Raw genomic sequence first — 1153433 nt, 5'->3', positions numbered from 1 at the left:
CACTGCTTTTTTTTTCTCACCAACATGAACATTTCTCTTTTCTCTCTCATCCTTAACATTTTTAAGATGAATCAAATCTTTCTCTTCACTCAAAGAAAATATTTTGATCCCATTTCATGTTGAGTACTGAGTTCAGTTTTGAGCCCCTCACTACAAGAAAAACAATGAAGCTCTGGAGTGTGCCCAAAGAAAGGCAATGAAATTGCTGAAGGTTCTGAAGCACAAGTCTTATGGGGAGCAGCTGAGGAAACTGGAGTTTTTCATTCTGGAGAAGAGGAGGAGGCCCAGGGGAGACCTTACTGCTCTCAACAACTGCCCAAAAGAAGGCTGTAGTGAGGTGGAGGTCATCCTCTTCTCCCAAGTAACTGATAGGATAAGAAGGAATGGCCTCAAGTTGTACACTATATACAAGTACATTATATACAGCCATAGCAGAAAGTATTGAGACCCTGAGACCCTGATGCCTTGAGTTTGCCAGAATCATCAGATACAGGTCCATGCAGAAAAGTGAAACGAACTTTGGTCCCTCCCATTTTCTCAGTGATTTCCAAAGCACAGTAATAGGCTTTCTGTTTTTTTATGAGCTATTTTTGGGCATGATGGTGATGGGTGAGTGGAATCCAGTAGAATTGTTATGATAGAATTGACTCAGTTTTGTGGCTATTTTTCACACTGACTAAACCTGGGATTTTTTTCAATTGTTATTATTATTGATAGAGATATAATTTGTCTGTATTCATCTGTTCTGCTCTGATGTGGTAAACAGTAACAAGTGAGGTGATGTATAGCATCCATCTGTCTTACTAGATGGTCAGAATAACTGAGTTGAGGAGTTAATTAAGCAGAGAATCTACTGCAAACACAGCATCTTCATCCCCGAAGAGATGGAAATGGAAGGAGATAAGGTCTTCTAAATGTTTTGGAGCCATTGAAGATTACTCCAAGATTGAGTGAGTTTTTTTGCCAGGATTTCTCAATCTCAGTTGGATCCTTTGTTATAGAAGACAACCAAAGGACAGATTTTTACTGAATAAATAGCTATTTGAATAAGGAATCAAAGGAAACAGGATTTCTCTTCAGATCACTACTACTCTCTTAATTGATGAGAAACATAATATGTAAAAGACTTTAGGCTTCCAGTGAATAAGGAATTTGCTAAAAGTTTGAAAACCCTTGAATTTATTTAAAATACATATCAATCCATCATATTCTTAATTATCCTACTCTGTGTAATGGTAGATAATCTAAATCAAGTAACAAATTTCCTCTCCAAACTTTTGCACTTGTTTGACCCTTACATTTTGAGATACAAACCAACTCATGACAAAAAAAATATACACAAAAAAATCTGTGTTTTTTGAAGAATTTAATTCCAATTAACTGTGACTGGAATAGGAATTTAGTGAAAATTTGAGGCAAAAAAATGAAATGAAAAGGAAAGCAGGTATTATCAGTGTTTCTTCTCATCGTAACGTTGGCCATTATTTAATCTGCACATATGATGTAATTGATAATTGCATCTTGCATATCCTCAAACTTGAAATTGTTATGAAGATGTTTAGGTCTCATCACACCTTCATTTTCCTTTGTACTATTACAGTGTAATGATGCATATAATACGGTGATGTACAATGTTGATGGATTGGTTTTAAGATGAATGGAGTGGTGTTATGATAACACAGTGTTTCTTCTGCCAAGCAAGGTGTGAAACTATCATGTTAAATTTGATTTATAATTGTTTATTTTTTGAAAGTGCTGCCAGTCAGGTATTGTCTTGTCAAAATAAGCTTGTAAAAGAGAAATAACAACAGAAATTTTGGAAATAAGAATTACCTTAGGAGGCTAAGGGCATTTCATTAACTAAACCAACTAAGTTATCTATATAATATTTGATTACTTATTGTTTCATGCCTTTTCTTTGCTCAGGGGGGATTAAGATAACTGCTCAAAATAAACATCTCTTTTAATCTTTATTTCCATAACTCTTTGAGCTTGATTGATTTATTCCTGTAATAAAAATGGCTGAATCTTCTTTTGTGCTATCTTTTCACAAAATAGTTCGTGAGAAAGTTTATGCTCAAATCTTAACGTATGATGTTTTAAAAACATACAGAAAGAGAAAATGATAAACTATGGTCTGTTGTGTTTCATCATCTCTCTTATTTATATTTCCTGTAGAAACCAGTGATCTGATTTAAGGACAAAACTGTGGAAAACACTGTATGAACACATGACACAAGACAGGCCTTGTCAAGAAAGAGCTTATGATTTAAATAAAAACAGCTATGAAGAAGTGACTTGGATAGCCATAGGCCAAGCACTTTGTTGGTTTCCCTGTCTGTCTTCTGACTCACAACACCCTTCATAGTATGCTTCGCATATCTGCTCTAATTTTATCTGGGGAGTTGGGGAGAGTGTGAAATTGTCTGTACACTGTTAAGTGATTAAACTGTGGTGTACTTGTCTGATTTCCTTCCAAACAATTGCAATGTGATTACTCAACCATGTAAAACAGTGAATAAGTAGGGCATAGAAAATGTAAAGTCGGTAACAAAATGCATTTGTTTCAGTGATTATTAATAAATTTTTGTGTTGAAATGTACTTATTTTGGTTTCTGTTGAGAATGGGATCAAGGTATAACAATTAGCAGCATTACAGAAAATGCAGAATTTTGAACATGTGAAGAATGGGAATTAGTTGTTCACATTTCAGGAGCAATTGCTCCCATGGACTTCATATCTCTTAAATCAGATAGAAGACCATCTGCTCCAAAGGAATTATCAATTACTATATCCCTGTAGAAAATAGCTTCAGGTATTCAGTTATACTTCTCTTTGCCTCCTTTTTACTGAGAAGATTTCTAACGTGTCTATTAATCCATTAAAAACTTTCATAATGAAGCTCCAGCAAAACAGTGTGACTTGCTGCAATAGTCATCATACCCAAATGCAGGTTCTATTCATAGCAGTTTCATAGTCTGTTGTGTCTGAGACATGCAATATATAAAAATAAAAAAGTCCTAATGTGAACTAAAAAAAATAAAAAGGGCCATATTTCTTTTGCTTTTTATCTTCTGCTAGTCAGCAGCACAATGAAAACAGGGCCAGCTCCTTGACTGAGCATCTGGCTTATAATTTTTTAAAATTGGAAATTCTGTATTTCCAAGCATCTGGGGAACTTTTTTTTTTTCCAAAACTACTACAGGACAATTTCATCCCACACATATCATACTCTACGTTCTTAGAAATTTAAGCTGGACTCCTAGCTTTTTGTAAGTATTGAATGTCATAGATCATATAATTAGGTTATAAAGATCTACTTTGTCTCTTGTTTCTGCATGGAAATATTACACCAACACTTCTGCTATGAACATTTGATGTGTGGAATATTTGTACTTGATCACAGTCATTTGCCTGTTTTCCTGTTTTAGCAGAACAGCATGGGTACGTCCAGGCCAGGATCACTGAGGCAGAGCACTGGAGCTCTGGAGTTTACCAGGAAATCCAGAGCCATCTGGGCCTGTCCTTGCAGTTTTATGATTCCAATCCAACCAATGTTACTGGTTGTTTGCTTTCTGCTAAAAAGCATTTCTATTTATTAGGAAATGTGTTAGACAGTTTGACACTAGAATTTGGCACATGTCTTTGGATTAACTTGGCCAAAGTGATTTATAGCTGTTTGATCATGACCAGCATCCATTAGTGGAAAATGCTGTCCAAGTGAAATCTCATGAGAGTTGAACACAATAGGGGATTGTTAGGGGCTATCTGCACAGCCAGTGCCCCAACCATCTCTGAGTGCAGGGACAATTACATAATGGCTTTCCTCTGGCCATGCAACCAAACATTTAGGGACCTTTTAAATCCTGTTCTTATTCATATTTCGCCTTCCTGTACTTTCAGAGATGGATAGAATTCAGTCATCAGCACTGAATAACTGCTCTGCAGAAGAAGTGAACCAAATTACGGACTGCAATCTGATGCTGTTTCAGTGACTAGCACCTGATCCTCACATAGCCCTATTAGAACTTCCTAATGTAGTAAGCATGAGTAAGCATATCATTATCTGATCCTGGCTGAGCTTGAAACCTTCACATCTGATGGCATCTCTCAAATAGTGGAAATGAATTCTTTCTCCTGTACATTAAATATTATATGAGAAAGGGAGGGAAATGAGTGACAAACACCCCTGCCAGTGACCGAAGAAAATAATTGCATCATCCTTTATCCTCATAATGAACTCTGTAGATAATATAAAACTATACTACAGAAATGTGGGAAGCTAAAATTGAAAGTTGACCATCTAAATAGACACACAGTGCAGTAGTACTGACTGCTAAATTTCTAACAAGCTAGGTCATTATAGCCTTTATATTTCCTCTATTTCATTCCTACTGACAATATTTCAGAAATACTGGAATTCATTCAATGTATGATAGTGGGATTATCTCATGAAAATTGTGAAGGCAACAGTACTGATCCCTTGTCTACCCCACTAGGAAAGTACATGATGTGATAGGATGCTTTGTGCCAAGCTTTCTAAGTTTGTTGGGACAGATATCAGGCCTAAGAAATAAAGACAGACACACGTGGTAAACATTAACATCATTGTCATTGGCTCCTTACTGAGTTTTTAGTTGGAAAATATGACTAGTGAGAGGCATCTCTGTCAAATTTGATAACATATGAGAACTGTGAGTTCTGTTTTTATTTATTTTGTTTTAACTTGATTGAGCTTTCCTTAACCAGTACAAAAAAGATCTTTGCCCAAACACCTTTGATCCTTTTCTCTGCTCAACTGCTATGCTAATCAATACCAAGATTGTTTCCAATGTAATTTTTAGAGCTAAGTATTTTGCTACCATGGTAGTTATGGTGTTACCCAAAAGACACTATTTAAGATTAGATTTATTTCCTCCTGTGCTATGAAACCATCTAGCTTTACTTCTATACAGTCAAAAATATCTGTACATAATAAAATTAATACAGAAGCATTTGAAGAAGTAAAATTCTTTCAAATGTAGCAAAAAGAACTACTTACGTATCTATATTTTGATTTTCCTACAGTCCTTTTTATGTTTCAGAAAGTGTACCTATACTTGAAAAAACAACAAAAAAAGAACGTTTATTGTTTATAATCTCAATTCAGGTAAGCAGATGTATGTACATTCTAAATTGTGGATACTTTCCTAAATTATAAGCTGTCTACTGTCTTCTAAAGCAATAATGAAAACATAAGTATATACACTAAAACATTGTGGGTTTTTTTTTTCCTGTTCTGTGGTCGATGAAGTCCTTTGTGTATCACAACCACTATGTCCATTACTTGGTTATGATGGCAGAGAACATGTTTCTCTTTGTGTTTCTCCAGCCCTCCAGTGTGTCTCTCTCTTCTTCTACTCTCTCAAGTATGAAAATAATCATAGACAAAAATTCAGCTTAGTGTTAATCTTAAAAAAGATTAATAGATTCTTCTAGGCATCATAGAGCAGGGTTTAATTAAGAGGAGAAAAGAAAAAAGAAAAAAAAAAACAATTAGGTTTGAATCCACACAGTAAATACTTGGTGCACACAATAAATACATCTTTTCTGTGGAAGATAAAGGGTGAGAAAAATTGTAATGGTTTCAAAAGGCCACCACATGAATAAAGGTGTCATCAAGACACCTTTGAGCAATTCACTTTGAGTACATTTCGGGAATATTTCACCCTTCTCAGAAATACTAAGTGTAGGCCATTTTCAAGAACTTCACCAGAACTTGATCTAAATTATGTAAGTTAGCCCACATGCTATGAAGATGGATTATTTAGAAATGTTTGCAACAGATGGCAATCACAAAACAGGAATACTTTCTGACTTTTGAGCATGATAGGCTATTACACTTTCAGTGGAAGATTAGTCTTTATTTTTTAAATAACCTCAGTAAATCTTCCATTAGGTACTGGCATTTGGTGACCATGCAACATAAAATTGCATGGGAATTTTATGGTATGTTGTGGAAGAAAACAATTTTTAGCACAGTGGATGAACAGTGTGTGTATCCTATTACTTTGGTATGCAATTAATAGAAATCCTTGTGTGGTATGTTTCATTTAGTGAGTTATAATACTTTACAGTAGATAACTAGCTAGAAAAGCTTTCCCCATGAAGTCCTCCTAGGAGTAGTCAAAATGATAAATCCCCCTTTTGTCAGTGAAATCTATTTAGGAAGAAAGATTTATGGTAAACTGATTTGTGTTTACAGCCCTATTCAAGACTATACCCAGGTTTCTCTTGTCACCTACTTTTCACTTTAGAGCAGTTGCTGCCATCATAACCTCCATCCTTACCCCCTTCGCTTCTCTGTCTATTGTCTGTTTTCATGCTACTCCCTGCCTTATAATCACTCACTCACACCCATTTATCACTGGCTTACTCTGTCCTGCCTACACTATCTCCCATTTTTGTCACAGTGCACTGGTACATTACAAATACAATTAAACCTTTTACGATACTGCAGCTTTTGGCTAATGCATCCCAGCTTCAAGGTTGAAAGATTTCTGATATTACCACTGATATCAGTTCTTTCCCATTTATCGGCAGTGTCCGGACTAATGCAGAAGTGTTGCATTAATTAAAGGAAGCATCCAGTAATGCTGCTGTTTTTGCCAGTCTGACACTGAATTGGAGCTTGATGCCTGCTCATGTTTTAAGAGCCATTCATCACACATGTCATCCCAAAGCAGCCAGCTGTCTGAGAAAAGCCTCATTTGCATTTCATCAACTGCACTCCATCTTCTCTCTACCTTTTGTATGAAGCTTTGGGTTTTTTTTTTTTTTTTTTTTTTTTAAAAGAGCGTGGTCTTCAAAAGCAGCTTAACTAAAATTAGTATTCAATTTCAAAAGATGATATCCTTTAGTCCAGAGGTCTTACAATTGATCTGAGTGGAAAAAAGGTGTCATACAAACACAGTCATGCAATCTGTATAAAGAAATTAATGTATTATAGGAAAAGACAAAGATTGTTATGATGGATGAACTACACCTCTATTAGTTCTGTACATTAAGCTGTTAGAATTAATAAAACATTTCATTTATTTTCAAAATTTCTTAAAGGGCATGGGATTTTAAAATCCCAGCAGCTCTGAACAATTCTGCATTATGAGTTTTTATTTCCTTTATTGTTAGGCTGAGATCATTTGTGTCAGTTTACAGTGAAGTCATTTCAGGAGGCTAAGAACATAAATAACCATCCAGTGTGTGGAAACTACATAGGAAAAAAAAAAATGAAACGATAAGCTCACACTTCCATACAGTGACTGACCTGATGAACTAATTTTTGTCTCTACTGCATAGAGCAGAATCTGAAAGAAAGCATATCGACCATACAGCAAAATAACTGAAATGCAAGTCGGCCTGAATAGGTCTTCAACAACAAATAAGTGTTGCACGTGTAGGTATGTGTATGTGGCTATCTGTCTCAGCCTCTGCACAGTCCAGACTGTACAAACACATCAGGACCAGCAAAGCAAAAACGGTCTAAATTGGGCTCCTGAGTCTCTTCATCTAAACAGGAAAAATGCAGAGTGGTTGTAATGTAGCATGATGTAGTTTCCGATTTTAAAATATAGGATATAGTAATTTCTTAATCATATATTAGAAGTTTCTGAATCCTTTATTTTTTAAACTAGCTGTAAAAGTCTGTTCTCCCACACAGTGAATCCTACCTACCCACCATGGTTGAAGCTTTTCTCTGGTACATATGGAGAGACAGAGCCTTATCTATACAACAGGTGTCAAGAGCCAAATCTAATTTAAGGGACTTATGCTCTGGGTTGTGCCGAGACACGAGATATGTATTGCATTTTTGTTGTCCTAAATACAGAGGGGCATCAATATGTGCCTGACCTCATTCTGAGCGCTTCTGGAAGTGGCTGGAGTACGCAACTGGGAAGATCCCATAGTTCTAACATAAATGAGAAAAAACTGGGAATAGGTGCTTAATTAGCAGAGAATTTGAGATGAATTCAGTAACACATGCATATTATAAGCTAAGCTATTTGGCAAAATCCAATTCTTAACAGCGCCTAGACAAATACCAGAGAAAAAAATACCTAAATTTAGACTCATATACTTAAGTCCAGGTTATTTCAACATGGTTTAGGAAATGAAAGTTTTGCTGGATTGGCTGCACAGTCGAAATGTTGAAAAGAAAAATGCATATTTACATTGGTTGTACAAATGCTAATTTCTGTTTATTCTGATTTTTCTTATTCTAGCAGCCACATGGCAAGAGTCAAGGAGGACATGCCTAGCCCCTCTTACACCTCTGGAGTTAGAAGGTCACAATCATAGCTGGTTTCTGCTTTTTTTTGGATCTACATTTATTCTGCATCTGAGAAAACTACTGCAACTGTCACATAGTTTTGCATGTGATGATTTGCTTTTGTGCTTTTGCAGCACAAACACTCTCACATCAGTAGAGTACTGGGCATCATCTCCATCCCAAGCCATAACAGGTTGTTGTGCAATGATGCATATGAAACTTTTACCTATAATTTGAGGTATAATTTCAACTAGTTTTTTTTTTTTTTCAACCAAAGAAATAAGCATATTATTTCTCCATATCTGTGTCTACATCTATGTTTTTGTTTAATTTTCAGACTGTATTTTAGAGTGTCTATGTTTTCTATATTAAGTGTATATTTTATATAGATGTGCAAAAGTGAAACAAGTCTCATATAGAATTATTGTTTATTATTCTTTTAATAATCACTGTTTTATGCTACATAAGGACAGAGCCTTCAAGAGAACATTTTCTATGCTGTATCCAGTCACTGCCACTCTGCCACATTTTTTCTTTTGGTACACACACTGCAGCTGTTGTTTGTGTGACACCATATCTGTTACCACTGTTTCTACCACAGAGCTAGAAAAAAACAGCAGTAGTTGACTTGAATTTGTAGGTTGTCAAAACTGAATACAGTGGTATCTATCACCCTCTAAAGGGCTCCTCCATGGAGTTATTTAATAACACATTTTAGAGCGTGCACGGTAAGACAATTTGAATGTATTTATAATATGTTGTTTTTTACAATTTTTCAAATATCCAGCTTTTAAATAGTATAGAAATATAAATTTATTTTAAAACCTTTATCAGTTTCCTGGATTTATCATATTGTGGACTGTCTCACCAATACATTTTAAAGCACGTGTCCATTGTTATATAACACACACACACACACAAAAAAATCCTCCTAGTTATTTGATATCTGCTGTGAAATTAAAGCTTATAAAGAGCTTTATGATCCCTATTTTTAACCCAGTCATCTCAATGGGCTAATCAATTATCCCCAAATTATAAAACTTCTCCCTTGCCCTGAAAAATACAGCTTTATTCACTTTAGTCTTAATATGTTATTTTCTGTTAACTTGATTAATGCTTTTATATAGGGATTATTACCAGAACCAGACTTGCTTTTAAATTCTTTAAAAGTTGTCATCACTCTTTTGTGTGATTTATCAGATTCACAATTATTAAACCTTTTTCTCAATCTTGGAGCAAAATATATATATGCATAACCTTATCTCTATTTCCAGATGGAAAACAGGAATTATTTGTAAAAGTAATTAGAGAGGATTGATTCCTAATCAAATTAAAAGACTTGGAAGGCATATTCTGTGAACCCAATTGTCATTTAAATAGCTTCGGAACTGGTACCTGAATAGCCTAGCAGTTCTGAAGGCAAAGCAATGGTGTTGGTCCTTTAGAAAGCAATGAAGAACAGAGCAAATATGTGACAACATCATTTTGTATGAAGAGTTCACAGCCTACACTCAGACAAAGCAGATGGGGTCAGACTGTCTCTGAAAGGCAGGGTGGAGACAGCTAGGGAGGCAAGGCAGTAGAGTGGCAACTTAGGGCTCAGTGAGTAGGAGGTTGCTTTACATACAGAAGACAGAGGGAAGACTGAGGGGAAGGGTGCCTCCTAGGCCTGTGTCTGGAGAGATGAGGAAGGCCACTGACACAGGTTTTGGGCTGCTGGGGAAGAGAAACCCAGGAAAATTCTAAAGGAGTAGCATGCATGTGGCAATGCCCACCCTATTACAGCAAGCCCTGGCTCCATCTCTTTTCTTCAATTGCAAAATATTGACTTTGGCCTGCTGTGCCTGTGGGCCACAGTCCTCTGCAGCCAGAGCAAAATAGATTAAAGACAGGCCTTTTTTCACGAGAAAAGTACCCTACCACAGAAAGTGGTACACAGAAAGGGCACCAGAAAGTGCCCTACCACATTATTGCACATTGCAAATTTCAGCATCTGATGACGTTCATCAGGGGTCTGCTCCTGCAGCCTAAGAAGATCACAGTGCCTCAAAATGAACATGATGCAGGGGCAGCAGGTAAAGGTCACAGGTGTTCAGAGTTCCATAAATGATAAAAGCAGAAGAGGAAACCACAGATAGCTGTGGAACTCGCTTAGAAATTCTGTGTGTTTGCAGTCCCTTAGAAATACAAGGTCTTCCAATTTGTAGAAACTCAAAATGTACTTGACCAGTGGTGAGAGGGCAATTTGCCCCTTAAAGAAAACAATAAGAGAGACCTAATAAGTTAGGGTTTGTACACGGTACAAGACAAAGAGTGTCAGAAACTTAGCAAGGAATGTGAGTTGCTGGAGGGGCAGAGGTCCTCTTAGTTCACCACAACAGGCCTTTCTTCCTTCATGCAGAAACCCTCCTCCCCACATCTTACAGGATTGCTTGTCCTTAAGAACAATGAATGAGAGTAACCTGAGCAGCACATAAAGAAAACACAAATAAGAGTTCTGAGCTGAGGTAACATATAATCAATGGATATTAAGATGTTATAATCACAAAAAGAAAAAGAGAGTTAGGCAAAGTAGACTAAGATAACAAGAGAGAATAAATGGAAGGCTTACCTGTATGCTAGGCAAAAAACACCAGAAGAGGGGATCTCCAGACAAGATCCTTCCCCCCCGGTAGCCAGCTCTTAAACAGGTCTAGAAGGGGTGCAGCCTGGCTCCACCCCTTCCGGCAGCACAGCTGAATTGCCTTCACCTGCGCTCCTCTGGCTGACTCATGGCTCGCCTCAGGTGATCAATCAGAGGTTCAGGCCGTGACTCAGCAGTTCTCATACAGGTAAGAAGAGTAAGTGAACTAAGATGAAATAAAGAAATACTGCCACAAGGAAGCCTTAAAAATGGCTACATGCAATGGTTGGTTGTGTGCAGGCCTTGAGGCTCCTACTTGGCAAAAATCAGCAAGTTCTCTCTTTCTGTGCTTACAGACTTTCTCCAGATGGCCATACTCTTCTTCCCTCTTTCTGTCATCTTTTATTCCTTGAATTTCCATTATCATGTTTTTCTGGTTCTCCTTAGCACTTGTTCTTTTTTTGTTCTTCAAGAAGATCTGATGAGACAAAAATATACTTTTACAAATAGATAGAGAAGGCTTGCTGATTTTGGCCGAAGGCACTTGCGCTTCTCTATTGGTTCTTGTAAGCTTTTTCTATAGAGAAATCCTTTTACGTTTCAGTTTCATGATTGTGCAGGGCATAAATGTGAAATAGACTTGAAAAGATGATTGGAAAGAATTATTTTTTTTTGTAAACTGAACATTTGTGAATTAAATCCTCTTAAAAGCTTCTATTTATATTTGCATCTCAGAATAAATTTTGGAAATTAAAACATATTAAACCATTAAGAATTTAACTGAGACTGTGAATGATTGTCATGGAAATTTATTTTCCTTATAATTACATTTGTTTCAGTAAGAGAAACAAAAATAGAAATTGCAAAATCTCATTCAGTTAACAAAACTAGACAGTTTTTGTGACTGTTATAGGACTGCAGTCCAGACCGGGTAAGGCTCTGGAATTGTGAGATAATTTGTGAAACAAAATGCATATGCAAATTAGTTGATCAAATCACTACACTGTTCTCCCCAGTGCTTTAAGTAAAAGAAGGAAAAAGCAAGACAAACAGTAACAAGATATCAGAATATATGTTATTATTGTTAAAGTCATGTAATACCGAGCATGAGGAAAATTGAATTTTCAGCACTTGTGAGGCCATGGACAGCAGTAATTTCAGTGACAATGCAGTATAACTGAGATTGCATCTGATGCACAAGAGAATAGGAATGGCATTTATTCCATCTGACTTGCATTATCTACAGTGTTGTCATCTGGACTTCTCTTATAGGCAACAGAGAGAAAATAGCTCTTACAGGAACAACAATTCAGTTTTCAGGTGGCAGGTTGGATATTACAACACCTAATAGTTTGCAGCAGAACAGTGGTAATTAGACGATTTTCAACAACCTGGCAAATGCTAGGTGTTAATTATTATTTGTTAGACTTTCGCACTTTTGTATGTTATGTCCTAGGGCTTTTAAAGGATTTTTCTATGAGGAAAGCTTTAAACAAGTAGAAGGCCTATGTTAATTGAACATTTCCTGTCTGCACTGAGCAATGTACTGTGGAGATAAAGTCTTATTAGCTGTAACTTTGAAAAAGATGTTCATTTTATGTTAAGACCAGGCATATGTAAATTTCTAAGATTTTCAAGGAGTAACATATTTGCTTGTACGCTAATGAAAAAAAGATCTTGTTTATATCTTTACTAGATCAAGGATATGGCAGGTATTGAAGTAGCTGTGTTTTTACCTCAGACATTTGTTGAGGTACTTTATTATGAAATTTAAACTGGTACTGGAGAGTGATCAATGGAAAACAATGAAAGTGAATGTTATGAGTAATGGACATGTCAAATTTGTCAATTTTTTTTTTTCTTCTGTAGGAGTGGAATATGGTCATGGAATTTCTCTAGTTTTTTTTTTTTTTTTTTTTTTGAGATTTAAAGAGATAGCAGCAAGTGAATTGATAAATAATATTCACACTGTGTTAATGTGAAAATGCGTAAATATCTGGAATTTCACAAATGAAAATGTATCGCTGTTAGTGTAGTTCCTTCTAATGATAGGCCTTCTGCACTGCTCTTTATTAAATATGTAACATCAGGTCTACAGGAAAACCTCTTTGGAGCTGGATTTAAAATCTCTATCAAGCACTGTATTTCTATGGAATCTCATAAACAGGATAAAATAAATTATCGTGCTGTAAACATGCTTTAACAAGTAGCATTACTGAAAAGTAGCATTACAAAAATTCTAACAGTACAGAAGGATAAGGATCAGTTCTCTAGGGAAAATCTCTGCAAAGAAATGACCATCAAACCAAACTTCATCAGAGAATGTCTCTCATTAATTTTCAAAATCTGCTGACTTTTTGGAATGGTTACAGCAAATGATTTATGAAATGAAAAATTCTTTCCCAACCCAGTGAGCTTTTCAATCAGTGTTCTCCACGATGTGCTGTTTGCTAGCTGTCTCAATTCAGCAACCCTAAAAATATTTAGCAATAAAAATGTACATTTTAATAGCTTCCTGTGATCTCTCTTTTGATATCTGGCTTCTGCAATGCCTTCATCCATCCACAATCTCTGGTGCCATCAGTTGAAAAGTCAGTTTTTCTCAAGGGTTCACCTGAAGGCATGTGCAGAACTGAGCTTCCCCCAGCTCCCACTTCTGCTCTGCTTTGCGTCCCCATTGGTCTCACCAAAAAGTTTTCATTTTCTTTTCATCTCTTATGAAAAAAATTAGTAACATTTTATTCACCATGCCCTCAGGAACAGATTAAATTAAATGAAAACTTAAAGAAGATACGCTATTGGCTTAGATTTCTAGTTGAACTGCCCAAGCTACAAATAAGTCTTATACGAGTTTATTGTTCCTAGCAAACACAGTAATGATGCATTTGCTGAACAAACTAATCACCTTTGAAGCAGAGATGACATGTTCATTGACTGTCTGTTATAGCACTTGCTGTCAAATTCCTTCACTGCAAGTCTTCTTTTAGTGGCAGAACCACTGAGGTCTTCTGGGAAGCCAGCAGGTACTGTTCCTCTGGGAAAGAGCTGCTTTTTATACCACATGAGTATTAAGCTTCATTAATCACATACTTTAAACAATTCACAGGAAATCATCAGCAGTAAGTTTCTTATGCATTTCCTGTATGATTTTCCTTACAGTTAATATGGAGAGGTGTTTGGCTCTTGGCCAAATAATACAGATGCCTAGAAATAACCTGGTGTAACACCCAGCATAATCCCCCAGAGAAAATGCCTTGAAAATGCTTTTAATACACATATGCACTGCAAAGCACAAACTCTCTGAACACAGCTAGCTGCTTCAGTATGTGTCTCTCTGCCTTTGAATGACAAAACCGTGCATCCTAGCAGTGCTGCGAAGGGCTCAGAGCTCCGAGTTCCATATAGGCTGAGCTCTATGGTGTTCACCAGTTTTACCATTCTTTTACCTGTAGCTTCACAGTACTTGAAAATCAAGCAAAACCCCACGCTGTGATGGGAAGTGCTACTTACTGTTGGGAGTGATATCACTGACATCTACACAGAAACAAAAAGTCATGTAAAAGATAAAGCAGTGTCTCAAGCTATTGATGGTGAGGAGAAGGGATGTCCGAAGGAATATCCTGGTGCCTGCGGTGTGCACCTCCAGAGAAGGAAGAGAGACTGAAGTAAGGATCCTGCCAGTGTGGACAACTCTGGTGCTGTTTCCTGAGGGCACACCCAAAGCTGGAGCAGGTCTTCAGATACAAATGGCTATTGTTTAGTTACGACTTTCATGTTGTCTGGGATTCTCTATTTCAGTATTCTTTATGTCCAGTTGGAAAAAGATGCTATGGAAATATTTATCTTCAGTATGTAACACAATAGGAACAACAATGGTGTACAGTGTAGAGCAGTTGTGTCTGATCAGCACTTAAACAATGCACACACAGACCTCTGCCAGTCTCCTTGGCTCCAAATGAGTTTTGAAGGCAACAGCTTGAGCCAACAGTCTTTTTCTCACAGACTTCAAAGATGTTCCTGCATAGATACAAAGTGAAAGCACATAGGTCACTGAATTATCCATAGCTTATAAATAATGCAAACATGCAACACTTATGTATGTAATAAGCATTACCGTCCTATATGAGGTAAATAAAATGTCCATGAAATTATTTATTTTTATTTTACAGTAACTTTCATCCTAGGCCACAATAGGATTGCAGCTTTTACCTTTTGTAATAAACTAGGAAACAGTGCAGCAATGGGAGAGATTTCCAGTGAATTTTTCTCAAAGCAAGCCAGAAAAACAGATTTTGAAAACATATCCTACAGTTTTATTTATTTAGGGTAGGAATGATTTTTTTTAACAATAGTTACTTGTCTGTATCTATCCATACGATACATACGAGGAACAGATTAGTGATGTAAAATAAAAATAAAAAATAGTCTGTCTGGAAATAAGACTATAGTATGATCCTTGCTATTAATATAGCATGAATGATGTTCAGCTGTGGAGTAATGGGAAATAAGGAGAAACAGCAGGTTTTCAGAGTTCCTGGCCATTGGTCTATCAATTACTCATCTTGCTGAGACCCCAGGAGATCTGACAATTTCCTGGCTACAACTCCTTTGAGACAGCTTTTCTGTGTCAAAGCTGAGAGGAGTCACTATACTACCTGAGGAAAAGGCTACATGGGAAGTTTTTGTGCAACAAGACAAGCCCAGTCAAAAATTATGTTCAAGGCAGCGTGAGAGACAGTGCAAAATGATCTCAATGAATATGAAGTTTTGCCTTTTTCTTGTCTGCAGTGAATAGAAATATTATCAGCTGATTAAAGACTGGAATCCATTAGACCAAGCTAATATCTGGGTCTAAGCCTCACAGAATATTATGAGATGATTCAATTTCCTCATCTCTTTTTCCTTTGTCTAGGACTTGAGCATACACAGCAGCAAAGTCTAAATCCCCAGACCTCAAACTGCAGGTGTAACCTTGTTGGAAAACATAAAACTTAATCCTATTTGCTTTTCCCTTGTTTCACAGAGATGTTTTCTTAAATAAGATACAACTGTAAAGTAAGAGTAAGGACACCAGGTGTTGTTTGAAATGGCATCTTTGCATTTTAAGAGTATCACATGCCAACAAAAGAGATGTACATCTGGCTGGCTGGCTTTAGATGACAGATTCCTGCCTGAGCAAAATGTCAGAGTCTACGTAGGGATGCACAGCCAGACTTTGGGTGACTTCTACCAAGGATTTATAGGCTTCCCTTTCTTTTAGGCAGAAGTGAATCAAGGCAGCACAGAGGTTAAATAAATCCTTTTTTTTTTTTTTTTTTTTTTTTTTTTTTAATACTGTACAAAGCTAATGTCTCCTTGAAATAATATTTATTTACACTACTACTTGCCAGAAATCCCCACCTGGCATTTTTTTGCTAAGATTTTTTTGTCATTCTGTTCTCCTTCACAATCTCCAAACTCCATTTTCCGCTCCTACCAGTCCTGCATTATGCTCACACATACATTACAATAAACATATGCATTGTTTTATCCAAAGTATTCTAAACTCTTGCAGTCTCAGGAGAGAAACAAGAAGATGGCCTCAGGAAAGAAATCATAAATAGATGCACGCTTTGCACTTGTGACTGTACACTTTAATCTAATTGAGCATTCATGGAAAAAAAAGGTCTATTTATTACATACCATAAATTCAAGATAATTCTATTTAATGTTCCTTTAACTGACAAAAGAAAAGAGATAAACATAGCAGATTATAAACATAACATAAATAAAATGTGGCTTTCCTCCCATTCCCCACCCTCTCTTCCCAGTTGACCATTTTATCACATCACTCAATATAAAATGTAACAGTAGGGTTTATAAATGACCCTTTTTTATTCTTTTGCATAATAATTGGCTGGTTTCCAGTAATAAAGAGTAGTAAAGTCAAAATTTATTCCAACTCATAAACATCTATTTTTATATATACTTCTTTGTTTTTATTGTGGAGAAAACAATACAGAGGCCAACAGAGAACTACACCAGCAGATTGCAATAGTTGTCTGAAAAGATCTAGAACCACTTGAATTCAGTTTGAATTAACTGATTTGGTGCCTTGCTTTTCAGCTCAGGGAAGCAGATGAGCTGCTACAACGGTGACACAAATTGACATTAATAAATTAGTACACTCATGAAAGGAGACTCCCTATTTTAGTGCTAACAGCACACCATTATATGCAACATAATGTAGTTTAAAAGGCACACTGATAAGTGACTGTATTCAAATCTGTTTCTGTGCCCTTTTGTGTTCTTATCTATCCTGGTCCAGCAGACAATCCAGCTTTTCACTAACCTTTGGCACTCCACCATCAGCAATAACCCACGGTCTCCTTTATATCCCCATGGTTTCCATAATGAACATCACCTGTGGTATGCTCCATTTGGAGCTGCAGCATCAGTGAAATGCACCTGCTCTGGTGCTTGCTGGTGGAAAAGGCTCTGTGTCTTAGGGCCTGTGGGAACTTTCCTGCATACCCTAAAGTAATGTCAGAAAAATGGCTTAACACTTATCATTTCCAATTAACAATGCCTTAGCCTCAAATCCTTGTAATTATAATTTACTAAAAAGAAAGTAACCTAACAGGGTGCTGAACTGACATAAAGCGCCTGTTCTGCTTCTGGGAGAGCTATAAGGATGCTTGAGTTTGTGACTGGTTCTTTATTTGAATGAGATAGACTACTGTGGCAGCATCATAGTTTTAAAATCACATCTTTCCTTGAAATGTTAATTTTAAATGTGTTTTTAAATCATAAGCATTTTAAAATTCCTGTTTTTCAATTCAGAGTGTATTTATACTGAAATGGGAGACTTTTTCCCAGTAGGGATGAACATGTACTCATCAATAGATATGAATACGTATATTCATGCATATATAAATAGCTTTGAATTATATAAAATTTCTAAGGGAATAAGTGGGCTTGTAATTGTTTTACAATAATAGCTATAACAGTTAATCACAAGCCACACTTTGAAAGGATGGGTTTTACAGAGCTACAGGCAGAATATCAGAAATAGAAATCCTTACAGAAATGTCATTTCTGTTGTCTGAACATAGTGTTTCTTAGTCTACCTTTTCTTTTTTTTTTTCCTTTTTCAGTGAGCAAGTCTAGTTGAGAAGCATAATATATTTATTTTTTAATGCAAAGGTTAGTTTAGTATCAGCACAGTTATGCTCAATTGTAAACTTGGAGACAGTATCAGAATTTCCAACACAAAGGCACACGCATTCTTTTGAAAACAGAGAAGCCTTGCTGTATAGATGCTAGATTGATGTGTTGAAAGGAATAGAATTCAAGTCAAGAAATGTCCCAGTCTGAAGATGGTGTTTCTTACAGTAAAAATACAAGTAGATTACTGAGGCTGGAGAACAAAAGTCGTCACTCTCACAATAAAATTTATAATAAACTAGATAACGCTATTTCCTTTTTCAGAAGATCACTGAGACAGACAGCAAAGAAATAATGTATTGTGAGCTATCAGATACATTTTCCATATTTTAGCATCTCATTTATGCATGTCAGACATCTGATTTTTTTCTGGACTTTCCCGAAGAAGTGTACATTTCAAAATACTGTTTTTGTAAGAGAAAAACGTTCAATTATGGGATGAATCAACACATAACATAGGCAGAATATTTTGACTCTTGACATTGAATGAGTATTAATATTCCATAAATTCCAACCCTGGTCTATGTATTCTTTATTTTTTGTTGGAGAAAGGGAACAAGACAGTCTGTTACAAGTACTCCATTAACTACTTTCTCCTGATTAAACTTTTCTTTTTCCTTTCCTTCATAGCAATATATGTATATAAAAGAAACAAACATGCCTGCATATACTCTTGTAACAAAATAATCCAAAATCTCTTACTAACTGAAGAAACTTTATACCTTGTAGCTCCAAGTCCTAGACATTACTCAGCTGAGAACATAAACTAGGATTAATATGCCACCCACCTGTGTTGAGGATTAATATGGCAATGGTTTAGCTCCCCCATACTGCCACAAACTAATTCTGCCTAGCAGGAGAACGGACCCTTTTCAGCTAATGTACTCATCAGTAAGCAATTTATTTTGTTTCAGACTTTGCCCCTGTCCTGTGAGTACAAGAGATGGGGCTTCTAATTATTTTACAGATATATTACAAAAAAGACCTTGAATTAGATCACTCTCTTCTCTCATCTTTAAAAATTATCTGGCAGTTTTTGAGCATGTGTTGTAGGGATGTAAAAAACACCTCCCACATAATGTAGCTCTGCTGTATTTCCAGGCCAGCAGCACTGCTATAGTACAGGGAGGAATTCATATACCACATGCATCTCAAAAAAAAAAAATCTAAAACAAGTGGAGGATATGGGTTGTGGAGCAAAGATACTGGCAGAGAAATGTAGAAATGCAGAAACAGAGAAAAGGCACAACTTCAGTCCTACTGATGTGACTTAGCTGACCTGAGCACTTTGTACAAAATAAGTAGAGTGCTTTGGATTTAGCTGGTCACAGTACCAATCAGATTGTGAATAATTGCTCTGACTTAATTGCTAGGATTTTGCTCCTTCTCATTCAAATGAGGTTCTGCAGATATTAGTTAGAGGCAATCACATACGGACAAATACAGGTAGAGAATGTATGACAGGATCAGAGCTGAAGTGAGATTCATAATCTACTGATTTCTGTTGAATTCTCCTTGGTTACAGTTCAAGGTTGCAGATTACAGACTGGCTTCTGGTTCTCGGAAACAGGACTTATTAACTCATGCCTTATAAGTAGTCACCTCAGTTGCAAAATTCTCACTGCATCACAACAGCAGCAGAGTTAGGTGAAGATGTAACACCACAAGGCTTCCTGGGTAAGGAGAAAATGCAGAGATGAGTGAGCGCAGTTTTTTTGGAAAGGGTAGGAGGCAGAGTCATTAAATTGTTCTAGGTGTTTTTTTTTCTCTCACTGGTTAGCAGAACAGACTTTTTTTGATTTCACAAAGATCTGCTTCCTTGGGTTTTAATGATTCATTAGTTGTCTTTTTGTATATATGGGATGAGTTTTCTGGGAGAGTAATAGAAGGAATGGGAAAGTGTTGTATAAGCTGTTAGTGTGCAAAATTTGTGGGGTTCCAGCGTTGTTGTTATTTTAATTATTCAAATAAACAAGAGACATAAATTATCTTGACAGTGCCTGCTGGCCACCTGCTTAGCCAAATGTTGGAGAAAATATGTATGGAGCACAAGGAAGAAATGTAGATGAAAGCAACATTATACTCTTCTATTAAGACTTACCTGCTGTTGATATTCTTTTAATAAAGAGATTTCTTCCAGATCTGTTGAGTAATATTTTGAAATTGTGACAGAACATTTTTGAGTATTCTGAGAGTAATATTTGCCCTATCCAAGGCAGTGGGAAAAGTACTTCTCTTCCTTCACTAACTGTTTTGAGGGAAACAAAGTAAAATTATTCTTAGACATAGTTCAATGAGGCTTCATTTCCGTATTTACTAAGCAAAATAATTTAATTAGTGAAACAAAGCCACTCAGTCAATAAATAAATAAATAAAATAGCAAGAAATACAAGACTAGTAAATATGAGGTTATTACATGTACATTTCTTTTTACCACTTCACCATATATGCTAGCTCAGGGTAATGAGTGACTGTTAAGTCCAGCAAACAACCACCTTCCTTTGAACTCTTCTTTCTGGCTTTTAATCCCAGTGGTATCACTCATGCAGTATGCTTTCACTGACCAGGTAATAAATCCTTTCTGAAAGTACCCCGTCCCACCATCTTATCCTCCGAATGACTCCCTCTCCCAGTTCACTAATCTGCCTGCTGATGCTGGAAAATGAAGGATCTGTGCTCTATGGCTTAAACAATAGTGGCATACAGTAAAACAACAGCATGACCTTCAACCGAAATAGGATTCTATTGAGTGAAATAATGTGACACGTGGTGAAGATTTTTCAGCCAAAGAATTAAAGGGTAAATCTGAAAAAGGGCAAATCCTATAGTTCGTGTATTGAATTTTTTTGTATAATGACTATTTTTGTTTGTCTGTTTTAACAATCCTAGAATGAGAAGGAAAATGAAACCAGTTGGAGTAGAGGAGAGAAGGTTTAAGTGGAAATGCTTTAATGGCTTAAATAAGACACTCATTAAATAAGAAAAAATTCTATTGTTAACTGTAAGCACATATTTATCTAATACAGATATATGGCAGCAAAAATAAGCTGAGGTAGAATAAGCTGCCCCAAAGTAAATAGCTTTTGAATCTTTCTCTTTAAATATTAAATTCCTTCTGGTTCTGTTTGAAATATTTAATGAGAAAGAATGTAGTCTATACCAATTTTATCCCTAGCTGAGCTACACGTTTGCTTACAACCTTACTGTTATCACAAAGTTAATAACCCTGGTGACAAGAGAAAGCAGTTGAGTGTGTGAGACTTTCATTTCAGCTAAATTCAAAACCCCACTAATGACTTTTATCAGCTCTTGTTTTCTCCCTTTTCTTTTGTAGTAATGTGAAATGAGTGCTACCTTTCAGACTACAATAAGCATAACAGGAGATTCAAGAGTATGTAGTGTGCTGCCCAATGTCAGAAGGGGAGATGTTGGAATTAGACTCTTACATTAACTGTAAACATTAAAACCAAAGAAAGGAGGATGAGAACCTGACCTGTTTCTTCTTGAGGGTTTCACCAGGAAAGTATCTTCATGCTGCAGCAGAAAGCAGCAGGTGCTGGACAGAAATGTGAGCAGGAGTTAGGGCTTCTGATTCAAAGTACACTTCAGAGTACACTCTGATCCACAACATATTTGATCAAAATTATTTCATGAAAAACTGTAAGTTAGAAAATAAAAGAGAGACATACAGAGCTGAACTGACCTCCAGTCACCTAGTAAAGTATACAGATCTTGTGTTCAAAAGATTTTCATCTTTAAGCCTGTAAATTTTCTTTCATTTCACAAGGAAAGTGAGATTTGACAATGAAGAAGAATGTAAACTCTTTCATGTATTAAATGGGATTATTTCATATTTCAAAAACAAACAAACAAAAAAACCCCCACAAACAATAACAGCAAAACAACAACCAAGCAACCAACAAAAACAATCCGATGTGATGATTATAGCAGTTATCATTTTCCCAATTAGAGGACAGTTTATTATAAAGCTCAGGTGAATATATTCTTTGTCTCTTTCAGAAACCATCTCAACTAATAGCACATTAAAATTAAAGGTTTTTTTTTCCAGAATAATACAATGATAAATTTGGTAGTTAGGAGCAGACCAAAAGTACCACCAACTTCTTACAAGAGAAAATTAGGAGTTCCTTGGGAAAGAGTTTGAGAAACAGGAAAAGCATCAGGCAGTATTTACCCATTAAATTATCCACATTCTGTAATCTGTCAATACAATCTTTAGATTAGATGATCCAAAAGTTTTAATTGCATCAATATATTTCATTGATATTCATGAACCATTCCTTCATGTACATATCTTATCTCTTCTTTACTGATTTGTAAAATGAGCAGATTGAAAAAATGCTAATGCTATGAGTCCCATCATTTAATTATAGAGTAAGGAGTACTTTGTTTCACTGAGTTCCTTCTCAGTCTTGTTTTACAAATAATGAATGTTTTCTTCTTTACTTACTTTATGTCATTCATGATTTTGTAATCATTGTATATATACGTTATTTTTCTTAGATTAGGTTATGTTGTATTTTACTGTATTATGCACACTGCTTCAATTCTCTCATTTCTGAAATGCAGAATCATAGTTCATTTCCAGAGAAAAAAAGAGCATTATGATCATCCTTTGTTCCTTTCTCTGTATGTTATCTCATACTAAACTGTGAACTTTGAAATGTTACGAACAAGATTGAATATGGCAGTCAGTACATGGGCACAGTATTTGCTGTGAAGTATCCAGTCCATACTAAATTGCAGAGAATGACTTCTCAGACTGCTATCTTCATTCAAATAATAGACCTAGATGGTGGATGGAAGGGATAAGGCAGCAGTGGAGGCAACTACTTCAATTATTTTTTTTTTAACGCTTGATTTGTAAAACTTTGTAATATTATCCTGACAGAAGTTTTCATACTTATCTGTAATGGCTGTGATTATTTTTTACAAGACATGACAATTCACTGGTAGGGAAATACAACAAAAGGACTTACAATTGAATTTTAAAAAGCAAGATTTCAGACCAATTGAACAGAAACATATATTCTGATTTGGGAGTTGAAGAAAATGTGAGATATGTAGGTTCTAACCAAAATACAGATTTCAGTTTTGAAGCAAATTGACTTCTCCAGAATGTCAAATATTCATGCTGAATATGAATGTGTCTTGAAAATATGGAGAATGATTAGAAAGAAGAGTATTAACAAGCTTGTGAAGTCAGTTTTCAGAAGTAACAGAAAAGCAAAATCAAGATTATGCCTCATTCACTCTTCTATGTATTATTAATAAACTAATCTTTAATTACTTGAACGTGTGAAGTTGTAGGAGTGTTTCTTTATTCTGTGTACAGAATTAAGAACATTTCTGTACTCCTTCAGTATTTCATATCATCTTCTTTGGACAATATGAGGTCACAGGCTTTACCTAAATGCAATTTCTTAAAACCCTGCTCCAAAGGCAAGATTATCAATTCCCAGGCTTTTTGTTTGTTTGCTTGTTTGTTGTTTTCTTTTCTCTAATGTTACCATTCTAGTATTTTAGTGCATTAGAGGCATTAATGAATTAGTCTTCCCTGTGTAGTGACTGAGAGAGGCGAGAGCTGGCTCACTAAGATCAAAGTCTGAAGTATACACTCACTTTGAGGTCCAACTTCAGATCTACAGCTCTGAAGAAGTTCAGGTACTAACGACTTTGGTTGTGAAATCAACAGAGACCCACACCATAGGGCTCAGATATGTTTTCAGACAACCACGTTGTTCTCAAGAAGAAAAGTCCAGCTAATCCTGGTTGCCTGCCTGCCTAGTGCACAGAGGGACTAAAAGGCATGCATGATCAAAGCATCCAAATCCTGGACACATCTCAAAATCACCTATTCTCTTTCTGCTTCTTTTGTAGATCCTGTAGCTTTTGCAGAAATGAAGAAAGGTCTTACAGAAATGTTGTCCATGCATTCTCAGAACAAGTGAGATCCTGCAGTCTGAGAGCTTTGCCAGTGCTCTGGAAGGCTCAAATTTCCAGGTATTTTAGTTAGGTGGAATTGCACCTGTATTTGGAAAAGGTTTTCATTTGTGTAAACTGCTGTGGAGTTGTATAAGCAAAGCAAAAGATAATTCCAATACTTCTCCAGATTTCATAAAACTGCTCTTTAAAAATGCACGTGTCACTGTTGTTCAAAGAATGGTCAGCAAATTTTTCAGATATATTAACTTGGCTTCATTATAGAAGTGGCAGAGGTGTTTTCTAAAATAATTCAACTAGAATAACAAAAAAAACCAATTAACTTCATTTAAACTTCACCTAAATTACATGGCCCTGAAATAGATTTTACAATGGAATGTAAAAGAAAGATTTAGTAAGCAGTAGGCAGTAGTAGCACACTTATCAATGACAAATCGTTAGAGTTTCATATGATTATCTCTGATTGTTGAACTCAACTTCCTGTAACAATTAGAAAACCTGTCCTACTGCAGTGCATGATTCAAAACCAAGCTTCAAAATTTTCTGCTCTCTGCAGGCATTAAAATATGCCCTTGCGTTTTCCTGATGTTAACGTAGTAAATTTGTTTGCAGTTATACTTCTCTGAACCATCCAAATTGCAAGTTGTAATTCATAGGCTATTATTACATTATGTGCTGGAAGATTACATAAATACGAGTATATTTTAGGTTTCACATTTCTTTTTAAGCATTTCACCCAAGCTTTCAGAAATTCCTCAGGTCATCACTTGAAAAGCTGTGATGTGTAATAATAATATTCCTTTCTGTGCTAAATTTTTGCTGAGTGTTATGGTAGGAACAGTGATACTTTCAGCAGAGTAATTGTTGATTTATTGGATCCAAGTTTGAACTCCAACTTACTGTAAAACATAAGTGTTTTAATTGATTTTCATAGGGTGATTTAGCCTAAAGCAGTTTTCAGAAATAAACTGAAGAGTCACCTAGCTTTCATAAAGATTAACCATAAACTGACCCTACTCACTTTTATAAAATTGTAAGTGCATCATCAGAAATGAGGCTATGGCATGTGTACTACAGCTGCTGCTCCTGCATAAACACCAGTGCTCAAGTGGAAAATATCTTCCCACTTCTTTTCTGAGAGAAACCTCCTCATTATTGGCTTTCACATAAACTTGGCCACAATAAGTGCAATAAGTGCAAAAACAACACATTATATTTTACACAACTGTAGGGCTGCCTATTTCTCCACCAACACAGAATTCCCCTGGCTCTTCTGCCCACTGTATTGTCCTGCTGCTTTGTTTGCACTATTGTTTTTTCCTGTGGAGTGATACATTGCTGTATCTTCTCTTGCTGCAGCTGAAGTAGAGCCATCCATCATCCCAATCACTGGAACTAAGGACCTTATGGACTGGGAGTAAATTATGTAGCTTTGGGGGTGACAGAAGAAAAGAGCAAGAGGTTTTTTGTTGTTTTTTTTTTCTCCCTCTCTCCCTGAAGCTGCTATTTTACATTAGTGTTTCTTTTTGAATAATATTCCTGCCTTGCCTGGGATTATGATAAGTGCAGTAGAAGTAGTTCCATTATTTCCAGAATGTAAATTTAATCAATACAAATGCAGTTAGTAAATCCATGCTGATTCGACTTGGATCTAAATTTGAGTTTTGTTTGGGGCTTTCCTTTCAACTTTAATGTAATGCAGATACAACTAAAATAAATGTCCAGTAAACCATAAAATAATGCTGTATAGGTGTTGAGTCTAATTTACTGTTACTGGCCAGCTCCTCTTCCTTCTCAGATAAGATTCAAGTGAGGTTCCTGGTTTTAATTTTAATGACTACAAATTACTATAGCCTGAAACTTCACCTTCAAACTAAGTCATATTTTGGCACCTAAAATAAAGTCTTAAATCTAACACATAAACTAAATCAGACTGCAAAATCTCAGCAGTGTATCCATCCAATTAGTATGACTGAAAACAAAGGAGATTAGGCCTAATTTTCACTACTCGTTACTGCTTAATATTTCTTCCTTCTGAAGCCTCAAGATACCTCTGTATCTTTCACTTTTAGTTTCTGGCCACCTGCAGTGGGGTTTGTGAGGGCTAGAAGTAGCCATTTGCCTGATGTTGACCCCAGAAGCCATTATGAGCAAATCAAGTACGTAAGTATAGTCCTGTCTTCTCCCTACACCATCACCTGGTATAAAGGTGTAGGTTGAGGTTAGGGTTTAAATCAACAATAGCAGCTCATGCTGCCTTGCCAGGCAACTCTCTCCCCTCGTCATCATCTCTCTGATTGTAGCCCTGAAAAATATTTCTTACCCTTCAAATGTATTTTTCAATTTATATTAAGATTCATGCTTATGTCAGTTAAGGTGCTTGTAAAGATCTAAGAGATCCAAGAGTGCTGAAATATAATTTGAGTACTAAGATACTAATTTTTACTTTTATCAAGACCACACAAGTCTTGAAATTATGCTTCAGATTTCCTCTTGAGGTTTAACGCATATTTGAAATGACTGAACAAAGGAATAATGAAACAGCAGTTTAATGACAGAAGCACCTTGTTTTTCATAGTCTTGTCATGGAAATCATGTATAAAAATAAATTTGAGCATACTTCGTCATTTTAGTTAGTCAAGCAATCAAGGATACTCACATAATCTCTTTGATAATTAACTGACAAGTTTTAATGGCACCACTGAATCAGAGAAAAATAGAATATCTTTCCTAGTGTTCCAAAGAAAAATGAATATCCTCTGCATTTGGTAAGTTTAGTCTGAGTATGAGTTTCAAAATATGCTCATAGTACTGCTTTTTTAAGGCAGTAAAATTTTAGCTGCCCCTATGGGGAAAGATGACACAAGAAGGTGTCCAGTCATCAGAATCAATTCAAGTTTAGATTCATTAAGCACAAATTTGGCCCCAAATCACTCTCTCTGTCCCTTAAGTTTGTTTTATTTGGGGACTGAAAGATGACAAATGGGGTGCCAGTGTGCTACTTGTCAATCACACCTCCATACCGAAGCTTTGGTATAACATGAAGAGATTTGCTGTGAATCTTGTAACATTCAGTGCTGAGCATTGGTATATTGATCTGAAAATTTGATTTCATTGTCTTAGCTGTTCTCTGGAGGTCTGTAGAGTTTCTTAAATCAACAGCATCACAAAATAAGCAGTAATTTTTGCTTTACAAGAATATAAGTTACATGTACAGCGTAAATGTTTTAAAACTGGCACTAGAGTCTTTAGGTGGATTACTCCCCAGTCACTTGATGCGAACTATTACAGCTTTTTAGAAATTCACCCTGGTTTACACACCATAACGACCTACAATTGCTCTAGCCAAGAAATGGTGTATATAAACACAGAGCCACAGAATAAGACCGTAATACCTGGTATCTCTCTAATGCTCATAGCACTTAGGATTGAGTATTTGCATATTTAATAAAATTAAGTACATCTAATATTGTGATTTTTTTGTTTGTTTGTTTGTTTGGAGTGATTAATGAAAGCTAGTAAATGAGATGAGAGTGTTCTATGTAAGCAGTATGCTAGATGCAGTGTGGTGTCTATTGTCAGAAAGATAACAAGTATATAAAGGATTACAGTGCAAAATGACCAAGAATTTCACACAGTAGTTGTTAATGTGTATTTATGATACATATACATATAGTAAACAAAACTATTATGCCATTTTTTCATTTCTATCAGATGATTTGAATGAAACATACTTAAGCCAAACTAGAAGTATTTAGAACTTGGTTTTGGTAACATGAATTTTCCAGAGAAGGACAACGAAGCTGGTGAGGGGTCTGGAGCGCAGGCCTTATAAGTGGCTGAGGGAGCTGGGATTGTTCAGTCTGAAGAAGAGGAGGCTCAGGGGAGACCTTATTGCTCTCTATAACTACCTGAAGGGAGGTTGTAATGAGTTATGGGTCAGCCTCTTCTCTCATGTAACTAGTGATAGGACTAGAGGGAATGACTTCAAGTTGCACCAGGGAGATTCAGGCTGGATGTTAGGAAATACTACTTCTCCAAAAGTGTGGTCAGGTACTGCAGTGGGCTGCACAGGGAGGTGATGGAGTCACTGACCCCGGAGGTGTTCAAGGAACATTTAGATATAGTGTTAGGGGACATGGTTTAGAGAGACCTGTTGATGATAGGTGGATGGTTGGACTGTATGATCTTTAGTTTTTTTACAACCTTGGTGATTCTATGGTTCTGTGATTCTAATTCACGGCTAAAATTTGCAGACAGAAGTACTGATCAGAAGACTGTTTTACTGCTATGTGGTCTGGATTTGTTTAGTGTAAGCTGCTACAAAACAAAATTTATAGAATTAATTAGATTCACTAATAATCACATTTCTCCTTCACAGAGAAATATTATCTACCTTGTCAAAGGTAGATATTTCAATTTGCCATGTTTCTTGATGTCAGAAATGAAATTTGTTATTTTCCAGAGATTACTGACTCATTATTTCTATTCATTACTTAATAAGGCTGTGAGGTGGTGGTGGTGGGAGATTTATAACAGTGTTTGTCTGAATATTCATTTCTTTGCAGTATCTTGCAAATATACTTTGTACTGAAAATGAAACAATTGCATCAATTTCTGTTCCAGCTCTGATGTTCTTGGACTTATTCTGTTGCTGAGTTGACCTGATATATTCTTAGCTAAGTAAGGCATATTATTAGCAATTCTAATGTGTTTCATTTGAAATGTGCAGAAGGAAAAAGGTTTTAAAATACAAGGAACAGTTAAGTACACATTCCTACAGGATAATCTCTTTCAAAATGGAAGAACATCATCGCTGTCTCTTTATGCTGGAAATCATTTTCTTCCAAAGAACAAAAGGATTGGAAGAAGCAAGAGGCATTTAACTTTACTTACTTGTTTTCACACTGATTTTTAATCATTCTTATCTCAGTGTCCCAATTCTATACTCAGTATTCAATTATTGCTCTTTCTGGACTGGAATTATATTCTTTGCGTTTTGTTCTTTATCGTAAATTGTAGTATGATTATTATTTTACCCTGGAGTCAGGTTATACCGTTAAACAGTATGTTTTCTTTTTCTCTTTCTTTTTCTTTTTCCTTTTCCTTTCTTTCTTTCTTTTTTTTTTTTTTTTTCTGTTTTCTTTTTCATTTTCTTTTTCCATTCATGTATTATCTTTTTATCTTTCTATCTCTATGATTTTAATGTAGTTCTCTCTGGTTGTAGGAAAAGGATTAGAAATCACAAAATTTTATGCTTCCAGCCATACAAATCAAGATTTTCAGTATTTAAATCCAAACCATAATTTTGGTGGCTAAATTTGGGTTCAATCTGTCTTAAAACCTGTTTGATATCTTCCTATGTGATGCTATGAAAATATTAAAATCTTGACAACCCAATTCAAAAAATACCTATGTGATGATTTATACCTATGTGATGTTCTAATGTATATTAGAAACATATAACAAAATTCATAAATATTTCAGTCCCCTTATTGTAGACTGTAGTGATGCTTAATTAAAATAAGGTTTCATAAATGTTTATCTTTGTGGGTTAGGAGAACCCTTTTAAGTGAGCTTCTTGTTTTGTTTTATTTTACATCTGTAAAATAAATAAATAAATAAATAAATAAATAAATAAATAAATAAATAAATGTAAATAAAAATATTTTTTAATAAATAAATATAAATAAATGTAAATAAATGTAAATAAAAATAAAATACTCTAATAAACTTGATGAAGTAGGCTTCTACATTCGTCTATAAGAAGCACAATTATGTGTATCTCATATTCATTAACATGTCCTTTCTTCTAAACATATAAATCCTAACATAGGATGGATATGTGGAATTGCCTATATTTTGCATATTAGGAAATTATTTAAAGGAAAACGTGGCCTTTTCCCTCTGAAGGGAAGCCAGTAGGAAGGGCACATTCTTTGCTTCAATCTCTTCATGCTTTTGTATCCAAAAGCTTACATTTGCCCAAGTCTAGATTTACATCCACATCGTACTAATGCGAGAAAACTGCGAAGAAAAGGCATTTTATTTACACCTTGAAATATTGAAAGGCTCTGCAATGCAACTTTTTCTGTACCATTTAATTCAGCCTGGCAGCAGTAGTGCTTGCTTCCTCCACCTGGAAGGTCTGAGCCATATTATCCTTATTATGACCCCATTATTATGGCGCTGTGATGGTGCTTCTGACAGCATGTGATCACGAGAACAGGACAGGAATGGGAAACATGAGGGACTCTTTGTGTGAATTCTTTTATCTTAATTGAAACTTCTTGCAAGCATTTAGAAAAAAAGAAAATGTTCATTTGCATCTAAAAATAAATTTTTGTGAGGTGAGTCTGCACATCTCCTGGATGAAACCTGGGCCAACACAGTGCCAGCAAAAGGAATGACCTTGTGTATGTATGGAAGAATGAAAAAGACACTTTATGTAATCGAGATTTTAAGCCAAAGTAGGAAAGCATCCTGATAATTTCTGGCTATCAGAAGTGAGGGAGAAGGCTTTCCTTACAAGCCAGTACTTTGGTAAATGAATATGTTGTATATCTGTTGTAGTTAATGCCTGTATGAGGAAAATATAACAGTGGAAATGTTCATGCCTTTTTTTCTCTAAAAACACATAGATAGCTTAGAGTAAGCAAATCTTTCCTTTGTTCTCTGCTGCTTACAGAAACTCCTTCAATACAGCTCTTGATACTTCATAATCTTTAATGTTTCTATCTTCACTTGGCTCCCTTCATGTCTCCTTCACATGGTAAGGTAGGCACTTATCTTCCCATCTTAGATATGGGGAACTGAGCTTATATTTTTATCATGCTTAATTCATAGAGAAAAAAAAGGAACAGCACAGAGGGAAGAATGCCACTTTAGATAATTTAAGGTTAAATACAAACAGAAATAATGAATAGCATGATTCAGGAGACATGTCTTTGCTTAACTTTGTTCAGGACAACCATTCTCAGTACTTACAGCACAATTTCAGTGATACTAAGAGTGAATCTTGCAGGCAGTTATCCTGCTGTGTCAGGTGGTTTCCTCCTTGCCAGCAAGGATCCTCTCTCCTTCAGCCTTCACTTCCTGCCTGGTTATTCATGGTTTTGTAGCACAGATGGCTGGGCAATGCTTGTTTTCTTTCCACAGACAATTTTGACCATCCCAACCGTCTTTCTGTTTTGCCTTTCCAGGGCTGGCTTGAACAGTTTAAATAGGAAACTGTTTTATGAATGTATTGGAATCACATGGAAAAATTCCTGTATTCATATAGTATCTCTGGGACAACTCCAGACATTGTTTCAAGGCAGCTTCATATTAGGAGACAGTTAATGTTTTTGAGCTTTTTTTAATAAGATTTGGCTGTTGGGCATAAAAATAGCAGATCAGAAAACATTCCATCAGCCAGATCACTGCATGCCAGTGTATGAAATTCTTGGCTGGATGGCACCTTTTGTTCCACAGCCTTAGTGAGGTGAACTCCATGGCATGGCCTCCCTAGCCTTCTAATAGCACCATGTGTAATAGCACCAGCTCTCCCCATGTTTGCAGCCCCCCTGTTCCCTGAGCTGGAAAAGCCATCAGTACAAGAACACACTGGCCCTGACTGCTGCTCCAGGGCACAGCTGTGGCTGATCTTAGATCATACTTTTCCAGGTTTAGAAACCCACACCTTGATGTTCTCACAGGGAAAGTTTAAGTATTTATCTTGACTCATGTAGAATTGCATTGGTGTGTTGCACAGTTTATAGCTGGGGTAGAATTGTTTTCTTCAGTGTGACTGGTATGATGCTATGTTTTGGTTCCAGGAGAAAATCAGTGTCGACAACACACCAATGTTTATAGTTGCTGCTAAACACTGTTGTACAGAGCCAAAGCCATTTGCAATGAAAGGCCCAAGGAGCTGGGAGGGAGCAGAATTATGACAGCTGACTTAAACTGGCCAAGGGGATATTCCATACCACATGACATCATGCAGAAGGAGTTTTGAAGGCAGTGGAAGTTCATCTTTTCACCTGCTTGAGGGGCTAGGAGGGCATCGCTTTAGGGGGTGGCAAGCAATTGCTTGTTATATACATTCATATGTAATAATATATATATATGGTCATAATCATTATCCTTTTCATTTTCTCTATCTTAGTAAATAGTTTTATCTCAAAAACAAACAAACAAATAACTAAATAGATAATTTTCTACTCATGTCTGATATGATGTCCAGCACTGCCTGGCTGTTATCACCCCTGCAGTGGCAGATTTGAAGACAGTTCAAGAACCAAGTACTCAGCTGGGAAAGATCAGCACTGATGTGTTTGTGTCAGTGATTGGATATGCACATCCCTTTCTGAGTTTGCTTGCTATTGTTTGTACTTGCCTTGGTGATAACCACATAACTGTCCATTGCTACTCATAAGGTTTCTTTCTTATTTATTAGTCTTTCCCATTCCCACACTTCTACCCTCACTGTTTAGATCCTGCTGTTCATATAGCTTGCTACTATTTTTTATTGAATCTATCTTTCCCAAAGGTCGATTTAATTTTGCCTGAATTTTATGAAACTGTCATGGAAATGTTGAACAAATTTCTGACTAGCATCTCTTGTCTAGACCTTGGCTGAAGCCTCCAGGGCACTGTGGATGACAAATGACAGCTTTTAATATGAACTTTTTTCTAAAAAGGTGTCTAATCCTCCCAAGAAAACCCTTCTGATGAGAATGAATCCAAAATTGTAATTTACTTAAACTGTTTGATCTGGAAGTTTTTCTGTTCTCCATTTCTCTGAGGTGAGGTTTTGCCTCTGTATGTTTATGATTTTTGTTTTTATTTTTTTATTTTTTTGCTCTTCCTTTCTTGTATTTTTTTATAGTAATAGCATTCAAGTTTATGAAGATAACTACCTGGTCAGATGTCTCACAGCTCAGGGGCTGAAGTAAGAGTTTGTATTTTTAGTTACTTAATAGTACTTAATTCTGCAAAGAAGTTTGTGCGGAACAGGAGAATCTTTTAGGTGATTGAGTTTAGACTGCTTAATAATTTCATCAAGAGAATGGACAGGGTGCAACTGATCTCTCACTTTCACTGTTCTGCCTACAATTTTGTACCCAATAAGTTTTTTAAGAAATTCTTTTTGTAAAAGATGAATAGGCTTTTCTGTAACAACTTGTACTGGAACAGGAACGTACATTGGGATGGGTGCTGACCTGCACTGCAGGGCTTGCAAGGTTTCTGGGGTGTCCCTGCTTGTCTTAATTCTGCCTAAGTGCAAGGCAATGGCTGCCCAGGAGATACAGCAAGAGGCTGATCTTCAAATAAGGCAGAGATTGCATGGCATGATGTTGCACAAAAGACACCCAACTGGGAAGAGGTGAGCACTGTGCTGACTTGTACTTTCTGTTGTGGATAATACAGCCCCCCATTACTTGATGCTAGTTAGCACTGCTCATCTCTCTTTGAAAACAACACGAGGAATAACATAGAGCGTTTTTCTAATGCTCCCACCCACTCCATCCCACATATAAAATGTTTCTTTTCAAAAATTCCCCATATTTGTCAGCAAAAAATACTCTACTGTGTCCCTGTGTGTGCACATAGCAGGGACTTGTTGGACGTCAGCTGGTAAAAATCTCTTAAGATTACTTTTCTATTGTGCATCCACAAGACTCTCACAGCTCATATATTTTCCAGTCAGAAATAAATGCACATTAAAAAAAAAAAACAAAAACAACAACAACAACATGCTTGCACTACGAATCTGATGTGTTCAGAATGTGTCAAAACTTCTGCAAGAGCTACACAGGTGACAAAAGCACATGTAGCACGTCAGATACATTCTGGACATAGTGGATTTACTGTGCAAACACAGATTGTCTCCACAGTGCATGCAAAGAATGAATGATCTGTCACAAATGAGTCATAGTCACTACACATGCACTGCAGCGTTGAGATCTGGCTAGCTGTCAACTCCCTCTGAGCTAGTGCTTCTGGGAACCACCAGTCTAAATAGATGGATGGAAAGTGTCACTAGGGAAGCAGAGGCCCAGGGGCTTACTGGAGCCATAGATGGAGCCAACAAATATTCCCAGCTTCCTTAATTCCAGATAAATATTCTGCTGCCATATTATTCTGTTAAGATACTTAATTTTGTGGTCTTTTTTAACCTGTATTCTAAACTATTTTGCTCAAAAGTAAATTAATGAATACTGGGGAAAATGCCACTAAATTTGTCATATGAGAAATCAAGAGTCAGTAGCACTCATGACCCATATGATAGGTAGTGATTAAATGGAACAGAAGCATTCATGAATCATGCTGAACATGAAGAGAAAAATCCTGAAAATCAGGCGTGCTTGTTAAAGGTTTCCCCATGCCTTTTGCCTGTCTTGTTGCCGAAAAAGTTAAAAAGTAATTACCAGAAACTGTTATTTATGATATTTATATTCTGGAATTTTGATACTGCCTACAGCAGACACCTGTAAGAGTTCACCTTGCCAGGTCCTTCTGTATGTCTTGTGTATGTTCAATCACCTTACAGTGATACTATGATGATTCTGCAAGTCTGTATGTCTGTTTGGATATGTGACCTCTGTTGCTTCTTGTTCAGACTCCTGTAACCAAGGGCTACTGATTTGGGTAAAACGATTCCTTTGCACGTTTCATTACTTTCAAACCTATGTTTGGAATTGCTTAGAGATGAAAGCAAAACAGTCTCATCAGGTTAACATATTTTAGTACCAAATTTATTATTGTGTTGAATTTCTTCCTATTTGGAGGTTGTGTAGTGGAAAGAGTGAGCTGTCCAAAGTTTACTAATTCTCCAGAAGGGAGATTGTAAACTCTATGTACCCATGCAAACAAAAGAAATTGTTGTATCAATCTCTGTTTAATTACTTTTGAAACGTGAGTGTTGAGGGGATAAGGCATAGATCAAAATAGGACCCTGCCTGAGAAATGGCCAAACTGTCAGAAGGCAGAATACTGAAAAGGTCATGTGGAAATGGCATAAGACTATATTTCATAAAACTCAGGCATTATATTTCTGGAACCTCATTTGTGTGACAAAAACTGTAACAAGAACACAGGTTGGCACAAAATCAATATACTCAAGCAGGGACTGTAATAAATAATAAAAATGAGGAACAGCACAAATTTTAACCAGTTTTCATTACAAGTTAAGGCCAGACTGATTTCCTATGTGATCTCTTGCAGCTGCATAATTTCCAAAGTAACGTCAGTGAAGATATATTTTTCATTTTGGATGAAAGGTGCTAAGATGAGTATCAAAGAGAAAGAGAGAGATTGAGAGAGGGAGAGGGAAAGAGGGATGTTCACCCTCATTCTTGCTTGAGTGTTACCACCAGAAATGGAGATGTGGAGGACAGGGCAGGAGGCTGACAAGGGCCTACTGTGCTCCATCACAGCCCCATACTCCTCCAGGACCAAGGAGGCTTAGCTGTTTAGATTTTACTCAGTCCCAAGGGGTCTGTTTTACAGAGTGCTGAGCAACTTCTCACCCATGAGCTGCAGTTTTACACATCTCTTTACAGAGGCTAGACAACATTCAGGTGCTGACACATTCATTTTCCAGTCAACCGTACCAGTAATATCAATTAGCAAGGATAATCCTCTTGTGTGAATCTGTCACTGTGCTCTAAAATTTAAGCTGTTCTGCTGCTATGAAATGATAAATCCTTTAGTTCCAATTTTATCAACCTAAATGAACATGTGCTCTGTGGTCTGGCCCAGCCTGTGGTGGTAATCGTTGAGCCAAAATCTCTTTGGGCAAGAAGAGTTACTCTTCTCTCCAAGTCTGCCTCCTTGGGGTATGGGGAAAGCCGGTCTCGTCCTTCTCAGTGCATCTGCATTGAGATTGACAACTTCCTGTGACTTCAGGTTAACCTTGTTATGACAGGACAGCTGCACTTACCACTGTACGTGAGAGCACGTTCTTCCTGAAGTAATAACAGCTCTTGGAATTACAAATTGCAGCCAGTGTTTCATCTCTTATGTTGTTATTTAGCCACAGATTACTCTGACATCGGTTTCTAATGGCACAGACGTGCTTTTTTTCCCCATTTTCTCTTGAATGAAAGGTTAGCAGGCAGGGAACAGTGCTTGCAATATTGCTTCTATTTTGTGGTTTTATATAAGAAAACATGAACCCATATCCACTTTCATGTTACTATTAGGCAAGTGCTTTGTTACTTGAACACATCTTCCAGCATCCCATTAAGAATAATAGTGATCAGATCATATGTCACTGTATATATATTGCCTGGAAAATGTCTTGTCTTTAATCTGAACATTATGTTGAAAGCTTGTTTTTATTTGCAATGTACAACATACTCAACATTTTATTATTTTTTTCCATCACCAGAGGACTCTGTTATATTTTATTATGAAGACAATGTGATAGAAAGACTGATGGTATCCGCGGACAGAGTATTTTTATTACTATTATCAAAATATTTCAGGTAGAGTGCATGTTTAATTAGTTCCTCATTTCTCAAATTCCCCTTTAATATTTTCTTTCCATCACATTACAACACTTGTCAAACAAAATTCACTGATAAATGTTGGCTCTCTGACCGTCAATCAGTTTTTCCAACTATTTGCAAATCACCCTTTTCTCTCTTTACCTTCTGGATAATTCCCCAGGTAAATATACTTTCTGGATAAACATCCCTCTACCTTTTAGATAACAACTGTATGATGTTCATTACCCAGCTTTCCCAAATGTCAGTGTTACAATTTGATGTATTTGTGCATTAATGATAAAATTGGAGCTCTTCAGAACTACGTATTAGACAGAAATAATTTTTTCTGAGTGGATATTTTTAGTGTTTACAAATGCAAAATGTAGCATTATTAAATTTCTTTAGTTGCCCTCTGTGTCTCAGGAATGTGCCAAACCCAGTACAGCTTTTAATTGCTTCATTCTCTACTCAGTAATTTCCCTGCTGTTATTAGCGCGTGCTGCTCAGCAATCACTTGGAGCCAAGATGTTTGTCGGAGATTTCTTTTGTGTAGTGTTTATGTTCTGCCTCTCAGCGCTCTATAACACAGATCTGCACATGAATCTCTGCTCTACACCATAACTAGTTCCAACTGGCACTCGCAAGAACTCAGAGAAAATATATTTCTTCATGAAGCAGGCTTTATAGCTATAACTGGGTGGAAGAAATAATACGGGTTATATTTCTTAGATAGCAATGCAAAAAGAGCTGAAAGGATTTGGAAGATCTGTCAGCACATTGCAGACGTATGATTTTCAGTCTCGTGCAGGAGGAGGAAAGCAAGTAGGGGAATGCCAGCATCAAGCACCTGCAGGCATTAACCTGGGTTGCAGAATCGTCTGTCTTGTGAAGTCTTGTTTGTTCTATAGGTATCTATCTATCTGTCCATCTGTTGATGTAGCTATGTATGTCATGTAGAGAAGCAATCATTTTATCTATGTAAAAAATAGGAGAAAATAAAATCCACCCAAATAAGGGCAAATAATGAATTAGAGTATTTTTATACAATACATCTTGATTTCATCCAATTTCATGCAATGTTTTATTGCAACTATTTGTTGGAAGTTGCAAATCTATACACTCTGCTGAGAGAAAATATAACCATGTAGAAACATAATGACTAAGATGGATTTACAGTTATATCCAAGCTCTAGAAGCACAAGGATTGAACTAAATCAGATTTTATTCCAAAATTCATTGTTGGTATATTGTGACTGGTGATTCCAAAAGGAACTTACTAGGTGACAACTCGCTGTCACTGTTGTGGAGATTATATTGAATTCAGAGCATCACCATTATTATGTTGTGATATAGGAAAGTTTCAGCAAAAGGATCAATAACCAGCTGTGGAAGGGCATCAGCTGAGCAACTACAAAGTAAGTGTCTTGCAAGTTAACAAATTAACTCTGAAGGGAAGAAAGTTTGGTCTCTCTCTTGCCTTGAGATGCAAGTCAAAATATAAATAAGAAGGATCAGGCATTTTGGAGGGATCCCTCAGAAATACGCATTGTAACAGCAATGTCTTCCCTAATTGACTATGCAGCCTGAATCTTTCCTGTTAAGTGCTTGACAAAAGTATTGCCCTCTAGCTCTCCCTACTGGATTACTATTACACTATTTCTGTATTTGATTTGTGCAGTGCCTCTCAGTGTTAAACAACCAATTAAACAAATAATCCAAACATCTCACTACTTTGTATAGATGCATCATACTTTTTGTGTAACTTGGCAGATATGACCGTGGTTTTTTTTTTTCCCTTTATTTTGCTATTTTTTGTTCTTTTGTGATCTATCTATCTATCTATCTATTCAATTTCTCTTGCTGCACTTTGTGAAGAGTCATTCTAGAATGTAAGACTATTTCCCAGGACTGTAATCTCCAAAAGCGCTTTAGTGATTTTTAGGAATTCAAAGTACTTTATCAAATGTAAGCTAACTGCCTGAACCTCAGCAATTTTCAGTAAAACTTACTTTTTTGTCTAAAAAATATTTTAGTGGCTTTTATTTACATGTTGTATTAATCAAATTAATTTTTGAAAGCTAATGAAAAGACGAAGCTAATAAAAATTTCACATTTCTGCAATACCCAGTTGAGATTTCCTACTTCTTTACAAGAGAAAGATCCAGCATGGATATTTTAGGTGAGTTAAAACATGCACAGGTTATATCTGGTCTGTCTTTCCTGGAAAAACTTCTGACATATCAGGACTTAGAGAAGGCAGTATCCGCACTGATTAAAATTTGATTGAAATACTCTTACCCACATTTTGCAATGAGCTGTTTTGTGCAGATGATAAGAAGATGACCTATTTAACTTATGTCAAAGAAAAAGTGTGGGAATACATTAACTCATATGATAAGATTTGATAAGCTAATGATGAGCTCATAATACCAGAAATTTTCATGTTTCTTCTGAGACATGACCTCCTCTGAGAAAGTTAACGAAGAATACTGTCACCACAAACATGTGGTGATTTGCTTTATCAAAAGTAATTTGGGAGAACTTTACTGATTTTCATTAACTGTTGCTTCAGTGTAAGACTCTACATAACAAAAGAAAACAGAGTGTCTTTTACATATGTGTGGTCTATGCTAAATATGAACTGAAGTAATTTTACTGTCATTGTAAAATCCATGTACTGGAATTTGCCCAAGCTAAATGTGATAGAGATATACAGTTACATTTGAAAAAGGACGAAAAATCAGTCTCTATGCTGAGAGCAGGAGGCACTGACTGTCTAAAGTCTTCAAGGGTATAGCAGGCTTGACCTGAGCAGTTTGTCATCAAGAAGCAAAGCAAAATAAGGGATTGAGATAGTGATTAAACATGTGGAGATTAGGAGACCAGTGTTCAGATGTGTTCTTTATTGCCTCTCATCCCCCACCCCACCCCAACCTTTTTTTTTATTAAAGCACACTAGATATTCCCTTGGATGCCTAGCATATTCCCAGGGATGCCTAGCAGATTAATTCCTTAAATTTATATCATCAGGTACCTTAGACTCCAATTCAGTTCTGGCTCCTGGTTTCATTATGCATAAAATAAGGCAGCTGACTCCTGAGCTGTCTTTCACAGCGTATCAGCTAATTCCTTTTGAGAAGAAGACATGATAGAGCTCTGGGAAATGGTCCTAGAACCACCCCTGTACCATATGGATGCAGCTGCAGCAGATTTTACTCCCTCAACTTTTTGCACATCTCCAACGCAATTCCTACAGTCTTTGCATCTTTACCTATGCCTTTGTATCCTTGGGCTGCAACACAAGCATTATGTGGTCTTGAAATCTTAGTATAGAAACAGCAGCAACATAGCCTGTGCTTTGAATTAAAATCTATATGGAATAGTAATGCTATCCAGTGTAGACATGGACCTTTCACCCAAGAGAGAGGTGGCACCATTCTGAGATAGGCATGCATCTGCCTATACCCCTGCAAGTGGAGATCAAAAATATTGCAGTGGGGTGGATGTTTTCAATGGTAGAGGTTTTAACACAGGCAGTGTAAAGTAGAAGCTGAGATTTTAGGTGTGTTGAATTCCAGAAGAGCCAATTTATTTGTGAGCAGAACAAGAACACTTTTAATTTAAGTACCAGAAGATGTATTTCCTGAATGTGGACCTGTACAAATTCCAGCTTTCAGACAAAATTTCCATTAAAATTTTGTCCAATATAGTTAAACATTAACCTCAAAATGTTCTGCAATGACATTACTGAGAAGTACCTGGACCTATAAATCACACTGTACAGAGCCACTTTAAAGCTAAATGTCCATTAATTTTATTCATGTTTTAGTGATGTAGGATATTTATATAAGATAAATCAATGGATTAGATCAAACAAAAGAGATTTTTATTTCAACTAAAAGTTTTTGAGAGGTCTTTGTTAGTAGTAAATAATTACATAAACTCTTTATTTCAGAACTACTTCTTAGCAGCCAGCAATTCAGAAGGGACAACATTTGTAGTGCAGATCAACATGAGTTTGCATAGCCATGCAGGAGCAAGAAGTGGCTAAGGTGATGTGAGCTTCACAAGAAGGAGAACAAGCAGGGTTAAGGGCTGACTTTTACTTCTGTATATGGAAAATATTAGTTTGACTGCATCTGTCCACAGTTTTGATACAATATGAACAAGATACTGGAAAGATAATGGAGACAAAGAGAAAGCATAGAAAAGAAACTTAAGCACTGAGTAAAAAAAAGACATATTTTAGTAGAGACAATTAAATATGACTTGTTTAAGTTGTGGAAAAGCAGGTTGAGAGATCACTTTGATTATATCGATGACCTCTCCCAGCGGAAAAATGTCTAGTTACTAACTGCTTTGCAGTATAATAGAGAAAAAACAGAGCCACTATGTGTGAATTACAGCTGCGTGAATTCACAAGAGAAATAACAGTTCTGATGCAAAGATTATTAACAACGTAATAAACCAGTGGCTTAAGTGATACGTTTTTCCATTTATTGATGTCTTCACATTAGTCCCTAAAAAAGTAACTCCTTAGCACAAAAATATTCACCATTGCAGAGCTCTGCTCTAATATAACTATACTGCTTTTGTCCTATATTTTTATGAATGTATTGAGCAGTATAGAGAGAGATCCAACCCATTAATACAGTCTTATGCTGAAGTTGTATGTTTGAGAGAGAATCCAGCCTGAAGACAGAAGAGATAATCAAATATACAAAAATATCTGTCAAGGTAGGAAACTGAAATTTAAATGTATGTGTGCACTTCTGCTGTTCCAAAATCAAACAGCTGTTCTCAAACTAGTCAAGTCCTAGGATCCAGGAATCATAGAATCATCACAGAACCACAGAATGACCTGGGTTGACAAGGACCTCAAAAATCATTTAGTTTCAACCCCCCTGCTATGGGCATGGTCACCAACCACTAGACTAGGCTTCCGTTCCCTCGTATCAACTGCACTCAGTACTATTGTTTATGTCATTGATAAAGATGTTGAAAAGCACCAGTCCCAAGACTGACCCTTGGAGAACATCATTTGTGACCGTCCTCTACCCAGGCGTAGAACCATTGATCACAGCTCTTTGGTTGTGACCAGTCAACCAGTTCTTAATCCACTGAACAGTCCATCTTTCAAATCCATACCTCTCCAATTTAGAGAGAAGGATATGGTGAGGGACCATGTCAAAGACTTTGCAGAAGTCCAGGTAGATGACATCCATCTCCCCTCCCCTGTCCATCAATGCTGTCACTCCATCAATAGAACCAGGAGGATCTGCTCTGTGATCTTCCCAGGTGAGGCTCACTGGCCTATAGTTCTCTAGGTCCCATTCTTAAAAATTGGAATAATATTTCCCTTTTTTATGTCACCAGAAAATTCCATCTGGTCTCTACTCTTTCTGCATTACTCCTTTCCCACTCCTTTTTCCTTTCCTTAAAAATGCAGTCCCCTCTCACAGCCACAGGGAAGAATGATTTTTATTCTGAAAGAATAAGAGAGAGGAAGAGAAAAAGCAAGCAAGTAGGGCACACAACCTTTGACATTAAGTAGGGGCTACTTAGTTGGTTTTGGGATGGAAAGAAGAGTACTCATTTCACTGCAGAGAAAAAAATATCCTGCCTTTTGCTTGAGACTTTTTTTCTAGTTATGATCATGAGCATCTATATGAATGTGAAAAAAATGAAGCAGTATGTTGAGCTGAAAAGAGCAGAGGTACCCCAACTTTACAGTAACAGCAAGATTCTGCTACAAAATTTATGGCTCATTGACTAGGCACCTTAAACCTATATACATCTCATCTAACAGGGAATTATAGTGTTTAAAAACAAAGCTGTACACCTGCAAGAAATTGATGAATGGAAGGACAGATACACAAAGCATTTTATCAATTGCCTGCCACTTTCAGCATAGCAACCAGTAAAATTTCACCCATTTTGACAACAACAGAATCATTAAAAATATATGCGTCTGGTGGAGAAACTGGGCTAAAGATGGCCTATTAGTGGCATCATATATTAGTATGGGATCTGGTGTGGAAAAAAAAAAAACAACAAACCTGCAGAGAACTGCCTTTTAAGAATATTTACTGGAAATGGAATAAATTTAATGTATATTAAGATATTCTATAAATATTTCTTAAGTGCACTTTACATCACTTATTTAGCATTATTTTTAATAGTATAATGTAAAAGTAAGCATAGTTATGCAGACTTGGTTGAATCAAAATATATTCTGCACACTATTTAACAGCTGGATAATCATCTTGCTGTCAAAAATTGTCATACTTTTATGATCAATATATCCTGCTGTTTGGATTAATCTATTTTATGATTCTGTAATTCTGTGATTCTGTGTATGCATTTCATGTAAAGTCCACTTGCATTATGCTCACACATATTTCATTTAATGCCTATTGGCAGATTTTTGGGTCTTCTTCCACAAGTAAAAGTTGGAAATAAAATAACTTCTGACTTCTGGCTGCTCTTTGATCCATGATCATCTCTTGTGGAGCAGATTTGGACTGAAGTAAATAGAAATAGCTTTTTGTGTGGGCTGAGTCTAAACTCATTTCAGCACATTTGGGTAGTGCTAAACAAGTCAGCCCTCATTTGCTAGATTCTGACTGGAATCAAGAAAAGTGAGACAGTGAAGAGCAAGAATAAAATGTCCCTAAAACACACATAGGAAAAAAATTCTACTCCACACCACGCCCCCTGCCCCAACTTACTGACAGAAGTGATGTTTCAAATGTATTTCATGATATAATTTACTAATACTGATAACTCAAGCAAGTTCAAACAATACTCTTTTCACACCATGGAACAATGATAGTACATATATGTGGAAAAATACGCTGTCAGCCAAGGGCCATGGCAGCTACCATCTCAGATAAAGTTGTTTCACAGAAGGTATGTTTCTAACATGTCAGTACAAGAGAATAAGACTTACTGGATACATTTCTTCAAGCTATGATTTTCTATTTTGCTTGCTTGCTTGCTTGTTTGTTTGTTTGTTTGTTTGTTTTTCTTCTTTTTCCCATTATTTCTTCTCTCCTTTTTAACACTACTTTATTTTACCACGAGTTTTGCAACAGTTCGGTTTGTCTTCAAGTTCTAATGACCAGAATGCCTGTAACAATGATAAAATTTCAGTAATTATTTTAGGGGAAATGTATGGTTTTAAGTCTTGTGTCTGCAAAAAGGAGAATCACAGAAGCACAGAACTGTAGGGTTTGGAAGGGACCTCTAAGGATTATTGAGTAGAATTGTAGGGGTTGGAAGGGGCCTCTAGAGATTATTGAGTCCAACCCCTCTGCTAAAGAAGTTCTCAACAACTTTTTTCTTTTTTCTTTTTCCAAGTATGTACTCTGTCAAAAGGGGAGAAAATATTGTTCTGGGAGAAAAGCAAGGTACCTTTATCCTTTGCATTTTTCCCTCTAACAGTTTAAGGATAAACTGAGGGCAAAAATTACATTCTTATGCTAGTCAACTTCCTGTGTGAGGAGGGAGTGCTGACTTTTATATGAACATTTACTGTTTCATAGTTTTAGAAAAGTCTGACCTGCTGTACACCCGAGGCAAGTAATCAGAACATACTCATGACTTCTTTTGACATTACTGAATTCAGAGAAAGAGTGTGAAAATTTGACTTCATGGGCATGGTGATCCTTCTCAGGTACAAAATTAGGTGTAAGCTGAACGAGGACAATTCATTTTCCTACTCTTTGGAGGGGTCTTCTAAAAAAAGAAGGCTGTGTTCTTAGGTGTCCCTGTGTCTGCTCTCTTGCTGTGTTTTTATTAACATTTGAACCCATGGACCCATTAACTGCGTGAGATGGAAAGACAGAGGTATTCCAGGATAATTTGATTTCTACTAGATTCTTGACAACTGGTGCCTGTTGGCTCAAATTAGTACCTCTAGCTGAGGAACTGCATTGATAACTTGTATGTGACCCTGTAACAATGTGCAGAGTAATAGACTACATTCATCCAATCCATCCTACCAAGGATATAAGGAAAAGCTATGTAGTGATACAGCTATGAAGTAGAGCAAAAATTTTGATGACACACAGTGCATAACCAGGCGAAATCAGTCTTCAACCATTCTGCAGCTGGATGATATTTTTATTCAGATTTATATTCATCATGCATATAGCAATGGATCTGCTAAGGAGATCCAAGGGCTTGGAAGAAAGAAAATCTCCTCATCTGAAGTCCAAAATCTTTGTCCGTTTGTTTCTGGAAAGGCTGTTTGATCATGATCTGGGAGAGACACAAAGATGATCATCCTATTCTTTGTTAAAATGGCAATAATTAAAAATGTTCATGCTAAATTAATTCATATAAGAAGATTTGGAGGGTTTCTTTTTCCATTATAGAGAATGAACAGAGAAACTACTTTTTCATCAAAATTCTCACTGAAACATTGAAACATTTATTCAAACTCTGCAGCTGAATGGTGTGAAACAGACAGATGGCTTTTGACAGAGAACAAAAGTACATATTGAAGCACATAGTTAATAATGTTCTGCTGAGCTGCTGTGTGAGAGAGATGAACAGCATTTTCTCAAGTGCCTAACACTGCTGGCTGTAGATAGATTATAAAGGTTCCTAGGATCTGCAAATAGCAACACAATGGAACATAAAGTCTATACACTTTCCACTGGCAGTAGTTATAATACTTTGTTTCTAGTGGGACTACTTGAAAAACTTTGGGAAATCATGGGTCAACTTTTACTTGGAGATGCAGAGGTGTATGTGGTAAGATTAGGAATCTGAAGGGCACTCTCTGCATCCAAGTATTTGGTAGAGGAAGATGGCACTGTGAGTTAATAACTCCTGTCGGTTTGTGATGAGGATTATTAAAAATGAAGAGAAATGTGGAAAGACTGAGTCAGTTTAAATTGAAGTATTGAGGGGGAAGGAAAATGTGTTTACCACCTGTGGTTCAGGGTAGGGAAGCACACTCAGATATAGCTGCGAACATTAGATTAGCAACTGTAGTGATATCTGGGGAATTTTAATTTGTATAATTTATTCAGTCATTAATAAGGAGGACTAGAATTTTATGTAGAGCTCATTTTTACATCAGTGTATGTCGCAGGAAACTCTGCAAGGAAAATCTTCAGACTGAATTTTATTAACTAAAATGGATAAGGTAAGTGCCATGATTGTTAGGATGGATTTGGGGTACAAGCAAGCACACATGTTTTAATATGTAAATGGCACAATTTAATACAATCAGGAATGCATCAAGTAAAAAAGATTGGCAATGTTTATGAGCAGAGAAATATGAGAAAAGGAAACGATAATCTCCAGTAATATTGGGCACAAAGTAAATCTTGAAATATAAATTATTTAAAGCCATGTGGATGAGTGATAAGTTGTTAATTGCAATTAATTACAGAGCAATTGAAAACTAAAAAAGAGCATTTGAAGAACAAAATAAAAAATGAGTCACCACTGCATGTCCTTGAGAAAGAATTCCGGAGAAAATATCTCTGTGAAGGAGCCATCCCCTATGGGTCAAGGATGAGGTGAGAAAAACAAGCAAAAAGGCTAAGAAAATAGAAAATACAAGATAAATTTAAACTTTTCCTTTCCAAAAACCTAGAATTCTGTTCCCAGTAATCACTTAGCTATGGTACCACTTGTCAATGTCTTCCTTATATATAATCCTATGCAACCAATGCAAACCACCAAACGGAAGGACAGGTTCTTTGAAGTTTAATAACTGAATGCTCATAGAAGAGAACTGTATGGTGTCTATCCAAGTGAGGAGCATCTTTGCATGGAGATGCTAAACTTCTGGAGATGAAAACACCAAAAATATAATTCAAGTGGTAAGGACAGCCTTTTTCCCAAGAATGAGAAAGTAGATGAATTGGTACAATTTCTAATCATTTACAAAATAGGGTAAATTATTGAATAGAAAGTATTTTTTAGAAGAGCACAAACTCTTCCTCCTTTTCTCTAACTGCTGTGGCCGGAGATGTATTGTTCGGGAATAGGAAAATTCTTGAGACTATCTGTGCTCTAAGCTTTGCCAGCTTCTTGAACTGCACCTCACAGTTAATGGAAATGAAGTACTACTACAACAATGTGTTAGAAAGAGTACTCAATAATGTGTTTCAGTGGGTTAACTGAGACCTGCAAGGTTCATTAAAAGCAATAAGCAAGGGAAATGAAAGGGGAACTAAAAAGACTATTACTAAACTAAACAACAATAAACCTACCAGCACCAGCAACAACAAAAAATAACCCAACCAGCCCCCCCCAAAACACCTTTAATTTCATTCATTTACAGAGCAATGAAAACCTTCTGCGTAGTAACGTAAGCCTAATAATCAGTTTATTAAGAATAGTTTTAGAAGCAAAAACCTTTTAGTGAATATAAAGAGATTGTGAAAGGTCTTCACACTGAAAAATGAACAATTGGAAAGGTCAAGAAAGTGATGTTACTAAGTACTATCTGCCTCATTCATTATCAGTAATAAAATACAAAAGCATGTACTGAATTAGATAATTGTGCAAGCATCTTGGCAAAAATATTGCAGTAATGTTCAAATCAAAGCATATCTATTACAGATTTTCTTTTAACCTTTGGAGAGGCATATCTGAAGCCTTGTAAGAGTAGAGTGTGGTGTTCTGTTCTGGCAATAAGCACAATCATGTTCTGTACAAAACTACTAGGAAAAAATAGTATTTTAGGGTGAAATATATAGGAAATAAAGTCAGTGAGTAAAGTCTGCATGATTAAAAGGGAAGAGAGGTGAATGGGATAAAGATCCCATTTGAAAGAGATCAAGCAGTATAGTTCATTACATAGAGTTTTATTCTGATAATTCAGATGTAAGCTGTAGAAGCTTGTTTTGCTTTTTGTAGAAAGCTTTTAAGTTTTAACTTTGCAATAGATCTTTGGCATTGATATATTATCAAGAAATAAGAAAAAAAAAAATAAGCCCTATTCCTTGAATGTGAGTTTTTAAGGTTTTAGCGTCCTGATGTCAAATCAATGCTGTTCTTCAAGCAACCCTTATGGCACCTTTTATCACATTTTTTTGTGTGTTTGTTTATTTTGTTTTATTTTTCATTTACACTTCTGCTTGCGATGTCATTCAGTTTATAACTGCACTGTATCTGATCAGCATGCAGCAACCTGAAACTGTACTCTGGATTCCTCAATCTCATATGCATGTGGATGATAGCACAGCCCTTCCTGAAGCCAGAAATGGACATTGTTTGCCATGACTTCAGCCAGTCTTTAGATAGTCTTTTGGAGGAGAGTAAGGGCAGAGACAGATACTTGTCAGCAGTGCCTAGAGACAGGACAAGATGTAATCTGAACACATTGAAACACAGAAAATACCATTTAAACATATGAAAATACTTTATTATTGCTGATTTCTTTAGCATGTCACCCAGAGTGGTTGTTGAGTATTCACTTTTGGTGACTGGTACTCTGAACTTAAGTGGACACTGCCCTGAGGCATCTTCCAGTACCTTTGAGTCCATGACTTTGTGATTTTGAAATATTGCAGAGATATAGAATGGTTCAATAAAATTCTGTGGTTATTTCTGGGAGGTTCATAATATACTGGAGAAAATGCCTGAAAAAATTCTATGACTTCTTTTCATATAAACTTCATTTTCCATTACTAGTTTTAATTATGAAATTAATTTGTGTAGAAATGAAATAAACTATCTACAATCAAAGTGAGACTCTATGTTTTAACGAGATGGAAAGATGTCTAAGAATTCCTGTGTCTAAAAGTTTCTATGCTGTCACTGCCGTAAACTAAGTTTCTAATTAAACACATGCTCACATACACAATCTTGGGTAGGAATGCTATGCTTGATCAATGACCGTAGGCTACATGGTAGCAAGCACAATTATAGCAAATGGAGTTGGGTGAATGGGTTTACTTTATGACCACAGTATGATTTATTTCATTGGTGGGAAAGGGGGAAAAGAAGATATCAAACTGCTAAAAATACCACCTGGGCAAATTAAAATATGATCTTGAAGGAGATATATTCTCAAGATATCCCATGTGAGTGCAGCAGACCAGAGTTCGGATCATTCTTGCTGAAGCATACTTGACAACTGCGTCTCAGCTAATCTGCACTTAGCTTCTTTTCCACTTATAATTAAGAAGGCTTTTTTTTTATTATTTTTTTTATTTTTAAGCTGACGCCTTAAACAATTACAATAAGTTACTGAATCTGCATGATTACAAAGTGTCAAAATTTGGGCAGCTGTAGGAATCTCTAGAGGCCAAAAAGCATCTAACGTAAACATCTAACTCATAATAAAGAGGCTGAAAAGTGGTGGGAGGCCTAAAAGGAGTCAGTGAAAAAAACAAAATCAACGTAGATAATTCCCCATACAGATAAGAGAAATGTGTGTTTGAACAAACTTTCACAAGCTTTTCGTTTTTTGGTCTCTGATATTCACTACTTATTATGTGACATTTGAGCTTGAGGTGAAAGCGCAGGTGCTGCAAGACCCGCTAGAGTAGCAACATGGTGGTGTCTGCTGATAAATCTGAGACTGGGAAATGAGTGCTACACACTTAGCTCTGACACTTGGAATTTGTCATTGATCCCTTCTGACCAGTTATTTTCATGCCAGTTAAGAGAATAACGTCAACTAGAACTGAGAGAGAGCAATAAGGCAGATTTCAGTAAAACAGTTATGAGTTGTAAACGAAACCTTGCAAATATTAAATGTGCAGCGAGAGAAGAAACATTCCCCATCACCCACAAAAAGCACATATACATATGTACTAATTTTACTCCTGGTTATTAGAAATATTCCTTCATTTTTTTCTTTTATCTTATTTATTGGTGAAAAATGCAGAAACTCAATATAAATCAGGTCTTGACTTTTTCTATAATTGTGCTTTTTAAATAAATAATTAAATTTCTGCCTCTTTAGGAAAAGGTCAGCATGTTGGAGTAACAAATATTCATATGTCTAGGGCATTTGCCCTTATTTGCCATGAATCACTGTTTCATAAGCTTGGAACCTTGGCTAGAATCCATCTAGCCTAAAACACCTTGAAAACCTATGAATTAGCTAAGATCCACTTTTCTAGTTCAGCTTTATTACTTATTAACCTGGATATGGATCTGTTTACTGTGCTGTAATTCAGAAACTAACACTGTTGTTGTTGTCCAGACATATTAAAAGTATGGTGCTACTTCTCCATTACTTAAAGAATTTGTTGCTATGCTGATCACTTGTTTTGTACACAGATTAAGACAGTACACAGGCTGAAGTTACTGAAGAAGCTTTTGGGAGGCTGATGGCTGACTTAATATTCATTTCCACATCAGTGAACTCAAATCAAGGAAATTGTTAGTTGATGCTGGAAGTTTAGACCCAAGTTTACTGGCATAATAAAAGGTACTATGTGAGGAAGCCAACAAAACAACTAGAAGTGACTTATTAGTCACTTATTAGTGACTAATTAGTCATTAAACTTATTAGTGACTTTTTTCTCTTTCTCCATTTTATGCAGTTGTTTCTTGTGATCTAAGTTCATATTAAGGCTTCTAGCTAGATCTGAATTGCAGTGGTGGTGCTTTTTATTCCATTTACTTATTATTTATTTTTATTCTTGCATTTTCACAATTAAAAATCATAATCAGCATCTCTGCTTTTGTCTTGGATTAGATCTGTAAAACTTCTCCAGGCCTCTGGATGTCTGCTTGAGTTGACACCAAGCTGGGAACTGCCTATCTGTGCTGTTATACACATACAACATCAATACACAGTGCGGGCAGTGGGGCAGGAAGTCTGGGACAGTTCTGTGCCTGTGCTCCAGAGCAACCTGCTGTCCCAGACTGAAACTGGGTGACAAAAGCATGATAATGTAGACATGTGTCAGCATGCCCTTGCTTGTCTTAGGTATTCAGACCTGTCACTAACCCTCCCTACTCGTAAAGTTAAGAGTTTACAGTGCCTCCAGCTCAGCTGCATTCTTGACTTCAGAATGTCACTGAGCCTCTTAGCATTCTGTGGACACTTCCAGTGGATAAGCAATTAGAATACACTTCCACTAGTAATGGATTTAATTATTTAGATCTCTCCCTTCTTCTTGGTAGTCTTGCAGACATTTTAAATTCACTTTCATTCGGTCCATACTTTGACCACTGGGCTTTCTGGTACTCCTCACTCTTCGTCCTTCCTTTTGAAACAGTTCCATATGGTGTAGACCAAAGAGGAAGGAGTATAAGCATATTTCCCATCTCTTTTTTTAAGAATATTTGATTAAGAGATCTTGATTATCCTTGAAATGCCAATCAAAGTTTAAGCACTTTAAGTATAGATTGTAGCAGTGAGAGTAATGGAAAGGTTTTTCTTTCCAGGTAAGTACCATGACAGCTAAGCTATATGTTTCTGCCTGCTCACTCTCTCTTTCTGGTCTGCTGAATACTGAATGATAAAATTAAATTTAATATTAAAGTGGAAGAATCACAATAGGAGGGCATGAGAGCATCTGCTCTCACATAAGTCTGTAGAAGGTGATTCAAACCCTCACCTGGAAGGTGAGAGAGGAGGGTTCACAGCCCTTCAGAGAAAGAAATTGAAGCTGAAAGCATTAAACTTGCACCTACGAGGGTTGTTTTAGGCAGGATTTCTTTATTAAATATGACAGTAAAACATAGATCATACAAAGGACTGAATACCACTGGTAATAAAGAACAAAGAAAAGAGTGAGTGTGCCTAGTCATACAAAGACTGTAGGTGCTAGAAATACATTAAGTTACAACTCCAGCACAACTATATGCTATATCTTTTTCTCACTTGCCGTTGATCTTCAGGCCTCATAAAACAGAAGCTTTTTCATAGTAATTTAGCATTTTTTAAATATTCTTCTAGAGAGCTGACAAAATGTGTTGAGACTCCAATAACAGCTAAGTGTGACTGCACAAAACTTGTTCAATGATCATAGTGTTTTACATTAACTGTATTGTAAGCACTACCTAAAATAGTATTGTAAAATAATATTGTTGTATTGAAAAGTGTCTAAAACCAGTTGGTTCAGAAAATGATGCAATAAAATATGCAAGAAGCTGCATAGGAAAAGGTGTAGTCATTTCTTCATTTCTTCTAATTGTAAATAACTTCATTATTTCAATCCAATTTCAATTTCGATTAGCGGCATCTTCTCTATATCTAAGGAGAAAAGTAAAAAGAAGTGCATGAGGTATACTCCATAGCATTTACTATTTTGTATGTTTTTATTACTTCTCCTATAATTTGCCTCTTAATGCTCTCTATGTATCATTTCCTAGAAGGAAAATAGAAATAGACTTTCAACTTAAAGAAGCAAACAAAACAAAATCTTCCTATCGGAAGGCAGCACTCAAAGCACATATAACTGATAACAAGTAAAGAGTTTAAAAAAATAATAATCACACCTCCATTCCTATGACTGTAAGCCTTCAGTCTGCACAAACATCTATATGCTTATAAATATGTATGTACTTTCTGGGTTTTTTGTTTGTTTTTTGTTTTTTGTTAATTTGCTTTCATTTTTGTCTGTTTTGTTTTTCCTTGTTTTTTTTTTTAATCATTTGTTTAATTTTGAACATATCCTGAACTCTTGATAACCTCCATCAAAACTCTTGAGTTTGAATATTGAATACTAAAGTTTGCAAGAACGATTATTTCCTAGTGGAAAAATCTTTCACTACACAATTGAAAAGGGATGCATAGAAAAAAGACTTTTAGCAATGTGTGATTGTTTTTTGGTGCTGTTAATTTAACATTTAGCATACTTTAATACCCAATTTTGTGCTGCTTTCATTTGAAAGTATAGCAGTGCACTGAACTTGATGTCACTAGCCAGTTCCTTCACATTCACGTAGTAAAACACAGTATGGAAGAAATATGGTGACCTCGTGATCGGAATTTCTATTATGCTGCTAGAAAAGAGAGGGAATGGTGGTATCTGCCACATAGCTTATATAAGAAAACGAATACAAAAAAGACAATTGCCTGCTACAGTTTCTGTATTTTCATGTTTGCTTCATAGACCAAGGTGGATTCAGAAATGTATTATATGTAAGTTAATGATCTTTTAAAAATAGTCATAAATGAAAAGTTTTTCTACTATTTGAATGCCACTTCCTTATTTAAAGAAGGCTCCTTTATTTATTTATTTATTTATTTATTTATTTATTTATTTATTTATTTATTTAATTTTTGGCATTGGCATGCTGAAACCTATAGATTTTTACACTCATATTTTCATACAATCTTTTCATTTATATGTTTATATATATATAAGGCTGGAATTTTCATTCTCTCTGTCAACCTGCTTTATTTTCATCAACATTAAAGAAATAATTTCTTAAGACAAAGCCATAATTTTCCATTTTGACTTTTCAAGTATACCTCTGATGGTTACCTTGAAGAAATTGTGTAATCTAGGGTATTTTTCCAAACCTCTGTCTGTTTTTTGGATTATCCATTGTGCTCAAGTAACTAATGTTCTTTAATGACTTCCTGAAATATCTCCAGGGAACTGAAATCGCTTTTTCATGTCTTAGCATTCAAAGTACCACTTCCTTGTCCTATTGCCCTTATTGTGGAACACGGTTTTCACAAAGCTTGTTAAGGCAGCATTGTCTATGATATCAGAAAAGAGAGTGTAAAAACTGACAGAGTTTTGATCTCACTGTACACAGGCATTTGTGCTATCTTGTTGGGAAGTACATTTTTTCAATGTAGCCTTCATCTTAATGGACCCTGATAGATTATGAATGCCTGTCCTCCATTCATTTCTGCATGGATTTTATCCTTTTGTCCTATATGACAACAACAGAAACATTTTACATAGGAAAATAATTGGAAAGCATAAATTTTTAGATTTTAATGCAGAAAGTCCTCTTATCATATGACACAGTAACATCAGGCATAAAGGTATGCGTGTTTCTTCAATCTTATAATGTTAGCAATCCAGTGGTTTTTGTAAAGCACAGTTCTGTCATTTGCCTTGTATGTGAAATAGAACTGAAACCACAAAAAAGGGTGGGAACCAAAATGTTTGAAAATATGGTTTCAGTGTTGAGTAGTCTTGCTAACAGGGCAATTCGCAATTTTGACTTCTGTTCCTAGGTTGCTTATGCAATCCTGAAACGTGTATATGGCAAAGGAGTCATCTAATCATGTAATTGACATCAGACATTCAAAAATGTGAGCAAATGCAAAGGTTATGTTCTGTACTTGACTGCTTTATGAGTTTGTGAGTTTCACTGCAGAACTGGGGTTCCATGGGGTTTCAATGTGTCTTTCCCCATCAGTCTAGTAATTCAGAATTCATTCTGAATACGGGAAATACAGGAAGACAAGTTTTGCTATCATGAAATGTAGGTCTTCTTTACTGAGCCACGTGTACTCTAACACACATTGGAATACCAGACTTGGAAATTTCTGCATCATTACACCACACTTTTTTATGATTGCTTATTGTGTTTCATTTAGATTCATTAATTTCGCACACACTGAAACTATTTCAGAAGAGGTAGTGTCTCACATGCATTCTCCTGAACCAACCTAGGTCAGAAGAGCAGTGATTCTAAAATCTGACTGCCATAATATTTGAGGTAGCCCAACAGCTTCAAGAAGAGGTTCTGTGGCTAGCTGCTGGGAGTATGTGATCTACACTTTTCTGGTTTTGTTGTTGTTGTTGTTTTCTCTTTTGTCTTTGAAACACAAGGTACAAATTCTAGCTTTCAGATAGGCCAAAAATGTAGGCTAAAATACTATGCTTGTAGCAAGACAGGGAAGATATGACATCATCTAATTATACTGCCTCAGCTTGGTTGGTCCAAAGATAAGACCACTTGTTGCTATTGGTGCAGTAAAGGCAACTGTGGTAAAGAATATTGCTCCCAAATAACATGCATGTGGAGTATTTGAGGGGAGTGGTAATATGTGAGGGCCAAGAACATAAGTAAAGATAAATGGTGATTGCTTGGTAACTCATCAACTCTGGCAACCCAAAAGGGAGAGGTGTTGGTTGCAGAAAATCTATAATAAGGTACCTTTTATATGCCCTGGCTGGAGTAAATGTAGTAATAATGCGCTGACAATTTTGTGACTCAGAGTGCCCCAACATTTATAAGGATCTGTGTTATGAGAAGCATAAGCCCAATCCATTTTTTTCAGTACAACTGGAAAACCCTTTTCCAAGTAATCAAATAGCTTGATGGGTAAAACTTAATACAAATTCCCTGGATCGTGAATGAGTGCTCTCCTGTTCTCTCAGTTGGGTAAAATAATGTGGATAACAAAACTAGATTTTTTACAGGGTCTGATCTTGAACATAATGGTTTGTTTTGTTGAATTAGGTCCTACAAGTAATATAGCCAGAGAAATGTATTATTTATGGATTCTGAAAGGCTTTTTCTGATCAGTGCTTAAAATTCGAGTGACAGATCAAGCCAAAGTTTAGAGAGGTACAAGAGACTGCAGTATGTGGAATGCCGTCTGTAAGAACAAGTTTAAGAGGCAGAGTATTGACTGCCACATACTACTAAACAGTTTTTAAGCCAGAGTGCAAGCAATCTAGGCATTTTTTCCCTTAGAAATCAAGTTCCTTTCAGACAAAATATTACTGAGTAGACATTTGAAATTTTCACAATGCTAACTTGGACACTTTGCCTGGGTTTTTGACAATGAAACACTATTTTTGGATTTATTCTTTAGTGAACAGTCATGATCAATATTCCCACTGAATCAAAATATATGAGTCTGTATTTAAAGGAATGTTTTTCTGAATTTTCTGTTGCTTTCTGAGCATCAGGGAAGACAAATTCATGGTTTAAAATTGATTTAACAGAGTAAGGAACAGAATAGGAGATGAATTTGCTACTCCCATTCTTCTTTTGTACCTTCCATAGACATTTTAATAAATATTCCCCATCACTTAAAGATAAATGAAACAACTCAGACATTTTAAAGTAAATAAATGCATATAATAAAGGAATATCCAATTGTCTACGTTAAGAACAAGCAAATGATTCACTGTATTATGCTGTTTTCTTATTTACAGAATGGCTAGCTGATACTGGTACTACAGTAGCTCTTAATCTCCAGAATATATCTTCCAAGATTACGTATAGCCTTTGTCTTAGCTGTAATATTTTAATTCATCACCACATATTTAGCAAACTCCTTCTTTTATCACTTGATGACAGAAGGGATTTTTTCTCTGGCATTTATTGCTTTTTAAACTATATTTCTGGTCATATGCCAGATTTCTCCCAAAATATTGTAAACAAATGTGAGTAATACATATTTGGAAGCATAATGGCTGGATGCTCTAGTTGTGAAGAGATGCTTATCATATTTTCTACCATTATGTGGGGAAACTTTAAAGACTAGCTTTCCTGCTTTATTTTACCACAGTCCTTGAAGGTTTTAAACCAAGTTACTTTGAGACTTTAACACTATTATAGTAACCAGTGTGACATACACATGATGTGAATAAAATGCTCTGTTATATACAGGCATTTTAACACTAAACATTCTAAACACATAAAAATAAAGGTACCTCGAAATAAAATTCTTATCTTCTTCACCTTACTTATCTATTTATTACACATAAATTTACACAATACAGTAAAAAATTCTTGTGTGTATATCATTAAGGAACATAAAAGAAAAGCTTGTTATCCTTTTACATTCTTAAGACTCAGTAATATTCCTATCTGTAAGAATACATACAACATCTATGTGCATATTCACATGTGATTTATGTATACAGATGCATCTCCCTTCTAAATCTGAAAGACTAAAAACATGGGCTGGGAGACCACTATTTGTTATTTATGCTTTCAAAAATATAAGATTTTTTTTAAATGGAAGATCCACATTCTTTCCTTCATGAATGCTGCTTTGTGAGACCATGAAATCAATCCTGTTACCCTTTTGGCTAAATTTGGATTGGAAATGAAAATTTACCTCTTCTGTAATAGCCTTATTCTCTTTCAATCATTATTCCACATTCCCTGGATCGCTTTTTTTAATGGTAGATTAAATGTATTGGTAACAAAGTTTGAAAACATGGTGGCTAAGCAAAACCATCACTCTTTTGCATCACATTCCTTCCATTTTTGCATAATGATATGTTTTATGGTTTACCTTGAAACATATGGATGAATTTCAGGCCTGAAATGAAAGCGCATGCCTGGGAAATAGAAAGGATATTCATTATCAGTAGAAAACAAATCTCCATTTTTATATGAATAACATTCAGTGGCCACCTCCCACTCATTATGTAGGTTTAGCTAACCTCTGATCTTGACATGCTGATGTCAAAGATGATTAATAAAACCAGGGGCTGTCATGGGCTCCTATGTAACCAGTGCAGGAGTCTGGATTTCCCCACTCCTTCCCCAGGGAAGATGAAAGGAATGCCTACTCTTGCCATTGTAGGAACAAATGCTGGTGTAGAATTTCTTTTCATGCGGTTAGTGGCCATGGTACCATGTTTCAAAGGTGATGTGGAAGTGGTTTTCTGGTATACCTATATGCTTTCCAGTCTGATTTTTAAATGATTTCCCTGGAGACCAAATACAGCATAAGAATTCCAAGGAGAGAAATGACCCAATTCAGAGAGTTACCATCAGGGGACATTTCCCAAGTACTTCTTTCATGAGGATGAGAAAGGAAGCAGATGTTTTCCATCAAAAAATAGTGCTGAAGAGCTACAATTATTCCCTCCCTAGCCACAAGCTCTAGGCCATAATCATGTACTCCTTTTCTCTTCCTCCACAGACGTAACAGCACCATGTAATAATTCAAATTCTGTCTTGTTGACACAGCTTGCTTCAGCTGTTCAGATAGCAAGTTGTTTGTTCGCTGCATCTGTGGACACATCAGCACTTTGCAGAGAGTCTAAAAGGAGTTGCTGCTTTCTTGATGGCACTTGCAATTGCTTGCTGTCATCTGATCCTCTTGGAAATCTGTGGCAACATGCTGAAATAGCCATAAGCAGTACATTTCTGTCAGCGTGACACAATTATTTTTTTAGGAAGAATCACAAATTTCCCCTGAGCTATACACTAGAGTAACTCATGTAAAATAAATTCAGGAAGTTGATTTAAAAAACTGCTTGTTTGATTCTTTTGAGTAATCACATCGTTTTGGATGCATAGGACAAAGCTGTTAATCTACCCAACTGAAAATGGTAAGTATTAATACCTCTTCTGCTAGAAGAGTCCTTGTCTGCAGTGTAAGAAAACAAGTCAGGAAAATCCTCACACCACTTTTGTGGGAGATGATTATACTCCTTCTGATGAAAGAATCTTGAAAACCTTGAAGTCAAGTAAGGGGGTCATTTAAAATATGAGGAGTTTGAAATACCCAAAGCAAAGATGAAGAATTCTGCTCATTGAGGCTTATTATTAGACTTAGGTACCAGCCCAGTAAACAAGGAAGGAATATTAGTGAAATATTTAGTGCAAATCTGAACTCCACATCTCTACTGCATGAAAAGATGAAGAAAAAGGATGAGACTAAAGGAAAGAAAAAGGAAATTTTAACATAGGCAGAAGGAAAAAGAGTATGTAGATGGTCCCTGAGGCAATATAGCTGGGGTGAAGAGTGCTATACTGCCAGCTTTCCATGTTAGTTTTAGAGGTCAACTCTAAAAGGTAGGAGTCAGGCATGGAGGACTTTTTCCCTGTCAAGACACTCTGTTAAGAAATCTTAGGAGACAGCCAAGAAAGGTGATTGATGCGCTTTTTTTTTTTTTTTTCCATACTATTTTTATTTTTATAGCGTTATTCCCAAGAAATTTAACTATTTCCTTTGCTAGAAGTTTCTGTTTCTGTTTCTATGTTTCAGTTTTATTCATTTGTGGCAAATCTGCAATGGATGTAATGTGAAGTGATGCTTTGCAGGAATCTCTAGGAAGGGCACTGCTCCTGGAGGAAGTTCTCCCATGCATGTGAAAATGTAGGGACTGATAGGGTCAAATGCCAGGGCTCAGGATAAATTCCCCTCAATCAGGCAGTGCCAAGTACCTTCCTTACAAAGGGTGAAAAGGAGGAGGCAGCCTGTGTGCTGAGTATCCCCAAATTGCTACAGCTGATTACTGCACATTTTCTTCCATGGAAAGGACATGTGAAGTGACAAGCAGGAGTGGAATGTTGCTTCATTATTCTGATATTTCAGTGACAAAAGAACATGAGGCTCTATGAAATAGGAGAGAGCTCAGGATGTGGCTTACAGACCTTTTTCTCTTTCTTCATGGTGCTTCTAGCACATGAACATGCCATTTTGGGGCAAGGTAATTGCCTGTTCAGCAACTGAAAGCAAGGTGGCTTTGTTCTGTGAGTTACAATTCCCTGAAGTACACTGCAGTAGCAAAGCAGTAATTACAATGCAGTGTGCCTTAAAAGAGAACTATTATACTTTTCATGAAGAAAACGATAACTTAGGCACTGCTGTTCATGAGTTAAAGCGAAAGATTTAATACACCACGAGCAATATCATGTATGTTCTATGAATACAAATTTGTGTTAAAGGAGATTTTTTATGTTAAAACTGTGTTTGAAGCACACAGTTTTCAGGCTGCTACCAGACCAGTTTATTTTGTAGAGCTGGCACCAGCCCAATAATCTAAACCACATTTTTAATTAATTAATTAACTGATTGATTTCCGTCTCCAGCAAAGATATTTTCTCACCATAATGGAATGACTTTTGGATGAGGTGGCCAGTATAAATTAAAGCAGAGTCCTTGGCTGAAATGAAGTGCAATGAATGTTCAGAAAAGAATGGTGAAAAAAAAGAAGTGTGAATAAACAGAGGAAGCCAGGCAGCAGATACAAAAGGGTATGGGTTTAATACATTTCTGATGTGCAAAATAGAGTGATTGTGGTTGCAGCATTCTGGAAATTACAGACATGAGCTGACTACCTCATAAATGGGATTAGATCATTACTTGGGGATCATTTATAAACCATACTTCAATTAAATGGTCAAAGAAAGATGAATATATGTTTTAATAAGCAGTTCTTTAATATGGAGTCTGTACATCAATAAGTTGTTTATAATCACTTATCGATAGCAAAAAAAGCATGCTGTAATTATTTATTAACCTCTTGGATACCACTGACAAACTGAGCATTTTTAAATGCTGTATAAAATTGCAGAAGAAAACTGCAAAGAATCAAAGTATGAATTAGGATTTTGACAGAAATCAGGAAAGGAAGGAAGGCAACTTGCACAGCATTTATGCTGTGTTGCATTATAGGTTCTATATACTCTCTTAATAACGTAATTTTCTCATGTCTCCATGGCTTATACTCTGTGACTTTTTCATTAAAAACAGCCAACACAAATGCAATAATCTTTAGCCACATAATACATTATTAGAAGAATCACAAGGAAGAAGGGAAGAGGAGCAAGTTTAATAAATGCTGCAAAGCATACTAGTGCTCCTGAATGTTTGTGTTGGATTTCTTATGATGTACGAGAATCTGACATGTCCTGTGGGGGTTAGCTTACAATTTTTTATGAAAGGTTACGGTCTTCCGGACCTATAGTTTATTTAGTTTTGCACTAGTGATGCAAATATTTATTAAGGACTTGACTCATTACATTTTGTGCAACCCTTGCACTCCAAGCCTGTGTGATTCACAGTGTACTGAAAGTAAAAATAATACCTCTAAATCATACCTGCCTGTGAAGAGAAAATCTGTCAACTCTTTCACTCCCAACTCTTCATCTCGCATCATACAAGAGGGGAAAAAAAAAAAGTGAAAGAAAGCAGGCTGCTACTTGGAATGGATTGAAAATAAAATGAATTCACTTGGAAATGTTCCTTTGTTAGGAAGTGCTTGACTGCGTTGACTAGGCAAATAATGAACTTGAGTCAACATTCTCTTGGTTTTTATTTGGGAAAAAACAAACAAACTATATTTCATCTCAGTTTTCTTGGTTTTTTTTTTTTTTTTTTCCTGATTGTAATTGTTTAATTTGTTTTTTTTTTGGTGTGGGGATGTTTGGTGGGTTTTTTGGAAAAATCTTTCATGCAGACTAGGTATATATATATAAACAATACCAAAAAAAAAAAAAGGTATATAAAATCACTGGTGTGATGCATTCAGATTATATAACTATTTTCGTTATTTCCTATATTCCATTTATATTGGAATTAAGACTTCATTTGGGAGATGTCAGCGACAACAATGTACCTCAGTCAATAGGTTATTTTTGAGACTGACCCACTCACTGCTGGAACAAGGAGTTGTTAGATTCAGTAAAGGGCATGGGTGGCTCAATATTCCATGAAAAATCAGGAGTCACTGAAGCATACAAATGATGTCCATTGATTCTATCAAAATTATGGGATTATTTTTTCCTAAAGACCTTTAAAATAGGTCTTGCTATGCAAAATGAGGCATTCATAGACCATGTATAGACTATATGTGTGTATAGACTTGTATTTAGAGCCCTGCAGAAGTTTACAGTATGACATTTCCTTCAAGAAAACTGGCAGCTATAGAACCATGCCACCTTTTCTTGTTTGTTTTCCTGAATTCTTTGTCTCATATTATTTTTCTGCATGGGGGCATGCTATGCTATCACCACCTCATTTCACATCCCTGTTGTACTCTAGAAATATTTTTTCTTGAGTTTCTCTCTGAATAAAAAGTACGGAGTTCTAGGAGTTCAAGTGGTCTGAAGGTTGTGCCGTGTTAATTAGTTTTGTGCTTCTTAATTCTGTTTTCACATTTGGCCATTGCAGTCATTCTATTCACTTTTGTGGCATTTGATTGCTTTGTTATTAACATTACAAGTCATGGGATCAGATGTTAATGTGTTGAACATATATCTATCAGCACAAGTCTACTATAATGTATATTGATTTGTGTCAGTATTTTTTGTCAAGAATGATTCTTAAATATTTGGGTTAACATGTCTCTTTATGTCTATAAATTAGATAAAGGTATTATTTATATTTTACTGTAGTATCAGTGAGTATATACCTTTACCTTTCTGATAAGAGACATTCACTTACAGGTCGACACATACCTTATTACCTCCAAATAAAAACTGTAAAGCCAGCCTTTCCTGAGTAAGAGGAAATCTATCTTGAAACTTTAATTAAAGAATAATCTATCAATGACAAATTACCAGAGGGTGTATCTGTCACTCACAGCACTGGCATGTAATTTCAAAGAACACAATGGAAATCACAGGAGAATAGCATATCTGAGTATTTGTTTGCACTTAACAGACAATGGGAACATAACTGATATGAAGCAATTTCTAGATGGCTTCTGTATTAAGAGATTCATTTGAAATTTCTTCTCTCCAGAAGGAAAAACAAGCACTAGAGCAAGACTACAGCTATTGCAGTCAGTAGAAATTCTACAGAAACAAATTTTCACCTGACATATATTTCAAACTACTAGCTTTTCTTTTGAATTGTGTTGGGGCTTGGGAAATCTTCACATTGGACGAACTCCTCAGCAGCCTTTTGTTAAACTTCAGGGAGGCAGTTCGTGTAGCCCTGTATCAGCATCTCCTCTAAGAGTGTTTGACAAAGGAGGCACCTGTGAGATATGAGAAGTAAAGGTTTTCTTCTACAGTTCTATGATTCAAACAATTTGATTTGCACATGTGGAAGCTGATTATCTACATATGCATTTTCAAAGTAACGGTTCAGTATTGAGTTCCTATGAATCTGCTATGCATGCTTAAAAATCTTGTGTATTCTATGGGAAGAAACACACTGGCAGGGACTGTACAACTATTTGTTGCTGTGTTTTTCACTTAACTGGTTAGTAAAGGCTCTTAAAAAAAACTATGTAATTACAATTTATCAAATGCCCATAACATTGAGATTTGTTGTCCGTAGGGTATTATAATAAGGCCTGTATCAAGACAGATTTCAAGTGGGTGGTACTAACTAATATGAGAATACAAAGTATTTTCTCTTGCCTGTAAACTGAATGTGAGTGACCATGGCATTAGGTCTTCCTGCTTAAGAAAAAATACTGATACAGCAAAAGTTGTGGTGAGCAATGGTTACCAGTTCTTTACTCCTTCTGCGCAGAGCCCTGTTTTAACTTTATCTCATCCAGAAAAACATCATAAATCTAGTGGAACAAAAATTGCGTAAGAATCATATGGAAATTTCATTTAACCTGAAAGTAACTTGTTTGGAGGACAGAAGCCTATTATTCTGGGCTATATTCAGTTCCATTATCACCTCAAAAAGGAGTGACACACAAGTTTTATAACCCTGTGTATTTTCTGATCATTTTTATTTCATTTTAACATTCTATTGGGTTTGTTGACATCTCTTTTTGATTGCCAGCTACCAGTTTTTCCTCATTTGTGACCCTTGAAACATACACAGTGTTCTATTCTTAAAAGAAATTTCCACTAAAATCTTAGAAATTCATATCTAAAAGTCAGAGCCACAGTTCTAAATTTAGACCCAATCAGTCTACATTTTGTTCAGGAACTACTTTGAAGCCTTAACCCAAATAAATTCTTCTTGTCTCTATCATGTTCTCTGGAATGAATGTGATCATATTGTTTCTCTCCATCCATTAATTATATGATTTTTTTAAAAAAATCAGGGTATTTAAATGAAAGTCTGAGAGATAAGACATCTAGTGAATTTAACTTTCTTAATCAATGGCAGTGTTAATTTACAGGTTGTTGATTAGACTGTTATTGACCAATCAACTATTGGCCTAGATACAAGTTCTGATTGAACAACTTGTCATTGGCTTAGCCACAAGCCTTTGGCAAAATGCAGGACACACCCTTTCTGTTAGTATGTAGTTGAACATCGCGCATATATAAAACCTGTGGAATCAAAAGCAGTAAAACACTTGATATTGGAGAAGTCAGTGATTGTACCCTGACTCCTTCTTACATGTTTTACCATAGATTTTGGCACTCTTCATACTTAAATGAACTACACACATTATGGATTTTTAAAATAAAGGTTACTTCTTCCAGCAGAATAAACATGGAGGTTATTCTGAAAATATAAATCCTTCCAACTTGTATTCCTTTCATATAGGTGGACTGAGTACCCTTCCCAACAGTTTTGAATATCATTTATAATGATATTCAAAATGATGTTCACATGATAATGCATTCAATATAGATGTCATTTAGTATCTTCTAATAAAATACTTCCTGTGTTGCAGACATTTGAGAGGATGCCAATTTTGCTTTCTTACTCTTGCTGGAACTGAAAATTTGATGACTTATTTGCATGGGATGATACTCTTGTCTTGATATTTTCTTCTTCTTCTTCTTCTTCTTCTTTTTAAATAAAATTATTATTGATTTCACTGGTTGGAGAGAAACATATAAAATCTTTCCATTGAGATTCAGTACTCGAAGAAAATAACCAAACCTGAGTAGCTTTCCATAAAATTTTATTCTTCCTGGAAAATCTTTTATTTACTACAAAGTCCACTTAAATTATTAGCTTTTGTGTGACAGCTACTTTTTAATTAATAATATATAAATAATACACCATTTCTGTTACATGTGACGCTATAAAAGGTGTTTGATTATGATTTGGTTTTTTACTTTATTAATTAATTCTCTAGTAAAGAGCTTCCAAATGATGGCATTTTTCCATGGCATGATAAACCTACTTAATAGACCATCATTCTAGCAGGCCATGGCAGCAAGCTTTGCTATGCTCACTGGCTTTCTGCTATTAAGAATTTTAATTTAACTATAAATAATATCGACAACACATATATGGAGAAGAATCAAATTAGAATTCTACATCAAAATAAAAACACCAGAACAATTATGGAATATCATTGAGTATAATCATTAAGCAGGAATTGATCTGAGAAAATTATGGCTCCATGATTAGAAATATCTGAAGTGGATATAATTACATTTATTAAGGACTACAGAAACAGTTCATATGTGAAAATCGAAATGAAACAAGCAGGCATACTAGTGGTGCTCTGGTACATAGAAATTGCACACTATTTTCATTTAATAGCATTCTCATAGTGTATTACTCTTTCCTAATAAAGTGAAGTATGTAAAAATGCTACATATTACTTAGAATCAAAATCAAAGTTGCAAGCTTAAAGTTATCATTGACTTTTTATTCTGTGGCAAACCTCATAAATTCACCTATACATTCAGAAGTATAAACATTTTGTTTATTTAAAATGAAGGAGGTAAGGAGGAAGAAAAAAAGCCAAGGAAGCACTGTGTTCATTCATACTGGGTAGCATATGCTATCCATCATAAACAGCTAATATACAGATGTACATTTTACTCCAGTTAGTTATCTTTATATGTAGAAAGAACTTTGACTGCTGGGATTCTAGACTGAGTAACATTCTATTTGAAACTTCAATTTTTAAATTGGTGGAGGAAGAAGTGATACTATTGGTGTATGTGCAGCAGAAATACACCTTTTACTTAAAAAATAGTTTTTGACACTTCTTTGGCAGCACAGCTGTATTTTCTCTGTGCGTATGAACTGTTTTCTTTCCCTGGGAATTACTTCCAAAGAGAACTGTTTCAAACAAGCTGCAGAAAAACATTAATTCTTGTGTCTGTCTGATTCTTTCAGTTCAGAAACCCCATGTTCTGATAAAGCCAACGCTTTCGTAGTTTCATGTCTGTTCATCTGCACAACCCTTGAGGAACGCTGATCTTGAGAAGAAAAGATCTAATCTATACTCAAACACCCTGTTTCCTTCTGTTTATTTTCTACAAGAACCTGACAGCACAGTACAGAAATACATAGCTGGATTGTTCTGATTGATCTGTGCAAAAGGTTCCATGTTTACTTCCTGGCTCAACTTCTGTGTTGCTCTTCAACACATTTTTATATGTAAGATGGTCTACCACCAACTTCAAGCATTATTGCCTGATTTTAAAACATACTGCAAAACTACTTTTCCCTCTAGTTTCCATGAGGGCTTAGGAAGTTTTAGAAACTCAAACTCTAGATAGCCTAAGATGCACAGATGAAACTAAAAATGCGTGTATATTTTTGGCACAACTGACTTGCCCAAGATTAATGAGGGAGAAGATGTTAGATGTAGTAGACTGACTTAAGAAAGATGTCATAGTCAGAGATCCTATGATCCTGAGATCCTGAGACATCTGTTCATCATTAACCATTGCTTTTCACACATGATATTTTACTTAGACTGAAGCAGGAGGCAAAGAGTAATTTATATCCTGCAGTCAGTAAGAAAAAGTCTGGAAAAATTATAAGTGATCATGAATGGAAGTCTCTAGCAGGTTCAGCCTCGGGGTAAGGTCAGTGAGGAAACAGATTTAAAAGAAAATCACACCCTAGTGATTTTCCTGGTGTACAATAAGGAGTTTCTACCCAAGCTCATCAGATGAGTTAAGGTAATTTTCCACTGAATGTAAGACTGTACATATGAGATTTTGTAATATAAATATTAACCTTGTTTGAGGTTTTATTTGCTGTTGTTTTTTAGGATTGGCTCTGTAGTATTTTCTGAAGAAAAGGTATAGCATTATTTCATTCAGATGAAAGTTGGCATTGTGAAATATTAGATTAATAGCTGTCAAACAGTCAAATATCACAGCAAGAATTTTCCTGAGTACTTCCTGAATTTTGCCAAAGATTAAAATGTCATCACTATTATAGGGACATTGGGAATTTACTGAATTACTCTGTGGATTATGCTTTGAAAATTTTCAACAGCTGAGAATATTGCAAGCATTCGTCTCTTCTATTCAGTATTTCCAGTCTTAAATATTTTGCTTCCTGAACTCAGGAATAATAACACAGGGAAGGCCAGTAGCTTAGAAGAATTCCATTTAGATATTCGATTTTAAGATTTGGCCCTTATTGTATTCATAACTGTGTTTTCCTAGTCTTTAAGAAGCTTTTTAAATCCGTACAGAGTTCAAGAAAGTGCATGATACCACTACATACCTATGTAGGAGGATTAAACAGATTGAATGGCGAAATAAGCTGATGGGATAAAAGAAGATTTTAAATTTATTTATTTATTTAGTAAATTTAAAGTGTTCAACAATTATAGAAAGGTTCAAAAAGAGTGGAGAATGTAGAGAGGTGGAAGGTACAGCTCTAAGAAACGTCAGTGCCAAGTGTAAGCCTCTCCACAAAGCTGTTTCTCTACCTATCTCCTTGCTTCTGTCCACATTTGAACACTTGACACTTACTAGCTGTGCAAACTGGCAGAAGGTATCAGCACTTTATAGAGCTATTTGTTTTTCTTACTTTCCAGACAGGTAATTAATGGCATTAATTGTTTTAGCAAAGCACTGAATAAAGCTTTCAGAATTAATCCCCATAACCATTACAGATAGAAAAGACCCAAATACTCAAGTTATGATCAGTATGTTTATCTTGGTCAATTTGTTCACAGACTTTGTCCTAAATTCATTGACATCTAGGTGGTTGTTTTTTTTAAATTTATACTTGTTGTTATTCATATTCCCCACATGGATAAAACAGTCATTGAAATCAATGAGTCAAGTAATGGCTTTCCTATGTTTACCCTTGGGACACACTAAAAAAGTTCTGCCAAATTCTAGGTTTCTCTCTTTCCCCAGGGAGTAACCATGTATCTGTTTCTCTGTCCAGCCACTTTCATGTGTTTTTAAACTGCACTGAATTCAGTTTCAGTTCTCTTTGTTTTCTTAGTTAGCCTGAAAGTCGGATAAAATCTCACTGAGGCTGTGGATGTACATCAGAAACATAGCAGATGCAGAGAGCTACAAGCAGTCTGAGGACCACTCACAGAATAAGCATAAGAAATGAGATTTTTCTGGATATTGTGCTGATGAAAACCTGTCCCTGGAAACAAAAACAAACAAGCAAACAAACAAAAATTAAATATATAAATATATTTAGCTACTCTGAGGTTTCAGAGATGTTCAAGAAAAGCCACTTTTTTGAATACATTTTTATAAAATGATTTAAGGAAACATGATTATTGTAATTAATGTTGCCTTCTAATAGAAATAAGTGGAAAGACATTAAACACTGATGGGCAGATCATATAAAAAATAACCAAAATATTCTTAATAAATATTTTTTATTTTCATGCCACTGCCCACTTTGATATCAATTTTTTACTCATTAGGAGTCAAAAAGTAGTATAGTTTTTGTCAAAGAAGCCAATAGACTTGATGACAAAAACAACATTAACCAGTCCAGCTCAGGAGTTAACTTCAATAATTTCACTTTCAACACAGGGACTGTTCCTAAATCAGGAATGAGTAATGTAGACTTTTAAAAATAAATGCAGAATTGATAAAAAGGTTGAAAGACGAGTGTAATAGTAATACAGAAGTGAGATCTGCAAACAGGTGTGATGATATAGTATGTAATAGTAATATTATATATAGTAATAAAAATACATATTTTTATGTATATATATATTTAATTTGTAATCATTTTCTTCTAATCTGTATTTAAACTCACTACATGATTTTCATATTTCATATTGTGTCTTCATTCTGCATTTCCACTCCTCAATGTAAAAAAATGTTTTACAAGATTAATTTCCGGTATCAAGATCTTGCAAAACTTGTGGCTTGGGGGCTTGGGCTTTTTTTTTTTTCTTTTTTTTTTTCGGAGAAATATAGGTAGACTATGGTAGTCCATAAGAATCTATTAAAATCCAGCATGGAATCATAGAATCACAGAATATTTAAGTTATAAGGGCCCCTAAAAGACCTTCTAGTCCAACTCCCCTGCAATGAACAAAGATATCTACAGCTAGATCAGGTTGCTCAGACTTCATCCAGGCTGACCTTTCATGTTTCCAGGGATGGACATCCACCATCTCTCTGGGCACCATGTGCCAGTGTCTCACCACTCTTGAGGTAAAAAACTTCTTCCTTATGCCCATTCTAAATAACCCCTCTTTTAGTTTGAAGCTGTTTCCCCTTGTCCTATCACAACAGACCCCAGTAAAGATCTGTACACGTCTTTCTTACAGCCCTATCTTTAGATACTAAAAGGCCGCTGTAAGGTCCCCAGGAGCCTACTCTTCTCCAGGCTGAACAGCCCTGGCTTTCTCAGCCTGCCCTCATCAGAGAAGTGTTCTATCCCTTGGATTATTTTTGTGGCTGTCCTCTGGACACATTCTAATAAGTCCATATCTCAGCTATGCTGAGATATGACTCCACATTTGGATGCAATCTGCCAGATGAGGTCTCACCAGCACGAAGTATAGTGGCAGGATCACCTCCCTTGATCTGCTGAAAACATTTTTTTTAATGCAGCCCAGGATATGGTCAGTTTTGGGCTGGGCTTCAAGTTCATATTGCTGGTTCATGTCCATCCTGCCATCCACCAGTATGCCCAAGTTGTTTTCAGCACGGCGGGTGCTCCATCCTTACATCGTCCATCTTGTATTGCTAGCAGGGGTTGCCATGATCCAGGCACAACACCTTCCACTTGGATGTGTGGAACCTCATGAGGTTTACTTGGGCCCACTGCTCAAGCCTGTTTATGTCTCTCTGTACATCATCCCATCCCTTAGACATGTTAACCACACTACACAGCTTGACATCACCCACAAACATGGTGAGGGTGCACTTGATTCCACTGTTGATGTCAGTGATTAAGATGTTAACATCACTGCTCCCAGTACTGACCTCTGAGGGGCACCAGTTGTCACTGATCTCTATTGGACTTTGAGCCATTGACCACCACTCTCTGGGTATGATCTTATAACCATTAAACCATTGGGTACAATCTTGTAAACTGTTAAACCATTAAGGATCATAACCATATGATCCTTGTCCTTTAAACCATCCACTCATCAAATCCATATCTTTCCATTTTGGAGAGAAGGATGTTATGTGGGACCATGTCAAAGGATAGATGAAATCAGTGGCTGTACCCTGGTCCACTGATGCAGTTACACCATCATAAAAATCCTTAAGACTGTTTAGCTTTAATGTAATTGAGATCATTTAATGTCTCTTTGGGGCAAGATCCTTATTTTTTTCAAAGTCTAATGTAAAAATGTCTATCTTCAGTGACAATTCAGGAATTCAATCGAATTCCATCTAATTTCCTGTATGTTGCTGGAAATGTTTTTTATAATTTTAACTTTAAAACAATCTGACTCCAGCCTCCTCTTTGCCATCTGTGTGGTCCAGGGGGCCAGGGTACACAGTCAGCAAGTAGTTTCTCTCTGTTGCTCCTTCCTCCTTCCTTCCCACTTATCTCTTTTGCTCTGGTATGGGCTCTTCATGACAGCAGAGCCTTTGAGAACAGCCATTTCGTCAGAGTGCACAAACCAGGTTCCTTGTAGATCTGCTTCAACCAGAAGGAAGGTCTCCATCACATCTCTATCCTGGGCTGATTCCAAATGCAACATCAGAATAGAGATGGTCTGAAGTTCAAGAGTTCAACTGGCCTGTGCATGGCAGAGGCATGGACATGGTTGTTCAGCACCAGCTTCTCTGCTCTCTGTGGTGCTATACTTCTTGCTAATGCACACATAGATACACTTGCAAACTAACAAACACTTAGGAATGGCAGTGAGCTGAATGTTTAGTCCAGCATCTGTCAAATGGCTCAAAGTATTATGACCAGTATTATGTGATATCTGTTTGCTGGACTAAATGAGTTCAAAAGTATCAATCTAAGGCCTAGAGAGACAGAAGACACATGACAAAAAGAAGAAAGAAAAGCAAGTGCATTTGACACAGTAATTACCCCTATGATAGCTCTTTCTAGGCAAGGAAAATTGGTGATGACAATGTAGAGAAATTTGCCTCTCTAGCACTGTTTCCTGAATAAAATTTCCCACATCTGTCAATCAGACCATTTTACACTCACACTAAATTAGTACCATTTATTTTAACAATGTCTTTTTCACAGAGCTGAAAGGTGAACTATGTATCAGTTCAACCTTGAGAATATTCTGCTGTGTTTCATGCTCCGATTTCTGTGCAACCTTTATTATTTCTTAACGAATGGTCTTACATTTTGTCAGCTGCATTTTGTCATCATGGTCCTGCTATGGAGGCCAAAGAACTGCTTTTTGTTCTTTCACATTACGTTTACAGGTGAATGGAAATTTCTCTTTGATCATATATTTTTCCCTTTCATTTTACCCTTTGTCTGCTTCATATAGCGTTTATTACACATGGGTATTTTGTTTAACTAAACTAGCAAATGCCTTTTAAAATTACTCTTATGCCTCCTTCCTACACTCTCAGTGAAGTACTTTGAGGCTTGCTGGTGCATGGGATCTGGTCTTACACAGACTGTTAACACTAGAGGTGGTTTCACAAGGAGTCTCCATCAACTTCAAGCTGAGCATTTCAAAGCTAATTTTAAGGCAAATACCTTTCAATGTTACAATAGAAACTGCAAAATGCAGTATGCTAAAGCAGAATACACCAGGAACTGGCCACAGAGACCAGAGATTACATTTAGTACCCATCCATTATGAGGGCTTAAATATTCTCACCGAAACAGAGTAGATTTAGATTTCTTGTTCCAAATAATTATTTTATCCAATAAAAATCATGGTCACTGCTTGAGACAAGAGCTGTATATCGTATTTCATCTCTCAGTTCCTTGACCTCTGTATAAAGACACGTATTCTTTAAGAAGCAATAGGAAGTTATTTAGAAATTTCTTTCAAGAAGCAACATAATGCTCATTTTCTTTTCCTGCCTGCCCCACACAAAGTGTTCTATAATTGACACAAAGCCATGAAAGATTGCAAGGCTCCTGTGTAACAAGTAAGCATCTCTCAGAATTACCTACAGCATACCATGAAGGATACTCTGAAAAGTATGTGGTTTCAGTCTATCCCCAGAGATGGAAACGAACAAAAGTTTATTGTTTCCTCAAGTTCAGAAAGGAACAAAAAAGAAAAAACAAAAAACAAACACCTACAATTAGGATTATCACAAATTAGCAACCTTGGATGTGATTTTACAATATTTGAAGTTTGTTCAGGTCTACTGTAATTTTCTTTGTTACTCACATTTCATGAGGATTCACTGTCAGGTTCGTATCTTTAGCCCATTCAGCTTGCCTCAAGTGTCTGGTGGAAACCATTTGGCTTTTCAGATGCACCGAGAGTTTGAAACTGTGGTGGTGTTACCCACCTACATGTCAGTGAAGGTTAAGAAAGGACATCCATCCATCAAAAGCAGTCAGTAGGATGCTTCAGTTCTCCCTCTGCCCCCCTGAGACAAGAAGTAGCTACCGGAGTTCCCCTGTACCCAGCTCAGCACACAGAGATAGACTCTGGAGACAGGGTATTGCTGGGAATTGCAGACGTCTGCTGGCAAAAGTCATCTCAGCAGAGCAGATGAACAGGGTGAATGAAGCAGGTTACTGTCTCTGTGAGAGGAGGCAAATCACCTTTTACAGCTGTTTGAAAACCTGTAGGCGGCCAAGAGGGTGGCTGTTTGCACTGCCTGAACAGGGAATTGTGTGGGTTTCTGTGAATGCGTGAAGGATGGGGAAGCCTTGTGGGAAGAGGGGCAAGGACGGCACTACCACTGTCAGGAAGAAGGACTTCCCCTCAACCAAATGTAAGATTGATCATTTTGGACTTATACAACAACCTGCTGGTTACTGTATTATTATTGTATTATTGTACTATTATTACTGTATAATCTTCAAATTTGATAATGTGAGACCTCTGTAGAAAATGAAAGAAATAAGTGAGTCCTTGCTAGTGAGCAAGTTGCTTTGGTCAGCTTCTGTGTAGAAGTAAGTTTTCAACATTAGCAGCTGGATACTGCCCATTAGCATGACTTCGTGCAGCTGTGAAATGCTGCCAAAATTTTGTAATGCAATTATGATGTGATGATATTGCATACAATAAACCAGAGCTGCCACTGTAAACTCTCATTTACAACAGTTCTCTTTTTAAAAACTGATGAAGAACATCAGGCAATTCTGTAGTACAAGGTAGATCTGGGAAAGCTTGAAGAGTCCCATGAGAATAAATTAAAAAATTGCTATAGGAGAGCTCTTACCAAGTTACAGGCCTGTTGCATTTCTGTGTCAATGCTTGTTTCTTAGAGAAAAATGCTAAAATGTTATTCTCTCTGCAATTAAATAAACATCAATTCCCAATATTCACAAACCAGATGGCAGAAACTTACTGTAGTGCCTTACTGACTATTCGGAAAAAGATATTTTGCAAAAGTCAAGTGTAAAATCCATCTCTGTGTTCAGAAATATTGTTTGTTGATATAAATAAGACAAAATTTCTATTCATCTATTTCTCTAATTATCTAAGATAAAGCAGAGAGGAAGTCCTATACATGTTGTCTTTTTATACAGTGTCTGGGAGATTGGAGAATGTGTATGTTAACCAATGGGTTAAGAAAGAACTTGTGTGATTTCCAGTAACAATACAGCCAGGATCCCAGAAAGGTTCCTTGAGACTCCTGAACCATCGGAATCACAAAATCTTTACAATACATGTAACTTCAAGATCTCATACAATGACTCATCTATGCAATGCTAACATTTAAACATATGTAGTTATTTCCCACCCACTAGTATGATGATGAAAGCTATATTAATTCTTCTGTTGTAGCTCATTAAGGTTCTACTGTACTTCATGATCATATTATGGAATCTTTGCTCAGGACAGACCCCTGCTGCTGCAAACAAATCTTTATCTGTAGCCAAATAAATGCAGCTTTAAGTCTCTCATTCTTTTCTGACTCTTCCCTTGCAGACTATGGCTCTGTCACCATTCACTTCACTACTAAATGCTGCTTGCGAAGACAGATAAACTAATAAAAAAGATTGATTTTGATACATTCTTTTCAGTCATGTCTAAACATTTCTCTTTTTTGTTATTGTTGGTTTTTTTGCTTCTTTTTCTTTTTTTTTTTTTTAATCCCTACTCTAGCTGCTTGCTAAAGGCTGTTTCATGTAATACTGTGATTTCATCACTCAGCCTGGTGGTATATAGCATTCCTCTTTTATTATATCTTATGCTGTTACTATATACTGAAACCTTTCACTTTTTTTTTTTTTTAAGATCTCCATGTAATAATGTTTGAGCTACCCTCATGTGTTAAGAGATAGAGATGTGAAGAAACAATTTTCTCACACCGAAGCACTGCATCTTTCAACTTACATTTTGCTATTAGCTGATCTTATTGGAATTCTGTTCTCACTAAAGTATGAGCAGGATCACTTCTAGTGATGTTGTTAAGGATTTAAAAATCTTAATTGATCCCATTAAATGTAAGAACAAAATATAGGAACATCCAAAATGGGATAGTAATATAGGAACATCCCACTAAAATGGGATAGTTTATTTGTTTGCTAGGTCCAAGATGTTCCTGGTGCACTTCTGGGTAGTCCTTAGTCCATGTCAAAAAGACATTTAGCTGAAAAGTAAAATTGCTGTCTGTGATGGTTGCTACTGCATTTTGGGATCAAGCATACACAGTTGATCTGATCTTGTGGTTTGCTGCCACCAAAAGATGAAGGTCCCTTTCCATCTCTTCCTTAAGTTTGCAGAGTCCTGCCCAATTTTCTTTTCCACTTATGGACATCTATGTGAGCTACCTTAACTTACTAAGCAACTGGACTAGGATGTGGATAGAGTTCTGATGTGTTACTGAGCTGAACTGGTGCAAGACCGTTAAGCTCTCAAGATGGTAAAAAGAAGAAAAAAAGAACAACCTGGCCAAGAACAGAAACTATTTATTGCAGTTATTTGGCAAAGGACAGGAGAAAATGAAGTCGAACCAAGCTCTTAAATTGGGTCAGGATTTTTCACAAGAATTTGCAAAGAAAAGAAATGCTATTTTTCTCCTCAATCTGTTAAAAAAAAAAAAAAAAAAAAAAAAAAAAAAAAAAAAAAGTTAATTTAAAAAAAAAAAAGAATGGTTAAAAATAGGCTTTAAGTTGGTCTTTAATTCTATGTAAAATCTACTGAAGAACAGATAGATTCTGGCCTGTGAGCAGAACTGAAATGCAGGAAAATGGGAGTATGACAGGGAGTAATATCTATTGTTTCATCACCTTCACGTGGTTATCCTTATTTCTGTATTTGAAGTTCATGACTATATAAATGATTTTAGGCTTATTATTGTGACCACTGTCTTATTTCTACTTTAATTAGCTCTGGTTTGCTTGGTTGCATTTTCACAAAATTTTACTATAATTATTTCTTGCAATCTGGCACCTTCTCAACACCCCAGATGCAGAGTTGCCAGAGACTCAAACTTGACGGAAAATCTGTGAGTTATTTTTGTCTATGGGAGATCCTAAGTTGCCATGGTGATGGTAAGACTCTTGGCCCTCAATATGTTGAAAAAAAAGTCTCAGGAAAATAAGGAAAATGGTACATGTCCAAGGCATTGTCTTGTTTCAACACCTTCCCTTTGAACATAGCAGGAAATACTATGAAAAGTGTTGAATAAAAACCTTTCTTAGCTTCAGTTTTTAAGAATTGCAACAGTAGAGAAAAAATCAAGTGTCCTTTGGATGCTTAGAAACTCGATTTCTCTATCCAAAGCTGATGCAAGTAAATCTCAGGAGAAACAAACTTCAGAATATTTCACTTCAAGCTTCTGGTTTATTTGTATAATCCTCTGAAAGTCTAATGTACAGAAGTTTGATTAGAAGATACAGACATTATTATTTCTTTTTTAGAGTCCTTTCTTTTTTTTTCTTTTCTAAAATTTGATTTGCAAAGGATGTGTCTGGTAATAGAAATTGCCTTTGGATTTATGCTCATGAAAGTAGGAGAGAGGCTATGTTGCATGTACATTGAAATTTCAGCCAAATTTGTAATTGAAAAATTGTAACTGAACATTTAGACATGCCAAAGAATGAATAATATTGAATACAAATCTGGATTTGAACTAATAATCTTTTTTTTAGCATTTATTTATTGGCAACTTTATTTCCCTAATTTTGCTTACTGTGTAGAAGGGCAAATGTAAAATCTGAACAATTGCCTTATAAGAATAAGGAAGCTGACCAAATGACCTGAAAAATTGTGGGGATTTCTGTGATTTTTTTTTCCAATCCGACGTATGACAATGCAAGTATACAGTGGAAGATAGTCTAAAGATATTCAATTTAAAGTTTTGGGGAGGGTATCTATCAGGTACATGTAGGATAAACTATGGAGATCTATTAAATGAGATACAGGGCTGTGTAGGTTTTGAGGACTTGACCATTAAAATCTGTATCAAGACAATATTCCTTATGGCTGCTTTCTGAAGCCTTCACAGGGAGTCAGTTCATAGTTCAACAAGCAGCTCCTCCTTATTCTGAGTCTTTCTAACCACAAATTTGTTCAGTGCCCACCCTTGTGAGAAGGCACAGATCCTTTAGCTCTCTCCCCTAATATATGAGCTCTGATTGACAGAACTGGTAAGGCTGGAAATGGCACGGAAAATTTTTTTTTTTCTTTAGAACAATATATTACTTTTTTCAGATTAATTTGTGTCTAAGAACAACTTCAACACAGAATGTTTGAAAAAAGACATCTAGGTAGTCTGCCTATATTCAGCTGTGGGTAGAATTATTATTTAGGTAAAGAAAACATATCAGTTCCACTACTTATTAATTATATGGGAAGACTTGTACATTTTGCCATGTTTAAAGTTAAACTCAATTTAGATTTTCTCTTGGGCAAAAAGCACAGTAGGTGGGTCAGCTTACAAACACTTCTTTTCAATATGATGATTTGGGGAACATTCTGTACCCCAGAAATCTCTTTCTCCAGATCCATGGACATAATCTACTCTTAAAAATACAGACATTAATCTATCATCTCTTTCACATGCAACTTACTGTTGCTTGCTTATCTAAGCAGACTTCAAATTAGAAAATGCACCAATTTTTCCAATTTCCATGTCACCATTTCTTAAATGTATGTTTAGTACTTGGTGAACTTCCTATCTTCAAATGATTCATAAAATGGTTGAGTATACACCAATGGTTGAGAAACTTTATTTCAGACTGCAAACATAGTGCAATGATTACAAAGGCAAATACAAATAGTTAGTAGAAATCAATAGGCTAAATTCTGTTTTCACATTTAAGTCTCTCAGCTCAGTATACGTCCTTTGAAATCAATATATGTATTCTGTATTTACTTCTTTTTCCATGTCTAGTTTGACGCAAAGATCTTGTCTGGGGATTTCTTAGAGTTTGTTTTATCACTTACCATATATTTAGTATCAGGTATCACTTCATAAACATTCAGAAGAAAAATCAAAATAGGTGCATCAACTCATCCAGATATTTTAAAATGAATCTATCAGCAAGTACTCTACAGTAATAGATTGAATGGGAAACAAACTACATCATTTCAGAAATAATTATATCCCCAACAATTTTTAATACAATTTTTAATACAAAACAGAGCTACAGATAGTATAATATAAGAGAAGAAAGTGAAATGTATGTATTCAACAAAAGAAGTCAGACTTGATAGCTCACCTTTAGAGTAATACATACTAAACTGTATGTGTAAATGTTTCACACAGTACTATTAAAAAAATCAAAAATGGAATTCTAAATCAATATAAATTGTATTTACAAAAGATAAGATTTAAAAGATTAGAAATGCAATTAAATGTTTATAAAATCATGATAAAACCAGAAGAACTGAAAAAGTCTGTTTTAATTGAACATGATGCAGATAAATACTTGGAAGTTAAAATCACATGTCATACTTTCATACTTGAGTAGAAGAGCTCCAAGAGAAGCCTACTTGCTTCAGGAACTTGTTTGAATTACTGATCCTTTGACATGGTACTGGCTGGTTTGGCCTGGTGGGTGTCTTGTTTGGACTAGAAGATATCTTGTTGAGATTGAAGGCTATTGAGTTTGGATTGAAGGGAGTCTCTCTCAGACAGGAGGACTTCTCTCCCTTCCTGCAATACAAACATGACTCCAATTTCAACATGACACCCTAAAGTCCAAACGGAAAATCTTCCAGTCAAAGAGAGATGCCCTGTGATCTGAGAGAGACTCCCTTCAATTCAAACTTGACAGTCTTCAATCTCAACAAGACCTGTCATTCTGAACGAGATACCCACTGTGTTGAACTAGCCTATAAACTGTTGACACCCTCTCAGTTATTACTGGAACAATACTGCATCATTGAATTAGGCAGGATGCCATGAATCTCTGACTTGTCATATTTCAGCAAGGTTTCTGAAAATATCATTGATTTGTTTCCTACTGATTCTTTTCTCAACAGACAGGTGTGTTAATGTCCATTCCAACCCATTGTATGAATCTATAGATTCATAGCAAAGCAAAGCAATGACTTTATAAAACCACATTGGGAAAAAAAAAAAAGATTCTTTTACATTGAAAAACCCTAGCATTATCATGATTTGGAATTGGAATCTGAAGTTAGAGGCTGTGGCTGGCTTCTGTCTATGATCTGCCTTTAGCTATCCTTGTAAAAATCTACTCCAGCTTGTTACACCTTTGGGAAATCACTGCTTACACACAGTCAGTAGTGATTTGTTATGTTTTTTCCTGGCTATATTTTCCCAAAGGATACCATCTGCACTGGCTAGATTCCAGACAGGACTGAGAGTGACATTCCCTGTGGTTTCTATCTAAGATTTTTCAGACCATGCCTAGTCCACCACTGAAAACTGAGTCTGTTGCTTCAGTACTTGCAGTGACATCCTATGAAAGAGTCAGGAAGAATGCAGTAAGAAACTTGCCAAATTCAAATGCAGAGAAGATAAAGTCTAGCAGTGATCTCAGAAGAAATATTCAGGGTAAAGCAGAGGAAGGCAAAGAAATGGCAGCCTTGTGTGGAAGGAACAGTAGTGCTTAAGCTATAATGGGAGAAGAGTGTGGGCCTGTGAGCCTAAGGATGGTGGGAGAAGTCTGAGTGATGATGACAGTGAGACATGGTAAAGGTCTCAGAGAAGTAGTCTAGGACAGGAGGCTACAACATGTGTGTGTAAAGGAAGAACAGGAAAGAAACTGAACGAGGAAACAGAGCTGGAGACTTCATATGACTTACTGAAACAAACTTATTGTGTGACCTCAAGGTTACGTTACTTCCACAGACTGAATCAGTTCCTGCTATTTTAATGAAGTCTAGACTGGACAGAAAAACATAAGTACCAGATCCAATCTTAGCCTCTTTGTTTCTGATCCTGGCACTTTAATCCCATTGGGGTATCTGTCCCATCATTTAGACAATTCTGCCTTTCTTCCTCAGGACCTCCTCTCAGAAGTCAATCTACCTCTTTCCTGGCCTTAAGTGATTCATCCTGCCCAGGAATTTTTTTCATTTTGTCCATAAATCTCCCAGTAGACCTTGTTCCAAGTCAGATGTTTCTTTTGTCTTATAGCCTTTACACTCATTCTGTTTATCTGCTAACTCTGGCACAGGCAATGCTTCAGCATCTGCCTCCCTCAAGACAGCCTTGTATTTAAACCTGTCTGTTTTGCTGTTGATCAAATGAATCAATGGTATACACACAAGCAAAAGAAAAATATCAGAAAGTGAGGACTAGAAAACACTCCTGAATTCTTCTTAAAGGCAACTGAAAGAAAGATAATACTGCTCTTTCAAAGGTGGATGAAGCCACTGTGTTTAGTTAGAAAGTTTTCCAAAGTAGTGTACAATATGCAACTCCTACTGACCGTAAGTTCTGAGTCAATTAGTGTATCCCCTTAGGAAAGACATCCAGGTGCACAAAAATCCCAGTCTGCAACAACAAACTCTTTTACTACTACTATTATTACATGAGAAAAGAGAAAATGTGTAATGAAAGAGGTAAAAATTCTTGATGGGCTATCTCTGCTGATAAAGAAATTAGGGAAGGAATATAAATATCAAGAGAAAAATGTGAATACCTGTGAGTATGACTGTGAGTAAAACCTCTTTTCTGCCAGTAATATTATTCTTTCTTTGCTCTGCTGTGTGAAAATCAGATATGTATTTGGTGTGCATGCTTGAAGACATTTGTAAGACACTCCATATACGAAACAAAGTGCATTCCTACCTTCTGTTGCCAACCTCTCACTGCCTGTATTCTTTGAGAAAATTTTAATAGCAAACTTAGTAAACATTTCTATCAACTACACAGAGATAAATAGAAAATCACTAATAAACTTGCAAAAAATATAGGGATTGATGTCATGGGAAAAAAAAAAGATTACAGGAGATACTTCACTTGGCAAATAAGCAACCCTCAACCCAAATGTTTCATTCTGTGTCACTGAGTACCAGATAACAAACTGAGAAATAAAGAATACAAGTCTGGAGAATGGGGTGGTTTGTCCTGGGTGGCAGTGACTCTGAAAGGAATTTAGGGGTCAGAGTAGATATATGACTCTACAGAATCTTTATGTTGTGCTATGGGAAAAGGGTTAATGCCATCCATAGATATATAAACACAGGAGTAGAGGGAGGTGAGTTTACCTCTTTGTAATTGTTATTTCAATGTTCTATACTGTTCTGGTCTCCATATTTTTAAAGGATGTTGGTGAGACTGCTAAAAAGAGCCATAAAAATGATTTAATGGCTGGAGACTTAATGACTTACAGTGAGAAATTTAAAGCACTCATTTTGTTAAGCTTATAAAAAGAAAGATTGAAAGACGATTTGATAATGGTTTGTAACCACATGCATAAGGAAAACCAGCAGGGAACAAAGGACGCTTTAATCTACTGGGGAAAAAAAAAAAGAAATATAGAAATAATCTATGACTAAAATCTGGACCAAGTAATTAAAAATACGGTGCATATTTTAACATTTTATCTGGAAAAAGTAGAAATTCAATGAAATTAGCAGGAAAGGAGTGGAACATTCGCCTCCTGCTGACTTAAGATCAAGACTGCAGTCACCCTTAGAAGTAGGCTATAATGCAAGAAAATATTTCTAGCATTTTAATTCTTTAATGTAAGGAGAAAAATAAGAAAAAATATATATATTGAGGATTATTCTTGTCTAAAGATGTGAATTCCATCAAATTCTAATATATACATGTATTTTCACAAATCAGCATAGCACGGGCCAGAGATGGCTGCATTACTTGTTTGCTTGACTCAGGATCATGGGTCTCGACTGAGAGAACAAGCAGAGGGTATAATAATAACATTCAAAGCAAATGACTAGAGACACAAACTTAAATCTGCAGGAAAAAGTGGAAAAGGCTGGTGATTTATACTGAGAGGCTGAGAGCTATTAGGCAAAGATGGTGGATATAGGTTGGATATTAGTAAAAGTTTACCATCACATTCATAGTACTTACTAGAAGGCATCGAGCAATTGTTACTTGCTTTCTCAAAATTTATTTTGAAGGAATTTGTCCCCAGGTTACTGTTTCTTTGATATTTAGACCCTATTCAGATTGAACATTCCTTTTTGGATCTTTTGGAATGAAAGAACAAAGAATTAAAATGTTAGGAAAAAAATCTCAACAGAAATCTGCTTAATCTTCAAATATAATTACAGGTGTTTTAGTCTGCATCTGACTTTTCTTTGTCTGTTTACTTCTTTTGATCTTTTCCTTCTTCATTCTCTCCTCCCCTACTTTTAAGAGTATTCCTTTACATCCCATGCAAGAAGGCCAAGCTGGAATCGCTCTCTGACCAGGGTTTGCTCTTTTTACTGCTCCCACCTCTCAGGCTGTCTGTATCCATTGACCACACTTCACCTTACTGTTGAGACAGGAAGAGACTTTGCTCCTCATTATTCTCCTTTAAGAGTGAGCAAATAATTCATAATGAATTGCTGATTTGGTTAATTTCACTCCCTCCTCTCTGTTTGCGAGTTATTTATGACTCTCGTAAATACACTTGCTGAATAATGCCTATTAACAATTCCAGTCTGCATCTCATTTCAGAGCACCTCACTGCAACTCTTCAATATGTGACATTTGATCTGTGTTATAGTTTAAAGTAAACATTTCTGATATACCTTTCCATCAGACAACTAAATTCCAGGGATTCAACATTCTTAACAGCTAGGTATAGTTTATCAAAGAAAAGCAAGACTCCTTCTTTTCTCGCATACACTGTGTGATCTTCAACAGCTATCTTCACCTTTCTCTGACCTAAATGTAAATTAGAGACGGTGTTTTCCTGCTAACCTTTCAAGCCTGTAATTCTGTAATAAAGTAACATCCTACTTATAAACAATATGTTAAAGGAGGATTTTCTTGTCTGAAAAATAACACCAGATCTTTTTTTTTTTTTTTTTTTTTTTTTTTTTTTTGACTATCTGAGTTCCTCCACATTCCTGATTTTTCCTTGCATCTTCAGTCTCTTCCTTATCTGGCACACAACACGATCAAACATTACTGTCTAATTCAGAACCAGAAAGTCATGAACATGTTTGTCAGTCAGTGTGCAGCCCAGCAAGGTAAAGGAACAGTATGGTGGCTTTTTGTCAACAATCAAACTAGGAACGAAGATGGGCTACTGATTCAGCAGCTGTCTGTCCTGAACAAAATCAAATAATGCTGCAAATGAAACTTCAATAGGATGAGCATGAATTGTTATTTCAGATAATCTAAAATAATTTCTTTACATAATGGTACTGAAAGAAGATTCTTGGTGATCATAACAAGGACAAAGGTGAATTGATCCTTAAACAAAATGAAATTCAACTGTTGCCTGACCCTGCGCAGTCACAGGCTGAAAACATTTTATAACATTTGGTCTTGTTTCAAGCCTGTCAATTTTAACAACAGAATTATTTGAATTTTAAGAATCTTTCATATAAGAATCATGATGAAAAGATAGGAAAGCAAGTGAAAGTGGTGATTTTCTTTAAGATGTCTGTCAATACGACTTGAAACACATAGCAGTTAAAAAGCAGGCTTAAAAACTCACAGTAGTAATGTAGGGAGATGGGAGAATACTGCAGGAGCAGATTTACAGCCTGAAAGAGCTGCTTATATACAGGTTTGCAGCAGTGACCATAAGAAATGTGTGACAGGATATTCACCTTTGGAAATGTGATCCATTTTTGGAATTTTAGGGTATACATACATTTCACTCAGATAGATGAGCACACTTTTATGTAAAGTCCGTACATTGGGGTTTTAGGAGTGAACTTCATATCCATGATTTTTGAGCCCGTTCATTGGTAGTGCTCAAGAGACATTATTTTAAAGGCTTCTTTTCTGCAAAGAGATGGATTGATTCTGATGGATATTGGTCAAATGACAATTTGATCTCACATTTCTCATATTTATTAAAGTCAGTGTTTGTATCTTGAGCTACTAGTAAGCTAGCATGACATTTCATTTTTGGAAAATCTGTTAGTTTCTATCGCTCTTTATTATCTTTAGTAATCTAGATAATAACTTCTGCACTGTATTATTACCATATAATAAATTATTAGATCTTTTTCACAAGCTTTTTAGGGTATGTTGTGTATTAATTAATATTTTGGAACATGACAGATATAGCTGAACTCTTCCAGTGAAGAGAAAACCTGCTGAAGGGAACAATCCTTCTAAATGTGCAATTTGTATACACTAGCACAATTTGAACACAATTGGCTCTTAATGTGATCTTAGCCGATAAAATATCATAGAATGCTAGAAATGCTTTCAATTTTCTCCTGAAGGACTTCCTCATTTGTTCCTCCTTCCTCTCTGTTGACTACAGAAGGCAGCATAGACAAACTATCCTATAACTACATCTGAAAGATGCTTTCATTGTCTTTTCTTTTTTCTGAAATCATGGGAAAAATGCAATGAGAATTGTTAAAAACATTACTGTTGTAGGATGAAATACGTGGTATTGTAAAATAAATAAATTAAAGTTTAAGGCGTTTTGGCATAAATGGTATGATAAAATCAAAGCTGATGATAACACTTTTTCCCCTGCGGACTTATTCTTAATAAAATGTTCACATAATGAGTAACAATTCAACAGGTATTGTTGAATTCAACTGATATCTACCATGTGTGTTTAGGATTTATTCACTGTACTACGTCTAGACTTTTACTGAGATCAGAAATATTAATAACCTTGCGGATTTTTTTGTGTTGCTTATTGTTACAGTATATATGTACTTCACAAACCATACTGTAATACTTTTTCACACCTGGAAAAACAGTCAGCATTCAGAGATTAATATTAAAAGTATTTTTTTAATCTTAGAATCCCAGAATTATGCATGGAAGACCTTATGCTTTAGCAGGTTTTTTATAAGACCTTATGCTTTAGCAGGTTTTTTATTATCTACAAAATCAGTTTCATTGTGCACAGATATACTTCAATTATACAAGTACTTACATACCTCTGCTCTGTACCTTTCAGATTTCACTTCACCATGTCTGATTCAGCTCAGTTTAATGTCACCAAGAAATAGTTGTGTTCTTACACTGCTCAGAAAATGAAGTCATATGCAAATAGATGAGAATCAGCTTACAGTGAAATTCTTCAGACAAAATTTATTAGTATCTGGTACATCAATCATTGGCTGTGCATAAAAGATATGTATCAGTCTAATGCTGCATCTTTCATAAAGTATAAAATTTATAGTGCCTATAATATCCTTATGCATAAACTTAAATATGAATTGCCAATGTTTGCAATTATCTAGAAAATGGCCTGCTCTTATAATTATTAAAGCAAATGTATAAACCCTGGATGACAGAAAACACAATTTTACTGCTATTAAAAGACAATTTAATGTATGAAATCACATTAGCATGCTCAAAAGATGGCTTTCAGTCATTCACTTGAATATTTTAAACCTGTTCGAAGTGTCTTCAGGAAGAGTATGGGTGATTTTCAGAGATAAACATTTATAAGTAGATTGCTTGTGCATGGCATGTAAAGCAAGAACATCTACCTGCTGTCCTGAGAAAACACCTACTACAAAAGCTTATTTTAAATACCAAGGATTTAAATTACTTACATTAATCCAGTACATAAATTCTGTTTGAGATTAAAGCCAATTTCAGGACCTCATTTCATAGTACTTGTTGTTTCTCTCCCACTTTTGGTATTAGGGGGCAGGAAAGAGAAAGGTGAAGGTGAGGATGATTCATGGGACCTCTCATGCTCTGTAAGCAATGGGAAAAGACTGAGGTGAGATCAAACCAGTGACTAAGCTGGTACTCCAAATCCCATACTACTGGCAACTTGGAGAAGGGAATGAAAACACACTGTGTAAACACTTGCCTGAAAAAGTCTAGGTTTATATGCCCCAGGTTTCCTCTGTAGATCTGGTCTCCTTTCTACTGCCTTTCCCACAGCAGCAGGTATCTCCTTCAGTCTTTCTCAAGAAATTGAAATTTCTCGAGAAGGAAATTTCTCAAGTTCATATTTAATCCCCTAAGACAAGTTTAGAAAGCTTCCCTAACCTATTCTCTCCTTCCATTTGCCATGCTAAAAATGATTGGTATAGTAGCAAGTTTTCAACTTAGAATCATAGAACGGTTTATATAGGAATAGCCATTAAAGATCCTCAAGCTCCAACACCACTGCTGTGGACAGGGCTGTCACCCACTAGCTCAGGCTGCCTGGCACTCCATCCAACCTGGCCTTGAATATCTCTAGGGATGGAGCATCCACAGCTTCTCTGAGCAGCCTGGTCCAGTGCCTCATCACTCTCTGAGTAAAAAAATTTCTTCCTAACACCTAACCTAAATCTCCCCTCTTTTAGTTTCAAGCCATTTCTCTTTGTCCTATTACTATCAGACTGTTCTAAATGTCATTCCCCCTTTTGCTTATAAGCTTCCTTGAAGTTCTGGAAGACTGCAAAGAGGTATCCCTATTGCCTTCTCTTCTCCAAGCTAAACAAGCCCAGCGCCCCTAGCCTTTCTTCATAGGAGAGGTGCTCCATCCCTCTGATCCTCTGGACCCAATCCAACAGACATCACTGCAAAGCTCATGTCTGCTTTTTCGAGAAGTACTTCCAAGTCCCGAAATAATACCATCAGAAAACTGATTTCCAATTGCATAAACACCATCCTGAATTTTGAGAATTAACTCAAAACAAGAGTCTATATTTTAATTGGAACACTGCTTCTACGGAAGTGTCACATTTTCTTAGTACTAGAGAAAAACTAGAAATCATATTTGTAGGAAGGTATCCAAAAGCTAAGAGTATAAAAACAGAGATATTCTATCATCTTTCTAAAATATTTTATACTCTGTGTATCTTGTGGCTGTATAAATAGTTTGCTTTCATCATTATGGATAATTTAATGTCTGCTACAAATCAAGAGTCAGTCGTGCTGTTGCTGTAGTTCTGACTACCTGATAAATATGAACTCCAGTTTAATTTATGAGAGGACAGATAAGTGCAGGACCTTGATAACATGAATGGCCAAGGTCAGAAGCCATAATAGACTTTTGTATTTAGAGCTTAAATAATAACTCATAATCGGTAGAGATAGAAAAGAAAATGGAGGTCAAATGCTGGTAGAAAAATTGAAGTGGCAAGCGCAGATGTTATTCAAACTGACAAAGTAAATATTGTTTCAGTGAATGTCATATTCTGAATTTTTTTTGTCTCCTATTTGTGATATGCAATAAAACCTTACATGCATGGACTAGAACTGCCTATCTGCTAACAAAAGTGAGAGGAAAATGTGCATATAGGAGTCACACAGAAAGAAATTGGAAAGGAAATGTCATTTGTTTTTATGGACATATGTGTGTACAAATGTTTTGAATGGAAAATAGCACCCAAACTCAGTTTTCATCATTGCATAAACATGGCTGAATTTCAGCTTTCAGTTTCTACTTGAATTATCATCTATGTCTCCACCCATTAAAAAATCAAATTTCCAAATAACTAAAACGAATCTCTGTCTCTCAGTGATAGGGGTTACCACAGTATCATACTCTTTGAGCTTTGATTAATAAGTCTTTAGTTGAAAGAATGTTTTATTAGAAGAGGACTGCAGGGACCAGCTTCCTCTGAAATCTTTTAAAGGTGTACAATGATACAGTCCAGTATATAGCTACATGCATGAAAGAAGAGACACATCCACCAAAGAGAGAGAAGGTGTTCATATTTCCTTCCTCTCTGGAAGAAACTGGAGTTCTGGTCATGAGGGATGTGGAGAAGGCTGAAGTGTTCATTGATTTCTTTGCCTCTGTCTTCTCTAGCAAGAGCTGTAGCCAACACCACCTAAGTTGCTGAAAACAATGGTAAGAACTTGGAGAAGGTAGATCTGCCAGCTGGAAGTGAAGATCAGGTTCAAGACCATCTAAAGAACATAAAGGTGCACAAGTCCATGGGACCTGGTGAGATCCATCCCTGGGTTCTGAGGGAAATGGCTGATGAAGTTGCCAAGCCACTATCCATCATATTAGAAAGGTCATGGCAGTCTGGAGAAGTTTTCACTGATTGAAAAAAAAAGTATGATCCTCATTTTTATGAAGTTAAAAAAATCCAGGGAAATACAGGCCTGGCACAATCATGGAATAGATCCTCCTGAAGGCCATGCTAAGGCACTTTTAAAATAAAGTTGAGGTGATTGAAGGTAACCAAGATGATTTCACCAAGGGCAAGTCATGCCTGACAAACTTAATGACCTTTTATGATGGATTTACAGCATCAGTGAATAAAGAAAAAGTAACTGACATCGTCTACCTGAACTTGTTCAAAGTATATGACACCATCCTGCTGGACATCCTGATCAAAAAAGTTGAGAAAAATGGTTTTGATGGATGGACTACTTGTTGGATAAGGAATTGGCTGAATGGTTTCACTCAGACTTGCAATCAATGGCGCAGTCTCCAAGTTTGCGGATGACACCAAGCTGAGTGGTGCAGTTGATACATTAAAGGGAAGGGATGATACCCAGAGGGACCTGGACAGGCTTGAGAGGTAAACTGATGCCAACCTTCTGATGTTCAACAAGGCTGAGTACAAGGTCCTGCACCCGGGTTGGGGCAATCTCAAACACAGTTTGGACAGAGAATGGCTCCAGAGCAGCCCTCAGAAGAAAGATTTAAGAGTGGTGGTTGATGAAAGATTCAGCATGAACAGATAATGTGCTCCTGCAGCTCAGAAGGCCAACTGTATCCTGGGTTGCATCAAGAGAAGTGTAACCAGCAGGTCGAAGGAGGTGATTCTGCCTCTCTACTCTGCTCTCACGAGACCCTACCTTGAGAATTGTGTTCTTGAGCCCCCAACGCAAAAAGGACATGGAGCTGTTGGAGCAGGTCCAGAGGAGGGCCACGAAGATGAACAGGGGGCTGGAGCACCTGCCCTGTGAGGACAGGCTGAGAGAGCTAAGCCTCTTCAGCCTGCATAAGAAAAGACTCTGAGGAGACCATATAGCAGCCTTCCAGTACTTGAAGGTCACCTACAGGAAAGCTGGGGAAGGACTTTTTATAAGAGCATGTAGTGACAGGATGAGGGGAAATAAACTGGAAGACAGTAGGTTCAGACCAGATATTAGGAAGAAATTCTTTACTGCAAGGTGGTGAGACACTGGAACAGGTTGCCCAGTGAAGTTGTGAATGCCCCCTTCCTGGAAACATTCAAAGTCAGGCTGGATGGGACTTCGAGAAACCTGGTCTAGAGGGACGTGTCCCTTCTTACAGCAGGGGTGTTGGAAATAGATGATCTTAAAGGTCCCTTCCAATCCAAACCATTCTATGATGCTGTTTTTCTACATGAATCAAATAGGGTTTCCTTTTATTTCTTCTTACCTGTGTCTGAATGGTATTCTATAAATTAGCTAGTTTAGCCTCTTAAGAACTAAAATTAATTCATGATTTTTCAAATAGTATTGAAAAAATGCTTATCAAAATATTAGTTTTTCTTGCCACTGTACAAATAACTTCCATTTTTCCCCACTTGAAGTATTTTTAATAAAGAAAATTGTCACATGGCACCTAAACTCGAAGTTGCAGAATATTCTAACATTCAAATAAAGGCAATAAAATTAAGTCCATGGCTTCCCTTAGTTTTGTAAGACTGCACCTGGACAATAGCGTCATGCATCAAGAATGGCAAGGATTGTACGTAAAGAGGGAAAAGCAAACTAGAACAAATATTATTGGCTAGGATATTGGTGATAGGTACTATTATGGTATTTCCAATGGGATTTATGGTAGCTGTCATCCAGATGCTGTACTGAGAGATATTAATGGAAATTATATATCTAGATCTTTCTAAACAGAGGAACTCACAAAACATAACTTTAAGAACAGATTAATTTACAACTTTTAAGCTATCATTTCTTATTGCTGCGCATTTTTTTTTCCTGCTTTTTTGGACAATTATATTAATGCTGTTCCCCCTGAGCTGCGCTTTCTAGTGTACCATTAACCTTTCTACAAATCTGATACCTTGCTCCCTGTTGGAGCAAGAGACTTGTATGTGTCTGTACACACAGACAGACTGTTCCATGACTGTGCTTACAATGGAAATACAGATTAAAATTAAATTTTAGTGAACACATACACTGTATCCAAATGGCAGTCAATAAATCTAATGTTATCATCAAGTACTTAAAATGTATTTATAAATCTTAGGTGTTCAAATTAATTTCAGACTATACTGCACACTCTTATGTCTACCAGTCTCATATGTAATTTCTTTATCTCTTTGCCACTGTGAATGCCAGAAAACAATTCTGAAATACTAATTTTGCATCACAAATCACAATATTTTTTGTAAAAAAGAAGAATGATGACAAAATATAAATTCCAAACTACTTGGAATCTACTTCTTATCATTGATAAATAGTGAAAAATATTATAGCTGGTAACGTACAGCATTGATTTAATGGAATGTTACTTGTACCTATTGTATTCCCCTAAAATAATGCTCCCTCCAAAAGAAAACAAAAACAAACAAGAAAACAAAAACAAACAAAACAACCAAACAAAAACATAGGAAAATCAAGTCCAAGAGCTTTTGAAACTACTGATAAATTTATTTGCTTGGGGTAAAACATTACACGTTTGTAATTCTTTATCTGTTCCTCAGATCTCTTCTATCCTCTGCATGTATGTGCTGTAGCAAACTCCATTTTCTAAGCCTGTTTTTTGATTCCTTGTTTTTCATGACAGTTGTATTTCCTTTCTTTTTTTTTTTTTTTTTTTGGTTCCCTTTTTCTTTTTATCTCTTTTAGTTTTGATAGCAATACAATAAGATGCCATGTTTGTATGAATCAGAGTGTTCCGGTACTATTCTGTTTGCTTACTATCCTATTCTCTTTTAGTGCAGAATTTATCTCTGCAATCAAGTGTTTGGTTTTGCTGAAAGCTGCTGAGGTGAAATAAAGTTATATTATCATTGCTGTCCCAAACAAATACATATTATCTGAATTATAAAATAGCCATCAGATTCTACTGGACTTCCTATTACAAAAAGCTGAAAAAATTTTCCTTGTTCTTATTTCAGGAGAATCTGAAGGAAACAAAGAATTTTATCACTATGAAAGCTATCTAGCTTGAAGCTAGTTCAGCTGTATCTATATAGGCAGCAGGTAGTATTGCATTTACTTTTAAGTAGTAATAAAGTTATAGCCTGCATGACATAAACAAGCAATTTTACCTTCCTTAAGCTTTACTTCATCCCCATGCCTTTTCAAATCCCAACTACGTTGTATAAGACCAATCTCACTAGGTGAGCAGATCCATTAAAATCACTGGGATTTGTGACTCCAAGCAGTCTGGGCAAAAGCACTGCTTTGCCAGGTCAGAATTGATAAGAGAAATCTGTTCAGCAGTTTGTATATTGCTTGCTGAATGAGACTATGATTTAACCCGAAGGTCTCCAGATACTACTGAAGTGAAAAAGGCATGAAGGATGGAAAAACGTCCCAAGGAAGGATATGGTCTGAGGGAACAAACAAAACTTTGTTCTATTCCAAACCTCTTTTCCTCCTTTCCCATTAAAAATTGCTTCTTGATCTCTTATATAAATATGTTCCTTAATTGCGATTAACTCATGTGATACATATATCAAGTTAATCATACCTGCTGGAGGCAAATCCAATAAACCACCTATAGAGATACAAAAACGTTGCAACAAGAATGACTGAAAAATCCACGGTACCAAAAAATTATTTTCAGTTTGAGGTTTCATTTAGATTCTTTGGAAGCTACTCCATCACAGCAAAACTGTCAACATCTGATTATAATCAAAACTTAGATATCTAACTTTAGTTATTCAACAACACAAAAATTATCAGCATGCACATGAGAGATGAATGCTTTACATAAAAATCAGCTGATATTCTTATTGATGACCTAGAGAGTACTGAAAATATTTTTTATAAAACAGCAACAATCAAATGGAAGTCATAGAAGCATAGAATGGCCTGGGTTGAAAAGGACCACAATGATCATGCAGTTTCAACCCCCTGCTATGTGCAGCGTCACCAACCACCAGACCAGGCTGCCCAGAGCCACATCCAGCCCTGCCTTGAATGACTCCAGGGATGGGGCAGCCACAACCTCCTTGGGCAACCTGATCCAATGCATCACCACCCTCTGTGTAGAAAACTTCCTCCTAATATCTAACCTAAACATCCCGTCTCAGTTTGAAACCATTCCCCTTGTCCCATAACTATCCACCCTCGTAAACAGCCATTACCCCTCTTGTTTATATGCTCCCTTCAAGTACTGGAAGGCCACAATGAGATCTCCCTGGAGCCTTCTCTTCTCCAAGCTAAAGAAGCCCAGTTCCCTCAATTTTTCCTCATAGGAGAGTTCTCCAGCTCTCTCATCATCTCTGTGGTCCTTCTCTGGACCTGCTCCAAGAGCTCCACGTTGCTCTTGTACTGGGGGCCGCAGTACTTCAGATGGGGCCTCACAAGAGCCGAGTAGAGGGGGACAATCACCTCCCTCTCCCTGCTGGCCACCCCTTTTTTAATGCAGTCTACAACACAGTTGGCCTTCCAGGCTGCAGGCACACACTGCTGGTTCATGTCCAGTTTCTCATCCACTAGAATCCCCAAGTCCTTCTCTGCAGGGCTGCTCTCCAGGGGCTCTTTCCCCAGTTTGTATAAATATCTGGGAATGCCCTGACATGAATGCAGTACCCTTGACCTTATTTACTATTTGCTTATTTACTAGTTGTGTGGCTTGGCAGTAACAATTGTGAAACAGTTATCTAGAAGAAAGTATCATACATTTTCTTATCTTTAAGTTTGGTAAGAAAACAGAAATGAAGATTGTTCTCTTAAAATTAACATTTAAAGTAACAGGTTGATTGATGTATTGTTAGCCTCTCTTGGAGTGTACTCCAGGGAACCTGTCTCTAACATTGGGTAGTTTCTGAGGCTACAAGCTCTGCAACAAAACCACATACCATAGACAAATCTTCCAATCTACGTTCTATGGTTATGCCTGTTTTCTATCCTTTCATAAGCAATAATGATAAGAATGCAAAGCAAATATAACAATTCCATGGGATGCATCCCTGGCCACTTTTAAAAACTCTATGAAATATCCAATCTTGTCTCGCAAAGTTTTCTGACTTACTGCCATCATTTTCACAAATTTCAACAGATAAATTTATCAGTGCAAATTTTCTCCTTCTGTGGAAAAAATTAATTTAAAAGTCAAGTTAAGTAGCAATGCATTTGAATGTTAGTATGATAAGAAGCGGACATTAATCTAAAAATAAATAAATGAAATCTGAAGCTTCTAAACTGTGGATAGAATTTAATTTCTCCACTTGGATCCAAACTAATTTTACTTCCGAAGAAGCATTCAGGCCATGTAACTAAGACCTTGGAGTTAAAATATGAAATGCGTGCACATGGGATTTAATCTGTGGGTGTCAGTCTGATGAAGATTAAACAAAGCAGTTCACATTGCTTTTAGGAAAGCACTGAATATCATTGGACTGATTTCAGCAACAGCAACAAAGAGAATATTTATGTATGACTGAAATCATTTGAAGATTTACATGAAGAATAAATGGAAGGTGATGAGAATGAAAACACTTTTAAGTGCTCATCTAAGAATATCCATACACATTTAGGTTATGCCTAAATGATATTAAAAAGAATATACTGTAACAGATCCCCTCCTACTCATATTGCATAGCATTATCTGACATTATATATTTCACAGAATACTACTGTAACTTTTCAGCCTCAAGATAGTTACACAGCAACTTCAGATGCATCTTCAAGGATAACAACATATATTCTTACAGTCACATGAGTAGCTGAGTTACATAAAATACAGACCAGAACTTGATATAGATGGGACTAAGTAATTCAATCAGCAATTAAAATAGAAGGAAAGCCATCAGAAATGAGGAAGAGAAACTTTCAAGGACGATAAATAGTAAAATGCACTAATCTGCAAACAATAACATAGATATGTTTGCTTGCCTTATCTAAATTCACAGAGGCAGTCTGAAATACCAGGCTCTCAGTTTTATGCTGATCCTTTTCAGTTGGCATCAGGAAAAAATAAATAAATAAATAAATCAGTAAGTTTGTGTACAACAGCCATTGGATTGCTATCCAGTCAATGTTACTTATTTCCTCCTAGTTTTGAAGTGTTAAATAAAGCTTTCATTTTCCCCAATAAGCACTTCTAGTACACCAATCCTCAAATTTTGCTAAATAAAATGACCCTTAACAAAACCACTTATCCTCTTCTTAATCAGTTGATTTCAACACAGACTTATCGCTTTCCAGAAATCTATTCTGACTGCAACTGAAATGTATAGTTGCTTTGTCTCCCGTACTCAGCAGTGACTGACCAGTTCAGTGTCAGTTCTTTCAGCTCCCCACCCCTCTGCACAAAATTATACCTATAGCTGCCAATTTTCAAGGGATTCAGCCTCAAAACTATGAAAACTTTACTCACGTAAGTAGCCTTTGTTTGCACCATGAAGATAAGACAAGAATACCAGATATCAAGAAGTATGCAGAACAGTGACTGCCTTTAAAAATGTATATGCTGTCAGACTGCACAGGATCTAAGTAATATTTAAAAACTTAAATGCAAGATAAATTTAATAAACTGGAAGAAACTACTCTCAACTGAAATACCAGACAACATAAAAGAAAATTTTCGTAACTAAGAAATGATAAAAAGGTTGGTATTTTGGAAGAAATAAAACTACAGGCTTCCTACTGTTTAAGAACAGAATATGATGATCATGAGCAACAGAAAAAATGCCATTAAAGCTCGATGTAGGAAAAGCTCTTAAGTGTGTATCAATTGAGATAGTATCAGTGGTTAAAATGTCTTCAAATCATCAGTGTCTGAAGAAACTAGGCATACTTAGAAACATCGCCTTGAATTTGAATGCAGAAAGGAAAAGATTTAAATAATCACTTTGCAGGCTAATGATTCCCAGAAAGCTTTTCAGCCTATCCTGTGTGAAAGTGAATGTTAGGGCATAGCTATGGTTCTGGCTGTCAGGGTGTATTCTCATGGAAATTCCGAACTGAATTACTCCTTGAGCACATTTACATGGTAAAAAGCTGGATAAAAATCTCCCAAAGCCAGAGGAAAGCTATACTGCCAAAACTCTTAAGCCCTAAGTGGGTTTCCAAATAAAATTCATTTGCCCTATTGGGTGCTACTTGAATGAGTCAACAATAAGCTAAGGCACTAGTTTAAAAAGGTCTTTTCAATATGGAAAAGTATCTTTCAGTTTCTGAAACAGCAATCGCCTTGAGAATAAACTGAAAGGTGAGACTTCTGAAAGGCTTTGTCAATTTTCAGAGCAGTGCCTTTCATATGTTTAGAGATATGTTCTACTGTTGCTGCATATCAAGTTTGCTGCTTTAGTGTGATTTTCGTCAGTTGCACAAAGTAAAAGAAACATTTCTTTGGACTTCAGACAGCTTTTTAACATTTTCTGCATTGTCACTAACCTTCTAACATACATACCCATTCATGGACCACTTTCATTCTCTTGTTAACCTCATCTCACAGCTTTTCCTTTAGAGGTTTGTGTGTTTGAGTACATGCAAAGTTCATAAAAGTTAAGATTAAAATGAACTTCTTTCAGTAAAAGGCTGTAGTGGTTTTAATTAATTTTCTATAAAATGAGTCTTTAGAGACCCACTATTATTTCATAATAATCTTCTTAATTTATTTGGAAACTTCTCCAGGTACTTTTTGTGTCAGTGGGATAGAAAAGCCATATTTATTCCAAAAATGCTATATCTGGAGTGTATATATTTACTGGTCAACATATTACTGATGATGACTTCAGGAAACCAAAAAAAATCTGCAGCCAAAGAAAGTCTGTACATTCTGGTTGTTTGTGATGAATGTTACAAGACACCGGAGTTGTAAATAGATACCGAGCTAAATTCTTTCTACTCTAACCAGTGTAAAAACAGATGTAAATCTGGAATCTTAAGAAATTTGGCTATTTGAGCTGCCCAAAATATTCCAGAATATGATTTCAGCGTTATGGTATTTAAAGTTTCTCCTAACTTTAACTGCCGTTTTCTGTAAGAATATTTCCTCTTTGAAGAGAGAGCATTTAATTACTTTACAGGAACTACTAGCAGCTAACACTTAATAGGAACAACTCCTTTAGTCCTCTGATGTTCAACCTTAAAGACCACACTGATTATGATTATTGATATCATGATTCTATGATTCTCTAGTTCTTGCAACGTTTCATGTACATTGTGATAACATTTCAGATGTCTTTTGCCAAGTTGCCATTGTGTTGTGTTTTTCCAAATTAGTAAGGTTGCACTAGAGTGGATGTCTTCTGAGAGATACAAGACATGGCAACAGTTAAAAGCTAAATCATTGTTTTAGAAGGAGGTAGAAATGCGGATTTTGACCGATGTTCTGAAAAGTGCTCATAGCTCTAGATTCATATTACATGCAAAGGTCCCTTCGAAATATCATCCTTTTCTAACTAAAATTACTAAAATCTACATTTAAATGCTTATTTCCAAACTTTACTTTCCATGAATAAGAGAACATTTTCTGCTCCATATAAAGTCTTCCCAGCTTAGAAGACCAAGACTTACTGTGTAGATTCAGGAGATGGACTCATTTCTATTAACTCAGTTCTGAAAAAAAATGCATCAGATTTGTGCTGGGGTCACAAACTATGCTGGTAGAGGCTCTGTCTTTTTGATGAGATGACACAGATGCAGGTCCAGAATATTAGTCAACATAAATCTGCTGATACTTTTACAAAATTTTGTTTCAGTTGTAATGGCCTTAAATTCTGTCTAATACTTGTTTTGATTACAACTCTGTTCTTTATAATGTCGTGCTTTTTGTTTACATGCTTTGTTGATATATATTTTCCACTTACAGAACATAAAGTCTGACAAGCAGCAACAAGAATTAACATTACTAAATATATAAAATGATCCGTATCCTTCATTCTTAGCAGCATGAAGTAAATCTGCTACTGCAGATCTAATATCTTCTCTATATTCCTAACAATATTTAAACAAAAAAAGGCATATGCCATGAAAGGAATTTCTCATGCTGATCCTTTCCCAGTCAAACAGAGTGGGTCGATAATAGCACTGAAAACGGAATGAAAATGAGGCTGAGTTTTAAATAGCATAAACGACAGTAGCATATAGAGAAGCTTGTTTTAATCAGACTGCTAGTATTAGACAAATTAAAAATTGGCAGCTAACAGTGTTTTTCTTAGCTTGTGGTATCTGAAGGACATTGATATAAACATCAAACAGAATTCAGGGCGCACATTGTGGAAGTGCCAGTTGAAGCTTTATATGTAAGGTAAAGCTGGGATTAAATCCCTTATCATATAAGAGATACAGCCTCTCTCTCCTACCAAATTTCCACTCATTTTGAAGGAAGAATCAATTTTTGGAGGATTTACAGGTAAATGTGTTCATTAAAACTAGTCTCTAAATGAAGAGTGCCACACGATCTATGGATAAAGCATAGTTCAAACTGTATAGCAAGCTTGTAATGCTTCTGTTACTGTGTTATTCCTAACATTCAGCATTACAGTAGTCTGATAACAAGTACTAAATTTGTCAGAGGACCTATTAAAAACAAAAATAAAATCTCCTATTTTTTTTTCAGAAGGAACTTGAACAAATATGAACTCCCAAAATTCTAGCCTTTTTTCTCTTGCTAAACATATGTCTTTTACCTTCTCTCAGCTTTCTGTAGGTTCCCCTGTGCACAAAGATGAATGAGTATGCATGTGTTCAAATAACATCTTTCCTCTGTCTTTAGTGGCTGTATTGACTTGCTTAGAAGATTTCACCTGAAATAGTTTCATCTCCCTTATCAAAATTAATATTTTTGCAGTCATTCTTAATAGCTGCTAGTTTATCAGTTATCAGAAGATCCCACATTACCTTTGAATCACAAAGGCCATCTCCCAGTGGCCTGAATAAAACAGCAGAAATGAATGTCTCTGTGAAGACTCCTGAAAACAAGCTGAGAGCTTCAATTGTACTACTGACAGTGGAAAATGACAATAATTTTTAAAGATATTTCATAGAATCATTGAAGCATAGAATTGGTTAGATTGGAAAAGATCTTTAAGTTCATCAAGTCCATCACTGGACCATGTTCCTTAGAGGTGCATCACTTGTACCTAAAGGGATGGCAACTCCACCATGTCTCTAGGCAGCCTGTTCTAATGCCTTCTACTCCAAGAAGACACTCTTCCTGTCTTTGCGTACTGTAGAACAATATTAGTTTCCTGAAAACACTGAAAGACTCAGTGTACCCATTAAGATGTCTTGATTCTCCTGGTTCCACATACTTGCAAAGAAATAAGAAATTTTTCCTTGGATAGTAACTGCAGACTGTCTTCCCCTATGTATTTTTGCGGTCGTGATTTGTGTTAATGAGAAACAAATTTGAGTCCTTGAAAATGAAAAAGGTCTCCTTCATCCAAAGAGCTGGTTAGCAAATCCGCCTGAGCTCATCTCATGTAGTCTTCGTCAAAAATATACCAAGTCATAAACTGAAGCTAGTTCCTTCACATTTTATATGTGGTACACACTGTACGTCATTTGAACAGTAAATATAAAGGAATATTTTTACCTTTATTTAGTGCCATCTGGAAAGGGAAGAGTGGGTAAAAAAAATATACTGCAACATCCTTCTAGCAAGGACTGTAAAAAAGATATGGAAAGTTGTTTGTTCTTAAAAGATGAAAGATAATTACTTCTAGATAATTCACTTCTTGAATGCTTCCATAAAATGTACGAGAGACCTCTGGCAGACAGACTGGGAAAACATGACTAAGTGAAAGAGTTTGTGTCTGGAAGTAAATATAAGATTCTGCAGAGATTTGAAGATAAGAAATCCCAACATAGCTGCAGGGACAATTGACCTCTGGAAGCCCAGGAGATGGAGGGCAAATGTGTCACCTGCTGAAGACTGAACTCACTGTAAAGGCTTTTCCTGTTGGCTCTGAGGAGGAATTTCCCTCCACAGGCACAGAGACCTGCAAGGGCAACTGCCATCCAACACCTACATCCAGGAAAATCTGTCAGAGAAACCAATAGTCTGTTTTTTTTTCAAGATACTTATGGGTTTTGTGGCTCTTTTAAGTAGCCACAAGATTTCATTCAGGAGTGGAGAGCAATGTTTTCACATGTGTTTAAATTTATACTCTTTCCATAGGTGCTGATTGTCAGTTGTTCCCCTTTCAGTCAACAAGAGCCACAGGTATTTAGGCAACCCATGAATTTGCAATCTTTTGAAAAGGACATCCAAATCTCTGAGATTATTTCTGTTCTTTACTTTAGGAATTTGTTTTTTGTATATGCTTGTCCCACTGTGCAGTATATAAGTTCTAAAAAGCTAAGAAATCCTTGGACGGAAGGCATAACACAATTGTAAAGAATTATTATCTTTGTTGCCCAAATGTCACATAATCAATGAGAGAAAGAAGTTGTTTCTTAAAGATGAATGCTGATGAAAGAGAACAGCTAAACAACATCCTGTGTGCGTTATAAATATTTTTTAACTTCATGACACAATTATTTTTGAACCTATACTATAAATCCATTTCTTCCCATGCATCTCAGCTTTACAGAAGTGAAGTGAAGAAAAGAGGATTGATTCTCCTTATATTAAAGCATACAATTTTACTTATACTTCAGCACTTGAAAACCATTTAGTGCTAAATTAAAATGAAATTTCCTGAGAAGTTAGAAGCTATGATATCTTTTTTTTTTTTTTTGAGTGATGCTCAAGATGTTAGGCTCAATAAAAAGATAGAGATATTGCTTAGAGAACAGTAAGCTAGAGCAGAAATGTGTGGTTTACTAGCAACTCCATTTAAATTTATCACAGTATCAGTTTTTAAATGTTTACCCTACAGTAAATGTTTGTGGTAAGTTTTTTCTCTTGTATAATTTGGATAGTAACATGCACAAAATTATTTCAAAGTAACCAAATCTGTAATTTGCTTATCTTGTGGTGATTTGTTCAAGTAGTAACACCTGTGATACATTGTATTTTGGAACTAATTTTCTGAAAGTTTGATCAAAAAAACATATGAATCACATTAAACTTAAAATATGCATTTAAATTAAAAACTGACCTTCATTTAGTGTATTTACAATATGAGATCAGTTTCAACACGTTATTAGTGATTGTCTCTTTTAACCTAGATTAAGACAAATATTGGATGAAGTAGTAGTCCTGAGATAAAACACTTTACAACTAGATCATTTCATCTCTAAGGTTTACCTTTTAATTATTATTTTCTATTGGAAACCTTTAGGGCTTCTGCTACCTATGTTGCACTAAGATATTTGTTTTATTACTGAAAAACTTCTGGTAGCCAACAATGCTGGTTAAAAGCAAACAGGACAATAACCTCTACAGATCTTCCAGCTTTCAAAATAATTACTTTATTTTAGAAGAGTCAAATTTATGTTCATGAGCAACTCAATCAATATTTGAAAATTTGCCAGTCTTTTAATATTAGTTTGGCTTAGGGCAAAGCAGACACATCCAAAGTCTGCAGCAGAAAATTATGTGGTGTCCTGTAGTCTCTAATGAATGTGTTTACTACCTTAAGACACGTGATGACCAATTAATATAAGATAAAAATGTCTCATGAGGAAATCCTCTTTATGGTTCTCTACTTACCCATTTGCTGATAGAACATTTTTCTCTGCAACATACAGAGGGTTGAATTCCACTGAAGCTTAGAATACTTTAAAGAATTATTTTGAAACAGCTGAATTATACTGTGGATGATGAGAGTCAAAACATTAGTTCATCAGTATTTCAATGCTAACTGCTATTGCCCAGCACCAGTACCTGCAGGGACAAAACCCAAATTTTGTAAAGCACACACATATGCAAATATATGTACATTCAGGCACATGCACACATATGCAGGACAGAAAACACACGTAGATTCACGTGTACACATACAGATCTGTCAAGAAAAGCAGCTGACCTTCTGAACCTACTGCAAAAGTATCAAGAATAGTATTGCCTATCCTGAAATCACAGAATAGGAAAAACTTGTGCTTCTTTTTGTCCTAAATAATAATAATAATAATAAATAAATAAATATATATATATATATAGGATAAGTTAGACACTCAATATTCCTATTTCTGTGTTATTTCTAATGTTTGCTCCAAGGGATTTTAAGTATACACTAGACTGCACAGCTTTTTCTTTTATATCCTGTGACAAAGACATCCCCCCCCAGAGTTATTTGCTTCTTATTTGTCCATGTTTCCTCTTCCCACTGGAAAACATGCCACGCCTACTGCCCAACACACAGAACAATACATGTGAAGTGATGATGCTATCAGTCCTGATCTTTCCCGGGGTAAAAGCAGAGCATTACAGGGAAGCAGCTCCCAGTTTTGATTCACAGCATCACCTTGATCTCGACTGTCTAAACTTTGAAGAGATGGTAGACAAGATTAAATAGTAGAGAAAATTAATAATATCCCAGTTTAGTTTGAAACTGCAACTGATATTAACTAGACCATCTTAGACAATAACGCTACTAAATCACTAAGGTTCAAATACAGTTGAAACTGTACTTATGAAAAACATTTTTTTTTGTGAAGCCTATGAAACCATGAGGATTAAGTTGAAGTATTCAGTGTGATCAATATCTTGAAATTGCATTAAGGCCTCAGGCAACAGGGGCTCTCATTCCTTCCCATTTCCCATTTTCTGTTTTCTGTTTCTAGGCACCATTACAGGCAATCAGACATGAACAGAAAATGAATTTGCTACAAGCTAGTGGCATTGTAAGTGGCTTTGATATAAGTGGAACAAGGGTCGCTAACTTCTAAGCTCTGGCAGCCTGATAAGAATATTAAATCCACCATTTATCCCCAATGAGTGCTTGATTAGCCATACAGTGCTGTGCTGACAAAGTTCACTAAAAATACATTATGCTAATAATACTTGAGTGCCAGGAACACTGGGAAAGCCCAAGTCTTAACACAAAGAGTGAGTCACTATAGTATTTACCTTGCAGTAACAAAAATTACTTCCTAATCCAGTTTGTAAAGAGACTACAATAAAGAGGTGATTCCTTAAAGCATTTAAGAATTAGAAAAATAAAGATGTTGACACACTGACATGTGGAAAGTAAAAAGACATCTTGTTTTTCAGGACAGACAGCTATATTTAAGCAATGAATGTGTTCACTCCTTCCTGTGTACTTGGACCATTAGTGGGGATTTCCAGTGAAGTCCCACGGCTTTTTGCATGAGCCTCTCATGCACTGTCATAGTTCTACTTCTTGTGTTAACATGGCATTTTCTCTCATCAAAGGGAAAACTTTATAGATGATCTCTTTCCTAGCATAATATACAGGTAGTAAATACCCCAGTAAGAATCCAAACACTTAAAAGTATTGAAGAGAGTTCATTTCTACTTCAGATTTACTCCTTAAATCTCACAGCTTCCTCCAAATGCTTAATGCTCCCACGCTCTTCACAGTTCTCATGTTCTCTATCATGGCTGCTAATGGGCGATTAGGAACCTACCCAACAGGTCTCTGGACTCTATGAAGCAAGACATACTCTGCAGCCAACTGTTTTGTTGCCAGCTTTTGCATAGGTAAATTAATGTACAGTACTTAGGCATGACCCATAGCAAGAACAAGTAATCATTTCACAGACAAACTCAGAGAAAAAGCACAAATAATCTGACCATTAGAACTAGGCAAGAATTTTTTTCACATCTTTTACTAGACAAAGACGCTTTTTAATACAAGCCAAAATTAAATCAAAATTGCCAAATTTTTTAAGGAACCAAGATTACATTTTAAAATATGATGGAATATCTTCTCAAATTTAAAATAAAACTGGATCCTTTATAAATTTTAATGATATCAAAGTATATTTTTAAGAAATTATAAAAGAAAAGGCCAAAAGAGTGAGCTTTTAGACTGTGGAAAAATAAATAAAAAAAATAACATACCTGAAACATATCTTTATTTTAAGTGTTTCATTTAGCATCCAGAAAACAGAAGAATGAAAAATACTTGGCACTCTAGCAGTTGTAAGAAATGTAGGTTCTGACAGTGAGCCAAAAGCTTCAACAACTTAGTTAGCTATTACAAGTCACAAGATTGTTTAAATGCAAGGATACAAAACAGCTAAGTAATCTAATCTACTGTAGTTCTTATGTGTAGTAGTAATGTGAGAAAGTTCCACACAATGGAGAAAAGCAAGCAAACACTATTTGTTTCATGCTAGCATCAATGCCTAAAATAGGTCAGATGACTCATACCATGAAATGCTCATTTTTCTTCAGTGACTACAAGGAAAACAAAGGTGACTAGCGCTGATGTCGCATTCTACTTTATCAGTGCTGACTGGGGCGAGATGAATATCTGCACTTTAATAATGGAGAAACAAATTAAAAGTTTGATGACAAAGGTCTACAACATAGAACTAGAAGCTGGAAAGATCGGCCAAATGAGAGGACACAGCTTTGTTGGTAAACCTTGCATTCAGCATTTCATGTTCTACTCATTTTCATGTGATTACCTTTCTTTTGTTTCAACTTTTCTTCAATTTAACCTTCTCATCTTCTTTTTTATTCTCTTATTTCTTCAAGCCACACAATTTGATAGTTGTTCACAGCATTCTACTTTGTTCTGTCATCTGCTATTTCTCATCAACAAAGAGGACTCTTTAAAAAACATGCAAGGTAGGGTATACGAATTCATCTAAAATGATGAACTGTAGCAATGTCATCAGAAAATGACATTAGATATGGCTCCACAAAAGGACTCGGACTTTAATTGAATACTACCTTCATGACTCTTCATTTTCAATCATTTGGCCCTAGGATTCCTTTTAAAGCATTGTAATGAAATAAAATATTTTCAGAACCCTTAACATCGTTCTTTTGGGCCCTCCTTTCTAAAATTATTGTTATATGCTATAATATAAATTCTCCATTCATCCAGCTTCCTTGTAACTGAGGTAACAACATCTGGTCAATGATTTCACTACTGACATCCTTGCTGACCAGACAATAAGAAACTGAAAAAGTTGATCTGCACATCTAAACAAAAAAGGAGTGTTTTGTGGAACTACTAATAATTTAGCATGTATCTTTCATCATATATACAAACATAGTTATGTTTGTATAAACACTGTGTACATCTCCGCAATTTGATCAACTTTCTGTAGATGTTTGCTATATCTACAAAGTTTCCTTGAATCACATAAAAAATAAAGAACAACAAAAGAAAACAAAACACAGACCTATCTGTACTACTCTTACCTATGAAAAACTGTCTAGTTAGCTACATCTCTGAGGAAAGAGAACAATATCTGTATCACCCCTCTCAATAAAAACAGCTAGAAAAGCACAAGGCAGGTAAACAGAAAACATAATTCTGAAGGAACACATCATACTGTTCTAAAGGAACTGCTGATCACTTTGTCCAATTGTATGGAAATTGGAAATTTAAAGCAAGCTGAAAGTTTTCACCTTATAGTGAATACTGTACTTAACAAGCGGAAAATTATATACTTTCTGTTCCACTCCAACTGTGTGATGATGCATGAAGTACAATGAGCTCCTTTAAAAAAACAAATGAAACCATGTGGTAAATAATCAAGCTGTACTCTTCATTAGCTTTGGCATTTATTCTACTGCTTTGCAAGAAAAAGAAGCCGCATGCAGTTTTAGCATCTTTTCTTTTCGATTGTGCTCTTTTTTTTTTTTTTTTTTTGTCATTTATATTATCTATATTTCTTCTTAACATTTTACTCATTGTTCCTTTTATCGCCCTTCTTGCTTTCTTACACCGTTATTCACCCAAAGCTACTTTCAGGATTAAATGTTCTTTGGTTTATAAAGTTAATAATTCATTACTATAAATGTCAATGTAATCTACCTGATCATAATCAAGTCCATCCTGTTATTAGCCCCTGTCCTGATAATTTCTCAGTTAACTACAGGAATAAAAAAATGGGGCATCATTATTTCTGAGCAACCATGAACTTATTTTTGACTAGAGAAGTTGTCACTTGGATACGTACAGACTACATTTGAACAAAGTAGTTATGATCAGGCAAGTCCTTCCCCTGCTTCAGATTTATCATTAATTTCATTCAGGTAAGTGTGCAGAGATGTCTGGAAAAAACGGGCATGAAGCAAATTACAAACCACTAAAGAATGAAGTTTTATGAAAGCAAACCATTACTCTACATTCAGCTAAACTCTTAAAATTACTTTTTTTTGGTATTAGGGAATTTAGTCATTATTATTGCTTATTTAAAATTTCTCATCTGTCTTCTTCAGAATTCTGTGCTGTACACTCAGAAATAAGAGTGAGCATGTTAGACTCAGAAACAGTAATTACTATCTGTTCATATAAATGTTCTGGCCTGTTTTTTCTCATTACTCAAACTCCATACACAAGACATGTTTAGGAGCATAAATTGTATTCCTACTGCGCTTCTAATTAACACTTCCATTAAGATCCAGGCAGAGAGCATGAAACATACTGAAAGAAACTGCTGTTTACAGAAGCAGTGATAAAATGTATACAAATATGTCCTGTAAAGTGCAATCAAGCCAGCTTGGGTGACATGTGGATGTGTTTCTCTGTGTATGTCTGCACAAACAGATGCAGTATACTCACATGAAAGACTAATTTGTTCATTAACATGAAAAAAAAACCCTAGATGAATAACAGTCCATTAATTTTAATCATTACTTATTGCATATCTTATCACTGCTCAGTTTAATTTCTGAAGGCTATGGTGGATTTTGGTCACACTAAACAATTCAGTGTTTTCTACAGATTTGCACCTTCTGGATTTGATTTACTTGGATTTTTTTTTTTTTTTTTTTTAATTTATATGTTTTCTAGTGGTCTTTACTTAGTTTAGTGAGGGTTTTTTTTTTTTTTTTTTTTTTTCCCCATCTTGAATGGAAGAATGAACTGATTATATAGCTTGCTAAGCGTCACAAACAGTTATGGATTTCTAGCAGAGCTGATTTATACCTTGTAATAAAGCACATTTAATCTTTTGGATTTTGCTTATACTCTACACAAAACTAATGGAGAAAAACTTCCAAAAACCTGTAATGGAATTTACCCCCAAAAATCTCATTGTGAGACTCAAGAAAGGCAATCCATGAGGAAAGAGATTAAACAAATAGTCTTATGACCTAAAGTGCAATACGTTTTGCAGTGCGAGAGTAAGTTTGAAAGCCTAACAACTGTAACTCAGGGCTGGTGATGGGGGATGCTGTCTTTGTTTTTAATTACATTTTATTGAACAACTAAGCGATAAGAATCAAAAGACAAGATTGTCTTGGATCATCAAAGACAGAGGAGTTTGTTTGTTCTGTGAAATCCGGCAAACTAAAAGAGCTTTTCCTGTGTTTACCTGAGTAATTAATGAAAGACCAAATTGCTTTTGAGCCAGCAGGCTGCAGTTAATTGGAGTCCTGTGCATTCAGTGAACTTAGTGATTTGAAGTAAAAAGGTTTTGCAGTGTAGGTGACAATCCTTTTCAGGAAAATATGCCAGCAAAGGCCAAATATTAGAAGACAGCTCCCAGGTGATGTAATTTATGTGGAGGACTCTGGTTTTTTTTTTTTAAGTTTGAAAGAGGGTAAAGTGGTAGGTTTCAAGCAAAATGCTTCAAAATGAAGTAATGACTTTAAAAAGTTGGATTCAGACATTCAGCCCTGCTATTTTTTAACTGCAATGATCTGAGAGAAGTTAGGAAGACTATTCAAAGAAAAATTTTGTTCGCAGCAATAGCAATTTTTTCCTAATTTTGGAAACAATTACCATGTCTATATTTCTACAATACCTTACTGAGGACTAGAGACATGTGATGTTCTTGATCATGTGTAATAGCATCTAATAACCTACTAATATTTGCAAATGTTAGTATAGTATAGTGAATTAACACAATTTGCTTTTAAATGTACTCAAAATGCCCAGAATTGTAAGCATACATTTTGATTATTTTATTTTTCCAAACTTGTCAAAACGCATTCACCAAAAATTCTGTGAAGTTATGTGAGAACAAATTTAAATTAAAAATGAAGAAATGTTCTTCCTCCTTTCCAGAAGAAACAAACTACTCTTTCTTGGATCTAACTATCATGAAAACTAAATGAACTGATCTGTTTTCAAACTCAAATTTGTACACTATAAGAATTTATCATATATTTTGAGTGACCTATAAAACCAAGCTTTTCCTTCTCTCCATTTTTTTTTTCTACCAAGGTTCTGAATAACCTGTGTTCTTTCACTAGAAAACTGGATAGTACATTGTGCCAGGGTAAATGAATTCTCAGACTCTATATCTGCTCTCTAATCTGTGCCAAACATCTTTTATCCAGATTCCTTGAGGCTCATGATGCTGTTGAATGTTGGATATATCCATATATCTTAATAGTTATAAGAAAAAATGTGAAATGGCAAGTTGATTCAATTTCCATGACTATAAATTGACTCATTTTGTTTATATGACATTTTTCTAAAGCAAAAGGAGGTAATACATATTCCTTCTCCTCTGTGTTTGAAATATCATAATTTTGCAATAATTATTTGCAATAATATAGACTGATACAGAATTCTCTTTACAAAGTTAGTAATAGCACTCCCTCCCTGCCTTCTTTCTCTGTTTTCCTTGTCCTTTGCCAGTAAAAATGTGGATGAGGTTTACTGTTATTTCTGCTTATTGTGAAGCATAAAGCATAATGAAGGCAGTATATAAAAAATCATAGACATCACAAAGATAGGGCCAAAATGTTTTTACCTGGAGCCCTACTATTCAAATTTCTGCAATACTGTGTAGGAGGTAGTAAAATATTTTGAAAAAAAAAAAAAAAAATTAGCCTATCTGCTGGGACTGAAGTTGTACAGTATATTAGAAAGTTTCGTTCAACCCCAAATGCTGTGGTGTCTGTAAAGACTACAGTATAGTCTAAGTAACTGTGGGCTAGATTCCCAGAGGCTTCCTTTCTAATTTGATAAACTTTGGACTTCTATTTTTTATTTAATTCAGTACAAGTCCTGCCACACATACTATTTACATAATCGTGAATAATGATAATGAAACCCTGGAAATCCATGACAAAAAGGTAAATCAATTTGTGCAATATCAGCAGAACCTGTCCTTTTCTTCTTTGGAATTTTCTGTCATACTTATTATTAAACTACTGAAATATCATAAAGTTAATGGTCATTTAAGGAGCTTTGTGAGTCATGTAATAAAGCAATAAATATATATTTGTATATTTGTATATGCACATACACATATGTACGTGTTCTCACTATTAATTATTTAAATTGTCAAATTCCATATTTATGTCCTTCACTTACTATAGTTGCTGAATACTATTGTGTGAGGCCAAAAGACTCAAGGTAATGCTGTTTTTTGATGGAAAGAAATTATGTGGTGATGACTGGCATGAAATATTTTGGTAGCAGACACTACAATAAATAAAAATAATCTTAATTTTTCTGATAATAGATGAATATTTTCTTTAGAGAAATGGGAAAATTTCAAGGAAAATATAGTTTCATTGCATAGTCAGTGGCTCATGCACAGGCTTCATAACACCATTTACAAATAATTTAATTTTCTTTCCTTGTTTAATTTTCTTTCCATTATTTATTATGATAATACTGTAAAGTCACTAGTTATTCATTGCACAGTTCTGTAAATTACACTAAATCACTGAAGAAATTGTTAAGAAAACAAAGAAAAAGAAAAGACACAGGCTTCTGGTAATGCTATGTATTTTCCATGGAGCTGAAGAGACATGACTAAAAGCAATAAAATCATTGGGGTACTGAAAAGTGTTCTAAACTGATTTCTTTCCATTGCACTAATTTCAAACTAATTTATGCTTACTTTATTTTTTGGGAACAATGTGTTGGGAAATCACAAGAATTGATATGTATTTAAGTTCTTTCCTAATTTCCCAGTTCAGAAGAGCTATGCACAGTATTAAACAATGCAATTTCTTTATGTATGGACTACTGTAGATATCTGAATATCCACATCAGAAGTCTAACTGTAAGGCCTTAAAGACAGATAAATGTTCTGCACTTATAATCATGTTGATACTCAGATTTATTAGCAATACTATTTCTCTGAGGAGACAGGGATTAATGCCATTGATATGTCACTTCCATAGGACTGTAGCTACATCATTGTTCTTATCATTATAATTGCATTGGTTATGATGTGTACAATGCTATTATTTACAAAGGAGGTTGATAAATATGTTTGCTAAATCAAGGAATCCAGGAAAACCGATACATACACTGTGAATACTGAATGTTTAAGCAGTCTAAAAAGTCAGATTGACTAAATAGTCGAATGTTTTTTGAAAGTAATAATATTCAACACATGCAAAATGAAGAAACCTAATTTAATCGCTTTTTAATATAAAACAAATCTTTTGGTTTTTTAGTCGTGTAGATGTATCATTTTCCAACATAACACGTTTGCAAGATTCATTATGTTTCAGAGTTCGTGCAAGAAAATGCATACACAAAGGAATTTTGTACTTTTCTTGTTCAGAAATGAATATTAAGTATGATGTGTTTGATTCATAGCCATTTATAGATAAGAGACTTAAATTATTTCCTCTTCTGGAATTATGATCTGTGGAATTAGCTGACAAAGTAAATTTTATGGAAAACATACGGAAACAATTTACACTGATTCATTATCAGTGTGTTTTTTCTCTCTTGTTTTGTGTGAAAAACGGTATTTCCCATGCCATGTGTTGAAGAAATCTAGACAGATTTACAGAGAAAAATTCAATGGGAACTCTGTGATTGGTGGGACCAAAATCTTAGTTCTGACATGCTAGAATAATAAAAAAACAGATCAAGTGATTCAGTTGATAACTGAGCTCACAACTACCATCCCAAATGGGGAAGATAGGATTGCTAATGCTTAGCTAATACAGGTTCACAAATTCAAATAAAATGAAACCCACAATAAATTACAAGACCATTCCTTTCCTACAAAATGAAGATGTACTTTAGGGAAAAATATGTGTGCAATTTGGCTGTATCAAAAAGTAGAAGAGGAGAGGAGAGGAGAGAAACAAGTAACATATGGATGATTAATTCCAGGCACACAATCCAGCTAGCAGGCTCATTCTCTTGCATGGCTTGCATAGGCCTGTGTAGATAATTCAGATATCATAATGCCAAGTCACATAATAAATAAAAAAACAATTATACTCATCACCTCATATTTTGGCCAATGTATCATTTGGCTTCATTCCAATTTATGGGATTATTTTCATGGAAAACAAGCCAAAAGTTTAGCAAAGAAAAAAGTGTTCCTAGGAACAAGAGATGTGCAGAGTCACAGATACTTACTAAGCCCTTGAAAGTTATAATGATATAAGAAGTTACACTCAATGTGATTTGAGGACAAAAAATTGTAGATGTTGCCATCTGATTAGCAGTGCAGCACAGAAAGAAGAGTTTCTCTCACATAAACCTACAGATTCCAGCACATAATTTTGTCACATGCCTCCATAACAAGTAAAGAATACTTCACAGATTATGTCTAGAAAAATAAGGGAAATACAGGAAACAGAGCTGTTTATCCCACTGCCTTAAAGTACTGTTAGCATTAACCTTGACCCACAAAGATTTCAATGGAAGACAACTTGTATGCAACCTACTACCTGGTGGAATTTGCAGGCACAAATTAGGCAGGAAGACTCTCTTCCCCAACAAAAATCTCCTTGACAACAGTGTCTGTTGTCAGTCTGGCCTCTTTGAAACCCTGAAGCATCCTCTTAAATTGTATGCCTGCACTCCAGATCACAAATATTTGGAGGGAGAATAAATAGACAATGCAAAAATGACTGCTAGTATACTGATAATACTGTTTTCAGGGTAGGATTCAAGTCTCTGGTCCATCAAAGATATTAAGGATGTTATAGGAAGCACAAATTTTTCAGCAAGAAAGAACACAGAAGTCCTGAATCAGAATATGCTGGAATCAGAATATGCAGAGATCAGCAAACTCCATCAGGTTTGGCAAAAGTGCTCAAGTATCCGCAATATTTTTTTACAGATAAATTCTATAATCGCTCAGCTATCTGATAAAAAGAAAAGGCTATAGTCTCTCCAGATGTGATTTCTGTGGATCTGAAAGTGGTTTGACACAACTTTCTGGATCAACTCCTCAAGTGACCTAGAGAAAGAAATATCTACATTTCCAACTTTTGAGTTAGTAAAGGACCAATACTACACACTTTCTTTTGTATTTGGAAAAGGATGTCGCTATATTCTTGCAATTCCAAAAATCTGCTTCTAAATCTTGTACTCCAAGGTCATATTATTTTTATTTTTGCCAATGTAAATGAGCTTCCTGAAATCCAGTGGAGTGTAAATAAAGAAGCTGCTCCTTCTCAGATGCAAACTCTCCTATCATTTTTTGTTTTTATGACTCTTCATATATAAACTTGCAACAAACCAAATATTTAAATTTGGGAAGGATTTTCTACCATTAACTTCTCTCACATTATAGAAACTGTAAAAAGAATTCAGTGCATTCTAGGAGGTCTGTAAGCAGGAGAAAGCAGCCTGTTGCCTAAAGCTAGGAATCTACTAATTAAAATATGCAATAAAAATGTTAATGGAGAAAATTTAGGGTGGGTGAGGAAAAGAGATTACATAATGCTCTTGGCACCATATTATGTCTCAGTGCTCTCATAGAGGAAAATGATGAGTAGGTAAACAAAAGAGGAAAAAAAAACCCAGATCCTTTGATTATGCACCAAAGAAAGAACTGCTCCAAAGAGCTTCTCTAACCAGCATTAACAGTTCAAGCAGAAACCATTTGGCTCCAAGAACTCTCTGAAAGGTACCAGCTGGGGTAGCTCACAGAAACTACCTCGACAACCTTAAAGCCAACTGAGAAGCTAGGGTATTTAAGACAATTCTTATTTAGTGTGGACATGGCAATATGGTTTTTTTTCTACCTCTTTTTCGTTCTACCACTGCAAAACAGTAATTAAATAGACTATTAGGTTCTGTGTACTATACTGTTTCAGTGCTAATCAGCAAATAGGTAACTCACCTGTGTCGAGTCAGGACTTCGGAATTACGCTCATTTCCCAGTAAAAACAGTGTTTGTAACAACACAGAACTCAGAATTTACAAGGCTCTGTCTTGACTTGTTTTGGCCTAGCTACAACCATACTAAGGCTTGTTTAATTGTAACAGCAATTATCCAAAAACCAGGTGACTACTATCAACTTGGATTTTGCTTAGGAGTAACTGTATTGGCTTATAGCAAGCAGCTGTGGAGCAGAGAATGAGCCATTTATGGCCCTAGGATAAAATGCAGACTAGAAGAGTATGGTCACAGGGTGGTATCTGGAATGTTTCATTTATAGGTACTGGATGATCTGAAAGTCCTCAGGAGTATAAGGAACTTAACAAGGATCTGTTAGTGATCATTAAAGAACTGCGATATTGAGAGTAGGGTAAAGATGGTTTTAAGGCCAGCAAGACCTTAAATTAATATGTAACATAAGTAAATGCACAGTATATTCAGAGGCAATATGGAGATGTGAGCCAATAAAGAAAAAAAACAAAGATATAGAGCATATTATAAAAACACACAAATTTCCTTCAAGGAGACTCAGTCAAAAAGAGGAAGAGGGAACCTTGAACACAGCAGTCCTCCCAAAAGGATTATGATGATTATGACCGGCTGTCATTTTTTCCCCTTCCCAAACCAAAGTTACAAAACTTATGACCCAGAGGTGCAGGATGACAGTAATATCAGAGAAACATGGACATACTATACCATTTGTGTATACTAATCTTAATAGTATATTTGAATCATAAGTGTTAAGATAATTGTAACTGGACTATAAGTTATTCTCTGATTAATTTGTTAAGGGACGTGAGAATAACAATTCCATAAGACATACTTATTCCTCTCGCTTTTGAGCCGAGCGAGTAGGTTGATATAAAAGTAGCTTATTCCATAACTGAGATTAAACAAATTGGTATGTTTTGCATAGTATTCTAGTGTCTTTCCTTGGAGTTTCGAAAAGCTAAGAGGATACACCTCCACCAAATATTTGGGCTGTCCATAGAGAGAAAGCACATTCCAAGTTAGCCAAGAATACTCATGTTTGGAAGTGATGTGATAAAGAAAATGAAAATTGAGGATTGTCTCAGCTTCACAACAGATGTGAAATTGCTATCATTGGCACCTGCAGCTTGACGCATGACACTGGACAAAATACTGCTTAGAACTGCCAGTCACCAGTCCATAAACCTCAACTATATAGTTCAGGACACACACTTCTAGGTGGCATACTAGGACTTTTAGGACAGCTGGTCTCTTTACTCAGGCAAGTGAAAGGTTTTTTTTGTGTTTTTCCCCTAAATTTCTTTTATAACAGCAAAAAGATCGGTGCTTAACACCCAAAAAAAAATGATTGTCATTTTAGTTTTTCAATACCACTGACATTAACAGTATTTATCAAATTGCATACACTTCAAAACACTGTTAATCATGGCAATAGGCTAATTTCTGGCCACAATGACTGACTCACTGACACTGATTTTCAGAAAATTTTCTTGTTTTGTCACCAATATTCTAGTTTTTAAATGCACAATATTTCCTTATGTTCATATCAAATTACTTAGTCCAAGACAATAAATACTATAAATTCAGCTTCAAAAATATTATCTATGTCAGTTAACTCCATGAATAATTATGTATTTATTTAATACCTGGCCAAAGGTGCTTGCTGTATACTGATTTCAGAGGGACTGCCTTCATAAAATGTCTTAATATATCTCTCAATGCTATTACTTACTTTCCACTTACTTTACAATGAATAATTTTGATTGCAATGGTAACGGTACTTTAGCTAATAAGCATAATTAGTAGTATGTGTCTTCTTGCCTGGAATATCTCCAACAACAGATGCACTTAAACTGCATGTAGCAATTCCGTATGGGATCTAGATTTTTCATTTTAATACAGAAAATGAATTGATGTGAAAATTTCATTTTGGTAAGGTATGACAATGCATTATTAGAATAATAAAGAAAGAATGATATGAATCAAACACAGATGCATTGTACCTATGTGAAGATCAATTCTCACAACATCTTTAAAAAACAGATTTTAAAGAAAAATATTCTGAATTCCATATAATGTAAAAAAGCAATGTTTTTTTTTTAGTCACTCAGTTGCATATACGTCTCTTCTGCTAGCAACAACAAAGCAACATGTTATAAAAGTTATGTATGACATTAGGATAAACAATGGTAATATTTTTTTCCTAGATACCAAAATTATTTATGAAATGTCAATAATTATAGCTAAGCTAGCTTAGGAACAGAGAAGTTATCAGAATGATGTAAGTACAGACTGGTGTGAGATACATTAATGCCCACTCACATTGTTATTTATGTAAATCATTATGGTGTGTGAGAGCAGTTTATAAAGTATATTTAAGTCAGTATACAAACTGAGTTTTGGTTTTGATATCTTGGCTTTGTTTTCAGTGGCGATATACAACATTTTTTTTATACACAGCTGGTGTTTTTCAGGCAGTCTTCAAGCAGACATGATTTTCAGCATGATACAGGTATTTCCAAAGTTGAAATACAACCTCAATAGCGTACAGGTTGGGAACAAATCACGTACATCAAGGAGAAGTCTGGAGAATTAGGCTATAAACACCCAGGAAACAATGACAAACATCTAACCCTTAACTGTGTGGCACTACAGCCCAATACAATAATTTACTCTATCAATAAAACTGAATGGAACATCAGCAAAAATGCCTGGAAAAAGGACAAAATTCTCTTCTCAAGAATATCAGTGACAAAGGGAAAGGTTAAGACTGCAATCTTTTCTCTTTGCACTCCGTAGTTTTAAAGAAAACTGAAATTTACACCACTTGGTAGTCAGTGATGTATATAATTAAATAGAAAGGCTTTGGAGGATGTGATTTTGTAGTTACCATAGCAACCAGCACCCACATGGTCCATATTCCCATGCTCTTCTACCATCAAAATAAATAAATACATACATACATACATACCCCTGTCTATAACCCACGTGAAAACAAATAGATTTTTACTGCTTAAACTGCCATTGTTCTTCACAGACAACTACTACTGTGAGGCATCAGGCTGCTGGTATAATCCTATCCTGGAAATATCCCAGCAATTTGTATCCTCCATGACTTGATTTGTGGTACCGTAGTAGAAATTCTGGGCACAGGTGTGTATGGCCATATACAGAAAAATTCTACATGTGACAAGAGGAAAGAGAGACCTTAAATGATTGTTGCATTTTCTATTCAAAGCTGCTTATAATTGGAAAAGTCTTAGCTTTTTTAACCAATCACTCAACTGCTCTCATCCCTTCTCTTTTAGAACAATAAACTTTCATTTATAGTGAGTATAGGCTGAAATGTTTGACCCAGTCTCACCTTATAGTTGTAGACTCAAGTGAAGATAAGCTAAAGCAGAAGTGCTGAATACATTATCACCAAGAGAATTTTCTTGTGTTCATGTTATTAAGAAATTTTCCTCACCTGCATCATGTTGCATATTGAGAAATTTAGAGAAAAGGACAACAGAAGTGTGACTGTGCTTTCGAAGTTATTATCTCTTGTCAGAACCCGTACTACCTCCTGGATATCAGTGAAGTTATTTGCTCTGAGTTTAGAAGGTTTAGAATTTAAAATCCTTGTCATGTGAGTTTCTCTATGGATGTAATACCTTCCAACTGTGAATGCAAAATTTCAGCCCTAAATAAATTACCATTTTACTAAGTTTGTCACCTATTCCCTGAAAAGCCTCACAGGTGTTACCATTATTTTAAATGTAGTCTTTGACTCCCCACATGCCTAATTCTATCATATCCACACTTACAAAGGCAGAATTAACATTGACGTTGATATTAAAAAGGAAGGAAATTGTTCTTGATTTTGTATTGAAATCACTGGTTTTCATTCCAGGCATATTTGAAAGTAATTTCTTAGAACACCTCTGTACGTCTTTATTATTATTATTATTTAAGTAAACATTTAATTGTGTAATATAAGTAATGGAATAATAAAGTGAAACTAATAATGTACAGCACCTATTTATCTCATGATGATTTTAGATCTGCTAATAACTGAATGCACAATACATTCAAATGTAATATATTTATTTATTAACTAAGTATTTTTTACTGGAATGATGTCTTTTCACATTCCTTAACTCTTTTCCCAATGGGATTTCCAATTCTTATTTCTAGACATCTTAATCGTAAATCATATTCATTTCCATTCTGTGATCAGAATGTGAATACCTTTTTCTTCCAGACAGACGTGCAAGAAACAATCTTTTCTTTCTCACTCAGTAAAGCTTCTAATTCTGCTGGTTCATCCCTTTAGAATAACAATAGAAGGAGTCCACTTTTAGAAGCAGGACTTGGGAGAGGCAGTAGGGTGCAAGTTTCTCAGTAAGCCTTCATGTACTTCAAATCTTCACTGTGCCTGCAAGCCCACTTGCAGGAGACAGATGTTCATCTTTCCCCTTTGTTAGCTGCCTTGTCAAAATGCATCACTATTTAGGTATTACCTCTTGGAGTTGTTTACACAATATATTTTGCATTCCACATGTGTTTGAATAGGATTGGAAAGTACATAGCTGCTCTTAATTATTACATTTAATACTCTATGGCAGAGAAAATATTCTACATCTGTTCTGTTCTCACTGCAGGAAACAAGTTTGCAGATCTGCAACGGAGATCATTTGGCTCTCCACAGAATTAATTTGTGCAATGTTTACACCACATTTTTGCATCAGTAGTCAATTTGAGATGGGTTTGCAGTAAGAGATGTGGCAAGACCATCTACATAGGTTGCTCTGAAAGTAATACCTCCTATTTACTTCCATGGAAACTACAACAGCTATAGAGAGCACAATAACACTGTTTGATGGAGCAAATTCTCAGTTACAAAATGCTACTTTTCAACACAGACACCACCATTAGCTGTGCAGTTTCACCAGCAATGAACAAGAGCCTGCATGCTGGTGCTAGTCAAAATCTGCATGGCCATCTGGAACATGACTTGTATTTCATGTTGCTGTCACCACTGCTGAAATACACCATCCAACACTTCACTGTGATTACATTCACTGTCTGGTCTCCAGAAATGTTCAACAAGAGTCAGAGAATGTCAGTGGGTGCCATTTTTTCCACATGGAGGCATTCAGTGACACACCTTTTCTTCATACGCACTCCCACATCAGACTTCATTTTATCAGACTGCCTCTCTGCTGGCATAGAATCATAGAATCATAAAATCACAAGGTCAGAAAGGACCTACAAGATCACCTAGTCGAACCATCCTCCCACTACCACTACTACCACAAGCCACTAAACCATATCTCATAGCTCCTCATCCAGACACCTCTTGAACACTGCCAGGGATGGCGATTACACCACCTCCCTGGGCAGGCCATTCCAGTGTCTTACCACTCTGTGAGAGAAAAAGTTTTTCCTTATGCCATCCATCGCATAGCAACAAAATATAATGGGATACTGGTGGGAAGGTTCAACCTCTATTGCTATACCACCAGCAACCATGGGTTAATATAAAATAGAAGGCACTATTTTCAGAGCAGCCCTTTTAGTTCAACTGTGAAGTAACTTTTTGTCCTTACTCAGGAGTGACCAGCAAGAACAGACAAGTTGTATCATGTATAGGCTCATTAATGAATTTTAGTGAGACTACTAAATATCTTCACATGAATTTGTAAACATCATCAGATACAAAAATCTTATGCCATGAGTAATGTGTGGCATTCCATCCAAAGAGCAAGCAGAGAGGAACAAGAAGTGTATAAACACTTCCAGGCAGGTTGTTGACTACTGATAATGCTAAGCTATTACATTCAGCACTATAGCTGACTCTATTGATCAGCATGACACAAGTTCATAATGCATGCACTGGCATCAGATACCAATTTACTAATCTTGGACCAAAAACTTTACATTCACAAGTTTTATTGCAGTTATAAAGAGGTTTGAAACCTTGAGTCTCACATCAGTGTACATTAATTTGTTCCAGTGTGCCAAATAAAAATGCAAAAATGAACAATTTACAAGGTTAATAAACAAAGATGGATTTTCTGATATAGTCTATTATTTATTTTAAGTAAACAACCTCATATGTTTGACAATATGTTCAGCATTGTGGAAAGAGAGAAGAGCGAGACATACAAATTTCTTCTGATTTACACTGCTAAGACTGAAAGTTGAAGGAAATTAATTTTGCAGAGTTGAAGATGGTTTGCCTTCAGTAGATCAAACCCCACTCTTTCTCTACCTAACACCAAATAAAACTGCAGAAATGAGGCTATTTACTGTATGGAATCATAAAACACTGGCATAATCTATAGGAAGCTGACAAAAGTCAGAGTTTCTGAAGCACATGACACTCCTTGAAATATTATTTTTGTAAGCCTGTGCACTGTCAGACTGTAGTTGAAATAAGAGAGGGGAAGCTGGGAGGGCTGATGTTCACAGACCATCAGTCCAAAGTTATTTAGCACAATTGTTTCTGTAATTGCAACTCACTGGGAATGCTCAGTGTTCAATGGTCCTTGAAAATCAGACTTCCAATTGGCTGATGATGGGTTTTGTTAGATACGCACACTGAGCTATGAAATTCAGCTGCATGTGTCGACTGCAGAATCCTCAACAGTACCACAGGTCTGAGGATGAAGAGAATCTTAATGCAACTTAAGCTATTTTTCTTCATACAAACATCTTGTTTGCTAAACTAATAACACGTACAAGAATCGAAGATGTTGAAAGTAAATACCTGTTTTTAAACAAAGTGAAAAAAGTGAAAAAATTACAGTGGCAATAAGAACTATATTTTCCAAGAGAAGTCATAAGAAACTTAAATTTAGCAATGTTTATGCCATTAGATTTGATAAAATAGGTCTAACTGAAATGCCACAAATGTTACAAAATTCAGTTCATTAAAAAACATTCAATCACTACCCCCCCTCCCCTATTTTTTTAGTAATATATATACAAACAAGCCCTCAAATCTTTATTAAAATAAATAAGATACCTTCAGATCTTTATCAATAAAAGTGTGATAACCTCACAGCTGGGGTAGCAAAGTAACTGTAGAGCATTTTCTCCTACCAGATACATAGATGACAGGAGTACACTCCTGCTACGGAATGAAAGCAGGAAGAGGGAGGCATTGGCAAAGGTGCACGTGCTGTCCAGGATCATAGGTTGTCTCCACACTCAATGAATGGAGAAAGCTCAGCAGAATGACTAAAGTGAAAAGAAGTGGACTGGTGTGAAGTTCTTCTCGCTTCTTCTGTGTCCTGCATTATCTTCTGAAGCCACTCTTGAACATACAATAATGGCAGATTGACAATTAAAAGTGATTTTGCAGAGGTTTCCATTGTGCAACAGTATGAAGAACTGCAGTCAATAACTCTGCTGTCTCAAGATATATTGTGCTGGGTAAAATCAGGTCCCTTGGGGGAACAGAATTCTGTGTTCAAACACTAACTCTTCCTTTATAGATGAGACTGTTCTCTGTTGGTAAAGAAAACTGTGGTCTGTGTGTAGGAGCTATATGAAGGAAGAAGCTGTAAATCTAAGGGAGGGGACTGTGGAGCTTTCTCTTCCTGGCCAGCAGCATGTTAGAGTTGGCCTAAATCTCTGTGGCTTCACAGCCCAAACTACATCTTCTGACCGTTTGACATGATGATAATGCTCTGGACAATCAGCTCTGCAGAATGAGGATGCTAGCTCAGTCTCCTTGTCAACTAAAGTAGCACCAGCTAAACAGAATTACATCTCCAGCCCCATCAGAGGCAGAGCCACCATCTGCAAACATTCTTAGGAGTGAAAGGTGACTCCAAAACCTGCTCAGGTGGGAAAGCAGAGAAACTTGTGAATAAAGGTACCAAACTCTCCAAACAGAAGAGATGCAAATGAGTTGTGAAATATGCTTAGAGTGGATAATGATCCCACAGCCTTAACTCTTTCACATCACAACTACATGTAACAGAGATGCACCCGAGGAACAGACTGATGAAAGTTGTCAGGCTCTCATGCACTCCCTGAACAGCATCTCCTATTGCCACCATGAGGAGATGGGCTATTGTGGCAGATACACTGCTTGTGCAATCCAAGGCATTTGTTCTCTTACATCACCATTTGAATAGTAGTAGAAAGCCATAGTAAACAGACCAGTAAATTAAACACATTACTGACTGGTATGTGAAATTTAACCAAGACAACTTTGCAAAGAAATAAACCATGCAACCATAGCTGCATCTTTCACCATCTCCTACACACTGCCTAGGTAATCTGCATTTTTAAATGAAGCTTCCTCGTGCTCATGCCTGAAAGTGCATACCAAGGGAAACTGAAGCCAGATGGCTAGATGTGAAAATGATTAAAAAATTGCTTTTAAAAAGATAGGCTTCCAATAATTAATAGTCCAGATCTTCATGTGATGTAAATCACTGAAGGGAATTGCACAGTTGTGGGTGCCCAACCCCTACTTTCAAAAACATTTAATGCAGATTTTGTAGATAGCTAATTTTCAGGGGAAAAAAAAAAGAAAAAAAAGAAAAAAAAAGCAAACAACCAACAAATTAATTTGCTGAAAGCCTTTAAAGATACAGTGTATTCTAAAGCACTTTGAAATGTAACTATGTGCTAATTAAAACTTCATACTTTTTAATAATAAAGCAGGGAAGAGTTACAACTTCAGCAGGAATGAGCATGCTGCTAGAGTGTACAGTTGAAGCAGAGTTTTCAAGGCACAAATGGCCATGAGGCAACTCCTATTGAGAACTGGTGATGACAGGTCAGGTCATACGATTCTGCACTCTCTCAGCATTCTAACATAAAGATGTCAAAAAGCTTCTGAAGAAAAAATGACTGTCACTTTGCTGATCAAAGAAAATTTTGCAGTTTAAGTTTCAGCATGATTCTTAGCACTTGTAGAGTGGTTATAAATATTCTTCTTCTTCCCACCTGGTGGACTCTTGTATTACAACATGCACGGCAGTAATGAAGACAGATTAACACTATTTATTTTCTGACGCTGACAAGAGTAGCCTGTCTTTGTTTCTCTATTTTATCACTGAAGTCTTGTTTTTCAGCCTTAAATAGCCCCAAGGCAAAACACCATTATAATTAAGTTAAACAACAACAACAAAAAAAGTTTAAACTTTTCTAAATAAGCAAAATTCAGCAATTTTTACTCAGTACTTACAATCTAGACTTCACTAAATCCTGAGCTAGGAAACAATGGAGGATGAAGGGTTTGTTTATTTATAAAGATTTCTCCTCTTTAGAATTGGTGTTCGGGGATTCGTGTTACTCATACATCAAACACTAGGAAAAAAAACAATAACAAAAAAACAAGAGCAAAGCAACACTGATGAAGCTGGATTGGTAGCGAGATAGTGCAGCATGGAGAGGCTGCCAAATCTGCATCTTTCTAGTTTATTGCAAATGAGGAGAGGAGAGGAGAGGAGAGGAGAGGAGAGGAGAGGAGAGGAGAGGAGAGGAGAGGAGAGGAGAGGAGAGGAGAGGAGAGGAGAGGAGAGGAGAGGAGAGGAGAGGAGAGGAGAGGAGAGGAGAGGAGAAGAGAGGAGAGGAGAGGAGAGGAGAGGAGAGGAGAGGAGAGGAGTCTTTATAGCTTACGTGCAACTTGAGACTTCCTGTCTGTCACTACTGGTACAACTCTTAGTGAAACAAACAAAACACCTCCTAATAAAAATAGTTACACTCTTAAGCATGCATATAATTACAACATCAATTGATTTTCACACATGGAAATAAATGGAAATAAATTTTCTCTGATGCTCATATGTGTGAGACCTGGAGCGTAAGTATGAAATGCTTGGCTTCTATTTTTCCATTATTAAGAATTAATTAAAGCTATCAAGCTCATCTGTTTGACTGAAATCAGCCTTCTTTTCTTGGTTAAGTATAGGCAGTACTTGCAGTAGCAAGCAAAGTCTATTTTTAAAATGCTTATTATTTCAAAGTGTCACTGCCAAGATGATTAGCACCATATCCAAATGAGCTTTTAACTTGCCTCCTTCACTCTGCTGCTGTTCTAACTGCTAAAATCTTGCCAGCAACATCAGCTATAAAAACTGCCTTTTGAAGTCATACCACAACAAAACCTGTTGAAGTCCAAGGAGATTATGTCTACTGTGGTGCTCCTGTCAGCACTGCTACCTCAGAGAAGTCCATCTGATGTGCTCAGCCTGACCTCTGCTTTACCTAGAATGGACCTGTTTAAGACTGCTCCTGTCAGGTGATCCCCACAGGAGTTCTGACACTTCTCCTTCTCCTTCTTCATCCAGCAGTAATGCAGGGAGAAGTGGGTGCTGTGCTCTCAGCCTCCCTCTGTGCATCATGGTGACTACATATATCCTCTCCAACCAAAGCAGCTTCACCATTATCCCTCATCGTTGACTGAAGTGGGGCCATGAGGAAACGTGCTGAGGGGATAAACCTCAACTACAGGGCTCCCCCAGCAGGAAATTGTAAAATCCTTTTATTTCAAATGTGTATTCACTATTAACATCATTTTCTTTTACGAGATCAAGTGTGTTTATTATGTGGAGAGCTGGTAGTGGTGTTTTTAATTAAGATTTTCTAATAACCTCCTTTGTAGCTTTCAGTTTTCAGTATGGTTTATAACCCCAGGAATGTTAATCATTTTAGGTTAAATTTTTCATGCTTGGCTTCTGTCTCAAGTAGAACAGAACACGGATCATCAGCTACACCTCTTCTGCTTCTTATTTTTCTTTTCCAAAATATTCTCTTGCTGGGAGTAAAACAGGCTGGGAGCCAGGCGATCATAAATTGCATTTTCATCATTTCTACTGCGTAATGCTAATAATTCCATGCAATTGTGTCTGTAATCAAGCAAGGTGTTATGCATCTTTTGCATAGAAAGCAGAAAACTGTCAATCCATCAGCTTAATCAGTGAAGCAATGGAGGTTTTCAAAGATATTGCAAGGTCACTGGTGCAAACAAGGTTTAAAACATCATAGGAAATAAATATGATGATGTCCACCATACACAATTCTTCTGCACTGCTTGCTTTTGCAAAAATATTAGGCAAAGGAAGAGAAATGAAAATAGCCTGTAGTCATCATGTATGTACATTCTGATTGCAGAGGATGCCATGCATACCATATAACGCATCAGAGACACTCTTATTTGAACTGGGACTTCTGGACTTTTCCAGCTCTCAAGGATAGCTGGCTCACAGCCTAGAAGCAAGTTTGCCAGATCCACATGGGAGTCTTCTACACATCATATCTAAAGTTTGAAAAGAAATGTTACTGTGGTTACTTAAAAATTTTATAGAATGTCATTTTGATTTCCAATCTATGGAACATTTATCAGTATATGCTAAGCTGGGGTCTTAGTGTCCATACTATTTTTCCTTTTCTTCCTCTTATTTCCCTCTTCTCTCCTCTTTCTTTGTCTCTTTCCTTCCTTCACAACATTAAAATTATGCGTGAAATGCAGATGCAGGATTTCAGAGAAATGCTCATTCCTGTTTCTTCTGCACTCTGTGACTCCTTTGGGAAGAATTCTGTCCTCCAAATGCTCCAGAACTTTGAAGATGATTAGTGGCAGTGTGAGCCAAACACAACAGACACAACTTCAGGGCTAGTTAGCATTGGTAATTCAGGTGTAAGCTCCAGGGAAAACTGTTCACTCTCAGGCAGCAAAGCTGCTTCATTTTTCTTCTATTTACTGCTTTGTCTTCGGCCAAGTGTCAGGAAGGCTTTCTAGCCTACAGTCTTTCAGTGTTAACTAATGCAGTACAACTATCTCACACTTTTTCTCCTTCCCTGTGAGGCTGTTTGGAAATTTAAAGGAATACAAAGCATTCAACAGATGTTGAACACTTCTGTCTTCCTTGGTAAAGCAGCCGAGTATGCTCCTGTGGCCCAGTTCTTCCCTCGGCCACAAGAGTAGCTTCTTTGAAGTTACTTTTAAGTCTTGGAGGCTTTGCCCCTTGTGAAGAAAAACTGCCTTCACCTTTGGCAGTGAATGCAAGATCACACGCTGTTCTGCTTCAGTTACAATACTGAGGTCTAAGGGATAAGGAAGATAACCTAACTCTTAAGTTGTCCTATTCCATGAAGTTAACCTTCACTTTAATCCTTGTACTTTTCATTTATTTTTGTGAGTATGATATCTTGAATGCATCAGGTCACAAGTGTTAGTAGCAGGAAGAGAAGGAGCAAAAACCATTGTTAGACAAGAATGCTACTTATGAGAGTGGGCATCGAAACCTGGAGTTGGATTGTGTCACATTGTGAGTTCAGCAATTCCATTCATGTGTGTGACAAGCCTCGTTGTGAGGAAGCTTTTTACAAGTGATTCATTCTGAGAAAGCTTTTTAAAAGTGACTCATTCTGAGGAAGCTTTGGATACAGTTCCAAAAGCAGAATATAAAACCTGTGAGAATGAAGGAAAGCAAAAAGAGCAGGCACCAAAAGCATGCAGGAAGGCATACAAAAAGCAGCTCTTTGCAAGTTCATTTTTTCATTATGTTTGACATTCTTCAGGAGAGAGAACTGTGCTGCACACTTGTGGCCTCAGGCAGTGGAGCTGGAGGAAGATATTTCAAGAACTGCAGAACACACACACAGCTGTATTACACAGGGTATAAAAAAGGAATTGACAAGATTGTGATGCCAACTTGCGCTGGAGTTACATTGGCTGATGTAGTCTATTTTGAAGTAGAAAATTCTACATAATCCTACCTCTTTTGTCACTTATTTCGACATATGGAAGGTGGCTAAGAGATGTGACAGCTCACATTAGTTAAACTAACAAGAATTAAACGTAATTCTGATAGATTCTCAAAACAAAACAAGCAATACATGAAAACTGTGCATGATTTTTTGAGATGAAAGATATCACCAGTAATAGTCCTAAACAGCTAGAAAAATACATAACCTGATGGAGCCCTATGAGTTCTAACAATCTCTGTGCTTGTCGTTTTTAAGTCAACGATACCATTGCCGTGAAATGAAAACAAAGAGTGTTTTGTGCTCCCTCTGCTGGTTTTGGAGCAGCAGGAGCTTGCAAATACCAAACCCAGAGCCCTGCTGTTCAGTCCAACTCTGTTATAATGAAGCAAAAACAAAAAGCTGTGACTTTCAGTATGCTTTTGCACGTAGCTGTTGTTGTTTAACAACTGAACAATAACAACCACAAAAACTGAAATGAAAAAAGTAGCTCTCATTTTGAAAGTGATAGGAAAGTCATTTATAATGTGTACTCATCTTCATGACATGGAAGACAGTGGCGTTTATCACCATCTGGATGGTACTTGGGGCAAGGCTATGCAACTGAGTGTTTTGCAACAATACAGATGTTGGCATACTCTCTCCAAGTACAAGTGAATTTATGACTATGGTTGCTGGCCTAGAACTTGATGCTATTAAGATCTTCAGTCAGAATTTAAGCAAGTAGCAGATCAGGCCTCAGCTGCACTTATTAGCCCAGATGAATTAAGGATTTAACTTACTCTCACAGAATGTAAATACAAAAGGATTTCAATTTAAACAAACAAACAAAAAAAAAAAAAAAAAAAAAACACCAAAAATCACCTTCTATTTTAAGCATAATTTTGTAATGAAAGATTTGTTCTCACTGAGTTTGTAGGAAAATACAGTGAGTTTCAGGTAGGTGGATACTCTGGTATGCTTTGGTGTAAACAAAGTGGTTACTGTCCTGTGCAGCATCCACGGAAGTTATGTAGAGAGCTGTCTCCTCCTCTGTTAGTGTTAGAGTACATTTCTGTGACCCTAACAGAAGTTATGAAATCTTATTCCTTTACCAACACATGCATAATTCTGCTAATTCTCAGTTTTTGTTTTTTTTTTTTCCTACCATGTCACTACTTCTGTTCTTGAGCTGCATGTATGCAATTCCTTCTTTGCTGGTGACTACTGCAAAGACTGAAGAACTCTCATTTGAGCATAACTGGAAATCAGCATAGCTCCAGAGCAGTTACAAGTTCTCTTAAGACAACTGGAGTGCACTAGCAGGACACCCACGTAAGCAATTGGAGCATTAGGACCATCCCACACTTTGGGCCTTGGCATGCCCTTCATTTAGAAAACTGCTCTCAAAAAGAAATTTTAGAGTAATATCTAAATGACTTCCTTCAGCAAAGAAACTTACATGAGGCGCGCATGAAAAAGATGTGAGAAAATTCTACTGGCTATTTGATTAACCCTCAGGAACAGAACTTGCTAACATAATGAAGCATGACACATCATCTGGAGACTGCATCTATCTTAAGAAGTGTCAAACAGTACAGTCTTCTGAAGCATGAATAGTTTGCATTATGGAAGGAGAAAAAGATTTTAATTTTATTTCAATCTCAGCTACCATCCTACCACCCCTGGGGTAGACAAGCTTCTATGTGCAAGACTGCGTAGTTTAGAAAGTCACATAAATTATTATGCTATGAATAACAGTAAAAGCATCATAAACCAGTCCTTTCTCTGTTATAAATGGTAAATAACTTCCACCCTTTCTCTTTTAAATTCTTTTCTTAAGGACATTTCAAGAAAGAATAATTCTTTATAATAAAATGGAGAATAAATAATATAAAATTGAACTACATAAATTATTCACTTGATTCAATTTTATTAGAGAAATATTCAGGGTACACTTTCCTTGTGATTTCCTTGTGTAAACTAATGGAATCTGTGTGCTTAACTTTTCTGGATAGGTCACAGTGATGATGCTCATTTGTATACTATTTCCCTCAGTGAAAATTACAGGATCTATGAATTGGGCTAATAGCATCTCTAACTTGGAAGGAGAGTCAGATATGGTGGAGTGAGGGTCCGATTTTGAATACAGCCATTTGCCTGATAATCTTTTACATCAGAGACACTACTATGCCTAATTATGAATAGCAGTTTGTTATTGTTGTATGTTACAGAAAAAAAAAACTTCCTAATTTCTGCAGTGACTTTCACATGAAAAGAGCTAGAATAAAAGGGAAGAAACATTAATTCTGATACTAAGATTCAACTCAGCTCCTACCCAGCATAATGAAAGTTCCCTTTCAGGATCCAGCCAGCTCTGGATCCACTCCTCCGTGTCACTGCACACAACAGGACCTGTAACATTTACAACCACTTTTGGACCATGCTCCTTTCCTTCAAATACATTTGAAGCTGGTTTGAAACAATGCTCCTGACTTTCACTTCCTTCTGTGTGAGGTCATACATAAGAATGTTACAGTTCCACACTTGATTTCCTTTCTAGTTTCTTTTAAATTATCAGACATCATTGTTTCTGCTGAAAAAGCCTTTTGGTGTCTTGAATATTCTATATTTGGCCTCAGTACCACCGCTAAACGATTTAATGAACTGTTTTAATGAGAAAAATCCCTACCAAGTAGGCTACTGAGCTGCTAATATCTCATTCCTAGCATTCTCACAGTATTCATCAGGGCCATGTAATGATTGGGAATTAATTATTTCAGAGAGGTGTCTTTTCTGAAATTTTCAAGTGTCCTCATCAAGATTCGAGTGAAGTACTCTCAGATCATTGCCCAAATTTTATCTCCTTAGAAATAAAAATTACACGACCAGAATAATAAGCAAAATAAAAAGAGTATACAAAGCAGGCATCAAGACTCATTTTCTAGTGGAATAATTAGATCAATTTCCTCCTTTTTGTGTCTAATTTACAAGAAGTAGAAAGAAAATACAAAGTAAACATTATCCTGAAATAGTGCAGAAGAATTATGGGGTTAGTGATACCTGATCACAGCGTTCGGTTATTTTCTATGTACTAATTCCTGCTCAGCATGGTCTTACTGAGAGCTGTGAAAGATCAACAGCTGCAAAAACAGACCAATAACTACCCTGAAGTTTCACACCTGCATGTGGAGACTCCTTCATCAACTCCCTGAACTTTGTCCTTTAACTATAAGGCAAAGGGTCTTTTCAAGTACCCTGCTGCTGTTTCCTTGGTAAACAATGGGAACAATTAAAGCTATTACACATCCTCCAGGTGAAAGGATACCAATATGAAGCTGGAAAATATATGACTTATAACTGAACTGGTTAGATTTATAATTCTTCTACCATAGATGATAAAATGTTACCAAATGCAAAAAGTGGTAGTAAATTTTTATTATTGCACAGGAAATGGCTTCAACACTTGGCTATAAATGCTGTTCAAATTGAAATGTTTTTAATAAACAAGTTTCTGACAAGAAATTATGCTATCTTAGTACAGCGTAATGCAAGTTGCGTTGTGTTGCATTTCATTTAGTAAATATAGCTACCTACATATCTGGGAATTAACGTAGCTGAAGAAAAATACAGGAGTTAGTAGAATCACTTTGAAACTGTGGATTCAAACCCAGAAATGAATGAAACAGAAATCTTTGTTCTCAAAGGAGATAAAGGAAAAAAAAAAGGAAAAAAAAGAAATGGCAAAGACCATAAGACCTTATCTCTCTCTACAACTACATGAAGAGAAGTTGTGGTGAAATGGGGGTCAGCCTCTTCTCCCACATAACTAGTGATAGTATTAGAGGGAATGGCCTCAAGTTGTACCAGGAGAGATTCGGGTTAAATGTTAGGAAATAATTCTCTGAGACAGTGCTTAGGGACTGAAATGGCCTGCACAGGGAGATGGTGGAGTCACTGATTCTGGAGGTGTTCAAGGAACATTTTGACATTCTGGTGAGGGGTATAGTTTAGTGAGAAATTTTGGTGATTGGTGGATGGTTGGACTGGATGATCTTGTTGGTTTTTTCCAACCTTGGTGATTTTATGGTTCTGTGAATCTATCATACTGATAAATGGCTAAAAATGAATGCAAAACAAACAAACAAACCCACAGTAAACAAGAATCAATGGTGGCAGCTGTTCAAAGCAGCACAACTCAATCTTTCATTTAGAAATGTCTAATTGTTTGAATGAGTAGTTCTGTGCTGCAGAAATGCCTTTAGGATGTGCTTTACTGACATCATTGTACCACCTGCTTTGGAAGTACTGTACCATAGGCATTTACATAAACTTATGTAAAAGGAAAATGTCAGCTTTCGTCTGATATCTCCATTTTGTCATTAAAAAGATGTGCATGCATAAGCAATGGAAAGTCTTATGGAGGCAAGACGCACGTGCAGAGAAACTGTGCTGCATATTTCACCAAGGCTAGAATCTACCTCTTGATTTTCCCATCCATGCAAAGTGATTATATGGTGAATGTACAGTAGATTTAATGCATATGAAATAAGGTCTATTCATAGGAGTGAGTAAATGGAAGCCCAGGAACACTGTTCCCTGCACTTCAGACTTAAGTCTTTAAATACTTCCTATGAGAATCATTTTTTTTCAAAATGTATTCAGTTATTAATGTGTCTTCCTTTTGAAAATATTTCCTATGTCATGACTGAAGTGATTTATACAATAGACCTTATGTTCTCTCCTTGCTATTATTATGAAGTATATTTTTATGTCACAGAAGTAGTAGTCTGAAAAGGTTTTCATAGAATGGTCAGGCTGAGCAGTTATTATGGACAAGGTACCTGGAGAATAAAACTAACTGCACCCTACAGGTTATAGACTGAAAATTATATATATATATATATTTTAAAGTATTGAAAATTGAAGAGATCAGTTCAGTTGGCTGGTGAAACTTTGCACTGTGGTTAGAAAAAACACATACAATGACCTTGTTCTGCTGCCTAACGAGGAAACTATACTGAATAGTTGTGCTGAATATATTTCTTCTAAACAGGTGATTAGTTAAGTAAATTTGGGGATGTAGATCACTTTGAAATGTGCTTGAGGAAAAAACACCAGATAATACGCTATACTGAAGGCCACGAATGCTGACATATGCCAATGTTCTATTGATGTGAGACTAGTTCTTTCTCTATGGGACATAGTTTGCTTATTTAAAATTTGGTCTTCTTACTCTTTGGTGGTTCTGCACTACCACATATTCAGACCAGTGTTAGTAGAGCACACCCTGTGCTCCTGAGCACAGAAGACAATGGGGAAAGCTGATTCTTCATCAGACCAGCAGGCAGCAAAACTGATAGCTTAGAAAATAGCATTTTAACAGTTTAGAAATTTCAAGACATCCGTTGTGTTATCTCTTTTCTGATTAATTCCAGTGTAAAATGTATTACTGCTGGGATATGACTCTTTATTCAGGGATGCAAGTAGGTAATCCTGTGGAAAAAAAAAGTCTGTTAACTATAAGCACATTAAAAATAAATAACAAATAGACAGGGCTCTAAATACCTTAAATATTTCAAAGAAAAACACTATTAATTCCTTCTGGGGAGAGATAAGCTGCCATACTAAAAGATGGATTCTAAGTTTGATACTGAGAGATCATGGAAACGTATCCTTCCTAGTACTTGGTTACTTAATTTTTGTTTCTTGCTGTTCATTGCAATACATTTACAACAAATCATTTGGACTACATTTGCTCTGAAAAATTAAGCCTCAGTACTGCATTCTAATCTTAAGAATTTATCTTCTTGCTAGATGTTAGAGAGACACAGGAAATAAATACTTGAAGGTAGTCAGAAAACTCGGTGTGCCTGGCTTACCCTACAGATCTAAGGTCTTCTTTATCCTCATACTATAAGCCTGTGAATCCCATGTCCCAAGGTTCTCAAAAATAATGTCCAACATTATTTTCCAACAGTATTTTTCAAATTCAAATGATTACTTCCATGCAGCTAGCAGCTCAGTTTACTGCATTTAAGAAAGCAGCTTTAAGTGACATCATTGTTTAAGGCAAATTGCCTTTCTGAAACTCCAAAGAAGTAATCTTAATCAGAAGGAGGCATACCCATTTTCCTCTCATCCCCAGGAACAACTCCCACTAAAACAGATCAAAGAAAGAATATACTTCCTGGTAGTTCGATTTTTTAACCATCTCAGGTCAAACTCATGAATGCCATTTTAATGGACAAGCACTCAAAAAAAAAAAAAAAAAAAAAAAAAAGTGCATAAAATACATTCTGAGAAACATATACAGTAATGTATGATATGTGTGTTGCTACAGTAGTACAACTATGTTACGCTGAATACAGTATTTTGCCCCTTCCTTCACAGTGCCAAGTGACTAAACTTATAAATCATATAATTACAGAATCGTTTGATTTGGAAGGAACCCTTAAAGGGCATACAGTCCAACTCCTCTGAAATTAACAGCAACACATACAGTTAGATCAGGTTGCTCAGAGCACCTCCAGCCTGACCTTGGATGTCTCCAAGGATGGGACATCCACTACCTCCTGCTCAATCTTTGCCAGTGCTTCACCACCCTTATTGTAAAATATTTCTTCTTTATACCAACCTAAATCTCCACTCTTGTAGTTTGAAACCATTTCCTTTTGTCCTGTGACAAGAGAACCTGCTACACTCTGTCCCCTTCTTTCTTATAGCTCCTCTTTAGATACTGAAAGGCCACTATCATTTCTCCCCAGAGCTTTTTCTTCTCCAAGGCTGAACAGTGTTCAGTGTCGAAAAAAAAATAGAATCACTTCACGTAAGATCTTTGTTTGTAATACTGAAACAACTGGCAATGTATATCCATACTTAAATATATTCTATATACATCCTCTATTTCTTTTTAGAGGCAAAGAAAGACCACTTAGTACTTTAAGTCTGACAGTTATTCTCAGCACCCTACAGTCACTGCCCTTCCTGTACATTTGTTTTGGTGCAGAGCCAGATAAAACATTCAAATTTCTTCCTCCCCCCAACCACCCCAAATACTTCAGTGCTTCTTTCCATTATTATACAAACAAACAAACAAACAAACACACACAACAAAAAACAACCCCCCCAAAAACAAATGAAAAACAACCAAACACCCAACCATTGGATACTGCCTTATCGTTACTATAGGTTCATTGTCCACAGAGGAACTGGAAAGTGTCTGTGAATAAATCAAAATAGAGATTTTTTACCAAGTCATTTAAATGTAAACATTTTTTGTTAAAACTTTATGTTTGACATGCATAACATTTATTTTCTGTAATATCAGCACTTAAAATATTTTATCCCTTCCTTCTGCTACAATGTTTTGAGAAGGGGTAACAAAGCCCAGTATGTTTTAACTTCTGGTTGATTTCCTTTGTGTTTATACCATTTTTCTATTATACCAGAAGAGAAATGATATCCCATCCTACTGATATTTCAGTCCCATAGTTCAACCAATTCAAGTGCAGAGCTCCTATAGCTGAACTGCTTGGGAAAAGTAAACAAAAAACTAAGCAATAACAACAAAAAACAGTATTTCTGAGCTAAAATTTCTCCTCTCCTCTCCTCTCCTCTCCTCTCCTCTCCTCTCCTCTCCTCTCCTCTCCTCTCCTCTCCTCTCCTCTCCTCTCCTCTCCTCTCCTCTCCTTTTTTTCTTTTCTTTTTTCCTTTCATTACAACATAAGCAGAAATTAAGAATGAAGCCTTCCTCACCATTTCCAAGCTTTTTTCTCTAATACTTTCACTGTTCAAGTAACAGGCCTTTTCCTCCAATGATAATATCAACAAATCTCTTGTACAAAATATTTGCTCCATCCCAGGAACAAAGCAGACTTAAGGAGTGCCTTCTGACTGTTTATTTCTTAAACATGATTTGAATTGTCAGACACTGACACCTTCTATATTTACAGACAAATTATGGCAAATGGAGGTGGCATGAAAAACAGGGGTAACTCTTCCACAATACAGACCCAGACACTTTACCCTAGCACAGTCATGGACACTCAGCTCCTTACTTTTATGATTTAGCAGACAAAGCAGTGCTTAGAAGTTGCTGTCTGTGGGCTGAACTGCACAGGGCATCACTGTTCAGCCAAAGAGCAGTACAACCTTCCACCACTACAGGTAGATGTGAAATAGGTTGCCTAATATACCCCTAGCTTTGATGTGTGTTTTAATATGACCCATGCTCTTGAGCAGAGGTTTTTATTAATACAGCTTTGCTTAAAATAAAGTGCAGTTGTGACTTAATTTAAACAGAATAAATGATGCTTAAAATGGATGTCTATGTTTGCGTTTGTCACTAGTAAAAGATATAAGATAAAGTTCATATTTGTGTGAAGTATAATGTATATGGCAAAATATTACTTACATTGATCAAGACCTTTCTTATATTATTCCCAATTCAACATAGCAGTGGGGATTGTATTCATTCAATAAATATTTATACATTAATAGCCAGAATTGTCACGTGATAACTTGAAAGCAAGTGGACAGAAAAAAAAAGATTTCCAGATTCTAGTATCAATAGTAATTCTTCTTGCCCAATCTCACTCCCAATCAGCTACTGGGATGAACTAGTGTGTGTACTTTCAAGTACATAGGTCTCTCCAAAAGTAATACCTCCTATTTATTTCCGTATACAAAGAACCGCAATAACACTATTTGATAGAATACATTCTTAGCTACGAAACTCTACTTTTCAACATAGTTACCACCATTAGCTATGCATTTTCACCAGTGAATTTGGAGAAGCCCTCATACATTGCAGAGTGCAACAGACTTGCTATAACTCAGCAATGTAGGAGCTACTAATTGTCTCCATTTTCCTAATGCAGCCTCATAACAAGGTGGGCTCAGTAAAAGACACTTTGGCAAAACACTTCACTCAGAATATTAAAATGAGCAACTGTTTAGTTTGCTAGTATTCATCAGCTAAATCACATTCATTACTATATCATAAAATATGTCCGTACTACTTTATGCTATTACTGCTGCATTTTCAATACATAGGCTACTTTTGCCCTGTTTTCTTCTCCATGCAATTCAAGAAAGAAACACCTGAATATAAAGACTGAAATTAGAGGGCTGAGCTTTTGTAAGGTATCTCTATAGTAACATCTGTATTGCTTACGCTTGCCTTTATTTTTCACTCCATATGCAGCTGTGAAAGAAGATGCAGACATGATAGAAAAAGAGAATGGATTGCCGTATGTAAACTATTCTTCCCATGTGTGGAAAACTATACAGAAATACTATACAGTTTTTCCTCAGCTATGTATTATATATGCTGTGCATTAAGCTGAAACACAGCCTGTAGTTCCATTTTCTGACTTGAGTTCCCTGTCAGTTTTCTTCTTTGTTATTTTAGGGCCCTTCTAGTAAAGAGGATTTCAGGCTCTTTTGAAGAGACTGAAATGCTTGTGTTGCTTTCATAAACAGAAATACTTCACTTGTTCTTTGAAACTTTTGCATTTCTGTAACATGCTGGACTGTCTTTTACCAATCTATCTCCATATGAAAACATTATTTGGTGATAATGCAAACTTTTCATCTATTTATGTAAAATGTGCAAGTATTTTACTAATGCTTTTTAACCCAGACTCTACATTCTTTGCCCATCATTCTTTGGTTGGTAAGCTTAAAAAAAAAAAAAAAAGAAACTGCTACAGATCTCTTTCCCTGCTGTCATATGTTCCTTTAGATATATTCTGAAGAAATCTTCTTTCTCTGAATTGAAAAATGTCACGGTATGATTTGTACTGTTTAATTTTTCATCTTGTTAATACCAATAGTATAATGTATTTGAACACCACAATATTTTCATAAGATTCATTGGGGGGTCTATCTTTTTTAAGCATAACTCTAATGTTCAGATAATGAAGCGTGGGGGCTGAAATAGATAACCTGCTGACCACCTGAACCCAGAAAGATTAAAATGTATGATTCAAAGCTCTTTGACAGAGGTGCTCTCTGGAAGAAAGATTCCTGTAGTGTCTATCATTAACATCTAGATACTTCACACTGAAAAACTGAGGAAAGTCGAAATCTGATTGCCTCACATTGCCAAAAACACTTGTTTAGACAAAATGGTAGGTACAGGAACAAGAGTTGTTGAGCTACATTTATGCTATCAATTAGGCCATTCTAAGAAATTTCTTCTTTTTTCTTCCTTAAAATCTAAAGTTCCAGGTTCTGAAAAATGAGCAAGTAACTGAAGCAAAATATCTACTTTGGTATTTAAACTAAAGGAGGCATCAATAAATATTGAATAAAGAGAGCAAAAGCAGCGTGTTGATAATAAAACTTTTTCTGACATTTTAGCCCTCAAAATTAACAGCCACAGTAAAGGTATAATGAGTGAATTTGAAAGCATGTAGTAGTAAGATAAACTATAAAACATATACATTAACAAAAACAATTTTTTAACAAATATACTAGTGAAGAAAAAGGGACTGTAGGGAATATTCAAGTTTTCAAGATGCAGTTTTTATGAGAGCTATTAAGTAGCTAGAAAATGTAAAAGATTCAACAACACTCATTTTCATTGGAATTGTCTTTGATAATAGAAGTCATCAAAAATCTTAAATGTGACAATTTTGTGCACATCTTATTACACTGAAAAAACTGTAGTCAATGACTACAGAGGTGATACCTTGACTTTGACTTATTCTAGACTGCTAATAGTTGAAGACTGTCTTGAATCATAGACTGGATACATTCTGAAGATTGTCAAATGAAATCCCCAGTCTGATTTGATGAAAAATCTTGGTTTAGTCAAGTGGCTTATTGACTTCAATGAAGATGAGGCTTCACTGACTTTTCAAAATAAAATATACAGATACTGGAGCTTGAACTATACTAGTATAAAGGATCTATTTAATTATCAAAATTCACTCACATGCTTAAATATTATTCTATTCCAAAGTGGCTATTCTTATTTAAATTAAATACGTTTTGTAGCTCCCTTCATTCTCAAATGAAACTCACATTATGATTGCAAAGTGTAATTTTTTTGGGGCTTACTTCATTGAAGTTATGTCCAGAAGTATTGCACAAACTCTCCACTGAGGATCATTTATTGTACCTGGAAGCCCCAAGGCTTTGATTCTGTATGGAATATGACTGCCAGTCAAAGTCATCTGCTTGTCAAATAAATATGAAGAGGTAAAATCCAAATTTTGTTTGACATCTAGATCACGCTTTGAGGCTACAAATCTAATGGTTTTTGATTACTGAAAAGCACTGTTGTTATCAGAACAGGTGGAATATAACAAATCAAAATTTTCCTAGAACATAGTAGGGGTAAATAGACCTCAGTTACTTTGACATGCTTATAAGAGACAACCATAACTGTTTCAGTCTCAAAAGCTTTTTGGACAAGTATGAAACTTTTGAAAACCCATAAGCATTGTGAAAAATTGTCACTTCTGCACAAGTTTTAGGGAGGCTGTCCTTTTCAGTCCTCAGGTTATTGGGATACATCTTCAGTGGCAGTAAATCTGGATGGGTTGATTTATCTTCCTGTGAAATGCAGTTTTCTCACATACCAAATGATCTTACAAGGTGTGAACTTTTTCTGTTCCCACTCATCAAAACACATACCACAAAACAGATGCATCAAAGATGAATAAAGTTTAAATGCATACTTCAGTTACCAGGTTTCACTTTCAACAGATCTGTATAGGCACTCCAAACAGCATGATGCAGCTGAGCTGGCCAAGTAACAACAACCTGCTATTCTGCTCAAAGGACAGCGAGTATGAAGTAATCAGCTTACCTTACTCTCCTAAATAGTGAAACCATGCAGATTTTTTTACTGGTCAGTCAGAAGGAAAGGATCTCAAAATTTGCTCTATTCATAGCCCTAGGAGTTATTTTCTCCTCTGGTATCACTGCAAAACGGAAGTATCCTGCCTATGCGGTAACATTCACTGCTTCCATGTTCTACACAGAATAGGAACATTATATGTGGATCTTCCAAAGGAAAATGCGCTAAAATGCGGTCTTTCAGCAGGATGGGAAGTAAATGAAAAACAAACAGCACAGAAGTATCCAGCCTAACAGGTTTCCAAGGCAAGATATCGTAAAATCACAGAATGGTTAGGGTTCGAAGGGATCTTCAAAGAAATCCTAGCAGCAGATGAGCTATTGTCCAGTTCCCAAAAATATGAGTTGAAATAAAATCAAAAGCAACACCCAAGTTTAGTACCACCATCTAATATTCTCTTCTCTTCTGCCACGATTGATCTTAAAAGAAGCAAAAGATTTTGATTTACCATAACTAAACTGAGTTTGCATTGTTTGAGTAATTTGTCCTGTTAATCCTCACAACCTCTTAACAGTCCAGAATGATCATTACTGCCAGGTACATTAGTATGTCACTGCTGGAATTAATCCTTTCAGTTGTGAGTCCTCCAGGAATATTAAAAAAATGTTTGCATTGGAAAGATCACGAATTAAAGCACATGCTTTTCACTAATAAATTCACTAGGAATGTCTTTCTTCCTGGCATAATGAGCAGTCATGAGCTTTTATCATTATGAGAATAAAGAGAACTAATTTGACAGTTCTGCTTCCAGTCTCTTTCTCAGTTATTTTTTATTGAAATAACTCATCTGACTTCACTTAGACTGCTCCTGCTTTGTCTGAGGTTTTGAAAATAATCATATAAAAATCCCTTTATTTCAACAATGTCCTCATTTTTCTCGGACATTTTTTGAAATTCTGAGTAAAGTGTAAATGGGACTACCCCTTTTTTAAATGTGCTCCTTTGAACTGAAAACCTGAGCTGTGTGGTGTGCAAACTCCCTTGACAGGTTGATGAGAAAGGGGCACAGCTCAGGTCTGCTATTTGCAGGATATCCTTCTAACTATTTAAAGCCCTTTTATCAGGGCTAAGCAACCCTTTTATCAGTGCTATCTATTCTTCTACAGAAGTCAATGCTTCCCAGAAAGCTCACCTGAGGTGCTGGCTGAGTACAGAAAAGATTAGGTTCTGCCAGCCTCCATAGTTATAAGCCTATATAGTTTCTCTGCTCAATGCTTCCTATGTATGCCACAACACAGAATAGGTACAGCAGCCAATGCTATAACCAGAATATAATCAGACATTTCCAGTGCAAGGACAGAAACAGGAAGCTTTTCAAAATAAGTTTTTGACAGGGCTGCATACAAATCCTTACTAATCAAAGCCATGCTTGATTAATAGGCAGCATATGGTACTATTGATACTACTTAAATCCTAGCACAGCTGGATATTAGTGCCGATGAAGTCAATTTTAACATTAAGTGAAAAGGCTTACCTGTGAAATTTTTATGTGAAAAGCTATGATGAGATACAGAGAGCAGATCCTGTACTCAGGAGAGCACAAGGATGCATCTGCTCCTGGTCCATGGCACAGGGCTCCCAAAGGAGTCTCCCTGTGATCTCCTTATGAAGCTGCCATTGCAATTTTGCTCCACTTTAAAAGATGACATGCATTTTTTCAAGCAAATCTTTAGTCTGCTTTTTCGGATAAAAATATATCAAGAATCTAGGGCAAGCACACAGATTGGATGAAATCAGGAGAAAATCCATAATTTATCTAGCATTCATAATGGCTGCTTACAATTACTGTAAGACTAACATAACTCAAGAACTGTGTTATTTCCATTGCTTTATGAGAAAATTCTCAAACAAAGCAGAGCTGACGAAATTTCTTGTCTACAATCATTTCAGATAAATCAAATAAATTACATGACCAAAAGGTTACACAAATTATTTAAACATCTGAGTGAAATCTTTGGGGACCCATAAACATTTCTCAGTGATGAAACATAACAATAAGAGTTTTCTTTGTGGAGGTTATGCTGAGGTTCCCTTGGATTCTTTATATAAAAAACCATAAAAACTGATTCCTGAGGTTTATATATCAAATGAGGTTCCCCTCACCCCTTACTTGTAGCTAATATTTCACTATAACATCTAATAGCGCTACAGCTATAAACAACACAATACCCTGTTTACAGGGAAATGCTGAATGCTTACAAAGCACTGCAAAAACAGTATCTAGTTATTTTGACCATATGAAAAAAAGAAAAAAAAAAAGGAACAAACAAATGGAATATGAGCTAGATATAATTTCACTGAAGAACTTTCTATTTTTCAGTGTTTGAGTACTGTGCAGCTCAAAAGGATTCCTAAACACTAAAATACAATGAGAAAATCAATAATTGCAAGTTAAGTTGTTGCAGAACACTCAAAATTTTATTACCACTTTAGAGGTTTTCTTCCACACCTCCCATTGCTCTTTGACCATACAGTCAGATAAAACATCTCCAGAGGAACAGATCATTCACGAGCAGCACAGACAGTGGGCAAAACCAAAGATGAGAAAGTAAGTCCAGGGACAGGGGATGCAGCCAGGAGAGCAGGACCTCCTGCCAGAAGGAAGCAATTCAAAGTTTCTCCATCAGTAGGAGTGGCTTAATGTAGTCTCACTCTGTCTTTAATAGTCACAAAGCCCTCCCATAATCCCTGACCGAAGATCCCAAGTGCAGCATGACCTGCCTTTGTAGCTCCAACTTACCTGATAAGGAGAAGCTAACTTCCATCAAGCGTAATGCAACAAATAAATAGATTTGTACATTTCCCTTTCTCCTGGGCTAACTAGTTTAGTGATTTATGGAGTAAAATTAGCAACAATGCACTAAATATCTAAAAAGTGCATTTGTATATATAATACATGTATGTAGAAATGTTAGTGATATACACAAATATTTATCTAAGCAGCATTTTTGGAATAAATAAAATTTAAGTTACAGGCTTCCTTGCAGAAAGTGCATGCCTTCTAAAGTTTTATACAGGATTAGTTGGTTTCCGGTACTTTTGTGGTGTGATGATCTGCAGCCACTATCTAAGGTTCAGAGGTTTTTATTCTATGTCAGAAACTTCGTTAATTTCTCAGGAAAAAAAATCAATCATATTTCAATTTTAAACATTGCAGCATCAATTATTTATAAGAAAAGAGTGTCAAGAATGAGCAGCAACAAAAAAAAAGAGAACATAGGAAGATCTATAGTATTAAAACACTGTTAGACTTTTTCTTGTTTTGGACATAAATTGTTAAGAGAAAATAGTGCAGTGTCATTCTGTCAAAAAATTATATATTTAAACCCACTAAAATTCAAGCCCTAGTAAATGAAACTAATTTTTCTTGTCATCCCTCAGGACCTCAATGTTATTACACAAAGGAAACGGAAGAATAAGACATATTGTTTGTACAACTAATTTTCAATAACTGTTTACGTATTTTATAAAAAGCAGATCACCTAGGGTTGGTTTTTCTCTGGATTTTGTTGCTAAATTTAGTCACTCTAAATATATGTTTCTAATATTCCTGCTTTTAATAGACCTGTAACATTTCTGAGAGAAGTAGAAAAAAAGTCTGAATGTTAGATATTCTCTGCCATTCTGCTGGTTTGTTCTTTGTTTTGTTTTGTTTTTTGCTACTTTCACTGTTGCGCTTACACAAACAAAGGAACAAAAGAATGATTTCATCAAAGTAAACTCTGAATTCTTTCTCTAAAAGAAAACAAAAACAATAAAACTGAAAACTAAGCAGTAGATTTTAAATTGAGAGAAGCTAATTAGCCTTCTGTGGAGGAAGGACAACCTGTTCTCAGAAGGTTAAAATGGAAACTATATTCTTACTAAATCCTTTGGTGTGGAAAATGTAAAAGGAATTTATCAACCTAATGCATACAGTGAAATTGTGTGATCATGACTTTTACAGGATATATTCATAATCATATTAAGACACACACCTTGAATTCTCATTCAAACAAGTAATTTGCTGTGTAGCTAATAATTTATTTGATAGGACATTACACAGAGAAACCATAAGAAAAAAACTTTCTAGTATTTCAAATATGTAGGGCTTTATAGTTCAAATCAAGAAATAAGAATCTGTTGGAATGAGTCTAGCCCTCTGATCATCCTCTGGAGAACCTCTCCCATGAGACAGGGGCTGATAGAGTTGCAATTGTTCAGCATGGATAAGAGAAGGCTCCAAGGTGATCTTTTAGCATCCTGCCAGTACTTTAAAAGGGGCTACAGGAAAGATGGGGAGGGAAATCAACATTTTACATGGGTAGATGATGATAGGACAAGAGGCAGTAGTTTTAAACTAAAGGAGGAAAGATTTAGGCTTGATGTCACTGCGAAGTGCTTTACTGAGAGAATGGTGAGGTGCTGGAACACGATGCCCAGAGAGGCGGTGGATGTCCTGTCCCTGGAGTTGTTTAAGACCAAGTTGGACAGGGCCCTGAGCAATCTGATCTTGTCCTTGACCTAGCCCTTGGCAACATTGCCTGCAGCAGGGGTTTGGACCTTGACAATCCTTGAGGTTCCTTTTACCCCATGCCATTCTATGTTTATGATTCTTTGTCAGGGAGCATAGTGACTGAATCAGGGGTCTTAAACTAAGAAAGGGTAGATGTAAATTAGAGAGTAGGAAGAAATTCTTCATAACGAGGTAGGTGAGGCCCTGGAACAGGTTTCCTAGAGAAATTGTGGATGCCCCATCCCTGAAGTTGTTCAAGGTCAGGTTGAATGGGGCTTTGGATAATTTGGTATAGTGGGAGGTGTCCACCTGCAGTTGGGGGTTTGGATCTGGATGATCTTTCAGGTCCCTTCCAACCCAAATGATATCCCTTTGGCCAGTTTAGGTCAGCTGTCCTGCTTCTGATTCCTCCAAGCTCCATGTTTCCCCTCAGCCCCTCCTTGGCAGTTCAGGATGAGAAGATGAAAAACTGAAATGTCTTTGGTTCAGTACAGCACTTTTTAGTGCATAAAACATTGATACATTAATAATTTTTTTTTCTCCTAAAGCTGAAACATAGCATAGTTCCAGAAACTATGAAGAAGATGAACTCTTTCTAATTGGAACCTGGACACCTTAACAATAGGGTTGGATTTTTAGAACAAACTAAGTTCACTTCCAGTCTTCATAAAGTGATAAGACACTTGTGTTTTCACTGGTTGCAGCTCCACTATTCCATCTGAAGCAAAGCCCTTCAACTTGCCATCTGACTGCTCTAATACTTCATTTAATTCTCATTTTTTGAACAGATAAATTGGAAGCTCTTGGACAAGTTTCACCTGGGAATCAGTAGAAGTTCAGTGAGAGAAGATTTGGTTTCCACCCACACAAAGGCCTTGATTTGAATTGACAAAATTACTCAACAAAAACTCCATCCATTTGTTTATTGTTTTACATCACAGTTATTTGACAGTAAACACAACTACTGAAAATGTAACTGACTTTAATCTAAGTTCATCTATAAAATTCCATACTATTTATCAGATTTGTATGAAGGGTTTAGCTAAAAAGGAATCAGGTCAGACGATTATCTTCCTCTAGTCAGTGAAGATGCAAGATTTCTATATAGATTCAGCTTTTTTCCTTTTTTCTTACTTCGGATGGAGTCACTCAGTTCTTGCCTATACTGCCTTTGGCTTTTCCCATCACTCCTGCTCTTTGGAGACAAATCTGAGATGAGTCGCTCCATGGATATTTGATTAACAAATATGGAAAGTATATTTTTTCCTTTTTATCCTACGGATTACTACAGCTACTGGCAATCTCTGAAAAACTCAGGTACATCTACCAATCGCATGTCCGTAGGGGACAAAATAATTGTCCTTAGTTGTCCTTTCTTCATTAGAAAAGCAGAAAGCGTCAAACTAAACTACTGTAAAATTTTTTACTCAAAAAAGGATTGTTTATTTTTACAGCAAAAGGGTATTTGTGAACACTGGAAATGTGTTGTCAATGGTTTACAGGCTGGTTCGGCCCAGTTCTGTGACTAGCGGGGCGGAGGGATTTCGCAAATCTGTGCCTCTGGAAAACAGAGAACCTCAAAATAATTAAAAACAGAGAAAACGATCTGAGGAGAAACAAACTAATTTACTAAATATGGTATTGGAAATGCAAGATAACACACTATAATACAATATAATTAGAATTGAAGATAATAAATTAAATATAATGATAGAGAGAGTCCAAAAGGTGGATAGGCCTCACCATAACATTGGGACGTGCAGTCGGGTCAAGAAGCAGGGAGGAGAGCCAAAGGAAGAATTGCTGTCAGATGACCTACCGAGCCTTTATATCTGTTCCCCCTGAGCAGAAATGATAACAACACAGCAAACGGTCTTCTGGAGAATGTAGTTCTCTTCTGGGACAGGTACCTGGAACTGGAGCGTTAACACTTCAATTTCCAGTGCATTGCATGATGTTATGATGTGGAATACGAATAACCAGAAATCATAAAACCATGACGTGTACAGTAACATTCAAGAACAAGGAAAGAAATAATACCATGACTTTACTGAACCGGTATCCGCCCCTGTACTCAGCATCAGTGAGGCCTCACCTTGAGTACTGTGTTCAGTTTTGGGCACCTCAGTACAGAAAGGACATTGAGGTGCTGGAGGAGGTCCAAAGAAGGGCAACAAGGCTTGTGAAGGGCTTGAAGAATATGCCCTATGAGGAGAAACTGAAGGAACTGTGGCTGTTTAGTCTGGGAAAGAGGAGGAAAAAGAGATCTTATTGCTCTCTTTCAATATCTGAAAGGTGCTTACAGCGAGAGTGAGGTTTGTCTCTTCTCACTGGTGACAGGTGACAGGACAAGGGGAAAAGGCCTTAAGTTGCTCCGGGGGAGGTTTAGGTTGGATACTGGGGAACACTTCTATACAGAAAGGGTTGTTAAGCACTGGAATAGGCTCCCCAGAGATGTGGTCGAGTCAGCATCCCTGCATGCATTTAAAAACCATTTGGATGTGGTGCTCAGGGACATAAGTTAGCGGAGGGTTGTTAGGGTAGTATGCTTAGGTTGTGATTGGACTCGATGACATTTAAGGTTTTTTCCAACCTGATTGGTTCTATGATTCTTGAAATAATGTTAAAGAGCCAGAATCAGAAAAACCCTGAAGAGCACACTTCTTATAAACATGTGTTCAATGACATATGCATATCTTGCAAGAGTAACAAAGTAGCCTGGAAAAATTAGTTTGGAGACCACCAATACAGTCAAAGACATTTTTTAATAATGCATTTTAAAAATGTTTTCTTCTTGCCATCAAAATGTTTATCATCAATGTTTATCATGTATCTTCTAAGCTAAAAAATTCCTGTTTCTTGAATAGTGCAGTTGAGAAAATGGCTAGATGAAAACCAAATATGCAGCTCCTTTTGAAAAAAAATTGACCCAGCTACAGGATTTCAGCTTCTTCAGTATGATTTTGTTCATTTGCCAGACTTAATACAAGATCCAGCTTGTTGTCTCCAAATGAAACTACAATAGGTCAGTTGCTTAGTATTCAGTAGCTTGGTTTATAACAGAAACTGTTACATTAGTTTGTCAAATAAGGGAAAGTTATAGCACCAGTTGTGCAAGACAAAACTGTTCCTGTGCGTAGTCATCAAGAGGCAATACTGATTTTCCCTTGGAATCAAGAACTCTGCTAGGGCAGCAGAAAACAAAATTGGTTAAAGACACAAAATGTCCTGTGGTTCACTTAGCTCCTTGATGAAACAGATCCCCTGTGGTACATTGAAGTCTGCCTGCACATACACTGTATTTTATTTAACTACTAGCAAATTAATTATCTGCGGGTAAATTTTAGCAGAACAGCAGTTTTGTATTACAGTTCTAGTACATGAACCTTTGTAGGTAGATGGAGTTAGCACCCAACAAAATCAAATAATTGTTTAGGTTGGAAGGGATATCTTCAGATTATCTAATTCAGCCCCCAGCTCAGGTGAGATCAGGTAGACCAAGTTGTCTAGGATTTTTGCTGGGTTTTGAATGTCTCCAAAGATAATGATTCTACAACCTCTCTGGCCAACCAGTTCCTCGTTAATTTATAGACTAGTGACTTTTTTCAAACTGGATTTTTAAAACTGGTCACTTACCTCTGAGCTTGGTCATTCCGACGGCTTTCAAACCACTCAGTATCCACTTATCTAACCCATTCATTGTCATCTTGCAAGACAGTATAAAAAGGCTTACAAAAAACATCTATTAGCTGCTTTTCCTTTATGTACCACTATAATCATCTCATTTTAAAAGGTTATCGTGTAAGCATAATTTTCAATTCATAAATCCAGGTTAAATATTTCTAACCAGATTCTTGTCCTTGCTTGATTGGAGATGCTTTCCAGGAGGATTTTCTTCACTACTTTACCAAATTACTGAGGTGAGACTTGTTCATCCACACAGTCCACCTACCTCTTTGCTTGACTGTCCCTAATTTTCAGGTTGAAATTTTCCTGAACTTCAATATGAGCAGAAGTGCTTTTACAGCATGCATTGAAGAAATTCAGAAACTTCAGTTTAGAAGCCTCCAAGATATCAATTTCCAAATCAGTACCAGGATAAAAAGGCATATGGTCATCCAGTTAATCAGGTAAATTCTCTTGCAGGCTGATATCCCTCCACAGCACCAAAAAGCTCCAGGTGGCTATCTGCAAGCAAGGTCTTATGGTTTTAGTCACCTCTGTGCAAGTATGGGTACAACATAAACATGCTTTGAGAGGGAAACATTTCCTTACAAAAGTGAGACCTGTTTTTTAAGGGTGCCAAAGTAGACAGAATCCTTGCCTAGATGCACTTCTACCAGATGTATTTCCATTTGTTTGTCAGTTTGTTTTCATTTCTGTATCTAAAATAATGTCATGTTAGTGGTACTAGCCATTAAAGGATTATGGTTTTTATTAGTTTGTTGGGCTTGGTCTTTTTAATGTTAGGAAATGCAGAGTATTTTAATGGATAAAACATGAAATAGTTAAGTGCTGATTCTACTAGGATATTATTGGAAGTCTGTGAAGAGAAGGCCAAGCCCAATGCTGTCTCATCCATATAACCTAGTAAATAAGTAGTCACAGAGAAGGATGTAACTCTCTGCCAGAACCACTCTGAAATTTGTCTAGAAAGGAACCTTCATGTTTCCTTCAAGAAAAGTCCTGTACTGAACTCATATCTGTATGGTAGACAAAGAGGGCCCCAGAAAGTAGGAGTGATTCCAGATCTACACTGTTTTCCCATGCACACTTTTGCATCCAAACAAAGGGTTCCTACCAATGCATCAGCAATAATCTCTCTTTACAAAAAGGGTTTCTGTAAGACTGACAGAGCTGTGCATGAGCTTTCTGCTTCCTGAGCATTTGTTACCCGCTCTTTGTGCTCACAAAAGATGCCAGGGGCCTCAGTGCCAGAACAAGCGCCTTGCTTGTTCTTCTGTCACCATGGCTTTGCCTTCGCACTCCTGACTAAGATAGCTGTGCTGGCAGAAACCAGAGTAAACCTTTGCATAGCTCCTGGAAACAAAAGAAACCCACTTAAGGGGAGAGAATACTTGAATAAATCTGTAATATAAAGGACAGGATAACATTCAGATCTCAATTCTTTTTATATGGCTCAGCATCTACATTCTCACTGTTCAGTTTAGGTTCAAAATCCCATACCTCATCATTTTGATCACTGAGTGCCTACTCCCCACTGCTGCGTTTTTTTAAAGGACCATAAAGGAGTTTAAAATTCAGTGGGAGCTGGGCACCTAATTCTCCCATGTTATCTTGATAATCCCAGCACACAAAACAAGATTTCTGTCTGAAAATTATGAAAATAAAATAGATAAGATTCAAGCATAGGAAACCCATCCTATGGAACTGAGAAATTCATGACATAATGTCATAATATCAGATTCTTTTTTGAGATTAGTTACTGAATCACCAAAAACAAGCACATACAGGATAAACGGACTTTACATAACCCAGAATCCATCTGGTCATAAGAGGAGATCATATTAAACAAACAGACAGAAAAAGCTACTTTAAGAAATTTCTCCCCAGACTGAAATACGGGATCATCTTTGGAAAAAAAAAAATAATAATAAAAGAAAAAAACCCCAAAATGTTGCAGATGGCAAGGCTCTGGCTAAATAAAGTCTAGTTATAGCAGAGGAGAAAAGCATATGTTCCAGATACATACTATAAATAGACTAGGTAGTCTTATGGGATGTATCAGCATACAGAAGAGCAGCAATAGAAAAGACCAGAATAAATGCTCAGGGTTGGTTTTGTTTTGTTTTGTTATATTATTCCCATCAATTTCTGTACGTGTCTAGTGGCATTATAGTTTTTTGCTCATCATATGTGTTAAAATCTAGTGTTTGATTCAAAAATAAAGCTAATTTGCATTGGCATAGTGACTTAACTCACTGGTGTATTATTACTGTGTAAGCAGGTGTACCAGCAACTGCAAATAAATGCTTGCTGATGGAATCCCAGCAGGGTTTCTGATGAGTTTTCATTTTGTTGAACCTTACCCAGGAAATTATTGTGTAAAAAGCTTTCCTCTTACTTCTTTGCCTGAAACATTATTTAGTTACACCTGGCCAAATTCATAGCAATTATACTAAGTATTCATAGAGGACATACCAAAAATCCCCCATCAGCCTTTTTAAATCATTGTCTCAAAACCTGCATACAATGAAAAAATGCCCCCACATTAACGTGCACAATGAGAGTTCTGATCCAAATGTTGTTCACTCTATAAACTACATAGAGAAAGATAAAAGCCTCAAGGCTGAATCTGGATGACACATCACAGCAATATTACGAGAGAAAATATTTTACATCATTTAGAGCAAAACTATTTGTTACTATGACAGTATTGGCAACACATTTGATCATGTTATTAGAATTCATTTTCATTTTAATTGTTTGGGATAAGAGCATCTACAACTGTTTGGAGATTTAATGGATTATTCAATTCAGAATATCCCAAAAATGCTGAAATGAGCACTGCATGTCCCACATTCTACAGTCTCGTATAGTCTTATGAAGGAATTATTTAGGTCAGTCTTTCTTACCTACAGTAGAGAGTAGGAGAAAAGTTTTCAGTAAAAAGCTGAGGAATAGCTATTGATGCTTTTATATAGATCCATAAAAGTGACTGCCAGCAGTGCATACAAAATCCACATCTAACACTATGTAATGCTTTACAACTAATCTTCAAACATTGCCAGAATGTCAATTTAAAAGTCAGCAAACAAGATTATAAAAAATGTTCCTTTTTTCTACACCAGCAAGTGGATGTTTGCAACAATGACAACAAAAATTCCTATTGATAACTTAAGTACACTATATAAAAGTTGATCAAGTAACTAAAAACTGCTATAAAAAGTTGTATTACAGGGAACTGGGCCATTATGTACAAAGAATATTGACCTACTTTTAAAAAAAAAAATCACACTCAAAACCACTATATGCTCAGTGCAGTAAGAATTTGTGCTAGCTAAAAACAAGTTTACCTTCCTGCTTAATTTACCAAAGGATATCCTACTGCATGAATTTTACTTACCCCTGTTATGGAATTCACAGGACAGAATTCCTGCAGCAACCAGAAACATTTGACACAGATGTAGTACTTCTCAGCCACCTGGACATCACAGTATGATGCTGCCTCTAGCTAGAAGAGCCAGCACCCTGACATCATTCATAAGGGCACTATTTCAGATTCCTCTCAGTTACAGGCAACAGGTTACACCACAAAGATACATAAAAAAAATCCATCCTCAAACAGTCTCTGCCTCTCAGCTTAGCCTTCAGCATTCACAACTTTCAAAACCACGGAGAGACCTAACAGATTTAATCTTGCCCTATTGTAGAACTGATTTGGAACAACTCCCTTTCTAGGTCAGTGTCAAGAGAACAGATAACAGATACAGATAAATCAGTATATTTCTAGATGTGACTCCCAAATGCTTATCAACTGTGGAAATGTTTCTGCATAATCAAGGCAGGGAGGGTAACACATAGGAGGATAATGAATAAAAAGCAATTGCTTTTCCAAGGTTTGGTTGGTCTGAGGATTTTTTGGCATCATGGTCATAGAATCACAGAATCATAGAATCACAAGGTTGGAAACGACCTACAAGATCATCTAGTCCAACCATCTCCTCATCACCATTGCCACCACCAGCACTAAACCATATCCCACAGCACGTCATCCAGACGCCTCTTGAACACTACCAGGGACGGCAACTCCACCACCTCCCTGGGCAGCCATTCCAGTGCCTGACCACTCTCTAAGAGAAATAGTTCTTCCTTACGTCTAATCTAAACCTCCTCTGATACAACTTGCTGCCATTTCCCCGTGTCCTGCTTGTTGCCTGGGAGAAGAGGCCAAATCCCTCTCCACCACAACCTCCCTTCAGGAAGTTGTAGAGTGCAATGAGGTCTCCCCTGAGCCTCCTCTTCTCCAGACTGAACAATCTGAGTTCCCTCAGCTGCTCCTCATAAGACTTGAGTGTCACCACTCATTTGTGGGATGTTGGAGCAGGTACCCTCAGGTGTTTCAGAAGGGCTTCTTCCTCTCCTGGAAGTCAACGGATAGTAGGCTCTTCTCTGTAAAATGCAGCAACTCTCTGTTGAACTCAGCAATCAGCTAAACATGCTGCCTTCTGAAGGGGTAAGTAGCCCACTTCCCCAGGAAGCATGAGCTCCTGTTGCCTTCTGGCTGCTGGCTTGTCTCTGCAGAAAGTTAGCTCCCCGCTCTGTGCTCCTGCTTGCCTACAAGCAAAACAGTAGCAAGAGCTGCCACCCCTCCTGCAAGCATAATTTCCATGTATTTAAAGAGCTGTGATTCACAGGTCATGAGAACTCCAAATTTAGTGAAGCAAATATTAGAAATATAGGAGTCCTGCCCCTTCTTACCCCTTCAGATCTCAGGAGAAATCTGAACCTGAGCAAGCATAAGCCCACCAACTCACCAGAAGCCAAGTGAAGACTTGGGGAAATGTCCTTTTAGAGGAAAAATATATATTAAAAATCATCTAGAAGAATGAGAAAATTAAAAAAAAATGGTATGCAAATAATATATTTAATATAAGAAGAAACAAGTAACAGTATATTTATCAGGTCACCTGGGAGAAGATTCGATTGTCACATTGACAAAAATGCTTTTCCTTCCTTACCAAGATCTGCATGATAGACTGACTGGCAGAATTGATTCTCTGTATTTCTAATCACACTATACCCAACAAGCATTCCTAACAGTTTCTAATTCTTCATCATGACATCCATCATGTTTACCTGTGAGATGTCTAAATGTATTACATGGCAATATTACATAAAATGCAACATGACAGGAATACTTAGAGTTCTTCAAATCTGCAATTTGGAAAATAACTTGATTTGTGCTAGTCACCCAATATGGGATTAGCATGTTTAAACTTTCTACTGGCATACTTAGAAACTCAACCACACAAAAGTTTAGACATTGCAGGTTGGCTAGTGCTATGTCCCTTGTGGCCCCGAATAGAAAGCCAAACACAAACAAAAATAATCTATACAGGAAGAACAGACATGCTGACAGAGATTGTTCGACACTGGAAAAGCATAGCTGCAACTGCCTACTCTTCATTATAAAGCCTACAGTATATCTAGCATAGCGTTCAAACAAGAAACAAAGAACTACCACAGAGGACTCTTTAGTAGAAGAAATAGATTCTGAAAGTTGTCAATTTAAGTAATTTAACTGTAGCAAAGGAAAAATAAAACAATTCTGTAAAATCTGAGCTTTTCAATTACTGAAAAAAAAAACAGAAAATCGAACCTGGAGAAAAACAGGACAGTATACAATACTAGCAAGAAAGCAGATGAAAGTGTCTGCATTCATAAACTATAGTATACTTTCCTTATCTATATAGCACAGTGTTGATAAAAACTATTAAATCTACCATTCCTGTGCCTGAAGTTCAAGAGGTTTCTGTTACGGTCTCCAGCAGGCAAGATGGCTCGTACTCACAGAAACAAGTAAAGCTCACTGATTCATTGGTACCTACAGTGCTATACAGTGGCTATGTCATGGATCTCACCCACTCAGGGAAGATAGTAGCTACTTAATGGAAGGACAGATGGCCAAAATAGTCCTGCAGGTTATGATCAGGTAGGAGAGTGGGTGACATTGTCTTAGAATTTGCAGGATTTGTAACTCAAAAGATTTTCCAAACTATGTTGAAAATAACCTGGACTGTTCTTGTGCCAGATGAGGGGAAGAAATACAGTTTTCATTTGGATTTAGCAAATGAACTGCATTGATTGTTCATTCTGATAAACTCAATGTGAAAAACACTTTGAACACAAAAAGAAATATCTACAACATAATATTTTCAAATATGTCTGAGAAAGATCTGCAGTACTGCTCACACTCCAAATGCATCCACTTACAGATTATTTAGTAGTGCTGCAGATTAAATGATACAGATATATTCTTTCATAGAATCATAGTACTGTAGAATCACCAAGATTGGAAAAGAACTCCAAGATCATCCACCTACCACCAGTATTTCGCCACTAAACCATGTCCCTTAATACAACATTTAAACGTTTCTTGAATACAGGAAATATTTTTCTGGTTCTCTCTCTAATATCTGCCAGTCATAACTTCCTTTTCTTTTCTTAAACAGCTGTTATTAAAAGACAGATATAACACACATGCTGCTTTAATAGCAATAGCAACTAGGCCATTGATTCCTTCACATCATCACATACACACACACACACACACAAAACAAAAAAATATATATATCATTTTTTGAATTATATCACAATAACATGAGGAAATTCATGCAGGTTGTTGCATTTTTTTTTTTTTAAAGAAGCCAAAATCATTTGCATGAAAGAGGACTTTCTTATTTTTATTTCCACAAATATCAGAAAATCAATCTTCTCACAGTAGGTTCTTAAGAAAACAATCATTAAATAAGAGTAAAGAAATATCCATAGATAAATGATTGGTTAAAAGAAAGGAAAAAGAAGATATTAGTAAATGGTGAATCTTCTTAGCAAAGGAGATGTCCACAGGGATCTGTTCTTTCACTTCATAGTATATTCATAAGAGATGTGGAAAAGGGCATGGCAAATTCTGCTAAGGAAAGCAAATTATTAAGGACAGTGGTAAAGATGATCGCTGAATGAACCATTGTCAAAGGACCTACCAAAAGAAAAAATGGTTAAAGATAATGACAATTGAAAATAAAGATAGATAGATATAGTGTGCTACACAAAAATATAATTCTTGTCTGAAATATAAAATAGTGAATGCAAACATGACCATACCTATTTGGTAATGACATCTTGGAGGAAAGGCAGTTCTAAGCCAAATGCTTGGTTTTGGGTGAAAAAAATAAATAAATAGAAAAAAAAAAAAAAAAAAGAGTTGCACTCTTGCATGAAACTATGAAATACCTAAACTTGAAACTGTGCACATATCTGGTATTCTCCAGCTTGGAAACAGTAGTTTGGATATGCTTCAGGCCTTAATAAAGGACAACACTGATGTTTATGAAAATACTTATACAGGAAGACAGTCAGCTATGATTGCTGAGCTTCAAAATATAAAATTAGATGTGATCAATAAAATCATTAGTGGCATAAGTGGAATGGTGGAAAAGTGATTACCTCTTTCTGTACAAGAACTGGGCAAAAAACACAAAGCAAACCTCCCACTGCTAAGCTGTGGTACTTCTTAAATCAGGATGGCATGAATGCTGAAAATACCTCCTAGGGCTTTAAATTCTTGGAAAAAAAATTAATCACATGAAAAGAAATAATTTCTGGCACAGGAAATCCTTGAGCTACAAACTTTAGGGGTTTGAGAGAACATTTTTTTTTAACGGGATATCATGACTGTACTCTTCAGTGTACATTTACTTTGGGCGGTTGTCACATGCAACCTCACTGAATCTTCAGTGTTATCCAGTATGACTATCTTACTGTTCTTATCCTAAAACTTCCCAGGGCGCATTACAAAAATGAGTCCAGGAAGAGAACCAGGGGTCAAAGAGCCCAAAGGTAGTTTTAAATGAAAATACAGGAATATTTTAGAATACTAAACATATTTTTCATTCTATTGTGTAAGATACTTAATGATATATATTTTATTTGCTCCTTGAATATTTGGCATTCCATGCACTAAGAAGTTGGATCTGCAAGTGAAGATGCTAAAGACAATCTGTTACAGATCACTCAAAAAAATGGAAAGTAAATCTGTGAATAGAGCATTTTTAATGCCAGCACAATCACAGTAGAGTTTAAACACCCTCCTACAGTGTGAAATGGTCATTGCTGCGGAGACCAGGTTCAGGGCAGGTAAGACTGCACTGGGTAAGGGACCTAAAGCAAAAAGGCTGACCAAAAAGTTCTTTTTAGGGCTATCTGAAACCAGCAAAAGCACTGTGCTGGGGGACTGGCAGCAGCTGGCAGCTTGTGGGCAGGCTGCTAAGCCAGCAGGTGCTGGCACTGCCCACTCTTACCTCTGAGCTCGACCTTGACCCTTTTCTGCGAGGCTAAAAGCAGACCTTGGGAGGGCAGAAGCTAGCTTCCACCTGCCTAGTGTGCTAGGTGAGAAAAGGGTGTTACTATTCACAGATAACAGGGAGGGAAGTCAGAGTGTGAGTACACAGCCCACACTGCTGGTTACTGCAGCAGTAGGTGTGGGAGGTGGGTCTTGTGACAGGATATGTCAGTGTTCTTGTCTTTGTTCAGGAGACTGCTCTCCTATTGACAGACCCAGAGACCACAGGTTCAAACATGGTCTCTACCAGAGAGCAGGCTTGCCCAAAGAAGGCTGTGGTGACCCAGATGGAGGGCCTGCCTAGAAATATGGTGGTTCAGGTCTCTGGCTGCAGGGAGTGCCTGAGCCTGCTGCTGCCAGGGGAAGATGGGAAGGACACCACCTGCATGAAGTGCAAGCAGGTGGACGAGCTGCTCAGCCTGGTGGTGGAGCTTAGGGAAGAGGTAGAGAGATTAAGAACCATCAGAGAGTGTGAGAGGGAGACAGATTGGTGGTGTGACCTTCTGTGAGAAAGAAGCAGAGATTGCAACTCCCAAGCTGTAGTGGACCCTCTTCCTTGCCATGGTCAAAGTGAGAGAGCCAGCTTGAGAAGAGGAATGGCAGCAGGTCCCAGCTCAGAGACACACGTGATGCCCATTCTGACCTACCTCAGTTCCCCAGGTGCCTCTGTGTAATAGGTTTGAAGCCCTGAAAATAAAGGGTGAGGTGGCTGAGAATGAGGTAGAAGGACTGCCTCCAAGATTTTCTAAGAAGAGGTGATCAGCTCTGTGCTTGAAGACTGCCTTGTCCAGTAAACAAAGGAGGGTGTATCATGGTTCTATGTTTTTTTTTGTTTTGTTTTGTTTTGTTTTTTGGGTTTCAGTATTCCACATCAAAACATCATGTAGTGTATGGGGCATTAAAGTGTCACTGCCCCAATTCCAGGTACCTATCCCTGTACATTACAGAAGTCATGGGATCTGGCCCTTCTGGGTGTGGGGGGGTGCTCTCTTGCTGCCTTGCAGTGGGTGCTGGAGGGTGCTTTCCTAGCCGTTCCAAGTTTTTCAGGTTTGACTCGGTCCCAGGAACTCTCTCTCTCATCTTGTCTGATTTATTAATCTCAATTTCAATTAAATTGTATATATTGTGTTATCTTGTATTCCGATATTATAGTAAAATAAGTTTTCCTCCATAGATTGCTGCCCCTGCTCTTTTCCTCCCTTCCTTCCTTCCCTGACATATGCTGGGAATACAACACAGTGTAGAAGAAGCAGTCTAGGAAGTTTCTGGAGTGCATGGAGGATAACTTTCTGATGCAGCTGATGAGAGAGCTGACAAGAGGAGCTGCCCCACTTGACTTGCTGTTCGCAAACAGAGAAGGTCTGGTGGGAGATGTGGAGGCTGGGGGCTGTCTTGGACAGAGTGACTACAAAATGGTTGAGTTCTTGATTCTTAGTGGAGCCAGGATGGGGAACAGGAAAACTGTTACCGTGACTTCTGGAGGGCAGACTTTGAATTATTCAGAAGGCTAGTAGGGGAAATCCCCTTTGTGTCAGTCTTAGAGAGTAAAGGGATTGATGACCTGGATGAGGGCATTGAGTGCACCCTCAGTAAGGTTGCAGATGACACCAAGTTGGCTGGAAGTGTTGATCTGCCTGGGGGGTAGCAAGGCCCTGCAGAGGAATCTGGACAGGCTGGATAGCTGGGCTTAAGCCAATGGGATGAGCTTCAATAAGGCCAAATGCCAGGTCCTGCACTTTGGCCGCAACAACACTACAGGCTTGGAGTGGCTAGAAGACTGTGTAGAGGAAATGGACCTGGGGATATTGATTGATGCTCGGCTGAACATGAGCCAGCAGTGTGCCTGGGTGGCCAAGAAGGCCAATGGCATCCTGGCTTGCATCAGAAACAGTGTTGCCAGCAGGAACAGGGAAGTGATTGTCCCCCTGGTGAGGGGGGGTCACTCAGCTCTGGTGAGGCCACATCTCAAGTACTGTGTCCAGTTTTGGGCCCCTCACTGCAAGAAAGACATTGAGGCCCTGGAATGGGTTCAAAGAAGGGCGACAAAGCTGGTGAGGGGTCTGGAGCACAGGGCTTGTGAGGAGTGGCTGAAGGAGCTGGGATTGTTCAGTCTGGAGAAGAGGAGGCTCAGGGGAGATCTTATTGCTCTCTATAACTACCTGAAGGGAGGTTGCAGTGAGCTGGAGGTCAGCTCTTTTCTCATGTACTCATGACTAAAGAGAATGGCTTCAAGCTGCAACAGGGGAGATTTAGGCTGGATGTTAGGAAATACTACTTCTCTGAAAGAGTGGCCAGGCACTGGAATGGGCTGCCCAGGGAGGTGATGGAGTCACCAACTATTGATGTACTCTTGATGATAGGTGGATGGTTAGACTGGATGATCTTGTAGGTCTTTTCCAACCTTGGTGATTCTGTGATTCAAATTACATAGTAGAATGCAGACTGACAGCACACCTTCCCTGCTCACATACACGCACAAACACAAAAGAAGAAACTAAACTTCTTCTTGCTTTTATCCCTTCTCTCAAAAGTCACAAGTAGTCTTTCCCCAAAACTCTTAAGAGGATGATCCTGGAACCTGTTAAAGGTGTTTTGCTAATGAATCATAGTCATAGAATCATAGAATGGACTGGGTTGAAAAGGACCTCAATGATCATCTTAGTTTCAACCTCCCCGTTGTAGGCAGGGTCGCCAACCACTAGACCAGGCTGCCCAGAGCCACATCCTGGCCTTGAATGTTTCCAGGGTTAGGGCATCTCCCTTTCCTCCCCCCCAGAAATAATGAAGGTGTTTTAGGTAAGCTGTTTCAAGACCTTTCAGAGAAACCAAATTTGAACTTTACTTGAAATTTTAGAGTATCCTCATATTCAATATTTGAGAACAAAAAACAAGTAACTCTGGCTTTGTTCCAGATGCTCATACTTTTCATCAAGCACATTCTACAAGTAGCGTTCTGTGAGATCCAAGTAGCGTATCCTATGAGATATAGCCAGAGAAACAAAATCCCAAATGAGCAGCAGTATAAAATAGTTGTTTAAACTATCTAGCTCAGCATGGTCCGTATATATGTGTTGTGTTGTCCATGGTAAGATACTAAAGAAATAATTTTCATCATCATCAGAGTTTTGATTTGTGACAACAAGATCATTTAGCTTTTTTAAGTGAAAAATTACCACTAGCGAAGACTAAAATCCTGCATATTTCACTTATAAATCTTAAAAAACAGAGTAAGAACAGGCACACTGGAAATCTAAGGGTTTGGCTGTAGCATTTTTTCAAAATAGAAAACCCTTGAAGTAGGGGGAAAAAAAAAAAAAAAAAAAAAGAGTGAAACTTCTTACTTTGGCAAACTCCTTCTATAGAATCAAAAGAAGATAAGCCTATAAGGGAGGAAGAAAAATGGAAGAGCAATGTCATAGCAACCAGTTAAGAATATATTCAGCACAGGAAAAAATCTGATAAATCTTTCTCTTTTTTAAGAACCACAGCACATATTGCACAATTCAGATGAGTAAAAAGAAAATTTTAAACAGATAATTCATTAAATCTCACTTCAATAAAAATTATGTTTTATTTGCAGAGCTTTTGATTCATTCAATATACATACATCTTACAGGGCCATGCAAGGAAACAAAAAATAGCCAGTCTGCTATTTTTTTTAAATTACTTGGTCTGCAATTAAGCTCAATGATTTCTGGTGAAATACAAAGAAAAGATTATATTACTTTTAAAAATTAGGAATAGATCATTGTGCACTCAAAATAAGAGTTTTAGAAAACTAAGCTGATCCTACTTTAGTCAGAGAACAAAGAATGTAATCCCAGCTATACATCTTTTTTTTTTATTCAAGCCAGTCCAAGAGGTTACAGAAATATTTGTGGCTTCTGTGCAGTATCTTCAAGTCATGAAACCACTTTTTTTTTTTACTGACATCAGCTATTCATTACTGTGACATTGACAGGTTTAAGATAAAACATAGACACCTATTTTCTTTCTCTTTACTCATAATCTTGATATAAGTAATGATCCATAAGTTTCTAAAAGCTTTAGTTACACATACCGGATGAACTTACACCCAAGAATTCCAGGAAAGGCTCAATAGTAAACCTGTGTGGAAAACATTGTCTCTCATTAATGAAATATCACGGCAAACTGAAAAGAAAGAGGAAGAAAACTTTTAATAAAATATTCCACTTTTTAAAAAAGTAATCCCAAACCCAAAATGTTAAATATGGGCAAAACCTAGTTTTGTAAGAAGTTGTTAAAAATTCTGACACTTTCTCATGCTTTTTGTTGTTGTGGTTGTCGTTGGTTTTGTTTTGCTTTTTATATATGTATATACACACACACACACACACACTTTTTATTTTTCAACACAAGGGAATTGCTTCAGTAATAAATAATTTGCTCTTCTTCAAGTTTTCAGACCCAAACTGCTTTTCTTATAAATTATTTGATCTATGTAGCTGTAAAGTCAAGGAACATGAGCTAAATAAAAAAGGGTGTTTATTCCATAATTAAAATCCCAAATCGTTTTCTGAGAAATTCAAAGTATTTTTGTATAATCAATGGATATTCAGATGTTACAATCACAAAATAAACAAGAGAGTTAGGCAAAACAGATTATGATAACAAGAAAGAATAAATGGAAGGCTTACCCTTATGCTGGGCTCAACCAAAAAACACCAGAAGGAGGAATCTCCAGACAAGATTCTTCCCCTCTGGTAGCCAGCTCTTAAATAGGTCTAGGAGGGGTGGAGCCAGGCTCCATCCCTTCCAGCAGCACAGGTGAATTGCCTTCACCTGTGCTCCTCTGGTTGACTCATGGCTCACCTCAGGTGATCAATCAGAGGTTCAGGCCGTGACTCAGCAGTTCCCATACAATATTTTTTTAATTTCAGATCCTTCAAGGAAAAGCACTATTAAAATTGCAGCTATTACAACTGATGTATTTCTGAATTCTAAATTTTTTACCCTCAGGACTTTCCTCAACAGATGCAAGAAAAGGTAAAAATTTATTCTGATAAAAAGGCTAAGTAGTAAAATTGATCTTACTTGCTTTACAATACCTTAAGTTATTCCAAGTCTAGCTCTCCGCTCCTACCAGGGGAGAGTCAGAGCACCCTCTAACACAAAAGGTTACATCTGCTTTCTTCTTGGTAGGCTTCTGGGAGCACCTTTAGCTTCTGCACCAGTCATGTGGGGTGCATGTTGAGCAGCAGCAATACTCCATGTCATGGGATCCGCCCAAAAATCTGCCTAAATAAAACTCAGAATTCTCTCGTGCTCTCATCATCTTATAGCCTTGCCTTACCAGCACTCTCAACAAAGCAGCCTGGAGCGATCTCTTGCCGCTTGACCACCATCTCCACACAACCATGGCCGACTCCTTATCACTACCCTTAATCTTGTCCTCATGGGGAAAGCTGTGATTTTCAACAAAAAGGAGATTGAACTGGAATTAAAGGAATTTAAGAATAGGCTTCAAGATTGCACAACATCAGAGGTGGTATGGCAGTAGAAGCTGAACTTTCTCACCAGGTCCCATTATATGTTGTTGGCATTTGAGAGATGACAGCAGAGAGGCAGTCTGACAAAATGGCACATGATATGAAAGTGCCTAAGAAGCAAAGGCATGCCACTGAATTTCTTCATGAGGAAAAAATGGCACCCATTGGCATCCATCAGTGCTTGCTGATGTTTCTAGAGACCAACCAGTCTGTGTGATCACAGTGAGGTGGTAGGTATATGAAATATTATTTGAGGAATATGAGAAGAATATATCCTAGACAAACCTCTGTCCACACACATTTCCTCACTTCTTCCACATCCCTGCTCTTGACTGGTCCCAGAAAGTGAACAAGAGTCACTTTTGTAGAAATATTTAAGCTTATAAGCTAATATTTAAGCTTCAGTTTTGAACAGTTGAGCAGCTGATCACACACACACTCAAAAAAAAAAAAAAAAAAAAGAAAGAAAAGTGCCAGCAAAGTACTAGTGGTGGTAGTAGCTGAAACAAGTCCCCTAAAATGGCCAAAAGCAGAACTTTGGCTTTCTCTGTTTCCTGATTTCCACATTCCACAGGTCTGCTCTACCACCTAGCAAGGTACTGGCCCAAAAGCAGGAAAGAGAAAAGGAGAACCTGGGGAAGTCCATAGTGGGCTGTATAGGTACAAGTGCTGTGGGTTTAACAGCCATTTCAAAGGGAAAACAGGTATATAAGAGATGGACCTTAATTTTAACAGAAACACCAGTAACCCTAATCCACAAGCACAGGCAGAGAGTGAGAACAGGCTCCTGCCCTACTATTCATTCCTCATATGGTGCAGACGTAAAGACTCAAAGATATATGGTTCATAATTTAAACTTTCAAATGTCTAAGCCTGTTTCTGGTATTTTACATTTCTGATCAGTGTAGGTCTTACTTGATGTATTCAGCCTTACATTTTACCTACATTCTACATCTACAAAGTAGATAACTTTTAAGTCAAATGCTTGCTCACTAGGTTTCAGTTTTATCATTTGCTCTTTCATGTTTTCTGAGGATTTTGTAAAAACTCTTGATAAAATATTTCTGCTATTTTCCTTTTAATACAATGCCTATTTAATAAAACTACAATCAAGTGTATGTTGAGAGAATATATATCTTCATCTACGTTGCTTCATGTTGTCCTTACCTTTCATGAAGGGTAAAGTAGTATTTTTTTGTTCTCTATGTGAACATTCTTGTTAATAATAGTTTTATGTTGTATTTATGCAAAGTTAGCAAGAGCTGAACACATTACATGTATTAAACACTGAATAAAAAAATGATATTGGGCCAGTTTCAAAATTGCAGAACACTGCTGAAAAGAGAAGGTTTAAAAAGGGCAGAAATATTTTTATGCTTCAATTTTGGTCTAACAGTTGATCACAGAAATGCCAGTAAAGCAGTAGTGATGTTAGCAGCTGAAATAGGCCCCTTAAAATTGCAAAAGGCAGAGCACGTTGTGGGAAAATGTGCAATGTATATTAATAAAACATATGGAGAACCTTAATTCCTACTCTGGAAACTGATGGTAAATTGATCTTTTGTTACAAAATTCCTCAAAACGTATTTTTTTTTTCACATTTCAATAGAGTAATCATTTTCCTTTTCTGCATTTAGCCTTGGGATTACTGTATACAAAACATCAACAGAAATTTGCTATTAGTTCTAGAAACGTCAACATGAATTTCTCTCCCCAATCTTTAAACAGGTTAATGAATGAACCGCCTTTGAACCTACACTGCATCTTCAGTGCACTTATGAATGAGGATGATCCACAAACCAGGAGAACACACTTAACCAACTTCCAAAGGGTCAAATAAAATTCTTTTCCCTAACAAACAAGTGTTCCAACCTGAAGTCATACAAAGTTCAGCTGGCATGAATGCGACCACTTTGAAGTGGTCACTAATGACAAACTGCCTCCAACAGACATTTCCATGACAGCACTGGAACACTTCAGATCTACAGTCTCAGCAATAAATAGGTTAAACACTCATGCATTATCATGGTGAAGATTTCTAGGAGAAATAAATCAGTGACCTGTGACACCATACACTGGCAAAATAATTTTTTTAGCAGAGTATGACTAGCAAAATGACCAATTGCAAATATAAGCAATCAAGGACTAAGTCTCTGTTATTCCCTTCAGTGCAGCTATTTCTAGTTTTGATTTTATGATGTGAGTGTCCACTTACACTTTGAGAACTAATAAAAAAAGATAGTAAAAGGCAGCAGTAGAATGTGTATCATCTATCCCTAATATATTTCAATCTAATTCAGTTAGAACTTGATATTTTTCACTGCGAGCACTGCATCCGATTAATTTCCCTTTCTGCATTCCCTTTAAATAAACATTTTCTTCACATGCATATATTGTTTATCAAAACAATAAATTTACAAGGTTCTACATCTGAGAGAATTAATATTGAAACAAAGCAGACAAAGGAAAAGTCTTAGTATAGGCTTACTGTAAGCATCACTAACTATATAAATGGTATGTAAGAATACGTTATCATTTCAAATGAACAATGAAAACATTGATATTTGAAAAATGATACAATTACTGAGCAACTTGAAAAAACACTCATAAAATGACAAGTGAAAGATTTCTGAAATCTGAACCAACAAGCAGTAAGAGGTGACAACCAAGATATTTGCTCCAAAACCACACTGCTGTTCCGAACCAAGAAAACTAATGTAGACCCAGCCTATTCAGCCTTTTTTGGAAAGATCCCCTACAGAACCGTGTATAACCAAGCATAACAATGTTGATGCACAATAACTGGTTTACTTTATCATGAAGATTTACTGATGAAATACAACAACAACCAGAAAAGTTAGAAATCGTCTTCTTATTTTTTCTTAACATTTCTTTTGCTTAGAGCAGCACTAAAAGTAGAGATCAAGAGAAAAAATACAGTACATTAGCAAGCCATTATTAGCCCATGTGTTGTTAAAAACATGAACAGAGTTACATAACAGAAGGAAATTTTCTTGGAAAAGTCAGTAGGAACAAGAAATGGCTCCAAGGATTACATTAATGAGGACTGATTGCCTACAGTCTGTTGTAGTTCAACAAGGTAGTGGACATAAAAAAAAAACTTAGGAGGTAGCAGAATCAAAACAATGAAAAGGAGGAGGTTGTACACACAATGCATTGTTCATGTCTGAGCTGTTGAGAATCTTGTTCTGGGATCCTATGGGTGCTTAAAATTTCCTTGAATTCAAGGGACAACTGAGTAAATTAAAGTGGGCTGTTAAATATAGAAAAGAACATGTCTGAGTTTGGAAGTTTCTAAACCATAAACTGGGAAAATAGTATGAGGACATATAATTAAAGGAAAATCCTGCAGGCTTTTCTTGTGCTTGCTTCACAACACAGGAAATGCAAACAGGTTAAAGTATGTTGTTCTCAGTAGGTTTCTAATACCTATTTACCATCAGTTGCCCCTGTGCAAAACCTCCACTACTCTGAGAAATCTCAAGTGGTGTTCTGCTTATGGCTCGTGGAACAACAGTGACTTATAAAAGTCAGCTGTAGCCTGTGAAGTAACTGCAGAAACATGAAAAGTATACATATATCTTCCTTCAATTGCAAGTAAGAGGGACAATGAATAAGGTGAAAAATCAGTTCATGTATGAACTATCAAAATTTAGCCAATTTTTGAAATAAGGAAAACCAGTGAGACAGTTCTGTTAAGGATTATGGGTATGGGGGCTGCATAGTTATTTTCTAACTGAGAACGTTAAAAAGCAATTATCTATATCTTGGCTGTGCTAATATAGCACAATGTCTTACATTTTTTTCTTGTTCTACACACATCCACACCTTTGTGATACATTTTAAGAAATGAGACTAAAACATTCTGTTTCATAAAGGATGTAGAAGATGTAGTTCTATATGCATATGGCTTTAAATATTTAGGTGCTTATATTAATACTGTAAAGAAGTCTCATTTAAGAAGCATATTTTGATGCTTTAAAGCAGCAAAGTGGATTGCCCTTTACTTTGTTCTGCTCAGTATCACTGAAATTGAAGTCACTTTGTTAAGTCAAAACAAAGGAATAAAAGCAGCTTGTTTTGTTCAGAGGCTTTTGTTGCATAGGAGCACCTGAGAACTCAAATACTTGAGTAAGAAGACAGAACAATTCGTGCTTCGTTATGTCTCCTTTGTTTTTTCTGACATTCAGTCATACATCCTTAAATCTGCAAACAAAAATAATGTGTATAAGTAAGTCATGGAACTTAAGACATGCAGCTGCCTGTGTCTTTATGTTTTATTTCTGAGTTTTTACATTTTATTATGTTCTATTAACTTTTTGTTTTTAGTGGCACGCTCACACTTCCAAGTGTAGTTTTTCTTGTCTTGTTGTTTCCATCTTATCTGACAGTGTAGTTGAGTCGACATGACAGCCCTTATCAAAATATACAGGTTCACAAAAGAGTTTTGCATGGTCCAAGATTTAAGCTAGTGGGTTTACACAGAAATGTTTTTGAAAATCAATCTATATCTGCAGTCATTTATTTATTTTCCTCCTTGTTAGATGTTGGAAGATTTGCTTCTAATCACCAGAATTACAAGCATGGTATCATCTCTCAAAATGAAAAGTTACAGCCAAGTTCATTACCAATAATTCAGTCCTGTGAGTATCAGAACTGTGTGTTTTATATGAATCAGGTTTTACAATGGAAACTTTCTTAAGATTATTCAGTATTTTGCTATATTTCACAATTAACATTATAAATACTTTTTCTTTCTGGCTTAACATGGAATATATTATTATGGTTATACTTTAAAAACATAATTTTACTTCAAAAGATTTCACTTAGCATCATATATTTACTTTTTTTTATGAACACATAAATACTGTAGAATGAGGCCAGATGAGCCCTGAATACTATAATAAAAATGTACATTCATACAAAACTCTGTACCTGTGGAGCTCCAGGACAAAGGCCTGTTTATGGAGGAAAGCCTTTTTTCTTAGGCTTCATGTCCCATTATTCTTCTATAATTTTTAGATCCTAATTTCTTTCAGTTTTATACAGTAGCTCCACATTAAGGAGTACTTTTCAAAAGCTTTAGAACAATGCAAAAGAGTTTTATTGATTATTACCTCTAAGATCGTTCTACGTAAATTATAGATTTACATGTCCAAGTATGAGAATGCATATGGATAACTTATGTATAAATTGATATTAATTATCTATAGATATAGTATACTTATAAAAATGACTGTATAATGGATTTACAGAGTCTTAAGTATGCGTATGCATGGCTGTATGGATAGATCAATATATTTTATATTTAAGATGAAGAAAGGAATATTTTTGTACAAGTAAAAATCTTGTCTATATTAGAAAATTTGGGAACCTTATGCCATGAATCTGACTTATTTCTCTTTTACATCTTCTCCTGTACCAGATTAACAAGCTAACAGATATTAACAGAATAATAACATAAGAATAAAATGTGTGTGTTTGAACATTAATTTTTTGTTTAGACATGCCGGGAACACCAGACACTGATTTGATTTCCAACGACAAGACAAGCTGACAGCTAAGAACTCATTTATCCTTAACACAAAATATAACATAAATATTCAGCCTTGTTGTTTGAATGTTCTGTCTGGACACACTGTTCACATATGACATCTGACTACATTACATTGAACAAGCTCAGTTGCAACTACCAACAAGCCTTTGTAATTTAAATTCCTCAGTCATTTTTCTCTTTATGTCTTCCTGATTTCATGATGTGCCTTCTTGAACCAAATGCCTTGGGCTACTGCTTTTCTAACAATGCTTGATCTAGAAAAAAGTCTAACCTCGTAGAAGAGGTTAACTTCAGAAAACAGAATCAGAGGGATTCTGCTCTCTTAGGAATTCTACCTTATCCTCCTCATTATCACTACATTGTTTTGGGTTATTTTTCCACATACCTACACAGTCATAGAATGGCTTGGGTTGGAAAAGATCCCAAGGATCATTGAGTTCCAACCCTTCTTCACAGACAGGGCCACCAGCCTCCAGATCTGATAGCTGATCAGGTTTCCTCGAGCTCCATCCAACTTGGTCTTGAACACCTCTGGGGACAGAGCATTCACATCCTCTCTGGGCAGGTTGTTCCAACACCTCACCACTCTGAGTCCATTTTCTGAACTCTACACTATAAAAAATACAAAGGAGAAGGGGAGAGATGAGGAGACTGGAGGGGAGGGGAGGGGAGGGGAGGAGAGGAGAGGAGAGGAGAGGAGAGGAGAGGAGAGGAGAGGAGAGGAGAGGAGAGGAGAGGAGAGGAGAGGAGAGGAGAGGAGAGGAGAGGAGAGGAGAGGAGAGGAGAGGAGAGGAGAGGAGAGGAGAGGAGAGGAGAATTTGTGGACAATTGTTATGATAGAGCATGATCATTTGAATTTAAATTTATTTTTCTTTGTCCAAATTAGCTATGCATTCCCCTTTGAGGCCTTGCACTGTAAGAGGCATGTGCTTCTTAGTTTGCATCTGTGCTGGCCAGGTTTGAATATAATGGAGAAATCTTCATAAAAATGTTCTTAATTCTAAAAAATCATCAATTCCAAATATTGTACACAGCTCTAATCTTAACTGTTTAGGAAGAAGAAGCATTACATTCAGATTTGCCACTCTGAGTTACAATCACACTGAGAGTGACTGTAAAGCTAGTCTGTCTGCAAAAAATAGGGAAGGTGCCTGGAGGAAAAAAATACTCATAACAAGACAGTTCTAAATTCATTCTAGTGATTTATTTTTAGTATATGCTTACCACATATTCATTCAAGCTGCTCATTAAAAAATGCAGGTCCCAGGAGTCCAGGTCTCCATCTGAAATGCCAACAAAGACACCTTCGCATAAATGCCAGGTAGCAAATCAAAAATAAATTATCCAACTAAGTAGTATTTAATGAAGTTTAAATGACAAAACGAAACAAAGTAGTAGTTCAAGAAGGCTACAAAAAAAAAGAAAAAGAAAAAGAAAAAAAAATCAGCCATAACCCCACCTGGGTTTAGTATATTAAAAAAAAACCAAACAGGTAAATAGGGATTCAGCTATGAGTAAGGGAGTGTCAATGAGCTGGAAGACAGAAATTGATTAGGACAGTGAGAAAAATCTCTGCTGTTTGTGAACTAATATGAGGTATCCAGGTAGCAAAATGAGATAATAATATAATGAGAAGGAGATTCTAAGGAAACAGAAATATAACTAAGATTTGGAGGGTTTCATTTTAATTGGTTGAGGTTTTTTGTTTGTGTCTTTGTTTGTTTGTTTGTTTGTTTGTTTGTTTTATGCTGTGATGGTCAGCCTCAGCTATTAAAATCCCTATTGTATCGTTATAGTTTTTGGACAGTACTGCAATGACTGTAGACTCCTGGGAGCTCTGAGTCTCTAAAAGTGAAGGGAAGAAAGGGAGAAACTGTCCGGAAATTATAATCACCAACAAGCATCAGCAATAAAACATTAAATTTAAAATTTAATTTTCAATGAAATGTGAAAGAAAATCCAAAGAAGTTTATTTATAGCACTGATAGCAAAGCTGCACAATACAGTACTCAGAAAATACGCGACTTGTGTATTATGCACAATATGCACTACAAAGAAAAATGTGAAAGTAAAAGAAATAGGGTAACAGATAAAGACTAAGTAATTAACTTTAAGTACAATTATAAACGGCAGATATTTGAGGTCATAACAGTAAACAGATTTATTCACCAAATGTCTACTGAGTCAGCAAGATAAGATTTTATGCTGTTTTTAGAGGAGGTTTTGATAAGTGACAAGGGCAATAAAGAAGAGCTACTTGCAGAAAATAACCTTGAACTCAGTGGTCAAGACTGAATTCAACTGGAACTAAGATTAATAAAATATAGAATACTGTTCTGAAGAGATAGACTTGGAGAAGTACTGAGCTTCATAGATGAAGAAATGTAGAAAGGGCTTGAAATTCCTCTTAGTCAGTCAGTGAAATGAAAGTTGTGAAATTTGTACCTTATAGACAGGATGAACTGTTGTGTCATGACTTGTATATACACAAAAAGGGCCTTTTCCTATTTTCACTGGTGTGAGCAGCCATTCTCTTTGAACACTGAAGATGCAGCTTATATATAAACAGAAGCATAAGACCTCAGTGTTTGCAGAGCTCTCTGTCCCTTTGTGTTCATTCATCTCAGAATAGCAAGATGTGTTTACAGAAAGCCTCAGATTTCTCCAGACTATTAATAGATTATTTAATCTTAATATTTAGAAGCTTGATTTTAGAAGGAATGTAGAAGAGGCAAGGTGATAATCCTTAAAAAACATTCTACATTCACGTTTGTTCAAGATTTTTAGAAAATGGAATTGAGTAGTCAATATTCTTTTCCTCTAATGGTGATAAAATGTTCTTAATAATGAGAAAAGTTATCTTTGAATCAGCTGCCTTGTAAGATTTTTCCTGATTTACTATCATCTTTTTAAGCTAATCCATAGGGCAAAGTTACTAACGTCTTTTTTTTTTTTTTTTTTTTTTTTGATGGTGTTCTCTAGAAACCTATGCATTCATGTGCAGAAAGGCACAAAACGCATTTTATACTTATTTTGAGAATAAATATATAACAGTTTTCAGAATTGATACTGATCTTGTCCCTTTTTTATTTCTTTGCTTTGTTTAGATCTTAGATTAATAACAACGCTAGATGCCTATTTTGACATAAAGAATTATTATTTCATGGAAGTTAGAGCAGATACAGATTCAGAGAGAGACTTGTGGTAAATTGACAGCTTCAGGGGGTGTGGAGAGGAAGGTAAGAATCTTTGAGGAAATGAGGAAAAGACAGATTGAATGGCTGCTGTGCTGCACTCAGAAATAGGTAAACTATATTGGGAACAAGTGAGGAGAGATGAGATGAAAAATCTATGACCTGCAGATTTAATGTAAATTCATCAGAGGAGATTTCAAGGAGGACTTTGATTTCACTTGGCTGTCATAGAAAGGAACTGGTCTGGAAGATGCACAGGCAGCTGTTCCTAGATAATAGCCCACAGATCCTATTGATGGGGATTATTGTCTCCTAGAGCAAAACAGATTTTATCCCTTCATGGTGTGATTTTTTCACAGCTAGAAACGGCCATAATAGTAGCTTTTTCTTCTTCAACTCTACTTGAGAGAGAAGAATAATGCCAGGGAGCTCTCAGCTATATGAAAAGGGGGGGGGAATAAAGGCGTTTTAGCAGGCATGAGTTCACTATTTACCCATGGCTTTTGACATGGGTGGCTGCCTATGTGGAGTGTGACTCCTGGGAAAACCTTGGAACCATTCCTGTTCCTTGCTGAGCACATGGACTATAATAGTCCACATGAGTGAAGGAAAGCCAAGAATTCCTCCCATCTTCCTTCCCCAATGATCTTTTGCACCTTTAAAGACTCTAAACCAAATAGGCCTCTAAAAATAAAGCCAAGAACTTCAAACGAAGCAGTTATCACTGCAGTCACATTCACAGCTTCTGTCTTTGCCCAGTAACAGTTCTTTGGAAAAGAACATTGTGATACTTGCTTGTAAACTGTGCAGTATAAAATTCTCTGCCCTTCCTTGGCAAAAGAAAATGTCAAAATCAGTACTATAAATACTACATCTATCTTTCAAAATGTATAGCTTTTAAGACTATATCACACTTGGTGAAAACAGATCAAGAAAACAGATTGAGACTTTTTAAACCATTGGTTTTATCCTGCCAGCTGCACTTATTCCCACTGTCATTTACTATCAACATTTTAGTGTTCCAAAAAAAATGTGTAAAGACTCAGATATATTCTTGAAAAATAGTATAAGCTGCATGCTAATGAAGCCACTCTTCCTGAGGGTCTGTCTCCTGCTATTTGTCAATAAAGACATTTAAGATTCTATAGCAAATAACGTCTGCTCCTTAGAACATATTGCAAAGCAGCAAGAAGAAATAGAAAGATAACAAGTACCAGGCATTGTTACTTTGCTAAGAGAAACACTACTGACTCCCTCCATCAATCACCAGCTCCCCTCCACACCTCCTGAAAATAGCATCTAATTAATTGTTGTATCATTCAAAAGTTTGCATTCCAGAATGCAGCAATACAAATATTATATAGCGAACAGCTCATAAAAATAGCACAAATTTTTGTGAACTGTAAATAATGAAAGAATCAGATTTGTGCCATCTTTCTTAGTACAGCAATTTTAAGAAGCTGAAGCTGACATCTGACTGACTCCTTAGCAAATATTACCCCTGGCTGCTCTGGCAGATTTTGCCATAATGTCTGAGACTGAAACACTAACTGACTGCTGCCAAGCCAGGACTCAGACTTTGCTCTTATGTTACCTACTTACTGTGTGTTTTATTTTGTTATTTTTTGTTGTCTGTTTTTTTTTTTTTTTAATTTTTTTTTTTGTTGTTTTTAAGAAAAGATTAATTTGCAACAGTATTTACATTTCTGCTTTACAGTATCTTAAAACTTAGTAACAACAACAAAAAAATGCAAATATTCTCTTTCTCGTGATCCAAATAAGATTTATATCTTCCTATCTTTTAGCATTGTTGTTCTTTGCCATAAAAGCCATGAGAAATATGTGAGCCTATGGAGAAAGGAATAGCTAAGAGGATATACCAATAATTTAGTTTTTATCCGAAATATAAATAACAATGTTGTAGCATACGTAGATAAGCACTGCTCCAGTTCCATCAATGGCTTCTGCTGCTATCTATATGGCATGATATTTATCATTCATATAATGACCTTCAACCATTTACTTTGCTACACTACAAAGACTCTTAACAGGATAAGAGCCATGTTTTACAAAATTAGAAAATATTAGTATTCCCATAGAGCAGCATTACATATGCTACAATTTGCCCTCAGGGCAGAGCAGGGGAACATATTTTCTCCCAGGTACACCAACATAGATTTCCTGGTTCTTGAATTATTCATGAGTAATCTGTGGACAAAATATAATTATGAAAATATTGCCTGGAAGTTTATGTTACTACTTGAGATGAGGCAGAATTTCTGATTCAAAACATCTCCAGGATTTTTAAGTATTACAGAGCTGGAAACAGGAAGTATTTGATCCCCTGGTTCAAAACCATATGTGGGCTTAACCAAATATCTTTAAACTCTTCTACAGAGACTTGCTTCTGAACCTTTTCCCCTACCTTTTCAGAGATAGCTGAGTTGCTCAACAAGGCATTTCAGTCGCTTGAGAATATCTCATGACTGAAGGCAGGCATTGGAATCTTTAAGACATACACTCAAACTACTCACATTAGCCACACTGCTGTAAGAAAGAAAAAAACAAAGCCATATTTGCTGGGATTGAGGTGGTGAGATGAGAAATTATCCTCAGAAGGTTATATTGTTTTAACTCAGATTGAAAGAAGAAAAGGCACACCACACCACTCAAAATGTATGAAGAAGTACAGTCTTTGCAGTTACACTAGGCAGGAGAACAGTTATAAGGGCTATTAGCTTCCATATTACAGATCAGCTGAAGAGGTCAGAGACATATTTCAGCCAAGCTCTATATCTCAGTTGGGCAGAAGGAATCATTTTAATCTTCTTTGAGCTATTCACAGAGGTAAATTAAATGATAGAAGCAATCACTCCAGTTTAGGAAGCAGGTCTGCACTTAGTGACTTCTAAGATACTAGTCCCTGGATTTCTTTGAGTGTTGCCAGAAGTAAATCAAAATTAGGTGTATATCAAATGCTAGAGATATCGCCTTGAAAAAGACTAGGGGATCACTGAGGATATTGGACATTTAAGTCAGAAGTAGCAGTAAGGAAGCAGTCTAGTTGCGTAATAATTTGGCTCCGAAATGGGTTCAGAAAGATAAAGAAGATTTAAAGACGTTATTGGCACACCTTACTTTTAACAATAGTGACAAAACACTAATAAAAGCCTTCTGTGTGATTATTCAAATTGAATTTTCATCCTAACATTTTATATTTTTCCTTTTTTCTCTATTTTCTCTTTTTTCTCTAGTTTTTGTTTTAGATTTTTAATAAAAAGTTCAATTTTCAAACTAGAATAAATGGATTCCACACATCCAGATTTTAGGTAAATGTAGATCAGATTATCTCTACAAATTCCACTTTACAGCCCTCTCTAGTAAACATGTCCACAGCTTCATGTGAAGGCAGGTAGGAGGAAGGACTTTAATACAATCTAGCTAACTTCTGTCATTGATTACAGGGAGGAAACCTCTCTGTAATGGCAAGAAAATGCAGAAATCACATTATATTAAAAATAAATGTAGCCTGATGTTCATTTTGAAAGAGATTATTTTTGTCCTCCAGAAATGCAATAATATGAATTCCTGCTTTGGTCAGTCTGGGATAAATAAAAAAGGTGTCTGCATTTTCTCTTGCTTTACACATACCCTTTCTATGATAGAAACATTTATTCAGTTTCACAATAAACATTTTTGTGCTTCTCTGTCCTGTGAGGTCAACCTGGCTTATGAAGATCAAGCTGACTTCCGTCTGCCTTACCTCATCACTAAAATTCTCAGACAGAACAGAAACTCCAAAACTCATCAGAACACTAACACATAGACTGGAGAGAATTGGAGCTGAATACTAATTTTTATACCTTTACTGTATATGCACAAGACAATTGTACTTGAGGTTGAAAGAAGCAACTCATCTTGAAGGATTCCTGTTTATTCACTCTACCCTAAAAGAAGAAAAGTGACAATTCATTCCATCTAATGAAGTGAGAAGGTGAGGGTAGTTTTACTTTGTAAGTGAATTAGTTAATGAGGCAATATCCTCTTGAATCTTTGAGATAAGCTCTAGGTCAAAAGTAGACAAATTAGCATAACATTCATATTAATATATTTCAGAATCAGATACAGAAACAACCTGCTCTCTGAAACCTGCCTAATCACAGACAGCTAATTTTCAAAGGAGTTTTGGCACTCATTATGGTGATGGATGACAGTACTAAAAACATCCACATTTCCTCGAGATCTGCCATGCTCTGTAGGCATTTCTCTTATGTACTCCATGAATTGTACTTCATACTTCTCGTAATTTTTTTCAGATACTCAGAGAAGTGCAGTGAGGTTCCTTGTGAAAAGTATTTTGGCATAATGCAACAGGACATTTGTGCACTCACAACACAGACAATCCAACACATTCCTACTGTCTAGTACCAGGCAGTTGTGCTAGTGCTATTTCAGAGCTATTATCATATCACAATGAGAAATGCATGCAGACATTTGTCTAAACACACTCACACATGCAAAAATAATCTGTACATGATGTGAAGGTTCTTGTTCTTAAGGACTTATTCATCACATGTTTAAAGACATATATACCAAACATTTCCACTTTCATAGCTCTGTAAATGGACTGCAGCCACTGTTAAAATGTACCAACCTGAATGCTACTGTATGCAATGTATTAAATTATCTTTTTTCCATTTAAATGAAATTAAGCTTTGATACCTCAGGAAACAATGATAACTGTGTTAATTTTGCTGATGGGAGATAGTAAAAAGCAAACCAATCTGAGGGAGAAGATGCATGGAAGATTCTATAAAAAGAATAATAATCAGCATCATTTTAAAGAAGAAGGCCTTTACAACCATTTCTTTAAGTTATAATGGATTCAGTGAATGAGACTCATTTAGGTTGCCTGCAGTGGAGTTAATCTGAGCTAGTCAACATAGTAAGCCCAATTCTAGAAAAAAGTTGGCAGTGTGTTGGCTGGGATAGAATTAATTATCTTCATAGGGATTGTATATGTTGTGGTTTGGATTTATGATGAAAATAGTGGCAATAACATACTATTATTTTAGTGCAGAGAAGTTCTTATAGGGAGCCAAGGACTTTCCTGCTTCTTGTAATGCCCTGCCAGCCAGGAGCTGTGAGTGAACAGGGAGATGGAAGGGAACACAGCCAGGACAGATGACCCAGACTGGCCAAATGGATGTCCCATTCCATATGGCATCATGCTCAGCAATAAAAGCTGGGGTAATGGAGGAAGAAGGAAAAGAACATTCAGACTGATGATGTTTGTCCTGCCAAGAAACCATTACACTTGATGAGCCCTGCTTTCCTGGGAGTGGCTGAGCATCTGCCCACTGATGGGAATTAGCAAATGAATACTTTGTCCTGCTTTGCTTGTGCACACAATTTTTGCTTTACTTAATGAACTGCCTTTATCTCATCCTATGACTTCTTGTACTTTTACCTCTAGATTCTGTCCCCCATTTCATGTGAGGAGAATGAATGAGCAGCTGCATGGTGTTGAGCTGCATTCAGGGGTTAATCCACCACAGAAGTACATTCCCTATGAGCTCAAAATTCAGTGTTCCTGGAGAAATTTCATTTTAAAACATAATATTAATCATTGGTGAAAATGTAATGCAGATCTTTGCCCCGTAAGCTTTGGATTTGGATGAGTGCATACTTGTGGCCCTATCCTGACAGTGTTCTGTCAAATTCAGAAGGAGCACACTCAGTTTACACTACTGACAAGGGAAACTGATGTCTTTTGGCATCTTCTGGGTTCAGGCTCCTTTTGATAATAGTTAAGAAAAAAAAAACAACACAAAGGCCTCATGCAGTACAGAATAGCCAAAAGCACATAAGCCTGGAAATAAGAAATGACAGAAGAGTACAGAGCAATAGTAGGGTTGATGGCAAGATTTACAAGCAAGTTACTGGAGCACAAGCTGACAATGGGCTTACTAGCAGTGGAAAATGAGGGCTGAGCCAAGGGAAGGGAGCTTGTCTTATCTGACACAAGAGCCTCACCATGTTCCATGTTGGCTGCCTGGCCTTATACAGTTATGACAGCTGTGAGCCAGGTTACAGCCTTTCATCTTTTATCTCAGGGGCTTCATTCCCACTCTCACTTGTGATAGGAACAAAATCTATAACTCCCTGGGTGCCACAGGGGCCTTGTGTTACCGTAGCATGCATTGGTGCTACCATGACATGCGTGGTCTCTTCCGCCTCACCACTGGGAATGTCTGCATCACACAAATACTGATTTTGCTCATTTTCACAATATTGTTTCTCTTCCGTCACCCAAAGACCTTCTTTCCTGCTACTTATTTTCTGAACATGTTCTAGCTAAGGTCACCATTCTCCCACTATCTGTCTGGAACTGTGTAAAGGCCTACTGTGTCCAGGTCTGGAGCCCCCAATACAAGAAAGACAGAGCTGTTGGAGAGAGTCCAGAGGAGGGCCAAAATATGATCAGAGGGCTGGAGCACCTTCCTTATGAAGACAGGCTGAGGAAGCTGGGCTTGTTCAGCGTGGAGAAGGCTTCAGGGTGACCTCATTGCAGCCTTTCAGTACCTAAAGGGAGCCTACAAACAGGAGGGGAATCAACTCTTTGAAAGGGTAGATAATTGCAGGACAAGGGGAGATGGTTTTAAGTTGAGGGAGGGAAGATTTAGTTGGATTTTAGGTGGAAGCTCTTTACAGAGAGAGTGGTGAGCTGCTGGAACAGGCTGCCCAGAGAGGTTGTGGATACCCCGTCCCTGGAGGTGTTCAAGGTCAGGTTGGATGGGACCCTGGCAGCCTGGTCTAGCATTAAATGTGGAGGTTGGTGGCCCTGCCCATGGGGGGGAGGGGTTGGAGATTCATGATCCTTGAGGTCCGTTCCAACCCGGGCCATTCTGTGATTTTGTGATTCTGTGACAGCATGAAAGATTGAACGAGATAGTCTTAATGCTCCTTTAAGCACTGTTACATGGCTAAAGCCTATGTTCTCCTCAGATAGTAACTTCTCGTCTTTTACAGAGGAACAGATAGGGGCAGGTAGCTTGGAGTTTTCTATCAGTTATCAAGAAAGCTCATAACAAGGGTAATTCTTTACACCCCTGATTCTACCCTATTATACCAAAAGCTGATTTTGTTTTCAAGTACATTCCTACCTTATCCATCATTTATTTACCAGTATTGAAAATGTTGCCTCTTGAGTCTACTGAGATTATGACAGTAGCTTTTAGTTCCTGGAACAATTTAATGCTTTCTACATCATAGATGCTTGTTCTTCAGAGGAGCTTTATATAAAACATCACAAAAGCCTCTCAGTTTTCTGGCATGCATTTTATCACCTTTGTGAGTGTTTAAGACCTATGGAAGGGACTGTGTTTTTATTCTGCCTTTGTGCATCATCTGAAAAAGGAGGTTCTCCTTCAGAAGAAACAATAGAAGACAGCTGCTGTGTGTCCTGAACAGCTATACTCAGCTCCAGACACCAAGCCTGCATTGCAACTATCTCCTGTGAGTGATGGTTACATCAAAAAAAGCAATTGCATGTTGATACTACATCCTTTTTTTCAGTGCTTGGCCTGGGAAACAATATAGATTTAGAAGTGATTATATCCTTTACATATAGCAACTTACCTAATGCACTTGTTTGACTTCCAAAATTTACCAGCAGTCACAGTTGATGATATGGTTGTGTAAGTATTCATATTTTATCTTAAGTGTTAAACTTCAGTTGACAGAAACCATAGAACATCTGGAATAATTCTTTTGTCCCTCACTGTCTTTACAGTATGCTTCATTATATATCTTTAAATATTATAGATTCACAAGCATTATGCAAAGCATTTTGAGGATAATTGGCACAATGGGGGTTCAGTATTTAATGAAAGTAACTCTTGTTTTTAATTATAGCATTTAAGATCATCTTATTGTCAAGTGGAATACAGACTTGCCTTTTGTGATTTGGCATTCATGATTCTACTGGATTTAGAAAACATCACACCACTCTCTCATATTACTATCTAGATCATTTCCCAGACTACCAGTTAACCGGATATGTATTACATACCTTGTGCAGACATGAAAGGATTATCCAAACATCCTAGTGAAAAATACTTTACTGTTTTAACATAGTTCAAATGAATGAGGGCAGAAGTTCAGTTTTATGTATCTTACTCCAAGCTATTTTCCTCTCTTTGCAGTTTCTTCCACTTAAAAAGCTCCATGAAACTAAAATAACCCCAAAGCTAAACTATTTTGAGCAGACACTTTGGCTGCAGATGATTTGCTTTCATGTGTTTTTTTCCCTAATATTTTCAATGATTTCACTTACATGATAGACAATATTTTACAGGTAAAGAATGTAACATTAGACTAGATATTTCCTGCTTCTTGTAAGAGAAATTACCAAACGAAAGAATAAAAATCATTATTAACCAAACATTCCAAATTCTGTTTGCACATAGATATGCACTGCACCTCAACAACAGTAAATTCTACAAAACAGTAATTCTACCCAGACACTTACACATTTCAAGATTGGAAAAAGATGCATAATTGCTGTGTTTAATGTTTGTATTTTTCTGTGTATACGTTAACCATATTTGCAATTTGCAAAGCTATTTGCCTGATGGCATTATTATAAATCTGTGGAACCCATCCTTTGAACAGATGGTGCTATAAAACATGATTGTAGCTGAGAAGCTCTGAAGACAAAGTTTGTGTGTAGGCATACATGCAATGACATCCAGAAGATCACAAATGCTATGTAAAATATATAATCACACCAATTGGGAAGCCCAGTTTGCTAGGGTGGCTGATAGGTGTGTCATTTTCGTAATATCAAGTGTCTCCTTTACAATGTTTATAAAACAATACCCTTTGGGTGCAGGAATAAAGATCTCCACTGGCACCTAAACAGTGTCTTTTTACTGAAAGCTCTGTATTCCCTATGGATGATATGTTTCAGCAAGAAAGAGATAAACAATGTGTCATGTTATTTAGTTTCTCTGCTTTTTCAGAGAATTCTTCCTTTTTTATGGAACAATCTGATATTGGTATGTGAACCTACAAGAGTTTAAACATTTCTGTAGCAGTAGTAATACTTATTTAGTAAGTCTTTAAGGCTATTTTTTTTCATGAAAATATGCAGCAGAAATAAAAAGACAACAGTACATTATTTAATCTGATATATATAGAAAGCTGTCTCCAAATGCTAAAAAATCCTACATGTTGGCATAGCTCAAGGAGAGTAAATTTGCAATGAATGATGATAATTTTAGCTGAAAGAAATTAGTGCCTATTTTGATTAGGAATTAGCCTTCTGTTCAAATTTCAGCAGAGTAATGCATTCAGACCTGGTTAGAATGTCAGCTGGGTTGAAAGGGTGAGAGCAATACTGATGGGCAAAGCAAAAATTAAAAAGTGCAAAGATTAAAGAGCTATTTTACTAGTTCAGTAATGAACTTGCACAGTTCAAACAAAGAAATCATAATCAATGTATTAAACCCAAATGCAAGTTTAGTGTGCTACTCAGCCTGCCTGGGCAGGACATCTACTGCTCAGTTTAAAGGAGTATATAGCTCACCTTATGTCTTTGCACCTAGTGACACACAAATTGCTCTGTTTGGGAGGCGAGTAGAAAGGTTAGAATCATAGGATCATAGAATTGCTCAGGTTGGAAAAGACCATCAAGTCACTCCAAGACCATCAAGTCCAACCTCAACCTAACCATACTACCTGAACTCTAACAACCCTCCACTAAATCATGTCCTGATCACCGCATCCAAACAGTTCTTAAACACATTCAGGGATGGTGACTCAACCACCTCCCTGGGGAGCCTATTCCAGTGCTTAACAACCCTTACTGTAAATAAGGTTTTCCTGATACCCAACCTAATCTTCTCCTGGTGCAACTTGAGGCCATTTGCCCTTGTCTTGTCACCTGTCAGCAGCGAGAAGAGATCAACTCTGCCCTCGCTGCAATCATCTTTCAGGAATCTGAAGAGAGCAATAAGTGTCCCCTCAGCCTCCTCTTCCCCATACTAAACATCACCACTTCATCTTTCTCTGTGCCAACCCAGGATTTTGCACAACCATGTAGTGAGCAGGAAAGCTGAAAGTTGGCTAGGCTTTTCGGGGGTTAGTTTTAGAGCCGATCATTTCTCACATCTAGTTCACCACTGGATCAACACTGCCTTGGTGATCAAATGTTTGGCAAGAGAGAATTTAAATGGAAGAGAAGTGGAATGTAGAGATGAATCAAGAAGACAGATTTCTTAACCCTCCTTTGGACACTCTACAATAGTTATACATTCTTCTTATATATTCAACTCAGATACGAATTATAAAACAGCATACACAAGAATTAAGTCATTAAAATTATTTTAGCACAGCTTTTAAGAATAAAGATATTACAATATTGTTATTAGATCTGTGAAAATACAGTAAATGAGGCAGCTGTTGCAAGCAGAGAAAACGTATTAGCATCATCCAATATAGTCACTTTTATAGATCCATTGATTGTGTGAATAAACAGATATGGAGGGGAAGAAAAAAGTTCTGATGGATTTGTTGGAAAAAGGCATATTTTTCTCTCAGGCAATCTCAGTATAAATAGGTGACTGCACTGAATGAAACTTACTTTATTTTCACAGTAGTTTTAAGTCATAAATTAATTAACATTTTACCTGCACCATTATACTCACTAAAAATACCACTGACCTGTGGTCAGTGAAAATGGCATTAGCTATAATTCTCAAATATGCTGGCATACAACCTCAATGAAAGTAGTGTTTCCAAAATACTTTGAAGCTTTGCAATGCAAATATAATACGAAGGAAACTAACATTATGGGCTTTCAACAGCACCAGCTCCTTCAGTCACTTCATCTCTTTTTCTGCCAAACCAGGATTTTGCACATCTATAGTGAGCAGGAATTGTCATATACCTGAAAATGGGACAGTGACCCACTGTCTGCTTAATTCTTTTAAAACAAGATTGACAGTACATGAAGTATCATTTAAAACACAGGGTACTAATAAAAATTGAATTACCATTTATTTTGTTACTTTCTGAAAAGGAAATAACACTTGAACAAATATGATGTCATCTGTAGCTTTGGCATGTTTTACAGGCAATGTAAGCTTTCCCTTCCCAACACTAATTTGATATTAGACAAAGCACTTTACTAATGACTTTGGACCATAGGGTAAATTCTTACCTAATGAGAATTGCCATTGGTTTTCTGACTTGAAAGACTATGAGAACATACTGCTGCAATTGAGACTGTGATACGCATTTCACAATTACATCCATACTTCCATTTCTTCCTTCACTTTAGCCTTGACCTGAAAAAACATTTCATCTATCATCTTACAGCAATTCATGTTAAACCTCTACAGGCAGTCTTCAGAACTACTGAAACCTTTAGCTACCCTGCTACTCTTCCCAGCCAGGGTGTCAAATGAATTGCAATTCTTAAAATCTAGCTAAGGAAAAACACATTTCCAGAAATAACTGGATAGAAAATCAGCTTTATATATTGAAAAACCTGGCAGAGAGCAAATGAATTCTGAGCAATCACTGTTCAGTGAAGGTAAAAGTCAAAGCACTGACTGTGATAAAGTGGAATCTGGAAGGGTCTGCCATTCAAGTGTGCAAGCACTTTGAGGAGTTAATCTACGAGATAAGCTTAAAAAAATGCCAGCATTTCTGTTGTGCCAGCTGTCAGGGCTCTGACAATTTACCTCAGCACTGAGGCTTCTGAACAAAGGAACTAGGTCATGAAACAGAAAACTTAAGCATATTCCCTATGAAACTTACCTTAAAAGACAAGCGTTCAGGTTACACATTCTAGCACTGAAAAGTCAGAAAATGACAAATGTAGGGCTGTATGCTCAACTTTAATTCTCTTTGTATATGTGCAGTGTTGAACTGCTAATTGTATGTATGGCCTTTACATACAGTTATTTCTGCATTCTTCAGCTGATGGCAGAAAGGAGTGCTGTTACTTATTTTTTAAGCAATTAAAAAATACACAGGGGTTTAAAATATCTCGGTGGATACAGTGCCTGCCTATCAGTGTTTTTAAATTATTAATGATTAACCTGACAATTAAAACTACTTTTAAAAACTGAAATTAGAATTAAAAAAAATATATATATAAGCATACAATCATATTCTTAATTAATTAGACTATTTATGTGCAGGTAAAACCTTTTGTGCCCCGATAATTGTCCTTTTTCATTTCTTCCTCTGCAGAAAGATACCTGGTGTCTACCTTAATGGCCAATTTATTGCTCAATTAATATAAAGTAAATTCAGACTATTGAATGAATTTGGACTTAAGCATTAAGAAGGCTTTAACCTAAATCCAGTGAAAGCAAATCATGAACAGATGTAAAATTAATCTGAGGAGGAGAGGAGCATCTCAATACCCAGAGCACTGAAAAAGCACAAGCAAAACAGAAGCTCAGCTCAGACAAAAGCAGTGGTCTTTTCAGCCAAGTTGTGCACTGTGCTGAGGCAACAAGGAAAGGGCTGTGGGTGCAGTACTTCTCAGGACCACCGTGGCCACAGCAAAGACAGCTTCACCCAAACTCACTCATCCTTCTCACACCAAAAGATCTCCAAATTCAATTAATTGCTCTGGTAACACAATCGTTCCTTTAATATAAGCAAAAGCAGAAATCTTGTTTAATAGGAAGCTCAGGAAGGTGTTTGAAAAAGGAACTGATGTCTTCTCTTCAACTTTAGGAACTGGAAGACATCACCTCCTCTGTATCATCCCCCACAGCTCCACTATGACTCTGTCATCCCCAAGCTCCTTGCCTTAGTCAACTATTTGCTGTTTTTCATTGCCTCAGCTTCCCTGGTTCTGCTCACAGCTCAGCTCTAATAACCCACAAGTGCTCTGATTTTAGTAGTCAGCAGCACTTCTGCATCTCATGTTACTTTTTATTCTCTATATTGTTCTTTCTCAATCTCCTTGTGAATAAGAGAAGGGAAGATGAAACAGCAGAGGAAGGGCCTGCTTGCTTTCTGCAGAACTAAGCAGCCAATACTCTGCTCCTTGTTCACTCTTAGGTGCTGAGAGAAAAAGCCAGAAAAGCCAAGGGCAGCAACCTCCTTTTGTCCTAACATGGAACGCACAACCCGAAGCTGCCTCTTGCTTACCCAGCTACTAATTATTCAGAAGTTAAAATCAGCAATTTCTTATAGCCGAAAGATTTAACAGAGTTCTCCTCCACCCCAGTATGACCCAGTTTCAGTTGCCTTAGGCCAGATCTTCTTCAACATAGAGGTCCTAGTGTAATTGAAGAGCTCGTATCTGAGAGAAGACAAGTATTCAAATGCTGACATCCTCTGCAAGAACAGCTGTGCTCCTTTTTTCCTTCCCTTTTCCTGCTCTAGATGTCTCAAAGGCACTAAAAGAAAGGGTAAAGTCTATATCTCCATTTGATTCCAGAAGTTACAGCAACGTGTTGAACATGTCCTAATTTTTACCCTGCTGCAAAATGCACATACTAAGTAAAACACTTAGTTTTTCAAAGTTGTTTCCTGCTATTGATAAAAATAAAATTATGCCATCATAAATTAAACTTCAGTCTACAATGAACGGAGCATTTCATAAGAAGAGAGAAAAAAAAATTATGAGTCTAACTAGTAGAACTGGATAACAATACAGAAGCTCTTGGAAATACATTCTTCAAGCCATAATTTCTTCAGGTCATGGATTTATGAGTCAAGTCTATTTAGAAACACCAGCAGCTGGAGTGTATGGTCCCATGTACCAGATACAGGGAAATAAGGCAGATTACATCTAATATGTACTTACAAAGCCATTGCTCATAAACTGTTCAGAAAATAAATGTTTCCTAAAGCAATTTTCAGCACACTGAAATATGCTTCCTGACAAACACATCCTTTACAAACTCTTCCAAGTCAGAACTGGTTTTCAGTTTAAAAACAGTAGATAGTGTTTATTAAAGCAGTACAGAAGTGGCATATCTTTCTGCATAAAGCTCTTGCATGGTGAAGATAATTAAAGATGGAAAGTACATTATTTTCTGTTCTTTCTACCATGGCATTTAGAAACAACAATTGTGTCAAGTTGCAAAATGATGATTTTAATTACTCTGCCAGAGTAACATGAGGTTCACATGCAGCAACTGCGTCCTTGATTGGTGGGGGGTACAATGGGGAAAAGTTAGAAACATTTCCCTAGGGCAGTGATCCTTCCTACACCCCGTGTTCATGGTTATTTACTTCACAAATACCCTCACAAACTTATTTTCCCAATCTTCATGATAACAGTTCTTTAAAAGGAAAATCAAGAGATTTTTCCCTGTTATGTAAGCTTTATTATTATACTCCATTTTTAATACTATCGGAGAAGTATGTGCCTTATACATCATCATAATTTACAGCATGCTCTGTAATTTAAGGTTGGTTATGAAGGTAACAAAAGTAGTTCTAAAAGCATGAAAGATTTTTTTTTTCCTACAACATTCACAATATCATTCAAGGCTCATAAAGTCCAGATTTCTCACTACCATTACTATTACAATGAAGTACTTTCAGAAAGCAGAACACTGGAAAGACACTCTGCATTTTTTTTTTTTTAATTATGCCTTTACATCTACCATCACTGAAATAGCATGCCTTAAGGCAAAATGAGGAGAAGCAGCAAACTCTTTCCTGAAAAGTTCACAAAGCAAACATGATCCATATATCTAAGTGTCTGTTCTCCTTGTACCTTCAGGGAGAGGAGAATGTTATTGAAATGATTAAGTTCATTTTACTGTCTAGTGCCTTTGAGTAGTATTGTTAAATTGGAAAAAGAATATCTCTGCACTCTTGGAGCCAGGGTCTCTAATCCAGTGCTAGAGGCACATGGAACCATATCCATATTCTGCAGAATATTAATATATTCAGGTCTGTATTAGACATTTCAAGTTGAAGAGGGCACTTTCACAGTAAAGCAATATCCTAGCTTAAATGGCTTCACTGAAACAGGTTCACCTGTGGTTTCTGAACATTCTTGTTTATTTAACTGTCATAAATACAGAGATCATCTTAATCTCTCTTGTCTTTATTCAGACACCTGTGCTGGTGCATATTTGTAGCAATCTTTCATATCCCTTCATGCAACTTCCAGCTCGTTTTTATTAAAGGTCTTTGGAAAGATTTTCGTCTTACCCACCTTGCTTGCTTCTTCAGAATAATTAATCAACATAATTCCACAGAGATGTACAACCTGGACCCAATAGCTAGTGTCAGTCACTGTTCAAAAAAGAGCCAGTGTGTTGGGTAGCGGGTTGTCACAATTATTCTTTTCATGGCAGCCCTCATTCTTACAGTGATTCAGCAGAACTGCTGAGACATCGATTAGTGTGTGGTTTCTAAAAGCTTTTATAATTTGTATTTAGAGTGCCAGCTTCAACCACAAAGCACAGCAGTCCTATAATCTACAAAATAAAATTTGGGGCTCAGTTTCCATTTACCTAAACTTCTTCAATAATAAAAATGTGTCAGCTGAAGACATCTGTTACAACTCAGTAACATCTAATTTTAATGGCAAATAATAGAGTTCAACTCCATAAGATTAAAGGTTACGGGCTAGGGCTTTTGGCTGGCTTGGCGTCCCTGTTGAAATGTTCTGGAAGCCAATTTAATATAAGCTTCAAAATACAGTAATTTTGTCTTCTCTTAATGCTTTGCTCCATTGCATTGTTGAGCCTATGGCAGCGTCTGTTTGATGGGACTGACAATAATATTATTTCTTTTCACTAAAAATACAGGCTAAATGAGGAGAAATACGGAATTAATTATACGGTGGAAACAAGCTCTGCTGGAGCGAAGGTGGAGTTGCAAAGATCATTGTACTTCAGGCCAGCCCTTCTTGTCCTCCTACATTTAAAATATTGGACTTTGTCAACCCATAGTTTGAAACTCAGATTTTCTCAGACCAAATTCAGTCTTTGAGCAAGCATAAATTATGAAACAATACAGCTATTGTAGTGGAGGCTTTCAGATGCATCACCATTCATAATAATTAAACCTTCTGTGAGTTTTAACCTCTGAATAGAAGTACTGCATTTCTTTTTAGTTCAAAACCCTGCTAGAGGTATTTCTGATTCTTTCAAGTATTATACATATATGAGAAATAATGGGATTAAAAATGGCTGTAAATCATGAATAGAGGAGGGATACTGTCATCTATCCTCTAACAGAGCAACTGATCCAGCAAATTACTGAACAGAACTACTTGCTAGGACACATATGAAAAAAAGTGATGAGTGCCATTCAATAGAGATTCAAATGTTATTGAATAAGTTTCTGTAAAGCCTTAAGAATCTGGGAAGATTGTGCCATCAAACTGTCCCATTTGAAAGTGAGTCACAGAAATATCTTAAGATGGTGTCATGGCTTTATGATTTTTGTTATCAGAATTCCACATCATAACATCATGTAGAGCACTAGGAGTTAAAGAGTCAATGCTCCAGTTCCTTTCAGGGTACCTCGTTCTCAGAAGAGAAGAACTGCATACCCCAGAGGACTTTGCATTTCTGCTTTCTGTTCAGAGGGAAAGATAAAAATGCTTATAAGCCGTGAGACTGCCCTCTCTTTTACTGCTCATCTCAGCAGCGTGTGCTCCCTAGCTGTCTCGCCTTCAGCCTTAGAGTAAGGCCTTTGGTTTTGAACACTTCCATTTATTTGGTTTATTAGTTTCAATCCCAATTAACTTGTATTTCTACTGTTAGAACTAGTAAATTAACTTTCCTCTTTAGACCGCTGCTGCTGTTTTTCTTCCTTATTTCTTTCCCTCTTTGCTCCTCCCCTCCTTTTCTGGGCCGGTGGGTCTGTAGGTCTGCTGTCCCCCTGCCACAGGTACAGACAAATCTCGAGATAACTCTGTGACAGATGGGAAGACAAAAGATCAGCCACCCCACTGGCTGCTGATATTGCAGAGATCTAAATGGACTGAATATTTGTAAGAGAGAAAGGTGTGTGTCAAGTCACAGCTCAGTTTTGCCGCTCTGTGTGCACTGCTTTCCCTCAGGGCATGCACCTGCCCAGCTCGGTAGCTTGCACCCTTTCTGCCTCTGTCCTAGAGACCTGAACACCATATCTCCACATAGCTTGTTGTTAAATCTCAGTAGGTCTGACTTCTGTTTGTTCTCTTAGCCCCACAGGCACTTTCAAGCACTCTATGATTATATTTGGAAGAAAATCTTTTAGATTTTCAGTGGACCACATTTAGGTATGTATCTATGGCCTGGATGGTGAAGACTTTTGCCCTATAACATCTGTGCGAGAACAAGCAAATTTATACTTGTCAAATCTTCTTCTGAGAGTAAATGATTTCATGTCTTATAGGCTGTGAACATTGCTGTCAGTCCCTTGTGTCACTAAACTGGATCCAGCCTGTGTATGCATTCTTCCTGAGGTAGAGCCTCTGGGCTGCACAACTTTACTATAGGAGTTAGACCACAGATCCTTAGTGAATTGCCCGCTCATTGGTAATGCTAGGACAACTGGGAAACTCAGAAAGGTACATGCAATGCTTACAGCATGGATACAGCAGCATTGGAATACTGTGCATCTAGAATATTTGCTTTATTCACCCATAATAGCTGTATTGCTAAAATAGTCTTCAAATGGTTAGCAAGATAAGCATCTGCAGCAGTTGAGGTTTATAGGGCCTGTCCCACAGTCTATTTAAACAAATGTGAAGACCTTGCCATTTTTAAAAGATTTCAGAACAGATTATTATTGCTTATTAAGATTAGGTAAGGGGAGAAGAGTGTACTGGTTACATACCTTTTTAAGTCTAGAAAACAGCTGTTTTGGGAAGTGTGTTGTTTTCCTCATGTTCAGCCTCTCCACAATGTTGTCTGCCTGCAAAGACAAAAGAGGGATCTTATCCTAGAATAAGGGTAGCTTATTTCTCTCCACAGGATATGAATGCACTGCATCAATAGTATCTCACCCCTCTACCCTGAGAAGTGAAGGAAATAGATTTATTTCTCTGTATCCAGTTGCCTAAGTAGGAACAAAGTGCTGGGTTAATAGAAGAATGGGAACTGACTTGTATTTTATCATTTTGATACTTCAAAACAAGCGAAAGAAACAGATCTTAGCAATGGTATTTTACCAGTATATGAAACTTGGAGCTTCTAGAGAGCCTGAATTCACTTAATGTTTGCACACAACAGCTTTTTTCAAATCAGTAAGTCACAAAGATACGATTTCTAAAGACTGTCCATGTGCAGACAGTGCCTAAGGAGTAGAAGAATTATTAAATCTGCCACTTACACAATTTATAAAGATAAAGAGATTGTAGTCCAGGAAGGGGATAGAGGCCTGGAATAAAATCACAGACCATCTCTCCAGCTATCATCAGGCTTTCCTGAGCTATCAGTCACAAGTAGCATTTTAATACACTGTGGTCCTGGTTCCTCACTTTATCACTTCTGGTATAACCATTTGAAGCTCTATAAATCAAGTAAAAACCAGGTGTCAGGTATCTTAATTTTATTTTGGTAGCACTTTATGAACCACTCTATGATATAAAGCTTGGAAGTGAGCAGCCAACTTTTGAGGCACACACAGCCAGCCTGCCCATAGACAGAACTGACTGTGCAACCACAAGAACAAGGGATCTGCATGGCCAGGAGTAAAGGAACAGGAGAACCTATATTTCAGGAGCCCTGTGGGTACAGCTTCAGATTTGCAATTGAGCCAATTGAACGCTCACCTCCTCTTATCCCCACTCTTCCTTGTAACGGCTCTGACATTCAGTTATTCAAATTGTCACCAACCAAGTGGATGAAAAAAAATTATATATCTCTTTTTTTCCCCAAGTATATCTCTCTCTTTTCTTTCTCTTTATGAGCAGTTACTGTTTCCTCACCTCAGTGCCCCACCATGCTCAGAGAAAGAGGGAGAAAAGACAGAGGAGAGCTAGATGGGAAGGAGAGCCCCTTTTTCATAGATGGCAAGAAAGTAATGAAAACATCTCTCCAGACAGTGAAAAATGCACCCACATACTTAGTCGATGACTGAGAATTGTAGATGATGCTTACTTGCTATTCACTCTTCCCCATATGACTAGGGGAAAGGGCTGGCAATGTCTCTCTCCCTAGTCATTAGGTAGAAGGGCTGAAAACAATGTTTACCAAATAGACTACAGTAGCTAATCACCACCCTAGAGTGGGGGAGGTTAAGTGAATATTGAAATCACAGACACAGCTCATTCTTCTGTCCAGGGGTTAAGCATCCACACTCCCTCTTATTTAGGAGCACTACAGGCAACAGCCAAGGCCTTTATGACTGAAGGATTGTTTTTGTTCACTGTGTTTTTTTGAATGAACGGATTAGAGAATTTTTTTGTTTTCATCTTCTCTCAGTGCAGTACCACACACCACTTCGCTCCTCTGCTGTCTTTCAGGAAGCTCTTTGAGTGCTGGACACACCTGCAAAGCTCTTTAGAAACAGAAAATTGGTCATCATCAAGAAAATTTTTCTTCACCTTTCATGACTCTATTTATGATATACTGATTAATCAATCATCAGAAAGATTAAAGGTCATCTTTATAAAATAAATGGCTTATAGCTGCAGCAAATCATCAGTTTGAGATTTATTGGCAAAGGCTGTAAATTGTCAGTCATGTTATTACACAAATAAATCAGATAGATACTGCCAATTGATTAACTGATTCAATTTTTTTTTAGGAACAAATTGTTGCTCCAACCTATTTTTCTCTCTTCTTGGACAAAATGATTGCTTTGTAGCATGAGAGAATGATTGTCTGTGTGTCCAAGGCCACAGTTATTTCTTTAAGTTGATTCACACACATTAATGCTCTTTGAGTGTTGTTCACCACAATTTGCTTTCACATGAACACTACTCATCTGAAAACACTGAATCATACAGTGGTTGTTTTAGATGTTGGAAATAATACTTAAATACATAATCAGCATTATATTTATATATGGCACGATTTTACAATTATTATAGATAGGATTTTTTCAAGTTTCACGGTAAAAACAGTGGACCAAGGCATATTTCCTACAGTGAAAGAGAAACAATTAAGACCAGAGCTGCTGTAACCATGTCAGTGATGTGGGATGAGAAGAGGAAAGGGAATTAATAGGATGTTTCAGTGACAAAAGATAAAGCTGGCAAAAATTAAGGACATTCATTGCTGAGATTACAATGAATTTTCATAGCAAAAATAATTATATGTAGAGGTATATGAAAATAGAAATTAAGAACGATCAAAGTAGTTTTAACTTATTTTCACTGCATTTGCACTACCTGTATGTCTCAAATAAATCTCCCTCAGGTTTTCTACAGCAGCAGACACAGTGGTTGAACTTACACTGTCAATTCAAATTACTCTTCGTTTCATTCCAGTGCCTTGTTTCTGTGACCAGCCTAGCTGCTTGCCTTCAGCATGTCTTCTGGAGAAAAACAGATAGGTTCCTCTCACCAGCTAAAATCCAGGCATGGCTCCATAGTTAGTTCTGCCCTGGCAGTGCTCAGATGGGTGATATAGATGGGTCTGGACCAGGTTTTTCTCCTGTTGTCGAGTCCTGACTTTTGACACTAACAGGTCTTGCATCCTTCATGGCATGCTCAGCTGCAGGCACAAACCTAAGCATCATGTTATCAGAACCCAAATGCAAATGACTGTCATCTCTGGCACTTTACAAAGAAATATCAATTATTAAAATATCTTAACATAGATAAAATATCTCAAGGTCAGTGAATGGTAGGAAGGGTTAGGAGGCACATGTGTCAAACTTGGCCAGGTTGGGAAGGAAGGGGCATTTGTAAGAGCAAGAGCCTTCATGGTCACTTCCAGAAGTGCCAGCTCAGTTTGCTGCAACAGCTCTACAGCATTACAATGCAAAACTGAAAAAAAAAACAAACCATCTCACTAGAAAATATATCATGAAAATTTGTGTGAATACGTGGAAAATATGGAACAGACAAACTGGTGCATTGAGTATGTAATAGGCCAGGGTGGCCTAGAGGTGAGTTACAGTTGCAAAAAGTTGTCTGTTGGAGTTATTTTATGTGACATTCTCTGGGTCTAAACAGATCTCCTTGAAAGTTCTCTAAAGGGTAAACAATCAAAAGAACAAGTCACCTGATGTCAAGTATAAGAAGTTTGGTGCAATAAGAACTGACTAACAGATGAGCAGGTGATGACACCCTTACATTTTCAGCATGCATATCTTGGAGTGAGCGTCAGACCAGATATAGGCTGTTCCATTTGGCTGAACATCTATGCATGAATGATGCTTACAGAAAAGCACTTCTAAAATCTTGGCTTTCTTGATGCAGAACCTCATATAGGTAAGTCCTCTACAGTCTTTCTGGCTGTCTCATTCAGAATACAGCAACGTGTCACTGCTGCATCTACGATCGTGTGTATGATCACACACAGAAACTAGCCTTGCTGAAATGAGAAAGCTGGCTAATTTCTGGTGTTTTCTTACCAGAGACTTTCTTACTCTTAGTTTGCTCATTGTCCAAACAAAGGCTTTGTAGGGGTAGATGACATCTTGCTTCTCCAGCTCTGGAACAATACTGTGAGTGAGGAGACAGTGTCCTGCAAAAGAAGAGAGGAACAACACACATTAAATTATATCTAATCACAGCAACTACTTTGTGACAAGCTAAGTCAAGGATCTGGGCTGGATGAATGAACCAGACTGCTGGTATTGCAGAGTTCCTTAGAACAGAGCAGAGACCCTTATCTGCAATCTGGTGTTGCTAATTCTCTGTCACTGCACAAAATCCTGGAAGTCCAACATCATGTTTAAATCAGTGGCCACAGCTCCGTGAGACCCTGTGACCCTGGGCTCTACCAAAGTATGTAACACATGTTGCATAAGCAATCTCTCACATGCTGACCTATGTTTAGCTAGCCCCTTGAGCAGTGGAAGAGAAAACTCCCTTCAAAACACCTTCCACATGATGTCATATGGTATGGAATATCCCAATGGCCAATTTAAGTCAGCTGTCCTAATCCTGTTCCCTCCCAGCTCCTTGGGCTTTTCACAGCAGACATACTTGGCTCTATACAACATTACTTAGCAGCAACTATAAACATCGGTGAGTTATCAACACTGTTTTTCTCCTAGAGCCAAAACGCAGCATTGCACCAGACACTGAAGAAAGCAATTCCATCCAAACTGAAACTAAGACACGTGGCATGTGCAGGAGGCCTTGTGGTGTTGTGAACAAGTGATTTTGCTGCATTCCTCTGTATTCAGTGACTGTTAGAACACATGTGGTGCCTATTGGGAAGAGAACCTACAGTTTAGTTTCCCTTGAATGAAGTCAAGTTTGCGCACACCAGACTGACTCTTTGAAGTGTACTGACTCCTGGGAAGGGAAGATGATCTGCAATTCACTGTGAAACAGTTCTAGCTCTGCTACAAAGAAAATGGTAACACAGACCCAGACACCTCTGCTAAACACATGTAATGGCTATCAGCACTGTTTATGCTATCATAAAGCGGCAGCACTGGCAATGTGGACAGCAGACCTGATTAGAAAGTCTGATTCATCCCAATCCCTCATTAAAGTCATATCCCTTTGCAGTAGCACAATATCCCTACAGTAGCACAATAGCTCCTAAAATATCCATTTTGCCAATACGAATGCAGCTGAAAAGAAGATATCGTTAGTTCTGCTGCACTTTGGAGTTCCCAGTCTGCTGATACTACAATGGCCCCAGCAAGTATGGGTTGGCAGTCACAAAACAGAAAAGCTCAAGGATAAATGATTCATGGCAAAGACTTAACAGGCACCTGGCAGGTCCTGAAAGAAGGAGCAAAAGGATAACTGAAATGTCATGTTTTCCCTTCTGAGTCTTCACAAAGGACAGTTCAGGCAAACCAGAAATTCTGGTCCAGAAAGCTAAAAGGGCTGTTCAACTCCCACCTCAGAAGGAAGCATACTGGATACTGTGTGTCACGAACAGTAGTTCTGTCTCAGCCATTCACCTTTTAATAAGCATTCTTTAGGGAGGTAAGGTGGGGACTTAGTGCTGATTTTTCTGCAAACACATTAATCAAATGCCAGTTATCAAGACTTACTTATCGTATAACAACTCATGAATTTTACAGTAGCCAGAAATGCTATATACTCATTAACATTTTTAAAAACAAAAAAAGTGATTGGAATATCCAGTAAAGAGAATCCACTGATTTTGTTAGGAGATAATCACACAAAAACTAATGATACACAAGCTAGTCCAGCTACATCCCACCCGTGGGCCTGCATGGTAAATTTGAACTCCATTTTCAGTTGATATAAATGAATTACCTGTAGATTTTCAAAGGGATGTGTAGAGTTGCAGTCAGATATTCAATTCAAAGAGTACGTCTCTTCACTACACTTCATCAAACTTACCAGAGAAAAATGTTGCTCACTCCACAATAAGGTATGGCTTTGTTCATACCATTACCTCTTGGTAGTATGTACGTATATGAACACATATATTTATGGATAAAGTACTGGTAAATTTAATAAAAAATCTCTGACAAACAGCTTGAGAACTCACTAAGAATTGCAGCCCCTTCCATCAAAAACGACTGATGGCACAGTTTCACAAAAAAAGTTTCATAATTTCAAATATCTCACTAGTGTTATGTTTCTACTGCTCTTTTGTTTATGCTTTATCAAAATAAAATATTAAAAGAATAAGTTTTGTTACTTATATAAATTAATTGTATTTTATATTTTATATGCTGCCCAAGACTATTCTTCTTCACTCAAGTCAACCCAGGCAAATCAAAATATTGGACACCCATGGGCTAGTCAATACATACTGGTCTTAAATGACAGATAATGCCTAGTAGTTTATTGTTTAGGTGATTTCTCACATGCATGACTCACATGCGTCTTGTCTGCCACATCTTTACCTGTTGCTTATTGGCGTTATCAACTCAAAAAATGGTTCATAATTTAGAGCTAGGCTTATGTTTTTGTGGAAGACTCCATACTGTAATGGCCTGCAACACCAGACAGGCAGCATATGATTATTGAATTCAATGGAGTAAGGTGAGGCTGATAGTTACCAGCTAAAATCCCAGTCATTCCTATAAGCATGTCCACTTATTTGGGATATTTATTACTGTATCCTCAATACTTTTGAAAGATTACTGAAGTTTTGTGTTTTTACAATGGGCTCAAAAACATAAAAAAAATCTCTATAAATGTTTTAAGTGTTTAGCAAAGCCATGTGAAAAAAAAAAAAATTCTGCAGATTCATTCATTGCTATTCTGAAGTTCCTTGTGGTCACAAAGCTTCATGTAAACTCTTTTCCCAATGTGACAGAATATCCTTTTAATGTCAAAAATCTATATTGTTGTTCTGAACTCTTAGATCAATTTTAATCAAGTTTTAGTTACATCATAATGAAGCCTTTTCTATAGAAATGAGCTGGGGAAAAAAAAAACCAACATCTTTGGAAGTGTAACAAGCAGAATATGTCACAAAGAAAACTACTTTTAAGAAGATCACAGTTACTTCTTCAGATAAATCTATATGATGCTCATCACATATTTTCAAGTAGCACCAAGCAGAGCTGCTGAAATTTGCATTTCAAGTAGCTTTTTTTTTCTCTTCTTTTTCCTGTTTTGCCCTGAGGTCTCAGAATTTTGGTGAGTATATAAAAATGTATTCTTTTCTTTCTCTTTTTGTCCTGCTACTATCTTCTAGGTTGCCACTAAAAAAGTCACATTTGTGTAAGCCAGCTGTAGATGCTCCACTGTCTCTTGATAGTGGCCGAAAATGCTGGGAAAACCTAACTGCTACTAGGCTCCCTTCAGGGTAGCCAAATTTAGAAATATATGTGAAATGACCAGTTTTGCAGAAGCTAAATACTGATACTTAGACTTAATTATCTTATTGTTCTGAGTACTTTAATTATCAGCAGTAAACAAAACCATTACAACCTAGGTTTGTGATATAGCTCAAGCAACTCCAAATCTAGTATACTTATAAATCCTATAGATAGATCTCACCATCTGGTATGTGATGCTATGATTCTATGATTCTATGCGAAGCACATATCAGAACCTACAAATCCAGATGTAATCTTGCACAGTAACGATGCTGTGATCTGATCTTTTCTTTGAGTGAGAGAAATGCATGTTCCAATGCAGTTTGAGAAAAATCAAAAATTAATCAGTTTGAAAATCAAAACTACAGATATAAGACTCGAGTTCATTGAAATAAGTGGACAAACCTCCATTGCTTTCCAAAATAGTAGGATCTGACACATTTCAAAATCAAAATTTGTAGAAAAAAATGAATAGAAATAAATTACAAAAGCTACTCTTCATGTAATTTCAAACCACTGTACAATGACCCCAAATAGTTTTTATTCCTTTGTAAATATATATTTGATTATTTTAAAATAAGCACCAGCACACCTTTACTTTATCCTACTACTAGCCAAATAAGAGTTTGTCAGTTTCAAAAAAACCATTTTTCTTCCTTTTGTACTATGTGTTTTAATAAAGCATTAAGCTATTAAAAAAGAGATAGCCTTCCTTTTGGTAGCATTACCACCACTGAGTTATTATGTAAATCATTGCAATCTGGTTAGATCCTTCCGTCTCTTCTTAACAAAAGAGGTCTGCAAGTGCTAATCAAAATGTTGCAATTTACATATTAATGAAGTTTTCATAATGGCTTTGCTTCATATGCAGTACAAATGGTATGGAGACTTTCTACTCCTTTTTTGAGCAGCAACTACATTTGATTTCCTGAAGAAGCTGAGATGCATTTGAAAACAAACTGTAAGAGCATCACAGTAAATCTCTGTATATATATCAATATAGCTATACATCGCAGAGTGATACACTCCGATGTTTGAAGCTTAAATACAGCATCACTTGTGCATGTGGACTGTCATCATTTACTCACATTCCCTTGAACACATTTGTTGCAATCATTCTGCAAAATGCTAACGGCACATTTTTCTGCTGAGACTGCTAAGCACAAATAAGTAGTTAATCATTTTTTGTTGTTTTAAAGAAAAAAAGAGAAAGATGGAGAAAGAGATAAAGTTTTAAAAATATCACAACCCACTCCAATGAAAAGTTGAAGGATAAATAATTACCATAATAGGATAAATGTCCCTTTAAAAAAGCTGGATGGAAAAGCACATTAAGATTCTATTTTCCATTCCATTTTCTATTTTACTATTATTTTAAATATGGCAACTACCTGTGTGTTCTTAGAAGTTCGAAGTAGATGTTTAGAGCTTTCTGATATGAAGGACCATGATTACATCTATCTGTAAATGAATACAGTGGACTATATTGATTTCTGCTTTCAGCTGAATAGCTAGATTAAACAGTAATATCCCTTAAATTCTTGATTCAAACACAGAAAGTGTTAGGGATTGCAGAGCAATGCATTCTATTCCAAGTGACAAATTTTCATCCTTTTTCAAATTTAATCTCCAACAATTTTTGTCTCGCTTCCAGTAATGGAAACTTATTCATATATTTCCATTTACATTTAAGAATTCATCAGCATTTTTAATTCCTCACTAAAAAATTGTGATTAGTGATCATGTTTGCAAACTGTAGATCATATGGAATTTCTTTAACCATCTTCTTTATTCTCCTTTGAAATGTTTTCAGTATTTATTTAAGTATTATTTTCTTCAGAATTTGACTCTAAATTTGATCATTCAGAAATATTTATTCTTGGTGGTAGAAACTCCTTACATCTCAGCAGTTTTTCAGATTTCTGCTTTAAACAATACCATATGATTTTTTGAACCATAATTTCTACCGGAGACTCACCTTCTGCTTGACTCAGACACCTTGATTCAGAAACCCTTTTTTTGAGTTTTTAAAATGGCTTTTTAAATTGTATTTATATACATATTTTTAAATGATTTTTAAATTTTATTTCAGCGTTCTGTGCTGTGTTGTCTCTGCAGCTCTATCACACATCCTTTTTTGTGCTCTCAGCAATTATGATGTAACTACCTGTGAGCCTAAGACTGAGAAAATGTTACTGGCAATTCAACCAGTACAGATCACTCACTCCATATGGACTGTCTTTCTTTTTCAGGATGAGATGTAGTATTTTCAGGTTCAATTCTAATATTAGATTTCTTCCATGCAAAATGCAAAGTATTTTGATCTTTCTAGTAATTTCTAGTATGTACAGATAACTCTTTTTTAAGACCTGTGAATCTTGATGCATTAAACTTTAAAACATGTTATTCAGGCTAAATACCCCTACCAAAATGAAGATGTATCTACCTTTTAATAAAACAACTTCAATGTAATTGATAGATCTTCAAAGTACTTTATTGTAATTCTCTTGCTTGAGGATGAACTAGTGCTTTATTTGAGAACCCTGGCTCAGGATCTTACAAATAATTTTTATCTAAACTTTCAGGAACAAAAAGATGAGGACTTATACTTTTTTACAGAATCTCACTCTTCCTCTTTATTTACTCAGTCCACTCTAAACAGTTGTCGTTGAGGACCTAGGTGATCAACATTAGCTAGACTCTAATGGAGGATTTGATTGACACGGAACATGTTTTTTTTTTATCATTGAAAAAGAGACCTAATAATGGATTTACCTGAAGTTTCATGACAAATACTTTAAAAGCAGAGAGAGGATGTGTAGGAGTTACAGAATGACACTAAGAAAAGGATAATTTGCACTGAATTTCAGGAAAACACTTGAGAATAAATTGATCCAGCTATACAGAATATTCCCAGAGGAACTGATAAGTGTTTCATTGCTCTGAGTATTTTGAACTATTGCTAAGCAATAAATATATTTTCTATTTATAGTTCAAAAATTTTGAAACTGAAGCAATGCTTATTTGTATTTTTTGTTCTCCTTTTTTTGAAACTGACCAGATCAACAAATTTTACTTATTGAAACAGCCAGTTTTTTACTTCACTTACTGTTAGAATCATATTTGCAATAATAATTAATCCAGAAAGGATACAAATGTTTCAGAATTTAATATAATACTAAGAATTTAATTCTACATTTTAAAAAGTGAGAGACTAATTCCAAAATTTGATTATATCTACAATGACTTCCAGCAAGAACACTGAAGTAGAATCCATTCTCAATTTATGATCAGCTCATTTATCTTCAAATTTGCAGCAAAACTACATTTATCAAACGATAAATGTTCTATTTTAGTGAGGAGAGCGCTCTCTTCTGTAAAATACCAAGTTCTGGTCTTCTAACATAAAGTAAAGGAAACTTATGGCTTTCTTTGCCATTTTGAACTTGAGATACCTAAGTAATTCCCAGAAGATGGAGCATGATTTTTAATACTATTATGTTATTAGAAGATCCACCTCACTTTTTCTTGATGCCTCACATTATTATCTCTTAAGCAATTCCTGGGTACAGCTGAGGAACTAGGTCATTCCAGAGCCAGTACTGATCAGCAGATTGCATGCAGCCAATGGTGCTTTGAGGAATAAGGCATTTTACAAAGAAAATATTCAGCTTATCTTCTTAAAATTGGCCTTCATGACTGGACCCTTCCTTTTCATGTTCAATTTACTTGTACACATGAAAGCACACAGTTATGAGGATGAGAAGGAAGTTGTATATACAGTGGTTTATTTTCATAAAACTTAGTATTTTTTTCCTATCAAATTTCAAATTTGATTTTTCTTTCCAAATGCTGCAAGACAAAGACTTTCACTCTGACTCCATGACAGTGGTGGAAGTATTATTTTCAAAAGTGAAAGACTCAGTTTTGAGGTACAGTAACCTTCAGTAGTAACTTCTTATTCCAGGAGGAATAGCACATATTCCAAATCTCCCCCAAAAAAGGACAAATTCACCTTCTGCTGTGAATGACGGGGAAACATCAAATGCAACAGTGTATAGTTACCTGGACAACAAAACAAAGCAAAACAAAACACAGTGTTTTTCAAAGAATTCTCAGTCAAACATTCCTTAGGAGAGCAAATTCAGAGATCCATATCCATTTTTGTTACTTCTCATCCCAGATCAAACATCCCCACAGACGTCTTTCTACAGATACTAAAGAGGAATTCACAGACAAAATAATTCAAAACCTAGAAAAACTACTTTGCAGATTTTCTATTTTTGTACAGATCTACACTGTATCCTACTTTTCAGAGAACTCCAGCAGAGTTCCTTCTATAACATCAGTTACCTAACAGATTTGATTCGCTTAGAGCAGATTTAGCAAAGAAATGGAAACAGAACAGCAAGGTTTTCAAGCATTTCCTGGGGAAATATATTCTACAGCAGGCATATTCAACCCATGGCCCAGCACAGCTCACACTGCAGCCACCTCTTGCCCTGTGCCATCACAGCGGCAGTTCACACGGCCCTGAGTGTGCACCCATCCCTCAGCAACAACCAAAACACTGGTGAGCTATTAATGCAGCTTCTTCTGAAACCAGGACACGGAGAGGGCACAGTGCAGTGTGAACTCCGCCTCCTTGCACCCACCATACATTCTTAGTCAAAGTGAAACCCTTGTGCATTACACATAGCAGGCACTTATGCCACTTCATGAGTAAAACAGACCATCCCAGCTGAAATTAAGACACAAATTCAAAGCATATCAAGCAATGTTTCATCCAGAAATAAGAGTGGAACTGAATAAAAGTCTGTTGTCTCAACAAAAGAACTTTTTAAACATCACAACTGAATCACACCATTGTAAAAGCTAGCTATGTGGTACCCATGTGGTACTGAAAAACAATCAAAATCATTTGGGTTTATTAGGCAATATATGGAAAGCAATGCAGATACTGTACCCTGATGAAAAAAGCGTATTTTTCTAAAATCAGTTTGCCTCGCCAGATTGTAGTCAGACAAACTGAAAAAATAGTAACATCTATTGAGAGAAATTCGGAGAGTAAAGCTGCTAATTTCAAATGTTAGACTATGGTAATAGATGACAGTACTGACACTACGCTTATAGCTCAACTTGACAATTTCTTAGTGGTATTGATAATGAATACTATGCAACTGAAGAAATGCCTTCTTTGGTGCCATTAAAAGACACACCTAAATCTCTTGATTTGTACGAAGCAGTAGAAATTTAAATGAAAGCAATTTTCTTTAACCTTTGTCAACATATCTGGTATAAATACTAATGGTGCCCTGGTAATGGTTGGTAAAAGAGAGGAACTTATAAAATTAACAGAAGACCATGCAATTTCTGCTGTGAACTCATGTTTGATCAAATATCACTGCACTGTACATCAAGAAAATTTATGAGCAAAAGGCTTAAAAATTGATAATGTTATGCAAATTGTCAACAAAGCTGTGAGTTTCATAACTCCAAGGGATTAAATAATCTCTACATCCAGGAATTCCTAAAAAGTATGGATGCTGATTAGGGGGACTTAATTTACTTTTCTGAAGTAAAGTGGCTAGGTTGGGGTAAAATGCTAAAAACAAATTACAGTTTGCTAAATGAAATTAAGACATTTATGGAATCAAAAAGAAAACTAGTATCAGAACACGCAGATTTAGCATTTTGGTGGATTTGACTTTTCATTTACATGAGTTAAATGTATCTTCAAGGTGAAAATCAATTTATCTTTGCTATGTTTCAAACCATAACTACATTCAAAATGAAACAAATTTTGGCAAGTTCAAGTTATGGCAAATAATTCCATATATTTTGATATATTGGTATTGATATATACTTCTGTGAACAGGAAAAAATACTCAGTCTTGCTTCACATTTTGATAAAGGAATTTGCAAATATTCTCAAGATTTCTGATAAAATATATTTTTTGCATGCTTGCAACTGCATTTTCAGTCAATCTAAATAAATTACATGTGAATTTTCAAATGAAAATGTATAGAGCTGCAATCAGTTATTCAAATCAAAAATTGTGTTATGTCACTTTACCAGACTTTTATTAGATCTGTCTTGCCAGAGAAAAATATCCTTCACTTCACAATCACACCTTATTCGTGCCATCATTTTTTGCAGTATGTACACTTGTGAACAATTGCAAAGGATGAAGCACAGAAATAGTAAAATTTCATCAACAATCTGACAAACACCTTGAGAGCTTACAAAGAATTTCAGTCCCTTCGATCGAACCAGACTGACACATTTCACAGTTTCACAAAAGCAAGGGCAAATATGCCACTAGTTGTATGTTTTTGTTGCTTTTTTATTTAAAAAAAAATATATATATATATATATATATATATATATATATATATATATATATATTAAAAGAACAAGTTTTGTTACGTATATAAATTAACTACATTACATATTCTATGTGCAGCCCAAAACAATTCCTTTCCACTTACTGTGGCCAGGCAAGCCAAAGGCTTGGACACCTGCAGGACATCAGTGTGAAATTACAGGGGAGGAAGGCAATGGGAGAGCAGGTGTTGTAACTGCAGCATGCCTGGTTGAGGCATGGAGGGAACAGTAAAGACTCACTCTGCTCACCTTTATCCAGGAAAGGCTGAAATAATTTAAGCATTCCATGTGCATTAGTATAGCAGAGATTAAAAGCTGTATGGTAAAAAATGGCAAAGGAAAGGAAGGGTACTGTGGGGAACATGGATGTGTAGTGTCTAGAGGAGCCTGGCCAGTGAGAGCAAAAGTCATCATTAGGAGCTAAATAACTTCTCTGAGCTTAGGAATTACAGTATGTTACAACATACACGGTCAGTTCTGTTGAGAGTTACAAGGGCTGATATCTGGACAACCTATGTTGACAAGTTTCCTTGCCTTCCAAACTTTATATCACACAATTTATGTGTGAAAACATCTGATATAAAATCCATCCCAACAAGCATACTGCTTACTTCTTAAGTAGTAAACAAATTATTTCAAACTAGGTGTCACAGCATCAGAATGCATCCTAGATTCCTCTCAATTTTTCCTTGAAATAAGAGACAATGCCACACTTCAATGAAATTAAGCTTGGAGTCCAGCCAAAAGCCTCTTCTGCAATGTAATTTCATTTCCTTTAAGAGAGAGGAGCTTTTAATTGTAACAGTTCAGCTATGGCCAGGGAAATGAGGAAGAAAAGCACTTAGAAGCAAGTGACAGATGTCGTTGTTCTGGAGAGAGTAGGATATTGTAAAGAAATGGGATGAAGAGCAGTTGTAGTCTATTAATATACTTTCCTTGTAAACCAGCTGAAGTTCTTGTAATTTCATATGTTTAAAATTGTCATGTCTAATTTAAGAGCATTCAGGAAATATGAAAAAAATGTCAGTGGAAAGAAAGTATTCCTTGGAATTGATGGTAAGAATTTAACAAAAGACAATTTATCTGAAACTCTGAATGTACAAGTTTGCCTTAGAGCATTTGTCAGTAGCCCAGTTTTAGATGGAAAATACAGTCCTTCGACTTGCCTCTACATTTCAAATATATGAGCAAGAAGAGATGGTTTGTGTCCATATGTCTGGAGACTAGTAACTATCCAAAACAATCATTTTCTCATCTTTTTCTAACACTTACTTTCCAGGTAAAGCTACAAAGTATGTTTCAAGTCACCTCACACCAGCTGTTAACAGAAATTTCTTGCTTTTCCATGGTTTTGTTGCTGGAAACAATTGCCAAGTTGTCCAGACTGTTGAATCACAGGGAAGTTAAGATTTAACCTTGGCAGAAGGCCATGTGATTGACATTTCCATTGCCAGAGTTTGTCCAAGTCATTTCAAGTGCCAACTAGATTTCATTTTGCCTTATCTGCGGGTTATCATTCTTACAAGAATTATCTCATTCTGGCGGGATCTTGATTTAAGGCTTTAAAACTCAGCGAGGCTCAAACTGATTTTGCAAGGTCACAAACACAGCAGGTTTGCTCCACAATACAGAATTAGAAGATTGAATGCCAGCACTTTCAAGGTCCTAGCAACAGTTAAATGTGCTGCACAGTCTTGTTCTCAATTAGGGCAATTTTTAAGACTGTCAGCAGCTCACAATTTTATCTCATGGTTCTCACCTCAATATTTTTCCCAGGTGCACAATCCTGACAAAAATTTGCCTCCTATCCATTTGCAAGCTACCTGGAGAGTGTATGTCTGCTGCTATAATTATTCCAACTGCAGATACGTTTACATTGGAATGCCTACTTGCACTATGCTTGAATATCCATTCTGTAAATTATTATTATTTGAACTAATAGCCAATTGCTTATTAATCAGAAATAATTAATTACTGTTATATATACTGCTGCTTTTTACTCTAAGCCATTTCCCAGGGAAACAAAATAAGCAATGAACTGTTGGTAAAGTAACTGCAGGACATACGTAGTTTTAATGGGTTTGCTATAAGAATGTTGCTAATTAACGTATAGATTTTACCATTATTTAGCCCTTTGGCTAGTTACTTTTTCATTCTCTTTATTGAAAGAGGGTAGCTAGCACTAAATCCTATGTAAATGGTCACCATACATGTGCAAACTGGATCTGAGATGCAGAGGTTCCACTGTGATCAGATTTTACACCAACTGCATACACATGAATGTGATATGGAGTTCTGGAGTGTAGTCCTTCTAGGTTAGTCTGCGTAAGTCAAGTCGTTAGTATAGAGCAATCACATGACTAAGGAGTCTTGGACACATGAAATATTATGAATGGGTTCTGTGTTACACGAGCATCTTCTGTGTTAGAAATCTAAGGCAGAAATCATAGAGCCTTTTAAGTCATAAAGAATTTTTTTTTTTCATTTTAAACTTCCGATGTTAATTTCATTATTAAGTTTTAGTTGGTTGTCCTATCACAACATAGTTCTCTGTATACATGAAGTATGTTATGCGAGGTAATGCCATTTACAGAAAACAAAAAGCAGCCATATCAGACCTCAACTTTTGATGTGGCAGCCCCATGTTTTAAAAATCCTAGTTAAAATATCCTTAGCAGGGCTAACATGTACTGCCATATATCTCCTCCTCTAGATGAGCCACTAAGAAATTGCTTCTTAAAACCAGAAGAAAAGAAATTGTAATCAAGTGTTTTAATGTCATTACAATATCCAGTACCTTGAAAGAACAATGAAAATCTATATAATCAAACTTAGCAAAAAAATGCTCTTTAGCCAAAGGAGCCAATAAGATACATGAAGTTTTATTTTAATAATGACTCTGAAACAGCACAATAATTACTGTTCCTTTGTGTTTGTATCAACACCAGAATGTTACAAATCCTTTCCCATAGAGCTTTGGTCCCAGTCCAGCCATGCACTTAGGCAAATACACAACTCAAGTAAACTACTGAACTCAAAATGCTGTTCATGTTCAGTGACTTTTCTGGGTCAAGAGTTTAAGATACATGGATCTCTTGCTGGAAAACTAGCTTAACTATGTTCAGATATGAGATGCTTTATCTAATGAAAAATTTAAAAAAAAAAAAAAAAGTATGCTTATTTATATTTTTCCTTCTATTTTTCCAGTCTCTTTAATTCAGAGTATTTTCCATTACTTAGAAAATTGCTTCCTCCTGAAAAGTGCCCAACAAACGTGGGCCAACACATGTCAGGGACTTCTGCTGGATCATAAATGTAACTATTCACAATACAGCCACCAAGGGATAGTTCTGTTATTTATTATATTTCATAAAAAATATCTTCTTCCCATCACTTTGAATTATCCTTGCCATCATGCTCTGTATATTCAGAAGAGCATGATTCTCTCTTTGAAAAGATTGCTGAAACCAAATACGGTGAACTAGCTAAATTCTGGCCAGTAGCTTGTACAGCACACAATAACATTTCAATTTCATTTCCCTATGGAGAAGCCTCTATAGCTAGTTTGTCTTTTCCAGTACTGTTACAAGCAGTCAGGAATTCAAGGACTGATCAGCAATAAATCCCCTTTTTTCTGTTTTTTTTTTTCACGTGTCTTCAGTTTCCTACAGCTGCTATTTGTTTGTCAACCATTTCTCCTTACATACACAAACATGGGCTTTAGCCTACTTATGATAGCCTCAGGAACTGAGATAAGGAGGGGATATCAAGGCCATATTCACATTATGAAGTTTCCTGAAGATACAGATGTTGGACAATTTTATGCTAATTAAAAAAAAAAAAAAAAAAAAGTAATTTTGGTGTTATAACTAAATATGTCAGGTGGTATTTTGCCTATGTACTTGAATCATCTTTCTTGATCCATCTTAACCATTAGTACAACAGCTACTGATACAATGGCAAACCATTTCTTAAAATTTGCTTTGTTTACAGATGTATTATCAGTAGTAAACTGCACAAAAAAACTGTGCAGTAGCCAATATTATGTCTTCACAATGTTCTTCAAACATATGGAGGAAGAGGCAGTCAATACTAACAACATCTGAAGATGCTACTAGATGGGTTCAAGCTGTGGATGCTATGCAAATAAAACTAGTTGAATATTTTTTTTCCACATCTCTCAGAGGTATTCTGTACTTGCTTTTTGTTAAGTTCAAAAATCCTTTTTGTTCAATGTGTGCCAGTCAATAATACATAATTAAAACATAACTGCTTAAGGACTTTAACAGCAGACTTGACTGGCAGATTTAACTTGACAGGGTGAGATACAATGTGTAACTGGGTCATGAAGGCTTTGTAAGGTAGCTATTTATAATTATTAAAGGATTTTTTTTTTTTTTTTATCCTCAGTTACCTATATACCATAGAAAGGAAAAATCAATGTGCAAGTAGCTGGAGAAAGCAAAAGCAGTGCTGAGGACATGGATCTGGTAAGGCAGGTGGAGAGATGAGCTCTGTAGGCAAGCTACAGCTCAGGCAGCCTTGGCAGCAAAACCAAGCTCTAATACTAAAGGGTCACTCATGCAAGTGTAACCATGGGCTTAGACATTGCTCTGAATTTAATTACTTCAATATTTTATTTGCATGTTCCTGAAACACATTGCTTCCTCAGTCACAAACCCTAATGCTGCATACCAAAACAATCACAATTTAAGAGAAATGGAATATAGTATCAATTATAATTAATAAAGACTAAAATACTTATAAACATGGTAAACATCTTGTTATCCAGACATGGTAGTGAATTGGCCAGTCTGCTAATAACTGAAACAGTGATCTTGCAATAGTTTTAACTTCAATCCTACCACTACATGGATAATCTCGTCCAAGAAGATTCTATGCTTCTTGAACATTTACATGTTCTCTACTCTGCAACCTTGAGAGAGTGCTGAAAGCAATATGTTCTGGAAACTCAGTAGCATTTTGCTGTTTGATGGACAACCCCACTCTGCCTCAGGCCCACAATAAACCACAACATGCGGCTTTTAGGAAATGTAGTAAGGGGAAGGGCAGACAATAAATGAAGGAGAGAAATGCATCATAAAGCTGATCAGAAGCAAAACTATCTCAACATTTGAATTAGTTTTACTTCTTTTTAAACATCCCTGTTCGGATGGCCACCATTCAGAGTTATGATCCTTCACAAGTAACCTTTTGATTGATATTTTCTATGAATTATTTGAGTAATTTGAAAACTACGGAATCTTTAAGAAGCTACTTGTACCTTTGTTAAAACTGAGTTACCTGCAAGCTGCAGGTTCACTCTCAGAAGTGAAGTATGTCAAAGCCAGAAACAATGTGTCAGCAGTATCTGTTACAAGGAACTGAGCTTTGGCCATGCAGGGCCTAAAGGAGAGGAAACTCATCTCAGCTCTGTCACAGCCAGAAGGGTGGAATGGGCAGTCCTGGTGCATACAACTGGAAGGGGCATCACATGAAATGGTGGGAACAGCTCAGTCTTCAGAGAAAAAGGCTAAGAATATCTTTACCACTTGCTCCAAGATAAGTCCTTCATGAAATGAATCACTGTCAGTGGTGAAAATATTATGCATTACAAAATAAAATGAAATAAATTCTTCCTATACTGAATGCACAATATCACATAATATAAACTGAAAAAAAAAAGCAATTGAATTAAGTGACGCCAGAATCTCATAAATTTATGTTACTTGTCTCTAAAGAAATTAATACCATAGTATGCTCCATGAATGACCCTACACATTTTTGCTAATATTTTTCCATAATTGATGTCACAGACCTATCTTAGACTAATGACATTATGTTTGCAGGTTTCTAGTGCTCTCATCAAGGAGGTTGGAAAATAATTTCCCAAAGACTTCATCTGTTTCTGTCTTCATTTTCATGAACTCACGTCTATGATTTATTTTCATTCCAGTACATAGGTCACACTCAAAGTAGTACCTGCTATTTACTTCCATGGAAGTAAACAGATACAAAGAGCACGACAGAAGTACTTGATAGAGCACATTTTCAGCTACAAAATACTAGTTTGCCACATAATCAGCACTGTGCATTTCCACCAGTGATGAATAAGAATTATGCTGTTATCTTAAAAGTCTGCACCACTGAAGGTGAACCACCACCACTGTCACCACTGCTGAAATGCACCTCCCACTGACTCATTGTGCTCACATCTGCTGTTTGGTCTCTAGAAACATTCAGCAAGCATTGATGAATGTCAGCGGGTGCCATGTTTTTTTCTGCATGGAGGAACTGAATGACATCCTTTTGCTTCACATGCACTTCCATGTCAGACATCATTCTGTCAGACTGCCTCTCTGCAGCCATCTGTCACACAGAAACAAAAATTAAGGGAATATCAGTGGAAAGGTATTACATCTATTGTCACACTACCATCACCCACCTCTGATGTTCTGGACCAACATAAGAAAATAGGACGTATTACATTTTAGGGCAGCCCTCATATTTTCTTTTCTTAGGATGCTAGAAATTTTACATTATAATTTAGTCTATATTGTGTACACCACTGCACTGAAACATTTAAGAATATAAATTTGTTCTCAACTTCAAGGAGATGGGTAGGGGTAGTCTTTTTTAAACCAATACAAACAATTATAATTTTAAGTTGTACAAGTGTTTTGTCAGAAAACTCTTTTCCTTTGGTCTATATGAAAGAGCTTGCAGTAGAAGCATGGTAGGAAAGTTGGAAGCACTGATAGAAGGATAGAAGAAAGTCTGCTTGCAGCCTGGGTGTACAGGTCAGATTGGATTGACAAGACACAATCTGAGTGTCACTAGGTCTTTACTTCCGCAGATTACCCAAAATATTCCAAATATTCCTGGTTCCTAAAAAGACCTTAGCCCTGCTCTAACAAGTTATTCCAATTAGACATACACCTGCACCACTGCACAACTCAATGTGACTGTGAAAGAAGCCTGCCAACGTTGAAAGATTTGTAAAACTGCAGACTTAATTTCTTTCCTGTTCTCTTGCTTTTGTTATTTGTTATCTCCTCTGCCTACACTCAGAATTTGACAGTCCAATAAGAATGGAAAGGGAGAGGCAGGGAACTGTCAGTCGAAGACCCCTTTAATTTCAGCATTGCTGGCAATGTTCTCTGCTCAGCTTAGCACAGTGCTGCCCCTGCTTCCTTGTCCATAAAATGGAGCTATGATTAATACCCTGCATCTGTTACCAGGTATTACAGAACACCGAAAGTGATAAATACAATGTTAAGTGTTGATAATTGGTTTAAATAGGAAATGTAGCCCTTGCTCTGAGCAGCTTGCTGTCTTTCGTCTCTTATTGAAATCTTCTTATTAGACTTTTTTAGTTCACCAATATCCTTCTGATTATATTTTTCATTTACTATAAATACAGTCGTAGAACCCTTTCTTAACTGGAATACCCTTTACAATTTGACATTCAACAATGCTAATTATGTTCCTGGCTTTTTTATGCTTATTTTTAGATATTTCCCAGTCCACCCCTCACTACAGTTTGTGTATATTTTTAAAGACACCTTCTGTTTATAATTATTTTTACATTGCCACTTAAACAAACTTGCATCTGTTGCCTTTTTTTCCCACTAGACAGAACCGGGATGGATATTAATTACATCACCAACTGTTTCCTAAACACTTCCTAGAGTCTCCGTGAGATTCCGTCTACATAGTAATAACCAGTATAATACTAACCAAAATCTGTTAAAACATGTTATTGTGTTTTTCACAAAATCATATTTCCTGCAGTCCAGAATGTTCACTTTCCTTCTGTCAGCCCCAAAGAATATTTTGAACTAATGATATTGTAAGTTTCTAGGTGTTTTCTTGCTTCAGCCTTAATAATCATACTTTGTATATTTTCTAGTACCAAAATAGCCCCTAACCATCTCAATGCTTCAGTAAGCCTATAGAAAAAAGCAATCCTGATATCCTTCTAAAAATGTGTTCCTCCTCTTCATTTTTTTTATTGAGTGGCATCCAAATCAACATCTGAGTAATTAAAACTCTGCCAGGACCAAATATCCTGCCTTGTTAAAGGATTCTCCAGCGCATAAAAACATTTGCTGATTCTGTGATATTTTATTTTAACTACCCTTGAGATGTAAACTCTCTGTAGCATCCTAGAATCAACTTACCATTTTATGACTCTAATTTCTATACAGATTTCTATGTCAGCCATAATATTTCTTTTCACAAATCAACCTTCTGCATGAGAAGTTCTCTTGTTCACTGTTTTAATTTAATTAACTCTTTGGCAGATTCTGTATTCTTCGTATTATCTTTCTTTGAAAAATTCCTAAGAGTAAATTCTTAATAAAAACCTTTGTGTAAATAAAATATAATAAAATATGAACATAGTGTATATGCACAATAAAAAAAAAAAGACAAGATGCATACACAAAGGATGAAAGAATTCAGACAACTACTTCAGAATCTAATTTAGCAGCCATGCAAAATTCTGCCTAACTTAGCTGAGTTACAGGTTTTGTAGTCACAGGCTCATGATTTGCCCTTGCTGTCAGTATAAATGTTGTTGGTAGAAATGGATATCTGTTTACCCTTTCAAGTGGAAAATGGGAGTTGATAGATCAGACAGACAGAGCAAGAGAGATCAGAAAACAAGTTGATTAGATTTTTGATCCCAGAATCACTGAAAAATGAGGGTGCAGCTCTCAGGGTAGTAGCAATGCACCAGTGAAGGAGCTGGTTTAGAGAGAAGGGGCATCAGTGTATAGAAAAATATCCTAGTCACTGAAGTAAGACAGAGGAATCACAGGGAAGCTACGTTGGCAGAAAGGATGAAAAGCCTGCACAAAATCAAGGGTCTCTGTGCAGGATTCAACACAAAATGGGACAAAGAAATTCCAGAGGTTGATAGAAATTGATGGAAATCTGGAATACTGTGATCCCTGAGTATCCATGATTATTCCCTATATTATTATTTTTTTCTTCATCTACCATCAGCAGATAATAGAAAATTGTTTTATATTTCCTTTTATTTTTGCAAATACAATTCTACATATGAATTTCTAAAATCCTTCCAGTTGCATATTCCCCACATGATATTCATTTCAGAAACACAGCAAGGTTCATCTTCCTAATTTCTCCTGCTGAACTAATCAGCCTTCTCATCATCTTCCCTAAGATTTGGCCTGTGTTGAATAATCATTTTCAAATTAGCCTTACGCCTCTTACATAAACAATTATCCAAAAACAAATCAGTTCTCCTATTCCAGCAAAACTTCAATAGTGTCCATCTTTGTGCCATAATCCCCTCCTACTCTTCCTTTTTTTGCATGCATCTCCTCCTGAGTTATCTGAAAATGGCTAAAAAACCTTTAGCCACTTAAGCAGTAAATTTACTGTGCAATTTCTCTAACTAGTGACAGAATCCTGTGAATGTGATAAATATTGAAAGGAAGCATTAGAGTAGTTCCAAACTTCTGATAACTCTCAGATACTTCCCATTCGGATTCGTATGTCCTAAACTGATGGCACCATTTCAGCTTTTAAAGCTTTAAAAATCACATGCTGCAGAGGAAGATAACAGCTTAGAATTATGCTCAGGGAATTTCAGCATTAGGAACCATCTATGATGGTTTAAATTGGAATACAGGAAATCTAGGGACAAATTTAACATTTCAGACCTTAAGGAAACAGATCCTACTCAAATCATGTTCTCCTGAGCCTGGGGTCCAGATACCCAGGGCACAACTGAAATACCTGTATGCCAGACCAGCACCTGTACAAACAGGAGATCTAAGAACAGCTTACTGATTTGAACCTTAATGTTTTTGTAGTGACTCAACAAAACAAGTTTGGTATCTTAACGCTGAACTCAACTCTCAATTCAATGTTCTGAGCTATCTCAAGGCTTGACCAGTCACGCTCTACCACTTCTCCACCACAACACCATCTCAATTCAGTTTTGGTTTTAAAAAACAGAATACTGATAGTAGTTTCTAATATATAAAAAAGACAAAAAAAAAAAAAAAAAAAAAAAAAAGAAGAAAAAGCTGATATAAACATTTTCCATAGAGCTTAGTTTAAATCTTCCAGAGTGGGAAAAAATAAAATCAAATGAAAAAAGAAAAATAGAAGAAGATGAAAGATGAAAGCAGACTGAAATTTGCTTTTAGTCTAACCCAGTTAAATAAATTAGTCTAAACAAAAGTCGTGAGAAATACACTAGGTGATGGAAGAAAGTCGTCATGGCAGCCCTTTCACATCGGCTTTTGTTTACATGATGATCATGGTGGAGATGTGACCATGGAGCTCACTGTATGCTGATGCCCTGTAGAGGATAGTAATTATCCACATTGTGCTTTCACCTCTCTTGGCAAATTGCACATAAGGTAGATAAACACTTGCATCAAAATGCCACTGTTATTGAAACTCTTAGTTTCTTAGCAATATGAATTCAGTATGCACATTGGGGTTAACACATCACTGTGAAAGGGCTTTTTTTCTCAGTTTTTACATTCATTGAAGCAGTAACCTATTCATTTTATACCAATATTCAGATGGTATTACAATTTGGAGAAAATTCATAATAAAGACTTAAGTATAAAATTTGTCTCCTTTAAAAAAACAAATATTTCTTTTAATTTTCTGGAGGCTTTATGAACTTTAATTTAAGCAATCAGCATTTTATCTATTTTCTCCCACGGATTTTTTTTTTTCAAGTAATAAAAGTGAAAAATTGAGAAATTCAGATTAAAAAAAAAAATGGAAAGAAATAAAATGAAAAGTAAAAGAAGAAGAATCACCTCCGATTAAAGACGCATTTGCTTTTTCTAAGTAAGTTCTTTCTTTCTCCCTGGAATATTTAAAACCGAATAAAGCTTTTACCTTGATTTTTTATAACCTTATAGAGAAAAAATCCTCTTTCTAGGCTTTTGACAGGGTCTTTTCTACAAAATATAGACTGGGAAAAGTACTTCACATTTTATGCCCCTCTAATTGTTACAGCTGTATTGTAGCCAAGGATGGACAGTGCACGTCCATCCTTTGATGAAAGGAAGAAAAGAGTGAAAGAGGAACAGTACTATTTGAAATCCTTGTTATTTCAGCAAAGCTTATTTTAGTTAATTCTCAGTTTTCCCAGAACAGGACAACTCAGGCCAAGAGAGTGGCACAGATACAGGAGGTCCCTGCTCATTTTCAGTGCTTTGAGTGATGAGGCTTTGCAAAACTGTTTCTGAGATGATTAATGGCGCATTTGACTCTGGGAGGTAATTACAGGTTTTGACAAGAAGTTTGAGACTTTGGGGATGAAAGTGACTGTGAAGGTTTCACTGAAGAAACCAACCCCTGACAGGCACAACATGCTCATTACAGAAATTCTGAAAAAGCACCGAGATCTGTAAAATAAGCTAGATACAGAAGAACAGGCTTTTATTAACCCCACTGCTGCTGATGGCAGATGCATCCTTTTTGTTGTCTGGGGACTAATATGATTTGTAACCTCGATAACTGTAGTCTTTTTAAAATGCAGAGGTTCGCTTTCTTGTGAACTCCCTCTCATCCTCCTTCCTTCACCCTTTTTCTTCTGAGGGTTAGGTGAGGGGGAGTGAGGGGAGGGAATATCAACTAAATAGTGTCATGGAAAATAAATTATGACTGATCAGAAAGTTCTTCCCATAATGCAACTAGTTCTATTTGCTGTAATCATCTTTATTATTTGGGCTTCAGCAGTGTTAAGCATAAAGAAAATATCAAAGTGGCATATGAATTTCTGAATCTCAGAATACTTATTTTCTGCTAAAGTAGGAGAACTGGAGCAAAGCCTAATTAAAAGGGCTTTCTCCAAGGAAAAGGTCCTTAAAGACAGCAGGACTTCTGGTAGGAGCTCTTAGCGTCAGCAAGTGCTTTAGGTTCTTCAAAGCAGCAGCTTTTGGCAGCATCAATCTATGGTTAAGGCTGACCACAGCATTACTCCAACAGACCGACTAGGCTATTACTACAGACTGTCTGACTTCTCAGTTCTTTGGGTTACAGAGGGGAGAAGCCTGCAACCACACAACAGATTCTGAATATGAATTCTGAATAGAACTTCCCCCAGATGATTTTTTTCAGTGCATAAAAGCATTGAAGTGGAAGCCTGTTCTAGGAACAGGCCGTGAAAAGACATATTGTGAAATTTAACAGCATTCATGATCCATATGCTCCTTTATCCATCTTGCTGCTATCAGGTACAGACCTAGTTTCAACAGCATTTTCTGGCTCCTTTGTACCTTTTTGTCAACATAAAGCATGTGCAAACCTGCTTGGTCTGGCAATTAATTTTTTTAAATGTTTTTTTACTTTTTTGCACTGGCAAAAAGGGAACGCACCCCTTCTTTCTGAGTTGGTTAATAAAATAGGAATATATGGGGCACAAAGGAATCACAAAATTCAGTGTGGAAGAAGAGGCATGGGCCAAATTCTTGAGCTGCCATAATCCAATGGCAATTCAACAGAAAGATAGCAAATTATACTAACAAGGAGTTCATCTCTGAGATTCTGTAATAGCTGTTTTGTCAGAAAATAATATGACATTTTTAGGTTACATTTAACAACCAGCATTCCCAAAAATATATTTTCTCAAACCATTTGATGGAATCTGTGAAAAAGAAGCGCATGCCCAAGATTGCTTTTGTTAGATCATTTGTATTAATTGTGAACACACGCACAAGAGAAGCTTATCAAGAACATCTGGGAACCATCATGTATCACAAGGATAAGCTCTTGACCAGAGAGTCAGCATGGGTCCACTTTACTTCCCCTCAAAGCCCTGTCCTGTGTTTTATAGTAAAAATTAAATCAGAAGTTTGGCCTGGAATTCAGTTTAGAAATAAATCTAACCTGCAAAGTCTAATGAAAACTGTAATAAACAGAACTTAGGTGAGAAGCAGAGCTACTCTCAATGGTGCAATTAGAGTTTTGCCTCTCCTAGTAAAACTGAGTCCTTACTGTTGCTATCCATACACACATGCTCTATCACATGAAAAGAAAAAAACAAATGTAATGTAGATTACTTCACTGTGGTTAGGCACCCAGCAGAAACCAAGATTAAATTAACCAAAATTCAGGTATTTAAAACGTAGAGATTTTTGCTTGAGCTAGCCACCTTAATATTTCATTGCTTTTAGGAAAGGAGGGGGGAAGGGGGAAGCGGAAAGGGATTACTGTCTACAAATGCCTATTTCAATATCTTCCTCCACATTTCAGTTAGGTAAATCCTGTCTTTGGCCTGCTGGTCTTCCATTACAATCAGTAATGATTGTAATGAGAAAAGCAGGCAAGATGATCCAGAGAGCAATCCAGAGCACTTGTGATCCAAATAGTTCTTGTATGATTCCCATCACTCTCTGTACTGATTGAAAAGGGAATCCAAATTGAGAGCAATCACAAAACAAACACTGTGTGACTCGTCCCATGTGCATCACATTGGATCCTCAGTTACCTGCTCAGAATTAGATAGAAGGCATCTGGACCTACAAATTTCAGTTCAACAGAGCTTTGCGGATTATGTGTTCACTCCAGTACTGTCATTTACATTTTAAAATTTTTTTTTTCTTTTGATAGAAATTATGAGAGGAACAAGAATTTTGGAGAAAAATAACATCTAAATTGTTCTGTGTCTCTATCTGTTAATGTCCACTTTTGCATTCTCTCCATTATGAGAGAAACAGATACTAAAAGATCAAGGTCTCAAGGCTGGGCAAGTGAACACCAGCAATGGGCAGATGCTACAGAGCAGAAAAAAATGTATGCAAAACAAGAAGCCTCAATGGTGAGCTTAATTAAAAGCCTGCAAGAAAAAGTGTTTGAAATTTTAGAAGTTATTTCATTCTGCTTCTGCAGCAGCTTTTCACAGTTGACCAATATTTTCACTGAAAGCAACATCAAAGATATATTCATGAAAATTGGCAGAAACTGACCTTTACCTCTTCACATAAAATACTCACATAAGAATTGCTTGTTTTCATACAGTCAAGGCACAGAGTACTTTGGGATTCACTAAGCCAAATGCAGCTAATCAAGGATCAGATAGAAAGCGTCCCTTTTATTTCAGTAGAATTAGAGTATGTAGCTATATTTTCTAATAACTGCTGTTGAGACATAAAATAAAAACTCAAAAAGACATCTGTCAAATAAAATTTTAATAACATATGAATCAGAATAAGTTGTGGCCTATTGTTTGAATATTCCAATGGTAGAAAAGGAGGTTAAATTCAAATAAATTATTCATTGAGAATATTTGCTCATCACTAGTATCTCTCTGTATAATTTAAACAAAGGTGTACCAGAGAATAAAATGAGATTTTTTTTAAGTATTTCCACGAATCTAGATGATGCAATCCACTATTTCATTCTGAAATAATTATTAAACATTTGAAAAAATAATAGCAATGCATAAAGAATATATTCAATTGGCAGATGAAAAATGCATTATTTATTGCTTCAAGTTATTGATGAGCTTTCATACCACCTCGTCATTCTGTTTTGCTCTGTCACTCATGAGCTATAAGATCATCAGTAACTCGTAATAAATAATGTATCCACAGTCAGTCCTTTGGGTAGCGCTCGTTACATGCACATGGGTATGCACTTCTTTTTTCACCAAAAGAAATGGTCAGCACATTAAGCTAAGCACATCTGCAGAGGTTTCAAATGTACAAGCAGAGGACAGGAAGAAAAAAAAAAAAAACAGAAAGTACTACATTTTGGAAGCATATGTATATTTTTCACTGTAAGTATGCATTGCTAGAATGATATGCAAATAAAGGAGGTTATAATGGGATCTATTCAATTCACTCTGTGTGTTAAACCCATCATATATTTTAGTTCCTCCCATATTTACTGTAATTCAGAATGATAATAAAAATCCCTTTTAAAAGATTTAATGTAAGCAAAGGGGACAAAAATTGATACATATTTGTCTGACTATTTAAGTGATGAGCCCTACAAAGTGAATAGTTTTAAGATTATGGAAAATATCTGGAAAAGGTTAAAATGGAAAATAAATTAAACTTCTAAGCTATTCTTAAGAAAATGACAATTGCACACATTATTATACTGAATGGTTGTTATGGATGGATTCTGATACAATAATTTACTATAAGCAAAACTTTTCATCCTATAACACAAATATTTTTGAATATCACACTGAAAGGCAAGTGCAGAATGATCACAGACGAAAATGCCCTGCATCATATTTCAAAGTGATATGCAATACCAGTTATTAAATCTTTCTTCAGCTAGTGAAGTAAGAATTGTTCTGGTTCATGTCAACAGTAAAATAGCATACAAAATGGTTGACATGTTACCTTGAGTAACAGCGTGCATTTTCAAAAAATGCCTGGAAGGAATCCTTTCTACATGTTTTGTCCTTAGGGACACAAATTGCTGGTTCCACAGTCTATATGCTGCTCTGTGCTGGATTATGCATTTTTCTATTTTTCTGTCCACCTTGTTTTATAATTTACTATGCAAGATCTGCTCGGAAAATATCTCAGAAGAAAATATGAGTATATTAGCTTTTTAAATTAGAGAATATGATGAAATGTATAAGCAGAAAGAACATAAACAATAGTTGCATTAAAAAAAAAAAAAGCTAATATGATTTTACAACAATGCAAACCAAATATTTCCATAGGGAGACACAATATTAACTCTATTGTATTAGATCCCAATGACAATTTATGTACAATAATATAGCAATATTTTGAATAGTCCTAATCCTGGATACCCCAGTAAGACAACTTCAAGCTGGAACAGAAAAAAGAAGGATTTATAGGATAAAGCAAGTACTAAAAGGGCTTTCTTTGTTCAGTTCAGAGGAAAAGCTGCTATGCATGTAAGTAGATATGTATAATTTTCAGATGTGCATGTGTGTGCGTTATGGAAGGAGAAGGATAAACATTTGAAAGGAAAGCTATTTACACTAAAAGACAGTGTAGTGTTTGGCACAAGAACAAAGAGAAAGTAAAACACAGCCTTGAATAAGTCTGCACAGAAAGAAATGAGAAGATTTCCAGAGGAATGTAGTTTTGAAGCAAATTTCCAGTAGAAGTCATATGCACAAGGAGCCTAAATGGAAGGGGGTTCAATAAATCTGTGAATGCCATCACATAACACAAGGCAGACTGTGTCTGCCCCTGATGATCCCAAGAGCCCTTCCTATGCTCTCGTGGATTACAATGGGATTTTTTCCAAATAAAGGCTAGTGCACTTACACACACTGTCACAAGGTTTCAGTTCTAAATGAGCGGAGGAAAAAAGATAATTTTTAAAAATGCAAAAATAAAACAAAACCAACAAGCACCCCCCTCCCAAAACCTCCCAACTGCTTTCTGAGTGCCCAGTGCTAAAGCCACATGGCCAATATCTTGTCAAGACACAATGAGCAACGCTGCCATTTTTATTTTTATTCATTTTGCATAGCCCCTTTCTCCACATCGAGGTAAGAAGCTGCTCACCTGGAAGTAACATACACATATTGCTTTTATATATGAAAAGAACCCGAGGTGGCTATAGAAACAACAGTGACACACTGATTAAATTCAATAGGTCCAGTAGCTAAACACATGGAAATAAACAAAAATCTGGCATGCAAGTCCTATGTACTTCCCACTGACTTCAAAGACTTCTGTTAGGAAAAAGTCCAAATTAACTGTGTGTGTGTTATTAAAGTTTTCCATCCTGCAAGACAGAAATATTCGGAGGCCTCAGTGCTGCAATGAGTTCCACAGCAGCGTATGCGTGCAGCCACCCTGACACCAGGCAGAACCTGAGCACGTCAATCCAATGTATGTACCTGAGGTTTGGAGGCTGCACATGCTGAAAATCAGCAACCAAACTGCTATAGCAGAGTGCAGCAAAACAGTCCCCACACATGGGCTTATTTTACACAGTGTGCATGAAGTGACCAATTACAGCAGCAAGACACCGAAGTGCCCAGATATTTTTCCTAAGAATAAAACAAACTACCTCAATCCCCACAGAATTTCATTATTCTCCTTTTTAAATCTGACATCTGCTGTCATATCCCAAAATTCTACACAAGAAAGCAGCAGCCTGGAATTTCTCAAATGCGTAAATTTTTCATATTGTGCCGAGACCGCTACAGCCTTACCCAACCAACTGCATCTATCCGTCATCTGCCAAACAGCACTTGCAATTTGTTTACAGTCAACTGCAAGGAGATATATAAACTTCCCCAGATGAGGAAGATGTTGAATTTACACAGACAAATGACAAACGAGCTCAGAATGAGAATGCGTACAAGAATAGCCCACAGTATGCCATTATATCATGACATAAATATATGACAATTGCTCCAACCAAGGCCCATGGAAAATGCTTCTATGTGCTACTACCTCTAGAGCAATTTCTTTGTGTTATAGTTCTTTTCTTTTTTTTTTTCCCCCCCCTTGGATGAGAGATTCATTCTAACACAATAATGAATAAAAAAGCACCTAGTAGAACGAGCAGATCATGCTGTACTAGATCAGTTGCAGGACAGCAGCCTGACTATTGAAGTTAATGTATCTCATTTCTTGTGGGCCAGCTTCCAGATAGCAGTAATACAGTCCATCAGAAATATACACATACCTATAAAAGCCCCATGGTAATCTGCGAGATAAACTGTAGTCTCACTATCTCATCACATCTAGACTCCAGTCATAATAATCAGAATAACCTACCGCATATTTCTGTAGAGTAATACAAACCAAATTTTTCAGCGTGCATGAACAGCAGCCTTTTATAAAAGGAGCAGACTGTATAATGGTTAGCATGGGATGCAAGCTTCATTCTGTCAACTAACATTTCCAGTTCTTTCAAACCTTGAAAATATGCCCCTGTAGAAAAACATAACAGAAGTTTTCCGGGCACAAGAGAAATCTTCTCTGACCCCTCCAAATCAAACTTACATTGCAGGAAATGTTGTGTAGTTCTTGGATTAATTCTCTGGAAGTAAAGGAGTATCTTCAAAACCAAGGAAAAAGTGGCATTGACTACGGCAACTTCCTCAGTTTCCACAAATTGCTGCTGAAAACAAGAGTGAAAAAATCCTTATTCTATTCTCAGGTGCATATTAGAAACAGTTTTAAAAGGATAGCTTTTCAGTTTTAGAAGGGTAAGCTTCCACAGCCAACAAAATCTCACCCAAACATACTCAATTCAAGAGTTTCCAGAATCATACCTTTTCAGCTTGAAGCCCATCCATGTCATCAACTATTTATATATATGTGTGTGCTGTTTTTCTGAGAAATTGCAATTTGTTGGAGGCAATTGAAAAAGGAATCTAATTTTGGTCAGAACAAAGGTATAATGTAAATTTCTTTGCCAGAGAAAGCTGAAACAAGAGTCATTGCTCAGATCAGGCCACACAATATTGACTGAAATCTAACCAAAGGGTTTTGACAGAATAAGATTTTTCTTTTCAAGATGAATCAAAAACATCACATCAGAAAATGGAGAAGTCAACAAGAAAAATCTCAAAAGCACAAATGGAAAATCTGGAGAAGGAGCACTCTAGATTAGACAATTGAAAGAAATTGTAAACTGTAATCCTAGATTTGATTCTTAAAGTGTTCAGAAAACTGAGACTTTGCCTGTTCTCTTTTTGCAAGGGAGAACTCAACAAGGAAATGCCTACTTCAACAACTTTTTCTAGCTCTAATAAATATAATCCATAGGATGCCAATTTGGTGTAACTGCTTGATTCCAAAAAGTTAATACTTTCTTCTCTGTCAGTAGAAATGTTATTGATTTTTCATGTCTCAAAATTATTTGCTAAAGGTAAAGGAATAATAAACCTGTAATTGTCCCTGAATTTCAGAGAAGATATCTTCCCGTGAGCTGCCCCATGGTCTTCCTACTTTCATACTGCCAAATGTAATCAGAGAAGGTGGCTGGAAAGGAGACACAGCCCATTTGTATTGTGTTTTTAGTGCAGCTATTACAAGGACTAGGACTTCATATTAAGCCCTGGTTCTTACTGCCCATTCAGTAAAGATGTGACCTTAAGTGCTCTGTCCACACATCTCTTAAATACCTCCAGGGATGGTGACTCCATCACTTTCTTGTGCAGGCTATTCCAATATTTAAACACCTGTGCAGGAGTGAGTTCATCATTCCACTTCTTCATATCCTCTCCATGCTCACGTAAGTAGCTCCACAGGGCAGCACGAGACATAAATTTACTGTGGTCCTTTGCTCGAGTACGGGGGCATCCACCTTTGATAGCTGAGACTTTAATCAGTTTGACCAGCTCCTTCAGCAGGTTCTTTTGATTGTCCTGGTCTTCACCACGTGTTTCTGATACTGCCATGGGTTCATCACGATTGATCACTAGGGCCAATTCCTCCCACATTCCATTCTGCTCTTCTCCATTTTATCTAGTCTTTTTGCCATTTGGCAGATGGCTGATTTGGAAGCATGGGATGGTAGTAATCTGTGCTCCAATCTTTGAAGTGCAAAAATCAGTTCAAAAATTGGGGGTCTTCTGCCTAGGTCTTCATATCTACTGGTCGTTTCAAACAGTGAACTGGCGTACCTTTCCAGTGCTGTTCTAGTGAGCTTCTGCCAAATTCAGGTGTACTCGCCGTTCTCTCAGGATCATGGTGCTGGTGTGGATCATTAGAAACAAACCCGGAATCATACAGCATTTCAACTATGGCTGTTTCTCTCAAATATTGGATGCCTTTCTCAACAGTATTCCAGCTTTTCATCCCAGATTTTCATCCCCAGCTCAGTTCTGAAGGGATATCTTTCCTCCACAGCTAATAACATTCATTCCCAAAGGGCGGCGACCCTGTCCAGACATCTACTAATCCCTCTGTCAATAGCTGAGTCTCAGGCAATGTTTCCTAGCTGGCAGGCTTCATTAATATTTAGGGACATGCTACCAGCCCCACTGTCCCACCACCAAAGCAACCAGGTGACAACAGTCTCACCCTAATGTAACATAAACTCCTTTTTTATGCCTTGGATTTCAGTCATTTTCAGGGATCAATGAACAGTGGTAACAGTGATTCCCACCTTATCGCTCTCCTCTCCTTGTGCCTTACATTTCTTGGTTGCCTTTCTCGGTGGTTTTGAGGAGGGCCCCTCACCTGGATCTTCCTCTATTTCCTCCTCAGATCTTTCTGAACTGCACCATCCCTTACACAAATGCTTGCTTAGTTCTTCAGGGTCCCACAGGTGTTCAAGAGTAAAATCCCACGACACCGGGGGTCCCCATGCTTCTAATCTCTGTCCTAAACCTCTCTGTATTCCCTGCCACTCCACATTCTCTGGTTTCGGAGAAAACTTCCTCCACATAATGTAAAATCCTATCACAGAGAATACATGCAGAGAGATTGATAGCACAGTACCTAAGCTGGCACCCTGAACAGGCATAAGTAACTGGGAAGAGCACCTAGAAACCAGTCCAAACATTATATTGTCTGTTAGATAAGCTGGGATGTATAGGAATCAGGCAGATATCTCCATCAGCGATCTTAACTGATTACACATACGTGCAACTCCGAAACAGAATATGAGGAGCTCAAAAAGGAACCAAGGAACATAAGGGTCCTTCGTCCTCTTTATAATGCTTTTAAGATGAAGTAAAAAAACATAGTTGCCCGCATCCTCCACCAATAGTTGTCATAGGGTTATCCTTAGATGGAAGTCCATGACAGTGGGCCACAGGCCACAGGAAGAAGAGAAAAAAGGAAAGGGTATGAACGGTTTGCCACGACCCGGCCAGCCCCAGGCTGCGTGCGCTCTGGGAGAGGGGGAAGGGCAGAGAGCGAGAGCTGGCCAATAGTTTTAACAGAGAGGAAACACAACGGCAACGATCTGAGGAGGAACGGTAACTTACTGAATTTAACCAAATCAAACAAAATGAGAGAGACAAGAGTGTCCAAAATGCGTGTCAAACCACGATAGTGCAAGGGAAAGCACGTGCTTTCTCCACAGCGAGCTGAGACAGCTGAGCCGGGGCCAGAGGAGAGAGGCAGATGCTCCAGGTCCTATCTGGAGCTCCACCCCACTGCCTCTTCCAGCCACGTCCTCCAGGGATGCCACCCCTTCCCCTTCCATCAGGATACTCAAAGAGTCCACAAAAGGCAGTAAACGGAACCAGAACATTAACTCCTTAACTCCCACTGGTCTACATGATGTTCTGATATGGAATGCTGACAACAAAAAGTCACGAAACCACAACAACTGGTCACCAGATGCAAACTGGATTGTACTTCATTCACTAGAACTCTTTGAACCACCCAGTTCTTAGTCCAGAACACTCAACAATTATGTGGAGTAAAATGTGCATTGTTTTCAAATACCGAAATGAATGAGCTAAACATTCAGTGTGCAACAAATTTCTTAGTTTGATACAAAAAGGCTATAAGATAGACAGAAATTGCCTGAAGTTACTCTCATCCAAAAATAAGAATTGCAATCATGGCAAAGAAACTTACGACCTTATGCAATACAGTACATGACACAATTTTCAGCTTCAAGAATCATGTAATTTACATTTATTTTACCCTTGCATAGCCCAGAAGAGCTGTCCTCATTGTCAGGTGTAATCAGAGTAATTTAAGCACCTCATCACTGTGCTAGTTTAGATGCCCAAGAGTATTGCCTCCAGCGCTTCCTCCAGCTGCAGCTCTACAGATCTTCTCCAAATCCTATACTGCATTTGTTATTTGTGTGAAGGTGTCTCAGGTACATAAGGACATCTGTCTAAACGGTCTACACACTCATGTCTAGGTAGCTGGACCTCAACTATTACGTGTTTCTTGTACCATCTTTTATTTTGGGTCAGTTAAGAAGATTATAGTCTGCATTTCTATACTGCCCTGGGACAGGTTCTATAAAAAATCTTAAAAAATAGAAATGTTACTCCATCTTAACAACCCCTCTGTGTAAAAAACAGCATAAAGAGGTCATATAAGAGCTGAAAATTGGGCCAAAGAGAGTATATTTTCCTCTGGATGCACAGTTATAATTGCTATTATGTTTAGGGAATTGGGCTTGATCACTGAATGGAAAACACTTTGCAATTAAGAGGGTTGAAAGCATAACTAGATTTGAATAATTGATGTTAATTTCCATTTGCAGACAAGACTATCACAATGCTGAATCCAAATGCCAGGCACTCTTCTGGTCCATTCCCTCATTTCTTGTTGCTGTAAATTGCAAGGTAATAATAACTGGAGGGCCTTGCACAGAATTGCTACATGGATCACATCCCATTATATTTCTGAAATCAGGAGGAATCCATTCTTGCATCACTCATGCTCATGAAGCAACTCTTTCCCTTATTTGGTTATACAATTAACTTGAATGAAACAGAATATAATGCCCTGAAAACAATACTAAATTAAATGGTAATGCAGTAATCCATCAATTACAACGGAGCAACTAATGGTTTGAAATAGCTTTGTACATGAGTTTCTAGTTGGATTAATAATATAATTAATGTTATGTACTCACCATTAAAGTAGGAAATAAAATATTGTTTTAGTTCATATCTCTTTGTCATTGACAAGGAAGTGCAATGCAACCAAAATGAATATTTATTGTAATGTGGTGCCTAAGTACGTGAGTACTTGTTAAAGAAAACAAAACAAACAAAGAAAAAAGCAACAACAACCAACAAACAATTAAAAAACCACAAGTGCTTAAAAAGGAAAGAAACAACCCACCAGAATTTGCCAAGTATTAAAACACAATTGCTACTGGAATTTCTATAAATATCAGCACTAGTGAGTACATTTTTATTACCTTATTTGCCTTAAATGTGATAACAAACATTCTAGGTTTGCACAATTTAGAAAAGAAGAGGGACATTTGAGTAATACTAAGATTTAGTACCTTTAGTTTTTAGATGGTTCAGTTCTTTTGGAGACACTACCAGAAGGAAAAAAAAAAAAAAGGTAAATGTAAATTATCAGGCCAGATAGAGTAATAAGGTACAGAAAAGAATCTAATTGGAAAAAGGAAAGGAAGCTTGCTCCTCTGCTTTTAGATGTTACACATATGGGTAATCAGTTATGTCAGATTTTCCCACATTCTACAAACATCAAAGTTCAAGAAGTACAGGAACCAGAAGTCACATGCATGTGTGGAACATCGCTTGCACGACACACATGTGAAACACGTGCTACACATTTTCTAGTCTCCTCCACTAGGTCCTGCATGTGAATCAATCTCTTGGCTTACTTAATTGAAAAAAGCTATTTTTCACCACCCTCTAGTGATGAAATGGCCACTAGCTCCATGTTCTAGAGCCATCCATCCCATACTTACTCAGCAAATCCCAGACACTGTGGAATTTCCAACTTTGCTGTGGGAGGGAGCAAGAGGAAGGGCAAGACAGAAGAGGGAGGACAAGCTTCCTCTCCCTCACAGACCCCACTCAGGGACTTGCTCCACTGTGGAAGGGAGGCTCCTTTCCTTCCCCCAGGGCTCTCCTGCGTTGTGCATTGCAGAGCTGCTACCACAGAATCACAGCACTGCCAGACCCTATTCTATGCCCTGCAGGTGACACTGTCCTGATCAAGTGATCTACAGATGGTAGAAATGCTGACATTCAAGAGAAAAGCCATGCTACAGCATGTGATGTGCACAAACACTCTGGTGACTTTGAGGATCTGCAACCCACTGCTTGGCATGCCTTTACTGAAGGTAGCCCAGCAGTTAATGCTATAATGCAACAGCCATCCAAGACTTGCTAATAACAAAAAATACAGTTATAAGGAAGAATCCAAAGCTCTGATTTTGTGCTTCATGTTGAAAAATTACCCAAAAGAAACTGGTTAGCATGTGTTGTGAGCTAAGGACTCAAAAGTTTAAATGAGGTATCCATAAGCAGAGGTAGGAACACACATACAATTTGGTTTTTAGAGTGGATTTGAAACAGATATAAAAAATCTCCATCACACAAAGTGTGGCTCAGAGGCTCCTCAGGAGAAATTACTTGACCCTCCATATTTTTAGACCAATGAACTGGAAAGCAAAGGTAACTGTACCAGCTTCTATCCTCTTCACCTTCCCCTCTCTCTGGTTTTGTCTTGCCCAGCAGCTGAACAGCTACAGTTGCTTCTGAGTTGTGAAAAAGCAAGGAACTGCCCATTCTGCTTCAACTCCTGATGCTTTCCCCTGATTCCAGCAAAACACTCCGTGGGCACAGTATAGTCAGACAGATGGGTGGCAGAGTCCAGGGTCACTCACAGCATAGAAAGCTCTCCTGTATTATTTACAAGAAGTATTAGATAACATTTTGGCCATGGAGACACAAAGAAGCATCCTGAGATCACTAAAGCTGTAAAGAGCATGCAAAGCAGAAGGGTGTATTTTAAAGAGGTTATCAAAGGATCCCATATGTGTATCAAGATGTCCCTAAAAGAAGCAAGAAGAAATATGCTTGCTAACATTAATGGAAACTGCAGAGTAAGTAGAAGGGTATTTGATCTGACTCCTTCTGAAAACTGAAGTACACATGGTTTAGTAATGTTGAAATTTTAACTAGTAATTTGGGGGAATCCATACATTTCATATAAGAAGCATAACCCATTTAGATATGATGACTAATAATCTGAAAAGCTTTAATGTATTCACACATATATATTTTTGTTATTTGTTATTTAGACTGGGATGGCTGGTAAGGAAAATCAGTTTTCTTACTGTATTTCTTCTATGCTTGCAAGGGAAAAGAAAGAAAACAGTACAGAACACGAGAAAACCCAAGAAAGTGAGTTGAGATAAAGGTTAAAATGCAGATATATGGATCAGTTTCCACTGATCTTGTGCATTTTGTGTTTCAAGTTTAAACTCTTCCTTTCAAACCAACAGTGTTTTTAATTGCTTGGTTCTTATGGAAGAACAATAAAAATGCAGAAAGTATAAAAAAGTCAAGCTTTTGTGAGATAGCTTAAATAAGCTAAAGTTAAGAGCATATCTTCTCCAATTAACATTCTATTTTCAAATATTGAAGTACATGTTAATGCATATTTATGGATATGCTTCTATGTCTCCCAGAAAGAAGAAAAATTGCTTGAGAATCTTGGAGGAAGTTTTCTTTGGGGAAAAGAGCACAGGTGGGGAGTAGAGGGGAAAAATACAGCAAGAAGGAAAGAAAAAGGTGTTTTAAAGTCATTTAGGCTTAAGAAGAAGGTTGCTCAGGGATTTTTTTTTACTGCTGTTGTTTGGTAGCTGTCTACAACTAGATGTCTTAACATCTGCAGTGGATTTGAATAATTAAGGGAGTGAATAACTAGCAAGAGAAACTCATTAAATTATGAATGGATATGCCTTAAAGCCCATTAGCAGGAAAATACTGGTTCAAAAAGAAATGTGTGCAGGTGTAAAGCTGTGACCCTCTCAGAAGACGCAGCTTCCCTGCTCTGCTTGGTGTATCTGGAAGGGGGATGAAGCTGCAAACAACCCTACATGATCACCTTTTCCTATAATTTATTGACTGCTGTCACTTCATGTGGCACTGCACAAACACTGCCCCAGGGTGTTTATCCTCTAAATCTGATATAGGTAATAGAAAACAGACAGAAAGTACCAGAGGAGAGTCCAAACCAGATGGAGATAATCCATTTTACATCAGATGTGGATGTGGCTTTCTCTTGGGCTGATTACTCCTCAGTATGAGAATGCTTTGCTCAAGAATTTAATTGAAAAGTTGCCATTGGTTCTACCAAGACAAAAAGCTCCCTTGCAGGAGGTAAACAGTAATTACCAGAGCTATAAATTAAGACTACTTAGAGATGCCCTGTGACTTAAGACAGCGTAGCTGAGGTTCTGGAGGCAGAACAGCCACATCATGCAGTGGTATCCCTGAGGAATTACTACGTTACCAGTGTGGCTGTTCTGCATCTGCAGAACACACAGCATGCCACAGTGACCCGCTGCCTTGTTCAGTCAGCTTTTATATCTGTGCCTTGTCTTACTGCTTACAGCCTTTGTTTTACCCAAGAGGAAAGAAGGAAGCAAACTGATACTAATGCAGTCTTTTATCTACTTCAGCTTTTTAAATTGCAAGATCTTAATGGGTCTGACCATGTTTATAAGTAGCGGGGAAGGATGTCACGATCTGACATGTGCTGAATAAGTCCAGACCATAAATTTTGGCAAACTTGCTGACACATCTTTAAAGCTGTCATAATAAATGCCTCCAGAACAAAGAGACCAGGATCATCAGGTCTCACAGCTGCCTAACACCCTGAAAGTCTTCACCAAAGTTGTTGCAAATGGTTGATGAGTAGAGAGGCTGAAAGGCCCAGCGACTCACACAACGGTGTTTGCCATAAAAGATCCTTGATGTTGATATTCTCCCAGCCCTCATCTCAGGAGAAATGTGCAAAACATTTCCAGACACAAGCAAAAAAAAGTTTGCAAATCTTAAAAATACCCACAATGTCATGGCCCACAGTTACTGGTTTTGAAACTTCCTCAGTCTCACACTCACCTGTGCTCCTATTAATCCCTACATTTTCTGAAGGCTATAAATTATTATTCTGTTTCCCTGCACCTTATTATCTCTTCTCAGCAGTAACATCTCCTCTCAGCAGTGGACCTAATGCTTTTTGTCTCATGGCAAGAGATTCAGCTAATTGAACTCAGCTTGTATTTAGCTTTGAAGTTCGTAATGTCTTTTTCAAATCTGAAAGGTGTGCAAAAACGGTATTTCTTGTGTTTATTGGAAGTTTTAGCAGAAGATATTTCCTCTGTCTAAAAACTTACTGGACAGAGAATTAAGCACTCGAAGAAAACCTAGAAGGAATCTTCTACAAGCATTTTCCATATATACCTTCATGAAAAGCAAAACAAACACTATTTCAAGTGTTTCCACTTATCACTAGGCAAATATTTCCAGTTGCTGAGCTAAGACAGCAATCTAGGCTATATTTAGCACATGAAAGAATCTCAGCATCAATATTGTAAGATATCATTCTGATCAATTCAGCTTTTTTTTTTTCTTTTCCAAATTAAATCTCTTCTGATATATAGCAGTCATTTTTGTTACTTGGGTGCATAGTGCCCCACAGGATTTACATCTAGCCATTATGCACTGAATGGCAATTCACCAAAGCAAAATGTTGTCATTTGCTTCAGTAATCATTTCAAACTGGATTTTTGGAATCCTTGTTCGCATGTAGTCTATTTTGCTCTGTAATTAGTTTCACTGGGATGAATGGGACACTTGAAATCTAATGTATGTCTCTGTGTGGTAAGTATGGTGGAATAGGACCATGACAAGGGATAAAATAAGCATATTCTTTTGTTGCCACTTTTCTCAAGCTTTCTTTTGCTTAAAAGCCTTATATAAAATAGCCGTCAAACAATGAAGATGATGAGAAGACACAAAATGAGGCCGTGAATAACAACATAATTCAGATTAAGAATCCTAACCTAAAATGGCCTTCAGAATTAATAGGCCATTCAAGAAAAAGAATACCCTCAATAAAAAACAGTTTTTGTGGAAAACCCTCTCTTTATGCCATTAATTTAAGCAGTGATTTTAGTCCTGAGCTGCCTGCATTTTTGTGCTCCAGTCCACATACATGCGGAAAGAGAAGCTACTGTGGTACATAATGACATATACAAAATGACTAAGAAATATTGCTGCAGTTACAAGACACCAAACTCAGCTGCTAAAACTGCATGATGCAGTTTGATTAGTTATGTGACATTTTCAAGATTATCATCACATTTGGAAATTACTGATGTATTTATTTTGAAAGTCACTGGTAGCAGCAGTGATCATATGCTATACATGAAGAAAGCAGTCTGAGAGCTGTAAACTGTAGTATTTTTATATTGACCATTTATTGGTCATTTTTTTTTTAATGGTACCATAAAATTTTGGTAGATTAGGTGATTCACACTATTGGAGGGCAGCAAAGAGTCACACTCACTTCCTTGAAAAAAAAATGGTGTTCAGTATTATGAGACTCTCTCAACAGCTCCTCTCAATTATATGGTGATTGTCACTGTCTACTCCTGAAGACTCCTGAAGAATTGTCTACAAAAATATCTTTTCTAATGATTTGTTATGTTTCACTCCCCTAAGTGTCTTACTCTTCATCTTCCTGGAAAACTTTTGAACACCCGAAAGTCTGGACAGCTTCTCTGCTTAACAGGATTTTGTTCAAATTGTACTTATCTTACCTCAGTGGTATTATTCCTGGTAACAACTATGGCTTTCCTGAAGTACCCACATTTCTTTAAAGTCTTCTAGTTAACACAGGCAAGAGAGACTAAATACAAAAACCAATTATTAAAAAAAAAAAAAGAGAGAGAATCCCTCTGTGTAAAGCAAAATGAGATTTCCCTCCATACCATTTTGTACTCTGTTTGAAAGCATATGAATGTATGAATAACTGAAAAGCCACTTAGCAACTGGGAAAAAGAAAAGGAGGATGAGAAACCACACGGAACCTGGGATTTTGTCCAAAGAGGGATTTTGTCTGAAGTCCCAAAATACTGGAAGGCACAGCTTCATAAGGTAGGAATTTGGCCAGGGTGAATCAGCAAGGAATAGGTGATAGGGAATGCTCAGAAAGCAAATGAGTGATTATTCAAAAACGTTGCAAGAAGAGACATCTCAAAAGGAGATCTCTTATGCTGCAGAATGCTGGAGGGCAGAAAAGGTTTTATATGCTGCTACAAATACGATTAGGAAGGCAGTGTCCCACTCTTAGTGAAAAGAAGGAGCTGCATATATTTTTTCAACTGAGCAAGTGAACCCACAGCAGAGTTCTTTCTTGAAGCTCCAAGAAAAGAAACATAAGAAAACAATCAAAAGACTAGGTATCCTCTTTGGCCACTACGAAATCAACGACTGAATCAATCAATATGCAACTTGTTCACAACATATCAATACAAATAACTGAAACCAATTTTTCTCCTGACACTGTGAATGTCAGGAATGTCCAAGCTACTGTAAGGGAAGAGCCCATGCAGAAGACAATGGTTTCTCCCGAAAAGTATAGTTTGGATGACCATACAATGTTGGAGGTTAAGAGGTTTAAAAGGAAATTTGATGTCCACTACAGACTGAAACAAAGCAAAATAAAATTTAAATTAAGAAAAAGAAAGAGAAGGAGAGGGAGAAAGAAGGAGAAGGAGAAGGAGAAGGAGAAGGAGAAGGAGAAGGAGAAGGAGAAGGAGAAGGAGAAGGAGAAGGAGAAGGAGAAGGAGAAGGAGAAGGAGAAAGGGAAAGACTATGAGATTCTATATTCATCTGAAATACACAGAAGATATTTTACAACAAAATCTGAAGTACATAATGAAGCCTTTTTCAACACAAAATTATCAGGTAGTCACTACTATTTTTACTATGCCCATGTCCTAGACTCCTTAGACTGGCTTCCTTTAGATAGTTATAGTGGATATTACTTCAGTTTAACAGTAACTTCTGCTACCCTCTGTCTCTGAAATAGGGGGTATGACTGTGCAATTTTCAGCAAATTACACGTTTCAACATAATCTGCTGAAAATCTAAATAGAAAACAAGGAAAGACTCTAGAGCCAAACCTTTATCCATATTTAGCAGTGCCAGATTACAGTTTGGAACCAGTGAAATATAGGTTACAGACTGATAACATCTGGTTTGACAGAAAACAGAAAGTTTGCATTTATGTGAAAGGTAGGAGGACAACAAAGCAGACACTTCTAAACAAAACCCTTACTGTGATTTGGTGAAGAAGTTTCCACTAATTCCTGAAAGAGATATTAAATAGTTCTAAGGTCACACACAGCAGTGGCAGTGCCAGAGGCCTGCGGATTGCCATTCTCATCCCACAGGCACATGCTGAAAAGGCATCACTTCCTGTAATGGCCGTGGAAGACCACAAATGATGCTCCTGCCATCCTGTCAGACACAACAGGCTGACTGCTCAGCCCCAGGGCTTGGAGAGTCTGAAATAACAGTGCTGCTGAAGTTTATAAAGAAACATGTTTGCAAAGCAACACATGGCACTTTGGAGGTTTCAGGAATATTGTTGATTTATAGGAAGGAGTGAGGCTGTGAAATCTCACCATTCTTTGTGATGTTACTAGTTAACACCATTATGGCTGGCTGCAGTTGGAAGTAGGAAGCAGTATCTTTAGGAAGGCATTGCAGGAGAGCTGAACTGCTGCAGCTGGTGTGCTTTTTGGAGCATTACATTGCACAGCAGCGAGCAGCCAGACTGCATGGCACAGAAACTCTCTGAGCCCCTGATTTGGAGGGACTATTGGCCAGATGTGCCATTAGTGATTGAGAGGCAGCCCGAGAGACAGCTTAGCTCATCAAAAGCATGGTGCTCCCCAGGGTAAAAGCCTGTCCTCTCACAGTTTCTCTTCCCTACAGATCTAGCTGGAATTTTGCTGAGTTTGCCGCCACCCTCCTAAGATATGGGAAGGGTCCAAGGATTCCAAGGATTGACCCCCCTAGCAAGGTAAGGAGCAGGTGCTCCTCCCAGGATCACCAGAAAAATAAGGAAAGTGAGAACAGGCCCCCCACCCCCTTTCAGTAGCAATGAGCTATTAATTTGCCTCAGCCGTGTCTGGTGGAACAACAGCCTGCAATCAATCTCTGCTCAGCATTAACTGCAGCAGCAGAGCGTTTCTGACAGACTAAATGCACACAATGAATGGCAAGGAGAGATAGCAAGTGGTTTTGCTGTGCCATTTTCCCATCTTCCAGTTCTGGAAATTGAGGAAAAATAGAAACAAAGCAACATCCTACCCTAATTTTGGAAAATTATTTCACATTCCTCTGGCAATACAAAATCTGCAAACTACTAATGTTTTTCCCTGACACAGAAGCAATAAATATTAATTGCTAACCACTTACTAGGTATGCTTATCAGCTAAATCATACACATCCTGCAGAGGAATCCTTGCATCTGATATGTGGGAGGCAGACATTGTACCGTAACCGGAGTGAACAGATGTCATTTTGTCATAGCTGCTGACATAATTTTGAAGATAAGAAGATTTGGAGATTTAGTCCATAATGTTTTAAAGCTAAACACATACTGGATTAGAGCTTTACATTTATACATAAGCTAGATATGGCTTTACAACATGGGGTGATATCAAACATATCCCAAAAAGTATTTAGAGAAAAAGAACATGCTATTTTTTTTATTTATTGTAACCATGCTATTAGTGCTATTTCAGTTATTATATTACTATCTTTTATACTATTAGCAAATATTTTCACAGAATGATGTAGCCAGAAAACTTAACACAAAAGTGCTGTTCTGAAAACAACAAAACCAAAAAATAATAAAACTAATGAGGCTTGCTTTCCTTGGATTAAGTTTTATCGACTTCCATGTCTAGGGTGATGTAAACTCCAATGCAAGCTTTCCTTTGTGAGCAGGTCTCCTTAAATGAACATCTCACACTTGGATTCTCTGGTAGTATATGAGCTCATTTTGTAGGATTTGTTTTATTCAAAGATATGACAAGGTTTCTGTTCTATACCCAGCCATGTGTTTTCAAACAGTTCTGTGACAACTATAACTTTCAAAATGTTGTATCTCATTGAGTTTTGACTGGATTATCCAAACAATTCAAAATCTATTTAGTGTAAGTAAAGAGATACTGACTTACTTATACCTGAAGACACAGTAATCACCTAACCCTGTTTGAATAATTACTTTTAGTGGTTTTATATTCATTTAACAAGAGAAGTGCTACTTTTCTACTGAAGATGAAGTACGTTTTTTTTCAGAAGCAACCACATTAATATAAAGTTAACCAGCTTGGTTATGGGTATGGAAAAAGGCTTGAGTTTTGTACATATTCAAATATTTAAAAAATATTCAAATTAAAAAAAAAAAGGAAGTAGTCCACACACTACTCTCTAGTCTACTATGACTAACGTACTGGTGCTCAAACTATCTAGGTCAGTTTAAAAGCTAGATACACTTTGATATCAGTGCAAGCTGAAGCCATATTGTTGACCATAATGCAGTCTGCACACATATCAGTGTATTCCTTTGCAGGTTAAACATATCTCAGAATAAATATACACCATTTAAATAAAAGTGAATAGTCCTGATCTCAGAAAATGAGTCAATTCAGACATAAAACTTTACTTTTACTGTGAAAGAACACTATTCTTCAGTGTCTGGGTCTACAGAAAAGTAAATAAGAAATTGTCATGGTTTTATGATTTTTGGTTATTGATATTCCACATCATAACATCATATAATGCACTAGGAGTTAAAGAGTTAATGCTCCAATTCTGGGTACCTGTCCGGAAGAGAATTAACTAATACCTACACAAATACCTTCTTCTAGACATAAAATCACTATTGAAAAAAGTCCTGCAAACGCTCATCTATCCCTATCACTTTCATTTAAGACTTTCAAATGAAAACCCCAGGCATTCGAGCTGCTAATGGTCTAAGTAATAAAAGGGTTTCATAAAACCTACAGTGAACAGTCTGAGCCCTCTGACTGATTTTCTGCCCCTTGTAAGACACTTTAGTAACTTGTTGATGATCCCTGACTAAATAGCTATTCGCTGCTCATAATTATTTCTGCAGTGAAAGGCTTATCCTTCCTGCTGTTTTGTATATGCACCTAAAGAATTCCATTGCTACTGCTATGGAATTTAGCAGTTAACACACAACTGCTTGTCTCTTGCTCATAAACAAAAAATAGGACAAAGTACCACATTAACAGAGTCAGGCAAAACTGAAATGGCCAGCATTATGTGGGGATAGTAACTAGGAGCACACGAAGAAGCACTTGTACCTTCCACAAACACTGCAGCATATAGAGCACCTGCCTGTCTTTTAAAACAGTAGTGTGTAAAAACTTTCTAAAATGCTGGTTAGAAGTCTAAACTGAGGAAGTAGTAGATTAAGAACAAGAGAGTATACCATCAAATAGTTCTTCATGGGAAGACACCTAATCTTTTCACATAGGAATGTTTTTGCATTTCAAAAGTTAAAGTAGCTGACTGTAAGTTACAATAGGTAAAATGGGAGACTGTTCAATCTCTGTGTTTCTTCCTGATTGACTCATTAGGAGGTATGCAGTTAATCTCTGCAGGTGCATCTAAGACTTCTGATTTTTTTCACATAACATTTAAAATGTTCTGGAATAACCACATGTACTCAAGTAGCACTAAACCTACTCCATGTTAATTTTGATTTGGTGGATTTGTTGATTTAAAGGAATTTGGCACCATATCATATTTTTTGCGATAAAGCTTTTCTATCTGAATGAAATGGTTCCCTTCTCAAATTCATGTAAGAGGACATGTTATTGGATCTCAAAAGAGTAAAAAATTATATGATCATCTATATACAGAAGAAATACATTTGAGGCTGATTTAAAGTCACCTTATATAAAGTCACCTTCAGTAAATTCTGTTTAACTTAAACAACTATCCAAAGCTAGTCCATGAGAAGACGACATCCAACACTTTTCTACGGATGCTCATTGAAACTTCCAAGCTACAGAAATTTCTTTGCCTTTTGTTTTCCTCCTTACTCGCTTTGAATACTTTACTTTTTACTTAAGAATATTCTGGATATGGTCTTATTCCAGGATATAACTTTAACTTCTGAGTTCCCTAAGAAATACCTAAAACTTACTTGTTAGTCTCTTTTGACTTCCTTAGGAAAAACAGCTCTTTTCCCAATTACTGTTGAATATTGAAATATTAAAAATAGACTTTTTTAAGGTTTGAAGGGAATTAGCTCCCTTCCTGGGGGCTCCTCAGAACTAGGCTGAAGAAGACAATACCTGGAAACTAATTTCACATAAAAACTGGTTTCAAATATATTGATGGCACTGGGCTGCATTGTATTTTTCATATCCTATGGAAACCAAGCCAGGCCTGTGAAGTGCAAGGTGAAAGAAGCAGTTATGTTGTCCTTCTGATCTATTAATTCCTACAGGTGACTATCATCTTTCCTGTGTTCAATACACAAGTAAAGCCTGGTGTGCTGAATATTAATTCATATACTAATTTCTATCGATTTCTTGCTATGAAATTTTCAAAAACACATGAATTAGAGACACTTGTAGCTGTCATTTTATAGTCAGTCAGATAAATGGTTACAGACCAAACTACAACACAGTGAAATACTCGTTATTTTAAGAAATATTTGTAAACTAAAGTTATTTGGGTCCTCTGTAGATTTTCTCTAGGACAGAGCAACTGAAAATGGAAATTTGTTATCTTCAAGTTTTATTGATTCTACTTTGGTCAGAAAAATTCTTTCCCGGTCAGAAAAAAAGCAGATAAAGGCCTGAAATACATAGCTCTACTGTTTTGCTTAGGATATGAGAAGTATTCACAAGTATAAAAAGGACTGGTCTTATCTCCAGACCTAATCCAAAACAAAATGTTCATTCTAGGGTTATCACTTCCCCATGTAACAGATCTAGCAGGAGGATCACTGACTTCAGTGGTGTGTGATGACATACTGGGAAGGTATCTAATGTTTGGCCAAAAAGCAGGTTATGATTTATGGTTTTCTGGCCCCTGGATGGCTTCTTCTCTGGGTGTGAGTGCAGTGCCTGCACAGCTGAGAGAATTTCAGTCTCCTTGGAGTGGGACAGCAAGGAGAAGAAAGGAGGAACATCACCTGTAGGGAGCCCACTGTATGACAGAGACTGTGAAATATGCCAGAAGAAGCTGAAAAGTTAACATAAATTATGTTTTTCAATAAATTTAAAGAAAGTCTCTGTCTAATGCTGACCACATTTACAAAGACACAGTGGGCAGGAGACCACTTCTAGCTAACAGATTTTTCAAAGTGAAGATATTCTAGGTTGCCCTTCAGGAAAAAGAAAAAAAAACAAAAAAAAAAAGGTCTGGTTTGACACTCAAACCCACCATTATTTGTAAGTATATTTTCTTTTCTTTCTTTCTTTCTTTCTTTCTTTTTTTTTCCTTTCTTGAGGAATTAAACATTGGCAGACTTACCTTACCTTTGCCTTTTACTTTAAGAGAGCCACTGCAACAGCTGAGCATCTGATCCCAAGTGTCTATCATTACACATTTATTTATTTATTCATTCTACATTGTGGCTCATTCATCTTTTGCTGTTTTCTCTTTCATTAAATAAATATTATGTACAAACATTAGTTCACAACCAAATAAGAACTTTTTCTTTGGAATCATTATTTTCCTCATTGCATGACATCACGCTCAAAATCAAACTCCAGCTCCTTTTCACAGACTAATGTGATGTAAAATTCTATAAATCCATTTGGACACAATCCTCCCTGGCAGAGGAGAAAACAGAGAAAACAGAATACTGTTCTAGCAAACCTCTCACAGAGGAGAAAGAGAACTGAAGAAGGAGACCAACATCAGTGTCAGAACTGATTATACTTTTACACTACCAGAATAACATCATCTAGAATCTAGTTTCAAACATACTGATGGCTCCAACACTGTTTGTATCTTTCTTATCCCATGAACGCTAAACTCTTCCTTTTTATTTATTTATCTACTTTTAACTAGAATTACTAAATGAGTACCCTAACTCAAGACAGAATATGGAAATAAATCTTTATCTGAGAAAATATCGGTGAATTTGAAAAAAATCACAATCTCTTAAGAACCAAGAAGTATGACCAAATGTGTCCAATGTTTCAAAATTCAAATTTTTCCACTGTTCATAAACTATATATATATATGTTATATATATATATATAGTTTTTCATCGTATGTTTCTATAGATGTCTGTATACACATACACAAAATGCACAGGCATGTAATACTCCTACTGCCCAGGAGCAAACTGAATACAGGTGGCCTCATAATAGCAAGCATGAAAATGACAATCATTTTTTTATTGTAGAATAATCTGCACTGTCAGATGTACCACCATCTGTGTTATTCAGTACCACTGCTCACTGCCTGCTGCCACCAGCATAGGCTCATTGTTGGAGAAATTACAAGAGAGATGCTTGGCTTTATGAGAGAGCTTGAAACCGGTCCCAGAGTCGAGCACAACATAAACCCCAAAGCTGGGTTGTATTCAAATGGTGTCCCCTGCTGCTATATAACCATAGGCATATCCAAAGAGGATGGTCTCCACTGTTTCCTTGTCAGAGACCAATGACAAAATATAACTTACAAGGCCAGAAAATGCTTTATATAGCTGTAGAAGAAGAATTAGAGACCCCAGTGACTCAAGCTTACTTAAAACATTTGCTTCTACAGCTGTTATTCCTGTGGTATTACAGAAAAACTGCTAGCACCAAGTCTGTGCATGAATCAAATATGAGACCTACACCAACAATCAAAAAACTGCCAAGCTCCAATTATTAGTGGGGGAATCCTCACAACAGAAAAAAAAAAAATTGTCGCATTTTGGGGACTATGTCTTTTCATTTTCTGTTTCCAAATTGCTTTAAAATCATGTTCTAACAAATGTTCGTCACTGCTAATAACAAAATGAACATTCTCTGTGCAGAATAATAACTATCAGAATGTTAACACTTTCTATCCTATCTTTATTTTCTTCCTATTTTTCCTCACAACTTCACGTTAATGAAAAACACTCTGATTTGACAAATGTGGTAGTTTCATTCCTAGTACACTACTACCTATCTTCACTTTAGGCAGTTCTATTTTGAGAATGAAAAGGTTATAAAAACTAGTAGAAAATTAAAATAGTGAAGGATGTCTCCATAGTTATAATGTTTCAAATAATTAAAAAAGAAAAATAAAACCTAAACAAATGGTTGTCTTTGATAGAATACACATTTTAGTCACAAGTATTTTGTCAGCCTGTGCCTTTTTCTACATATGTATTTCTAATTCAAACTACCATCGACTATATGATAAGTAAAATCTGCCAGATGGACGAAAGATTGGAGGTAATGATTACAGATTAAACACGGACTAGACATGGTCCCCATTGTCCCATTCCATCTATGAAGGGCTTGACAAAATGTAGGAGAGGTTCCTATATAAATACAGCTTCAAATGTGTTAAAAAGGTTTTTTACAGCCATAATATTGTTACATGCCTTTATCAGTCAAATGCAAAAATCTTTAGAGTGGCTTAGCAGTGAGACTGCCTACTAACTATGAGCTCTCTCATACTACTCTCATACTCATACTCTCTTATTCTCATATACAATACTGGATTGTATAGCTCTTGTATTAATTCCAGTTAACACTACTACAGTAGTCTTCACCCTTTTCCTCATATTCTTCATTTGCAACAAACCTTATTTGTTTTCTTATCAGTCAGGTCTGGACCCTTGAACAACCTGAAGTCAAGCAATTGGTATCTATTAGTCATTCACCAGAGTTTTTCTAACGTAATATTTTATATTTTATTGTAATATTAAAATAATGCAAAAATTCAATATCATAAAGCCGTTTAATACACTATTTCTTTGCAATAAAGAACTTATTAGTATTAGTGAAGACTGGTTTGCCTTACTCTGAAGTCATGTCTTTCAAAACTAACTTCTTTTTTTGTTATCTCCTTCAGACCTTACCTCAGGGGAGTACGGTGGTCTGTCCACACAGACATCCATGTTAAGCTCTCTCTTAAAAATGTGCACATTATAACCTTACAGTCATGACAACCATTTCGTGGACTAAGTTGCTTTTCAGAACAAAGAAAATTTTCATTCCTCTGGACTGTTAATATCACCAATTATGCTGATCTCATGCTGATTTATAAGCATTTCTTAGAATTATTAAAAAAATTAGAAATGAAAATCTGAGCATACAATAAATCATGCAGACTATGTCCACAATAACAAAAACAGAATCATCAAAGCAGATCATAACCCTGAAAGAAGGATGAGAAGAGAACATAAATAAGCATAAAAAATTATCCAGTTCTGAAAATGCTTTAAGTAGATATAACATTTATATGATATCACTGAAACATATGTGTGATTGCTTTGTTTTCAGTTTCTTACTTTCCTTTGGTACTAGAAATAATAAAGGAACAGAAAAAAAAAAAAAAGATGAAAAAAAGAAATGAAGAAAGCATAAAGCAGAAAATCAAATTTTTTTTTTTTATTTATTTTTGCAGAAAATTCATCAAATTAAGCCAACTTTAAAGGCTTTGTTAAATTTTCTTGAAAAATAGGATTTTTTGGTTAAAAGACATGGGCTAGCTAAGCGTAGTGATACTAAATATTGAACTTCATTTCTTTTCCTGATATGTTAAAAGGAGACTCTTGGCAATAAAAGCTCTGAAATAGACTTTCTTTATTATATACATTGTTATATTATCACTACTCAATTTTCTCTGTTTAAAAGTGGCTCTTTGTCTATATTCCAATTAGTAGAAAAGCATATGCGTATAATTGCACTTTCACATTCTTAAAAATAAATTCACTTATTGAAACTGAAGTGCTGGTAAATCTGGAGTACATGTAAAATAATTGTAGCTGTATGAAAGGAAAAGAAAATCTAATAAGAACTTTTCAGAGCATGAAAATTAACTACGCTACATTAATTGAAGTTGAATTTCAAACAGAACGTGGACTCTTGCAGAGCTTCAATTGCAAAAAAGGTACATTTAGTGCAGGATAATAACAGTGTTTGTTCTACCACAAACTGAAGGTTTTATTGAACTCAAAAGTCAAGAAACGTCCAGAAAAGCATCACATCACACGTAGTGCCTACTGTGTTCTCTGAACACTGATAGCAGTAACATATTTTGTAACTGTGAGAGCCATTGGAATAACTTCCAAATCAGTTTATTACAGGTTACAAATATGCCCAAGTTTAGAAAACAGAAATACGAACAATAACAACAAAACACTCTACCCAACTAACCTATCCAACATGCTGAGGTTACTTCTACTAGCAGTTACTTTAGAGGACTGGACTGACAGTTCAACTGAGTCCATAATTTTCACAGTTTAATTTTCATGATTTGTCATGCAGCACATCAGGCAAGTCTGTGATTCTGTGAAATGGCCCAAATGACAAATTTGGATTCGTTATGCATGTATCAGTCCTCTGGAATGGTGTCTGAGTGACAAATCTTTCTTTTCATTCAAAGGCAGGAAAATATTCCTGATCTACTGTACAGGGACACAGTTCCAATCTGGAGGTTTACCTTCTTGTCTGTACCGCTTTATTTCTGTTTCTTTACAACTGCACACATACATACCTTACTGTGTCAACACTGCTGATAAAGGAAAGAAAAACATGTAGCTCTTGAGTGAAAAGGCCACCTCAAAATGCTCTTTGGGCTATAATCTCTGCTATTATTAAATCCAGGAGCTGTTAAGCACCCTCATCTCCACTGAAATAACTAGGAAAAAAGGGTGGTTGGCACCTGGCAGGGATGGGATCTAAACGATTTATAAAAGCTCAATAGCTGCTTCCCTCATTCATAATTATTTGTATTGAGTATGATTTTATGTGTAAAAAGGATTTAGTAGGATCATAATAAAGACAAATGGTGGATTATAATGAGGACTGGCAAGAAAAGTAAGGAGGAAGAGTGCAGCATAATGGAAAGGAGTTCTCTCTTCGCAAAAGTGAAATAACAGAATGAGAAGAGCAGAGGAACAAAGCCAGCCTCCTTTCAAAATTTCTTATCACAGGGATTCCTGAAGCCAGTTTAAACATACTAATAGAGCATCCTCCTAACATTTCTCCTAGAAACCCCCAGTGAATATTGGTTATAACAACGTATTGACGACTGAAATGTCAAAAATTTCTGGAGGCTGAATAGATTTCCAGACAGCTACAGCTATTATTTCTTCACTGCTACTCTGCTTAGTTATATGTGTATTTTTGTGTTTCTTCTGGGTTCTTTTCAGTTCAGACACAAAGAAATCTTACCTCAAGTTCGTAAGTGGGACTCAGGGTAATAGCTAAGACCACCAATTTACTCTTTTGACACATATATTTTCTCTAGCCCAGAAGCCAGCAGTACAAAGTGCAGTGCACAGGAGAGTAAGCAGAGGGAGGACAAAAAGTCAGTGAAATAAATAGCTTAGAAACAAGTGCAACCCAAAGGTGAAATGAGTCTGTGGGTAGCTGTTGCTCAATTAATGGAAGAAATAAAGCTAAGATTCCAGTGCCAAGACACCTAGCTGTCATGGTGTCAGAGCTTGGGCATGCTAGTTTTTACCAGGCAGAATGCAAAATGACTTCTTCATTTCTTAACGTGGACAGCTTTTGTAAGCTGTTGCCGGTACAAGGGAAGTCTGTCTCTTTAGGAGATAAACATGTGCTTCTGTGCCCTGAAGACAACATGAGGAGAATTGCTCCCAGGGATATGAGGGAGGTAAAAGGGATGGCAAAATACATCCATCACTCCTCACTTTTGATGTTTCCTAAACTACCTCTGAGCAACAGTTCAGCATCCTCCTTGGCTTATCGAAGACTGCTTCTTTTAGGCTAAAAGCTTGCTAAGAGCCAAACTTACAAAGAGCTGCTGGAAACAATACCTCTGCATTGCTTAATGAATATTAATGAGTCTGACTTTCTATACAATCAAAATTTGCTCCCATATCCTGGCCACAAACCTCTGATTCAGTTTTACCTCATTTCTAATGACAGTTTCTCAGTGCCTGTTTATTCAGTAAATCATTTTCCTCTTTTTTTTTTTTTTTTTTTTTGATGTGTGTGTGTGGACAGGTTAAGTGCCCTCCTGTTCCATTATCAAGCCATAGCGTACCACTGCTCTTCCATAATTAAATATCTGCAAAAGAAACAGGGAAGCATGATGATGGATGTGACAGAGCATGAAGGAGCGACGGAGCGGTGGGCATGTCAGCCAGGAGCCATCACCAGTGGGAGCACACTGGCACGCTTATGCGGGAGAGCCAGGGCCAGGGGAGAGGCAGAAGCACTGCAGTTTGGCAGAAACACAGTCATTATTCAGATGAGATCTCTGCAGCCAAGCAGAGTGCTAGAAACTACATATCTGTGAAATAAGTATATGGTTATGGGTCATTAACTCTACAGTATCTCTGTTCTCCATCTGACGGGGGTGATAACATTTGACTGCAATTTTTAAGAAAGTCTGTGATCAGAGGAAGGTCACATTTCATATTTGCCAGATCTTTCTTTTCTTTGTTTTCCCCACAAAAAAAGTGAAGAATATTCTTGAGCCATTGACAGCTACAGCAGAGCTGCATATTTTTTTTTCATGTACGCTTTTCCAGGGTTAACTTAAGAAAGAAAGGGAAAACAAAGCTGGGTCTCTTTCTGCATGCTATCAGCACATTATTGACCATGTCTAATGTTCGATGTTCTCTGCCAACAAAGCCATTCCCAGAGCTACATCAAATGCTCATGGCTTTTGCTTGACTTAGGAGCTTCTAGAGACAATAATCTTCCGGGGACAAATAGCTTTCTTCACTCCCCACTCCTTCCTCTATTTTTGTTTTCTATGGTATGTCCTAATGTGGTGTAGCCTTGTCCATTTTGATTCCCCTTGTAATTACTACAAACCCAAATGCATACTTTGAAGAATTTATATTTTGATGTTTCACTTGGAGAGAGAGGGAGAGAGTTCTTTTACTGACTGCAGAGCCATGTTTCAGATTTCATGCTGCATCACCCTGAGTTGCTGGGATTTGTACCCTCATAATACTTAGAACTACATTACTTACTGTTACTTTGGATCAAAAAAGCTGGAGCTCTGTGTCTGGGACTTAAAGTACCTATACCATCTTAAAATACCAAATGGACAAATTGTCTTTAGATTTCCCTTTCTACACAATTTTTTACCAAGCTTCTAGTTGGTTTGGGAACTTTTCTGGCTATTTCAAAATTTTGTTTCTCTTTGAAATAAACACTTTCAACTTCCTTATCTTGTCTGTCCCTCTGAGGAAGAAAACATCTTTCAGCTTTAGATGCAGGGTAGTGCTGCTAAGGGACTGCAGTGTGGTAATACCTCCCCAAAGCTCTTTCATCAGCACAGCAATGAAACACAAACCTTTGCATTACCATTAATGTAAAGTAATAATCACTGTGGCCATTTTTAATGTCTCCTACAGCACTGAATTGGAACTTTCCTTGCCACCCATTCCTGTCAATCACTGTGGAAAAGCTTTGCCTGAGAGCAGAACTGATTCTGCTCAGCATGAAAGTTTAACAATTCTGCTAGGAGGCAGTTCATGTTAATATGCTATCAGGAATGACATTAAGACAGTGAAAAGTTTTGACAAACAAGAGTAAATAAATTTATAGCTGTGAGAAAAGTATGCTCATACATATATTTACAGTAACGTGTATCTTAGTGAGTAATGCATGACTTCTAAAAATGCAGGGAAAGGGGATCTGCCTTTAAAGATTCAGCAGCGCATACTGATGCTTTAAAGTAAAAAACCCAAGCTCTTCTGAAAGCTTTGTTTCACAGCTTGCACTCTGTCAGGACCTCATTGGTTCCATAATGTGAAGTTCTCAGTACTAGAGAGGCATGGACCTGTCGGAACACATCCAGAGCAGGGCCACAAAAATGATCCAAGGGATGGAACATCTCTCTTGAAAGGACAGGCTGAGAGAACTGGGGCTGTTCAGCCTGGAGTATAGAGGGCTCTGGGGAGATCTGAGATCTGCCTTTCAGTATCTAAAGGGGGGATGTAAGAGAGAGAAGGGAACAGACTCTTTAGTAGGGTCTGTGGTGACAGGACAGGAGGAAATGGTTTCAAACTAACAGAGAGGAGATTTAGATTGGATATAAGGAAGAAGATTTTTAGAATAAGAGTGGTGAGGCACTGGCATGGGTTTCTCAGAGAGGTGGTGAATGCCACATCCCTGGAGATATCCAAGGTCAGGCTGGATGGGGTTCTGAACAACCTAGTCTAATTGTGGATGCTCCTGTTCATTGCAGGGAATTGGACTAGTTGACATTAATGGGCCCCCAAACAGCTAAATCCAACCTTACAGCTACACCCACAATTCTGATGCTACCATTAAGCAATGGTGTGTGAGCTTTTTTGCATTAATTCTTGCCCTCCCTGCTAAGTTCAAAACAGAAGCCAAGTATCATCTACACAGATAGGCTCAGATTAACAATACTGCAACTTATTACTATTAAAAAAAATGTTAGCTAAAAGCAGTTACATTGTTAATTAAGCAACCATGTTATGAGCTGCAACTACAATCAGTCCTATTCACTGCAAGGCAGTAGGTTGTCGTGAATGGCGCTGATTATCCATGGTTTATAAGACAATTAGATAACACAGTAGTTATATCCATTTTATAACTATTTAACAGAGCAGAAAATGGAATTTTCATTTAAACAAACAAACAAATAAATAATGCCCCTATTTTTTCTGATTTTATGTAGGTAAATGTCAACCAACATTTCCACCAAGAATCTCCAACTGAGTATTACCAGGGATGAATTTGGCTCAAATTCCACAGTCTAAAAGACAACTTCAACTTTGATTTTACTTTCTGTTATCTTTAGTGACTTATTGAGGATACCAAGCCTTTCACAGAACAGCTAGGTACAATCTTGTATTTTAAAACATCCAAATCCATTTCTTCTTTGAAAAGGCTTTATTACTGTCATTAGATTCTATTTTTACTCTGTAAATGTGAATAGGCTATAGAAATCCATCTATGTTACTGCAGGAAAGCCATAATACTAGAAAGTAAAAGCAACTTAATCATTCCTCAAACATTTATTTTAAATGAAATCATTTTGTTTCCTTAATTTCTAAATTTAAACCAAAAAAAAGTACCAAAATGTCAAAATGTAACACTAATCACTGTCACCAGGAATTGCCATGAATCCACAGCAACTCAAGTTCTGCTGAAAGTATGTAGTGGACTTTTTTTGAGACTGCTTTGGTACCTCTGTTAGGCAACTCTGACAAAGCTTGCAGGATAACAGCTCTAATTGTTTAAAATCATTTCAGAGAAGAATATTTTTCCTGAGCTACATGCTAATGCTATTAGCTCCAGTAATCTGTCATACTGAAGCTGTCAGACGTTGTGGCAGCAGACCCTGACACTGACAGAGGCAGACCTGAACAAGACCAACAAATCAAGGATCAAAGAGGGAGAAGCTAAAGGCTTGCTCTACTTGCATAACTTGAGGTGAATATGCAATACATATTTCATCAGGTTTAATCCATCATGATTCTGAGTAAGCTTGGAAGCAAGAGATTACTTGTCAGTTAGTTATATATTTTAACTTGAAAGGATTATTTTAATACTGATATCAATATTACTTGGTTTGGACAGGTTGTAAGTTTGTCCTACTGTGACTGGAATTGGGAATTGCAGAGAATACCTTACACTCCTACTGCCAGCACTGTGACTTGTTTCCATTGAGCAAAAATAATTATAAATCCTCGCTGTAGTCATAATCTGGGGTACTTTTCAGAACTCATGAGGAGAAGAAGACTTCTGCGTGTTACTTGGATTGAGATCTGATCTGTCAGAATTACACCACAGGCCACCCCAGATTTTTCATTAGTTGTTATAAGATATGTACAGCTGGGTTACTGGTGTCCAGCTCTTGAACATGGACATAGTAAGTATCTCAGTAGCAGAGAAAACGCATTCAGTACTGAACACTGGCTGTTGCTGAAAATATCAAGAAAGATTTAGAGTAGACATAAGTACCAGAAATAGCATAGCCAACAGTAGCAGGGAGCTGATCATCCCCTTGTACTCAGCTCTGGTGAGGCTGCACCTCGAGTACTGTGTTCAGTTTCGGGCCCCTCACTACAAGAAAGACATTGAGGCCCTGAAACATGTTCAGAGAAGGGCAACTAAGTTGGTGAGGGATCTGGAACACAAGTCTTATGGGAGCGGCTGAGAGAGCTGGGATTGTTTAGTCTGGAAAAGAGGATGCAGAGGAGTGACCTCATCACTGTCCATGATTCTATTATTATTAATATTAATAGTATTATTAATATTTGTAAGTCAGCTGTTTTATTGCTAGTGCAAATTCCAACTGGAGACTTTATGTCAGTGCGTTTTGTAGAAATGCTCATGATAGGAAACATTAAAAAGTAATAAGTTGTCTGTTAAAATGTTTAGTGAATGACAATAATTTTATAAATAGTACTGATTGTCTCTTTTCTAGAGATTCCACATAACACTGCCAACAAGAATTTAAAAATGTCCATATGCTATTCAAATAAATATATTAACAAATTCTTTGCTTTCCTATTGTCACAGTGTTCAAACTCAGTTTTAAAGTGCTGTGATTGTTTATCGAAGATCTCTGTTTTTTTCTGGGAAATTTGCAAGGAAACAGTTTGTTTCAGACAAAGTATTATTTTTTACATAAAAATAAAGGTCAGCTAACACAGCTAGTTGCAGCAGTAATGAAAATGTGTTCTGCTGAAGAATGAAATAGTTTTTTCCTACTTGGTGTCAAATGCCTCTTTAAATTACCTAAATTAAAACGGTAAGAAAAAACAGCACCCAGTAATCCTTCAGCCGTCAGGTATGATAAGGAATTACTGAGATGTGGATTACAGGATTCAGAGAGGGAAACAGCACCAAGAAGAAAACACTTTAAAAGTCAGGTTTATAATTCCTGTTGGGACTGCTTAAAAATAGCTAGGGCTGAACTGATAAGGATAACACTTTATAGGTTTACAAGTTTTACAAGTACCAGATTTACATGCATTTAAAGGATTTACAGAATTGTAGCCAATGACTTTTGGAACAGAAGGGAGAAATATCATGAATGATTTGGTCACATTCAGTGATGAATAAGGATAAATTTGTGCTTACAATACCATAGTGTTCACGCTGCCCTAGGAGTACTTTGTATTATGCATACCTTGGATGACCTGTTCATGAACTACTCTCACAGAGTTTGATGAGACAGTAAGAATTTGTCCAAATTATTTATGAATGGCATTCAAACTAGAAACATTAGCATCTCATTTTCCAGGTAATAATATAAACACACTATACACATTGAAAAATATTCTAAAAATCACAAAGGACCACGTATTATAGATAAAAACTTATAATTGGCAAGTTCACATGAACTTTTTACAAACCCATACTCAATTTCTAGGAGTAATATTAAACTATATTAAAATTTGAACTGTAGCTATAAAGACTATAAGAGCTTCCTGCCACAGTATTTTTTTAAATATAAAGGCTGCTCCAAAAGTAGTGTCTCCTATTTTATCATGCTGGCCCATGATGCCAGAGGTAGATGCTGAGATTGAACCTTCCTGCCAATATCTCATTACATTTTGTTGTCGTGTGACAGACGGCAGAGCGACAGTGTGACAAAATCTTGTCTGACATTGCAATGCAGATGAAGCAAAGCTCTATCATTGAATTCCTCCACCCAGAAAAAATGGCACCCACTGACATTCATCAATGCTGAACATTTAAGGAGACCAAACAGCGGATGTGAGCACAGTGAGGCAGTAGGTGGTGCATTTCAGCAGTGGTGAGAGTGACATGAAAGACATATTCCAGATGGCCATGTAGATACTGAGTAACACAGCATGCGTGCTCTTGTTCATCACTGGTGAAAATGCATAGCTAATGGTAGTGGCTATATTGACAAATAGTGTTTTGTAGCTGAAAATTTGCACTGTCAAATAGTGTTATTGTACTCTTTCTATCAACTATCTGTTGTAGTTTCCATGGAAATAAATAGGAGGTATTACTTTCAGACAGACCAGTAAGTATCAATCTCCCACAAACTTATTAAAACTGTCTTGAGATTACGGTTCAGTTCAGTTTGAAGTGCAGCTTGAAAGATGGCAATATTGATCTGAGTAGCATTCACATCCTTAGAATTTGGAAGCAAAACAGATCAGGATTTTGAATGAAAACTCTGCTGCAAGGCCTCTAACCAAGATTGAGATTTTCATCATATTTGCATTTATATAAAGCCAGAAGGGTTTGGTTGAAATTGTAGACTTTCCTAAGCCAGCATTTTTAAGCCTCAGTGTCTAAATATATCCACAACTAGACAGAAAAATAGAATCCTTTTTGACATAGTTTTATTCTCTATCAAAACTAAGAATTATAGCTTAAAAAAAAACAAAGAAAGAAAAAAAGTAATGCCAAGAATATTGAAACCTTTCGAGTAAATAATGTTTCAATTTCACTATTTTAGCAAGTAGTGACAGAATTGATAAAAATGAGAAATTCTAAATGATCCATTTCTGCCTTTTCAAAGAGAAAATTGCCTCATAAGCAACACAGATCTGTAAAACTTCAGCTTGTTCTGTTGTCTTTTTTAGAGTAGCAATTCATACTATTCTAATAACTTTAAGTATGATGGCAATATGAATGTCCATCCTCTAAAAATAAACTAAAGGAACTACTTGAGATGCTCAAGGAAAAAGTTGTCTTAGCAGTAACGATAATGCTTGTATCTTAGCACTGTAAACATTTTAAAAATAAAGAGAATAGAGATGTAATCATCTTGTATTCATCTTGTATGATGTAATCATCTTGTACATCATCAATGTATTCATCAGTGCATACACCTAGATCTGAGTTGCTCATCCTGTGTTATTGTTATAAAAGGTGTATGTGAAATGAAAGGTATCTGTTCTCCACACATCTCTATGCCCAGTTCAGAAAAGGCTGTTGCTTAAACACAGCAGCTGGAATGAAAAATTCTTTGAGACAAGTTTGCCTTCTCGTTCACTTTTTCCTTTCTCCTGAAGAACACCATAAGATGTAGCTTTGCAATTTAATTAAAAGTGACTCGTGTTGCTATAAGCTACATACTTGCAAGTACACTATTTATGCCAAGTATGAGCAATCCTAGAGTAATTATGGCTTATGTTTTACAGAGGGCATGTCACTCAGCAGACGAGTTTCATGAAAGGACTGAGAAGAAGAAATGCCAAAAAAAGAAAAGGAAATTATGGGCCAGAGGGTTTAAAGCTCCCAGCTGAATAAAGTGAAACTGGAAAGTCTCTTAATGACAGAAGAGCAGATATGACAATAATGATAATAAGAAAACCTAGAGGTTATAGTTGAAGGCCAGACTGTCAAACTAGGCAATCTGCCCAGGGTGCTGAGAGACAAGACTTGCCAAGAGAAATGCTTGCTCCAGAGATCTGCTCCAAAGCCTTTGGGATGTAATTCCCTTTCAATGATCTAATGTGGATACAAAAGGCAATTTCAGGAGGTGGGTGCAGAGGAATAATGCTTACTGAGAGGGGTGTATTAATAGGGAATGTATCCATAGGAAGACTCTATCATAAAAAACACTACAGCTTTCATTCTCTTGTGTATAACATCCCTGGCAAAAGCCAAGAGATTGTGACTGTCAAGAAAATACAGAAGATATTTAGGTAGTGGATATGAATTTCAAAAACACTTAAAAGCAGACTACACTTATTTTTTGCCTCAGAACTGATATTCAGTATAGAGTGGTTGATTTACCGCTCTATAAACTCCACTGTCATTACAACTGTACTAGCATTTAAGTATTGTGTCACTGTAAAATACTTGAATATCAATAAAAACATTATATACTATTATAAATCTCTTTCCCCTTTCTGTGTAGGAATCATCTATGCAGGCAGCAACATTGTTATAATAAAATATTTGGGGAGGAGGTTATCTTTAATTACATTGAGATGCCAAAAACTGCATAACTATCATGTGAAGAGGCAGCAAATATTTGAGTATAATAAAATGTATTCTAGGCCTAAATCCTAGGCTTCTAAATAATTTAAGCATATTTAATTTAAGCATATTTAAAAATTATTTCATTTTCACAGCAGTATGGATGAAAAAGGTTTGCTCCCAGAAACAGCATCACTTATGTATGCAGTCAGAAAGGTAATAAGAGCAATACATAATGTCCTTTAAAATAAATCAAAGCACTAGACTAACAAAATCACAAGAAGATCTGAGTTGCCTTTATTAAACTAACATTAAACTAACATGTGGGGGAACCTGCTTTTTGCTCCCAGGTTTGTTTTGATGTCTGTAAGACAGAGACCTGCTCATTGTTAATGTGGCATTCGAGAATTATCAGCAGGCTCACCAGAACCCTCCTTGGTGCCTGGAAGTTATCTATGTGCTCACAGGAAAAAGCCAGTTACTGTGCTAGAATCACAGAATCATAAAGATTGGAAAAGACCACTAAGATGGTCTTGCAGCGCTCCGTCACCCTCACTGTAAAGAAGTCCTTGCGCACATTTGTGCAGAACTTCCTATGCTTGCAGTTTCTGGCCGTTTCCCCTTGTCCTGTCTCCACACACTGCTGAAAACAGTCCGGCCTCACCACTCTGCCCCCCACACCTTAGATATTTATAGACCTGGATCAGGTCCCCTCTCAGTCTTCTTTTCATGAGGCTGAACAGACCCAGTTCACTCAGCCTTTCTTCATAAGGGAGATGCTCCAGGCCCTTCACCATCTTCGTGGCCCTCCGCTGGACTCTTTCCAAGAGATCCCTGTCTTTTTTGTACTGGGGAGCCCAGAACTGAACACAGTACTCCAGATGAGGCCTTACTGGTGCAGGGTAGAGGAGGAGGATCACCTCTCTCGACCTGCTGGCCACGCTCTTTTTAATGCATCCCAGGATGCCATTGCCCTCTTGGCCACAAGGGCACACTGCTGGCTCATGGCCAACCTGTCATCCACCAGGACACCCAGGTCCCTCTCTGCAGAGCTCCTTTCCAGCAACTCATTTCCCAGCCTGTACTGGTGCATGCAATTATTCCTCCCTAGATGCAAGACTCCACACTTGCTTTTGTTAAGCCTCATCTGGTTTCTTACTGCCCAGCTCTCCAGCCTGTCCAGGTCTCACTGAATGGCAGCACAGCCTTCAGTTGTGTCAGCCAATCCTCCCAACTTCGTATCATCAGCAAACTTGCTGAGGGTGGCCACTATCCCCTCATCAAGGTCACTGATGAAGATGTTGAACAAAACCGGATCCAGTACTGACCCTTGAGGAACACTGCTGGTTACAGGCCTCCAACCGGACTCTGCACCACCAATGACAACCCTCTGTGCTCTGCCAGTTCTTAACCCACCTCACTGTCCACTCATCTATCCCACATTTCCTCAGCTTTGTTATAAGGACTTCGTGAGAGACAGTAACAAAAGTCTTGCTAAAATCAAAGTAAACTACATCCAATGCTCTCCCCCCCCCCCACCCAGCCAGTGACAACATTGGAGAAGGCTACCAGGCTGGTCAAGTATGACCTCCCCCTGGTGAACCCATGCTGACTACTCCTGATCCTTTGGTTCCATCTGCAAAAAATAAGTGGTTACGAGAATGAAGTTCATTATTTTCCATCCATCCATTTAACCACCTGAATAGTTAAACCAAGTTCACCACTGTAGGTTATCTCAAACTCTGCTTCAATTGCCATTTCTCCAAAACCACTATGAAGACTGTTCACTTTTCCTTTCTTTAGATTGAGATTTGGATGGAAAATCCTGGCTAAGCATCAACCTTAACACTTTGCTCTGAAAGCGATAGATCAAGTACAATCACTACAGCCTGTTTCAGAAGCAGTTTCAGAAATCACTGTCAGTAGAAAAGATGCATCTTGCACTTTCACGAGTTTCCTGATGAGTCCAGCTTCAAAAGGAGTGGGATTTCACTGGAATTTTAGACCAATTTTACTGAGGAATAGAAATTATTTGTCACACATAAAAACAATAAACAGGCTTTTTTCCACAACTATCATACTTCCTCTTAAGAAGTTTCACTATTACATGAATGCAAATCTCTCTTTGACACAGTTCTCCACTTTACATAATATTTCCCTTTCTTTCTACTGGAAATACATTTTATGAATCTTATATTCTTATGAATCTTATACATTTTATATTATCTTAGATTCTCATTTGTTTTGTTTTTACAAGTAACAACTCACTGGAAGCTTTTGAAATTTCCTCAGATCAACAAATTCATTCAGGCATTTTTCTTCCTCACAGTTGTTTTCAGCTTATGAATTTCCAGCATATAATAGGCATTCTTATTAATTCCTAAATGCATGACCTTGCATACTGAACTATTTCAATTTCATTCTATTGCTATTGCTCCAGTTCTCAAGGTGACCCATTCCTTCTGCACACTGATGATTGCTCACAACTTTTGTGATCAGTGCATTTCATTATTTGACTCCTGCCTCTGTGCCAAGGACTCTAATAAAAATATTAAATAAAATTGTTCCAAATTGAATCCTTTGGGGGCTCTACTGATGGTCTCAGAATATCATTAAGCCTTGCACTTTAATACTAATTGTATTTTATTATTTACATTGTAGCAGCAATACTAGACTCAACTACCTTCCACCACTATGCACATATACACACAGTAGAAGATGGCTCTTGTCCAGAGGAGACAACAACTTAAACTAGTAAGATAACTGAGAAAGGTTGGAAGTAGTATTCAAAGCCAATGCCAAACAAAAGCACGTAATTGCCCAAGGAATCCAACACAGATCTGCTGGATGCCAGTATGGTGTTATTATGAAAAAGCAATCTATCTTCTCTAAAGCATTACTCTCTTCATCAAAAGAAACATGGCACTTACAGGTTTCGAAGTCATCATTTCTGAAACAGGTAGGTTATACATTTAAAAGGATAATTTAATATAATATAGTAATGAATCCTGACTATGACATAAAATGATTGACATTATCACACCTAAGGAAGCAGGCCATACCTTTGACATTTATCATCTGACGATGTACTGCACTGCAGGGCATAGATAGGGCAGCCACGCACACTGCTCTGAAACACAGGAACCAAGCTCAGACCATTGAGGTGCAGTAAGAAAGGAGAAACTGATCCCCCAACTTGCCACTCTGACCAGAGAAGTAAACAAGCAGCAAAGACACCTAAAGCTGGGGGTCTGAATAGACATGCTGAGTGAGAGATCGTAGTTAACACTTCATTGTTGAGTTTCGTTGCTGTTGTCACTACATTCTTTGCCTCAAAGTCCTGGGCTCCCAGATGGCTTAACAACACCAACATTGTTTTGTATGCTATTCATCCTGTAATTGAACTCATATTTTTATGTTTCCACCACAGTTCTTTCTCTTGCATTTTGAGAAGCCACAATCCAGCTGATCTTAGGGCTGAAATTATTAAGCATCTGGCAAGGAAATGAATAGTGCTACAGATTATTTCCTGCTAAACCTATTTTAACACCTGAAGAAATATCCGGAGTGTTGGTTTGACATTCCTCAAAAAAATAGGAACGCTGTCACACCAGCATTCTCTGCATCTGTTGAATGAGATTCCTAAATATTTAATAGAAAAATTTTTCAACGTTAGTTTCAGCTTTTTTGGGATTTTTTTTTAAATTCCCATCCTTTTTTTAAACACCATCCTTCTCCAATAGTAAATTGATTTGATGGCAAATAATCATAACCACCAAATAACTTCTAATTGTTAAAGTTTCGCAACCAGCAAGTATTTAAGGAATATATCATTAAGTTTTTCCCTGCAGTTGTCATTTTATACTTTCTTCAAATTAGTGGCAATGTTTGAATTAATTTAAAACTTGATGAATTTATTAAAACATTCAATTTGCTACAAACTTTGTGAATATGCCACTGATAGTAATAAAAGATTCCAAATGTTATCTACAGTAGCATTCTCTGCAGTTTGCTCTGAATGACAAACATGAAGGAACTGAAATCAGTACGTATGTGTTTTCCTGGCATTTGGAATCTGCATTTCCACACTGTGGGCATGATGTCAAAATACAGTGACAGTGTGAATGCTTCCAAGAAAGCAAGCCTACAAGCAGTAAGCAAGGAACCAAAAAAAAAAAGAAAAAAAAAAAAAAGAATAAATTCACTTTTTGTTTTTTTTTATAGATTTATCACACATCAGTGGGCTGGTTAACTAAATAAAAGATCTCCAAAAGCTACTGAGAAGCCATCTTGACTACGATCCTAAAGTAAAACTGACAGAAGTTCTCTACTACTTATGGCTTATACAGAAATGTACTCAGAGTGCTTGACAGACATCAAATTTATCCCACTATATATTAATTCTAATTGACATAGGGATTCAGACTGCTCTGAAGCATACCTGCTACAAAAGTTAAGTGTCTGTAGCACCTTTCTACTGCAGGAAATACAGTTAAGCACAGTTTGTTATTTTCATGAGAAGGTTCTTTCAAAGATGTTATGTTAAAGGTGAAAATTTGACTTGAAACATTCTGCTTTTTATCTTGTTGTTCAGCGTTATCAAACACTTAGTCAAGCAAAAAATGTTGTAGTTGAAATTTCCCATTTACATTTTTTTATGATAGTTACCATGATAGCCAAAAATGGCTGTCTCCATAGAAGTTATCAGTTGCCACTTGTTTCACTAAAGTTTCCATATGCAATACAGTAGGAGCACAGTGCTTACTTGCTCTCAAAGGACCAAAAATTTGGGTTGTTCACCAGGCTGGACACTGATTTCTTTCGTGGTCTGACACTAATATTCTGTAACCTACAACTGTAACCTCCACCTTATATCCAACATGGTGTTACTGCCCTACCTAAAGACACAAGCAGTACAGAGTGTTAGTAGTGTGGGATCTGGACTTCCTGCCTGCCTCTGTAATAACCAACCAAAGCAAGCTTTCAAGGATTAGGTTCCCAAAGAAGATATATTTTTGGTTTGACAGTGATGCATGTGGCTTTAATGGACAAATAAAAATTCTGTCTGAAGAGAATATTTACAAAGTATTCACCATGCGAGACACGGAAGCACTCAGCAAACACAAAGACAGTGCCAACTAGTCAGGCTCCATTTTGTATGCTTTCTCCTTTTCTAGGAAAAATGCAAGTGCAAACAACATCATAATGCACAGAAGGGCAGGAAACAGTAGTCCAATGGGCAAATTAACCTATTTTTTGTAGGTCTTCCTTTAGCTATGGCACACACAGTGCTTGGTGGTTCTGATGAAGTCCTGAAGCATTCAACTTACAGTAGCAGGGATGTAATACTCACTATCCACATCTGTCTCAGATGGATCCTGTGACAGAGATTAGCTCAAGGAACAGACAACAGATGCACCTCTGCAAAGCCATTTGGCACTGGCATTGTTTGCATCTGCCTAAGTAGCTTATTTCCTATATAATCGGACTTACCAGCTTTCATTGTTACATTATCCATACACTACTTTCAGGTACCTGTACTCAAGAAATTGTTAAAGACTTCAGCATTATGATCATTTTTGAATTTTAAAATTGTCTATACCATAAAATGCTGTAACCTTTGTAGTATCTCTCAATGAGGACTATGGAAACAAATGTTTCATTTCAATTTTAATTTGTATTAGAAAGGTGAGTGTTCAGTGAGGTAAAGGCTTGCTGCAGAGTGTGCAGGAGCAAGTTCTGAGCTCCACATTTTCAGACATTCAGTCAGCATGAGAATCTCTGCATTGATCTGTACTCAGTTCAGTAGACCACAATTTCTTTTGCAAACATGTGGTTCAAGAATATAATAAAAACTTTGATTCATCTTTGTGTCAATTAACAGCAGATATAAAATTCTTGGCCATTATTTTTTATGCTCTACAATTACTTTAGAAATACCTTACTAGTTACATTTACTGAAAGAGGTTTATTTCTTACCTTTCTTTGTTTCATTTTTGTCCTTTTATGCATTTAAGTCCATAAGGGCTTCTTTGCTGTTATCCCTTGCTGCTGACTCTGAACCACACCTGTGCTTTAATACTGGTGGGAAGCCACAGAATAAAAGTCAATACTAAACACTTTTATTTTACATTTCCTGATCTTGCTCTTGCTAAAAATATCTCAAGCCAGAAAAAAAACCAATAAACACTTTTTTTTTTTTTTTTTTTTTTTTTAACATCATGGCTTTGATTTTCATGCTCCAAAAAAAAAAAGTCTGAAAAGCAATTGGCTCCACTTTATGCCAGATATAGAGATGAGAAATTAGTAGGTTCCACCCTCATCATCTCATGTGACAAGAATGCTTAATGCCACTGTGAATTAAAACTCCACTTGCCTCCTCCACCAGCTGAAAATGAGCCCATTTGGTGTACATTTAGTGAGGAGAAGAAGAAAACAAACATGAAGCAAGGATTTGACTCTTCTTCCAGTGCTCACTGCACTGTGGTGGCTAGTGCTCACCAGTCTGTAAGGAGGCAATTCCTTCCCAAGTCACTTTGATTAAACAGGAATTTTGCCATTAACTTCATGAGTCTTAGATTACTCAGCTCTTTGAGCCCCTTTTTCTTTACATCCCTTCATTCCCTCCTTTCCAGTCTGCCTTCCTGCTTTAGGGCTTTAATAGAAAACAGGATTCCAGTTTCATCAATTCATTTTCCTTTCTGTGTAGAATGGAGGTTTTTTTTTCCATCCTCACTACTATATAAAGGGATCCTCCTTGGAATTGTGTCTCAAATCTTTGCTTCTGAAATCTATGATTCAGTGGATTAAAAAAGATAGGGAGCTGTATTTTAAGAAACAGTACTAATTTTCAAATCTTCAAACTGTCATACATAATATAATATTGCACTGGATTTTGTGAGGAACATACTTACAGGCAATGGACAAATCATCGTATACAATGAAAATAAATGAAAAAAATCACTAAACTTGGATTTGATTTTCTGAAATTTTCAGTTCATTCAAAAACAAAGATGCTGAAGAACTTCTCCAGCAATGATGACATCCATGCACATGAAGTTTTATTTGTGAACTTCTGACATCTGTGAACACATTCGCCTTTCAGCTGAACGTTTGGAACAGACTCTTAGTTCCTAATCATTAAGCTCAGCAAATACAAAACTGTATACACACACAAGTCTGCATTTTCAGATATCAGAATCTTTATGTGCACACATTAAACGAATTACACTTCTTTTATACATAAGCAATAGGATTTTCATGTGCAAAGAATTTCCATCTCCCTCTAACATAACAAAACAAGGTTTAAAATGTTTTCTCCACATATAAGTAGCTACTTCAATTAAATTGAAAGGTTCACCTAAGCAATATAGCAGTTCTAATTTTTATTACATTGTTCTGTTGCTGACAGTAAGGCAATCTTGTAGTAGCTTGTGAATGCAGATGTTGGAAACGGGATTTCGAGAAAAACATTGCAGGACAGATGTTATTTTGGATGGATCCTACACTTTTGGCAAGGGAGTTCATTTTTTCTTCATTTTCTATTTTTTTCTATTTATTTGTTATGCAGGAAGTTAATCCATGATGGAATAATAATGAAGAAAACGGTACATGCAACATTTTAAGTAAAAATGCCATAAACTAACTAAATTGGTATTTTAATGATTCATTGGTTTTGGATCAAAGGAAGTAAGATGGTGGATAGTTCAAATGTATTTTCAGGAGCTAAAATAAACTATACCATTTAGATTTCATGCTCAGCAATGGCTAACCTACTTCTACAACATTTTTTCCAAATCAGATTCCAATACTGTATGCTTATATTACTATAATATTAAAAAAAGAAAAAAAGAAAAAAAAAGTGTTATTTATGCTTAAAAATAAATAACCTTTGAAAAATAAACTGACGTTTAAAGCTAAAACACATGCAAGGCATTTCCTGCTTTTATTTCTTTATCTTTAGACATCTTTCAGAATATCTTAATGATTATTTTGAATAAAGTCATATTTAATAGTAACTCAGATGGGTTTCAGAGAACACACTGTAAGTGAAATCAAATTTCAACATCCATTATGTCAATTCAGTACACAAATACTAAGGAGTTTTCTATTTGCTCTCTTTAGGTATTAGTTTGGAAACGAAGCATAACCAGCACCTCTAAAAACTACTTGCTTGTGTTGTGTTGGATCACCAATTACTAAATAATGTTTTTAGTAAAGTAGCAAGATGAAGATGACCTAATTTTACTATATCTGAGTGCCAAAGATCAAATCAAGCATATATCAATACTAACAAAAGCTACAGTCCTACGGCCAAGCTGTTGCATATTTCATCACAGTGTTTACTAAAATACCATAATGTACAGAGGATCCAGTATAGGTGACAACTCTGTGACAAATCCATAACACAGTGTCTGTAGATGCTAATCATAACTGAACAAAATCACAAAATAATCCAAATAATTTCTTACGAAACACCGTAAAAACGGATTGCATAAACTCTTACTAAGACAGAAATAATTAGGTAAAGTTTCCCACTTACCATTATTTGAGGTCAGAAACGTAGTTGGTATCTGACTGCATGCGGAGGTGTACAGATTGACAATGGCTGGGGATTTGAGAAGTGGTTTCCAGCATTCCAGCGTTCCAGTAATGGAGTGAGTTGCAGTTGTTTCAGACATACAACACCAGTGTTTCTGGACAGATGCACCTTACCAAGGTATACACTCACACGCTACACAGCTGCCACTAGGCCCCAGTTTTGTGATGCACCACTACACCCTTGGCAGCAGATTAAGCCTTTCTGCCAAGCAGCTGACAAACTCAGGAAACCTGCCTTCCACTTCCCTCACACCCTGCCATGACAACGGCTTGAGCCCAAACCATCAGGCCGTGCCTAGCACCAGGAGAGACAGTCAGCTGCTCATCAAATTGACCTTTCCTGCCTCCTCTGAAGGAAAGGTGTGGGTTAGATGGATACCTCCTGAGGCACAGTCTGGCCTGAAGGATCCTGTCTGGACTGCATTGGTGGCTTAATGTATGGTTCTCTGAACTCAGACATGAGGACTGAAGACACCAAAAAATCGCCACTCTAATCAAAAGAGAAATGCAACACTGTAACTCTTAACTTATGCTACTATCCTAAGACCTGCTTTGAAGCCATAATTAAGCAATAAATTATGTTTATGGCTTATGCCTGATTAAATTGTTAAGGCTCTGGCAATCGTCAGTAGCAAAACACATGGTGCTGTACTACTCTGCAGCATCTCTGGATCTGGCTCCAGACTGTTTTAAGCTCTTGGGAAAGAAGAAATATGGAAGTGAAAATGATGAAGAGCAAAAAGGTTGCATTGAATGAAAAAAAAGGTTTTTTTGTTTTGTGGTCTGTTTTTTTTTTTCTTTTTTTTCATGCAAAGTGCTTTCTTCTTTCCAAATTTTGGTGGAATAATGGTGTACAGAAAGAAAAAGCAACAATGGGGTTATGAAAATGCAAGAGTGGAAAAGGGTACGTTACCTATTTGATCATGACCCACAGCAGGACTCTGAAGGGCACAGAATGGCCACAGCAGGCTGTTAAGAAAACTTGTATTCATGCAGACCTCCAACAAAAACATGACTCATAATATCCCTTCCCTTTACGTTTTTGGATCTTATTTCCTCTGTAACTAATGTATCACGCCCCTGAGGTGAATGCTTTTGTTGGTACAGATTTTCTTCACCAGCTCCCTCTGGAAATTGGCAGGCTAAGGGACATTTTAGTTATCACAGTTCATGAAGCACCAAGAAATCAGATCTTGAAGGTAATCAATTGTAATTATGTGAAATCTTATGCTGCATCCAGCTCTCCTACTCTGCTCATGCTACTGTAACCTGCACAATTTCAGTGGAATATATTCTGATTCACATCATTAGAAAAAAGGTCAGAATTGACCCTAAAATTAAGCATCAGGGAACACAAGAAACTACGCAAGAAAAAGAATGTATTTGAGAACATTTTTAATAAATAATGTGACAAAAATTACTTTTCTGATTATTGGATCCTCAGTATGCAAAATTATGGCTAAAATATGAGGTTTCTTACATGAACGTAATGAAAACATTAATCACATGGATTGTTCCTTTAGTACTGCACATCCTTTCTATGTAACCTTTCTTTAAAAATTAGCTAAATGAAAAATTTCAGTCCTCGGTAAACACCAAAACACTTTTTTTTTTTTCTTTTTCTTTTTTTTTTTTTTTTTTTTCCATTGGGGCTAGTCCTGATAGTTGTCAATAAACAAACACATATTTTTCCATTAGCACCAATGACAGAGAAATTTTATAATTACAAAAAAAGGTCATAAATTCTACAGACAGAGGACATCATTTGGCAAATCCGATGCAACTAATGCCTCTATTCCAGCTTTATTGATAATCCAATGTTGAGAGGCCACAACAAAACTGAGAATTTTCTGTAAGTTCAGGAAAAGTGAGAAGCGTTCTGATTATGGCCCATGTTTAGGTTTGTTACTTTACCATCTGTCATCATTCAAATATTCCCAATACAGACATAAAGCATTAACAAAAAAACAAAAAGTATCCCAAAGAAATGCTTAACATTTTCAATAAGACAAAAAAAAAAGGTTAATAGTTACAATGGTTTACAAACAAAGTTTAGTGATTGTGCTTTTAAAACCAAAAAAAAAAAAAAAAAAGATAAGCAGTGCATTACAAAAAACATAACCGCCAAGATCAAATGAAACTTGTTTAAGTGGCACTTCTTTAAGGTGAATTGACACAAGTAGAGGTCTGAGATTTGGGCCAGTAACAGTTAATGATATTATCCAATCTTTATTAAAAATGTCCATTGCTTTTCTTGCTTACTTTCATTAGCACTATTGAGGCTGAGAATTAGAAAACGTTTCCAATAAACTTGCACATGCCATGATGAACAGCATTCACATTGCCTTACCTCCTGTCCATCCCAAGGGACATTTTTAATAAGAATGTACTTAACGTTGAAAATGGAAAGACAAAGTACCACAGGGGATTTAAAATGAGTACGTATTTACAATAAGAGCCACCTCGTCCTGAATTGCTATCATTTGTATTTGTAAAACTGTATCTGCTGCAGAAAGTTAGCAAGAGACTGTCAAAAAAACAAGATACATAGTCTGTATTGAAATTGCAAGATGCCATTTGACTAACAGCAGACTATAGTAAAACCCTTAGAATAAAAGAATGCCCTCCACAATATTCACTTTGTGGAAGTTTTCAATCAACGCTGTATTACTTGTTAGGCTATCAATTGGCTCGTCGATGTACCAGCAGTGCACTGAGCACTGACTGTCAGGGGAGGAATCTGGGGATCCCAGGCTTCTGCTCAAATCCTGAAGCAGCAGCTGACCTACGTACCATGAAGAGCAGCTTACCTGCCTTCTTGGGCAGCGAAGGTGATGAAACATCCTGGAAAAAGCAAGAGCTGTTCCTAATAATGAGGGTTTACAAAGAAAGAATAAAGTAAAAACTAGCATTCTGATGGCATGAAAAAAAATTAAAAATTGTACACTCTGATTGCACTGAACATTATTTCTGGCGTCAAACATCATCAGACTTGAGGCATCTTAAGTGATTTTTTTTTCTGATTAGATTTCAAAAGCCTGTTACAGTACATGTTGCTGTCTTCAGCTTTCTGTTTCCTGTATGAAAGAAAGAAAAAAAAAAGACATCAATGACTATAAGCTAGATTCTATTATTTAGAGTTTATTTTACATACTTTATAGAGATCTGACTTTAAACAATAATTACTACTTTTAAGTGCGTGTGGCATTATGACTGCATGTTGCACACTCCTTCTTCAGTCAGGATTCAAACTGAATTAATATCATGAAGCAGGAAAAAAAAGGAAGAAAAAGCTCACAGGTCTTCATATTTACTAAAACATAGAAGTAGAAACTTTCGAACACTGTGAAAGGCAATGGCACAGTGTTCATAGATGAATTAATGCCTTTTGAATTTTGACTTTTGAATGAACCTGAATAATGCAAAGTGTACATTCAAATATTTTATTTCTGCAAGTTCTGTTCCATAAGTTTTAGCGTGGAGACAGTTATTCCATGCAACATCTTGCTTTTATGCTCCTGACACATTCTTAAAAATTATTTTCTGGGTTTACACATGCTGTTAATAGACAATAAAGGGACTGATTTTCTGAGGAGAACATTTTGAGTCGAAAAGTTCCTTTTTGGCATCTAAGAACAGAAAATAAACTTGATCTATTTATGGTCAGTAGTACAACTGCAGTTACCTCCATCTCATCTTCTTCTTCTTCTCCTTGTTCATATGCTCCCAGTACTTGCATTTCTGCAACATTTCTTCGGGCTATATTTGCTTGATCTGCCCTCTGTCTCCCTCCTGATCCTCTTGAAGACATAGAGCTGGAGGAGCTGGGATCTCTGGGATTATTTGATGTTGGAAACGTTGGTCTAGAATATGGCAGGATGTCCTCTGAATAATCAAATAGACACATTGTTATGTTTACAACCTCAGAGATATTGTGATCTCAAAATTTTTGCACATGGCTGATTTATTTTACTTTTTATGATCCTCAGTAGGTTTACAGTGATACCTGACAGGAATATGAAATACACTGTTTCCATAATAGCATTATAGAAGCTTTCTTGAGGAAATTTATAATATTCACGTAGTAACGTTCACCACAAAAAAACTAATTCAAGATTAATGTCCACTTCATTTCAATTTATGATCCCTGCAATGCTCTCTAAGAAAATGAAAAAAAAACAACCCTTGCAGTATATTTTCAATATGACTGAGTAGGAGGAAATGACAATACATGCATGCTATTTCACTGGAACGACAAGTTCACTGCATCTCAATATTAGACTCTGCTTTTCCCATGCTGAGTTTGAAACAAAGAGGCATGTTCTTAAGTCTCAGTGTCATTCTGAAAAGCAACATTCTAATAACTTTTACTGATGGTAACCTCTGTAATCACTAACAGTCTGTTACTAACGTGGCCTTTAAACCGATTTACTACCTAGTCATCCCTGATACTGATCTTGCATGCTTTTAGGAAGACAGGACCAGCGCATTTGTATGAACCTGTGTTGAAAGCTTTAGTGAACGCTTGTTCTACTTATCTGTAATCTTACTAACTTCCAGAAAAAGAGATTTGATTGATTAGATCTGATACATGACATTTACTACTTATATGTAATGCATCAATACCCCGGCATTCTTATTTTTTAAAGAGGATAAGGCACGTTCCTCCTTAATTAAAGAAAAATGAGCCAAGCACCAACTTTTTGGTAGAAACATTAGATATTTGACTTGCAGACATACTATCTCACTTCAGCCAGTTCCTCTACAAACTAGAGTAAATTTAGATTAGATACAGCTGGATTCTGATCCTAGACAAGGACACTGATCCTTATGACTTTCAAGGAGTATTTCTTTTTGGGCTTCAATCAGTGTTAGCTTCAAGATAAGATGGATGATATGATGGATGAACAAGGAGTACAAAACAGAAAAGCTATGTTTTTCATAAGCTCTTGGTTGCATTTTACTCTAGTGAGAATCTGCAATATGATCTGTATTACCACTGTGTATTTAGAGGTAAATGCTAGCTAGCAACTCTGTAGATAGAACTTCATTCATGTATGTGTGATAGAGACCTGGAAAGAGTTAGCCTCTTCCCTACAGTCAACAATGCAGTGCTTCATTAAACCCACAGCATGCAAAATAACCTTGAAGAAGATGAGTTTTTGCTGGTGTGCCTTCTCGTTTCGGTGCTTTACTTCCTCGCAGTTTCCCATCACCTTGCTGTTCCTGTGATTCTCTCCGCTCTCCTGAATTTGTCCGCATGTCCGAATGCTGTCTCCCATCCACCCCGTCCCTCCCCTTGTAGCTCACTCCTTTTCTTTCTGCAGATCTGTCTGTCCTCGGTTCTATAGAAGCCAGTTTTGGTAACATGACAGGTCGCACCTCCAGCTGAGATTTGGACTGGGCGGTTGGTGATTTTATAGCGGGAGGTGGCACAGGAGGGGGTGGCAAGTCTACAGAGTTAGAAAAAGAACAATAATTAAAATGACATCACACATTAGTAAAATTAGAAATAATACTTGATGTCTGCTGAAGAAACAGATGCTCTATTTACTTTCAGCTCTCCCTCCGTCCTTCTCTCTTAACCTCAAGAAGTATTACATTACTGTTATAACTGCTGATGGCTGTTTTTCCAAACATCAACCTTTAAAAACGCAAAGACCTTCTCAAATCATCTTATTTTCTTAAAAATAATTACAAAAAAAAATTGTAGTAACTTTAGGCACTTTAATATCAGCATATCTGCTATTATATTTGCTGATATTTAGCATTTTTGCAAAATTCATCCAAGAAACCAACAGCTTTTGCTATACCTCATGGTTTTCAACATATTGAGTGCTAAAACAAGTCAGCTGGGGTAAAGAATGTACAGACACTGCTGATATATGTAGGGATAAACTGCTTTAATTACCGCATTCTTTTTTCAAGATAATGACTTAATTTTAACATGCACATTTCTGACATTTGCATGTCATGAGATATAAATCCCCCCACATTCAATCAAAGAAGTAACAACCTCTCAACAAGATCAGAAAATAAAAAGACACCTACTCTTTCCAGTTTGTCCCTTAAATTAGTACAGCTAAAAGAGTTCTAACATTTTATGTAATTTTAAACAGAATTTATAAGGCACACATTTCAATTTTCTATTAATGTACTAAATCTAGGAAGCACAAACAGTTAATCTGGATATAATAGTGCTCTGTGGCACACAAAGTGTGAAGGAAAGTAAAACAAGGAAGTGACAATATTGAAGTGGTTCAGAACAAAATTGTAGTTTCAAATCACACAGATATAAAACAGGTTGAAAAATATGAGGCGGGTAAGATGTTTCTGAGGCTAATGTTCACAAATGAGATTGCTAAGAAAAATGAACAGCTCTGTTAATTAAAAATTACTACTTCAGCCTTTTCTAACTGTGCATTCATTCTTTCTACTTCCTTAAAAATCTTGGAGCAGCTGCAGTATTTAAACAGCATCTCTATATATACTTACAGCTAATTCACAGTCTATTCAAGAGGGCATCTCAACTGAAAACTAACTAAATTGGACCAAGACTAAATGCAGCAATCATGCATAAGAAAGAGAATTTAACATATATGTATAAACTGGGATACGACAGATGACAGAAATTTTTTTCCAGTGAAACCAAAACACAAATGACTTGGTCTGGCCAAGCTGATAGGTGCAGCAATACAGAATTCAATGCTATATGCAAGTTGACTAGCATTCTCCGTGTTAAACTAGTGATGTTACTTGGAATTGCCTCTGACCTGTTACAAGTAAGAATGGATATTTTATCAACTGTCAGCTAGACTTACTTAGATGATGAGGAAAACAGATGTCATAGAATTATTCCCCTCAGTTTGGATGTAGGTAAATGAGATTCACAATGTCATTCTTGCTGCATGAATTCCACCATCTTGGTAAAATAAAACAAAACCAAACCAACCAAAAAAACAAAAAATCCTCTTTGTGTTTTAGTATTTGACTTGAATAAGGTGTCAAATCCATTTTACAAGAAATAAAGAATTTTCTTTCAATCTGTTTCTATTAGCTATGTACAAGTTGGACAGTAAGCCATATGATATTTGCAAACACTACAGAGTAGTTTATTTATCAAACTCTGTCAGTTTGGCAAACACTAATTTTAAAAAATACTGAAACTAAGCAATGGAATACCCGCACTTACTTTTAAGTATGTGCTTAACACTCACTGTTTGCAGAGGGCTTTTAAGAGAAAACCCAGTCATTTCCAAAACTTGAAAAGCCATAATGTAAATTACCTGGAAGGCTGGATGTATTAAGTGGATCAATCAAAATGATTTTATCTAAGTAGTGTGAACTGTTAGGCTATAAAGCAAGAACCAAGACAGATCTGTGGGCAATGTACTGTACTTCTTCATCTGAAGGAATTATAAATACAAAATAGGCAGGCAACTTCTCATTCATTAACTTCTCAAATATTAACTACAACTGATTTGGGCAAGAAAGCACGGAATCAGTTATGATCCATTCCTTTGTTATCCACAACTTCCTAAATGTTTTTAGCAATAAAACTCCAGATATCACAATAGCACTCAGTCTACATCCACTATGCATTGAAATGCCCTGTGAACTCTAGCCACAGAAGAGCAAACCAAATGAAATTCACTGCGCTGTCTAGCCCTGTACACACTGTGTCGATACCTGCTCCAAAAAATGTTGGTCTCAAGAAGTATGTATCCTGTTGTAAATCAACAACTAGAACTGTGTGGACTCTGTCCAGTATAGGACGTGATACATTCCATGGGAGCCCAGTGCATCAGACCATACCAAGTCCAGGCCAAAGCATATCAAGCACAGTAACTGCTCTCAAACAAAGCTGGGGATGTCATCCTTACCACTTCTGGAGAATATTTTTAGTGATTATAGAACTTGCTTAGGACAAAATAAAACAACGACAATAAAATCTGCCTTAGCTCAAAGAAATACACACTGTTTTCTTCTCTCAGAAAAGCATCCTCCTGGCTACATCTTTTCTCAGAATCCCAGGTGGATAAAAATACCCAAACTACAAATCTCTAAGTCAGAACTGTATACCCCTGGAAGAGCAGAACTTCATGCAACATTTTGTGTCTCACAATCCCCACTGACTGTCTTTATTACTTTCAAAAAAACACTCAATTGCCCTTCTGATAATAAAGGAAGTTTAGAGACTTAATATCGACATTTTCAGTCCCTCTTGGAGCCAGTCTCCAACAGTTTTGGCATGCCAGTGCACTGGCTTAATACCAAAGGCAAGAATCAGCATATTTTGTGTTGCCTATAAAATATTATTTGGAACAAACTACTTTATACAAGAATCTTATCCAGCCACACAGGACAATGAACAAAGAGGTGTTAAGTCTTGACCATAAAAATGAAAGACACGCTAGTATAAAAAAAAAGAAGCTTCACAAAATATCAGTAGCTCGACAGTACAATAACTACAGAAAAGTAATATTCTCTTTTGAGAACATTTTTGCAACCTGCAGGGAAACTATAAAAATCTTCATTATAACAGAGTACTCCTTACTGAGAAGAATCCTGTACAGAGGAAAAAAAAAAAAAAAAAAAAAAAAATCCAAGGTCAACACTATTACACCCCTGTGGTATTTATTTTAACAGCTCAGATCACAGAGAAAATCTAGATTCAATCTGCCTCCTCTAGTACAAACTGGCACACTTCTTACAAGGAAAATGGAAGTTTCCACTGTAAAGAATAAAAAAATAAATCACAGAGCAACGTCAAACCAATATAAAGAATTCAGAAATGTTTGCTAAAGGTCAGAAGTACACACATGCTTCATTCATGCTTCTGTATTATTGTTGTACTGCTTCCCACTTAGCAAAAACAATGGATGCCATTTTAAAGTATGCATAGTCTGCAGGGGAAACCTCCCATATGTGTCATTTGAAAGGTGGATGACTATTTTCAATAAGACTGTAAATGAAAACAGATGCAGAAATCATGGGAGAAGCAGACAGACAGTAGGGAAGAAGAATCTACTAAGCTAGTTTTGAACCGAAGTGGAGAAATCATAAACAAGCAGAAAAAAATAATTGCAAATAGTGTTAAACGAAGAAAGTAGGTCTTATTATACAACTCTTCCTAAAGACCTGTAGATTCCTACAGCCATATCCTGAAGAAAACAGTAGTTATACATTTGATGCAATACTTGATAAGATGGAGCAGATTTTTTCTATTACATATTAATGCAGGCATGCAAAACTCAAGATTTTTCCTGACTTTGTAAGATCATTTCAGATTCTTAGATATGTAGTAACCTCAGCTAATATTATTTATGTATTGAAGTTATTTATGGAAACATGACTCAAAATGTACACAATAACTGGGTGAATAAATAGACGCCCATTATGATGTATACAAGCAGTGGGTTGCTGTTATTTTGATTTTCTTACTTGTATGTATATTTACATACCGTTTTATATTAAACTAGTTTTCACTCCATAAAACCTCCCTCAGCAACAAAATCAACACCAACAAATGTATATTTAGTAAGGACTACAATGAGACCAGATATGTAAAAATTATTATTATTCAATAATAAGCATGTTTTTTACAGGGGTAAGAAATGCACTCCTACTTATTTTTTACCTTGCTGAAATTTTTGCAGGGTAGATTTTTTCACAGGTAGAGGCTATAAACAAGTACAAATGATGTTGGCATGCACAGTGGCTTACATTTCAAAGTGAAAATCCAAGTAAATATGGAGTAAATATGAGGTAAATATTCAGTTGCCTTGTATGAGCTGCCCTAATGTCATGTCATTGACAGCACAGATAAATATCTCAGTTGCAGACCTGAACAGTTGGTTGTGAAAATGTTAATATTTTTTTCCTTTGACACTGAAAGATTTACAAGAGAATCAGGATTTAAAATCTCATGTGAACAGCATCAGTGGTGTCATTTATATTGAAAAACCTACTGAACCTAAGCAATGACAAAGGACTTTTATCCTTTTTTTTTAAATCTACATGCTTACAATTCCAAGGATTGACATTACTGATGAAAGAATTTATCATAATTGAGAAGTGACTTTCATATACAATGTTTTAAAGAAATATTCCTTTAAAATTCGGTTTTCTTAAATCAAATATGTAAGTAGGTCAGACAAGGCTGGTTCTTGTAATGCACCTTTAGTAACTAACTCCAAAAGGCCAGATAAAGAGCAATTAAAAAAAAATAAATCATACATTTTAATCCTTACCAGCTACAGAGCAAAGATTTTTTAGCAAGAAATATGGAGAACATTTTACCACCTGGATGACTGTCAAAGAATAATGCGATTGAGCTAAAATTTCATTCCACATAAAGGAGAAACTGATTTCAACTTATGCTAACAGAGATTACAAAACTGCTATTATCTGTACAGGGTTAGTGGTAGGCCTTGTATGACTACAGTAGTAACAAACACACTTTCAGAAATACCAAACCTTTTTTCCAAATCTTGCTATGCAACGAAAAAATGTATAGAATTTTACATGACATATGTACATCTCTGCTGATAATATTCTTCAAATGTTACTGCAGACACTTTATTTATTTATAAATCCTTTTCATTGACTAACTGCATAAACTCTTTCCAACACAAGTATTTCAACAAACTGCTATGGGATACTAATTCAGGTTCTTTGGGAATAGTAGAAAATTCTTTACTTGTGAAAGCAAATTCAATTTAAAAGGTTGAGAAAATAATGAAGCAATGTGTTTTTCTCTTTTCAATATTTATTGCTGAGGCCAACAATAAATGCTTAGATGAACAATGGCAGTTGTCTTCTACCAGAAACATGCACGCTCACCCACCGAGAAAACAAAGTCTTCATAGTAGGTAATACTTCATACAAAAGATAAGTAACACTGTGGCACCAAGCCAGCAGAAAAGCCTATGCTGATCTGGGAAAGGTCAATTGTGCTCAAATGTTTCACTCATATTTCCGTATCACTTTTTTGCACATAAGAAAAACAATTAGTAGATGTTATTTTACAGCTTATTCTACAGGGACGGTATATTTAATAGCTGTAGCTATTAAAGCGAATAGTTATAACCTTCAGTAAGGTTCCAAGCATGTAAAACACTATGTAAATTGATATAGGTTAAAACAACAACAACAACAAAACCAACAGGAAAACAAAACCAAAGAAAGCTCTTCAACCTTTGAACTGGGTTTTATTATCTATGATTACGCCTGCAGGAATTAAAGCTGTAATTTGCTTTTCTGTATGACCACACAGTATTGCACACCAAACTGGTTAGCAAAAATTCTCTAATTAGAAAATACGCTGAAGTAAGCATGTGCTATGCAACACAAAACAAATATTGATCACAATTGTCAAATCTGTTGCAAAATCTAATCACAATGCTCTATGACTTAACTTTGTATAATTACTTTCTCAAAGACCTGTCATCAAATGCTGGTCCTCCTTTTATTTATTCCCGTATTAGAAGAAAATGGCCAAATAAAACTCCTGTCCACATTTTATTTCTGGTATGTTGTGTTCATAGCAAGGTTTGATGCTCAGCCAATTACTCAGTTAAGAACATTCTTTTCAAGATATTAAAAACTGATAAAATGTACTTAAAAGCTTGCAAAAAATGCCACTGCAGGAGTGTAATAAATGTAACATTTCTGGAACAGTTTTGGGATTTACACCTTGTGCTGTCATTTCACAGAAGCAAACATGCACAAAACCACTGTAATAACCTCTTGAAATCAGATAATATTCCAGCAGCTTAGTCTCACTAACAGAAGGAGCCTGGGCATAAGCCAAGAGGCCCAGGTGCACTGTGTCATGCCAGTATTTAATGCAGTCTAATATCTGATATATGCTAGTGAGAGAAAATACTCAGGATAAAGTACAGATAATAGCACGGACAACCACTCATTGCTAAATTACTTCTGCTCATTGTGCTGGGTGCTTTGTATTAAATTTTGTCGTCAAGTGGCAGGAATCACAGGGAGAAGTGGCTCAAAACTCCCTTCTAGTAACCCTGGATAAGGATCTATAATATTAGGCTTTCATATGATAATGGCAAATGATGCCCCTCTTTGAAAAAATTCAGCCTGATAATGAAAGTCCTAATCAGATTGTTGTTGCTGAGATCCAGGAGGTGGGGAGTGGTGCCTTTCTTTCCCCTCCCCCAGTTAGCAAATCTAGCAAACTTGACAAGATGGGTTAAGTCTTTGAGAATTTATCTAACATGAATTTCCAACAAAGCCCTTGGGTTGTTTTATAAAACTGGAAGGTAGTGGTTTAATAAAAGTTGCACCACCTGAGGCATTTTCATTAAAGGCTCTCTCTAGACAACATCACAATGTTTGCATTATCCTTCTGTGGTCCCAAGGGAATACAAGCACTACCCTTTCAGCAAGAGTTGATATTGTGTGTGAAGGCATGAGAGAAGATGATTAAATTTTGCTCCTACTCATAAAGTAACTGCTTGCAAGAATGCTGTGGTCAGGATTAAGATTCATTGATTTCTGTTATTCACTATTTGAATGGCTAATGTTTTTTTGGTTTGTTTGTTGGTTTTTTTTTTTGTTTTTTTTTTTTAGAAAAAAAAAAAAAAAAACATTCCGGATGCTTTAATATTTAGTCATGGGAATGAAGATTTTAATCCTAACTACACATTACTCTCAATGATTGTACTATTTATGCTATCTGGGCTCCTAAATAATGATGGTAATTAGCCGATTAGGACACTACAGAAAACAGGTGCAAGGCTCTTGAGTGGCAGCATCAATGTACAGGATTAAGGAACTATGACATTTAAAATGATTAATCTGTTCACTGTGTTTAGCAACAGGAAACACAAATCACTGAATTCTGAAACATAATGTTATCTCTGTGGAAAAATTTCACACACACACACACTGAATGCGTAGTTAGAAAGGTTCACTGACGTTTTCACCCGTTTCAGTGGACTCACCATCTGTGTAGACTTCTCTGCGCAGATGTCCTGGCTGGTGTTTTTGCTTTTTGGCAGGTCGGACCTTCTGTATTACAACAGCACTCATGTTGCTGTCAGTAGACACAGGGCTGGTGGGTCTGGGACAATGTGATGCATGAAAATGTCTACGGCCTGAAAATTGTTACAGAACAATAGCTATTATTTTTCTCATCCAAAATATGATGCTTCACACTTCTCTTTTTTCACATAAGAGCTAGCTGCCTATACAGCACTTCAAAAATACTGTCATAATGCTGTTAATACTCTCATTCTTACTGTAAGCAGTTTTAGAGTAAGACATAACTAAAAAGAAACATTTGCTATCCTACTAATAGGCAGGCTGGCTTAGTTCCACACGAATTATCCAACTGGTTTGTAATGGGAGCTCTTGCTCAAGGAGCCTAAGAGCCATACGCAGTCAAGTACAGACAGGCTTCCAGCCCAGCAGGCTTACACCCCAGCAGGCTTACACAGGCAACAGAATGTTTCACTCTTAAAATGGGCTTCACCTCCCCTGGCTTGGGCACAGTGAATTTTCCTTCAAAAGAGCAAGTCTCTAGCAGGACTTAGCTACAGATGGCCCCACCACAGCTTTGTGTGAATTACTAAGAATGCATTGTGGATATATATGACTAGCATTTTATCCTAGCTTATTTTCAGGCAAGAATTGTCACGTATCCAGGATGTGCAGTCAGGTACAGGTAATATCAATACATAAAAGTCACTGTTGCATGAACTTGACTGTTGTAAAATTATTTATATGTAGTAGTAACAAGACGTTAAAAAATCTTTTCTAAATATATAAATTTACACACACACACACGTATATATTTGCATGAATGCATTTCTAGAAAATATATTAAATCCTGGCTCCATGGGTACGAATGGGAGTTTTGCCACCTACTTCAATTGGCCAGGATTTCATCCAGAATTACTAAATTACCTCCCCTCTCACTCCTCATGATGAACAGCTGTGTGGAAATGAAACAAAGGACTGTTAACTCAGAGAGGATATCAGAAATGAGAGAGGAATGCTGCAAATCTATCGTGTCAGTGTGGACACAGTTACGACAGGGTCCTCAATACTCAAGGTTTAGCAATTCAATAGATTGACAAAATATTTAAAGATCTGCTTGAAATTAGCATTTCATACTGCAGTATTCTTATTTCTTAGCTAACTGTGGCAACTTTCATCAGAACTAATCAAGTTGCTGATTACCTACATAAAGCCGGCATTGCCTATAACCAGTATGTTGCAAAGCAACAGCAAAACACTAATCTTTTCACTGATTCAGGAAAAAAAAAATGTTCTTCCCGCATATTCATAATCTATCATCTAAGCTGTAACTAATAACAGCTGTCAAGTTATGAAATCAGCACAAAGCCAGTTCATCTGAATAATACAGCAGTAAGAGTTGAATAGCATTCTCCAAAAGTTAATAATTAAATATGAAATGGGAAACAATTACAAATATTTTCAATTGAAGGGAAAATAAGACTCTGAAGGTTTAGTATTTATATAGACATTTCAATACAGAGACATTAAATCTCTCATGAAGACAGACTGAAAATACTTGGAGCCTTACACTGGGAAAAGGATATAATTTTGTAATTTTTCTTAAATTATCCCTTAGCAAAAACAGTACCTATTAGAAAAGGACTGGAAACTTTTCTAAAAGAGTAACGGCACACTTGGTTATAATGAAGGTGTCATATTTTTGAAACTGTAAATTTTCAGATAATTCAATGCCAGAGGAAGCGTTTGAGTGTAAAATGTGTCAGGGACTTCAGGAATGGTCATCAGAGCAGTGAGCTTGGAGAAAAAAAAGTATTATAATAACAAAAATGTTCATATTTACACATGACACTACCTTTGATTAAGCAGTTTTATGTAAAGAAGTGATTTCTAAACTTTGCTCCACAGCTTTGTAAGTCATGCACAGCTAGGCAAGACTGTGCTAGACTCATTCAGTTCTGGCTGGAAATCCATGAACAGGGCTGAAGTTTGGCAACAACCAACGAGACAAAAAAAACAGGAACTACATAAGTGAAAAAATACAGAGCAGCAATTTATTTGAACAGCTCCAGCAAAAGTCCCATACTGCCTCTTCCACTAGAGAGAATTTCCCCCTCTTTCTCTTCCTGAATTTCCAAATATATGAATAGGAATTTAGTGGGTAAGTGGTTGTGGATAAGTACATGTCATAATGGAGCTTTTTTCCCCCTTCTCTTTTCAAATACAGGACAGACTCACCTCCTGCTGCTTCCTGCATTTGACGTCTGGCTACTTTCAAGCCAGCATATTCTGCAGCTGCTGCAACGGCCTGTGCAAAATCTGCATCAGTAAAAAATGATCCATCTGAAGAGCTAACGCTAGACCGCCCACTTGAGATGTTATCTTCTTCGGAAGCTGAACCCCAGCCATTGATCATGGACCCTGTTACAGAGCTCTCCAAATCACCAACACTTGAGGCAGGTGTCTGCTCAAGGCCACGCAAAAGGAGTCTTCTATTCTGCATCTTAGCAACCTCTATATCCGCCTCATCTTCTTCCTCTTCTGGTGCGTCAGTATCCATGTCAGAGACCAAGGGCCCTGAGATATATCCATAGGTATGTGGTGGAGAGATAGGCCTTGGAGGGGGTGGAGGACTCACAGGCTGACGTCTGCATAAAAATACAAAGGTAAGAAGAACTGAAGTCATATAACATAGCTAGAGGAAAAAGGAGATTAAATTGATCAAAATACGCAGCACTGATTTTAATGGAAGTTAGCCTATGTTGCATAAAACTCCTCATTTCCTAATATCATTCATGTACAGATAGTAGAAGAGGTGTTTATGTGGCTAATTAAAAAAATCATTTGTGAATACTTGAGTGTAAGAGCAAAAGTGTCAGTATATTAAAACTAGAAGCTTGAAACCTCTACCCAAACAGATTGCTCAAAAGACATCATCTTCCCTCCATCCATCTCAGTGATTCAAAAAGATCACAGAATTATAGGGGTTGGAAGGGACCTCCAGAGATCATCAAGTCCAACCCCCTATGGGGTAATAAATGGGGGATAACAAAAGAGATACTGATGTTTCCTTATTTTTCAAATTGGCCTACGTGGTATTATAAATAAAGAATAATCTACTGTAATGCTACATCTTAAGGATACCAAAATTCAGGTAAGTGGTTAATTTATTTTGAGCTCAAGAATCATCAGCAATGATGTCTGAAACTTAAAGAAGTAATGTATTAGATTTAATTATTTTGGCTTTCCGTTTACTTAAAAGTTCTCTCTAAAGTCCCAGGCATTATCACTGTCAACAGGCTTTCTTTGCAGGGCCACAGGCACGATCTTTAATTACCATTTGTCCCAAAGAAAGAAATACTTTCTACGGCAATAGCTGGACTGTTGGTTTTGCTTACCAGGAAATTATACTGCTGTCCATTTTGCAATAATTTCCAGTTATTTTTCCTTTCTTGAAAATTTTCTGTATTATCTCACTGAATGGCTGGTGAACTAAGATCTTTTTTGCAGGTGACTTTTGTTTTTCTTTTAATAAATGAAATACTAACTTTGAAAGGACAATTCAGCAGGGAAAAAAATAATACTTTGCAGCATGAACAAGCTGCAACCTCCCTGGACTGCATTATCTAGACACTACTTTCCATTTTTGGTAACAAGTACTATATGTAATGAAGACAAGTTAGAGATATCTACCAATAACAATTTCATAGAACAAAAAAGAACAGAAGCCATTAGAACATGTGAAGTTCTACTTGCCTTTAACCAGAGGCCTTACTCAATACAGTTTAAATGTCTTAATTTCAAGATCGTGTGACAACTGTCCTCACAAGATATTTTCCAGTCTTTAGTATTACTAGTATTTTAGTATTAGTAATACTAAAGCCTGTTATCCAGGCTTTAGTATTATTAGACAGGCAACTGACCACAAAATATGTTAGCATTTTGGAATACAGTGTGCCTTTCAGCCTTCAAGACTAAGTGAGAGCAGCTGTTCATGGGCATATGGAGTTGCAGTACTTGGTCCACTTTATCTGATGCAGTGGTTCTTACTTTAGTAACGACATTGTCTCTGATCTTAAACACTGACATATTCTGCTATCCCATTAATCTTTTGTTTTTCCTCTACTTGTCCATTCTTCCAAACATAATCGGTAAGCTAAAAATTTATCAAGCTAATCAGACAGAGACATGTCATAGTATACAATCATCACCATCTGGTTTTCACCAGAAATTCAGATAATAATTCAGCAGGACTACAAAGCTAATAAAAAGCATGGAAACCAGTATTTTTGGCATTAATGTTCACTATGAAACTACCACTTAGCAAAAAATATGGAAACAGTGCAGACAGGTAACATTCAGTGCATTTTTTAACTGGAAAGCATTGTCATACCATATTCAAACCAGAAATTTCCTTCCAGAATGAGCTACATCTGCTGAGCGTAACCAACAATTAAACAGCAATGCCATGGGTCATATAAACACCATTAAATAAAAAAGACAGTCACCAAGGACTTGCCAATTAAGTAACGGAATTATATGAATCTTTTTTTTTAAGTGATGCAATGGGTACAGCAAAAAGAAAAGAAACAATGTCTAAAGAAGTAAAGAAGTAAAGTCAAACTTACCCACTAACAGTGGTAAGACTTTCAGAAAAACTAGGCTTAGCCGTTGCAGGAAAGAACAGAATAAAGACATTCTATTTTTTCCATCAATTCAGTAAGTAAATAATAATCCTGAAACACGAAACTCAACTTTTTTCAGTGACTTTGAAGATATTTATAGTGACCTGCCTTGAGTTGTTAAACTGAGAGAACTTTTTGTTTATGTGTGTTTGCATATTATCCTCGAATGCCTACTCCATTCAGTGTATCTTACTTCCCAAAACACATAATATGAGGTCACTTAGTATTTCAATTTTTGTTTTAAGCATCCAATAGTTTAACTTCTAAATATCCTTGCAGACAGAAGTGCTAAAATGAACACTTTTGTGCTCTTACATATTAGAATTGCTCAAAATTATGGGAAAATATTATTAGCAATCCACAAATAAAAAGAGTGGTTATAAAAATTCAGGAAGATGGAGGAAAAAAAAAGATAAACAACACAAGAAGTGTTACCATAACAAACAAAGAAAAGAGATACAAATAGGTAAAGCAGAAATAAGGAATAAAAATAAAAGCAGTTGTTAAAAAAAGAATATTAATAACTACTGCTTACTTAAAAAAGGAAATACAAAAAATTGAACTATCTTTAAAAAAATACATATATCTGTAAAATACATCCATAAATGTCCAGTAAGCTATAGGAATAAAATCAAAAGTTGCAGTCTGCTCACAACAAGCCTGTAGTTTGCTCAAAACAGAAAGTATGACAGTATTATTACAGTTAGGTTGTTATCTTTATGATGATAAACAACATATGCAAACCACTGGAGAAAAGGAATATAATTTTAAATGCAAAATCTGTATCATATTATCAAAAAGCAAGACATGTACGTATTATACATACAAAGCCTCATTCAGAATTCAGTGTTTTATGGAACAAAATCTGAGTATACATGCAAAGTAGTTTGCACTAAAAGCAACTCATAGAAGAAACAAAATTTCCCCATAACAAATATCTATCTTTATTAAAGTTGGTCATTCTTTTAAGTGAGGTAGGAGGAAATGTTAAGAAAATTTTCCAAGCAGTAATTTACTGTATTAGGATTTATGAGAGGAGGAAAATCTATAGGATATATAAATTATATATTTATATATATTCATACATATGGATGACAAGTTAATTGCACAGTTACTGTGAAATAATGCATGCTATTTTATGGTAATAATGCAGTAAATCTATTGGAAACAATGGAACTGTAATTATATGGTAAGCTGTGTTAACGATACCACTTTAATATCCTGATGACTTGAATTTAACTTGTGTCAGCACAGCACATACCATAAAGTGATATACTGCATTTTTTTCCGTGGTATAATAATAAAGCAACTTAATTATGTATTTCTTGGGTTACAAATAGTTCTAGTATTCTGGATCAGAAGTTAGATATTAAGAGATCAAACACCAAGGGAAAAATCTTGGCCTCACTAAATTCAACAGGAATTTTCAGTGGGGCCAAGATAGCTTTTGTCACATCTGCCTCACTGCATTTGCATTGACACACCTCCGTTCAGGTTGGTGTTGTATGTGACTCAGATCCTCCTGACAGTCCTGTAACATGGGCTGGAGTTCTTCCTGGGGAGAAGGGGTGAGAGTGGCAGTTGACTGATGGCTATAGGAGACTGCGGCTGGAGAGGAAGCTGCTCCTCGGACAGGTGGAGTAGGACCTCGCTCATCTTCTTCCTCTTCCTCTAGCTCATCTTGCTGCAGATACATCCTTGCAGGTGGGACTGGACATGGAATTTCTTGGTCATAGCTAAAATTATTTTTTTAAGAAAATAAGGACTTATATTTTTACTGTGTAATTAGCATATTTGATACATGTATAAATAGCTCAGGAAAAAAGAATCCTTATTATATGCGCACTTGATAACAGCTCAGTAAAGATGTACTGACTAGATGTATATGCCACTGTCATTAAGTCTCTTTAAATAGATATTCTACAGCCAGTTGATCAGCAGCATCAGAATGGTACGAAAGAAATCTCTCAACGCCAGCTTGCAGAACAAGTTATTGTACAATTAACTAACAATCAGAAGTAGAAATGAATTATGTGTTCATCTTTCTTACCTTTCATCCACTGAAAGACTGTAATCTTCACTATTGCTATGGGGAGGTGGATGTGCTGGAGGGGGTGGAAGAAGATCTGCCCAGTTCATGCCAGCTTGCTTGGGAGCTTTTGGAGTCCGAGCACCCTTCTTGTGCCCTTGACTCCCTGTGAATAAAAAGTAGTACATATTTTTAATGCTTTTAAATAACTGCTAATCACTGTGCTTTGAAAAATAAAATAAACATAGTCCCATGTTCTCTTTAATTTTCTAGGAATTTCCTGTTGTGATGAGTTGGAATAAACTGGTATTCCTTCTTTTTACACCAGTTTGTTATTGTACATTCTTTGTAGAACTGCTCCATGTTCTTGAGTAGTTGAACTCAACTAGAAAATTTACATAGCATAGAAAAAAACCACATGGAATACAAGAGTAGAATTGTTAATAAATAGTCAAAATGTAATAAAACCATAAAATAATTTTACAAGCAGTGTAATTAAGAATGAGCTTCCCACTTCTATTAATTACATTATAGATTATCATCTAAAACAAATGAGCTGTAGACATATTTTCAAAAGTGCCTTTCTATTATTTAATTGCTGGAACCTAAAATACAATATGATACAGATATGATCTATTAAAGTTCCACTGTTGCATTAAGTCACTGAATATATGTAATTTGTACTTGTCCACTGAAATGTTTTAGGCACAATGAAATTACCAGTTTTAGTCTAAATGGCAGGTGCAGTTGAAAATAATTGCTGGCAGAACTAAAATAACAAAGATCGATGAAGTAGAGCTCACATGTTTTCAGCTACCGTTACTGGGAAATTGGGAAATTATAGCTTATAATAGAACAATGCAGCCTTAAGAATTCCAACAACTCTGAATAAGAACAGTTATTCAGGTGGTCATGAATCTTAACTTTGGACATGGTTATGATCAGAAGGGATTCTACCATTGTTCTTTTGTATACATTTTTTCCTTCTTTGTTGCTGTTACTTCTTTAATTGCATATAAAGTCACCATATTTTTAAATATGTTTTCTTCTTCAACTGCAACATGGTTTTATACCTTCATAGTTAAGCCTAGACACAAGATTACATATGTTGCAGTGAGATTTAAGAAGCTTGTTATTCTCACTTCTGCTACCTCAGTTTTTCTATTCTTATATACAGTAGTTCTGCCTATTGTTGCCCCACACTAGCTGCCAGATATCAGTACATCAGTATATTTTTGCTATGCACAATTATTTTCCTGGTGTATCTTGTATGTCAAGCAAGATCCTTAAGCATCCCAAGGCGACCATCATCTGCATTCTCTTCCCTAAGCACCGTGACATATACTAAGTTCAGCACAATTAATTTATTACTCTGGTCACCTTGCTTCATTCCCGCTGGAGTCTGTGGTATAGGACTATAAATTTTTAGCATTAGAATAACCATAATAGGTGTCAGCATGGAGAATATCACCTTCTCTTTTTTAATATGCATGGGTTCACACACTGAAACGTTTCATTCTGAATTTCAGATCTTAAAGCCATTGAAGAGACTCAGCACCACATTCCTGTGTTACAGACCCAGGTGAAAGGCTGATTCCTACAGGAACACCATGAACAGATGGGAGAACTAGGAGCTATGCTCATCCATCTCACCTCAGCCATTGAGAATTCCACTCACCACAGGCACACCCTCAGTCATAATAGGTTAAGACAAAGCGCAGGGTAGGATTAAGGCAACAAGGTTATCAAAGGAGACAGCAGAATAGAAAGTGAAAAGGAAAACCCTAGCCTTCATTAGCAGAACTCCAAGTCTATGACTGTGATCATAGCTCAGCCTATCATCAGCTCAATAGAGATCAACATAAGGTAAGTACCAGACTTACAGTAAAGCACCAGATCAAGCCTAGGCGTGGTTCTGATTTGCCTTTGAAAATCTCCCACCCCTCTCCTAAATACAGAAGCTGAAACTTAGCAGTTAATGCCAATGCAATAGCAATTAAATATATTCTGTTGCTCCAGAGCACAGTTTCAGTTTCCTGGTCAATGTTCCCTGGTGCAAAAATCTAAGTTTCATTTCAAGATTTCTACAAAGGACTGTTAAGTGTTTTGCATACGAGATGCCTAGGAGAAACAAAATTTGACTTGAATTATTTGCTGTCTACATTTAATTGATGTACAAGAGTATTTTGATATATAGTGACTGAATTGTGTAAAAATAGCTGTACACATAAATGTTCTTTAAAGTTTATGGGATTGGTTAAAAAATCTTTGGGTATCTTGAGACTGTTCTGGGCAGTAAAATTCTCTCAAATGCACAGAGCTCACAGATGGAAAAGGAGTCAGTACAGCATAAGGAAGTCAACAGTTAACACATAAATTAAAATAATTGTCATGACTTTTCTATCTGGAGATCATAGCATTAGCCAGTAGGGTATGAGTATTATGAGATCCAAATCCAACTTGATTTCATAGTTTTGACAGTTTTCAACCATCAACTAATGTACATTTAGATGGCACCAAGCAATCATGGGAATGCAACAAAAATGCAGGCACCTATTGAACCAGTTTTCATGCTGTTTAACATCCCTGTACTACATAATTTTCCTGTGTCTCATCCTTTCTTTAAGTCCAGTAACACGTGCTAACGATGGCTAGAAGGACCAAACACCGCAACATTTGGAAAACATTTTAGATACTCACCAGATGTGCTACTGCCTCTATCTGAGCTGTTGTAAGATCCACCTGTATTCTGGTCGTATGACTGGTTGTATGGAATTGTTGGAGCAATACTGTCATTTACTCGGTAATCTGAAAGTTTAATAGTATAGTTAATGCTACTCTTTAGAAACAAATCATCTTTACAGCACAAAGCAGATTTCCTGAAAATACTGAAAAAAAGAAAACATTGATTTTTTTTTGAAAGGAAAATCATTCTATAATGACAATTTATTTTTAAGTTGTCTCTGTAATTTTAAGGAAAATCATGGGAGTAGCTCTATTGCAAAGATGAAGTAAAATGAAATCCTATGCACAGGATAGTAGCAATGCCTCTGCAATGATATATAGATCTATGTGGGCATTTTGCATATGAATGGATCGTCACCTTGATTGATTTTACATGGTCTCTGCTTAATTTATGCATACAAGGCAGCCAGTGGACTATGGTAGCTACTTTTTGTATTTCAAAGGTGACAAACCCACAGAGGAGTCAGTCCTGTATGACAAGGGCTGAATGGTTTGCTGGAACAACAGTGCAGCTCCACTGAATTTGGTTTACAACAGAGGAGGTCTTCATTCAAGGTCTACTACTCCCTAAGAAGATTTCTGTTTATATTGGCTCATGTAAATCCTAGCAATGCACGGGATCTTTTTTGCCAATGGCCATGACAGTATCCGCATTCTCCATTTCTTGATACATATATGACTTTTAAATTGAGATTTGGCAACCAGATCCCCAAAACTTTTTCAGAAGTAAAATGCTCGTCTGAGAAAACAGTACTTTCATGCCAAAAAGTATTTATAATTTACAGAGAACATAAGGGAGCTGAGTTACTCTTCATACGACAAATAAAACTGCGTCATAAACAGAACCATTGGACATAAAGTAGCAGCGATGAAGTATAGCATTTAACTCATCAAAATGGTTATTTCCCATCACAAAAGCTGTAGGTATAATTGTCAGCAAGATGGTTTTGTCTTAGGAAATGAGAAATCCAAGATCAGAATACTGACTCATAAAATGGCAAAAGAAAATAAAAATAAACAAAACTAAGAATCCAGTCCCCATCTGCTGCAGAAATGTTTGTGATAATGTAAGCATGGGAAAAAGAGCAAAATGATGAATTCCACACCAGAGTGTACTCTGTAATAGTTTCTCAGCCTAGCCGCATTCCACAGACCACGCTGAAGCTCTACATACTGCATATGTTTACACAGAGGATAAACAGTAAATCAACACTCTGAAATATGTATATATGACTGTCAGCAGACAATGCTTTAAGGGGGCCTTCCACACTACAGTATGCTAGAGAATATGCAGCTGTAATATACACAGTTTGAAAGATGCAGTATCTTCCAGGGTATAAAACCAAAACATACTTTAATTCCGAAACAGATATGTAATACACAGTTCATGAAAGAAAACATAATTACAAAAAATAAAAAAATAATTAAAAAAAAAAAAAAATACATCTTTCACCCTCTAGTAAAGAGCCACAAAAATTGAATTTTCTTTTGAAATGTTTACGTCAAGGGAAGGTGTCACATTTTATATCACACTTTGAACTCTATGAGCAGATAAGTCTGGTAGAGGAATCAACATTCCTGTAATGAAGTGCATCTTTTTACTGCATAAGTATCACTATGCGACCACTTGAGTTACAGCAATCCATGCAAGAAGCTCAAAGTTAGAATGAGTCCAGTTCCTAGGGATACTGTTTTGCAAATCAGGTTATTAAAAGAGGTTGCATGGTAGCCCAGAGGGCCAGCAAGAAATCACATACCTATTTCTTCTAACTCCCACATGCCCTCAAGGCCACAAAGGTACATTCTGATGTTTCACGTTAACACTGAAATCAATTTATTTTTAGCTTCTGGATCCACAGACTTCAGTCAGGGTAACAAAGGAATTTAGTTTCCAAAATTGTGTGCAGTAGCTTTGCCTCTGAATATGTGAATGGAAGGCTTGCTAGGAATAAGTCTAAAATGAATTGTATAGCTCCATTTCTGTCCCCAGTGTACAATACAATACAATTTTACAGAGTTTCATATGCAAAATTTCATTCATTTACATGAACATGTAGATTTAATTAGTCTCCATCCACGACTGGGAAGAGTAGGTTGACCTATTTAAAATTTAAGGTAGAGTATAATGTAACTACCATGCATCTGGCTTATGAATAAAATATGTGGCCTCTGCCTTAACCAATCCCTTCACTACTATTAAATTTAAATTAATCTCAAATCCATAGGAAATATATTTTATACAATTTTTTTCTAAAGATACAACTTCTTATTTGTTATAATAAATTCAATATCTGAAGGTTATTGTGGTGCTAATTAACTTTCTGACACTGTTAGCTGACAATTTCTAAACCTAAAGAGAGAGACATCTAAAAGCACCACAGAAGACTGTAACTGCTGAACCTGAAAGCTTTAGACTCCCAGCACCAGAAGGTCAAAACTCCTCTGACGCCTAAAGAGGAGAAACAAGCTAAAAACTCTTCACCTTTGTTTAATTTGTTTTGCTCCATAATGTTGTACTGTATGGGTGCAACCTCTTGCTTTTGCTGAACAGAGGGTTTCCAGTGTTTCTCATTCGTATCCCCGCTGCCATTGTTAACATTATTGCTGATATTTGACTGGATGAGTTGAGTGGTGGCATAAGGAGTGGGCTGCCCAGGTTGGCTGACAAATCTTCCATCCTTTAGATTTGGACTATTGAAGGTTTTCATCTCATTGATTTTGTTGCTTAGGTCCACGTCACCATATACAGTTGACTCAGGCAACATCAGGTTTGTCTGCTTGTTGTCCAGCTGATTGTTGTAATTTGCTATACAATCGGCTAACCACAGAGGAAAGAAAAAAGAAAAGGTCATTCTGTTCGCTTACGCTATACTTTCAATGAAATTCCCTTTAAATTTTTTTCAGTGCAAAACTATACGGTTCATAACCACGAGCTACTGTAATTAACTAAATAATTTATAGAATATAATTTACCTCATAAGTTATTACTTACAGTATTAAGTCTCTTCTGTTTCACTGTAAATTGAGATCTATTGAGTTGTATCTTCTATGACTTACCTTTTTTTTTTCCTTTTTTTTTTTTTTTTCTTTAGCATTGTTTCTTTCTTTTTTTTTTATTTTTATTTTTCTTATGTTGGCCACATTGACAGTATGAGCATCCAATGAATCACTGTGATAATTTTCATTTAAAGGAAAAATCAACCCAAATTTTATAGTGGCAATAACTTTATGAGACAGTAATTTTGCATCAACACAGAATAAACAGAATTTAGACTTTTGCTATCAGTATAAGAAACTGTATACAAAAGATTTTTAAGAAACAGACTAAAAAATGATTTCATGTTAACAGAATTGAAGGGAAACAGTACAATGTTAAAGGTAACTCAGTACCCAGCAGCAAAACTTTATTTTAGCATCATTTCCTTGTACAGTATTGTATGTTGGTTTAGAACAAAAAGACAGGAAAACACTCTGGGTTTTTGCTAATTGCTTTGATTTCTTCAGGGTAATGCCGTAGTGATACCACCGTCCTGGTGTGCTAAATGTAGACTGCATAGATAGCATAAATTCATTCTTCTAATAGTTATTGCATCATTAGATCAGTACTTATCACAATCATATGTTAACCAAATGTGCATTGATGCTGAGGCCACTACTGTGTGAATCAATGTGTCTGCCTTTCCAGCTTCTCTATCTTCTATGACAGTAGTTCAGCAATTTTTTTTTTCCTTTCCTTAACCAGTCTTTTAGAAGAATACTGAATGGAGTAATGCAGTCTGTGGACAGGCATTTAGAAGGTTGAGTGAAAACAGCATTCCATGATCATTAAACAAGAATTATCATTTTCCAGCTGATTAATGCATCAATAATTATGTAACAATCACCAGGAATATACTTTTCATCTTTAAAAATATGTAGCATTTATGTTAAAGTGTTTGAATTGAAACTTTAAGTCCATTACCTGTGAAGGCTGTATTTATTTTACCAGAAAGGTTGCCAAGTAAAAATAAGTACAGAATTCAGGATTTGACTATTGTACTACATTGAAATAACTTCTAAATACAAAGGACATTCAATTTCAAAAATATTCCCTAACACATACATTTTTCTTGAGAAATATTTACTGAAAAGAGGAACAAAATAATATTTGAGGAAGAAAATCAGTGATCCCCATTTACAGTGATTAAGGAACAGTACCAGAACATGCCACATACAATTTATTCATTGCACACTGCATACCCTTCAGCTTGTATTTTTGAAGGTTTTACTGTTTGATTTATTTTCCTTTCTTACGTGAGTTGATATTTATTTATTGTCTCACAATCTTCTCCTTCATGATTCTTTCTTCTTAAATGTCTTCATTTCTGATTTTTCTCTCACCTACTGAGACCACACAAGTCATTTCTCCTTTCCAAGGGCATTATATTATACTGGGCAATTATATATCCAATATATTCCTAATTCCCAATAGTTTATGTGTTGGTATATTATTCCTTGTAGAGTCACTTGTGACATAAATTCTCACCTCCTTCCACTTTCAACTGCATCTGATTTTTGTATAGGGCAATATAATCTATACAATATATGCAGAAGAGACATTTTAATACAAATGTAATAGAATTCCTCATACAAAGTATTTAAACAAAACTGGCCCACCTTTATAACAGAAGATTTATCCTGTTAGACATTTTTGTAGCATTTCCCTTTGGAACAACATGTTCCCATTCTGTTAAGTTAGAAGAATCACTAGGAACTACTTGTCTGACCCCCAAGTTTGCAATCTCTACTTCAGAGGAAGGAAGCACTTTGCAACACAACCAAGCTTAATACTAAAGCTAAATCAAGAGAGTATCTGATGCTATAACCACTGTTACAACAGTCTGCAAGTCTCAGAAATGTCATTCTCTTCCTTTACTGAATTTGTTAAGTTTCAGTTACTCAAATCTGCCATTTGCGTTTGCTACAAGAGATGAACAGAATCAAATAGAACAGAAAAGAATAGTCCAGCTGGAAGGAACTATCAAAAACCATTGAGTCTAACTGCCAAAAGTCAGACTCACAGGGCAAGCCAAAAATTAAAGCATGATATTGAGGGCACTGTCCAAATGCCTCTTGAACACTGACAGGCATAGGGCATCAACCACTTCTCTCAGAAGCCTGTAACAGAGCTTGACTAACTTCATGATACAGAAATGTTCCCTGCTGACCAGCCCAAGCCTACCCTAGTGCAGCTCTGTGCTGTTCCCATCATCAGGAGAAGGGTTCAGCACTGCCCTATGCCTCCTCTCCTCACAGAGCTACAGAGAGCAGTGAGTTCACCTATTGGCCTCTTCTCTAAACTAGACAGCCCAAGGGTCCTCAGCCTCTCCTCACAGGACATGCCTTCAGCCATGTTACTGGTTTTGTTGCCCTTCTCTGGACACTTCAAAGGACCTTAACATCCTTTTTGTATGGTAGAGCCAAGAATTGCACACAGTATTCAAGGTGAAGCCATACCAATGCTAGATGTAGCAAGGAATCTCCTCTTTTGACAAGCTAGCTGTGCTGTGTTTAATACATTCCAAAATGTGGTTTGCCCTTATAGCTGCCAGTGCACACTGCTGGCTCATGTCTCTATCAGAAATCTCTTTACATAGCTATTTGTGGGCATAATATCCTCGGGCAGAAAAAAACACAAATCCCTAATGTTAAAATCTTTCACCTTCTCCTGAAGCACCTGGCACTGGTCACTGTCAGACAGGATACAGCAGGAGATGAATTACCACTATCACATTATGGCTGGTTTCACATTAATTATGCTGGAGGTAAAGCTGTTTTGCACTTATGCAACTTCACTATAGGCAATCATACTTCCTTTCAGAAATTCTAGGAAGTGTTCCTAGCAAAAATTAGCTACAGATGCTGGCAGACTGTAGGCAATACAGAAAAGATACATTTTCATTTCTCACCAGTTACAATGATTGTGTTAAAACAAAAGGATTATCAGGTCTTTGTAAAACAAATTCTATAACAAATAGTACTTCCAGATAATTTTCTCCTTTTGTCTTCCTACTGCACTCACAAAGTTTTCTTTAAGACTACTCCGAATCCTGCCCAAGATCCTGGGATTGAGCTTTTAACGTAAGATTTCACAATTGCTTTCAGATAGTGAAGTTAACTTATTTTTATTCACACATCCTAAATAGAAAACCAACTACCCACTTTTGTACAGAATGGAATTCCAAAGGAGGTTCTTAATGTGCCAAAGAGTGTCTGGCAAGTACTGTAGAGATTTTTCTTTCTTTCTACCCAACATGCCCAAAACTTCTTGAAAATGTCACCGGTACCATTTTGGTATTTGTCCTTCTCCAGCCAAGTAACAAAGATGTACAAAACAAAATGAAGTTGCCTTATGTTTGCCAGATGTGAGAACATACATGTTCAGTGCAACTTTTGGTAACATGGAACACTGCAAAGGTTCCTTCAGTTTTTGACACGACTGGCTGGGGACCGAAGGGAACGGAAAAATCAGGATTCAAAGATGAACAGAAAGCATAATCATGACATAGTGGAATGAAACTACATTAAATGTGAACATATTGGAAATAAAAAAGAAAAGTAAATCTGTTCTCATGTATTTTGTACTTTATGTATTTATGTACTGTGTAAAGAAAGTTCCTTAGCAAGGTAGAAACATATCTAACCTGGTCGACTGTATGTCGTAAGGTTGCCATCACTGTTTCCGTTGCCAGAGGTGCAGCAGTTGATGGAGCAGTCATTGTGATTGTTCCCTGTGTTAGGCCAAGTATCTGCTAGCCAGGGCTGCGTGGCTGGTTCACTGATGTTCAGGAGTCCTGGCCTTTAGAAACAAAGTTTGGTCACTTCAGAAACTAAACAGAGACATTTTCAAGCTGCAATTATATTCTTCACATTAAGTTCGATGCCACATGTTTCATAGAATTACAGAATAGCTTGGGTTGGAAGGGACCTCAAAGATCATTTATTTCCAATTCCCCTGCCATGGGCAGGACTATCCCTCACCAGCTTAGGCTGCCCAGGGCCCCACCCAAACTGGCCATGAACACCTTCCACAGTTTCTCTGGGCAGCCTGTGCCAGCACCTTACCACCTTCTGAGTTTAAGGGCTTAAGAACTGAAAAACACAGCTTGATTCTTTGGTACAGTTGTTTCTAGTTTTTTATATAGTCTCTTATTCTGAAGTGCTGAACTGCACATCTGTGTTTGTGTGCACCCTTTAAATGTCTGTAACACTTTGGGTTTATTGGCTTTTCTTTTTTTTTGGGGGGGGGGAGGTGGTTGGAGGGAAGAACTTCATTTTTCTTGGCATCTTATTATCTCTTAAAGAAAACAAGGGAAGAAAAAGGGGGGATTGGTATTTGAAACAAATAAGTACAGACCTCAAGCATGGAAGTAAGATGGATATGGAGAAATAAGATTCATTTGCAAAAAATTTGCCAGTGAATAGTCACAAACTTTTGGTAATTTATGAAGACAGGTACTAATCACTATCAGATACTACTATTGTTATGGATCATATGGAACTACTGGAAATGTTCTTAAAAAATAAAATGTTAACCTCTGAAATCGCTAGTTGAGAATACAAACTGCATGTGGTTTGTTATGGAGGATATAGTCTGCTAATGCTGCAGGCTTAAATCACAATCTCAGAATGACATTTAAAACATCTATACATCCATATGTGAATATATTTCTTCACAGCATAAGTCACCTGACAATTTAACATGGGAGGTGATGAGGCATGACTTACTGTCAGGCTAATAAACCAGCAAATACACATGCATTAGACAAATATTTTTTGTAAATCTGAAATAAATGTACAACTATGTTGTCCCATGAGCAGCCCAGCCAATTTGAAATAACCTGCCTTTATTTTTTTTTTCCCCCCTAATTCTTACTGAAAATATATCTCAAGGCATTTGAAGACAGAGCCTTCCAGAATGTTCAAGCACTTCCAAGGCTTGTGCATTGGGTTTCTGTATAGAGAGCGATACTTCCTTTGATGCCAAAATTTGCTTTGTATTTAAACAAGTTGTCCTGCAAGAAATGTGTTGTGAGATATATAAGCAGGGGGAAACTCTGCTGCAGCCATTTAGGTGGAACTGCGGACCGAGATGTTTGCATTGCAGCTCCATGGCCTGGTACAAGATAGGAGATCATCTTTTCCAAAAATCTTTAACCTCTGCAGTGAATTACTTGAATCCTTCAAATGCTGGCCTAGTATGTGGTGGGGTGGAACAAGCAAGCAGCTGTGTGGGTGCCTGGATGCTGGCTGGAGTCAATCCACTCTAATTACTATTACTTGAATTCTGTCCGGAAGAGGGATTGCCACAGAAGTGGTTTTTTTTTTCAGCACCATTGAAACATGCATTATTTTGAAATAGCTGAATGTGATATTTTGAATTCTAAATACTGCTTTAACATGCTTGTATAACTGCACTTGGCTAAAAGGCTAAACCTTTCCAAAACATTGTGAATATAATGTAGGGAAGTGAAAGCACTGAATATGAAATTCAGAGTAAAGATTTTCGTACACAAAGATATTTTATATAGCAGAATTGTTTTTTATATTCTACTAAATACTGTACAATGTCACATGCTCTATAAATGCCATATACTTGAATGGACAAAAGAAGCAAAGATGTTAGCACCTTGAACCAATTACAGTGCTAGACTGTGACACTGATCCTTAGAACAAGGACAGTAAAAACCAGTGCTGCTTCTTCAGCAGCTATAAAATGACTGCACACGAAGTAGACACTTCTGGGTTCATTTCTGCCCTCTGCATCTATGCGACTGTGCTTTGTCTACCTCATGCTAAGGGAAGAGCCGAAAGCACAGTGGCACAAAGAGCACAAAAGGCTGTTAACTGTGTATCTTTCTGAACAACCTTGTCAGGGAAAGATGGTCTGTATCTGCTCTCTCTTATTTTCTCACTATCCTGGGGTGAAGGCAGCAGCCCAGTGATTTACAGGTTTGTCCATTCAAACACTGCATGGTAACCGTTCTAGAGGTTTTCCTCCTTGGTTTTATGACTACAGCAACACAGCAGCATGCAGTTCAGGACACAGAGATCCACAGTTGCTCTTAATGTGCCAGATTCAGTAGCAGCAGCAGATTAATATGCATAGCATTCTAGCATACTGGGAATGTTTAATTTTATGCCTAATCTTTACCATTACCAAATTTTTGTATGGTCTTCCAAATTAGGAATAACAAAATACCACTTGTGAAACAGGAATTGATATAAGAATTTATCACCCAGCTGTTCTCCGAGATTTTAATGTTTATTCCAGTGTCATGCCAAATCCTTAACTCAAATGCTTACAAAAGGGTATGCATGGAAAATGCCAGAGGAAAAAAAAAAAGAAAGAAAAAAAAGTGTGCTAATAAAGTGACACTGCTCTGACATGCTTTTTTTTTTTTTTTTTTGCTAAAACTGTTGTTTTATGTCCTGAGGATATCTCCATCACTGTTCTGTCCATTAAAAATCACTGTTTTGTCCATTGCCATTCACTAACTAATAACATAAAGCCAGTAAACATATTTTAGTTAACTCATAAATCTGGAATAGACTTACTTCTCTAAGAAGGAGGCTTTAAATTAAAAACCTACCTGTTTCCCTCTCTTCCAGTGCAGATTTCTTGCAAGTGATGCTTTAACTGTTTTGCATAGACAGCAAGTCACCTAACAAGCAACTTGTGTCTTCAGAAAAATTTTCCAATAAATTTTCTTTTTTCTCTGTTGTGTTTGTGAACCATCTATATTTCTCAACCTTCATAAATGCCTCGACTTAATTACTTCTGCTCCTTCAATCAGCTACCACCATCAGACCTCTATTTTGAAGTTAAAGTGCTCCCTCTGCTGCTCATTTTTTTGAGATGCAGCTTTTACAGGTTAACAAAGCAACTCAGCTAAAAATACCCATGACCCATTCTTTGGAAATCAATCTAGAAACTAAGATCACTTCTTTCTAAGCAGAAAAATACATGGTCCAAACGTATACATTAATATTATACATCAAAATGCATTTTTTCATGTTGCTGTTATGCCACCACTTACAAGGACAACTGTACTCCCAGCATCTTTAAAGGTTGTTGTACACAATTTACAGCATTAAAAACAAAGCACGTAATTACCTGCCTCCACTGCTTACGGCATCTCCTCCTCTCTGATAGGTTACTGTAATATTTAAAGATAAAAAATGAAATAATTTAAAAAGCAGAAAAGATTCCTTAAACAGTAGTATTAAACCTGCTTTTGTTTCATTTCAGCTAAGACAGTAAATGTACAGTGTTTATACATGAATTGAGAATTTCATCCTGAAAGTCACTCCTTCTAATGCAAGTTTATACATAATACTTCTGTTTCTTGATAATTGCTACTCTTAGCTCCATGAAAGTTTCATATTTCAGTTCCATTCAGAAAAACACAAACAAACACACGTATCGCTTAAGAAAGCAGGAAGCCATACATCAGGTCGAACTTATCCTTAACATAGCTCGGCTGACTTCAGAGGAGTTACTCTGTGGAAGAATTTAGGTCATATATTTATTTCATGAATGAGTAAATGTTAAAGCTTTGCTCTACCTTATTCTCTTGGTAAGATAAAAGAGGTAGCATGATTTTATAACATACTTTACTTCCAATGTAAACAATGGCTCGTTACAGCTGAAACTACTACAAAAACACATGGTTTTTCTGAATGCTTCTGCACTTTACTCCTGGAACAAGTTTACTCTAAAAGTCCACAGAAGCTTTGAGTTTTACAACATTTTACAATTGGATTTAATAATGATAGCTTTTTTTTTTTTTTTATCTAAACCTTTACATGTATAAATCTTGTTAAAAAATCACTGGCAGAAAGACTGCTTCCTAAATTAGTAGGAATGGCTTTTTTTACTTCATAAGCATTACACATTAACTAAGTGCATGTGCACACGCTTTTATTTTTTTGGCAAGCACTGCATATCCTTCACAGGAAGCATCATGGTTAAGAAATTATTGTAAGTAATGCACCCAGAAGAATCAGTGCTATACGTTTTGCAGGCTTGCAGTGGACTAGGCAAAGGGTTAAGGAGACTGCCTCCTTGCATATGTTCATGGATTCAACATTTCCCATCTAAGAACGTGTTGAAGAAAAGCAGCCAAATCTGCTCTTTAGAAGAACTCCAAACTGGGAGTCTGCAAGAGAGAGATAAATGCTGGCAGTGATTACAACAACAGGATTAAAATGTAGAACGCTTTCTACAGGTAAATCTTACTGTAGGTAATGCTAAAGAAGAAGGTCTGGTACCATTTAAAGTCAATAGGACGCATGACTAGAATCATGGATTGAAAAGGGATTTTTTTTCCTTTAAATGTTTCCCATAGTTCATGTTTTTCCAATTTCTTTAAAAATTCCAGTGCTATTTATTTTGCAGCTTTGACATATCTTATGAAGCTGAGGTATATTTTCCTTTAATGTTAAGAACCCAGCTGAGAAAATGCATATTAGCTAACCTACCAACCTCTGCAGAATTTCAGTAGCATGCTACAATTGTGACTGCAATAGAAGCTGTTAAGCCAATTAAGTAACAGCAAAATAATAATTTGAATTAGTCTCTACTGTGGATCTCAAAGGACTTCAGAAACGTTAGGGGCCACTCTGACTCATGCTGAACAGTAAGCGAATCCACTGAACATAACAGGATGACTTTTACAACAAGATACTATTCAGTGTGATTAAAAGCATGTGGATAAGAATTTAACCAATTATCGCTAGGTCTATGTCAAGGAATGCAGAGAGACATAAGTTTGCTTCAGCTGCAGTCCAACTTGGAGGATGCAACACAGCTGTTGTCCAGGGGCCAAATCAGTACAGCAATTTTGAGCTAATATTTTGAGATAGATACTTTTGGCTGATTTTACAGAGAAGGAATTAAGTGGCTTTTACCCTCCCCAGATATACACAGGGCTTTTGTGAAAATAAGTGATTTAGAACAAAGGAGAAAGATATGACCTGCCTATTCCCTCAGCTTGTAGCTAAAAGGAATGTACATACAACAGTGGTGGGTAGTGAATGCGATGAAGTGTTTCCACTGCAGAGGAGAACCTGCTGACCTCCCAGACTGTGAGGCTGACTGAAGGTCCCATCTACAGAACAGAAAGGCTCTCCCCCGCTGACTATGGTGGTCTATGGCACAATTTATGTCATGGACATATTTCATACATTTTTAAGCAAAGAGAAAAAGAAGATGATTTTAAACCCACCCCAAATTCAAAATATAACATGTATAACAGGAATACTGCTTTGTAATTTTGTAGCACAAACATGTTTTAAGGCAGCAAGCAAAGAAATTTAACTGATAATTTGCTTTGATTTTCTGTATTTTTTAAAAGAGGCAACTCCTAGGATACTGATTTAATGGAAAGACAACAGGAAACTATTTCAGCAAATATAATCCCATTTTACGAATGTTGTAATCCCTTACAACTCAGCACCTAGGCTCTGCAAAGTCATTTCTCCTCCATCAGAAGTGCCTTTGACATCACTAGATGGAGGAGGCCACACTACTTCATTACAATGCCAAGAAGAGAGAGCTCAGGTTGCACAAACTGACAGAAGCATGCTACAAAATGGTGTGCTTGCATCACATGGTATATGACAAAATGGTACACAAAAATGGAATAAAAGCGTCAGATACAAAGCAAGTATAGACTACTTAGAGAATAACATTATGATACTTGTCATTAATGAAATTATTTTTAAAAACTTCCAAACAGCTGGGCTGGTTATGCCAGAAAAGGAGAAACAGTACCATGAACACATGCTGAGTAACAAAGAAGGGGGGAAAAGTGCAAATATATACCTGTTGGTGTGAAGGTAAAAGACGGGACTGAAAAATCAAAACAAAATACAAACTGGTTATTAAGCTGAAGAAAGAAAAGGAAACATACCACATTAGTATAAATCTAGCAGACAGCTGAACATAAAACAAATGCAAATAACTAACCCAGAAGTTCAGTCACACTGACACAGAAGTAGAACTAAGTTTGTGATTCAAAAGATTGTCTCCACAGGCACCACTGGAAAAAAGTTTGATACTCCACTGTGCTCCTGAAGGGAATGACTGTGGTTTTGCCTCTGACTACCCTTCAGTTTGGTATCTTCAGTTTTTCTGAAGACCCTACTACAAACAAAAACCCGACACTGCTAATCATTTTAGAAAGCAGAATGACAAATTCTTAACAAAGCCTTATCAAGGTCCCATTGAATTTTATCTGCAGCTTACCAAGAGAACCAAGTAAATGCTATTACGCTCAACTAACAGGTACAGTTAGGCATTAAGTAAGAAAATAAACATATAAAGGAAGAAAGACAACTTCTGCTTTACTGTATCAAGAATTGCACCATTTCTTTTTTTAAAAAAAGCCCTAAAACCTACTGCAGCAACTCATTTTTGTTTTCATAGAAGAAATTGCTAAACAGTTATTATCTACCTTAAGGATGTAATACCTTTCAACCTTTCAAGCCATGGCTTTAGGAGGGAAAGGTTAACAATGGAACAATGACACTGCTTGACAATCTTCACTCTCACTGCCACTATAAATCCTCTTTGGATCAATAGGGCCCTTAATCCAAATACAGAGAGATAGCATCTGCTTTTCCTATTAGCACATGCTCCCCCTCCTGTTGACAAGACAGTATAGTTTTTCTACCACTGATGGGTAAAAAAAGGCTAATATTGCCCCTTTTGATCTAATAAAAACAAAGACCAGTGTAAGAGGAATAATAAAATATTCACTAAAAGAAAATTTCAGATGGAATTTGATCAGCAAATCTATCACAGAAAGAAAAGGTTCTAGCTGAGAGAACAATAGCTTACTACAGTTTACGCAATAACTCTGAGGTTGGAGGGATAGACTCCAGAATGCCTTGTTTTTATAATTCAGGAAATGTTCTAGGTTCCCCCTGCTTTTTCCAATCCAATTTATTTCCAAGAGTATGATAGAGTGCAAAAAGAAGAACCTTTAAGCATTATACCTAATCCAGGCTTGATTTATAGTACAGCTCTTTACTGTGAGAGTTCCACTGCATTTTCTTTGAGCTAGGCCTTTTCACACAACTTTAATTTAGCTACATTCAACAATATAGAACTGTCGTAACAAGCTTTCATTAAAACAGAAGGTGCATTTAAAAAACAGTTATTCAAAAGAAATCAAGTGTCTCAAAATTAACTTGCAATCATAAGGGCATGAAAAAAATCTAAAACTACTGACTCACTAACTTGCCTGTAAGCTGAGTAATAAACCTAGATTTGTTTTTAAAGAAATAGAGAACAGAGGAACAGAGGCTCAACTACATGAATTTTTTACAGCAACCACACAAAGGAACAACTTAATTCACAGAGCTTCTAATAATAAACTTGTTTGAGTGTGTAAGAGTTCTAGTACAATATGTGTGTGTGGGAGTTTTAGCAGATGTCAGGCCTGAAGCTAAACATAAAAATAAACAAATAAATGCAAGACTGAAAAAAGTTTGCACTTGAAGTGATGACTTGATGCACTGTAGAGTGGCAAACTACTTTGCAATTTATATTTTCTTGAGGATTTTTTTTTTTCTTGAGGAAGACTTGATAATGGAGATGTATACCCTGTTTTTTTGGCACGTGTTTTTATAAAAATCCACACCAAATTACACAAAAGGTATTTTTTTAGAAAATATTGAACAACACAGCTGTTTCAAGCACTAGAGCAATAGTTGATGCCATTAAAGTGACCGTTTTTTAGGACAAATTGTATGCCTTTTGCTTAATTGTAGGTACTGCTGAAAGCACAGTGATGTTAGTTTGATAGAACTGTAGAAAGGCAGTATGGCAGCATGCTATTAGTAAAACAAAACAGAGCAGGCCAATGCAGCAGAGTATTGAAGTCTGTCTTATCTAAGAAAATCTAGAAGAACAAAATTAAATTTGTCCCTGATCTCTGTGGTCACAACTGCAATAAAACCACTTGGCCTAAAGGCTACCCAAAGCATTGATATTTTAAAAGCATGGAGGGCACCTGAACACTGCACCCTCCCACCCCCCCACAAAAAATGTTTTCAGGTTCCCATTCACTCAGTTGCTAATTTTAACACTGCTTCTTTTTCATAGCAACACACTGCTACTGTTAAATACATTGTGTTATATTTGCCTACCTGTCTCATCCATCATTTATTCAATTTGAAGTGACTAAAAAATGCAGTCACATGACACCCTTCGTCCACTGAGATCTGTGCACCTTTGCAGCCTAGGTCTGTTTTTTGATGGCCAAATACTGAAGCAAAATCTCACTATTCTTTCAAAAGCATTCCATTTTCTAATTAATTCCAGAATTTATCGTTTTCACTCCATAAGTGCCTACAAAGCATTGGTTTGAGATGTAATGAAGTGCATCGTACTAAATTCAGCTTTACCTTCAGGGCTTAATCAAAAGATTATTGTATCAGGAGAGATTTTTTTTTTATTCCAGAAGATCTTTCAGGTAGATATTCTACTTTTGTTTGTCATGGAATATAATGTAAAGCACTGCTTGCCCAACAATCTGACATAAAAGGTACTGGTAACATGAAAACTAAGAGTGCTTTAAAGTTAGTCCCACTGCTATCCTTGTAACTGAATGCAGATGCAAGATTTGATAGCCTCAGAATTCAGTCCCAGACAAGGGTCCCTTGAGAGCATTTATGAAAGAGTCTTGGAAAGCACTGTGTACTGTTGTGCTTTCACAAACAGTCTTTTCACCACATTCCCAGGAATATAAGGAAATTCAAGTACACACACCAGAAGCATCACTGTAATCGACACCACTGTTAGTATTCTTAGCAGTAAGCAAAAGACTGAATAAGAGGGACAATAAGCAACCAACCAATTGCTTTCTTTTCAGATGGTTCAGAAAGTTGGGTAGTAAGGACATACTGGAAGCTCCCAGATGTAAATCCATCTTGTACTTTCCTCATTCATACAACTACCTTTACAAAAAGCTAGTCTAGATATTTTTCTAAATGCTCATACCTTAAAGTCAAGTTAAAGTCAAGCCAACATGTTGCATAAATAATAGTGCTTTCTACATAAGCTACTTATTCAAACTTCCTGAAAACATTGGCCCAATTTGATAAATCCTGCATAAAATCTTAAAAGAGAAAGAGATTGATGATGAATTGCCAGTAAAGAGGCATTCAGCAACTTGGAGATTGAAACATAGTATGGCACCTTTTCTGATACCAGCATAAGTACTAGTGAGTCCATTTCGCTTCTTCCTGTGGCGATACAACCAGATGCTGAAGACCATGAGGATAATCCAACAGGCTGCACCGATTCCAGCAATAAAGGCAGGCTGTTTTACTACGTCAGAGATCTGCTGGGCTAAACTGACTTGATCTTCTGAAGATACAGGATTTCCATGCGAATCTGAAAAAAAGGACATCACAAATCTCTAGTTAATCTGAATGAGCAACTGCAAGAGGCAACATGAAAAGAACTGACAGGACTGTATCCAGTTCTTCAAGGCTATATGCTTAAGATTGCTCATCAAAATCTCTTCTTATAGGTCTGGACAGAAATATCTGTTTTCAATATACAATCCATTCTTCCAACTCCACTGGCTTCTGTTTGTAGTGATTGCTAAAATCAGACCACTGGATTATTGTTTTTTTTTTCACTTTAGCAAACAAAAACAGTCCCAGAAAATTCAAGAGGACAAAAAAAAACATAGAAGAAAGCTCAAGTACAGAACAAGCTTAGTGTGTTCTTAGGGCTCTGAAAATGCAGAAGTCAACTACATATATATACATTCCCATAACAGAAAGTCACAAAACAAAGACAAATTCAAAGAACATTCTCCTGATGTTGATGTTGAGGGATATATTTTAATTTAGCTGTTCCTGACAGATGACTTAAATATCATATTACACAGTCCATGTACTCTTTGCAGGTTCCCACTTTGACTTCAATTAAAAAAGACTGAATATTTAAGAGTTCATAAAGAAGTAAAAATACAAGATAACCAGTTCTGCTCACTTAACACCACTGAAAAAGCTCAAAGATGATTAAAAAGGAGTTCTGAATTGTTAATAATAGTCAAGTAGTCTTATTGTTACTGGACATGCTGCCTTCTTCAAATACTGTTTATCCCTAAAATTCCCAAATTAAAATAATGAATGTGTATTTTTTCCACTTTTTTTTTTCCTCTGTAATGGAAGCACAACCAATGATCAGTCTTTTGTTCTTTTTCTGCATTATACTTTTGCAAGAACCTTCTAGGAACGTTAGTAAAAATATTCAGTCACTGAAAAATGCTAACTGAAATGAAGCAACTCAAAGATAAAATACTGCCTTCCTGATTTCTTAACCACTACAGTGAGTTCTCACTGGAAATTTCATCACTGCACAGGCAAGAATTTGAAACCTTTAGTCAGTCAGAGCGGATATTGCTTTACACATTCCATGTTTAGTCTTTGAAAAAATCATTTTTATTTTTGTGTAAATTCAACAAGGTTTTATTCAACAAGGGTTTTTTTGTTTGTTTGTTTGTTTGTTTTTAAATTATGGATAGTGACATCATATACTAGAATAGAAATTAGTGTTTTTAGGTGAAAGATATTGTTACAAGTAACATTAATAGAATCTACATATGATATGAAGACCTGTTCACTTAAAAACCATCACATTTTCTCTAAGGACTAACAAGTGACTAGATTATATTTCTGTGGCCCATCTTGTATTGTTCCAAAATAAGCCTAAACAAAATAACAATACAAAAGAAACTAACAATATAACTATATAACTAAAAAAGAGCAATATAAAATGGATATGGAATGAAAACAAAACCAAAACCTCCTCTGAAAAAGGATATCTTCATGAATGGGAAATGATTAAATTAATAACAACCCTTTTCCAGTGAAGAATTTCACATTTCATTTTCGGTGATATATCTGTTTGGCCAAGGAATCATCACTGCCTTTGACTGCTACCTTATTGGAAATTTTATTTCATATTTCCAGCCCCTTTATCTTCTGTGATCCGAAGCATACTGGCTAGTCTGGAAGTTTACCAAGCAGACTCATTCTTTTCTTACTAATACACTCTTTGTGTCTGCTGGGTTTATAGATTTCATGCCTATTTGTGCAAGGTTAAGATGGGTTGCATCAGATTTTATGGAGACAGCCAAGCGAAGTTCCACGCAAGTGGCCAGATGGGCTTAAACATATAAAGTATACTGTGACTAATGAATTAAAACTGTCACTCTGTTTCTCATCTTTTGTCTCTTTGCAGCTGAGGCCATATTAAGATATGAAAACTTGCATCACCAGTCTGTTTGCAAAATGAGTGACCCTACTATATCTTTAAAAAGCTACTCCAACTAGTACTTCTTAATGGAATAGAAAAAAATATTTCCAGACAGTTTATGTCCCTGAATACATTTAGAAAATTGATAAATGATAAATTGATAAATTAATAATAAAAAGAGAAAAAACATTAGAGAAATCCTTTAAATATATATATTTAAAACAATAAATCCAGAAAATAATAAAAAACTTAAAAGCTAAATGAAGATGTTTTTAAACATATCAATAGTACAAACATACAGAAATTCAGGAACTTCATACACAAACATTTTGCATTGCTCAGTGAATGCATATCTGAAGATTACAAAATACTGAAGAATCTTTTTGAACACTCATTCTTCTAATTTTTAACTAAGAATCATTCCATGGTATTATTTTACTAGCTATTGCAAGCATAATAACAACATAATAATATATTTGCTGTTAAGAAACAAGGCTTACACTACACAGCATACGTGCAGACTGCAAGTGACTTTACACTGAATTAACTGTTATATACTTACATACATAGTGACAAGAAAAATGAGCATGTGTACATGTATATTCATACACACAACACAGTGGAAAAGAAGAAAGAAGGGCTTTCAAAAGGCCACATTTAATCCATGTACCATGCTTATGATTTAAAAACAGAAATCAAGCTAAATATACAGCAAGGGAAAGAAGACCGAGTGAACTTGCCATTACTAATAATTTCCATATACAGTGTCTTGGAAGCCTTTCTTTGAGAAGGGCAACTTCACTCTTTGCCACAGTCCCATGTGAGATCAATCTGGAAAAAACCTCTCGAATGAAAAAAATACTTTCTCTACATCCTAAGAAATTTCTGGAAGCTTTGACCGATATATAAACAGTTCATAATCAACATTCCTGTTCCTGCTTGCACTCCTCAGGGAAACATGCCAAAATAATAAGCAAACATAAAGATTGTAAGGCAAAGTGCATCTTACTGTCAGAGCAACTGCCACAGCCTATAATGTACTTTAGAAGGCCTCAGAGTTGTTGGAGCAGGCTGATCCCATAACTGCCTGAAACCAGCATATTATCACACTGACTCATCCCCTTTTCTTCTACCTTGAGATAAGAACCTCACAGAGCATGTTGATTTGGCTATTGCTTACAGGCTCTCTGATTCTGACTGTGCCAAAGCTCCAAGTTTCAGACTTCAATGAAAACTCATTACAATTCATGTCACACAGAACTGTGAATTTTAATTCTCTATGTAAAATATTCATGTAAATAATGTAAAAATCAATGTTTAAGTTGTCAAATGCTGAACAGATTACTAATATAGAATTAAGATTGGAATGGTGAAGATTTAAAAAGACAGGAAATTCCAGGTTCACAGGTGTGCAGGTAACTTCAATTCTGCCCTGTATGTGTACAACATATAATATAGTACTTGCCAATATGTCTGTCTCATTTAGTATACAAATGTACAATAGGAAATAGGAAGATATCATTTTTGTGGGCATTGGTAATTTGGGCAACTCAAAACCAGCAAAACACTTGGAATCTGCAACATGATGTCTGATGTTTCCTCAAATACATGTGGTGTGGTACATCATGAAAATTATACAATAAAATACAATCCAGTTAAGAAAATGCTATTTTGTCTCCTCTCTGGTAACACGTATTTCTAAAATTGGAAAAATACCATTTTTGTAAATCAGTCCTACAGCACACAGCTTGTGAGGAGTCAACCAAAAGTTGGTTTGGAAGGACTTGCTCTGTGAGGAAAAAAAATCTCCTCTTACCAAAGGGGATATCAACAAAACCCACCATGCAACTACCATTTCAGAACTACTTGAAGGGCTGACAGAATATTATCTCTAAACAAAACAATTAGAGTAATGATTCAATGAGACTCCCATAGCATGCTGAGATATCCAATAGTTGAATAATGTACTCAATATTTATAAAATTTCCACAGACATCTCAATAAATAATTGCATCACATATATTAATAGGAATTATGCATTTATGAGTCATATTAACTGGTGTGAGGTCTATCAGAACTGGCACCCTGTGCAAAATATGTTGCAGGATATTCCCTTTTTGTGACTTACTTGAAAACTAGCATATGTTATATTACTGAGCTATTAGAGAATCACTGAATCACAGAATGGCTTGGGTTGGAAAGGACCCTGAAGATCATCTAGTTCCACCATGGCAGCATAAGCAAGGTAGTCACTGTCATAGGTGGTATCACATCACTGGACAGATGTAAGGCTAGAGATCAGTTTGATGTGAAAATTCTTATCTTTCTGTGCAGGGCAATTTTGTAATCCATGTGACAATAAAAATATTCTATCAAATTTTTTCAGTACAATTTTTTTTTCTCCACAGAGTAACATGAGGATTCACAGTGAGCTGTGGATATGAAGTACACTTTTTTTTTTCCTTAGTGGCAAAGATCTTTCTTTTTTGTTATGTAAAATACCAATTTTTCAAACAAACAAAAAATGATTTTCCAGGCCCTGAAATAAACAGAAAGCTGTAAAAGGCCACTTAAAAACTCTAAGGAAGATTTAATGGCAACCAAAGAGGGTGTTTTAAGGAGACATGTGATTTTTCAGCTGACTTCATGATTTTAAACATCAGAATATGATAACAAGAGAGTATATTGTTGGCTTGCCTCAGGAGGCACTCGAGTCTCTGGCAGTGCAGCTCAGTGAGCTGCCTCACATCAGTAGAGACGCAGAAAATGGAAGAGCTCTGCGCTTACAATTTGTACCTGTCTTTGTATCAGGTTAAGTGTGTGCACAAGGTCACTTATCACAGCTCAGCTGATGCACGGTATTGTGATTGCACACCTCAGCTCCCAGAGAATCCAATTTCTCTGTTCCTCCCCTCTTGTTCTGGAAGGCGGACTATGGGAGGCGAAGCTTCCTCCTTTCACACACCTGGCTGAAATCTGCCCAGCCATCGCTCACAACAGTCACAAACTGGTGAGCAACCTGCATAGTGCACAGCCTCAAAAATGAGTTTGGTGTGTAAGAGAGTAGGTTACAGTGGGGAAAAAAAGTCTCACATTAAATCTCTTCTTCAGACATTCCAAAGCCAGCCACAATTCAGACTCATGCTTCATAGAATCACAGTATCACAGCATTGCCTGGGTTGAAAAGAACCTCAAAGATCATCTAGTTTCAACCCCCCTGCTGTGTGCAGGGTTGCCAAACACTACACCAGGCTGCCCAGAGCCTCATCCAGCCTGGCCCCGAATGCCTCCAGGGATGAGGCATCCACAACCTCCTTTGTTCCAGTGGGACACCGCTCTCTGAGTGAAAAACTTCCTCCTAATATCTAACCTAAACCTCCCCTGTCATAGTTTAAAACCATTCCTCCTTGTCCTATTACTATCCACCCACATAAACAGTCTTTCCCCATCCTGCTTGTATGTTCCCTTCAAGTACTGAAAGGCCACAATGTGCTTTTCTGCACACTGAACTCATAGTTCCAAAACAAAACAAAAAAAGCTATTATACTAATTCAGATATCAGAAAAGACTTCCTGAATGAATAGTTGGGATTAGTGAAAAATGTAGGAACTTAAAGGCAAACATGCAGTTCTCAGAGCATGTTGGTATAGGGAGTCAGGACTCTTTCAAACCTTCTAAAAGGAGCATCTTTCCTCCCTCTCTCTGGCTTTACTTCCCTCTCACTATAACCATGTAATTTATTGCTGGTGAAAGGTGCCAACTGATGACATCAACAAACTAATTTTCTATCTTCAGAAGAGCTACTAGAAAACTGCAGTGTCTGCTCCACGCCCCTGCTGGGACTGCATCCAACAGCTAAGAATGCAAGTCTTTGCGGGAATTGTAAGAGAACTTGAATTCCCTTTCCACAATGTAGTGTTAAGTAAACTGGAGCCATTCACATGCCTTGAGGATTTTAGCTTGATCTATACCAAATAAAGAATATTCCTCTTAAGTTAAAGTACTAATTTTCAGCAGCTCCTGCAGTTGTCTAAAGGATTGCACAACTGTCTGGGTAATCCTTTGTATTGTTTTCAGTGACATGGATCTCCCGAAGTCTCTTCTTTCCACATCTTTGTCATGAAACTGTAACAATCAAATTATGGCATTTTTCCTACAGAATATGTAGTTTTGGCTATGCCACTTAGAAGCAAGCAATAAAAAATATGAAATCAAATCCCAGCCACTTAGAAATATATGGTTTTTAGCAGACTAAAGGCTTACTTCTGCATTTGAACAGCCTCTGAGAAAGCCTCATGCTTTCTAACATGGTATCAGTAAAGGCCAGCATCAGAAAAGTTGGCAAAAAACCCTGACAGAACATCATTTATTTCTTTTTCCATTTACCAAAACTCTAAAGTGGTTAAGTTACATTATACAGTTCACCTTCATTTAACATTTACTTATCATCAGAGAAGAGGAAAAAAAAAAAAACGTGGCCATAAGGAATTTGGCTTTGAAATTCTAGTCTACCTTTTAATTTACACTCATTAATCTTAGATTTTCTAAATCTAAACTGTACAGAACAAACCTAAATTTGAATGGAAAACTGACTATAGAGAAGCACAATCTAGCAAATAACCATGACTTTTTTTGGACATATTAATGGAAGATTACATAAACCATATGCAATTTTTTCTTAAAATCTCTATTAATCATATGCCTGTGTAAGCCAAACAAATTAAAGATAATAGTTGGAGAAGTATATATAGGTGATAATAATTGGGGAAGTATATATAAGGTTACTCCGAAAGCAATGCCTCCTACTTATTTCCACAGAAACTACAACAACTAAAAGAACACAATAACACTATTTAGTAGATTTTGACTACTAAAATTGTAGCAATTTCTCAGCTACAAAACACTATTTTTTGACACCATTCGCTATACATTTTCACCAGTGATAAAGAAGAGCTTGTGTGCTGCATTCGCAAAAATCTGCACCAGCTGACGTGACCCAATGTCAGCGTCATACTGCTGAAACACACCACACACTGCCTCACTGTGCTCACATTCACTCTTTGCTCTCCAAAAACATTCAGCAAGTGTCTGTGAATGTGCCATTTTTTTCCACATGGAAGGAAGGACTCAGTGACACACCTTTGTCTCATCCAAGCTTTCATGTCAGATGCCATTTTGTCAGAGTGCTCCTCTGCTGCCTTCTGTCACATGGCCACAAAATGTAAAGGAATATTGGTGGGAAGATTTAACCTCTACTGCCATATCACCAACATCCACCTCTGATGTTGTGGGCCAACATCATAAAGCAGGAGGCATTATTTTCAGAGCAGTGCTTGTACATGTAATTTTACAGCAAATATATTGTTATATATTGTTCAGTCCTGTTTTCACACGCAATATTTATGTGGTTTTTAAATAAAAAGTCAAGTAACAGGGAAGGTCTACTAATGATACAAATATAGAAATGAAGTCCAGAACAAAAGATGTAGGTTTTTTTTGTGATTATATATATACTATATGGTGTAATGATAAGGTAGCCTGGTACTACCTTATCAGGTAAGTAAAGCAGCATATGACTATACCTAAAATTACTTTAAATGCTCTTCAGTGATTCAACAGAAAAGAAGCCTTTCTCCCAGGTATACCCAAAAGCAATGTCCTTGATGTGCATTTATGACAGAATGTTTAGATTAGCTTAAGTTAGGAAGTCAAGATAATTGTAAATCACCTGGTACCTTTTATTCCTCTACTGGGGAGCTTCCAGACACAGCTGATATTTATTTTTTCTAATGCTAGCAAGCTCCTGGTTTTTTTTTGCATCAATATTCTGATCAAGACAAATCACCTCTCTGAACTAAAGTGAGCCAACATTTAAGGATTCATACTACTCTACATGTTTTATTACACCATTATTAAGCTTGAAATTTCACTTTGATAAAATCAGCAACCAAGAAACAATACTGAATTTGAAGAATCAAACATTTGCACTGATAAACTCCTATCTTTAGAATGCAGTTTCAAGACAAGTTTAAAACAAGAAATGCCAAACCCTGCCCATGCAGAGATCAGGTAACATTATTTATTTCAATTGAAAGTATTTCTGATGCCATAAAGGACAAAAGCAAACAAACAAAAATAACTGAAACAGACAAGATTACCAGCAGGCTTACCTAACTGGATAAACTGGGGATCACTTTTCACTCCAGGTCCTGCTCCAGTACTTGCTGCCACTTCCACGCTGTATCGAATACCTGGTACTAGGGAAGGGATGACAACAGAAAAGGTGGAACCATCTACTGTCTTGTTTATGTGGTATCGACTTTCATTGCCAAGGCACCAAACCTGCAGGGAAGTAAGTGTATTGTATGTATAAACATTAAAAATTAAACAGTGAAGGATCATTAGAAGGAAGGTTGACACATTTCCTTCTGCTGGGTAAGATTTAGAATCTGTCACTATTTTAAAATCCGTTTCAGTCATGGTTCAGAGTCGTAGAAATTCTGAATACTGGAAAGCTATTTCTTGTTCCAAAGAACAGCTCCAAATACTAATATTACTTGATTGAGTTCATCCCAATTCATTCAATCCATGACAATGCTGCTAATAAAGCTAAAAGCATTAGTAACATGGAACAAGTAAGAGAAACCCCTTAACCAAAAATCATTCACGTAAACAACAAAGTAAGAGCATTCAGATAAATGAGTTTGCAATTCTCTTATTAAGGAATCATTCATCAAGCAAGATTTTATTCACTCAAGTGCTTTTCTTCATGACATCAGAGGAGAACAGATACCATGCTGGAATAAAAAGGTTACCTTTTTAAAGAACATATGGCAGCGAGAGATGAGGATTAATAATATACTATCTTCTATTGAGAGACAATGGGATCATGTCAAATCTCATTTTTTGATCGAAACTAGAACACAAATCTAAAAACTTTTATTTGCCATTTTAGAAATCCATTACTATATTCAGTCATATTAAATGACTGGGAAACTGCAGTATTTGTGTGGCAAATGCTTTTAAGGGAATGGCTGAACGCTCAACTGCTATCAAAAGTAGCATAGCAACTAATTTAGGCCTCCTAAGAAAATGATGATTTCTATTCCTTTTTCACAGCTGTATTGCTCTACACTGAATATTTTTTTTAGTTAAATTTAGTAATTTATTTGTAGAGAAGCAAGCTTTCCTGGGAATGTCAGCATTTCTGAACCTGTGCTGACTGTACACAGGAGAGAAGATCATGCTTTTGACATATGGAGCTTTTAAAAGATTTACTACCCAGATAGTTGTTCTTAATCCCTTGTGCAGTTCTGCTGTTGCGGAGTTTGTCAGGTGAGTGAGCTAGAGTTTCACTTGGAGAACAATTGCTAGGGCACTTTCCATGGAGTCCTTTCTGCCTGGATACTGTAAACTTTCTTTATTTCACCATCAGGACACTCTAAGACCCTTTTTCATTCTCCGGATGCCTAGGTTTGAAAAAAGGCTAGTGGGACACTGTGGGGATCTGAAATGTATTTTAAGCTCCTTTGAAATAGAATCCCAACACGGCGCATACAGAACTGCTTCTGTAAAGCGGGTCAGAGCACAGAAAGAGAACAGAAGAGACTCTTTTTATATTCAGATATCAAATACAGATTATTTCGGTCAGAAGGAGATATAATTATTAATAACATTGTTCTTAAATTCTGAAGGATGGTCTAAGAAAATGCTATGATTTAAATAAGAACTTGATAAAGTGAAGAACACGAGATTGAAGTCTGCATTTTGGCGTGAGTCATTTTCACAGAAATTGCTACAATACTACACTTGTACAACAGTGCATATGTAAATAACAAAAATAATATATGATGTGCTTTCAACTATGCACTACTTACTTGTAAAAGTGTTTTGTTCTTAGGTGCTCAAACAAATGGGGAAATTTGCAAATTGGGAATGGTAAGTTAAACATCAGGTTTCTCAGTACTTGTCAGTACTATAATTGATTATATATCTAAACAGGCAAGTGAAAACTCATTTCCAGAATGTTATGAAGCAGAGGGGAATTCACACTATAACAGACATATCAGTAAAGAAAAAAAGAGTATAAAGAGAATTTCTAACTTCATGCTAGGAATAACCTCTGCTATGGTTTGATTTCTGGCTTTTTCTGTGTGATACTGGCGTTTCTCCAGTTAAGATGGTATCCTTCTTTATACACGTTTCATCTTTTAATTAAGTAAATACACTCTTGCCTTAGACCAAGGTACTTAGAAGACTGAAGAATTCCCCCTCCCCAACACACACACCCATTTTTAGGGGAAAGATGTGAAATAGAAAAATGTCAATTTAAAAAAAAGAACATTTTACAAGATTTCTTTTTTTTTTTGTTAGAAGTTCTTACACATAGATCACTTTTTTCCTCACATTTTTAGAGAAAAATGATAACTACATACAGCTCAAATAACAACTACATATATATATTCATTGTGTCTGTTTTCTGTCCATGGTGAGAAAACACAATGGAAAATAAGGGCATGCAGACAATAAATGTAGGAGAAATGTGCCAGTGTGCCACCTACTGCTACAGAAGCACTAGAAGACAGTTTGCTCTAACACCTGACAGCTTATTAGCTCTGAATACTGGGAAGTAAGTCAGGTATTATACTCACTCACAAATATGAATTTCCTGAATTTTATTGTTTTGTCCTTACAACCTTAGCATTCTTCTGATGCAGTTTCTTTATGGAAATAGTTCCACCCTTCTGGTTCATTAAATAAAATAATTTTGCAAATACTTTTTTTTTTTTTTTCTTTCTTCAAATTACATTATATGTCTGAAACTAAGCCACAGACTTATTTTATTTCTACCAGTTCACCAAGTTCCAAGTTCTGATGTTTTATTGTTCTAAATTTACCATGAAGTGCAGTGATCTCTTCCCTTTTCCATTAATACTAAGGGAAAACAAAATAGCCAAATGAGTTTTTAAGGCAAGGGACACACATACAGTACTACAGTGTACTACATGTACTACAGTGTCTCACCTGAAAAAGGAGCCAAGACAGATAGACGATCCTGCCACTCAGTGGCTATTAAAAGTTTATTTCCAATACACAACTAAATATTTAAAGTGTTTGTAGCTTGCTTAGGAAAACTAAGCTTCAGTTAATTTGTAAAGCAAATTATCTCAAAACAACTTGAACTGGAAATAAATACTGTGTACGTTGCTAAATGAACAACAAGTAAATATTTCATAATGTACTCATAATTTTTGAAAAATTATATAGCTTAATGAGAGCTTTCTTCTGTGAAAAATACAAGAAGATTTCTATACACTTGCTATATTTAGTATTATACAAGAGCATTCTTTACTTGAAAGTTTTCTATTTGACTGCTCAGTTAAAAATAAATTCCTCACATCTTAACACTGTTAGTTATTATCCTTGAGCTTTTCAATTCCTTAGGCCTGTTTATATTTATTATTGCAGTCGATGTCTTTGAGTCACAAAATGGTTCTCTAACAGGTAGGATTCCCTCTCAGCTTGTCTATGCATTTCTCAATTTATAACAAAGGCAGGAAAGTAGTCATTTTAACTATCAGTGCTGAACTTTTGTTTTGATTTATAGAGGTGGCTTTAATTGCTTTCTACGATTTAGACAGAATTACTAAGTACAGAATTTGATTCTTCGAAGAAATCCATGTGCTCTAACTTTGCCCAGTAGATGGAGCCAGGCATCCACAAACAACTCACCCATCGGAACCCAGCCAACACTTTGCCACGGGACATATGAGAGTATTACCTTATATTCTTGAACCATTCCATTCTGGTTATCCTCGGGGGGTGGCTGCCAGGTGACTACAATTGCAGTCCCATTCCCATCATTTTTAGTTACTGAAACACTCTGAGGTGGAGCACTGGGCGCTGTTTGTATGGGGAGAAAGATTGAATGGTTAAGTTTGTCAAATGCAACAGTAAGGGGTTTTAGTTTTCCTTTTAAAGGAAAACTGGTTTCTTTACCACAAAAAATGTATTATTTTACTCCCTAGTTTCTGTTATGTGCAATTCTTGCCCACAGATCACAGATCAGTCTGTATACCTATATTACCTCGTATACAAGGTAAGTGATGTGAACCTACAGGAACTTACAGGCAAGCTTCTAATTTCTGCTGTGCTGTCTCTGTAAGACAGAAAAAGTCAGGCAGGCCACCGGCCTCTCCAAACTCAGATACCAATTACCTGAACAACACAGACTCGAGGACAGAATTCTTGAATGAGTTTCAAAGCATCTCAGCTATGATCAACAGTATTGAAAGATGAAGTCTGTAAATTGACCCTAGCAGAATGTTAAACCTCAGCTGCTCTACTGTGTGAAAAATAGTGAGCAATACAAACCATATTAAAATCAGGACTGAATGTGTTATGCTTAACAGATTTGTATTTTGAATTTTAAATAGTCTTTCTAAAAACAGTATGCTTAGATGATGCTTGGGATGAATGCCATTAAGCACACCTCTTGAACCACCCACAGAAGTAAACAAGAGCTACAGTGTATTTATACCAGGTAGTGAAGAGATAAGGAAAAAGGTATCACATCCCAGCAGAGGCACTGAAATCTCTATTCTGAAGCACCGGCCACATTACAAACTTATTATGCCTGAACTACCAGATGAGCTACAACAAAAGAAACAGCTTTATGAACCTTCTCTTTTTAGCATGCGTTTGAGATGGAAATACATAATTTAGTCCACTATATCTGTTGCCCTCATGCATCTTTTCATTTTGTATTACTGATTGATGCAGATATAAAAGCCTTCTAAGAATGTGGTTTCCATTCCCTCAGCTACAGTGCTTTGATGATTTCTGCGGTGTCTGCTATCTACTCAAGATAGTGATTAGTAAGTGCTTGAATCTGACAGAAGTCACTTGTGACCAGACCATGAACTCAGCAGGGAGGAGTGCACACTGCAGTGAAGATAAAAAGCACATTTCCCATTGTGTGTTGGAGGAGGGTTTTGCACATCCCTCTCTCTCTCTCTGTCTCTCACACATGGTTCTGAATATTTACTTCGATGTCACCAAACAATTCACTTAATGATCAGTCCAACACAGTCTCCTCTGCTGCAGACTGCTGTTCTCAAAAAGCACACACTTCAAACAAAATCAAATAACGAACATATCAGAGAAAAGCAGGCCAGAATACTACTTCAAAAAGGAAAGATGAAGACAGTCTGGCTCCTACTTGCCTTCTTCTAGGGTTTTTGCAAATTTCACTTCACTATCTGCTCCTTGAAACTCATTAAAAAAAGGGCGGGCCTTGATTTCATAGTTTACACCTTTCTTCAGCTCTGGAATGATAACGCTGTTTTTGGTTGGAGTCCTCACTTCAAAAATTAACCATTCTGACTCTCCATAGGATGCTGGTGTTGGCCGGTAAAGGATTTTATATCCTTGAATATACTGGGATTGCTGGTCCACCTGGAAAAACAGCAGAAAGACACCCATTACAACAACGCATTGTTTAATAATGTATTAAACAATTAGGAACTGTGCATGTTGTCTACAACATTTGTCCTTGGTCTATCCATTTATTTTATTCAAAATAAACAATGCTGAACATGATACAGACTCCTTGAATTACAGCAAAGTACAGGCCTGATTCAAAAGAGCGGTAATATTGATGATGGTAGAATGGCACCAGTTTCAGTGGATTTATGGAAGCATTAAAGGGGGATAGCAGAGTTGTATAACCCTCAGTCTGAGAAATGAACCACCTTTACATTCATGGACAGAATGAATGGAGTCAGGGGAACCCAGCATAGACTTTGCCTATGCAAATCTGCTCTGCAGAATGGGGCAGGAAAGAGGACGAGGACAGGGGATCAATGGCTCTGATGAACACAGATCAAGCGCCAAGTGTGCCTGCTCTCCTGAGGTGTGAAGCCTCTCAAAATTCAGGAAATGAGCACTGCTTCCTGCATGCTTCCTTCTGGAGTAAGTGATTTAAAAGGGCAGCCAACAGGCACTATCTGCATTGCTCTGATGAGACTGGAGGTGTTGAAGGGCAGATTTGCCCAAGTGCTTCCTCGGTGTTCACTGACTCAGTAGGAGCCTCCTCTGCTGGAGGAAAGGGGCTGTTTTAAGAGGGCTCTTAAGATGCTTACAAAATCAATATGGTAATAAGGATGAGACTTGGAAAAATAGATCAAATATAGTCTCCACTGATTTAAACTAAGGCCATTTTATACTGCATATATGAAGAAAGAAACCTTCATATAAATTAGGACAGGATTCAATGTGTTTGGCTGTAACCACAGCAAAAAGTTATCTTGCAGAAATTATCTCTTGTGCAGCATTAACAACAAATTCCAATTTCTGATGAATAAGAAATTCCAAATACAACAATAAGAAACCTTTAAAAAGCTGCACCAGATTTTCCCTATTTTCAAAAATCTCACACAGTGATATAATAAAACAATTTGCTTGTTATTTTACTCAAAGAAAAAGAGTTTCATTTTTAATAAGCACATAAAGAATGCATGTGCTAGCTAAAGGTGAAGTAATGCTTACATTTAAAATTGCAGAGAAGCCACAGGCCACCCAAGAAACTAACAAAAAACTGGCTGCCTAGAAAAGGTTGTTCTGTAAGTAAAGGTCAAACAAAATTGTGCTAGGAGCCTCAAGGATATTTTAATGTTATTAGTTAAAAGAGGAAATAGCACAGTGCAGGTGGCCTTACCGCAGGTAAGTGGATGCAACACAGCAGATACTACCTTGTAGTACTGAGGAGCCCTGGTCATAGACCAGGACTCCACTGGGCAAGGGCTCTTCTTCAGAGTCAAAATGTCATTGCTCTAACTCAAAATGTTCTGCTGTGGCATGGCAGAGGCTACATCCTCTGCTCTGACTGCCAATAGACTGACATGTTTAGACGGAAGATCTGAAAAGATTTCAAAGCTCAAACTCATTTGATAAATTCCTGCACTAGTGTAACTTTCTCCCATTTTTCTTCTTCATTCTGCATTCTATTTTAAAACTGGCCTTCTTTTCATTCAATTTTATTTTCTTGTTGGTTGTTACTTTAGATTTCCTATATTGTTCTTTCTCTTCATTTCTACCTTTTGATCACCAAATGTCTCCCATAGAAAGACATTTATAATTTTTCCTTCACTGTGGCTCCAAAGTTTCATGAATATTTTTCATGTATGTTATCCTTTCCCTTGCTTCAGGACTTCTACAATATTGTTTTCTCACTCTCCCATTTCCCTGTTATACTCTTCACACAACCAACTTCCTTTTTCTTCCTGTCAGAACAACACCAATAGAACACCTCTGAATTGTTATTTATGTCTCTTCTACTTGTACTGCATGCATTCATAGCACCGTGGGAAGAATAGTATATTCAGATGAGGCTATTTTGGTTTGGGTGTGTTTCTCAATACATGAACAGGATGGAAGAAACACTTTCAAAGATAACTATGCGGTATTTCCCTCTACTGGTATCTGACAGATAGGGAATTACCCATATTATCTCATTAGGGGACTAAATACACTTTCTATTGAAAGCAGTGCAAAAGCTTCAAATGATTTAACCTAAGAAAGCTTAAGATTGATTCTTTAGTATCCAGGAGGATATATTGGGAACTATCACCATATTATAAGCAATATTCTCCATGGGGACAAGAAATATGATAATGTCACAAAGTTCAATGAAGTATGAAAACAAAGCCCCAGTAGAACTTATTCCAAAAAAAAACATTGCCAGCTTTTTAAAAACTATGCAGCTTCTTGAAGAATGACTTCACAGTGGTCAAACAGCACACTTCAGCAATGCATGTAACTACCTTTATGATGACGATTTATACTTACTGTCCAATGAACTTCAATCGAGGAGGAAGAAAGGATAGTAGGATTGTGCAGATGTAGTACGACATCACCTAGCTCTCTCTGCACCTGCTTGTGATCCACACCTTGACTTGTTGGTGGAACATCTGTAATAATTTAAGATTCAATTCTCACAAACATGTAATTGTTAAAATAAGTATATATAAATACAAATAAATATATCGTAAAACATAGGAAGTTTTCAACAATTAAGTTCATCTTAGGTACTTTCCAGAAACGTATGAAAAATCTACAGAAAGTCTTTTCCTGAGTTAATGGTATCAAATAAATGTACTGCACTTTCTTTGACAAAAATAGGACGAAGAAACAGGACAGAAATGATGGATAAAAAGAAAGAACCACATTCAGGGAGATCTTTGGAAAATGACTACAGCAGTGTCTCTTTATTCTTTCCTGCCAGAAGGAGAAAATTTTCAATTGCCCACTCCACATTCCTACAGAGACTACAAAAACTATATGAAAGGGCTATATTGTGAATGCTTTGCCTTCGGGTAAATTAACTGGCAAACTTACTATTTAATTACAAAAGAAACAAAAACTGTAGAAACTAAAAGCAAGTCACATAGCTAAAGTTTCACTCTGATAGGAGGTGACTTCTGTAAACAGAAGGCAGAGCACAGCTGAGTGTTGTCTTGCTCTACTGACATTTAGTCAGCTAAAAGAATTGGCCATACACATGAAGGGACAATTTCCTCTCAAAATAGGCAGCAGGACAATGGAAACACACTTCTGCATGCAGTGCCTTTGAAAAGAATACTTAGCTGAAATTTAATGACTGTCCTAGACATATATAAAATTTATAGGGCAGTGACTAACAGAGTGTCTCAAATATACATGTACTACAGACAACAGAGGAACACAGTCTCTATACTGATTTCATATGTTTCCCTTTGATCGCTTCATTTTAGAAAATACCATGCTGACCACAGTTAAAATCACAGACTAGGGAATTCAGTGAATTTACTTAGACTGATTTTTCTTTTCCTAATACAATTCCAGATACAGAGTAATGCATTACATAAACTTTACTCTAGCCTACTCTTTCTCTGTCTGATCTCCTCTAGTGATTAGACAAGATTAGAAAACCTTCAAGGATTCTGTTCTCTGAAGACCTTGGTAAATACCTGTCTGCTCATAAGACAGGCAAAGGAGAGACTAAACAGAAACTGTGTATATATCTATTACAACTACTGCAGTAAGTCTTTGCAGGTATCCTAAAAGTTGAGGTTTTTTTAGATGCTGATTTTAAAGGTACTTGTTACAATTAAACGAAAAAGATGAAAAGCATCCTTTCTGCATGGTAGTTACACTCTAAGTTTTCAGTCTTGTCAAAACAATATTAAAAATTTTGTAAGGCTGCATTAAAGAAATATCAGTGTGAGGACAACTTCTCAAAAATACAGTTCCCATTTTGGCATATAAAACTTATGTCACTTTGCAGTCTTGTCACACAGCTGCCTCAAATATCTGCAAAACAATGAGATCTCTCTGAAGTTAATAAAGCAAATTGAGATTACCATGCAATCAGTAAATGACAAAACTAGCCCCTTAGAAAGGAATGCTGGTTGCATGCAAAACAAAACAAAACAAAACAAAGAAACATCATGATATTACTGCTATATCTATTATGTTCTGCCTAACGTTTAACAGAGCATGATTTCTTTAATGCTTTGAAAGCATTAATGATAGAAAATTCTACTTGGAGAGTTGCCTAAATATCAACTTGCTTGGAATGCTACAGAAAAGTCAGTTCAGTAATTAGTGATATTTTCACTACTAGTTATAAAAAGCGAGTCATTAATAATATGACTAAAACTATTAGTAGACTCAGCAATTTGCAATTCTGTGCTACAGAACTATATACATCATCTATTCTATGTTTTCTTGGTTAGTACTTTTTATAGCCCCCCTGAAGATACTGAAAGGCTGTTCTCAGGTCTCTTCGGACCCTTCCTCCAGGCTGAACAGCTCCAGCTCTCTCTGCTTGAAGTTGCACAGAATTATTTCCCGAACACTACCTTAAGTACATTTATTTTCTACACTGAATGTGAATTTATTTAAAATTTTGCATAGATAGATTCAGTCCATAGCTGCACTTCAGCTGTAGCTTCAGTCAGCAGGTGAATTCTTCAGAAGCTACTACCCAGTTCTGTCTTTCACCTGGCTACCTGTAAGCACTGTCTCTCGTCCCTATTGTTTCCAACAGCAGTACTACTGCAATGCTTTCAACATACCGCTGAAAGTTCTTCCTTCCTGGCTCACAATGCCCAGTTCCTTCAAATTTTCAATTTCTTTCTTTCCTAATTCTGCAGAAGCCAAATTAGATCATATACTGTTTCTAAGTTCTAAGCTTCATTTGGTTCACTGGACACAGTAACATTTTCATAGAATTTAAGGATTTGTGTGATAGCTTCAAAAAATCAGAGATCACTTTTGTTGCTAACAAGAGCTATTCTGTAACATGTAACTATCTTTGGATAAGAAATAATATGGCTCCCTTAGTCAGCACAATATGCTGTCCAAGCAGCTTTTAGAGTTTATGTTATAGGGAAACGCAAGTTTAAACAACGTATTTCACTACCTAGCATGTATCACAGTCAGCACAGATAGTCGAAAGCTAGCAAAATGTCTGCATCTAGTATTTCTCAGTCAATTTGTAGCAGTGACTGAGGACACCTAAAATGTTCAATACCAAAAGCTTACCTTGAGTTTTCACTGGATCAGATATTTGGCTTGGGTCACTTAATCCATACGCATTAGCTGCCCTCACAAGGAATAGATAAATTGCACTAGGCTTTAGCCCCTTAACTGCAAAACTCTCTGTTTTCACATTTTCAGCTACAGTTTGCCAGCTGCTACCAGATGCATGACTAAGGATAAAACACACACAACAACAGGTTAGCATGTGCTTCTTTAACAATATATTATATACAAACTTAAGTACAGCAAGATCACAAGAGACACATATACCTGAAGGCCTCAATTATGTAAGAGGTTGGCGTTGCACCTGAATTCAAATTAGGTTGCCATGACAATGTTACTGTATTTCTGCTGACATCTGTAACCTCGGGTTTTGATGGAGCACTAGGAATCAAGTTTGGGTCAGTCGGTCTTGGTGGCTGCACTGGGACTCCAAATTCTAACAAAGGAGAGAGAAATACTGAGCACAGATAGACAGCAAGCAGCTGTAAGCTAAATGCTATTCACATCTGCACTGGCAATTTATGACAGAGTCAGATAATTACTGCATTTCAATTTTTGACTTTCTTTTATGCATTTTCTCCATGCAGAGAACATAATTGATTTACCTTGGACCTCTATGTAAGCACTCCATGTAGCTTCGCCACTTGGGGTTGAAGCAACGCAGGTGTACCGACCAGTGTCACCCAGCTGAGTAGGAAAAGAGAAGAATAAATATTTGAAACAATCAGGCACTCAGTGGGCTAGAAAAGTAATTATACCTCTGTACATTTCTCTATGAATATGAATAAATCTTTTAGTCTGAAGAAAACTTTGAACGACAAGCTTCTTACATTAGAAGGAATAATTTTATGTGCTACAAAATGAAAAGGGGTATGTTTCTGAGTATTCTTTAAAAAAGGGGAAATGTTGCATATCCTTGTTTAACACTGCCCATTCTGAAATCAGCATGCTGAAGGCCAAGTCTTGTAGCACTTATTCCTTACTCTGTAGAGTTCTTAAGAAACAAATTGAAAAGGAACTTAGATGATAAGATTCCCATACAATCTTCTGCCTAAATACTGCTATGGGACTTGTCTGGACCGAAGAACTGTAGAGAATGCTGTTCTTAAAACAGAGCTTAAATGTTTCACAAGGCCTTGTATCTATTGGTTTCTTTGTGTATAAATTTCACTCTAAGGCAGACTCCCGCCCAAAAATATCTTCATATGTTATTCTCATTTAGTTCTGAATGATGCCTTATTTGGCACTTAACTCTGTAGAGAGGACCGTAATTTAGATGGCTTTCAAGAAGACCACTGACTTTGTGAGACTGCTTTCTAAATTTCTAAAATCATCAAATAAAAATACAGAAGCCAAATAAAAGAAACGAGGTGTTATACAACTCCTGTTTATGTGATCAGCAAAATGTACTTTGTATCTTTTTCTACTGGACCTACAGAGCAGCTTCTCAGAGACTGGTGACATGGCAGAGCATTGTCTGTGCACACAGCTACTCCCTTGCAGAAGCTGTGCAATTGAAATAAAAGAGCATTTGCAAGAAATGGTGACAGAATGGGAAGAGATTGCTGTTTTCTTCTCTTAAAGGTGATTTCCACTCTCATTTGAAGAACCCAAGGGACACCAGAAGGGAGATTCAGGGGACCAAACAGGGAAGGGAAAGCAAGGTCTGGACAAGGAGTGATCCTTTTCAGGTACAGTTTTATCTGCTCTTTGACTCAAGTGAAAATACCCATGGCTCTGTGCAGGATCAGCAACAAGGGCAGGTCAGCAACGCCTGCTCTGGCTGCTGCACCAGATGGGTCCATAAGCACTGCACAGTGATGTCACTGTGATGACACATGGGCACCATGGTGACGTTTGAGCCTCTCCCACTGGAACCCTTCAACAGTTCTGTGGGATTTCACTTGCCAGCTGGCAGGGCAAAGAGCAGCTCCCTGCAGAACTGACTGCGAGCACAAACCACAGTCAGACAGAGACAGTAGGCATTGAAAGTGAGCTGTCTGCATTAGGAATTTTTGCAGACAATTCGGATCCAGAGGGTCCAGCTGTGTCCCCAGGCTCTCCTTCTGGTCGTCTGGGTCAGGAAAAAGGAACAGCCTGGGCATCAAAAAATGGATGAAAAGGATGCAATAACTTACCCTCATCAGGAGGAAATCATATATACACCTCATGCTTCTGACGAGGAGAGCACATGCAGAGGCACCATTATCTCCACAGCCTCTACTTTTCCTGAGAAACTCTGGATACTGGTTGAAAGCCACCAATTTAAGAGCATTTGGTGGGGTGAGATCGGAAACTGCATTATAATTGACCAAGAAATGTTTCAGATTGAAGTTTTGGGAAAGAAAGGATCTTTGAGAGTGTTTGGGACAGAAAGCATGAAAAGCTTTATTCGTCAACTTAATATGTATGGATTCACAAAAATGCAGCGTGACTCCAACAGATCTCCATGGCTTCCTGAGTTCCTGGCAGAGGAAGAGGCATTTGTGGCTCAGAGGAAGGTACATCAGTTCCTTCACACGTGAACCAACTCTTATAATATTCTGGTAGAAGAGATGGAGGTTACAATAAAATAAGCCTCAGTAACAGAGGAGATGGGGATGACAGTAAACGTTCTGATGCTAATTTCTTCCTCTGTATCCTTCCGGCTGTTTGCAGGAATTTTAGAGGTAGCATTACTGAGTACTAGAAATGTGGGAAAAATATATTTGGGTTTTATCCAGTGAGTCTGAGCACATGGAACAGAAAGATAAATAAATGAGGGTATGAAGAGTCTGTTACTTCAACATATCTTGCTTTAGTCAGCCTAAGCTGTAAGTTTAAACTTATCGATATTTTAATACTCATGTCTTTATCCATTACAAGTTGAAGTTTCTGTACCTCGCTGTCTTTCAGTCCCAAACTGATCACAGCTCTTTGTATTTTCAGTTACTTTGCTACTACAACGCATTCTTCAGGAAAGATCACCCAGAGCTGCTGCAATTCTGCAAGCGCAAAATTGCCCAAAAGAGAAGAGCTGTGGCTGCCCCCAACTCACAGGAAGAACTGAACAAGGGGCCCCCAAGGAGCAGCCCAGATGTCCAGATCATGGAGGATACGGCTGCTGGGCCAAAGAGCCTACTGACAGCAGGCACACAGACAGTGCCACCCATGGGGCCTCCTCCAGCCAAACAATTGAAGAAAGATCCTACCCAAGCTCAAACAGGCAATGCAGCAACTCCAACAGAGCCTGCTGCTGCACCAGAGAGGGAGAAGTGCCAGCCTCTGGCCCCCTCCCTGCTGCCACCGAGTAGCAGTCCCATCTCAAGTGCCGCTTCAGATCTTCTGGCTTTCAACACTCTGCCCTTCAAGGCACCGACTTTTACACCTCACTCAGTGTGGCAGGCATTTGCCCAGCCTCCACAAGAATCCGAGCTGCTGGACGCTGGGGCTGCCCTGCATTATTTCAGCCAGTGTTTTGCCATGGCCGTGTTGGCAGCAACATCAGCTAACTGTGAGGCCTGGGCAGTCCCACACTGCCCAACATGCACCTGCAGCTCCCATGAAGCAGCCCCGCATTGCCCAACATGCACCTGTGGCTCTGACAGAGCAGATGCAGAAGAGCAGCCAGCACCCTAGCACGGAGCCCACCGCACAGAGCAGGAACAGCAGCACCCATTTATAGGTTTATAACTTCATACATCATAGAGAGATATTTCTGGTAATAGGATGTTAAAATAATAAACCCTTTCTGTTGCTATGTCCTTTTCATTTACTCATTCAGGTGAAATCTCAAATCACACTCATATTTGTCTTCAAAAAGAAATAGAAACAATTGTTCTCTAACATCAAGTTAACAGTTTTCTGTAACAATGAGGCTCTAGACATTTAGCCATAGAGAATAAAAGATTGGATGATGTTTGCATGCCGCATGCACTGAGAATACTCTTCCTAATGATGACTTCTGAGGAAAAGTAGAGATTAATTAAACAGCAGCATTTTAATTATTGAAGACTCAGAAAGAGAATGCCACCTTTGTAGGATGACTGCTCACAAGATACTGCTCTACACTGTCAGGCAACAATAACTCTTGGTTTAATTTCTGGGCTAACATTTACCAAGGGTCTGACAAACCAAGTGCTTTGCAGGGGCCTTCTCTGGAAAATCAGAGAACACTGTTCAGAAGACCTGGAATAATATTTGGCCTTTCTTGTTACAGAAAGGGTATAATGAATATAAATTTGATAATTGTCTTAAAATTTAAAATTTCATGTATTGAACATCCTCAACACTATGCATTATACCAAGAAGGCAGTGCAAGAAACAACTGAAGACAGCATAAGGCAGCATTGCTACAGATTCACTGCTGCTCTGGATCCCTTCATAGAATCATAGAATTGCTCAGATTGGAAAAGACCTTCAAGATCAAGTTTAACCATGACCTAACCATACTACCCTAACTCTAACAATCCCCCTCTAAATCATGTCCCTCAGCACCATACCCAGAAGGTTTTTAAACACATTCAGGGATGGTGACTCAACCACCTCCCCAGGGAGCCTATTCCAGTGCTTAACAACCCTTTATTTTTTGTGATACCCAACCTAAACTTACCCTGGTGCAACTTGAGGTCATTTCCCCTTGTCCTGTCACCTGTCACTAGTCAGAAGAGACCAACCCTGCTCTCAACCACTGTAACTTGTAATTGGTAACAGAACAAGTCTAGCAAACATAATAAATCCATGTATTTGGCCTAATTTTAAGAATTAATACATTTTAAATCACATGGAAGATAACAGTTAGCAGGCAAAAACTTAAAGCATTTTAAAGTATTTTCCATTTCACTAGGCATGACCAGCAATACTGACCAGGAAGATCAGGAACTTGCTAGAATTCCCTACGAAGCCATGTATGTGACAGGCATTAACCATTTTAAGCCAGGGCGGGCTATACTATGTTTATCAAGTAAATATGTTTTGATTGGAAAAGTTATATTGAAAAAACTGTGAACATACTCTGTAAGTACAGTATGCTAAGCAGAGGCTTTCTTTATAAACATTTGAAATAATTAGATCATTTTCATCTGTTGGTGATGAAATCCAAATAATATAAGCATTCATCTTACTGAAATACAAGTTTTACTTCTTCCTTCATGTTTTCAGTAACAAATAATTCCCTTATTACTTAAAAGCATTTTTCCACTTAAAATAATAGGCCCTAGGCTATACAAGCCATGGTGTAAAGCTTAAAGAATGAACCATCTGAAAACATGAAATATCAAATACTTTAATACAATAACTTAATATTTCATTAATTTTAAATGTAGTATTTCCAAAATGAAAAGTAACCTGAAGAGAAAAAACAGATAACAAAACTCTACACAAAAGAGGGTTTACTAGTTCAAGCTACCTTGGCATATCGGATCTGTAATGCTCCTGTCTCCAACTGCTTGATGCGAGAGTCCTGGGTAGAGATCAGGGTCCCATCCTTTTTCCAGAGGATAGTAGGTGTTAAAGTGCCTGTGGCCACACAGTTTAGTACTAAAATACCGTCTACAGCTACAGTCTGATTCACAGGACCCTGTCGAATGACAGGGGGAGGCCGGTCTGCAATCACTGCCAGAAGAAACAACAGGAAATAGATTTCTGCGACTGGAAGCAATTTTCTAATCATCTAAGCAACAGCAGTTGCTTGAGGCTTTGAAACAAACTAAAGATAATTAAACAAGTAATTAAAGTTGGAGGCATGCATTATTCAGGGCATAGTGCATCATAATGATGCACAGCTACAGAATTTATAATGATACACAAGACATTAATTTCAGAAGGGAAAGAAGAATTACATATTACATAGGCATTCTGTAACTGCAGTATCTTTGTAAAGTGATAACAAAATGAGAAAGGATTTCCCAAATTTTTGGAATGCACAGTTTTCACCTTGTTCATTTTTTATTTTTTTATTTTTTTTTTTACCATGCAGCACACCTGTACAACAGAATTCATACTTCCAAGATTCAATGATAGAGATTAAAGAAGTAGGCAGACATGGAACAAACTGGCAAATACCTAGGATTTTTTTTTTCTCAATACTGTGAACCATCAACTTATCTTTGTGCTGTTTCCTAACTGGGAGATGCCTTCCAGTACACTAAACACAAAGCTAACAAAAGTACTACATCAAAACTTTTATGCTAAGAAGTATTTTTCAGTAGTTTCAGATTTCCAGTTCTATTACAACTTCATCTGCAATGCTAGCTCAAAACCATAAGGAGAAACCCACAGTGTGCTTGCAATAGTTTTAGTGCATCTTGCACACAATGGAAATGAAATGGTCTTGATATGTTATTTAATAACTATGCAAAGAAAGGTATCAATAAAGTAATCTCAGTATTCATTGAAACAGGAATGACCTTTTTTTTTTCCCCCCATCATTCAATGGATAATCAAGAAAAGAAGTAAAACCTGTATTATTGAGTGACCCCCTCTTAGCTCTTCAATTCAACATGACAGGGGCTGTTGATTCAAAAGTAGCCTAACTTTAAATGACGTAACTGCCTAGCAGTGTCATTGGGGGTTGGCGTAACTTAAAAGCTAGTTTGGTTGCTGAAATATAAACCTGAAATTCTGAATTTGGGAACATCAGATAGTTCTAGGTTATTTTAATACAGGGTGTTGGCACTGTTTTTTTTTGGCTAAGTTCCAATTCCTGTAATTTCATTTGCATGTTCAAATGACACTTGACATTTTTAATTGCTTAACTTAACTTTTACTTCTTGTCCCAACCTGTTGTAATGCACTGCAAGGCACTGTGAAGCCATTATTGTCTTTCTCATCAGAGTCAGCCAAACTAAGCTCACATAGTTTATATCTAACTTTGACAAGTTTCTAAAAAGCTTTGTAGATTCAAATACTAGGAGGCTGTACATGAAGTCTGCATATAATTTTTCAAATAATTTTCTGAGCAACAGGTTTTTTCTTTGGACTTATGCTTTGGTTTACTATTAATACTATTTAATGCTAAATAAGTAGTTCACAAAGAAGCTAGAAATAATCATCCATGGTAGGATGTTAATACAATGCCAAATGTCAAAAATGTATTAAAAAATGCACACCAGAAATGATATGGATATGTTGCTGTTCATTATTGACCTACACCAATTTCACAGTATCTTTGCCTCTCTTTTCCTACTTCCAGTAGCCACCTTGCTGACTGATCTACGTTCTACAGCTGAATTTAACACTTGCAGTAATGTTCACTGCGGCTTTTTCTTCTTAATTTTTGTTCCAACTCCCCCTATAAAGAAATGCATGATAATACGCATCTGTATGTTGTTCTACTGACCCCAATTCAGACTGAATTTGTTTCCTTACTAGAACAAGGAAAAAAGTGAAATAAATGGAGATACTAAGTGAAGAGACATGGAGTAGTAAGGGCTAAAGAGCTAGGCAACAGAAATCCGAAAATAAGCCAAACATAACTGGGGAAAGATTTAAAAAAAAAAAAAAAAAAAAGGCAAGATAAATTAACTGACAAAAATCCATACTCTGAAATATATTTATTAAATAAAATATGCTGTTACACAACAAAATGGTAAAACACAACATCCAAAATTAATAGATAGAGATACCCCAAACAGGATTTTTAGGCTCAAACAAAAAATGCATGCAATATGTGTTTATGTAAACCAGATACTAAAATAGTGCCACATCCTCTCACTGATATATTTAAATAAAAATAAAAACTTGGAAATGACAAAAAAAAAAAAAAAAAAAAAGGTATCATTACCATCAGTAACTTCCAAGTAGGCTTTTGTTATGATGCTTCCTGCAACGTTTAAAGTCTGGCAGATGTAGTATCCAACATCAGATCTCTGGACATTGGTGATGGTGAGGTCTCCTGTCTGTGACACTGAAAACCGGCTGGATGACTGAGGGGGCTGGTATGAAAAAAGCAGATTCTAGAAGATGTTTAGGAAAAAGAGTTAAAAAGGAAGTGTTAAATAAATTCAAACATCAATAATCTTAAATATACATAAATAATCATATTATACATAAAACATTTTGCTCTTCATATCTTAAGTGTGACTATACACAACAAGAATAGCTTTTATAAGATTTTTTGGTGATAAAATAGATGCACATTTGTATGTCTTTTGGGATTCCTCTAATAATCTCTGTAGTCAGTGCTGGGCTTTACATAAACTTTAATAGGCACTAGCAAAGACTTAGTATGTACAGGTGCCACGATGGTGCAAGCAACTGTGGCAAGCCTAAAAAATTTGCCTCAACTTTTTTTCAACATCTTTTTTAGAGTTTCAACGAGGATATTCCATTTATTGCATTTCAAATGCAAATACTTGTTTACTTATTTGGATTATAGCTTTCAACTTCCAAAGAATGGAACAGTTTGTTTTTTTTTAAAAAAGAGCTGCTGCTTGGGTTTCTGTAATCATAGTGTCTATATTCCATAACAAACCTTGTAATACATAATTTAATCTTAAGCCAGTTTCTAGTTAGATGGATAGTTTTGGTATGAAGAGCATGGTATTTTACCAACAATGGTCTGAAATCAAACTGCAAACAAAACAGTAAGTCTGTTAAATCAAATATTGGTTTAAAATTTATACCTTTGGCTGAACAAGGCTACTTCTCATCTCCCTTGCTTAACTTTATTTTGAATTTCCAAAAATTGTCTGAAAGGATGGTGCACTAAACTTTATTATTAATCTACCTTATTATTAGCAAACCCATCTACTGACCTCCTTATCCATTTCCTCCATTCACTGAAAATGGTCACCACTCAGAGCAGTGAAAATTAAGTAAAAAAAAAATTATGTACTAAACAACTGTTAGCAAAGAAATCTAGGTCATACAAAAATGTAAATTGTACCAGCACACTTATATAATTAGAGATTATCCTCTGAATTTGCTTACTAGCTTTGTACTTACGCATTCAAACAGACACATTCAAAAAAAGAATATTTTGCATCACATTCCTTCTTAAAAAAACAAACAAACAAACTGTGATTCTTTTGCTATACATTACATTTCATTTCATTCAATGGCTTTCAAGATTCTTTACAAAGAAGCCGAAAATCATTTTTCCCTCACATTCAAATAAGGAAGCTGGGAGGAAAAGTGATCTCTTCAGGTGAGACCTGTGAGCCAATGGACTCTGGAAAAACAGATCTCCTTAGTTCCAAGTTGTTGTCCTATTCAGGTAATGATTAAGATAAAGCAAACCATTTATTTACCAGATTGAAATATGTATCTGGCAAACTAATATCTGCACCATAATAAGCCAAATTTTCTGAAAATGTATGTGTATATAGGAGCTAAAGCAAACTTTGGCATTAGTAATCTTTTTGTCTCTTGAAGTTTCTTCCTGGTATGTATTTCTACTTCATGGAACATTTCTACTTGCTTCATGAATTTATTTTTACATTTATGGAGAAAACTGGAGACTAAACAAAACCCAGATATTCTTTATAGAAAAGTTGACATCACAGATCACAGAATCACAGAATCACCCGGGTTGGAAGGGACCCCAAGGATCATGTAGTTCCAACCCCCCTGCCTAGTAGGGCCACCAACATACATATTCAGATGAGGTTGCCCAGGACCCCGTCCAACCTGGCCTTAAACACGTCCAAGGACGGGGCATCCACAACCTCCCTGGGCAGCCCGTTCCAGGGCCTAACCACTCTCCTAGTAAAGAACTTCCCCCTAACATCTAACCTAAATCTTCCCTCCTTCAACTTAAAACCATTTCCCCTAGTCCTGCTGTTGTCAGCCCTTTTGAAGAGTTTACTCCCCTCCTGGGTGTAGGTTCCCTTCAGGTATTGATAGGCTGCAATGAGGTCACCCCGCAGCCTTCTCTTCTCCAGGCTGAACAAGCCCAACTCCCTCAGCCTGTCCTCATAGGGGAGGTGCTCCAGCCCCTTGATCATCTTAGTCGCCCTCCTCTGGACCCTTTCCAAAATCTCTATGTCTTTCTTGTACTGAGGGCTCCACACCTGGACACAGTACTCCAGATGGGGCCTCACAAGAGCCGTGTAGAGAGGGACAATCACCTCCCTGTCCCTGCTGGCCACCCCTCTCCTGATGGAGCCCAGGATCCCATTTGCCTTTCGAGCTGCCAGAGCGCACTGCTGGCTCATATTCAGTCTCTCGTCCATCAGGACCCCCAGGTCCTTCTCTGCCGAGCTGCTCTCAAGGACCACTCCTCCCAGCCTGTACAGGTGCCTGGGGTTCTTCCGGCCCAAATGCAAAACCCTGCACTTTGCCGTGTTGAACCTCATCAGGTTCACCCGAGCCCAGCCCTCCAGCCTGTCGAGGTCCCTCTGAATGGCATCCCTTCCTTCCATCGTATCAACCGCACCACTCAGCTTGGTGTCGTCAGCAAACTTGCTGAGGGTGCACTCAATTCCCTCATCGATGTCATTAATAAAGATGTTAAAGAGCACCGGTCCCAAGACAGACCCTTGGGGGACACCACTTGTTACCGGCCTACACCTGGACATAGAGCCATTGACCACCACCCTCTGTCTGCGGCCTTTCAACCAATTGCTTATCCATCGGGTCGTCCACGTAGCATACACGTGCTTTAGAAGTAGAGAAGAAATATCAAACATCTCCAGGCTCTGGAGCTATTTTCCACAACCTAAATACAAGAATTTAAGCATTTTTTCACTTGCATAATATCCCTTCAAGAAACTGCCAGAAAGAATGAGCAGGAGGTCTGCTTTACCTGACTCCCCTCCCTCCGCCAAAAGATGGCCGGCTGAGGGTTCCCAGTTGCTTCACACTGGAAAGTCACTGTTCTTCCCAATGCAGCTACCTGATCACGAGGCTTTACGACAAACTGTGGAGGCTCTGAAAAAAGAAAACATCATTAAAAAAAAAATAACTACACTACAGTCAGAAGACTGAAGCTAGCTTATGTGAAAGCCATGATTGGACTTCTGACTTTAAATGGTGTGTACTACAGCACTCAAGTGTCTTCAACATGGAGAGACAGGACCAAGACTCATCAACCTTTAACAGTCACAGCTTCATCAGCACTCAGACTGCCTTTGCTGTTTCTGAATTCTGGCTGCACACCATTTGATTATTACTAGTGGCCAGCAGTACAAGAAATTAAGTCCCACAGACTTAGTGAGATAACTCCCACAGCAACAAACACCAATTTGAACAAATCAATTAGAATTTGGTTTCTAAGAGAAGGGAAAGGCCAGAAGTCACATCTGAGAAATATCTGAACAACTGGCTAGCCCACAGCCCACATTTTGTTAAGGGCTGTAATAAACCCTGTTTAGTAATTATGAATTCAGATTTACATGTGCGAAAGTCACTGATTTACGAGAGAAAAAGCCTTTCATTGTTTATGTAAGAGACTTCTGACGCAGTTGGGTCTCAAAATTTTTTCAGCTTTACTCAAAAGCCCTTGAAATACTATTTAACAAATGATAACCATTTTAAAAATCTTCAATTACTGAAGAGGAATGAATTTAAGGCAACAGCAGAACTGCATGTTTTCCTCATTTACATAGGCATGGGCATGTTCAAACAAAATATATATGCAAATGAAGGCAAATTTGAAACATCTGCTCAGCCTAACATTATAAATAGTGCCAGCATTGTTCAAACTGATTTATACAGACTTCAACAACCACTTCATCCAGTAGTAAATAGAATGTCAAAAAATTATGTCAGTCACCTTGAAAAAAATTGGTATAGTTGACAGCATTAGTTACATTGTTGGGTCTAGCACAGGAGAATAAATCCAGCTTTGTTTTAGGCTGTTCACTCTCACTCCTTTAATAATGTGCACTAAATGAAAGTCCGTTTACTTAGTGTCTATTCAGTTCCAATGCCTTCTGATCATCTGTCCAAAACCAATTAATCTCCCTCTCTTGTTTGGGTTGAGAATAATGCAGATGCTTTGAATTTGACTTTAATAACCTGACTGTTTTTATTTTTCCTGTAAGACATCTTTGTATTTAAAAGCTTTTCTTCAGAAGGGGTGCAAATTATGTCTTTTGAAGATGCTCAATGTGTTTAATTAAAATCAAGTAACTGAGACTTCTACTGTTACTGAATTAATTCAGTATTCACTCATAAAATTCTTTCTAAAAAAATTGCTTTCAGTGTTCAAGTGGGCCAATACTTGCAGTTATCTGCTCCTCTTTGCCTGTGTCTCCTCTCTCTACAGAGTTCAACGTAGACTATACTGTTCCTATCACTCTCTTGATTTGAGGGAACTTTTAATGCTTGACATACTTGTATTTACATTTAGATGTAAATGCTGCTCTTCCCAGGTTTATCTTAGATAACAAACTACATCATGTTAAGGTGTAATTGAACTACAACAATTAGCAAACTTCAAAACATTAAGCTCTGAAACATTTAGTCAATGTCTTGGAGGGTGATATAGGAAGATTCTGACATGATAGCATGTTTAATTTAGAATGGAAAGTGAAGCTGTTGGGGGTTTACCAGTGGGTTGTAAGGTGTGATTGAGAAAATGGAGATGAGGGTGAAGCACCGTCATTATGCTGTTGGAATTCTAATAACAAGAATAAATTTAGCATACAGTTAAATAAAGGTTTGTCTGGTTCTGTACTCGTTTGTGACACAATACCACTCAGAACAGAACCAAAAGTTTCTCAGTTATGTGCTAGTGCATATGATTTATCAGGTTGAAGACTGTGCTGAACTTGAGAATAAATACAGTTTATGCACATACAAACAGCTGTCACCACTGGAGAAATAGCTGAAAGCCTGTGATTACAGTACCTGAAGATTATTGTTCAAGGACTACTGAAAACAAACAAACAAAAAAGATGGAAAATGTAGTTTCCCAGGTAACCATGGTAGAATTTATGAAATATAAATTAGTATATGCCTCTATGTATTACTCTAAATATGCATTTCACATGCATATTATTCAAAATATTTATGCATACGATGCATATCTGTAGTCTTCTAAATCTGTTCCTGTTAAAGTAAATAATGGAAATCCTATTCACTTCAGTTTCTGAAGAATTAAGAGAGGGTTAAATGAAACTTTCATAAATTCTCCTCATTGTTTTTCCTGCACTGGAAGCAATTTCAACAGAATTTTTTTTAAAATTCAGTTTGCTTTCACACCTTGGGTCACACAAACAAGTGACTCGTTATGAATGTACTAGAAAAGATGATGAGTTAATAATCCACTTAAGGAAAATATTTCTATCTTTGAGACCTTTCAAATAAAAGTAATTTTCTTTTGTAGAACACAAGTTCAACTAATGCAGGCACTGATGACAGAAGACATTATGACTCGAATCACCATATCACATATAAACAGAAAAGTTAGCAACCCATTACCTTTCTCTTTGTCATTAAGTTACCCATACTTCATGCAGAATTTATTCTGTGCGATGTTTCTTGTCAATAACAAGTAAAAGATGGGAGTTGATTGGTTGAAGGACATGGAAGGGAATGGATGGGAAGGGGAGATGTTCCCGTCACAGTGATACGATGATTAGAAGATGGCCAATAAAATTTCAACTTACCAGACACAACTAAAAACAAAAACAAAACAAAAAGAAAACATGGAATAAATAAAATTGAATAGACATGAAACAAAGCAAAGAGTAAAGCAAAATTTAAAAAAAAAAAAAAAAGAAAAAGACCTTTGGTAAGGACCTTAGAAAGTATGCATATATTCTGTTACATGAAAAATAGGTTAAAAATGCTGAATCACAAATTTTCTATTTTATTTTTAAATAGATCTCTCAATCATACTGAAAGCAGGCTGGAAAGTAAAATAGGCAACATACTAAAATAATGGTCAGACAACTTGGGCTCTTTTCCAGATCCTTCCATTTCTTGTGGGACCATTGAGAAAAACTTCTTTTTAAAATATATTATTATTTCTTTGCATGGTAAAATTAACTTGAAATATCCAGTAAACATCGATTTGCAACATTGCTGAAATGGAACACTGACATTTATACCCCTTTTAAAGCATAGAAACATCTACAAATGCAAAATGCTTTTCTGAGGCTAACAGCTATCACAACTGAAGCTCACTCAAAAATTAACAAGATGCTGAGGCATTTACCCTCCATGCCAATCTTTTCAGTATAAAATTGCTGTACCAAGGTCAAAATGCTCAGTATTAAATTGCAAATGCAAAGTAAACCACAATTGAAATTAATTTATAAATGATTCTTAACCTTTCTTTTCCTACTAAAAATCTCAATTTCATGAAAGTACTCAGAAGTTGAGATCTGTCATGAAGCACTTTATTTCTCAACAGAAATCTTCTAGTGGTAAATTATCTAATAGTAAATGACAAAGATATTGGGAGGCTATTTTCACTTGTAAAAAGAATCCTGGAAGAAGTTCCAACAAGAAATGACTAGTTGAAATAGCAGATTCAAAATAAAAAAATCTAAAAATAATGCATTACTCAAATATACACAGATACTGGCAAAAGAGAATATAAAATTAAATAAGCCTTTCAACACTTGGGTCCCTTTAAGTTGAGAGTAAAACAACAACTGTTCCACTTATATATTGAGTGTATATATACCATCCGCTGATAAAATGTACAGAGGAAACCAATAATATCCATTCTGTCAAAATTCATTAGACATGTAGAATACTGGCTTACAGTTCAAATAAACACAGGACTCCAGGTGTAAGAGAATCAGCTATTACGCTGAAACCTGGATCACGTCAAGAAGCTGCAACCAAAGGTGTAAAATCCTACTCAAATAGAGAATTATTTTTTTCTGTTATTAGTGGCATTTTTTTAGGACACAGTCCCAAACAGAGGAAGTCAAAATGCGCATTTTTCAAAGTTATTATTTCTAATTTAAGGAATCTTGAAGTGTGCTTTAAAAATCTCATTCAACAATTTAAAGGAATCGTAAGCCATCTTAAAGTGTGTGAGTTCAGTATTTCTCCAAGAGAAAATCAGTGTGTATTACTCTGCTCAGACTGTCCTGGCCAATCTACAATTCATATGAGGGGTGACCAAGAAATGATAGACAAGACTTCCCAAAAGCAATATACTTGTCCCCAGGACTGAGCTCCTTGCTTCTTCATCATGTGTATTTATATGGCACAGTAACCACTTTTTAACTGAAAAGCTCTCTACTAAAGCTGCAATTACAGTTTGATGTGCTCTGGAATTAGAAACGTTTCTCCATAAAACACAGCTCATATTCTATATGGACTAGTCTGATAAGAGACATAATGGGATGTAACTCCTGCACAGAGGATTTCACTCTCAATTACCAATTTTCCTGGCAGCAAAGCAAAGCTGCCTGAGCCTTCTTCTGAAAGCTCACATGAAATTTCTCACAGATAGAAATCTCTTTTGGTTGCTCAATTACATTTCTATAAATTAAATTAACTTTTAAGTTCTGAATTTCCACTTTATTTTTTTTACCAGCTGATGTTGCTATTGTATGTCAAAAATAATCTTATTGAGAAAATATCCTTTTTTGCCCACCTGTAAAAACAGGGAATACTGATACATGAAAATAAATCTCTGTAGAAACAGGGCATCACATTGATTGCAAATCTGTGGCCTCTGCAAGGGGTGAACATTCTTAAAAAAATTTACAACAGTTCTGTCAGAGGGAAATGATGTGGTTTAAAAGAACAACAATAACAGAAACAGCTACAACAAAGACTACTTTTTTCATTTGATATATATACATATGTGTGTGTATACATATATATATACACACACACACACTATCGATATCTAAAGTTACTGAAACTGAGTAGTAAGTCATTTTTATTCTGTTATAGCATACTTTATTTGACAACACTTATATTAAAATATTAAGAAAGTTAATTTTCCATGTGTTTAGCATGGCTTTCACAGGACAGTAAGGGGAACAGCTTGCTCGTAAAGTCAGGACAATAGCATGTGAAACCACAAATACCAAAGGAATAATATTATTGCCTTTCAAATAATTTCACTGAAGTTAAGTTTATCAGGAAAGACATGCTTGGTCATTGAATAAAAAAGAAAAGAAAAACAGTTTCCAAACTTGTGACATGATATTCTAATGTCTTTCTCACCAGCAATTCTATCATCCTCACTGGGACTACTGTTCTTTCAGGAATAGGAATTTGTAGTTTTAGGACTCAAACTACAAACAAGTACAGTTAGTGGAGCAAGTATGTATTTGATCAATGAAGTAGTGGAGGATCACTGGATATTTAGGTTAGAAACAATCTCTAGAGGCTTCTGCTCCAAACTTTTGCTCAAGCAGTGCTGGGATGTGGAGTGAGACCAAGTTGCACAGGGCTTGATTTAGTAGAGTCTTGAAAACTTCCATGAATTGAGAATGAATAACTTGTCAGTCAACTTTCTCTATTACCTGACTGTTCACCTAGCAAAGAATTTTCTCCTTATATCAAGCCTGAACCTCCCTGTTTTCATCTTCAACTTTCAACCTGACGCTTGTCCTTGCACCATGCACTGTTGTGAAAAGCCTGGCTCTGTTTCTCTGACATCTCCCTGCAGGTACTGGGGGCTGCTGTTATGTTCTACCTCTCCACTCAACTGAGTACGAACCATTCTCTTAGCCTTTCCGCAGAAGATGTATGCACGTATGAGACCTCAACATAATGTCTTCATCTCCAAACAATACATTTTCTAATTCTTTTTAATTCTTTTCACAAAGGTGAAATCAAATGTTGAAGAAGAATTTCTCTAAAATTCATCAGTTCCTTAGAATTTAGAAGTAAACATTACAGATTTGTCTCCTTTTTTTTTCTTTTTAGTCAATATAGGGCAATCTACAACAATCAAGTAACTCACTCCAAAAGCTGTGATAGGAATTATCTACCTCAAAAAGAGTAAAGTGATAGAAATGTTCATTCATTTATACTAATAAATACTTTTTGAAATTCAGGGATTAAGGTGGTAGATAATTACTGATTAGTGTTTTTTCTGCATATTAAATGCTCATTATGTACTGTTATTACTTATTACTATTTATGAATACCTTCCTAGGTTCTCAGTATCTTGCTATTCAGCTGACATAAGCTTAATACGTTCAATTTAAGCTCAGTCTATTTCCTTTTTGATTATCTGAATTAAAATCTTTATGCATTCAAGAACCACTTTACACCTTTACAGCACGTAGAAGCTAAAAAGATGTAGCAAGACTGTATAATTCTACACCAGAGAAATCAAACAACCACAATCTACAGGTCAATAATTACATGCAATAATCAAGGTAATAGGCAGTCTTTATCCTCTAATTAAATCCTTAAGCATACGATTAATCTAGGAAAATACAGCCACAATATTTGGAATACTTTCAATTAATTTTGTGATAAATTAATCCTAGTTCAAACACAAAATACCAGTGGTAGAATATGCCTGTAGAAACAAACTGGTAGGAGATGGGATGAAGAGCTTGGGTAGCTTGCACTGACAACATGACTGGCCAGGATGAGACTATACATGGTAAAAAGAGAAACCCCAGAGTAAGTAATAGAAATAGAACAGAGATAGATATTAGCTGTATTATTTGTAATGAAACACTGCAGTTTTCCAGAACGGCTGAAACCTTTTTGAACTCTGATGTTTATAATCTCTATATGAAAAGTAATGAAAGTTTGGGTACTGGCATTACATGCAGAGGAAGTGTTTGTATATGCTTTACATACTGATCCGAGTCCTGTTACTCTTAAAAAAAAAAAAATTAAGAAAGTCTGAAGATTTTCTTTTCCAATTCTTTTTCTAATAACAACAAATAGCTAAAAAGCTGCCAACTTTGTCTACTCATGAATATGTTTCACTGTTAAATCTGCTAAACTATGAAACCTTTTACTTTCAAAAAAATGTTACAAATTCTCAGAGAATCAGTATCTGAACAAGGTCCACTGAATGACTTCCCGCTACACATCTAACAGAAATTTACATCAGTGCTTTGCAAAAACTATTATTAAGACAACGTGACATTTCATCTCCTTCCATTCCAGTGATTGTAAGGTTCTTATCAAAGCAATATGAAGAACCCATTATCCTTGATATGCAAGTTTCTTTGCAGTATTACTTCTCACAGAGAAATAAACGAAGCTCAAAATCTCTTCTTCTCAAAAAGATATAAATGTTGTCATTCAGCTGCCTCCTAGCTACAACCTGTGAAAAACATGGGAAAATAATACCAGACACATTACAAAAGAGTTGGAGTGTATCCCTTTCCATCCTCATTAGTCTTTGTATTAACAACTGTCACTTCTTGAAGTCTAGATACATATATAAAATATATTATACATTCACAGATTTTCTGCTAAAATTCACCTTTTTATAAGACCTGAATGGGACAGCCATACTTGCCAGGAATGCGTACAAAGTACATAGCCCCAGGGCATGAAGTGTGATATAGTGCAGTACAGACTTCTGAGGAAAGGTCTAACAGTCTGGCTCCAAGTATGCCACAACCCCATTCGGTTGAAGCAGAATGTTTACAAGTGTATTTTTGATGTTGCAAATTAAAAGTGATGACTAGCAATCCCAAACTCCAGTAATAGAGAGATCATAGTTAATTAAATTTATGATACTAGAAAAATTCTGTTTTGAGTTGCTGCTGATGTCTCAGATAAGTACTTTTTAAGTTTATACAAACAAGTGACTACTGTAACTTCAAATGAGCAAAGAGGAGAAGATAAAAATCTAAAATAACTGGGGAAGAGAAATAGATTATTTTCTGTAACGGTAAGAGAATTAAATTAAAAAATAAGAGTGCTGGTTGAGCATTAGGATAAACACTTATGATAGAAGAATCATTGTAGGAAATCCAGAAACCTATAGTAAAGTTTCAGCTTAGTGCACAGAAAGTTAAAATCTCAGAATCAATTAGCTACTGTGCTACTCAACATATTTCACAACAGGCTTTTTAAAAAAATCATTTCTTTCCTTCTGTTTGCTCGTTTGCAATTGACTCACATTCCCTTGAAGCGGAATAGTGAAGACCTCCTATGTGCTGGGCGTAACCTGGCAGCAGGCCTGACATGGCCATGCCACCCCTTGGGCATTACGGACTGCCTGTTGCACTTCTCTTCACGCTTACCTGCTGCACTCCATGATAGCAGCCATGAGACAGTCAGACACCGAAGCTTGTGCAGCCACACCATCATGCTGCTTACTCTGACCAGGCTAGTAGAACATATTTTCAGACTGAGCAGAGGTCAAGGGCTTACACCTGATGGCTGGGTACCCAGAGAAAAAGTGCAGGGGATTGTGGACTCAGTAGAGCTAACACGTGCTAAGAGAAAGAGGTCTCACGAAGAAAAAGCAAGCACTGTTTCTTTGTTCTATCAGTACAAATACAGCCTTTAAAATTGAATTTGGGCTAAGAGGTGATTTTTTTTTACCTTCCAAATTCGAATTGATTGAACTAGATGGTAAAATCCAGTGCTCTGTCCGTTGTGAAACTATATCACATTAATATTTGCTTCACAGCAAATGTTCCCTAAAAAAACCTTTAAAAAGTCAAGATGAATGAGGTTACACAAGTGAGTGTGTACATGTGCACGTCTGAGAAAAACCCATTGCAAAAATCTGGGCACACAATGTACTTACACAAGATTTTTTGATTTACAACTGATTTTGCTGATGCAAAATCAAAAAGTTCATAATCTCTCTTTCTGCAGGAGTCAATGAAGGTTTCTATGATAAAATCAGAAATGTGGAATGAGATTTTGCAGTGTGGTTTTCAAAGGCAGCACTTCTCTGGTTAATTCATGCAATACTCTCAGTTTATAACATTTATAAACTCTGCAGTCAGCGACTCAAGGTGACAGGAGAGCTCTGAAAGATGGGGAGTAGAATGCAGAGAGAGGGCAAAGATTTAAGTCCTTCCAGAAGTTCCTCTCCTACTCTCTCTTCCCCCTACCTTGTTCTTACTCTTCCTAAAACATCATATAAACTAAACCCAATTTAGTGGGAGCGCTTACGAGAGGCTTAATACCATCCATTTTAAAACTGGAGCAATGCAGTAAACTGTGGAGTCCTGTTACCCAGTTGCTCCCTTTTGAAGAAGAGTTGTCTTCCCCTCTGTTTAAAAAGAACGGAGGTAATTCTAGGCACTGCTGCAATCTAAGTAGTCGTGGCTACAAATATTTATACTAAAGCCTTTTAAAAGAGTGAAAAGAGATAGACACATTTTAAATAAGCTGTGCAGAAGTACAAAAAGAATATGATGGCTGGATACTATTTAAAGAATTCTTAGAAGCTTTCCGTTGCATTTTTTTTTACTTATAATAAAAGATAGTAGAACAGAAAAGGAAATGGAACGTGATTTTTTTCCCCAAGCGGTTTATGACAGCAGTTTTCTTCTTTGAAAAAGGTATTTAATCCATAGCGACCATCTTCTAATAAGTTAAAGCTATCTGCAAGAAATGGCCCAAGTCCTCTGATCAATGGACTCTACGCACACACTAAAAATGGAAGGACAATAAACCTCCACAGTGAAGCAACTTCTGATATCTACAAAATGTTATTTTTTATAGGTGATGCTCAGTAAGGCATGCCAAATGAAATAGATACTTTTTCAAAAGGAATCTGGACTTCTCACATGGGACAACACGCTCTCACATACAGGCAACTCAAGTCTACAAAAGGGATGCTAAAATCCAAACTTACTTTTTTGATGTTTTATGTGCAAGGCATTCAGGATGCGTTAATTTTTAATTAGAGAAAAAATTGCAAGATTTAAGAACTCAATACAGTGGAAACAACCAATAGGTACTAGTAATTTTTACTGTTAGGCATGTTGAAAAGGGAACAAGCTACAGAGAGAATTAAATACAATCTGCAAAAACAAAAATAAAAAAATCCACTGTCTGTTTCTCATACAGTGAATCAATGGTCCACCTCTGCCAAAAGACTGCGATGCTTTCAAAACAACTAGTAGCGTGAAATGAAGTACTGCTGCAGATTTGGTTGTCTAGGGATATTAGCAAATAAGTTCAGAGTTTTATTTTTATTTCAGTTAGTTACACTCTTTGAGGGAAAATGACACAATTTGAGCACCCTATAACTCAAAGGAGAGGTACAGAGAAGTCCATCAACTCTTGTTGATGGAAGACTGGACTGCAGCAGAACTCTTGGCTGACTTTTTCCTCTGTCCTGAGATCCAAGAATCAATGTGCTACCTTAACTGTTTCAAAAGTGAGAGCAGCTGTTTCATTTGAGTAAATGCAAGTCCTATATGCCACTGAAAGATGTAAAAGAAAAGAAAATGCCCCCCAGAGCTGTGTTTAGAGAGCAGTGGGTATTTATGATGAGACAGCAAACAATGCGATGTGCACTCAGACCTTTTTTTTTAATTATTATTTCTCTCACCCTATTCCATAATCAAATGAAAAGAAAAAATCACCCCAAACCATAGGAGTTCATGTGTGGTCACTGGAACAAAAGAAATGCGCGTTTTTCTTCCACTGAGAACATGAGAGTATTTGATGTCTATCAGTTTAAGATGTTTTTTTCTTGCACTGTAAGCTCCTCATACTAAGCCTACCAGGTAACATAGCTTGCACATAAAGGCTGCAAGACACTTTATTACCTATATTTGTTCTTGAGTGTTATTCAGCACCTAACGATGAATTATTTTAGTGTTCAAACAAAACATAATCCATAGACACAAACAGTGCCTCAGACAGCTTAGCATAATAATGTTTGAACACATTGCTGTTACAAGTCAGTATTTTTTGTCAAGAACTAATTCACAGAGATGACAGATTTTAATTATGCACATAATATTACAAAAATAAGGGAGTGCATTATAATCACTGTGTAAGTCCTTACCAAAATTACTTACTGGTTACAAAAAAAGCCAAAGTGTGTTACATTTTTGAAGATGTTTAGTATAATTTAATAAAGCCTAAATTTATTTCAGAATAAGCATTTAGAAGAAGTATTATTTAATGAATAACCAAAGTAAGTTATTATTCCTTGCACTCTACTTAATTTTATACATAAATCCCCAAATCCCTAAGCACAACAACTTGCAGTAAAATACTACTTTGTCTATTGTAATGACAGAATTATTGAAATATTATTTTTACAGTAGCAGTCACAGAATCTACAATAGTGAAGCTTACAAAAACAATTTAGTTTTTCTTAGCCATGGGCTTTAGGAAATTGCAAACACTACAAAAAAGTATTTGCTACTTTTTAATTGAGTTCTGAATTATTTAATTCAAACCTACCTTTTTAAATTCTCTGCAGAGAAAGCTTAAAAGATATAGCAACATAGAATCAGAGAAAGGCTTGTGTTGGAAGGGACCTCAAGGTTGCAGCAGGGTTGCCAGCCACTAGATCAAGCACTAGATCAGGTTGCCCAGGGCCCCGTCCAACCTGGCCTCAAACACCTCCAGGGATGGGGCATCCACAATCTCTCTGGGCAACCTGATCCAGCACCTCATCACTCCCTCAGTAAAAAACTTCCCACTGACATCTAATCCTAAGTCTCTTCTCCATTAGCTTAAAATAATTCCCCCTTGTCCTAGCACTATCTACTAGCCACATAAAAAGTTGATTTCTCTCATGTTTATAATCTCCCTTTAAATACCAAAAGGCCTCAACGAGGTCTCCAAGCAAGCTTCTCTTCTCCAGACTGAACAAACCCAGCTCCTTCTGCCTGTCTTCATATGAGTGGTGTTCCAGCCCTTGGATCATGTTCATGGCACTCCTCTGGACCCTTTCGAAAAGCTCCATATCTTCCCTGTGCTGGGGGCCCAGCCTGGAGGCAGTACTCCAGATGGGGCCTCAATTAAATCCTTTCCACAGGAGAAAGCCTCTAGCTTCAACATATTTCTGCAGTAATGTCCCTCCAAATTATTTGGAATCCTGTTCTACTTGCTGACAAACATCTGTCCCAACTTCTTGTTTCAAAGTACTTAACTGCAGTAATGGTTCTCCAAAGTTGTAAAGCATTACTTCCCTTCCCTGTAAGCAATTGCATTAATTGTTATGGGATGCTATGTAAAAAAAAAACAAAAACAAAAAAACACTAGTTATAAACTAGAAAAACCACAAAAGCAGTTATTTATCAAAATACATCACATGGATTTAAAGCAACAATAAATCCCTCTCTCTCTGTGTTTTTTTTTTTTTTTTTTTTTTTTTAAATTTCACTCAAATATTTACTGGTTCCTTTTCCCTGAGTTCTACAAATGCTTCAGGAATCTCAGTGCTCATCACTTGCATCAGTAGAACAAGAACCTTCAGGGCACTAATCTCTTCTTGAGATAGTTTCCTCGTTTCCCTCTGATTAACTTCTAAGATTTATAATCTCTCACCAGAAATAGATTGCAGTCAGACTCCTCAGATCATTGATAGGAATCTGAAGTACTGTCATAGTTTACAGCAGTAATTAACGGGGAAAAGGCTATCCCTTTAAGCTATACAAATCACAAGAGACGATTCCTCTCATTTATCCTGCCAGAAATTTATTAATTAAGAACTCCTGAACTTCACAAGACAGTCATTATTCTTTCTTTCTCCTTCATGGGGATGTAAGAGCGCATTGCTTAAAACCAAGTTTTTCAGAAAGGAGAAAAAGTGGCATAAAGAGAGATCAAGTAGACAAGTATGATTTTTTAAATCAAATCCAAATCCTTGTTTTAAAATTCAAGTGTTTAAGTCCACCCACGACCCAGTGAAGCCTTCGATGAAGCACATTATAGCCACCATATACCACAACACCATTAAAAAAAAAAAAAAAAAAAAAATCACAAAAATTCAGATTTTTTCTTTGTTACTTTAATGTATGCAACTCAGATGCCTATACACCAATTACATTTGCACCAATTTATAATGTGTACCAGAAGCCTGACACAGTGGAAACATTTATATGGTATCTGACAGATAAAAGAGCAAATCCTATTTCTTTTCATTCTGGGTAGTTTTTTCCTAGCCCTACCCAGAAACCTAATTAAATAGATGTCTCTATATTGTGCCTTGAAGCTACTTTATACAAAGAGGGATGGAAAGTGGAGGAAATTCCAGACCTGATGCATGTGCCATCTTTTCAAATTAAAATTCCCTGTCAGTTGACTAGCCCAACAAAATCACAGCCAGAAGTCATTTATGGAAAGTTCTTGTCACTGTAAGGCAATTTCTGTTGACCTTAACATTAATAACATCATAAGCTGAAATAACTTTGATATCAAAGATCACCACTGCAAAACAAGAATTTGCCAAACTAATTTCCTCAGGAATTCTATCTTCCTGCCAAATTGATAGCATTGAATATGTTCAGTGCCTTTGAACAACATTTACAATTCAGTGTTTGGTTACTGCTCCAGCATTTGGAGATATGTTTTAGTCAGGGCACTACAAACAACTATCACTAGCTCTTTCACATTCAGTGTTTGAGTCAAAGGAGCTAAAAAGAACATAATTTTAAAGATTGCTGTTTACTACCAACCAACTGGTGACCAACGAAGAAACACTAACAAATGAAGACCTCTCCAACTGGCCTATGTAACCTGTTCTTCCTGATGACCAGCAACCATGCTGTCATTGTTACAGTGGTCCCTTGGCCAACAGCATAAGAGGAATTCCACTGGAATCATAATTTCAAGTTGTTTCAGAGAGTAAACTTCATTTCAGCATAAATTACAGGCTTATTAAAATGGATTTTTATTTTTTTTTAAAGCCTAGTTAGGTACTTCAAATAGGAGAAAAGCAAGTGAAAGCAGGAAAAACTATGCAGAACTTTTCATTGCTAGATTAACTTAAAAGCATTTCTATGATTAAATGTGAATTTTGCTTGTTTTTGAAGAAGGCTTATTGCTATTTCCACTAATGGTAAAATGAATTCTTTTTTAGAACAGGCATGTATTCTTGGTAATTTTGTTTATCTTCAGAAAACGGGATTCAGTTAAATTGTATTATCATTTCTACAGTCTTGCTTTAAGGCATAAAACTAAGCAAAACACATAATAGTGATCTCCAAGAAAACATTAAAAGCATCCCGCATGTACATTACATACGTGCACAATAAATATAGCTGATTTTCTTAGTGCTAGAGACTAAAACATTACTCCAGTGGATCCAGAGATACACTTTTGGCCATCATTTCCCTTTGCTGGAGCACATCAGCTACTTATTACAGATCAGTAAAATAAAACGTATTGTACTCCAGGCTACTTCCTGGCAGCTTGTATTGATTTAGGTATTTAATAATTAATCATCTCCTGAACGAAACTCTTCCATGTATTTTCAGCAGTGTCTACGGATGCCTTACATATGCACTACATATTGATACCAAATGAAAACAGTGGACTGCAGCTCTCTAATTTTAAGAGAATATAAACAACACCAGGATTACATTTGCTTAACTATTTAATTTTCCAGGAAGAAAATACAGATAACTTAACAAAGAACTTTTGGAATGGAAAGACTTTTAAGCTGCAACAGTAAAATCCTAAGTGAGGAGTTCAAACTTTGATGTCAACAGTGAAATCTAAACTTGCTTTAGTACTAGTAGTGAAACTGAAAAAAAAAAAAAGATAAAAGATAACAATAAAAATATAGCAGCTGTACCTCACACAGAGAGAGCAAACACTTATAATCCCCCAAATTCAGCAACTTTATGCTTGGAAATACTGATTAAATACTGATTCCAATATCCAGAACCTGTGACGCTGGTGCCACTGGAATGGAAATATTCCTTTGACTTCCTGCATTTCCTACCATTAGCCTCCCAGTATGTACAGTTTAATCATCTCAGCTGATAGTTATTGGTCCACAGATACAGGAAGTTTGTTCCTGGCTTAGATGCTGCAGTGTATACTTGTATGGAGCTGTATGTACCCTATGTACTGTAGGGATGTCCTCCGTACTCCAATGCCAGCTAGATCAAATGGGGTCAGTGATGAACGAAAGGTTCAATTCTGCTACAGCTAACTCTGAAGTACTGCTAGATTCCAGCTAACTCCCTGGTGAGACACCAGGTTCACTATTAATCACCTCTTGTCAACACATCCCTGTCACCTGGGTATCTCAATTAGCCACAGTGTTACAATCTCCACCTCTCAATACCCTAGATAATCCCAGGCTGCAGAATACATACTGTTCAATCAGTATGTGAGGCCTGAGAAATGATGAGCACAGGACCTATCATCTTTTTAGCAGTGCCACTGATCGATCCCAAGGCCTGAGAAGTGTCCTGAAGTGCACAGCTTACAGTACTTTTTGTTTTATGTCATGTTTAGTTCAGGACAGCAGTTTGACTGCATAGACTTTTGTCAGACAGTGACTGCCCCTCTCCTAAAACAGACACGTCTTCTGGGGTTACCACTTACACTTCCTTTCTTTGAAGGGCAATCTGGCATGAAAACATCATCAGCAAACAGACAAACCAACCAACTTTCTTTGTCCTTTGTTGAATTTAAAAAGCATACACAGGTGGCAGATTCAACTTTTGAGGCTGTGATTTGTAACACAGCTCTCTATTTACAAACATGTAGGGAAATACCTCTATTCAGCATAACAGAATTCTGAACTTCTGTATCGTTCCTCAGTCAACAGAACACAAACTAATTACTGAATGTTCATGAGACGGGTCATTTCCATTTCTTAAATCAGCCAATGAGCTATAAGATCAAGGTCATCTTAAGCACTGAAACAAGGGGACCAAATCTACCTCTCTGGATGTAGTATGACCAATTAGCTGACCCTTCAGAAAAAACATGTGGCTTAAACAAGAAAGCAGAGGAGGGAAAGGTGTGATCAGAAAAGAACAAGAAGAACACTGGGAAAGGAGAAGCAAGAGAAAGAGAAGGAAAAACAGGAAAATGATTTTTTTTTTGAATGGAAAATGTATGTTTTACAGAGGAATTTTTTTTGTTTTCTTTCTTCCATAAACTTAGGACTCCTGGACACTCTAATAAATCGATTTTGATCATAATTTACCACCTTAAAAACTAAAAATTGGCCTCACCCATTAAGATTTCTCATATCAATTCATACTATGGACATACTAGTGAAGAAAAATGGATCAGAAAACAATCCATTCACATTGGGAAACCAATTATCTTATGACAATACACTGAGTAAAGCTGTTACTATGCAAATATCTACTGTATAAGTACTTAAAAAAAAAACATAACTCAAGAATCTTGCTTAAGCAAAACTTAGGTTATAAAACCATTCCTCAGAGGTACTGTTTTATTATCAAAATTCAGAAGATCTCATTCTATATTTCTAACAGCTATAAACTTGCCATTTCCTATCTGAGTAGTACCATAGACCCAAATGGAATTAACAGAATGTGTTTGCATATTATTTAAATAGGAATAAGGGGGATTATGGTTACTGATAGCTTATTTCCTGAAAGGTAACCACTCAATCAGTTATAATAGGATTTTTCTTAATGCTAACATTCTAAAAGATTAACATTCGATGTAAGACAATCTTCAGAACAAATGGCCATGTTAAAAATAATTCAGGCTTTTTCTTTTAAATAAACTGCTTACTGCTTACCCATTAATCTTTCATTTTAAAATGCTGAGCATAAGAGCTGATTATTTTGCAAACATAAGGTGTCAGTTTTGATATATCAACATGATGCCTAATGGAAGACAATGTCTCCAAATTCTTGGTTTTATGGGCGCTTCAACCAAAGAATTCCTTTCCTGTGTTTTCCCAACAGCTACAGGTGTTAAGGACACCAAATGTTTCTACTGGAAAAGGAGAGAGGGCTAAGGACAAGACCTTTCCTGCTACAGTAAATGTGTCAAAAGAGAGGCCTGCTACCAAATAAAATACTTTTAAGCCTATGCTTCCCCAAAAACTCTATAATGACTAATTCCCTCTGAACAGAAAAAAGGATAGAAGGACCATCGGCGTGCAGAAAAAAAAAAAAAGCTTCAGTATGACATCATTGCCTGTCTGCTAGCCAGGAAAGGAAGAGAAGGATTATCTGAATGGTGAACATCTGGATTGTGTATATAAAGGCAATGAAGAATTTTTATACATATTAGTTCACTGAGTTCCGCTGAATTTTATCTTACAAAGAAACAGTAGTGCTATGCTATGCTTTTATAATGAAAAAGCAACAGAAATTCCAGTGGTCTGGGTTAATGTATTAAAAGATACACACACACACATTTATCATTCACCACTTCTTTACTACACTTAATTGAAAAAGTTCAGTAGATACCCGAAGCTAAAATTAAAGCAAAAAATAGTTTGGCAAAACTGGTTTTACTCTTTCTGTTAGCATTTCAGGTCCAAAGATAGTAAGTAACATAGTTCTGATCACACTGAAATCCAGAATGTACCCAATCCTTCATCCCAGTAACATGAAGACTGCTTACAAGAAATGCTGCATTTGAAATTCTCCTATTCCTTAAGAGTACAATTTAAACTAAAACTATACTTTTGTAATACATTTTTACAGCACAGCATAGCACATACTGCATAAGTAGCAACTGTGCTTACATGGTTACTTGGGTTGTGCCCAAACACTACTGGTTTGCCTATAGCAAGTCTAAGAAGTTGCCGTATACAAAACCCACTTCTCTTAACTGTAGGTTAGAGCAATACGTAACAAAACATTCTTACCTTGCACTGTTAGAGTTGCCGATGCTTCGGCTTTTCCTACCATATTTTCTGCTACACAAGTATACGAGCCCATGTCTCCTGCTATAACTTTCCGGATTTTCAGGGTATGATCATCACGGATTTCATACCTTTAAATATACATAGTAATATGTAACTAAGGTAAGTGATACAGAATTAAAAACTAACAGAAAACTAAGGCAGAACTCTGTACAATTTCTATAAAGGCTAAGAGCAAGGTGTTCTACCACTACATTTTTTTATTCATCCATTTCCCCTATAAATATTTGTGAATTGTTACGAATCGAGAATGTAAAAATAAACTTTTCAAAGCAAAATGTATCTATAAGTATGCAAACCTGACTATGATTTAATTTCCAACACAGGTCAGTTTCTATGACATCACTAGAATCGGTGTAATACAATTGTAAAGAGCTCTATTGCAGAACGTTGTAAGTATTAGAATTCTTTTAACAGGTAAATTTAATAGTAGTTTTTATTTTCACCATAATTTTTCCATCTGAATTGAAGAATTATTATTTTTTAATATGCTTGAAAACACTGTCCTTGATAAGACAAGAATTACTTAAAATTCGAGATAAATCACAACACATTCAATATTTTTTTTTAAAGAATGATGTGGCCTTTTACCATTTTCTCTTCTTTCGTCACCTTTTCTTCGTCTGTACATAATGCTGTCAATGTGTTTCTCTTCATGAAAAGTAGACATTTCTCTTAAAAATGCAATAGCTTTTATTAAAGCTATAGACTAGATTAACAGGAATCTGAATTTGGATGACAACTAATTCTGCATCTTCTTCAATTCCCACCCACTATCCCCCCAGCAGGTTTTTAAGTGATGTCTGGGAATTTCAAGAAAATAAATAATACATCCCAGAGCTATGTTTCCTTTTAATAAGGTATTTCACTTTTTGGCCTGAATTGCAATAAAGACAGGAAAAAAAAAATTAGACTCTTAATAACAAAACCAGGTATAATCAAGGCAGCTTGGTACATTAACATATTGCATTTCACATCAATTGCAATTCCAATCCTTCTTGTTGTTGTAACCTAATTTATCTGTTATACATTCCCCATCAGTTTTAATAATTACAGAAGACTTATCAGGTGAAGAATTAATATGTTTCAGATATTACTGACTCAACTGAGTTCTTTTTTGTTGTATTTGTGTGCTGTCACAACAGAAGTTTTGGAAGAAGTAGTTGCTAAGTTTTAATATAAATTATAATTTCAGAGCTCCATAGTAATTAGAAATGTCTTATTCTGTCTTAATTCAAGAAAAATTATTGCTAGCTGTCAAACAGCTACATCATGTACAAAACTAATTATCAATAGAAAGATAATTCTATATATTACACACACCTTGCTTTTGGTAATTCCCCATCATCTTTCCTCCATCTTACTGTAGGGACTGGGTCACCTCTTGCCTCACATTTAAACTCAGCGCTGTCATCCACAGTTACAGCCAAATTACTTGGTCTCTTCACAAAAGATGGTCTTTCTAAAAGGGAAAAAAAAAAAAAAAGGATTAGTCCAGCAGTTCTGTGCCTGAACTGTGAAATTGTGATTTTCCCTAAGTTCAATTCATTAGAGCAATGAGAACAGTGGGATGAATCCAATGGAGATTCTACCACTGTTCCTCTGCCACCTAGCCTCAGGATAGGAGCTCAGCCAGCAGACAAGATCTGTAGCCATGTAGACAGCTAGCATTATTCACCTCAGGATCCAAACACAGTCTTCTTTCTTTTATATCATAATGTCAAATGTAACTGAAGGAAAACACAACTTAAACAGCTAATCTGTTTAAGTACAGATCCTTAGAAAGAAATGGACCTGCTCTGAAGTCTCAGACAAATGACTACTCATCTGCTGCACAGCTTCAGACAGAGAGCACAAACTAAGTACTATCTCACTAGATTCCAAGTAATGCCCAGCACAGTATCTCTATGAGGATGCTTGCACATGTCCGCAGCAGCTAGAATTTGGTGCAAGCACTTCCACAGCTAGTTTAGAAAGAGATATTCTTCTTTCATGAACACACATAAAGTAAGCAAAAGCCCATTTTTTCTGTATTATTCTGGTTCTCAAATATTGCTGTTATTCCTGATATAAGCGGTAGGACAAAGGTGACCCCAGTTCTGGATCACTAGAGTCAGATATATATAGATTTTGCAGAGTTTTCTCCCATATCTTAAAACAAAATGAAATTTCAGCACAAACCATGCTGTTGTGGTAACCCTTCTACAAGCTAGAAATTCCAGGCAAGAAATCCATATACTTTTCTACGTACAATAGGATCCAAAGCTTTATGATTCTGTGCTATCCATAGAATTTTACACCGGGGGACAGTGAAGCTTGCACAAGCACAAGAAAGAAAAGCATTTTGACAACTACTGGGACACTCCCGGAATTACTCATCTGGAAAGGCAGTATCAGATGACAACAGGATGTCCATAAGAGAACGAGAGTTGCTTTGCATGTTCTGCTGATTAAGGCAGATGAACTTTTTCATCTATAAAGCGATGAAAACTTTAAGGGAGTTGAGAAGACAGCTACGTGTTTAGACTTGTACAACATACAGCCCACTAAAACTGGAAGAGTATGAAACCATTGGCATAATCAGGAACTGTAAATATTCAAAAAATACACTACATATTTCTAACAAGAGTACAAAAGAACAAGGAAGGGGGAAAGACAGCTTCATATTCTTAGAAAGTGACATTTGTGTTAGGTTTGACTAGTATGATACTTCATGAATATCACTTTGATGATACAGACAAAAACATTAGAAATTCATTATTATAAAGCCTTAATAAATGGTTTAAAAAAGACTGAATTGGAAAAGGCAACACAAAACCCTATAAAAGAACTTCCATTAGTCTGGACGATGTCCAGACCAGCAGGACACCTGTCTCATAGAAAACTTACCTTTGTATTGCTTTATAACGCTAGGCAAACAATATTAAAACAGCAACCTGATGTTCATGATGTCAATTAAAGCCATGTTTCACAATCAGTAAATAAAAATTAAAACAAACAAACAAAAAAACCCTACATTTATAGATATATGTACATGCATCTACTTTTTTATAGGTACAATAAAAATGTAATCTGAATGTACCAGATTAAGCATCATAGTAAGAACACTTAAGGGAAAAATATTTAACTTAATTTTGTAAAATAAAAAGGACTGACCTGGTAAGGATATGATTGCTGAGCAATGGGGGAAAAAAAAAAAAACAACCAGCCAACCAACAAAAAACAACGAACAAATAAGAACAAACAAACAAAAGACTCCCCAAAACAACCTGGAGGTGTGCTGAACTCTGTATTGTTTCCATCTACAACTCTTGAAAATAAAGATTAGATTCTGTGTGCCTGATCAATTTGAATTCTATGTACTTAGGAAATATTTACCTGAAGACAGTTTCCTCCTCTTCAGAGTCCTATCAACCCCAACTCAGGATTGAGATCTCAAGTTGGGATTCAGGACTGCAACATGCAATTTCAGCATATTTTGTATATCTTAGCTCTGCCCTCTGAGAGAGGAATTGATAACAGAGTAATGTATTTGAAGTGAGGAAGCACAGAAGATTTCTACAATTACCCTTGCCTGCATATTAATCTTTATTTTCTTTTAACGCATTGAACGTTCTAAGTTTATTTATTGAGGATTGCACTGAAGAGGTCCAGTTGGAAGGGACTTTCAAAGGCCATTGAGTGCAACTGCCTAATTTCTACAGGACTTCCAGGCTAACCAGAAGTTAATGCACACTAATGAGAGGGTGTTGTGCAAAAGTCTCTTGAACACTGATTGGCATTGGGTATTAACTACCTCTCTAGGACAACTGTTCCAGTGTATAACCACCCTTACATTAAAGAAATGTATCCCAGTGTCCAGTGTGAGCCTACCGTACCCTTCCCTCATGCTCTATGATCGGTTCCCAGGTGCAGAGCCCTGCACCTCCCTCTGTATCCCCATCTTAGGCAGCTGCAAAAAGCAGTAAGATCACCTCAATTTCTTTTTCTCCAGACTGGCCAGTTCAAGTGTTCTCAGCCTCCCCTCATGAACATGCCTTCAGCCCTGCTATCAGCTTGGCTGTCCTCCTGTGGATGCTCTCAAGGACCTTATCATTCTTTTTATATGGTGGAGCCCAGAACTATACACAATATTCAAGGTGAGGCCACATTAATGCTCAACACAACAAGAGAATTGCCTCTTTTTTAACACAACCCAAAAATGTGGTTTGTACTCTGGGCCACCAGGGCACACTGCTAGCTCACGCTGAGCCTGCTGTCACCAGCACCCTCAAATCCCTTTCTGTTGAGCTGCTCTCCATCCATTCATTGCCCAGACTGTGCCTGTGGCAGGCATTACTCTGTCCCAAGTTAAGAATTTCCTTTAAAGAACTTCATGCCATTGTTGATGGCTCCAAATTACTTAAAATCCTTTGCAAGACCTCTCATCCCTCCAGGGAATCAACAGCACCTCCCAGTTTAGAATCATCAGTGAACTTGTAGAGGATGCACTCTGCTTCTGTATGCAGATCATTGATAAAAATGGCGAACAGAATTGAACCCTAGGACACACTGTTCCTTAGTTCACTTCCCTATAGTAGAGTAATAGTCCAAGAGCTTTTGTTTGCTTATTCATAATACTGTCATTCAAGTGGTAAAAGGAATTACAGTGATACTAGTTTGAGTGTCTATCTTTGTCAGACAATTATTTGGTAAATACAAGGAAAGCTTAGCAGGGAACACTTTGAAACTTTCTAATATTACAGTCTCTGGCTTATAATCCTCCCTCTGATCTAAAGCAGACCTAAAAGCAAAATTTCAACTTCCAGATAACGAAAAAACTATAAAGAGAGGACTGATGCTGGAAGATATTAATGTATGAGGTCAGAATGCTTCTCATGCTTTTTGACTCGTATCTAAAGTCTGACTTGATAAGACAGTCAAAGCTTGTCCTGTTTTAAAAGAAATGCTCACTAGATTTTTCAGGATGAATATCAGAAATACATTTGAAGAGAAAACCACATGGAGTAAAATTGAAAGAAAGATCTCTCTGATGAATCCCTCTCATAAGTTTTTAGAAAGTAATATTTTCCAGCATAAATTACATGTAACAGTTCATATAGTGATTCTCTGGTTAGTAGTAGACTGATTCACCAATACTGCTGACTAAGAGCCCAGATTACTCATATAAACACAACTTTCTTTCAATCTTAGATTTTGCTTGGAAGTTTCTAAAGGCTACTTAATGATAAATTTCCTCCCAAGGTGCTTCAAAGGTATATTAAAGGTGTACTAAAAAAAAAAACACAACAACAAAAAACAAAGCAACAAGATGGTGGATCACATGAAGCCTTTAGCTTCTAAAAAGTAATCACACTATCTTGCTGCATATTCCATCTCAACAACTTAAAAATGGCAGATAAGCTCAATTTATTAAGGAAATTACTGCTTCACAAACTCTGAACAAGACTTCAAGTTGTTTGCATCGTATTTCTAAACATTAGTGAAAACAGACGACAGTGTAAGACTGAGAAGATAGACCTTAAACCTGAATAAGAAGTTCTGCAGTCAGCAGGACTGCTACTTTGGACTTTTGTAGGAGCTGATTTTGGACCAGGTTGACAGGGTCCCTTGGGAAGCAGTTTTGAAGGACAAAGCAGTACACAGAGGCCAAACATTCTTGAAGAATGACATCTTGAAGGCACTGGAGCAGTCTATTCTCATATGCTGAAAGAAAAGCTTGTGGGAAAGAAGACCAACCTGTCTGAACAGAGAGTTTCTTTTGGAACTAAAGAAAAATAACGAAATTTATGACCTCTGGAAGAAGAAGCAGGCAATTCAGGAAGACTTCAAAAACGTCATGAGGTTATGCAGGGAAGAAATTAGTAGGCCCAAAACCCAGCTAGAATTAAACTTGTCACTCCAGCAAAAGACAATAAAAATGTTTTTATAATTACATAAATAATAAAAGAGGGACTAAGGAGAATCTCCATCCTTTATTGGATGTGAATGGAAACATACTGACAAGAGATGAGGAAAGGCTGAGATACTAAATGTCTTCTTTGCCTCAGTCTTTATTAGTAAAAGCAGTTTTTTCTCAGGGCATCCAGTCTACTCAGCTGCAATTCAGAGACAGAGATCAGCATGAGACCTTAATAATCTAAGGGGAAATGGTTAGTAACCTATTACATCTACAAATCCACAGGGATGGGATCCATCCAAGGGTACTGAAGGAGTTGGTGGAGGTGCTTGCCAAACCTTTAATACTTTACCGGCCCTCCCATTTTAATTGGGGATGTCCCAGTTGACTAGAGTTGGTGAATGTAATACTATTCTACAAGAAGGGCAGAAAAGTGGATCTGGGGAACTACAGGCCTGTCAGTCTGAGCTTGGTGCCAGGGAAGGTCAGGAAACAGATCATTCTGAGTGCAATCACCTGGCATGTACAGGACAGCGAGCGTGGATTCCTGAAAGACAGGTCCTGACTGACCAGCCCAAACATGTTTTGTTGCAAAATAATCCGCTCAATAGGAAAAGGAAATGCTGTGGACGTAGTTTTGCTCGAGTTAGCAAAGCTAAATCTGATACAGTGTCCCACAGCTTTTGCCTGGAGAAACTGGCTACTTGTGGCTTGGACAGATGCACTGTTTGCTGAGTAAAAGTCTGCCTGGATGGACAGGCCCAAAGGGTTACTGCAATTGGAGTTAAATCCATTTGACAGCCAGTCATAAGTGATGCACCCCAGAGGTCAGTACTGGGGCCATTTTTGTTTATTTACAGCATTGGATATTAGAAGAAAAATATTCTCCAAAAAGATTGTCAGGCACATCCAGGGATGTAGTTGAGTTGTTATCTCTGGAGATGTTCAAGAAATGTTTAGATGTGGTACTAAGGGACACAGTTTAGTGAGGAAATATTGGTTGTAGACGGACAGTTGTACTACATGATCTTGGAGGTCTTTTTGAAACTTGCTGATTCTATGATTCTACGATAAACACTGAAAATTCTTAATTAAAGGCTTCCTAGGAAAAACAAAGTTGGACATTTTCTTACATGTGGATATTTTCATTAACACAGTCTTAAAGAAGAGTTCTTACCTAAAACAGTGAGCTCTGCAACTTCGCTTTCACGTTCTCCAACCATGTTTGTTCCAACACAAACATACTTGCCAGCATCGTTCTTTCTTGTGTATGTGATCATAAGCTTTCCACCTCTGATCTAGGACAAATCAAGGATAATAGAAAATAAGAGGAATGAACAATTTAACAGTATTTATTAACTTGAAAAATACTGAAGTTCAAGGCACATATGGAAGAAAGTAATAAATAAAAGCCAAGGGGAAAACTAAATAAAAGGATCTAACGTGGTCAGTGACAGGAAGAGAGTGTATGTATGTGTACTCTCTATGAGGTATTTTGTTCAAGTTGCCTGCAGCTAGAAATCTATCCTTGAAAATGTGACATCTTGAGCAGTGTTGGTCTCTTATTATCACTGTAAGATGTACACACACAAAGATGACAGTCAGTTATTGAGATAAATGAACATGCACATATAACACAGATAGTATTGCATACAAATTTCATTCTTTTGCCTTTGGCATTCATTGTTTGAGAACATAAAAGATGCATCTTTTGTAACCCACAGTCTTGTAATGCTGTAATTTCAATGGGGATTTCAAGTATGAATAATAACAATAATAAAAAGTAACCTGCAAATGCACATATTTTAAAAACTTGAAACTTTTAGATTGTTAACCTCCTGAAACAATAAGCAAGGGGAGAGCATAACTTATAGCTAATAACCTATCTATATTTATTCTTGTTTTACCTATCCCTAAATCACAGAACACTACTAACTTTCAATTAATATATACAAAGGGTTTTAAAAAACAATTCCAGAACTATTTCCATATCCAGTTAGGAATACCTATATATTCAGATATAAGTGCAGAAATTAAAACATCAATACCGAATGTGCTGGATTTAAGAAAGAAATGTATTTGCACATCACAAGAATTTACTGAACCCACTGATGATTTCAAATCCATACAATTTGGAAGCTGTGATTTTCATACATGTTTTAAAAGCTTAAGTCCGACTGACAATCAGCAGTATTTGTGCTCCTCTGTGAATTTGGCATTTAAGAAAATCCCCTCCAAAGCCTTTACAACTTGACACAACTGTGCATTTTGCACAATTTCAACCACTAACACGAGCTATTCTTCTGAATTTCTTCTAGGAATCACCACAAATCCTCTTCAAAGCACAGATGGAAAAAAAGCTTTAAGGCAGAAACATTTGAACAATTAAAAATTACTGAAAGCTGATTTTCATCCAAGTTATTTGAGATTTACATAAGGATTTAGAGGAAACATTCTCTCATGTCTTGCATAAACCTATGAACATTCTCTTTCTACTCTCATGGTCTTTGAGGCAGATTTTCAAACATATGGCATGCCTACGGAAAGTAACTGTGGTTCCAATATAGAAATTTTTAACGCATTTAGATTTTTGTTTTATTTTTTACCTTTAGGTTTTTTTTTGTTTTTTGTTTTTTTTTTTTTCTCTTTTAAAGCAAAATAGAGGTTAAGAACTTCAGCAATAATGAAGACAACCTATGAATAAAAATATGATAAATTACGCTATAATGATAAAATAATGATAAAATGTATCAGAAGTGCATGTAGAATTACACACATCTATAATTAAGCATTCACAGATGGCTAGAAGAAATTGTACTTCCTCTGCTGGTCCCCTGCCCAGGTTTTCCATTGAGTTCTAACAATTAATTGCCCATCATCCAAGTAAGATTGATCAAGAACTTCTATTTATTAACAAGACATTACAAATTAAATCTGTAGCTATGACAAAATTATGTTCTATATGTGCCATGTTTGCCACTTTTTCTCTCAACAGAAAATCCTACAAATACATACAGATTATGGAACAATAGCTTTATCTAACAAAGTACACAGTGGAATACACGTATGTGCATTTTTGTAGCTATATCATATCTGGTATCAAGAGCAGTAAGCAGACAAATCACAGATGGAGGTAGTATCTGAAATTATAACACATCAGATCTTTGTCTGTGGACACTTCACAGTTAACCATGAATTTTAGTTTGAGCGCTTCGAATCTTCTTTTCATATTTGTGCCCCTGCCTCAGAACACATTAACTGGACTCAAAAGTTATAATGGCTTGAAAAAGTAACAGGCAGTGTAACATTACAGGGAAAATTCCAGAAAAACTTTTATATACCAGCTACAAAGATAAGTCCTTTCTTCCCAGTGAACAAGACATACTAAACAACTTTCTTACTTATTCTCGTAGATGTTGCATACCTTGGGAAAAGAATTGCTTTGCTAACTGCCAAAGCCTTAAGTTCGATTTTGAAAACACAGAAGCAAGTATGATATTTTATTTATACAGAAATGATGTCATGTCACTTTCTGACTTTTAATGTCCCCTCAAGATTTCATACTGTTCTCTGCCTAACAATTTTACTAGGGTCCAGCAAGTAGAGAATATGAAAATAGTACTGAATACTGTTGGGAAAAAAAGATTGCAATCAGCAATTCACAGATGATCTTTGGTTGTATATAATACATATGGAGTTTCATACATGCTAACAGAATATATGATAACACAGTGATTTACAAAGGCTTACTGAAAGTTATTTTCTATGACCTGCCTGCCTGATTATATTTTACTCCCCATGAGTAAAATGTTCATTCAAGCAAGTCTACTTCATGTATTTCTTTAAACAATAATTAGAGATGTTGATACAGAAAACTACAGGCACTCACATAGCTAACTAGGTCCAGAATTGTAAATTATGACCACCCAGCAGCATAAAATCATACAAATAATGAATCAACTTGGTCAGCCAATAAATCAAATCCATAAAAACTTACCCAAGGGTTCTACAACATACCACCAGGTATTCAGAATTTCTGTACAAATATATACTTATCCTACAACCATATTTTATTCACCTATGTTTGTGCGTGTTTGTAAATTTCTGTACATAAAAATCCACACCTGTCTGCATTAAAAAATGTTTCATATATGTGGGTGATACATTTTCTATTCAGAGAAATTTGCTATGCAATATGAGAAAAAAAGAAGACAAGAGAAGTGATTAGCAATATATCCAAATACAATGATGACTAGAATATTTTTAAAATTTTTCTTTTACCTCCTAGTTGCATTCCATTTAATAAATGAAATCTGTCCTGTTCAATAATAATTCTAAAGCAAACCTAGGATACAGAATGAAACACTGACCTCTGTATGTACAATCATGTTTTCTGCATATGTAACAGAATATATATGTATGTATGTATATATGTATATATGCATCACAATAATCACATATTTCAGTCTTCTACAGTAGAACTTAATATCACATTTTATTTAGGATGAAATGTGATGGGAATGAGATATTAGCCTGTTTGATAAGTTCTGTATTTTCAAAAGTGTAACCTCCACTTCTTAATGACAACACAATGATTATGGAACTTGGTGAGTACAAGCAATTGTAAGATTTATGTAAAGATATACAAGTAAAATTGTACAGTTATTTCCTATTTAGGAAACACAGACTTCACACATTTCTGTCCATATGGTCTAGCAATCCCAAACAGATTAGTACACCCACTTTATTACTTATCATTGCATCATAAGCTGTAAGGCATGGAATAGAAGCAATAAACTAGAATTCTGAAGTTTTAAGAGTGGCTGAATAAAAAAGGATAAACGAATATCTGCTTATTTTTTATTTAAAAACATGCATCTTCCTACAAGCCTTATGAATCCCATCTATCCTTCCCTACCTATACAACATGCTTAAGCATCATTGCAAGACACTAGCCATCAAAACATGTTTGGCATAGGTCTCCAGCAATGTTCATTTCAACTTCAAAGTTCAAGCAAGTCTTTCTCACTTCTGGTTCTGTTTTCTTGGACCTTAAAAAGACATGTTGCTTTCTACAGATCAAACACAAAATACCACATGAAAGAAGTTTTTAAAAAACCTTTCATCTGGTCATTCTCCAATAAGTCTGCAATGACAAAATGCAATTCAATTGTTTCCCAACACAACAGTCTTGAAATGATGACAGACTAGAAATTAGAGTTTATAATGAATGAGGCAAAATGCATACAAAGGTAGCTTTCCTTAAGAAGGAGTATTTAAGGCATAAAAATGACAACAGAAAAGCTGCTCCTTCTGGCACATCTGACAATTTGGTTAGAATATATGGAAAGTCAGAATCAGACACAGTTCTGCTCATGAGACATTTCCCTTCTTTTATGATCTTATTACTAATGACTATATCTATAAGAAGACAGAAATCTATGAAGAGTTAAGGCTTATGTGCATCCCGAATTGTTTGGTGACTTCAGAGGAAGCTGAAGGTTGTTTAGCACTTAATATTATCACGAGACACTAAATATCAGAATTACCATAAGTGTTTAATACTTTCCACAAGATAGGTGGAAACAGGCAATATATATATGCAGAATGTCATAAATCAACCTCAGGGAAGAAAAAAAAAAATCTGTATCTCAGCATATAAAATTGTCAGGCATTTAAAAACGTAACAGTCTCCATCTTGCTTTCTACAAACATTTGGCTTTGGTTAACAACAAAGAAAATTCAAAATAGGCCATATTGGCTCACACTAATAAGAACTAATTTCTGAACAGACATCAATGTTTATACAAAAATATTTGAATCACTAAAATACTTTCTTGAAACATTTTCACAGATACAGTGCAAAACATTGATTATGCAATACTTCCATTGTTGTTACAGATCAACATTAAAATCCTCCTACAAGAAATGTTTCATGGCCTGAAATCTTCTCGACTAAGATCTCAAAAAGAAAAAAACAAATCTTTGCATCAGAAGCGGGTTTTCACAATACTATTTACGCAATAGTCAATATACTAGAGTTAATTAATGAACCAATGAGCAACACAACATACAAGCACATCCTATGGCTCACCAGAAAATATATGGAATGAACCATCCTTCCAGAAGTACAGAAAGCTCAGCTGAACCCAAATGTTACTGACACAGATGGGAACAATGTGTTGTACTGACAACTATGATACTTCTGTTGAACTGTGTATTTAGCCTGCTGCATGGATCTCCCCTGGATGCACTGGTGTAGGTAGCTTTCACTGCAAATAGTGACTGAAATCAGAAATAAAACTGAACTTGAACTGATCTCATTGCCTGGTATGTCTACATTTCTTTCCCCTTCAGTCACAAGGATCTGTTACACAGGAATTTTTAAAAGTATTACCACCAATGTGTTGTTTGCACACCTCCAAGGATAAAATCCCAGACTAACTGGGGCCAATTCACCACAGAAGTATTTCAGTTTTTATTATTTTACCTAAGTATTACAAATGTAATATGGGAAAACAGTTTGAACAAACCATACATTTTAAGATCTAGTAACCACAAATAAACAGTATAGCCCAAATCTACAGAGGTATTCAGCAGCCAATTCCCCACTGAGCACGCCTACACTGCAAAAGACAGAGGTACAAAGCCATTCTTTAGGGTTCCATCAAAAAGTTCACAAGAATGAAGGCAAGCGGTGACTTTAGGCCATCACTCCAGACAGCACAAGGACAGTTTACATGACTGGATCCAGTTTCTTATCCTGCTGCAGATTATGTCTCAGCTGTGCAAGACCTAATGGAGAGGATGAGCACCATACCATTTCAGAGGAGCACAGACTGCTGCTAACTTCAAGGGGGTTTAATTTCCTAATGTCATTGCTGGTATTGAGCAGTGTCTTGTTACTTTTCTAGATCTGGGGTTTTGCCAGCAGGACAACAATATTGATTTAAGACAACTCAGTATCATGTGCATTTACTCAATAGGAAACTTCCTACAGTCCTCTCAGAAAAGCAGTTGTGCAGGCTGAGAGTATCCAACAGCAGAATTCTCATTTTCAGTTTCATGGCTGAGATGCATGGCTAGGCAAAACTCCACTGAGAGTCATAATTTGAGGAAAGACACTGCTCAGAGTACAGAACTCTCACTGCAACAGTGTCAAAATAAATGATTTATCAGAGTCCTAATGTAGGGTCTTCTAAAGAGAACTGTCGTGACAGGATTCCAGTTATTAAGAGCTTAGAAGTAGAGGTTCATAAGCTTCCTACAATGAGCTCTCATGAGAAATTGAAAGGCTTTAAAAATGCAAAGTACTAGACTTAAAAGTACAATTCTGGAACAACAAAATGATCACAGTCTGAGGAAAGAGAATAGAACGAAAAAATTATTCCTTTTTTTTTTTTTCTTTTGGAATGGGCCTGTGCAGCAGGTCATTATTTCCAGCCTTGGCTTTAGTGAGCATCTGAGTTACAACAAATTTGGCATAGATTCCCACTTGTCCCAAGGAGGAGGTATGGCCCTCCAAGACTGGTTGCTCACTGCTGGCTCCTGACTGAAGTGGATATAAATTACAGACTGTCACATCCTTCCTGTGACTGTTTCACTTCCTACACTCGATTGAAGGAAGCTTTCTGCTCAGTAGCTTCCCAAGGGAAGAAGGAATTTCTTCCTTTCTTCCAGAGGGAAAAACTGAGCCCTATTTGGTACAGAATACAAACTGAAGACAAAACTCATGAAATAAAAAAGTTATTAATGATAGCACAAAACGAATTGAGTCCTTTCATACATTTTCACAGAACCACAGAATCACCAAGGTTGGAAAAGACCTACAAGATCATCCAGTCCAACCATCCACCAATCATTAATAGTACTCACTAAACCATATCCCTCAACACAACGTCCAAACGCTCCTTGAACACCTGCAGGGTTGGTGACTCCACCACCTCCCTGGGCAGCCCATTCCAGCACCTGTCCAGAGAAGTAGTATTTCCTAACGTCCAGCCTGAACCTCCCCTTGCACAACTTGAAGCCATTCCCTCTAGTCCTATCACCAGTTACACAAGGGGAGAGGCCGACCCCCAGCTCAGTACAACCTCCCTTCAGGAAGTTATAGAGAGCAATGAGGTCTCCCCCGAGCCTCCTCCAGACTGAAGAACAATCCCAGCTCCTTCAGCCGCTCCTCATAAGCCCTGCGCTCCAGATCCCTCACCGTTTGTTGCCCTTCTTTGAATCTGCTCCAGGGCCTTAATGTGTTTCTTGCCCAAAACTGGACACAGTACTCGAGGTGCAGCCTCACCAGTGCTGAGTACAAGGGGACAATTACTTCCCTGTTCCTGCTGGCAACACTGTTTCTGCTGCAAGCCAGGATGCCATGGGCCTTCTTGGCCACCTGGGCTCAATGTTGGCTTGTGTTCAGCCAAGTATCAATCAATACCCCCAGGTCCATTTCCTCTACACAGTCTTCCAGCCACTCTGCCCCAAACCTGTACCATTGCCTGGGGTTGTTGTGGCCAAAGTGCAGGACCTGGCATTTGGTCTTCTTGAACCTCATCCCATTGGCTTCAGCCCAGCTCTCCAGCCTGTCCAGGTCCCTCTGCAAGGTCTCACTACCCCCAGGCAGATCGACACTTCCAGGCAACTTGTTGTCACCTGCAAACTTACTGAGGGTATAGTATCAAATTGATATTTTGACAGTTTTGAGTTTTAAGACAGATTTGACCTCTCATTTAACACTTCTTTTTTTCCAATACTTTGCAATGAATTTTACTTCCACAGGAGTACTGGCACTACAAACACACAAATACTTCATAAAATCTAACCTTCCAAAATAGACAACACTTTGTAATATGAATATTAAAAACCTACCAATTCTCTTACTTTTGACCAAGATGACTTATCATGGCAATTACATCATGCTTCAGAAAAGTTATACTTCTACTCCATTTATTGTTGGCTAAGCCCAAGCACTAACCTTCACAGTAAGACAATGACTAGCATACATAGTTCTGAAGACATTAAACCTCTCACATCATTTCACATCATTTATGAAACACACTTTCAAGGAAAAAAAAAAAAAAGCAACACACACGCTCTGTTGCTCATTTTTTTACAAAGATTTAAAAGTCATACATTAATCTGCCACATTTCACTCTTCGATCAGAGATCACTGCAGTTCTTGTCAGCTGCAGTACATGCAACCCATAAATAATAGTTTTCAATGTATTTTCTGTGGTCTGCACACAAGATTTGTTCTACAGGATCACACTAAAAAGCTGCTGCTACAGGAAACCAAAGCAATTTTGATGGTAACTTTCACTTTTATTGAAGGAACACTGAAAAATTACCAGGCTAGATATTAAAGACTCCTGCTTAGAAGATCCTAAAATCTAAACATACAAGAAGGAAAAAATATGCACAGAGAGATGAATATCCACTCACCCAATTTCCCCAGCCCAAACAGCAGTCTAGTATCGTTATTTTTGTTTTCCCTTCATGCCCAACTTTCAACCCTGTAGATAGACTCAATAGGCAGTGAGTGACCTGTAGATCTCAGGCAGTTCACAAAGTGTTCAGTTCTCTGTTACCTCAACTGAATACAAAGATAAAGTTCGTCTTGAGCAATGGATAGTGAAGCCACTCTATCCACTGTGAAACTACAGACGGTGGGGTTTCTATTACTCTTGCAATTGGCCAAAAATTGGCTGCAATCAAGCAAAATAAAGCATGCAGTGTTCTAAATCTCCATGCGGGATCACTGCTCCGTAGCACTCACACAGCTTCCATCACTATCTCTAAGCTACGCTACCTCCAAATGTCCTCATTTGCAGCCTATTACTAAGTTACCTTTGAGAAATTCAGCACCACCTTCCACAAGACACACTGCCAGGCAGTTTAGCTCTTCTCACTCAGCCCTTAACTATGGAACTGAAACCTGCTCAGTATGTAAACGTTACAGAATGAACAGGCAAGGAATCTGAAGTGTGGAAAACAGGGCTTGCCTATAGTAGCTCTCTCATCTATCCATGGTAAATGGATGCCCAAGACATGGAGGAGGTCCTGTGGCCCTGCTGGAATAATTGCTTTCTCTGCAGCATTCCCTTACTATTCCTCTCTGATGTTAGCATGCAATGAAACTCCTAGCACAAGACTTGGTGTTATTAAGAGTACATAAACAAATCTTGGTATGTTACCGTACCCTACTGTTAGCACCAAGGTAAAACCTTATCAAAACACTGTTAGCAAGACTTATAGTTCACTCTTTTTTTGCTTTAGTGAACAACTTTGTTCTCACACAGATCCACTTATTTTTTTTAGTTTTTGCTTATTTATGTTCAGAAAAAGGAGAGAAATCTTATTTGCATCCTTGGAAATCAATTTTTCTTTTTAAAATGGTTTAGGGTTTTCAAAGTCTACGTAGAAAAAAAATCAGAAATGCAGGAAAAAAAGATCTAAAAACCCCTTAAGCATTTTAAGCATAAAAACAAAATAGTTAAATGAGTTATCAATTCTGCATCATACTTAGCTTTATAATATTTGTATCATAGTTCATATACTTCATACAATTTTTTTCCTAAGACAGTGTTTTTTGAAGAAAGAACACAGCCAAACTCCACTGAAAATAAAGACAGAACTGACACAAAAATGTAGAGCTTTAAAGAAAGTTTGATGTAGACATAAAAAAAAAAGATGGTTCTTATGATTCTATTTCCCTTTCAAAGAGTTGCATTTATTAGTATAAATTTGAGAAAAACGTCATAAAATCTTAACAAAATTTACAATGAAACACTACATGTTTTTCCCAAGCCTGAAGTTTGGCGATGAATGTTTGGTGGAATACATTGTGAATATTTTCACTATATTTCAGAAAAATGTTTAAATAGTCCTTATATTTTGGAATACGAAATACTGAAATTCTGGAAAATATTGTTAAAATTCAGACATTTTTTTCATGACCTATAAGAACTAAGAACTAAAGTCTGCACTACAGATATGAATAATGACAGTTTTAAACATCTTTGCAAAGACCAATGTGATATGTGTGCATTCTACACATAGAAAGTACAAATATAACTGTATTAAGAGTTACCTTTAATAACGTGTTAGAATCATAAAGGTTGGAAAAGACCTTTAAGATCATCCAGTCTAACCATCAACCCATCACCACCATGCCCATTAAAACATGTCCTTCCATGCCTCATCTACAGTTTCTCAAACACCTCCAGGGATGGTGACTCCACAAACTCTCTGAGCAGCCTGTTCCAGTACCTCACTACTCTTTAGGAGAAGAAAAATTTCCAAATATCCATCCTGAAACTCCCCTAGCACAACTTAAGGCCATTCCCTTTCATCCTATCACTATTAGCTGGGTGCAGAGCCAACACCCATCTCACTACCACCTCCTTTCAGTTAGGTGACTGTAGAGAGATAACGCCTCCCCTGAGCCTCCTCTTCTCCAGACTAAATACTGTTCCCTCAGCCACTCCCCATCAGAACCGCATTCCACACTCTTAAGCAGCTTCACTGCTCTTCTTCAGGCACGCTCCAGGATCTCAATGTCTTCCTTGTACTGAGGGGCCTGAAACTGAGCACAGTACTAAAGGTGTAGCCTCGCAAAGGCCAATTATAGGGAGAAAATTCCTTCCCTAGTTCTGCTGCTGATGCTTTTTGCTAGAATGGTTTTAGAATCACTGCTAGCTCAGTTTCAGCTGGTTGTCAATTAAATCAGCCAGGTCTTGGTCTATGCTCATTCTGCTCCACACAGCAAGCTAATCTCATAGCATGATTGCCTGGAAACAGCACAAAGGTGTAGGTTTATGATCCTTATAGTAACTTTTCAACAAATGCTAAGGAGAAGTTCACCCTGAAACTGAGGACTGGGCTTCTGTTGAGACTGACAGATTTGTAAATTAAAGCAGCAACTCTGCCCCTGAGACATATGAGGAGATGAAAATCAAAGCAGGAAAAGGAATTTAATGACATGCACAGTTCCTTGAGGAGTGGAACAGCAAGTGCTTATAAAGCAAGATTTTGGAAGAAAGGATGCATACGGAAGTCCATCAGAAATAAATTTTAGATGCTAAAGTAGTCAGATAAGTGTGTAGATATCAGACTGGTTTGAAGTGTTATTTCCCTAGCTGTGTGATCATGTGGTTAAATAAACAATGACTTTCCTTTTCAGAAAGCTCTTCTGCAGCACTGTCAAACGACTACTCAAAAGCTTCCAAAGTGGCAAACTGTGGTGTCAACCTAACTGTAGATAATGTAGCTGTTACATTCACAATTACAAGTTCCCAGACAAGTTTGAGAGGAAGACAATGACAATTTTAACTGAAAGAAATAAGTGATTTAAGGCTTGCCACCTAACAGATTGTGTTCAGAAATGGCAGAAGAGGATACAGCATTGCCCCATTAAAATCTCAACCTTTTCAAGTGAATGTTTAAAGGATATAAATAACGTTATGCACAGTCTGAACAATGCAGGTACTTGGGCATAGCTAAGGGATGAAGTATACAAAAGCATGATCCAGAAGACTATTCATATTCATTAGCAGAAACAAACTGCATTGGCTTTTTCCACTGAATAAACAAATCACCTTTACCTTATAAAATTTTTCAACATTACCTGCTGCTAATTCTCCAAAGAGAATACTTGGAAGTCATTTTAAACAAAATAGGAAGGAAAATAAAACTGATTTTGGTATCTCTTCATTTATTATTTCATAAATACAAAACTGGTAACCACAACAAGTCAGTCTCGTCAATCTAATGGCATATTTGGTTTATCAGTGGACAGTCCTGACAAAAAAAACCAAAACTGGACTTAATTAGGAATGCACTTATAGGATAAAATATAAGAAAATAATGAATTTTAATATAACGTTGTAAAACCTCCATCAACAGACTTCTCTAATAAAACAGCTCTCCTGGCTAGAGACCAATCATGCAGACAAAAACAATATTTGCAAACATAATTTTCAGGGTTGGTAAATCAAAACCCATTTTAATTATAACAGGCTAATTACCCAAGCTGGTACACTGGTAGGACAGATCCAAATAAACTAAATGTAAGTGTTTTTTTTAACCTGTCAGTAGCTAGACTAATATATTCCATATAGCCAATGCTTGGTGATGTCCTTTGGCCTGCTACCACACACTCTTCTGCCAAATGTGGCTGTTTCGCACTGTAATCAGCAATTCAGGTATGAATCTCCCTATTTTCAAACTTAGAAAGAAGATGCTTATCTTTTCATTTTTGGTTTCCTGTTATAAAGGTCATGTTTTAGTAAGACAGAAAAAAAAAGTGATAAATTTAACATCTATTTTTATACAAAAGTAGGAAAAATTATACTTGATCAAAAATCATCAAAACATTCCTATGAAACAACAGTGAGTCACTGAGGCTTCTATTTAAGTTGTCTGAAGCAGCATAGGTTGAAAAAGGCTCCAAAACGAACAGGTATCTAAAACATCAGAAGCTGTAATGATGTGTTAACCTTGGTGACAGTCAAAACAAAAGGGTCAAAGGTTCAGCTGGCATCCCCAGGGCTGAACCTTCAAGGTGAATTTGAGGCTCATTGACAGGACAGCATAGTAATAATGACACTGAAATGTGAGATATGTATCTGCTACAAAGATGAGAAACTGCCTTCTGTAATGCACTGAAATGTACTTGTGAGTACAAGTGCATTTTCATAAAGCGCGCTAATCACTGCCTTCATGAATAAAAATCTCCCAAGAAACTTTTGAGAATCCAGACTGAAAGGGAAAGTAATTTCAACATCACTTTGATGTTTCAGCATACAACTTGAGTGGTACCCTGCTTCAGCTGGGACAGAGTTGATTTTTCCTTCATAGTGTCCAGTATGATGCTATGTTTTGGCTCTAGGAGAAAAATAAAGTTGATAACACACCGATGTTAAAGTTAGTGCTGAGCAGTGCTATATAAAGCCAAAGACATTTAAGTTTTTCAGCTTCTCATACTGTCCTGCCAGTGAGGGGGCCTGAGGTGGGGTACGAGGCGCTAGGAGGGAACAGAACCAGGACAGTTGACCTGAACTGGCCAAAGGGATATTCCATACCATACAGCATCATGTGAAAAAAACTTGGAAAACTGTGGGGAGTTGGCAGCACTGGCAGCCACTGCTCAGAAATTGGCTGAACATCTGTTGGTGAATGGTGAGCAACTATGCATCACTGTAAATGCACACACACACACACACACACACACACACACACACACTATCATTACTATTATCCTTTTTCCTCTTCCTTTTCTGACTCAGTATTTCTTTTTTTTTTTTTTCCCCCCCCAACCCACAGATTCTTTTTTTTTTTTTTTTGTTTTGTTTTTTTATTTATTTTATTCTGTCCCCATCCCACTGGAAAGCAGGAGGGGTTGAGAGGCAGTAAGCAAAGAGCAGTGTGGTGCTGACCTGCTGCTGGGTTAAACCACAAGTGGTTTATAATTGTTTCCTTTAAAATAAAAGGAAAGATCAAAATATCTGTATATGGGATAGATCCTGCAAGGATCATGCAGATCATGCAGTCGCTATGCACGTACCATAGCCTGAGTATGAGAGTATGAATATTATTCTACTGTTTTGCCTACAAAAAAAAAAAAAAAAAGATTTAGGATGTGTTAATACTTTGCACTTTGGCCAAGTGGCACAACACAACTTTGTGGTTATACCGTCAGGCTGCTTTACATGTATGAATGAATTCAGTTTCACAACTCATGAAATGCTGAACAAGAAGTACTGAATAATTTCACAGCTTGCCCAAAATCTCACAGGAAGATTCCAGCAGCACAGCAATCTGCTCTGCTTAGCTTGCAGTCTTTGTACCTCAAGGCAATCTTTCCCTTACTGTAAAACAATTTTCTCAGTATGAAAATATTCACAATTCTCCTTAAAAAACAATGTAGTAATGAATGTATTGTCTCATGATATAGACAGCTTATCTTTAACTCTATTCAAAATACAGACCTGCCAGAGAGAAACATTCATTCCTTAAATTTGGAATACCTATCACAAACCGTAAAATAGCTTCAATTGGGTACTTGCAGATTCTGAGGTAACAACATCATACTCCTAACAGGTAAACTTTTTCCTTTCGGATTTTGTCAGGTCTTGCTCCAAGAGAAACTTTCAAACTGAACACCAGACTTTAGAGTAGCCATGAGAGCCAAATGACTCTAAATGAATTGGCAGAGCAATATCTGCGGAGTCTGCAGTCAGTGTGATGAGGGAGGGAAGCCCAAGCTATCATGTCATTGTATTTCACTTTGAAAACTTCAGTACTCTGAATGGTATAACCATTTGGAAAATTGACAATAACTAGATTCAATACAGCTAACCACCCGCACCATTTTTTTTAACCATGTTAAAAAAAAAAAATAAATAAAAATCAATCTTCCTGTGCTATTTGCCAAGTAGGTTCCTGTTAGATAGGAGAAAAAATAAAGATCAATTGTATCATTGACCTAAGCGCAGGATGCATAATATTAGCAACAATTTTTCTCTAGCTCTCTCTAGATAAGGAAAGAAAGTCATGGGTTTCTTGTTAGGCTCTGACCTGCACAATATTACACAGGAGTCTGGAATAATACCCTACAAAGTTTATGTTAGTGCAACAGTGTGGGACTATCTGAACTTGGCAGTTAGAAATTGTGAGTATATTATTACCCAGAGAGAGAGAAGTACTCTGTTTGGTTGAGGAAACCCAAGAACTGAAAAATTATTATTTTTGAAGTGCTGAGATTTGGACTATACTTTTAATTTAACCAGAAGCATCACAGGAAATTCAGTAAGGCAAAACTATCCAAACATAGTGAAATGAGAAAAAATGAAGTTGACAGAACTTTCAAAAAGTAGACCAAAAAAAAAAAAAAAAAAAAAAAAATCAAAGCAAACCAAATAAGAAGCTCTAATCACTTACATCTGTTCAAGGCTCCAAAAATGGGCACTATTCTTGTCTACTATTTTTATTCTACATTTTTCTTTTGATTATGAGAACATAATATGTGCAAACTCAGCACATAGGTTGTTGAGGTTTTATTAAACATGCTTTTAGAGTTAGTGTCATTCTTATTTTACAAAACTAATTCTTAAAAAAAGCATGATATACAATAAAGTTTCAGTTAGCAGTTACCCGATATTTAGATTTTAAGTGACAACATGTGGTTGCTGTGGTGTGCAAGCAACTAGGAGTATCAAAAGTGCCAAGAACAATCAAATTTATAAGGTCCACTAGAGACTTACAAGAACAAAAATGTACTTTCCCCCCCTCTAAACCAAGTGGGTTTCAGTGTTTTTTTTTTTTAAACACTGAAAGTGAGGAGTTGGATCGATTCACTTCGCTGAGACAGACTTACCACAAATTACGCATTGAGTTCTGTTGGATACTTGGCTGTTAAAGGTCTTCCACGCTATACAAAAGGTAATAATTCTGTATACAAGTATAAAGTAAATATAAATACAGTAAAAAAATAAAGCAAAAGGCTCAAAGGTCCAGGAATCAGCACGAAAGAACTAGAAACACAGACACTTCCTACTTTTTTTTTTTAAATATTTGATACAAAGAGATGTTCTACCCCATGAACAATGGACTGAACTTTCTTCTGAGTACATTTTGTGACTGTACAGTCTGTGTACAGACTTCCCAGCATGAGATCTAATGTCTGGTGTAACATAGTCAAAGAAGGTTCTAAATGTTTGGTATTTCAAATATTGTTTTGTTTCTCGCTGTTTTTGACATCGTTAGGAATCAGTCCCCGCTACATTTAGCATTTCCACACAGCTGATGAGAAGAGGGGGAGAGAAGAGTCAAATTTCTAAACCCAGTCCTCATCTTTACTGTGCATAATATAATCTCCTTTCCTGACTGCTTAAAGAACCTAACCAAACAAAAATGTTTCTTTTTCATTAAGAGAATAAAATGAATGAAGAAATAATTTCCCTCCCACATCCTTTCTTCATCTCCCTTATCCCATTCCCCACAAGAGAAAAAACAACAAAAACAACAAAAACAACCCACTAGAGTATCAGCCAAACAAAACAAAGGATATACTTTCTCAGCATAAACCACCTTTGCTCTTAACTGCTCAAATCATAAAGTCTTACACGCTCTGGAAAGCTCAAGTAACCTAGTCTAAGATAACAGCCTTTAATTTTTAATTAATTTTTAACTTTTAAAAAAAAAAAAAAAAAAAAAAGAGGAGAAGCTACCCAGACTCCATTTATATCATTCATATTCCAGAAGCTCAAAACTCTCAATAAGCCATTTTACAAGAAAATTCTGATAGTCTAATGTCTAGCACTGTGGAAGGCTCAAAACTCAAATTTCTAACAAATACCATATTTGCTGCCAGCATTTATTTTCTTTTACTATCTAGGTCATCAGTTCATGACTAGTAACAAAAGAAATCTGTGGAGAATTTTGACTCAGTGAGGAGTTTTCTAATTCCTTTAAGTCTACAGAATATTTGCAAGACAACTTTCTTCAGTAGAAATCATTGTAAAATAGAGTAGAGCAAAATACATACTTGTTTCACATTAAATGAGTACTTTTTATTAATGCAGGATGAAACAATAAGGGAAACCATAGTTATGCATGCTTGACATTTTAAGCAGTGAGAATAAAAATAAAACAGTTGATGCAATGTACATTACTGATGCAAAGGAACATTTTTGAAAGTTGTGAAAAAAGCGGAATGCACAGATACCCTTAGCTACAGGGAGAAAAAAATCTGACAGTATAATCAACAATAACATGATTAAAAATGGCAGTAACTTAATGATCAAACTTTTAGCCTAATGCTAAATTATGGTAAGTTTAAATGCCAGTAATTTCAGATCACGTGGACAGAGTTTCCTAAGTCTCATAACCTTGCTCAGCAAATTATACTTTTATAAGGAATGCCTTTGGGATCAGAGGAGGTCAGTTTTGTCCTAAATGCAAATCTCATCTCTATGATACCCAGCACATTCTCAGCCATCCCTCTGTTCCACATATTGTTTCTCCTGCCCTTCCCACTGTTTGCACAGACCAACACTTCCTTTTGGAGATTTCTACTGAACAGAAGCAGCGCTTTGGTTATTCTTTACCAATGCCCACCGAGTGGTTCATTAGCCCTTTCCTCTAGATTCTTCAGTGTAGATTCTTCTAAAACATATTCCAATAAGTGTGAACCAATGCATGGTTTATCATGTCCTACACTTTATTCAGCATCAAAACACTGAAGGCACAGAGTCAGCAATTATTCATTTTAGCCAATAAGAACATATTGTGACATTAAATACGACTCAAAACACTTTAGACTAACTTGCAAACTGTCATTTTCTCATTGTTTTCTTGCAGAAAACACCCTGTGCTAATGGAGAAGGCAGCTCATTCTCCAAAGAAGTATCTGGAGCATTGACTCACAGGAGCTGTAGAGAAGTAAGACAGTGTCCACATGCATGTTTTCAGGCCATTTGCTTTGGCTTGGCATGTGGGGACCTCAAGCCAATGCAAGCTCTTTTGCCCTTATTCTCAGCACAACAGAAGCTGTGTGGCCATATTAGTACAATACCGTGCCTGAGTGATCTAGCCTGTCTCTCAGCAGGGCTTATTAGCTCAGGCTCGGCGCCACATTAACCGCTGCCATATGGCTTCTGGTCAATTCAAAGAGCGAACTGAATGAGCTCACATCTGCCTGACAAAGTCTGCATAGCTGTGCTCTTTAAAATGGCAAACCTGCAAAATGCTGTGAGGACAAAATCTTGTAAAAGGTTGGGATTTTCAATCCATGCTCACTTCCATGCTTGTAGAAATACAAGCTGTCACTATTCCCAGTTGTGATCAGAGTTAGAAACTACTGTGAGTGTGATGGAGGCAAAGAGTTTTCATTTAAAAGGACAGTCCAAAATAAGAGGGGAGTATGATTAGGTATATAATCTAAACTGAAAAGTGTGAAGGAAGATAACAAGGAATACAAAAAAGTTTGTTTTAAAATATTTTACCTTCTTCTTTGTCAGTAAGTTGTTCATTCTTGAGTAGTAGTTAGGCTACTAGGATTAGTGAGATTTTTACAGTCTCACAAGTAGAGATAGGTCATCTGAAGAACAATGTTTTTTTGGACTCAGTTAAAAAGCACACATAAGAACACTCAAAATGATCCAACAAATGCTAGTCATAAATGTACCACTGAAAAGAGTTCAGATATCCCAGTGATAACAACATCATCACCACCACAAAAAAAAAAAAAGTCTTGTGAAATGGGTGTGTAGCAGAAGATTCAAAGGTGAAGAAACCTTGGTCTTCACAATGGTTGTGCAGATTTGGAAACTCCAGAGGTTTAGACACATTGAGGGTGGAAACAAACATGCAGGTAGAATTGAGGAGGAAGGCAAGAAAGTCATCTGGATAAAAATGCACGACAATTGGCATGGTTATGACATCTAGCAAGGTTAGCACAGGAAACAAGGAAGACTATCCAGAAGATATATTTTCAATGATAGTGAGTGTTAAAGACATTGAAGAGTAGAGAGTGTCCAACAAGAGCAACAGGGACTCTGAAACAGGGCTTTAAGCTTGAGCACAGAAAAACAATTGTCGCATTCTGGAAAAATTAAAAGCAAAAAAAAAAAAAAAAAAAAAGCAGGATTTAGAAACATTCTCATCATCCTCTGGGATAGCTATGTGGTTTCAAATTATTTTTCACAATCTTTCGCATTTTTTCCTCTTTGGGCGCCAAGTTAACTCATAGCAGCTCCAATTGTGTTGCCAGAGGAAGCAATATTAATAGCAGAAGAAGTATAAATCATTAATAAAAACAACTCTTGATCCTTGAGGAAGCCACCATTGTAGAGATCAGCAGAAGGAAAAAGATAGGTAGAGCAGAAGCCAACCCTCTTAGGAAGTAAAAACAAGAGACAGAATGAAGAAAAGGTACTGGAAAGAAAGGAAATTGCTGGGAGACAACAAATACATATTGGGAACCCACAAGGGTTAGTAAGAAATAGGAAATTGCTGCCTGCCCTTTAATCTGCCTCCCAAAAGAAAAACAATTAAAATGAAATAAAACACTTAACTGGAGTTAGCTGCTGCTCTCCCTACACACACTGCTTTGTGTGCTGCATGCCCAGGCCATGATCTTTCATGCAGGTCTCCACAGGACAGACTGTGTTAACCTATAAAGTAGGCATTACATCTACAGAAATTTACATTTCTTTGCTACATTTCTAAAATATGTAATTTGGGAGACCAAGATGTTTAAAGACTAGAGATTAAGAAATTAATGAAAAGGAGAGAGGCCAGAAAAAAAGAAATTGAGAAAAAATAAATTAGGATGAACATCTTGAATTAATTAAGAGTGTGGCACAATAACTGTATGATTTGTTTCAGGAATAAAACTTTTTTTAAGCAGTTAAGATTGTTATTCCTGAACAGCGCACAGCAAACTCAATCAGGTTTTGTTTCCTTTTCCTTGATTTATCTCTCCTTTGCAGTTCTTCCCATTACAATTCATCTTTAGAAGCAAAGGCCCCTTTAGATAAATACAGAATTAGTTTTTGCGTTTTCCACTATTCCCTCCAATACTTTCTCTTTTCTTCTTTAAATTACACGTATAGTAATTTCTTCCATTACTTCCTTCTTTTTCTGACTGAGATCATATTGAGATCACCTGTCTTGTTTTAAACTTGTTAAAGCTCAAAGAGGTTGTGAATGGTCTACAGGAAGAAGCATGAATCAAGTCTTCTTGACAATTCATTAACAAAATAAATGGGTCAAATAAATAAACTGTTTTTCTGCAGATAGCAGTTTTGAAGAGGTTTTCCTGTCACAGAAAATGATAATAGGCTTAATTTTTTTTTTTTTTTTTTAATGTTTTGTAGGAAACAATTTCTTGACTTACTTGTTTAAAAATAGCATTTTGCAAGGGAATAAATATCTTGTATTTTTGATGTACTATTTAATGGCCAGGGTAAGAATTCTAGTTACAACATCTAAAATAAGAATGTAAGTCATTCAAAATTGTCACAAGAAAGCCACACACAAAAGGAATGAAAATCTGTATGCATTATTCATCCTATACTTTGATCTTAAAAGCTAGGAATCCTGAACAAGGAAAGATAAATGGCTTCGGAAGGTTTTTCTTTCAAAAATCAAATGAGGATGATTCAGGATAAATGATAGATAAGAGTTAATATGAAAAAAGAGGGAAATTGCAATAAAACTTTGGTTCAGCACTGTGATTGCAAGAGCTTTGCTTTTTGTATTCAATTACAAAGGATTTCTTTTTTAGCTACCAGCCTTCCTTTTCACGTGTAAGTAAAAGATTTTAGCTATTAAAATTTCATTTTCAGTATACATATCTCTTTCCTCCCATCACCCTCCAATACCCTCCAACATGTGAACAACTAAGAAGCCTCCTGAAGCATGGGCTAGTCATGTAGCAAGAAAAGAAGAAGCTGTGAAACTCTGACCTTCAACTCTTGCACAACCATCAACTTGATCTGGAGCTTAAGCAACACATTCTCTCACTGGGAAAGTATTGATAATTATAGGCCTTCTGACTGCATTGTGATTTTTTGAGGTTTAGTTAATTAAGCAGACATTGCTAATAACATATGAGACAAATTGAGACAGAGAACCAAGAAGGCTTCCCTGTCTAGATGAGAGAACCACAACCTCCTCTTTAAATGCTTTATACTCCTTAAAGTCCATAATTATTGCCATGTCTTGCCTGAAGACATGCTCAAAGGCCATGCCATCTTGGTTAGATTACTGATGTCAGCATTTTGTACACAAGCAGTTGCATTCAGATTCATAAAGATAGAACTGCAAGGAAGTTCCTTAAGAGAGGCTCTGAGCAAAGATAGACAGCAGGTAGACAACACTGCACTAATCACAGCACACCAGCAATTTAATTTAACTGCATAGCAAAGGAAGAGTCCCTTTACATTCCAGTGTAGAGCAAGACATTTTGCTTATCTGACATCAAAGTTATTACCTTGATGCAAGCAGTTAGCATTAATCAGACATCAGAATGTGGCTAGACATGTGGGAGAGAAAGGCTAGGTAAATACTACAGCTGGTTGTGAGATGGAGGAAACAGATGGGGAATGAGGTGGTAATTTCATTTTAGTGGTACATGGTAGGAAAGCAGTGAGGACACCATTTGAAAAGTAGTGAAGGGATTTAGGGTACAACAGGAAGGCTGAAAAGGGAATGGAGGCTAACTAGAGGTACTTTACTCAGGCTTACAACTAACCCTTAAATACTGCAATATCTTGAATGCCTAAGTGAGTCCTTACACAGCCACTGATGCTCCTGCCAACTCTATCTAGACAAAACACAGTGGGAAAGACCAAACCCTGTGATTAGAAACGTCAGCAGAAATTAGAAGATTGACTCCACTTCCTCCTCTTTAACCTACAGCAATGTAAATTCATAGCTTTCAGCTCCAAGGTAAGTGCCTGAAACACGTGACTATGAAACTAGGCTGCCATGTAAAGAAGTTGGCTAGACTGCTGGGGTAAGCCTGCTCCTGGCCCTGGCCTTGATCTTTGCTCCAAGGAATTCAATATGAATTTGATCTGTCAAGACAATAATTCCAAGTGCATGAACAACAGTAAGGGTTAGAAACAGGCTGAGGAATTTCCGTAACTCGGTGAGTTCTCTTCTGCATTATTTGTAGTCAAGACCTTACATTTTCTTTCTCCACAGTATCTCAGCTCCCAGTCCTAGTACAGATGAAATATCTTAAAATTGAGAAATCACATCTGATTTTTAAGTTGTTTACAATGAGAACTTAAAGATACTTAATGGACTTTACTGAAGTTTTTTTTTTTTTTTTTTTTTTTTCTCCTATCTGTAGTAGGAGAGATTCTTCATTCCACAATGATCCCATGAGAAAAATTAGTCTGATGAGAACAGAATCTCACTAATTGTGCTCTGGCCTCACAGTAATTGTTTTTCAATTCAACAAATTAAGTTAAAGATAAGCATTTGCTTCACATGCAAGACTGTCATTCCTCCTCCTTTTGCAACGAACATAGAAGCATTAGACATATCAAACATACGCTTTCATAATGCAGTATGAAAGATACACATAGGAAAAATTATGTTTAGCTATGCTGCATTGATAAATCTGCTTATAGATAACATATTCAAGAGCAAAGAGAAACAAATTTTGGATGATGATTCTTCATCAGAATCATCCAGCGGACACGTGTAGAATGAACAACATGTACAGAGTACAACTTGAAGTAAAAAAAGAGCAATACTGGGAGAGCTGTGCTCTAAGATGATGTCTATTTCTACGGTCTAACACAGATAGCTGTGCCCAGACCCATACTTTCATTTCATAATTGTTCCACTCACTACTGCTTACAACTTGAAACACATATAAATTTATTTCTTTTCATAGCACATTTATTTGCCCTACAAATGGACCAAAAATATGCAAAGAGCACTTTGATTTTTATTATCTCACCTACATAAACATATCAATTTCCTTAACCTCACCAGGACAAAATAATATTTTCTTTTTATTGCATTCCAAAGGAAGCTGTGCCTTAACTTGGATCTTATTTAACTGCTATTTATTTAAATCTCTAGCTTCAAGATCTCTGTCAGGAGCCTAGCTACCACCTCTGATTCTCCAGCACCCTTACCATTCAGCCTGTAAAGCCCAGTTCTGCTGATGCAAAGATGAACACTGCCATTTCAGATGAGAATGAAAAGCCTCCCTAAGTTAAAAGAAGGGTTGCTGCATGGCATGGACACATTCTTGAAGAAAGTACAGATACGAATCAGAGAAGAGGTGCCAAACATCACTCACTATACCTAAGAAGTATAATCTTAATGCTTATTTTAAATTCCTTTTCAGACAAAAATGCATTAAAATTAAATGCTTTAAACAGCTCTACACACTTCTTAAAATGACATTGAGTCAAGAATCAACAAACCGTTAAGAATGAAAGCAGCTAGAAATCCTTTCAAAGTGGAGCCACAATAAGCATTTTCATTGACTGTAAGGATGCTGTTATTACATACATATTGAACATCAAAATATACATTTTGACATTTCCTGATCCGGTAATTTCATGGCTTAAAAAAAGAGGAAGGTAGTGCCTGCAAGCTGTATTACCTAAAATTTATTCTTATTGATGTCACTGGGAGCTTTAGCATAAATTTTAATTAATATTGGAGTTAACTTTAAATATATACATTTAAATAATAATAATAATAAAAATAATTTTGCAAAAAAGAAAAACAAGGTTGATCTATCTCATATAAAAAAAGAAGTCTATCCAAAATCCACCAAATTGATTCTTCAATTTTTGTACTGTTTTAATTCTTTATGTTTGTGTTTTTAAACACAAATGGAAATAATTCAAAATGCGGTAAGAGAAATTCAGTAATTCTAAAGCAGTTTTCAAAATTAATACTTCTTGTCCATCTGTCTTTCAGCACATTCTCTATTCCAGGTCCCATTCTCCCCTTGTCTCCCAGACCCTTGCAAGGTAATACAGATGGTCACAGCAAAGCTGTTGAGAGGTACATTTATCCGCTTGGGAAGATCCTGCTGCAGCTGTAAGTCAATGTAAATCTGCATTACAATGTAGCTTCACTCTCTTGCTTGTGAGAAAGCAGGCATGATATTCAAAGTGCTGTTTAAGAAACTGCCAGGCATATAGGACATAAAATAATGCAGTTGAATTAGCTGTTTCAGCATTGTTATTTTACACCTCTGAACACAAACATTCATTTCAGCATGTGAAATGTGTATTTCTACACCTACATCAAAACTCATTCTCATTTGTTTGGTTTTTGGAAGCAGAAACTGGTAACATAACATAACTCCACAAAACATCTTTGTGAATGAATACTAGGTAGGTGACTTATAAAATAATGATAAAACAAAACCAAAGTGAGGGGCTGTATTCCACCATAAGCACACTTTTCATAAATACAGGTGGTGTTGCCAATCAGTGACAGCTGCCTTTGTTCTGGGTATGTCTTTGTTCTGACAGCTGGAAGAAGAGCAGTTTTAATGTGTAACAAAGGGAATGTACTCAATAGGGAACACCTGAAATTCCTTCAAGACAGCAATAGAAAAATGTGACTTAAGAAAGCACTTCCTGAAGAAAAAGCAGCACTGAAATCTTCTCCTTATCACAGATCAATCGACTTGTCACAGTAGGAAGGAAATTTTAAAAGGAAATTGCAAGTTCTTTTTAAGCATGATGGGAGGAATTACATTAATAGCCAGCAATCAGTATAGGTTCTATGGGGCACTTTAAAATTTAAATGTACGCATATGCTTGAGGTTCAAACTGCCCAAGCTTTGTCTTGTTTGCAAAAAGCAAGCAAAGCAACAGGCAATTTAAATTTGCAACAAAGCTAATTTTTTACTTAGGTTGCTGGTGTTTAAGTGTTCTTCCATTAAAAACTTCCCTCATTTGATCATATCTTTGAGGTATATAAATTGTATATGCCTCCAATCTAGCTTTATATACTAATAATCCTTGAAATACCAACAGGATCCTACACGATATGTAAATTCACACAATAGTTTCTTACCATATGGAAAGATGTTTTGGACCACCAAGTTGCCAGCATACAAATGACTTCTGAACTCCACTTTTCCTTATAATTTCTGTGAGCCACTTATGCTCATTAGCTTATTGTTTTTCTTAGCAAAAATTAAGAGTGATAATTTTGTGATTTGAGAAGCTGCTTTTTATATAATCTTGGGTAATTGTACACTATTTAGCAAGCTACAGCTACAAATGAACACAACAATTTCACTGGGACAATAGCTTAATTTGAGAGTACAGGATAAGCCATCATCTCTGTAAAGAAATATCCCAAAAGCTTTCTTATCCTTTCTAATACAGTGTACAGCTCTTTTGCACAGTTTCTTTTCAAAACAATTGCAAAAGAAAATCTCACTTAGCACTTCCTCTTTCCTGCTAAAGAAGGCAGATACAGGTTGCAGAAATTTTAAGTGGATAAAAAAAGAAGAAAATTATAGGACAGAGACAGACATAATGAATTTCATATTCACAAGTGTTTAATTTCTCTAAGGAAGAGATGAACCCAAGTTTCGCATGGTCCTTTTAAACCAACAAATGCATAGTGTACAATAAAGTAGCATGAGAGACTAAAGAATGCATTCAAAGCTGAATGCAAACTAACTTTGCTTTTTAGGCAAGGAAGGACGAAGCCTGGAAAGTATAACATGGCCCACATATCAAGAGACTAATAATTTTAGATTAGCTGATCTTACCCAACAAATTCTTCACACAATGCCCTTCTTATACTTACTGTAATTCTCTCGTCTTTGTCATCTAGAGGAGTCCCATCTTTTTTCCATGATATAGTGGGTTCTGGGTGACCTCTTGGAGGCTGACATTCCATCACAGCAGGTTCACCCACAGCTACCATTACATCTGATGGATTTTGTCGGAAGTCATCCCGTAGAACTGAAAAAAATGAAGAAAATAAATTAAAAAATTACCCAGCAGTACACCAGCTGGACAGCAAAATATTTTGGTTTTGGTTCTTAATGTTCCCTGTTGTCATTTTTATTTATACTAACAAAGAGCTCCAATTCATGAATTTCATCTAGCATCTAAGGATTGTCTCTAGTACTACTGAACTGTAACAGAGAAAACCCACATACAACTGCCTCTGACAGAAAAGGCTGACAGACATAAGATTGACTGCCTGCAGGGAACAGCTGCTTTACTTTCACCTGACAGTTTCTGCCTCATGAGAAAATATGGGACTCCTATCACAGCTGAAGAAGACAAAATGTCTTCTGCTCAGTTAGACAGTTACTCATAGGTTTAGGGAAGAGTGGCCACTGACCATACAAACTCCACCCTAAATTTATGGCTAACTGAACATCGTAGTTACTTTCCAGTTCTTGGGAGATGCTATAAGTGGGCAAACATCAGTGCAGCCTTAGCCAAACTAGTCTTCACAATTTGGCTTCTTTCATTTTGAGAAAACAAAACAATAATTATTTCCTGATACATGGGAGTCATCCTTCAGTCTGATCCAGGACCACATCCTCATTTGGAAGAGCTCAATCTTTTCACAGAGGGAAATATTTTTTTATTTTGGCTTTGTTACTAAAATTTGTTCTTCTCATTTGGCGAAGCCTAGGTAACTCTAGCTCCATACACTCATTTACTATCAATGTTGTCTACATCTGCATTATTATTATTTGTTTTAGGAGAAGAGAAATCATACTGTGTTCATCAGACCATTACATCCAGACCCAGTTTAACAGAATAATGGTCTTCCTAAGCCTTGCCAACTAAGTGACAACTGATTTAATCTAAAAATAAATGACTCAAATTATAACAAATATAACAGTCTAGACCTCTCCACTGCTGTTACTGTTACCATTTGCACTGAACAAAGGACATAGTGAGAAAAAAAAGTACATTACTGCCAAAAAACTCTTAGGATTTTGACAAAGCTATCCATCACTCTTGCTATCCACATCAATTTTGCGTTAACACTAAATAGTGCAGAGAACCTGTAGCAAAGAGTACGTCCCCTGAGCCACTGACCACAGACACGTGGGCATATATTATTAAAGAGTGGCTTGGTTGTTAGTGATGCTTCTATGCTGCTGTTGTGGTTTAACTGAGCAGGTGGCTCAGCACTACAGTCTTTCACCCACTTACTCCCTTCACAGTGAGATGGGAAAGAGAATTAAAAATTAAAAAAAAAAAAAAAGCAGAAATTGGGAGTTGAGATAAAACTAATTATTAAGAGAAAAGGACAAATATAATAGTTATGACTATCAATGTACATGTGTATATATGAGCCAACAGTGTGCTCTTGCGGCTCAAGGAGGGCAACGGTATCCTGGGGTCCATCAAAAGAAGGGTGGCCAGCAGGGACAGGGAGGTGATTGTCCCTCTCTACTCTGCTCTTGTGAGGCCCCATCTGGAATACTGTGTCCAAGTGTGGAGCCCGCAGTACAAAAAAAGACAGGGAGCTGTTGGAGAGGGTCCAGAGGAGAGCCACTAGAATGATCAGGGGACTGGAGCACCTCCCCAATGAAGAGGGAGCCGGGCTTGTTCAGCCTGGAGAAAAGAAGGCTGCAGGGTGACCTCGTTGCAGCCTTTCAATACCTAAAGGGAGCCTACAGAGGGGAGGGGAATTGACTCTTTGAAAGGGTAGATATGTGTAGGACGAGGGGAAATGGTTTCAAGTTGAGGGAGGGGAGATTTAGGTTGGACATCAGGGGGAAATTCTTTACCCAAAGAGTGGTAAGGTACTGGAACAGGCTGCCCAGAAAGGTTGTGGATGCCCCATCCTTGAAGATGTTCAAGGCCAGGTTGGATGGGGCCCTGGGCAGCCTGGTTTAGCATTAAAAGTGGAGGTTGGTGGCACCTGTTGGTGGCCTTGTCATCAAACTGTTTCTCCCTTAAAGGTCTTCAATGCCATTGAGATCCTGTAGACGGGTCCTAAGGGCCAATGGGTCACTTGGAACAAGTTAATCTCACACTTTCTGCAATGCTGCATAATCTAAAATGAAGTTGAGGCACACAAAGGACTTACAGTTCTTTGACTCTGTTTGGGAGATTTTTGGCAAATAATGCTATCAGGAGGACTATTTTAATTGTTTTTTTTTTCCTCAAATATGCCAACCTTATGCTCTCATAACCCATAATTCCATGGCTATAACAACAGATGTATGTGTATAGCTTGATTAATCACAACAAATACATAACAGTTAAGTTCAAGACTGGTAACAGAAATGTAGATGGGAACCAAAAGCAATTAATGCAAAATATTATACCACTGTTCTAGAAACAGGATATGATTTCTGGATGTAAGAACACTTGTGTGCCAAGAAGATTGAAGTATACTGCTGATCCATCATTTGAAGTTACCAATCCTCTTCCATACTGACACACTCAGATTTCAAAGGCTTCAATCTGAAAATTAAACTTTCTTAACATCCTGGAACCAGGAGATACTGATGCCCTTCAAAGGCTAGTCAGGGATAAAATAGTTCCACCACTTTAACAATACGAAGTAATACAGTGGAGTGTTAGGATTTAATGAAGAAACTATGAGAAAATTAGGTTGGAAAGGATCTCCATGCTGTCTGATGAACATGTGATATTGTCTCAAACAGATCTAGTCTAGAAACTTCATTTCAAACAAATATTCAAAACAAACAAAATGAAGCTCTTGTTTGGTTCGCAGAAACATGAGAAAGCATGCTCCACTTAAGAACAGAACATCTCTCCCTACAAAAAGCAAGGAACATGGATATTTTCTTTCTATGGATTAGAAAAACTGATTTTTTTTTTTTTCTTGAAAACAACAACTGATCTTGGAAAAAGGTTACATTTAGATTAAATACATTTTTAGAAAGGGAGTTTTTTTTTTTTCCACATCTCCAAACTAAAAAACATAAAAGAAATTGAAACTGAAATTGCATCAAGTTGCTTAATACCATATATTCAGTTCCCAATAACTAAGCACGGAAGTGCAAGGAAGTTTATTTGCTCCACAACAGTTTTATTCCAATGCAATAAAAGGGTTGGTTTGACCACGGGTAAGAAACTATTCTTGCTGAAGATTGCGACACTCAGATAAAGTTAAGAGAAATATGAAATATAAAACGTATGGACACTTTTTTTTTCCTGTTTGTTTGTTTTAGATGATCAAGTGATCTTAACAAACCAAAGTGCTTTTCAAGTCTGAGAGGACTCAAATCTCAAAGGAAAGCCTATCAGATAGCTCCTCAGATGGCTTTTAGCACCTTTGAAGCAACAAAGAAGTTCAGTACTTGCATAACAAAAGCAAATTACTTCAGTAATTTCTACACTTGTTTTTCTTAGATCAGGTTTTCAACCATAGTACCTCGCCTGTAAAGGAATACCTTTCACAAATTAACAAAGGCATAAAAGAATGCCTTAGGAGAACATCAAAGGTCCAGGCCATATACACATTGAAATATGTATTTTTTTTTCCCACTTAACTATGATTTTCTTTTGGCTCTAACATTACATAAAGAAATGCTAACCAAAAGTAATCTTCTAGAGATTACTTCACAGACAGTTATTTTTGCAGCTGTAAAGTACGCATTTGCTGTTTTTTGTGGTACTTTTTAATTGTGGTTTTTTGTTTTTTTTTTTTTTTTCCCCTCATCTATTTTTTTTTCCCCCCCCTCAGGCCTTGGCAATCTTACACAAGTTATATATTTTCCTCACTTAATGACAAAAAGAAAAAATCATTTTTTCCTCTTCAGAGTCAAGCTCACTGTAAACTGAGAATATATTTCCTTTCAAAGATACACTGGAAGTGTACTTTGTAATTCAGTACAGTATATGCCTTTAGTCACCGAAGGGCCAAATTGCACCACATGCATCTTTTTATGCATGCAGTTGGAATGAAAGCAGATAAAAAGTGAGGTTGTGGTTTTGTTTTTCCAATTTAGTGTAAAATCTTCATATACAAAAATAATGGGTAAGGTTTTCTAACATTTTACTTTTTTTTTTTTTTCCTCCCCTGATATAGCAAACCTTAAGTACTACCATTGTACAGCTAGGACAATGCAATGAGTCTTGCAAAGCTGAATGACTTGGTGATCTTGTCGTGTGAACTCTGAATTTCTGTGCTTGTGCAGAAACACTTTCATGCTCTGCTTGCTGAATTAATCAGGTTGAAGAGAAACTTTTGTAACTTCACATAAAAGTCAACTACTCATACAGCTATTTAAAACCTTGTACTATTCAATCAATAAAGCAATTACACTTTCCCTAGAGAATCCTTCCCAGAGCAGAAAGGAACTAGAAATCACTTGAGGATAGATTTTTATCGACAAGAAACATTAGTAGAGGCATTATTTTTAGTATAAGCCATAAACAGTGCTTTTCAAAATGCAGTACCCAGTATTTTTTTTTCCTAAATTTTTCTTTGGCTCCTATGAAAAAGAGTAGGGAGTCATTACTGGGTGAAACAGTAACTGTATTTCAAGGTTCTACTTTATAGAAACTGTTCAAACGTGTCAGCATTAGGAACAGAAACTATGAAGGGAAGGAAAGAAATGCATATTTTCTATTTATATACAACCACATGTCACTAATACTACTACTCACTCATATCTGTACAACTATTATTGCAAGTTCCAAACCATGCTCCCAGCTGGCCACTGTTTTCCTTCTGCACTTGCTATTTTTTTTCCACACCTTGGCCACCAGGCACCTATGGATATCATGAGAGGAAGTAGTATGTACCAGGGGATTTATCCAAACACCAATGGGATGTTTTCTCCTCTTGTAAAGAACCTCAATAAGAAGCATGCTCATATATCTAGTATATAATCTTGACTTGATCTGCACAAAAAAATAATCCATATGACATGTTTGAAGCTCACTGCTAGGTTGATTATTGTTTTGCATATACACATTGTAAGTATTTAGTGAACACTATTAAATTTTATCATTAAATAACTGTGATCTAGTTTGAAGACAAAGAAAAACATGACAACACACACACACACACAAAAAACGACGAAACAAACCAGACTGTTCTAGTCAGCAAGTGAAAAAAACGCATTTCTAAGCAGTATGCTAATTCCCATCACATACTAGGGACACGTACTCCTTTACAAAGGTATAATTTAAGAACTTCAGATAAGAAAATCTCCTGAAAAATTTTATTATAGGCCTATACTAGTCAGACTGGCTAGACATTTCATACTGGTTGCAGTTCAAAGAAATATATCTAAATATACTTAGCATTCCCAGTCAACCAAATTAATACAGTCATGGTCACCTGGTGAACACAGGAAGAGAGGGAAATGCAGATGTTTGGGGTGCAGTCACATATCAGTTTAAGAAAACCTGAATCCATTCTTATTATTCTACTGTGATCATCCAGATGTGCTTTCTGCTAACTCTCCTGTATTGTCACTGCCAAATAATGCTATCTCACCAGGCTGGTTGTTGGACAAGTGATCAGAGATTAGTAAGCCATTGCATCTCACTGAAAGATTTACCCAAAATGTTACCAACAGTTATCACTCTTTTAGCATGAAAATCATTCACATGTTTCTTTGCATGGCAGACTGTGCCTCAAAAATGGGGAAAAAGAATGTGAAAATGAAATAAGAAATAATCATTCCTTGTATTGCTTCAGAAAATAACCAGACCTCAACTAACTTCAGCATTAGCCTGAACTATACCACCTTTTCCTAAAGAGTGCTGGCACGAAATTTATACTGATGTCAGAATATTATTTTTAATGCATTAATTCCAGTAATAGGAAAGTGTTATGGCACCTCAGTTAAAAAAAATAATATAAACTATACATGTTCAGATTTAAGATCACCGTGTTACCAGAGTATTTTAGACCCTATATAAATTCTATACGAATGTTATCAAGAAAATTTGATCATTTACAAGTTAAAAATATTATTTACTGAAAACCATTATTCAAATCTTTTCCTTTCTGAAGGCATTAAAAGCAGATAGTAATGCATTGATTTTATCTCCCATTGCACAGCCGTTAAAACAAACAGCAGAAACATGTCTATAGTCAGAAATCACTATCATGATTATCTTACAACAACTCACATAATACAGACAATGATTTTATGCAGAAATTGCACATACCACTAAGGTACTGAATGCTTTTAAAGATGTCTATGCTTTTATCAAGACCCTGACAGGTAAGGAATCACTTCCTTTCACAGCCGGACCAGTTCTTTCATCATTTTCTCTTCCCATCTGATTCCTACCTTGAAGCATTTTGACCTCAGCTATTGGATCCTGTTACACCTTTGTCACTTGGACTAAAGAGCCTTCTGAAGGCAAGCAGATAGCAATCAGTTCACTATCTAGATCTCTAATCTTCTTTAAGCCTCCTCTAAACTTCAAAACTACTGAAACACTGCACCTCACAGTTGAACTCTCACACACAGTCATCTCTTCCTATGAGACAGGACTTCCTTGATTTGAGTAGAGAATTCACTTTAAATAGGTTTCCAGGTATAAGAGACTGCTCGTACTAAAAAGACTGATCAGAAGTGATGATCATCACTTCACATTATGACAGTACTGATCCATTTTGAATCTTGAGCCATGCGTCTATGACTGCAATAGTTTTGCAGTAAAGCCAAACCTTCATACAGTGTTGTCATGCTCTGCTTTGAACTCTGTCCTTTAATAAACCTTGCTGAAGCCTGAATTATTATAAGATCAAGTGGTTGGTTTTTTTTTTTTTTTTTTTTTTTTTTTTGCTTAGTACTCAAACGTATTTATATGCATCGGTACTGATAACATTGACCAAAATCTTTCTAATGATAACAGCAACTCTTTGCCCTGAAAACAGAGATATCCAAAAATCACTGTTCCTCCAATACTGAGCCGTTTTAAAATACCTAACAATTTTTTTTTATTATTTTTTTTTATTTTTTTTTTTCCAGCTCCCAGTATGGTGGGAAATACCGCCTTGTACCTATAAGCTATATCATGATGTGCAACCTGAATCTCACAATGAGCGCTACCAATAACTCAAGGTTTTTTGGAAGAAACATGAGAAGAAAACAACAATATAAATTTGAATAAATTAAAATAAATTAATGCATGAATTAAAGACCAAATGATGCATGTAGAATTATTTCCATAATTACTGGAAGAGAGGTTCAAGAAACTCTCATTCCATGCACCCAATATAGTGAAGCAGAATTTCATGCAAAGGCATTTGCTTATTTTTAACTGAACATTTAATCTGGTAAATACTTTACTGAATCCAGTGTCACATTCTGCTGTAAGGGTGATAACAGATTAACAGCATCAGGGATGGGTATTAAGTTCCTGAAAGAACACATTATAAATTATAGAATTTAGAATTAACATTATTAGTACTGCCTGGCTATTGACACCAGTAAAGATCACTGATGGTTGCCACAATCAAGAAACAGATAAAGACTCTTTGAGCACCAATCCAATGCACAACCAGCTGAATTATACACAGGTGTTAGAGCTATGAAATAGCAACAGCCTCCCCAGAGAATTGAAATCTTGATCACACTTTTTAAATGTTAACAAAATGTACTGCTCCAATTACAGTAACCTTTAAGATATTTTAGAATGTATTCTCTCCAAAGAGCAATGCATTTGATTGATAGTTTTTAAACAGAAACACAAAAATGGCATCTTAATACATACTGAAGGTTAATAGCTACTTTCTCCAGAAAAAGTGTCACTCTCCATTATATTCAGCAATACAAGCTAGCTGATGTAACACCTGCATGCTTCTAATCCATTAATGCAGAAAGAACTCATGGAGTGCTTCACCTACTGGATTACATCTTTTAGAAGGTGCTGACGACAAATATAGCAGTGAATCAAGCAATACACTACACTGCATAAGCATTTAAATGTTGAGGTGTTCAATAACAGACATATTGAATGCAGATGGTTCAATATATTGCAATTACTGCCTTTTATTATTTTTTTTATACAGTCTTTTCAACCCATTGGTTGAAAGTTATATATGGTATTTACAAAAATGTATTAAGTAAACCAACACAATTACTGTTATTTTATTTCAGTAGTTGAAGACTTGGACTTAAGTATTGACACTGGGCAAGATAGCTGCCATCCTATACCAGTATCTCAGCATGCGAAGAGGAAAGAGTTAAGTAGATGATGAGTTGGGAATCAATTAAATGGCCAAGTCAGAGAAGTCATATAAACAGTAACTTTAACTCCTGTGAGATGAGTAACTGACAACCTAAGAGAACACACTGCAGCACTGGGAATCCTAATTAAAAACTGAAGTATCTGCAGTGCCTCAGGCATCCCTCAGGTTGATCAAAAATTGAAAATAGATATGGAGAATGGATGTAATTATTAACTTGATTGATTGTATACAAAACGTGATTTGTCTCATTATCTTCCACATATTATGATCTAGAACAAGGCATTTACTATCTTTAATTCAGAATTTACCCCGTGGAAGAACAGATTTATTTGTATAGATTGCTGAGACATTTCCCCTTCACTTCTGCTAAATAATTACAGTTATTTTCTCTTTTCTATTATTATTCTATTGTACTGTATTCTATTGTATTCACTGTAAAGGGTTTTTTGGGGGTGGAGTGGGGGGTGGGGATAGTTTGAAATAATTGAAATAATTTCAATCATATTCATTACAGACAATATTTTTCTAATGACTAACAGAGCAGATTTCCAAACTCATGGATACAAACCAATGGGTTTTAGACACAGTTCACATAAGAATTCTCTCTGGGAGATCACAGATTAGATTTGCCTAGGCAAAGAATGGTTTACATCTCTATATGCAAAGATGTGTGTGTTCCATAAATAAAGCTTTTCTTCTGTTGTTCCAACTCAATGTTCTGATGTCTAGCTTGAATGACCTGTTAGCTGTGCCAGCTTTTCTTTAAAGCATACTATAATGGAAATGAAGAGTCCAGATTAACAGGCTGTACCAAGACCTTGTCTTGGACCTGCAAATTAGAGCGTAGAGAGGTATATACAAGAGGTAACAAGACCAAAAGATGAGGAAAAAAAGCTGAAAAGATCAGAAGTCCAGTGTCTTTCTTAACTAATTATCAAACCTTATTCCAAAAGCAGAATGGTTTTCCATTTTAAGTAAGATGGCATGAATCAACACAACATAGCCAGTATCCTGATGATTTTTTTGTTTTGTTTTGTATGATACCTAGCTGTGGGGTATGGTCAACACACGAAATGGGCAGGACGTCATCCAGAGTGACATAGTCTTGAACAGTGGGCCCAGGTGAACCTCAAGAGGTTCAACAAATCCAAATGCAAGGTCTTGCACCTGGGTTGAGGGAACCCTCACTACCAATACTAGCTGGGGGATGAAAGAATTGAGCACAACCCTGCCAAAAAAAGACCCGTACTCCTGCAGCCCAAAAAGCCAACTGTATCCTGGGCTGCATCAAAAGATGAATGACCAGCAGGTCAATGGAGGTGATCCTGCCCATCTACTCTGCTCTGGTGAGGCTTCACCTGGAGTGCTGCATCCAGATGTGGAGTCCTCAGTACAGGTGAGACACAGACCTGCACTTCCAGAGGAGGGCCACAAAAACGATCCAACAGATGGAACACCTCTTCCATGAGGACAGGCTGAGAGAAGTGAGGCTGTTTGGCCTGGAAAAGAGAAGGCTGCAAAGGGATCTGACAGCAGTCTTTCAGTATCTAAAGGGGAGCTACTGGAAAGAGAGGACAGACTCCTTTAGCAGGGTCTTTGGTGACAGAACAACGTGAGATGGTTTCAAGCTCAAATAGGATAGGTTTAGGTAAGATTTAAGGGAAAAGTCTTATACAGTGAGCGTGGCGAGGCAATGGAGCAGGTTGCTCAGTGATGTGGTTGATGCCCTGGCCTCAAGGTGAGGCTGGATAAGGCCCTGGGCAACTAGCTGTGCATGCCCCTGTTCATTGCAGGGGAGTTGGATTAGATTGCCTACAGAGGTCCCTTTCAACACCAAGAATTCTATGATTCTATCGTTTATGATTCCAGGGAGAAAAATAAAGGAACACAGGTGGCAAGGACAGCAAGGTAGCAAGCAATCAGGCTTCTGTGAAAATCATTTTCAGTGAGAACTTAAAGCTCTGATATATACCACTAGCCAATTGAGCCAGACTAAATTGATTGAAAAGGTGATGCTGCCACAGCTATGCTGGCTTTGGATTTGAAAAACTGTCTCTCTTCCCATGGTTTCTAAGCTGGAAAATTCCTGGCTAGGCAAACACACCGCAGTCAAAGTTCTTTGGAAGGACTCTGTTTTCTGTGAAAAGAATCCTATTACGCTGTTGAAGTGGCTGAAGAAAAAAAAAAAAAAAAAAGAAAAAGAAAAAAAAAAAAAGACATTTTATAACAGAGAAGATACAGTATCTTTAATATATTCAAGCAGCAAAGTTTCCCTTGTTATATGTGGAATATCAATTTCCAGCAGTTAAATCTGAGATGGAATGTGGATTTGTTGGCACAGAACTGCAGCAAAGCTCATCGCTCTAAAAAGTTGCTGCAATGTTACACTGTTAGTATACAACTTCATTCTCTTGAAGGTAACTACTGACCAGAACTCCCATCTTTTCTCACTTGCTTCAACTGCTAGAGAGCAAGATATACCTTATTTATACAGTATGATTATTTATACTCTGTACGTCCAAATGCATGAATGTGTCACTTTTACAGTAATATCATCCCATTTCTTTACTTTCCAGAAGACTTTAATGGACAACAGCAAGAGTAAGAACAGTAAACTTTTACAAAATTACATTTGGGCCAAATATGATATACTTTTCAAATTACTATTCCCTTAATTTTACTGGCTTTAGAAAACATTCCAAGAAAACACCTATGGGAAATATGGCAGACAGCCTTACACAGAAGTCAGAGAGAAATATGGTCTTCATCTAATTCAATTAACTGCCTTGAGTTGGATCCCAATGGTACAGAAAAATGTTTGCTTTCTTTCAGACATATTCTAAGACACAATTCATACTGCTTCCTCAATATAAAGAAGCATGGCTCAATAACATATACTCATGTTTTTTGTTTTTATTGTTCAAAATTTGAAAAATCTCTAGGTACATCTTCATGAATTATACTGACAGGTCTTCATTTAGGCAAAGATCTGAAGGCTTCAAATATTGTAAAACTCTACCTAGAGCTTTATAACAAATACCTCTACAACAGAGAAAAATGGCAATGGACGTTACAAAATTTCCCAAGATGGAACTCTGAACTGCATCTCTTGGAGATTAATACACCACAGCAAAAGACAAGAAAACCATGCAGAAAATCATTTCCGCATTTAGACTCTTATTTTGCCTTCAGTTCCTATGAGATAGTCAAAGGCAACATGCCAGTTGATCAATACGTCAGCATTTAATGCACAATAAATGCTACTGAGCAAAAATCAGATAAACATTGCCTGTTAAGCAAAGTATGCCTTAATGCTGTCAGGAAGGAGTGCATGAAGTTTTGGATCACCCTATGTGGTGAAACAGCAGTCAGAAGTCTGACTTGGACTTAACAAAAGGAAACAGAGGGCAATGCTCAGCATGAACACAAACGCACATAAAGACAACCAGATTTCATTAGTGCAGATTTTAATTTTGATTAAATGCTTCCTTTTATATTGGGTCACATTCATTGTTTTCATCCCTGTGTTTTCATTAATATTTTAACAGACACGGAACATTAAGTTGCGTAACTTCAGTGTTCTAGCTAAAGATAACATCTTTAATAACAGCTACAAAAAGGCAGCTGGCATGCACTGCTACCCAACTGCATAATGCTGTGAGGCACAGTAGGCTGCTGTGGTTATTGTGGCATGCAATACAATGCATCAGTTCTCAATAACATGTAAAAGTAAAGCGCATGATTGTGACATTTGCTTAGTCTGAGTGAAAAATGAACTTACAAATGCATTGAATACAAAACCACTCAGGTGATGGAAATGGCTATGAAACTCAAGAAGAGTCAAGGTGGTGACTGTACTAGGCAGAAACACCATAATTCTACCTTTAAATGATATGAAAAACTGTAATACACAACTGTTCAGAAATGTCTCAGGAAACAGTGGTAAACTATCAGTAATATTTTTCTTTTTTTTCCCTACCAACTACTGACTTTTCATTTGTTGGTTGGTTTGCTTTCCTTGTTCAGACAATTTCTAACTACTAATAACGAAACTTGAGAAAATTCAAAATTCTGGATCAAAATTCAGCTGAGGTACAAATAGCAGAAACCCTTATGTTTGAATTTCTTAGCCATGATGAATCTGAATGATGGACTATGACGATGCACTCTACTAAGACCCATCAACATCAGTAATTCATTTCCCACCAGTCCCAAGCAGCCCATATGGGGTGGTTAATTTCTTAGTGGTGTTATGGTTTACTATGTTTTCATTAAGATAAAGGGATGAAAAGCAAGTGTGATATGGTGTGAGACTGAGATTAGTTTACTAATCTGTGAACTCTCAATATAATTAAATTTTCAAATCATTAGAGTGGACTAGTTCTTTTTTCTATATTTAAGCACAAAAAGTTCTGTGTGCGTACTAAACTTGAAAAACATTATGAGACTCTATGTAATCAATAGATGAGTAAAAATAGAACTCATACATTTTTAAGGACAGTTTTAAGAAGCGAATACTAATAATCTTATAAGAAACAGGATGCTGAACCAGTGAAGCCAAAAAGCTTTCAAGATAAAAAGCTATTGATATCTTCTAGCAATTCACTCAGAAACATCTGAGTTAAGAGGGAAAAACAAAACAAAAAACAACAACACTAAAAACCACTGGTGATGGCAGATGGAACAACAGCAGAAGGTGAACATCAGACTCCAGTGGACGTTAAGCAATAAACCAAAATAGAGTCCACAGTAACCCCCCTTCATATTTCCACATATTAAGTATCAGTTCTCAGGCCAAATATTCCCTCTATAAATAGACTTCTGTTGGATTGTACTACTTGCAATTAGCTGGAGACATAATATAGATGCACCAGACACTAAAAAAAATATTATAATTCATATAATTCATATCCATTATAATAGTCTCAGTCCTTACTCACTCCACTTCTTTCAACCACCACACCATGGCCTTCTTCAACAACATCATGCCCTTTCTCCTGCATGCCCAGTAAACTTCTAGGGGGAGGGGGGAAGAGGAGCTGCATGCCTACCTTCAATATTTACACACTACCTGACCAGTCAGGAGGACAAAAAGGACAAATAAGTTTTACGTTAATATTATAGGTTTTCTTTAATACATGTAATAGATTTCAGCCAAAATAAAAAACTAACAGTCACTTCTCTTGTCAGGAAATAAGAAGATACAAGACATCAAACAAAAGTTTTTAAAGTCACAACAGTCATTTACATATGAGAACGTGCAACAAAATGAAAAATTGTCTTTGCTAAAGAAAATGCTTCCTTGTTGTTTGTGTGCTTGAAAGAAGTTGACTGGCATCTTTCAGTAGCTCACAATCACTGGTGATTACTGAGAACATTTATTGAACTTTCAGGCAGAAGCACTACCATTATTTCTTGTAGAAAATGCTTTTAAACAGGCAGCCCTAATGCCTATACAAACTGTAAAATTTCTTTGTTGTGTTTCTTGTTCTCCTTAGAGCTGTGATATGAGATACATATCTCAGAAATAAAATGTGTACACTGTATTATATGGTATAGAAAATGCTGTACATGCGTAGTACAGCCTAGAAGTTCAAAAATATTTGCATAATTTGAGAATTTCTTGAGAAAAAGGTCTATCTTGTGTTCTTAACAATGTCATAGAAATCATGGTAACTACAAACATGTACAATAAACCGATCTAGTCTAAAAAGGAAATGGTGTCTTCCAAGGGTCAATCTACAGATCGGTGATCTTCAACATCTTTATCAATGACATAGATGGTAGGATCGAGTTTACCCTCAGCAAGATTGCTGATGATGCCAAGCTGAGAAGTGCATTTGACACAATAGAAGGAAGTCATGACATTCAGAGGAACCTGGGCAAACTTGAAAAGAGAGCCTATGAAAATCTAACGTGGTTCAATAAGTCCAAGAGTGATGATCTTCCACTTGGGTCAGAGCATTCCCAGGCATGCATACAAACTGGCAGAATTCACTGAGAGCAACCCTGTAAAGGATCTGAGGAATCCTGGACATGAGCTGAGAGTCCATATTCATGTCCCAGAAGGCCAACAGTAATGTGCGTTGCATCAGAAGGGGCGGCCAGCAGGGAGAGGGAGGTGATTATCCCTCTTTCCTGTGCCTTGAGAGGCTTTATCTGAAGTACTGTGTCTAGGCCTGGGGCCCCCAGCACAAGAAAGATGTGGAGCTATTGCAGAGGGTCTAGAGGAGGGCCGTGAAGGTGATCAGAGGGCTAAAGCATCTCTCCTGTGAAGAAAGACTGAGAAATTTGGGCTTTTTAACCTGGAAAAGGAGAAGACTCCAGGGAGACCTCATTGTGTCCTTCTAGTACTTAAAGGGAGCACGTTGGCAGGAGGGAAACGGACTTTCTGCATAATCTAACAATGAAAGGACAAGGTAGAATTGCTTTAAAATAAAGAGGATATATAGTCAATGAATGTACAGATGTTAAAATTATAAAATACACCAGAGAGTTTGGCTAAGCAGTTATTATACCAAAAGAGAATAGACAGAATGCTTACCCGTATCCTAGGCTCTCTACAAAACTTCAGAATAGAGGATCTCCTGAAGAGATCCTTCCCCACTGCTAGTCAGCTCTTAAATGGGTCAAGGAGAGGTGGAGCCAGGCTCCACCCCTTCCAGCAGCACAGGTGATCAATCAAAGGTTCAGGCCGTGATTCAGCATTTCCCATACAGAGGGAAAATTTAGGTTTCATTTTAGAAAGAAATTCTTAGAGGATGATGAGGCCCTGGCACAGCTGCCCAGAGAAGCTGTGGATGCTCTATCCCTGGAGGTGCTCAGTGCCAGGTTGGATGGGTTTCTGGGCAGCTTGACCTGGAGGATGGCAGCAGGGAGTAGGAAATAAATCTTTGAGGTCCCTTCCAACCCTAGGATGGTATGATTCTATGACTCTATGAGCCCTTGATACTAAGCAAGGAAGGAAAAAGGGGCTTCACTAGTAAACCGCTTACTAGAAGTAAGCAGTGCAATTAACATTTATGATGATTATTGTGTCAAGCTTCCATTCTCAGTATAACTCTGTGAGAACAGTGTCTATGTAGAGTTTATTATTTAAACATGTAAAACTGTGCAACACACAAAACTACCTGATCTTCTCTCAGAGGAACCTTTTATTTAAAGAGTGAAGTGGTAACTTTATATATACTGATCTGAGAAAACACCCAAATAACAAATACCTTACTAAAGTTTTGCAAGGTTCATGGAAACAACCAGGATTTGTATATACATAATTTGGATATAGGCCATTAACAAACTATCCAGAGAGTTAATCAAGAGAGAACACTTACAGCAGAACAAGATTGCTGTTATATAATACACTAGAGCTGTAAACAATGGAAATGAACATTGTTACCAAACAGTATAAATAATTTAAGGCTTCTAGAAGTGAAATCAATCTACATAACATTTGATGCACACAGAACTACCAACTCAGACAATAAAAAAAAGTAAGGGAAAAACATACAGGTAATTAAAATTATACTTTCCAAGACAGAATACACTTAGCTCGGTAGTCCTAGTAGTAAGTAAAGAAATAAATACAAAGGAAATTCTATTATATGCATGTAGATTTCTTTTTTTGTTTCTTTGGTTGGTTGTTTTTTTTTAAGGATTTTTTTTTCCTTCTGGTGTGACTGGAAACACAATCTGCTGGATCCATCAACATCTACCTGATCAACTCCTCAGCTCTTTGAAACTTCAGTGCTATATTGGGAACTATTTTCACAGGGATGGAAACAATCTGATTTGCCAGTATTGGAGATGAGCGTTCTTCGTAAAGCCTCCAGTGCCTGGAAGTCCAAGATGAAGTCTCAATATTGTACTTCAAAGGAAAAATATATTAATGATGTCTTAACCTGTCCTTTGAAACTGAACCTCTATATCCAATTCCATCTAGCAAGGCTAATTGCATAGTATGCAAGAGAATTACTATTATTTCAATATAACCCACCATAGAGAAATGATGAAAGCTCGTACACTGTTGTAACAAGCTTTACATACAGAGCACTACAAACACAGCATCAAAAGTAAGTATCTTGCACTGGTGAAACAGAAGAAGTTCATAAGTTATCTTTGTAACCTTAGTAATTACATTTAAATATCAGCTGCTTTATCCTGAAAAGAAAACCTTGGGATAAATAATAAATAAATAGATTCAAATACGAAAACTGTATGTGATTCCATGGTCATCTGTTACTTTGTTAATATGCATCTTTCATTATCATCACTTACTTGCTATTTATATAAAAATCTCCTTATTCTCCCTATTTTACAATTTCCTGTAATATGTGTCCAAATTGCAAATTGATTAAAGATACAGTAGAAAAAAATATGAAAATACAAGATGATAAGTAAATTTCATTGTAATAAACATACCAATGTTATCTTTTTCTTTAAAGACCTATTTAAGATTGTCTATCTACCCAGAACCCCATGCTACACACTTAAAACTCCTTTACAATTCCTTGCCATGTAATGCGCACTAACTTGATTATTTAACATTAAATATTCACGTCAAGTTAGAAACCCAGGGTTTATGTTTTAAAAGAGTAGTCGTAACAGTTTTGGAAGTGAAGCACTGAAGAACCAGAAAGTGTGTTATTTTGTTAGATTTCTTCACTAGGTTACTTCTGAACAGTAATTTGGATAACTCTTACTATGTTAAACAACTATATTAAAAAAACAAACAAACAAACAACAAAATAACAAAAAAAAAAACAAACAAAAAAAACAACAAAAGATGACTGCTTTGGAAACAACTAGAAGTTTTAAAGCAAAAGCAAGAAAATTCCTGCTCCTCATCAACACAATTCATACTGTTCATCAGTTCTACGGTTTCTGCCAGTGCAAAAGTAAATGATAAATACTAGGACCCAAGTTAGAAAACAGTTAAGCATATCCCCATATTTTCAGAGTTTAACATATGCTTAAAAGTGTTCTGGAATCAGTGTGAGACCTGACAGTTTTCCCCTGAGATGCTGGAAGCCAGGAAAAGGTCTTCAATCTTCCTGAAGCTACAAATAAAGTGTTCAGCTAAAAATCAAACGCTAATACCTTTTACAGAACTAAACACTGCAACTTTTACCGAACTGCACTCACATAGATTTCTTACAAAGGAGTGAACAGGTACAGTTATCTTAGTTACGTACACCAATGTTTTATGTTACTGGTGATTAAACATCATGTAGAATTTTATTCAAAAAGCAACAACTTAACTAAAGTCATAAGGGCTTATACAACACAAAGATCCAGTTCCATGCAACGTATAATGGATTCAAAATAGCTTTGGCCACATGTGGACATTTAAGGATTCTATTTTTTTTTTCTTCTCCTTTTTCCCTTAAGTTTAGTATGAGATGTTTCAAATTGTTAAAATGAACAGCTATGGAAAGTGCAAATAATACTACTTTTAATCAAACACAGAAATAGATTTCGAGCACAACATAACACATTAATAATGTGCTAATTACAATATTGTATTCTCAAAGATAAATATATTAGCAAGCCAGAAGGATCTGGCAGTATTTTATTATACTTTAATAGAAGGAAAACAGGGTTAAACAGATGGCACTCAGGATTTCTCAATGAATTTAGCATCTGTGAGTACACGTTGCATAAATGCCAATTAAAATGTGTCCGAGTAAATTTAAATCCCTTGCTGATAGAATGTAAGTCAATCTAGCTGGCTTAAAATCAAGGTTAAACTTAATCGTCTGCTGAACTCAAAGGAAGTTCCTCTCCAATTGTACAGAAATTCCCACTGAAATAATAAAACAGTGCTCCTATTGATTTGTATTTATTTACATTCACAACTCTCTTCCCAAGTGCTAGGCTGAAGCACAAAGGAAAAAACAACAGTACTAAGTGAATCATTTGGCAAGGCTAAAGTGAAAAACATCCTTCTTTGATTTCTAAAGTTTCTGCAGAAATCTTCTGCAGAACTTTCCTTTTAAGTACTTTCATGAAACAATTACTTCAGAAGTGTCTTCATAATTCTTATTAACCACAAAGGCCACTTCTTACTTTCCTCTACTCTATGATTGAAGAATTACCGGTGTTATGAAATTAGGCCCTCATTTTTCACACAATGCAAAGTGAATAATGAGTATCAAATAATACAGCATGCAGAGAAAAGGTTATACTGAAAACTTAAAGCAATGTTGTTATTTAACCCTGTAGCCATTCTAATTCAATTTGATGCTTAAATATTTTGTAATAACGATGCACAGAGAATAACAGAAACAAAAAAATACCTTTGGTAAAAATGAAACAACCCTACATTAAAACAAAACAAATCAGAAAACATCCAATTGAATTAAAAAAGCTGAAAAAAAGCCTTTGCCATGTATTTCAAGATCTTAAAGGTCCCTTTCAACCCAAACCTTTCTATGACTCTATTGAATAGGTGGACTGTAATTCCTCCTATTTATTATGTTGGTCTATGACACCAGAGGCGGATGCTGGTGGATGGCAGTAGAGGCTGAGCCTTCCCACCATTATTCTGTTACTCTTTTTTTTGCCATTTGCCAGATGACAGCAGAGGGGCAGTCTGACAGAACGTAATCGGATGTGGATGAAGCAAAGATTTGTAACTGAATTCTTTCACGTGGAAAAAAGAAATGCACCTATTGACATTCATCAACGCTTGGTGAACATTTATGGAGACCAGTAAGTAGATGTGAGCACAGTGAGGTGGTAGGTGGTGTGTTTCAGCAGTGGCAACAGTGACAGCGGTCACATCCTCTCACAAAGATTTTTCATCAGAGGTGAAAATGCACTGCTAATGGTGATGACTGTTTTGAAAATTAGTGTTTTGTAGTTGAGAATTTTCTCTGTCAAACAGTGTAATTGTGCTCTTAGTTGTAATTTCCATGGAAATAAATAGAAGACATTACTTTCAGAGCAACCTACATACAATATGAAGTCCTGCAGGTGTGTACCCAAGAAGACTGAGGATCCACTCATGAAAAAACAGTATTTGTGTGATGTGCTGAGCCACCGGTAAAAATCTGGTATTACTGTCTGAACCAAGGCCAACCTACACGAAACAAAACTCAAATCTTTTGCAAAGCTAACCAATTAAGTCTCTTTATGCATAATCTATGTGCAGTCTTTTCCCATACCAATTATTTCATGCTTGCAGCATTGAGTTGAGGAAAAAGCCAATCAGAAGCCATAAAATATACAGCACAACAGCAAATGAAATTAAGTGTCTCAAGTGCAAATAACTACCTAAGAAATGAAATCTGAGCTAGGCATGCATACATACACACTAGCAACAAATTAAATGGTGGTAGTCAAGAAAAAAAAAAACAACAACACAACACTAAATATTATTAAGAGTGCAATGGAAACACTATTGCAACACTCAGGAACTATGAAAGCTTTCCTTGAAGTGGAAAAACACAAGGTTTATCACCATCTTCTACAACAGAAGGAATAATGCAACCCAGCAAGAAACACACATCACTATGTACATTTAGATTACAGAAATCATGCTAGATTTTGAATATTTCAATAATTCAGTAAAATCTGTTTCACAGGCATTGCTGCAAGATTGGATGTGGAAAAAAAATCTCTTACAGAGGGCCAATGCCCTAAGGAATGCACATAGAGAATCTGATTTTTAGACCTATTCATTACCAAATTACTGAACCTCAGGCTGGGGTGTGTCACTGACAATCGAGTCCCTAACATTTTAATAGCAATAGACAATGATACTGAGGAAAGAAAATAAAAGGCCAAAAGTCAGACTATACAACACATGCTTCCTAAATTATGTTACATATTTAGTAATGTCAGCAGAATTTTCAGATACGAATTTAACTAAGTAATGATGGCACACTACTCTCTTCTGCTCAGAGTGACTGCAGTTTGAAAGGTAAAATATCAAACTATTGATGTTCTCAAGTACAAGACTGGCTACATAATGTGCTGGGGAAAAAAAAAAAGTCCAGAGTAAGAAAGTTGTAATTCAAAGTAACATTATCAAGGAACATAAAAAAAAAAGTTCTGAATAAATGTCTGAGAACAGAGAGCATGCAGTGCAGAGGGAAGCTGAGGGATGGAAGGAAAGGTGGGTGGATTAGCTCAGCACCACACAAGCTGAGCAAATGGTAGCATCCACTTCAGGTTGTTTCTATGCTTTAACATTTCGGGAGAATTGGTTTTTAGCTCAAATCATCTGAAAAGAGTGATTCTGTAGAAAAGCAAATTCAGAAAGGATAAAGGGAAGAGTCCCAACTAGTAATATTTGCTTTAGTCCTCTAAAGAAGGTGCCAGGGATGAAAGAAAGGCATATGCGGTATGCTCTTATTTTGTGTTTTTGCCCAGTTATTACTCCTAACAACATCTGTGTGTGACCTCTTCTATTAGCAACCTTTTTCCTAGCCTTGTCAGAGGATTTGGATCCTTGCACTTAGAAGTTCTGCTGAAGCCAGGACAAGCTGCTTTCCACAATCATCTTACGGAGAAGAGCTGGAATGTCACACACATCACAGTGAAAAACAAGATTTTTAAAAAATGATTCACAGTTTTTGATGGTGGGAGCATCTCTAACTTCACAAATAACTGCAACTGATGAGCCAGACATACTTGCCTCAAAGGTGCTGGAAAATGACAGGCAAAGCACTAATAGAATCAGGCCCTTCCAGTATCCTTTCAAGTACTAATCCTCACAGTGACTGTCATGATGCTTGGATTTGATCCTTTACTAGAGGTTGCAATCCTCAAAATAATACGATTCAACAATTGCTGTAATTCTCTGCAGTTACACAAAGAACAAACACTTAAAAGATTCAGTAGAACAGTTTTCATTGTTTTCTAGGGTTAACTGATGCTCTATTCATTCAGAAGAGGTGACCTTCCAATAACCTTGTTTTGTGGCTATGAATGAATGGAAATTTGAGTTTGACCTCACTGTATAACCTCTGTAAAAAGAATTACACTACAGTAACAGTGCATCTTTATGTCAGAATGTCAAATAAATATTTTATTCAATTGCTAACTAGATAATGCATTTTAGAAACAACTTACAACACTGAATCTATTTTTTTAAATATGTCACTAAATGTAGAAAAAAATGGAACTGATTTTTTAATATTTAAGTATATTTGACATATATGAAATACTGGACTTATTTGCCCTAGGGAGAATGAATTTAAAAAGTTTTAGCTTCAATTATGAAGAAGTACCCATGAATAATACATATTTTTCTGATGTCTTCCTATGTACATGAAAACATCAATTTGTACCTAGCCTAAAAGAAAGCTAAATTACAGGTAAACGATCTAATGTGTCCCTTACTACCCTTTGGCAGGCTTAGTCTAATCAGAGTTTTTCCACTAAATTACCCAGATCAACAGAAAACCTGCACAATTATATCTTGCTCTCTAAAACAGCACATGATCTTTGCTCATGTGGCTAATTGCTAGGGTGGAAAATTGCAATGAGGATGACGGTACAGATGTTCTTTTTCAGTTGACCAAACAACATGAAAGAAAACAAAGATTCCTGCTTCTTAGTGATTTCTATTTAAAACACACTGTTTTATACACATCCAGACACACATAAACAAAACATAATGGGAATTTTCAATAGATTTTTCAAACAGAAGATTATATGCTGTTGATGGTACAAAACAAACAAACAAACAAAAAAAAAACAACAAAAAAAAACCTAGGCATTAAGGGAGAGGAAATATTAATAAAGCATCAACGTGTGAAACACAAATTATCAATGTTTGTAAACTGTGAAAATGTACACTATGATATATATTAAGTTAAAAGTGTTGAAGAGGTTTTCAAAGCAGGATGGATATACTATAGAAAACCTTTTATATTTGTATGCAAAGACAAAAGACAAGCGAATTCAGCACTGATGAGATAAAAAAGCTCAGTGTGTAACCATTATTGCTGGAGCACTTTCTGGTCCCCATCAATGGGACCACAAATCTCACTTCGAGGGGTTGAAGGTAGTAATGAGTAATGTCCTATGCATTCACCAAAGAATGTATGAGAGCCATGTCCAAACAAGGGGCATTTCACAAAATCCATTTTTCAAGTCTCACAACCCCATACCCTCCTTCTGCCTTGTTCTGCTCACCCCACTGACCTACACTGTTTGTAAAGTTCTAGGGGCTCTTCTACATTACAAGTTTGCTCAGGAAGGTTTACCAGGCAGTGGGATTTTTCTTATTCTTACAATTGATCATTTAATACTATATCCAAAAAACATTACTGAATATTGTTTGCTGCTAGCTGAGGTTCTTAATATCCAGCTTATTCCCAAAACAATCACTAGGAATTGGCTTACACTGACATATATCAGTACCAGTCATCAATTACAGCGCTGAGTTCACTATAGAATAACCAAGATTGGCCTAACCTAAAGGGAGACACAACAGGAAAAGGAAAGATAGAACCAGAAGAAGGGAATGGAGAGCTTCAAATTTCTTCTCTTTTAAGCTAGAACACCACAGAGTTCCTTTGCATAAGGAAGAAAAATAATTTCTATAAAAATAAGTAAATTAGTACATATTGGAAAAGATGAGCTTGGAACAGAACTTGTGTTGATTTGAAAGAATACACTGAAATGAAAAGTAAACTGCCTTCTGTGATACAGACTTATCCACTGAGAAATAAGTGGGCTGAGGATCTTCCACCAGCATATCCAGGAGCATGAAAAATCTGTGAGTGATCTTCACTGTGTTATGTTTCCTATCTTTCAATCCCTCACCAGGAGTAACAATTGTATTTGGGAAGGACAAAGGTTAGCAGTTATCTGACATGCATAAAGTGTTGCTCTTTTGAAGGGTGCAAAAATCCACATCTGAAGAATAGCTGCATACCACATTCTGGTGAGACGGGCACAGGCCAGAGACAAGTGCTACTCACCTAAGCTGTGCTTAAAACAACATTGCTGTGCTGTCTTCTAGCTTAAAGCAGGCTTTTTTTCCCTAGTTTGAGTTGCTTAAATACAAATAATACATACTCAGTGCAGATATGAAGACCAAGAGGCACTTGTTTCTCACACAAATACTTACATCACAGATCTCTAGGGCTTCATTACATCTCTGGACAGCCTGGTCTAGTGGTTGATGATCCTGCACATAGCAGGGGGGTTGAAAATCACAGAATCACAGAATCACACAGAATCACCTGGGTTGGAAGGGACCCCAAGGATCATGTAGTTCCAACCCTCCTGCCTGGCAGGGCCACCAAACATCCACATTTAGATCAGGTTGCCCAGGACCCCGTCCAACCTGGCCTTAAACATGTCCAAGGACGGGGCATCCACAGCCTCCCTGGGCAGCCCGTTCCAGGGCCTAACCACTCTCCTAGTAAAGAACTTCCCCCTAACATCCAACCTAAATCTTCCCTCCTTAAAATAGATGATCACTGTGGTCCTTTTCAACCCAGGCCATTCTATTCTATGATCTAATCTTATTAGCAAAAAAAAAAAAAAAAAAAAAAAAGAATTATTCAAAGCTACCACAAGACTAAGGACTAGGTATGGTGTAACAGCTTAGATGATGTGTTTGCTTTTCCTCGTTATTGCTAGAGAACAAAATATGCAACTGCTCTGTAATAATATAAGCAGTTATGCATGCATATTACTGTATTATTTCTAGCCATGAAAAGAGATGAACCCATTTAAACTATCAAATTCAAGGATGTGTTTTATTAATCTTCATTTAGAATAGAGGGACTGAAAACATCTGAAATATGCTTAACAAAAAATACATGTTGTAGATGCTAAGAGTAATTTTTTTTTTTTTTTACACTTCTTAGTGCTACCTATCTACCATTTGTTTCCCTTGCAAAGCATAGACTAGTAACTAACTGCAGGCGAGTAGTCGTCTTCTTTTTTTAGTTCGGTTTTTGGGGCAACTACGATGAAAATTTAACATATTTTGGGTGACATTTTTCTCAAAATCAGTCTGTCAAGAATCACTCATACAATGCCGACATTCTCTCATATGCAAAAATGACAATGAGTCAGAAGAGCCATTTCATTTCCGTGCGATGGCCTAACACATGCAGCCTCAGTTGACGACTAAAAAGACTGTCTGCCTGCCATCTTCTACATTTTCAAATATTTGCTCTGAGAGAAGAGAGTGCTTGGACCACTCCAGGTGTACCTACCACCTGCCAATTCCAAAGCTACAATCAAGTTACTGCATCTGTACAGTGCAGTACGGGTGTTGTGGGGATCCCAGTGCAGATCTGCAGTCAGGATAGTCACGTAGCCCCACACCTGAGTTAACAAACCTACATGTCTGAGTACGGATTTGGGAACAAAAGCATGGTGGTAGCCTCTGCAGCATAAACATGCCTGTACTTTCTCCAGTCCAAGCTCCCTGTCTGCAAAAACGCACAACTTACCACACAGCTAAAGGTCATAAAACATCAGAAATATGAAGGCACTATGGAAACCTGAAATAGATGTAAAACATGACCTAAATCTAAACATAGATAAATACTGAGAGGATTTAAATCACTGTGCCCTTCAGAAACTAAAATGGCTTCATGTTAATGAAAAATCTTCCATCCTTTCCAGGCCACAAGAAGTCCATGCAACTTATTTGCATCTTTCTGCACCTTAAGCCGTATTTTTACCAAAAAAACAGACATATTTTCCTCGACCACAGTAGCGATGTATTGATCTGAGATAGTACTAGAAGATGTTGCATAAATGTATAAAGAAATGTTCCAAAGCCTATAAAGCAGTCATTTAAAAAATTTAAATCATACTGAAATTATACAAGTGAAATTTTGTATTGCCTACTTTTAAGATAAAAAGCACTGTAATTATTTATGTGATATAGATCTGATAATTTCCATTCACCTGTTCTAATGGGAACACAAGGTCAATAAAAGATGAAGATTTAAATAGGAAGAACCATAACTTAATCCCATCTTTTCATTTGCTCTCACACCGTCAGTAAATGGTTGTCAGACTTCTGAGGTAAACATACAAGGACTTTACATCACTGATTTTTATTAGATAATGATGCTCTCATCACATCTGATTCTAAGCTACCATTTTATGTATGGTCAAATGAAATTTGCATTCTTTAAAAAGCTCCTTATTGCTCTGTTGATTTCATATGAGCTTTAACTGTTGTTCTATTTTAAAGTTATAAGTAATTATGTTAACTCGAATTCAAGTCAGATAGTTGAAGTTCAGAAGTCATAGGAAGAAAGGAGGATGCAGTTCCATGCATTCATGGAGTTGTACTACATACAAGCATACTCGGATGATGGGGACTCAGGACAAGAGCATGAGAAATTGTCATAGTAATGACTAGTCCCTAAACTTCTTTTCAGGACTGCTCCATCTTGAGCAGTAGTTCCAAATAGCAGGCAATCCAGCGAAAGTCTTAATAACTCCCCAGGTCCAAACAGGAGTTTTTATCCTTCCTACTTCAAAGGAGGCCTTGAGGTCACAACCTATATAATGGAACTAATATATGAACTTTCTCCCAATCATACTCATTTTTTTGGTTTTTTTTTTGTCACTTTTTTATTTTTTTCTCCCCAGTAATTTTAAGACTCAAGCACAGGCTGTGTAATCTAACTGAAAACATTTTTAGCTAACTATCATGACTCCTACAGTTGTGGCTGAAGTTCTTTAAGACTGTTAGAAGCTCACTGATCACAAGACAATGTTGAATGCATTTCTTAAAGAAAAGCAGAAGAGAGTTAACACCAAAGTGATGCCAACCATCAAATGTAAGTCAATAAAGCAAAGTTGAAAGTTTAAATGAAATTTCATTCCTCACTGAAATATGATTTCGTATGAGGGGTTCACTAGCATTAAATATTGAAGCATTACACGAAACTATCTCCAGGAAAAAAAAAAAAAAAAAAAAAAAGACAACTCTTCTCTTCTTTGTTTTCTTCCACATTAGTCAATTATGCTTGTGAAGTGGTTAAGAACAGCTTCCTGAAAGACACTGATAGCTCAAGTACTTTCACACACATAACATGGTTTAGTACATTCATAGGTACAATGAGTGTAGAACATCATCAACAGAGCCTTGAGCTTAAGTTCTTGACTATCACTAAATAGATCATATCTATTCTGAACATTAATTCAATTTATTAGTTCCAGTGTGAAATAAGTAATAAAAGCTCAAGAGTCTAGTCTACATTTAGGTTTGTAGTAGATGGTTACAGTCATGCGATTGGATAACTATCTGAACTAAACATAAACTTACACTTTGATAAAATGAGTAGATATTGTGTCTGTAATAGCAGAATCTCTGTGCAAGAAAAGACAAGGTTATTTATGAAATTGAAATTCACTTCAGTGACACTAAGAAAATAAAAGCATTTATTAATAGTCTCTCTCCTTGTTACACCCAGATAACTGTGTCATCTGGGTGAGGCTAAGGACTTAAGACTATTCCACGTAAACTAATAAACTTCTTTACTCAATCTGAACTAAGTGCTGAAGTTTACTTCCAATGAGTGTTGACTGATCTTGGCAAATAAAGTGAATTAGACCACACAGAGCTGAGCTAGACAAGTCATCACTAGTCAGCGTGTCCTCAGGGGCTAGAACGAATAAAAATTGTTTCTCAGCTTAGTTGTTTTATATCACCACAGACGTTCATGTTGATAGTAACACTATCTTGACATTCTTTCAGAGCTGTTCTTAGCACTGGTCATATCTTGTCTAGTTGAGATTTTTGTTTGAGAATAAAATATTGAGCCATTTTAACAGTTTATTTTATTTTATTTTTATCTACCCAAACACTTACAACACACTCATCACCCTAGTATCTGTAAGCTTGATACTTGAGTGTTGTCACATGAAAGATTAGTATTCAAATCCCCCAGGGCTTGGAATGCTCCACATCAAAGAAAAGATTTCATCTCCAGTTTCCTGTAGCAGTTCTGGGGTGGCAACAGAGTGCATGCATACAGGCACTGGACTGGAAATAAGGAGATCTGGCTGTTTTGACTCAGCATTTTTGATACCCTAAGCAACCTACTCCACCTCCCTGTGCCTCAGTTTCCAAGCAAAGTAAAAACAGTGATCCCTCCTAAAAGCCTTCAAAAGCTATGGCTGGAATGCTTGAATAAAAACTCTATTACTATTCACTATGAAAACTGCACAAGAACTACTGAAAGATTCAGCGTATTACCACATTCCATTTTTTCTGCCAGCAGAAAAGTCATGATGTCACTAAGTCCATCACTCCTAAAATCAACTCAGGGTACATAAGCCTAATGTAACAAGATGATAATCATGATATGTTTGTTGTGTTTCTAAAAGTTGTGCTACTTTTATTTGAGAGCAATAAAAAAAACCTTTTTTCATTTCTCTAGTTTTGTGACTCAGGCAGTAAACAGTACATAATATGTGCTGTGCAATGTTGCTGATATCTTGACCTGATTATGACTGTAAGAAGGCAAAAGCCAATCTTATTGAATATATCATTCATTGAGAATATAACTTGGCTAAATCACTAACTTACTGCTCCCTGGGCTTCTTCTGTTAAGTTATCCCTTGATTCAGAACACAGTCTGACAGCTGAACATACTCAGAGGATGTTCTAGGTGCCTAGCATGCATTCCTCTGTCAGCCATTTGACAAGGCAGGGCCAGCAAGTCTGTGCAGCCAAGGGCAGCCCCATCCCACTGGGACCGTGGGCAGAGGTCCCAAGGCAGCACTAAGGATAGGACCCACTCCCTGGCCCTCCACCGAGGCTCTCTGTTTGACTCCCAACCTGAGCTATGGCCCTGCCCACTGCAGCTCCCATGAGCTGGGCTCCTGCAGTGGCCCACAGGAGGTGCTCAACACTGCTCAGTTCCATTCCTGGGGCAGTGGAATGGGCACTGCCTGGCAAGGCTCTGCCCTCGTGGGCTTCCCACCCCAGGGGGATCTCCTGACTCACACCGCATCACAGAGACATGCTGAGAGCTTGAGAGTAAGGAAGGGTGCTCATAACTGTGTTACCAAAATCTGGAAGATATCTATTCCGCCTTCCCATACAAGTCAATGCAGTGCTGCACTGTAGAAGACCAGTTGTTTAACTAGCCATCATGTGACTTTTTCACGGTGCTTACATTTGCTCCACATTTAAATTGTTTTTGGTAAAAAGTTTTATAGTCACTCCCATAATTTTCTACATAGCTCAGTTGACCTCAAAATAAAGAAGAGACAAGCAGTGTCACAATGTTGAGATAAATCAGGCCCGGTGTACAACATTTTAAGAGTGAGTGCAGAATAAAGACATACAAACTCTTTCAAAACAATAATTCAAATGCTGAGTCTTATTTTTTGTTGAAATTGCACTGTCCAATGATGCTAGTTTCCTAAGACCAAAACAAAACAAAAATCCTCCTCTTTTGGCAATGAGCTACATCATCAGTAGATGACCTGGAACACGACACTGCTCTGCACAGGTAGAGCTAGAGATGGGATCACTGCACGGGAAGTTGGAGGTCCTCAAAAGTTATTTTAGAGACATAAAAATATTTGTTGCATGCTATAATATCAACATTTCTTTAAAATAACAGCGCATCTGCTAAACTGCTTTGTCCAAAGGACACTTAGTGCATTTACTCACTAGAAATTTTCAGCTATGCTGTGTACTAAATTGAATGATCATCCAAAAGCAAACATTACCTGCTCTGATTTTTTTTTTTTTTTTTTTTTTTTTTTGTGAGTACATTGAGATACCCTCAAAGTTCTTTTTAAATGCAGCTGTTGTTAGCTGTGTGTTACCAAGACATCTAGTATCCAAGGCAGGTTGAAAATGAAAATAATTCCATGTTGGTGTAGTGCTGGGGGAGTACATTAGCATGCTCCTTACAAAAAGGCTTCCCTGGACAAAGCAGAAGGGATAGGTGTCTCCTCTATTCAAAATCAACTTGCACACATCTAACCTTTGCTCACTTACTACAAAGCTGTTCAATTGCACGCAAAAAAATGGAGCACAATAAAATCTATGTCATCTATTCACACCACAGGAATCCAGTGTAATTATTCCCACTAGGAGATATGCAGTATTTCCTAATGCAAATACTGGGCTCTCAGAACACCAAAATGAAGGACCTGCACTGCATGCCCCCCACAGGGCAGAAGTACAAGAGGTGCTGCCTTTCATGCTCAGTTTTAGGACAATAATTTCTGATGATTCTGGTATGGATTTAAAAAGGCAAATATCTCTGAGTAAACTCCATGCAGATTCTCTAACATGGACTAAGAATCTGTGCAACAAATTATTGCAAAATACAGATAATTCTGTAAGCAGTGACAGAAATATAACAAAGTGCAATTTTTATTCATTCATGGACATGTCACAACAATATAAATAACTTTCTGTAAGCAGCCAACATTTTAGTGTTGCATTTATTGAACATATTGAAGTCCAAAATATCACTTAACAAATGCCCAATGACAGGCAATAAACACTGGCTTTAAGAGGGTAGACTGATTTGCTAATGGTTTAGTCAATAAAAGGTACAAAATTCAAAAGTGAAGCTTTGTCCTGGAACAAATGAAAGTGTACCACCAAACACTTCATCAAGCCAATGAGAATAGAGTTTTGTTCCTGTTCTCTGCTGATGCTCTACCCTCTGACCTTGCCCACGGTTGCTTGCACAACCTCTACCTGCAATTTTTTTCCAGTATCTTCTGCTGATCTGTAAATGGAGGCAGTCTCCAAGAAGCAACTGTAGGATGGTAACCTGTGGTCCATCAAGGAACTCAGCTGCAGCAAAACTAACAGTCATCTCTCTATGCTACATATCAAAGTACCACACAAATCAAAATATTTATTTCCTATATTTTAAAATAAATGAACAACAAAGGTAAAGGAAAAAGGGTTCTGAAACTACAAATCACCATACAAAAGTCTCTCATATCTGCCCAGAGCTTAAGGATTTCATGTGATGTCCCCTGAAACAGGAACTGAATTTCAAATGGTTTTGATGGAGCCCACACTTAAAACAGGAGTAAACTGATTGTTAGTGAAAGTGAATCAGTGGTGAATAATATATATCTATACATAAATCTTTAACAAAAATACTATCTCTAGAGGTAAGGTAGCTCTGACTTTGTTGGGCATTATGTTCAAAAGTAAGTTTAAGCATAAACTCTAACCCTTACAAATGTAAGACCTTTAGCTTGATATACTGTTATATAAAGGCTGGATAAATGAAATTTTTTAAGCAAATGTGATAGATTCACTAGTTTAACTTCTGTACAGAGACATATACACATCTCTGCCATACACACAGTTCAAAATTGTTACCATGTGCCATGTAAACAATTGCAGATGTTCAGCAACAGAGTTCAAAGAAACTGCATCGCATCTTCCCAAATATTACCAGCCACATATATAGAAACAAAGAAATGTCAAGATATCAAATGAAGTGTTCATTTGCTGATGTTGAGATAAATAAGGGATGCCAGACTGTTCATATTCTCTCTTACCCATTAGCTGAATTATACTCTAATGACAGATGGCAGTTATCTGCAAGTTGTGTTGTGGAGCATTCCAGCTAACCCATAGAATGTTTTGAATTAATATTTCTCCTTAGCTTTCAAAAGACTATTTCTGCATTACAGCACATACGTGAAAACTTCTTCTGATAAACTCTCCATCTGTATTATACTTAATATCAAAAGAAAAACATATCTGTGTTCTGTTGGAGATATATTAATAACTTTAATTGGAAAAAAACCCCATATTTTAGTAATTTGCCTGGTAGAACCAGTGATATCCCAGATAAAAGTACGCCCTAACAGAAAAGAAAACAAAATAAAATACAATAAGGTATTGTCTCTGCCCTAAAAAGTCTGCATTTTTATGTTACTCCTTTAAAGACAAATATATTGCAAATTCTTGTAAGCTAAAAACCATGTACTGTAGCCTATAACTGTATGGTAAGTTTAATTCCTCACGTTGACCACTCACCTGTTCTGTACTTCTGTGCTCATTAATCCATTTTCCCTGAGGTCCATTTCTAACATTCAAGTATTTGACCATCTTCAATCACTTCTTAAAAATAAAAATTAAAAACTCCCCCATCTCCCTTTCTCCAGAAAACAATTTCTTCTTTTCCCCCTATTGTGGAATTGCCATTTACATCTTTATCCCCAAAATACCCCCAAAGACTCTAAATTACACTTCCCTAAGGCACAGGAAAAGCAATATTCAGTCCTGGAACAGTGACAGGTTTAAGGTATAATGTTTCACAGCCCATTAGGGCTGGAAACAGAGGGTTTCTAGCACTTAGTGAGCTACAAATTCCCTTTCCACTGAGACCAGTCTTGGTTCTAGTCTGGGTTACTCTCTCCCTCTGCATGCATTTATATGGATACACCCAGCCCAATACATACCCCTGTACATAGCAAACACAACTTACAAACAGAAAATGTATGGAAAATCTACATGAGACAATATTTAAAGGTTTCTACAATTTATTGCTTATAATGCTCATTTATTTTCTAGTTCCATACAGGTAGACTTGTTGTATAAGGGGAATTCAGTCAAGTAACAAAAGAGATGAGGAATAATATCATTGCAGCTGAGAAATAACGCAAAGGAGTTTTATGAAGCTAGATTGAAAGTTATGTGGTACGTAAAGAATTGACAGTGTTTTGGTATAACGTAAAGGCTTGGTTTATCTCTTCTTTAGGCGAGCTGCAGAAGTTACTTACAGCTTCCACATACATTATCATCATAAGCCCAAAACCTACTACTGTCCCTTCATGCATTGTTTCTCTCTCAAATTAAAAACTTCCTCTCATATAAAATACTGTACAGTTACTACTACAGAAAATCTGCAAGATTTTTTTTAAACAAAAAGTAAATTCACTGTATATAAATTTAATTTTATGAATAGCAAAATTAATGAACCCTGATTTCTTGTAGATTTTCTTCTCATAACAGGTTAATCTAGTACTAAAGAAGGTGGCAACTTAAATTCAAGATTTTTCACAAGTTAGGTCATTTACAACAGCTCTTTTCTCTTGTGTCTCATTATACCTCCTCCAAGGTCTCTTGTTCTCTGGCATTGTTACCTAGCTGCCTATATGACAGGAAATTTTCAGGAAAGAATATCTGAGAAACTGGCCTTCTCTCACCCCACCAGATTTGGCTGAAATCAGCCAGCAAGTTAAAAAAAATATGTAGCTGTGAGAAATGTTCACACGCATGCGGATGCACGTGTGCATGCACACCCAGCACACAAACTGTAATCATATAAACCTCATTTCCTTCGGAAACCAGGCTAAAAATGACATAGCAAGTGCAGATGTGAACACAGTTATGAAAAACAGCTGCATGAGCTTTCCATGAAACAAACAAACATAAGGTCAACATGCATACAGGTTCCTTTTAAAAAGCTGAACTGGCAAGCCTTTAAAATATTTACATAACTATTTTAAATATCCTCTTTCTATGGGGCAGAGGACATACATCTTGACTTCAGTTTATATAAGGTATGTTTCCTATTTTTCTCCATGTCAAATTCTTGCCCACTGAAGTAAATTTAAGCTTTATCTCTGATTCCAGTACAGTCAAGATTTCTTCCTCTGAATATATTGATATAACTTATCTGTGTCTGCTCATACCTCTCCATTCTCTGGCTGTACTTGTGTAAGTTCTACGTACTTCTATCTTCTCCATTTCATATTCATATATGAACATGTCTGGGTAATTCAAACTCTACCACTGATAAAATACATATTATAATCGATGTAACAAGACATTTAGAAAAAAGTATAGCCATAAAACAGTCCTATGCTATATACTTAAGAGATGAGCCCTTCATTGCTTCTGACAAAGTACGCAGCTTTGGTGTCTCTTAGACCAATATGAGACCCGTTCAGCAAATGCTTTGTTACATCAAACTTCAAAAGCCATCTGGAAATGATAATGTGGTATGTGTCCTCCTAGTAACACAAAAACATAGAGCTGTGATGGATCCTGAAGGGCAAAATAATCTAGTCCCATCCTCCTCTCCTCCACTATGCAGAAGACAGTCCAGATGCCACAGAATGCTTACATTTTATACCCTCCATTTCTTCTCTCATCTTCTGCAAAAAGCTTAAGACCACCAAGTGAGGGCCCTCAAGTTAACCCAAAAAAGAATCTATTCCAAATGGATTGACATTTGATATCCATGGCTTGACATTATTTGTCTCCAGGAGCCACAGGAGATTCATTTTCTCCTCAATATTCCTCATAAGGAGCTTCTAATACGGAACTTGCATTGTTTGAATATTTCAGTTAGAGAGCACTAGTTGCTATTTTTATACTGATTCTAGAAGTAAAATAGTTATCTTAACAGCTTCTATGACAAATTCAGTACAATGGTAAGAAATACAGCTATATTTTGAAGTATTCAAACAAGGGCTCAATTATGCAGTGTGCTGACCACACTGTTAGGCATTAAAAAATTAATTAATTAATTAAATAAAATCATGACATAAAAACCCTCAGGAGAACAGCTGGATCTAGGAATGCTAACATTAAAAAAAAGAGAGAAAAGAAAAAAAGAAAAAAAGAAAAAAAAAAAAAGAAAAAAAGAAAAAAAAAGAAAAAAAAAGAAAAAGAAAAAAAAAAAAAAAAAAAAAAAAAAGCAACTGCCTTACTTACAAGCTCTTTTTCCAAACCTAGTTAATCTCCTTTTTGAATGGAACAAGACTTACTTTGCACTTACTCAACTCTGTCAAAGAGATCTAGGCAAAATTTAAAAACACTGAATCATAGAATCATTAAGGTTAGAAAGACCACTAAAACAGTGCAGTCCAACAACCAACCCATTAGCAAAATGCCCGCTAAATCATGTCCTTCAGTGCCACACCTACACATTTCTTGAACACCTCCCAGGATGGTGACTCCACCAACTCCCTAGGCAGCCTATTCCAATAAAGGCACTGGCAGTCATATATCTTCAGATCATGAACTGAAAATAAACAATAACAAAATATACAGTTAAGCAAAACTACCTTAGAATATTACAACAGCTATATGTTCTGAAAAAAAATAGTTTAAAAGTGATACAAAATTGGTGATTACCAGCATAGATGCTATGATCTGGATCAGTAATGCAAACTGAGAATTTTTTTGCTCACTCTTGAAGTTTTGTAGCACTACTTAGCTTCAAAATTAAAATGACCAATGTGTTTTTGCTAGCACAATGCACAATTGGCAGAATGCACAAAATTTATCTTCATTTGAATGAATCAGTAGAATAGTTGTTGAGACGGGTCTCCTAAAACTGAGTGCAAGTGGGTAAGGTCATGCAAGTTTGAATCACCAGTCTCATTCTCATCAGCTTTTCCTGTTGCTGGAAAAGTAGATCTTTCTTAAACGCTGGGGGCACAGTGAAGACTGGAGGCTTATTACAAGTTTGCATAAGGAATGTTTCCTTTAATATGTGATGTTTAAAGCATTTCAGTTGAGAAGACAACCAAAGAAGTTCTTTGCCTAGTAAATAAAATGCCACATCCCAAGTGTGCACTCAATCCTCTGTTTACTTAGGAAGGGAGAGACAGTCAACTGAAGCCAGACAATGGAAATATGAAATGTAAATATGAAAAATAATTCCATCCAGGATGACTCTACTATTTCACCTGTGTTTTCAACAACACTCAGAATATATTTAGTGACATCATCAAATTCACAGTGACAGAAGTAGAGTGTAGTTGAATTCTGAAGTCTTATTTGCTGTCAGTAATTATCTGGTGTATCAGGAATATAATCAGAAACGAGTAATCAAAGAAATAGGCTGATCTCAGAAGTTGTTCTCAGTGTACATACTTAATGATGCTATCAGTGCCCCTTGTTGAAAAAGACCGCTAGTATCCAAACTTGCTTAGTGTTCAGGTTTAGAATTATGTCCTAATTATGTCTTAACATATTCGTTTTTCTTTTCTGGTTTCAATTCAAATTTAGTGTACACACGCCTGTTCTTTTAATTATTTTACTAGGATAAAAATGACATATTTGTGTCTATAATTATCTTAAAATAAGAATACGATTAACAACCTGTAAGCCACTAAACTTATTTATAAGAAAGATATGTTCTTTTACTTTCAAAAATATGCAAATACTATTTGGCAGCATTTGTCAAACCAGAGGTGTTCTGGACTTCAGAATCAATGTGGACTTTTAGTCTGTACTTTTCATCAATCAGACACCAGACAAATATCCGCTGCAATAGACAATCTGGTACACAAGTGAACATAATAAGGAACCCAAAGCTAGATAGAAATGCCAAGAATATCTAGTTAGTTTGGCAGTTGTCTGGCCCTTTGAAAACTTTTGGAAAACTCGCAACAATTTATTCAAAGAAGAGGAAAAAAACTGTCTCCAATTTTTTCTTTTGTTGTTAGTTTCATTATTGCATGTTCATACATATAGAAAGCACTAGGAATTTTCATACTATGCATTTCTCTGCAGCAAAACTGATAGATGAATATTCTTATGCATTAAAATGTTACCTCAGGCCCTCCATTAAATAAGAACTAATGACTGTACTTTTTTCCAGTTTAGAAAAGCAAAAGGAAAATAGAACACAAAATGAAAGAAAAGTTCTGTCTCCTCAATGAATGTTGTTCAACAAATGAATCCTTAAAATAAAGTAAACACAACTGATTTTTATTTTGCATCTGCCTTAGGATCTGGCATATCCTGGATCAGCCTGGATCAGCTTGCCAGTGCTTGGCTGGTTAGTTTACTGGGAAAAAAAAAAAAAAACCTTTCTGGCTTTTGGTAAAATCCTCTTCCCTCCTGGAAGCCTTCCCAATAGTTGTGGCTACTGATCCCTTTTTTCTATAGGGAACTCAGACATCTCTGGGCTAGGCTGCTTTCTGCAGTTCTCTAGATTTCTTTGCTGTGCTTTTTTGGATCAAGTTCCAAAAACAATACACTCGTAAGCATTCTCACAGCTCCCAAACTTCTGCATGCTACTTTGCTTCCTGAGCTGAAGTTGGCACCAGACTCTTGATAGCTCCTTCCCAGGAATGAGTCATTCTGTGGTGCAAGCCTCAGCGCAGCAGCTGCCTTCATCTACCTTTTATTTTAGCTAGCAGTATTCTGCTTAGCATCTTCCATAAGTTCAAGCTTTAAGGCTATTTCTAGAGGTCAGCAGCGGCTTTGCTTCTTGGTGTCAGGAATTCAGGATTCCTCAGACGCCAACTCCTCCTCTCTAACAAAGCTTGAGGGTGGCCAGATTCCATTCACATTTCCAGCAAGTGTTCAAATGTAGATGGCTGCTTACACGGCCTAGGCAATTCCATCAGCTGAGAAGATACTTGCAGCTTGATAAGAAAATATGGCATCAGCCACTTGAAAAATGGGAACTTCCTTCAGATTTCATCTGAAACTTTAATGCAAAATATCACACTACTTCTCTCTTTTTTTAACCAAAGAAGTCAGTGCAGCTAATGAGAACAACAAAATGATCCAATCCTTGTCTCATTCCTGTTCTTCACATCTGCTCAACCGCAATGAAACTCAAGGAAGCTAGGAATTCCTCTATGAAACCTATGCTGCTAATGAGGATACACAGCCTAGAGGAAAAAGAGTATTTAAAAATATGAGGAAAGTAAATTTATTTGCTGTAAAGACAATCTATCAGACTCACCAATCCAGAAGTACTAATATACAATAATTTTGCTTCCTTACAGAAAGACCTCTAAAGAAGAACCAAATTCCTGACACCAGTTCATTCATATCTTTTAGAATATTTATACCATCATTTTTTCTGTGCCATCAAATATGTGGCACTGTGATTTAATTGCAGTAACAAAATCACTGCTGAAGCCCTGAAATAATGTGGAACTTCAGTAGGCTCCTAACTTCATGAATGTAACGAGTTCATTCTTCTTACCTTGGATCACAGGTTCCATTAGAATATCAGTTCAACTTGATATTTTCTGCTTTTAAATACCGAAGACATTAATACCACCAAGAATTTCTGAACAATATTTCCTTACAGCTCCTTATGCAGCTTTGTTCTCCTTTTGTGCATTACCACACAGCAAGTCATATCCTATCAAACCTACTTTTGCGCATTCTTTGCTAAAACGCTGTAAGTATTCTTGAATGAAATGCTTTTTATTAGTCAATCATTTTTGTAACCTCGGACTGTCATATCACAGAAAGATATGAATGAGATTAAAGTGAAATCTAAAATAGGATTCTGGCATTTGAAGGTTATTTGTCATACAGAGATTCATGCCATATCAGCCATTTTATATATGACTACAAGGGAAACATCTGCAAGGTCTAGCAGCTGATAAAGAATAACCTGCCCTGATTAAAAAAAAAGAAAAAAAGAAAAAAAAGAAAAAAAGAAAAAAAGAAAAAAAGAAAAAAAGAAAAAAGAATAAAAGGATGACTATGTTCTATTCAAAGGCTGCAGATAAGACTTAATGAACTGAGTTTTCATAACGGAGGAATGATGGATAATGTAGATCTAATATGTTCCATATACACAAAGCATTAAAAATATGTTAAAAGTGAAGCTTAAGCTGATTTTGTCAGCTATTTGTAGCCCTACCTAAAGTACTGATTTAACATTTTTAAACAACTCTTTTGATATCAGCTTTTCCAGATATATTATTTCCAAATTAGGATCATGTGATTCCCTCCTCTTGTCCCACCCATGGTTTGGCAAACATTACTAAAATAGCATAAAGCATGCAGGCTCAAAAAGAGCCTTGGGTTATTTGCTTTGCTGGCCATTTTCACAGTGAAGAGGTTAAGCCACATAAATTTCAACATTACTCTTGCTGATCAGCTCAGAAGCAAAGCTAGTTGGTGACACAGGAAAGAAGGATGAAAATAGAAGTTAAAGGAAAAAAAAAAACACAAAACTTTGAAATGACGGTAAACAAACTTGACCTTTTCAAGGAGGGTACTCTTTAGCTCAAAGGATCTTAGGCCTACAGAACATTTTATAGAACAGGGACTTTTACAGCAGAACAGCAAAAATGACAATGGAATGAGGAAACCCTATGGCTGCGGGTAGTGTTTCACTTTTAGCTAAGCCTCAAACCAAACTCATTTGTATGTTCATTTATCTCATGTGCAGTCCTGTTTAGAGAAGAGCTAGTTTTGTATCTCTCCTGAAATGAAATGAAATGAAATGAAATGAATCTCAGGGAGAAATAATTTCAACATCAACCTTCTCGGAGCATAGCCCTTCAAAATATTTGTAGCCTTGTCAACAGTTTTCCTTTAAAAATATACTGCTAAATCCAAACTTTAATCTAAAACATTTTATTTGGCTGGGAAGTGCTACTTCTTAACCAAGTGCTAATTGTGCCAATATATTTTTTTTTGTCTCAGTAACTCAGAGTTGTATTCCTGAGACTGTTAAATATGTTACAAGCCTTGTCACTCACAGCAGTGATATCACACCAGTATGTAATGAGACTTTTATTGTATAACAACGATTAGCTGCTAGCCTTCTTTACTGCATATTTGTGAATAAAATGGGATAAACATGTGTTGTACAACTATAATTGGATGAAGTGATCAATATGATTGGCTTCCAGTCATTTGGTTTTCATAGCAACACAAATCAGTATACATTTGCCTAATCACTCAGTAGGTGTTAAATAACAGAATGTGTTGTTTAGGATTGGCATTGAAAAAGCATTAGAACCACTTCAGGTCAGTAACTGCTCCTAGGAATGCCAAAGGTGAAGTATGGTACCAGGATTTCCACATTTTCTTCTTTATTGTTTTGTTTAAAGAAAAATATAAAAAAAAAAATAAATAAAAGACAAAAACTATTCATGCATCTGGTAAAAAATTATTCCGTAAAATGCTTTGGAAAAATAACTTCATTCTGTAACTACTTTCATAATTCAGCTCTTATGTTACCCGTAATGCTCCCAGGTCTGTGTGGGACAAAGGGAAGTTCACATCCAAAAAAGTAATACATATGGTTTTAATTGCTCTTTGCAGGGATGTCAGAGTCCAACGTAAAGAAAAGTTATTCCAAACTCCAGCTTGCAAACCAGTTTTCATGAGAAAATTTCCAATAAAGAAAAACAGCAACAGATGTGGCTGAGGCTATTAGCTTAACGGGGACATTTTTTTCAATCTGTCCACATCCAATCAACTGCCATCTACTTCTTTCTAATCAACACTGTATTCACTCTGAGCAGTCAGAGTGTTTCCCTCACAAAATCTCTTCCGGAAAGAATCAGCTGTACATACAGCAATGCTCAATATTTCCCTTCTTCTCCAGTCTTCTTTTTTTTTTTCCTCCATAATTTATGTCCAAATTTTCCTTTTATCCTTGAATTCACAGATTGACGTAGAACATCACTTTCGAATGAAGCAATGAAATATGGTGTCAAGCTATTACACAGCAATGTAGCTGTCTGTTCTAACACTCACCAAAAACACAGAACTCAACATTGAACTTTAATAATATCTAAAAAATACTTTCCTAGGTCTTCCTTGAGCTTGACTACAGTAACACAGAAAACCTTTTTACACAGAAGTTGTATCTGCTGATAAAGTACAATTTTCCTGCTCTCAGAATACATGCTATCTTATCTTTTAAAAAAATTATGTATTAACTATCCTAGTGTCTCGGCTACCTGTAAATACATTTAATTCTGCAAGAGAATTCTTCTACATGTGGAAAACAGAACTACTGGGGCAAGGTGGAAGGAGAGATCTTTGCACTTTGTTCCAAAATATGCTCTAGCCATAACATGGTATGACGCTGCGTTAGCTATTAAATCTTGACTATCAGTCTCTTTTAAGCAACTTAAAACTTCCATCAAGAAAAAAAAAGAAATCCCAGGAATTTAAGGATAATTCGATCATGCGAAGCTACATGTTGGAGGTCAGTGTGAGGGTTAGCAAAAGAGGTAAGAGGAAACACTGGAAACTTTGAAGAAGAAAGATGATGTAAAAGAAATTGAAGACATCAGCAGAGCAACAAGAAGACAACAAGCAAAATAACATCATACAATGAACAAAATAATATTCTAAGAGTAAGTTAAGAATTCAAGTTGCACACATTGTGAGGTTGCAGACAACCACTAAAAAGCATCATCTTAATGAATTCCCTCCAGAACAAATATTCACGTGTATTTTCAGCAAAAAGATGGACATGATGGTTCAAGTTTGAAGTGTTCTATAAATCTGCATTTATTCATGACTTTTGCTCTCTTGTGACTGCATTTTTGACTGTTACATATTTGGGGCAGAGATTATGCAACTATTATATCTTTTATATCTACTTTTGACATTAAATTTGTTCAACAGTTGTGCTTTCAAAGCAATATTCCATTTACAACAAAGCCATGGAGAAGGGGGGGGAAATGGTTAAATGTTGGACTGAAAAGTCTTCATTGAGGGCAAGAGTAATTTCTGCATTCACTGCATTTTTTATCCCAACACTAACTCACATCAGATTGAGGTGTAAATCAGAGAGGTACTCATGGACAAATAAGTAGCTTGTTACAATTTAGAGTCACAGAATCACAGAATGGCTTGGGTTGGAAGAGACCTCAAAGATCATCTAGTTCTAATCTCCTTGCCGTGGGCATAGTTGGCAGTTCTAGATCAAGCACTAGACCAGGCTGACAGGGCCCCATCCAACCTGGCCTTGAACATGTCCACGGACGGGGCATCAGCAACCTCTCTGGGCAGCCTGTTTCAGCACCTCACCATTTTCTCAGTGAAAAAATTCCCCCTCACACCTTATCTAAATCTCCTCTCCTTTAGTTAAAACTATTCTTCTTGTATTATCGCTGTCAGACTTCTGTAAAAAATAAAATTTGGTATGGTGTCCTGTAGAAACCAATGTATTGAAAGGTAATCTTTTCCACCATGGGTTTTTCAGTTCCCAGGACAGTAAAAAAATGCCTGATTATTGTGCAGTTAGCCAAAAAAGGCTCATATTTCACGGAGCCAGAATCTATTTGTGAAATTTGCTTACTAACTTCCAAAAAATTTATACACTCAAAATAACTTATGTACTGAAGCTACAGATAGGTTGGAAGCTCAGTTTTATTTGTGTCAACTTAATGTAATCAGCGCATTTTGGATTTTGGATAGAAGTGTGTAACTTAGGTAGCTTGCAATTACTGACAGAACATTTCTCTGACAGTTCTCAGTGAACACAATTTACGCTTTCCCAACACATACTGTTGCCATGACATGCCACCATTTAAATCCTTGACTGGGAGAGTGGTTTTAAAAAGAGAATGCAGAATTGCACCAAGTATACCCTTTATCTGAAAAATTCCTCTGCAAGGAAATTTTTTTACTACTTAAAAGAAACAACACAGAACAAAACACACACACACACACAAAAAAACAATCTGAATACTGAACTCAGAGAATATTTTAGCTAAAAAGATAAAAATACAGACTCAAAATGATTTGACAAGTTGTGCAGTCCAGTAAGCAGAATCAACAGAATCAACAAAAGCATTATAGTTAATGGCAGTCTAAGAAGTGATTTTTGTTGTCCTTCTTATCTGAAAGAAGTTTGCATTCTGTTCTCTTAAGTTTTAGTATAAGAAAGAATTTTTTAAAAAGAAATAGTCAAATTTCCCAAGCTTTTCAGACATTTTTCATGTTGACATTTCTAGTTCTTTAATGGCTATTCACAGTCTACTTATGATTTATCTCTAATTCAGTGACTTGTAATTGTGAATCCTGTCTGCCATGAAATCGTCAAAGCCTGCATGTTAATGATTATGTTGACAATTACATATTTCCAATTGTTATGAAAACACAGGTAGAAGTAATCACTTTAATAAGCTTTGGGAAGTGCTAACTCAGTGCCCAACACAGACTCCGTATGCCCAAGATAGACTTCTTTCAAGTCATTCAGGAAACATTCTCGGTAATTTTCATGTACTTTTGAAAGAAAATTCATGGATATAATTTAGAGATACCTATCTTTTTGGATACTGCAGACACATATATCCCCTAAGGAATTAATTTGGCTGGGAGGTTGTAAGTATCAATGGTTTATGGAGTAAAGTACGAGAAGAACAAGGAAAAGAAAAGTGTTGTTTATAAGAATACAGCAGCCATCAAATATTTGTTAATGTACTATAAAAGACTAACAAAATTAATAAAAAATTATATAAACCTTATCGTTCCATTCTTCAGAGAAGCCATACTGCATATGTACTTAATAACAAGGATATAATGGACAGGGATTTTGGTGGCCACAAGTTTAAGAACAGCTCATCCAGAACAGAGAAAAAAAAGCAGCACTGCTTTCATCATGCCCACAGATTGAGGTTGATCTGATCAATGGAATTTGCTTGACGAAAGATACAAATCAAGAACTTCTGCAATGCATCCCTTCTACTAAATCTTGCTTTATGTGCCTCCTTCTTGTTTCTCCCTCCTTCACTCCTTCTGTGCAGCAACATTCGGGTCTCAATTTTCCACTGCTCTAAGATCTCCACTCTACTTAACAGTACCAGAACTTTCAGATTTGAAAACAAAGAAAGCATACGGGCAAGCAGCTCATACTTGTGCTTTATAGCCATCAAAGCCAACAGCATAAAGCTAATTACATAAACATTATGTCGTGCAAGCTGCATTGGTGCACCACAACATCTGAATGGCTGATAAACTAAATATTTACAGTGTTTATCCGTAGGATGTCCTGGAGCAAACAGAGGCAGAAGCCAGAGAAGCCAGTTTGCAAATAAGCTTTGTAGGGTCTGTTTTCAGGGAAGGGAACCACGCTGCTGCCTTCTGTCCATAAAATTTGCTATTGCCTATCAGGGAATACAAGCAAACAAGGAGCCTTGCTCTGATACATACCCACCTACCTGCAAATCTTTATTTTTAAGCAATTACTCAATTATATACTTCACATTTGATCTGAATATGGGCATTTTCTTTAATCAGAAATTAAACTAACAGCTAAAACAAAATAAATAATGTTCTATGGTCCAAAGAAAAGTCTCTGAGTATTACCTGGGTGGAAGGACTACATTACAGAGTAACTAAGTTAAGAATAAAAATATATTCTCCTTTCTTTCTCAAACTCTATTTCTAAACATTTAAAAGTATGCAACATCAGTGAGAACAACCACCGGTGATGCTGCGCCTAAAGTAAACATCTTGCTTCAGCTCTCTGAAACACACTGTTAATAAAAGCCATGAACTGTAGTATATCAATAAAAATAATGTATAATTTTAAAAAATTAAATATTAAAAATAAATAAATAAATGAGTAATAATAAATGAAAAGTGCCTACTTTTCTCATTTTGAGACAGAAAAAAATGACAAATTTCCACTATTACTGCTAAAACATGAAGTTTAAAATGCAGATGCAGCTACTACTGACACTTGGGTTCTGGGATTTAGGCACTACTCATAAGAAAGTTTCAGGACCAGGCCATATGTTGGGAGACTATTTCCAATTTTTGTCTTTCTGCTAAAGTGGAATTATTTTTGTAGCTGTAGTTAATAATGTGGCTTATCCTGTGTTCATTATTTCGCAGTTATTTTATATGCCAGTGACCTGATTTACTTGAGAACTTATTCCAAATAGTAAAGCTTAATTTTGTTCTTGTTTGCTTTACTGAGTCCCATTACGCTGCGAACATTATCTCTAAAGAATTTTTGTTAGGAAAAAGAAAAGTTATTTTACAATATATATATATACATATATTTTGTGGGTTTTCTTGTTAGTTAACACTCTTAGGATCTCATCGTGTATTCTTTTCTTTCCCTAATCTATTTTTTCTATCTATCTGTAAAACTTAATGCCGTACTATTTCTCTCTTTCTCATGTGGCTGTAACAAAATATAATGGAAAATCTTTAATTTTATAGCTTTGTAATTAAGTTAAGTGAAGCTGAATAGAGAACTGCTTGTATAAAACTAAACAGTGGCAAAGGAAGATTTGTAACTAGTATAGTTTCAAAGATTCTACTGAAAAATGCACATATTGTGCATTATAGAATACACTTACAAGGCTAATGTAAATTAGTATTTACAAATTGTTCTGAATCTCTTTCTCCAAGTGCACAATAGTTCATTTGTTAACACTGATATATTTATCTGGCCTTTGTCAGTTGTAGGAAAAAATTATGTCAATTTTCCCTCAGACTGCCTTCCTATTCTGTCACACACATTATTTCATGAAACATGAATCCAAATGTTCTGTTTCTTTTCAATTTCCTTTCACCACAAATTCCAGAGTCCCCCACTCCATGGCTTTTAGTAACAATTCAGCCTTTCTAGTCTAATGGCAAAAACTCAATACTGCTGTCTTTAATCAGCATACTTCAGACTTTAATGTCTTCAATACTGAAGATTCAACCCTTTGTAAGAACTATTTCTCCCCAGGTCATGTTATGCCTATGATTCCACATCAAGTACCTGTTCTCATAAGAAACAGCAAGCCTTGACAAACTGACTGAAAAAATGTAGAACAATTGCACACAGAAGGAAAAAGAAAGGGTATTAAGGAAGAATATTTTTCATAAGCTGAAATAATCAAGTACTTGGACACTTTTAAAAGACTCTGATGATTTTGTACTGGGATATAAGCCATCAGAATTATAGTTAGTGCAAAAGTGAGCCAGACTATTTGGAAAGGGAGAAAAAAGTGATTTAAATACAAATAAATTGCACATCTTTATCTCTTTTCTCTCTAAAGTAAATAACCACTCCTTAGTTGGTTCAGACCACCTATGACGTGTATCAGACTGCCATAGCTGAAGAGATGAAGCTCTGTGGCAGGAAGGTTCAAGTTAATATCACAAAAGTGACACAATCCTGATAGTTTCTATCCTGAAGATCACACAAAGATGGGACAAGCTGTATAATTAAGAAGATACAACTGACTACTGTATTGAGGAGAAAATCATCATTACTAAGTAGACTTTCTTCCTTCACTAGCTGAAGTTTATGAACAGTTTGTCCTGGGGATAACCAGTGCCAACTAAAACCTCAATATGAGAAAATTGTTTACAGATACAGAGGTGAATACCTTTGAAAGAAGAATGGATTATCACCTGATAAAATAAAAGGAAAAAAAATAAATTAATATACTGCAGAAAGGCGCATCCACAGTGCTTGAGTGGCTGGTACGTGGATAGCACATGGCTGATGTGGCAGAAGGAAGGAATGCCATCCAAATGACATGGACAGGATTGAAAAGTGGGCCCACATGAACCAAATAAGTTTCAACAAGGCCAAATGTGGCGCTTGGGTTGGAGCAATCCCAGGTATGGGTACAAAATGGGAGAACTCAGTGAGAGCAGCCCTGCAGAGAAGAACCGGCTGTTCCTAGTGGATGAAAAGGTGGACATATACCAGAAGTGCACTCTTATATCCTGGAAGGCCATCGGTGTACTGGGCTTTGTGAAACGAGGGGTGGCCAGCAGGGTAAGGAAGGGGATTGTCCCTCTCTGCTCTGTCCTCATGAGGCATCATCTGGAGTACTGCATTAGCATGAAATTCTTTCCTCAGAGGGCACTGAGGCACAGGTATAGGCTACCCTGAGAAGCTGTAGATACTCCATCCCTGGGGGTGTTCAAGGCCAGCTTGGATGTGGCCCTGGACAGCCTGAGGTGATAGGTGGCAGCCTTGCCAATGGCAAGGCAACCCTGCCCAGGCCAAGCACTGTGAATTCTGTGTTCATATAAAAGACTAAGGCCATCATTCCTACTGAGATCTTGTTGTGGTTTGAAGATTTAATCACCAGGGAAGATCTGAATAAAGAAAAATATGTGTGGACACTTAAAGCCCACTTGTGTGGACTTCACATATGCATCTACAGAGATCAGCTGCCAGCTGCAGACTCTGTGCAATCAATAATATAAATGTTAGGTTTATTAGATCTGCTTCCTATAGCAAAAAAGGAATATATTATGAAGGAATTTACATTGTCTAGAGGTAGATTATGGTACAAATAGAAAATAGCAAAAGAAATAGAATTCGGGATAACTCAATGTTAAAAATAAACAACAACAACAAAAAACATAGTAAAAAGAAGAAAAAAAAAACAACAGGAATACTGTCTGCTCCACCAGATTGAGTATGTTTTAGGACTCTGTTCCAAAAGAACCAGATGTTTACTTTTAAAATATATACATTAAGCTCAAAATGGGTTACTAAAATGAACAGCAGTTCTAATTCAGAAGTGTTTATTAACATAGAGTTTATGCTGAAAGATATACAGGCATTTAAAAATGTTATGTGTATTTGTTTATGACTGCCTGCATGTAAACTGGTCCCAAGCATTATGCTTTGAGTAATCCCTAAAAGGCAAATTTATCAAAATAAGGACAATTTACAGTAACAGCAGCCACAGAAACAATATGGAAAAAAAAAAAAAAAAAAAAGGTTTACCTAAGCATAAAAGCATAATACAGTTACTTCTTTAAAATTAAGAGTTTAGCTCACACATCCTTTCTTCTTTCACTCCTTTTCAAAAACACATGGAGAAACACAAATTTGCTTCAACACGGTCAATACCAATGGAAGACACAAGCAGATCACATTGGGAAAAAAACGAAAAAACATTTCTCTTCAGCTTTTAAAAGACTTAGTACCTTAGAGAGGCAGTAGTTATCTCTCAGAGGATATGACTCCATATGATTACAAATCACCTAAACTCTATCAGGTTTTATCTAACCAGGTGACTTGGAAATCTGTACAAATCAAAGTGTTCTTTGAAGGGCTACAAGTAAGGAAATGCTAAAAAGTGTTTTTTAAGTTGAGCAGATTAGATAACAGAAGTATTCAGACATGTTCATCCCATCCCAAGGGGAAGTCAAGCAAAAACATAACACAGCTGAAAACATTTTAAGATAACTTGGAGAATTGCATACCACAGATTCCTAACAGGATACACAACTTACACCTCTTAATCATTGGATTAATAGACACAGGATTTTCAGTGGCTGAAATTTCTTTCCAGATGATAGTAATTAGTAGCTTTACCACTGAGTTTTAAAACCATTTGCTCATGCTGCATAACCAAGGCTCCTTTTCACTTGTGGATATTTACTTGCCTGTTTAACAAGTGAATTTTTATATAGTTGCTGTTTTAGAACAGCAGCAATTCACGGTTTCACTTTCTGCTCTGAACCAGCAGTATCAAGATGTCCACCTTACAAGAGAGTTATCGAAACACTGTGTGTTGATTTAATAAGAGAATGGAGGCCCCAAACAAAGACCAAACTATTTCCTGAGTGTTGAACATCACATCAAGACATACTGCCACTGGAAAACACAGCTTTCTTTCTGAAACATTTTCATTCACATTTCTTGGGTTAAAAAAAAGCAACAAAAAACAATGTGAAAACAGATATGTGTATATACTGTCTTGCACTAAAAAGTGCTTCTGCAGTCAGCTCTAAGACAGATTACTCCAATGAGGAAAAGAACTGTGGCAATTAAATTGATATTCTGCAGCCAGATTACTGTCTCAAGATCTGATCTGAAGAGGAGGAAGAAAGAAACTTTTGAAATGCTAACATCATTAACCTTGAAGGTACTAATAGGTACAGAATTTACACAACACTCCGAAAGAAGGCTGTAATGCAACATATCATCATTCTCTGTTTCCTATTAAAAAAGAGCTATTTTGGAAAGACTAAACACCTTCTGTTGGGATGTTCTTCTGTAGTGGAACTTAAATATCCACAGTTTCAGGCAAATCTTAACAGTATGCAATTGAATTCACCTCCAAGTGAACAAAAGGAGGGAAAATACTAGGCCCGGATTGCTACACAGTTCTTTGAGAAAAAGATTTCCAGAACACTGTTACGTGAGCATGTAGGTGGAGATAAGTAAGATTTTCACATTTTAGATCTAAAGGACAGGAAACCCACCATGTATGAACAAGCTGTGATTGTACTGTAGTGATCTTCCCTGTCACGTACTTGATTCAAAGTAACACTGTGGCTAGAAAAATAATTTTGTATGCTTTCAAAGTACAGAACTGAAACACAGATAAGCCAACAAGATCAGACTCACACAAGATATCAACTAATAAGGAAACCAAGGATCAGATGAGCCCTCTAACTCTTTTGCTTTGGGGAACATGAACAAGGAGGTCAGCACTTTGCAAGGAACCATGCCTGGACAGAAATTATGGTGCTATTTTTATTCATTTTGCTGTGAATTGATTCTTTATGCTGTCCTAATCTGGAGCTAAATTAGATACAAAATTGATGACTGCAAAAAAGATCTGTTAAGGACTGAATTAATCACTATATTCGATAGAAGACTTAACAGAGTTCTATGTAGGGGAAAATTCTACTTTTTTTTTTAATTTTCAAATGCCAAAGTGATTAGGATTACAACCACAGTTTTTAATGTACTTGGCTGTGACAAGATTCAGGACAGACTGGTTTATAGGTCTCACTTTGTCTTATCTACTTACCTGGCTTACTGTGCACTGTAATCTCTGTATGACTAGGTGACTTTAAAATGTACAGTATCCAGCCTAGAAGGTATAGACAGAGTATTTAACAATGTAAAAATCTAAAATCTCACTACGCAAAAGCTTAACTGAAATCACAGCAGCTCCCACTATTTGCTTCAGCTAAGAATATGGCCCAAAAATATGTAATCCAAAAAGCAACTAACTTCATCTCAAGTGTGGAAAATCACAAAATCACAGTGGATACACTGACCATTAATTTCTTTCTAGAACATTATTTTTGCCTGCATAAATTCTCATTTTGTTTCCTTGTTTTCATTTATTTTTTGCCAGCAAATAAAAACTTTCTCTCAGTATCTCTCACTAATGTTTCTGGTTCAAGTAATCCGAGAGCCATTTTGTAAAAACTGGTGCATGTCAAAAAGGCTATCTTGTGTGTTTTGACTTGGCTTCAAATGAGTAAGATTATTTTGCAGGAAACAGAGAAAACTGGAACATATTTTCTATTTACACCAATAAAGTCAGCCAGCTGGAATGTATCAGAAAAATTGCTGGGACTGTATTACATTTTCTAGTAACTGCATCACCTGATATAGAAGCAACAGAATTTCTCAATTATAATGGCTTATTTGGAGATTTGTTTCTTTCAGATTGTATGCCCGAAATTTCGACATAAGAAACAGCTTCAATTCTGCTTGATGTTGTATAGCTCAAGATCAAACTCATTCTCTTCTGTGGCTGGGAGTAAAATTGCTCTTAATTTAAAATTATCCCTAATAGGAGCGCGTGCTGGTATACTTGTCAAAATTGCTGTTTACAGCTACAATGGAAATAAGTATTTATTAATAACTGACTCGTATTTACAGATGTAGAGTTTAATTTATGATATGCATTTTCTTTTTAATAGAATTGATTTCCTGAGGAATGAATAAGATTTCCTAAGAAAAAGATAGAATCACTGAGACACAATGTAGTGATTTTCTTGGTCTTTTTAGACATTTGTGAGAGCTCAAGTGTTTGTTTTTACTTTTTCTATCATAATCTCTTATCTACTTAACCTCTAATATAAAAAATAACTCAGGTTACCATAAAATTAACAAAACCACAATTACTCAAGCCTTGAAAACTATAAACTAGTCAAGCATATTCAATTTTCCTAACAATAAACAGCATGTATAAGTATCAATAATGTGTACTATCAGAATTAGCAAACAATCCAAACCAGCAAACAGTTGGATTTCTGTAATGATGTTAGTAGTCTGTCTTGTGTTGATAGTTCAGATTTTTATTTCCGGTGCAATTGTAGAACTTGCTCCAATTAAATACTTACATTGTATGTTTCCTCTTATATGACTTTTTCCCTCACAAAGAATGAGAAGAACTGCTTTAAAGTCCCCAGGAATCTCTTCTTAGTCCACTGCTATTTCCAGCTGTATTGTGGGTTTTCTTCTTGAAGGGGGAGGAAAGGGGTTGAAACCATGATCTAAACATAAAATCTCTTGCAAGTATGCACATGACAGAGACTAGTAGGTATATAAATAAATAAAACAGCTTGGCTACTGCCAGAGTCATCTACTAGGTTAAATAACTGGAAAACAATAAAATATATTTTACACCAATAGACCTCAGATAACACGTTTTTAGATGAAAATATAGCTTATGGTAATAAAAGAATAAAATCAAAAATTGGGAAGATCATAATACAGCACAACTATACCAATTCAGATACTGAGCACCCAGAGGAAAACCCATTGGAACAGGTAGAAGTATAGATGCAGCACAGTGGCATTTGGCCAAGCTGAACTAATTTTGGCACAAAATTGCATGGAGAGACAATGTGGTCACACACAAGTGCAATGAATCCTACAGTACAGTACCACTGAAAGAAGCCATATAAATTTATCTGCTTCTAGCCAGAACACAGCTGTAGTGCTCTTCTAGATTTGGACCAGCATGCCAGATAAGCAATCTTGCATTCAAGTTGAAGCATGGTGAATGGAGAGACAATACAGGAAAAGAAATGGGAATGTGACCCATGAAAGAAAAGCCCATTCCCCTCAGCCTTAGTGAAGGCTTTGACCAACTTTTAAGCCAGTAAAGAGCAATACTGCTCTCACCACACCAAGGAAAATATGCCATGTAGTGATACTTGCAGCTAATTGCCTTAACATCCATTTAAAGTGCAATACTGTGGAAAAGAGGCTTTGTGTTTTTTTTCTTTTTAATGTCAAAATAACAAACATGTTCATACAATGAGAAACATCAATGATATACAAGGGGAGAACTGGCTACACCAATGGCAGAATGCAACCTGCCAGTTTTTGCCCCTAATGATAGATGTAGGCCAATATAAAAAAAAAAAAAAAAAAAAAAAAAGAAAAGATCACTAGCTGAAACAAGCTAAGAAGCAATGTTTAAGGAGCTCAGCTTATTCTGATCAAAGACTAAGAGACATTTGATCATTTACTGTGCAGGCATGGAGAATACGTGAGTTTTAAGAGGAGTAAAACTTAATGGTGAGAGATCAATCAGCTGATTTTGATCAGAATCAAATGATTGAAAGCTGAATTTAGATTAGTTACACCTTGGAGAGAAAAGTGGTTTTGTTTAAGGGAAAATAACCACTTCTTAAGTCTGTTGTAGTCCATCTGGATGACATCACTTCATTTTAGCGTGTCATATGCACTACTCAGCTTGGTGTTGCTGGAAAACTTGTTGAGAGTGCATTCAATCCCACTATCTCTGTTATCAAATAGTACTGACTCCAGTAACAATTCCTAAGGAACACCACTTGTCATTGGTTTCCACCTGGATTTCTTGAGCCATTGACCACAACCCTCTGGCTGTGACCACCCATCCAATCCCTCACCAGCCCAGCAGCCCATCCATCAAATCCATCTCACTCCAATTCAGAGACAAAGATGCTGCAAGGGACAGCGTCAAATGCTTTGAATAAGTCAAGACAGATGATGTCAGTTGCTCTTTCCTTATTCACCAATGCTGTAAGTGTTGTAGAAGGCCACCAAAATTGTCAGGCATGACTTGCACTCAGTGAAGCTGTGCTGGTTGACACTAATAACCTTTGTTTTCTATGTACCTAGGCATAGCTTTCAGAAGGAATCCAAGCTGCACTTGGAGGAATCCTGTTCTGTACTTGATTCCAAGGAAAACCAACTCTCTGTGAAAAAGCCATCATATGAATTTTAATCTGCCTGATTTCAGTTTTCAACTTCTACTATTCTTGTAACATGTCTGGGAGAGAGAAAGCAAGAATAGAAGGTAAACTCACAATTCCTTTACAATTTTACACGTTGATTACAGCCTAATGAAGAATTACTTGTTTAGATACCACATGTGCACTACTTGATCAGAAAAACTTGTGGCTATCACCATGCATCATCAGAGGAGGTGCATATTGTAGGTCTTACGGACATGAAGTGAAGGGGCAAACAGATCATCTTTATTTTTAGTATACGTTATGACACACCTTCTGAGATCACCTTAGCACACTAATCATTTTATAGAGACCTCAGATACAGCTAACGTCTCCACTGTTTTCAGCTGTTCTAAAAAGAAAAAAAAAAGTTTACATTAAGTTGCCAGTCTTAGCATGCAGATAACTGGGTGAAATTTAACAGACGTGACATGCGTGGTCCCAATGAGACTACATGGTTTATTGATCCTATGCAGACTTAAACATTATGAAAGCCAGATCTATTATGAGCACAGCCAGACAGGTCCAAATTATGACGAATTCCCAGTTGAAAACAATTGTGGCTCATGACAATTTGGGGTCGGCGAGTGTGATTAGGGGAAGACAGCAAAGAAATCAATGCAATATGAAATAACTTTCACTTCAAGTCATATAATATGATAAAGTATGCATCTGAGTGGATCATGTAAAATATTGAAAAGTTCTTTATTGCATGTATACTTCCATGAATACATGCAGATGTATGTTCTATTAGGCGGAATGAACAAACCACTGATCGCCCCATGTTTTGTCTAAAGACACTCAACAAAGCAAAAGATCTAAATCACAGACAGAGGAACAGGGAACAAGGGACAGCAAAGGACTTTTTGCATTTTTTCTGAACATACAGCAGTTAAAAAATAAAGCAAAAAGGCAATTTACAGAAATATTTTCCTTGCATCAAATTTGACAACTTTCAGACCACAGGCCACTCTTATCACACTTGTACAGTATCAAGCACAACAATGTCCTGGTCATAATGGAAATCCCTAAGATCTACTGTAATGAGTGTAGTAAGCATTAATGCAGTCTCCTGCTGTTTCCTGTGTTCTAGCTGCTAGGCTGACCTTCTTCTCTTACTGAACATGTCAGCTGGCTCCATTTGCTTCTTGAATTAACTAAAATGGAAATCCTTAGAGATTATGCTACAGCCAGAGTAATGACAATGGAGAAATGAACATTTTGAAATAATGTCTAGGGTTGTAGGTTTTTTTTTTTTTTTTTTTTAATTGAACACAACTCTTATCCTAAGACAATATGAAGCAAAGCTTTTTCTTTAAAAAAGTTTTAACAAAAAATTACTTTAAGAAATGTGAGTTGGGAGACCTGTTTCCCCACCATGCGCTGTCAAGTCACCCTGTCAGAGCAATGCCATTAATGAGATTTTATTATGAGTTTATCTTAATTGAAAGAATGTTCCTCCTTTTCTAAAACAACTGCAATAGACATGAAAAGTCTTGCAATCCTTCATCAAATTTTAAAAAGAAAAATAGAATAGTTTAAAAATCTAATCAATAATCTTAAGATATGTGGTAGGAAGATACTACTTGATAAATATTTGTTAGATACTAAAGTGATTGGTTAGTGAAATTTTGCATGGGCACTGTATCTTGCAATACTCCTGTCATGCTATACATTAAAGCTGTTACATACTGAATCTAATTCTTTCTATTGTACTAAACTATATTTTCCACATTTGTACTGCCTGCTCTTTACCTGAGACTCAGTAGGAAGGTACTGTCACAACAGATTTGCAAGACCATGCAATAGTTCAAGGAAAAATAAGATAAAAGAAATAGCACACATCACAGCTCTTAAGATATGAGGATTTTTTGGATTTGGTGTTTGCTTTTATTTTTAATGAATCTTAGTGTTTAAAACTCTGAAAGTGAGTTTACACTGCATGTTTATAGCATTTCTGGTAAACATATATCTATACTGGAATCTGTATATTTGGATTCTTTTTCATATATCTGAGATGTATGGAGAACATTAGGAAATACTAATTTTGCACCATAAACTATTAACAATTAAAAAAATACAGTTACATATTGTGTTTATTAATGATTTTTTTACATCACCTTCATTAAGTCTGTAGCACATCAAACTTTAAACGCTGCCTAGTTAGGTATCTAAAATGATGAACACTTCTAGTAGGAAGAGTACTTGAATCTGGACAACTAAAACATAAAATTCAATTGTTGAAAGTTGTAATTGGACAAATTCAATCCAGAAAAAAAAAATATAGAGCACTCCACATTCAAGGCATGTGGTAGATTCTCTCTCATTTAAATCTTTTAATCAAGACTGCATGTACTAAAGATATGCTATAGCTGAACCACAAATTGCAGGTTGGATGTCAAAATTACAGACTGAAATTTTAAGGCTTGTGTTATGAAGGAGGTCCATTCCTGGTCTGAAAACCACTACATTTACATTGAGATGAAAGGCACTTCAAAAGTAAGTAGCACATAAATTCATTTCTGTGACTTTTGAAGTTAGTGCATGTTACTGAGGGTCAGCCACACAGGAGGCACTCAAATTGCATTCTCCTTCTCCCAAATGGAGAGGAATTTACCTCTCTCATATGGCAGCACTTTTACAACTGTAGCAATAGAACCCATGCTCTAAAAAATATTCTGCTGCACTAAAAAGAAAAGCAAAAACAGAAAAAACCTCTGCTATTAACAAGATACTTAAAATAACTGAAAGTTAATTAACCAATTTGCCATCATCTCATTCAGATACCATCTCAGTTTACTGTTCTATAGTTCTGCAGAACAGTTTAGAGTAATACTACGACTAAAGTTCAGGGATTTTTATCATTTTTCATACCTATTAGCAGATGCACATTTTCCTTCCTATTCACACAAAGTAGAATTAAACTGGATCTCTAGTAAACGCTTGTAAGACTTCCTGTGGAAAAAACTGGCAAAATTACAATAATTTTGTAAGCACTTTATATGCAGTGCTGGGTGTGTTACACAGGGAACCTGCCACACAACTCAACAGATTCTCAACAAACTGAGGAGAGTTTAAGAAGAGCTATCAAAACACAATGAAATCCAGCGTAACAATTTATTCAGAAGTGTGCTGACATGCTGAATTTTCATTTCAATAAGACACGGACTAAAAACGTCAAGAAAATTGTCTGTGGGTATCAAGGGCAGAAAAGAGGAGGGCCTGTTTGGACTACTCAAGGTTACTGGCATCACTCATAGTGAGAGCTACACTGAGCTTTGAACTTCAAACCGAAGCTTGGAACTTGCAGATGTGATGAAACGCAGGCTGTGGAGCCCAGACCCCCCAGACGTTCCAAGGCCAGCAGCGCACCAGGCTGGGCTGACTCAGCGCTACGTGCGGCGTCAAGAGACAGCCTGAATTCCACGGGGTTACACAGGCCTTTCCTCCTGCTCCAGTCATTAGTGGACCAGCACCCAGCCAACAGCTGCAGGCAGCTCATCCCAATTCAGCTGTCAGGAGGATGTGGGGCCAGGATAAGCAAAACCTGCCTCGCAGGGAAAGCTGGGGTGCTTCAGAGAAGGCCTTGCCCACGTCAACAGAAGCACTCTGGAAACAAACACCTCAGGATAACCTGTTCTCCCAGGCCAACCTCCCACACTGCTTGCTAGTCTCAGCAGCAGTGACAGGTGCTCATCTGTGCGTGAGAGATACTTTACCCAGATGTCTTCCATCCTCCCATACAGTTAATGTTGTTTTCTTGCCACTCCCAGCTCCAGTTTCTTACTGATGTTTACCATATTGACTTTTTGATATACATTCAAGCACACAGAAAGGGAAATTCCCACCTGAATCAAAAACTCAAGGACAGCATATGGCTGAAAGCTGCCTGTGCGTGCATGTCTTCAGCTCAGTCTAAGCCACCATGCATACGCCATTCCCAAAAGCCTGCCACGCTGGGCGTCTCCTCTGAGCAGTGCAACATGTGCTAGCACAGTCCCCAGCAACATCTCCCAGTCCCAACCACCCAACCATGCTGCCAAGCACCTCAGCAAGCAGCCCATCGGCACACAGGCTGGGAACACAGAGCATCCCTCTCTGGCCAACATGGTTACTTTTTGCAGCTCAAAAACGCTTACTTTGGAACATGGCCATTCTCCAAATAGCCTTACATAAAAGCAAGAGTGATATAAACCACAGTAATATATTTAAAATAAAAACAAAAAAAAAAATGGAGTTGGGAAGAAAGGAGTGGAACTATTAAGCAGTGGGAAATTAGCTTGTGGAAAGCTCCTCCAGCGAGGTGATAGGCACATCGGTTTAAGTACTTTCAACATGAGCTTAATTCTCTCCTTCAGGAAGTAAATGTACATCATGATGGTATGCCCTAAGAAGTTTCTCTCTGCTTTGAGCATTTGGGGGGAAAAGTGCTTAATCCTAAACTACTTACCTTCCAGTGCTATGACATTATCACCTCTGATCATTCTTACAGAACCAGCACTATTTCCCTATTCCTACTCAACTTCTAACTAAGATGTCAAAGCAGTAATTTTCATCAACGAATAAAAATGGAAAGCATTTTTAACTGGCAGCATTACTCATTAACTTCAGAGACTCCCTTATCTACCAGTGAATGACCATCCCCGAGCTGTCTAACTGAGCCTGCCTTAGGGAGTTGCTCTGCTATCAGCTGAAGTAGCAGAACTCTTTGAAGTCCCTCTCTTGTAATGTCAAGTTAAAAAGAAAACACTGCCTCCAAGGAATTCTAATTAGAGTATTTCATTTCCAGGAACATAGCTTTATACTGACCCAACAGCTCAAGGTACAAATATTTTTTTCCTGACAAAAAGATAAATTAAGAAAGCAAAATATATTTTGAAATTATGTTTCCCATCTCAGGAGGCTTAAATATGCAAGGGAAAAAATCAAGGTCAGATACCATCTCCAATATAACAAATTAAACTATAATGAGGATTAAAAAACAGGTCATTCATCCGCTTTGCAGTTCTATCTATGTAAACAGGTTACTAAATTGTCTATATGAACAGCTTAATGGGAATGAAAAATAATAACAATCAGTAACAAGAATGTCAACAATTTGGGTTACAGTTTTTGCTGCTGTAGTTAAATAAAAAAACAGCTAAATACGCTGCATGAAGTTTCGTTTCCTCACAAAAGACCACTCTACCCTCAATTTTTATCAAAGTCGGATAATGGAAACGTTTCTTTTGCCAAAATTTATGTAGTTTTATTTGGTAATTTCAAAAAAATTCTAGCATTTTGCATTTCTAAAGAAATCAAAGCAGTCAACAGAAAGTTGATGAGAATGTATGACTGCATGGACAGGTTCTAATAAGCAGAAATAATTTTTTTTTTTGGTGAGATAATATTACACCTGCTTGGAAAATTTTTTCGACAACTTTAAAGTGAGTTGGTGCCAAATGCTTCACAATCGATTTTATAAATATGGTTCAGATATAAAGATTCAATTAAGTCTACAGAACTCCAATCTACATTGTTTATATTACAAGACAGCATTCTCATTTTTCTACGGGGAGCACTTAGTGTTAAATTATAAAGCAATAATTTTTTACATAAAATTCCTACCGGGAAAAGATATAACCTGAGTATTACAGAGGCAATATGTCTAACAGATTAATTATACACACTTAAGAATTCCAAGTTGCCTGTATTTAACCGACTGGGAAATGCACATTCCAATGCATTTTTAATGCTGTATTAATCTTCAGTATTTCAACTTACCAAGACAGACAAATTAAACATTTTGCAAGAGTAGTGATATATCTTAGTTCTGTGCTACAGACATTCCCTGCCATGAAGATTTAAATTTTCATTAGGAATTCAGGTTAAATAGAAAAGACTGATTAAAGATAAAAGATATGTTGCTTTACTATATTTTAAATTCCATTAAAGAAAGAAATAGAAGGCAAAGGAGTGAACTCACTCATCACTTTCTATCTTGTTTAAATGACGCATCCCACTGAGCAACTCCCTGGAAATACTGCCACACTTTCTACAGAGTTTCAGTCTTAGGACTCGCATGAAAGTAGCCTAATAAGAAGTTATGACTGCTTTTCTGCATGTTTAGGAGTACAACCTTGCTCTACTGTTCCACTGTGTAAAATGGGCTTGGATATCAGCAGGGATACTTTCCTAAGAATGTCACATGCAGAAAACGTACAGGATGGCACTACAAACCCTGTATCATACTGCAGGCAACATTACAAGTAGATGATAAAGGAAACAAAGAAGATAATAATAATAAAAAAAAAAGCCTATATTTTTCTGAATGCTTTTTTCAAAGCACTCTTTGAAACTTAACTCTTTGAAAGGGTAGATAACAGCAGGACAAGCAGAAATGGTTTTAAGTTGAGGGAGGGAAGATTTAGGTTGGATGTCAAGGGAAAGTTCTTTACAGAGAGAGTGGTGAGGTGCTGGAACAGGCTGCCCAGAGAGGTTGTGGATGCCCTGTCCCTAGAAGCACTCAAGGCCACGTTGGACGTTTGAAGAAAGACTTTTTTATAAAAACTCCTGAATTCTATTATAAACTATATCTCCTCTGACTTGTGTGCAGAGTATGAAGAGTAAATCTATTGTACTACTAAAATTATATATCATGACATCCTCAGGTGTCCAAATCTTTGCTTTTGATTGGCTCTAATTTAATTCTTCAAGCTTGAACTTTGTCAAGAAGACAAGAGGATGATCCCTTGAGGCTTGTTCTTTCTGGAGGTACAGATTAGAAGAGTGATTAAAAAAATGCTGCCATGTCATGAATTAAGATGTGGTATTCCATAATACAGAAATGACTTCTCTGCTATTAAAATAGCTTTCTTACATTCACTTTGGATGACAAACTGAAAAAAGAAAAAAAAAAAACAAAAACAAACCTCTAAAACATTATTTCATTTTTTAAAAACAAATGAACTACTGATAGAAGTAGTCCCAGCTTCACTGAACTGCATCACAGAAACCCTTGCAGCAATACCAAACCAAACTCAATTTTGCCTGCAATGATAGAAATCTGGAGGCAGATGACTTAATTTTTTAACTCAGTTATTTTAATTTATTCTGGATGAATGTAGAGATATGACAGCAAGTGAACAGATGTCTAATGCTAATTTCAAAGTATTTCACAATACTTAGTAAAATCACTACCAATGAAAGGTTTGACATGTTTTGTGTAGATAAAGATGTAATGCAGCAGGTTGGCAAGGATGAGAATTCCGAAATGTGAAGACTTTCTTCACATTTCTAGTCAGCACCACAGGTGAATAAATCTTTCTGTTTCAGGTTTCAGATATGTGTAATTATAAAGACCCAAAACATCAGTAGTAAGATGCAAAACCACAGACTAAGACAAATATGCCTACGTGAACAATATGGTGAATGGGAGAGTTAAAATTACTTGGAAAAGGTAGCCCTTGATAGAAATAACTTTCTATTTGGATTCTAGGGCTATTGCAACAAGGCCTTTCTGCATTTAAACAATGTGCATTTTCATTGTATATTTTCTTCTGTATTGTAAATATAGGATATCATGGAATTCATGAAAATAACCAAATTAAATATGACATGTGGTATAAAATTAATTCCCTAAGAGAGATAAGAGAAACATAATTTGTCATTGTATCTAAAGCAAAATCCGAAGACACTTAAATAGTAAAGGCAGTAAAAAAAACTGTACGCAAGCCAGAACAGTTCAGTACTGAAGTCTGAAAACATTGCCATTGCTGCAGGGGATATTTCCACCCTAAAGGATGCTGTCTGTAAGAACAAGTTCCTACACAGTTCCTACCTAATATACCTGCAGGACACAATGAGATTTGAAAGATTCAGTGTTATATGAGTGATGCTTTCAAATAGAAGTTGCTGTTTTAGATAAATTTTCTACTGAAACAAGTTTTATGTGAACACTGCCTATCTGCCTCCTTAACTCTCAACCTCTAACAGCTTTGTGTCGTAAAACCACTTTCAACCAATCTAACACCAGGCTGCATACAGTCTTGTACTCCTACAAGCTTTATGAAATGAGCAGCTAGAACCAAAACAGTATAAGTTACTTTTTCCAGCAAGGAAAACACTATCCTTGGAGATATTCAAAGCCAGGCTGGATGTGGATCTGGGTGACCCTGCACGTGGCAGGGAGGAAACTAGATGATCATTACGGTCCTTTTAAACCCAGGCCGTTCTACGATTCTATGATCACAGTTTTTAGGCAGTTATTACCTCAAAAATCAGCATATAAACAGAGCAGACACTAAATTCCCATGGCATACTTGAGCATCACAGACTACATGAGAATTACGCAGTGTGCCTACAGATGCATTAAGAAAGATCAGAGAAACAACCACCAGACACTGTTTTTCCTCTTGACCTCCTGTACATTTGAAGTTTTAACAAAACTTCAGATAACAGAACAGAGTGCTCTGGCAGGCAACCCTTGTGATGTGAAAGCTTTCACGAGGCTTCTCTACAGCTATCATGGAGAGGCAAAAAGCACCACTGGCCTACTTATTTTTCCAGCCCCTTTCTCTCTTGCCATAAGAAGTCCAGGTTCACGTGCAGCGATTGAATCTATTGCAAATGGGAGGTACCATTACATAAATATATTTCTGACATTCTAGAAACATCATCAAACCAATACAGCACTAAGAACATCTTTAGCTTAGCAATTCATTTTGTTTTGTTCATGTGTAGTAAATGATATGGAGTTTCAGTAAGCAACTGAAATGAGAAAAAGATTGGACTGCAAGTAGAATCAGTGTCCCTTTCAATAAAATTATATATATAACAGTCCGTGTCTACCTACCCTAGTTTTCCATTTCTCCTAATTAAAAGCAATAAATCAGGACAGTTTATTGCCATGTTTTGTTCTATTATTCTGAAGAAGGATGTATTGACTTATCAGTTTGACATCTTCAGCATTAATTAACCACTGGCTCTCAAAAGGGCATCTTCTAAAACGTTTAACTTCAGGACTACTCTAATGCCTATTTACAGCAGCCTTTGGAATGAAATCACAATTACATTCACAATGTATAGCAACAGAACTAATAGAGATCATGGAATAGAGATGCTTACATTTTGTCATAAAATCATGGAATCATAGAACCCCTGGAGTTGGAAGTGATCTTTAAAGGTCATCTAGTCCAGCTCCCTTGCAATGAACAGGGACATGCACAGCTGAATCTGGTTGCCCAGGGCCTGATCCAGCCTCACACTGAAAGTCACCAGGGATGGGACAGCCACCATATTAGATAACTTGATCCAGTGCCTCACTACCCTCACTGTAAAGGACTTTTTCCTTATGTCCAACCTAAACCAACTCTCTTTGAGCTTGAAACCATTTCCATTTGCTCTGTCCCTTTCTTTCCTGTAGCTCCGCTTTAGATACTAAGAGGCCGCTATCAGGACTCCCTGGAGCTATATCTTTTCCAGGCTGAACAGCCTCAGCTTTCTCAGCTTGTCCTCACAGGAAAGCTGTTCCATCTCTTCAGTCATTTTCTGTGGCCCTCTTCTGGAAGCGTTCCAACAGGTCTATGTCTCTCCTGTACTGAGGGCTCCAAATCTGGATACAGTACTTCAGGTGAGGCATCACGAGCGCAGAGTAGAAGGGCAGGATCGCCTCCCTCAATCTGCTGGCCACACTTCTTTTGATGCAGCTCAGGATATGGTGAACAAAGCCTGCATGCTGCGCTCATAAAAATCTGTGCAGCAGACTTCAGCCACTGCTAAAATGCACAACCTGCTGCCTCACTGCGCTCACATTCACTGCACTGGTGAGTCTCCATACATGTTCAGCAAGTGTCAATGAATGTCAGTGCTTGACATTATTTCCACATGGAGGAATTCGGTGACACACCTTTGATTCATAAACATTTGCATGTCAGATGTTATTCTCTCAGACTGTGTTGCAATTTGCAACACAGCACCAAAATGTAATTGAATACTGGCAAGAAGGCTAAACCTCTACTGCCATATCAACAACATCCACCCCTGACATTGTGGGCCAACATCATAAAATAGGAAGCATTACTTTTGGAGCAGTCCTAGCTATTTACAATGTGGCTACTAATAATGATTGATGGTAGCATGTTGATATAACATTTAGTCAAACTTTGTAAATATTCTAAAAATGTGTAGAAACTCCACTGTGACAATGACTGACAATCACTAATTACAGAATGGCCTGGGTTGGGTTAGAAAGGACCATAAAGACGATCCAATTCCAACCTCCCTGTCAAGAGCAGGGAAACATGTAACATCAGGTTAAGAGGGGGAAAGCTTTCCTTGAAAAATTTGGTACAGAATATTTGTTAAAAAAAAACAAAACATAAGAAACTTTAAATGTAGGTAGTTTGCAAAACCCTAAAGAAAAATATTTGAGTACAATGGGAAAAAAATGTGAAATAACTAGAGTACTTGAGTATTTATCACTTTAACAAATGTTACTATGGGAGTACAATGAAGTTAGGTATTTCATTGTTTTTATCTTAGTCCTCAGATTAAGAAATGGATTAAGAAATTAGGATGATTCCAAAAAACAAAATGACCTTCACACAAATTCTGATGATATACACACTAACTTCTAATTACTGCTGTAAAGTACAGTTTACCAAGAAATTCACTTGTTTAGGGTTTGTAAAGTGATAAATGAACATGGATAAATGCTTAAAGTTCATTGAGATATACATAGAGAAACACACATATGCAAACAGAAATATGCATCTAAATACACACAAAGAAATTATTTTCATGTAGTTTTGTGATACTATTTAGTAGTAATCATGTAATCAAACATCACAACTGTTTTGCTAAAGAGAATTTGTTTGGTCTTTCTCCCCTCAGTCTTCAAAATAACATGTATTCACCAGAAAAACTAAATATCTACCCATCATGTATTTGGCTCTACAGAAACAACCAGTTTGTAAACATGCTTTTTTTTTTTTTTTTTTTTAATTCACTTGTGACTGGATACAAGACAACAACAATCAAAAAAATCTACTCATCCTCATGAACACAATTATTATCGGAACCAAATGAGAGAGCAAACTGTAGAACTACACAGGGAAATGAAAACTCATGCTTTGAAAAAAAATACCGGATGTGTTTATTTAGCACCTCTGACATCATCTGCTTCTACAGTCAGAGTATCTGCTACAGAATTAGGATGGGGTTTTCAGAAGTACTCAGTGTTGGTCAAATCTGCTGCCACTAAAGTTAATGGGGGCCAGATTCACAGATGGTGTAAATCTGCTTAATTCTATCAAATCCAGCTTTGAGTATTTTATCACTAACTTTACTGAGTACAGATTAGGTCAATGCTGAGTCTTTTGAAAATCCCACTCTTTAATTCTTCTGCACACAGTAAATTTAAACCTCTGTAATTAAAATGGAAGAAAAAAAAAAGTAGAAAATAAAACTGTAGACAAAATGAGGCTACAAGCTCTGGGTAATTCTGTTTTTCCTGTAAATGACAATCCATCTGAGGCCTTTAATCATATCTTCCAAGGACAGATAACTTGTACATATTGTTATTAAAAGCAATCCTGGCTCTCACTCTAAGGGCAGGAGCAATAGTCTTACTAATTCCCAAACAACTACCTACTCGTGAGCTAAATATTCTCAAAACTATTTGATAACATCAGAGGAGGCCAGCAGCATGTACATACTTTTACTGTTTGATTCATCTGAGCCAAATTACGACAGTAATTTTATTCATCTCAAGATGCTATGGTACAACTGAAAGTACTGATTCAGATTTGCTGTCAGTTCTAAGAAGCTGAAAATTTCATTGCAAATATTCATAAAAATACAGAAATGGACTTCTGACACAAAAGCAAGAGGGATCATATCCTTTGCAAAGGTACAAACTTTAAGGGACATAAAATGCATAGTGCATAAGGACAATTGAATATTTTATATGTGTTGCTAATTTTCACCTTATTTAGATGAAATAATGAGTCCAATAGCTTCAGCTTTACCAAAATATTTCCACTGGCCACAGAAAAAAAAAATCAAAGCAAAACATAAAAAAGACAACTGAATTACTGAAAGATCAAAGATAGGTAACATCACCAGAGGTTTCTGGGGGGTAGTTTATCTTTCACACTGTTTGGAATAGTAAATTCTCCAACAAAGTTCCTTCCCTCCTATTTGCAAATCTTAACTCTCTATATAGAAATCATTTGCAGCAGAAGTACCTGACTCAAAAGTAGCCAGGAGGGAAAAAAAGGTGATTGTCCCCTTTCTGCTCTGACCTCCTGAAGCCCCAACTGGAGAACTATCTTCAGGTCTGGGGCTCCCAGCACAGTAAGACTTGCAGTTACAGTAACAGGTCCAAAGGAAGGCCATGAAGATAATCAAGAGGCTGGAGCACCTCTCTTATGAAGAAAGATTGAGGGAGATTGGTTTATTTAGTCTTGAAAAGAGAAGACTCCAGGGAAACCTCACCGCAGACTTCCAGAATTTGAGAACAGCTTACAAACAGGAGGAAGACCAAATTTTTACATGGTGATAGGACAGGGCAGAATGGCTTTAAAATAAAGAGGGGAGATTTAGATTAGATGTTATGAGAAAATTCTTCACTCAGAGGGTGGCGAGACATGGGAACAGGTTGCTCTGAGAAGCTGTGGTGCCCCATTCCTTGGGGGAGTTCAAGGCCAGGTTGGATGAAGCCCTGGGCAGCCTGGGCTGGTGGGGAGCAACCCTGCCCACAGCAGGGACTTAGAACTGGATGATCTTTAAGGTCCATTTTGACTCAAGCCATTCCATGATTCAATGAAATTTGCAGAAAGGCCATGCCTTGCATGATTTCACAGTAAGGAATTTCAAGAAATTCCCAGTGCTGCCTCTTCTGGAAAAACTGTAATATCAAAACTGTAGCCATCATGGGCTAATAAGTTTTCTGAAGTTAGAAGAACATTGTTCCTGTTCTGAACACCCATTTTACATCTCTGTGACATTTTTTCCCATGCCAAATCTCTCCAAAGTGAAAAAATTATGTGTATGTCTGAGATTTCCATGTTATGAAGACAGAGCATGATAGGATAATTGTCTGAATTTTTTATATTCATTTACTTAAATACTGTCAAAAAGTTACTGGCATATCTTGATGTCCCTGGCAGAGAAAAACAAATTACTTATCTGAGGCCACAAACATGAGATAATTTTAATCTCATTACTGCTCGAGACAGGAGCCTGTCTCACAACCTGTTTCACAACTGGGATCAGATATTTAAAAAGACACTGTCCTCCTTATCCCACTGGGATTTTCAGTCACACACCTGAAAGGTGCACACGCATTTTCCAGTTTTATCATAATGACAGTTCAAGTGGTATTTTTTCTACAGTAATCTTCAATTTCAATGCCCTTAACCTCTAACCTCTCCATCTTCGCATCTTCTGCTTGATCAGTATTTCCTTTACTGCATTTTTCCCCAAGAAATGCTAATTCTGTGATAGTTAAATAACATCCCTATAATAGTAACGTTTCAGAAAAAGTTCCAAAGTCACAAAGCAGTTCTACCAAAGCTGAACTGTTGCAATACCTACAGAGAACTCAAAAACTGCTAGGTTGCTGATGGACTGTCACCATCATTTACTATCTACTTCTTTCATTACTAGCTTAGATTCTTTCATTCTTTACTTATCTGCTATTTCATATTATAGACTTGCACTGTGTGTGGTATCATACATGACACACAAGGCTCACAAGTTTCTTCACCTATTTTCCTTCTCTATTTAGCAACTGAAATGACAACAGCAACTATTTACTGCTGTGTTAGAAAGTGATAGAGGGGCATTACATTACACTCCTAAAAGCAAGAGACATCTTTAACACCACAATTCAAAACGTACCATCTAACCTTTCAGGAAGTTGAAACTTCTGGAAGTTATGACACAAAGAAGTCACTCAAAATTACAGCAGGAAGAAGTGTCTGTTTTTCATTTCTGAGTGCATCTTTACTGTTACATAGCTTGCTCTGAAAATAATGCTTTCTATATATTTCCATGGAAACAACAACAGCTACAAAGAGAACAACAGCACTATTTGATAGAAGAAATTCTCAGTTAGAAAACCCTATTTTTCAACACAGTCATCACTATGTGCTATGCATTTCTCTAGTGATGAACAAGAACCAGCATGCTGTACTTGTAAAAATGTGCACCAGCAGTAAGGTGCACAGAGTTAATCCATTGTTTCAGAGCTGCTATGAACACATCACTCCTAGGAAAATGTACACAGTCCTTCCTTAATCAGCCCAATCCGATGGAAGTCAGGAGGCACTAAATCTGAACTATACCATAGTAGGAAAGTCCAGCCAAGACTGGCAATGTGGTCCACAGTCTTCAAACTAGTACAGGGTCTGGTTTTACTGTGTTACGAGAGCAAGGTTGTCTTCTTCTCTGGACTGACTCTGGAAGTTCAAGCGTTCAGCTTCAGCTGATGTAGCAATTATAGCTGGCAGTTAGTCCATCTGGGACTGACCCAGTACAAACTGCAATATTCTACTGTTGTCACCTTTAATTCCAAAGCACTGAAGGTGATATTCAGCTTTGTATATAGACCCCTGCTCACGATCCACAGATCTGTGCAAATGATCTGATTGAGATGCTCTTCATTTCATGCTGTGACAGCTGTTAGAGGCTATCTGGAACATGGCTTGTCTTTCACGTCATTGTTGCCACTGCTGAAACACACCACACGCTTCCTCACTGTGCTCACATCCACTGGTTGGTCTCCGTCAATATTAACTGTTGATGAATGTCAATGGGTACCATTTCTTCTGCATGCAGGAATTCAGTGACTCACCTTTGCTTAATACGTACTTCCATGTCAGATGCCATTTTGTCAGATTGCCTCTCTGCTGCCATCTGTCACATGGCAACAAAACGTAATGGAATATTTGTGGGAAGGTTCAGCCTCTACTGCTACACCACTAACATTCATCTCTGAATTCATGGGCCAATGTCATAAAATAGGAGGCATTACATTCAGAGCAGCCTTTGTAATTCCAGAGATCAATAGCTTCCTTGAAATTGTGCTTTCAGATCTCAGGTAGTGTAGCAGCACATAGCAACAATCACTATTTCATTCTTCTTTTCATTGCAGGGAAACAGGAGGAGGAAGAAATTCAGATGCAAAGGAATCACATCTCCCTCCATAATGCATCCTTTGGTAAACAAATATACATGTTCTACCAAAGTTGCTTACAAAGGGGAAGATATCAGGAGAAGATTGCTGAAGGTTGCTTTCCATAGAAAAAAAGCCAGTTAAATAAACTCCACTGTAGTGTTTTAGAGGGATTTATGTACAAAATTCAGGACAGAAATTAAAAAAAAAGAAAAAAAAATCCCTCTCAGGCGTTAAATCTTTAATCCTTGATTATTTGTCCAGCAAGGTGACAGATGGCAAATCTACTGCTATTATTAAAAACTCTTCCTTTGCATTGGCATCTGTTTTCCCTGGGGTAAGTAGAACTAGGGAGTTTGCCTGCCTAACCAAATCAGCTGAGTCTAGCTATGACTTTCAGTACATTAATTTTGCAAATAAATGTACTACATATCCTCCCACTTTTTCTAACATCAAGTCTGCTACATATTAGGGTGCAACGGTATTCTGTTTCAGCCTTTGCATAAAAGGGAGTCTAAAAGATATTCATTTACACCAATCTACATATTTCTAGTACATGAATTGCTGACATAAATAGGTACCTAATATTACCAGCCTCAGAGAACTGCAATTGTAGTCATGGAAACAAGATCCAAGCATCAATTTGAATTTTGAATTCAAGATGAATGATCATTAAAGGGAGGGTTAGTATTGACAAACTATCATACAGCTGTGTATTCCTACAAGCCAATATAATCCAACATCATACTAGAGTCCTAGATAAAAATGAATCTGCAGGAGTATTTCTATCAATGGGCACTCTGAGTTGGGGGGTGCCAGGACATTCTGAATGCTGGATTAGTGATGAAGTCATTGTTCAACAAATAAAAAATAGTATACTGTGCTCCAGAGAGCTGCGTGTACTAACACTTACTTGTGACAGGTAACAAAAGTTTGATATCTGCCTTAAAAGAAACAAAATTTTATTTCATGCACATTTGCAAAAACATCTAGGGTAACAAAAGTAACTTGCTGACCTTTTCCTCTTAGTAGTCTATTTGTTCTTTAAAACAAACAAACACACAAACTTTTTTAAGCCACATGTAAACTCTGCTGTTGTGCGGGACATGGAACTGCCTTCATTTCTCTTTTTTTTTTTTTTTTTTTTTCAGAAGAAAAACCTGCATACGACCAAGAATGCTAACAGTTAAGGCTCTTATCTTCTCTGAAACTCAATCATGTCACCTCTCTGAAAATGTAGAAGTTGCATTTTTGCTCTAAAAGATTTTTAACCACATTCTAGATTTCCTGGAAATTTAAAACACAATTAGTGGAAATATTTTTCATTGATAAACAGAGAACGTTAGGCTAAAATCATAAAAGATAATATGTTTTCAGACTGATGACGTGCATACATCATCAAATTCCATCCAACAACACTACTACTGTAACCTGCTCTGCAGAAATAAACAGCTGGTATTCACTGTACAAATGCATCTTCCATGCTTTTGAAGATAAAGCTGCTATGAAGTAGCATACCTTCCTGCAGAGAAGTGGGTAGACACATTTTATTTAAGAAGAAGAAATAGGAAGAAAACAGTCTTAGTGCTGTTCACTTTGGTCTTTGACAAAATGAGCAAGATGAACAGTGAGGAAGCTTAAAACGTGAAAAATGTAGCAACCCTGTCTGCTGCACTTTTTGTTTGTTGTTCAGTGTGGATGTGAGCAAACAACAACCATGCAAGAAAGAACAAAAATAAACGTGGTAACAGAAGGAAGCTATCTGTTGTGTACGTCCACTGTTTTCTAACAAGCTCATTGTTTAATTCTGACAACTATTACTTGCATATTCAGATTTTTTAAACTTCTTCATTATGGATAATTTGCTTTTTCCTGCCACCTAGATGATTAAGCTCACTGGTTTACTTAAAATGAGTCTTTTGGCCTTTTGAATATTTAAAAAAACTATTGAACTGTATGACTCAGGCACGTACCATAATTTTTCCAGCAACAAAACAAAAGGTCAAAGGCTGAGCTTAGAATTGACAAGCTAGCTGTGCAGTAAATCAATACCAGCCTTTGTTGACCACAGTGATCGCTTCATAGATAAAGGTCAGATCATTTAGAAGGTTCAAAGAATAGTAATGAAACCTTCTGCTTAAATCCCTCCGTTTTTCTAAAACCCTAAAATAAACTTCTCCTGTATTAGTCCCTCACTGAACAGAAAGAAGAAATGATAAACTGTAAATCATTCAGTTACTAATCATAAATGGGAAAGAGACAGAAATCATAATCCGTAAATTCACTCTAAAAGTTCCCCTGACACCAGAAATTAAGAGGATGATGCCTTTCCCTGCTGGCCTAAGAATGTGATTACTGGTGCTGTGCTAGTACTGTAAAATATCACTTAATTTGGAATTCACCATGAGACTAATTGGGTCAATAACCAGAGAGGGAAAGCAGGCAGTGACAGTCTGTCACTCAGCCATGCTTTTACTATCCCTTTAGAGAAATTGTGCGCATCCAAAAGGAGCTGTCAGAACAGGATACAGTTGCAATTATTCAAGAAGAAGCGAGGATTGGAGCAATAGTAACTGGACATTTACAACAGATCGTTGGACTCTTACCCTGCAAACCCATCTGTATCTTGCTGGTGTTTCCTACAGCAGCGTTTCACTGTTCATCCTGTCAGAAAGGAGTGCTCTGACCCAGGTCAAGCAGCAGGAGGAAAGTTCAGGACTAGGCCAAAAGACTGAATTTATGTTGAAAATAGAAAGGTCTTGATGAATCCAGACTAGTTCTGACACTCCTTTGAAACTCACAAACATGTTCACTGTCCACTACAAATAGAGAGCTTCATGAATTAAGTGTCTGTTTTTGGAAGAGATGCATCTAATCTTAAAATAAGCTGCAGCAAACCATATAATTAGATTAAATTTAACCATAAAACATTTAGTTACCTGAATTTCAGAGTCCTCAATGGTTCTTGGTACAACCTGTAACTGGGGCTCCCAGTGTTTACCTTGTGATTGCATTCAGAAAGGCAGCACCTTGTCTGATTATTGTTATTGACCCATTGAAGTTCTACAGCTTTTCACAATCTTCTGTTCCTGACTTAGCATTTTGATTAGCTAGCAGTCAGCTTCCTGCCCACTGACAGATTCCTACTAGCAAGACTGGAAATCACTTTGTCATTGCTCTGCAGGATAGGGAGAAGCTTTTGCATGTATTTTGTCACACAATCTGAGTTTTAAGATTCTGAAGAAAAAAAAACAAATGCTTTTCTCTTAATTTTGATTAAAGTCAGTAGCAGATATTTGTCCCTTGCTGGAAAGTCCCTGGAATCAGGTAAGAAAATTTTAAAAATCGGAGTTTCACTCAAAGGTTAGAAACATGAAGAAATGAATAACCCATGTATGTGCATGCTCTCAACTCATCCTCAAAATTCCTCCTCCTACTGCACTGCTATTGTTCTATGCCTTTTTGCCCATCCTGCCAACACAATCTGTAAATGATCTGAAGGTTTTTCAGGAATGCTATCTTCTTTCGATAACAAAGTTGCATCTGAAATAAAAGTCAGTGTGTGAATTGATTCAAAGGTCCTACCCTTCCACACAACTATTAATAAGATTAAAACAAGCCTCTTAAACTTAGTCTTTCCAACTACGAGCCTGATGGAAACACTGTTTTTTTTTTTCGGTTTTTTTTTCCATTTAAAAAACAGCAACAGAATTTGTAACTTGAATATAGGATGGGTCTGTCAGCTTAAAACAGAAATCATGCACAGATTACCCTAATATGGAAACATTAATTGAAAAGGGACAGGATTAAAAATGAAAAAGAAAGAAAGAAAGAAAGAAAACCTTCCTGTGGTTTTCCAAAAGCATTCCAATGAGGTTACTTATGTTGCTTTGAAATTGGTTTGAGTTATGGGAAGGCCATAGACTGGGACCGGCAGCTGAGACAGCAACAGAGATGAAAGTTTTTTAGCTTCCAGATTTGAGGGGCAAAACAGCTGCTCCAGCTGTTCCTCTCAGATCTCAATACTTACTACAGTGATCGAGAAAGCAATAATGTTTTGCGTCTCAGTTTGAAGAATACATTAATAAAAACAGTCCCTAAATTAAATAAACAAAATAATAAATCAAAACAGTTAATCAAACTCCAGACTTTTAGCTCTGGAAATTGAAGTAGGCTAATTTTAGCAAAATTGGGTTCTGTTAAATCCTGAATTATTATCTCTGTGTGAAACTGACGTTGCTGTGAGTCAGTACTTATTTTTACTTTTAAACAGACATTTGCTTGTTTTAACCCCACAAATGTAAAGGTTGATTTTAACTGATGTACAATAGAATATATATGAAATAGTTAGAGAAGTTTATTTTAGAAAACACAAATTTAATACCATTAAATATCGATCAGAGCAGGAAAAATGGCAATAATAACCTAAGTAGATAGGACTGCAGATCTTTTAGATCAACATCTCAAGAGCTGCCAAGCCCTCAGCTCCCAAGTGATTGTGTGATGCTGCACTCCCGTCCAGCAGCTTCACAAGAAAGTTGAGGAGGATGGAGAATGTGGAGGATAGGATATGAGGTTGCTCTGAAAATGTCTCCTAGTTACTTCCATGGAAACTACAACAGCTATGAAGGAACAGTGACACTATTTGATAGAAAAAATTCCCAGCTACAAAACAGGTTTTCAACAGTCACGACCATTTTCTTTGCATGACTGCCAGCAGTGAACAAAAGCCGGCATGCTATGCTCATAAAAATCTGCATGATGAACCAGAACATGACTTGTCTTTCACGTCCTTTTTGCTGAAATGCACCACTCACTGCCCCACTGTGCTCATATCCACAGGTTGGTCACCAGAAATGTTCAGCAAGTGTCAATGAATGTCAGCTGGCGCCATTTTTTTCCACATGGAGAAATTCAATGACACACCCGTGCTTCATCTGCACTTCCATGTCAGACGCCATTTGGTCAGACTACCCTTCTGCTGCCATCTGTCACATGGCAACAAAATAGAGTGCTGGTGGGAAGGTTCAACCTCTACTGCCATAACACCAACATTCACCTTTGATGTCATGGGCTAACATCATAAAGTAGGAGGCATTACTTTCAGAGCAGCCCTCATAAAAGCAGATTTTGGAAAAAATAAGCATTATATCCCACACACATAATTTCAATGACATTGGTTATTCAGAACTTATCTACAACTGCAAAACAGAAGCATAGTTGTGGTTGTTATTGTAATTGCATCAACTTAATATGAATTCCTTGTTGGTTAACTGAAGTTATTCAGATTACAGAAAAAGAACAAAATTTTGTAAAGTAAAGGGGAAAGCACCAAACCAGAACATCAAACTCAAATTTCCAGACTGAGTTTTCAAGATGTTTCAGTTTCCAACTGAGAACACAGAACTGTTGAACTTAAAACAATATTGATCACACCAGTTCAAGCAAATTCAAGTTGTCTAAACACGCACACAGCAATTTGAGGAATACTCCTTCTACAGTTTTGCATTCTTGATCAGCAATCAAGAGTTTTTGCTAAGAAACACCTGCTGCAAAACACACCAGTAACTTCTTCAAAAAGCACCTGCAGCCACTGGTATTTTGTAGACAATTTTATGAAGGAAAATGCATTTCAAATCTGGCATTTTATTTTAATTTTTTTTTAATCCTGTTTTAAAGGAGATTGATAATTATTTTGCCTGTGGAATTTTTTTCTGGAAGAAAATGAAAGATGTATCTTCCCAAAATCATAGAAAAACTTGAGGACTGAAATTTAACAGCTGCAGTTGAAAGATGATATAGTAATATTGCATCAGATCCGTTCAGCAGAATAAGAAAACAGCATGAGGGTTAACAAGCTGTTTGAGAATTATTTTTTTTCCTCAATCATCTATAACAGAGCCTCTCTCCATCAGTCATACACTGATACTGCTAAGTATCTTTAAATGCTTATGTATTTTTTGTTTTGTTTTATAAACTCATCCCCGGCTAATAAAAGGATAACATGATAAAAGGAATCTTTCAAGACTCTTTTTTTCCTCTTTTTTTTTTCTTTTTCTTTTTTTTTTCCTTCAATAACTAACTAACTAACTAACTAATAAATGCTCTTCCTCTCCTAGAAGTGAAAAAGCTGAAATAAATAATGACTTGTATCAAACCAGTCACAGTTCTATTAAGTTAGCTAAAACCCACAGGCAGTTTTAAGTCAATATGAATTTAAAGATGTAGTTCAGCGAGCATGAAAACAAACAAACATACATTTAGACAGCCACAAATCCAGTATTACTTACTGATAAACTGTTTTTAAACTGAAATGTAATCAATATTGTTTAATTTCAGAGGGTGAATAGTGGAATTTTGTAGTTCCTTACAGTTAAACCAGTAATCAAATGAGAAGTCCATCTCCACACTAAACCTCATTTAAGATCCATCAGGCAACAGATATGGCAAAAAAGCTACTGTTATTTGACAAAGAACCTTTGAATGTTTAATTACACAGCATACACATGAGTCTTAAGGCATGGTGTGATCGAATTTCCTGAAGAATACTGTCTTCTGAAATGAACCTGCTCAAGGTTTGTTGTTTCTTTCTCCCCAAAGTAGGCTTTCATATATATGCCAAAATAATCTTTTATTTCTTCCTTGTCATTAATTTATGTACTTTTCTTTTTAAATGGTGAAATCTTTGTGTCTATAAAAACCAAAACCAAAACCAAACCAAAACAAAAAAACAAAACAAAAAAAAAAAAAAAACAAAAAAAAAAAACCAAAACAAAACAAAAAAACCAAGGATTTTGTACGTTTTATTGCTGGAGAAAGGAATTTCACAGAGAAGCCAATGATACACAGTTATTCCATTCTTTCAAGTGGCAGGTGCAAATGTTCCAAGCTTTTGTTTCTGCAGTGTGGGAAGTGATTCATTTTTAGGTTGCTGTTTTTAATTAGCCCATATTTAGAGAACAGATTTCAGAAATTTTCAGAGCTTTCAAACAGGTTCCAATTCTAATGTTTAAAGAAGTCAGGAAAAACAAAAGCACAACCTTCCTGAAAAATACAAAGTAAAGATTACATTGTTTAAGGTAGGATTCTGGACCTACTTAAGTCCGGAATTCACTATCATAGGCCCAGAATTCCTTTCTAGCCATTCAAAGCAAGTTTCCCTCTAAACTAGCAACTAGCCCCTGTACTTTGTCACTCTTCTCGCTTCATACTTTAGAAGCTTCCTGTATCAAAATGAGCAGCCCAGCTGAAAATTCATTGAAAAAAAATCTACCAGTAGGCCTGCACAGAAGTGGCTTCATTACAACCAACAGCCAGCGAAGTAGTATCACCATCTGTTTTAAATATAAATAGCAAACAGTACTATCTAATCAGGGATCATAAAGCATTAGTGTTAGCCAGAAGTATAAGAGAACATCCCCGAAGTCAGAGGGCAGCCAGTTCTAGGCAGAGAGAAGGAACTCAGACATGCTGTGGGAGCTGGGGTGAGCTCTGTCAGAGCACAGCTGCCCTGCTGCAGCTCCCCTGCAGTTAGACAGGGCTTCAGAAACAAACAAACAAACAAACAAAATACAAAACAGTAGAGACTCTCAGACAAAGCTCAAAATTACCACAGAGCAGGTCACAGCCAGCAGCTCTTTGGTCCTCCTACTGAAGACTGCTACTCTAGTTTTGTACTTAGTTAAAACTGAATTTTCAGTAGTTTCCACACTTGGTTCTCTTCACTGATATTCCTAGCCAAGCAGATATCCTGTTCCACATCATTATTATGGGGCATAGACAGTCTTGGAAATTGAAGAACAATCAGTTTTCAACCTTAACTATTCTGACACAACAGATAAGGAATAAATATCAAACTTAAGTCTCTTAATTCAGAGGCTGAGAATATTAACATGTAATAAACATCAATAACTACTTCGAACATTTGGTGTTAGAACACTACTCCTTAAATGAAAAGGATGACAATCTGCAGGATCTAAGTCATTATTTTAAAATATACTTATTTCTTTCCTTTTGGTAAAAAAAAAAAAATAAGCAGGATTTCAGTCAAAATGTCAGCATCATCATCAGCTACAACAAAATTTGTGGGCTTTGCTACTTCAAGCTTTGCTACTGTTTTTACGGATTCTTGTGGGCAGTGGTAAAACCAAATAATTCTGCCAATGTCACACTACTGCTGAGTCAAATGCCTGAAAATAAATCCAAGCATTAAGAAAGTCAGGAAATACTATTATATGTGGGGAAATACGACCTCCATTTGACAGTTATTGCAGGCAACTACACCCAAAAATTTGAAACATGGAGAAAAAAGTTATGGACTGGGAGATGGAAGAGGATTAGCAGAGAGAAAATTTCTCTTACTTCCTTGTTTATCAAGAGGCTTTGCCATGGGAAAGCAGTTGAAAGGCCCTTCTCATCTAACCCTCAATGAGAAAAGAGAAATATTGGATAAAACCAAATCTATGAAGTACTGAAAAAGGATCTCATCAGCACTAGATGCCAAACCTATCAACCGGTATCACAACACTGGGCTCTGCCCAAGGTTATGGCCTCCAGATTTTCACATTACAATATTTTGAAGATCTCCTTAAAAAAAAATACAGTTTCTAATTCAGGCAGAACAGACTGTTCTTCAATTAAGTGATCTTGATGTTTCTATTCTAAGAGCAGTCAAAGAAATAACTATATCTGTAATAAACTCAATCTGATTGAAGTTTAATAAAGTAATGGAGAAGCACTTAAAGTTGATTTCAAAGGTGGTAAAGGTATGGATTTTACTGAATTTTTGTTTGTGCTCTTATAAAATCCACTAACAGATTATAAAAGCTAGTGAAAGTGATAAGTTAATTTATCATAGTTGTTTCATTGAAGTATATACACTAAGAGCAGGAAAAAAAAAACTTCATATGAGATACAAGGACAAAAGTAGCATTACGGTATTTATACATTAGAAGGTCTTACCTTTCTTCTTTTTATTAAAAATAAGAAAATAAGCCCCTTAGCAACAGCAACACAAACAAAAACAACAACAAAACTACAAAATCTTACAATCTTGAGATATGCTAATTATGCGGAGTGCCAAATCCATTTCCAGGCCTTAAGTTGAGAAAAGAACACTAGGAACTTCTGGATAGCATGTTTACTACTGAAGTTTGCAAGCCATACAGAATGTAACTAAATTATCAGACACGTAAAAGTTTCACCTCTAAAGAAGTCACATTAGTCACAAGAACTAAATACCCATAATAACCCTACTGGTTAAGAAATGGTGTATGTAACTACTTTTTTCAAGTAGTTCTATACTTAAAATTACAACCATTAACAATCTATTTCAGAACTAACCACTCCATGTAAATACTACAATTAACTCTCAAATGTTATACATATAAAGCCTACTCCTATAGTTCAAAAGGCTTTACTGCAAATCAATAAAGTATTTTAACTTAGGGCAAGAAGCTGACAAATGAAACATGAATTCTGGTAAACAGTGAAATTTCTGAATGTTTTATACCATTCCTTAAGGCCCTTAAGGATTCTGTATAGAGCAGCATCGTGCTTATATTGAAGACGACTGTTTTAGTACATTTTAGGTAATGTCAAAAAGATCACTTACAGAAACACTGCTTTCCACTCAAAATGAATTTGGCTGATTCACTAATTTCAAATTAAATTCAATTCACTAACATTCTGAATGTTCTCGTTACTTTTTAATAGTTCTTTTTTATTATTATTATTATTGTTGTTCTACAAAGAATATTTTTAAATATCATTGAGGCTGTAAGTAATACTGTGGATGCATATTTTTATTAATTTTAGTACATTTACAGACCAACAGTGCACGTTCACAAAATAAATGAGTTCTAGAGAAGAATATGCTGATATGTTATCAAAAAGTCACCAAAAATGAGTTGCATCTCTATGGCTCAGGTCCCTGATTTGACTTCAAACCTAGAAAATATGAATATAGTAAGTCTTAGGTCTCATTCTATTTTTCTTCCTTTCAACAATCTTCTGCCAATGATTGTAGCTATTAAAGATTTGCAATTGAGCACTTTCTGTTCACTCATTCACAACCCACAACTTACCATCATCTACATAAAACACATACTTTCAGTAAAGATAATAAAACTATCATTAATTTCAATCAACAATGAATTTTCATCTCTTAGACCTCCATTTATTTCATAACTTGCCTGCAATTCAAAAGCTTTTATTGATTTCACACATTGTATACATTTTTAGACAATTTTAGATAAATTCAGCAAAGATTTATGCAATTAATACATCCTCTGGTGTAGCTCTTTAATTCCCTATGAAAGAAGCCACAATTTGTATATTAAGGTTGGAAAATGACTTAAACCTCTAAATTAAAAAAAAAGATACTAATGGAATGCTTTCAGGGTTTTTATTATTATTTTTTTTTCTTAAAGGAAGTTAACATAAAAGCTGTCAATTACGTGAAGAGCTTTTTCTTGGTGCTTATTGGTTTTTGTTTTTTTTTTTCTGGTTTTTTTTTTTTTTTTTTTTTTTTAATTTTAAAATATTTAGTAACTCTATCACACAGACATAGCGACCAGGGCTGCTTCAGGCTAAGCATAGGCTTGATGATCAGTGGTTTAACATGGATTGTAATTCATACGATGTTCACTATTCTTTTAGAATTGAACAAGAAAAGTAGTTAAAAAAAAAAAAAAATCAGACATGCATTGATATTTCTTAGCCTGAAAAAACTAGGCACTGATGAGATTATGTGTTACTGCAAGTAACGTTAGCATCTGGTCCACAAGGTAACAAATGCTAACTATTTCCACTTTCATAGGAAATCAACGTACAGCCAGCATGAAAACCAAAGATTACTCCTTAATTATTTGAGGGAAGAATCTTCTTCCCAGATAGTGCTTTCTCATCATCTAGACAGTGTCTAAGTGATAGCCAAGAATACTGGGTTTCATGGAGCCAAGAGTGGCATGACCACACTGCCTTTAAAAAGGCAACCACAGTAATTTATTATGTACAGCAAACACAGACAGCATAGAAGTCCAAATGGTTAATTAAATCACTCAGAAAACAACAGAGATAAAGTGTTATCGACATAAACTTTTGACTTAAACATTTTAGCATGTACATTTTTTACAAGATGACAGTTCAAATCTAATTTCACTACTTCCAAGAACAGAATTACTGCATTTTTATTTTGCTAACAAGTAAAAAGCAGTTTTAGTGAATTGGGAGCAGAAACAAAACTATTTTGCACATGCAGTTTCTTCTAAACTATTCTACACCTCTGCTGAAATTCAGCCCTGTGAAAGACTATGGTGAATACAAGTGAATCATTCCATACTGAAATAACCAAACGCTCAAAAGCAAGAAAACATTACCTGAGTATTTCAGCAAAACAAGTCCAAGAATCATAAGAATTGGAAAAAGCACTAAGATCATTTAGCCCAATCCATACAACTCTATTAAGAAAGATTATAAAACCTTAATTGTTTCTTAGAATTTATTATACTCCTTCCTCAGACTGGTAAAATGCTTCACTTATATGTTCTACAAATATTTGTTCACAAAAATGTACGTAAGGTGTTGAAGGGATTTTTATAACCTAATGACTATTATTGCATAGCATTCAAATTCAAAAATTGTTTAATTTAAAATTACAAACCATTTATAAAAGATAATATAGCAGAAATCACATTCAGAAGACCACCACTGTCTTTATGATACTGTGAACATTTCAAGAGAAAGAAAATCCAGAACAGTGTTCTTTTATATAAGTGATTAATCTGTATTGAGATCGACACAAAGAAGTTTGAGAATATCTTCAATATTTGAGTACTCTCATGTACCAGAATAATAAATTTTAATTTTTCATAATTTACATCATAAATAGATGTCAAGCTCTATGGCTTATTTTTATTGCATGCAGGAGAGAATGTGCTTTTGCTGGTCTCCAAAGAGTGCTAAGTGGAAGGTACGAGGCTTTCGTTAGAGTATCATGTCCACTGTCCGAAAGAACTTGAGCACTGCTCTTCTTTCTAATTAAAATGTAACACTTTATTCTTTGCATGTGTTAATTTTGAAAGGATATGGTTTCTGAAGCACCAAAGAGTACTAGAAAATGTGTTACAGTTCAGAGCAGAAACTGCCAAGATCACCCTATAGTTCATCCCCTCATAGTGAATGTGTTGTCATTCTAACAGCAGCATACAATATTTACTTAAACAACAACAACAAAAAACTCTCGGCAAGTAACACCAAGTGGAGCTTTGCCAAGAACTTTAATAAAGCAAAGGATTCACCCACTGACAGACTATTCTTTCTGTGTTAAAAAGAAGTAACAATCCAAAGAGTGGTCAAAAACCACCCCTTCAGCCAGTGTTCAGTGACAGTCCACTGAAGAACACAGCGCTGTGGACTTAGCCAAGCATTACACATGTTGACAAATTATTGGGCTACATCTTGAATTACTGGTGGTGATTTTCCGTAAAAAGATACTTTATAAAATTATAAGGTTTTACAGTGGTTAAATCATAGTGTAAATATATGAACCTAGGAATACTTCTACATTACTTAGATGTACAGTGGAATTGCTACAGAAAAAAACTGGCCTACAACCATGGGCCTGCATCTTCAGGCAGGCAAAACCTAGAGTCCTCTACAGTCACACATGGGAGCAGGCTATTTATCCCTCTATTAAAAGATTCAGCTCATTTACAGATCAGTGATTCCACAGAAAATATCCTCAAAGGTCAAACTGCGTGTCATTACGGCTGTGCAAAGAAGCTTCAATTCCAACATGATGATTGTCTGAAAGATGACTCCTACGCCCAGGAAGCAGCTAGAAAGGCTGTTGCAATATTTCTATTTTTTGAGATGATGAAAGAGCAGTGAGGGATGATGGAGTGCATGACTTTAATATTCAGACTGTAATTTAGTAGATTTTGCATGAACAAAGCAAATCGGCAACTGCCACATGCATCACTGGTGACTCAGAAAATATTTCAGTGGAAAAGATACACATAGGCCCTTGTTAGCATTTTGGCAACATATCATTGCTGTTTTTCTGCCAGATGTGCAGAAGCTGAACTGGCATAACATCATGCTACACACTGTACATCCTGCACGTATCTTTCAGCTGTGATTGCTCATGTATAACAAATGGCATCTGAGAACCCATAAATATCAGTAAGTAGTTCCAGTCTCCTAATAGCTTGTCTCTTTTTTTAATTTGGCATTTTGTATGAATAACAATTAGGCCATTTCTACTGTTCTGAATAGACAGCACTGGCTTTAGGGAAGGACACACAGACATACACACACACACACAAAGACAGTTCAAAAATAGAAAAGTGTTCAGATTGCTTTAAAAAACAAACACATTAACCAACCAACCAAAAGCCAACTCACACCACCTGAACTGAACATATGCAGAACTTAGATACTTACTTTTGAATAACTTCACATATGTAACTGAGTGCTTGAATGCAATTATGATAAAACTGATGTTTGACTTTTTGACACCACTTCCAGGCAGGAAATATGACCACTTCCACATTCCAGAGGAAAGCCCGGACATAATCTGTGGCAAACATTTCACTACTTTCAATTTCATCCGCACTGCTGTTGAAAGCCCGGCAGTATTCATACAAAAAGTCTAAATGTTCTTCCATCCAGTGCTCAAGCTCACTAAATGTCACAGAATCTTTCCAAACAGAGAAAGCTAAAAGGGTGAAGTTCATTATAGGATTTACAGAACAAAACATTCCTTTCACTCACTGTGTAACTCAGAATATTTATACTAAAAGGAAAACAAAACAAAACACCAAAAACACAAAACACACAAAAACAAATAAACAGTGAAAGAAGTTCAGTCATCTGAGAGCCCTAAAAGCCATTAAATAAAAACTATAAAGCCAGCCTATTAATCCTCCAAAAGGGCTATTACAGAAATAATTTATGCAACCCCCTTGGTTGCTCTGATGTCTTTATCTGTGGAAGTGCAGTGACCCCTAAACTTCTTTGACCTACTAAGTGTTAACAGATCAAACACTCAACAGCTTTTAATATATTTTCCAGATTTAAGAATTCTAATTAAATGCTGACTCAAGTTCTTCAGCAATGAATATTCCATAAAATACAGCCAAATATTCTTAAGGGTCAGAAAGTATCAACTTCCATGTCTTACACAGAATATATTCTCTGCACACAAATATGATAATTCTGCTCCCTGAATTCTTAGCGTTGGGTAGTATCAAGTGATCAGAGAGACTAATATGAGACATAGTAATAAGAATTAAGTAATAAATCTCTATGAATAATATGTAGAAAATTTTAATCTAAAGCATTACATACACACATTCCCTAAGAAATCTTTCTTTATACCTGAAAGGTGTATTTGATGTATTATATTCAGAAGTTTATGTCAACAGGAGGTATGAAGTAAAAATGCTGAACTTCCTTTCACCAAAACTCTGTATGTATATAGTATGTATTTTTATCATACTAGCAAGGAAGTAACTATTCTTAACGTTGCTCCAGATGTAGCACCATTTCACAAAAATAAACACATTTAATTATAAATTGACCTACTCTACTGTATTAAAATGAAAAGAAGATTTGATGGCGCAATCAAATGAAAGCAGAACCGAAAAATAATTTCTGTAAAAAGAGATTATTTTCTTAGGTAGTTATCTCCAGTTATCAAAGCAAAGCTAACCAGATCAGTCTAACCAAGGACAAAAGTCTTTTCAGGTTTTACAAAATACTTATTTGTATTCATATTCAGTTCTGCAGGTTTTCATTATATGATGACTAAGAGTTTATAAGGGATTTATGAGGAAGAATAAGGAAAAGATGAAGACAGAGATTCATTCAAAGCCACTAAAATCTACTCTGGAGAGAAACTGCCATTTACCAGAGTAACCTATTCCAACGATACTTCACTTCTGCTGTCACAGGTGGTGAAATGTTATTTCAAGCTTGTCTCTACCTGGCAGAAAATAAATGTTAATAATGTTTAATGACTCATTTTCCAGTTAATCTACAACTTGAATACAAAAATAGTACACCAAGTAAAATCCTTCCAAACATGCATAGTTAATAAATTCACAGCATTCAAAATAGGGATTGAGTAGGCAAACATGATTTGCAGTTTGTGCCAGTATTTTACCTTCTCATGAACTCAAATTAGATGACTGCTTCATTGGCTTTCAAGCCAAAAATTATTTGCATATTAGTAGTTTACCAGAGGAAAAATAGATTCCACTTTAAAAAGTATAACAACTAAAGAGCAAGTATAAATTTGAACAAAACAATTCTACAATGTCAATAACCCAGTTATCTACAAATAAACCTGTCTAAAAAATACATTACTATTCTCTCATTTTTACTATGGAAAATGTATTCAGTAAAATAACATGCAGAAGGTGATGAGTTTTTAGTCCAAGCAAACTTTAACAATAGAAAAACTTTAAAATAGAAAAATAAGCTTGAACTTCAGGATTTGATTCTCACTTGTTCTGCCTCCCCCAACTGAGAGGATTTTGAAAGCTTCACAGCCTGCCTTTTCGTTAGTGTCTCATCTTGCTGAAATGAAACTAAATGCCCGCAGTTACTCATAATCGGTGTCTAAAAGGAAAACTGTTAGAGAAGAAAGCCTTCAACACATGACTTGCCACTGTATACCCCACACTGAGACTTACTTTGAATACGCTTGCAGGCTCCACTAAGCATCCTTCATCCTAAATGTAGAAATAAGGTTTCCAGAAGAAAAGAAACAGATAGCTGTAACCATATCCTCTCTTTCTGATGTACAGAATAAGCACTGTTTGGAAGCCAGAAGGGGCACTTGAGTTTTGATATTTTCTCTTAAGAGTTCTGAAACCCGGACTCGCAACTATTTTCGAACTAATAAATTGCACCACCTTAGAGGATATTAAAGGATGAAGAGCTTTCTGCTTTCTACGCAGGTAGCATCATCTTTATTTCTATTTCTGCTTCTCTGAAAGGATTAAAAATAGGAAGCACAATTAAGTCCTTCAAGAGCTTCATTTGAACAACAGGAAAATATACTCAACAATTGAACAATGAAACTGCAATATTCATGCTTAGTGTAAGAAAACCAGTAATGTGAAATGGCGCCATTCAAGATGACAGTGATTTCTACAGCTCTCTACCCAATACTTCACATTTTTCCAAATATGCCCAAAATATATTTATATTTTTGTTACTATTTAATTAAAACAGATGTGTTTGATTTTTTCTCAGCTGGACATAGCCAAATGCATAGGAAATTCCATGGCCAAAGGGAAGCATTCATTGAAACTGGCAGGCAGTTAAGTGTGGCCTCTACTTGTGCATTTGAAAGTATCACTCCAGTAAATCCCTAATACAAATAAACATGGGAAATAATTCTGAACAACTCTGAAGAAGGAAAGTTAATTGTTTACTAACACTGCAAATGGAGAGGAAATTTGCTGAAGTAAATTCATCAAACCAAAAAATAAAGCGGTTACTAATTGCAGACACTAATTTTGCTCCCAGAGGGTGCGTGGCTCCTTGGGAGACCTGGATGTAACCCTCCCTGGAGATCACTGTCTTATCAAGCAAGTTCTTAGCTATATACAAAGGAAGAGCAATAAGTTTTGAAATTAGCAACTTGTCAGACACGGCATTATTCTACCTATTATATGTATTGAATCGGTTTTAGATTTACTTTTTGAGTACCTTTCTATGGATAGCCTTCTCTGGAGATATTACAAAGAAAGAGAGAGCACACCAAGGGAGGAAAGATCAAGACAACTTCAGCAAGCCAAGGACAAAGGGAGGGGTGTAAAACAGGATAAAAACTAAAATACTTTTTTTTTTTTGTGAAAACTCCCTCTTGATATACTTAGCAGCAATTACATCTTGGCAATGTTCACATGCAGACTGAAACACGACTGTTTGTTTACAGCAGAAAAATGACATTGTCCAGCTCAAAACTGAGGACTGCTTGTAATGTTATGACTAAAAGGAATTATTTTTAGTTTGGCTTGTTCACAATGGATAGCTGTCAGGAGACTGCACTTACACATCCTCAAATATTTTATTTTAATTCTGAAAAAAATTGTTTGGAATTGAAGAAATGCATTTCTTAAATCCTGCAGATGAAAACTTAGAATAGGATAATAGAGAAATTAAAACATTTGAGGTCTTCTGCTTAACAAGCAGATGCCTTGTAAAGTATTCCAAAGGTGTAAAAGACAGTCTGGTGAGTATTGTCATCATAAGGAAGTGGTCGAATCTATGATCTTTGCTGCCTGATACCAAGCTTCTTATAACATGTTCCAGAAAGAGGTATTACAGAATTCCAGAGTTCAATATTGAAACATTCAGCTTTTCATTCACAGAATCATAGAATGGCCTGGGTTGAAAAGGACCATAATGATCAACTAGTTTCAACCCCCTCAATGTGTGCAGGGTCACTGACCACTAGACCAGGCTAGTCACATCCAGAGTCACATCCAATCTGGCCTTGAATGCCTCCAGGGATATCATATCATAAGAGACATATTAGGGCTCATTTGGTATCCAGATTGTTTTTATGTCACTTTTAAAAGCAAACAAAGCAAAGAATACATATCACTTATACTATCCCTACTACACAAAAAAAACCTTGACTCAGCAACTCAATATCAAGAATGATCCTAAAATAATATGTATTACAAAAAGATTACTGACGCTATGTGAAATAACACCTGTACAAAGGTATAATAAAATGGCATCAGTGGTAACTACATAGCAATCTTATTCCTTTTTTGTCAAATACTCATCATGATGTGGAAATAGCAGTATGTATGCTCATTGCTTATGCACTAACATTAGTTTCTTTCAAGATACTACTGGCACAAATGCTTAACCTTTAGTTAATAAACTTGGATCTTTATCTGTAATATATGCTGTTAATTCAATGATACCAATATTGCATGAACTATGACACTGAAATAAGATAAGAAAGACTGAAGGCAAATATTTACTTGCATTGGCATCCAAACTAAGGTATTTTTAAACAGGCTTCCAGAACAATACAGAAGAAAACTGAAAAACAAGAAAAAAAAAAAAAGAAAAAAAAAAAGGAAGAAAATAAAGTCTGCTACATTACTAAATAAGATTAATCTTCAGTAAACTGATTTTTTTAAAAACTGTATTGAATGAAATTACAAATATCTAGTTTAATAGTTTAGAGACATCTTTCACAAAAAGCCCATACTACGGATATGGACAGCTTCAGTGCTCTCGTACTTATCCCAAATCAGCAGGACACAACATAAAATTATTCTCTATTACATTAATCAGGAATAAAAATCATGTGTGTTTCAGGTTACTTAACAGAGTGTAAAAAAGAGATCCAAGCTATTAGGTGCTCTATCTTCCATATCCCTTTTGTATTTTAAAAAATCATACTAGTCTTTTTTACTGTAAAGCAGACACGAAATGCCTTTATCTGACATTTAGCATAAGTGAAAGTCTTGAAATATGAATCAATACTGTTGAGATTTTCCTCTTCATTCCAATAGATGATGACAAGTCAGACAGAACGCAATTGCACTAAGTCGCACACATGTTGGAACTGCAACCAAGCTCAGTTTTTCTGTACTTCATGACCTGCAGCATTTACATGATATCATCAATTTTATGTTATTATGGTATCATTATCAAAATTCAAAACGTATCACTGAGATTCTTCAGACTTGAATGCTACTCAACCTAAATGGTAGCATGTTGTGGTAAAGCATATATTTTTATAACAAACCTAAGCAGTAAAAACATAGGAAAATCTTGAGGTAACTTATATAAGTGACAGCATCTCATCCAAGAAAGAAATATCTTCTAAATACAAAAGGAACAGCTGAGCCAAATGAAAAGCCAGCAAGGAAGCTTAAGGGGCATAAATTTAGCAGATAAAGAACGTTTATTCTCAGTCTGAAAGTATATGCACAGGTGCATGTGTACACACATACACACATCGAAGATCTTTTCTTTATGATACAACGCTTTACTCTCCTGCTGCAAACAGGGCACCTCGCTAAGAGAGTGACAAGCCATCACATCAACATACAATGTCTCTAGCCACCCAACCAAATATTGCACATGCTCTGAATTGCCAAAAATGGTTTCTGCAAGATGAAAGTGCATCTGAAATTGCTAGTTGAAAATTCTATCTCACGCTCAGTGAGCAGACAAAAATTACTGAACACGTTGGAAAATGAGCACATTCAGCTGTATCTGCCCTGCATTATTTTACATAAATATTGGATTTGGGATTCTGACAGTTCTTATTTGTGCTCTTTGACAAAAATGGTCATTAAGTTAAGGGAAGAGACAGCAAGATGGACAAAAACATACATTTGCTCTTGTAAACCAGAATCCGCTGTATGAGTACAAAGCATTAGCCAGGAAAAACAGGCATCAAATTCTCCTGAGATTATTTCATACAATAGTGTCTTCCAAACTTTAATATCTTGCTAGGCAAATTTTTACAGCAGAGTAATGAGAAACAGGCTATCTACTTGGCCCAAGATGAGTACCAGTCAGGTGTTAAGAGCCCAATGAGCAGAGCTGCAGGCACATAAATATTCATGAATTCAGGAATGCTGATTAGTAGGCAACAGACTTCCAGAAATATGTTTGCCCAACCTAATTATCCCTTTACTTAAATGCGTGCTAAGGCAATTTTGAATTGTCATACATGACAAGCATCAGCGTACAGCAGAAAACTCCTAGGTGTCATTAAATACCCCAACCTTGGACCTTAACACTCATCTTTATTTCTAAAAAACAAATTTAACAAAAACATTCCATCTGCTTGTGACAAAAACAAACAAGAAAAAAACCCTCGTTTGTTACCTGAGCTACAAAATCAAACTGAAGGCTGACATCCAAGTTCTAGGTTCTCAACTTTGCCTACATTAATCAAAGCTTTACAAATCATTTTTTTCCTCAGTGTCTACTCTCCACAGAAATTTGTCTTTGAAATGCTGGGAATAAAAATTTGGTATTAGTTGAGTTTTCTAACTAAAATTCATGTTAGCCTTGCTGGTTCCAGAATGATTACAGAGTTAAAAGGCAACAAAAATGCTGGCAAGTGTGAATCTGAGTGAACAGACCTACTTACAATGGAATTTCTGTGCATCGACTTTCAAAATGCGATTGCACTCTAAGAGACAACTGTGTATCTACATGACAGTAGTCAAAGGAGTATTCATTCCCTAGTTCCAGTTTAAATCAGGGACCAAGCTCAGAAAATATCTGAGAGGTGGAAGAAGAAATACAACAAATAGATCATTAACATGAAAATCTCTGAACACCTTAATTAATATCTCAGCTACTAAGACAAATCTTTGAGTCCTGAGACAATGAAAGGAGCAGTCGTTAGAAATACTCTTATTAGAAAACATGTTTCCAAAATCACTATTTGAACTATTTGTTAACATCAGATTTTGGATAAGCTAGCTCTCACTGGATGCTCACTAAATTCTTTCCTGCAAATTTCACTATTGCTAGTGAGAAAACAGATTAAACGCGAGATTAAAACTAAAGATATTAAGAATAAATTTATGATACTATTAAATTGGAGGAAGACTTCAAAACATGAATAGATCTATTCAATAGATGAATGGTTCCTTATCCACAGAAATGCTGGGTATATTAAAATATACCATGTATATTAAAATGATGAAATTAGTTACTAATAACTTGGAAGATGCAAGTATAACATGTAAATGCAAACTGTATTAAATTGCATAATAAGAAGCACACTACAGAAAAAAGTTTCTTCTATATTTTTAATTACCTTATTGTGCCCATTCTTACTCCTGTTAAGAAAAAAAATAATTATACGCTTCTTACTTTGTAGCAAGTTAAGAATTTTTTTTTTTGTTTTGTACAAAAACAATCTAAGAAGAAGAAGCGTGGACAGCTATTTCTCTGCTTCTTTATATGCTTTCTGTTTTAAAGCCTTCCACCTCCTTTAGGCCAAAAAATTATCTATTTTTATTCCTAACATTTCAGAAAAATAAAGGAAACAAAAAAATATAGAAGGAAGGGAGGAAGAAGCAAACAGCAGCAAAGCAAAAATTCCAGAATCAGCAGTTTTTTTCACCTGGAGGGGAAGGAGAAAGTAAGTTCTGGTTTGCTTTCCCCTTTCTCTTTTTCTTACGAATATTTGGGGAAAGTAACTGTATATGACTATAAATGTTTAATATTTTACATATTAACAATTGGATACCCAGATGCCAAGGTGCATATCCAATTTTGCAGGTGTCTTCAATTGCTGTTATCACTCAGAAGTGTTTCTACCTTCTGCATTTTTTTTTAGCATTTATTTCACTGGCCCTAACAAAGGCCTAGAGAGTTGGGTTTTTTTTTGGTTTTTTTTTTTAATCATTGCATGGGTGATGGCTGGATTGCATGAAGCTTTCTCTCATTTTCTTAATTCTCACAGCATAATCCTCCCAGCAAGGAGCTATTCAGTAAAACATTCTCTCTGTCTTTAAAAAGATACTAGTCAGGAAGTCAGATGTTGCATCAGGCGTCTCCTAAACCAGACCACCCTCCTAGCCACCGCATTAGATACCGTTCCTCTGGAAGTTGCTACTAAAGTACTAAAAGCCAAAGCTGTAAAAAATTGGTTCCAGCACACAGGAATGGAAACATCTGACTTGCTCTTTCTGTAGTACATGGAATCAAGACTTTCCTGTCATCTCATACAAGCCTGTGCTGTGTAGCCAGACAATGTGACTATCTTAAGAATGACCCTTGTGAGCTCTGGGATTATATCAAACTACCAACCAAAAAACATACTCATTTATGTGCACGTTTAAATTTTAATTTATGAATCCAATGGGAAGTATTTTGCAGTTGAACTCTGATTCTGTGGACTAGTTTTGTCTCTTTCCAATAAACTTGCCAAAACCTCCAGTTGCTAGTTACTGTAATCAAAATATAGCACTTCATTTTTTCTGTCCTTAAATCCTTCCACTCACACTGTTTTGTAACACAGTTGATAGCACTGGCTTCAGCTCCAGCTCTTCTTTCTTTGCATGTTCATGACAGAAGCAAAGTCAGCTGCTTTTTTAGCTTGGCTTAAACCTATTACTGTGCTATTTCAAAAGGCATCAACTCTGTGATGATGCTTTATTTCCTTTTTGCTCCTTCATTAATAGTTCAGTTCTCACTGGCTTCATCCATCAGTGATCCTCTCAACTTCCATGTGCTTCTTTCTAGGTTGCTCTCGAGAAATGAGCTCACAAGAGTTTCAGTGCAACATGCCAACCATCCTCAGGCATTTAATACCTGACTAAGATTAACACCTCTTTCATGGCATTTACTAATTCCTAGACATATACTCCACTGTCATTACAGGAAAACAAACAAACAAACAAACAAACAAAAAAAAAAAAGCAAAAATTTGGGAAGTTGCTCTTTTTAAGAAATGTCATTTAAGTCTATTCATTTCTATAAGTGTCCAATAAGATTTGTCTTTTTAGAACTTCATCTCTACAGGTCACATATGTGCTGGTAGCTGTGTGTCAACCAGGCACACTACACAGTCCTAGGAACACCTCAATAAATAACAAAAAACAGAAGTTGTTTCTCTTCAGAAACAAAGAGTCACTACTGACTGCTTTCATACAAGATAGTCTTTAACCTAAACAAAGCATGAGGATATAGGCGAGAGAAACTGAGGCCATCTCAGAGCAGCAAATAAACAAATATCTGTAGGACAAGCCAAAGGAGTTGAATCAGAGATAAGGGAAGAGATTTAATAGCTTAATGTGAACTAAACAATTGGATTTAAAATGTCCAATTACAGTTTGGAAAACATTTACTGGAATTACATATTCAGAATGATAATCGAGGGACAGATATGTGAAGAAAGCTCTCTGCTGAGATGCATCCCCAGCCACTCATCTCTGCTGCTGAGGATTCAATTTTGCCAGATGAACCGTGCAAAGAGTCACAGTCAATAAAACATTCGAGTCAGTGGCACTTCTGAGATGAAATGTTTAAACACACACATGAGGAGAAAACAAGGTTACATTTCTTTTCTGAGAGTTGGACAGTCTCACCATCAAGTGAAGTGATTTATCATTACAAGTTTCAGAGCAGTCAGATAAAGTAACACTTAAACCAAAGCTGTGGCTGAAGTTTTGGAAAGTAGCCCACAGAGCCAAAAAAAGGTTGATGTAGATCAACCTTTCCGAGCAGGCAAGTTGTCCCACTGAAAACTGCTAAACAAAACTTATTTCTGAGGAGGCATATTGCTAAACAAAACATATTTCTGTTTAAACTTGCACTTTTCATTGCAAAAATAAAAAGAAAAAAGAAAAAAAAAGTTGCCATCTCCTTCTAATGACAAGAAAATAATTGCAACAGTATCAGCTTTTAAGATACAAATAGCTGAGTGCAAATGTGGATTTCCCTGCGAACATCCTTCATTTCAGAGAGAACAGGCCACAGGCCAGGAATACTTGCATAAGGAATAAATTTTTACTGCTTTGCTAGCTGGGTACTAGTGAAAGCTTCAGAAGACTAGTTTAAGGCTGACACTCTTTCAGCTAGGAAATGCAACCTTGAAGAAAGCAACCAGCATCCAACTGGTTGCAGACACGTTTCAAAAGACAGAAGATTAAGCAGTGGAACATATGTGTATGTTCACAGGCAAAACCATTAAAACTGCTCTCATGAAAAAAAGACCAAATGACTTGGAGGAGAAGCCTTTTAAACTACGCTATATAAATGGTGATTAAAAACACCCAAACTCCTAGGCAACCACATTAAAGTACATCAGTTACGCTTAATATTCAGAGGTGCTTAAGGATATCTCAAATTTTACTAATACATTACTTCTAAGTTTTCATGTCTACAATATGTATGTTTTGGGCTGTATCCAGTTCAGCAAATCCTCTCCCATCAGAGAGCCTATTTACTATGAACTTAGTTAACCTATTAGATAAGACTCAGGTGCATTTACAATATAGAAGGGCATAACTGCAAAACATCCAAGTTAAATTTAAAGTTTGGAAGAAAGTAATAAAACTATTTTGATTTCTTTCTACAAAAACACAGAAAATTAAAAACCTGGAATGTGCCAGATTGCTCTGCACGTAAGACTGTTCTAGTACAAGTTTCATGAGTGCACAAAGAATTCATCTTGCACTTCATGTGACAGAGGTCACAACTTTCTGACTGAGGCTACCTGGTTAATCAAACAGTTATGCAAAATCCCATTAGGAAGAAACAAAATAAATACATGGTCTCTGAAATACCTTTTTCTTTCTTTCTTTCTTTCTTTCTTTCTTTTTTTAAAGATGGACACCAAAGATAGATTGGGCATATACTGGAGATTAGTACATGAACAGCAGAAACTAACAGTTCAACAGTTATCTGATGAATATATAGAAAATAATCACTAGAAGTGTTTAATTGACAACATGCATAATAAGAATTTGAGAGACTCTCAGTAAAATAAGGCTGGTAAAAACTAAGAAAAACTATGTGGTGCCACAGAAACTGCATTTTTTTTAAATAGTGAAATATCTATATTGTAAAAAATTTGTAAAATGACTTGGGTATTTTGAGTCCTTGATGCAGGCTTCTCCAAAATTTTAAAATATACTATTATGAGACCTATATTACATAAACACATATATCTAAGATGTATTATATATGTGTGTGTATATGTATATAGTCTTTCATGTATACATATATAGTCTTTTATAAATCAATAAAAAGAATTGTCAAAAGAATAAGAAGAAAAAAGAATATCAGGCTTCAGCTCCTAGCAAGAAATTTATAAGAGAACAAAAAAGAGATTTTCAATACAATTTGAATTACAACTTTAAGTACAGATTTCACAGTCAGGGACAGGACAGTCAGTGATATTATCCATTCAAACAAAAGATAAAAGGGAAAAAGTATGTTTGGTACATCACAGCTGTCTTCCATTACCTGCAATTATGCATGTTCAGACCAAGCTGGGAGCAAAATATATACTAGAAATAATAGTTAACCACATGTTATAAGGCAATAGAGTCATACACTTTCCAGTACATGACATTCACTTGAAGTGAAAAACACCAACCATCTCACTATCAGAATACACAGTTTTGTCCTACACTGCAGAAATTTTAATGAAATTCAAGTAAAATTGGGTACATTAAAAAAAAATAAATCAGTTCTTGGAATATGATTCTTGATAAATTCCATTCAAAAATTTATCCTTTTGATCACATACTTCATAACAACAAGTGATTAATATGGGTGTTCTGGATTAAAAAGTCTAGTCCTTAGTTTCAATACCAAGCATATAAACCTTCTAATAAATGTATTGGATCTGTATTAAAAAGTTACATTTTTGTACTCCAACCAAAAAGCCAAATCAAAACCATTTCTGATATTTAAAACCTCTTTTTATAATTTAATCAGGTCTTACTGGCAGAAATTTTCTATTCATTTGTTCTTGTTAAAATACAGTCTTCAATGGAGAGATTCATCTTCCACACCACTGACATTATAGATTTTTTACTTCACAATTTCACTAAGCTAAGATGCTCTTACAGTCTCTTCTTACAACCATTTTTGGTCATTCTCGCCATTCTTGCAGCTCTTCCTAGCATCACTTCCAGTCTCAATTTATGTCTCACGTGAGATAAAAATTGTATGCAGCATTGCAGATGAAATCTTACATACACTTTCAATAACGGCACAAATGCTTCCTTAACAACAGAATCCATAAAACATTTTTAAGCTGGGTCTCACCAGAGATCAATCATCTTCTGAGTTCTTCATATACATTCTCATTGCAGGCACTTTTAACTAGTAAGATAATTGCTTATATTTGTCATTTCTGCTATTCACCTTAACTGCAGGACCTTCTGTTCCTCATTCTAGCACTGGACTACTAGCTTGTACTAACACAGAATTGAAAATTATTTTCTCCTTTTTATTGGGTAAAGTCCTGATAGAAATATTTGTAGATTCATACCATCATATAAGACTGCCAGAAGACTGTAATTTAAAATTAAGAAAAGAAAAATGTCAACTAATGACAGAATGATATTTCTTTCCCTTAAAATATACTATCATTAAAAAGAGGGAGGGACATGTGATCAGGTATTCAGCTGCTAAATGAAAATCAATATACAAATAAATGAATTTCCAAATATTACACAAATGATCTTACACAGCCCCTTTTCATCCCAGTTCCATTTCATGGTCCCACTGTCATATTCACTATTGAAATAAAATCGCAATGGCAAGGATTATGGGGTGCCTGGCCTTTGCAGTGCTGGTTTAATCTCTTTTTCTTAACACCAAAATGCAGCAGTTTTCATCAGACTGCTGATAGGGGAGTAACATATTCAGAGTAGGATGAAGAAAAGCCATCGTGCTGAATAAAAAAGCTTCAAGTCAGCATGTATAGCAGAAAGTTCTCTGTCATTAGGTAACAGAAATGCTGAGGAAAACAATCTTAAACCTCATCACTAAAGCAGGCATCTTGTGTCCTCCCTTTGTAAGGGTGATCCTAGCCAGCAGCTTACAGAGAAACAAATTCATAATAAAGGATCATTACCATAAACCACAGACTAATTTAAAGACAGGCAGGTCCTTTGGGGTTTGCTTCTCTGCCTAGAACATAAAACCTCACATTTTTAATGCTGTCACTGCTGTAGAGCAGAGGAAGATTTGTATGTAACTTCACCTCTTTACAAGATATAATCCCAAGACATGTGGTGCTTCTCATTAAAGTCTGCCCTAATTACTGGTTTCACAAAACTTGCCCTATCCACTTCTTGAATTGCCCCATCTTCTTCTGCTGCAACTCAAATATTTTCGATATCAGACATATCAAAAGTATTACAAAAATTGTGTAAAATAACTATTTCTTCTCACATTTAAAAACAGTTTTATTTTTCCCACCAGAAAAAAAAAGATATATCTGCTATTATTATATGCTTTTAAAACTCTGTTTTTTAACACCACTTCTTTGTAGCTTTCGTAGCTATTGCAGAGGGCTAAAAATATATTTTCTTTCCTGCCACTTAACACAGTACTGAGCAACAGCCAATGTGGTTTCCTTTTAATGTAGATAATTTTTTAATTTAAGCATCTAATTTCACTTTGAAATTTCCACTTTCCCATTAAATCTTTCAGTGCTGGGGGAAAAAGAATGCAGACCTAAGAAAAATCATCCACTCCCCTGCTTGCAAAAACTCTTTAGTCATTAAATTACTTCTAGAACAACTTCATTAAATTATCAAAGTCAATTAAAAAAATCTCCTGTCTCATTTTTGTCAGTTTGAATGTTCTTCTTGCTTTACAGAAGAAAAACTGCCTGATAAAGAGATGTTATTCTTGCATTTTATTTACTTTATTCACCTTTTCAAGAGAACTGTGTTACTGTGTGAATTTCAGAAGGATTTTTTGTTTGTTGTATTATCTCCCTATGGAGAGATCAGATTTTGCTGTCTCTTTTCCTCCAAAAGAGCAATAGATGGGCTAGCTACACTGTTAGATCTTATTTCTGAGTCGTCCATATTCCTTTGTCCATCGACTGAAGCTCTGTCTGCAGTACGATGCTCAGACCAGGCCTTCCTTTTTTTCCCAGGCTGCTACATAAACTTTTCAATACCGCAGGGATCTCTCAACAATTGCTTGAAAAGTTAATCAGTTTCAATGTTCCTTTCACACTTCTATCCAATCCCCATAGTTCCTTCTTGAGATTTAAAATCAGACACCTCAATAGCAGGAGCCTTGCCAACCAGCTTCTGAATCAGCAAAATCTGATCTCTAAACACAGTGATCTTCCTCTTGCCCACTGTGACTAAATCCAAATGAATTAATTCATCTTTGTGTAATGCACCTGGCAAACAAAACAGCTATTTGTCCTTGCAGTGAGTGATTCCATGACTGTGGCATAGTCCCATGATTTTTCTTCTGGAGGAAACTTTGTCATACATGCTGTTCGAAAACACCTGTCTGCCTCCAAAAAGCAAGCTAAGTACAATTCAGTATACAAAGAACTCCTTTTTAAGAAAACAGTTTAGTCCGGAGTATTTTTAGTACTAATATATTGAACAAGAAGAAAATTTGGAAAGGATATTGAGTGGTCGTAAGTGAGATAGTAGTCCTTCATTACCTGTTTGAGTATTAATCAACACTGGCATGCATAGCCATTCAAGAAACAAGGACAACACCTGCAACAGTGGAACCTCCAATGTTGCAGGTCTTTAAAAACAGATCATTTAACAGGACTGATATGAGACTAATTCAAGAGATGTGCTTTACAATTCTTCCTGAACAGCTGTCATTCATATTTCCTGTTGGCACTTTTTCCAGGACAACCCTTCAGCTAGCTGACAAACATGACCCTGATAAGTTCACTCACAACAAACACAGAGCTTTCAAATCCTGCCTGTTCTCATCTGCCTGGCAGACAAGTTAGTTCTGAAGGTAAGTTCTCTGAAATTCTTACAGTACACATCATCTGAGACAGACTATGGTAACATTCAGAGAGCTAGCAAAAACCAGCCATACCCACAGTTACCAAATGAGAATTACAACTTTGTCTACAATACAAAACAGTCACAACAGTCATGTTTTTAATATCCATTCTAAACATGGTGCACATTATCTCTGCTTAAGAAGCACATAAGCCATTTTCTTAAATGTTCTAAAATAATACATGAAATGACAAGTTTTGTATGTTTAACTCAAATACCTTCCTATTAACTTTTCTAGATATGTGAGATGCTAAACATATTGAAGTGAATATAAAAATCTGTAAATAAGCCTCATGTAAGGAGAGAATGGAGTTAATTTATAATTCTCAACGCAAAACATTTCTTAGCTTTTTCCTTCTCCTACTGGAGGGCCAGGAAACTGGAAACAAAACTCAGTATTTTGAACTGTGGAACAGCACACATACCAACACTTGAAATTTGAACTTCAGTTCATGTAGCTGTAATACATATTCTCACAGCATTCCTCCCAAGTCTTTATATTACTTTATATTACATTCAGCATAACATCTAGAATACAAGGATTCACATAATGCTCTCAAATTCTGTTATTATGAGATTCATAACATTTAGTTTTAAGTGTTATCTATTAACTTTTCTTTACCTCTCCTTAATTACTTGGCTTTTTCCTCTCTTTATCTTCCTGTTCTGCACTCTGAATGTACTTGCATGCCTGCTGCCTTTCTCTTAAAGTTCTCATAAGAATCTTTTAGACACTTCAGATAAGTTCAGTAACATTAAAAAAAAAAAAAGAAACAAACAAACAAAAAGTGGTAAACCTGGGTTTTCGTCAAAACACCAGAAGTATTCCTTTTCAGTTATGGAGGGATGGCACATCCACCTTGGACAGTTTAAGGGCTGCAAACTGATTCTAATTGCACCACTGTATATGCCAGACAGAATGTGAAACTGTCACTGTAATCGGCAAGACCAGTATAAGATTTAAATTCAGCAACCCATCCATAGGTTGGATGGAGCCCTGGGTAGCCTGGTCGAATATTAGAGGTTGGTGGCCCTGAATGCGGCAGGGGAGTTGGAGCTTCTTTATCCTTGAGGTCCCTTCCAACCCAAGCCATTCTACGATTCTATGAAGTCTCAACTTTTATGAGGTTTTACTTATGTATTATCTGATGGTTCCATGGTGATGCAAAAGGAAATGCAGGACACTGTCATTGTGAGATATGTTGCCAGTATGCAATTTTTCTCATTAGTGATAGCTACTTAAAAAATAAAAAATAAATAATAAAAAAAAGGGCTTCCAATGTACTAATTTCCAGTGCAAATGCTTTTCAATAATGCATCTCTCTGACACCAACATTACGTAAACACAGTGACTAAAATTGCTTAAATCATTCTGTAGAAAATTAACCTACTGTATATTTTAAATTTGACAATTTGGAATATGTTTGTAAGTGCTTATTACTTAAAAAAGAAATTAAGCATAGCTTCATTATAAAATCCTATTGGATATAGCATTGGAATGAGTGCAATAAAGCAAACTTCACTGAATTTTACTTTTGGGGTCAATGACCAAGATAATGAAAAAAGATTGTTGCCTTGTCGCAAATACCACTGGTGTAGTGCAATGCCTTTACTTATTTATTGCATGCTGTAAAGTGATTTGGTAAGAATTTCATTGTGTACTTAGGTTCAATTTCACATTTGTTTCCACCCAGTGGTCTGGCCCAAATACAAGGTTAAGAAATATGCAAGCAAAACCTAAGTAGCATGTTTGATCTTATAAAAATTCATGAATATTGTTACCACATGCTTTCTTCACACACAAAAAAGAATCTAAATACCATCTGTGCAAGATAGTCTAATTAGAGGATTAGGACCACATAAGTTCTGTTAGCTCACATGTTCAAGTGCCTGCTCCCTTGGCCACTCTCGAAAAGCCGTAAGTGAAGAACAGAAAAAAGGACCCTACTGAAAGCAGCACCCTACTGGATCCGGTGCAGACAAACCTCACAGAGGTTGTCCAACTCTACCCACGGGAGCTTGTGTCTTTTCCTTTTTCTTTCCGTGATGTATAATGCTTGGCCCAGCACAAAGCTTGTGAATAAACTTGGCACTAGATGAATCACATTTTAATATGTTCAAATGATATTCTGCAACAGACCAGTATTTAATGGCTGCAGCACACTGCGGGGACCAATTTTTCAGGATTTGGCACCAACAATAGAAAACCAAATGATAAAAGCACTTAAGTAGTTCTTAAACAAAATAAATGAGGTATAAACATAAGTAAAAGCTGTAGTGAATATATAAAAAGAGTTCAACTACACAAAAATCCCAAGATCCAGTTGGAACCAAATAATTTTAGAAATAGAAGTGATAAATGTACAAAGATACCTTCTATTATAACAGTCACTAACTAACAGGCTTCACCATCAATTTAAAACTGTTTCTGTTTGCAACATCATTTTTCTTAATCGCGGGATAATTAATGAATGCTAGTAACAACACGCAACCAGAACCCGGAAAGGAAAATCAGATCTTTGTATTTTGAACACTAAATCTGACAAATTTCAACAGCTTATTTTATATTAAACAAATTGACAGGAAATTTAAGAGCTAAAACTCACTCAGAAAGAAGTATGCAATACATTTCTTTTTGGCTCACCAAATAGTTACAAACAGATGGGCTTTATTTATCTAACTTACTCAATACATTTTTTCTTTTTCTTTTTTTTTAACCTTTTCTGTAACAGCTGCTGGTAGTTCACTCTCACAAAAAAAATCAAAATGTGATACTGGTCATGAATCACAATTATGCAGCTAGACTGTTTCTTGACTGAATACATGTGTACATTTTATCTATCACAGACTTAAAGACTTGTTTTCTGAAAGCATTTCCCAGTTTGAAGCTAAGCTAGCATCCTTCTGCAAGAGCAGTACATATTTCCAGACTATGGAAATACTAAATATAATGCCTACAGTCATTCCAGTGGTATAGCTAGGACAATGCCATACAAAAAGTCAAAGTAATACAGGAAGGTTTTGCAGGAAAAGTCAGCAGAAAGGGAACTTTCAGCCTCCAGAACCCTGCAGTTACATTCCCAAGACAGGATCATTTGGGTGTTCAGGCAAAGTCCACATACCTTTCAAAAGCACTGTTTAGTAATAAAGATGATCACTGTAGTACTGTAATTAAACTGTAAGAGGAAATGTCTGAAGCCAGTAAACATTGAGTTATTCCATGTGATTACAGCACTGAACATAATTGATTTTCAGTGTTATCCCGTGCTTAGTAGTAGCACTGCAGACTAAAAGCCTGATTATATGGAATAAAATTTCAAAGTGATTTGGTAAGTATAGCTGGCCATCCAGCTATAAAAAGCCATCCCTAAAGATAAGTTATTTTATTACTTAAACCAGATTTAAAGTATCTCTGAAAAATACTAAATACTAAATTTACTAAAATGATCTGCTTTGATTGAAGTTTCAGTAATTCATTAAAATTAAAACTACAACTTTAATCAAGAAAATATTCAGTAACTGGTCAAGCCAGAATGAACAAATTTCTCACACCACAATGATTTTTGGTCTTCCAGCTGAGCTACATAAATATTGAAGAAGACAACAAATACTATGTCTACATTCCACAACGTGAACAGTAGTTGCAGCATGTTTAAAATCATAGCTCTCACTTGTTAAAGACTCACACTCAGTCTCCCAGCCTTTACACTTTAGTGCCTTCTCAAACACTGACTTCTTTAATGAGCTCGCGTTGCCAACAGATGCAGGGATGCTGCTTACTCAGTTTATGAATGGTTGCCAGAAGAGATTTGCTGCTTCAGGCTGAAGCAAATTAATCCCAGTAGAGGCAAGGTTTATTTGCTTCTCCAATAGTTTGAAGGAAATACTGATGGCACAGTTCTGAGCAAAGCTAAGGACAAGTGAGTACCAGAGACAGCCATGGAAAAGCCAGCATTCTGCTGGAATGCTTTTTCAAGTCCACATTACCTATAGGGTATTCACCTCAGAAATTCCACTTACTATTTGCAACACACTGCTATTTGCTCTTTAAATGTTTACACAGAGAAAATTGTCATTAACATCGTATACATACATTTAAAGTCAAGGGCACAAAGCTTGACAGTGAGTGCAATAAAATCTAAAGAAGTGCAAGGTAAATAAGGCTTTTTGTTTTGTTTTGCTTTGTTTTTTTTTCCAAAAATTAGAAAAATAAAAAGATATTTTTGATGACAAAAATCTCTTTCAAGATGACTGCTATCCTTAGAAAATTTCTTTTCTTTTTAATTTTTTATGACCACAAAAAAGAAACCAACAAAGGGAAAGCAACTTTATCTCCATTTTCAGTACCTCACCTAGAAGACGCATCTCATTATCTCACTGTACACTGGTATGGTGAAGCTTTTCTCACTGTTCTGAAAGCCAACTCAATGCTAGAGAGCCAAGGTGGCACCACATTAAAATTTTCCCTGCTTGCCTTGTGAGCCAAAGAACTGCCTAGAATTGGGTACTTGCCATGCTGCTTCCCTCTTGATCATTCCGCTACAGTAATATATATTTTAAAATACCTAGCTTATCCACATCACACAAAAAAATTCTAACAGCTTGAAAAAGTCAAAGAAAATGTTTGGGCTTTTTTTTTTTTTTTTTTTTTTTAATTGGGTTTGCTTTTAAACTTTTTCACAGAAATTATTTTTTTGAGATATCTTTTTAGTTGAGTAGCCCAAGTCAGCAACACTGGAGAGCAATAATAACAACTGACTAGAAACTCTACATGTTTAATAGCAAACAGTAAAAAAGAATGCAACTATAAAGGAATCTCCAGACTGATCTTTTAAACTATAGGTACAGCATCTGAGAAGAGACTGCTTTCCAGAAGCATTATTTTCTACTATGCTGATCAGTAGGAGTATTCAAGTGCTAAATTTAAGCTAAACAACACAGAATAACTTTGGCTGCTTTGGGTGGGGAGTTCCGTATTCAACTGTTCATTTTCTTTATGCATACATGAATCTGTATGCATAACACATGAATCTGTACTACACCCAAGAAACATAGACCCTATGCAAAGTTCATATTTGTACAACATTAAGCACTGCAGCACCAAACTTCCACAGTATCTTCTCTTCCATAAATTTTTCAGCCTTTTTTAGTTTTGGTCCAGCCTCGACTTGAACTTTAGTTTTCCTGTGGACATACAATACATACAAACAAACAAATAAACAAAAAGCAAGAATAACAACAAAACAATTAGAATCACTGAGTAAAAACCTCTGCGGGAAAGCTTACATTTGGGAAGAAATGGAAATCAAAGTTCTGTCTGCAATGCAACTTAAAGGCAAATTTCAATCATCAGTGGTGCGGATAAAAACACAGTAATGTTTACTGGTAAATAAAATGTTATTAGTCACAGCCAGAAGATTTTGGAATACGTATATTTTTCATATAAATATGTATGCATGTGTGTACATATAAAACTTAACTGGCTTTGAAATATCCACTGATTCAAACCAGTAGAAGATTTACAAACCTGTTGAAATTCATTATTTTTAGCTTAACTTTATTTTTAACTTTCTACAGAAAAAATAACCAAGAAATGAGCTGGAAACTAACTGTTTCTCTCCCCTCATTCTGCCAAGCATACTTTTCACTTCTATTTTTACACTCATCTTAACTGAACTTAATTATTACAGTCTCTGCCAATCTAGGTTTCCTGTTTTTTTACAACTTCATATTATTATTACGTTCTCAGAAATATAACATTAACAAAGCTCTCAGGACAGATAAATGAACTATTTGCACTTGGAATAATATGCTAGATTTCATTTTCTCCATAACTGTTGTTTGTTAAGAACCCCACACTCATGACTTTGCCATTATGAGCCTTGGCAGGGTCTAGAGGCATTGCTGAGCGCTGGTACGCAAGCCCTGTAGAAGCAGCAGAAACAGTAAACAAGGCCTGTTTTATTCTGTTACTGACAGATGAATCCCCAGAAGGTACAGACACAAGAAGTTCACTACAGAACGGCAAACACTGGAGTTGAATTATTTACCATGGCCACAGATTTGAATGAAGAACACAGAAGTGTTCTGCACTGCAGACTTCTCTTTCCCCTCTCAAAGGTCAATTTATAAGGGATAGAGTTAGGCTTAATTTATCAAGCATTTACAAGAAATAGTCATAGGAAATTAAATTTATGGCCAACAACAGAAGCGTGGGAGAATTACAGCACATCTCCCCAGTGATCATCTCTAGCAAGTCATCAGCTCTTTAGTATTAATAACGTACCACGTTTCCTTTTAACCAAGTTTTTAAGTACCACATTTAAATTGTCTTTAAAAAAAAAAATTAAAAAAAAGCTATATGTTTACTTCACAAGCTGACAGTTCTACATTGAGGTTCCCGAGGCTTCTGCGTCTTTGGGAAAATGGACCCAGCAGGTCATCTAAGTAATGAACCAGAGCCTGAGGCAACAAGAGTCTGAAAGACTCAAGGATGGTGTAAAGACACTTCAGTTTGACTCCAGGCTGTACACTTCATATGCCTTTTTGAACTCTCTTGAATATTTAAAAAATGCCACATATTATAATTCTCTTTGTTGTTTCGACATCAGCCTCTTCAGCTCATGTCTACCTTTAAATCACTGGAATACAAAAAAACTTCCTTGGAGGACTAGGCTAAAGGTCAACACTGCCTGCACCCCCACTAGTGGTGAGCTGAAGACCCTTATGTTACATCTCTAGCAGAATGACTGCTTTATCAACAGAGAACTCAGCTTCTGGCAGCCAGAAACTGTGGATATGAAAGTATTTGCATCTAGACTCGTGTTTTTAGTAGCCACTGAAAGATCTATCCCTTGCAGTTATTTCCTTTTGGAAATTGTTTGTACCAGTATTGAACCAATGAAGACATTTCATCAGGATAGAAGAAAAAGAACAGGCTGAGATTTTTCAGTTTAGCCGGTAATTTTTGTGAGAGTTTCTCCAGACCAATACATCAATTAAGCAAAATAATACATGATTCTCAGTTTAACACGAGAGATGGAATAGACACAAACATAATTTTCTTATAATTGCCTCAGAAACAATGCAGTTTCTAAAAAATACATTCTAATTATTAAGGATAACTAAAAAGCAGTAAAGGATTTTTACTAGACTGTCACATGCAGGATGTCAAAACACAAGCGCTTAAAAAATGTACTTTCCATGTTCATGCCCTTAAGCCTTTTCCCTCTGATAATAACTACTTAATCTGGTCAACTGAGCAAAGTCTTAATTTCCTAAGCATTTCCAGGAGAAAAATCACCCAAGCTCCTTCTTGAACATAGCTTTTAAAAAGCATTATGACTGTTATTCCAAGGAAAAAGCATTTTCTTGGAAATACTAAAACAATCCTTTCAGGCCTTTGCGACAATCCTTACACTAAGATCACATAATAGAATTTGAAGTTTTATGAGGTTATCAGTACTATTGGGAAGGACAGTTGGAATATGGAGACAAGATAAAGGCTCTTCATCGTATAGAAAAACATCCACAGACAAAATGTAAAACCAAATTAATCAAGCTGAGCAAACAATGAAAGTGGTATAATGCGTCACACAGCAGAATGTTCCCAGCGGCCTTCCAGAAAAGGGAAAGGAATTACACATACATATTTTTTTTCCTAAAAGTTACTGTCCAGTACCTAGAAGTTAAAACTGAATAGCTGACAACTCAGCCCACAGCAGAACTGTTGGAGCTCAATGATCTTTAAGGTTCCTTCCAAACTAAGCCATTCTACAATTCTATTAAAATATGAGTTTTAATTGAAGATGTGCCCTCCAAGTTGTATACAATCGCTGGCATCTCATGCTAGAATACTGTGTACTGGAGAACTAAAGCAACTAGAAATCCTCCATAAAATCCCCCTTAGCTCAACAGCTATTTCTGAATATTAACTATGTCTATTATGTCAGAGCCAGAACCTTTTCTGTTCCCTTCTAGAAAATGATATTTTCTTTTTTTTTTCTTCTTCCTTCCATTAACAATACAACTACTTCTACCATCAGTTTATTCACAACACAGAATAACAGAGGTGCCACACAAACACCCTTAGGGTAGGTATAATTAGTTTTAAATCATCATCATCTAGACAAATTCTGAAGTAAGGTCCTTAAGAAGCAATCGCTAAGCAGAAACAAAGAAACAAAAATCTTTCCAGAGTTTTAACCTTCCTACAATCTTGCCTTTGCCTCTCAGATTTATAGCGGGCAAGAGAAGAAAGATGACAGTTGTCCTCCTGAAGACATGAAGAGCTACTGAAGTGTCTTATCAACATTTTGGGGAAAACCAAGTTCCTGCCACTTCCTCTCTAGTTCCACTCAAGCTGTGGGCACTAGTATTAATTAAAACCAGCCAGCTAGATTTATAGCATGGGCTCTGTTTGTTGTTTTAAATTGTTGAATATCAATTACCTTATTATTTTGTGATTAGCATGAAACATATGCATCTATGTCTTGTGGCTTTTGGCAGTGATTTAAAAAAATTCAGCAACTTTGCATACGGCTGTAAAACAGCATGTTTCCAGGCATTTTTAGCGCTGACTAGAGCCATTCTCAATCTGCTCAGCAGCATGAAGTTAATTAGGATAGGCATGAAGCTTATGGCTGGGTGCAGATATCAGCAGTGGAGCAAAATTACCGTTTATTTATTTATTTTTAGCTTCAGCCAAAAGCCACTGTATCTACATTTGTTGTTGTTTATGAAATGCTTCCATTGTTAACCAACAGCTTAAGCTTTAACTTTGCATCTCATCCAATTTTCTAAATCTTTCAGTGAATACAAATTGATGGACACAGGCAAAGAGATGATTATATTGAGCTCAAGAAGGTAGTATAATATACTAATTCAGAGAAAATCCAGTTTTGGACACAGCCTTGGGATTCCTTTATCAACAGTCCCTTTCTGAGCAGAGTGAAACTATCTATCTTATTGACAGAATGCCAAAACAAGCTTGTGCTGTGATTCATAGACAGCTTACAAGAATATCCACATGAAAGGGAATTTCCCTGAATAATTCGCAAGACTCCAGTATGAGCTCACACAGAAGAAAATAGCAATACATTGGATAAATGGATTTCCTCAAGGCCCTGCCTTCTTTCTTATAGTACCAAAATCACAGCAGAAGTGAAGGTGTATGATAAAGCAGCCAGGAATATCTTTTCTACCAGTATCCCTCGTAATATATGTGTTTCCTTATATGATATCAGGTAAGAGGTTTGGTAGGATGCATTAAACAAAGAAACAAGTAATTTAGGAATAGATAAAATTCAAAAACAATTCTTTATTTTTCAAACTAAGCATGGATTTCCTTGTCTAGGTCACGTTCCACAGATAAAGGATTCTGAGTCACACCAGACCTCTGCCTACTATGCCTCAGAACACATGCGCATATCACTGTTTACATTTAGACAAGTCTACTTTTCAAAGAACTCCCACAAATATTCACTTACAGTGCTTCCATTTTCAACAGGTAACACACCTGCAGTGTGTGAAGTGAGCTCCCTTCAGATGAAGCTAAGACAGAAGGAGAGGACCTAAAATAATTCAAGCCAAGCTGCTGAACTAAAGATAATTTAAAGCAAAAGTAGATGTGACCTTACCACAAACCCTTTCACATTTGATAACTATTCCTGTTCTACTGCAATATTTCGTACTATCAACATAATCAGTTTTTGCAAAGAGTTCTTTGGAATATGTTGGCAGAGTTTAATCAAATGAAGTTGAATCTCATATTCTGTAAAATTTTCAGTCAAGAAATAATAACTAAAGACTTGTAGGAAGATGGAGTAACAGTGGCTCAGCTGACAAAAGGCAGAACAAGGCTACAGATATCCCAAGTCAGTTTCTTCTTTCTCTTCCAAAGTGAAAATAAAGAAATACAATAGTGAATCTGTTTTGAAAACTACTATTGTCTCAAACAAACTTCGGTTTTGGTTCTAAATACTGCTTTAGGAAGTGTCATGAGCTTATCACATTCAAAAAAGACAGTCTCATTAAATGAAATTTTTACTCATTGTCTTCCTCCTCAAAACAGTTTTCTGGAAGAGCATCTACCTTCTCTGTATTGTTAACTTCAAATCATACAGAATGCAAAATATTGAAATTCAGGAGAGCTGAGCTGCAAAACCAACCTTTGAAGACAAAGTCCATTTTGCATATTGTTGCCTCTTGCATCGAAGTGCATTTACAAGTATGAAACAGGACATACAGTTTGAAACTGGATACAAGTTCAGGCAGAGCCATAGGGCATTCAAAACTTCATAATTATTGCATTCCATCATGTCAAATTCACATTAAAATATAATTGGAACATTAACATTTTGATAGATAAATACAAAAGATGAATTTTTATAATGAGCACATCAATCAAACACTGGTAGGTCTAAGCTTTTTTCTTTTCTCTAGCTTGAAAAAGATTCAGACAGTAAATGTATAGCAAACAAAAATGAAAAGAGGAAAGACACACAACCCTGTAAGTATGCAGGTTTCCAAAAGAAAAAAAAATCATCATGAATGGAGCAAATCAACAGTGACAAATGGAAAAAGGCAAAAAGGAATCAGAGTTTAGAGTTACAAACTATTTGAAACTCCCTTTTTTTTTAACATGCACTGTTTGCAACAAAAAGCACTTATCCTGAGACACTGTAGCAAACATATGCAAAGATTTTTTTTTTTATTATTTTAATGTGTATTCAAACAAGTGATCATTGCAGATTTCTGGTTCTGGGGACAAAATGAATTAGAGGGACAGCTGCTGCTTTTTTGTTTGTTTGTTTATAACACACATATATATATCTATACACATTTAAATTAATGCTACAAGAATTTGTAATAACCAAATTTAAAGAGCTAAAGCACATCACTGAAGCAATAAAAACTTTGGGATCTAGTAAAACCTTGGGATCTGGTGAAGATCTTGATGTTGCTGAAAGGGACATTCTCTACAAGTGGCTGTGTCCCCTGCCCTGCTGCCCCCTTTTCGTTCCCAGTACCACATGCAGAGACAGCTGTTCAGGGACACCTGGGACACAGACCCTGTGGTGCTCAGTAAGATCAAGAGGTTTATCAAAGTCAGCGAGAAACATGCTGGGTATCCCCACGTACAGGATTTGCTCCTAATAACCCTTCTACTCATGAGCACATTGCAGAGCAATTCTCAACCATCAGGAACACTCTATCAGCCTCCCCAGAGGGTGCCAGTCCTACAGAGGCAAAGTGTGGCAGGAGGGCACGTGACAGCCAGGGACAGTCTCAAGAGATGCATCCATCTTCAGCGTGGACTGGCCTCCAACAAGTGTAATGTCATTGCCCTGAAATCAGCAGGTGCGAGCGTACGGGGTGACAACTCTGAGGAAGGCAGAGCCCCAGGGAGCAGCAAAATCCTAGTGAAAAAGTGTCACTGGAGCACATTAATTCCAGTCCTTGTTTTTGCCTGTTACCCAGGAAGCGGATGATGCTCACTGAGCACACTAAAAGCACGCACACTTCCCTCTTTGCCTTGGAAAACCACGCTCGCAGTTCTCCACTGATACTCACCCACCCTACTAGAGATTTTCAGGAGATTCTCTGCCAATTGTGGTTTTATACTTTAACCTACAAGGATGTACAAACTTAAAATATTTCTCACTGTCCCTTTGGTTTTACTCCTCTGACATATTTTATGTAGCATTATTATGAGCATAATCATTTTATTTTCATTAAGGAGTTATCATTTTAAAACTAACTGCATATACAGGTATATGTAAAATTGTGTGTGTGTGTATATATATGTATATATATATATATATATATAAAGAGAACTAAAAAACAGGCAATAGAAACCATGGAAAACTTTTTAAATGAGCGACAGTGCTATTCTGTTCTATGCTGGCGTAGCTCCATTAATTGGCTGATTTGTGCAAGATTGGTCAAAATGTTAATTGAGGCCAACGAACCGATGTGCAGTCTGAGGGCAAGGAAAGGCCATATGGGTTGTCACAGAGATTTGTTTTAAATAAGCAGAAGTATGCAAACAACCATGAGTGAGGAAAACTAACCTGTCAAAAAGTGAAACAAGTACTGAATCCACGTAACCCCACTCATAACACAGCCTTCCAAGTCTGAACTGGCAAAAGTCAGAAATCTTTCTCATTTTGTCATCTGCAAACTGAAGCTCATGATCCATTATGACAGAAAAACATACAGAAAGATAGATAGTGAGAAAGACTGAGCCCTTAGATTACAAATCAAATAGAATTGGGGTCCCAATCCCCAAGCAGCCCCATGGCACGCTGTAGCCATATGCCACAGGAATCTCCCCAGCCAGCAGCGAGACCTGTCAAGGCCCTCATCACCCCCAAGGGTGCAGGCTTCATTCTGGCAACCTGAAGTCCTGGCAATCAATTAGCTGAGGGCTGAGCTGAGCTAGCCCAGGAAGGGAATAATTTAAAGCGGTGGGGAAAAGGAGGGGGAAAATACAGGGTGCAGGACAAAGCTATCTCTTGCACTGGCAGAGGTTGTCATGTGCATATGTGCATCAGCAATTGTTCGGTGAGTGAAAAGCCACATTAATCAATGCTCAGGGCTGCTTTAAATACAGAAGTACAGAGCCAGCCATTCAGTGATGATTTATTATGGGGCTCAACATGCATTCGACATGGAACAAGTTGGTGCTTTGGAAGCTGCCACCAACAGACAGAAGACCGGGGATGTGATGGGGGTGCAGGAAGGCACAGCCAAATTTGCTCCATTTAACTGCCACAGAAGGGAAATGCAATGTCGGCAACCACCTCAATAAATATCCACAAAGTGCCCCAAGAGATTCAATGCCTCACTTTGATTAGCAGAATTTTATAATTGCTGAGACTCCACAAAATTAAAGCTTTCACAGCCATGAATGCTCCCATTATACATACATAATGCTCTAAATGCCATTTAGAAGTGCCTGGAACTGAGGTTATAAATTAAGATATCTACACCTCCTTCAGAAGACTATGAAAGATTTCAAGCTGTGTGTCTTTAAACAGAAAAATAAAACTGAGTTTTCCACGTTCCCATAGTTCCAGCATTCTTGAAGCGCCTTTAATTTAATCCAGAGATGGAAGTTGCAAAAGCATCATTCATTTTGAAAGGAGAAGGAATTTTCTGTTTAAAACTTTACCCAAAATTATCTCTGAAATTACATATTCTCTGGTTATATGATTATGTCCTGAGTAAATATGACAATGCAGCATCTCCTGAAGAAGTCCAGGCTACATAAATATTGCTCGAAAGAAAAACAAAAGAAGTCCTCTGACCAAAAATATACACAGAAATCTACATATTTATTTTCCCTCATGAAAATTTCAGCATGAACAACTGCATTTCTATTTGATTACAGGGTAGCTATCAGGCTGACATTTAAATTTTATCTCAGTATGTATAATTTTTGTGGGGAATTTTTTGTGGTTTCTTTTTTTAATTAAAAATACTACTACAGCACTCCTCACATTTAGTTTCACACAAGATACAAATTACCGTAATGTGAACAGAACAAATAGAATTACATGGTAGAACTCTTAACACATACACACTGCAGGAAGAAGAAACAATAAGAAATTGTTTCAGCAAGAAGAAGGAGATCACTGCAACACAAAATACAAAGAGCATGATAATAGCTAGAGGTCACAAGTTTAAAAGTGTACTCAATGAGCTCTGAGAGACAGTACTTTGGAATGGTGTCAAAGTGCCATCTGTGCAATGTATGTAAATGCAAATGTTTTTTGTGATCTGTCCGAAAACCCAAGCTAAATACAACGAGTTTATGAACAACTATTCTTCCCTATTTCTAGGGAATTTAGGACTGTGTTCTACACTCAGGGACTTAAAGTCTTCACAATTTCTTGAATAATCAGCAGCTTTGCTTTTCATGATATAACCTCTTCAATAAACCAGCTTGAAATGCACACACACACACACACACACACACACACACACACACACACACACACACATACACACACTCTCCAGCGCCTTGGTTGGCAGTTGAAAGAACACTGCAAAACCAGATGTAGCATTTAGCTATACAGTATAAAACCCATTAGTAATATACTAAAAGGATTTGCCTCACTGTCTATCGGGTATCCTTAAAATAAAGTTTAATTTAAAAAAAAAAAAAAAACAGACAAATGAAAAGCACTCCACATCCCAAACTCTGCAACAGTTGAGCGAACGTTTTCAGATAAATAGACCTCTCTAACTTCCAAGGTTTGGCCTTTTAAAATTTCTTTTTAAAACTTTCATGAAGTTTTATGCAAGCACTTTATTATATATTCTAAATAAGTACATGATAGAAAATCCAAAAATTTCTAAAGCAACAGCTTTGAACTTGGGACCCTAAACAAAAGCTTCTAATTACACATCCACATCTAGAAATTGCATTTAAAATGAAAAATATTTGATAGAAAGCCCTATTCTTTCTGCTTGTTACTTTTAAGTTGCATTTTTAAAAAACTGCAAGTAAACACTGGTATACATATTAAACAATATACATTTTCTTCTTCATTTCACTGTAAGTCTATGAAGGGAGACTGCTACAGTTACAACATTCATTTGAGCATTAAGTTTCAGCGGAATAGCTGGTTAGTAAAATACTGTACTTCAGCTGACCTGAAAGTTTAAAATTTAAATTTTAAATGTTCCCAAAAGTAGAGAAAAGAGTCAGAATAACAAACTTAAAAGTAATTAAAAGCTTATCACATTCCTTAATATCACCTAAATTAAACAATAGAAACTGAAAAAGAACTCAAAATTTGGCTGTGAATAGTTACATGACACATTTTACATGTAAATCTTAATATATACACATGTGTAAACATATGTTTTTAAATGCCATAACTCACTTGACTAGAAAAGCATAAAAGAAAATATAGCAATTAAAAAATAATAACAAATATGAGTTACACAAATTAGAAAAAATTACGTTCCTGAAGAACAGCTCCTGAAGAAATTTAGGACTTATAGCACTGGAAAAGAACTGCTCTATAAACATTATATCTGCAAATGATGTGGAGTCAAGTAGGATAAAAGCACTGAAGAATAGAAACAGAGACAGGCGTCACATTTGAAGAAATTCAAGAACAAAACATGACACATAGGTGGAATTTATTCTGTATTGTGGAATTCTATTCATTTTTATAATGAAATAAGAAAAATTTAAAGAAAAAAAAAAGCACCAAGCCTGGAAAATGTTCAACATACAAAGAAAAAACTCCCATTAAAATAAAAAAGACTGATGATTCAGGAGTACAGGCTTCAGGAAGCCGTTAATAAAATTATAAAGTACTATACATGAGTATTCTTTAAGTATAATAGCACTTAGTGAGTCCAAAGAAAAACCAACAATAAAATACAGGTAGCATTATTTGGGTCAATTTGTAGTTGGCTCAAATCCTGTAGAGTTATTCACTAAAATATTTATTTAAATATCTATCTAAATACTCTTTTTAATGATGGCAACACAAAGAAAAAGAGAAGAAAAAACAGAGCGAGTATGAAGCCTGTCATATATAAAGTTCACATACTTTGAAATCAACCATAAGGAATTTATTTGTTACTCCAGTAACTACAGTTCAAGAAAAAAAAAAAAAAGAAAGAAAGAAGAAAGGGGGGGGTTTGGGGAAGTGGAAGAGCAAGAATGAGGAGGATTATAAAGAGCCAAGAATCTAATATTCAGTTAGCTATGGAACAATTTACAATCAAGTGTCCTTTTCAAAACCCGATTACAGGATGAAATAGGATGAGAACAACATTTATTAAATCTCTTGTCATACTTAGAATTTCAAGCTGCAGCCATAGGAAATCAAGCTGATTCAATCTGAGTTCTTCACGTAAAAAGGTATTTTTCTCAATTAATTATTCCAATTAATCTACTAGCCTGAATTGGCAGTATAGTTCCCTGCTGAAAACAAAGAATGAGTGGCTCAAGGGCAAAGCTTTGGAAGCACACACTGTTTACTGATTCAACAGTTTAGGAAATAGTATTCACTAGACAATGTTGAAACAGCTACAGATAAACAATGTGTAGCTCCAGAGAGCCATACAGAGGGACAGAGTTTTTCTCATAATTACTTTTTTTTTTTTTTTTGACAGTGATGAATTAATTCTAATAGGCCACAATGTACGTAGGTTGCTCTGAAAGTAACGCCTCCTATTTTATTTCCACGTGAACTACAACAGATACAAAGAACACAATAAAACTTTTATAGAGCAAATTCTCAGCTACAAAGTACTATTTCTCAACATAGTCACCACCATTAGCTATGCATTTTCCTCAGCGAAGAACCTGCATGATATGCTTGTAAAAATCTTCACAGTGCAAGTGACCTACAGTTGCTGTCACCACTAGTAAAATGCATCACCAACTGCCTCACTGTGCTCACATCCACTGGTTGGTCTCTATAAAAATTCAACAAGCATCAGTGAATGCCAATGGGAACAATCTTCTTCCTCATGCAGGAATTCAGTGGCACACCTTTGCTTCATCCACACTTCCGTGTCAGAAGCCATTCTGTCACACTGCCCATCTGCTGCCATCTGTCACACAGCAACAAAACACAATGGGATGTTGGCAGGAAGGTTCAACCTCTACTGCCATACCACCAACATCCACCTCTGACATGGTGAGCCAACATCATAAAATAAAAGGCGTTATTTTTGGAGCACTCCTTGTGAAATGCAACAGGTAAATACTGTGCTCCTATGCCGCATGTTTATCCGCAGAAGTAAATCCTAAACATACAGGCCCACAATTAATTGCAAGGGTCGTACAGTCCCAGGTGATCTTTGCCCTCTGCAGAGTCTATTGAGACAAGCACGGTATAATGGCAGGATTTTGTAATGTAGATGAGGAAGTGGCCTAAATCAAATAAGTCCTGTCACTCAAGCAACAGGATTTCTTTGAAACTGGTACATTTAAGCACTATCGCTGTGACTCCAATTGAGAATGGTAACCCGGGGGTTAAAGGCCCAAGTTCCAAGCTGTATTTCACAGTGATGGAACAATTTTGACTTTGGCATGCACTGCCTCTGAAAAGAACTTTTCTCAATCTGAGAAGTACGATTTATGATCATCATGACTTACATTTCCCCTCAAATAGCTACATGATGTCAGCATGAAAAGGGGAAAAAAAAAAGAGTAGCATTCAAAGTAGAGAGTTCTTTTAAGAAAAAAAACAGTTAAAATATAATTTATCAACTGGTGAGGTGTTTGCCCTGGCTCCTGCTTTTTTCCTCACTGAGAGCTAGATGCATATCAATGTATTAAAGCTATTTGGAAGGTCACAGAACAGTGTGTTACTATTACTCTGAATTACCTTTTATTGAAAAACTGTTTAAATTTTAATACTAAAATCTTGATATACTAAGAAATAAAAAATATTTTCATCCCTGAAGTGTTAGTTGAACAGTTATCTCTCCCAAAAGTGTTTTTCTTGAAATGTGTTCCTGAAATACAAAAAAGCCCACCACCTTTTAGATGTTCTTTCAATGAATTAATAAAAAACACAATCCTGTAAGTGAACATTTTATCTTAATGTTTGAGATAAAGAATGTATCTATTACAAAAGCTATAAAAAAACACACATCGTTATTATTATGTTATAATAATTCCTGAATAAGATTAAGTATGTATTAGAATTTAAACTCCTTTAATTTAACCCTCTCTCTTGATACTATAAATCCCATCCAGTTGCATAGTTATCTGGTTAGCAGATTTGATACCCTTGAGGAATCTTTCAAGATCTGTGAACTACGTAATACTTTCTTACTGTATTATACAAAAGATCTTTTCCCAACCTTATAGATCTCCAAGTCGTTCTTTAAAAACTAACTGTGGACTGACCATACAACTTAGATCATACCCGATGTTTCAAAAGTCTTACAACATATTTTAATTGAAAAGAATTGTTTTAATCACAATACTGTGATAGAATGAAATGAAATGAATGAACATCATTAAGTCATCAAAATTTTATTTAAGCTACAAGTCATACGCAGAATAACTCTGCTGAAGCTAATGTGATCTGAAGAGAATAAATTTACTCAAATAAGAACAAGTACAATTAACCTTTTTTGAACACAAGAAGAAACCTCCATAAAGCATTTAGGTGCTAGCCTTACTCCAAGTACCCAGGTTTTTAAAGGTTATACGCAAGGCCAAGCACTGGAGGGCTCAGCACTGGAGTATGAAAGCAATGACAAACAAAACACTTTTTGTATATACTGTTACTTGAGGTGTGATCTCACATGTATAATGTAAAATTTTCACATTCAGTCATGAAGCTTTTTCGTTTACGCCACAGTGCCTCACACTGAACTGTTTTTAGGTAAACATTTTACATAGAAACAACTTATCTCCCTGTTACAACGGATTCACTTGATGCCTCCCAGCCCTCTCGGTTCAGTTTCAGGTCAGACAGCAGTCACAGAATCCAGAGAGCCAGCAGCACTGCACAGTACTTCCCAAAACAGGCAGCCCTCTTGGCTGCGGCTCTGCAGCTGGGCCACAGCATGTTTAACAATGTTCTTAATTAAAAACTTAAATGATAAGTGTGCCCACTGGTCCACCTGCAATCTTGATAGTTCATTATGAGCCAACAGTGATGATGCTTGATTTACTGACGCTGAGGGCAAAGGGGCACCGGAGGAGTGATGCAGTCAGCAGTCCCCACAGCATCTCACAACCCTGCTGCTGCCCAGGGCTCTCCCACATTCATATGGACCTGCATATGCAACCATTTTCCCAGTGCTCTTTAGCCTTACTCTGAAGTAGAGGGAGTCAAAAAACCACAACCAAATAAAGCTTTAATTCAGATACTGATTTGCCTATTTAGGCTTACAGGCTGGTGCAATTTTGTGAAATAAATACATTTTTGGAAGGGCGGAAATTTTTATCTGTTGGCTTCTTGAATTTGTTGATGTTATGAGTTATATCTAAATAAGACTTGATGAGGCAGCTTAGCAAGCAAAAAGCGAGTGAGGCACTCAAGCAGGCACTCATGAGCTACTTTTTTCACATGCCACAATTGTTCATCACTTGACTTCTAGCACATCTAGTCCCAGTGCATACTTAATGCACAGCCATGGCATTATGACACAGATGGGACAACTAAAGCTACGTCCTTTCCCAATTTTATTTATTTATTTATTTATTGAGTGAGTGAGCGATGAGAGTCTCTTTACCACGCTTAAACTTTAAAGAATAGCAATGTAGTCTCTGAATTTTGGAAGCATTACTTTCACTTAAGTCAGTACCCGTAACACACAAAAGAGTTGCCAGTCACTCTTTATCACTGCAGCTGTCAGTAGGGCACCATCAAGAAAATGCTCACCACAGACACACTCAGTCACAACACAATTCAAACGATTTTAATGATACTGTACTCAAAGGAGTAAGAGTTATAGAGAGACTGCTAACCCTGCCTGTAAATCAAAACTACGATAACATATCTATGTGTAAGAAACACAGAAATTGAGTAATAAAAAATAATCACTAAAAAACACAACAGAAATAGCTACTGGGCAGTCCTCATATCCTGCCAGTGCAAAGAATTCCTGCTTATAAGAAAAGCAGTCAATGCTGAAAGCAAGGAGAGGCCTGTGGGAATTTGCAAAGTATGAGGCTATTATTTCGAGACTCCCATAGACAGAAGTGCAAGCAGAGCTCCAGGAAAAGGTAGAAACCAGAAGACAATGCCAATTTAAGCTTTAACCACAACTCTGAAAGTGCAGTTATGCAGAACTGTAGCTCTTGAAATTGTACCAGAACTACCACATCAGCCTTCATACAACAGTTAAATTAATATTTTATTCCAAGCAAGGTTCTTTTGACATGATAACTTGTTCCCCAACACGCACAAAATGAATTCAGAAATGCATCCTGAAAAAAATCAGTTTGCTGGTCAGTGAATTGACAGCTCCTCCCCTCTTCCTGATTAAGCTTTAGGACAAAAATACTTTTACAAGCACGTATTTCAGTTCAGGACTTCTTTCTTGGTTCTGGTACTACCAACACAAATATGGGGAGCGCAAGGGGGAGCTTTCTTGCAGAAACCGAAATCTGTTCCACATACAATGCCAGACTGAGTTAATAAATCAGTTCAACTTCGTATGTTGACACACTTTAATGGATCTACCACTGACTTGTATATTTTAACACGCGTCAGTAAATACACTGAAACAAGCCAAGCTGACACAGGCAGTTTGAAACCAGTGCAAATACTCAGTTGGGTCACAGAACTCAGTTAAGTCAACTTCAAAACCTACTTTCAAAAGCAAACAAAGTGTGGCAAGTGCATCAGCATGAAGGTGTGACACCCTGTGAGTGCCACAAGAACAATTCTTACAAAATTAATGACACAGGCACTTTTGTTGTTTTTGTTTGTTTACTTAGAGCTTTTCAGATTCATTTAAACAGAAAAATAAAACATAGATGTGCGGAGTTCATCTCTCTAATTTGCTGTTGGAATACTACTAGAATAAATGAGGCCAATGTGTATCAGTTTCAAGTTGAGATGCAATACTTCCTTCAAGTCACTACAGGAATTAAAACCTGTTAAATTGCTTTTACACATCTTTGGCAAAGTATCAGGTTTAAAAAAATAAGAAATACAGCTACAAAAAATGATATTACATGTATGCTCCTGCATCTCCTAAATGCTACTTCAGTATTTTAATAATTTAGGACTTTTACTAATTTTAGTACTTTAGTAATAAATTCTAATTTATTGAATATTTCCATCATTGTTTTTTAGTCTAGAAATACAGGCAATGGTTCTTCTTCTAATCAGTCTGCTTTGTAAAATTTTTGCTTTTTAAAAAAATAAATAAGGTTGAGAGATGCTCCCTGAATTTAAAGATGTGACTTGCAATACTAGCCCAGAACACAATTTTGACTGCCCAACAAGAATTCTTTTCACATAATGACATAACAAATATTCAATGATCAGTTTTCAAATTAGCAAAGTCTTCAAATTATGCAAGTCTATGAGAAGTGATGTATATTTTTAGAATAATGATTATATAAAAAAAAAACCCTCAACCCAGAGTACCCATTGAGTACAATATCCCTGCTAACACAGGTTCCCTACAGTAGGTCATACAGGTAGGTGTCCAGATGAGTTTTGAGTATCTCCAGACAGACTCCACACCCCCACTGTGAAGCCTATTCCAGTGCTCTGTCACCGTTAACATAAATAAGCTCTTTCACATATTTATATAGAAATTCATTACTCCTTTTATATATCCACTTTACTATCTTTATATTTTTCTCTTTCACCAGCAGTAACTTTCATTATTGTTATATAACCAAAATAGAAATTGTTCAACATATTAAAACAATATTTAATATATAGTAATTTCATACCTCTAGCTTCAGCTAGAAAAGAAATCTTGTAATACAATTTTTGAGCAAGACCTCTAGCACTGGAGAAGTTAGAGAGGCCATCTTCTTTGTTGGAGTAAGCAAGGAAATAAGAAGTTCTCTCTTACAAGAGCTCACACTCAGAGGCTCACGATGACATGACAACCAAGAAAAGAGACGGTCACCGCTGTGAGTCATGGAACATTAATCAACCATTTCATTTCCATTAAAGTATATCACTTCAGTGTAAAATTGGCAGTGAACAAACACTCTCGTTAAGGTGGGGATGAACAATCTTCTTACACAGAAATGATTTACATACATAAAATGTTAGACTGACAGACATGAATTGGTTCCTGTCCTCTAAAATGTAGAAGATACATTAGATATCACTTCTTGACACTCTTACCTTTGGTAAATTAGATCCCATCAAGTGTCTACTCTAATAATTCCTATGATAGCCCAATTTTCCCTCGTTTATGGCCATTTTCATGCTAGTTTTCCTTCTGTTAGTATGCCTGCTTTTCCCTTTTCTGTGTCCTAATCCCACCCCCATCCTAATATAGTTTAATAAAATAAAATGAAAAAAGTTGATGGTTATGTCCAAGAGAGAGTACATAGGCCATTTGATTTCTCTATCCACAATTCAAAGTAAAACACACACACACACACACACACAAAAGTTCTAGAATCACCATAGGGTTCAAGAAAAAAAAAAAAAAAAAAAGACTAGTATTCTGAAAAATGTTCAAACCATTAAAAATAATTAGAAATGAAATAACACACCAATAACTGTGCCATGCTGTAACCATTAAATTGTTCTAAATGCAACATTTATTGTCAAGAACTTTTATACTGGAGTTTTTAAAAATGCAGTTAGAATGCACAAACTAGAACAAGAGGTATTTAGAAGCAACTATCTGTGATCAAAAAAGAACTTTAGAGCTGTTTCTAGTCAGTGGCAGTTTTTATACTACTGTCTCCACAAAGGATAAATCCATTTTTTGTTTGAAAAGGTTAGGCAATAAAGGGAGATTTATAAAACCAGTACAAATAATTAGTTTCCTTTTCCTTATCCTCTGTTGGCTTTAGTACACATTGGATAATCTTAAAACATCACCCGGTCCAGAGAAAAAATGTTTTTACTAAGATTTCACATTACTGTTATTCTAAGAGATAATCATAATTACAATTAGCTTTGTGCTGAATCAAAATCGTATTTTAATGGTAGGTATTTTATCATATGTCATCTTACGCAATCCTAGAAATCAAATTAAGGAAAGCTCACTTTTTTTTTTTTTTTTTTTTTTTCAAAACCAGCTCTACTTAACTAATCCATGGGTAACAATCATTACAAATACTCACAAAGCAAAAGATGGAAAGGAGTTTCTAGTTTGCAACACTGGTTTTAAGAACTAATTTGACAGAAAGTAAAGTGAAGGGGCAGCAAGAATAAAATGATAAACAATGCCCTCAATTATCCCTGAATCTGTAGACTTGGTTTTATTACCATTTATTACTGTTTTTTTTTTAGCTTAGTTTCTGATTAATGTATTTTTAACATTAAGACTCTGCTCCACTTAATGTTACGTTGCACAAGTCCTTGACATAATTGAAATAGTAACACTTATGAATCAAGGATTTCAAGATTTTTTGCATTTTAGACAATGTCATAGATATTATCAATAATTATAGCCTATTTTTAATAATATGTCATATTTGCTGATGACCAACAGTGAGTATCTATTGAGTGAACAAAATCATCAAAAATTGTTTTTCAAATAAATATTAAGATTTGAGACAGGATAAGGTCTTATCATCTACTTACCCATAACAGAGGCAGAACAACACCATCAAAGAACAAGATTTCTTTTGCTATGGAACTAAAAATGAAATCTGTCTACATTATAATTATAAAGGAAGGGTTTCTCCAAAAAAAAAAAAAAAAGGGGAGGGAGGGGAGTTCGGTGCTAGTTTTCGTGCTCTAATTTAGCAATTTGAGACTGTTAATTATAACATTTGGATACCTGGCAAATTTCACATACTTAGCTTACTGATTTCAAGGCGACACGAAAGAGCTTCAATACTTTGCAAAATTATTGCCTAAATATTTGGCATTTCTCTGACAACAGCTTGCCAATTAATGCAAATTACTAAAGCACTTAATATATGACTTCAACACCTGGGCACCAGAAATTAGTGAATGTTCACTTATTCATTTCACATAGGCCACTAAGCAATAAATCAGGCCTAATGGCTAGAATTCAACTTCTTACCTAAGATGGACAAATTGAAAAGAACAAAGGAATATTTAAAGGGCTTATAAACAGATGCTTCTTGAAATCTTATTGTTGTTGTTGTCGTCTATTGGAAATAAAGAACATGAAGTTAAAAAGAAAAAGAAAAAAACAGAGAAGATGAAAGATGTAACATTACAGAAAGCCGCAGGAGTTAGAGGGAAAGCGGGCCCTTATTTTTCTTAACTAAGGGAACAGGCAAATGCCCCAAAAATATTTTTACCATATACAAAACCCCAAAAGATCATCAATTATTTATTTAAATGTTATATATTTCCCTGTGGTTCATTTGATCAGAATTTTGCCTGCTACTCCAGAAAGAATAGGTAACATTTGTGAATTTGTGTTTTCAATAACTAGGCTAACATTTTTATCCTGCTATCAAATAGAAACTTAAAAAATAAATATATATGTATATATATGCATGTTTCAGGAAAATTTATTTCACCAAGCACAGGGATGCTCTACTGACAAACTCCAAGCCTGCTCCTCAGTGAGCAAGGGCAGTAATGTACAGACCATATGCTATGAATGCACTGGAAAAATAAGGCCCAGCTCATAAAATACTATTCTATTATATAATGACTGTAGGATATAAGTAAATACAGCTTCTCCACAGGGAAAGTTTGAACTGCCCAATCTAACTTGAACTTATTCAGTCTCAGCCAATAAAAACTTTTTCTTGTTACCTTATCTACTGACATATCAATGAGGAACTTAGGAACACACAGATCTTTTCTATACAACTACAGGTCTGTGGGACCTGGTCTTTTTTCCTACAGGGAAATTTCTTTGTATACTCTGGAATCTTAGAAGGGTGTAGAGCCACAGGGAATAAGAGCTTGAGTCAGTAACATTGCTGTCGTGAGACAACACGTAGTCTGCGTTAGCATGGCTTCTGCTATGATACCATGTCCAATTTTGAGCATCATTCTTCAAGGAAAAAATAAAACATCAGAAAAAATCCACAAGAGAGTAAAATGAATGATCAGAAGGTAGAAATAACCTTACACAGAAGGGACCACAAAGAGGATGGAGATTTCTTACACAAAAGAACAAGAAAGAATGGTCTTTGAATGGATGAAAGGAGTTCTCAAAAAAAAAAAAAAAAAAAAAAAAAAAAAAAGAGATACATGCACTCTCCATCTACACTAAATTCTGGACAAAGAATAAATTCTTGCTGTTTCAGTAATAATGACACAGTCAGGTCAAAGTCACTGAAAACCTTTTCAGTGCTAAAGACTGCAAAGCATTGCTGACTGCCTGGGGAGTTTACAAACTCCTTACTGAAGGTCTCCAAGAAAAGATCAAACATGTTTTAGGTTCATCTATTCAAAGTCAGGTACGCAATACTAACAGCACTGAAGCAGTGAACTAACAATTAATTAGCCAAATTAGGAGAAAATTATTTGTGAACAGTCATGTACAGTTGATATCAGGCTCTGAATCCTTAAAAAGTAGCACAGAAAAATTGTAAAGGAACAACTGTTGACTTGGTCTCAAGCACAAAACCATAAATAATGAAGAACTACTTAAAAAAGTAACCATAACACACTATAATTAACATCCAAGAGGGAAAGTAATGAACTAGAATTGAAAAGGAACAGCAGAAATCACACAAAGGAGAACTTTTAATAAAAGAACATAAGAATAGAATTTAAAAAGAAAATGTGCTCATAGCTAACGTGAAAACTTTAAAGATTATAGAACCACAGAATGCTTTGGGTTGGAAGGGACTTTGAAGACCATCATGCTTCTCTGCCATGGGCAGAGTCATCTTCCACTAGACCAGGTTGCCAAAAGCCCATTCTAACCTAGCCTTGAACACTTTCACAGAGAGAGCATCCATAGCTACTGTGGGCAGCCTGTTCCAGTGCCTCACCATGCTCATAAAGAAGACAGATCTTATTACAGGTTCATTATCTTTTGTTGTTTTTAATGAAATAACTGGGATCACCAACCAAAAAGAAGTCAGACAACAGATTTGCTTATATCTTTTTCCAAATAAGACTTCCTGATGTTTCCTTTTGTTTTTAAACACAGCACATTAGCATTGTGGAGCTGTTTACTGAATCACTGAAGTTGAGATCATGCAAGTCTGCTCACAGCAGGGTCTGTCTGAGTATTAAGCTCAGGTCACCTCTATCTGGCCAAATTTTGAATATTGTTGCTGACAGAAACAACATCTCTGGACAATCTGTTCCACTTTCACAGTAAAAAACAAACAAACAAAAACTGTTACAGTTTTTTTTTTTGTTTTATGTTAAGATGGAATTTAAAAGTGCTTTAATTTGTGCTTATATCTGATTTCTTGTCACTAGGCCTGACTTAAATGCTGGCTCCCTCATCGACATTGCTTCTCAGTTAAGAACCTCCTGAGAATTCTCTCTTCTAGACTAAACAGTCCCAGCAATCAGTCTCTCCTCATACGACAGATGCTCCAGCTCCTTAATCATCTTTGCGGCACTTCCCTGGACTGACTCCAGCACATCCATGTCTCCTTCTTACTGGGAAGCCCAGCACTGGAGCCAGTGCTCCAGATGTGTCTCACCAATGCTGAGCAGAGGGGATGGATCTCCTCCACATTCTGGTGCCAATGCTCTGCCTAATGTGGCACAGAAGGCTGTTGACCATTTCAGCCACAAAGGCCTGCTGATGGCTGACAGTTTATTTTCCCCAGGTCCTTATCTGCAGAGCTGCTTCCCTCCCAGTTGGCCCCCAGCTTATAAGTGGTACATGTGGTTATTCTTTCCAAGGTGAGAGTTTTGCATTTCCCATTGGTCAACTTCATGAGGTTTCTCTTTGCACAGTTCTATTGCCTCAAGTGTGTCATTACCTCAAATATGAGAGGCCAAAACGTGAATTCATTCAAAAGATGAAGTCTAGATACAAGCTTCTATTCACTATCAGAATCTGGTAAAGTGTTTCAAGCACATCTGACATTTATTGATCTTTCTTAAATATTTAATACATGCTAGTTGGACTTCTGGCCTGATCCAGAAGGGCCATTTCCCATTCGGTGAGTTAGCACAAAAGGTGTGGTAAAAGAAAAGGAATGTATGCTTAAAACAAAAGAAATAAAACAAGTTATCTTGACAAGAGCTGTTTTCACATCCCATCCCCTATCATCAACATACACTTAGTAAGGACGGTCCATTTTTATAATTTATATAAAAAAAACATCAATCTCAACAATAAATAATGTTTTGTGAGAGATCATTAAGTAAAAAAGACAACATTATCTCCCTTTTATTCCAATTTCCTTTTTAGCCTACCAGTGAATAGTAGTCTACTCCAGCTAGCATTTGATTCTATTGTGTTTCCTTTCAGTTACACTGCAGTGTGCATTTTGACTACTATACATCTGCAAATCAGCTAGGCTGGCTGTCTTTGCCAATATCAACTGACCAAGAGGCACAGCCCAAAAGCTAATGAGCTGCTAAACATTGCTGCCATTGAACAGAGATGTACTGTGAATTTGCAATTTTGCAAAACATCATGCATATAACTGATGATTCCTGTCAGTAGCTGTAGGTGAGATCATTATTGACTCCAAGTAACAATTAAAATGGAATACATTAAGTAACTCGTTATGGATAGGAGAGGCATAAAGCTTGTCACTGATTCTGGCTTCATTTCCTTGACACAGATACTTCATGAAAGCCTTAATGATTTGCTAGGTATGGTGGGTCCATGCATAAAACTTGTTTGGAATAGTCCATAGTTTGAAATGCAAACCATTCTAGTTTCAACCATGTTCCTTTTTAAATAATAGCAGAATAAACTTTCACTGATTGTTCTTTAAGGGGACACGTATCTGTGGATGGTGATCAACTGAAGATTATGAATTCAAATGAAAATAGCATTGATTTTGCTTGAGAAAAGAAAAGGAGGAGGAGGAGGAGGAGAAGGAACCCCAATTCCTTTAAATTTTGCTATTCACGCTGTTCTGAAAAGTCAAAATATTATTTTCATTCATATAACAAACAAATTATTCCTAAAGCTTGCATGTCACATTACTGAATTAAGTATATTCTTCTGATTATAATCTTTTATACCTCTTGAATCCTGAAGTGCAACAAATTCTATATAATGAAAATAAAGATACACTGATCCAAGGCTGAAGCTTTAGGGAAACCTGACTGTTTAAGGGACACAAAGTCATTAAAACTGGACAAATTTTAAACAGAGGTAGAAAAAGCACCACACTAAGACTACTGAGATTTTGTATTTCTAGTGTCTTATTCCTGACACTACAGCTGATGAGTCTAGAGGCCTTAAAATTCTTTCATTTTTGTTACTATGAACTGTGATTCATTACCTAAATTCCAAGCTTGATTTCCTGCAATTAACAAAGCATAAAGGACTAAATCTATCAACCACTCCTTTTTACTATATTCTCCCTTCTAAGGCAAAATATAGCTTTCAGGAAGCACTGAATATTATTAGCATTCAAGTGCACTGGCTCATGAAATATTGGACTTTGAAATTATATGCAATTTATTCTGGCAGCCTAGACCGAAAATTAGGTGTCTTTAAAATAACTTCTAGAAATATAAGGATAAGAATTTTCATTTGTTGTAGGTGGTTTTATAGGGGAGAAAAGCAAGCAAACAAGCAAAACAAAGAAACCCAAAATAACACATGGACAGAACAGTACACTTTTCATGATTAGGAAATAGTTGCTCAGTGTGAATCTGGTAAAGCAATCTGACAAAGGAAAGGAGGAAAGGAAAAAACAGTTCTCTAAGGACGCAGGTAATTAACAAGCTGAAACCAATTAAAGCAAAGTGAAATCCATTAGATCCGAAGATCCCCAAAATTCTACTCATGCCTCCTGGGATGGCTTGGTACTGCCCAACAAGGCAGGTGCAATCCTGTACAGAACAACCAGAATTAAAAATTTACTTATGCACTATCATACTGAATAAGACACTGTGTAACATAATTTCCAAAAGCTTTAACACAAAATTCAATATGGTGCATGACAGAAGCATACATACAAGCCAAGGTAAAATATTTCTTTGACCTTCAAGTCTATTTAGGTTTCAAGCAATTGGTCACTGGAAAAATAACAAAATTACCAAACAACCCTAATTCATACTCTATTTAATAGAAGAATGCTTTACTTTGAGCATCTTCAAAACTCAGACCTCTTTCAATCCTGATCTAATCAAATCATGCAACTAGAGCACCCTGTTGGCTGATTTGACAGCCTACTAGGTCTTGTCTGTTGCTCTCACTACGACATCAGGTGTGATGGAATAATCTAACTGCTGATTGATTTTATCAATTAACTGAACAAAGCCACAAGTGGAGATGGGTCAATTTGGCTTTTATTTATTAGGGCACAGAAGCTGAATGCTGAACCCCTCAAGAAGAACAGCATCTTTCTCAGCATGCCAAGTATCTGACTCCCAGATAATCTAGAGAATTAGTAAATATTTAAGAGAATATCAACTGTAATACAGTGGCTGTTTCTAATTTCTCCAGGGGGTGGGAGAGCATCAAATTATTGTTCAGAGAGTAAAAGTTGCAGATGCTTAAATATCAGGTAATACAGCAGGAAATACGGTATATTACGAGGATATTTACAAAACAATTTTGTTCCTTTTGTATATGACCTTAAAGATCCTCCTAAACTGAATGAAAAAGGGTTGTTCTCAAACATTTCCTCAGTAAGAAGTTTCATTAGATATTTATCTGCAAATAAATACGAACACATTAATTAACTTACTGAGGTCAGTAAGATAAGCTGCATGCATCTTGCATTACTAGAAACATTAATCATTATGTTTATGGACAGGCAGACTGATACTTCTCCCGTTGGACATCACACGGGAATAGATAAAAGGGCTAACATACACTTTGTATTGTCCTAACAAACAAGATATCAGCTGGTAGGTGAGACCATACAGAAAAGCACCACTGAAGCCCAAGGAAAATACCAGCTGTCTCTGTTCAGAGAAGACAGATTACCACCTGTCCAGTTATCTTCCACACACAATACAAGGCACGTTGGCCATTTTAACAGGGATAACTGTACCCATATGCTGTTTGATTTTGAGCTGCATTCTGCCTACTTGTAAATATTCGTGATGAATCCTTGTAAATTAGCCCAGTAGTAGTGTTTAGCTAGAGGCTAAACTTCATGCTTATTTTATCTCGCTGGAACCTAAATCTACAGTATGTTGTGTTATCACTACTTCAGTACTTTCAGCAAAAAACGGAAAGCAAATACACAAATGCACACACACAAATGCAGGAAAAGCATTTGGTTCTAGGGAAGAATTGTTTAAATCTGTCCAGCAAATGAGCAAATAAGCTTTATGTACTATGAGAAGTCCTGCTTACATTTTAACAATACACCAAATGTTTGGCACTACAAGAAAATAAATACTGCTGAAGCTTTAAAAACAACCAGAAAAAAAATAAAATCCTCTTCTACCTTATTTAGCAAGAAAGACAAGAAAAAAAACCACAACAACACATCTGTCATAGCAAGTTTTCTAACATCAGTGGAACACGCCACTTATAATAGAAATACACGATCCCTGAACACTTTTCCCTGCCCTAAAGGGGCAAGGAACTAGAAATTCAAAACAACTTCCTGTTGGTCAGAATCACAGTGATTTTACAAGTTAACTGAGTATATCTTTGAAATGTGGATCCGAATAACTTGTTTTCTAACACAATCTGAGTTGCATAAATAAGCAAGAGAACCACCTACAGATTGACACACCTTCACTCAGCCCCCAAAGCAGACTTGAACTGAATCCTCCTAGCCTGGAGACTGCAAGGCTTATTAAAACACGGCTCTATTTTTTCCTACCATTCTATGTTGAAAGCAAAAAAAAGCCATTGAAGGGCAAAATGCACTTGAAAACGTCTCATATGGAGTACAGTTGACCAGTGTCTGTCTACCAGATGTTAGTAGTTGAAGAACTGCATCATTTGCAAGGAATAGCAAGGACATCTGAATTAAAGACAGAAAAGCATCTATGAGAAGTCAGATGAAGGATCCCAAATTTTAAATGCTTCTGAGACTTCAGGGACTTGGGGTGCCGTCTAGCCTTTCTCAAACCCTGTAAATCGTTCAGCCCAGCAGCTGTTCAGATGTTTGTTTGAACAAATGGTCTTTAAAAAATGTTGGAATAATTATTTTCCATGAAGCTGTTGCATTATGGTCAGAATTGCTTGTTATTGCAGGGCTCTGAGACAATGCACTGTGGTTTTGAGACAGAATCAAGTATTCACAAATGTTGCTTTCAGTTTTAGAAAACACTGAAGTACCAGAGCCTTGAAGGATTCAGACTGAAAGGAAGGACTGTGAAAGCTCTGCTAACTCATTCATACAACTCATTCCACTAAGCTCAGGTGCGAAATTTGCGATGCCTGAGCAGAAGTCTAACAGTGTGTCTAAGTTCATGCTGCGATGATCACAAATCACAAAAATGCCATCTAGCCTCCTCAGGATTTCAGAATTCTCCATTTTTCAAATAATAAAGTGTCACCACATGTTTGATCATAGATTTCACTTTGTTCTCCTATGCCCTTACTTGATAATAAGCTGCTGAATCGGCACAAGACCAAAATCAAATCTGCAAAAAGATGTTTTTCCAACTGCAACTTCTGAGGGGTTGGAAATTCCCCAACCCAAAACATGTAAGAAAAAAAAAGAAAGCTATCATAAAGTTAAATCAAGGAAATTTGAAATTTTTAAGCAAGCCACAGTAGACCTCAAGATGCAAGAGATACAGAATTTATTGACAATTCACCTTAAAATTATCTAGTAATTTAATTAGCTTCCACTTCATTGAACCTGATAATTTTCATATTTATCTCAGCTGTAGTTAGTTTTTTCTTATTTTGGCATATATAGGAACTGAGATCACTTTTAGTAAAGCTTCCAACACTTTAAAGATACGGTTCTCTTGAATTTTTAAGATAAATACACATCTTTTTTTTTTTTTTTTTTAATATATACAAATTGCAATCCACTTAAAAAATACACTTTCTACGTCTGAACTTCAAGTGCTTTATTCAACCATACTGCATCTTCATGTATAGGAAGGGTTATGTAACTTAATTACCTCCAGTTTCATCTGAGCATATTCAGCCACATATGAAAAGGATCAAATACGTCAGTTCCATAGTTGTTACACAGTAAGTCCAACCAGCAGCTAATTTAGCTTCGCAGTCTCCCATCATATAACTGGACCCAGCCCGACAACTTCAGCTTTGGGGATACACGTATTAAACAAAATATGCTTATACTTCTGTACTGTTGTGTCTCCATTATGAATGTACCAAAAAAAAGTGATTTTTCTACTACTATTTTCTCAAAATTTGGGATTTCAAAAGGGAGTGGCTCGATGAATAAATTGGTATTTAGTTACTATTATTGATAACCAGAAAAACAAACAAACAAAAGCATTCTCTACATACCATTTACAATAATTAAACAGAGGAGGAGACACTGCATAAACTAGTTACAAGATTAATATGAACTGCACATATTTGCCAACTAAAATCGTTAATTTTAGGGGCAATCACAGGCATGCTATCTATCAGAAGAAATAACATATACAGAAGAGCAGTTCAGGCCAAGATTGGCTCTTGATATCTCTCGGAACCACCAACAAGTACTATAATGGTAATTCACAAATTCAGGTGTTCTTAATCTGTTCACATTTAACTGGCTTCATTTATTTGAAAAAAATACATTGTTGATTTTGATGGGCATTTGCAGTAACGAGTTTCATCAACTGTTAGATATTTTTTACAATGTTTCTTATATAATAAAAGATAGCCATAAATGTTTACAGGACATTGCGTTCCCATTTATCAGTATATCTCAGCAAATCTGTGTATAACATCACAGCAAAGTGTTGATATGCTTCTCTGGGAAACAGATTCACTTTTTAGTTTCTAAACTAAACAATTACTTTAATCATTGAAATTAACATTCCCTAGTTCCTTTTAATTAAACCTCCTGCATAAAACTAGAAAAAAAATACTGAAAGTGAATTTTTCTGAGTACAACCTATCCTCTATCTTTGGTTCATATCACATAACTGCTGCACTTCCATGCAACATGTCACCCTTATTCTTATAGTCTGTGCCCCCAGCCACCTGTTTCAGAACTGACACTTAGCTATCAAAGATACAACTCTGTTTCAGCTTCAAAATGTCCTCTTTTCTAATTCCAGATAAGTTGAATTATAGCAGCCCATTTAGTTATAATGCATAAAGCACTTTGCAATCAATAAGGGATTATCCTTAATGGGCAAAAAATACAGATAAACAGGGCATTTTTACAGTGTTTTTTTGTTGTTTTTTATTGTTGCTGCTGTTTTGTTTTTTTTTTTTTTAAAGCAGATTAAGGAATGCTTCAAGCTCTTTTATACATACACATTTATGTTAAGATAAGAAAAAATAAGTTTTGAAGTTACCTATAGTTGTAAGTTTTGTATATAGTAAGAGCCTATTCCCTACAGAAAAGGCTAATAGGCTTTGTTGAAAACTCTGCAGCAGGATTACATTGTACTGAACTGTAAATACAGGACGCAAAAATTCACCGGGTAGCTACTACATTAAAAGCAGACGTTTTCTTAAAATCAGCTGAAATAAACTGTTTTTGTAACATTACTTTTACTCTAAGCACTCTGAAAGAAAGGATCTTCCATGCAGTCAGAATTTTGGTGCTCAAATTTGATCAGGTGTTTGTTTCCAGAGGCTGAGAACAGCTGCTTGATCTACGTGAGAAAGAGGTTCCCACCAGAGGTCAATATTTAGGTTAATGTTATTGAGTAAAAACAACAAGGAATATCAACAGGTGGGATTTTAAAAAAAAATCAGTTGATCTTTGTGCCAAAGTCAAATTGTAAATTACAAAAACCAAGTATTGTATAAGAACACGGAAGTCACAAAATGAAGATAAAATCTTAAAGAATAAGTGGTGATTTTTTCTAACATGCAGTTTTTGCCAAACATGCAGTTACAGACTGGCAGCAGTGCGACCCAGACACACACACTATCCTGCTGAAGAGATGCGACTGCCATCTTCAGCTGCATATTCGTGCTCCTTTACCAAAGACTTTCAGTTCTGTAGAGATCTGTTTAAAAATGTTAGCTTAAACATAGGCCTTTCCTTAACTTAGTTTTGTCAAACTAATTCCATACAGTTTAAATAGCATAGTTTATTTGAGGTCTTCTAGAAACAGATCATCTTTGACAGAACTGGGTTAGACAGCAGCTACACATGCAGTTACACTGCATGTCTGAGTGTGGCTGCAATAACTGTAGGGGAGGACAGAAATGAAACAGCTGGGGCTGAAACCTCTTAACTCGGATTAACTGTAGCCAGAAGAGCGCATCTGACCTAATTTGACAGAAAAACGGTTAGCGTCCTACTCAGCCAACTCCCAACTTCTGAGGGGCCACATGTACAGAGGAAAGGGATGAGGTTATCTCCCAATCCCTACTTTCTGAGCAACGCAGTAAAGAGATCAATCATCTGCCTACAATTAAGTCTAGCGCTTCAGCAGCTGGGACTGGAGAAGTAAATTCCACAGCACAGGAATTTAATTCCTCGTAGATCCAAAATAGCCTGTGCTTGTGACTCTTCTGTGTTTCCAAACATAAATAAGATTTCTAAAGAGTAAGCACCTGAAAAGAAAATCATTTTTTCTGCTGTTTTTCTTTTCTTTATTTTTTTTTTTCTGTATATAATCTCTCAGATTTTCATTATCCATTCTATTACACAACTATAACTGGGATTACTCTATTTTTGTGCTCCTAAAGTGCTGTGATTGAGACATAGCAACCAGGAGGCTAGAATAAGTTTGCTTTACTGATAGGTTTTCTCTGCAGTCTCAACTAAACTCAACCTGGAAGTCTGCTCACTACATCACACAGAACTAACAGATGACAAGCCCCTTCAAACCACATTTAGGGGGGCTACAGGAAAGAAGGGGACAGACTTTTTAGCAGGGTCTGTAGTGATGGAACAAGGGGACCAAGCTCAAAAAGGGTAGATTCAAGTTGGATATAAGAACAAACTCTTTTGCAGTGAGGGTGGTGAGGCACGGCAACAGGTTGCCCAGAGATGTGGTGGATGCTCTATCCCTGGAGAATTTCAAGGCAAGGCTGGATCAAGACCTGAGAAATCAGATTTCACAGAATCACAGAATTGTAGGGGTTGGAAAGGACCTCTAGAGATCATCGAGTCCAACCCCCCTGCCAAAGCAGGTTCCCTACACCAGGTAGCACAGGTAGGCATCCAGGCAGATCTTGAACATCTCCAGAGAAGGAGACTCCACAACCCCCCTGGGCAGCCTGTTCCAGTGCTCCGTCACCCTCACTGTAAAGAAGTTCTTGTGCACATTCATGCAGAACTTCCTATGCTGCAGCTTATGTCGTTTCCCCTTGTCCTGTCTCCACATACCACTGAAAAGAGACTGGCCTCACCACTATGGTCCCCACACCTCAGATGTTTATAGATTTAGTTGTGCATGTCCCTGTTCACTGCAAGGAGTTGGACTAGATCACCTTTAAAGATCCCTTCCAACTCTAAGGATTCTATGATTCTATATTCGGGTTATTCATTTTAGATGAGAAACTCATTAACATCTGTTTTTTTTGTTCTCATTCATGACAATGTCTGCCAGATGTTTTGAGCATAGCTGTAAGCTCTATGCCCTCTGGTCCATTTCCCCTGTGAAACTAGGCAGACATCTGTTGACCTGTCCATGCACCAAATGAGTTAATGGCATAGCACCACAAGATCTGCAACAACAGGAGAATGATTTAATCTGCATCTAAACAGAAAAATCAATCTTTCAATTCAAGCAGAGAACAGAGCTGGAACATGTCACTGACTCAGCACAAACATAGCTTAAGTGTAAGACACCAAATTCTAACACCAGTGGGAAGCCGTGAAAGACGATGTCAAAGTTAACTGCCAAATGGAGACCAGCGCAGAGAGACTCCACTGCTGCCACTAGCTAACCCTGCCTAGGACAGAGCTCGCAACAGAGCTTCAACAGAACAACACACCTGTACAGCCCTCTGTGCCAACTCATCTCTTCCTACCTTCTCTCTATATGCTTACTCTTTGGCCTGATTATAATTGGCCTGATCTTCTGATTCTATGAACAGTGGTTTGGATTCTATAATCAGTATTAAAAAAAGGGCTATGAAAAAGTGTAAGTGCTAGTTTAGGGGGAAAAAAAAAAGCCCAAAAATAAATGCATTAGAAGAAAGCTACCCACAGTCTATTTATTCTCATGAATCTTAACAGTAAGAAGAAAAATAATGAGGCTATGTCAGAAATTGTTATATAAAACAATAAGGAAAATGAAAATAAGCCAACCAAAAATGTTATGACATGGATAAAGCATTTTCTCCATCTAAGTCAGAGTTTTTTTGGAAAACTATACAGGAAATTGATGTCACCATCTTCAATTAAAAAAAAAAAAAAAGCTTTTCATTTAGGTTCCTTTAAGTCCCTTTTTCCTGCTTCCCAGACTAACACAGGGAAGAAAAGCACATTTTTAAGTGGATTGCACCTTCCTCAATTTTGTTTATTTGAAATATTCACTATAAGGCCTTGATTTAGATTGAGTATAAATACTTGTATTTTATAGAAAAGGTAAAATGAACTCACACTGCATTTATTGAAGTTTTGTACTTCTTTTTACATAAATACATTTTGAAAAAATCCACTATCTTTTGAGAGACTACAATTTTTAAAAGATCTATATTAGATAAATATTGACTTTCCTCAGTGCATCCTTTGCATTCCCTTCAAGGTAGGAGAGCACTGCAGTAAGCTGTGCCAACGTATATTAGAGATGCTTTACCTCACCAGCTTTATGACAACCTGAAATCTATTACTTTCTCCTCTAAACTCAGGTATAGTTTGCGTGGCATTGACATTACTTTGAACTCTTTCCTTATGATTAAAAACTTGACAGGCTTCGAGCAGGAGGGGGTTGGAATAGATGTTCTCTGTGGGTCCCCTCCAACCACTTATGATTCTATTTTATAAAAAATCAGTTCGCTGCATTTACATTTTTAAATATTCAAACCAGTAGAAGTATTTCTAGGCTTATTTCCTATTAAAATTTACTAATTCAAGTACTATGCCTACTAAATAAAACTTGCAGCAAGACCTTCATGCACACTAGGTGACAGAATATTCGACAACATTCACAAAGGCAGTAAATGAGCAAGGTCATTTAAAGAGGTTGTAACAAATCATATTCTCCAGCAAGTTCTACAACATCTCCACAAAAGCTTCTGTGAGTCCATTCACTTATTTTAAATATAAAACAAACAAATGTAAAATACCAGTTCCTCATAAAATACAATTTTATTTTATTTAATTTTAAAGAGTCTAATATATTGCTGGTCGTATACAAGAAGTGATACACTCCTGATGATTATCTTAGAAGTATTTTGAAAAGTAGTAATCAGGGAAGACCACTTTCCAATAGAAAAGCTAGTTTTCTCCCTAATAATATCTTACATCTCAAAAATACTGAAAAATGTAGGTCTTTCTGTACTTTTTGTTCTCTTAAAGCTCATCATCACCTAAAATGAATTGGGAAATAAAAAGAGAAATATTACTTTAAAACCTCAACACCACTTTTTATTGATCTTAATTTGAAATTCCAGCTCATCCTCAAAAGCTCTTAACTGAGAATATTCAAGACATTAATGTATACCTCTCCTTTATCCTTCAATTTCAGGAGCCCAATTTTTCTTTTTAGAATAATTTCTCTTACAAGAAATATTGTATTTTTCTTTTTATGATTCTGTCTTTTTATGGTGAGGTAGTAAGAGCACCCAGAGCAACAATTATATTTGACAAACCAAAATGCCTTTTCATTTACCTTTACCTTACAGATTGCAAGCATAAAGATAAGAAGTAGAAAATACGTATTCAAATACATATTTATTTATCCATCTACATAAGAAATCAGAAAGTGGCTTGAAAAAAGTTATCCATGGTAAAACAATGTATGCCTTCATTTTTTACTGACTGCTGTGGTTTTTATTTAACCAGACTTACTGCACTTTTTCAGACAAAGAACAGATTGTTTTGTTTTGTTTTGTTTTTTTGTACAATCCCCCCCATCCAAATATTTCCGAATCAAATTCAATTCCTACTTTAATCACCACTTTGCATTATAGCTTCATAGTTCCTGGAACTACCACTTTTGGTCTATCAGGTAACCTTAAGCAGAGAAAGCACCCCAAAGGCAGATCTTAACTGTATCCCCAACAAGAAGTTCACTGTCTTTTTTGAACCTTGCCAGTTATTAGGGTTTCAACGCAGCTCATAGAAAACTTAATCCACTTGTCTCTGAAAACAAAAATGTTTTCCTGCCTTTCTCAGTTGTTACCAATTTCAGCATAGGAAACTTGGAAAACACAGCAATACATATGAATCACATCAAGACTTAGTGTTCTTTAATTCTGAAATTCCTTGTTCCTACTGAATTTTGAAAACACCAAACCTCAAAATTCATTAAAAATATTTCAAATTTTGCTTGAATCTGCCCTACAAGTATAATTAACCTGCCTCAAACACTTGTAAATAAATGCCTAATTGGCATTTTTTCTTCTATGTACTCCGTAAATCCATGCCTTTGTTGTATAGAACTCCTATACAAAAATATTCCTACATGGTCATAAGGTCTCTTTAGATGAATATTCTAAAGAGACAAGCCTAGAAAAGGTACTCTAGTTCAAGACCACAAAGCTAATTAATGCAAATCTATTATATGGTAAGGTTTTCTGGCCCCTGCACTCTGGCACAATTCTTTTACAAATGTGTTTTTTAAGATCAGACTCAGCCTTGTAGTACCATCTGTTATTAAAAAAAAAGCCTAGCAGTGCATTTCCAATAGGTAAATCTGCCCCTTAATGAAACTGTCTGTCAAAACAACACAAAACAGTTATGATTGGGGCCCACCCACTGCAAACAATAATCCACAGATCTCATAAAATACTACTTCAGAAACTGAAGCTGGAAGAACGTATCTATATCACCAGAAGACTGAACATAAATCAGTTTTGTCCAGAATTATGGCTTCTGTACTTAGTCTTGATTGGAGTTCAGATATGTAAAACAGCAGAATTCCCTGTCACCTTAACATTTTCAGAAACTTACACAGTTAAAAGACAGCTTTTCATACTACATCATCTCCAGAAACTTCCTAGGCATTACACATCATGCAGAACTAAACAAGCTGGCCTCAGCTCCACTGCTGCTTTCGTCAGGACATATACAGACACTGTGACTGGTACATAAATAGCTACAGATATTAAGAAATGTTTCATTCATAGATAGAAAACAGTATTTCCAAAATAAGATGCAAGTCCTGCAAGAGAATAAAAGCCTCAAAGAATTGCCTGTCACAAGATACCAAAAAAAGAGTCACATTGGAAAAAAAAAAAAAAAACACCCTTTTTTAAAAATCTATTTTATCTTCTCTAGAAGAAGAAACTCCTTCTGAGCTCCACCCAATACTCTCACAATTATTGCTAATACGAATCAGAAACTATTGCAGACTCTTTTAGTGGTTAGTAAGTCGTATTTCACTTCACCATTAATCTTTAGAATTGAGCAAAGATGCATTGGAAACAATAATGCTCTACTGGAAATCTTTTACTAGAAGTTATCCTGAAATTATAGTGACTAATATTTTTCTAAACAACAGAGAATGCTTAAAAAGCAGTTGTGTACTTTAGCCATCTTTGTTACCACTGAAGTCACACACTTAAAAAGGTTTAGAAAGAAGGTTAAGGCTGAAGGAATAACTTCAGTGAAGTAATATAGTTACTGTTTCTTCATCACAGAAACAATCATCACCATAAAGCTTACTTTTCCTCACCATGAAGAACAAAATACCCAACAGCATTAACTCTATTTCTAGCCACAAAAAGGGTGAGAGCTTTGAGACAGCATTTTCTAAAGTACTTTTGATAAAATCCTCTTTCAAATAGACCTAAAGAGCATTTCTTTCCTTTAATCAGCTCTTCTACAGCATCTGTCCTTTCCGATTCTTGTTTTAAGTGTCAGCTTCCCAACTGCAACTTGGACTTTCTCAAGAAAGTGAAAACCAAAATTTCACAACCAGTGCATTAAAAAAATACAATTGCAAAGCCACAACTTCTGATAAAAGGTCTTTATTGCATGAATTAATTGAAAATATTGTGTATTTTTAAGGCAGTGTTTTCCACTAAATTAATGTAGCTTTAAACAGATGCTAAAATGTGCCCCAAATTTTTCTGAAAACTAATAAATATATGATATTCATGTGATACACACGTGCGCTTCATTAAACTTTTTTTTTTTTTTTTTTAAACAAAAAACTAATAATCATTCAACTCAGATGAACAGCATAAGAAAATCAGGGTATGTTACCTAATGTGTATTACTTACAAAAAGTTGCATCTATGTGAACACTGCCATCACTTAATGTACCATTCACTGAACTCGTTTCCACTTGCAATTAAACAAGGAGTGCAATGCATTCCAAAGATGGACATACTGCTGAAGTTAAAGAATAAGTTGATCTGGAGAGGAGTTGTGATCATTTATTGCTACTATACATACATATTTCAGATATGCTTTCTACTTATCAACCACAAGAGTCTCCAATACATCTGTAGGGAGAACAAGCAGATAAAAAAAAACCACTGGGCATTAGACACACTAAGCCATATGTCTCAGCAAATCATCTTAACCAAAAGTAATACTCTTCAACAAAAGTAATTTTTATTTCTCCAAATCATTAAAAGAGAATGACAAAATCTCACATGATTAAGGTCAGCAATAAAGAGATCATTACTTTTAATTTATCTTCCTCTAGTCCTATGCACAATATTGCACTGAGCTTACAACCAACACCACATAACAGTGAGAAACAACATATAACAATAAGAAAAATCACGTTTGCTTTCATGAAGGAAGCATTTAATGAATTCCAGAGAGGCCGTCAACACAGTTTATGAAAGTATGTAAATCTTTACAGTTGATAGACTGACAAAATTTGACACAGCTTAGAACCACTGCCAATAGCTTTCTTGGCTTGGTGTGGGTAAGGATCCTGCAGGAAGCCCTGAGAGGAGCTCCCCCAGCAACCCTCCCACACAACCTCAGGAGGCCATGTGAGTTCACTAGCAAAGTCCAGTTAGGACAATCTGAAAACCATCAAAAGCCCAAGCTAAGAATAAAGAAAAAGGATAGTTCATTAAAGACTAAAACTACAGATACAAGACATAAGATCATCAGGCCAGAAGACAGTTATACTTTAAAAGAGACAGAAAACAACACTTAAAAATGGCATGAGATGAGTGAAGGGAGGAAGCATTGGGCTCTGAGGGCCTGCCACCAAATGCAAGAGCTTCTATATGAAACCTGCTAAGCATAACTGTACCATGTAATAAGTTACTTCTGACTGTTTTCTGCTCTTATGGTAGTCTATGAATTTACAAGATGCCATTAGAATTAATTTCAAGCAGAGGAAGTAATTAAGTCTGGTGAATATTTAATGTTTTCAGATGTACATCACATTAAGTTTCTACTTTCCTTTTTAGTTGCGAGAACAAAGGTGCTGCATGGAACCTTGCCCCATCTTTCACATCATCAGCTCACTTCCAATACAACAATATTTCAAGTAAATGCTGGGGGGGGAACTAAAAATGCGTATCTCCTCATTCCATTAAAATATAACCCAAGGAGCCTCAATTTCCTGTGGAATAAAAGTATATTAATAAACTACTACTGTACTGTTTTCTGACAAGTGCTTCTAAAGTTTCAACTGTAGTTCTGCTTTTCCTTCTCTTGGATTCACTGATTTGTGTACTAAATAAAAATAAAATAAAATAAAATAAAATAAAATAAAATAAAATAAAATAAAATAAAATAAAATAAAATAAAATAAAATAAAATTAAAAAGCCACATTTCTTCAAAATATAAATGTTGCTTAGGACATAAAAACAGTCCAAACAGCAAACTATGTATCTACATTCTCCTTCTCTAGCATTCTTTAGTGTGATCTTAACTGGGAAATAAATTATATGAATGAAAAATCAGTGCTGCTTTACATTCACAGAGCTATCTGAAAGCTAATATGAAGCAGAATTAGCAGTATTATATAGGTACAAAACTGCTAGGACTTCCTTCAACATATCAACTGTGGTCACAGTAATAATGAACATATATAGCTTCTGAGAGACAGGCCCTCTAGATTTACTTTCATATAACACCTTCATAGCACAAATAACTTCAATCTTTGATCAAGTTGCCTCTTCACATTTGCCTATGTAAGATGGTCATGGTTGAGTAGAAGACTCATGCACATCAAGCTTTTCAAATTTGGAATTAACAACTTTCACATCAAATTTTCAATGACCTTTGTATGCATGCAGACTAAGTATTCCAGTAACAACTGATGCAGCATTGATGGCTCACCTTTACCTCATATTTTTATTCCTATTTTCCTGTATAACTTGGAAAAATCTTGTTTGACTGTCTGACATGACTCTAGATCCTTTTCAGCATCACTCCACTTTAAAATACAGTCCTGTAATACTAAACTTATGAACATATGCCTTTTGTTTTCAGACATCTGAAGCAACACTTTAATGTAATAAAATATTCCTACCAGGGCATTCAGTTCAAACATGGAAAGTGGGCTTTCTCTTACTGTTATGTTTGAGTTCAGTTTTACCTGCAAGTACCGCAAGTTGTAATGAGTAATTATTGGGTAAATCCATTTTGAGCTTCATACTTGTGCTTCAGCAACTCTCTCTCTATATATATTTACTGTTTTTGTATTTTCTCTGCATGATAAAAAGAAAACGCTCACTGCTTGGCTCTTTCTATAAGCTATAATCAGATAATTCAAAGAAAAGTATATCAGTTTTTCCACCATTAGTTTATACTGCTGTTCTGTGGACAGGCTCTCCACATGTTCCTTTCATTTCTTATAAACACTGGTTTAAATCAAGGGCTTTTTTTTCTTTCTTTTTTTTTTTTTTTTTTTTTTTTTCTTTACCCCATATTTAAAGTCAGGAAGAGATTAAACTTACTTTCTTCTTTCCAGTAACAAAATATTTAAATGATGACAGCATACTGAGAAACTAAACCCAGGGACTGTGGCTGCTAATTACTGCTCCCATTTTCAATCCTCTTAACTTTGAAGCTCTGCATCTATTCCGTAACATACAGCAGAAATATGCATGAGTTGCGATTCTCCCTATAGAAGAAGGGAAAACTAATTTACAGCCCGATGGCTGAATCCAGTCCCACAAGACAATGTACTTGGCTCTCACAGTGCCTGGAGCAAGACTGCTTAAACTCTACAATGCTAAACAATTACTTAGCTCACAGGAAAGAAAGAAAAGGGTGTGCGTCCCACCTTGGCCAGTTCCCTAACCAAAGAGCAGCTAAAGCAAAACCAGGCAGAGCCAAGCTGGAAGCAGGCTGGGTAATTCACAGTCTGCTCCAGCACTAAACCAGAGGAAGGACAGCTTCCTGTTACAGTGACTCTTACAACTATACCAGGCTCCAGATCCAACGTACCTTTTATAATAGCCTTTTAAGAGATAGCATTGCTCAAAATTGCAGATAATTATGGCAGACAAACAGTGAGCCAGTACACCAAAATAGAGCGAAGCCAGCATCATTCCTGTATGGGGCCTACAGTATCTCCTAATGAAGGTCATAATCCCGTAGCAGAGAGCTACACTGGATGTTCCTGGCCTGGGCACAAAGCAACCTAATTCCCATGCACTATGAAGTTATGCACTACTGAAGTTAGAAAAGCAAGCATCTGTGTTATCAGGTTATCTAGTGCACTCTACAGCAGCTACATACAATTCACATCTCCCTTTTACAGCCTTCCCTCTCCGGATAACGGAGGGTTAAAACAATCATCCTGATATATTCATCTGATCCATGAGCAGCTGGGAGGAAAAAAAAAAAAGGGGGATGGCCTATAACCATAAGGGATCAGCAATCTACAGAAATAAACCCATGGAAGGAAAACTGAAAATTACAGGCTACAGAACTAAATTTATACCCCAAGCACCATCCAAATGGGGATAATTGTGGAAAGCTTCAAAAGGACTTTGGAAGTTATTTGCAATTAGTACTAAAAATAGCTATGAAACATCTCAAATAGTCCTAAAAGCCTACTGATGAAGAGTGTTCTTGTGAGCAACAAATATAACAGCAAGTTCCCAGATCTCTCTACAGTTGACAGATGTCTTTGTGACCCTCTGAAACTAATAGCACATTTTCTCCCCCAATCAGATTTCCTGTCTATGGAACAGAAATAGTGAAAACCTCCTTCCTACCCAACTACAAGTTTTAAGAACTTCATTTGAAACAAATAAATGTAAAACAGATAAGCATGGACTTCTCAGGAATCCCTGAAGCAAAGCATATTGATTCTTTTTCTGTATGGGGATATTAATTAAAATTAGATAGACAATTATTTTCCTCACTCTTAGAGAATACTGTAACTCTTTCAGATTAGAAAACAAATAACAATTTTCAGCATTTTAAAAATAAGCAGTTTGCAATGTCTACCCTCCATTTTTTGTTAACATCACAGAATTGGCTCAGCCCATTATTAATGAATAAGGATACACGTTTTCATTTTATTATATTGTATTTTACTTGCAAATTCCACAATGGCAGTTTTGAGTATTTAATTATCTGTTTCATTGATTATTGTTAATATTTTTATACTATATCTTACTTCATTAGGAAACTTTGCAATCATCTGAAGCATCTTGCCAAAAAGCATCATGTATTTATCAAACGATGGTCCTTTCCACTGTATTTCAATTTAAGTTTATTTGAAAAGTGTTAACACTGATAGGTTTTCAAATATATTGAAGGAAAATTGGTTAGTCAAAAGCAAAATAGAAAGAACAGTCTGGAAGATGACGCAGTTTCATCAAGTATCTCAGAAAAGTCACTTTATCAGTGGAGCCTTTCCTGTTTTAAAACTTCATTACAAACTACACCAAAGAACTAATTCCACTAATAAAAAACTGGAGCCAAGCAAATTATCTTGAGATAAAGATGTCTATGAGAGAGGCTCACAAGTATCTGGTGAAAACTTTAAGAGCAGCATGTTATTCAAGGAATCTGCTTAATTACTGCCATCTTATTCCTGTGGCATCTTTAGTCCAAATATTCTACACACAAGTGTGCGGGGGGGAAGAAAAATCACATTTTTACATCAGAGAAGAACTTGCAGGCCTTTTCTATAAACTCTACCTTTACATAAGTGTTAAGTAAGGGTAAGATATTGAGCTGAATACCAGACTTTTAACAGTTGACAATAGAAAGCCCTTCACCAATAGGGATTGAGAAAGAGAAACAACCAATAATGCCTTCATAACTGGAAAGGGGCAGAGAAACCAAAATGGTAACTGAGTATAAAACAGTACATTTGTATATCTCTAAGACTTTATTTTTTAAAGAGCATGGGCATATTAACTGAAATCATTTTACAGTGTTAAGTTGCAGTATCATAAAAGCTCTTCTTGTAGCATTTTTTCACTTTGTTATAAACTTTTAGAATTGAACTGTAATACAAATAGGTAAGATACTAAATATCGGTCAAGACCCATCTAGTGTACGGCTCTTCTCCAATCAATTTTGATAGCACAGAAGCACAAAGACGCTTGGTTTAGAAAGTCCACATGTGTTTAATCTCTGATTAATCAAACAAAAAGTAAGCGCCTCCAGACGTATTTCTTTTAATCACAGGAAAGATATCTTTTCAGTGGCTTTGCTTGCAAGAGCAAGTCAGCAGATGTCTGTCTGGTCTGAAGGGAATTTCTCCTTCTCAGGAGAAAACAGTTTAAATAGAAGAGGAACAGCCATATGCTGACTATGCACTGCTTAACAGATGACGTAAAGAAGCCTCCGCTACCACAGGGAGTAGAACAGGGCAGTTTTCAAATTAAATTTCTTTCAAATTCAAAGCAATCAGCTGAAATCAATTTACACACAGGATCCAAGTCAGACAGTTCTCATCAAAACAGTTTGTAGACACAACAATGAAAATCCATCTCTGTCAGCAGCATGATGTTTAAGAAAGGCTTGACTGTGCTGACAGTAAAAAATTGTCTCTTCACAGTTTTAAATACAGCTGTTATCTTTCTTTTCTGGTGGATGATGATTCAAAATAATATGAAATCTCATCCATATGAAGTATTTGGAAAAAGTTCTATGTTCATGCACTAAAATGTACTGGCATAACACACATTCATCTCCCAGTTTAGCTCAGGAGTAGGTGTTTCAGTACTTCAGAAAAATACGTTTTACAGCATAGGACTGGAAAAAAGGCAATCAAATGACCAATGCAGTACTATTATGAGACAACACTCTGACTTCACACTTTGTCTATACTATCACCTAGGAAATGTATACACTAATAGCAAGAAGAATGATCACCTTTGCTTCATTTAGTTACCTCAGTGTGCCACTGGGAATAAAAAGTTTAGTTTAAAGCAGAAGCTGGAGAAGATACTAGACATCTATTAATTGAAAAGTGCATTTAAAAACTACCTCTCTAATTCATCCTCTATATAATAAGGATGCCTCCCTTAATTAATGCTTCTAATTGCTATTAATAGTCATCCACAACCTTCTAAACAGCAACAGTTAACTATATGGGCTTCCATTCATCTGCACAAAACCACCAAAACTGTAAAGCATTAACCTTATATAAGCACACTACATAACCTCCAGATCTTTAAAAGTTACTTAGATATCCCCAATGTCTTTAAGATAACACACGTACTATTTTTGTTAATTTACAGACTTCTACATAACTTCAGAAAGAAATTCTGAACCATACAAAAGAAGTATGCCAGTTTGGATGCATGTTTAAGTCAAGTCAAGTCAAGCTTTGAGTTGTTTTCTACAGATTTTTGTGTTTTTTAAAAATCTGTACCTCCTTCATTCCTTAAGGCAAAAGTTAATCAGCAAAGTGTGAATATCCAATTCCTCTCCCTGCAAAGCACATCCCTTATTTCATTCTCTCCTGCAACCAGACACCATCTCCAGATCAAATCTTTTGTTTACACATAAAGCACTTCATCCTGTAGAGAGGACTGCAACTTAGATGGCTTTGAGAACACCTCTGATTTTGTGGGACTGCTTCCTAAATTTCTGAAGTATCAAATAGAAACACAGGAACCAAATAAAAGAAACAAGGGGTTGTACATCTCTGTTTTATGTGATCAGCAAAATGTACTTTGTGTCTTTTTCTAGTTAGATCTATGGAGCAGTTTCTAGGAGACTGGTGACATTGCCTGTGCACACAGCTACTCCCTTACAGAAGCTGTGCAATTGAAATAAAAGAGCATTTGCAAGAAATTGTGACAGAATGGGAAGAGATTGCTGTTCTCTTCTCTTAAAGGTGCTGATTTCCACTCCCATCTGGAGAACCTGAGGGACACCAAGAAGCCCAGAAGGGAGAGATTCAGGGGACCAAACAGGGAAGGGAAAGCAAGGTCTGGACAAGGAGTGATCCCCTTCAGGTACAGTTTTATTTGCTCCTTGACTCAAGTGAAAATACCCATGGCTCTGTGCAGGACCAGCAACAAGGGCAGGTCAGCAACGCCTGCTCTGGCTGCTGCACCAGATGGGTCCATAAGCACTGCACAGTGATGTCACTGTGATGACACATGGGCACCATGGTGACGTTTGAGCCTCTCCCACTGGAACCCCTCAACAGTTCTGTGGGATTTCACTGGCAGGGCAAAGGGCAGCTCCCTGCAGAACTGGCTGTGAGCAAAAACCACAGTCAGACAGAGACAGTAGACATTGAAAGGGAACTGTCTGCAGTGGGAACTTCTGGTTCTGATCCAGAGGGTCTGGCTGCATCCCCAGGCCCTCCTTCTGGTCATCCAGATAAGGATAAAGGAACTGTGTGGGGATCAAAAATAGGTGAAAAGGATGCACTAACTCATCCTGATGAGGAGGAAATCAAATGTATAGCTCATGCTTCTTATGAGGAGAGCACATGCAGAGACACTATTATCTCTGATAGCTGAGTCACTTTTCTCATCAATCCTGTGCTATGGAAGAGTTTGTTTTTGTAAAAAAAAAAAAAAGTTGTAGAATAGTATACAAGCAAACTGGGACTCTCCTGGGATCTAATGGTGAAAAGTATTTAAGGTATTATCCAGAGTAAATGGAAAACAAACATCAACAAACATATATGCTACAGCTTGCTGACTATAAAACATGCTGCTTTCGAGGTTAGAGGTAACATACACGTGTACTTATTTTACAAATACTTTTGCAAATACACTACTTATGAGAAACAAATCCATATATCAGTGGAAGATGGAAGTGTTACAATAGAACTTTCCCTAGAATGCTTACCTCAGAAACCACTGACGAGCAAACAAAGCCAACTTCATTTGCACTTGATTTTTCAAAGAATCCTCAAAAACTCGACAGTGGAGAAACAATGATTAAAACAGCCCTGCGGCTACTGTTACCATATTTGATATGGTTAACTTTCTACATAATGCTCACTAACATAAAAGATAGCCATAAAATCCAGAGATATCATTTTCCTCAAAGAGAGATATCTGGATATAAGTATGAAAAGAAAATTTAAATACTGCGACAAACTAGAAAATGTCGATAAATGAATTTAATCTTGATCAGATGGATCCATCCACCAGACAATCTTGACAGATTCAAGCATAAGAAGCAGCTGCAGACACCTTCCCATTTGCTGATGCATAACTTTCCACTTTTTCAAAACCACTTTTGCTTATCTGTGAAAAACGACACTTGTTTCCCAGCTGCTTACATCACAGCCAAAGCCACCTCAAGCACTTACTTTGAGAAACAAGAATAGTTGCATTTTGTGTTCTCACCTGTAAAAGTTGACATTTACAGAGAGAATTACTCAGTTTCATTTTGACAGAAACATGCCCTTTATCAAATTCTTTAGGACCTTTCAGCACTGGAGAAGGTGTCAGTGGTAGGTAGTAATCTGAAACCAGTTAACATTCCTCAAAAACAAAACATGCAGCTAATTTAAGTAAGTCTCCAGAGATCAAAAGGCTGAGTTCAGGAAGTCAAGAACAGGGTGGCAAATGGACTCATAGCAGAGTAAATCTGTAAAGGATGACTACAGGCTGTTATCTGATTATCCCATCATGCTCTCTTTTTGGGCTACCATACTGATACTGCATATTAACATACACAGCTTCAATGTCAGAAATTTTGTAGGAGTAACATTTTGAATTGAGATGAAAACTGTTAACTATCAAAAGAAAAATCCCCAAACTAAATAGAAGTTACATCTCTTGACCTGTAATTCAGCTTCTCGCTGAGTTCCTGTTTACTCAAATTTAGATTCTTTCCACTTAGGAGGAACTTAAAGATCTAAATTACACAGAAAATGTAATTTAATATCAATTTACAAAGCTATTTTTCACATGCTGTTTAACTTAAAATAGCTTTACTAGTCAACAGAGTGTATGATTTTAATTCTTGAAATATCATGTGGCTACCTATTTGGTTAGGGAAAATTATATAAGTTACAGTCCCTGTAATATAATGTAAAACAGCGTAGTCCAGAGGGTTCAAGCACTGGTTGGCTAGATTTACGAAAGAAAGATAGCACTGTATCAGCCAGAGGATCATGTTGGTTTAAAGGCCTCTTTAGAAGTTTGTGGTACAGAGATTGCTTCATGGAAACATCCACAATAAAGCTGGAAAAATGATATAATAATAAACAAGAGCACCAAGCATTATTGAGAGGATATAACAAATCCACAATGCCATGAGTAGATACACATGGTCTTCAAGCATTTTACAGGGGCCACAGGAGGCACAGATTGAATTAAGTAAGCCTTACTCAATTTGCTGATATCATAAATGTTATTTAGGTCCTGTTCAGTATTATTCATTAATGGCTACATTATCAGCAGAAGAAAAAGCTGCAAGCTTTGGATGAAATGACTTGCACACCTCAGTCAGTCACCAATGGAAAAAGTAACAAAAAGGACAAAGCAGATGAAAAACACTCTTCTCTATACCATGATTTACTGGTGTTTTCAGTCTCTCCTCCGTTGCAGCTATCACATCTAAAGCTTTTTGTTTTTGTTGTTGTTGCTGGTTTGTTTTAAAGTTCTTAATATACACATATGCTTAACTAGATAAAAATGTTTTTAATACTTTATACTGTTTGAAATTTTTTGTATGAGTTCCCTCTATATTTCATTCCTTTTACCTACAGAATCTATGCACTATGCACGTACTTACAGAATATCTTCAGCTTGTAACACAGTCCACAGAGAAAATTCATTACTCATCTGAAAGATGAGCATTAGAACTGCTTCTAAAGTAAGCTGAATGAAGAAATAATGGCTATGAAAAATTGCAGTGTTATTCTAAATTCTAAAGTTAAATCCACACATTCACAGAACAGTGAAGGAACATCATCTAATTGAATGTGTTACTCTAAGAGGTGATAGAAGCAAGTGGTGTGCTATAAATTCCCTACCACATTATAAAATGTTAGGTGGTGTGGGCAGGAGTTGCTTTTTCCAGTGACAGCAAGCAGTTACAGCACAAAACTTCTATTTCCTACATTTCACAAAAGCTTTTTGGTTAAACTTCAAGCACCAGAAGTAACTGTACAAGTAATCCAAATGACCTTCTGTACCTTGTAAATGGAAATGCAATTTTCATCTGCAAACATACAGAAATTAAATTATAATCTAAATATTTCAAAACTGCAAATGTATGCATATACGATTACATGCACAGAATTGTAAATGCTGTTATGCTCAAAACCGGTGCCCTCTTAAACCTTCTCCTAACTGTATTTTACATGAAGACCTTGTAAGAAAGACTGTAACTGTAACCATAGTCAGCATTTACAAACTCATCAAGCAACTATGGAACAGTTGGGTTGACATAGGCAATAGTGTATCAGCTAAGTGTATCTCATGAAAGATGAAGAAACAATCACATGCATTTCAAACATTACTTCAAGAGACACCACCAAGAACTTACTGCATGGACAGAACACTTTTTAAAGATTCTACATGCAGTGTTACAAAGTAACAGCATTCAGATAACATCAGAATCACTTAAACATGGACGCCCACTAAAAAAACTACACCTACAAGACACCGAATATTGCATTTGTGAGTAACTGATCAACTGTGTTTAAATAGGTTATACATTTGCCGGATAAACATACTTCCAATTAGCCAACCACCAATTAATTTTATCACTAGAAGTGGTAACAAGGAAACAACATGGTCATAGATCCTAATCATGTACATTTAATGTTCTACATGCAATGCTTGAGATCCTTTTGATACAAGCACTATGAAAGTGCTCTGCAAACGCCAACAAGGATTGGTAAAGGGCTCAAATAGATGCACTTAACAATTATTTACTCTGCCTTCAGTAGGAGCTATGGAAATCCAGCCATTCTGAGAAATCTTTTTTTCTAAAATCAGAAACCAAGACCAGCATCAACTTAACTTGCCCACAGTTGAAGGACAGCTCTGTCCTGCCTCCTAACGTAAGCCATTTAGTCAACAGAGAGGTCAGTATTTTCAAAGAGAGATTCACCCAGTTCAGAGCTGTCTCTTCAACTCAGCACCAGAAGAATTGCCATAGATTACAGAGTAAACTTACAGAAGCGACTGAAGAGAGATAAGTAACTTTTGGATTAGAAGGCTTTCTTTCGTACTTAAATACCTCAAACCGACATTTTTTTTTGACCTACACATAGCCCTCCACAAGGCCTGCTTAAAATCCTTTCATGTACACTTCTCTTCCTCTAAAATGAGGATAGAGTGTACAGGAAGAGATAAGCATTACAAAGGGATATGAACACCACTTGACTGTTCCTTCCTTTGGTCAAATACTTAAAAGAGATAATTTGTAGGCCACTTCTTTTAGAGCAAAAAAGGTTATTTTGTGTTTCTAAATACAGATTTTTTTTTTTCCTAGCACTTAGTTGTAAAGCAACAGTTCCAAATGTACCCTATTAAATGAAATCCAAGCTATCTTACCTCCTAACAAATAATATTTATATATTATATATTTATAGTATGCTTTTCATGCATATTTAGGGAAGAAAAAAACCACATATGTAAGTTGAAACTAATTACACAAAATTCAATAAACATCAAATAACCATAAGTCCAAGGAAGCACAACAGAAATACCAAAATGCATAGTGATGTGGCTATCCATTTTCTTAACTCCATGTTAATAGGCATATAACAAAAAAAAAAAAAAAAAAAAAAAAAAAAAAAACAAAAAAAAAACCTGTACATTTAGTTAAGTCACTGACTCAAAGTTAGACCACATCTACACTATTTTTTTTTTTTTTTTCCAAATCTTCAAATCACATTGCAACAAGGGGCTCTTACTGGAAAGTGAAAGAAAGAGTCGTACTTACTTGCCACCTCCAGCGAAGCATTGTGACTTACAGCTTCCCCAAGGTAATTCCTTGCCACGCAGACATAGACCCCTTCATCTGGCCTACTCTTGCGCCCATGAACTATGCGTAAAAAAAATAAAGATCCGCTGGGCAGCAGCATCCGATGAGAACGAGGATCATCCTTGTCAGTTTCCACTCTTTCTCCACCTTTATACCACTCAATGGTTGGTGTCGGCCTTCCTTCAGCTTTACAGTTTAAAGTTGCTGGTTCTCCCTTTGAAACAATTAAATCAGATGGGTGTTCAACGATGCGAGGTGGGAAATCTTCTTGCCGAAGACGGGAGCCTACAACATAAAAACGTGCAGATATCTTTTTAGATCTTTGCCACGCAGTCACAAGTGTTTTGCCCATATAATCGCGTAACAAATACCTCGTCGTTTAGGATTTAGTAAGAACACCAATTAAGATACTTTTAAAGTAGAAAAAAAGTCCCTTATTTTATTCCAATGTGTGCAAAGTTCTCTTCCTAAATTAATAAACTAGAAATATTTTTTCAAAAGGTGACCTATATTAGGGAACTAAACATGCCATGCTCCTAAATCCTATACGTGAATATATCAATACTGAAATGGATGCAAATTTATACGTATATGCATACGAATACATCTAATTACGACAATTAATTCTACAGATAGTCCAAAGTCATCAGGCTTTCACAAAGATACAATAATTTAAAACACAAAGTTGTGACCAATCTCATTCAACTATCCATAAAGTCTACCCATTCATAGGAGTAAGCCTAATACCTCCAGTCATTCTGGCATTCTGCTTGTACTATCAGTTCTTCTTAGTGACTTCTTAAACAGTACCACAGACATAAAAACACACAGAACATCCAGGTAAATAGTTGTGTCAGGGAAAACTAGAGCTACTTTTTATATTTTACATTTTAACTGTCTGATTACCCATTGTTCAACGTGCAATTCCAAGGAAAAATGGGACACAAGTATTGGGAAAATGAGGTACTCTTCTAGAAAGGCATTCAAACTTGAACAAATTCAGACTGTGAGCTCACAGTAGCACAGAAGTATACGATACCCTGGATAGAAAAATGCTGCACAAGAATATGACAACAAGCTGGCTGTCCAGGAACTCAAAGCTAGGGATAGGCACCTATCTGAACTTTCATAGGTTTAAATTATTGCTTCTATTTCAAATTGGTATTTTGCTCCTTATTTCTCTCTTTGTATATCATTTCACAAGGGTCAAAATTGGTCTCTTAGATCAGTAGTTCCTGATGATTAAAATTATAGATGCCAAAATTCTTCATTAGCATTAATAGCGTATGTTTGAAAAGCTATGAAGAACCAGAAAGAAAGACATAAGAGATCTATTCAGTGCAGGTCAGAAAAACTCAAGCTAGTTCTGAAAGGGGGAAAGACAACGAGAAAATCCCCAAGAGAGTTCTGTTTTCTATATAATACATAGCATAAATATAACATAGTACATAAAATTGTATATACATAGGTTGCTCTGAAAGTAATGCCTCCTATTTATCTCCACTGAAACTACAACACATAGAAAGGGCACAATAACACTAGATAGTAGAGCAAATTCTCAGATACAAAACACTTTTTCAACAGTCACCACCACTAGCTTTGCATTTCCACTAGCAATGAACAAGAGCCTGCGTACTGCATGCATAAAAATCACTAGCAGAGGTGAACCACTGTCACTAACACCACTGTGTGTATGTGTTATATATGTAAAACATAAATGGGAGAATTTGTGAAATATATAACTTTACATGAAACCTTATTTCACATAATTTTGCCACAAGATTAGCAATGCACATTAAATGTTACATTAATACTGGAACCAACCACACCATCCCAAAATCTATGGCTTGACTGCTCTAAAATATGCTTGCGTTCCTCTCTATGCAGCAAAACTTTATTTAGATTATAATTTTACTTCTTAATTATGCACCTCATAAGGAAGGAGGCAGGAAAAAAAAAGGAATAGAAATTCAAAACCAAAATGTAGTAAAATGCTTAAAGATGCTTAAGAATGGTTTCAAAAGCCCAAGTCTGCATATGTGATAGTACATATCTCAGGTCTGTATTTGTACAGATAATCAATCAGCAGACAACACAGTACAAGCCTTCTATTGTTCCTGTCAGCCAGGCCCAGACTGCAAATAAATGACTTACTATTTTCATATATTGTATGCACACTTCCCATGCTAACATTCAAGTCACCAAACACTAACTGAAAGTATTGCACAGAAGGCACGCTTAAAGACTGACCTCTAAACTTGCTTGAAAATTGAGACTTGGGACTCATGAGTGGGAAAGAGTGCTAATACAAGCTGCAGTTCTCAGGAAACTCCAGGATCACTCAGACATTTGTGATATTTCATACCAGATATTATTAGAGAAGTCAAAATAACAGAAATGCTCCTTTTTTATTTACTTTAAATTGTCATTTTAAAGGAACCCTTCTGGAGAAAATTAAAAGAATTGCTTGAAGCAAAAAGGGACAGAAAGTTGTATGAGTAGTTGACTGGCACATAGAGAATGTTAACCACAAATTTAGCGGCAAATGCTACAACCAAGTTATAATCTTTCCACATGTCTATAGATTTTTTTTTTTTTTTTTAATATTTCTTTATTTCCTTTCAGCCTATTTAAGATGTATTTATGCTTTACTGAGAAAAAGCAGCTTCTATTATCAGTCATACAGTGGGCACTAATCCTGTAATTTTCCTGTCAAAAATCCATCCCAAAGGGATATTTAGTTTAAAAAAAGTAATAATCAAAACAGAAGACCTATTACACGCTGAATCTGCCATTATACATGCAACTGCCCTAAAAGATGACAGCACTGTGCCACGGGATCTAACCAACTTGGTCTCTCTGCTTCCTGTCTTATTCAAGTCTTTCACAAAAAGTCCACAGGATGCCACCAACTAAAGTATGTAACACTAATTATTTCATGATGCTACTTAAAAGAACAATTATAAGAAATCATATTTCCAGTTTCTTTGACTGTGCCACAACTATTTTTACAAGAATTCAAACACTGAAATATGTAGGCATGAAGGTTCAAAGAAAGCTAGCATTAGATGAATGCTAAAATTTGTAAAGGCAAGAATTGTGCTTCTCCTTGCCTTAAAACTTACTTGTACAATATAAAAAACACTGAAAAATAGCAGGGAATATGTATTCGAATAAGAAAGCTGCTGACTGGGAGAATAAATGTTCTGGTAGTCTGCTATGAGGGAGGGAAGAAGAAGGCCCCATTCACTTTCCGTTTCACAGCTACAACATTTAATGCCAACTTTAAGAGCATCTGATCTCCATTCCATTCTTCTATTGAAATGCTTTGTATTGCAACATAAAACCGAGTTACAAATTATACTAATGAAATACTAATAAACAAAGCTAGAGCTTTAAAATCAATGTTAGCTAATTCTTGCAAATAACTATGCTTCATAAGGATATGAGTGAACTCGATTTATCAGCACCTCCACTCCGTGTAACATAATTTCTTTCAGAAACTTTTCAGAAATTGATGGTATTTCTGTGGTTTTGTTTATACTGATTATGAAGATGTTCTGCAGGTGCTCTAGTAATCAGAAATCTTTCTCTACTTCTCAGGTTAAATATACCCACAGGCAGCGCATATGTAATTCTTCCATAAATTCTGACATTCGCACTGCCAAACCATAACAGTTAAGAAGTAGAGACTCAAAATGTTTCAAGAGCAAGCTACAAAGCAGTGAGATCCTATGTCTCAGGGGACAAATAACTAAAGAAGAATCAAAGTATTTTTCTTGAAGAGGCTTTTCTACAAAGACATGCAACAAACCTTAGAGACCTTTATCACTCTTTGCAACTACCTGAAAAGAGATTGCAGGAAGGTGGCGGTCAGTCTCAGTTCCCAGGGAATAAGTAATAGGATGAGAAGTAATGACTTGAAATTGCACCAAGAGAAGTTCAGGTAGGATACTAGGAAACATTTCTTCTCAGAAAAAAATAGTGAATCATTGGAACAGGTTGCCCAGAGAAATGTGGAGTAACCATTCCTGGAAGCGTTCAAGAACTGTGTGGATATGGTACTTAGGGACATGGTTTATTGGGTATGATGGTAATGGGCTGGTGGCTGGACTAGATTGTCTTAGTGGTCCCTTCCAACCTTAGTGATTTTATGAAATCTAACCTATTGAGCTTATTTGTTCCCATAGACAGTAGATCAATCTCAAGGAAAGAGAAAGAGGACAAAAAGCCCACTGAGATATTCACTTGCTTTCTCTCTTACTGCCATGACTGAACAACTCCATTTGTCTCTCCTATTTTTAGAATACTTTTACTCTTTATATACCATCCTAATCCCGTCTAAATACGTCTTCCCAAACTTGGCAGCTTGCAATAGTACATTTCAAAAGCAAGTATTCTCAAATTTCCTTTACAGATGTTGCAATCTTCCTCTCATAATCAAAGGCATGGAATAATTAATGAATTGTGCCTATACCTTCAGATTTTACCAAAATATTCAGCTAAGCAAAGAAATTCCACTTTTGAATTCTACCTTGGCATAAAGCAGAAGAGACAAAACTGCACTGAACTGATATTTCTAACACACTCCAATATGAGAATAGAGTTGTATCACTCTGGACTCACAGAGTAGCTCTCTGCACAGTTAGGAAGAGTTTAATTTACAACAGCTGTTGATCTTTAACATGTGGGTACCAAACTTCTGGTTTGGGGAAAAAAATGCAACTTATGCCTCATATCTAAATCCTACTATAACATGGCACAGTCATGGCTCTGCACATTTTCAAAAATGCTTTAAAATGATGCCACCTTTATGAAGAAAAGATTAGAGATTGAGGTGTTACATTGCTACAAATGAGCTAATATTTGTATTCTAAAGAGAAAAATGAATGGCTGGAACGTAACAGCATTGTTGCAACAGTCAATCAATGCCCATCCAGGTCTACAAGTTTATTGCAATGCACTTTAAGGTGTGTTTAATGCTTCCAAATATTGAGCTGGGAACAGATCCAGATCTCTCCAATATCTGAGATACCATAAAAAGTGATAAGCAAGATTCTCAGTTTGGATCAGCAGAAGTTGAAATTTTCCAATTTGTTCCCTTTGAAGAGAAACACCATCTCCTTTTCCTAAGTCGACAATTGAAAACAGAAGAGCAAGAAAAGCAGCAAACACTATCACCCCTGCTATGAAATTACTGTGATGTTCCCCAAAAAGAGAGTTTGCTCCCAGTGCTTTCTTCGTTCTGTTTGTTTGTTCATGCTCTTTTTCCAGCTTACACCACTACACCAAGGAATCCTTTTGTTTTCTGTCCTTTAATTGACATTGGAGACTCTGCTTCTAATAAGATGAAATGCTAAGTAAACCTTCTATCATTATTTCTGTTACTAGGATGTATTTCTAGGTTAAAGAAATAAATAATAAAAAGATGCACTTTAAATACAAAGACTTTCTAAAACTTAAAATAAATTTTGTGGGCAGTGGCTTTTAAACTTACTTTCAGGCACTCACAAAAAATTTTTTCTCTTTGAAAGATAACCTTGAAGTATTTCATGTTGCTAACACACTATGAATTATATATTACATTTCTGTCTTGTCTATGACACTATCAGGAGATGTCAAAAGCCTGTAATTTACTACACTTTTACAGTAGAAAAAAAACCTAGAATAACCGCAAAGAGCCTAGAGTTTGAAGCTATGTGTGCCTCTTTCCCCAGGCAAGAGATTAAGTGGGAGCAATACTAAAAAATGCCTGAGAACCAGACTGATAAAGTGTCTGGCTCCTGTACAGCAACAAGATGCAACATATGCATAGCTCAGGACGTAAAATGTATGCAACACTTTTGTATGTAGCTTGCTCCAAAAGTAATGCCTCCTACTTATTTCCATGGAAACTACAACAGATGCAAAGAGCACAATCACACTATCTGAATAAAATTCTCAGCTACAAAATACTATTTGTCAACATAGCCATCACCTTTAGTTAAGCATTTTTGCCAGCAATGAAGAGCCTACATGGCGCGCTCACACAAATCTACACCAGCAAAGGTGAGCCCGTTTCACAGCTGCTATGCTGTAAACCGTCAAACAACAACAAAATGTAATGGAATATAGGTGGGGAGGTGCAACCTCCACTGCCATATCATCACCATCAGCCTCTGACTTTGCTGGCCAACATAATAAAATATAAGGTATTACTTTCAGAGCAGCAATCAAATTAGTCAACTGCACAGGAGATGGCTGAATTATAAAAGCAATAAGCTAAACAAACATGAGAGAAAAAAAAAGCACAATACTATGTTGTGTCAATTGTTTGTTTCTGCTCTTTATTCTGCAATAACTCTGGACATAAATGTTTAGGTCAAAAGAGACTATAAGCTTTTAGTCAGAAAGTCTTCTGGAACGATGACGGCATCTTAAAGCTAAATATTCTATTTGGTAGGAATGAAACAAATAGTGGCAGATACTGTATTGCACAGATACTAACACCAACTTTGTTATAATCCAGGAAGTTATATTTCCCAAGAAATGCTAAATCAGCCTAGCTCTCATTTTTAAAGAAACTGGAAACAATAACTCTAAGAACTATCCTTTAGTTTCTTAATCCATAACTCTTTAAATTGCTTTTGGAGAAACTATTTTCAAGAGGCATAGCTGTATAGAGAACTTTCATCACACAAACACATGCTACTGGTTTATCCAGCAATTAGCATAAGTAAGTCATTAAGAGGTTATTCATTAATTGTAGCTGAAATAAAAATTTTAAGTAACAACATTTATATTGAGTTGCAATACTGTGAGCCATTTGCATAAAACCTCAGGCAGTAAGCGATGTTCCCAGTGTGTTTAGTTTTATTTCCTTCTCTCAGTTCTGCTGTCCAGAAAGGTATTTATCCCATCTGACTTTTCTGGATACTGGAGTCTGAGATAGCAGTATTTAGAGCACTGACTTATTAAAAAAGCTTCATTTAATGAGAATTACATTATCCCACATCAAACCAGTAACTTGGGAAGATTAATAGAATTACAGGAGTATTTTTATTAATATTGCAAATTAACTGTGACACAGTGAGCAACTACACTGTATTTCACAAACAAATACAAAGCTAATGAAGCTTACTTCATCAGTCACTCTTCCTTTGAAATGGATGCAGTTACAATGGAAGAGATTTCTGGCACTGGGATAATACACAGAAGAAGAGCACAACAGACAGAGATGGATCTGAAGGCAAGTTCATCTTAGGACCTTGGAATGTGAGAGTCTGAAAATGATAAACTGCTGGAGGTGATTCATATTGAACTGCAGGATGAGTAAGTAAAGCAATGAAGTCAGGTAGGTACAGAGGAATGCAAAGAAGACTACGATATTGCTAAAGCAATGACCCTGGAACTGCAGTCAAGAGTATAAAGGATGGCTTGGGAAAAAGATGTGGCAATGAAAGCAGAAGATTATGGAAAGACTGTAGATATCAGGTATACTGAAGTAATTGGAAGTCCACTATGGAATCGGACACTGGCAGCATATTGAAGGAATGGAACTTGATGGTAATTGGATAATCCTGTGGATAACAAAGCTGAGATGCTAGAACCAATCATTGGTGCTACAAAGGAGCTGAGACTTCATGGCAAGGTACAAGACAGCTCAGAGCAAACCTTGCTGCTTTTTTCCCCTCAAAAGGTGAGTTCAAGAGCTCACATCTGCTGGTAGCTTTGGTGACATATCTGACAGGAAGAATCACAGAAAGTGAGAAGATGTGGGGACAAATACTAGCATGAGTCACACAAGAAATGCCATTTCCAGTGCTCTCTTTTCTTTTGAGTAGTTTAGTACCAAAGAAGAGACCATCAGGCTCTCCTGTCCATCTTCAATCCTTGTCTTCGATTATGTTTTATTCCATTCAGTAGAACTATCTCATGGCTTGTGAACCACTGATTTATAATTTTGGAATAGGAGAACAGAATTGGAGAAAAAGACTAAACAAAAGGATAATTCTTAGCTGCAGCGAAGGAACCAAGCAAACTGCTAAGAGTATAAATGCCTTCCAATTATATAGGCAGAAAAGCTTTTGATACAGAACTTAAATTAGACTGAAGAGCCTCTTAGGAAAGTCAGGTGACTTCTGCTGTTCAAAAATAAAAAGGAAGAGAAAATGACAAGAAAAGAAAAAAGCCAGAGGAATAAGGGATCTGCTAGCAATAAGCAATTTTACACTGGAATTAGAAACTGCTGTTCAACCAGAAAGGGAGAATTTTACATGGATGACACTTTTCAGGTTGTTTAAAACAGCTCTTATTTGCATAGAAATATGTATTTGCAACCTGAGAACTAATGGCAGAAAAAATGGCACCAGCTGCAATTTTGGTTCTGAATTCATCAGCTAGGGAAGGCTAAGCGCTATGGCACTTGAGAACTCTAAAACTGAGATGATACAGATTTACAGGCTACTAGCACTGCAAAGTATTATTGAATGGAATTAATTAAAAGAAAGTACCAGAGCTGCTCAGAAAGTAACGCTTCTCATGTTAGTGCATTGGCGCATGACACCAGAGGTGGATGTTGGTGGCACGTCAGTAGAGAATGAACCTTCCCACCAATACTTCATTATATTTTGTTGCTGTGTGACGGATGGAAACAGAGGCGCAGTCTGACAAAGTGGTGTCTGACATGGAGTGCAGCTGAAGCAATCACATCTTTGCATCCCTCAGTGTGGGGAAAAAAAAAAAAACAAAAACAGCACCCATCAATATTCACTGATACTTACTGAAGACCAGATATTCTAGTTTCTGGAGACCAAACAGTGGATGTGAGCACAGTGAGGTGTGGGTGCTGTGTTTCAGCAATGGTGAGAGTGGGTCACCTCAGCTCGTGCATATTTTTACAAGGACAGCACGAAGAATTTTGTTCATCATTCACAAAAATGCACAGCTAATGGTGGGGACTATGTTGAAAACTAGTCGTCTGTGGCTGAGAATTTTCTCTGTCAAATAGTATTATTGTGCTGCTTGTATCTCTTGTCTTTTCCACGAAAATTAATAGGAGGCATTACTTTCAGAGTGATCTATGTACTTCAGAGGGGTTGTCTACACACTATTTTGGACTTGAGGATAAATATTGCCATGTTTAATAATCTTAACTTGTAATTCATTTGCAATCTCAGGCTCAGGGTGAGACTATCTGATCTTAGTGAGCTGCATTCTCTAATGTTTAAGATATGCAGACGAAAGGTATACAGGATTCTTGTTTCCTCAGGACTACATGGAATTCAAAGAAACAGCAAGCTTCAATAAAGCCTTGGATTCTCTCTTCTCAGCTGTATCAGGAAACATGATTCAACTCTGAGACAACAGAAGTGCAGTATTATAACCATCAAGAACAGTCCTAGGCTTATGCTTGTGCTAATCTCATACAATTGACATTAAATTCATTTTAAAAACAAGAATAAATGGCATGGAGAAACATAGGAATTCAAAATACCTCACCAAACTTCTGCTTTTTAAGATATTTACAAATGTGTTCTATCTACAAGGGTGAATGAAATACCAGAACTGCCCTCAGGAATCCAAATGTTAGGTATTTGTAGGAGGGTTATGTCAGCTCAGGAATAAATTCAAAGCTAATACTCTAACTAATTTAGTTAGTTAATGCTAATAATTTAGGGAAGATTAACAACAGAATACAAAGAATCATAATAGAAATGAGGTAACTTAGCTACTTTCTGGTTATTATTTTAATGTGTTAAACATTTAGATTGAAACAAATTTACGTCACTCAATTTAAATCAATCTGACTTGCTGTAAAACAGTAAGTTTGGACAATTTAAAAAAAAAAAAAGGCCAGGCATTTTTTATTATCAGTTGCTACTGCAAGAACACGCTACTGTCATGCTTTAGTTGCATAAGGAAAAACAGAAACTTAAATCCAAATGAAAAGCTACTTAAGTTGTTTAAAATACATAAAATGTGCAGATCAGTTCCAAGGTATTTTATGTTTTCAGAAAATGAATGCTGTACACCAAATCAAACAACCACATATTTAAAACTCTATCCAGATCCACTTTCTATGACTTATTTTATTCAAACATAAAGCTAAGTATTAATCATGAAAGATAGCACGCTCTCAGTGGAAAGCAATAAATTTATTCTCCTGGGAGAAGAAAAAAAATGACCTCCAATCCCACAGGTCTAGAATGAAACATCTGTTGAACTAGTAAGAATACAGAGAACTGCAATGCAGGGCTTGACAATGAAGACTCGGTGACTCAGTGAGAGATTATTCTGTTTGCAGTAATAAATTAGTACTACTACAGTACTTTCAAAAAACACCTGGGGTATATTTTACCTTCCCATATAAATGCAGTTCAGTCACATACTCTACAAAATATATCTCAGACCGTTTGAGAAAGCCACGAGTTACTTGGCATAGCAATCAACAGGACATCGCAGTTCAATGATTTGAAAGTCTCCTACTACTGCTGCCTTCCCTGAAAATGGAGCTCTGTCAAAACAGCAAACATCACTTTCCACTAAAAATAAACTTCCACATTTCAACAGTGTCAAAATCATCTTTTTCAGAGCAACTGTGTAATCTTTTCTCTTCCAACTACAATTTCACATTACTCAAACCAGTTGAATCACTGGCTTTTTAAAGAACTCAGTGGTTTCAAATTTAAATTGAAGAACAATTCTTCCTTTTAGGAGGAAGCTTTTCATTCAGAGGGTAGTGAAGCACTGGAACAGGTTGCCCAAGGAGCTTGTGGATGCCCCATCCCTGGAGGCATTCAAGGCCAGACTGGATGTGGCTCTGGGCAGCCTGGTCTAGTGGTTGGTGGCCCTGCACGTAGCAGGGGGAATGAAACTAGATGATCCTTGAGGCCCTTTTCAACCCAGGCCATTCTATGATTCTATGAACAGTAATCTCTTCTACAATTGTACTGAGTCCTTCACATAAATCAGAACTTCATAATTCTAATATGACATCTTCGTGTAGATGAACTGCATTACATAGAAAACAACATCCCAGGAGTCTCTTAGATATACAGCAGGACAGGAGCAGAAAACTATCACTCAGTGACTTTTTTCTTCTCTGCAGGATGAAGAACTAGTGTTACCATTAACAACTATTTCTATTCCAGAACACAGTCAATGAACATACAGTGAAAAATCATAACTTTTCACCATCATTTTCATCACTCCTACACAGTCCCAACTGGATTTTAGTTCAGGTCACAGTGAAAAATGGCATTACAGATTGCAAACTACCACACTGAAGATTATCATCGAGTGGCCACTGCAAAGTTTCCAAAAACAGGGCCTAAAAAAAAAAAAAGCCTGCATACTTACTCTTACATGATTTCTTTCATAAACTTTCAGTCATCCAACGTTCTCATAGTTTGAGCTTTGAATCATGTTACAGGCAAAATTCTCTGGAAAGACCATAACCCGAAACAGAACTACACAGGAAATTGCCCAGCTCCATATACTCTATCAGTGCATGCTGTCAAATTTCTTCGCTATCCAATATTACAAAGATCCGTACAGATGAAAAATTGGCTCACTGTGAATAACTGCTACGTTAAAGTGATTATGGTAGAAAAATATGGTCTTTTTACATAGCAAAAAATAAAAACAAACAAAAAAAACCAACACAACACATAAACAAGAATCTCAGTGAAATTTCTATGGGATCTTACAGCTAAGTAGTTAAAGCTAATTGTTAGACACTGAAAAGAAGGAAGGCAAAGGCTAACCATGTTACACTAGAAAAGGCACTGTCCCATCCACAGTTTGATCTATGCACAATAAAGCTTCCAGGTGAAGGTAGAGAGAACAGAACAGGAGAACAGAACAAAGAACCTTCATTTTAACTTTACAGCTCTGGGAAGATTGCTGAAAAATCCCTTCAGCTTTCTTAACATAAACACATACCCCTAGATAAGATTCTACCATATATACGCAGATAATAGATAGACAGTGCAAGTAGCAATGCTTCGTGTGCGTTTAGGCCTATCTCAAAAGACAACACAATCTGTGAATGAAGAAAAAACTCAAAGGAAATATTTTCAAAGCACTTACAGTAGACACTAACCAGTTTCAAGTATGAAAATTATATTTAATCTCTCTATATTGAAGTATAACAGGAGTAAAAAAAAAAAAAAAAAAAAAAAAAAAAAAAAAAAAAGAATGTCTAAAAAGTTGTCACCAGTAAAAAGAGATGGTGAAAAGAAACATTAACAGACTATATCTGAAAAATTTGCTGTTCAGAAAAAAATCTGCAGCTAATAGTCTAAGTGTTCAACAGCCTGACAGGTATTTAAACTTCTAAAGCAGAGCTTTTGAGATGTCCAATATGATAGGCAGATTCAAGAAAGATGTTTAAATAGGACCAGTATTCAGTGAGTTATTAACTTCTCCAAAAGAAAAAAAAAAAAAGGACCGAACCACAATTTTAAGCACAACTGTCTGGAGTAATTTATACTTTCAGAAAACAAAATATTTGAAATGGCCTTTTAAAGGATTAGTAACAAATCCCTAGAGGTATGCAGCCCACCTCAGTCAATTTTCAACCTTAAAAGCAAATCCTGACATAACCAGAACATTAATGAAGGCACTCCTTATAGCTTCCATGGTAAGCTTAAATATGAGAAATTTGCAGATAAATAAATAAATGCTGCTGACTGTACCTACTGAAGCTTACAGTGTAATGAAAACAAAAGATTACAGAAGGATGTCTGGCCATGGCTGTTGAGGATGAAATTTGAAGAGTGAAGAACATTTTAACAGAATGAGAAAAAGTTGGTTTTTTTTGTTTCTTTTTTTATCAAAAGCATGTCAGGAGTGCCATTCTATTTGGATATTTTAAATTGTTTTTAAAAGCTAATATAACAACTAGCCTGTGAATTACTATTATTAAGGGTTTGTTTGAAGAGTTTAGAGTGGTGAAGGAGAAACCAATCAATATTTAGACGTCAAAATGGCAAAAGGAATGAAAAGAGTCAAGAGGAAGTCAGGAGTACATAATCATGGGGCTTTGAGTGGAAAGCAAAAGAGATGAATGTAAGAAGCAAATGAGGATAGAGAAAAATTCAAAAGGGTTCAGAAGAGCTGCACAAGAAAGGCACAAGAACCTTGAACATAAAAGATAACAGCAAATGAAAACAATGAGAGAGCAGAATTATATGACTTAAGATGAGAATGCATTATACAACAAAACTACAGACCAGTAAGAAGATGCTCATATGGTATATAAATACAAATTATGAAGAAATGATTAAGGAGAACAACTCTTTGAAAATGAGAAAGAAATTGCTGTTATTACTTCTATCATCAACCAGTATGTGACAGAGGGATTCAAGCAGTAAGGGAAAATAGATTGTCAGGAATTAATAAAATGCAGAAAAGTGTGTGCCAAAAAATGTCATCCGACTTTATCAGTTGATCTATAAAATTCAGATTAGTTCTCTGCACAGTGCTTCTTTTACAACGTAATGATAGGCAAGTAGAAAAAGAACACTATTATACACGCTTGTATACTAAAATTGGGCAGATAAACTCACACAATCCACTGCAACACTAAGGAGTTTTCTTCAGCAAAATAAAGCTATTTTTCATTGTAAGACTGATTGATATTATTAGTTTTCCTTCCAACAAATTAAACTTTTAACAAGTTTAGAATTTTACAAGTATGTAGAACTGCTGAGGAAAAAGCTACTTATATTCCCATAGCATATATTTAATTAGATACAAATATCTCATCTTCTACTACTCAGGACAACTGTAATGCACCTGATCATGCAATGAAGCTGCCAGTTCTCTAAGACTGCATGTTTCTGCCTAATTATTACAAGAAGGGTTTGGAGGTGATAATTAAGCCTAGTACCAGCTCCTTTCTTCCTCGCATGACTACACCATGAGGAATCTGCTCAATCCCTCTAGAGGCAGAAGTAGGCTGGAATCTTTACTGCCAACCCAAAACATTAATAGCCTCTCTAGAAACTGTCGCTTGCATACATCTGTGTTACAGTAAAGGTAAGCTATCAACCACAGCTCAAGAGGTGGATTCACAGAATCACAGAATTGTAGGGGTTGGAAGGCACCTCCAGAGATCATCGAGTCCAACCTCCCTGCCAAAGCAGGTTCCCTACACCAAAGACTGGTTTTGTCCATTTTCATCCTCACAAAGGACTATTTGATGTTTCGGGCAGGCGCTCCCTTCCCCCCTACCCAAACAGGTTTTCAAGGCTATATACATACAAATATTTATATGACATATTTTCTGAACTCTAAAAGGCAACCAGTATATGGACTTCTCAGCTTTATATAAACAGGTATTTGAAACAAACCCCCTGAACCTAAATTAAACCCTCCTGAACAGGCTGAAAGCCTTCAGTGGGACTAATTAGTCAGAACCACTAGGCCTTGAGGCTCACAGCTGCTCACTGGTACCCTGAGCAAAAGCTGAGAATTAAATGCATGGTTAGGGGTTTAAATTCATTAACGGGTATCAGTTGTCCCTTCTCTACAGGGTGAGCACTAATCTCATTCTTTTCATTCTTTAATATACCATTATATGCCTAATTAGCAGGCATTACAGCACATGCATCAGTTTAAAAGACCATTTTATGACAATTAATCTGTCTTTATTTTAAATTAGTACTTTAAATAACAGTAAACTCTCCCTCAGTGTTTTGATTAAAAGCAAAAGCTAAGTAGTGCTAACACCTATTTCAAAAGAATTGTCAGCCTACTGCACTTTACTTTGTTTTACAATTTTTTCTCTTTATGAAAATTTTACTTTTAATTGGTTCTGTAATGTAATTAATTAGTTATAAACTGGTATATCTGCATTAGGAATACCACACTGTAATAGCTACAAGACTTCACAAACAGAAGTAACTAAGAACAGCCAAGTTACATAGGATCAATTCAACACTACTTGAGTCTTCATTAGGACTACAGTAGACAACTAATTTTCAAGGCTGTTAGGAAGAAAACACTAGAGGAAAAATTAGAAAGTCTTTATTTGCACTAACTGCTTATGTACTAACATAGCACACCACCACTGGAAAACACTACTATCAAAAGACCAAACAAATCAAGAACTTTAATATAATGAAAAAGAAATACAGAGTGAAAAATGGTACATAAGATTTAGAAGCTCTAAAGTATTTCACTTATTAAGAATAAAATGGAAAGTGTTTAATGGAGAGCTCAAAGCTATCAACAAAAACTGAATGCCACCCAACCACATAGTTCTTCTCTCAGAGATGTGGTGAGAAAAGATGCTAGCACAGAAGGAGAATGTCAAAACGATTAGGAGACTATTAGAGTTGACTGAGTTTAAATTGGGTAAAAGACAATCTCTAATACTTCCATGTGCAAAAATAAAGACACAGTATTTATGTAGCTTTCTATTTTAATGACAAGCTGGAACGTACCAAATAATATACTATCTAACAGTTACGCTAGATACTTTACAAACACTGCAAAAATATACCATACATTACAGAATTTTTTCTAAAAGTCTCAAAATGCTCCTGATAGTAAAAAAGTAACATTCCCAAAATGTCTTTTCTTAACAATTACTTCCTTCACCATCTAAGCTTTTATAACCACACTGAAAGTGTTCTTTTCTAACAAAATTAAAATAAATGATTTCACAGACCTATACTGAAATCATCCATTCAGAAGTTTAGGCCATGAAAAGTACCAAGTCCAAATGCATTTCAATGGGATCTGAGTGACTAAATCCTTAAAGGTGATTCGACAACTGAAAAACTTAAAATTTTTGAGAAAAAGGCAGAGGGTGCTTGGAGAGTTGTTTTTGTTTGTTTGTTTACTCCAGATCTGTGATTGTAGAACTCTGCTCTTCACTCAGTGTGCTTGCACATCAAATCAAGTGATAAACCATTACTCAGGAAGCATTTGCAACATTCATTCAGATGTCTCTGGCTGAGTCCTGAGAAAGTAGTATAATGCAACTGGAAGCAATAAGAACAAACTATTAAACAGGACTTTTACATAGGAAGCTGTACACTAAATATACTACACTCCTCAACTAGATTCTTTCTTCCAAGAAAAGTCATACAAGTTTGATGAACACAGAACATAATCTCACTCATATCCCCATAAATACAACTATATAGCAAAACCAACTGAAACACTACTTTCAAGTGCAAGAGATACCCAAAACGCATTTCACTGTAATTTAATTATCATTAGTGATTAACTGCAAAAGAAGTAGTCATGTAAACTTGCAGAATCAAGACATAGCAGAGATCATCTCTGACCTTGAAAAAAGTCTTTGGTATACTTCAATAGAAAAATCACCACTTCCCTGTTAATGCTGTCATAAAGCCTAGAATGAATTACTAAAAATCGTTACTTTAATGTTAAAAGCTCTCATGATGACAAGGATGAATTATCAGGGGAAGGGAAGAAAAAAGACAAATAACATTAAAGAGGCCATCTCCACAAAATACTGCTGTGAACACAAGTGCCGAAAGCCTTGCATGCTTATTAGTGCTAATCATTATCGTCTCCTCTCTCCATGCAACGACTTACATGTTCCCCTTCACTAACGCACAATACTCCCACCCCTAGGAAGAATATTTCTGTCCTTTTGAAAACCTATTATTCTACAGTATGCTGGTTCAACTACTGGGGGAAAAAATAGTCTGCAGAGGTAGACAAAAGTGACGTAGTAAATAATGCGCCCAATGCCGTTTAAAAGACAATACATTATTAAGAGACAATAACTGATGTTTCTATGATGGTGAAAATTACCTTAAGAATTATTTCACTAATGTGGATAAATCAGTGGGTAATCTAATTCTCTGGGACAAGAGAACAAGAATTTAGGGACATTTAAATGTCATTGTTAAGAATAACCAGTGCAGGAAATCCAGAAAAAGCCAAACTGTGTCTTTTCTCAGAGATCTCCAAAGAAATTCAGTGGTAACTGTTTTCAAAAATGTACACGATTCATTGCAAAAAACGTTGTGGTTAGATTATACTAATTGAGTAGACCTAAGCACAGTCTAAGTAAATACCTTTTACACTTTAATTTTGTTTCAACATAAAATAGTCTCACAGAATGCGTAAGCAGATGAACTTAGAAATGCCATTATGTTACATGGCCCAATACAATCAAGAACCATTGGATTTAATTTTGCTTAACTTGATAGATTGTTCAGCAATCACTGTTGATCTGAAGACTGAATTTACTATTTTCATCTCATGGGTATTAGCAAATGGCTCAGCAAACTTCAAGCTAAGGCACCACCATGCTTCAGAACATCATATTTACAGAAGTTTATGTTTTAATATAAATGCAGTTGTTCTTCCAAATAATCCCCATTAGCAATGTAACTTGCCTAGAGCATTGCACTGCCTTTGCCAACCCTAAACGGCAAGACTGGACAGCATTAGTTACTGCTGGAACACTGCATATCAGTCTATTTTGGCTTTATTATCCACAAACACCCCTGTATTACTCAATTATAAGCTTTTTTTTTTTTTTAAGAAATATGCATAACGTATATTAAGTAAAATTTGACTCATCCACCTTGCAGAAATATCTCTTAACAGTGTCTCAGAAGACAATTAAATCTGGTTGACACATCACCAGTTAATTTCTAGAAACATTATCTATATACATCAAATAGTTTCAAAAGAAACAAAATAATTTAGGAGAATAATCTGCAAAACAAGCTTCAGATGTTTTATTTCTGTCCAGATGCCCTACAGCTCCTATAATGTGATAAAACATGCCAACATATTATAGTATACTGGAGAATCAACAGAGAAATTTACTGGATGTGTAAAAGGAAGTGTGTTTGTGTGCATTGCAGGGGGAAATAGTGGGAAATTCCAGTATGAATCACCACTGAGGATACACGGGAGAGGAAAAAGAACAAAAAAGGAAGAAAAGAATGCAGAAACAATTCCTCCTATAAAGAATGCTCTCCTATTCAAAACTGAACCAGACATTGAAACAACGGCTGTGGATTCCTTAGACAGATGGTGTCAATAGATCAGTCTATTAGTCAGTTTGACAGCAGAAGTGCAGTAATAGGGTTTGTAAAATGCCACTTAAAAACTCAATATAAACATGAGAAGTACATTAAGAAGTTCATTCAAATCTCTTACACAATACTTTTTTTTTTTTTTAATATCTGGTAAAACTAATTAATCTTAACATCAGAGGTTGCAGCTCATGCTACAGCTTTATGGACTGTAACAGCAAAAAAAAATCCCACATGGGACAGCTGGCCTTAACAGGTGAAAAAATTCATACCTAATGGCTTTCCTATCAAAGACTGTCTGCTTCTTTGTTTCTGCTTTCTTGTACAAACTGGCAACACATAATGCTGTTCTCTCACTCTTACGCCATGTAAGATGAGTCATGATTGATAATGCTCCTTCCTAACTCCAGTGCAAGGTTCTCCATTAATATGATCTAAAATTTTAAATTATCAACTCTTAAGTGTTAACTGTTTTTGTTTTCATTTTCTGAATCCCAAGAATATTTGATGCCAACAGATACAAATGAGGTATTCTTAAAATGAGAACATAAGAACTTTAAAGTCTTTTGTAAATCCTGAAACTAACTTGATCAGTTTCTACTAAGAGGAAGTCTTGCAAAAAAACAAGCAACAACTCAACACAGATTTTATAACTTAAATATCACTGTGGCACAAAACATTTTAATAGGACCGGAAAGTTAAAGGCAGACAGAATCTGATAGAACAGCCAAATACACTACGAATAAAATCAATTTTATATTAAAGTAGAATTATAAATTAGTTATTAAATAGTATGCATTTGGTTAAGTTTATTTCAAAATATATACACACATCTAACGACTACCACACCTCAGTGTTTGTTCACCTTTGAAAATAAGGCTAAGCAGGAAATCCAGTGACAGAGCTCAAAGACTCACTTCTAAATTACAGAAATATATAGAACATGAAGGATGTCAGAATCTATCCAATTATCCTATTTTATTCCTTCAGTAAGAAAGGAGAATAGTTGAATCCTGTCATTTTAAAGTAGATGCTCAACATAGAACAGCCTCACACAAGACGGATTTGTAGTTCTAATAATCCTGACCATTACTCATTTAAAAAGGAATGCATCTGCCAAACAAAGACAAGATTGGTCTTATCACAGGCAATACATTTGCTGTGAAAACTCCTTGGAAAGTGGTCAAGATCTAAGAGTAAAAGAATTGCAATTTAATTACCCACAACAAAGCATTCCACCTGCCCACCACAAAATCTGAGTCATTCTGCTTTAATTATAAAAGATTCTTTGGTTATAACTATGCCTCTACTAATATGGCAAATGCATCTTGAAGAACTTTTTCTGTCTGTCACTGTGAAAGAATCAAAAGCTTTAACGTGTACCTGAAGTCAGACAGTAAGTACAGAAGATGCAGGTGAGTACTCATTACGTTTAGACTAAATAAGTCAGTCAGATTTTGGCCTACCTATAAGGTCTAAGCAGGATCAATACATATACATACTAATGTGTACAAAAATGGAGAACACGTAACGTGAAATTTCAGTGATTCAATTTTTTAAGCTCCAGAAGTCTTCTCCCTCTCCATTTCTATTTGTCATTAGAGAAGAAGAATATTTTTGGTTCTTCCTTGAAGATGGATCCTCAGTTGTAAGCTGCAAACCACTAACACACCATGAGGCTTTTCTAAGATGTTCACAGTTAAATACAACAGAACCAGGATAACATGGACCAACTAACATCTTTACAGTCTTTTACATTAAATTTAATTCAGTAATTATATAGAGAACTATATAAAGGTTTTTTTAGAATTTACATAGTATATTAATCTAAAAAAAGTGGAAATCATTTTTCATACAGATACTTAACACTAGTGTTATAAGCAAATTTGTAGAATAGCACACTGTGCCTTTAAACGTATCTTATAATACTTAATCTCAGACACTTTTTTGAGCCAACTACTTTTTACTTGCAAGATAAAAATGCTTTCCACCATAGCACCGCAATCTGTCAGAGACAAAAATGGAGGGCCCTGACACTGCAGCCCATTTATATTGCCACAGCAATTCTACACCATAACTAGTATATTATGTAAAATTTATATTTGCTCAGAGTTCTAGCCTGTGGACCAGCATTTCCCACACAGGAAGTGAAGTAATAGAGACAGTGTGGCCTTAAGCTCACACAGCAGAATCAAGCAAAGTAGGGAGATATGAGAGTGTAGAGCCAGGGGGAAGAGTGGCATTTTCTACATAAATTGTAGCACTAACATAGTGTCATTTCAACTGGTTTCTCAAACAACAGACGTACTAAGAATCACACAGAAATCCTTAAAAATGAATGGCAGATGCAGTGATTTGCTTGTCATACGTATTTTTTAAACAGCATTCACCACTCTAACGTGTGCGGGGGAAGTATTTTATAAGCAACATTTTCCTGTCTGAAGTTTCCCAGTTGCGCCAGCAACCTGTTTAAATACACACTTGGAAAATACATACTGTTGTTGTTGTTTTAAAAAATTAAAAACTTCCTGATTTTAGTAACGCTCTGGGACACTTCACTTTTTTTCTTTAAGGATGAATATAGTCTCAGAAAACACTCCTTTATTTCTGTAGAGCGCCTAAACTTGTATTTGAAATACAGGAAACAAGCAGTAGTAGAGGACTAAGATCCTAAGATTGTTAAAGGAGGATGAGCATGTTCTAGGAAAAATAGAACATAAAGTCAAAACATGCTACTATTTATGTTATTTATGCAAAGTGAAATTTATTTCCAACTCAATAACCAGGAACCTTGAAGATATGTAAGTTTGATCTGGGGAAAAAAAAAAAAGAAAAAAAACCAAACTGATCCTTTCACCTACTACATCTTTGGAACATGCTACCTGCATGTACTACTCCTGTTTATAATTCAGTAATTTATTTTTTTATTTTTATTTTTTTTTGTACAAAGCAATGCCAAAAAAGTAATACAGGAAATGCTAAATATATGGGTAACTTAAAACTGACAGGGGAACACAGCTGCTAACAACGCTGAAGGTTTGTCCTGTGAGGAGTGGCTGAGGGCACTTGGGCTGCTCAATCAGGAAAAAGAGGTCATGAGGTGACCCCACTGCTCCCTGCAGCTCCCTGAAGAGGGGAGGCAGAGAGATGTGCTGAACTCTGCTCCTGGGAACCAGTGGCAGGATGGGAACAGCACAGAGCTGCACTAAGGAATGGTCAGACTGAGCAATAGGAAGCATCTTCCTTGATGGCCGAATGGTCAAACATTGCGACAGGCTTCATAGAGAGGTGATGGACACTCCATGAGTGCCATTGTTCAACACGCATTTGGACAACACTCTCATTAACGTGCTAAGTTCTGGTTAGCCCTGAGGAGGTCAGGCAATTGGATCTTTGATGGTCCCTTCCAACTGAACTGTTCAATTCTAGATAACCAGACAGCACCTACTGTTTATGTACCTGCCCAAAAATACTATATATATTAAGCTATTTACCATGCAGTTCACTGGAACTGAGAACTATCATCCTAAATATGTCATGTTACCTGGTTACCTCTTACCTGACACTAAGAACAGACCCAAACCATTCCCATATGGATTCTCTGACTTGACTTTTCCTACAAGTATTTAATTATTTTTGCATGATTTTATTTATCAGTATTACTGACATCACTTTGAAGTCTATTCCCCTGACAAATTACTTTCATTTCCTAGAGACCAAGGAAGAGAGAAAGAGCTTATTTTTGGAAACTAATGTAATCTCTCTTTGAAGGTTTACTCCTTAAGACTGTTCAAAGTGAAAAAAAAAAAAAAAAATGAAAAAACGTAACCAAAATAGTTAAGATTTTATCACTGTGGTAAGAATAACTTCATCCAGTGAGAGAAAAAAAGGAGATTACACACAATCTAGAGAATTCTTTTCCTACTGCTCCTAAAATTGAATTCAAAGAAATAATGTACTCTTTTCATGTTGAAAAATACAAGATGTTCTGAACTTCAAAAGCATAGTATTGACTATGTATTAATATATGTAATTGAATATTTTACTTTATTTTAATATTGAATATGTATTAATATAACACATTTCAAGTATGTGTGATACACACAAAATAATAAAGCAGTAGATGAATTAATACATAAAAACCAAGCAAAGACTTGTAATATTGGTAATAATCCAGCCTACTGCAAACCTAGTATCATGATAGCGTGCCTATCAATCACAGGCAAACAAATCCAACTCTTAATCCCAACTACTTGTAATTTGAAATAAATGAATCTTATCAAAGGAAAGGTACTTGCAACATTTTACCAATCCAGTGTAATTACAGTGCTATCTAATACACATCAAACATGGAAAAATAAGCACAGTGAATACTTCCATTATTTCTCAATAATCTGACAGAAGTAAATGGCAGTGGGGATTGCTAATTATTAAGTGAAATAATTACTTATTTCTACCAAGGAGTAAGATTCAAAAACATGCACATACACTCAAAAAACAAATAAATAATAATAATAATAAAAAAAACACAACAAAACAAAAGTAGGGCTTCACCACTAGGGCATACGTAAAGCATTTATCCCTAACATGACTTTTATTCAACTGTAAACTCGTAGTCAAGTTCCAATTCAGAAAAAGTACAATTTACTTCTCATACTTTTCCCTGCTATTTCTGCTCATGTATTTATTTAAGCCTGTATGCCTGTAAGCCAGGTTTATTAATTTCAGGAAGTGAGCTATAGCCATGAAAACTGAGCAACTTTATACGTGATTTGTGTGTGTTAGCACTAGTACACTTTCTGACACTTTTTACCATCAAATTCTGAAAATACTATTTCCGTTAGCTGAATTCAGCCCCAGATACAAATAGATCCCTACTATTGTGACTTAGTCTTTAATGACATAGAAAACAGCTTGGAAGGAAATAGCCTCATCTGACACCTGTCCCAAAAATTGCTTTTGGGCCTTGAGACTGCCAAGTCATTTCACTGGGTAAGAATATTAGCAAAATTACAACATTAACACTGACTATATTTAAACTAACTTCTTAAATAGGAATACCTTTTGATCCCACTTTATCCCTCAGGGCATTACTTCATATTTTTTTAAAAAAGTTAGCTTGGTATGTAACTTAAGAGTAAAATAATAATTTCCTCCACTACAATAAACATAAAGGCATATTTTTGCTTAACAGTTGCCAGGGAACTATGCACGTTCCAAAACATACCAGATATATTATATAATACCTGACCCAAGAAAAAATACATATGTATTTTAGAAACATAACTTGACATGTTCAAAGAAAAGTTAACTCAAGCTGTAATTAAAAGTAAATCCCCATAAGCAGGGCAGGGCAGGACGTCTGGAGAGACTGTTAAAAACATAAGTGAAGCATTAAAAAAAAAACAGAGGAACCAGACAACCAAGTTAAATCACAAAGCTTTCCGTTGTATTCTCCTATACCACTATCAGAGCTAAGGAATTTCAAATCAGGAAGGAAGGAACTGCTGGGCAATTACTGTATACAAGGCTGTTTTCTGAATAATTAGTACATGTTGCTGAGAACCCATAGGTCACTAGCCATCTCCATCACTCTTACAGTCACACCAGGTTAAACAGTGCTTTTCAAGTACTGACCCACAAGCAACTCTTCAACTCTTATCAACATGGAGGACTCGGACCTAGAAAATTACTTTCAAATCAGCAGGCACACAAGGCTTCAGATCACTCACTTCTGCAGCTCTACTGACATGCAAAATTACAGAAAGTTCCCATTCTGTGGATGTACTCCCTAAAAAAAATAAGTTCCTGCACAAGCTGAGGGCCAAAAACGGTAAATGCCTGACTCTGCAACCCATGAGAGCTTAAGGTGCGAAACCATGCTTAGATTACAGTAAACACAAAACCACATGCATCATCAGTTTTCTTGTACATATAAAGCATACCATACGTCTGGTAAAAAGAAACATTGAGGGATCTTTCTTTGCATTTGGCCAAATTTTTTACATTCCCTGAAATGATACACCTGGGAGGTGAAATATCTCATGATTCAGAGATTCTCTGATGAGTCCCAGCTAAAAATGACAGCTAGTCTTCCTCCATCACTTGGTAGGGTCCAGTCTTGAAGAGTCCTTAGGTAATACTGAATTGTTAAAGAAACAAAAAAGGGGAGGGGAGAAAATCTTGTATATTTTTCATCATTTATATGTCTACTGGAAGACTGTGCAGTACATAGTATGCTATATGTTTGGATTTTTTTTTCCTTCTTGTATATTCTAAGTGGTGTGCAGGCTGGTACTAAAAGCATCTGACTCATCTCAGGCTTGTAGATAGCATTACTTGGTAATATTAGATCATGAAACTTTAATGGCTTAATTACTTTGACACAGTTTTTGAAGTCACCACCTTTGTCTCATCTAGCTTCAAAAACAGGGCCAGCACTTTCACTTGACCTGTAAGGCCACTATCTTTCGACCAACTGAAATTTGTAACTCTTGTAAACCCCTGTAACATATACTGGTAACCCAGGGAGCAGTCCGATCAAAGGCCATCTAGGATGAAGTAGTTTTGCATGGATACAACATGCGTCTTCATGCACCTCAAAGATGTAACTACTCCAGGGGGCTGGTGAAGGGGGGAGGAAGGGAGGGAAACAAGGTGTTTAATTCATTTTCACTAGACATACCAAAAGCCCTGGGTCACATTACACCTCTATTCCATAAATGGGACAAATGTTAGCAGTCTCCGTAAAAGGAAACTTCAATCTCCTCAGCCTAGATGCTGCTAATTATGTCAGTCATGCTGGTGGTTTGTGATCTTAACCACCTCAGCTCAACTCAGATCCCACTTCTTGTATTAGTAGAGAGAGGATCTGAAACAAGAAGCACAAGTACTTATTATCCCTCTATTTTCTAAACAGCAACAGTTTACAAACAGTTCACTTCTGAATAAAACTCTACTTGCAGTAAACACAATCAGGATGTAGGAATATTGACTTCTTTGTCAGAAGAGTTGAGAAGAAAACAAATACAAAACATCAGACTGACTTGAACTTTTCTTGCAGGATAAATGTTTGCCTTTGAATTTGCCAGTTGCTCATCTACTTGGGCAGATTCTCAAGTGAAGTAATTAACACTGGTTCACTGACTTCACCAGAAACACACTCATTTACAACAGTTAAAGCTGACCTATATTAAAGCAACATTTCATGCTAAGAAAAAACCTGCCTGAAGAATGTTGCAAACTAACCACAGTGCATTTCTTTGCACACTCGATTATGCTGAATGCCTATCTTTCCTCTTCTCTGAGGGCCTGCATTCCTCTTACACTGTAGCAATAAAAAGGTGACCGATTACACAACCAGAAAGTTTTAACAGCAGATCTAACTGCTCAGCCCCATCCCATTCACAGCTTTAGGATGACTAGACAAAGCATGCGAAAGCCTGAACAATTGCCCTTGGAAATTCTTAAAGGGAGTGGTGGCTGGAACTGCCAGACTTTAGGTTACAGAACTCTGTTTTCAATTGAATTATTCTGGATCTTGCCAGCAGTCCTTCTTTTAACCGTCAGAGGCGTGTTCTGTCTAGAGCTCGTGGTCCCTTCTGACTGGCAATGCACCATAATGAAAGAAGACCCGACGCAAAAAGGGCTGGAGACGAAGCAAAGGGAGAGAAAGAAAAATCATGCAATTCCAAACAGAAAATTCCTAGGATATCTCCACAGTCTTTCATTTATTTTCCTACCATGCATAAATGTAGGCCTCAATACATAATCCAAACCACTAATGAAGGAAAAAAAGAAATATCTCTGGAACCAATGGTTTAATATACTTGGGAGACATACGGAACTACTCAGTAGTGCAAGAAGGATAAGGACATCAGCTCTCTAGCAAAACAGAGCAATACCTAGACCTCAGGGGAAAAGAAGTGCTCTAAAAAAACAAGTCTCTTCCTGAACTGAGGTGAAAATGAACTGTTTATCCGCAGATTTCACGGAACAGGCTCTGGGAAAACTGCAGGAATGTTATTGTAAGAGTCTGACACAAGGGAATCAGTTAGTATCAACAGGTATCCTTAAGCAAGCCTAAATAAAAGCTTGTACTTCCACTGTTCTTACCTTCCCTGTATGTTTTTCCCCATTAGCTGGTTAAATGAGGGTAAAGCGACTGTAAGCAAGATTTTATATCAAGTAAGCGCACTTGCTTTTTTTTTTTTTTTTTTTTTTTTAATTAGCTTAACCTTGTTAAATCAGCTCTTATACTTACTAGGGCATGACATTGTTTACATAAGGCTAAGTGCAAAACCCTGACCTCTGTATTTCCAATTGTGACCTCACAGAATAGAGGCCACTCATCCTACCCTAGTTCTTACAACTTTAATTATGCTCGACAAGGCTGCTGTGCTTTAGAGGTATCATTTACCAAGAACAGAAAGTGTTTATTTTTATTTCCATTAATCACTTCCACTTTGTTTTATTCCATTTATATGCCAAGCCACTTGCAAACAGAACTATTGTCAGAATAGGTCACCTCTTCAGACATAATTGAACAGCTTCTTACACTACTACAGGGTCCTATAAAAATGCACACCATTTTGCTTACATTTGATCTAAATGAAATAGATCAATGAAATACAAAAAAAGCTTCCAAATTGTTTGGCTCTAAGAAAACTTTAATTACAAAGGGGGGGAGGGGGAGCTGACAAGTCCAACCCATCTCATTTTTTCTAACTTCAACACAGTGAATCTGGTCAGTTATCTTATACAGAAAGGTTACAATTTCTTTTAAGAACTTCCATGTCACTCAACGAACACACATTCCCATCCCACATAGCTAATTTCCATATACTTCTGTTTAACAGCGAGTGAAAAAAATGGAGAGAAATTCAAGTTACCAACAGAACTTAAGAACTGTCTAGAATGAAAGCTTAAATACACTAGGGAAGTTTTATTGGGGTTGTAGTTCAATACGTTCCTGGAATTATTTAATGGCATATGAGCAAATCTAAAATATATTCACGTATAAAATTTAAGCTATAATAGATACCACTTACTTTAAAGCCATCATCATTTCACTTCACATTTAGAAGATGAATAGCCTAAATCAAAATTGTGTTAGATTCAGTTTACTTAACGGGACTTTGGAATTGAAATAAGTATGTAGTTTGAACTTTATGGCAAACTGCACAATCTTCACATTTTCTTTCCTGCACCACATCAGCTACGTGCTCACTAGACATAAACGGGTAGAAAACAAGAGTTCTTTGTTTGCGTACATTAACTTAAAGCTGTAAAACGCATTCAGCCAAACTTTCACCTTTAAACCTTAACCTGACTTGTAACAACATTTGTAGCCTCTAAAATTACACTGCATGCACCCAGACGGAGTTAATCACCCTTCACTTTTGATGCGTAGAATAATGATCTACCTCTTAAAATTGAGCCCTTAAAAGCCTGAAGAAAAATATGTACATATCTGTGTCCTAAATCTGCAGTGAAATAACAAAACTCTACCCAGCACTGCCCAGTTGAAAAGGAAAACAAAACAAGACACACAACTTGTAGCTCATGAAAGTTTAAAATAAGTGCATTTAAAGTCTCTGCAGAGATGAAATTCATGCTTCCCAGCACATGCTATTGATCAGACACCTGGTACTTCTAACCAAAACAGACTGGTCACACAGGAATAGTCTGACTTTTTTCTTAAAACTCTTGTAAAAAGAGAAATTAAATAGAGATTTGGAAATAGCGAGTTCTAAAAGCTGATGAGCATGCTTTAATTTTAAATAGCTAGTACCGTTCTTCCTTTAAAGAAGTGATCTGCGCTTAATGTTTCATTTACAATATATTATAGTTCCCTCCAAATTGTATCTGCTAGGAACCAGACTCCGTATTCATTTTCAAACCTAAGCAGACAGCAAAAATATAGAACTACTTCTATTTTGGCTTTTTTGTTTGTTTTTAAATCTGAATCCATACGAAAAGTCTTAAGGTTTATTTATTACTTCTCTCACAATCCTGGCTAAGAGTCAGAGAAAAAGAGCATATTACATAGCACAGTAAAATTCAAAGCTGAATGTTTTGAAAAAGCTGTTAGTCAAGCAAATTAAAACAATTGAAGTAGGTAAAAAAAAAAAAAACACAAAAAAACGTGCTTTTTTTTAGACAGTAAGGGAAGGAATGAGTTTCACAGAATATATACCAACAGCACCAACACTATGGGACACGCAACATAGCCAACCTTGCAGAGACTGATAAAAATGAATACTAAATTGTGGAGTTTGATTATCTTTGAAACTTTCCACAAAGTTTACAAGTGACATGCTTAATCGTTTTGTTTCCCTCCTCTACTACTCTTTTCTATGTAATATCACACAGTCACATGGTGACATACAGCGGAGCTAAAAATCAAAATCAGCAGCCAGAACTCCATTGACTTGAAGGAGCTGAGAATTCATCCAGGTTTTGTTCTTCTTCCTCAAGCCACAAGAGTAATGAGTCGCTGCTTCTTTCATTTCTGCTAATACAAAACAGGGACCTATTGTTATTTTCCCTGTATTACTGTTTTTTGTTGTTGTTTTCAGCAAGGAATCCCTTATTTTAAAACGAGTCTTAACAAGTACATCACAGTCCACACACATAATGTGTTGGGTGGAGTAAGAGCCCTCAGAAACACAGTGCACAGCGCCAGTAATGGACTTGTCGCCAACACCCTGTGATTTCATGACTGCTAAAACAAAAACAAATGCCACGTTCAGCTCATTGCAAACAAAAGGATTCATTAACTGGATGTGGCTTTTTACTTGACTTGCATACAGTGAGTGGGATAAAACTTAGTTTAATGAGACGCAAAGTGATCAGCTGCAACCCTACAGGAATTGTGATGAAATGACCAAATGAAATGACTAACACAGTTTATTTCTAATTAATGCTGGACTGTCCACCATGAATTTTTAGCTACGAGACTGCCGCTTTCCTTTCTGCAATAAGGTAAGAAGCAAATAAGATGTATGTTCTGTAAATTTATGTAAAATAAAATGTAAATTGCTAGCAAAGACAGAAATATCAATCCTAATGATACGATAATCTGAGGGAAGATACTAAACCAATCTCTTTGAAATAAAAATCAAATTTCACTCTTAAAACAAGCATTTCTCTTCTAAATTCATAAGCTATCAATCACAGATGTTCGCAACACCAATGAACATTATAATAAAAAATAAAAATAAAAATCAACAAAAACAGAAGCTGCCTGTGTAAAAAGCATACATCGCTGCTGGTCAGAGCACTAAGGCATCAGGTCAACCTAAACCTGCTGGATTTTCTAGGCTACCTGCACCAGCAATAGCAGGGAAAACAATCCCATCTGATAGAGGGTGGATGAGGTGGGGGATGAGCAGCAGGGAATTAAGCATTCTCATTCCACATTAGGCTAATGGATGCATACAGACAAGAATGGAGCAATTGTCTAGCTTTAAAAATTCTTACTTGCTCACTATCCACTGAGGGAATAAGTGAATCAAAATTTGAAAGACAACCAAGACAGACATCGTGTAAGTGGGGAAAACGGCAATATAAAAAGCCAAGAAATGCTGTCAACAGAGATTTTTTTCAGCAATGCAATTTAGGGAACCTCAACCTCTAGAGTTTAAAGGTAAATTCTATTTTAGTATTTGTAGCCATAAGCCCCAGAGGAATTGCATCTACTTCCAAAAGGGCCTACTTTACTTCCTGTCTACCTCTATGAAACCGTTGAATGCGATCACTTATTTTAAACAGTAGCATCATAGATTATGCCAGTGCTTGTTTTATTGTTCTACAAATATTAATGAACACATGCTTCATCTTACTGGAGGGACTTCTCTGCTCTCTCCAGTAAAAACCTGAAAGTAAACAGAAGTATATTCACATCAGCACTACAAGCTTCCTGCGAAATGACAGCCTTTGAACATTTCAAACAGTATTCCTGATATGATACCAAACTGCATTACCAGTCAGCTCAGTAACTGCCAGAATCATGCTGACGGACTTAAAATAAGTCCTCTGTATGTCTCTATTCTTGTTCCTCTATTTTTCCACTATATTACTCTACCTGCAGGTTTTATATGTTTATATGTATATATATATATAAATATAAAATATATATATGTGTGTGTGTGTGTGTATATATATATATACTATATATATATATACTAATATACTAATATATATATACATATACTAATATATATGTATATATATATATATATAAACAAAGTACTCACCAACAGCAAAATTCAGTCCTGCTCATTCTTTCATATTGGACGACCTCAGTTGCTGCATTCACGTTATTATGGTCACAGAATATTACACAGATCAACTATTCAGAAATTAATTTCTTAGTTTCTAAACTTAATAGTGGCACTTAACAGATTTCTCCTTGTATTGATAAAGAATACTTACCTCCACCTTCTGCATTCAAGAGGTAAATAGTAGCCATGAATCTTTCTTTCTGCTCTGCATCTAGTTTTAAATTATTCCTTTTAATTTTTAAAGGCTGTATAACCTAAGCAATGAATCTCATTAATCATTATTGAATGATTTAACCTAGCCATTCAGCTCCAGGTGCCCTTCAGTGCAAGCAATATGCTAATTCCTTCCAAATTTTAACAGCTTTTGCAGCTGAAGCCATAATTTTCCACATTAACAGAGACAGGATTTCATTCCTTGCACAAGGCCTCCTTGACACTCACTTCCGTGCCAGAGCAATGGCCTGGTAAGATTGCCTTTAGATACACTTCCGTATGCTGTCTCTCATGTTTGGTTGCTGCAATGTAGCCATCCTAAACTCAGTGTTAACTCCTATTTTGGATGACAAAAGGTAAAATAATTTCTTCTTACCATCCTAGCCTAGCTTTTTTTTCCTCCTTGTTCCCCAAACTTATTTTTTTTCATACCTTCTTTTTTATCACCTCCTACTATGCAACACTTTCCTTATGAAGTATTTGCCAACTGCTGCACTTAGGCCACTAGCTGCCTTCCAAGAGAAAATGTTGCACTAAGAGTTGTTTTGTGAGTGGGAGGTGATGGGGAAGACACTCAGAATTCGCAATTCCCATTTCTGAACCTGCCTAGTATGCCAAAGAACTTTTTTATCCAAAAATCTTTGTTCTCTGCAATAAGTACAGGCAACAATCTATTTTGGAATTGGGAGCTTCTATCCTTATTCAGGGTTTACATGTTCAGGCTTATTTGGCCAACAGAAGAATGAAAAGTATTGCTTTTCACCAAAGGTAGTAAAACGTACTACAGAAGTGACAAAACAAGAAAAAGAATATGCAATCACATATGTAATACAATATGTACTTATATTCCTAGAAAACATGCAAAAATACATGCTTATAAAATAATAGATGCTCAAATGCATCTTTGACTGGCTTCTCAATCTACACAGATCCATAAACATACATGCAGATTCAGCTAAGGCATATAGCTTTCTCATTTAATTGGCTCGTAAGGAAACATTCACCATCACTCACTTTCACATGGGCTGAGTATACACAATGATCCATAAACACTCATGGCTGAAAATAAAGTCAAACATTTTACGCAATTTAATTTAAACACTAGAATCAAGAGTTTCAAAAAGGTATTACTGATTTTAAGAGGCTCCAAATTTTGGCTGCAGGTTCCCAACAACTCACAGTGTCGTGGATTACAAGAATCTGAGTTTTAGTGTTTCCTGAAACCCAAGCCCTCTCTAAAGAATGCCCATCTGGTTACTATCAAAAACCCATTTCTTTTCCTCTTAACTTACTTCCTAAAGAAAGGAGAGTTCATACTGTATACATCTCTAGGCCTACATTCTTGGTCATATACTGTAATCTAACTTCTCACCTTAGAAGCTGTTGATGTTTATCATGCTCCTGAAGAAGCAATTTACAAAAAGAGAATCTTCTATATATGAATTTTAAACAGTAAACTGTTTTATATAACTAACCTTCAACATAACAGCAGTTAAGTAATTTTAAGTAATTAGATAGCAGGCAATATAACTAAACCCAGAATGCAAAATCTTGCCTGGAGATATGCAAATTTCAGAATGCACAAAACTGCCAGCCAAGCAAAATTTAATGCAATACTAGTGTGCTCTGTCACGAAATAGTTCAACAATACGGAAGAAATTTAAATTCTGATTATACAGAAGACAGTTAAAAGGAAAGACGACAAAGGACTGCAAAACTGGGTTAATTCAAGAAGTGCATTGACCATACAGTTCTCCCACACTGCTGTTGAGGACGATGTTCAGGTTTCATTGGCTGGAAAGCCACCATTGTATACCCTGCATTCCAAGTCTGAGAAGATGTACTATTTCAGAACTGAGCATATTCAACTATCAAAGATGAAAGCAAAATATTAATTCAAAGAATTAATAAAGAATTAAAAAAAGAATTTAAAAAAAATAAAGAATTAAAAAAAGACATGTTGAGCAAATACTTGCCAACTAAAGACAATTTGAATAATTTTGTGAATCTGACTAGGCATTTCTTCAGAGACTATATATGTCCTTCAGAACTATAGCAGTCCAGAAAACAAACATGTTTTCTGATCAAAAAGTTATTTGTGTCACTTCAATAATGTTACATACATATTTTCATCTAATGAGAGCTTACAATATGTTTAAATACAAACATTCTTTTTATTTTAGTGATTTATCTACATGTAAATAAATATTTAACAAAGTACAGAAAGCCCCGCGCTGCTCTGAAAGTGTAAAGTCTAGCAGCAGAGAACACAAGGTAAACATACACTCCGGAATTTACCTCTACCATCAGTCAAGCTAATCCACAGAGGGACTCTCCCATTATTTACGTATGGAATTCAATTGTTTCTTACGGAATTTTTTTTGAAAGCCAACTGAAAAAAAAAACAAACAACTCCACCAACATAGTTACTATTTTGAGAAGGTATGCATGCTAACACAAGTATTTTATATAGAATGTCAGGATTCCAACTGTGAAGATGAATACTTAAGACATCTTTATTAAAAACTCATGTTTTGATACCCTAGAGTGTATATAAAAAATAAGATCAAAACCAAATGTGCTAAGAATAAGATGGAGAGAAGTGCTATTGCTGTTACAGAAATATATGCACTGAACTTCTATGTCAGAAGGTGAAGCATGTGCCCAAGTTAGATCCTCGAGTTGTAAGCTCTTGCAGCAATCAGTTGACACCATTTCCCTAAAAGCTAGATTACAAAGTACACAAGTTATTGGCAGTTCTTTGATAGCGACAGAAGTAGCAAATATAAATATGTTTGAGAACCATAAAGGCATAAAGACTTCAAGCTGCTTTTTAAATGTATAAAACAACCATATCCTTTCTTTAGATCTATGAGTGCATTCTCTGCTGGCTATGCATAGATTCTCCTCTCAACAAGTTTCTATTTCTCGCCTCAAAAAAAACAATTCTCTTTTCAGGTAAAAAGAAGTGAAAGAAATACTACTCAGCTACCCGTTCAGTTTTCTCACTGAAGACTCCCACAAAGGAAAAATGGCTTTGCTGTTCATGGGACACATAGCACTATTCACACTTCACTTACCCTCTATCCATGATTTTGTCAATGTGCAGGATATTTGTCCTCCTACTTATACCTAAAATGAACTTCAGGTTCATAACTGAGAATAGTTACCTACCTTTTCTTCCAGTTAATTTTATGTTGTTGTTTTTACACCAACTAAAACATTCCTGTCTTGAGAGGCATAACCTCTCATTTCTTAAAAATGTTCTGGAATCAAGTGTTACTATTTATGTGGCTAAATACATGACTTTTCTGATGATTCAAAAAGCATTTTGTCAACTTAGAAAAATACTGCCATCCAGAATTAAATCCAACACATTAATTCAAGAAAGCTTATCATCATTTTCATGGAACAGTAATTTACAGTTCATGACCCAAGTCTTTCAGTATTGTGACAATTAACACGGAAAAAGAAAATAGAATACAACAGCAGAAAAATAGAACCTTGCACATTTGACTGAAAGTCTGTAATTCAGTACTAGGCTCCTAGCCTCTCCTCAGTTCTACCTGTTCTGATTTTCCGTAGTACGGAGTCTCAATTTTGAGATTTTAATGTAGGCTGGCTACCATCAACAGCCCAGCAGATGAAAATAGCTGTTCTCATAAAATATTCTCTTTCTTCACATAATATGCCCTTCTATCCACACCAATTAAACACTGACTTAAGGCTGATGCAATTTTCAGCCAAGAGGCATTCATCTATGCATGGAAGATACCACTACATTCTAATATTAAGATTGCCTACTTTTGTCCTCATACTAAGGGAGGTGTGAAGAACAGCCCAACTGAAGTACCTCTTCACTTTTTTAGATATTGCAACTCACCTGACCTCTTGTTCACGCTTCTAGTCAACAGCAGGAAAACATTCTTATTTCTCTTGTTTACACAATTTATTGTACTCATAATACACCTTAGTCACTACTTAAGCTATTTCACTATTTACTCTACAATTTATGAAGAGGCACTCTGGTGAAAAGTTAAGGAAGGTTATCACCACCCAACGAGGTTATAGAGCTGAATATACAAATAAAATGTGTCAGGACCTCAGCATATAAAATTATTGAGTGCCTTTTATTTTGCTTAGAAAGAGCAAGGTTTTTACTAACTTCCTGACCGCAGAATAACCTCAAAATATTAACAACGATTAACAAAGAAAAGCCACGCTCCTTGTTGTACAAATACTCACACACAAGAGATTCAACACACTGACTAGGATAATCTTCAGTATGAAAGAGAAATACTTCAAAACTGGAGGCATTTAAGGCCAGACTGGATGTGGCTCTGGGCTGCCCGGTCTAGTGGTTGGTGACCTTGCACATAGCAGGGGGGTTGAAACTAGGTGATCTTTGAGGTCCTTTGCAACCCAGGCCATTCATTCTATGTTTCTGTGAAAAAGATTTTGAAATAGCTTCCATGGTCAAAGTTCAGGTGGCCGTTATTCATACAGGACATTTAAAGATGATGGTAATAAATAAGAAATAAATTTTAGAAGCTGCACAAATGATGGGACTTGCTAACTCCAGTATATTTTTTTAATGAGACAAAACCATACTCTAATGAGACATAATATTAGACCTGTTTAGGATTGTGAAACAGAACTCTCAGTTATTTAAGAAAATTAAGAGCCAAACCAGAAGCAGTATTCCTTGAGAGAGAGAGAATAGACTCTTCCCATGTACAGCAGCAGACTTCTTAGTGTTAAGTGACTCAAAAGATCATTTTTAACCTGTACCTCTTATGAAGACTGGTTTTGATCCCCCACAGAACCTCTGCAGCAATCACTTTGAGAGCATTTTACATCAACACATCATTTGGCATGGATACCACACGTCACTATTTGAAATTAAACAGTACTGTTTCCTAGGTGCTGCTAATTTCTGGTAATAAGTGTAACTGTAACTGTCTTTGCAGAAAGAACCTTTAGCCCACAGACTGAATAGCAGCTTCTGAAGTACACCCCATAAGACTTTAATGTTTTCTCATTATTACAGATTGTACATAGCAGTCCTGCAAAGTTTAAAACCCCAAGCTTTACAGCTGATGCCCTCATGCTATGTTAATCTAGGACACTGGTAGAGGACTACGTGGTGCAGAAGCAAGAAAACATCTGGCAACACTGCAGCAAGTAAAAAAGTCAGTTTAGATGTTTTCCTTTTCTAAATAGGTATCCAAATTAATCACTAATTTGAATGAAAAGAGCAACTCTAGTTGAAACATAACAGAAATAATACTGATGCATTTTTTTAAAAAGGGGGAAGTTTTGTTCTCAACATAGCACATCAGTACTGTCACAGATGAGCAGCAATCAGTCAAACACCTGGATAGTTGGAGAAAGTGCCAACACAAGTAAGGAATTAATAACAGTACACGGCTATTTCTTTTACAGTCTGAACTCCTTAAGCATACTGCAAGTTCGGCCAGCTTTTCAAACTGCAAGCAGCTATCCTTCTTAAACATTCTTACAGTAGAACTACTTAAAACAGCACACAGTGCATTAGGAGTAGGTGTAAAAACACAGGTTTCTTTAATGCTTTCAAGGATTACTTGGTTACAGGTCATGCACTTAGACATTCAGAAACCTTTGAATTACTGTGTATTGTATTTTTTAAATTCTTTATTTTTTAAATGAAGGTTACTCTGAAAGTAATGCTTCTCATTTCATGACATTGCCCATGAAGTCAGAGATAGATGTCGGTGCCATATCGTCATAACAATAGAGGTTGAACCTTCCCACAGATATTCCATTACATGTTGTTGCCATGGGACAGATGGCACAGAGGGGCAGTCTGGCAGAACAGGGGCTGACATGGAAGCATGGATGAAGCAAAGATGCGCCACTGAATTCCTCCATGTGGAAGCAGTGACATTCATCAGTGGTTGCTGAATGCTTGGGGAGACCAACCAGTAGATGTGAGCAGCAGCAATAGCAGCAGGTCACCTCCGCTGGCACTATTTTTTATAAACCAATTTTATTACTTCAATTATTATCCATCCAATTACAATTTTCATACAGAGATTATGGCAAAAGTACATAAACTTTTCCCAAGATACTTTAATACCACCACTTCATGAAGGCTACAGATTGCTCTCATTGCAGAAGGGAAACTTCCCTCTTTAAGAACAATCTTAGATGTGCCAGAGAAATTGCTTATCTATTTAATCCAATAGGTAGATCAGCCAACTGGAAAGGACCTCAGGGACACTCCATAGACACTCTTACACTACTAATCACTGGAAGATGACTCTCTCAGAAAGGAATGAGAGACAATTTTGCCCTCCACTGGCTAGAACTATCAATGGAAACCATACCTCAGCTCTGTAAGAGGCCCTATTTCACCCAGTGTAAAATCCCTTTATCAAGTTTACCAATCCTGTTTGAAGTACAGTAATTGGTATGGGATATCGCAGACTGGGAAGGTGGAAAACACATTGAGCAGGTGGGAACCAGCTATGCAGTGAAACGTTATGTAAAAATATAAAAAAAATTCTCTGAAGAGATCAGCTGTGATGTACTTAGCCTTACAAACTGCTAGAGCAGCAAATGTGCATGCGGAATAAAAAGAACTTTGACATTCCCATTCCCAGCAGAAGTGTTCTGCACATCACTCTGCAGATTACTGAAAACTTTTCCCAAACACACCAATCTGATTTATTTTTTTTTCTTCTTTTTTTGGGGAGAGGAAGGAGAGATGAGAATTCAACGGACTGTAAAGGAAAGAAGGAAGAGGGGCAGGAAGGCAGGTAAATACTCAAGAAAACAAGGACACCAGAGAAGTACCACTTAAAGTAATTTTCTTCTCACCTTTATGCAAAGCAGCACTGAAATTACATTGTTAGAATAAGCACCTATATTCCAGTGTTCAAAATGATTCAAAATTTAAATTTATGCAGCATTCATTAACCACAGGCTTAGATGAAAGAAGTTGCTTCACAGAGGCAACATCAGGGTAAGAATTAAGGGTTTTAAATACTAAGTGGTTTACCAATTACTGTTTTAACAAACACTAACCTACTTATCTTTTTGTTATTGTAAAGGTTTCCCTGCTCCCCATCCGCCAGTTATTTCCCACCTCTTAGCAGAACATCCCAACATCCCCTTTAGAGCATGACCACACAACCCCTTCACTCAGATGAGGGGCAAGTGAGGGAAGTGAAAATCTTCAGTGGAAAGGGGAGGAAAGGATCAATCAACCTGCAAGCAGATCAGCTGTCAATGGAACTGAAAGGATATCCATGCAGAAATGGCTATAGGTGACTCCCGTCCTTCCTTCTGCATTAAGGCCATCTGCCCTCAACTTTGTCACGCCTAAGGTTTCTAGCATCCCTATTGTTCCAGGCAAGACCAACTGTTTTGACCACATCATAACTTAGAGAAAGAGAAATCCTTCTGGTGAGGGACTAAGAACAAAGTCCCCTCTGGTGTTCGTCTCTGTCTTTGTTATTGGCTTTACTTACAAGGCTAAATTAAAAAAAAAAAAAAAAAAAAAAAAAAAAAGTGCCCTCCACAAACATTCATGACTTTCCTTTGTTTCTTTGTCCCCAAGAACTCAGCTGGAGTCAACAGTACTAGGGAAAACGTCCTTATCCCAAGGCAAAAAAAAAAACAACAAAAAAACAACAAAAAGCCAGCAGCACCAACACAACAAACACATTCAGCATTTATTTGAAAGACACATAATAAAAAAAAATAAAAATCTCTGAAGAACTGTTGCTTAACTTAGAACCAGGAATATCCCAGTCCAAAAAGGAGTTAGTACACTGTGTCTGGGGCCATGTATGAGGGAGGATTGGTACAGAAGACTTCAAGAGCAAGCTGGGAAAAGGACTGCCCATTCCTGCTGCTTCTTCCTTTAAATAAAGGCAACATAAAATCACAGGATCATAGAATGGCCTGGGTTGAAAAGGACCACAATGATCTTCTAGTTTCAACCCTTGTGCCTTTTTTTTTTTTTTTTTTTTTTTGTGTGTGTGTGTGTGTGTGTGTAGGGTCGCAAACCACAAGAAGAGCAAGCCAAAGCTGGCACAATTGACATAGTTTAGAGTGAACAGGGTTAGAGCTGCTCTCAAAAGACAGAGAAAGGCAAAGTTTTCCATGCTCAAAGCCACAGAGGTAAACCTAATACCTACCAGCAAAAAAGTAATAGTTAAATTTATGATACCATCTAGAAACAGACATAAGTTATTGCATTCAGTGACATAATTAAGACTTAAAGCTTCAGGCAGTGTACTTAAGGCTTTCAAAAACTTCATTCATTCATTTACTGACCAGGTGTCTCACACTACCACAGCTTTAATTACTCAAAAGGGTCCTCAGCGAACTTATAAAAATCAATTAAGGTTAGCTTGGGCACCGACTCGTACGTTAGGCGTAACGCGAGGTTTTGCTGTATTTAGTCATAGCTCACTTCAACACGTGACAAAAGGAGCTGTTGGGAGCGTGGAGGCACACTGCAGACAGATAGGTCTCGTCTCCTAAGAATAACAGGAAGCTTACGCAGAAAGGAAAACAAGAGCCAAGCACCAGATCCCCCCATGACCGCTCCATTCGGATTAAGACACGCGCAAAACCCGGAGCGCTGCACCGAGCGCCTCATCGCGACGCGAAGGGACCCGGACCCGGTCTGAAGTCATTATACACGCTGCTCCATCGCATTCCTCAACACCACAATTTGATAGGGAGCTTAAAGAGAGAATCTGCAGGCGAACGCAATCTGCTATCAACAATACCCTATTAGCACGGCCCTATCTTTAATCTAACAGGCACGATAAGATGCCCCAACACACATAAGCCCCGCTCAAACAGTGACTAATGACCATTAATCCTCTCTATCTCCACAGCCATCTCTCCTTCTCCCATTTATCACGCTGACACTCCACTTTACACACATGGATAAACTTTAACCGAGGAGGGAGGCGAGGCAGACCCCGTCCCAGCGGCGGCCCTTCGCACACGGTAACGGCGGCCGCGGGGCAGGGGCGCGATACCTGCGGCCGCTACCCGCTCCGAGCCTCGGCCGAGCGGGACGAGCGGGAGGAGGGAGCCGCTTCCCGCCGCCCCCACCGTCGGGGCGCGCCCAGCGGCCCTCCCCAGCCCACGCGCCGCGTCCCCACCCCCGGCTCCAGCCGCCCCTGCGCCCCGCCGGCGGAGCCGGGACGGGAAGCGCGGAAAGGTCCGGTGCAGCCCGTTGCCACCCGCCGCAGTCCCGCGCCCTTCGGCTCTCCCGCCGGCGGCGGTTACCTGAGGCGAGGCAGAGTAATCCACAGAGGTAAAAGTGAGCAAACTCCGCGACCATTGTCCTCAGGTGGCGCCTGCAGACAGTCTCATGCCAGAAGAGCCCCCACTTGTAATCCCACAGCGGCTCGACGCGACCGAGGCTCCGTAATCCCGCGGCGCTCGGCACTGTCACACCCGGGTGCTGCGGGAGCACGCCGGCCCCGCTCTGCTCTCTCTCGGCCCGGGCGTTCCTCCGTGACACTTCCCAGGACCATCCACAAAGACGGCAGAACACAAAAGAGCCTGGCTTCTCCGCAGCCGCCGCTCACGAGTTGCTCCTCCGGCCCGAGACTTTGTTCGGTGCCCGGGACGCGCACAACAAAGAGCTCCGGGTGCGACGCGCACGTAGCGGCTCCCGCTGCCCTCCTTCCCGCGAGTCACTGAGCGCGGGGCTGGAGGCGGGCAGAGCGCGGCGGCGGAGCGGCGGCGGCCCCCGCTCCCATCACGGGGGAAGGCGGCGGGGCGGGAGCGTCGGGGGCCGCACTCACGCAGGGGAGCCCCGGCGGCAGCTCCCAGCCCTGCCCAGCATCGCCGCCGCCCCCTGCACGCGGGAACCACACGCACGCCCCTTCCCCAGCGCCGGAGAAGGGCACAAGAGGGGGGCAAGTTAAGAAGGAAGGAAGCGAGAAGGAGCAAAACTTCCCTGGGCGGACGCCCCCACCCACCCTCGGTGCGGCGGCGGCGGGAGGAGGAGGAGCACTGCCCGCCTGCCCCTGAGCAAGCTGCTCAACTTTCTGCTGTCACGCTGAGCCGCCCTGGGCTTCCCCGCCCGGCCCCCGCAGCTCTGCTGCCACCGCGGGACACCGCGAAGGCGCCGCACCTACACGGCTCCGCACCCGGCGCAGCGCACCCGGCAGCCCCCGCCCCGCCCCGCCCCACGCAGCCCGCCCCGCCCCCGCAGAAGGTACGGCGCGGGGCGGTGCCGGCCCGCGGCGGGCGGACGAGGTGCCCCGGGCAGGCGTAAGCTGCTCCAGGCAGCGCCTCGGCGTGGTGTCGGGCTGCCTTGGGGCGGGGGACAGCGGCCTGAGGCGGGTGGGCAGCAGTGTTCGCAGAACAGCTTCCGCTCCAAACTGAAGCAAACGTATAAAACCCTTCAAGCGTCCAGGATCCCAAAGGCTTGAAATAGCCTCGAGTTTGTTGAGGCCTCGTTCGTGATTACTGAAAGCGTGGTTTGCAATTGCTGGGGAATCCTACAGGGTTACACACCCTCATCCCAAGGCAGCGTGGCCCCACGCTACATAATGCCTTTAGGGCCAAGGAGCCCTGCTTTCCCGTCACGGCTTCCCTGATTATTTCCCTTCCCTGTCCCCTGCCATAATTATCAATTGCATTCTCAGGCGGCATAACAAATACAGGTCTATGTAGTCAGATAGAGCGTGGCCTGGTATTCCCAACGGGCAGTGCGGCTGTGGCTTGTCAAATGATCCTTGGCAACAAGGCCTGGCTGTGCCACAGGCATAGGCCAAACATCCGGCATAAGCCTTATCAGATCGCTGTTCTGCAAGTAAGTGCAAGGCCAAGTCCTGCACAGAGGCCTGTGAGCTGCCCTACACCATGATCAGCGTGGTGTAGCCCCTATGGGCTTTATCTGGTGGCACAAGAGTTAGTGGTGGAGCAAGGAGGCTTAACGCCGTAGGTGGAAAGGGTAGGGCTGCTTGGAAGAAAGTCTGCTATCAGACAAGCCCAACATATGGCAGTACCATCGCTTTACAGTAATGCTCCATGTATTTCTAGGATTGATTCATTAAGTTGCAAGGACTGAATGAGATGTAAAAAATAAATTTAATTTCCAAGAAACATGTTGAAGATATTAACCCCATTACAAATGAGTCTTTTCTTGCAGCGAGATAATAAAACTCCAGAGCAAGAACCTTACTGTATTTCCTGTAGTAGGATTCATATGCACCCTGCGTTGTTATCAGCCAAACAGATTCTGACGGTCACAGCCTCCATCAGTCACGTCACACTCATGACAGCATGCCATGAAGTTTGCCCTGTTTTACCTCCCTCACTGTGGCATAGGAGAAAAAGTCCAACAAAAAAGGTTCTTGTGAGTGCACTGAAACTATGTTAGTCTACTTTCCACAGTGAGCACCTCCCCTCTTCAGAGGGATTTCTTCAAGCTGTACCTCACCAACAATATTTCCTTCAGCTCAAACACTGTCATCACACAATCATTCTGTGCCTTATGAATGACAACTTAAATAGTACCTCCAGAATTAAAACATACCGCAAGAACATGGAGTAGGTCCTGGATAATCCCTGAACCCTAATGAAAAGTCTGAGATTTCGATGAATTCGTTTTTGTTTTGTTTTGAGCAAATAAACAGGAGTCACATGCAGGGCTGAGAAGAAGTCTTAGGAGGTCATGTAATTCACCTCCCTGTTCCAAGGCAGGGTCAGATATTTAGACTCTCAACAGCAAAAGTATTTTAACCTCATTTATAAAAAATTCTGATGACTGGGATCTCATATCCTCTTCAAGTCTCTGTTCCAGTTCCTCTATAGACAGAACTGCCTTGGTGCCCAGACTATCTAGTCTCCAGGATGAAAAAAAAGAAAACAAGACCACCACAGATAAAATTCTGAGGGCACTTCTGTTACTCCTTCTGTAGTGATACTACTATCAATGCTTGACAGGCTCACTTTTCTTGTGCTGGATTACATATTTTAATCTATTGCTTCTCTCAAAAAAGGCAAAACTGTGATTCTGCAAGCAGGTCACTCTACAAGGAGTTTACATATTCTGTGAATGTGCATATATTCATATAATTGATGTATACATATATCCATTTACTTGTATACATATATCCATTTACTTGTATCATTTTTAGGTATTTAAATGAAGCTGTAAATACTCCACATAATCTTAAAAAATCATTTAAGTTCATTTATATGATGTATATATGGAATATCAACATAAATGAATCCATTTACTTTATATCTGGTTGTAAGCATATATGCTGTAGAGAAAAGGTAAATAAAGTGTTTACTAATTCTCTACTCAAGATAAATCTATTTCCTTTATACTGGTGAAATAACAAGCATCTAGATCCATGCACTCTTTTTCTCAGGTCATGCAAAAAACAGGCAGGTAATGCTGTACTGAAGTCTTGTATTCTGGACGTTAATTTTCTTTCAGATACAGTGGTATTCTAAATACAGAATCACAGAATCGCAGGGGCTGGAAGGGCCCCTGGAGGTCATTCAGTCCAACCCCCTGCTAAAGCAGGTTCCCTACGGTAGGTTACACAGGAAAGCACATGGGCAGGTTTTGAATATCTCCAAAGAAGACTCCATAATGTCCTCTGGGCAGCCTGATCCAGAGCGCTGTAATCCACAAGAGTGGATTAAAGCTCTGAAGCTTGGCTGGCCTTAGCGCTTGATCATGAGGTGAGAGTAAAAGAAAGCATTTTAAGTGTTTTGTGCCTCAACTGCCCTGTCTTTAACAGAGATGCGAGATAGTTGATATTGCTGTAAGGAAATCTTTATCCTTTGAGACTTGTGAATCCATTGTACATTAGGCACCCAGAGTGAAAGTACACCACAGCTTCCAAAACTTGTTCTGATTCATACTCTCTCAAATACTCCTCAGCATAATGGTTAGCTGTCAGTGTTTTCTTACTTCAGAAAAATTAATGGGAGTGGATATATACTGGTCTAATTATCTTTTTTAATTCTTTTAGATTGTAATAATGTATAACAGCTGCACAGTTCAGTGAATCTCTTCAAATTGTAAGCCTACAAAACTTCATTAGAATATCTTATAAGTAATTGACATCTTTAATTCTGCAGATGTTCTTACAAAACGTGTGCTATTAGAGCATCCCTCTTGTCCTTGATGCTGAGATGTATGTATATACGTATATATCTGTAAAACTACATTCCATATTAGAATTTATCAATGGATAATTTTCATCCCAAAAAGCACAGAGAGAAGTAACACATTTCTTTTGACAAAGTCATGTATTTAAGCGGATTTTAAAAACACAGGTAAATTCTGAGACTTTAGAAAATAAAATGTATGCATTTGATTGTACAATAACACCCATCTACTGCATTCACTGCAGTGGAATATTAGCTCCAATTTCTAGCATTTAACATTTTTATTTAAATTTCTTACAGCACTGAATATATAACAGTTGAAGGACTGGATTTTTACTTTAATATTTATGTTGTTACAAAACCCCATCCATATTTCAAACTTACACAGATACATACGAGGGCTGCTCCAAAAGTAATGCCTCCTACATTATTCTGTTGGCCCACAACGCCAGAGGCAGACGTTGGTGATATGGCAGTAGAGGTTGGGCCTTCCTGACAATATTCCGTTACAGTTTGTTGCCATGTGACAAATGGCAGCAGAGGGGCAGTACGCCTGTGCACAAATTTCCATATTCTGCCTGTGTTTGAGACACTGAGCTCTGACTGGAAAAGCTCTAAGGTTCTCTAGAAATGATAATTGTGATTCAGCAGATGGCACTCTTTCCTCAAAGTGACTGAAATCAGAGCTGCCTCTGACACAAGAGAGAATGTGCTGTTAGAGATTATTTATTCCACATTACTCAGAAGAACTTGAATTTTTGTAACTACTTAAGATCCCAGCTTGCTTTTCTCTAAAGGCATCATACGTACATCTTGTCTTGGTTGTGATATGGGGCCAACTTTACCCTCTCTACAAAAACCTCTTTGAACTTCAAGTGACTCTTACCTTCCTGGTCTTAAAACTACCACATTGCCTTCCAGTTATCTCCATGAGCTAGCTGCCAGGAATACTTCTGTGAGTGCGTGTGTACATTATACAATCACATCTGCACATGTATGCATATATACACACAAAATTTATCATTCTAAGCATTCTGAGGCTGGCAACAAGTATGACATTATTTTATATGGTACAATTAAGCTTTCACAGAGAGCTAGTTCAGATAAGAGTGTGTTGTTAGTTGTCCTTTAGATTATTGTAAAGATGTCTGTACAAATTATTCTATTTTCACAGCAGTTTTTTTTCAAGATTTTAATGGTACCTGGTTCAAGGCTTTGGGTCTGTTTTTGTATGATCAGGCTACAGATTCAGGAATCCCACAAAGGGAGCCAATGCTGTTTTTCCATTTAGCTACAGTAACTCATTTCACTCATAGTAATTCATGTAATTCCACGTGTATTTTCCTTTTTCTCTTCCTTTTTTTTTCCTCTATTTTTTTTTCCCAGTTAATCTCTCAAAAGTCTGCAGTTGTATAATAAACTGGGATTATTAATATGTTTAACAAAAAACGTTGTGACTTCCATCTCAGTCAATTTATATCTCTTTCTTGACCTGAATGGTCACTGTTTAAACATGATATACAAAGAAATAATTTCTTGCATTTGATTGTTAAGGCCTTCAGATGATTTGTCTTTTATTTATATTAATTTGGATATGCAGCTCCTATTTCAGCTCCTATTTCTTTCATGCTGCACTTGATTGCACAATTAGTGAATTCAGACTTCAGACTGAACTACACTGGGTCAATACACCACTTAGAACAGTACTCATGGTTATTACTGAGTTAGGAATACCAGCAATCAGATTTAAGGTTTTATTTGCTATGTTGAATTCATGGGTAGAGACTCTAAATATGCTCAAGCCTCATTATTCTAGGTGTATAAAAACAACATGACAAAAGATCCTTTCTTCAAAGGATTTATAAAGCGTTGTTATCAACATAAAGGAATACAAGAAAAAATCACCATTGGCATAAACATGAAAAATTCCATTGATGTTTATTCTTCAATACTTTTTTATATTAAGGGTGCATGTGGCTTTTTATTTCTGTTAGAAAGGTGCTATAGCACATCCCCAGTGGAAAAAAAAAAATCACTAAAGCTACATTCTTTCTGTTCCTCCAGTAAGAAATGCTAAAGGCATATTTTCTATTCAGCCTACTCAGCACACCAGCCCAAATGTCTTTTAAAATTATTATAATTATAGGAAATAATATGTACAACTTTTCTTCTATGGCTTTGTTTTTGATAATGATAAAATGCTAATCAGCTTAATATGTAATTTATATACAGACAACACAGTGTTTATTTCAAAACCAGTGTTATCTGTGATATTACTGAACAAAGACAGACCTGTCCCTGAAATCTCAGTACTTGGTTTAGAATTTAACGCATGAGCTATTCAGTACTCACTGTCTCCTTGTTTCTGTACAGAATGTAGGAAGAGTCTGAGGGTGTCACCTAGTGGATCATTCAGATTGCCTGTAAGGGAGCTAGCAAGCAGACCCATCCAAATGGCATTGAATGAACTAACAAACTAAAAGATAAATTATTCTTTATTGTTAAATGTACTTAATTACTCTATAAATTGTGAAGGCTTCAACAGAGTGTTATTGTTCTGTAATATTTGCCTTTGGGTTCCTGTTTATGTGACAGAATCTGCTGGCACCAAAAAGGGCAGTAAGGATGGTGCATCCAAAATTCTGAAAATTACCTACATTCCTGGCTCAGAGGAAGGGTTTAATATTACCACACATGACTGTTTTAAATGAGTTGCTCCAAACTTTTGTTTAAGATTACAAATAAGTGGAAGAAATGATATACAGGGCCTGTAGGTTCCTTCAATTATATTTTGAAAGAAGGAACTATTCTATGGTTTTCAACAGGCCATCAAAAAAGTTTTTTTTGCGCGTATTAGTTCAGGATTGCTGTACGCATTTATAATTCAGGAATAGTTAAGGTTAACCTTAGCAATCTGGAGATGAAAAGGATTACATAAACTATCCATCTTATTTCTTTGATTGAATTACTGCACATATTTAAAGCAGACGCCACTTAAAGCTGAATACCTGCAGTGAATTAACTCAGTCAAATGCAAAGCAGATACCCGAGCCAGCTCACACAGTACAATTTTCAATTGCATGTTGAAATTTAAAATAACCAGCATACAATTCATAATTGCATGATGAAAGCCTATCTGATCCCATATATTTAACCTCTTTTAATTAAAAAAAAATGCTTACTATGGTTTTAATATTATGTTCTGCCCCTGAGTGGAGGAAGGGAAAAAGTAAGGACTACAAATGATAGAGACATCCAATATTAATGCCTAGAGCATGTATTTTATTACACCCCCTGAATTTTTTCAGTGTGCCCTGTGTGACTAGAATGGGTAGAGGAAAAACAAGTCTTTGCCCTAAGCTGATGTGCTTATTTGCTGGTGTCAGAACTGCACACTACCCGTCAGTAGGCACAGTACGCTACTGGAAGGAGCAGCAAAAATCTTATGCCAGCAGTATGCTTCGCTTGAAGTGGTAATATGTCTGTTTTAATGAACAAGTGGAAGTGCCATCCTCTACGTGTAAGGGCTTGCCCAATCTTAGCCTTCTCTGCACATTCAGAATACATACAAACAATCATAGGTTTCACATAGGTGAAATATTGAAGATGCAAATACTTCAGCAATCCTTATCCGTATCAAAAGCTCTTAAAAATGTACTTTCAGAGAGCTGTGAAAACATGTATCATTTAGTTTAATTACAAAACCAAGAATGTATAAAGATGTATTAAATGTGTTTAGGTAAAACCAAACTGCATGAAGTAAGCAACACGGGAAAAAAAAAAAAAAAAAAGGTACACAAATTATTTAACCCTCCACCCAGAAAACAGAGAGCTCAGTTCTGTGTAACAGAAACATCTGATTCTGCTAGACCATAAAAGTTTTCTCACCACTAGAAATTCTCCTCCTCTTTGGGATCTGGAGTTACTTTCAGGTTTTTTCTTTCTACTATCCCTCCCCCCCCCCTCCCCCCCAAAATTGTTGGTCTAAGTCTTATTGGACTCTGGTAAGAAAGGCCCATGTCAAATGTATTATAAAGTTCAGCTGAAGACAGTGCTAAAGGATAGAATCTGCAGGGCAAATAAGGTTTGCTGCTGAGGGAGAGGATGCTGTCAGTGAGACTTATATACCCACGAACACAGTAGGCTGTTTTCTTTTAAAAGAGTTCCTTCCAGCTTTGTGCAGGAAACAGCAGTACCAGGCTTCCATATTGCGTGCATCTCCTCACAGAAGGTCAGGCTGCCTTCAGAATTAAAAACAAAAAAAAAACAACCAAAAACTACCTTGAGGAAAGGCCTTGGGCCCCAGCTAAATCAGCTAAATATTTCATTAAAAAGAAAACTGGTCTTGCATGTGTTCTCCTTAAAACCTCCCAAAGGACAAATCTGTCAGGGTATGTCTACATAGTTAGTAGCATCCAATAACACAGCTATTCCTCCCACTCTCTGAGACGGCCTGACACGAGCCAGCTCCAATCCAGAAGCTGAGTAAATATGCTATCATAGTGCCAAGGCTGAGCTAACACAGGTTGTGTCTCAACAGGCCTTATTAACTCAGGCTCATTACTGTAATAACACAGCTACATGGCTGCTGTGCTGCAGCTGGCTCTGTGTGCCTGGCTCTCAGTGTGCAAGGAGCAAGCACTTAAGTATCTGTTCCTGACTGTGTAGACATGCCGTCAGTGTGTTCCTCCTCTTCTTCCCGGAGATTCTGTCATTTAATATAAAGCCAGCAGCTGTTCCTCTCTCTCTCTCTCTCTCTCAAAAACAAACAAAAACAAACAAACAAACAAACAAAAAAAAACAAACCAAAAACCTGTACTGGCATAAAAAAAGGACATTTGAAAATTAGTAAGTTTGTGAAAGATTGTGGAGTGCTGACTGCCTCTTGCAAGTCAGTGCCATTTCTGCTGTGCCATAATGAGAACCTTCCAGAGTAGACAGCATGATGGTATGCGAGGATCACATGTATAAATTCCAGTTTTCTCTCTTCTCACTTCTTCACAGAGAAGATACAAGAGTAAATTACACAGTTACTATTGGTAGAGGAATAAAAATGAAGCCATCTCCTTTTAAAAGAAAAGTTGAAAACTTCCTCTTCTCTTTTATGTAAATGAACAAGTTTTGTAATTCCCAAGTTATTACTGAGTAGACACAATTTATCTGCATTTACCCTCAACTATACTGTTGGGAAAACGTTCTACTTTTAGCTCAAGGGCACCATCAGAGCTGCACGGACTCATAGCTAACCTCAGAGAATACAACAAAAATGGAAAAAAATGCTTTTTAAATCTTAAGACTTCAAGGGGACAGCAACAGAATAGTATTTCAGATAGCAATATCAGACTATAATAAAATATATACTCAAACCAAAGGAAGTCCCAGGTGAAATTCTTACAGACCACAATGGGGGAGAATATTACCAGGGATCTACTCCTTCCACCTACGATCCCTGTAGCAGTATTCCTTAAGTAGGTGAACAAAAGAGCAACAGCAAGGCATTGGTGTTAAAAAGGTTTGCAATACTGAAACATTGCATACTGCCATGAAATGCACTACTGAGGGACCCTTTCTTAGCTATGGGGATGGGAAACTGTTCACATGAGAAGTTTGAGAGGCTATGTTCTCACATACAGTTGGTTCTCTTTACTGATTTTTTTTTTTTTTTTGTAAAATTTAAATTTGCTTCCCAAATTTTAAGAAAGTAGGTTATGTTTATTCTTTGTCAGTTTTTGGTATGCAGTACTGCTTGTATTTGTATTTTGATTTAAAGAAACATACGATGTTTACAAGATTTGAGATCTATGATTACAATGGGAGTATCTTTGCAGTAATTTCATCAACATTATTTTAGGAACCACACATCTTTCAGTAAAATCCTCATCAAAACTCCCATGTACTTTTGTCTGCTCTTTTCTGGATTGTTTCCAAAAAGTAATGCTGTATTGTTTATTGTGAATTACACTGTAATGCCCTCTGCTGGTAGTAAGTTGGTAAAAGTCAACTTTAGATTTCCTTTTTAGGTGATTTAGAGTTCTAAGTCTGGTTTAAAGATGGAAGCTTCAAGCCACCATAAACTTCTACCAGTGCACCGTAAAGGGATTCTATTTAAAAACAACCGTATTGATTTTAAACAAAACCAAACTTTTTACAGTGTTCTCAAGAAGTTTCAAGATTTCTCAAGCGTTTGCTGAAGTCACAAATGCTATGAAAAATTCCAAGGCTAAAGGATGAAACAAGTGAAAGTACCAACAGATGTCCATTTTACTTCAAGAAGTTAATTCTGAGTCAGGAAATCAAGACTACAAAGATTTTAACAGCATAGTCATGTTAGATTTTCAGTGTTTCAAATGGAACTGTAAAGCTCTTGGCCTACATTTTACCCAGACAGTACATGACAGTAACTACAGAATGAAGCCACTGTTAAAGCAATATACACTAGGACTTAAGTGATACTCTTGGTCAATATTTTTAGTAGTTTTTAAGAAAATGGGAATGATCGTTTAGACAGTTAAGTGTACATGTAGTAAAAGATCTGTTAGGAAGTGAACAGAAGGAAATATTGAAGATCAGCCTGAGACTTTTTCTGCCCAGCTTGCTGAAGTCTTAGTGAAAGCTTAGTGAGATACTACCCATTCCCAAGGAGTTAATTAATACTTTTCATGAATAAATATCAAACACACCAATATCTTAAATACCAGAGAATTCATCAAATAACAGTTTTAAAAGTGCCATACCATGTTTCACAGCTGCTTTCTTAGAATTCTTAGAATTGCCATAAACAGGCAAAGTACTGATAAAAAAGTAGGTTTTGGATATTTTTGTTGGTTTTGTCATTCAGTTTTCTCTGAGCACAGGGCAAAATTATAAACATGGCCCAAATTTGACTTCTTGGAAACATAAATGAGAGATTCAAATGTGCTTTGATGGGGGGGGGAAGGGTTCAACTGCTTTCAAAAGAACTCCCCTTGGTATTCTTGAAAATCCCATCCTTAAACCTTTATTAAGAATCCCTTGAAAGAGGTTTTTGCTCAAAGCCATAAATCTTCCCATCAGATATGCAGGGAAAGTCACCAATTAACAAGAGACATGAAGGATTTTCTTGATTACAATATGGACATACATTTCTCTGGAGAGCTGCTTTTGTTCAAAGCCAGCCTATCTTCTCCATGTTTGAGCACAGAGTATTTTTAACAATAAAAAAGAGACTACTTTATTGCAAGAGAAGTATGAATTGAGTTTGAATAATCTAAAATGTTTTCACAAGACAAATTTTGAATCAACACATGATATCGTATTGTTTTGACACATAATTTCAGATGGCTAAAACTTTTGACAAAATGGCATTGGATTCAAATGATAAATGAAAAGTTGAGGTGGTATTAAACATGTGAAGGCCAAACATTAGCATTTTAAACTACTGTGTAGATTTAGGCTAATCCTTAGAGAATTGTATATTTCTGTATCTACTGCACCTTCTGTGTCCTAAGAGCCTGAGGTGACAACCCACTGCCTGAGAGTGGTTCCCATCCTGGAAAAATTAAGGAACATTTCATTTGTATTCGTGGAAAAAAAAAAAAACACAGATAAATAGCTTTTTAGATGTGTTTCTGCCAAACTCTTCACAAGTTTAGGAGAATGTATAAAATAGATCTCTATTTTTAGAATTAGGTACAAGCTTCTTGAGCTGATATTTACAAACATTACTATTATTGTTGTTATTGGTGTTACTATTATTAAAAAAAATCTATTTGTCAATAGGCATATTACCTAACTTACCAATAAAATATTTGATGATTACATGGTACTGAATAATCAAGGGAAGAAGTGAAAGCTTCATTTCTTGATTCCTGTAAAGAATGCTTTTCTGGAAGCCTTAAGCAGAGAAAAGTGTGCATCAGTGAGCCTAACACAGGGGTTAAATTAATGAAATTCGAATGTCTTTCATAAATTTATACTCGTTGATCAAGGGGTCTTTTCTATCTCACATGCTACAGATCATGCAACCGATACTAAATAATATTTTAGCTCGGAGATGAGCATCAGTATTTTAAAGATTTTATATATTTAAACTAATTTAAAACATTTTCTTTGTGACTGCAACTATAACCATGCTACAGCTTGCAAAAGATTATTCTACTGACAAAAATGAACATAGATCCAAAATGTGATAGTCCATACCCACAAAATGGGGAAGAGTTCTTGCTTTCATACCTCTTCCATTTATAGACTTGTGCTCGTGTTCCTAATTACAAGAGTTAAGGGAATTTTCATATCTTTCAGTTGATTATGGGTAAGACTGGAAAACAAACGACTTAATGAAATATGTACCACAGTTGTACTAAATACAACTACACGTTGCTCAGTAAAGCTGCCTGTAAAGTGAAACAAATACACCTCCAGTTTCCATACAATAAGGAATTAAATGTTCTCTAGTATGGAGCACACAGAATAAATCACATAAAGTAAAGGCAAGATACTAACAGCCCAATTTCATGCAGAATTCCAACTCCTGAAAGGTTTGAAGCCTCAGGCACTTCAAATTCACTGTTCTCATTCAGAAAAATGATTTGCAGGCCTAAATGAATATTTTACTATTTTTTTCTTTGAGTCAAATGATCCATCTGTTTACTAAAACAATTCACTGCAAAGCCAAAGGGGTCATTTCAGAGTAAAGCCTCCATCTTAGCAAAGGGTAAACCAAACAGAGTGTCAGGTTGAACTATTTGAAGTAGAAAGTGACATCAGATAATGTTTGATGATGTTCAGATTCTATGATCTCTGTGCTCCAGCACTTTTAAAATGGTAAAAAAAGAATTGTGTTCATGAAGATATAACATTTAAAAAGTTATACATTTCTATTTAATTATCCTAGTTTTATGTTGTCTATTAATGTCGAAAACAAACTCTGTATGTAAAAATGTATACACTGCCCTACTTACTAAACAGCATACTGCTACAGCATCAGACAAAGAAGCTTTTGTCACTAGGCTATGAATTTGTAAGATAAATCAAGGAAATGGGCACTCCAGAGAATGTTTCTTGTCTTCTCCCATTTTAGAATGACAGATTCCTTTCATTTTAAATTATTAATTTGCAAGAAAGTTGGAATGTTTTGATGTGGAGCTCGGTGGAGAGAGGAAAGAGTAAAACCAGGATAGAATATGTTACTATGGAATCAGCACATGGATTAGGAAAATACTTGAAACCAAACTAAACCATATAACCTGAATTTGGCAGTAATTTCAGTGGTGTTACACTTAAAATACTGCTTCTATTCAAATCAAAGAAAACTTCCCATAAAAAGATTATATTTTCAAAAATGAAATATAGTTTTGTACCTATAAAATAGAAGTTGTCATTACAGAGAGGTCATCTCCTCAAGTGCCATCACTGTTCACAAGAATCAGCAGAATGCATATAGAACAAGAGCTGTTTTCAGTGAGATGATTCCCCCTCTCTTTTTCCTTCTCCATGCTCTGGAAACAGACAGGTGGAAATGCTTTACCAAGGAATGTGAAGATAATACTGTCTATGAGTTAAGCAAAAACCCCCACTATTGACAGTATGTGTATGCTCTTCCAGTTTCCAAATTTTTCAGGTGGATAAGAGTGCAGCAGTGTTTACTGATGCAAACAGAGTTTACTGATGTTTTTCCAACATTGTATATTATACAGATCTGTGAAACCCTGGCCTCAAAAGGGAGTCTGTACTGTAAAACCCAGATTTCTTTCCCTTGAACCTAAATATCAGAGATTAAGAATAGTCATAGATCATTTTTTTACTCACATTGCTTTACAAATGTTTAAAAAAACAAAACAAACAAAAACACCAAATCAAGCATTCATAGAACATTTTCTTTCCTGCACTAACGACTTCTTTGTACCTTATCAGAAATACTGTCTCAAAGAAGGCCAGCTGTCCAAGAGTTAGTTCTGTTCCTGTTCCATCTGCAGCCAACTCAGAAAAATAGACAGCTTCAAAGGTTTTTTAATGCATGCATCTTCTACAATTGTCTATTTCTGCCCAATTGCTGTAGAGAGACAGTTGGTTTAGACTTGACCAATTAAATTCTTATACACAAGAAATTTGGCAAGATACATTCAACCTTTATGTGTAATACTAGGTGTCCACTTATGTGGAGGACCTTGTTCTGCTTGGAAAAACTGTTCACATTAAGCCATCTTCAATACCTAACTTTAGATGTGCTTACTACACATCTTTATGTTAGGAGTCTCTGCTGTAGACAAAGTATGTGGAGAAGCAGTGAAACATCTAACTATTAGCCCTGAATCTAAATGGCTTGGCTGAATCATCAATCATCTGACTAAAACATCAAGAAGTTTCTTTGATTATGTTCATGAAATATTCTAAATCAGTTATTTCCATATTAAAAATGTTTTTGTTTTTTTTTTTTAAATGTCTCTAAAGAAAGGATAGACTAACTCCTCTACATTTTCTTGTTGCTCCTTTATATTTCTCCTACTCAGGTTATCCTGTTCAAGAACTATGCAACTGTATTTCCCTGTTGAGCAGTTTTGCAGTACAAGTGGAAATTGTTTGATCCATAATAAAGGACTTCCATTTAGTTTTATATGCACACAGTGTGTGCGCTCGCTTTGTCACCTTTGTCTTTCAGCCATTTTTGTATTTCAGAAAGATCCATAATGAACTCTCTTTTCAGGTAAGATCTTGTCCTCAAATCCATACTAGAGGTCTTAACTCCCTCATAAGTTCCCTTTGAACAAAATGCTCAGACTTGCTTTAAGGTGACTGTCTCCTTGATGTTGAACATCAAAATAGTCTATCAACAAAAAAAATCTTTTCATGTTTTCCTGTGAAGCCGTATCACTTCATGATTTATAGGTATTATATTGTCAATGAACAAAAGTTACATCAAGGTTGCATCAACAGTCTAATAAAGCAAACAGACCACATAGTAATACTATTCATCCTTCCAGTAAAAATTTCCAGGGTAACTTTTTCTTTCCCCAACCTTGGAATGGGTTCATTGTAGGATATTGTTTATCAGGTGCAATGTTTCTTGTGCTCAATTTTGGAATATTTTCCTTTGAAAGTTCTGAAGACAACATAGAAATTTTAGTGAATCTTTGTAAAATATCAATATCAAAGTAAAGCCTTATTTTCTGAACATGGTAAGCATAATACTAAGCATTCAAAGAATAAATCTGATTACTCTCAGTGTAATCTAGAGGAGTTCCCCATATTTTGCCATATATCATACAGTGCTTATAAAGTGTGATAAGAAGGATGATTAATAACAAAAGGTTTCCTCTTGCCTTTCTTTGTTTTCACATCTCTTCTGAAGTTTAACTGCCAACTAATTGTTTAATCCTTACTGCTTGTTTTCAAAGCCATGATACATTCTTCCAAAGTTCTTTAGTTAAATAAATGGATAAAAAAGGAAATGCTGCTTTGAAAGCATATTTGTTGTTGTCTTTCTATTTCTTCTTTTAAATCCATTGCTTTGTATATTTCATTTATAATACTTTTGAGATTGTTAGACAAACAAGCTGAAGGTAAAATACTGGTATTGCATATAATTAATCTCACAAGAAAACAGATGCCATCTTAAAAATGATTTAAAGAGTACAGGTGCCTTATATTAATCAAATTGTCTTTCTGCTTTGAGTATAACTGTCAATTGAGGTGCTTATCTGTTCATGTTCTATTCAGATAAATTACTCCAAATCATGTTTGAAGGCATGGCTAAGTGTTTTGGACTGGTTGTAGATAGTGTTCCTTTTCAAAACTATAATATAATACTCCTACTGCTATAGTGTATCTGGATAACATTCAACTTGATTCACAACCACTGCCACATACTGTACTACAGTAACCAAGTATAGATAAATATTTTTGAGGTGGGTAAGATAATCAAATTGAGACTATTAAAAAAAAAAATAGAAAAGATAGGGTATAGCTTGGCTGTTGTTGCAAGGTGCATCAACTGAGAGGCAGGAGTAGGTGCACAAAGGGAAGCAGAGAACGTGGCCATGAATTTCATATAATTATATTATGCTACCAGAAGGAGACAAGGGGAAACATGAGGGAGAGGAAGTGGAGAAAGTAATACAGAAGACAGATGGATAGTATATATTGAAGGAAATCAGGGAACAGGCCGATACAGAAGCTGAGAAGTGACAGCAATGCTCTAATGAGAAGTTGAATGGATTAGAATAGCTGTGGCAAGTCTCAGTAGCATACAGTCCTGAGAAACTTAATGACATTCGGGAACTTAAACAAGGCCTCTAGTCTGGATGCTGTAGAGGTAAATGAAAATCTTTAGCAATAGCACCATTTGAATTCATATTCCAGTGTCATGACAGTTACTTGCTGCTCATCAAAACACTGCACGGTTGAGAGTAGGACTATGCTATGCATTAAATATCTGAATAGAGAAAAAAAGTCATCCTCTGAGTATATGTGAGTTTCTATCCATTCCTGAAAAATATTCCCTCCTTATTTTCTTTGACAGGAGTCAAAATGTGCATTGCTTGACAGGAACTGGGCCTTCCGAATCATCTCCAGTCATCACTGTCTATATTTTCCTTTTTGCTGCCTATCTTGCAAAATGTGATTTCCCAAACCTGGTGCCAGCCACTACTCTTCTTCAGTCAAATTCTTCCTAGAGACTCACAAATGTCACATCAACCAATCCCAACACCTCATTAGAAAACAGGGGGTGAAACATAGGGAAAAGAAAGCAAACAGAAAAGAAAAATGTAAATAGCATCACTTCTTGGTTACCAGGTGCATTTTATCTTATCTCTCTCTTTCTCTCTGGCTGTAAATTCCTTTGGGGTAAGGGCTGTCTTAACAAGTGCTTTGTAGAGTGCTTTTCATAGCATTATGCATATGTACCATCACAAATATACCACTGAGCTACTTTTCAGCTATTGTATGTTAGTTTATGCAATAATACGCTGGGATTAATGTATGTCACATGAGTTGTGTTTTGCAATTGCAAAACAAAAATCTTTGGATTTCAAGCACTTTTCTAGCACAAAAGCCCAGGAATGAGTGCCTGGACTGACTCCTAGATAGATTAATCAGATTAAAACAGGAGAAGGTGAGTGGATAAAAAGAGTATCTAATTTGTTCACTCTCTTGTTTCTTTACACTGAGATTTGTTGCTCTTTTGTTTGATATCAACATGCTGGTCAGATTACAGGAAACTTGGCAAATGGAACTGTCTTTATACCAAACTGAAACAATTATCTAAAAACTGTTAGAAGTTAGAATTTGCCATAAAATTCCCACATTCTGAGCAATTTCTGAGCAACATTATTCACCTATTAGTAGACACTACACATTCAAAGTATGTGTACTTTTATTTATTTGTTTGTCTTTACTCCTGCATTATCTTTTTACTTAAAGTATGCCAATCTCAGCCAACGTCCAGGTAATTTAATCCCAAATTCATTTTCTGTTGGCCCTTTTCAACTATGCCATTCAAAGATTTTCTTTCTCTTGAAGCAGAGGCATATGTGTGAGCACTTTCAATGCTCTGCCTCTGGCATAAGTTCACATTTTTCCCCTCACCTAACAAGAGATGATAAGTCAGTCATTTTTCTCTCTTCAAGTACACAGATCTTACGTACTTTCTATTCATATTCCAAAATTACAGTGCTAATACTTCTCATTTACATAATGCTTTCTTGCAGTTTCCTGATCTGGTTTTCTAACACTGAGTGAAGAAGGTAGGTTGTATAAATAGAAAGGTTTCTGCAAAGTGGCATAATTCCTTATGTCAGGCAACAAAAAGAAAGGTAGATTCAGGGCTGTGATTAGACCTAAGAGATCAGTTTACCATCTTCAACTTCAATCAAATCTTACAACATTTCTACACATATAAAGTTGAATTGCAATTTGCATACAAGTCTAACAGTCCACTTACAGAACTACAGACTTTATGAATGTTTTATTACTTCAAGTAATTTAAGGTATGCTTATGTTAGGTTTATATGACAACACGTTGTATGGCTTCTATTCCAACAGTGAATTAGAGCAATATTTTACATTTGAATTAACAAGACACCGGAGGCCTGTTCAGCAGCTCTTGGCCTATTTCTTGTGTGTATGCACTGTGATCATCACAGAATTAACAATAGCAAATACCAAGAACAGATCTAAAATCAAAGGACTATTTTTTGTTAGCTAACAAGCAGTGTCAATCTACTACCTAGTAAGAGAAATGGGTTTATAATTGCACAACATCTCTTCGCTTCCGTGTGGAATTGAGTTACACTTGTTATTCGTACAACCTCTTTGTGGCTGGTCTTGGAAAGAAAATATACACTGTTTAATTAGTGCTAGAAAATGTCAATACTCTTTAAAGGAAAGTTGCAAAAAGCAGAAGAGAATTTGGGGCATCTCAATTATGGACATTTTGCTCCCTAAACCTCAGGTTTTATTACATTAGATCTTCTAAAGCTACTTTAGATGAAAAGTGTTACTGTTAAATAGAAAGATAAGTCCTACTACTAAGAAAAATTGTAGGTCAGAAATTATCTATTAGTTAAAGGATCTGCTTTGGCATCAGTTGTAGGCAGCTGAAAGATAGCGCATGGACAACAGAAGATTTACTTTGTTGTAGTGTGGTTGAAGTTGTTTCCTTAAATGCAGCTATAAGGAGGGAGCTGAGATTACATCTTATCTGTTTCAGTGGGGAATACAGCCAATGAGTAAGCTTGGGGTGAAATGGACTCCTCAGACAGGTTTTCTCCAGTTACTGCCATGGGAAGTAAGGATTCACTAGAATGTACATTTTGCTTTACATCCCCACTGCGGAAGGGACAGAGCAAAGGTAACACTTAATGAGGAGCTGTTCCTATGAATATAATTTTCTGCTTCTAACTGGATTTCAGGTCACAAAGTACATGACAAAATAATATACATTTACTACAAGTTGGAACATTGCATCTAACCTGGAAGTCTGAAGGTCTCGTTTTTTAAAACTCACTGTTCACTACTGAAATAAAGACTTTTTTCCCTATAAAATAAAAGAATAATGAGGACATCATGCTGAGGAAATTATGCAAATTAAACACAGTCCATACAAACCAATTAGTCTCAAGATTGGAGGTCACATATTTTCTAACTTAATACCAGTTTAAGCTTTTATTTATGAGCGTATAAATAAATATTCCCTCACCGGAACACGCATATAAGAAGACAGAGTATATACAGAAGAGGACTAAGTTAATAAACAATAGCCCCCTGGGAAACAGCTTATTTATAAATTACAGAATTCCCAATATTATTCTGTAGTCATGCGTTTACATAGGATTTACAGAATAAAAATTTGCAAAGGCCATGGACATAATGGCTGGATGCCTGGGGAGTCTTATAACAGACCCTTTGATTCAGAATCTACTAGAGCAAGCATTCATTTGGTGGTTTTCCTTGTGTCCACAATAACACCACCTGCCTTAAAATGGCTGCTTTGAGTCAGCTCTCCCCCAGAGCAGACAGTCAGCTAGTGCTCTCCAGTGCATTGCACGCTCTTAATAGTAATGTAGTACTTTTTCTTTTTTTTCCCAAATACCACAGCATTTATTCATTTGGGAATCTGTGGCAGGCTGGATCGAGGCCAAGTAGTCTCTCTGCTCTCACTGCTTCTGGCAGGATCACCATCCACAAACCTGCTGCTTGTAGCAGAATTTAGTGGAGGTGAATGATGATTGTACTCATGGCTACATAGGGGATTCTGCAATTCTGCATTTTTTTCCAATTCAAGAGCTGAATAAAAAGGATGTGCCACATCTGAAGTATTTGGTTGCTGAAAAGCACATTCCGTGAATCTGACAATTAAATATATAATATGCTCTATGTGAAATGCTACAAAAAGGAAAATCTAAATATCTCACTCCTTATTTCATTATAACACTTTTTTTCTTTTACCTTTTTTTTTTTCATTTTTCTGAAATGTTTGAATTTTGATAAATCACATTTCAGAGGAAAAACTGTTTTGCTGAAAATTAACTCACATTTCACAGGCTAATTTTCTTTCAAAGGAATTACGCTCAATTTGATTTTGCTTCAGATAGCTCTATTAGAAGAATGTCCCAGAATTTTACTGCACTGATACCCAGATACTTTTTTCTAATTTATAAATTTATTTATAGCCACCTTACAGCTTTTTAGCTTTTGTCAACTTCCTGGTTTGATTTTTTCTTCTCTTTCTTTGATGAATATCTCCTGATGAATACTTTCAGGAGCAAACCTCATACACCTCTGTTTCTGCATTACTGTTTACCAGTTGACATTCTGTGAGTGATGTGTACATTCAGGTGCTTTTCCTTTTGACTTCACAATCATGAATTCTCAATTTGTGGTAGATAATGTAGGTCCCCAGCTTTATGGCCTTGTTCTTTACAGACTGCATTCAATCCCATCTATGTTTAGCTTGCCCTTGTATTCTGTCCTTGTGTTCAATACAGCTTTCCCTGTGTTTATGGTATCTTCAAATTTTACCATATAACTTCTCACGAGGATGGTTAAGAAAACTATTCATCTAGATAAGAGCAAAGAAAAACATTTGAAAGACTCCACCGTGATTTTTCTTCATCTTTTATGTCTCTATTGTTCCCTTGTTATCATCACCCTTTGCATTACTTACTCAATTTACCAGTCTTACACTAGCTTCAGTCTTCTCCAACAGACAATATTTTGCTTACATAGAATAGAAAAAATATTATACGAATATCTGCTTTTCCCTTATCTCAATGAATCAGTTATCAAAGAAAAATATCAGACCTCATTAATTAGCTTCAGAGTCATCAGCTGTTTAAAATCTTATTCCATTTTCCTTTTCCCCTCCCTTTCACAGTCATAAATATGAATTTCATTTTATGCTACTGTAGGCACAGTGTTTTTCAGAGTAAAAATCAATGTGCCTGTCAGCACACAGTCTTTTTCCATCAACCATACTCCAAACATAAACTAAGCAGAACCGCAGTTTCTCTTCAGTTTAGACCTAATGCTACCAGCGCACAGTCATGAAAATGTCTAACAGGTGTGGGTGAAGAGCAGGACATGTTACACCTTGAGTTTTTAACCTGGACCTCCAGATTCTCATTAAACCCTCCTACTCTGTCTTTAGTCTTCTATCATCTCGTTCCTACTTTGTTCTCCACAAAGCCAGCGCTCATTTCTATTGCTCCACCAGCAGTTCTACCATACACCTCTCCTTACAAGTACCACACTCTAAACCTTCTGCATTGCTCTAACCTGCCTCCTCTCTCTATATCCTCAGGTCTGGTGGAGCTCTGCAGTCTGGCTGAGGGGCACACAGTAGAGCAGCTGAGGGAAGCGGGGAGTTTGTGCCTCTCACCTGAACTCAGTGCCTTAACATACTTCTGTGTGGAATGAGCCTCTTCTATTTTCCAGGCATCACTACTAACATCTGTAGAGTCTGGAAAAAATATCTAGTCAGCCTCTTTGGAACAAGCTGAAAATGAAATATTAAGTTCAGCTGAAGTATGTTTCCCAAATTTGGTATTTCCTGAAAGGCTGTTTCTTTCATACCAGTGTCGTCTTTATATCGATAGTCAAAAGCAACATATCAAAAGGAATGGGCCTTAGAATCAGATGAGACATCTACTATTGCTCATCGAAATTCATTAAACATCTTTTTGAAAAATTTCAGCACAAGATAAGCAAATTTCAGAAGCACTGCACACATTTTTTCCCCAATAGTGTCTTCTCATTAGCTGCTAAAAACTCAAGAAATATTCCAAGGCAGCCTGCGTTCTTTGTGATGGTAGTTTCTGTAGCATGGCACCAGAGTTAGAAATCCTGAAAAAGCCCGATCCTTTGGGAAACAAATAATCCATGTTTGCTTTGCCTGTCTGAATTTGTATTCTTGTGAAAGATGAGACTACAGGAAAACTCCAAAGTAACCCCCCTCCCTCCTAAAAAACTGCCACCGGCGTCTGCTGAAGGGCTGATATAAAAGGCCAACCATTTTGTGGGCATCACGTCCTTTAAAAAAGTTCCCACACTCAGATGGCTGTCAATGGTGGTGCCAGTGAACCGTTACGCAAAGTCCCCCAAACACTTTGTAAACTAGAATCCGGGAGGACAATAGTAAAGTTCAGTGCTGGAAAGAGATAGTGTACTGAATGCACAATGCCAAGCTTTGTCTGCTGGGGCTTCTGTTGAGGGAGAAGGCTACTTAATCTCCCCATTTGCCCTGGGGATTCTAACTGTTTTAATGTGTCCTTTTTGAGAGCCTGTGAACTGTAGAATATAGGCTGGTAACAACTTTCTTTAGGACAGCCTCAGCAGAACCAAAAGCTGCCAACACAGAATACCAGCACAGTGGTGCTAATGAGCACAAAGACAACCTTTAACTGTTTTTACAGCTACCACGGCTAGAGTTTCATGTCATTCCTTGGTAAAGGAACTAATTCTTTGGCTTGTTTTATGTGCGCCTAGCTTCTATCACACTGCAGAGGATGGCCTCTTAACCCATTTTTCCCTTTTTTTTCCTTTTTTTGAATACTAATAAAACCTGATGCATCTTTAATGAACTGAGGGGCTTTTGAAGCTTTTTTCTACCTTCTTACTATTACAGAGTAGATACACAGTGCATATGTACTGACCAATAAAAAAAAAAAATTATGATTGATTTATCTGACAGGTAGCAAAAGTATATTTAAATTGTTGACATATTTTGACATTCAGGGATAAACTCCTGAAGTCAATGAAATTCCTGAAGAGACAGTAGAATAAACTGATAGATTTGACTCTACTTTGAGAATATTCTAGTTTCCGTACTTTTAGAATATGCTTTGTTTTATGTAATTTGGGCTTTTGGCAGTTTATTACGTATTGTGACTGAGACTTTTGCATAACTGAGAAATAAAAAATGGCAAAAATGATGCTAAGCATTAAAAGGGATGTGCAACGCAAAGATGTATATCCTAAAACAACAGAAGAATATCAGAGAGATTTTTATAGAAGCAAATGACTTGAGGTAATTAGAAGTTTTATGGATAACACATGAACTCAAGTACTTTCTGTTATCCAACCAAAAATGTTTTATTTCTTAGCTACATACTATGTTACCTACGTAAAGTAAATAATTTTCAGTTAGGTTTTGTGAACTCTTGTCTCTACATCAGTCTGATGACTGCGCATGCCAACACACTTATGGTAGGTGATATGAACATTTGCATTTGACTTTTATCTCTTTCTCTCCAGGTATCTAAATACCATATAAATCCAAATATGCATATATCCAAACTGGTATCTGAATGTTCTTTTGTTTTCTTTATCCCCTTTCACTTTTGTTTTCTTTTCTGCTTCACTCTGTGTATTTGCATTACAATTAAAAAGATGCAGTGCAACTAAGGTTGAAGTATTAATGAGATACTAAGTGCAAAAAACATGTTCAAAAACTACAGTAAGTTATTTTTTGCTGCAGTAGCACAGGACAAATCAGTTGTTCTCTTATGCATGTTATTACTCCATATCAAATAATAGATGAATCAGAAGTAACAGACTCTTGCTTATGCAAGCCCAAAATGCAGTTGCATGTTTTGAAGCACAGTAGTATGCTGTTGTCTCTTTGTGAATGAATGTACTTTATGGTCTCACGAGAAATCACAGATTCATACACTCATATAACTAAATCAAAACCAGACTGATCTGATTGAATCCATGAGAAATACATAAGGTGGTTAATCTGGAAACATTAAGTTAGCTCTGCTTTTAGAACTTCATATGAAAAGCTCTGCTGAGAAGCAAATCTGCTTTAACAGATACTAATGCCTCCTGAAGTTAACCAGCCAGGTGAGAACTCATGCTGCAGTGCTAGCTTTACACTTATATGTCATAAGCCAAATTCATGATCCGTCTTAAAAACTGTTGCTCGCTTTGCACGTGATGCCACAAGATGGTCAATGAAGTCAAATAGCAAAAACTAAGGAGTAAAAAACCTCAACAATAAGCAGCTGCAATGTGTTTCTTCCTAAGATATACTAGAAGCATGGAATACAGATTTAGGTAGTTGGCAGGAGGATAAACTATGCATGGCATTTTATAGACAAGTGCTTTTTACTTGCCAACTTTGCTGAGAATCAGAAGTTCATACAAAAACATTAACTCAATCCTGCTCTTGAAAATTGAATAAACAATTTTGCATGATAATTTCTAGGGAATTAAACCAAAATCTTCAGTGTTACAGGTCAGTATTCAGAGATTTTGAATGTAGTCAGGTGACTGGATTAGATTTTCCCTAGAATTTGTGGCCAAGACATCATTTAAGCCCAAGACAACTGATATCTCATCTGAATTTTTCCCTATGGCATTCTGAACGTGCATCTCTTTTTATGGAATGCTACTGACTGTCAAGGATGAGTCAAATATACCTAAGATAGAAATGCTCTTAACAATGCCAGCATTTAATTAAGCATGGGCTCAAACAAAACAGAACAAAACAAAAAAGAAAAGAAGTAGAAATTTTGAAGAACGGAGTAAGCAGTCAATCTAAACCAGTAAAGTACTAATGTACAATATGAAAAATGTCCTAAAATTTTGCAGGCAAACATATGTTGTTGAAGTGCAAAGTCTGTAAGATGACTCTGCAGAATAGATGGGAAATATTTTTTCTTTAATCCCCATGTGGGATAAAAAGTCCTGAGCAATGGCGAACACGATTGAGTTTGCTCTGAAGTGCTCTTATGGCACCAACTTGCCTTGTTCCTGGAACAAACAAAAACCAAAAGATGTGATAGGTATAGAAGTCATCAAATGGCTTGGCATTTCTAAAGGCAAGTTTACGTCACGTGTAGTTGTATGCCCTGATATAGAGGAACAGAAGTAAATATTTGATGAAAGTGAACATGGCTGGAGCTGGGTCATGCTCACTGGCTGTCAGAACACCCTTTCCTCCCTCTAAGACAAGGCAGATGAGCATAAATCTGAGTTATCCTGGGAGTCCTTTAGGTTGTGCTGGGATACATATATCTTTTGTGCCAAACAGACCATCAGTCATAAAGCTGGTGGTTTGATATGGGACAAAATGATTACACAGAAGAGAGACTGCTTTGGATAGGCAAGGTTAAAGAAAATATCTCTTTTAATAGTTTCAAAAGCAGTATAATTTTTAGTAGTACAATTTCTTACCCAAAAAGAAAAGTTAGTTGGCCACAAGGGATTGGTTTGGATTTTTTATGAATTAAGTAAAAATGTGAAGAATCAGAGAAAGGGAAATTAATTACATGAAAGACACATCCACATTTTCTTCTTTGATGCTGAAGTCAGTTCAGGAAATCTTCAGTGGTTTTGCTGAGTGTGGAGCCAAAGTTTGTGGATCACTGAGGATACCGGGAGTCCCTAGGTCACTATAAATTGTAGATCCCTGCACCAATGCAAATACAGTTCCATTCACACATCTGTGTTTTATTAGGTCAATACTGGTTGCCAAAATAAGTATTATCATTTCCACCAATAAATAAATAATATTCTTAGGACTTGTTTTAAACTTAATTTTATTGACACAGGCAGCCCTGTTTCTACAGAACAAAAAAACCACAAAAGTTAGGCACAATGCTTTTAGGTATAGAACATAAGTTTTTTTGATGGTGTAGTAATACTGTTTCCAGAAACTATCTTTTACAGCTGCACCAGAATCTTACTAATCCATCCTAATAAAAAACAGTCTCATTTGTGAGTAATATGTTGTCTATATGAGGAAATGAATGCACTGTGCATTAGCATGTGAATTAAAAGTATACTTGCTACTCAGCACTAATTCCTTGTATGGATGTGCTGAGATCTAGATTCATCCATCTAATTTTGGGCATATAATTGAAGAATCTAAGTTAGGAGCTTCAGCATCCTACAGTTTTTCCATTGTCAGTGAAAAATCCATTTGAGATATCACTTTTGCTCTAGAAGAGTCTCTCATCAGCTGTCACCTGCATAAGGTAACAAAATTAAACTAAGTTCCTCAAATTAAATACCAAAAATCAGATAAGTTTTATGATGCTGTAAAAGAACAGTGAAGTAGTGATCCAAATGTATGCAAAGATGTATCTTGCATAGATGTTGGCCTGGATCCGTAATTGTTCCCTTTGTCCCCATACTGGCAAAGAACAGGAACTTGGTACTGTCACTGTCATATCAGCTCTCTATATAAAGAAGAGTTCTATCTTTAGGGCCATCAAATCAATACATTTCTTCACAATCTTTACAGTATTCTAATGGAAAAGAAAAAGTATAAATAATGAAAATATCATCCTCAGGCCCTTTCCCTCTCTCACTCGCACTCCAGAGTATATTAGTATGTTCTGTCTCAGCTTTAACATTTCCTGCTACACTCAGAGAAATTTAAACAAAATCACTTTCACAAACATTTAAATGAAAAAGTATGGAGTTTTGTCATTTCCCTTCTGGTGCAGCACTAATTAACAAAGCCTTTTTGTGAAAGCAAAAAGCTTTCCTTTTTTAGAACTGGCACAATCCTCCTTACTGATTCCCAACAGTGGTGGCACAGTCCAGTATTTTTTGAACAATGATGAGAACAGAAATAGATGGAATTCAATAGAAGCATGAATAATGGCAACCAGAAATGGAGTGGTGACATAATCTATCTTCCAAACTGCCTTGAGATACGGACAAGAAAACACTAGATTGTAACTTGTATGTTATGATTGCCTATGATAGGTATCACCAAATAACTTCAAAACAGATTTATCCACTCCGATCAGCCATTTAAATATTTTTAATGAAAGCTGTGCTTACACATATATGCCATATGTCTTCAGCCTCAGCATCCTAATGATTATCAGCTGGGTTGTTTCTCTCATGCTTGAAAGAAGTGGAGATTCTACAGCACTCTGCATGTGTTGGTTTGTGGAAACACTTGGGAAGGTTATGCCAGGTGAAGAACATATAGAACAAACACTTCCACAATGGCAGAGGAGATGTAAGGCTCAGTGAGCATAAAAATGCATGAATATGCAGACAAATGCAGAAAAAGCCTGGATGAGGTGTAAGTCTATTACAGTTTGAAACTGAAAGAGTCATATGAATTCATAATCAACATAATGAGCTCTGTTTCCAGCTGATGCTTCATTATGTTTCCAACACCAAGCTGCAAGGATGTTTTCTCAGTACTATATTAGGGTATCAGAAGGATGAACGCGTTTTTAAAAGTGGCATATTTTTAAAGGTTTTTTTTTTTTTTTTTAATTGAAAACCTTATAATTCATTAACTGTAAGACAATCTATCAGAGTGAAGATGCAAAGCATTCATATACTGATTGAATTTACAGTCCTCGAAGGGATATGGCCCATTACAATTTGCTTATTATTATAGCTTTTGGGGGAACAAGAGATTTAAAGCTGTTAAAGCTGTGCCACGATTTATCACAGCCTTCTGTTTCCATTTGTTTGTGACTTTCTGAAAGAGTCTTTTTTTGGGCTGAGACCTCTATAATTGGTCTCAGCACAATGGAACTCCTCCTTGCTCATCCCTCTTCCCTTCCCATCCCCCTGCCTTCAATCTGTTCAGCATTTTTGTCTTAGTGGTGAGTGGAAAAAATAGCACTTATTAAAGAGTTGTGTTTGTTTTTGTTTTTGTTTTGTTTTTGTTTTTCTTCACCATGATTCAAAAGCTGTCTAAAAAGAAACCAAGAGAATTTTTATTTGGCACAGTGAAAAGCTGCCCAGTTTAAAGGTGCAATGGAAGTGTTGCTTTTCAAGGCTGCTGGCAAAGTGCCCTACGAGGCATTTTAGTTATCTTTGCCACAGGCAGGTAAAATTCTTGCTGCTACTTCCTGTGAGCTGACATAATGCCATACCCACTAGAACACTTCCCCTTGCAATTGCCAAAAAGTAATTACTGAAAGCACACAAAAGCACACAATATACAAGCAGAGTAGAAGGAAAGGTGGTTTGGGGGCTGCTGCATGGTTTGCCAAATCTCTAAGACTTCTCTCTGTGCTTTCAGATAGACCAGTACACGATTCTCATCTCCATTTCATTTACATGCAGAAAGGAGCACTGCAGTTTACCTGTCCTTCTTCATCTCCCTTTCTTCTTCCTGTTGTTTCCTTCTTATCCCTTTGCCCTTCTTCTCTACCTTTTTGTGAGATTGGCTAGTTGGATTTAGTCTTTTTTTTTCCTTTGCAAGCCCAGTCCATTTGGTTTTGTTCTGCTGCTCGTGTCACTTCACTAGAGGTTACACGCTGCTGGTAATAACGCGCCCTCAGAGAACTGTGAGGCTCCATTGTGTTGACAAAAAAGGCAACTGTGAAAGAGAGCTCAAAACCCTGCCAAAATTAAAGCCACATTCCAACCCTGCAGATCTAGTATAGGATTCTGTATCAGAGGTCTGCCTATCAGAAGTCTGTTTCCAGCTCCATCAATAACATTTTTTATGTGTCAGTAAACTTTTCCTAACCTTTGTCTGCAAAAACTGGAAATTATCTGAAATGGAAGAATTACTACATGCAAGTGCATGTTTTAGGACAAGAAGAAAGTACACTTAGTTGGGATCCATAGACATGATTTATTTGACTGTAGTCACTGTAATATTTGATGTACATTGAAACATGCAGATTTGCTCCCATTTTTCCTTCTCTGGAGTTTTCAGTCATCTGGCCAAAGATGGGCACTGTGGCCTCCTTGCACACCATGTTCACATCAGTGGAACTCACTGATTTCACTCACATTGCTCATCAGCTACATGCGATCAAGGGGAGAAATAATCACAAAGAATCAGTACTCTGTCGCTTGCACTTGATTAAATATACTGACACTATCATTAATCAAAGTTGTGTTTAAATTGTATATTCACTGTGAAATATACGATTAATGCTACTGATATCAGAAGAACAACTGTCTGTTACCCTGCAACGACTTTGTCTTCTTTAAAACAAACACTAATTTGCATTTGTAGGTATACATAAGTGACTGAGCAGATGTTTATCTACTGGTTTTATGTATTTATCCATAGTATCCATAATACATATTTGTTTGTCTGTGTATAAGGATACCAAAGGTAATAAATGCCCAAGTAATCTTGTAATTTGCATATGCCAGCAACTACTGGATGCTTTTAGAGCAGCTTGTCATACCACTCACTGCCACTTAAGGGAAGAGTGAGGATGCCGAATGACAGAACTCTGCAGAAGGACCAGGAAGACATTCAGTATTAGATATCTCCTCTTGTCTGAAGACACAAAACATGGGTGTGATGGAAACAGCATATTTGGCATGACATTGATTTATGGGGTGCAATGTATTCCTTCTGCATACCAAACTCCAAGTGCAGGCTGGTGTGGAGATTAGGGGAGGTGAAGCCGTACTTTATCTGTTATCCTCCAGAGAGCCTGTTCAGTCCAAAAAGATGAGGGATAAAGAAGTCTCTGTAAACACCTGTTTCTCTATTTTTTCCTTTTTCATCTGCACTGGAAATAATATAGCCCAATTTCTCTAAAAAAGTAAAAATACAAGCCATAAGGAATGGCTTTAACAAACAATTGCATTCCTAGCTGTTCTCTGATGGGCTTTTGAGTTTCAAGGCTTTGTCATTCTGGTCTCTGTGTACACTGCATACACTGCTTTTCTCTGCAGGAACTGACTGAATTCATCTTGATTACTGAAAACAGATGCTTGTAGCATGTGCTACATGTCTGCGTTGCATGAAAAATTGTGGAGAGAAATGCAAGTTTCATCGCATGTAGACTTACAGGTCTCCACTAGAGGGAGATCGGTAGATAGCAGGAAAATCATTCTGTTGCCAAAAAAAGACGATAGCAGCAAGATCCTACTTTTCCTTAAACAATTGTTTTCAGGTACATTGCTATTTTGACATTAAGTAACTAGAATCCACCTATGCCTGATTATCAAGCTGTTCACAAATATATACAGGAATGTATGGATTTCAGTTATTTCAAAATTGCCTTCTCTGAGATATAACATTTTTAAACTAGAGTTGGTGATCTTACTAGGACTTCTTGTTTAGCTTTTCGTTTTTCACTTTTGGTCTATGCATCTTGCAATTGCAAATTGGACTCTGTGTGGATTTACATGTTTTTCTGATGTCCATACAGGAATACCCTTCACTCCTAAAAGTAGTGGTGCTGGACCTCTCTACGATGACTTAGTTAACCATGTTACCATAATTCTGCATTATCTACACCCAGAAACAGCAAAGCAAAGATGAAATACCAACAGCATAGAGCTTTGATATTGAACCAATCAAGACAAAAGGTGAGAACACATGTATCATGCAAGAGACCTCTATGTAAAGAGACATGTTTATTTTAATCTGAAGAGTTCGTTCAATTCAAGTTGATCCCATGATAACTTGCATGTAGCATAAAAGATTTTCTACCACTGTGAAAGATTTTCTAACACTGGTATTCTGAAAATGCCCTAGATGGGTCATCATATTTACTCAGGGGCAGGTTACAACACACTAATTTCTTTCTGTATCACATATGTTACAAAGATTATTGAAGAACTTTCAAAAATGTTAATTTTCCATAGTCTTTTCCCCATTACTTCTGAATGCTTTAGATAGTAGTCTGATTCTTGCTCAGCTTGCACCCAGAGATTTTTATGATAAAATGTCAGAACTGGAAAAGGAAATAATTATTTCTCAAACATTTTCAGGATGGTCTCTTTGCCCATCAATGGGGAATAATCTATAATGTTCCAAAAATGTAAGAGCTTCTGTGTTATTATCAACATTCTGCATTATTATCTAGTCCTGGATCCAGCCTCTGGGATTGAGAATTAAACAATAACTTTATGTTAAACATGTATTTTTAAACACAGTATTTCCTTTTATTCAGTGCCACAGAAGGAAATGTGGGCAGTTAGTCAAGCTTGGAAGACATAATGCACTATTTTCAAACAATTGCTGCTTCTAAATCTATTCTATAAAGGTATTTCTCCACATGTATTTACATTCCAGTTCAGACTGTTCTGCTGTTTTTCTTCAACTTTTCAACTAGTTAAAGTAACTGTTTTTATATGGTCTTATGCCTCTTTAATCTTTATTTCATCCAACCTTACTTGCTTTGTCAGAATTGAAATGTTTGACATTTTCAAATTTAAATGTCTTAATGTTTATTTGACATGAAATAAGTATATTACAGTACAAATAGAAGTAGTTTAGCCATCTAGCAGTTCCATTACTTGACTTTCTGTAAGGGTTTTGTTCCTCTACTTCTACAAGTGCCAGTAGAGATTATGACTGGAGGGTGCTTTCCTAGTTGTTCCAAGCTTTTCAGGTTTGACTCAGTCTCAGGAACTCTCTCTTTCCTATTTTATTTGATTTATTAGTCTCAATTTCAATTAGATTGTATTATATTGTGTTATCTTGCATTCCAATATCATAATTAGTAAAATAAGTTTTCTTCCATAGATCGTTGCCGCTGTTTTTTTCTTGAGCCCAGCTCCCATCTCCCTATCCCTGTTCCCTTTCGCTTTCCATTCTGTGGGGCCAGTGGTGGGGGAGCAGGAGCCTACTGCCCCCCTGTCACGGGCATCGATTGATCTAGTTAACTCCATGACAATTTCAAACTTGGCAGGCACGCTGCCTCAAAATACCGTCAATCTGGTGATTAATGAATGGCAATTTCTTTCTGCACTGAAATCACTTTGCCCCTCAAAATGCCTTTGGAATTCAGTGGCTGTCCTTTGCTCTCAGAGATACAGGATTCCAACCCACTCCTGCTCCAAGGCAGGTCCTACTCAAGCCTGACCTAGTGTCAAACACTGGTGCTACTAATGACAACTCTTCATAGCAGCTATAAATGTGTGAAAGGCTGTGCATTTTCTTGTATATTCTTCAGAAGAGTATAGCAACTGAGTTAACTAGAGAAAATTCACCATTTTTATTTAAGTACACTACAGTTTTATCACTGGGGCAATTATTTTGGAAGGTAAATGGCTAAAGTTTGGTTAAACAAAGCCATGTGTTATCAAATGAATTCACACTGGTTTACAAATGTGTTTTTCAGATTTGACATCTGTCTTTCCTTGTTTCAGACAGTAACATAATTTGGGTAGCAGTAGATGTTAAGGTATATGCTATTTAGATCTTAGAAAAATGATACTGAAGTGGTATTCTAGATGTCGATTCCTAAAAGTAAAAACTAATTTCTTAATATATCTTATTTAAAAATATGCTTGAAAGATATCTTCCCCTTTCAGTTTCAAATTTTATCAAATCAGAATTAGAAGCTTCTCAGCTTTTTCCTTAAAACTCAGCAATAAAAAGCTTAATTTGAGTTTAAACTAGAAATAATTCTTAAAAATAATTTGTTGTATTAAATAAAATTCCAGTTTCCAGTGTATTTTTATCAAGGTACACAAAACAAGCTTTAAAAAGAATACCAAGAAAGAAGAGAAATTAAACCATTAGTCTATCTAAACGGTGATAGTTTTAGCCTGGGAAAATTAGCATGCATAGGTAGAGTGCAGATTCATTTCTACATTTGTTTAAGTTCACAGGCACTTACATGTACATTCAGATTGATGACTCATCAAGCATTGCCATCCTGCCAAGTACGATGGGAAAGCTGGGATGAAAATAACTGAAGTACAGCTGAAAAAAGGTGTATTTCTTGTACTATGTGGACATAATTGTGCACAGATTTGTTTCTGTGTCCTGGGAACTGCTGTCTTTAGAAGCATGAAATGCACATGTTTTCCACTCAGTTGATTCATGAGCACACTTGTTCATAAATACAGTGTAGTGAAATTGCTGTATAGCCATACAGGCGTCTCATTATTTTGGATTATTATATATGGTTCCATACCATAGCCTACATATTCCAGACTGCACAAAACTTCTGCAGTAGGCAACTGCAAGTTACAGTAAGATAGAGTAAAAAGTTCCAATAACTTACTTTAGGAGGGTAGACAGTTTTTAGCTTACACAGTGCTCATTCACAAATATTTCAGCTGAAGGTGTGCCAACTGAAGAAGATTTATCCTCTTGTCACTGCCTAATGTCTCCCTGCTGGAAGTCAGGTGTCTATACAGGTCCTCTCTGACCTATTTCAGTGAAAACGAATGATGTGAGCTTATGCTTGTACGTTTCCCTCACTGATTGATTTGGGTGAGTCTGCAGGAGCTAGCAGCTTGCTGGAGAGCAAGCCCTCTGTGCCTTCAGCAAGGCAAAATAAGGGAAAGAGAAGGAAAACTGAATGTGCCTCTAGCTCAGTTTGCAGCCTTACTGAATTCAGCTAGATTCAGCTCGGTTCTGGTGTCACCATGAGCTAATTATGAGACTAATGTAAAGGCCAAGGAATATCTAGCTACCTTCAGCTTTATGACTGCATTTTGCAGGGTTATACAAGCCAGATTTAGATTAGCTGTGGCAAAGATAGGTGCACGTGAACCCAGGGGAACATGAGCTCAGAGTCTGTGCAAGTTCACTTCCCAGTGTCTGATTGCTGTGTACATGGGCCAGGGACACCATGTCTGGTCCCAGTCAAGCATTTTGACATAGTTTAGGTCACCTAACATGAGCACGACAGTAACTGGATGCCATTCACTGTTGCCATTCACAATTTATAAACTTTCTCAGAGATCAAGAGCTATTTAGTGAGGATAGTAAAACACTGTGACAAAGTTTCTCTTTGATTTTGTTTTTAATAACTACACTAAACAAACTAAGCTTTCTAGCAGTCTTTCAGTGAGAAATAAAGAACAGCCTGACTCGGACTTTCTTGCAATTTTTCAGTATCTTCTGATACAATCAGCTTTAGGAATCAAATGGTAGGAATCCTTCTATCCTGTAGGCTTGCGTATATAATTCTCATCTACAGAAGATATACCACAAGCAGACTGAATGTCTACAAAAGACTGTTTATCAGGTTTCCCTGATAAATTCTGAAATATGCTTTTGAACTAGAGACATTTTGTCCACCTATATATTAAAACTATGGACACTGATATAAACTATAAATCATTTTGTGGGTGACTAAATATATTGCTTAATACAAAAATATTAAATCAGGCATAGGGGGTGGATTCTGTAGTTTGCACAACGAAGTACAGTTTATAGTGAAGATTGGGACCCTAGGTTCATCAGAATCGAGAGAAAAACTGTTGACTTCAGTAGGCTGAGTACTTAATATTTCTAATTTCCAAGTGAAGGGTTAAAAGATTTATTTTTTTTTAATCTTATTGTACCATGTAAGAACGTAAGAATGTTCACAGATTGGCAAAAAGAAAGATTGAACACTGATGAGTGAAAATCACTATGTATGTAGGAAGCCCTATAATTTTGCCTGCAGAACTTTTGTACACAGTTTGAAATGATAGGCATTACTAGTATGGAATACTGTTTTTGCCACAGAGGTGCTAGACAGGCTGCAATACTGAGAATCTTAAATAGTTTATCCTCTAACAACTTCTGCTTTTATTTATGGCAAAATTAATTCTATGGAGCATTTCTCTTCTTAGCTCTTAGAAATGAAGAGTGATTCTCTTACCAGGTTGTATCATAAAAAGTGATTCAATAATCATAGAATCATAGAATCAATCATAAAATAGGTTGGAAAAGACCTTGAAGATCATCAAGTCCAACCACAACCTAACCATACCACCCTAACTCTAACAACTCAGTTAAATCATGTCCCTGAGCACCACATCCAAATGGTATTTAAACACATCCGGGGATGGTGACTCAACCGCCTCCCTGGGGAGCCTATTCCCAGTGCCTAACAACCTTTTCTGTAAAGTTTTTCCTGATATCCAACCTGAACTTCCCCTGGCGCAACTTAAGGCCATTTCCCCTCATCCTGTCACCAGTGAGAAGAGACCAGCTCCACTCTTACTGTAAGCATCTTTCAGATACTGAAAGAGAGCAATAAGGTCTTCCCTCAGCCTTCTTTTCCCCAGACTGAACAGCTGCAGTTCCTTCAGTCTCTCCTCACAGGGCATATTCTTGAAGACCTTCACAAGCCTTGTTGCCCTTCTTTAGACCTGGTGCAGCACCTCGACGTCCCTTCTGCATTGAGGTGCCCAAAACTGAACACAGTACTCACTGATTTCTGAAATGAAATAGCTGAGACATAGAGGTTGTTTATAATTAAGTTGTTGCCTTTTGATTCTAAACGACGCTCCAGAAATATAAACTATTCTTGTGTTGTTTTTCAAAAAAAATTATCCAATAGACCAATTGACCTAAATATGTACATTTTTTATTTAGTAAAGGTGTGGTCCTGTTTTAATCCCCCTAACTGTAAATAACATCTCAAATGAAACTGTGAAAATTCTAGACCACTAATAATATGATGTGTGTCCCCACAACAAACAACCATAAAAGAACACCTGTATGAATTTTCAGCCACAACACTGAATCATTTGGCAGGAGATCAGATAGAACAGCATTGTTTGGATTGCTATTCATTTATGTGCTGCCAAAATACATTATATTGCTTTTAAAATGTGTCATGCTGATTACCACTTCTAAGGAATACTGCATCTCTACAGATGATGAGCTTCACAGTTCCTGTCAAAAATCAACCCTTGCATTGTTAGTATTATTTCTCATAGGTTCTGAAACACATGAAACTTTAGAAAAACGTGACTAATATTAATTAAGCTACTGTTGAAATGAAATCTAGTGAGCTCAACCGAAACAATGCCAACAATGACAAACAATGGAAGTTTTTGTCATGCCATTTTTGAGTTTTCCAGAAGATCATCAGTCTGTGAGATAGGTGCTTTGTATCAACAGCTAGCTGCATTTTTAGTGCAGTCCAGAAATCTCTTTCCAAATAAGCAAGATCCTTATGAAAATGAATGGACTTGTTTTATTTTGTATGATTGAAGTCGTATGTGGGAATTAGTCTTTCAGTGAACTGAGCCTTCACATTTGTTGAATTTTTGTCAAATTTTCCGACTAGTCAAATTTTCAGAACTTCAGCACAAATCCATTTATGCATTAACTGTGAATGTTCACATACTCATAGCTATACACCGACACAAATTGCAATTGCACTATGCCTATGATTTCTTGGACTTGTTAGGGTGGAATGTGCCCATCATCCTTTCAAACTGCTGGGCATCTGCCTCTTGACTAATGCTAAGAAGCATCAATTGAACAAAATTAAAGTACATAATTTCAGTGCTAATTTGTACATTGTAGCTGTAAGTCAGTTTCATGAGTAGAGTTAAGTGAGTCTTATTATAAAGCAGGTGTAGCTTTCATGGCTAGATTATGTCTTTTGGATTAAACTGAAGTGTATGAAAGTGAACAAATTGCTGTGACATACAGAGTACCAGGAAGGATTTGTGATGAAGTTTAAAAATAGCTGTTACAAAATTTTATAAAGAATTCAGTAATTGAGCTTTTCCATCTAAAAGCACTTTATGCAAATAAGAAAAAATTCTGAAACAATGAGACCCATCTTTTCAAACCAGATCTCCTTTTGTTTACTTCCAGTTAAAAAAAATAGCTTACAAAGATGCATCACTTCCAAGGACCAAAAAAGGCTCTTTCTAAACGCACTTTCTATAGTATGAAACAACACAGAAAAACTGCAGTTCCTCAAGAGCCCAAATTTGTCCAAGATTCTTAGCAAGACTTTTGAAATGTGAAGAGGAAATTATAGACAGTGCTGTGTCATAAACAGTGCCATAAAAAGCTGTCATTTGTGCTTTATGAAATGAACAAAGCTATGATTCTCACCCTACAGAATTTCTAATCTTTGAGACACGTATGAATAGCACTGAGGAAGAGAAAATTAAGATTACAGAGGGAATTACCATATGGTCTCTCTGCATCAATGTATCCAGCTGTCAGAATCACACTGTTGATTGTGAAAATCTGTAATTTTGATATTTTTAATAAGATTGTTTAAAAGGGCCAAAATTCTCATGTTCGCCACACAAAGCTTGTAAAATGAAACAATCTAGCACAGATTGATTAAACTGAAATAATCTCATTTTCTTTTCCTACTAGAATTATGTGGTTCTTGAATTTTAACAGGATCTTCTTGCCATTTCTATAGAATCAAAAAGTTTAAAACATATGCAGAGTCAAAAAAAAAAAAAAAAAAAAAAAAAAAAAACATTAAAAAACACGTACTGGAGAAATTTCTGGAAATATTAACTATGGAAAGATGCATAGTTGTTATAAAATAGAAATGAGGCTATAGTGGGAATTGTGGTTTGTTGTTGTTTGTTTTTGCTGGTTGCTTTTTTTTTCATAAATTGTTCTTTTCTACAAATACTTCATCAATGAGGAATGACCTTTAGTAGGCAGAATTGAACCCCCAGTTGCTTAAAAACAGACAAAAATAAAACAGTGTAAAAAGAAAGCTTTCTCATATGCCTTTTGTCTGCAATCAGCCTTTACACTTCTATTGCAGCTGATGTGTAAGAATCCCTAATCCTGAAGATAAGATGGGAATGAAGAGTAATGATGGATTATATCAGAGAAATATGTTAAAAAAATTCATCCTCAAGTTCTTTTGATTATTTTGATCAGTCTACAGTTCTTCTATATAAAGTCTTAGTTGCTAACAATCACTTTTGCAAGCAGCTTAAATAGCTCTAAATGATTTCTTAAATGATTTCTATTTATGAATTTTCTTGGTCTCAGTTACAGTTCTCAGAGTCATTTTTCATTTAGCATCACTGACTTGCAACAAATCACTGAACTTATATAAAAACACAGGTGGTGAAACATTGTTCTCACTAAAATTAAGGACAGACTTCAGACACTTAGCATATCATTCAAAGTATTTATGTTGGATATACGGACTACTATTAGGCTCTTTTATCTCTCAGGTGTAGTTGTGTGCTTTGTACAAATAAATTTAAGAAAACAATTTTTCATTTGTGTACACAGTTAAACTGCAGACCTAGACTCAATTTGTGTTTGATATTCCAACATAAAAATAAATGAAAACATAAAAGATTATGATTGTAAATTAGCTTCAACACAGTCAAAATTTTGGACTAAAATTTTCATGCTTTCAATAAAAAGTGAAAGATTTCTTTGAGAGACAGATAGTTTCTATCAAAAATAGCTGAAAACACAATCTTGTTGAAAACAATGTTGCAAGAAAAATCCAGCCAGAGTAATAGCATAATCATAGTCATCAAAAATAGGTATGCATAAATGAAAACAGAGCATGTCATTTCAGCAAATTGTTTTGGGGCAAATCCAACAACCGATATTTAACAAATATGTTATGCATTTGCACACATTTAGTGAATGGATTGGAGGATCTTTTTTGTTTTAAACTGTTATAAGCCAAAAAGGTGATAACTGTCACAGTATAGAGGTTCAGAACTAATTTCCCTAAAGCATAGTGTGCATCTAGATGCTTCACAAGAAATGTTAAGTCAGAGGTGGTCCTAAGGATTTTTCTTCTAGAACCTATCCAAAAGTGGATGCAGACACTTCTGCAGTTCTGTTTTGTCCAGCTGTTTTTAAAGAGTTTCAAACTGAGATAAAAGAAAACTCAGAGGAATAGATGAACTCGTGAGATTTCCACTCCTTAGGGCAGAAACCTATTAAGAGCAGTTTATGATATTTCCCAGCTCTCAAAGTCATAATGAAACCTTTGCACTAATTTAACATAATACAAACACCCATGACCAGACACTGCTGGGTTGGCCAATATCAAGTTTGCACTTAAAGACTTTCTTAAAAAATGAAAACTTAGTTTATTTTCCACAAATTTAAGTGTGCACTGATTCTACAAAATATATCATCATAGAAAACCCTTCATGTTTCTTTCCAGAACGCATCTGTTTTTATTAGCTAAATGTTATAGTGGAATTGCGTCAGTTTTCAGGTTTCTTGCATTTAAACCAAATATTTTAGTTCATAAGAATGGGAGCTGCTGTGTGGGATATTTCTGTGGCAGGTGGCAGCCTGCTTTCTTTCAACACACACCACACATGCATTCATTAAAAAAAAAGAGAAAGCACTGAATAAATTCCAATTTGGCATGATTATGTGATGTGTGGCCTTGTGTGCATGGAAACTCTCACCTATTGGCGCTTGTAATTTTAGCATCATGTAATTAAATTGATTTTTTGTCAAGTCAGTTTTAAAGTATGTCTTTGAGGTAAAGGGCCAGTACATTAATCCAATGGTGGTATTTATTATTTAAATACTAATCAAGAGGTCAATTAATGTTTTCATTGCTTTTGTAAATGAGTAATGGAGTACTGCTCAGAGCTCTTGGGAGAGTCTGCAGTTAAATAGAAATCTGATTTCATTCTGTCCTTTCAAATGGTTCTAATTGTATTTATTATGCAGCTCTTACCTTCAAGACATTTGTATTTCATAAGTGGAATGTTTCACTTGAACTCTGATCCATATACCGTTCATCTAAAAGCCTGGGCTTCTCAAATATGCTAGGATTTTAGATCCACTCTTCCAACCTCTATCTATTTTGCATTTGATGAATATACAGATGATTTAATTGGAGGAACAAAAGTCTCTCCATATAAAACTAGGAAGTGTCTATTTGACTTATTATCTACAATATTCAACATAGGAAGAATTGTGTTGCCACGGGATGATTAAACAGTTTGCTTAAATTGATTCATGGATATGGAAAAACATATTTTTATATACACCTTCCTGAGTTTACTAAACACCTGTTTAAGCTCTTTTCTCCTTCATTGCAGATAATGTTATTTAATGCATTTTGTGTTAGAGCCAGATTTGCAGTCTCATTATCTTATGGGAGTCAGGCTTGAACAGCTATTTTGTCACTTAATGAAGCCCCAGGCTGCCATAAATCTATCATGGTATAACACACTTTTTCACATGATTATCCACTGTATTGTAAATTCTTACATTCTGCCAGCCCCAAAGCATGCTGCTACTTCAGCTAGAAGCAGAGATACCACACAGCAGCATAGGAAAGGACTCATTCAAAATCTTCATTTTAGCATAATTTTGCCCACTGCCTCTCTGTCATCTGCTATTTTTCATTCTATTTCCATTGGTCTTGTGTGAAATGGAAAAATCATGTAGGGGAGGGAGACCTATATTTATTGCACACATTTCTACAGAGAATATATTTAAGTGTTTCCTTCTGCTGCTGCACTTGGGAACATGGTTGATCAAATAATTGAAATCTTATTTCATTTCTGGCTTTATTGCAGAGAAAGACATTGGCTAGAACCTCCTATGTTACTCAAATGTATTCTTTAAGTTAGGTCTCTAGTATTACGGGACAAATTGGATGAGTATAGATTTTTACGTCTTTTATCTAAATGAAACCAATAAGTAATTGCAAGCAAATTATGTTTAACTGTAGTATCTTAGTGATTAAGAATAATTTTTAAATGCCACAGGACAAGTTTTAGAAGCCACCACTACCACACCAGTGAATAACACAAAAATAAATACATACCTAAAATGAGAGTTTGAGAAGGATTTTAAGTATTACATATCCTGAGAAATTAAACCTTACCCCAATGGAGAAAAGAATAGGACCCAAGCATAACCACAAATAAAGAAATGGTTAAAACATGAACACCGAAGTACAGGAAACACGGCTAAACTCTGTATTTATACTGAGAGACGACATGAAGAATTTTCTTCATTTACTTTGTGTAAAACAAGATCTTTCTATTTAAGCCAAGTTGCAGACTGCCTGCCTCTTCTTTGACCTGGCTCATCTAGTCCTCATCTCTGATGTATGATGTGAGAAGCCTGGTACTGTAATGCAAATAGGACTACATATGTGGATTACATACGTGCATGTGATACTGGGACTAAAAAGCAAATCCACCACAGAAATCCAGCATTACTGCTACTCAACAAGACAGGTGTCTACACAGGGCAATCAGGTAGGTTGTCTATTGGTAAGTAGAGATACTTATCCACAATTATCCACATGTATTTGAAGAATAGTACTTAATAATAGAATCTTCTGCCTTCATATAAGGGATGCAGCTTCTTCACTACGTAACTGACTTTCTTTTTTTTTGCATCAGAGTTTTATCTGGAACTGAAGCTTTAGTCTAGTCTAGGGTCATGCTGTCAGAGCTTGTTTCCATTATTAGCTTTTGCTCCTTCTCAACTGAAACTTAAAATTTTTCATTACTAATATATTTTTCATAGTTTCTTTGAGTCTCTTATTCAAATCATGTGACTATTTTATAGTCACATTCAAAATCTTTCCTTGAGCCAACTGCAATATGATGCTCTTAAAAGGGCAATTTCTGCTCCAGAGCTCTTACAATTTTGTATTATTCCTAGCAGTTCTATTTCTGACTATGCCGAGTCGTTAGACAAGATGCAATCTGAAGAATGAGATTCAGAATAGGACTACTGCTAATTAGCAGCTGTTAACAACTGAAAAGATGTGTGCGGTACTAATACTTCAAGGCTAACAGAGAGAAGGACTTCCTACATTATGAGAGGTTCTTCACAGGGTTGCTCTGTTTCCCCAAATAAGTCTATTGTTGTTGGCACTCATACTGTAGGGACAAAGATCTTATCGTCAGTGTTCAGGCAGTAAGCCATCCTGACAGATGGTTTCTGTTGTGGGTAGAGCACGTGTGTTGGCTGCAATGCACTGGAGTGATGATGCCCACTTAGGACAAGTGAAGTGTCTACTCACCTTGATTTTCTGCACCTCAATTAATGACTCAGTTCTGAAGCCGATGTATTTTAAAAACCTGTTCATACTAAGGTTTTCACTATTCCTCTCGTAAGGAGGTAATTGTAACGACAATCACATCATCACCTTTTATCCTTCAGCTAGAAGAATCTCATAGAACGAGCCAAAAATTTTTGCTAGGTCTGCCAAGGTTTGTAAATATGTCAACAAGATGAGGAAATTCTACAATAGTCCCTGAGCTAAAACAGCACATGCGTGTACCCTTGAATCTGTAGTGCTCTTAAGTGGGAGCGCCTTCTACATAACTACTGCTGTGCTGCTGTAAAATGGTTTAATTTACTGGAGGTATTTTAGCTAGATGTACTTACTTCCTAGTAAGAAACAGTACTTTACAGAGAGTATTTTTGAAATGACAGCAAATCACCTATATTATTACAAAGTTAGTACCTGATGTTTTGCCTGCTTACCTGCTTTGCAGCATGAATTTCACTAATAGAATGCTTTTGGAAAAAAAAAATATATATTTTTGAGCCCCTAAAATTGACACTGGGAAATGGTATATCTCTTAAAATTATAGCAATTTTAGTTTTCTTTTATATCATTCAGTAATTGTTCAGTGCCATCGGCAGTGAATAATGCATGACTAGCCACAAACATAGCATGAAAACAAATGGTTTCCTAAACTGCTAGATCAATGAAGCCTGGTTTACCAAGGACTGATTTCTTGCATCTTCCCTCAGCACTCACACAATCGCAATTTGTTTTTTTCTGCTCCTGATTTCTACACTGTCCACAGCATAATGCTCTATCATCAGTTCCCAATCCTCACCCATCACAACATACTGCTTCTCTCTCGTGTAATCTGTTTACAGTTTTTCAGATATTGACTGGCTAAGAGTCAGCCCACACCATAGGCAGTTGCAGCTACACTTCTGTTGGTTTGTCAAGCAGTGTAAGCAGAACGAGACCTGCCTTTTAGAGAACAGATAAGATCTTTCTCCTCTCTGTCAAATTAAATTGGCATTCAAATGTCAATAGGAGAGCTACAATCAAAGATAGTTTTTCACTTTCACTAAGAAATGCAAACAAATAAAGACTACTTTTGCACTTCACTATCAAATCTACTTTTGCACTTCACTATCAAATCTACTTTTGCACTTCACTATCAAATATTCATACTATTTTGATGTTTTCCTACCTCTGAAGAAGTGCTACATTCACTTTGTTTTTATTTTCTCTGTTTTTCTATTTAACATATCATGTTAACGTTTTATTGACTCAAAAATGTCTGATTATTATGGTTTATGTTCTCTACAAAAGAACCCTCTGGACCTCTTAACTCACTTTTCAACAGAGATTTACTTGGAAGGGCTGAAATGCACAGAAATGTTAGGGCAGCCTCATGGTTTTCAGGACATCATGCTGCTGAGCATCTATTCTGCTTTTGTTACTTAACTATTCTTTTTAAAAGAAATATTTGTAATTTATTGAAATGTAATGTATATTTCATTTGTATTACACTTACTCTCCAACATGCAGTACTTGCAACAGTCATTTAAAATAGCATTTTCTGTATGACTATAAATCTGAAAGGCTTTTTAAAAAAGGAAATAACTATGATAGAATTAAGTTGTGAAACAACCTTTTTATGAACCCTTGTACTTCAGTCCTGCTGGAGCTCAGCCTTATTTAATTAGAACCCAAGGTACTGCATGCTAGAGACAGAATGAAAAGCTCCTTACTGTATAACTTGCTATACAACCTGATATTGTATAAAATGTATAGCTGTTAGACTACTGAAGTCAGTAAGAACAGAAGATGTTTTCTGATGCTTTCTTCACTTGAGAAACTTATTCTTGGTTTAGTTCAATTCACTCTGATGTATGGTAATAGTTTCATGAAATTTTCTACTCTTTAAGTTCCAAACAAAAGTTATTTGAGAAATTTCATAGATATGTCTTATCACTTGTGCGATGTGATTATCTATGAAAATCATACTTCTAACACAGCCATCTACTGTAACAACTTCAATGCTTAAACAAAATGTAAATCCATCCACTCTGACATATAAAGAAAGAATATTTCTTTCATCATTGATTTCTGTTTATCTTAACAGTTCATCAGTGGAGAAGTATTTATGTAACACAGTCATCTGTGAAATTTAACATGCTTTAATCCACAACTCCGTTTGTTTAATGTTTTGGACCTATAATCATAGAATTGTAGAATGGTTTGAGTTGGAAGAGATGTTAAAGATCATCTAGTTCCAACCTCAATGCTATGAGCAAGGCTGCAACCACAATAATATATACCTATCTTATAATGAGGAGCTTATATGAAAACTAACTACTCTAAACCCCTATTTGGCTTATCAAGAGCTTATTTGTTGAGGAATTTCTATTTTTTCCGTATTTTTATTATTTTTCTTAATAAAAATATTTATTTTAGGAATTACATACTTTATTTAATCTCATGCAAAAATGTTACATTATTTCATATATCAGTTAAGCATTGCTGAACATTTTCTCTCCGCACTTAGAGGGTATAGCTAACTGCTCGCTGAGGAGTAAATGCTCATTGTAAGTGTAAATGCTCACTGTTTGAGTCAAACAACTACTTACTACTTAGCATATTTACACATCTCAGTGGAATTCCCACTGATCTAAATCCAACTGGGCCTATTTCTACTGTTTTCCCTGCAGAATGTATTTGAAGAAGAGGAGTGGACCTTTGTAGAGATCAGATCCACATGCAGATGAATTTCCAGGCATAGCTAAATATAAATCATTACAAAATCTTTGCTTTGAATAATATGAAATTAAGAACTTGAAATCAAAAGCAATACTCCCTGAATTGCTGGCCACTTTGAACAGAACCACATCTTCAGAAAAAAATTGATTTGTAGTTCCATAGGTTAAATTAATCAACATAAATAGGATCATACCATTTAATAATGCACATCCAACATTTTAGTATGGAATAATTCAAGACAGCACTTGGCAAAAATCAACAAGCCTAATCTCACCCATTTTACCAGTGCCAAGGGGTATGGAGAGAAGGGGGAGGGATGGGTCTTTTATGATATTTGGATCATATGTGGACTACCTTTGCCAAATAAAATGCTTCATCTATTGGCATTTCAAACAAATAAAAATTATATCTCAGTATTCAGTGTTCTAGTTTTTCAACTATTTGAAAAATAAAGGAACTCAAGAATGTTCTTGAGAAATCTTTGCGTTCTTATTTTTAAGTCACAGCTAAAAATAAAATCCTGTCAGTTTTCCACTCACTTGAATACAATGAAAATCTCTAGGGGTGTCATTTACAAAAATGAATGATACAGAGCTACCACATGAAATTCAGAATATCTGGATTTTTTTTTTTTTTTGAAAGAGCAATTTGATATATGTCAGGTGTTACAGTAAAATCTTTTCAGTGACTTAAAATTTTCCATCATATCACAGAGAGCCATACAATGGAAAACAAAAAAAGCATTATGTTTGACTTAGTAGGCAAGAGGAATTTCTTTCTATAAATCAGAAACTGACTGAATACAACACATATATGAGATACCTTTGGGAAACATAAAGCTGTGAAATGTAGTTAGAATACAGTGGTATAGCTAATTTCTACTATTTTAGTGGTATATTCCCTGGCTTTCATTAGATGATCATTCTTTAAAGGAAATTTAATTGCTTCAAATCCCTTTTGATTTCTGCCTGTGCATGGAAGGACACATTGATAATAAAAAGAATTTCAGAATCACACAAAGTATGTGCTTACTGCTTGTTCTTGTTTTCTGTGGCCTTTTTTTTTTTTTTTTTTTTTTTTTGGCTTCGCATTTGAACACTGCGTTTAGCTTCTCTGCCTTTTCTTTATTAAGCCACATAGGGATGAATTACATTTAAAGCTGATAAATCTACTGGAGAAATTAGAAACAACACTCAGAAAATCTTTCTCAGATTATGTAGATGCTGAGGGCAGCCTTGGCCTAATATTATTCGCAGTATCAGTTTTTGCTAAAAGATCTTTCTGTGCAAAAGCACTGAAGATCATCTTCAGTGAGTCTATTTTAAAGACCATTTATGTGTTAGGTCTGCTTATGGTCTTACCTATGACAAAGGTAAATGATTTTAAGCCAAAATAATGTGGATTTAGATTAGATATTCAGAAGAAATTCTTCATTTTGAGGCATTGGAATAGGTTGCTCAGGGAAGATGTAAAGAAAATAAAATGGAGGAAATAGCTGAATACCAGATGTGTAATAAAGCCATGAGAATAAGCTTCATTTCCCAAAAGAAGGTAATCTTTTCTTCTTTAAAAAACTATTTAAATGAGGTCTCATTAGCATCAGTGGTTGGTGCTCAAGGTGTGCTAAATTTGCTAACCTTTTGATTAAGTCCCAAGAGCTCTGTGACATAGTTCTTCTGTGCTGACCATCTAAAACATGTTCTGATGCATACTGTTGACAGGATAGTTCCAGAACCAGTATAATTGGTGAGCCTTAAGCTATTTAGAGCTTGAAAATGCAAGAAACCATTAATATGAAAACTCACATGCCTGCAGTCTCCTTCTCAGATGGAACTAATGAAGTTAAACACTCTGAGCCTTCAATATACCTGAAAGGCTGCTTTCTTATGTAACCCTCTTGCAGATTTGCTTATAAAATATTGAAGTTTATCAGTGAAAGAAATTGTAAAGATAAGAATGAAAGCAGAGTTGAGTATTATTAACAGTGATTCAAAGAAAGGGCTTTTTCAAATGTAAATGTTTAATTAACATGGTGGATGGTTGAAGATACTTGCATAATGTTACAAATACTTGGTTTTGGTAGATTTTCCATATTCAGTGTTTTTTGTTTTTCCTGCTAAATAATGAGAAAGTTTGTCTGGGCTTTGTTTCAGGCTGTAGGCACTGAACCTTACAAATCATTCAGGTCAAACTGTTCCTCTTTATCAGTCGAATTCATAGAGCACTGTTTTGTTATTACTGGCCTGTGAGCCCAATAGTAGTGTAGTGAGTAGTGTAGTGAGTAGTGGAAGCTACTGTCTCGGAGTTCTTTCTTCAGCTGAGTCCAGCTACCCCTTCTGCCTTCTACCATTTTGTGTATGTCCTTTTCTTCTCATCTGTACTTGCTACCAACAGAGCTGCTTCTTAATCTGCATTTGATGAGTAAAGCTTAACAAACTGTGGAATAGAATAAAGGGATGAAGGGATGAGGGCCAGTAAGGAGTTTGGAGTAAGGCCAGAAGTAGCACGTGCCATAGGGTCATGGGAGGAGAGGCAGGACGGTAACTGTAGGTGTACCAGCACCACCTCTTTCCTCCTATTCACTTAGATTGGAAAAAAATCATTGAGCCCAGGAGTGTAGTTCTAGGACTTCTCACCCTATAAGTACATATAGTTGAGACCTTTTCTAAGAAAGTAGAGTGGTACAAGTGGTAAAGGGGCACAGGAAAATATGAAAATTGATTGTGTCCTTTTATTCTTCAGGATGATCGTTGAGGAAATGTAGTAACCTAGCCTATTGGCTAAGCAATACTTTAACCAAGAAGTCTGCAGCATTATTTTAAAGGAACACATATCATTTCCTGTAAATCAGAAGGCAGCATACAACGTGTCATGTCATGACTCTTAGTAGCTTAATATCAAACCTCTAATTGGACTTCCATGTGAGTCGAAAAGTACTGGAAACATTTGAATGTTCCAGCACATCTAATTTTTATTCCTAGAGTCTCATTTTCCTTCCAGCCATATGTTGTGGTGTAACCTGTCAGCAGCTCAACACCACAGGGCCATTTGTTCACTCCTTCCCTAAGGTTGAATGGTGGGATGAGGGAGAGAACTGGCAACAAAATAGAAGTCATGGGTTGAGATAATAAATATTTACTAAGAAGAGGAAAAATGGAAACAAAGAATCACTGATAACAATATACATAGCCACAATGCTCTCCCCTTGATGCTCAGTACCAACATTACAGGATGGTCTCAACCCCTACCAACTATCAACCTGCATCCCTCTGAGATGTGCCTCTCCCGTCCACCTGCCCACAGCATTATGGCCTTCCCAGGCCCCTGCCCTGGCCCTGCTAAGGGCCAATAATCTCAATAATCTTTAAAAAAAAAAAAAAAAAAAAAAAAAAAAAAAGGAAAATGCATTTTATAACCTGCAGATGACTTCAGAACTTATACTGTTCTAATTGGATTCAGGTTTTAGTCATTTTTTAAATCTCATAAATAATATTTATGGAAACCGCTGCTTGCTGAAGGAAATGGACTACAGTTGGATGGACATTGGATCCACCTTACTGCCAATAGATGTCTAATGGCTAGAAGGAAATTAATATACGCAATAAAAAACTGTAGTGAATCATAATTTCTCACTATATTCTGTTCAAGCTATGTCTAAAGGGATGTCCAACATTTTCTCATACTATACTTCACTGCAAGCACTATTGTAGGGACTATCACAGAGGCACAGTTCTAGGAAAACTAACTAAGCCATTTCAAAATGCACTACTTTGATACACTTGTCTGCTTAAGTGCATCCATCTTGCTTTGATCAGGCTGCCAAAATAAATGTGTCATGATGCTAACTCTGCAGTCACTTCATCAGTAAGTTCATGGTACCTTTCTTTTTCTTTCTTTTTCTCCTGCTTTCTGTCAAAATTTACTGTTTCCAGTGATGTAAAGAGTGCAAGATTATTCATTTGTTTTTAAGGAAAAATAATTTACATAGAAAATGATGAAGGGCCTCATTAGACATCACAGTACAAGTAAAAAAATCAATGCTATTCTGCTATCTAAATGTTTAAATCTACTGAAAAGCAACCGAGTTTCTCTTGGACAAGAAGGAATACTTTCTTCTAAGAGAAAAAGGCAAGTCTTTTTTTTTTAGCTTTGTAGAAAACCAGAAGCAAGACAGACAATCTTATTTGGTTAAGAATTAGAGAGAAATAATTACAAAAAAAAAAAAAACCAACAAAAAAAACCCAGATATTCAGTGGATTTTGGGTGGGTAAGTTATGAGTGGCTGAGAGGGTCGGTTACTCCATTCCAATCTTAGCTGAACTGCGACCCTTCTCTTCCTGCTGAGTGTTCAAAAATGCATTGTGAAATTAGGAAAAGACGGAGAAAAAAGAAAAAGCTGGAGGCTGCAGCAGCTGGAGTTTATTAGCTTACAAGAACCATCTGATAGGAATAATAAGAAGAGCCTAGGAGCATGCAACTAATCAAGACAAAAAACTAGTGTTGATTCAGAAAAGTTTACTTTATAAGTTCATTGTGTGAAAAACAACAAAGATTAGTGTTCTACCTACAGTTATGCAATGAAGAAGTGAGTTTTAGTAGTAATTTTTCACTACCTTTTAGGAAGAATCAGACAGAAACTCTATAAATAAAATATTGTCTAGTAAATTATAACTTGTACCACAAAAAAGTGTGTCCTTTCTCAGGGTCACTGAAAATCAATACAGTTCTTTATGAAAAGCTCTTTACAATGTTTTAACACCTGTAGGTGATGGTTCAATTTGCTACAGCCTATGGATAAGTGATGTGCAAGAATCGTGTACACACAGAAAGTGCTGAAATAAATGTCTGGAAATACTTCCAGAAAGATCTTCTAAAACTAAATTCTTTGTCTGCTGATTGATGTTGGTTTTTTAATTATTATTTTATTTTTCACTGCTAATGTATGAAACTGAAATTCTGGGACAAAAGTTGCAATTAAAGACGCTGCTAAAAGGGCAAATCAGTTTTGATGGAAAATCCTCCTCATATATTCTTAGGCTTTTAGAATTGCATGTTTTGGGTTCAACACTGTTTCCCACAATATTCCTGTCTCTAAACTGGGATGTTGTGTTCCAGATTTTACAACAACTGTATGGGTAAAACCTTGATGGATCACTGGCTGAGAACATAATGGTTAATGGACTTCAGCTTGTATGAAAGATAGTAACAAGCAAAAGTCTGCCAGGTCCGTCCCAGGACCTGCTTCAGTTCTTTATTGATGACATGGAGAAGGATGGGCATGGTATGTTCATTATGTTTTCAAGTTAAACCAACATAGAGAAACCACTCCATGTGCCTAATGGTAGGGCTACCATCTGCAAAGAGACAGGTTGGCAGAAGGAGCGAGCCAACAAGAACCTTACAAAATTCTGCAAGGACAAATGCAAAGTCTTCCCTTAGTATAGCTGAAAGAACCCTCTGCCTCAGCACAGGCTGGGGAGCAGCTCTGTCAGAAAGACATGGGGATCTGGACCAGTATCAAGACAGCCTGCCCTTACAGCAGACAGCCAGCAACATCATCAGCTGTGGAAATGCAGAGGTGAGAGATCAAGGGAAGGAATTATCTCTCTCTACTCAGCATTCATCTGAAGTACTGTATCCAGTTTTGGGCTCCCCAGTGCAGGAAAGACATTGATAAACAGGGATGTATTCAGTAGTGTCAGCAGGATGATTTGCCCTATGAGGGGTGGCTAAGGGACCAGAACTTGCTCAGCTATGGCGGAAATGTAACAGCTACCTATCTATATGGACAGGAAGATCACTGAAAAGATGGAGAGAGGCTCTTCTTGCTTGTAGTAGGGTGAGAGACAAGAGGCATAAGTTGAAATTAGAGGTTCAGACTGGATATAATGAGAAAAATTTTCCCCATGAGGACTGGCAGGCTGTGGTATGAGATGCCCAAAGAGTCTGTGCAGGCTCCATCATTGAAAGTTTTCAGCACTAACTGGATAAAGCACTGAGCAGGCTGGTCTGACCTCATAGATGACTGTGTCTGAATAGGAGGCTGGACTAGAGACCTGCAACAGTTGCTTCCAACTTGAGTTATACATGGTCCTATATAGCAATTATTAAGAAATTGAGCAATAATGCTTCTCAACGTTTTTCTTTTCCTCTAATACTGAAGGTAGTTCAGCATCATTATAGCCACAACAAACAAATCTAGTTATATCTAGTTATATATATATTACTAGATATAAATCTATGATTAATAACAACATTTGTGTTATCAACTTTCTATTTCTTTAAAAAAAAATTGCCTGGGTAAAACAAAAGACTAACTTGTCTAATACACCCGAATAAGGATGGGGAGCATTCTCTTATTTTTCTCATCTTGTGGTAATGTTGACCTACTGGCAGAAATGAATATTCTGAATATTTTCATAAAGTGCTTTGCATACTCAGTTCACTGAACTGACATCAGTGTCTGAGGGTAATTTCCTCTGTCTTTGCTCTTGCTAGGAGACCCTCAGCAGAAAGCCACTCATCAGTTCCATGGATTCCTGACTGTGACAGTTAGATGAAAAAAAGAAAGTATAATTTGAGGAGAAGGCTTTTTGTTTTAATTTTGCTTGTCTCATGATTAATTAGGAACACACAAACTCAGGATTAAAATGCTTCTCATAGGCAATAAATCTGGCATGCATATCCTATCGTAGCCTATCACAAATTTAAATCTTTGTAAAACGGATATCAAGCTCCTGTTTGGAAACTATTTTAGAATCTACCGATGTAAAAGACTCTATATTTCTATCCCCCATTAAATAAATCCCATTTTATGCCTTCTTTCATCAGTTAAGTAGTAAAGTATGAATATACACTTAGAAGCAGCCACTACATGAGTAATTAACAGTTTGAAGATAGGCTATTTACTAAAAACTGGATTTCTGAACATTGTAAAGTCAACAAGCTTTGTACCTAAAATAATTTTTCCATGCATTGTCTAAGAAAATAAGGTTAGCAACAAACACCAATCCCTAATGAATCCCATTTTCAGTAATGTCTCTGTTAAAATGAGCTTCTGGTCCTTGATAACATTAATAGCCTTTTTCCCTAGTCCAAATTCCTGTTTCTCAGTTATATACTGAGGGCATATACTTCTACTAATGCCATTGTAATAAAAATTCTTTTCACAATGTATAGCTGTCTTTTTGTTTCTTTGCTTTGTTCTTTATTTTAAATTAGTCTGATGGCTACTGAAGAACTGATTGAGAAACAATGGACTTTGCCACTGCTTCCTGTTTTGGTACAACATCAAAGTATAACACAGTAACTGGAAGAGGATATTGTCTATAAACTTTTAATGAAAGCAGGCAGGATTTATGTAAGTGTTATGTTCCAGTATTGCTACTATATGTTTTAACTAATGATTATTGCCTGAACATTGCTATCATTGTGAGGCAATTCTATTGCTTGGTGTTATGCTTACATTTCTATTTTAATACATATTAAAAAACACAACAAAGCACTTCAATATGCATGTCAGAAGAATGCATGAAGAGAAGCACAAAATTGAAAAGACCTTGTTGGTAGTTTAGACTGACACAGTGAACAGAAAGACTGCTGACAGAAGAGAGCAGGGGATTTTATTATTGTTATTATTATTTTTATAATAAGCATAACAACCATCTGTTCCTGGATTTAGAGTGCAGATGTACTGTATGCAGTACCTTTATAAAATCAGTATCATGAGGCTATGTGTTCATTCTCCCAGTGACTCGGGAGCACGCTTCCTCAGTTGGAGTATTAAAAAAGAGGAAGACTATGAAAAATTTCCCAACTGCTAGTTTTGCAAATGTATCCTGAGATGTATAAATCAAGCAGAAGTCTCCTGTGTATTACCTCTAGCAATAAGGATTCTGTAATCGCAGTTAAATAAAAAACATTGTTATTTAGTGTTTTACTCAACTCTTGTCACATATTCATTGGTTCTGCAACGCTATCAAGTAATTGTTGTTACTCTTTGGGCTGTAGGACCTCATGAACTCAGTGCAACTTGAGACATGCCAATAGCATACCTGGAATACTTATACAAAGAATACAAAGATCTTGTTTCTATGCATCATTAACAACCTGCTCCACTTCTGAAATGTTTTTCTGCAGTCTCCCCCTCAATACTTGAACATCCTTCAACCTATTCACCACTTCTTTGAAAACCATTATCAAGACTCAGCTTCTTTTTTTTTGCATTATTTTCCCCAGAACAGTTCCTTCCAAATAATCCTTTAACTAATGATAGTTGCTACTTTATTTGACATTCAATTATGTTGTTTCTTTACAGCATTCTTATTTATTTTCTTGTTATATATATTATATGTTATATATACATATATCTATATATGTTATATATAATATATAATATATAATATCTATATATGTTATATATATGTTATATATATTCTTGTTATATAGTTTTTTTTCCCCTCTCACTGCTTCATTTCAGACCCAAGTTTACTATCTCTACCAATCTTCTAGAAAAGAAATGGTACAAACACATTTCATTTTTAACAGGATAAGTATTACTATAGATTTCCTTTTAAAGATATTTCGCTTTTGCTTCTTAAGATATTCACACAATGGCACCTGTCCTATTTGATGTGGTACAGCTGGCAGTCCACTATGAACAATTCTCCTTATCACAATACAAATTAGTAGTAAACAAGAAAGGTAATGTGAGGAAAAAAAAAAGATAGGATCCCTTCTCATACAAAAGAACTGTGACTCAATGGATTTGTGACTAAAATCAAGGAAAAAAAAAAAAGCCAAAGACTAGCTGTGGGTCACATGTAAGAACCACAAGATTTCTTTGCATATTGGAAGAGACTTTGAGAAAACTGTGAATAAAAAGCTTATTTGGAAAGATTCCTTTAAAAAACCATGCACCTACTTAATGAGGAGTGGTGATCCTTGTCTGCAAATGTTGGACTATATAGTGTTAATTTAACAAGTCATCATTCTGTTCTTTGTAACACAAGCAATACTCTGTGATCTGTTAAATGATCCCCGATATTTATGTCACAGTTGATTTAACAGGAAATATGCTACTTCCTGGAATATAATGCATATGCACACTTCAATAACACAATACAATGCAATCTTGATTTTTTTTGAGATTGCTTTGCAGCCATCGATTATGTGGAAAATTACTGAGGCTCACGCTTAATGCTAACTGCTTTGCACTATTCTGAGGACGAAGAAGGAAGGCCAAAAGCTAACAGTGAAAAGCTACTCTACTGAACAGGTTGGCAAAACACACGGGAACTTTTATGTGGAAATATTAATTAATCTTTTCTTGTAAATCTGCTCCTACAGAAGCATTAATCAAATATTAAACAGAAAAATACTTTCATAGTTTTAGTCAAAACTATTTTATCCAGTCTTTTCATTCCAGTTTTCTCAATCCCTGCTGCAGGACTGTGTCTCTCAAAACTTCCCAGCCACAAGGGAACATCACTCAGCACATCACCTGCTCCTACTGATCAATAACCACAAGATTTTCTCTTGGAAATCCTGATGTTATATGACACTATTCCTTCTATGAACATCTTTCCAAATTTTCCATCTGCTTCCTATACCAAGTTCCTCTGCTATCTTACTTGGATAATTTTCCATGTATCCCCTCTGATATTCAGTAGGAAGTCTCCTACACTTTTTTTTCTTGCTTCCTTTCCTTTTCTGTTTGTCTCTGTATGTACCTAAGGGGTTTTAATGAAAAAAAATAAATAAGAAATGATTGGTAGCTTAGGGATTTCTTTCCACTCTAACAACTGTCCAAACAATAGTCTTAGTCTGTCTGACATCTCTGTGGCCTGAGCTTGACAAAGAACTGAACTATTACTTCCATCCCTCTACCTTCTTTGGTCATTTTTTTTGTCCAGTGCACTCTCCTACCACCTTGCTCTCCTTTCAGAATCTAGGTCCAAACTCATGGAAGTGGTAAGATATATTATCACCATTTTTAGATCTCTAAATCATGCTAATCACCTAAGATTTCCTTACTCTGTGCAGAGAAACAGATATATTTAGAGAACATTTTAGAAAACTACTTAAGGCATCTTCCTTAGGGTAAATTAAACACAACACAGAGTATTTAAATAATATGCTGTCATGTTATTGAATATCACTCCATACTGGGCTGTTGCTTATGCACATAGTTCAAATAGTCATTTAGATTTTTATTATTGCCCATCTTAATACAATTACTTCCCAGTGTGGCCATGACAGAGTGGAATTGGTCTTTTATAAAGATGCCAACAAGGGAATCTTATGGGTCCATTTCTTTAAATGACATATTTATAGTTAAAAGATTTTTGTTTTAAACACTAATTCCTTTGCTGAATCATTCCAGATATGTATAGAAACTCTAATATGATATCCAGGTGATCACACCAGCTTTTAAATGTTTTACATTCTTGGCATTTCTCTTGTATCAAATATGCGATAGAAAACCTTGCAATCTCCTTTTGTCTAAGAGCAGTGCCACAAATATGATTAAAATCTCAGTGAATAAATGGGTGCAGTTATATCTCTTTCTTTCTAGACTTTTTCCATCCTCTAGTTACTTAAATTATAAATGCTTTCTAACAGTGATTATCTTTAATATATATATATGTATAATTGTCTCTGTATTTGAGTCCAGTTGTAATTACTGTGATAATAACAATCTGATAGCATGCAAACGTGCCACAGTGTATACTACATTACTGTACTGACTAGGGGAAAAAAAGTCTAGTGTCAGGTGCTATAACATACTAAAAATTATGAAAATTCAAATACAAACTGATCATTTTTCCATAACAACTGATTTAAATTTTATCCGTAATTTCAGCGTTTATTTGAATGAGCTTGAGCTGGCCACTCCTCTACTCTCCCATAAAGTGATGTATTTCCTATTTGTTTTGTGGTTACTTCTAAAGGCAAGTACGCAGATCCAGAATGGATACATTAGCGCCTTGGAAGGTAGACAAAAAATTTCTCCTGACTTTAACTGGCCTTCAGGAGATCATACTGAAGCACTTTTTAGGAGTTATGGAGATCACTCAAAAACCGTATGAAACAGCTGCATGTGTTCATCCTGAAAAACATATATGGAAAGAAAAATACATAGAAAAAAATACTTTTTAACTCTGGAAGTTCCCACAAGAGCAGATGTTTTAATCATTTGTCTCAATGACTAAAGTTATGGAGAGCTGGAAAGTGGAAGCATCCTATAGATGGCTCTTAACATACCCCTCAAAATTACATTCCTACAGTATGACATGATTCATTAGCTTATGTTTGGTTTGTGCGCATTCAGACAAGACAAATACAGAATTCAAACAAAACTCTTTTTTTTTTTTTTTTTTTTTTTGCTAATAGGTCTAGACATCCTCTAGATGCAAAAGTTACTTAAATGATTTCAGGAAAGGGTCAGGTAGTTTTCAGCACAAATAACTTCTGGAATGTTTTTTCTTTTGGAGAATGAAATTCTATAGGCAAGAGAGAACAAAAAATACATCTATAAAACCCAGGAATTCCATATTACAACATCAGCTAGGCCTGTGAACTAGGAAAAATTTAAGAAAGTAACTTCACCTGTGAGATCATATTACAGCTAATGTTATTTTTATAAATCCTTACTGATTGCTACAGAAACCTGATAGTTTAATTTTAATACATACCCTAGAGCTTTTCTATATGAGCTAAAGCATACACGCATTGTGCAAGTGATTATTATTACATAGAGGAGGAACAATAATTGATGATTAAATCTTTAAACATGAAAAAAAAGTTGGTCTACATTCAGTGTTCATTCAAACAGAGGCACGAAGACTCCAATTAAACAGAGCCATCCTCTAAGCTTTCCTTTTTCTTCAGCTTGTGTTTGCATATAACTTGATCCTGACCTTTGTGTTTTCTTGAAGAACACCTATTAAAACACGGCCTTTGAGTTAACATCCTGAGAGCCTCCAGGGTCTGAGTAGACTGGGGTCTGATTTTTTCAGTCTTCCCCAATGACCCCTGTTGGTCTCTTGGAGACAGGTTCAGCAGTGGCAATACAGAGTCTTAGATGTGGTGCTCATGTCCAAATGGGCATCACCGAAGGCTCATCTGAGAGGGACGCAGCAGAGTCCGCAATCTGCTCAGGCAATCCTCCCACATCCCTATGGTCTGAAGGGAGCTATTGCCTTAAACAGTTTTCGGGGGAACTGAGTGGTACTTGCCTGCTGTCATCCACCTGGCTGTGCTTGCAGGGCTGAGTCCCTTCCCAAGGAAGGAGGGAAGTCTCTACCCCTCCTCAGAAATGATCTGTTGGCATCCCACAGATGTGTACGCATACATGCAGATATGGTACTAAGGAACACAGTTTAGTGGGAATTATGGTGATAGGTTGATAACTGGACTCGTTAACCTTACAGGACCTTTCCAACCTTAATGATTCTATGAATCTATGATGCCTGCTAATAGGGGGCCTGTGGAAGTCCCTCTCCTAGCTCTGTGGGCTGTGGGCCTGAGGCAGCCATCTATGCCCATTTTGCGCAGAGTGTGCTGTGGGGCTGCAGCCATGCCCATGCCAAGGAGGGCCCCCCAGCTAAAACATTAACAATACAGGAAGGGCCACGGTCCCAAAAAAGGCTATTGAAACACAGGACCCAAGGAGTACCATTCTTAGCCCTGCTTTCTGAAGAAAAAAATACTGCAGTACAGCAAAAGAAGATGCATTTTTTGAATTAGATGATCCCAAACATATCAGGGAGGATAGATGTTCCAAACTCAGAGAGAGGAAGTAAAGGAAGTAACTAAGGAAAAAAAGAGAAAAAAAGGAATATTCAAATGGTAGTGAAATTAAGTAATTCACATACACCGCAGTTCCTATGTGTTTCTAAGAAGGCATCAATTTTCTTAACTCAGGATGAATTTGTATTGCTTTGCCTTCTTACCCTTTTATAAAAATGTACTTTAAACTGGATTACAATTATGTGTCAAGGTTTTAAACCACATGCAGGGATGATTGCAGAGAGTAGGTGATGAAAGCTGTAATCATCTAAGTGGTGCATAACAGATCTGAACAACTCTGAATGGATAAGACATTACTCCCTTTTTTATACCTGCTCTTCTCTTTTTATATTCAGTAAGATTGTCTTATTTATGAATATTTGAATACAACACTTTCATTAATCACTTGAATATATACAATGTTGTACAGTGTGAGCAGTTATTGTACTAGTAGCCCACTGATAAAGTATTTACAGAACCCCTTTCAGTTAAATTTTCAACTCACCTTCATGCTTTCCAAAAGTTTCTTCTACTAGAAGACTTAATACTTACCTTCACAATCTAAAACTCATTGAGGTCCAGATCTTGCCACTGCTCTGGAGCAGACATCTTTCAAGAGAGCTACACTCAGTGGTTCTGTAGCTGAGTCCAGACTTAGCAGGCAACACAGCTCCTGGAGCTGGGTGTCACTTCAGGAGTTGCAGAACTGGCCCCCTAAGGGTCCCTGCTGCACCACACAGCATGATGATGCTTATCTGGAGCCTCTTTTATTTGACCTAGAGAGGCTTTTCTCTAGTTCATGCAAAACAGTAGTCTATGACTCTTCTTCAATTGCATCTTAGTTTCATTTGATCTTTTTCTCCCTGCTGCAAAACATTTTAGTTCTGCTCTCAACAGAAATGAAGCGTGATGAGGAAGGGGTCCGAGGAGAGGGAATTAAAAAAACAAAAATCCTTATGGAAAAATCCCTGTGTATGGTCTTTGGAAAAATTGCTCTGAGATGATGTTACCTCATGCACTAATATACACAATTTAAAGGAAAATAATTGGTGTATTGTTTTCATTAGTAGAAATGGATTTTAAACACTTGAATATTTGAAATACACTGTAACACACAATAAAAGACAATCATCTTGGTGAGTTACATAGAATAATTCCCAACAGTACTAACAGCATTGAGCTTCAAGGGTGATGGGGAAAGAAAGCTAGCCAGCAATGATGGTTAAAAAATGTGTACAGGTATTAATGGTAGATGTGGGTGGAAAGTGCCATAAGGAGGCAGTCAGGAGTATTTTGGAAAGATGCACTCTACCTGTGTAGCCCAGCGAATTGTCACCATTATCAGAGGTGGGGAGTGGCGTCCCGCTGTCGTTCCCCCTCTCTAGGTCGTCAGAGTCTGTCGGAAACAACACCAGAGCTGCTGATGGGGTCACAGGAGTAACAGGAGTTGCCATTTTGATCAAAACACGTCCAGACACAATTAAATCCACACATGACAGCAAGAGCCAAAGGGCCAGTGCGTGGCGCACGGTGTCCTCCCAACTGCATGGCAATGCCCGATGGAAGGCAGCCGGCATCGCCCCAAGCCCCCAAATACTGCCCGCTGCCCCTCGCTGCCCTCACAGCTCTCCTGCCCTTCGGCTCCCTCTCTGCAGCCTGTGCCGTGCAGCACCCGGCCCACCAGCCTGTGCAGGCTGCCGTGAGCATATGGGGACGGGGAGGCAGGGGAGCTGAATGCTAGCATTGCTAATTTTCCACCTTATTGTTAATCAAAGCTATTGACTGTGATCACTCGCCATCATCGCTTCATCTCCTGGCAATTACGGACCCAGGGGACTTCACCTCTTTGTAGGGAGGGGCTGCGAGGGGGGGGAATGTGTCTTGGCAAGCAAGTGGGGCTGCCCTGCCTCTTCTGCAAGATGGGGCTGGGCTCCCCTCTCAGAGGGCAATAGTTTAGCAGCAGAGGAAGCAAGATGCGCTTTCTGAGTTGAAAGATGCTCGCAAAGAAACACTCAATTTTCATGTCACATTAAAAAAAAAAAAAAAAAAAAGACAAGAAAGGAAGGCAGCTGGTCAGCTAAACACAGAAATGGACACGTTTTAAGACTCCAAGATAAATTGCTGATCAAAACACCATAAACCACTGTGAAGGTAACCCATAATAATGAAGTAAATAATTCAAAGCAAAAAATAAAATAAGAACCCCAGTGGCTCTGAAAATAAAACAGCATAACCGAAAGAAATTTGTTGTCAGTATCAAAATACCTTTTTACTCTTGTCTGTTAAGGTAAAAATGCAAATTAAACTTTAATTCTTTTCTTTTTTTAATTTCCTTTGTTATCACAATGTTCAAAAGATAATACCTAAAATGAAACATCCATGTTTTGGTTAAAAAGCTGCAAGTAGCAAACCTGTTCCCAAGAATACCAATAACACAATAGACTGCACTTCTTCTTTTCTTGTTGATGGATGTCAGACAATTTATTAATAATTTTAAAGACCCTGAATAGAAAAGATATGTTTTACGTGCGCGCGCACACACACACATTCTGGATTTCCATGATGACTGAAATTAATTGTTCTATTTCAATAAATTGTACATGCTGCTAAAAATCATCTTGGTTTCACACAACTACTAATAGAAAAATGCATGAAATTAAACTACAAAAAACATACGTAGGTTTTTGGTTTGTTTTTTTTTTTTTTTCTGGATGCAAAGTTTTACTACCTCTGTTAATACAATGTTTAAAATGTGATGTTGAACATTCATATTCTACATTTGTGCACAAAAAATCATAAATCCAGACCTTTTCTAAGTAATTCTCAAAGAAAAACAAACAAACAAAAAACTAAAATCCTCAAGACCAACCAGTTAAAGGATTATACACAGCAGGAAGAAAAACAAACAAAACAAACCACAAAACAACACACAACACTAAGATGGCGTTTCATCCTGGCAGATGAAAAAAGTGAAATATGTTCATTTACTGACCCATTCATCTTTGCTGACTCACTAATGGCCAATGTCATGCACGTCTTTAAAGCCTACTCTGGAAATGGATGTTGAGTGAACGGTTCAACATTCTGCTTCTCCAGATTGCTCACTTATTTGCATTCAAGGGTTGACTGGGTCAGAGTTTTAAATTACAGCAGTAAAGAAGAGAAAGATGGGACTTCTTTATTAAAATAAGATGCAGAGCCTGTGCCTACTTTCTTTTGGGAAAATGTTTATAACCAACAACAGAAAGCTCAGACTGAGATTTCAAGCAATGAACCTGTCGATCATCATATTGAAAGATTAATTACATTCTAGGAGATTTAACCATACACTGCTCAAAATGATTAAGAAGAAGGAAGATGTGCAGAAAACTCCTGGCATGTTCTCATGTGAGCTTAAGGTGTGCTGTCATGTGCAAATATGACTGCAAAATGAACTGGTCTTTTTTATCTAAAATACTGCTTAGGACAAAGCATTCTCAATAGAGGGTCGACATCCTCCTGGAAGACATCTCAAAGAGCTGCCACTGCTCACATCCTTTAGCAAGGCCTACATTGCAGGGTTAAACAAGAGCAGTTTTCATTTCAGGAATTCTGCGCATTTGCTCCAGCCAACAGCAGCTCTAAAATGAAGCTCCAACTGTTTGCAGCCATTTGGGCATGAAAATCTTGCCTTCAGTCCCTCCAATGATTAAAATGAGGGGGTTAGTCTGTTTTTAACCCTACTCATATTTACATGATATCTGCTAATGACAATACCTTTATTACATTGCCTATTATATACAGATTTTTCACTCATATCTTCTTTGACAAATTCAACTTTTCAACTTGGTCATAAATACTATATTCATCCAGTGTTAAATTACATGTGAAAACTGCTTTTGCTAAAGACAATCATGGAAGTTGAGTTCTTGCTGTGGGTGAATTCTCCACATTTCACTGAAGAATAGCTCTGAGCTCAATTCCTGCGTTTAGGGATTTAGCCCCTTGCACTGGGCTGAATTTAATTGTAGCCCTATCACAAGATCTAGTTTCACACAATTGACTTAAATGGTACATTTCACCATAAAACTGCTATGAAGGCATTCCACTGAATGTGTGGTGAAGGGCCTGAGAGTTGAGATATGATATATTTCCCTTCACTTGCTGTAGGATCAGTCAATTTTCCATTTGGCTACGCTAAACATAATGAATAATTTCATATCACTACACTAGTTGCCATGCAAAATGAACTAATAATCAAACAAACCAATAAATAGACAGAAGGAAATGAATGTGATAATCTGGAAAATTCAAATGATGAATGAAAAATTTACAGCCTGTTCCAAGTCAAAGAAGGTACTGAACTCAGGGAAATGCCACATTCACTTTACAGCAAGGCTCCCGTTTATTTCAACATAATATAACGGAGTAGGGGCTTCACAGAAATGACAGAAATGTCTGTCAAAACCTCTCCAGTAAAGATCTATGTCTTGGTTGAACTTCAGAGTCTCAAAATAAGAAGGGATTTAAGCCACAGTATCTGATATCTCAGCTTCTCAGAAAATCCTCTTTTCAGCGAAATAAAACTTTAAAAGTTGCTTAAGCAGTAATTGGATGATTCATTAAAAACTAAAATAATGATTAAGTAAAAATCTCAACATTTCATTTAAAATTAACTATTTTTACTTTTAAGTATGTAAAGTTGCAGAAATAGGGTAAAATATTTTTTTTTCGTTTATTTTTTTTGTTACCAAACAAACCAGTTTGTTCCAAAAGGGTGTGCCTTGGAAGAGGACAATGAAATGTGATGCCTTGACTACCAAAGAGAGAAAAAGAAAAAGGACAGCAGTTATTAGTTGCTATGACACTTCTCTTTCACAGCAGCATTTGTGATACACCTCATTAGAGAAGCAAAAGCCCCTCACCATGATGAAAAAAGAGTCTAATTTATTCTTTCCACAGCCATCTCCAGAATCACCATTCATTAAATTAAGGAAGTACCTCATGGTATTAGAAAAAAATCATATATTTTGACTTGACAGGAAAGTGCTCATTTCCCATCAGTGAATGGTCTAGATTTTTAGTGGAAGGATTTCAGGTTCAGTCAGTACAGCCCAACCTCAGATGCCACCTGCAAAGCAGCAAGAGGACTTGGCTTAATCATATAAATTATAAACAAGTCTAGGTTGCCTAGCTGAAATTGGAGAGTGTCAGAATCTGTATCAACGTGTGGAATCTTGTTCACTGAAATTTCCATTTAAAAATCCTTAACTTAATCGATTTTATTGGACTGCAGCAGTAGCCACTAGACACAATTTATGCTTTCATTTACAAGTCTTTAATCTCTGAAATGGTCAGAAAATCCAAATACTAAATACTTGCTTTTCATTGCCTCACCTACTACAACACCTAAAACTAATCATTCATATCTTCTTTCACATCTACTTTAACATGGTTGGTGCAACCCTAGCCTCAAATATTGCTTTAACCACAGCTCGGCTATCTACGTTATGGTCACTACTGATGGCTTTTTCCACCAGTAACAGAAAGTTAAGCTATCAGTTATTGCTCCTTTTGAACCAGTGAGACAAGTCTATATGACAAGACTTATTGAAGATGCATTCTTAAAAGTCCCCAAATGATTCAGTATTGATTCCCTAGCCCATCTTCCCAGACGACACAAAGAATGTTGAAAAGATCTGAGCAGGCACCACTTCTTACTACTGTGGGAATCTCACATATGAAATACTACACTGATCATACTTCATCTGAAATTAAAGCCACCTACTGAGCAACACCTGACTACAAAAACAGCAATTGCTGCTTAATTTTATTAAAAAACTTAGCACTCCATTATTTTTTGCTGTGTTTCTCTAACTTTCACTATTATCACCTTGGGGGTACAAAATTTGGAAGAAATGTCATTAATAGCATTTGCAAATGACCATTAATAAAGGATTAGGGTGAAGCAAATGAATACAAACTACTATCAATATTAGGATTGTGTCCTACAAATTGGATCAATTTCCATTGATTCCCTTCTACTGATCCAGATGAATTCAGAAAGAAGCATCAGGAAAAAAAAAAAAAAAAAAAAGAAAAAAAAAAGCAGCACAGGCCACCACAGATTAAGTTGAGGAAAAAAATTAGCAGCTTGTTTCTTCAGTGTTTTGATTTATTCTGGCTTTCACTGGAATTATATTAGAAATTCCTTATAATATATTTTAAGAGATATTTAATTATATTCTATTACTTGGTTATTTATAATGGTAAAACATTTTATTCTATCAGTAGATAGTTAAGTAATGTAGTGGCTGAGTGAGAACTACTGTTTAGACTAAATAACTACATTTGTAAGAACTAACTTTTGTGAAAGGAAATATAAAATTATGTATTTAGTCAGAAAAAAAAAAAAGTAACCCACAGACAAGCTTTCAAGCATGTAGACTTATTCTTCAGATCTGGATGAAAAGGAAAAACTTCAAGCTATATGAAGAATTGGGAATAATTAGGCCATCCTCATACCATCACAACTACACTACATTAGAAGCCTATTCTGTATATGGCTGATCAATTTGGAAATTATCCTTTCCAATGTTTTGTATTAGCTGGAGGAAAATATGCTATTATTTTTAATAAGACTTAATAGCACAACTTTCTAGAGACACAATCACATTCAGCCAGTGCTCTAATGTCTTTAAAATGGATAACTTTAGGGAATTATGACCATTTTCACAGCTGAGGTTATCCAGAAGTAATTAACAAGTTCTTCATTAAAAGTTTATATTGCTTGGCTACCTCATCTTAACAGTTAAGAAAGGTTTAAGCTAAGAGAAAATGGGAAGAATTTGCTCTCATATAATAGCTTTAATCTGAGGATTTGGCACTAGTATGTTACAAATAAATCCATAAGGATGCTTTTTATTAATAACTTATACTACTATGGTCTAGCAACTTAATATATGTTTCTAAAAATAATTCATAATTTCATACAAGTACAGAAATGTTATTCACTAGGCAGAAGGAACAATTTTCTGATGAGAACAGACATACTTTGTGGTGTAAAAGAACCCTTAGGGTCAGATTCTACAACAAGGAAAGATACAGGTTCTATTTAACAGTTAGAGCACCTTTACTTCAATCATCTTCAAAGAACAATACATGCTACTGAAATTCTGACAGTAACAGAAGCTATTAAACAGCTTGTCTTCCCTTCATTTCCATGCTATGTTCAATAAAAGCCTTTAAATTAGAAAAAAAAATTAAGGGAGTACTTCCAATTATGCAAAAGAATGTAGCCAGCAAGCAATCTCTTTGCATTTATTTACGAGGCCTGCTTTGAAAGTAATGCCTCCTATTTTATTATGTTGGCCCACAACATCAGATGTGGATGTTGGTGGTGTGGCAGTAGAGACTGAACCTTCCTGCCAATTTCCTGTTACATCTTGCTTCTTTATCCAACTAGGACATCCAACTATGAAAATCTGACTGGCAGAAAGATATCAAATCACCAACATCAAAAGAAGTAACCCAAGGTATCGGGCAGCTACTTAAAGATGCAGAACCAGCAGATCATTACATTTACAAAGTCATTAAACACTGTATTTTGCAGTTACAGTACTGTTGCTCCATCAATAGAGGCAATAGATGGCAATAGAGGGGCAGTCTGACAAAATGGCACCTGACATGGCAGTGCAGATGAGGCAAAGATGTTCTGTCATGAGGAGAAATGGTACTCACTGACATTTGAAGCTGAATATTTATGGAGACCAAACAGTGGATGTGAGCACCAATCAGGTGGTGGGTGGTTATTTCAGCAGTGGGGACAGCAAAATTGGATCACCTCTACTGTAGCAGATTTTTATGAGCACAGCAAGCAGGCTCTTGTTCATCACCACCAAAAATGCATAATGGTGGTGACTGTGTTGAAAAACAGTGTTTTGTAGCCAAGAGTTTGCTCTATCAAACAGTGTTATTGTGCTCTTTGTATCTGCTGTAGTTTCCATTTGGCATATCTTCTGTGTAAAGCAAGATCAGTGATTACCATATCCTATAGGGTTATCTGATGATTAAACAAAGGAGATTATGACCCTGTCATAGTTTACAGTTAAAATCCTTGTGGTCTAAGAACAATTTCATTTAGAGTTAGCACAGTACAATGGTGATTTTGAAGTAAACACTGCAAACTAAAAGGCAAATTACAATGCAAACAAATGACACGGAGTGGAAAAGCATATCATGTCAATCAATACAGCTCTATATGTATAAATTTACAGTAAGCTACAAATGTCATCAAATCACTTATACATATGGACACAGAGTAGTAGTAAGTTGAGTGTCCAGAATTCCCTTTTCTATTAATCTTCCATGACAGCAAATTAGCTGGAGATATCAAGTGATTCTCACTTGCAATATAACTTTTTTTCTTAACCCAAAGAATGTTTTCCTTTTTTTCATACTAAATGGAAGTATGTACTTCTGGGAAGGCTTTGTCTTCCATTACTAGATCACAGGGGTTCTCTCTGAAAAGTTCTTCCTAAGAGCTATTGCTTCTGTGCTGCTTAATGAAATATGCCTTTCTACAATGGAAGTTTTTTTAAAGTTCATTCCTTGGAGAGGAGAGTAGCCATACAACAGGTGTCCTTCCTTTCTTTGTTTACCTGAGCTGAACACAGCTAGTAAAAATCGTATCCTTAAGAAAACAAATGACTGAGCATGTAAGCATTTGCCTGGAAAATTTGATATTAGGCTGAAGTCCTTTCTTGTTAAAGCAGCAAAATGCTCCCATTGACTGTATTCAGGGTTCTGTTAGCACAGCTGTGAATACTTCAGGGAAACAGGAGAAAGAGCCACAAATAAAGAATTAGCAATTATTATCTAGGTCATAATGGAACATACACATGTCTCAATCAACTTAAAATTTCTGCATCTAAACCAGGAAAGCTTTGTAGAATGGTAGTATGTTAATGTAACAGTTTAGAGTAGTTTGTTAGCATCTTCCAGCTGGAAATCTCATTTCTCAGGGTGATGAATGTCGGCCTCAAAAGAAAGCACAGGGTCAAAAATTACTCTGAGTTTGTGAACACGAACTCCAGACAAAATAGTACTACAATGAAATGAAGTATCTGACAAGGATATCAATATTTTTTTCTATCTTATTTGGTATTAATTTTGCAGAGCTGAATTCTGACAAGAAATAACTCAACACAGCAAGAGGTACTCAGGCTTACAAGGATCTACAATATTTCTAGATAATGTCAATTTGTAGTGTGTATGTTGAGCATGGGAATGACTAGCTAGGGGCAGTAATTTTGAAATCAAATAAAACCTTCAATATATCCATGGGAACCCCTGAAATAATTAGAACTTTAACTGAAAGCAGAGACCCCAAAGTAGTAAAGAATGAAAGCTGAAAAATGATATGCTTTAAGCTACACAAATATGACAAGAACAATGCCAGAGTAAATAACAAAATCACCTACATCAAAATTGTGATGAATAAGAGTATGAAGATGGCAAAGAGACTAAATCCCACGTCCATGCCTTTCGGATAAACTGCCCAATAAGGCATAACCTTATCAGAAACTTCACTTTGTGTGTTGGTAGAGACAGAACAATATCTAATGAACAAATGGAAGCAAACCATACGTCACCTTTAAAAAGCAAAACCAGTAAACCTGTAGTGCTGGAGATCAGGAAATTAGATTTCTCACAGTAAGGGACTCATTCATCATCACAGCAATGAACTGAAAATGGAACCACAGAGGACAAAGAATATCTTGTGTCTGATTTACTTACAAAGTGTTTCCAGAGTATATCATTGCCAGCCAGGACACAGCTTTAATGTCACCTAACTAAAGTACTACACTGTATAGGAAGTAAGAGTGAAAGCTTGAGGAAAGAAAAAATACTTTAACTAACTACAATTGTTTGTTTGTCCTAACTTCACTACATGTGTTGGTGCAGCTGCTTTGAGCAGGAATTAAAAAATACTTCTGAAGCAATATTATAGGTATCATATGTTTCAAACATGATTGGTTCCATACTCCTGAGGCCCTCGAGCGCCTCTAGCAGAGTTCATCAGCAAATTTTAATATGTCAAACTGCATAAAAGTCAGAAGTAGAAGCTTTATCCTTAAGGGCTAGGGATCCAGCACAGGGGATCCCAGAGGGAGGACAGAGAACTCCAAATGGAGGGATGACATTCTGGCTTCAATGTGAGCACCAAGTGCTCCCATGGGCTCCTGATGAAGGGAAGTAGGCAGAGCCATGAGTTGGTTGCCAGCAGTCCCCTTCAAACTGCTTTATGTCCTGGTGCTCTCAGAGACCCTCTCCACATGTTCATGGGTGAGACCTCAGCATGGGTATCCCAGACTGCAACTCAATGGTTCCTGACCTTGAGTGGTAGTGGGGCTGGCAGACACCAGCCCTTGCTGGATGCCACACATGGGAAGCTGTCTCTCAGACCATAGCAGATGTGTCAACATTCTAATCAAATGCCTCTTGGCAACATTTTTCCTATGTAGCCACTGGGGAAACCTATGATCAGTTTAGGCCTTCAGCTGAAAACATCAGTTCATTGCAATGAACCATTAATATTTACCTTAAAACTAAAGAGATGGAGCACAATACAAATGTACCATAAAACAGAAGGTACCAGAAGATCACGCCACCAATAAACATGGAGCTGTAGAACCAGATCTGTGCACATAACCTATCAGTTACAAACAAATGCCAGCTCACAATTCATTGATACATGATTCCTACTGCTAAATTTAAGGCAACAGGCTTGTTAGTTTGGATCTTCATCACATTACAATATTAAACAACTCAAGTTATGTCCAAGATTATTTTAATTCTACCATAGAATAGACTGAAATGGTCAAAGATTTAAGATACAGACTTTAAATTTATTTCATTGACAGGTATGAAAGATTATGGAAAACATAAATGTAAGAGAACAAAATATACATACTAGAACCTAAAGAAAATCATATCAAGCATATTAAAGGCAATTAATCATTTTTCATTTTCACATTCAGAGGCCAGACTACAGAAAATTCCTAGAGAAAGTTTGTAATTTCAGAAGGTGCTAGATGAGAAAAAAAACAAGACTAACACATTGGATCAAATAACAAATCAAACTGATCTGACATTGAACACTGCTTAGAAAGTAAAATGAGAATGAGTACAATTGTATTATTTTATTACACCAGTTCAAGGTCTCAACTAGAAAAACTTGCCTCAGAAGATAGTGAGGAAATTTAAACTTTGTAAAAAAAAAGAACAAAACAAAACTGATTTTACCACATTATTCATATTACACAAGATTTATAGTTTATCTAACTCTACTGAAATTTGTGCTGTTGTTCCCTGACTGGAGAGTGACCAAGGAGATGTGATATTGTCTTGGAGGCAAAATGCTAGACATACAGAAGCTGCAAGAGTATGTAAGTGCTCAAAGCTGAGTATAACTGAACCATTAAAAAAGTCAGTGAAAGAATTCCCATCCAAGATAATGACCATTTCAGGCACACTTCAGCAGAATCTTCTAAAATAGTGAAGCCTCTTAGAAATTCTTTTCTTAGATACACCAAGAAAGGAAAACAGAAATATTTGTCACTGGAAATAATGTAATTGAAATAAAAATTATCCAAAAAGTATTCCATTCAGGTTTTAGTTTTCTTAGTAACTGTATGGTAAACGGACATTTCACTGTTATTTCATAGTTGTTTCTGAAAACATTTAGTCTTAGATGAGAATGCATTGGTACATAAAACATATGTAATTCATGTTTGGTGATAAAAGGTAAACTGGGTAAAAAAAATTACACTAAAAAAAAGAAGCAAAAACAAAACAAAACAAAAATTCTCGTGAGCAATGACTGAATATTTACTGGCTTTATACTAATTGACACACATGCCTAAGAAGTCTCCCTAGGTCTTGTCCAAGCTCTTCTTATCAGCTTGAAACTTGAACATAATTATGTTTGATGAAACTCAGGCTAAGTGTGTCTCAGGGTCCTGGCCCCCTAGTCACCCAAACTAAAGTCCTAGACAAAACTTTCTCTGATTTCCTCACAGCCTCCAGCCATTGGTACCTTTCTCAAGGAAACCAAAAGGTCAGAGAGAAGATGGTGTGTGGAGCTAGTGTGGGGACCAACTGTAACATTATAAACATAGCTTTGAGAGTGCTTCCATCTTTAATCAAGATTTCGCTTAAGATTATCAGATGAACTTAAAAAAAATCTAGAGAAGGATATGCAAGGGATGCAGACAGTGTGATAACAGAAAGTTCAGATGAAAATAAAATAGTATCAAGCTCTTTGCATCGCAAATCAGATGATCATTCTATATTGATGATTTGAATGACTACTCTGAATACAGATTACCCATTTCACAAATCTGAATGAATGACATAGCTCCATTTCCACAATCTGAACAATTATAAAGATTCTTACAGCCAGAAGAAAAAAAAAAAGGTAATTCAGATGAGGAAAAAAGTTCTGTGAAGATTTTTCGGACAGCAGACTATCAAATAAATTTTGTTGAATTTAATCCGACCACTCATTTATCATATCCAGTGAGTGAGTAAGTTAATGACTATATTGATTCTCTATTGTGTTCATTTTGATATACAGCCGTGCTGAATGTAACCATAAGATATTAATTTCAGAGGAAAATGTTTTGATGATAAATATTCAAATGTGCAGTTAAGAATGATCGTTATACAGTAGATTTCTTGTACTGAAGTTATAGGGCATATCTATTTAATTGCAGAGGGAAATAATGCATAATATGTAACCCGTAAGTAGTGTATTACTAATCATTACAACAGACATCAACAGCATTAGAATCGTAGAATGGTTTAAGTTGGAAGGAGCCCTTTAAGATCATCTAGTTCCAACAGCCAGTTGAAGATCACATTCATGTAAAGTGCTACTTTTACAATAAATTCAGGAGTACTGTGTTGCTTGAAAACCTTTGATTATTCAGAGGCTAATGATGAAATAGGTATCTGAGATCACGGTTACTCCAGCCTACCAGTATCTGAAGATAAGAAGAGGGAAAAGACATGCTATTCCTATGCATACCTGATTTTACAGGCATCTTATGGAGTTCATTATTTTCCACTTTCACTGAATTGTAAAAAGCACAGCACATGACTTACACCCTAATGCCTGTCTGTTTTGAAGAAATGAGAGAAATGGAAATGATCTGTCTTCCAGAGAGGATGCTTCACACTTTGTGCAATTGACTTCAATCTGTCAAGAGAGGCATAATGCAGACTGGAATAACATGCAATTAAAACACAGTACAATGTATCTAATACTACATATCAACACAGTAAGTCTTTTTTTAAAGTCCTGGAAACACCATTATTTTAGTTCTTTCTTAAATTTTATTTCCCTTTCACAATATGTAACAAGTATTCTACCTTCTTTGTTTATTTGGTTTTGGATTTCCAAGTAAGCAGCACACCTGACAATGAACCCTCGATTTCTAGAGCAATTCAAGCAATTATTATTCTATTATTCACACTTAGAAAGTGTGATTTTTGCAAGGATATTTTCAGTCTCTTTTTCACTTATCAACCTCTTCCTACAGAGCAAACTTTTCCTCAATCAAGCCTCAATCCTTCTGGCCTTTTTCACGTTTCACAATAGTTGACGCAAAAAGTAAAATGGAAAGAACATCTTTGTGAAAACTGCATTCACACTGGCTTCCATTAGATGCTGAAAGGTCTCAATAGTAGGAGAAGGTGCAAAGTGATGGGTGAGTGTATCTTATGATTGCTTTAATACCTTTGGAGAAAAGAAAAAGAGAAAGAAGGGGAGAAAAAAAGGGAGCACATTTGGTTTAGTCTGTGGCTCCTTTTAAGGAAATAGTTGATTTCTTTTGTATTTTTATTACTTGAAAAACTGAAAACAGATATCAGAGGAAAACAGAACCAGATCTTCCACTGCAAAGACACTTAGTAAAATCCGTCTGGTTCCCTGTCTAAAGCTGAACCACAGGGAAAACCTGGGCTTGGGACGAGGCCCTGATGATTGCAGCTGGGCTGCGAGCCCTGTGGAGGTCAGGGAGGTGCAGCAGTGCCTCAGGGACAGCTCAGCAGGGCCCCAGAGCTCAGCTCCAGCTGCTGCTGCTGTGAGGGAGGGGATGAAATCATAGCAGGGAGGGGGGAAACCCAGGATGTCTAAAGGGATGGAAACACCACAGCTTTGCTTTCATCCCTCCCGTATTCTCAGAAATCACTCTGGGGAGACGAAAGGCATCACTTGAAAGCCTGATTCTTCTGTCTTTATGCTTTGCAGGCATCCACAGAGAACAGAAATAAAATGATAACGACCAAGTATTTAAAACAGTACAATCTGCTGCCTGAGTCCCAGTGAAGTGAGCACAACCAAAGACACTTTCCTTTAATTTTGTCACCGGTTATCTTAGGCAACAGCATCAAATAATAAGCAGTTACAAGACAGCTCCCCCACCCCTAAAAAAGACGTCTGTGCGGTCAAGAGGACACAGACTTGAAACTTGGGAAACTGTGGAAGTGAAGAGGCACTGCAGCTTCCCCAGCCATGTTTTAGTCATTATTTTCACGACAATGCCAAAGTATTCTTCCAGTGCACAGAGCAGATGATGCTCAATCAATAAGCAACTACAAAATGTTTGATCTCTCTTTATTGTTTATACGTATTCAAAACACTGCTCTAATGATAATTTCATTTCATTAAGTGACCTGGACTTATATCAGTTGAAGTACAAACTTGATCAGGAATTGGAAATCTTCAAAATCAACAAACTTGCAGATGCTGCTACAGTTTCTCCAGAGCCCTGTGAGCTGATCTGGCAATATTATCATCCCTCTTTTAAATTCTGAGATCTGAAACACCACTGTGGTTCAAGTCAGGTTCTCTGAAAAACGCTACTTTCTTCAGCATTCACCACTGAGGCTTCCAGCTCCGTGGTAAAAGCCTTTAAGTCTGTAGCTAGCACAAAATGGAGAAGGGAACACCAGGGATGTTTGAAATCAATGATGATCTCTGTGTTTTGGAGCTATTAGTCTGCTGTCCAATAGCACAAGGTGTACTAGTTTTATAGTTTTATCCAAACTGGCCCAAGAAACCAAGCAAGGAATCTCTTCCCCAAATGGAAACACCTTCTACCTTCATGAACGTCATTAGGCCAATAAATAATTAGTTGATTAATTTACAGAGGAGCATTTTCAATTCCTAGGAAAGAATTACTAAATATGACATTCTTCATTCACTTCCACCGGATGTGCTTAAATAATTCAATGGTTAATCTATAAAATACTGAATAAGACCCATATTTAAAGTCTACTTTTGCAAAATGCATTCAAATGATGTTATATATGACCTAAAAAAAATCTGGATTTATGTATGTACAGCTAATAATAAATTAAATACAAACTTTGACTGTTTTCCTCTGCCTTTCTTCCTCTTGGTCCCTCTCTCAACAAAGCAAAAATGCCAGACCTACTGTCAAGTATGTATCTGTAAGATAATTGATTGCTGAGGCAAATTTTTTATGTGCTGCAGAAAACAAGGCCACGTTGATAATGGTTGATATTAGATAAGGGAATGGTTTATAACTGATTTTTGAAGGGAAGGAAAACAAAAGATACCTTACTCTAGAGAATGTTTTGGCTCTTTGAATTGGGATAGATTACAGAAAAGGAATTCTTTAGGAGAGAGATATTTTGAAAGAAAGTTTGCTCACCTGGAAGCTATCTCAGCTACTAACTTTTGAATTTAAATATCTTAATCTGTTATGTTCTTGCTGAAATAAACAGCTCTTAAATCATAAAATATACATGCCCATATAGGACTGAAATGTCTAATGTATTTGTTATTACTATAAACTACAGTATCAAATATAGTTCTGTAATAATCTCTGAAGACCTCTTAACAAGTTAAGAGGGGCATAAATTTGTCTAAGAAATTCCTTGACTACTTAACCTTCTTAAACACTGCAAGTTTAACAACTGTGTAAGTACAACTCTCGTCATAGTAATCCTGTACTTTGAAGAGAACACTGTATTTGCATTGCAATTACATCTTGAGAAACATCAGCTGCTGCACCTTGTTAAAGAAATACTTTTGTTAAGTCTAATTTCATCTCTGCTCATGACTGTAAGCACTTTGATAAGCGTGTATAAGTATTCAGTGTTTTGTAAAATAGTAGTTTATTGCTCATAACGCAATTTGTGTTTCCGGGGCAATGACAAGGGCTTTCTTCTACATGGGCAAATAGTCATACCAATATATTGCACGTTAAAATCCAAGCCTCTTAAACGATCTTAAATTTCATCTTACAAACTCAACTTACTATAAGATCCCTAAACTACAAAATCTAACTATGTCTACCAGATACAAGCATTACATTTTACGGGATTAGTTTTTAACAGACTAGTTTATTGTAATTCCTATAAACTAGTGTTAAAATTGCTGTTGGTATTTCCATGGTACTACAGAATCTCCCAGAAGCATTCAAACATGACAGTTTGTAATACCACTCAGTGTACTACAAGTGAGAAATACTTTCCTTTTTCCCCTAGTCTCACTAAAAGCAATCCATTTTAAAAATTTAATTAGTAGCTCCTACAACTGTTGGCTCAGGTTCTGCTAATTTGTACTAAGAAATGAAATTCAAACTGAGTTTGTTGTTGTTGCTTTTAATTCTCTTATTACATAGAAACACCTCTCATAACCAAATTTCTGAGATTATGTCTGGTGAAGAAGACACAACCTCTTGCTATTTAATAGTATAAGGAATTAGTGACCTTTAAAATATATTGAAAAGCATAATTGGAAAAAGTAAATGGTGATGTGGTCTAAATATTTGCTTTGTGAAAGCTGGGAAAGAGGCAGTACACCCAGTTTATTCTCAAGAGAAAGAAATTCAGGTTAAAAAAATATTGGCATTTACAACTGCCATACGGAGTTTCCAAGTGTCACTGTATGAAAAAATTATCTCCCATTTTTCCCCAATATAATTATAATATAGTGACCTTTTTTTTTGTTTTTTTTTTTTTTTCCTTTTCTTTGTCTTCTACATCTGGGAGGAAGAGAGCTAAATTATTTTTTAGTTCAGAAGCTGAGGAAAATAATTAGCTTAAGAAAAACTCTAGCTATGATATGAAATGGCTTTTCCAGGCATAAAACTGCACATTATTAAGGTGTTTTGGGACTTTCCACGGCTTAAGGTAAATGCTCTCCCCAGGCGAAGCTGAGGATTCATCCTTTCACATGGTTTGAAGCTCCTGTTTCTAACCTTCATGGTTTGTTAGCCAGGTGACCTTCAACCTTTGATCCTGGAAAGACTATTAGCAGTGACTCCAGGAGATTTGCTTCAATAGCACGGCTGTATGAGAACATTCCCAGATGTATTATAAATGCAACTTATCACATCATTCTACAATTAATCAGTGGGATATCATGATACAGTCAGAATGTGTACATATGTATGCATATATGCATATAATAAAAATTGACATTTTAGTAGAGATAAGCCAAGGTGCATCTATATTATTGCTGCGACCTACTTTTATGCCTGTATTTCCCAATTACTCTGATCCAAAATAAGATTGTATAACCAAGATGTTATAATTGCAATATACTCAAAGAGTATGGCAAAGCAAACAGGATCACAAAAGAGAATGAGTAGAAGAGCTTACCCTTGGGTTGAGCTCACTAGAAGATATCAAAGAGGAGGATCTCCAGAAGAGATCCTTCCCCTCTGGTAGCCAGCTCTTAAATAGGTCCAGGAGGGGTGGAGCCTGGCTCCACCCCTTCCGGCAGCACAGGTGAATTGCCTTCACCTGTGCTCCTCTGGCTGACTCATGGCTCACCTCAGGTGATCAATCAGAGGTTCAGGCCGTGACTCAGCAGTTCCCATACACTCCACCCCTTCACGGCGTGAACCAATGATCAGGTTAACAAAAGGGTAAGCTTTCCCTAATACAGAGATCCGGTATATCGCGACGCTTATACAATTTTATCGCGACGTATGTTGGTACAGTTCAAGACAAGTGATGATTAGTGGATGTCCATACTCTTCTATGGGCCAGTGCTCGATGATGTGCCTGGAGGCATGAGGTCCTGAGGTGCAAGTCCATTCTATGTTTCATCAGTCCCATGCAGACCATCACCGGGTGTTGTACGTGATCTGACAGCAACACTGGAACGCTTGATGGCATTTTGTTCCTTCCGGTGGTCCTGAAGGCTCACAGACTCACGGGGAGTAATACAGATGTTTTACAGGTACCAGGAGGGGAAGGTCTGCTCTCCAGGGCAAGATACAGGCCGTATTTCTGTCTTGGGTCAACACTTCCGCTTGTACTGGGGCACGTCCTGGCCGCCTGTACCACACCTTTTTGCCGGATATCTGCGGCTGCATAACGATATCAGGCACCAAAGGAGGTGTCCTGATCTGCCATAGGGACATGATGGGGGTCCCTTTAGCAATAAAGATCGGAGTGTTGACCATAATATCAGTAGGCCATGTACCTATTACTGGAGGGACTACTGAGCCTCCCACCTCCAATAGTCTCCCCCAAGGTGCAAGTAGGCCACACCACTTGGGTCCTACCTGCACCTTCCAGGGCCATTTTATTTTATGGGTACCTGGCTCTAAGTTTTCAGGGGCAGGGAGCAGAAGATTATTTTCATTACCAATTTGGGGTCTTACCTGATGATCAGTGCCCGTAATTTGGATCCTAAGCGGGGTGGCCCATGTCGTCTGCAACATTCTCAGGGCACTGGGTCTGCCATCTCGAGGTCTTTCATTCAGGTCCCGCAGGGTTTCATACAGTCTTTTTGTCCACCCCTGCAAGGACTGGGAGTCTGTCTTCAGGGCAGCCTTAAGAATACCATTATAACGTTCGATGAGGCCTGCCCCTGTTGGATTATATGGCAGGTGGAATCGCCATTCGATGTTATTTTCTTCTGCCCAGCGCTGTATCGTTGCACCAGTAAAATGAGTCCCTTGGTCGCTCTCGATGACTTGAGGTGTCCCGTAGGCAGACATCAGTTTAGTGAGTGCCTTGATGGTATATGCCTGGTTTGCTTTCGGTACTGGATAGGCCTGCAGTAGCCCACTTGCAGTGTCGACACAGGTCAGGGCATATCTTGCCCCTTCGGAACGAGGAAGGGGCCCGATGTAATCGACCTGCCATCGCTGGAGAGGATTGTGTCCCCTAGCAAGATGGGCTGTTGTTTCGGGCAACGATCTCGGTCTCATCTTGGAGCAAGCGTCGCAATCCTGGCATGCCTGGACGATATCAGATAGTTGTATGGGCAGTCCCCATGCTTTAGCAGCTGCCCACATTGTCTTTTGTCCAGCATGCCGTAGCTTCTGATGTAGCCAGCGGGCGATGTTCTCAGATGGTGAATTCTCAATCCATCGAACTCGGGCCAATGTGTCGGCTTCATCGTTTCCCGGTGACTGTAGGGGCTGATGACCAGAAACATGGTAGACACGTACAGTCCTGTGTTTGACCGTATTCCATATATCTAACCACATGTCTTTGCCCCAGATCGGTCGGGCGTGGATAGTCCATTCCTGGGTGGCCCACTGTGCAATCCAGAGAGTGAGCCCCCGGTACACAGCCCAACTATCTGTGCAGATGTTCAGGATACCATCACCGGGTTCCTTGGTTATAACCATCCACACGGCTCGCAGTTCTGCCCATTGGCTGCTCTGACCATCCCCCTCATCGAACCAGATTGTCTCGGTGGAAGGATGGTATGCTATTGCTCTCCACTTGCTCGGGTTGCCCTTGCTGGACCCATCTGTGTACCAGGCATCTTCAGGGATAGGATATTTTCCCTCGTGAACGGGACTCTTCTCTGGTGGAGCGACCAGTATTTCTTTTGGTGCATCACTGTGATATGTAACTGGGCCTAGGATCTTCTGAAGTTCTTCTTTCAAGGGGGATGAAGACAGACTGCTCCTTTGGCTGAGATAGGCGACCCATCGTGCCACTGTTTGTGCTTGGGCCACCCCTGTCTTAGGAAGGTGGGTCAGATCCTTCACCCACCCCTGAATTGGCAGAGTGGTCTTGACTATAACTGCAGCTGTCTGAGTTATTGGCTCTACTGCCTGTAATGCCGAATAGGCAGCCAATAACTGTTTTTCAATCATACTGTATCTTTCTTCTGCTCCGTGCCAAACCTGAGACCAGAAACCAATGGGGGTCCGAACAGAACTCTGGCGCTGCCACAGGCCCCAACCGAAGCCGTCTTGAGTAACATGAACGTCCAACTCGGCTGGGAGGGTAGGATCGAATATACCCAATGCCTGAGCTTGTTTAACTGCCAGTTTTGCTTGTTGGAAAGCATCCTGTTCGGCTTTCCCCCAGTCCCATAGCTGCCCCTTTTTTGTGAGTCTGTATAATGGCCTTAGCAGCTGCGCTAGGTGAGGTATAAAGGAACGCCAATAACCCAATATACCTAGAAACTCTTGCAGCTGCTTTGATGTTGTAGGGACTGGAAATGCCTGAACCTTATCTATAACAGCACTGGGTAGCACTTTGGTCTTTCCTGACCAAACCACCCCCAGGAATTTTACGGACAGGCCTGGACCTTGCACCTTTCGGGGATTTATAGCCCATCCCCTTTGTTGCAAATAGGCAGTTAATGAATCAGCTGCCTGTCCTACTACCTCCAGTGAGTCGGATGTCAACAGGAGATCATCAATATAATGATATAGGTTAACATCATCAGGTTTTCTCCAGTCAGCCAGGTCACGCGCCACTAGATTATGACAATACGTTGGTGAATGCACGTACCCCTGTGGCAGGACCTGAAAGGTCCACTGCCTGCCTCCCCACGTAAACGCAAACTGATCTTGCGATTCCTCAGCAATTGGGATACTGAAGAATGCATTTGCTAGATCTAGGACACAATGATAGGTTTTTATCTCCCTACTCAATGTGTCCATTAGGGAAGCAATATTGGGTACGGCCGCATGAATAGGCGGCGTGACCTTATTTAATTCTCTGTAATCTACTGTCATCCTCCATGTGCCATCCGACTTTCGCACTGGCCATATGGGGGAGTTATACGGGCTGTGTGCAGGTCTTATAATGCCCACTTTTTCTAATTCCTGCACCGTTCTCGATATTTCATCTTGCCCACCCGGGAGTCTATACTGTCTAACATTAGTAATCCGGCGCGGTTTTGGCAGGCAAACAGGCTCATGTTTCGCATGGCCTCTTAATATTGCCTGCACCGCCCGGATACTGATACATCTTTGTCGAAGTCTGAACTCTCCCACAGTTGTTTGGAGAGCCAGACCCCATAGAATGTCTATGCCCAGGATGTATTCTTGGACTGGGGCAATAGACACCTTGTACTCCCGGGGTGGGAGACGCCCAACCCCCAATTTTAACCATGTTTGGGTGACAGGAATAGTCTGTCCCCCAAAACCACCAATCATCACTCTGTCGCCATGAAATTTTCCTGGATCTCCATAGATAATTGATGTTTCTGCTCCAGTATCCACTAATGCCATAACTCTCTGAATATTTTTTCGGGACCAATAAATTGTTAATTCTACATAGGGCCTCCGGTCCCGTCTGGAGGCCCTACGGGGACTAACACCCCTTGTCAGTGCATGAATTGTGCTAGGGCCAGTTCTTTTGCTTCTGATGGCTCAGGCATTGTGGCCCGAGACACCTGAGGTGGCTTCTTTTTCCTGTTTGGAACAATAAAATCTTCTAGGTTCCATGTTGTTGTTGGAACCCTTTCTATAGCTCTTACCCTGGATTTCTTAGGGTAGCTCTGGAATTTTTGATTGTCCTTTAGTTGTCTCCAGAGCTGGAGAAGGACGTGATTGGGCTGGCGGTCGATCTTAGCAAATTGGACCCCAGCCCGAATTAAATCATTAAACATTTGTTTTCGGGATACCCTTATGGGTCCCGATCGAGGAGCTCGAGTAGCCGGCATTCTGGTTTTATTTACCGGCAGGACCTCTGCTTCCTCCAAAAACCGAATATTGCGCCTAGTCCGCAGGCGTTCTGTTTCTCCCAAATCGGCAACTAACTGGGCAACCTGCTGGACTACGGCTTCTGATGCTACAAGGGGATTTAATATTGAAACTAAGGTACCGTACAGATGGGAGGGAGCTTGTTGTAGAATTAAATCTCTCATCCCTGCTGAAAATTTAACCATATCAGGGCCATCAAATGTATCTTCATAGATGGCCTCTCTTACACCCAGTTCACGGATATAGTTCTGAAGGTCCTCCATGGAGGACCACATACCTGTATGTAACGGTATGTCTGATTTATTTGGCCATACCATACGGCAGGCCGCCATTAACCATTCCAGTATGGAATGGTTTTCATCACGATATTGATTGCCCACGTATAACCTTTGCCTAAGAGCAGGATGGACAGTCATGGTGGCCAACTTAGATATTTCTGGGCCATTCACCACAACACTTTCTGCCCCAGAATCCCACAGTCTCAATAACCAAGCCGGCACACTTTCTCTGGGCTTCTGCCGAAATCGTTGTACTAAGTCCATTAATTCTGTTGCTGTGTATGGCCGAGCTGTCACATGTAAATGAGTGTGGGCAGGGGGCCATTGATCAGGTGGCACCCCTGCCGGTCTGTCCTGTACTTTTTTTGTTTTTTGGGTTATCACAGGACGGACCTCCAATGGATCAGTTTGAATTGGACATTCAAGGTCTGATTTGGATTTCTTGTTGTCCTGATCAACGAAGTCTGTTGATTCAGGAGCTTGGTCATCATTTATTGAAATATTACGAATTTGGCTTACAGGAAGATGTAGAATTGGCTTCTTCCCCGTTAAAACGCCAAGTTCGTGCTCTAACTTTTCAATGCGATCTTTCAAAAGTTGATTTTCGGTTTCTAAAGTATTATTTCTTGAGTCCGCATGATTTAAAGCGGTTAATAGTGGCCATGCCACCATGGAGGCAGCCAATTGTCTTTCTTTGGTGATGAGAATGTCCTTGCCAAGTCCTTGAAAATAGTCTGCCATGCGATATGGGGAGAGATTGCCCATAACACGTAAGGGACCCCATTTTTCAATGATGGCAGCTAACTCGTAATAGGGCGATCCCTCAAACCCTGGGATCTGCCCTGGAATCATTTTCTCTAGGGGAGTATTGTTCTCCCCCTTGACCCATTTATAGAAGTTCCACAGGAAAGACATGTTAATTTTAGTATATTCAGCCTGCCTGGCTCGCCAAATGTATAACCAAGATGTTATAATTGCAATATACTCAAAGAGTATGGCAAAGCAAACAGGATCACAAAAGAGAATGAGTAGAAGAGCTTACCCTTGGGTTGAGCTCACTAGAAGATATCAAAGAGGAGGATCTCCAGAAGAGATCCTTCCCCTCTGGTAGCCAGCTCTTAAATAGGTCCAGGAGGGGTGGAGCCTGGCTCCACCCCTTCCGGCAGCACAGGTGAATTGCCTTCACCTGTGCTCCTCTGGCTGACTCATGGCTCACCTCAGGTGATCAATCAGAGGTTCAGGCCGTGACTCAGCAGTTCCCATACAAAGATTTACACAGCTACTTTGCTTCAAGGAAAATTTTAGTTTTGTGACTGAGGAAAGATCTTTAGACAGTGCAAATGAATGACACAAACTACTACAGAAATCACCCATGTGTTTCAGCAGCTTTTGTCAAACTGAGGCCAAATTCCCTACTCTTCAGACTAAATACTAACATCTCAAAAGCTGGGACAAGATTTCTGTAGCAATTTCCAACACTTCAATACCATGTGTTTAAAGCACGACTGCAGCATCAATAATAAACAGTATCCCAAAACTTGGAGTTGTCTAGAAGAATTGTCACTGAGGAATAATAATAATTCCTCCCTCTCCATCCACTGTAATTTCCACTGGTTATGTTTTTCCCTTCTACTTAAATTTCTCTGAAATGAAATGAAATGAAATGAAATGAAATGAAATGAAAAAAAGTTTCATTTCCAATTGCTCTTCTCTCTAAAATGTTTATTTTTGGGTAAGAGGCAAAAAGGAAGATTTCTATATTGAAAATACCACTAGTTAAGCTCTGCTGTGTTTGATCTGGTTGTAAAATGATGGTGTACCTGCAATAGTAACATATCCAACTGTGATATCTGTAACCAATCCTCAAGTCATTCCTTTTTTCATTTATAATAAAAGTGTATGCCTGAGAGTGGAAGAATTTGGGTTACAATAATAGATGGTCCAAAGGAAATGACAAAATAATGTGTTAATGCAAGTAAGACAAAGTACCATTGTTTTACTGAATTCATGGCATTGAAAATATATACGGTTCATGCACAACACAATATGATTCAGAACAGCTGATATTTCCTTATAAAGTATTAAGAAATTACTTACTTTAGTGACAACTACAATTTAAAATGGCTCCACTGACATAACCGTAACATGAACCAAAAGCCTCATCTTGCCAAGACTTTTGTGCTTTCTATTATGTGCTGTGAGAAGTCCAATTGACCTCATGGCTTATAAGGTTAAGCAGGCAACCATGTCTTCTCTTAACAGTTTAGTTGACTTTAGCTAGACCTGAGGTCTAGCAAACCAAAGAAAGAACTGTCAGGCTTGAAACTGAGCATTTTTGTTCAGAGGGCAATTATCTTGTCTGAAAGGAAGAGAAGGATGGAGAACAAGAGTAGAGTCGGGAGGACACAAGAGGGAAGAAAAAAGTTTTGTTGAGAAATAAGCTGTAGCTGCTGACTCATAGAAACATTTCTCGATGAAGTTTACGAGGATATTCAGCATATGGATTTGGCATGCATGACTGTTGAATAATCATGGATTAAGACCTACAGACACAATTAACATCCCTCCCAAGCTTTTAAATTCTATTGACTATAAAGCCTGAAAGTTTCTCTTTTTACCTTCAATAAAGTTTATGAGTTGCATAATATGCATTCAGAGACTCCAGACAGTTTCTGTGCCTGTTTTAGCTAAATTACATAATCAATCATGAGGAAATAGGAAAAAAAAGCCCACAACATTTTCCAGACTATTTTCATAAATTTAAGTAGTTAAAAAATAAATATTTAGTCTATATAGCACGAGTACTGAGGAAAGATGTAAACCTTAAATAAGAATAAACTCTGCTTTCACTCTTCTGCTCGTCTCACTCCACGATTGATATTTTAAGACAGCAACAGGGGCAAAACCTCTCTCTGAATTTTTTCACTGCTGTTATTAATAGAGTTGCATCATTGACAACAACACAGTTTTAAGCACCAAGATGACGTATGCGCTCCTTTGTACATGCTCTCCATATAGTAGTACAATACAACTCATAAAATGCTTCTAGTTCAGCAAAACATTGAGTACATAGTTAATTTTATCCCTTAAACAGAGGTTAAGCATGCATTTCAGTTAAGCAAGTTTAAGTTATATCCATTTCAATAGGATCGAAGTGGTTATCAGCAGTTATATCTCTTTCATAAAAAGGATAAAAACTGTATGAATGTAAGTTCTACATTTGAGTTTCGTGGCATCTTTTAAGACAGACTTTGAAAGTGGTTTGTGAATGTGTTCATTTGTTTGGTATATTTACTAATAGACTAGTGCTGGGGAGTCCTATAATATTACAGTGCATCTTCCTAACACTTTACAAAAAAAAAAAAAAAAAAAAAAAATTATTATATGTGAGGTCTTTCCTGTACAATGATATGCCTACTTCCATAATTATTTGCTATTCTCTCTTTAGAGAAAAAAATGATATCTTTGAAACCTCCTAATTACAATAACAAGTAAAAAGTCCTTTTCAGTAATAAGAAAGAAAACTGGCACAGAATCATAATAAAGAAAAGCCAGCTGAGAAGCCTGCTACAAAACAATACTATGTATAATTGATGTTTAATTATACAGAATTAACAAATGGCAGCAGCACTGGTTGTATTACTTGACCAGGGCTCTTTGCCAAGTCAACAAGCTGGTTTTAATGTAGGAAGTAACCCATTCAGTTATCTGGCGCCTTTGAGCAAGGCCCTGACTGCTGTGCTCTCCATCTGTGTTGCCAAAAACATTTAGTAGAAGAAAGAAATTTGTCGATTTGCTAAAGCAAGATAAATTTCTGTCATTGATATGGGTGAATGCACCAATAAGATCATGAAAAAGTTTTCTAAACATTTTATTCATCTGGTGCCAAAGATTTAGCAGCACCATGAGAGCTCAAAATACTAATTAGTATGAATTTGCAGAGTTGATATGTTATACAATAGAATATAAAACATGTTTATTTGAATATATTATGTCCACTAACCCCTCCTCTCTCCATACACACACACTTGAAAGTATTTAAAAACATGCTTAAATATTTATGTTCTCTGGAGCCTCGTTACATAATTTTCTCCTATGGTAAGCAATTAATTTGCATCTCAAAATGAACACAACTATGATGATACATACAAGAGTCTCATGGAGAGCATCTGCTCAAGTGCCTTGCTTTCAACTCACCAACACAGCTATGCTGAGTGCTGGCCTCACTGTGAGCTCTTGCTTCCCTGGTGCAGCAGCCAGAGGCCTGGCCTCACACACCTGTGACTAGGTGTTCTGACACAGCAAAGACTGAAAGCAACTGGAAACAGCTTCCTGGATTAAATACAGAAAACCTCTGGGGAAGGAGAAGGCAACAAAAACTCCTGGAGATCCCAAAAGCAAGTGGCAGTCTTTCCTTTGTCTTTCTGAACTTCACATTTATGCATAGGTGTCTTTGAGGGTTGTCACCAGAACTGTGGCTGCCATACTGTCAAATGAATGAGAACGTTCAATGAAAAGCATATTGATACATGCAATATATCATACAGAGTTGTTTGCAGGAAGGCAGCAGGCCTACTGAAAGCCATGAAGAAATAATCTAATCTTGTATTATGACAGAACTGGAAATACAGATGGAAAGGAAACAGATGGGAAAGACACTGTCAACCAAACTTCTCCATAGATTTGCATAATATCGGGTTCACTCTAATAAATGGAGCTGGAGTTGTTAAGATCCTGACTATCTTTCGCTTAGCCCACATCAGAGTTTAGATAAGAGCAAGACAGAGATAGTCTCATCTGAATACCCCGGGAATGGCTCATTCAGCACTGTCTTTCTCATGGAGTCAGTGTCACAGGATTCTGTTGGCAGACAAAGAGAAGCTAAGAGCAGAGACTCATCTTCTGCCTTCTGTGCTTCCCAGGATGACAGGGTGTGCTCAAATGAAGGATGCTGATCTGTGTGGCACAGAATTAGACGAGGGCTGTTCAATTCAGTGCTCATTTTAACCCCCACCTTCACCTGGCAGAGAACAGCAGTTTTCTCATTCCTTTATTGCTATATTTTTTCAATGACATTCAGCATCAAAAAAACTGATTCTGAAATCCACATCATGTTGTATTTGGAAATAGGAAGAAAAATAAAAACGCTCCTCTGTGTATGCCTATATCAGTATGCAACTTTACAAAGTTGAACTATTTCCAGTGCAAACACAAGTAAATCTGTATGTCCCCATATATTCTGTATTTTATAGTCCCAGTAAAACTTGATCAAAATCCACTTATACTTGTTGGTTGTGTGACTTAACCTTTAGGGTAGATTAATTAGATTAACAGACCACATACTGTAGATTCCAGTACTTCCTCAATAGCTATTAAATTACACAGAAGGAATTATGTTTTAGAGCCCTGCTTCCTTAAATCAAATTCCAGCCCTGTCACCTTTCTTTCATTTATCAGACTGCAAAGCTCTTGTTCCTTTTGTAATAAAAACTGAACCTCCTCTACATTCCATCTTTAGTGCTTGAAGTCATTCAAGATTACTGTGCTCAGGATCAGGTAACTACAAAATCTGAGTTAAAACAGAGAGAATACAGTTGCTAATAGGTGTCTTACCTATTGGAATGGAAAGATTTCACATAATTTGTAAAGAGGAAGAGGAGTGTTTTCATTTTTACCACTCCAGCTACAAACTGTTCCCTGTGCAGATCACAGCAGGGGATGCAGAGTGGGTGCCAGAATGGTGCATAGGACCTGGGAGACAGGAATGACAGGGAAGGAGCCAGTTCAGCTTTTGCTATCCTGACCAATAATGCTAACATGCAGAATGCCTTCTGACTAAGGCACTTTGCTGGGCATACAGGGCTCAAGAAATACCTCTGAAGCTTACCCAGCATGTTCACTTTTTCTTTCTCAAAATGTTGTTCAGACCAACAGGGAAGATTTTGTAAACTTGCTCTGTATTCCCAATACACCAGGGAGCCAGAGCATGCCTACTGACATGCGACATAGTATTTCCCATGTGTTAGAGAAACAGTGTACACACAACATCATGCAACTCGAGAGATGAAGATAAGGTTTGGGGCTTACTTTTGCTTTTATCTGCCTACAAATTGTCTTCCCAGGGTATCACAAAAAAGTCACAACTAAGAAACATGGATAAAGATGGCAAGTTTAAAAAAAAAACAGGGGATCTGTGTTCAGATCATTTTTCTGAAAAGGCTGCACAGCTGGAAAGAAAACGATAAGGAAAGCTCTGCCCTCCTCACCTCATAAATGTGACAAGGGGACAGGATGGAATCTTAAACCTGTGACACATGGACGTGGCTACACACATATCATTTACTGCAGACTTGCTGATGTCCGCTTTCCCACTAAAATCCCAGCATGCTAACTGCTGTCAAGATTGCCAGCAGCACACAGGGATGAAAGGCTGGTGACAGTGTCTTTCTTTTACGCTGTTAGGATGTCTGGGCTTGCTCTGAGCTGTGCCACTATCCTGGCACTTAGCATACTGCTCTGCCCAGCCTCAGCCTCTAAAATACTCCATGAACAACATTTGGGATTGTCCTATTAGGCTGCTGGAAAAGCTCATCAGCATTAACACATCACAGTCCGCTCTTTTCTCTGCAACTCATTTCTTGTCCATCACAGTACATATTTCTCTGCTACATAACTAACTTTCTCACTGTCTTTAACAGCTGCTGAGGATCCTTCTCTGCTCTCCATTTTGCTTTTAGAATTTTCTCTCTAACCCCATCCCATCATATCCTCAAGTAGCTAAGGCAGTAGAGGGCTCATAATGACAGGCCAATTAGCTTTGAAGGCAGAAACTTACCCACAACTATACTTCTCCAAAACTACATAATCAAACCCATGTGGCTTAAGTAAATAGCAAAGGAATCTTGGAGAAAAGGCTCAATGGATAAATACAATAGAGTCCTCCACCTTTATTTAGAATGTGCTAAAAGCCATATGTTTATATATGCATTTTAAGACCAAAATATTTTTTTTTTTTAATCCTAGTAGGCAAAGTCTTTAAGCAGCACAAGAGAAGGGAGATGTGGAACAAGAGATGAGGTAACAAAGCGTGACAACCCACATTTGTGATCATGTAGCAGAGCTCAGGAGGTAGTCTAAGGCAATTAGGGGCAGGTGATTCTTGTCAAGAGAGACTTGAATCTTGAGAATGTTGTGTTGGAGAGACTTCAACAGAGCCCAGACAGAAATCCAAAGGTGCTTCAACTACTCAGAACTTCTCCAGAATATAAAATGTGCACCATGTTTAGCATAAATGACAACCTACAAAGATCTCTTACTACAGTCATGCCAGTAGCCAAAGTATTTATATACTGTTATCTTTTTTGCTTTGTATTTTTATATCCTGATGATGCTGACATCTTCCTGCTTTGCACAGCAGGAAGAGCACATACTTTACACTATCTGTACTTTCCATACTAATTTGGTTGCCATTTACTTCTAAGGCTTCTTCCATAGTGAGGAGCTCCTCTGCAGTGACTCACAGCACCTAAACTGGCTGGAAGAGTCAGTCTTCATTCATTATGTACTTGTCAGCAGAAGATAAGCAGCTAAAGTTGCATGTCTAAAATAGGTGACCTGATAGCACAACCATTCATAATGCAGAAGGAGTTCCACCCCTAAACACTAACAGCTCTAAGTAAGAAAATAAGGAAAACGGAGGCTTAGTTTGTTATATGCCACAAGTTAGCAGAGAGGGAAATAGTTATCAAGATTTTCAAGCTCTCTGTTCACTAGGCTTCATTTGCACAGTCGAAGACCTTCCTATGACTACATTTAGAAGTCAAGCAAAAAAATCTTCCACTAAAAAAAATCTTGTCTTAAACAATTAAAAAGTCCCTTTTGTTGAATTCTGAAAAAATAAAATTCTTCAATGCCTTCAGCTTCTCACTTAAGATAAAAATTTACATTCTGAGCTCCATTTTTCCCTCATGATTACCATACTGAATCTAGGTGGGGGGGCAGGAGGGGGAAGCACATGGTGAAAGATACATTCTTTGAACGAAGAAAGGAAAAATTCTTAGTGTCACAGATGGCTGTCAGGATGAAATGAAGCCTGTGTCTGCTGAGGGAATCAGACATTAGTGTGAAATCTGAATAGAAAGGAACATAGCAGAAGGCAACTTTTCAAAAGGAGCATAGCACCAATTGGCATTGTGAGGGTTAATTTACTGCCAGTAACTGCTGGGGTTTTCATTCTCAGTAGACAGACAATAGACAGATCCCAAAAGTACCCGTCATAATCACAGATGCTGGGGATTAATGCTAAAATGAAAGCTTCATGAATATTAAAAAAATCAAAACTGCTAATGATGTAGCAGAGTTTGGAATAACATCCAATCTGAAAATCTAAGAGCGTGCCACACAGACATAGTGAGACACTGTCCTTTTAAAACTGATTAAACCTACTCAATTTGTAACAGAAAGAGGCTTATGCATATTAGGAGCTGAATTGACTGCCAAACTTTACAAATTGCACAGGCTAATTACCATAATTAAGCCTTGGATTGAAGAAGAAAATTCCATTTATCTCAGAATGACTCAGTGGAACTTCAACAAAGAAGGCAAAGTACATCAGATGTTTTGGCCCCTTTTTTTTTTTTTTTTTTTTTTTTTTTTTGCCCCTCAGTGATGTTTCAAAAGCAGTAGTGAAAAAATAACCAGAATGACAACATACACTTGCTTGAAAATCAGAAAAAATATGTAACTTAAGGATCTGATTTTGGGATCTGTAGTAAATACTACTGCACAAAGCTGTGCAGTGAAAAAAGAAATCTTACATTTTTTTCAAACTGAAAGTCTTCACTAGGAGGTTAGCCAAATCCATATGTGTTTTATAACCCAAAGCCAAACGTAATTCCTGTAACTGTGTTTCATCAGTTTCCTGGAGATTACAGTGTTTGATCCACTGGACTCTTCTGCTGCTCCCAGTGCTTGCTGTATGCCCTCTTGCCAATCCAGAGAACTTATCATACAGGATGAGACAGCAGCTACCACATTTGAACATAACATGCCATGACTTTGAGCTGGTTCCAAAGATTTCTCATCTCACTGAGATTTACAGCTTGTCCTTCAGGAATCTTTACTGGGTCCTTTGAATAAAATGGTCCTGAAAACTATATGGGCAGACTTTATTGTAGAATCATAGACTGGTTTGAGTTGGAATGGACCTTTAAGATCACCTAGTTTCAACACCCTGCTATAGGCAGGGACACCTCCCACTAGACCAGGTTGCTCAAAGCCCCTTCCACCTTGGCCTTGAACGCTTCCAGGGTGGGGGCATTCACAGCTTCACTGGACAGCCTGTTCCAGTGTCTCACCACCCTCATAGTAAAGAACTTCTTCCTAGTATCCAGTCTAAATCTACCCTCTTCCAGTTTAAAGTCATTTCCCCTCATCCTGCTGCTACGCACTCTTATAAAATTTCTTTACAGAAAATGAAAAAGTTCAAAACCAAAATCTGTATAAACAGAAAAAACAGAACAAAGCAAATTACTGTGACTTCCATTTCTTTCACTGTAGAATTCAGGCTCTCTGTAGTAGATCAACCATTCTGGGTATGCTGTAAATACTTGTAAAAATCAATGTGAAAAAAAGCATATATAAGAAAAAATAGGCAAAAATATAAAGATCTACACGTTCAAATAAAAAGTTATTCATCATTAATACTGGCAAAACTATGGGGCCACCAGAACAAAACTCTGGAAACAAAAATTAGGAATAATTTTAATGTGCTGATGGCTAGAAGTGAGGTATGTTAAAACAAAAGAAAGAGAAGAATATCCTGATATTTGACTACAAGCACAGCTGCTCATAAGAAATACCCACATTTTTTGTGGAGAACATCTTTATCAAAGATCACTAACATTATAAGAGAACATATCCATACATGAGAGTGTAAGAGAAGAAATCGCCAGTTAATTCCAATCCAGTATTTGCATCCAGCAAGAATGATTCAAATTTTTAATTTGATATTACTCATTTATACAAATGGTATGCATTTGTCTCTATGAAATGCTAATATCATATACTTTCTAAGATGCAAAAAGCAATGTTGCTGTTATTCCTTAAAGAATCTACAGAAAATGTTTTCAAAGATCTGACCAAAATCTTTCATCAATGCATACCATGCCTTTCCCTCTATGACATGACTGATAATTCAACCAACTCCAAAAGAGCTATCAGCTGAAATTTCACTCTATGCAAACTAACCATCCTGGCAGAAAAATAAAATAAAATAAAAGTCTGCATTCTGAATAGTAAGAAGGCATTCACTTAGTATACTCAGAATGAAGCTTATGTTACATTGTGTGGAGGCAAAAGAAAGAAATATGTATTATGGAGACCCTGTAGTCATGACAAATTAATTTATAGGAATGTAATCTGTAAGTGATTATGTGGAAGATATATACATTTGACCAGTTTCATCTGTTATTAATTTTGTGTATGGAAATATATCAGTCTCTTTATATAAACTGGAAACCCATCAGACATAGTAAAGGGAGAAGACAATCCTGGGCTTGTTTTCACTTTTTTTTATGCTTATCATTAAAAAAGGCAAACTCACAAATATATTCAGAAATATAAGGAAAGTTAGATTCATTCTTTCTAGCTTCTTTTATGCATCTTTTCTTTTTGTTAAACTATTCTGCAAACATCTCTAGTCTTCTGCAGCCATTAATAGATGAAACATCAATAGAATAAGCTGCACAATAAACTGTGTTAGTGCAATTGTGTCATACTCTTTGTGTATCAGCTGTTATTACAGACTCCAATTTCCACTTTTTCTTCACAATCTGGCACCCATTGGAAAGCTCTTTGGACAGAAACCACATAGGCAGTATGTGGCAGGCAAACCACTGTAATATCAAAACACTACTATGAAGTGTTCAGGTGTCAGGGCAGTCTTATCCACAGTGGAGTAAAAGGCAAGTGTCATCTAAGGACATCTAATATTTTGTTATTCCTGTGGTAAGACAGTGGCTGACTGAACTCAGGATTGCCATTTAACTCTAGTTCAACACCTTGAGCAAAAAAGCCAGCACTTAGGATGTCCATACTTCATTTGATATGATGTTTGATGGAGTATTTCTTGAGTACTTGGGGCTAGAATAAATTTTATATAGACAACATACAACTCAATGGAACAACCTCTGTGCTTTTGCAGAAAATTTCAACTTTCAATTTAAAAGATCTTTTCATCCATCTTAAAACACTTGTTACTGGATGTTTGCAACATTTCCAGCAAGTATATAAGTATTATAATCAAGATGTTAAGCATAGGACAAGTGTGTTTTTTAGGTACTCATACAATGTAAAATGACCTACTCTTGGTAATCCCTATTATTTTTCTCTCAGATAAGAAAAGGAAAGATGAACTACAAATATTTGAGTTTGATATTTTTTTAATTATTTTTTATTTCTTACTCTGTGTTCTCCTCTCCACAGATGTTCAGTTAATAATTCAACATTAAATACAGACTGTTTGGTTTGGGTTTCTTGTTTAAACAAATTAACAAAACTACTTAAAATTCCTCTATCCCATCTAAAAGTTTGGAGAAGAGGCAGAGGAACAAAAAGCTACAGCCCTATAATTTGTTATCAGCATGAAAGAAATATATTAAGAGTATTCAAAATTTGTATGAGAGCTGTGTATATTAAGACTACAATACTAAAACAGCTTTATCCAATGTTTGTTCTATATATGGCATTACTAGAAAGAAAATAAAGTTACGAGTAAGTGGGGTTTTTTGAAACTACAAAGTCAAAAAATGTGGAATCCTAAATCATTTATGTTCCATCAGCTTAACAAAATATTAAATATATTTAGAAATTGATATATTATCTCCTTGAATACATATTATCTTTTATATGTTTGTTAATTCTAAAATCACTCCATTTTCTTATGTTTTCTTTATATATATTCCCATTTTGTGATAGCAGTGGGCTAAAATCTTCAAGCCTTTCTTTGGATTTAGAAATACAGAAGCTGAAGAACCCATTCCTGACACATGAGATATCTAAAAGAACCTAAAGATGTCTTTGATAAAAATTCCCCTTCTCTAAGAAGAGTGCTGTAATCTTATCAGCTGACGCTGATGAGGCTCTGTAAGTCTTCTGAGAATTAGACTATAGGACTGCATGCTTCGACATTAATCTGTCAACATAGCAGAGTACATACACAGGGATTTTAATATTTTCTTTTATTTTTAAAGTATTTCCAAATAGAGAATAGGATGGAAAAAGTGTAACTGGTTCAGCCAAACCACCTTGATCCTTCAGTCTGAAACTATGTAGACATGGTCTGCAAGATGCCTATAATGACATAGGGAGAAATCTGGGACACACCACTAGGCTGATCGGTATTTTGGAAGATAGTATTTCTTTATAATGAAATATGGACTATAAAGTAAGCAAATGTAATTTACTGTAAATCTTCAAATATGGACAAAATGGTGGCAGGACACAAATTCTCAGAGAATTAAGGAATATACACCTCTCACCTGTAGGTTACTGGTTCAAATTCTGTCAGATGAAGAGTGACAGAAAATCAGTGCAAGCCAGTGACAGTTTTGTGAACTACATGTGGCCAGGTAAGGAATCCAAGAAGAGACATGGTGTAGTATAGTTCCTGATGAGGAACAGCTTGTGGCTGTAGCACAAAAGAGCCAAATACGGAAAACAACCCTTCTCTCTTAAAGGCTCATATTATGAAAGTATGAATTCAGAAGCACACACTAGGCATTATTTGCATAGTAAATTCAAAAGTGGTATTTTTTTTGCCTTTGAATGTCCTTTACACAGGCATATATATACAAAATCAATGTCACCATGCACCATATTCCAGAACTCTACAGGAACTCCTCTGCACAAATCCCTTTCTCTGTCCAAGGAAATACGTCCACGTCACAAAAATATGTGCTTTAATAAATGCTATTCTCCAATTATTATTCTTTTTTTAAAAAAGCAATAAACAACAACAAAAAGACTTCAAAAAACCCTATATTGTTATTAGAAGACAGAATATTGTAATGTCACTTTACCAATATAAGGATGATATTATAAAGGGGATTTTTTTTTATTTGTTTGGTTTTTGCTACGTTATTGCTAGGAATTTTAAATATTTAAAATCTTCAAGAAGCTAAGACTTTTTTTAGGATTATTTAACAAAACTTGAGAAAAGAGTAAGGAAAAAGCACGTAATGCTGGTAGGCTTTCTGAGTTTCTTTTTTAAGAAGAGCTGATAATTACTTGGCAGGAATTTTTCAATTCTGTATTAAAATTTTTCATTCTAAAAGTTTGTTTCCAGTATACTTCAATGAGTGATTACTTACAAGTCATTTTAACTCCCAGGAACCCCAATATGCAACTTTTAGGTGCTAGTGTTGACAGAGCTGCAGGGAAAATGTCCAGGAAACAAATTTGCTGCTGCAGTAAATCACACCACATTCTAAATTTAATTTCCCACATGGGCCAGACTTTTTGAGAAAATAGAAAAGCCAACTCTACCACCTACACTGTAGATAACGTGAAGGATTCTGCTAATACCATCTGGCAGCATAGTTAAAAAATTAAATTATTTAAGTCATCAGAATGTAAATGACATATTTTTGGAACAGATATAAGTACTTCCCAAATTAAATAAAATTAATAAGTTAAAGGATAAAAAACAATCCAGAAAATACAGTGACAATTTATTCATACTGTATGTATTGCTGTCCTTTTCTTATTTTCACTTTCAGCTGTTTTCAGATTTTTGTTTCAGAACCTCAGTCATAGCTAATATAATAACACAGCCTTCCACAAACTTACTTAAGGTAACATTCTGTGTATTTTTAAAAACATCAGGCATCTACCCAGTGAAAACCCTTGGATTTTTACTTGTAGTTATTCAACTTATTTTTAATAGATCTGCTTCTTCTAGCTAAAGTGCCTAGCTATTCAGCAATCTTTATTTTCTTATAGACAAATCTGCAAATAAATCACTGCTTTATTTTTTGGTCAGACACAACCAATTCTGCTGTAGCTGAGCTGTTTTTATTCATAAAACTTTCAGTAAGTTGAGGCTGAGGAGTACTTGCAGTGCATTTAAAGAATGAAAGATACCCTATGTACTCATACCTCCACCCATCCCCCTGATACTATTTTTTTTGTGTGCGTGCAAAAGAGCAAACTAATTTCTAATATTCTCTTAGCAAAACATCTTGTCAAATCACCCCAAACTTTGGACATCTGTATCAACGGAAGCTATCTCTCCAATACTGGACAATAATATTAAACACATGCTTTTACAGCCTACTGGACGACTATGGCAGCTTTTGACAGACAGGACTGGAACTAAACCACCAAATTACAAACCAAGTTAATCTTGGGTGAGTTAGAAGAGATGGAAAGAGTTAAAAAGGATACAAATGTCTGCTTATATGTAAGCAAGTGATAAATCATGTAGCACAATGTTATTTCCTGGCATCTTTTTTATAATGTGGCTTGAGACTGATGAAATACAGGACCAGCCATAGTAAATCTGATAACTGGTTCTATCAAGCCCAGATTTCTGTCCGTGCTGGATGGAAGAAGACCATTTGTAATTCATTTATGGCTGGAATAATGAGTTAGCTTACTTTTTAAGGAGAAAAGAGTAAAACAAGTTATATAGAAACAAGATACACTCCTTGTCAGAGAAACGCACCAAACATTTCAGTAACTTCTGCTAACTCCAACAACTAGAGGAGTCCCAAACAATGCACTTGGAGTGGAAATCACTGCCACATGTTAAATGTATTTAGGATGTGATGCAGAAGGGCAAGATTAGTGCAAAAATTCCAAATATGTTCAGAGAAGGAGATAACCCCTAAAGAATTCCAGCTCCACACAATAAAGGTGAAACTGCTCTGCTCAGGTTTCTCTGGACTGACTGTAGCCACATCTGTGTTGCTATTCCCATCACCAGTTTCACACACAGCTGCACCAAAACCTAAATGAGAGGAGAATCAGAGGACCCATCTGTGTTTAGCATAATATCGCCGCGGGCACTGGAGTGGCAAACATGCAAATGAGCTGATTAATCAGGAGGTAATTATGCTTGGGTTACTCTTTCTGTTACAGGAATGCTTTGATAGCAAGATTAGGTAGTATACACTGGGGCAGTTCATAGGAGAGAATGTTCCAGCATCTTGGGAGACATTTTGAAGTTTTTTACAAGTCCATTTCCTGTAATATTTAAATGAATGTTGCATTTATGAGAATAGATTTGTATGTCATTAACAAAGCAAATCTTGACAGTGAGAAGCAAGTCCATAAAATGTTGATTTCCAAGATAAAATATCTACATGGCACTTTTCAACTGAAGTAATTCAGTTGAATTCAGCACAGAGTAAAACCTATTTACTAATTTCCTTAACTGATTCTTAGATCTTTCCATTTCTTTGGACTGTGCTTCTGCAAAATGGAGCAAGCATCACTAAGCAAGATGGACTGAGCATAATCACCGACTATGCAAAAAGTCCTGGCTTTGAATTCAGGTGGACCCAGGCTATAGGCAAAAAAAATCTATAGTGGAAGAAGTAAATTGTTAACCTGGAGCACAGGGAAAAGGGAACAACAGATTTAGATCTTCAGCTTTGAGAGACTGGTTAACCTAGAGCATGTTCAGTGGTAGTAATCAAGGAAAGCTATCCCACTATGAGAACAGTCTGGATTGCAGGTTTTCTTACATTCTCAGCTCTTGCTGTGTAAGCAGAAGGAATTGCTGGAGTAGGGCACATTCTGCGATGGTACTGAATATAAGTATATTCACCACTGCGTGTTCTTGTATTGCTCTCAGGTGTTCAGAATACAGCTGATATTTTAACATTCACTTCCATATACTGTTTAAGTCCCTGCAACTCACATCCTACATCTGACTTCCACAGGAGGTGACTCCCAGGGTCAGCAGGAACAACACTCGTGCCTGAGCTAATTAATGATAGAAGCACTTCCGTGTTTAGCTGCACTGATAACCATAAATCTCTATGGACTCAAGGCTATGCTATCTCTATCAGTTGGAGTTACTTTACCTGCTGAGAAAATTCAGCACGCTCAAGTGAAAATACCTGTGGCTCTGTGCAAGACCTGCTCTGGCTGCTGCACCAGATGGGCCACAGGCACTGCACAGTGGTGTCACCATGATGACGCTTGGGAACCATGGTGATGTTTGAACCTCTCCCCTTGGAATCCCTCGACAGTTCTGTGGGATTTCATTTGCCAGCTGGCAGGGCAAAGGGCAGCTCCCTGCAGAACTGACTGTGAGCACAAACCACAATCAGACTGAGACCGTAGACACTGAAAGGGAGCTGTCTGCAGTAGGAACTTCTGGTTCTGATCCAGAGGGTCCAGCTCTCCTGATCTTCTGGGTCAGGATAAAGAACGGCCTGGGCATCACAAATGGATGAAAAAGATGCAATAACTTATCCTATCAGGAGGAAATCATATGCATACCTCATGCTTCTTATGAGGAGAGCACATGCAGAGGCACCATTATCTCTGCAGACCTCACTTTTCCTGAGAAACTCTGAGTACTGGTTGAAAGTCATCAATTTAAGAGCATTTGGTGGGGTCAGAAGGAAGCTGCATTGCAATTGACCAAGAAATGTTTCAGATCAAAGTACTGGGACAGAAAGGATGTTTGAGAGTGTTTTGGGACAGAAAGCATGAAAAGTTTTATTTGTCAGCTTAATGTGTACAGATTCACAAAAATGCAGCGTGACTCCAAAAGATCTCCCTCACATGCCGAGTTTCTGGCAGAGGAAGAGGCATTTGTGGCTCACAGGAAGGTACATCAGCTGCTCCAGACACAAACCAACTCTCATAATATTCTGGTGGAAGAGATAGGGAGGATCCAATAAAATAAACCTCAGTAATAGAGGAGATGAGGATGACAGGAAATGTTCTGATCCTAATTTCTTCCTCTGGCTGTTTGCAGGAATTTTAGAGATAGCATTGCTGAGTACTAGAAATGTGGGAAAAATACATTTGGGTTTTATCCACTGAGTCTGAACCCATGGAACAGAAAGATAAATAAATGAGGGTATTATGAATCTATTTATTTCAACACATTTTGCTAAGTCAAAGTTGTGAGTTTAAACTGACCAGTAGACATTTTAATACCCATGCTTGTCTTTAGCAATTAAAGGTTGAAGTTTCTGTATCTTGCTTTCTTTCAAATCACAACTCTTCTCCTTAGTAATTTCAGTTACTTTGCTACTACAACCCATACTTCAAGAAAGATCATCCAGAGCTGCTGGAACTCTGCAAGCACAGACTCAATCAAAAGAGAAGAGCTGTGGCTGCACCCAACCTACAGGAAGAGCTGAACGAGGGGCCTCCAAGGAGCAGCCCAGATGCCCAGCCAATGGAGGGAACAGCTGCTGGGCCAGAGAAGAGACTGCTGAGAGCAGATCCACAAGCAGGCACACAGACAGTGCCATCCATGGGGCCTCCTCCCTAGCATGGCACCCTGGCACAGAACCCACTGCACAGAGCAGGAACAACAGCATCCATAGATTTATAACTTCGTACTTCATAGACAGATATTTCTCAGAAAATAGGATGTCTCCATAATAGACCTTCTCTGTTGCCATGTCCTTTTCATTCATTCAGGTGAAATCTCAGATGACATTTTTATTTGTCTTAAAAATAAGTAGAAACAATGGTTCTCTAACATCAGGTTAACAGTTTTCTGTAACGGTGAAGCTCTGGACACTTAGCCATAGAGAGTAAAAGATTGGATGATGTTTGCATGCCACATGCACTGAGAATGCTCTTCCTAATTATGACTTCTAAGGGAAAGTAGAGATAAAAGCAGCATTTTAGTTACTGAAGACTCAGAAAGAGAATGCCACCTTCATAGGATGACTGCTCACAAGATACTACTCCACACTGTCAGGCAATAATAACACTTGGTTTAATTTCTGGGCTAACATTTAGCGAAGGTCTGAGAAAACAAGTGCCTTGGAGAGGCCTTCAGTGGAAAATCAGAGAAAACTGTTTAGAATACCTGGAAAAATATTTGTTCTTTCTTGTTACAGAAAGGTTAGAATGGATATTAATTTGACAACTGTCATATTTTAAAATCTAATTTCTTTAACATCCTAAATGTTATGCATTGTACCAAGAAGGCAGCGCAAGAAATCATTGAAGACACTGTAATGAAGCACTGCCACAGCCTGACTGCTGCTCTGGTTCCCTTCGTAGAATCATAGAATCACTCAGGTTGGAAAAGACCTTAAAGATCATCAAGTCCAACCATGACCTAACCATACTACCCTAACTGTAACAACTTCCCACTAAATCATGTCCCTGAGCATCACATCTAGATGGTTTCTAAACACTTTCAAGGATGGTGTCTCAACCATCTTCCTGGGAAGCCTATCCCAGTGCTTAACAACCCTGCTTGACGAACCCTGCTTGATGTATTGGATCTTTGCACTCTAAATGAGCTCCCATCTATTCAGAAACTTTTCAGCTGTTTCACCTGGGTGTATAAGCATTAGCTTGTTTCCTATAGCATGCTACATGAACCTTGGAGCTAATATAACACTGAAATCCAGCGTCAAATACAGAGCCTCTTTGTTAGGGAAGAGGCTTTCCCTGCTCACAGCTGCTTTCCGGCACCTTCCTCTCTCTTGAAACAATACTAACATCTGTACTGTACAACGGAAAAAGAAAAGTGACCAACAAAGCTAAAAACATTCCTTAGCCAAAGAAGCACTTGGGACTGTCTATATTGTCAACTCTGACATGCTAATGTCATTGAACAGTTTTACAATTCACTGCAATTCCCTAACAACCCAAACCAAATTGCAAACCAAATAAGTCAGCTGACTTATGTATGTGAAGCAATACTAGACAACTGCTTTAATATTTCTGCTAAGTAGACCTGTTGAGAAACAATAGAGAAACTCAAACCACTGTATTTTGGCATGGTGAAGAACCAACAAACTTGAAGTTGCTGTGTACCATTACTTGGGCTTTTTTCTATTCTTGCACAGTGAGATGGGTTACTGAATAGGCCAGTAATGTCAAGCCTAGACTTTTCTCTTACACAGAGTATCCAAAGTGGATCAAGTGCATCAAACACCCAGTTTTATTTGAAACAAAACCTTCATCTCTTAACTTCTAAATAAAAAAACCCAAAAACTTCATGTATAGAAAAGACAGAAAAGCAGAGTAAAAAATAACTGACGATTCCCTTTACCCTCTTTGTCTTGTATATGTGCCTTAGACCTTTGCTTCATGCACTCTGTGTCTTTTTTAGTAAAGCTATTCTGCCTCACTTGTGGTGATCTCTGGGAGCTTCTGTCTCCACAATTGGCTGTAATTGATTCTTTCTTCTGCTTACCCTTTTCCTGCCACCTACCATTTGTAAAATGTTCTTGTCATTCAAATAATAACACCTTGTGAACAAAAGCAAGTAAGGTTCATTGTTCATCAAGTTCCTGAAACAAGAAATATCATCAGTGAAAACCCTCGCATGATTTGAAATCTCAGCAGAGGTTTCATATCAGGTGTGTTAAAAAATAACCCCAAAAAATAAGATGAACTAAGGAATGAAAGACAGTTAAATTATCATATTAAGTAGTACTCCACAACCATGAATTTTGCCAAAAGTGGATTACAGGTAACACACACTTGTATGTATAATACCAGTAGCACACATTTTGTTTTGCATTATAAAATTTTGATACAGTTTTAGAGAACATAAGAATCCCATTGCATTAATAAATCTAAAAACGAGGTTACCATCCCAGAGCTTTACATAGGCAAAGCCAGGATTTTTGTGGTTTTTTGTTTTTTGGGGTTTTTTTAACTAAGAAAAATCAGTAGGGCATATGCAAAGATTTTACATAACTCATCTGATAAGATTGAGCAATTAATAAGTTCTTACTGTTTCAAAGTAGCAAGTTTGCCAAAAGGATAAAACTCAGCACAGTGAAAAGACATCCTAGAAAATACAAGGCTCGTGGATTATCTTTCTTTTCATGGACCATGTATAAATTATGCTACTTCTAATATGCAAAGCATTAAATGTATCCTTTATTCAGACATAGCTGCAGATTAATTGTGAATCTAGTAATTCATTGCACATTCCTTAGGTTTTCAAATCTCCTTAAAATAATAATGATGTGATTAAAATGACTATGAAATAACATAATTAAACCTTTTAGGTGATCTTTAGAAGCTTCACTAAAGTACTCTGCAGGCACTCAAGGCATGAGTATGTACCTGGAAAGCATACTAAAATGTACTATTTCAATATGGTGTTTTTTTTTCTTTTTAAGAAAACCTCTAAAAAGACCATTTCTGCTATTTTATTTTGATTTCATCATGTATACCTTTCATGAGATATATCTGGAGCAAATAGAAATATAATGCTGACATAAAAACATCAAGTACTCAGCAACGCTTATTAATATGTTCCAACAAGAATACAATTAGAACAAATTTGGGGTATCTTCTTTTCTGAAAACAGTACCATTTGTCATTATTGTTAACCTAAATAAAGAATTGCCAGACTGTAAAGAGTTATTATGAAAATTGTAATGAGCAAACTTCAAGAACAAGTAGATTGCTTAATATTTGCTAATTATTCCAAAATTATGTGGAAATGGAATGAAAGCCTCATCACCATAATGGCCCATGGAAGGCTGCCCTCAAGTGATTTTTTGTAAGCAGCTTCTGATACTATGACCAAAAAGTGCTGTTGATTTGGCTGTGCATTTAACAGACCAGACAGAATGCTCTTTTAGTTTACTCATGACAGAGGCCCCAAAGGAAGATCTGGCATTTGTTCACCTTCTCACACGTATTAGAGTTTAGGTCCTCCCAGTTATATACTGTTTACAATGTGCAAATATGCTAATGGAAAGATGTGAAATGGTCTGTACAATTCTCAGCTTGGGCAGCATCTGACGCTCAGCTGTGCCTTTCATTCAGTCCAGCTGGTGAACTTCAGCAACACAGCATTTATTGTCTAAGCAAACTACATACTGAACATCTAATCTCATACCATCAGTAGTATCAAGGTTTCGTTTCCTCTCTTATGGCTGGATTGTAATAATGAAAAACTGGAAGAAAAATCTTAGACCATCAAGTATGGTCTCTTGATATTATGGGCAACCACATTTTGTAATCCCTTAAGTAAACTGATCAAGCTCTCTCAAATCCGTAATATTTTTATGACCTTCAGAGATGGCGGCAGCAAGCTATATTTATTTTGTTATGCACTGGATGAACACTTCTTAGCTTTTATTACAGCCAGAGACTTATTCTCCCATGCAACAAGCACAATGGATTTTAAGAAAAAATGTATTTTTCCCAGTGTATTAGAGGAGAGCAGTCTTAAAGTTAGCAAAATTGTTCTGTAAGCTGAAAAAGTCTAATATCTCACTATCCTAGAATTTCTTTCAGATTGTAAACACACACCTGAAACACAGAATCATACAAAAATTTGAATTTTATTCTGTGTTAGACAAGTGGGCCATGCCAAGCCAGTTACCACTACAACTAGGAATGGGACCAGTCATCTAAATTTAGCTAAAAGCATTTGTGAAGCTGATAAAGAACATACCATGAGCCACAAATCCAGTTTAATTTCATTTTATCTGATTTTTTTAATCACCCTCGCTGCACCCAGGAAGAAAAAAGATGAACTACACGCATTGCATAACAGCATCAGAAAAAAAGCCTAATGAACTAGTATTGATTACATCTTGATAATCCACCTGTATGTGTGCAGAATTTGAACTTGAATGTGTGTGATGCCCTCTCTCTAGCCAAATCTGTATATACATTTAAAATCTAGAAATTGTAGAAGATATTTCTGATGCAATGCTAAGTAAGAACATTAAAAAAAAAAAAAAAAACAAAAAAAAACTAGAAGTTGTATGTTTTTTTCCATGGACCATGAAGAGCTGAGAATTAATGGCAGTAGCACAAAAGACATTCATTAAATAAAGAATGATGAATAGAACATTTGGTTATATTTTCAGATCACACTTTTGCCTTGTTTAGAAAGCTGTCTTGAGAAAAGCAAGCACTTGCTGTAATAGCAATTGCAGAACAACAGCTTTATTTGTGGTCTCATGAAATATTTCCTATCTTGTTGACACACAAGTGTCTGTGCTTCTTGTTGAAAGGTAAGCTGGAAATCAGGATTTTGGAGCAGAAATTATGCAATAAAACAATAAAAAATATGTTTGTGGCAAGCACATGCTCAGTTTTCAGTATGTAGGATCCACTAAGGCTTTTTTAGCTGTAAGCTAATTACATATATGCAATAGCCTTCTCCAAAAAGACTGACCTGGAAGAACAAAGCAGAACAGCCTCAGCACCTGACTGTGGGGGAAGGGCAGCAGGAGTCTGTCCTGTGCTGGTCTGGCAAGGCCAGCTTCTGAAGAAATATTCATAGAATCAAACTCAGTTTTTTTGGAGAGATCGTGATGCGCTGGAGACAAGAAGACATTTTCCCTAGTGGCTGTTACTGTCAGTCTCTGGACTTGGCAAAACAGTTTAGCAGCAGTAGTTACAGCAAGTATTCTGTTTACCAGTTTTTCATTGTACAACATCTAAAACATTCCTTTACATTTCAGGCATGATGACATCATTCTAATGCAGCAGTGGACATGGTCACTTTGACCTTAGACCCTCGTTTCATCCAAAAGCTACAGCTAGGAGTGTAGAGGAACACACTGAATGACCTCACAGAAATTTCACCTCTGTCACTGCTCCGAAATACTCCAGAAATATTTAATAACTATAATACTAGCCTTATAGTTCTAAAGCCGTGAAAACTTCTGGGGAAAAAAAAAAAAAAAAAAAAAAGACTGAAAACAAGGACAAACAGCCAAATTTGGGGCATTGCTGCTCTTGAAATACCAGCTCCAGCTTTTCTTGAGAAATACAGATATCTCACCCAGAAATCAGGCTGTATTTGTTTTGCAATTTGAGTGAGTCAGCCACATAAATATTTAAGTTTTAATTCAATTGCCTCTCCTGCGGTCGATGAGTCATCATGACTCTGATATCTGAGGAGTCTCGCTAGGGGAGGTCCTGGAAATGTGTTATGGCTCCCAAGTGGGTTCCAGCCGGAAAGTCTGCGAGCTGCATGTTTAAAATGTATAAACTTATTTTCCTTTCATATACTCAAAATATATGTAATGAACTAGAATGCGTTTGCTTCCTGGACAGCAAACAATATTTCAGCCAGAAAAAATGTTTACTTTGTAAATAGTATTTTCTTTTCAGAACACTGTTTTAGCAATAGATTCCATGATGAAAAACAGTTTAGGTCATAAAAGACCTGAAAGAAATAGAATCTGTAACACTTTTCCTTCTCACTAAACTCCTGAAATTGAGCTTACCAGAAGTTACAGTCACTCTAATGTGCTAAAAATACAGTGGACACTTTATACAAATGGAAGATGCAAGACAATTTCAACGCCTTCGGTTAAATAGGGAGTATTATGAATCTTTCTATGCATAAGTAAAATGAATATGAAGCTGCAAAAAGAGACTAATTAAAAACTGAAAAGCTACGTTCCATTGGCGTACACATTACAAATCAAGTGGGGTGGATAGTTATGACTACAGCATAAAAATAATTAATGAGAAGTTGTAGGAGAGGCACTCCCTTTCCTACATGACACTATAATATTCCTGCAACCTTCTTGAGTCATTTTCCCACCAGTTTGCACAAAATGTGCCATGATTTACTGACTTCTGACCATTCTGATTTTGACTCATATGGGATAAATACAGGGCCAGTACCAGAGAAGCAGATGGACACTAAGTTCAGTCCTGTCATGAATTCAGCAAAATTCATCCACAGAGATAGAATTAAGAGACAGCTCCAAGCCAATGACAGTGCAAAAAAAGAAAAATATCTTAACAACCTCTGTGGCCCTGTGAGCCTTGCAGCCCCTCAGAGACTCCTGACCTTGGCTGTGAACCAGTTCAGCTACTTTGCAGATGAAAAGCAAACCCACTGCAGATGTCCCAACACACTAAAATTCCCAGGTCTCCAGCCACAAGTTGGGGAGTCTGTGCACATGTATTCCCCACAGCCAATGTCTGACAACTCCCAGTCCTCAGAAAAAAGGTCTCTGCCCCTCTCATGGGGATGAAGCCTGGATGAGCACAACTTTGTCCACAGCTGCAAGCACGGAAATATTAGGTGTGAGCACAGTATTATTAAATCTTCCCCTCAATAATCGTGTTTTGTTATACCCTCAATCCAAACTTTACACTCGTATATGAAATGCAAGGCTTTGCAAATAAACTACATACTAAAACCCAAAACACAGAAAAAAAACCCTTTTTGTTTCAATTTCACTAGCATTGTGAATCTAGAATGAGTGTTTACTTGAAGTCCCAGGCCTCGATATGTTGGTTGGTAGGTCTTATGGCAGCTTGGATCCACCATTAGATTATGACATCTATTAAAGAAAACACTATTCTCACCCATCAGTGGGACAGGAAAGATAGCAAAGGATAGAAATCCAAAGGAAACTTAATTTTAAAATATGCAAAAAGACTCTTCTAATGTATATAGCAAATTTTGTTCATGCAATCCCTTTTTTTTTTTTTTTTTTTCGTAAAGCCAGCCTGTATTAATGAGGTGGTGGATATAGTGGGAAATGACACACTGCCTACATATGCAATTTCAGAATAAGGGTTCCAGTAAGGAGTCTGAGCATAAAGTTCTCCACATACTTCAGGTTAAACCCATCAGCTCTCTTCTCTAATGGTTGTTATACTGGATTTTTTCTCCCTTTTGCTGTAAGGATATCGATTTTCTGGATGCTACATTATTCTTATAAGACATATTTTTCTTAACCATTGCATCATTGCATCCATCTTCAAAAATCTTTTTTTTTTTTTTTTTCTTTTTTTTTCCCCCCCCAAGACATTGACATGGGGCCACTTTCCTGCTGCTACCTCGAACGTACAGATTTTCAGAAGGGGGAATACGTGCCACGGGTAATTTCATGGACACAGAATGGCAGCATATCACCGACACTTCCAACTTAGCAGAACTTAGCAGTTAACTGTAGGTGCTGTGGGGCTGTTTTTTATCATTGGTGTCAAATTCACAAGAAAATCACCACAGAATGTCTTTAATGTTGGCTATAGATTTCAGTTCTGGAAAGTATCAGAGCGATGCAAGGCAATGGATCCCTTCCCACATACAGGGATTCATCTTCAAAAGATGGAGCTACAATGGATGCGCTTTAGTTCACAAACAGTAAGGCTATCACAGACTTGCACATCACATGAATACTATAAAATTGAGTTTTAAAGAAACTAATCAGTTTACTTTTTTTTCTTTTTTCCCTTTCCTTTCCTTTCCTTTCCTTTTCCTTTTCCTTTTCCTTTTCCTTTTCCTTTTCCTTTTCCTTTTCCTTTTCCTTTTCCTTTTCCTTTTCCTTTTCCTTTTCCTTTCCTTTTCCTTTTCCTTTTCCTTTTCCTTTTCCTTTTCCTTTTCCTTTTCCTTTTCTTTTCTTTTCCTGGTTTATTGTTCAGACCTCAGTAGGGACTTAGGCTACCACAGACTGAAGAAATGAACTGATATCGTATCATCACTCAGGACCTATAAGGACACATCCGCATCCGCTTGTCCTCAGTGTCCATACAAAACAAAACACTCGGCTTCAGATAATTGTGACCTATTCTGTTACTCCCCCTAAATAACTTCTATTCATTAGAAATACAGAGCTACATTATAATCACATATAAATTAGCATTATTCCATTAATAATTGCAGATACTGTCAAATTTACAATACTGAAGTAACTAATTTTGTAAGTAAATATTTATAATAAAATGGCAGCAAAAAGGTATCTGAATGTGACTTACTACCACCCTAGCAAGTGTAGGGATTTTAAATGCAGTAATTTGGCAAGATTTGACATACAGTAGTTGTATTTTCCCAAAGGGAGAGCCAAAATCTGGCCAGATCTGTCTTGGTTTTGTAAGTGTGCCAAATACGACACAGAATAGATGTGATTAATTATCTGAAGAATTATATATACATGTGTTTCCATTAAATAGTCACAGTCTGCCCTATACAAATTATTCCAACAACAGCCATCTCACCGGGCAGTATGAAATGAAGGAACACAGAGAAACATCACAGAGGCAACGAGGTTCTACCAAGTACTAAACATAAAAAATAATAATAATAAAAAATCCTAGCTGGCTTTCACTTCCCTTTACTTCTCTTTCTGGAGAGATTTCTAAATCACTTTCTTGCTCAGATTCTCCCTACTTTATCCATGGCACAAAACTGTACCAAAGCATTTATGATTTACAAAACCAATTCATGCCAATTCATTCACCAGTGGCTATATGAGTTACAAAAAATACATAGCCATTGGTTTGAAAATTAAATAACAAAATTTCAACTTCTGAAACAAATTTTAAATATGTAAGAAGTGAATTAATATTAGCAATGTCAAGTAACAAATGTGCGTTTCAAAAACTTACAAGGAATTCTGCATTTTAATGGGCAGCTTCCTTCGAAGATGCTCATTCTTTTAAAATTTCTTTGCAACTACAGTAACAGAATATATATTTTTAAATTCTTGTTCAAGGGGTATAACAGCTTTCCAAACTGAGCTATAGGCATAATGATCACAGAAAATTAAAATCATTGCAGTTGAAATGAAGCTTAAAGATTATAAGCTAGAAGATACAGCACACACACAAAAATGTACTATGTGTGTTATCGGATGATAATTCTCAATTAAGCTTGAGCAAAGCAGAGTTTCAGACACCTTGCAGGGCAAGCTCCACATTCTTGTGACTACAAAGGAATTCTAGAATTCCTTAGGTACAGTTCTGACTTTTGTGTCTTGGAGACGATAGAAAACAATTGCTTTATGGTTAATCACTGAAGTCTTTAGAAGGCCTTGCTGGAGAAACTGCTACTGCCATCTGTAGTGAAACTGTATAGGCATAACTAAAATGGAGCACAAGATATTATTCCCTTTTAAACTCAGACCTGCTGGAGTAATTCCTGTGAACAGCCACCTGCTCCTATAAGCCATTTGTTCCTTTGTGAAATAGATGTAAGCTCCATCTAAGCTTCTGAATGAGAAATTCATTACACTAGCCAGCTATTCATGCAGTCACCCCATTGTGTTAATTATGTATCTTGCTATATTTCAAAATAATAAGTAGTGGTAGCATGTCATTCAGATGCCATCCCTCCAAACTGATACAATTAAAATACTCAAACTGCAAGGCAGATTGAATGCAAGAGAATGGCATTATAGATTTTTTAAATTTTCCACATTCTTTTGAACTATACATTATCTTAGCTGCCATGACTGTCAGGAATTTTCATACTTCATGCTATTATACCAGTCTGATCAACATCTCCAAAGCCAAAGTTCAACTGTGTAGTTTTTTTCCCCCCAAGGGAATGACATCACTGTACCACTTGGAGACACAACTAGTCGCTTCCATCAGATGTTGTGATGACCCTGTGGATCCAGACTTCAGCTGTTGCCATGCTGAATTGCTATGGCTCCTCTCATAGGGCCACATTTCATGAGGTCATATTCCAAAGCAGATGAGAAAAACAAACTTGAAAGTGTTTTATTGCATATCTCATACAATGAACTGTTTCCTTCTGGATACATAATTGATAAATCAGGTAATTAGAAATTGAAATAAGATGGGATATTCTGACCACATACTACAGACAGCATGTGGTATATATCTACATTATGTTAGGGGAAAGTACAAAGAGTAAACCAGCAGGAAGAGGTGTAGTCTATATCTACAAGGATAATCCTTGTCGCTGTAGAATCCTGCTGGGACTGTGGACCAGAAGTGAAACCCAGTACTTCCTACCAGTCCCAAATGCACCACAGGAGCTGGAAATGTGGCTGGGTCTCAGTGCCAACTATTGGCACTCACTCATGGCACTGCACATGTGCCAAGAACACTTCAACGCCAATATAGGAAGAGAGAGCATGACTTTGTGTCACAAGCCAAATGAAAGTAAAATTCAAAATTGTATGACAGCCAAATCCACTAAAACAGAATCTTAACCATGTCCCAACTATAAATACAAAACTGTTTCCTTCAATTTAGAAGGTCTTGAATATATGAATGTCCGTTTTGTACAGTTTCTAAACACATATAGTCCCCCAATACTCTTCTATTAACACTGTAAACTCGCTTTTTACCCTAGCACTTTGTTCCTAGGAGTTAACCCCAAACAAAAGATAAAGTAGTAGAGGAAATATCTCTTCATGAAGAATACTCAACTATTTTCTGCTCATGTGACATTGCCTTCCAAGGGACAGAACTAAAAAAGATAGAAAGGAGAAAAAAAAAAAAGGTACCTTTTAATCACCAAAACACAGATAGTAAATCAAAGCTATGAATTCAGAAATGCATCTTTGAAAATGTAATTTAATGCAATGGATAGATTTGATGCTAGAAATACATCATGTGCGTTTGATGTCTGTGATGTGAAATATGTGTTTTCAACCCTGCTGACTGTGGCCTTCCTGTCACCTCTTACGGAAAAGAGTAGTTTTAATCTTTTTCAGCTTTTGCTATTTCTATTGTGTGCTCTGAGTAAGGTTACCAAATCACATCCATCAGATAATTTTTAAGAAGTAACAACATCACCATTACTTTTTTATTAAACAGTAGGTAGTACATAATCTTTAGTATTAATTTTTTTAAGATATTGTTCTTTTGTCTGTGCCTAGATTTTATGGTGAATTTACTCTAGACACTAGTTTTAATACTTGAAAATGCAATGGAAGTGAATTAGAAAACCTTCTTTAGATACAAAGGTAAGCCCTTTTGTGAAGATCATGCATTTTTGAGCCTGCTGCCAGGCAACAGCCTTACACCTAACCCAGGGCCATGCCACAAGGAGTTTGGTTCACCTGCACATGTAACAAACACCACACAGTCTCCTGCATAGTGGCACACCAGGGACTGGAAAACATGGGTACAATTGCTCCTACTTTGGGAGTGGCTGGTTGCCAGCACAGCCCTGCCACACTGCTTTCTTTTAGACTCAAGCACCTACAGGTTCCAAGTCTAAAACTGTCTTTCAAAGCCTTCTTCCAGTCAGCATCTTTATTAGTCTAATTCCTTTGTTTTTAGTTTGTTTTGTTTTGTTTTGTTTTTCAAAAACTGAATGAAAGTAAAAAGATTATCAAGTCACCTCTAATTAGCTGCACAAGTAGTTTCTGACACTGCCATATACCATTTTTACATTTAGGATGCCACCTCCGTGAACTCACCCTTCTTACGCATTCACAGTGACTACCACTTCCCTATTTAAGTTGTCAAGCATTCATTCAGGAATACCCACATCACTGTTATGCAACAGTCCCAAAATGATGCCCCACAAAAGGAAGCCTGTAATACTGGTATCCCTCAGTAGCCCTGCTCTGCGGGGGCTTGATGGAAAGCAGGAGGACAGGCAACATGCTTATGCTTTTCCACATCACTTTGATAAAAGCCACAACTTCGGGGAGAGAAGTAAGATACATTAGGTGATTTGGTTAAAATTCAGTAATCACTTCAAGCATCTTTAGTATGAAAAGCAGAGAATGTGCTATATCTTTCCTTCAGTGTATAAATAAGCAGTACCACTCTATTTTTCTCCAGGAAAAAACACATTTCAATACATTTCAACTGAAAAGTTTCTAAGTTATTTTGCTAATAACTGTTTTTTTCATTGAGCACATCTCCACAGCTGAGATAAATAAGGGATAGAATATAGATAGAATCTGCTAGCAGTGAGAAACGCTCTAAGGCCACCTTCTCCTCCCCAGTAACCATGACTGGGGATTAGCATAATGACATCAAGACTAAAAACACAGTTTTTCTGTTTCACCTTGAAAAAGCACTTTGCTTCAAAATCAGATCTTCAAGTGTAAGTATTGACACTTCCTCCTTTTTATCAATAAGGCATGCATGTTTGTCAAATGCCATAGGTAAGAAAACCATTAAAGTACATTAACATAGACACATTTGTTTTCTAGTAAGGATGACTTAAAGTGAACCCCACTTCACCCATTGGCACTTTACTTTTACACACACATCCACCTCTTTCCAAAGTATTTTTCACAGGTTTCTGTGTTGCATTTAGTTTGAGGACAATGGAAGCAAAACATTTTCACTGATCTGTGTAATAATCTCCTTAGAGATTCTCTCTGAAATACATTATCTCAAGAGAAAGCTTGGATTTTGCTTTGTGGTTTTTTTTTTCCTTTCTACCTTGCTTTCTTCTGAGATCACATTAACTGTCACTTATGTACACAATTCTAGTTATATTTTGTTTATGGCTTTTCAGCAGCTCTGTAATCCTAGAGGATGAAAATATTTTCCATTTGCCACAGTGACACGTGCTGTAGACAGAAAATATGGACAGCTGCAGGCTTCCCTAATAATGGTATCAGATAACACAGTGTGCAGGATTTCAGTTTATCATTTTTCCTTAATGGAAAATGCAGATCTTCTGCTTAGACATCTCAAGTGAGAATCTACACAGTCCATGACACTCTGAATCAGAAGCAAGTGCTCCAAAATAAGTAGTATCTACAGTGCCTTGCAGAAGGATTGTCACCAATATTGATTCAGCCTGTTTTAGTCATCTTCTTCTGAAAGAGACTTGCTGGCTTTAAATTAGCCATACGTGCTGTATGCAAGTTCAGTTCTTTGCAAATAAAAACCTCTTCAGAGGAAAAAGCAGTCTGCAGATCAATGAAATGGAGGTGGTGAGTTGCCATTCCCTTACTGGGGAACTTTCAATATATGTCAGTGATATATTAAGTCCATAAAAAATAAAATATCATTATTTAGGGTGTTTACTTTAGCTTGGCTATGAGAGGCATTTGTGACCTTACAGAAGTACTTCACTGGAGGTCATTATTTAGACTAAATTCCAGATACAGAAAACAAAGAGCTCTATTCATAACAACTAAGACAGCGTGGTATTCACAAGAGAAATGAGTAAGAATTTAAAAATATAAACTAAATAAGACTGTGATTCAATAGAGGTCCCAACCCAGGAAAGACCCCTCTAAAACTAACTTTATAAGCACATACTTATTTTCACTCTAAGTAGCGGTGAATTCAATAAAACTTGATATATACTTTAAAATGCTTTCTCGATCTGGAGCCTGGGATTCATCTCTTCCCCTTAAACAAAGATTCCTTGATTACAGATAAGAGAGACTTTTATATGAGAGATTTTTATAGCAAAATAACCCACTACAACATCTTTAACAATCACAACTATTATGAATATCTTCTTCATGGTTTGAACTTAAAATTCTTCCTAGCAAATGGCTAGAAGCGTGCAGGTTAAAAGAATTTGACTTACAAGCAACATGAAGTCATTGAACCAGCATGAAATGAGTGAGTCAAAAGGGGAACTTCTATTCCCATGGCATGCTGCAGAAACACAGCCTGCAATACCTGGAGATGTGGATGAGTAAATCATTTTTTAATCAATCTTTGTATCTTTTAAGCAATCAATCCCACTGAAAATACCAAACACAAAGAATAAGTAATATTGTTGCAATAAAACCATTATTTTATGAAGGATACATCAGTTTTTCCCGAGGAATACATATGCATCACTTTTAACAAAAATATCAGGGGATCTCAGCACTATTCATGTATTTGAAGATACCAACTTATGCCCTCCAAAAAAACAGAGCAAAACAAGAAGGACAGAAACAGCAGAAAAGGAATGGTCTTTTGAATGAATACATGGCTCTTCACAGAAGGTATAAAATGGCATCTCAGTAATGCCAAATCAAAAAAGATTTAGCCTAGCTTCTGATAAGAGTACTTCCCTAAAAATGCATTTTGAAGGGCAACCTTGTTTAATAATAATATTTACTAACTTGAAATTAGGTATGTCAACCAACTTCTTCAGGGAAAGCACACATAGAAATTAATAAAATATATGCTTGAAGTGCAGTATACTAGACTACAAGCAATAAACAATATTACCACATTTACAACAGAGCGCTTATATTACAGTTCCATCTGAATTATCTCAAATCTATGAACTTCTCCAAAACAAACCTTACAGCTCAATTGGACCTGGTCTTTGCACTAATCTACTGACATTGTAGTAGGATCATGCTTAGGCTGCCCATTTCAAGGAAGAACCAAAGCCTACAAGGTGTCAGCTAGTCAACTGTAGACTGTTTTCCATTGCTGGAACATTTTCTGAAGATTCAAGACTTGGAATCAGAAGGAATTTATTTCTGCCTTTCAAAACAGAGAAAAAAAAATCAAACCAATGCTTATTATTATCCCATTCTGTTAGAGATTTATTCAGAAAATGCCATATCCAAAAGGAAAACTGTACTGGAAAATTAGATTCCCATACGTACAGGAACACGGGGAGCTAAAAAGCTTGAAACTCATTCAAAAACAAATTTCACTGCACATCAAAAATGTACAAAGTAATTGAAAAATCTTTAATCCCAGCTTGCAGTTATTTCTCTACCTGTGAAGTATGAACTATTGTAGCAAATGGCACTAATTTTAACCATGAATCATATTTTGCTCTCATGTTCAGGAAGCCACAGAGATTTCATTTTCCTCCTACAACGGTATGTAGTAGTACTGAATATAGATTCAGATTTTCAGATATCACTGTATCTATTATACTTGCTAACAGGATTAGCTAGCATTAGACTGGCATCCACGGGAAGTGTGATACTCGGTTAGACCTGAGGGATTCTCTCAGGAGGCAAAAGGTCTAAGTTGAGGCATGCATGATTTCAAAGCAATTCTTGGTGCAATTAACTGCTTGACCTGCAAGATGAACAAGCATATTATTTAATTAATTGTCCTGCTTTTTTAATCTATGCTGTTCATTTTTCTCGTAAGTGTGTGATAATGCACTGCCACCAGTTTTTATGAAGATGATCAAGGAAATTATACATTAAGTTGCTTGGTGATGAATCAGGACTTTATTTCGTGATGCCCTCAATCTCTTCCATCAGCTCTGCTAATGTGTTATCCATATGAATGTATGCGTATGTGAACTAAAAACTTAATATTGCTGCTCAGATGGAAAAAATAGTTTTCTATTCTTTTTCTTATGGAGGTTCTATATTGTTTTGTCTCCTTAACATCACAGGTAGAAAAAAAAATAAATAAAATAAAGAGTTTTTAAAATTATTTATACACCAAGATATGAAAAACCCATTAATAATGTAGTAAAAATGGTTTCTTTTACTTTTGGATAACATCAGATGTAGTCTGTGATAAAACCTGTGCAAATCTGGCCCGCAAGCTGGAACAAAAATCAATTCTCCTTCTCCCCATATGAATAAATATTGGGATATTTTTTCCATAGATCCATACAGAAGTGTGTAACAGTTCTCTGAACTTGCTATCTGCTTTGAAGTAAAATATGTCTTTTCCAGGTTAGTGGACAGAAGATGCATTTGCATATCTATTCACTTGTACTGTATACACTATACACATGGAAGCACATATGCTGTAATAACTGTAAACAGTAGCTTTTAAAAAATAATGGTCATGGAACAAAAGAAAATCCTATCTTCTCCATGCTCTGATGCATCAAATGCTTAAAGAAAATTATAGTTACTTGTCTGTAACTGTTCCTTCATGCAACGTGTTCACAAGAAGAAGACTTTCATTTTGACAGCCAACCTCTTGTATTTTGTATCAGAGTATTGGTGAATCCTTAGAGGCATTAAGGGAAATCATCCTAAAAATTCGGATGTTTTAATAAGATCTAGGGTCCTTTGCTAATAAGAAGCTAAAGTTTTTAATAAACAAATTGTAATTAGAGGGTCTCTCTGTTAATGTTTTGTCAAAAGTTCTAGGCATCTCTGGATTATATATATGATGCTTATAAAGTTATTGTGAGATTTCACATTATTTTTATGTAGATTTTTTTTTTAATCTGATTCATCCACCTCATTTAACAAAGACCATGGACTCAGAAGTGGCTGTTTTTTTCATCTCCAGCTTTTAATCCTTCTTGGACCATACTGTTGTAATGCTTCTTCAATAAACTGAAAAAATTATTAGTTCATGCCACCTATCTGAAGATCACTATAAGTAAAACATAACTGAAATGGTATTTAAATAATTAGGGAAACTAATGTCTTTACATGACCAAGCTAAGCATACAAAATTTATGGCTGCTTGATGTTCCTATACCTAACTACCCAAAATGGAAAGCATAGACTCCAGCTGCACTTTGAATTAGTCACTTAGAACAAGCTATAGCTTCTTTCTTTTTTTTTTCCTCCTTTTTTTTGTCCCCTAAAATAGCCACACCTTTGCATAACTTGCATTGTACCTGATGAAATAGATTTCTCCCTTTCTTTGCAAAAATGTGTACATTTATAGAACTATATAAGTAACAGAATATTCATATGAAGGATCTAGTAATAATTTCTTCAAACTTTTTTTTGTCTAAATGGTTTCTCCTTGATCAATAATCTTCAGTGTGTTGCAAGTACTCTTGCTTTTAACAACTGATGAAAGTGTAACACATTTTCAGAATGACTTAAGAATTTACTAAGTAATATATTTGAGACTTGGGCAAGTAACATGAATTTAAACAGAAACATAGTAGAAATTGGGCAGGGAATTATAGCTAGAGGGATGAATGGGAGTGTTTTAGCCTTTAGAGATGAAGGAAGGCAGTCTTTGCATCTGTTCTGGTCTCAAAACTATTCTTCCCAACAGCAAGAGATTTGCTATTAAAAGCATTTTACTCTTCTCAATACTTCTCATTTACAGAGTGTTAAAGACTTTCTATGACCTTATCAAGTCTCCACTTGCTCACACTCACCTCTGCTCTGTAAAGTACCAACAAGAGTTCTCTCTTTAATTCCCTAATATAATTAAGTTAAGCTTGAAGCAACTCTTCTGTTCTGTGATTAGCTTGAAGTTTGCAGTTTCTGACCTTGGTGCCTGAGAGCCAAGGAATCCGTACTTTCCAACTGTGTCACCTAGTCTAATAAAGAATGTAAGAATCCCCAGTAAGCTTTATCCCTGGAGCCAAAATTCTCACCCAATTCCAAGTGATTTATAAGTATATGTAATTTTTGAAAGTGGAGCCCTTCATATGCTCTGATGCTTTGAAAGTAATTTAATTATCCAGAAAAACAACCCTTCCGTAGTGAAATTGTCATGGAAACTTGGACACACTGAGACTCAAGAGAACTAGACCAGGAACATGTAAATAATTCAAGGGAAAAACAAAACAAAACAAAACAAAACAAACAAACAAAAAACAAACAAACAAAAAAACAACCAGAAGGTTCCTGTGAAGGTGCCTTTACCATACCGATAGGGCAGATTTGTCTGTAATTGCATTTGAAGGATATAGAAGAAGTGGTATCTCCAACCACAAAGCACCCTCAATTTGCTTGGTAAGTCCAAGTGTTTTCTCATCTCACTTTGATCACATATGCTTGACCACAGGATCTCCTGATGTTGGAGGAGACTAGAAATCATCAGATTGCCACTCCCTTTCCCTTCAGCAAGTAAGTCTGATGGAGCTGAGGCAGCCAGCTGCAAGTCAGAAGAGCAGCCCTCTTCTTCTCTGATCTTTTGTGTCTTGTGGTCACGAATATTCATTAGTAGTGCAGACATAATGACTGTGTAAAGCTCATTCATATCTATCTGTTAAATATTGGAAAGACAGCCCATTGATTTGTACAGTTCACTGATCAGCTCTTCAAGCAGTGCAAAGTCACACAGAGAAGGACAAGTTGGAAATCTGATGAATGAGCCAAACGTTCTGCAAAATTGTAAATGAGAGTATAATAGCATTTCCTAATGCATACCTATCCAAGAAACTTCTCTTCATAGAATGTTCAGAGAATACGGTTGGCTTTCTGGGCTGTAAGGGCAGTCTGCTGATTCATGACCAGCTTCCCATCCACCATTACCCTCAGGTCTCTTTTGGCAGGGCTGCACTCAATCTTTTCATCCCCCAGCTTATATTGGTAGTGGGGGTTGCCTCAATTCAGGTGCAAGACCTTGCATTTGGATTTGTTGAACCTTATGAGGTCCACCTGGGCCCACTGCTCAAGCCTGTTTAGGTCCCTCTGGATGGTATACTGCCTTTCTGTTGTGTCAACTGCACCCCACAGCAAATAAAATACAACCCACATCAGCAAAATTGCTGAGGGCGCACTCAACGCTGCTGTCAATGTCATTGATGAAAATATTAAAAAGCATTGGTTCCAGCACTGATCTCCATCCAGACACTGAGCCATTGACCACTACTCTCTGGTCCACTGTTCAGTCTGCCCATCAAATCCATCTTTCCAATTTGGAGAGAAGGATGTTGTAGGGTACCACGTCAAAGGCCTTACTGAAGTCCAGACAGGCTCTTCCCTTGCCATTGATGCAGTGACACCAGCACAGAAGGCCACTAGGTTGGTCAAGTATGGCTCTTGGGTGAAGCCATGCTGGTTCTCCTGTATCACTTCCCTGCCTTCCATGTGTCTTAGTACAGACCCAGAAGAATCTGCTCCATGATCTTTCCTGGGACAGAGGTGAGACTGACAGGTCAGTAGTTCCTGATCTATCCTTGAAAATTTTTCCCTGTCTTTGGAAATGCTGCTTGCAGGTACAAATGCCAACACCACTGATATTATGTTCACTACTGTGTTTGTCCATTTGTTTCATACATGTCCAAATAAGATCACAAATTACATTTATGATTTGGAAAGTCTATGTGCATTTGAAATATCATACAACTATTCCTATAGTTTTGTTTTGTTTTTTTACTTTCTCTCAGACAGATGACCAGCTGCAAAGTTTTCACCAAGTTTATCACTGTTCCATCCCAACTACATAGAAACATAGGGCAAGAAAGGCCACAGGGAAGGATAGCATGTCTCAAAGCAGAAACTTATTTGTTTCATATAAAAGCCAGAAAATGAAGGGAAATAATTTTCAAATTCATGCTAACTGTCATGCTATATGAGGGCTGCTCTGAAAGTAATGCCTCTTAGCTCATTATGTTAGCTCATGATGTCAAAGGCAGATGCTGGTAGCACGGCAGTAGAGGTTGAATCTTTCTGCCAATTTCTCATTACATTTTGTTGCCGTGGAGAAATGGTAGCAGAGGTGCACTCTGACAGAATAGTATCTGAGATGGCAGTATGGATGATGCAAAATTGTATCACTGAATTCCTTTACACAGAAAAAATTTTCCCCATTGACATTCATTGACACTTGCTGAACATTTCTGGAGACCAACCAGTGGATGTGAGCACAGTGAGGCAGTGGGTGGAGTGTTTCAGCAGTAATGACAGGTAATAGTAGCAGGGGGTCACTTCCACTGGTGCAGATTTTTATGAGTGTGGCATGCAGGCTCTTGTTCATTGCTGAAAAAAATGCATACCTAATGGTGGTGACTGTGTTGAAAAATAGTGGTTTTTAGCTGAGAGTTTTTTTCTGATTTGTACAAATAGCATTACGGTGCTCTTCATATCTGTAGTGGTTTCTATGAAAATAAATTGGAGGCATTACTTTTGGAGTTATTTATGTATATATTGGTATCATTGCATTTTTGTTTCCCTAACCATTAACAGTACACAGGAGGGAGGGGCGAGGATAGAAGGGTGTAGACTCATATTTATAAGTTTTAATACCACAGTTACAGAAGCTACATAATATTTTTCAACCTCCTATTGTTGACAACTAGTAACTAGTAGTTAACTAATAGAAACAATTGTTGACATCCGAATAACAGTTATGTCTATTGTTTCATAATAGCACATTACCAATGTTGATAAATTAAGCTGTTTTGAAAATATTAAAACAAATTTATGAATGCTATCATGTCCTTTTTAATAATGTTAGCTTAGGTTGAACAGTAATACTGAAAAACTGTTTTCATTACATGCAGACCATGAAGGAAGTATGAATACATTTGCCATAGGGACACCCGAATCAGAGGATTATAGCAGAAGACTTTTCTAAGATCAACTAACCTACTGTGTGTTTCCATCACTGAAATGGTCTCCTAGCCATTGTCTGTACTAAAGCAGAATTTATTTGTGAAAAAGCAGGCACCTCATTTCCCAGTGTTCCTTGCAGTAGCTCCTTGCAAACACTAACACTAGGATTTAAAACAAAATGAAATGAAACCCATAGGGATTTCAACTGTAAACAAATAGGTTCATTCAGCTTCACACTTAGTTCGCAGGGGAGAAGATTACTGTAAGAACAACAAGACTAGCAAATAAAAGGGACAAAATGATATCATCAAAAAAAGCTCAGGAGGGAAGAATGAAAAGCCTAGCAGCCTCCATTTGCAGGTTACATTTTCTTGAGAAGCCTCAGCCTACCTGTGTTCTTCAGCAACTCTGCTGCTTCTCTTCAATCATAAACAGATTCAACTAAAAGCTAATCTCACATCCTTCAAAACAAAACAGAAACACAGCATGTCTTTTTTAGCTAGATCAGATCCCTTACTTGGCTGAGGATGCATTTGCATAGTAATAAGCCTAGTACTAAGTAATTGGCAAGAACCAAGTTTGCCAGCCAAAGTGTAGAGAAGAACTCTGCAGTAGTCCATTCTGCCTATGAAACTGCATGCCTACAGAAAGATGCCAAGTACAATTTAGAAAAGGTACAAAGGGACACAGAATTTGTGAATCTGTGTGTAGTTCCCAGGCAGAACAGCTCAATTTTGTCACCTGAATACCTGGGGAGAGAGAAGCTTCTGATGAGAACCAGTAGCATGAACAGAGTGCATTTTAAGTATTAGGAAGTGCAGAAAAAGTCTCTATCCTTGGAGAGGATTAAACCCCAACTGGACATGGCCTGAGTAACCTGCCGTAGCTGACCCTGCTCTGAGCAGGCAGGTGGACCAGGTGAGAGATTTAAAATGGTGTCTGCTGGCTTTCACCAGTCTGTGGCTGTCAAAAATTTCAGGCCACAGAGAGACCTGGAGAAGGAGTATACTGGTAGGATATCTGCATGCCACAGTCACAGCAGTTTGCTTTCTCCTATTACATCTTTTAAAATGCCTTCTGCCTCACATAAGACACACACTTTTGAAGACATTCTCTGCAGTTTATATGCCTTGTTTTCTGGCAGATAAATGTATCACTGTATTTTAAGCGACAACATTTTGTTTTGAACATTTTGTGGTACTGCTCATAGAGAATAAAAAAAGGAAACCTATAGCCTAGCAGTCATCAAACAAACAAAAGAAACATCAATGTACTGTCACGAAGACTTAAAACTTCCTAGCTATATATTCTTCCTCAGAAAGGTGCACTGATTTACTGTTCTCATGAAACTTTTGGTAACTATTCTGATTTCAAAATATGTTATTTTATATTAGATACTTTTACTCACTGTCCTTTGAACTACTTTTTTTTTTTTTTTTTGACCTACAGAGCTATCAGTCACTGTTTAGAATTCCTCAATAAAGCAAATCGACTACCCTGAAAGAAAGTCATCAATCATATTGACTTGTACTAAGAAAGACCAATACCATGTTAATTTGCATGCAAAATTTGGGATTTTGCAAGTGATTTTCTCAAGCAGAATCCCTCCCATGCTTTGCATGTGTTTAATTACCAACTATTCTTACCATGGAAGTAGCTCAGGAAATCACTTAATATTCTCAAAAGATAAGAAAAACAGCAGCTGATGAAGATGTTTTTCTTTTAAAACCTTGGTTGCATCAATTACTAGCTACCACACTCCTCTGAGGTTTTAGTGCAGGGATGCTCAGAGTGACCAACGTGTTCTAACATCCCAGCAGCTGCTGCAGCTCTCAGATGTTGGGCTTCTGGCAAGCTGTGGCCAAACAAGTGCCAGTGTTTAAAATGCAAGCAGTAGTAATAACATACCTAAGAAAGAGTGATACCTTCAAATCCACTTTAAAAACACTCTGCTATTGCTGTATTTCTAAATTCTAGAAATATCTGCTTTAGTGATCACCTAATTCTTTTTCTGGAAGTCTTAGCACAATTCCTTAAGAACAGTATTAAAATTGTAGGCACAGCTGTATCCATTTTAGTCTGACAAGCCTTTGTTCTTAGTTTCAACCCTCTACTTTTTTCACTTTATAACTTGGGGCAATATTCTCATATTGATGAGTTCAACGTTTCTTATGTAACTCACTGTGCAGGAGAAGATAATTATCCCCTGAGTATGGAGGTCTGACACCTTTCTCCCCCCACTCTTTTTTTTTTTTACTTTTTTTTTTTTTTTTAATTAAATGAGTGGGTAGATGAAAGCATGCTTTTTGAATTTTATATTGTATGTAAAATAATCATACTTCTTTCCCATTTGATCTATATAATCTTTATCTAGCATCAGTCACCTAAGCCTAAAAAACAACATGGACAGATCACATGAAAGCATTCTATATGGGCAGATGTGGAGATTAACTACTACGAGAAGGATACATTTTCACTGGCCTTCCAGACAGATCATAATATCTTCTCAGAGAATTTTTTAATCCTGTAAGTAACAGACTGATGACCTAAAACATTCTCAAATTGTAATGTTATGTATGACAGCTACACACACTGGGGGAGTTAAAATCCAAAAGCAAATGAAAATAAGTGGAGATTTTCAGTAGTTTTGACTTTTGTTTGTTTTAAAAGCAGCCTGTCAGCACTTCATGGTCCATTAGAAGAGTCATCTTGTGTTCTCCTTCAAATAGTATTCCTCCTGGGAGACTTTTCTCAAGAATATGAAGGGCCAGATTGTGGGTCACACTCTATCCACTTTGCATGTCTGTGTTGGCATAAAAAGACTACAAAATTCAGAGCGATGGCAGGCAAGACAGCTCAACTGACCTAAAAGGCTACTGAAAGAAGCAGTCCATGATTTGCTGTCTCCCAGTACTGTTACTCCCAGATAGCTGCACCTATCAGGCACTGATTGCAGTATTAACATAACTTAATAGCAAGCTGATGTGGCTCACTAATAAAGCAAAAATCTGCCTTTCTCAGCTTTCTCGCTTTACTACTTCTCTGTGCTGTTTTGGTTTACCAAGAGATCACCTGGGCATAAAGAACAGAGGGAGGGGAGTAATTTGTATTTTCACCTGATTACAAGAGCTGACAACAAGCAAATGGAATATGCTGGTAACAGGAACCTGCATACTGCACAGCTATCAAGACATTACTGGGTGCTGCTGATGCACTGCTGTTCTCTTAAGTTACTTTTTAGTACACTCAGAAGGAAAAAACAAAACAAAACAACAAAAACAACAACAAAAAGGAAAGATAGCATTCAACATTTTGACATAAAGCCTGAAAGCAGATCTTGACACCTAGTGATTGAGGGATGATAGGGCTGCCCCATCTTGCATCCTGCTAGGTCAGCATGTCTGAACTCAAAGGTGTGAGTTCTGCATCCATGCAAAATGAGAGACACGGATTGTATCACTAAAAGATGTGTTCACTAACCAGTACCAGGAGTTGACTGGGGGCAGAAAGAGAAAAATAAAGAATCAGAATTCTCAGTGGTGAAGGAGGAGCGAAGCAGGATAAGTGTTTGGGAAAGTTACAGTAGTCTTTGAAAGACCAAACAGAAATGGTGGCCTTCTTCAAAATCCAATTAGGTAAAAACCTGATTACACTCAGAAAGTGTTAGATTCATGCATCATATTATTACAAATGGAATGAGAGTCTCCTGAGAAATAACTCACTACTTTTTCAAGTAATTTGAACATCTTTCCTCTACAAAGTTGCATGTCTTGTAAAGATTACTGTGGCACTGGCTCTCCTGGGGAGCAGAGTGGGAACAGTTGTATGCACAGATAATATCAAAGTATTGATTTGTAGGTCTAAACAAACCCGCTGTCTGGAAACTGCTTTTGTGCAGCATTCAAACCTCAGCTCTAAAGCAGAAGTGCTGATGGAAGCAGCACCACACATCCCTGGTGGGGCCAGGACAGCAATGCCTGACACTGCACAGGGAACTGTATTCAAGAATGAGCTCAGGTTATATTTAATTTGGTTGGAGTTTTTGTACATGTCTTTTTATCTTTCTTTGTATCGATCTTCTCCCTAATTTCCCTCAAGCAACACAACGTACTGTCTCTACATGATCAAACTAAAACAGATTTTGATGTGAATAAAAATCTGCTGCATCAGTCCTTCTCCCAGCCCATAACATTTGTAAAGGAAAATGCAACAGTTGCACGTCATTACTTCATTACTAACTACTTGTGTCCTACCGAGAGCTCAGATAAACAGAACTTTAATTATAACCCTTTCAAATTACTGCAAATGTGTTTTATCCATATTACTAATTACATAAGATTGACACATTTTCAGCAACGCTGGAGTCTCCTTGAAAATACTGACACCTTCAGTGAAGTACTGGAAATTAAATAAATACAGAGTACTACACAAAGACTTTCTCTGCTGTAACCTGTAAATGTCTGAAATAGACTAAGCAGAAAATTCAGAATAACAGGAACTATTGTTTTCAGAAAGGTAAAAGATGAAAGGCTGACAAGAAAATAGAATAAAGTCCAAAAGATGAAATCACAGAGAAAAAGAATGGAGAAAGGCATCAAAGTTGCTTAAAAATGCACATCACTTCTGAATGACATAGTAAATAAAGTTTAGCACAATATTAAATGCAAACGCTCAGATGTGCATTAAGGGGTAAAAAAGATAAACTGAATGGTAAATACAGTAAGGTACATGGTTAATTATCACGAAATCTCAGCATGGTGAAACTGAATCACAGAAATGAAAATCTGCTCTGAGCCCTAAAAACCTGAGGAGGTAAATATTGATCGGTTTGCAAACATACAGCGAGGTCTTTCTCACTTTTTCGCTGGAAAATATTGACTTGTTTTAAATGTTTCTGTTTTCCTTGACACTGTTCATCTGCTTTCTATCAGATTTTTAGAATGTTTATTTCCAGAATTAGCAAAGTGTATGGCAACCAGGCACATTTTATGACAGACTCAGATCCTTCAGATTAAATAATCATTCATATTATTTATGTTCAAAAAATTAAAATCCTGCAGTAGTCTTTAGGGCAGTAAATGTGAACTCTCAGTGCCTGCAGCTTTACTGCTGCAATTGGGAGTGGAGCAACCCACTTTGCTAGATCAGTCTTGTTCTGACTGCACTGTTTGTTGCTGCCATTATCTGGCATTCAGACTGCTACGGACATTGTGCTATTTCAGATCAACAGCAGAAATTCAGGCATCCCAGAGGAGCCACTCCCATAGCAGGCAGGGGAGCTCAGTCTAAAGGGGGTCAAAAATGCCAGATGCCTGAATAAAGGAGGGAACTTCTACATCTCTTGTATAAAAGAAAAATGCACTCAGTTACTGACTGAAGTTTTTCTTTTTGAGGATAACTCCCTCAAGCTTGCTTTTGCAATAGCAAGAAATTTGAGCCTGATGAAGGGCAGAGTTGGCTACAGTGAAATGGAATCCACATGCTTATACAACATGAAAAGGCAGAATAATAGAAAGAAGTTACTACATGTCATGACTGTAGAGTTTCCAGCCCAACTTCCTTCCATTTTCCTTACTGTCTGTCTCATTCTCATTCACATCACAACTCTAAAAAATAAATAAAACCAGCTGGGCTTCTTTCTGTAGCGTTATATCCAGGAAAGTGTAGCTAAGCCTAGTGTTTGAATTACACAAATTTAGATCAGCTCAGGATGAGGTCCATAAAACTTCAGAAGTAACTCACTAGTATCATAAAAGCTCAAAACCACTGGCCAAGCCAAAAGGTCTAAAAACACTAGGAAGCAGTTGAAGCTGGCAAAATCATAAGCAATTGAAAACAGACCTAGTAACAGAAAGTGTTAAGAAACTTTAGCTATAGCCACTGCTGCCAACTCTAGCTATAAATCTGGCAAGGAGAATGGGAGGGAAACCTTCAGCAGTCTGTTCAGAGCTTTTTAGAATAAGAGCGTGTCTGTTTATATACTTTTGTATAGTGCTAGAAAAATATGGTAGTTAAAATGGAAATACTACACACTGATGTACACTAAAGAAAAGACTAAAAAGTGGTCTCCAATATTTACAGGGAAAAAAAAAAAAACCACCACACAAAAACACAATAACAAAAAGCAACTACGAAATTCACAGAACAGAAGATTTACTTTTAGCTTTTCAGGGTCCTGTAAGGTTTTGTTAAAGTATACAAATTTAAATCAAATTGCACCTCCCAATTAGCTCTGTTGAAAATGCCAGCAGAATGCTCGTCTTACTCTAGAAATACTAGCTGAGTTCTCAATTCATTTCATTTCACTCATCAAAAGCTTTATTCCACAATAGGAAAATAACTTGCAGAGAACCCTATGATGCTTTTTGAGTATCACAGGGTTAAGAGGTTAGTAGATGAGTGAGGTACTTCTTTATTTTTTGGAGGGAGATGGGAGCTAACCATCCTCAAATTTGTTCCAGAATTTCCTTCTTGCCGTCTTAAACACCAAACAAAATAATAACTTGTGTCTTTCAGAGTGTTCTGTATCTGTGTATATATTCACTTATTGCAGAAATGCTATCATTTGCTGCCACCTTGCAGATGAGGAACAAAATTTCTCTCTACTCTGGACTCACAGCAACTTAATAGATAGATAGGATATATTAAAAGAATCTGAGCAAGAGAAGCACAAACACCTTCTCCTCCTCAATTTGTGCTGCTCCTCAAACCCAAGGCATTTCACACCCCAGCCCCGGTCACAATGTTCTTTTCTTGCCCACCCAGCTTAACTGACAGACCTACTACTTGCAAAGTTTCTTGCACACATTCTTAAGAATGCAATATTTCTTGCTCTGAAAACTATGTGAAATACAAAACAGTTGAGCAGCTCTTGCTTATGGAGCCAGGGAAATAAATAAAGCAATGATTCAATGCTTCTTACATTTGTTTGAGTTTCTGTTGGATATATTTCAGTACAACTTCAAGAACGCATTGACCTATAGACAGTAGTTTTGTGTTTGCTCAATGAACATAACCCCCAAAATTCTGTTACAATATGTGTGTTGTTATAGAGGAAACTTTCATTTTGTTTGATTTTGTTTTCTTAAGCACTGACTGGAATACAGAAATTTTAGGAAAATTTGTATCTGAAAAAAAGTTGAAGGTTGGTGACATATCTTACATCTGTTTTACTGGACAATAAAATACCTGGCTTTTACAGGCCTTAATATAAACGAGACATACAACTACTTAGTTTTTAAGAATAAAGAATGTCAATTCAACCACTAAATGAGTCCTTATATAAACTCAACTTTTGCTATAAAAATCTGTGTGAATTGGAAAGGGAAACACAAATTGAGACCCACCAACGCAGATAAAGAAGCAATATTATTTTTATGCTGATATTACATTATTGTTATTATTATGCAAATACTATGCTTATTGTTGCAACAACATTCAAAAGTCACTATTGAACACAACTTTCCATACTTTGTTTCAAAAAGCTCTGATGATGACCTTGTGAAGTCCGGTCTTTGGTAATGAGAAAAGACTGTAAAAGAGCTCGCTCGCTCTCCCTCTCTCCCTCTCTGCCTCTCTCTTTCTCTCTCTCTCTCCTCTCCTCTCTTCTCCCCTCCTCTCCCCTCTCCTCTCCTTCCTTTCTCTTTCCTCTCTCTTTCTCTCTTTTATTTTTTTTTTTTCTGCTAGTGATAAAAATTCAATGGTTGGGGTGAGGTAGGCAATAAGGAAATAGCAGACTGCATTGTTTTCTTCAGTTCTGAGCTTTGAAATCTCTCAAGTCACAAGGCAAGGAAAACCACTGGACCAGCACGTATTTACACCAGATCAAGGTCAGAGTGCTCAGTGTTTTCCAAGACTGAACGGAATTCAGATACTAAATAATGCTCCATTTTCCTTCTTAAATTATAATCTTCAAGGAAGTCCTGAAATCTATAGCCACAATGAGTGGGAGTACACAAGGCAAGGTAATATTCAACAAGAACAAATACCTAATAGCTTGGCCATTTACCTCTTATTAAATTGGCAGTCAATTCTTTTACTACCCAGTGGTGATTTACACAGTTCTTACATAACTATGCTCTGGATTCAAAAACACCCACGCTGGCTCCATTTCATCCTTATTTAGCCCCCATCCAGCTATGCCACAGCCAACACTGATCCAATTCAAGAGTCATCTTGGTCCCTGACAGGCACAAACCGCTTGGCCAAACTCAGCAGGGCAGGCTGGCTCAGAACAGGAGGGAATGAAAGGCAAAAGGCTGGAAGTTATGGTCCTTTCCTGCACCAGAACAGAGCCAGGAAGGCATCCTGCCACAGTGAATACACCTCACACAACGAGGAGTGCTGTGCAGAAGTACTGAAGTGGCTCTGCAAAAAAGCTCACAGCTAGCTAATTAACCTTCGCTGCCAGACCTGAAATCTCTCACTCTTGGGGTGAGTAGGCATCTGCACAGCACTACAGAGCAAATGCCATGGTATTCTGTTTTCCTGAAGGCTGGAATAAACACTTAGATTACCTTAAAGGATGGAATGCTTTCTACCACAGAAATCCTAGGAATATTTTTTAAATTTCAGAAAAACATTGACAGTAATGTGGCTGGCAAACAGAAAGAACTGGTCCGAAAAGTTTACCTATCCTTTTCAGTATTTCTTTTACCAACCAGCTGCTTATTTGTCTCCAGAATGTATTATCAAATGCGCTTTTGACTTAGTCAAATATCCTCCTGCTCTGCTAGGATGATTAATTAGGTTAATGGAATCAAATTATATTTATTATTTACAGAGTACATGTGAACAGCTTAGCAAAAGTTCAGGTTGAACCACACTCAAAAGATGACTTTTATTTTTGGCACTTGCTATGTTTGCAGAAGAAACAATATCTAAGGAAGTGCAGTTAATGAAAGAAGTCTGTTTAATCAGCATTAAAATAAACAGCTAAAAGCGAGCTGCGCAGGGAGAAGCAATAAAAGAACAAGTGACTCGCTATGGCATTGTTTTCTTTTCAAGCTCTGCTCACAACAGCAGCTTTTCAACAACTGTACTTAAATGTCTGAGTTTCAACACTGAATTCTGTAAGGAAAGAAAGAAAAAGCTTTCAATCCTTTGTGCTACAGATGCTCACAAGGCACCCTGGATCTTGTCTAAGCTGCTGACTCAAGTAAAAGGTGAAAGTGCAGAAACAGTAAACAGAAACCAATTTGTACACCAGATTCAAGTAAAAACAGTAATGGGGCATAAAGACCATATTTTAACTTGAAAGCTATGTTCACTAAATGAATAGGCTTATCTTAACAACACATACGTAGACTTACGTGAGACTTACGTAGACATGTTGAACTTGGGAATGCATTGCCCTGCTGGAAATCTGATCAGTCCTTTATACATCAGTGGGACTTATGAAATAAGACCTTGGATTTTCTTCCAATGGTAAACATTTATGATGTTATTTTGATCTTAGGCTGTTAGTAGAGCCAGACACAAATACTGCATATACTCTCTTTGAATGACAAAGAATAAAATAAAACAGGAATTAAAACAAACAAACAAAAAGAAAAGCAAAGTAACAAATAAATAAATCTCTTTTGTTGGCTTTTAATTCTCCAAGAACTTGAAAATCTGAAATTTTACTAATCTCCAAGTGTCAGTTTTGAAAAGAAATGCATTTTGCAAAGTTTTTATGAAGTTGATGCGGCTTGAAAAATAATTCTGCCTAGGAAGTTAGAGGAAGTCATATTTCAATCCAAAAACAAAGAAATGCACACCACTTACAAATCACTTTATTCAGTTGTTGAATTTGTAAGAGTCCAGATAAAGGAGTCCTCGGCTGAATGATAGAATAAGTTGGTCTACCCAACGGAGTTATGCCAGTACAGTATACATGAGTTTGTTCTCTTGGTGCTGTAACTAAATAGCAATCTCTGTTGCATCTGGTTCTGTGCTCTGGAACAACAGTTTAATAATAGAAGGCATACCCTGCTACAGCATATGTTGCTTTTCAACTGTAGTTTCAGCTTATAAGTAAAGTGAAACTGGCTTCACTGGCAAGATGTCAGTTGTGATATGTATAAAGTGCAGGTAGATCCTTTACTTCTAAAACAATCCATGAATTAGAATAAGTAGAGGCAAAGATGAAACAGAACTACAGGGGTTGGAAAGGACTTCTGGAGACCATCTAGCCCAGCCTCCTGCTGAAGCAGATTCCCAGCAGTAGATTGCAAAGGATTGCCTGGGCGTGTTTTGAACAGCTACAAAGAAGGAGACTCCACAACCTCTCTGAGCAGTATATTCCAGTGCTCTGTCACCCACAAAGGAAAGAAGCTCTTCCTAACATTCAGATGGAACTTCCCATGTTCCACGCAAGAAGGGATGAATAAAAGGAGTCATACAACATAATAGTGAAAAACTAAAAAAAAAAAAAAAAACAAAAAACAAAAAACACAAATCAGTAAGCTTTTCAATTAATATACTTCACAATACAGGAACAAAAGAATATTCAGAGTGCATAAAATACAGAAAACTGAGAACACTTGAAAGAAGAAGCTATTTACTATGCAAAGAGACAAAGCAAATCTCTGGCAAAGGACTGCAGTTAGGAGACTCCCCAAAATTTTGTATTTTGTTTCATAGTTAGTGGAGATGATCACATTTATTGCTAATGCGTGATGTTGTGGCTGATTCTTCTCCTAAGGCTCAGCTTGCAACACCTTTTCATTATCCAGGCAAATAATTTCTTGCTGGACATTGCTGCAGAATGAAAGCTTTGCAGGTGTGTATAAAAGAGCATCAACATCATTTTACATCCTGAAATTTGAGATTTCTGGATTCTGTTATCAGTTTCTTTTCTTAAAGCCAAAACAAAAATCTTTTCTCCAAGTAATTCATAGCATTCAAATGAATCACAGATTTCAGAGAGCATTTTATACTCTGAGGAATAACCAGAACAGTATATCAAAGAAATCTTGTGTCAGGTTCATTCTCACAAAAAAAAAACAACAACAAAACCTGTATACTGAATACATCTAGAAACTATTACTCATAATTTTTACTCCATAACTTTTATTTTACAAATAAGAATGAGATTAAGTTCCGTTAAAATCTTCTTTTCATGTGAATAAATATTCTAATTTAGGATTAGTCCAAAGAGTCTGGAAGGCAGAGAAAAGGTAAATGTTCAAACAGCCATGAATACAACAACAACAAAACACAGAAGGCATAAGAAAATCCTGACGTTCTGAGAAGTACTGCTTGAAAATCATGTCCAGTGTTTGTTCAGTGAGTCAGCTAAGGAAGGCAGTGCATAGATTTATTTTTTTTTTTTCCCCCTAAATACAGGAGAAATAAAACTTGTATTTTTTTGAATTTACTGAACAGCCGCAGCACACTGAGAACCCAGGACAATGGCTATGATGTACAGAAAAGCAATAGTCCTAAGAGCCGTTGCTGCGATATGTAACACCTGAGAAGTAGCTTTGAATCCCATGCTGAATCTGAAATATCTGCATAAAATGTGAAAGAACATCATGTCACAGATAAACTAGGATCAACACTCTTCTCTAATCAGAACAGTCATGATATGGTAATGCATAAAGCTGTAACTGTGCTGATGTGGTTCCACCGAGTCCTTTTATTTTCATTAGATCAGTTTCTAATCACTGTCTGGGATCACCGATTTAGAGGTATTTTTATGTGCTGAGCTACTAAGAAGGTTTCCACTTCTCTCAGAGGTGAAGGGAGATAGAGGAGGGAAAGAGGAGGGACAGAATTATTCTGTTTTAAGGAAGACCTGCAGGAAAACACTTCGCCTTTGAAGAAAATTCTCATGGGAAAATGTGCCTCTACTTTAAAATTTTGCTTTAAGAAATTAAGGATTTCACAAATTTGTACTGCATTTTACCTTTTTTTTTTCTTTTACAATGAAAAGTCTGTTGTATTTATTTACTTTTGATCGTGCTGTGTATGTCTGCAGTTGAAATAGATGTATCTACATAAAAGTTCTGTCAAGCTGTTTTTATGAGCAAGAGACATTTTGAAGGGAAAAAATAAAAGATGAGATATTTTACTTTGCAGCAGCTGTCCACAGTGATTTTAAAAATGTACTAAAATAAAAATAGGAGAGAACGTTTTAATACTATCATATCAGAATATCAAAAAAAGTGTACTACCACTACTGCCATGTAATGTTTCACAAAGAAATGAAAAACCCACAAATCTTAAAATAGCATTTCAAAAATCTAACAGATTTTTGCAGTTTCATCTTTTTCATTATGTTAATCTATTTGTGCCATCATACTCTTTCAATGAAAAATATAAGATTTTCTTCTAATTCAAAGAAAAGAAACAAAAAAAAAACACATTCAGAATAGTGACAAACGTAGGTTTCCAACAGCTATAAAGGCATTGAGTGTTGTTAAGTAATTTTTTAATTTATGCATATGAAGCTGTATATTAAGAGGCTTACCAAAATCCTATCTGACTGCACTGCTTTAGGGAAGAAAAAGAAAAAGAAAGAAAAAAAAAAAAAAGAAAAAAAAAAAAAGCATTGACAGCAATACATTTTCAGTTTAGCAATTTATCAGTTAAGATCTCATCAATAACTCAATAAATCATCAGTGTCTCAATAAGAAACTCAGCAGAAATACACGCCAACATAGTAACTCCTCAGAAAAGTTTGTATAAAACATGCCTTTGACTTCTATAATTTATTTATTTTTCACGTGGATTTTACAATAAATAGAATATATCAGAGGAAGGGCCAAATCTACTCTTGCATGTAAATAGAGGCACTGCTCTTAAAATAGGCCCATGGCAGCTTTTGATGAGCGCTATACCCTTGAAAGAGTATTTTGTATCTGCTGCTGCAGCCACACACTGTCAAGTTAGCTGGTGAGCCAGAAAAGGCCTCTGCCACACCAGCACTTTGCATTACAAGCCAAAAGTTCACTGAAAAGCAATTGAGAAGCAGTCTGATCCCAAAGCCAGCTTCAGGCTCACTGTATCACTATACTGGCAACCCTGCCCATGGCAAGGGGGTTGAAACTAAATGATCTCTGAGGTTCTTTTCAATTCAGGCCATTCTACAATTCTATAATCATACCTCAAGATTGCCAGTCAACCCGAAAATCACTTGGACACTCAAGACAATTTACTTATTATAATCAAAAGATCAGGAATTAACAAGTTTGAAGAAAGGCATATGCAAATATTAATTACTCCTTACAGTTATCTCTACCTCAGCTAATTTCCAAGAAGCTTCATTCTCAATTTATCCAGCTAACCAGGTGCCAGGATCAGCAAGCAAATACTAACAGCTGGCATCCAAATTTATTAAGCCAAGCCTTTACATGAAGGACTTCTTCCAGAGGATGATAACTCATTGAGATTGTGTAAATTTATGTTCAAACTCTTACCAGGAAGCTTTTTAGACTCCAATTTTTCATTCATGAGTACTTCACAATTCATAACTTAATCAGGTCAATTTTAACACTTTTTCGACATGACTACTACCTCGTCTTAGCCTAATTTTAGAAATATTGATGCCCACAAGTAATGGCAATTTGAAACCAGTAGATCTATAAAGTGACTAGGCAGAGTTATAAAAATAGTTTGCAAACTGTTGTCAGATAGGGGTAAATTCTTTTTTAATGAGAATCAGTATCTCATACTGACATATGTTAGTATAACATTCGATATAGTTATGAACAAAGATATGTTTAGGCTTCATTTTCATTTATTTTCAAATTTAAAGTAATTAGTCAATTTCAGGTGAATACTCTCACAAACTTACATTTAAAGCACTGACCTAATATACTGAAATGTTTTGTTTTAGAGAGGTAAAATATTTGCTTTCCATAGGAAATGCTCACACCATGATTTCTGCATACTGTTAGCCTACTGCAATTTCAGAGAGTGTCAGGTTTCTCTGCATCAATCTTACTAAGTTTTTCAATTATAAAAGTTGTTAAAGAAAGAATCTGTACAAAGAACCGAGAGGTTAAAAATCTTGGACTGTAATTTACAGTGCAGTAGGCTACCCTGAATACATAAAAAGGGAATCATAACTTCATACCGTTTTGTGGAAAGAAAGCACTTGGGGAATTTACTAGAGATAGAAGAGTATCTTTGCCTTGTAGCTACGCTTAATGAAAGTATTAATTTTTTCTCTTCTGAGGCTGTCAGCTTACCTTGCTGAGGTTCACAAATCTTCCCTTAAGAGACATTTGTATAGCATGAATTTCAGAAAATGAGCCAAAAGATGGATATGAAATGGCTGTCTTATCAGCAGAATATAAGAAGCTGAATAAAAGACTAGATTCAGCTGGTACATCGTTGTTTCCTTGCTTTGCTCTTGCAGAGACTTCAGAGAAAAGACCAAGTGAAAGTTAGGAAAAAGCGTAATATAGAAGATTTGGGACTATAAATGAAGTGAGAAAATAAATAAGATCTAGTGGGTGAAAAAATGGAATATGTATACACGAAAAATAGTCGGACATGGAAAAAAACAGAATATACAGCAAAGAAAAAACTAGGAAAGTACAATTAAGTAAAACAAAAAGGACAAGGCAAAATGTTGAAGATTATAAAAGTAAGTTTGAAACATAAATTCAGTACTTGAAAGTGATTAGCTTAACATTTAGTTCAATGATACTCAAAGAGAACAGACCTCTATGTAATTATCTATCTTCTGAATATGAGACTTGAGCTACTTTGAAAATTCTATTCAAGGACAGAAATTATCTTGAGGAAAGGAAAGAGATTTTGGGAGAATAACAGCTTTAGAAAACACGTGCAACTACAAAAAGGTTAAAATGGAAAAAAGAACTAAAAATAAAAAGGATCAAAGAGAAATTAAGATAAAGTCAGTGAGAATAAGGGACTTTTCAAGCTTTTACCCAAATGCAGAAAGAAAAGAAGCAGGAAATGAATACAAATCAGGGACTTTTTTGACAGAACAAAACTGAGCACTAGAGCCAAATCTGTCATCTCAAACCCATGTGTTTGCACTTAGTTTTGGTACTTCAGTCTTCAGACATGACATTGAAATAGAGAATTCTAAGAGAATTAGGAGAATCACTTAAGTAATCATGTTACAAGGGCAAAATTACATTTCAAATCAACTTAGTACATAAGACAGCACGTAATTACTGGGCTTCAAAATCAGTCCAAAAACAGGAGGGTGGCTTAGTCTCAGAGCCCCTTTCTGCATGGTTCACAGGCCAAGGTACTATGATGGCTATTTAAGAAAAATAATTTATTTCAATGCATTTTGTTTTGTAGGAACACAGAAGTTCAGACAGCCTTAGCTTTCAATTGAGCAGAACAAAGCCATTGCTTATTGGATCCTGTTGTATTCACAAGTTTACTGAGCACTGAGCAGCAAAACTAAGCAAGTGCCAGCCATGGAAAGCCCACTCCATCTGCTATTTTCAAGGGGTGCTAGGGGCCACAAAAGAACAGCTCTGTAGTGTCTGTAATTTTTCTGCTTGCTCAAATGAGACAGCCTGGGCATAAATCAAAAGATGGCAGTGTATATAAATGCAGAATTTGTAACACAACCAGAAAGAGACAAGAGCAACATCCTGGCCACTGGACTTCTGCTGCTGCTGCTCTGGTCCTGGTGGAATAGCACAGAAGGTGAAGAGTAAGAACAATCTCCACTTCAGTGTCCTTTCCTTTGTCCTGCTCTTCCCTAGGCTGGGACTTACCTGTTGTACTTGACCCACAAGAAACTAAAAACTGGACTCAGCATTAACATCATAAATTACTTATAAGTTCTCTATGCTACATGCCCATTCCCTAATACTTCATTTCCTATTCCCATTCCCAACATGAAAATTTCATGATGACTCTGGTCCTCATAATTTACGTGTATCCAGCACCCACTGCCAAGTGATACGTAAGTGTAATTCACTGTCCTTTGAATATTATTTAACTTGGCTCTCAGACCCCAGTCTGAAGCTATGTGTTCTAATAAATATTAAACTGAATATGGACACCATTTTCTTTCATTACTGGGGAGTCTGCAGAAGATGGTTCCATCTTTAAATCTAAGCTCCATCTCTAAATCTAAACTACTAAGACAAAGAAATACAATGGAAACAGACATAGGAAGTCAAAAACATCTCTTCCTTTCCCTGCCTCAACAGTGGAAGTGGGAGACAAATCCTATGTCTTAAGCGCCAGCACATTATTTATTTTTTCTTGAAGCTTAATATCTTCATCAATCTTATAAGTTTATTTTGTCCCAACACAGGTTTAATTGAAAACATCTAAATTACAATCTTGGTCTATGGACCTGCTATACATTTCTGGCTGTCTAGCTCTGTACTTAATAAGGCTGCAGGAGCTGATTTTTAGAAATCAGATGTTAGAATAGTTATTTACTCACACAATTCTGCAAGGAGAAACTAAAGACACTCTTTAGGCTTAAGTGCTAAGTTTAATTTTCATTCAAATCATCATTTAAAGGAGCAGATTTTTGATTAAAAAAATCTATATTATTTTATTTGCTCACAAAATTTAGAAATGAAGGAGAAGCTGTGAGCAAAGGATCACATGAGATAAGTCTTGAAAGCATTTACCAAAGTGCACAACTAATATTTCAAAACATCAAGCCAAACATATCCTAGAGCATATCCCAGTGAAGGTGAAAACAAAGTCTTCCCTGATTCCTGAAGGTGATACAGGATCAATAAGGTCTGTACATAAAAGCAAAGTCTGTACACATATCGTGATTAGATAACCTACCATCAGCACATCTGCCAGCATGTCAGTCAGGTCTAGGAATTCATACTGAACTGTAGACAAACCTTTTATGTAAAGTAAGACTCCAGATCTTTTTTTTTTTTTTTTTTTAAACAAAACAACACAGACAAAAAAACAGCTTGCCTGATTTTGATAATCATTTCCATCCATCTTAAAACTGCCTGGAACATATTGCCACATATCAAAGCACATTTAGAATTAGTTAGAATCCTGCATCTGCAATTGCATTTTCAGCATACCTGAAACCAGAAGCCTAGGATAGAAATCAAAGAGCAAAATCTTAGCTTAGCCTTAGGAAGATAAAAATTCCTCAACTTAATTTTCATTGACCCACCATCTGAGTTTTGATCAATATTCATTTCTAATGCTAATAAATCTTTACAGTATGCCAAGGACAGGGAGGTCAATAATTGCTTCTTATACTGAAAAATAAAACTATGACCTTAACCTATTTATTAATTTAAATTTCACACAAAGCAACTATCAGAGAACACTAAAGTTTATACAAGCATGTCTCAGGATCCACCAGCTAAAAACCACTAAAACTTGCTAGGCAACCATGGTTGATTTGAACACCACAAAAAATTTGAGTTTCTTCCTCAATGAGCTACAACGTACCACCTCATTTAATACATATGTTGCGAAGCGACTGTTCCATAATGGCATATACCAAGCAGTTTCTCATTGAGAAACTATTTTGCAGACTTAGACCTCAAAAGTGAACACCATTCTCAATTTTTTGACCAAACACTTCTTTGAGTTTCATTCCGTTACACTCAAGAATCAAAAGACAATTCCTATCTATATTGAAGTGTCAAAATTTCCATTGATTTCAACCAAGCCAGGGTCTTCCCCTAAGGAAATGAAGATAACTGTCCACAAGCTTGGAATTGCAGACAAAAGCCTATAGTCAATAATTCATAATTGCATTTAAATTCAAAGTATCCTAGTTTTGCTTATTAAAACTGCCTATTCTACCAGTATCAGTTCTGACCAGCACTAGTGGACTGAACATGTGCTTTAGGAGGATGGTGGCTTCATGATAACAGGCCATGCAGATAAGAAGGCAATACATAAAGGTTTGTCATTTTGATGGTTTTGTTTCTCTAATTCCAGTCCTAGAAGGATTTTTCAAGTCTGGACATGGCTGTGCAAAAATCTAATGTACAATTTATTTTAACTGAGAAGTCCAATTTTTAAGTTAGATTCCATACAAATTAGTGACTTTTGGCTTTGATGATTAAGCATTCATACCAAGGGCAGACAATCAATCAGTGCAGTATTCAAACTCCTTCATCAATGACTGCAGCAGTCTTTATCACACCAGTCAGCAGTCTCCTGCTTTTAGCCATCAGCTATAGCTGATTTAACCCAGCACCATTTTTGCCTCTGATCAAAGATTGTGTGCCACTAAAAGACACTTTAAAAAGGCAGTCATACACTACCAAGTCTTCTGATGCATGTCTTTCCGTAGAGCCTTTGTCTTTTCACTAAGAAGTGAAATTCTCATCTGATTTTTCTGAAATCTAATACTTATGTTAATTATGCAGCCAACGAGCCTCAAGGGATTATGTGGGAAGCCAATGGCACGTACTTTATCATCATAAATATTGTATTACTTCAAATACACTTTGGAAATTCCATTCTCAGCATTTCTTTAATGATATTCAGAATTTCAGTACAGAATGGACTCATCATCTTGTATTAGAACAAGTTCTGCTTCTGCATTATTTTTCATTTACTGTATCAATCTTTCCTTATATTTCAACAATCTAGTAAAAGATATTATTTTTACACCGTTAAATTTTCTATTTAAATGCTTTAGATAATAGATAACTGTTGCAAAGCTTTCACCACAAAAAAAGAAAAAAAAGAAAAAAGAAAAAAAAGAAAAAAAAGTAATGTCAGCCTGTAGAAAAACAAACAAAAAGAAAAAAAAATCTTAGAATATCCTGACTTGGACATTCATATCAAAAGGAAATTTCAAACAGAATTTCCATGAAATAATTAATTTTGTCTATTTAAAAGTCTTTCTTTATGGGCCTTTATTAATACCTTCCTGTAGGACCTTGTTTTGTTACTTATCAAGGCTCCTTCCTTTTGAAAGATGTCACTGTGCTTGCTCCTAAAACTGCTGTGCTTCATGAATACTTAAATACTTTAGTGTTAACTGCTGAATACTGACACGAAAAAATGAACCCTGATCCAAACATAGCATTTTCCCTTCTCTTCTGACCCTTAGTTTCTATATGCGCAAACAGAACTTACACAGTTAGCTTTGAAACAAGTGCTCCAAAAAGAAGGAGGTGTGCAAATCATCCAGTCACAAGTAGAATAAAGAACTCCCCTTTTAAATTGTATTTTCATAGTTAAACAGATAATTCTTGGCTACAATGATTCACAATAAAAAATCTGACCTGAAAATGCAATGCTAAAGGCACTACAGGTGTGTTATTTAGATTTCTACCTGCATATGTTGGTTAGTGGACTCAACAGACAACAAAAAGCTGTGTAGTTGAAGGGTCTCACAGAGTGAAGATTACTTTCTAACTTTGGTGTTTGCATATAACTTATCCTACAGTGATCTCACTGCTGGTTTCCTGAACTGAGAACTGTAGCCTCCTTTTCAGTTCCTTGGTTGGTCATGGGTTGCAAGAGGAACACAACTTTGCACAGACATCCTCCCTCCCCCACACGCTCATGGTCCCCTCTCAGGGACTAACTGTACCCTCAAAGCCCTGGGAAACACAGTGCTTAAAGCTTCAAAGCCGTGGAACTTCCCTGTACCATTTCTGAAATCTAAAGGTCCATGTACAGAGAAAATCTTTTTTTAATGAGTTAAAATGGGGTGCCCAGTTCAATGAAGACAGCTTCACTAAGACTCCTGTACTCTGTCTTTTAGTGGGAATTTGTTAATTTCATTTGTTCATCTCAGAAAATCTTAGACTGCTTCATCCAAGGATATCATTCCACTGAAAACTGTCATCTCATATATTAATGACATAGGACAGATTTCTTTCTAGCTTTTTTTACTTAAATTATTATTTATTGTTTGTTATGCATACTTTTCTAAATCAGAACCAGAGGTAGCCTCCACACACCTCTGCTCAGCCTCACCAAACAGTATACAGGCATTTGAATTAGCTAGTGATGTTTCTGCCATCCAGCATGGTCTCATCAGCACATGCGAGTCAACAGCCTTGTGTGTCATCAGACATAACAGACTGTTGTCAGTTTTCCTGAAAGGAAACTCAGTTTACATTCTCTTATATAATAAAGATGAATTTCTGCTGACACATTTGATGTTTTTCTAATATTAGCACTTAGTAATACCATACTACAGTCTTCCAGAGTCATTCACAAACAAATGCCTTTTTAATGTCATCTATGAGTTGTACGACCATACTTATCTGTCAGAGAATTGCTGATGCCACATACTAATACCATCCATAGACTTTCAGCATCTTTTTTTATTTGTGCTGACACTGTACTTTTCATACTACATACCTCTCCCTTTACTATATATTGATTTTTATTCATACTAACTATACAATTGCTTTCACCTTTTTTTTTTTAATTTTCCTTTTTATGGTACATGAAATCACCTGTCATAGCTGGAGGCAGCCTAATACAATAAATTATATGCACCTTCTAATACAGTAAAACATTTGTTTCAAACAGCATCTAAGTTACACAGAACAACAATTTAAGTTTTGAATAGTTTCAAACTGCGTTCTTTCATTACTACTTAATTGTTCTATTCACATACTTTAAAATGTAACAGTGATATTAGCCACATATAAATACCAAATATTTAAAGATAACGCAGCTTGACAGTAACTTGCTCTACAAATGAAGCCAATTTTTTTGACTAAAGGAGTAATTCCTCTCATGGTTTCCCTTGATTACTAGCATTATCATCTGAAAAATGACTCCCTTACTGTCTGGGCAGTCACATTTTGCACAGTATGTACTGTACCAAAATGTGGCTCTTGTCTATCCTAAAAATTGGTGAGCATCAACCCACCCACATACAACCACTGTGAAAGACAACACCTCAGTGTGCAAAGATAAATTTCTATTCACAACTTCTGCCATAAACATCAACTCTGCATTGTGGCGAGTGCAAGATATTACAACATTTTTGAAAAGACATAACTTTTACACTTAAGTCGCATCAAATTATCAGATGCTAAGCTCTTTAACACCTTAACAACATGGGATTGTCTTTATAAGAGAAATACTGAAAGTGATATGGGATGAGAAATTAAAAAGAGCGTATTATTCTGATAATAATTCCAACTTGTGAGCTTTCTCTGAGTACAACAAGGTAAGGATAATGATTTTCAGAGGTTAATTTGCCTATAAGATTCTACACGAGGAGACAGCAATGAGGGGAAGGCATCACTAATGACCAGTTCTCATCCAGTGTGCTCCTCTCCAATGATTCTGAAGAGAATTCTCAACTACTGCATGTGTTCAGAGTTTTCAACTTCTGATCCTCAGCATAAGTAATCTCTGTGTCTTTTAAAAATTGAGCTTGGGAATCAAGTTAAACATTCATAAATGCACAAATAATAACCCAAGCTTAAACAAAATGCATGATTTTGCTGTCTGCTATGTAGTAACTTTCAGAAATGACTAAAAAATTACCTTCAGTGTCTCAAATCTGATCTGATTAAGGATGAACATAGAGTATGATTCTTGAATGTCTTCTCTCTCCTTTTTGAACCCACCTCACACTGAAATCTTGATGGCAGAAGACCTAGCTGAGCAGGTATTTCTGATTCATGCAAGAAACACACAGGTATTGCCCTAAAAAGCCAGGCTTGAGTCACTCTCCTCCATTTTCCAGAAGATGAACCTTGTTTCTGGACAACAGAAGTAAAAGGATTGTGCCTCCATTCAGGCTCACCATAGTCCAGCCTTTCAGCTTCCATCAAAGCTCAACTATTTAAGATGTGACCAATCACTACAATACCTGTGTTCCAGAATGACTATTTATCTAAATTTCATGGCTTGAGATTCCTAACTTTACTCTAAATGAATTGTCCGGTATTTCTAACCTAATAATAATTTCTCATAAGACAGAAAAGCAGACATTTAAAAACTCTGTATTATCTAACAAAGTTTATTTCATCTATTGCTATGCTTAAAGAAATTACAAAATTACCAAACCTAATGTAGTTTAATTAATAACTCTGCAGAAAACTAATCTTAGGCATTTCATGCTCCAGAAGACAATGTTTTGGAATGAAAGCGATATTGTTATTATAAGTCTGCTTTAAATAATAAATTATATGAAGTGATTTGTCCTGTCTTAGAATTGGAAAACAACTATTTTTCAGTTTGTGTGAGTGGAAAAAAAATAAATAAATAAAAATGGAAAGGAAGGAGATATTTTGCAGACCTGTGTTTGTTTTTTCATATTCTTTGTTTTTTCTCCTCATGGTAGAGGCTTATCTCATTCAGAAACCCTACTTACTGTCCATCATAGATGAAAAGAAAAAAAAAAATAAGCAGGGCTAGAGCCTTACTAAAGCACTGATCCCTTACTACATCTCTCTCTCTGTATTGTATCATAGAGTCATAGAATGGCTTGAATTGAAAGAGACCTCAAAAATCATCTAGTTTGAACTCTCCCACAGTGAGCAGCACTGCCAACCATTAAACCAGGCACTAGATCAGGCTCCCAAAGGCCCCATCCAATTTGGCCTTGAACACCTTCATGGATGGGGCATCCACAGCTTCTCTAATGCATCCTGTTTCAGTATTTCACCACCCCTCAGTGAGAAAGTTCCCGCTGACATCTAATCTGAACCTCCCCTCTTTCAGTTTAAAACCATTCCCTCTTGTCCTGTCAGAATCTACCTGTATAAAACATTCATTTCCCTCCTGCAACAAAATTAATATGCACATGTATATACATATACATTTTAATAATTAGAAAACAAAAAGCATGTATTCTGATTTTCTTTCGCAACCCATATTCTTCCATCATCTCTAGTCTTACAAACCTCCATCTGTAAATTTAAAGGTTATCTGCTGGAACTTCATCAGCTTTCTTATTACCTGTGGTCAGGAGTTCAAAACTTACCACTCTGATTTTGCTTGGGAGTTTTAATTGTATCACATCCATAACATGGATTAAATTTGTAGACATGCAGTTTAGCCCCAATTTCATTTACTAATTACATTCCACATGTACATCCCACACAGGTACTTACAACTAATTGAAGATATTTAAAATAATTGCTTTAATGAATGCACTAATAATTCCACTCTATACTGTCTCAAAAAAAAAAAAAAAAAAAAGAAAAAAAAAAAAAGAAAAAAAAAGCCTTAGAAATCTCAGGAGATAAAAATCAATGATTGAATCTACACCAAAAACACTGTTCAGTGTTTGGTGTTTAAAAAGTAACCTAAACCTACTGTAACAAAAAATAAATGAGTTGAATTTTTATCTATACTGCTGTGCTTAATTTTGTCAATATGATATTAACAGGAAATAACTTAGTTCCATGGCTGTTAAGAGCTTGATTGTTAAATTCGAGTGGGAGCTGTTTTTCATTCAGCAGGAGTAAAAGAAAATCAGCAATAAACAGACTTCCAAAATGAATCCAAAATGAATATGTAAGGTTGAGAAGCCTAGTTTACTGTCACTAAATTTTATTCTCCTTTTCATTTTCAGTAATTGCAGTAAAATAGCTGATCTTCAGGGACATATTAGGAGAAGAATAGTAATTAAGTTTAGGAAGGTATAATCTGTATAGAAATGAATTAGAACTGACTCAGTCTAACTTATTATAGATTCAAATGAAAACCTAGCTGTACCCTGCGAACAGCTTATTCAAAAACACTTCCAGATTTCTAGATGTCAGCTCTGTCACTTAGGGCACATTTATTATCCTCCTCAAAATGCGTAACCCTTCAATGTGAAAAATGGCACCATTGAGGAGTCAATGCTTTTGCTTCCCTACAGAGCTATGCCTGGGAATACAAGCAAAAAATCTAAAAATATATAAATAGAAACTCACTCTGTGAAAAAATCTGCACAGATCAACACAATCACTGAAATAATCTTTCTTTTTTAATCAAGCTGTATAGCCACGTTCTCTTTTTTAAACAACTCCCAGCATCCCAGCAGTAAAGAAAACAGCATCTCAAGGTTTATAAAAGCTAGTTTTCCAATAAATACTGTTTAATAATTCCTATAGTTTGTTTCCAGCTAGCAAATAAACAGAGATAGAAGTACAAACAATCCATGAACAACTGGGTTTTAGATGGTGTGCCTGACAAAGGGCAGGACTGAAATCTGTAGTAGGCTGTATTTTATAGGATCACCTCACTCAAGTCCAAACAAATTGGACAAAAAAAAGTTTGTGAAATACTGGAACAAACATTACCCACTAATTTTAAGAAAATACCACAGATGTTAGTGAAAGATAGTGTCAAGTTCACCAGACTTCACGCTCCTGTGAGGTCAAGGCTGGTCTACTTTCAAGTTCGTATAACACTGCTGCTTTCCTCTCTCCCACCATCTCATTTCAGCATTAAGTCTTTCTTTAGTGAAGGGCTTAAAAATACACAGCTTATTCTGTAAGGTCTAAACGCTAGATTTATTGTTAAAATTGTTTTATTCAGTGTTTGTACAGAAAAAAAATAATAGGGCTTTAAATAGCTATCCTAGAATTTTTTACTGTAAGTTATAAAAACAGAAATTAAAGATAAATCAAAATAGAGCATGGCTCTCTCTGTCCACTAAAATAATCTGTTTCAACATGTACCAGTGGATGTATTTTAGAAGGTTCCCAAAACCAAACTGCTGATGTGAATTAGCTTACCATGCTCTATTCTTGACTTAGCCCACTGGGAAATAGACAAAGATCACTAGATAAGAAGATGGAGATACATGCACAGTGTCACTGAGAACTAGGAAATCATGCAGTTTCTTCCCTCTCACTTTGTAAAGCACTGCCCCCGTATAGAAAAAGATGCAGCACATGAGACCTGGAATACTCCAGAATAATCTGCCGTGTGTTAATACTGATGTTTTTTATTTGTAACATATTTTTTAATGATTATCATGTTACCTGCTGTATTTCTGAGCATCATTTAATATTTTCAACTTCTATTTTCCAATTATATCAGAAAATCCTATATGTTTATAAAATGATTAAAAAGTAAGCAAAACAAGTAAGAACAATTTTTTTCTAAAACACAATTTAAAATTTTAAAAAGCCTGATAGTTGTGTATGAAATATATGTAAGCAAAGAGGGTTTGTACAGCTATACTTTCAGACTAGAAATACTGACTTCATTTGGTTTGGAGAATTTGCAAAGGAATTGTATAAAACCAAGTAGATCTGAAATATCACACAGTAACATTCTAGTCTATAGATGTACACTAACACAGGGAACAGCTCCCCATCATGATCTTAATGGTGATAGATAAGATGCTGGCTCAATTCCAACCTGACAAACATGGGTATGCATTACAGCATGTCCTGGAAAATAGGCAGTTAGTTTTGAGTATACCTGGCTAGAGGAAAACCTAAATTCCATAGCATGTCAAATAATAAAAGTAGTTCAAAATCTAATAAACAAGATGTTAGTAAAGTAGTCTTCATTTTATTTATGAAATGCTTGACAGTATATGGCAAATGCTGGAGGATAATCACAAAAAGGATTCAGCTGCATCATTTATTTCATAGAGCAATAGAAAAAGAGAAACACATCCTAGCTCCTTATTGCTTGATAATATTAAATCATTACGCATGGCAGCTGTTTAGTGTTCCGTGTGGTTTTCAGTTTCTTGCTGACAGGTGTCCAAATCACAGAAAATATCCCCATGCATAGTGGCAGCTGGCAACACAGTCATCTCTAAGATACCAGAAGTGGAGGAGAAAAAAAAAAAAAAAAAAAAAAAAGAAAAAGGAAAAAAAAGCTTCCCCCACACTCCAGAAAGAGATAAACTCTTCAGGAAAAGGTGAAGAAGGAAAGCCACAGTTTTCTATGGGTAACAGAGAAGGATTTTGTTTATTGGGATGGTAAACACAATCATGAATCTCTCTCTGTTTTGAAAACCAGGCATAATTTAGAATTCTATTTTGAGGTGTTTCAGTTCAATGATATTTCTAAAATTGTAAGCTAGATGTTTGCATGGAAAAGACTGTTAATTGCTTGAAATATTTGGTTAAAGAGCCACAATAGCAATGGCACAGTTTTCTTTTAGTTTAGTGCGCTTTCCATAATATTGTTAGGCTCACGTCAAGTAATCCTATTGTTGAAATTCAGTGTACTACACAGATATCACATCACCCTAATGGATGTGAATTTGGGCTGTTACATCCTTTTTGAGTCCCACATACACGTTTGTAGTAATAAATGGGAAGAGTCAAAACATGACAGGTTTAATTTACAAGGTAGCATTAGGTCAAACACAAACTGTCAGATTTGCACTTCATTTGTGCTAGGAACATGATCAACAATACTGTTTTCTGCTGCCTGCTGGAGCGACAGTCCACCTCACAGTGCAGTGGCTGCTGACTTGCACCACGAGATTGGAAGCAACTGCAGCTGTAACAGCATATGAGACAGGAGACTGTAGGCTGGTGGGACCCATTACACACTGCTCTCCTTGCAGCCAAATGATCAGAGGCCACGGTGGGACAGATGTGACCAACTTCAGCCAGCTGCATGGAAATACACAGTGTATGGAAGAGCAAATACTGGAATGTTTCATTGCACAGCCTTCCCCAAACACTGAATTCCCTGACACATTGTGATGTCAGAATGGGCTTCATTGCATACTGATACTCCTCAGCTTTCCCTGCTAACTTCCCGGCTTTAAAGGGTTTACTGAACTATTAACCATCTTGGTTGCGCTCTCATTCCCTTAAGAAATTCTAAACCTGATATTGCAGAAAGGCTTGGATATTTCATCCTCACACCTGCCAACCCTGGAGGGGAATATCTTTAAAACAATCTTCTGGGAATGCTTACCAAAAAAAATCCTTAGAGCACATTCCCCAGAAATTTTAGAAATCTTCAAGAAGCACTGCACCTTTGAAAAGGAAGCAAAAAGCCCCAGCAGTAAGCAAACGAAGTTAATTCAAAGCATGTTTTCAAGTATCGGATGTGCTCACTGTAGTAACTTCCACTTCCATCAAATCAACTTGTAGTTGAGCAGTGCCACTACAATGTAATCTATTAAAAAAGTGGAGAAAAAAAAAAAAAAAAAAAAAAGGTGTTTTGTTTTTAATGCTTGAAAGATACACTTATTTTTAAATCAGACCAGATCTTGCTTGACCATTGATACATTCTGATTACCTGTATTACACAGCATATACGATTCCCTTTGTGTTTAAAATAAAAATTTATACAACTATGTTTCACAAGATACTTTTTACCTAACATAATGTTTAGAAATAACATGTATTTATTTTTCTGGGGAGGATTTTAATTAAAGTTACCTGCACATATTATAAGCAGAGAGTTTCTCAATTAATTACTCCAGTAGCCCCAGATCTTTTTTTTTTTTTTTTTTTTTAAAATAATATATATACTGTTTACAGGCAATTTCTACAAAGAGAAGAGAAAAGCAGGTCCTCTATTTTCCCCTCTGTATCTACTGAGGTAGATGGATGATATACAAGGAAATTCTTTGTTGCATTTGCTTGCTCCTTCAAGCCAGCTTTTGCTGCATCATGAGTTGTTCTGCAGTATACTATCAACAACTTAGCAGAGAAACTAACATATCTACGTACAAAAAAACTCTATATCTGGACTGATGAAATCACAATCCCATGGTGTTTTCCATGTCTGTGCCTTATGACAAGATAATTTATCTACCTACATAAAATAGAATGGAACAAGCTCAGATGGGAATTGTTTCAATAGCCTAAGTCATATGCTGATAAGCAATCCAAAACTCTGATTCTGGATCCATATGAAACCAAAGAGAGCAGATGCAGATCCACCAGTCTGGCAATAAATCTCCCTGCCCCCAGCGCTGTGGTTTGCTTTATTGAATCGGCTCCCTCAGAACTTCGCAGCTGCCCCCGGAGCCTGACCTTCAACCTCTCGCCTGACGTGGTGTTGCAAGCAGTACTAACACGATACCTCTTTGTGCATATCAGCAACTACTGTCTTTTATTTTTCATTTTAAATTACTCTTTCAAGCAAGAGCACATCTGTTGAACATACTGGGATGTGAAACTTTAATACCTATTCAACAAATTATCGTTGCACCACTAATGTATATATCACAAAAAGGGGCACTGATGCAAGATGTTTGGTCGTTTTATATCACTGAGCAGACTAAATGTAGGGAGAATGGTCTGCTATGTTATTACAGCCCATTTCCAAGGGTCAGGTGCCATTCAAAATAAAAATAAATCTTTAAAATAGAAACAGATCCTTTTCCTACCTTGAGGTGTAAGTTAATAGATATTTAAAAAATTTAATTAATGATAGGATACCAAGAACAGATGTCTAGATTATTTTTGTTTATATTTCCCCCCTAAAGGATAACAAATGCATAGGAAATGAACGTGTTTTCTATCCTCCGTGAACTAGCTTCACATTTGATGCAGGTACAAAATTTGGAATAGATCAATGAATGCTGCAGTTAGTAGTCCCAAGTAGTGCAGGTAAGATTCAAGATCTACCTGGACAGATGCTATATCCAATCATGTTTCAAATAAGAGGCTTTCCATGGCAGCATAGATTTCTTTTTCCTGACAAAGTGAAGAGGCTCACAGCTCTACCTTTGCTCCCTTTTTGGTTATAATGAAGTCACCATTATTTTCACAAAGCTATCACCACCGAGTACATATCAAGTATAATTAGCAACCATTTAAATATAATAGAGGGGAAGACATGAATAATCTTACTATTCTTGCAAACACTTATGTTTTACTTTCAATTGACTGTTAAGAATCAATTTATGAACTACAAATATTTCCTGCTGTCCTAAGCATGACACTTGTAATTTTGTTTACAAAAATGACCATCGCGCTTCTCTGTATGATTTTAAGCATACTTTTTATACATATAACGATGACTTAAATTTCCACTTTCAGTGAGTAAAGAATTCAAATCTGTTTACCAAGTGTTTTTACACTAATGCTCCATGACTAGGACAGTGGAGAGATCTAAGCAATTGTATAAGGAAATAAATCATTAGACCCAACCTGCCTTTTTAAAATATCCCAATATATCTCTATTAGGCCAAAGTCAAAAGTCAACAGAAGTGCAGTCTGCCTAACCTCCTTATTTCTACATTCATCAATCTCATTCTGTTTCAGTTTGCCTTTGGAAAAGGAAATAAAAAAACCTAGAGATTTAAAGGAAAAAAATAGCAAAAACAAAAAAAAAATAAAAACCAGTAAGGTAATGGTTTCTTTCTGTGAAAGAAAGATCAGTCATATTAATGAAATAGCCAAATGGAACCTTCGAGCTTAATGTAGTAAATCGCCAGTAAATTCCAATTAGTACTGAAGTAAAAAGTCTGGAAATACTTTTTCTCCCTATAAGTAATGCATGTACTTAAAGAAAAAAAAAAAGCTAATAAATTGGATGCCATCAAGAATCAGATCGTTAGATATCTAAATTCATTAGTTTTACGTGCTATGTAATTAATTGACACACAGTTTTCAAGATGCATGTTTTGAGAAAATAAAATATACCTAAACCAGAACCATAAGGTTGCCTCTCACTGGTGTGGTGCCATTTCATGGCTATGAGCTGACCATTCCTTCCACTGACATAGCACCATAAAGCAATCTGTATCAGAGCAGAAATTTCACTATTATAAATGGAAGACTTCAGAGAAAAAAAAAAAAAAAACAAAAAACAGAATCCACAAAAAACCAATATCCACATGGGGCTAATTCTTTATGAAATTTATATGAATAAATCCAAGTGTTCTCAAAGTGATTTTCTGTAAAATATTGAATTTTTCTAAAAATTGTTAATAATGTATATTTTAAAATGCCACAATTACACACAAATCTATACCTACATTACGTAGTAGTTAATTGCTGTAGATTCTTGACCACTGTTATAATGAGCACACTTAAGTACTCACAGATCTAGAACCCGATCCCTGCTGTATTGAAGCGATGGTGCAATGGAAAGACAGTAAAACTTGCTTCTCTCTCTCTCTCTCATCTATTCTATTTTCATATATGTAACACAAAGATAGGGAGCAGCTCTACATTTCCTGACATCACAGACTTCATAACTCCTTCCTAAGAACAGAGACTTCATTCTCAGGTCTGGGCACCAGGTCTTAAATTGAGAGGTACAGCTCAGTACCCAGATGGTACTTCTAAACTTAGTATTTTTCATGATCTTGCACAACGCATCCAAGTGACATACACAGTAAACATTCAACTCAATACCTTAACCAGTAAAATAGGTAATAAAGGCTCCTTCCCTCATCTTTGTTTTCTTCTCACATGCTGGGCACCAACTCTGAGCTGTTGTTGACAAACGGAGCCAAGGAAATTCACCATTCAAAAGGAACAAAGAAGAATCTATAGCTCCTTCCTGAGCTACCTCCATCAAGACATTTTTTTTCTTTTCTTACACTAGAACAGTCCAATCACAGACCAGAGGAATAAAGTAGATGTTATTTACTTTATTTATGGAGTACCTATAAATAAACTAAAAAGCACGTTACATTTGTCTGCTTCTCTATGCATGCTTATGATTCTATAAAATGTGGCTTGGGTTTTGCTACTTAACATCTCGTTTTTATGCCAGTTCATTATTGTATGCCTCCAAAGAACGTGCCACTACCTGACTGCATTTTTGTGCCGCTGTGATTTAGAGAGTGTGAAAGGGAGAAATTACATAACTGTTTACTTAAACTCATACTTTCTCGGAAGCCCTACACAATCCTTTTGTTATCACAATCTCTAGTGGGCATATGTAGTGTGAATATATCATAGCACGAAACTGGATATAGCTGACTCTGCCTGTCTGACTTGGGACTTACTGAGTTCTGTATGTCTGAACTTCTGGGAAACAGCTGCTGGTCCCACACTGGAATTAGAACGTTTGAGCTCTTCTGATTTATGTTAATTCCCATGGGAAAGATGACATGAAAAATGAACACCATTTGTAAATAAAGTACCAATTCTTTCAGCATTTAAAGAAAATAAAACTAGTTCAGAGTACACTGATCTATTTACCACCTTGTTACACTGAAACAGATACAGTGAAAAGGCATTGTAGAAAATGCAGGCTTGAATATTCGGCTATTTAAAGAAAGAAGCTATCCATTCCTATCTTGCTATTATTCAGAGCATTAGTTTGTTACATTTACTGAGATGGGTTTAGTTAAAGAAGAAATACTATTATGCGATAGGGTGTGAGGAAAATGAGTGAAAATGAAGTTACGTAGAGAAAGACAAGGGATAGGAAATACATCCCAATTATATGATTGCCAAAGAGTTCATGTTGCCCAAAATTTAGTAGCCCTTCTGGTTTATCTAGTTTTGATTGTGCAACTTGAAAGGTCAAGTATTTAAAGCCTACCTTTTTAGCGTACTGGGCTCTCATAGGAGAGACAGTCTTCCACTGATGATGACTGGTTTTCACAAGACCAAAGCCAAGAAGGCTGGAAAGGTCTCCTGAAAGTTTTCATAGCTTTTCCTGAAAAAGGAATGAATAATCCTTCCCACTTTTAGTGAAGGACTCTGAGGCTTCTGATGCTGTATCAGGTTGATTGCTTAGCAAAATGACCCATTTTGAAAGAGCATCTCTTCATGACATTCAGTCATTTGTTAGGTTAATTTGAAATTAACTGTAATAGGTGATCAGGAGTGGAAAGAGGCACAGTGAATGTGTTTGCAATTGTGGACAAACAACACCTAAAGATATTTCAGAAGACAGAGCTATTATTCATCATTTCCTTATGAACAAAGACATTATTATTTGTCATTTCCTTATGAACTTCACATGCTAAGCTCAATTTGGGGTTTAGAAAAAACACTACAGAACAAAAGTAAAAAAAAACATCTCCTTCCCAGCAGTTTGCTGTCAAGATTTTATTTACCAGCTCCATGTTTGCATAGGCGTAAGATGAATGGGTAAAACTTGTTTTAATACATTACAGATAACCTACTGAAGGTACTCCACAAAAAATTCTTAGATTTCATCTCTGAAATTCAAAAGTTATGGACAAGAATATTACTACAGAGTGTAAATGCCATATGGAAGTGTCTGCTGAAGCCAAACAAGCAAGCACCAGTAGTATAATCTTCATACACTATGCTGAAAAAGCATAATGCTTTAAAAGTCCCTACAAAGTATATATATATATATATATATATATATATATGTAAGAGTGACTGCACAAATACATCCACATTTTGCTGTTCTTCAGATGAAACCTCATTTCAGACACAAGTAGACCTGAATTTAAATTTTGGTATACTTTAATAGTATAATTTGAAAGCACAGTTGATTAATCTGCAGTAGTATTTGTGCAAATAGCTCTTTAAAGGAAAGAAGGAAGGCGTGCTTTTGCCAAAGAAATAAGAAAAGCTAGTAATATCAAAGGATTGTAGAAAGGGCAGGGGAGCAAAGTACTGTACTTTATACAAAAGTTTCATTAACGATTGCCAACTCAATTGTTTCCCTCCTCAACGTGCTAAATGAGATTAAAGACTTTAGTAAAGCCTTCAGGGTTTTGAGGTAAATTAATATGGAATGTAACTTACAAGGACTAGAGCAAAATATAAAATAAGTAGATGAAAACTGTACTAGCAATAGAAGCAATTAATAAGAACTGAAATTTGGTAGGTTTGTTTTTTTTTTTTAATGGTTGCAGAATGAAAGGGGCAAGTGTGAAGAACATAAAGTACAAATTGAAAAGAAAGCAAAAAAGGATGAAGAGACTATATGTCACTTTGTCCTGGTGTCCTGTTTCTTACCACTCCTACTTGGTTATATTAAGATGTAATGTTTGGGGATTACTATACATAATAGCATTAGTTTGAATTCTGATCGGTGTAGTAATAATTTGTAGTCTTGCTTTCATATCTACATGCTTTCCTTCAGAGTTTCCACAAAAGGAAAGAAGAATTTAAAAAAAAAAAAAAAACAAAAAACAAAAAAACATACAATACAGAAACCTCCTGTTTCACTAGCAAGGTTTTACTTTTTCTCTTCTCTGTCAAATTAGCTTCCAAACTTGTGTGAAAGAGCTTGTGGTGTGCTTTCAACATTCTGCAAACTCTTGAGGAAATATTACTCAAGTAATGAGCATCAGTTGTTCTTTTTTCTGGCTGCATCAATGAAAAATAAAGATGTTGGAAGCAGACCATACCTGCCACAATGCTATTTCCAGGTAGAGAATTCTTCCTGCTATTTGCAGAGAAATTCTCCAGGAGATCCATAAGATAAACCTTCATTTTAAGTTTTTGTGTTGTTTCTCACTAGTTGTGAGGGGATGTACATTGCACTTGATTGTCACATTCTCCCCTGGACAAAGCATTCCAGTCAGTAGAACAGGAAGACAGGCACTATATATTACAAATATATTACCTAATACTAATTTATTAACCACTAAGCTTATACTACTGAAAAAATAGATAATTTTCCCTTCAGCAACTAGTCCAGAAGTATAGAAATTATAGGTTACACTAAAGCTCTGCATTAAGGAATCAGAATTTTGAACAAGTTCATCAATGGTACATTAGCTACAAATCTAAAGAGAAAGGACTATATTTATTTCTGTGTTCCAGTGCTGTTTTCTCTACCCGGACAATGCTCAAAAATTAAGTTTTATGAAAAGTATAACACACCTAATTTACTTCTGTATGACACAAAACCAAAACAATCATAGCAGAATTCTACTGGTTAGTACTTCTGCTGTTCCCAAAATTGATGGATGAGAAAAAGTTATTTTTGAACAGAGGAAAATGAGAGATTAAGCTGTTAAATCCACCATTTGAGGACATTGATGCCAAAGAGATCAGAAACGAGAATATGAAGTTCCACCTCTTTCACGGCAAAGAGATTCATGCCATTACAAGTATATTCATGCAGACAAATCCTATTGCTGGATGCACTAGACCAAAGTCAAGCAGACCATCAGCATGTAGTTTTTCTAGCTTTACTTGAACTAATAGAGACAGAACGAACAGAAGAAGGGATTAGCAAAATGAAAAGAACAAGAAAAAAAACAAGCCTTATGCATAGCAGATAATGGCATTGACGCTCAAAAACTGGTTACAGATTTCTGCATTGTTAAGATCAAATGCTCTGCACGCTGTCTTGCTTTTAAAGTGATTCCTTTTTGCACAGAGGTCCTACATATAAAGATGACGTTCAGGACAAAAAGTAAAAGTCCTTTTTTTCATGCCGCTGAACACCCAGAAATCTGCCCTATCTGTTGAAGCTCTAACAAACTAAATACCTTCTCTACTCTAACTGGCAAAGGCAAAACAAAGTACAGCGGAAGGAAAACAGAATAGCAAATGTTACATCCTGCCAGCTCACATGAAACATTGATAACTCATGTGGAAAAGAAATTAATTTTGAAGTTTATCAGCACTTGACACACGCATTCTCCAAATACTTAAAATTACTGTAGGACCAGACTTCTCCATTAATAAGGTCAGTTTCTTAGCAGGCTAAATGTGCAGACGCATAGTCACAATGTTATTAATTCAAATTTCTTATTGGAGAAAAAAAAAAAAAGTCAAGAAGAAAAACCCGCTCCTCCCACACCTACAAGAAAACACTTAAAAGAAGCTCCATTATTTTTCTCCTGGTGTGCAGTGAGACTTCATTTACAAAGGGTACCAAAAATAACAGAAAGATCTACATGATCAAATGCCTTTACACAAAGATCAAGGCTGCAGAACAAATTAATGAGAATGAATTTTCAGAACACACGCGACTGGCAAAATCGTAAAAGCTTTCCAGCTGAAGAATTAAAGAATATCTTTGTAACTTCTTTTCCAACATTTCTGGTCTTTATAGAAGAGGTTAGGAAACACAAATTCACATCCTAATTCACACCTAGTTAATAATTTAAGAGTATTAATTTCAACATAAAATAAGAATTAGACTGCGTCTTTCTTAATCACAATAAATGCAGAACTTTTTAGTTGCGTACAAAATTTGGAATATTTTGAAAGTTAGAAGAAAAGGAAAGAGCTTTATTTCTCTGATTCTTGAGATTAACGTTGTCTGAAAAAAATGTGTATAAAAATTACAGTGTTCTTCATAATATTAAGTGAAATAAGTAGTTAAGCTGTTTTGCACATTTTTAAGATATTGTTTAAATAGAATACTGAAACACCTGTCTTATTTTTTCAGTAAGTTTTTAAAAGACCCTAAAAGTAGCCCCTATGTAGCATCCTAATTTTTCTTAGATATAAGCATTCTCAAATGCACTTTATTGTTTTCCATCATTAGTATACACTACTGAATTCTTATTATTATCCATTTCCTTCTCCACATACTCGTGAAAAAACCATTAGAACGCTAACATACCAATCACTATACGGTGTAATATTTGTAATTTTGAGACGGAGGCAAGCAAGAATAAATTCTAGTAAACCTGTTATAAGAATAAAATTATTAAACATTATTTGGCAGCAAACGAGAAGTGACATTTCAAGTACACTTACTGACAGTGTATCTTGAGCCATTAGCACAAAGAGGTAATAGCAATATCAGAAATATGGTGTTACAGGGAAGCAAGCTTACAAAGAAACTGTGGGTGCTTCATCCCTGGAGATAGGTGTTCAAGCCCATGCTGGATGGGGATCTGGGCAGCCTAAGCTGGTGCTTGGGAATCCTGCCCACAGCAGGGGTGTGGAAAATGGATGGTCACTTCTGACCCAAGCCATTACACGATTCTGAGATTCCTAATGCTGTGGGCATAGCTCCTGCTTTGAAGGAGATCCATGTAAAGGCATGGGCAGCAGCCCACCAATTGACTCAGTCTTGCTCACATCACTACTGATGGTCTTCCATAGCTGCTTACTGAGCTGAATGATGCTGCTTGCATGGACCAAGCAAGATGTCACGTCAGAGCAAAGGAGGGTTCAATGGCCAAACCCCAGCAGCTGCTGCATCTTACACATTTCCCTCCTCCCATACAGCAGTGGGTAGGGATAGCTGCACTACTGACTGACACACAGACAAACACAGCTAAAACTATAAATATCCACACTCCTATTCCCTGGCCATGCAATCAAGTCTCCTCAGGCATTCAAGATTGTGAAATTCAGACCAAAGCCTCCTGAAAGGCAGTTGTAATCAATGCAATGCTTTTCAGGCAGCTGTGGCTATTGCTAGCTCAGCTCAGGAGCACATCAGCACAATCATTTGCCTCCTCCCAGCTGGGCTAATCCCTTGCAACTAAGGGGAAAGCCTGCTTCTACTGCCCCAGGGAGAGTCTTCTGGCAGCAGATGAAAGCATCAGCCTCTTGGCCTGAAATAAGTAGAAAGCAGAAACAGCCTGAACTTGCATTATAGTAGTGAATTTTTTTTTTTTTTTTTTTTTTTTTGCCACTTGGCTAACCATGCAGCTGATTCTGCTGTTTATTTGAGGCAGGCAGATGTATGGTGTCTGCAAAGAACCTGTAAACCTCTCATTGCCAACCTAAAAAAAGGCTGTCTAGAAATGATTCTGTAATTCAGCTACTAATCAATGAGAAGTTTGTAGGACTGTTTTGGCATTTTGTTGCCTACTCCTAACTTTTTCACTTAGCCAAAGCTTCCCCAGTCCAAACACATAGGTGGATCCAGCAGGCTTCAAGGCCCTGTGCAGGGCAGGGCTGGACCTATCAGTCACCCTGGGGCACTTAGAGAGGGCAGGGCAAACAGTACACAGCAAGGAGGGGCTTGGGCAGCAGTGTCAAAAAGGACAGGGAACAAATAAGCAGCATCAGGTGCTCCATGGTCCCAAAACAGAGATTCACTGAGAGCTGTGGAAAGCCCACACTGGAGCAGGGGCAAAATATAAAAGGGAAAGAGCAGCAGAGAGAAAGGAGAAAGTAGCAAAGATATATTGTTCCAGAATCTCAGGGCGACTCAGGTTGGAAGGGACTTTAAAGACAGTCCATTTCCATTCCCCATGGAATCAAGGAGTGACCATGGTCAGGGCTGCCACCCACCAACTCAGGATGCCCAGAGCCTCATCCAGCCTTGCCTTGAAAATCTTTAAGAATGGAGCATCCACAGCTTCTTGGCAGATTGAGCCATGGCCTCAGCACTTGAGTAAACTTCTTTCTGACACATAACATATAGTTCCTCTCTTATAGTCTACAGCCACTTCCCCTTGTCATTAAGAGATTGTGTAAAAATTTGGTCCCCCTCCTGCTTGCTTGTAAGCTCCTTTTAAGTACTGGAAGACTGCAATGAAGTCTCCACAGAGCCCTTCCCAAGCTAATCAACCTCAGTTCTTTCTGCATTTCATCACAGGAGAGGTGCTCCAGCCTTCTGATCATTTTTGTGACACCCTCCCCCACACTCGCTCCAACAACTCTGAGAAATAGACTGATCATACCTTTCCCATGCCCTACTTTGTTTCTTGGGACCAGAGGTAGATGAACTGGGATTGAAGCTGAGCTTGGGAAGGTGTCTTAGATTTTGTTTTCATTTCTCACCTTTCATATCTATTTCAATTAGCAATAAATTCCCCAAGCCAAGTCTGCAAGTCTGCTTAACTATTAGTCATGGGCAAAACAACCCCCCTGTCCATACCTTGACCCCTAAACTTTCTCATCTCATACTCTCGCTCTGCTCCACTGACAAGGGAACTACTAGCATGTGACTGGGTGAGTATTCAGCTGATTGCCAAGGCTGCCCCCAAGCATTACAGCTTTCTTGCTATGCCAAACAACAGGGCTTCATAGAGATCATGTAGGCTTTTCAAAATGGATTTTAGTTGAGAGAACTCTGCAGAAAAGTTTTTGAAAAACATCTTGAAAAAAAAATCTTGTCACAAAATATTTTGTGACACTTGAATCCCTGCACAATTGGATGCAAGTCAGCAGTTTCACCTCTCTGAGGTGAAACATGCTAAGCAACTCATACTTAAGCTGGAAATCTTCCTTATTCTGGCATGTTTGATACCAGTGCACACTAGATGAAAGCAGAACTCTACACTTCCATGGCAGCAGCTTTCTCTGTATTCAGTGCATGTGAATAATTATCCAAGGTGGAATGAGATGCCCTGCTTTCTAATAAAGCCTTTCATTGCAGACATGGTCTTATAACAATAAAAGAATAAATCTAAGGCATAAATTCCACATGAGGAGAAGAGAAAACTGAAACTGTATATGACATAGTCTGTGGTAAGGTATGATAATTCATGTAAGCTTATGTCAGTCATACAGCAGAAATACTGGGACCGCAGTTTCCAGAATGAAAAAGTCCTTCCCCAGCCCCTTGATTGCTTATTAATGGCAGACTAGAGCTGGAAAATACAGCCTCTAAATTTCAAACATTCTGCAGATTTATGCGTGCACGCATTCCACTTAGAAAAGCCTCCACTATATTTCTGAATCACGATAACAATCTAAGATCCTTTTGCTTTGCTGTATTATCAAGATAAACTGCAAGGAGAAAACCAAACACAATGGCTTATTTCTGCATATATTTAGTAGAACTTCATGAATCAAATCCAGATCCTGAAAAGTCATACAGGTTTTCTTTGAACCCTGTGGAACTGTCACATCCACCTTTTTTTTCCTCCAATGCACAGCTGTCCAATTGAGCATCAACAACCTAATAAAGAATACAGCAGGACTTGAAGTGCAACTTTTCTTTCAGACTCTGAAGTGCACACGTTCTGTATCACTCCCGGCTTTTCAATTAGATCATAATTATAACACGCCTCATTTAGAGCTACAGGAACCCTGACCTTGTCAACAGTGCTGGACCATAACGTGTCCATCTTAATTAGATTTGATTAGTTCTGGGCCCAGACTCCATTGTGAATCTTAGTTCCATTAAAAACTGCTCATCTGTTCGGCAGCTGTGGGTACTGCAGAGCCTTTTCTATCATGCTACATGAGTGTGCATGCTTTCTGACTCTCCTGAAATATTAGGACTCAGTGCAGTATTTTTCACTGGGTCCTCAGAACAAGTCAGATTATGAAAAGCAAAGGTAAGAGGTAAAAGTCTTAATGGCATTACAGACACTTTCACGCTGTATCAGACTGCTCAACTATGGCTTAATAAGACAGTGTAGCAGCAAGTTACACTTCTGGAAAAATTAAGGATTCTAGGAACAACAACAGCCACCACAAAACTCAAAGGTGTGATAAAACAAGACAAAACAATGCAAAATCTTTTTTTTTTTTTTTTTTTTTTTAAATGTACTGCCACTGCTTTTTTGTTCTTCCCACATCAGAAGTAGTAAGTTATTTGCAGAACTATAGTGTGGGTAATTCTCCACAGCAGCACTTTGAGTGTATTTTAATAATTTTATGACACATCAAAACCTTTCACCTATAATTAGCTTGTTGAATCTTGAGGTTTCGTAATGCATAATTGATATTTACTAAGAAATCCATTTTAACACATTTTCCCTCTTCTAATGTATGATAATTGATTTTTCTTCTGTATCACACTTCTGGGGAGTATAAAAGCAGAAAATTTTTTCCTACTTAATGATTATAACAAATATTCCCAAAGAAATATTTAGCATTCCATACTGAAAGCCCTAATTTCATAGTTAATTTTCATAACAGGGAAAAAAGCCTCAAAATTTGCATCTGTATTTAAAAGTTTAGTTTTATGAGGAAAACTGAATAAACAAAGCAAATGCAAAGTTTCTTTAGTAGTTGCTTCAGCAAAGATCCCATTGCTGTAAGTTCATGAAGCCTATTCATTTTGGAGTGTGAAAACCCTAAGGAAGACACAAGGAAGAGGTACACATAACTGCTGCCATAGTTTCTGCCGAGCAAAAAACCATAAATAAAGCAAACTCTAATCTTAATTCAAACCAATTATTGCTTCTTTCTGCTTGACAATTTTTAGTAGATGTTACCTCAAAATCCCATTATTACATGTTGTTTAGGGCTTTCTACATAAAGTTTCATTAAAGGACAGAAAATTAAAAGCAAAATGTTTGCAATAAAAGCAACTAATCTTCAGCAGTTTCCATTGCCCTAGAGGCAGTACAGTGAAGTATGTAAAATTCGTTATTTTTTAAATTTATTATTAGTAATGAGATAACTCATTTATTGCATATTAGTCTTTCAAAATGTCATCAAAACTTCCTTTAGGTAAGCACTCTATTGTCCATTGAAAACAAATTCTCTGAAGTAACTATTTTTTAGCCTGCCTGCAGTACACTTTCAAAGACTGGGTACAACTCTCATTCCATTTTTCTTATAGTCAATATGATTTCATGTTTTGCTGATAACAGAAAACAACTGAAGTGTACACTGGTGCATGAAATACAGGCTGCCTTCATTTTCTCAACTCTGGGCAACTCACAAGCAAACCTGCGAAGAAGTACATAGAGTAGCCTCAAAACTAAATCTCTCTTTGCATTTGAATAGTGCCTTTGCTGACACAGTACCCAAATCCTTTGCAGCAGCATGGACTGACCTTCCAAAAATTCACATGAAATCATGCTCAGTAGCTGTTTTTTTTCTTTCTTGGTTTTTTGTTTTGTTTTGTTTTGTTTTTTGTTTTTTGAAATTAACTAAAATCCTGCTATTAATAAGACACTGCTTGTGTACCGCTTCTGAATAAGATGTTACAACAATTTGGGATCTCATTCCATAAGATGCATTAAGGAGAATCTAGGAGAACAAAAAGCTCCTTCAATTTTAAGGCCATTCTTCCTAGGATATCAGGATCATAAGCAGCATAAAAACCAGCTGCATATGGTTTATATAACAGCATATATTTTTTTCACATACTGAAAGCACAACATGTATAATGCTTGTTCTCTATGCCACAGAGGAGAAACCAACAAATTCTACATTCACATAACTTCTTTAGATTTTAATATTATTTAATTTCTAAAGAGTGTTGTATGATTTTGACATCCACTGTAGATAAAATATTAGAAGATACTACCAACATTTTAGCAGGACAAGGGTAAATGTGACGGCATGCATACTACAATGTACAGTGCATAGAAGCTGTTGCATCAACTAATTTCCAAAGGCTTAAGAATAACTTAAGAATAAGACTGAACTCCAACACCATATGGTTATTTCATCCTTTGGAGAAGAGTTCAGTTGTAAATAAGAAAACTTGCTAACTTTACTGAAGTCTTCACACCTCACAGTTTGCTTATATCGTTTCATTTCCTCTATGAAAATACAAGATTAACCAGAGAAATCAAGACTATCTACTTCAGATTGTTCTTCATATGAGGACTAGCCTTTCCTCAAGTGGTACCATACACAGGATTTCCAAAACCCTCTGTTCACCTCTCTCTAGCTTATCAATGTTAGCTTTTGTACTAGGAACCAAAATAGAATGTAATATCTAGAATACTACAGAATTGAGGCACCACATCTTTTTTCTCTATCATTTCTACTAATTCAACTTATCAGCTGTGCTGCTTGTTAATACAGTTGAGGACACCATTCAATACCTCTACCGCTAGGCTAGGCTGCTGGCTCATGCTGAACTCAGATCTGATTGTTTCCTGCAAAGCTGCTTCCCAGCTCATCCAGCTGTCAGGGTTTGTTGCTTCTTAAATGCAAGACTTTGCATTTGTTCTTGCTGAATTTCTTTATGTCCCTGCTGGCTCATTCCTTCAGCCTAAATTCAGCCAATCAGTATTTTACCTGTGTAGTTACCCATCCACTCATGCTGCACTGGCCTTGTTTGGAAACAGAACATTACGTAGACACTGGGGAAAAGCTTAGCTAAAGCTAAGGTAAACAACGCATACCAGTTCTACCATATTTGTTAATCTGGTTATTGTTTCCATCAGGTAGTCAGGCATGACTTACAGTTTATCCATTCCTAGTCACTGTCTTTTTGTGCCTTAACAATTATGGGAACCAATGCAGTTACTCCCTCAGAGGTTGAATTGAGGTCTCGAATACCCTAAGCTGTCCTTTTGGCCTTTTCTGAAGGAGGGTCAGCATGATATAGTTGTGCTACCTCTCCCCTGCCAGCATTGCTGGTGCTTCCTTGGAAGAATTGCAGATGTAACCATCCAAAGGCTGGTAGAGACTTAACAGCCTTTAGAGCATCAAATCTGTTCCACAGAATAAGCACAGATCAGTGGAGGCAGACAGAGCCACAGCTAGCCCCTAGCCTTCATCACGATGGCAGTCCTTATTTAGATCTCAACGAAACCTCCATCTGCCCCCTTCCTGTACAAAAGCTGTACTGTCACCTTTCCACAGGGTACTTCATAAAGACCCTCTCACACCCTCTGATCCTCACCTGGTACTGTGCAGTCTGTTCAATTTCTCCTGCAGAGATTTAATCTGCTGGGCACCAGCAGCACACACCTCTGGGGGTGAGCAATGATCCTTGCTATCACTCCAGTCCCAGAGAGCCAGGTCAACCATCCCCAGGGATCTGTCAAGCCCAGGCCACAGCCAGGTTGGTGCAGCTGCCTCTGCTGGTTGCCCACTTCAGAAGCAAAAGAAATAGGTTATTACTGTAATGGACTTGAGGCCATCATATCTCACAGTTTTTTTCCTTTTCCTTCTTCATATGCTCTAGCTTAAAAGAGTCTGTCTTAAAAGACTAGTAGACAGCACTCAGATGAAAACCTTAATGAATGAATTATATATAATAACTGAATGGCTTTGGTTACAAGGGACCTTAATGATCACCTATTTCTATCTCCCCTGTCATGGACAGGGCTGCCTAGGGCTTCAGAGCCCCATCCAGCCTGGCCTTGAACAACTCCAGGAATGGGGCATCCACAACTTCTCTGGGAAGTCTGTTCCAGTGCGTCACCACCCTCAAAATAAAGAATTTATTCTTAACATCTAACCTATATCTTTCCTCTTGTAGTTTAAAGCCATTCCCCATTGTTCTATCATTATCAGTGATTAAATCATTTTTGTTTAGAGAACCTGCACTATAAGTAGGGCTTACTGTAACAGGATTCAAAAATCAAAACTTCCTCTTAACTAAGTCAAATTTATCATTCACAAATTACAGTAAGAGCATTTCCATTACCATCAGTGGAACCTGTACAATTATAAGAAAACAGTGTAACAGATGAGATTTACTGGACAGAGAGACTTTTGCAAAGAAAAAAACAGTAGGAACTGTAGGTATATTAAAAAGTAATTATAACTTGGTCACTACCCAAAGTGAGTTATATGTGTTAATTCAGGACAAAACTTAATCTCACATTAAAGTGATCATCATTAAACTCTTCACAAATTATTTTGCAAGCAATTATATGTAGGTCACTCTAAAAGTAATGCCTCCTATTTGTTTCCATGGAAACTACAACTGATACAAAAAGCACAATAACGCTATTTGATAGAGCACATTCTCAGCTACAGAGCACTATTTTTCAACACAGTCACCACTATTAGCCCATTTATGCAGATGAGCTGTTCAAGATGCTCTTCATTTTGTGGTGTAACAGCTATGCATGGCTGTAAGGAACATAGCTTGTCTTTCACACTGCTGTCTCTGCTGCTGAAATGCACCTCACCACCTCATTGTGCTCACGTTCACTGTTTGATCACCAAAAATGTTCAGCAAGCATCAATGCATGTCAATGGACGCAATTTTTTTTCCCCCATAAGGAGGAATTCAGTGACACACTTAGCTGCATCTGCACTCTTATGTCAGACACCGTTTTGCCAGGCTGCCCTTCCACTGCCATCTGTGACACAGCAACAACATGTAATGGAATACTGAGGGGAAGGTACGACCTCTACTACCATACCAACATCTGCCTCTGTTGTTGTTGGCAAGCAGAATAAAATAAGAGGCATTACTTTCAGAGCAGCCCTCATATACCCAAAATACTTACTGGGTATCAAGCACACAGAATGCCCTGGTAATTTTTGCAACTTCACCACAGTGAATAAATACAAATCATTGCACATCTGCACAGATTTTTTTTTGCCTGATTGCTGTTCTTTATTAAACATCATAACATCTGCAGAAACAGAACATTTATAAAAATCCCATGTGTACAACTTGCTATAAATTAACAGCTGTATAGCTTGAGTAATATCATTTTTGCAAAACACTGCTGTTCATATAAAAAGTAACCCACTATTTTAAGATACTGTGACCTCACTGCATGAAGCCTTCTATAGGAGAGATTTTTTCCAAGTCTTCATGCAGCACCATTAATCACTGAAAAAGATTTGCATGAAAAGAATAATGTGCTTTGTATAATAAACACTGTAAATAAAAAATATTAGAAATTACTGGGAATGATTTTATTAAATTTATATCCACTAACAAAGTATAGTACAAGTTTATATTCACATAATAGAAAGCAGAACCCATGCTGTATTTTGCTAGTTGATATATTTACATTCCCTTAAGTCCTGTTGAAATGTCAACGGTGTACTCTGTTAGATTCAACCTAATTTAACTGTATAACTGAGAATGCAATTTTCAAGCATTTTTTGCTCTAACATAAGTTAAAGGATACCTTAACTTTGAGAAGTTAGCATTGGTTTCCCACTAATGTATTCAAAACAACAGAAAAGAATATACAGTCAATATGCAGGAGATGTGTGGATAACTGACATCTGTAGAAATATAACTTATAGGAATCAGCTGCTCATAAGCACACAGAAAACAGATTCTAACTCCTGACAAGTTCCGAAACTTGCCTAGTTTTGAAGTGCTGACATTCTGCATATTACATGCAACTCGTTAGTAAAGCCACTCAGCTACTTCTGTAGATAGAAATTATTAGAGCCTAATAATACATGCTTGGAGAGATAAAGGGGTTTTTGATTTGTTTGTTCACAATTGTGGATTTTTTTTTTTATTTTTTTGTTTGCTTCCATTAAGTGACAGTGAATAAAGATATTATTATTTAATCTCATGCACTAATGTGTTGATTTGCTTTCAAGGAACATTATCCCCTCCTCTTAATGCACACAGGCAGTGTCCTGCAGTCAAGGATCTGTTAAACTGGAAGAACATACCTCCAATAACATTTTGAAACATTGCATTCATTTTCATCTCTCTTTTTTTTTTTTTTGTAGGAGTATTTGTAACTTGCTGAACTTCTTCTACCTCCTCCTGCAATTACTTGCTGGAACAGTTTGTCTCCTTTGCTCTCAACATGTAAAGTCTCAACTAGCACTTCAAACAGGAGCTGCCCCAGTGAGCTGCTCTACAAACCCAATGTATGGGTAGCCAGGACAGCTGCTATTCTCCAGCAGGTGTTTCAAGACCACTGATTATTGGTGGCTGGACAAACTATTTTTTGTTGAAGATGAGCTCTCCTTCATTGCTTTCTTCTTATTTTTCCACTCCTGTGTCTCTCTTTTCTTAAGAAAAAAGAGCTTTTACATCATTAGGGCTTCTGAAAGGAGCCCATAAATCTTCCTTTGATTTCCAAAACCTCTCCACGTGCTGTATCCATCCTACTGGAAGCGTACAAGCTTATTAGGGCAGGAATAGCAACGCAGAAATACCTGTTGTGTTGTACTAGCAGAATTCTACCAAAGTTTCTGCCTTCTTTACCAAGAAAGGTTGGCAATACCTAAAAGATAAAGACCACATCTTCCAGAGCTCTGATTTCACAATGAAAAATTTCTAAGCTATCTTTGAAGCTGGCATCCTGGACCCATATATGCAGCAAAACCAATGCCAAAAAAAAAAAAAAAAAAAAAAAAAAGGAACTTTAGACCATGAATTTCTTGTGGTTAAATGTGCAAGTAAGACTTGCTGAGTATATAATCCATTTACAGTGCCACGTGGAAGTCAATTATGGAATCCAGTAGCTCATCACCTATTCCTAAGGTAACTCTACTGCAGATTTGGCACCAGTGAGGTTCAGAAACTGGGATAGGGGCAAAGGGTAACAGTCCTGTAGACTCTGACATCACTTTTAGTGGTGCAGTTAACACCCTATTTGGATAAAGGCTTCACTTGCTGGAATAAAATATTAATACTAAAAAAGGGAATTTTTCCCCAGCCAACACTGTAAATATTTGGTGTGTTAGCAGGCAAGGATGCGAGGCAGAAAGAAATGCAGGAATTGTTTTTGTTTTTGTTTTTTTTTTTCTTTTGCTCAATTAAAGGCAAGTCAAAACCACCACATTTAAGTCAATAAGCTGTTTAAACTGTCTATGAACTACTGATGCAAGGAAACATCTTGATGGTAAAATAAATTAAAACAAGTTTTATCGATTATTCCCTGCTTCTAGCTTTAAATGTTCCAAGCATAACCAATAGTAAACTCCAAGCCCAAATTACTATTATCATTATCTCTTCCATTTCCCCAGCAGTCTTTATTTTCCACTTTCTTCCTCACTTGCATAAAAATACTAAGTAGAGCTAAAAGCAGCCAGCTCCACCCATACCTTCCAAAAACACATAAATAAATCTAAATATTTTTGTCAATTCCAAAACACCTAGAGTGGCTTTTTGTTCCTTCTGTTTGTTGTTGTTCAGTTGTTTGGGTGTTTTTATTTCTTTTCTTTAAACACAAAGCTAATTGGAAGAAATCTCTTTTAATCCATAGCATGAAATAATTTTAGGCATACTCTTAAATCTTAATCAGTTGCTAGAATTATTTGTTGCCATTCTCAATACCATCCAAAAGAAGTGGTGCCAAGCTTCATCTACATAAATATCTAGCCAATATAAGATGTCCCTAAAATGTAAGGGCTTGAAAACAATGAGGAAGAGAGCGTTTTGGCAGTCAGATAGATAAATAGTGTAACAATAAATTAAACATAAACCACCAATCCCAGCTGCATATGATCTAATGGTCACTCAGGGACACTGCAGAGCTTTAACATCTGGTGCAAAGAGGGCAAAATTACCACTACACTGGCCTTTCACCTTCTAAAGACACTGAGATTGCATATGGCACAGTTGCATGTATACCAGATGCTTAAGATACGCAATAACTCCTTCCTAGTAAACCCAAACAGTTTAAGTGATCATAGTACAAGTTAAGTCAGAATGATTTAAACCCAAAACAAAAGACTTTTTAAATAGAAAATTTCCAGCTTAGAAGATCTACACTTAGGTAAAGGAGATGCTCATTTCATTCATTTTTCCTCCAGGTCAAATTAAGGGGCTAGACATTAAGTCTCAGAGAAAAATCTTTGGAGAGCACTGAATAACAGTTGGGTCTCCAGCACATTTTTCAGTATATCACCTTTCAATGCTTGATATGCGTGAAAGCACAGAGTTGCAATTTAGAAAACTAATGCCAAAGAATACACAAACAGTGACCTCCAAACCAATAAAAATGTAAATACAAATTTAATGGGAGATTAAATAGAAAGGGAAACTAACATTAGAGCAACAATTTTATCTTGCATACAATATCACAATATTATTTGTTCCAATTTTCCACAATATTTACAAAAAGAAATATGTCTAAAAGATTGATTTGCTATATTATATACAACCATGCCTAGCAGTAATACAGTATTTATCCCTTATATAAAGGGATATTTCTATTCAACACCACAAGGCTTCATTTAATACTAATTTATACCAACATTATAATATTAATCAGTGTGCAGGTACTTGTTTCCAGATGAAGGTCAGATTTATTCATGAAAAAGTAGTATGCTGAAGTTTTATCTTTTTGAGTATTCCACTGCTCTTTTTTCTTTTCCTGAAACACTACAGTTTTCTACTTATCTTACTATTCAAGCTGTTGTTGGTTAAATAGTAAACAACTAATTGCATTTCCAACTGTTATTACTAATAGCATCTACTGCTGAGGAAGTAGAAATCAGCAGGACAAAGCAGTAAGTTCTTAATCAAGCCTTCCCGATATAGACAAACAGGTGCCAAGATCCCTGTGTGTCCATCGCTATTCCATTACTTGGCAATACAGCTTTACTTCAAATATGCTTTTGGAGCAGCATGACTTCCTTGAGAAGTTTATGCACTAGTGACTTCATGAAAAAGGTAGTTTAAGGCTATGCAAGTTTTTCCATTAATTGCTCTAAGGCTTAATATTTTCTCTCCTGGTTCTGAATTTTCTTCTCATAATTTACTGAAGTATTTTTTACAGTTCATTAAATAATGAAAATACCCTGTGCCTAGTTAACTATTCATAATGTGAAGTAATACAAAGAGGAAAAAGATTTTCTGCTGTGTGAAAAACAGCAAACAAGCATGGGAAAGTTCTCTTCATGCATCATTCAGGGACTGGCAACAAGCATTAAGATGGGCACTTCCTTAATCAAGTAACACAATCTAATCTCACAAGGTTGTAACATCAGACCTGAACTGACTCCTTAGGAGGAGAGGAGAATATCCACATTTTATATTCCTTCTACTTTCAGGGTGGGCAATAAGGGTGAGAAACAATGTTTCTTCGGAGGAGAAAAAAGAGCCTACAGAAATACATTCATTAGGTTTAGGAGACATTTGTCAAGACAGAATCCTACGCCAGCTCACAAAGACACGTACTCTGAAAAAGAGATATTACTTCAAAACCATCTTTCCTTGAAGGGATTAACAGACTCTAACACAGTACTGTACATGTGACAAGTTAGTTAGTTTGACTCAGTCACTCTGAGATAAAACCAAATTACTTTTTAATACTGATGATAGTTAAACCCTAACACAACATAGGCAATTAAGCATAGTCCAATCCAATACTTGTCTGAATCACCCATGCCAAACCTCCAAATCAACCAATATTAAACCATCATCTGCTTTCAAGAAATCAGAATTTCCCGTTGTTTCAGGATACAGATGATTGTTGATCATACCATAAAAAAGCAGAAACTTTCTAGACTATGTTTGATATTTAATATTTTAAGTATACCCAAAGGACACAATATCATATAACCAGAGGTAAAAATTTTGATAACATTTTCAGCAAAGCAAAAGAGAATTTGAAGCTGTCTTCTAAACTAACCCTCCATTACTCAACATCATTTACTGAAAAGGCCATCATACTAAGTTGGTTTTCTACAACAAGAGCAGATTCTGTTCTGAACTGTAAAAAGAAAAAAAAAAAATGAATCAACAATGGGCGTGAGGAGGAAAGGGCCTATCAACAATTAAAAATAAGTTTTCAGCATCTCTTGATGAACTCAGTTTTGTTTTATGGTTTCTTGTGGCATTGCATTACTAATGGAATGTTCTGCATGACCTAAACTCATGAGACAACATCTGGATGTTGCATTCAATTTAATAGCATTTGCAGAAACACAAGCTATCAGGATGTATCTTCATTTCTCTCACAGAAGGAATGACTCCATTTTATTCTTTGCTTTACTATTGCATTACTGAATGAAAATGCCTGTGTGAATACAATCCACATCAGTTTGAGGATGTGTGAAGAGTTAGCAAGTTTTCTTCTGTGTATTTGTATTATATTACAGAAGACAGCTGTGATCTCCGCTGTCTGGTGATAGGATGTGAGGGAATGGCTTAAAGCTGTATCATGGAAGTTTAAATTGGATATTATGAAAAAAACTTTTCACTGAGCGGGTGGTCAAGCAAAGCAACAAGCTCCCTAGGGAAGTGACCACGGTCCCAAGCTTGTGCATGTTCAGTTAGTGTTTGGACACACTTTTACACGTACAGTTTTAACTCTTAGATTACCCTATGGGGAATCATGAGTTAGACTGAAAGATCCTCATGGGTTCTGCCCAGCTCAGGATATTCTGTGATTATATTTAGTGTACTCTAATGCACTAAAATGAATCTTAATACGGAATCAAGCTCAAGAGAACTGACAAGCAATAGTGAAGTTCTAAGAACAAGCAATTCTGTGTATTCCTTCGACCTGTATTTGTCTCACCAATTCTGCAAAACATCAAGGATGAGTAAGAGCCATCAAAACATCAAGATAGCAAGATAAGAAGATACTGAAACTGTTCAGTCACACACACTACAGACTGCTGAAAACGTAACCAAGAAAATAGCATGTACATCAAGTGGAAAGTTAATTTTGGTACATAAGAAACAGGCCTAACTGCCCACCTGTTACCAAGGTAAGGTACGCACATGCACAGGGAGAGCAAACATTTTCTTATATTTGTTAGAGTAACATCCTACTCTGACAGTAAAAGTTTTTTTTTTTTTCCCCTTTCTTCCTAATTCATAGATGTGAGAGACATCACCAAATGAACAAGCAAAACAAAATGAAAGCCCGACAACCTACTCTGTTATCTTTTGAAGCTTTTTATTAGACAAGTCTTTGTCTTATGCATTACACAAATTTTTTTGAAAAGCCCCAAAGCATTGGACATGGAAGCACTGTCTGTAAGACTGGTCCTAGGAGGCAACGGGCCATCTTTAGGAAGATACATACAGCCCTACGTCCTTAACAGTGTGCTCTGTAAGAGCTAATAGCTTTTACAATAGGTCTCAGGTTTTTATTAGTCTCTCTGTTGCGGATTCCCACCATGGCAGAATATCCCAGGACCCACTGCCAGGAGCTGATGAACTCTAAACGAAGAGTGATCTGCACAGCATGAAGACCACATGCTCAATCCTGCACCATTACCAGTCATGGCCTTTGAGAGCACAAGGACTTGTCCCCGTGTATAGTCAAAAAACATCCCTGCATTCATTTGTAGTCTGTAAAAGCAGTTCTCTTCAATTGGTTATAGTCCTTGTTGTAATGGAAGGATATATTACCAGAATTTTGGCAATGAAAAGAGAAATTGAGTTTTGAACTTTTACAATGTGTGGATATCCTTCCTGAATTCTTGCCTTGGGCAATAAGGAAGAACATTAGGGTAATGAACTAGTAATGAACTAGTCTAGTGGGTGACACTGGAAATCTATCAAAGCTATCATTTTTGTAACTGAACTAGAGAGAGGCTGTATTAACTTAAGTTGTAGCAAAACATTATATACAAATAGTCAGAGAGCACAGGCAAAATGACAAATGTAGGAAAAACAGAAGTAATATATTTTCAGGGTTGTCAGTAGTTTCCTCCTTCACAGACTTCTAAGGCAATTTATTTTGATGCTACTGTTGGAACATAGTTAAGTGACTAACCAGCACTTCTTCATCCATAGTTTCAAGAAAGGATAAAGAAAAACTACAAACTCATAGGGCCTTACAAATTCATTTCATCAGTTATCTGAATAAAAAGGAGTAAAATTAAAATACCGTAGGGGTTTAGGGTACATGATGCGAAGTAGGTCTATATAGAGAGACATACAGATAGTTTTCCAAGTAACCACCTCACCCATTCCTCTTTTTATTATTACTTCTACTGTCACCAGGTATTCAAACCCTTACTACAGTTAAAATGCCATACTTGAACTCAAGACAGCATTTGTCAAAAGCCTAAAAAGATATGCTGGATGATCTGAAATGCATGCAATAACTTGGATGAGAATTTTAGTTACATGCATGTACTTCAGATATAAGCAGGTGATAAGAAAAATGCATATCTCGATGAAATCCTGTTTATTTGTTGAGCAACAGTACCTGAGCATTCCCATGTTCCCAGCTTGTTCCAAGCACAAAGAATGTTATTTCCACCATGAAACATGCACCAACAGGCCTGCACTCAACTTGACACAATTCTCACTCCTGACCTGTCAGATGTCAAAGCTCTGTCATCAACATGTGAGAATCATGTTAGGGCTCGCATATTTACATAGGCAAACATAAATAGCTGAGCTTTATTACACCTCATTATTTCCACAAGAAAAAAGCAAACAAGTCATAATGTTATCCTAACAGTAGATGCCATTTACCACTAGCACAAAGGTTTGCCAAGTAGGTAAATCTGCCTTGAACACTGTGAATAGATAAAAATATTTCCTTCTTGGAACAGGCTGCCCAGAGTGGCAGTGACAGGTCAGGCTGGACAGGCCTCTGATGTAGCTGTAGATGCAGGGAAGTTGGACTGGATGACTTTTAAGGGTCCCTTCCTACTCAAACAATTCTACTGCTCTATGAGTCCACACTAGAAAAAGAAAATAAGTTACCCAGCTACATGAGTATCACTCACAAGGCAAAATAGAACTGTTGAAAAGAAGACTTCTACTGGGTGTCTCTGACTCCTGAATAATTGTAGTGAAGTTAGATATTCAAATCTTACTTTCACAAATTGCTACCCTCATTTTCTAGAATCTCCCAGTGAAGTTCATTTACCTTTCTGTGACTCTTCCATTTGTATATTCCAGAAGAACCCAGCACCATGGAAAATATCCAGTTTAACAGTCTTTTTTTTTTTTTTTAAGAGAAAAAAAATTCATTCAAGAAATTTTACCAAAAGTAACACCACACTACTTTGAAAAGCTAGTTTCTAAAAAACATACATACCTGCTATCATTTCAGTGTATATTTTCTAATCAGTGTATATTTTCGAATCGCAGTAAGAGTAATTACTACTTATTTACGCACTAACAACAACACATGAGCAATTTATTGATATAAGAAATGGGTAAAATGCTTTAAAACAGACTGAAATCATTTATATCAGTATTTGGTAGCACTGGGAATACTTGGACTGAAAACTCTAAATTAAGAACATCACAAATGGGAAAGCTTTTTTAAAAATTTTATTTTACTTACATGTCTTCAAATCAACTATTCAGAGTGTAATTGTAAATACTACATGAAATGGTATCTATGCTACAAGCTTCCAATTATGTCATTTCTTTAAAAAAGGAGCACTGAGAATATGCACTTAAGTATTCCTCTTACATACGATAATGTCATCAACAATCTGTCTCTGGTGACTTTTGAATTTGTCTTTTACACAGTATCAATAACCAGTTCTTGTAAGTTCCTTGTAATCGTATTTTTAAAAGAGGCTTTTCATAGCTTCATTATCAATGACATCAAAGTGACAACCTTTTTTCTCCTCCTCTTCTCTTTGGAGGAAAAATGCTAACACAACACAAGGTAATCATTTCAAAGTGAAAACATGTTAAGCTTAAACATCATTTCTATTCCTTGCCAGATTGGACTAACACCTATCCAGTCTACATGAAGAGCCATGGCCTGAGCCAGTGTATAAGGAGATGGTATAGGAAAGAAAGGAAGAGATTCTTGTGATTTGTGCCTCAGAAAGGCAGCAGAGCCAGCTGCCTGATACCTGGAGAGAAGCACTGAGGGCTCTACACCATTGTAGTAGCAAGCAGCAACTCAGTGGTTCAGTTTGAGACCAAGCACTGAGTCAGATTAAATAAGCTCGGAGAAAGACAAACTGTGCAAAATTCTTTAATTTTGACTTAAAGCACATAGCCTTCTTCACAAGGCTATCACCCTTTTACAAGGGTGGATAAGGATAGGACAAGGGAGAATGGTTTTAAACTAAGACAAGGGAGGCTTGGGTTAGATATTAGGACAAAGCTTTTCCACACAGAGGGCGGCGAAGCACTGGAACAGGTTGCCCAAGGGGGCTGTGGATGCCCCATCCCTGGAGGCATTCAAGGCCAGGCTGGATGTGGCTCTGGGCAGCCTGGTCTAGTGGTTGGCAACCCTGCACGTAGCAGGGGGTTGAAACTACATGATCATTATAATCCTCGTCAACCCAGGCCATTCTATGATTCTGTGAATTCTTTCTAGTCATCCTTAAACATACTTGTCTTCTGCAGGTACCAATTCTTCCCCAGATTAATGCGTTCCCAGGGGAGCTGGCTGTAAATTATAATGGAAACTCTATTTAGACTTTATCCTCTCAAAGAAAAGGTAAATTGTGCTAATAATAACCACTTGGCTTTCTGCAAGTGGAGGCCTGTGCCTTCTAGCTCCACAGCAGGTGTGGGGCAGCAAACATGCTCTGGCCAGTGCACCAGCACAGATGAGTTTCTAGGAGCTTTGCCCAAATGAAACTCATTTGTCTTTTGACACAGAATTGGCCGGCAGACTGTTAATGGCACACAGAGATGGGAAATGCCAGCATATATCAGAAATAAACAGATTTGAGATGCAAATCTATGCACCACTCATGCTACCAGGGATGTACTCTCAACCTTTCTTGGCATTGCCACTTGACAAAAAGTTATACTGGACCCTAGGTTTGGACATGTTGCAAGCCTTGCAACAATCATACTGCTTCAAGTTTCAAGCTTCACGTGACCTGTTTTCAATTAGCGCTAAACTTAATTTATAATGCTTTATTAATAAGCAGCTTTCCTTAAAAGGTGTCTTCAGCAAAGATTTTTTGCTAACAGTACAGGACATTAACTTCCAGCTGACAAATCTTCAAGTGTTAGCTGCTATGTTTTGCATTCTTAAATCTTAGTTACTACAGAGCGATAAGAAGTTTGAAGTACACTGATAATTTGAAAGCTTCAATAGTATGTTTTGTCTGTATATATAAACCTGGAGAAATTACTGCTAAGTTATTGACTCTAATATACTTTTAAAACATCCATAAATAGTGTTTCCAGATCCTTTAGTTAACATTTAGGATTCTTAGTATTACTGGGTTCCTAGTGCAGTCTTCAAATCAGTCTTCTGAAAGAAATACAATTTCTTCCAGACTAGATCATCCTTGCTAGCACTGGGACAAGTATTTGCCCATCCACTTCTAAGAAGTTAAAGACATTGAGTGAATTTCTCTTCAAGGAAATAATCTCCAATCACTAATGAACTTTGAAGGAGGTATATAGCATGCCTATGCTTTAACAAGAAACAGGCATTGGAAGACATCATTTGCTTGTATGCAAGGAATTACTTTCGGATCTAAACTTGTTTTTATTCACAATAGACAAATGAATTCAGGAAAAATCACAGTCAATTCACCATTCCTCTTGTAGTAATGAATTCAAGAGACTCCATCTCTATCTGCTGAAGTATTTACAAAATAAATCAGAAATCTATTTTAACATGCAAAGTCAAAGTCTTCCTTATCCTTATGTCCTGACTCCATACTGAAGCTAATCTAGTGTAAACTCATATTTTAGCTAACAGTAAGCCTTCACCCATTAAATCATAAAAATAATAATACTAATCAGTAATGAGATATTTCTATTGAATACAGTCACAAGCATCTCATACCTATTCCACAGGAAAACCAAATCAGGTTTGCACTATAGGTAGCATTCCCAAAAAATCAGCGATTCTGTAATTTAAGCAGTGCAGTTATTTTGGGCCATCTTCAAACCCCAGAATTATTTTTCCATCTTCCAGATATTTTACTCACACAAGAAAAACATTCTTTAACAGTTGTTTGACATGTGAATTAAACTTACAGGAATTTTGCACAACCTCAAACACACCCCTAATATACATATATTGATTAAAATAACTTCGCCTTATTACAAGCTAGGTCATTAAACCAATAAAGAAGTTCTACATTTGATGGATACATGCAGGAATCAGCTGCTTTGTCCAAAATTAGTATATGCAGCCTAGTTATTAAAAAATATCATTAATGTATTCTTAAGAGTAAGTTCAAATAATCTTAGTTTTAAATTCTACCCTCACTTGTAGTAAGTGTTCATTAACAAAAACTGCAGAGCTCGCTGCTTTTTGCAGTTATTACAGTCCCTTTATCTTACAGAAAGAAGAAAAAAAGCCTCAAGCACTCTGGTAACGGACACAGACAACGTTACCTATAGAGCAGAATTCCAGCTACAAGCACAAGGAATGAAGTTGCAAAGTAAATAACATTTCACTTTGAGACTTATGCTATAGACCTCACAACTGTAAGTGCATAATAAAACCAGATAAGGCAAACAAAATAAACAAACAAAACCATCAATAATTGTTTCACTTATCCTACCTGTTTTGAAATCTAACGACTGCAATTAATTTGAGACTTAAGCAGAAGTTTGTGTTTTGTGCAGATGTTAATACTTGTAAAAGCTTAAGACAGTGTTCTTAGGTTTCCTTCATTTTCAAAAGAAGAGAATCCTAATCGTCTCCCAGAGTGCTTCTCTAACTGCTTTGAGAGAGAAGAATTCTGCCCTTAGTGTCCATTAAGCAGGAGAGCTGACTTCCTCAAGTGGGATGACCTCCTGAACTGCTGAGCAGCTTGATCTCCCACAGTGAGCTGTGGGACTACACCACTGTGGGCCATAAAGAAAATACCAAGTACCTAGTTGTACTATAATCAGAAAACCAAGTCTAGAGTTAGTTATTAAAGCCAAGGGTGATATATGAGGGGAAGTTAGTACACCTTAAGTCTATGTTAGGAATTACCAAGGTTTGCATATAAAATGCAGCAATTAATGCTGCAACAGCCTTTCGCAGCTGAATTCCTTGCATTGGGAGCAAGGAATTCCAGCACATTAACGTATGTTTGTGATACAGTTCTCTCACTTTTACATAATATTTAAACAGAAAAGTTATGTCATTAATGCATAATCACACGTGATATGACTTAACATCCTGAGAGAGGAAAGTCCCCATTGCCAGCTCCACACAAAAGACTACCAGATGCATTGCTCCAAATCATTTTTTCATGTTGTACATCACTAAACCAGTATAGACCATCAAATTCTTTGAGGCAGGTTCCCAAATCCCAGTCCAGCTCACCTTGTTGGAATTATTGCTCAGAGAGATGATGACACTTCACCTTTCATGAAGTGTATAGACTACCTCCATCTGGTATAGAAATTAGTGTATAAACATTATTAACTGTGGTGTGGGAAGGTGACTGAACAAAACTTCAATGGTCTAAGCATCAAAGAGTCTGTCACTACTAAATATGATTTGACACAATGATGAAAAAGGCCTTGCTTTCTTTTGGGATACACTGTTCAGCAGTTTTTCCTGATCATAGTCTCTACTCTCAGAGGGCTGATTTTAAATAAAGGAAACATCACATCCAACATTATGCTTACCATTCTAGTAACATCCCTTTGATACGAGTATCATTACCTTTGGAAAGAATAACATCAAGGAAAGTTCATTGTTGCAAATCCGATAACACTGTTTGACTATAATGCAAAGAGATTTGCCTAGTTTTATCACATGCAAATGTCTAAGCCCAGGTGCCTGGTGACATCTGGATATCTTATGACATTCTTCCTACTCTCCAGCTGGCTATTTCATACACTTTGGAGTATCCCAGACAAGGGCACTACTGACAATCAGGAGAAGTAGAAAAGTAGAATGAGGCAAACTAAAAGTTGAAAAAAAAAAAAAAAAAAGCATATTTAGACAACTTAATTCTGTCTCTTAAAATTGCTAAAGAGCTATTGCTACATATTGGGAAACTACAGAGCAGAAATGCAAAAATATGTATTCGCAGGTTTTTTCCCCAGCACCTTCCAGAGGAAAGAGACACGCCCAAACAAATGACATCTGAATTTACTAAAATACAAGAAAAATAATCAAAACCATAGAATCATCAAGGGTTGGAAAAGGCCTATGAGACCATCCAGTCCAGCCTTCTACCTATCACCAATAGTTCTCACTAAACCACATCCCTCAACACACTGTCTAAATGTTCCTTGAACACTCCAGGGTTGGTGACTCCACCACCTCCCTGGGCAGTCCCTTCCAGCACCTGACAACTCTTTTGGTAAAGTAGTATTTCCTAACATTCAACCTGAATCTCCCTGTTGGAGCTTCAGGCCATTCCCTCTAGTCCTGTCACTAGTTACTTGAGAGAATAGGCCAATCCACAGTTCAGTACAGCTGAGAGCAATAGGGTCATCCCTGAGCCTCCTCTTTTCCAGACTGAAAAATCCCAGCTCCCTCAGCTGCTTCTCTTAAGGACTGTGCTCCAAACCTCTCACCAGCTTTGTTGCCCTTCTCTGGACAAGAATCAAAATAGCCAATTTTAGTTAAGCAAATGTCATAATAGTTTCAGTTACCTAAAAAGAAAAAATAGAATCAAATTACTTAGTCAGATATCTGAGCAAAAGCAAGGAAAACCAAGAGACAGGAAAAAAAAAAAAATAATCACAGTTTTTAATGTACAGATTCTTCCAAACCTCTTCTTTACATCAATTTTTGTACAACAGGAACATTCCTTCAAGTTGTCACCACTGATTTTATGGAGTTAAGGTTATTCTGGCAAAAAGAAGCTTGCATATTCTGATAGCCCGGAATACCCTTAAAATTTATCAGTGATCTGGATGAGGGGAATGAAGTGCATCCTCATTAAGTTTGCACAGGACACCAACTCAGGTGAAAATGTTAATCTGTGCAAGAGTAGGAGAGCTCCGTAGAGAGATCTCAATAGGCTGGATCAGTAGCCTTATGCCCACTGTTTGGGGTTTAACAAGGCTAGAAGCATTGCACTTGGGTCACAACAATCACATGCAATGCAAGCTAGGGGAAAAGCAGCTGAAAAGCTGTGTGACAGAAAAGTACCCAGGGATATTAGTCAACAGTCATGACTAATGCAGTTAACATAAGACAGTAGAGGCAGTAGTGGCCAAGTAGGCTACCAGCATCCTGGCTTGTTTTAGAAAGGGCACAGTCAGCAAGACTAGGAAAGGCATTGTACCTGTGTCTTGGCCCTAGTGAGGCCACACCTTAAGTGTGCCCCTTAGTACAAGATAGACATCACAGTGCTGGTGCACGTCCAAAGAAGGGCAACAAAGCTGGATGAAGGTCTAGAAAAGCCTTACAAGAAGCAGCTAAGGAGCTGCTTCTTGTAACTAAGCAGCCCCAGCTAAGCTGGGGTTACTTAGCCTACAGAAGAGGAGGTTCAGGAGAGACCTTATCACTCTCTGCAACTACCAGAAAGGAGATTATAGCACAGAGGGGATTGGTCTCTTCTCTCAAGCAGAGAGTGATAGGACAAAAGGAAATAGCCTCGAGTTGCAATAGGGTAGGTTCAGGTTGGATATCAGGAAAAACTTCATTGAAAAGGCTTTTAAGTGTTACAATAGGCTGTCCAGGGAAATAGCTAATTCACAATCTTGAAGGTATTTAAAAAAAATAGAAGGCGTATACATGGTGCTTACAGACATGGTTTAATGCTAGGTTAATGGTTGGACCTGATTATCTTATAGAATCATTTAGGTTAGAAAAGACATGTTTATATCAGTGGTCATTCTCATGCTTATAGTATTTGACAGCTCAAAGTAACACGCAAAACACATTTTACAGTTGCAACATCTTGTGCTCTCTTTAAAGCTCCTATTTTTAGGAAAATAGCAAGTCAAAGATGAGAAAAGCAACATCACACTAAGCAACCAAATCAGTTCCTCTACCAACTGCTTTTAAAGAAGGTCACCAAGATCTGCCCCAATCTTATTCTTCTCCTTATTTTGTTGTTGTTTTCTCCTAAAGCTAAAAAGTCTTGAAATACCCTGCAAGTATTTTCTAAGACTTAAGTTCCTTCTCTTGAGTAAGTATCAGGTGCCAGGATATTCTTGTGCCTGCCCTTTCTGGACCCTCCCCTACTGCATCTTGTGAAGCTAGACTTAAGCAAGCACCTAATGTTGATACAAACAGACTGAAGTTAATATATTATTTTTACACAGTAAGACTATTAATTTAATTTTATTTATTTTATCAGTGTCTTCCCCTACACTTTACTGTTCCAACAAAGCCTCCAATGTATAAAATAAAAACAAATTCCAATAGAAACCAATGAGGAGTTAAAAAGTTCCTGGTGTATTGCAAGTAAACTGATTTAGATATTCAAAAATTACATGGCAAAACTCCACAGCCAAAGTTGGTTGTAATTAATCTTATCCAAAACAATTCTGAAGTTAGAACCAAATATACACAAAAAACACCTGTAGGAACCATGCTTACTGCAACAGTAGTCTTTCACATGACACATGCTCATCTACTCTAATGTCAGATATTGGGACAACTGTTTGTTCAGATAAGGATCACCATACAGTTACAGAACAGACTAACATTTAAGTTCTCCACCTCTTCTACCAGGTACTATCCTCAATTTAGAGGAAAAACCACCTCTCCTTACATTGTGCTAGTTCAGTACTAAAACTAGTTGATAATAAGGCAGTAATTTGTTTGCCTGTTCAGCATTTTAAGATAGATTAATATGCTAGTAACATTTAATGGAAATAAAAATCAGAAGCATATTACAGGACAATTGTGAAGCAAAGGAGTTGCTCAACTATATTCACATACATCCTGTTCTTCAAAATTACTGTACCAAAGGCACATTAGACTTGCTTTTAATTCCTTTTTAAGGATAATGTTACAGAACATAGTGCCTAAAAGCAGTAACAGAAAGTGACCAATGACATTGTGTTAATTCATTGACTTTCCAAACTATCAGGGTCACCGAAACAAAGGCGACAAAAAGCAAAACTATAGTTGATGTTTATTTTACCAGTACTTTACATTTTGGACAATAATTACTCGTCATTTCTTAATCGCCTTCCTTTTTTTCAGCAGGAAGTGACCCAGCACCAAGTTGTGCCTTGGAGGAGTCAAAGATAGCACCTCAGGAGCAGCTGAACAGGGCCTAGGAGAAAGTCTAAAGGCAGCAGGAGGCAGCCCAGAATGGAAATCAGTGAATACAGCTCGGAGTCAGTCACACAGAACAACTGAATGACCACTGAGAGAAGCAGGAGGCTGCACATCTAGATTTGCACTGCCCCAGAGCAAGAGTAGAGGCTGGCTTTCTGTAGGCTGGAGCAGAGCAAGGCTGGACCATTGCTGCAAAGACAGAGCAGAAGTACAGAGAGCCACAGTTTAGCCCTTTGTGGCTTTACTCAGGCTTAACCCAAAACTCAAATCTTCCAGGTGTTATAGCAGTTTATCTTCCAATAAAACTTGACCTTTTAGTATTTAAAAGCATTTTGTTCAATCCCAGAGAACCACAGGCTTCCCCTTAGATGTTAACTCTTTCTCTCTTTTAACTCTGTCATTAGACAGAAGAATGCCTTCCCATAGCAAAAATGTATTTAACATACACTACTGCTACTTTTATCTTCTTTGTATCTTCATGTAAGCTGACTCTCCTTATGAAATTTCAGTCAGGAGAGACAAGTAAGACTATATTTAATTACCCACATCCTGATAATTATTTTCAGCCTTCTCAAAACACAGAAACATGATACTGCTTTCTTTGATACCTTTATTAACTGAGAGCAATTTTTTGTCCTGATTAAATAACAGAACAAGACCCCAGTGCAACTCATTCACATGAAAGCCAGAGTGGAACACAAAACACTTTTCAACAGTCAGTTGGCCTTATGCTACATTGTACAGCTTTGTTTTAACACACCATATAAAAGTAACAATATTATAAAAAAAAAAAACTAATTACATCAGTCAAGAGAGAACAGCTGCTAAAGGCAGTCTGAACAAAAGCTGCACACAATCAAGAATTTTGCAAACATTTGATGTATGCCTAATACTTGGAGCAAAGGAAGGAGGTGTGGCAGTAGACATGAGTCCTGTGTTTGTGTGAAGCCTGGCCTAGGGCCAGAAGCAGCTGCTGTTTGGGTACAACCATCTCCTTTGATGGTGGTACCCAAGCAAACTGGACTTGTAGCTCTGAGATAAGACAGATAAACACACAAGTTTGCACAGCCAGGTTAGTCAGGTGGATGCAGTTTCTTGCAAGGTGCATTAGCAGTGCTCTTGCCCCTTAAAGGGCTTGAAGGGATCATTACTTCCACTTGTTATTTTGCTGTAGATAACTTGTCTCTGGAACCTCATCTGCAGGCAAGAACTGACATAGTAACAGAACAAGACAATAACACCACTAACAGTGGGGGGGGGAACAAACAAAGAACAGAAAACCTACTCAAAGTATTTCATTTTAAAACAAATGAAGACTGGAAGTCTTATTCTTTTAATTTTGCCTTTTAGCACCATAATAGCAATTAAAAGTGAGGTTAGCGCAGCGTGACTTGCTTTGCCTTTACTTTAAAGGGAGAAATACAGTTCTGTGTCTTCAGATGGTCATCAGCTTGATCATGTAGAAGGAACAAGGTTCCAGGTCAGGAATGTTGTGCCTCAGCAAAATTGTGTGGGGAAAACACACAGAGCACATGCTGCCAACTACAGTCACTGTCCATGCTCAACTCCTTCAGGAAAACCTGATAAACAAGCTAAAGTTCTTGATCCTGAGATTTATAGTTTGAGTGCTTAGGTTGCCGTGCCTACTTGAAGCAGGCTGCCTCACTTCCATCATCATGGCTCCGTGCAGGTACAGCTGTCCATATGCATATAGTAAACTGCGGGCTTGGAGTTTATGCATACTATTAGATGAAGATTAAAGATAGGAAGAAACAATATGAACAGAATATTGAGTGAATGCAGGACTAAGCAAATGAGTTTTTTTTTGTCAAAAACACTAGTATTGATCCCAGTTGTCTTTCTCCCTGTATAGGTAGATACTTTGCAAACTGTCTCCTTAGAAGAGCTTGGCAAAAGCATCAGCAGACTTCTACTTACAATCTAGGGATGTCAGAACCACCGTGATCTAGAGAACCATGAAGTAGGATTCCTACAACTCACTACTTCTGAATCTATTCTTACTTCTTTCTGCTGATATAGATCCTTAAAGAGAGACAGATATTGTCTGTAATATGCCTTGCTGTCAGGTCCTCAAAGTCTGGCATGTGGAATGTGTAGGAGTGGCGTAAAGTAGACAGCTGCTTCTATAATCTTCACTAACCTCCTGTCTTTAACTGCAAAGTCACATTGCACGGAAAGCACACTGTATTAGCTTTCAAAGTAACTTGGGCCATGCAGTTGTTGTTACAAGGATACTGTAAGGTGGTATATGGGAGAGAAATTAGTTTTTCTATCTGAAGAAGAAAAATAGGTCAGAACCTGTCTTTTAGAAGAGCACAGTGAACAGTGTAAGCAAATAAAATTCATGTTTTCATTACCAGAATTTTTAATTCTGAGGCTGCATGTCACAGACTATAGAAAGTTATCATTTAACATATTTACGCATATGATTCCAGATCATCATATTAACACTGACACAAAAGTCCATTCATGTAAACAGCAAAGACTTGCAAGAAGTATTTGATCAATTTTTGCATTTAATTATTTACACCTTGGTATTGGAGTAGTTTCAGAAGCAACCTTAATGCCACAATAGCAGCCATTTTCAAATCAAGATTATTTCCTCCCCTTCTCATTTTTCAAGACAGTTTAAAAACAAAAGCACAAAGAAAAAAGCAACCTATTCCCAGCTAGTTGCCTGCTAGTGTACCACCTTCGGTGCCAGAATGTGTTAATCATCTTAGTTAACACCTTCCTTCCCTCCAGTGTCCTTGTTTAGGTTTCTGATAGAGGCAGACCTTCAAGATGCTTTTGTCTATTAACATCTACCTTCTTAGATATATAGCAAGACTCTTACATTCATGCACAACAAACTTAAGGAACCACCTAGGCAGGCTCTGACATTTCATCTCCATAACACATACAATATAGCCAGACATTTCTTTTTTGAAGTTGCATACTGGGAAACTCAGTCTTTTCCCACTGCAACACACACAACAAGCTCTAGCAGACTATTCCTATCCCAGTTTCTCTGCACATGAGAAACTCAAAGAGACTGCATATAAATCTCCTGACACTTTACATAGTTAATATACATCATCCAGAAGAATTTGGTTTCACTTCTTAGTTCACTAGACACTTAACAGCCAGAATGACACTCTTCAATTAGCAATTAGGACAGCCTTAGCATTGTAGAGCACAGACCTTCATGGTGCTCAAACCAGCATTCTTTCTCCTTGTCTAAAGGATAATCTGTAATGACAGTATGTTTGATTTCCATAATATAAAACAGTTTGAAAATATACTGAAATATTTTCCAATCAGTTATTTGAAACTGAGGGTTTTCTAGTTTAAAGAAGTCGAAGCATTTCATGAGAGTCTGGTAAGTCCATTGTTTGGGGTCTGCTTTTAAGCCCCTGTTCTCCAATTTCCTGAGTAGTGCCTTTTCTGGCAGGTTTTAATCATTTCCATCCTTTGCAATATTTCAAATACGCCTATTTTAATTGTAGTCATTAAAAAAAATGAAAACACTAAAATGAGTTTGTCTTCCTAGCCACACAGCCATTATGAAAGGTACACCACATACAGGAGCTTTTCTCTTCCAGCTCTTTAAAACAAGTACTTGTATAGCAAGTTAAAAATAATTAAAAGTTGAGTACAGAATTTAGGACTTCTTTATCAGCTATTCACTGAACAAATGTAAGAAAATCTCACAGTACTTTAATATTTCCCCCCTACCCTACCATCAGGTAACTTCTTTTTCCTCTGAATGAAGTGAAAGGCTTGCTTTTTTGGGGGGGTTCTGGAATTACATCATTGCTCATAATAGCTACAGAAGAGTATCATAACATCCATTAAAATCCAGTGCCCAAGAGGAAGAGAACATAAGCTCTACTGCATCTGTTTCTTCTTTCCAAAAGAAAGGCTTTTTAAAGATTTTTGCTTTATATTAAATGATGAAAAACTTTCATTTATTAGCATCTTTCTTGGGAGTAGAGGAACAAGGAAACTCTAGATCTATACAAAACATAAGTAGTATATCAGTAGAAACAAGTGCTATGTTCACAATAAAAGGCTTTGTACGTAGCCTGTGTGTACTACTTTACAAACTCAGCTTGGAAAATTCAGTCTGCATTATCAACATCTTCAGGTAAACCCAACAATACTTGTTTTCAGAACCTTTGGATCTTATTTCCAACTTGATTCTATAGCATAAATCTTGAACACATCCTGAAGCTGAGCAAGAAACTCAAGAGGGCTTTTATTTTTATAGTGACCTATAAAACATCTTTGCCAGTGTAAGTCTTCACTAATAGGATGTGCTAACTTTTTGAAATTCAAAGAAATATGCTTCAAGCACATTTCTCATTTCTTATATTGGCCTGCCACCTGTAGGTCACTGAGAAGATGCTTCATGCTAATTCAGTGCTTCATTCATTACTGTGCATTTTCAACTAGACAATAATTAGAAGTATCACCATCATCTCAAACATCATATGCAGCTGACTTTAAATCAATCCAGATGGGCTTATCACTACATGCTTTGCACTCTCCCTCCCCACCTCATTTTCTCAGGAAACCTCACAATGAACACCACAGAGCTGGGGTGTCATCTTTTGCTCTGAAGGCATCCCAGGATTATCAAGGTGGAGCCACATAAGTGCCTATGGACAGCTGGAGAATGTCACAATGTCAGCTTTATATTTTTATGCCTTTTCTATTATACTGTATTACAATTACAGCTAGTGTGTAAGTTTGTACAAAAAATACACATGTACATACAATTTCTCTGCAGGTTGCTTTCAGGTGTCAAACTGACAGTGGTTTTCGAGGATGAAAACCAACCTGATAACTGTCAGATGTAAAATGTTCTCAGCTTTGGATGTCCTCAGCCAACCTCAGCTGCAGTTATTTGTGAGCAGTCAGCTTCTGCAGCACACAGAAACTGCTGTGTCTGCATGTCATGCTCACAGATGTCACTTTGACTGCTCAGTAGGAACAAGTGTTTCTTTAGAGATTGCTTCCTTCCTATCTATTACGATAGCAGAAGATAAAATAACTCAGGAATAGCTGAGGCAAGGTACAGATAGGAGGCTCAGTGCCAGAATCTCCCAGGTTTGGCAAGCTGTCTGGCACATTCCAGGGTGTAAATTAAGTTAGGGTCCATTGAGATTGTTCTGTATCTCACCAGCACAGACATGCACAAAACTCTCCACTGATCCATGTCTTCTGAACTGTGGTAACAAACCCTCTACTGCAAATAAATTGCTTTGAAACACTTCCTTTTCCTATTTCTGAGTCATTTAATGTTTTCTGGAATTAAAGGCAAAAGAGCCCTTTCATTTACAAGGCAGTGAATAGGTTCATACAATACAGAGTTGTTCAGCAGCAACATTTAGCATCTGTAGTCCCCACAATTCCCACACTAATGTACATATGGATAGAAACTATAGACGGATTGATATCTGCCATCAGTGATTCTTAGGCAGCCTCAGATACTACTGAAGGACAGAGATGCCATTGGTGACAAGGCTTCAGACCACTGAAATTATTTCACACAGCAGTGCCAAGTTCCATACAGCAAGGAATATCTGCACTGCACCATTTCTTATTGATCCGCGTGCAGAAACATCTCCATTAGCTCTGAGCAAATAGCTAGAGATCAAGAAACAGCTACAAGGTCCCTGCTTAGACCAGTTGCAGGGGGACTGCACTGCTTCCAGGGCTTTGGCCACTGTTCCCACAGAAAGCTCCAATGCACAGCAATGACATGTGTGTGCTTGTGTGGAGTGGCTGATGTTTTCAAGATGCAGCTTTTTATTAGACTGTACATGCACATAGAGACAGTAAGTATACCGCTAGTATACTTCCTAGGCACAAGTTTCATCTGGGTGGAAGCCTGAACAATGACAAAGTTCATAATTGTAAAGAAACAAGGAGTGGAGGAAAAATAGACCCAACAAGCCACCCACCACAAATGCCCCAAAGATATTACACCCTCCTTTACCAGACCAAGGTAGATGACATTAGTTGTTCCAGAAGTAATGTTTCTTATTTGTTTCTATGGAAATAACAACAGATACAAAAAAAAACACAGTAACTATTTGGTAGAGCACATTCTCAGCTAGAAAACATAGCATAGTTACCTCCACTAGCTATGCATTTTCACAGTGCTAAACATGAGCCTGCATACTGTGCTCACAAACATCTGCACCAGCAGAGGAAATCCACGGTCACTCACTGTTGCTACTGCTGAAACGCAGTACCTACTGCCTCACTGTGCTCACATCCACTGGCTGGTCTCCAGAAGCATTTAGCAAGGGTCAAAAAACATCAGTGGGTACCGTATTTTTCCATGAGGAACTCAATAACACACCTTTCCTTCATCCATCCTTCCCTGTCAGACTACCCCTCTGCTTCCATCTGTCACACAGCAACAAAGTGTAACAGAATATTGGTGGGAAGATTCAATCTCTACTGCCACATCACCAACATCTGCCTCTGACATTGTGGGCCAACGTAAAACCACTGCAGGCACTACTTTCAGAGCAGCCCTTGTATAAGCACATATCCTTCATTATATAGAAAGGAATAGCGTGGGTTGTTTGTTTTCAAACGTGGTTGTACACTGCTCAGAATATGGACACCCAGCTCAGTTATCCTGAAATTTGTTCTCCAGAATTTAAAGGTGAAATAATTAGTCAAATCACTTACTGCAGTGAATGTCACCTTTTCTTTCTGAATGCTGTATTGAACTCTTCATCCAGAAATGATTCTTAAAAACATGGCTCAGAAAAGCTATGCCATACAACTTATTCCAGAAGTCAAAACAAGAAAACCCTAGTGAAGTTATATCAGTAATATTAAGAGCTCAGTTCAGCCTCAGATGGCAGTAAAACTGGGAGCTTCACCTCATTTTTAAACCAGCACAGCAGAATATACTTCCAAAAAAGCAAAATGAAACTCTCTAAAGGATTATCACAATCATCTGCTGAAGCAAGCACACAGCCTACATCTATCAGGTAAGCATCCTCACCCTTTAAAAAGTCTTGGACTTATTCCTGGTCAAAAATATACCTATAACTCATCAACAGTATGTGAGCATCCCAGCTGTAATACTGAGTTAATCCCAAATTCATAAAAACAAGTGTTTTACACTGACAATTTCAAAAGAAGGGATAAACACCAGGAAGATCAACCAGTAGTGTGTCAATCAGACCAAGTATCCTTTTTCACACAGGTGTCCAGTAGCAGATGCTCAAGAAATTGTTTGCACTTAAACATTGAACTGAATACTTACCTTGAAGTATCAGTATTCCATACACAAGCACTTTTTGCGTATGAGACATCCAGAGACACCCCCCCTCTCCCCACATCTCAATTTTATTTTTACTAAATACTGCCTTTTTCCCCCCTCTCCTCTCTCTTCCATGCAATCTTAAAGATATCTCTACAGTACACTTTGGGCTCCTGCACACTTCCAGTCTCCACACTCATTTTTGTGGCAGAATTCTATAATGCAGCTTTCTCACACTAACAGAAACATCTTCTTATGCATATTTAAAAAAAAAAAAAACCAACAAAAATAAACCACCACCACCAATAAAAATGGAGCAAACCCCTCTCCCTCCCCCAAAAAATACTTGTCACATGATGTCTGCTGAACCTTAATCTGGAGGATTATATCATGCAGGCCTCTGAGTGCTCAGACTGCCACACAGAGTCTTTTAAAGTCATCCTAAATTGCCTAAGGAACAAAGAGTGCTGTACACTGCTCTGTTGCTTCAAAGTACACACAGCTACAGCCAAAATACAAATTTAGCCTTAATGTTGAGAAATGTTAAAATTCAGAGGAGGATTTCCTATTGTGCAGTCTACAGCTGCAGGCTCAAGTGTTCCACCACAAGACTCAGCGTGTGTGCAGTCTACAGCTCCAACACGAACCCGACCCACATCCCAGCCAGGGAAAGAATTCCTAGCGATCCCATAACTACCACATGATTATAACTGTCACAAATACCAAGACTAGCAGGAGAAAATCTGGGACTGGAAACTTGAACCACTGTTCAGAACTTGAGACATGAGGTTTGAATTACTTTACTTTTGGAGCAGACTTTTTTTTTTTTTATGTAGAAGCCTGTCTACGGAAAATAAAGTGGGAACAAAATTCAAGTTATACCATCACACATCTGTGAAGTGAGCAATCCACTTCAAGTCTGTTCTCAGGCTTGAGAACTGAGCACACAAAACTACAGCGACCTCAGGTGAAATGAGGTGATCTTTGATGAAGGACCAATTGGATTATTATTAACAACTCACAGTTAAGATTAGACTTTTCTTGAAACACCACTATAAATATGAATTACTTGGTTCAACTTGAGGATATACCTGGGCAACTACAGCATCCTTCAAATCATATTAAACCAGACCAATTTACCTAATTACTTTGAAATAACCACACTCCTATAATTACTGTGGCACTTAAATACTTTTGTCTATCAGTGCAGGTGTTTTGTGGCCAAAACAGAAAGCACGTCATGATAAGATAAGAGCAATATTAGCTTTGTGAAGAGGACAAACAATTGTTTGAATCCTCATAATTTCTCTGGCCGCAGAAGTGACAGACCCTAACATACTCAGATACTTGACTGCTCCAGCTGAGAAAACAAACTTTTCAAAGTTCCCAACCAGCAGGATTTCACATTTCTGGGAAATGAAACACTACTAGTTGCTTTATTTATGGTATCTTTGCTTTATGACATTTAATGAGCTGTAATTTTATAAAAGAGAGAAAAACAATACTTTGTGCCATCACAAATAGCCATAAGCATTATTTATTGCAGATGTTTTAATCTATTGTGGTAGTAACAAAACATTCGTTGTTTTGCTACCCTGAGCAATCTGTGAGAAATTTGAAATGACAAAAGCTTGCCTTCCCCTTTCCCCCCTGCAGCTTTTGCTCCTTTCCAGAAGGTTCAGCTGTGGAAGGGATAATGACATGTTTTACAGAAAACATAGCTGAGGAAGCAGCAAATGCACAGAAATAGTGCTGCAATGAAGTTTGATCAATGCCTTATGCAGAAAGGAGCTGTAAGGCAAACAATCAGGACGTTATAGACATGATTAAGCATTAAGTCCCTAACTTACTAGTGTGTGTATATATATATCTACACACGAAAAGGTTCCTTAGCATTTACACAGCTTTTTTAGAACTTTTCGTAGTACTTCATGGTGCAGTAAAGATCAGTGCAAGAAATCCAGCCTGTACCTTGATGAGGAACTACTGTTGCTGCTTAATGGCCTTATCAAAGCAAAATCCATAGGCTCATGCATGCAAGAGCACACCTATCAGAGGTAGCCACACATACAAGAAGCAGAATATTCACCAAGCTCCCCCAAACTCAGCCAACAATTCCATATTATCATCTGTTTTGTATCAAAGTTCCTTGTGCTGGAACATGTGAAAAGGCAACTCCTTCCTGCTGATTATTTGGCTTTCCATCTAGTAAGCAGGGACATAGAGAAATTTGGGATTACTTTACCACTTGAGACACATCAGCTTCAACACAAAATAAGTGGCAAACCCAGCCCAACCCCTGAAGGTTCCCATGACCAAGGCTTCAGTTTGTATTTCTGCAAACATTCCATGCTTCTCCTCCTATTTCTCTATCAGCTTAACTATTGACTAATGCAGCCCCATTCAGCTGGCAAAACAAGTAGACAACTTAATTTGTAGCAGGTTTAATATCTTTCAAGCACCAAAACAATCATTCACTGGGCTCTATATCTGAGAGATTAGACAATTACTGAGCTGTCTGAAGACAACAAAAAGCAAAGCTGAAGTATTTGTTGTGTGGTGATCTCATGTACCAGTGGTGGACTTCCTGCAATAACATTAAAGAGCAGAGAGCCCAACTTACACAGTTATCCATTTCTTGCCAGAATTGTAATCTCATTTAAAATCAAGTTTAGTCACAGAGGAAATAGATACTGAACAGCAGAAAACTGGGACATGTTGAGGAGAAAGACTTATAGCTTAGCTGAAGCTGTTTTGTGCTCACCATTATGATCTCATTGCTAGAATCCAGTCATAAAGTAGCAAATAAGTAGTCTTTGTCACAGCTGAAAATTCATTCTCAAAACATTACTGCATGTATTGCTTACCCCAATTTAACTGAAAATAGCTTTTTATAACTGCAGAACACACTGCTCATGCTCACCGGATGCTGTAACTACAGTTCCTTGACCAGGCCAGTCAGTGCTCCCTGCAAGCAGCAGCTCTTCAGCTGTGTGCCTCAGACCTACATCTTGTACATATTAATATTAGCCAGATCAACTGAGAGCACTAAATCAAACAATCACCCATGCCTGTGTTCCTACTAAAACCTCAATTCCACTCTCCTCTGATCAGCCAGACAGCACAAGAGGAGCACAGATTACCAGGGATCTGACCCTTCATCATAGCTCATCAGAAAGCGCCTTTAATCTTTTAAGAATTCACTGACCATTCAGCAAAGTAAGCAAATAAAAACTATGAAGGAACATTGCAGTGATAAATGATCTCATTATCTTAATAAGTGCTGCATATATTATCTTAATTGTTCCAGTATCAAGTAAAGATTTAGCTACGAACCTTGTTCCTAAGTAACAATTAAAACTAGTGTAAACACAGTTGAACTGCACTTCCTTTCTTAAAGTATTTCCAAGAATCTCTAGTACTGCTAGCCATAGCACATAAAGCATCTCATGGCAAACCTGCCTATTCTCCTCTCAGCACATTAAAAGCCATGATCACCTAGAAACTTTCATTGTTGATCTTCCTAATCACACCAAGTCTCAAATCTGCCTTTCAACTCTTCATATCCTTATCTACTTCCACAATAGCTTTATCTTTACAGCTCTCAGTTCTCCCTTTGAATTAACCCAGTGATGCTATCTGCTTCGGAAAGACATGGTTCTTTAGTTTAAGATTCCACAGCGCTAAGAAAAATCTCAGCAACATTCATGTTACAGCAGAGATTTGGGACTTGACATCTGATTTACAGCTTCCTAGAGTTTGTTAGCCAGGGTAAAGAGAGCTGCCTCAGCTTTAAACACATAATATGAATATCAGTTTTTCACAAACTGTTTTAAAATTTAAAATAAGGCAAATGCTAGCAATGCTCATCAATGGAAAATGATTCATATCCCCAAGTGAATCTCCTTGGGCTCTAGGTATCTGAAGGCAAGTAGCATTTGAAAGTGGCCTTAAAATAGCTACAGTGATGGAGTAGAAGAGCATCTTAAACCAAGGAAACTGCATTTTCAGAAGTAAATTAATCCTACAGAGGCGTCCCATTTGTTTATTACTTAAGAGAGAATGTTGAGTACTTGAAGCTGTTGAAGGTATAGAGATGGCCAGGAATACCATGTCCAGGCATCAAAGATATGCCAGAATTAAAGGATACTACAGTCTGTAAGCAAACATGGTTTGTCCTGTAAGTTAACAAGAAACCTTATCAGAACTGATTTTGAATGTCAATGCCCAGACTAAACACACATAGTGCAGAACACATCAGTAAAGTGGAAAAACCTCCACACAGACAAGAAGTAACAGTGCTGCACACATAATAAAAGAGCAGTGATGTTAAGACTAGAGTAAACTCAATATCATCGCAAGCAAAAAGTGTGCTAAGAATTAAGATTGAATCATTGAGCAAGTGCTCCTCAGAGTCATATTTCACAATGTCAGTGATCACTTAGAGAGATGCCAGGATGCTATTGAGCAGCTATCAATGGTTAAGAGAAAAAAAACAAAATGCATTAAATACCAGCAAGTCAACACTAGTTGCTGTTAGTTAAGGCAATGGCAAAGAGATGCTAGTCTTCTTTACACAGAAACTTCATGCGCAAGCTGGTTGCTTGCCAGCATGCCTCTTCCTAGGTGGAAAGCAACAAACTTGAAGAAAGAAGTTTTATGAACTACTGAACTTCTTTTAAAGCTGTTTGCACATGAAGGATATAGCAAGAGTTTCCAGTACAATTAGCTACTCCCATAGCTTCAAAGTATCAGCTATATAATACACTACACGTTGTCATTTAAGACTTTCCAGCATAATTATTGATCTCATACACACAGTAAGTTACAGAAGTCAGGAAAATATTATATTAATCAATTTTTGTGACTGAGTAAAATAACACACCCACCTTACCACTGAAGGCAAGGTACAACAGCTCATTACTTAGCTACACATAGCTTACTCAGGCAACAAGCCCACATTTCAGAAAGTAAAATCCTCAAAATACACTTCAATCTCATGTAATCAAAAGGGTTCCTCTGCTTTTTCCACCAGCCTTACTCCAACAATACCAACAAGGTTCAAACTCTCTTAGAGATCACTTTCCTAAGCTCAGCAGTGAAAGCACAAGGAGAGACAAGTGTACTCACTTCAGTATTCTAGTCTTACTAATGAGAACATTTGCTTCTTAAGACCAGAGCTATAGATATCCATATGTGGTGTTAAACCAGCAGACATCATACCTAGGACCCTACAATCAACACAAGGTTACAACAATGGGGGGGAAAAAAACAAATAAATAAAAAAATAAATGGGGTGTGGATAAACACTGAATAAAGAATAAAAACACCATATGCAAAACATAATAAGAGGCCAAGAGAGAAGCTCCAGTCACACAAACCTGAATGACAACACAGAGAAAACTATTTAAACAGCACAGCAAAGGAAGAAATGTACCAATTCAGTGCCTGTAATGCTAAAACACAAAGCAATAACACAGCAATAATAGCAGGGCAGCAAAGTCTGCAGCTGCAGCAAATGAGGAAAAGCCCAAAGGAAACAGCCATGGATACAGGCACAGGAAGAAAATTTGCTTACCCTCACAAGGCCTCAGATAAACAGAGATCTCCAGCAAAAGACAGTTTTACCTCCATTGCCAACCCTTAAATGAGCTCTGGGAAGGGCTGGCTCCTGGCTCCAGCCCTTCTGGTCATTCAGCTGCATTGCTTGCACCTGAGCTTCCCGTGGATAGACCCTGCCTTCTCACCAGGTGCTCAATCACTGCTTCAGGCTGTGACTTAGCATTTCCACTTCAGGGCCCCAGTAAAATCAGTCCCCCAGGTAAAACTACTGGGATAGCCCAGGTCCTACCTCATTTTTTTTATTCTCCCTGCCTCGGCAAGGGAACTCATAAGAAGGTTTGCTCCTTCTCAGACTATTTCATCAGTTTCCCAGTAAAGCCCAGTAGTAACCTTTCTAAACCGGTCTGCAAGTACTCAACAACTCAATGTCACTACTGAGGCTACAGGACTAACAAAAGGCACTGGAATGGCTGCCCAGGGAGGTGGTGGAGTCACCGTCCCTGGCAGTGTTCAAGACGCGTCTGGATGATGTGCTGCACGATACGGTTTAGTACTAGTGGTGGCAATGGTGACGAGGAGACGGTTGGACTGGATGATCTTATAGGTCGTTTCCAACCTTGTGATTCTTGTGATTCTTGTGAAAAGGCCTACACAAGACTAAACTAAACTCAGGAAAGCTGAGAGAAAAATCCACCAAGCCAAAAAAGCAATACATGAGTACTCCTATAACATAAATAAGACTTCCCCATATTTTAGAAAGCAATTCTATAACACATACCTTCAGCTCCTACTTAATTCTGAAGTCTTGATTCCAGCAAGACTACACCGCTCCTAAGCTCCTGTTTTTGATCTCACTCTTTTCTATCAGCAGGTCCAATCACGTTCGCCATATGCATACAAAGCACATGCTACATGCAGCAGAACTAGCCCAGAAATGGTTAAGCTTCTGACAGACAGCTACCCTCTTTATTTTAAACAGCACCTAATTTTGCACCCTTAGCTGTTGAACTCTTGACAATAAAAACGATTTAAAGATCTGTGACAATATATTAAATAGTTATTGAAATCAGATGCTAGTTTTGAGTACTGCAGTATGGGTTTATTATTTCAGTGTAAGAGCATTCTTCCACAGATCTCTCTCAATAGATGGGCTCAGGGTGTTCACAGTGGTGACTCATAGCACTCAGCCAGTTCAACAGCAGTCTTTCATTCTCCTTCATGAACAGGTGTACACAAAATGTCTACTTGTTTTTTTGGTGCTGCTTGCAGACAGCTGACTGCCCCAAGTTTGAGAATTCCCAAGCCACTCGTTTCCCTAGCACCTCACTCTGGGACTAGATAATCATATGAATCCTGCAGTATAAAACACGGATCTTAAAAATGCAAGTTTAAACAATGCTGTTTTAAGACCAATACCTGCCAACATTTGTTGCACTAAATATAATAGTTGCATTTCCCATGACTGAAGAATTAAGTAAGCTGTTTGCTGTGGCAGGTTTCTGGAAGTCTTTTTGTTTCAAATGTTTAAACTGAACTATCTAAATAAATATCCTGTACAAAATGAGATTTACACTGTAACTTTATACTACGAATGAATAACTACATTAAAAGAATTAATGCATGAATGTATTATTTTGTTCACCCCTCCGAAATTCAAACTCATATCCTCTGCATTCACATCTTGCAAATTAAGCAAAATTTCTTGTTACCTGTGAAGCATGGAAAGTTAATTTCAGCTGACTGGAATAACAATGGCAGGTGACAGTTGTATAAATTGAAAGGCTTAGGTACAGGTCAAAATGCCTTTTCAAATAAAGTTTCAGGATTAAGAACTTTTTAAAAGACTCTTCTATAAGCATTGTACTGTAATGTCACACCTGCAAGGGAAAAAAAAGCAAACTTTCTCACAATAAAGAAAGCATCTTATTGAAATAAATAAATGTGTCCTTCAATTCTACAGTATATTATTCCAAGAATCTTAGAAGTTGTTAACAAACAGCGTTTAAATATGTCTCAATGCTTCTCTCAGTCTCCTTTTTGTGTTTTCTAACTAACTTATTAGTTATCAGAAGTGTACAAGTACTACTGACAAGAACAAATGTGGAATTTTAGAGGCAAAATTGAACAGCAAATTCCTTTTAGTACCTTTGTTTTGCCTTACTAACATATTTTTATAATTCGCACCACTGAGATTCTAGTAGTTTTCCTTACTGCTATCCCACATGAAAGCGATTGTTTTTAATTAAGTAAAAAATGACCCTCTTCATTTTGAGTGAAAGAACTATTTTTCTGCATCAGTAAGCCCACAGGTATGTTTACTTTTAGTAACTGGGGCAAGTGTAATTTGGAATATAAAATCAACAACATAATCCGTATTTCTCAGCAAACAGTTGTGGCCATGTGAATCTGGAAAGTCCCATTTCTCCTACTGAACTTATGCACTAAATGCTCAAGATATGTTTCTTTCCTTGAACTTGGAAATTTTATCCTAAGTATATGCAGTGTGAGTGTGCAGAGATAATTAGACCACACAGTTACACACACAGGTAGATATATGTATTTACACAGGTAGATATACGTATCTACACAGGTTAGATGTTCGTATTTTTTTTAACAGGTAAAAACCACAGACCCGTTGTAGATGCTGGAGCACAAGGTGTGACTGAGAATTAAAAAAAAAGGTTTTAAAATTAGAAAAGTGGTATAAAATGAGCCACACAAAGACTGAGACTGACAAAACAGATTGAGAAAGGAGAACATTTAGTAATCTAATGAAGGTTTATCCTAAAGGACTCCTCCAGCAGCACCTCCTTAGGGTTGCACATGTTCGAACCAGCATGACTTGGCAATAACACAGTGGCAAGCAAAGAGCACGAGCATATCCTTATGAATATGGACAAAGCAGAAAAAGTATTGCATGATCAAAAGCAGTGGTAATGCAAATGCAAACTAAATACTGGACTTCTAGTCCAAATTCTGGCATTTCCTTAGAGTGCATGTTAGTGACTACATTGATAATGTTTTGAGTCTGAGCATGAAATCACAGAAAATGAAGTTGGCAGCTTTGGTGTATTATTTGGTAATTTCTAATTTTATTCCAAATGCTAGCCTTCTGAAATACGTATAACTCAACTTCAAGGCACTGATATTTTATTTGAAATGGCCCAAGAGCTCTACAAATAATCAGCAACATACTATCAGACTGAACACAGTCGGCATTTTTATGTTCCCCATCTGTGGGAGACTTGGACTTTTGCAATCTATTTTAATTCAGCTACAGAAGATGAAAATTCTCAGGTAGTTGCTGCTGACAGTCCAGCTTCGAGAAGACAGTGGAATTTAGTCTCAAATAAGGTGAAACTGAGGTAAGACTGGCAAAACTGGGAAGGTTAAGGACAAGGAGTTTTTGCTAAATAGAACCAATAGTATTGTGCGAAGGCATTAAAGCAACTTTAGAACTTCCCTGCTGAATGAGATACTTCTGTCCTGCCTGCTTTAGCCTTCTACTGAGGCCATCTGTATATCTGAGTGCCACAGAAGAACATGGAATCCAGGCTGCACTGGCAACAGTAACATTGATATTGCTGACTCCTAAGAAAAGAATTTTCTATCACACTGATATAATGGTGAAAATTGAGCTGTTCTGCCTATTTCCTGTTAGTAAAAGTCAATTGATACGACATGAAAGTAGGTTTCTCTCATAGTCAAAAATTTTGAAAAATCAAGTATGCTTTGGATGCTGCTGAGAAAAACACAGACAGTAGCACCAGATAAAGCCACATCTCCAAACCCCATGCAGCTGTACTATGATTATTTTAGGCTAAATCTTGTTAAACTGAAGAAGTTAAATATTTCATGCAGCATATTTTGAAATATCTGTATTCAGGTCCACTGTAATGAACTAGTGAGAATTTTCTTCCTGCTTCCTTTTCTTCCAAAGTCTCATCATATTAGAGGAACCTCCTTCACAGCTCATTACTTCTTTTTTGTAGGTTGCTCCAAAAGTAATGCCTCCTATTTATTTCCATAGAAATTGCAACTGATACAAGGAGCACAATAATACTAGTTGATAGAGAAAATTCTCAGCTACAAAACATTATTTGATAACACAGTTACCATTAGCTATGCATTTTCACCTGCCGTGAACAAGAACCTGCATGCCGCACTCATCAAAATCTGCACCATCAGAGGTGTCTCACAGTTTTACAGCTGATATGATGGCATAATTGCTAGGAAAATGTTGCCTATGGAGTCTCTTTAATCAGCCTGAATAGATGAATATCAGAACACACCAAGCCAGACTGTAGGTCGGGTGCGGTAGGGCAGTCCAGCCAAGACTGGCAATGTGTTCCATGGTCTTCAAACTGGTATGGGGCCTGGCGTTATTCCACAGCAGACACCAGTTTGTCATATTGCACTTCCGCTGCTATCTGTCACACAGCAATAAAATGTAATGGAATTTTGGTGGGAAGGTTCGGCCTCTACTGCCATATCACCAACATCCACCTCTGATGTCATGGGCCAACATAATAACATAGCAGGTATTACTTTTGGAGCAGCCTTCACATCTAGAGAAAATAACAGTTATCTAAGTGACAACTAAACTCTGATATATGTGACAGACACATATGCTTCTTTGCATGCTTCACAGGTTCTGTAAGTCTGCTATCAAGCTCTGTCACAGGAGAATACATACCTCCAGTAATTAGTCAACCACTGAGTGGGTTATACTTGGCAGAGTATTCAGCGTCAGGTTGTACTTTCACTAATATTTCCTTCTCTGTGTAAGTAATGGAGACTGCCATGTGTAATTTCAAGCCTGACTTACTGCTTGGTAACACCTTATTCTCACTTAGCAAGTAATATATCACATAAATGCAAAGCAGAGGGTTTTTAAAAGCACAGAGACTCAGATTTTCTAAGGTGGTCTCAGTACAGTGTTGTGTAATTGAAATCTTCAACTTCACACGTCAATGAGATTGATCTGGTTGTGGGCATTCAGTTCACTGAGAAACATGCTTTATTGAATATTTGTTCCTGAGACTTCTTTTCCTGTCTGCTTTGGAATTTTTCATTCTTGGACATATTCTTGGCTTCTATGACATTTTCTGTTTTATTGAAGACCCTAAGCCCATAGCTGAGACTTGTCCAAAAAATGTTGTTGCATGCTGAGTGCTCCAAAGGCAAACTTCAGCCTAACAAGGTTAATTTCCCCAGGCTCCCCTTACTGGCTCCTTCAAATGAGTCTGTCTCTCTGTTGAGAAGCACTGGGATAGCGAGGTTATGTACAGCTTCCATAGAAATAACCACTCATGTTTAGTTACTATGTTAATTGACTTATACATCTGGTCTCTTGGACAACAAACAAAATGGTAAAACATTTGCCTCTGCTCGAGTCCAGAGAAAACACATTTTCCTTCCCCCGTTTCCGTCATTATGAAAAGCTGCTGTAGATTTTGTTGGGCTGCTTAAGTCCTGAAACTATAACCTCAGTTCTTATTCCCTTGTTTGTCTCACACTGCCAGATAGAGTGGTAATGCTACATGTGTTCATTGGACTCTGCAGAATTTTTACCATAATCTGCCCCAGAACAGTTCTATCAACAGAGAAATGCTTCTATCAATGCAGGCATGCTAATACAGAACTGTATTTGTTTTCTACGTCTGCTGCAAGGACCCCAGAAGTTCACACGTCAGATATTTCTGCATTTGTCCCATTTCACTTGCTGCTCATAACATATGGCAACACAGTCAGCAACTAACACAAAATTTATCTAGAGCCAAAAAAAATGTACAAGAGCACCTACATATAAATTTTGTATTATATACTGTCATACCAATACAGTATTATTTTTAATAACATCATGCTCTAATAAATTTAGAACTACCAGATAAGAATCTGTAAAACTAACGATTTTCTCTATGACTTTTTTAGTTTCTCACACACTTCATCTGTCCTCTTTTGTTTATCACGATCTTATTCATGAGGTGGAGATAGCAAACACTGTACTGATAACACCAAATAGTGATTTAAAGAGAAAAGAACAATTCACCTCTTTAGTTGCTATAGTTGCTACCAGGCTGCTAGATTATATTCCTTTGACTAAGGCTACTTCCAATACAAAATGTTTTTTGTTCAACCCAGAAGGTTGAACCCAGGATGACACAACTCTTAGACTGCATTTTGATGCAGCACTGTTAGGTGACCATTGTAGTAAATTCCTGTGGTAAACGAAGGAGTGACAAGGACTCAGAAAAGGAAAAATGTTTCATTCTGATTGTAAACATTTTCACAAAGCCAAAGGTGCTTCAGATGCAGAAGAATGAATAGTGTTTATTCTTCTCTAGCTGCAGTACAAATCTCCAAAATAGAAGATGTACTATAGAACGAAACATCAACAGTGATGAATAGTACTTATAAATATAAGTTAATAGAAGCAACATATATCGTAAGTCAGAGATAGAACCTTACCAGACTCATAGTTCAAGGTTTTAATATTCAAGATAAAAAATAAGGTGTGAACCCTATAATCTGGGTGGAATAAAATGCCTGTCAGAGGTTTGCTTTGGCACCTGCCTCATCATTTCCATATTTCTCTAACAGTTCACATCAGAAGGGATTCCGAAATACAGCAGACACTCCTGGGAGACAATCTAATATAACAGGCAAAAGTCTGCACCCACCAGCACAATGGCATCATTGCTTCTTAGTCTACAATTTCAACATTATCTGGTAGGTGCTTATGTACACAAACTATCAGATGTCCAATTAAAGCTTAAAGGTGCTGCCTATAAAATTCTAACTTAAATGTTTACAGACAGTAAAAAGAAGACATTAATGTCATAGTGTTATAAGAAACTAAGCAGGCGTTGCTAAAAAAACAAATACTGCAATTCAGGGTCATGTGATTTTTAAATCAAATATTGGATGTAAAACCATTAGTAGCTGACATGTAAAACTATAATATTCCCAGCGGTCTTTAAGGAAAGACAGAAGAACTAAGTCACAGAGACATTGTTTTCAAGGAAACATGCATTTAGATTCTTTCTATGTTTCTGAATACACATACACAAAAGAAAAATGTATCTTTGTTGGTACCTGAACATTAATAAATCACATCAACAGATATTAAAGCAAGCAGAACCTGATTGTGAGAAAAATACTATCTTTCAATATTGTTGTAAAGGGACAAATGGAGTTGGGGAAGAAAGTAAGCATCTGTCAAATGATATTGAAAGCACTAAAAAAAAAAGGGGGGGAAATAAGTTTTTATTAGGTTAGGGTTTTTTTGGTGGTGGTGGTGGTGTTTTTTTTGTTGGTTTTGTTTTTTTTTCTTTAACAACATTTTAAACACCAAGAATAAAATTAACTTCTTGTTACAATGTCTAGTAACCTTCTCTGTTTTTATTCCTAATGTTATAGGTTGGCTTCTCTTTACACAAAACAGTAGTCATTCACCACTAACAATACACAGACCTCATCTGTTTCTCATTAAAACCTTCACTTTTTCTGTAGTGCGTTGTGTTTCTGTCACAGAAATCTCTCTGAGAAAAATGGGTCCCAGAACTGAGGATTTTAGGATAAGTTCCCTAACCCTGATTCAGCACTTTTAATGAGTGACTTCAGTAACTGGGAGACATTTCTCTGCCGACAGTTTCTGTTTAGAGTGCATATCATTATGGTCTAGGAAGAGACACCTAAGGTCACCTCAAAACATGAAGATGCTTTCTCCATGCACTGTGTGACAGCCAAGAATGGTTTTGAGAGAAAGACACCAAAGAGAATTTTCTTTCAACAAAGCCAGTTGAGGAAAAAATGCAAATAAAAACACGAGGAACAAAAGTAAGTCCATTTTCTAGAATGTAAAATCTATGAGAGAACATTCCACAGGCGTAATTTCCCAGCTTGAACACTCAGCACACTGAGGAGGCTGAATCATATAAAAACCTTGATGAAAGGCAGTGTAATTAAGAGTGGGGAACAGACTGATTCTGAACATATGTAAAAGAATAGTAAATAAGTGTTTTTTTTCTGTAGAAGTTATGTCTTTAAGCTCAAGTCATCAGAGGCTGTTTTTTCACATGCACTTACTGCAGTTATAGAAAGGTTTTAGTTTTTGTAGATTTTTTTATGATGACTGCAGTTTTCACGTTTATTACTCAAACTTTTAGCATGTTATGAGTAGTCAGTGCCATACTCCACTACAGTTCATAAATGAAATTTTTTTTTTTTCCTTTTCGTCAAAATTCCTGTTTATCCCTTCAGCATGAAGATTCTCAAAGACTCTCAGACTTCACATGCAGCATGAAAACAGGAACTTCAGTAGAAGAGAGAGACCCTATAAGCACTATTTTTGCAAGAAAATTTGGTGCTAAGGACAGAGCTTTGTGCTAGAGAGAGAGAAAGGGAGAGGAAGAGATTAAAAATATGCACATGCCTCCAAAGATATTGAAAATATCTTCAGTATCTTCATAGGCTTCACTATTTCTGCTTTGTTGATTTCCTAGTTTTTGTTTTGTTGCTGTTTTACATCAGAATTGACCTAGAATAAAATGATACTGATAATCCAAGCACTTTGTAGAGCACAAATCATGATTCATGACAGATTTCCTCAGTCATTTTGTGTCACAGAAAACATTTTCTATAATAGTAAAAACAAAAACCAGTTATGGCAAATAAATTCTTTCATGCATTTTTTCATTTTCTAACAGGTAATCTTGATTTCTACAAATGTATTCCTCATGAGTGTAAGCAATACACTTCTAAACAAAAAAGTCTTCTTCTGTAAATTTAAATATAAATCTCTGACAAATATGTTTGCTGGTATTTGTACAAAGTTTCCTTAGGTAGTATGTGACTAGCCCCTGAACTACCATACTTTTGTTGTCTAATTGGATTGCAAACTTTCAAAGATAATGAGAATAGTTGAAGTACTTGTCATTTATTACTTGCAAGAAAGCAAACACGGGTAATTAAACAAAAAGCAGACATTCTCTAATCGCTTGTGTACAAACCCAGTTTAAATGAGTGTTTGAGAAAAGCAAGTAAAACACATAACAGATGGGACCACCCAAAAAAACAGCCATTTGGAAAGGAAACTCATGTTCACAAGCCCTTTTTGAACATTTTTACCAACTGTTGTCTTTTTATTCTTCTGTAGTTTTGGAATGGAAAAAGAAGCATTTCCAACCACTTTTGGATCTTGAAGAGTTTCCTCTGATTTGGTGTTTTTATAGTCTAATATAAAAATTGTCCAATATATTTCTTCAAGAAAATTGAAGAACGATCATGTACATATTACTCTGGAGGTTCTCTATATAGAGGACATTTCAGGGTTGCTGGTTTTTAAATTTTGTTTCAATGTTTTTACTACTTGCATTCTTATAGAACATAGAAGTACATCCTGGGTGACACAGTGTTCTGTTTCTAAAAGTGCACGTGCATGTCTTGATGTGATCATGGTATTTTCATTCATTAATCCTTCAAAAAGAAATTAGTGTTTCCGTGAGTATTCATTGCCATAAGGAGTTTTTCATCTGTCATAAGTAGATCAGATTTATCCTTAGTACAGTGATGAATCAGTATAAACCAGTAATTTCATTGAAGACCTGAAGTAAAACAGGGATGAATGAGGCAGCCATTCATTTTGAAGAATGTACAAACAGCAAACCAAAAATGGCACATCAGAAAAATGTTTATGACCAACGTTTTAGTAAATAAAAATAAAATGAACTGACAACTAGATTTAAACTTGCTTTCTGGTAAACTAAGTTATGTTGAAAAAGAATCCATAAAGCCTTATTCGCAGGCAAAGGCAAAGGACTTTAACTTACAGAAGTCTTGAAGGTACCAATGGATTCCTGTTTGACTCTCTTTTGAAGCTTTGAGACAAGCATGCATTAGCAGCATCACCTAAATTGTCTATGTAAACAAAATATCTCCCTGTCAAACCACATATATGCAACTTACAATACAGAAATGAGGACATTTGTAAACAAATTATTTTGGCTAAAATATCTCTCAGCCAAGGAGAAATGTTTACAAGGAGCCCTGAAATGCTACGTTCCAACCTGATATCATGCAGTTGATAGCAAGATTTTCGTACTGGTGAAATGCAGAAAGAGCTTCAGAAAACCATATAAAGTCACTGTGCTGATGGAAATACCAGTCTGTTCTTCAATTCTCCTTGTATACAGTAAAATCCTATGAATGACCCAGAGTATCAACCATTGCTGGCTTACCTCCATGGCTGCCCCAGGCTCACTGCCATGAGGGCTGGCAAAGATAACACAGAGCAGTAGAAAAGCTGCAATGGACATGAAGCTGAAGAACACAGCTCACAACTGAGCCACTAGAGAATTATGCAGTACAGAAAAAGGAATAAGAATAAGACAGAAGAGAAATCAAAACATGAGATGAAAAGATAAAGATACTCCCAACTATTTGTCAAAACAGCACAATACAATTATATTCCCAGTTGGCATCCCCTGGAGGGGTGGGAACAAATCGAGAGTCCTTGTCTCCCTTGGTGGATGAGGGAAAGAAAGATTACAGTGGGATTTCTAATTTTCTAGAAGAGGAGAAATATCATCCAAAAGGAAGATTTTCTTAAAGAAAAAAAAAAAATGTCCAGAAGGTATTGTGATTCAGAAATAGTTTATCCCTACCAGGGCAGTAATGCATCTCTGTTTCATGTGGCTTGCCATGTCTTGCAGTTTCATTGGTAGTGGGACACAAGACAGTGTACCAGTTGAAGCTTCAGGCCCTGGAGATAAGTGGTGACATTTTGAATTTTTCTTGTGTTGATAAACAGCATGAAAATGGAGCAACTGAATGCAAGCACAAGGCCGTCAGGTCATGACTGAGAGATTTTTTACTCATCTAACCTTGTGATTTTTTAATCTTGGTGTTAATAATGCTACTCTTGGCAGGAGAGCAGACTAGGAGCACCATAAGCTACATTTCTAGGAAGAAGTGAATGGTTTTCATATTCCCATTGAGTACTCATGCCTAATGTGTCCATGTATCACCAAGAGAAGAGATAGAAGGAGATGAATAATCAGGATGTCTGAATACTGAAGATAATAAATAAAAAGAAGGGAAACCAGTCAGAGGACTTCAGTGGAGTACATGTGCAACAGTGTTATTAATTCTTCAGTTGTTGTCAGATAACAGCTAAAAGAAACAGCGACAAATTAAAAAAAAACAAGAAAAAAAAAACCAAAACCCCACAAATTCTTGTGTTAGGTATTACATCTAATGTTTAAAGATTTGATTACAGTGTGATTAAAAATAAATCATCAACAACTATACTTAGAGGATAATGTACACATCCCTGCCTTAGCAGATGTTACAGGAAGACTGAATGAAAAAGGTCTCTCAATATAACTAAGTTATAAAAAGATTTATTTTTTCTTCTGAAGAATTTAATTAAATGCAAAGTTCCTCAAATTCAAATCAAGTAATTTTATTCAAAAATAGCACAATACTGTGCACAGAAACTGTACTTTTCATATAAGGACTTAAAAACATCTAAGGAAGGGTTCTGTTCAATTGCAGAGAGGGCCTTAAAGAAATGTAATTTCACAGCAGCTTCACTGACTATGCTGAACAGTACCTGTGTGCCAACATTTTGTTTCATTTCATTCACGTTTATTAAAGCTCAAAAGTTCTGGGGCACCGTATGCTCCTAACTATAATTCCTCTGAAATACTTAAATTTGTTGAATCAATGTCAGCTCACTTCAGTTCTACTGCAAAGTCTTACGGTGCAATTTTAAAATGAAACCGTTCAATTTTATCCTCATAAATTGGAGAAATTAAAATTCAAAGTGAAATTGTCAATAGAAGAGGTCACTTCCCAGATCCTACAGACAGCATGGTGAAAGAGGAGAGATAAAGTTAATACCACGATATAAGCAGTTTTGAAGAGAAGTTGCAAATCAGTTAAGTGATAACGGAAGTAGCATGATTTCTGCCCCTCTACATTACTACCTTTTCTTTCCCTTTCCTTCATTCTTCAGCTATTAATTTCTCAAGCTTTTGTTTCTTCTCCCTTTTCTTATGCTCTTATTCCATAATTCTCTGCAATTACTTTTTAGCCATATCTACTCAAGAAGAAAAAGTCACCAGCATTTAAAGGTGATTATATTTTCTTTTCATAGTTCTTTTTGAGAGTTACTTGACTTTAAAGAGTTTGTGATAAAATCCTGGCCTGCAAGACAGTTTTGTGTGAAACATGATTTCTTGTAAGAAATACGTCTACCTGAAAGCAGAAAAAAAGGCATTTTGAATCTGGCCTCAAGGTTAGGAAAGGTTAAATCTTTACTTTCTGATTTTGACACCAAGGTCACTAGACAGTTTGTTATTTGTTTTAAAGCTTTCAATGAAGCAGAAAGTGCAAGATGATAATATTAACAGACAAACTTGCAAATTACAAATATTTGATGCCAGGGTAAATACTATAACAAAAGAAGAATTTTAACATTAAAGACTACTGTGTAAGAGTTTGAGATAAATATTATTTTCTCCTTTCTTTCTTTAATATAAGAAACTTGCTGGTTTCTCTGAAAGAACACTTATTTTTAGTAATCTAAAGCAGGTGTACTCAGTCTACACTTTTTGACACCAAACCAGGAGAGTTCACCCACACAGATCATCTAACCTTCTGCCTGCTCCCAGCAGCTGTTTGCCTGGCAGTGGTCACCCCCACACCCAGAGACACATGTAGGCAGTGTCACCTCTGGGCCGTGGCTCCCCAACATGTGTGGACAACCTGATCCTGCCCAGGCAGCCCAGCTGGCCTAACCCTGATGGCCCACCTGCTCTAAAGAACCTGCTCTTGGAAGAAGTGTGCAGCATATAGCCCCCCTGGATTACACTAACTGGTCTGGCAGAAGCAACCTATTCTTTGTTGTCCTCTGTCCCACTTTCACCTCTAAGCTGTGTGTGAGCTGTGCTGGATGCAGAGGTTTGATGTGTGCAAATAACAGTAAGCCAACGCTTCCAGAAAGAAGGTCAGAAACATGGCTACAAAACTCCCTGCTCCAATACCATTATGTAAGTGAAGAACACAGCTTCTTCCAAGTAGATGTAAGCTCAAGGAAAGCAAACACCTCACAGAAGTAAAAGTTTATTGTGGCCCTTGCTGGACTACTCTGGTCCTGAGAAGCATTGATAGAACTTGTATCATTATGACTTTTCTGGATGACTCGTTCCTCTTAATATATTATGATCTTATGTGGAAAAACTTCATAGAGAATCCTAAGAAGGAATCTAAGAAATAGAAAGTTATTCTATCCTTTAAAAGAGTACTTGAAGAAAAGTGTTTTTAAATCTGTCTATATTGTAAACAGAAGTCTTTCAAAGCATTGTAAAACTGCTACTACTGAATGCTTTCGTGAAAATTCTTGTTGAAGAGCAGAAGAAAACAGCTTTGTCCCCTTTTATTGAGACGTGTTTTTGGCTTGGGCTATGGAATTTAAGCATAACTCAACTAAACAAACTATACTATGCAACACAATTTCAGAGAGCTTTTTATTTTGTTGTTGTTTTATATTTTACTACTATTTTAACCATGATGTGCAAGAATAAACCAGCAAGAGAACACCTTCAATATTTGATCAATTCACAGGCAAACATATAGTATCTACTGACAAAGAAATAAACAGCTATGATTACATTGTATTTTAGTTTTCTCTTTTCTCCAAAAGGAGTTATCTGATTCTCATAGCATGCATCCCTGCAAGACAATTGCATTCTGCAACCAGAGGAATTTTGGCATCACGGATAGCAAAAGCCAAATGGCATACAATCAAAATATGATTCTTTTGAGAGTTCTTTAGCAGAACAGTTCTTCTTAGTTAAAATAGTAATTAATATTATTAGGATTTAATATTACTATTAAAAGGACTATTAGGATCTGATCCAAACATCTCTGAATTGCAAGGAGACTTGATTCAGGTCTGTAACTCTTAACACATTCTACAGTTAAGTGTTGTACTATCAGTAAGATATAAACTAATATAACCAATATAACTAATTTATATCTTTGATTTTCCTCTAAGCCTGCATCAGTGATTTATATATGTGCTAGATAGAGAAGACCTGTTCTTACAGAAGAAAACAAAAATTTGAATCCATAAGGTCTAATTGCTAACTGCTGAAGTCATTAAATGACCTACTATAGGTGCAAAACAAATTCCTAAAGGTGAGGTGCTTTTAACCTCCTGAATTTTTGTGCAGTTTACTTATGATGGCTAAAGGCCATCCCAAAGTGACTACTTTTTGTTCAGTAATGCTTTTGTGAGAGATTAGTACTTACACCTCCATCTATTTCACTTTTTCAGTCTAAGTTGTGAACTTTCATGTGAACATCATGAACTTTCAAACAGCTGAAAAACAATATGTCAAAACTGGAAATACAGTCTGTTTACTCTGAGTGCTGTCTTTTTTTCTAACAGTGATTGAATAGATATGCAGACATATTTTAGATGGCCTTTTCACTAAGAAAATTTCAGTCAACATGTTTCAAGTTGATTTGAGCATTAGTATACACATCCATTAAATTAAAGAGTTCTTTCAGACATAATTACCTATTGTGCTTAACTATTCACAAACTGCAAGATGTTATATGCAGCATTTAATGCACATATCACACATATATTAACATATTAATGCACGTATCAGCAGCTTGCTAGTTTAAACAGTGCATTTTTTGTATGTAAATTACTCATTAATGGATGATTCTGTTCTCTGTTCCACTCTGGCCAGTACGTCTTCCTTTAAGGCTGATGATTTGGGGGCAGATTTACTGTTATGTATGTCCATGTTTTAGGAAACACAAGTGTTAGTCAAGCTGTGGATCAGCTTTCAGATAACAGGACAGTCAAGATGATATGCATCCCAAGGATACCAACAGCACTCCCCGAAGTTATGTTAATATAAAGACTTTCATCACGTACATTTTCCAGTCAGTCACATGACATTCAAGTGAATTAAACTGAAAGCTTTCGTTCCACTTTCAACACTTCTTCCCCTTTTAATAGTCTAGGTACTTTCAAAAAAAGTACTGCAAAAAAAAACCACATGCATAATGGTAACAGTATGTTGCCTATAAAAAGCATGCTTATTTATATAGCTGGACAGGCATAAAGAATAATCTCAGCAAGTATGAGTTGCCTTTAAATGAAAACAATCATCCAGATTCTTCAGTCAAACAGCTGTGTATGCAGCACAAAGTCCTGCAGTCTCACTCCCAAATGTTGCCATGACTCATCTGCTTCCCTTTTCTAATAGTAAAGTTCTTTCTTTCTTCCTTTATAAATGCAACATTGACAAATGTTGCACAAGTGGCAATGCTGTGTTAAATCCCATCTTCTAAATGTGTTGATTTAAGCTGCAGTTATGCTGCTTATACCAATAAATTTACTGAGCATAATCACCGTGGTTACAAGCTTCCTCCACATAATCAGTACACCTTTAAAATTTGCTCCTCTATCAATGCCAACATTTGAAATAACATGTAACATGGTAAGGCTGTAAATAGAAAAGGCACAGCTGATGGTATCCTGGAAGTCCTGCAGCTCCCTGGAAATACAGGAGTTAACCAGCACAGGCTGTTCGGGAAGCTTGCAGGAAACACAGCACTGCAGATGTGTGGAGAGGACAGAAGGTGTGGCCTCAGATTTCTGCATGCATATTTAACTATCAATAATTACACGGCCTTCAGATTATTATTAAAGAACAATCTCCCGGAGAGGAGGACTTACAAGGCTAAATGAGGCCTAACACATTTCTTTGAGTACAGAGCAGAGAAGAAGAGTAGGAAAAGCCCAGGTTACTCACGGTTCTTTTCACCTTTCCACCTTGACCCCGCTCTCATTCTGGGCGAGAAGTCCACAGCAGCAGTGACTCCTACCAGCCACAGCAGCAGCAGCAGTGACAGCACAGCCATGCCAGGTAAAGAAAAATGAATAACCTCTACCTGGCAGTACTGATAAAGATGAATTAGGAGACTTTCCTTAGGAATGAATAATTGGAGCTAAATAGCACTTACTCAGCAGAGGCAGAGGGAAATGTAAAATACCATTTCTATTAGAAATGCTTACTAAAAATTATATTTCCATTGCATCGTTTCTTCCTTTTATCCAGGGCATGTGAAAACAGAACTGTTGCAAAGGCGTTCTCTGAGCAGGTGAATCTGGCACTCAGATGCTGCAGGAGACGTAGGGACAGATCTCTGTGGTCTGACAGGAGCCACTGATTCCTAACCTGCCTCTGCCACCTCTCAGCTCTTCCCAGTGTTTATCAATGCTCCCCACAGCACCGTAACACAAGGCACAGGCAGGCTGAAAGCAGAGGTGGTGGTTTGGCTTTTTTTCTCCTTGACTTGCATACTTCACTGCAGTTTCACTGAGCAGGCGACACAGGGTGTTTAATGTCGAAGCTCAAAATTCATTACATTTGTCAACGGTGCAAAAGGACAGTTTGTGGAGCTGCCTCTCCTACTCACAGCAAAAGGGTGGCAGGGGGAGGGGGTGGGGAGGAAAAGGAGGAGAAAGGCTTAAAAAAAAGAAACATTTTCTTACAGTGTTCAAGTACTCTGCCTTTTATTTAGCGTAAACATCCTCTATTTCGAGGGAAAGCAATACAAATAGTGATAACCAGGTTTTTGCCAGTAGCCCCTGGAGGAATGGAGCAGTTTGCTGACAGAGAAGCATGCAGCAAAGAGCACTGAGAATTGATGCTGTCCTTGCCTGCCTTCGTCTGCTGCCAAACAGAGCTGTACCTTCAGCCCAGCTGTGCCAGCATCCCACTGCCCACTGAGCCAGCTGTGCAGGGCTATCTCAGCACCCAGCTGGGCTGGGCAGTGGAATCACAGACTTCTCCCAGAGACCTAAACATTTTCAGGGCAGAAACATAACAGTAATGATCTGCTGCCCACAGTTACAAAATCATCCCACATGGCCCATGGAGGCCTGGAAAAGCTAGATCCTGTGAGACAAAAATTGTCATTCGTGGAATGCTTTTCACTTGTGGTGACAGAGTAGTTTAGTCTAAATTAAATCTAAATTTACACATAATAAAAGAACTTACAAAATATCCAGCTCCTTAACATCAGAATCATCAGCCTCAGAAATACTTGCAATGGTAAAACTCATTTTCTTAATACAGCAGCAAAGAATTTGTGTTCTACAAGCTGACCGTACGAATCACACGTGGCATGCTAGCTGTCAGGTATATGCTAAGGCTGTAACTGAGCTGTAGAATGAAGGAGGTTTTTGAATAAAGAATACCAGAATAAATTTCTAGATATGATTTCAATTACAGAGAAAGAAGAGAAAAAATAAGCTATTTTAGTCATAATGTCTATCTATTCACATATGGTGTTCATGACTACTGCTCTTTATGAAATTTGAACTCAAAATGATTATTGCTATTGAGATATTTCACAGTGACCAGTTAAAACACAGCCATCTGACGCCATTCATCTCCAGATGCTCTGATGTTAGTGATGATAGCTTTCCAAAAGAGACCAGGTGCAAATTATTCACCTAAAACTAGAAGATAGCTAGTATTGTAAGGTATTATATCAGACTCTCTTCCATTACTATTAAAGAAGCCCTTTAAAAAGGGGGATACAAATGTGGACCAGGGAACTGGAAAGGGAAGGCTCTGTTTCATCAATCTGACTAACTGAAGAAATCAGGAAAGGAGAGATGCTTTCGCTTCAGTGTAGGCTAATTATATTCAGTACAAGAATTGAAGCATTTACAGCACGGGACACAAAGAACAGGCTCTGTCAAACCCCACACATGTTACACATTACAAGTATGTAATGCTAAACATTACAGTTTTTTCCCTGGCCCCAGCAAGCTCCACACAGTTATCCGTCTCCCATGTGCAGATGACCAGAAGGTGGTGGTTTTGGCATATGGAGCCAGCACAGGGTCTGGTCAGTGAGTTACCAAGTCCCAGTACCAGAGGAATTTCCTGATGCAGAAGCTTGATTTTTTTCAGTCATTTCATTCTACAGGAATCACATTTATGGGCTGAAGAACAACAGGGGGTTCAGCCCTTTGCCTGCCATTAGGCCTCTGCCCACAACAAAAATAACTCCCATGGGAACATAGAGTGTTAAAATAAAGTGCTAGGAAATTTCAGATTGCCTTTTGTAGCACATAACTCATGTCAGAGAAGCATGTGAATATTCAGTTTCTGAAGATGACTCATCATTCTGCTGCTTATGTAAGACAGCTGAATGCACCAAATTCCTTATTGCATCAATACACAGAATGGGAAAAAAGTTCATCTAACACAAAGTGGTCCTTCAGAAGTACATCAGCAGTAATATTAAAAGATGCAGTTTACTATGAATGCAGAAAAATTGTCTGTTCGAATGACAGCTGCAGTGTTGAGCATAAAAAGCATAAGGCTGTGATTCTGCAGTTTGCAGTGCACTGCTGGTAGGACAGAAGATAGAGATTTTCAGGCTCCCCCTACCACACACACCCACTTCACCTTCCCATCTCCTCCAGGAAAAAGAAGAAAAGAAAAGACAAAGCATGGAATTCCAGGATGAGCCAGGCAAAAAAAATGCAAGCCAAAATCTAGAGGTGCCTCATAGAAGAAACCCCTGCATTGTACATCCCAGGTCCAGAGCTCATCGAGCCTTGCTCTGAGCAAAAGCCAAATGGTACAGCCAATTGGTGTTTCCACAGATGTCTGCTGAGCCCTCAGACCAAGCACTTGTTTCATCTAGTACATAATCTTTCACAGAGCTACTGGAAAGTTTCAGAACTGTAGGCTAGATGGCTTTTTATCTTACAAGAATAATGGAAAGGTACTTTTCAGGTTACAAAACCTGACATTTTTTGCAGAGGTTGCGCCCATTTTTTCTGTCTGGTTGCCTGCAGAAAATGTCCCCACATCCTGATGGATGGGAAAGGATGCGCAAAGCAGCATCACCTAAGTGACCATTTTTTTCTTCATTCACACAAAAAGTGCAGTAAGAAAGGGAAAATGTATTACCAAAAAGGCTTTTGTATCACCTTCAGAGTAACAGAGTGTCTTATGCACCATCTTTCTGGTTAGCAAAATTTGGTGGGCATTAACTGCCACAGGAGTAATGCCCATCTGCTGCCTTCCTCCCTTGAGTACCAAGTAAAACTGAACTAATTAAGCATTCAGAGGTGTGAAGCCCAATAAAAGGTAGCCTGCTTCTATGTGATTCAGTGTTTTATAGCTCATGTAACTGGTTTCAGTTTCTGAAGTATAATTTCTGCTCATGTGAGCTCCTTAGCAATTTGAAAGCTTATCCAAAAGCAATGTAATTATTTTTGGAATCAGCCATGTCAACATCATTTTTATAGAGGAAGCAGAACACCTGAAGAGGTTACACCAAGATGGGGTACCTTTCTGATATTCATACATTACAGCTTGGTCAGATTAAGGACCAAAATTACGAAATGAATTTACAGTCTGTGTTAGAGTAGCTCTATCTAGCTTTGACATATGTCATTCTCCAAAATCTTCAGACGCTCAATTTCTTTTCTCCTCAGCTTTCATAATGCCCTAGCCTGTCTATTTTTGTTTTACTGTGTGCTAGATAAAAGTCACTATCAATTTACTGCACAGCTCTGTCCTTGGATCAGATATCATCCGTATTCTTTAACCACGAAGAGCAGAACTTTCTCTAAAGCTCTCTCCCTCCATTAGAGGCATCACGTTTATCTTCTAAAGGGTGGCAGAGATCTGTGCAGCACCTTGGCCTAGCCTTCCAGAAGAATTTAAATCAACTTCCCTCTCTTCTGTTTGGGGATACTTCTCTCCTTGAGACATGATGAAAGCTGCAGCCTCTCACTCTGGAAGTCTGTAAGGAGCCAAGTCAGCTCCCATGCACACAGAAGCCCTCCACTCTCCTCACAAAGCCACTTCCTCACACAGGGAGTTCTCTCGTCATCCTCTCCTGAAGACACTGATTGTGCTGGAAATGGATAGTCTGGCTTGTTCCAGAAAGTCACACACTGTATTATTGCTAGAGACAGGGCAGACAAGGAAGAGTCCAGCCTGTACAGCATGGGGTCAAGAGCTGTGTTCTCCTGAAAGCCATGCAGGATGGTGTCAGTAGGTAAGGCTGTGTAATTACTCTCTCCCTCTTGTTGCAGAGAGCAATGAGCTGCCCCCTTCAGGGTCCTTGATTTTAAGGTGTCTATCTGGTTTGCAATAAAAAGCAGGTCCTATTTCTGCAGTGCAAGCAGTACTTAAACTACTGCCACACAGAATTCTTATGTTGCCTTTGATGCACTTCTGAAAGTCTCCCACTTTAAAAGAAACAGAAAACCTGGTGACTATTAGAGAACCTCCGTGAGGCAATTGCAGAGACTTCAGGCACGACAGGACAACAGTTACAGAACTCAGTAAAGCTAAAAGTTACCCAGGTTTTATTTAGCAGCCCCCATGACTCTCTTAACTTTGGGGAGATCAACTCAAGCGGTGTTTGCCTTGAAAACAGCATGATTCTGGAAAGTGAATGGCACACTCACATAACTTGTGAGTGTAGGGGAGTGGGCAGGCCTACACATCATATTACTCTTACAAGCTTGGGAAAATGGAAAAGTTGCCAGATCAGCTCTGTAAGGTTTTTTGCCCGGTTGTGGTGTTTGGCCGTTAAGCACAAAACCCAAACAAAAGACCTTGAGGATGGAGACAGATGCATGAAGACTGCAAAACATACCTTAGATTTTTTTTATTTTTCTTGTCAAATTACCCATTTCTTTAATCTTTTCTTAATGACCAAGGCAAAAAAACAAACAAGCAAAAAATAAAACAAACAAAAAATAAAACAAAACAAAACCTGCCTTAATTTTAGTTAGGCAATCAAGATCCAAATCCATAAAATTTAATAAATACACAAAATTCACCTCCCTACTAACATATCCTTTACGTTTTGTTTTTACTTATTGAACCCCAACAGTGCACTAAGCACTGTATGAACATGATATTTGCTACCTTTTAAGTTATTTTAAGAGGAAAAAGCATTCAGCACATATAAATCTTGAATTGCATATGCATGCATGCATATACATATGCTGCTGCTAATAAATTCACAAGCATCAGCAGAGCAAGAGTAACATTATAAAAAAAGAGTTCTGCAACATATTACTTCATCTTGATTTAAGTACCATATGTATAAATGAATCTTGGTTTAAGTCAACAATTCTTGCATATTCATTTATTTTATAAAATTAATATTTTTTGAGTTCCACTTAATGAAAACTTTGCAGGATATGATTTGGTTTTCAAGGGAATAAAATATAATTTTCTTGTTTATATGCCTTATCAGTTTGCCATCTATCCTCGTGCCCTCAAGGTAGCACAGATTTTTTCCTGAAGTGCATGGGTCTGAGACCATCAAATACAAAAGAGATTTCAAAACACATATAAGGATCAAAGAATAGCACCTGACTTATTTTTCCATCTGACTGTAGAAGAATGGGAATTAGACAATGTCTGGAAGCCTAGGTCAACTACTACTATATATTTTACAAGAAATTCTACATCGTTGGCCTAACTAGTATGAGAAAAGCAAGACAAATGCCTGTATTATTTTCCAATCTCATTATAAATAATTTATTCTTCCTTTGCAACAGACTCTTTAAATCTGTCAGAAATTAAATGAAAGAAAAACAGATTTGTAAACATGTAGCAGATAAGTGGTTTTGTTGTTGTTGCTAAGAATGCAAAACTAGATCCTATGAGCGATATCTAAACTTACATTTAGGGGGAAAAAAAAAAAAGACAACCACAGCAGCCTTCCTAAATAACGTAAGCATCTGAGCCATTGTAACTTTATGAAGTCTGTAGTAGGAAATCTTTCTTAAGGACCGCTATCTATACTGAAAGTGGCTAACTTCGACTTCATGACACAGCATCCTGGACTGCTTGTATACATGTATAGATGTATACATCTACAGACATTGTTAAAAAGTATCAATAACAACAAAAACAAACAAACAAACAAACAAACAAAAAAGCCAACTATCCAAAGTGCCAAGTTGCTAAGGGCCAAAAGAGTGGCGCACACAGGAATATACAATAAAAATAGATTCTTCCTTAGAAGCATAAAGTACCATTACACTCTGAATCCTAAAACACCTTTAGTAAAGAAGGCAAGACTTGCAACAGCACCACATCTCAAAATCTTATTTTAGCTTTGGCACTAAATCATTAGTTCAGAAAACAAAACAAAAAATGAAACAAAACAAAAAAAACACATTTGAGTACATCTCAAGAGCCCTCAGGACCTTGTGTTATGATATTGCACCACAATCTTTCAAAGGCACTTTGCCTCATATTGTTTTGACCCCAAAACAGATGTCATTGCACATCTTCTTATAATGATTATTAATGATACTTATGTGAAACAATACGACTAACAGATCTACACAGTTAGGCATTAATTGATGTTTCAGTATAGCCACCGTTTTATGTTGTCATAAATGAGAAACTGCATGAGACTTATTGAAGCAGGGTTCCTGGTCTGTGTTGATAGTAAAATTTTGTAATATAATGTTTATGCTTTTAACATCAAACTTATGGATTACAAATGTCCTAAACACATTTAATTTATGCAAACAATTTATCATTATCTGTTCTAACAAACTGGTAATCCTTATCCTATTAATTCAGCCAAATGTAGAGATGTTTACTGAGTGGTGAAGAATTCTAAGGATATGTTTAGACAAAGATAAATGCAGCAAGACTAAAACGAATACTGTTTAATGTAAAAATATGCCATCCTACTTGGCTCTCAAAATAAACTGTGCTTGTCCTGTTTATCCAAAAATGATTCTTAGCCTAATCTGCCAGGCCTTATTTGCATTTCTATATTTACTTTTTTCTCACATACTTAAAATATAACGTTAGTGGGTTTCAAGAAAGTATTCACAGAAGATCGGAAGATTTGATGATTTCAAGATGTGAGACAAAGCTTGTCGCTTTTTTCTTGTTATTTATAATTTAAAATTCTTCTTTCCTTTGCTAAGTGCTCTTTACCGAAATCTTACTTTCCTTTCTACCTAGCTCAACTTCCTCACTCTCTGTTGCAGCATCCTCACTCTCTTTTTTTCCACTATGGCCTCCACCCACTATACTATCCTCCTTTTTTAATTCCCAGTTAACCAGTCTCTATTCAGTGCTGAGACCCCATACGAGGAGTAAAGGAAAGGTTTGGCTAAGGACTCTGCCAACATCCGTGAATAACAGATAATGAGAGATCAACCCAGGAGTGGTGCTATTTCAGTAATCTTCTGATTAAATCTCAGGAGATAAAAATAAAAAACACAACATACCTTGTCTGCTGACCTTGCTGTACACTTCAGCTCAAAATGCTAGAAACTGGAGCTAGACTACCAAACATATTAAAAATGTGACTTTTCCCCAAAAGATGAAGATATTCCTCATATTCATTCTGCTTATTTAAGAAAACAAATTGGGGGGTGATAGTAGAACACAAAATCAGATAATTTTTTTCCTCTGTTGAATGGCACCAGAAGCACACGGAATTCTGGCATTTTGGCAGATAGGAAGAGAAGTGGAAATAAGACAAAATGTATAGAACCAGGTACAAAAGCCTGGATGCATTTTTTCTGCATCTGCCAACATTATTCCAACCTAAACTGAGAGCATTACACTATCTTTACTCAAGTGTGTGAGGGCATTTCCTGGGCACTGGTTTCCAACTGATCATAACACGAATAAAAGAGCCTCATAGCCCAGTAAAAAGAAATCCCAGCTGAGAGATGACTTCAGCAGGAAATGGCACTGGTGTGAATGAATGGATTTAAAAAAAATAAAAAAATAAGACATTCTGACATTTTCCATTTTTAGGGAAAACTTAATTATTTCATGCTGAATTTTGTTATTTTGGAGACTAAGTAACTTATAATCATTTTAGTAATGACATGGCTTGTGTCTCAAATGGTATAAATAATTCACTGACCATAGAAGAGCTACGATAAACTGTGAGCATCTGGACTTCTCTGCTTTGATCATCATTTTCAAAGCCTACTTGAGAAAGATGGATGCTCATTCCTATTAAGAGAACAATGGGAACTGGATTGCTATATATCCAGTCAGAAGGCAGTAATATAATTTTCAGCACTCAATGAAAGTTAGTGGTCTGACTTCTTTGAAAATCTCCCCAGTGAGATTCTTTGGGTGAGTTAGAGCTATGGGGTAATCCTGTAAATTGGAACACAATCAATAAGCTAAATGAAAACATTTACCTTAAATTCTAATTCAAGCCCTGAGCTGTTGGACTTAAAAATCCCATATCCCTAATAGCTGTATGGAAATAAAAATGTCTCATCACTAGCCAATATGTCTTGAAGAGCATGGAGCTAAGGCTACCAATGAAAATCTCATATTAACTCTACATTCAAGTGAAATATAAAACAAATATGCTTTTTTTTTCTCTTTTTTTTTTTTTTCTTTTTTTTTCTGTGTGTTGCAATATACAGGTTCTCAGTACACAGGCCACTGTGCCTGGCTTTTATTTATACGTCATACCAAATATCCTTTCTCAGTTCACTCAGGGAAACACGCAGCATTTTGTGTTTCATACAGTATTACTGTATACAGATGTGTTAATGGAAATCAATGATAAACTATCAAAAATTTTAATCTAGATAATCACCAGTATGAGTGTTATGTCATAGAATGATATCATAGTAGCTAACACATAGGATAATTAACATTCCTAAGCATATGAGCAACTTGTAATTAATAACTTCAGTAATAAAATCAATATTAATTGGTAGCTACTTCCAATATAAGCTCTGGTTCAAGTAATGCACAGAGGTTTTTGTCATCCACTTGAAGAAATTTCTTGTATGTCAGCACTAGGCTTCCAGATTTGGGTTCATGTTATCCTTTTTATCTGTCATTATGGCAATAAAAAATGATACATTTAAGTTAGGTGGTTTTAACAAAAACAATATGGATCTAATAATCAAATTCTCCTTCTGAAAGATAAAACATGGAAAAATCACACTATGAAAAGTATGAATCTTTAAGAGACAACGCTCTGTAGTAACACTGCTTATTGGCAGCTTTTTTTTTCTCCTCCCAGATAAGTAAGATACAGTGTGTCTAACAGAAAAATAAAATGGAAAGTCACAGTAATAAGAGAAAATGAGAGAGTGATTTCCATAAGATAAGAAGGATGACTATCATCTTTTGGAGTTATCAGTATGAATCCCTTTAGACGAAAATGAATGTACCCTGAATGCTGTAAAATGGTTTCAGTGTCTGAACACATTGCATCCCATAGAAAACCTGTTTTTCCTCTTATTATTAAGCCTAGTCTAATCTATTTCGGATCATCTGGTTTTCCATGTTAGCTAAGTTAACACATTTGCTTCTCACTTACATATGGTTTTGTTCTCTGCTGCATTTCACAGATTTCTGCTCTGTTGACAGCTAACCTAGGTGCACTCAGAGCTATTTTAAAGATGAAAGCTGTAGCATGTCTTTTTCAATAGGCCAGTAAAGAAAATAGTTTCAAATTTATGAGGCAAGAAAAGAAAATAATTCAAAAACACTCTCCTCTTTGTATTTATGTCAGATATTTAAAACAACAGTCACAGACTCACCAGAATAAATAATAAATTTTTAAGTATTAAAAGTATATTACTAAACTCCAATATAGTTCAGAAGGGAAGGTGTTAGAAAGGAGTAAAAATTATCCTCTAAGCTCACTGGTTCTGCAAACAGTTTATATATATGCAGGACTGAAGAGTTCATAAGGACACTGTTGGCTAAAAATGAAGCCTGTACATGCACACAGTGTGGCAGCCTGCTTCCGCCTTGCAAAAGAAGTACCACGATTTTGTCAAACTGAAGACTTTATGTTAGCTAAAATACAGACTAGTAATGCTATGGAGGAGGTAAGTGCAGAGTATGACTGCCAGCCGTGGGGATTGATGTGTTCCTATGCAGTGGACATCACCTTCCAAGATCTACCATTAGCTCTGCTACGCAGTCAGCTTTTATGAATGAATTCAATTAAAACAAACAAACAAACAAACAAACAAATAAATAAGTCAAGCAACTCTGTAAGAAGTCTACAGAAATCAAAAGAAGCCTTTGGTTCACAACTCTCAGGGCAGATTTTGATCCCACATAAGCCTCTATGACATCTGGAAAAAAGGAAGGAGGGGAGAGCACCCTGCCAAAACTGCACTGAGCTCTTCCCTTTGCTAATCCATGCTTACACTCCCTCCTCTTTTTTCAACTTCTTCCTCATTTTCTCTTCCACCTCTTCATCCCCTTCATAACTTCTGTTGTTCCAACTCAGTTTATTTAAAATTAACTCATTAAACACAATGTTAATCAGGCTAAATATTTACACAATCTTTTCTCAGATTTTGTCATCGATTGAATTAATACATATCTTCCCTTCAATCTAACTTTCTAGAGATTCCTTAACAATTTTCTTTTAATATGATTGGTGCAACACAATTCTCTCTTTGGAGCAGTTCAAGTCTCCTCACACATATATATGTGTGTGCGTAATATTTATTAAAATATATATTTACTATTTGTTTATAGTAAGAGATTAGATGGAGACTAAAATTAAGAGAACACTTCACATCTTGTTTTGTAACATTACAGCCTCTCCTTTAACTAGCTGCTAGACTTCGTAATGTGCATTGTAAGGCCACCTGTGGATCCATTACCATTTATCCATAATTTAAGCTATTAGCCTTAGCACTACATGACATAATTCTTTGCTTACAACACATGTTGGCAGTTTCACTCTGTGAGGTCCATTTTCTGACTCCGAAGTGTTGGCATAAAGCAAAATTGTGCAGTGCATACATAGAAGTCCCTAGAGTAAACTAATATTTGTAACTTGCATTCCTGCTCAGTTTGTTTAGAATTTGATACATTTTGAATTCATGATTCTGAGATGTAACATGGCAACTCTTCATATATTCCTATGCTTACTGTATTTGCTACATAATGCCATGTACATCAGAAATTAGGAACTATAACTTGCCATGTTGTAAGTTAGAAAATGATACTTCACCTGACAAGTGAAGTGAAAAAGAAAGAACACAATTTTCCCTCAAATCTGCAGAAGTTTTAGCCAAAAGACAACCTAGCCAGACGTTAATAGAGTAATGAAGCAGTCTATTAAATTTGCAGCTAAGACTCATTGTATTGGCTTTTTAAAATTAACCCCAAAGAAAGTGGGTAGAGCAATCACTTTTAAAAACTGTTTGTTTTTTTGACACTTTTTAATGTTTAAAGAAATTAAGACTACACGTCACAATATTAACTATTCTTGGAGCAAGTAATACTAATGATTGGCATCCATGTAACCAGACAGATTTTAAACAATTTTAACATGAACAATAAAACTCATTTTCATTGGTATTGAATTTAAATAATCAAATCTGAAACCATTTGGAACCAAATATGTAGCCAGCTGAAACGCAGACTACAACAAGTGACTGTAGATATTATGAAGATCATTATTTGTATTTACAATGAAATATTTTTTCACATCAAAATGTTGAGATGTGAAAGGTTTAGGGTATATTCTCTAAATCCTTTGCAGATTTGCCCAGAGAAGCTGTGGTGCCCCATCCCTGGAGGCACTCAAGGCCAGGTTGGATGGGGCCCTGGGCAGCTAGTGGAGGGCAGCCCTACCCACAGCAGAGGTTGGGGCTGGGTAGGCTGTAAGGTGTCTCTGGATAAAATTTGTTACAGAACAGAAGCATACGTGCTTTTGAATGTGAACTACCATAAGTTCATGAATAATTACTGGGTCTTGAATTAACTTATGAAGTTCTGCAAAAGAATTTTACAACTGCATGCCATATTTCTTTCTTTTTGGCAATCCACATCTCATTTTATTGCAACCATAAAAGTCTAAATTAGCCAAAGATACGATTTCTCAAACAGGAACATATGCACACAGTAATAGTCAAACTTATCCAGTAATTTCAAAAAATATAAAATTTTCACCATTCTTTAAAGGGACAGGTAATGTTTTTTAGATTTTCTAGAGTGCGTATGAATAGCACTGAGTACTTAATCTTTTGTTCCATATTTCTGTCCCAGCAGATACAAAACCACCCTCCCAGTTTTCCCTCTCAAAATAGTTTTCTATGCAAAATTTCTGCTGCTGGCAGCAGAGCAAGATTTTCTTGTGTTCTTCTTGAAGAATTTCTCCAATTCCTCATGAAAACAAATGCACAAGAAAATGCTAGTACTTTGAACACAGAGAAGGGGATGGTAAGGAAGGTAATCATAAGGCAGAATTTTAAAAGTATAATAATAAGAATGATAAATGAAAAATGAAGAATAATTGTAGTGTTAAAACTAAAACCAAAAATCAAAAAGGGAAGGAAAAAAATTAATAAAAAAGTTTGGATTTGGTGGGTTCTATTTTTTTTTTTTTTTTTTTTTTTTTTGTCCAATTCTTGTCAGGCACTGAATTTGCTGGAAGCTGTGAGGCTGTGAAGCTGATAAACTACTCCAAATAATCTCGGGGAAAAAAAAGAAAAAAAAGAAAAAAAAACCAATAAAAAACAATAAAAAAACAGAAACTTGAGGTTTGAGAGCCAAGAAACTTCAAATGTTATGATAGAATCACAATGACTTTCTAGCCAAGTTTCCCACATAAAAAAGTAATCTTCACTCCTGTGAGACCAAAGACCATTTGCATTCTGCTCGCTACTGATGTCAGAAAGCCTCTTTTTAATTTGCAAAAATGTTAAAAAAACATAAAATCTAAAATCACCGGAGAATTTCTTTTCTTTTTAGGAGTGATAAAACTGAAGATTCCTCTGCTCAAGAACTTTGTTATTGAGCATTTCGTTTGCCTGAAATTCATAAAGTAAAATTTACAGTTTAGCACTTCTTTTATAGGAATTCTTTTAAATAAAGTTCTATTAGACGTAGTACATGAAAACATGATTCTGAAATAGTCTGCATGGTATAATTATAATAGTCTATATTTAAAGAATATGAAACTGAAGTATTTTACAATTACACATACAGCTTTACTAAGAAACTTTAAAAAGCAATACTATTTATTCAAAAATATAACAGTGTGTTTGTCACAGACGTAGACAAATAAGCCTGGTTACATACTTGCATATATGTATAGATGTATATATACACGTCACCAGGTAGACAGGAGCAAGACTACATTAAATTTACTAACAACCTTTACAATTTTCAACGTAAGTCTAGTAAAGCTTTTCATTATTAAAACTATGTTCTCATTCTTCATTTTGTTCAGAAAAGCATGTGTATCATATATTTGCTTTGTTCTTTAAAAAATTGAATGTGTAACACTGTGAATTTTTTTATTTCAGCTTTTATTGTCTCAACTTAACTAAGGTAATGATCAGTTAGTGTTTGTAACGTTTGCAAAGTTTTAATATTTATTTTTATTTTTGTTTGTTTAAATCAGTATAAAAATAGTAGGTACTTACGCTCAGTGTATATCAGACAAGGTATGTTATTGTGGCTAACATTAATTCCACTGTATGCCCTGCAATGAATTTCTTCAGCGTTAATTTTATTAGACTATCATATATGCTGAAAAATATTGTTCTCAATTAATTCTATTCAGTTTAGCTCCAGACACACAGGGGAGTTTGGGTCATCCACCTTTTTCCAAAGAATGGGAACAGAGCAACAAGTCTTCAGTTAGCCATGGTGGCTGTCTTAGCCCCATAAACACAAAAACAAAACCAGATGTCAGAGATCTGCACAAGAGATTTGAAGATATCTTATGGCTCTCAGCCACATAATAAAACTCTAATGAAATTTTTAGATGAGACAGTAGGATTTAAATATCAAAAAATACTCACATGCCATATTTTAAGATTTTTCTACCTCGTACCATGTCAAAAACGATTAAACCAGCTAGAAATTGATAATGTTTAAAGGTGTTTTTTTTTTTTTTTTCTCACTCTCTCTCTCAAAATTAAGGAAATTTTATTTATAAACTCATAATAAAACCCAATTTTCAAAATGAATGATGTAAACTAAGATGTGTCACACTTACAATACCATAGAACCAGATTCAAGATATTTTTCTGCTGAATGAAATCTTTTTTGGCTTCAACTCTCCTTCTCATGTTTAAAAAATCATTAGACATGTTTTGATGCAAAGCTGTGAAGAATATCAACTAATAGCATAGCTCACAGACACAAAAATAGCCTTACAGAATACTACACCCTTAGACGTGATCTAGTCATGTGGAGGTTGATGGAAATTTTTCTACTGGTTTACACAAAATTTCGTAAAAATGTCACGACAAAAAGAGGTGTCTGTCTGAAAAAGACGTCATCTGATGACTGGGGAAGGAAGCAAAGAACAGCTCTGCTCTGAAATTTTAAATTCTAGAAAATAAGCATGCAATAAAAATTCCAAGTCCCGCTGAAGTGTTAATATAAAAAGTATATATATATATATATATATATAATTAAAATCCTACAATACAAAATTCCTTCCTTCATGGAAAAAACTTGCCTTCATAAACAATGTGTAAGGGTGAGAATATAATCATTGCCCAGTTTAGAAAATAAAATAAGGAATCCCAAGAACTAAAAAATGGCGTGGTGAAATTTATAATATAATGTTGAACAATTTAGTGGGATTAGATTAATTCATTTTCTTTATTCTTTAATCAGACAGATGCAAGATTACAGAAAAGATTGTAGTTGATTACTGGAAGTAGTTTTCTCTTACTTTAAATCAGATAATCCTAACAAGGTATCTTTCTCACTACTATGAGAAAATCCTAAGTAAAAAATATGGAAATTTTAAAATATTTTTTTAGACTTATTACAGCAGCTCATTCTTTTGAAATTTTCTACACATTTAATCTCTATTTAAAGGTAATTTACAATAAAGCATGTAATGTCTTTAGCTTTCTTTACAAAGAAAGTTTTTCAAGCAGTCTCACTTAAACTTCAATCCGTTTTGCTATTTTTTCTAAACTACTTTTTTTTTCCAGCAGAAACCTCATCCATAGTTCTTATTATTGATACTCAAACTAATTTAATACAGGAGAATGTAGTATAGCGCTCATTGTTCCTAAAGCAAATACTAATTCTAATTTAGTGGCTTTACAGTGAATAATACACTACCAAAACACACATTCCTATTCCTATACCAAACATTGCTTTTGAAGTTTAAGTTCTCTTGCACTAATATTGTATTATAAACAAAATTTAACCCTTGTACATGATGCTATCAAGATGTGAGACCTAAGCAAAAGTTTTTCTCACAGAAAAGCTAGCAGATAAATAAAAATGCCCCTTACCAGCATTTTTCAGTGTATGTTCTAGAGCACGTAATCAAGAATATTTCTCTAAAAACAAAATAGAGAATAAACATAAACATCTGCCTACAGATAGGCCGTGGTGGGCTACAAATAAAAGCCTCAAGTGAATTGCTATAGTTCATTCCGAATAAATCTTAGACCTCATAAAATATCTAATGAAAAACAGACAATGCCCAAAAAAAAAATGAAATAAAAGTCTTGGAAATGTCCTATAGATATAATTGTCTTAAAGAAGAATATGATTTTTTCAATATAACTTACAGAGTACAGAAGATAAAATGGTAAAGAAGACAGTAAAATGATAGAAGCATAGGATAAGGTGATCTCTCTCAAATTATCACATACCATTCAGTCAAGACAAATGAGGTTTTGAATTGATATATCACAGAAGTCGAAGATGTCAAAATTGCTCTTTCTAAGAATTCATTATGAAACATAACTAGTGCTGAAATTAACCTTTGTGCTCTACTGAAATTACATTACAACACATAGCTCAGGGATACAGTGAACTAGATAATATCTCTCCATGGAAAGCAGAGGTGTCTTTTTGGAGTCATTAGTCAGAAATGGACAAGAAAAAGTCCAGGAATTGTATTTATGAGTAAAGATGGGTTACCACAAGGAAGCTTATCAGTTTATTTGCCATGGTCTTCATCCATCTCTTCTGCCTGATGTAGAAGAGGAAAATGAATCAGATCATAGATGTCACAATCTATATAGTAGTGTTTCAATATAAAAGAGTTCTGTGAGCAGTTCAGTAGCTGCTTAACAAGTGTCTTTTTCAGCTTCACAGATGAGAGTAGCAACTACTCTGCCACATGATAGTATGCATTTTGTTTGTAGATCACCTCGGTTAGCTAACTTCAGCCAGCCAACTGCCACTGGCCAAATTCAGCTCTGAATTCAGGTTGTCCCATACTCACACACACTTGGGTCAAGGATCAGGAATCTTTCTTAACACCTTAGAAGGTAGTCTCATTCTTCTGGGCTGAATACCTCAAGCCTGGGAAGGATCAGCACCAGATATCCCACAATTAATCCTTCTTAAGTTGCTGTGTAAATTTTGGGCCAAAGAAAACAACTTGCAGAAGAAAATGAAAGCTTATTGGTTTCTGAGTCTGTAACTAGTCATGCTGCACAAAAAGATCTGGACATTTAACGTAGTTCTGTGTCATGGATGTCCTCCCTCCTTCTTCTGTTCATCCTGACAGGTAGGTAGAAATTCCTGGTACTTAAGAACGCAGGTATCCATCAGTGAGTTAGTCTGTTCCAGCTACATGGCACAGCAAAATATTTTGAAAGGTCCTGATGTGAGCAGGGAAAGAAATTGAAACTGAAAATTCTTCTAATGCCTACATCCACAGCTTGGTAAGTGTGGAACCTGAATATTATATTCACCGAAGGAGAAAAAAAAAGGCAACTTGCAAACAAGCAAAACTATAACAAATGCACTAGAAAGCTACTGCCTGTTAGTATAATCTACTAAGAATACGGTTCCTAAGTGCCATCCTTCTGGGTATGTGGGAAAAAGAAGTCATTACTGCAGTGTGAAGAGACAATATTCTTCTCTAAGGTCAGAGGGGTAACTCGCATCTGCTGCAGAATAGACTCCTTAAAGCATAATGTGATCAAAGGGACAATCCTGAACAAAGCCAAGGCACAAGTATATGGTTTACTAGTGTCACATATGCTGAATTGAATTTGGTATTAAAGGAATACAGTACTTGGAAGTGCAATACCTACAAATTTTTTGTATGTAAAATACCTTGAAATAAATATTAAAATTTTACTGTTCTTACTGCAATTTGCACTACAGAAAGCATAAAGTTTGATTACAGAGGCCCTGCCCAGGCACACAGTCCTGCATATATTTGCACAGCACATTAAAAATGGAATTCTACAGCAGCTGACAGGGCCAGGAAATGAGGAGAGGGAGAGCAAGAGGAACAGGAACAGGGAGAAAAGAGAAAAGAGTCAAGGAAATGTAGACCCCCAGACACACAGCGCCTATTTATTCAATCCTCCTGTTAGCTGTCAGGCTCTTCAGGCTCACTGGAATATATTCCAGTGCTGATAAAAAATGTGTCATGCAGGGGTGGAGGAAAAATAGAAATTTGTGCTGAAATTTGTGGTCAGAATCCATAATCCTATTCAGCAATGCCTAGTGAAAGAAAAAATAGCAAGCAACAGTAAATAATTACTTGACCTCAGTTAGAACTTTTTTATTATTGGCGAGATTGTTTGAAAGATTGGTAGACATGAACTTCCACTTAATATCTCTTACTTCTCTTCTTCTCTGTGTCTGCATATGTGTGCATGTGCATATCAGATTTTGGCTCATGATTTTTCCCATTTCAAGTTCATTTAGTTTTGTGTAAACTGGTAGTCTTGTAAGTTATTTTGAAAATGTTATTTTTTCTTTGCTTTAAGAATTTCACACATGCACATAATTTTTTTTGTTGTTTTGTTTTGTTGTTGTTGTTGTTTGTTTTTTGTAGCTCAATGTCAAGATTCGTATTATATTTTCATATATTTACTATTTTTACTTGGTGTTGATTCTGTACTTTGGATGAATATGTAAATACTGGAAAGAACACTGAAAAAAATTCAGGAGTGCTCAACAAACATTTTTTTGGAAGTACTCTTCAAAGCAACACATGTTTTCACAAGCATACATTACATTTACAGTTTTTGAAACAATCTCTGGGAGGAAAAAAAATCTAGAGGAGCTCTAGAAATATAAGAATTCAGCATTGTGGAAAAAAAAAATGTTATTTATTTGTATCTACATACTTGTAATTTAGAAATAGAATCACAGATTCCTAGAATGGTTTGAATTGAGAGGGACCTTTAACACCATCTAGTTCCAACCGCAGGCACTTAAAAATCTGCAGTGTGTTTTTAAGTAATTTAATTTATTTCTTAGTTCATAAGCAAAATATCTGCCCCCAGCTAGTGTTTCCTATAGGTATTTCCCTGTAATGGAAGCTGTAAACTTTCTGGCATAAGGAGTTTCATGTTTGTCTGTTTGGTTTTTATTTTCTTAATGATATTAATATATTTAAACAGATCTCAGTCATTTCTTCTGGGTGAGCCTGATTGTTATTGGTCTTGCTAGATAATACAGGGAATGTACTGAAGAACCGAGGAATGGAGTAAATGTGTTGAGAATAGTGATACTTTAAGAAAAACAGAAGTGAAGTTTGGGTGTGAACACTGGCGGAGACAAAAGCATTTGCAGCAAATGAAGAAAATAATTGGTAACAGCAACTTTTACAGCCTGCCTTGGCAGTTGCTACTAGAAGATCCCAAATCCTCTGCATGACAACACCAATGGCATCATGTGGGCTGACAAAGTCCATCATGTAACACTGTAATGCTAGTTAGAAAAAACAGACAATGACTAAAGATTTTATATTCCTCCAACAGAAAGCAGGACAATTAGACAGACAAAAATGCAAAGCATCAAACTCATATAACATACAACCATTAAATTATAGCACAATGCATGACAGAGATGCTCTTGAAAATGCCCTTAAGAACACTAAGTGTTAGTGACAGTGAGTTTAAACAGATCTGGTAAACTTTGGCCAGTGTAGCTGAAGCATCTAAAAAGTAGGATTTTTGGAGATACTCAGTGTGAATTTAGCAGATCCTGCCAAAAACAATTGAAGTTTTTGTCGCTGCTTACAGTAGAAAACAGAGTTGCATTCTGGTTTGCTTTTGAACATAGCTCTACTAATCACTGTCTCTGGCTGAAAATGAAAAAATTTTCTGCAATATAAAACATATTACACAGGTATTCACGCGTTTGATACCTAAGTGTACGATTGCTAGAAACCCAATTTTAGACAAAGCGTCATCCTGAAGATTTCTGTAATCAAGGTACATGTGAACCCCTTCAGTGTTCTGGGATTCCATAGGATTACATGCATGGAGTATGCTGTATTAGCGCTCTTGCCAGATCTCTGCAGTACAAAAGGACACACTGGAAGAATTCAGTGTGCTGGTTTTAAATATAAAAGGATCTACATGATATAAGCATATGCTTAACTGACAGATACCTGCAGCTATGTCCTCAGAAACTCAAGGGATCTGTTGATCTTCATTCACTGAGTAGAACTGTACATCACAAACTAAACATGAATGGCACAGTTCCTTGATCATGCCTGTATTGTTAATTCCCAAGGTGAGGAGGCAATAGGCCACTGACGGTCAAAAAGATTAATGCAGAGTTCTTAATAATATTAGTGTAATTATGGGGTTTTTTCTTTTTTTCTTTTTTTTTTTTCCATGTTAATTATTTTATACTTGTGATTTCCAAGTTACAATGGTCCTACAAATATTTGTTATAAACTTTCTCTTTGTTGCCTCTACCACTGCAACACCATATCATATCATATAATCACACAATGGTTCGGATTGGAAGGGACATTTAAGATCACCTAGTTCCAACCCCCTGCTATAGGCAAGGACACCTCCCTCTAGACCAGGTTGCTCAAAGCCCCATGCAGCCTGGCCTTGAGTATTTCCAGGGAGAAAGCATTCACAGCCTTGCTGGACCACCTGTTCCAGTGTCTCACTAACCTCACAGTAAATAATTTGTTCCTGATATCTAGTCTAGATATTATTTTGTGAGGGAGTCACATTCCATAAGTAATTACAGGAGAAATCTCTGACTTGTAATAGATTCTCTGAGGCTGAGGGCACATCACTGAATTGGGTTTAATTTCTCACCTTCTACGTTAGCACATGATCAGAAAAGGCCTTTATTTTAAAGAGGGAAGCATGGTGCCTTACAGAGATGTACCTTTAACAGAAAAAAACATGCCTTGAAGTTCTATTCTTGGGTTTAAAAGTAATTCTGATAAATCAGGTAACACATAACATCATCAATCTTTTTATTCACTGAGGAAATCAGCATAGTTAATTGTAGATTAGATGACCTAGATGCTTTGACTTTGATTAGATGACCTAGATGCTTTGACTGTTCTTTTGTATCCATTATGAGTCTAATTTGTCAAAATAAAATAAAGGTAAAATTTCAAAGCTGAAAAGGAGGGCACACCTGCCAAAGCATCTCACTAATTAGAAATAATTTTAAAAAGAGGTTATTAAATACAATTTGTTCTGTCAATGAAGTAGAATTAAATAGTGTAAGTCCTTTCTCGCGATTTTTTCCCCAGTCACAACTTCCTACATTGTCACAACTTGGGAAAAAAAAAAAAAAAAGAGTATTCAATTTATACTATTATTGCTCTGCTCTATCATTGTTTCACCACTGTCAACATAATGATAAATGGCCTGGAGTCAGAACGGTGTAAATAACATTTCTTCAACTTATTTTCATTTACGTGGTATAACAGAATTTGATTTTTCTTCTCAGGAAGTCTTGGTTTTTCAAAATTATTTTAGAATTTACAGAAGCTCAGTACTTTCTAAATTTCTTGTAGGAAAAAAATATATTAAATGTTTGTCATTAACAAGAAGCACAAATGTCATCACAATTAGTCCATGAAGTATCATACTAAAGAATAATGCCTCCCAAAACCCAAGATTTTAAATTACAGTTCAGATAATATGTTCTGTTTTTTTATTACTGCTTCCCTGGTTATTATTTTAAAATGCATTCTCTTGAAGATTTTAAAATTTTCTCTGTAAAGTTATTCTCTACGAGAGAATTGAAATATCTTTTTTAAATGAAAAAAAAATCTTGAAAATTCTAATGTTAATATGAGCTTGGAGTTGATGAGAATTTCAGGAACAAGAAACGGAAGTGCAAGAGGCTGAAACACTGCAGATCTTTTCTCATCCAGTACAAAGGCGAATGAACATAGTTGAGTTTGCTTGCGACAGCTACTGTTTAAAAAGGTTAAGTAACTTTTCAAAGTCATACAGGGACGGCTTTGCCTTTTGATTTTTGTTCCCCTGCTCCACGGTATCTTCACAATGCTTCGCAATCACAGTAAGACAGCCATGAGCTAGTAATGATTGACAATTTGCTGTATTGTCATCACTGCATTAGAAGCACTCAAAGAACAAAAAGACCATTGACTATAAAACGGGCTGCATAAAATCTTAAAGACGAGTTCTGAACACTTCTCAAGGTTAGTGAAAGGTATTTCTTAGGAAGTATCTTACAGTTACATATCTAACCTTCTATCTTCTGTCCTAGTGGGAACAAGAAATATACAATGGTGTACCTTCAAGGAGAACATAAGATCTCCTTACAAATCTTTATTCATGTGAGAAGATATGGGGTTTTGTTTTTAAACTTTGAGCAATCCTAGTCGATACTACATTTCATGGAATAAAAGGGTATCTAGTAACTTCTCCAAATGAATTCCTAAAGTGACCTACATTAGTCATAGTACTTGCTCTGTTTTGGTTAGTCTGCCCCATATTCAATAGAAAACAATATGGTATATTGCAGGAGAGATATTATCTGTGACATACTACACCATTCTCAGTGCTACTTACCTGAAAAAGAGCCAGGAATTTTAAAAAACAAAACAAAACAAAACAAAAAACTGCAGAAGCTGCCTACCTCTGGGGGAATAGGAAGTCCTTATGATTCGGGTACCTAGCAATAAGGCTGACTTCTTTATAGGCTCCAGTGAAGTGAGGCAGACAGCACAGAGAAGGAAAGAAGTACACATTCTATAGGAACTGAGCAAGACATTCAAGCAAACTAGTTTAGCACCTTGCTAAAGACCCAGCAATGCTGACTTCAGCCTCACTCCAGACTTGTGTCAGAACAACCATCCTAATTGATGAAGTATCCAATAAATGAACAATTCCCAGAGACCAGGAGGGGCTGCAGGATCTCCCCACTAATTTTAAGCCAGCTGATTGAAGGAATTGAGCTCACATGATAGGGCAAAGAGTACTAGGAGAAACTATAACCACATAATGGGACTAAAAGTGGGAACAAAAGATGGGTATTAAATGGATCCTAAAGAAGTAAGTATCAAGCTTCACGTAACCACCCAATTAAACATGCAGACTAAAATAAATAGATGAAAAAAGAATAAAAACCATTTACTGCCGGGATGCATACATCTGGTGGATGAAATCAGTTAAATACATTTCTTGCATTTCTTTTGTATAAGCTACAAGCTAAAAGACATATTTTAACCAAACTTTCCTTCCCTTAAAGGGTAGCTTACACATTCAAGATCTGATATTGCTTATGATCTCTTTTCTAATTTTATGCTTTTCCTGGTTTTGCTAAAATGGTCACTTAAAGAACACTGAAAATCTGTTCAGATAAACGTATAGGAAAAAAAATGGAATTCATTCTTTAATTTCTCTCCCTATATAGGAATAAAAATGAACGCATGTTTAACATTTTCATCTTATGGTTCAATAGCGGAGGCAGAGTTCAGAAAACTACTTATATTGCAGCTTCCTACACAATTTAATTAATGAGAAAAGTAATGCATAATCCAATAGGATTTCATTTGTAATTTATCATCAATTATTGTCCCTCATTGTAGTGTTAAATAATACCAACCTCATTTGATGTGTGAAATGAGTCCCATTGATTCCTTTGTCTTTGTAATTGAAAGGGACAGTCTCATCAGTTTCATTATAGGTTATTTGTCCTCTAACACATCAAAGATTTACAGCTTAAATATTAAAAAATAAATAAATAGAAAAAAAATTCCATTACAAAACACAAATAAACCAAAAGATAAAAATTTATAAGGTCAGTGAAATACTAATATTAGGCCCAGCTACCCAAGCATCTTGGAGACAGCATATTAACAGCTAGTACATGATTTCCCTGTGAAAATTGCAATAAAAGAAATGACCATAACTTAAAATCAATGTTAATGCAAAGAAATGTGACAATACACATTGCAGGAGGGGGTACATTTCTGATAAATGTGCTTTCATAACTGCTGTACAAGTAGCTATGCCAGTCACACTTGTGTCATTCTCTGATTTAGGTCTCAGAGAAAGCTAGGACAGTGTAAATTTCACCATGCAACCGTATTATTTTTGGCTTAGAAAGAAAATGTGCTTTTAAAGCAAGCAATCCAAGCTACAGATAGAAATCAGTCCTCTCTAATAAGTACTGGAATCATCAGAGAAGCTTACAGATATGAAGGAACACATTTACTGGTCAGGGCAGTTAACTCTTTCTATGCTAGAATAGGGACTGTAGTGTGGTATACTACCAGGACTCAGGCAGATGCTCAAGAGCTACAGTACTTTGTAAATATATGAGCAATTTTATTTTATTATAAGAGGAAAGATCCACTATTATCTACTACTTTTTGAATATTTTAGTTGTGTTCTTTAATGATACAGTGTACTACCTTGACAAGGAATCACAGAGCAGAAAAAAAAAGCACTCAGCAATCTCACAGAAACCAACCACCTGAGTATTCATGAAGTTCAATATTATTATTCATGCATGAAAGCACTACTTGTGACAAGTACTTATGGATTAGAATTGATTCTTCACATTAGTCTTTCAGAATGAACCTTTGCCTTTATCGTGTTACGTATTTCCCTGGTGTGAGTCCAATTCCATTATTTCCATGTATGGAGAGAAGCAAGGCAGAACTGTATTTCTAACATCATGCTACCTTGCAAACTGAATCTGTACTGCAGCCCAAACTCCTACATTATGCAGATATATCATCTTCAATTTGAGAAAGTTGAAAAATCAAAGCAAAGAACAATTAAGCAGTTAGTATGCCACAAGCTGAAATTCCACAGATTTATTGCAATGTGCACAAGGTAGTATAGCTCAGTATTTGCTATATGCTTCCCACCTGGAAGCATATTTCAGTTGCTACCCCAAAAAGGGGCACCTTAGCAAGGTATTAGGTAAACTGCAGTTCTTTCCCTTGTGTAGTCAGATCTCTCTGAAAACCCTCTATGCAAAAATCAGTATGTAGTTAACATTTATGTGGCCTAATATTTAGCTTGAAAACTTCATATTTGAATACTATTTCCAACTTGCTCGTGTTTTATTTTCTCCATAAACATGTCAAGCATTTGCCTCTGTAAGTATTGGGCCTCTTTTCCTTAAACATTCTGCCATCTGTAGGATAGAACTTCTTTGAGTTTTTCAAAGTTGGCAATTTTATATTTAAAACACATCTAAGATTGATTTTCTCCCTTATGAAGTAACAATTGAGTTTCAGTCACAGACTGCAGCAGAATTATCAACAGTAGCAAGTGAGCCTTGACCTACAGAAATAACAAATACTTGTATATTTCCACAATTTTCCAAAAATAAAGAAACAAGAGGAGGGAAGCATTGCAAAGCAAAGCTTTTACTAGTCCTTGAATTTTGGAGGAAAAAAAGAGAAGCAGTCTCTTACACATTTACACATGCACAGCTGTATCTTAGGTTTCCCTGCTTTCTGACTACTGAATCAAGAGAATGTGATTTTTAACATTATGGAAAGGTCTTATGCTACATGAGGGAGAATTTCAAATGGAAAAGTTGGTATGAAATCTGAGCAGTCCTGCCATCGCCAGGTTCTGGGTAATCTTCATGGAACACCAGCAGTCACTACAGCTACCTTGAGAGTGGTGAGCAAAGAGGTAGTCTCAGGTAAAGGTCTTCAGGCTGTTACACAAAGCAAGTGTCATAATTTCTACCTCAGAGATGATAATATGTTTAACAGAAAGTTCTCTCCAAGATTCAGAGTGTAATATATGAACCAAGCCACAAACACAACAACAGTGAGAGAGGAAAGATAAAGGCCACAGGAGATGATGATTGAGGTCATTTAAAGAAACAAACTAATAAATAATGGCAAAAAAAAAATGAGATGCTAGGAACAAAAGAGGTGAGGGGTCTCTATGGATGAGATTTACACTACTCTCAATGTAAACACTATTGCTATGTTGATTGGTTTAGAATTGTCTGTATATTCCCTTTATTAATAATATTTTGTTTTCCTGCTCATCTTGCTACTATCAGAAAATACTAGGGCTCTGCAAAAATTGCCTACATATAAAATAAAAACTTGAATTTACATTATACTACATTTTCTCTTACTAATTTCACTTATGAACAAAACATAAAGCTCACTCTGAAATTAATGTATCTTATTTATTTCCCTGGAAACTACAATAGATATAAAGAGCACAGTAACACTGCTTGGATAGAGCAAATTCTCCATTACAAAACAATAGTTTTCAACATAATCACTGCTGTGAACTGTGCTCACATCCACTGGTTGTTCCACGGAAACATTCAGCAACCACTGATGAATGTCAATGGATGCAATGTTTTCCACATGGAGGAATTCAATGACACATCTTTGCTTCTTATGCATTTCCACATCCAATGCCATTGTGCCAGACTGCCCCTCTGCTGCCATCCATCACATGCAACAAAATGTAACAGAATATTGGTGGGAACATTCAGCCTCTACTGCCATACTACCACCATCCACCTTTGTTGTCATGGGACAACATCATAAAATAGGAGGCATTTCTTTTGGAGCAGCCCTTGTAGCTGGCACTTGTCAGTATTAAACAAGGTAAACTACATTGTAGAAAGGTATTCTTCATGCATGTTAGAATTAGACAGCTTGCTACAAATGCATATGTTACATTAATGAATATTATTTTCCATGTGTTCCTTTGGAACCGAAGAATAGAGAGAGTAATGGGTGTGTTGTAATTACAATCTGGAGGACAAATTGTGTTTATGTTTGCTATTGTTCATTTTAATGTCCCAGTATTCATTCTCTGCTCTGTCTGGTTGGGATTCTGAATTTCATTAACTAGACTTGAATACACCATGCAATATAAAGTCATGTAAGAAAAAAAATGCTTAGTTTTGCTCTTTTTTGTCAATTTCTTTCCTTCTGAAAGGACAAAGTAAAATATTGTCACCTCAGTAGTACAATTCTATATAAAGTCTACATTTAGTATGTATTAAATATGCCTAGCTGCATTATGAGGGCAGATTTCAAATCACAAAATGTGATTTCCAAGAATATTTAGCTGTGTCCATCCAGAATTAGCAAGGAAATTGCAGGGTATGGAATTTAAATAATCTCTCCAGCTATAGCGTGATGCTACTTTGCACGTTTCATTCTGAAATCATATGCCATTAGCAATTTTAATCTTTTTTCTTTAGAAGCAGTGAATATTTTATAACTCAATAGGAATACAAAAGTCAGAATCATGATAAACAACCATTCACTCTCTAATCAAATAGTGAATCATAACAATACTACAGTAAATACCAGAAAATTCTTGATATAAATAAATAGAAATTCTGTATTGGCTACAGAATTTAGCCCTTTTGACAGCCCTCTGGAAAGAGTCAACTTTCTGAATGTCTTTAAATTTTTCTCTCTAATTTTATGGTCCTTAGAATAACATCCTTCTAAGTAGAACAGTGCAAACACATTTTTACCTACCCTACTGGTAATGACAAAAGAAAAATAGCAGATGGAATGAACTTATTTCATGTGAGACAATGAAAAAAACAAGTAGATCTTACTTTACAGATTTGAAAATTATTATACGGTTTTAATTAAACAGAATTGAACTGGGAAGTTCTTACAGAAGCAAAAGAAACTAAATTTGGTTTCAAAAATATGAAAACGGTTTGAAATGGTTCTAAATTTCCTTTTAAACAGAATAAGAAACTTTCGCAAAGTTGAATTTTTACCTTATCTCTGTTTTTTTCCCCTTTTATATATGAAGTATGTGCTAGGTCCATTTCTAGAATGCACAAGAGAGAAATGGACAAATTTGAATAGAGTCCAGTGAAGGGCCAAAAAAATGATGACGTGACGGGAGCATTACCCTGAAGTAAGGCAGAGAGATCTAGCACTTGTTCGCTTGGAAAAGAGCAGGTGAAAAGAGGATGAGGCCAGGCTCTTTCAGTGGTGCCCAGTCACAAGACACGAGGCAAATGTCACGAACAGAAACACGGGAGGTTCCACCCAAACATTCAGAAACAAGTTCTTTACTGTGTGAGTGACTGCGCTCTCACAGAGGCTGTTCAGAGAGGTTTTACAGTTTCCCTCCTTAGAGACCATCAGAAACCATCTACAAATGCTGCTGGGCATCTTAGTTTTTTACATAGGTAGAAATGGAATATGTGAAAGTGTTAATGAACTTCAACATTTCTTTGGCATTCAGTGCTTAAGATTACTCTGGCTCTTTAAGCTACTAAGTACTATCTCAATTATAGAGCATATTCCTTATGGTAAATACTTCATACAATCCCAAGGTTTATCTACTTTAAATTAAGCAGGCCCTCAGAAGCTTAACATTTAAACCAGGATTATTTCTCTACCAAACCAACACAGGCTGCACTTGAATATTCTAAAGCAATGCATGACTAACAGGATTTTTCCTGCCAGAGAGTAGCTAAATTCAAACATAATCTTAGCTACTGCTTCATTTCCACTGATTATGGCCAAGTATGCAGCAACCTTTACTGCTCGAGTGAACCCTATCTGATAACTTAATGCAATTTACAGTACACCCTGAGATAATTCTTTGTTCAATATTGCTGAAGTGACTTTTCCACTGACCAGCAGTTTTGAAAAAAGCTCAGAAAATTATCAGTTTGCAATCATTAACTGTTTACTTTGAAATTCATTTTCAACACGTATCCCTGAACAAATGGCTTTAAATCTTTCATATGAATATTGATTACTTACATTTTTAAAAAATATTTCCTTTTAACCAGACTATCAATTTAGTTAAAAACCAATACCCTTTGTGAAAGAAATCTGGTTGAGCATGTTTGCATGTTTATGTATATGCTAGCACTATACTTGGTAATTTCAAAGAAAATACCAATATTTGATAACTCGATATCAACAGAAATATTCTCCAACAGAAATATCCTCCAGTACTGTCACCTGATGAAAAACTTCTTCACAACGTGAATGAGTATGGTAACATAAATGAGCACACTTCACCCTTACAAAACAGCTTTCCCTTCTGATACCTCTTTATTTCTTCTGCCCAGGAAGTGAGGGAAGGCATCTCTCTAAAATGTAGAGGCTGACTTACAATTTTTACAGCAAATAGAATGTCTTTCCTCCATATTGTAGGTTAAGGCCAACACTTTCACTGTGTTTTAGGTTTTACTGATCAACTCTATTAAGAGAATCATGAAGGGAATCTGCTTAACAGTAGTCAAAACTGACCAGTATTTGTTTAACTTATTTTTCAGCTTCTCAGAACAGGCAACGTAGGTAGGTAACAATTCATACTTCTAGTAGATAATACGACTGTTGTGTTTGTTCCCTTTTGGTGTGATACTGATACAGACAAAAAATAAACAGGCCAGCCTAGCTGTGCAATTTTACTGGTGAATCTTCTGTTACTTGAAAAAATGTGGGAGCATAACATACACTATTTGTTTCTCATACTGAGCTGAATTCCTTTGGAAAGCTGAATAATGGTAATTGTCTCATCACCTCTGCACTAGACAGCTGAATTAAATTAATTAAGTAGCCTACACCTTTTTGTTTGGTTTCAGTAATCTGTATTTCTCGATCAAATGAATTTATCTTTTTCATCTTCACATTTTTTTTCACTCAAATATGCAGTGTATTTTGCACATGTGAGTGCAGCTTCTCTCTTTCTGGGAGATAATTTGGATTTATGAGAACTGTAGCAGCCCACTCCATCCTGGACTGTACTGAGTTTGCAAATCTGGTAAACTACGTCTACTGCTACTTTGCAGTGTGGCAGCTCTTTTCTCCTTCATGGGTTCCCTTGCCACAGTATCTAAGCAACATATCACTTTTCCAATGTATTTTGACACATTTGTGGGAAAGAAAGTATTTTTATTCTCCTTGCACTGACTTGAACTTAAGGCTCGGAGAGTCTAAATGGATAAAAACTCACTGCTAACAGAATTACTGAGTCCTCAGCCTATCCTGTAAATGCTGCAGTGTAATAAGAACTCAAAAGGAGATAAAATTATCTGCTGTAATAATTCATTTCCATTTTCAAAAACAAATAACAAGGATACCTGAGAGATAATACCAACCTGATTTTGGTATAAGAATATTAACTGCGATAAAACTGTTAAGCTGCTATTTGCACAGCAGTAAAGGCAACACATAGAAGCTTCAAATAGAAGAGGATTAGTTTCAAAAAATTCAAAGCTGGACAGAAGTTACTGTAATCCAAAATGCTTCTACTGGACAATTCTCTATGCACAGAATTGTTTTTCAAGCAAAAAATAAGAGCAATTTAGTGATGCAAACAAACAATTTGATGACATTTTGCAGCAGAAGCGCTTAAAAGGAAAAATGGTAAAGACGGCGTTTATTGCAATTTATGAAATAACTTTGAACAAAGTCTTATTTTCAACAGGGAGTTGCCTTTCCATTCTCTTATTATGTGACTGAAGGTCACAAGTTCCCAAGTGGCAACTTCCATTCTTGTTCCTCAGAGCTTCATTATATCAGCACATAACAATGTCATACATAATTGCTAAACACATCCAATTTCTTAATCAAAGAGAAGGTCTAAAATAGGTGAAACTAAACCATTAACTGCATATAACTCAGCCTAGGAAATAGTCTAGAAAATATGCTGCAAGATGGAGTGACTTCAGATGTTAGTAGAAAATTCAAGATCATTTCTGCCAAAATATTTAAACTTCTCCAAACCGTGGGAATTGTTTAATTAGTTGTTAAAATTGGTTGTGGAAATGCTTATACACTAACTGTCTATCAGATTAGCCTAACATTATTACCTATCAAATAGCCAAAGTGGGTAGACCCCTTCTTCAGCCTGGAGAAGAGGAAGCTCTGGGGATGTTTTTATCAATGTGTATAAATACCGAAAAGAAGAATGCAGAAGTTGGAGCCATTTTATTTTCAGTGATGTCCAGTGCCAGATCAGAAAGCAGCGGGCACAAACTGGAGCACAAGAGGTTCCAAATAAACATCAGACAGCACTTATTTTCTGTGCAGGGGACAGAGAACTGACACAGGCTGCCCATAGAGTTTTATAGTCTCCTCCTTGGAGATTTTCAAAAGCTAACTGGACATGGGCCTGAGCAGCCTGCTCTGGGTGTTCCTGCTGAGGTGGGTTGGATCAAATGGCCTCCAACCCTGATCTCCTCCAGTTCTTTTCATCCTTTCCATGATTCTCCTCAGCACATTTTACAGTGAGGGAAACAAAGAAACCAAAGCTTCCTTTCTCACTTTAGCTCACACCAAAATGAAGATAGCAGAATGGATTTTATCAGGTAATGATGTAGTCAATCTACAGGTAGAAATAGGTACGGAGAAGTCAGCAGCTGTGATCAGCTGAGTGAACATATCTGCAGTGAAGTCACCTATTTGTAAAAACAGAAGTAATCCACAATCCTTCACTTTAATGAGAGACATCACCCAAGTTGTAAGCTTTGTGTCCTTGTTCTGATATTCAGAACACACTAAGCCAAGCTCACTAATAAAGCTCAATGTAACGTGCAGTAAGGTTTAAGAAGAACTACTGTGCTGTGGATATCCACCCAATCACTTTTACGGAAAATACACTGAAGGTATTACAGCCAAGACTGGTGCCAAGAACTGGTATTTAAACAGCTCAAAAGAAGATTCTTTCTTTTTGAGCCACCAACTTTAAAGATAAGTTAGATAAGTAGAGGAAGAATAGTATCATTTTTCATTTGTGTTTTCCATTTGCTTTTAACAAACATTTTCTGCAAAGTTACACAATCTGTAAGCGCAGGAATTGTGAACTTAAAACTGATTAAGTGCTTTTTACTCTCCACAGAAGTGTAAGCTATTGAAACAGAAGATAGAAAATGACAGACTTCATACTTATGTACTAGCAAACCATAGAAACCATACTGTAATACCTGCTTACATTATTTGTTATCTGCTTGGTAGATTGCTGAAGAAAATATGCTGAGGAGTATCCCATATGTTATATTAAAGACTGATGACATTTCTTCTCCAGGAAGGAGTGATGATAAACACCTGTCAGCAATAAAGAGCAACTAGACTGCCTACTGGCTATCAGAATTTTTTTCAATAATTTATCTTTATATAAAATCAGAGCATGTAAGAAACTGCAGAAGCCAGAAAGGAGAATTACCTTTCTGGCAGAGAAAGTCAAAGTGACAATCCACCCCACTGAAAAACACAGATACAATCATGCACTATTGGGTTTTACTGTATGTTTCAGTTTATTTTAGAGAAATGAAGAAACAAGCTTCCTGGGACAAGAGCCAAAAGAGCTTTCCAGACAAAGCCCTTAGAGCTCTCTACTCTATTCTGAACTAGTATATTAGTATTGCTACCCCAGAACCAATAGCAATGATGGTTTTAGCTTTGCTACATTAGTTGCCTATGAGCTACTGGATGACGTTGTATAAGGTTTTTTGTAACTACAGAAAGAAAATCTAATGAAATACGATCAGTGTATGCAAATGTTCAGCACTCTGATGGAAAACAAACCACTTGTAGAACTTTTTGATGAAATGCAAGGGGTTGTTAGCCATGACATCTGTACAGCTGGGGCCCTGGTTTTCAATGTAGCTGTGTGAATCAAGGATAATCAATTAGGTAGGGAGACAGTATGCCAGCACAGATGTCCTCAGTCAATTGCAGATAATCGAGTTCTTTGAAATTTCCAGAAGAGATTGTATTACTCCTGGGACACCCTTGACCTACCATCAGGAAAGGTTTCCCAGATAAGAAAAATAAAAGGATCATCTCCTTCTCTTGTGCAGCAGTATATATTGCAGGCTATCCATAATCTTCAAAGGGTTAGGGTAATGCACTGAGAGCTGGATGCATACAGCAAGACACAGGAGGAATGACTTCCCTTCTGCTCACAGTATGAAATCAAGAATTTATACCATAATATGGAACACATCCAGGCACTTAATACATGATATTTTCCTGTGAACTACACATTGTGGCTGCCTGTCAATAAAGGGATCAATGGCATCAGTAATTTCAGCAGACATTTTGCCTCGCATACCTTTCCTGGGAATACAAGCAGCTTCAGAGACACAAAACTTTTTAAAGATTAAGGAAAGGGAGAAGGACTTTCATTTCAATGCATGCTTCCTTAATGTGGCAGTTGCAATATATTTTTCAGTATGTGAAAAAAAAGTAAGACTACATTTTTTTTCTTCCAAGGACTACAAGAAACACTTTCTCCAGCAGTGGTTCAAATTTTACTAGTATGGAATTTGGAAATTTCTGAAAAATAAGACAAAGTTAAGACTTTTGGACTTTAATAAGGCTTTTTCATGTTATTCAGCTTCAAATATGTTGTTAGACATTCTATAGAGCTGATAAAGGCTGTTAGTGATAACAGTGTAAACGAAGCTATCTTGATTATCTTAAAAGCACAACACAACTCTTGAAACTAGAAGAACACCTTGGTAAGAAAAACAAATGAATATTGTTTTTACTTAATTTCTCACTTCACAAAGGATAATTATCACAGAAAAAAAAGCATATGACAACAAAGAAAAGGATTTGGGTTCAGAGGACTGTTTAGACTTATGGTCTCCATATTCTGGTTCTTAGCAATATTATTTAGACAAGCTATACATTTCTCATTTTTCTATTCAGGAGATAAGGATAAGCAGTGATAAGCAATGGCATCAAGAACTTGTTGCAGTGGAAAGGATGTGCAGGCAGTGGAATATTTCATTCAGGTGCACGTGGAAGATCTAAGAACAAAAGAATTCCCATTTTTGTTGGAAATACTTTTCTGAGTGGGCTAGCAGATTGCAAAAATAGGAATTAGTTAATTGAAACAACTCCTCATACCACTGATACACACCTCTGAAGGAGAAAGCAAAGGAAAAAATGAAACAAATAGAAGTGAAAAAAAGATTGCATAATGAGACTCTCAGACAACAAAGATATGTACAACATATCAGATATGCTAGAGTTAAATCATGTCTACATTGTACCCAATGCTATGTAGCAGAGAGATAATTCAGCCAATCTTTATCTGGCTTGGGCTTTAGTAGTCAATTAGCTGTAACAGCATAGAGCTCACTATGGAATAATTCATATATGCAACTAACTTCTGTGACTGTAGTTTAAAAATATCCAAGCTTACTTAGATATGCATTGTCTCTTTTATTTCATAAGCGAGAGAATCACTCTCCACATAGATTCAGTTTTTTTATGGCACAGTTAAATAAAGGCAGTGAGCTCACAGCTTGTTGAATAGCAGCATACAGTTTATAATTTTTGTTCCAATGAGCACTGTTTAAAGAAAAACTAAAAAGCAGTATTCTTTGTTTGCTTTTTGGAGTCTTTGCATATGGGGCTTCCATTTTTCCAGCACAGTTATGCCCCTTTCAATGGTATACTGTAAGCAAGAAAGAAGTCAGCTTGAGTGCTCTGTGAGGGAAATGATTGGCTATTATATTATTTATTTATAAATAAAGTACTGATTGAAAGTGTCATGCTTTCTCTATGTTATGGCAAATTATTCATCCTACACATCAGGCTGAAGACACAAATGTGGAAAATGAATTGTATTACATATATTAAATAAATTTCCTAGAGTTTCAGTATCCCCCCATATTAGTGAGTATCCTATGGTATTTAATGACCATACTGCATAGTAATACGGTTCATTTTGATGCTTTAATATTGATGCATGAATTTCTCTAAAATGAAGCTATTTTGAAGTTGGGCTATAAAAAGTTTTTATTGTGTTCTATGTAGCATACACACACACACACAAAAAAAAAAATCGAGAAGTTTACATGTCCTCATTCTTCAGAATGAGAAAAATAAAAATGCTCAACTTCTTGGTTTGAAGGAGGCGAGTCTTTGGAAACTGATGAAATGGTGAGTTGGGGAGTCAATAGCAACAGCATTGATCAGCAGTAAATCTTGCAAGATTGATTCAATTGCTCTGGACCAGGTTGGACCACCCTTATTCTATTAAGATGGTAACTGATTTCAGTGTGATTATTTGCAGAGAGAAGTGCCATCCGGTGTACAGACTCCTGCCCTACCAAGCTACTGCCAGAAGACCATTCAGACAAAAATCACACTTCCTTTATAAGTTTAGTTGCTTTTCTATGTATTCTGCAATGGTTTTACCCTTCTGCTGTGCAACAAAGCATTTTTTAATTGTTTGTTTGTTTGTTTCTTCAGGAAACTTCCTAACAGTGCTGTTAACCTATCTACAACACAAATATTAACATGTATTCTGCCAATGCTTGACCTTCTATGAAGTACTGCAAGTTACTGTTATCCATGATGGCATTTCCAATGAAAGGCTGCTGGTGCTGATACAGTCCAAGTGATAAATGAAATGCCTATTAAGCCTTAATTGTAATTTATTATAAGCACATGTAACAACGCCCATGTTCAGTACCATACAAAACAGGATTGGTTTCTATCAACACCTACCAATGTGCAAAGTTTAGATAGCAGTACAAATTAATACAGAAGAATGCTAAATAGAAAAATCAGTGAACTTCATCCAAGTCTGCTGAACAATGAAAGGATTTTAATAACACTGTTGCAGCTCAATGCCTGGTACATGTTGCCCTCTTGTGGAACCTGGCATAAACTACAGGTTACATTTTATTTATTATGATTTTGCACTGATATTTTAATGTCTGGAATGAAATGATTTACTAAATTCACCAGGTGAACACTTTACCACGAAAAGCACTGCCTATATTTCTGTAATTGTTTAGGTTTGACAAAGAAGTCTATGTAATTAACTCTAATAAATCAGGACTAAATGCTGCAAGTTGTAGGGTTTTCGAATATTAGTCAGTGTTCATATGAGGCGGAAAAAAAAGAGAAAAAAAATAAGTATTATATAAAATTTTAGATCCTTGTCAAAGGTTAAAAAAGATTTTCTAACTGTGCAAAAGGCTTTTGAGTTTTTATCTGTTTATTATTACCAAAGTGTGGTTTATCTCTGATTGATATAACTTGCATCACATATGACACAAAAGGAATCCCTCAATGTCTCGTATTTCACTATAAAATCTTCTTTCAATACACAAGATCTGCTCCAAAAGTAATGCCTTCTGTTTTATGGCAGTAGAGGTTGAACCTTCCCACCAATATTCTGTTACATGCTGTTGCCGTGTGACAGATGGCAGCAGAGGGGCAGTCTGACAGAATGATGCCTGACATGGAAGTGCAGATGAAGCAAAGGTGTGCCACTGAACTCCTCCACGTTGAAAACACTGCACCCATGGTCATTCATCAATGATTGCTGAATGTTTCTGGAGACCAACCAGTGGTTGTGAGCACAGTGAAGGGGCAGGTGGTGTGTTTCAGCAGTGGTGACAGTGACAACAGCTCACCCCCACTGGTGCAGGTTTTTAGGAGCGTGGCTTGATGCCTCTTCTTCATCACTGGTGAAAATGCATAGGTAATGGTGGTGACTGACTGTGTTAAAAAATTGTACTTTGTAGTTGAGAATTTTCTCTTTCAAACAGTGTTATTGTGCTCTTTGTATCTGTTGTAGTTTCCAGGGAAATAAATAGGATGCATTAATTTTGGAGCAATGACTGTATATTTAAGATAAATATTTTCCTTATGAACCATGTTGTGAAGCCTAAATTAAACATTTTGTCACACATTAGAGAGCTAGGAAATAGATTTTAATGAAGCTAGAGGGATGGTTGAAAGGCAACTTTAAGGTTTAACTGTACCTTAATTTTCACAGGAAAAAAGAATCTTCTTATATAAGAATATGAATATTTTTACTCTTTTAGAATTTATTTTAACAGAAGGTATGTTGAACAGATTTACGTGGTACTACATTCAGGGAAACATTAGATACCTCTAAGAAGTGCTGGGTGGTTTTTTTTGTTTTGTTTTGCTTGTTTTTTACCATTTCAGTTTGATTTCAGACATCAGTCAGTTTAGTACAACACTTTTACCCTTGATCAAAGATTTTCACCAGTTGTGGACAAAGGTCAGATGTCCATGTTAATGTTATCAAGGACCTCTGATACTGCTGACATCTATGTGTCACTGATAACTTCGCAGGATCTGATGGATTTGGTGTGACTGCTTTATTCTCCACCCGAGGTTTTATTTAGTTTAGAAAAAGAGGCTGAAGGCAAGTTGTGATTAGCTAACACACTTCAGTTCACCCTGTCCCATGACCCTTTTCCAAGTGGTGGCAAAAGACTAAACATTCTACCTTGACTTGCCTGGATGGAATCAATTTGAGGGGTGGGGGCTTCAATGTTTAACTGGCTGCATTGTCTAAGGAAAAATTGTAAATTTACATGACATTTGAATTCTTTCAAATGAGTTTGTTTATAGGGACTGTGAACAATTTGGGGCCACAATGTCACTGATAAATATTTGGATGAATGTAAGTCCTCAAAGCTTTGTTTTGTTTCTGGAAGCCCCTTGTTTCTCCCATCTGCAGTTTTTGGCCATAGCTTCTGCCTGCACTAAAGAAACAATGATTAATGATCATCCTATAAACCAAAGTTACATTGTCCAATAAGGACCTAAACAACTTAGTATCCTCAGATCAATTTCTTCTAGCAGATTTCTAATATGAGTTCTGTATTTCTTGACCTCGTCTCTACTTTATAATTTTACCTAAAAAATCTAGTTCTGCACTTTTTTAGTATTACATATATGTTTACCTTTGTTCATGTTCATATACACATACATATGTATTCTAACATATGCTCATACACTCTCAGAGGACTTTAATTATTTGAGTTATCCTTCCTTCATAGAAGTGCATTAATGGAAGCAGCATCTGCAATTTTTAAAGTATTGTCATTTTACACCAGTAAATGTGCAACAAAACAATTTAAATTTTACTAAAATAGGAAAAAAAAAAAAAAAAAAGTAAGGCTTATGTCAAGATATGGTTAGTTGGCAAGACCAAAAACTTTTTTTTTTTTTTTAAGTTATTCTGATCAATTCTTACAGGCAACTGACCATGTAGCTTTACAACTATTAGTGCTGGCTCAAGGGAAGTGGAAGTGATGCCTGGCAGAGAGCACCGGGGACAACACAACCATCTCTTTTGTCAAAGGTGTCAATTTACTTTGAATTCACTGAGACGTGAAGCAATGCCACAGTTAGGTGACCTGGATGAGTTGAGGCTTTAGTTGTTTGGGGTCAATAATGCCCAGACTTAAAATCCAAACCCGCCTACATATATCACAAAGCATTTGGCTCACGTGCTCACAAAGAGCAACAGTACTGAAATAGCACCTGCCCTTTTGACTAGCTTCTGTAACTTTATTTATTATGAAGGAGCATCACATAGCAGAGCTGATCTCTACACCAGAAAGGTATGGGTCATGAAACTTTAGGAGCAATTATCGTAACATCTAAACCATGGATAAATGGAAAGGTATATTAAGGTGACTGCTTTTTTATGGCTGCTCAAAAGCAGACATGTATATAGCTCTGGTAACTAGTAATATCCTGGTGGCGATTGCTTTCATTTCAAATGACAAAACATAGTTCTGATTTCTCACTTAGCCACTTACCTCTTTATCTTTTCTACCTGCTAAATGACCTTGCAAATAATCATTTAATATCCAGAAGCATGGAAGAACAGCCAAGCCACTCGGTATTCCTGGTGATTCTAGCAAATTATTCATGCAAAGCAGAAAATCAACAGTGTATCAAAAACGCTTTGTTCATGAAAAAGAGCTAGAGAAACATGAAAAGCTGTGAAAACCAGTCTCCCATACATGGCATGTACACAGATGTCTTGCATTCAGAACAAAAATAAATCTATGGAAAATCTCTGCTGTCATTTAAAATAACTGTGGGCTCTTTGCAAGCCAGATACAGGCGAATCAGAATTAGTTTAGGTGTCCACCAGCCTGACAGTTTGCTCAGTCAAAACTCTTATGACAAGATTGGTATTAGTTTCCCGGAAGGGTAGACCTGTCTGCAGAGGAGAAATAGAAAGTGTTAGATCTGCAGAAAATGAGAGGTGAAGAGGTCTGGTGTGAAATGCTTCAAGAAAAATGTAGGAAGTATTCAACACTGTAGTCTGTGTGGGAAGAGGGTCCTAACCTCAAGCATGCCTGCCAATCTCCTTCACTTCCTCACAGCTTTTGGTGAAAAACGCTAAAAACTACCACCACAGGAGCTTCATAAATTTGTGATAGTTATGCAAGGGAAAATGGATAAATCTTAGGAAATTTGCCTGCAAATGAAAGCAAAAGAAAAGATGAAAGAAGGAATTATAAGTTCATGCTTAGAAAGCAAATGGTTAGGAGGGATGATTAAGCCTGCTTCTACTAGGAATTAAAATAAAAGTCATACTAGATGAGAATTTCATCACTGAAGCTCAGCATAGATGTAAGTAGTGTGGTATATGAAATTGTTCTCTGATTTTCACTGATAACCGAAGCAGTAATCGATTAAGTGAAATGATGATTACATCGGACTTATGAAAACACTTTCTCCTTTGCTCTTATAACAATTCCTTAGCTCCTTATATCTTCAGAAAAACAAGTTTTCAAACATAATATAAAGTGGTTTCTGCTTACTATACATCACTGAATAACACTGTTATACAAGCTGCTACTTGCTAGTCCCTTTAACTGACACAATATGATCAGCCCAAGGACTACTAAGAAAGTCTGCCAAAAGTCCCTTTGAGAACAAATAAAAGCCATTCTCTGTACACAAAGTACTTTCAGCTGGATACAACATTTCATGGGTCATGATCAATGTTTCATATCCTGATGAATTAAGACTAGCAAATGTACTTCCTTACAGAGATGGATGAAAAAGCTCCATGTTCAATAGATCTTCCAGAGGCTGGGTGTCTCAAAAGTCCACTAAAATAGCTTTTTTTCCCCTATGTTTTCTGGTGTGGTTTCTTTTCCTCACAGAAATCAATATGCTTTAAAACATTTTACCTTCAAGATTTACTGTACTTAAAAAACGTATTAAATGAAGGATTGTTCCTCAAAATACTTCCTAATCTATCTTTCCCAAATCCAACTTTTTTGTGTCCAAAGATAAAAGAAAACAACTTTGTGTTGGGTCTCATTAACATTCAAAACATACTGTCTTTTCTCATGGATTTATTTTTATTTTTGGTATCCAGAACTCAAAATATTTTTACTTAACACACTTCATAAATGATGTGAAAGGGCAAGAGACCAATACATAAGCCTTACTGGCATTCTTTGCACTTTCCAGCTAGTAAATGATTTATGTGATACTTCAGTCTTTTGCTGACTTTTCTTCATAGTGAATGCATGTGCATAGCAAGTTCACAACTGAAATTAATGCAGAACTTTCTGTTCTCTTGTTTTGTTTGTTAAACCCTGTAACAAAATGAGATTGCATATCTTTAATCAAAACGTTTAAAACTTCTCGGTCACTTCTGGCTATTGACCAGTTCTACATCTTTTGCTCTTTACTGCTGTCTCACTAACTCTTACATATCCATCAGACATGATGGATGAAAGAAGCCATGATCTTCCCCTAGGGTATCCCCCTCAAGTCCACACTCAGGAGCTTGGGAGGATTCTATATTAAATGCAAAGGGATCCAACCTCATTCAACATTTATTTACACAGGCCTCAGAATGTGAATTCTAAACTAAGAAGATTATTTATACAAAGTATGATATATTTTATTCATTCACATTGAGGAAGCATTGAAAATGATACAGCTTGCCCTGTTCAATGCTCCATCTACCCAGCAAGATCAGACACAGCTTCATTAACTTGTCAGCCTGTGCCACAGTCCTGGAAAATGGGACTGAGTGCAAGTCAAAGGAAGGATTAGGGCTGGTGGTGGCAGCAGGCACTTTTGGCAGGATGCATCCCTCATTTTCACTGTCATCCCCCCGAGAACTTGTTCGGCCTTCAATGCCTTTTGACTGTCTTGTGGCTACAAGCACAGCCAGTCTAATACTAAACATTTCTCCTTGCTTTTCAGCCAGCACTCTGTCAAAGTTCTACTTGACAGAAGCTGGGAGTGTAAAATTTATGTTTGTCTATGTTGTTGAGAAGCACTGAGTCAGCTCTGCTTGAATAATCCCTCATGATGAAAAATTTACACCTCATGCTCTGCTTCCCTCCATTCCTTTTAATGGTCTTCCCTTTTCCCCACAGTGTTCTTCCTAATTGGATTTGGCAAAATCCCCAATTCCTGTTCCACTTTCTCCGTCATCATTTTCAAAGTAAATATCCAGCATCATACTTCTACTTCAAGACCTCTATCTTTTACTTTTAGACTGTTGGCTTTTATATGAGCCAACTCCCTAAGTGGTTTAAATCAATAGTGTTCCTTTAGAGTTGCTTTAATCACTTTCATGAGACACCTATGCAATTTCTAGGAGCAAAGCCACAATTCGTGGAAAGAATGAGTTATACAAAATACAGCCATCAGCTGAGAAGTGCTTTGAGCATCTAAAGATGTTGGAAAGTGCACAATCAGACAAAAACTCAGCAATACAGAGAAATGGACTCTAAAACAAGAAAGGAATCCAAGTCATAGCCCTTTTTATAGCTGCCTACAAATGACCATTATCCTCATTAACTACTGGGATCCAACACATTGTGGCTAATGATAATAAGCAGTGTGGACAAGACATCAGAGCTTAACATGGGAAGAGAGAGGAAGGGAGGGGAAGGGAAGGGAAGGGAAGGGAAGGGAAGGGAAGGGAAGGGAAGGGAAGGGAAGGGAAGGGAAGGGAAGGGAAGGGAAGGGAAGGGAAGGGAAGGGAAGGGAAGGGAAGGGAAGGGAAGGGAAGGGAAGGGAAGGGAAGGGAAGGGAAGGGAAGGGAAGGGAAGGGAAGGGAAGGGAAGGGAAGGGAAGGGAAGGGAAGGGAAGGGAAGGGAAGGGAAGGGAAGGGAAGGGAAGGGAAGGGAAGGGAAGGGACAGACAACCAACTGTCTCTTGGTACACAAAACCAACCCTAAATCAGAAGGGAAAACTACAACTGAATTTACACAGAAATTTTGTGGGCTTAATTTAAAATGATTTTTTCTGTCCCAGGAGAAAGTCTGACCTTAAGGAAAGACATAAAACAAGTTGTTTGTTCCAGCATGATATTTCAGGAAAAACAAAACAAAACAAAAACAAACAAGCAAACAAACAAAACAAAAAACCCTCCATTTAATGTAGGGACTCACATTAGCAGGAGGTTGGACTTGATCTCCAGAGGTCCTTTCCAACCCCTATAATTCAGTGATTCTGTGATTTTCTTCAGTTTCCTGGATATTTTTTTCTGGATTTTATTTTGATCTCCATACAAACTGCTTCCATGAGCTTTACAATTGAATTGTCCATGACTGTGGTGAGTGCTTCTGCCACAGCAGCAAGCAAAAGAGAAGAAAAACTGGCCAATATACATACATATTTCTAAGCATGTTACTTGAATACAAGTGTCACCAAGACCACAGGAGGTAGCTACTAACACCCCCACCTCTCCTGGCCTTTGGAATGGAAGAAATCCACATCTGTGCTCAACTGCTGTCCAACAGCCACTTGGCCTGCAGCCTGTATCCTGCCCTCTGGAGTGGCACAGCAGCTGTAGAGAGTTTGGAAAGTCCTTTACATTTCTGTTTTTCTTCCCAAAATGGAACCTTGGGGCCATACTCTAAGAAAAAGAAATAGTCTGTACACTGTATGTCCATATACATTCTCTGAGACAATGGCAACCTGACCTTCACACACAGTATGTAATGTCCAACAGCAGAGTTAGGGTTGAACATCAAAAATCTCATTTCCGATTACTGATCTATGAAATTCTCATAGGCAGCAGGAGAGTTTCGGAGGAGTAACAGATAGCATCAAAAGAACTATCAGCAAAAATACTAGGATACTTAATGAAGCATATGATATGTCTTTTACCTTTACTGCCAGACTCATGCATCTGCAGAAAACGCTATTAACAATGGGAGAAGACTGTCACTTATATACAAAGAGTAGCACTTTATGTCTTCATGCACTTATTAAAGGAGATGGTATTTATAGGGGTGGAAGTTACAAAATCCTTTTTATTAATGTCCTTCTGGAGGGGACCTTCATTTGAAATATGAAGGTGAAATGATTGAAAGCATTGAAGAAAAAAAAAAGATTTACATTTTGAATTTACAGTCTTCTGCTACTAGCACACTAGGGAGAAACTAAAGCTCTTTAATTACTAGTGACTGGAATAGGACAAGGTAATGATTTCAATTTCTCACCTAACTTCTCTGGTACCCTACCTTTGGCCTTCTTAAAGAGATATTTCTACCCAAGAATAAAAATGTATTTATATCACCTTTATCTTCTTTTCTTCCTTCCTATTTTTCCTTTCCACCATCCCCTTGAGCAGTGTGTATTCCCATTTCTGGGTTGCTCAGAGAAAACTTTCTGCTTATAGTGCTGATCTTCCATCCTGACAGGATTAACGGTTGGACTGGATGATCTTTTAGGTCTTTTCCAACCTTGGTGATTCTAAGATTCTATGATTCTATGATTATCAGAATTTGAGGTGCTAACAGTGAAAAAACAATAGACGTGTATTATTAGAGCCAAAAGTTAACTCCAGTACTTTATAGCAGTAAACAAGTAATTAAGTAATTAATTCCAAGTGAATCAGCTCATACAAGATGATGAGATGGCCATTTTCATACTGTTCTTCAAATGCTCTGTGTAATTGCAGGGGGGGGAAGGGGGGAAGGAGGGAAGGAAGGAAATCAATCTCAATCTCTACATGTTTCTTCAGCTGTAGAAGAAATTGGAAACTGGAAGAAATGTGTTGGGTGAGGAGAGAGAAAGGAACCACGGCCAGACAGCTTTACGTGTTGGCATGTCTGCTGCTCCATAATACATCACTCAGATGTTATGAACAAAGGGCTAAATAACCACTCCCTTCATCTTTTTCTCTCTCAGAGTTACATAGTGTTTGTTTAAAGTGCCCTGCAGAACACACACTGTACGCTTATTTGAACACCCTGAGCATTTTGCTCTAGAGCAGAACACTGAAGAAAGGTCAGAAGTGTGCTCTTATGGATGGGCATTTTGGTCCCTCTCTCAGTGGAAATGCTCCCATTCTCTGGGGAAGAGCACGACACCCTGTTATTGTAGCATTATTAAAATAGATATCAGAGCATCTTCAAACATATTTCAAGCTGTAAATTGAATTCTTTCTTTGCCTTTTTCTTCCTCTCTATTAGTGGCAATTAAACCATCATTTTTTATTTCAATTTTTAAGCATGTGGAGAATTATCCAGATACCTGCTTAAAATTTTGAATCAAAAAGACAAAGCAATTACGTGTGCAAAAAGTAAAGCACAAAGGATTTGAAGTTTCTGGATAGCAAACATAGCAACTCTTCTTTTTGAGATGCAAATTCACACATGAAACAAATTTTTTCTGCAGTCAACTGAAAAAAGAACAGAGCTATTTTGTTCCATTTCAATATACGTCTGAACTTATCTATCCATCAGCTTTTACTACTGCATAAATAATGCATACATGTTTGACAATTCAGTATAAGTATGTTGACTTTGATTTCAAAACAGTTAATCTGTTTATCTGTGTAGAATTTGGATACATCTGGATGTTGAGAAGTTGTTATGAGAAGAATAAAGAGAAAGCCAGATGATGAATGTTGTAAAATGCACCGTAAGAGGTATTTTTGGGTGACTGAACTCTGATCAAATCAACTGAATTTAATGGCTGCAAGAATACATTTGCACAGATATGACTTACTGCACAAGGGCCTTCTGTGCAAGCAGTAGGCAATTTTCTTAGATAGTTTACAAACGCAACAAAAATGAGCACTTGGCCCTTGATGTCTACGTATTACATATTTTTTCTTGGTCATAAGTTGCTTTACACCAGAAAATAAAACATGAAAGAGGTTAAAGATAGAATAGAATTGTTTAAAACATAAATAAAGTTCATGTTTGATAGAGCAAGAAGGAGCAAATATATCCTTCTCCATAAACGAAGTCGCATTCTAAATTTATGAGGACCATGTGACAGAAAACAAAACAGAGTTTTTTTACTTCTTATGTATACAAAATCTACAAATACAAGCAGATAGGACTGTATTTTCCAGAAAGCAGAAAAAAAACCACTGGAAGACTGTGGATTATAGTACAAAGCCGAGCTACCGCAGAGCCAAAAGAATGCTGCAATGCCTTCAGGGCTCTGCTAAAGCAGTTCTTTGAGGATGGGGCATTCCTACACTGGAGGAGAGGAAAGATGAAAACTTGTGTTACATTTGGATAAAATAAGTGTCTGAAATAAGAAATTGCCATTTAACGTACTTCAAATGTTAAAATTAAAAAAAAGAAGCATCAGCAAGCTTGCTGATGATACAAAGCTGGGAGGTTTGGCTGACACACTGGAAGGCTGTGCTGTCATTCAACAAGATCTAGACAGACTGGAGAGCTGGACAGGGAGGAACCTGATGAGGTTTAACAAGAGCAAGTGTAGAGTTCTTGCAACTGGGAGGAATAACCGCATGCATCAGTACAGGTGAGGGGATCACCTGCTGGAAAGGACTTCTGCAGAGAAGGACCCGGGGATCCTGATGAATAACAGGTTGGCCATGAGCAAGCAGTGTGCCTTTGTGCCCAAGACAACCAATGGTATCCTGGGATGCATCAAAAAGAGCGTGGCCAGCAGGTCGAGAAAAATAGTCCTACACCTCTACTCTGCCCTGGTGAGGCCATATTTATAATACTGTGTCCAGTTCTGGGCTCCTCAGTTCAAAAAAGGTAGGATTCTCATAGAAGGAGTCTAGCAGAGGGCCACAAACATGATAAAGAGCCTGGACCCTCTCCCATATGAGGAAAGGCTGAGAGAGGATTTGGTAAATGCTTATAAACATCTAAAGGGAGGTGGAAGGCAAATAGATGAGGCCAGGCTCCTCTTAGTGGTGTAGCAATAGGACGAGGAATAATGCCCTAAAACTTGAACATACAAACTTCTGTACTAACATGTGGAAGAACATCTTTATAGTAAGGGTGATGGTGTACTGGAACAAGTTGCCATAGAGGATGTGGATTCTCCTCCTATGGAGATGTTCAAGACTCATATTCATGCCTACCTGTGCAACCTATTGTAGGATACCTGCTTTAGCAGGGGGTTGGATTCAATGATCTCTTGAGATCCCTACCCAACCTCTGTGATTCTGTGAAATATACACAAACAGGATCTGCTTCCTTCTCTTCAAAATAGGAAAGAACAAACTGATGATTTTATCCACAATTCAAAATATGCTGAGAAATGTTAGGAAAACCTTCACAACCACTCTGACTTTTCAGTGATGTCTTGTCAACTTGCTACTTTTCACAAGTGAAATACAGACATTTCTTTCTTCCAAAATGCCCCTAAATCTTCTAGTTACCAGCAGAAACAAAAATGTATGTTCATATATCCAAGCCCAAAACAAAAGTGAAAGCATAGAATCATTTAGGAGATACCATATACACTTTCCTTCCTTATCCATCTTTCTTCTGGAGATCCATGCTATCCTGCGCTGCTAACATGACAACCTTTTAAAGACATCCTTTCATCTCTTCTTATGAAAAATAGCCAGATAATTTATGGGCTCTGGTGTGAATGGTTTGAAGCCTATGTTATTGGAATAGTTTTAAATATTCTGCAGTGCAGCTTCAAAATAATATTTCAGGACTTTCACATGCATAAAGTGTATGGTTTTATAAAGAAAACAAAAATCTCTGTATGCATTCATGATGGGCAGTTCAGTGAATGTCACAAAAATTGGTAAAAAAAACCAGATTTTATTTTTTAATGCTTATGGATCTGATCCTTATTCAGCATTTCTTATTTAGCATTTCTTTTATTTCTTTCCCCTCGAATTTCTTCCTGTCTTTCTTTTAATTGCCTTTGTTCTCCCAACATTTTCTCTTTCTCCTAGGGTAGCAAGAATAATAGAAATACCTTCACTGCTTCTACTCTTGTATTTAGTTCTACCACCACAGATTTACTAGAAATCTGCAAGTGGTTTCCATCCAGGGCCTAGAATAGCACAGCACAGCCTAGTTTTCCAGATAAAATGCACTGTTGTCTCTAGTATACCCTGTGTTTTTCCTTCAGGTTGCCATGTCCAAATGCATTTTAAACCAATACAAAATACATTAAAAATTGTATTGATATTATTTTTGTTCAGAATTTCTCAGAGGACACAGAAGATTACAATGCATCGTAACTTCTGGTTAAATAACTTTCTGCACCTTAGTGAGACAAGTAAGCTGTCTGTTAAAGAAGACCCAAATTTGTTGGATTTAGACAACCACCATTTATTTTATAATTAGTTTTAAAAGTCCCTATAATCAACTAATTACTCAGAAGTCAAGCATGACACAGACAGAATGTGAAATACTCAAAGTAAACAGTCAGACACAAGTCTGAGACCTAATTAACCAAAGTGCTTGGTGCCTATTTATGACAACAGATATAGCCCAAAGAACATCTGGATTCACTCCTGAATAAACATTTCCTCTTAAGTAAACAAAGAAAAGCGTAAAATCATGGAAATGTAATAAAAATTTTTACAGATCCACAAGTGAATTTACAGTCCACACGAGCAGCTGTATTCAAGAATACAAAAGCCATCACTTGCACTGAGTCTTATGTTACTTCTGTTACAATTATTTCATAGCTTTACATTTTTCAATCCTAAAACTACAGTTTCTTCATCGCTTTGATGAAGTTGAAATTCAATATTTTAAACACTAGATGGCAGGATAAGGCCGGAGTAAAACTGCCAGAAAGACCGCATGCAGATAAATCAGCCTACATGAGCCTTTCAAAGATATCAGAGGAAATATTTTGCCCGGTTGTTTTTTTTTTATTTTTTTATATTTTTTTAATTTTTTTCCCGATGAAAGTTGCCGGTAGTTATATAAACATATATTTTTACTCTGTCAGAACGAAAATTTTGTGCATCAGTGGGGTAGGTTCCTGACCCATTCCTCCCCAGCAATGCCCATGCAGGGATGCAGCAGCACTCGGCATCCGTGGGGACAGCCCCTGAAGGCAAATTAATCGACTGCAAGGGTCTAAGAAGAAAGAGACTAAGAACTGAATGTAGAGGAGGGCTCAGTCTGAAGCATGGCTAAAATATTAAAATATTCCTTGAGCTTGTCAAGGAATCTAATGGTAGGATACACGGAAACAGTACTTGGACACTAAGCACTCGAATACAGAAATGAATAGAGGGGTTAAAAAGACCACTTCTGAAATTTGGAATTGCTTTTGTAATCGATATTAACTGAATTAAGAGACTAGTAGTTAACTTGTCTCACCTGATCAGCTTCATGCATAAGAGAATACAGCTCACAAATGCACCTAAACAAATTAAATAAAAGTTGTATTGCCACTGAAAGCAGTCAAGATACCACTTTGTTCACAGCCAGGCTCACAGACTCCAGTAACTCTCCCTGTCTTTGACAAATCCCACTGCACCACCTCGCAGGAACAGCTCACATTTTGCTTAAGTGTATTAAGATACATTGATTATCTAAAAAGTTGAGCAGTGCAGCAAACATGACAATGGCACTAACAATACTTTGGAGGTCATAGCAAATTTCACTGTGGCTGCACTTCAAATGTGCCTTTAATTATTGTATGTGTGGTAGCCAAATGGTTTGCAGAACTGCAGATCACATCCTTTACAGTCTAGATATGTATCATATAAAAAGCAACATGTAGACACATTTTCTCATTAGGAACCCTCTGAACATACAGTACATTAAAACAAAAGGCAGGTATGTTGTGAACTAAGGCAACAACTGGTCAGTAGAGGGCTACCTAGCTAGGAGAAGGCCAGAAGCAGCTCCAGCTGTCTCACTTCACACAGGGCAGCCATCACGCTCACTCAAATGCCTTACAAAACCAATAGAAATGGGGACCATTTATAATCAGACATGCTATCTTTTGAACTGAACTCATATTACACTATTCCAGGCTTGTTACATAGTATATATAATATTTCAGGTTTCATGCTGATTCACAGGCTGGAGATTGATACTATGGGAGGATGAAATTGTATTATTTTAAGAATCAATATACAAGCATGCAAACTATAGACAATAGACAAGTGGAGCAGAAGGGAAATTGGAAAGGGAAAGGAGGCAAACAAGAAAGGGAAGGGGAGGGAAAAGGTAGAGCAAGGGGGAACACTACTAGTCCATAGAACTACCCCTCACTGTTTGTTTTGTTGCTCCAATCTCTCTTCATTCATGACTTCACCATTTTTCTCATTGTTCAGATGATACACTTAACTACAACGAAACTGTAATTTCAGGCCAGACTGGTGGAAATAGTAAGAATATGTCCGGACTTCCAGCTCCAATTTCTCCTAGGTTGCCAAACTTGACATTCTGCAGCTGAGACATGATTGAAACTGCAAAGGATTTGTTAGCTTTGCAGTTCTTTCAACAATTCCACCTGGGCAGCCTAAACAGAAAGAAGTGGGAAAATGCCCAAAACTTCCAAAGGTGACTGGAAAAGCTGGGGTAAAGTCATAATCACATTACTGTACCCTAAAAGATTCATGACTCCTTTTTTGTTGCTGTTGTTGTTTCTTCATGGATGCTTGCACTCACAGTATGAGGCTAAATTCAGGAGAAGTAAAAAAAGGCATAGTAAGTTGATGCACATTTCCTTCTGTAGTCGTCCATAGCTGAGCTATGTAAACCTTTACTTCTATGTTTTGATATTACTCAAGTGTCTTAGTTTCAATTGGGATGCAATTGTTTTCTTCAGAGTGCCTGGTATGATGTTATGCTTTGGTTCTAGGAGAAACGGTGTTGACAACACACCAGTGTTTATAGCTGCTGCAAACCATTGCTGTACAGAGCCAAGGCCATTCACAGTGAAGGGCCCAAGGAGCTGGGAAGGAACAGAATTAGGACAGCTGACTTCAACTGGCCAAAGGGATATTGCATAACATACGACAACATTCAGAAGGAGTTTTGAAGGGGATGAGAGTTCATCTCTCTCTTGCACTGCTCGAGTGGCTAGCTGTGCATCGGTTGGGGGGTGGTGAGCAATTGCTTGTTATATGCATTCATATATCTATGTACATATATACAGTCATTACTATTTTCCTTTGTCTCCATCTTAGTAAATAGTTTTATCTCAACTCACAAGTTCTACTTGCTGTGTTTTTTTATTCTCTCCCCCATCCCACTGGGAAGGGGGGAATGAGAGAATAACAGTGTGGTGCTCAGCCACCTGCTGGTTGAAATCACTAATAAGGCTAACCATACAGTCCAAGTTGACACTTCACACGCTTCAAAAGTAGAACAAGGGGATATCGGAAACACCAAAATCTCATAATTACAGCTATAATGATAATATCTGCTTGCTTCCTCTGGGATTACTTAGTGGTATGACAAAATAGAAATCAAACTACAACAAAAGTTATATAAGTGTGAAGTGATACTCAAAATCCTCAAAACTGAGTAAGTTATGGACAGTTCAATTATTTTTTTTATCATTCTCTTTTCCTAAGCCTCATCTTATATGCAAAAATATTTATGTGTACACCCAGGAAATAATCTCACTGCTTTTTTTCAGCCCTTGCTTTACTGCACAAACACCATTGTGAAGATAATTTCACAGTTTATCATATTGTTCATAGCTGTTTCAGAAACCTTATGCTCTTTTCAACCTCAGATTCCAGTCTCTTTCAAGCAGATACAGGATGTGTACAATGTTTCTGCACTGTGTAGCACAGAGATGCCGTCAGAAAAGTAATATATACTATAAAGAATAGAAATTAAACACAATGAAGAGATTACTCAGTAATGGAAAAAGCTACTCTCACTCAGCTTTAACACAGAAGCCATAGAGCAGCAAAAGTTGTTGGCAGCAGGTGGCGTATTTATAGATTCTGAAATACAGTCTTTACTCAAAAGCCAGTGAAACCATTGTGCTTATTATCACAACATTGAGAAGAAGATAAAATTTTACATGCTTTTAAAAAACACTTAGACAAACTAATGGATAACTCTCCCCACCCCAAAAGGCTATTAAAGTGAAAATTGCTATTTTGGGTTCTGGAAATCCCTTGTAGAGTCATAGAGGAGTGGACCTTCCTTGTTTTTATATTGTATATCTATTTTCTATTTGCCCTTTTAGATTTGAAGCATCAAACAGGTAGATCATTGATCATGATTTTTCTTTGATGGCCTTGGCTATACTTTTTGTTAAGTTTTAGGGAATTCTGACAACTGACATGTTGACCCAGAACAATATTATCTAGTTAAAAAAACACAGCTTCATTTTTGTTTATTATAAAGAGAAGACTTAATAAGTTCTGAGTACAGTGGCATCTCTAGTTAATTACAAAGTTTAGCAAAATCAGTAGTTTTCCCCAGTTTTCCTGCATTTATTTATTCAGTGATTCAGTTTAGGGCTAGTTCCTCACTGAATAAAATTACTGGTGAACTCAGTTAGTACTCTAACCATGGATAAAAACACGTCATCCTCACTAATAATGAGCATAGACTGAAACCATATTATTTAATTATATTAAACTAAATAATATTTCTTTAGCAGTAAAACATTCTTGTAAATGATCAAGCAAACAAACAAGAATCGGTAAGTATACTAGTTAGTTCAGATTATTTTTCTTTTGCCTTTCTGAACCAAGAAAGAATAACTTCAGCTGTAATTTATGACTGGAAGCTGTCAGCAGTTTCTGTCTTAAAGAAATGACTTTCTAGTTACTTAAAGGAGCTTTTCTGGTTTATTTGAAAACAAACATCTTCTCACTGGTAGTTACAGAAACTGCCTACAGCCACTGGCTTTGTAAAAAATTTCAGGCTCAATTAAACTTCTAGAGCAGTCTCTATAAATAAAAGCAATAAAAATCTAAATCCCCTGGAAAACCCTGTATATTGCTCTCTGACAGGGGAATTCAGACTGTTAGATCCTCCAGCACTGCTGTTGATAAACAACAGCTTAAACTCATGAATGATGCTGGGGCCAGCTTGGCCATGGAGCAGCCAGATACAAAATGTGGCAAAGGCTCTGCAGTCAACATCCTCTGCAGTTTGCTCAAGTGAGCACACGAGCACTGGCAGTTTACACTGACAAGCTAGCCTGACATACCTAGAGTGCAGGATGCGCTCTCTTTTTCCTCCTTACTATGGGGACATGAATTGCAATATTCCAAAGCACACAGTCCAGAATGAAATTGAACAAGGCCAAGTGCAAGGTCTTGTACCTGGGTCAGTGCAATTCCAAGCACAGATAAAGGTTAAGAGGAGAATGGCTTGAGAGCAGCTCTGAGGAGAAGGACTTGGCAATGTCAGTTGATGAAATACTCAACGTGAACCAGCAATGCATGCTTGCAGCCCAGAAGGTCAATCATATTCTGGGTTGCATCAAGAGAAGCGTGACCAGCAGGTTAAGGGAGGTAATTCTGCCCCTTTACTCTGCCCTTGTGAGACCCTACCTGCTGTACTGAGTTCTGGAGCCCTCAAACAAAAATGAAGTGGGATCAGAGGAGGGCCATGAAGGTGATCAGAGGGCTGGAGCACCTCCCCTACAAGGACATGCTGAGAGAATTGGGGCTCTTTAGGTTAGAAAAGAGAAGGCTCTGGGGGGATCTTACAGCAGCCTTCCAGTACATGAAGGGAGCCTACAGGAAAACTGGGGAAGGACTTTTTATAAGGGCATGTAGCAATAGGATGAGGGAAAATGGTTTTAAACTAGAAGAGGATAGATTTAGACTAGATATCAGGAAGAAATTCTTTACTGTGAGGGTGGTGAGACACTGGAACAGGCTGCCCAGTGAGGTTGTGGATGCCCTGTCCTTGGAAGCATTCAAGGCAGCCAGGCTGAATGGGGCTTTGAGCAACCTGTTCTAAGGCAGGGGGTGGTAAGTAGATGATCTTAAAGGATTCTTCCAAACCAAACTATCCTATGATTTTTTAATTTTTTTTTAACCTTAAGTCACATCCTTGCCACTCCAGAAAGGTTTGCCAGTGAGTATCTGCTGAAACCATATGCACATTTGACATTTCTTTTTGTTTGGCATTTGTTTTATGTATTAGGAATTGCTGTGAATGGACTTATCACACAAGTAAATTATACAGAATTATACAAATTCTTATAATTGTAGGTAAGAAGGGCAGGAGTTGCAGCTATTCTGAGGTGCTACCAAGTCTCTTTCTTAACACCTACATTGAGACATTGCGAGGTAGCAAGTAGGTCAGTTTGTAAGTAGTTCATGAGCCTTGAAATACTGAAAGAAAGATATCCGGCCCTGGAAAGCAATTTTAGATAATCTGAAGCAGTTTATAAAATATATCAAAGTGTGGATTCTGCTAAAGCTTCTACTTCCTGCGGTTCTGAGTGGTTCTAAGAGTTTAACAAAATGGAATTGTTTGAATAGAGAAAGACAATATGCATATCACAAGATGATAAGGAAGAATCACTTCTGCTGAAGTCAGAGCTGGGATGCAAGGGCCGGAAATATCATCCAGCAAGCACTGGGATCCCCATCTCCAGACATTCTGCTCTGCAACATTTACTCACCAATACATCATTCAGTAGCATCATATCACTTCAATCACCTCAGTACAATTGTTGTGAATATACAAACATTAGGTGAACTTCAATAATTGTACCAATACCATCCCTAAATGGAAGAAATGAGGAGACAGAAAGCTAATACTGCCATTTTGCAAGCAGAGAACATTTGTAATGAGTAGTACATCGACCAGTTTTTGCAAGAAATCGAGGAAAGAACAAAATGCTATGAGCAGATTGATGGAGTTTCAGTCTAAAACCCTAACTAGTGGTATCACTACCACAGTGAAAGTACTCACGCCTTTGTTCTCCTAGAGAGGTCAGAGCACAGTGTCACTTCTTTCCCAATGAATGCTTCAAAGAGTAATCATCTCTCTCATTTAGAGACATTTCTCTCTACTGAGCTGATGGTAATGGACCTCCACATAGTCTGAGCTACTTACGTTTGCTCTCTCTCTCCCTAGAAAATATCTTCCTTTTACAAGTGCATGCTGCCATCCAACATAGATAAGTTCAAATTGAGGTAAAGGAAAGTAATATTTTGCTTGCCCATCTCCAGGAGAAATTACAGCCGCTAGCCTAGACTAATCATTTTCTTGAATTGTTAACAGCATGCTGTAACCTTGAGAGTCAAGACCCCTAGTAAAACAGCAAGGTATTCTGATTTTTGTTCATATTCTCTTATGCATTCTGGCATCATGTAGTAAAAAATATTAACATAAATCTACACTGCTATAAAGGTATCAGTAAGAAGAGAGAAGAAAAGCTGTAAATACTTTGTTATTGCATCAAATATGAAGAATAATAATCTATGCATGCAGGACCACAAAATTTGAAAAGAAGATAAAACAACTAGATACTCTTTAATCCACCACTAGGATGCAGTATAACCATATTTTAATAGTTTAGAAATAACTATTCAAGACAGAATTCTGGACTATCTAGAGTGAATTCCAAGGGAGGGAAAAAAAGGGGAAAAAAAAGGAAAGGACATTTCTGATTACTGTATAAACTACTTGTGACACTGAATGCCCTTGCAGGAAAGTAAAATTAAAGAGAATTTTGAATTTGAAGAAAAAGCTTCATGTAAGATGCTTTACTCATAATTAAAGCAGATAAACATTGGTATGTTTCCTTGTTCATAATTACCAAGCAAAATAGAAGACAAAAAGCACAGGAAACTTGCCACTTTTCTGTTTTGCACACACAAAGTGTTTAAGTACAGTTTTTGAAACTTTCTAAAGTCTTAAAAGTAAATTGCTTTTACAGATGTATGAGCTGTGTTCATACACTCATAATAAAAAAGAAAGGTAACAATGCAATCCTAAATCACACTGGAAAACATTTTCCAGATTGGATTTTGGGCTTAAAAAAGGTTAGTGCTTAAGACATGAAAATTGATGGTAATTCTTGCAACATATATAATATATTGTGACAGTGAATGTGAATGACTGTGTCTTGAACAAGAAGAGTAGGTAGCAAATATCTTCATCTGCAGAGTCAAAGAATCCATACTCTTTCTGACCCTGAAGCACTAAACTTGTCCTAATTATTTCAGTCATAAAAGTGTAGTATTCTTCACTGAGTTTTCATTAAGAAGAAAAGTCAGAAGGCTTAGGTTCTCTCATAATTCAAATATCACAACAAGATTACTTGTGATATTAACACTTAACATTTACACCCCACATTCATCAATTACTTTTCAAACATCAACCAATAAGGCTGATTGATGCGTGATTCTTTCTCTTTGCCTTCCAGAACAGAAACTCAATCCAGGGAAGTGACAAACACAATCCATATCAAATTTGGAAACACTGCTTTCCATAGTTCTTTCCTTCCACCTGGAACAATTACAACATATATAAATTGCCTTGGGAGATATTTATAGTGAATACAGTAATTTAATTCTTAAGATATTTTTTACTTTCCAAAGTAGTAAATATATCTGTTTTGTATTCCAATCCCTATGAAAAAGGCTTCAAAGTTTTGAATATTATAGAGGTATTTCTAAATGAGATAATTTCTTTGATATGTACTTAATAAATTGCACCATTTGCATTATACATACAGTTATTTCTCTTAAATAAATAGATATGCTTGTTTTCCTTACTTTCCTTCATGGGAACATATTTCAAAAATTTATGTTTTGTAGAATATTGTTCTTCTCAGTCCTGATTTATACTTGTGGTAGATCTGAAGTCCAATTGTTACTATGAATACTTTTGAGCTCCTCTGAATATTTCATTTTTTTTTTTTTCTTTCTTCCACAATACAACATTTATACTTTTTCATCTTAATTTAACTTTTAGTAGTTGTGAAGAACGCTGACTAAGCCTTTGGCAAAACACTTGGCAAGATGTCACTGAAATTCACATATACGTAAAGAACTGGTATATATGTTGCCTAAGAGTGTTTACAGGACCTCCTGGACAGAAGGGTCATCACTAGAGGATAGTTTAGGTTAGGTTGGGTAAACATAGCGATACAGTCATTTCACGTCTGTCTCTACTATTACGATACATACATTGCCAAATAAGTAGCACTTACATAATTTTTAATTATGGAAATTCTAGCTGTAAAATACACATTCCTTTTTAAGCATAAGAATAAACACTGCCAAAGTCAGTGCCTAAGGTTTGTATGTCAAACTATTATCTGAGGATAAAGCTAGAAACAGAGCGATACACCTAACAATGAAGAAGTAGAACGAAGATAATCTGGGAGTGCATGCCAGGCTTTACAACTCTCACCAAATCTTTTGGTAAGCTTACTGTGTTTTCTGAGGAGGCACAGGACAAGAGTCCTTTGCAAATTACTGTATTTCAAAATTTATTTTCTACAGTAATAACAAATACACTGTTTTGAAGCAGCAATACTTTGATTCTCACATTCTCCTCCCTCCCCCCGAGAAGCACTCTTTATATAGGAAATGAATGTACAAGATAGGACCATGTATCATGACAAGCAGTTTAAATGAAACAGGAATAGAATATAGATGGCTGGCAGTATTCCAGTCCTCTTGGCCCCTTCTCAACTCCCAGAAACAATGATATGTTGTATTAAACTTGTCTCGGTATCTTCTACACATAATTCTTATTTAAGTGGAGTCTAAACAATACCCACTGGGTGAGACAGATGATGAATGAAGAAGTTTGTATTTCAAGCTAAATTCCACAATTAAGTATAGTTATCAGCCATATGCTTCCATCCTCTCAATTTTGTGTAAAACTAAGTAAAGTAAAAACTAAGTAAAAACTAAGTAAAAATGTAGGCTTCTGAAATAGTGGAATGTGTCACTGCCTTGCAGCACCTGTACTACTTGAATTCTGAAGTGAGAATATTAACAATGTGATTATTCTAACCATATATGAATTCCAAGATATTTACCACGTATATGTGGAAGAGTTTGGAATGTCCAACTACTTGTGTTTTTTTAATACATTCAGATGCCACTTCAAATCTCATGAAAACTAAAGATCACAAAGGAACTAACAGTGCTCCCTAAAACCAGCATGCTTCTTTCCCACAGCAGAAGAAAGAAAAATCTTTTTTATTTTATATTTTTAAAATTCACAGTTTCCACCTTTTTTTTTTTTCTTTTTTCCCCAAATCTATGACTGCATGTTTATGCAAGTAAGTTTGTTTCTGATGAATGCCTCCTTTAAACTCAGGAGCTCCAGAACTGGCTACAAAGCCATTAGTTTTTCATGTGATACATTTACATACTTTGCATTAAAAATATAGACAAATAGATATATTTTGTTGAAACTCAAAAAAATAACTAACCGATATTTTTGAATTCTTTTTTGTTTTTTGCAAAACTTTTATAACCACAGCCAATCTCTTACCTTATGGGAGTTAGTGCAGCACTTTGGATAGACATACAGTGCTCCTTAGCTATTTTTTCAAGTTCGTTTAACTGCATTACAACATTAGCTGTGGCCTAAATTGATAGTATGTTTTTCCTCACAGAAACAACTGCAGTGATTTTTTCCTGGTACTTTGGACAGCATACTGAGGTCCAGTTTTAAAACAAGCAATATGCATGGAAAGACTGCATCATAATAAATGTAGTTGAAAACTTCAGGACACTCTATGACTACTGGCTTTGCCCAAAATAGTTTTCAACAGAAATGACAACTACATACTAATTGTTCACTGCTGTATACTAGTAACACTTGTAATAATGATATTCCTAGTAATGGAATATAACCGTACAACAAATCAAGAATGCCCTACTTTCTAAAACAGCAATGAAAGAGAGTAGTTTACAAAATATCTACAGAAATAAGAAATGTAGCATTTTAAACATTTGGAAATCCTTCTTCTATACTGGATGTAATTAATGACGCATTGTGTTTATAATAATTAAACTTTCACTCTAGAAAAAAAAAATTCCAGGCAAAAAAAACACAAAAAACCAAAAAAACAACAACAACTCAACCAACTAACAAATGGAACATATTCTATATGATGACCTTGGAATCCTACCACAGTTAAAACTGATATTACAAATCAACACCAGCTGAGTATATACATAGATATATTTAATGAAGACTGCAATGAAATATACCAGAACTATATAATCAAAGTATCTTCCATCCTAACATCCATTGTACCAGCCAGAACTCGCATAAAGTCAGAATAAAAAAAAACCCTTTCTTTCCAAAATCTGAACAACTAATATTCCCGTGTCTACTGAGGTGTACTACTACCTCTTGACGCCCACTAAATATGGACTTCTACTCTAATATCAACTTCAACAGTCTAATTATGAACATTTTATGATGCAGTAAAACAGTTCAAGATTAAAGCACTTAGACCTTATTGAAACACTACACTTTCATTAAGTTAATGTGCTTTGCTGACTTCTCAGTTAACCTAAAAATGTTGCACATATTTTATAAAGATAATGTTTCTTCCACTATTGCAAAAGACATTCCAAAGAGAACCAAAACTTAACAGAGTGGTACTTAACCTCCCAACTGCATTCTAGAGAAGGCTTCATTTCTGATCTTGTACAAGCTGCTGCTTCAAACAAGTAGTTAAGACAGCAGGTGTGTGGACAGAAAAGGGAGAGGGTAAATCTGGTTAAAATGATGATAAAAGATATAGGAAAGCTGCAAGAGCAGTGCATGTGGAATGAGTCAATGCAAATCTGGAGTTCAGTCAGGCATCACTGGATGCCCGCAACATGCATGCAGGTGCATATCTAATACGACAGAAAGATATATAAGCCCTAATGAAATCCGTAAAAAAGCTAATGGAAGTGATTAGCAGACTCCAACAAATCTGTTAACCTTCTCAGTCTTTTCAGACACTGCATGGCCCACACATTCCACATCAGGCTCTAGAGCTCATTTTCTATCTCATTGTCACTCTAACTTTGAGAGTTCACACTACTGTATTCCTGTAAAAGCATATCTTGGTCCTCAGCAGAATATATGAGGATCTTCATGGTTCAGTGTATGCACTCTGTACTAAAGTGCTCACAGTCACCCTTGTTTCTTACCAGGAATTTTAAGCCTCTGTTTCGATACATGAATCTTTAAGTAGTTTACAGAGTAATTCTCTTCATCACTGAAAAGATATTTTGATGTTTTAACCAGAAAAAGATTAACTAGCCATGATCTGTTTAGCTTACAAAAGAGGCAATTAATTGATGATACAGTAAGCATATGATTTCATCGTTACCTGGAGCAGGCTTTTCTCATTACTAGGCACACAGTATCTTTATGCTAGCTTTTATACTACTTTTGTTTTGTTTCATTCACTGGTATCAATAAAGCTTTCTGCTTTATCTTCACTATTTCTACTGAATGAATTTATAGATGTTCTTTAAGTTTTCCTCCAAGCTAAGCCATTCTATGATTCTGTGATAGGGTACTAAGTGGTCAGGGAGGCAAGGGAAAATATGTGATATGGAAATAACAGACGATAGTCTTGGCTAGGCTAAGAGTGAATGTACATGGAATTGTATTGGAATGCAGAATAAGGTATCACATCTTGGATACCATACATAACGAAAGGCAGTACACTGCAGAAATAGAAATTATACAGGAAAGAGCAATAAAATTACCTGTCTCCCACAGGTAGCAAAGTTTACATGAGGAAAAATAAGGTAGCCTAGGACCCTTCAGATGGTTTTGAATCTGGGGCTACATCATTTTATTTGTTACTATCTAAAACTTCTGAAATGGTCTTCCCCATGACATTCTTGATTTTGTATAAAAATTGCATTTATTTCCTAATTATTAACAAAATAAATTCTGTTTCATATGGTTAAATTATGCCCTCATTGCCACCATATCCTGTGAACATCAAAAGCAAGCACTGTGAATTATCTCTGAATATCTACAATAAGAAAAGAAGCTCTGGAGGAGGCATGGCTCATACTCATGAAGGGACTGCTGCTGATGCAAAGAAAGCTGAACTCACTGCAACAAGAGGGGTCAGAGAGTGGCCTTTAGGCTAGACAAATGCCCACCTAATCAGCTGAGTGTATCAATCAGCTCTGTACCTGTTCATCCCAGATTTAATCAAAGGAGTGCAAATATCCTCCTGAGCTAGTTTGACTGGCGAGATACAGGTTAACATGTGGTTCAGTCCAACAAAGAATAGAGAAAAATGAACAAATTACAAGAAGTACTTTGAAGAGAACAGAGGCCTGGAGCTGGCCTGAACCCACGTATTCCCTCCAAGCAGCCAGGGACATTCTGCCATTGTATTGCAACTCAGCTATCCTGACACTGTTTTACTCTGTTAAGTATATTTGTCTTTTGATTTAGATGCTAAATTTTGATTTAGATGCTAAATCAGAATCCCATGTAAAGTCAGATAATGTCAAATAAGAAAATCTGGTGTTAGACATCAAACCTTTCACATGCAGAATATCATAAAGAACCTGGTCAGAGAGAATTGGACTCTTGACTCTAACGCAGTCCGAAGAGGTTATATCAATTAATGGAAGGAAAAAAAAAATCCTTTAAGAACTATTAAACACCATTATCCAGTACAATCTTTCATCTGAAATTGCCTAACCTGCATGTGAGGGAAATACCATTTTATTGCAATTCTTTTTCAAGCCAGTAAAAGACTAGCTGAGCTTTTAGACTGACACAGTCCCATTGTTCTTGCATTGGATAATTTAGTAGGGATAATTCAGAAGCTCTCAGGCAGGCATCACAATCAGATCGTTTTTTGTGTTGTTTTTTTTTTTTTTTTTTTTATCTTTGGGGGTAATAGGTTGTGTTGACATTGAAATCTAGTCACTTGTTCTCAGTTCTTATAACCTATATGTAAGTCCATTTTTTGATACAACACAAATCTTACAGCTTGCTTCCCATGACTATTCAGTATATAGTATTCAGTATATTATATATACATCTAAGTGCTGTAGATCTCAGCAGAGTCTAAATGAAATGTCAGACATGATCTTCTTAATATCCTCACTTATTTACATGTTTGTAACATGTGGAAAGACCAAGAAGGAAGAGTTTTACTTTTTAAAACAGATTTTTCTGCTTAGATTAATCTGGTCACGGTCTCCCAGGCCTTCCCTTTCACTGTTATATTACGTTGAAGTATATGATCTAGAGGTTGGTAGTTCCCCCCCCTCACAGATATCTGTAAAATATGGATGTGATATCTGTCACTCTCCAGTTCCCAGTATAACAGAAACCTGCACATTCTTTACAGCCTCTCATTCGTTTTATATTCCATTTCTCTCAATAGACTTGAATATGTCCCATTTGATTTTTTAGAAGTGTGAGTAGTGTCAGAATCACTCCAAACACAGTCTTTATTGCCAAAAGGAGGAGGTATATTTCTTCCTAACCTTCAGCATCAGAGAGTCATGCATACAGTTCACCTAGATGCTTTTTGCTATCTGAAGCTCCTTATATTTCCTATTTTTATATAACTGACACTTTTTACATATTAAAGAAAGTTTTCATATGATTCTCTATGTATAACAATACCTTTTTAATGCATTGAAATGAATCTCCGTTAAGCCAATATGATAACATTAGGAATCCACACCCTACTCCTTTTTTTTGCAATTATTCAGACTGGTTTCACCAGCTTTTTTTTTTTTTTTTTTTTTTTTTTTTTGCAAAAAGCTCTTTTTACAGCTCTTGTGTCAGAGAATTTTTAATTTTTATACTATAACTGCTGAAGATATATGTAAATGTCAAACACTTTGACATTAGAATAACTATACCTTCGATTAAAAATTGAAATTAAAATGAATAAAAAGTAAAACACTTGAACACTAAACTAAATGTCAGAAAACAGCTGAATTTGTACCCTAGTATATGACAGTTAATTAATCAGCTATAACAATTGTATATGCTCAGAACAATCCTATTTGAAAAATAGTATTTTGAACTCTAGAGATTGGAAAGTTTAGTGAACAAACTTAACTTCTATACTTTCACCCAAAACAAATAAGAAAAAGAAAAGTATGAAACAAAATATTCTGTGCACATTTCTATAGACTAAATCTTCAAGTTAACGCCTGCCATAATCAACAAGCAGAACATTTGACAAATTCTATGCTATTTCTTTTTTTTAATCTGTTGTCACTCTGTAATTTATCATGATAAAAGCTTTGATCCCCTGCGTTGAACAGACATGAATTTCCTAAATGACTAAAACTTATGGGCAAGTGTTCCCTTTTAGAGCTGTATGTAAATGCAATGTTAAATTTTATTTTTGTAATCTCTTTAATCAGAAACAAGGGAATTAGCCAGCTGTTTGAAACTCATGTTAAGATGTAATTAAGCATCTGATTGAATTTCTGTGCATATCAAATAGCAAAGGCTAGTGTTTGCACACAAGACAGATCACTTTCATTAAAATAAATATCTCTTCACCAAATGACAATAGAATGTGTTTACTCCAATGGTTTGTCTCTGAGATATCCCTCCACAAGAAAGCACACATCAGAATGGCAAAAAAATTCGCTTTATGTGTCAGTCATACCAACAGGATTCCTTAATGAGTGACACCTAGCTTCCCTTACATCTGTACTGCATGCTACTGCAATACGCTAAGGAATTGCTTGTCTTGAAGGCTTCACAGAGGAAAAAAAATCCACAAATTATCAATTACTCCACTGTGGAAACAAGCTTTTCTGCCACCTGTGCTTGTTTTGCTTTATTTATTTATTTGTTTGCAAGGGAGTGTTTCTGTTTTTTTTTTTTTTTGTTTTGTTTTTTTGTGTGTGTGTGTTTTTTTAATTGCTAGTGAAAGACATATTAAAAGTATCGCTTCCAAGGTTTATGTGTAAATATACATTTACAGCCAGGAATATTGTTGTCTAGTCAAGCAAAAGACAAATTTTCTCCTTTTCATTGGATTTCAATTAGAGATATTTAGAAAGTTGAAAATGTGTTCTGCTTTTCAATACTACACAATGAGTACAGCAGTGAGTTTTAAGTTTAGGATGAATAAGTTGCTAGAGAAAACCATTTATTCAAATAATTTCAGCTCCAAAGGAGAGCAGTACCTAAACTATTGCAATCAGCTTTGATTTAGGTCAAAACATCTATACTCCCTCTCCGCTACCTAGGAACAACGAGGTAACAAGGAGCCTAATTAAGGTAGGATATTTACAGCATCGAGCTGCAGAGCTGATATGCATAGAATACCACCACTCTTAAGATTCCAAACTGACGTGCCTACAGTCAATGTTTGGCCTTGTTCAAGCCCCACATGTAGATGAGGCTTATGGATTTAACAAATTAATCTGGTTTTCTACAAACCCTTGATGTATAAATAGAATGTGACCCCAAAAGATTCTAACCTGGACAACATAGAGAGGGAGAATAAAGAGCTTCTGAGAAATAAGAATGTGCCAGGTAAAAGTACTGCAGAAGTTCCAGTTTTGAGGAGCTGCATCCCTTCTGGACATAAACACAGTGCACACACCAAATTTTCCAGTTCCTATTTCTTTTTGCATGCTAAGCAGAAGGAGTGCATTGCCTAAGAGTTACCATGCAACACAAAACAAGTCCTGCCATTGTCTGATAACCCAAAGGAAAGAAGCATCACAATGCAAATACAAGTGCAATTTAGGTGTACTATTCTGTTTTCTGAGCAAGGCAGTAAAGGAAAACTCTGTACAAGCACTGACAAAGAACATTTTGTCCACTCCAACATCACTAAGTATTCTACATGATAGAGCACGTGCAGCAAACAGCATTTACTGACAATTAACATGACATGTTAACCTCTGAGGCAAAATATCTGGCTGTATATCTAAGTTCTCTTTATGCCAGCGTTTGACCTAAAGTAGTTTTCCGAAGCCAAAACAAAACAAAGGAACCCTACACCTAAAATTAACCTTACACCATTAACGTTATACCTTTTTTCTAACCAAAATATCAGAGAAATAAATGCTAATAATAATACTATCACAGGAGAGACCATTCTCTAGACAAAGCATGAAAACAATATATACTATAGAAAGAACAGTACTTGTTATCTCTGTATTGAAATCAGATGTTCTGTGATTTCAGTTTAGTGACACCAGAGTTACCTTTAGTAAATAAATATCTTCTCACCCTTTATTAAAGAAAGGTTATTGATTTTACATTATTTACATGACTTATCCTGTACATTCTAAGAAAAGTGAACATTATTTCTTCACAATAGTACTTTCATATTTTTTTAGAGCTGTCAGTATCATCAACTAAATAATTTTCATCATTCAGAATACAATGTCTTTGATGCTATGACACACCATTTAGTAATGAATATGACCAATGGCACAATCCATCCACACTGGTAGATGTAAATACACTTATTTACTCATATATGCGCACACATACAAACATATATATTCAGATGTATATTAAAAAAATCTCAAAATTGGTTAACGAATGCAATCATTAGTAAGTACAGCCAAGTATTAGCTAAGGTTGACCTGAAATCGAATGCTAACTAGCCTAGCTTCTTCTAATATTATTTTATCTGTTACTTGCAAGTCAAGTGCATCTGTCAACTTCACGAGCAGAAACCTTTGCACAGAAATGTTGAGACCATGCATGTGGATGACAATGGCTTATGAGCATGTGCAGCATGCTCCCACCCACCAAAAGTATCAAGAAAGCACAGCCGATCTAACTTCCTGAAAGACTACGTGGTACTTTTTTTTTTTTTAAGAGCAACCACATGATTAGCATCAGACCAAGTTTATGACTTCTAATGAGCACATCCTAAAGATAAAAATATAACACTTACAACTCCTTTTACATTGGAATAGATAACCCTAAAGAACACACTGAGAAGAATGAGCCTTTTTTTTATCAGAGAAGACAACAGTATATTCTAAACATGCATTTGAAGATATTAAAGAAAAATTAGTATTTTAAATATTCTACACAAATTGTGAGGTCTATTTTTGTGCTGGCTGAGGTTATCATCATGTGTAAAATGAAAACATATTAAGCTATGTGGGTACTCTCATTCAGCTTTTCTGTAAGTGAAAATACAATAGTGTTACACTAAAATCTTGTACAATGATGAAGCACATAATGTTACCATTTTCTACATTTCCCAATAGCTTATTACTGCATTCTACATAACCAAGGATTCAAATGAATTCCTCATTTTTTAAAAGACTGCTGAGTATTTTTTTTATTTTTTTTTAAGTCTAGAAAATACAAAAATACTTCACATTGCACAGCTAAGCCTCAGAACTAGGGAAAATACCAGAATTTATAATCTGTCTCTACTTGTATTCAAATACGTTAACTGTTCATAGCCATTAATTACAAGACAAAAAACTATTCATGGAACCTCAAATCAGTTTCTGCAAAGAGTTCATTTTGAAGGTAAATGTGAACCATTATGAAATAAAAGAAACAGTTTTCTACCAGCTATGTTTCCCTTGTTATAGGAATTGGGAAGCATGAATAAGACACTGAGGTAAGAACAGAAAAAGCAGTTCTGTGGTTAAGCCTTTGAAAAGAACTGGCATAGAGCCCTTTCTTGTGTGGTGACAGCTGAGGTATTTGAAGCAATGATCTCATCAGTGACCTCCATCCATCAGTCAGATTTAGTTGTACACACCATTACAAAGTACCTGATTTCCAAAATTGTCAGGTGCTCACAGCTGCAAAGTGAAACATTGAGATCTGTGCTGTGAGACCTTCAAATCCTAAAAAAAAACACACCCAAGGTGTCTTCTGCCAAACACACAAAGCAGCTGCTTCTCCGCATTTCAGATCCTCACTTATAAATTAGGGTATCCTCTTATCTTGCCGCAACGGTGTGAATGTAAGCTCACTAATATTTCTAAATCACTCATGTAGTTTTCAAATGAGCAAATACGAAAAGACCATTAGAAAATTAATAGCTGCTTTCAAAGCTAAGCAGTAAATTTGGCCTACATCCATATAACCAAGAATATTCAAGAAGCACTACTGACTGTTTTAATCAACCTTCAATTTTTCTTGTTCTTACCCACTATAATAGATACTGGTTTCAACTGTGTATTTTAGAAAGAGTACTGATGGCGCGCTTTGGCATACAGATTTTATGAGTGTACATTTGGGATTCTCTCTTACTCATGGGTAACTAAGTCAAAAATGAATTATACAAATGAGTCTGAAGAAATGATATGAAAGTGTTTCTGCTACAGTGTTACGTGTTTTACATATAAAGAGCATAGACTAATACATGTATTTGAGAGGTACCTGAAATTATTTTCCTCATCTTCAATTCTAATTATTAAACTCATCTTCCTATATGCAATATAATTTAGTGCTGCAATATACAGACAATATTTACCTGAGTCTAATTGACTAAGCCTAGGTGGAACAAGAATATTTAAATAACATTGTGCAGCTCTTTTCCTCTATTTAAAATATTAAAGAGATAATGCTATGATCTCATTTTAAGATAAAATTGTGTTCTGCATGCAGCCCTTCCAGGCCCCACCATTTCTCAGCTGAAGCTACAGTGAATGCAGCTGGAAATCAAGATCTACCTCTTTAACTTTTAAAACAGCAACCAATTCACATATTTATTAGAAATTAGAATTAGAACAATAATTCCTTTCCATGCAATAAAACACATTTCCCTGTTACTGTTTCTTTTGTTTTAATAATTCCAAAAGCAACATTAAGTTCAATATAAACTTCACAAAGTGATGGCTGCAGCCATCTGTTTATGCATGTTTCCCAATTGGAAAGCTCCTAACTGAGAAAATTCTGCACAGTTATACCTATTCAAAGAAGTGCACCCAAGCCTAAATTAATATAGTTAATATTGTCTCCTACAAATTAATACAGCAGTAATGATCTTCAACCGAACACTGAATTATATCATTGACATAAAGAAATAGAAACTGACATCAAACTGTGTTTTCACATTTTACTGGGTGAGGTAGCAAACAATAAAAGCTTTCTTCCATCAGCAGATTATATGGCAGTAAACTAGACATAAAGTGTCTTCAGCATTGACTTACAAAGGCTGACAGTTAACATCCTACTGCTCAGTGTTGACCATATACCCTGAAATGCATAAAATGAAAGGAAGACAGAAACTGCAGAACAGCGTCTTCTCCAGAAAGCATCACTCTAAAATATTTGATCTCTGCTATTAAAGGCATGATAAGAATGTCATAAAAAGTTGCTTCTATGTTTAAGCTGTCACTAAATTGATTAATGATTAAGAAGAGGTGAATAGTTCAACAGAGTAAGCCTAATACATACCAAGGCATTAGCATTAGCTGAACAAAAACAATCCTGTTTTTATTAGCTAGGTTCAGATTTGATGGGATGAACCATTCACCCAGACATAGTCATAACTCAAAAGAACTATAAGTAACAAAAATTGCCTCTTCTACTTTGGTATTTTATATACAAGTGAATAAATAATATGGGTCAGATCCTATGCTTTCTATTTAGAATTAAAACACTTTAGAATTGAATACCAACAAAATTATCAAATTAGTATATATAATCTCATTAGATTTGAAGCAGCCTTCTGCCATAATCCTGCAGAGTTTCCCCGTTAATTCATTTTAGGAAAACAAACAATTGAAATAAGGAGCCTTTGTGAAGATTACTACTGAAACAGGGAGTACTTGAAAACTGCACTACCACTCCTTGTTTCATCTCACAGTGCTCTTGGGTATCCTTACTGATGTGCAGTTTCCCTGTTAGCATATTTTTGGGAATGAAGGAATAAAACCTTAAGGAGTGAATGTACCCACCTCTTTCTCTGTCTCTAGCTGAAACATGTGAAACATGCAGGAGCTAATGAACGAATGTTTAAACAGCATTTAAAGGATAATTTAGAACTTTCTAGGAAGATTTCTAAATCACTGTTCATTGTTAATCACAATAATCACTGATCATTGTTAACTACAGTAATTGTAATTGCATTAATCTCTAGCTGTGAACTAGCAGGGATATAGATTGTGGCTAAGTATACTGGTAGAGAAGAAAAAGTACAAATAAATTTAAGAAGGAACCTGTTAGGTATTGAAAAATAAAACCAAATGCTAGTTTTATACTTTTATATTATAAACATCAACAGAAGTAAAATCTAACAATTATATTCCTTCAATACTCTCAGAGTAAATTTTGAAATTTTTCAACACACATTATGAGTTTATGAAAAAGCCTTTCAAGGCATATTATCTCATAACTTCTTTAAAAAATTTCTAAGTTATTATCAGTTCTATGGAAACTATAATTATGTAATAATTGATCACAGAACAAAAGAATGGTTTGGGTTGGAAGAGACCTTTAATATCATCTAGTTCTAAGCCCCTGCTAATAGGCAGGGACACCTCCCTCTAGACCAGACTGCTCAAAGCCCCATCCAGCTTGGCCTTCAGTGCTTCCAGGGAGAGGGCATCCACGACTTTGCTGTGCAACCTGTTCCAATGTCTCATCAGCCTCACAATAAAGAATTTCTTCCTAATATCTAATCTAAATCTACCCCTTTCTAGTTTAAACCCCTCATCCTGTTTAATAATTATTAATCTATGTAGTAATTAATTATCTTAATGGAGAATGATCAAAACTTACTATAATGTATCAGAAATAGCAGAAGTGCTCAGAATGTTCTTGTCTCCTAAGACTAGCAAAATGTATCCATTTCCTGATATGAATATAATTGTTTGTTTAAAGCAGGAGCCATAGGCATTAATTAGAATCATCATGATAGATAGTGTACAAGTATACATAAATCACAGATGATTCATGCCTGAAAGCTTTGACATTCTACCCAATGCTAAACTTTGTGCTTAGAAAAGGGGGATCATACATTCTTTACCCTTAACTATATTTCATTTTCAAATGCAAGCTACCATGTTTTTTACTTTCTACTGGTTTCTCACAAATACCATTGCTGAAATAGATTTTGATGCAAACTAATGTTAACAAGTGAGCAGTCTCTGTCTACTGTTCCTTGGGAAGATTTTAGAAGTAGAGGTTTCAGGAGTCCTGACTTAGGAGGGAAGAATATTATTCATTGTAGGTACAATGTGAAACACTTCACTTTGTCAAGACCCTATTACAGCTAAGCCTTATAAAAATACAAGTATACTTAAGTTTGAGAATGAGATCAGCCTATTACCAAGGACACACACACAGGTAAGTACCCTGTGATATTTAAGGACATCAAATAAATTTAAATAACCAAGTAATAATAATATACAGAAATTATGCATGAATATCTGAAAGTACTTTAAACATGATTAATGAAGCCTGCAATGAAGATAATTACATTAGGAAACCAGTAGCATTAAACAAAGATAATTCTGTGTAAAAGAATAAAATTCATCAAAAACTTTTAACAAATGGATAAAGAATTAAATATAAAAATCTTCCTCAATTACAGAGTCTATGGCCCCAGTCCAGCAACTGACTGAGAGCAGAAGTTCAGTTTTATCAAAGCTAACAGACCTCATCAATCTAAAGATAAGCATCTGCCTAAGGCATTTTCCAGACCGAGTCTATGGATTCTGCACTACTATACTGAAACACATTTAGCTTGCAATAATTACACGTTTAACTAATAATTAAAATATCATCAGACAAAACAAAATGCATTCTACAGAACTCCAGTGAAATGCAAAAGCTTACATTGCTATCAATGTTACATGCAGTAAGATCTCAAAAAATTTACACTAAGCTAATTAGAACTGGTGCTAAACTTTGTGCTTAGAAATGGAGGATTTCCCATTTCCCCTTGTCCTGCAGTTATCTACCCTTTCAAAGAGTTGATTTCCCTCCTGTTCATAGGCTCCCTTTAGTTATTGAAAGCCTGCAATGAGGTCACCCTGCAGCCTTCTTTTCTCCAGCCTGAACAAGCCCAGCTTCCTCAGCCTATCTTCATACCCAGAAAGTAGTAGTCGATAATGTACACTGAAGTTGTTTTGTTTTTTGACAATTGCAATAAAAGCATATAAATGGAGGTTGGAATCACGCAGTGACTTGGCTGTTCTGGATAGACTCAGCATATGAAGACTGTGGTTGTAGAGGTCTTCTCTTTTTATAGCAGTCCAATATCTATTACAGGAAAGCCCCTACAAATTTGGCAGAAAGAGACATGCACTGGACGTGGTCTCAATTCAACTCAATTCAAAACAGTAAGGCTATAGTCTGAAGACTGGAAAGTTGTCCTAAGCACCAGAGTAGAAAAGTATATTTCGTCTTTGCTTTTTTTCCCCCCAAGTTTCTGATTAAGTAATTCAGATAGCAAGAAACTTATGAGATATGAGGACAGCCAAGCAAGAATAAGAACTGAGGAAAATGCAGCCTTTTCTTTAAAACACAAAATTGCCTTCCAAAACATAAGTATTGTAACCTGAACTTCAGTGTAGACATCTTCACTCTGATGCACAGAGGGAGACATCCCAGGATGTCATGAAGATTCTTCTGCTTTATACACAGCCATAATTTAAAATATATTGAAATGTGTTATTCTATCGTGTGTTTCATTTCATTAAAAGTGCTTGAACAAACAAAACTGTTCAGTGAAAATGTACAAAACATTACCAGAAACAATATGCATGAAAGAAAACTGTACATGACTCATATTAATTTATTTTACTTATAAAAATAATTTCTGGGTAGGCTAGGATTAGGCAATGTATTCTTTGTATACACATATGTACTTGCCCTGCAGGAGAGACAGCATGAGAAGTTCAGTTAAGGTATTCATCTCATGTGCAATTAGCATGTCTCTTCATAGAGACCAAGGACAGAGTCCATCCTTCACAGAATCACAGAACGGCCAGGGTTGGAAGGGACCTCAAGGATCATGAATCTCCAACCCCCTGCCACATGCAGGGCCACCAACCTCCACATTTAATACTAGACCAGGCTGCCCATGGCCCTATCCAGTGGCCTTGAACACCTCCAGGGACGGGGCATCCACAACCACTCTGGGCAGCCTGTTCCAGCACCTCACCGCTCTCTCTGTAAAGAAATTCCCCCTGACATCCAACCTAAATCTTCCCTCCCTCAACTTAAAACCATTTCCCCTTGTTCTGCAGTTATCTACCCTTTCAAAGAGTCAATTCACCTCCTGTTTGTAGGCTCCCTTTAGGTACTGAAAGGCTGCAATGAGGTCACCCTGAAGCCTTCTTTTCTCCAGGCTGAACAAGCCCAGCTCCCTCAGCCTGTCTTCATAGCAGAGGTGGTCCAGATAGGACTTTGATGAATTACACTTTCAGAATAAATTTTTGGATGGCTGTCTGTGAAATAAGTTATGTCACTCTCCCTAGTAACACTGTCAGTGAGAACTACTGAAGTTTTAATTTTCTCAGTCACTTAAGTGGTTAGCAAACTGGATGTGGAACTTGGATGCATTTGGTAGCCAAGATAGGAAATGACACAATTCAGTGTAATCGGAAAATGTCAATTCCTGCTTCACAAAAAATACTTCACAGTATGCAATTCTAATTGACATTCACTGCTGTGAATGTACTGTTTGCCTACAGAACCAATGTTTAATTGATTACCTTGGAAAGTGCTTGTGATACAGCATGACTGCTGCTATACTAGTCCTCAGTTAATGCATATTCTGATCTACTGCAAAAATTTCCTATCTACAAAAAGTACGTGGACTCAGCTATGAAATCAAGTAGGTATCTATTATTCTTTGATTTAGTAATTGTAACAAGCTGTTACCTTGTTGTTTCCTTTTCAAGAACAATAAATGCACATACCGTGTTTCAGTGAGTACTTATTCAGCATGAGCAAAGACTGTTCTAACAGTAGCATTTATTGCAACAGTAACAGATGTTTTAAAAATACAGTGAGCATAATTTTCAAATAAAATACACCTTAGTCATTTGGTCTCAGATTCGCCTAATAGGTGCTTAGATTTACTTCTATCTGACTTAGCTGTAGCTGAGGAAAGAAGAAATTATTTCAAATAAACAAATAGAAATCCCAGAAGAAGTGCTTCTTTTCTTCCTGTCGTAACTCAGAAACAGACTGCTAGTTCAGCAGGTGTGAAATTCCAGTTTAAAGACAAGCTTCTCTAATTTCACAGTTGAATCGCAGAATTGCCACAGAGTCCCCATTGAGCAAATTTCATATTTGCATGCATTCAAGGTCATTATTGAAGGTGATCAAAATGAGACTCGACACCTCCATTTATTTGTTGTCAGGGAACGGGTCTGAAATTTGCACTGACTCTAATCATTCTGATTCCACGTGTAAGTCAAGGTTATTGCAGTCTTGTCTTGTCAAAGAAGACTTTCCACTTCTAAAACACTTCCTTTCAGTAATTCCTCTCTTTGATCAGATTTCAAGCTCAATAACTCTGACACTGATACTATACAACCTGCTTGTATGTTGCTTCCTCAATTCATATTATTACTTTTCATCAGATTAAGCCAGCATCTTTCCCTTTCCTTAACCATATTCCTGAGCACAACATTCAATGATGCACTTCAGCAACTTAAATAGCAAATATGTTATAAAATAAACATACCCAAAAGTTTAAAAATATATCTCATTTAAATACTTGTGTTTACATATATGTGCATTGTAGGAGAGATGCTCTGAAAGTAATGCCTTTTTGTAATTCCATTTTGTTACTGTGCAACAAGATGGCAGCAGAGGGACAGTCTGACAGAATGGTGTCTGACATGGAAGTGCATATGAAGCAAATGTGTAACATTGAATTTTTTTCATGTAGGCAAAATGGCCCCCATTGACATTCAAAGCCTGCTGAACATTTATGGAAACCAATCAGTGGATGTGAGCACAATGAGGTGGTGGGCAGTGTGTTTCAGCAGTGCCAACAGCAACATGCAAAAAAAATCATGTTCTAGACAGACGCGTCACACCACAAAATGAAGACCAACTTAATCAGCTCATCCACATAAATCAAATAATGGTGATGATTATATTGAAAAACAGTGTTTTTTAGATGAGAATTTATTCAACCAAGTAGTGTTATTGTGTTCTACGTGTTGCAATTTCCGTTGAAAAAAAATAGGAGGCATTACTTTTGGAGTGATCGACATACATACAGAAAACACATTCATAAAATGAACCAATATATAGATACTGGTATTACAAAGAAGAGTTTTATATCCAGATAGAAAAGAGACTATGAGAACTGACAGAAAATTGAGCAGTGCTTGTAGTAGACACTGTAATAAGAATGAAAGTTACTTGAATATTGAAGTGTACTGAAAATCTTACTGACTCAGTACTTTTAAAGTATACAGCTTTATTTGTTTACTTTGTGTTTTTTTCAGACTTTGATCATGAAGTTAGAACAAGTACCCCCTGTATGTACTATGAAACAACACATTAAGTCAGTTCTGATACCAGACTAATTCATGAAGTCACACTAATTCTTAAAGTCCAAATATATTTTCATGGATTAGGTTCCAGAGGTAGATAATCTCCAAAGAGACTAGAGAGGCTACCACTACCAACTGATTTCCTTCCACTCACTAAAAAGCTTTCTGCTGAGCTGAAAAATAAGCAGCGAATTGATGCTTGTGAAATCAATTTCTTCACACTCTTTGCACACCAAAGATAAATACTTGTAGTAGACTTAGAAATTGCAGTATATGGCTAACAACTTTGATCCCTGTACTCTCTATACAGCATTATATGCCAAAGTTATCAATCAGAATTTGTGTAATTTACAGATCAATTTCTTTTCCCTAAGAAAATTAAGTTTAAATGTCACTATAAAGAAGAGTAAGGATGAATATCAGTAGTCATTTGGTCACTGCATTTATATAAATTGGTTTTACGCTCAGCAATTTGCTGAACTTAATATAGTGTATTATTGTTTTTAAATGTGTCACATTAAGAAATTTTCTTAACATAAATATGTAATAACTATAAAATCTGAATTTTTCAGTAATCTTTATTCTCATATATCACTGTGATGCAGAAAATATTGCTACATAATGTACAGGATAACTGAAAATAGCATAACAATATTAAATGAACTAAGTTAAGCTGCACAAGCAGTTTGCATGAAAATCAAGAAAGAGTACTCATCTCATTACTGAATGCTTTACCCATGATCATTTACTGATACTCCCTCTGGGAGATATTATCTATGCATCAAGGAAGCATTCAGTAATACTTGCCTGTAGTAGTGAAAACTTTTCATTAGTATAGCAGAGTTTTAAAATTTGTTTCTAAATAAGTGTTTTTTGTGGTAGTATGAAACTAATTATTTTCACCCCCTTGCCTTCCTCAGGAAAAAAAGAAAAAAAGGCTTAATGATATTAAAGTTTAGGCACAATTTCTCCATGTCTTCTGGTTCCAGTCAACCGAAAAGTAAAGATTTGACTCCTTAGCCTTATTTTAACTCCTCCAAGGCAATCTATTTCTCCTAACTTCTGGGCGCACAAATGTTTTGCAGAAAGGCACTTCTGGTTACAAAGAGTAGAAGATCCCCCCCAACAATTCTCTGTTCCTTTTCCCTCCCTCCTTCAGCAGTACTGCTTCAACAAAAAATTTCAGAAACCATAAAAAAAAAGTTTTGGCTTACTTTAGGGCTTCAACAAAAAAAAAATTGTCATATGCACTATCATGTGCTAGCACAACATATCACATTGATAACATTTTTAGTAATGTCTTACTCTAATATAAAAGAGATTCAATACAATATGATTTCACATAAAAGTAAACCCACTAGCATTGCTGAAAGTTCAACTTTCAAGAGCTCTACACACTCAAGAATTTACAACAACTTCAGAAAATTTGAGGTTGCAAACCCCACGCAGGTAATTATTAGATTATATTAACATCCGGTAGCATTGCAACTAGTAATTATTTATTAAGATATTTTGGAAGTCTTTTCCTACAATAGAAAGCCTGACAGAAAGTAAAAGAAGGAAAGCAAACACACAAGACGTGCAAACATTAAAATGTCTTTTAAAAGACACATGGTAAAAACCTGTGCTTTGCAAATTCTACTCTCATCCTGCATGACTAGAATGAATACTCGCTATGTGAAAATGGCCCTTATTTTATATCTTTCAGGTGTCAGAAACACTAAATATGGGAATCAGGTATTGTCTTCAAACTGTGTCAAGAGAGGGTCAGATGGGGGAATCGGGAAAAGGTTTTTCACCAGAGGGCAGCAGGCGTGGCCTGGAGCTACCAGAGCTCAGGAAGCATTAGGACACTGCTTTTCCTCAGACACAGGGGGTTCTGAGGGTTTGGCTTGGTGCTATATGCAGCCAGGGGCTGGGAGTCAACGATCCTTATGGGTCTCTTGCAACTTGAAATATTCTGTGTTCTTTGCCCGCAATTCATTTCTGCTTTGATTGATGTCAGAAGTGAAATATCTATTGACTTCAGTTGAATGGAATCAAATGCAAAGAGCGTGTGTTAATATAAATGCAAAAGAGAATTAGTATGGGCATGCAACACGAACACAATTAAAGAACTGAAAGCAATCCATAGAGTGACCCCTGAAAAGATTAAACTTTCATAAGATTGTGAGGAAGACTAAGTATTCTGAACTACTGAGGGAGCCTGTGCTTCTGAAAACTATGGAAATTATTTTAGTGACTTAATTATAAGATATTTTAATTGTAATTTTGCTTTTGTAGACATTCAATTTGATAGAGAAAAAAATTCAGGTAATTATTAGCAAAGGTAGACTTAGCAAGCCTATAGTTTAGAAATTTTACTGTCAAAGCATAGTATCTGACAAATTTTATATATGTTACTTCCTAGCATCTGAAAAACAAAATCATTTAGTAACATTGCTTTTTTTTTTTTTTTAAACAGGTTAAACCCAGATCTTTTCATTTAGCAGAGGAACTGTTAAAAGAAAAAAAGGTGCACTGTAAGTACACAGGAAGGTAGTTTGATATAGGTCTTGCTTAAAATCATGCGTTACAGATAATGGTTCTGCCAAGGTCTGTCTTCTGCCACCAGCAGCAGGCAATGGTCAGTGCCAGTCAGAAAGTGCATTACTGGGATAAGGACATAATGTTGCTTCTGTAGTATGTTTTTCCTGTATCCAGCAATTATGAAGTAATGGACTGTCAGAATTAAAATTACTGTTTGGTATGTAATAGCACTTTTTCTTCCATTAACTTATCCAGTCAGTTACTGAAATGACATTTTATAGCAAAAATTCTCTCTCTCTGTTACATAAAAGAAGAATAAGTTGACTCCCTTATGTTGTTGTGTTGGTTTTTTGTTTTGTTTTGTTTTTTTTTTTTCCAATGCATGCCTGTTTCTTCTTAACAATTACTGGATGCTTCCAGTTCTTGAACCTGAAAAGCTGTTGGACAATAACTCAAAATTCCGTTTCTCCATTACAATCGTGCTGTATAATCTCTGTCCTATCTACCTTCATGCATCTATCTTAAGGGCTGAAGGACTGGTCTTTCATACAAACATACCTACTGCTTTTCTCTGGAATTCTTCCAGTTTCACTACATGCTTTTGAGAGAGGAGTACTAGAATTCAGACAGCATTCAAAATAACATTACATTAGAGATTTTTACATATTTACATGTTAATGTTATTTGCCTTATTGTATATGCCTTTCCTAATCATTCCTAACATTTGATTTGCCTTTTATTTCTGACTGTTATTAAGCAATGAACTGAATTTTTCATAGAACTGTTAATCATAACTCAAAAATCTCATTTATATGTGGTAATAGTCAGCTAGGAATCCATCGTTACATATGTAAAGTTAAAATTTCCCACGTGCTTCAATTCACATTTATCTAAATCATGTTTCATCTGCTATTTTGCTGCAGTCACTTAGTATGGTAATATTTTCCTTGGGTTCATCATAACCAGTCTTTGTTTTTCACTACATTGAAAAACTTTGTGTCATCAGTAAATTATGTCTACTCATACACAGCCTCTTTTACAGTGTTAATGAAAATGTTGAGCAACATAGACATGTATGACTATGCAGTTGATCTCCCTCCTCTCTCAAGAGCTACCATTTATTCTTACCTATTGGTCTTTAACTGATTTGTCTCTGTGTGGAGGTTAAAATTACATCTTCATTTTTCAGCTTTTTCTCTTTCCCTTATTTCATTCTTTTGCAAAAAGTTTCAACATCATCATACAATATTCTATTGCATCTTCCAAATGCCTTCTACAGCTGAAATAGGTAATATCTGAACAGATGAAGGAATGCTGATACTCACACTGGGACATAAAACTAATCTAATATTCAAATAAAAATAAGCTGATTTCATTGTTTTCTCAAAACAAACATGGAAAAGAAAGAGGAAAACAATGTATATTTTATGCCCATCAGTTACAAAAGAAATCTCCATGTCAGAAGAAATTATCCCCAAAACAACCGGCACAAGCTGCAATCCATCATTGTGTTAAAGATTTAGAATGCATATTCTGGAAAGAGCCATGGGTTGTGTCAATTCTGATCATTCATATTTTCCCTCCCTTTATGCCTTGACAATTATTTAAAAAGATTTACGTTCAATGCCAATCACATTTCCGTCTGCATGCCTTTAGAAAGCGACTAATTCCAGCTTCAATGTATGTTTATTAAAATAGTTTTAGATAACCTCACAGCAGAACTGAAATGTATGTAAATACATATAAATAAAAGGATTGATCCTTTCATCATAATGTGTTGGTGGTATTAATGAGCCTTGATATCTATTTGCAGTGAGTGATACAGCAGAAAACGATTTTCCTATTCTGCCTTCTTCCTCAAACAATAGAGTGAAGGTACTTGAGGCTAATGAACCCTCCCAGTGTGGTGAGGGAGAGAATTGGAAGGAAAAAGAAATGTAGAACTTCCAAGTTGAGATATACTTACTAAGAGATACACTGACATAAATTTACTAACACGGTAAAGGAAGAAAGAAATAACAGCAGCGATAGTTATACATACACATATAATGTGTGTATATATATATATACACACACACATACACATGCAAAACAACACAAACAATTTTTCACCACCTGCCAACTAACGTACTCTCAGTCCCCGAGAAGCGACTGCCCTTCCATCCAACCTCCCTCTACTTTATAATTTTTTCACATTGTCATATGGTATGGAATACCCTTTTGGCCTGTCAGCCATACTGTTTCTTTCCTTTCCCAGCTCCTTTTGCCTCCCTAGTCCCCTCAGTGGCAGGACATTATGAGAAGCTGAGAAACTGAAACGTCCTTGGCTCTACACAGCACTGCTCAGCAACAACTAAAACATTGGAGTGGACTATAATACAACTGGAAATCAAATATACAAGCATCTGACAACATGATGGAAAAGCCATGAAATAAATTTCCTTTCCCATTCATAAACACAGCCTGAATCTTGTGAGTGAATGTATTCATTTTTCACTTGAAATCTCACTTTTAGCTTTCTGAAATAAAAGGAAAAAATGAAAGAGCTTACCCCATCCCACCCTATATGTTAGGGTGGCCAAAACAGACAAATTGAAATAGACAGTATTTCTCTCAATTAATTTCACAGCATGAATATAAGAAATAGGATCATGGTACCTAAGTAGTAAATCCACATTCTCCAGATTTATTTTAATGAAAAAATAACATAGATTTAGATAATCCAATATTACACAATATGATCAGCATGCAAACATTATAGATCTTCTTTCAATTAAAATATTATATATATATATATATATATATATATATATATTTTTTTTTTTTTTTAAAGGATTAATCACAGAAGTATCATCTTTCTGATAAATTCCAGTTCCACACTGGAAAGACTGTGCGTGATCAATGATCATATTTCAATAAGCCATGTAAACTGTTTCTATTTAAACGTTAAAAGAATTGTACATTGGAAATGTACTCAGTTGATTTGTTTTACTATTGTAAATGCTGTGAAACATTTTTCTGAAACAACAGATGGACCTACATGCTGGTACAAAAAGTCAAGATCCATTTGTGAGGATTCAAGCCCTTTACTATAGTGCACAGTAACAAAAGGAGAAAATCAGATTGATATAAAATAAGTTCTAACTGGATACAAGGAATGTGCTCCCATGAGGATAGCTGATATTCAAAAAACTTTGCAGAATTGTGCAAACTAAGTCCTTGGAAATCTTCAAGAACTGATATAACCTTGTAGCTGACCCCGCTTTGAGCAGAAGGGACCTCCCAGGGTTGTTCCAATCTGAGCTGCTCTAAAATTCCAGGAAAGTCCATACTAACTACAAACTTCTTGGACAGGCTCTCACCTAGAATGTAATAGGTTCCTTGAAAGAAACAACCCAACCCTGCTCTTGGGTGTCCAGAACTGCTGACACATCTGCACACATACACACATAATACATGATCCAACTAAAATTTCCTCAGAAGTTTTCACTGGTACCACGCTATGATTTACATTGTGCATATTCTCAAGTATGTAAGATTTAACTTGCACAGAAAGACTGCAACATGAATAATGCGTGAACATCTTTTGGATGGAGATCTCCTTTCACACAGCAACTTCACACTGAGTCAATACTTACAAATATGCCCATTTAACCAGAGAAATTAGGTGGATTACTCTATGTACTGCAATCAGTTATCTGACAGAAAAATATGCCAGGACGGTATTAATAGGAATCATAGTGGAATTCATGGATTCATTCTGAATCTTCAGACTGGCAATAAAGCATATTTTTGAAACGACTATATGGATTCTATATCAGTGAACATTTTATAAATAGATATATAAAAGTAATTGATGATACATTCTCACATTTTTACAGGTTTTCATACCAAAGCCTTTCCTGCTTTTAGCTTGAGTAATTACTAGTATTGTTATTACCCAGTATGTTACTGTTACCTTCTGTGAATCAATTTTCCAAATATTTCAACTGTATTCTGCTTCATCCAGTGTTGTGAAGTGTCCAGACAAGAAGACTTGTCTTCTTTCTTTTCTGTCTCTCCTTTATCCCCTGCTGCATTTATAAGGAAGCAAATATAGAGAGTACTTTCTCCACTGATAGTCATTATATCTGGCAGTTCCCCTCTTTGAATCCACCTCATTTCACCACTGTATTCTATAGGCATGAAATTTGCTCATTCCGTAATTTGGCAGATCTAGACGGAATATTTTTCTGAAGTCTTCAAAGTCTATTAGGAAATTTTGATATATGTAATTGTGATTTACATAAAAAGCTAAGAAAAGTTCTCAAATGGTCTTGCAACACTGTTCTGCTGAGGTCATGCTGTGAAAACCTGAGCCATCAGGGAAGTTAGCCTTTATGCAATGACAGAAGTTTGGCCAGTGGAGATGGAATCTCACATTCAATAAGGGTCTTCAGTTTTAACATGGACTTCACGTGCATCTTTCTTGTCTCTGTTCCTTCAGAAATATTCATGAAATTCTTGTAGGTTACAATTATTATTTACCAAAGAGAAAAAGCAGTGCTCTTTTATGAACTTTCTCACCATTGCTGATTTTCAGAAGATTAGCATGGAATTATTTTAATTCCAACATAGTTAATTCTCAAAATATGGAAAATCCTAGAAGGCTACTACTGATTTTGTTCAATATTCTAAAAAATGGGTTTCAAATTAGAATAAATCCCCTAAAACTCAAAATGCCATGGAAAAGGAAACAATCTTTAGCTTGTAGCATTCTACACTGAATGTATCTCAACAGGTAATTATACTGGCAAGGAAGGTAATTACCAGATCATTGCCTATCTTGCTCCAGAATTCATTTGAAGTTGTACTATTAAATCATTATGCTCGATCATTTGAAATATAAATAAATAAATAAATAAAATAAAAAAACAAGTACTGCAAAATATTTGGAATTTCTCTCAATCAATTTCTCTCTCTGTATTAAGTAACTATCCTTTTGTTTGGGGATCAGCTTCTCTATACAAAACTCTGATGTAAAATTCTATAATTCTTCTACAAGACAATCTATAATAATAACCATTCATTGTCTTGCTTCCTCTTGACCTTATCTTACAGTTTTATAATAGTCCTAATCCCTACACTAATTTAAACAGTATATCACTTACTCTGAATTCACTCACTAATATAATTATTTCCTGAGGAATCCATTTAGAAATAGTTTAGATGTGATCATGTAAGTTCTCTGGCATATCTGTCTGAATATACAGTAGTTGGCTGAGTTACTGAAGTATTTTAATGGAGAATTATTAAAAGATACAGTGACTTTAGAGGCTTGTGAGAAAACTTCAGTGGCTGTCTGACATGTCTGAATTGTATTTTCTGAGCAAAAAAAGTCTCCCTTACTGGCATGCTGAAGGTTAATGCATGTCACCAGACGTGTCAGCAGTCAGAGCTGAATCTTTTAGTTAATGTTCTTTTTACCTCATTTTTCTCTTTAAAAGTAAAATATACTATTTCTAGGGCTCCATCTTTTTTTCTCCTTCTCTCTTGCCTTTGGGCTACAGCTCCAATTCTCATACTGGAGCTGATCACCAGCCTTCAAGTTTTCTCTTTGATAGCTAGTGAGCATGTACCAAAAATATTCCTGTAAGGATATAAACTCTAGGACGCCCATCTTTCATTTTCTTCTCTCTTTTGTTGCATTTCTTTAATTAATTTCACAAATGTATTTAGTAAACACTTCTCAGCTATTTATCTAGCAGTTTCTAATTTCCTGTTGCTAGCCATCTCCACAATACTTTAATGTTGAGCTCTCATTATCCCTGCTATCCCTGCTAAGTTCAGAGGAAAGAACTTCACAGTATGAACAATCTGGCATTCCTTTCAGTGGAGGCTACATGCAGTACTTGGACACCACTGTTTTGCAGAACATAACACACAAACAAGCTCTGCTCTTCAAAATTCATAATAAAAAAAATGGACGTTACTTGATGGGCTTTCTGTGGCTTTATGGCTTTCAGTCTTAAGCAGTTCCATTAATAACATGTCAGTAGAAGTAGTGCTCAATACCTCAAAAGAAAAGTGGAAGGAAAAAAAAGTACTATATGGCAAAATAGTGATTGAGAGATGATGAAATTGCCAGATTGTCAGTTCTAAAAGTCATCCATCTCTTTCTTTTCATTATCAGTATATTAACTGGGATCACCACTCCCTTACTGAAATGAGTTTGAAATTTGATGACTATATTCTGCAATATAATTTTCAGAAATCAGTAAATAATACAGCATTTCTTATCCTTAGGTATGGATACGCTATGCTACAGCGATCAACTACACTGAATTACATTCTTAACATGGAGATTATATCAGAACCATATTTGGGCACTGACTCATATGTGTAAATTAAAGGGGCTTTTATTAATAGAGAAATAAAATCATTCATGCAGAAGTCTGTATAATAAACAGTATCAAAGGAAAAGCAATAATGTGTATTCATTATGCTTGCAATGCCAAGTGATAACATTGCCTATAATTCACAAAATATGTAACAATGCAGGAGTAATAAAACACTAACATCAACATCTTGAGTCATTAATCAGAAAATAAGGTGAATTTATGAGCAGCAATTAATCGTCAAGGATTGTAACCTCCACTGGTTCCACAGTAATTCCAAGGATACTTCCCTGTCTATTTTTGTTCTCCAAAAGACACACAATATTTATGAAAACAAGTACAGAAATATTAGATTTCTAAATCCCAATTCACTTTATCAAGCCACTATGTTTCATAAAACATCATAGGCTTTTGATTATCCATATGAGAAAATATGATCAATTGTGAGAAGATTTAAATTTTCTCAATTCTGATTGGGAGTATAGGAGGAAGAGTAAAAAAGCAAGCTATCAAGAAATGAAATAGTGTTGTGAAAGTTTATTACCTGTAACGTAAGATTCTGCAAATGCTATCTATATTTCTCACAAACTAAAGAATTGGGATATGTTTGTAAAGTTGATATAAAGGTTTACTTTGATGCCTTTAAAATGAATAGATCAACATTTTAATTTCAAGCAGCTTGCAAGATGAGAAAGAGTACAGAAGTACCTGAATTTAAATTTAAATTAGTTTAATTAAATAGTTTTAATTTAGTTATGTTGCTTCTAATTATTATTTTAAAAAACATTTTTTCCATAAATTTATTTCTGCTTCTTTTAAAGTCTTTCCCTGGAGCAGGTATAGCCAGGCACATTCATATACGTATGCACCTATATAGGTTTGTTTTAATTTTTAATCATTTTTACAATTATCGGTTGGGTTTTTTTTGTTGTGGTTTTTTTTTTGTTTTTGTTTTACAATAAACAAGCATTTTACAATTAAAAAAAATTTACTCAAAACACCAGTGTCATTTAAAAAAAAATGCAACAGAAAGAGTTTAAAATGACACTTGAACTTGAAAAATTCTGATTACTTTTCTAACTACCTTAAAGAAAAATTTTGCAAATGCATCAAGATTAACAGCAAAGATTGATTCTTATCCCTGCAGTGCTCTATTCCCCTGTTCTCCAACGACTAATCTCTAAAAACCTACCTATCTCACACACACATAGTGTGCGTAATCCCTTACACCAGCATTGCATTTGAGAACGGCTGACACATTCTGTTCTCCAGTCTGTTTTTCTGAATTCTTCAGCCATCACATTATTTAGAAAGATGCCACTGGCTATAGGGCTGCTTTGTAAAATAATCATGTTACTCATCGAGTTTAATCCGTAACACAAGTATTAGTACAAAGTTCATGCAGAAATAAGTAATTGGGTTAAAACATGTTAAAATACGAATGCTACTGAGAGAAGCACATACAGAAACGTATATTTGGAAGAGATACAATGTTGCAGTAGAAGCACTCAAAATATATAAACTTAACCTGCGTAAATTTTTCTCCTTATTTATCATTTTGTTATAGCAGGATTTTATAAAAATGTGCCAAGTGAGTTAAAACAGACAGATTTCTTTAATAAACCTTCACAACTTTCAGACTAAATGGAATACATTAATTGGCTTTACGCAAAACTAGGATATCATATACATTTTTAAAGGAGCAAATTCTAAAACTCAGCACTTGGGTTGCATGAGGGTAGCAGTTTTATGTAAAACCTCAACTTCTTCCCATGCTTTTCCACAAGTAATATAGTAGAGTCTATTCACAAGGGAGAACACCTGTTGCATTTAATAAGCTGAATGTTAATAACAATATCTACCTGCAACATTTCATTTTGTTGTCATCCTTAAAACTGTGAACTAATGTTTTATTATTCACAGCAAGTCTTGGAAATAAATTTGTTCATATGTTGCTCCTTTTAAATGGCATCCTTAAATACTTTTTATTGGTTGTTTTTTCTTGTTTGTTTGTTTTTTTCCCCCACAGAAGGGAAGAAAAAGTAGGCACAAAGAGAAATAGCTTGCAATTTAATCATCTCTCTCTAAGGCTATTCAAAATTATTCTCCAAAACAGACAGCTCAAAAACCTAGAGGATCTGAGGGGTGTAAATAAGAATTATCCATACCTGAGCAAGTAATGTAAAGACTGCTTCATAACTTTGCTGCTACTACTACTTTGTACATGGCATACATGTTTCTGTCTCAACAGAAAATGAGAGAACACAATTATCAGTTTAGAGAGGGAGTCTGGAGTATTTGCCAAGAAAGTTCTTCAGATGGAAAAATCTGTAGATGAGAAAATGAACTTGATAAACTTGATCTAACATCAGACACTCACAAGGTATCATTACTGGTTCCTTCTTTAGTCAAGGCAGAGACATAAGTAATCAAGGAATAATTCAACCCAATTTAACCTTGTCTGCAGAGGGGCCCCACCTCAGATACCTCCATTTAACATGCCAGCTGAAATAAACTCAGACCCTTGTAACTATTCTCTAATTTATTTCCTCATGCTTTACTTGGTTGAGCTTTTATGTTTCCTGAGACTGATTAGCTTTCAGGCACTGCGTCTGGAGTTTAAACTTTAGGCATAACTCTTTTTCCCCTTCTGAGACCAGACACACTCTGGCTCAGCTGCTGACACTTGTGACTCACACTTCAAGATTTGCAGCAGGCTCCCTCCACAGTCCCTTCCAAGATCATGCTGAAGACTTCCCAAAGGGTTTCAAAATTCCTCATTTCTGACAGCACATTGTCCAAACAATGTAATGAAATATATTACATGTTGCCATTGCCTCTCTTACTAATAATTCACAAATACCTCTTCCTATTCTGCACTAGAGCTACAAGCCTTCTACATACTTTAGCCTTGCTGCCACAATAAGCTAGGGAAAATAATTTTCTGTAATATCTCATCATTAAACCCCTCAAACCTGATCAAGACTGCCTTGCTACATCTAAACTGTTGGATCCTGCACTGCTTCCTCAGTTTGATCATTACTTAAGGCAAGCACTGAGAGCCTTTATCCCAGGGCTTTAGTTTTCCTGGAAAGAATACAGGTACACATGGGCTACTATGTAGCCACAGTACTCTTTTTCTTGATCCTTGACTTGGGCAATTGCAAGATGAACACGTGCAAAATAAATAACAGCATATCCATTGTTTAGTCTAGCAGCAGCCCAGTTGACAAGAGATTTAGCAGACACCAAAGATGGGATTTATTCAATCCAAGTTAAATCCAAACTCTTTCTTCAGCAAAGGGAGACAACGGGCAGCTACAAAGGGCAATTCCAGCCAACAGTGCATCTAGGGTGCAGCAACTGTCTCTTCTTATTAAGTATATCATACTCAGAACATAAATCCACTCAAATGCAAGTTTCTAAAACATTAGATAGTTTGATGAAACTAATTTAATGAAGAATACCAAGTGTCAGCACAGCAATGAAAAATGCATAATCAGCATTCCCTGTTTTGAGAAGAAATTAATAAACATTTTTTCTTCTGTTTGCAAATACTTGTGTATTTCTTCAAGTTGTTGTTTTTTGTTTGATTGATTTCATTTTTTTCTTACTAAAACTGTTAAGTTGCCATTTCTGAAGAGTTACATTCTAAGTTTTACATACAGTAGTTCTGAAACTTGTGGGTATACAACTATCAATATTTCCTTCCTAAACTATAAACAAAGAAAATCAGACCTATGAATGAGTCCATATGCTAGACTATAAAACTGTGTAAGTGAAATTTATGCTGTACTATTTTAACATTGTCTTAGCACACTCTGCCCTTTAAGTATGTGAACTTCAAAAGTATTAAGTATAGTTTTTTCCCTGTACAATATTACTTCTACCATTATAATTAATGGAAAGGAATTGAAGCCTATCATCCAAAATACTCAAATTTTCCATGCCTTTCATACAGATAAAATGAGACAATGCAGATATCATTTTAAAATATTTTTTTTTTTTTTTTACATACTAGTAATATTCTGCTGTGATGGGAAAAATTAAGTCTAATTCTAATGGTGAATGTGCAGAGTTGCTAGAAAACAGGGCCCTGAGAGTAAAATTAAACAATTCATGAAATGAGGTGTGGACCTCTAACGAAGCCTCTTTGCGCAACACCACTTCAGAAACCACTGGCAGATGCATGGATGGACTTCAGCTCTCTGTAGGTAGACTGTATATACAACAGACAATATAGCATCAGCATTCCTTAATGCTCATACCCTTCCTGCAGTCTGGAAGCACAGGGCACTCAATATCATATTACAGAAACATGATAGAAAAAGAAATTGTCCCATAACAAGTAAATCTATAAAAAAAAAAAAAAAAAAGATCCTCTATGCTATTATATTCTCCCAACTTGATTCTTCTAGGTATCTGTAAAATCCCCTTTGAAATTCTTTCAGCAATTACTTCCTTTGTCTTCCCCTCCATTTCCTTTATACCCTTCTGCACACATTTTCCTTTCTTCCTCCTCCTCTGTCCTCCCTGCCACCTAGTTAGATCTACCTAAACCAAGTTAAAAAGAACAAAAAAGACAATACGTGCAAAGAAATTTCTAGTATATGTACAGAGTAATATTGTACACATTAGCTTATCTTCAAAAGAAGTTTTGACAGTATGGACAGCATGAAATTATGTCTTTTACTAAACATGGTAATATGACATAAATAGACCTCGAGTGTGAATGTTCTCAGCTGACATAAGATATTCATTCAGTTAAAAAATGGTGATGAACTTTTCACAACCTAATCATTTATAATTGTTGCTCTGATTTTCTTCCACTATATAATCCATTCTCCAGCATTTCCTTGGCCAACTCTCCTACTGTCCTTCATCAGAAGGAACTAGACAGACTCAGAATAGGAGCACTTTCTAACTCTTGGGACTGAGCAGTAAGTCCCAAGAGTCATCTTAATATGAAATTCAGAATAGCAACTCCTTCTCTATACTTTGCCTTGTAGTCTGAGGGAGGCAGAAATACAGATCCCTTCATACTATCTAATCCAGTAAAGCACAAGTAGAACATCATTCTCTGACAGTAGTGAAGGACTTCCCACATTTATTTTCAGCCTCCTGTCATTTCTGCTCCTATGTTAGCAGCCATTCTACATCAATCCCTCTGTTCTCTTCCTCTTTTTCCTGTTCCTGTCCCATGCTATTTTTTCCCTATTCAGAAATGTATTAAAGATTAAAATGGGAAGATGAAGTCTTCATCAAAGCCACTTTACTTTTTAATTTGACACATCAGTTCATGAGCAAGATTTAATGGTGACTACAAGTGCCCTATGGCCCTTGAATGGAATTTGTTAAATTGGATCTACAGTATTAAAATATTGCTTATGCTTTGCTATGTACATGAATTATCATCTATTATAATAAAGATTTCATGCAATCAGACTAGAAATAAACAGTTTTACTCTAGATTTTCCTTCAGTTTCAATAAAAATATTACTGCTGTAGTTATGTACTGTATTGTTGCCTCCACTCTCTTTTGATGAGAGTATGGACTAGTCAATTCTAATGACAAGATTCTGACAGCTCGTCTGAATTAGCAAAACTGACTCTTCTGCAAATGCTGACCAAGGGATTTCCTTTATTTCTTGCAAGATGACTGTAATGTAGATGGATTGGACTTTCTCCAGTAATAGAAAGGCTAAATATTTTGAATGAGAGCTCAAAGTCAGACTTGACAGTGACAGAATACCATCATAAGCTATGACTGACCCTAAGCCATCCTTTTTCTCACTATACTTAATTCCTTTGAAATACTAGATGATTCAGAATTTCCTGATAAAGCATGCACAACTTTCTCTTATAATGTTTCTTAAAAAAAAAAAAAAAACAACAAGAAAAACCACCATCTGTATAGTTTTTCAAAAGCCATAGGAGGAAAAAAAAACCAAAAAGCTGTAATAATGGAATCTTTCTGAAAAATAAAATCACAGAAATTAAATGTCTATTTCAACTGCAAACTATAATTTTTAAAAGTGTCTACAATAGAATAAAACAACATGAAGTCTTGCAAGAAAAGTTGCAGTATGAAATAAAGACAGCAGACAGTGAAAGAACAGCAGATTGCAGTGTGAAGTCGAGTTTCCAAGCTAGCTTTAAATAAGGCAGCTCAGGTCCCATAAGTAATCTAGCCATGAGAGCAGAGAGCTCAATTTGGGTAAGCTGTGTAAATGCTAGAAGGAAATGAACCTGAAGTTAACATATTGAACTCTCTATACAGCAAGCCCTTTCAAGGACAGAAATTTTGAAAGTGACATATTTTAAAGAAATGCAAAATAAACTGGGAAGGAAGATAGACAGTAATCATCAATCCTAGTTTTTCTGCAATCCTAGTTTTAACTTGGAATAGTCCGCATTTTTTTGAAAATTTAGAACAGAGTCCTATAAGATTCAAGTACCAGTTTTGATCTGTGTACTTAAGACATATCAAAACTACCTTGTTAAAGGCAAATGCTAAAACAGTATAAAGACTTTCTCCCCTGCAACAGCTCCAACTTAAAAGTAGAAAGAGAAACCAATACAAATGGGCATGCCACCAAACTGCTGACATTTTAGAACAAATGCTAACTTCTTTGTGCAGTGTTGGTTGAAGCTAACCTGAAGATTACAGAGAAGCCAATCATAAGCATCTGTGATAATAAACAGATAATAGTTTGTAATGTCTAGCAATAAAAGCAAATAATAAAAATCAAAAGAAATGAACAGGAACTAGAAAACTAGGAAAAAAAAAACAACAGGAACTAGAAAATAATGAATCTGTGTACAAGTGTGTTACCAGAGGATAGATGAAAGAAGCAACTGAACACACGCCACTGAAAAATGATTTTTTTTTTTTTTTTTAATCTTATAATTCCAATTCCAAATGTCTCAGTTTCTCAGTAGAAGATACAGTCATGAACATCCACAGGCTTTGGTCTTTCCATTTGGTCCAATTCTGAATTAGCACAGTGCTTAGTCCTGAACTGATAACCAGATGAAATGCAGCTTATCAACTACCAACTATAAGCAAATCTGCACTTAGAGATGTAACAAGAGGAGATCACAGAAACAGCATCATTAGAGCATCACACTTTTCAAAATATGATGTTTGTGTGTTACATGCCAAATTGGCAAAGAAGCTTAAATCTGTAGCAGATTTCAAGAATTAAAATCTACATTTTAACAACAAATATGATTAAAGGAAGGAAGACATGCTTAAACATTGAGTAATTTCAAAACATGCAAGTGATCAGTTTTGTGTTAGTGTGGTGCCATACTTTTAGAGAAGAGTTACTGAATATAATAAAATATTTTTTACTGTACATGACTTGGAGAAGAACTCATTGAGAGCAGCCTTGCAGAGGAGTTGGGAGGCCTGGTGGATGAAAAACTGAACACAAGCCAGCTGTGTGCTCTTGCAGCCCAGAAGTCCAATGGTATCCTGGGCTGCATTAAAAGAGAGGTGGGCAACATGGAGAGGGAGGTGATTGTCCCCCTCTACTCAGCTCTTGTGAAGCCCTATCTGGAGTACTGCATCCAGGCCTGGGGCCCCAGTAAAGATGTGGAGCTAATGGAACAGATCAAGAGGAGGGCAATGAATACAGTCACAGGGCTGGAGCACCTCTCCTATAAAGACAGCTTGACGGAGTTAGGATTGGTTAGCTTGTATAAGAGAAGGCTCTAGGGAGATCTCATTGTGGCCTTGAAGAGACTTAAAGAGAGCTTATAAACAAGAGGGGGACTGACATCTTACGTGGTCTGATAGTGATAGGACAAGGGAGAATGGCTTCAGAGTAAATTAGGGGAAATTAAGGCTACATGTTAGAAGGAATATTTTCACTCAGAGGATGGTGAGGCCCTGGCACAGGCTGCCCAGAGAAGTTCTGGTGCGCCATCCCTGGAGGTACTTAAGGCCAGCTTAGATAGGACCCTGGGCAGTTTGAGCTGAGTGTGGCAGCCGTGCCCATGGCAAGGGACTGGAACTGGGTGATCTTTAAGGTCCCTTCCAGCCCAGCCCATTCTATAATTCTATGAAAATCTTAAATTTTACACCTGGGCATTTAACTCTGAAGATTCAGATGGGCATACAGACAACTGGGAACAGTTTAATCATACTTAATAGGGAGTACAGTAAGTAAAAGAAACCCTGAAGGGTATAACTCCAAATAAAAGAGAGAGAGTGAGGGAAGAAAAAGAAAAAAGACCAGCAGTGCATCCCTTTGTCAGGTACCATTAGTTGCCTAGCTGCCTTTTTATTTTCATGTATTAAAAGTGTGACCTTGGAGGTCACATCAGCTGCATGTCAAAATGATGTAGGCATAAACTTCAGTCATTTATGATCTAATTTATAAAGCAAGTTATAAATAATATCATTAAATTTTATCCATAGGGAAATACTGGGGAGGAAAAAGAAGAAGAAAAAAGACTACAGAAGTGTAATTAAAGAAATATCTAAACATAGAAACTCAACAGTAAATGGCTAACCAGATGTGCTTCGCATCACTGTTAACGGGTCTTTTATCTTCACAGTAGCCTGCAAGAATGCCTTAAGCAAAAATCATTAGTAAGGTTAGGTGTTTTTGTTTTCATTCAACAGAATAAACTTAGTTGATTGATTTGGAAGTAATGTACATACCGTATTTGACATGTTATTTTGACTACCAACATACAATCGTCAATGTAGGAAAAATACTTAAGCTGTATATAATAACAAAAATATAAACTTGAAAAATAATGGAATAAGGAACACACAGCAGCTAGTCATTTACTCACTGCTGTACCGATAACATGATAATGTATACAGTACTTGTTAGTGTCAAACTAACTCAATAGCTAAAGATGAGTAAAAGCTTAAAATGACTTATTTGGTTTCAACAATTCCACTATGATTTAAAATTCAGACTAGACAAGAAGTAGGAATTTTCTGTGAATCTTGTGTAAAATTAAGGTGGCAGTCCCTGAAAAAAGATTTTTTTTTCTTATATACAGATACAGGTTTATATAAACTACTTTTCTCAAGGCAGAAATTGTAGAATACATTTGACAATAATTAAAATACTTAATAAAGCATCCCTAGGCACCATATTACACAGCACTAAAAATAAATTAACAAGTATAGAAACGCCTGCAGAAACCCCTTGAGTAGTCATAAGTGTGAAAACATCCTTGTAAATTCTTACATTCTTCCACTGATATGACTGAAATTAAGTTTTATAATTGATGTTAATGCATTAAGTTGCTTTGAAGGTCTAAGAGATTGATCACCTAAATAAAGATTAGATTCAATAGAGACTATGTCATTTTGCTCTGCACTTTTGTAACTGAAGACTTTTCTCAGGACAATTTATCACTTATTCTTGTTTTAATTTATGTAGAACAATTTCTAATCAAAATTCTATTATCTATAAACACATACATTCTTCATTAACATTCATGAAATTACAGAATTCAAGAGAATTCATTCTTAGATTATGACACACAAACTCCTCTACAGTAGCCTTGCTATGTGCTTTGGAGTGCCACAGAACTATGCAGACTAGAAGATGTTTTTACAGTCAGTTTATAATGACTACGAGGGACTTTCAAGGCCTGACTATGCCAGCCTGATAGTTTTTGTATATCTGTTTCTAAGAAAGGAAAAAAAAAATAAAAAATTAAAAAAAAAAAACCTCCTCTAAATCTGCAAGTAAGACTATTCGTGAAGAATACCAATAAAAGGTTCAGAATCCATACCACATGTTTACAGAGGCTTAAGCTGAGGCCAATGAAATCCATATCAAAAATATTTCCCCTTTTTTTCTTAAGAGTCCAATTGTCACTGCCGACATTTTTTCTTATTTCTTTTTTATCTGCTTCAGTAGACACCCTTTCTTTTTGACATCAGTTCTGGAAAACGTTCCTTTACTGCATTAAAAACAAGTAGACTAACTCTGTGCTTTGAGAATAATTGTAGATAAGGGATTCTAGGGGGAAAAAATAAAAAGAGGAGGAAATGTCTCTGTGATTACATCCTCAAAAAGTAAGAAAGGGAAATAAGTGTCCCCTTATTACATATGCACAGAAACTGCTTATAAAATGGTCTACCTGCAGGCACAATAAGAGCAGCTGTAGCACGTAACCTCTATCAGTCATAATCTAGAACAGTGCCACTTTCTATTAACCAAGCAATAGAGGAACTAAAATTACTTACACTGGTCTATGCAAGTCACTCAGTTTGCTCCAGTGCATTTTGATGGCTTAATTAGGAAGATGGTGCAGCACATGTGCTCTACTAGCCAGGTTCATCACAGAGGTCACATCATCAAGGCAGAATAGTTGCATGATATACAGCTAGATTAAGAATACAGATTTCTTCCTTAAGTGTCTTGCAGCTTACTCTGCCTCTTGGTTTTCCACATAGTCAGACAATTAAATAAAGTATATTACTTTATATATGTCTTTTTAAACGCTACTAAAGGAACCATTAAGTACAGCTGGCAATCTTATTTATTAAGACCTCAGTGTACACAGTGACAATCTCTGAAAGGCAAGGCATGTGCCAGATTTTTTTTTCATGCTTCAACATTTGTCCCCTTTCATGGCATGATGTTTCTACTTGATAAGAATTCCAAACCTTTGTCTACCTTCCCACCTCCCCGGAAAAAAAAATAGGAAAAAACAAACTGACACCATAAAGAATAGGAAATAGTGAAATACTCTGAGAATTCAATTCATGAATGCTGTGATTTAAGAATATTTTTCAAATATTTGCAAAGATGACATATTAACTCGCACTTCAAAGGACAGATGAGACAGGATGTCTTTTCAGTCAGTTATCAACTGATAAATGCATGTTGTCTATATTTACAAATGCTTACACATATGCATAGGAATACACAGTGGTCAGATCAGATGACTTTAGCTGTACTGCTTCCTCTCCACAAAAGGTTACAGTATGGACCTTAACTTCTATGAGGCCTAACCCTTCTGACTACTTTCTCTGAATTCGATCACTGTCTACAAACTTTGAGGCACGCGTAAAAGAAAACAATACATTATCATCCATTGCTATGCATCACTTACAGATTCATCAAAACTTACAGCAAAATAGAATCACAAAGATGTAATTTATAGTCAATACTGTTATACATTAAACCCTGTGAAAATAAAATGAGAGAACATGCACCAAAATAAAGTATTTCTTGCCAGTAGTTTGTCAACAGATCCTTTTGGTGGTAGAAGGTATATGTCAGGAAGTTAAGAACATGACACAAACCTGTGGTTCCAGTGACTAAGGTGAATTTGAGCTGGCAGCATGTCCTTGCCAAGAGGAGGCTACCAACAATCTGGGGGTGCTTCAGTGAGAGCAAAATCAACAGGTCAAGGGGTGATTTATTTCATCCAGCTGTCATTAAAGAGTCTGTATATGGAAAAATGCTTCCATTCTTGAACCATTTGCTCCAAGAGAGAAATAGAAAAATGGGGAAGAATCCCCATTAGTCTCTAAGATGGTCAGAGGCTGAGACATATGGAAAAACAGGGAGAGGTTAAGGGAGTTGGGTTAGTTTAGCATACAGAATTCTAAGACAGGAGAGTAATTGCAGACTTCAACTACCTTACAGAAAGTCTTGTGGAAGTGAGAGCCAGCCAGACTTGCACAGTGGAAGGACAAGAAGCAAAAGTCGCAAACTACAATACTAAAAGCTTCAACTCTCTCTAAGGAGGGAAGAAAAATACACCAAAGTGCCCCAAAGAGTTTATGAAATTTCCATCCTAGAAGACGCTCAGAACTCAGCTAGATGAGACCTTGTGCAAATTGATTCAACTCAGATGATAGCATTGTTCTGAGCAAAAAAATCAGACAAGATGATCTTCAGACATGAGTTGAAACCTCAGTTTTTCTGTAATTGTGCCTACTTACACACTTTCAATCTTATACATATGTCTTTAATCAGAAGTATCTAGAGGTTATCTTCATTTTCTCTTATATTCAACTAAAGAATAAGAGGAATTTAAATGGAAATTGGAGACTGATACACAGAAATCTGATAAATCATGTCCTTCTGACTTTAGAGTTAATGTTCCTCTGGGACTAAAACACCTCTTCCTGAGAAGGCTCAGATTTTACATAAGTTATGAGGTTTTTGGTATCTATCCTTTCCCTTATTTCCCCACTGACCTACAAGCTAGACTTTCCTGTCCAGGTACTCTGAAATGCTTACTAGCCCACCACAAAATAATTATGAGCATCACTGTTTCAAACAGATAGAAAAATAAAATCAAAATAAATGCCATCTTTTTAACTATCAGCTCAGCTGCTACATAATTCACTCAGAATGGGTGAAATCTATTCTTTCCAGATGAAGGAATGCAAATCTATATCCTCTACTTTTTAAAAAGTATCAAGGGAGTACAGGTCACTCTTAATTTCCTTAGTTCAGCGAGTCCTTTACAGTTCCACAAACAGGAGCTTGTACAGAATTTGAATCCTTTTTCCTTTGCCACTGACGCAGTGTCAAAAGAGAGGCAGTAGTTAAATTGTGGATTAAGTGAGGCTGAACATTTCATTTTTTTTTAATATTGCTCTCAGAAAAGCCTGCAAAACCGTAAAACTAGGTATATTCTTCAAGTGAGCAATTCAACACCTTACTCAGATCATTGAGAGATTTATTTTGGATATCTAATCGAAATTTCATTCAGGCACTTTAAAACAATAGGAGAATGAATCTTTATGAAGCAGCAAATGAGGATCTTTTCAGCGTTAGGAGCCATCTTTTCACGATGACTTCACAGGTAGTAGGGAAACCACAATAACATAGAATTTCTTGTTAAAATGTATCAAACACTTATAAAGCCAGAGTACCATAATCAGATAATTCCAGCAGTTTGAAAAGCAGGTAGCAAAGTACACCTGCAAATCTGTAAGCTTTTATTATCTCTCCAGTGCACAGTTTCTGAAGAACTGAAAAGTTAATTTATATTTAAAAACAAAACAAATAATATCCTTGAAGAGGCTGAATTAGATGGCTCCTCATGTTAGCAAGTTATGATGAACTTGATGAAAGCTCACAATTTACTCCGTAGCATGGCTTTAAAGGTAGGCAAAAGATACATACTCTACTTAAACATTAGACTCCATTTATGAAAGCTTAATTATGAATAATAACTGTCTTGTCAAAAGAGACAACCTATGATAGTGCAGATATTTTCTCCAATGTTTTGTTAGTGAGCCAAGAAGTACTAGGGAAAGTGAATTTTGAAATATTCTTCTCTGCTCCACAGGAAGCAAAATCCTGGGCTGGTTCTCTTCAGGATTCCAGCAAGCTCCTATGATTATCAGAGAAGGTTGTAGGATTTTCTGTATCAAACTTACACTGGTGAAACATTGTTCTCAAATGTACATTTTGTTGCATATATTTTACATTATGCTTTGTTATTTAACTCTATCTCCAGAAAAACCTATTTTCTGGAGGAAAAAAATACAGTTAACATTTAAGAATCAATACAGATATCAGAAAACAATCCATTTTACTTAAAAATTAGGGATGATAACATAAGATTAGCATTTACTCAATTAGTGGGAGACAGAATTTGTAGATGATGGAGGTCTGTAATACCTCTATGAAAATCTCAAAAAAACTCAAAATTCAAAAGAAGTTTTCCCTTCATCCTCCACTTTCCGAGATTTCTCTTAGAGCAATTATATTATTAAATCTACCAGGAGCATTAAAAAACTGTTGTTATAAGGTTTTAAAGATTTTCTTTTTCCAGATATCTCTATAAAGCTCAAAGATTGATTAGATCCCACACATGTGGCACCTATTCCACTTCAGATGGAGGATACTTTCACTTACACAGTATTACTGCCTTCTAAAGATCTGATCACAAGCCTAGCCAGGTCCATGAGAAATGCTTGTACTGCTTTTGCTATCAAATCACAACTTTGAAAAGGTTGTGCCCACCTCTATTAATTTAAGCTGGAAAAAAAAAAAAAAACCAACATGTCCAATTTAAATTATTCAAGACTTTTTCTACCTGTAGGATCTGAAGTTCTTTTGTTGCACTTCAGTATTTTTGACAATGTAGTAAATGCAAACTTTAAAACATTTCAATGACATAACTGAAAGCACAGAGAAAAGTGTATGCATCCAAACATAATATAGCATTAGTTAATGCCATGTTTTCTTAGATCAGAGCACTTTAAAATCAACAATCAAGTTATTCAGCTTTTAAATATGCCGAAAAACTGGAAAGAAGAAAAAAAAAAATCACATCCTTCTAGATAATACTCCACTCCCGATTAAATAAAGATGTGCCAAGGCAGAGGTACTTTATGCCTCAGGAGACAACCATAGCGGAACACCGAGTGTATTTTATATGTGAATTAGAGGTAAGATGTAATGACATGAGATGAAAGGCTCAGCCATGATTTTAATAAAGGGGAGAGACAGTACTTCCCTGTGGACCCCATATGCAAAAGAGTGAGACTCAACAAGAATATATGAAAAGATTCAGAAAAAATGGCAGCAAACATTTCAAAGTTGTAAGACCATCATTAAAATTCATCACATTTTACTGAAGTCAAGAATTCTAGTTCTTAGGACAAGTATTAACAAATTTCTAAGAGTTTGTCATCAGTAAGCCAGAACAATTCTTGATGTTAAGAATTTGAGAGCTTGAAACAATAAAATTCCATTCTTAAAGGTTTTTCTAGCAAGGAAAAAATTTATCTAGAAATAATTAATTGAATGATTTTTGGAAGGAATTTTTCTCACCAAAACCAAACAATGCAAAACAAAGCAACAATATACCAATTAACAGTGCTGTGATCTGACATGTTTTAGCACTTACTGCTTTAAGCAATTCTCAGAAAAAGCTGCTGTCTCCTCTTATATTTATGTATCTATCTCTATCTATATGTGTTTAAGAATACAGCAGAATTCCAAAGAAGCATTATTTCTCCCCCACAATTAAGTGAATGAAAGCATTTCAGATTTTGCACAGATCTTTCTGTGCAATTAAAAAAAAAATAGGAATGACAAGCTTTGTAAGAAAAAGCCATGAAAAGAGCAAAAAGTGTTTGGGTTGAACTGCTTCAAGGAAAAACAAAACAAAAAACAAAAAACCTCCATGCTATATTTGATTATTTGTGATATTCACACTCCTGGCACCCTGCCAGCTAGACTGAGCACACCAGTGTCTGGCTAAGCAGGGTAATCTCCTGGTTCAAGCATTGGATCTGTGATGAAAATTACAAAACAGGGACAAAATCAAAATGTCACCTGAGATTTTATTCTGAAACTAATTTGACGGAAGTAATACAATGCCAAGAGCCTTTTTAGTAGTGTCTACAAAACTAGGAGTAAATTGAAACCAATGCGAGTGGTTAGAGGTAGCTATCATGCAAATACATTTGGATCTGCAGGCGTTCCTTTTACAAAGAGTAGTAGATGTCTTTCTGACAGGCAAATTGCTTTGAAATGGTTTTTGAAGTCTGAGGTCAAACTTTTAAAATGATAATTTTAACTTGCATCTTACTTTATTCCAGAGTCTTTCTGCATCTCCTACATAATGCATTTGAATCCAACAAAATTAGATTAAAAAAAAAAAAAAAACAGTATCAACTCACTTCCCTAATTTACATTCTGTGAGCCACTTTTCATTACAGGACAACAAATCTTTGAAGGGAAAATCTTTTTCTCTTTTCACTGAGTATTTGTGTTTGAACTAGTTGCTTTTGTATATATGAAGAACTGTATAGGCAAAAAAAAAAATCTGTATGCACAGTATATTCAAGTTAGAAATCCAGGCAGTACAGTCTTTAGATTACTATCCAAATGCAAAACAGAAAAGAAAAATACCACACCAAAAAATCAGTATGTTACTTTCATATTTTCCTTGTATGTCTACTGGTTCCTCCTACATTTTACTGAAAGAGTGTACATTATTATCAGTAACAATCAAAGTTTGTTTTGTTTTCACTACAAGTACTGAAAATGATTCAGAATGACTCAGAAGATGTTTTTACTGATTTGTTCTAAAGAAAAAAAAAAGCCACATTTTATTTCTGGTACTTTGCTTCAACCACAAAACCACTGCATGCTGTTGTTGAATTGTACAAGCTACCCATCACTTTCTCTTTCAAGCTGGACAACATTTTGCTGTTTTTTAAACACACTTATTACTTCTCTCTCTACATTAGTAATACTTTCCACATATGGATACTGGCATGATTACCAGAATTTCACTGAAGACATAGCATTTTAGCTACTTCACATTTGCAATGGCCTGCCATTTTCCTTCTTCAGGAAGGTTCTCTATAGATTTCCTATTCTCTTTGATCTTCAAGTCAGCTTCTGCACTCTGTATTCTTCCTCCCTCCAACAGCACTAATCAAAGGAATGTTTTAATAGCCACCTTAATCTTTTCTTACTTTGATTTTCAGGCTTTTTTTTTTTTTTTTTAGTATTGCCCTTTATAATCGAGACAAACAATTAATTGCAGCACAGACACCACAGCACTTATTAAATCCTGCATTTTGATAGATAGATATGCGCATAAATTACTAAACTCATCCCCCCCCCAACAATGAACATACGGAGAGACAGTTTTATGTATATACATGCATGTATTCACACTGACATCATAAAAACAATTCTTAAAAATATGAACATTTATGTTTAAATAAAAGGTACCTACCTGGAATAAGCTGACCCAGTAAGTGATGACATCTGGAAAGGCTGCACGCAGCTACTATGACCAAAAAAGGATAATGTTTCCATTTCATGATGTGTCCTTCCTTGCATTACACCAGCTCAGCAGCGCTAACGTAAATATTACCTGCATTGAGCAATGGAAATAAGAACAGATGAATTAATGATAAATTTAAGTTACTCCCAAATATTTTTACCTAGCATAACTGTGTAAAGTCTGCTGGTTTCAGTACAGTCAGCCATAAAGGTAAATATGTCATTTTTTTTTTTTCTAGCAATTAGAAAGTTATAAACTACAATCAAAAATACATTAAATATCCTTACAGAACATCCAACCCCTAAAAAGATGTTTTAAAGGTAGAAATGAGGAGTTTCAATGTATTTTTTAAGTGCTGCATGCTATCTGGTTAAGATTTAGCTCAAGCTATTAAGAAATTTAGCAAGATTGTTGCTTATGTTTAAAAAATGTACTTCAGTGGCATTTGGCTTTCTATAAAACCCGGGTTAAAACTACAACAGTACTCTTTTTGTGATGTGTTTTTGCTCAACAAAGACTATGGACAATTTTACCCAGTAATAAATGTAGCTGTTAAGGGATCTTTCTAGTGAGTTTGTGTTATTAAGGGATGAAACTTCTCAAGTGACTGGTAGGAAAATTGAATTTCACAGAAGAGAATCTTTAGATTAAATGTGACTTTTAGACTCATTTTTCTAACCAGAAAACCGTAGGTTAAGAAGTATTCACAACTCCACCACAGTTCAGAAATAATTTCTGGTCATCCTATTTGTTCTCTTGCACATCAACTATGTTGGCGCTCAGTATTTCTTGGCCAGAACTCTCCAGATCCCATATACAGTATATGTATCTGTACAACAATGCTTTTCGTTTATAGGTTTCTGAATAACATATGGCATTGTTTAGATAATCATAAGCTTCTAAAAACATCCAAAGTTTTTTAGACAAATGTGTTTGAGTATATACAATCTTCAAATAAATGCAATAATTTTATTGCTTTGTTGCTTTGATAAGAGCCTTTATCTCAGTTCAAAATAAAACGTGCTCACAATGATTTATGTGTTGTATAATATCTGGAGCTTCACATCAAGTTCCTGGTGACAAAAGAGATGATATTTCATGTATTTGTCAAGTTACTAGATAACCATAACTGCCTTACCTCAACTAACAATTAGAGACCACTGAACATGATTGGAACTGAGAGGTAGGCTGATGCATGAAGTTCTAGTCCAACAAAATATAATTACACTGGACCTTGATAACACCATACCTCCACTTATTTCTCTCTCCTTGTATTTATTTCCCTTGCAACTGAAAACACATATACTGAAATGAGAAATTTTGGTTATGATTCCTAAATGCCAGCTGACAAAATCACATAACAGAGCTACAAAAGTGCAAAGAAGGCATAGCCAGCCTCTTTTCAGTGGTGCCCAGCACCAGGACAAGAGACAGTGGGCACAAACTGAAACTCAAAAAGCTCTGTCTATACAACAGGAAGTATTTCTTTCCCGTATGAGTGATAGAGCACTGGTACAGGCTGCTCAGAGATGTTGTGGAGTCTCCATCCTTAGAGATCTTCTAAAGACACCTGGTCATGACCACAGAATCACAGAATTGTAGGGGTTGGCAGGGACCTCTGAAGATCACCTAGTTCAACTCCCTGCCAAAGCTGATTCTCTACAGCAGGTGACAGAGGAAAGTGTCCAGACAGGTTCTGAATACCTCCAGAGAAGGAGACTCCACAGCCTTTCTGGAAAGCTTGTTCCAGTGCTTTGTAACCATCGAAGTCCATATTTTTTTTCCTCACATTTGTATGGAATTTCTTAAGTCCTAATTTGTGTTTACTGCCCTTTTGTCCTGTTGCTGGGCACTACTGAAAAGCGCCTGGCCCCATTCATTTGACAACCATCCATTATATGCATTCATAAGATTCCCCCTCAGTCTCCTCTTCTCCAGATTTAAGAGTCCTGGGTCTCCCAGCCTTTTCTCATACAGAAGATAGTCCAGGCCCTTAATCATCTTTGTGGCCCTCCACTAAATTCTCTCACTGAACATAGGACTTCAGATGCAGCCTCGTCAGGGCAAAGTAGAAGGGGAGGATCATTTCCATTGACCTGCTGGCCATACTCTTTTTAACGTACCCCAGGATACCACTCGCCTTCATGTCCACAAGGGCACACTGCTGGCTTGTGGCCAACCTGTTGTCTACCAAGACACTCAGGTCCTTCTCTGCAGAGTTCCTTCCCATCAGGTCAACCCAAAATCTAGACCGATACATGGTATTATTCCTCCTTAGGTGTAGGACTCTGCACTTGTCCTTGCTGAAACTCATCAAGTTAATCTCTGGCCAACTCACCAGCCTGTCTAGGTCCCACTGTATGGCAGCACAGCCTTTTTGTGTATAAATCACTCATTCTAGCTTTGTATCATCAGCAACTTGCTGATAGTGCACTCTATCCCTTTGTCCAGGTCACTGATGAAGACACTGAACAAGATCAGACTCAATACTGAACCCTGAAGAACACTACTAGTTGCAGGCCTCCAACTAGACTCTATGCCACTGATCCCATGTCTGAGCTCTGCCAGTCAGCCAGTTCTCAGTCCACTTCACTGTCCATTCATCTATCGCACACTTATTAAGCTTCATTACAAGGATGTCAAAAGCCTATCTGAAGCCAAGACCGACAACATCTACTATTCTCCCCTCACGTACCCAACTGGTCATGACATCATAAAAGGATACCAGATTGGTCAAGCATGATTTCCCCATATTGACTATTCCTGATAACCTTCTTTTCTTCCATTTGTTTGGTGATGACATCCAGGATAAGATTTCTATCATCTTCCCAGGGACAGAGGTGAGGCTGACTGGCCTGTAGTTGCCAGCTCTTCCTTCTTGCTGTTTGAAGACTGGGGAGACATTCTCCTTTATCTAGTCCTTGAAAATCTTTCCTGTTCTCTATAACATTTCAAAGATGATAGAGAGAAACCTGACAATCACTTCTGCCAGCTCTCTCAGTACTCATGGGTACAATCCATCAGAACTCTTTATTTGTATGTATTGAGTTTGCCTACACAATACCTGACTAGATCCTCCTTAACCAAGGGGAAATCTTCCTTTCCTCAGACTCTGATCTCAAGGATCTAGGATTTCTGAGGGACCATGTTAGCAGTAAATATTGAAGCAAACAAGGTGTTTTGTAACTCATTCCTGTGTCCTCTATTACCAGGGCATTTGTCTCGTTCAGCAGCACTTTCTCCTAGCTTTTCTTTTGCTATTGACATACATAAAGAAGTCTTTCTCGTTATTGCTAATTTCCCTCACCAGATTTTAGTAGATCTTAGCCTTCTTTGTTGCACCCCTGTGTGACCTGACAGCATTCCTATATTCTTCTCTAGGGGCCAGAGAACTTTCCCATATTCCACAGACTTTCTTCTTCCATTTCAGTTTTTCCATGAGATCCTTGCTCACGCATGAATGTCTTCTGGCACCTTTGCCTGATTTCTTACACTCAGGGATGCACTGATCTTGAGCTTGGAATAAGCACTACTTGAATGTCAATCAGCTCTCTTGGGTCTTCTTACCTCCCAATAATCTAACCCATGAGATGTCTCCAAGTAGGCCCCTGAAGAGGTCAAAGTTGACTCTCCTGAAGTCTGGGGTTGCAATCCTACTTACTGCTTTATTTCTTCCATGTGAGATCCAGAACTACACTATCTCATGGTTGCTGAAACCAAAGATGCCCCCAACATTATGTTCAGCCTCTACTACCATACTACCAACATCTGCCTCTGATGCCATGGGCAATAATAACAGAAGAGGTATTAATTCCAGAGTAACCCTAGTATTTATAACTTCTATTCATATCTATGCATTGTCATAACACATTTTGACTATAATAATTGTATCAAATACTCCAGTTTCACCCTTCAATTAGTCTTTCAGTGTCTGAACTACAAAACTAATTTTGTAGAACGAGGACTGCCACCAATTATGTGTTGCCACTGACATAAGGATGCACTAGCCATATAAACTTCAGCTGTCCTGAGATTTCACATAACACTATACTAAATGAGTGCAGAACTGCACCAGAATGTGCAAGAAAAGATTCAAGCGCAATGTATTGTCTATGCTACGCAATGAAGATAAACACTGTTTCTTCAATGACATTATAATCATTAAAGAATCAATTGCAAATTAAACTGCACAAACCCAGAGGAGAAAGAAGCACTATTGTAAATTAAGAGAAAGAGTCTAATCAATTATTTTCTACCACTTTCCAGGCATACTGCCATTTATCACTACAGTCAGCCCAGCATACAGCAGCAGAAATTAAAGATATCAAGTCACAACAACAACAACAAACACCAACAACAAAAATAATCCTGGTTTTCTCTCTCCTCCCGTCTCCTTAATTTTTTTTTTTTTTTTTAATCATTTTCCCTCAAAACCACTCAAAATAAACAACAATTCAACTATATATGTTTTTGGTGTTTTGTTTTTTTTTTTTTTTTTTTTTCAGAAATAGTAAGCAACTCATTAAGACTACATTTTCACAGGATTTTGAGTTGAAGAAAAGGACACAAAAATCAAGCAATCAAGATTTTAACTTATAGAAAATAAGTTTTACTATTAAATTATTCTTATGAGATTTACAATCTGTTAAATACTACATTGAAGAAGATAGCTTAATTACAAGATAAATCAGAAGTTTGTTGCCAAAGACCATTCTGGAGTGAATAAACAAAAATTTACTACAGATATAAGAAACAGAAACTCCTTCTGAAACAAAATAAACTACTTTTAAATGTAAGCTATTTTTGAAACTCTTCATTCATTGTTAGGCCTGCTGTTATTAGATGGAGCTTCTCAGTCATTCAATCCTTTTCCTGTCTATTAATCAGAATTCCACGTCTATTAGTCAGACTCCAGGTATCTCACCATTTATGTTTAGACTGACACTACTTTTGAGCTTAATCCTCCTTCTGTGCATTATCATCAGTAAAGTTACCTATCACTGAAGTTAAGATTTTAAATATCCTGTCTTTGTTAAAATGAATTTATTCAGAGTTCTAGGAGAATGAGAAGTAATGCATACATTGTTTCCAATTAGGAGCAAGAATGAAAAAGAGTAGATGAACTGGGGGGGGGGGGGGGGGGGGGAGAAATGGCCAGCTTTGGATACAAAGTAAATCAACTCTACTAAGACAAAATCAGCTATGAAAATATATGTCTATTTAAACCAGAGTAGGTAGTAGCATAGAACACTGGTGGATCTGGATTGTGATCTTTTCAGGGACAGTTTCAGTAGACAGCTCCAGGGAACTGGCATGTGCATCTATTCACAAAGTTTACCTTGCGTTACTATAGTACAGTATAGCAACACGTTTAATTTTTTAAGAAACAATTGCTAGGAAAGTTTTTACAATTCATAATACAGTATTTGTGTTCATTTTATGCTGTGGAGTTTTGTTTTGCTTTTTATTTTGTTTAATCCAGAGAAAAGCATTGTGTAAAACAAAAATGTACTCTACACTCTCAATTTGCATTTTTAGCCAGGCAAGCAGCAAACCCATATAAACAGTCTTACTGAGGTTTTTAAGTAACTTGATTCTTTGCTTGATGTATTTACTGCCTAAGCAGTAGTTCACTTACAATAATTCTTAAAAAAAAAAAAAAAATTGTCCCCTAAATCCTACTGGGAGGCAGGAACAGGAACCCAGACTTCAGTCTAAATCCTGAATACCTACTACAGAACTGCCTGCACATGAAAGCTCAGTGAGAAGAACCAAACATACCACAAAAGAAAAATCTTTTTCCTCCCACCAGTCTCATAAGTAATCTCTCTACCAGAAGCTCTGCTAATCTATAATTTTTCCTTCACTTCACCAGCTAAATAAACTAAGATGAATTTTGAACAATGGACAGCTTCAACAACAACATTTCCTCAGAGAGGAGTCCATAAATGAGACAGCAAGCAATAGAACATGCTTTCTACAAAAGGAATCAATATATTAATCATTCAGTAGATACGCAGGGTATGATGCATGACCTGGAATGTGTCAAAGACAGAGCGTAAAGAGAAAGCAAAATAAAAAACAAGCAAATAAAAAAACAGACAAAAATGTAATCCAAACAAAACAGTGATTTCCAATAATTATGTGAATTGGAGCCACTCAAGAAAAGTAACAGTGATCTGTACCCTTCTAGATTCAGAACTTCGTCCCTTAGCCCCAGAATATTGGTCTTTCCCAAGCAAATTAAGTTAGGGTGCTTCCTGTTCTCTTTTTTTGCCTGCTATGGTTGGAGGAATACAAAAACAGTGTCCAAATGTGCAAGAATGGGATTAGGAAAACCAACAAAGACCTGAAGGTTATTCTGGTAAGGTTTGCAAAGAGCAACAAGAGGGGATTCCACAAGCACTTAAGTATCAAACAGAACAGCAGGAAAAAGAGGGCCTGCTGCTAAGTGGGGTGACAAAGGATGAAGAAAATGCACATGCACTCTGCATCTTCTTTCACTTCAATTTTTGTTGGAAAGACCATCACAAATAGCCATCACAAATTCCAGGCTCCTGAAACTAGAAGTTAAGATTAAGAAATACTTGCCCTTTGTAGACGAGGGTCAGATTAGGTATCATTTAACATGGACACATTAGTCCCAGGGATCCAATAGCATTAACATGTGTGAGCCAAAAGAGCTAACCAGTGTCACTGCAAGGCCACTCCTGATTAGCTTTGGAAGGTCATGACAATCAATAGGTTTCTCAGGTTCCTGAGATCTGGAAGACAGCAAAAATCCCTTTTACCTTTAAGATGGAACAACCAGAGCCAGTCAGACACACCTCTGGTCTCTGAGAGGGTGATGGATCAAGTTACTCTGGAGACCTGGAGGACAACAAGTTGAGTCAGAAAGGTGCCTTTGCTGCTAAGAAGGCCAAAGTATCTTGGGCTGTTCTGCAAAGAGTAGCCAGCAGGTCATGGGAAGTGACTGTTCCTATCTGCTCTGTGCTGGTGAGGCTAAGTATGGAGTACTGGCTCCTAATTGCAAGACTCATACAAACTTGGTGGAGCAAATCCAGTAAAGATAACCAAGAGACTGGAGCACTGAGAGGAGACTGAGAGAGATGGGACTTCTCAGCCTGAGGAGAGAATGCACTGGGGGGGATCTGATTCATGTACATAAAGACTTGATGGGAAGAAATGGAAAAAAAAAAAAAAAGCCAGATTTCACTCTGTGGTACCCAGCAAAATGCACAGATTGAAACATGGAAAACTCCATTTTAAAATAAAACATTTCTACCATGAGGGTGACTGGACAGTGGAACAAGGTGCCCAGAAATACGTGGATCTCCTTCTTTGAGATTATGCAAAAACCCAACAGGTTATGTACCATGGAAACCCTCTCTAGCAGACCTTGACCTAAATAGGACTGGAACAGGCAATCTCCAGAGGTGGTTTTCAGCCTACTGCTGCACTGTTTAGAAACCACAGTACCAAAATCAACAGTCCACATCTGTCTCAGGAAATGCTGTAGTAAAATGAAACAAAATGAGAGAAGAATGTCACAGAAAATTAACCATAATATCCTTAGTGCAGACTGTCTAGAAAAGATATCAGCATCAGCAGAGACTGACAGAATGGAGCTACTATGCTTGGCATGTGTTTCAGGGCTCAATAAAAAAAAGGATATACAAACACTAGGAAAAATAATTTGTCCGGTGAACAGTCCTCAGTGCATGGTCAAAAATGGTTTGTGATGAGAGTTTTGTTTGGAATAATCTCTTGATTCCATAGGTAACCAGAGAATATAGATAAACTGAAAGCACACAATGCAGTGTTCATCTCAGTAGTTCATATATTCAGGCTGATTACTTCCCAGAAATGCAACAATCAATTTTGACTTGCAAATTGTTCTCTTGCACAGACCTGCAGTATTTTATGTTTTGTCCTCTATTTTTTTTTCAGCCACTCATGGGGGAGATAGCTGGTGAGACTCAGAAGTGAATTAATTGGACAAGACTTTACACAACTCCTAAAGGTTATTTCATTCTGTTGATGAGCCTTTTTTATTGAAACTGCTAATACAGTAAAAAGCTGTGGAAAGAGAGGGCAGATGTGAAGACATTTGTATCATCACTGTCAAGAAGCCATATAAGAAAGCAAGACAGAATGGTCTTTGCTAAATATTCCACAGTTCAGGACGCTACCTGCAGGCATGCACAGGCACTTGTTGGAGAAGCAGAGGCAATGTAGTTTTAGGGATATCTATAGTCTATTAAAAATTACTTGTTTTTTTTCTAGTACCTAGAAGAAAGTGACACTTTCAGCTCATCTTAGGTGCAGATCACTAGTTTTTCTATAATTAAAGATGCCTGACAAAGAAGTAGAACAGCGGTCTTCTGGAGTTTCAATTAACTCAAACAACACAATTTTAAAATACAATTATTTTGAAACACAGTTCTTGGACTACGTAAGAGGATTTAATCTTTTAAATACTTTGCTCCATTTTAGTGAAATTTTTCTGCCTGCAATTCAGCAAACATGAAAGAAAACTGAATTTCTTCGACTTGATTCTGAACTCAAATTATAGGATTGTCAATCATCAGATGCTCATCTACAGCTACTCAGGAAAGAAAAAAGCAATATCTATGACATAAAATCATTGGTATTTCTCTTGCTTCTCAACTCTGGAAAAAGTAGAAATCAGTAGTAAAAAGGAAGTTTCCCCATTAGGAATACTACTTGTGGCTGGCAAGCAGTAAAATGCAGTAAAAAGTCATGCAGAAGACGACACATTCTCCTACAGTGTCAGTTACCTCTATCTTTCATGTGAATAAACTCATTGTACAAAAATGAAGGGATATAGAAATTAAGTATCTCCTGTTCAAACTTAAGTGCCACGGTTTCATCTGGGACAAAGTTCATTTTTCCTTCATAATGTCTGGTATGATATTATGGTTTGGCTCTAGAAGAAAAATAATGTTGATAACACACCAGTGCATACTGCCCCACCAGTGTGGGAACTGAGAGGGCACATAACAAAGACAGCTGACCTGAACTGGACAAAGGGATATCCCATACCACATGACATCATAAAAAAAAAAAAAAAAACACTTGAAGAATGGTAGGGAGCTGGCTGGGTGGGCACTCAATGCTTCGGGTCTGGCTGGACATTTGCCTGCAGGTGGTGAGAAACTGCTTCTGTGTCACATGTTTTGCAGATAAATTATTACCATTGCTATTATCTTCCCCCCCCCCCCCCCCCCCCCCCCCTCCCTTTTCCATCTTAGTAAATAGTTTTTATCTTAACCCATGAATTCTACTTTTTTAAAAATAATTTCCTGATACTTCTCCTCCATTCCACTGAGAGGGTGGGGGGTTGAGCAAACAACTGTGTGATGCATAGCTACCTGTTGGGTTAAGCCACAATACATTCCTTCCAAGGGGTTTGAACTTGTTAAAAGTTAATGGTATCTCTTCAAAGTAGTAAGAATATGCTTCTATTTTAATATAATTTTGTGTCAAATTCAGTAACAATGGACTCAGTCCTGTGTTTTCTGTTAGACCCTTCTTAAGAGCCGTCTAAATGTTAAGAAGTTATTGATTTTTGAAAATACAATCAAGGAGTGATCGAAACAAAACAAGAACTTATATCTTATGCTACAGATGCATTATCTCTTTCTCTTCTCTCTGGTATATTAAACCAGCAATCCTCATCTTGACTTCCAAGATTTTTCAAAGGATTGTTTGGAAAGATTGGGTATTGTATCTGCTGCATGCTTCCTAACGTGAGATACTGTGTTTTAAAACTGCTATCCTAGAACTAAATACTCATCACTTTTTGATCTTGGAACTACGTTAAAGTTTCTGAGATTATAGGTAAAAAAAAATTCAGGTGAAAAATAGGATTAGTAATGCCTTGATATAGTTTCAACACACCAGTTGTTACATATTTTCTTTAAAAGTAGAACTGAAATAGGATTAAATCATTGCATATTCCAATCAATCAATCAATTGAAAGGCTAATATCTACAAAAGAAAATTGTGAACTTGCATTTAAAAAATTATTCATAATAATACATGAACATCAACAGTATTTCTTAAACAGGGGATATTTGAAGGAGTGAAGTGGTTGGTTGTCAAATGTACTTCCAAACAGAGCCAAGTGGAAAAGAAACAATGCTTGATAGAAAGAAAATTCAGTGCCTGAAAGGTTAAAAAAATTCCTTTGACTGCATTTGGACTCCTCTGTTATACCTGACATAAAAAAGCAAGGGTTTTTCAAAGGCATTTAGCTTTAAACATTCACAGCACCTTTGAATGTCCTCAGCAGGACCAGAAAAGAGGGATTCAATTTTCAAAGATAATTGTGTCAGATAACTGTCTCATCCCTTTTCAGAAACAATCTGATAAATACCTAATTACCAGCTGAGTGATTTCAGAGCCACACAACTGGGTCTGAGAGAAGGCTACAGGGAATGACAAGGTTCCCTAAAGCCATCAAGAGCAAGAAGCATTTGGCTTGTGAATTGTTTCATTTATTAGACAAGTAAAATGCAAAGAAGTCCCCAGTGAAAACAAAATATTCATAAACTGTTGACATAAGCAAACTTAATATTTTACACGTGTAGTTGCTTTCAAATGAAAGAGGACTGAGTACTACAAAACAGTTATATTCTAAAATCCATGACAGTAAAGATTCAAGTACTTAAAAATTGCTCATTTTTTGTACACCAACCTTTACTACTGTTCACTGTAGTTACTGTTACTGTACTGTTACTGTAGGTAATATTGCCTAGTAACAATAATTTGTTGCAACCTTGCAGCTATAAATGAAGAAAACTTCCATGACAGACCCTTAGCTGCATAACTAGAAAGAGCTTACAAAGTGAAGTAAATGAAACTACCTCCTGTTTCTTGAAAAAAAAAAAAAAAGATAATTAGCTAAGAAAATCTATATTAAAAAATAGTATCTTCATTTTTGAATTGTTTACATTGTTTAAATTGTTGAATTTAAAACAAAAGAAAACACAGGTATAAAGAGCATCTGAGATTCCACTGAAGTTTTGGAAGTTGACACTATAAATGCCAGTCTTGTAATCTTTCTGAACAACTTAGAGAAGTGTTGACCCCCTACAAAACTTCCTAACTGTTAATGGAGTGGAGAGCATGAAATATCAACATAATGATGCAAAGTTCAGAAGCACAGATGGGAAATGGAAGATTACTGATAACGCTTCAACACTATTAAATTGACCAAGTTATGTATTCCTCGGGCTTTATGAAATACATGTCTACTTTGTGAAAAATGCAGCAGATCTGGGGTGGCAATCTTAAAAGTACACATCTGATCTACTGCTACACACAGACTGGAGAACATTGATTGGAATTTTGCAAATACAATGAATAGGATGGATCACACAATTCTACAAATCTCAGTCATATAATTTAAAAATAAGGACAAAAAAAATATACTGCATATACGTAGCAGAGGGGTGAGTCAATGCTGTTGAGTACACAATGTGGGGACAAAGATTTAAACTAAGATGATTGATTTTACTGTTGAGTGGAATAGTAGCAACTATATAGTCAAGATCAAATGGAGACCATTTTAAAACCTGCTCCTCTCAGATTCTCGCAAATTAAGCGACAGCGTTTCTGTATGCATCATTATTCATCTCACGTACAGAAAGAAACTGAAGCTTGCCTAAAAGAGCTGACACACTGCTAGCATTTAGGTTCTGTCAGGCAGGGTAGTGTAGATGAAGTTCTGAGGTTTTGCTGGTCTGCAAATCAAGGTTTTAACTCAGATCACAGCTCTGCCATAACCTGTGTTGTGAAACTGCTTCAACTTGGAATTAACATTCTCAAATTCCTAAGCAATAGTCACTCAATTCAAGGAAAAGCCTAAACTGCACTTCAGTGCACAAGGAAATCTTGGTGCTCATCCAACCACCATATTTCTTATGCTTCTATCTGTCATCACAGTAAATGTCCTTTCATGAGTTTAACACTGTGACACACACACACAAAGGAATACTAGACAGTCTTAGTGCACAAAGCAAAAGAGAGAAATGGCTCTTCACTGTAAAGCTCTTGAAAAAACCAAGCATTTTAGGACCATGGTCTATAGTCTCTGGTGGCAAAAAAGCTTGCCAGAATTCTTTTACTCTGGGGATTCAACTTTGTAAAAAAAAAAAAAAAAACAGCTTGGCTTTTGGCCTTAATAAGAACTGGAGCAATTAGAAAGGATTTGCAGATCCTGCCCAACTAACAAGCATTCTCAGGCACAGTAATTTACATCAGAATTCAAAGGATATTCCACTCTCCCCAGAAATGCATTTATCCTTCAGGGGTCACCAGTAAAGGTGAAGCTTAAACAATATAGGGACTTTCTACATCTTCTGCTTCCTGGTTTAACAGACTGGTGTGAAATGCTAACTCCTTGGGGGAAAGGAAGACGACTCCAGCTTTCAGGAAGGTACCGCAAGAGTGGCAGAATCCCTTTGAAACTGAGACTGATCTGATAAAGTCGTTATGGTTGTTAATAGCAACCATTCCTCTTCCCTGCATGAGACCACAGCAATCAGCTGCAGCACAGGGCAGAGAGCGCTACAGCCATCAGTATGAGGAAAAACTGGAGACTGCCTGCACCTCTGGAAGGCCATATCCTCTCCCCATCCCAGAGAGCTTAAGAGTTTCTCCCTCTATGTGACAGAAGTACTACTGCCTTCTAGCCTTTCTGGGAACACAGTCAGTAGCTTTTTGCTATGTTTCATGCCTAAAGTAGACTTTGCTATCTCACCATTGCCTTCACCCCACAGGCAAGAAGTCTCCACTCCTTTCCCTAATCCCACCCCCTCCTCAACACAGTGAAACTCCACTTCTGAAGTCACACCACTTCTACAGCTCCTGAGATCACAAATCCTTGGACGAGAGGAAAAGGGTGTTGCCATGCCCAGCCCCGAGACAAATTCAGAAAGGACAGAACTGTTATTAGTTTTCTGTGTAATGGTCCATGCATTGCTGCATGCCAGCTAAATGGGAAGAAGATGCTGGGCAATGCAAAGGTGGGCCTTACATTGTGTGGCAGAGAATGAATTTCAGATCTCCTCTTCGATTTGGAATTACTTCAAAAGGAAAAATTAAGAAGATACAGGACTTGAACCTTTCTGAACTCAAGTCCTTTGAGCTCGGCCATTTCCTTGAGGAGAACAGCCAGCAGAGGCATGTGGACCACACACTACATTCAGAGAAGTCGTCTTCTGTAAACCCCGATCTTTCTTGATTATGCTTTATGAAAGGGATTTACTTAGTCCATGTGATATCAACAAATTATGAAAATGAAATATATTGCTGGCAAGATACAGCATGTGACAGGCTCCATGTAAGAGGGAACAGAGAATATGATGCAACACCTATAATCTCAGTTTCTCTATTTCTATGTAATAGAAATTCCAAATAAAATGCATTTTAAAAGTTTAGCAAGATATGTTAAAAAAGTTTATTTTGTCATCTAAACATTAATTTGAAAATGCAGATAAATCCTTTAAAGAGCATCATGCCTCTTCCCACCACCCTTGACCTTGATTCTTTGCTTTTATGTAAATCAATTACAACATATTTTTAATAATCTGCTCAGTTCTGGAATACAGATTAAAGTCTGAAGGTGTCTGTTATAGAGCTAGGAGAACTCAAATTTACAGACCGAATGTTTTCAGCCTGGAAAATCTCCCAGACAATTCCAATCTTTTACCAATAAACTGTTAACGTACATTAGCATGTGAAGAATAGTAAAATAGAAACAAAGCTTAAAACACATCCTCTAAGTATTACTGTGGAAAAAGAAAAGTCAAAGATCCTAAAAACCTTCAGACCAGAAAAGTACAACAGATATGGTAAAGAAAATTAAGGTTTTATGACTCAAACTGACAGATTTTGGTGGAAAACAAAGTAATATTTACGTGCACAAGTATGCAATGAAAAACACACATCTCACACTAGCACACTCTGGAGTTTCAGCTACCCACACTGCAGAGTAAACCATAGCCTTGCAGCAGTTCTCATTCATTCCAGGAACATTCCTGGTAGAAGAATTCATCTGAAGCAAAAATATTTCTTTCTGTCAGTATACCTAACACACCAAAAATTCCGATTTGCTGGCTAAGATTTTGACAAGTCCCCAGTTTCTAGCACAGACCCTCACACACTTCATTTCTGTCAGATGCATAATCAGATGCTCACACATGTATCACACTCTCTGTAACTGTAACAGACACCAGCTATAAACATATTTTAGAAGTTATGGATGTGCCTGCCACAACCAGTGTGACCTTTCCTAATAGAGAAACTGCTGCATAATCACTCTCAGGTGGGCAAGAAAATAAAACATCATGAATCACCAAATTCAGTCACATCAGCAGGAATTTGAAGATGTGGGCCAAATAACTAAATTGCTAACTCCTAAATCTTAAGAGATCACAGCTTAAATATTCCTGAGCTGGACCGAAGCTGTCAATTGGAATTTTATAGATGGGAACAAGCAATTTCCTAGTAGTAAACCACGACAGTCAAACTAACTCATCACTGATGAATTCTTTGGAAAAGAGACAGAAAAAAAACAGCTGAGTTCGCAGAATAGTGACTTAATAATCACCTGTATTTTAGCATATTAAGCATATGAAGCACTTTTCTCAGGCTTGGGCTACTAGATGAATGACTACTATACAGTCTTGTGAAAGTGTAATTCTTAAAAGGCTGAGTGATTGGCAAGAAATTTTTTTGTCTGACTTTCAAGAAATTTTCTACTTCATTTCACTTTGGAAATAACTGAAATAAACTGGTGTTCCTTCTCTAATAAGTCCTATGCCGCCAGAAACAAGAGATCAAACAACAATTTCATATTTTCTTTCTCAAATAGAAACAGAAATGAAGGCCATTAGTGAGATGTTAAAAAAAGTTGTGCATGTGCTGGCTTGTGTTATTGTGCTATACTGCCACTTCTAGAAAGCAGTGCTGCTTTTCTAGCACTACAGAAAAGACAAACTAAGCTTGGTGAAAGATATTTTAAGAAAGGGACTCAAGATAGTTTTTATTCATTTATTGCAGCTCATTTTTAAAAATAATTTCTTTTAATTATTCTCTTGGCTTTCTTCCCATTCCTTTCCCTAACCCTACCTCCTACCCATGCTCCTCTTCCCAAAAGGTCTGGAAACCTGGATCCACACAGATGGGTTATTTGCAGCACTAATGCTACAATCAGTGAAAAGCAAGCAGCAGATTCATACATCTAGAATAAAGATTTGCTTACATTTTGAGATTATGATTCAGCATATAGTCAGATGAACTAATCAGTATTAATGAAGTTCACAGCATGCCTCAAAGGCACATTTCTTACACACATTAAACTCAGAGCTACTCTCCTCTAGTTCTTTCTCTGTTAGTGAGAAGGAAGTAAATTTAAGTCCTCATTCATATCTTTGCCAACTCATAACACAAGCCACTTTCCAGTCATTTCCTGACAAAAGACGTTTAATTTGCTCTGGTCTACTAGATCTCTATTATGTATGGACAGACAAATTAAATTTAAGTACCACAAGAAGTGCGTTTTATAAAGTACAAGATATCCTTAAACTTTTAAACTGGAGAAAAAGTAACAGCTATACATGCTTTTCTAGAAAAATGAATATGCACTGCATAATCATCTGAGCTCACAGTGTAAGACTATCTTGCATTGCAAGCACTAAATTTTAAACCTTGAACTATATATGCTCATAATTAGTATATAATATATATTAGTATATAATATATATGCTCATAATTAGTAAATTAATGTTTAATAAAAATAGAGAATTTTGGCGTAAACATGCAGCAATTGAAGTAAATGTGTAACAGTTGAAATAACACTGCTTTTCCCTCTTACACTGAAGTGATGATACCATGAGGAACTGTTTCACAGTTCCCCAAGGTGTCTTCTGCTTCCAGAAGATGCTGCTCATGCAAAGCATTCAAACTGCTCAGGCCGTGAACTGAAGTGCCAGCAGTTGATAAATCAACATCTCATTTTCATAAATTGAACACTACCTCTCCCAGCATTTAAAGTTCACCTCTGAAATTGCTACTGACAAGAAAAGAAAGTTAAACTTAAATCAGGAAGAAAGAACATGCCAACATACGCTACTTCACTCTGCAGTGGCCTTAAAAACATTGACATTAGGATTCACTCTATTGGGCATTTTAGAAGACAGTAACTTCAGCAGAACACAGGGACCAGGTTTACCCTTAGGAATGTCTAGAAAAGCGCTGCATCCTTTCTCCAGTAGAATCAGCTTTAAAAATATTCTCACAGATGAAACACAATCAAATACAAAATACCATACAACTAACAAGCTGCTAACATGCTTCAAAGCAATAGATGCTGCTGTATCAATGCAGGCAAGAAAGACCAAAGCAAATAAAAACAGTGCACAAACAGAAATTACAGCAGGAAATAAACTGTTTTAAATTGGTAAATTCGGTAGTAAGAAAATCAAAATTTCTCTGCCAAAAACTTTCCCAGTTTAAACATTCATACTCTTCAAAAACTGATATTTATGAAACTCCATTTGTAGCAATTTGCTGCACTAATTTTGAATAGCCTTGCTCACGTTTACATACCAGTTAAGTCAACAACATAATTACATTCCTTAAGCAGTTTATTTACTCCATACTTGGCAAACCATGCTTCAAGTTTTCCCTTTTACGGGATATATTGTATAGAAAATATGTCTTCTCTGAATGACTAGAATAACCTGAATTGTACAGCATGTACAACACAGCAGATTCAGAACACAGTCTTAGAAAAAAGGAGGTTACAGAACAGTGCAGGAATGACACAATATAGTTTTACTGTTCTTCCATATAGTGCAACCTGTCAGTCTAATCGTAAGTCTAAAACACTAAATTCACACATGAAAGTTACTCTGACCTGCTGGGCAAACTCTCAGGCAATTTATTTTAATGGATTGCTGTCTCCATTCAAACATAAATCAAACAGTGTTACAACAATAGAAGATGCAAGAAACTTCTGGTGCTAGACTTATCCTTCAAGTCAAGAAACCTGCAGTAAATGCATCCTTTATTAAAAATAATTAGTCACCATCAATATTTTTTGTTTTGTTTTGTTTTTTATTATTGTTCTAACATAGACATAATGAAGACACTAAATGGTAAATAAGCAGTTCTATTGAATGGTTGCAGATTAACCTCTCCACTCCTGACCTTTTTGCTACCTCATCTCCTCCCTCAGCTGTCTCTGGGATACCTCACCTAGCTGGCTTGCCATTGGCTTAACAGGACCCAAATTGATCTCTTTGTCTTCTCAAGCACTGCATCACCAGCATTCTCCCTGTCATTCAAGCCTTTAATAAAAATATCATTTTTGTTTCACCTTTCCCTGGCATTCCTAATCCAGATCACATAAATCTTTCTGCTGCTTCTTCTACACATTAAAGATAATTTTCTTCCTTTTTGCCTGCACAGCTAAATGCTCACTTAAGCTTTTGGTTCTCATTTTGATTCATATATTCTCAAGCTCCATTACATCATGTCAGCCATTCCCTTTCAACCCATTCTAAATGCAGTTTCTAGTTTTATCTTCATTTGGGTTTGACCAGAATGGGTAAAAATTCCAAAAGCATAAAACAGCCTAAAGATCAAAGATCCTTGAATCCATTTAGGATTCAAAGTGGATATTGGTCATTTTTGTAAGCAGTCATGCAGCTAAAAATGCAGATTATTTTCTGACACATGAACACCTACAAAAGCTTTTCTGACAACAGCAATTCTGATCCTAAGTATCCTGGAAATTAGACAATTTTACACATTCATCCACTCTTGTTATCCTTCTACAACCCTTTTGTGCTTCATGCACCAACGTCTTCAGATCATTTCTCAACTTTGTCCTTTTTTGTCTGCTCTTTGCTCTTGGCATTTTAAATTCAGTTTTTCCCCTGTTAATACCATCCTATACACAGATTTATCACTTTCTCCCATAAATGTCTACAAGTTCATTTTACTTCATGCCTTTGCAATAAAATACGTTCAGAGAACTGGTCTTTAACAGTACACCTAATTTGAACAAGCAGTTTACTAATGTCAGCTAAGTCTTAAGATGGTCACTGCTGTGCTAGTAACAAGGAAAGTAACTGTTTACATAGAGCACATCCTTGTACACATATATAAACAACATATAACCAACTTAAGCTTCTTACAGAAATGTGGCTGTAAGATTTTGTGCTTGCCTTTTCTTTGAAGCAGGTAAAATAATACTGCAGAAGTCTTGAAACTTCTGTACTACACTACAAGTTAAGTTTTGATATTGACTAATTAAGGGAAAGAGAGTAGAAAGTGAAGGAGTGATATGGCTGTGTCTGTGACAGCAGCAGGACAAGTCCCAGAAGGGGGAGGGGGACTTCATCAAGCATGGCACAAGAGGTATTACCCCTGTGGTTAGACGAACTCCTGCAGCACCTCCGCTGCTGCCTGGAAAATAAACACTTCAAATGCTTCCTCTTAGATTACAACAGAGTACCTGAGGACATGGTCTTCTTGCCAGCTTTCTGAACAGCTGGCCTGCTCAACCACTTTAAGCATCTAATTCAAAAGTGAGCCACCCACACTCAAGTACTGCTCAGGTTAGAGGAGTTGTAAGATCAGCTCACAAGAAGGTTGACCTTGGAAGAAGAGTCCACTGATGTTGGAAGAATCTTCTCACACAGAGCTGCGTTTATGGGACTCACAGCTGGTGGTAGATGATAACCTGCTTCCAGAGGGAAGAAGAGTGCAGGATGCAGGAGACAGAAAGAAGATGGAAGGCCCTGTGCCACAGCCCTGCTGCAAACAGAAGCAACATCCTCCTCAGGATGTTTTTTCCAGTGAAGCAGCCGAAGATAACAGAAGTGTTCTGCCTTTCACCCTTTCTTCTCCTCCATGGACTGCCATGGCCCAGGTGACTACTTCACATAGAACCAGATGTTTTCTTTCACAGCTGTAGCTGTACAGGGATGAAGCAAGAGGCACTAGTGAAGACCTTAGTGTGTTTGCGAAGGGCATGGTAAAGAACCTGTCCTTCCCAGATACTCCCTGGGCACTGGTGCCCTAGAACTGAGCACATGCAACATGCAGCAGACGCTGCTCAACAGGCAAGGTCAGGATAGATGAAGCTCTGAGCATCCTGATCTAGCTGTAGATGTCCATATTCATTACAGGGGAGTTGGACCAGATGACCTTTAAGGTCCCTTTCAATTCAAGTAATTGTACGATTCTATGACTGCATATTGTTATTCTTCATACAATGGTTTTACACTTAAGTTTAGGTCATTTGTTTCTTACAGTGAGACGAGAGTCTTCAGTGGGAACAATAAAGCATCTAACAATATATACATTAAAAATGTAACGTTTAATAGCTTACGCAGAAAGCCTACATAAAACGTGAAACAGCAAAATTTAAAATTCTGCCATATATAAGTATACATTTCATTATCTTCTGATAATCTCTACCTAAGATTCTCCTTCCTCACATGTTACAGTAAAATTTTGCTTCCTACACTTTCCAAGAATAAATAAATTAGAAAATATTAGAGAAAAATACTTCCTTTTTGTATAGTCAGTGAATACAAAAATGTTATAATTATAAAAAAAACAAGAGAGGTTAAAAGCAAGTTATTATGACATGAAGAGAATAGATAGAAAGCTTACCCACATCCTAGGCTCATTGCAAAACTCCAGAGGAGGAATCTCCAGAAGAGATCCTTCCCCACTGGTAGTCAGCTCTTAAATGGGTCTAGGAGAGGTGGAGCCAGGCTCCACCCCTTCCAGCAGCACAGGTGAATTGCCTTCACCTGTGTGCCTGTGCCTGACTCATTGCTCGCCTCAGGTGATCAGAGTTTCAGGCTGTGATTCAGCAGTTCCCACACACTTTTGCTAGCCAGAGACAATGCGCACAGAGCTGGTTAACCCTGAGTCAGCAGAAAAATAACAGCAGTGATTCATAATTGACTCAAGGAGCAAAACAAACTACCAATTGGTCCACAATCAGTTGATTATGTACTAAGCCAGTGCTTAATTCACAAGGAATGCTGAACTTTTAAGGTGTGGGAGAAGCACCTGGCCCTGTGTTGTCCCAGAAGGTCAAGTGGTGAGGGGAAGAGCAGTTAGTAGTTCACAACCCCCAACCAGACTGCTTCCACCTCCAACCCAGGGCACTTTTGAGGAATGCCTCCCTAGGAGTGGTGTATCCTAAAGGCTCTGTTAAATAGCAAGTTTCATCTCTGGACTCCAAATTAACCCTAAATCACCTCTGACGTGAAAATGACAGTAGCAATTTCTACTCCCTTCAGTGGACTTGGCTGCCTCTTCCCACTTCCCTGTGTCCCCAACTATCAAGATGAAAGCTTGTAACATTGCAAGTTTCTTTCCTCACTTTAAAAAAGTAAGAAAACAACAACAGCAGAAAAACAAAAACGCAATCCATTTAGCATTCTCTTCAGTTCTGGTAACTCTGTAGTTCATATAGGTACCCAACATGTAAACCATTTTCTGTTTTTTTTTGGTTTTTTTTTCACCCACTCTATGATTTAGGCTTAGTAACAAGAGTAGGCAGCCAGGACTACAGAAGAGGAAACAAGGAAATGCCTCTGCTGGCAGCAGCTCACACTTGCACCAAGTGTAAGAGGACTATACAAACACAGAATTAATCCATTATCAGATAACAACTAAATTATCAGAGATTTGCAATAATAAATCTCTACCTTCTGGATGGGTGGATGAATGCATCATATGTGAAAGAGATCAGCCCAACAAAATAAAACCTCAAAGTGAAAATATTCAAGTCTTCACAAGTAGGCTTTATGCTTAACAAAATTACTATAGATGAACTGAATCCTTCCTTCCACAGTTAATAATACATCTTATTTCTTTTACATATTTCATTACAGAGCTATAAAATATTTAATTATTCTAATCAAAGCACTGGAGTCTTATTTAGTAAACCTGGTATGCATTCTTTGCTGTTAGGAAGCTTTTGTTAAATATTAAATGTGACAATGTATTCTATCTATTCTATAAGAAGAACCCTATGTAAGAATCTACATAAATACATACCATAAAATTCTTGGACTTTTCTTTAAAAGAGGTGCTAAAATGTCTCCCTTTAATTCATTAGCTTTCATTCAATTTGATTGCTGCTATAAAACGCTATTTCTTTTTTACGGCACCACGACCAGGTTTTTTTGGCTTACCATAAAGGAGCTGAGTATCAATCATTTGTATTATTCTATCATGATCAGTGCTCAGAAGGGAATGCTCAAGTAATTTTATTAAATCACATGTTACCTACAGCCTGCAGTTTAAGAAAAACAAACCACTGAATCCAAAGCTCTTGTTATCAAAAAAATATGTATTGCCCTTTTCAATATGTATTATTAAGTATCCTGTATAAAAAGCCTCTAGTACTGAAGCCAAAAATGATTCACATGAGATATGCGAAGGGATGAAGCACTACAAAATTTCTGGCAGAAGTGATAATTCAGCACATTTTCAATGAGGGAATAAAAATGGCCAGCACATGTATTAATCATTTGATATTATCTCCTATATAACAGTGTGTACTCCTCTCTCTTTAATTGTTGCTAGCTGAAATGTCATTTAAGCCCAGTAGAGACTTGAGGATTAATCTCGTAACAACGTACAACCAGAACTGCTTTGCCAGATGTGAGTATATCACAGACTTGGCCACTACCCTCAAGACTCCACTTGAGCTAAAAGATACAATCAAGAGAAACAGACAGTAAAGGATATTGAAGTGACTCACATTGCAAGAAGCATTTCCTTGTTTCTTATGAAGGAGCGCTTTCGACCAACAAGCTGTGTTTACTTCATGTCATGGCAGGATGCGTTTTTCCTTGAGAGAGGGCACACTATCACTCCTGACAATCTGTTGATAAAGACGGTTCCTCATGCTGGACTTCAGACTTTCTTACACCTCTCCAGAAGTTTGCTTCCCCCCCATATGGCTTCAGTGAACATAGTGCTCACAACTGCTGTTGGACATCCAGCCCTGGATATTGCTCATTTACTTTATATCATATCATAATGAATAGTGCTATAAAACACTGCCAGCAACAATGCTAGCTTATTTCCACTGGGTCCTATACTTTGGCTGGAAGTCTGTGGGAGTAATTACTCAGGCTTTTCTGTGTATTCCTTGAATGTATATTTCTGTTAAATTTAATTACCTTCTAACTATCAGAATAAAAATGGAGAAACCCAAGTATTCTGCCATACTCAAAACATATGTTACTGAAGAGACAGAAGGGGTTAAAACCAGAATGTTTAGGCTGTGTGTCTAGACAAGTCAAAACAAGATAATTAAACATATTTATCCTCTTTCATGCAAAGAGATACTGTGCTAACAAATTTATGATAATGCAAGAAACTCCTGAGTAGAGCAAAATGGCTTATTAGTTGCTTGCATATTTAAAAGTCTGGAAAAGGATGGAGGAAACAAGCTAACTTCAACCCTTGGAGACATAGAAAGAAATTTCTACATTTAAAAGAATACGTTTGCCTGGGAATAAGGTTTGGGAAAGAGCCAGTCATGTTGGAAGCAGAGAGAAGCAGTCTGAAGTCATTACAGAACACTCTAAAAAGCATCTTATGGGAAAGCCATGACAATACTCAGCTTGTGTGATTATTTTGTTTGGCATTACAGGAAGATTTACAACAGTCTTTTCAAGTTTGTCATGGATTATGTGTGTTCATACTGTCTTCCTGAACCACTTCAGATCAATTCCTACCTCCTATGCCAGTTGGCTCAGAGCAGCTCAAATCCATACTTGCTTAATGTGAGCTCTGCTCAGAACTGCCCAGTCATATTCACACTACATGGAATTCAGAAGAATCTGTGGCTTGGTACAATACCAAATACTCACCCATGATCATCTCTATTAGACTTGCTTATGATATACCTGTAACTATTTCACCACCACTGGATTTTGTCTAGACACACCTATTCCACATCACATCACATGGAGTAAAGATAGTTATGCCCATAAAGATCAGGCAAAATCCCTGATGTGTATAGAGAATTAGTGAGAAAATGGGACAACAGAATCCAGCTCTTACAAGAGATTATTATTATTATCATTTTAAATGTTATAAGATCACCACAATTGACCCTAGGAAAAAGAGCTTTAAAAGCTCCCTTGAAAAAGTAAGCCGATTAGGGTTGAAGTTGTCAACATGAAATTATTTGCAGACAGCCACCTTCTTCTTCAAGAATCAATCATTCTTTCCTATCTGCTCTCCCACTTGGGTTTAGCACAGAAAAAGAAATAAGACTCAAAGGAACTGAGTCATGAAGGTCTGGATCTCGCTGTCCCCACAGAAAGTAAAGCCCCCATTTACAACTGTTGGAGACATCCTTGTTTTTCTTGGAGAAGTTTGAGACAGATGGTACGTATCTCCGTACTCTCTTAGGTTATACCACACTAGCCTTGCTCATATGGTACTGGGTAGCAGAAATGAGCAAACCTGTCTCTCCTGCCTAATGAATTGTGAAAACTTGCCTCAGGTACGATTAAGTTGCAGTCTTTATTTTAGTGTCCATTAAATAGAAGAAAATATCAGTACAAATATCAAGAATGTGAACTCTGAAGTTAGCACGGCTTGTAGTAGGAGCTGGGATTAGCTGTCAAAGGCTGATGTTTGTGCACACTTCATCTTCCATGTCTGTATTCCAACAACAAATGTATGAGAAAATCTTTTTTTCCCTCCACCATTTCAATTCATTAATCCTGATTCTCTGCCTTGTCACCTGATCAAAAAAGAAGACGGTAGCATTCACAAAAAAGACAATACCCACATACTACTCATGCTTGAAGAAAGGAAGATCATTTTCCTCAACAGGCATTCTACAGTACAGATTAGAAAACATAATGCTGTTGAACCCATTAATATCAATGTGTTTTGCTTTACTAGAGCCAGCCTAAAGATTTGGTACTTTAAGTGCTATTCTTAAGTGAACTTAGAATTTATTATGCTAACTTTCAGCATTTTAATAGGGACAGTTGGAATTTGAAGTTGAAAATACACGTGCTTACTGAACTAAAACTTGCCGAAATGACTTTAGGAATTACACTAATATTATTCTGGAGTTTCTTATTTTGACTCATTTAAGCATGCAGTAATAACTTGCTATTTTAGAGCTAGGATTATATCTCCATATTTATGTAGTGCTGCTTCTCAGATCACAGGAAAATATGTAAGGAATATAAAAATTGTTTGATATTTGCACCTGGAAGACAAGTGAGTTGAAAACTGGATGTCTTAAGTAGAGGAAAGAGCTTCCACAAAAGGTATGCCAAGTTAGGAAACAATTGTCAGATGAAATGCCTTATCACTTGTCATTATTATAAAAATAACTACTGCCAAATAGAAATTAGTTAGCAATTAGCAGTATCAGTTGTGCTTGCTTTATAGTATTTCTTCTTATTAGCACTTGGTATACAGTCCACTAACATCCTTTCATCTGTTCTGAATAACTACACATAAAAGTCATTTACTATGCTGCTGCATAAATCCCAAACATCATCTTTCAGTCTGTTACATTTCTTTTTAATCACACCAAGAAAATAAAAATATGTACAGTTTGCTGAATCTCCCTCTTTATCAGTCTGCATTTCTACTGTTATCTATGCTTTCATTTGCACATCTTTGTTCCCAGCTTCAATACTAGTCTTCCATTAAAGGCAAGCAGTCCCGGGTGATTGTTCTCCAGCTCCCCCACCTCTCTCAATCCCAAACCATACACAATGGACTCATTGCTTCCTTCCATCACCTTAGCCTGAATGCCTTAAGCAATGTATCTGTATCTAAGCTTCAGATCTGATTTTCAAGGAGCAAAGGATCTAATTAAATCAACTGGAATAAGAGTTTAATCAATAGAAAGCTATAAACTCCCATCTTTGTTTTATCTGTATGTACATAAATTACAAAAGAAAAGTTCAATGCAGAAAAAATGATTGAGAGAAGCACTATCCAATCTAGGCAATCCAATGCTTCCATTACATTAAATCTCAAGCTATTAAAAAGAATACCTTGAATTTTAATCAGAAAATGCAATATTCATTGTAGGCTCTAATTCAGGTAAGTGAAAATGGTATCTTTTTTTTTTCCTTGTTTTCAGCTTTTCTTCTGTATGCAATTTCTGTTCCTTTAGAGACAGACCTTTCCTTCTTCTATTCAAAATAGAAAATTCTTTTCAGTTTACCATACATGATAAATGATATTTTTAACTGCACACTATAGCCTCTGCCCTTGCCCACTCCACTTTGGATGAAACATAATAAAACACATTCTTATCAAATATGCCCTCATTATTCAAAGATTTCGCCATTTATTTTTTTAATTCTATATATGCTGTACTATCTCAATGAGCTGCACTGAACATAGGCTTTCCTGTGCTGTTAAAAAGTGCTTTGGCAATCCAAAAGGCTCTGATAACTAGAAGTACTACTTTCATTTCCTCTTTGCACGAAAGATGTTAGGTTTTTTTTGCCTCTGCTCACATTGTTCTTGCTGTCTAAGTATTTGTAAACAATAAGTTGCATTACAATTCCATGAAACTTTAACTTTGCAAGATTCCATTCTAGACAAGACTGAATCAGTGAGCACCTGCACATTACAGTACAAAAAATCATATACGCATGTTCAACAGTATGTGCCACATGGTACTTCCACCATGTTCTTGGTCCCAAGCAACCTTTTAAAGAGCTTATTTAAAAAAATATGTCCACCTCACTTACAGATTACATACTGAATCTCCATTCCACTCTGCTGTGCCTACTTTGCTCATTCATATTTGATTGCAAAGTACTAGGTACACATTCTTCTTGAACATGATTTCTTTTATCTTGATGTGCAAAACAAAAAGAGAGGACTTAATAAATAAACCACTCACTGTTACAGGCTTCTTTTAATAAACAAGATGTAAGAATGAAGTATTAAATTGTGTCAGACTTACTAAATGGTGATAAAGAGGAAACAATTTAAGAGAATGGTATTGTCTGAAGTACATTGTCTCAGAGTTCTGAACCCAGGAGCCATTAGCCCTAAGTCAATGATTTTTCTCAGAGGTTTAGCTTCAGCAAAACAAATCAGAAAGCAGCACAACTGAAACAATGCTCTTCAGACTGGGAGCTATTGAAAAATGAACCAATGTACATGTGAAATACCTCACTTCGCAAATAAGGGGCTGAAATTCTCTTGCTGTTTTGACAAGTTTGAGCTTAAAAAAAAAAAAAAAGTTGCACTGGGAAAAACAAATAATCAATTATAAAGTTTTAGGACTATGTAGCATCTTGGGAAGTTTTAAAGTTAGAATAAACAGCAATTGCATCATTGGGCTATATATCACAAACTGTAATCACATTGGAAATAAACAAGTGTGCATCCTGAAAATGTAAGAAAGAACTGTGTGCATAAGCAGTTTCAATACTGGGCTTTATATCTTAGTGTCTCGTCTTCACATAGAAATGCGCATAGAATGGAGACCATATTCTGTTTGCTGATCATGCGCTAATTTTATTTAGAGTCCTGTTTTCAACTAAAGCCTCAAGGCACTAAAAATCTAAGAAACCAACTCGTCAGATATTTAGTGCAGATATATACATGCTTATTTGGCTTAAAAGTTGCAAACATTTTTGAGAAAATTACCTGTTCCTTTGATTTGAAGAAAGTAACAGGAAGAACCTTCTGTGTATGGGTACCTGAGATAAGCTAACCGAACAACAGAAGTGATAAAACCAGAAAAAAGGGTCTTTAGGAGCAGACAATCCAAAATTCCCATTACATTAAATAAATAAATAAATAAATAGAAATGAATATTTTATGCTTGTAACTCACAAAATGCCAAAATGGACTGTAGCTGTTTACATGCATATAATTGTATCTGCTAATTTAGACACACAATCAATGAAAAGCTCTGTAGCTAAATCAAAACTGGCTTATGCTTACCAATTTCCATCATCTGTTAATGTATTGGCTGTAAGTTTTCTTTTAATGAAGTAAGTTTTTAATGTCTGCTGTTAACTACACTAAATGACCAGCTTTCTACCACATCTGGCTTCTAATTATACATAAAAAGCAGCTGCTCAGATGTACCCTATCATTTGACAGAGATGATATTCTTTTCCCTTACAAATATATCAGCACTATGCATCATTTACATTTTATAACAGCCAAAACTCTTCAAAATCAGGTTTCTCTGCTCCTAGCAGCTGGACTGGGTTTGCATTAACCTGATGAGCTTTCACAAGATGTACCGAAGAGCAAAACAAATTTACGCTGATGAAAATGAAGCTCCTTCTGGATTGCAAGTCTGATTTGGACATCCACTGAACACTTGTAATGGCTGCTGAAGTCAAAAGGGTATACAGATGCTGTGCAGTGCTGATAATAAGGCTTGAGGCCTTGGGTAATTAAGAAACTGATAAAGTATACTAACTTGAAATAAATGAGAAGTCTTATAATAAATCCTAAAATATGTAGTATGTGTGATTCCTAAGGTTTGAGGAATGGATAAGAAACTATGACATTCCCATATCCTTCAAGCAGACAGACACATTTTTCACACAGAGGGTGGTGATACACTGGAACAGGTTTGCCCAAGCAGGTTGTGGATGCCCCATCCCTGGAGGCATTCAAGGCCAGGCTGGATGTGGCTCTGGGCAGCCTGGTCTGGTGGTTGGCGACCCTGCACATAGCAGGGGGGTTGAAACTACATGATCATTATTGTCCTTCTCAACCCAGGCCATTCTGTGATTCACGTAATACTACAAGAACAGATGTCAATAGTTTTGATTTTGTATTTTAAAAGGAATTATATCCACAGATATCTTATTTCTAAATCAGAAAAGGGAAAGGTAACACATCTCTGATCCATGCGTAATCAGTCGCATAGCTTGCTTTTCTCCCATTTGTGGTAATGTTTGATTGTAATATTTATGAAGTACTTTGTTGCATGGGGGTGAGAGGAAATTTATTCACCATTTAGGACTCACAGACATATGGACGTATTAAGTCCTCGGTTTTCTTCGTTTATTTCTTAAATTTTCCAGAATCAATTCCTAAGAACTTCGGTGCCTTCATAAAAATACTGAAAATTTCTGCCAATTATTATTAAAGCCTATTAAAAACAATTGCCCTTTTAACCCCTGCAATTCTATGATCTTATATTCAGTTGATACATATCCAATATATAGACATCTGTTATTTTAAGCATTGTAAAGTAAAAATTGATTGATTTGCCATTATGACCACCACATTTATGTAAATACCTTAGTTACATTTTTTCTTAACTTTCGCTAGTATACGAGGCAGTACAATCTAAGAGTTTTATAGGTTACTATCTGGAATAGATACTACCACTTTTGATTTTGAATTGGAAGGAAAAATGCTAATACACTTGTTTTGTTTTTCAAAATCAGTTTGAAACTACTATTCTGTGCTTATTCAGTGAACTTCCAGTAAATTTACACCTGCGCTGTCGATGCGGAGCATCTTTGTTGCCTTCAACAAATTAGGCAAAAAAATTCAGCAAAGTAGAAGACAGAAGTATGTGGTATCCCTTTCTCACAGTGGCTTTCAAATACCCTTCAACTTTGTTCCACATAAAGCATTCCATTTAATAATATTTCACTTTATTTTCTGCTAGGGTAAAATAAACAATATTCCTATACAGATAATTATCTGTAGGATGTTGATATTAGAGATCTATGTGCCAGAGAAACTAGATTGTGACAAATTTTCCATCTCTCATGGATTATGGAGCAGCTGTCAGATAGTAACAACTTACACAGAACTATTAAGCTAGTCTGCATTTGAACTAGTGACCTAAGAGTGAAATATTCTCTCTCATGATCTTTCATTCTCTCATTAACTAGACCCCTGAGCTTTTCACGTCCCACTGAATACATAAAATACAGAAAGAAATAAAATAGTATAAGACAAAAGCATGTATTTTCTTGATTACACAGAAAGACAGCTCTGATTGGTAAATCTGTTATAGACACCCATGACCAGGGACAGAAGAATTGCTGACTACCTAGACCTCAATTACAGCATGGAAAATGCAAGAGGTAATAAAGAGTTCACACATTCTACCACATAGATGAGATGCAGACTTGAAGATTGAGAATGGGAGGATTAAAATTCAAAGCCAGGACAATAAAGTTAATCAGAATGCTACATTTTGATACAAATCTACATGTATGACGGTCATTCTGAAAGAAATGCCTCCTTTTTTATTAGGTTGGTCCACAACGTCAGAGGTAAATGGCAGTGGTATGGCAGTAGAGGTTGAACGTTCCCAATTACATTCCATTACATTTTGTTGCTGCGTGACAGATGGTACAGAGGGGCAGTCTGACAGAATGACGTCTGACATGAAAGTGCAGATGAAACAAAGGTGTGTCACTGAATTCCTCCATGCGGAAAAAATGGCACCCACTCATCGACACTTGCTGAATGTTCATTGAGACCAAACAGTGGATGTGAGCACACTGAGGTGGCAAGTAGTGTGTTTCAGCAGTGGCGAAAACTGTGGATCATCTCTGCTGTGCAGATTCCTTTGAATGCAGCATGCAGGTTCTTGTTCATCACTGGTGAAAATGTAAAGCTAGTGGTGGTGACTATTTTGAAAAGTAGCATTTTGTAGCTGAGAATTTGCTTTGTCAAATAGCCTTATTGTGCTATTTGTACCTGTTGTGGTTTCCATGGAAATAACTAGGAGGCCTTACTTCCAAGTGACCTACTCAGACTTGTACGTGCTTGCACATAAATTTTACCAGAGTTGAGTGTGAGCAACAAAAAGTGTAGAGATCGTTCTGATAGAAAGTTGAAGGAAATGATGTATTAATAAATCTGTCAAAATGCCAGTTAACTCCTGCTAAAAACAGAGCATTTTTTTCACTTTCCAACCCCTATAACATTATTAAGAAACTGATACATCTTAAAAAGTCAGCATACTCCTGCAGGATATTACTGAACTTAGCCTGAGGGAATGGATGTTGTAGAATGATAAAAATCACAGAGCAATATACTAGAGAATGAAATGAAAAGAAACACCAAAAGACAGAAAAATTTTGAAGTAACTGTGTATTTATACTCAAGAGTTGTAGAAAACCAGAAATAACAGAATAATTGGTGGCAATCATTGAATCCTCAAATTAATGAAGAAGGGATAACAGCCAACATCTATGAGTGAGAAAAGATAAATAAGCTAACATTAAGAAAAGAGAGAAAAGATTTGAAACATTTATAAGCCCCAAATGTTTCCACTTTTTTTTTTTCTCCATTATTTTTCCATGGCATCCTACTTAACGTAATGAACGTAGGGAAGTGGAAAGGAAAACAAAATTAATGACGGTTCACTTAATTTAAAAAGCTTTATCTCTATATACCTAATTCCTTGTGTATGGAAAACTAAACAGAAGTTAGAATAGTAGCACAATAGTAAGTTAAAACTTCTAAAACGTTCAATACTGTCCCTTAAAATCTTTTTCAAATGCAACAGCTGAAAGGAAGGACTAGTTAGTGATTTCCTTCATTTTAGTAATCAAATTTTTTAAAAGACTGTAAAAAGTTCAGAAGCACATAGGAGCAAAAACTATATATATACACTCCCAGAGCAGCAAATGGTTACAAACGAGAGATGTAAATCGGTCATATTTTGCAGTCAGTTAGGCAACTGAAATTAAATCTGTTTTCCTTTACAAGCTAAGGTGCTACCTTATGCTTCAATGTCTAATTTAAATGGGAATTATAAGTGTTTGGATGTTTCTGCAAGCTAAGGGTTAAATTAGTCTCTCCTCTGTTTGAGCCACAACAAAAAAACCATTTTATGAGCACATTAATGCACTTCAATAAATGGAGTTCACAATGGGTACTCTTCTCTGGGGAATGAAGAAAACTTGTATTCTCCTTCTGCCTCACAACACATTGGAAGGTCTAAGGTATCCTTTGCAGTCATACAGTTGTCATATTTTACTGGGTGTATTTCATTTATATACACACAGAAAGCAGTTAAGTATATCCCACAACCTGCTGCCTAACTATTTAATCTCCTAAACCAATTATTTCCATATTTTTGGAGAAATCAAGTCACATTATTTCTCAACTGCACCTGAGCAACCATTCCTATTTTGGGAAAATAAGGTACAGTAATCATTTACCAAAAAAAAAAAAGAACCAAAGTTACATCTCACGTATTTAAATTCTCATATTGATACTACAGTAGCAGTCCTATTACCATAATAATAGGTATGTGAATATAAATAAATGCTTCACTTCATTTGTGTCAGCATTTGCAGAAAATAATATGACAGAGAGCAGAGCTCCAGGGATTTATGTGACATTACTGAACAACCTCTTAGCCTAGGATATGCCTTTAGCTGCCTTGCCACAGACAGACTATACAAAGGAAGATCTACTGTTGCCTTTGGAAACTCTGAAACTGATCCATGCAACACAAAGAATTCACTAATGGGAATGCAAATAGCATCACCTTTTTAAATTAAAAAAATAAAAGGACAAAAAAAAATCTGGGGAAATTAACAGCCTTTGAAAAACTTTCTTGAGAATGCTTTGCTAAATAGAGCCTTTATGAAGACACCTCCTGGATACTCAAATCCCTGAGCAATAGCTGATGCAAAATTTAGACAAAAAATTAATCTTTTAATTTTAAAAGCAATGAAAATATGAGAATGATCGTTAGCTTCAGCAAATATGAAACTAAAAATAAAACATATCCTAAAATTGAGTTCAGTATTCAGTGCTACATTACTAGACAACTCACAGAACTGATTTCTGAGAACTTAACAGCAGCCTGTGTTTGATAAGACGACCAAAATGACTTTCAACAACTACATAACACGCACCACATAAGATGGGCAAATTCAGTTTAAAATTTCAAGTTATTTGGTGTATTCTGCTGCAATAGAATTTCTAGCATTCTTCCTAGGGAACATTCTATGCTGACATGAGGAATGATGTCAGGTACCACTTTAAAACGCAATGAGAAAAGGTGTGGGGAAATTAAGCATCTCACTGGGGCTCCTTTAAGGACTGACTCCTGTGCACTGGCCAGCACCTAATACCAGGAGAAAAGTCAAGAAGGTCAGAGTCATTATTCATAGCAGAAGGCTTCTAAAGTAAAGATGCAGAAGGGCATTGAAGATCATTTAAGCAATAGACTTTACTTTATTCAGCAAAATATCCAGCTGTCTTATTTCTACATGCAATCACTTGCAGACAGATTCAGTCTCTCATCACATAAGCTTTTTTTCTCTTTCCCTCTATCATTTACCAAAACGTGCTGATTGTTTTCTCTGTAATAAGTTTTCAATTCTCATAATGTCACACAGGGAAAAAAAGGACTTAATTTCCACAATATTAACAGCTTGGCTTATGGATAAAGCGAACACAGAAGGAAACATCACAAAAAAATATGCCAGTGGCCTTCCAGCTAGAACTAGAAAACGCACTTTCCCTGAATGACTGAAATTAAAATAGAATTAAAGCTCTGAATTGGTTATTTTTGGACTTTTTTCTTTTTTAAAACATGATGTGAATAATTCATTTAAAGTCATAACGTTACACCTGAGCTTTTATGTTGTTTCACACATGATCTTTAATAGATTTTTAGATGTGCATCAACTGAGGAATGATTTGGAATTGAATGAAAAGCAGACTGGAAAGTTATATGACTATATAAAATGGCAATATAGAGTGGCTCTTTGCGAATACATTAGGCCTGACCTTAACCAAATGGAGATGTACAATGCTTTATTTTATACCAGCTGAGAATCTGACCTATTGAATTTAAAATGACATTTCCCATCAATCTTTTATTTATTTCACATTCACTGCCAGTTTTCTATACATTGTAGAAACCAATGGGAACTAGATCTATTAGCTGTTGTGTCGAAGAGGCAGTAGGATGACATTAAAAAACAATTAAAAGAATAAAGTCTTGCTCTTTCTTTTATTTTTTCTTTCTTTCTTTACCTTTCATAACTCCTTCAGAAACTGCTAATTCTTCTTCCTGGCACCATTCAGGCTACTTTATTTTATTCACTGGCAGGAAAACAAACAAACAAACCCACAATAATCTGAAAATTAAAGTGGGCAGTCCAGAAGGAAAATAAGGGATTAAAAATAAATTGAAAAAGACAGAAAATTGTGAAACTAAGAGGAAGCAGCAGAATCCACTGCAAGGCTACTTGTTATCTTAGGTCCATCTTATATGCGTGTGGTTGGAGAACTGTGGGAGACCCAGATCCTTTCTACAGCATTCCTCCTTATGCTGCCAGGCTGATAGAGAGTTCATAACTACTTGGGAAAGGAAAATGCAAGCAAGAAATGAACTGCACTTAGCTTTTACTTTTACTTCAGGAATACTGAAGATACTGTATTTCACTTGGGATACATTGTGAAACATACCTCATGCGCAGAGAGATTTTATATGTGGAATACAATCGTATGGAAGGAAGAAAGGAAAAGAATAGAATGTGAGAAAAGTATTGGGAGATGTTGAAGAATAGAACTAACATACAAGAGAAACAGCCATCTTCAGCAGCAGAAGGCACAAGCACTAACTGTTATTTCTACAAGAAGTTCAACCTACCTTGATTTGGCCCAAATGGGTTTTGCTGCAGAAGTGTTGCACACTGCAAGTTCTCAAGCTGATGTCTCAGAGGCATGTTTCAAATTAAAAAATACTTATACTCAATGCAAAGGATCTGCAAGTAGTCCTCACTGAGAGCTGAATGAAGTTAATTTTACAATGTATGTACATTTCAAATGCATGAAAAGCTACAGATTACTGTATTTTGAAAATATCACAATATAGAGATGGGGCAGGAAATTTTAGCAGTTGTGAAGCAAGCTGTTTGGATTTGGCACTTCAGAGACAGTAAAATAACAGCTCAAAGTAGCAGACTGGTAGTTAAGAATGTATTCTCATGTAAAGAGACTTGGCTTATAAAGAGAACTGTTCAGATTAATTTGGCTATAGTTCTTGGAATTGCACTTGTTCAAAGCTAATCATTCCATTGCTTTCATGACACTTACCCTCTTGTCCTAGGTGACCTTCAACAAAAATGACTTAGGGTGTAAGAAAATTGCCATACAAGTTCTCGCATCCTCCATATCAGAGCCCCAGACTTTGAGCTCCAACCACCACAGCTTTTCAGATTACACCAATATTAAAAATTTGTCATTCAAATTCTATCTATACAAATCCTCAGTAAACACTTCAACTAAAAAAAAAAAAAAAAAAAAAAAAAAAAGGGGTTGTTATAGAAACATTATTGAGGTAGATTCTTCTTCCTAAAAGCATAAATTCAATGCTTCATGTACTTACTTTCAAAAGAACCGTATTCTTTCTACAAAAAGTTAAACAGTGACAACAAATACCAACTCCTCTCCCTCCCCCCCCCAAAAAAAGGCCCAAAACCTAAACATGTACCAGAAACTAAAAAAAAAAAAATCAATTACATTCCAATTGAATTTCGAATAAAATCATACAGCTGGAAGCTCCCACTTCTTTAAGTAAGAATGCCTTTTAACTAACCTTAAGGTAAGTACCTGTAACCAAAAAAGAAATACAGATCCCTTTAGGTACATGACTCATCTTAAATACCTATTTTAGGAGGACACCTCTGGACATGTTAATTGCTCCTAACTATTTGCTCAAGCTGTTAGAGTTTACAGCATGAGTCAAATCTGAAGGCAACTAGTTTAGGATGGCAGAATCCTGAACTTCCCACTGTGGATGCTTGGTTAATGCTTTATAATCAGAAAAAAAAAAAAAATCGTTAAGAAAAGAAAATCATACTTCTCAACATTTATAGAAAGCAATTTCTGCTATGTGCTACAAAAGGGGAAGCATTAAAGAACTAATCAACTAGATGGTTTTCTCCTCCCTTCTCTGCATATCTACAACTTTGCTCATTCCCAGCCTTTTTCCTTACTGTCTCTCATTTGTGACTTCATTCTTCATCTGTACTACCCATGTGCTGACTAATAAAGTCATATATAAAATACCTGTTTATTAAAAAAAAAAAAAAAAAAGCTGTTACGCAGAAGCTTAGGCAAAAGATGAATTAATAATAGTATAAAAAAATCTCCAGCAGAAAAAAGAACAAAACTGTAATTAAACCAAACTACTCTACAAGTGTGTGAGGAGAAAACAAGTGTTGTATGTAGTTCTTCCTTCTTTGGAAGATCTCAGTTCTCAAATATCAAGACATCGCATGGTTTTAAGATATTCTGGGGATTTTTTTAAGAGTTTTTATTTTTGAAATGTTATATATTCTTCTACAAAAGATGAATAGGCTATAAGATATTTTTTACAGTAGATAAATCTAGAAAGACAGTGGCAGATGCAGAGGTGGATAAAGTGAACTATTCAATAATAGTAGGGTTCTTTCACTGTCTCATACTTCCTGACTGACCCTGGCACCCTAAATTACCCAACAAAATGGTGGGAAAATTTATGTTGATACTAAGACCTCTAAAGCTCTTATAATTGCTGAGTCAGTATCCTTTGCTCACGATGCTACTTCTCATGGGTGATGAAGCAAAGAACATCTTAATCTGCACGTGTCAAAGTAAGTAAAATTCATTTCAGCCCCTGCAAAACACTTCTGGCACAGAAGGTCACTAAACACTTGAGGCCAAGTCCTGATGTAAGGACATGATCCGGCAAACTTTTCCTTGTCAACACAATGTCAACAGAGAACATTCAGAACATGCAAATATAAGTACAGACAAACCATTGTTCAGTGTCTCTTGCATGAACAAGGAGTATTATATTCTATTTACTGCTGTTCTGGAACTTTGAAATTGGATTATGTATTAAAAATTTTTATTTATTCCTCTAATAACCTAGGAAGAATTGTATGTGTGTACATAGAGGAATACCAGTTCAGAAAAGCATTTAACCTCGTGCTATACAACCATTTCTCAGCAAACTTCTCTGCCTCAGATTAAAACTTTAAATCCTCTATATTCAAACTTGCCTCATTATTGTAATAAGTAAAGGAGAAAGACCCCAGATACTAAAAATACTCTCACTTGGACAGTTTGAAGGCCTGTACAAAGGTTAATATTCTAAATGATACTGCACCAGAGTCAACAGCTTTACAACTGCAAAATAGGAGAGGAGAAACAGCTAGTGATGATTTTGTATATGCAGCAGTAACATCTCAAACCAGTGGTTTCTCTACCGTATACCCTCTCTGACCATATCAGTCAATGAGGGACAAGATCAGCATAAGTACACAAAGCTACTTCTCAAGGATGACTCCTCAATGAGGAGCTGCTAGAAGCTGAGGCAGATTCCTCAGTCTGAGGTGAAATTTACAACTTTACTCTCCATTTTCAGGATAGATTTTTCCTTTCCTTTCTTCAATTTATTTAATTATTGTTTTAATCAGTTTCAGCCATAATATCATCCTTTGTGGTTTGTGTGCTACAATAAGCAACTCCTTTACATTTAAATTACATATCATTTTTAAAAGAGCTATGTTTCTTATATGCATGCTCTGATATTTGGTTATTTTGGTGCTACTTGCAAAGAGGAAAATCTTTAGTGATGGACTAATGGCGTCCTAGTGATGGCCATCTTTAGTGGATGCTCAAATGCTGATACAGATGGTGCAGTGAAGAGTTATTACACTAGCATGGGCAGTCGGGCTCAGGGTGACCTGTTCTGCAAATCTTCATAGAGTTTCACTCTTAGTTCCTCCAGTTCTAATAAAATTAGAAGTCTGCTCCCCTAGCAATTGAATCTAAACAATGGTATGGTCAATTTTTGTAAATAACTCTCCCACTGCTTTCAATGTAAGGGGAAGTTAAAGTGCTTTATACTGATTTTGCCTCAGATCCGTACTAAAGCAGGTATCCCTGCATCACCATCTCCCCACCTGAAATTTAGGGAGGAAGAAAACATCAATACTTACTGACTATCCTATTTTGTAGATTTTTTTTCCTCTGTTGAAAACAACTTATTTCAAAAAAAGATGTTTTGCTTTTGTTAACATATTCTATACCCTTTAGATAGATAAAATATCCTGGAAATTAAAAAATAAATAAATGTAATTTTGTCTTCAGTTTCTATTTCATCTCAGTACTCTGCAAGTTATGGTTAAGCCACAATAAAAGGAATACATCAAAATGACCATGAAATTGGAAAAAAAAAAAAAAAAAAAACTGCTGTTGAAAAAGCTTTATGAACAAGCTAATGAACAAGATCACAAAAAAAGGGAAATACAATGAAACAAATGAAAATCCAAAATTAAAAAGCTTATTTCAAATCTCCAGCCACAGAGTCTAGTAATCACCAAAAAGCTGGCTATAGTCTGATGTACAATGGATGCGTTTTCCAGTATTTCTATGGCACTGTAAGTTAAGGCTTCTCTGTACCCACTGTCCTCTGCAGATTCTTTAAGCCACCCTGTAATAAACCTTTATTTAATATGGGTGCATTTTATACTGGCAAGTTAATGGTGGCCCTTGGCCTGTTCTACCTGACTCGTACAAGGCATATAGCATTGACATGGCAAATGTATATACCAAAAAAAAAAATCTTTTTGCAACAGGAGGTGGTTACATCACTTAAAAGAACCTGGACAGACTTCAAATGACCCATGCGAACCAAACGTGCTGCACTTGGGTCAGGGCAATCCCAGATATGTGTACAGACCAGGAGAAGAACTCATTGAGAGCTGCCCTACAAAGAAGGACTTGGGGGATTCTGGTGGACAGGAGCTGGCAGTGTTCACTTGCAATCCAGAAGGTCAACAATATACTGCATCAAAAGAGGACTGCCAGCAGGAAGAAAGTGGGGATTTTCCCCCTCTGCTCTGCCCTTGTGAGGCTTCATCTGGAGTACTGTGTCCAGGTTTGGGGCCCCAAGCACAAGGAGGATGTGGAGCTGATGGAGCAGATCCAGAAGAGGATCATGAAGATGATCAAGGGGCTGGAGCACCTCTCTTATGAAGAAAAGTTGAGGGAGATGGGAGAAGAGAAGGCTCCATGGAGATCTCATCGCTGTCTTCCAGTATGTAAAGGGAGTTACTACTGTAAGTTCAGATTTCAAGATTTTCAGAAATGCTTAGCACAAATTTGTGAACGAGAATTTGAAGCTTCAGCTCTGTGCACAGCAGTAGCTAACAAGCTATATAAAGCTGTAAATAAGCTTGATTCACAATGATGTCTTTCATTAGAATACCTCTAAGTGCTGCAATTTCAGGATAATTAGAGCTTCACTTTAAGATTTGCATTGAATTTTATATCTTGTTGGTTTATATTTCATTAGTTTGATATGTAACATATTTGGATAGGACACAGGGCAAATAGGACTCCACTCCTATTGCACAAATTTCTAGGATCAGTTGGTGCAAATCCATTCCAAAAACTCTTTTACACAATATTATTCTTTATTTTGCATAAATAAATCTTTCAAATCTCACAGTTGGTATGCATGATAGCTACTCTGGGCTGCACCTTTGATTACATTATAAATTAACATTTATCCTGGGTTTCCAATCAATACAAAAAGAGTATTTTGTCAAAAGGCACACCACTGGCAACACTTGAGCATATTCATGAGGGCTTAGCAATGATTATGGTGCTAACACACAGACAGTGGCACTTCCACCACCCTTGCTTTGTGTGCCTGGCACCTCGCATCTTTCCTGGAGATTTTCCACAGCCCTTAATGGCTCCCCATAGGCCTCACACAGCAGCCTATGCACAGCTTGCAGGCTGACGTTGCTATGGAGCACCACCACTGCCACTGAACAAAGGTGCAAAACAGTGCATTGCAGCTGACACACGGCCACGGAAGGCATTAAGCGTCCTGACTGAGCTGTCACTTACAGCCCGGTGGGAGATCAGGCACAAGTCATGGGTCCAGGAAAATAATATAGTGCATTAGCACTAACTGTGACAGAAAACCGAAGGGGTTAGAGAGAATTAGCTATACCACATATGGTTGTGCTTGGCAAAGAATGACTAACACTGGCTGTATTATAGCATACAACTGCTCTGGAGTTTCAGAAACTTCCAGGTATTGCTGGAGTGACAATCTGACAAGGAACTGTTGCCTATTAAAATGTGTGCGTGCATGCACACTGGCTATCAAACTTTGGCTTTATTTATCTCTGTGGGAGTTAAGCCAAACTCCCAGACTCGCAACTGCCAATCTTATTTACTGCCCTAAGAGTTATGAATGCACACTGCAATAGTGCAGCTTATGCCTTGTAAGCATACACAGGCGGGCTCAGCAGTGCTATTCTTTATTTTATATTTGTGACGCATGTTTCAATAACTTAGATTTCCGTATAGGCAGATGCCATAAATGAAGTATCATTATACTACCTGAAATGTTCATGATGCTGGTAACATCTTGGATTCTCAGAGTTACTCATAAAATACGCTTATTCATACATATATTTAAAAGCAGATTTACATAAGCCAGAAAAGACAGACACTGTTCTTCCTCCTGCAGGATTTTCAAGACTATGTCAATAGGCAGGTGGCCATACAATATTGATCAGGTGCAGCTTGTCACAGAGGCAAAGACTGTTCTTTTATTAAATTGTAGTTTACAGGCTTAATGTAACTCCTTCCAGTTAAGCTTTCATATTCCTTCTACACGAGTTTGCAGACTCTTAATAAAAGAAAATGCTCCACTGGGATGCAAGTTAATACACGCTGAGCATATACATAAACAAAATCCTTATATTCATACGATATTGTGTGAATTTACTAAGCACAAATAGCTTAGGGTAAAAAAAAGAGGAAAAAAAAAGTAGCAGCAATTTTTAAGCTACAATTACAGCTGAGTACAGATTACCTTTACTTACTAGATCCTGAGTTGTATCAGGTATGATTTCAACTGACTAGCAATCATTTGTTACGGTGGAAAAATATATGCTTCCTGGTATACTGCCTCTGATCAAACCACAGTACTGCCAGTTTCTTGTCATTTCTGACAGCAATACTGCCCACATCAATTCATTAATGATTACTAATATAGGTCACATTCCAGTGGAAAAAAGTTTATCAATTCATGATTCAATTGTATTCAGGCAATAATTTCACAGTTCTCCAGGATCAGAACATTTTCTACTGTACACACATAATAAATACAGGATTTTCTATCTCCCAGAAACTCTTCTTTTAAAAAAGAAAAACAAACAAAAAATAGTAATAACAACAAAAAGGAAACGTTATACATACGTATATCTAGGCACAATGGCATTTCTACATCTTTATCCTACAGTGAACTTTTGTTGTTTTTTTTTTTTTTTTTAACTTTTTTTTTAAAAAAAAAAAAAACAGATTTTGACTTGATGGACTTATTTTAAACCTCAGTGAAGTGGAGAGATTTTCTTTTACAAGAAATTACTTCCATTTTATAGGCCAGCTGGATAAAGCTTTGTAGATCTATGGAAACGTACTTCAGTCTACTCAATCATACTACTTGGAGCTAAATTACATCTCCATTGTGAAAACAATAGGTTAAATCAGACTGATTTAAAGCTCTGGTGAGCTTAATTTGACATTCAATTCAAATTATTGTAAGAGCAAGCATATGTGGAAATTTTAAAGGGAAAGGTATTGCTAAGCAAAAAGCAGACTCACATGTTACAATCTTCCTGAAAATCAGTAATGCCTGATCCAAGAGATGACAGTAATAGAATTCTTAGCTGTTCTCAAAATTAAACAAAATATACAGTAGAGAATAAGTCATAAGGTGTACATTTTTAACTGAGGATGAAGTAAGAAAGCTCTTCTATTCCCCAAGGAAATACAAAGTTCCTTTCAGTGCCCCTGAATGGGAAGTGTAAGCATCATTTCATGGTTAAAGATGCCCACCCACTAGACAGTAAAGAAGACACTTTAATGCGCTCTCTCCAAAACTTCCAACGCTATTTAGTGTTTCTGCTCACTGTTAACTCCTCTATAAAAAGAGCTATTAACAAAATGGTACACATAGCTTATGGAGCATCTTATTCCAAACAATCTAGAGCAAAACCTTTTCAACCGTTACTAAAATGAACTTTGACTTCTTTGATAGCGCTTCTGGAATACAAGCACTCCATACATAAAGTGCACTTCCAAAAGGAGGAGCTTGGATTAACACTGTGAAAGTGCTGTTGGTTTGACACCACATTACTAAACAGGTTTTCTCCAGGGAAAGTAACATCATAGTATTGGTATAGCAAATACCATTTTCATAGAAATAATTTTAGTTAAATTCAGTAATTTCAGGATTTTTTTTTAATTATTCTGTACTTCAGTATGAATTACTTACATGGGGCTTTTTTTTTGTGAATTTATTTTGTATAGGTTTGGGAGCAAATAAAATGAACACTTTCAACGTTTTAACCTGAGACTTTTTAATATTATCAAGATGGAAGTAAAAGTGACATGGTAGTGAACTTCTCCAGCAGTAATACTTCCTTCTGATTTAAGCACACAGCTACTAGCCAAAAGTAGACAATATTCTAATGTTGGTTTTTAATTGCTACATGCCTTTATTTTAGGATTCCCACAAATAATTCAAAAAAACCACTGGTGAAAAAAATATGACAGATGCCCATTAGCATAACTGACTGCTCGAAAGAATAACATTAATGCCTTATTACTTATAACATATTCATCCAAATGTTTCATTAACTTACTAATGTAATATTAATGAGAAAAATAACTAAAATGTTCTGGACCCAGCAACCGCAAACTGCCAGCTAATCATTAAATCCCGGTTCTCCATTCACTGAGTTTCATCTGCACAGGTTCCTCACAAATTCCCATTCACAGATCACAAAAGAACAATTTGGGTTACTTCAAGAATTAATTAGACATCTGTATGAAAGCCACTAGAACAACTGCTCCTCCTGCGAGTTCATAAAGCTGTTTAATTTGCTCTTGTATTTTCATTCAGAGAAGCTGGCAACTCCACAATAAAACACAGCACGCAGAGATAGCAAGCCAAATTTCTTACTTAATTGTTCACTTTCATTTACTATGCTCATTTAAAAGATGCAAGCACTAACACCTTTTAACCTCAGCAATGACACAGCTGGGGCACTCTTCACACATAATACAGAGTGACTAATGCACGGCTTGTCAATCTGCAAAGAGTATTCAGGTCGAGATTTGGAGTCTGCACTTGCTTAGCAAGGGGATGAAAACCCCTCTCTTGTGTAGTTTAGCTTTTATTATGTTTCTATCTTAGCAGCTAATTGCCTAAAGAAAGGAAAAGAAATGAAAAGAAATACCTAACAGGAAGTATTGAAATGTATATTAAATGCTGCAGAATAATAAGGCAGCACATTTACTGATTTCTTTTCTTTTTCTTAACATTTTAGCTTCTTCACAGGGGAGTTAAATAGCCATTTGAGCAATGCCCTTTAGCCAAAGCTGTCTTTATAAAGCTTCTATTGAGCAGAAGTAATAGGCAGACTTCTACATGGGATGCAATACAGATCAGATTTCGGTATTCAGCAGAGGTATTCCATGAGAAAGTTGGCTTAGTCACGGAAATAATATTACTAAAAAGTCAGAGCATGCCCTGTGGAGAGCTAATCGAGGATGGAGACTATAATCATCCTCCCTCTGAACAGCAGCCCTTGTTTACAAAAGCTGAACAGCTGCTTCATAACACCGCAGTTTTTTTCCACCATGCTCCAACTGTGGGGTTGGAACGCACTGGTACATCCTTCACACCTCAAAGACGAAAGCCCTGTAAGATTTTCAACCTCACTATTTATAAAGGAAAATCTAGCCATTTGCACTTGTACATGATGCAAACATTGGCTCTCCAGCATACCAGCACTGATGTCCATCTGGCAGTGTGGCACTGAGCCCACACCCTAGGTGGAACGTCAGCTTCAATAGGGCACAGGTGCCAATTAAATACAAATTTAGAGCGATAGCCTGCAGAAGGCAGAAAATAGTATATATTCCATGAAGAGGCATTTCTGATGGCAAATACAGCCCGAAGTTGTATTGTGAGGAATTGCTTATGTTTATGATAGCAGCCATTATGAGTCAAAGCTAAATCCTAAGAAAATCAAAGTAGCCTCTCAAATATTGCAGAAAGTATACATACATAATGTGTGTCAAATCCTCCTCTTACTAACTTGAATGGCAAGACTATTTAATTCATCTGAAGAATGGTGGTCTTGGAAAACATGCTTTTTTCCAATCAATCTACATGACAGTGAAAACTCTCTGAGCACAGAAAGTAATAATTATGTGTGATTGACAAGGTAAAAAGAAAGACTGCAGTGCCTACCCTTGAAAAAAAGAATATGGCTAATCGTAACTGTGTTTTCCTCTCCTCAATGAGGGACAGGCTTCAATTATATAATATTAATTTCTGCTCCCTACTGAATTATTTCTGAAATAAACGTATTTCAGAGACAACAGGGAAGAAAGAAAAAAATATACTACAAGAACTACAAGGCATTATAGTTTTCAAATTTTCTCATCTCCCTTCTTTGTTCCCCTCCCCTGTCTGCCATACAGCTCTGTTATTCCACTCTTTCCCTCCTACAGAACACATTTCCCAGGATAAAATAAGATGGAAACAGCACACTATAAAAACTGATGATTTCTGTTAACTGCACAAGGTGAGAAGGAAAGAGCCACAACAGGAGGGGAAAGATGGGCAGAAGCAGTGAAGCAGCTGATATTAAAGAGGTCAGGCCTCACAGGTGGGTACTTCAAGTTAAAAAGCTGCTGAGTACAGCAAAGAGGAAAACAGAGATGACCACAGAAGTGACAGGTCCAACCCAGAGCTGGAGAGGAAAAAGGTACAGCAACTTCTCCCACCTTCTCATCCAGACAGCTGTCACCTCAAGGGAATATGAAGCAAAGCAAAGCTAACACCACCACTGCACCATTGGTCCTTTCACTGGGACCAATGACACACAACCACACCTCCCTCCCCAGCATCCCCACTTAGGATGCTAAGAGTTTGACCATCAACTTCACACAGGATATTTGCAGCTTCATTACTGACAGCTATCAGACACGTGTGAAAAGAGAGGGGGCTCCAGGTGGCTGATGGACCCAGGCTTGAGGCCGGGATGAGCCTCACTGCCATGTGGAGATTACCACGCTTTGCAGTACCTGGCTTCTACAAGGCTGTCAGATTTCAGATGACACAGCAAAGGCCCTCAGCCCTGAGGAACTGGAAGCAAAACAGATGAAGCATTTAGCACAGTCTCTTCTTCCCAGGGATGTGAACATCACATGAAGCTGTTGGAGACAGACAGACAAAGACAGAATGACCTTTCTACATACAACCAGTTCTTCTTTACTGTCAGGTTTTTCTCCCCACACAAATACTGTGCTCCAGATCCATGTCTGTCAGCCTTAAATATTTACCAGCACTGCCAACTGCACAGATAAACTGTTCTGAAAGTTTGCAAGAGAGATTACTGTGTTATGTAGCACATCCTGCCACTTTAATTGGAAATGTGTTACACAGGCAGTCTGTTACAATATGGGAGTTGAACATCTTTTATTAATGCATTTCTTGCTGCTTGTTTCTGTGACGTATGTCATACGAACAACCTTCCCTTCCTCTGAACAGGGAAATAACACCTTGTTTCTAATGCCTTCGTTTTTCTGTCAAAATTGCAGTGCTTCAAAATGTCATATTCAGCTACCATGCAGATTTCTGCTACAACAGTAATTTTTTCCTCTCTTATTTTTATTTTTCAATAAGGAACTGCAAGTAGAGTTCTTATAATTCAGAGAAAGAAAACAAACAAACAAAACTAAGGTAGTTTATACAATATCTTCTTAGCATATTTGGTAAAACATTAAACATGAATTTTCATGCATTCATGTTGGAGACAGAGTTGGAGTCTGTGGAATAAGGGGCTGAATCCTACAAGGGATTGTAAGCATCTGCCCTGTATTAGAAAGACACTGAAAGGATATTCCAGAATACTTCTCATAAGATGCTTGTAACAGATAGTATCTGTAAAAGATGGGTGTGCTTTTTCTGTTCAAAGATTCTCTTGGAGAAGCCTTGAAGCACGAATTTCACATTTGGAAGAAAAATGGGATAACTTAGTAACTCTTCCACTTTCTTTCTTCCTTAGAACAACCTTATCAACTTTGTTCTGACTCTGAAAAACATTAACTTCGACACACTTCCAATATAGCTTATAATACCATCTCATCTGCTGAAAAGAATTTGTAAGAGAGGAGTTTCTGGATGGCTTAAGGGTGGAGGAATTGCAATCCGACTACCAATTCCTGTAGAAGACCTTGGTAATGTGACTTCAGCTGAATGTGACTAATGTGACTTCACTGAAAAACCCAGAATAAAAATGTCTCTAAAACCACACAGAAGCTAAGCTAATACTCCAAGTAATTATGAGAACAGGAGAAAAAAGATCTTGCTCTAAACACAAAAATGAGCCGCACAAAAGAGAAACAGTAAATTGTCAAATCTGGATTACTAGCCAATGATGAGTACAAATAACAACAGTTACTTAATAACTGAGAGCTGGAAGACAAAATACAGCCCTTCATTGTGGTCTAAACAATGTATGTTTTCAAATTTGGCACCAAACTGTAAAACTAATGGCCCATAATTGAAATTATCTTGCTAGTGGAGCTATCCTTGACTTCTTTGTAATATGTAACAGACATGACTTAATAGATTTAAACTGTTATGATCTGTGATGGGAGATAAAGTGTTTTCTGATTTAATAGGATACTAAATCATTAAAGCTAGTTAAACTACAATGACAATTTTAGTTGAATCCACAGTGTTAATTTACAGTGAGTAGTAGAGAATATTACTTGAGGGTGTTTCCACCTTCACCTTGCCTAAACAGAAGTTTGAAGCATACATAAATTTTAGCATTCTAACATGCAAGGTGACATTTATAAGCTTTTTTTTTCCTTGAAACATGAAATTGCAGCAAAGTCCACCTTCTTGTATCAAGAACCTTAGTATTGTGCACACTGTTGATAGGAGAGCTCTAGTAAAAGAAATCCTTATCATGTGACAGACTGCAAGTACAAGTTTCCTGGTAAAGGCTCACATAGTCTTCCCTAGAGTTTACAGAACATCTGCCATGCCTTTCCGTAAGCAGATGAGTTAAGAGGAGAATACTAAAAGGTACCAAAATCAGAGTGCCCTATCTTGGTTGCCTTGAAAACAAGGAAAGGGCAATCTCATTAAGAAAACTAAATCATGGAGACAGGTAGCGAAAAAAATCAAGCTATGAAGTTTGGATCCCTTTACGTATTAAGGAAATGCAGTCTTTTTTTCCCCCTCACACATCAGTAAACTACGATGTCTAAAACAAGAGCTAATTTGGCCTGTTTCAAATATAACCTCAGTAAGTCTTCACCTAGCTTTACAGGGTGATATGCTTGATCATTCTCTTGTTGGCTTCAATTCTGAGTGTACAGCCTGACAATTCCACCACCATCCACACAGTCAGCAAAAGCATCAGATAACTGCAAGATCAGTGTGTTAACACTAGTGCTATACATTGCTTGTGCAAGTATATCACAAGTAGAAGAAAGTCATGCTAGACATTTGCAAAGAGCTACTTGCACCGCCAGAGCATTTCTAAATGCCAGTTGTGACATAAGCCCTTTAGAACCAAATCCCACAAGAAGAAATAAAGCTTTTCACCTTTTCAACCTCCGCTTTCTAAAATACTGCATTTGTTCATAGGAACTTAAAAGGAAACAAAATCTTTCCAAAATCTTAGACTTGTCACTACTATTGTGGATCCCATCACATGGCTACCATAGTACTAAAGTCTACCTAATACTAAATTGACACCTAGTCTTTTCCTGTCCATTTAACAAGCAAACTTACTAAGCAGAGACCTTTTCTGACTAAGACGGGGCTGGTACCAGGGTTTCAGAGGTCTTTTGCTGCTCCCTCCCCTCCTTTGGGCAGCAGCCACTGCACCTGTGGTTATTTCCCACATCCTGCCTGTTCTTCAGCTTCAAGCCAATCCAGAACTTGCTCCTTCACATCTTTAAAAACTGAAAACTACCTGTGGTTATCACCCTCATCCCACGTTGTTCATGATCTATGTCAAAGAACAGAGTGACTGAGGATACACTTCTTGATAGGAAATGAATGCTTTTCAAGTTCTCTAAGCCTAAAGAGCAGTTCTTGGTATGCAAGGTGAGAATAAATATGTATGCAAGGACAGAATAAATTAACTGGCCATTTCCTATTTTGTGATTTGTTACATCCTATTAGAACCATACAGTAGGCATGGTTAGAAAATATACTAGCTTAAGTGAACCAGACCCACACTGTGCCAGGAAAGTCTGTGTCTTAAATACTGAGGTTATATGTGGAGTTGAAAATAAATATTATATATACACACACTGTCAAGGATTTATGGGCCGCTTCAGCCCAGTTCCATGACAGTCAGGGCAGGGGCGACCTGCAGATCCTCACCATGGGAAAAGGGTGGATAGATGGGCCCAAAACCAAACAATGACACACACACACACACACTCTATATGTTACATTTTGCTATTTAGAAGGCACAAAATTCTACCAACATGCTACATAATGGATCATTAACCAAAACATCCATATTCAGAAGCCAAGCAGATTTTGTGAGCCACCGTACAGATCATTAGCAATAGAGATAATAGACATTGATTAAAAACTGCCACACTGACCATTTGAGATTTGCCTAAGGCTTCTACCCAATTTTGTACAATCTCATACAGCATCTCATCTCCCAGATGATGAAAACTGTAGTTTTAGCTTCATGAATGCACAGCCTTAGTCTATCTATTTGTGGTATTTATGCAGCATGTCAGTTGATAGGTTCCTGCCCATATAATTTAGTCATAAAATTTTGCCAAGCCTATGACATGATTTGCTTCAAATTATTAAACTACTTTGTTCATTATTTATTATTGCAATATTGTTTGCCCTGTAACAGCTACGGTTATGTTAGCATTTCCATTACAAACACAAATACATCAAGGGATTTAAAACTTGACTGTAAAAATCTTGCTTTAGGCTGGGACTCCACAGGCAAGGTTTCAGCTGACAACAGATTAATATATTAAAAACACTTTATACTGAGAATAAAAACAAATCCATCTCCTACCAATTTTGTTACAGCAATATGGAAGAAAATAATTACTATTTTCTATCAAATCACTTTCACGTACACATTTTCCTAAATTAATATTTTTATAGCGTGCCCTGGGTCATCTTGTTGCATTTCAGAATTATATGGCAATTCTGTTCTCTACAGCTGGCATCTACATTTCCCTAATAGTTTCATATTTTATGTATGGAACTCAATATTTGTAAAAAAAAAAAAAAAAAAAAAAAAAAAAAACACATTCCACGTACATGTAAGTATAACAAATTGCTATTTAAGGGCACATAATGAGCACTTCTTGACCTCAATACCCATACACAGGGTTTGAATATAACTTCACAGCCGAATTGAAAAACTCAATATTAACATCCTTCTCTACTGAATAATGTATTCCTTCTCTGTAAAGGGCTGATCCTATTGCCCATACCAATCTCATTAGTGTTTATTTGACTACTGCTCATTTTTTAAAAAACTGTAGCTACTATTTCTTAGAGTGTGGGCGTATGTGTGCATTTGTAAAACCCCCAATATAAGTCTAAAATTATAGTTCTTATCAGCATTAGGATTTTAAATATATATATATATTTGTGGAACTGTCATTAATTTTTGACAGCGCATTTGCTAATAATTCAGCAGCACAATTTTCTATTCTGAAGGTTTAAAGAGACACACAATTCACCTTCAAAGAAGGTGGATTCAGTCTGCTCAAGGCACAGCACAGTTACAGTTCACTTTATTAATAGATAAGGGGATATAAGTTATTAATAATAAGGCTATGTGGGATTCTGGCTTTACTATCTCTATCACTGAAAAGACTTTCCAGATGTTTAAAAAAAGACTTGCACATCATCACACAGAAGGGTTTATTCACATCTGTCTGAATGTTCAAAGAATGCCGCCATATCTGATCTCTGGAGTAAACAGTCTAGTTAACTGACTCTTCACTTGAAAAATCCTTTTTTCTGAGATCAACTCATTTCTTTCCCCTATATAATTCTTCTTCCTTAGAAACGTATGCATCTGGCCCAGCAGGTTCTCAAGCTCATTCTGAATAGATTAATGTGACCCTAGTGTACTGAAAAGCATTAGCCTCTTCCCACAGAACTCCCTCTCCTTTCATTCCAATAGCAGGCACATCCCAAAGATGATGGCTTCTCTTCTGGCTGGAGTCTGCACAACTTCATTAAGGTTCTTACAAATCTTTTCTTTGTTAGGTTTGCCATTAACATGAGAAGACATGGCTTTTGGCTTTTACAAGATAGCCAAAAAAAAAAAAGTCAGAGTTTCTATTAAAAAAGCTTATTAGAATATCTCAGTTAAAAGGAAATGATTTGCCAACTGTGCAGTTCATTGAAAGATGCTTTCCTATTAGGTTGCTTTGTGGCTCAGCAAAACTGACGAGACATCATTCTGTGAACAGAAGTAGTAACCCAGACAGGGCTGGATAATAGCATGCTGAAAGCATGGTTATTCAGGGGATGCTAAGCGTGTATTGTCAAGTAACACCAAATTGGTTTGCGGGTGACATTTAGGTAACCAGTATTCTGTATCACTGTTCTCCTACCTTCCCAAGTGAGCTTTCTCTCCCAGCCCCTCATTCCCACTTAGTGAGGAGAGGTACAGAACAGAGGCACATCCTCAGTTCACATTAAGCAATGTAACTCCACAAATGACAGTGAATGCTATTCAGGCACCTTAGACAGGAATTATGTTTTCCTCCTCTGCATAAAAGCTCCTGTTTTCCCAGACCTTCCAATTTGACTTTTTGTCTTCCCCCCTTCATAATTATTTGTAGTTGTTTTACATATTGTACTACTCACAAATAGTAAAGAGTACAATAGCCTCCAAGTGCAGCAAAAATAACAGGCACGTTTAAATAATAAATAATAAGAACAATAGTAATCCAGCCTTGTTAGGTAAACCACACTTAGACAAGCAATGAAGGACTGCTTTGTCCTCTCCTCGTTATATTTCAGACCCAGCATCACATCACTTGTGTTCAGCTGTGCATCCTCCCTTAGAGGAGAAGGTGGCAACCTGGTGCCCAGGACACTTGCTTGCAGCTCTAAAAACTATGGCAGCAGTGACTGTCTTGTGTGCTCTTATGGAAGTCATTTCAGTTTCTTCAGAAAAAGTAGCCCAAGGATGTACAAAAATTAAAAAGAAAAATATCTACTGTAATTTTCCAAGCATATAAGTAAAGTCAGAATCACTAAGCAGGTGCTCTAAAAACTCCTATTAAGAAGTTTCAAGTGACTGAACATTTGAAATTTGGAGATGTATCCCTAATTCCTTCCATTTTAACCACATTTCCTGCTTCCCAGCAGAGGTGACAGATATACTACAGTAACTATTGATCTGGGGAATTTAGCTTCCATTATTTCTCTGGGCTTATCCCTTTCGACTGATTTAGAGAAATACACTTCCACTGTGCGTTTCTTGTCAACAGTCTTCTATGCCATTAAAGGAGCAGTTATTGATTGAATGCAAGGACAATCCGGACACCCCAGTAAATTTTCAGTGAAAAGTCTTTAAATAACTTCCTGAATGAATTTCAAGATGGAATTCAAAAGTTAGCGTCTGAAGCCATGAGGCAGATTTAAAATTTAGACTTTGGAAAGCCGTATGCTGCCAGCTAAAACTCAACTCCATCTAGGTTACTATTTTTGTTTTAAGTCATTGTTTTTAATGCGGTGTTCATGTTTGTTAGCCAGGCTAAGAAGGAACTGCTTGGAGACTTTGGGAGTAAAATTCAAACTTCCTTTGTGAGGCAGCATCTATTTCCCTGTCAAAAGGAACTACCGTGGGGCCTCCTTCATGCCTCTCCGCACAGCCATGAGATTAAAGTTTTCTCTACAACACCCAGGGGAACACTCTAGTAAGCAGTTAAAATTTAAACAGATAGTTCAAAAGGAAGCCTTGTTGTAATGGCAGAGTCCACTCATGCTGAAGGGGAAGGAGGTTAAACAAGGGCTAGAAAATTACCCCTTCGGAATACAGCACGTGGACCTTCCTGTGCTATTCTGGAAAAGATAAAAAGCAATTCAGAGAAGACGTAATTGATCCCAAAGCACGGTGGCCTCTTGGCCCACAGGAAATAAAAACTGGGCTAAAGAACAGGCAGAAACAGACAGGCAGAGCATAAAGAAAACAGTAGATTTTTAAGAATGAGCAAAACTGAGATTACTCACTGAGACTGATTACCTTTAAAACTAGAGACAGCTATGAAAATGAAGAATTTCCCCTTTTTTTCCATGGTAGTTCCTTTTGACAAGGAAATAGATGCTGCCTCACAAAGGAAGTTTGAATTTCACTCCCAAAACTTTAGAAAGGCACTTCTTTTAAAAGTTTTAATTGTCATCTTCTTAGTCTGGAGCACAGCAACCTGAGTTATAGTTGTGCTGGCAGGGCATGGACAGGACAAATAGTTGGAAACTTCTTAGTTTATATTGTCACCAAAGTTTCTCTCTCAACTCACCACCTCAAGGGTACTCACTCTTGATTACAGTAGTGTAAATAGAGTATCGAGTATAAATATCACAAGCCCCAAATGAATGGCTATACTTTTTTCCTTACCACATGCAGCTAGTCATACTCAGACTCAAAACAGCAAGGGTTCAGTCAACAGAAGTTGCATCAGCTTAACTACCAACACATATTTAAACTAACACAAACTTTAGATAAATATCCTTAATTTCATTTGGGTGAAGGTCACACTGATTTCCATTTATTGGCAAATTTGCAACCACAAGTTATAACCATTCAAAACCTGACATTATAGCCATCAATCAAAATTGTTATTTAAATTGTTTTTATGTCAATTGGTGAAAAATTATGTTTTTGTGAGCCTGATTCCTGACTTGAAACAAAATTTTACATTAATACCAGAATCAAATCGTCTCTTGAAATCCTTTGGTCTGCCCTTGATTTACTTTGTCTTTTCATTTATGATATTTTATGTATTCTTCCATAACAAATATGGTCATATATGCCCTGTGTGAACCCGTAAAGTCTTTCAAGATATAAACACAGTAAATTCTGAGCAGTATCATTTCTAATGCCTAAATAAATCTTCAGTAGATGTCATCTATCAAAGGCGGAAGAAAAAGTCCTCCATGAGATAAGAATTAGAAGAAATGAGTAAACAGTATTTACATTTAATACAGCATAATCATCACCTTGGTATAATCTTGATATAATGCACAAGGCAACATTTGCAGAAAGGTGCAGTATGCCAACAAATCAAAGACTAAACTTCAGAGACCTACAGAAAACAAAGCAATCTTTCTTTCATTCACCCTCAAATCCAAGATCAGTATTTCTACAGACTGAAGTTATTTTTACTTAAGATAAGCATTACTTCTCAATTAGTCTGAGAAAATTTCAACTTGATTGCTTTGAAATTTGAATCTGCATTTCTGACTGTATGAAACAATTCACAGTGAAAGATGGAAAGATGGAACATATTTACAGATAACTTAGAACCAACTTTCAGTTCATAATTGGTTGGACTGATTTGTCATAAATTTACAAACATGAATCTTCAAAGCATAAGTATCTTATCTATATTATATATATTAGTATATATTATCTATATTATATATATATATATATATATAAGTATCTTATATATTATCACGTTTTGAATCAAAGATATCCTGTACAGGTATTGTTTTCAGTGGTAAATCAGCACACCAATGATTTCCATTACTTTCATTACTGTGTGTGAAAGTTGGATAGTAGTATCTTTACAGCTCATTACTTTCTAGATATTTATTCAACTAATTATAATCATCCTTTAAATAGATGCAATTCATCATCTAAATAGGTCAGAATCTCATTTTTCCCTGCATGGCAAGCAAGTCAGATGAAACATTAAGTTTAATTTTCACACAGAAATCTTTGTTTTAAAATAAATGTAATCATATCAGAAATCAGCTAATAAATATGAATTAGCTAGTTACCACAGAAATTTCCATGGCTGAATGTGTGTTGTGACTACTTACCTATATGCCTTGATAAAACCTTGTGGACGTGATCAGCTGATTGGCTTTGGCCTCTAATAAGCATGTCAAGGGGGCTCTGAAGTTGCTCTTGCTCCTCACTTGTTTCGTTCAGGTGTCTTTCTTGGTTTTCCACATTCCCCACACTAAAAATAACTGCTAGAAATGCTTTTCCCTAACAATAAAACAATCACTCACATTTTGTAAAAACTTCATCAGGATTAGCTCAACACTAGGAAGGAAGAGAAAGAAAGATGTTGGCATTTGCCAACCAACCAAAGAGTTGGACAGAAATCTTCATGATCTGCTTTCAGATGTTGCACAGAGAAGATTGTGGATGCCCCATCTGTGAAGTCATTCAGTGCCAGGCTTTGGATTCCTGGGCAATTTGACCTAGTGGTTGGCAACCCTACCCATGGCAGGGAGGTTGGAACTAGATGATCTTTGAGATCCCTTCCAAACCAAGTCACTCCATGATTGTATGCATGCTGGGGCTCAGCAGCCAGGCCATAGGGTCTGGACTCAAATGAGCTGGGGTTAAGGGGAAGAGAGACATTTTCCCAGTGCTAGTGCACTTACATTCTCTTTTCTCCTTGACATCTAATTTAGTCATTAAAAGTTTGCTTTAACTGGCAATAAATTGAGCCGAACAACCCAGAGCTGAGACTTTTGCCTCCACTAACATATTAGATAAATACATAAGAAATTAAACAGTGGAAGAAAGATTTCTTATTTTCAAACTTCAGCTTATTACTGTTGGCCCTGGCAGCCTGGTCTAGTGGTTGGTAACCCTGCCTGTGGCAGAGGGGTTGAAACTAGATAATCATTATAGTCATTCTCAACCCAGGCCTCTCTAAGATTCTACGATATGATTTTTCATACCTAATAGCCTAAGGCGGCGAGTAAATTATAAATCTGAGGACGAATACATTTCCACACTAAAAAAAATACAAAATCTAAGAAGAGTAACCATACATATTCTTACAAAACAGCAGTCAGATTTTTCCCTCACTTTAGCTCCTAGGGAGCTCAGTATGACACTTGCCCTCACAGCAGCTGAAGAGTATAGCATGATAAGAGCCACATGTAAAAAAAAATAAAAGGAAAATGGCTAAAAGAAAAAATACAAAAGGGATTCTGAAAGTATTTACTTTTGCTTTCCTACTCAGTGCTCAGTTAAAATCTGTTCTGTTGAACACAGTGATTTTACAAGTACAGACTTAAAGGCATTTCTGTTCCATATATTCACATAAATTAACAAGCGTTCTTGTGAATATTTGTCTCTGTCACATCAGTGAGAGTCACATTCACTGTAATTCAAGCTCAAAGAGGAAAAAAAAGATCCCCTTGAACATCTTCACAGAATAATTAAAATGCTCCATGAATCACAATTCTGAAGCACCAAAACCAAAATCTCCCTGCAATAAATCATACCTATTTAAACACTGTTAACTCACACTGTACAGCCAGAACATAATTTTTGTCAGTATGTCCTTCACTCTATTTAAACTATAAAGGTTCTGAAGATAGCATAAAAATGAGCTAAAAAATCATAATTATGAAAATAAACATCAACAAAAAAACTAACATGTTAATTCCACCACGGACATGTTTATATATCTTTAATATTTCAGAAAGTCACAGAGTGTCACAAAATATAACACTGTTATTAAGTACCTGAACAGCTATAGGAAAGCTTGATTGCCTGTCATTCCTGTGATTTCTTACCTGCAAAAGAATCCTCATCAAAATGGAGCAGCTTTTATGGGTGATGCTGTGCTGGGGCTTTCTGCTGAAGCAGCTATCTACTAAAAGTAAGGTATAATGCTGAGAAGTTTCAGATATGAATCATTTAGATGAAGAAATCATGTTTTGGGCCACTCTGGATATTAGCCATGCTCATAGCAACTAAAATCAATAGAAACATCTCCCCAAGTCCCAAATGTTACACAGATTTCAATTGATCACTTGAAAGAAAATAAAAAAAAAAAAAGGGAGTTCGATAGGTTTGTCTGAGCATCTTCATATAGAAAATAACAAAATAAAAGAAGCTAAATTTGTTGTACGTGCAAGATTAATATGAATGATAAAGTAAGACAAGCTTCCTCACCAAGTTTTAATATTAAAACTAGAAGAGTAAGCACAGTGTATTTAAAGCATTTGTTTAAATGTCAATATTCTGTCTGCTTCAGCAGCAGCAGTGCAGGTTTTTGTGTCACTTCTCATGCCCACTATTGATTAAACAATCATAATCACTAATAAAGAAGCAAAAGGTGCTATTTTTCCTTCCACATTCATTTTTAACTCTGTTATTTCAAACCTGAAATTACTTTTGTTGCTTTAAAAGTATGTTATTATATACTCTGAAGATTATAAGTCTGTACATTACTTTAATTCTCGGTAGTTCACATTCATGTCCAAAGATTTTTTTCCTCCCTTCAGAATTCAATTAACCTTAATGAATTGCCCTACCACAAACTGTCAGTCAAGCAGAACATATAATCATTATGAATGAAGCTCTCAGAAAAAATGAGGTCTAAGTATGCAATTGCAGTCTATCTGGATTCACATAAACACAGGTAAGAGAAGTAGCTGAAACTAGCAGAAATAGCATTCTGGAAACACTGGATAAGAGCTAACATCAGCATACAGAGTTCTTACTGCATGTTTCTCCAAAAGAGTTACATTTATCCCTTAATACTCACAATAGAGAAATTTAAATATTTTGCCCTGCAACTGAAATAAGGTGAAGAGATGGCACCAAATTAATGTACTGAATTACGGAAAGATAGCAATTGCTCCTTACATTCAAGTGTTACCAGTGTTACCTATCTACCCCAACACTAAGTGATTTCCAGCGAGTATTTGGAAAAAGATATAAGCTTGGAGTCTTGCAGATGATTTATTTAGAAAGACAACCTTTCTAGAAACTTCCTGAAAATAGCCAAAATGTGCATTTAGGATGTAAAACAGTTCCACATACTTGAAATACATGGGTGAGTTCATGGATTTTTTATTTATTTTGGTGAATTAATCCCCTCCCCCCCTCCCTTAAAAAATCTCTGAGGATATTATGTGCAAGGAATTATTTCCTAGATTTACTGTAGGATCTTTTTGACACTCTCCTCCCTTTTGGGAACTCACTTTTCAATGATTCAAGATGTTTTTATATGGAATATATCAAGTGGTTTGTTTTCCCATGTCAGGAGGAGGATTTCTTAATAGTTTGTTTCAAGAACTTGTGTTAGTAAACCCATCCTTGGGTCCCAGGTGCCTTCAAATTATTTACATGAAAAGGATTCTGCAAATTGACATGGATGCTCTCTAGAGTCAGTCAGACAGTGATAATTTGCTGTAGAGCTCACATGCTTTGGCCTATGAAAGATAAATAAATGCAATTCAGCTTTTTTTTCCCCAAGCTTTTGACAGTAGATTCAAGATAGGAATTTCAGGAAAAATAGAAAGTGGAATTATCTGACTTCTTTCCAGAAACTTCTGTCTCTACCCATAAATTTTATCTAGAAATGTATTAAAACCAGAAAAAGTAAAACATACTCATCTTGAGAGGTCCTAACATATTCAGTGACATTAAACTGAAGATTAGCTGGAAAATAAATGATTCTCTCAAACCATAAACAACTATCCTGCACATGAGCTCTGAAAATGCCTCTGGTAACTTAAAAGTGATACCTGCAGAGTAAAAATCCACTCAGATTAAATGCTTATTCTGAAACTAGCTACGCTGATATTCCTTCTGTTCAAAATCTCCTTCAAGCAAAAAGCATAATATTACATACAATACGTAACATAGTTCTTGGCGTATTTGGAACTAACTATGAACTTTAGGTGTGTACAGGTGCATGAGGCCTGCAAGGTGTTATTTCTATTAACACATGGCATTCTTGGCAGGGTTTTTTCAGAGGAGAAGGAGATCAAGGCATTGAAGAGCCACTGAAGGAGAGCTAGAGATTACTTCAAGTGCAGGTGCTGCACTATGAAACTTCCTGGTACAGTATGCTGAAATGGAACTGTGCAGTGTTTTCTCAGCTTCTTATCATAATACCTATCTCCCAATCTATGCTGACATGGGGGACTGCCTTCTGGCATCCATATATGTCCTCTGCTAGACACATTCAGAGCTATACCTTAACTGTTCTTTGTTGTTCATTCTTTATTGTTCTCTTCTCTTAGCATCTTCCTGCTGCAAAAGAGGATTTGCATTGTACTCAGTCACTCCCTGCAAAGTCCCAGTTCCCCAGAGCATATACTTCAAAGAATGTAGCTCCTCAAATGGTTAAACTGACATGTAGTATAGCCTTGAAAACTGTGACTAGGAAGCTGATAATATGAAGCTCATAATTCGTATTTGTATTATTGAGTTGGACACAATGGTCCTTATGGTTCCCTTCCAACTTGGGTTATTCTGTGATTCTGTAACCTTTCAATAAGTCTTAAAACAGTACAGAAAAAGAAATAGCAGTGTTATAAATAATAAACATTCAAAAGACTGTTGATGGAGAGATGCACAATTCCTTTGTCCAGTTCAGCTGGCCTTCTCTAAAAAAGTCTAGAAGTCACTGGCAAAGGTGCCACTCTATTATCACCAGGCTGGAGCTTTGATCCAAGAGTACCCAGAGCTGCACAAAAGGACACTCAGGACTCCAGAGAATCATTTACATCTCAAAACTAACTCTCTGGGACTTAAGTTAGATATTATTATTACTCTACTATAATTAAAGAGCTCCTGAAAACCAAAAAAAAAAAAAAAAAGCTTCATTTATGAGGAAAAAAACAAACAAAAAGACAAATATACATGCATTTGGTTGAAAAAAAAAAAAAAAAAAACCAACTACAAGCTATTCTGATCTTACTAAAAAAGAAAACAAACAATGCCTGTTCTAAATTTTTGTCTTAATCCTTCAGGAAGCAAGTGACAACAGGATGATAAATGCTTAAAATTTTAGATGATTTTAGAAGATCTCCAGATTGCTTGTGATTTAGAATTCAAACATAGTAATTTGATTTACATCTGCCTAAAGCTGAAATTCTGAATAGATGAAGATGTCCAGCTATTTTCACAAGGTACAAAGCTGCACAGAGAAGCCCAGCTTCACATTCGTAGTTAGTTTCAGTGAAGGTATGAGATACAGCTCCTACTTCTAAATTTGTATTTTTCTTGTCAAGTGAAATTTCAAGTAGGTGGGAGGTTCAGATTATCTGTCTTTTGCTATATTAGTTAAAACTTATTATGGGAGTGGTCTCATGTAGAGCATGACGTAAGACTCTGATACAGATTAGAATCTGCTTGGGTTATGAAAAGGAATTTAATCTTAAAACAGAGGAAGATAACCATGCCAGTTCTTAATACGCAGGGAAATTGAGTGGAACAGAGGGATCCTAAGAAACTCTTCAACCTTGATAAATTTTATTAAATAAAACTGTAGAGCTTGTCTATTAGCTAGAACTGGTCTTTAGAATTGTTGTCTTGTGTCCTAAGTGTATTAAAATGTCATTAGCCATATTCACCAAAGTACCTTTCTCACTTTCTTTTTCTTCAAGCCTTTTGTAAGCTATAATTACAATTAAGCAAAGACATGTTTATTGTCATGAAATGTATGCCAACGGCTCACACTAATGCAATCCAAACATTAGTATGAAACATTTTTCCAATTACTGCACAGACTCCCCATAGTGTTTCAAGCTGCTTTATGACATTTTAAACTCTGTCTATAATACGGCCCTTCAGAAAGCTGCAAAATCTTTCTATTTCTTTCTTATGACCCGAGAAAACCTAAATCTATTAAAAGCACATTTTCATAGCAGCAGGATAAAAATGCTTTTACCACATTTATCTTCAAAATTGGTGGTGTTAAATAGTGCCAGGGGACAAATAACCATAAAATATAACATTAGTGTACAGGGTACCGTTCTAACTAGGCATGATGGGATGTCTTTCTACCCTTTCATTTCTTCATTCTATTTGTCCCATTAGAGCTATGCAATCATTTATCAGTCACTATGGCAAGCAGTGTTGCTTGATCCTGACTCCTAAATGACCTAAATGACTAACCCAGAGAGAAAATACAGTCTTCAGAAGTCCAGGGACATCCACACCTACATTCCTAATTTTCTACAAATGCTTCTGCTACTTATTTAAATATCATTTTAATAGCTACATTTGTAAGTTTTGAAATTGTATTATAGAAATATTTAGTTAGCTAATTAGAAGGATATAGTCTAAAAAAGTCTAAATAATGAACTGAACTGTACCCAAAGGAAAAAAGTTTCAGCTTCGATTTAAAGCCTAGATGTTAACAATTGGCTTCCCTAGTCTTCAATAAAGACCAAAACATATTTACCCAAGGTAAAGATGCAGTTTTTATTAAGAAGACTAACACTACAGTTTGTGGAAAAGTCAATCACTTTTTAGCACAGCTTGTTAATTAAAATGCTTATAGTGATTTGTGCAATTATGTGACATCTATCAGATAAGGAGAGAGGCATAACTCACAAAAAAAAATCTGATACATATATACATTCTCGCAGAAATCAAGAGAAATATTTAACTTCTCACTGAAGATAATTTTCAGGAGAAAGATGTGGAAAGTAACTGCCTAAATTTTGAGGCAAACTGGAATACTTGCCATGTGTGTAGCAGAAAATTAAAATGTCGTATTATCAACAGTTCAAACATTAGCCTTTGTTTTTCGTAATAACACATATCCTTCAGATAAATTCTGAATTCTCAGACTGATGGTTGGAAGGTTAATCTATTTCTGGAATACTTGCACTGTATTATCTGGCTGAAAACTGTACCTTCATATCGCATCAGACATTCATTAAGCACACTCTCACTACTACTTCCAGGAATGCTTGATATCTTTAGGAAAAGAAGTTAAGCAAAGAAACAAAACAAGTAAAACTTAGTAAAGTACAAGAAGGACTGAAAAAGCATAGAGTTTGTCTTTCAAGAGAGAAATAATTTCTTGAATTTATGGCTACAGAATGGTCTAAACCATCTGGATTTTGTTAACTGTGTATGAGTTTAAGGAAAAGATATATACTTCAGACTCATGATGTCTGAAGTATAGAGATCAGTAGACATGCATTTCTAAATTACTCTGGCAAGACTGTAAGGCCTTTTCTCAAAAAATTAATATTTGATCTCACAGAAATTAATGAGCTGTCTTGTGAGAGATTCCTAAAGTAAACAGCAGAAAGCCAGCATTGGTCATTGCCTCCATTTTCACAATAAGACCAGGATTCAACATATATGTAGTTTTGATGAGTTCACAGTGCATGCTTCGAATTTTCAACTTGTTCTGGGTCAAGGCCTAAATCCACAAATACAGTGAGCCTAAAAAGTTCAGGGACTTACAAATTCCAAGCGTGGTGTTATGTTTTGGTTTTTTTTGTTGTTGTTGTTTGTTGTTGTTGTTGTTTTTAATGTGATAGGCCAGAACAGTAATGGAGAAAATGGAGAAAAATTGGTTATTCGTAATGAAACCTCTCAAACATTCAAATTAATGGAAGAGAGAAAGATAATTCAGGAACAAAACAGAAAGAACACTAATCTGAAGTGCCACCAGCATCTGCTATTTCAGTCAGTCATCTTGTGTTGACATATCCTGCATGTTGCTGCAGTGGATTTTGTAAAGTATCTCAAAGCAACTTGAAAACAGCACTTTTTTCATAGGAACAGCCAGGTGAAGCTGGAATTATGGAAAGGCTCTTTGCAACATAACATCATATGATCTTTAAGTCTCATACCCATGCTTCACCTGATATTTCCATCTGTGCAGCTGTGGAAGTTTTACTGCATTCCACAGTTCAAGTTTTTGGATGGAAAGAAAGGAACAATTATGTACTATTACTAAACTTGTTTAAAAGAGAAAACATACCTAGGAAGCCATATTTGTGGTGTGTCAAATGCAGAACATGTCACACTGGTTGATTACTCTTTCTCAAAATAAATGTCAGAACAAACCCAGAAGTTCAGGTTAGTCTTAGAGAGGGAACATTGCATTAGTGCCATCAGGAGACAAAAGATTGTTTTATTAACTTATTTTGAGAGCAGTTATGCCACTACTTTTCTGCCAAATGCAGCCATAACAAAATAATATCTAGGATTTTGATCCAGTTATTAAAAAACAAAATCCCCTTCCCATCTAGAATTCAGCCAATACATTATCTTTGAATACATATGTTGAATTCTTCCAGCAGCTAAGTTAAAATGGAAGTAGGCCTACAGTTTTAACTTTCATCCCTCAATTTATAATAAAGCAGAAGAATGAAGGACATTCAATCAGCCACAATAGTACAGAAGCTAAGAGACCAACTTGCTAGAAATATCTGAGAAGCACAAGTTTAAAACTTCAACATTTTTTAATGTGTGTGTGAGAAAGTTTGTTTGAAAATTACTGTAACATGCTATGCTTAATATAATAATATATAATATATATGCTTAATATAATATTAACCTCTCAGAGAAAGAAATTTCAGCACTAGTTTGTTTGGATGATTTAAGCTGTTAAACTGCCACTAGAACTGGTTTTGCTGAATCTTTGTTTTATATTCTCCAAATATAAGTGCTATATAACTGACAAAGGAAAATTGCAGCTGTAGGGTGTTCAAATATTTGGCATATCTCCAAAAAAAAAAATCTGCTGGTTTAGGGCCTATGTTCCCAAGAGGAACTGCTCCTGACTCTAATTGTGCCTCAGACATTTCTATTAGTGCTGTAAATATTCTGCACCAGAAAGAAAAGGTCAGGGTTCTTCCCAGAAAACCACTCATAGTTTCATAGTTAAGAAAAATATCTCTATCACTAACAATAGAACCACAGAATCACCTAGGTTGGAAAACACCTTCCCAATCACCAAATTCAATCATCAACGTGACCTACTGAGTCCCACCACTAAACCATGCCCCTTAGTACCACGTCCACGTGTCTCTTAAGTACCTCAAGGGATGGAGAATACACTGCTCCCCTAGGTAGAGGACTGTATAATAAATTAATATTAAGATGCTATAATTACAAAATAAACAAGAGAGTTTGACAAAGCAGACTATGATAACAAAAAGAGAATAGATAGAAAACTTACCCCTATCCTAGGCTCACTTAAAAAACTCCAGCAGAGCAGATCTCCAAAATAGATCCTTCCCCACTGGTAGCCAGCTCTTAAATAGGTCTAGGACGGGTGGTGCCTGGCTCCACCCCTTCCGGCAGTACAGATGAATTGTCTTCACCTGTGCTCATCTGGCTGACTCATGGCTCACCTCAGATGATCAACCAGAGGTTCAGGCCGTGACTCAGCAGTTCCCATACAGGGATGTTTAACGTTAAAGTTTAAACATCCTTCCTATGAAGGATTTCTTCCTAATGTTCAGTCTAAGCTTTCTCTAGTGCAAGCTGAGTCTGTTTCCTTGCATCTTAACAATTGTCACCTGAGAAGAGACCAGCACCCTCCTCGCTGCAACCTCTTTTCAGGTAGTTATAGAGAGTGATGAGGTCTCCCTGCTGCATCCTTTCTTCCAGACTAAAGGACTCCAGTTTCCTCATCCGTTCCCCATAAGTCATGTTTTCTAATCCCTTCACCAATTCTGTTGTTCTTCCTTGCACACGCCTGAGTAACTCAATACCATTTTTGAAGTGAGGGTCCCAAATTGAACACAACAGTCAAGGTGTGGTTTCACCAGTGCCATGTAAAAACAGACAACTACTTCCAAGTTCTGCTAGTCACACAATTTCTGATGAAGACCATAATGTCATTGGCCTTTTTGGCTACCTAGGCATGCTGCTGGCTTATGTTCAGCCAGTTGCCGACCAACACCCACGCTCCTTTTATTCCACATTAATTCTACATTAAATATATTTTTTCAATGAATGAAAGTAGGGACAAATTAATAAGTTGTAATGGATTTTTGACCGTCTGAACTAAGATACAGCAGATTAATTCCTTAATCAAAGTCACATAATGATGGTTAAGTTTTATCTTAGGGGGATCACTGAACTACTAAGGCTTCACTGGGATGACAAACCCTTTCAGATGACTTCAGTAGGGATTTATAGATATGGCCAACAGATTTAAGAAACACTATTACACATATAAGATTTTAGTTGGGGGAAACAGGGAGTTGTTTTAGCTTTGGTTGTTGGTACTGACGTTTCTGCAGAACCTTTGCAGCCTTAAGAAATTCCAGGTTTCAAAAACACTTCTATCTGGCATGGCAGCTCCTGAACAATGGCAAGACTAACCCAATTTATACACAGTAGATGAAACAGGAAATTTTATGTCCCTTTTATGATCATAGCTTTTGACAAAGTTTCAAATACAGTAGTAAATTAAATCTTCACCTACGTTGCATCAAGAGAAGTGTAACCAGCAGGTTGAGGGAGTTGATTCTACCCCTCTACTCTGCTCTCTTGAGACCTCACCTAGAGTACTGTGTCTACTTCTGGGGCTTCTAACACAAAAAGGACCTGGATTTTTTTTTGGAGTGGGTCCAGAGGAGGACCACGAAGATGATCAGAAGGCTGAAGCACCTCCCTTCTGTGGATGGGGCCCTGGGCAGCCTGATCTAGTATTAAATGTGGAAGTTGGTGGCACTGCCTGTGGTGGGGGCTTAGAAATTCATGATCCTTGAGGTCCCTTCCAACTCAGGCCATTCTGTGATTCTGTGATTATCCCAGCTAGAAGCAGCATCTGTGCTATTTGATGTCATAAAGGTTTGGGCTGTCCATAATATCCAAGCTACAATGTGATGCTTTGGAAAATTATCACATTCCATCCTCTCTGCCAAAACTGGGCAACTCAACAATTCAACTGAATAAGAAACTTAAAGGGAAAAAAAAAAGAATATAAATATTTATACTTTTTATATGTTATGATTTTCCAAGCAACAAAAAGAGGGTTAATCTTATGATTAAGGCAGCTATTCTCTAATTAGTTTAAAAAAAAAAAAAAAAAAAAAAAAAAACCTACAGTATAGTCAGCACTGAAGGAATTTTTCCCCATTATCACCTTATGTGCCTACTAAGTAGTAAGTTTCCTTATTTATATGAAAAGTTATTTTCTTTGGGACTACAAGCACTAATCTTCATATTGAAGTCATAGTTCAATTAAGTCATTCCTTAATATTTTGAGTTTACTTTGGGATTTTTCTTTTCCAAAGTGAGTGGTTAACAGTGTTTAGCTGATTTTCTGCTACAAGTCATTGTCTGTAACCAAAATATTTCCTGTCTGGTTTCAAAAAGTCAGCGGGAATATATACTGCACTTACTGCAATGAAGAATTATTTAATCCACACAGCTATTTATTTGTTTAGATTAGTTTCAGAAAACGAATACAGTTTTTTGTAATCCTTGTAAAGGTCACAAAGAAAAACAAACACACTTATGTTATGGATTCAAGATAGAAATGCTAAAGTGTTAGAAAGAAGAACATATAAGGGAATAGTTACTGTAAAATGGATGGCCATCAATCAGACTTCAAAAAACATCCATTTAGCCAAATTAATCCTGCTGCCTCACTTTCATTTCTTTGGTTGGTTTGGGTTTTCCTTCTTTTGTTTTGTTTTTAATCTTGTGATGATTCCATAATTTCAGCAAACTGATCATCCAAAATGTAGTCACGTAAAAAAAATCACAAATCATTATCAGACTTAATGTGCTTTTTTTTTTTTTAAATATTCCTTTTTTTTTTTTTCTTTCAAATGAATATTTTAAAAAATTTTGTTATTAATGAGTTACTGGGAGGTATAATGACATTCCAGAAACTTCTCTGGAAAAAAAAAAAAAAAAAGCAAAGCAAAACAAAAAAACAGTATTGAGTATTTTTATCCTAAACTGCACTATTTAATGCCCCGATTAAATTAAACATGAAATACAACACATGTGTCCTTAATATAGTTACTCTAGGGACAGTTCTGAGGCTCTGTTACAAAGCAGCTTTCTCCTGGGATGTACCCATTTAAGCACTGAATAGATAGAGATTAACCGGAGATTATTTTGAGATTCATTGATTCAGTAGAACCTCCCAAGGTATTCAGCTTTATGATTCTGGTATGCTTTGTAGCCAAAGTTTTCTTTTATACTTGATCTTACAAATGACTAAGATAAATTATCCTGGCCCCATTAAAACAATTCAAAGTCACAAAATGAAGTTTGTAAGCAATATGTATACTAGAAAGCTGCAAAGGATGAAAGTGATTTCATAGCATTCAGGGATCAATGATCTAGACTAAGGAAATGTGGAGATTTAGACAAAGGAGAAAAGGGTATTCAGAGGAAAAAAATATTATTCTGCTTGCCAATTCATTGCTAGCTTATCTCATATTCCTCTCAAGAGCAGTTTTGTCCTCCTTTATCTCATCCTTACTTTTATATTAATAGGAACAGGAGAGAGAAAAAACAGTAAATACACCTCCATGAGCAAGCAAATCTATAATTGGCTCAGAAAAAAAGGTGAAATAAAAACCACATAGAAAGTCATTATATTAAAATCCCTAAATACTGATTAGAAGATGCAACAACATGGCAAAGAAAAGTTTGTTTGCCACTGATGTTAAATATATTCATCATCCATAGGAAAGTAGAGCTATGAAGCAAGCAGCATCTTTCTTTGAAAATATAGTAATATTTTCACTTTAAATGGTTGTCTTATCCTGAATTTGACATCCAACACTTGAGAAGCTCCTACAACATCAATGTGAAAACCCAATGAAGTCATAAGAAATAATTTTTCCTACTACTGAGGACCTCCAACTTATCCTTTACACAGATCAAGCTAAGAGTGCAAACATCTTTATCAGATATGAAAGTAGATGAATAATTTTGTATTAAGGATATAACCAATAGTATAATTTATTCTATGTTTCTGAAAAGCTCAGATTTCAGTGCTCTTGTGGCAAGTGTTTGAATGGTTGGTCTAAGAGCAGATGGATTGTTTTACGGTAAGGCTTTCATTGTGAGTCCAAAAGGCATCACTTTTGCTTGTGGTCAAAGGTGAACTTATTCCCAATGCTAGCTCTTTCCTGAGGCTTTCCCTAAGCAGATTCTGTCAACTGTGCTATGCTTCTGCCAAATTACATGATGATTTTGTCATGTGGGTTAATATTCCCCTGAGATTCGGTTTTAATCAAATACATAAAAGAGAAGCACTGTTGAGCAATGCAGTAACAAAAACAAATGCTTTCAAGAAATATGCATAAAGTATATTTGGGTTTTAAAATCTGTGCACCTACAAATCTAAAAGCTTTGCCAAATTTCTTTTTTTTTTTTTTTTTCCCCCTGTAAACAACTACTGCAAACTGTAGTTCATGCTCATAACAAGCATTAATGTTTTATAATTTCTTGTTGTTAGAAATAGGAGATATTTTTTATACTGGAATTTATACCTTGCAATGAGGAACTGAGTTCAATTAAATTTAAGTTCAGAGCTATTAGCTCATACATACTCCAACAGCCTCCTACTTGCCTAATAGAACTGTATAGTAACTTGAATAAAAAAATCCACAGTCTTCAGGATAAACTTCTAACAATCAGTGACAGTGGCAAGAGATGTCTCAGGTCGCAACTATAAGTTTCTGCTTAGGGATTCAACCCCTGAAGATTTTGCAACTTATTAATATTATACAGTAATGAAGATGTTGTAATGGGCTGTCTCACTGAATACAAATATACATGCATCTCATGCTGTACTATGGAGGTGCCTGCTATAGTTGTGTAGAACTAGTGTCTTTTCCTTTACACAAAGTCATTAAACAAAAATTATCATTAAGATGTAAAAATTCATAGACTATATCTAGGCTAGCAGACACATGACAGATGGATAGGGGCAATCCTGTATCCGATGCTGACATGTCCATAACATTCACCTTTCAAGCGTTTTTATTTCAGATTAGCTCTAGTCTGGTTGTCTGAACTGAATGCCCATTTGCAGCTGGAGTGCATTAGTTACACTCCTGAAGTGTACTAAATCTTCCAAACCTGAATCTTGTTGTCATCTGAAAGGAATCAAGTTGAGGCACTGCAAAATCTCCACATTATGTAAACCAAGGCTCAATAAGAAAGGAAAAACTTCAAGAGCATTCTCTTGATTCAAACTAACAAACTAAGATTCACTATGAAAATAGTTATGAATATCTCAGCCCACACAGATATACACAAATGTGTTGCTAACATAAATAATAAAGTGGTTCTATACAAACTGGTGGATATTTTTATGTATTTTCTTCATGAGCTTATTTTCTTTCTTTCCTTCTTTCCTTCCTTCTACATAGTCAGTATAGGTCTATCAAGATTAATTCAGCTACTATTCTTGTTTAACTTTAATCTAATTACATTTTAATATCTTTTAATAAGCCTTACCATGTAATTTTTTTTTCCATTAAAATTTGATTTCAGAATAGCAACTCGACTATTTGAAACTAAAATTGTCCATCAGTGGGGAAATCTGAATCAGCTGTTGCACGTTCTAGGAAAAGAAAATGTACATTAATAAGTTCATATTCTGTAATACCACCCACACCTTATCAGGAAAATTGTCTGTGAACATTTATCTCGTATACTTGTCAAATACACAGATTGATTTGCCTTAGCAAAATTTACAAGGCACTACTCTTGCCATGTAAATAAAAAGTGTGTTCTGTTTCTCACCAGCACTGGCAGAATTCACTTTAAATCATGACTCTTCCATGCCACAAGAACAACCTCAAAAATGAACATTTGAAAATACTGGTTTTAATTATGGAGTACCTACAAAATATTTTACTATGACTGCAAAGACTGATAATGATAAGAATTTGGATGAGGATTAAATTAAAACCCAGTGTATTTACTCATTCACACTCGCTACAGTAGAGTTAGAAGTAAGGACATGGATGGATAAAATTCTCAATATTTAAATGAGTTTAGAAGACCCTTTGCTCAATTCCAACCAACAATATTTGAATGAGTATTTGTGTTTTTTAAACACAGCTCATTTCCCAAAGTACAGATTCTTAAATGCATCTATAGTTTTTACTAAAAGGTGTTATGTCCATTAGCACAAATTGTTGCTCATGATTTTGCATAGCACAACTTACATTTGTTCACCATATCCCCTACTTTACATTGGCACCTACTGAAAAGTGTAAGCTTGGTATATACTTTCCCATACATCAGTGAATGATGCAGTTGCACAGGGTTGTCAAAGATACCCTATGAAACACATTAGATTGTAACACTACAGAAAGTAACTATTTATACAAAAAACACCGTATAAAAAGTTCAGCTGGCTGATGCTGAGTGAGGAGGCCATGTCTTGCTAGGATATTTTCACTGTTATTTACCCAGAAAAATCAGGTCCAGGCTTTAAATTCTTTGCCACTTCTCTACTTAAAAATCATCTCCTATTTCTGCCTGTATGTATAAATTGTGTCCACTACAATAATATTTATATATACTTATATCCCATTTATATCTCAGTAGCCGAATAGTTTAGATACTTGTGTTAAGAATTATCGGATGCTTATCAGTAATAGCACGTCAGATACGGTTTTATGGTGTGCACCAGCACTGAAAATACTTGTCCACAGAACAAGCCCATAAGTCTTTTCAGATGACAACATTGTTGAAAATGAAGGCAGTTGATTTTAATGTAGAAAATGTTTTCCATGGAGTTTTGAATGAAGAATTGGAATGAAAATGCATTTTTTATGTGTACCGAAGAGGCATAGCAATGACAAAAGATAACATTTAAAATGCAAATCTGCTAGTGTTGTGTGACACAGCGTGAGATATATCTCAAAGTCTTAAGGTTGACTAATTGAATTGCCATTGATAAGATGTCACTTAAAGAGACATCTCTGCAGTGAAACATGGGTTTGCTGTAAATGACCTGTCATTAGAGCCATGGGTAACGTCCGTGTCCAGACTGAAAAATATTGTAGCTCCCAGCAATATGCTCCATAGGAGTTAAAACAGCAAGAACGGTAAGAAGTCAGTGTACGTGAACCACAAGAGAATTCTGCCTCAGGTGCCACGTTAATTTACTTGTTGGCATACATTAATTGAAACCAATCAATAAAGCTGGTGGTACAACAGAAGGAATGCAAAAGAAATGATCGACTACCATACTAACTCATGTTTAACTTCTAAAACAAGAATATTTTAGTATTTTTCATTTCTGTTAATACAGATAATGGATTTATTTATTTTTTATTCTTTCAGAATTAATTATAATAACTGTCATGTCTTCCAACATCTCCCATGTATACTCCAGTATTCTGATTAGCAGCTGCTAACTTGCATATAATGGAAGTGAGCTCTTTCAACTTGTAAATTATAAAAAATATACAATATACAAAATATAATATATATATTATATACAATATATGTATTTTATACAATATATAAAAAATACAAAAAAATATACAAAAAAGCGACCTATTTTGCCATACTGAATTCAATGATATATTTTAATAGTTAAAGATTTGCTCTCTCTTTTTTTTTTTTTTTTTTTTTACATTTAGAGTATATTAGCATTAAAAATATTCCCAAAGGCAAAAATTTCAAAGTTGTTGTCTAAAAAGCACATCAAGACAAACAGCACATATTTTTCCTTTGATATTTTTTTTTTCCCGCATTAAAATCACTCAACATTTTCAATTTGTATGTCATGTTGATGGGTATCAGTTTAGGTTTTTGTTGGTTGGTTTTTGATTGTTTTTTGTTGGTGGTGGTTTTTTTTTACACCTACCAGAAAGCCTTTGCATCTTCACCTCCTGCTGTCTTTTGTATTACAACTATTTCTGTGAGTTCCTCCAATTTGTTCTCACTGCCTAAAAACAATAGTCATTTCCTTAGACATGGAGAAATGCAATCACAATTAACACCTTCACTTAATGAAAACTGCTCACCCTTATCTACATATTCCCAGAAATACGTACCTATTCTCACAGAGATCAATGGAAATCTGAGCACTGTTATTCATGACTGCTTTGTACAAGGAATGTTCATTTACTTCACAGTAAACACTGTGCAATATGCTGTTGTTGTGTCTTTGATGGCATTTTCAAAATTTTGTCCAGAAATGAATGAGATATAAAAATGTATCCTCTGTCAGATAAGGAACAATGTTATATTTGTAGCATCCTACTTTCTTTTTGGAGTTACTGTCTTTTGGCATAGACTCACTAAAGCACCTAGTTCTATGTATTTCTGTCATGTGTGAATCTGGCTAGCTAACTTTTTAATGTTTTCCCAGTTTCTTGAGAGGCGAGGGTGGGACATGAAAGAAGCCATGCAGAAAAAGACAAGCTTGCAGATACCAGATACTAGGCAGTATTCTTATTATGAGACTATCCACACTTCGGCAGATTTTTCCCACACTGATATATTTTGCTTGTAAGTGAACTAATGCATCCACTTACAATTTCTCTGAACATATATTTGTCTACATATGCTTGCTTTATTAGATTCTAAAATATCAGCTAAACACAATGGTTTTCTAATGCAATCTTCATTACTTATGATTCTTAAGAAGGAAACATAAAACTGTTTTCCATCAGTTAGACTGAAGCATGCCATGAACGTGCAGATGTTACTTTTAACAAAGTACAGGTGGCTACTGGAAGTACGCACAGTGTAGTAACAGTGGTGCTGACAGCTTGACAAGCCTACAAGGGAAGTATTTATGTACATCTTATTAGAAAGAAAACTTCCTTTGTAAGCAAGTAAACTTAACAGAGGCTTTTTGAATTATCTTTTGATTCAGATGTGACAGAGGATTTGTGAAACACTGAGCAATACTATCAAATTTGTTTAGGTCCTTTTCCAAGACCATGTTGTATAACAGTATGAAATTATAGATTATACATTTTTCAATAGGAGTTCTCCAGCCAAAAGTTAATTCAGTTCCCAGAAATGAGAAAATCCTGGGTGCCAAATAAGATATAATAAGTGGGAGTGAAATGAAGGACTATATCCCAAAAATCTGCTATAGCAATTGGGCCAGAACCTGGCTAAAGCTCATTTTACTTCCTTCATTCTCTAACTTTTGTTCACAATTAGAAATTTTATTACTTCAAAGTAGTTGAAGTGCTTCACTTTGAAGCCAGGAAGGAAAAATACTGAAATTTTGAGTCATAACATAGAACTGAAATGTACGGACTGTAATTACAAAAGTGCAAGTCTGTACTTCTATCCCAAATTTTAATAATTATTATTCTTGTCAGAACACTGGTAAAAGAAAAGGCTTGATGGCTAGTAAAAATACCACTTAAACTGCATCAAACTGCCTAAAGTTTCCACCATTTATTTGCAGTTATAATAGTGGGATTCAGAGCCAGCTATTAAATATGCCTATTAAAGTGAAAAATCACCTTTAAGTGTTTTGCACTACTCATATTAAGTGAATGATAACAGCTAAAGACATTCCAGTTCTCCCTTCTTGCAGTGATAAAGGCTAAATACTTCACATTTTATTCAGTCCCACATATTTAATCAACTTCTGAAGTAAAATTGTTTCGTATATCTTCTTTGATTGGAATGGAGGGATTTAATAGCTACATTTCCCAAATACAGAGCAAGGGCTGATTCATGGATTGGTTTCACAGTAAATGTAGGAAATCTACCGGCATTTTCAGGAACTATTACTGATAGAGACTATCTCCTCCTCCCAACCCACTCCATTGTTTTAATTTTCCTTTCTTTTTTTCCTATTTTATTCCTGTTTTGAAATTTGTAAGCTCAGCTTCTTATGCAAAATGTAATAGGGAATAGGCAGCATATGTGCATGACTGCAATGAATCACTTGTTCTGCAAAGCCTCCCTTCCTACAGATTCAGATCCCAAATCTCTTCTCCGGTTCTTCTGCAGTGATTCCAGTCTTGAATCATTCTTCTTCCTTCCACTCACAGTGGAAAAACATCATCATCTGGTGAACTCTCTCCAAATCCTCCTCCAGCACATACCAATGTCAACCAGAGGGACAAACTTAGCAAGGAGCTGGGATTAATTTGAAGCAACATGCTACTCACTAGCTAGCAATTAAGTACATACTGATCAATCATTCAGCAAAATAAACAGAATAAATAAGTATTGTGTTTATATGGATGTTAAAGTGTGCCTTACTGCTATTTACTTGAATTTAGATCATTAAGACCTGAATCTCTCTTAGCAGATTCCAAGGTCAGCTGTAAGGAGAGAATGCATATCACATAATCAGGCAGGCTTTTTTAATTTACTTCTCTGAGCCCTAGAAGAAGAGGGCAATGTCAAATTATTACAACTAAAAGTTACTAGACTCCTTGTATGATGAACTACGCCACTCTTAAACTTAGCATGAGTAAAACCGTGACTGATTAATCACAACAGTGTGACTGACAGCCATAGGGATTGTGTTGCCCTCCCCTCAAACAAGTCTTATCTTGAAGACTATGGTTTTATTGAATATGCATTTATCAAGATAACTTTGCAAAGAAGCAAACAAAATATATCCTACTCTGAGCAGGTAAGTGTTCTAACGTAAAGAACAATGAAAGAACAGATTTCTTATCAAGAGGAGACAGAATGGACAGGCAAGGAACTAATAATATAGACTCACTGCAACAGCAGCAGCTGTTCAAGCTATCCTTGCTAAAAAAAAAAAAAAAATGCCACCTGCACCACTGTAAATGACATGAAGAAAACCAGAATGGGCTGAGAGCACTTGGTGATATTTTTTGTTTGTATTTTATTATACAATAATCCATTGAATTCTCATTTAGAAGAAAAGAAACTACAAGCAAGTATGCTGTTTCTGTAGGAGATATAGTACTTGAAATACTCAACTTGGAATTCAGCATTCAAAGATCCACTTTTAAACCACTCTGTAAATATGTTCACAATTTATTAAAGGTTTAAAAGCTTTACTGAATGAGCTCTTCAGCATATGCTGCTTACTAGCTCATTACTACAAAAACATTATTTTGGGAATATTAATCTCAATCTTTCATTTGAATGGAAGTTTATAATTTTTGCCTTCTCAGGTAAGTTATCTTCCACACAAAATTACAAACAAAGAGCAGATTTCAAACACAATGTAAAATAACCACCAGTCAGTCTTTCCTACCTTCCATATTCATACTATCTTAGCCTACAGATCCAATTATCCTCCAACATTTGCTGCTCAACCATGCTGAGATTAGTCACCAGCCCTCCAGTTAGACTGTAATAAAAGGTCTGTAGGTGCATTTACACTCTGAGGAATCAGGTATGAATGCTAGCATTGCAATCATTTCTTTTTGAGTTACAGCCATAAATACTACAGTGATGAAACAGGTTATTTTCAGCTACTTTATCCATTCGTTTGCATGATATCTGGACTTACTGATTTTTAAGAAACCTAGAAGCAGAATACATTCAAGAATACATAATCCTTGACCTGAAGGCTTCGCAAATAAAGGTATTATATGAATTATATGACATGGAAGATATTTTTTCCCATGCCCAGACAGCCATACTGTGTCTCCTACATGAACTTGTGATTACCTTCTACAAAGGCTTCTCTCCTTTTTTTCTTCACATTTTAATAAAGTATTTTATATACTGTCATTGCATTGACCTCTAAGATCAGGTTTTGCACAAAATTACAAAATTTGGCAGACTTTCTACTTCTCAGCCAAAAAAAAAAAAAAAAAAAAAGAAAGAAAGAAAGAAAGAAAGAAAAAGAAAAAAGAAATGGACAACAGATTGAAGTATATAATTATTTCTGATATTTCAGTCTTCCAGGTCCTTGTTCACTGCAGTAGTTGCGATCATGACAAAGAACTACAACCCTCTGCCACAGGACATTGGTAGACGTTGCCAAAAAATGTCAGAACCACACTTTTCAGCCCAAAGCTGCAACTACTTGAACTGCAGGAGTCATTTCATTAGCTGACAGCTGCAATAAGCTGTTCTTTCTCCATGTGGAGAAGCTACTGGTGGGAGGTACAATTCACACAGGCATACACCATAAATCATGCACCACTTAAAGAAAAATATACTTATGAAAACATTTACAAAGTACTGTGCAGTATTTTTCCTATTTATTATCCTTACATTCTCACTGCAGCCATTCTTTTACATTTTGCAATTTAAAAGCTGACAAGAGACTTTAAAAACTTGAGCAAAATTCTGGAAAATTCCAATCTTTTGTTTACATTTGTACTATTTTTTTTTCTCGAGAGAATCTAGATCCTTTGTTTTGTGTGATTTCTTTCTAGTAAATATATTGTAACTGACCTACAGAAGAAAAAATTAGCTTATTTAGTTACAGGTTTAAGTCATGTTGGTGACTTTACTCTGTTACTGCTACAGAAGAGCTTTATTTGATACATAACTAACTAAAAATGATATTAACAGCTTTCAAAGCTGTGAACTATTAGTAAAATGCACTTTATTAATGAACTATATTAGCACATAGACACTTTTGATCTTTTAATACTGTGATAGCTTTTGGTATTCTAATCTTAAGGAGAGCAGTAGACTGATAGTTGTTGTGAAGTGGGGAAAGAGCAGACATCAGCATCACAAATGAGTGTTTTCCAGCCATTACTGACACAGGCAAGTAATAGGCCTTCATATTACCTTTTCAAAGTTTTTATGCATTATTCAAGCAATTTTCATGGAAACCACTGAAAATTGCTCATGGGTAATAATGTAACTATATATATGGGTATTTTTCCTCTCTCCTTTTTTTTTTTTTTTTTTTAGTTTAAACATACATATCATAATCTGTAGCCAAACCCATGACAAACATACAATCACCATTCTCACAGCAAACCTCTATTCTACATCAATAACCTACTGCTAAGGAAATAAAAATTGAACAAAAGTTATATGAATTATCTTTCCATTAATGTCATTTCTGATACTGCATTTCCTGATGGTTTTTTAATGATTGTTGTGCTGTTTTGTTTTGATGTTTTAAATTATTATTATGCAGCATCTCCTTAAGAATCATCACTAACTCCATTTCACCTGCATAAAGTTTTTATTTTCTTGTTGTTAAGAAAAATATACCTGGGACTGGATATTGAAATGAATTGGTATGCTCTTCACTTCTCATCTACAGACATTTTGCCTTAGATGATTATTACAAACCAATTAAAAATACTACTATTTGAAGCTGAGCTTTGGAGAAGTGTACTGCGTCTCTGCTATAGACAAATAACTTGCTGTCACATGCCTACAATACTCCCTACTATTGAGGACTCTTGAAAGCAAAGAGGGACAAAACCATAGTCCTGCACTCCAGCAATGGCTGTATTTGGTGATCATGGTGAAGCAACATTTAAGTTGGTTTAGTTGGTAGAGCAGCAGTCCTTACCTGTTGTGTTTTCTGGGTCATTGCAAGAAGTAGGGAAAAGAAAAATAATTTTCCAGTTTGGTGAATTTCCATTATTTTTCTCCAGAATTACTCACAAAAACAGCAATTAGATTAGATTAGAGGGAGAAACATGCTCAGTAACTAAATTTCCAACTAACATTCCAGTGCCACATGCTAAACTATGTGAAGTACATCTTGATGTCACAAGGAACTGAGGGAGCAAAATTGGAACCATTTTGAAATGAAAGACCATTTATGCAATGTGTTTTATAGCAACAACAACAACAACAATCTTTTCTTTCCTGTATCGGACACACATGGAAGAAAAGAAGAGTTTCTCCTGGACGTTTTATTTCTGCATGTATTATTAAGAAAGGGAAATTTTATTTTCCTTTTTCTTAACTAAATGTGTGATACATTTTTAATTAAAAATCACGTTTCATGTAATATTTATTTTTATCATAATGTCAACAGATAGCATAACAAGAAACTCATCTGGAAAAGAGCATACATTTGTAGCTTATTTCCTCTCTCCTGAAGAACCTCACATATTATTTTTCATCTATACTCTCTTACTGCTAAGGTTTGGTGACAAGTTACTATCTTCTGAAAAAGATGTATATTTAAGAGCTTACAGATTATGAATAACTGATAAATAACCAAGATATTAACATTTCTATTTACAATATTTTTCCCAAAATATATTTGATACAGAATAGACTTAGAGATTTCAAAGGTTCTATTTTCTCCAAGAAATCTCCTGAACTACGAAATCTCCGCATCAGAGTTTCTACGTGGCAAATACTGTAATGAATTCAGATCATTCACTAATGAAAGTCCTAACCAAAGTATCTGAAGTACAAGTCCTGTGAACGGTTAGCACAGCACAGAGGAAACAGACTCATTAGAACTGTATCTCATGCAGACAAACAAGTCTGCAAGGAGACATGGCCTCAGTCCAAGTCATCCATCTCCCCTGCCAGAGAATAACTGTACCAGAAAATGAGGATGTATATGGAAGAGCTGGAACCCCACATGCTTTCCTGTCTTCCTGGCCTCTGGTACAGCAGACTGCTTTGGAGACTGGTGTAGAATTCCCCTTTTAGGGCATTCAGATAGCATCCACACAAGTGACTAGTATACTCTGCTAAGCATAGTAGCACATTATTGCCTACTGGTTGCATTTTTCTAACAGCTGTTAAACATGGGAATCTTCCCTGCGATGAGTGACACATAGTAGTTAAACAAACACCACAAGTACATGTATTGTGTACAATGCTACACAATAAGTCTAGACAAGACAATAGAAGTGTACCATGTAGTGAGAGGAAGATGGCTTTATGTGTTGGTTCCTAATTCCTTTGGCAATTAGTTTCATAGTACTTTGGTATATGTATCTATAGATATCTGTCTGCTACAGAAGCTCTACTTCATGGTAACATCATCCACTGAGCTTAAAAAACTTCAGGTTATCATGGGCCAAAGACAGCTGAATAATGGCTCCCTGGATATTAAGACACAAATACTGAGCTCAATGGGAATAATATGAAAAAATATTTCAGTTGTGCACAATCTTAGCATAACAGAGCAATAATTTCTTCTACCGAACTGCAAGAAATATTTAGTGGTTGGCTTTACTATAGGTTAATCCTGACATAAGAAATTGCATGTAATCTGGGATTAGAATGTGCTGCAGAGTCACATAGAGGTCAGCAATAAGAAATCTGGATAATTTTGTTATTAGTAAAATACATCGACTGCCCTTTTGAATCTTTTGTTGTGTGTATCTGAGATGATAAGCAAATGAGCATACAAGCTGCAAGATTTGAACTTGGTCCCTGTTGCTGGAAAAAATATCAACTCACCTGTGGCTGGGCTCCTTCTGGATCAATGAAAGATTTCTCTTTACAATATCCAGCACACCTTGACAAAGTAAAACAAAGATAAGCCTTGTCTGGTTTCATCTTCTGAAGTACTGCTTATTGCTGTCAGTTGCATAAGTGAAATAATTTCCTTGCCATGCCATCAATGGGAATAGGTACAAAGGAATCGTTGTCTTTGTATTCAGCATTTTATTAAGTGAAACAAATACACAGCCATTATGACTTATCTCTCATACATGACATTACAGAATAGTAACTACTCAATCTATTACAATCCCCAGAGAAAGTCCTCAGAGCACCTGCTTCAGCCTACCCCTAAAGAAGCTTTTCCAATGAATAAGATGATCCTTCCAAAGAGTTTGCAGACAGGACTGTTGCTCATAATGTGAGCATAACATAAAAAAAGTAAAAAACAAACAACAACAACAACAACAACAACAACAAAAACACAAAAAAATATAACAAAAAACCACCTCTCCTCACTCTTCAGATAAGTAAAAAGAATGTAAATGATGTTTAACTAGAGCAAAGCAAGAAAATCCCCCATCCTTCCATTCTTTTCTTAGTCATTTTCCCTTAGTATATCTTGGTATATGTTATCAGAACTTTTAAGATTAAAAAATGCCGTTACTTCAAAACATGTGCCACAAATATACTTTGTACCCTGTATCTTACTTGCATATTTCAAAATTGAAAGTTCTGTGTTTCCTTTAAACTAAAACGTTAAGGCAAGACTATAAAATTTATTTTGACTAAAGTCTTTTTGTTTGGTTGATTTTTAACTTCTTCAGCTGAGTTAATACTTCTGTGTACAGAAATACTACTTATTCTACATATTGTTGAGAATATAGGAAACGAAAATCCTGCTTTGGGTAATGTATCAATCCTCATAATGTAACAATCCTCATTCCATCTTAACAGTCCATGTCTGTAACATTCAGAAGTTTTTTCCTGAGTAAACAACAACCCCAGTAAAGCCTCCTGGTTTTGCCTGTCATGTAGTCACTGTCATTATTCAAATTTGTATATTTCAATATCTGTTGATTCTCTCCTTACCTTGGTTTTACGGACTGTTTTCCGTAGTGGCATTTCCCCATGTACATTCTCATTCTCATGTAGAGAATAAGCTGTGGGATACCACTCCAAAATATATTTTGGCAAACAAAGATAAAATTAACTTGCAGTTTCAAATCTCCATGCAAGATGCAACATATTTGAGTCCCATAATTTCTTCTGCCATACTTTCCATTCTCTCATTCATTTCCTTTACATACAGAGGAAATACTCCTATCACTTCGTACCATACTGCAGATAGTTCAAAAGCATGTCTTGCATTCTCTCATAAACAGTACACTTAATCTAAAAGAAATTATGGGAAACATTTTTTAAGGCTTCAACATCAATGCTGTAAGTGGTCAGGCTTGATTTCAACACCATGGTACAAGAGAGACACATTTCAACTCTCTTTAGACTTTGTGTGTGCAATGTTTTTAAAAGTTTTTTTTTCATCATTTTCTCCTGAAAAATTCAGAAGTGCCAAAGCTGCTCAGCTGCATGAGGGACTTACCTGGGGACTAAACTTCACTTTATTTTGTTTGAAATATTTCAATTAGAACTGTCTACAGTTCTTTCTGCAGATAATTTGTTTAATTTTCCTGTTTCATTTTTTAATGCAGGCATTTTTATTTTTTTTTCCCAGTCATCAACTATGAAAACTCACACATGGGTTCAAAGAACCATAGCCATAAGTACATTTATCACTAATAAAATTCTTGACATAACACGTGGATTAAAGGCATGAACTTGTAGAGTTTATCCAAGTCATGACTACCATTGATGATGAGTGAGAATGAAAAAGATTTGACTTTCAGATGTTAAGTTGGGTATGCAAAACTGGCAGTTCGGAAACATTTGTTCTTAAGTTTTGAGAGTTTTATAAAGAACCAAAATGAGTTTACAGCTGTATTGACCAGATGTTCATAATAAAATACTGCTTTAAAGTATTTGTGTTCTTCAGAGGAGGGTGAGTTGCAAAAATAACTGTAATTTGCTTAGAATTCGATAATTTTAATGGGCAGTGTCACAAGCAGTGATGTCCTCCTGGAGTTCTGTGATTTGTTGCTGGATATGTATCATCTTGGAAGATCATTAAGATGTGGAAATCTTAATGAAGTTACATAAGTCCTGGTTTTTACAGGAAGTCCTCACAACTGACTAAATAGTGTGATTATGGCAACTCAGTGCCAACACAGTTAAAGCTGGTGCCTTTGATTTACAAAGTTTTTTTCCTTTACCTTTATGCAGTTTCCCCTTAAAGAAAAGTACAAGGATAATATTGCCACTAACACCAAAAAAAGCAAACAAACAACAAAACCCCAAACATTTAATACAACTATTTAATGGACTACCATACCTAAGCTCAAACACACCATGAAAATACTGGATGTATCTGCAGTGATATCTTACAATTGAATAAGGATTTATCATTATAGCAAACTTGGTACTGTGAAGAGTCACTGTTGTTGGCAACCATATCCTAGTTTACCAGATGAGTCAAATTCTTCCTTGTGCTAATTTTAGGAATGGAACACATATATTTTTATGAGGAGTGACACAGATAGACTTCAAATTCACTCTTCGAGTGCATCCTATATACTATATTACAGAAGAAGAAGAAGGAGGAATGAGAAGGAATCGATTCATGCAGAAGTATGGAAGCTCAGTTCCACCTACATTTTTGCCAGAGGTTAAGGTCTCTTGGTTCTTGTTTTTCCAGTTCCTATATTTCATCAGCACTAACTGAAACTATCCTATGTGAAGACTCAAGGAAGTTTTAAGGAAAATGGCAAATGGCATCTTCTATCCTTATTGCACCAGGCTACAAGAGGGAACAGAGCCAAAAGAGCATGTAAAGGAAAGTCTGTGGGCCAGGAACTCAAGCACTCAGCAGAATACTTTCTGGGCTCTTTCAGATGATTTTGAAAATTACAATCACACACAATATTTGTCTGAAGCCAGATTTAATACAAAAAAAAAAAATTAGAACAGGATTAATGTCCTCCATAAGTTGGGAGCTACCAGGAAGCCACTAAGTCACATTGCTGTTTCCTGCCAACTCTGTCATACTTATTTTGTTGGTGAAAGGATTTGTTTACACAGACTCTGAGGAGTCTCTAAGATGCAAGACAAACTGGGAAAAGGAACACGTTCACTCAGTGTGCTCACTACTGACAGATGAGAAAGCTAAAGGACACATAAGGAAATAAACTTGACATGTAAAAATATGATAAACTCTCACGAATTGGCAATCCTGGAGTAAAGACCAAGAAATCATTAAGAAAAGACAGGTGATACAGGACAGGAAACAAATCTTGCCTCATGGAAGTTATGCTGAGCTGAGCAGGGAAGACAAGAAGAAGGCTGACACATGGGCCTCAAGATAGACAAGGACAGAATAATGATTGGAGAATTTTGGAAAAGAGAAGGAGTTAATTGAGACAAAGGATTTATGTGTTTGCCGACTATAAATTGACAGTGTTGTGAGAGAATTGATGGGACTGATGATTACAAGATGGATAAGAAATGAAAGATTTACACATTGAGTAGGTTAGACAGGTAGAATGTTACAGGTGAAACACAAGGTATCTGTTAAGTCTTTTGAAGAGTGGAGGAAATAATTCATTACGTCCTTCAGTGTGCTGGGTTAGGATTATTTGAGTGTTCTTAAGCCTTATGGTGTTACTGCATGTTTAACTTATGTGCTCAAAGTATTTATGCTTGCCTTAGAGTTCTTTAAAGGCACATTCAGTTTTTCCTCTCTCTTCTACAGATTATTTTTTAAAAACGCCATCAAATTATAAGTGCACAGCAGAATACACAGTGTTTCTCTTCATATTCCTACTGTGTAATTTATCACCTCAATGACCCTTTAAATTGTCCACGTTTTTCTTGAGGGGGTCATTTTCCCTATAATTCAAATAAATCTGCGTGCAAATCCATTCTAATTGGTTGAGTTACAGATTAGGGAACACAGGGAAAGTGCAAAAATCATTATATTACAAACTCCTCCCAAATGTAGAGCAAAGTGCTGAATCCTTAATTTCATCGGACGTGACTATCGTTTGTAAAAATAAAGTGTTCACAAACAGTGTTACAAATAAACTCCAGTACTGATCTTCAGTAACTGTAGTATTTTCCTCAAGATATCAAAATACTTGAAGTTCCTGAATTCACACCTTAGCAAAAATGAAGCAGGGAACGTAACAAAGACATGCAGAAATATATCGGCATTAAAAAGACCTGTGCTATGGTGAAAAAGTGGGATTACTTGTTTTCCATTCTGCATTTGAAGCCTATCTGGAGAAAGACATGCAGAGGGAAAAAATAGATATTAGTTTAAGTCTTTCCTTTAAAACAAACAAAGGAAAGTTTGTCGGATTAACACATTACAGGTAAATTCTGTCACCTGCTACCCAGGGGGGCAGGTCCCACGATAAGCAACAGGAGATTGCAGAATGTCTCTTAGGATGGAGAACACACAGAAGAGCAAGTTCAAAATTTGGACAAACTCACAGTCAACCAGTCACTTCCACTTTTTGCTTAACAGCTGATTTCACTCCAGAAGGATGAAATCCCATGGAATTCCTCAATGTAAAAGGTTAGGAGAATATAAGTCCCTTACTTCTCCCACCCTCTGCTCCCCTTACCCTTTGCTTTTCTCACTTGCTTGTTGAACTGTACAAGTCAGCTAAATTTATACCTCACCATATGCCACAACAATCATGTCACAACTCAGACATAAGAACAGAGTTCTCTGCTCTCAGCTTCATTTAAGGTTTCATCAAGTGAGGAAAGTATATGGCATTTGCTTATCTACAGAAATTGATTTTTTTTTCTTCTTAAAAAAAAAATAAAAAATAAAAATAAATAAATCTGAGTTTCCTGTGACATGTTTGCCTCTATTGCTTAGGCTGAGGTTCAGACCTGTGCACAGACCATGGAAAGTTACTTTAGGGAACTCTAACTCAGACACTCAAAGTATCATGTTGCTTATTGTTGTACAGTTACAGAAAAAAAAAAAAAAAAAAAAAAAAAAAGGCCCACGAAATTAAATATATATATACACACACAAATATATAGTAACAAAAGAAATATTAACAAGAGAAAGCTACAGAACTCAAGCACCCTTCTTTTTAAGAATTTAATTCCTTTTAAAACCTACTGGGAGAGTAAGTCTAATGAGCCACTTGTTTGGGCCTCAGCAAAGACATCTGCATATACCTCACTGCAGAACTAGTCAAGTCCTCCTCATTTCTGCAATATTCAAGTGGTTCAGTACTCACTATGACTGAGGAAAGCAAGAGGTGAGGACTAAGTTTTCCTCTCACTGACTAAAAAGTCAATAAGCAACAGGCAAACTGCTTCACGTTGCCACAATGGGATCCTTTGTCTTTTTAAGTGAGGATTCTCATGGAAATCAGTGCGGTTTCTGGTCAATTGTCAGTCATGGTACCAAAAATGCTTATAAGAATCCATTATTGTAGGAGCTTAGACACAAATGCCAGACAATTGGTAAAAGTCCAGTGGCATTGCTGAAGGACCGAAGAGGAATGAGCTATCCAGCCTGACAAACAGTGGGATAATTTTATTAGCCCTCCGCCTTCCTTTCTTGTCTCTAATCACCAAATAGTAGGTCTCCTGCCACACGTTTACAGCCCATTTACACCAGTGTAATGCCACTGGAATTTACATCATCCTAAGATGTATGCAGAAAACATTCAGTCAGACAAATGTGAGATGAACGTGGAAAAGCAGCCCACTGTGGAGTTGTCATACACGACACCTAGAGATTACCCTTATTACTCCAGGACTTTCCTATTTTTTTCTACAAACTGCATTCAATAAAAGCTTCTTTTTACATCAGTGAGGCGCACGAACTTAGGTTTAATGAAAAGTGTTCTGAGCTCAAGTGCCTGTCATTCGAGCCATATGGCACAACGGTCACAGATCAGAGAAGTGTCCTTTCTACCTACACCCCTGTGACACACAGATATGCCACAAATAATCCCTCTCCCCTCTCAAAAAAAAAAAAAAAAAAAAGCCTCCTGACAGAAAGTTCTTCAGTGTACTTAAAACCATCAGCAGTTTTAAATCAAAAATGTGATACAAGAGCAAGTGAAATCGGAGTTAAGACCAAGCCAAGCGCGCTTTAATTCATTTTCGAGTCATCAGTCATTAATTAACCTTAACAAATCATGACTAAAAACCATCTGCAAGCACTCGGGGGAAAAAAATAATAATAAAAAAATAATAATTAAAAAAAAGCAAAACTAGAGACCCTGATCACGTTGCAGATCAACTTAATCACCCCTTCCTTTTGCATTTCTCCGTCCCCATCCCGTTTTCCAGCCTCTCCGCAGCCAGGTGCGGCAGCGCTCCGAGGCTCGGGGGACACCCGGCGGAACCCCGCTGCCGCGGCACCTGCGGCCCCGCCACGGAGCCCGGGGGGCGGCGTCCTGAAGCCGCGGATACGCGCCGGGGGCTGCGGTTCCCCGTTGCCCGGGGGCGCTGCCCCGCGGGGCGGGGGCGGACAGGGGCTGCGGCACTGCAGCAGCGGCTGCAGCGGAGCCGGAGACCTCCCTCCTCTTCCTCCTCCTCCTCCTTTTCCCCCCTCCCGCCCCGCTGGGGGCCCTCCATTGTGTGGGGAGGTGGCCGCACACCCGCTGACTGCGCACCCCTGAAAAGCCCCTGTGCAGACCATCCCCCCCCCCACCCCCCCCAGAGTGCGGTAGCACAGCCCCCTCCCGCACCCCATTTCTTACACCTCTATATAGACACAGATATACACGCACATGATGCACTGCACATAACGCCTATGTTTCTCCCCCTCCCCGCTGCTTTTCGGTCCCCTCGGAGCCTGCAGAGGGGGGGCGGCCCTATGGCCGGGCCGCATCCCCGCGATCGCGGGGGTCAAACAAAGCCGCCGTTCCTCCACAAGTTGAGGAGCGGAGCCCCGACCCGCGGAGTGCCGCGCAGCCGCCCCACAGCGGGGGACGCCGGCTGCGCCGCGGCCAAACTTCTTTGTTAATAGCGAACGAGACGATAAAACGGGATGCCGTCCCGCGGAAGGAACCCCGGCAACTTTCCTCACAAAATACCCGCCCCGGTACCTGAGGGAAACTTGTTGGGCCGCTCCGCTCGGCGTTCCCCGCATCGCCCTCTCCGGCCGCCCGCAGCCCGGGGATGTCGCCCCCGGCTCCCGCCCCTCCGCCGCTCCGCTGGGACTCACCTCGGGGCAGCAGAGCTCAGAGAAGTCGCGGCTCCATCGGGCGGGCGGCCCCGTGCAACTTTCCCTGCACAGAGCGAGGCTACGGATGGGTATCGGTATCGCAGGGAGAGGGAGCGCTTCAGACGACAAGCTGCTGGGGAGGCTTAAATCAAAAGGGGGGATGAAACCGGATTTCTTCCCGGTATCAGGACCCTGAAAAACCAAATCCTTCTTCAGAAGAGAATTCTTTCAGACCCGTTATCTGTATTACTATTAATGCGCAGAGCAGGAGGCATTGCATACAAATAGATCCCGGTAGCAGCGTCTATTGGTGGCTGCGGAGGGCCCCTGGGTCCTACTGCTCCGGCGCCGGGAACTACAAAGCGCGGCGGCCGCGCGGGCACGGGCTGAGGAGGGGGGGTGGGGGCCGGGCCCGCTTAATTGATTCGTTACCTCCGTATTGTGGGACGTGTGGCCGAGTTCGGCCGGGAGCGAGCCGCCTGACGAGCGGATGTCATGCAAGCTCCCCTTTCCGAGCTGCTCTCGCAGTGCCTTTGTGCAGCCTGGTGTGAGAAATGCGTGTCCGATTTGAACAAAATAAATCCAGGGCTTTATTTGCCTTCATCTTGTTGGTTGTTCCTCCCCAGCCCCCCCAATCCCCCTAACCCACACCCATCCTGCTTTTCTTTCTGCGCTGTGGAAATTATCCATCATGTTCCCTAATTATTATGTGGTTACTTCAATGGTAATTTACTCATTGCGTTTCACTTACCTTGTGTTTTGTTCTTTCCCAGGTTATGGCACCCTGTGCAAAAAGGGAAAAGCGTTATTAAAAAATAGGCAATTTGTTCTTAATTGAAAGAGAGTACAATGGATGATCAGGATTGGCTTTTATCCATTTAAAATAAAACAAAAAAACAATAGAGAGACTGCTAGTTTGCGATACTTAAACGATGGCCCTTATTGGATATAAGAAATCACTAGACGAAGGAAGATATCCCACTTGAAAATTCAGGCAGTAAAAAGACCAAAACCAGATACAGTGTTTCTGTATTGACTGCTAAACAGAGAGTAAGCGTGAGACAGTAATGGCAAAGGTCAGCAAAACTGAGAACTGAAAACAATGTAGGCACTGGCATATGCGAGATTGGCAGACGGAGCTCAACTTCTATCATTGCCTTGGATGTAATATCCAACATACACATAGCATATATCTAGGAAATGCACAGTGGTAGGTTGTAAATTGCAAGTTATTACTGAAATCTTGTAAGTAATGTATGAAGGCTATCTGGAAATACATCCTGTGATATATTGTGATGCACAAAGCTGTTAAACATCCAATCACTACCCACTGCCCTACACAGAAGAATAGCAGTCTGTGACAAGGGGACATTGCCCCAAAGGTTCTGTATATAGGGTGCTGTTAATGTGGCAGTGTCCTTACACTCCAGTTGGGAGCTACCAAGCACAGATGTCACAACAAATGCATTTTTACAAATATTGAAATGTCAAACTCAGGGCAAAACATTGTTAGCCACAAGCCCATGATTTCACCAGGTACGTAGGCAGGAAGAGACAAAGTTAAAACAGCATGTAGGGAAATATGATGCTTAATTGCGCTTTGCACTCTGAGGATCAACAGTAGTAGTTGAAACATTCTCTGAATGGAGCAGTCTGTGTGCCTTGGAGAGAGCAGCAGAGAGAGGAGCAGAGAATCAGCATTTTTGTGCTTCAGTGCCTCTGACAAGGGAGGCATTACAGCGTCAGTTCAAAGTCAGGTCTCCAGCGCTGTGTTTCAGACCACCTCACAGCTTGTCTGTAAGATCTGGTGCCTTGCTGGAAGAGGATTCCAACTCTTTGTTCTCCAAAAGCTGTTCCTACTTTGGTTTGGGTATTTTACAAGTATAGCCCAAAGCACTGCAGTGTTTCTGTTGTCAGAAGAGATGCACCAGTGCAATTAATATCCTATGAATTAACTCTTCGGTTATCATTCTATTTACACATATCATGTTTTTTCTTTAAAAAAAAAATATATATTTTCAATTACATTACTTTGAAAACAGGTGTCTAATACACTAGTAAGTAAAAGCTGTTAAGGAAGATACTGTAGCCGTTTACCATTCAGACCAATTTTTTTTTTCATCATTTTATTTTGTTTTTGTTTTTTTCCTTTCAGTCTACTTGTAACAAATTCTGCTGAACTGAGAGTTCAGCGTATACTTCTCACCTGTTACTTCCTTGGGCCTTATTTTTTCTATGATAACCTTAAGGACATGCCTGACTAACATCAATTTTATGTAATAAAATAATGCAAAATAGTTGGTAATTTCCATCATTTGCAAATTTAGCAAAAATACTGGATTAGTGTGAGTGCAAATTACGGAAGCTATAATCAACACCATCACAATTAAGAAATTACTGTGTGAAGGAGAGAAATTGCCTTGCCCATTGTAGTGCCTTCAGAGATTAATGAAATATGGCTGTGAAACAGTTTTAATAGATAAATGGGGTGGGTGGTTAAACATCTGAGCTAAGATGATTATTTTGTAGGGAAACAAAACAAAGAGGAATAAATCACAAAGCTGCTCTATTACCACAATTAAAATGCAATTGCTTGATCAATTATCACATTAGCTAATAGCTTGTTGGAGGACAAGCAAATAAATAAAACATTACACTAACCAAAGTTCTTTGAAGTATAACAATGCCTATATACATATATGTTCCTCATTTGCATGTATACCTAATACCTGTATCTTGCATAACACTAGCAAGGCTGTATATGAAAAGTTGAGCTATTTATTTGTGCTCTGCAAGAAAGCTATCAATGACTCATAGTCAAGATAAAGCATGCAGTGGTTAAGTATCTAACACAGGCTTAGATTACCAATATAACACATTTCTATGTTTTCTAGATATTGAAGACTCTTTGTGTTTCACATGTTTACCAGCCAAAGCTGTTTTGGAATAGTTTCTTCTTGGAGTAGTTCTCAAAGTCATCGTATGTGATGACACACGTCTGTTTCCAACTTGTCCTTGGAAAATGATGTTCATGTGCATATGGAGCAGCCTAGGAAAGCAGTAAAGCCGACAGTGACTGTCATGTATCAGCATTACGTTTTTCTATCTCTAGTAATCATCAAAGCATGCATTCCTATGTAGGAAGGCAAGTGTTAACGTTTGTGTTTGTATGGAATAAAATACAGTGCATAAAGACAAATAGCTTACTTATCTATAGTATGTGTACCACGCAATAGCCTGATCTCAAGTCTGTGGTAGAGAGCTGACTTGTCCCCTTGATCCAAGCTCCTGGTCAAATCTAACACTTATTTCATCTGTGGAAGTATTCACACAGTGTATCTTGAACACAAAGAGAGCAAATGCTTTGTAATGACTATTCAGTGTGAAAAAAATCACATGTTTTATGTTACCAATAGTGACACAGATTCTGTTTAAAGTTTGGTAAGGTTTGAGAAAAAACATGGTGAACTTCAGGGATTTTCTCATATATAACTACATAAATAACTGAAAAATAGTGCCTACATCCCATTGCATGGAGGTGTGTTGAGGATTTCTTTTAAAGATTTGAATGCTTTGTCTTATGCAGAATAATCACACATTTGACAAACCTGCTTTGCAAACTGCTACAGAGTAAGAGTAATTAGAAAATATACAAGTTTGCTCATTTAAAATGAGTGATTCATGTGTTGTAAATATGTAGGTATTGCTGCAGTGTACTAATGGAACATAGATTTCTCATTCTGTTGTGGAAACAGAGTTTGTGCTCTTGCAGAAGTAGTATAAAGCCTAACAGGGATTTTGTGTACTGTTATTCTCCCAGATTCACTTATGTACTTGGAGATAAATTTTATCCTTGCTTATCTATGGTCGGTAATGTATTTGAAGAAAAGTCTGAGGGATTACTGCCATTTCATCTCTCCTGGATCAAACTAGATTTTAAAAATGTGAATTCATCCCTTTCTGCCTTTCCCATTTATAAAAGCAGAAGGTGCCTTCTGAATAACAGCAAAAAAAAATAAATAAATAAAATAAAAGGCCCATACTGATGAGGACAGAAGTTGAATGTCAGGCAGTTCTGCAGAGAAAAGAGTAGAAGGATGGTCTCTGAAGAACAACGTCTGAGCGTGGAACTGGATTTTAAAGTTAAAACAGAATAGTGCACTTGGCCTTTCTCAAATATCTAGTATTATCCAACTGCCAGCACATCTAGTAATGAATTGTCAGAAAAGGTAGGAAGGAAGTATTGCGAATGGAGAAACAAAAGGTAAGAAACACTAAACTGAGACTTCAAAAAAAAAAAAAAAAAAAAAAAAAAAGCTGAGTAGGAACAGTAAAAAATTATACATATGCAGAAGTCACACTACAAAAGTTCAATCAGAATGATCTGTAAGTAGGATTAGACAATAATTAAGAATAACAGTCTTTCTTACAATAGAATTATAAGACAAAGATGCAATTTGATAATGATTTGGTGCAACTCAAGCTGGTAGCAACCATCTTGTATGCCATTTTCTTGTGCAGTTTATACTTAGCCCTCCAAGCAATCATTTTATTCCAAAACCTATGACACTTCCAGTCTGATTGACAGCTTTTGTTAGCAGATAAGGAATGGCTACAGTTCACAATTCCACTAGCTCAGCTGTTGCCATTATTCTAGAATTTCAGATGCTGCTGCTATTCGGTTAAATAGCATAACTCTAGCTAAGAGTTATAAGGTGAGGTACTTTCAGTATACTGATAACACTGCTTTGTCCATCCATGCAGTATAGTCATGTTTGTGTCTGAGAATGTCTGGGAAGCAATTAAGGGTGAGAATAAAGCATCTGAGCTGAAACTCAGTTGTGAGGATGTTGAGAGAAAAAAAAGAGCTAAGCAGAGGGGAACCTTCGGGGTAACCAAAGCAGTATCATCTGAAGGGTATTTGAGCTTCCACAAACTATGCATGCACAGACAGTATTAAGTCACTTGGTGTATGCACATCAGTCTGACCAGACAAAACCATTCTACATGCACAAGTCTGATGTATCTACGAGCAGAGTCTGCAACACTATGCTTTGACATGGCCCTGGAGCAAAGCTCATAGTCTGATTATAGGTGTATATATATATATATATACACACACATTTATACTAGATTAACAAATCACAGCAAGGTCACCGTTATATTTAAAGTCATACAGATTTGAAAAATGGGATTTCTACACTATGAAAGAATGAGGTTGAGGCATCTCTGTTCCTGGTTTCTGAATGTGAAGGAGGAATTTGCTGTTTCAAGGTTTTCTACTGAAGTTCTCTAGCAATACTTTTCCCAAATGTACTGTGGACTTGAATCCTTAATTATTGGATAGTCATTCTATATAGTGTCCACTTAGGGATTTTTTTAGAGCTTAATAATAAATATATATATAGTAGATATATGAACAAGGATTATTTCATGTTCTGTCACTGTGCAGACACAAAGAATGAGGGTTAAAATGAGTTTGAACGAACTGTAAAAAATGAATTGTATATCCACTTAGTGAGAGCTGCATGGAAAAGATAATGTCAAGAAAAAGCTAAATGAATTAGTGCTATCCAAAGAGTTCATGAGAGAATAAGAACTTCAAAAGTATTTATCAGAAGAAGGTTAAATGCCAGAAAGAAACTTTTCTAACTAGCAAATTAAGAAGAAAATGAGTACTGAAGAAAATTCAGACATGGAGATCTTTAATATTCTGCATTCTTTTGCTCTCTGTTAAAGGAAACTAAAATATCATTGTGAAAACATTTTTGATGGTGCTTCTACCAGCAACTGAAAAAGTAAGGTAAAAGAGTGGAACCTATGGAGGATATCTGTTCCAGATTACATCACTTTTGGTCTCAAATGAGTCAATATAGGAAGACAAAATATTTTTAACTAGACCCTCCTGTACATCTGGGGAGTGGGAAACCAAGCCAGCTGGTTCTTGAAGGTGGGAAGCCAACCATACAGGTTCTTGAAGGTTTTCAATCTCACTTTCATCCTTCGACCACAACAGTTACACCAACACAGCAATTAGTATTTTCATTTGAAACATGAACTTGGAAAGGCTCTTTCTGGGTCATCAAATTCAGCTTTCAATATTGTATAAAACCTTGAATGTTCCTCTTCAAATTAAAATATATTATGTCAAGCTGAGGTATTAAACTGGAATGAAGGAATTCCTTTCTAATGGTATACAGATAATGTTGGCTTTAATATAGATGGAAACAGCAGCATTGAAAGCATGCAGTATTCTTATATCTGTTCAAGGCTTAAGATGGACATAGAATCTAAACTGTCACTGGTGTCTGAACCTCAGGACCATGTTTCCCATGGGGGCAGGAAGTGCAGACCATGGTTAGAAGCAGAGCTGACGTTCAGGATCTATTTGCTGGACCCTCTATGGAAGTATACGGGTCTCCAGCTGGTGAAGATTATCATAACTGAATGTGGTCCTTTAGCTCAGCCTGTGTTCTTATTGGAGAAGGAGTAGATACAAGAAAGGTAGCAATTCTATTTACTCTCTGTTTTGTGTGGATGTTTTGTTTTTAATACTTACTAAAAGGCAGTTGGGTAGACAAGAGAGAAAAACATAACTGAAAGTAAGCAGGCTATGTTGTTAGCACTCATACAAATTGTTAATCAATGACTTCTAAGTATGACTCATCCCAGCTACACTTGATTGTAATTGGAAGTCCCTATGTGTTTTGCAAAAGAGATTTTGTCAGGAGCTCAGTAAAATCTTCAAAAGATTGTTGAAGGGAGTATTTCAGCAATTCACTCAGGGGCCCCAAAAATTTAAGTATTTTTGAAGGAAATTCTAACTTCCTAGTGAACACCAGACATCTAGAAAATTAAAACATTTTAATTGAATGTTTATATTCAAAAACACTGCTTTTGTTTTTTGCTACTATAGCTGTCACAATTCTGAATCATCTTGATTTTGGGCTTGTACTCAGCTGTGCTTCATTGTGGCTTGTATATTTCATATGTACTGAAAATATTTACTGAATGGAAAGGAATTCTTGATTACCTCCAGTATCTGCTCATATCAGAGCAGAATAAGGTGTTTTTTGTTTTTTGTTTTTTAAAGAATTAAATACTCTACTACATATTACAGGTAGGAAGCAATCATTATATGCAAAAGAGAAGACAGTTAAGACTGTTTACTAACTCTTGTAATTTATTGTTACTCTAGTATGTAAGAGCCTTCTGAACCTGAACATTCTGAGGTGTGAAACCTTTTCTGATTTATGTACAAAAGGATAAAAAATTGCTCCAATTAGAAATTTAGGTTAGTTTAACTAAACTTGTTTAGTGCAGTTTGATTTCTATTAAACTGGTAAGTGGTTGTCTATGTCTAAGGCATAAAAATCCTGTGCAAGCAATGAGAAATGAAGATGTAGATAGAAAGTAAAAGAACAAGTAAATACATTAAGATGTTTGGCAGGATTATGGATATGTACTGGGCTTCTTAGGCAATGAAATAGGAACTAAAGAGAACTAAGAGGTTTCTTAATTTGTACTATTAATGACTATTCTGAAAAATTCATTTAACAAGTATTTCACAAGAGGCAGGTCTGAACTTGTAGAGATTTTTTAAACAGACTAGTTGTCAATTATTTAAGAATTTCAGAATTTTTCCTCTTGCTTTTGATATACCTGTTTTTCTCTATATTTCTACATGATTATACTATACCCAGCACTCAAGATATGAAATAATATAAAGATTATTCTTCCTAAAAATGTGTTGTTTTCACCAAAGCCCATTTAATTGGTCTTTCCTTATTATTTACTTAACTGTTTTCAAAGAATCTTCCACTTTTAGGCTGAAGTCTAAAAGAAGAAGAGAGATTTCTTGTGCATCTTTTCTCTCTTTTTCTTTCTAGTGGGGAGTGAGATCTTTCTGGAATATGTAGCAAAAAAAAAGTCCAAAATATTTATTTGTGGCATACCAACATAAAAACAAACAGAAAGCTAAACCTTCTTCCTATTTTACAAGCATCAGATTGAGTTTACTTATTTGCCTATATTACTGGAGGTGATGAAAGATCTGATGAACAAAGCAACTGGGAAATACCTGAATTAAATTTTAAACAAAAGGTCACAATAGAACTTTGAGTCTTGATATGCGTTGAAAATATCTCAAAGGGTTTCAAGTGTTCATTTTAATAGAAATTTGTTGGAAAAGGAAAAGCTCTCATGAAAAGTAAAGAATTCAGTGTTTAAGTGAATTTTAGAAGAGCATGTGGCCATTTTGATGCATGATCTGCAATGGCTGATGCCTACACTGATACTGATAGTGCCTGGTTGCACTGTTCTATAGCTGGATGTTTAGCTTTCAGTCAGTTATCAGATCACTGGAATGTGAATTTTCTTCATGTAAATTGGAACCTGAAACTTCATTTTCTTCTGTAAAGACATATGTTTAATGGATCAAGGAAAATAAATAGGCTTTAGTTTTGAGTACGTAGACTAATATTGTTCACTGCTTTCCAGTGATGATGTGCTCAAAAGTGAGAAAGCAACAGCTTTATGCAGCACAAACTATGTGCAGCATGCATCCTGCTATGAAGTGAGTTGAATCATAGCTAAATTATATCATACTCTACACCCACCCACCATTTCTCAAGGGCCCCTCAGGGAGTTCTAATGGGGATTATTATTTACCTTATTTATGTAGCATTTCACAGTATCTGAATATGGATAAAATAATACTTTGAAGAGTCATGCAGTTTGAAAATCTAGATTCACAAATAAGACACAGAAGCATACTTTGTACAATGACTTTATGTTGAATCTTGCCAAAAACAGATTTATCTCTGTCTTTCCCAAGCTTCAGTTTAGACATACTGGCCACAGATGGGACTTGCATAATCTTTAATATGCATTTCTGTATGCTTAAATTATATACAGCGGAAGCTTCATTTGGCTACAGCTCTCATTTGTAAAATTTACACTTGCTGATTCAATTCAAACCAAATTTCAATCACTTCAGTGATTTTAACATCTTTTAATAAACAACTATAATGAGAAAGTTATCTGAACTGTAACTGACATGCCTGAGAGTTATCTAAGATCTGGAGCTTTGGGTCTCAGTCTGCTGTTGGGCTAGATGGTCTTCGCAGTCTTTTCCAACCTTAACATTTTTATGATTCTGTAAATCCATCAAAATGCTTGGATGCATAGTTTACTTCAGAACATTGAGTAATTTCAATTAATAGATGTTAATGGACTACTTGCATACCTTAAAAAACTTAGAATATCTCAAGTTGGAAGGGATACCCATAGGGATAATTGAGTCCAACTCCTGGCTCCACAAAGAGTCATCCAAAAATAAAGTCTGTATGTCTGAGAGAATTGTCCAAAAGCTTCTTGACCTACAACAAGCTCAGTACTGTGACTTGTGTGGGTCATGAGTGCATAACACATGCTAATCTTTAAACACCAAGGAATCTCTGCAATATCAAAAGAACAAAGCAACGTAATGAATTGGTCACTGTTCTGTTCAGCTCAGATATATGCACAGATTTCTGTGCATTGGATTTTGATGTAGATTGACTCAGTCTGTGTTTTCATTATAATTTTTTTATTCCAATTGGTGTTGAATGGGTATATAATACTCATATGACTGTAACAATGAGCTTTCAGGCTTACTTACTTTGTTTTATAATTCAGCATTATAGTGGAATGAAAAGCAAATATTTTGCTATAATGGTTATGCTAATTGACTTTTAATGTTGCTTTATTTTCTAGTTACTCACCAGCAGTCTCCCAAGTTTAATAAAGCTCAAAACATTTAATTTTATTGCTTTGGACTATCGATTATCTGTTCAACACTAAAAACAATGTGATCTGTTGCCTTTGCCTTGCTGATTGCCTGAATTATCTTAAAGAAAGAGAGATGTGCATGAGGAGAATCTCACACAATTAAAGATGTCACTTGTGTACATAACTCATGACTATTGCACAAAAAAACACAAACCTTTAATCTCAGACTTGCAAAGGAAAGAAATTTTATTGTTTCATGACTGAACTCAATATTCCCTCAGGCTTTACTCCACCATGTAGGTTTCTCTTTCTTGATTTTTATTGCCAGCATAAGCTTATTTAAAGCAATGAATAGTATGCAGTCTACTTTGAGGCAAGAGATTTTAAAATAATTCCTCAGAACCCTACCAGATTAATTGAGGAGAGTTGTATCAGTCTTAGTTAAATTATGAAGGAAAACCTGTCTGTTACAAAGAAATAACAAACATAAGAAAAATATAAGGTTACATCCATTCTTCCATTAAGAAATATTTTTTTCTCTGATTATAATGTGGCTATGGAGAGTGTGAAGACTGAAACAAGCAATTCACAGAGAATAACAGGTGAGTTTTTTAGTAAATTTAATCAAGGCAAGAACATAATCTGCAATGGCTTGTCTCAGTACAGTGAATGCTATACCTCAAATTACAGTGGTATACGTTAATTATCTGCTAATCACATGGTTCAGAAGAGCTTGTAATCTCAGACAAATGCACAAAGCTCTCCTTTTATTGTACAATTAATTATTTGAAAAGTTGCCACGTTATTGACCATTATATCAATTCTCTGTAAAGTAAAAAAATTATAGGCATTGTGGCATCAGATGTGTTACTTTCAAGTTCACAAAAACTATTCTTTAGTGAGTCAGTCAGTGTAATCTTTTGCTTAGTGAACTGAAATAAATCATTTTCATACTAACTTTACTTTTTAGTGTATCAATTCCTATGTCTCCAAATTTTTAGATAACTGTGTAGCATGCTCAACATTTTTCCAGCAAGTATCTACATAGCTGCAACTTCATACTATTTGCACTAGGAATATCAGTTGCATTCACTGGAGAGAGGAAAAATAATCTGACAATAAGTCCAGGAATTTTACTACGGGGGAAATAAATAAAAGCAGATGAATGCAGAATGTGGTGGTGGCTATTATTGCTTTCTCTATCTTTTTAAGAACACGTGTTTTATTTCCATTAATTCTGGACTATCAATATTTGCTAGTGACTTGCTTCATAAATATGCGCTATTAAACCTGAAGAAAGCAGAATCAGTTTTAGCAACTGTAGAGTTTCCAAAGGTTTGGTAATTGGATGTGCTAACAATTCCATTGCAATTATCCCTCTCACCTCAATCAAGTTAAATTTTGATCTTTAAAATACTGTCAGGAAAACATGTAAAGTTGAGTTGCTATTGTACTAGATACAACTTTTAATTAAAAAATCATTAAAATCTCATAAACAGTTCCTGAATTTTGTATGTACAAAATAGGCTGTATGCGTTAATTTTGGGCTAATCTTCTGACCACTTTTAAGTCTTTAGTTTCTGAACAACATAAGTTTAAAACTGAATTTCAGAACCCTCCTTGTAATTAATTTTGCATATATTTTATCTCATACATACATAAAGAAATTGCAAAAAGACAAGAAGTTGTAAGTAACTCAGGATGCCTCTTGGTCCGGGTATTAGACAAACCAAACAGTGGAAAAAACGTAACTGGACTTGATAATAACCAATGCAGATGAGCTCATTAAAGACTACAGACAGTGTGGGCTGTAATGACCATGCCCTGTTTGAGTTTGTCATCTCAAAGAATGTGGGCCTGGCAAAGAGCAGTCAGGACCGTGAACTTCAGTAGAGAGAAATTCTGTCTGTTTAGGGAGTTATTGAATGGGATCCCCTGGGAAACTGTCCTTAGGGACCTAAGAACTGAGCGGAGCTAGCAGCTCTTTAAGGACAACTTTCTGATAGCAAAAAAGCTCTCCATCCCCCAGAATAAAATATCAAGCAGAGGAGGCAGGAAACAGTGTAGCAGAGCAAGCACTTGCTTATCAAACTGAGGGGAAAGAAGGTAATGTACAGGCACCGGAAGCAGGGATGTGTGGCCTGAACACAGAGCAGCATGGGCACAGGCTGCCCAGAGAAAATGTGGCTTCCCCATCTCTGAAGGTGTTCAAGGACAGGGTGGATGAAGCCCTGAGCAGCCTGCTCTGGTGGGTGGCTACTCTGATCACGGGAGACAGTGAAACTGTGAGCTTTAAGGTCCCTTCCAACACAAGTCAATCTATGATTCAATGTTTTCCCTGTGTTTGAAATCAGGGGAACTGAGATAACCTTCTTTTTCAGTAGAGCTTATTTTTTAGCTCCACATCTCCAACTGTATCCAAACTTAATCTAAGCAGAAAGGCTATTTCTCTTTCTGCTTTTACAGCCGTGTTATTTTCAGCCATGCACCCTGCTTTATCTGAATCACCAGTGTTGTTGCCAGCAAAGAGAACTTAGGAAAAATGAACAATGAACAGAGAAATAAAGCGTCATGGACTTGCAATCAAATAAAATGCAAGCATGATATAAAATACCTCAGCTAAGCACTTTTCCTTGAGATAAACTGCTTTGGGGCAGACAAATTAGCCCTTTAGTACAGAGCTTCTGGCCAGTGTGGCTCTAACGTATCAGGTAATCTATTGTGGACACATTGCCAGCTTGTGTTCTGGATAATGTTTGAATCATGTTAGTTTCGTAGCCTCCCTCAAGAAATCATTCATACTAGATATTTCAAGAGGAAGGGTTTTGAATATGAATGGCATATCAGGCTGTGGTTATAAAAAGACATTGGAACATTAGATTGTTTAAAAAAAAATATTAGGAGTTTTTGCTGTCTGACGTGTGTGTAAATGTTTGCAATTTTTGTTTAGCTTCCTCTACTTTTTAAAATAAATTTTAAATTGAAAAGTGACCAATAAATCACTGCAGCACTTTGCAGTTTGACACAATTTTTTCTTTAAAGATGATACTTAAATGTTAACACTGTGTTGTTTTGTATTATATTTTTCCCAGAGAAAAATGTTTTATCAGGACTTACTAAAGATTTTTTTCTTTGTTGCACACAAATTTGGAAAGAATTAAATTGAGAACACAGATTCTTGATTCCTAGACATATCTTTCTTTGTGAAATTCATTAGTTTTTTTCAGGAAAGAAATGTGTTTTTTTAATATATAAGGGCTACTCTGAAAGTAATGCCTCCTACTTTGTTCTGTTGACCCACAACATCAGAGGCAAATGTTGGTATAGCAGTAGAGGTTGTATCTTCCCACCAGTATTCCATTACATGTTGTTGCTGTGTAACAGACAACAGCAGAGGGGCAGTCTGGCAGAATGATGTTGGGCATGAAAATGCATGTGAAGCAAATGTGTGTCACTGAATTCCTTCATGTGAAAAATGGCACCCATTGACATTCACTGACTCTTGCTGAACATTTCTGGAGACCAAAATGTAGATATGAGAACAGTGAGGCAGTATGTGGTACATTTCAATAGTGGGGACAGTGACAGCAATTCACCTCTACTGGTTTACCAACGTAAAACACTTAAGTGCTTTAAAATGTTGAACTTCTAAAATTTTTATAGTGTATCTACTGGACCACCAGAAGTACCTGTATATTTTTTGTCAGTGACTTAGGATTTTCTAACTAATGAGTATAAATTGATGTAGCCGTAAGACTGAAGCTGAACATGATGCAGCACTGCATGACAAACTGTCTATAAAAGAACTGCAAAACCGTGAGATTTTATTTAAACTTCTTTTACTTACCCTATGAGAATTGGGTGAGGATAATTGCTTCCTGCTGGCTCTATTTCTGTGTTTGTAAAACAGAAGGAATCACGCCTTTAAGAAAGCCGTCTGCCTGCCTGTTATGTCAACTTCATTGTCAATCTGAATCTGCATTATTCCTGTGGTATGCTCATCCCTGTGTTAGCTGTTCTCTCACCTTTGCATGTCACTTTGCATTTTCCACTCAAACACATCAATGTGAATGTTGAGCCAAACTGCCAAATATTGTTTTTGTGGTACATGTCAGGCAGCACGCACCCACTCAAGGGTGTTGAGGCTGGTGCTTGGTTTTTCTGTCTTTTTGAATCAGATGTTTCAAAGAGGTGAGAAGTGAAGGTGAGGGTAGGAGGAAGAGAAAAGTGAGGTCTAGATGTCTTCTCCTTGTTGCTCCAAGGCAGAGGGATAGACATGTTATGAGCAGGTTCAAGTGTGTGTATGTATATATGTGTATATGTGTGTGTATTTATCATAAAATAAAATAAAATAAAATAAAATAAAATAAAATAAAATAAAATAAAATAAAATAAACACCCAAATCAGCAGCTTAGTTATCTGTGTGCTCTGAGGTTTCCATGGTGCTTTAGGAGCTGTGATGTGTGACTTCTGGTCACATACTGTAAAACAGCAAATTTGATACAAGTTCTGGGAAAACTCTGGCATTAAGGAAACTGTCAGGCCTAGAAATTAAGGACATAGTGGTGATCTCATGCTTTTGAAGAAGCTTTCGTGTTGCCTCTTTGCTCTGTGGTGATCACTGGTTTGGAGCATTTCTGAAACTCTTCTGAGACTTGGGCTGGGACCAGTAAGAAACCGCGAGTAAAAAAGTGATGTAATGTTCAATTTAATACAACTCTTCCCTTCCCTCCCCTCCCCTCCACTCTCCTCCCCTTTCTCTTTTTCTTGTGTGTGGTGCTAATTAGTAACAACTAGCTTTTATCAGCAATCTTAAAAGATTCTTACAGAAAGGGTATTACTTTCTTTCATTGGGAAACTGAACTGAAGGGTGATTAAATGATTTTTCTGAGTTCATCAAAGACAGAGCCAGGGAGAAAGCTTTCATTTATGAGACCCTGACCTCTATTCACTAGCTCACTGCACTGTCAGAAATATGATAAAATTCTGAGATACAGTTCTATTTTCCATTACAATGTTAATTCTAAGAGTACCATGAACTCTCCCTTTTCCAGGTACATTATATAAAGGATATTATTAAGGAGCTTATACCACTCTGTCGCTTGTTTGTCCTACAAGTGCTTTGCTCCTCTTAATAACTTTACCACCAGTTAAAACATTTGTCTTAGAGAATGCTTAACATAGTGAGATTTATCTATCTGTTGGCAGCATCTTTCCTTAAGACTTAATTTAATAATGGGTTTAATAGTGTCCAGATGAATTAATATCGGACTTTCAGGTTTGACTTGCTCTGTTTGAGTTGATGCACAGTTTAAAATCGGGGTTTTTCTGCTTCTTGATCTCTCTCATACACTTTCACTCTCTTGTTTGATTTCTAAAACTAAAAGAACAAACGTGATTTCTTTCCAGATTAAAATGGAGAATCAGTTATCTCATGAAATAAGTAGACAACTGAGCTTGACATTTTTCTTCTTGGAAGGATGACATTTAAATTGCAGTTGATCAGAAAAATGTTCAGTTCATGAAAAAAAAAAAAAGAAAGAAAAAAAAAAAAAGAAAGAAAGAAAGAAAAAAAAGAATAAATTCAAACTTATTTGCTGAGGCTGTGCAAACAGTTTAAATATACAACAATACTACCTGAAAAATCTATGTCTGCTGAAAGCCATCAGTTTTTGTTAACTCTACAAAGCACTCAAATTTTGAAATACCTGTTATTAAAGGATAATATTAAACCCTACTTAATTAAAACTTCAGGTTATAGAAGAAAGAGTTGAGGACTTCCATTTTGAAACAAATACTTCTAAAATTAGGAGTATGCACTTAGTTTTTGTTGCCACTGACATAAAACAAGGGTTAATATCAAGCGACATTTGTCATAGCCAGGATCATCCTGGAAGGTGAATTCTTCCACACATTTTGTTTGCTTATTTCTGTTTTGGAGAATCTTGTCCTGCTGATCAGCAGGTGCTAGCATCTCTGAAAGGTGTTAATACCCTTTGCTAAGCCATGACATGATAGTGACACTCTCATAAAGAGCAGTATTTAAAATACATTTCATCCTGGAGGCTTACTGTAGTGCTGACCTTGCTGTATGAAAAAAAAAAAAAGTCCTCTGATTTTTGATATCTAGAATGTTTTCTGTGTGACAGCTATGCTTTCCTCTTTCTTTTCTAATGTACTTGGTTTATTTAGGCAGGATGTGTCAACAATTTCAAAGTATCTGTAATAGTGCTGTTTTATTTCTAGTGTGTACGAGAAGCAATCTTAAAATACTGTTTTGGTTGTAGCATATGTTTGTGGTAAGTTGACTTCCTGAAAATCTTGCAAGTAGGTATGAAAACATTCCCAGAAGAGGTCTTTCCTTTTCATTCTAAAAGGGTGAGGATTTGAGTTCACATACCTTCATTTTACTCCATTTTTTTTTCTTTTAACTTCCCTCCCTGTGACTCATCTTACTGTTTATTCTTTCATCCCACCTCTACTTTTCCTTTTCCACTGTGCTCTTAATAGACTGCGTGCATGTGTGTTACGACTCCCTTGTTCTTTCCTCCGAAGCATCTGGAGTAGATTAGTGTTGATGTCAGCATGTTAGTGTGGGTGAGTTTGTTCTCTGCCTAAATTAAAGGCAAAAACTTGTGTTTGTCAGTGATTATATCCCAAATTGATAGAATCCATCCCTTTTAGCAATATCATGTTGTACTACAGAGCATGTTATTAGATACACACACCTTTATTTTTTTGGGGGGGGAAGGAGGGGACGGGGGGGACCGGGGGAGAAGAAAAAAAAAGTACAGACACAGTCTGACCTTGCATGAGGTGGAACTTTGTGTCCATAAAGCTTAGCATTTTCCTGAAATAGAGAAAAAATTAAGGAAGAGGCAAAGGAGAAATTAAAAAGAACTGCTAGATTTCTTAGTGAGTTATGATATTTTGGGGTTTTGTGTCTGATCTTTAAGACTGCATATAGTTATGTATATAGCTATAAGCCTGCTTTGTGCTTACGTGAAGGATTGCAATAGGTTGCTAAAGTTTAAAGAGATCTTTCCTTCTATCCTTCTTTTAAACACCTCTGTTTCTTTGGATACTGATGGCTAGCCGAAAGGAACCTGAAATATTTTGTAATCCAATCTGATGGCCACCAAAGTTACAGTTTTGAACTAAATGACCTTGTTTTAATGGAGTTCTCAACACTGTGCTCAGAGAAGTCTGAACTGTTATTCATTGGAGAGTGCAAAGTATACTATTGCAAAGATACATTGATACAAATGAATGGTTATGAGAGTTTTATGACCCACTCATTTCTTTAATATCTTAAGTAGGATGAGGCAATTGGCTGACTAATGAGATCTTAATGGGAGTAGTGGTCTGAGTGAGGGGAGTGTAACTATCTTCATTTAGTCTGAACCTGTCCTACTTATAAATTTACTGTGTGGAGATTATTATTTTTTTTTAACATTACAGAGCTGCACTGACAACATTACCAGTAAATGTAGTGATTTGGAAAAGACAAAGATAACAACAGAGAAAGTAATCCTAGCAGAAACAAGCATTACTGGTGAACGTTTTGAAGAGGATTATGTATTTTCAGGAAACAACTAGAATTCTCTTCTATCAGAAAACAGAACTTCAAATATCTGTGACTCTAAGAGCAAATCTTATACATATTTTCCAGCAATTAGGGTAGGTAGATGGCTTTCCTTTAAATTTTCTGTCTGCAATATGAAACATAAAAAAGTTGCACAGTGAAATAAATCTTGGTTTTATAGAGATTTTTATGCACATCCTCCAGTTGTGTCTTTTAATCCACTCTTATTTCTTCCTATCACTTACTTTTTCCTGCCTTCTGACGTGAATAGCTCTTCACTTAAACAGTTATTTTAACCGATGTATATTTTCAACATTAAGAAATACTGTTGGTCTCCTCATTCGTTCCACATGGTTCCTTATATTTTTTTCTGTTAGGAGATGAATATCATATCTTTAAGTATCAGAGTTTATATTTATCTTTTTTTCTTATTTATCATTTCCCTGTTGGTCTAAAATGGCTTTCACAGACATTTATTTTGCTGCTATGCATATTTTAAAGTTCAACATCTTCAGGCCAATTAGGTTGCCTAAATTTATGCAATATTTTGCTACAGTAGAAGTATTACTGTAACTGTTTATGATCTACAAGTGTAGGCAAAGCATCCTAGACTAACTAATATAGTTTAGAAGAAACCATGAAGCTTGGAGAGATATAAGACCTTCCTGCCTGAATGAGAAACAGCATTTTTTAAAATTAATATGAGTTGAAAACAATTATTTTAACCTAATTATCTGTGTTACTTAGACTGCAGGATAATACATAATTGGTATCCGTGCCTGCATAGTGGTATTAACTATAGCTTTACTTCTGTTCCTAACTTATAAGAAAAGGAGAGTGAATTTACCATTTGTGGGATGCTGTTAACTCACTGAGAAAAATCAGAAATTCTGTAAAAGAAGTGCTTCTGCTGAGTGCTTAATTGTGAGTGTCCTCTAGCGTTACAAACTTCAATTTCTAATTCATATGGGAGTTATTTCATCTTTGAAATGTTTTTGGGACCCTATCTATAAGAGAAGAAGGGATTCAGAACTGACTTGCGTCTTCTGTGGCATATGACCTTCCCCCGTTCCCTTTGTCAACTGTCTCTGCAAGGTCACTATGAGGCTGTTAGGTTTCACCCAGGCATTTTGGGAAGCACTATTTGGATGACATACAGTACATTTTGGTATGTGTGTACACTGGGTATGGAGCATTTGTTCTGTTGCAGGAAGTGTTTGCTGGAATGGGTGCATGCGAGTTGTGCAGATCTGTGCTTCTCTTCTATAAAGTTGGGCTAGTTACATATGGTGCCTGCCGTGTATTACGGAGTTTCATGATAAATTTGGGCTGTTTGAAAAGCGGAGATAACGTCTTTTAAGACTGAAACTTCTACCACAGTTTGGGACTTTTAGAGGGTTTCTCTTTCTTTTATATAAAAAAATAAAAAATGAGAAGGGTAAAAATCCTCTTAGCTCAGTGACTTTGCAACAGTTCATCTAACGTTATATGTAATAAAACATAGGATAAATACACTGGTATTTAAAGGATGCAGTGTAGTTTGTTGTATGCGGAAAAATGAAGTTATCATGGTTAATTAGTACAACTACTACTGCTATTCTTATCATGATATCAGTAAGCAATAACTCTTGGTTCCTCAGATATATAAACTTCTTTTTATATAGTTGAAAAGATGAGTTTTGGAGCTAAAAATTAGCCTGGACAAAGTCTTGATTGTTTTCTACTAAGTTTTGCAATTTAGAAAGACAATTTTGTCCTATAGGAGGCTCAGAGTTCTTCAGCCTAAACTTTTTTTTTCTTTTTTTTTTCTGTCTTTAGAATGTCAGCTTAGGTATAGACTACTACTACTAGATAAGGGAAAAAGATATAGCTCTTTTTCTAAAAGTTTGTTGCAGTTGACAGTCCCAGAGCTGCTTGCCAGCCTCACTGATGTAATCCTTCTGTTTCAGGATTACTACCCTCTTTCTTTTGTCTGATAGTTTAATTACTGTTTCATGATAATGGACAGTATGGATTTTCTCTCTGAAGGATAACCACCTTTTCTTCCTCTACAACACTTTGTGCTCCATAGTCAGAAAACATCTTTCTTATGGATGATCTGAGATATAAAGTTAAGCTTGTTTTCAACTTGCATGCGGCTTTATAATTTCCTTCCTTTCAAATCAGAAGATGGGCTAGAGTATCTAAAAGTATCTTTGCTTTTTTCTACCATTCTGCTATGTCTCTTCATTCCCTTTCCCTGCTAAAGGGTATCATCTTTTTCCTAATTCTTGTTTTTACTTGGGTGGGGATCTATTTATCCTAAATATGATATTAAAGTGTGATTATAATAGATTCCAAGTACAGACTGGTAATCAACAATCTGCTACGTTTGAAATTGAAAATGAATTAAAGGAAATAGATTTATCAGAGTTGTCAAACTGGTGAAAGTAGAACTGTTTGACAACAGTAAGGTTTTCTGTGGTCAGAAAGCCATTAACGTGCAGAGCCTGTAGTTGTGCTCAGGTGCTCTCCAAGTGGCAGCGTCATTATATTTTTCTGGAAATTTAGGCCATTTACAATGATATTTATTTTGTTCATGTGACATTTTATTTGCCTTTCGTTTGCACTCAGAACAAGCACACTTCTTATAGTACTGGTGGAATTAGTATTACAGGCAGATCATTATTTGGTCTTCAATCTTTATCAAGTGACCGAGTCCAGGGAATTAAAAATAATTTCTGCAGTACCTCCTTGGGTGACACTTCGATGATCAAGTACAAAACTGTAAGATGTGTTCATATTTCTCTGTAATTACAGATTTATAATGGTTATAGTTGTACATGCTAATTGCCTAATTAATTAATTGTTTAAAATGAAATTTGGTTTTATAATATATCTCCAGATTATATTACTGGTTTGATTCCACTCCTATCAGTGGAATGCTGTAGTCTTCCAAGACCTTTTTGCTTTGGCACTCTGTTCATGACTCTGTTTCTCAGACTTTCTGACAGCCACCTCTCAGCGTTTGCCAAGCTGCCTATCTTTAATTTCAGGAAGGAAACACTGATAGAGATAGTTTTCTCTGCAAGTGTTGATGATTTTCTTCAGAGACATGTTCCAGGCAATGCCTCAAATATGCCTACAGGAAATTCTCTGTATACGACATTCGTTGATGGGTGTTCCTTCATCACCAAGAGTAAGATCAAACCAATCAGTGTAAAGCACGATTACTAGAAATGTTTATTTTACTCAAGTGACACACACAAAATTGCAGTATGACTATTTAACTGTCATCTTGCATTCGAGAACACTGGATCATGATGCATTCTTGATGTTGTAGTAGATGTAAACTGGTTTTGGTTAAATGGAGCTGATTTATATTGGTTAAGGATCTGGTCCGTTATGTTCTGGTTATGTTATCCTGTAAGAGGAAAATAATGAGGAGTAAATATATAAACTCTTGTCTCATTAAATACACCATCAAATATATATATATAAAAGTTAATTAAATAATAATTTTGCATAACTGAGCAAGCTTGGCTGTCATGTAAGATTGAATGCATGCATAATCAACAAGATAAAAAGACAAATCACAAAAAGGGCAGATTCAGCAATACCTCAATAAAGTATTTAAATTCATTCAAACTTACCACTGGGAGTTTTGTGGAAATGTCTTCATTTTTATAATGGAAATAAATAAAATTTGAGAAAATTAAGAGATACATTATGATAACTAACCAAATATCAAACAAAAAAAAAGTGCTCTTAATAACATCAGCACAAAGTCACCTACAAAAACTTCTGTGTTTGCTTGGTATGGTTTTCCACCTCTCTTAATATTTCCATACTGATAAAATGTTTAATATCTGACAGAAGGAAGAATTTATTAGAATGTATCTTCTTTAACCTAAGGTGATGAAGCACAAACATTAGATATTTAAGATGGTAATTTTTAATGCTTTTGTGTATGAAGTAGGATTAGTTAGAAGTTTAAAATTAAGCATGCTCACAGACTTAACTGAAATGTTGTCTAGAATGACAACACAAATGGATAACTAGTACAATTATGTTTGTATTTCTGTACTTTTCAGAAAAAAATAAAGTTCTATATCCTTGGGCATCATTTTGGATTGAGTTCCATTATTCTAGTTCTCCTCTGCATAATTGTTGAAAGTACATATTTTAGTACATTACTGTTACTTTAACAGAAGTTTTAATTAGAGTACATTATTAAAAAAAAAGTGATTAAATTTTAGAATTATGTCTAGGTATTTTATGGTTAATATTGTCCTTCATAAGTCTAAATTATAATTTTTTGCTCATTATGAAGTATGTTAATGTGACATTGGTTTATGTACACTACTATTTTTTTCTGTATTCTACTTACTGTGCTGCCACGGTTGGAGCAATGTCCAGGTTGAGAGATCTGCTCTAATTGAGCCTGCATTATTCTAAAATTTGACTTTTGTTTTCTTTTAGATAAATGCAAGTAATAAAATGAAAGAAAATACTATACTTTTCCTAAGCCATTTTAAATGTGAAACTTGGCTTAATAAAATGGATAAAATTGGGATGACAAATTTTTCATAGTACAGATATGCCTATATTCACTATCTGTCAGAAAAGACTCCACAGTCTGCTAATGAAAAAAGAAGTACAAATATTTCAGTTGATGTGAATAATTTGGGTACATAAAATCCAAGGTCTGCTCCCTGAGGTGGAGCTCAAAACATCTCTACCTATATGACCCTAAACTGAATGCCAAGGTTATTTATTCCTTCCCAGACCTATTTTGCTCCCTACTATTTCTCTTTTCTAGCCTATTTATCCATCATACTTTCTTAATTGAATGGATACCTTGTAACACTACACAGGAAATTATCCACCAATATCTGGCTGCAGTGACCAAAATATTAAGTAAATGTTATTTTTCATAAAGATGACTTTGTTCTTGAGGTTTCAATCAAATTAAGTGAAGAATCAAATCAAAGAATGATTGAATTTTGGGAAAAGCATTGTACCAGCTAAATCTTTAACTGGCTTTTAATAGTGTACTACTATTGGCACTTTCTCAAGACTCACTAAAATTCTTCAGGCATGCTGAGATTTTTTGAATAACCTTAAATGTCATTTATTCTTACTCATGTGCCTATGGTGGTTTAGACCAGAACACTTTTCAATTTCACTTCTTCAATAAACTGTGTGACCTCTATTTAAGTTTACTTTGTATTTCTTGTGCCATAATCTCTGCTGGAATATGGAAATCAGATGCAATGACTTTTTAGGTGAAAGTGATAGCCTACTTGCCTGTGCAAGAAAATCCCAAAGACTTATTTATTTTTATTTTCAATATTATTCTTGCAATGTCACTCAAAACTACAGGATGATTTCTCTACTTGCATATCCTGGTATTTTTGTTCTAAGACTGTGGGTTTGTATATGTATTTATGTGAACTACAGCACTGATATGGCTAACAGTTCTCTGAACAAAACAAAATGCGTACTTGGTTACAAGATTACACAGTTCAAAGGAAAAGAGAGAAGTCAGGATGCTGGACGCAGAATAGGATAAAACTTCATCTGAAAGTTAGGTTGTTTTCTTTTTCATTGTTTGTTTGTTTGCTGTTGTTTTCTTTTTCTAAGTGTTAACTGAAAGAACACAAAGCAGGAATTCAGTGTTATTATCTTTCTGATTTACAGACGGGAAAACTGAGGTATAAGGAAATCCAGTGTCTGGCTCACTGCCACTAACCATGTCAGCCTTGGTACAGAAACACAGAAAAAGTTGATATAGTTGAGAGCCAGACGAGGTATCTGCTCGGCCAAAATACTGTTTAACTCAATGATATTTGCAATTTGAAGGTTGTTTTTTTTTTTTTTTTACTTTTATTCAGTCACATAGATAAAGTCTTAGTTGTCCTATCCAGTCTAGTGTCTTGCTGATACCAAGGAACAATAAAAATATGTAACCTTGTCAATTTGCAACACTTCCTGAGAAAAAGAGGCTATTTGTGATAAAAGTAACAAGGCCTGAAGAAAACTGGAGAGTGCCAGCCTTGCAAACTGGGGACAGTATGCAACTCTGAGTGTTGTAGCAAAAAGACCTGCAAAGAGATCCTCAGGGATTGCTAAAGCACAACAGCAGGATGAAATCAGGTGGAAGCATGTAGGTTTGTCTGGACACAAATCTCCAAAACCATCAACTCTAAACTGTTAATATAGTTGTTAACATTATTAATAAAATAATGTAGAATACCTGTAATTGGGTTTCTGAAAATATAAAAAGACAAATCACCAGAGTGTAAAAGCGAGCAATGTCCTTCTAAATTAAAGGACAGTGATTTGGTGTCATACTTGTCATTAATGAATGAGACACATTACTTTTACTCCCACCTGTGAGGGGCAGAGGATAGAAGAGATTAGTAGTAAGCAGCAAAGGCTTCAGGGGAAAATGACCGATGTCACCTTTTGAGCCACAAAAGCTACAGTGACTGAATTTTTATGTCGCTTCCCATGATGACTTACAGTTAACATTTACAGCATTGTGCTGCTAAGAACTAAAGGCTTACTCAGCAGAAGTAATGTAAGGTGAACACACATCGTTGTTCATATGGGGTCAATGTGAACTGCAAATGCTTCGTACTATACTATCATCAATATTACTAGATGGGGACTGCAACCAAATGATAACAGGACTAGCTATGACCTTGGTGTAAGTGACAAACACCTTACATTATAGCAGTTCACAAGTGGCAATAAGTAATAAGGCTTGCTGGGGTGACCATCAAATAAAAGTAATTAACTGAAGCAATATAGAGAGAATACATGAGCCTGGGAAATTGTCCAAGAAAGAAAAAACAGACAAACTGGGGGGGAAAAAAAAAAAAAAAAAAAAAAAAAAGGCATTATGTTTTGTTTTAACATAGGAGTTTTATGAAGGATGCTGATAACATCCCAGACAGGCTGGGAAGTGGAAGTGATTTGGATTAATGTAGTATAAAAATACATTGAATGGCTTGGATAATATCACTGATATGAACTGGTATTTCCTTTCCTGATCATAAGCAAGTTATTTAAAACAAAAATAAAAAACAAGAGGGGGAAGGGCACATCCAAGCCATGTCAGAAAAAATAAATATATCTAGGGCCAACATCTTGGACTTACAGTAAAATTATAACCTTAGCTCCCATTTTAAATATTTTTCTTCTGATTCTCAACACTATGGAGGAAAGGGGATGAAATCTGAAAAAACCTCCAGCATGTAATTGCAGAAGTGATGACTTCCTGAGCCAGCAGGTAAGGGAAAAAATTATAACTAATAAATACTATTCCCGTGCAGAGGTGTGTCAGAACTGCAGGTCACACAGACAGCATTAGTCCTGCAGAGGCATTTCTAGCAATAGAATGTGTCCTGTAGACTTTGCAAGCATGTAAACCCTTATTAAAAGTATAAATTCAGAAGAAAGTCACTTCTGCAACCTTCTCTAACCATCTATTAATTTCCAGAAGCTTTGAAATCTGTGATATGATGGAAACTCAATCTCCAAACTGCTTCAGCCTGTCACTGTGAGAAAAGCTGTTTGCTGCAAGTACAAAAACCATTTATATAGTTTTACAGTATATCAAACTTTGTCTTCATTGAATCCTGTTCCACCCTGTTTCTGAAAAGTACGTGTTGTAATATGAATGAAGAAAGAACACTCGTAGCCTCTTGCAACTGGGGAGAGCCACAAATCACACAGCTGTTTAACCCAGGACTTTATACCTCGGTTTTGTGTAAACTGCAATTGGCTTGTGTTGAAATATGGAAGGATAACATAATGTATATTTTTCCCCTTTCTGTTTTCTAGGAATGGCTGCAAAATAGAACACATCAGTCCCTTCGGCAATCAAGAGCTGGGACAAGAGGGATCAGAAAATTATAAGTGGATCATTCATTTGCAACTTTTAATCTTTCTTCCTTCCATCTGATTGAAGAATCTCAGTTCTAAAGGGGACCGTAAGCCCTTCTATATGCACAGGGAAAGTTCACTGGACTCTTACTCTGTTCTTCTGCAATCCCATAGCTAGACAAGGAAGCAAAAGCTGAAATATTTCTCTTTTCCGCATGCTTTCCCTGCAGAGGCAGTCTTGAGCAGGTGTGATGGAAAAGAAACAATTACTTGAGGCTGTCTCTTGGCTTATATCAAGGGTGCTTCTGAAACTACATGACAAGCAGGGAGATTTGAGTGGGAGACAGGAATAGTACTTCTTCAGATGCTACCTTTTGAAAAGGGGTAATGCAGGGAACATGTTATCATTTCATGATCACACAAGAGCTATTTTTCTTAAATGTAAACATGGACTGTTTCATTAACACTGGGGAATCAGGTTTACTTTTTAAACTGCACATGCATGTTCACATGTACTCAGTATTTGCAAATTGGCTAGAGTTTTGTAAATGCTCACTATTAAATCCACCAATTTCATTTACAAGCTGATGCTTTTCCTGAACCCAAAACCAAGAGATGAATCCTCTTGAAAAAAAAAGCACAATCACTTTCAAAAATTAAAGGTAAAATTTCAGCTTATATATGCAAGCAACACAGTGACTTTTTACACTACAAACATGTGGAATGTAGTGGTCTTCAGCCTGGAGATTTCTTGTGTATGTCTTGAGGAAAGAAGTAAAAAATAATAGGAATATTTCTGGAGATGTTAGTATTAAGAAGGTATTTATCCTTTGTTTGATCATAATAGATGTGAAAATATTTAAGAATTAGAAATAATTACATGATTGTCCTGAAAATCTTCAGTTATGGTTACATATAATTTAGTATGTTACCCATTTTACTCATAATTATAAAAACGAATGTGCATTGGTAAACAGGTTCAATAGTGATTGTTCAAAGATACTTAACCAATTTACCAGACCATTCTGATGATACCTGAATCCTGTAGTGAAGGACAAATATTCAAAATCAGTAAAGGATTTAAAATGCACATCACCAATGGACTCCAGAAAATTGGTTGTTTATAGAATTTTTATACTTTTGAAAATCTGTTCCTGAGTTATATCATTTAAAGATGCATAAAACATCTCAAAATACTGACTATATGCAGCATACCACATCCAATTTTAAGGTAAAGTACATGAAGAATTTTTAAGTCTTACCTACACTCAAAAAATAATAGTTATTTCTTGATTTTTTAAGAATATCTTTCTTTTTACTGATTATTTTTCAGTATTTACATTCACATTCCCACATTTCTCCTGGAACGTACCATATTTAAAAATAGTGAATTAAAAACATGATCTTTTTCCTTGAATACACCCTTAACTGGAAACCATGCCAGAAATATTATGACTGTCCTTGTTCATATCATACATGAAATCATTTCTCTTTATATAGATTTGGAAATTGGCTCATCCTTCTGAATGTTATTTCATAAAATTCTGTTGGAAACTGGAAACTCCCTGGAAACCCTCTAAGAGAGAGCTGATAATTTTGCTGTAAGCACATAGGATTCATGATGTTTCCTTCATTTAATCTAATCTTCCTAGAATGTAAGTTACCCTAAAATTGATAGTTCTGTGGATATATACATATGGTTCTTCCTAAGACATCTTCTTAGAAGAAACAGGAAACTGTTTAACTTTGAAACCACATAGAACAGTTGTTAGAACGTGTTTCCAACTGTAGTCTATATCCAGTTGGCAATGTCTCCTAGCTGGCTGCAGACACTTACCAGAACTAGCTGTGGTTTTGTTCTCCCTGTCTTCTTGCTGAACGCTGTTTTCATATTTCTTTTATTTCTAATATTTCAGACTCTGACTATGTAGCCTCAAATTATTTTCCATTGTCTTTGTTTCTTTTTTTTCAGCAGATATGAGTGTTCCATTTAATAGTAAGACATTTCATATAAAAAAATTTCTTTTGCATCTGCACCTGATTTACTGTTTCAAAGACTGTCTTCATTGACTGGCCCTTTGTAAAGCAGCTGTAAGGTCACATAACTTTAAGACATACTGTTGAGGCCAAGCAAGTATTATTCAGTGAGACGAGCTGCTGAGATCAAAATTTGACACCTCATGTCACACTTCCTGATTTAATCTATGCAATATTATGCTATCAAAACATTTATGTATATGACCTGGAAAAGTGATCAAAGAGAAATTCTCTTTCAGCTATGGCCATAATGGAGATCTCTTAGTTCCTCATGTAAGTGGCTTTCAATAGTTTGGTTTGCTGGTATTGACCGATACCTTGAAAAAAAGAGACAAACCTACATTATAAAATGACACTGAATATGCGACATTCATGCAATGGGGGCATGGTGTGTTGAAACAGATGACAGACACAAACTGGGAGAGTATTAAGCTCTCCCAGCAGCAAGAAAAGGACCAAGTCACACTGGAAATGTAAACACATATTAGAGCATTTGTCCATGTTCCTTCTGTTGTCCAGCACTGTATCTAGCTCCAAACACTTGATCTGTGTTTTCTCATAAGCTTGTGAAACTCTGGTGCATACTCATGAGGACATGGAGCAAACAGGTTCGTGCTTAGAAAATAACAATAAACACATAAAATCAGCTTACAAAATGATGAGAAATAGGAAAATGTGTCCACCACAAAGGCTATATACTATGTTATTGAAACTAAAGTCAAGGCTTATGCAATCATTATGTTTGGTTTTTGTGGAGACGTGACGAACCCAGGACTCTGATGCATGGACTAATGCTATAATAGAATTTTAATTGAACTGAGGAAAACACTTGCAGGGTCAAAGTTTTTAATAAATGAACAGAATAAATGTCCCATGAAAGGTACCATATGTTTTTTTTAAATCTGAAAATTAGTTGCAAAGTCACAGTTAATTTAATTATATGATCTCTCTGTCTTGGGATAATAAAGTAGAGAATTGTAATAGAGAATGAAACCTCTGCTGCTGAGAGGCATTTGGAAAATGAAATATTTGGCTAACTGCTTTTAAATAACTACATATTCATAAGAACATTATTTTAAAATTAATAATGTATTTCAGACACAATATATGCATGATTGATATTGTGATGATACCCGACTTGGACTTTCTTGTTATTCTGAGTATCTCCATAGATATGTATGCACAGTTTACTCACAGTAAAGCCAAGATACTGTTGTAAATAAAAGGGATACATGGCTTTTCTATTTGTAAGCACACTGTCAAAAATTTTTGACCACCATGATAAGTGTGATGATTACAGGGCAACTTTTTAGAAAAGCAGCTGCTTTCCAATGCACCTGCATTTGTCATTAAAAAAAAAAAAAAGTCAGAATCTTCTGTGTTCTCCTCTTGATCAATGGTATATTCTGATGAGAGCATTTCTGCTGTTCTATGCAAGATATTATCAAAATTTTTGAAAACGTAATATGCTTATTCTTTTTCCAGCATAGTGCTCTTTATCAGAGGTGATTAGCAAAAAGAAATATCTCTTCTGTCTTTTTTTTTTTTTTTTTTTTGTGCCAATACTATACTACACTGATTTTCATCTTTCCAGATGAATGGTGAATACTCGAACCTTTGAGTCATAAACTTGGGTAGCTCTGAACATGGTGGATTAATTGAAGTTAATTTTGTGATTAGCATGCTAGATAGAACTTGCGTAAGAAAAAAAAGAACTAAAGCAAGATTATTCGGAAAAAAATGCTCTCTGAACCACAGTGAATATTCTGCATTCATGACAAAATGAAATTAGAAATCTATTCCTCAGGAAAGTCAGAGTGAGAACAATTAGGCTGATATGAAATAAGGCTACTTTTGATTGCTTTTTTCCCAGATATATTAAAAAATACTTTCAGAATTTGTTTTTCAACATTCCCATCAAGCAGCTTTCTTGTATGCACACAATTGATGTTTCACTTTTTTCTGAAAATGGTTAATACATTTATGATGTCTGAATCCAGGCAACTTTAGAAGTGTCTATTAACAGTTGATATAGAAACAGACTAGAAAATGAATCTAATTAAAAGAGTTTAAAGAAATGCATATTTCAAAAATGCATTTTGTAAAAATAGATGGGGAAAAATGTGAACTATAAAAATTCACTGATTTTCTGTACAAACCTTTATTGGTTTGCTTGGGCATACTCAGTTGGTGTGTTTAATAAATATTTGCTGATATCTTTAGGCAAATGTTACAGCACCTTCATGCGTTTTGAGTATATGTTCTGGTGGTACTGCATTTTGGGACTCAAAATACACTGCACAGAAAATTGCACAATTTATTAAATCTTGTCAACTTCTTACACTCTTCACTCCTCTTGCCTATGCATTTTATTTTACTTCATTTTACTATTTTACTTCTATTTTATTTTTATTTATTTATAAAATTTAATTAAATGAATGAATGCTTTTCACTGTTTTTGCAAAGGGTCACATATCACCAAAGCCCTCCTTAGTAAGTAGATGAGTTGAAACTGCTGCTCTCCATGGTGCATGCCATGGTTGTGGTCCATTGTGTAGGACTGAGTATTATGTGTTATGCATTCTAAGGCTTCCTCCATATCCATGCTCATAGGCTTGTCTTCCGCTTGACATTTTAGGGTGCATCCAGAACACACATGAACCTATGAAGTAGGAAAGTAGGAGCAGAGTGGATGTATTTGATAACTTCATGATTTCATTCCAAGTGCTTTGAATGGACTGTGCTGTTCTGATCACCTGTTCCTTTTGTTCTTACCAAATGAGAGTCACTGCATCTCTGCCTCTTCCTGTCACTCTCTATTTCTATCACTTTCTTGTTGGCTTCATATGTCAGTCAAGTCTTTTTCTACTAACTCTACTATGATCCCCATGTTCACAAGGAGAAAATCAAAAAGACCTTTTTTTGCCCTTGTGCTCTTCCTTCATCACAGTTTTTATTCAAAAATTTTAGCTTCCTTGTCTTGCAAGAGACACTTTTTCCCTGTCCTTATTCTTTTTTTCAAGTACTGTTTGTCCTTCATAAAGGAACCTAAACTTACACATACCTAGGAGCTACTTTTTTCCACCAGTTTCCTGTACTGATCAGATCCAAGTTTTTGTTTTTCATTAATTTTTCTTTAATTATCTTCACATCCTTTTTTTTGCTTGCTTTTTTTTTTTTTTTTTCCTTCCAGTAGTCCTCTTCCAAGTCCCTTTTTTTGTTTATGTTTACTCCAAAGTACAGGCAACAATTTTTCCCTATTCTCACCCAAAAAGTACAGAACATTTTTCTAAAATTTCAACAAAATATAACTTCTGACAATGAGACCACTATTCTATCTTAAATTAGGATATTAATCTCTCAGATGCCTTAGAGATGCAAATAATATAAGAAAATCCCCACTAAACATTTATCATGTTCTCCTTGCATAAACAGTATATATTCACAAGTAATAACTCTACAAATTTAGCAACACATGTAAACATGTTGCTCAATTCTGCCAATTTCGTTTCATATCTCAGTATGTGAACACCCAAAGCGTATTCCTTTTTCTTTCCATCAAGTGTGGAGGATCAACAGTAGCAGCTCCAGATTGGCGAGCGTAAGAACAGGCTCAGCAGTGCTAGGAGGCTGAGGCAGCTTTCCTATGCATTTCCAATTAATCTCAGCAGGTTTTCTCTTTGTGGTAAGATAATGTATAAAGTGCACTCTAAGATTGTGGCACTTCCCCTTTTACAAATGGAAAAGAAAACACTTGTGCGTGTATTTCATATAAGCAGCTAGAGTTTGCTTGTAGTCCTTTATATATATATGACGTTTTTTATATTCTGGAGTGTACATACAGAATGTAACAAGTACTGAAAATCAAAAAGGAAAGCTATACACATAATAGAAAAGTAATAAGATATAAGAGTGGAAACAGACTAAAAGATTATTTCTGAAGCTATCATCATGAACTGGCTTTTCTTTTGTTTGGAACATCTATTACTGAAAGGATCATGATATTTGTTGTGTGCTATTCACATGCATATATGAATGAATGATACTAAGGAAATGGAATTGCTGGAAGATATCCTACCCCTGACGATGAGGAAAGAAAACATGGATTCCTGTTACTGAGAAAGAAGAACTAGAAGGTGTACTCACAGCAGTGTGTATGCCTGCATGCAGTCTCCCACGGTTTCTGTAAATGATTAATTATCATTTGATATTTTTCCTTCAGACAGAAGGTTTCATTAATCAGCACACCTAAAGTATTAAAGTCGTTACTGAATGATAGTTGATTATAATAGATTGTATTTCTTATGGTGAGATATTATTACAAGGACATTTTGCCTTACAAATGAATAGCTGTGCATCTTTTGACTCTGTTAATGCATGCCAGATCAGAGCCAAATAGCTGCTAACTATACAGATAAACTGTGACACTTCAGCACTTCAGAATTCTATTTTTTCCTTCTAGAATCTTATTTGCAGAGGAAGCAGTTAAAAGAGCAACATTTTTGCTTTAAAAAAATAATATATTACACCTACTGTACCAATCCAAAAGCTGTTCTTATGAATTTTTCTTATACGATTCAACTAATTTCTTAGCATTTACTTGCCTGTGGTTTGGAAAAAAAATATTCCAGGGATGAAATAAATAACCTATTAATGTTTAATCTATTTGTGTTCTGACAGATAAAAAAAATCCTAGAGTAAAATGTTATTTCTAGATACACTGAAAAATAATCTGTGCTATTAACAAATAGATGCTTATTGCACATGTTTAGAAAAAATGATTTCCATCAATTCTGCAGGGTAGCTCAGGTCCATCTTTGCAGTAGAAGTGCAGAGCAAGTGATTAAGCTTTAAAAGTGGAAATAAAATCTTCCATTTGGTAGGTGAACTCCAGGTTCCAGTACTGTGGTAAGACAGATATTCTTGCTGGGAATAGCAGGAAATGTTCTTTGATGTGTTCTCCGGCAGTTCAGTACAAATGGTCCTTACATGAACGTTGCTAGGATTGAAAACTAACTAGAGGAGTCAGCCTCACATCCATGCCTCCCTACAGCCCTGCTTTGGCCACTAAGGTACAGTGTTTTACAAAGGAACTAATAAGATAAACCAGTCAATTTTATATCAGCAGTGTATAAAACTAATATTTTTCATTAAATATTAAGATCTACAAACTGTGGATGTTTTTGAATAGTGAAATTATAACCTATCTAGACTTTATGGCTTTTTTTTTTTTTTTTTTCAAATAGTGTTTTCTTTTAAATGAGAACAAGAAATTAAGATTCACATTTTTTCATAAAATCTGAAAAATTCTTAAAACTGCATTCAAATTGTTTCATTTATAAAATATAGAAAAACTATCAGTTCAAATAAGTGCAACTTTTTGTGTATATGTCATTTTCTAAAATGAATTAAAAGATTTTGTGTTTCTCTAGTAAAGTTTTAAGATAGGTCTCCGTGTTTTTCCATGGCATTTTGTAACGGACACTGAGACCTTTTTTAGTCCTTTCTAGTAGGAGAAGCTGTGTGAGATGTTTATTTCTACACTTGATCCTTGTCCATAGAGCCTCAACAGTGTGGTGTATTTAGATGTGAGGGCACAAGTGGGTTCTGGGCAAGACATGATCAGGGTTAGGCTGCTTCTTGCAAAGATGCTGGAGGAATGAGACGGTGGGAAACTCTGGTCTGTAGCCTGCTGAGCCACTGAAGGTGGAAACACCAGGGAGCCGTAGGACACCTCAGCAGTAGGATCACAGGGGAAGCATCCCTAATGGTTGGAGGCAAGAGTAGAGGAATGCTCCCACCTAGAGCTTGAATTCTGGTGTTATAGTGCTTTTGCTTGCTATTATGAAACATGACCAATATGTGGGTGAAACACAGGTCTTTCTGTTTGCATCCAAATGTAACTGCAGGCCTGAGTCAGAGCAATATACTTTACAGCCTTTATGGAATACATTATTTTTATTTATGCGTTTTCCTGGATACATATATATACATACAAATGGAATGGCTTGGAATAATTTATTTGAAGGATAACATATACACAGTATTTCTAATTTATACATGATTGCATAGATAGCAAAAAGAGGGGAAGCAAAAATCACAGCCTAGCTGCCTACAATGAAAATTAAACCTGGATATAAAATACAGATGGATTCCATTCTCAGGGAAGGACTTCGGTCCCATGAATTGTATAATACTGGGGAACATTTTTCTGAGAATAGAAACTACCCTTTTCAGGGAAGTACCAGAAAACTCTAGTCTTTACCTTTTATAAAACTCCATACTGAAGGGTGGGAATAAGAAATTATTGGTGTGAATTCCACTAATACGTGAAGTAACTCCTGCATCTAAATTGAAGCATTTCAAAGCAGCAGAAGAGACTGTTTGTGATTGTCAGAGGGTAGGCACTCAATTAGGTCAAGTGCTGGTGACAGACAACAAGTTTAGAAAGCCTTTGGTTTTGATGACCGCTTGGGAAAGAGGTTTATCAAAAATGGGGAGAGACCCTGGCTTTGAGATTTACAGATATGGAAGACAAATTGCTTGCTTCAGATGGATAATTGATATACTGGTTGATTTTCTTCACATTTATACAGACCATGTTTGAATTACAATGGTTGGAAGGATAAGGAGTGCTAGATGACAGAGTCTATTCTGCTAAACTGTGATTGTGGGTTGGGTTTCTTTGTTTGCTTGTTTTGTGTGTTTTATTATTTTAACTCGAAATGAGTCAGGCTACTAAATAAAAATATAACCTACAATATCTATGCTGAAGAAAATATTTTGTAATTTGGGAACAAATGGCAACAGGAAAGAAGCAATTTAACTGTTTTTTTTCACTATAAGAATTTGTCTTCTAGTTACTAAATTTGTTTATGAAGTAAATGTCTCTTAGAAATAGTGAGAATGAGTAAATACAATATGTAACTAAAAGTTTGCAGGCTTATCTAATAAACTAACGTGTCAGCAGTTCTGAATGGTGAATATTTTTTACAGCTATAACTTTTAATCTAGCACTACTAATGGAGTTAATGTTCTTGTGACTGTGGAGAAGTAAGAGCAAAAAGCTTTCCTCTATTAACCTGTTGTGATGCTTCGTCAGCAGGAATTTACTTAATTGAATCTGAATTTGTGGTTTCAAAGAATGCCATGAAGTCTTTTTTAAGTTTTTACTTTTATTTTATTTTATTTTATTTTATTTTCATTACAGTACTCGGAATTTCAAGAAATGGAGTTACAAAAACTGAACAAAAAATCAAAAGCTGCTCTAGAGAAATCAGGATTAAGGCTGAATCTCAGACAATTGAGATTTTGATCCTACTGATTATAAAAATCAGTTTTTATTCAGAGTTCTGCTTGCTAAAAAACTATGTCTTTGCACTAAGAGAAAGTTAGTGCTTTCCATCTCTTCAATCATTGTAATGTTATATAGGTATATAATTGCACCTCTTTGTAAAAAGTTAAATGATATATGTATAAATATACATTTGCTGTTTTCTTTAAGACATAAGTTATTTTCAATTCAATTGCCTTGAAAGATTTCCTATTTACTTTTTTCTTCTACTTTATTTAGAGGAAAGGAATGATGAAAACAACAAAGCTATGTACTTCTTATCAGAATTGCTTACGTCTTTGAGTAGCATCATTGAAACCAGTCCATGTTAAGCTTTCCAGTACAAGGAAAATAGGTAGAATTAACAAGAATAATATAGATGGATCTGGTGTTGCTTTTTCTTTTCTTTCTTTTCTTTTCTTTTCTTTTCTTTTCTTTTCTTTTCTTTTCTTTTCTTTTCTTTTCTTTTCTTTTCTTTTCTTTTCTTTTCTTTTCTTTTCTTTTCTTTTCTTTTCTTTTCTTTTAATTTAGCAATTTAAACTCCAGGAAAAAAAAACAAAAAAAACAAAAAAACAAACAAAAAAAACTTGGCACCAGAATTTTAGTTGCAGGGAAACTGAAATTATTCTTGTATTGATATATATTTTTTTTTCATTAGTTTTCTAATATAAGAAAATATATTTCCCACTATATACAATCTGTAATAGTCTCAGTGTAAATGGCTCCCAAATGATTATTTAAGCCAAACAAGATTTCATTATCACTGGGGAGTGTCAAGCAAGCAGATCTTGGGATTTGCATAATAATTGGTATGAAGCAAGTGATCTTCCATATAGTCCTATGTATACAGAGAGTAATGAATATGGTATCCACAGTCTGAGAGATCAGTATCGAGAATGTAATGAAAGCTGAATATTTTTAAGTCTTTGGAGGTTTTCAAACATCCATACAGGCTAATGAACTAATTTAGATAAGTATTAAACATGAATTTAATCACATTAATGGTAGTCATTTGCAGAAACACAATATGAAGGCCTTTTAGTTTCCTTCAAAAGTTATAATTAACCATAAGAAAGTAAATTGTTTGACCTCATGAACTGCTCATAAATGACTCAACTAGAGACTTCTAAATTTAATAGGAAACCTAGCTTGGAGTCACTTTTTCTTATACATTAGTTAGCTCAAAGTAGACGTGTTTCTTCCCACATGTTAACTTAAGATCAAAATTAGGCTATATTTATGAAAATGTTATTCAGAAATGAACCTGAGAATCAAATCAATTAATTTTCAGTCAGATCTGAAGAGGACACAACATACATTTATCTGATACAGAGACACAGTCTTGCATCATATCCTACATCTGTCATGAGTTAGAATGTAAGTCTGTATTTCCAGTTACCTCCCTAGTTCCTCTGAAATGTTTAAGGTTAAGCATGTAAACAAGGCTCTGATTAGAACAAAAAGTGTGCTGAAATGAGACTTGTTTTTTTTCTTGGCAAACCACATAGGCAGGCATACCCAGCTCAAAAGCTGAGAACATAGGAACTTCCCCATGACTCCAGGTAAAAAGTTATACTTCGCATTCATTTACACGACAGAAAATAAAGGTGACACTATAAAAAGAAGGATTAAAAAAAAATTATAAAACAAGGATTTTGAGATAAAATTTCCAGTCTTAGAAATGTACAATTAAACGAATATCTTGTGTTTACTTATTTTAAAGGAAAAGTAGCCACTACATAAAGCCTTATATATGATATATAAAGAGATTGGTCCCTGATTCCATAAAGAAACAATAATTTTATTTAACATAATGGAAGTGAACTGTTATTTGAATGTTGCTAAATGACTATCACTGTTCAATTTCTCTCAGGCAGTGAGGGAGAGTGCTTCCTTATCTAACAGAGCAGTAAGCTCATCTACTTTTTCATTTACCAATGGACCATTGCTCAAGAGCACATTTTGCATGCTCACACTACTCAGAAGTTACATGTTTTCAGCATTGTTGAAAAAGGAAGATTTATACTAAAATAGAAAAATTGTCTTTTTGCCCCAATGAACTAGCACTGACATTAAAATACTTGCTTCTTATGAGTCTTGTTGAAAGTATGTTTTTTCACTGTAAGAACTGGCACAGAAGTCATTTTATGTATAATTAACTTCTAGTACAAAACTGACCAGCTCTCTGACAAGCTGTGTTATGTGTACTTGTGATTAAGCTATGTTGAAATGCTTTACACATACAATTTTTTTTTTCATAGATACTGGAGCTAAGATCATCTCTGCTCCATAGCAGTCAGCTATCAAACTACACTAACACATGTTTTTGCACACCACAAAGCAGTACAGAAAGACAAAATTATACTTTCTCTACTTCAGGAACGGCTAATGAAATGGGTTACATGTTAGATCTTTCCCCTGGCTTCCATAAATCTCATATAGCTTTTCAACCATAACTCCACAACAGGGTTGTGGGGTATGAACAGCGAAAATCATCAGAAGTGTACTTGATCAGCTATAGGCATGTGGGTTCAATAAAAGACAATAATACTTAAAGAATTTGGATGTTTTTTTCTACAGTATAAATCTTTTGTGCTTCTTTCATCCATCCCTCCTTCCTGTTTTTTTTTTTTTATTTTTTTATTTTTATTTTTTATTTTTTACCAGACTTCAGGTCTACTTTAAATTTTTTTCTCTTCTCTGTTCTCTCTCCCTTTTTCTTCCAGGGTTCATGCTAAGCAGGTGCTGCTCAATCAACCTGATCTCCTTCTGTGACCAAGTGATCCACCTGATGGATGAGGGAAAGGCTGTTGACGTAGTCTGCCTAGACTTCAGCAAAGCCTTCAACACTGTCTCCCATGGTATTCTTCTGGATAAGCTGTCAGCCCTTGAGTTGGGTAAAGAACTGGCTGGAGGGCAGGGACCAGAGAGTGGTGGTGAATAGTCACATCCATCTGGCAATCACTCACAAGTGGTGTTCAGCAGGGGTCAGTACTGAGGCCTGTCCTGTTTAATATCTTTATTTTTGAACTAGATGAGGGCATTGAGTGTGCACTGAGTAAGTTTGCAGATGACATCAAGCTGGGAGGAAGTGTCAATCTGTCTGGGGGTAAGAAGGCCCTACAGAGGGATTTGGACAGGTTGGATTGCTGGGCTGAGGTTAATGGGATGAGGTTCAACAAAACCAAGTGCCAGATCCTGCACTTTGGCCACAACCCCAGCAACGCTACAGGCTTGGGCAGAATCACTGGAAGACTGTGAGAGGAAATGGACCTGGGGGCATTGGTTGACATGCAGCCGAATGTGAGCCAGCAGTGTACCCAGGTGGCCAAGAAGGCCAATGGCATCCTGGCTTGTATCAGAAAGAGTGTTGCCAGCAGGAGCAGGAAAGTGATCATCCCCCTGTACTCAGCACCTTGAGTGAGGCTGCACCTTGAGTACTATGTTCAGTTTTGGGCCCCTCACTGCAAGAAAGACATTGAGGCCCTAGAACGTGTTCAGAGAAGAGCAACAAAGCTGGTGAGCGGTCTGGAGCACAGGGCTTGTGAGGAGCAGCTGAGAGAGCTAGGATTGTTCAGTCTGGAGAAGAGGAGGCTTAGAAGTGACCTTACTGTTTTCTAAAACTGCCTGAAGGGAGGTTATGGTGAGGTGGGGGTCAGCCTCTTTTCCCATGTAACTAGCAATAGGACTAGAGGGAATGGCTTCATGTTGCACCTGGGAAGATTCAGGTTAGATGTTAGGAAATACTTCTCAGAGAGAGTGGTCAGTCACTGGAACGGGCTGCCCAGGGAGGTGGTGAAGACACCATCCCTGAAGGTGTTAAAGGAACATTTAGTTTTTGTACTGAGAGACATGGTTTAGTGGGAAATATTGTTGATAGGTGGATGGTTGGACTGGATGATCCTAGAGGTCTTTTCCAACCTTGGTTATTCTATGATTCTATGATTCTGTGATTCCTCTGATATGGTCACCCTCTTTTATTTTGTAGCTTTTCCTGCTGGCTAATCCTTGCTAAAGCGAATATTCTTGACATATTGTGGAGCCATGACAGCTCCTGCAATTGTTTTCTTCAGTTTATTTATGTTACATATCTTTCTCTTATGCTGTGCTTATATACTCAGCTACAACAGTGGAACATGCTGTTTAAGGACTAATTAGAACTTGTCCTAATAAACACAACTATTAATCATGGTTTTCTCTCTATTTTTTTTTCCTCTAATAAGCACTGTATGTAGTCCAGGACAATGATGGGAATGTTCATTAATAACAAATAGTATTTATTAATTAATAAAAACTACTCTATTTATTTGAAGGATAAATCACAGAATCACAGAATCACAGAATCACCCGGGTTGGAAGGGACCCCAAGGATCATGTAGTTCCAACCCCCCTGCCTAGCAGGGCCACCAAACATACACATTCAGATCAGGTTGCCCAGGACCCCATCCAACCTGGCCTTAAACACGTCCAAGGACGGGGCATCCACAACCTCCCTGGGCAGCCCGTTCCAGGGCCTAACCACTCTCCTAGTAAAGAACTTCCCCCTAACATCCAACCTAAATCATCCCTCCTTCAACTTAAAACCATTTCCCCTAGTCCTGCTGTTGTCAGCCCTTTTGAAGACTTTACTCCCCTCCTGGGTGTAGGTTCCCTTCAGGTATTGATAGGCTGCAATGAAGTCACCCCGCAGCCTTCTCTTCTCCAGGCTGAACAAGCCCAACTCCCTCAGCCTGTCCTCATAGGGGAGGTGCTCCAGCCCCCTGATCATCTTAGTCGCCCTCCTCTGGACCCTTTCCAAAATCTCAATGTCTTTCTTGTACTGAGGGCTCCACACCTGGACACAGTACTCCAGATGAGGCCTCACAAGACCCGAGTAGAGAGGGACAATCACCTCCCTGTCCCTGCTGGCCACCCCTCTCCTGATGGAGCCCAGGATCCCATTTGCCTTTCGAGCTGCCAGAGCGCACTGCTGGCTCATATTCAGATAAAGATTAAAGGAATATGCCCCTCATGCCATTCACACAGAAATTTATTGTAAATAAAAAACAAAAATATTTTCCCTTGGAATTAAAGTTTTCTTAAAACTCAGAATGTGGCAAGGGCATTGCGAATGGATTAAACCCATGTTTAATGTATGGAGATCATAGTTAGAGCACTTAGAAGCTCTACAGTATATTTGTGAAATTATGTAAAGTAAGAAAGCAAGCAAATTCTGTTTTGCATACTCTGGCTTCATGGAAGGAATATCTCTTGCAGTGAGTTTCGTGGTCTGTCTACAGCAGATGGAGATGAATTCTTATCCTGGTGTCTTGCAGGATCATAGAATCACAGAACCATTTGAGCTGGAATGGAAAATTAAAGTTCACCCAGTCTAACTCCCCTGCAATGAACAGGGACACCTACAGCTTGATCAGGTTGCTCGAAGCCCCATCCAGCCCAACCTTGGATGTCTCCAGGAACAGGGCATCCACTGCCTCTCTAGGCAATCTGTGCCAATGCCTCACCAACCTTCATCCACTGCCTCTCTAGGCAATCTGTGCCAATGCCTCACCAACCTTATTGTAAAAAATTTCTTCCTTATGTTCCTTTTTTAGTTTGAAACCATTTCCCCTTGTCCTACCACAACAGTCCTTGCTAAACAGTCTGTGTCCTTTCTTATAATTCTCCTTTAGGTACTGAAAGGCTGCAATCAGGTCTCCCTGGAGCCTTCTCTTCTCCAGGATGAACAACCCCAGCCCTCTCAGACTGTCCTCATAGTGGGTGTGTTCCATCCCTTGAATCATTTTTTGTGGCCCTCCTCTGGACCTGCTCCAACAGATCTGTGTCTTAGCTGTACTGAGGACTCCACATCTGGATGCAGTGCTCCAGATGAAGTCTCTCCAGTGTAGAGCAGAGGGTCAGGATCACCTTCCTTGACCTGCTGGCCACATTTTTTTTTATGCAGCCCAGCATACAGTTGGCATTCTGGGCTGCAAGGACATGTCATTATCTTATGTCCAGTTTCCCATCCACCAGTACCCCCAAGTCTTTTTCAGAGGGGCTATACTCCATCTGTAGATTCCCCAGCTTCTACTAATAGCGGGTCTTGATATCTCCTGGTTCTATTTGTTTAATTAATATAATACAAGAATATGAAATAACATCTTCTTGCAAGAATATAAAATTTGATTGAGGAGGGAAATTTAACCTTTTTGTTATTGCCTCAGGCACATGTTGAATTAAGTTACACTCATTGCTATGAAACTGATTTTTCCAACCTACCTACTAGAATTATTTTACACACTAATGCCTTCATTTGTGTCTGCCTTTCACAGTTCTTTTTTAATACATATAGCACTATAATTGCACTTACATGTACTCCTATGTTTCACTTAAAGTGTCAAATTGAAGTATGATTTTTTTCCAGCTGCTAAACACTCAATTTTAGTTAACAAATGTGACTTAGTCTCAGCACTTGTAGAATAAACATTAAGAGTCTTAAGCCTTTATATCCTGTGTTGATGATAAACATTTTTCTTCAGTTTTGTTGTTTAATATAAAAACTGAAAATGCATAGGAAAACAAAAACAAGGAGAGCAATAGATCTAGGAAGATTGTTAGAATATATGTAGTAAGATATCTGTAGTCTTTGCTCTTTGCAGTGGTCAGCTTTCATAGTGATACTTGTCGCTGTTAGGGTACTGAGGAAGTACGCAATGGTTTTGCAATTGTGTGATGGAAAATGTACCCATTAATGAGAAGTTCCACCTCAGCCACTCCAGCTCTACTGCTGCAATTTTGAAATTCACATTCAAAATATTTTTTTTTAAACTAAAATGATCAAAACATAATTTCCAAAGCAAAGAATCTGACCTCTGTAGAGGTGGATATCTCTGAACCCTTAATTATCTTCTCAGGTTTTAAAATTTAGCTGTGGATTCATCCAAATAGTGTAATATTAGATTAAAAAAATAATTTGCACTTCCTGAGCGTTTTTAAAGTTATGCATGTTGTGATAACATCACTCCTCTAGATCATGGGAGAAGTGACTGCACTTTCAATAGCATTTCAGATTTATTTTGGACATTAATCACTCAACTGCATGGCTGACATTCTGAAGATGTGATTTTATATGGATTGCTGGACAGATACTCAAAGTTCTTCAGAGCTATATTAATTTACATTAATATGTAATGTGATACATTACAAAAGCTGTGATGAGACAGCTTTTTTTTTTCTTTCACTTGTTTGTTTTGTTCCGTGGAAAAGGTTCCGTGAAAATATCAGTGCTTTTTCCTTAGCTTAGTGAATCAGCATATACTGTAAAAGATAGAATAAATATTCCTGTGTCTTGTTGGCCATCTTTCTCTTCCTGATCTTTGTATAATCAAATTTACAAAATATCTGAGGAGTGATTTTGACCCATGCAGCTACTTATGTCTGTCATATTTACAAAAAAATCCCTTACTCAAATGTAAGAGAAAAATCTGTCTCCGTGTCTAAGGAAGCAGGGGGTTCCTGTGGGATCTTGTTCATTCTGTGAGTTTTTGTGACCTCTGGATGAGCAGAAAGTTGCACATGAATATGTAGGCAAGCACCAGCAAGGCAGATGTTACACTTGCTGACCTTCATTCACTGATACTGATAATCAGTTTGGCTGTCATTCATTGTCCTTTTGAGGCTTTCTCATAGCAAGTGAATGCCAAGGAGACATATTTGATCCTGCAGGTCCTGCCAGAAATTAGGTTTGGACTTGGATAGTTTGGAATGAATCCGAGTCGAGTTTGAAAACAAAGAGAAGGCTGCTGCAGTAACACGTGCAGATGATACCCTTCTCAATCTGTTCATATGCTCCAGTGCTGGGAGACACTGGGGCCATTTTCTGCCTTTCATTCAGCTGTGGTTATGAAGATAATATATGATACAATATAAAAAAATATATTTCATTTATGTAGACAAACTGGCCAGAGATGCTGCAACTATGTAAGCAGTCATACTATTTCAGTTTAAAACAGGTAAATCATTAATGGCAGCAACAGAAGTCCTATGCCTTATCATTTGAAAACTACAATAGGATGAGAATATTCACATGAAATAGGAATACAAATATTTTCTCACACAGCTAATAATATCTTCACTTTAATCACTCATCACAAAAATATGTTTGGTAAAAGATGTGTTTTCAGTAATTCTTAATCTGGTATTTTTATATGCATAATTAATGTTTTTAATGTACACACTGATTAAAAACACTGCATCTGTGTCTACTGGACGGAAGGAATACGGCAACAGAAACATAATAATGTTGAAGGATCTGAGAGTAAGTATGGTAATAAAGGGATCTAGGTTTCTAGTGAATTCAGTGCTGTAAAAAGGTATAAATGCTAATGAAAAAGATACAACTGATACTGGAAAGATATGACATTACATGTTGCATATGAGAAAAGAATATATTCTTTGTCCCCCTCCTGGGTAAATGGGAGGTGGATACTCCTTAATTATTGCCTCTTTTTGTCAACCAATTATAGCATTTCAGCTTTGGGGTCAGTCAATCACTTTATCAGAATACAAAACAGGAAAAATAATGAAGACTAGTTTCTACAGTTTGTGAGTCTCCCTCATGTGCTAAATGCTGTATCCTATTTATTTCTTTTAAGAAGGTTTTAATCAAAATCAAAAGAGTATTCAAATTTCTGGTAATGAGAAATGGCATGATCTTAAGAATAAAAAAGAAAAAAGAGAAGAAAATCAGCAAAAGCACAAAAGGAGAACCCAGAAAAAAACAGAAGGATAACAATATAAGATTAATATGCAAGAATTCACCATGATGTTACAATATTCACATGAATATTTGATCAGCTGGATATGTTACCTATTTAGCACATGCTGCATGAAATACTGGTCATACTATTTTCAGTGTTTCTTCTTAGTTTTACTATGGCTATTATTTCAGCCAATTATAAGTGTACATTCCAAGTAGTATTGCATCTTAATGTTTCTTTTTGTATGTTGCAGTAGAATTCATTAGAGTGATACCAAGATGTAAAAGTGCCTTACTGTTCCTCTTTCCTGCTTTAAAGAAATCTTGATTTCAAGTGATTTTTTCTATTTCTGTGTTGCTATTCAGAAATTGTACTGATGACCATAAAGCATGATCTTCAATATCTTCTTTCTGTTCTATTGCTCACCTCAGCTTCCAGCTCAAAGTCTTTGTGCCATTTGTCTCCTTTCGGTACTTATTCCAGAAGCAGCTTAGCTGTAGGTAGAATTACTATCAACTTTTTCTATGAAAAGAAATAAAAGCTTTGTCTGGATGCCAGCAACTGGGGTCTTTTGGTGCTCAGCAATGGGGGAGCATCAGGCTTGTGTAACTAATTTCTGGTGCTGTTCACTGATTGAGTTTTCCCTCAGATGTTCTAAACTTCTCCAGCACTTGGCATTGCAGAAGCCCATGCCACTCAGTCATTCAGAAACTCAGAAAGGAGAAATATGCTGAGTGCAAAAAAGATAAATTCGATTGTTGGTATAAAGCAAAGATAACTTTGCTACATACTGGAATTTGGACTATGGAGCTAGGAGCTTGCAGTTGAGGAGCGTGAAAGACAGCTCATCAGAAAAGGTAGCTTGGCTCGTCTTCAGTCTTTGATTTTGTGTATACTGAACTTGCAGCATTGGTGTATTTAGCTGGGTGGTGTGATATGCTCTGCTAGTGATAATTCCTTCCACCAGGACTGTGAAACAGCAGGTCTGGAAAATAAACCCTATGCAACCCCTCTCTCCTTGCTCCAATTTTACCTTGAGGAAAATAATTGGAAACAGCAATCTTACCTCAAGATTATCAGAGTGATCTCTTGATTATTTTGATTTTCAATTGCTTTTGCATTACCTTGAGATGCCTCTGGTAAAGGAAAGGATTGGGAAAAAGAAACACAATCATGTTTCACAAATACTGTTCTGTGTTTGCAACTTACTACGTGTCCTTTATTGCTATGCTGACCAGTTGACCTCTCAGTGTTAGGAAGTCTTCAGGGCATTGTTTGCATTGCCATTTTAGGTTTATACCTTAGAGCAGAGCCACAGCTAATGCTGATTGGGGCCATTAATGGTGCAGCACACAATTCTGATAGAGAAGTTTGCATTTGGAAGCACTCTTCCCTTGTACTAGTTTCCGGGCTATTTGCTAACCCAGGTGTTCGTTATTCCAGAGCTTTTAGCCTCTGGTTCTGATGTCACTGCTGAATGCAGACATGATACATGTCAGTTAAAAAGGCATGCATGTGGACGAGAGGAAATACAAGGGTGAAATAATATCTCACTTGTTTCCATGAGAACTTTTTGACTTTGAGTTTATTTATAGCAATTTTTTTTGAAAGAAAACTTAATGAAGATTTTTTAAATCTGTAAATATGAACCTTAATAGCAATATTAATATATCATTAATAAATATACTTACATTATAAATACACAGTGCAAAATACTGTACAGGTGTAACCAATCCAATGTTCTTTTTTAACTAACAAAACCGATAAGGAAATTCAATATCTGCTCTTGTCTTTTCTGGCTGTGTGTTCTGCCCAGAAAAATCTACTATCTTCATGGCAAACAAAATTTTATCTGTAACACACAACCAGCCCAGAATGATATATAGCCACTGAATCCTTTGAATCCTGTCCTGCCTGAGACCTTAATCTTGGCTTTAAGGTGGACACTTTTTTAGATACGAAGACAATTCAATCTCTGAAAATCTTGATCCAATGGCTTTCTTCAACACAGACTCTCAGTTCTGAAAGGAAAAGGAAAAACAAAGAAAGCAATTTTGATTTTGTGCAACAGAAAACTGGAAACTATGTGAAGTCATATAGGAATGCAGTGCAGTTGCTGTTTAGAGAATTGGTGGAAAAGAGTCCAGTGTTGCCTTTCCAGGGTCTTTGACTCAGAAAAAAAAAAATCACTACGTTTGTTTATTCTCCATCTAATACAGCTTTCAGAATGATGATTATTGCTGGCCACAGATGTGCAGATGGCTTTAATACCTTTTTTTTCCTGGGGTGAGGAATTAGTCAGTACTTTACACAAAGTCTTATTGCTAGGCTTACACATGATATTCAAATATCAATTAAGAACTGCTTATTGCTTCCAGTATCAAATAGAGCAACACGGAGTAAGTAAGGTATAAAGGGCATAATGGCGTCTGTCAGCCAATTCCAGTTTATTTGTTGACTCAGATATCATTATTGGCATTGAGTAGATCTCATTTCACTGATGTTAGTGTTGATTTGCTTAATCCTGTGGGCTCAGAAGTGGTTGCTTAAGACTGAGAGAAAGGTTAAGGACTCGAAACACAGTCCTGGAGACTGTCAAGGCAGTAGTACTGACTATTTATTATAGTTTGGAGGTGTGAAGTTTGTGTTTAAGCAGAGAGAAAGCTCAACTATCCTCAAAACTAAACATGTTGGACTGTATATGTGAGGCAAGCTGTCTTGGAGTAACATAGCTAATCCTGCAGTGTGTATGATGTGCCATTTCCAAATTTATAAAGCTGAAACTTCACTGAACTATGTGTTTTTAATATGTGTAGGTCTTTCTCAATCTAGATACCTGTGTTATTTGTGCTCCCTCTTTCCACAGATCCTATATATCCCTAGGTATGTTAGACGTGGCATGGCTGTAGTTCAGCAGAGGAACTCTCAGGTCTTTTATTGAAGAAAACTGTTTTACTGAAGAAAACTATTAAACAAGTTCTCCAAGAAGTGTTGTGCAATCTCCTTCTTTGGGAAATGGCATGTGGGCCAGATACTGTGCTCAGAACTGATGTCGTATAGGCAACAGGTAAATCAAAAGTCACTATTACGTTGTATCATTTGCCATTGATGTAAGCAAGGAATTGATTCTCTCAGGTCACCATAGTCCCAGAAGCATGAGTCATTCATCCTAAGCAGAAAGTAATCCTGGCCTTGGGTCTGCTTTGCTTGCTTGGTTTTCTGTTCGGTGGCCTGACTGTTCCTTTGGGGTAGATCAGTACTCGGGAAGAATTTGGTCTGCAGCGTCCTTGTCAGGTACTGTGCAGGTGATGTAAACAACTGCATTGCAGTTGAAAGTGATTATACAGTAGAGAACTGCACCCCAGAGTGCCTCTTTCTCCAGGACGAAAGGACATCAGTTGAAATGTATATGTTCTTTTGCTATGGATGGCTGTTGTCATTTATATGAACTTATACTAATTGTGGTTAACTTAAATAATTATTGGGTTTTTCATTGCCATCATGGGTTGTAAGAAAGCAAAGGACACTAAGAAGGCATCTGGAAAGGACAAAAAAACCCAGAAGGAACGCTACAGAAGGGCTGGGAGAACCTCCATTACTGAATATCTCATACAATGACATGACTGGAAAATATTAATACATCAGGAAAGGTAATTCAATACATTAGTATGGGAAGAAAATCCTTTTCTTTCAGCACAAGTTGTGTCCTATACACAGCAAAAATGTACAGGAAGGTGAAGAAGACTTTTCTTTTCTGATGACTTTGGGATCTAACAAATACTGTCAAGGGATCATGCTCACCACAACAGACCAATACAGTAAAAACTTAAAAGAAGGTTAGTCTTGGTACCTGTTGGGAAGCTTGCTAAAAAACAGCAGTATTACTTAAAAAGAAGATTGAAGTCATGTGAACTCAAAGGGACCAATTATTTTTTCAGCTGTGTTGGTCTTTCAGTGTACAGGCACCTGCTAAACTGCTCCCACTCTCACTTCAATCCAGAAAATTCACAGGTGGTTGTGTTAGATTATAGGGACCTTCATAATCATCACTTTGTTTTTACTACCTCTTTGCTCACCGTATTTCATTGCTTTGATCAGGGGACGAGTTTTCCTTATAGTCGCAGATGGCTGCTATTTGACAGGCTGACAGGCAGACAAAATAAATAGGCATGAAAGTAAAATATTCCTTTGTTTTAGTGAGTCAGGCCAATGTCACTAGTTGTCATGTTGGTAGATACGGCTCAATAATGCTTCTAGATGTGTTAGGAGGGGGAGAAAGTACTGTGTATAACCATGCACTGGAATCTTGCACCATTCTTTCCTGGGCAGTCTTGTTGAGGATTTAATCAACAAATCCGAGTTTATAGTGAAATTTCACTGTTCCTTTCACAATTAAGGTGGTGCACAGCATTGTGAAATTTTATGGCGTTTGTCTGGAAAATTCCCATCTGGCAAAGATATGCTTGATCCTGCATATCAATGGGAGTTTTGAGCACAGATCAATAGTAGAACGAAATGCTATATAATTATTACATGCCTGTGCTTGTACTGGTTTGCTTGCTTCCACAAAGCAAGAAAGGAATTTCACCAAAACAAAACAAAACAAAACAAAACAAAAAAAACCAGCAAAAAATCCCCAAATCCCAAGAACACAAATTCTGGGTCACTATAGAGATCCTGATATAGAATATAAATTAGCTATGTGGGCATTACACATCTGTTTTAATGGCAAATTTAATTATTATGAAAAGAGAAATTCAATAATCAAATACTTATTTTGAAATCACTGTAATCCTTTGGAGTGAAAAGAACAGTGCTATGACATTTGTGGCAACTCTTGAAGAAAAGTGACATCTGGTAGGTGAACTCTCCTGAGATGGGATTGGAAATCTGGTTTTCCATAAAGAAATTGTTGATGACCTACTGATGTGATATGACATTGCTTCCTTTTTGGCAGGTTAATCGATAATGGAGAAATTCAGTCTCACAGCCCTCTGACTGATCTTTTGCCAGTTAAATGAGGAAAGGAATCAAATAAGTCACCGTCTGACTGGCCCCAGAGAGAATGATAATGTGACAAACTTCTCATTCTCATTATGTATCAATTAAGGCCAGCCTAAAGCCATATTTTAATTGGAAAGCATGACGGTATCAAAAAACAAGAAAAAAAAAGAAAGAAAAAAAAAAGGAAAAGAGCCACTGTTTTACAGATACATTGTCTATTGAAAAAAAAAGCTCTTCATTTTGTGTTCTAGACTTGAAATCCATGATTTAGTCAGAGCAAGCAGCTGAAGAGAACTTCTCAACCAGGGAACGTTTGCATGTAGCTCTCATTCCCATTTATTTCCTGAATGGTTGTACCAATGAAGCTGAATGACAGCTTATCAGCTACCTGTTCCAGGTGAAAGCCAGGGACTATGCCTGCCACCCTCTCTTACCCACCATGAGTGGGTTCATGCCAGGCACCACACTCTCTCACTTCACAATGCAGAGGACCTGCGCTGTCACCCCTGTCTACCCATAGGCAGCTACTGCCCCTGAGTGGCAGCGTGGCGCTCAGCTTTGTGTCTGCAGAGGGACATGGGGATGAAAACCTTGTAAACCCAGAAAGGAGGAGGCAATTTCACAAGAGAAATTGCTTGGTGGCTGTTTAAAACAAACAAATAAATAAACAAATAAAAATTATCCCCCCCCCCCAAAAGCTGATCTCATGAAGAAGTAGCCACCAGTTATATTATAAGAGCACACATAACAATATGCATCAAGTGCATATATTGAAATTTATGGATAATTTCCTGCTCATTTGTAGCAGATGCTGATGCTCAAACTCGTTTTATCTCAAGTATTAAAAAAATATATGAAAAAATCAGATGGCATTTCTATATAGTAATGAGTATCTGAAATGAGGATTGACCTTGATTAAGTCAAACTGCATTGGCAACATTTTTATCTCTGTCTGCATTAAATTATGTCCTTTCCATCAAGTGCTGCTCACAGAATCTACAAGAGATTTATCTTTTTTCAGCCACATTGTATGAGCCAAATGCATAGGTTACTCTGTAAGTAATGCCTCCTATTTATTCCCACGGAAATTATAGAAAGTACAAAGAGCACAAGAACACTATTTGACAGTACAAATTCTCAGTTACACAGTAGTATTTTTCAACACAGTCAAAACTATTAGCTATGCACTTTCACCAGTGATGAACAAGAGTCTGCATGCTGTGCTGTAAACATCTGCATGGCCATCTGGAATGTAGCTTGTCTTACACGCTGCTGACACCACTTCTGAAATGCACCACCTCACTGCCTCACTGTGCTCACATCCATTGTTTGGTTTCTATGAATGTTCAACAGACATCAATGACTGTCAGCAGGTGCCATTTTTTCTGCATGGAAGAATTCAGTGACACACCTTTGCTTCACACACACACTTCCATGTCCAACACCATTGTGTCAGAATGCCCCTCTGCTGCTGTCTGTTACACGGCAACAAAATGTAATGGGATATTGGTGGGAAGGTTCAACCTCTACTGCCATACCACCAACTTCCATTTATGATGTCATGGGTCAACATAACTGTCCTGATTTTATCACTATTTCATATCATAACATCATGTGACAGACTGTGAGGTTGCAGTGCTGAGCCCTGGCCCCATGAGGTCCCTTGGGGGAAGGGAAAGTGGGAATTGATGTACGCAGGATTATAACATAGAAGGCCTTACTTTTGGAGCAGCCCTCATAGTACACTAACAAATAATTGAAAATGTTACCAGTTTTATCATTGATTTGTGTTATAAAATGAAGTTTCAGGATTTTCTGAGTGATGTGAAAGTGGAAACAGATATATTCATGTAGGCGCTGGCTTTGTTTTTGAGTACTACAGCTGTAATTCCATTTGCTAAAGCATAATTCTTATCTTTCTCCTATGTCAATGTTAACCTGCCTGGAGGCCTTCTGAAGAATCCTGCAGGCTATCTACACTGCAAATCTCACTTGGATCTGTGAAATAAACGTGTTGATACAAATATTTGTGGGTTGTGACCCATGGTAACAATTTTTTAAATTTTTGGCACCAGAATTGCTTCAATTTCTGGATTTAATTTTTTCTCACTTAACCAAAGTTAAGTGCAAACGCTGAAAAATAAAATTCTGCAGTTCTTCAGAATGGATGCAATTGTGCATATTTTTTATTCATCTAAGTTGTTTTTTTCACTTTTCTCTCTATGTCAATCACTTCAGGAAAATTTATGGGTCAGTGCTGTTCACTTTAGAGAACTGAAAATGGGAATAATCATTCAACCTGTTTCTTTACTTTAAATCAATCTTGAAATAATTTATCCTTCCGATGAACTTTTCAGATACACAGATCTCATTCATGCAGCTTCTGTGTAGCTAGCACAGCTTTCTTTTGATTTGCTTATTCATGCTCACATTGGATCCTAGTCCTAATAGGTTGCAGGCATGTCCTCATGATATTTCAGATATTCTGGATCAGTCAGATCATTAAAATACAGGTTAACCTCATGGGTCACCCTGGAGTGGAAAAAAAATAAAAACCAACATTTTAAATTTTAAAATGATGATCAAAAGAGTTTTCTTTAACAACTTTCACATGATGTATATTTGTATATACGGTAAATGCTGTGTTTGGCTTACCATTTCCTCAAATTCAGTTTTGATGCCTCCCTCCATATTTTCATTTAGGATTTAATTTGGGGGAAGGAGTGTTTTGTTTGCACAATGGTCTGGTGCATGGCTGGAACTCCTTGTTGCTACGGCTGAAGAAGTAGGCTTGATTTGCAATCAAGAACATAATTTAAAAATATTTATTACAAAGTTTCCCAGTCTAATCTGGATTGAATTTGTTAATACCTTGACTGTGGATCTATAAGCATAAAAAAATGAAACAAATTTAAAAGTTCGATTTACATTGTCTGAAGGTGAAAACATCTCATGAGTTAAGTAAGTCTAGATTTTGCTGGTTGAAGCATACCTCTAGGCAGGAGGCACCCCAGAATCATGAGGTCCAGAGCCCCTGGCACTCTGTGTGCTTTCTGGGAAGCTCTTCATTGGAACAAATAATGATGTCATCTTTCTAGCATGAAGGTACAGCAAAATTTCTTAATACCTTCTGGAAAGAGAGGGGCTGCTTACTCTCTGCCTGTGCTGTCTGCTGCAGGACAGGCTGTTACTGTCTGTGATAGGTGGCAGAAAGGCTCACTGACGACCCTGGAGGACACAGCCCCAGTCTGGTCTCGTTCCAGAGTTTGTTGGGGTATACTTTAGGGCCCTGATTTCCAGCTTTGTTGAATATCCTGTTCAGCCTGTGTCTCTTTTATGGGCTTATCTCTTTATTTTGTTTTGAAGGAATCAAATTGTATGTCAAGTGACTGGTCCAAAATTGACTCTTGCCCCAGTGGGGGGCTCTGGTAAGGGCAGGCCTCCAAACTTGTGAATTAAACTGTTATGTTCTATAGGTCAAACTAAATGGCAGGGAAACTCGATCTAAGGAGGACTTGAGAGGTAATTCAGCTCACACTTCAGCACATCGGAAATAATACATTGCAACTCTAGGAAACAGTGTCATCACTGTGGGATTGAGACTACTAAATATTCATTTTAGGCTCAAAATGAATAAATCCTTCTAATGACTTTAAATAATATCATTTAGAATTTAGCACCACTACCAGACATTTTGCAGCTGAGCTACTGGTTTTCAGTAGACTGGAAACTTCTTCCATTGCCTCCTCAACTGCAATTTGCCAATTGAAGCGATTCATACTCATCTTTTCTCTGTTGTTGAATTTTCTTTCTCACTGAGCAAGACTTTAATCCCCTAATAGCAAACTGCAGTCATATCAATGCTCAAGTGCTGCTGTGATCTTTAGCTACTTTATCAAGTAGCTTCCTGACCCTTAGGCCAGCCCATAGAGATGTACTACATGGATGTACACATACGCCTACATGTGGTTCATGCAGAATAGCAAGAGCTAGGCAGCACCCTCGAGACTACTGGCAGAGCAAGCAGAAATGTTCATGTGAAAAATGAAGATTGCAGCTGTTTTTCCACATCAATCTGTTTTAAAATACTCACATCCCATATATATAAGAAATAATCAGGCCAACCACTAACAGGGAGGAAGTTCAGTACAGAAAGCAAGAATATTTTAAAAAACCGATAACAAAAAGTCACTGAGTTCACTGAGTCTCAAACAACTAACTGCAAACATGATCATGAAGAATTAAGATAAAACAGAAAGATACAAACCCTATACTTTGCTGATCATCATGACTTCAGGTCTATCAGCCCAGCTTTAAAACATCATGCCTCAGAAGATTAATGAATGTGGGATGCAAAGTGCTTCTTTTTCTAAAAGGTGAAGAAGAAAAAATGACAATAGAAGACAGAGGCTTGAATAGTAAATTCAAGAGGAGGGATAGAAAGAAAAAACACAACTGAAAATCTGTTCTGAACAAATACCCTTTAAAATTTAATTACACATAAGAAAATGAGCTATCAATTTAAAAAAAAAAATAGGGAAATGGTACAGAAAACTGATTGGGATGTTTTTCAGGGAAGAGATCAGATCTGAAATATTTTCTGTTGGTTTTATGCCAAAGGTAATTCTTCTAGATCTCATCCTTTGCATACCTGTACAAAACACTATCAGATGGCTCACTAGATTCCCTTCAGAAAGAATATTTCCAGGAAGAATTTTAGACAGCTATTTAATTAGCCTTTTTGTAGCTGTGAAAGTATTCACAGAAATGACTCATCAGGTCCATGTGAATTGAGCAGTTCAAGTGAAAAGCCATCAGTGGAATAGAATTAAAACCATAGAGCCAAGGTCTGTCCTGATATAAATAATGTCCATTGCTGTAATAAAACAACACAGAAGCAATTCCTCACACCACTGAATTTTGGCATGGGAACTGACCCCAGAATCCAAATCTTGTTGCTTCAACTTCCATATTTCTTAACATGTAGGAAAACCTAAACTGCAATATCCCGTAAACATTTTGTGACATTTGTGACATATAGATTATACATAATAGAGAATATATATAACTCAGAATCTAAAAAAATAACCCAAATTGGAATTTACCTTATTTTCCCTTTTCAATATCTTTGTCATGTCAGTAAATGTCATTTTCTTATCTGTAAAATGTAGCAAAGCTTTATGCCCTGTCCTAATTTTACTAGTTGAAGTCTTTCTTTCTTCATAGTCATAAAATACATGTCAAGCACTATGAGCAACTCCTTTATGCCTTGCTTGCAGTGCTGCAATTAGGATCATACTATGTCATATTCGAAGCTCAGTGACTGTTAAATGTGCTACGCCTGCATCACACTAACTACTGTATCAGTCATTTTAGATGACCCCCTTGAAAATTGCTGCCAAAAGTTTATATGTCAGAAATCACTTTCAAAATGCTTATGAAGTGAAGGATTTTCACAGCTCTTTACCTACTCAAATACTAAAAACTGTCAGTCAGTGAAATCGGGCACGACAGTTTATATTCTGAGACCTACTATTCAAAGATTTGCTACAACAATTATTCCTATCAGCTGTCAGCAATTGGGTTCTGTGTTTAGGCAGTTGCTCACCTTTATATTGTAATAACCACTGGAAGCTGCTACAAGAGAGCTGCCAGAACCTTCAGTATTATTTTTAAATGGGATGAGTCAGGGACTTGTACATCAGCATTTCAGCAGTCTGCCAAGGTAAGTGGTTATTTTTGGTTAGACCTCTATGTGGTTTCATCAGTGTTTTCAATCCCAAATAACAACACAAATATGAACACATGAGATTTATTTAGAAATCAATTAAAGATTTATTCTATTTTTAAAGATGGGAGTTTGCTTATGAGTATGTTAAGTTTTATGAATTTGAACACTTTAAACATATCATATAGTTCTCTTACTGAGTATGTGATTTATGACTGAAACTCTGTTTATCTTTTGAATTTTCTGAGAAAAAAAAGAAATCTAAATCTCCTTTAGTTTTCCTCTAAGCAGGGACTTAGTAACATGGCTTGGATTCAAATCTAGACATGCTGAGAGAGCTAGGGCTATTCAACCTGGAGAAGAAAAGGCTTGGGAGAGACTTGATAATGGCATTCCAGTATCTAAAAGGGGGACTACAAGAAAGTCAGAAACTCTTTACAAAGACATTTAGTGATAGGGCAAGTAAGAATGGCTTTTAACTGAGAGAGGGTAGTTTTAGATTAGACATTAGAAAGAAATTCTTCAATATGAGGGTGATGAGGTACTGAAACAGTTTGCCTACAGAGGCTGGGAATGCCTTAACCCTGGGAGTGTTCAAGGCTAGGTTGGATAGCACTTAGGGTAAACTGATCTACTGCAAGGTGTCCTTTCCCATGGCAGAAGGTTGAAACTAGATGGTCTTTAAGGTCCCTTTCAACACAAATAATCCTTCGATTCTATGATCTAAGCCTAGAGAATCTGTAGACTAGAGATTCTTATGAGAAATAGTGTTTCTCACTACTATTTTATTTGATAATATCTATATAGCACCAACATAGTAATGAGAGTCTGCATTTTTAATGAACTGCTGCTCGTTAAAATTTTCTCATTCTTTTTCAAGAGTGGATTGACATCCTGTTCATAGCTGGATCAACATCCTCTTAGAATGAATGGCAAAAGAGCGACAGGGATTTGTGCCCTGTTGTCAACCTGGGCCAAACTTTTCAATTTTTTCATCACGCAATCTCAGTTCACTGAAAAGTTTCCTCAATAGCATTGGTTCTTTTCAGGCAAGAAATACTGGTACCTGGGTCCAGGATAAAAGCTTATCCATATCTATAGTCCATTTCTATCAACTGATGTTCTCAGAGAATAATAAATATAAGCCTCTCTGTCTGGGTTCTTCACAAAACAATGTCACTTCCATGACATTCTACTGTACTCATCTGTATTTCACAAACTGGAAGCCAGGTCCAATTCTTTCATCATTCTCAAAGTATTTAATTTAAAGTATATGTATATTTTAGCTTTCCAGGTACAGTGGATTGATTGCACAATTTGAGTTTTAGCAGTGATTTTGGGTTTATTAATACTTTTAGATATAAATAAATCACATTGTTATGTTGTATGATTCTTAGTAGCACTTAATCAGCATTCAGTCAATAGCTATTTTAACACAATGATTCAGTGGAGCTCAGTACAATCAAGTACAGTGACTTAAAGGTTTAGTACAGCAAGGTTCACCTGAAACTTAACACACAAGATATTCTAAGGGGAGATTTCTAAACTTAGGCATGCATGCAAGGAACTTCTCCTGCTTGGTTTACTACTCTGCCCCCTAGTCACTGGCCCTCAGTGGATATTATTATCCTATAAGGGACTCTTCTATTTCAAAATGCACCTCAAAGTTTTCCAGCTCAGAGAGAGATTAAGCACCACAGCATACTGTAGGCTTTGAGACCTTGAGATAATTTACTTTAGTCATTTACTTTCCATTTTGGCCACATTTCAGGTGAGGCAATTCTGGAATTTCCTCCCAACCGCACACTTCCAGAACTCCCAGACTGTTCTGATACTTCTCAGATCAGGTTATGATTGAAGAAGAAGGAGTTTTGGGTATTGCCAGGGTTCACTGCACTTGGAAAAAGCAAAAGCACAACGGTGACTGACACTGAGATTACAGAATGGCTCAGGGGGGCTGCAGCACAGCAGAAGATCACCCAAACTCTAGGCCAAGGGCATGGCTTCATGCGCTGTCCTAGCAGGAGGAAAATTCTTAAAGAAATTTGGCAATCTGTTTCCTGTTGCATTCTGCTGTCTCTTGCATAAAGCTCTCACTGGATAAGCAGAAATGATGCTAGGCATGACTGCAGTCTAACTTTCATATGTTGATCAGAGCAGTTTTTACCGCTCTTACAAGGGTGTTGGTAAATCTTCCTACTGGACCAACTATGGCTGAAATAGAATTAAAAGAAATTTCTTCCTCTTTTTTTTTTTTTTTTTAATGGTGAACAAAGAGAAAAAACAAAGTCTCTCCCGGGAAAGAAGAAAGTGAGTTTCTCCTGTGCACTGAGTTCTGGGAGTTAGAATACTACTGGATGAGAGAAAAGAAAAAACATTTCTAACAGTCTGCTATTGTTTTTCTGCAGTCTGGTAAGGAGCCTTTTTGCTGTCAAGCCTAGCCACTTTAAACACCAAGCCTCTGGATGATAATTTTTTAAAAATTTTGGCCTGGTTTCCATGGTCTGTCACAGTGAGTTAGTTACCAGAAATATTCTAAAATAAAGGCATCCAACAGGAGAATGTCTCCAAAAACAATGACAGTATATTTTTAATTACATGATATGAAAATCTGTTATATCTAATGTTCAATTTAGATATTTCTCCCTTGGCACCCTAAAACATGTTGCATTTTATTGCAGGTTGAGATACCATGACTTAGTTTGAAGTAGTAGCTGCATTCTAATGTCTGTTACCCATATAAAGACAATGTAAAATAAATGATGACTATTAAATTGTGTGTGAAGCAGATCAGAATAGAATTTCTTCTTGCTCAGTAGCAAGAAATATGCTTGGATTCTGGTCAGATATAATGCTATATCAAATGTATTAGCTTGCCTGTTATTGTGTTTTTTTTTTTTTTTTTTTTTTTTTTTTTGTTGTTGTTGTTGTTTTTAAAGAATACTAGAATACATGAGACTTATAACCCTGCTATTTACTACAAAGATTTTAAGATCCCTGACTACTTGTATTGAAGTTTCACATCAAGAAATTAATGCAAAATAATTAGAAGATTGAATCCAATTGTAATTGGATTCCATGAGCCACTTGTATTATTTACTGTTGCTGGAGTGATACCTTTGCTTGAAAACACAGGAATTGCTTTATGCTATCTAGATGATTTTCAGAGAGCAATGTACCGAGTACGTTATGGAAAAATGTGGTACTCTGTATCCCCCAATACACAGAGCAACAATAACTCTAGTATGAAGTCCATGATCAACCATGATCCTCAAGTTAGAGCTAATACGAGGAATGTTACCATGAGTAGTGATTGTTCTGACAAGTAATTGTTTCTAGCTGGAAGTATATAAAGTAAAAAAGCAAGCCTTAAATAAACAGAACTAACTATGAATCACTATTGTAATATTAACAAGAATGCACAATCAAAACAGTATTTATTGACTTGTCATTTTGACTACAGGGATATATTTTCTTTTGCTGCTTTTTTTGATCATACCTCAGTAGGGATCAGGTCTGAGTTATCTCTGATTCTGAAGGGGAATGCAATTCCACTTATAATTCCCATGGCAATTTGTTTTGTGAAATCCCTGGATCAGTTCAAACTCCTGCTGCTTCATGAACAGTGACAAAAATGGTGACCAGGAGGGCTTTTCAAAGTATAGTTTAATAGCGGGACCACAATCCACTAAGCCTAGTTTGTAACAGATGAAATAACTACGTTCACAATTATTTTACTTGTGTCTTTCCCCCTTTTCTTGGAACCTAGGAATTTGGATTTCTTTATAAAAGATAAGGGATCTTATTTATCTGACTGCGATTACTGAAGAGTAAGTGCTTTCAGAGTTTTAAAACAGTTTGAAATCCTTTGTCCTTCTCATTTTCTTTGTGACTTTCCTCTTTGACTACATGGGCTGGTGAGTTCAACAAGAGGTCAATCCTTGTGTTGCCTCTCAAGTGTTGCTAGATAGGTAGTTATCTGAAGGTGTGGCATTCTTTTCTACTCATGGGAACTAACCCTTTGTTAAGTTAATGCTATATATTTAGACTAACATACAGTGTATTTAATATATTTAATACTCATTCACTATTACAGAATGACTCTTGAAACTCTACGTTTGCTTGCTGCTATTTACAACCACTGGCAACTCTTGCTATTGTAGTTCAGGTTTTAAAACCGAGATTTGTATTCTTTCTCAAGAGGTTGCTGTCTCCTGGCAATATTAGCAGGAGGAAATCTGTATATTGTCTTAGCTCAAATTCTCTTGTTAATAGTTTCTCCTGATTCTTTTTTGATAATGGTAGGCTCTGGCAAGGAACATAGTGAGGGTATTAACTTCTTCAGCGTATTTGGCTAGAATTTATCTGTTAATCCCCAATCATCAGAAGTCTTGTACAGGATAAAATAAATATTTTTGTGTCTTATTCCAGATCTAACAGTCAGACTGGTCTCTACTGTGAGTGCTGTGTTATTCTTTCTTATTTAAGAGGCATAGACACTATTTAAAAATAAATAAACCAGCTTCCCTCTAAAGTTTTCCTACCTATATTTTATTCTAAATTCTCTTATTTTGGCCATCTTCTGTAACTAAGGAAACATTCAGAGTCCAGGCAAAAGTAGGTCTTTTTACAAATTACTGAAGATGAGGAATATAAACGGGTTTCTTTTTCCTTGAAATTGCTAGCTGAAGAACTTCTGATACAAGCAGCTATTTGCAAAAAGATGTGCAAGAGTAGTATTACCCAGGGAAGAAAGAGAATGTGATTAGGTAAATGTGTACATATGTGTGATCCTCTTATGGCGTGAGCACCACAAGATACACCTGCAATTGCTCAAACAGTAATGTCAGATAGGGTTATGATGTATACGTTTGCCAGCACATAGCTCTGATAAACTTTAGCAATCCAGTAATATAAACTATGGCAGGCACCCCTCAAACAGCTAATGCTTTGTAGCCTCCTAAGGTTAGGAGGCCTCCGTTGGTACCTCACTATGGGGACTCGCAGGCTGTTCCAGCTGGTGCGTCAGGGTGGCCTGGAGGAGTAGAGTAAACATCTTGGAAAGCAGTTCTTAGTTGGTGGGATCTCCAGCACTGTTCAACTACAGCTTGTCCCACCTCTAGAACGGAACGGAATAGAACACAGTAGAATAGAATGGAATGGAATGGAATAGAATAGAATGTGTCTTCTCAGATCTCTGTGACTGAGGATGTTGTGCACTCCCTCATTCTGCACTGCCTATTAATTTGTTTTCTCTGGAGAATTCTCTCCAGGACTGTTACAGCTTTGCTGTACTGTTATACTGCATTTGCTTTTTTTTTTTTTTTTTTTTCTCCTTTTTCCTTATTTGTGGGCAAACCAAGGAAGATGCTCCTCTGCTCCTCTTCCACATGGCCCCAAGGAACAAGGCTGTTTTGCTTGTTAATGTAGTTGTCTATCAAAATAATCAGTAGCTGAGAACTGGTTAAATGATTTGCATGATAGAATTGATCACAAGGTAATTTTGGCATCTTCCCTGTCCCTCAGTGGAATGTAAGAAAAAATTTCTTAATTGCTCATGAAACAGAGAAAGTTAGAATTTTACAAAGTGCTTTATCATTTCAGCTATTGCTTGCAATCTTTTCTTCAGGCAGTAGCTCAAATTTCATTAGAAGCTGCTTTTCCTTCAACTTAACTAATCCTTTACAATCCTTGTAAAAATGGAAAGCACACATGCTTGAACTGTTTTTCTTCTATTAAAGCACACGTTTCCAGAAATGAAACTGACTTTCAGATTATGATTTGCACAGTACCATATAACATAAATGCATCTGAAATTTATAGCACTCCACAAACTGTTTAATACTCAGTGCTTAAACTACTGTGTTTCCACAGCAAGCTGTAATAACTAAAGATTTAAAACAGAACCTGATATCTGTACAGCTATTAACATGATTTTCTCAATATTTTACTACCTGCTTGTAAACACGAGTTTATTGGAATGTAATAGTATGTTCATGGTCATATAGATATAAAATATGAAGGAGAACAGGTTGTTTTCTTTGCCAGAGGTACTGCAGATGTAAATGAAAAAAAAATCTAGACCTTGAACTTAAAAATCCAATTTTATGTGCAGGAAAAGTAAATCCCTTCCTACCATGCTATTCTGACCTTGTGTAGCTGTTCAAGCTTTTTATCAAACAGCCAGATGAAGTTGCTGGTCCGGAAATCTTTTTTGTTTGGCTTTGGTTTTTAAGCTCTGCCATTCCCTCTGAAGAAATTTTGTTCCCCCTCTCCCCTTCCCCTTTCATACCTTGTAAAAAAAAATAAAAGAACACTTCAATGTATAATGTGATTTTTACCAATGGGTCTTGTGCCAACAAAAACAAAGGATTTAATTTCAATACATGCATTAAAATTAAAAGATTAAAAATACCAAGAAACATCAGCAAATGGTTATGACGTGATATTCTTATTTTCCAAGATATGTATCTTTTATTAATTAAGTATATTTTAAGATTTCTCCTTTCACTCTTTGTTGCTTTTGGTAATTGACAAAGGAGAAGAACTTTGCAAATGTGTAAATCAAACAAAAAAAAGGAATATTTCTGGATAGACAAAACAACTCTTGCCCAGGTATTGAAGCATGTGGAATTAACCTGTTGTTTTTCTTGTGGTTATCCAGTAGGTTTAAAACTTAGAGTAGAATGTAAGGACAAACTTTCATCCACTTAGTACACAAAATCTCAGCTGAATTGTCAAAAGATAAACCATTGCAGTCTTCACATATTTTTGTAGCTGTTAAATAAATCTTATCTTGGCCATCAGGAAGGAAGTTGTTGAGTAGGAGGATGTCATACCTTAATCTGTCATCTCTGCAAAACTGAAGTCTTGTAGAAGTAGAAAGAAAATCAGCTTTCACTTTTTTTTTTTTTGTTTTTTTTTGTTTTTTTTTTTTTTGTTCAGGCCTTCACATTCTTAAATTAGTCTTACATTTTGAGACTTAAAGCTATGTCTTCAAGTGTATTCCATGTATTCCATGGCAAGCAATTTCCTGATCTCCAGCTGCTGTTCTTTGGCTAGATCCCATGTTTCAGAGACCCTTCACAGATGGTTTTCTTGCTTTGTCTGCTGAGAAGCAGAGCCAGACTCTAACTGACAAAGAATTCTTCCCAGTTGCTCAGTCTATATCAATTTTACTCTAGAAATAGAAATCTCTAATTAAATTTGGTGCACAGCTAACATCAAACATTGCACAGCTGCTTCACATACATACTGTTATGCTGAAATTTTAGACACCTGACCAATACAATTTACTTGATGGTGCTTTAGATCTACACATTAGCATATCACAGATATGTCCAAAAATGCATCTCTCATTTCTGATACCTTCTGAAAAGTTTAGCAGCACAGAGGTGCTGTGAATAATATGGATGTCTTGAACCTCAGTGGAAAACTAAGAAACAGAACAAAGGAGTATAAAATAGAAAATTACCATCATGAGACAGACGGTAAGAAGACCTACTATATTAGCCAGTACTGCCATACTGTGTGTTTGTTAATGTTTTGTTAGATGCAAACTAAATTTGAGAAAATTCTTATTGGTCCTATTTTTTTAAAATATATTTTAGTCTACAGTACTGAAATCAGGCAGTGTAATAACAAAAAAGAAATCTAGAAAACAAGAAACGATTTCCTATGGAAAAACTATGACATATTTTTGCATTATACATCTGAACTACTCTTTAAAACTGCAAATATTTTTCTGTATGAGTAGGCATTTTCTGCCTTTGCAGGTAGAACAGACAAAAAAACAAAGGGAAGTATCTATTACTACTTTATTTTACTGCTACTCTTGAAAGCATTCACTTGTGTACAACAAGGATGAACAACAAGGTTCTTCGATTAAACTGGTATGCATTTTTTGCTCAAGTCAGAGTAAATATGTCCCAGGTTATGAATTTCTACTGAACACAGATATAGAGGAACCATATAACTACAGAATGCAACAAGGATGCACAGTACTGCATCCACCAGTCAAAAATATTGGCAGCCTATTACCCTTTCCAGTGGCATTTTAAAGATCCTAACAAGATCTGAAAGGGCTTTATTATGTTCTTTTCTTTCCAGTGGAGAACAGAACTATGCGATAACAAAGTTTAAAAGATGAAATGGCAGGAAGTGATGCTTTTACATTCATTTCCCCTCCTTGCCTAAATATATCAGTTGATATATATGTATTCTATTAACATGGCGATAAATATTCTCCACAGATGTTCATTCACTGTATTCTAGCATATTATAGGATCTCCTATGTGTGAGAATAGTTTAAAAGTATGCAGAGGGGCTTTGTAGAGAATCTAAGTTGCCCTCTGAAACTCTGAAGTTCATTTCCTTTCACTCTGAGTTTCCTAACCTGCAAATGTACAGCCAGTACTTTATCGTTTTTCACAGAGACTGCTTTTACTCCAACAGACTGGCAGGACTGGTGACCGAAGGTCTGGTAACTAAAACAGATATTTACTTTGGGAGGCTGTTCCAAACCTTAGCTTTGACTGCTCCAAGCAGTCTGATATCATAATCATTAACTTACCATCAATTTAGAAATATATATTTTTTCTTCTTTATTGTGATACATAATTATTTCACTGAAGGAACTAGAATTTCAAGGAATGTACCCTGAAGTCTGAGATTTGTTTTTCACCTTTGCAGAAGTGGAGTAAATAAAGCCATCATCTGGATAAAATTAGCCAATCTGTACCATTAAATTTAAATTACTGATATTTCAATAGTTTCTTCTACATATATACTTAGGGCAGAAAAGTGCAGGAAAGGATTTCATTAACATAAATGACAAGAGTGCATGAGAATTTTGAGCCTGCAGTCTAGGCAAAGACAATAGTGCAGACAGAAATCTCTTTTGCATCTCTCTGTGTAGGATTAAAGTTTGAAAACCTCTCATAATTACCATAAATGTGGACTCATTTTTCATATCAGCATCTTATTTTAAGGTATACAGACATGTATAAGAAATAAATCCAAGGAAAGTATGCAAAATATGTATTATTATGGCTCATTAGTGCTTGATGCACATTCCAAGTTTAGAAGATACTACCGTCCTATTCCTGGGGGACTTCAGCTGAAAAAGAGAGAGATGCAATGTAGAAACATTCTCTGAAATCTCTGAAAGAGTCAGCATCGCACAGTCAACTGCTATATGCTGTGGAACTGTGAGCTTAAAGCTTTTCAAACAAGAAAATTCATGCTTCATGCTACTTAATATATGTGTAAAATTTGCACAAACTGCCAAGACCATAAGGATCATCTTGTACCATCTGTTCCTTAACAGTCCATTTAGAATGTTTCAGACTTGATACAGTAACTGTATATACCAGTTCTGCACAGTATAGATGATTACTTAGGATGAGAAAACTGAACATAGCAAATTCCCTTTTCTTCAAAGTCCAGCTTCACACCTGAGTCTTGTCATCAAGCACATAAGTTACCAGCATATTCTTTGCCAGACAAATTCACCTGCATCTGTTTGACAATAAAATGACAGCAACTATTAAAAGATGACGTTTAACACTGCAGTAGCATGTATACTGGTATTAAAAAGTTATTTGCTTTTCTCTTTCTAGCCTTGATAGCATTGCTTTGAGAAGCATGCTGCACTACTGTACCAATAGTGTACGATTTTTAGTGTTTTAAGTTCAAGGCTTCTCTTGACCTTGCTGTTATTTTTATACAGTCTAGATGGAACAATATTGTGTAAAATAAAATTAATTATCTTCGTTTTACTGAGCTGCAATAGCACTCCAAGTGATGTCCTTCTGGATAGGTATATGATAACTTCTCACAGAAATAGTATATCTTTAATCTGTCTATTTATCTATTTAAGCTACAAAATCATTCAACAAGATCAATATTACAAAATGGCTGGATATCTCTTACATACTTAGTATATTACATATTTTCTTTTTCAGACAGTCCTCATTATCTTACTGCTAATACTTTTCAGAAGGCTGATGGAACAAGGGAAAACGTACCATAAGTCTTTTGATTCTGTGGGTAGATTAGAAAAAGCAACAACAAAAACTCACACAAACTAAAATGAAACAAAGCGAAACCAAAACTTACAATTTTTGAACTTGAAGCAACACAACCTAAAAGCTTTTTGTTTTTGGCTGGAATCCCAGACTCCAAATGTAATTAAAACAATATATTTTTGTGATACACAGATACTCTACATCCTTGTATAATTATTATTATTGTTATTATTATTTTTTTAAATTCTCATATATTGGTGTATCTCATGAATTTTCTTATCTTGAACTTTAACCATTTAATTGCAGAGATTAATATTTAAAATACCACTTTGAAAGAGTTTTTCATTGTCATAGTACGGTTTGAGTTGGAAAAGACATCTAAGATCATCAAGTTGTAGTTCCCCTGCTATAGGAGAGGAACAACCTAGGTCCCTCTAGACCAAATTGCTCAAAGCCCCAGCCTGGCATAGAATGCTTCCAGGGAAGGGGCATTCACAACCTCTCTAGGTATCCTCTTCCACTTTCTCATCACCCTTACAGTAAAGAAATTCTTCCTAATATCAAGTCTGTATCTACCCTCATCCAGTTCAAAACCATTTCCCCTCATTCTGTCACTACCCGCCCTTATAAAAAGTCCCCCCCAGCTTTCCTGCAGGCCCCCTTCATATACTGGAAGGCAGCTATAAGGTTCCCCCAGAGCACCAACTCTCTCAAAAGAAGAAATATGAAGTGGAACAAAACCAATTTTCTACCTTTAGTAAAAGAAACTAAGAAATATTACATTTAAAAAAGTAGCACTGTATTATGAGAGATAACAGAGATAGGTATTTGGGACATCCACAGTTAGAAATATTGAAAATTAGCTCTAAGGAAGCAACTTAGATCGAGTTTACATGAATAGAACTGTCAAACCATCATTAAGATTTTCATTTTCATTTCTCTTTGTGGCTTATTATCAGCATCTGTTTCTTGGTTGTTTTTTTTTTTATTATTATTTTTATTTTTAAATCATAGTTTAAGGGTGAGGGCAAATTCTTTTGGCAGTAGTGGAATAAATAATGTGGATAAATAGTGGGTATATGTGGTATAATATGTACTTAAAAAAATTGAAAATCCTTGCGATCTAGCATTTCAGTAAGTGCAATCATGGAAATATTTAGCTTCATCCAACTTTAATCCAATGAGAAAAGCAGGAAATTGATTTACTGCAAATTGTTTTAATACTACTGTATAATAAAGCCTTGTAAAATTGTCATGAAAATTTACTGGCCAAGATGCAAACGTCTACTTGTTTACTTTTTCCACTGTAATCAATCATCATGGTGAATTAATAATTTTTATTCTCTGTATTACAAAATATTATTCATTTCAGCAGCTTAAACAAGCAAAAAAAAAATCCAGCTGCTATAATATAGATACATACTTCTACACTCTTAACTTTGGAAATAAATTTTATTTTGTAGCTCTATAGTTTGTTCATGTGTTGAATATGTAATAAGCATTAAAACTAAAATAGAGCTGAAATACAGTGCATGAGGATTACATAAAATGATTTTTTTCTTTTTTCTTTTTTTTTTTTTTTTCAATGTTGGGAATAATAGCTGCATGGAGGACCTAAGAAGTACACTTTAGATGAAGGGGAGAAATGTATCTAGATAAATATCTTAACTGTACAGCTTTAACAACAATTTTTAGTATTTTTTTCTGAATTATAATTTTCATATTTAAGGTCATATTATATCAGTGTTGCTGAGCTAGTGATCTGTCAGATTTCTGTATGCACATTTGAGCACAAGTTCTATGACTAGGAGATGTATGCTGATAGATTTTGCAGACGAGGACTGCTGATAATTTAAGCATTCTGACAATATATCTGTAGTGTGCAGTATGGACCAATATAATAGAGATATTGTATCACAACGAGTTGGCTCTGAGAAGTCTGAAACACTTATATAGCTCAGCACTTAGCTTAGATTTTAGGAACAGACTAAGTTTCTGGATAAATTGACTCACGAGCATCTTTCTGGGATTTTTATTTTTCTGTTGCAGTCTTCCATCTTATCTTTGATAATAATATGTAGATATTTAAAATAAATGATACCAAATCCTGCTGAAATACTTGGAAGAAGTCCATATTTTGACATTTACCATGTTACTGTAAACCACTAAACATTTGGAATGAGAAATTTGACATGTTTTATTTATTTGTATATCAACACAACGATTTGAGGTAGATGTAGAGGTAACAGTTTGTAGTGATAGACAGTACAATTTGGAGCAGAGAATATTTTGATTGTGAAACCCAATCCTCCATCACACACTTGTGTGCCCTTGAATGAATAAACTCTATAATGTCCTAGACCTGGGGTAGCACATAGCAAAGAAGATTGAAAAGGTATGTGTAGTCCTAAAATTTCAAGACTCTTTTTTACACTGTAAGGAGTCCGACACACAGAAAATTGGCTCTCTATTCATATCTTCTTTGCCTTACTCTGCAGTAGTGGTTTTAGCCCTAATGAAACCAAGCACATTATGGACTAATTGTACAGATGTTGTCGGAAATTAAAATGTGCTCACTTGGGAGAGAGACTGTAGCTATAGATATTAAAAAAAAAAAATTAAAAAAATCCACATTTTTTTCACCTAGGTGTAACAGCTTCCCATATGTTAGCAAACTGCTACTTTGACATTTCTTGGGCTGACTGAAGGAAATCAGTTTCAATTACATTATTGAAAGCACTCTGTATCTCTAGATTGAAAGGAAAAAATGTGTTTTGATGCCAAACAAAAATTTGATGAATTTTTTGATGTAGAACTGGTTGACATGTCAGAGAGGAATTCTGTTGCAGATCGATTCATGCCAATGTGGCAATAAGACGGATGAGGAACTTTTTCAGAGAATTTTTTAGAGAAAGGGCCAACAGTAAGGAAACTGAGCTGGAACCAACAGAAGGACAAGATTCAACAAATACTCAGTGATCCCTGAGTTCAAGAGAAGTTTCAGATTTGTATAAATTACCAAAGTCAGGTCAAGTAATGTGTTCTTTAAGGCCACAAGGTAGGGCATCAATAAAGAGGGAAGAAAAACCAAACAAGAAACACACTTAACACACTTATTTGCACAGCAAGAAGCTTTTTTTTCCCCACCAAGTAAGTGTCAGTGATTAAGGAGGCATGTTATATAAGTGTTCATGAAAGCAATTACATCTGATAAAGAATATTTTTGCACATTTAGGTGGATGATGCCAGAAGTGGAGATTAACATTACATCTGGCTTTATTCTATCATTTTCTTTCTGACAGCTCTGATTTTAATAGAGGATTTGAGTTATGCAAGAGCAAGAAGGAGATCAACTATCATTAGCATCATTCTAGTGACACCAGCTGCAGAGAATACCAAACACCCTTCTACTTAGCAGGGGAAAGTAAATGTAACTGTATTGAGATTTGAATATCTATCAACAACTTGTCCAGTGGCTGAGATTAGACTTTTCTCACACAGCTTGATGTGTTTCACTCATGTAGTGTTCTGCTTAATATTAAGCTAATTGTTGTTTATGAAGAAAAGAAAATCACAAACATCTGCAATAAATCAGGCTGACCTACCGTATACTATGTCCATGCCTGATTATAGATAGAATTTATTATTTCCTTCCTCTAGTATCAACACACATGATGAACTCTCAACAGTTCTGGCTTTTAAACCTAAAAAAATAATGCTTACTTTTGTTCTAGGCTTCTCAGTGGGTTTTTTCTTTTCCCCCTTTCCCCTTTCGCCCTCCCCCCCCCCCCCCCCCCCCCTCCCCCAGTATAAATCTACAATTTGTCCACATTTTTCCTAGCAAAACAACTGCCAAATAGTCCTCTGTTGCTGTAGGAAGTATTGTAATTCATTCCACAGAAGACTTAAACTCTTCCAAATTTCCCATTTAAAAAAAATGTAGAATGATAGATACCAGATTTTCCAACCAGTATAGGTCACCTACACATTTCTCAATGTCAGTCAATGCACAGGAATGCAGGAGTGACTAGCATACTTGTTTGCACACCAGTATCTTTTCATGTTCCATCCAGAGGCTGTTTGGATTAGTTTCTTTTAAAATTTAGCCTCCAGATTGTTTTAAAAATAAATAAAAATGAATAAAACCTTTCTGCTTAGACAAATTGAGCCAGAAATATTCTGGGCTCCCATAGTTAAGATTCAGCTTAGTTTATCTGTCCCACTGCTGCTATTGCATGTGTGACTGCAGGACAGTGTCACTGTCACACAGAATCACAGAATCACCAAGGTTGGAAAAGACCTAAAAGATCACCCAATCCAACAGTTCACCTATTACCAATAGCTCCCACTAAACCATGTCACTCAACACAACATCCAGTCTGTCCTTTCACTTATGTTAACTATGTTAACTCAGGGTAGTGTATGGCCTGTTTTTCATCTGAGCTTTACGAGTGTGAGTCACTGTGGACTAGGACATACTTGAGTGACACTGATTTGCACACAACTGTGTTGTATACTTCAAAAGCGTCTTTGAAATTCCTGCGAGTCCAGACTAAACTGAACTCATGCAGAAGCCAAGCTTCCAGAAAAACCTTGAAAGCTTATGCTTAAATAAAACTTATTTCTTTATGACGTAAACACATTCTTAATGCACTTCCCTCAGTACAAGCTTTGAGTCATACCAAGATAAAAAGAAGCAGAGAGTGTCATTGCCTTGCATGACTTTTTCTACTGGATCAGTAATTACAACATTGGAGAGTTTGTGCATATTTGTTCACAGGAAAACAAAAACTTCTTCCTGGGTGTTTGTTTAGTTACAATACTAATAGTCAAAACATGAGCATTTCAGTGACAGTGGTAAAATTTCTATTTACTCTCATAATTCAATGTCTATTACTTACAAAAAAAATTTATCTGAAAAAAAATATAGCTGCAGCTTCCACTGGATTGATATTGGAATAACAGATGAGATGCACTCAAAGTGGTAAACGAATACACACAACTCTCCAAGTCTGTCCAGGTGTCAATCAGTGCATGATAATTCATTAAAAATCTACTTGGAAATGCATTCTATACTTCGCTTCACATGGACCAGATGAATTAGGACTGCCAAATTCTATGTGAATTAAGTCAGATTTGGGGTTTTTTAGTCTTCTAGCAAAAAAAAAAAAAAAAAAAAAAAAAACAACTTTAAATTACTTAAGATATTGATTTAAAGAAAATGTTTCAACTATTTTATCAAACTACAACAATGCATATTGATTTTTAAACATATTTGTTCAGTAAAGAGAATAATTAGATGCTTTTGTCACTTTAATAACCTTAGTAACTTACCTGACTGCTGTTCTGTTCTCAAATTGACTGACTGCTATTATTAAAACTTCATGCTAAATGCATCATGGAAGACTTAAAACATATCTAAAACAAAACTGATATTATTTCTGAAAAAATATTCAGGATGTTCTCCGAAGAAGTTTTGTGTAACATAACAAAAATAAACAACTTACACATTGAGAAGGCAATACAACTCAGCTTTCCTTGTGCACAGTGAAATGGGACAAGAGAAAGCATTATTCAGTTCCTTTTTCAGTTTCAGGTTAAGTCAGATTGCTTCTTTCATGAATCTGAGAGGTTGTGGATTACAAACTTTGTGCCTAAGCATTGAGAAAATTTTGTTAGCTCCTTCAGAAGACGTGTCATCACAGACACACATCTGGGCTAGCAGTGTACTTCTCTATGTGCTAGTGCATAATCAGATGTAATAGGAGTTTCAAATCTTTGGATGACCAAAAAGTATTTCCTATTGAAGAGAGGAAGAGGAAAATTTTCACAGACAACAAGCAAACAACAACCACCACCACAATATATAATAATTCCTCTTATATATCTAAAAGTCCAACATTGCATCATGAAACCTTATGTTCTTGACTAATAAATATGGGAGTATTAAATAACTATAATATCATGTAAATTCTGTATTTCATGCCAAGTTATGAATTTCCCACCTTCCTGAAAAAACTAATAAAAATCACGCAAGAAAAAAAAAAGTACAGTGTTGAATCTCTGATGGAAATAGGAATATAAAAGTTTTCTCTTTATTTATTTATTTAGTCTGGTGCTACATCACTGCTAAAATTAGGGCATTGTGTCTTGAAAAATGGCTCAACCTTACTTTGCTGGAAGTAAATTTTTATCTCCTTCAGTCATCAGTTCACTTGGTTTGGACACAAAAATAAAATTGTTGTTTCGACCCTTCTTCAGATATTTTTTGTTCATTATCTCTCATGTTTGATGCAGTGATGGAGCAGTGGCTACAGATAGGTCAAAAATAATACTGACATGTAATTAAACTGCAGAGGCTGAAAAATTCAGGCACTGAAATGACACTTTGCAACATGCCTTGTGCAGATTGTAAGCTGTAGCTGAATCCTGGGTGTCCTGCTGCCCTGACGGATGCAGCAAAGCTGCCACAGCTCCATGTTCCAGCCACAGCCAAGAGTGGGGCTGAGTTTGTATTTACCCATGCTGTCTGCAAACACATGGACACACACAGAATTGTCCTATGAGCTCCTCCAGTCCACAGCCTCCCCGCTCATTCCTGTAAGTATCCCATAATCATCTTCACATATTCCCTAGCATCCGATATTAACTATTACATAGTCACAGGTCTGCTTGCATTTGTTGTCTTACAGTTGGGTGCCAGCATGTTTGCTCTCCACTAAAACCACCAGTGCTCTGGTGCAGTGAGCCAGCTTGCAGGAAGGCAACATCACACCTCTCATCATCACTGCTCATTGCTCTTGCTGTGCGTGGCTTACATGCATGAGTGCCTGAAATGATGCAGGCATGGAGGCAGCCTCTCTAGGTACTTCCCCATAGTGCACTGCAGTGTTGCCTAATGCTGACTTAAAATGCTTACACAAGCTACAAGAGCATGGGGAGGCACAAGCAGAAAAACTGTTCTGGTCTTGAAAAACTGGTTGAAGATGAGCTCTCTCCTGAGTCCAATGTAGCTGAAAAAGAAGGTACTTCTCTGATCGTGAAAGCCTTGCAATGCACTCACTTATTATAAGAAGGAGCTGACCACCTGGATTAGAAAAGCTGTACAACTCCAAGAATTCACATACTTTAGAGAATTATTTACCTGTGCTTCACAATGCCAACTGTGGGAAAGTAAATCTACATGCTAAGCTTTAGCATATGTTATTTGAGCTATGACAACAGGAACCAGTACTTGTGTTTTACACCACTGAATCTGCAGAAGGACAACGAGCAACCATGGAAGTAGATGTTCCAGAACTGACCTTTATCCTGATGCTAAGTCATGGACTTCAACACTCGTCAGTCAGGAATAGTCTGTTCTTGTCTTAGTCAACTATACAGAGGGGAAGACATTGTCTTATAATAAGGCAAATGTAGTGAGATTAGTTTTAATTACCTATATGTTTTTGTTGCTCTTTTGGCCACCTCAGCACATCTGGTTTAGTGGGCTTAGTGGTGATGGTTGCACTAAATGAGCTCAGAGGTCTTTTTTCAATGATATCTATGATTCCATGATTCTGCGTATTAAGGTTGTACAAGCTCATGTGATGGAAACAGAATAGAAAGTTTTAAAGTAAAATCTCCTTTGAAAACATGGTAAATATCTCAACTGTAAGATATAAAATCCAAACTATTTCTTCAATAGAAAAGGATAAACAATAGTCTAGAATTATCCATAGTGCAAGGTGAGAGCACAGCAATGCGGTCTTTCTTCATTCAAAGCAAACAGCAGCAACAAAACAGAATAAAACAGCATAAATTATTTCCAGAATCTATTTTCTGTGCTAGCAGATGACAGTGATTATACTAATTATATTTTTTTTTGCAGAAGTTTATGGATAATGTATGAAATTAAAATATTGCTTCAAATTTTGTTTGTCAGACATTAAAAAATTACAGAGCAGAAAAGCTTATGTGAACTTTTTGAGAGCAGTAATTTCAGGAAATGGGCAATCTAAGTTTAGCATTGCTTTGGCATTACATTCTCTTTGCAATAAAATGCTGAACAGATGTATCTGATAGCAGTTGTAACCTATTCAGAAGGAAGACAGCCAATGCTAACCTACTGCTGGTTGAAAGCAATAAAGTGTCTCTGGAACCTGCTCCTGCATATGGTTTGCCTGAGGTTACAGTCTTGCCTCCCTTACGATGTTACCCAATAAATCAAAGAAAATATGGGTCCGTTTTGAGCTTAAATAAAAAAAAAACGCACACACAAAAAAGCAAGTTTTAAAGACTGAAGAACATTTTCCTTTCAGACATGAAATATAATATTTATAAGGCTAAACTATTTTAAAAATCGAACTAAATCAACCCTCCCATATTGTATTTCTTGTTGCTAATTTACTTATTCTCTTTTCAAAAAGAAAAGCTACTGCAGCCAAGAGTCACACAACATCTGCTGTGTTAATTATCAATATACTACTAAGTCCTCAATTTCCTTACTCAAACATAATTCTTTAAAACATTATGAGAAACAATGTATTTAGGAGTATATCACTTGGGGATTTGATGTACTGTTCAACTTAAATTCTTTCATTGGCCAGATGGAGTTCATAAGAATACGTGGGGGAGGAATTCTCTAAACTATTGCCAAAAATCCTTTCCTTCACATACAAGGTTTGCAAAAACAGTAAAGGAACAGGTTATCCAAAAGTGGCCCAAAGGGAGAAGAGGCATAGATTTTACTTATAAATCAGTTGTGTCCATAATATAAATTCAAAGATAGTTCTACTTCAGATTAAAGAAAGTATGCTTCACATATGCTGCAGCTTCTCTTTTGAATGTAGCATTTGCTTAACCATTCCCATACCACTTTCTAGAGTAGCAGTGAGTAAATGCCATGGACAAACAGATATGAAGTCAGTCTTCCTATGGCATCTGTCAACAACTAAGACTTCAGAAGACAAAATAGGAATCTAATAAATGGGGGAAAAAAAAAAAGCCAAGCAAAAAAAACAAAAACAAACCAATGCATACCTGATATTAAATTACTTTAATTTAAAAGGCTACATAGCTTCATTTTTGCAAAGGTAGAAACTTATGTCATCTACCCCGGAGCTTATCACCTTCTCACTGGATGTTACAGTCGGAAAGACTAGTGCAGTGAAAAGACTACACAAGAGCAAAACAGCAAATGAGACAAAATAGGGAAAGAATGCTCACCTCCCTCCCAAGATCTAGGCTCACAGGGAAAATCTCTACAAGATAGGGATCTCCAGCCAAAGATCCTTCCCTAGGGGCTGTCAGCCCTTAAATGGGGTCTAAGAGAGATGCAGCCAGGCTTCAACCCTTCTGATCACACAGCTGAATTGCCTTCACCTGTGCTCCCAGGGCTGACCCAGTCCTTTCTCTAGGTGATCAATCAGTGCTTTAGGCTGTGACTCGACAGTTTCCACTCCCACTGGGGAGTGGAGCCTTCATTTTTATGCTTCTAGTAAAACTGTTAATCTATGCAACTTAATAGTTTTTCATGTTTATTCCTTTGTTTACTGGATGTATACACAAAGAATGAAAAACATCCAGGAATTTAGCTGCCAGAAATCAGTACTGAACCAAATGGTATCTATGTTCATGTCACTAATGGGAAGAGATACAGAGAGATGCATATTGATGTGTATGTGTACCTTGACCAACTTATTAGACTCCTCCTGTGGATGTGTCCTTTGAGTTATGCGTGTGTTTGGTGTGAATGAAGCAGCTTTTAGGAAAAAGTACATCCTCAGGAAAGATATTGATTTGTTAACAATTATTAATATATATATTATATAAAAAATTCTATACTTTAAAATATATGATTTTTTTTTTTAATGTAGAAGATGTTTATTAAAAAGAACTGACTACATGAATACATTCAGGAAAAATATTTATTTATTGGGTGCTACAATTGAGGCTGCTTTACTTTTCATCTTAGCACTTTTTTCAGAGCAACAAAAATTTTGGTCTTTAGGCAGAATAGGCCTCATCCTACCTGTCATAAATCAAGTCAAAGTAGATCAGGGGATTTATACTGGAGAAGAATCTGCACCACCAGGTTAAATTATTTCCCGAAGGAAAATTCCTGATGTAATTCTGATGAATACTGTGAATAAATATGTCCCTCTTAGACAAGTTCAGATATAAAATAATCTATTTACATCATATGTGATATTACTGGTTTGCAGAAAGATTTCCAGTATGCTATTTCCTATCTACTCACTGGCCAAATTAGAACTAACAAGATGCTTATAGTTACACAACTAACATTACTACCTTTTTACTTCACTCTGCTTTAAAAAAAAGTAAATAAAAATTTGATTGTCTCAATAAACTTACAGTCTTACTGAGTTTTTGTTAGAAAATATATACAGCTGTTCCAGACAATTTAAAAAGCGGGCTGTTCTGGATCTATAGTGCAGAAGCACAAAGCTGCATTCTTTATCTTTAAATTATCATCTCTGTCTGTTAACCTAATACCTACAAAGAGATGAAAAAAACATAAGCTTTTGGAATAGAATAGCACATTACTAGCAGCAAGATATATGTTGGTAATTAAGTTTGGTCTTGCTTTTTCTCTTGTAAATAGAGTAGAATACACTGCAAACATATTTGTAGTGCTTTGAAACTGCTGATGTTTACAAGCACATTTCCTCTACTTTTCCACCTTCAAGCGTTGCAACAGTAATATTTCTTCCTTGCAGTGTACTATTTTTGTTACACAATAAGTCCGAGACCCATTCAGAGCATTTACAGTCATATGCTGAATTCCATAGAGACAGTTACTATTCTGTTTTTACTATACCTCACAAAGTAAAATTATTAATATGAGATGGATCTACAGATGCAATAAATAACAATTGTGATATGAAAAATGGTTTATCCACTGAATATAGATTTTTCTATTTTTTCCTGGAGATTTATTTTTATCATATGTGGTTTATAAATGAAATAGCTTTGTTTGATTCCAGAAGATGTTTTCTGCTAACTTTCATTTGAGAAAAATGTATAGTGAAGGTCAAATGCCAGACTTGGGCAACTTCAAACTAATACATGTTTTTCTCAGAACTATTTTTAGAAGGTTCTGTTTTATTGAAATGTGAATCGGCAGTAAAAAGGGTAATATAGAATTAAATGCACAAGACTGATGTTTAAATATGTGAAGGTTGTGACACAAACTGACAAAAGACAGGAAATTTAAAGTTAAAGCTGTAACTCATGCTGTAAGTCATGTCATGGAAAAGCAGCATTAGAGATAGAATGTCAGCCTTAGCTTTCAATTTCCTGGCTTTTGTCAGATTATGTCACAATGTTAATTATCTTTAGCATAACTTTTAGATTTAATTTCCCTGTCTGTTTTTCTGTAGCTTCTTGTTGTTGATGTTAGAAGGGAAAATAAACTTCATTACAGATAGAAAGGTACGTGGTACCTAGCAGAACAGCTTTTTTCTTTTTTCTTTTTTTTTTTTTCTGCACATCAGTTATCTCTCAAAGTCATAACAAAACTTGGAAGGCCTATCTTTAAATATCCCACTACTATTAATTAATAATTGCTATCATTGAATGTTTGCAACCTATTAACTGAGGTCTATATTGCTATCACTGAATGTTTGCAACCTATTAACTGAGGTCTATGTATTTTTGCAAGAGACCTTTGCACTTGGAAAAAAAGGAAAAAAAAAGACTAAGACAACATTTGCCAATTCTCAACTTCTATCAGAATTATAAGATCAGAATAGATAACCTGTGTATAACAAAACTATAATTTTCTAGCTGTTCTGACTGTAATCAGAGAAGCACATTCTACAGAATAGAATTTATATGTTGCAGCTGATGCAGTCTCATTGCACATGGTTTCATGGTGTAGGCAAATCTGGCCCTGGTATCCAGGCTGCAGCCCTTGGTGAAGTGAGTGCAGGGCAAAGGCTGCAATTGGAGTATTCTGAGTTACATTACAATGGGTGTAACGTCTGCAGTATTGCTATAGTGACTGATGTGAAATACTGCCTGGACTGGTGGGGTGGTTTATTTGTACCTCCTTAAAGAACAGAGCTTTTAATAGCAAAGACAGTTGGGGTCCAGACTCAATACCAGAAATGCCATTCTGAGGCAGCCCACAGATAGACTTTATAATGCATATCAAGGGTGTAGTGAAGGGATCTGTATCAGCTGTGGGACAAATCTGACATTTTGCATGGATTATTCAACCATGAGTTCATCTAGCACATTTTAAGTGCTAGAATTTTGGAGCCTGCCCAAAGAAAGAGAAGTTAAAATAATCTTTTGCCATTGCAACTGCTTCCTCTGGAAGTTCTCCACCTTGATAAACACTTATTTCCAAAATTACTTCCGTGAGCTGGTGAGGAAATACTCCCGTGGTCTACTGACATCATTCTTCCTCCTCCACTTGCATTTAAGTCTTGGTTGGCTCTCATGAGCACATTTGTGTTAAGGACATTTGCTTTTTACCTAAAGCAGGAGCCCCTAAGTACAGGCCATAAACCTGATCTCACTTGGTGCTCTCTTTATGGAGTACTATATCTAAGTACTGTATCTACCTTGGAGTTGAAGGTTTCTAACATCCCATCCTAGAAAACCTGGATGCAACACAGTGACTTTTCAAGAACTTATGCCCCAGTATGATTGATGTGGTTGATGTAAAGCCTTTAAAACCAAATTTGAACTGCAAATTTAAACAGGAATGATTTAGGTATATAAACAAATTTCAGTCCAGCAAAAGCCAATAGTAGACATTCGTCTTTCCATGCTTTTTAATCTTGTTACAACTAGATGTAACTTTTCTGACAGCTTTTCTGTTTCAGTTCCTGGAGTTGTGCAGACCAGGAAGATATTGCCGGAGAAGCCCCAGATCCTGGATCCTTGGTCTTGAGCTCAGGTTTTGTACTTTGATGATTTCATGTTTGATGTAGCTCTCTTATTTATTAGGAAAATTCATCAAGCGTCAGTGGCTTACAACTTTTCTAGTTGGCTTTTTTGTCTGACTAATGCACATTTTGTCTAATGTTTCAAATTTAAGCTGTATGTACTTTGAAGCTATATTTTTATGGCTCACAATCGCTAAAACTGGAAGGAAAAAAATCAAACAACTATAAACATAGGCACTGTAGTAAATTACAAACAGGCACACAAAAATAGTAAAAGTATCTTACTTTATTTGGTCCAAGTTAAATTCTTCCTTTCAATACTGGCAAAAATCTGTGGAATAGACAGAACACGTGGAACTTGGCAACAACTGTTTTCTATAAGAGATCAGGAGATTTAATGAGTCTATTCATTATTAAATACTTTTCAGTATAATTTTGAATGGCTAAAATGTTTGGGAATTTCAGAAAAGTTTTGCCTATATTAAACAGAATATATTTTGCTTTCTGAATAATGCCAGTGCAATAGTTTTGGTAATATATCCAGAATAAGATTCCCATTACTCTCATGATTAGGTTTCAGAGTGACCACTGAATTCAAAGGAATTATTTTTATAAACTGTTCTGGGTCTCTCTTTCTCTCTCTCCTTCTTTTTATTTATTTTTTTCTTTTCCATGTTTGCTTTCTGCATATATTGATTTTATTTGATATTGTATCTTTTTTGTTAGTTTGTTTTGCAGTGTTTTTTTTTTTTTAATATGCTGTCACTTAGATTAATTTCCATGTGACCCTAACATATATACTTCCCATTCCAAGTTAAAAGTTCCCAGAAATCTAAAGCATTCATACGAAAGGCATGATTTTCATAGGAAATAAAAGTTTGACTATTAAGGTTATGTGAATGTATCTTTACATTAAAAGTTAGTTTGTTTTTTTTTTTTCATATTTTCTTACAGCTGATAATAATAAAGACCTCTGATGATCTGTAGAGTACTGTTATGGAAATCTACTTTTTATTCACCACTGCATATCAGTTTCTAGAGAGAGACGTTCATTGTAACAGTCATTTTATGCCCTATCTCTTAATTTTCTATGTTGTCATTAATAATAATAATAATAATAATAATAAAAATTAGTTACCTAATATCTATGTGCTTAAACTTTAAACATTTCTCTGGAAATGTTTTTGAATATGTTTTGAATATGACTGTTTTTGTTTTTTTTTTTTTTTTTTTTTAAATGGTTTCTTGCTACTGTGAGGATGGAGCCAAGGCTCAGAAGAGGAAGCTGTGCTAATAAACTGCTCTTTTTTATATCACCAGCCTTTCTGCTTATTAGCCGTTCGTTAAATATTACTGTATTCAGCAGGACTGTGAACTGCTGCAATAAAAGCTGCAGCTGTTTCTCCTGTGTTTCGTTGTGTTTTTTTTTTGTTTTTTTTTTTTTTCCTTTTGCCTCCTGCAAAATAATTCCCAACTACAGCCAACAACAGTTTGCCTATCTAGGAAACAAGTATCAAAAGTCTTTTGTTCCACTGCGCTCCCTCTTTCCCTCCCTACCCCCATTGCTGCCCTACAGGGAGCAAGCTTTACAGTGGGTTAGCAGCAGTGTCTAGGAAGATTGCTGTAGATCACAATCTCCCATTAGCACTTCTACACACGTACTCCCTGGAATTGCTCCAGGCTCCAGAGCTGGCAGTGCCAGCTGCCCCAGCAGCCTTTTAGGATGGTGTCTGCCCTTTTTCCACATGTGCAAGGGAGGGCCAAGAAGTCCCACAAGAGGTGCCCACAAGCTGCCCTGGTCGCTGTCTCTGGAATGAGAAAGAGGTAGCAGGGTTGTTCTGCATCTGGTGCAGACCCCACCAGCAGCTCAGTGTGATTTGGCACTGGTGAACCATGAGCCACTTAGGTCTGTTTGCAGATGTACTTCTGTTCAGCTGGGCCTGGCTTGCTGCAGTCTAAATAAATGTGATGTAAACAAGCAAAAAGGCTAATTTCAGTGCTCAGGAGAACATAACCAACAGTTGCTCTTCCTCCCTTGTAACGGTACCTGTTTTCTATTGACAGCTGTAAAGCATAGCTTCCCTTGAGCATTCAAGAATGAATATTAAAGTAACACTTTGCAAACTATCCATTCTGTTTCACATAGATATTTTTTCAAGATTATCAGCCTTTTTGTACTGTGACATGAGAGGAGAAAGTTGATTTGAATGTGGAGAAAATGCAAATTACCTAAACAAACAAACCAAAATCAGGATTGCATTCTGTACATAGGAGACCAGAGACAAATTAATCTGTTCTCTGCTCATGCATTCCTGACATGAGTCATAGTATATTTCTCATATTTCACCATCACTCCTTCCATCATAGAGTCTGTGTGTTCAGTGGATGCCTGAGACTACAATCCAGTGTTTACTTTCAGTAGACAAAATGTGTGCTGTGCTATATATGAAGGCACATTTCTACTGGAATTGCTCATGTATAATAAATTGGGGCAAAAAAATAATGACTTAATTAAAAAAGTAGAGAAGTTTTCAACCTAATCAATCTCCTGTTTATGTGCAATACTTTATTGGAAAAAAAAAAAGAGGAAGAATAGCTGAGGTGAACAGGAAAACATGAGGAAATGCAAAAGGAAAACACAAGGAGCTCTCATTTCAAAAGCAGCATTTTCTATGTAATAAAATCTTGGGATTGCATTCAGTTTTACCTGAATACAACTTGAGATGAGCCATGATTTAACAGAAAATGCTATCTCGCATTCTGAATTTCTTCAAGTTAAGTCACTGTTTTAGCACCAAGAAAGCAGACATTGCCAAGTGAACTTCTTATATAAGGTACAAGTTATTAGTGGTTAACCTTCATTTACACGTTTTAATAAATGTCCACATAAAAGCAACATGAGGCAGCATCAAGTGTGGTTCTGTTAGTATCTGAAATGCCATAATGACAAAGTAAGATGCTAGAAAATGCATATAGGCTCCCAGTTGCAAGAAAGCAAGCTGTATCAATGGAATACTTGTTAATTTTATATTGTTTTTTTTGTGCAGTAAATAACTGGAAAAGAACAGTGTACCATTTCCTACAGAGCTAACATGCTGGTCCTTGCACAAAGAGATGGTGCTGACTAGTGCAGATATTCTGTGTGTGTGGAGTTGCAATGAGTGGACAGGTGATGTAGTGGTCACGATTACTCCATTTCCATTGAGATATTATCCTGTCTTCCATGGTGGAAGTTTCCCGAGACTCCTAGCTAAGACTGCAGAACCTGAACTGCAATTTGTTTGTTTAAAGATGAAGTTACTGCATATGTCTTCTGCACTAAAAGCTTCTTTTGATGATACAAAATAGTATTTTTAAGATGAACCTATCTGATGATATAATCAAATGGATAAAATCAATGGATAACTTACAGAAATGACCATTACCACGTGATAACTGAGGACATATTTCATTTTTGGTCTGGAGAGAAAGCAAATGAAAATAAGTTTTGATTGACCTAAAAAAGATGACCTGTGATAACTCACCACTAAAAGATGGGTGGCCTGATTACTCGAATTACTATACTTAAGTACAGTGGTTTATACCAGGCTGGGTTGGAAGGGACTTTAAAGATCATCTAGTTCCAACACCTCTGCTGTGGCCAGGGCTGGCTTCCACCAGCTCAGGCTGCCCAGGGCCCCATCCAAATCAGCCTTGAACACCTCCAGGGATGAGGCACCACAGCTTCTCCGGGAAACTGTGCCAAAGACTCACCACCCTCATAATAAATAATTTATTCCTAATAACTAAACCAAACCTACCATCTTTTAGTGTAAAGTAATTACCTTCTGTTATGTCACTATACTCACTGATGAATGCTCCATCTCTGACTTTCTTTTAGGTGCTCTTTAGGTACACTTGAGGTCTCCCTGGATCCTTCTCTTCTCCAGGCTGAACAAGTCCAAATCTTTGAGCAAGTCTTCATATGAGAAGTCCCTTTGAACATTCCTGTGGCATACTTCTGGACTGATTCCAACAGGTCAGTGACCTTGAGTTGGGGGTGGGGGGGTGGGGGGTCAAGCTGCATGTAGTACTGCAGAAGAGGGGGAGAATCACCACCTTTGACCTACTGTCCATGATTCTTCTGAAGCATCTCAGGATAAGAGTTGCAAGAGTACATTGCTGGCTCATGTTGAATTCAACCAACATCCCCAAGTCCTTTTCCTCATGGCTGCATTCAAGATACTTGCTGCACAGCATGCATTCATGTTTGGAATTGCTCTGACCCAAGTGTAGGACCTTGCACTTGGCCTTGTTTGCACTTGAGCTTCAGGTTTGCAACTTCCTACTTCTGCAAGGTACTTCTGCATGGTACCTTTTCCTTATAGCGTGTCAAATGCATCACTCATCTTGGTGTCAAAAGCAAATTTGCTGAGGGTGCTCTCAGTCCCACTGCAAACTTTGCTAATGACTATGTTAAACAGTGCTAGTCTCAAGACTCTCAGTAGGAAACAGATAGGAACAGCACTCATCAGTGGCTTCCACGTGGACATTGAGATGTTGACGTCAACTCTGAGTGAAAGCATCCAGCCAAACACTTTGCATATTCCTAATTTAATTTCTTATTAATAAGAATTGATATAATAAGTTAAAACAATAAGTTGATATTGTTAATAAAATTGTAAAGTTAAATGAGTATGTATTTACAGACCTATAAATTTGTTACTCATTTCTTTTTCATTTTTTCTATCAGTAGAAAACATTAAATATTTGCCTTAAATGAAATTTTCTCTTAAATAAGAGATTCATGGTGTGGAACTACTTTTCATGTAAGAGAAAAAAAAAGTTAAAATCAAACCCAAAGGACTGGGGAAAAAAATCGAGTAATTGTAAAAGCATGTAATTATGCTTCTTTCTCTTTTTTTTTTTTTTCCAGTTATTTTTTATCTTTGAAAGTTACCTCCAGCCACTACTATGTTCTTTAATTTTCACAGGCACTAAAAGATACCCAGTTGTACAAGCTGGCAAAGGAAATTTGCTTTCTCAGTCTTCTAAGAAGTGTTGATGAGTAACATTTTCAAAATGAAAGGGAGGGCAGAGTAGTAAAACTATAAATGATGGTACATTACCCTGCCATGTAAAACTGAAAAGTTGAAAAGGATGTTAAATTCACAGTCTTGCTGTAACAAAAGAGAACATACTTTATAGAGAAAGATAATAATTTACTATAAGTTTAATTAAAAATTTTACAGCTTGATAAAAAAAGGATTTTTGGTCCAGCTTCAGTGATATCAATGCCTGCCAAATTATCCAAGAAGAAAAACCTCTTTGATGACACTGCTTAAATTTTTATACAAAACTCTGCTAATTCCTGCCTTTTTTTCTCTGGTGCCCTGGTCAGTCTTGCAGTAACCTGGGCCATAAGGCCAAACTTTCAGCAGGATGGGGACATGGTGTTTTGGCAAGCTATCACTCTCTGCTGGCCATATCATGTTGAATGAAGTAGGTATTCCACCTCCTCTTGCACTGGCATTATTTACAGGTTTTTCTTGAACAGCCTGCATTGTTCTTGTTGGTTCCAAGTTCTACATTACGCTAGACTTTTGGCTTTAGTTATTCCATTATTCCTAAAATAGATTTCACCTTTCATGATGGGTTGTCCTTTGTATTTGCAGCTGGGGATGCTGGAGTCTTTTTGAGTCTTCCCTCTCTCTCATCTCCTTGTCTCCCAGAGCCCTGGCCTTGTCTTTGCTGGAAGCAAAGGCCATGGTGGCTGTGTCCCAGCTGCCAGGCACCCCGGGATGAGCCTATGCAAATCATTAATCTCTGTACTGCCAGCTCAGTAAGAAGTCTCGGGCCTTTATTTCTAAGTGTAAAAAGTTGTATTCAGTGGGCTATGAGAAACCTGCAAAACCTCCAGTCTTTGTGTTAATAACTAAATGTTTTAGTGTTGACCGACAGGGTGGAGGTCAAATGACAAGGACCTTCAGTGTACCTTTTGTAGAAGAGTTTCAATTTAGAGAAAAAGGGGAATGCAATTTTTTTGTTTGTTTTTGTTGTTTTTTTGCTGATCTCTGGTTGATACTCTTTCACTCTTTTGAAAACTCCCATTTCATTTATGCATTTGGCACAAAAATCAATCCAGTATGAGATGGAGCAAGGCTTCATAATCAATGATAACAAACCAGGAAGATTGGTATCAGAGAAAAAGAGGGATTTTTCTATAGTCTTCAATTTAACTGAACACTCCAGGATGCTCCTCAAATATTACTTGTCCAGCTGTGGTGTGCCTCTAGCCTGACCTTCCCTGTATTACACTCTGGAATCCCATATGATGACACGTAATGGAAAAGATATGGAACTCTGTTATTTAACTGTCCCGTTTCCTTCTGATTTTTTGCACATTTGAAAATCTTAGTCTATTAAAAAATAAAATGAACAACAAGGCCATAAGAAGGAAGAAATTGATGGTAGGAAAAAAAAAAAAAACAACAACAAATGACAATAAAGCCAAAGCTCTCTCCTTTTTTCTATCTCATTTTTTTTTTTATTGTTGGTGTAAAGCTCTGATCTATTTCTAAGAAGCCAGCATCCGTCTGTCTAAATAAATCTTGTGTGAGACTGAAACTTTAACCAGACTGACTTATTTTTTCATTCCATATTTTGGGTAAACCAATGCTTAATTTAGCAAAAACATAAGAACAATTCATGTTTCCTTTTTCCTCCTTCATATTAATAATAATGTGTACACTTTACATTGTATTAACAGTGAGCAAGCTTGATATGTAACCTGGTAAACAGTTTTAGATACTACAAGGTGGATTCAAAATCTGTACTTCGTTCAAAGTTGTGGCTGTGTGAACATCACTATTCTGACTGCCTGACTACAGGAATTTCCTAGTAAGCAAAGATCTTTTCAGAAGCAAAGAGCAGCAGCAACAATCCTGAACTGAAAGGCTGAAACTGTTTCCAATTGCTGCTTTGCTATGTCAGTATTTAAATATGATAGTTGATGAGCATATCATGGCAACATTTGTTCATGAAACTCTTGCTAACCAACTTCTGTATAACTGAGATGAATATTTAAACAAGGGTATAGTACTCAAATATTCTCACATGTAACTGTAGCTGGAATTAGAGCACTGACTCATCTGATTTCCTAGTTGATAATCACGTCCAGGAAATCTACCACAGCTTTTTGTTAGGGGAAAATCACAGAATCACAGAAAAGTTGAGACTGGAATGGACCTCTGGAGATCATCTAGTTCAACCCTTCTCCTGAAGTAGGATCCCCATAGCAGTTTGCACAAGAAAATGTCCAGGTGGGATTTGAATAACTCCAAAGCAGGAGGCTCTGCTGTATCTCTATTCCAGTGCTCTGCCATTCTCAAAGTTTTATCTCCATTTCAGATGGAATTTCCTGTGTTGCTGTTTGTGTCTGTCGCCTGCTGTCCTATTGCTGGGCACCACTGAGAAGGGTCTGGCGCCATCCTCTTGACACTTTCCCCACAGATCCTTATACAGATTCCTCCTTGTGCTTTTTCTTCTTTAGGTTGGAAAGGCCAAGCTCTCTTATCATTTCCCAATATGAGAAATTCTCCAGTTCCTTAATCATTTTAGTAGCCCTTTGCTGGACTTCCTCCAGGTGGTCCATGCCTATACTGTACTGGAGAGCCCATAACTGGACATAGTAGTCTAAATGTAGTCTAATGGCTTCATCAGGGGGAAGTACCATGTCCCTTGACCTGCTGGCCACACTCTTTTTAACACACCCCAGGGTACCATTTTTCCAGCAGGTCAACCCCTAACCTGTATTGGTGCGTGCAGTTACTCCTCCCCAGGTACAGGAACCTGCACTTATCTTTGTTGAATTTCAAGAGGTTCCTCTGGCCATTTCTCCCACTTGTGTTCAGATTCATAGACAGTGAGTGTTACTGCTTACTGAAAATCCTGATACTGTTGGAAAAGCTGAAAAATTTTAATATATATAAACTCTTGTACAATCTGAGTACAATTTGAGAACAATGACAGAGATTTGATCATAAATTGTTACTTAATGTGAGAAACAGGCCTATGGACTGAACTGTGGCAGTCAGAAGGAGGAAGATGCTGGCCTGAACAGTGTAGGATTAAACAAGGATAATGCAGTCTACTTACTGCTGAGGAGTCAGCAGGTCTGGTGCGTGGAAAAAGTTGTAACGTGATATAAAACCATTAATTTTATGTCATAGGTTTGCAGCAGTTATCAAAACAACTAATGAAACTAATGGCATTTTGTGCAGGTGTTTTCTAGGCTTTTGCTGACATTCTCTAGGTCTGAGGTGGTGCAATTGTTAGACTGCTTAATTGGTGAAATCAAAGTGAGACTGGTGCTTACCTGATGTTGTAATATTTTGCATCTGAGCACATTTGAATGGGATAATTGAGATGCAAATTATTATTTTACCCCTCGTTTTCATTTGCTACAAGACCACAACCTGAAACATCGGGAAACTTAGACATAAACATTTTTGTCATATAAAAACATTTTGACAAACGTCTTCCTTTTTTTTTTATGTATCTGTGTATTTGTTTTTCCTATTGTTATTGGGGAACACTTCATAAATTCCTGAAGTATTTCATTCAAGACAGCCTTTGAGCTGGGGAGATTGGTGTCACTTGCAGAACACTGTTTCTGTGTCAGCAAGAATCAGTGCATGTATGAATGACCAAATGCCTACACCAGAGCAAATTTCTACAACAGAAGATAATAGTCAAAGGCTTTCAGATGTCACAAAGGAAAAAGATAATAGTACTAAATGAATCTTTGTAATTAATCTAGTCCTTCTGCCTTGATCTCTCTCTCACTCTCAAGATAAATGGCTTTTTCTATAACCGTTCTGGCACCATTACCTCTTCTCTTCACCCCTCAGGAGAGCTTTTACCTTTAATTTTGGTGCATCCTGCTGTGGCCATGCTATTACTTAGCTATGACAAGAGTTTCAAAATTACAAACGTGGGGCAAGGGTTTCTGCATTTTGCTTTAGCCTTTAAATGTGGGTTGTTGATGCTAATATACAGAACCCCTGCTGTGCTCTTTTTTCTTATTCTGACTTCCTTTTCTGTTACGTTTTACATGGAACCTGAGTGATTAATATTTCATCAGTTTTTCAGTGCAGCATGGCACAGGGATGTGTTGCATTTGGCTTTTCTGGAGCTGTACTGCCACTGAATTGTGACTATTAGCTGATGTTGGACCTTTAATGGTTTCATGGGATCGCCATCAAACAGAAACAAACAACCGTTTGCCACATAATTAATCTATATGAAGTTAATTCAATACTTTCCTCTGCTTTGGAGGAAAGATAAATATATCATCTTCTCTACAGTATGTCTGAAACCAGAGAGTACTAATCTGATCGTAGATAGCACAGACATCTTAATTTGATGTTTAATGTAGAAGTTAATATAGGATAGCACAGCTTCAATAGTACAGTATTTTGTTAAGAAAATGGAACTGTTAAAAATTTTACAAAAATAAACTTTTATCTGTATTTTGACTAAGGAAATAATGAAATTACTTTTAAAGCTATATCAAGTGCACAAATATCTGCTAATGTAAGTTTACAAAATTTTTTTCATAAATTAAGCTGAAACCAATCTTTCATATTTAGCACTAAATTGTCTTGAGTCTCTAGTAAGAAATGAAAAGAAAAATACACTGTAGAAACTTTTTTTCTAAAATTAATGTGTGTTCTATTGATGCATATATTCATGTGTGATTCCTAAAATCCTCTTTTCAAATACACAGTAGGTTGAAGATCACGTGCATGTTTGAGCTGATCTTGCAAGTCAGTGATAGTGGTGTTGATGGATGGTAATCTGGAGAGAGAATAGAATAGTAAGATTCAATCAGAAAAAAATATAATTTTAAAGAATGGATAAAAAGTCAGCTTATCTAAATCTCCAAGCAACTCAAGCTGGAGAGTCCTTTGACTATATTTCTATTAAACAATCTATTGGAGTTAGAAAATGGATAATCCACATAAGTACTCTTATCAGAAGCCCTCAGCGCTTTATAGTGAACTCAGTAGGCTACAGTCCTGCTACCAAAAACTCAATGACTGCATTAAGAGTCAGAAAAGCAGTTAACATTGACTTAATAATATACATGTACAATTATCTAATTTTTGGTAGACATTTTGCCACTGATGTGGTTACTTTTTTGATTACTTTTGTGAATCTTTAGCTAAAGGATTGCTTAGCAGCAGGCTTGTGCATGGGCTTAGCTGTGGAAGACAGACACTGATCTCATGTAAAGTATTGAGCAAAAGCTTGAAAATGATGTATACTATACATTAATCTTTTAGAAAATGAAAGAAAATTGGAAAATTAAATACATAATGCTTCTCATCTCACAGCTATAAAGAAAATGAATACTAAAACAGTGAACTACCTTAAATGTTCATTTTTTTTTTTTTAATTAATTTTCTCTTATCTATCAAAACAGGCTGGGAAATATTCTTTTGACCATTATTCCACTGAAGACATTTTTATTATTATGAAGATTTCCTTCAGAAATTAACAAAAGCAAACCTATTGCAGAAATTGCAATTGCTCTGTTTATTATTGGATTTGAATGCAACTACATGTGACCACATGGCATGGGAATGGAAGAGAAACTCTATTCAGTGTTGCCAGTGCACATTTTTGCCATTATTTTCTTTAAAGACTCGAAAACAGTGGGAAACTTTTAAAAAGTATGTCCAGGAAAATCAGGTTAATGCTTGACATCTTCAGCTAATGAAAGTACAAATTCTTAAATCTTTCACTATTCATGGTAGTGGTGAATGTTTTAAAAATGCAGCCTTAAAAATCTATTAAAAAACCCAACAGAGATAACATGAATGTTTAGGGAGAGAGGAACAGCTCATTATTTCTGAATGGTTAGAAGCCGTATTGCTATGCATTATAATTTGGTGTCTTTGTTCCATACTATCAGTAGCATATTAGCTGCCAAAAAAAAAGCATATGCTGAAGCAGAACAGTAACATAAACCAGCCTTCTGTAGCCCAGGGGAGTACTCCAGTTGTCAGGCTGTTGGGTGTACAGTGTTGTAGATGTCTCATTTTGTCCCTCAGGAATCATCCCACCTTACTGCTGCAATGACTTCAGCTTTAGTCTCACTTGCATTGCATTATAGCCCAGTAACAGGGCTGTAGAGTCACAGTGATGAAAAGTGATTTATTACACGAAAAGAACAGCTCCAAAGAAGAAATTTCTAAATTGTTTTTGATGGAATAAATAAAATCCATTGGCTAGGAGATGCCTCCAAAAAGTACGTTAAAGTTGAACTCTTCTCTCTGTATTGTATGCAGAGCAGTAATTATTTTGGAAAGAAGCGAGTCTCCTATCTCCCTTTCAAAAAGTACTGGTTTGTTTCAGTTAAACAAAAGAATATATGAATTCTTAAAAATTTTTGTGGGATAGGGTAAAAAAATCTAAGCAGAGATGGCAAAAAAATCTCTTTCCTGAACCTGTTTCTCTTCCTTATTAAGCTGAGGAAACATGGCCAGCTCATATTCCCTCATGTTAGTGAGGTTTGCTGTGAATACATGGATAAAGCATTTCCCTGTGGAGTTTTGCATCAGATAACTCTGCCTGCTAGCATGGATTTGAGCACACCACAGGCATGCCTCTAGCTGCTGGCAATATCATTTAGTGTAAAGGAATGCAGTGCTGATGAAACACACTTAGGGACTGGTATCCAAAGTCACAGTGATGGCAGTTGCAAGCTTCCTTTTGCTGTTTCAACTACACAATTTACCCTTTTCCTGGCACAGCCACAGAGATAAAGTCCTTATGCAGGCTCCATTTCCATTCAATATTTGGCCTGCTGAGAGTGTCAATTAAAACTGATTGCAGTGGGGTTTTATTTTGGGGAGCTTTGTGCAGGAAAAGCATTGAAATAACTAATATATTTTATTACATCAAGAAAAATCTAATCTCATGTAATGTGCTCTGCTATCAATTCACTGTGCTTTGCCTGCAAGATGAATTTGCAGATCTGCCTCATTCCTGACCTGGGCTCAATCAGAACCTTCAGTCTAAATGTGTGTAAAATTCCATATCTCATTACTGGTCTCCTGGGTTTGCCCTAAACAAATACTGTGGATTGAAATGCAAGTTCATTAGGTTAAAGTGCTTAATTATCTTAAAACTCTTAGTGCTAGAGTCAGATGTCAGGATTTGATTAGCACTGCAGGGAGGCTTTGTAAGAAGCAGAATGGAAATAGCCATTGTCCTAGTATAGCTAAAATGCTATAAATATGTAAATAAGGACATAAATATGGATCTAGATGCTTATGCAATATTTCTTAACTCTCAAATGAAATAATTAACATAAGCTATTTTGATGTATCCATGCCTTTGATCTTTAATTATATCAATGCTACATTATTTAATATTCCATGACAAGTTGTCATAATCACATTTCTTTCAGTCTCATTTATTGCTTTCTCTAATTATTAAAGTGCCTCTTATTTGTGAAGTGTAGAAAAATTAGTACATTTTACTACTGACTTTAATGCACAAATCCCAGAGTTCTGGGAATCTCATACAGTTTGTGATGTAATAGTGAATTTTAACTTACAAAGATCAGTTTAAAATGATTAGTGAGCTACCTAGGGAGGAAATGGAAATGCTGTGGCTTACCATGAAACCATACAACTGTGTTCAAACAGCCAAGAAATCCCCACCTTCAGGTTCCTCATTGGCTTTATTTCTTACCTGAGAAGAGTTTATGTACAGGAATGAGAGCACAAACTGATTTCCAAGAGACACAGACTGATGATTACTGCACCGTAAAGGTTTGTTTAACATGTACATATGGGGGGAAATGGAGCTTGATGATTTTTAGCATACTGTTTGAAATTCAATCCCTCAAGGGAAAGGAAAGGGCTGTGCAAACTACCAAAATCCCCATTAAATTCTATTATCCTCTGCAAAATATTGAAAAAGATGAAAATTCTAACTACTTACTCACAGCAAGTAGCAGAGGATATTAAAAATAATCATTATATTACTCTTGAACTTAGATGTGCATGAAATTATTTTACTTGTCTACTATTGGCTCCATGAGGCAGTTGAACAAGCCAATAGTTATTTTGTCTGCGCTAAGGCTCCTCAAAATAAATACACACATACATACATACATATATACATATTTTCCCCATATAAGAATGTTCTTCTTAAGATATGATAATTTTCTTTTAAGAGCTTGAAATATTATTTATTGTAACCAATAGCCCAAGCTGAAGTCTGCCCTACAGCAATGTACTGAAAAGTTCCTGACAGATGGATTTCAAAAGTTTAAGAAACTGTAGTTTACCAGGGCTGAGGAAATGGGAACTAACATACCTTTAGCAGTGGCAGTGCCTACTGCAAACTTCAGTTTGTGCCAGGCAGTGCTGCATAAGAATTTGATGTACTGAGGATGCAGCATCTCAGCTTCTCCCTTTGGATACCCAGTGTGCCACACAACATCCACAATGTATCTGCACCTCTGAAGCTGAGGTATTTAATCTGCTGTTTGCTGCAAAGTTTCAAGTCCCATTACCAGCGTGAGGCACAGGGTGCATCCCTCCAGTCCCCACTGTGACAGCTTTGTGGTAGGAACATTTCACTTGCACATCTCTCTACTAATTGACACCATAATCAGATCTTTTTTTACATGGCCTCAAAATGACACTGCAAAGAACTAGGGCAATATCCTGCCCTTAAGAAGGGAATGGGAACGGAATGTCAGCTAAGTGATGCAAGTATTAGGCCAGGTGGTGAAGAGGGCAGTATTCAGAAGGCAGAGCTGAGCCTGATCCTGATCCTACTCTCTTAAACATGGTCCTTATACATACCTGCATCCACACAAAAGCTCCTCCTGAATAAGAGGAGTGTTCTCGGCTGAGCAGAGGTTGTAGCAGCAGTTTTTTAATCCTTTGAGTAGTAATGTCTCTGTGTAGAAATTATTTCTGGTAGGAATCTCCTTTTACCTTTTCTAGTAACGTTGACTTTATGCTTAGGAAAAAAAAAAAAAAAAAAGAACAAAACATTTTCTCTCAGAACCTGCCTTTGGAAGAAAATCTAACTGAAGGCAAAGAATGCCAGTTAGATTCTATTGCCAGCACCTTGTTGTTACTGCTTCCTAATAATCAGACTAAAAGAACGATTTTAAAAGGTAACTTTGAAGACATGAAGTGATAACCCGTGCTGATCTTTCCTCACTTATTCTAAACATTTTAATTGCTTCTAACTTTCAGGTTTCAGTTTCTGCTTTGAAATATAATATCCTAAGTTCCATCTTGCACTGATGCCTGCCTGAATTTTCAATCACTGACCCTGATGTGTGTTCACATGGTACAACCACATTACTGCCAATATATTAATCTTTGGGTTTCTGTGCAAGCTTAATTTTACCCTTCTCCTCTTACAGGGGAAAGGACAAAACAGAAAACTACAAGCAGTGAGATGGTTAACTGGCTCCAAGACAGATGTTCATGTTGCTCTAATTTTGACAAAAGTGCATTGGCTTCCTGTGAAGCAAAGGATTGATTTTTAAACACAGTATTTGCAGACCAAGCACTATGTGGCTCAAGTCCAGCTCTCTTGAAAGACTTATTAACAGTACCTCACATTCTCTTTGTTCTTTTGAAAGTCATCAGCGGCTTCAGACACCCACTGTAGCTTCCTGTGGTTCAAATACTAGCGTTCTTTTAATGGTTACTCCTCTTATCTACTGAATGTTTACACTTTAGTTTTGAAAAATGTTCTTCAATAGTTAATTTTAAACAGCCAACAGGATTTTTCCATAAACAAGGTTTTTTTCAGTAATTTCTTGGATTTTGGTTTTCTTATTATGCAGTCATTATATTTGGTCTTCTAGTCACAATGCATACTTTAAAAAATATTTTCCTGATTATTTTTTAAAAATTATTATGAATAATTAATAATTTTATATTGCTAACGATTTTAATTATAGAATGGCTTAGGTTTGAAGGGACCTTAAAGATCATTGAGTTCCAACCTCTCTGCTTTATACAATTAGTGTTTTCTTTATACATTTTATGTAAGTTTATAGAATTGTCAGGCATCAGTATTTCCCAGGCTGCTCTGACATGTGCTGTAGCTTGAGGCCTTGTCTCTGGAATTATTTGAATTCTGTTATTAATACTCACTGACCTGGGAAGGCTGATTGCAATAGGAGAGCTATAGGAGTTGGCATAGTAAAGCAGTGCAGCTCTGCTCTTCTGCCCTTGTAGGAAATCCATGTGACTCAGCAGCAAGAGTCTGGGAGATGGACACGAGCAAGCTGGGGGTGAAGATAACAGTCTCATAGCAAAGCTTTACAATGAATTAAAGGCAATGTCTAAGTTTGTAATTTAACAATAAGAGAAAAAAGTCAGGAACAGGTTTTTATAGGATACTGGAGGCCACTGCAAAGAGAGCCTTGGACTTGCTTTCCAGTGTAGGGAATGTTGGAGGCTTTTTTCAATTACAGATCAAATCAGGTAGCACATCTGACGCAGTAGGCTTGGGCCTTCAAGTAATTGCTCTAGAGGTAACTCTTAAAGCAGCTTTGGTTTAAAGAGGACTTTGAATGCCATCCAGGTATGTGTGTCTATTTATAGGCACATATGTGTATATACAGATATGTAGAAGAGTGTAGAACTCTATGTATTTTTTCTAAGAATATTACCCTGTGTTTGTCTTCAAACTCTCAATAGTTTTTGAGTAAACTTTATGATAGTAATATTACAGACATGAGAGAGAAGGTGTGAGACTTGCAATAAGAAATTTCTTTACATTTATACATTTAGTTATAAATCTATGGTTTATCTATGTACATATTTACTATTGTATTTATAAGTAAAACGTTCCACTCTTTCTTTAATTTTGTGTGTGCTAAATCAAACTGTCATCAACTTCAACACTGTAAACTGAGTTAAGTCAATTTATTTTTCTATTTCCATTTACAAATACACGTATTGTCGTGTACATTATACCCCAGTGAGAGTTTCAGAAACAAAGCAATTCTCAGGGCGATTTCTTCTCCTTCTTTTTTTTCCTTCCATTTTTAAGAATATCTCAGAAAGTAAATTTTCTTCTCTATAACCAGTGAAATTGATCCCATTTTTATCACGATTTATATCTTCTAATTCCCCACAGCAGACTCAATCTGCAGTGTGTTATATTTGACACACTTGAGTCAAGGCTTAGATTCAAACTTTTGTTCCTGTTTAAAAAGGCAGAAAAAGATGCTGGCACAAATTGACTGCCCCTTATTGCCTGGATAAAAATGTCACTCCTTTAAAACTTGGAAACATCAGCATGCAAAATACTACTGCAATGGGCTGTAAAAGGACAGAATGTACCTATGTTTTCCAGCATTCCTATCAGTTTTATTGCTCTTCATCTCTTACAGAATTGCAAAATAGAGCATAAGATTCAGATTATGTACTCAGAACGCTGAGAGAATGGTCCTTCATGGCAGGGCTGACTATATTTAACTTTATTATTTTAATAAATGCACAAAGGCTTGAAAATAAACAGTAGGAGAGTCATAGAGAAATGCCACAGATATTTAACAAACCAAGACTTATCCCTGCTACCTCTACGTTTACATTAAAATTGGAATGAAAAAAGGAAATATCAGTTACGGTTCAGACCAGAAACATTTTTTCATGGTGACTAATCATCATGAAAAATAGATAGGCATAATTTTAATACCAGTGCCTAACCATTCTTCTCTCAGGGAAAACTGCAGAGGTTTCCTTTGAAAATATAATGGGATATCACAGAATTATCGGAGTTGAAAAAGACCTCTGAAGATCATGATATCCAGTGCCCTGCTAAAGCATTTGCCTATAGCAGATTAAACAAGAAAGTGTCCAGGAGGCTTTTAGGTAACTGCAGAGGACTCCACAATCTCTCTGGGCAGCCTGTTCCAGGACTGTGTCATTCTCAAAGTAAAGAAGTTACTCCTCATGTTCAATTGGGACTTCCTGTGTTGCAGTTTTTGCCCATTGTCACTTGTCCTGTTGTTGGGCACCACTGAAAAAAGCCTGGCCCCATCCATTTGACTTTTGCACTTTAGACATTTATAAATATTTATCAGATCCCCTCTCAGTCTTCTCCTCCCTCCTCTTTGTTGCCCTTCTCTGGACTCCTAAGAGATGCCTCTCTTTCCTGAACTGGGGAACCCAGAACTGGACACAGTACTCCAGATGTGGTCTCCCCAGAGCAGAGTAGAGGGGGAGGATCACCTTCCTCAACCCGCTGGCCACACTCTTTTTAATGCACCCCAGAATACTGTTGGCCTTTGCACTGAGGGCTAATGAGGCTCTCCAAAGAGCATAATGTTGGGGAATTTTAGAGACATGGATAAAGCACATTTAAGAATACGTGTTCTGAGAAAAGGATAAAGAAGGCAAAATAGATTTTCACTCACACAGAATAAAGCATGAGCTTTGGCTAGGGAGATATTTCTGTAGGGTATACAGAGGCTACAGCTCTGCCAAAAATTATTGCCTGCAGAAAATCTCACTTTGTAATTTCTGAAAGTATAAGAATGTTTTTTGCCCTGAAGCTTGTTTTCTTTCATGAAGAAGAGACTGTTTCATGAAGCACAGATCATTTTTGTAAGTGAAGGCTTGTTAAGAGTAAAATGTTCCCTATCACATCCCAGGGCTAGAGAAAATTAAAGATTCAGACATCTAGTGGCTAAGTGTTACAACATCTACCTTTTCAGCATTTGGCCTCAACAGTATACGAAGTTAGGGATATAGCGTCTAAGCACTGTAGTCCAGACACATTTATGGCAGGCATATCTATGGGCGCCAAGGACAAATGACATCTTAAGGAACTGCTCAGCGCTGCACATGGGATCCTAAAGAAACAGTAATGTTTGGTCAGAGATATTTTTAGTGCCCAAGCCTGCTATTTGCTCATATGGACTAGCTCTGTCATCTCCAAAATCTGAGAAAAGCCCCCCAAAATAATATTCTTAGTATACTTTACACTCTCACCCAGGCACCTGAGCCAAGATTGATCCTAGCTCTCTTCATCTGATATCTACAGCAAGTAAGACATTTCTCTTTAAAATGAGACGACTGCTAAAAGGTATGGTGGGAATGATTATAAACATACATATTTTATACATGTAAAGCACATCTTATCTAATTCAGTTACAACATTTGTGCAGGAAATGAAAAGCTCTATTTATCTTGGAGATTCCCTAACTTGCTTCTAGTTCCAAAATTTTTTCAGCAACAGGTGACATGGGAAGCTGGCAGAATGGGGGCATTTGCCATCCCCTCATCTCTAATGTCAGGAACAGATCTGTCAACCAGAACTCGATTTTTAGCAAGTGCTCAGTGTAATTAGGAGGAAGGATTCTTGGATGCCCATGACTGAGAAACATCTGCTTTGCACTTTTATTCAGAGAGTGATGAGACACTTGAACAGGCTGCCCAGAGAAGCTGTGGATGCACCATCCCCAGAGGCATTCAAGGTTGGGTTGGATGGGGCCCTGAATTTATCACATGAATATTGTAGTATATTTTATTGAGCTCAGGATTATTAACTTTATCCATGGGGCAGCAGTTCTAAATGTAATTCTTTTAGAGGAGAGTTCTTGTAATGTTGTCATCTCTCACATAGAAGCATAAAGCTTCGAAGATATACAGATGTTCCAAAACTGACTCAAGACTACAAGATAATAAAATACACACAAATGGCCCATCAAATTTATTGGTTATCTACTAAAGAAGGATCATTTGGAATGTACATTAGAGTACAGAAATAACAACAAATAAGGAAATAAGGCAAACACAATATGTAGCTTATTTTTGGAACACTAATTTCAATTTCTCTCTCTTGAGAACTGAATAGGTTGGAATTTACATGTAAGAATAGGAATTGGTATGATACAAGATGTATAAAATGGTGAAAGGTAGGATAAGCATATGAGCATTCACCAAAAAAGGGAAGCTGCACAAAAACAAGGAAGATACAGCAAAATAGGAAAGTACTGGTTGAAAGGAATAAAAACTTGTATGTAGAATGAGATGCATACTCCATAAAACAGTTTCAAGAGGACAGAAGACGAGCATAGGAAGAAGAAAAGGCTTTGCAGACAGGGTGCAAAATCCAGGGGTTAGTACAAAAACCTTCTGAGGTCATTGGGATTGTTTTGCTCTGCTTTTTGAGACATTCAAAGATCTCTATCTCTGAATTGAAGTCACTGGCAGCAAGGGGAGGTTGTTACTCCTGATAGGATTGACATTATGGGAGATGCACAGAATGAGCTATTTCAAGAATAAATAGGGTATTCTTACTCTTTCATACAGAAGACTGAAGAGATATCTGTTCCAACACCGTCTGCAATTCTTCTGGCCTGTATTCAGGAAGATTAAGTGGAAGTGTAACAAAATGACAGAGGAAATGGGAGCCTTGCTTATAGAGTCGATGAAAAGTCCTAGCAAAACAAAAGCTGTGCTTAAATATATAAAAAGACAAGCATAGAAAAAGAATTTCTTCTCAGTATTATCTAAAGGATAACACTTGTCAAAAGACAAATAGAGATAACCTCAGTGTATATGATTTTATGCTGGAAATTAAAAGCAACTTATGAACCCTCTGAGCTTTGAGACAGAAGAAAATCAGTGCTGGGAATTTAACTGGCTGCCATATGTATCCTGTTGCAGGACTGCAGAAGGGAGTTTTTGATCTACTTGCCTAAAGCAGGAGGTCTCTTTCTGCCTGTTTTCCATTTCCTTGAGAGTCTGAATTCACAGCAGAGTTTTTCAGCTACATGCAGTGGAAATCAGTTTCATTTTTCAGAAAAAAAAGAATCTTTGTGTTTGCATTCCCCAAAGTTGAAATGTGCACATTTGTATCTGTGTAGCCTTTAACAGTTTTAACATGTGAGTAGATCAATAACCCAAACAGTTTTAGCGGAACAAATAAACGGATTTTCTTAATAAACATTGCTAGCATGTTCTACCTTTTTGTACAGATTTTTGAAATCTGCAGTGAATGCTTAAAACTTTAAAGCTAATTTTCAGTAGAATGTATATTCTTTAAAATAACCTTTCATTCAGATGCAACTTGGAATGGATCTTAAAGATTGTTACTAGTGAAACTCGAGATCATCTGGGCTTTCTACATAATTGTGTAAAGTCTAAATATTCTCTTTATTTCATCCTGTTTATATGTTAATTGAAGAACATTGCTACTAACATTATACTGTCTTGTCCAGAGTTATTAATTCTACACAGTATATTTGTGATTTCACTGGGGTGTTGATTACAATGGTTATGAATTAATTTATGCATTGGAATGAATTTTATTCACAGGGAATAGTGATGACTACATTACAGCTGCACTGAATTTCTGTAAGGATTTTCTTTCAACTTTCAATAATACTATCTCATTCTTTAAAAAACAAATATTATTTTAGAATTATAAGCATTAAAATAATAGATATGGGAGGGAAAGAATATTGCTATTATATATATGGGTTTACAAGAAGAAGGTCAAACCTTTGTTATCACTGAATTCTCTTTGGGAAATTGAGAGAGGCTATATTACTTGTAAGGTAATTAACATTACAAAGAGATTTATGCAGTTTGAGTCTAATTTTTCTTTTTTCTTGTTTTTTAATTTTTTAAACCTGTGGAAAATAGCTTGTCACTTATGCTTAATGTTTTAGCACCTTCTATTATATGTATTTTTGTTTTCATAACAAGTCTATAACAGAACAAGAATCAAGCAATAACCAATTCAAGTTTATGATATATTCAAGTATTTAGACTGGAGGACAAATAAATATAGTTTTCTGAAAACTGTATAAAAATCACTGTTGAAACTCTGTTTTGAAAAGTCTTAAGACAACAGTGGAAACAAGTGGAAACTATTTTCTGCCCACAGCAGCCTTAATTCTCCAGACTTACAGACTTCTCCAGGTGTTGTTTTTCTTTCACAGCTTTATGCCTTTGTTTGCCCTCCATTTTTATTCTGTATTTACATGGCCTTTGTTGTTAAAGCAATGAAGTTAACAAGCACCTGACAGCTGTACAGCAGGTACTCCAACCCCCTTCAGTGCCCAGCAGATATTGTTTAGTGCACATCCATCAAACTGGCACCTGAAGAAGCCTAGGAAGGATGCTGAGTCTTAATGAAACTTTGACAACAGTGGAAGAGCCTTCAGAGATTTGTCCCCAAGTGTAACATGGGAAAAGGTAGCAGATTGGTTCCCTCTCTAATTTATCATTTGTCAAGGCTTCAGGTATATATATATAGTTTAATCATGACTTTTTCATTGTCTGATATTCTGGACTTAATTTCCATATTGTGTTATGTCAAAACAAAAATAAATCATTATATGGAAGCAAAATATCTTTCTGTAAGAATGATGTAAGAAAGTGAGCTTTTTTTTTTTTTTTTAGGCATGTATAGGTATTTAATTTTATTTTTTGTATTCTAAGCAGCCTGGATTAAATAAAACCACATAAATTACTTATTGTTCATTTAATTCTTGCTGCAATTTAAAACAAATGTTCGTAAATTTATAGAATACAATTTAAAAATGTCTTCTCAGGACAGTATATTTTGTAAGAATACACATTTAAATGGTAAATTTTCTGACAGAATGAAAAAAAATCCCCTTTCTGGCAAAAAAAAAAAAAAAAAAAAATACTGGCAAATTAAAAGTAAGCTAGCTGTAACATTTCCTTCCCCCCTCGAAAACATATTTTTATATGTTATATGTTTATATTTTATTCTTAAGGATCTTCTCATTTTCCAAAGATTGAGAGTAGTTTACTGTAAGATATAAAGAGACTGAACTTTAAGAGTGGTCTAAAACTACTTCAGCCTATTTACTTCTGCAAAAATTATCTATGCTCTTTGATCCTCATTGAGTAATGTCTATGTAAGGCCCAAAATTAAGAAAAAAACAACAAAATAACAACAACAGAAGAGGACCTCATATTTCTTATTTACACATATAAATAAACAAATAATATTTTGAAGTGCTGTTCTTGCTGTCAATTCCTATGTCTTTTGAATATCTCATAAGATGGTCAGGTACCCGTCAGGTACCTAATATATGAACATGGCTGTAGCATTTTAATATCAGGCATCTTTTTATTTATTATTTATTTATTTGTTTTAAATGATGGAATACCTGTGAGGAAATTAAAGCACATAGGCAATGATCATATAAAACTTGGATGATCCTTATCCAGAAATAAAAAGCGTGGCTAAATTTCACAATCTCTTCTTATCCTATTTTATAATGTCTGTGAATATAGAAATAAAAGGATACTGTGAGATACAATACTGCTTTGTTATTGACATTAAGAAAAAGTAAATATATCTGTGTCTTATGCTTTCAAAGTATGTGACATTTACCTGTTTCAGTAAGTCAGACTGTGCTAAATTCCTTTCAGATCTTGGCATTTTCTCCTCTACTTTTCTTCTCAGTGCTTCCTTTTCCGTAACAATTTCTCCTAGGGATTTTTTCCTTGTTATTCTCATCTCTACTTTTCCTATTCTTGTTCACTTTTGTGCGCTACTTCTCCTTTTTCTGTTTCCCATTCTGGCCTGTTTTTTCTGCCTTTTTTTTAAGTTTCTCATCCTCAGCTACTTCTTCATTTCCTGCTTACATTCCCTTTCATTTCCCCAGTCTTATAATTTCTTTAGTTTCTCATTATTTAATTACTTTCTTTTTTTCAACACCTTTGTTGAAGAAAACAAATGTTATTTGTTACATTTTATATATTCTGGGGACTTTCTCCTTCTCTGTATGGAATTTCAGTACAGGCTTTCTTTTGTTTCCCCTTTGTACTCTGCTTTCAAATCAGTCACTGAAAACACTGCAGATATCATGAGCAGCAATTTTAGAGGCAATGTCATCATAATTTTAGGAGGTAATCCCAGCATGTCCGTTTCTTATGCATGGTTATGTGTGTCTTCATTGAAGATATGCACATGATTATATGGCTCTGTGGTGCTGTTCCATTACTATGGTAACACAGAACATCTACCATTTGTGCATGATGGGGAATTTGGGAAGTGGCCCCTTTTATCTGCTGAAAGTACCTATAATACGTATGTATGTGTACCTAGAATGATTTGAAGAAATGTAATAGTGATGACTCCACCATTTAGTCCATTAAAGATGTGGAATTTGAACAGCATCTGCCTGTGTAATATATTTGCCTATCTATCTATCAATCTTTCCATCTATCTATCTGTTAACAACCTAACCTTAATATGTTCAAAGAATAGAATAAACACATTATATCTGCTTTTTTAATCTAATTTGAATTATACGTATGTTCTCAGGAAAGTTTTTGGATGACAGTGCTTGTATTCCGCGCTTAACTGTGAAATATTTTCTAATGCTTAACTGACTGATAATGGAAGACTTCTCCCTGGAAAGGAGACTCTGATCTTATAAATAATGCCAGAATTATAATTACAGTCAGTGTTCCATAGTTAGAGCCAGATTTTAAAACATTTAAAAAATTCATCCATAAATTCTGACAAATATATCTGAATACCACGCAGAGGAGGAAGAGAGCTGTGGGCTGTCTGAGGTGGGAGAAAAGTCTTTCATTGATGCCAGGAATTAAAAAAAAAAGTAATTATTACAGATCGTTTGAGGCTGAATGCAACTTCCTGCAAAAACTGTGAAAATCATGAATGCACTGGCTAGCTAATGGCTAAGTAATAGATAAGCTTTTCTGGGAAAAGCTAGGGCTGGTAGCAACATGAAATTTTGCCCAAGTTACATGGTGAAAATGAGGATTCTTAGTCTCTTAGAAAGCTAGTCTCCCTAGATGAACATAGGAATAGAATAGGGGCAAGTTTACGTGACAGTTTTTTTCCTAATATATATATGGTGATTAATATATTTTCACTAGGAAAATGCATGACTGTGTCACATAATCACATAATCACATAATTATATGCATGCTATTTCTTTATACTGGACCTAAACCCATCAGGCTAACAGATTATTTTGGTTCTTACTGTTTGCTTTTTTTTTCTTAACATGTACTATGACAGCAAAATGTTTATGAAACAGAGGAACCTCAAATAAGATCTAGGGGTTTAGGAAAAATGTAGGCAGATCGCTGTCAAGTGTAGTGCTAAAGAGGCTTACAGGGAGGGGAGAGGTCCTCACTGCTTCTCTCCCTTTCTCCTTTTTGATAGCCTATGTGCTATCAAAAGAAACTCTGATGATAAATGGCATAGGGCAGCCCAGGGGACCAGCATCTCCTGGGAAGTACCAAAGTGTAATGGCTGTCTTTGGTCCAATTAGCATTTCTCTCTCTACAAATCTCTAAACAAACAAACAAACAAACAAATATTCTGTTTACTTCTGTTTCTGGTTGCTGAATTGTTAGACTTGGTTATTACAATACATTTCTGTCTTTGATACCGTAGTCACATACATCTTTGGTTAAAATTTTTGGGGTGCAGGTATGTGAAGTACTCCAATTCACTGAGATGCCTTTTAGAGAAGAGCCATCTTTGGAGGAGCTGCCACATTTGTGGAACATAGCTGGCATCAGCAGACACCAGATTGCTCAGACTGGGTAGATTCTTAATTTTCTATACCAATACCAGTCATTAAAAATCAAACATCTGTTTCAGTTTTGAATATATTATAAATAGATGTGATACATTTATAATATCTTTGGTTAATTTTTTCCTTTCACATTCATCATCTTTAAGATAATTAGAAATATTTTAACTTATGATTTTGATTTAATACCAGGTACTTCACCTCTCTAAGACTGAATGATACGAATTACATAGCCATCTTTCTTTGAGCCAGGAAAGGACTTGGGAAAAATAATCTAAACTGTAGGTCCAAAGGCAAATAATTTAACTTTTCATCTAATAATCTTCCAAGATCTTAGAGCTACTCTGCAGTTCAGTGCCTGAAGCTTCTCAAAATAAATAGCTTTCTTCAGGCTCAGAAGATGTACTTTTATTTGACCTTCACCATGTCTGGGCTAGTTGCTTCCATACACAAAAACTATCAGCCAGTTCAGGAGAGCTGTCAGGGAAAAAAAAAAAGATCCTGTGTTTATAAAGCAGATATTAGTAAAAACAGACACTCGATTTGCAGCTGTTATTATCCCCAATATTTATTTGTGTACCAAAACAAAGAAACAAGGAAACAGAACAGAGTGTTTTGTAGGTGAACTAGACATAAGACTGTAGAAGAAAGAAGCAATGATATCTTTTCATTTTAGTTGTTCTTGTTACTATTGTACTTGCTACAATCATTCTGTAATTTGCAAAGCCTTTTAAAATTTAGGCAGTCTTAGGAAAACCTTCCTTTTACCTTATAGAGAAGTATCAATATTAAATTTGAGAGAGTAGTATTTCCATGTAGTATAGTAGAATAAACATAACTTCTGCATATTGTCTTTTCTTTTTTAACTCTCTCCCCCCCACCCCCTTTAAAAAAAAAATAATTGAAAACCTGAATGGTGTCTGAACTTTATTATTTTTATAGAAGTTGATAATGTCTCTCTTATCATTCTCTTCTGCATGGTCTCATATTCTTTTATTATTTTTATTATTGTTGTTTTTGTTCTTAAACTACTCTTGTGTGGGGTTTTTTTTTCATAGAGAATTTTCCCTCCTGTGCTTTCTGTACAATTTTAACTTTGCCTGCTGTAATCTCCTCAAATTACAAATTTTTGATAAACCAATGTTCTTGACAAGATGGAATTTTTTTTTTTTTTTTTCTAAATTTATTAATGAAATATTTTGGAAAATAATGGATCAATTCAAGAACAAGGTGGATTCGACTATGATGTAATTCACATCTAACTGGCCAGTATTTCAAACCAAGTTAAGTGACTGTGCTATATCTTTCCAGATATCTTACTCACAGTGCCATGAGTTTGACTTACAGCAGGCTCTTGTAAGTCAAAGCCAGTGCCTAAATCTTCTCACAATGGAAAGCTTCTCAAAAGGAATGTCTTTCACAGGTGCTCAAGCTAAGCTACAGGCAATAGATAATGAATTTGTCAGACTGGTGTGTCTTAAGAAACATGGATGAAAAGTCAAACAATTCAGTACCACAGTACTCAAGAGAGTTCATTCAGTATTCACAGAGATATAAAATAAAGCAGTAGTAATGAAAATGGAGGTATGTATGGGACCTTTGATGCCACAGTTAATGAATAACTGGCGTTTACTGGCTTCTGTAGTACTGCAGTCAGGTTAGTATAAAGGAATTGCTGAAACTATATTGATTTGCAAAGAGGCTTTACCAGTGCAACAGATGTATTTATCACCACATTCAAATTTCCTGTGCATTAGTTTTACTGGCATTGTGCAGATGGCAGAATAATTTTTTTTGTGCACTGAAGCATATTTCAGCTCAAATAGCAGTGCATGCAGGTGGCTGGAGTTGAACAGTATTTGCACTTAAGATGAACCAAAACCAAACAAATGTCTAGCTTCATGAAGTACTTGTGCAATTCCTACAGCATCCCTGTGCTACTTCGACCAGTACGTTATCCGGTCTGTCATTAGGTGCGTGCAGGCTGACTTAGGTTGAAATAGCAACGCTGGCGAGGTAAACTTGATTTATCCTGTGTACTAGCTGGATTTGTTTGAATGTGAAAAGATTGATTTGAAAAGAAAAATGGTGATTTTACACATACATACTGGTCAAAGGAAAGGAATTAATCTGAACATGTGTTGTGAACTTAATCAAAGCAAGTGTCTGTGAGATATATGCCACATGGCCAGAATTTCAACAATCAGAGAAGCCTTATCTGATCCATCAGAGCTTCAGGGAAGACTTCCATAATTCTCTTGTCCACTGATGTGGGAAACTGGTATTTTTCTATGTAGCACAATGTCTCTGTGTATGTGATTTCATATGCCCCAACAAACTTGGTCTAAGCTCTTGCTGAGATAAACTCAGTGAAGTCACTGGAATTTCATCATGTTACTTGCTAGCCTGCTGTTTTGTCCAGGATGTTTTATGATTTAACAACAAATACAACATTATAGAGAAAAACATAAGAGATGAACAGTTTCAAGCTGAATGGTAACAATCACACTCTTAAAATAATTTATATGTAAGTATGATGTCATTAATAACATAGTCCAACTTACCAAATAATGGCCTAGTATAGCTAGACTTGGAGTTTTAGAAATCAAGAGTGACTTTGCTAAGAAATCTGAGGGGGTAAGTGTGAGGAAAAGAACAACAGTGTTTTCTATTGTGGTCTGAATTAGACTGTATTTTACTACCAAGGTATCAATTATAACATCCTTCAAAAGATCAAACACAAAGAAATCCCTTCTGAAATTAAAATTTGCAGAACAAGCTATTTTCCATTCAAATTTGTTATTGTCTGCCAGGTTTTCACATAGTTTTGATACAAAATCAGTTACACTGGAGAGAAGGGTTTTTTGTGTGTGTGTATGTCTTAGGTTAATATTATCTTGGATTACTTCTGTACATTGTTTAGTAGCACTGAATGCAAAGAAATGATTAATCAATGAATCATACAGTAAGTAAATTAGACAGTGATATTCTGGCTTTTATGCCGCAGGCATTGTTGCGTACAAAGAGCAGGATCCTTCCTCCAGAAAGGATACAGAATTATGTAAGCTCATCTCAATTCAGCCCCAGGTACCTACACTCCCCACTGGCAGCAGAGTATTTAATTTCTTGGAACATTTCTATTATTAATTTATCTAGAAGAAACAATCATCATACATTTTTTTTCTTGGCCTGCTCTCATGATCACGTTATTAAAATCTCTGAAGTCAATCAGATCTATACTGATTTCTCCTAGGTGAGAATTTTACTCTGCCAGCAAACAGAATAAAGGAAATACATTTATTTCAGGACATGCATATATGTATATGTATAATTCTTCAACGAATGTATTTGAATAAAAAAACTGTAACTGGCTATAGTCTCGAGTAAGAAACCTTCTTATGAGCTTTGTATGATTATGCTGTTGAAAGGCATGCTCTGCTAAAATACTTGTTGCTGAAATCAGTTACAAAACAAGAAAGGATTTTTTTTAATGATAAGAAAACATGGATTAAGATCTCTGGGGATATATAGCAGAATCTACAGTAGCAGTCTCCCCTTAAGCCAGATAAGAAAGCCTATTAGGCAGATGGCATCACACAGGAAAAAAGTGATCAAGCTGTGAGAAAGAGAGCCAGATCCACTTAGTGTGATAATTAGAAAAGAAAGAGCCCCAAAGGAAGTGCAAAATAGTAAAATATAACATCACAGTTGGAAAAAAAGTGGTGGAGATTATATTTTGGATCCAGGAAAAGGTTAGATTAAGATGGAAATAAGGAAAGCCTATGAAATTAGTGGGGAGAATTTGGGCTGAAATTCTGTTATGTGTTACGGGATTATAGTTCACTGAAAATAGGACTGATCTGATTCTTGTCTGGTTCCAGTAGCAGTTCTGGAATTTGAAACTCAGGACACCTACTTACTTTTTTGCTTCCAGTCTGTGCTGTGTAAAACAAATAAAATTCTCTAATTTCTGTATTCATTATTACATACATTGAGTACATTTTGCCTGAGTATATGGATCCATACAGATATTACATTCCTTTGATTTTATTTAATTTTTTTTTTGTGATTTAAAGAATAAACAGCTTGCTTTCTGCACATTTAATCAAGAAGCTAGCTTTTTATTAAATTGAAGTATTATTTTACTTTTTAAAAAATGTCACTTTGTTGATTCAACTTTAACTTCACTAAGAGTGATGTTAGCATTAACATTATTTCATGGTTACGCTTCCAGGCAATAATAGCTTCAGCACTTAAAACAACTGAGTTACCTTACTGTCTCAACTACACAACATACTGCTTATCAAACTCTTCTAGTTCAACAATGAATGTTCATGGTCGTTAAGTAAAGTCCATACTTAAACTGCTATCCAGCTCCAAGCAAACTCTACTAAAATGTTCCAGATTTCTATTCATTCATAAGACATACTAATGCCTCAGCCTCTTCGGATGATTTGGTTTGACCTTATTTACTAATTCTGTGAAAAAAGACAATAGTAGATACAATGGCTGAAGGCTAATTATACACTGTACAAATGTAAAATTACTATCAGTTTTGCATTTTTCTATGGTTAAAATTATTCTTCCTTTCTGTGGATATGAGCGAAAGAGGTAAATTTAATGGAAAAACTTTGAATTTGCATCCATATCTCACTTTAAAAAGTTCAGTCTTTTTTACATCTCTGTAATACAAATAAAGATAATATTTATTTACCTTCATGAAGCCCTCTGAGTTCCAGACTGGAAAAAAAAAAAAAAAAAAAAAAAAAAAGAGAACTCATCAGTATTTCTAAATATATTATCAAGTCCCTGTTCTTGATCAAAAAACTTTAAGCTTAAACTTCAATTTTACATTCAGTAGGGTTCTTCCTTAATCATTTCATAGGATTTTTGAGGCTTCTGAGTCATTGTAATCTCATTTATTTCAATGAAATAAAGAAACCCATATAATTTTAAAAACCATTGTTCTGGATTCACTAATCCATTCATGAACTTTTGACTTTGTTATCAAGACCAAAGTGGGGATTTTCCAAATGGCTGTGAGATATCAGTGAGATATAGTATTCGCAGTGCATAAATTCACAATCACAACAAATATACTCAGCTATTCAAATCTTGAAAGCACTGAGTTGCTAATATATATACAACATTACTGAGGTTCAGAGCTGGGACCATGCCCGGAGGAACTGGCACAACCTTTTCTACAGTAGACAATGGTAGAAGTTGTTGTCAGGCTGAAGGGAGGCAAAGATTTAAATTCATGTGAAAAAAAGAAAAAGAAAAAAAAGGGAAAAAAACTATATCATTCACAGGGTCTTCTTTACAAACGTTATTTGACTGCTTATTGGGTCAAAATCAAATAGATTTTCTTTGTTGCCTACTAATTACAGCAATTGCACGGGAAGCCTGAAATAGAGAAATAGTGAATAGAGTGATTCCACACTGTCTATTTTATAATTACATCCAGTAATCATGAAATGACTACACCCCAGTGGAACTGCTGGTTAACGCTGTTTCTTTTACTAGTTCAGAGTAGGAAAATCAATGATATCTATGCGCAGTTTATGAACAGATATATGAAGGTGACTTTGAAAGTAACGTCTCCTGTTTATTTCCATGGAAACTACATCAGATACAAAGACCACAATAACATTACTTGATAGAGAAAATTCTCATCTACTAAGCACTATTCTTTCAACAGTCACCACCATTAACCAATTGAAGGGGATAAACTGATTGAGATGCCCATTTCATGATGTGAAAGCTATGTATGGCAATCCAGAATGTGGCTTGTCTTTCACATTGCTGTCCCCACTGCTGAAATACACCACCCACTGCCTCATTGTGCTCACATCCACTGTTTGGTATCTATAAATGTTCAGCAAGCATTGATGAATGTCAGTGGGTGCCATTTTTTCCACATAGAGAAATTCAGTGACACATCTTTGTTTCATCAGAACTCCCATGTTAGATGCCATTCTGTCAGACTGCTCCTCTGCTGCCATCTGTCACACGGCAAAAACATGTAATGGAATACTGGTGGAAGATTCAGCTTCTACTGATATGCCTCCAACATCTGCCTCTGATGTCGTGGGCCAACATCACAAAATAGGAGGCATTAATAACCCTCATGTGTTGCACTCACAGAAGGTAATGATTTAAAATATGCTTATCTAAAAATATGGTGAAATACCAGAGGCTCTTAGATGACACTATAATTATGTTAAACCATAACATTATACTATTCAGATCAAGTAAATTATTTTTTTTCTTACTGGAGGTTAAAAAGGAACTTAAAATATTATCATTTTTGGGGGGGAAAGATCATCTTTAGCTAAAATAGCAGCAAATCAAAAATTAGGTAACCCATCTCTTTACACAATTGTATTGTCACTTTCAGGCATTCTGCATTTGCAGGCACATAAATGAATAGGAAAACACATCCTTGAATTATACCTTGTTTCACACTGGAGAAGTCTCAAAAAATTCCACTCCATTCTTGCACCATGTAATGTTGTGGGCTTTTGTTTATTTTTTAATCTAACTTAACAAATGTAGAAAATGGGCATTAAAACAAGCATTCTGCAGCATTTATGTGTATTGGAGCAGTTCTAGGTTTGCTATATGCTGTTCACAGCTGTTCAGACACCCACACTTCTACCCAAGTTGAGCAGGACTGTAGGGGTGGTTTTTCTGAAGGTTATGATGTCAGTGATTTGTGTCATTCCCTAGGAACACAGAGTACTTTACATTATGGACAGCTTATTTCTCAAGTTATTATTTTGTTATTTGCTTAATAGTAACTAGTAAAAATAAAAGATTATTAATAATATAGTAATAGCAGTGACATTTACATCTCATTTTTTATGAGTGAAATAAGTAAATCACTCACATCTGATTCACATCTAGGCAATGTCTTTACTGCAGCATTTTATTCTACTTGATATTTACATCTACTGTAAAAGCACGAAATTTTACTGTCGTTACCTGAAAACATACTTTGTTACATTTTTGACTGTGGACCTAGGGGAGTTCTAAATCCCACAAAAAATATGAAGAAAACAACTGGTTTATATGCAGTGAGAGCATTCCCTTGTTTACTCACATGATATTTGAAGGGCATTGAACAGAAACGGAGAGCAGAGCTGAGGCTTTTTTAGCATCAGCTGGAGAAGGTGGTGGTACCTCCCAAGTGAAACAGCATCAATAAAGATTTTTTTGTTGGTTTGTACTGTAAGTGTAAAACACTCTTCATATAGCCATGAATGCATAAAATGTTTGCCTTTCAGACTCCCTGGAAGAAGTTGAAGTATTTCAATCATATGAGGGTGATAATACTATAAGCTACAGAGAGTAAGACTTTTTCCCTCATGTTCAACGAAAGTGCAGATTAAAGCTTTCTAATGGGCCCAATATTCATCCACTTGCTAGTGTCTCCTAGACAATAACTTTCCTTTTGTCATATTCTTACTCTCTCTACATTCTCCATGTTTCAAGTAGCTCACTGAGCGTCTAGGAGTTGTAGTTCTCTCGGTTTATGAAACTTTTATGTTGTTTTATTCTTTTATTAGCTAAATATTATTTGGGTTAATAATCTTGTTTATCAAAGTTGTCTTACTAAATTAAGATACGCTCACTAGGAATCACACTGCTGACGTTTCCTTTCATGTGTTCATTGATGGCAAACTCACACATACATACATCTGCTTCAATTTGCTCTTCTCCTCATTTCTCACACTGTGTGAAAATCTTTGATAAAGGTTCATCAAAGTCATCAGAATTCTTTGTCTGCATTAATTTGCTTTTGTCACCCATTAGCCCTGAAGTCCATTTTACAGAATATCCCATAAAAGATGTGTGAATATCATAAATTGTGCCTGCCACAAATACAGCTCTTTGAAAATGTAAACTAGCATGTTTGCTATATTTCTAAGATAAAATATAGTGTCAAATCATCAACTGTTTTAAACTGATTAAAACTCTTTCGATATTTTTTCCATAGTTTACTGATCTTTATTCTATTATGTACAATACTTCAGCAAGCATTTTCTCTAGGCCATGCTCACCTCTCAAGGAAAAACATTAGGAATTACATTTTCGTCAGGAAGAATTAATTCACGTTCTCCCCTCTTTTCTTTTTTTTTTTTTTTTTTTTTTTTTAAATTCTTTGTATTTTTATAGTTTTAGCAAAGTAAATGTAGTTCCATTTTGTTTAGGTTTGGTTTTGGTAACAGCTTCTGGCTCTTCTCTTTAACTAGAAACAATTAAAAATAAAAAAATAAAGACAACTCAGATTTAGCCTCTGACTCTTTCTACTAATATGGAACAACTATTTACGTTGCTCATTTCTAAATTGCAAATTTGATATCATGCTTGTCATGTGTCTTTGTGGCTTTAATAGATTTTTCATTTAGCAACATCTAAGAATATACATGACCACAACAGAATTTGAACTCTGCATTTTGCTGGTGATTTTTCATGATTTGTGCTGATCAAACTTTCTTTGTCATGTTCCAATTTGCTTTGTCAAATCGCTAAATCTTTATTTATGATCAAGCTGGAAATCTTCCCTGGTGGTTTGCTTCTACAAGGTGCTGATTTCCAACCTGTCAGCAATGTAAAATAGTTCAGAGTACTTGGAATTTAATAGAAATATTTGGTACATTGCTGTGTTATTTCCCAAATTAAGCCACAATAAATACATTGTGGGTTTTTTTTCTATCACATATATATTTTTTGTAGCTGTCCTTCCTATATTGAATTTCAATAGCTTTTTCTCAAGCTTATTTTTCTATATTCCACAGCTTGTAGTAAATTTGAGTGCATTGCCAAAACATCACTGAAAGTGATTTGCTTATGTTATATCACTTAAAATGACTGACAATTAAATCTATAAAAATTCCGAAATGTATTTTTTATAGACTGTGTCTGTGTCTGCCTCTCGTTCTTTTTGCCATGTTTATCCACACAAAGAGACTAGGTGCTTCCAGTTTTCATGCCTAAAGTGCAAAAGCAAAATACAATTATGGTCTTTTGGGATTAGTGACCCAAACGGTGAAATCTGTGTTGATTCCTTTGGGATTGTATCAATTTCTGGCTACAGCAGGATAAATAAAGATCAAGTCCCTGGCAGTTAGAGAAGTATTATTACAGACAAAGTGCCCTGAGATCAGAATCAAGTCTCCTTTTATATTTTGGATCTTTTGTCTACTACTATAGAATCAACATAGGGAATACATGTTCATATTATTGCACATCTGGAAGAAAATTAACCTGAATACCATTTTTTCTAACTCTAGAGCAATTAACAGCCAAAACAACTCCCAGCATTCTATGGGCTACTCCCAGGAGAACTGGCTGGCCTAGACACATACAGGCATTATCTGTTCCTCTTTCTGCTTCCCATGGAATTGCTACACAGATATAGAGAAGAGCTGAGATAAAGATTCCTGTAGTAGATTGATGCAATGAATGATATGCCTTTGAGAAATACTCTAACTGCACTTTTAGCATTTTTGAGGATTTCCTTTGTCCTTAATCCAATCTCTTCATATTTCTGCAGGCAATGTTGAATAACAACTTTTAAGTTCAACCCTTAGAACTCCCCATATGAGTGCAAAAGAAAAGTTACTCTTTCAGTTTAGTTCTTCATCTACCAAGAACAGATGGCACATTTTTTATCTTAATCTTGCCTTCTGTTGCATCTGATAGAAACTTCCTTCCTTCCTTCCTTCCTTCCTTCCTTCCTTCCTTCCTTCCTTCCTTCCTTCCTTCCTTCCTTCCTTCCTGCCTTCCTGCCTTCCTGCCTTCCTGCCTTCCTGCCTTCCTGCCTTCCTGCCTGCCTTCCTGCCTGCCTTCCTGCCTGCCTTCCTGCCTTCCTGCCTTCCTCCCTCCCTCCCTCCCTTCCTCCCTTCCTCCCTTCCTCCCTTCCTTCCTCCCTCCCTCCCTCCCTCCTCCCTCCCTCCCTCCTTCCCTCCCTCCCTCCCTCTCTCCTTCCCTCCCTCCCTCCCTCACTTCCATGTCATATGCTGTATCATTAACACTGGACTGTACAATGAGGCTTGGCCAGGTTTGCTGGTGGAATGTCGGACTTCTAGTGTGATGTGCCTAAGTATTTGCTCTGGAGTACACGATGCCTGTCTGGGTGAGCAGCACCTTTCTAATTGTTTACCTGCTTTTGGATCCTAAGAAGAATCATATCTCTTCAGGACTGATGGCTCAGATGGTTGGTGCAGTGGAGCATTTACAGCCTCCCCTTTCACTGCTGCTTAGAGACAAATACGATATTTTGTCAAGTTGTGAATAGGAGCTGCTTCCTAACTCAGGCAGCTTCAAGGTCATGTGATCAGTTCATAATTCAGGACTACAAAATTGCTTCTTCGGTGTGTGAATCTCAGTATGATTCAAGGAGAAATAAATTCTCCATTTCTCCTGCTAAGACTAATTGCCTGGCAGCAGAATAAGAGAAAAGAAAGAAGGACCTTCCAACAGCGCTGTCCTTGACAATGTAGAACATACAGCTCATAAACAGATACAGTGCTATTTTTAGTAAGAGAGCCTAAAGTAACAAAAGTGTGATACATTCAACATAGCATCCTTTGTTTGCAGTTGTCCAAGTTATCTTAGACCAACAGCTTGATTTACTATGTGTGTTTTACCTTTTTATTCTAATACTACTATGGAAAACAACTTTGGATCAATTCACTTGGAAACCATTAACTCAACCAAGGTGAAATGTATAAAGTACTCAGTATTGAAGTTCTCTTTGGCCTCTTTCCATCTCATTGTGCATTTTGCCCTTCGTGCTACTCCTGTTAGTTCTGTTTGTATTTTTCCAGTGTGCCTTTTTCCTGCAAACCTAAGTTGCTAGCAAGTGGGAGTAAGGCCACATAACGTGGAACAAAAGACAGTGTTTGAAAATCAAAAATATAATTTCAAGAGGCTTATTTTTACTATTTCTTCACATCTGTGAAAACACTGGATGTTTCAGTATTTTGTGTTTTAAATTCTTACATATTTGTTACAAACAGATTCTGATTAGGCTTTGCAATTTTTGTATTGGCCTCGTTGGAGAAATGTAAATGAATAACGTCCTGCAAATATTGACTTTTTCTTTTCTATTCTTAGTACAGTCTATTTTCTTGTCTTGTTGAAGATCTCATAATATGGGATGGTTTGTAACACAGAAGGGCCATTAACTGCTGCCTATAATGCAGGCAGAAAAACTTAAAAGGTATGAAAGACCTTTGTCAAACATTATTGGGAAGAAAAAAAAAAAAAAAAAAGCTTTTAAATCAGTAGCACTTGCTTGCAGCCCTTCTCATTTTCACTTTGGTCCATTTCATAATGACCAATTAGGTAATTTCAAAGTCAATAGATACACAAATTTCTGCAATGCACACCTTTTCAGACATTATTTTTCCCAAGCACTTCATACATCATAGGTCACATTCCTATATCCATAGCTGAATGAACATAATATTATGTGATGCATTGTTTTATATAGCAGTATATATGGAAGCCTAGAATGTGTGTATTTGTATTTAATTATTTTGTAACTTACTTGAGACATTATGTGAACAAAAAGCTGATAGAATCAGCCCTATTTTGCTTGAGAAGGCAAAGAGTTATATGTGAAATAATGTCTACTACTGTATTGGTTCAAATATTGTACAAGGTCTACTCAAGAAAATGGAATATCACATCTCACACCCCAATTTCCTGCATGTAAAAAGACTGTTAAAACATAGTTATACTTTCAGGACACCAAAAGTGAAAATAGTTTAGGAAAAATTTTTGAGATCTGGAATTCTCAATAGATATTTAGATAGTCTACTATGTGACTGTGTAGATCCACTGTGTTATATCAAACCAGTCCAATGTGAATCAAAATTGATTATAAGTTAAAATATTGCATTTGGTTTCAGGCAATAGAAACACCTTCATTAGTATCTCACCAGAGTGTGATTGACAAAGCAAAAAATTACCGAGATCACTAAAGGACGGGATTGGTTGAAGGGATATCGTTTTTACACATCTGTCAATCATGAACATGGGAAAAAATAAAGGTGAAAAAGCTCAATAATAATGGCATTCACATTTGGTACAGAATTCTTTTTTATTATTATTTATTTTCTTATTTGATGTTTGTTGGGGCAGTAGTACTGAAAAATTTTGTTGTGCAAGTGCTCCTTTTTACATAAACTAGAGACTTTTTTAATAGAAACTGAAGCAATTTACTATATATCTCATTCTGAATATATAAACAAAAATATGCAACACAATTTAAATTATTGCTTGCAATTAATGCAAATATCTCAAAATTCACAGCCACTGTAGCCACAATTATGGTTTGAAGTATAATATTCAGACTTAGAAATTAACAGGCATAATTAGTTTGGAAGTTGTATTCTGCCATTTACTTTTAATGAAATGGTCTTTTATCTACACTGTAATCAGTGGGGCTACTAGTTGAGTGAAGTGCTTAAACAATAAAATGTGAAATGTTTCAAAGACTGTTATGAGGTTGGTCATCCTAACCTGTTTGAAGGGAAGGTCTAACAATGACTATTGCTCATTTTTCCTTTCCTGATCCAGTTTTTCTCAGTACATGCTACTTAGATGCAGTGAGGTCTTGTGTTGTTATTTCTGCTGTTTTTTGTGTCTCTATGAAGTAATGCATCTCTGTACCTGACATTCCCCTTGGACTCCACTTTTTTGAAAACAGAATCAGAGAATGTCCAGGTTTGGAAGGGACCTCAAGGATCATGAATCTCCAACCCTCTTGCCACAGGGCCACCAACCACCCCATTTAATATTAGACCAGGCTGCCCAGGATCCCATGCAATCTGGCCTTGAGCACCTCCAGGGATGGGGCATCCACAACCTCTCTGGGCAGCCTGTTCCAGCACCTCACCACTCTCTCTGTAAAGAATTTCCCCCTGACATCCAACCTAAATCTTCTCTCCCTCAACTTAAACCATTTCCCTTTCTCCTGCAGTTATCAACCCTTTCAAAGAGTTGATTCCCCTCCTCTTTGTAGGCTCCCTTAAGGTACTGAAAGGCTGCAATGAGATCACCCCACAGCCTTCTTTTCTCTAGGCTGAACAAGCCCAGCTTCCTCAGCCTGTCTTCTTAGGGAAGGTTCTCCAGTCTCCCCTGGTCATCTTTGTGGCCCTCCTCTGGATCCTCTCCAACAGCTCTCTTTTTTTCTTGTATTGGGGGCTCCAGACCTGGACACAGTACTCCAGATGGGACCTCACAAGAGCATAGTAGAGAGGGACAATCACCTCCCTGTCCCTGCTGGCCACCCCTCTTCTGATGGAGACCAGGATACCATTTGCTTTCCGAGCTGCAAGGGCACACTGCTGACTCATGTTAAGCTTTTCATCCATCAGGACCCCAGGTCCTTCTCTGCAGGGCTGCTCTTTTCAGTCTGTGACTGGGATATCTGGGATTCCTCCGGCCCAAGTGCAAAACTTTGCACTTTTCTGTGTTGAACCTCATTAGGTTCACCCAGGTCCACCTTTCAGGCCTGTTGAAGTCCCTCTGAATGGCACCCCTTCCTTCCACCATGTCAGCTGCACCACTCAGCTTGGTGTTGCCAGCAAACTTGCTGAGGGTGCACTCGATTTTGCCATCGATGTCATTGATAAAGTTGTCTAAGAGCACCGGTCCCAAGACAGACTCCTGGGGGACGCTGCTCATTACTGGCCTCCATCTGGACATCAAACCATTGATAACCACCCTCTGTCTGTGGCCTTTTAACCAGTTTCTTATCCATTGAGTGGTCCACCCATCAAATCCACATCCCTCCAATTTGGAAATAAGGATGTGGTGGGGGACCATGTCAAAGGCCTTGCTCAAGTCCAGGTAAACGACATCAGTCCACCAATGTCATCACTCCATCATAGAAGGCCACCAGGTTGGTTAAGCATGACCTTCCCCAAAACCCCTGTACATTTCACACAAATAATGAAATCCAGCTAAACAAACATCTATTCTGCATGTCTTTAGAAAATGTAAATGTTGGTGGAATACCTGGAAAAAAGCCATTTTGAGCTCAACAATGTACTTCAACAGAATATACTCCTTAGAGTGTAGCATGTCCTAGCTTTATGTGTGAAGCTGAGAGGCTGGAAATATTAATTATTTTATTGCTTCTGCAGTGCTGTGGAAAAGCTCTTTACATTTTAAAAATTAAATTATTCCCAAGGCAGCAACTGAACACATTACTCGTTCAAAATATCAAAAATGTTCCCTTTGCCTCATATACACATTGCTAAAATTGATTTATGTATACGTGAAATTCTTCCCTTTGATATTACTAGCTATCTGTATATTTTATGCACATTCAGCGTTTCCTTAAATTTCTTCAAAATATATATGAAATATTGATATGTGGAATGGGAGAGTTTAGCTCATAACTGTAAATTAAGAGTTGGCATTCATTATTTAGTAGTTAAATTCTGGCTTCTCATTGTTATACTCTTTGCTGTTCCAATTATTCTTTTCTTAATCAAAGTAATAATACAGTGGTACAATAATATATCAATAATTATCTTCTCAATATTTAAAAAGAACTTTAAGTATAACGATAATTTAAACACAGAGGAGAAAAAGAATTCCAAACAATAAATCTGTTAAAATTTAAATCTTGTCTAACTTTTGACTAGAATGGAAATTCAAAATGACAATGGCAAAATGAAAGTAATACATATCTATACAATTAAGTGCACATAAATGAAGAATGTAAGCAAACTACTTTCTTAAGTATGACCTAGTCCTGTTATTCATGTTCATGTTATATATTTTCAGAGCAATTCGTCCTAAGGTCATAGAAGTGCTTACAGATGAAGACTGTTCTTACTGGGTTGCATAAATTGTATAAATTATTGCAGCTCCAGTGAAGACAAGAGAATTGCCAGAAGTGTACTGGCCAATCTAATACAAAGACTAATTTAGAAGTAAATGAACTAATTTTCAGTTTAGAAGTAAATGAAGCTAATCCTAGGAGAAATTTGTGTTTTTCTTTAAAAAGAAAGTTTGAGATATTTACAGCACAACACCTACATGTAAGCTAGTTATGTCAGATTTTCCTTATACTCAACTGAGAAATAAGCAGTTTTTAAACATCCTTCTCCTTATCCTAATTAAAGGCCTAAAGAATGACACTTTAAAGTACCACTTTTTATCTTCAGAGAAGATCTGAAATTATTTGAATGGCTAAATTAGGAAATCTTAGTCCCCTTCTTTTGATGGATCTCATTCTCACTCCTTAAATTTTCACTGAAGAAGTACACGATCTATCTATCTATCTATATATTATATATATATATATATGACCCAAATACAGGAGGCTACATGTGCAGCTTCTTTTGTCTATGCAATAGATCAACAAGTACTGAATGTAAAAGTAGCAGTCACTGAAGTAAGTGGATCTCCAAAAATTTCCAGAGAGTTTGTATGTGCATTTAGTTGCAAGACAAAGCAGAAGCAGAAGGATTTTTGGCTTTTGATTTTCTCACTACCTCTCATCCCTGCCTAAAATAATTAATTTCTTAGGCATAGGATTGCTGCTTTTTTTTTTTTTTTTTTTTTCCTGAGAAAACCTTTCTTAGATTTAATTAACTATTCATAAGGTTTCTTCTTGTTCTTCATTCTGTGATCATATTGATATAATGTAAGAGAATGTGCTGATAATACAAGTTGAAATTTATCATTCCTGCTTCACTATCTAATGCATTCACTAAGACACCATTGTTGGTGTGCTCCCAAATATGAAAAAAAGGAGAAACAAAAAGCCTTAATGAGATGAAGGGTGGGAAACAAATGCTAATGGCACCTGCTCTTCAAGAAACTGACGAGAAAGTTCAGAGGATAACAGCAGATACTGCAGAATTTTCTTGGAGAAGTATCACACCATGTCAGATCATTTAAATGTCTCTGCTTGATACTAATAACACTATGCTATGGTCAACTGTGTAATAAAAATCCCATCAGTAACAGCAGGGTTACTCATGCATGACTGACTAATTCCTCCAGTGTCAAAAGATAGAGTTTTAAATACCCTGTGGCACAAAAGGTTAGTTCTGCTGTCACTTCATCAGTGGAAAGGAGTGGAAAGGAGTGCATCTTGTCTTTCTTGGGTCAGTATGATGCTGTACTTGATTACTTGTATAAATCATAAACTGCAGAAGTGTTATTATGTCAGTGATAAGTAGTATAATGATCCATTCATTTTCAACAGGCTAGTTGCTAACTCTGACTTCTTCACAAAAATGAGGAGAAATATTAATCTCAGACTTACATTTACTGAAGTAGTATCCTACCATGTCATTAATAAACTTATTACTAAGTTAGTTGCTATTTCATGAAACTATAGCAAAACAAACTCTTCAGATTACCTGCACAGCACTGAGTCATCATCAAGACTGTAGCACACAACAAAGCTGGAAAACACTTCAGATAAATGACTGCTGGGCTTTTTCACACTTAAGATGTCTCATAAAAATAAGTATAAATTAACAGCTTTTTATGATTTGAAAGATGACTGCAGTGATTCGTCTTTCAATTATGCCATTAGGACCACAGCAAGTGATGGTGTAATTCACATCTGCAGCTCTTATGTTGCCTTTGTCAAAACAGAAAGCCTTCATGTTATACTAGGTGGACTTTATAAAATGATGGTTTCCACCTTAGGGATACGTGAACCAAATAAATTCTCCTTCACAGTTCTGATAAAGGTCAGCTTCAGAATGTTCGTGTTCCCTACCAGCAATCACCAGAAAATACTAGTATTGGAAATGCTGATATCTAAAGCCTCAAAATGACGGTGCTGGGACTTTCCAGCTCCAGAACAACTAATCTAAATTCTACACAATTGCCTCTAGAAATGTATTGAGCGTCTGCCATCTCTTAATATACCTAAAGTGTTCTATTCTTAACAATGCACTTAATTTAATCAGCATAGTTGATATTTTGGCTAGGAGGAGAGAAAAAACTGTCATTACCTTATTTACTTAAGTTGCTCCATTTTTCCAATGTGAATGCAGTTGCTGGGCAGAAAAATCCTGGCAAAAACTGTCAGACCTTGTTATTATTTTGGGTCTGAACAGAAACTTGCTGTATTACACATCATTTGGAAATAAAGAAAAAGGCAGTGAGATAACAACAGCAACCTTAGAATAACTGAATTGCAACATATAATATGACACCATGTGACCTCGAGATATGAAAACATCTGTATAAAGAATGTGAAGACAAATAAAAACATAAAGGAAAATATTCATCCATCAAAGTACTGATAGCAGAGCTGTACAGTTGTTAATAAATTCAGATGAATATTCCAGGCCTTGGGAACCCTCGGAGATGTGAAAGCCTGGCTTGTTAGAGCTGCAGTGCTTAATACATGTACAAAGGAAGTTCTATTGAACTAAACTAAAAAAAAAAACAGAAACAAAAACTTTGTGATTTTCTAATCTATTTATAATTCCTCCTCTAAACTATTTCTTCCTAAGATGAGTTGTCTTGCCTAATTCAAAGTAGCAGTTGACGAGTCCATATGTTTCTTTTGAAGATAACTGAAGGATGTCTGAAACTCCTGCTCAGTCTTTTTCAGCCCATTCCAATTGTAGCTTTTTCTCTTTCACTCCAGATGTAGTAGCTTTAGGAAGAGCACATGGAATAGATCTAAGTGTTGATCAGAATGATGAAGACATAAATATTTTTCCCTCATTTTGCCACATCTTTCAATGGAACTTTTAGAACTGCAAAGTTCTTGTAACAACACTGACAAAAGCACTACATTTAGGTCTTTGTATTGCCCCATGCAAAAGCACTTATCTTGAATGCAAATCAGAAAATAAGCATATTTTTCTTCTGAACTAAGAACAAACATGAAGCTTCATCAGTGATTTAACTACATCTAGGTTGATGCAAAACTGATGTGCATGTTGTAAGAAAACTGAAAGCATAATTTGAAAATATCAGTGCAATATGTGCTATGAGGATAGGCAGGAACTTGTTGCAGAACAAATCCAATGCTATAATATCCTTATGTTTTCTGCAGAATTTTCTATGAACATTCATCACACATGATTTCTTTCTCTCTATTAATGATAGTTTGAAAATCTACTGCCTGAGAAATCTGATAAGCAACAATTCCAGATTGCTTCTAGGGTGTGGCTTGAGTCAATTAATATCTTCTGTTCTGAAATAAATTCAAAGGTCACAGTTGTCAGAAGAGAACATTGATATAACTGTAGAATGTGCAGTGAGTATTGATGAGCATTCTAAGAGAAGTATAGACATAATTTTATGCAACTGTACTAATAATGAAACAAAATCAATGTGATTCTGCACTGATCTTCTCAGAGGCGTAAAAGAGATTCAATGCTAATAGTTCTGTTAATTGCACATGTCTTTATGCATATTTATGAATACATACATGCTCATTACAGACATGCCTAGCCACATGCCCAACAAACGGCATCTCTGCCACAGTGTTCTTTTCTGGTCGCACTGTGCTGCTGGTGGAGCTGGTTGCAGCCTACTCCATGCTCAGGAAGGTGTGTCTCAGGGGGAAGCTTTAGGGGCATGAGTAGAAGGTAGAAGGGATTATCTTCATGGGCACTTCAGCTTTTGTAGAGCTGCAACAATGGCTTGGAGGTGTTTCTCAGCAGGACCCAAAATAGTATTTCACCATCTCCTCCATCACCTCACACTTATGACACTGTCCACTGGAGATAATTAGCCAAAACTGCCCAGATCTCATGCATCATCAGAATCAGTCTTCTACCTTGTCATTTTCCTTCCTTGCTTGTGAAGCTGCCCGGCTTGCTGCTGCCCTCTGTCTCATAGTTCTTTTTCCTGAGCCACCAGCGTGGCCCAAAGAACAGAATAAGGAGCCCAGCAAAGGCCCAGAGCTGCCACTGTTACAAAGGAACAAACTGCAGTGAAAAGCAGCACTTCCTTGGCCCTTTTGTTCCGCTCTTACTCTCTGTGCTCCATCTTGGCCAAACCATATCCTGACTCAGCTGCCATGCACACTGCTGTTCATGCTCATTAGCATTCATATTCATGTGACCAGCCAGAGCCAAGGGATGGAGGAGGTGCATGGTGCACTCACTGATGGCCCAGGCTGCTGTACAGCCTATTGATGGCTCCTGATGGGAGGGACTGGCAAATAGTGAAACTGTAATGCACCACTTTTAGTTGTTCGGAAGACAAATGTCTGTGAGCTGACAGAAGAGAAGCACTCTGCTTGAAGCAATCTCATCAGAAAAGCTGTACAGGTAAACTTCATTTTTAGAATGAGCACCTCTCTGAAAGCAGATCTAGAGTAATGCAGTTAGCTGACAGTGGGACACTGTGGAGAAACTTATGGAAGGAAATCAGAGATCCTTACAGTGCCAGCTGAGACCTTGAAAATGGAATAATAGAAAATAGGATAATAAGACTGAGTGATATTGTTTAAGAGTCAGCTTAGACTTAGTAAAGGGAAGTCGTGACACACAAATCTGTGTGAGTTCTTTGGAGGAGGCAACCAGTACTATGATCAGCAGTCAGTATAGTACCCTGAATTTAAGAAATAAAATAAATAATTAAATGATGCCTTGTGTCTTAAAGAACATTCAGTATTTGAGTAGAAGTGTCTCTTTTCTTAGATTAATTGATGTTTGGAAGACAAATGCAAACATTGAGGTGAATGAGAGAAAATCCAACTGAGTATTTATGTCATTGGAAATTTTTGAATAAAAACTAAGAATGTGTCTTTTTTTTGGCAGGGGAGAATAGATCAATTAATGCAAATTAAGTCCTCATCACATAATGTAAATTATATCATATAGCTATAGAATGCCAATATGTAGGAATAGTCTGCATATGCAGGATTTCTTCATTAGGAAAGTATTCTCAAAGATTTTCGACTACTTTGCTATTTGCTAGAATTTCCTAATTTATTTTTTCTTCTTTCTTCCACTGTATCTTCCACTGTTTGGGATGAAGAAATATTGTCATTTAATGGGATCTGGCTTCCTTCTGATTTAACAGTGCAGCAATCTTATTTCAAGAGCTATTGGTTTTATACCTTTTTTGCCTTATTCTGGCAACCTAGCACTCTGAGACATTTCCTTAATTACTTCCTTAATACATGCTATTGGGAACAGACTACACCTTAAGAATAAATGCTGTCAGACTTCATTCTGTTTGCACAGAAGAAAAATTTATATTCCATCCAATTTGGCATTACCGTGGATTGGAGTAGATGATGCAGATCTTTTAAAGTGCTGACCATTTTTCAGCAGATTTCGAGCACTAATGATTTATGTAGCTAACTTTATGTACTGCAGTTTTATAGATGAAATGTTAAATTAAGTCCTCATCACATAAATTGGTGGCTTTCCTTCTGACTTTATAAATGAAAAATTTGAATCCAATATGGCAACTGAACAAAATTGTCATTTTATTAAATCTAGCTTTTGAGTCAATGATTCTTCTCATTTAGGTATCAATCACATGGATGTCATTTAAGAAATGTTCAAAAGTCTCAGATGGTGGAAGAAGAAAGTCAGGCACTTGCATACAGCCAGAGCAGTGATGTAGCCAGGTGAAAAAAATAAATGTCATTTGCTGAAATAGCCATCTCCTAAATAGTCATGTAATGCAAATTGGCCCATAATACACTTTCCAAAAAGCTATGACAATATAGTCAGTGAACCTTTCAATGCTCCTACTCACCAGAACATGAGAAGAAAATAGGATAGGAATGAGTTGAGATAGAGACAGGAAAATTATTGTGTCATTGGCAAAACTGACTCAACTTATGGAAAATTAGTTCAATTTTTTTTGTCAATTAAAGAAGAGTTGGAGGGTGAGAAACAAACCAAAAACTGTAACAACTTCCCTCCGCTCTTCCCCTTTTCCTAGGCTCATTTCTCATGCTAAAAACTGACTTCCTGTTGATTGCATGTGACATATTTACCCCCTTACTCCTTGGCCAGTTCCTTCTATCTTTATCATGTAAGCACATACACTTTCACAGAGCCTTCTAAATAACTTAAATCCCGGATTTTGCAGTTGTCAATGAGCAGCTGTAGGTTTTCTTGCTTGACCTCACTGTGAATACCTTTCCAGATGAGTCTTAACAAACTAGAGGTATAATGCCTCTTTGATGTAGTAAGTACAAAAGGGCAAACCAACATAGTAAAACAGCTATATCCAATGTGATGAGGAAGAATTATGTGTTTGCCTTCAGCTTCATGTATATGCATTCATACTTCTTTTTCCTTTTAAATAAATTATGGGTTACTGAATGCTTTGGGATAAATTCCAGTACTACTTGCTTAAAACTCCTACTGCTTAATTCTATAAGCAACTGACATTTTTACTTCTAATCTCATAGGTTTTCTCCAAGGAGGCTAAGTATGTAAGCTTATGAGACTGTTTCTTGATGCTAAAATAACTAGAAAAAGAGAATTAGCATTTTACAACTATCTTTTACTAAGGTCAGTAATTTTCTGCAGTGTGGTTAATGCTAACACAGAATTAAACGACATTTTTCACGCTACACTGAACCTACAACTGTTTAATGGCTTAATGATATTTAGATTCATAGAAAACACAGAAAACTTTTCAGTGGTCTGATAATAAACACTGAAACAAGCAAAGTCTTTTCCTACTGCAGTTTTGTTGGTATAGTGATGGAAGGTGGGAATAGACTTTTGACTGGCAGAATGAATTCTTTCTGTGCAAAGCCAAAACTTCTGTATCACTCACAAGGGATAAAAATAAAAGTAATTAAATGCGATTTTAAATGTGAGAAAAACAAAATGCTGGAAAGAACATCCAGGGAGAAATGGAGAAATCACACAAAATCCATTTACTTTAGGGGAAAACAAAAACAAAAACAAAAACAAAAACAAAAACAAAAAAACAAATGGAAAAACAAAAAGCACACAAGAAACAAACAAAACAGCTAATAATATTAGGGAGTGGAACTTTCATTTATGTGATCAAGCTCCTGGAGAAAAAAATGTGAAAAAGCCTGTCATCTGGTGATATTTCACCAGTCTCCTCCTAGTCCAATGGACAGGATAGTAAGTATGTTTTTAAAATTGCATTTAAGTAGGAAGAACCTTGCTCTCTGAAAGTACAATAGTTAAAAACAAAGCTTTTCTCTGTTGTATAGAAATGAGTGAAAGGATTATACAGTTTGATACTGGTAATCTAGCATTCAGATAAATTTTCTGCAAAGGTAAATTTTCAATGCAGTAAACTTAGTTGAATGCTGACTACATATATCACACTTTACAAGATCGCTGTAAACCACTAATAATTCAATTTTTGGGACAAGTTGCTGGAACAGATTCCATAAGAAAACAAACAAAGAAACAAAAAAGGAGAACTATTTTAAAAGTAATAATATGGTTAGTTTAAAGGGGGGTCACTTAGGTTTGAACTGGTTCCTTTGCAATAATAGCAAGAAATCTATCTTAGTGGTGTAAATTAGGAGAGATCAGCAGTTGATCTGACTAACTAAAATATGTCTCAACCCAGAAGCCCCAAAAGCTGCAGAAGTTACTGTTCCATATATGAAGCAAGGTTTTGAAATAGGGGGAAGTCAGATCAAGCCATTAATTCAAAACCAAAGCCCTACTTTGAATATTACTTTGGATTTCTGAGGTATGTAGCTAGTAACCAAAGCCCTTATTTATATGCTACTTAAAATCAAAGTTTCTGTTTGACAGTTAGTCTTTCCTGCCATTATATATTTTATAAAACTTATTATTCTGAGTGTCCAAGCTAAGATTCAGTTACTACTCACCTAAATATGCCTAAATAAGTCAAGATAATTTTCACTGCTCCTATGGAAAGTGTTTTGGAGCAATGCTTTCTGGTATTAAACAGTTGCCGTATTCCATTTTGGAAATGATTGCTTTCACTTGTAATTGAAGTGATTCCTGTACATGCATAATTTATGATTGTATAAAGAATTCTGAGGATACATAAGACAATATTCAGTCAATGGCTGAATAAACAAACAGTGTCTTTTATTTCTTTACTGAGCGTGAATGTTATAAATTTGAGCTATTTCAAGATTTTGTGCCAGTTCTAGTAGCAGTTTTCTTGAGTAAATTCCTCTCCCTTGGGCAGTGGTGTGGAGCCAGAGTCATATAGTGTCCACTGATACGAAAAGTCAACTCAGAGAGATGCTATTCTTCATTAGCAATTAATTTAAATGTGCAAATCTACTGTCTTTTTCCCATTTTCCTCCAAAGCCTTGAAAATTTGTGTTTAATGCTGATACTGCATGCTGGTTTTCAGTGTGTCTTTATCCACACAGTTGTACTGCATTTGTACCTGTTTCTACTAAGTTAAACCATTAAGATTTTATTATTATTATTATTATTATTTTTTAATTTTAAATAAGGAATTAAAAAATGAACACAGATTGGTAAAGTACTTATCATGGTTTGAACATCGATTTTACTTCAGCATTTGAGATGCTGCCTTTGTTGTAGGAATTCAATGAAGGGAAAAACAATAGTTATATTTTCAAAGTGCTATTCATATGAAAATCGGTATTAAGCTGTTTCTGTTCATACCTCTGTAATTTTTGTTTTTTGTGGATTGTTAGTACCAAAGTTTTTAGCAGAAAATTACTTACCTTGGGAGGTTTGAAAATCATACTGTATCAGTGACTATATAGAGAAATAGCAGGGATAAAGAAGTGTATTATGACAGTATTATGACAGCCTACTAGGCTGTAGGGTGTAGGGTAAGAAAAGAAATTGAAAATCAGAAAAAAATAAAAATAAAGACAAGAAAGAAAAGCACAGGCAGGTGGGTGAAAAAAATGCTAGCAGGAGCAGAAACTGCTGCAAGCAAGATTTACCATAATCATTCACAGAAGGTTTACTAAACAATGTTGCAGCTACCTGGGAGACTAAAGCCCAGGGCCAATTTGACACACAAACCAGAGAGAAACTATAATTCAGTAATACACTGTTTTGGTATCCAATCATAATAGAAGAGTTTGGAAGGCAGAAGGTGATAAAAACGGTTGGAATGTGAAGGGCAGCTAATTTTCTATAAGTAAATAATATTGATGCAGTGACACTGTCAGAGATTTTTGTCTTCCATAGACAGTCATATTCACCTGAAAAAGCAAATATCCAGTAGACTGAGTGTGAGAACTGTTAATATTAGCTTAATCCTGGAGATTTGCACTGATCGACAAAGAGAGCAAATGACATTAGGAACAATTCCTCTTCTAGTACAGAGGTCAAGTCTTTCGGCTGTAAGAATAAGATACCTTTTTGTAGCTACATATCCTACATTTTAATGACTTTTCACAATTACAGACTACTAATTCAATATGCATCTTCATTATTTTGATAATAGGAGTCATATTTTCTATCCCCTGTTAATGGCTAACAGTGTCCTGTGCTCTCTTCAGAGCAAAGGAGGGATAGCAGCGTAGGTTAAAATCAGCTTACAACATCCTGTAGCCACAGCCCATGGAAAGGAGATGCTTATCTGCGTGCCCCTAACGGTGTGGGCATGAGAAACACTTTTTGGCTTGTCTTCCAACACTGAGAAAGAGGATTATGGGGCTTTCTTAACAACCTGTTAAAATTGTGTCTCAGAGCACCTGTTTCTTGTCCCTCCCTTTGCTCAGTTTCCTCTAAATTCTGAGAAGTACAACCATCTATTTTCTTGTGGTTTGTGTATCTCTGTAGCAAGGTTTTCAAGTCACAAGCTGTCTTTCTGCAAGTCTGTGCAGTGCCTGTTACAACAGCACCACAACCTCAGAGGAGGAGGGGAAAGTAAGGAGCTAAGGCTCCCTCTTGTTATTAGAATGATGCAAATAAAAAATAGCAATGTGTTTACAAGGCTAGAAATCTGTAACCCTGGTCAACTGCAACTGTATTTCATTCTGATTTCCAGTGGCTATCTATAAATCAGGCATGAATCCTTGTTGATGTGGTCAATTAACACTCCATTTTATTGAGCAGTCCAGTAAATAATTATATAAAAACTACAGAAATGATCACAAATGTGTTATAATTATCTTGACAATTATTCTGTATCTCAGTGGGTATGGGGGAAAATGAAATCTTTTCCTAGAGCATCTCTGGTTGCTAAGAAACAGTTACTTCAATCGTAGAAATTGTCTCTCACACCAGATACATTATTCTGGCAAATTGGACTTTCAGATTGAGTGCCAAGGGAAAGAGGAACAATCAGAAAAAGAGACAATTGCTATTACAGAGCTGCATGGGGTCTAGTATTTGTGTCTCAAAGATTCTGTTTTTATATCTGGCTGTGTTTCTATTTTCATGAACTCTCTTTTTTTTTTTTTTTTTTTTTTTTTTTTTTCTTTCTCAAGAAATCATTTGATAAGACAACATGCCATAAAATCTGTTTTCTTCATGGTGGTCGGGGGATGATAAATACAGTGGTCCCCAGTTCTCATACCTCTGTATTGAAAAAAAAAATAAAGCTGTGTTTTAGGAAAGACAGGTTTCAGCAAAAGCATATGAGGCAAGAGGCTCTGCGTTTTACAATATGTGAAAGAAATGCATTCTGCATCTGTTGTTTTGTTAGGTGATGCACACACACTCTTACAGAAAGTGCCATGTAGCAGCCTAGGTGTGAGATCTCTCAGGAAAGCAGGATGCTTACACTGTATGGAGCTTCACAGTGTTCCAGGCACAAGCCCAAGATTGGGCAGACCTCCTGCACAAGATGGACAGAAGGGCAGAGTTTCCAACAGGTGCCTGAGTCAGCTGCACAAATGTCAACTAGCACTTTAACCTAGATTTCAAAGAGTTCGTTGGTCTCTGAGAGTGATATCCACGACTTGACATTGAAAGCCTTGAAAGCTTCTGAAGATGCAGTGCAAAAGCAAATCACTGAGTTCATTCATTAGATCTCAGAGTAGTGTGTGAGTTTGCAACTTATTTATAATAGAAACATAGAATGACTTGAGTTGGAAAGGACCTTTATGATCATCTAGTTCCCTGCGTTGGGCAGGATAAATGCAGAGGCTGCAGCTTGAATGTCCTTTGGTCCATTGAGACAGGTTACTGGTGAGTGCTCTAGCTGTTAGGCCAAACAAGTTCCCAAACTGGAAAACAATTTGGTCTTTGCATATATTATAAATTGGTCTAGGCTCTTTTCAAACCGATCGGTGTTTTATTTTTCTTTGTTCTTTCATATTTTGTTGACTTTGAGATACCAGTTTTTTTGTTTGTTTGTTTTGTTTTAATTTGTGTGCTTTTATTTTAACATTGCAGTTATAACATGTTCTCGTTGAACACAATAAACAAAAACCCAGCTGGTTTTCTGTCAAAAGCAATATAAAAGTCTGCTCTGTGTTTTAAGGTTGTGGCTGTTATAAATTCCGAACTATGTCACTGAATTCTTTGTTTAAACGTCCCAGCTAATTAAGTTTCTGGCCAAGTTTCTGCTGTAGCTTGCTCAAAAATTTATAACACTAGAGGTCAGAAGGTTGAATCAAGGATTTAATAAAATTTGTACAAAGAAAGAAGTTTTGCTGCTGCACAGAATAGTAAGTGTGCACTGTAGCATTCCTGATGTAGTCATAATGATAATTACTGGACATCTATTGAAATTAATTTAATTCAACCTTATTTGGGTGATTACATATGCCATTGATTAATTACTTTATCTAAACATGTGATATATTACCAAAAATCTTCTATGACAATAAAAGGTATTACTAATGTCATGCATAGCTTTTCCCATTAAATTTCTATGTTTTTGTAAGGCAGTATTTCCGTATATACATGTAAACAGGCATGGTAACGTGTTGCAGACATTCACTGATCTTACCAGAAAAATACATAGTATATAGCATTATCCTTACTGTGTGCTACTCAAATAATGTTTTGAGATAGTAAAACTTATGTCTTTGTGAAGGTGCTGTGGCTTATCCAGCAGACCTCTCAGAGAAGCTAGAGGTTTAGTGATTTGTAATTCATGGCTCAGAAGGTGTAAATTGGAGTAAATTTTATTATTATTATTATTATTATTATTATTATTATTATTATTATTGCATTTAAAAAATAGCATATTATTTGAAGAGGAATACAAACAATGAGGGATTTAGCTTTCTAGTCTCTAATTTACTTTGTATCAGAGTGTGACTGAATGTTTCCACATGATTTTTAAGCAAACCTTCCTGGGCAAACATGTTCTTCAGGAGAAAGATCAACCCGTGTTTTCACAAATCCATACTCAGACCCGTCATTAGTCATGCCTTTGAAAAATAAGTGATTATTGTCAGAAAGTTGCAAGAACTGTAATTGTACGGACTGTTATGCATAGCTTCTGTCTTTAAATATTTTACTCAATCCACTTACAGTTGCACATACCTGAACCTTAAAAGACTCTTAAAAGAAGGCTTCAAAGTGTTAAGACATTTTTAGTATTATATTATATTATATTATATTATATTATATTATATTATATTATATTATATTATATTATATCTGTTTTCTTTACAAAGTACTGAAATTACAATGGACCTGATCTGGGGGTATCTTTCTTTTGAATACAGCAGGATTCTAAAAGAGCCACTATGCATCCAACCAATACTGTACATCAGTGTTAAACTGCAGTTCCCTAATCCCCATAGCAAAAATACCAGCTTTGGATCTAAGCTTTGCATTCATTCTCACAGAGGAGCAATGTCTATAGAGCTCTGTCCTCTCCCACTTGTTCTTTGCTCTTGTGGAATAAAGTAGTTTTATGGCTGGCGTAGAAAGCCCAGGAGAACTGACATTCTGACTTGTAGCTCATTTCATGGTGTGCGGCCAGCACTTGACATCCACCCTTGTTCTCTTTCCCACAAAGATAATGTGGATAGGAGGCCCCAAGCTGGACTGGTTCCCCATGTGACTCTGCCTTTACTGTTCGTTGGCAGCTATAAGGAGCTAATGTGAAGCTTGGGAGGTTGTCCTTAGAAGGGGAATGGGATGGTCCTCTCTCTTTTTATTCTGTGCAAGGTACAGCTATGTGGTAGAGTAAACTTGGTAGTTTTACTAAGCATGTTGATAGTACACAAAGTTAATAAAATGCTCAACAGTAGACCTTGCTATTGTGGAATTATTAATCAGGATTTAAAACAAAACTATAAAATCCAGCACGAGATTGCCTTTGTAACTGCAGGCACCATTATTATGTGTGGAATTACTTCTGTTTATTAAAATCTCTTAAGTGAATAGAGCAAAATGAGCAAATGACAGTTCAAAAATTATCTTCTTCAATATAGTATGGCTTAAGACCATCCAAAGAAGAGAAAAAAATACACAATTGATCTGAAAGACAAATATGTTATCAGCTGTACGCTTAGAAGGATAAAGCAAAAAGTAGAAAAATTATGTAAAATAAACTTTACAAAACATTCTAAAATTAGGAGTGTGAAACTGGAAATCTCAAAGATGTGCTTCACAAAGAATACACTTTTTTTATCATGTTTGTCTTGTAGTTGCTTATGATTTTTTACAGAAATTGAACAAATATTTTGAAACAGCAGAGAGTTGGAGACATAAGTAAAGCACAGAATTTTACAGCCAATAACACATTACTTTTGGAATAAGTAGTTGAAATATGATCGTGCATTGCCATAAATGTGATTATTTTTTTTTTTTTCTCTTCTGATGAAATTATCCTTTTTCAATGTATGAAAATTCAGAAAATGCAACAAGCTTGATAAGTTTATTCTGTAGTATCATTAAAAATATACCCTTTCTTCAGTGGAGAAATAGACAATGTGCCCTAATGTAGACTGTAACATGAGACTACATAAACAGTCATGCTAACATGAAGCATGTATCTTTTTTCTCTTCAGACTCTATTTAGATAACAGGCAACTGAAGAAGTCATCAAACACAGGATATATCCTTTTCCAATTCTTTACCAAGTTAAAAGCAAATTCATAAGTCACCACACATTATGGATAAGATCAGATCTGTCATTTGGTTAATTCTGTACTGATATAAACAAATGTTCAGATAGAGTGTAAGCATTTTACTGTGATAAATACGTATTTTATATGTAGGAATAAAGTAGCATAGTCAATAACTCATTGTTAACATTTAAATGGCACCTTGAGAACATCTATAAAGGTTTTAGATTTATTAAATTTTGTAATGTTTTATTAAGACCAACAAAACAAGTAGGCAGGAATAATGAACAAATCAATATAACTGTGTTGTCTTACTGGAACTTTATTAATAAATCAAATTATGAAATATTTTGTGAATAGTTTATGAAATAGTAATGTAAAAGTAACATCAAACATCATTGTCTTTCCAAGAAAATTACATAGCCATCACAAGTCAGATGAATAAATAATAACATCAGTCATTATTTTGAAGACAATGATAAAGGAAACCAAGTTCTACTTTGAACAGATAGGCTAAATTACTTGAAAAGCTATTTAGCTTATTTATCCAGATAAATGCTAGACCATAATTTATGCAAAATTTAGAGCAGGTATAGAAATCCTGACCTGAATCCAGATTTTATGGTCTGCCTTTTGCAGATGAAACTGAATTAATTCCTTTTGTGTAAATGTTGCTGAACCTTGTAATTTGGAAGATGTCTTGGAGAAGCTGAATCTTGGAGGCATGTAATCCTAGAAGGCAGAGTTGTCAAGTACAGACAAGTAGTGAAATATTAGCAGTAACATACAGTGTAGACTAAAATTGTCAATGTACATATAAAAAGTTAATTTTTAATTCTGCATTTACTTTGTTACACAAAGGACTTGAATTTGAAATCTACCTTACATGTATTTCAGTTGTGTTTCTTACAGTTTATTCCATGTGGTGGGATAGGACACCTTGCCTAATACAAAACAATACTTTTATTGTTATGGAGTAGTTTCCATGTTTTGTACTCAATAAACTAGAGCTACATACATTTCTATCAGAGAGTTTTTTTTTTCCTATTTCTTCAGCATTAACCTCTGACTGCATGGTTATACACAATATGCTTTTCTTTAAATCTGTGTGCAAAACCAACCATTCCAGTTCAACTAAAGGACAAGGGAGTGTGGCAGAAAATTAGTCAACACAGTGGAGCAACAAGGGGAAAAAAAGCCTATCTAGACATCCATGACTTTATTCCTTGCAGAGGGTTGATGAGTTGCAACCAAATCTGAACAATCTTACAGAGATGTAAATTTGATCTAGACATTAAATGGAGCTGGAAAACATAAATTATTACAAGTGTTCTAGATTATAACCTCACAAACATAAATTTCTTTTTTGACCATTTTGAATCCCTTTTATGTTAATTTCCCACAGATCTGCAAAGAATTATGTTTCATTTTAGTGTTTCAGGCATCTTTAGAGACAAAATTCTCAGTGACATATCCAAAAGAAATACTATATTCTATATGGGAGTAGATGGCATTCCACAAACAGAGGGATTTATGTGAGAAAGGAAACAAAAACAGCTGTCTGCAGAGTGACAGTGATGATACAACATCATTGTGTGATGTTCTGTCAGAAATGAACAATGCATAACAAACTGCTACCTGTGCAAGATAAGACATCACATAACTTTCATAGGAAACTTGAGAACTTGAACTCTCTTGCTAAGATTCAAAAGCATTTCGGCTTCTAAATGCCACAGATGCTGAAAATTGCAGTTAATCTGTTGTTTGGCTTTTTTTCTTTTTTATTCCAGTTGTTCTTTTACATTTCCTAGTTTTTTTTATTAGGGTTAGGCTTACATTTTGGCAATTATTTTTTCATGCATTCCTGAAATTATGTTTATAGTCCTATTTTTATGAAGAAAAGATAAAGCTCTAAGGTGAAAAATTGGTCCATATACATGTGAACTGTCTTCTGTGCCCTCAGCAAGATCATTACAGTCTTTCTGGAATGCCATGGACATTCCACTGAACAAATATTGGATTACATTATGTCTATAAACCTCAGGCATTGTGCACTTTTCTAAATTATTCACACATAATCACTCCAGGGGATTACACTTTAGGTTGATGGGAAGATGCCTAAAATCAGACAGCCATGAAGTACCTTTATTCTTCAGTGTGTTTTTGGAATACATTAATCTTGAAGCTTAAAATGCATAATGATGAGTTTACCTATTTGGAAAAGATGATGATGATTGCAGATCTGCCAGATAAAATGTTAATTGCTGTATTTAAGTTAGTTATTGGGAATAAAAGGTGGGCTTTTTTTTTTTTTTAATTTTTTTCTTTTCCAGGACACTGCTAATGACAAATCTTTCATATACATGGCAAGGCTAGTCATTTTGAGTGGTTAAGGTTGCTGCTCAAAAGACTCACTGTCAGAAATAACAAATGCGTTAAATTGGATCGCTTGAACTAGTAATAGAAGATTACTATTATTAATAAAACTATTTGCTTTCTGAAAAATGTAGTATGCCTGTAGAATTTTGAAAGTATAAAACTAGCAACAATGCACTTGCTTTTCCTACTAGACAAACTTTTTCCAACTGTCAATATAAAATATAACAATACCAGATGCAGAGAGGAATTTTGGAAATTCATAGCATCTGATGAAACCTCCTTGTATGACCATTCGTGCCTTAAATGGCTATTTCAATAAATTAACAGCTGTGATGAAGTGACAATGTGCTAATATTCTTTCCTTCATTTCTCAGACTGAACCTGGGCATCTCAGTAGTAAGTGTTCAGTATAGTGAACTCTTAGGCAATGGCACCTTTGTTTATATGCTTTGTTCTTAAAGTTGAAGCAGAACTCATTTTGATTTGAAACCGATTTGTATATATGGATCTGCCACAGATTTGCTACTTTAAGCAAAGTAGCTTGCAGTAACTATTGCAATGGTGGGCAATTTTGTGATCAAAACACTGTGTTTTTAGGTGTATATATTAGTGTGCCAGAGATATTTAAAAGTCTCTCTAGCAGTGACTTCACCTGTTTCCTATTGTAAAATGAAAAAGATAAGGTTGTGGTTCTTTCCTCCTAATTTCACAATAATTAAAGAATTAGGAATAGGTGAGGTTGGAAGGCGCTACTCAAGATCATCTTGTTCAGCCCCCTCAAGCAATGTCAGCTAGAGCAGGTTGCTTAGGATATTGTCCATCTGTGTTTTGAATACCTTCACAAGTGGAGACCCCACAACCTGGGCAGCCTGTTCCAGCCTTCAGTGACCCTCACAATAGGAAAGCGTTTTCTTATGTTTAAGTGGGGCTTCCAGTCTTTCAGTCTGTGCATCCATATTGCCTTGTTACCGGCACTTATGCTAGGAAACTGGGGCTCTGTGTATACCAAGACTTCTCAGATGGCATTCCAGTGCCATGCCAGTGCTTTTTACTTTAGGTTTCAAACATACAGAGCTGAAAAGGAAATGTTGATACTAAAGTAAGACTAATGAATCTGTTCTCAGTAGTTAAAAATAACGATTGATAAAATCTCCACTAGAAAGGAGATTTAGTATTAAAGGAAATTGTTAATTAGATTAAATCTTTTCATCCTTGTGGTTCATGAGTGTAATTAATCTTGCTCCTGAACTGATGTAAGAGAACATTATATCTGGATGAACTGTGCAAATTACCCAGGAAGTTACTGAGTGAGTTTATATACATATTTCTCTTCCCAAACTTGATAAGTATGATGGTGGATATTATGACTCTCAGAAAGAGAGAAAAGCAAACAGAACATTGAGATCTTTAACTGTGGGTGCTTCCTCATGGAAGTTTTGTTAGTGTTTTATACAGCTGCCTTTTATAGTGAAGTTTTAGTACTTCCGTGGGAAATCTTGAGTATGCAATAAAAGAAAACATGGTTCATGTTCTTTCATGTCATAGACTGAGAAGAAAAGAAGTGAGATGGAGCAGGTTTCTGTGTAACAGAAGAATTACAATTTATGACTTGCATGTGGAATGTTCCTAAAATTCTGTTTCAAACTGTGTTAAATAAGAATTTTACCACTGGCACTCCAGAAGTTGAGATCCACAGAATGACAGAAAATAAGCTTGTTATATCAATAAAGACAAATACATGACAAATTAGTGATGTGACGTCTCATAATTCCTTCTAGTTGTGTGTAATTTTCACAAGTATTTTCTTTGATTAGTTTCTGTGTCAAAGTAGTCTTTCTCTCTCCACTATTGTATCAGTCTTGCACTTTCTACCACAATGTCAGCGTGGATTCTATGCACCCAAGGAATTTTAGAAAGATATTGCTGTGTAAAATTTGAGATAGATGAAAATCTAACTGCAGCAAATATTTGATGGATTAAAAGAGAGCAATGATTTCATGTATAAATTTTTATATATGTTTTGAAAGAATTTCAATGAATGTACAAGGCATGCAAAACCAAATAATGTTATTAAAAGTCCTAAAAAGATATGGGTGTTACATTTTCAGTTTGTCTGGTTGCTTCTCTGAATGCTTCTGGTTCGGTTTGAAAAACACAGTTACATAGTGTATATACTTGATACAGTACTTCTCATATTCAGAACAACTTTCTGTTTACATTCTTTCAACCCAAGCACAAAACCATTAAACTACGCTTTGTTCCATGAAGAAGAAATGGGTTCTGTTTTTAAGCTGTTCATGAATATTAACAAAATGCATCATTAAAAAATGTTAACAATAGAGAAGCTAGGGATTGAAGAATGTATTTTCAGAACAATATTCTTATAGGAGATTTTGGTCTCAATATATGTTTTTCTATAATTTTGGTCATATGCAAAATGGAACTTATTTTCAAAATAGAATGCCTCATTTTTCCTGGTGATCTCCTTTGATGCAGCACAGATGCAGTATATTAATTCTTATAGGAGACCATATTTTTCCAAGAATTTCAGAAAGAAATTAAGATAAGAGGTAGAAGTTATCTGCAAGACATTTTCTTGAGTCATCATGTTTGTCCATAGTCTATTACAAATACAGTAACAAAAAACCCCATCATATTTGTGCCTCAGATGTAAATGACACATTCTGTAAGTGGACCATTCTGTAAGTGACTGTGTCCTATAGTAATAATGAGATCTTCTGATAGAGTGCTAGGATGTTGATACTGAATATAGAATCGACTTGTGGAAAATACATGAATTCTCAGATTGAATTCAGCAGGGTCTTCTCCAATTCTACACTGCCACTACTCTTTTGGCACCTTGGTGCTTGTCATTTCAGTGGAGCTGTATCACCAATTGGGTTCAAACAGCTTTTGCTACAGTTTCCTCTGTCTGGAAATATTTTTCATAAATAATCTTTCTTGGAATTTTCTGGATTTTTCAAAGTGGTTAAGAATGGCTGGTAGGACATTGAATAAAAAGTACTTCAGGTTTTGTCAGATCTTTTTGTAACTGTGGCTTATGAAAGGCTTTTTCCTTTGAACAGTCTATTATTGCCATCCCTCAGAATGCAAGGTCATATGGGATGACTGTGCCTAAGAACAAATTAAATATTACTCTGGATTGCATAAAAAGTTTGCTAAGCTCAATTTTCTGTCTCCAGTTGTAGACAATTGGTGATACTTTAGTATAAGTACCAGAATGTAGACAAATCGGTTCACTCATTTGATAAATACATGTACTTAATGATAAAGCTGAAATAGCATAAGATAGTTGGCATTTATGAGTAGCATGTATGAATAAATTATTTTCAGAGTAATATCCAACAGTCTTGCATTAAAGCCACTGTAGATAACAGTAACAGAAAACAGTAGATAGCATAATTTTTTTACTTTTTTCAATTTGTGGAATAAGTATCTATGGCACAGCATTTGACAACCTCTGTGAACTGAACATAAGCAGTAAAAACTAATCCCAAGATAAAGGTTTTACAGTCTCTGTAATAATAGTTTTCCAACTAATGGAAAGTAGTCTTTTTCAAGATTACTTTTTAATGTTCTGAGAAATTTGAGAAATAAATAAAAGGTTGCTGTATGTATGTATATGCAGTGTTTTAACATGTGGTTTTAGCCTTCTCTTCTGTATTAGGTTTCCTTACATTTGATCCAAATGTGTATACATTTAACTACTGGATTTATTTACTGGTGAAGGCAGAGGCAGCATCAAACATCTGTGTTTTAGCTTATGCTTCAAAAATTTGATTTTGCTGTCATTGTCTCTCACTGAAGTCACTAGATTTTTTCACTGACTTTAATATGAAACAGCAGTGCTGAGTGTTTTGGAAATCATAAAATCGTAGAATCAGACTCACCAAGGTTGGAAAAGACTTCTAAGATCATCCAGTCCAATGATCCACCTATCACCAATATTTCCCATTAAACCATATCCCTCAGCACAACATCTAAATGTTTTTTGAACACATCCATGGACAGTGACTCCACTAACTCTGTGGTCAGCCCATTCCAGTGCCTGACCCCTCTCTCTGAGGAGAAGTATTTCCTATCGTCCAACCTGAATCTTCCCTGGTGCAATTTAGGTCCCTTCCTCCCTAGCCCTATCACTAGCTTCATGGTAGAAGAGGCCAACCCCCACATCACCACAAACTCCCTTCAGGCAGTTGTAGGGTCACCCCTGAGTCTCCCCTTCTCCAGACTGAACAATCCCAGCTCCCACAGCTTCTTTTCATAAGACTTGTGCTCCAGACTCCCTCACCAGCTTAGCTGCCCTTCTCTAAACATGCCCCAGGGCATTAATGTCTCTCTTGTAGTGAGCCGAAAACTGACAAAGTACTTGAGGTGAGACCTCACATCTGTTGAACACAAAGAGATGATCACTTCCTTGCTCCTACTGGCAACACTCTTTCTGATACAAGCTAGGATGCCACTGGCCTTCTTGGCCACATGGGCACACTGCTGGCTCAGGTACTCTGAGGATAACTGGTCTGGCCTTTAAAGACGGATGTAAATAAGGCATTGAGAACCTCAGCCTTTTCCTTATCCTCAGTGGTCATGTTCACTGCTGCACCCAGTAAAGGAAGGAGAGTCTCCTTAGCCCTCCTCTTACTGTTAAAATGTTTGTAAAAAGTTTTTTTGTTATCTTTCATCCCATCAACCAAGTTGAGTTGAGTGTGGACTTTTGCCTTTCTAATTTTCTCCTTGCATATCCTGAAAACTTCTTTGTACTCTCCTCCAGTTGTCCTTACACACAGCCACATCCACCTTTCCATCCACCCATCCACACATAAATACAAGTATTCACTTTTATTCGTTTGCTGGGTATAATACTGTATTTTAAATGGACTTACGAGTATTCCCATTAGATAATAGCATATTGAATGTCTGTGAAGGATCATTTCATGTCTTATTTTTCCAGTTTGCTTAACTAACATGTTGAAATTTAAAACAGAAACTTCAGCAGTCTGTATGGAAATCAATCTACATAACCCTTTGTCTCCAACAGAGCATGTGTCAGGAAAAGGTCAAATAAAGATCAAGTACTTTATGGAGCTCTGCCTGGTTGACAACCTGAAGTCCCCAAACAAACCTACTGCCCACTTTGGGAAGGTTCTTGGACCAAAGTAGCACATGCATGAATAGTGGCACCGCCCCTTAAGAATAGAGAGCTGTTGGTTCTGTAAAAGCACCCATTTAAGGTAGGCTGCAAATCAACCTTCCAACCTCAGATCAAAGAACTGACGACTCTTTCTGGATCCCAAGGTGGTGAATTTATGTATCTATCTGCCTCTTTATCTTTTTCTATTTCTCTCTCTCTTTCTGTAATTCATCTTAAGAAAATTATCACCAAGCTTTGTCAGTATGTGTGACTTTCACTATTACCTCACTATTACCTTACTAGCTTTCTGTTTTGCATGGTTTCAGTACTGTTTTGTGTGGCTTTTATTGTTAACAGATTTGCCTGACTTGTGATTTCTCATAACTCTTGTTGTATAATATTGAGGACAGTATATTGAAGAAATGGTTTGATTGTTTAACCTTGTTACATTCCCTTGGTCATTACAGTGGCTGAGTCACAGTGACTCCACTCCATCACCCTGCAGATCAGGAAAGTCCCATGCTCAGAGCAAAGACTTATCTCCCTCACAACCCACTAAGTGGGATGAGACGTCATTTCAGACAAATTTGTCTGTCTAGCAATTAGACAACTACAGCTGTCCAGTGTCCTACAGTTTTTTTCACTAAAGAAGTTAGCACCACTACTCATTTCTGCTTATGTTCTAGACCGATTAACTAAAAGAAGACTGTGTTTTGAAAGTGTCTCCTTTTCTGTATTGGCTTTAAGAAAGAGACAGTTCCTCAGTTCAGATATAATTAGCTCCAAAAAGATGCCTGAAAGTGGATAAGTCCCATTCTTTGAGCATTGATAAATTGTACAGACATTGTCCAGATCGTTTCCAAGTCCAGCATCTGGGTGGGATTGTCTCTAAATGCAACAGAAATCTTACTTCAGTGTTTGTAAGTACATTCTAATTTGTTGTACTTCTTTCTCTCTCAGAAGGTGGGACACCTTCCATGAGGGACACCTCTGAATTATAAGGTATATGCAGCCCTAGTTGGCTGTTTTAAAATCAGATCCTATTAGATCTATTAGAGAAAGAGTGAAGCAGTCCTTCCCATAGAATTTGCTGAAGCAATGTATCATTCTGTCTAATTGCAAGGAAAGAGAAAAAGGGAGGGGAAAAAAAAGATATTCTACTTTTCCTAGTTCTTACAGAGGGCTGGGTCCTCTTTAAAGCCTCTCCTTTTTTGTATAGAATTGCAGAATACTTTAGGTTGGAAAAGGTGTTTTAGGTCAATAATTCCAACCATCTATGTAACATCTCTTAAAAACTTCCAGAAATAGGGACTCCACCCAACCCTTGAGCAGCCTGTACAATGCCTTACCACCATTTTAATGAAGGAACTATTTCTGATATCCAGCTCAGCCATCCAGACAGACTTTTACCCAGTGAACAGTTCATCTGTCCATGCCAGTTTTTTCGGGGGAAAACTTTAAGAAACAGTATCAAATTTAGCCTTGCTAAAGTCTGAGCAAGCAAAATCCTTAGCCTTTCCCTTTTCCATTGAGAGAGTCACCTGGCCACAGAAAGATATCAGGTTAGTCGGACTGGACCTGCCATTCATAAATCTGTGCTGGCCAGGCTTGATTGAGCCAGCTGGTGGCTCTCAGGATAATCTGCTCCATGACATTCCTCAGCACTGAGGTCAAAGTGTCAGGCCTGTAATTCCCTGGATCCACCTTGTTGTCCTTCACGTAGGTGATCATCACTTTAGAACAAGTATCTGTGTTCTTTCTTGTAAATATGTGGATGTTTCTCCATAAAACTGACAGTTCTGTGTCGTGTATGTTATTGTCACGTCTATCCAGATATTGTAGTATATGCCTAGACATATTTAGACACCAGAATCAGTTAAATATCTAACTGAGAGGAAAGGCTTCTGGAAAGTCTCTGTAATGAATTTTACAGAAATAGAGAAACAATTTACTTCTAGCAAGTATAGTGCTTTGATCACATGAATAATATTCACCTGGAAAGTTGCATGCACCTCCTTGGTTGTTTTTTTTTTTTTTTTTTTTTTGTTATATTAAACTAGGCATGAGTCACAAATCAGTTTTTCACAATTTATATAGCAAATGTTTTGGGATTTAAAAGTGGTAAGAAAATAGCAAATGGCTTGGTGACAACTGCAGCAGCAGTAACATTAAGAATGCTGTCAAGAAGTCATTTGTCACCTACCCATATTGAAGAGGAAAAGTCAAGGCAAACTTCATCTACATTGCTTCCATATTGGCGGAATAGTTGCTTGGCAAGAAAAAAAAAGGATGGCAAAAAAAAGTTTGGCAAAAAAAGAGAAAGCTTTTAGCTTGCTTTGATGAGAATTACTGCTGAGTTGTCCAACTTCTTTTGAATTTAGTATTGATGATATACCCATAGAAACTTATTGCTTTTTTTGAGTTCCAAAATAACTGAGTGGAACATCTTACATTTACCTAAATCAATTTGTAAAGGAATCAGGTTATTTGTATGACAGCTTAAGTGATGATTATGCAGAATTAAATTCTAAAAATGTGTCTATTTCATATTGGTTCTACTGGGCGAGACAACTCAACTGGGATCAATAAACAAATACTGCAATTTACCTGTAGTAAGTAGATTATTATTATTATTATGTATGCAAATTCCAAGGAAACTTGGAATCTTTGCACTATTTATCTCCCCAGCCCTCCCTGACTTATCTTGCAGCTGCCATCCTGTTATCCTTATTCTAGTTCTGCCAGTATGGCAGCTATTTTATCATCTATCAGAAAGAAAAAGATGCTTTTTAATCTCTCTTTAACTTGAATTCTGAAACTATTATTCTTAAACTGTTCTTTCTACACAGGAGATGTAGAAGTGATTATAAATAATGCATTCTTATTCATGTGTGTGCATGCTACCCAATAGATTTCTGATCAGGCAAAATAAAGGAATCTTACTCTGATTAATACTGGGTTAGGCTTGATACTGTATTGTTCATATTACGCTGATGTGTCTGGAGAAGGATGTGGTGGGGAAATTACTTCAGTGAGCCTGAGTGAAAGCCCCATGGTCAGACTTAGTAGGCTTTTGACCACTGAGACGTAATTCTTAAATCATATCTGACTGGCCAAACCTCAGCTTTCCACTGGAGATTTTGGGGTTTCAAATTCAAATGATTCAGCTGTAGGTGAATCAGGGCAACGATACCAGAAGTCTGCAAAGTAACTGGTATAGATCTAAGCCATAGAAGGCTCATGCTATTTTGATCTTTTGAGTCATTTTCAGCCTGTGGCTGTGGTACTGCTTTCCTGATAGGAATTCAAATCTACAAGCCTTTGTCTTACTTCCATAGCATAATTTAATTCAATCAGTACAGTGTAATAGGAATAAAAAAATTTAATGTCACTTGCAAAATCCTTCAATATTGATGTTTTATAAACATCCTAATGCAGCTGAACTAATTTCAGCCTGTGTTAACATTGCTTATAAAGCATATTGAGTGTTTAATTGCAATGCAAAAAGAAAAACTAATGAGAATGAGTTACCTAAATTATTTCATTATAAAATAATTAATGTGATGGGCAATTAAAGTATGCATTTAAGTGTACTCATTACATTGTTTGTCATTCAGAATTACCTAAGCTAAGGTTAAAGGTGTTATTAAAAACATTAATTTAATTCATTATATAAAAGGCAGATAATTATCATAAAATATTGCAAATGATAATGAGAAACACTTTAATGAAGTCTTGGTTTAATTAGAGGGGCTATCATTATGATTTGCCTGTGGGTAAAATGGCAGACTGTTAATATATTTTCTTTTCATTATGATTAGAGTCTTTGAGAATTATTTAACAACTTACATAAAGAAATATAGGCTTACACTAATCTTTGGGATGGTATGTCATTTTATTTGATACAGAATTATGGTATTATAGAGATTTTATAAAACCACTTTCTAAAGACACTGTTCCAAATGTTGCTTATTCTGTCTAATCTCTCAATTACATGTGACTCCCACAGCTGAAAGCATTTTACAACAACAAAAATTTTCAGGGAGAGATTGTTACCAAATTGTTGTGCTTCAGTTTGCACCTAGGTAAGGCTGCCAAAGTAGGTTGTGGATTCTTCTTCTCTGGAGATATTCAAGACCCTCCTGAATGCCTACCTGTGCAGCCTGCTGTAGGGAACCTGCTTTGCAGAGGGCTGGACTCAGTAATCTCTAGAGGTCCCTTCCAACTCCTACAATTCTGTGATTCTGTGATAAGTTCAGATGCTGTATCCTTAGCTGAGGATAAACTAAACTTAATTTCTTAAAATTGATAACAAGATCATGAAAATCCTGAAGAAAATTCTGTTTTAGCATTGTAGTGGTAGATACTCATTTTCAGATACAACAGAATTTTACCTGGCAATCAAGGTGCAGTTAATGACATAGATAGCTAGTGATGTACTCCTGTTAGGGCAGTGAGGTGTAAGGTTTGTAAGTGTAGGCACAAAGTTTTTCAAGACTTTTAAAAATGGTTCCATGTCAGAGATTAGGACTGTATAGAGTGTGTGACCTGTTGCATGAGATACAATTAACTTAGCAATAGCTTAGCCATATATGAAGCAAAAGAAAGCAATTTTCTTGAGAAAGGTTGAAAAAATCCATATTGATCAGTACTAAGTAGTAAAAATTTATTGCAGTGTTGTCAGTTGCTTTATTCTAAATCAATACAAATCTCACCAAAACCTTCTTAAATGCAATAAGAATCTGACAAGGTCTTTTTGTCACAGATTAGTGTTAAAGCAATGTAAAGGCCCCCAAGGAAAACTGTCTCTGACCAGAATGCCAGTTCTCTTCCAGTTCAGCAGTACTGCTTTGGAGTAAAATATCTATATTGACATTTTGGAACCCTGAAGAAAGGTTTAATGTTTTGCCAGTTAACTAATTTAAATATTAAGGAATGCCTAAAGACCTTGCATTTTTGCTTCTATCAAATTGCGAAAGTTGTTAGTTTTCAGAGGGTAAAATCAATCAGACACCTAAATAAAAATGGCAGGTTGGATGTGGATGGAATGTTCCTTCTCTTTATAAATTAAATTTTCCTTTAAAAAAATATTTTTAGTCAGAGGACTAAAATCCTGTGGTAGGGATGTTGGAATTAATTAACGCATACTGATATGAGAGTAATGCTTATCTTCTTAGGAAGAAAGCTCATAATTTCCTTCATTATTTGTGCAGAAAACATGCACACATGTTCATTAAAAATTAAAGAATCTGGAATTAGTGCTAAGTACCTACTTAACATGTTTTGAATCACATATTTTTCAATGCTTGAAATGATCTCTTGATTTCAATGAGGGCTGGGGATTTGAATGTCTGCAAATATATAGCCACAAGTAATTGAAATCCTATTGAAAGACAATGGCATTTAAGATCTTAAATCACTTCGAAGCTTTTTTAAAAAAATGTAGTATTTTTGTTCTTTGTCTAAGATAGTGTCTGTTCAAAATGTGATTTAGCCCTTTATCCCTAGTTCTTTCTACATATTTTTGCTAACATCCTGAATGTGCACCACATTAGTGTAATCACTTAAGTCAGTCCACTCTTTCAGAGACAGATATTCATCTCACTTAAAAGACAACAAATAATAAGAGGAAATTGCTTTCTATACCTTCTCTTGGGTGTTTCTAATTATACAAGTGCTGCTTCTGCTCTTCAGTGTTCACCCAAAATTTAAGTTTGTCTTAAGTGCTTGCACTCAACCAGAATCTGGTGAAGATCATCCACAAGCTAATAAAAGATAACTGATAACTTAGTTAAAGGCTAGCTCTACTTTCTGGTTTAACCTCTATGTATCATTTATGAAATATTTAGTAGTTTTCTCCATACAAATAGTATTTCCCATGAATCACTAGTCTAAAACATGAGTTAAAAAAAAAGAAAGTGGAAACAGTGCACTTGAAAAGAGAATCATAGAATATCTTGGGTAGAAAAAGACCTTAAAGATCATCTAGTTCCAGCTCTCCTAGACAATAATGAGGGAAGGCCTGCAAATTAGAATGCAAATTCTTCAGGATGCAGAATTCCAGAGTAGCTATGAGTATAATAAAAGAAATAAAATAACAACAACAACCAACCAAACAAAATAACAAAAAAACACAAGCAATGTCATCACAAAAGTGAGTGGAAATGTTATAAAGAGTGGATAGAAATTAACTTTTCTTTATCATGGTGTTGCTTTTTGGGCCATTTGTCTAACAAACTGCAGTTAGAAGACAGCAAAGTTTTAGGAGACTAGTGCCTGCCTAGTATGAATGCAACAACTGAGAATTATTGGTTTCCACCCTGTGACTCAAACCTCTGAATTGCTGTTTATTAACAAGGTCTTAGAATGGCTAAAAACCAAGCTGGAATTGTCTTTCCAAAATACACAAATTTTTAAGCTTTCTGGAACCTCTCATTTTTAATTAGATGCGATGAAGAAGGTTCCCAAGCTGAAAATTACACTTCTCATGTGGTCTTAAATATGAGGAAAAAAAAAGCAAACTCAAAAAACCAGCTTCCTCATATCGAGTTTCTAAATTTACACAGGTTGCACTATAAGCAGTACATCCTATTTTATTATTGATCCACACTATCAAAGGCAGTATGGCAGCAGAGTATTCTTTCCACCAATATTCTGCTCAATTTTGCAGCAATTGGAAGCAAAGGGGCAGTCTGACAAAATGGTGCCTGACATGGAAGTCCTTATGAAAGTTATGAAAATGCAATTGAATTGCATTTCAGCAGAGATGATAGCGACGTGAAAAACAAGCTTCATATGGCCATGCATAGCTGTCACACCACAAAGAGTGTCTTGATTAGCTCATCCACATGAATCAGTGGGTTATGGCCAGGTACTGACTACGGAGCTGAATATCAGATTCTATGTGTTGGAAGCACTGGTGACAAAGTTGGAATATTGCACAGGTTGTGCCAGGTAGGGCCCACAAATGCTCACACAGGAACAGAAAGAACACCGTATACAAATTTGTCAACATCTATTTAAGCTGAAGGTGACAGTTTCTTGCATCATTACTGGTGCCAAGACATGGTGTCAAAACTATGAGCCAGAGTCAGAACAGCAGTCCATGGAGTGGCAACATGAATTCTCTATAGAAGAGAAAGTTCAAGATGCAGTCCTCAGTGGTAAAGTGATGTGCATGGTCTTTTGGGATGGGAAAGGGATGATCCTTATGGATTTTCTGGAACCCAAAGAAGCCATTAATTCTGACTGTTACATCATGACACTGACTTAGATGAAGACTCGAACGTCCGGAGTCAGGTCAGAGAAGAAGACAAACTCTCTCTTGCAACACAATAACACCAGGCCTCATATCAGTTGGAAGACTGTGGAGCACATTGGCAGCCTTGGCTGGATGGTCTTACAACATCCACTGTATAGCTCTGACTTGGTGCCTTCTAACTTCCGTCTGGTTAGGTTGATGAAAGGTGGAATGTGTGGGAACATTCTCGTAACACAGCAGCTGTGGAACAGAGAGTCACTTCCACTGGTACAGACTATTATGAGTGAAATATGCAAGCTCTTGTTCATCCTGTTCATTGCTGGTGAAAATTCCTAACTAATAGTGGAGTTTTGTAGCTGGGAATTTGCTCTTTGAAACAATACTATTGTGCTTTTTGCATCTGTTGTAATCACCATGGAGATAAATAGGAGGCATTGCTTTTAGAGTGACCTGTGTAACTACATCAGAGGTTATATTTTCACAGGTGAATAAGATTATAATAGAGAAAACTCCTTAATATGCAAGTCAAGCCTTGAAAGCAATGAAGAGGAGGAATAAACAAGAGGAAAGCAGAAGTTTATGGAAGATGCAGAAGCAAACAAAATGTGAGTGATAACTGGTGTTTGGAGAGAGAACCTACATTTAGATGACTAGAATTAATTTTCAGAAGCCTAAAGGAAAAAAAAAATAATATAAAAATCCAGGAAATAGCTTGTTAATCCTGACTTAGATAGCAATCTAACCACATGCAAGTAGCACTGGAGTCTAGCTGTACAATGATTCTTCCATTTGGCCTCAGAGACAATTTAATGCATTAGCCATTTCGCTGACAGCAACATTTCTAGATTGCCAGTATTCTGCAGTTTTCCAGTGCCTTTCATCTCCTGCCTAAGATGAAAGGTAACCTATTTATTTAATTTTACACTGAAACAGAGCAGTAATGGAATAGTCACCTGGCCAGAAGACAGTTCAGATGGATGAAGGAAGTACAACAGCAGCCTCAAAACTTAGGGCACTATCTGAAAATTCAAAGTAGACATGTTAGACATACTTTCTTGACCAATTCTAGCTGAAAAGCAGTGTAGGCAGTTGTTAAGATACTAATGGCAAAAATGTAACTTCTGAAACACTGACAACTCACCAGTGGCTTCGGTGGATTTCAATGTCTATATTTTCACATTAGGAGAGTCATAACTAATTTTCATTCTAAATTACATGAAGAATTTACAGAGAATTAAGATGTTGGAAAGAATTGCTAGCATCTGGAATGATTGTCATGTTTTTTTCATTTTTTGTCCTTTTTTTTTTTTTTTTTTTTTTTTTTTTTTGTCATTTCTTTTCACAAATATATAATGTTTGTATGTTTGTACTGAGCAAAATCACTTCCAGACTCAGTCCTTAACTTAAGAGCTTAGGAAAGTATAATGCACAATAAATAAACAGTATTGTAGCCATATTTCATGTATTATTTTCTTCAGCCTGCTGAAAAACATATTAATGTACTGAAGTCCATAGCAAATCTTACTGTGGACCAATATGGTACTTAGTAGGGTTGAAAGTTTCTTTTCTTACTGAGTATGATGAAGTTGGTTGAGGGAATGGGACCCTGGTGGGACTTCAGGGCTATGGAGGAAGCCTCAGAGGACACTGGCTGTTGAGAATCAATCTTTCTCTGCTCCCAGACATGACTTGGGATCTGGCTTCCAGAATAACTCTTATATTCTCACATGAATGGGATGCTGCAGATGGTTTATGTTCTCCGCTGTTTCTTTGTCACCATAAAAGCAGTATTTTATTTTAGTAAACAAGGTAGGGAAACATAGAGTAGAAAGGAGCCTGAAAAAAAAATTGTCAGTTTAATTACATCAGACCATGGAGTGAAGTTGCAGCTAAAATGTGGCTTTATAGGCTGTTGTTTCTTACTTCTCAAATGGTAGTTACCACCCTTTCGCAAAGGCTTAGGAAAGTGACAATGAGAGTATTTATTTCACCCTGTTGAGTCAGTATAAATCTTGAAATGTTTTCCCAGATATTTTAATGAATCCCAAGCATTTCATTAACTGAATATACATTAGTTTTCTTTGCAAAATTGGCATATGATGGCAGAATTTTATGAATGGTAATGATAGCTTCTGTTTTCCATTGCAAATCTACATCGCAGGAAACCAGAAAAAAAATACAGTGATTACATAGGAGCTGCAGACAAAAATGCATTCAAAGTGTTAATCCATCAGATTTCTTATAGTCAGTAGTGGATATGCAGAAATAGGCTTGAGAGAGCTATTTAGGGGAAGAATTGCAGAGACAGCTCTTTTATTGACTGCTGCTCTCGTGGAACAAAATGCAGAAAAGAGGATTTTTGTTAGGCATTTGCAGGCCATGACTGTCTCTGTAGATGGTTTAGTTGTGTTAAAGACTGGATTGTGGAAGCATCCTTATGTTCGCTGATGAACTTAAAAAAAGATTTGCAGCCTTGGACAATGGGAAATCATGCATTCCAATAGTAAGTAACATCTGCTATGTACTTTTATGCCACTTGCAGACTGTAAAACACGTAGTGGGGATCTATTGAAAAGGAGGTGGATTTCAAGGTCCAAAATATAACAACAGGTAACAGATGTTTTGGTCAGATGGTTAAACTAAAATATAGATTTTGTTACTGGTGTCTGAGACAGCAAATAAAAACAGGATTTATGACTTAATGAACATCTTATATGGTAATCTGCATGGAAAAATCCTCAGGATGCACAGCAATATTATAAATAAATTTCATTTTCCTATTAAGTAATTCCATTTGATGTGCTTGTGAATGGATCCTCATCTTCAATGTGAATGACCAAAGCCACATTGACGTAAGTGGCCACATTGATATATTTCCAGACTTTCTACATATCCAACAAATTTTTTAAAAGAGAACAGCTACAAATAATTGTGTATTGTTTTAATGTGCATTTTGTGCATTCATAAGCATCTTCTGATCTATCTAGTACTTTGGGAAAATGGGGACTGAGCCTGATAATATTTTTTTAAATTGAATGTTCTTTGTATTGCCACCATATCTTTTATTTCCTCTTCTTTGTACTAAGCTCCAATTCTCCTTTTAGTTATCTGATAAGTCTTTATTTTACTTTTCTAATTTAATCTGCTTGCATTTAATTGAGAAATAGCAAGTGTGGAAAGCCATGAATTCACTATCCCAGGTTCTCTGAAATTTCAGAGAAGCAGGCACCCAAGTTTTTCATAGCAAGACTGCTAGAGGAAACAGATGAGTTCAGTCTGTTGTTTTTAAGGTGCTGTTGCTGATAGTGAAGGCTCTCAAACATTGTTATCACTGGTACTCTGTATTGTCGTGGGAGTGCTACGTAGCCCATGAAGTGGCAACAGACTGAAGGAATGCAATGGAGCTTTCAAAATGTGTCCTACCTGGATCAGTGGGAAGTTTCAGGAGTGGTTGGTGCCTGCCATGCAGTTTGCCAAGTATTGGTACTGGGTAGTGGATCACAGGACTGGAAGAAAAGGTGGATACTCCCTCAGCACTGTTCCTAGTTTATCCCACCATGATTTATGAAACGCAATCCTAGAACTCTTCGATCTAAAATACCTTACATGCTCGTATCTTCTTTCTTAACTTAGAAGCAGGAATTAGGCTGATGCATTTCTACTATTTATTTTAGCATGTAGTCTTTAATAGTAATCTAAACTGGTAAAGACAAAAATAGTTTTTTCTTTCAGTTGGTTTGATTCCTGTATTTTCACATGTCAGATTCCTAAACTGGCAGGTTATACAAAATTTTCTAAAATAAACATAAGAATTGCTTATCAGAGCCTCACAGGTTGATTCCTATCCTTCCCCATGGTAACACTTTTTCAGCACTGTTACAGCCAGCAGAGTAGATAATGGGGTACTTCTGAACCTGAAAATTAGATGCTGTCTGCTATGACTAAAACGAAAAATCTCTCAGTGGAGGGATATGAAGAAAAGGGAATGAAGTTGATTTTTGTTTATATTTTAAAAATAGGCAGATGGAATCATTCAAGAAGGTAGCCGAGAGAGACGTGTGAAGGGACATCACCAAACAGACCAATGTGAGAAGAATAATACAGATTACACATTTACAGGTAAAATGGTACACATTTAAATGTAAAATAGTTGCACTGGCTAAAAATGATTGTTTCTTGTTTCCTTTCATTGCTTTAACCTGCTTATATGTTTAGAATATATCTTGTACAGTGTATATATTGATGAAGTTCCTGCAATGACTGTATTACAGTTTCCTTTTCCCAGTACAGTATTTACAAGTAACAATGCGGATTTTTCTAAGCAAATGACAGTAAGAAGCTTAGAGTCAATATATGTATAAATAGGAGTAACATTCTATAAAAAAAAAAAAAAAGTGTGTGCGTTCTACTTCTTTTTCTTTTTTCCCCACTTTAAATCATTATAGTAAGAGAAGAAATACTGAAGTGTATTTTTCATTCAAACAGTCATTTAATTTCTCTATCAATCCTGAGATACTTTAGGCTTATAAAATAAAATGGTCAATGGATTTCCTTGAAAATGTCTCATTATTGGTTGTGGATGCTGAGCAACAAAACCACTTTTTCTGATTGACAGCTACAGCACTCTAACTCTGTCTCTTATAATACAAACATCACACTGAATCTTTCACGAATAGATGTAGTCTCCTTCCCTTTATTAGCTTTCTCATTCCATAGAGCACAGTCAGTATAAGCATCATTCCTGTCCTTTAGAAAGAAGTAGATTAGTCCATTTCCTCGTGGGGTTTTGCAAAGTCCTTCAATAGACGTGACTGGAAGAGGAAGAGGCTGAAGATGGTGGCCTAAGGGAATAAACTGCTGACTTGATAAATCTTTGGGTCTTAAGAGGTCATCTCTTGATGTCTGAAAGAAAGATTGACTTGCCAGCAAATATGAGCACTGGTCTTCATAGCTTTGTGAGTTGTTTTTTTACATTTTGGTTGGTTTTTTTTTGTTTTGTTGTTGTTGTTTTAACTAACATAGAAAACATTTGTACATGAAATGCCTTCACATTGTGAAGCATTATTTTTTTCTGAGGTCTTATGAAATTCTCATAGATTTCCTGTTTTTTTTTTTTTTCATTGTGTGTATGCTATCCATGTGACATGCAGGGAATCTCAATGAGTTTTTACAGTAAGAAATATAAAATATATTTAAAAATCTGAGTTTTTGTGAACTTGAGTTACATGTGACACTTCATAGTGTGTTGAAGACTGAGAGCACTGAACAATGCATTGCTAATGAAATTCCCATGTCTTACATCTGTTGTTCTGAGTTGAATAATCAGTTGCAGCAAGGAGAAGATTAAATTCAATTCTGAATTAATTCTGAAAAAACCTTTTTCTGGAGTGTTTCATGATTTGTGAATATTTACTCTGTCACAGAACATACAGATTTTTGGGATGGGATAGGCTACTCTTGATTGTCAGTAAATCTGCTGGTTGAACATCATTTTTAGTTTCTCTAGTTTGTTCTTGGCAAATTTTCTACTGTATTTTCTACTACAAATTTTCTACTAATCATCCACAAAAGTGCTGGGTACTTCCAAGACCATTTGTGAGTACTGAAGGCTGTCTAGGCGATAACAGCAGTCTAAAAGTTCTCTTTGCTGGGGAAACTACTAATATGCTATTCTTTTATGTCATCTGCTCAGAATAACTGGTTATTTGTAGATCAACAGGGATTTAAATTCAGATGTAAATTCCAGGCAATTTGGCAATTTCAACTTGACACTTTGGGGAAAATATAAACTTTGCCTATATGGACTGCAGTTTTCCAGGAGCACCACTGATCTGTGAACAGAATTATCTTCTGCCATCAAAAGTTTTTTCTTAATTTCTTATTGTTAGGGTCTTCCATCATAAAGAGGATTAATAATATTTTTAAACACCCGTTGCCAAGGGAAGTAGTTGTATGGAGTTCTGTTTTATTATGGTTTATTTTGAAACATCTCTCTCCTGAGAGTTCTATAATCTAAATTCAGATTGCTGCTGTCCTCCTGTGACAAGCTTGCAGAGAAGTATTGATTCATCATGGGGAATCTGATGTAGTGACAACAGCAGGGACTTTTGTTTGCTCGCCTCAGAAAGAAAAAAAGTACAAGAAGGCAATGTTTAGCTAATCTCTCATGTTCAAGGAGGAAGAAGATGGGAAAAGAACAATGGGAAAAATGTGTTTGACTATTGTTTCCATTACGACTGACATATTGGCAATAAAGCTTGCTTTGCTAAGAGTAAAGAAATCTATCATTTATTTTAATGTTATGGTCATACACAGCAGGATTGAGAGAACCACTTGAACCCTACCTCATCAAAATCAATGGAGCAACAGATGCTTTGTTTAAAGGGTCCATGGAACATCCCATTCACTTCCTGACAGAGGACATAAAACACTGCAGCCATGTAGTGAAAGTGTATACTGTAAAAGAGGAACAAATATTCTAACTACAAACAGGAAAGCATATTTGTTTGTTTGCTTGTCTGAATTTGTTTGTTTGTTGGAATAAGTACAAACGTAAATAATAACAGAGAAGAATTTTGGGACATTTGCAAAAGTAAGCATCAGATGAAACACTTATTTCTGCAAAATCTTCCACAGAACACAGATTCATGCAATTTTCAAGAAGAAAAGGAGAAAAGCAAAATGAATCTGTAATAGCAATGTCTATAGTTTGCAAGTGCAATCTGCATTTTAAGCTTAGTAGTTCATTGTGTTCTGCATATCTGCCAAAGAAATCAAACAAGTACAGTAACCTCAAAAACCAAGCTCAGTTAGATCTGGGAGAGCAAAGATGGATGGAAAAAATCTATTCAGCAGTAGGTATAGCTAAAACCTAGGCCATACACATGAAGAACAACTGTTCTGATGCCAGAATGTTGACTTTCTTCTGTGTTCTGCCATGCTATGTTAGGCTTCAGTTCTGCAATCTTCTCCATATGGCTGTGTTCCTGCACTCAGACAGCCTGCAGCAAAGTCAGCCAGCACATTAAAAATTACAAAATTGGGAAATAAGTTAAGAATATTAACTTGGACAGTCAAAACAGGCTAGCATGCTTATTACTGCAACAATAAATCCAGAAAATGGCTGGGATCAGGACATAAAACTGCTCTACGGCGGTAGAGCATTTTACATATACTGCACAGTTTGCTAGATTTTTGTTCTGCCTTCTTTCCAAAAACATTTTTGGCTCTAAAGTAGCTTGCGCTCTCTTTTCTGGGGAACTCTTCTGAAAGACAGTGAGAGATACTTATCACAGACTGGTGTTACATTGAGTACAAAGACAAAAAATCAATTATTTTAGGTAATGTAAAGTATCTTAAATATCATCTGTTACCAAATCACATACAGTCTTGTAAAAATTAGGTAAGATTTGTGACCATATTCCTCTTAATTCCAGTTAAGTCCAATGGCTATTGATTGTACTAAATTAATTAATTTTTAAGCTGGTTGCCATTTTCATGATTCCAGCATTTCAGTTGCCAAAATCTGATCTCTTCTGAGCCTTCTCAGATTTTTAAGAAAACTGAACTAAGTTGTTCAAACATGGGGACTGAAAAGAAAAGTCATTCTCCAGAAACATTCTTGACTGTCTGCTTAGCTTTGTACCTCTGAAACAGCATAAAAAAGTAAAACATCATAATGATAACGGTAACATATATAATCTTTTAAAATTTACATGGCCTCTTAGTTAAAGAGAAAAAGAAGACGATTGTACTCTGACAGGGGGAATCAAATACTGTATATTTCCTTTGCACATTTGCTTAATACTCTAGATATAATAATGTCTGATTAAAGCAGCTGAGAAAATAGATGACAAAGGGATGAAATATAGTAGTTGGGTTCAGCATTCCAACTTGAAGAATAATTTTATGTGCGAGTTCTTTACATTCTCTGTTTGAAAAGAGAATTCAGTTCTACCCTTTCTCTTAAAAGCAAATTAAAAATGTATTTTAAGAGAGACCTTTAGGAAGCTCGATTTTAATGCTGTTAAAATTTCAACTTTGTACAAATCAACCTCGAATGTTGATCTTGAAATTGCTTTAGAAAAGCAGAACACTTTGTCAGAAAATTAGTTTCAGTGTAGGAATAAATTGATTCTGTAATGATGCCCTTTCACGTTACTTTTTTTTGTTATACTAAATGGTTGATGTAGATAAAATCATCCAAACTGATGTTGTTGCAGCAGAATGAAAATTGGTCAATGTATCATTATTGACCAGTTTCTTTTGATTGGTTTAGTGAATATGTCTGTTATTTCTAGCCTTACACAGCCCATCTAGGCTATCCAGAGTTAATCTAAATGAATGTGTGCATCTACCAGCACACAGGGCTACAAAACAAGTAGATTATACAGAAAGGAGCTGAACAATAACACACTCACAACAAAGCATTTTATGTGCACTTAAAATAGGCATAAAATTAAAAAAATAAAAAAAATTTAAAAAAAAAACTGTTAATACTCAAGTTCTGGGTACCTGTCCGGAAGAGAGCTACATTCCCCAGGGGAGTTTGCGGTCAGGGAGAGGAGATAGAACTCCTGGCAAGGTCACCTGATGCGCTCTTTTTCGTCTGCTCTTCTTCATCGGCTCTCCTCCCACTCTCCCTGCTGCTCAACTGGACTGTGCGTCTCACTTCAGCATTGTGGTGAGGCCTACCCACCTTTCGGACATTCTCTCATCACATTCTATTTATTAGTTTCAATTCTGATTAGATTGTATTATAGTGTGTTATCTTGCATTCTGATACCATACTTAGTAAATTAGTTTGTTTCTTCTCAGATCATTGCCGCTGTTTTTAATTATTTTGGGGTCTCCTTTTTCCCGAGGCGTGGATTTTGCAAAATCCCTCTGCCCTGCTGGTCATGGAACCGGGCTGAACCAACCCATAAACCACTGACACATGGTAATCAAATAACCTTTCTGTTCAGCTCAATTTACACTACACGTATTTAAAATATATGGTTTCTAAAAACCATACACTGTATCCTTGAGTGTTATAGCATTTTCTACTTGAATTCACAATGGTGTTTTATTAATAAAGGTCTTAAGATACACTGAAATATTTTACAGCACTATAAAAAGACATTGCAGCCTGTGCATTTAGCACAATCTGATGAAACCATATCTGCTTTTCTATTTCTCATGTATTCTTTACATATTTTGTGAATCACATTCAAGATATGTTTGTGATTCTATGAGTGCATTCTCACTTACCTAAGAAACTTTATTTAGCTCCTATGCATGAAGCAGTTGTTTTTTGTTTTTTGTTTTTTTTTGTTTCCCAAATTTAGCAATATGTGCTTTAACATCTGTGTAATTGGGATACTAACCAGCAAATCATGAGAAGTTCATCAGCTCAGTGTGTTTTTAGCATCCAATTCTCTAGTGGATAATGTGCTGAAAATCTAGTTATTTTATCAATTATATGTCTTTCCTGGCCTGATTTCTGTATGGAATGATGTCTGATTTAAGAAACAGTGTCTTTTTTATCTTTATTTCATGTTACCATGTAGCCAGTGACATAGAAATGCATGGAACGAAGGGTCAAGAAGCATTTGTGTAGCCCAAGTTGAAAGGTCAAATTACATTGCCAGGTATCATGCTTTTGAGCTAACTGAATGACAACATTATCCCATTATGTCAACAAAAAGAGGTGTTTGAAGCTAACTAGCTTGTTAGCCACCTTTATTGCATTTACTTTTTCTCTCTAAACTGTTTAGCAGACAAATAAATTGATTATCATAGAATAACAATTTTTATTCACAAAGAACTTAGATTTTAGACAAAGTACACTAATTTATCAATATTAGAAAATATACTGGAACAGAAATGGAGAGTTAAAGGGCGTACACTCAGGAGTGATCTTTTTGGCTTCAGGAATAGTTGAGAACTATTTTGTGTGAAGATGGTTATAGCAGAACCAGATTCTCTAGGCCAATCCTGAAAAGCAGTTTTAGAACCACTTCATGATCTCTTGATCTCTTGATCCAATACATTCTATCTGCTGAGGCACTCCAATCATTTTCCTTTAAGAACAGACAGTGAAAGGAAGGATCATTCTCCAGTATATACCCTGGAAGATTTCCAGCCCAAGATTTCCTTGGGAAGATGGAAAAGAGCTCCTGAAGACCTAGTGATTTATTCACACTCATTTATCAGAGAAGAGAGAGAAAATTATTGATTCAATTGGTGTTCAATAGAAGGACATCTTCTACAGTGTGTTTCCTGGAAAACTGGTGCATGGATTTGAACTGTGAACAGAATCTGTCTGGTTGGCCAAACAGTACCATGGAGGGAAGAGAGATCTTCATAAGAGTAAGTAAAAACTGTATTTTTTTCCTCTTAATTTATTTAATGAATTTAGGAATATATGTGCCTATTTGAGTGACAAGAATAAAACCCTCTATAATTCCGCTAGACACTATTGTAAAATATGGTTAGTGAGAAGCTAGCAAGGAGGATAGGGAAGTAAACTGCTTTTCTCCTGATTCGTCTTTAGGAAAACATTTCAACAAGCTGAAGACTGGTAAATCTAAGGAAATCATGAAGAGCCTGGGATACATCTGTTCTCTCTGAGCTGACATAAATGACAGGCAGCCAGTGCCTAGATACTGTCTGCTTATTAATAGGCCTAAGGGTAAAAGGAGGTTTCAACTTTTTAATCTTATGTTTCCAATGTCAAGAATTTGAAACTCAGGAGTCTCAATAAGAAAGCGGGCAGAGAAGGTAGAAACAAGCATGGCTCAGCAAGGACCTGCTGGGCATGCTGAGGGTGAAGAAAGGTGTGTGCAGGCTCTGGAAACAAGGGCATGTCACCTGGGAAGAATACAGGGATGCTGTTTGGACCTGCAGACGTGGGATCAGGAAAGCCAAGGCACAGGTGGAACTGAACTTGGCGAGGGATGTGAAAAACAATAAGACATTATACAGATACATTGGCCAGAACAGACAGGCCAAAGTGAGTGTACCTCCTTTGGTAAATGTAAAAGGAGAACTGGCTTCAATGGATGAAGAGAAGGCTGAGGTACTGAATGAGTTCTTTGCGTTGGTCTTCACTGGTGGCCAGGATTCCAGTACTTCTCACGTCCCTGAGCCCTGCACCCCTAAACCTCTAGGTAGGGATCAGAGCGGTAAATGCCTCCCCACTGTAAGGGCAGAGCAAGTCTGAGACAGCCTTCTGAGACTGAATGTGTACAAGTCTATGGGGCCAGATGGCGTGCATCCCAGGGTTCTGAAGGAGCTGGCCGAGGTAGTTGCCAAGCTGCTCTCCATCATATTAGAAAAGTCATGGCTGTCAGGTGAGGTCCCGGATGACTGGAGGAAGGGTCACATCACTCCCATTTACAAGAAAGGGAGCAAGGAGGACCCCGGGAACTACAGGCCAGTGAGTCTCACCTCTGTACCTGGGAAGATCATGGGACAGATTCTCCTGGATGACATGCTTGATCACATGAAGAATGAGCATTGATCCAAGACAACCAGCAAGGGAAGGTCATGCTTAATCAATCTGGTGGCCTATGATGGAGTGACAGCATTGGTGGACAAGGGAAAGGCAGCTGATGTCATTTACCTGGTCTTGAGCAAGGCCTTTGACATGGTCCCCCACCGCATCCTTATCTCCAAATTGGAGGGGTGTGGATTTGATGGATGGACCACACGATGGATAAGAAACTGGTTGAAAGGCCACAGACGGAGGGTGGTCATCAATGGTTTGATGTCCAGATGGAGGCCGGTAACGAGCGGCGTCCCCCAGGGGTCTGTCTTGGGACTGGTGCTCTTAGACATCTTTATCAATGACATCGATGACAAAATTGAGTGCACCCTCAGCAAGTTTGCTGACAACACCAAGCTGAATGGTTACAGTTGACACGGTGGAAGGAAGGGATGCCATTCAGAGGGACTTCAACAGGCCTGAAAGGTGGACCTGGGTGAACCTAATGAGGTTCAACACAGAAAAGTGCAAAGTTTTGCACTTGGGCCAGAGGAATCCCAGGCATCCAACACAGACTGGAAGGAGCGGTCCTACAGAGAAGGACCTGGGGTCCTGATGGATGAAAAGCTTAACATGAGTCAGCAGTGTGCCCTTTCAGCTCGGAAAGCAAATGGTATCCTGGGCTCCATCAGAAGAGGGGTGGCCAGCAGGGACAGAGAGGTGATTGTCCCTCTCTACTCTGCCCTAATGAGACCCCATCTGGAGTACTGTGTCCAGGTCTGGAGCCCTCAACACAAGAAAAACAGAGAGCTGTTGGAGAGGATCCACAAGAGGGCCACAAAGATGATTAGAGGACTGTAGCACCTCCCCTATGAAGACAGGCTGAGGGAGCTGGGCTTGTTCAGCCTGGAGAAAAGAAGGCTGTGGGGTGACCTCATTGCAGCCTTTCAGTACCTAAAGGGAGCCTACAAACAGGAGGGGAATTAACTCTTTGAAAGGATAGATAAAGCAGGACAAGGGGAAATGGTTTAAGTTGAGGGAGAGAAGTTTAGGTTGGATGTCAGGGGGAAATTCTTTACAGAGAGTGGTGAGGTGCTGGAACAGGCTGCCCAGAGAGGTTGTGGATGCCCCATCTCTGGAGGTGTTCAAGGCCAGATTGGATGGGACCCTGGGCAGCCTGGTCTAGCATTAAATAGGGAGGTTGGTGGCCCTGCATGTGGCAGGGGGGTTGGAGATTCATGATCCTTGAGTTCCCTTCCAACCCTGGCCATTCTGTGTGATTCTGTGTGATCCTGTGAATAGTATAGCTTGATCAGGCTGTTCTGAAAAATCAGCTTATTCTTTAAATTCATTTTGTTGCTTTTTAAATGTTCTTTCTGGCTTCAAAGCTTTTATTGTCTGTCCAACTATCCTTACAAAAGTGTAAACTTACAAAAATTCATGACATTTAAGAATTAGAATTAAGAAAGTAATGAATCTTCGTGAACAGTATACAAAAACAAAACAAAACAAAACAAAAAATCTGTGAGATTCTTCATTGTCCTTTGTATACTATTGTAAGGAAAATATGTTAACCATAATGAAAACAAAACAGATGACGAGATGAATTTAGAGCTAAACAGCTTTTCACTAACTGACTGGAAATCAGAATTTCCCAGGGGTCCATTAAGAACACAACTGTCCATCCCTTGTCAGGCACCAGCATCTTGGAGGTCACAACTGTTTCCCATGCAAAGTGTGCACTGAAATCTTTGAGTTTTAAACATTACATTGGAGACTGCTCTGTGATACAAGTGTCACATTTGAACATTTTGTATTGCATCATCTTTCTGAAGAAATTAACTCATGATCATCCCCAGTTATATCTTTGGAGCAGCTTAATATTACTTTTTTCTTCTGTCTTATCCCTTATTCCTTAACATTTGCAAAAAGTGTAGATGAAATACCACCAAGAGAACTGTGAAGTATGTGCCTTTCTTAAGGGGCCATAGCTAGATATATGGTCCTTGTCAGTTGCTCCAGTGCTGGCCATCTTCAAAATGACACAGCTCTGTAAGCTGCTGTTGAAGTTGCAGTTTACTGAAGTGGTGATTAGTGAGAATAAAGTAGAAATACTGGAGCTAATGGAAACAGGGAGCTGGTTTGGATTTAGACCAGGCACCAAAAATAAAGCCTCTAGTTTAGACAGACAATATAGAAAAGGGTTATTTTCTATAATAATGAGGAACTAATAATTTTAAATTGAATCAGAGACCAATATATCTCTGACTTATTTGTTTGATTGTTTGTTTTTTGCAACTACTCCAGCAAGGTGGAATTAATTTACTTAAAGAAGTGGCACTATAGTGTGCTATGCGAATAATCAATTTCTAATATCATGTCTGAATAGAAAAAAAATGAAAAAAAAGGAGTAATTTTATGCTGAATAATTTTTTATAAAATGTTATTTCTAATTTCTTACTATCACAGATTAAATGCTTGGAAATTGAGAATCATAGAATCATAGAATCATAGAATCATAGAATCACTAAGGTTGGAAAAGACCTAAAAGATCACCCAGTCCAACCGTTCACCTATTCCCAATGGCTCCACTAATTGTGAGATTGTGAGATTGTTTCTTTGAATAAAATTAGACAAATTTGGTTGCAACAAGTGAATTGAATTTCATTCCTATGTAATGTAGCTAAAATATTTTTGGTATGAATTTTCTATCCTATTCTTCTTCAAAAACTGTGTTCCAAATTTTCCCCTACTTTTAAGGTGATTATTTCTACTTTGTTAAGTGAGAATTTTAAAACCTCCAAACCTGAAAATTAATTTCAGCTAAAATTATACTTTAAAAACTTTCTGTTATTACTTTAAATATTTTCCCAGTTAAATACTTTCTGAATATGGGAGAGGCTGAGCAGATTGTGGAAACCTTTCAAACACGTCGTTCGAATATTCTGCAGTGTTTATGAGCTGGTAATGAAAATCAGTTAATTTCAGAAATCATCTTATATGTATTTGCTCTATGTGCCTTTTTCCCCAAGTGCCTAGATTGAACAGAGACTAAAGTAGTGCAAATCCCCTGACTCCATCAGACCAAACAGTGGAAATACCTTCTGAAATCCAGCTCACAGTCTGGCTTTTATAGTTCATTTTCTAAATGAATTTGTAGATTGGTGTTAGCTAATAGTCTGTTGTTATATCTACAAGTTGTATCATTTCGGCTTGTAAATGGTGTTTCAGAGTAAGTAAGCCTATTTTTTCCAATATTATAACAGCAATGTGTTCAGTAGGATAGCCATTTTCTCAGCATTCTGCAGAAATAGAATTCTACAATTTCTGCAGTAGATTTTATGCATATTTTCTTATAATCCTTACTCCTGACGGTGAAAGCTGATTTGCATCAGAAACCCACCTGCATCGACATTATTGTCAATAAACTTGAAGATGTAATTTGAGTAATAATGAAACAACATTTTATTGGGAATCTCCAGAGAATCGGTTTCACAAGATATAATTGGAAGGGGGTTAAGTGTCTCCTGCACCAATTTCCAAACTAAGCATCTCAGCCATCAGGATGTATATATTTTAAATCTGTCTGGGGAAAAAATAAAGTAGAATAATCAATAACAACTTAAGACAAGAATACGGTTGTGCTGAAATGAGGACATGGAGGGGGCTGGTTAATGACGTAATTTGTACACTGAAACATTTTTCGTTGATATGTTACCAGTATTCCTTATATTCTGTATATTTGAAACTGTTTGGACAGATCTTCATACATTGCAAATTGTGCAGCTGCACTGATTAGCTTTGTTTTCAGTGATAGAAGACCTGGCTTTTTAAAATTCCTTTTTTTTTTTTTTTTTTAATCAATAAAACTCCAAGCAGTTTGTTGACAGACTGAGATTTACTTCAGGATTTCAGGACTCAGAACATTCTCTATCCATTTCTGTGTCTCTAAAATTACATCTGGAAATCAAAATGTACATTTGGAACAACTACCAAAACTTGCAGGTGTTTAATTTATGACAATAGGGCTGAAAGGTTTCCTTTTGTTTTATGTTTGTTTTCTAATAGCATTTAATTGTCTCTCTGTTTAGGCCAAATGATTTGAGACTTATTTTTCAGAGGCAGCCTTGTTTCCTTTTGATTAGTGCTTTGATCACAAAAGCTGAAGCTAGATCTCATCATTAAAGAAGACAACAGATTACTAGCTATCCACTGAAAGGAGATTCAGTATCTAGAACCCGATTTTCTCTATGGTCCAAAATAGTTCAAATCAATTGACCCTTAGTCTCATTTCTTTCTTTTAATCCAAGCCTTTGTTAAAAAGTAGAATGAATGGTATTTGAAAGTAGAATGTGAATTGAATTCTGTTTCTTCTCTGATTTGTCTTCTTTCTTTGTTGCTGTTTTGGCGCTGAAGAAAAACTCTTGGTTATTTAAAAAAATTCCTGTTGAAGATAGGAAGAGATTGTTTTTATCCCATATGTTTACTTAAAAAAACAACTACATTCTGTTCATTGCCTTTAACATATAAGCACAATGAAAAAAATGAAAGACAAGTTTTGTCTGAAAGCAAATTGATTGAAGATTATTAATATAGATCATTTTTCATATTTTCAGTGTTTGAAGCAAAGCAGATTGTAAGCCTATCTTGTAGCAATGCCAGCCAACACACTTCACTGATAGCAGCCATAATATATTGGAAATTATATGTATATGTTTTGCTTACATTAGATCTGTAATTATTGGACAAGTATTTATTTTAAGCCTATAAGTACAATGACAGTATTTCTGAAACCAGGAGGAAATAACTTTTACTATAGAATAATTTAAAAAATGACTTAAAATGCTAATTTTATTGGTTCCAAAACTCAGAAAGGTAACAGTGATGTTTCTACAATGAATTCCTGTTTTCAAAGGGCCATACTAAGTAGTACTATGTAGGAGTGTTAAGACTGATGGAAGAATAGACACAGAAAGAGATTTAAACAGGAATAAAATAAAACAAAGCTAATCGTGAATGCGGTAGGAGAAGAATGACAAGATGTAATTGCCACAGTTTGTTGTTTCACTTCAAAAGACATCTTTGTTTATTTGTTTATTTTTCATTTTCCTACAGTAAATGATTGATAAACAAATAGAAGGCACGTTCTTGAAATGTCATTGTTATTTTCTTTTAATTATTACCAATATCATTAAGCAATAATTGTTTCTACATTGTGTAGTGATTATTTTCTCTTAAGAGTCTTTAGAGATGTGGTAGGTAAGGTCAGACACCCCTCAGTGGAAGTACAAATGAAAAGCCCTACCTCATTGATTTCTTCTCCACTTGCAAAAATTAGATTTTTTTTTTTAGCTCTCTGCCTCATCATGATGATTCCAGATAAGCACCTTCGTAATAATAGACTAGTGTGGAGAGGTATCATGCTTCATTTCAATGGTACTCTACAGTAAGTTTATCATGGATTCAATTCATTGCTGCAAGACCATGGCTTCAGTTACTAAGAAGAGCTTTCAGTGAAGAAATTCACCTGTGCATGGAGGAGAGTGAGGCAAATTCATCCATGTTCTAAATCATCGGACTTCATTGGAATTACCACAGGAAAAAAAAAAGTTCCACTCCATTTATCCATCACTTTACAGGAGGATACCTTTCATAAAAGTTATTTTCCTCTCTGCTGCTCTGCTGCTTACATATTTCACTCTTTGAGTAGCAAAAGTGAATGATAAAGATGGTGATGAATATTTGTCATACCACTTATTTTACAGAGAAGTCCTTTTGTGAAGGAATAATAAGTCTGAACTTTTCATTCTAACTGACTTCTGAAATAAAGAATAAGCCTTTCTGTAAGATATAAGACCAGAAGAAAGACCTCACGAAAATATGTTTTAGGACACTGCTCCCTCGAATTTAAAAGAACCTATGCTTAGGTAACAGTTCTAGAATTCAAATTACTGAACAGTTTGTAAATAACCATTCCTCATAATGCTACTGTGAAAATGCCCATGGCCTGAACAGATACACTCTTTGCTAGGTAAAGAACTGGTTGGAGGGCCAGGCCCAGAGTAGTGGTGGTAGAGTTAGGTCCAACTGGCAACTGTCACAAGTGGTATTCCCCAAGGGTCAGCATCAGGGCCAGCCCTTTTTAATATCTTTATTGATGATCTGGATGAGGGAATTGAGTGTGTACCCTCAGTAAGTCTGCAGATGACACCAAGATGGGAGGGTAGGAAGGCCCTATAGAGGAATCTGGACAGGCTGGATTACTGAGCTAAGGCCAGTGGGTTGAAGTACAAGAAGTCCAAGTGCCAGGTTCTGCACTTTGGTCACAACAGTCCTGTATAATGATACAGGCTTGGGGCAGATTGTCTGGAAGACTGTGCAGAAGAAAAGGATCTGGGGGTGTTGGTTGACACTTGGCTGAACATGAGCCAGTAGTGCGTCCAGGTGGCCAAGAAGGCCAGTGGCATCCTGTTTTGTATCAGAAATGGTGTAGTCTGCAGTAGTTGCGAGGATAATCCCTCTGTACTCAGCATTGGTGAGGCCACAGCTTGAGTATTGTGTTCAGTTTTGGGCCCCTCCGTACCACAAATACATTGAGGCCCTGGAGTGCATCCAAAGAAGGGCAGTGAAGCTGTGATGGAGTCTGTAGCACAAATCTCATGAGGAGTTGCTGAGACAAGTGGGATTGTTTAATCTGTAGAAGAGGCTTGGGGAGACCTTATCATGTACATCCTACTAAGAAGAAGAAATATGTAACTTTTTTTGCTAGTAAATCTGATGTATTTCTTGAATTATGTTTCAGAAAAATAGAATGCACAAAGGACAAGAGGTAAGACAGTGCTAAAAATTGTAAGTCTTAATATAAATCTGTATCATATTTTAAATAGTATGAAATTATATGTATCTCTAAACTGAGTGTGCTTGCATGTATTTTAAACACTTACTTCTATGAGAAAGTCTAAAAATTAAAATCCAGGGTGGTGTTGCTTATTTCCTAATCTTAAAAAACATTTTATTTATTTGTTTGATTGATTGACTGTTTGTTCATATTCATTTTGGAATCCTACCTTCATATGCTATTCCCTACTGATGTAGCAATTTATACTTAGAGAAAGCTGTCATTCCTGAAGCACTTTAAAATTGCCTGAATAGCAGAAAAAGCTATCAGGTGACATTTAAAATGTATATATTGCCTGCACAGGGAGAAAGTTTATTTAATATTGTGAAGTTTGGATTAGTGATATATTTACAACAGTCTTCACACTGAGAAAGTGCTTGTTTTTGCTTCAGCACAAAGCCAGCCAGACTCCTGCTCTTTGTATAAGATGAAGCTCACATTCACGCATTAGCAGCATCTCCATCTGACATTTTCTGTTCTGATGGAATGAACTCCTCTTGCTTAACAAATAAATAATTGATAATTTACTGCCTAAATCAGCAATTAGGTTTTCAACTGCAGATACTAATCTCTCAAATATCCAAAAAAGATTTCTTCCCTTTCCCTTCCCTTTTCCATTTGTTTTACTTTTGCTTTTCTCTTCCCTCTGACATGATTTGTATTTTATCCTGCAGAGAGTGCAGTACACAACATTTTAGATGTGTATTCAAAGAAAAGGTGGACGTAAGATCTGAGAAATCTATGTGAAAGTTATCAAATCAGATGTGGTAGATGTGAAAATGACTTTTTTTTTTTTTTTTTGTGTGTGTGTGTGTGTGTGAGAGCTCTGGTGTTACATATCGACTGTGAATCTGAATTCAGTTAAAGCTTTTGGAAAACCCACTGGAAAATCTATAATTATAGTAGAATGTGAAAGAACTTGGACCAATGTCAAAGCCTTTGAAAAAATGCTTTTTAGTCAGGAATAATTCCATTTATGTTAAATGAGACTTTCTCACTATTTTATATGAAATATGCATTCAGACGTTTTGCTGAAGCACAGTCTTTATTACTTGCTTCGTTTGTAGGCAAGACCTACTGAGGACACAAAAGTCTAATCTGACACTGGAGTTTCAAGTGGCCATCTGATTCTTACATGTGGTGTTTCTCTATTTTTTCCTCAAGCAAAAACCATATAAGATGTCATATAAGTTTCTATAACAAGTGATCCCTGTTCTGCAGGCTTACAGGAATTGAGACAGTCACTCATTCTTTAGAAGATCTAAACCATTTTATCATCCAGCTGGAGAGTAAATGAAATATAGGAAAGTTGACTGAGGTGAATTGAGGGGAAAATATATTCTGACTGATGATACCACCTAAGTGACAGTATATACTAAAGAAAGAGTGTCATCTAGCACCCTCTGAGTTCAGTTGGAAATCTCCTAGTAATTAATGTTCAGATTAGATCATATTTGAAATTTGTTATTATATAATAGGAAAAAAAGTAAGCAGTCTAAATGAAAAGAAGATTAAATGGTGGTAGTCAGATGAAATGATCAAATAAGTGATTAAGCAAAATTAAGCTGGAGTACTTCATGATGTTTGAATGCTGTATCAAAGTGTAAACATATCACATCAGTTCAGCCAAGGTCTGGTTTGGATGAGTGAGGTGGAATATATTGAAATGTTGATCATGTAGCACATTAGTGAGCTGTGTATTGACAGGGGCTTCCATAGTCAAGGTGTTGCTTTTGATTTCTTGTTAAACTCTGTCAGTGATTTGTGACTAATCTATATCTAATTTGAAGTATTCAATAGAATCTCCTGCATCTCTACTTTGAAGGCCCTTTTCTTTGTTACAGATTTTTATGAACTTTATTACCTCCTGATTTCAGCTAAACATGTTGTGCATAAGCCTTGAGAGAACAAGTCTGATGATTCATAATTAGTTTGATAGTCAGCCCTATTAGACAATCCATGAAATTTTTTTCTCTACCTCTTAATCTGATGATCTTGACCACTTCAAGGGAATTACAATATGAGATATTGCAAAGTATGCATTAGGATGAAATTGAATAATGTTATTTGCTTATGATTGCAACTGTAATTGTTTAAGCGTCAGCATCAGGTGCTCTCAGCGTAAGCCTGACTCTCAAATGCCTTTCTAGTTTGCTGCAGAGCTTGCTTCAAATTGGAAACAAGGTACTAATCGTAGCTGTTGTATTTTCCTCATTATTGGATGAGACTTTGATTTACATAAATGATGTTGGCCACAACATGGATGCACTTAGTTTTCCTTTGTAAAGCTTAAATTTCTCTACTTAAGATCTTAAACTTTTGTTGGTAGAATATACATAAACTAGCTTTAAAAAACAACATTTTCCACACACAAGACCAGAGGTTATATAAAACATTATTAAATGGAAAACGTAATATTTATGGCTGTTCATAAGCTTTTTATACCACAAGCTGTGGCAAGATGAGGAAGATATATGAAAAAAGGATTTGTAGTTTATTTTTCCTTTCTTTCTTCTGAGGAAAAAAAAGTGGCAGAAATATGGTAAAACACTGAGATGAAATAGCTGTGTGGCCCCTAATGCTTAATGGCATGGACACTTCGACATTATGTGAAAGTGTGGATTCAGAGGGCAAATCTGATTTTCCATTTAGGCAGTAAATCTATTCCTTCAGCACTATGCATGCTGCACTTTTGCAGAGAATGACCAGATCACAGTCATTCTCCCTCTAGTGAGATGTATACAACTTGAAATGGGTTCTCAGAGGAATATTGGCAGAGCCCCATCTGATGGTTGGGATGCACTTCTGCAAGGGAACCTGTTAGGGGAGAAATGACAGCAATACACTGAAGTCTCTGCAACTCTTGCACAAAATGATTCTGAGCAAATTATGATATACCAGATCCTGAAGACAGACTGATGAATGGGAGGATGCAGAGGATGTTTTTCTCTCTCAAAGCCAAGTTAGAAACAATAATATAAAAATATTATTATCTGTTATTTTCATGAGAAGTAGAACAGTGGGATAAAAAAATCACTGTTCATGGCCCTTTTTACATAGGTTTACTCTGAAAGTAATGCCTCCTATTTATTTCCATGGAAATTACAACAGATACAAAGAGCACAATAACTCTATTTGATAGAGCAAATTCTCAGCCACAGAACACTTTTTCAACACAGTCACCACCATTAGCTACGCAGTTTTGCCAGTGATATCAAGAGCCTTATGCTATGCCTTTAAAAATCTGCATGGTCTTCCGGAACACAGCTTATCTTTCATTCCGCTGTCACCACTGCTAAAACACAACACCCATCATCTCACTGTGCTCACATCCACTGTTTAGTTCTCCAGAAATATTCACCAAGTGTCAGTGAATGTCAATGGGTGCCTTTTTTTCTGGGTGGAGGAATTCAATGGCATATCTTTGCTTCATCCACACTTCACGTCAGACACCATTCTGTCAGACTGTCCCTCTACTGCCATCTGTCACACAGCAACAGCATGTAAAATATTGGTGGTAAGGTTCAATCTGTACTGTCATACCACCAACATCTGCCTCTGACTTCATGGGCCAAGAACATATTAAAATAGGAGGCATTATATATACACATATATATGTAAATGAAATGAAAAACAAAACGATTTCCCACTTTAGAAAAGCAGTGATTTCAGCACTCCAATTCTAAGGAATTTGCTTAATTTCAAAGTCACAAAGCATCAGAAATTCATCTCTCACTGGAAAGATATTCGAAAGACTTTCATGAGACAAAGGTTTAACATCACCGAGACTGCAAGAATACCTGCAGGCACACAGCTTGCCTGCTACTCATTGCTCTCACTAACCTACTGCTATGAGGCCCATCCACTCTGAGGGTTTGTCTGTGCACACATACACTGACTTTATTGCCCCATAAGACAGTGACTGCTGTAACTGGTGCCCTCTGGTAACCCAAGCCAGCTTGTTCACCTTCAAGGCACATAAAACACTGCTCACTGTTTACCTGGACCAAGTCCCAAACACTGTGCATCTTCAGTGAAGAGATGTTAGAAGAAGCATGGAGCAACTTGAAGTTTGAAGAAGCTGAAGAATGCCAGGATATAAAACAGTTTCATGACAGCAAAACATGCGATAGAATTCCAGGAAGAATAAGGTTGGTTAAAAGGTTATGTATTCTTTTCTCGATCTGGATGCATCAGCTGAAGATTGTCTGCCTATAGTGTCTCATGAATTTTCAGCAAGTGCTACCATGCAGCTCTGACATTTATACTACATGTTCCTAATTGAATTCAAAGGCAGACCAATTAGACCATGTCTGTATTTGCCAATGTTTTAACCTAAACTCTTCGCTCTGTCTGAGAGGACTGTTAAGATACTCTATTCTCTCAGCAGGGATGTAGAGTTGGTAACCTTAAATGAAGAAATTTAGGCAAAATACTTCAGTTTACTATCCTCTGCAAAGAGAGTGCTATTGGGAAAATAATAATAATAATAATAATAATAATAATAAAAACAAAAACACACACAACCAAAAAAGACCAGTCAATAATTTAAAATATAACGTTTTATAGGGAGTTTTGAAGGGAAATGGCACTGAGGAATGTGGTGTGAGGCAGAACAAAGGCTTGTTTTTTTCCTGCATGTATGCCTTTAAATTGCCTAGACAAAAAGAAAAGGGGAGGGAAGGAAAATATTTCTCAATTTCTTCAGGATTTTACATATCACATAGTCCTGTTGCAGCTGAGTTTCATAATGCATGGAACCTGAATGATGCAGAGCTGTGATGCAGACATTCTACGCAGAAGGCCTTCTGTGTGCATTAGAATCATATGCTGCTGTATGATGGGCATCTATGCATCTACTCATATATCTATCTGAAATTTCTCAGATATGAGAACAGAAGCCCAAACTTTGACAGTGTTCCAGGAAAGCAGATTTTTTTTTTCTTACTATATATAAGATATCAAAATGAAAGATGGCTGTAATATATCTTCCTTTCTCTAGGAGTTATATTAGCAAAGAGTGAGGTAGTCGGTATTTCTCAATTTGTAGTATGTTCACAGCACTGTGACAAGCATGTGGTTTGTGGATCATGTGGAGAATTGTGAGAGACAGAGTGGTTGAGGTGTTTGGGAATCAGAAAAGTCTGAACACTTACAAGAATGGATTACGCAGTAACTGCAGAAATTTAACAATTTCATTTCATGCGGCTTCTTCTCTCCTTCTCTCTACAAACAGGTGCTTATAAAAATGGAAGCTTAGGTTCTCTTTCTTTTCATGGCCATGCTTGGATTTTACTGACAGATAGAGAGCACTTTGCTTTGGTCTGGCTCACTACCAGAGCAATAGGCACGTTCAGTGCCAAATTGCTGCACGAGACCATTTTGAATGACAGAGTAAAGTGTATGTAAAGGATGTGAAAACAGGTGGTCTGGGATGTCTGGTATCAACAGAGCATCTGGTTACTGAAGTGTGACTGCATTACACTTTGTATTCCTAATCAAGTGTGCTATTAGCAGTGAGTCAAGAAGCTGGCCTCTCTTCCAGACCTATCATTCTGTAACCTCTTCAGAGCAACAATATGCAGACAATCCTGTGTTTTATGGCTCAAAATATTTCAGTCAATCTATAATTTCTTTACATAATCTCTATTTCTTTTATGACTGAAAGTCAGATCAACTTCACATATGCTGGAATATTTATACAATATGGTTTAGCTGACTTTCGTGAAGAGACACATCTGTTGCAAAACACTTGAATGATTTTTGACCTCTGCTGAGTTAGAAGTGACTAGATCAAGCAAATGTATTTTTATGCTTGTTTAATGTAGTTATCTGCATTAATATTTGGCATATTAACTTCAATAAAATTACTTGAAACAGGCTTTGAATGCAGGCACCCTTTCTCTCTTTGAAATCAAATATTTACTAAAAACAATTGATTAGCAGTCTAACAGAGAGATAAGCAAAGTGCTGAGGCACTGCGTGTTAGGTGACAATGAAGGGAAGGTCTTGGGACCATGAAGGGAAGGTGGATTTCGCTAATGATGCAGATATTGCAGTCTTGTTACAGAGAGCAAAGCGTATGAATTAAGTTTTAGGCACAGAATTCTAACAGCAGGTATGAGAGCACATGGTCACAGAAAACATAAAAAATGTTTGACATTTGTCAGATCTTCCATAGGTAACTCCCATGCACACATGACTTCAAGTTTTAAACAGAAAGTGATTCATGACAGTTTATTATATACTGAAAGGTAAAATGTAGGCCATGATTTCAAATAGAAATTTTGTCTTTTTTTTTAAACTTAGGTTTCTGCTAATAACTTTTATCTATCTATCTATCTATCTATCTATCTATCTATCTATCTATCTATCTATCTATCTATTTATTCTTCTAAAATAGCATGGCCCATTTACTGAAATCTGTTTCAGAAAGGTTTTTATTTTATTACAAGTTTAGGAAGAGCTGATGATAAAGTCTATGGTTCTCCTACATGTTCCTTTTACATGAGACGCCTACTAAAATCTTTCACCTTTTCTGTTCCCATGAAAAGCACCTTTTAGGACTCTGGGAATTACTTGGAATATTCCTACTCACATTTAAACTCAGACTTAAGTACAAATAAATAAACCTTACAACACACTGATGAAGTCCTTTTGTACATTCTGACAACTTTTCTGTTACTCTGATGAGAAAGTTAGCTTTGTCATTAGTTTTGTCTGGAAAGGACTTAAACTGTCAGCATTATTCATTTACCCTTATGTGCAAGTGAGAGATACACCATGGTGATACATGATGAATACTTATCTTGTACAAAAAATACATAGAGACACCAACATCAAGAGTTCTTCTCTCTTCATGAAAAGGAAAGTTATTCTGTAGAATATAGCCTTTGATGCTAATCACAGTTGCATAAAATCTGATTGCGGATTTGGTAGCTTTTGATTGTGCAAAGCTGATAAGCCTTCTCTTAAATTTCTGAGGTTGTTAAAGGAGATCATCTACAATTGTTTGCTTAACCAGATGACCTGAACATCCAGTGGACTGAATTCCCTAGTGTACTCATCTCATTGTGATTCGTAAGGCATTGGTCCAAAATGTTTAATTGAGGGGAAAAAAAAAAAAAAAAAAGAAAAGCCCCAGAAAACTAACCACAAATCATTACTCAGTCTTTATATTTGCTAGGTGTTGAAAATGACCTAAACAGAAAGAAGACAAGTCAAATGCTAAGGCTATGTTCAATAAAGGTCAGGAGAGAGATGTTGGTCCAGCTTCAGTCAGATCATAATGTTATAAAGAAATAATCAATATACATTTTGTAATACGGTTCCAATTCTTACGAAGACTGAAGCAAAGCAGCATGAGAAACAGTGAATTCTACAGTAGGAAAAAAAAAAAAAAGCACACTTCTACCTTTTATTCCAAAGCCTTCTTTCACTGAATTCTTAACTACCGTGTGGCTTGTTTTGTGAGATTTCACTGAGGAATAGCTGTCAGCATTCAAAAGTCAGCATTTTAAGATGGTACAGCATGTATGTGTGAGCTCCCTTTCTCTCAGATAGCTTTGAAACACCAAAGGTCATTACCTGCTCTGGTACCAGAACTCCTGTAACATGCTGTCGTGTCTCAGGTACATCTGGGTGTTCATGTTAGCTTTTTAATAGTGACAGCTTCATGGAGAAATGACTGCTGGCCTGAGGTGTTTCAGACAGTTTCCCTTCTCTTCCTGACTGAGAAAGAATCTTAGGCTTTGCGTCCAGAAATATCAGTTACTTTTACAACTAGGGTATTTGTTCTCATTAAGGTAATGCCATTAGCATGACCATTATAAAGGATCCAAGGCCTGCACAATGGAGACAGCATGGCAATGGCTAAAATAAAGACAGATACAAATCAGTGAAATACATCTCCATCTCCACAAGTTTGTTAAAATCTTGTGACCTACTGTAGCTTTTGACTAAAATATTTATTTCTGTTCTGCTAGAATTGTAATGGATTAATTACTTTAGGTCAAATTTTGAGTTCATTTTGGCTTTTGGGACTATCAAAATGACATAAGGAAGCAGAAGATGTGGACCAGTCACCCTAGTTCATCAATATGACTAATTAGCAAGGATGCTAGAATTTATAATCTCATAATAGTAATAATTAAAAAAAAATGAAAAGAAATGGACATTAAGTTTTCTCCAGTATTATATTTCGGTTTTACTTTATCTTGGGATTAAAAGCTAGGTTACTTCTAATAACAAAGGAACTAGAAATAATAGCATTTACAGAAGGAACAACGAAGGACCCAAACTTTCAACAGTTATTATAATGTTTCACCGAAACACCATGATGTTTTGAAAGGCTTATAAATACAAAACAAAAATGGCAGGAGATGTGTTTTATATATGTTTTATATATCAAAAGTTCTCTGTATTCTTTATTTATATATGTATTACCTTATCTTTTTAATCAAAGTTATAATCTCCAACTTATTTCAGTGCCAGAACCAAGATCTTAAATTATTTTAAAATATTCTTTATTAATTTTTCTGTAGCTGTGTAACGAATTAAAACTTCCATGGAAATGTAACAGCCAGAGTAATAGGACTGGAACCAGAATTCATTTTAGCTTCTAAATTAGACTTTTATAATAAATGCTAAATTGAAAAGCCATTACAAAAAGGTTACCATCTTTTATTGCATGAAGTTAAGACTAATGGTGCAATTTTCTCAGTAATTCATCTTTTACTTAATAGCTTATAATTGTTTAAATAACATTTTAGCTCCTTTAAAAAGAAGATATTGTTAGCAAAGAAAGTCTGAGTATTAGATATTCAGGAAAGTCCTCGTTGTGATGTTGGATTGTTGGTGTGATTACATTACTTCATATTTTGCTAAACCACAGGAGCATATAATTTTCTGCATCGCTAGTTGATTTGCGTTCTGGCTGATGACCTCAATATCTCACAATATTTTCTTTTTTCTGACAAAATGCTTGGGGAGGTGAAGGGTGTTTGAAATTCATTTTGTTTTTCAGTTGGTGTGGTTTTTGTTTTTTTGTTTGTTGTTGTGTTTGTTTTTTTTTTTAACTAATCTTAATAAGGTACTATGAATGCAATTTAGTGAAATAGATTTGTAAGTGAAGGAAAATTGTGCTCAGAATTGCAATTAAGCCTGGTAAGTGCCTGTAGAGAAAAATGTGCAATTTTTAAGCTTAAAACTTTCAAACCTCAAGGGATTTGGTCTCTTGGAATGCATAAACCTTATAGGTCTGGATGCTTTTAAAAATGTAGCTAGGAAGATCTCACCTAACGCTAATCCACTTTAGCATCCACAAAATATATTTGGGCACTTGCATTTCTCTTAGCACACACAATCAAAGACTGGGTGATCTTAGTCAATTTGTATACCTTTTACTTTTAAACCTGAATGTTGTACTTCTGAGTCTCCCGAAACATGATAAACATGCTGTATAGCACAGCTGAATTAATGGCAAACCCAGTCCTTTCATTTCAAATTTTGTTAGGATGGTGTTGCTCAGGTGCTCAGTGGCTGGTGTTGGGAGGTGGGGAGCATAGCAGTGGGGAGGATAGCAGGTCCGATCAGTCTCATTTCAGTGAATGAATTCAAGTCTGACAAGCTGGTTCTAGGCTGAGTTGTTCCACCACTCACTGGAGCACAAGAGCTGGCATGGGAGACCAAGTGAAGAAGAAACACTATGTTTCCTTACTGCATCTTATCTGAATAGCAAGTAAGCTGTCCCTGCAACAGGAAAAAGAAATCAACAGTATTTCTATTGCTGCAGTATCTATGTGCCAACTGCAGACATTTGTTTGAGTTGGCCTATGACATCTTTATATGGTGTGCTTTGTTTCATTTCTTCTGTCTTGCATCCATTTTAAATATATTTTGATTATTAAAAAAAAAAAAGAGAAAGAAAAGAGTAATAAAAAATAGAATAAAAATACCCTGTACGTCCAGTTGAGATGCAAATGGAAAAGCCTTCTCTTCTGAAACATTGCTACAAATATGGTGGTAACCCTACTTAAGAGCTAGAGGAAACAATATGCCTTTGTGGTTGCCTGTGAAATCCTCCCTTCCTTCCAAAGCTTGCTGTCATTCACATCCTAAATAGTGGATGTTCCAACTAATACATGCTTCACTGAGCAGTGCAGTTCAGTGGCATGCCATTCCTGCCCTGTCATGTCAGCTGAAATTGCTGTGTTGGAATGTAAATTAATCCCAGAAATTACAGATACATTTTTGATAAGTGTGTATATATATATATTTTTTTTCTGTATATGCATTTCTTGTCAACTGAGGAGGGGTTCTAAATTAAACAGTGTTGGATGACAGAGGTGGGTTTATCCAACATATCAATTTACTGCCCAGTTAACTTGGATTTGAGTATTTTAAGTGGAAAACCAAAAGCTTGTTAGGCTTTTAGTTAGCAGCTAAATGGTGCTTATGTTAAGAATAACATCTTTTATGAGCCAAAAGGCCCTAGTTGTCTGTTAGATTAAATTACTAATAAATTCTCCAGGCAATATTGCAGTGAGAACATACCACAGGTAACCAGGAGGTGTAGCAAGAATGTCTTAACCAATTGTGTGGAATAGAGAGGTTCTCGAGGTGAAAGAAAAGAGAGTGAAGTGTTACAAGTTTGTCATTGCATCAGCATGTCAAAAGACTACTGTCAGGCAATAAAATAGCTCTAGGTATTGACCCAAATTCATTAATGTCAAAGGGTCTCCCCTGTTATTCACTGAGCACTGTTCAACCACTTGGTAGTCTTGGCATAGATTCTAGATTCTCTCTAGATTTCTGTCAGAGGAACACTGAAATTAACACAAACTACAGTGAAATAAGAAGTGGAGTTATTGCTGTTAGTTTAATAATTTTCTCTTTTAGTATGTAAATTCTCAAGTTATGGAAATCTAAGACAGTATTTCAGAATCACTTTGCTCTACTTTATATCAATTTTTGTATTAGCAGCTCTGTATTTCATGGCAAGCATTTGAGAGTCATTAATTTCAAATGGCTGAATAAATATTGCTTACTTGACAGGCACGCATTTAAATGCATTATTTTTGGCATAAGGTCTAAAATTATGTTTTCAAAAGATGGCCACATTTTTTTTGGCTCTATTTTCCCCCTCATCTCATTGCAATCTGGCACAGTTTTCCCAGTCTATTTTATTTTACCTTACCATAGTGATTAGCTTTATAGCCAAAAGGATGAAAAGCACCCACACCTACAAACATGCAGTAATGATTTGCTTAGAGCTCTTTGTTAAGCCTGTCCTTGATATTTAGCTGTGTTGCTTTGTCTGCAATCCCCACAGAGTAGACAGTGCCAAGATGTGATCATTTTTTAACTCCCCATCAACAACCTAAATAGTGAAGAATAATAATTTCAACACTGGAAACCTGCATAGTTTAATTTTCAATAATAGATGTTAAATGAACAGTAAAAAGTGTTTAATGAATTTGTAGTTCTTTTATGCAGCTGTTCATTGCTTCTTAGTTTAACTCTCTAATTATGCTCCTTTGAACAGGAATTTATGCAGTTCTGTTGGCTTTCTTTCTGTTCTATTGTCTGAGATCTAATTACAGTATATGTCAATATAGTTGGACTGTTTAGAGGAAGTAAAAAAAAAATGTCCGTAAGAAGAAGAGTGGAAAGTTATTTATTGAAGAACATTGTTTTCTTGTTCTTCCCTGAATCAGGTTGTTCTCCGTTCTAAAAGATATCAGAAAGTGGTCTGAAAAAATGGAGTACAAACAAGCTACCCCGGCACACATCTCGTTGCTGCTGGCAGACAAACAGTAGCACTTACAGACAAATGTACTTACAGTCAGTCTGCTGTTTTCTGTCAGTACCTGCAAGCAGACAGTGCTTGCAGGCAGGGTTTCACATGTTATTTTATATATTTCTTGAGATAAATATTTTAAGTATTTAAAATTAAAAGGTAATGTTTGATAAATGCATTATTTCTATAAAACATTAATGCCTTGGTTAATTACATTTAAAGATGCTTAAATGTTATGTGGAAGACAGAATGCTGATTTGGAGCTGATGTCTTCATTCTGCTGTCTTTAAAAAGAATCATGCAATCCAAGGTCATGAATTACCATCATTAGGCTGTTTCATAAACAATTGGAAGATGCATACTGGCAAAACGCACTAGAAACAAGAAAGTCCAAGGATTATAAATATTGAATTAGGTTTTTTAATGGAATGAAAGGATGCTGGAACAGTACACCACAATTTACAAGGCATTAGTGTATGTGTGAGTATAGTTATCCTACATTGTGTTCTCATACATCACTTGTGGTTTCTGTAGAGCAAGAGCTAACCAACACAGTATTTTAGAGAGCTGTAGCTGCATGCACTTGATAATCTGACTGGACATACAGGGTTTCACAGGTTTGTAGTGATGATACTTCTATCTTAGGCACCTCATTAAAACATCCAAAGATTAGCGAAATAGATTTGGGCCATATTTCAACCAGCTGACAGGTTTGTGCAGGAAACAAAAACATAGAACTTTATATATTTTTTGTATGGAAGGCCTCGTTTTCCTTCCTATTGCCCTGAATGTCATATCGTCATTTGTACCAAGACAAACTGAATGAAATACCCATTTCCTTATGCTCTCTTCATACTTGAAAGGACTTTGGTCCAAATGCATCTTTTAAAATGTAATTAAAATCTAAAGTTCATTTATACCACTTGAAGACAAGCTCCTGCATTTTGCTATTTTTATGGTTATCTATTTATAGCTCTGCAGACATGAAACAAGCTTTATCATGAGTACTTATAAATCAGGCCTTTTAGAGTAATTTTACCAATTTTATTGATCCTTCTGGCTGTAGTTGCTGTTCAAGTTGAGATCTGATCTGAGAAGGGAAGTGACATTTGTTTCTGTGAATTTTGATAATATCATGGAACTGCATCACAAATTCTATTTATTTTATTTATTGTAATTAAAACCTGAAATATAACTTGAAGTATAAAAAAAGGAGGAAAGGAAAAACCTGTGATGATTAGTAGAAGGAGAAACATGCAAAATCCCAACTTTTTTTATTTAAAAGTTCAGAAAGTTATAAAATTATGCACAATATTTTGTAAGATTAGCAGAAGTCTAAAATAAATGAAAGGGTAATAGAACGATGTATGTAATGTCAGTAACAAGGATTTGTAAAGGAAGCCAGATCAGGAACTGCTAGGTCAAGAATCAAAGCTAAGTCATCATATTCCAGGTTCCTGAAATCAAAGGCAAACTGCATGCTGTAATAGCATTTGCAACAGTTGCCACCACCATGTTTTAAAAGGCCTTATGAGTTGAAGGGAAATTATGATTATAAAAGCCTGGTGAAAGATAAAATTCTCCCAGAGTTTCAAGTAACATAATTTATCAGACTGACTGTTGCTCCAAGATTAAATGAAAATGCACTCCATAAGCTTTCACGAAATCATATTTTCTTTGCCGTTAGACCGAGCAGATTGTTTCTCTGTTGTTCAGGAGAAATTAAACTAAAAGTTTTTGTTAACGTATGAAATTAATACCTAGACAATATTTACAGAACCGTTTCTTTTTCCAACCCAAGTGATATTTCTAACCAGAGAAGTTTTTTGAGCATTAGTAACATTTCCTCTCACTAGATCATGTGAATGAAACTTCAAACTCTTCAAACATTCAAGCATTTCAGAAATTTTAGATCTCTTTCTTTTTATTCCACTAAGTAGAACTCAGCATGAGGTACTCAAGATGAAAATGACAAAATGAGCACAGGAGAGTCATCAGAAGCAGGTGATCTTGCTGGTTCCAGCTGGAGCATTTACTAGCTCTTGGAATGCTTCTCCACATCCTCTTGAATCAAAATACAGCAAACTTGCCAGAAGAGCAGTAGATATTTTCTTTATGAAAGGAAAATTTCAAGAATTTCAAGAACAGCTTTAAGGAGATCCATGAATGATTATGGATCTGTCAATATCTACCACTGCATCCGCAACTAAAGTTTGTGCTCAAGTTCAGGAAAGACATGATTTAAAATGTGCTTTAAGTGTGCTTCCTGACCATGAATATATATAATTTTTTAATTTTTTTAAAAAAGAACTGGAAGTAAACAGCAATTCCAGCAATGGGTATTTTGGGACTATGATTTCCTTTCACATCTGAGAAAACTGAAGTGCTGGTAACTGATCTGCTTTATGTTTATAAGAATGAAACTACAGGGCTTGTTTTTTTGTTTTTTTGATTTTTTGGGTTTTTTTTGCTGAAGAGTGCTTTCAATTTAGGAAAAAAGATCAATCAAGAGGAACCATAAATGGCACTGAACTCCACATTTCTCTTTGGAAACAACAGTACTACCTTTAGTCTTACTCAACAAGAACTTTTGTATCACTTTTATTTATATATAGGATTATACATAGGGGATACAGGGCTTTCTTTTAGAAAGGTTACTGACACACTTGGTGCTGTGTTGGCATTTATTCTTTGGGTTTTTATTGCTTCTGAGCTGTGGTATTTATGCCTCTGAGGTGAGAACTTCCATGTGTAATACATGCTCATGATTTACAGACCATGCGTGCCCTGATGTTGTCTGCAGGGACAGGAAATTAAACAATTAACCAGAAGGCAAGTAAAAACAAGTGTGAAGACAAGAGTAAGACAAGCTATTTCCCTCACTGTATTTCTTTTTCAATATTGTTATTTAATGGTCAGAGAAGGCTAAAAACTATGGCCTTATATAATGACTCGGGGAAGCAAGATCATTTTCAATAGATGAACCAGAGAACAAGCTAAAGCTTCCCTCTCCATGATGAGGAATTTGCCATGAAACATATGAATACAGCCCTTAATGGCAGTTTGACCTTCCGTGTTTCTCTTGTGATCCAGTTCTCCCAAAACAATATGTTATAGTTAAAGCCATTTTTGCTGGCCTTTGAAGACTTCCTTAACATGCTCATACACTCCCATCCACTCCAGCTGTCTGAAATGACCATTTCCAAGCTCCCCAGTGATTACTTTAAATGCAATAGCATTGACAGGTCACTTTATTAATTGCAAATTGCACTATCTGAAGATGCTGACAACAGATATTGAGAAAGGTACAGAATATCCTAATTTTTCATAGCATAATCAACATGTTTGGACCCCCAGATAAAAATAAATTACCTCAACCCTACAATATACTTGACACGTATTTATTGCAGCATTCTCTATCAGCAGTTGCCATACCTCCATGAGCTAACTTCTCACACATTACCCTAAAGCGTGAGGGGGAACGTTAATGAGAAAGAGCAATCTGGTTGCTGAAGTGAAGCCCTGGTAACTGTGTCTGGGCTCCAGTTGCTGTGTGCCACAAGATTTTGCCTTCTGCACGTCTCCCCCATCTGCAATGTGTCCACCAAGGTAGCAGGCCCAATGACAATTTTGTGTCAGACCTCTTGAGGATCAATATATGGCAATAAAGGGCATTTTTATTCTTCAGTGATAGAAAACAATTAAATAGACAACATTACCTGTTAGAATACTAATTACTGAAAAATAATTTCATGTTGCCTTGCAGAAAGAAGAACAATTTCAGTGACTTGAGATGGAAAGCTACCAAAATTATCTCAGTTTTGAAGGTCATCACTACATACTATATATGTATTCTTGTAGCCAAAGTTTACAATACAGTGTAAGCTGACGATTTTTAACTTCCTGTTTGCTACTGTTGTTTTCATGATGTCTTGAGTTGTTTGATACAAAATCTAAATTATTAGGCTTGAGAAACGGGATTAACCTTTCCAATCAAATTTAAGGTGAAATTGTTTAACTACAGCAAACAGTGTCATGCTGTAGATAATCCTTGTCCTTGATTAATGCTTTTATAATCAATTGCTGTCTGGAAGTGACTCCTTCCCATCGCACTCTTCACAAAAAGAGCAGATGGTATTTAAAAGGTTATGGCAAGAGGGCATTTCAGAGGTCAAATAGAACATCGATCAAGTGGGCAGAAAAATTGCTTTTTTCCTTCCCCTTCTCTTTTTTCTCACTATCCATGAGGGAATGTGGCTTATGAATTATAGTTTGATCTATAGTTCAAGTACTAAAATGCTTTCTTGTTTCAAATTTCTATGTTGTTTTGGGTAATGAACCTGGAAATTGGATTCCTTTTGTGCCAATAAAAAATTGTGCCCAATGCACGTATCTCTGCAACATAATTTTTAGACCCAAGGAGATTTGCTTGCCTCTACCTTGAAAGGAGTCATTACTAATATCCAGAATATCCTTAGATCAATTAGCAAAAATGAGAATGACTCTGAAAAAAATTGCACTTCAGTTCTGCCATATTTTATACAAACAAATTAAAAAATGAATATATTGTGGGATTGACTCCCTTTCACTATTTTGCCTTCAATGCTGGATACCATTCTTTATTAGACTCCCAAAAAACCTACTCTCATCTGGAATGATGGGGCCAGAAAGACTATGCATATTAATGTAATATCCAAGATCAGAAATCTGGATTCTTCCACTTTTCCATTTATCAAATATATTAGCACTCTTTTCTCTGCTTTCTCTTTCACACTGAAAACACAGTGTAGGACTAATAGAATAGTAAAATCAGTTTACGTATGTTTTCCAGTAATTTTAAAGGAATTATTAATGAAAATTTTTATCCTATTATTTAGGAAACGAACATTGTCATTTTTGCAGATTAAAAGAAGCATATTTTTGTCAGCTGTCATATCCTACTTGCCACTCATTGTTACGAATAACTTGATACATAGGTTACTGTGGGCAAGAACATGACTAGGTCTTGAAAGCAGACTTTCATCTTGGAAGAAAGAAGTGAAAATACTACAGACTTTCTTAGTGATCAAAACCATGTTTGATTGGATAAGATATTTTTCTGCATTGCATCTTAGATTTGGGTGCCAGAGCCAGCCAAACCTTCCTAAACTAAACAATTCTCACTCACGCTGTGGACGTAGACACACATGAGCCTGGAGAGATATTAATCATTCAGGAGTTTATTCAATAATGGTTAATATGTTGCTTTTATTACATAACTAAAGGTGCTATGCACTTTTGAGAGATGGACAAAAGCAGATCCTCATGCAATCAAGCTTACAATTAAAGAGACATCCGGGTGTCTTGACATCAAAGACTGCCATCGAGCCAATGATGTCTTTTAAACAGTACTGATAAACACAACAATTTGTAACATGCTGACATACCTTTCAGTGTCAGTTTTATACTTTGACTTCCTTCAATTTTTGATTGCAGTGGGTGTAAATTTAAAAAAGAAGTTGAAGAACATGAGGTACTCCAACTAAGTCAGACCTGTCAGTACAGATTTGCTGGTCATCAGGGAGAGAAATTCTTTCAAATTTCACTATTTAATTAGAGGTTCTTAAAAGGTGGTGTATGATGTTAACATGAACTTTTGCATAGTTACGAATGAGTTTCATTTGAGGAGTGCTTTACTTCTGGCATTAACATAAAACATGATTTCCCAGGAACTTGTGGGGAGTAGCTGTAATCAAGGCATACATCACATCTTGGAACAGTACCGTCCCCTAGAAGACAGCTAGTGTCAATTGCCTTGTTATGACTAGGACTCAGTGTTAAATACAAACTGATAAAAGAACATTTTTATTACTAATCTGAAGACAAAAATACCTGTGAAAATAATGCTAGATGCACTGTCAGCATCATAGCATTTTTTGTAGTGCTTAATATATATGTATTTCGTTACTAATCCTTCAGTAATTTTAAAACTAGATCTCTTGTCTTCCATTGTGTGTCTGTATTGATCCACTGTTAAAGTATTGCTTGTGACTGAGAGATATTTTTTATCATATTTAGAAGCTATTTGTTCAGAAAACAATACACAATGGTTTCAAGAGAGAGAAAATTTAATGAACTTATATAGAGGAAAAGTAAATTGTAAGGAGATGATTCTTCTACTTTCTACTATTAATCTTTCAGAGCACTTTTCACTGAAGAGACTATGAAGCCTTCAGATAAACTGACAGTCTCTTAGGTACTCTAATAAATAGCCAAAGTCACCAGGTAGCTTTTAACAATGGCAATGCCTGTAAATATGTGTCCTTTCAGCTCTTTACTCCCATGCTTAATTTCAGGATTTGTTTTTTTCTCATTTTGTAGAGTCTTAAATACTATTCTGAATCATGAAATACAAACACGTGCAACTGCAATGTGATTTTTTAAAATCTACTGTAGTTGAATAGCATCTAGTCCTTTGAATGCTAAATGTGAAACGAGAGCTTCATATATACTATCAATCATAAAAAGGGAGGAAGGCATAGAAGCCATTAAGAGAATTTTTCTTAACTGTCTTTCCCCTAACTAAACCTATTATACTTACATACGCTTCCCATCACTCTCCCTGCTCCGTCACTTTCCAATCCATAGCTCACTCTTACCTTTCATAACCATCCACAATCAATCCCACTTTTTTTTTTTTTTTTTTTTTCCTTTATAGTGTGAGAGTACACAAAGGTTTCTTTTCCCAACATCTCCTATTCCTGAGCTTAGACACAATATCAATCTTCAGGGCCATAGCATATATCTGCCAGGTGATCACTCTTCTACACCCTCCGAGTATTTCCTTGGCCCAATTATATTCTTGCCCTGGTTGTTTGCCTCTTTCTCAGAAATCTATAATACACCATCCACTGGAAGAGAGAGTGGGAAATGCCCTAGGCTTTCCAGAAGTTGCTGTTTTGTTATAGCTTACGTTGCTACTCAGCCCATAAATGTAACACTAAAATAAACTGGCAGTATCTGTGTTTGGATGACTATTAAATGAAAAAAGCTGCACAGTATTCTTGTACAATCAATAACTTACATGTTAAACCTAACGCAACACTTTAAATTACAAAGGAAAAGATAATAAAATATTAGCAAAGTGATGTCTATTTGTTTGTGTATTGTTGGCTTTTCATGCCAGAGCACTCGATCTCAGATCTTTTGTACATGCACTCGGGTTGACACAGCATGTGGCTACACACCCTCCACATGTGTCATGAAATTTTAGGTTATACTTAGGACTTCATCTGAAAAAGTGAGCGCACTGATGCTTAATAGCATGGGTAAAAAGGTAATAAATAAATAAACAAATAGATAGATAGATAAATAGATGTGGAGATATTTTTGTCCTGGTATAAATTTAATCAAAATACATAAAGTGAGACTGTTTCCACAGAGAAATAAAGATTATAGTGCCTGAAACTGATCTATTGCATTTTAGTAGCGTGTTGTGGACAAAGATTTCCTATCATTTAGTTTCAGAAATTCTAAACCTATCTACTACTGGCTTTTTGAGGAACCCAAATTCCTCCATTAAGTAAATTGGTTTCTGTGCCTAAAATCTCAGAGGGTGAGGCAATAAATCTTTAGTAAAATATGCAATAAATGAATGAGCTCTGCTCAATGAGATTACAAATTCTGATTTATTTTTCTAACAGATTTCTCACAGACAGACAAACACCCTGAGCTGTGTGGTGTACCAGAAGGCACCACAGCCACCTAGCTGTCAGACACCCAGGGCAGGACACCCACCAGTCCTTCAGTCTGGGCAGAAACATGTGTCCATGCATTGAATAGGAAACTGGTGCACACAGCACAGCGTATTGAGTGACTGCACATCCTGCAGGTAATTTTTTCTACAATGTAAACAAATATGTTCCACAATTTGCCAGACTAACTCTGCATGCCATGGTCTTTGTGCACACAAACCCAGCTCTCCTCTAAGCCCAGCTTTGCTGAGCAGCTAGTAACATAACTGTGCCAGCAGGTCTAATTGGACTGTGAGGTATTCAAATATCCAACATTTAACCTATATTGTTGTTTCTCCATCTGGACATACAGAAGAGGGAGTTTCTAGGATAAGTGGGATATCTTTAGCTTTCATTCAACAAAATGGGCATTAGAAAGCTGAGCAGATGTTATTTGGAATCTTTTAGAGAAGTATACACACAGAATTTCTTTATAAGAAATGACTAACGTTGGACTTTAATGACAAAACAGGCTACTGATTAGCATATCTAACCATTTATATGTAAACTATAATTGTTTTCAAATTATATAAAGTATCACTGAGTTTTTTCATAGAATCACATAATGGTTTGGGCTGAAAGCAGCCTTAAAGATCACCTAGCTCCAACCCCACTGCAATAGGTAGGAAGACCTCCCAGTAGCCCGAAGTCCTATATAACCTGGACTTGAATGCCTCCAGGGATAGGGCATCCACAGATTATCTTGACAACATGTTCCTGTGCCTCACTGCTCTCATAGCAAATAATTCTAATCTAAATCTACCCTCTTTTATTTAAAAGATGTCTTATCCTGTCCCTGTACAAAAAGCCCCTCTCCATCCTTCCTGTTGGTCCCCTTTAGGTACTGGAAGGCCACAGTAAGGTCTTCTCCAGGCAGAACAACTCCAATTCTCTGTCTGTCTTCATGGGAGAGATGATCATTGTCATGGTCTCTCTCCAACAGCAGGTTTCTTGTGCTGGGAACCTCAGAACTGAATCCAGTACTGCAGGTGAGGTATTAAAAGAGCAGAGTAGAAGGGAACAGTCATCTCCCTAGACCTCTAAACCACACTTCACTTGATGCAACCAAGATAAAAATAATAAAATCAGTGGAATTCTTCCTGGGTTGCCAGCTGAACAGCAGAGAAAAAAATTATACTTCCAAAGTCTGAATTTTGTTTTATTTTATTTTTCAAATACAGAGCTGTCAAATGTGTGGACATCTAATAATCTTCTTTTAACTTCATTTTGGTTCCATTCCTACTTTGCTTGTCTTGATTAAGTGGATAACTCAGTATGTCAGGTCAGATTTACAAGGATGATCTGGTTTCATTTTGTCCCAGAGGAAAAATATTATTAAACTACCCACCTGAGGAAGTGAAATGTATAAAAATGTCTACATGTTTGATGCTATGGTTAAAAAATATCCTGTAACACACTCCATGAAAACACTGCATTGCAATTGAGACAATATATAATTATTATGTGATTTCTTGACTGACACAAAGTTAATGCATTAAGGAGAATATTTCATTTTTTCTTAGTCTCACTCTTGCTCATTAAAGATTGGCATCGACTGGTAGACTCTGAAAGCAAATTGGCTACAAAGCTCTACATGCTTTAAGGCAGTTGCTATCAACAGATGAAAAGTGTAATGTGCTGACCCAAAAAGCATGCTGAAAACTACTGGTGGAAGCAAAAGCTTCACAGATTCAGGTGAAACAAACAAAAATAAATAACAAAAGCAAGAGAAATAGAATGAGTTGGACTAGACAATGAGAAACTTCAGATGGCCTCTGCGTGACAGACATGCCAATATCCGCTTTTCAGGATGTGCTTTAAGAAGCTATTGCAGCAAGCATAATGATACAAAACAAACAAATAAACAAACAAAAACAACAACAACAACAAAAAAAAAAACCAACAAAGCAAAACAACAACAACAAATAAAAGCCAAAACATCCCCAAATCATCCACCATCTAATTCAGTTCTTAATTTTGTTTCAAGTGTCTAAGCATTGGGGAGTATTTACCAGTAATAAAGGCTACCAAATTAAGAAATTATGGTACCTCATGAATATTAAAAATGTGAACATTCAATTAAATTTAACTGTATTAAGTTCTGTTATGTTTCATAAATGTTTCTACCAGGAACTTTTTTCAGATGGCCAAAATATTTTCACATTTAAAAAGCAAATAAATCTAACCGAGGTGAGAGAAAATACAGATAGCAGACTAGGAATTCAGGAGAGATAGGGAACACTACAAACAAGAGAAGATAAATAGACTTGAGGATTTAAAGGAGAATTTAGAAAGACTGCCTTGACTCCAGAAATAATAAAAAAATGCACTATTAAACCTTTTTATTCTGGTACCATCTAGAGGCCAAATGACACAGCATCCTGTATTGCTAGGAACTCTGTAAACATAAAATGGCAGATATTCCCGCTTCCGCTTAAGGAGTAGCTATGGTGTACTCACAGTTAGTAAATGTTTATATCATTTCTTCTTTGTGGAATATTTTCTATGTGCTTGTATTCTTTACAAAATAAATATCTGGATTATCTTTGTGCAGTGGATGCACAGCACTTCTGGCTGGCCACCAGCTGTGTTGTACGCACAGATCACAAACACAGGAGGTGGAACTTGCAGGTCTGCCACAGGAACTTCACTCAGTGCTCCCATCAAAATGATGCAGTGACAAGAGATGCACTTAATACCAAGGACAAGTTGTTATTAATGCCACGGGCCTTGGAATTAGAGTTTGCTTTCTAAGACATCTGATACAGTATTTTGCTAGCATTGTGGTAGAAGGTAGAAAGCCAAAAAATATACATGGCAACCACAAATCTTCCTACTTTTCATTTACCGACATTTGAAAATGACATTTAAGGAAATACGTATGTATGTTTTGTGCTACCATTATTTCAATGCTTAGTTCTAGTGAACATGTAAGTGAAAGAATTTTTTGAGTAGTCGCTTCGAGAAAGAAGCATTAACATGGCACGTTTGCATGCAATCCAGGGCTACTGAAGTGACCTGTGAATAACCCAGCCTAAAGGCTGCAAGCTGTCAAGATGGAATTACTTTGAAGCTCTGTCTGAGCAGACAGAATTAGGTAGTCAGGGCAAATGCATGCAGTTACTCAGAGTAGGGCACGTGTTAATGAGGCTGTGTTGCTTCAAGCCACTCAAGGCTTGCTCCAATCTCTCTCTGTGCCACTGGCTAAGGGAACTGCCCTTTACTTGAGTAGTCACGTTTATCGTTTGCAACTGGGCTATTCCCTAGTAAAGTCAGAAAGGAACTAATTCTAAATCCATTGATTTCTAAGAGGGTTTTTTACTGAGCTTTCAAAGTATAAACTTCAATTTATGCTTGTGCTTTTGGACATTTTATTTCTGTTGATACTTTAAAATACATTTTGTTTTACTGGTAAAATTCATGGAATGAAATACAAAATACAGTGATACAGATTTGATCACAGTTCAGTGAGGGTGATCCATAAGTTGGCTGCAACCTGTGCAATGATCCTACAGATGTTTTAAGTAGCCTTATTAACTTTTCATTTATTTAACATACAAAAAATATATATATTTTAACACTATGACCATACAAATCTTCAAGTATTCTTAAATTGTTACAGGAAAAACTGGTAAACTGATTTTAAAAGATTTATTTTATCATATTTTAGTTTTTATCTTTTAATATTATAGTTTAACCATGAACAGATTGATATGAAGAATGCCTTCCTTAGAGAGATGACTGAAAGAAATAAACCAATACCAAAACAAGAATGATGATGTTTTTATCGATTTCCATAGGAGTAAGATCAAATTATAGGTTCTGGCAAGTGTTTAGACTCTACCTGATTTTGTGGGAGGAAACAACTTGAGACTTTTTCTTTTTTTTTTTTTTTTTTTTCTCCCCCAAAACGTACCTTAGAAAACAAAGTTATATTTTAATTACAATATTTGAAGAGATTTCAGTTAGTTCAGGCTTTACTCAGGACAACATGCACTACTTCAATAGCAGAATAGTCAACGCTCTGTTTTATATATCAGGAAAAATATTGCCAATGTCATTTTTAATATGTTATATTCTCCCTTCCCACAAATATACATTAGGATATTTAGACTCTTTTTCCTGGTGCTGTAATGCCACTGCCTTGGTAGTGCTGCTGCTTGCTCCAGTGCCAATGTCACTGTGGTCACAGCAAGTTGGTTTTCGTTTGTTGCTGTTTAACCTGACAGGTGGCTGAGAACCATGCAGTTGTTCATTCACCCCCTCCATCCCAGTAGAATGGTCTTGGGGGAAAAAAAAGTAGAACCTGTGAGTTGAGATAAAACTATTTACTAAAATAGAGAAAAGGAAAAGGATAACAGTCATGACTATATAGATAGTTATACACATTTAATATATTTAACAAGTGATGCGCAAACAATTGCTTACTGCTCCCTGACCAATGCCCAGCTAACCTCCCAAGCAGAGGAAGAGAGAGATGAAATTCTACTCCCTTCAAAACTCCTTTCACCTGATGTCGTATGGCATGGAATATCTCTTTGGTCAGCTTAAATCAGCTGTCCTAATTCTGTCCTTTCCTAGCTCCTTAGACCTTTCACAAAGAATGTCCTTGGCTCTGTTCAACACTGTCATGAAGCAACTATAAACACTGTTTCTAGAACCAAAACATAGAATCATACCAGGCACTCTGAAGAAAACAATTCTGTCCCAACTGAAATTAAGACAAAGGTGCATGGTATGTTTAGACAACTATCAGACTCTTTGGGGCCTAACTGTTTTAAACCATCACATTAAAAGCATTATCAGTGCTTATCTGTTATTTTTTCTCCTTTAGAAAAAAATTATACCCTCAACTCAGAAACTTATGAAGAGATCTGTGAAAATTTGGACAACCCTGTGAAGCTTCAGACCAAACTTTGCAAATGCTAAAGGTAAAACAGAAAATGTTTGATTTAACCTTTCAATTCTTCACAAGCTAATCTTGACAGATAAGAGGTATCACAGGGGTTGCAAGGACAAGGGGATACTGGAGAGGGAAATTGTTTGACATCGGTCATCACACAGCCAACTGATTCCTGCCCTGGCATTTGTGTGCATCTGCATGGGTGTAATGATGTTCTTTTTACAGTCTTTCTCACAACCAGTGTAAAATAAATTTCATGTCAAAAATCTTACAGTAATGTAAAAGACTGTCTCTGCCACTAGTGAAAGAAGGGTTCGGCTCTAAGATTACTTTCAACCTTGAATCCACAGGGAACCAGCTCTCAAAGTTTTGGTGCTCCTGGAATTACTTATTTTCTAATAAAGCAGAAAATTCACCTAAATTAAGGAGAAAGAACAATTTTCTCTTCAGCAGTAATTCTACTGAATTTAGTATTTCTCATCCTTCCTAAGACTATATTGTATAAATTGAAAAAAAAAAAAAAGTCAAGTCCAGCACCTGTATACAATATTTAGAAGACTTATAAATGATATAAGTTATATAAAAAAAGATCAACACATCATCTCTGAGATGATGAGAGAAAATTTGAGAATATCCAATGATAGGTTGTTTAAACAGATAGTTCTCAGATAGCAAAATTAGTGCAGTAATAATGTTGGAAACAGTACCAATTTGACCGAAAATGAGTGAACTAGAAAAATAAATAGAGTGATTAACATCATTTGAGCTCTGCCATATGTACTTGATGGGACAGAAAGAATAATGATGCTCTGAATGACTGGCATATTTGATTCTTTGGTCTCTGTTTCATCAAACAGCATTGCTTTCTTTGATTTCTTATAATGGCTCCCTGCTTTTTAGCTGGTCCAATATCTTCATCTTAAATTAGTGACAGATACTAAAGATACTAAAGATTATTTGTGTTGCTTCTACACACGTGATGTTTGATCTCTTTTTTGACTTTCAAACCCATGTGTATGCAAGAAATATAAGCCTGGTAACTTTCAGGTCTTACTGGGGAGAAAAAAAAATCTAATGATTATAACTATTTCAATTAAAAGCTATTTTCAGTGCTTCTAAGGCTTAATCTTTTCATGACAAAATGTTTTGTTACTGTTGTCACTGCTGTTTGTTTTTGTTTTACCTCAAGTTTAAGTCTTCTGTTTTTGAATGCCTATGACCTTTCTGTATAAATCTAAATATTTTATTCTGAAATGGCAGTCTTGACGTTCTGTATCAGCAAGTTGAGCTCTGAGAGAGTTCAAGCTTCCTGTCTGTCCAGAGGATGAATTAATAAGCCAGATACTCTGATTGTTAAATCAGCACTGCTTCATTCACTTCAGTGCCTCTGTAACTAATAGTTCTAGCTGACTGATTTGATTCAATAATTATTATAAAATAGGGTCAGTTAGTCTTGGAGATAAGTTTAGATTTTCTTATTTGCCTTAGAAAAAGAAGATTTCTGGGACACTTATTCAGCCTGATTTTCTAATTCGGGATGGCTACTGATGATCAGAGCAGTCCAAGCTGTCGCAGATGTTGTGTTAAGAAAGCTATTGACCGTCAGTGGGTAGTAAAATTTTTCTGCTCTGATTTTATTGCTGCCCCCATTAAACCATCCTCTCAGGTCCAATATTTGTATAACTGGCTCTGTCCCCTATGGTCTGGAGTCATTAGCCTATTCCTCAATAGTAGACGGTGTAATGCTTTCTTAATTAACCCTGTGGATCTTGTTACCCCAAATAACATTTAAATGTGAGCTTGTAGATGTAGTATCTTAATATAGATTTCCACTGGAAGTGCTTGAATGGAAAACAATTTCAGGGAGAAATTCTAAAAACCCACAAGACACTTATAAGATAATTGCAATGCTGCTTGTCATTTCATTTCAAAACAGAAGGCATGGATTTATTGTCAAGACAGCATGCAACTTTTTTAATGCTGTCTTTATTCAGTTGTAAGCCATCTAAGAATCTTGTAACCCAAATGAACTGAAAAGAGGTACATAATATTTATCAAAATCGTGTATGTATATTTATCATACCGTGTATGCTATATACATTTTGCAATCAGCCTCTTCAATTTATCAGTGAATATTGTTTCTTGAATTACAAATTAATGTATAGGATATTTGGTTTTCATGTCTTTTGAACCATTTATCACCACCACATTTTTTTCTGCACATATTAGATTCAGTCCCAGCTATTCCATCAAAGACTAAAGTAGTCTTTTGTTGAGCATGTCAAGCGTGTTCTGTGGGTTTACTTGTGTGTTCTACTTTTATTTTAATAAAAACATCAGTGTTTTTTGTGTTTTGGATCAATTACTTTTTGTTGTTGAGTTTTCATGTTTTTCCATGTGTAACAACTATCCTCGCTTTCATCATGTGAACTGATCCTGTTCTGGCTGAGATTTGAGGGAGATCCATCTTTATGGATACTCCCTTTTAGAAGAAAGACTAAACCATGGATCACAGAAAAAATAGTAAACTACTTTGTGCAGACAAGACTTTAATCACAATAGATGGCACAAAAGATACCCTGACTGATTTATTCCTTCTCCTTCCCCTCGCAACATATAGCTTCAAGGAACTATTCAATGGTTTGCATTTACTGAGCCCTACTACGTACAACACTTGCAACCACAGAAACTAATCAGTGGAAGTAACACACTAAAATACAATGTGCCATGATGTACAAACTGCACAGCCTATATACAAGATATAGAGGCATAGTAGTAGAAAAAAAAGTTCTGTTTCAACAAGTAAGTAATGTGACTGATGCAGACTATAGCATCAGAAATTCTAGAATATCAGGAAAAACTTCTTTATTTTGTGGGTGACAGAACACTGGCATGGGATGCTCAGAGAGATTATGGGTTCTTCCTCTCTGGAGATCTTCAAAAGCTACCTATATGTGTTTCTGGGCAGACTGCTCTAGGTAGCCCTGCTTGAGGACCAGATGACTTTCCTGCCAACTCAAGCATTCTGTGAAATGAGAGAAGACAGATGAAACTCTTTAAACAACAGAATCTGAAATTAATGTAAGGTCACTAAATTGAGATTTTTCTTGAATATGAAACAGAGATGTCTGAAAAGCTACTAATTTAGCAGCTAACACAAAAAGCTAAGAAAACATTCCTGACCTCCTTACTGTAGAAACTCTAGCTTAGTCTGCTTCCCATTGTATAAAATGATTATTAGCATGCTGTTTCATTTATTGGTGCATTATGATTGTATATGTTGATCAAATGAGAGTGTCAGATAAAAATAATTAATTGCAAAATATTCAGCTTTTTTTCTGGACTAAGGAAGCCATCTTATTTGTAAACAAACTTTTGATTGCAATTATAGAGAAATTTGCACTTCTTTGTTAATTGTTCAATATTCTCACTATTTCTATTTGAGAAAATGTGATAATGAGAAATATGAACTAAATGTTTGTTGTTACTATCTCTTGAATAAATTAGATACTAAACAAACAGAGAAAGTTAGACACTTTTAACAGAGACGTGCTATAGATCAGATGACCACAGTAATTTATTTGCAGAACTAATTCATTTTTTAAGATGTGATCCTTAAAACTAACTAACTGAGATTTTTAGCTGACTTATAATTGAATTTTCTGATTGCTCATCTCAGCTAATAAACAGTGGCCCCCTTGTGTGTACCTCCTATCCCCTTTAGACTACAACTTTTGTAAAAAATGATGAAAAACTGAGCACCTTGCCACAACTCATTGTCTGTCATAGCTATTGTTTGCTAGAAAACTAAAATTATCTTTCATATTTTTTTTCCCATTAAAATGGAAAGCGGTGAGGACCAAGGCAGTAGTGTATCATTGTCTGCATGTTCCACCTAGAATTTCTGAAATTACAAGGAATTTACACTTAGAACATCCTTGCTGAGCAAGAGACTATTTTTCCCCACAGCATGTGATAGGACTTTATAATGCCTGAGCTTCCTTCTTATTACTCCAAGATGTTATCATGAAACCAAACACTTGTTGTACTAAATTTCTCACTGTCCTTAAGAAAATGAATGGATGACTTTTAACTGTAATTATGCCCACTCACTGGTCTAATGAAGAGAATTAGAGACTGTGTAAACAATAGCTGTGCAGAGGAGAGTATGCATAATTGGCAACTATTAATCTAATAGTGAGAGATGAAGACAGGTGAGAATGATTAACATGGGCCACACATAATGATTGTTAATGATAAAGATGACTGGGAAGACACTGACATTACTCAGCCTTCCCCATTGGCAAGGAGAGAAAGAACAGAAATAAAATTAAGATGAAGCAGCTGGTGTAGTATATCAGGTTTTCATCATGCATATTCCACTTTCTCTGTAAGAAAAAAACACACAAGTTTTCCTTTACATCTCATCAGTATCATAAGCGCTCCATGGTAATGCAAAAGAACAAATGTTTTCTATTGTCTCATAAAGAGTTTCAGTATCCCAATTGTCATTTTCTGGAATAGCGAAGTGTGTTATGAATTGTAGGACAAAGAGATTTAAACTCTCACTTGTATGTTCTGTCCTCTGAGTCAATGACTGCAGGTTGATGAAGAGCGATTATTAAAAAAAGAGAAAAAGAGAGAAGTAGACAGTCCATGGAAAAGAAGAAAATAGTGGCCACTGAAAGCAAGAACAGAAAACACTGTAGGGTTTGTATAACAAAACTACAGGATAATAAAGGGTGACTGGAAAAGGAATCACCCGGCATTTATTTGGGGGAGGCATTGAAAATGTGTACTGGAGACATATCACTTGGGATGGTGCAGCCCCCTTCAGCAGGGAAAGAACTGAATGGAGGGATAAGCAGTAGAAGGGCAGGCAGACCTGGCACGAAACAAGGATATGGCATAGAAACAGAGGCAAAAGAGATAAGTAATTGTAGAGACAGATAGATGAAAGTGAGACACACTGGCTGCAAGTTTGAGAGAAACTCTTTCATGTAAATATCTAAAACTTTTAAGAGACTACAGCCAGGAGACTGAATACAGACATTAGAAATATGTGAGAAAAGTAGGGATTAAAGAGTGATATTAGATGAATAAAAATAGAGCTTAAAATGAAGGGGGAGAGATCTAAGTCTGTATGACTGTATGAGCAGATGAATATGCATGCACTGTAGGACACTTTTCTCCAGCACTGGAAATGGCAATCTAGACTCAAAAATGTATTTTTCTCCTGTCAGCAGGAGCCATACCACTGCTTCACAGTACACACCTTCCCTAATCATCAGCACATGATCATCATGTGTGCAGTGCTTGGGAATTTTGTGGAAAAAACTACAAGGTAGTCATCTAATTAAGAACTACTTTCTAAAGTTCACACAGATAGCCTAGTGGATGTTTGCACTGAAAAACAGAAATCTAGTATTTTTTTAGTTCCTATTTTTATTTTCCTTTATTTGAGCCTGGAAGGTTTGTATGCATGTGAATACACAGCTGCTATTGAGAAGGCATGCAGAGTACTAAAATAAAACGAAGGCACACTAACAAAAGAGACTGTAGCTATCTGGTCATTCTGTGGAAAATTACTCGATTCTTCTCAATAGATATTCTGCAGTTTGGAGGATATTTCTATTGAAGATCTGTATCAAAGACAGAGTTGGTATCATTAAGCTCTAAATTTGTGTTGCTACCAGTTTCCTAAGTGAATCTAGTAAAAAACACGAAAAGATAATAAAGAAGGAAGAAGTTGGAAAATTATTACTAAAATCTTACTCTCGGTATTTGTCTCACCATACGACAATCTCAGAATTTCATCCATGCACATAAAACAAATGTTAATGAATTTTATGAGATTTACCCTATCACATATATTACTTTTTTTATTTCCAGAAAATACAGAGAAAACCTTTTCATTGGAATTATGCAGGTAGAATTAGAGAAAGTCACTGCATTTCAAAATGTATATTACAAGGGGAGCATTTGTAAAAAGAATGCTGATTATTTCTTCTGTGAGCCAAAAAATAAAAAAATAAATTAAAAAAAAAGTCCAACTACTGCCAACAAAAACAGGTCAGAAAGAGCCACTCAAAGACAAAATGAGACAAATATAAATATGGGGCCACCTGAAATTTCTTGGAAGCTAATACTTAACTAATTCAAGTTGATTCAGAGACAGTCCATCTGTTCTGTGGATACTGCAAACGCATTCTGTCTTCCCATGTGCTCTAGAGACAGAATGCTTCCAAGAACTGTCAGTGGAATGAAGTCTCTCTTCTTTTCCTCTACTCTGACTGCGATTGCTTGAACCAGGTTCAACTCCTCAGCTTTTATTATGAAACTGTCTTCCTTTTACTGAAGCATACCTTATTTCAAGAATATATATTTATATTACTAATGAACCATAGAGTGCATTTATCCACTGCAGACCACAGAATTAAGAAAAAGACCATAGGCACACTTTTCCCAAAACAGTCCTAATGCCATCATAATGTTTAAATGCCTATGGGCTCCAAAACATTCATCTCTCTTTTATTTTCACACAGTGATGACAACCAAAGGAAAATGTTTTTTCCCTTCTTTAAAGTAATCATTTGTAGGCTTCTTATCACTGAAATACTTCTCTTCATTAGTTTAGTTGTGCTGTGCTAGATTATTTCAAAGATCACTGAGAACTGCTGGAAACTAGTTTAGAAGGTGAAACATTAGGCAAAGTGTGCTTTTTAGAATAACAATTTCTGAATAAGATACAGACTCTTGAAATAACATTTTAAAATTAAAATGTTTTCAGAAAATTGTAACAAAGTGCACCTACATGTATATGAATACAAATAAGAGATATGGTAAGTATATGACCTCTAACTGACCAATCTCTTTCTTCCAATTTCAATTGTGCAGAAGAAGCAATCACACCTGTGAGATTTCCCTCCCACATGGACACTGCCTGTATGTCCTCCCTTGATAAGATTAATTTTAGCAAAATTTTATTCAAATTCATCCAACAGTTTTCCAAGACAGTTGCAGCCAAAGGTTTCAGTTTTCAAATGAAATTTATTTTTCCAGTCTAGCGCTATTAAAAATCAAACTACAGCCTCTGAATTCCTGTCATATTTCAGCGCTAATAGGAGAGAGTCTAATTAGAGTCTTCCCTCTCAGGTACAACACGTTTGAAGAAAAAGAAGAATCTAGGATCTTATTTTCTTAATTATTAGAAAATTTTCATCTTAAAAAGATTTTCCTAATATGCACTCAGCAGAAGCAGGTTCTATCATCAATCACAGAATCAAAAGGAAAAAAAAAAAAAAAAAAAGATTAACAATATGTTAAAGAAAAACAAAAATATCTATCACAAAATAGAGATTATACACCAGAAAAGATGTTGCAAATGAATGCTGTGATGGCTTTTGTGCGTTTTCAAGTTGCTGCTGATTTATGGAAATGAACAGTTTCAGTGACAGGAGGAAACCCACTGGCAGTCAGATGCCTTCAGGATTTGAAACAGGGTTTGGATTGCTCATAAAACACAGCTGGATAGAAGACAAAGAAAGGAATAAAGGAATGAGTTTTATGAAACCACTGTATTAATTTGACACCTAATGGGGTTAATATAAAACCCTCACTTCGTTTGCTGGTCATTTAACAAGGGCTTTTAGACAATACAGTGCAATAACCCAGACAAAGCATCATCCACGCTGTCTCAGATGCCATTCAGGTAATAATGCAGGAAACCTGTTCTGTGAAGACTCCCTTTGAAAGCAAAAGATTTATTAAATAATCTCCTGAGGTTGGTTTTTTTGTTGTTGTTGTTGTTATTTTATTTTATTTTATTTTTTTTTAGGGGAAGAGTGTTGTGGTTTACCCAGCAGGTAGCTAAGCACATCACTGTCCTATGTTCACTTCCTTCTACCAGAAGTATGGGGGAGAGGATTTTAAAAAAAGACACAAAAACAACAACAATGAAGTATAATCTGCAGGTTGAGATAAAAGCTATTTACTAAGACAGAAAAGGAAAAGAAAACAGCAATGATAATAATATGATATACAACAACAGTGATGCACAAAAGAACTGTGCATCACCCACCAACTCATGCCCAGACAGCCCCCAAGCAGTGGCTGACTCCCCAGCCAGTTAGTTCCCTACAGTTTTTAAAAAGTTGCTTCACATGATGTCATATGTTGCAGAATATCCTTTGGCCAGTTTAGGTCAGCTGTTCTGGTTCTGCTCTCTCCCAGCTCCTTAGAAATACAGAATCAAAGAATCATGGAATTACAGAATATCATGATTTGGAAGGGTCGGCTCCAAACAGGACCACTCCAAAAACAAAGCCTATGGCTGAGACTGTTTTCCAAATGCTTGAACTCCATCAGCTTGGAGCAATGACCAATTTTCCTGGGGCAGCCTGTTTTAGGGCCTGACCACCTTCTTGTGCAGCACTTGTCCCTAACCCCCAACCGCCCCTCTCCTGACACAGCTCCATGCCATTCAGGTCCTGTCGCTGTCACAGAGAGCAGAGCTCAGCACTGCTCCTCCACTCCCATCATGAGGGGCTGCAGCTGTCATGAGGCTACCCTTCAGCTCCTCTTCTCTGCACTGAACCAAATGGGGGACTTCAGCCACTCCTCATATACCTTGTCTTGCAAACCCTGCCCCACCTTCATGCCCCTCCTTTGGACACTCTAATAGTTTTATGTTCTTTTTGTACTGTGGCTTGCAAACGTGCATACAGTACTCAAGGGGAGGCTGCATCAGTGCAGTGTAAAGCAGGATGATGCCTTCCGTCACCCAGCTGGAAGTGCTGGCCTGATGCACTCCCAGAGTATGGCTGATCTTCCTGGCCACCTAGGCACACTGCTGACTCATGTTCAGCTTGCTGTTGACCAAGAAACCCAGATCCCTTTCAGCAAGGCTGCTCTTCGGCATCTAATCTCTCAGTCTGTTCACAGGGTTGCCTCTTCTCAGGTATAGTATCCAGCACTTGCTCTTTTTAAACTTCACATGGTTGGTGATTGCTCAGCATTCTGATTTGTCTAGACCACTCTGCAAGGCCTCTCCACCCTTGACATAGCCAGCAGCTCCTTCCAAATTAATATCACTGTGCTTCACCAGACCCCTCGCTGGCAGGACAGTATAAGAATTTGAAACATCCTTGGCTCTGTACAGCCACTGCTCAGCAAGAACTAAAACATGGCCGAGTTATCAGCACTGCTTCATCTCCAAAGCCAAAAGATAACATCATACCAGATACTATAAAGGAAAAAATCAGCTCTATTCCAGCCGAAACCAAGACAGGTTTGTTTTGGATTTATTTATTTATTTTAACCTTTTGGAGTCTGCCTTTTTACTCTTTATCTACACAGGCAATGTGCTATATTTCACATTTTATTTTGACATAAGATGCTAAACTGATTTCTTTTGAGATCAGCAGGGCCTCCCACTGTTTTAAAGGTGAGGATAATGTTCTATTGCATGCAGTTCAGCCCAATGGGATTAATTCTTTCTTGGTCTTTCAGAGCAGACAATCAGTCACACCCAGCATCCTCGAACTTGCCATGGAAAGATGTGAGGAGCTGAAGGTATTTGCAACTGTAAGGATAAGAAGCTTCAGTGGTCTGGTGAGAGTTTTCCTTTAGGCAGAGGCAAAGGAATGAGGATGAAAGCCAAGGGGTACCTGTTACATTTAGGTGATCTGTCATTGCAGCACAATGAGGGAAGTTTCTCTTTTCAGCCTCAAATGCTGGCACTGTGTGCATTTGGCACATTCCTTACTAGTTTATAAAGGACTGCAGCTTGGACTAAGCTTTGCTTACTGTTAACAAAACACACACATACTGAGCTATACTAAAATATGATAAAATCATCATAATAAATAGTTATAAGGTCTCATATTTTCACAGTCTCCCCAGTACAACAAAGGAGGAGACAATCTAAATTCACTCAGGTCAGGACAGCAAATGTTATAATGTAAGTATATTAAAATATGTTGAAAGATAAAATATATTCTGCATTGTCCTAAAACGTACATTCTGGCCTCTGTTAAGAGAAAGAAAATTCCAAAGTTACAGCATCTTTTCAGAATAGGGAGGGATTAATATAATCTTTGCCATTGTAACAAATAATTAAATGTACACAATATGTAATGGACACTAGCCTCAGGCATGCTACAGGTAAGTCCATATTAAAACAGCATTTCTAATAATGAAACTTGTTAAGACAATGGGACAATCACTTGGACACTTGTTAGTATTTATTAGAGCATAAATTATGTTGAAGCAGGTATTACAATAAAATTTTCCCTTAAGCAATTTGTCAGTAGATCAAGAACAGAACAGATTTTTTTGGTGACACATGAGAAAGCCAGTAATTTTTGAGAATCCAAATTGTGGGAAAAAAAAAATTAAGCACTCTGATAAACCTCCCAACATAGCTAAGTAAAAATTCCCTGGAATTTTCAGAGAAAGGTCTTTAGACCCAGTAAAAACTATTGTGTTGCACATGACACATATGCTTTAGAAACACGTTCTCTGAAGACATGAAACAGAGCCTCAAAAGACTTTTGGAGGAGGTAGCTTTGCAAGTGGTATGCTTCAAGACCTTTGAACCAAAAGGTTCATTTCCTATAGACACTAAACCCATAATTGTCTACACAGTAGTCACAAACCTCTTTTGTCCCACAATGCTCAAGCTCCACCACACCCTCCAAAATAAAACAAGATTAGATCTTTATATTAAATACATAGGTTGAGAGTGGCACACTGTAGATGAGGCATCCAAATTAGTGTTCACCAGGGGGAGCTTAGCAAACTTTGACAATTATTTCTTATGTGGTACTACGATAAATGTCTTTGTGTAGAGCCTAGAGAAAGCATTTGCTAATTAAAGCTGTTTGCATGATGACCAGCAAGCCCAGAGCTCTGGCTTTGTTAAGCTGAGAGGATTTCCCCGAATTACTGCTGCACATGCTGGCAGTGCTACTCCCACTTTCACTGAGCACTCTGAAAAAAGAAAGAAAAAAAAAATCAGCTCCTGAAAGATAAACAAAATATGCCTGCAAAAGGGTAGTTACAAGTTATTTCTTTTAGTCATCACTTTAAGAGATCACTGATTTTTGTTTTTTAATTTGATTATTACTTGATTACAATTGTTGTTTTCAAGATGTCATAAATTGTGCTTTTTGTTCAGATTACATAAAATGAAGCTATGCTTGAGCATGGTCTGACACTGCTTTCTTCCCTCAGCTGTCATGAAAGTGACAAACTATGAATTTAGTAAGCGCTTTAAGTTTGCCTTTTTCATTGCAATCTGGACTTTTTCTGAAGAAGTTCTCATGGATTGGCAACATCTCTCACAATTTAAAGATGACAGCAACTTCACTATGCTAACATCTCATTTGCATAGTTTAACACACAGTATTCCTCCTTGATTGGCATTCTCATTAACTTGACATTATAAAAGGCTGCCTGTTAAACAATGTAAGCAGTACTTAAATGTAACCACTATTCCTCTGCTTTACAGGAAGGAGCATTTAACGGCTGTTTCTTTTTTAAAGGGTGTACTGGAGATGAATGTTGAAAGTTATATTGTTCATGATGGGGGATATGGCTTTTATGTTTGCTTTTGTTGCTTTTTTAATTTTTTCATTTATTTATTTATTTTTTCTGTTTGGTTTGGTTTTGTTTTCCTTACATTGTCATTTGGGTCAAGTACTGATTTCATATGAAAAATGGTAAATGTGTGGAGATGACAGAGGTTTTCTAATTGCAATTAAGAAAATGTCAGCTCATCTAATGCGTGGTGCCTTTAGAAGTGCTCTCAGGTATTATTCAGAAATCATCCTTTCCTTCCTGGTTAAAAGCATGTAACTATAAAGTACTCTTTCAGATTTTAAAAGTCAATCTTCAGCCTTTACTTCTGTGTTCTGCTTCAAAAGACAAGCTCAGTACAAGCTTGAATTCTTCCTTTTCAAAACCTTCAGTACTTTTATTATCTCTAGTACCAGTACTTCAGTACTTCATGCAGATTCCTCTCCCAAGCACCATTTTTTAAAACAAGAACTAAGGACAAAATCACTGTGTTTCATTAGAATGTGCTTTGGTTCCCCAAACAATATACCATCAAATGCAATATATGCCCAGCATGCTCCTAGCGTTATAGGATCTTATAGATCTTCTAATGGCATGGATCAACTGAAGCTAGTGGCACCACACCAGTCTACATCATCTGCAGGTATAAACTGCTGTAACCCTTTCAGAAGTCTGAAAACTGTGGGGTTCTTAAGCAGCTTGAGTTCTGTGGAGTTTTAGCAAGGTTGTATTCCATGTTTGTCATTTCTATATCCAGCAAATCACAGAATCACAGAATCACAGAATCACCCGGGTTGGAAGGGACCCCAAGGATCATGTAGTTCCAACCCCCCTGCTTAGCAGGGCCACCAACATACATATTCAGATCAGGTTGCCCAGGACCCCGTCCAACCTGGCCTTAAACACGTCCAAGGACGGGGCATCCACAACCTCCCTGGGCAATAGCAAATAGCTAATGTTTCTAGCCCAGCTACACCCACTGCATATAAAAATATTTTAGAGCTTTTTTTTTTCATGCTCTGTCCCAAAATTTTTCTTGCACAGGAAAGAAAACATCTAAATTTTTTGCTCAGAGACAGATTTTGAATATTTCTCCTTTGCCTGTTTAAAAGAGAGATGTCTGTTCAGTGCAACAGATATAGAGAAAAAGCTGACAATCATGTATTTTGGGAAGAGCTCCTGGGACCTCTTGATTTTCAGTTTTCTGGGTGAATTTCTAGGTTTCACTGATCAGCTAATGGCTTTTCTGTGAGGATAAAGCAGTAATTTGGATCAACTTATTCTTTTCATGTAATGTACGCTTCTTAAAATCTCAATACTTCCAAACGGATTGTTCTTAAATCAAGGATTGTTCTGGAAAAAAATAGTTTTCCCCCTGCCATGGCTAGAACTTGATGTGTTTTCCTTAAATCAAATTGGAATTTACCACTGACTTTACTGTGGACAGTTCCGCATATTCTATTCAAGTGCAGAGGTGATGCATACGTAGTTTGCAATTTCAGGCTTTATGCTCTGTGAAATTATTATCAATCTGCTGATGAAAGATACCTTGATATAAAAGAAGGGAAAGTGTTTGGAGACTTGGGCAGTCACCTGCCTGTTTTCTCCTCATAAATCAGTTGTTTCCTAATCTAGATCAATCCTATCTGCACAGTCTCTGTATTAAATTTTTAGCCATCCATTTCTGGCTACTGTACACCCATCCAAAGAGACCATTGGTTTTGTAGCTCCACCTGCTTTATCTGTGTTCCTAATGGAAAATTCAGTTTTGTTCTTTCAAACTGAGAACTACCTATCTTTTCTTCTTTGCAAGCTGTGAAAGCAATTCTATTAAGTACTTTTGCCCTTCACCTTCCTTGCATAAGACACTGCAGATCGAAGAAGGAGAAGGAGCAGAGCAGCCGGGAAACTGCTTGTATTTTGGTAGTGAAAAGGACAAAATAAAGTCATATGGTGTTTAGTGTTTCCTTCTGGGAAAGCAGATAGAAAGAAGGGAGTCCCTGATTGTTAGTTGGCTGCCCATAGGTTTTTATTTGTTTGCTTGTTTGTTTGTCTATTCTCCATGTTATTCCAGCTAGGCAAGCACTTCTGGGAGACTGCTGTTTCCCACTGAAGCAACTTGGCTCTGAAATGGGCCAAAATTCCACTGTGACATGGAAAGATACCATCACGATAGCTCTTTATACAACATCTTCTTATTGAAGAAGTATTGAATAAAGTCTGGAAAACAAATTTCTTAGTACTACCTAAACATATAAAAATCTTCCAAGCCTACAAAACTTTGTGTGCAAACTGATAATCTGCGAAGCAACCAGCTTGAGTTCACAAGAAGCAAAGATGCTTAAATCTCCCTGATCACTGAATCTTAGAAGAAGGATGTGCAACAGCCAGAGGAAGAGGAGAAATTGAATGCCCATGCATGGGCAACCTAAGCTATAAGTTAATAAATAAGCTGCATATTTTTTTATCTGTTGATTGAATTGAGAGATGGAAAGTGAGTGTCAAGTAGCAGCTATTATAGCATAGTGCACATGATATTGAAGTTCAGGGTCATCTGTTTCCATTATAAACCCCATTCTGCAGGGTTTGTAACTTGACTGCCTTAAATCATATCTAACTGAAACTGCCATGCAACTTGTTAGAACAGCTATAGGGTTTTTCTCCCTTTCTTGTATAGAAAAGGAAAAAGAAAAGAAAAAAGAAGAAAAAGGAAAAAGAAGAAAAAGGAAAAAGAAGATAAAGGAAAAAAGAAAAAAAAAAAGAAAGGAAAAAAAAAAGAAAAAAAAGAAAAAAGGAAAGAAAAAGAAGGAAGAAACACAACTTTTATAAGACTTTTCACATAAACTTAGACCATGTATTACATTATTTTCTGAAGGAAGGACTAAGGGAAACTGCGGTAGCATTCGTAACTCTTAAATACAGATATCACTGAAGACCTGAATGCTGCTTACCCTGCTGCTTCTTGATGGTTCTGATTCAAACATATGCTCACAAGTGTGTATTAGGTACTCTTATGAGGCCTCTTCCAGCTGACACAGCCTTCTCCACACACAGCAGTTCTTCTAGGTAAACGTGTACTATGGAGACCAAGGCGAGACTGTCTCCTACACCCATGTTTATACCACCTCCACTTTTCTGTGTGATGAATGAGAC

General features: G+C 36.5%; 1 protein-coding gene and 1 long non-coding RNA gene across 14 annotated transcripts; both read right to left on the bottom strand.

Moving 5' to 3' along the window:
* Positions 1-256343: 256343 nt before the first annotated feature.
* ROBO1 (roundabout guidance receptor 1) lies at positions 256344-951031 on the bottom strand. 12 transcript variants are annotated; one of them, XM_048933857.1, is made up of 32 exons: positions 950941-951031; positions 950509-950700; positions 865711-865851; positions 619344-619427; positions 521153-521479; positions 373208-373365; positions 348066-348186; positions 342313-342451; positions 340933-341060; positions 323074-323198; positions 320110-320281; positions 317734-317939; positions 312953-313034; positions 312615-312783; positions 312348-312514; positions 309609-309730; positions 306986-307217; positions 305542-305663; positions 301931-302102; positions 293685-293882; positions 290304-290330; positions 287592-287634; positions 284119-284273; positions 279918-280253; positions 277391-277498; positions 274712-274856; positions 274146-274397; positions 270215-270624; positions 267940-268092; positions 260110-260418; positions 258651-258850; positions 256344-258042 (listed from the first exon to the last, which is right to left on the bottom strand). In XM_048933857.1, exons 3-32 carry the CDS (start codon positions 865796-865798, stop codon positions 258028-258030), a joined length of 4965 nt encoding a protein of 1654 aa, XP_048789814.1. In that variant the 5' UTR covers positions 865799-865851; positions 950509-950700; positions 950941-951031; the 3' UTR covers positions 256344-258027. The 12 variants fall into 12 exon arrangements, with proteins under 12 accessions (XP_048789814.1, XP_048789815.1, XP_048789816.1 ...); XM_048933858.1 differs by lacking the exon at positions 950941-951031 and adding an exon at positions 950791-950806; XM_048933859.1 differs by lacking the exons at positions 950509-950700; positions 950941-951031 and adding exons at positions 872553-872631; positions 885484-885517.
* Positions 951032-1035183: 84152 nt separating this feature from the next.
* On the bottom strand, positions 1035184-1069250 carry LOC125697836 (uncharacterized). Of its 2 annotated transcripts, XR_007378955.1 has the most exons (7): positions 1069139-1069250; positions 1056841-1056866; positions 1046863-1046921; positions 1042706-1042835; positions 1041385-1041544; positions 1040186-1040260; positions 1035184-1037353 (listed from the first exon to the last, which is right to left on the bottom strand). It is a non-coding gene; the product is annotated as an uncharacterized LOC125697836 (long non-coding RNA). The 2 variants fall into 2 exon arrangements; XR_007378954.1 differs by lacking the exon at positions 1046863-1046921.
* Positions 1069251-1153433: the final 84183 nt, after the last annotated feature.

The sequence above is a fragment of the Lagopus muta genome, chromosome 1 (genome assembly GCF_023343835.1).
Source record: "Lagopus muta isolate bLagMut1 chromosome 1, bLagMut1 primary, whole genome shotgun sequence".
Lineage (NCBI taxonomy): Eukaryota > Metazoa > Chordata > Aves > Galliformes > Phasianidae > Lagopus > Lagopus muta.
The sequence above is the reverse complement of the archived record's forward strand: the minus strand, read 5'-3'. Positions and strand labels throughout refer to the sequence as shown.

Bases quoted from the DNA above. Each gene is read 5' to 3' on its own strand.
- ROBO1 (XM_048933856.1), bottom strand. From the start codon at position 767,388: ATGGCTGTGCTGTCACTGCTGCTGCTGCTGTGGCTGGTAGGAGTCACT. The intron at 312,515-312,614 runs GTATATGTGTCT...TTTTATCCTTAG, and splicing joins TACATAATTGAGGCCTTCAG to TCATGCATCTGGTAGCAGCT. The intron at 290,331-293,684 runs GTGCCATACTAT...TTGATTTTTCAG, and splicing joins TTATGCTGGTATCAGAAAAG to TCCCGTCTTTTACCTTCACA.